General features: G+C 29.8%; 10 protein-coding genes and 2 long non-coding RNA genes across 22 annotated transcripts; 8 read left to right on the top strand and 4 right to left on the bottom strand.

The window, feature by feature from the left end:
• Nucleotides 1–126,469: 126,469 nt before the first annotated feature.
• Nucleotides 126,470–130,169, bottom strand: LOC129959626 (uncharacterized). Its single transcript, XR_008783477.1, has 3 exons — nucleotides 129,970–130,169; nucleotides 129,099–129,156; nucleotides 126,470–126,527 (listed from the first exon to the last, which is right to left on the bottom strand). It is a non-coding gene; the product is annotated as an uncharacterized LOC129959626 (long non-coding RNA).
• Nucleotides 130,170–159,416: 29,247 nt separating this feature from the next.
• LOC129960483 (regulation of nuclear pre-mRNA domain-containing protein 2-like) lies at nucleotides 159,417–190,256 on the bottom strand. 3 transcript variants are annotated; one of them, XM_056073950.1, is made up of 7 exons: nucleotides 190,120–190,256; nucleotides 189,026–189,078; nucleotides 185,791–185,870; nucleotides 173,561–173,681; nucleotides 170,134–170,309; nucleotides 168,405–168,534; nucleotides 159,417–162,659 (listed from the first exon to the last, which is right to left on the bottom strand). In XM_056073950.1, exons 2-7 carry the CDS (start codon nucleotides 189,033–189,035, stop codon nucleotides 161,926–161,928), a joined length of 1,251 nt encoding a protein of 416 aa, XP_055929925.1. In that variant the 5' UTR covers nucleotides 189,036–189,078; nucleotides 190,120–190,256; the 3' UTR covers nucleotides 159,417–161,925. The 3 variants fall into 3 exon arrangements, with proteins under 3 accessions (XP_055929925.1, XP_055929926.1, XP_055929927.1); XM_056073951.1 differs by lacking the exon at nucleotides 190,120–190,256 and adding an exon at nucleotides 189,813–190,090; XM_056073952.1 differs by lacking the exons at nucleotides 185,791–185,870; nucleotides 189,026–189,078; nucleotides 190,120–190,256 and adding an exon at nucleotides 171,424–171,510.
• Nucleotides 190,257–328,874: 138,618 nt separating this feature from the next.
• Nucleotides 328,875–353,444, top strand: LOC129960232 (regulation of nuclear pre-mRNA domain-containing protein 2-like). 2 transcript variants are annotated; one of them, XM_056073490.1, is made up of 6 exons: nucleotides 328,875–329,103; nucleotides 331,095–331,174; nucleotides 336,802–336,922; nucleotides 342,611–342,786; nucleotides 344,390–344,519; nucleotides 350,799–353,444. In XM_056073490.1, the coding sequence occupies exons 2-6, from the start codon at nucleotides 331,109–331,111 to the stop codon at nucleotides 351,530–351,532; spliced, it is 1,227 nt and encodes a 408-aa protein (XP_055929465.1). In that variant the 5' UTR covers nucleotides 328,875–329,103; nucleotides 331,095–331,108; the 3' UTR covers nucleotides 351,533–353,444. The 2 variants fall into 2 exon arrangements, with proteins under 2 accessions (XP_055929465.1, XP_055929466.1); XM_056073491.1 differs by lacking the exon at nucleotides 336,802–336,922.
• A 1,672-nt stretch (nucleotides 353,445–355,116) lies between these two features.
• Nucleotides 355,117–355,446, top strand: LOC129959850 (uncharacterized). The gene has a single exon (XM_056072742.1). It carries the CDS (start codon nucleotides 355,117–355,119, stop codon nucleotides 355,444–355,446), a length of 330 nt encoding a protein of 109 aa, XP_055928717.1.
• Nucleotides 355,447–395,692: 40,246 nt separating this feature from the next.
• Nucleotides 395,693–425,116, top strand: LOC129961098 (AP-2 complex subunit alpha-2-like). Its single transcript, XM_056074919.1, has 25 exons — nucleotides 395,693–395,906; nucleotides 399,548–399,636; nucleotides 400,001–400,069; nucleotides 400,149–400,291; nucleotides 400,396–400,589; nucleotides 400,712–400,841; nucleotides 402,817–402,918; nucleotides 406,009–406,117; nucleotides 406,352–406,502; nucleotides 410,888–410,959; nucleotides 411,065–411,161; nucleotides 411,249–411,386; nucleotides 411,816–411,923; nucleotides 412,196–412,270; nucleotides 412,345–412,442; nucleotides 412,539–412,668; nucleotides 414,064–414,165; nucleotides 415,149–415,322; nucleotides 416,049–416,257; nucleotides 416,973–417,145; nucleotides 419,120–419,243; nucleotides 419,331–419,447; nucleotides 419,541–419,610; nucleotides 422,154–422,288; nucleotides 422,775–425,116. Exons 2-25 carry the CDS (start codon nucleotides 399,573–399,575, stop codon nucleotides 422,850–422,852), a joined length of 2,862 nt encoding a protein of 953 aa, XP_055930894.1. The 5' UTR covers nucleotides 395,693–395,906; nucleotides 399,548–399,572; the 3' UTR covers nucleotides 422,853–425,116.
• A 20,584-nt stretch (nucleotides 425,117–445,700) lies between these two features.
• On the top strand, nucleotides 445,701–754,847 carry LOC129960030 (MOB kinase activator 2-like). Of its 6 annotated transcripts, XM_056073048.1 has the most exons (6): nucleotides 674,214–674,371; nucleotides 680,911–681,031; nucleotides 742,805–742,968; nucleotides 744,775–744,871; nucleotides 748,605–748,729; nucleotides 750,524–754,847. In XM_056073048.1, exons 1-6 carry the CDS (start codon nucleotides 674,350–674,352, stop codon nucleotides 751,147–751,149), a joined length of 1,155 nt encoding a protein of 384 aa, XP_055929023.1. In that variant the 5' UTR covers nucleotides 674,214–674,349; the 3' UTR covers nucleotides 751,150–754,847. The 6 variants fall into 6 exon arrangements, with proteins under 6 accessions (XP_055929027.1, XP_055929024.1, XP_055929025.1 ...); XM_056073052.1 differs by lacking the exons at nucleotides 674,214–674,371; nucleotides 680,911–681,031 and adding an exon at nucleotides 445,701–445,868; XM_056073049.1 differs by lacking the exons at nucleotides 674,214–674,371; nucleotides 680,911–681,031 and adding an exon at nucleotides 614,487–614,626.
• A 5,728-nt stretch (nucleotides 754,848–760,575) lies between these two features.
• LOC129960639 (uncharacterized) lies at nucleotides 760,576–823,918 on the top strand. 2 transcript variants are annotated; one of them, XR_008783645.1, is made up of 4 exons: nucleotides 760,576–760,628; nucleotides 775,957–776,129; nucleotides 807,826–807,995; nucleotides 823,856–823,918. It is a non-coding gene; the product is annotated as an uncharacterized LOC129960639 (long non-coding RNA). The 2 variants fall into 2 exon arrangements; XR_008783644.1 differs by lacking the exon at nucleotides 823,856–823,918 and adding an exon at nucleotides 822,708–822,847.
• Nucleotides 768,514–933,030, bottom strand: LOC129960638 (zonadhesin-like). Its single transcript, XM_056074187.1, has 43 exons — nucleotides 932,961–933,030; nucleotides 850,742–850,933; nucleotides 849,418–849,594; nucleotides 846,043–846,213; nucleotides 843,070–843,243; nucleotides 842,650–842,817; nucleotides 833,887–834,099; nucleotides 830,219–830,392; nucleotides 827,795–827,968; nucleotides 827,361–827,540; nucleotides 824,840–825,013; nucleotides 822,743–822,913; nucleotides 821,763–821,942; nucleotides 817,941–818,114; nucleotides 816,179–816,352; nucleotides 815,542–815,715; nucleotides 815,209–815,385; nucleotides 814,301–814,474; nucleotides 813,626–813,802; nucleotides 812,090–812,263; nucleotides 809,111–809,287; nucleotides 807,820–807,993; nucleotides 806,794–806,970; nucleotides 804,705–804,878; nucleotides 803,068–803,244; nucleotides 802,233–802,406; nucleotides 800,490–800,666; nucleotides 798,142–798,315; nucleotides 795,760–795,936; nucleotides 794,493–794,669; nucleotides 792,815–792,991; nucleotides 790,851–791,024; nucleotides 788,604–788,777; nucleotides 788,247–788,420; nucleotides 787,852–788,025; nucleotides 787,477–787,650; nucleotides 786,201–786,374; nucleotides 785,826–785,999; nucleotides 781,116–781,289; nucleotides 780,005–780,178; nucleotides 779,018–779,194; nucleotides 771,210–771,395; nucleotides 768,514–769,795 (listed from the first exon to the last, which is right to left on the bottom strand). The coding sequence occupies exons 2-43, from the start codon at nucleotides 850,890–850,892 to the stop codon at nucleotides 769,293–769,295; spliced, it is 7,698 nt and encodes a 2,565-aa protein (XP_055930162.1). The 5' UTR covers nucleotides 850,893–850,933; nucleotides 932,961–933,030; the 3' UTR covers nucleotides 768,514–769,292.
• A 4,966-nt stretch (nucleotides 933,031–937,996) lies between these two features.
• LOC129960177 (putative fatty acyl-CoA reductase CG5065) lies at nucleotides 937,997–970,022 on the top strand. The gene is made up of 14 exons (XM_056073384.1): nucleotides 937,997–938,111; nucleotides 950,456–950,496; nucleotides 953,526–953,663; nucleotides 954,528–954,644; nucleotides 955,669–955,844; nucleotides 956,796–956,868; nucleotides 957,861–957,967; nucleotides 958,971–959,148; nucleotides 959,694–959,738; nucleotides 960,657–960,775; nucleotides 962,638–962,877; nucleotides 966,354–966,483; nucleotides 967,498–967,625; nucleotides 969,223–970,022. Exons 3-14 carry the CDS (start codon nucleotides 953,577–953,579, stop codon nucleotides 969,365–969,367), a joined length of 1,545 nt encoding a protein of 514 aa, XP_055929359.1. The 5' UTR covers nucleotides 937,997–938,111; nucleotides 950,456–950,496; nucleotides 953,526–953,576; the 3' UTR covers nucleotides 969,368–970,022.
• A 45,351-nt stretch (nucleotides 970,023–1,015,373) lies between these two features.
• Nucleotides 1,015,374–1,054,367, top strand: LOC129960868 (fatty acyl-CoA reductase 1-like). Its single transcript, XM_056074573.1, has 12 exons — nucleotides 1,015,374–1,015,607; nucleotides 1,034,749–1,034,865; nucleotides 1,038,587–1,038,762; nucleotides 1,044,982–1,045,054; nucleotides 1,045,312–1,045,421; nucleotides 1,045,939–1,046,116; nucleotides 1,047,018–1,047,062; nucleotides 1,047,582–1,047,700; nucleotides 1,049,126–1,049,365; nucleotides 1,049,531–1,049,660; nucleotides 1,050,116–1,050,243; nucleotides 1,054,079–1,054,367. The coding sequence occupies exons 1-12, from the start codon at nucleotides 1,015,521–1,015,523 to the stop codon at nucleotides 1,054,182–1,054,184; spliced, it is 1,509 nt and encodes a 502-aa protein (XP_055930548.1). The 5' UTR covers nucleotides 1,015,374–1,015,520; the 3' UTR covers nucleotides 1,054,185–1,054,367.
• An 8,774-nt stretch (nucleotides 1,054,368–1,063,141) lies between these two features.
• On the bottom strand, nucleotides 1,063,142–1,122,421 carry LOC129961069 (uncharacterized protein DDB_G0284459-like). Its single transcript, XM_056074877.1, has 16 exons — nucleotides 1,122,107–1,122,421; nucleotides 1,121,546–1,121,625; nucleotides 1,120,590–1,120,658; nucleotides 1,105,296–1,105,378; nucleotides 1,104,830–1,105,001; nucleotides 1,100,061–1,100,283; nucleotides 1,089,374–1,089,911; nucleotides 1,087,516–1,088,322; nucleotides 1,085,347–1,085,458; nucleotides 1,083,494–1,083,534; nucleotides 1,081,685–1,081,789; nucleotides 1,081,404–1,081,537; nucleotides 1,073,988–1,074,217; nucleotides 1,072,989–1,073,299; nucleotides 1,066,757–1,067,452; nucleotides 1,063,142–1,063,444 (listed from the first exon to the last, which is right to left on the bottom strand). The coding sequence occupies exons 2-16, from the start codon at nucleotides 1,121,610–1,121,612 to the stop codon at nucleotides 1,063,334–1,063,336; spliced, it is 3,699 nt and encodes a 1,232-aa protein (XP_055930852.1). The 5' UTR covers nucleotides 1,121,613–1,121,625; nucleotides 1,122,107–1,122,421; the 3' UTR covers nucleotides 1,063,142–1,063,333.
• An 818-nt stretch (nucleotides 1,122,422–1,123,239) lies between these two features.
• Nucleotides 1,123,240–1,148,666, top strand: LOC129960647 (lactosylceramide 4-alpha-galactosyltransferase-like). Of its 2 annotated transcripts, XM_056074196.1 has the most exons (6): nucleotides 1,123,240–1,123,524; nucleotides 1,124,095–1,124,248; nucleotides 1,128,842–1,128,958; nucleotides 1,137,778–1,137,858; nucleotides 1,140,836–1,141,128; nucleotides 1,143,782–1,148,666. In XM_056074196.1, the coding sequence occupies exons 3-6, from the start codon at nucleotides 1,128,862–1,128,864 to the stop codon at nucleotides 1,144,343–1,144,345; spliced, it is 1,035 nt and encodes a 344-aa protein (XP_055930171.1). In that variant the 5' UTR covers nucleotides 1,123,240–1,123,524; nucleotides 1,124,095–1,124,248; nucleotides 1,128,842–1,128,861; the 3' UTR covers nucleotides 1,144,346–1,148,666. The 2 variants fall into 2 exon arrangements, with proteins under 2 accessions (XP_055930171.1, XP_055930170.1); XM_056074195.1 differs by lacking the exon at nucleotides 1,124,095–1,124,248.
• Nucleotides 1,148,667–1,153,433: the final 4,767 nt, after the last annotated feature.

Here is a 1,153,433-nt window from a genome sequence, read left to right as displayed (position 1 = left end):
CCAAATTGCAAGTTTCTTTTCTTCTTTTTTTAATGCATGTATGTAGAATTCTTTTTCGTTTAATGCAGGTACTTTTGAGTAGGGAATAAGAATCTTTCAGCTATTTTAACAGCTCACTTCATAATTCTGCACTATATTTAATGGTGTCTAATTGTGTTGTGAGTAAACCACAGCATTTTGCTTTTAATATAAAAGTGATGACATTTCTTCTTAAATTTTTAAAAAGTTAATAAATTCTTAACATGGTTTTTGAAAAAACTTGGATAGTTTTAGACAATTTTTATTAGTTAAGTGAATAGCAGCCGTTTAGCCAGATGATGAAAACTTGGGTTTCTTTTTAAGGAAAAATTCTTTATATTTTCTAAACAAAAAGTTAATATCGCTGATTTAATAATGCAATTTGTTTTAGGAAAGCAACAACATATACTAAATTGTTAGTTATTTTTTGCTAACTTTTAATGCAGTAAAACAAACTGGAATTCAAAATAACCACATTTCAGTGAAAATCCAAAAGGAGTCAATGAAATATTTGATATTGGGAATAACAGGAAAAATGTACTAGCGAAAAGCAGGACTCTATATTCCGATTTTTTTAAACTAAAACTTCTCTTTTGAATTCTTATGCATTAAAATACAAAATGTTTCTAAGTTCTAAATTTCTTTCATTATTTCTGTTTTGATATGCACGAATACATCCACAATTAACTGCTGCGGTAATAAAGTTACTTGATCATTAATCTTTTATATTTTGAACAATTAATTTTTATTAATAAGTACTTACCTATAAAACTTCAGTCTCTCTTTTTCTGAATATTTAAATCCTTTACTTTGCTCTAAAAAACGTTGTAAGCAATTTTTTTTTTTCACTTAGGCACTGTTCTCTTATACCGCTATAATGATGTTGCCACTCACTCAAAAGAATACGATGTGAAAGTGTAAAAGAAAATTAAAATTTATTGAGATCTATGGAACTAAATTTAAATTTATCCTTTGTTTGCCTACTTATATCTTTCTACAGTCTACTTTAACTAATCTATCTATACTTATATAAAGCTCAATGCGTGTGTGTGTGTGCGCGTCTTGGGTCTCTTTTTTTAATTTTTAATTAGAATTTTAATTATTAATTAAAAACTCCCGCCAAAAAAATCTTTACCTTTCCCGCCAAAAAAATCTTTACCTTTCCCCACCGCCAAATGAGTAAGGCTTCAGTTTTTTTTCCCGCGCTAAAGAGGATAGGCTTAAGAAATTTTCGGCAGATTATTTCAAAGGATTATGTTTATTTTCTTAATGTTTGATGCATTTAAAATTAAACATTGTTAATTAATCGATCTTTCTTTTTCATTCTGAAGTATTTCTGAATTAAAATAGAATAAAAGAAATTAAAAATTTCTAATTTGCATAGCTTTACCCAACTGAAGTAGAAAATTCACGCATGCGCATTGTGTTCCTATTGTTGACAACTATTTTCAACGGATACGGAATGGGTTTTGAAGGCTTAATATATTTTCGACAGATTATTTCAAACGATTCTGTTTATTTTTTTCTTTTTGATGTATTTAAAACTAAACATTGTTAATTAATCGATCTGTTCATGATGAATCTGAGAAAATTTTGTTGAAAATTTCTTGAGATATTATATAAATTAAGAAAAATATTCTTTAGTGCCCTTAAGGTTTAAATACACAGCGACTCTGTTTTAAGTACTCATATTTAGAAAAAATTCTTTGTTTCAGTAAAAAAAAGAAAATATTATTATATTTATTACAGTTTAATTATTTCCACTTTAATTTAAAGCATAAATTCTACGGGAGCTGACAGAAAATTAGAGAGGTACATATTACGTTATGGCTGAAGGTCTTTATAATATAATGAGTGAATTATATGACTATTAAAATTTGAAGTTTTAAAATATTGTAATGAAGAAACGATTAAAATAGGAGTTCCATAAAATATTTAATTATAAAAATTTTAAAGTGCATTAAGATTGGCGAACCGGCTGGTCGTCAAAGGCGGCTAGTATTAAATAAAGAAACAATCTTATTCGACAAGAAAATTTTGGAAGGAAATATATTTAATTAAAAAAAAGTACAATTGTCCTTATGTATTTTGCCAGGGAATAGCATTTCTTTGATGTCTGTTTATTTTACAGACAGTTTGCGGGAATCTCCCTATCGAGTTTCGCAGGCGAGAGTAGGCCCACAATGGGTCAGACGGCAGATTTATGACCATATCTGTAAAGGCAACGGACCTGCGAATTGGGGGCTTTAGAGTAATAGAGAAATCGATGGCACGCCAAATACGAAAATGTTAATGTTCGAAAATAAACCGATTTCAAACTGTTTAGTTCAAGCACAATCATGTAAAGCTGAATTTTTATGGACATTAAAATTTGTGTCACATTCGTCTTTTAATGCTTTCAATGATATATCGGAAATATTTTTACATATGTTCACTGAAAGTCAAATAGTCATAGAAAAATGTCGTAGTATATTTATTAATGATCAGATCCATGAAATTGATGGCAGAAAAAGTTTTGAAATTGATTCTTTGATACATTAATTATCAAAAATGAACAAATTAAAAAAAAAGCAATCTTGCGTTCTAAAGTTTTTTGTTAAGTAATCATGAAATGATTTATATCAGAACACAAATGTTTCATGCTTTATCTCGCCGGAGTCCTTAATTTTGTGTGATTTACAATTAAAGAGTATGAGAGGTAATATATCCCCCCCCTTAATATATAAATTTTGTTTTGCTAGATTTCAAATAAGGATGCTGGGATGTTTTGCTAGATTTAATAAGGATAAATTCTTTTCCTCTATATGTAAATATAAGAACTTTCTTTTAATATGTTTTCATTTCGAATAATGGTAAATTGTTGTTTCCATTCTATGCTTTTTCGACTTCATCAAGGTGCATGAGTGCTATTCGCTCATTTCCTCATATCTTGAGCATACATGCAGGGAAAAATACAGGAAATATTTTTTCCAGATTTGGGTGCCAACCCTGTTAAAACTATGCAGTTTTAGAAAATGGTACTGTTTACCTTCGTCAGTTATTATTCGATGCTGTACTTTTTTTCCCTTATTATTTCTAATCCTGTTCGAGCTCTCATGTTCATTATGGATGTCAGCCAAATATTATGTGCATTTTGTCATTTTCATATACCAAGGATATCAAAAGACACATTTACATATTCAGGTAAAATTTCATATATTCAGAGATTTAGTACTGTAGAAAGTTTTTTGTGACTGAGTGCCTGCTGCGTATCCATCCTATCAGAGATTCTGGGCAAGTCAGATTAAGGTTTTGTCTTCTAGGCAATCTTGCAGTTTACGTAATATCAAAAGCAATCCCAACATCCCCTCTAGCACATCTTGAATTATATTTGAGAATTTGATTCTCAAGTGCCACCGCCTTTCTGCCTTACACCTGAAAACCAAATTGGAAATTTTTTTTCCAGTCTGCTGAAGGTGTGGAAACTTAATCGTTACAATATAAAATCTTGGTTTGTACATCGTATACCATAAATTTCTTTGAAAATTGATGTAATTTAGTGCTATAAAGATGGGCTTTTTAAAGATGACTCTGGACATTACCTTGAAGGGAATATACTGTAGCTGTTATTTTAAACTTAATTATGTATGTATTATTTTAACCTTAGTGAAGTCTTACTTTATAGAATATCTTATCCTACAGTTCTGAGAAATTACTGTCATAGACAATGTTTAAGTAGTTTTTGTGTTTCAGAGGATATATTATTACTGTTAATATCACAAAACTTTATGGTGAATATAAAAAAATAAAAATATTGAGAATTTAGATAATATTCTAAGACTACATATGTTAGAGCAATTTTTAATAGTGAATTTTCTTTAGTATACGGGTACTATTTTTATATCAATGATGTAGATTGTAGTTTTCATTTACTAAACATTCATATTTTTGTGTGAATTCCATTCTTTTTTACAACTGTGACTAACTTGGTATGTTTTTACCAAGAAATATTCAGTCTTCAAAATTGCTAAGTTGTTTGCTAAGAATATTGTTGAAATGCAAAAGTATTCATTCATAATTGTTATAAAAAAGCAAGTTTTTATTTGAAAATTTAAAGATGAAGGGGAAAAAAGAAAGTTACATTGTAGTATAAAATGCTGCACAACAGAATTGTATAAAAATGGACAGTTATTGAGGTTCCTCATTAGGATTTTTATTGCCTCTGGAATTTGTTTCCTCACCTTCTCCACCAGTATTATGCATCTCATGAACTGCAGTTCCGTGAATCGAAGACACCGTTGAATTTCTTGTTCCCTGAGACAGATTTATCTGGTCTGGGTAGACCAGAATTCCATCATCCTGGCCCATGATCATTGCGGGTATATTTACTTCCAGTGGATGACCAGGACCATCGCCTTGTTCCCTATGCAGTCTAGGAACATTATGAAATTCCATGCCTCTTACAAGCTGTTTTCCAAATCTGAGGACTCTGTCTCTTCGAAAACGTCTACGGGTTGAACGACCTCTTCTTGAAGGTTCTCTGACATTCACGCGCCTTATACTTGATGCAGGAAATCTTGGTCTCAATAAAATCATTCCTCTCTCAGATTCAAGATCTTGTTGCCTTACTCTACTGGGACGATCTCCTATTTGGAAGATATCAGTGTGAGCATCTGGAATTGCAAACTGTTCTTCAAGTAATGGAACTAACAAAATATGTACATATATATTATTTCTGTCTTATAAAAATCATCTGGCAAAAAGCTTGAAATTTTTTTCATTGAATTGTGGCATTATACTATGTAAAATTGAATTAAGGGAAAATTTTGCCAATTATTATGTTTTTTGTGAAGGACATATATGTATATATAATATGATATAGCTGTTTTTAGAACTATTTCTATTCATCTTCAATTTGAAAAATGAATTGAGCTAGTATATATTAACATCTAATTTCTTTGTTTCTTTCCCTTTGAACTGACTTCATATTTGCACTTCAAAAACATCTGAAAACATCAATTATGAAATTTTATCATGTACCTCTATTTGTTTTCAGGTCAATTAAGATTCCCAAATAATTCAACAATGCTTTTGCAAATAAATTTAATAACTGGATTCATAAATAAAATAGCTCATGTGTTTGGATTATTTATGCAAAAGGAATCAAAAATAAATTATTCTAAATTTTGTTTAATGAAGCAGATTTGTAAAATAAATTAAAGAAAAAAGTGCACATTACAATGTTTTAGAAATGTTTTTAGTTTGAAAGGTTTTTTTTTTTTTTTTTTTTTGTTTGAAATGCAAAGACGTACTTGATTTTGTGATAGTTTTTGTAAAAGATTAATCTTTTCATATATTATCTGCTAATGGGGTGATTACCAGTTGTTTGAAAATTTTAATTCGTAGAAGCAAATAGTGTTTCTGATATCTGTTGGATTCTTGACGGTTATATGTGTTACTACCATTCCTGTTTTTCTGTTTATTTTGTGTATCAAGAATCGTAGTTTTATTAGAGAGTTATCTGTTTTTTTTTATTTATATTGTCCTTATGTATGGAAAATCACATATTATGAATTTATATTTTAGAACAATTAAAAAATAGAGAAAAAGAAGGATAATTCTGTAAAATGATTCATCAAGAACTCTTTATCTGTTGAAATGGAACAAATTTTATATTAAAAAATGATATGCCAGACACTATAATATGTTTAAATAATTTTTTTTAAGGATATGAATAATTGTGTATTTCTGTTAACTTATTTTGATTAGGTAATGTATAAATAATAATAAAATGTCTAAAATGATATAAATTATAATGAGACATATTGAAATCACTAATTTTTCCTTCAATTAAAATATTTTTCCAATCATAATATAAATTTGTAAAGTATGGAAATTGTATGATATATAGTTTCTTAATTGAAAGTGGGAGCTTTTCTCCTTTTTACAATGCACTTAATTGCTTTATTTATGTGTTATTGTGGTTGATAATGAAATTTTTATGAAAGTATAAATCAAAATGTAAGATTTCTTTTATAGTGAAAAATAGAATTAATTGAACACTTACCACTTTCGTCGTCATCCAAATATTGGTCAATATCTCTTCCAGCCATCTTTCTGGGAACAAGGAAGAAGGGGGGAAAAAAAAGTAAATAATGGGAAAAAAAACATGTGACTTTAATATTTCGCAAATTTTCTACAAAACTTTGAAAATTCCTTTCGCCACTGCTTTCATTTTCGAGTAAACTTTAATATTAAACAGAAATAAAACCTGCTTGCAAAGGCTTTAATAGAGATCATTGAATGGTATCTTTAAGCCATCTGTAATCTGTGGATTAGAAAGCGAGTCTTATATTTTAAAAACCAAAGTTATTTATTATCTTGTTTCTTTGTTAATGTATCTAATATCAGTATTCAAATAACTATTTATATTTCATTAAACATTTTCCTAATTATTCTCAACTATAAAAAAGCATTTTTTCAGTAAATGGATATAATTGTTAAAAATGTGAAGGAGAATACACATAAGAAAAAACTTTGAAGAAAAACAATTGTATAATATTATTCTAGATTTCATCTAGTGCATTTGTTTTATTTAGGAGTTGGGTTTTATGGATATTTGTTTACTGTAATGTATTGAAGTTGATTTTTAATGCGTACATTCTACACTCTTTTTTATTATAAAAATATTTTCAATAAAGTATGGAATTTTAGAAGATATATATAATATTGCATATTTTGTTAGGCTAAATTATGAAATTTTTCTATACATTAAGAAACTTGTAATACATATAAAAAAACAGAGCGAAAATCTGCGAGACCTGTGTCCCCAAATAAATATTCTGTAGTATCAAACTAAAACATAACCTATCAAATTCCATTGTAAGTGGATAATAGTCATATATTAATTGATTTTAGAGTAAAAGCTTGATACCTTGAAGTGTCTGTAGATTTTCAGAAATGTATGTTTTGGTAATATAAGATCTAGCCAAATTTTCTTATGAACTATAAAAAGGTAAACTATCAGAACAAATTATGAGAAAAGCATTAGAAGCTGATTATAGTTGTAAGAATTCTGTTTAACTTGTCATTTCACATTTTACTTATCACCCCACTCCCATTGATTCATTTATATTGGTGATGAACAAAAAATTATGCTCTGGAAATGGCCATTAGCACAAAAAGAGCGAGATCAACTGTAGACTACCGTCATTGTGTTTCGATGACGTTTAATGATGTATTCTATCTAAAGGAAGAGATTTCTTTTGGTTTATATAGTCAAATTAAATTTTTGAATTCTGACTATTCATTTTTATTAAGATGTTGAATGTAAACAATTTTATAAGAAACCACTGTGAATTTTTAAAATTTAAATATTAGATAGAATTGTTATGAGAAAATTCTTATGCCATTAATGCACATTTAATCGAAGTAATTCATTGCTTATATTTTTAAACACAGAACATAAGCAATAATTTTTTTTTAATTCATATTTTTGATTAGTTTTTCTACGAGCAAATGATTTTATCACATGCAACATTTTTTAGTTTGTCCACAAACTCATTATATATAATAAGTGAAAATACTACTTCCACATGATATGTTATAATAATTGAGACTTGTCAAGGATTTCTTCAATTTCTTAAAACTATTTATAATTTAAAGTTTTTAAAGATGGTTAAGTATTGGTTATGTAGAAAATTCACAATAGGAGATGAATAGAATCAATTCTGCAGTTCACTGTATATATTTTCAAGCTTATAATTCCCACGGGTGTCAAGTTATGATTGTTCAAAATCATATCTCTTATTGTATAATGAATTTTTTGTAATTAATATGATGGTTTCAATCTGTATAGGTCAGTTTCGCATTAACAGTGAAATTACGCATATTTATGTATTTGTGTTAAAGTGTTCTGCAACATTATTTTAATAATTTTATGAATATTGAAGGAATAATATTTATATGCTCTAAATAGTAAAAAACGTATGAGTAAAAAGTATACTGTTTCATTTACAGGTGATTCTATTCGCAGACAAAAAGAAGTTTGGAAGAATATTTTCTACAAAAACCTCTTAAACTAGTAACAGTACTTCGAATAAAATAGTTTTTAAAAAAATGGAAAGCGATCAATTTGATACTGAAGAATTATTAGATACATCTTGAATGATTACCTGAAAAAAATTCATTGCATGTCTTTGTTAGATTTTTGTTCTGTATTATGATCAACATGGTAAGTGATTTTTTTTTTTTTTTCAATTTCTAATAGCATTAACAATTTGTACAGTGAGTGAAATATAGAGCTGTTTATGAAATAACTTAATTCTTGTTGTCTATTTCTATGCCCTCATCCATTTGATTCCCACCTTTGTCATTGTAATAGCTCTTAAATTCCTCCAAATTCTTAAGTTCCATCAGCATGTTGTAAAATATTATACAGTATGGCATAAAATGTTTCTGATAATATTTAAGGATATGTGAGACATAAAAATTAAAAATAACTATCATAAATTATAAAGGTATAACGAATTCTTTTAAAGAATAAATACTCTAAATCCAATCTAGGATATTAAAAGTTTAAATGCAAAATACAAACAACATTAGTGTAAAAGTTTATCCGAAAAATTACAAGTTAACAGAATATAATGGAATTGGGGGATACAGAAAGGAAACGTATAAATTTATTGTTTTTGATAGAATACATAAAATGTTCCAATGTATTTGATTATGTTCTTCTATGAAATCTGGTTAAAATATATCTTATCTTCTGTGTGTTTCTAATTATGTGCTTGCTGCATATTCAAAATACTATATGCATTCTCGTTAACCCATCAGTAAAGCAAATTTTCCATCCTTCTCAGTTATCTTTCTTTGGCACTCACAGTTATGTTTGTAATCACAGAATGAAAATAAGTGCATATCAAATAAGATCAAATTTCAAACTCAAAACTAGTAACTTTAATTATATTCTGTAAATTTTTCATCTTGGATTCTCCCAATTTAGTAAATAAACTTTTTATGCCATGGACATGAAGTGAAACTTTTAGGATATTTTTAATCACTTTTCTTTAACTGAGCACTCCATCTTATTCACATGTATCTTTGCAGTGCTCTACCAAATTTTGAAAAGGGTTTACTTGGGAGAATTATCATCACAATTCAAAACTGTACATTTCTTTCTTTCTTTCTTTTTTTTTTTTTTTTCCCCATTTAGCAAAGAGCAAGATCTTCTATTAAAAACATGCTAACACTACTAGTAAATGTCTGCTGAAAATAGCAAATTGTTCCCCCCCCCTTTTTCCCTTAAATTTTATTTTTCCTTTAGCGAAATATATTTCGTAGAGCTCATTACTCATTCAATTAGTATTGATTTTTTAAGTGCTCCAAAAGTAAAATAATACTCCATCTGCTTTTGAGGGGGCTTAACTGTTCATTAATATATTGTTCCCTGGTGGTTCCTCCATCACTTCCCCTGACAAATAGTGATTGCAATTCTTTTACAAAATAATATGCTTTGCCGATGATTATAACCTTATAGCAGCCTTTTGTAGTCGAAGGTTGGTATTTCCATTACAAGTATATCCTCTTTATTGCAAGTGTTAATAACTTTTTTCGGATTTGTACTCTTGCCTATCTCCCTTCTTCAAGAAGCGTTATTCATACTGCCCGTATATCAGCACACACGCAAGGAGCCAAAAATTGTTTCTGAAGATATGAGCATGTTGTGTGAGTGTACAAATTCTCCTTTAAAACTGCTCTTTCTCCTGCTTCCTGCCTTTCTTTTGATATTGCATTTTCTACTCATCTGCTCGTACAATTTTTTTTAATAATGAGTTTAAATTACTATTAACAAAAGAGCTGGAAGCAGAAAATATATTGTTTAAAAAATTTCTTCGAAGTATGAAATTTCATTAAAGAAGGTGTGCAATTGTATGAAAACACCTTTTCTTCTTTGGAAGTTGATAATATGAAGTTTAAAAAATGAAATTTTTATTTGCCTCTCATGGTGTAAGAGTTTGAATTAGTAAAATGTTTTCCTTAACGTCACCTATGTTAGTTGTTTCTTAATTTAGAGGCTTATATCAAATTTATATGGAAAAAACAGGACTCTGCATAATTATTCTTTAAAGCTAAAACTGCCCTTTTGAATTACTGTGCATTTAAAAAATAATTAAAGTACAAAATGTTGTTCTAATTTTTTCTCGTCATTTCTTTATTTCAGTTTTGATTTGAACACTTACATCCACAATTAATTGCTTCGTTAATAGAGTTACGTTATCGTTAATCTTTTGTATTTTGAACAAATAATTTAAATTAATAAGTACTTACCTATATTTAAACTTATGTCCCTTTTTTTCTGAATTTGTTAAATTCTTTACTTTGCTCTAAAAAACGTTATAAGCAATTTTTTTTTGAATTAGGTACTGTTCTCTTATACCGCTATAATGATGTTGCCATTCACTCAAAAGAATAGGATGTGAAAGTGTAAAAGCAAGTTAAAATTTATTGAGATGTATGGAACTAAATTTAAATTTACCCTTTGCTTGCCTACTTATTTCTATCTACAGTCAGTCGCTAACTAATATTAAATAAAGAAACGATCTTATTCGAGAAGAAAATTTTGGAAAAAAATCTATTTAATAATAATAATAATAATAATAATAATAATGATAATAATAATAAAAAACGAACAATTGTCCTTATGTATTTTGCCGGGGAATAGCTTTTTTTTTTTTTTTTTTTTTTTTTAACTTTCTCTATCGGTGAAAACGGAGAAAATTTACCATGAAATGCTTAGTATGAATACAATTGGAACTCTATATTTCATATTTGAAGTTTCTTATTAGATGTGAGGGTGAATCTTTTTTAAAAATTAGTAAAAACTATTGTTTCTTGATATTCTTTTTTCGCCATATTCTTGGTAAAAGCGTCTAAATATAGTTCATCTTTCTGAGATATCGATTTTAAAGAATAATATGGAATTTTTACTTTATTGGCAAACGCATTTTTCATCTTGCTTCGGAAGTTTTATATTAAATTGAATTTTTAAAATTTCCGTTTAACGACCATACTTAGTATAACCAATCTAAACTGAAACTAAAATAAAAATGGAAATGAAAATTTAAATATAAGTTAGGAAATAAATTCATAGAATTACATAGGAATTACTGGCGAACGATTATTGCTTTATCGTCAACTTATGGGGATCTAGTTTTTTTTCCCATCGCCTATTTTAAAAAAAGTTTTTCTTCTTTTATATTTCTTATTTTTACATATGTTATCTTATATCTTATACTTCTTTCTTTTTATTATATTGTAATCTTATATTTATCGTATTATATATATGTTGATTTTATTATGTATATAAAATAATGTTGCTACCGTTTAGTTTTATCTTTTTATTCATTTTTTTTAAATAATATATAGATAAAGTAAAATTATTTTCTTCCTGTCTTTGCGTATTTTTAAAATGGTATGGACTCTGCAGTTTTCATGCTTTCAAATTTTGAAATTGAAATATTATTCTTGACAAATGCATCATTTTCATTTTTCTTTATTAGATTTTTTAAAAAAGGCAACTAATCATTAAAAAATGGTTTAAGTTCATAAATCCTCATCATATTTTTAAGAACTATAACGAGTTTTGTTATAAGCTGACTATTATATTAGCCCAAAATATTTGTAGCGTAACTCTATTCTACTCAATATTTCTAATAATTATGCTGGGCTGACATCTACCCAATGTTTGTTTCGTCTGAGTGAATTTAAAAATATACTGAAGAAACAAGGATGTGACATATAAAGCATTTAATCACAATACAACGTTACATCAAAAAATTTCTTAGTACGTAATATATGAAAAGATGAAAACAGAACAGCTGACGTCATATCTGGTTAGCTCAGATTGTTTGGCTAGAGAATGTCATTCACAATATCTTCCCCTCTCTTTGAGAAGCTGAATAGCTACTCTTGAGTTTCTTAATGGCACGGCCACATCTGGACACCTGAGGCTGTTTAGCCTTCAAAGAATCTGAATTAGGAGAGTTCACAGACGATTCAGACAGCTGAACTTTCTGGAGTGGTGAATTCATCAAGTCATTTGCACTTACCTCAAGTGGGAACACACGTTGGATTGGACGAATTAGAGTACCAGATTGAGTCTTTAATTTTACAGCTCTCACCGGCCCATCCTTTTCTGGAATAAGTTCTATTACCTGAGTTTTAAAGTCCACTGAAGATGCATCTTTGTATCGTCCTGCATTAAGACAATATCTCTTTCTCGAATATTTGATGACTGAGGATTTTGTTACTGTTGTTGTATCTGTTGACCCAGATATTCGGTCCTAAAACGCTGTCTCAACTCTTCGATTATTTTGGCTCGAAATCTTTAATCTTTTGTGTTAATGATTAGCATTCCGCATATTTAAATCTTTAACCTCAGTATTTGATTTATCAAACAAAAACCTTGCTGGTATAAATGGAGTAAGATCTTGCATGTCTTCAGAGAGATATGTTAATAGACGTGAATTAACGACCTTTTCGCATTCACATAAATTTGTCACTAGTTCCGCATAGTTAAATATGGCTTTGCCTCTTTCACGGTTTTTACAAGCTTCTTCCATCAGGCAGCGGTGGAAGGTATAAATTTCAATGCAATACGTTGTATTTCTGTATAGAGAGAAATTTCATTACAGTCGATATAGGACAGTTTATTATAGGCCCCTCTGAAATTAGTGCTGTTGTCAGAATAGATTACTCGAGGTCTTCCACTCCCAGCCGCGAAACGACAACAAAACGGCATCAATGTAGAGCGAAGAAACTAAATCCAGATGTAATGATCTGTAAAGGGTACACGTCTAGAGGACAGCCCAAATCTTCTTTTCATTCAAACACTTCATTGAATACTTTTATTCAGTTTTATATTGAACAATTATTGCTTTTTTTCCCCCCTTTCTTCTTATAACTCTCATAGAAATTTTGTTCCCATTGAATTCTCTTTTTACATATAAGGATTTGTCCTGATTGACAGAGCAATGCGCAGCATAAATCAATGAAGTTAGGAGCATGAAATTTGGGAAGTTATTTTCGAGATATTAAAGACCAATTAAACGCGGATTTTTCAAAATTTTTATTAAAAAATAAAAGCAGAATTGTAACATGTTTTCAACTTAACACCAAAGTATATTATCGCGCAAAAATTAGTTTAACGCTGTTTTAAGGGCTTAAAAAAATATCTTTTCAATTATAATATTTTTGTTTGAATGAATGCATTTTTTTTTTTTCCTTTTGTTTTACTAATTTTTGAAAGATTAGTTTTGAACACAATTTATAATAATGATTTTTATTATGATAAAATTCAAAACAATGTCATTGCTTCTTCGAGTCATCACGTCGCTTTATTTTACCGCTGTTAAAGTCATAATAAAAGAAAATAAAATTTCTTTGTTTTTATTTAAACTTTAAAAAAGTGTTAAAGCTGTTTATTGAATCAGATTCTTCATTTGAATTTTCTTAAATTTTGAAGCAATTCGATATATTGGTTTCAAGAAATACTTTTAAAATATGCTTCATTTATCTTTTTTTTTTTTCCCCTCATTTTGTTTCTAACTACAGAACTGGCTGTTTTTTCATTTGTTTCTGTTATTAATAGAAACTAGAAGTTGTAATAGCATTTTCATTTCTTCGGGGGAACAAAAATCACATTTTTCAGCAACTTTTTTTTCAAGGCTAAAGTATCAATTATATAGATATCTGTTAAAATGTTGATTCTACCAAGATATTATGCATCAGTTTATAAGAATTCATTAAAGGTACTAATTTTTTCTTCATTTGTTTCGAAAAAATGGGACATGAAGAATTTAAAATGTGCCATTTCATTGCCAAATTCGAATTCGATTTTCAGTGTATAATGTTCTTTAAATTTTTAAGCAGCTATCTTAATTTCGACGTTTATTCTTTTTGGAAAATTAACCCAAAATCCAAATATTAATTATACTTTACTCTACATTTCAAAATGCCGCGAAAATTCTTGGCATAGCATATCCAATCCTTGGTTTTATTTCTGCAGTTAGTTTTCCTTTCCTCAGTGTACGTTTTCGATATATATATATAATATTCGTTTAACTTCATCTCATAATTATAAATACTCCTTTCTGTGTTTTTGTCACTTCTCATTAAATCATGAATTCTCGCACAAGCAGCAGAAAAAGAAATCTGTTCTTCACCTTTATATCGAGCAATTTAAAGTACTGATAAAGACTAAATGATGAAACAAAATTAATAAATAAAACTTAACAACATCCTTAAGTGCAGCAAACTTAAAGATTCATGAGTACAGGAATATAGAAATATGGAAATTATTGTTTTAAAATTTCATTAATCTACTTACATGATTAGCAAAGCTCTACAACTATCAATTAAAAAGAGATTAAAAATAAAATAAATCGTTTAAAATTCATTATCATTATAGTTACCAGAGGGAACATAGCGTCAACATGTTATTTTGTCTGTTGTTTTAACACCGAAAAATATAGATGGTATATTTATAAAGATAGCAAATTGTAAATATTTGCAGACATGGAAATTTTAGAAAAGCTGACAAAGCTTTCACTCAAAATTTTAAATGATATTATTGAAGAGCATGGCATTTCATGCCAATTTAATAATATTATTGTCTTAATAGGAATCTGTTTTATTATGGTTACTAAACTAATAATTAATTTTTCTAAAGTAAGCATTTTAAAAAAGACTCACTGGAATTTAATTTAATCGAAAGAAAAGAGTTAATGCGTATATCATATACATGTTTAATAAATAAATATTTCGCATATTTATTCGAAAATCTCAGCCATTGTTTTAATGATCGTTTGGAAAAGAGTAAAATTTTATCACTTCTGACGATCAAAATTGTTATAAAAGGCAAGAAATTATCTCGACGTGAATATAAAACTGCTTCAAAATCCAACTCAGACTGAAATTCTATTATTAAATTCACGTCAGGTCGGTAGAATAAATGTCTTTTTTTTTTAAATTTTTATCCTGAACATTTATATTTGTTGCAATTTCTCAAAAATGAAATTTTATAAATAAATATTTAATACAACAGAACATAAAATAATTAAATTATAAAAATTTTGTCCACTTCTTTCAAAACATGTTTAGTTTTATACAATTTACAGTATTTTTTAACATCTCGCAACTGCTTCTATTAAAAAAAAATAATAATAAATAAAACTTTTTTACTCATATCTTTGTCTTAGATTTTCTGTCTTGAAATGTTCCGTATTCCCCCCCCCCCCCAAAGGAATAAAATATTCTTATTAAATTATTTGCCTGTTCTTAAATTTACCGAAATAAGCTATTATTTTAATATTGCAAATACTAACATGTTATGGATAACATGTATTGATTTAAAACGAATAACTATATTTAAAGAGATTGACTTCAAAATTTCAAGAATTAAGATATTTCATTGTATTAATGTAATTTGCTGAACTTAAATCCTCCCCCCTCCCCCCACTCGTCTCAATCTAAATACGATTTGTAGAAAATAAAATAAAAAAATTCCTAAAGTAGTTGATTAGAACAAAAGAAAAGAACGTATTCAAAAAATAACACGCGAGAGGGAAGATTTTAAATGAGCGGCTTTGAAGGGTCATTAATTTGGCTTTATTAAATGTTAGTATTCTCGTAAATTGATTCACTTTAATAAAAACTCAACCATTTAGCAGATAGTATTTATTTTTCTGTTGAATAAATAATAAATATCGTCCATGTGATTTTTATACAGGATTATTTTATTATATATATATTTATATAATAAAATTTTCGTGATTTTTTCGAATTATATTAATATGTAATATATATTTTGACGAAAACTTTTGCACCAAATGCTTTTTTATGTTGGAAATAATCCTAAGAGTTCATGAAATAAATTCTAAGAATAATATTCCTTGCTTATTATGGATAAAAAAAACAATTCGAATTTTTCTTTCATTTAAAAATATTACTTTAATACGAAAATATCTACGGAGAAAGCATCAACATTAAAATTATCATTTCATCTTAACTATTATTCGTTATATTTTATAATAAATTTTCAATTATGTTGAAAAAATTTTATGCAGAAAACTATCTACGGAATTCTTTTTAAATCAGTCAAAAATAGAAGTTAATATAGATTGATGATAACTGAGAAAAATTACAATTTTAATTTCGAAAAGCTACGCTTGTTAATCTGCACATTAAAAGATGATCAGAATCTGGTAATCTTCAACAATTAACCAAAAAAAAGTGCCAATAACTTCTGAGAGGATATTGGAAATGTAGATACACAGGAAACGAAAATACGTAGAAATGTCAAAATAATGTCAACTCTTCGACATAAGTTCAATATAGTGGGGAGGGGCTAATATCACAACCTTTTCTCCCTGAAGAGAGAAGAATTTGACTTTGATGTTTCTGGTAGAAGACCCCCCCCCCCCTACCCGTTTTATTTTGTAGCAGCTAAGAATTGTTGATTTGTGAATCAGTTAGCGAACAAAAGCAAATTGGACCTCAGTAATGTGAAAACAAATTTGAAATAAATCATAAGAAAAATATTTTGAAATCCGAAGGTTGGTTTGAATTAGAATACGTTAGAGTACAACATCCTTGTAAGTCAATAAAAATTGCGTACATAATCCAGAAAAAAAAGCATTTGGACATCGACGCGGAACGCCAAATCAACTTATTTATAACAACTGCTTATTTATTTATTATTATTACTACTTTGCAACTTATTTATAACAAGTGGTTTTAGTGTATTGATTTTTTTTTCTTATATTTATATATTAGAAATTTTCTGATATCTGCTTTCCAAACGATTTATTGATCTTTTTGTTTGTTTTATTTTGTGTTTCTGTTCATTCTTATTTCCCCCAACGTTCTGTTCGACTCTTTTCATTTTTAATCAGTTTCTTTCTTTCTTATTTTTTTAAAAGTAAGCAAAAAAAAAAAAAAAAAAAAAAAAATCTGAGAATTAACCTACAATGCAAAAACATTGCCATTAATGTAGCAATGAGATTATCGATACTGCTTCCTCCTTCAGTGATGTCGGAGTAGTCGGCTGTACACAAGAAGTGTAGCAATGCGATATACATTTTCAGATTCCCCCCCCCCCCCACGTCAGGAGATGGCCACCTCCAACACCTCTGTGAGAAACCACGTACCAAGTCTGCATATACTGAAATAATTTTTTACTTGTGTTATAGCTTTTCTTTTCTTCTTTTTCCATTTCTCGTAATACTTACTTTTTTATTTGAAACAGAACTTTGGTGGTTAGGGGTTCAGAAAAATTAAATATTTTCGAATTTTTAATGAATATCATGCTATTAACTTTTACCGAGTTTTTGCTTTAAAATATTTTGCTTGTTACCAGATTAAGTTCCATTGTACCCACAAAGTTTTCATTATTCAGGAGCTATTCGATTTCAGTAATTTTAATCTATGTATATCTCTTTGAGAAAGTTCATATTTTATATTTTTATGGAGAAATCTAGCAAAATTTTACAGGACACCTCTTAGATTCGTGCAGAAAAATTCACTGCAAGTATTTTTTATAGGTTTTATATTTCATATCCAGAACATTTTTTAAAAATCTTTTCACAAAGTAATTGCTGGTTTATTTACTTCGAAATGCTCGGATCGTCGGGATTGAAATGTCATACATTTGGTTTCCGATTCCTTCCTAGAATCATCATTTAAGTGCATAAACAATTGCACATTCAATCGCCAAATATTTTCTCGGTAGTTTGGAGTGAAATTTTGAAGAGGGGGATGTTGACTGGATTGTAGTTTTCTTTATTTAACCACGTTCAAAATTATGAGGTTATTTCCAAAATAGTTCTTATGCTTATTTGAAACAGCGCTTTTATAAAACTAAAACATAGTTGCCTAGATACTTTAAAACACGAGAGTCAGCAACAGTTGTATGTAATAGATAATGCACTTTCGCTGTTGATTTGACTTTGCGATTTTGTTTATATTGAATCTTAAAATGGCAGCCATTTCTTCGTATCGCCACCAAATTGTGTTAATTTTAATCTCTCTAGAGAAGGGTGATGAGGGACGAAAATATATAAACATGACACAGTATAAATTTGGAGAGTTGCTAACTCTGATTCATGATCTTTTAATATATAAAAACTTTTCATTAAAGATTTTGTATTTTTACTCTGGCAATACGTTTTTTTTTTCCAAGAATTTTTTGAACGAACTCTGGATCTTTCCTGTATGCTTCCCTTTTAAACTGAGATGAATGTAAGTATTTTATAGGGCTCAGTAGGAGACATAAGGGGGCACTCTTTTCAAAAACAAATCAGTTTAGTTTCAAATTTCAGCACATTTTTGCCAGTTAATATACCATGAGTACAATACATAGGTGCTACACAAATTCCATACTTTTTAATGAATGAGTAGTAAGTAGGTTTGACAAAGGATCTTAAAATTAAAGATATTTCTTAACCAGTTAACTTTTTTTGATACGCATTTTCCGAAGAGGTCGAAACAGTTAACTGGATAAAGATACATGGCTGTGCAGTATTGATGTATTTTCCTTCGTACAAAAAGAGATTTCTCAGATTAAATTATAATTGATAAAGAATACAATTAATACGATTTTAGTATATACTATATTGGATATTTTAACAAAGCTTGTATTCGGAAATGTTAATAATCGGAAGATTAAACGGCGAATTCTAATTGGAGAATCTTAATCGCATGCTAGTGTGTAAAAAATACTGGAAAAGTGAACATATAAGTGGTAAGAACATGTATACTGTGAAATTCAGAGATCATAGGAAGTACTTAAAGTTACTCGCATCTCTTATTGTGTGGACATGTAATGGAATTGCTAATATTAGAGAAGATTTCTGGGAAGAGTTTGACTCCCGCGGCAGCTATGGAGAGGAGAAGCGATGTCCTCCATGCTGGAATGCATGAATTCTTGAGGTGATCTCTATAAATAATGAATTCGAGATTTAGTCAACTGTCATTCGATTAAGATGTGTTACCACGAACAAAGTTTCTCCAATGATGACGTTCCATGTTATATATTTATACAGTGTCGGCATTAAGCAAAGACTTCGATATGCTAGGACAAATTTTCACACAACGTATTGTCTACTGGACCAAAGTTCTAGAGTCATTTTTTGTATATTTTGTAAACTTGTTACACTGTTAATAAAGTCTGACTCTACTGGATCATATTTTTGTTAGAAATTTGATTCTTCAACGTTTTCAATTTGAATTTTTTTTTTTAAACTTTTTTTTTTCTGGAGCAGCTTTTAATTTGTGAGTAGACGGTAGAAGTTAGTGCGAAGCTACGCTGATACATTCTTTTTATATTCACGAAACTATTTTATGTAAGAAGATATTAATTTGGCGAATGCATTCACTGATTAAATATATTCTAAAGTAATCCCCAGAAATATAACTTTTTCAAACAGTGCGAGACGTAGTCAAGTGCTCTCAGTATATCTAAGCAAATGGAAATATAATTTCTAGTTATTATAAAATGTATGAAAGGGTATTCAGAAATAATGTTATTCAGAAGATATGAGCATTTTAAATATGAAACATTTAAAATTAAATGTAGAAGTGTTTTTTTTTTTTTTAAACATTCCTGAAAGTTTCTTTTGGTTTTGCTACAAAATGTTGGTTGTTGTCAAAAGAATATAAGGATTTTTTTCCCTCTTCTAATTTTGACAAATTGCATTTTTATATGTGTTTAATGATATGAGTTGAAGTTAAATGAAAGAACGTTGCAAAACTGCATTATTTTTTAAATCTTTCCTATGCTTGCTAACTATATTGAAACTATAAAGATTTAGAAAATGCTGAAGTAAAACATTTACCTTCGACAATTACTGTTTGATGCTGAACTTCTTTTCTTATTTTTTTCTAATTCTCTGCAAGCTCTTCAAATTATCACTTTATCGAATTTTTATTAACTAAAGATTTTCACCTTCAAGGCACCAAACAAATATTAAGTATTTCTAGTATTTGATAATTTCTAGAAAGAATTTGTTTAGCACATTTGGCATGCATTATGTTTAAGTAGTTTTTGTATTTCAGAAGATATATTATCACTGGTAATATCATAGAACTTTACAGTAAACATAAAATAAAATTTTGAGAATTTAGATAACTTTCTAACATTACATATCTTCAAGCAATCTTCAGTTGTGAATTTTCTTTAGTATCGAGGTACTGTTTTTATATGTATAATATAAAACGTAGATTTTATTTACTAAATGTTCATATTTTTGTGGGAATTCCATTCTTTTTTACAACTGTTAATAACTCAGTATGTTTTTATCAAGAAATATACATTCTTCAAAATTGAATGCATTAATTATTGTTTGCTAAAAATATTGTTGAAATGTAAAAGTATACAAAAGTATTCATTCATAATTATTTTGTAAAAGCAAATTTTTATTTGAAAATTTAAAGATAAAGGGGAAAAAAGAAAGTTACATTGTAGCACAAAATGCTGCACAACACAATTGTATAAAAATGGACAGTTATTGAGGTCCTTCATTACGGTTGTTATTGTGGTCTTCACCTTCTCCATCAGTATTGCGCATCTGATGGAGTGCAGTGCCATGAATCGAAAATATTGTCAAGCTTCTTCTTGTTCTCTGTGGTGGATTTATCAGGTTTGAGTGGGCCAGAATTCCATCACCCTGACCCTCAATCATTCCAGGTACATTTACTTCCAGTGGTTGAGCAGGTCCGTCGCCTTGTCCCAAGCCCAGTCTTGGATCATTATGAAACTGCATACCTCTTCCATGCTGTTGTCCAACTGGCATATTTCTTCCTCTTTGAACGCCTCTACGCATTTCGAGACCTCTTCTTAAAGGTTCTCTTGCATTCCCACCTATTGCATTTGGTGCTGGGAATCTTCGTCCATGTCGTCTACGTGCTCTCAATATTCTTCTTCCAGCCTCAATATCTTGCCTTCCTCTAAAGGGACCATCTCCCATTTGGAAGATATCAGCATGAACGTGTGGAATTGCAGGCTGTTCTTCAGGTAATGGAGCTGACGAAAAATGTACATACATATTATTTCAGTGTTATAAAAATCATCCGGTAAAAAGCTTCAAAATTTTTTCGTTGAATTGTGGCATTATACTGTGTGAAATTGAAGAGGGAAAATTTTGCCAATTATTATGTTGTTTGTGAAGGACATATATGTATATATAATATGATATAGTTTTTTTTTTTTTAAAACTACTTCTATTCATCTTCAACTTGAAAAATGGAATGTTGAACTGAATTGAGCTAGTATATATTAACATCTAATTTCTTTGCCTTTGAACTGACTTCATATTTGCTCTTCAAAATTATTTGGAAACAAAGCTTATGAAATTTTAGCATATAACTCTATTTGATTAGAAGTCAATTAAAAGATTCCCATATAATTTCGTAATGCAAATTCGTAATTTACAAATTTAATAACTGAATCCATTAATAAGATGCTATTGTGTTTGGATTATTTATGCAAAAAGAATCAAAAGTAAATTATTGTAAATACTGTTTAACAAAGCTGATTTGCAGAAACAGTGTGAATAATAATGTTTTAGAAAATATTGAAAGTAAAAAGGTACTCGATTATTATGATAGTTTTTGTAAAAGATTAATCTTTTCATATATTGTCTGCTAATGAGGGAATTACCAATTGTTTGAAAATGTTAAATCGTAGAAGCAAATACTGCTTGTGGTTTCTTTTGGATTCCTCGTTAGTTAGATGTGTTACTGTCATTTCAGCTTTACTGTTTAATGACATCCAACTTTTCAGATGTCTTTGTCTTAGACAGTTGTGACTTGTGCTACCTGACTTACTTTTGGTCTGTTTACATCCTTTAATCATTAAAAGAAATATCACCTTTTTCCTTCTTCACAAAACTGATTGTTCTATGCAAGCCTGGTATACCCTTAAAATTTATTGAAACTTTTTCAATGAACTGTGTTCATAATTTCCCCCCCCCCCCCTTCAGTCTTAGATCCAAATAATATTTCTAATACACTAGAACTCTTAATGTAAGAATGTTTCTGAGAGTTTCCAATAAATCCAGGAAATAATTTCTTATTGACAGTATATTTTCAGAAAATAAATTTTTATATATAAGCTATATGTTTACTTTTGATTGAAAATGCTGTTTTTATACATTCATATTTTGGCTTTTTTGTTATTTCACTTGTTGCTAGTTTATTTAAATCTCGTTTAAATGTCTGAAAATAATCCGCTGTTTAATAAATTCATGTTTCAAAGAATCTTTATATATAATTTAGCGAGAGAGAGTTGTATGAGAAAGTCTGATGTACTTCGTTTAAAAACTGTTGCTATTTCAATTTTTTTGCAGAGGACGGTTTTGTTTCAATTTTTTGCACAGGACAGTTACAGCAACTGAAAATTTTGATAAAATGAATAAAGCATTACATATGCTATTTTCTATGCAGTAATAAAATCCAGTATTGACAAATGTATTATGCTTAGTAAGCAAGACATTTAAAATATAATTTTTTGAAAAAAAATTTAAAGTTTTAAACTATGATGACTGAAATTGATCTAATTGCTTAAAGTTAATTTCTTTAAAAAAAAACTTTGTGACCTGTAATTTATTCAAGTAGTTAACTGCTGTTTTTATACCATTTTGTTTTAACAAAATTTGGTGGTCTGTAAAGGAATATTAATTATGTTATTGGTAGTACTCACTTAAAACAATTTTTTAGTTATTCTATGTATTAAAAATAGTGAGGGCTGTTAGCGTGTTATGTGTATTTTTGATTTGCTTTATATGAATTGTCCCTATGTACAACAAATCACATATATCTTATCTATTTATATTTTAAAACAATTTGATGCCAGAAATTTTTTAAAGAAAATTAGTGCAAAAGAATAATAATTTTGTGAAATATTTGTGTCAAGATCTCTTTATCCATTGAAGTAAAACAAATTATTATATTAAAATATGAATTGTAGTGGCTACCATTTCTGTTAAATAGATTATTTTTAGAATATGCATAGATGTGTATTTCTGTTAACATATTCTGATTAGGTTTTCAAAATATATAATTAAAATAGTCTGTAATGATATAAATTGTTTTGGAACATTTTGTATTCATTAATTTTTCATTAAATATTTTCTTCCCATGCTTTATGCATTAAAGCAGCATAAGACAATTGTATTATATATATAATATAGTTTCTTTGTTGAAAGTGGGAGCTTTTTTCCCTTTTTTTCAGTGTACTTAATTGCTTTTTTTATGTGATATTGTAGTTGGTAATGAAATTTTTATAAATAAAAAAGTATCAGTGAAAATGTAAGATTTCTTTTACAGTGAAAAATAGAATTAGTTGAACACATACCATTTTCCTCTCCTTCCATATTTTGGTCAATATCTCGCTCAGCCATCTATCTGGAAAAAAAAAAAGAAGTAAATAATGGGTATCGGAGGAGCACATAACTTTAAATGTTTCACAAATTTTGTTGCGTAATTTGAATTCCTCTCACCTCTTCATTCTTTTTCATTTTAACTTTAATATTAAAGAGAAATAAGTTTTGCATGTAAAGGCTGTAATAGAGACCAGTAAATTATATCTTTAAACCATTAGAAACTAGCCAATTTGATCTTTTATAGAGCAAAGTCATTTAATATTCTGTCTTTTGTTTATTATCTAATATCAGTATTAAAATAATGATTTAACAATTTATATTGCATGAAACATTTTCCCTTATATTCTAAATTATGATACAGCATTTTTACGATAAATGAATATAATTTTTCAAATGGGGGGGGGGAATACACATAAGGGAAAAAACAACTTTGAAAATAAATAATTGTATAATATTATTCTAGACTTCGTCTAGTGCATTGGTTTTATTTAAGAGTTGGGTTTTATGGATATTCGTTTACTGTATTGTATTAAAGTTGAATTTTAATACATAGATCCTCCACTCTTTTTTATTATAACAATATTTTAAATAAAGTATGGAATTTTAGAAGATATAAGGGTGTTTATAAAGTCCCGGACCCATTTTGATGTTTAATAACTCATAAAATAATAAAGATAGATTTAAATTAATAACATAAATGGTTAAATAGACTCAAAAAGTTTCATGACCCTTGTCAATGAACTTCCACGTGTACCCACTTCGTCGCACGGAGAATATCAAGTCGATAGTCAATTTCACGCCAGGTAGCGACAAGCATGTCGGCATCCACAGAGCCATTTGAGCACATTATAGCGATTAACAATGCCAGAAACATGAAAGGATGCTTTATCGGAGAACATTATGCTCTTCAGAAAATCAGCAGCATCTTCTATCCTCCTTAGCATATCTGTTGCAAAGGCCATCCTCCTAGGCCTATCGTTCGGTTCCAAAACTTGAACAATTTGAACTTTGTATGCATGCAGTCTTAATTTTTTCTTAATAACCTTGTACACCGTCGAAATTGGCATATCCAATTCTGTTGCCGCTGATCTCACAGATATTCTAGGATTGTGTAAAAATGTCTCTTTGACACGCTCAACATCAAAATCACTTGTGCAAGGACGTCTGGAACGTTTCTTATCTTCGATACTTCCAATTTCTAGGAAATTCTTTTTCCACCGCAAGATGCTGTTTTTGGATGGAGGATCTTTTTGGTAAATTCTTCCGAAAATTCTCTGTGCTTGCACTATCGATTTCATTTCTATGAACCACCATAAAATCTGTGCTTTCTCTTGTGGTGTATGCATTCTCCTTAATATCCGCTCGAATAAAACATCACATACAAAAGTACTACATAGAACAAACACATCAAAAGTAAACATAATATTGCAATAGTTGCCAAAAACAAAAGAGAGAAAAATGCAATTAATAAGCAGACAATATTTAGAAAAGTACAGATATTTAGACTGGAAAATGAAATTATCTGAAATTAACCACATGTGCAGACGATATTTACAAAAGTAAAAATATTCAAACCTGAAAAGGAAAATATATGAGTTATTCCATCAATAAATGCCATAAGTTTGTTTATATCTTTATTATTTTACGAGTTATTAAACATCAAAATGGGTCCGGGACTTTATAAACACCCTGTATATAATATTGCATATTTTGTTAGGCTAAATTATGAAATTTGTCTGTACATTAAGAAACTTGTAATTCATATAACAAAACAGAGCGAAAATCTGTGAGATCAGGATTTTCAATTCTTAATGGATCAAGTGTACCTACACATGTGTATGAAATTGTTGAAATTAAAAAAAATAAGCCATGGAAAGGAAATTATTCAATATTTTTGCCATGATAAGTGGTCCAAAAAAGTGTTTATACATAATCACTTCTTATAAAAATAAATTATATCATTGAGGTTACTGTAAAATAAGTTTTCTATTAAAAAATTATTGTAATTTGAAAATTCTGGAAGACTTTTCAGTCATATGTTTTGTATATTCAGTGAAAACTTGGGTAATATAAGGTCGTTGATGACAGTAACTAAATAATCCATCATAACTCATATTTCTGATACAAGAGGGCCAGGCTTCAATACTTTATTTTACTCCATTTGTGATGGTCTTGTGTATAGCTGACCAGTTTAGAGCCGGTGACTTCATTTCTTGTGCAGTAGAAGTGAGAGGACTGGCAACCAATAGAATTACAGACAAGGAGACGTTCTGTCATTCAACCATGATTCAAAATAAAAAAGTCTGTCACAAAATAGATTTTCTTTACCATTAATGCACAATTAAATGAGTACCCTGAAGAAAGTAGTACATAAGCAATGGATTTCTTTTAATTTAAATTTTTGATTGCTTTTTCTATGAGCAAATGATTTAATCGCATGACACATATTGGTTAAGTACTGGTTATGTAGAAAATTCATAATAGGAGATTAATAGAATCAATTCTGCAGTTCACTGTGTATTTTCAGGATTAAAATTCCCACGAGTGTCAAGTTATGATTGTTCAAAATAGCCTTATTGTATAATGAATTTTTTGTAATTTATATAATGATTTTAATCTTTGTAGCCCAGTTTCACATTAACAATGAAAGTATGCATATTTATGTATTTGTGTTAAAGTGTTCTGCTACATTATTTTAATAATTTTATGAATATTGAAAGAACAATATTTGTATGCTCCAAATAGTAAAAAAAGTATGAGTAAAAAGTATACTTTTTCATTTACAGGTGATTCCATTTGCAGACAAAAAGAAGTTTGTAAGAAAATTTTCAACAAAAACCTCTTAAACTAGTAACAGTACTAAAAATAAAATAGTTTTTTAAAAAATAGCAGGCGATCAATTTGATACTGAAGAATTATTAATGATTAGATACATCTTGAATGATTATCTGAAAAAAATTCAGTGCATGTCTTCATTAGATTGTTGTTCTATATTATGATCAACATGGTAAGTGATTTTTTTTTTTCAATTTTTAATAGCATTTACAATTTGTATAGTGAGTGAAATATGGAGCTGTTTAAGAAATAACTTAATTCTTGTTGTCTATTTCAATGCTCTCATCCATTTGATTCCCACCTTTGTCATTGTAATAGCTCTTAAATTCATCCAAATTCTTAAGTTCCATCAGCATGTTGTAAAATATTATACAGTATGACATTAAAAGTTTCTGATAATTTTTAAGGATATGCAAGGTATAAAAATAACTATCGTAATTTATAAAGGTATAACAAATTCTTTTAAAGAATAAATACTCTAAATTCATTCTAGGATATTGAAGGTTTAAATGCAAAATACAAACAACATTAATGTAAAAGTTTATCCAAAAAATTACAAGTTAACAAACTATAGTGGAATTGGGGGGTACAAAAAGGAAACATACAAATTTATTGTTTTTGACAGGATACATAAAATGTTCTTTTATGAAATCTGGTTAAAATATGTCTGTGTCTCCTGTGTGTTTCCACTTATGTGCTTGCTGCATATTCAAAATATATGCATTCTCATTAACCAATCAGAAAAGTAAATTTTCCATTCTTCGCAGATATCTTTTTTTGGCACTCACAGGTTATGTTTGTTATCACAGAATAAAAATTTCATTTAGATCAATTTTTGGAGTAATGCTTCTTTAAACAAAGAAATATTAAATGAGAGCCAATTTCAAAACTAGTAACTTTAATTATATCCTATAAATGTTACATCCTGGATTCTTCCAATGTAGTGCATAAACTTTTTATGCCATGGACATGAAGTGAAACTTTTAGGACATTTTCAATCACTTTTCTTTCACTGAGCACTCCATGTTATTCACATGTATCTTTGCAGTGCTCTACTGAATTTTGAAAAGGGTTTACCTTGGGAAAATTTTCTACCACAATTCAAAACTGTACATTTTTTTCCACATAGATTTATGACAAAGAGCAAGATCTTCTATTAAAAACACGCTAACATTACAAATAAATGTCTGCTTAAAATAGCAAATTGTTTTTCTTTTTTTTTTATCTTAAATTTTATTTTTCCTTTATCGAAATGTATTTTGTGGAGCTCATTATTCATTCAATTAGTACTGATTTGTCAAGTCCTCCGAAATTAAAATAATGCTCCATCTGATATTGAGGGTGCTTAACTGTTCATTAATATATTGTTCCCTGTAGGTTCTTCCATCACTTCCCCTGACAATTGGTGATTGAAACCCTTGCACAAATTAATATGCTTTGTTGATGAGTACAACCTTATTGCAGTCTTTAATAGTCCAAGGTTGGTATTTCTAGTACAAGCATATTTTCTTCATTGCAATTGTTAATAACTATTTTGAAATTTGAACTCTTGCCTATCTCCCTGCTTCAATAACCGTTATTTATATTGCCGATATATGAGCATTCACACGAGGAACTAAAAATTGCTTCTGAAGACCTGAACATGTTGTGTCAGTGTACAAACTTTCTTTGGAAATTCCTTTTTCTCCTGCTTCCCGCCTTTCTTTTGAGATTGCATCTGCTGCTCAGCTTTCCTTTTTAAAATGTTTTTTAATAATGAGTTTAAATTACTATTAACAAAAAAGCTGGAAGCAGAAAAAATATTTTTTTGAAAAAATTTCATTTAAATACAGAAGTTTTATTAAAGAAGGTGCACAATTGTATGAAAACACCTTTTCTTCTTTGGAAGTTGATAATAAGAAGTTTAAAAAAATAAATTTTTATTTGCCTCTTGTGGTGTAAGAGTTTCAATTAGTAAAATGTTGTCCTTACTGTCACCTATGTTAGTTGTTTCTTAATTTAGAGGCTTATATCAAATTTATATGGAAACCTTTGTTTTATAAATGGAATTTTATCTGATGTAAAATAGCTCATTTCATTATAAAGTTCATATTTAGAAGAATGCATCTTTATATGGGGTCGATTTTATTTTTATTAAATTATGTGAAATGATAAATATAAATTTAATTAGAATTAATAAATAAATGAATATTTTCTGATTCTGTTCCTTTAATAACTTTTTATGTTTCTGCATTTTCCCTGAATTACTCTATAAAAGATTCATTCGAACAACAATCTGAGGCAGAAAAAAGTTATTGAATTTTTTGAATTTGCCTTTTAATGTCTTTCCAATTCTCATAGAAAGGAAGCTTGGAACTGAAAGTATCCATTTACAGGATAAATTGTTTCTAATTGCTCTATTTACACTTTTGGTGCTATATGGAAATTTAATTTTTTCTCACTCTTTATTATTAATCTACACAGAAATAAAAATGTATTTATATCATTGTCCAATTTATTTAGTAAAACTTTGTAATTGAAGATGTATGTCTAGGTGCAAAATTTCCTGCTCTTGAGGACGGACTGTGTGTATGTAGGTATATTTGCATCTATATATAAAATGTACCACATATACATATTTCCAGGACGAAGCACCAGAAAACTTATCTTCTCTTAATCTAACAATTGGCATGAAATCAGTTGTCTTGATACACACACGCATATATACATATTATTAACACTAGGAAAATAAAACCCTCCCCCTTATTTTTAGAGCAAATGAATAATGCCCAATTTTCAGAATTTTAGAAGGAGGAAACGGTTTAATCAGAGTTTTGCTTTCATCACTTCCTTTAACTGAAGCACTTGAACATTACAATGGCTATGAATGAATTAAGCTTGTGATTAACCGATCCATAAATGATAAACAAATAAGCGATGCTTCATTGAATAATTTTTGAGAAACAAAACGAGGATAAGATATCATTTATGGTAGGTAGTAATATAAGTATGAGAGTGGCAGGCATAAATAACAAATTGCATGGAATTGCACATTCCAGAGCTCATAATTATTTGAGAAGATTAAATTATTTTGTTAACCATATCCGTATGGAAAGTACAGGTGTTGTATTGAAGGGATTTTTATTTTTACTTGCAAGCTGTTAAACTGTCTGTAATTGTGCTTTCACTTCCCGCGTTTTGAAGTTGTTGAACCAATAAGAACTTATTTTTTATTCAGTAACTTCATTCCCCTACTTTCTTCAGTCATCCCATGTATGCCTCATAGCTTATTAAAAATAGAAATAAGAATTTTAAATCTATGGATAGTCAAACAAAACTTCTAATTGCTTAGAAATAGGAAAGCACATTCCTGTTTCTTCATCAAAATACAAGTAGTAATTTGAGCTTTCCTTAAAATTATCCTTTCATATACACATCAAAAATAATTATCCCTTCATATACACACCAGTGTATATGAAAGGATCATTATTTTTTAACGTCATTATGAATAAGCAATTAGTTTTTTTAAAATAATGATTAAGGTTTCTAACTTTGCTCCATGTTTTTAGCATACAGCATTGAAATCTCAACCATACAGAAAATGCCATAAAAAATAACAATATATAATATATAGGGGAAAATAAACAGTCAGGGAAAAAACTAGCTGATCTAATGAAATTTGTTGCTTAAAACAAATACCACTTTTAAAATATTCTAGAAAGTAAAAGTAAAGGCAAGAATTTTTATTAAAATTTGCATAAAATTTTTTATGTTTTGAAGATGGTAATAAATTGGATAAAATGGAGTCAAAGAGAGTAGTAATCAAAGTTTTGTTATTCAAATGGCAGCATAATAAATGAGGTATCAAATTGCAAGTTTCTTTTCTTCTTTTTTTAATGCATGTATGTAGAATTCTTTTTCGTTTTATGCATGTACTTTTAAGTAGGAAATAAGAAACTTTCAGCTATTTTAACAGCTTACTCATAATTCTTCACTATATTTAATGGTGTCTATTTATGTTGTGAGTAAACCACAGCATTATGATTTTAATATAAAAGTGAGAACATTTGTTCGTAAAATTTTAAAGTTACCAAATTTGTTGAGACGGGTTTAAAAAAAACTTGGATAGTTTCAGACAGTTTTTATTAGTTAAGGGAATAGCAGCCGTTTAGCCAGATGATGAAAACTTGGGTTTCTTTTTAAGGAAAAATTCTAATTTTCTAAACAAAAAGTTAATATCGTTGATTCAATAATGCAATTTGTTTTAGGGAAGCGACAACATATACTAAATTGTTAGTTATTTTTTGCTAACTTTTAATGCAGTAAAACAAAGTGGAATTCAAACTAACCACATTTCAGTGAAAATCCAAAAGGAGTCAATGAAATATTTGATATTGGGAATAACAGGAAAAATGTACTAGCGAAAAGCAGGACTCTATATTCCGATTTTTTTAAACTAAAACTTCTCTTTTGAATTCTTATGCATTAAAATACAAAATGTTTCTATGTTTTAAATTTCTTTCATTATTTCTGTTTTGATATGCACGAATACATCCACAATTAACTGCTGCGGTAATAAAGTTACTTGATCATTAATCTTTTATATTTTGAACAATTAATTTATATTAATAAGTACGTACCTATAAAACTTCAGTCTCTCTTTTTCTGAATATTTAAATCCTTTACTTTGCTCTAAAAAACGTTATAAGCAATTTTTTTTTGAATTAGGTACTGTTCTCTTATACCGCTATAATGATGTTGCCATTCACTGAAAAGAATAGGATGTGAAAGTGTAAAAGCAAATTAAAATTTATTAAGATGTATGGAACTAAATTTAAATTTATCCTTTGCTTGCCTTGCCTTCTTATATCTATCTACAGTCTCTAACTAATATTAAATAAAGAAACAATCTTATTCGAGAAGAAAATTTTGTAAAGAAATCCGTTTAACAATAATAAAAAAGAACAATTGTCTTTATGTATTTTGCCGGGGAATAGCATTTTTTTTATGTCTGTTTATTTTACCGACAGTTTGCGGGGAGCTCCCTGTCGATGTTCGCATGCGAGAATAGGCCCACAATGGGTCAGAATGCAGATTTATGACCATAACTGTAAAGGCAACAGATTTTCGAAATGGGGCTTTAGAGGAATAGATGACACGTCAAATACGGAAACGTTAATGTTCGAAAATAAACCGATTTTAAACTGTTTAATTCGAGCACAATCATGTAAAGCTGAATTTTTATGGGCTTTAAAACTTGTGTGACATTCGTCTTTTAATGCTTTCAATGATATATCGGAAATATTTGATAAATCGGAATCCTTTGCTTGCTCTTACAATAAAGCTTTAACTAATATTAGTTAAAAACTGTCTTATTCTAGAAGAAAAGTTTGGAAAGAAATCTATTTATCGAAAAAAATTGAGAAAGGATAATTGCCCTATATGCTTTACTAGGGGGTCGCATTATTTTTCCCTTCTCCTGTCTGTGATATCGGAGAAAATTTTCCGTGTAATGCTTTTGTGTGAAAACAGCCTAAACTCTATATATTGTACTTGAAGATTCCTGTGAAAGAGGCGATGTGTCCGTTTAAAGAAATTTGTAAAAAATTAATACGTTTTATTGCGACTTTTTTTTTTCTCGCCATTTTCTTGCTAAAGCCTTTATTTATTTCATTTTCTGACATAACGAATTTAAAAGAATAAAATTATTAAAATTGCTTACAATCTAATAAGTATGCATGTGTTCATTTGGAATTTTTACCTTACTTATGAGCGCATTCTTCATCTCTCTTCGGAAGTCTTATATTTTTTTCAATTTCTCATTGATATTTTAAAATTTTTTTAAAGACCATACTCACTATAAGAAATCTATAGCTGAGCTAAAATTAAGTTAAAAATCTAAAGCTAAGTTAGAAAAGAATTTCGTACAAAAATAATGCATGAATCATTGGTGAATGTTTATTGCATTTCCATAAACGTCTTCCGATCATCCGAGTAATTTTTTTTTTTTTTTTTTTTTTAGAATCTTATTTTATTTTTATTTCTTCGTTGAAATGAGAGCAGCGGTTTTATTTGACTTCAATAGGCATGATATAATTCTTTAAGGTAATATATATATATAATTATATATATAATAGAGAGAGAGAGAGAGAGAAAATTTATTCCATATATTGAAACTGTTTTTTACATTGAAAATATAAGATTCCTGAATAAGTGATATTTATGTTTTTATCTAGGTGTTGTAGTATATAACATGTTAAGGAGAAGTTGATGAATTTTTCATGTGTCAGGCTCCAAGGAATTTCTGAGTAAGATTTGATTCAATATGTGTATTAAATTTACATTGTAATTTCCGATACTTCATCGAATTTGATCCCTATTTTACATAACCAGTATAGAAATAGAAATTTGAATCTTTTTTTATATTAGCATCAACAATTTATATTTTAACTTGAGATTCGTTTTAGTATTCAATGCTAAGAACTTTTTATTCCATTTTCTTATATTCAAAACATTATTAATTTATTTAGATATTTTTCCATTTAAGTAACTGTAATCGTATAAAATAAGTCAGTTGCATTGTTTTTCGAACTACTGCAAAAACTGAAATATTGTGTTTTGAAATCATTTAATTATTTCACTTTTAATTGAGAATTTCTCTAACTTATTTTTTTAAAAATGATATTCCTTTCATTTCTTAATTGGGTTTTTGCTTTAAAATATTTTGTATAATGTTGGAGTAAGTTCTGTTATTACTTGCAATTTTTTCTTTATTTGTAGGTAAATGATTTGTCATTTTTCATCTATGTATTTCTGAAATTCACAATATCTTATTTTCTGTGTTTATGGAGAATTCTAGCGAAATTTTATGTGAAATTTATAAGATACTCCTTACAGCTGATCAAAAAATTTCCTTCAGGTACTTTTTATTTCCTTCCGTAATTATTTATCTTAATAGATTTTCTGAAACCTTTTCTAAGTCTGTAGCCTTTAAACTCTTGACATTTTTCGTTTTTATCTAAGAATTGTTTTCCACTGAAAGTTTATATTCGAAAATTTCAATTTAATATAAATTTTCAGCTAAATGTCATTGTTGCTTAATTGGTTTTTCTAGTTGCTTCTTAACACATACCCCTGCAGTCGGAGTATGAAACACCAGAACTATCACTTTTATGATCATACAATTTTCTTTCGACTTTCTGAATCGTTTCATTTAATTTCCTTTCAATAACTCTTCGTGTGGTGTGGAAATTTGCTGAAGGGAATGTATCAAGTAAAGTGTTGTTCATCTCGCAATGGCACAAAGTAGGACAGAACGTCAGATTAGAATGAAAAATATAACTAAATTAAAATAAATTCGAAAGAATTTAATGGATTCAATCTTAGAATTCTTTTAGTTTAATTCAAATCAGAATTATTATATGATTGTATATATTTCCTTCTATAGAAGAGAATTGTGTGTTCTATTTGCTTGAATAAGCTCTAAATGCCAAATGTTTTCAATTCTGATTTAGAACTTAAGATTTTTTTGAACAAGATTTTTTATCGGTTCTAGTAAAGGGCAGTTATGGCTAAGGGTGGAATAAGTGTAAAATTGGGGGAGGGGGTCATCATGTGGATTCAGAGCATCAACCGCCGAGGGAGAACAACTAAGTAGAATTTGTCTATCTAATACTTTATCAGATTGCTATAATATGAAACAGTGACTGAAAATGAATGATGTGGAGGAAATTACAAATGATATCAATTCATTCCAAAAACCGATAAAAAGTATGCACTACTCTTGCATCAGTTGTGTGTATTTGATGCTTTTGTGTACCTCATAGAAAGTATCAGATTGATCCGGTATCACCCAACCCGATCGCGGATACAATATGGTGCGAAATCTTAACTCTGTTTAGTACTAGAATCTACTTAAAATCCCGTGCGCGTGGGCAATTTGCCCATAAAGTCCACTGTTCTAAATGCCTTTCGTTGTTCCAGTGTGTTAATTTGGAATAGGCTTGCTCACATATGTGTCGATAACTCCTGATTATTCTAAAAAAATTCGAAGATCTCAAGCTCTCAACTCTCGCCTATCTCAAGCTCCTAACTACCGGGACAGTGCCCGTGATACACGAGGGGTCACACAGTGCTCCGCGTCTCCGACCAGAGACCCGTAGTTTTCCCAAGAGGGGCCACAAAATATTTCAATACCTGTGGTCTCTTACTGTCAAAATCCGCTATTGGTACTGAAACTGCGGTGGTATTATGGCGGAGTCTTAACGCCCTTCAATACCAGATTCCACTAAATATTCCCTTTCACTCAAACCTTCTGTGCAATGTGGCTAAATGTCTTACATTGTTTCAGTGTGTTAATTTGGAATAGGCTGGCTCTCATAAGTGTCGAAAACTCGGGTGTGAAAATTCGAATCTCCCGGGCCCTTAACACCGCTTGAGTAACCGGGACATTGTCTTGTGTCTTCGAGCAAAGGAGACCTCAAGTTAGGAAACAAAAGTGGGAGAAAGTATGAAGAGACAGCAGGAAGTATCTAGTTGTGGTTCTCGGAGATCCATCTCAAAATTACGTTCTGTTCCTTCGAAAGTGAAATAAATATAATTAAATTTAAATCCGATTTTGGAATTGTGTTGAATTTCACTATCTGCTACTATGAACTATCCCAGAACCAATGTATCCATATCCTTGTCAAATTTATGGTAGCATTTAAAGAACGACGATTCTTTTTATATACTTTTTTTTTTTGATATCTTAATAATACTCCTTCCTGCCCTTCTATTGACATTTATTAACTTCATATAATTCATTATGTTTATTTGGAAACTTCAGTTATTTCTGCCAACATTTCCGAAATTTTATTTTGTAGAGGCTCTTTAGTCTGTGATAATGATTTACATTTTCTTATATTTTCATATAATAATTGCTCACTATTTAATTATATTTTGAATAAACTTCTTAACATTCTGCCTGCCATTCCGAAAGAAAATTCTGTGGCATTCCAAGGACTATTCTTGCTCTCTGGTAGAAGATTTGGAACCAAATGCCGGATTCCATCATTTATACAGATCTGATTTGATTTAAATCCATAGTCATGTAATCTAATAACCCTGAGGTGGAGCGGAAGTTGGACCTGGGATGTTTTCTGTAACGTCATTTACCACCTCACCATGGATTAGAATAGATTGCGGTATCAAATAACCCAAGCATAGCTGTAAAATTTAACTTTTATGAATGGTATCTTAAATATACACCAGATGTACTTTAAAATGTTTTACGTTTTTATTCATTTAGCATAAATGCCGCATAAAAGGTTTTTATAACTGCAGAAGTATTACCAAAGTTGAAATTTTCCAATCGTATATAAATATCATTAGTAGAACTTCTATTATTGTATCAAGCGGAATTGTAATAACAAGCTATATAGAAAAATACCATAGAAGTAAATAATTCAACAGTCATATTTACAAAACTCCATATCTATTCTTAAAAGATTTTAATCTTCTCAAATTAGATGCTGGATTGTATTAAAACTTGCTATTTTGTTGTTATTATTTTTTTTAAATATTTATTTTTAAACTGTATGGTAATCTTTAGTTCAAAATCTGAGTTTGAATTCCTTGAATCTATTCTGAAATATATTCTAAAGAGTTTTAGATATAAATATATAATTAAATGGTTGTGTATAAAAAATTATTAATTTAATTTTTAATTAATGTTTAGTTATTGAATAAGAGTAATTTTCCTACTGGAAGAGTAATTTTCCTTTTTGTTAAATTGCCCATACATAAATCAGAAGTTCTCAGCTATGAAAAAAAAAAAAAAAAAGAGAGAGAGAGAGAGAAAAGGAACCGTCATTGCCAATTTTTTTCTCTCTTCACAGAGAAAAGGACGTACCATTGAACACAAACCCCCTTTACTTTATGCAGAGGGAATGACATTGTTCAGACATTTTGGCTTATTTTTCTTTCCTGTCTGTGAATGTTTTCATTACCACTCATAAGATATTAGCACTCTTTTTGCTGAATTTTTCTAGTTAGCAAGGTGTTGAACTTCTTTTAAAGCCTGGAGACAAACAAATGCAGCATTTAAAAATTAAAAATGCAGGTTTTTTCAGTTATCATGAATACTTATTAATTTCCTTTCTCAATGTTTTAAAGGCATTCATCTGATAGTTTTCTGTATATGTTAAATTTTTAAAAAATAAATTAAACTTAATTTATTTCAAAATATAATAAATAATAATTTAAAGATTAAATGATAATTGATGATATTTGCCAACTATTTATTTTCGTATTATTATAATACTTAAATGAGAAAAAAATGTTTTATAAAAAAATATTCTTTAATAAACTAGAAACATGTAATTATTTAAATTCTCCCAGTATGAGGTCTCAGTAAAATCAAGAATTCCTAAGATACATTATTCTTTAAACTTCATGGAATCTTAGTATTATTTTTGAAAAACACATTAGCATAAAAACTTTTGTAAAAATTTATTTTACAAAAAGAATTACAAAAATTTTATTATTTTGGTATAAAAATCGTGGCTTAAATGGTTGAGTTTTTATTAAAGTGGACTTATTTATGGGAATACTAACATTTATTAAAGTCAAATTATTGACACATTTAACTTTTTCTAACTTGCACTTTTTCTAATACATTAATTTCTTTTGTTTTCAGCATTTAATGTCTGGATTTTCTCCTTTACTTTCTACAAGTAGTATTTAGATTCAGGAAAAAAAATTGAGAACCATTTAAGTTCAGTGAATTACATTTAAACAAAGAAACATCTTAATTCTTGAAATTATGAAGGCAGTCTCTTAAAATATAGATATCGTTATAAATGAATGCATGTTATGTTTTGCTTCTACCAAAAAATAGTTAATTTTCATATTCAAATGCATTAAGTGCTAGTTCATAGGAATATTGTTAAAATGTTATAAGATATGTAAAAAATATTTATTTACACTTATTTTGATAAAAAAAGGTTTTTTATTGAAAATGTAAAGATGAAAAAAGTGATGTTACATTGTAGCGCCAAAATATTACAGAACAAAATTGATAGAAAATGGACAGTTACTGGGGTGCCTCACTCTGGTTGTGTCAGCCAGAATTAAGAACTTCCACCTGTCCGTTTGTGTTTGGTATTCACTTGAATTCAGACCTATCTAAAAAGATACTGTGTCTTCTGTATCTAATTCTCTGAGGGGAGTTTATCAGGCCTGGGTTGGGCTGGATGTTTCCTCTGGGGCCCATGGAAATTGATGGTGCATTTGTCTCCAGTGATTGAACAGCATCATAGCCTTCATGCAATCCCAGGTATTCACTATTGCGGTAGTGCACTCGTCTTATCTGGTTACCTCTTTGCTGTTGTAGTCCTCGTTGATTCCTTCTTAAAGGTGATCTTGGATTTTCCCTTCTTTCATTACGGTCTTGCAATCTTACTGTATGCCTTCCACGACCTCTCGCAGCCTGAAGATGTTGTTCCCTTGCTCTCATTTGGCTGTCAATCTGTTCGATAATATTAGAAAGAATATCTCTAATTACAGGAACTGCTGGATTGTCTTCAATCAACAGTGCTGAAAGAAATATTATTTTAAAGCTGGATATATAAATTAGGCAAAAGTCTTTAAAATTCTTTTTTTAATAATTCTGGCATTGTATTTTGCAATATTGAAAACGGAAATTTTACTGTTTATTATAATATTTGTGAAGTGCATTTTTTAAAATGTAAAAAATTATCTTTTTCAAGAATGTCTTCTATTCCACATCAATTTGAAACATCAAATTTTTAAAGAAATGTGCGAAAATTTATATACACCAGTTTTTACTTAAGATACCTTTCCTTAGAATTGTCTTGAAATTCTTACTTCAAAAGTCTATAAAATCAAAATTTGTAAAATTTCATTTTAATATTTTTTTTATTATTTTCTTTTGGCAATTAATAAAAACATGCCAAAGTAATTTAAATGTATACAGTCGTATACATACTTCTGCCTACTTGCTTCTAAACAAAATCGATTCTAGATATGCCTGGTAAATCCTTAAGATTTATCAAAACTTTAAGTTATAAATGAAATAAATTCTCCTAAATAAAATGTATGTTTACATTGAAAGTAACTTTTGTACACATTCAAATCTTGCTTTTGCTTTGAAGACATTTCACTTATTGCTAGTACAGTTAAATCAGATTTTTATATGTCTCAAAATCAGATGTTTGATCAATTTTATGTTGCAAGGAGGCTTTTGTTTTTTGGAAAAAGAATTGTTTGAACATGTCTGAAGTACCTCATTTAAAAGCTGTGGTCATTTTTATTTCTTGCAGAGAAAAGTTCTATAATTTAACTGAAAATTTGCCATAATGAATATGGCAGATTCTATAACTTACAACAACAGAAACAATATTAAAAAACCTGAAAATTTATATGTGTTTATATACGTTTAAACATGTGTGCTATTAAAATTTATAGGTGCTATATTTGTTGCAATAATCAAATTTAATTAATCAGACATTTGAATGTATTATACTTAAAAAGCAAGATTTTGATATTTTTAAAAAAAATCTTAAAGGTTTCAAAATAAGATAAAAGTGAAATTGATCCTATCGCTTAAACTTTATGAGAGGTTTTTTTTTTTTTATTTTTTTCCCCTGTAATCAATACAATATGCTGTGTAATTTATTCAAGTAGTTAGCAACTGTTGACATACTGTTTTGTTTTAACGAAATTTTGTGGTCTCTAAATGAATTAGATTAACTAATATCTATGTAATAATTGATGAGAAACTTTTATCTTTTTTGGTTTGCAGATGAGTATTTTTTTTTTTTTTGAATTTATTGCTGTTAATATCCTTCTTCTGATTAATTTGAAAGGCATATTGTAAAGATATAAACCAAGCATTACGGCAGCAAATAGAGGAAAAACATACTAAACAATATTTAAATCTTCTGAGGATCTTTTGTAATAATGGGTTATATTTTTGACGAAATAATTTCATTTATACTATTCACATAGATATATATTTCAATTATTGTGTGTGTCAAAAATAGTAAATGTTGAAAAGAGTTTTTTGATTCACTCTACGCACCTAGTGCATAACAAATGATATTATCTATTTATATTTTGGGAGAATTTGTTACTAGAAATTTTTTTAAAAAATTAGTGAAAAAAAGTGATAATTCTGTAAAAACCTTTGAAACAAGTTTTAGAAATTTTGAATTATATAAGTGTAAATGAGAAATTTTGAATTCATTAATTTTTCATTGAGTTTAAATATGTTTTCCTTACTCTATACAAATAGACAAAGTGAGAAAATTGTATGATATATGGTTTGTTTTATGAAAGTGGGGCTTCTCTTCCATTTTTAAAGTGTCTACAATTATGTTTTCTTAATATGATATTGTGATTGATAATGAATGTTTTATAAAAATAATGCATATGAATAAAAATGTTAAGATATTTTATACATTAAAATATAAGAATTCATTAAAACACATACCATTTTCCTCTTCTTCTAAATTTTGTTCTTTTTCTTTTTCTGCCATGTTTCTGGGGGAAAAAATTAAACATAAAATACTGTGATTTTATTGTTTCATAAATATTCTTAATTCTTTTAAAATTTCTCCTTGTAGATACATTTTCGATTAAACTGGAATATACAGGGTGTTTATAAAGTTCCGGACCCATTTTGATGTTTAATAACTCATAAAATAATGAAGATATAAACAAACCTTGAAATAGGGTTCATTTGATCTTTCTGAAATTTTTGATTAAATTTGAATATAAGATAGAAACAAATTTGTGGCTTAAATACAATAGTAGAAATCAATAAATATTATATTTAAGATATTAGTAATTAATAGGATGTTAAGGTAGCCTTTCATTTTCAAGATCAAGAGAACTTATGCAATTTTCAAAGAGATTTTGTTTTTACCCTCCTTCATTAGGAAGGCTAATTGTTAAAATTTTATTTAATATGCTTCAAACAATGTATTCATAATCATTTACCCCCATGTTTCAATTGAGGAGAATTCTATTCTGATGTTTTTGACGAGAGGGCCGTGTTAATTTCTGTTTATCATAATAATAATCAATACTGTAATGGAATACTTTGTTCAATGTTTAAAAATTTAACACTCCAAACGGATTGAAATAAATATTCTTTATGCTTCTGATTAAGCTTCAGTGTCAGTTTTGTAATTCCTTGAAATAGGGTTCATTTGATCTTTCTCGCTCAATGATGAAGATGAAGAAAATATCTTCCATATTCAGAACTTTTGAAAACAGCTATACAAATTGTACTATGATTATTAGGCATCATTTTTACTTCAACATTTATACAATTTCATACCAGTTTTGTGTAAATCCTTAACTTTTTATTCATCTGATAACAGTATTAAAATAGCCTTTTAATAATATTTATTTCATTTCAATTTTTCAATAGTGTTCTCAAGTATGATAAAGCCTTTTTACGACTGATGGATATAATTTTTAAAATGTAAGGGAGAGTAAATATAAGAAGAAATTTTGAGCAAATGTGCAATATAAATCCAATTTTAATCTAGTGCATTTACATTATACAAAAGTGTGTTTGGTTTTTAGATGTTAATTTATTCTAATGTTTTTAATATTTAATTTTAAACTCCACTCTTTTTATTAGATAACCATATTTTAAAATAATGTGTACTTGGGTGTTTTGAAGCTCTATCTTTGTCTAGCATTAGAAGATATGCACAATATATCAGAATTTCTCTGAAATTTAAGCAACCAGTATTTTATATCCAAAACAGTAAGAAAGTCTTAGAGATCTGGCTTATTTTCAGTTCTTAATGAATATAAAATTTTAGCGACAAAACTACTTAATTTACCAACAGCAATATTATTCAGTGTACATGCACGTGCATGTGAATTTGTTGAAATTAGCAAAGTCAGTTTTAAAAAAGAAATTATTAGATAACTTTGCTTATCGAAATAAAAATCTTTGGTGTGCTTCCTTTTTTAAAAACAATAACAATTTCAATAATGAAGCTGTAAGATAAGCTACCCATAAAAATATTCTAACTTGTAAATTCCGGATGACTTTTCCATTAAATGTTTGGCATGTTCAATCAAAACTTGAGAGAAAACATCATCAAGGGGGGGGGGGGAATGGCAGCTCGTATTTTCACATCAAGAAATCAGGATTCAAGATTTGATTTCAAAACATGTATGTGCACCTGATAACAATATCAATTGAAAGACAATTACCTCTAAATGGATTGTGGAAATGAACAGACGGACTATGAGCAGAATTGTACAGAGTTGATGTTTTATCACTCAACCATGATTCGAAATAACAAAATTTGTCACAAAATAGATATCCTTTAGTTTCCAAAGGAGGCAAAAAATTCTTAAAATTAAACTGTAGCACATAAAATTATATAATGAGTGCATTACAGCCATGCATGATTTATGTCTACATCAATAAACATGAATCGATTTTAATATGTAAGCACTATTTTAAGGCATAATGGCTTGATGTAGTGAAGTAACTATAGATTGTGCTGAAATTACTATCCTTTATGGTAATGTTATATTTTCTGGTAACCTTTAAAAAGGTAGAAACTAAACAGAGAAAATTTAAAAGCAACCAATTTGGAGAATGATCTTGGATGGAAGAATTCCATTTTACTTGTCAATTCACACACTTCCATAGATATCTATGCTATTTTGTTTTTAACTTCATTTGTGTTGGTGATAAACTAAATGTGTATGTTTCATAAATTACCATAAGGTCAAAACGTTTCAGTGTGTTGAACTGTGAGAGACCATCCTCTGTTTTGAAAACGTATAATGGTATATTCCATTAAAAAGAAATGAGCGCTTTGGCTTTTTAAAATTCTATAGTAAAATACAAACTTGCATTCTGATTCTACACTTCTATTAGAATGTTGGCTTTTATGAAAAATGAATTTTAAAATATAATTTATCAATTTAATTTAAATGTTTGTTTGTTTGTTAGCATATACATTTAATAAGAAACTGCATGTGTTATTAATGCATAGTTAAACGAGTGACTTGAAAAAATACATAGGCAATGATTTCTCATACTTCAAATTTTTGATTCATTTTTTTACAACAAAATGTTGTTTAGTGATATATAGCATCTTTAACCTGTCCACAATCTCATTATATATTATAAATGAAAATAAAACTTCCATATGAAAATATTTGATAATTATAAAAACATATCAAAGTTTTTATCCCCTCTCATTTGCACAGATGACCACAAATGTGATAATGTGTTTATGATATACAATTTTTAAAGCTGGCTAAATATTGGATGTGTCAAAAATTCACAATAGGAGATTAATAGAATCAGTTGCAGTTCACTGTGTATTTTCAGGCTTAAATTTCCCACGAGTATCAAGTTAAGATTCTTCAAAATCGTATCTCTTATTTTATAATGAAATTTTGTAACTAATACAGTGCCATGAATCTGTGTAAGCCAATTTCACTGCCACATTGAAATATGATTTTATATATTTGTATTAAAACGTTATAAACACTAATTAATAATTCGATGATGAAGGAAAGAACAATATTTGTGTGCTGTAAATAATAAACAGTAAAAAGTGTAATTTTTCATTTTACAGATATACCCATTTGTATGTATGAAGCATGCAAAATGAAAAGAAATATGCAAATAAGTTCTTCTGCTAAAGCCCCCTTGACCATTAAGAATATATTAAATAAGCAAAGTTTTTTAATAATGCCACGAGAATAGTGTGGTGCTGATGAATTTGAAGATACATCTTAAATAATTGTTATAATAAAAATCATTATGCACCTTAATTGAACTACCTTTGTATATCATAATCAGTATGGTAAGTGTGTTTCTGTTATTTTCTCAAAGTATTTACAATTTTTATAGCAAGTAAAATATAGGGCCATTTTTTAACTAATTTTATTTTTGTTGGCAATGTTATATTTCTTCCCTGTCATTCATGTAATTATCCATATGTTGATCGCAGTTATCATACTTCTTTATCTAAATTATGAATTTTCACACTTTTGTTACACTTATTATACAGAATGATAAAAAAAATATCCGACATATGAGTAAAGAATACATTATAGCCATAAATTATTAAGGAATAACAAATTTGCTTAAAGAATAAATACTCTGAAATTTTTGCATGTTATATAAAGCACAAATATAAAATACCAAACAATACGAAAGCAAAAATAACTAGTTAATTGAATATAATGAAATTATAGGTTATATAAAAGAAATATACATTTTCCGCCTTCAGGTGGATATATAAAATGTTCCTGATGGTTTGATTATATTCTTTCACAATATCTTTTTAAGGTATGTGTCCGTCTCCTGTGTTTCACCACTTGCATACATGCTACAAATTCAAAATATTTCCAGTTTCATCAGCCAGTCAGTGGAACATATTTTTCAAAACATGGGCAATTATCTCATCCTTCTTTGGCACTGACAATTTATGTTTGTTGTCAAAGAATTAACATTTGATTTGTATCAATTTGTGGAATAGTACTTTAAAGAGGGAAATCTCAAATCAGAGGAAATTTCAGATTTAAAACCTCAGTCAATTCCTTCAATGATTCATCTTAATTCAAAAGATGGGCTAGGTTAAATGAACGGGATTGCATTATGTACATACAGTATTATGTAATGTAATTGGGACAAACACAAAAAATCTCCCTAATAAAGTTTAATTAGGATATTACTTCCTTACTTATATTACTTATGCATAGCAAAACAATTGTTCGAAAATATATCCCCATGAAGCTTTAATGATATCCTGTAAATATTTCGCTTAGATTATTCCAATTTTGTGCATAAAATTTTTATATTGTCATCTCAGAGTGAATTTTTTCTTCATTTCTTTCCCCCCCCCCCTTCCAATTCTTTTGATTTAGCATTCTAGCTTGTTATTATTCAAATAAATAATAAATTTTCAAATGGAATCTCTGGAGAATTATCATACCTTTTTAAAAACTTTTTTTTTTCTTTTCTTGATTTTTTTTTTTTAAACATTTTTAGAATTATGGCAAAGGACAAGATCTTTGCCATAATTCTAAGAACACCGCAAAGAATAGAATAATATATAAAAAAACACTAACAGTATGAGCAAATGTTTTAAAATGGCAAATGAAAAGGCAGAATTTTGTCTTTTATTGATCTATATTTTTTGAAATTTATCATTTTCTTCAACTGGTTTTGATGTATTGAGTTTTTTAATGGTAAAGTAATAATCCAATATCTGTCTTTGAGGGTACTTAATTATTTCATTAAGAACACCGCTTGTTTGTTCTTTGTTTGGTTTTCTAGCACTTCGCCTAACAAAAGGTGATTGTAACCCATGCACAAAGCGATAAGCTTTGCTGCTGAATACAACCTTATTTTAGTCTTGTGCAGTCCAGAATTGATATTACTGTATCCAATACAAATGTAGCTGCAATCATTAAAAATGTTAATAACTGTTTTTGGATTGGTATTCTTTCTTATCTCCCTGCTTCAGTGTGCATTCTTAATACTGTCAATAAATCAATGCTCACACCAGTAGCCAATAATTTCTATAGTAATTTTGTTTGTCCGAAGTGTGCACTTATATATGTCTAAATTTATTCCATTTGGGGGAAAGTGCCCCAAGCTTATTTCGCTGATTAATTACTCTGGATTTTCAAACTGAATTGCTTCAGCTAAATCCTTCACAATGACAAATGTACACTGACTTAGGTAGCTCTATTACTAAAATTTACATTTTTCCCCCCCGTTCATACACTAGAGAATTGGGTAGCTTACACAATCAACTACTTCAAATAATACTTGAAACACATTTGATGCAAAACGCTTAACTGTGATGATTACATGTTTAAACTGGTTAAGACCAATATCTCTTCATAACGAAATGCAGCTGAAATCATTTTCAGGTAGGAAAACACTGTGAAAGATTGAATTTTATGAAAAAGGACATTTCTTCGACTAATTTGCCCAGTACTGTATTTAAAATAATTATTTCTTAATTTCTCGAACTCCGTCTTCCCTTTAATTTCTGAGTTGCAAGGGCTGTTCTTTTCCCATGATGACTAAAATTTCCCGAATCCTAAATGCAGCTTCAGTGAATTTCTTTCTAAAGCTCCTCTTTTCCCCTCATTCTATCTTCCTCTTTTGAATGTATCTGCTTTTGGTGTTTTGATCTTATAAATAAAATTTAATAATGAATAAAAATTAAACTCTTGACATAAAATCATGAAGAATAAAATATATTGTTAAAGAACTCTGTGCCACTTTTCCTAAATTAAAAAATGTTTTTCTTATTTATATATATGGTGTCTCAAAAAAGTAGAATAAGCATTTGTTCTTATTAATTAATATATTATTTGACCAATTCATATTTAATAAAAATTACTAAATCCATAAATATTTTTTGATAATGCCCTTTTACTTAGTATGATACGTATGTTATCACTGAATTATATTACGAAAGATTCATACAAACTCCAGTCTGATGCTTAAAAATATTATCTAAGTGGATAAATTTGCTATTTAGTACCTGCACAAACCTTGTAGAAAGAAGCTTGAAATCCTGAGTGTTAATAATTAAAAAAAAAAAAAATACTGGTATACACTGTTAATTGTTCGGCAAATTAAATTGTTTTGTAATTTGTTAAATTGTATTTGTAAATTGAATTTGTTAAATTGTTTTATTTTTCCATTTCTATTAATTTTGTGTTTTTGGCCCACCTCCATCCGTATTTTGGTAGACAGCAATGAAAATAAAACTATAAGATTTAAAAAAAAAAAAAACCTAGTTATTTTAAGAAATCTGGTACATAAATACAATGCCATCCTTAAAATAGTTTCAGTAAAAGTAAGGAAAAGAATTTTTAATGAAAGCATGTAATATTCCAAAATTATCGAAAAAAAAAAGGGATTCAACAGAATAGTGAACCAAATTCTTCTAGAAAGTAAGGTCTCAAATTGTATATTTTTCTCGTTTGTTTTTATTACAAAAATACGATATGATTTTATTTAACTTTTTCTTTAACATTTGATTTTTTTTACAATTTTATTCCTTCAAATATATATTTCTATGCTTATTTATGCATAATTATGTAGTAATCTTTAGCACATCAAATACTAAAAACAGAATGGTATTTTCTTGAAATTTCATCTCCGATGACTCAATGTACATCAGCATACCTTTAACACTTCTTCCTGTTTTGACCATTTCAGTTGAACAACAATTTAAAAGATTGAGGAGAATCAGACCAAAGGAATTATTCATTTATTCAATTATTATTTTAATTCATTTTTCTTAATGATATTATAATTTTAAGGAGATATTTTTAACAATTTAGTTTTGGGGCTGAGGAGAGGGTTGTAACTAGTTAGTTTCACAGAAACATTTCTTTTCTTCCTGGCAAAATTTTCTTGGAACATAATTAGCCATTAATGTATAAAATACCATCAATATGATATAAAATGCTTGCAAATTTCTCATCATAATTTTAAATTCGTAATGTTAAAATATTTATCAATGATATGTAAAAAAACAGAATCTTTAAAAATTTTAATTATGAATTATATTGATAATAATAAATTTTGATGTGTTTTAATTGGGTTTTTCTACAATTGTTTTAATTGTTTTATTTTGAAGAAAAGGAAAAAGGAGGAAAAAAATTCTTCAGGTTAGTTTTCCTAGTTTATTCTCAAATTTTTCCTCTCAAAATTGTCTTAATTGACAATTTCTTAGAAATGCAAACTTGATAAATTATGGCTAATGCATATTCATTGCCAATGATTTTTAATGCAAACTAAATGATTGAATTCAAAACTTGGTTTAATTAAATTAAATAAGAGCTTCAAGTTCATGCATCATAGTTTTAAGAGACATAGATAAAGAAATCAAAAAGTTCAGACTGCTCTTTCAGAATATGCATTAAAATTTATGGTGATTTTGTATTTGTTGTACGAATATAAAATGATAGTAATAACCATATCATAATATTATTCATTTAATTGGCAAGAAATATTATTTTAAGCTTGAATCGCTCCTTTATTGTATATAGTTTACATCAATGAAGGCCTTTTTCAATTTCCCTTCTTTAGTTCTTGTTTGCACATGGTTTGTTAAAGTATCATTGCAAAATCGATAAAGCAATTTTATTGCTAATTAATTGCCAGTCTCATCTGTTCAGCTACATTTTGGCTTTCTTAAATACTTTATTTATGAATTATTAAATAGCTATGTAAGTGTCACCTTTTTTGATTTTGTTATTTATCAATTTTTTACTCAAGAAATATTTGCTTGCTTGTGATACAGTGAAATAAATTGAAATTTAAAATATATTCAAAAAATTGAAATTTAAAATATATTCATCTCTATCTAAAACTGAAAAGTGTTCAGATATGTGATGTTATGAAAAACAGAAGAACTCTCCTTAGTAAGGGTGAATCCTAGCACAGCCCACCTCTTGGCGTCTTTTCGAATTCTCGCCAAATGAGTGGCGATAACGTCGCCAATGTGGCAACCTAGACGGATTTTTTTTAATATTTATTTTTAATTAATTTATTTTTTTATTCTTATTTTCATTTATTTATTATTTTATTTTATTAATAAATAATCAACCTAAACGATTTTTTATTTATTTAGTTTTTGAATTTTTATTTATTTATTATTTCTGGCCTTCAAGTATCGTTTTTTAATTGAAAAATAATAATAACAAATATTTAATTAGTAGTCAACTTGGCGAGATTTCAAATAAGTCGCCAAGAGGTGGACCCATCTAGGATTTTACCTGTTTTTGTATTTATGCCTTGACTTGAACACTTGCATTCACAAATCGACGGGAGTGGTCTCCTCCAAACCTTCCTGCATGTTCTTTAATCAATGTCTTCTTCCCTCCCCCCTACCCAGCATAAAATTGTAGACGTTGGGTAAGACCGCAAATACTTTGCATTGCATTGCAGAACAATAATTGCGAAATGTTAATATTTGACTGGAGCATTTTTACTGAATCTATTGTGCCAATATGCATTTTGGACGCTTTTTATAATGACTGATTGGAATCAAAATTTCACACTTCACTACAGTTACCGTCTCAAGGTAACATACCGAATTTCACTGAATTAAATATTTGCGTTTATGAGTCATTGCGTGTACATGTAGGCAGAATTACAGGTCTGCATATAGTCATGTCCTTCTCGAATTTGATTCGAAATAAGAAGCGGATATACCTTTCAGATGCTAAACGTGTGTCTTATCTATGTTTATCTATCTAGTCAGTTTTATGCATCTATTTCTTTACGTTTTGTATTTATCAAGAATCTTAGTGCTCGAACAGCTGGATTTCGTCTGAATAGATTCCGTTCAGAATTTGATAGAAATTACACGGTTGGTTAAAAGTCCATAAACGAAATTTCATCCGTCTAGCTCAACGTGTTCGTATTCACAAAAAGACAAACACGCTTAAACCAAAAATGCACTTTTTCAATTCAGGGCGGTGTACACGTGGGAATGCGTCGAAGTTTCGAGTAAAAAGAAATTTATATTAAAAACTACTTACCTATACGCTAACTTCAACCTTTAAAAGAAAAGGTCGAAAAAAACTGTTTAAAATAAAATTTCAACGATTTTTCAATAAATTTCAACGGCTAACTCAGAGCTTTCGCTTTGTACCGTTATAATGATGTTGCCACTCACTCAAAAAAAGTGTCTCAGAACTTTTGCTTTGTACCGTTATAATGATGTTGCCACTCACTCAAAAAGCTTCGACGTAAAAGCAAATTATAAAGTTTCCTGAAATGTTTGGATCCAAATTTAAATTTCTACTGCTTTTTTTTTCTGTATACAATCAAGCTCTAATTAATATTAATTAAAGAAACTATCTTGTTTGAGAAAAAAATCTTATGAAAAAGGAACTTATTTATAAAAGGATTGAAAAAAGTTGAATGATTGCTCTGATGTGTTTTCTTTGGAATCACAGTATACCCCCCCCCCCCCTCATGTATCGACGGTATGATACAAAAATTTACCATATAATGCTCTATTAAGAAAACAATGTTACCTCTACATACCTTGCGTGAAAATTTCTGTAAAGACGGGGAAAAATCAATCTTTAAAAATTTCTTTATGCAAAAATATATTTTGCATTTTTCCCCCACGATTTCCTTACTGCGTATAAACGTTTCTGCATAGTTTATTTTTCTGAGGTAATGAGTTTAATTTTCTAAGAATTATTTCAAGCTGTTGTATTGATAATTCATAAGACAAATAACAATATTTATTCGCATCTGCCAAAAGTAATTCCGCAAAATTAATTTGAGACTTTGGGATCCAGGAGGAAAATAAAAAAAAATTATATGAGTTATTATATGAAACATCTCAAATACAAAAATTAATTATCAGATTAATAAATTGCTTATTGTGCAAACACAAAAAAGAAAAGAAAAGAAACAACTTTGCTTAAAGGATTATTCGAGATTCCAAATAATTATAGATACTGTATTAGAACTCCAAGTGTTTTAGGTTTGGAAATAAATGAATTAATCGAACTTAGCGCAATTTTACTACGCAATGATTTATTCTAAGAGATAGTTCATCACTCGGATTTGACCTTGAACCATGATACGTTTTCTATGCTAAATTCCTTTAAAGCCTTTATTGACAGGGAAACGAGATCTATTAAAGAATCATAACTGAGATGTTCATCACTGCCTGGTATTCTAGCCGTCAAAAAGAAATCCTTTCCAGATGGCTGCAAATGTCAAAGGGGATAGGGGGCGGGGGTGAAGAAAGGTGAGGGGATCAAAGGAATGCCTACCAAAAAAAAACAAAAAGGATAGTTCATAATGCAACTGTCCGAACGTTGTAGCTGTTTCTAATGGCATTCAAGTTCAAGCATATGTGCAGAACCTTTGTTCCTCCATCAACTGCAGTGATGAAAATTAAAGCTCACTTGGGAAAATTTATTATATATAGAGCCGTAATTGATAATGGTTCAAGATAGTTATAAATTCAAAAAAAGTTATCGGAGCTATTAAATTTTCCGTTAAGTTATTCAAATCGGGCAAATAAACCGTTATTAATAAGACGAGTGCAGAAACTTCAATTCTTTATCAGATAGAATTCACTCCTCATTTCTCGTCTAAATTATTTAATCTCCAAGGACTTGTAGTAAATAAATTGACTTCGTCTCTTCCAAATTTCGATAAATCAAAATGAAGACGTTTATTCTATCCTCCCGAATGGAATTCCCAGAATTGGGCCTTCAGGAACCCCAACTACTATTCCCATCGAATATATGTTGACTGTACAATACACACACTTCACAATTCCTGAGTAGATTACTATGCAGCATTGCATAATTAGCTAATTAAAATTTGGATTTTTGTAGGGGTTCCTCTGAATGTGACAGAAGAAAAAAAGATGTGAGCACTAAGCACAATAAAGTAAAAAAAACAATTAAATTAAAAAAATCACGTGTGTTAATTCATTAATAAATGTTGTTTCCTATTTCTTCATGTATTTTATTTTATGTTTTTTTTTTTTTTTTTTTTTTTTTTGCTGTTAGATTTGAGTAAGCTAAAAACCAGGTGCTGTCGAAAATTGCTTGTAATTAGACCCTGTGCCTCTTAAGTTCCGCTCTGATTAAATTTCTAAATTTTAACGCCGAAATACATCAATATCTAAACTTTTCCATCTCAATGTATTGTCTACGAAACACTTCAGATTTGATGCATATTGTTCTTTTTATATTTAGTCTTTTAAATTTTATTTTTATTCTTTTTATCATTAAAAAAACAGTCACTTAAAGAAAGATATCGTATTCCCCCCCCCCCCCCCTTTAAAATTAATTTCGATGTAACTCTTTGTAAGAAAGAGTAAATCATAATTATTCTCCTTATAAATTTAATTAATTAAATAGAAATTTTCAAGTTTTCGAAGGAAGGAGAGCTGTTATATATAATATTTTTAATGTGTTATTAAACACTACTGTATATGTGTAAGTTTCCTTGTATAGAGGTCTGGCTAAACTGTTTATCTAAAGCTGCAATGGCAGTTTTCAGCACAGGCGTTGGAGGCGGTTGCTCGTGACTCAAAACATGCGGAGAAGGGCTTCGATCTGTATAGCATTGCAGAGCTAGCGACATTTTTTTTTTTTTTTTTTTCTTTTTCCCCTGCATTGTAGGTTAGTCTCCAAATTTTTTTCCATTACTAAATAATAATAATAAAAAAAAACTAAGGATGAAAGAAAGGAACTAAACGAAAATTAAAAGAGTTAAGAAATATGTTGAAAGAAATAATTATGAATAGAAACAGAACATAAAACCGGAAGGGAAAATAATCTGATGAATAAATCGCTTTAAAGAGTGATGTTCGAAAGCTTTCTAAGATATAAAAAAATTAATAAATATTGACGGAAAAAGCACATATTCTAAATAAGTTGCACTATTAATAACATCATATGATTTCGAATAATATTATTAAACAAGTGAAATGTGGCGTACTGAAATGATGATATAAAAGCTGTTTTCTTGGATCAAAAGGGCAAATTATATTGACAAAGACGTTGTACTCTGAGTAAGGTGACCATTCGTACTGATTTTACCAGTACAGTACTGGTTTTCAGGGCATAAGTCCTGGTTAGTCATTAAACAAAGCCAGTACACGAAAAGTACTGGTTTTAGATTAGAAAACATTAAAACAAAAAAAGTAATAAAATAAAAATAATAAAATTAGAACTGGCAACCCTGATAATTCCATGTGATATCGTCAGGTGTCGCATGAGCAGGACCGCCATGACATCATACAAGCCAGTGGTGGTCTGATGTACTAACTACTGTGATGCACCTACCTTATTATTATCATGGCGGCAAAACGACGAAAGTGCGTATTTAATGATGATTTAAAATTAAAATATACATTTATTAAAGAAAGTAATAATATTGATCCTAGTGAAGTATATTGTGAAAAATGTAGAAGTACGTTTTCTATTGCAAATGGTGGAAAAAGCGACATTGAAAACCACATAAAAACAGTTAAACACAAACGAGCAGTGTCAGCAGCAATTGCAAGTTCAAGTATGACATCATATTTTAAGAAAAAAGAATTTGAAACTGCCGAGAAGAAAATGGCTGCAGCTGAAGGTTTGTGGGCATATCATACAGTTATGCATAATCAATCTTTTCGATCAATGGACTGTACCTGTAAACTTATTAAGGCATATTTCGATGCTAAATTCACATGCTCTAGGACCAAATGCGAAGCTATAATCACCGATGTACTTGTCCCTTATGCAAATCAAATATTGGATGAAGATTTGAGAAACGTAATTTTTATATCAGTGTATTCAGACGCCTCAAATCACAAAGAAATTAAACTTATTCCTTTACTTGTCATATATTTTTATACAAGAATGGAATACAGGTAAAAATTATTGAAGTAAAGGATTTGCCAGGAGAAACGTCTGACATAGTTACCGAATATATTGTAGAGGTCTTAAAAAAAATAATTTAGAAAGCAAGATATTAGGATTTTGTGCCGACAACACCAACACTAACTTTGGAGGCATGCGAAGAGCCGGGAAAAATAATATTTTTACCAAGCTAAAAGCTACTTTGGACGGACGGGAGCTTGTGGGAATTGGTTGCTCAGCGCATATTTTAAACAATTCTATACAAACCGCCGCGGACTGCCTTTCAATTGATATACAAACTTTAATTACCAAGATTTACTTACTTTTACATTTATACTGTGCGCGTCAGTGAATTAAAAGAATTTTGTAGACATAAATATTAAAAACTTTTGGGTTACAGTGCTGGCGGTGGTTAGCGTTACGACCAGCTATTGAGCGCGTGTTGGAAATATTTCCTGCATTGAAATCGTATTTTGCGTCTAATGAAAAAACTCCGACAATTATTAAAAATTATTTTGAGAATCCTGAAACCGAATCTTGGCTTTTCTTTCTCCATAATGTGTCGTCCATGTTTCATAACACGGTTTTAAAGATAGAAGGACAGGATATTTCTATGTTGGAAACAAATATCATTTATAATGACCTTAAAACCAAAGTTGCTGACAGGATAGCAAGTGTGTTTCTGCCCCTGCAAGTTCGACAAAATTTAAAAAGGCTAGAAGACGGCTTAGTTAAATCGAACATTTTCAAAGAAAAAGTGGTGGAATTTTACAGCACATGTTTTCAGTATCTGGAAGAATGGGAAGACCATTTTGAGGGAATCGAGAAGTTTAATTGGATTACATTAAACATGAAACCTACGCATCAAATGGTTACCGAACGGGTTTTTTCTTTATTAAACAACATCATGATCTAGCGAGAAAAGCCAATTGAAAGTGGAAACTTTGAATTCCTTGTTGATTGTCAAAAATAATTTAAATGCAACCTGTATGGAATTCTATGAAAATATACAGGAAAACAAAACTTTGTTAAAAGCAATTCACTACTCAGAAAAATATAAATAAACGAACTAAATTAAATAACTCCTTATGTTTTGTTATGTTATTATATGAAGTATGGCTTATGATGTTATGTTATATTTATTATGTTTTATTTTTATATTGTAAAATCATATTTTAGTTTTCACATTTCTTGTGTTTAAATAAACGCAACATTTTTTGATATCTAAAAGTTTTTTATTTACTTAGGTATACAGGTTGGCCGTTGGGTGAATTTTTGATAAATATTTATAAAATTTGGGCGTGGCTGGTCAAAATTCATGTTGTCCTGGTTTCAGGTTTTAAAAAAAATGGTCACCTTAACTCTGAGCATTCTACTTTAAATCAACTTTTGCTCAAATTTCAGAATATTTTTCTTAGGATTTATTTATTTCAAATTTGTTTGAAGAAGTCAACAGTTCTCAGCTATCATAAAATAATGAAGAAACAAGGAATTGTAAATGTCATCCTTTTCTCGAGCACATTATGCCGAGGGCATGAAATTGTTCGAAAATTTTGCCGTATTTTCGTTTGCTATCTGTGCACTGAATTTTTGAAGGTAGCCAGGTTCTGAACTCCATTTAAAGCCTGAAGTCAAACAAATGCATCATTTAAAAAATAAAAATGCAGGTTTTCTCAGTTATCATGAATATTTATTAATTTCCTTTCTGAATGTTTTAAAGACATTCATCTGATAGTTTTTTGTATATGTTAAGAAAATGGAACCTAATTTATTTCAAAATATAACGAATAATAGTTTAAAGATGAAATGATAATTCATGATGTTTGCCATCTATTTATTTTCGTATTATTTTCATATACTTAATAGAGATTTTTTTTATATATATATTCCTTAATAAACTAGGACCATGCAATTATTTAAATTCTCCCAGTAAAATCAAGAATCCTTGAGACACATTATTCTTAACTTATTTCGTGGATTTTTAGGATTATTTTTGAAAAACACGTTAGTATAAAAGCTTTTCTAAAGATTTATTTTACGAAAAAAAATTTATTATTTTGGTATAAAAATCATGTGATAGTATTTATCATTCAGCAGAAAAATAATTACTTTTAGCTATATGGTTGAGTGTTTATTAAAGTGAACCCATTTATGGGAAATACTAACATTTTTTAAAGTCAATTTATTGACACTCATTAAAAAAAAATTTTTCACTTGCACTTTTTTTAATGCATGAATTTCTTTTGTTCTCACCTTTTAGTTTAGGGATTTTTTTTTTCTTCTACAAATAGTATTTAGATTCAGAAAAAAAAAAAAAAAAATTGTGAACCATTTAAGTTCAGTGAATTACATTTAAGCAATGAAACATCTTAATTCTTGAAATTTTGAAGACAGTCTCTTTATATATAGATATCGTTATAAATGAATGCTTGTTATGTTTCGCTTCTATCAAAAAATAGTTAATCTTCATATTCAAATGTGTTAAGTGCTAGTTCATATGAATGTTGTTAAAATGTTATAAGATATATAAAAAATATTTATTTACACTTATTTTGATAAAAAAAGGTTTTTTATTGAAAATGTAAAGATGAAAAAAGTGATGTTACATTGTAGCGCCAAAATATTACAGAACAAAATTGATAGAAAATGGACAGTTACTGGGGTGCCTCACTCTGGTTGTGTCAGCCAGAATTAAGAACTTCCACCTGTCCATTTGTGTTTGGTATTTACTTGAATTCAGACCTATCTAAAAAGATACTGTGTCTTCTGTATCTAATTCTCTGAGGGGAGTTTATCAGGCCTGGGTTGGGCTGGATGTTTCCTCTGGGGCCCATGAAAATTGATGGTGCATTTGTCTCCAGTGATTGAGCAGCATCATAGCCTTCATGCAATCCCAGGTATTCACTATTGAGGTAGTGCACTCGTCTTATCTGGTTACCTCTTTGCTGTTGTAGTCCTAGTTGATTCCTTCTTAAAGGTGCTCTTGGATTTTCCCTTCTTTCATTACGGTCTTGCAATCTTACTGTATGCCTTCCACGACCTCTCACAGCCTGAAGATGATGTTCCCTTGCTCTCATTTGGCTGTCAATCTCTTCGAAAATATTAGCAAGAGCATCTGGAATTACAGTAACTGCTGGATTGTCTTCAAGCAACAGTGCTGAAAGAAATATTATTTTAAAGCTAGATATATTAATTAGGCAAAAGTCTTTAAAAGTGTTTTTGTTTTTTTAATTGTGGCATTGCAAATTGCAATATTGAAGAGGGAAATTTTACTGATTATTATATCATTTGTGAAGTGAAAGATACCTTTCCTAAGAATTATCTTCATATTCCTACTTCAAAAAGTATGAAAAGAAAATTTGTAAAACTTCATTTTAATATTTTTGTATTATTTTTCTGTGGCAATTAATAAAAAGGTAACAAAATAATTTAAATATATTCGGTCAATTCCCAATCAACTTAACCACATAACCTATAATTTGGATTGGTCATGTGTTTTGGTTAGTTGTGCGAAAGGAAAATAAATTATTCCTATTATTCAACAAAACTAATTTATAAATAGTCAGTGCCTAATAATGAGTAAGAAGATACTCAAAGCATGTAGCACTCAATTATTATGAGTGTTTCTTTTAGAGGGTCCTTCTACAGATAGCAAATGGGGACATTGAATTGTGTTTGAAAATGTTCTATCATAGGAGCAAACAGTGATTGGTCATTTCTTTTAGATTCTTCACCCATTAAATGTGTTACTGCCATTTCAGTCTTGCTGTTTAACGTCATTCAACTTTAACTTGTTTTGCCCAATTTATTTTAGATGAGTAAACATCCTCTAGTCTGCTGAAAGGATTCTTGCCTATTTGCTTCTAAATAAAATCGATTCTAGATATGCCTGGTAAATCCTTAAGATTTGTCAAAACTTTAAGTTATAAATGAAATAAATTCTCCTAAATAAAATGTATGCTTACATTGAAAGTAATTTTTGTACACATTCAAATCTTGCTTTTGATTTGAAGACATTTCACTTATTGCTAGTACAGTTAAATCAGATTTTTATATGTCTCAAAATCAGATGTTTGATCAATTTTATGTTGCAAGGAGGCTTTTGTTTTTTGGAAAAAGAATTGTTTGAACATGTCTGAAGTACCTCATTTAAAAGCTGTGGTCATTTTTATTTCTTGCAGAGAAAAGTTCTATAATTTAACTGAAAATTTGCCATAATGAATATGGCAGATTCTATAACTTACAACAACAGAAACAATATTAAGAAACCTGCAAATTTATATATGTTTAAACATGTGTTCTATTAAAATTTATAGGTGCTATATTTGTTACAAAAATCAAATTTAATTTATCAGACATTTGAATGTAATATACTTAAAAAGTGAGATTTTGAAAGTTTTCATATTTTTTTTTAAGTTTTAAATGTTTCAAAATAAAATGAAAGTAAAATTGATTCTATTGCTTAAACTTTTGAGAGTATTTTTTTTCTGTGTTATATATATATATATATATATATATATATATATGATCTATAATTTATTCAAGTAGATAGCTGCTGCTACCATTTTGTTTTAATGAAATTTTGTGGTCTCTAAATGAATTGGATCAACTCATGTCTATGCAATAATTGATGAGAAATTTTTATCTTTTATGATTACCAGATCAGTTTTTTAAAAAAATTATTGTTGTTAATACTATTATTCTGATCAGTTTGAAAGGCTTATTGTAAAGATATAAACCAAGCATTATGGCAGTAAATAGAGGAAAAACATACTAATCAATATTAAAATCTTCTAAGGAATAGAAATTCTGTAATAATGGGTTATATTTTTTATGAAATTATTTCATTTACATTCTTCACATAGAAAATATTTTAATTATTGTGTGTGTCAAAAATAGTAAATGTTAAAAAGTGTTGCGTGTATTTTTGATTTGCTCTAGGTACCTGTTCTAGTGCATAACAAATCATATATTATTTATTTATATTTTAGAACAATTTGATACTAGAAATTTAAAAAAAAATAGAAGAAATAACATTAAAAAGCCTTTGAAACAAGGTTTAGAAATCTCGAATAATGTAAGTGTTATTGAGAAATTTTGAATCCATTAATCTTTTATTGTGTTTAAATATTTTTTCCTTACTTTATACAAATAGACAAAGTAAGGAAATTCTATGATGTATGGTTTATTTAATGAAAGTGGGGCTTCTTTTCCATTTTCAAAGTGTCTGTAATTACGTTTTCTTAATATAATAATTTTGTTCTTTTTCTTTTTCTGCCATGTTTCTGGGGGAAAAAATTAAACATAAAATACTGATTTTATTGTTTCATAAATATTTTTAATTCTTTTAAAATTTCTCCTTGTAGATACATTTTCGATTAAACTGGAATATACAGGGTGTTTATAAAGTTCCGGACCCATTTTGATGTTTAATAACTCATAAAATAATGAAGATATAAACAAACCTTAAAATAGGGTTCATTTGATCTTTCTCGCTCAATGATGAAGATGGAGAAAATATCTTCCATATTCAGAACTTTTGAAAACAGCTATACAAATTGTACTATGATTATTAGGCATCATTTTTACTTCAACATTTACACAATTTCATACCAGTTTTGTGTAAATCCTTAACTTTTTATTCATCTGATAACAGTATTAAAATAGCCTTTTAATAATATTTATTTCATTTCAATTTTTCAATAGTGTTCTCAAGTATGATAAAGCCTTTTTACGACTGATGGATATAATTTTTAAAATGTAAGGGAGAGTAAATATAAGAAGAAATTTTGAGCAAATGTGCAATATAAATCCAATTTTAATCTAGTGCATTTACATTATACAAAAGTGTGTTTGGTTTTTAGATGTTAATTTATTCTAATGTTTTTAATATTTAATTTTAAACTCCACTCTTTTTATTAGATAACCATATTTTAAAATAATGTGTACTTGGGTGTTTTGAAGCTCTATCTTTGTCTAGCATTAGAAGATATGCACAATATATCGGAATTTCTCTGAAATTTAAGCAACCAGTATTTTATATCCAAAAACAGTAAGAAAGTCTTACAGATCTGGCTTATTTTCAATTCTTAATGAATATAAAATTTTAGTGACAAAACTACTTAATTTACCAACAGCAATATTATTCAGTGTACATGCACGTGAATTTGTTGAAATTAGCAAAGTCAGTTTAAAAAAAAAAATTATTAGATATCTTTGCTTATCGAAATAAAAATCTTTGGTGTGCTTCCTTTTTAAAAAAAATTATCAATTTCAATAATGAAGCTGTAAGATAAGCTGCCCATAAAAAATATTCTAACTTGTAAATTCTGTATGACTTTTCAAACATTTGTCTCGTATGTTCGATTAAAATTTGAGAGAAAACATTATCATAGCAAGTAAAGAGACCATGGTGGGAACTCCTATTTTGTGGATAAGAATGTCAGGGTGCAAGACTTAATTTCCTGGCATGTATGCGCACCTGATGCCTGCAATACCAATTGAGAGCCAATGACCTCCAAATTGGTCAGGAGTGGGAATCGACAAACTGAGTATTAGTAGAATTGATGAAGGGTTGATGTTTTATCACTTAAAAATCATAAGTGGATTACAACCATACATGATTTGTGCCTACATCAGTAAATATGAATCAATTTTAATGTGTAAACACTATCTTAAAGCGTAATGACTTGATACAGTAAAGTACCTGAAGATTTTGCTGAAATAACTATCTCTTATGGTAATGTTAAATTTTCTTGTAAGATTTAAAAAGTTAGAAACTAAACAGAGAAAATTTAAAGAAAAGGTATAAAAGCAATCAAATTGATTATAGATGGAAGAATTCCATTTAATTTTTCATTTGGCATTTTACTTGTTAACTCACTCCCTTCCATATATGTCTATAATATATATATTTTTTAGCTTTCATTTGTGTCTGGGATTAACTAAATGTGCATGCTCCATAAATTACCATAAGGACAAAATGTTTCAGTGTGTTCAACTGTAGAGTGGCCATCCTCTGTCTTGAAGACGTATAATGATATATAAAGAAATGAGCTCTAGTTTTTTTTAAAAATTTCTATAGCAAAATAAAAACTTGAATTCTGACTCTGCACTTCTATTAGAATGTTGACTTTTATGAAAAATGAATTTTAAAATATAATTTATCAATTTAATTTAAATGTTTGTTTGTTTGTTAGCATATACATTTAATAAGAAACTGCATGTGTTATTAATGCATAGTTAAACGAGTGACTTGAAAAAATACATAGGCAATGATTTCTCATACTTCAAATTTCGATTTTTTTTTCTTTCTTATAACAAAATGTTTTATCATATATTATATCTTTTACCTATCCACAAGCTCATTATGTATTATAACTGAAAATAATACTTCCATATGAAAGTATTTGATGATTATAAAAACAGATCCAAATTTTTATCCCGTATGGTTTACGCAGATGATCAAAAATGTGTTAAAGTGTTTATGATATACAATTTTTAAAGATGACAAAATATTGGGTGCATGAAAAATTCACAATAGTAGTTGAATAGAATCAGTTGCAGTTCACTGTGTATTTTCAGGCTTAAATTTCCCACGAGTATCAAGTTAAGATTCTTCAAAATCGTATCTCTTACTTTATAATGAAAATTTTGTAACTAATACAATGCCATGAATCTGTGTAAGTAAATTTCACAGCAATAATGAAATATGATTTTATATATTTGTATTAAAACGTTATAAACACTAATTCATAATTTGATGATGAAAGAAAAAACAATATTTGTGTGCTGTAAATAATAAACATAAAAACATCAGTAAAAAGGGTAATTTTTCATTTTACAGATATATCCAGTTATCTCTATAAAGCATGCAAGATGAAAAGCAATAGGCAAATAAGCTCTTCTGCAAAAGCCCCCTCAACCATTACAATATATTAAGTACGCAAAGTTTTTTAATAATGTCACGGGATCAGTTTGGTACTGAAGAATTTGAAGATACATCTTAAATTATTTTTAAATTAAAAACATTATGCTCCCTAATTGAATGACCTTTGTATATCATAATCAGTTGTTTATTAGTTTGCGTATCATAATCAATTGTACAAATATAAAATAAAAGTAATAAACGTATTGTAATATTAAAAAAGTATTCATTTAATTGGCAGAAAATATTATTTTATGCTTGAATCACTCCTTTATTATATAAAGTTTACATCAGTGAAGACCTTTTTATTTTTTTTATTTCTCTTCTTTGGTTCTTGTATACACATACGGCTTGTTAAAATATATCAATTGCAAAATCGTTAAAGCACTTTCATAGTTAATTAATTGCCTCATCTGTTTTTCTATGTTTTGTCTTTCGTAAATACTTTATTTATGAATTATTAAGTAGCTATGTAAGAGCTTCCTTTTGTTGATTTTATTATTATTTTAATAGATTTTTAATGTGACCTGTTCCTGTAAAATTTAATAAGAATTATTTATAAATTTTTTTGCTCAAGAAATATTTCTTACTTGTAACACAGTGAAATAAATTGAAATTTAAAATATATTCCTCTCAATTAAAAACTGAAAAGTGTTAAGATATTTGATATTATCAAAAACAAGAAAACTTTTCTTATTAATTCTTATGCAGTGAAATAATAGTTAATAACATTGCAAAAACTTTTGAAGTTCTGACTGTGATTGATCATTTCTGTATTTATGTCTTGACTTGAACAATTATATCCACAAACCGACGGGGGTGGTCTCCTCCAAATTTTCCTGTATACTCTAAAATCAGTCTCCCCCCCCCTCCCCACATAAAAGTGTGGACGTTGGGCAAGGCCGCAAATACTTTGCATTACATTGGAGAACAATAATTGCGAAATTTTCATATTTGACTGGAACATTGTTACCGAATCTATTGTGCGAATATGTATTTTGAACGCTTTTTTTTAACGGCCGATTGGAATCAAAATTTGACACGTCACTACAGTTACCGTCTCAAGGTCCCATACCGAATTTCATCGAATTCAATAATTGCGTTTATGAGTCATTGCGTGTACATGTAGGCAAAAATACAAGTCGAAATACGGCCATCTCCTTGTCGAATTCGTTTCCAAATAAGAAACGGATATATCTTTCAGATGCTAAACTTGTGTCAAATTTTATCAATGTTAATCTATCTAGCGTGCTTTATTCATATAACTCTTTACTTTTTGTATTTATCTGGCATCTTTGTACTCGAACAGTCAGGCCGTCTGAATAGATTCCGTTCAGAATTTGATAAAAATTACAACGTTAAGGTGTAAGTCCATAAACGAAATTTCCTCCATTTAGCGCAACGTGTTCGTATTCACAAAAAGACAAACACGCTTAAACCAAAAATGTATTTATCGAATTCAGGGCGGTCTGAACGTTGAAATGCGGCGAAATTTCGAATTCAATTTTTTTCTTTCAAGATTACAATGATTTCTCTGTACTTCGTATACGAGAAAGTAATAAATATTCATTAATAGAGTTAATTTTTGGTAAATTGCTTTTACTTTGAACAAGAAATTTATATTAAAAATTACTTACCTATCCGTTAACTTTCAACCTTTCAAAGAACAAAAACTTGTTTAAAGTATGATTTAAACGAATTCTGAATATTTTTTACAGCTATCTTGGAACTGCTCTGTACCGTTATAATGATGTTGCCACTCACTCAAAAAGTTTCGACGTAAAAGCAAATTATAAAGTTTCCTGAAATGTTTGGATGCAAATTTAAATTTCTACTGCTTTTTTTTCTGTATACAATCAAGCGCTAATTAATATTAATTAAAGAAATTATCTTGTTTGAGAAAAAAATCTTATGAAAAAGAAACCTATTTATGGAAGGATGAAAAAAAGACGAATGATTGCTCTGATGTGCTTTGTTTGGAATCACAGTATTTCCCCACTCCCATCTGTCGGCGATGATAAAAGAAATTTATCATATAATTACCATTAATACAGGTCTGCATATAGTCATGTCTATGAATTTGATTCCAAATAAGAAACGGATATACCTTTCAGATGCTAAACCTGTGTCTAATCTATGTTTATCCATCTAGTGAGTTTTATGCATCTATCTCTTTACGTTTTGTATTTATCAAGAATCTTAGTACTCGAACAGCTGGACTTCGTCTGAATAGATTCCGCTCAAAATTTGATAAAAATTACACAGTTGGTTAAAAGTCCATAAACGAAATTTCATCCGTCTAGCTCAACGTGTTCGTATTCACAAAAAGACAAACACGCTTAAACCAAAAATGCACTTTTTGAATTTAGGGCGGTGTAAACGTGGGAATGCGTCGAAGTTTCGAGTAAAAAGAAATTTATATTAAAAATTACTTACCTATACGTGAACTTCAACCTTTAAAAAAAGGGGTGGAAAAAACTGTTTAAAATAAAATTTCAACGAATTGCGAATAGTTTTCGACGGCTAACTCAGAGCTTTTGCTTTGTACCGTTATAATGATGTTGCCACTCACTCAAGAAAAGTGTCTCAGAACTTTTGCTTTGTACCGTTATAATGATGTTGCCACTCACTCAAAAAGCTTCGACGTAAAAGCAAATTAAAGTTTCCTGAAATGTTTGGATCCAAATTTAAATTTCTACTGCTTTTTTTTTTTCTGTATACAATCAAGCTCTAATTAATATTAATTAAAGAAACTATCTTGTTTGAGAAAAAAATCTTATGAAAAAGGAACCTATTTATGGAAAGATGAATAAAAGATGAATGATTGCTCTGATGTGCTTTGTTTGGAATCGCAGTATTTCCCCACTCCCATCTGTCGGTGGTATGATAAAATAAATTTACCATATAATGCTCTATTATGAAAATATTGTTACCTCTCTCTATAGTTCTTGAAGATTTCTGTAAAGAGGAAAAAATAATCAATCTATAAAAATTTCTTCATACAAAAATAAATTTTGAAATTTTTTTCACCGTTTCCTTACTATAAACGTTTCTGCGTAGTTTATTTTTCAGAAGTAATGAGTTTAGTTTTCTAAGAATTATTTCAAGCTGTTTTATTGATAATTCATAAGACAAATTTCAGTATTTATTCGCATCTTCCAAAAGTAATTCCGCAAAATTAATTTGGGACTTTGGGATACAGGAAGAAAATAATATATGTTATATATATGAGTTATTGTACGAAACATTTCAAAACAAAAAATATTTAATTATCAAATTAATAAATTGTTTATTGTACAAATACATAAAAATAAATAAACTTCCTTCAAGGATTATTTGAGATTCCAAATAATTATAAACAATGTATTAGAAGTCTAAGTGTTTTAGGTTTGGAAGTAGATGAATCAATCGAACTTATTAGAATAAATCATTGCGTAGCAAACAAGGAGATAGTTTTCCGATGCTAAATTCCTTTAAAGCTTTTATTGATAGGGAAGCGATATCTATAAACAATCCTAACTCAGAGTGAACTTTACTGCCTGGTATTCTAGCCGTCAAAAAGAAATGCTTTCCAGATGGCCGCAAACGTCGAAGAGAAGAGGGGGGGGGCATTGAGGAAAGGTAAGGGGATCGCTTTAGTCAAAGAAATGCCCACAAAAAAAAAAAAAAAAAAAAAAAAAAAACGATAGTTTATAATGCAACTGAGATGATGAGTGATTTTTTTTTTTTCCGAATTTGCTTTTTATATTTAGAAAATTCAAACCGTGCCTATTATAAGCGAATTATTTGTGAGAACTGCCTTTGCCAAAACCATAAGATTGATAATTCCAAAAGAAATATCGGGTGCAAGGTTTGCAAAGACCTGTATCATGCTTTACTTCATATATATAATATAAGTTAAATCTTCCAATAGAGATGGAAAGTAATCCGAATGTTGTAGCTGTTTCTAATGGAATACAGGTATATTCAAATTCAGGAAAATTCAAGCATATCTGCAGAATCTCTGTTCTTCCATCAACTGCCGTGATAAAAAGTTAAAGCTCACTTGGAAAAATTTATTATACAGGGTGTCTATAAATGATGGACCCGATTTAAAAAAAAATCATATTTTCAAAAGTTCTCGACGGAATAAAATAATTAATGCGTAAAAATAACGAGAAAATCACGAAGTTTTTTTTGTTACTAACAGATGGCAGCCATTTACGATCGCTGAGAGTAAGAAGCCCAAAATGGCGACATTGAGTGAGAAGAGTTTTTGTGTGTTGGAGTACGCAAGGGTTTTTTCGACTACTACTGTTCAACGTGCTTTTAGAATTCAATACGGTAAAGAATCACCAACTAACAAAAGCATTTTGCGATGGTATAAGCAGTTTAAAGAAACAGGTTGCTTGTGCAAAAAGAAAAGCAGCTTCCGGCCAAGCCTTACGAACGACGCAGTGGAGAAGGTGAGGGAGAGTTTTGTTCGCAGCCCGCGGAAGTCGACGAGAGTTGCCGGCCGAGAATTAGGAATGCCACATCAAACGGTATGGAAAGTTTTGCGTACAAAATTACAGTTTAAACCGTATCGTTTACAGTTGCTGCAACAAATAACAGAGAATGATAAAGTGTGTCGATTAGACTTTTGTGAACGCATGCTAATGGAATTACAAAATCCAAATTTTGCCAAAAAATTGGCATTTTCAGATGAATCGACATTCCATTTATCAGGACATGTTAATCGTCACAATGTGAGAGTGTGGGGAAGTGAAAATCCTCATCAATTTCAACAGTTTATGAGAGATTCACCCAAAGTAAACGTTTTCTGTGCAATGTCATGTGAAAAAATTTATGGGCCTTTTTTCTTCGGTGAAAAAACTGTCACAGGTGACAATTATCTCGACATGCTGGAAATTTGGTTATTTCCGCAACTGCTTCAGTACAGTCCCGATTTTATCTTCCAACAAGATGGAGCACCTCCTCATTGGTCTTTGACGGTTAGTAGTTACTTAAACAATGTGCTTCCACAAAGATGGATAGGCCGTGCGAGTGACGATGATTTAACGTTATTAACATGGCCACCAAGATCTCCTGACCTAATCCCATGCGATTTCTTTCTATGGGGTTACGTGAAAGACCGTGTTTTCGTGCAGCCAATGCCGAAAACACTCCCAGAATTGAAACAACGCATTTCTGCAGCATTACAAAACATTACCAGAAACATGTTACAAAATGTGTGGAATGAACTAGATTATCGATTGGACGTATGCCGTGTGACAAAAGGGTCCCATATCGAACATTTATAAGGTAAAAAAAACTATCTGTTGGTAACAAAAAAAAAACTTCGTGCTTTTCTCGTTATTTTTAAGCATTAATTATTTTATTCCGTCGAGAACTTTTGAAAATATGATTTTTTAAAATCGGGTCCATCATTTATAGACACCCTGTATACGAAGCCGTTAGTGATAATGCTTGACAATTGTTATAAATTCAAAAAAAGTTATCGGAGCAATTAAATTTTCTGTTAAAGAATACAAATCAGGAATTAATCGTTATTAATAGTGTGAGTGCAGAAACCTCATTACCTTGTCAAATTCACTCATCATTTATCGTCTAAATCATTTAATCATAAAACACTTTCAGTAAATAAATTGACTTCGTCTCTTCCAAATTTCGACAAATCGAAACAAACATTGGCCGTGTGAAAATAAATATATACGTGCAGATCCAGACTTTTGTATTTCGCAACAAATTGGCATTTTGCGAGGTGCAAACGTTTATTCTATCCTCCTGAATGGAATTCCCGGAATTGGGCCTTCAGGAACACCAACTGCTATTCCCATCGAATATGTGTTGACTGTAGAATACATACACTTCACAATTCCTGAGTAGATTACTATGCAGCATTGCGTAATCAGCTGAATAAATTGTGGATTTTCGAAGGGTTCCTCTGAATGTGACAGAAGAAAAAAATATATGGTTTTTGTGAGCACTAAGCACAATAAAGTAAAAAACAATTAAAATTAAAAAAAATCATTTGTCTTAATTCATTAATATATGTGGTTTCTTATTTCTTGATGTATTTTTTTTTTTTTTTTTGTTAGATTTGAATTAGTTAGTTAAGAACCAGGTGCTATCGAAAATTGCTTGTAATTAGATCCCGTGGCTCTTAAGTTCGGTCATGATCATATTTCTAAATTTTAAAGCTCAATGACATCAATATCTAAACATTTTCCGTCGCAATGTATTTTCTCCAAAACACTTCAGATCTGATGCATATTATAATTAAATTTTTTTATATTTAGTCTCATGAGTTTTATTTTAATTATTTAGATTATTAGCATTCATTTAAATATAGATATATCGTATTTTGTTTTTCTTTAAATTTAATTTCGATTAAAATCTTTGTAAGGAAGAAATGATAGTTGCTTACAAATAAATAAATGTAATTTTTCAAGTTTTCGAAGGAAGAAAAGCTGTTATATTTAATGTATAATTAAACACTAATGTCTATGAATAATTTCGTGTTTAGCCGAATATTATCGGATTGACGTAGTGGTGGTGGGACTCAAACTCCCGTGTCTGAAAAATAACCATGATCGGCACTCGGCCGAGTTATGAAGCTTTGAATTTCATTATTTGTGGCTTCCTCTAAAATATGCCATATGTTGAGTCGCGGATCTTCCTCGGAAGAGTTATTGAAATGATCTAAAAAAGGTGTCCTAAGCTTTTTGACTATGTCAGATTTCGTTTCAGTAAAGATAAGACTTTTTTTTTTTTTTTTTAATGTAATATGATAATATTTCCTGATTATTTTACGTAAGCAGCATAAAATGCAATTTCAGATTTTGGTCGCATTTTTCCAATCGAAAGGATATGCCTACTTGTAACGGTTTAGAAATTTACCGTTTAAAAATCATTAGAATAGACACCCTCTATATAAAAGTAAGTATTGAAACATTATACTGTAATATATTTTATAATATTATTGTTTTGCAAGAATCATGAAAACATTTTGTGTATAGTGTTTCATTATAGCATATGCTAACTTACGAAGGAAGTAGAATACTCAAACGCAACTCGTAGTTAAATAAATATGGGAAGTCAGATGTGTCATCGTTATATTCTAGCTAACTACAAGTAAAAGAAATAATCTAACAGCAGCAAACATTCGTTATGTAATAATCATATGAAAGTTGGCGAAATATACAGAGATGAAAGGCGATGTCCTAAGTTGCATTCGTTTTTGAAACTTATCAACTTACGGAATCATACACATTTTGAAAGATTCCCAAAATATCTTTCCTCGGCACTTTGATGTTCAGTAGTTAATCCAGAATAGGTCCAGTTGTGTTCGTTAGTTTATTTTGTTATCGACAGTCAGATTCAACCTTTTTATTTTTGACAAATGTCATGGATGAAATAGGTGATGGCTCCCTCATATTGGGACAACATTTTGTAGCGCATTAACTTTAGTTCCAGTTATTTCTTCCAAAGTACTGCTAAAACTTCTTTTGAAATAATTCAGAAACTCACTCCGCCCCTTTAGTCTTTAATCATGAATTTCTGAAGTGTTCTCTGCAAATATTCGTACGTCATTAGATTACTCAGTTTTCTGAGGCTTGTATTAGACGACAAACATGTACAATTTCCAATGTGTCTGGTAATCCCTTATTTAGGTAACAGCCAGTAGAAAAATTGGACCGACATATTTGGAAAAGTTGAAATTGTGTCTTAAATCATTTTCAATAATGCCACAAATGGCAATTTGCACAGAATAATGTAAAACCAGACATGATGGTAGTAGTAAAACAAGAATATGTACGGAAGTGCAAATGGACACTAGGTTGAATTGCTGATGTAATACATAGTAAAGATGGATGGGTACGTGTAGTGAATATAAGATCAGCTAACAGCATCTTAAAGAGGCTGATATTTAAAGTTTGCTTACTATCTATTAAAACAGATAGTTAATTGTGTATTTTTTCTTTAATAAGCATATAATAGTGTGTTTATGCATTGTATTTCAATTATAATTCAGTCATATAGTATTTTCATGAAACATATATTATTTCTGTATCTTATATTTGTATTTGAAATGTAGCTTAGCTATTGTTTTAAAGGAAGTCTTATATCTATCTTAATTGTTGCAAATAATAGTTAAGAATTTTTCAGAATTTACTTTAAAATTTGTCAAATTTTAAGAAGTGTATATGTATGATGTAGTCTTCAAATGTTGGAATTTATAATTCCAGGATATTTAAGCTCACTTGCAGCGCTCCCTGGGATGGCGAACGAGAAAACCCCTCAGTTCAGACTGGGTTTTCATGCAAGCTGGACCACGGAATAAATGCTCCTCTACTAAGCAGGTAATGAAACCCTCCCAAATATTATTGTTGTTCACATTTGCTTTCTGCTAAGCAAGAGTATGATTTAATAGTGCAGTTTTTATACCTTTAATAATTTCATTTGCACTAATCAAATCATAATTTGATATATCTTTGTTGAGTTTTACAATAAATAGTTTAAAAAACAAATGCAGTCCATTTCACTTATTGAGCAAGAGACAATGCAATTATTTTTCTTCTTTGGAACTTGAAGGAATCGATACATACACCACAGCCCTACTTAATAAAGATTTAAAAACATCTATTCTGAGGATTAAACAAAGATCCAGATGGTTCAAAATGTTACTATAATTGAAGCCAATGGATTTGACTTATAGTTTCAAAATCTAATATCGCATTTAATTAATCTTTAAAAAGACCAAATAATTTTAAGGAGTTCACTGAATTATTTAACAAATGTGAAATTTTAAATATGTATGAAACCATCATATGTAAAATCCGTAATTTTTTTTAGTATAGAAATTATATGTGTAAAATTATTTCTAACAGGTTCTTTCATATACTATAGGCATTTTTTAAAAATATTTGAAACAGAGGCATATTTCAAATAATTGTCTCTCTTCTTGCATTAAGATATTTGGGTCGATAGCATGGCTTCAGTTGTCTTGCAATGGAACTAAATATGGTAATGAGTGTATTTTGTATTGCGGATATAGCAAACACTTTACACTCTGATGAAGCTTACATTATAAGACCTCTCTTTAATTTCATAAATTGGCCTATTTCATAAATTGGTCAATTCAGTTTTCCATTTCAACAAATTTTTAACATTATGAAGTAATAACATATTTTTGGTTAGCATCTTATTTCTACTTTTTAATTTCGCCTTTTTAATACGTACAAGTTTATTTATGATTCTGCGAAATTTACAATTGCATGGCACTTTCATTCAAACAAACACTTGGAATGTATAAATACTGTAATAGTTTAGCGAATATAACAAATCCGACAGTATCCAGACCCAATATAATTCAAAAAGTGTAAATATTATTCTAATATTTGAAAATTCATGGGATTTTTATTTGACATCTAGACTCATAACATTTTTAACCGGTATTCTTACAGTCCACTCTTAAGTCCAGCAAGCCTTAAGCAGTTCGCTAGTCGGAAATCCACTGCTGTGCATTTCCATGGTAATTTATAATTAGCAATACAATATTTCATTGAAAAATAATAGATATTGTGCCCCATTCATATGTGAAAATTGAAGTATAGGAAGACAGAATCAAATATATATAAATTTCAATGTAATTTAAAATTCTACAAAATAATTGCACCTGAATTTAAAAATGACTGACTCCCAATATTACACAAATAATATTTGTTTAATATTCAAAATTACAAATATTGAAAAAACCTTTATCAGTTTTAACTGGAACATGAGTAATTTTCTAAAGTGTAATTAAAATTTTGATATAGTGTAGAAATCACATTTTGCACTCTGAAAAGTAATAAGCATTATTATACTTGCTATGAGAGTGCAAGGACTCATTTTAATGTGTATTGTTAAAATTTAATTATAGGTTCTTTTACAGGTTATAACTTTAAATGATTAATGAGTTTATGCTATTAAATAATTTTTATAATAATTATTATCTAGCAAAAAATATGGTAGCAATGTATTGTTCAGACTTCAAATAAGAGAGCAAAGCATTAAATAATAATCAACAAGAGTATTATAATTACAAATAACCACTTATCATTCATGTGGAATGAATTTTTTACTTTATATTTATCAAAAACACTGTTAAATTTACAATAATCAGGCTGATGAAATGGAAAATATTCCAAAAACATTAATATTTATACTCTATCACTATCACAAAAAAGTAATGTAATAATAATATTTATAAGTAAGGAACTATAGACTATTTTTTTTTACACAAACCAATTTTATGAGGAAAATTAATCTTCAACAGATTACTTTTCTAGTGAACTTTCAAACGGTAAAAATCAGAAGAGAGTAGAAGCATGGAACAACAATATAAATTGTGACTGAAATTTATGTAGCACCTTCCAAAAACAATTTAATATTAGAGAATTTTTCAACAGCTATTGGACTGAAAAAAATGGAAGTTGCTCTACAGTTGTATTTTTGCTGCATCTTGAAGCAAATGACGAAAAATTCAAGATATCTTCATTTCTAAATGAAGAATTTTTGTGATAATAATATCTGGACTTGCACAAAACATATATTTTTTAAAAAAATGATTTTGATAAATTAAGGATCAGACAGAATAATCTCATATTAATGATCAGAGATACAGCAACAAAAAACTAAATGTGAATAATTCTTTGTGCAACAATGAAACCAAACATTACATATTTAGTCTACCAAATTGAAAAAATTAAATAATATGATTATTAATGAAAAAGAAGAATTCTGTGAAATCTCTAGATTGCAAATCTTATTTTTAAACATTAAATAAATAATACCAATAAGGATCACAAAATCTGCAATGAGACGTGGATTAAAGGCTGGGCGCATGCCAGGGGCCCGAGGCTGAATAAGGACCTCGAAATGAAGTCTTTTTTTTTTTTTTTAAGTATCGCGATAATATATATATATATATATATATATATATATATATAAACTTTTAAAGTCCTCTTCTCATATCCAATTTTAACCAGTAAGACAATTGATGCAGGAGATAAAGAAAAGTCACCCTACAAGTATCAGGAATCAATGATTTATGTATATGATTTTACTCAAAGTTTATTCCAATGGCAATTCTTTTTAATATTTTGCCTTAAAAAGAATTTAATAATATCGTTTTTTATATTAATAAAACTATTTTTATATCGAATTAACGACCTGAATTTCCATGTTTTTGTTAGTACTTATTTCTCTTGCATTTCATTTTTTATTCTTTCATAAATTCCGAAGAAAAAGTGAGGGCATTTTTTTTTTTCTGTGAGCAAAAGTTGTAATACAGAACGCCTGTGCAAAGTATGTTGAATACATTTTTAGATCCTTTTGCTTTCATTCATTCAAGGTCTAAATTCATTACCTGAAAATTTTTATGAACGTTTCAATGAATTCGTGAATTTTTATGACTTTTACAAAAATCATAAAAATTTATAAGTTTTGCATAAAAGTTTGAAAACAAATTCTTCCGTGATGCGATAGAAGCAAGAACATAGAATTTATTTCATGTCTCCTTGTAGGTTTGGATAATATTTGACCAAAAATATTTAATGGAATAACTTTTCTATATTTGCACAATGAGAAACTCCAGAGCTCCAGAAAAGAAATTTCCTAAACATTCTAAATATATTCCTACAAATCTAACACTATATTCACTATTTTAATTAAATTCAAAGAAAATTTTTCAATTAAAATTTTTATTATTATTGGGGCTTTAATTATTAAAAGGCTTTAATCATAACATATGATGTTCAATTTTTTCTTGGCCATGATTACGATATAAGATTAAAGAATAGTTTCCATACCATAGATTTAATGGAAATAATTTGGTAATCCCAATGAAAACAAAGTACCAATTCCATGAAGGATACTTCTTTTGATAAACAATATATAATTTTGACCTCCTTTTTGAATTAAAAAAAAAAAAAAGATTTCAAAACCGAATATCCATATTTCAAAAAACTAATAATAATTTGATAAGAAGAAATACAGAAATCTAATTAAAAACCATATTATTTCTGTAAATAAATAAAATTTAAAAAATTACCTCTCTGGTTTGTTAAAAAGTCACTTAACTTTTTTTCATGATAAAAATTTAAGTTTCATAACATTAATTAAAATTTTTCTATTTAAAAAATTCTTTAAAATGTGCTATGATATCAGAGCATTATTTAAGAAAGAATTATTCTTTGATATTGATTTATAAATTATATATTACTTAGTAATAGAATTAAGCAATATTTATTATAAATCATCAAAAAAATTTTAAAAAATGAAGCAAATTACAAATCAAATCAATACAAATACTTTTTAAAAGAAAAACAACAAAAAAAAATTGATTTTGTTAGTTGATGTGTATTTTATCATTGATCAAGTTCCAAAATGTATTTCTTATTTGATAATATGTATGAATTCATTATGTGTCATTAAATATAATTCTAGAAAGATTAATGTTATGCTTTGGTCATATATAGAAATAATTAATCTATAAAATTAAAATTAGAAATATTTTTTTTTTTTTAAATCCTATTCTTCAGTATAAAATTTTGTCAAGAATCATTATTACATATTTTAGGGAACTAATGAAACTTTGTAAAGTAATATTTCTAAATGTTAGATTCCATTGCTTATATTTATTATTTTTTATTACTTAAATTTTTATCGCAGTAATTACAACAATTTAATAAGAAGTCAACTACGGATTATTTTTTTATGCTTTGCTTTTTATTATATCCGATAAACGAAACATAACATTGACGAGCAGAAAAAAAAGAAAGTAAAGTAAAACTTGGAAAATAATAATAAAAAAAATACTATGTTAGACTTTTTGACAACTGACACCAGTCCATCTTTACCATTCAAATTAATTCAGTGAGAGTGCTGGCTCAGCAAATAATGATGAATGCAAAAATCAGGAAGTCCTAGGAAATATTACAAATATTAAATATACATCAGAAATAGTTTCCATAATCTTTCAAATATCGTGATCATCTTCTAATCTAATCAGAGGGCATGATGGAAACAAAAATTTAGTCAGAAGTGAAAATTATTTATCTTGTTTAGAATATCTAAATTAATACAATGATTTCCTTCAATTGAATTTAGAAAAATGTGAAAACACGAATTATATATATTCCCATAAATGCAAGGAGTTTAAATTATAAATGATAGGAATTAAAGGAGACATAAAATTATTTAATAGATTGTGGTCATTTAAGAAAAATGCATCAATTAAAAGAGTACAAAAATTTAAATCCTATAATACTTTCTTTTATTATTTTTACTTTATCGTATTTCAGTATCAAATTATTTTTATTTTATAAATTTGAAAAATAATTTCACTATCAAAAGGCTTCTTTTGTATAAAGATTAATAAATTATTTTGGTAATAAATATGAAATTTATATCTGTAATTCGTATATATATAATTTATAATTCCATTTAATGATTTTAAATTACATTAATTATCATCAACAAAGATTACTTAAAATAATCAATTACTTTATTCAAATATAAAAACAGACATAAAAAATTAAATTATTTTTTATAAAAAGAGTAATACCAAATTAAAATTATGTGAAATTAAACACTGAAATTCATATGTGTCATTACCCTAAAGGGTATCAAGAGCTTCAGCACCAAGTGAACACAACAAGCTTAAACGGAAAGTGAAAAACCATCAATTTAAACCAAGACATTAAAAACACAACATATTAGGACATAACAGTTTTATCAAATTTACCAAATTATGAAAACAATTGAAAAATCTCTATACACTGATCAATATCATAATTACAGAAAATGAAGTTGTATTAAACGCACCTCAGATTAAGCAAAATGGGGGAGGGGGATTTATTCCTATAATTATATCAGTATACGCTTTTCATAGAAAATTACAAAATGGCCTGATCTAAAAAGAAAAGTCCTAATCAAACTCCCAACTTATTTTCATTTTTATACCTGATTTATACATGATTACGCTTAATGGATACCATTTTATACATGATTACGCTTAATGCAAACAAAGAACTCCAAAATTTATCATCCATTGAGAACTATTACTGGAGAACTACTGGCTTTTTTTAAAAAAAAAAATCTTATGTATTACATAATATATAAGATTTTTTTTAAAAAAAAGCCACAGACTATATAATATAAAACAACATTTTCAGCATTTCAGGGGAAAAAAATTATTATTTACTCCATCCAATATTCAAAATACATCCGAAACTTCTTGGGTCCAATCTGAAAGCACATTCTGATATAGAAATATTTAATTACATATTTAGATCCATCATCTTCCAAGGGTAAAATCATAATAAAAAACAGCTAGAAGAAATATCTTATGAAAAATTAAGATTCATCACCATTAAAGGATAAAATATAATAAGCAAAAGCTATTAAATAAATGGCATTATAATGTCTTTAATTACAGTGATATAAAAATCTGGGCGATATAACAGAATGTAGCTTTTTGAGCGGATTCAGAACATGAAGTGGATATAGATTTAAAGCTTAATACTGCAGCAAGCATCCCAAAAATTAATAATGAGACAATCAATTTCGTTCCCTGATCTATCACGGGTAAGATTTTTCTCGAATTTCATAAGTCACATATAAAATAATTGTGCAAGTCACATATAAAATAAAAAAAATATACTGATGGAAGTAACAAAAGTAGGTTGTAATCCCCATTAACACCTTTATATAGATCATTTCACAAGAAACTGAGAGAAACACAAATAAAGACAGCAGAAATTTGAATATTCTAAGGAGAATCCATTAATATATATATATATATATATATATATATATATATATATATATATATATATTAATGGATATATAATATCCATATATATATATATATATATATCGTGCACCATTCTGGATCATCTCAAATGTTGAGAATTCAATAAGTAAGATGCATTATTTCTATGCACAGCAGAATAAACTGTTTATAATCAGCAATTATATCCTAACAAAAGAAAAGTACACATGCATAACAGCTTCGTTTTTTTCTTATTTTTAAATGAATACCTATAAGATTTAATTTATTGAGAAAGCACTTAGCATTCTCTGATAAAAAGTAACAATTTTAGAAAATATTAAAATATAAAATTTTTAAAGCTCTGTAGTTGTTTATGACCATTATAGGGAAATAATTATCTATTATTTAGATATAAGGAATATTATATGGAACAGAGTGTAGTAGTTGTATCTGATGAATTAGTATATTTACTTAATTTGAACATTCATTCTGACAGTTTAATTACAACTTAAAACAAATGTTTATTAACATTAATTCAACAATATATTTTCCAATGATCACTGATACAAGTCTATTCACACCAATGCCTTACAATGTGAGAGGCAGCAATTTATGTGTGTTCAAAAGTATTTAATAATTCTGTAACCAAAAAATAAATATGCATGGCATATAACACTGGAAAAAACATTCATCAAATCACAAAAGAAATTGAACAAAATATGTTTAATTACTGTTATTTTACTGTCAATTGCTGATACTGAAAGCTGAGAATTTGGTTTTTACAGCTACCAATTGTGATACTATAAATATATATATTAGGAAATCACAGAAAGAGTATGTAATGATAAAGACTTCATTAAATTTTTTAATCAATGACATGGAATCTTAAATATGTATGAATCTCTCATATGTAATATCAAATAATTCATTTGGTTTAGGAATTTGGTGTGAACAGAGTTTTCAAAAAACTAAAAATATTCTCTCTTACAAAATTAAGATATCCAAAAACATGTACAAATTTTACTGTCAATAAATACAAGCAGAATTAGAAGCAGAGAGAGTATAAAGAAAAACACATGGTTAAACATAGAAAGAATATAAAATACAATGTAAAAAGAAGAAATATCAGTGGAATGCATTAAAAATTTCAGTAAATTAAATGGTTTCAATTACAAAAAAAAAAAAAGATTTCAAATAGTCAACTCTGACTGTAGCATGAGTAAAACTACTGCTGATAGATAACACAACTGGATTCCTTAAAGTATACTTGAGAAAATGCGAAAAAAAATCTCAACTAACAACAAAGAAAATTTCTACTTTTAATTCTCTCCTCATCCCCAATTACATAATAATAATACAAAAAAAAAATCAGAAAACCATAATTAAAAAATCAAAAATTTATTCATAATATATGAGATTTAAAAAAATCACAAAGCCACAGAAAATATAAGGCAAGAAACATTTTTAATATTTTGTGAAAAATTTATTACTCACCGCCATCCTATATTCAAAATACATCTGAAATTTCTTGAGTCCAATCCAAAATCTCCTTCTGAAAAAGAAACATTTTATAAAACTTTAAGATTCATCACCATTAAAGGTTAAAATCATAATAAGAAACAGCAACAGATATTAAATATATGGCATTATGATCTCTTTAATCAAAGTGATAGAAAAATCTGGGTGATGCAAAAGAAAGTATCTTTTCAAGCACATTCAAAACATGATGGGTATGCAGTTTTCCAGCTACATACTGCAGCAAGCATTCCAAAAATTAATAATGAGTCACTAAATGAAGCTTATAAATGTAATAATAAAAGAGAAAAGGCAGGTTTCATTCATTTCAAATACACACTAATCATTCATATGCCTTGCAACTCGAAAAAGTCAAAACTTCTTGCAATATGGAACAGCAAAGTTTACCATGAGGAGACCTTAGTTCAAAGGACTCCCAACAGGTGTCAAATTACCTATCAAAAGGCAAATTCCAAGAATTTTACAATCAATTTGGTTCCGTGATCTATCCGGGTCAAATTTTTCTCTGGAATAAAGAATTTCATAAGGTGTACAATGCACAACTCACAAATAAAATCAAAAAATATACTGAAGGAAGTAACAAAAGTAGGATTGTAATCCCCATTAACACCTTTATATAGATCATTTCACAAGAAACTGAGAGAAACACAAATAAAGACAGCAGAAATTTGAATATTCTAAGGAGAATCCATTAAAGGAAGATATTTCAATTTGCACTTTAAAAATATGCATTTTATAGACATAACTTTACTAAAGTACAAAAGATCAATGAGAGTCGGTGCAATAAAAGAAAACTTGAACCATCACAACATTTCTAAAGATAGCTATTTTGCTATACTTCAAATAATTCAATAATTTCAGTTGAAGTGAGAGCAACTAAAATAATTTGTGTGTAGTATGTGCATTCTGAAGGAATGGAAAACAATATTTAACAATTATTACAACACAGAAATTAAAATATTTTTCAAGCAATCTATTTCCAAGGATGATTCCAGAGAAAACTCTACCACACAAATATTTAAAACATATTATTAAAGGAGAAAAAAACTTACAAATCAAGCAAAAGAATAATTTCACATAATGAATTTACTGAAGGTTGAAGTGGAATATATATATATATATATATATATATATATATATATATATATATATATATATATATATATATATATATATATCGTGCACCATTCTGGATCATCTCAAATGTTGAGAATTCAATAAGTAAGATGCATTATTTCTATGCACAGCAGAATAAACTGTTTATAATCAGCAATTATATCCTAACAAAAGAAAAGTACACATGCATAACAGCTTCGTTTTTTTCTTATTTTTAAATGAATACCTATAAGATTTAATTTATTGAGAAAGCACTTAGCATTCTCTGATAAAAAGTAACAATTTTAGAAAATATTAAAATATAAAATTTTTAAAGCTCTGTAGTTGTTTATGACCATTATAGGGAAATAATTATCTATTATTTAGATATAAGGAATATTATATGGAACAGAGTGTAGTAGTTGTATCTGATGAATTAGTATATTTACTTAATTTGAACATTCATTCTGACAGTTTAATTACAACTTAAAACAAATGTTTATTAACATTAATTCAACAATATATTTTCCAATGATCACTGATACAAGTCTATTCATACCAATGCCTTACAATGTGAGAGGCAGCAATTTATGTGTGTTCAAAAGTATTTAATAATTCTGTAACCAAAAAATAAATATGCATGGCATATAACACTGGAAAAAACATTCATCAAATCACAAAAGAAATTGAACAAAATATGTTTAATTACTGTTATTTTACTGTCAATTGCTGATACTGAAAGCTGAGAATTTGGTTTTTACAGCTACCAATTGTGATACTATAAATATATATATTAGGAAATCACAGAAAGAGTATGTAATGATAAAGACTTCATTAAATTTTTTAATCAATGACATGGAATCTTAAATATGTATGAATCTCTCATATGTAATATCAAATAATTCATTTGGTTTAGGAATTTGGTGTGAACAGAGTTTTCAAAAAACTAAAAATATTCTCTCTTACAAAATTAAGATATCCAAAAACATGTACAAATTTTACTGTCAATAAATACAAGCAGAATTAGAAGCAGAGAGAGTATAAAGAAAAACACATGGTTAAACATAGAAAGAATATAAAATACAATGTAAAAAGAAGAAATATCAGTGGAATGCATTAAAAATTTCAGTAAATTAAATGGTTTCAATTACAAAAAAAAAAAAGATTTCAAATAGTCAACTCTGACTGTAGCATGAGTAAAACTACTGCTGATAGATAACACAACTGGATTCCTTAAAGTATACTTGAGAAAATGCGAAAAAAAATCTCAACTAACAACAAAGAAAATTTCTACTTTTAATTCTCTCCTCATCCCCAATTACATAATAATAATACAAAAAAAAAATCAGAAAACCATAATTAAAAAATCAAAAATTTATTCATAATATATGAGATTTAAAAAAATCACAAAGCCACAGAAAATATAAGGCAAGAAACATTTTTAATATTTTGTGAAAAATTTATTACTCACCGCCATCCTATATTCAAAATACATCTGAAATTTCTTGAGTCCAATCCAAAATCTCCTTCTGAAAAAGAAACATTTTATAAAACTTTAAGATTCATCACCATTAAAGGTTAAAATCATAATAAGAAACAGCAACAGATATTAAATATATGGCATTATGATCTCTTTAATCAAAGTGATAGAAAAATCTGGGTGATGCAAAAGAAAGTATCTTTTCAAGCACATTCAAAACATGATGGGTATGCAGTTTTCCAGCTACATACTGCAGCAAGCATTCCAAAAATTAATAATGAGTCACTAAATGAAGCTTATAAATGTAATAATAAAAGAGAAAAGGCAGGTTTCATTCATTTCAAATACACACTAATCATTCATATGCCTTGCAACTCGAAAAAGTCAAAACTTCTTGCAATATGGAACAGCAAAGTTTACCATGAGGAGACCTTAGTTCAAAGGACTCCCAACAGGTGTCAAATTACCTATCAAAAGGCAAATTCCAAGAATTTTACAATCAATTTGGTTCCGTGATCTATCCGGGTCAAATTTTTCTCTGGAATAAAGAATTTCATAAGGTGTACAATGCACAACTCACAAATAAAATCAAAAAATATACTGAAGGAAGTAACAAAAGTAGGATTGTAATCCCCATTAACACCTTTATATAGATCATTTCACAAGAAACTGAGAGAAACACAAATAAAGACAGCAGAAATTTGAATATTCTAAGGAGAATCCATTAAAGGAAGATATTTCAATTTGCACTTTAAAAATATGCATTTTATAGACATAACTTTACTAAAGTACAAAAGATCAATGAGAGTCGGTGCAATAAAAGAAAACTTGAACCATCACAACATTTCTAAAGATAGCTATTTTGCTATACTTCAAATAATTCAATAATTTCAGTTGAAGTGAGAGCAACTAAAATAATTTGTGTGTAGTATGTGCATTCTGAAGGAATGGAAAACAATATTTAACAATTATTACAACACAGAAATTAAAATATTTTTCAAGCAATCTATTTCCAAGGATGATTCCAGAGAAAACTCTACCACACAAATATTTAAAACATATTATTAAAGGAGAAGAAAACTTACAAATCAAGCAAAAGAATAATTTCACATAATGAATTTACTGAAGGTTGAACTGGAATATATATATATATATATATATATATATATATCGTGCACCATTCTGAATCATCTCAAATGTTGAGAATTCAATAAGTAAGATGCATTATTTCTATGCACAGCAGAATAAACTGTTTATAATCAGCAATTATATCCTAACAAAAGAAAAGTACACATGCATAACAGCTTCGTTTTTTTCTTATTTTTAAATGAATACCTATAAGATTTAATTTATTGAGAAAGCACTTAGCATTCTCTGATAAAAAGTAACAATTTTAGAAAATATTAAAATATAAAATTTTTAAAGCTCTGTAGTTGTTTATGACCATTATAGGGAAATAATTATCTATTATTTAGATATAAGGAATATTATATGGAACAGAGTGTAGTAGTTGTATCTGATGAATTAGTATATTTACTTAATTTGAACATTCATTCTGACAGTTTAATTACAACTTAAAACAAATGTTTATTAACATTAATTCAACAATATATTTTCCAATGATCACTGATACAAGTCTATTCACACCAATGCCTTACAATGTGAGAGGCAGCAATTTATGTGTGTTCAAAAGTATTTAATAATTCTGTAACCAAAAAATAAATATGCATGGCATATAACACTGGAAAAAACATTCATCAAATCACAAAAGAAATTGAACAAAATATGTTTAATTACTGTTATTTTACTGTCAATTGCTGATACTGAAAGCTGAGAATTTGGTTTTTACAGCTACCAATTGTGATACTATAAATATATATATTAGGAAATCACAGAAAGAGTATGTAATGATAAAGACTTCATTAAATTTTTTAATCAATGACATGGAATCTTAAATATGTATGAATCTCTCATATGTAATATCAAATAATTCATTTGGTTTAGGAATTTGGTGTGAACAGAGTTTTCAAAAAACTAAAAATATTCTCTCTTACAAAATTAAGATATCCAAAAACATGTACAAATTTTACTGTCAATAAATACAAGCAGAATTAGAAGCAGAGAGAGTATAAAGAAAAACACATGGTTAAACATAGAAAGAATATAAAATACAATGTAAAAAGAAGAAATATCAGTGGAATGCATTAATAATTTCAGTAAATTAAATGGTTTCAATTACAAAAAAAAAAAAGATTTCAAATAGTCAACTCTGACTGTAGCATGAGTAAAACTACTGCTGATAGATAACACAACTGGATTCCTTAAAGTATACTTGAGAAAATGCGAAAAAAAAATCTCAACTAACAACAAAGAAAATTTCTACTTTTAATTCTCTCCTCATCCCCAATTACATAATAATAATACAAAAAAAAATCAGAAAACCATAATTAAAAAAATCAAAAATTTATTCATAATATATGAGATTTAAAAAAATCACAAAGCCACAGAAAATATAAGGCAAGAAACATTTTTAATATTTTGTGAAAAATTTATTACTTACCGCCATCCTATATTCAAAATACATCTGAAATTTCTTGAGTCCAATCCAAAATCTCCTTCTGAAAAAGAAACATTTTATAAAACTTTAAGATTCATCACCATTAAAGGTTAAAATCATAATAAGAAACAGCAACAGATATTAAATATATGGCATTATGATCTCTTTAATCAAAGTGATAGAAAAATCTGGGTGATGCAAAAGAAAGTATCTTTTCAAGCACATTCAAAACATGATGGGTATGCAGTTTTCCAGCTACATACTGCAGCAAGCATTCCAAAAATTAATAATGAGTCACTAAATGAAGCTTATAAATGTAATAATAAAAGAGAAAAGGCAGGTTTCATTCATTTCAAATACACACTAATCATTCATATGCCTTGCAACTCGAAAAAGTCAAAACTTCTTGCAATATCGAACAGCAAAGTTTACCATGAGAAGACCTTAGTTCAAAGGACTCCCAACAGGTGTCAAATTACCTATTAAAAGGCAAATTCCAAGAATTTTACAATCAATTTGGTTCCGTGATCTATCCGGGTCAAATTTTTCTCTGGAATAAAGAATTTCATAAGGTGTACAATGCACAACTCACAAATAAAATCAAAAAATATACTGAAGGAAGTAACAAAAGTAGGATTGTAATTCCCATGAACACCTTTATATAGATCATTTCACAAGAAACTGAGAGAAACACAAATAAAGACAGCAGAAATTTGAATATTCTAAGGAGAATCCATTAAAGGAAGATATTTCAATTTGCACTTTAAAAATATGCATTTTATAGACATACCTTTACTAAAGTACAAAAGATCAATGAGAGTCGGTGCAATAAAAGAAAACTTGAACCATCACAACATTTCTAAAGATAGCTATTTTGCTATACTTCAAATAATTCAATAATTTCAGTTGAAGTGAGAGCAACTAAAATAATTTGTGTGTAGTATGTGCATTCTGAAGGAATGGAAAACAATATTTAACAATTATTACAACACAGAAATTAAAATATTTTTCAAGCAATCTATTTCCAAGGATGATTCCAGAGAAAACTCTACCACACAAATATTTAAAACATATTATTAAAGGAGAAGAAAACTTACAAATCAAGCAAAAGAATAATTTCACATAATGAATTTACTGAAGGTTGAACTGGAATATATATATATATATATATATATATATATATATATATATCGTGCACCATTCTGAATCATCTCAAATGTTGAGAATTCAATAAGTAAGATGCATTATTTCTATGCACAGCAGAATAAACTGTTTATAATCAGCAATTATATCCTAACAAAAGAAAAGTACACATGCATAACAGCTTCGTTTTTTTCTTATTTTTAAATGAATACCTATAAGATTTAATTTATTGAGAAAGCACTTAGCATTCTCTGATAAAAAGTAACAATTTTAGAAAATATTAAAATATAAAATTTTTAAAGCTCTGTAGTTGTTTATGACCATTATAGGGAAATAATTATCTATTATTTAGATATAAGGAATATTATATGGAACAGAGTGTAGTAGTTGTATCTGATGAATTAGTATATTTATTTAATTTGAACATTCATTCTGACAGTTTAATTACAACTTAAAACAAATGTTTATTAACATTAATTCAACAATATATTTTCCAATGATCACTGATACAAGTCTATTCATACCAATGCCTTACAATGTGAGAGGCAGCAATTTATGTGTGTTCAAAAGTATTTAATAATTCTGTAACCAAAAAATAAATATGCATGGCATATAACACTGGAAAAAACATTCATCAAATCACAAAAGAAATTGAACAAAATATGTTTAATTACTGTTATTTTACTGTCAATTGCTGATACTGAAAGCTGAGAATTTGGTTTTTACAGCTACCAATTGTGATACTATAAATATATATATTAGGAAATCACAGAAAGAGTATGTAATGATAAAGACTTCATTAAATTTTTTAATCAATGACATGGAATCTTAAATATGTATGAATCTCTCATATGTAATATCAAATAATTCATTTGGTTTAGGAATTTGGTGTGAACAGAGTTTTCAAAAAACTAAAAATTTTCTCTCTTACAAAATTAAGATATCCAAAAACATGTACAAATTTTACTGTCAATAAATACAAGCAGAATTAGAAGCAGAGAGAGTATAAAGAAAAACACATGGTTAAACATAGAAAGAATATAAAATACAATGTAAAAAGAAGAAATATCAGTGGAATGCATTAAAAATTTCAGTAAATTAAATGGTTTCAATTACAGAAAAAAAAATATTTCAAATAGTCAACTCTGACTGTAGCATGAGTAAAACTACTGCTGATAGATAACACAACTGGATTCCTTAAAGTATACTTGAGAAAATGCGAAAAAAAAAATCTCAACTAACAACAAAGAAAATTTCTACTTTTAATTCTCTCCTCATCCCCAATTACATAATAATAATACAAAAAAAAATCAGAAAACCATAATTAAATAATCAAAAATTTATTCATAATATATGAGATTTAAAAAAATCACAAAGCCACAGAAAATATAAGGCAAGAAACATTTTTAATATTTTGTGAAAAATTTATTACTTACCGCCATCCTATATTCAAAATACATCTGAAATTTCTTGAGTCCAATCCAAAATCTCCTTCTGAAAAAGAAACATTTTATAAAACTTTAAGATTCATCACCATTAAAGGTTAAAATCATAATAAGAAACAGCAACAGATATTAAATATATGGCATTATGATCTCTTTAATCAAAGTGATAGAAAAATCTGGGTGATGCAAAAGAAAGTATCTTTTCAAGCACATTCAGAACATGATGGGTATGCAGTTTTCCAGCTACATACTGCAGCAAGCATTCCAAAAATTAATAATGAGTCACTAAATGAAGCTTATAAATGTAATAATAAAAGAGAAAAGGCAGGTTTCATTCATTTCAAATACACACTAATCATTCATATGCCTTGCAACTCGAAAAAGTCAAAACTTCTTGCAATATGGAACAGCAAAGTTTACCATGAGAAGACCTTAGTTCAAAGGACTCCCAACAGGTGTCAAATTACCTATCAAAAGGCAAATTCCAAGAATTTTACAATCAATTTGGTTCCGTGATCTATCCGGGTCAAATTTTTCTCTGGAATAAAGAATTTCATAAGGTGTACAATGCACAACTCACAAATAAAATCAAAAAATATACTGAAGGAAGTAACAAAAGTAGGATTGTAATCCCCATTAACACCTTTATATAGATCATTTCACAAGAAACTGAGAGAAACACAAATAAAGACAGCAGAAATTTGAATATTCTAAGGAGAATCCATTAAAGGAAGATATTTCAATTTGCACTTTAAAAATATGCATTTTATAGACATACCTTTACTAAAGTACAAAAGATCAATGAGAGTCGGTGCAATAAAAGAAAACTTGAACCATCACAACATTTCTAAAGATAGCTATTTTGCTATACTTCAAATAATTCAATAATTTCAGTTGAAGTGAGAGCAACTAAAATAATTTGTGTGTAGTATGTGCATTCTGAAGGAATGGAAAACAATATTTAACAATTATTACAACACAGAAATTAAAATATTTTTCAAGCAATCTATTTCCAAGGATGATTCCAGAGAAAACTCTACCACACAAATATTTAAAACATATTATTAAAGGAGAAGAAAACTTACAAATCAAGCAAAAGAATAATTTCACATAATGAATTTACTGAAGGTTGAACTGGAATATATATATATATATATATATATATATATATATATATATATATATATATATATATATATATATATATATATATATATATCGTGCACCATTCTGGATCATCTCAAATGTTGAGAATTCAATAAGTAAGATGCATTATTTCTATGCACAGCAGAATAAACTGTTTATAATCAGCAATTATATCCTAACAAAAGAAAAGTACACATGCATAACAGCTTCGTTTTTTTCTTATTTTTAAATGAATACCTATAAGATTTAATTTATTGAGAAAGCACTTAGCATTCTCTGATAAAAAGTAACAATTTTAGAAAATATTAAATTTTTAAAGCTCTGTAGTTGTTTATGACCATTATAAGGAAATAATTATCTATTATTTAGATATAAGGAATATTATATGGAACAGAGTGTAGTAGTTGTATCTGATGAATTAGTATATTTACTTAATTTGAACATTCATTCTGACAGTTTAATTACAACTTAAAACAAATGTTTATTAACATTAATTCAACAATATATTTTCCAATGATCACTGATACAAGTCTATTCATACCAATGCCTTACAATGTGAGAGGCAGCAATTTATGTGTGTTCAAAAGTATTTAATAATTCTGTAACCAAAAAATAAATATGCATGGCATATAACACTGGAAAAAACATTCATCAAATCACAAAAGAAATTGAACAAAATATGTTTAATTACTGTTATTTTACTGTCAATTGCTGATACTGAAAGCTGAGAATTTGGTTTTTACAGCTACCAATTGTGATACTATAAATATATATATTAGGAAATCACAGAAAGAGTATGTAATGATAAAGACTTCATTAAATTTTTTAATCAATGACATGGAATCTTAAATATGTATGAATCTCTCATATGTAATATCAAATAATTCATTTGGTTTAGGAATTTGGTGTGAACAGAGTTTTCAAAAAACTAAAAATATTCTCTCTTACAAAATTAAGATATCCAAAAACATGTACAAATTTTACTGTCAATAAATACAAGCAGAATTAGAAGCAGAGAGAGTATAAAGAAAAACACATGGTTAAACATAGAAAGAATATAAAATACAATGTAAAAAGAAGAAATATCAGTGGAATGCATTAAAAATTTCAGTAAATTAAATGGTTTCAATTACAAAAAAAAAAAGATTTCAAATAGTCAACTGACTGTAGCATGAGTAAAACTACTGCTGATAGATAACACAACTGGATTCCTTAAAGTATACTTGAGAAAATGCGAAAAAAAAAAATCTCAACTAACAACAAAGAAAATTTCTACTTTTAATTCTCTCCTCATCCCCAATTACATAATAATAATACAAAAAAAAAATCAGAAAACCATAATTAAATAATCAAAAATTTATTCATAATATATGAGATTTAAAAAAATCACAAAGCCACAGAAAATATAAGGCAAGAAACATTTTTAATATTTTGTGAAAAATTTATTACTTACCGCCATCCTATATTCAAAATACATCTGAAATTTCTTGAGTCCAATCCAAAATCTCCTTCTGAAAAAGAAACATTTTATAAAACTTTAAGATTCATCACCATTAAAGGTTAAAATCATAATAAGAAACAGCAACAGATATTAAATATATGGCATTATGATCTCTTTAATCAAAGTGATAGAAAAATCTGGGTGATGCAAAAGAAAGTATCTTTTCAAGCACATTCAAAACATGATGGGTATGCAGTTTTCCAGCTACATACTGCAGCAAGCATTCCAAAAATTAATAATGAGTCACTAAATGAAGCTTATAAATGTAATAATAAAAGAGAAAAGGCAGGTTTCATTCATTTCAAATACACACTAATCATTCATATGCCTTGCAACTCGAAAAAGTCAAAACTTCTTGCAATATGGAACAGCAAAGTTTACCATGAGAAGACCTTAGTTCAAAGGACTCCCAACAGGTGTCAAATTACCTATCAAAAGGCAAATTCCAAGAATTTTACAATCAATTTGGTTCCGTGATCTATCCGGGTCAAATTTTTCTCTGGAATAAAGAATTTCATAAGGTGTACAATGCACAACTCACAAATAAAATCAAAAAATATACTGAAGGAAGTAACAAAAGTAGGATTGTAATCCCCATTAACACCTTTATATAGATCATTTCACAAGAAACTGAGAGAAACACAAATAAAGACAGCAGAAATTTGAATATTCTAAGGAGAATCCATTAAAGGAAGATATTTCAATTTGCACTTTAAAAATATGCATTTTATAGACATACCTTTACTAAAGTACAAAAGATCAATGAGAGTCGGTGCAATAAAAGAAAACTTGAATCATCACAACATTTCTAAAGATAGCTATTTTGCTATACTTCAAATAATTCAATAATTTCAGTTGAAGTGAGAGCAACTAAAATAATTTGTGTGTAGTATGTGCATTCTGAAGGAATGGAAAACAATATTTAACAATTATTACAACACAGAAATTAAAATATTTTTCAAGCAATCTATTTCCAAGGATGATTCCAGAGAAAACTCTACCACACAAATATTTAAAACATATTATTAAAGGAGAAGAAAACTTACAAATCAAGCAAAAGAATAATTTCACATAATGAATTTACTGAAGGTTGAACTGGAATATATATATATATATATATATATATATATATATATATATATATATATATATATCGTGCACCATTCTGGATCATCTCAAATGTTGAGAATTCAATAAGTAAGATGCATTATTTCTATGCACAGCAGAATAAACTGTTTATAATCAGCAATTATATCCTAACAAAAGAAAAGTACACATGCATAACAGCTTCGTTTTTTTCTTATTTTTAAATGAATACCTATAAGATTTAATTTATTGAGAAAGCACTTAGCATTCTCTGATAAAAAGTAACAATTTTAGAAAATATTAAAATATAAAATTTTTAAAGCTCTGTAGTTGTTTATGACCATTATAGGGAAATAATTATCTATTATTTAGATATAAGGAATATTATATGGAACAGAGTGTAGTAGTTGTATCTGATGAATTAGTATATTTATTTAATTTGAACATTCATTCTGACAGTTTAATTACAACTTAAAACAAATGTTTATTAACATTAATTCAACAATATATTTTCCAATGATCACTGATACAAGTCTATTCATACCAATGCCTTACAATGTGAGAGGCAGCAATTTATGTGTGTTCAAAAGTATTTAATAATTCTGTAACCAAAAAATAAATATGCATGGCATATAACACTGGAAAAAACATTCATCAAATCACAAAAGAAATTGAACAAAATATGTTTAATTACTGTTATTTTACTGTCAATTGCTGATACTGAAAGCTGAGAATTTGGTTTTTACAGCTACCAATTGTGATACTATAAATATATATATTAGGAAATCACAGAAAGAGTATGTAATGATAAAGACTTCATTAAATTTTTTAATCAATGACATGGAATCTTAAATATGTATGAATCTCTCATATGTAATATCAAATAATTCATTTGGTTTAGGAATTTGGTGTGAACAGAGTTTTCAAAAAACTAAAAATTTTCTCTCTTACAAAATTAAGATATCCAAAAACATGTACAAATTTTACTGTCAATAAATACAAGCAGAATTAGAAGCAGAGAGAGTATAAAGAAAAACACATGGTTAAACATAGAAAGAATATAAAATACAATGTAAAAAGAAGAAATATCAGTGGAATGCATTAAAAATTTCAGTAAATTAAATGGTTTCAATTACAGAAAAAAAAATATTTCAAATAGTCAACTCTGACTGTAGCATGAGTAAAACTACTGCTGATAGATAACACAACTGGATTCCTTAAAGTATACTTGAGAAAATGCGAAAAAAAAAATCTCAACTAACAACAAAGAAAATTTCTACTTTTAATTCTCTCCTCATCCCCAATTACATAATAATAATACAAAAAAAAATCAGAAAACCATAATTAAATAATCAAAAATTTATTCATAATATATGAGATTTAAAAAAATCACAAAGCCACAGAAAATATAAGGCAAGAAACATTTTTAATATTTTGTGAAAAATTTATTACTTACCGCCATCCTATATTCAAAATACATCTGAAATTTCTTGAGTCCAATCCAAAATCTCCTTCTGAAAAAGAAACATTTTATAAAACTTTAAAATTCATCACCATTAAAGGTTAAAATCATAATAAGAAACAGCAACAGATATTAAATATATGGCATTATGATCTCTTTAATCAAAGTGATAGAAAAATCTGGGTGATGCAAAAGAAAGTATCTTTTCAAGCACATTCAAAACATGATGGGTATGCAGTTTTCCAGCTACATACTGCAGCAAGCATTCCAAAAATTAATAATGAGTCACTAAATGAAGCTTATAAATGTAATAATAAAAGAGAAAAGGCAGGTTTCATTCATTTCAAATACACACTAATCATTCATATGCCTTGCAACTCGAAAAAGTCAAAACTTCTTGCAATATGGAACAGCAAAGTTTACCAAGAGAAGACCTTAGTTCAAAGGACTCCCTACAGGTGTCAAATTATCTATCAAAAGGCAAATTCCAAGAATTTTACAATCAATTTGGTTCCGTGATCTATCCGGGTCAAATTTTTCTCTGGAATAAAGAATTTCATAAGGTGTACAATGCACAACTCACAAATAAAATCAAAAAATATACTGAAGGAAGTAACAAAAGTAGGATTGTAATCCCCATTAACACCTTTATATAGATCATTTCACAAGAAACTGAGAGAAACACAAATAAAGACAGCAGAAATTTGAATATTCTAAGGAGAATCCATTAAAGGTAGATATTTCAATTTGCACTTTAAAAATATGCATTTTATAGACATACCTTTACTAAAGTACAAAAGATCAATGAGAGTCGGTGCAATAAAAGAAAACTTGAACCATCACAACATTTCTAAAGATAGCTATTTTGCTATACTTCAAATAATTCAATAATTTCAGTTGAAGTGAGAGCAACTAAAATAATTTGTGTGTAGTATGTGCATTCTGAAGGAATGGAAAAAAAAAATTTAACAATTATTACAACACAGAAATTAAAATATTTTTCAAGCAATCTATTTCCAAGGATGATTCCAGAGAAAACTCTACCACACAAATATTTAAAACATATTATTAAAGGAGAAGAAAACTTACAAATCAAGCAAAAGAATAATTTCACATAATGAATTTACTGAAGGTTGAACTGGAATATATATATATATATATATATATATATATATATATATATATATATATATATATCGTGCACCATTCTGGATCATCTCAAATGTTGAGAATTCAATAAGTAAGATGCATTATTTCTATGCACAGCAGAATAAACTGTTTATAATCAGCAATTATATCCTAACAAAAGAAAAGTACACATGCATAACAGCTTCGTTTTTTTCTTATTTTTAAATGAATACCTATAAGATTTAATTTATTGAGAAAGCACTTAGCATTCTCTGATAAAAAGTAACAATTTTAGAAAATATTAAATTTTTAAAGCTCTGTAGTTGTTTATGACCATTATAGGGAAATAATTATCTATTATTTAGATATAAGGAATATTATATGGAACAGAGTGTAGTAGTTGTATCTGATGAATTAGTATATTTACTTAATTTGAACATTCATTCTGACAGTTTAATTACAACTTAAAACAAATGTTTATTAACATTAATTCAACAATATATTTTCCAATGATCACTGATACAAGTCTATTCATACCAATGCCTTACAATGTGAGAGGCAGCAATTTATGTGTGTTCAAAAGTATTTAATAATTCTGTAACCAAAAAATAAATATGCATGGCATATAACACTGGAAAAAACATTCATCAAATCACAAAAGAAATTGAACAAAATATGTTTAATTACTGTTATTTTACTGTCAATTGCTGATACTGAAAGCTGAGAATTTGGTTTTTACAGCTACCAATTGTGATACTATAAATATATATATTAGGAAATCACAGAAAGAGTATGTAATGATAAAGACTTCATTAAATTTTTTAATCAATGACATGGAATCTTAAATATGTATGAATCTCTCATATGTAATATCAAATAATTCATTTGGTTTAGGAATTTGGTGTGAACAGAGTTTTCAAAAAACTAAAAATATTCTCTCTTACAAAATTAAGATATCCAAAAACATGTACAAATTTTACTGTCAATAAATACAAGCAGAATTAGAAGCAGAGAGAGTATAAAGAAAAACACATGGTTAAACATAGAAAGAATATAAAATACAATGTAAAAAGAAGAAATATCAGTGGAATGCATTAAAAATTTCAGTAAATTAAATGGTTTCAATTACAAAAAAAAAAAGATTTCAAAAAGTCAACTCTGACTGTAGCATGAGTAAAACTACTGCTGATAGATAACACAACTGGATTCCTTAAAGTATACTTGAGAAAATGCGAAAAAAAAATCTCAACTAACAACAAAGAAAATTTCTACTTTTAATTCTCTCCTCATCCCCAATTACATAATAATAATACAAAAAAAATCAGAAAACCATAATTAAATAATCAAAAATTTATTCATAATATATGAGATTTAAAAAAATCACAAAGCCACAGAAAATATAAGGCAAGAAACATTTTTAATATTTTGTGAAAAATTTATTACTTACAGCCATCCTATATTCAAAATACATCTGAAATTTCTTGAGTCCAATCCAAAATCTCCTTCTGAAAAAGAAACATTTTATAAAACTTTAAAATTCATCACCATTAAAGGTTAAAATCATAATAAGAAACAGCAACAGATATTAAATATATGGCATTATGATCTCTTTAATCAAAGTGATAGAAAAATCTGGGTGATGCAAAAGAAAGTATCTTTTCAAGCACATTCAAAACATGATGGGTATGCAGTTTTCCAGCTACATACTGCAGCAAGCATTCCAAAAATTAATAATGAGTCACTAAATGAAGCTTATAAATGTAATAATAAAAGAGAAAAGGCAGGTTTCATTCATTTCAAATACACACTAATCATTCATATGCCTTGCAACTCGAAAAAGTCAAAACTTCTTGCAATATGGAACAGCAAAGTTTACCATGAGAAGACCTTAGTTCAAAGGACTCCCTACAGGTGTCAAATTACCTATCAAAAGGCAAATTCCAAGAATTTTACAATCAATTTGGTTCCGTGATCTATCCGGGTCAAATTTTTCTCTGGAATAAAGAATTTCATAAGGTGTACAATGCACAACTCACAAATAAAATCAAAAAATATACTGAAGGAAGTAACAAAAGTAGGATTGTAATCCCCATTAACACCTTTATATAGATCATTTCACAAGAAACTGAGAGAAACACAAATAAAGACAGCAGAAATTTGAATATTCTAAGGAGAATCCATTAAAGGTAGATATTTCAATTTGCACTTTAAAAATATGCATTTTATAGACATACCTTTACTAAAGTACAAAAGATCAATGAGAGTCGGTGCAATAAAAGAAAACTTGAACCATCACAACATTTCTAAAGATAGCTATTTTGCTATACTTCAAATAATTCAATAATTTCAGTTGAAGTGAGAGCAACTAAAATAATTTGTGTGTAGTATGTGAATTCTGAAGGAATGGAGAACAATATTTAACAATGATTACAACACAAAAATTAAAATATTTTTCAAGCAATCTATTTCCAAGGATGATTCCAGAGAAAACTCTACCACACAAATATTTAAAACATATTATTAAAGGAGAAGAAAACTTACAAATCAAGCAAAAGAATAATTTCACATAATGAATTTACTGAAGGTTGAACTGGAATATATATATATATATATATATATATATATATATATCGTGCACCATTCTGGATCATCTCAAATGTTGAGAATTCAATAAGTAAGATGCATTATTTCTATGCACAGCAGAATAAACTGTTTATAATCAGCAATTATATCCTAACAAAAGAAAAGTACACATGCATAACAGCTTCGTTTTTTTCTTATTTTTAAATGAATACCTATAAGATTTAATTTATTGAGAAAGCACTTAGCATTCTCTGATAAAAAGTAACAATTTTAGAAAATATTAAATTTTTAAAGCTCTGTAGTTGTTTATGACCATTATAGGGAAATAATTATCTATTATTTAGATATAAGGAATATTATATGGAACAGAGTGTAGTAGTTGTATCTGATGAATTAGTATATTTACTTAATTTGAACATTCATTCTGACAGTTTAATTACAACTTAAAACAAATGTTTATTAACATTAATTCAACAATATATTTTCCAATGATCACTGATACAAGTCTATTCATACCAATGCCTTACAATGTGAGAGGCAGCAATTTATGTGTGTTCAAAAGTATTTAATAATTCTGTAACCAAAAAATAAATATGCATGGCATATAACACTGGAAAAAACATTCATCAAATCACAAAAGAAATTGAACAAAATATGTTTAATTACTGTTATTTTACTGTCAATTGCTGATACTGAAAGCTGAGAATTTGGTTTTTACAGCTACCAATTGTGATACTATAAATATATATATTAGGAAATCACAGAAAGAGTATGTAATGATAAAGACTTCATTAAATTTTTTAATCAATGACATGGAATCTTAAATATGTATGAATCTCTCATATGTAATATCAAATAATTCATTTGGTTTAGGAATTTGGTGTGAACAGAGTTTTCAAAAAACTAAAAATATTCTCTCTTACAAAATTAAGATATCCAAAAACATGTACAAATTTTACTGTCAATAAATACAAGCAGAATTAGAAGCAGAGAGAGTATAAAGAAAAACACATGGTTAAACATAGAAAGAATATAAAATACAATGTAAAAAGAAGAAATATCAGTGGAATGCATTAAAAATTTCAGTAAATTAAATGGTTTCAATTACAAAAAAAAAAAGATTTCAAAAAGTCAACTCTGACTGTAGCATGAGTAAAACTACTGCTGATAGATAACACAACTGGATTCCTTAAAGTATACTTGAGAAAATGCGAAAAAAAAATCTCAACTAACAACAAAGAAAATTTCTACTTTTAATTCTCTCCTCATCCCCAATTACATAATAATAATACAAAAAAAAATCAGAAAACCATAATTAAATAATCAAAAATTTATTCATAATATATGAGATTTAAAAAAATCACAAAGCCACAGAAAATATAAGGCAAGAAACATTTTTAATATTTTGTGAAAAATTTATTACTTACCGCCATCCTATATTCAAAATACATCTGAAATTTCTTGAGTCCAATCCAAAATCTCCTTCTGAAAAAGAAACATTTTATAAAACTTTAAAATTCATCACCATTAAAGGTTAAAATCATAATAAGAAACAGCAACAGATATTAAATATATGGCATTATGATCTCTTTAATCAAAGTGATAGAAAAATCTGGGTGATGCAAAAGAAAGTATCTTTTCAAGCACATTCAAAACATGATGGGTATGCAGTTTTCCAGCTACATACTGCAGCAAGCATTCCAAAAATTAATAATGAGTCACTAAATGAAGCTTATAAATGTAATAATAAAAGAGAAAAGGCAGGTTTCATTCATTTCAAATACACACTAATCATTCATATGCCTTGCAACTCGAAAAAGTCAAAACTTCTTGCAATATGGAACAGCAAAGTTTACCATGAGAAGACCTTAGTTCAAAGGACTCCCTACAGGTGTCAAATTACCTATCAAAAGGCAAATTCCAAGAATTTTACAATCAATTTGGTTCCGTGATCTATCCGGGTCAAATTTTTCTCTGGAATAAAGAATTTCATAAGGTGTACAATGCACAACTCACAAATAAAATCAAAAAATATACTGAAGGAAGTAACAAAAGTAGGATTGTAATCCCCATTAACACCTTTATATAGATCATTTCACAAGAAACTGAGAGAAACACAAATAAAGACAGCAGAAATTTGAATATTCTAAGGAGAATCCATTAAAGGTAGATATTTCAATTTGCACTTTAAAAATATGCATTTTATAGACATACCTTTACTAAAGTACAAAAGATCAATGAGAGTCGGTGCAATAAAAGAAAACTTGAACCATCACAACATTTCTAAAGATAGCTATTTTGCTATACTTCAAATAATTCAATAATTTCAGTTGAAGTGAGAGCAACTAAAATAATTTGTGTGTAGTATGTGCATTCTGAAGGAATGGAAAGCAATATTTAACAATTATTACAACACAGAAATTAAAATATTTTTCAAGCAATCTATTTCCAAGGATGATTCCAGAGAAAACTCTACCACACAAATATTTAAAACATATTATTAAAGGAGAAGAAAACTTACAAATCAAGCAAAAGAATAATTTCACATAATGAATTTACTGAAGGTTGAACTGGAATATATATATATATATATATATATATATATATATATATATATATATATATATATATCGTGCACCATTCTGGATCATCTCAAATGTTGAGAATTCAATAAGTAAGATGCATTATTTCTATGCACAGCAGAATAAACTGTTTATAATCAGCAATTATATCCTAACAAAAGAAAAGTACACATGCATAACAGCTTCGTTTTTTTCTTATTTTTAAATGAATACCTATAAGATTTAATTTATTGAGAAAGCACTTAGCATTCTCTGATAAAAAGTAACAATTTTAGAAAATATTAAATTTTTAAAGCTCTGTAGTTGTTTATGACCATTATAGGGAAATAATTATCTATTATTTAGATATAAGGAATATTATATGGAACAGAGTGTAGTAGTTGTATCTGATGAATTAGTATATTTACTTAATTTGAACATTCATTCTGACAGTTTAATTACAACTTAAAACAAATGTTTATTAACATTAATTCAACAATATATTTTCCAATGATCACTGATACAAGTCTATTCATACCAATGCCTTACAATGTGAGAGGCAGCAATTTATGTGTGTTCAAAAGTATTTAATAATTCTGTAACCAAAAAATAAATATGCATGGCATATAACACTGGAAAAAACATTCATCAAATCACAAAAGAAATTGAACAAAATATGTTTAATTACTGTTATTTTACTGTCAATTGCTGATACTGAAAGCTGAGAATTTGGTTTTTACAGCTACCAATTGTGATACTATAAATATATATATTAGGAAATCACAGAAAGAGTATGTAATGATAAAGACTTCATTAAATTTTTTAATCAATGACATGGAATCTTAAATATGTATGAATCTCTCATATGTAATATCAAATAATTCATTTGGTTTAGGAATTTGGTGTGAACAGAGTTTTCAAAAAACTAAAAATATTCTCTCTTACAAAATTAAGATATCCAAAAACATGTACAAATTTTACTGTCAATAAATACAAGCAGAATTAGAAGCAGAGAGAGTATAAAGAAAAACACATGGTTAAACATAGAAAGAATATAAAATACAATGTAAAAAGAAGAAATATCAGTGGAATGCATTAAAAATTTCAGTAAATTAAATGGTTTCAATTACAAAAAAAAAAGATTTCAAAAAGTCAACTCTGACTGTAGCATGAGTAAAACTACTGCTGATAGATAACACAACTGGATTCCTTAAAGTATACTTGAGAAAATGCGAAAAAAAAATCTCAACTAACAACAAAGAAAATTTCTACTTTTAATTCTCTCCTCATCCCCAATTACATAATAATAATACAAAAAAAAATCAGAAAACCATAATTAAATAATCAAAAATTTATTCATAATATATGAGATTTAAAAAAATCACAAAGCCACAGAAAATATAAGGCAAGAAACATTTTTTATATTTTGTGAAAAATTTATTACTTACCGCCATCCTATATTCAAAATACATCTGAAATTTCTTGAGTCCAATCCAAAATCTCCTTCTGAAAAAGAAACATTTTATAAAACTTTAAAATTCATCACCATTAAAGGTTAAAATCATAATAAGAAACAGCAACAGATATTAAATATATGGCATTATGATCTCTTTAATCAAAGTGATAGAAAAATCTGGGTGATGCAAAAGAAAGTATCTTTTCAAGCACATTCAAAACATGATGGGTATGCAGTTTTCCAGCTACATACTGCAGCAAGCATTCCAAAAATTAATAATGAGTCACTAAATGAAGCTTATAAATGTAATAATAAAAGAGAAAAGGCAGGTTTCATTCATTTCAAATACACACTAATCATTCATATGCCTTGCAACTCGAAAAAGTCAAAACTTCTTGCAATATGGAACAGCAAAGTTTACCATGAGAAGACCTTAGTTCAAAGGACTCCCTACAGGTGTCAAATTACCTATCAAAAGGCAAATTCCAAGAATTTTACAATCAATTTGGTTCCGTGATCTATCCGGGTCAAATTTTTCTCTGGAATAAAGAATTTCATAAGGTGTACAATGCACAACTCACAAATAAAATCAAAAAATATACTGAAGGAAGTAACAAAAGTAGGATTGTAATCCCCATTAACACCTTTATATAGATCATTTCACAAGAAACTGAGAGAAACACAAATAAAGACAGCAGAAATTTGAATATTCTAAGGAGAATCCATTAAAGGTAGATATTTCAATTTGCACTTTAAAAATATGCATTTTATAGACATACCTTTACTAAAGTACAAAAGATCAATGAGAGTCGGTGCAATAAAAGAAAACTTGAACCATCACAACATTTCTAAAGATAGCTATTTTGCTATACTTCCAATAATTCAATAATTTCAGTTGAAGTGAGAGCAACTAAAATAATTTGTGTGTAGTATGTGAATTCTGAAGGAATGGAGAACAATATTTAACAATGATTACAACACAAAAATTAAAATATTTTTCAAGCAATCTATTTCCAAGGATGATTCCAGAGAAAACTCTACCACACAAATATTTAAAACATATTATTAAAGGAGAAGAAAACTTACAAATCAAGCAAAAGAATAATTTCACATAATGAATTTACTGAAGGTTGAAGTGGAATATATATATATATATATATATATATATATATATATATATATATATATATCGTGCACCATTCTGGATCATCTCAAATGTTGAGAATTCAATAAGTAAGATGCATTATTTCTATGCACAGCAGAATAAACTGTTTATAATCAGCAATTATATCCTAACAAAAGAAAAGTACACATGCATAACAGCTTCGTTTTTTTCTTATTTTTAAATGAATACCTATAAGATTTAATTTATTGAGAAAGCACTTAGCATTCTCTGATAAAAAGTAACAATTTTAGAAAATATTAAAATATAAAATTTTTAAAGCTCTGTAGTTGTTTATGACCATTATAGGGAAATAATTATCTATTATTTAGATATAAGGAATATTATATGGAACAGAGTGTAGTAGTTATATCTGATGAATTAGTATATTTATTTAATTTGAACATTCATTCTGACAGTTTAATTACAACTTAAAACAAATGTTTATTAACATTAATTCAACAATATATTTTCCAATGATCACTGATACAAGTCTATTCATACCAATGCCTTACAATGTGAGAGGCAGCAATTTATGTGTGTTCAAAAGTATTTAATAATTCTGTAACCAAAAAATAAATATGCATGGCATATAACACTGGAAAAAACAATCATCAAATCACAAAAGAAATTGAACAAAATATGTTTAATTACTGTTATTTTACTGTCAATTGCTGATACTGAAAGCTGAGAATTTGGTTTTTACAGCTACCAATTGTGATACTATAAATATATATATTAGGAAATCACAGAAAGAGTATGTAATGATAAAGACTTCATTAAATTTTTTAATCAATGACATGGAATCTTAAATATGTATGAATCTCTCATATGTAATATCAAATAATTCATTTGGTTTAGGAATTTGGTGTGAACAGAGTTTTCAAAAAACTAAAAATATTCTCTCTTACAAAATTAAGATATCCAAAAACATGTACAAATTTTACTGTCAATAAATACAAGCAGAATTAGAAGCAGAGAGAGTATAAAGAAAAACACATGGTTAAACATAGAAAGAATATAAAATACAATGTAAAAAGAAGAAATATCAGTGGAATGCATTAAAAATTTCAGTAAATTAAATGGTTTCAATTACAAAAAAAAAAGATTTCAAATAGTCAACTCTGACTGTAGCATGAGTAAAACTACTGCTGATAGATAACACAACTGGATTCCTTAAAGTATACTTGAGAAAATGCGAAAAAAAAATCTCAACTAACAACAAAGAAAATTTCTACTTTTAATTCTCTCCTCATCCCCAATTACATAATAATAATACAAAAAAAATCAGAAAACCATAATTAAATAATCAAAAATTTATTCATAATATATGAGATTTAAAAAAATCACAAAGCCACAGAAAATATAAGGCAAGAAACATTTTTAATATTTTGTGAAAAATTTATTACTTACCGCCATCCTATATTCAAAATACATCTGAAATTTCTTGAGTCCAATCCAAAATCTCCTTCTGAAAAAGAAACATTTTATAAAACTTTAAAATTCATCACCATTAAAGGTTAAAATCATAATCAGAAACAGCAACAGATATTAAATATATGGCATTATGATCTCTTTAATCAAAGTGATAGAAAAATCTGGGTGATGCAAAAGAAAGTATCTTTTCAAGCACATTCAAAACATGATGGGTATGCAGTTTTCCAGCTACATACTGCAGCAAGCATTCCAAACATTAATAATGAGTCACTAAATGAAGCTTATAAATGTAATAATAAAAGAGAAAAGGCAGGTTTCATTCATTTCAAATACACACTAATCATTCATATGCCTTGCAACTCGAAAAAGTCAAAACTTCTTGCAATATGGAACAGCAAAGTTTACCATGAGAAGACCTTAGTTCAAAGGACTCCCTACAGGTGTCAAATTACCTATCAAAAGGCAAATTCCAAGAATTTTACAATCAATTTGGTTCCGTGATCTATCCGGGTCAAATTTTTCTCTGGAATAAAGAATTTCATAAGGTGTACAATGCACAACTCACAAATTAAATCAAAAAATATACTGAAGGAAGTAACAAAAGTAGGATTGTAATCCCCATTAACACCTTTATATAGATCATTTCACAAGAAACTGAGAGAAACACAAATAAAGACAGCAGAAATTTGAATATTCTAAGGAGAATCCATTAAAGGTAGATATTTCAATTTGCACTTTAAAAATATGCATTTTATAGACATACCTTTACTAAAGTACAAAAGATCAATGAGAGTCGGTGCAATAAAAGAAAACTTGAACCATCACAACATTTCTAAAGATAGCTATTTTGCTATACTTCAAATAATTCAATAATTTCAGTTGAAGTGAGAGCAACTAAAATAATTTGTGTGTAGTATGTGCATTCTGAAGGAATGGAAAACAATATTTAACAATTATTACAACACAGAAATTAAAATATTTTTCAAGCAATCTATTTCCAAGGATGATTCCAGAGAAAACTCTACCACACAAATATTTAAAACATATTATTAAAGGAGAAGAAAACTTACAAATCAAGCAAAAGAATAATTTCACATAATGAATTTACTGAAGGTTGAAGTGGAATATATATATATATATATATATATATATATATATATATCGTGCACCATTCTGGATCATCTCAAATGTTGAGAATTCAATAAGTAAGATGCATTATTTCTATGCACAGCAGAATAAACTGTTTATAATCAGCAATTATATCCTAACAAAAGAAAAGTACACATGCATAACAGCTTCGTTTTTTTCTTATTTTTAAATGAATACCTATAAGATTTAATTTATTGAGAAAGCACTTAGCATTCTCTGATAAAAAGTAACAATTTTAGAAAATATTAAAATATAAAATTTTTAAAGCTCTGTAGTTGTTTATGACCATTATAGGGAAATAATTATCTATTATTTAGATATAAGGAATATTATATGGAACAGAGTGTAGTAGTTATATCTGATGAATTAGTATATTTATTTAATTTGAACATTCATTCTGACAGTTTAATTACAACTTAAAACAAATGTTTATTAACATTAATTCAACAATATATTTTCCAATGATCACTGATACAAGTCTATTCATACCAATGCCTTACAATGTGAGAGGCAGCAATTTATGTGTGTTCAAAAGTATTTAATAATTCTGTAACCAAAAAATAAATATGCATGGCATATAACACTGGAAAAAACAATCATCAAATCACAAAAGAAATTGAACAAAATATGTTTAATTACTGTTATTTTACTGTCAATTGCTGATACTGAAAGCTGAGAATTTGGTTTTTACAGCTACCAATTGTGATACTATAAATATATATATTAGGAAATCACAGAAAGAGTATGTAATGATAAAGACTTCATTAAATTTTTTAATCAATGACATGGAATCTTAAATATGTATGAATCTCTCATATGTAATATCAAATAATTCATTTGGTTTAGGAATTTGGTGTGAACAGAGTTTTCAAAAAACTAAAAATATTCTCTCTTACAAAATTAAGATATCCAAAAACATGTACAAATTTTACTGTCAATAAATACAAGCAGAATTAGAAGCAGAGAGAGTATAAAGAAAAACACATGGTTAAACATAGAAAGAATATAAAATACAATGTAAAAAGAAGAAATATCAGTGGAATGCATTAAAAATTTCAGTAAATTAAATGGTTTCAATTACAAAAAAAAAAAAAGATTTCAAATAGTCAACTCTGACTGTAGCATGAGTAAAACTACTGCTGATAGATAACACAACTGGATTCCTTAAAGTATACTTGAGAAAATGCGAAAAAAAAATCTCAACTAACAACAAAGAAAATTTCTACTTTTAATTCTCTCCTCATCCCCAATTACATAATAATAATACAAAAAAAATCAGAAAACCATAATTAAAAAATCAAAAATTTATTCATAATATATGAGATTTAAAAAAATCACAAAGCCACAGAAAATATAAGGCAAGAAACATTTTTAATATTTTGTGAAAAATTTATTACTTACCGCCATCCTATATTCAAAATACATCTGAAATTTCTTGAGTCCAATCCAAAATCTCCTTCTGAAAAAGAAACATTTTATAAAACTTTAAGATTCATCACCATTAAAGGTTAAAATCATAATAAGAAACAGCAACAGATATTAAATATATGGCATTATGATCTCTTTAATCAAAGTGATAGAAAAATCTGGGTGATGCAAAAGAAAGTATCTTTTCAAGCACATTCAAAACATGATGGGTATGCAGTTTTCCAGCTACATACTGCAGCAAGCATTCCAAAAATTAATAATGAGTCACTAAATGAAGCTTATAAATGTAATAATAAAAGAGAAAAGGCAGGTTTCATTCATTTCAAATACACACTAATCATTCATATGCCTTGCAACTCGAAAAAGTCAAAACTTCTTGCAATATGGAACAGCAAAGTTTACCATGAGAAGACCTTAGTTCAAAGGACTCTCTACAGGTGTCAAATTACCTATCAAAAGGCAAATTCCAAGAATTTTACAATCAATTTGGTTCCGTGATCTATCCGGGTCAAATTTTTCTCTGGAATAAAGAATTTCATAAGGTGTACAATGCACAACTCACAAATAAAATCAAAAAATATACTGAAGGAAGTAACAAAAGTAGGATTGTAATCCCCATTAACACCTTTATATAGATCATTTCACAAGAAACTGAGAGAAACACAAATAAAGACAGCAGAAATTTGAATATTCTAAGGAGAATCCATTAAAGGTAGATATTTCAATTTGCACTTTAAAAATATGCATTTTATAGACATACCTTTACTAAAGTACAAAAGATCAATGAGAGTCGGTGCAATAAAAGAAAACTTGAACCATCACAACATTTCTAAAGATAGCTATTTTGCTATACTTCAAATAATTCAATAATTTCAGTTGAAGTGAGAGCAACTAAAATAATTTGTGTGTAGTATGTGAATTCTGAAGGAATGGAGAACAATATTTAACAATGATTACAACAAAGAAATTAAAATATTTTTCAAGCAATCTATTTCCAAGGATGATTCCAGAGAAAACTCTACCACACAAATATTTAAAACATATTATTAAAGGAGAAGAAAACTTACAAATCAAGCAAAAGAATAATTTCACATAATGAATTACTGAAGGTTGAAGTGGAATATATATATATATATATATATATATATATATATATATATATATATATATATATATATATATATATATATATATATATATATATATATATCGTGCACCATTCTGAATCATCTCAAATGTTGAGAATTCAATAAGTAAGATGCATTATTTCTATGCACAGCAGAATAAACTGTTTATAATCAGCAATTATATCCTAACAAAAGAAAAGTACACATGCATAACAGCTTCGTTTTTTTCTTATTTTTAAATGAATACCTATAAGATTTAATTTATTGAGAAAGCACTTAGCATTCTCTGATAAAAAGTAACAATTTTAGAAAATATTAAAATATAAAATTTTTAAAGCTCTGTAGTTGTTTATGACCATTATAGGGAAATAATTATCTATTATTTAGATATAAGGAATATTATATGGAACAGAGTGTAGTAGTTGTATCTGATGAATTAGTATATTTACTTAATTTGAACATTCATTCTGACAGTTTAATTACAACTTAAAACAAATGTTTATTAACATTAATTCAACAATATATTTTCCAATGATCACTGATACAAGTCTATTCATACCAATGCCTTACAATGTGAGAGGCAGCAATTTATGTGTGTTCAAAAGTATTTAATAATTCTGTAACCAAAAAATAAATATGCATGGCATATAACACTGGAAAAAACATTCATCAAATCACAAAAGAAATTGAACAAAATATGTTTAATTACTGTTATTTTACTGTCAATTGCTGATACTGAAAGCTGAGAATTTGGTTTTTACAGCTACCAATTGTGATACTATAAATATATATATTAGGAAATCACAGAAAGAGTATGTAATGATAAAGACTTCATTAAATTTTTTAATCAATGACATGGAATCTTAAATATGTATGAATCTCTCATATGTAATATCAAATAATTCATTTGGTTTAGGAATTTGGTGTGAACAGAGTTTTCAAAAAACTAAAAATATTCTCTCTTACAAAATTAAGATATCCAAAAACATGTACAAATTTTACTGTCAATAAATACAAGCAGAATTAGAAGCAGAGAGAGTATAAAGAAAAACACATGGTTAAACATAGAAAGAATATAAAATACAATGTAAAAAGAAGAAATATCAGTGGAATGCATTAAAAATTTCAGTAAATTAAATGGTTTCAATTACAAAAAAAAAAGATTTCAAAAAGTCAACTCTGACTGTAGCATGAGTAAAACTACTGCTGATAGATAACACAACTGGATTCCTTAAAGTATACTTGAGAAAATGCGAAAAAAAAATCTCAACTAACAACAAAGAAAATTTCTACTTTTAATTCTCTCCTCATCCCCAATGTTATCGTCGATTAAAAATGGATGTATTAGAAGAAAATACGGATGACGTTATGTAGTTATTCAGGCTTTATTTTGTGCAACCGCTTTCAACGGGTTACAGCATTCGAATGAACAAGATCACATTTGTTGTAGGTGGCGCTCTTGCATGCTATGACGTAACATTCCGCCCGGCGTTGAAATATGCAAGATTTCAAAACACTTTTAATTATACAATTAGCTTACATTTTCTAAAACCAAATAAATAAACTATTCAGATGAAATATTTACAAGTGAACATCAAAATTGCAAAATATATATTAAATTTATATTAATTTAACTTATATATTAAACATGATATAAATACAATTATTATGTACATACAATATATACAACTATCTTAATTTTCAAAGTTATCCCTTATTGGTAAGAGACAAATTTTTGAAATAGGGCGTGTAAAAATACCTGTGTTAGTTTTTAATTTAACAACTCTTACTCTGCCTTCATTTCCATAAATTATCTCTAAAATTCTACCCATTGCCCATTTGCAAGGAGGCAAATCATTTTCCTTTAACAATACTAAACATCCGACCTTAACATTATTTTTTTTGAATTGCCACTTATTTCTTTGCTGTAAGTGGTTCAAATAGTCAATTTTCCAGCGTTTCCAAATTGTTTGAACACATTTGGTAGTATATTGCCAGCGCGACAACCTATTGTCAGAAATGTCTACAATTTCCGGTTCAGGTATTGAAGTTATTGGGCGTCCAATGATAAAGTGTCCAGGAGTTAAAACTTCATATTCATTAATATTATCTGATAATGGAATTAAGGGACGTGAGTTAAGTATACCTTCAATCTGAATTACTATTGTTTCAAATTCTTCAATAGTTGTTTTACTGTTAGCTAAAGTTCTATAAAGATGGTGTTTAAATGATTTTACTCCTGCTTCCCATAAACCTCCGAAATTGGGAGAAGAAGGGGGAATAAATTTCCATTGGATTGATTCTGCGGATAGGTAATTGGCTAAAGTCTCATTAGCCTGACAAACTAGTTTTTTTAAGCGATTTAATTCTGAAGCTGCACCCTTGAAATTAGATGCATTATCCGACATCAATGTTGCAATGCGGCCTCTACGGGCGCAGAGTCTCTTTAAAGATGCAATGAAAGCTTCAGTCGTCAAATCTGTTACCGTTTCTAGGTGAATAGCTTTAGTTGACAAACATACAAAAATCGCTACATAAACCTTTGAATATATTCCCTTTCTTTGGTTTTTAAACTTTATTTGAAAAGGACCACAAAAATCTACACCAGAATTTAAAAATGGAGAACTAGGAGTTACTCTTTCTGAAGGTAAATTTCCCATTAACTGGTCTAACACCCTAGGCCTTTGCCTAAAACATCTAATACAATCATGGACAATTTTTCTTGCAATACCTTTACCATTTAAGGGCCAGTATTGTAGTCTAATTTGATGTAACAAACCTTGTGCACCAATATGTAGACATTTTTTATGTACATGCTCAAAAAGTAACTTAGTGAATGTATGTTTACTGGGTAAAATTATTTGATGTTTAGATTCAAATGGCAAGTCAGAATTTTTAAGTCTACCGCCAACTCTAAGTAATGCCTTTTCATCTAGGAATGGATCTAAAGATCTTAACTTACTTGTTTTAGAAATATTTTTACCTTTATTTAGTGCATCTATTTCTGATTTAAATTCACTCAACTGAGCTACACTAGCTAAATATTCAGTACTTTTTTGCAGCTCCTCAGTAGTTAAATATTTACTTATCTTATTACGAGACTCCTTAGCTTTAGTGTTGTTAATAAACCTGAAAATAAAGCTAACTATTCTAATTAGTTTTATGAAATTATTTGTATGATTAAAGAGTTCATCATAAAAATTTGAATTAGAGTCATTAATGTTTAGAGTCACAACACATTTTAGTTCATCAGCAAAGGCAAAATCCTGCATGGATTGATTGTCTACTGGTTCATCAGTAAGTTCATCTGGACCAGCAAACCACATTTTATTTCTTATGAGTTCATCTGCACTGCATCCTTTAGAAATAATGTCAGCAGGATTGTTTTTGCTACTTACATGCTTCCAATGACAATCTGATGTGAGCGTTTGGATCTCCGCAACCCTATTGCTGACGAATGTTTTTAGCTTATAGGGCTCAGTCTCGATCCACGCCAAAACAATAGTAGAGTCTGTCCACAATGAGATAACATCAATGGGTAATTGCAGAATTGGAACTATCTTTTTCACTAATCTAGATAACAGCAACGCAGCACACAGTTCAAGTCGGGGAATGGTAAGTGACTTGAATGGAGCCACTCTGGATTTGCTGCATACTAGACTAGTTTTAAACTGTCCAGATTGGGTGAAGCACTTTAAATAGACAACAGCAGCATAGGCACGTTCTGATGCGTCAGAAAATCCATGAATCTCAATGCGAATTGCATCAGGAAGTAGAATAAACCTTTGAATTCTGAAGTTGTTTACTTCCGAGAGTTTTATGTAGAACCTTTTCCATTCTGTCATTGCATCAGATGGTAATTTTTCATTCCAGTCCAATTTTATCTTCCAAAGTCCTTGGATAAATATTTTTGCCTTTGTAATGAGAGGGCCTAAAAGTCCAAGTGGATCATAAAGACTCGCTATTTCTGACAGCACTTCCCTTTTTGAAAAAGAGTCCTTAGGCTTGATCTTTACCTTATATGTAAAGCAATCTTCTTTTGGATCCCAAAACATACCTAATGTTTTTACAGAACTAACACTTTGTTCTTTCGAAAATGAATAGGATGTGGTAGACAGGTTTTGTAGTAAATTAGAGTTATTAGCGACCCATTTGTGAAGCTCAAATCCAGCTCTTCCGAGGAGTTCAGAAATCTGGGTTTGAAGATTTTTAGTATCTTCTAGCGTTGCATCACCTGACAGAATGTCATCCATGTAGAAATCAGAACAAATCACATCTGCAGCCTTAGGAAAGTCCTTTTTTTCCTCATCTGCTAAAGCTCTTAAAGTCCTGGTAGCCAAAAATGGCGCAGAAACTGTTCCATAGGTTACTGTAGACAGTTTGTAAATCTTCACTGGACCATCAGCACTTGATTTCCAGACAATACGCTGTAAGTCTCTTTGAGTGGGATCGATCAGTATTTGTCTGTACATTTTTTTAACATCTGCACTAAATGCATATCTGTGCTTTCTGAATCTACTTACTATGGAAAAAAGATCTTGCTGAATAATACCTCCATTTAGTAAAATGGAATTCAGAGAATATCCACTTGTTGTTTTTGCACTTGCATCAAAAACCACTCTTAAGGGAGTTGACGTTTTCTCAGGTTTATATATCGCATGGTGGGGAATGTAATAGTTCACATTGCTATCAGCTTCAATTTTAATCTCCTCCATGTGTTCTAAACTCTCATATTCTCGCATAAATTCCTTATATAAGATTTCCATAGTATTATTTTTGTTTAATTTATTCCAGATACCATTTAGGCGCTTGATTGCATTTTCTTTGGAATTTCCTAGTAATGATTCGGCATTTTCCTTTATGGGTAACTGAACTATAAATCTTCCCGTTTTATCTCTTTTATAGGTTTTAACAAAATGCTCCTCACAATAAATTTCTTCTTCACTCTTTGTTATTTCTTTAACATTACCCGGCAATGATTCCAATTCAAAAAATTGTTTAACTGCCTCATCTAAATTTGGTTCACTTACGAGATAACAATTGGCTTTTTGAGGTAACTGGGGAAGAATGCCTGTAACTAAATAACCAAACTTAGTATTTTGTAATATTACATCTCCATTTTGCAGACGAAGTTGCTCAGGTTTTAAAATCTCAAAAAATAGCTCACTTCCTAATAGTATATCAATTTGACCTGGTGTGTGGAAATTGAAATCAGCTAGTTCAATTGAACAGGGAATATTTAATGCAGATATATTTAATTTCGATACAGGAATCTCATCGGTTATTTTAGGAAGAATAGAACATTTCACCATGTGTGAAAATGAATAATCTCGATTTGATACTTCAATGTTAGCAGCGTGTTTAATAAACTGCGTAATTCCATTTATACCAGTTATACCTTGTTTTATTGATTTTAGTTTGATTCCCAATTTTCTAGCTACATCTTCTCGAAGAATACATAAAGTCGAAGCATTGTCTAAGAGCCCTCTTAATTGAACTCTCCGACCATCTGCAGTTTTCACATAAATAAGAAGAGTGTTTAATATAACTGATTTATTCCCTTCTATCGGATTCAACGTCAAAGCAGATACTTCGGTTAGTACGTTTAGTTTCGGTTTCGTTTCTGCATCTGTTTGGCTTTCGCTCGCCCGTGCCCTTGAATCTGAAGTGGTAGCGCGATTTTCAGCTGACTCATCATGTATGAGCGAGTTATGCCTTTTACCGCAACTTGGAATGTTGCAAGAATATTTTGATTTGCAGATCCCCGGGTGAGGTTTAAGACAGTTGATGCATAATTTGTTATTCCTAACAAAGTTCTTTCTGTCATCGATAGACATACTTTGAAAGGTAACGCATCTAAATAGTGCGTGATAGTTTTTGCATAAAATACAAGCTTTAGCATTGGAATTTTTATTATTAACTATAAGTGTTTTCGCTCTTTTAAATATGCTCGTATTTTGTGGACGTTCGTATTTACTTGGAATACGGTTAATACTTTCTAACAAAGAACTTCGCTTTTCTAGAAATTTCATCAAATTTTCAAATGTAGGAATTTCTGCCGTATTTAGAGAAAGCTCGAATTGCTTCCTTGTCTCTTTATCTACTTTCTGTAGAATGATGTTTACAAGCATTAAATCAGATAGCTTATTTTGTTCGAATGTAAGAACCTTTAACGCTCTGATGTTTTTATTAACGCAGTCTATTAAGGCACACAGTTCTTTAGCAGATTCGCTACGAATTTTCTCAAAATTTATTATTTCTAATATATGAGATTCTATCAATTGACGTTGATTTTCATAACGATCTGATAATGCTTTAAAGAGTGATTGAAAGTTATCACTAGACGATTCTAATAATTTAGCTTCTCCTCTTAAGCATGCACGGAGATAATACAGCTTTTGAGAATCATTTAATTGCTCATTGTTGCTAATTAAATTAACAAATAAATTTTTAAAATTTGCAAAATCAGCTATTTTTCCAGAAAATTCTGGTAATGGAATTTCCGGTAGTCGGATTTTAGTTACTGCATTATCCTTTGAAACAGGGTTAATTTTAAATTCATCTTTAATTGAATTTAATAGCAATTTCAGACCTACCTCTGTTTCTTCAATCCGTATATTTATTTGATCAATATCTTCTAGGATGGTTTCTATATCTTCCGACGTTTCAATACCGCAATATTGTTCGGATATCTTGTCCAATTGTGCTTGCAATTGTCCAAGTTTCCTTAATTTCACTTCTAATTCCATTGCGTTAATGTCCTTGGAAGCTGACTTTTCGGCATTAAAACTTTCGATTCTTTTCAAAGTAGTTTTTATCGAGCCTTTCAGTTTATTTAGTTTCTTTTCTGAAACCGCTTCTTGGTCATCGCTTTTTTCAACTTTTTTATCCATGGTATTTGCTCCGGCTCGCTTTTGACCAATGTTATCGTCGATTAAAAATGGATGTATTAGAAGAAAATACGGATGACGTTATGTAGTTATTCAGGCTTTATTTTGTGCAACCGCTTTCAACGGGTTACAGCATTCGAATGAACAAGATCACATTTGTTGTAGGTGGCGCTCTTGCATGCTATGACGTAACACCCAATTACATAATAATAATACAAAAAAAATCAGAAAAGCATAATTAAATAATCAAAAATTTATTCATAATATATGAGATTTAAAAAAATCACAAAGCCACAGAAAATATAAGGCAAGAAACATTTTTAATATTTTGTGAAAAATTTATTACTTACCGCCATCCTATATTCAAAATACATCTGAAATTTCTTGAGTCCAATCCAAAATCTCCTTCTGAAAAAGAAACATTTCATAAAACTTTAAGATTCATCACCATTAAAGGTTAAAATCATAATAAGAAACAGCAACAGATATTAAATATATGGCATTATGATCTATTTAATCAAAGTGATAGAAAAATCTGGGTGATGCAAAAGAAAGTATCTTTTCAAGCACATTCAAAACATGATGGGTATGCAGTTTTCCAGCTACATACTGCAGCAAGCATTCCAAAAATTAATAATGAGTCACTAAATGAAGCTTATAAATGTAATAATAAAAGAGAAAAGGCAGGTTTCATTCATTTCAAATACACACTAATCATTCATATGCCTTGCAACACGAAAAAGTCAAAACTTCTTGCAATATGGAACAGCAAAGTTTACCATGAGAAGACCTTAGTTCAAAGGACTCCCTACAGGTGTCAAATTACCTATCAAAAGGCAAATTCCAAGAATTTTACAATCAATTTGGTTCCGTGATCTATCCGGGTCAAATTTTTCTCTGGAATAAAGAATTTCATAAGGTGTACAATGCACAACTCACAAATAAAATCAAAAAATATACTGAAGGAAGTAACAAAAGTAGGATTGTAATCCCCATTAACACCTTTATATAGATCATTTCACAAGAAACTGAGAGAAACACAAATAAAGACAGCAGAAATTTGAATATTCTAAGGAGAATCCATTAAAGGTAGATATTTCAATTTGCACTTTAAAAATATGCATTTTATAGACATACCTTTACTAAAGTACAAAAGATCAATGAGAGTCGGTGCAATAAAAGAAAACTTGAACCATCACAACATTTCTAAAGATAGCTATTTTGCTATACTTCAAATAATTCAATAATTTCAGTTGAAGTGAGAGCAACTAAAATAATTTGTGTGTAGTATGTGAATTCTGAAGGAATGGAGAACAATATTTAACAATGATTACAACACAGAAATTAAAATATTTTTCAAGCAATCTATTTCCAAGGATGATTCCAGAGAAAACTCTACCACACAAATATTTAAAACATATTATTAAAGGAGAAGAAAACTTACAAATCAAGCAAAAGAATAATTTCACATAATGAATTTACTGAAGGTTGAAGTGGAATATATATATATATATCGTGCACCATTCTGGATCATCTCAAATGTTGAGAATTCAATAAGTAAGATGCATTATTTCTATGCACAGCAGAATAAACTGTTTATAATCAGCAATTATATCCTAACAAAAGAAAAGTACACATGCATAACAGCTTCGTTTTTTTCTTATTTTTAAATGAATACCTATAAGATTTAATTTATTGAGAAAGCACTTAGCATTCTCTGATAAAAAGTAACAATTTTAGAAAATATTAAAATATAAAATTTTTAAAGCTCTGTAGTTGTTTATGACCATTATAGGGAAATAATTATCTATTATTTAGATATAAGGAATATTATATGGAACAGAGTGTAGTAGTTGTATCTGATGAATTAGTATATTTATTTAATTTGAACATTCATTCTGACAGTTTAATTACAACTTAAAACAAATGTTTATTAACATTAATTCAACAATATATTTTCCAATGATCACTGATACAAGTCTATTCATACCAATGCCTTACAATGTGAGAGGCAGCAATTTATGTGTGTTCAAAAGTATTTAATAATTCTGTAACCAAAAAATAAATATGCATGGCATATAACACTGGAAAAAACATTCATCAAATCACAAAAGAAATTGAACAAAATATGTTTAATTACTGTTATTTTACTGTCAATTGCTGATACTGAAAGCTGAGAATTTGGTTTTTACAGCTATCAATTGTGATACTATAAATATATATATTAGGAAATCACAGAAAGAGTATGTAATGATAAAGACTTCATTAAATTTTTTAATCAATGACATGGAATCTTAAATATGTATGAATCTCTCATATGTAATATCAAATAATTCATTTGGTTTAGGAATTTGGTGTGAACAGAGTTTTCAAAAAACTAAAAATATTCTCTCTTACAAAATTAAGATATCCAAAAACATGTACAAATTTTACTGTCAATAAATACAAGCAGAATTAGAAGCAGAGAGAGTATAAAGAAAAACACATGGTTAAACATAGAAAGAATATAAAATACAATGTAAAAAGAAGAAATATCAGTGGAATGCATTAAAAATTTCAGTAAATTAAATGGTTTCAATTACAAAAAAAAAAAAGATTTCAAATAGTCAACTCTGACTGTAGCATGAGTAAAACTACTGCTGATAGATAACACAACTGGATTCCTTAAAGTATACTTGAGAAAATGCGAAAAAAAAATCTCAACTAACAACAAAGAAAATTTCTACTTTTAATTCTCTCCTCATCCCCAATTACATAATAATAATACAAAAAAAATCAGAAAAGCATAATTAAATAATCAAAAATTTATTCATAATATATGAGATTTAAAAAAATCACAAAGCCACAGAAAATATAAGGCAAGAAACATTTTTAATATTTTGTGAAAAATTTATTACTTACCGCCATCCTATATTCAAAATACATCTGAAATTTCTTGAGTCCAATCCAAAATCTCCTTCTGAAAAAGAAACATTTCATAAAACTTTAAGATTCATCACCATTAAAGGTTAAAATCATAATAAGAAACAGCAACAGATATTAAATATATGGCATTATGATCTATTTAATCAAAGTGATAGAAAAATCTGGGTGATGCAAAAGAAAGTATCTTTTCAAGCACATTCAAAACATGATGGGTATGCAGTTTTCCAGCTACATACTGCAGCAAGCATTCCAAAAATTAATAATGAGTCACTAAATGAAGCTTATAAATGTAATAATAAAAGAGAAAAGGCAGGTTTCATTCATTTCAAATACACACTAATCATTCATATGCCTTGCAACACGAAAAAGTCAAAACTTCTTGCAATATGGAACAGCAAAGTTTACCATGAGAAGACCTTAGTTCAAAGGACTCCCTACAGGTGTCAAATTACCTATCAAAAGGCAAATTCCAAGAATTTTACAATCAATTTGGTTCCGTGATCTATCCGGGTCAAATTTTTCTCTGGAATAAAGAATTTCATAAGGTGTACAATGCACAACTCGCCAATAAAATCAAAAAATATACTGAAGGAAGTAACAAAAGTAGGATTGTAATCCCCATTAACACCTTTATATAGATCATTTCACAAGAAACTGAGAGAAACACAAATAAAGACAGCAGAAATTTGAATATTCTAAGGAGAATCCATTAAAGGTAGATATTTCAATTTGCACTTTAAAAATATGCATTTTATAGACATACCTTTACTAAAGTACAAAAGATCAATGAGAGTCGGTGCAATAAAAGAAAACTTGAACCATCACAACATTTCTAAAGATAGCTATTTTGCTATACTTCAAATAATTCAATAATTTCAGTTGAAGTGAGAGCAACTAAAATAATTTGTGTGTAGTATGTGAATTCTGAAGGAATGGAGAACAATATTTAACAATGATTACAACACAGAAATTAAAATATTTTTCAAGCAATCTATTTCCAAGGATGATTCCAGAGAAAACACTACCACACAAATATTTAAAACATATTATTAAAGGAGAAGAAAACTTACAAATCAAGCAAAAGAATAATTTCACATAATGAATTTACTGAAGGTTGAAGCGGAATATATATATATATATATATATATATATATATATATATATATATATATATATATATATATCGTGCACCATTCTGGATCATCTCAAATGTTGAGAATTCAATAAGTAAGATGCATTATTTCTATGCACAGCAGAATAAACTGTTTATAATCAGCAATTATATCCTAACAAAAGAAAAGTACACATGCATAACAGCTTCGTTTTTTTCTTATTTTTAAATGAATACCTATAAGATTTAATTTATTGAGAAAGCACTTAGCATTCTCTGATAAAAAGTAACAATTTTAGAAAATATTAAAATATAAAATTTTTAAAGCTCTGTAGTTATTTATGACCATTATAGGGAAATAATTATCTATTATTTAGATATAAGGAATATTATATGGAACAGAGTGTAGTAGATGTATCTGATGAATTAGTATATTTATTTAATTTGAACATTCATTCTGACAGTTTAATTACAACTTAAAACAAATGTTTATTAACATTAATTCAACAATATATTTTCCAATGATCACTGATACAAGTCTATTCATACCAATGCCTTACAATGTGAGAGGCAGCAATTTATGTGTGTTCAAAAGTATTTAATAATTCTGTAACCAAAAAATAAATATGCATGGCATATAACACTGGAAAAAACATTCATCAAATCACAAAAGAAATTGAACAAAATATGTTTAATTACTGTTATTTTACTGTCAATTGCTGATACTGAAAGCTGAGAATTTGGTTTTTACAGCTATCAATTGTGATACTATAAATATATATATTAGGAAATCACAGAAAGAGTATGTAATGATAAAGACTTCATTAAATTTTTTAATCAATGACATGGAATCTTAAATATGTATGAATCTCTCATATGTAATATCAAATAATTCATTTGGTTTAGGAATTTGGTGTGAACAGAGTTTTCAAAAAACTAAAAATATTCTCTCTTACAAAATTAAGATATCCAAAAACATGTACAAATTTTACTGTCAATAAATACAAGCAGAATTAGAAGCAGAGAGAGTATAAAGAAAAACACATGGTTAAACATAGAAAGAATATAAAATACAATGTAAAAAGAAGAAATATCAGTGGAATGCATTAAAAATTTCAGTAAATTAAATGGTTTCAATTACAAAAAAAAAAAAGATTTCAAATAGTCAACTCTGACTGTAGCATGAGTAAAACTACTGCTGATAGATAACACAACTGGATTCCTTAAAGTATACTTGAGAAAATGCGAAAAAAAAATCTCAACTAACAACAAAGAAAATTTCTACTTTTAATTCTCTCCTCATCCCCAATTACATAATAATAATACAAAAAAAATCAGAAAACCATAATTAAATAATCAAAAATTTATTCATAATATATGAGATTTAAAAAAATCACAAAGCCACAGAAAATATAAGGCAAGAAACATTTTTAATATTTTGTGAAAAATTTATTACTTACCGCCATCCTATATTCAAAATACATCTGAAATTTCTTGAGTCCAATCCAAAATCTCCTTCTGAAAAAGAAACATTTCATAAAACTTTAAGATTCATCACCATTAAAGGTTAAAATCATAATAAGAAACAGCAACAGATATTAAATATATGGCATTATGATCTCTTTAATCAAAGTGATAGAAAAATCTGGGTGATGCAAAAGAAAGTATCTTTTCAAACACATTCAAAACATGATGGGTATGCAGTTTTCCAGCTACATACTGCAGCAAGCATTCCAAAAATTAATAATGAGTCACTAAATGAAGCTTATAAATGTAATAATAAAAGAGAAAAGGCAGGTTTCATTCATTTCAAATACACACTAATCATTCATATGCCTTGCAACTCGAAAAAGTCAAAACTTCTTGCAATATGGAACAGCAAAGTTTACCATGAGAAGACCTTAGTTCAAAGGACTCCCTACAGGTGTCAAATTACCTATCAAAAGGCAAATTCCAAGAATTTTACAATCAATTTGGTTCCGTGATCTATCCGGGTCAAATTTTTCTCTGGAATAAAGAATTTCATAAGGTGTACAATGCACAACTCACAAATAAAATCAAAAAATATACTGAAGGAAGTAACAAAAGTAGGATTGTAATCCCCATTAACACCTTTATATAGATCATTTCACAAGAAACTGAGAGAAACACAAATAAAGACAGCAGAAATTTGAATATTCTAAGGAGAATCCATTAAAGGTAGATATTTCAATTTGCACTTTAAAAATATGCATTTTATAGACATACCTTTACTAAAGTACAAAAGATCAATGAGAGTCGGTGCAATAAAAGAAAACTTGAACCATCACAACATTTCTAAAGATAGCTATTTTGCTATACTTCAAATAATTCAATAATTTCAGTTGAAGTGAGAGCAACTAAAATAATTTGTGTGTAGTATGTGAATTCTGAAGGAATGGAGAACAATATTTAACAATGATTACAACACAGAAATTAAAATATTTTTCAAGCAATCTATTTCCAAGGATGATTCCAGAGAAAACTCTACCACACAAATATTTAAAACATATTATTAAAGGAGAAGAAAACTTACAAATCAAGCAAAAGAATAATTTCACATAATGAATTTACTGAAGGTTGAAGTGGAATATATATATATATATCGTGCACCATTCTGGATCATCTCAAATGTTGAGAATTCAATAAGTAAGATGCATTATTTCTATGCACAGCAGAATAAACTGTTTATAATCAGCAATTATATCCTAACAAAAGAAAAGTACACATGCATAACAGCTCCGTTTTTTTCTTATTTTTAAATGAATACCTATAAGATTTAATTTATTGAGAAAGCACTTAGCATTCTCTGATAAAAAGTAACAATTTTAGAAAATATTAAAATATAAAATTTTTAAAGCTCTGTAGTTGTTTATGACCATTATAGGGAAATAATTATCTATTATTTAGATATAAGGAATATTATATGGAACAGAGTGTAGTAGTTGTATCTGATGAATTAGTATATTTATTTAATTTGAACATTCATTCTGACAGTTTAATTACAACTTAAAACAAATGTTTATTAACATTAATTCAACAATATATTTTCCAATGATCACTGATACATGTCTATTCATACCAATGCCTTACAATGTGAGAGGCAGCAATTTATGTGTGTTCAAAAGTATTTAATAATTCTGTAACCAAAAAATAAATATGCATGGCATATAACACTGGAAAAAACATTCATCAAATCACAAAAGAAATTGAACAAAATATGTTTAATTACTGTTATTTTACTGTCAATTGCTGATACTGAAAGCTGAGAATTTGGTTTTTACAGCTACCAATTGTGATACTATAAATATATATATTAGGAAATCACAGAAAGAGTATGTAATGATAAAGACTTCATTAAATTTTTTAATCAATGACATGGAATCTTAAATATGAATGAATCTCTCATATGTAATATCAAATAATTCATTTGGTTTAGGAATTTGGTGTGAACAGAGTTTTCAAAAAACTAAAAATATTCTCTCTTACAAAATTAAGATATCCAAAAACATGTACAAATTTTACTGTCAATAAATACAAGCAGAATTAGAAGCAGAGAGAGTATAAAGAAAAACACATGGTTAAACATAGAAAGAATATAAAATACAATGTAAAAAGAAGAAATATCAGTGGAATGCATTAAAAATTTCAGTAAATTAAATGGTTTCAATTACAAAAAAAAGATTTCAAATAGTCAACTCTGACTGTAGCATGAGTAAAACTACTGCTGATAGATAACACAACTGGATTCCTTAAAGTATACTTGAGAAAATGCGAAAAAAAAATCTCAACTAACAACAAAGAAAATTTCTACTTTTAATTCTCTCCTCATCCCCAATTACATAATAATAATACAAAAAAAATCAGAAAACCATAATTAAATAATCAAAAATTTATTCATAATATATGAGATTTAAAAAAATCACAAAGCCACAGAAAATATAAGGCAAGAAACATTTTTAATATTTTGTGAAAAATTTATTACTTACCGCCATCCTATATTCAAAATACATCTGAAATTTCTTGAGTCCAATCCAAAATCTCCTTCTGAAAAAGAAACATTTTATAAAACTTTAAAATTCATCACCATTAAAGGTTAAAATCATAATAAGAAACAGCAACAGATATTAAATATATGGCATTATGATCTCTTTAATCAAAGTGATAGAAAAATCTGGGTGATGCAAAAGAAAGTATCTTTTCAAGCACATTCAAACCATGATGGGTATGCAGTTTTCCAGCTACATACTGCAGCAAGCATTCCAAAAATTAATAATGAGTCACTAAATGAAGCTTATAAATGTAATAATAAAAGAGAAAAGGCAGGTTTCATTCATTTCAAATGCACACTAATCATTCATATGCCTTGCAACTCGAAAAAGTCAAAACTTCTTGCAATATGGAACAGCAAAGTTTACCATGAGAAGACCTTAGTTCAAAGGACTCCCTACAGGTGTCAAATTACCTATCAAAAGGCAAATTCCAAGAATTTTACAATCAATTTGGTTCCGTGATCTACTCGGGTCAAATTTTTCTCTGGAATAAAGAATTTCATAAGGTGTACAATGCACAACTCACAAATAAAATCAAAAAATATACTGAAGGAAGTAACAAAAGTAGGATTGTAATCCCCATTAACACCTTTATATAGATCATTTCACAAGAAACTGAGAGAAACACAAATAAAGACAGCAGAAATTTGAATATTCTAAGGAGAATCCATTAAAGGTAGATATTTCAATTTGCACTTTAAAAATATGCATTTTATAGACATACCTTTACTAAAGTACAAAAGATCAATGAGAGTCGGTGCAATAAAAGAAAACTTGAACCATCACAACATTTCTAAAGATAGCTATTTTGCTATACTTCAAATAATTCAATAATTTCAGTTGAAGTGAGAGCAACTAAAATAATTTGTGTGTAGTATGTGAATTCTGAAGGAATGGAGAACAATATTTAACAATGATTACAACACAGAAATTAAAATATTTTTCAAGCAATCTATTTCCAAGGATGATTCCAGAGAAAACTCTACCAGACAAATATTTAAAACATATTATTAAAGGAGAAGAAAACTTACAAATCAAGCAAAAGAATAATTTCACATAATGAATTTACTGAAGGTTGAAGTGGAATATATATATATATATCGTGCACCATTCTGGATCATCTCAAATGTTGAGAATTCAATAAGTAAGATGCATTATTTCTATGCACAGCAGAATAAACTGTTTATAATCAGCAATTATATCCTAACAAAAGAAAAGTACACATGCATAACAGCTCCGTTTTTATCTTATTTTTAAATGAATACCTATAAGATTTAATTTATTGAGAAAGCACTTAGCATTCTCTGATAAAAAGTAACAATTTTAGAAAATATTAAAATATAAAATTTTTAAAGCTCTGTAGTTGTTTATGACCATTATAGGGAAATAATTATCTATTATTTAGATATAAGGAATATTATATGGAACAGAGTGTAGTAGTTGTATCTGATGAATTAGTATATTTATTTAATTTGAACATTCATTCTGACAGTTTAATTACAACTTAAAACAAATGTTTATTAACATTAATTCAACAATATATTTTCCAATGATCACTGATACAAGTCTATTCATACCAATGCCTTACAATGTGAGAGGCAGCAATTTATGTGTGTTCAAAAGTATTTAATAATTCTGTAACCAAAAAATAAATATGCATGGCATATAACACTGGAAAAAACATTCATCAAATCACAAAAGAAATTGAACAAAATATGTTTAATTACTGTTATTTTACTGTCAATTGCTGATACTGAAAGCTGAGAATTTGGTTTTTACAGCTACCAATTGTGATACTATAAATATATATATTAGGAAATCACAGAAAGAGTATGTAATGATAAAGACTTCATTAAATTTTTTAATCAATGACATGGAATCTTAAATATGAATGAATCTCTCATATGTAATATCAAATAATTCATTTGGTTTAGGAATTTGGTGTGAACAGAGTTTTCAAAAAACTAAAAATATTCTCTCTTACAAAATTAAGATATCCAAAAACATGTACAAATTTTACTGTCAATAAATACAAGCAGAATTAGAAGCAGAGAGAGTATAAAGAAAAACACATGGTTAAACATAGAAAGAATATAAAATACAATGTAAAAAGAAGAAATATCAGTGGAATGCATTAAAAATTTCAGTAAATTAAATGGTTTCAATTACAAAAAAAAGATTTCAAATAGTCAACTCTGACTGTAGCATGAGTAAAACTACTGCTGATAGATAACACAACTGGATTCCTTAAAGTATACTTGAGAAAATGCGAAAAAAAAATCTCAACTAACAACAAAGAAAATTTCTACTTTTAATTCTCTCCTCATCCCCAATTACATAATAATAATACAAAAAAAATCAGAAAACCATAATTAAATAATCAAAAATTTATTCATAATATATGAGATTTAAAAAAATCACAAAGCCACAGAAAATATAAGGCAAGAAACATTTTTAATATTTTGTGAAAAATTTATTACTTACCGCCATCCTATATTCAAAATACATCTGAAATTTCTTGAGTCCAATCCAAAATCTCCTTCTGAAAAAGAAACATTTTATAAAACTTTAAAATTCATCACCATTAAAGGTTAAAATCATAATAAGAAACAGCAACAGATATTAAATATATGGCATTATGATCTCTTTAATCAAAGTGATAGAAAAATCTGGGTGATGCAAAAGAAAGTATCTTTTCAAGCACATTCAAACCATGATGGGTATGCAGTTTTCCAGCTACATACTGCAGCAAGCATTCCAAAAATTAATAATGAGTCACTAAATGAAGCTTATAAATGTAATAATAAAAGAGAAAAGGCAGGTTTCATTCATTTCAAATGCACACTAATCATTCATATGCCTTGCAACTCGAAAAAGTCAAAACTTCTTGCAATATGGAACAGCAAAGTTTACCATGAGAAGACCTTAGTTCAAAGGACTCCCTACAGGTGTCAAATTACCTATCAAAAGGCAAATTCCAAGAATTTTACAATCAATTTGGTTCCGTGATCTATCCGGGTCAAATTTTTCTCTGGAATAAAGAATTTCATAAGGTGTACAATGCACAACTCACAAATAAAATCAAAAAATATACTGAAGGAAGTAACAAAAGTAGGATTGTAATCCCCATTAACACCTTTATATAGATCATTTCACAAGAAACTGAGAGAAACACAAATAAAGACAGCAGAAATTTGAATATTCTAAGGAGAATCCATTAAAGGTAGATATTTCAATTTGCACTTTAAAAATATGCATTTTATAGACATACCTTTACTAAAGTACAAAAGATCAATGAGAGTCGGTGCAATAAAAGAAAACTTGAACCATCACAACATTTCTAAAGATAGCTATTTTGCTATACTTCAAATAATTCAATAATTTCAGTTGAAGTGAGAGCAACTAAAATAATTTGTGTGTAGTATGTGAATTCTGAAGGAATGGAGAACAATATTTAACAATGATTACAACACAGAAATTAAAATATTTTTCAAGCAATCTATTTCCAAGGATGATTCCAGAGAAAACTCTACCAGACAAATATTTAAAACATATTATTAAAGGAGAAGAAAACTTACAAATCAAGCAAAAGAATAATTTCACATAATGAATTTACTGAAGGTTGAAGTGGAATATATATATATATATCGTGCACCATTCTGGATCATCTCAAATGTTGAGAATTCAATAAGTAAGATGCATTATTTCTATGCACAGCAGAATAAACTGTTTATAATCAGCAATTATATCCTAACAAAAGAAAAGTACACATGCATAACAGCTCCGTTTTTTTCTTATTTTTAAATGAATACCTATAAGATTTAATTTATTGAGAAAGCACTTAGCATTCTCTGATAAAAAGTAACAATTTTAGAAAATATTAAAATATAAAATTTTTAAAGCTCTGTAGTTGTTTATGACCATTATAGGGAAATAATTATCTATTATTTAGATATAAGGAATATTATATGGAACAGAGTGTAGTAGTTGTATCTGATGAATTAGTATATTTATTTAATTTGAACATTCATTCTGACAGTTTAATTACAACTTAAAACAAATGTTTATTAACATTAATTCAACAATATATTTTCCAATGATCACTGATACATGTCTATTCATACCAATGCCTTACAATGTGAGAGGCAGCAATTTATGTGTGTTCAAAAGTATTTAATAATTCTGTAACCAAAAAATAAATATGCATGGCATATAACACTGGAAAAAACATTCATCAAATCACAAAAGAAATTGAACAAAATATGTTTAATTACTGTTATTTTACTGTCAATTGCTGATACTGAAAGCTGAGAATTTGGTTTTTACAGCTACCAATTGTGATACTATAAATATATATATTAGGAAATCACAGAAAGAGTATGTAATGATAAAGACTTCATTAAATTTTTTAATCAATGACATGGAATCTTAAATATGAATGAATCTCTCATAAGTAATATCAAATAATTCATTTGGTTTAGGAATTTGGTGTGAACAGAGTTTTCAAAAAACTAAAAATATTCTCTCTTACAAAATTAAGATATCCAAAAACATGTACAAATTTTACTGTCAATAAATACAAGCAGAATTAGAAGCAGAGAGAGTATAAAGAAAAACACATGGTTAAACATAGAAAGAATATAAAATACAATGTAAAAAGAAGAAATATCAGTGGAATGCATTAAAAATTTCAGTAAATTAAATGGTTTCAATTACAAAAAAAAGATTTCAAATAGTCAACTCTGACTGTAGCATGAGTAAAACTACTGCTGATAGATAACACAACTGGATTCCTTAAAGTATACTTGAGAAAATGCGAAAAAAAAATCTCAACTAACAACAAAGAAAATTTCTACTTTTAATTCTCTCCTCATCCCCAATTACATAATAATAATACAAAAAAAATCAGAAAACCATAATTAAATAATCAAAAATTTATTCATAATATATGAGATTTAAAAAAATCACAAAGCCACAGAAAATATAAGGCAAGAAACATTTTTAATATTTTGTGAAAAATTTATTACTTACCGCCATCCTATATTCAAAATACATCTGAAATTTCTTGAGTCCAATCCAAAATCTCCTTCTGAAAAAGAAACATTTTATAAAACTTTAAAATTCATCACCATTAAAGGTTAAAATCATAATAAGAAACAGCAACAGATATTAAATATATGGCATTATGATCTCTTTAATCAAAGTGATAGAAAAATCTGGGTGATGCAAAAGAAAGTATCTTTTCAAGCACATTCAAACCATGATGGGTATGCAGTTTTCCAGCTACATACTGCAGCAAGCATTCCAAAAATTAATAATGAGTCACTAAATGAAGCTTATAAATGTAATAATAAAAGAGAAAAGGCAGGTTTCATTCATTTCAAATGCACACTAATCATTCATATGCCTTGCAACTCGAAAAAGTCAAAACTTCTTGCAATATGGAACAGCAAAGTTTACCATGAGAAGACCTTAGTTCAAAGGACTCCCTACAGGTGTCAAATTACCTATCAAAAGGCAAATTCCAAGAATTTTACAATCAATTTGGTTCCGTGATCTATCCGGGTCAAATTTTTCTCTGGAATAAAGAATTTCATAAGGTGTACAATGCACAACTCACAAATAAAATCAAAAAATATACTGAAGGAAGTAACAAAAGTAGGATTGTAATCCCCATTAACACCTTTATATAGATCATTTCACAAGAAACTGAGAGAAACACAAATAAAGACAGCAGAAATTTGAATATTCTAAGGAGAATCCATTAAAGGTAGATATTTCAATTTGTACTTTAAAAATATGCATTTTATAGACATACCTTTACTAAAGTACAAAAGATCAATGAGAGTCGGTGCAATAAAAGAAAACTTGAACCATCACAACATTTCTAAAGATAGCTATTTTGCTATACTTCAAATAATTCAATAATTTCAGTTGAAGTGAGAGCAACTAAAATAATTTGTGTGTAGTATGTGAATTCTGAAGGAATGGAGAACAATATTTAACAATGATTACAACACAGAAATTAAAATATTTTTCAAGCAATCTATTTCCAAGGATGATTCCAGAGAAAACTCTACCACACAAATATTTAAAACATATTATTAAAGGAGAAGAAAACTTACAAATCAAGCAAAAGAATAATTTCACATAATGAATTTACTGAAGGTTGAAGTGGAATATATATATATATATATCGTGCACCATTCTGGATCATCTCAAATGTTGAGAATTCAATAAGTAAGATGCATTATTTCTATGCACAGCAGAATAAACTGTTTATAATCAGCAATTATATCCTAACAAAAGAAAAGTACACATGCATAACAGCTTCGTTTTTTTCTTATTTTTAAATGAATACCTATAAGATTTAATTTATTGAGAAAGCACTTAGCATTCTCTGATAAAAAGTAACAATTTTAGAAAATATTAAATTTTTAAAGCTCTGTAGTTGTTTATGACCATTATAGGGAAATAATTATCTATTATTTAGATATAAGGAATATTATATGGAACAGAGTGTAGTAGTTGTATCTGATCAATTAGTATATTTACTTAATTTGAACATTCATTCTGACAGTTTAATTACAACTTAAAACAAATGTTTATTAACATTAATTCAACAATATATTTTCCAATGATCACTGATACAAGTCTATTCATACCAATGCCTTACAATGTGAGAGGCAGCAATTTATGTGTGTTCAAAAGTATTTAATAATTCTGTAACCAAAAAATAAATATGCATGGCATATAACACTGGAAAAAACATTCATCAAATCACAAAAGAAATTGAACAAAATATGTTTAAATACTGTTATTTTACTGTCAATTGCTGATACTGAAAGCAGAGACTTTGGTTTTTACAGCTACCAATTGTGATACTATAAATATATATATTAGGAAATCACAGAAAGAGTATGTAATGATAAAGACTTCATTAAATTTTTTAATCAATGACATGGAATCTTAAATATGTATGAATCTCTCATATGTAATATCAAATAATTCATTTGGTTTAGGAATTTGGTGTGAACAGAGTTTTCAAAAAACTAAAAATATTCTCTCTTACAAAATTAAGATATCCAAAAACATGTACAAATTTTACTGTCAATAAATACAAGCAGAATTAGAAGCAGAGAGAGTATAAAGAAAAACACATGGTTAAACATAGAAAGAATATAAAATACAATGTAAAAAGAAGAAATATCAGTGGAATGCATTAAAAATTTCAGTAAATTAAATGGTTTCAATTACAAAAAAAAAAAGATTTCAAATAGTCAACTCTGACTGTAGCATGAGTAAAACTACTGCTGATAGATAACACAACTGGATTCCTTAAAGTATACTTGAGAAAATGCGAAAAAAAAATCTCAACTAACAACAAAGAAAATTTCTACTTTTAATTCTCTCCTCATCCCCAATTACATAATAATAATACAAAAAAAAATCAGAAAACCATAATTAAATAATCAAAAATTTATTCATAATATATGAGATTTAAAAAAATCACAAAGCCACAGAAAATATAAGGCAAGAAACATTTTTAATATTTTGTGAAAAATTTATTACTTACCGCCATCCTATATTCAAAATACATCTGAAATTTCTTGAGTCCAATCCAAAATCTCCTTCTGAAAAAGAAACATTTTATAAAACTTTAAGATTCATCACCATTAAAGGTTAAAATCATAATAAGAAACAGCAACAGATATTAAATATATGGCATTATGATCTCTTTAATCAAAGTGATAGAAAAATCTGGGTGATGCAAAAGAAAGTATCTTTTCAAGCACATTCAAAACATGATGGGTATGCAGTTTTCCAGCTACATACTGCAGCAAGCATTCCAAAAATTAATAATGAGTCACTAAATGAAGCTTATAAATGTAATAATAAAAGAGAAAAGGCAGGTTTCATTCATTTCAAATACACACTAATCATTCATATGCCTTGCAACTCGAAAAAGTCAAAACTTCTTGCAATATGGAACAGCAAAGTTTACCATGAGAAGACCTTAGTTCAAAGGACTCCCTACAGGTGTCAAATTACCTATCAAAAGGCAAATTCCAAGAATTTTACAATCAATTTGGTTCCGTGATCTATCCGGGTCAAATTTTTCTCTGGAATAAAGAATTTCATAAGGTGTACAATGCACAACTCACAAATAAAATCAAAAAATATACTGAAGGAAGTAACAAAAGTAGGATTGTAATCCCCATTAACACCTTTATATAGATCATTTCACAAGAAACTGAGAGAAACACAAATAAAGACAGCAGAAATTTGAATATTCTAAGTAGAATCCATTAAAGGTAGATATTTCAATTTGCACTTTAAAAATATGCATTTTATAGACATACCTTTACTAAAGTACAAAAGATCAATGAGAGTCGGTGCAATAAAAGAAAACTTGAACCATCACAACATTTCTAAAGATAGCTATTTTGCTATACTTCAAATAATTCAATAATTTCAGTTCAAGTGAGAGCAACTAAAATAATTTGTGTGTAGTATGTGAATTCTGAAGGAATGGAGAACAATATTTAACAATGATTACAACACAGAAATTAAAATATTTTTCAAGCAATCTATTTCCAAGGATGATTCCAGAGAAAACTCTACCACACAAATATTTAAAACATATTATTAAAGGAGAAGAAAACTTACAAATCAAGCAAAAGAATAATTTCACATAATGAATTTACTGAAGGTTGAAGTGGAATATATATATATCGTGCACCATTCTGGATCATCTCAAATGTTGAGAATTCAATAAGTAAGATGCATTATTTCTATGCACAGCAGAATAAACTGTTTATAATCAGCAATTATATCCTAACAAAAGAAAAGTACACATGCATAACAGCTTCGTTTTTTTCTTATTTTTAAATGAATACCTATAAGATTTAATTTATTGAGAAAGCACTTAGCATTCTCTGATAAAAAGTAACAATTTCAGAAAATATTAAAATATAAAATTTTTAAAGCTCTGTAGTTGTTTATTTTTGTATTGTGAGTGCTTTCACAATGTTTCAACATACAATGGAATAGTTGTTTATGACCATTATGGGGAAATAATTATCTATTATTTCGATATAAGGAATATTATATGGAACAGAATGTAGTAGTTGTATCTGATGAATTAGTATATTTACTTAATTTGAACATTCATTCTGACAATTTAATTACAATTTCAAACAAATGTTTATTAACATTAATTCAACAATATATTTTCCAATGATAACTGATACAAGTCTATTCATACCAATGCCTTACAATGTGAGAGGTTGCAATTTATGTGTGCTCAAAGGTATTTAATAATTCTGTAACCAAAAAATAAATATGCTTGGCATATAACACAGGAAAAAACATTCATTAAATCTCAAAAGAAATTGTACAAAATATGTTTAACTACTGTTATTTTACTGTCAATTGCTGATATTGAAAGCTGAGAATTTGGTTTTTACAGCTTCCAATTGTGATACTATAAATATATACATATATAAGGAAATCATAGAAAGAGTATGTAATGATAAAGACTTCATTAAATTTTTTAATCAATGACATGGAATCTTAAATATGTATGAATCTCTCATATGTAAAATCATCAAATAATTCCTTTGGTTTAGGAATTTTGTGTGAACAGAGTTTTCAAAACACTAAAAATATTCTCTCTAACAAAATTAAGATATCCAAAAACATTTTGTACAAATTTTTCTGTCAATAAATACAAGTAGAATGAGAAGCAGGGAGAGTATAAAGAAAAACACATGGTTAAACATAGAAAGAATATAAAATAGAATGTAAAAAGAAGAAATATCAGTGGAATGCATTAAAAATTTCAATAAATTAAATGGCTTCAATTACAAAAAAAAAAAAAAAAAAAAAAAAAAGATTTCAAATATTTAATTATGACTGTAGCATGAGTAAAACTACTGCTGATAGATAACACAACTGGATTCCTTAAAGTATACTTGAGAAAAAGCGAAAAAAAATCTCAACTAATAACAAAGAAAATTTTTACTTTTAATTCTCTCCTCATCCCCAATTACTTAATAATAATACCAAAAAAAAATCAGAAAACCATAATTAAATAATCAAAAATTTATTCATAATATACGAGATTTAAAAAAAATCACAAAGCCACAGAAAATATAATGCAACAAACATTTTTAATATTTTGTGAAAAATTTATTACTTACCGCCATCCTATATTCAAAATAAATCTGAAATTTTTTTAGTCCAATCCAAAATCTCCTTCTGAAAAAGAAACATTTTATAAAACTTTAAGATTCATCACCATTAAAGGTTAAAATCATAATAAGAAACAGCAACAGCTATTAAATAAATGGCATTATGATCTCTTTAATCAAAGTGGTAGAAAAATCTGGGTGATGCAAAAGAAAGTATCTTTTCAAGCACATTCAAAACATGATGGGTACTACTTATCAATAAAGAATATTATATCCAGCAATGAGTGGTTGTTGTATCTGATGAAGTGGTAGATTCACTTAGTTAGCATTTTATTGCCGATACTATTCATTCTTAAATATAAAACAGATGCTCATAAATGCTAATCGATTAATATTTTTTTCGGCTTAATATAAAAATGATTGCTGATAGAAGCTTTTTTTAATAATATTCTTAAATATTTAATTAAGATCAAAAATATTTCATAAATCAGGATGATTCTATAGTGATTATTTAAATTTTAACTCAGAATTTTTGCTCTAATATTACAGCAATATGTTCTAAGTGAAATTTTCATGTCTTTGAAATCGTGCGGTTATTTCATTAAACGCACGATTCGGAAAGTTCAATTAAACTCGATTAAGGCTTATAAAAACTTCTAAAAAGAAAAAAAATATACCATTAAGAATTAATTAATAAATTTTTGATAATCTGAAACTTTTTAAAATTTAATATAGCACAAAATGTGCCATGGCCAAAAATTCATAATTAATATTTATAAAGTATGTTTGAAAAATCCTGATATTGTACAATATCTAATAAATTCTATACAATTTCAAAATTTAACATACGACTTTTTTAACATCACAAAATATTAATTACCATTTTTCTTCAAGAACATCACAAAACATTCATTGTCAACAATAAACCGTCGTCAGTTTATTTATTTTCAATATAAAGACTAATGATTTATTTGAAAGAATTAAGTTGTCAATTGTTATTATTCTATTTCGTATTAGTTGCAATAAAATAAAAGCTATTCAAATAATTAATAATAATTTAAAACCGATGACAAATTTGAACAAGCGTCCTTAGCTTACATCACTTCATTTGATTATATTTTTCAAGTTAAAAAATGATGCGAAATTTTAAATATTTAAGGGAAGTCATATGGGAAATCCTTATATAACCTATGTTGGTATTGAAATTTCACGTGTGCGTTTGAAATAATCTTACAAATGCAATTTTAACAAAAAAAAAAAAAAGTTCATATACTGTAGCCTTTTTTTTTTTTTTAATTCTTTAAACAAAGCTGCATTTAAAATCAATCAACCAATCAATACTCCCAAGTTATACCGGAATACGGCAAAAGCAACAAAAGCTGGAATTATTAGGTTATAAAAAAACTAAAACTAAAAGGCTCACAAAATAAACTAAATCCAGGAAAATGTAAATCTTTACACGTATCTATGAAATAAAATATGAAACATGATATTTTTTAGAACTAATTTCAGAAATTGGTTTCTTTAACTTAAAATACCTTTTATTTATTCAATAGTTATAGTCAGCTCAATGTCTGGAGTATTCTTTGATCTATTCATGTATATGTTTACAGTATAAATATTTACTGATATATATATATATAAACTGAGATTTTATGATTTGAAATGAAAATGTTAGTTTTTATTAACAAAAATACTTTTTAATATTTTTATTTGCTGAAAAAAATTTGTAAATCATATCATTTTATGATGATGTTTTAGAACTCTAAATATTAATGTATAATCAGAATTTGATCATTGTAAAATCAAGCACATCTAAATAAAGTACAAATGCCAAAAGCTGTGATTTTATTCATCTAAGTTTAGTATAGAAATATAGCCAATAAAAAAATTATGTTAGAATTTAAAATGATCAATTTTTTTATTTATCAGATGTCTTTGCCGACATATCTGGTTTGTCAGGATATTGGTTGTCCTTAATTTCCATTATGTCCCAAATTTGACACTGTAGGTTAAATGATGTGGCCTGTAGAGAATTCACACACATTCATTCAACTTTATTATTATTATTATAATAAAGATTATTTTTTTTAAAAAAATGGATCAAAAGTGATAAATCTTGTGCTTTTGACAAGACAACTGACAGTAAAATAATTTTAATAGTATGTAAATATATGATATATAAAATGAAAAAAAAATGTTTACATCAAACGATAGTTATATATTATAAAAGAACCAATAAAAGAAAAAGAAAAAAAAATGTATTTTTATGATTATTTGAGGTGTTTTTTTTTAAATTTAAAATTTAATACTTTATTTAAAGATTTATATCAGTATATGTTCTACCTGAAGTATACAAGGAAGATTACCAAAAAATCATTACTCTTCTTCAAATTATGTTAACCATTTCAAAATCATTATACAAAAATAAGCAAATATTAAAAATGATATTGCTTTGTTAAAAAGATTCTTTACTTTCAATATTTGTTTATTTCTGTATAATGTGATTAAATTTATATGTGCTGTACTAATCTAAATAGTATGGCATGAAATAGGAAAGGTGAAATATTGTCACGTTTATAGGCTTAAGAAGAGAACACTTTTGAACAATATCACTTTATTTAAAGTAAACCAAAGACCTCGGTTACTACAAATCAAGCATTTACATATACATGTAGAATGTTCTAGAACATTCCTAGAACTAACTAAAGAGGAAATGACGTACAAGGATTAAGGAAATCATAATAATTGAATGTTCCAGAAACTTCTGGAAGAACTGAAAGGAAAATAAATTAATAAATAACAAATTTTTTTCCCGAGGATCGAACCAGCAATCTCTTTGCCCGCAGTCCAACGTCTTATCAACGAGCCACGGAGACATGTGGCTAGCTGTGTTGCATTGCTTCCTCCTCAAGAGAACAGCGTCTCGATGTTATAGACGAAGGTCCTTAGAGCGTGATCTTGTCATGGGTCCGGTATAGGGCGGGGTAGTCTTGTGAAAATCCACTTCGTCTAGATCAGGATTCCGTATGTCCTGTCCCACGGTCGTGGAATCTGAAAATATATCCTCTTGGGCTTCTGGAGCGTAGTAGGGCTTCATCCTCAGCACATGAACAATGTCCTTTGACTTACGTCTCCTAGAATTTGGATCAAAGTCCTGGACCTCGTAAGTGACCTCCGAAAGTTGACGCAGGACTTCATACGGACCGAAATAATTCTTGAGAAGCTTTTCGGAGCGGCCCACCTTCCTTATAGGAATAAAGATCCACACTAAGTCACCAGGGCGATACAGCACTGCGCGATGTTTTGAATTATAATGACGGTCTTTCTCTTGGGCATCAAAGGTGCGGATTCGAGCCAACTGACGCGATTCTTCTGCGCGGGTTACTAGCCCCGTGACATAGTCTTGTCCTGTATCCTTGATTGGGTGATGGAACATAGTATCGAGTGTAGTTTCGGCTTCCCGCCCAAATGTCAGGAAGAATGGAGTATACCCAGTGGTGCTCTGTTTAGCCGTATTATAAGCAAAAGTGACGAACGGCAGAATTAGGTCCCATGTTTTATGTTCGATATCGACGTACATCGACAGCATATCCGCTAACGTCTTGTTGAAGCGTTCCGTGAGTCCATTCGTCTGCGGGTGATAGGCGGTAGTCATCCTATACACCATATTGCATTGATTGTTAATTTCGGCTACGAGCTTTGACTGGAAAACTTGACCTCGGTCCGTGATAATGGTTCTAGGGGCTCCGTGAGTTAGAAGAATCTCTTCCACGAAGAACTTTGCTACTTCTGGTGCTTCTGCAGTGGGAATGGCTTTTGTGACGGCGTATCGTGTAAGATAACCCGTACACACGATTATCCACCCATTTCCTTCTTGCGACTTCGGAAATCGACCAAGCAGGTCCATCCCTACACGCTCGAACGGGACTTCGGTTGGAGGTAGGGGAACCAAGTATCCGGGTGGCTTCAGAGGAACCGTCTTTCGTCTTTGGCACTCCCTGCAATGCCTTACGTAATGGCACACGCTTCGAAAAAGTCGGGGCCAGGAGAACCTCCTCCGAAGACGATCGTACGTCCTTGAAAATCCAAGATATCCAGCTGTAGGCTCGTCGTGAAAATGACGAAGGATTTCTAACCGCATTTTCTTAGGAATGACTGGAAGCCACTGTTTTCCAGATGGGTCAAAATTTTTCTTGCAGAGTATGTCATTCACTATAGAGAACCCCGAACTTGATAAATCTGGCGACTCCTCGCAAGCCTTGATATGCTGGGCCAGTGATGGATCGCGACGTTGTTCCGACACCAAATCAATCATTGCCGCCAGGGTCTCTGTTTTCAGCACGTTGTCGTCAGGCACAGGATTTCGGGACAGACTATCAGCGTCGGCATGCTTCTTTCCACTTTTGTGAACAATACAGACGTCATATTCCTGAAGCCTCAAAGCCCATCTTGCTAATCGACCAGAAGGATCTCGTAAATTAGCTAACCAGCATAGCGAGTGATGATCCGTAATTATTTTAAAGGACTTCCCAAAGAGATATGGGCGGAATTTTGCTATCTCCCATATAACTGCAAGGCATTCGCGTTCAGTGGTCGAATAGTTTCGCTCCGCTTTGGATAGGGTCCTTGAAGCATATGCAATGACTCTTTCCTTTCCGTCTTGCTGCTGGACTAAGACAGCTCCAATACCGTACCCACTGGCGTCGGTATGCAGTTCGGTGGGAGCGTCTTCGTCGAAAAGTGCCAACACAGGTTGCGAAGTCAATGCTGATTTAAGGTCTCTGAACGAGTCTATTTGAGCTTTATTTCAGCAGAATTTAGCGTCCCCTTTTAAGAGCTCTTGGAGAGGCTTAGCCCGAAAACAGAAGTTTTGGATGAACCGTCTGTAATAAGAGCACAGTCCCATGAAACTTCTTACATCGTGCACAGTCTTCGGTGTAGGAAAGTTGGTGACAGCGGACACTTTATCGGGATCAGGTTTCACGCCTTTTCCGGAAACAAGATGTCCAAGTATTTTGATCTCCTTGGCTCCGAAATGGCACTTTTTCGGGTTTAAGGTAAGTCCGGCTTCCTGTATGCAAGAAAGTACGCAATGCAAATGTTCAGAAAAGGTCTTCGAAAATACAATTATATCGTCCAAGTAGCAGAGGCACATCTTCCACTTTAAGTGACGTAATAAATTGTCCATAGTTCTTTCAAACGTTGCGGGTGCGTTACACAATCCGAACGGCATTACCTTGAATTCATACAGCCCTTCACTAGTGATGAAGGCCGTTTTCTCCCTATCTGCCTCGTCCACTTCGATTTGCCAATACCCCGAGTGCAGGTCCATCGATGAGAAGTATTGAGCTCCTTTCAAGCAATCCAAAATGTCGTCGATTCTGGGTAAGGGATAGACGTCTTTTTTAGTAACTCGGTTCAGACGACGATAGTCCACGCAGAAACGCCAGCTTCCATCTTTCTTACGAACTATCACCACTGGAGACGACCATGGACTCTCCGATGGTTGAATAATATCTCGCATCAGCATCTTATCGATTTCGTCGTTGATTATGCGTCGCTCCACTGGCGATACCCGATAAGGTCGTTGGCTGATCGCAGGGTGGTTTCCGGTGTTTATCCTGTGTTTTACGTTGATCTTGCGGTTTTGGCGCTGTGGTCCACCATGGAATGAATCTTGAAAATTTCGCAGCAGATTTTGCATCTGCTTCCGCTGCTCAGCACTCAGGGTCGCGGCCATCATTTGGGAACAGTCGATTGGGTCAGTGTACGTCGAGACTTCCACATCGGCCAATGAAGGCACTTCGGTCAGAGTATTTAGGCCGTCGGTGCTGAAAGAATTAGCGTAACCAACACACATGCCTCTTGGGATGTAGCGTGTTTGTGTTTGCCCATTGGCCACCTAGAGCATACCCTTGTTTTAGAAAAAAAGAGGCTATAGTGGAGGGAATGGCAATTCCTTGATTGATGCTTAGACTTTTATTCCCTTCCACAACTAAATCAGTGGCGTCATGTACATCCGATGATTGCACTATAATACGTTTGAAGGAACAACTAGGTATAATAAAGTCCGAAACGGCATACAAGTTGAAAGTCTGAGGCGCCGTCTGTTCTTGAAAAACGTCATCAAACGCGAGTTCAGCTCGGCCACAGTCCAAGACAGCTTGTGATGCTTTTAAGAAGTCAAAACCCAAAATGATGTCATGGCTGCAATTCGGCATAACAATGAACTGGTAGGGCTGTGTTCGGTCATTTATGGTAAGTTGAAAGACACAAGTTCCTAACGGCTTTGTATAATTACCGTCGGAGACCTTCAGAATAATGTTTTCCGAGTCGCTGAACATGACTTTCCGCAGGTATGCTTCGGAGACGACAGAAAAAGATGCACCAGAGTCTACCAGCGCTTTGCCGGGATGGTCGTCAAGAAGAACGTCGATGCGATTCCCGTGCAATTTACCGGCAAATGGAGGATTCTGAGAAATCGCGGCCTCACCTCCAACACAGGTCGCGGAACTTAGTTTTCCTCATTTCGGCGGTTCGGCGACTGGCTATATCTTCTGTAGGGAGACGGCGATCTATAACGGCGGGTAGGTGATCGTCCTCGACTCGGACTTGGTGAAGGATTTCTGCCCGTTTCCCGATTGATGTCAGCGGTGCGATTGTATGTCCGGTAAGATGTAGCGTCACGTCTGTCGTTCCTGAATTGGTCAACAAATGAAGATCTTTTATCTCTGCAATAGCGTACTACGTGACCTGGGCGGCCGCAATGGAAACAGACTGGCCGATTGTCGGTGGTACGCCATACGTCGGTTTTCCTCGGCATCTGGTTCTGTTGAGGCCATGAAGTCTGGGCAGGCCTACTATATATTGGTTGCATGCGGCGTTTAGGTGCTTGAGCGACTCTTCCCAAGTTTTCACGAGATATAGAAGCCAACGATTGCTCGATTTCCTCTCTTACGATGCTTTCGATGGATTGTAGTTCGGAATATTGGCTTTCGACTTGTGGTGCAGTCATTCTTTGTATTTCTTCCCGAACAATTTTGCGTATCAGCGATGTTAACGGTTGCTCCTCGTCCACGGAAGCTATGGGAATAACATTGGGTAAACGAGAAAACTTCTGACGTCTAATTCTTTTTTGTTGCATTTCCTCGATGTACTGGCAACATTTAACGAAATCGACTGTCGTTTTTACCTCTTTAGGTAACAGTGCCTGGTACACATCTTCTGCGACTCCTTTCATAAGGTGGGACACTTTTTCTTCGTCGGACATGTTTGGATCTATTTGGTTGCAAAGTCCCAGTACGTCTTGAATGTAGGATTGTGTAGCTTCACCAGTATTTTGCGCTCGGCCTTTCAGACGATCTTTTGCTCGCCTTGTATACAGTTGGATGTCACCAAAGGTTTTTGTCAGTTCTTCTTGAAATTCGGCCCACGAGTTCAGTTTATCTTCGTTATTATCAAACCAAGTCCGGGCGGTCCCATCCAGGAAAAAATATACATTAGCTAAGCAAAGTGTGTCATCCCATTGATTAAATTTCGATACTCTAAGGTATTCTTTCATCCATTTGGTCGGATCTTGTCCAGGATCCCCTGTAAAAATTGTTAGCTTTTTAGGCTCCCTTATTAGGGCAGGAGAAATCAGAATAGGTTGAGGTTTCTCTTCTCCTCCCGGCATTTCCGTGCGATTGGGTAGTTTTCGTGGGGCAACAACGAAAGGTCCAAATTCCGGAGGAAGATTTAAGAGTCTGCGGCTTCGCCGTATTTCTTCCGCTTCCAGACTGAGAAGTTACCCGGCGCCTCCCCCCAAACTTGTCACGTTTATAGGCTTAAGAAGAGAACACTTTTGAACAATATCACTTTATTTAAAGTAAACCAAAGACCTCGGTTACTACAAATCAAGCTCTTATATATACATGTAGAATGTTCTAGAACATTCCTAGAACTAACTAAAGAGGAAATGACGTACAAGGATTAAGGAAATCATAATAATTGAATGTTCCAGAAACTTCTGGAAGAACTGAAAGGAAAATAAATTAATAAATAACAAATTTTTTCCCGAGGATCGAACCAGCAATCTCTTTGCCCACAGTCCGATGTCTTATCAACGAGCCACGGAGACGTGTGGCTAGCTGTGTTGCAATATTAAGAGAAAACTTCAGCAAGCATGCTAATAAATCACTCCAGCTGGCTTATTTAGTTTCAAAATAAGATTTAATTTAAAAGAATGTTTTTTATTAGACAGGACACTGAGTATATAGTTTATTAGTATTCTTAAGTCCAATACTCAGATTATTTTGCAAACTTTCCGTACTTTTACCTTTACTTTAAAATTACTTTTTACCCGATTATCTGAAAGACATTGTAATGTTTCCTTAGTAAATAAAAACCACCCTCCTAAAAAAAGTCACAAATGTAAATGTCCTAACTTTGGGGTAATTTCGAAATAAATTTTTTTTATATTTCTGAAGTAAAAGCTTGGTTTTTAAAAATTATTGGAACAATAGAATATCTTGAATTATTTATTTATCTGGAGAGTTTTAAAATATGTTGCAGGTTACACTTTCATATGCTTACCTTCATCTTCTACGCTATTTCATAAAAAATATTGCACCAATCGGTAATTAATAAATGAAAATGTTTGATGTTTCTTTTCAGAGTCATACAAAACAAGTATTTAAATAATACATATAATTATTAGTATAATCAAAAATATTATTTTATTATCATCGAAAATTATTGTTCTAAATTAATTGAGTTTGCTGAAATTTTTAGTTTTAAAAACTTTGTTTCTTGTCTATGAATAATTTAATCGATAAAGTTTTATCAAAGTTGATGTAAAAATTATTAGATATTGATTAAAAATCGACATTCAATTGTTTCTTTTACGATCTGTGCCTTTCTTCTTTTTTTTTCGCATGTTTTATTCATTAATTTTTTTAAGGAAATTATACAGTCTGCCATTCAAGAAATTTATTTTTATTTTCCTTAAATAGTGGACTATGAGTTATTTTATTGTTTGAATTAATCACTTGATTATAAACTAAATTGGTATAAACTGAGTACCAAAATTTCTATCTCGAATTAAATCATCGAAATCTTCTCCCCGGCGTGTAAAATTTCAATTTATTTTACTTTCCAATTATTCTTTTGAAAAGAAAAATTCCTTATTAAATTCATAATAATATCAATCATCCATTTGGCTTTACTAGTGATGACTTCATCTTAGTAAAGCCAAATGGATCCCTTAGAGATTTTTTTTTCTTGAAATAACAGTCTTGTCTACTGAAGAAGTGACCTTTTCTTATTTTTTATATAGATATATATACAAACTCTCAATTCTTACGCATGCACTGAAAAGATGACAACTTCGTCACTTTTACTTATTAAACGAACCCGTAAGCATAGCCACGCCTCCTCCAGGATGGTTGACATGGTGTGGCGAATTGGAATCAGCGAGGATAGAACCTGGGACCTTGTGGTTCGTATCCCAGTAACATTACCACAATACAAAAGCAATTGCTCAGGGAGCGTAGCTGTTAACTGGCTTATAAGCTTTCACCACACGGTACATTTTGTCATTAGTCTGGCTACTTTTCTTACCGGGAATAGGCTTTGTGACATTTAGTTTCCAGGTAGCAAATTTGATTTCCTTAAATATCCTCCATGTATAGAGGACTGGCGAAGATCTGATTTCCTACTCCTGTGGAAGTTGAGGCAGGGTTTTTTTACGAATTCCTTTCTCAAATAAGTTTCGTACTTCTTTTAAAAGGGACCGAAATTCAGCTGCATTAAATTCTTTAGAAAGCTACAGTGACTTAATGGGAATGTGAGATATTTGAAAATTTTTAACACAAAACGTAAACTCTAAATTTTCCATATAGAAGATTTACAGTTTATGTGGGCCTTTTCAAAGTTAAATCTACCGTCCAGTTAATGAAGAATCAAACATCTTCGCAATGTGATAGAAAAGAAATTTGCAGAGTAGTGTACCATCTCAGACAGCAGTGAGGTTTCAACCAAGTATTCGAAGCAGTGCTTCCTTTTCTTTTAAACAAAACAAGGTTACGCATCAATAAAAATGCTAAAAAACAAAGTGATAACTATAGTTATTTCAAAAACTGAGATTTGGAATTTAATTAAACACCTAAAGCAATTGAAATAAAAACATAAAATTTCTTATATTGTTCTCAAGCCATGACAATAAAAAAATTCAAATGTTAATTAACATTGTTAAATAAAATGCTGAGTAGTTTTCCAATGATGAAAATTAAATCTTCAACGTAAAAAACATTACACCAGAAATGAAACAATTGCGTCAGATATTTGAGATCCTCTATCATGTGAATAGTTACGAATTTTGTTACATTTAGTTCCGAATTTCGTCACAGGAAAGTGCGAGCGCTGCTAAAGTTTTGAGTGTCTATATTGATATTATCTCTTATTTGTTTCATTTTTTTGTTTGTTTGTGTGTATTAGACTTCACTGTTATATCTATTACTTCTTTTCACATAAAATGCTATAAAATATAGCATTAATCATTTCATTATTCATTATTATTATTTCATTTTTTATTAGAATGGCAACGTTATTTAAGAAAAGTTTTAAGATGTCCCGTTTTGCTTATGGCAACTTGTAGTTCAATCCCAAAATGGAATAAAGTTGAATGTATTTCCGGCGGGATATTGTTTTTCTTTTTTACTTTAGAAAGCGAAAGGAAACGGTGATTTTTTTAAATATATATATATATTCCGGGTGTTTCAAAAATGACCGGTATATTTCAAAAATAAATAAAAACTAAACGGGCAGCGATAGAAATATACCGTTTGTTGCAATATGCTTGGGACAACAGTAAATTTTCAAGCAGACAAACTTGCGAAATTAGTTACAATTTACAACAACAGATGGAGCTGCAAGCAATTTGATAGATATAGAAGAAAACGCAGTCTGTGAGTTCGCCATTCTGTAAGTCATCTTTCTGCTTTAAGCGTGTGCTGTTCACAGATTGCAAGTTTGTTGTGAAAAAATGGTTTATTCCTTAGAACAGAGAATTTTTCTGGTGTTAGAATTCCACCGCTTAGAACACAGTGTTGTTGCAACAAGACGAAGTTTTCAACGAAAGTTTAATGTAACCAAAGGACCGAAAAGCGATACAATAAAGGATCTGTTTGAAAAATTTCAACGCACTGGGAACGTGAAGAATGAACGTGCTAGAAAGATAGGGCGACCGCGTACGGCAACCACAGAGGGCAATGCTCAAATTGTGCAACAGGTGATCCAACAGCGGCCTCGTGTTTCCATTCGCCGTGTTGTAGCTGCGGTCCAAATAAAGCCAACGTCCACGTATCGTCTCATGCGCCAGAGTTTACACCTCTATCCATACAAAATTCAAACTCGGCAACCCCTCAGCGCTGCTTCCATGAATGCACGAGAGACATTCGCTAACGATATGGTGCAACGGATTGATGGCGGCGATACCCATACGAGCAGCATTTGGTTTACTGAAGAAGCTTATTTTTACCTGGGCGGCTTCGTCAATAAACAGTATTGGGGCATATGGGGAACCGAAAACCCCCATGTTGTAGTCCCATCGTCCGTGCATTCGAAAAAAGTAATGATTTGGGCCGCCATTTCTTCCAAAGGACTCATTGACCCATTTTTCAGATCCGCAATGATTACTGCACCACGCTATTGGGACATTCTTCGTGAATTTCTGGAGGTGCAAAATTCTTTAGAGGACACTGCGAGCACCTCGTGGTTTATGCAAGATGGTGCCCGGCCACATCGCACGGCCGACGTCTTTAATTTCCTGAAAGAACATTTCGATGATCGGACTATCCCACACATGCAGGAAGCGGCGTGGATTGGCCTCTCTATTCGCCAAACATGAACCCTGTGACTTCTTTCTGTGGGGACACTTGAAAGACCAGGTGAACCGCCACAATCCAGAAACAATTGAACAACTGAAGCAATACATCTGTTCTGCATTTGAAGCCATCCCGCCTGAGATGTTTACACAGGTTTCTGCTCATTTCATTCTGAGACTACGCCATGTTATTTCTGCGCATGGTGGATATTTGGAAAATATCGTAGTTTAGATTTTTTCCAGACTGCAGCGCCATTTGTTGTTGAAAATTGTAACTAATTTCGCAAGTTTGTCTGCCTGAAAATTTACTGTTGTCCCAAGCATATTGCAATAAACGGTGTATTTATATCGCTGGCCGTTTAGTTTTTATTGATTTTTCAAATATACCGGTCATTTTTGAAACACCCGGTATATATAGTGCTACTTTTAAAAAACACTGGTGGATATTATTATATTTTAATGCTCACGAAGCACATTCAAAAGTGTCACTTTTATTCACAAGTGTTTCCATTATTTTGATAACCCTGATTTGATTATTTGTCAATGGGGTCAGTTCATGCGACGTAAAAGTCACATGTCATGTCCTTCTTGCACATGGCATTTAAGTTTCATCCGCACCGCTTTCGTCGATCAGTCTGCCATTAAAGTTCTCCGCCAAGTATGAAGCGGATTTTTTGTTTACATTTGAAGTTATAATTTTTGAGTCATTTTCTTTCCTCTTATTATGTGTTAACAGAGGAAATACTGGTGTGCTGATGGTTGCATGCTTTAATACGAAACACAAGAGTGACTGTCATGATAAAATGTTTTCTTATTTTCCTTTCAACAATCCTGACTTGGGTTGATAGCTTTGGTATAGATTTTTTCAAGCCTTCGAAGTCGGTGATATGCTCCGATCATTTTAAAGAATTCATTAAGTGTGTGTCCATATATTAAATATAGCTATTCCAGTAATTTGTTAGAAAAACTCTTCGAAGAAAAAGAAATCCGTAAGCGATTTGCCGTCAAAAACAATCAAACAAAATCGTGAGTGCATTTCTAATTTACTTTATTCACATTTGATGAAATTTCTGATAATTGTAAATATGCTTTGAAGGTTTTAAAATGTTTACATGAATATTAAATTGCATTTTTTTACAAAATCTTATCTAAATTTAATTAATGTAAGTAAACGAACTCCTGTTGCAAAAATAACAACTGCTATAATGCTAAACTTAGGTGGAAGTGAATATTACTACTTTTCTAATTACATTTGCAGATTTGTGATGGATTCAAAGTGAATTTATATCAAACAACTTTTCTATTGTTAAAAATGAAATGTCAATAGTTTCTTGTATTTAAACTGAAATTGACTGTTATCATAATATGCTATTATAACACTGTGAACCTCAGTGATTTCTGTTTTAATAAATAAAGGTCTTTTCATTGAAAATCAATTTTCATATCAGCATTTATTATATAATTTTTATTCCCAACTTCATTGTTACATGCATGTTCCATTTTTTTTCTATTTCTTTAACCTATCAATTTTGAATTATAAAATTCTGTGAAAGCATAAAAGTGTTTCTTTCAACTCCTCTTTATATCCTATTTAACCTCTCTCTCTCTGTGTGTATATATATCATGACCTTATTCTTGTTTCTAAATTTACTGTATTGTATGTTTTTGTTTTATTTTATGATAATAATTCAATGTAATTTTTATCAATGTAACTTTAGCATTTAAAAAAATTTCATATATGTTATGCTTTAAAAGTATATTGTTCACCATTATGTTTTTATTAGTGATTAAAAAAAAACTGTTCTTTAGTATCTAGAATGTTTCTGTTAAATAAAATTGATTTCACCATTTACATTGACATTCTTGTCATACTGTGTTTATATTATTTCTAAGTGTCTAGAAAAATCAATGTTGATAAATAGTAAAGAGTTTTTTTTAGTTTTTTGAATTAGTGAGTACATTGAAACATACATTTTATCATATTTTTTCAAATAATTATCACATATATTTTATATAGATATATCTCTCTCTCTATATATATATTTGTAATGTGTAAATAAAAATTATGAAAGCGTGATTTTGTTAGTTTTCCTTTAATGATTTCTACAAATTAAAATGAAATTATTTATTCATAAGTTGCATAGATTTAAAAAAAGGTATCCATACCTTTTATATTTCATAATTTGAAATTGTAAACATAATTTATTCAATATATACTAATTTGAGTTAAATGTTCTTTCCTCTGAGCAAACTGAAAACATCAAAGTCTCAATATTTATAAAAGTAATTACATAAGAAAAAAATATAATAATTTTATTAGTAAGCTTTAAAATATTAACTTATCTAAGAGTAATAATTATTTTTAAAAAGAACTAACTGGGTGAACTATATTCATAAGATTCAACATTCAATACTATTTAAATAATATGTAAGAAAGAACATATGTAATTTTTCAAAAATACTGCCATAGTCATTTGTCAAAATGTATCCTTCGGATAAAAGATGGGGGAGGAAAAAATAAAGCGGCACCAAACGAATTAAAAAGCGATGTTAATTAATTATGCAAAAATAATAATTCCATTGAAAATACTAATTAAAATTTTAATATAAGAAATAAAATTATATATGTAAGAAAATTTGGAGAAAATAATTCAAAATAATATCTTTAAAAAAAATCAGAAGTTTTAAATAATTGATCGGTTAGCGTAATATTTACTAAACAATGGTTTCGTCAACGATATCGGCAGACATGCGCAGAACAGTTGAAAATTGAACAGAAGCGGTTTGTTTGGTACCTGACACGTGACCGTGAATTGACCCCATTATATTCAACAAATTCAGCTACAATGTAATTCACAATCCTTGCTGTTGAAATCGGGTTACAAAGATACCTTTGTTGAAAGTAATATGAATGATATACTTTCAGAATAATTTATATTTAAGAACTTAGAACTTAACTTATCAGCAATATTTGATAATGTGAAGGGTACAGAGTTTTTCTTAAGCTTATGCTCCAGAAACAAAGTTCATAGTCTGTGGCGGGTTAAAAAATTTTTATACTCGATTATTAAAAAAATTATTCTTGAATTTATAAAAACTATCTGGTAATTTGATTTATAAATCAAAAAAAAAATTACAAACCATTGTATCTTACATTCTATTTTCTATTCTCGGCTCTTTTGTCATTTTAAAACCAAACTCGACATTTTATTTTTTAATTTCGTTTCAAAAAGGTTATTTTTAGACAGCATATATTATGTAGGATACATGCAATAAAATTGCATTTTTGTTCTTTCTTATTGATTTTTTTGAATGTTATAGAATTTCAAAGATTCTCATATTACTAGTTTTCTTTTTATTAAATTATTGTAATTCGATACATTCTATAAATACGTATTCTATATATATTTATATTATATAGAAATCACGGCTATGCCTGCATTTTAAATGTGCTAAAAATAGATACAAAGGTATTTTACATCACTCCACATAGCAATATTAAAACAAGAATATTTGAAACTAAATTTAGAGATTAATTAACTTGTTAAGTGGTATTTTTTTAATATATATATATATATATATTGTGTGTTGCTCGTCGCAAGCAGGAGCGACGAACAACACACACAACACAGAACGGCACAGAAAGAAATGAGGGAAAATGCTCTTGAACATTTTATCCCTGGTCTTATATAACCTGAGATTTTGATAGGCAAAATATTTCTTTCCAGTACATTTCTTTTCTTTAGGGAGTACATTTCTTTACTTACATTTTCCCCTGATATTATATCGAAAGAAAATATTTCTTCCAATAGGGATTTTTGCTACACACGTCGACGAGGTAAGGGAAACACAGGGATCTTTTAAAAAAAGAATTTGTATCGTCAGCGGTATTTTGTCCCTTCACTCGGAGTGTGAGAAAGTTAGACTTTTAGCCGATTCAGCAATTTTACAAAGCTTCTCTTGAATTAATTAAGTAGAGGCAGTGGAGTTGGATCAGGAAATAAAAGAATATTTTAGAATGAAGGTACTATGGGCTAAATTAAGATAAAACCTTGGAAATTAATTAAATTGAAATTAGAGTTTAAAATATCATTACATATATATATATATAATTTAAACTCTTTATTTAAACCAAATTAATTTCCAAAGCTTGATCTTAATTTAGCCCATAGTAATTTCATTCTCTTATTTCCTGCTAAAATTCCACTTTCTGTTTACTTAAGTCAACTGAAGCTGTGTAAAAATTACTGAGCAATCACTTCTACGTATCAAAAGAAAGTGATCCCTTCGTTGCCCTTGACAAAGGTCAACACGTGTATGGAATTGACATGTGGCCGGAAATCCCATGTTATATAAGACTAGTGATCATTTGTTTCGCGCTTTTTCTTACTTCTGCTATTGTGTCGGTGCGCCTTTTTGTAAATAAATCATGGCTGTCTCCAGGAAGAGAATAAAACGAAATTAAAAATACATAATCTTTCCACTGCTTGTCAAACCTGCATTCTGCTTCAACCAAAATACATTACATACACATACACACACGCATGAATGCACAACTACACGATCCACAGACAGTGTTTGTAAGCAAGGATCTTGGGTCGTGCACGTATGTGTTCCTTCGGGCGTATGCATACAGGAAAAGCCTCCCACCTCCTTATGAGGGTCCATTCCGGGTTTTCCATAGGACCGAGAAAAGCTTCAAAATCGACAAACATGGGAAAGGACTCACAGTGAACATCGACCGTGTGAAACCTGCCTATGTTTTGCACGATTGCGACAGCACTCGACATCCAGCGTCAGAGTCCCCGACTCAGCAAAGTACATCAGCAGAGATACCAGAAAGGGTTACCCGACCAGAGACTGTCACCCACTCCGGATGGCGTGTTCGGTTCAATCTTCGGTACTCCTAAAATCTCACTGTCGCTGGTGGGGGGCTCCTGTAGCGGCTCACCACTAGCGCGGAAAAAATGCCAACGCGGCGAGAAGAACAGAAACCGGTTCCAGCGGAGATAAGGGGAAGAACACGACCTTGGACCCTTCACTTGATCGGTGGAAAGCTAACGGTGAGCGACTTCTTGCATCCCGATATTGGTGACTTTTGGACTTGAACGAACATGTGCTTCTTGTGAAAATAAATCACCATCCGAACGATTTTAACAGAAAAATGACTAAAGTTTTGTGTAGCGATATCCTTAAACTCTGCTCGTACAAAATTCCTCGTTATTTTTATTGCTTATCGAGATTAATTATGCAGAACGAAGCAAGTGGAAATATAGCACGTGTCGCAGTCAAAGCCCCTCCATTTTGGCGTGCTAATCCGCAACTATGGTGCAAGCAAATGGAGAGACAATTCATTCTCACCGGTGTGACAACTGAAATTACGAAATTTCACCATATTGTGTCGGTTTTGCAGCCAGAAGAATTGGAGGTTGTCGGCGACATTATGCAAGATCCACCGGCAGAAAGACCCTACGAAGCACTGCGAAGGAGATTGTGTTCTCAGTACGCACAAAGTGAGGAGCAATAGTTAAAGGATGCAGCTCGGGGATAGAAAACCTTCCCGATTGTTGGTAGAAATGAGGAATAAGGCCGGCAATAAGATCAGCGAGGAGGTATTGAAGTTCTTGTTTATTCAATGGCTGCTTACCCACGTGCAGCAGATCTTGGCTATCACCAACGACAAATTGGAGCGATTAGCTTAGATGGCCGACGGAATCATGGCAGCAGCAACAGATACTATTTCGATCCAGGCTGTGTCATTAGAGGATCCATTATCCATGCAAGCCACTCTGATGGAGATTTCATCTCGCCTATCTCGCCTAGAGGCACGTTCTAGGTCCCGTTCCAGAGAACCTGGTAGACGATTTTGCCAGAGAGAGGCTAACAGAGAAGAGGGAAATCCTTCCCACTGCTGGTATCACCAGCGTATCAAGCGGAGAGCTTAGCAGTGAAAACCACCTTGCTCTTTCTCAGGGGAAAACTAAAACGGCCGTCACTCGGACCGTCGGGTGACGGCTCAACTGAAATTCACCGTTTGTACATGTCTGATAGATCAAAATTTCTGATTGATACAGGTGCACATATATCAGTTATTCCACCCTCGTCGTCAAAACAACGCTCTGAAAAGGCGAAACTTCAACTTTTTGCAGCAAATGGCACTGAAATACCTACCTTTGGTCAGCTTATCCTCAAGTTAGATTTAGGCCTGCGTAGAGCTTTCCGTTGGCCTTTTGTAATTGCAGCAGTTTCACAACCAATTATTGGTGCAGATTTTCTTAGCCACTTTGGACTGTTAGTCGACGTTCGCCAAGGATGCTTAATCGACCCTCTTACGAAACTTCAGTCACGAGGAATAATGAAGAGTGGTCAGAGGGCCAACATCAAAACAATCAAGGGAGATACAGAGTTCCATCAACTACTGTCTGAGTTTCCATCTCTTACTGAAGCTAGTTCGATGCACCAGGCTAAACACGACATCAAGCACTGCATTCAAACTACGGGACCGCCAGTATTCTCAAGACCGCAAAGACTCCCCATTGACAAGCTAAGGGGTGCGAAGCAGGAGTTAGAATTTCTGGTGGCAACAAGGGTTTGTAGGCCTTCGAAAAGCTGCTGGGCCTCACCTCTTCACATGGTTCCCAAAAGCAATAGAGACTGGCGTCCGTGTGGAGACTTCAGAAAGCTGAATAGTGTGACAATTCCAGATCGCTTTCCAGCGCCACATATCCAAGACTGCTTGCAGGTGCTCGAAGGGAAAAAGATCTTCTCAACTCTGGATCTTACAAAGGCCTATCATCAGATTCCAGTGCAAGAAGAGGACGTTCTAAAGATAGTCGTTGCCACGCCCTTTGGACTTTTTGAATTTTTGTACATGCCGTTTGAACTTTCCAACACTGCTGCCACATTCCAAAGATTCATTCACCAAGTCTTGAGTGGTATGGACTTTTGTGTGCCATATTTCGACGACGTCCTGGTCGCATCAGAAAGCAATAGCCAGCATTTGGAACACCTGAAGAAAGTATTCCGGCGCTTAGAGGAGTACGGCGTGCGGCTAAATGCTTCCAAGTGTGTCCCGGGGTAATCATCCGTAAAATTTCTGAGCCACATTGTTACGCCTGATGGCATTATCCCACTCCCAGAAAAGGTATCAGCTATTACGGAATTTCCTGAACCAAATACGGCGAAAGAGCTCCATAGATTCCTGGCACTCATTAATTTCTATAGGCGTTTCGTGCCACAGACAGCTAGAACGCGGGCGGTTCTGAATGCCTTCTTAAAGGGAGCCAAGAAGAATAACAAAACACGTATGCTCTGGACGGAGGAAGCCAGAAATGCATTTGAAAGGTGTAAACAGGATTTGGCGCAGGCTACGGTTTTATTCTACCCTTCTGCTAATACGACGATTGCCATAGTAGTGGATGCCTCAGACAATGCCGTGGGTGCTACTCTCCAACAGAAGGTTAGTACTGGCTGGTAACCCCTTGCATTTTATTCCAAATCACTTTCTCCTGCCCAACAGAAATACAGCGAGTACGACAGAGAGCTTCTAGCAGCCTACATGGCCATTAAATATTTTCGCCACATGGTGGAAGGTCGAAATTTCATCCTATTTACCGACCACAAACCGTTGACGTTTGCTTTCGGCAAAAAGAAGACAAATGCTCACCTCGACAGCTGAGGCAGCTAGATTTCATTGGCCAATTCACAACTGACATCCGTCACTTAAAAGGAGCTGAAAATGTGGTTGGAGATGCGCTTTCAAGGATAAACATCTCTACAATTGAAACGCCAACTGCAATTGATTTCCGAAAGAAGGCTGAGGAGCAACAGACGGATCCCGAGATGCGAGAGATTCTGTCTTCAAACGCAACTTCATTGGTGTTGCAACCTCTTCCTGTAGGTGAGCCTCCAGTAACCTTGCATTGTGATGTGTCCCTTAGTCGGATCCGCCCATTCGTACCAGAGAATTTTAGGCGTGAGATTTTTAGATATTTACATGCACTGTCACATCCAGGTATACGCGCATCGGTATAGATGATCAGTGAAAGATATGTTTGGCCTTCCCTGAGAGCCGACGTGACGCTATGGGCTCTACATGCTTACAGTGTCAACAAGCAAAAGTATCACGGCATACTAGAAGCTAACATGGTGGTTTTGTACCTCCTAGTGCTAGATTTGTGCATGTTCACATTGATATAGTGGGACCTTTTCCCCCTTCCGAAAGCTTTAGATTTTGCCTTCCCTGCGTCGATCGCTTTTCTAAATGGCCAGAGGCATTACCTTTGGTGAATATATCGGCTCACACGATAGCAACAGCTTTTTACTCGGGATGGATAGCCAGATTTGGTCCACCACTCAGATTAACAACGGACCAAGGTACACAACTTGAGTCTGCACTTTTTCAAGCCCTAACCAAGTTCCTGGGTACTTCTCGGCAGCGCACAACACCATACCATCCGGCTGCGAATGGACAAGTCGAAAGATTCCACCGATAACTAAAAGAAGCCATCATGGCACATGGAAAAGTGCAATGGTCCTTAGCATTGCTGACAATCCTCTTGAGATTCAGAACAACATGGAAGGAGGATCTGGAAGCGACAATTGCAGAGATGTTATATGGTGCTCCCATTAGATTTCCAGGGGAATTTTAAGTCCAACAGTGGACAGTCCCGATCTATCTACCTTTGTGAGGAAACTGAGAGAGATAATGCAGCGGCTATTGCCTCCTAAACCACAACTACACGATCCACAGACAGTGTTTGTAAGCAAGGATCTTGGGTCGTGCACGTATGTGTTCCTTCGGGCGTATGCATACAGGAAAAGCCTCCCACCTCCTTATGAGGGTCCATTCCGGGTTTTCCATAGGACCGAGAAAAGCTTCAAAATCGACAAACATGGGAAAGGACTCACAGTGAACATCGACCGTGTGAAACCTGCCTATGTTTTGCACGATTGCGACAGCACTCGACATCCAGCGTCAGAGTCCCCGACTCAGCAAAGTACATCAGCAAAGATACCAGAAAGGGTTACCCGACCAGAGACTGTCACCCACTCCGGATGGCGTGTTCGGTTCAATCTTCGGTACTCCTAAAATCTCACTGTCGCTGGTGGGGGGCTCCTGTAGCGGCTCACCACTAGCGCGGAAAAAATGCCAATGTGGCGAGAAGAGAAACCGATTCCAGCGGAGATAAGGGGAAGAACACGACCTTCGACTCTTCACTTGATCGGTGGAAAGCGAGCGGTGAGGGACTTCCTGCATCCCGATACCTATATATATTAGACAGACCTATATATATGCCGACAGGGGGGCAATCACAATTGCTCTAATTTATCTTCAAAATAATTCAATAACTAATTTTTACATTTAATTTAAGGAAATTCAGTATTATTTAGTGTTTTTTTTACAGATACTGACAGTTTCTTTTATTCACCATCTAAAAATTGTCAATATTTGAGTCTATTTTTTTATGAGATTCTTGGGATTTACTCTCACTCAGATCTATTTTGGTGAAAACATAATATTTCTTTTTAGATTGGAGTATATAAATAGAAACACAGATTGCGCCAGAATGACGTCATGCTAAATATGCAACTGTACGCTTTTATCGTGGAAGCTGAATGAATGTAGAAACTAAATTCCAAAAGTTTTATAAAAGAAAGTTTTTAGAAATCCAGAATAAAAAAATATTCGATGTTTTCGCGAAAAATCAATTTTTTTAGTATAGTAGTTCCCTACCTAAATTTTTGTAAGAATTGCAACAACGAGCAGGAATTCAGATGTATTTTGAATCTGAGGCGAATAAGCGCGCATGCACAGCAAAATTTTACTATGGTTTGAACACGAACAATTTGAATGAAGGACAGATACAAAGATTTCGTTGTTTTTAAAAGGGTTGGAGAAAATATTTTGAAAATATATGTACAAACTTACGATTTAATGTAAGATATGAAAAATAGGTTACTTAAACATTGTTTCACATGTAATTATTTTTCAATGTATATTTAGGATTGAAAAAACAATACATTTTATTGAAAAACAATTAGATCTTGAATATGAACTCCGCTATCTTCATTTTAAGGCACGTGTCCTTATGGATAAATACTTTTTTCCTACGAAGCCATATAAGTTAAAATGCTTCCAAAAAAGTGAGTTTTATCCCCTCAGCTGCATGCATTGGTTTTCCTTAAATCCACAATACAGTGTGGTTTTAAATTACGCCCATTCTTGATTCGTTTAGCCTAAGCCAGGAAATCATCCATTCCTGTATTTCATAAAAGAGTACATAACATTCTTGCAGATTTAAATTTGCTCTCTTTAAACGTAACCCTTCAGCCGAAAAATAAGTTCCCTCATTGGAAAATCCATGTTTTTTTTATTATACCTTTTCGCAAGCTTTACCAAATCTGAAACCTCGGATATCACCTATCAACAAATCTTTCTTGAACACAGGCAGCATTATGTTGACTTTATTCCAATTTATACAGATGGATCCAAATCAGCTAGTAGTGTATCTTTTTAGTTATTCTCCCAGATAATGTGTTTTATTTAAAAATTAATTCTTTCTGTTCAGTATTTATTGTAGAGATAACTGCTATTTTATATGTACTGGAAGAAATTACTGAGAGTCTGCAAAAACATTTCATCTCAATATCATTATCATCCCTTAATTTTAAATGTTTTGGATATTTTAAATAAACTAGCATCTCGAGATTTTTATGTTTTATTGTGCCGCGTACCATCCCATGTTGGGATTGTGGGCAATGAAAGGGCAGACAAGGCTGTGTGGCGACTGCCACAAAGAATACTGTTACACCTTTGACAGACTAGAAAAAGTACATAAAAATATTTCTTTTAAACAAATGGCAAAGAGAATGGGATATTGAAGGCGAAAACAAGTTTCATGTAATTAAACCTACTATCGAACTTTGGACATCTCAAATTAACAAAAAAGTGGATACAGTTCTCACTAGATTACGAGTGGGTCACATCATCATCTGCTGTTAGGAGAACAAGCTTCAAAGTATTCTTGATACAACTGCACTATGTCCGTGCAACATATACTTTCTGAATGCCCAAATTTTTATACATAAAGTTTACATTTTTTTAAAGTAATAATATTGTTATATCTACTTTACTTGGAAAAACTCCACATGATAACCTCTTATCCTTTTTAAAATCAATTGGTTTTTATTCACATATTTAGTCTAATCTTCTTTCTGTTTTGAACATTATCTACTATTATTTTTTAATTCCACATTGTATCCTAAGCTAATGAGTTTCGAAATTTTAACTTGAAAGAATTTTATTCAGTCTGGAGAAGCATGGGCAAATCTATGGCCCTTGTGTCTAAAAACTAAACCAAACCTTCGTATGCAATGACGAGTCTGAATCACTCATCGAATTACTAAATTTTTAATACGCAATTAAAGGAAAGTATTAAATAATTTAAAGTATAAAAATCACTTGAAAACGCATCATTACCTCAAATGTTCTTATATTATTCTAGAGATCAAAATAATAATCATTGTCCCAAATATGCCATCTAATTAGGAAGCTAAGTAAATTCGTATGTCAAGGGGTTAATATGTTAAATATAAATATTCTTTAAATAACTATTTTAATCATAGTTTTATCAAGACATCTTTATCCAAAGTCTATTAAAAATTTAGAAGTATCTGAAGTTATGTAGTTTTAGTCGCGAAGAGTTATTTAAAGAAACAAATGAAAAAGGAAATAAAAAAAATGAGTTCTCCGATTATATAGTTATAATACTGAATGCAGAATCTGAAGAATTTAAGTAGTAATTTATATAAAAATTTAGTTTTTACTTGGATAAGCTTTTATAGTGCAGCTAAAAAGCCACCATACCACATATATTTACTTTTTTGGTTATCAGTTGTAGTCGGTAATATGTCTTTAGTGTAATAATTGCAGTTTAATAGATTAGATTGCAAAAGACAGATATTATACTATTAAGTAAACTTAATTTAAAATTATAAAACTTGCTTACTCCAGTGATTTATAATTAATCCAGATTCGGACTTAACATTGTCAGCATCCATCGCATTTTCTTAGCCGACCAATCAAAAATTTTTGGTAAAATGCGATATATTATTCAACTGTCACAGTATCGGTTATATTGTAAAACATAGTGCAAATTATAAACTGAATGAAAGACATTTGAATCAGATGTCTGAAAATCTGCCGAATTCTGCGGCATTTAGTTTATAGTCGTCCGTCCAGAAATTGTCGGCAGAATGCAACATCTTATTCCCCTTGTCGGATATATTGCTAAAAGTAATGCAAATTATAAGCTTGATGAACGACATGTCAATCAGAAGTCTGAAAATCTGCGGATTGAACTTCTTCGTCATCCATCGCATTGCGTTCATAGTCGACCGATAAAAAGTTATCAACAAAATTCGGCATCTTATTGACCTGAATGTCGATTATCACCACTCTATTGATTATTTTGCCAAATGTAGTCAAATCGCTTTAACCGTTACTTGATATTTCGACAGTTTAGAGCATATTAACTTTAAGGTACTTTTTCAATTATCATATTTGAGAATATGCAGCTCTCCACAACCACCCCGAAGTGGTGAAGATTTTTGCCGACGAAACTCTCAATCACCCGCCAACGGGGGGGGGATTGCCCCCCTTGTCCCCCTGCTAACGCCGCCTTTGATACATATTAAAATAAGCATATTCTATTTATTAAAGAAATAAAGCCTTTGCAGAAATAAAAATCTATATATTACGGTAATCTGGAACACAACAGTCAAAACATTCACAAAATTAGGAAATGCATTTTTGGTCTTAGAAATAATAAAATTAAATGGTTATTAAATAATAAATTCTAGGATTTAGAGTTTAAAAATTCGTACACAAAATGTATAATTCTTGAACTAATTAAATGTAAGCTTAACATTGGACAAAACGATTTACTTTTTAATAATAAAAATAATGTTTACAAAGAATTCTGTGTGATTAAATTCTTGGATATTTACTTCGAAAATTTAAAATTACCTAAAATTGTACATAATAATAATATATTCTTTCCTCTATCCGATAAAACAACTGTTTCAATAGCGTTTAGTTATACATCAACTCTAAAGAAAAAAATTTGTAACTATAATTACTATAGCAAAAATTTAGATAAAATAAATAAAACAGATTGTTACTGTAACAAAGAAAACTTTAAAGATTTTATATATGTGGATAAAGGTCATATTATTACAGGTAATGTAAAAATTATTGAATCCAACTCTTTAAGAGAATTAATGGAAAGAGGAACTAATTTTAGATTAAGAGAAAAAATAAATCATAATAAAATTTTAATTTCTATTGGTAAAGATTTAGATATTTTTATTGCTAAATTATCTAGAAAATACCATTGGCCTGCGGAAGATTTCGGATAATGGAAAGAGAGAATTTTAGAGGAAATTAAAATAAAAATGAATACTGATATTGACAAAACTAAAGAACGCGGGATTTATTTTAGCAAAACATTAAAAAAAGAAAAAAAAATTTTAAAGAAAAATTTGTTATTACAGTAATAGATAAATCAGCAAATAATTTCTGTTTAATTTGAAAATATTATTATAAAGAACTTTTAATTAATGAATATAACTCTAACGTAACTTATATTTTAAAGAACACCGGGAAAAAGGAATTAGATAAAAGAATGCTAGCTTTCGCAACCCCCCCCCCCAAATTAAGACTTGCTCTCTAAACTATCCTTATTTATTCCCAACAGTTAAATTTCATAAAAATCATTAAAATTCAGATTCGTGACTTGTAGCACTGGCAGTTATAATTACTATACGGGAAAACATTTCTTTAAATGCTTAAAAATTATCCTTAACAAAATCAAAGATGAAGACAACTTTATAATTTCTAGTAACTAGGGATTGCAATACCGGACCAAAATTACAATACCGGTATTCGGTATTTTTTAGATCTTAATACCGGGATACCGGTTTTAATACCGGTATTAGAAATTTTAGAAAAAGAAAGAAAACACAGGTGTTTCTTTGTTTTATTTGCCAGTTTTATTAGAAAGGGTAAATATCACAAAAAATAAATTATAACTTATTAATATAATTATAAATTATATATATTATATATTATAAATTATAACTTATAAATTATTATTATTATATTTTATTATATAAAGAATCACAAAAAAGTAAAGGAACAACTTATTTTTTTAAATCACAAAAAATTGTAAATATTACTATTCAGTCTGTGGTACTAATACAAATTTTTGAAATGTGATCTTAAAAGACATAATGCATCGATTGTACTGTCATTAAGCCTGAAAAGTAATTTTGTGCAAAAATTACCAGCTGTCGAAGACGCTCTTTCGGCATCTACGATAGTTAGTGGTACTGTTAGCAATGCGCGATATACTTTTTCCAAGTATTTGCCTCTAAATTCCTCATCTTCAAATAAATCGATTTCTTATCGGATGGTTTTGGATATAGCTGATTTCTGTATTGTATTTTGGTTCGTTGAAATTTTCTTATTTATCGCTAATTCTAATTTTTGTTCAAGAGACAATTCCTTTTCACTATCGACATTAGTGTCATCATAATCTTAGATAACTGAACAGAATTCTTTTGAATGTGGATAGATTTGTGGGTAAAAAATTCTAAGAAAATTTACTCTAAACTTAATCAGATTTGAATTGGTTATTTTCTTTTCTTCTTTTTCATTTTCCTTTTTAAAATCATTAGAATTATGTAAATACCATAAGACATTTTCTATTTCGATATGCCTTTCTTCTGTGCGATTTCTGAATGTAATATATAATCTTCAGATAGTGATGTGTGATGTTCTAGTGTGATGTGTGCTGTTAGGAGTAAATGGTGCCAATGTGTTTTAAAATCTAATATTAACATATATTCTGTTTTATTTTCAGTTAGTATGTATTTTAATAATATGTCATCTTTTATAGAGGAACGCTTAAATATCTTAACATTTTTTCGAACTTTATAAATTATAGGAAGCAATTCTTGATGGGTTAATAGTTCATCCTCATTAGCAATAACTTCTTCAACAATTACATTGTTATTATCTTCATTGTCAATATCACTCTCATTCTTACACTCTTCAAAGTTGGAATCCGAAGTTTCTATATCCATAGTATTTGGATTCTTCTGTTCTTTATTTTTTTAGTATAATACATCTATTATTTCTAACTGAATTCCATGAGCATAGCACAATTGCTGATTTGCACCAATCAACTTTCCAACTTTTTTTCATAACTGTTGCTCCATCAGTCATTATGGATACAATTTCTTCTTTCAGGGATAATCCATGCTTCGCTAATTTAGATTGAAGCAATTAATTAAGCCATTCATTAGTTAATTAATTTCGCCCGTTAGGGAGACATAAAAACAAAAACGTATACTATTTTGCTCTGTTGGCGATCCCTGAACATATAGTGGAGACAATTTTAAAAATTTGTAGTAAATACCGAAAAACCGGTATTTAAACTTGTGAATACCGGTATTACAAAATTGTAAAAATGGCTCAAAATACCGGTATTCGGTATCCCGGTATACCGGTATTGCAATCCCTACTAGTAACAAAGAAGTACTGGATTTTCTTAAAGATAACAACATTAATAAACTTAATACTTATGATTTCGAAAATTTATACATCAATCTACCTCATGAAAAATTAATAAATGCCTGTACTTTTATATATGAAGAATATTTAAATGAAGATGTTATTCCTAAAAATAACTGGCTAGAGTTAGGTAATTTTAATATTACTGAAAACTGAAAATTACGTTTTTAATGGAATTAATTTTTATAAACAAGTAAAGGGCATTCCAATGGGAACAGCTTTCACAAGTGCCTTAGCTAATATTTTCCTACATTACTATGAGAAAAAAATAATGAAATATAATTGAATAAACGGGCGGAGGTATATTGATGACCTACTTTTGATAAACTTAGACAATACCAATATTGTTACCAATTGCTATACAAAGGATTTAATTCTAACAGAAACAAATAAAAATCAACTTGAGGCTACCTTTCTGGATTTAAAAATCGAAATTGCTAATGATAAAACAATAGTTGATATCTAGGACAAAAGGGATGAATTCAACTTTAAAATAACGAAACTTTGTAATTATCATTCTAATCTAAACTCTAAAATTTTTAAAAATCTAATTTTCTCACAATTCAACAGGATCAAAAGGATTTGTAATAACAAAAATTCCTATATTGAAGCGTCAAATAACCTCATTAAAAATTTAATAATTAATTTCCCAGAAACTACTGCAATATCAATTTTTTAATAAAACAAGGAATGATTTGGGATTAATCCTTTACCTAAAATAAAAATAGACCTTCCGTTGCATATTAGATAACTCAATAGATGGCGCTGATACCCTCCAATTATTTTTTTACCTTGAATGTGTTAGCTTGGAAGTGTTGAGTGCGGGAAACACAACCGGAAAGCTTAAAATTTTTTTGCCTGCAGCTGGTATGTCCTTTCCTTTTTGTTTACATTACTGGTTTGAGTGTTATTATATGGTTATTTTATTTTTGCTTATTAGTGGACGTATTCTTCTAATTTATCGATTTGTGTTTTTCTTTTCTGTTAAAATGGTATATCTCTTAGGCCTAATTTTAGGAGATTTTCGGGTAACGAGGAATTGATATTATTGTTTAGTCTGCATTCCTTCACAGAAAAAAAAATCATTTTTTTTTTTAAATCCCTGCCTGAGGGTGACCCTTGAGAAAGTCTTCAGGCCGGATTCTTTTTTTTTATTTGGTTTAGTTTTGATTTTTTCCTATTAACTTGGTTTTTATTACTATTGTCTCAATTCATCTGTGTTTTAGAAGTAGCTACATTTGCGCTCTCTAAATGCTATGGTGTTTCTTCTGTTCCTTTTTTGGTTTTAGTTTGAATAAAAAATAATTTTTAGTTGCGATTCCGAAATTATTTAGTTTCGTTTCCAAAATATGTCTAATTTTAGATATGGTTACTATATATTTCAATAAAAGTAGTTTAAACTTTTTAAGTAAAATTTGTTAAGTAAAAATATATTAACCTACACATGTGTCACATTAGCGATTCACTAAGCATTGCGATCATTAAAAATAAATAAAAAAAATTCCTGGCATCCACTCACTATGCCATAATAGTATTTTAAAACAAATATTTTTTTTAAAAAAGCTATTCCCCTCCCCCTAAATCATAAAGAGTTAGTATGTTTGCCAAAAAGCCAGTAATTTGCCAAAATAAGTAAAATTTATGTATTTGGTTACATAATATGAACAGCCAATGAGCGTTAAGATGCTTAAATCCCTGCTCCTGATACAGACGGTTGTCTCACTGTAGCAACTCTTTACCTTCGACGAGCCAATACCCGGAAGCATTCATGAGGAAACAACACAAAGGTAACCCCCTCCTCCATCCCGGATGCTGGACTAGCCCTTTTCAGGGCTTGTGAAGAAAACCAAAGACAGAAGTGAGAGATGATAATATGACAGCCGCTTGAGCCAAACAAACCAAATGTTCACAGATAAATAACTTTTTATTTAAATATTTACTAAAGAGTATGAATGTAGATGCGTATAAGGGGATGAATGAATGATTGTGCGTATGATTATATTATGATAATAAATACATTCCTTCCAGTACATCTCTAAATCCAAGTGAATAGTAATTAATATTCACTATCATACGGTTAAACCACCAATAACAAGGTTTTAATTAATAATGAATATGTGTAGGAGATTGCGGGCCGCTGAGACCGAATACTCCGTTCAAAAAATCCCATCTATTGTGTTGTAGTATTCTTCAGGGTTGAAACGCCACTGGGAGAACACAGGGAACACTCCAAAACAATACCACTCACGATTGCGTGATTTGGAAACTCGGCCCTTTTCTATTATCTCCTCTTTTTTTTTTTTTTTTCTTTATAGATCAGACTAGTTTTGATGTGCGAGACAGTTATTTTTTTTCCATGCGATTTCCGACTTGCAGCTAATGAGAATTCACGAGATTTCTGTAACTGCTTGTAAGAATAGAATAAATTTCTCTGGCGGTAACATTCAATCTGCGGAATTAGCACGGTGTGTTTAGTATATCATGCTTGAGTTGTTTTGAATGGTTTGTTTATTATTTGAGAAATTGTGAGCTTATTCAAAGTATATTAAATATTTTTTTAAAACATTGAGCTGCTCAAAATCGGTATTTAGTACGAATTAGACGCATAAAAAATGATGCTGATTTTGCTGAATTAGAATTTGAAAATTTTGAGAATTAGAAAAATGAAAAATATCACTCAAGTAGTTTTTCTCTATAAAATAAGTATTTTAATAAATTTTTCTTACTTTTTCTCAGTTTTCAAAAGAATTGTATATTAGTTAAAAATGAAATGTTATGAAAAGTAAGAATAAATTGAAACATACCACTGAGTAGTCTGGATGTTTTTATTTACAATATTTTTCTTTCTTATTTTACAATATGTATCTTTTCATTTCCAGCTAGTCTTAAAACAGCATGTCTTATTATTTAAAAATGAGACATAAGAAAACACACTGTAAAAGATAAAACAATTTTTTATGAAATTAATTGAATATAATTTTCTAAAGTTTTGCTAAATAGCTTTTGTACATTATTTTTAAAATGCTGCATTGTTTACAATTTAAAAGAAATAAAATTCTTGTAAGAAGAGAATTTTTAACACATTATTTAATAAATAAATTTTTAAGACATGCACTCCCGATATATCAATTACCTGTTCTTAGAATTTCTGCAGTCCTTCAATTCTGTTTATTCGTAAATTTAGGGGTCTGTTATGAACAATACATAATATATTATACAGGAAGTTGAAAATAACAGATCACATTCCTAAAAATAAGGGTACAAATAAACATCATTCAGTTCATTAAGTTCTCTTAAACTCTTATAAGTTTTGCGCTTATTCTTTCAGCTGGTATTTTGCTTTTGTTGCCTAAAAATTACTCTCTGTTGGGAAATGAGATAATGCAGTTATTAAAAGTAAGCCTTTGGAAGCTTACTTTTAACAATATCTATAATCAGCAAGTAGCTTTCTTAATACTCTCATAATTACATTTGTGTTACTTTCTTCATATAGTCTTATCGATGCTTATTTTTAGAAAAAGAAATATATATCAAATTATGGAATTAAATATAATTATATTAATTATAATAATATTAAAAAAGATTCTGTAGAGAGAGCCAAAAGTAAAATGACAAGGTTCGAACCTGCAACATTTTAGTTAAGAGTGCAGTGTTCTCCCAAGCATCCACATTAGCTTAATATCTGAAACTTAAGATTTATCAAAGCAAAGTCATGTGTAAACTTTATAAAAGCACTTAAACAAATTCACAAACCATGAAATAAAAATTAAAAGTCTTGCATGTCTTCGCCAAAATACTGAAAACAGTAGTACGAATAAAAAAAATTTCTACATTTAAAACAAATTACAGCATAAAAAAAAATTTCTTAATCAAAAGTACAGGAACAGAATATAACATATTTTTGAGAAAATTGTTAATTAATAGTATTTTAATTAAAAATTAAGTACAATTTGTTAATAAAAATAGTAATATAATTTATCTTATGAAAATTATATTATTAATTTTATTATTCATTTAATTATTAAAATTTCAAGAATTTAAGTAATTCTGGGCAACATTTCTATCTGTGTATGGGATACGGATATCTTAACAAGTTTGTGTTCCTTGAGCTGAAAAGTTAAAGGGTCAAATACATCGTCATATGTACATTTTCCAAGATCATTTCTTTCTTTCTCATCCGCATTAAGTACTAGCATATAAAAAGTTTTACTTTAAATTACACTTTTCTGAAATGTTATTTCAGTCTCATTTAACTGAAATAATCACATTCTATAATTATTTACAAACGTGCAGTTCTTCATATACTGGTTTTCCCAAGCTTATATAGCTTCTCCATTCTGAATCACATTCCATGTCCATGACTTCTAAATTATCTTGACTATAAACTACAGAAGAAAAGACAGATTTTGAGGGGTTTTTTGGAGGGTGTATAGGGAAACTTGAAGGGCTAGACATTTGCATATTTTTTACCAAAAAAGATCTAAGTGCAAGGTAAGTATTCAGGCAATCTTCAAAAGATGCAGGTGCGACCTCAAATACATTTTTACAATCAGAAACGAAAAGACTTATTACAGATGCCCTCTAAAAATTTTTGTTTGTAATAAATTAGGCTTATCATCTGCCTTCCAAGTTTCTAACTGAACATCTGAAATTAGCGAGCTCATTTTTTGTCTTTGCCATCTAGATTTCCAAATTCAGTACCAAAGAATGGAATCTCTTGATCACTAATGTTTGACTGACCTGAATCTTTGGAATTCAGGGTTGGAGTGTTAATATTCTCAGAATCTACACTTTCTGAAAGTTTTCCAGCTTCAATGGAATTTTTTATTGCTGATATATCAGTCACATAATTATCTTCATCATTCTGAGATGGAATGCTTTTATTTTTCCCAAGAAAAGTTTCTCAGAAATTCAGTAGATATCCACGATATGGAAGAAAATAATGAAGAATCAAAGTTTGGTGGAGTTTGCTGTGAAAAATTACTTTCTGAATTAAACACAAGGATAATAGTTGTATTATTTTAATTATTTTTTCTAGAAATTTCAGTATTAATTGACAGAGAATCTCTGGTATCGATTCCATTATTTCAGATGACAATTTCTTTACACATTTTATTACTTTAGAAGAATGCACAATGATATTATAACATTTTGAACTATTTCTTCATAAGATGAACTTCTTTACACACCAGATTTTACATTCTTCAAAATAGAAATAACATCAAGCATTTCAACCTTTTTAGAATTTGGTGACAACAAAGTTACTAATACTTTTGAAACGGTAAATATAATAATTTCGTTCTGATAAATTCTAGTGTCACTAGGATTGTTCAGTTTAGCATTTCTTCCTCTGTAGTGTCTTCTGAAGATTTGTTTTCCCCTTCCACACAAATATTCGAAGGTTGATTGCTGTTTGAATGTTTTTCTTCATGAGCATTCGTGCAAATATTTCTCCCTTTGGACAGAAGGGGAAGTCCCATCCTTCTTTCAACACCGATATTTGATTTAGCCTTCTTCGTATCGTAAGACTCTTCCAGTAAAAATTCTATTTCGTTATCATTTTCTGTTTTTTCATTTTCATTTAAGGGATCTAACATGCTTGTCTCCTGATTAGAAGATTTTTCTGCAGAAATGAGATTTATATTTTGTGGTACTTTATTTTGCTCATCAGCTGTTATCTGTAAATCTGCAATGGTCTCATTTTGCATATTTGGAATACTTAAACATTTCAGATCAGATGTTCTAGTAAGGGTTGATTCAGGATTCATTTGTCTTTCAGAAGCTGGTTTTGTTTCTGCAAATATTTCTGCTAATTTGCTGAATTTTGGTTTAGGAGATGGTTTTAGTCTTTTCTGCACAGTCTTTTCCAATTCCTTTCCATACCTTTTAGTAGAATCTGACACAGAATTTTTGGAAATTTTTCTCCAGGATGAAGTGTGGTTTTCTAACTTGTCAGAACTAAGCATTGTGTCTTGTCTTTTCCCTTTGATTGAACCAGGTGATATTTTTGAAGATGTTCCAGACACACTTGCATTATCATGGTCAAAGGAAGAAGTATCAATAACTAGAAAAAAAGAATAATGAATAATAATAAATACACAGAAACTAAGATATTCAAAAGAAATGCAATAAAACTATTGGAATTTCCCTAGAACATAAAAAGCAGCCAAGATATGAGCTAAGTTCTGCAATCTTACATAGTGAAATTATCCCTTTTCACAAACTTCATGCATAAATTGTTGAACTTGACACAAGTGTACACTTTTGCAGTGACTACTTTAACAGAGAAGTTATACTTTTGGCCTCAAATTCATGCTTAACAACAACTGCAGTTCAACCAATGAAAAAACTTAATATAAAGATTGTACATTTAATATAAAAGATATAGGTACACTTTAATCGAAGTAGTTAATTTCAAATAGTTAGAATAAGGCAATTACTTCAAAATGGAAAAAAAGTTCATTTTCATACAAACTCTGAATTATATACATTTTAATATAATCTTATCAGCTATAAATAGAAATATATGCTTTCTATTTATAACAATAACTAACAATTTAATTTTCATTTATAATAATAACTAACAATTTAAACAAAAAAAAAAGCTCCACAATTTTTAGATAAACCGATTCAATTATGAAGCACTGGATATCATTTTAGACAATTTCGATTGTTACCTTCAGACAATCAATCAAACAAAATTTTCACATTAATGATTTGCTTAAACTAATGGAATTCAAAGCTTAGTCAGTTTTAAGCTCAGAAATATATAGCTTTTTTTTTATTACCAGCTAAGCCTATTTTATTAAATACAATTAACAGAGCCAAAAGATTTTTATATAATTTAATTTATGTAATTTTTTCAATAATATAGTTACAATCAAACAACATAGAATATTATTCTTTACACTGATCGGAGCATAATTTTCAATGGACATACTGATATTCCTCTAATTTTATTAAATTTAACATTAGTTATTAAGCCTCCAACAGAATGAACACCCTGAATTTAAAACAAATAGATATAAATTATCATTTACTATATTAAATGCATTCTGCTTTAAAAAAATTGTGTGTTGAAATAATCCATATGTTTCTTTCATGCACAAACATAATGAAGTCCCATTACCTTCCAAAGGTTTGAAAGTAAGGAATTAATAGGAATAGTTTTGGTTATATGCATTGATTGCTTTTCAACTAATAGTTATGACCTTTAAATCTTTTTATGTTAAATATTCAGTAATAATTAATTGACATAACTGAAAAACAAAAATTAATTCATTCAAGCTCAAAAAATTCAGGAGCACTATTTTCAATAAAAAATTTTCCAAGTGACATGATTTATTTTTTATAAACAGAAGTGTATCAAAACAATACCAAACAATATTAATTACACAGTTTCCCATAATCAAAATATTTATTGGCCTTTAAAAAATTTAAGCCTCAGAATTCTATCAATTAAAATCTTGCAATACAATTACAAATTGCATACCCTGCATTATGAAGATATGATCAGTACTTTTTCCTCTGAGGGCAAACATTTTTTTAAAAAAAAATCTGATTTAATAATTAAAATCTTATTTTTTTTTTAAATGAGAAGCAAAGAATTTACTGTTATCATTTTATTTTTTCTTACAGAATCAAACTATCTTCTTATTACTTATTAATCTCAATTGAAAAGACAAATAATTTACTGTTATTTTTTTTTATTTGCGAAAATGATGATATACCTTTATTTAACATTTGAGATCATTTTTAAAGCTTCACCCTCTTCCTACTGTCATTATTTTAATCAAATGTTTAACATTCATTTTAATTTAAAGCATACATTTCAGTAAATTTCTTATACATTATGTTACAAATATCAAGAACAAAATTAAATTGTGAAATTTTCTAAAAAAATTTATTGAAAAATTGGTAAAAAAAAAGATGATTTTAAAAACGTTTTGACATATTAAACGATTTTTAAAATATAAAATCTTATTAGAAAATTTAAAGTTAAATTCAACTCCCTTTCATTATGCCAAAAATAAATGCAAGCAAAAAAAAAAAAAAAAAAAAAAAATCAAAGTAATGATATTTTTTACTTAAATCTAATTAAAGGGTGTGAATTAAGAGTTCACAATAATTTAGGAGTTAGAGAATACATAAGGATTTCTTTAAAAAAAGCTAATAATATAAAAGAAAGGAATATGCTTAATTTAGACACAGTAGTAACATGCAACTTATACTACATATAGGATGCATTAATGCGTTGATGTTATTTAGAAAAACTGTTCAACCTGAATCACAAAATTTCATAAACCATATAAATCAAAAAAATTAACCATAAGCCATACATTTATATATTGAAACAAATTTATTTCTCAGTTTTCCTTTTTAATCTCTTAAAAAAATAAAAATTAAGGATGATTTAGTTAACATTTAATTCAGCAGTAAACTGAAACCAGCAAATGATGCAAAAAGAATTTCAGTAATTTATATTAGATATAAAAGTCTTAGTGAATTTGCCAGATTGCCTTTTGTTCCCTGCTGGCATGTACCATTAAAAGGTCATTTAATTGAAACTGTTTCATAGTTAATTTTTTTTCTTTTTAAGGCTAGCAGCGTTCGATGATCAACTATCTGCTCACCATTCATATACTTATTGTCTAGATATAGAATTAATCTTCAAACAACAACTCTTGTACTGAATTTGATATCATTTTAACTGATCTAAAGTTTCATGACAAATACATCATCAATGGGCCCATGCTCAGAGACCTCGTCCAATTTTTAAAAAATCTCAATTCTAATTAAGAGTATATTTTGAGAAGTAGAATGTAGATGTCTACTGCATTAGATAATAAAAGGCAGTAAGCATTCATAAAAAACAAAACAATTCAAAATTGTAAATAGGATAATGATTTTTCTTAATGGAGAGTAAGTGTACAGTAAAGCAGTGTTTTCTCAATCTCTTTGAAAAACGGAAATGGACAAAATGGACAGCAGCCGACAAATAATGACGTATCTATGTTCCATAAGCTTTCATATAAAATTAAACTGTTTGAAATCGATCCAGTGGTTGTGACTGACGAACTCTGGACTTTTCATGTAGATACCGTACAGAAAAAGCAACCCCCCCCCAATTTCTCTCGAAAATGGAAGGTAAGTGAGGGCAAATGACTATGGATTACATACTTAGACATTGCAAGCTTTCATATGAATGAAAGACTGCCAAAATTGGATCAGTAATTGGAGTTGGACGATTTATTGATAGATACAATCTCAACGAATTCTTTATGAAGAAAATCACAAATTTAAGGAATAAGTTTTTCTATTAAAAGCAAGATCAATCAGGAATTTTTTAAATCAATATTTTTCAAACAACATATCTTTTTTCATATCAGAAAAAAATATTAAAAAGTTTTTCAAGTAAAAAAAAAAAAAAATGATATTTGTGTATTATTGCAGATATGGTGATTTGGTATTTTTACATTATTGCAGATATGGTGAAGTTTTGTGATTTTTTTTTCTCTTCCAGAGAAAGTGTTAAATACAGCAATCAAACTACCTGCTTTCTCGTGCGTTGTGAGAAATTGCTATAATGATTAGGTACTAATTAAGAAGCTTAGCCCCCCGTCCCCCAAAAAAGGAAAAAACACTTTTTTTTTTAAAGTAAATATGAAAATATGAAAATTTTTCAAGTATATAATATTTTCTGTTTTATAACAATGCATAGTTTTTATTGAACAAATTTTTTAAAATTAATTTAAATGTTTATTATTTAAACTTTAATATTTATTTCGTTTTTTCAATATCTCTGAAAATTAACAAACTACCTGTTTATTTAGATGGACATAGAATTTCTGAAAATGCAAAACTGATGGTAGCACAGCATGATTAAACAGTTTGAATATGATTTTTAAATGAGTAACAAAAAATGAGGTTCGACATATCTGAGATGAAAAGGTGTAAATTTTCTCCTGTACTCATTTGTTATATTTAGAAACTTTAGTTGTAGTCATAAAACTAAGAAATAAGTATTCTGGAATAGCTACAATCATACCACTAGCAAAACTGCCACGAAATTGATGATAGAACAATACCAAATTCTAAATAAATTTTTAGGTCAATTTTTATATAGAAAAGAACAGCAGTATTAAGAAATGGTCAGACTATAAAAAATTGTCTTATCGTTTCTTATTTCTGAAGTTTAGTAAAGGCCTTTGTTTTGCATTTTAAAAGTTTAATAAAAACTTGCTTTTGAACTTATATATATATAAATATTATTTTAGCTTTAAAAAATTGCAGAAAATCCGATATATATTTTGCAAAGAAACGAAAATGCTTTAACAACTTCTAGTTCAAATAAATAACACTAAGAAATTCGTGAAATTAAGGAAGAGTCTGTTCTGTAATTAGAAGCAAAATAAAAATAAAAAATGTTAATTGAAGCATTTTTTTTGAAACTAGCATGAGATAATATATCTCAATGTCTTAAAATTTAACAACACAGTAAACCAGTAAACAACTTAAAAAGGTTTTCATTTTAAATTAAAGCAAAGAAAGCATTTTATTTATCAAAACATTAACAAGTTTAACCTGACTCCACAATTCGATGAAGTAATGATATTGTTTTGAATTTAATTTTAATAAAAATCCTTGTTACAAATTGTGTTTAAAAATAATATTCCAAGAATCAACATAATTACACACAGCAATTAATTCAATATAGTACATTAAAATCAATCTAATAAGTTGTTCAAGGGATTTCTCCAAAACCTCATATAAATGAGAATGATGATCGAATGAAACAACATAATAAAGATGCTTCACAACACATTTTTTTCAAAAGCCTCTACCATGTTCGATATGTATTTGGTGTACCCAATTCATCCTCTTGTAATTTTGCTTTTCATCGATTTTAACAATATGCATATTCTTTTTTAATAACAACACACAAAAAGTCAAACACACACTTACCAGGCATAACTAAAATTCTTCAAGATCTCAAACATCAAAAAAATTTTTAGTGTTTGAGAAATTAAAAAACATTTTTTTTCAAACATTTTTCCAGATGCTGCAAGTACGGAGAAGTACACATTCCGTGCTGCCCCTTCATCATAACTATTCCAGTATTTCAATAAATGGCAATGCACATTGCTGAAGAAAGAGGAAGCAGGGAAAAAAGGTTCATTATGTGCTATCTAAATATGTGTCTGGAAACCCCAGTATCTATTTCACAATGGATTCCTTGTCCGAATTCTTTCTTATTCTTGGTTTTCGTTTTTGATACATCAAATAAACAAGCTTCGATGATTATGCGTTCGCATTATTGTATTCAATGTGGGGGGGGGGGATGCTGTCTTTGCATATCCAGAGAAAATTAAACACTTTTAAAGGATCATATTTTCAAAACAAGCACTTTTAAGGTGTTTAAAACTGGTTTTAGAATTTCAGCACTTTTCATGACGCTCTGATAAAAATTCTTCAATCATGGATTTTGGAATGACAGTCACACACTGGTAGACATTCTAATTTAACATAAATATGCTGACATATGATCACTGGTGAAAATGTTAAATTTTACAGATATTTTATATGTTATTCAAGAGAAAGTACCACAACAATTCCACCAATACTGATTTTACTTCAGTAATAAGCATAATCAATGATTAGTTTGAAATCTTAAAGACATTAATATGGAATTAAATTTAAAAGAAATACGTTCAAACACCCCCTTTTATTTATTCCACCATTCAAAAATTCTTCTTTTGAAACAACATTGTACAATCACCTTGCTACAGTTTTAAAATAAGTAACTTACCTGGTGATGCACATGAATTCCTTTCAGAAAAACATGTAGAACTGTTTTCACCTTGAGACGAAAATAACAACATCTTTTCAGATAATTTACTTTCCACGTTCTTTAGTCTTCTTCCATATGCCATATATGCCTGAAAAAGGATATACGGATTGAAACAAAGGAACTTCCGAAGTATTTTAAATTGCTATTGATATATAAAACGCAATATCAAAAGATTTAAATCAAATCAAGAACTAATTTTATTGCTTTTGTACTCTTCATAAGAAATTAAATTCAAAACCACATCTGCATCAATTAAAAAGAGAGAGTGAAGTATAGAGAATGGTGTGTTGGCTTAATTATTATTCGAATCAACTGATAAAAGATGAAAACAATTAGCTCCATCTCCATTTTAATTTTAGACAGTATCACAATTGGCCATCAGTCAAATTTTATTACATTGATTTTTTTTGTTAAGACCTCACTAAAAAACTCAGAGAAAAAAACAGATTTTCAAAGCATAAAGTTTAATAAAACTTGCCAAGTCATATGTTAACAAAATTCCGTACAACCCTAAAAAATTCTTTAAAATTAGTTTTTTCTTTTGAATTCCGCCACCATATTATATTAAACATATTGTTACAGAAATCTCTCCACTACGTCTGTTAAGTCAACTGGTTCACTTGTAGTGAATATATGGTGTAACACAACCTACAAGCCTCAATAACAAACAACGATGTTTATTGATATATGAAGGCACGAATACAGAGAAAACAAATACATAGACGAGATTTACACACGCAAAACACAGCAGCAAACTTAGAACAAACAGCAGCCCATAAGTAGTAATCAGTAGAAAAAATAACCACATCATAAAAAGTGACCAGACAGAACTCAGCAGGAGAAAAGAATCATAACTATTTTCTACGGTCTCTCCAAACGCCTGCAATTCTCCACTATAACCTCGCTTTAGCTGTATCCAACTGCTGACACAACAATGCGACTGGCTACTCCACACTCGACACGCTGGTGCTTCTATAAGAAACTGCACGATTTGCCTCGCAGCTCAGTCCACCAGTTGCTTCAGCTACCCTGAACTGATCGAATTGGCTGCTGATTCATTATGAAATTCTATACTACAAGACAACTTCTTCAACTTGGACTGCCAGCCTTTTATAATTTCTGGAGGAGAGGAGAGAAGGGTCTCAAACAATCAAGCATATCTCAGCTTCAATTGGTCCTAGCGCAACAATTTCCAGAAAATACTAGCATCATCCATTCTGTCACCAAGCATGGTGTCACTGATCTGACATTCAATAGAGCTGATTGTAAAATGGTGTTTCCTATAATGGAACTAATTGTGCTGAGAAGCAACATTTCAGATTCATAATAATATATATGTATGTATGTACAGGAATAATCAAACATTCCCAAGTGAGATTAAAGAAGAATGGAAAATGTTAAATGTAGATTTTGAAAAGATGCATAAATAGAATTGAATTAGAAAGCACAAACAATAAAAACGAATAGCATTATAATTTTATGTGTATCTAAATTCTCCAAGTGGTTTATTATTTTGATTTCATTACATTCACCTCAGACAATTCAATTGCATATATGCATGAACTGTATTATTAGTTCCATAATTAAATATTAGTGATCAGAAAAAATACTTCATGCCTGAAGTTTGGATAAAATAATCTAATAATTGTAGATTAACACCTTTACAACTTAAAAAAAGAATACCTACATTGGCAACTTTCTTAACATCTTTATACTGAGCATTATAAAAAACACAACTGTCTTCTAAATCTTTTACAACATTCTTCCTAGCTTTGAGTTCATTGTCAGCAGCTTTTAGACGTTCTTCAAGACGACTTTGGTAGGAATCTATCTTTTTCAACATCTCCAGATATTTATCCTGCTCTAAAAGAAAAAAATGTACATTGAAAAAAACTATTTTAATGGATTAATAATTTTTAAAGAAAACCCAATTACAAAGTCATATTGACGGAAGCTAAGGTTTCGTTGATGGATAAAATAGTAGCCCTAAAATAGTATAATAGAATATCCATCAAATTCTATGAGAAGGGGAAAAATCATGACATTTTCGGTACTTATTCTGAGAATTGCAACTAAATCATTTTAAAACTTTTACTGTAATTAAAAGTACTTTTACTTTAATTAAATTTTATATTAAATTAATAAAAATACCACTCAACGAACATAACCATATATTTTTTTCACAATGCCATTCAGAGTATGATAATTGAATTTTCTACTAGTTTTCCCAAAACATTTTAATAAAATTTGCAAAAGTTGTAGATGTAATGCATATTCTGCAGTTAATAAGCAGCAATTAGTACACGAGAATATGTTAAAATGCGCTTGCGATTTTTTTTTAATCTTAAAAGTTTTGCAGAATATGTCATTAATCCCCAATTAAAATGCAGTTCGGAATTGTGAACCATTTTTTTTTTTAAATCTGAGTTAGAATTATAATTAATTTAAAAATGAACGGAATTTTGACGTTTTTCTGCAATAACTTACAAAAATACTACAGCATAAATATTAATTTTTCATCATCTTAACAGTTAAAAAATTTTCTTTTCAAAAATACCAATTATTTTAGCATGAATTAAGTTTGTATTCCTAATCGATTCTTAAAAATACTTCAAGCATATTTTTCAAACAACTTATTTCCTACAAAATAAAATTTAATTCTCATGAGCACATTATGTACACATGAAAAACATTAGCCTTTATTATCGTTACTATTCTGTTGACAAAAAGCTCAAATTAAAAGATTAACTCTTACTACAAACTAAACATAGAAATGTATAATTTTCAGTATGTGTCCATAAGAAATGAAACATGATATTTTCTAGAAAGATTTCTGACATGTTTCAAAATTGAGTTTCCTATTCTGATATGTTTCTACATTCAATTTCTGAGCAGTTAGTATTAGGCATCTATATCTGATATGAAAAATGGTCTAAATGAAGTAAAGAATACTATTTTAAGCTAGAATATTACTTACTATTTGAATTAAAAAATCTTCTGATGAATTAAGATTTTTATATTGATAGGGTTGCCACTTTTGAAAAAAAAATTCCATGTGCTTTTCCTGTAAATATATGCAATATAACAAGAAATGCACAAACAACACTCCTGTACTAGTTATAATGCAGTAACAATACAGTTTTAATGAGTGGAGAAAGCAAGAAAAAGAGGCAACAATTTAACATTACTTGAAATAATACTATGTCAAAAGAACATTTACACATAGGAAATTTTTTCTGTATATTTATTGCATAGAATTAAGCAAGACAAAATTCACATATTAAAATGGAGGTGAAATATTAAACCTTTCATGCTCTTTAATTGAACGTCATACAAAATTAAATACTCAGATGAAATAAAAAACAAAACAATATTTCTGCTATTGTGATACAAACTATTCAATGATTAGTTAATAAAAAACATTACAAAGCAAGATTACTTTATTTTTATTCATTTTTGCTAATTCGTATATTTTGACACCAATTTCTGCAGATTTTTCTATCACCAATTTCATTTTTCTCTCTTGTAACAATTTCAATTGCAGTGCTGCTTTGCATCCCCCCCCCATTGTTTGAACTTTTTTCTGCTTTTCTAAAGCTTCACAGTACATCACACATGATGATTTAGCACACTGAAGCCACATTGCCATGTGAGAACATAAGAATTATTTTTACAACTTCAATAAAATCAGGAAATTCTTTGTATTTTAAAACATTAGAATAAAAATAATCGAAACGATTTTTTTTTTTGATTAAATGATTCAAGCTACTCTTTCTATTCATTTTAAGTTTTTGTTTTCTTTTTTTAATTTCAAATTGTTATCTTTGCATGTTCTGCATGAAAATTTGTGCTTTGGAGTAAAGAAATTCAAGCAAATCAACCATTCATTTTTCACATAATAATGCACTGTTCTTCAATGAATATAAATTTCAACAACATGCAGCTTTTAAAACAGCAAAACTTTTGGACATGTAATCTAATATTTTGTTTATAATAGTCTTCATAAATGTAAAACACTCTCCTGGAAAAAAAATTCTCAGTCAGATTTTAAGGATTATCAAATTCTATATAAAAAAAAGTTGTGTAATGCTTTTGCTTCTTTTGACAATATTGTTAAACAAAAATGAAAAGATTTTCATATAAGAAAGGCATCATTGATTTAGATGTCTGAAATTTTTTAAGAAATGGCCTGCAAAACAATCGTAATATAAACCTAATTTTGTACAAAATCGATTTATCCTGAGAAGCATTTATGCCATAATTGCTCGTGGCAGTTCCAGGCAAAGTTTTTTACTGAAATCTATGTATTTCTTCATGTCAAAAACGTTTTAGAGCATGTTTGCAAACACTCGTATATATAAAGCAAAGCATTCAATAAACATGCGCGTGAGCGACTAAAGAAGACTGCAATGCTTCTGCAGATTGAATGTAGTTATTCCCGGCACAGAAATTTATTCTACTCTCTCTTGAAGTTGCAGCAGTCCTGTGCATGCTCAATAGCTGCAGTTTGGAAATCTCATAGAAAAGGAACAACTCTCTCTCAAATCGAAATAAGATTATAAAGGGGGAAAAAAAGGAGAGCAAGGGATGAGTTTCCGCGATCACACAACTGTAAATGGTGCATCGTTTTTGAAGCTATGACTACAATCTTTTATTTTTTCAATGCTTAGAGATCGGCATTTTTTTAAAATGAAAAAAAAAAAAAAAAAAAAAAATGGGGGGGGGGGAGGGTTATAAAAAAACCTAAAATTCCTTGTACTTTCACAGTTTTTAAGGAAATTTCCTTTTTTATATGATTTTTTTTATTTCCTATATTTACTTGTTGCCATGACAAACTTGATGGACCCTCACTCCTATGAAAATTTGAATAGTAACGTTTTATAAAAACAGACCTATTTCTACCACTCCATTGACCATCTCAAATGAGATAGATACATCAAACAGCAACAAGGAGCTTTCCCCAAGACTGATTTGGATAAAAAGATAATAAAAAAGCCCTGAAACTAAATTATGGCCTTAAGTCATGAGGAACAATTCTGATTTGAAATGAATATTATATTTCAGTAAAAAAAATGCAAGAAGAAGTTAAAGAAATAACATTGAAAGTAATATACCAGTCAAGTTATTCAATTCAGGTAATTTTGGTTCATCAGCAAGATTTAAAATTTCTTCTTTTCCTTTTGACTCTGCTTCTACAGCTTTCAGTTTTTTCAAACTGTCAAAAAGGTTTTGTGACTAAAATAAAATAAAGAAAAATTTGAATAAAAATAATACAACAAAAAATACTTTTTTTTTAAATTCAGAAAACATGAAACAGTAAGTCTATGTCATTTAATAATTATAACAATAATAAATAATATGTACATAAGGAAAGAACGTTTTTAAGAATTCTACTCTTGTGTCAAGCAGTGATGATTTTCCACACAGGGGTTGGAAGCAGCCTAGTGAATCGAAATTTATATTGCGATAAACAGATGGCGGCATTTTTTTTTTTTGCATTGTAAACTAGTTAACACAACCCCCCCCCCACTCTAAAAAAATAACGACGGAAACTGATAAAAACAAAACGAGTCAATCAAAAAAACAGGGGATAATTAGTATAAATAGGAAAGACCCCTGGCAAAATATCAATAATTTTAAAAGCAATGATAATCAGGAAATTTCTGAAATATAAAGAATTATAAAATATTGGAAAAAATTATTATATCAAAATCACTTGTTCTATATATGTTCTAAGATCATTATCAATATCGCACGATTCAAATATTATTATTAACCAAGGGAAATAAGCGTATAGACTAGGAGATTTGGAGACCAAAACAATAATTCAAATCTTTTTTTTTTTTTTTTTTTTTTATGAAACAGGAAACTGGGTTTTATTTAAATTGATTTACAAGAATATTGCATTCTTAACGTATTCTAACTCAAACCAACTTTCAGAATAATTTTCTAATGATTTAGGTATTTCAAATATGTTTTATCTGTTATTTCAAATCTGAAAGCAGATCAGTAAGTTCTAATCTGCTTTCGTTCGCAGACTCACAAGTCAAAAACTCTCAGCTATCTTAAAATAAAGAAGGGGGGGGGGGCTTTTTTTTGGAAGATACGCCTATGTCACATCCATTTTCCCTTCAAAAAGAAAAGAATCTGACATCGACACTTCTCCCAGCCTTTAACTTTATCTCTGGGGGGTTGTCATTGTTTTGCAGATTTCTATGTAATCTGGTACTGATTACATTTCCATTACTACTTTATATTCTCACAAAATACTAGCTTTTTTTTTTTTTTTTTTTTTTGAGTTTATGAAGATAGCCAGTTTTTGGCATCTTTTGAAATGTAGAGGCAAGCAAAGGCAGTTTTTAAAAATTAAAAATGCAATCAAAAATTATTAATTTCATTTTTGAAAGATTTAAAGAGAATTCATTCAACAGTTTTCTTTCTATGCTAAAAAAATTTTAAAGAAAATTTTACACAATTTATAACAAAATATAATTTTGTTAAAAGATAAAATAATTTGAATGCTTGCAATTTATTTATTTTCATGTTAATTTAATATTTTTAAATGGAAAAAAATGATTTTTTAAAAGTTTTAAAATAAACAAGGAATATATAATTTGATTTCTCCTTGTAAATTTTCTCCAATAAGGTTTTTAAAAAACGCAAAAGCTAGTAACCTTGAAACATTATAATTCTTAGAATTATTTCCAATATCAAAAATCATTATAAAGATTCATTTAGTGTAATAGCTTTCATCAAAATATATATTATGAAAACTCTCAGGAAAATTTTATTATTTTGGTATAAAAATCATATGGATGTATTTATTATTTAACACAAAAGAATAACTAATATCATTAACTAGTTTTTATTAAAGTGGAACTATTTATGGGAACATTAACATTCATTAAAGCAAATTATTGACACCGAAAAGCAGGTCATTAAACAGGGTGGCCAGCGTTTCTGCTGTTTGAATTTCCTGCCTTTTCCAGGTTTTTAAAGAAATTTCTCGGATGTTTCTAATATCTTCAAAATGATATTGCTTTATTTTATTCTCTTAAATTATTGCACATTATGTTCTTAACTGCATTTGACAAATTGTTCTATTTTAACTAAAATCAATATAAAATACAATTTAATTCTCAGAACAAAAAAACATTTTCCCTTTTTGAATTTCAGATAAGTTTCAATTATGTAAAACCCTTCCCCTTTTTTTGCAAATATATTAACCAACACTAGAAGATACATGCCCATCTAGACCGAACTTTTAGCAGACCAGTCATATCTCAGAACTGTTTGTCAAATTTACTCACGAAATATGCAGTACAAAAATATATGAGCAATTGCGGAGTGCTTAAGGATGAAATGATTAGTTTCCTTCCAGTGAGATCTCCCCATCGATACTGTTTGCCAACACACCAAACAGAACTGAACAATAATTTTACTAACAGAAAAAAAAAAATCTTTTACAAATGCGAAATGAAATCTCTGCATCAAAATAAGAAAAATTCTTCAGTGATATCAAAATTGCACTGGCGTTTAGCTCACTAAATATCATTAAAAAAAATCGCTTGCACGCTGGCTCAATGCTTAACCCGTAAAATAGAAGAAAAAGCGAAAAATTGGTCCTTATCAATTTTTTTTCTCTATTGTATTAAAAAAAATGTTTTAGGGGTAAAAAATTAAAAAAAAAAAGATAGTATTATGAATTTTGTAAATTTTTGTAGAAAATAGTTTCACATACATCAAAACGTATAAGAAATATGCTGCCTTCTTTTTAAAATTTTTTTGAAAAAAAAATTACTAGAGACATGTGTACCAATAATGTATCAAACAAGTTAATTTCTCGAGTTTAGTATTATTTTTAAAATATAGTGCATTTTATTGAATGTATGAGGAATTTTAAACAAATGCAAAATAAAAAAAAATATTAAAAGAAAATATTATCGATAGCATCCATTTCATGTCGTCCATACCCTATTCATATGAAGAATTTAGAGATCTGTGTTCATAATGTTTAAAAAAAATGTTTTACGGAAGTAATAGCAATAATGTCCGATATTTTATAATTCAGCAAAAACATCTCCGAGAAGTGGGAAAAAATAATTATTGTAAAATACTTATTTAATTAAACTTTCGAAATTATAACAATGGGTCAATATTTTATATCCAGTTTTGAATATTAATACCCAAAATTCATAATTTCGCTCTCGGAACATGTGGTATGATGGATTTGATGATCGAAGGGAGAAGCGGAGACAGAATAGCTCCATATATATTTATCTCTTTTTAAATAAAAGAAACCCATTAAAGCATATAAACATAACAATAACAAGAGCTGGACTTTAGTTATTCTGCCTTTACCCATAGTATGCAAAAAAAAAAAAAAAAAAAAAATCGCTAATTATGTCGATAACTTGACGCTCTAAAAGAAAGCAAACGAAAGCCTTCGGAGAAAATATTATACATTTATACATACATATATGATATAAATTAGATATATTGGTTAATGTTTATCTTCCAAAGTCTGTTTTAGACTATCAGTAAAACTTTAATTTTCATTAGTTGCCAACAGTATTTCATTCTACTTACGAAAAAATAAAAGGAAATAATCATGTTCGATAAAAATTACCGATTTATAAAAAAAAATTCCAGTTTATAATAAATTTCCCTGACTTTTCCCGACCCCCCCCCCTTCCCCGTAATTCGCTGAAACTCTATTTTCCCGGTCGGCTGGCCACCTTGTTTAACCTTTTCTCTCTTTTGTGCTTTAAATGTTTTAGTGTCTTTCGTTCTTTCCAGCTAGATAATATTTTTTTCTTTTATTTTTAACCAATAGTATTTAGATTCAGAGGGGAAAAAATTGTCAAGATTTTAAGTTTTGGTGAATTACATTTAGACAGTGAAACATTTGAATTGTAGAAATTTTGAAATATTAGACACATTAAATATAGAGAGACATAAAAGAATACATGTGTGGTGTACGGAGCGTCATCCCTCAACAGCCAATAAGAAACTATCTGAATCCCGCCAGTAAAACTGTATTCAGTACTGTAATAGCGTCCATCGATGTAAAACGGTCCAACCGTTCGTCCAGTTCATTAAATTCGTTTATGTTAAATTAGTGTGCGATTCTTGTAATATGAGCCATCTCTAAAAATTTATCTCTACCGGGCTTTCCCCTAGGGCCCGTGAGAGACATTTGATTTGATATATAATCCGATTAGTAGAAGCCTGTTTTTCGAGCCAGAGTTAACATGTCTCTGCATATGAGGGCTTGGCCGGGATGCAATGACCTCAAAAATAGAAAAAAAATCTTCGATCCGGTAAGAATCCGGAAATTTCACCATTAGTTTTCGTCGAATTATCTTCGGAGCAAAATTATCGTCGAATTATCTCCGATTATCTTCGAGCAAAGTTTTTTAAGAAAATCTTCGGTTCGGCAGTGGCCGGCAAAATTCAAGAAAATCTTCGGTTCGGCAATGGCAGGCAAATTGTGAAGTTCCTGCAGAATATTATCTCAACGGATATAATTGAAGAAGAACAGGTAAGAGAATTTTCTATATCATTTTGAATAAAGAATCTTGCAAGCATTTATTTTAAGATTTGTATACTTGAGAATGACTTTTTCAAGAAAAAGAAACTGTTTAAATGTGTATATTTTAGATATTTCTGTTTTAAAGAAATATTAGCATTGCTATTATTATCGTTATTATATTAGCATTTGCTATTAGGAAAAATAAAGGCATATTCAAAATGTTTGAAAATACAAAAAAGAAAGATTTAATTATTGTCGCTGAAGCAATAGGCGAGGTAGTTCCGGTAAAAACAAATATTGCGCATCTTATACAAATTAAAGAAAATAGCCAATCCGTGAGAATAACAATGTTTTGTGGAGAGTAAAACATATTCTTTCTCATTCTGCTTGTTGTAAAAAAAAAAAAAAATGATAATAATTTAACTTCTCTTCTAAATGAAAATAAAAGTATTACTACTTGTTCGAAAAGGAATGCTGACTCTGAATTTTATTTACAGAGTGATAATATATCTTTGAATAAAGATAAATTTGTTGATGTTAATTTAATAACTCATACTTGTTTTGAAAAGAGTTTTTCTGATGTAAATTCTGAATGGTTAGTGAAAGAAGTATGCAGAAATGCTTTAAATGTTTATTCTGAAAATGATCTTGATATAGGGTATTTATCTGATAAAAATATGAAAGATCATGTAATTTAATTTCAAACTACTCTCCAAATAAAATAAGATCCAAATAAGATCAGATAACTACAAATTTGCATATGTCTATTATTTTAACTGATGACATCCCTGTGACCTCACCGGTTCTTAGACTTGCTCCCATAGAAAAACAAGTTACAAAACAAATCCAGGAATGGCTTGTCCAGGGTATCATTGAAAAAAGCTATTCTGATTATGCGTCTCAAATTGTTTTAGTGAAACGTAAAAATCGCGAACCCAGATTGTGTATTGATTTCAGTTTCTTTGAACAAAAAAAAAAAAATCAAAGATAAATTTTCTCTGCCAAACATTGAAGATATTTTGGATAAGTTACACTCAAGCAAAATTTTCTCCACATTAGATCTCAAAATTGTTCACTTTCATATTGATTTGATTCCAGGCAGCAGAAAGTACACGGCTTTTATTAGCCATGAAGGATTATTTCAGTTTAAAAAATGTTGCTTCGGACTTACGAATGCACCTGCTATGTTTCAACGTTACATTCAAGTAATTTTTCAAGAATTAATACATGACGGAACTTTAATTGTTTACTTGGATGATATTATCATCCCCTCCCAAACCATTTCTGAAGATATTCAAAATTTGGAAAGCGTCTTACACATAGCCTTTGAATTTGGCCTACAGTTAAATCTAAAAAAATGTCAGTTTCTGAAAGAAAAAATTAACTTTCTTGGTCAAGTCATCAAAAATGGACAAATTAGGCCATCAACTGAAAAAACTTCAGCAGTACTAAATTTTCCTCAATCACATAATGAAAAACAAATCCAAAGTTTCTTGGGTTTAAAGGGATATTTTCGGAAGTACATTAAAGATTATGCTTTAATAGCTAGACCTCTAAGCGATTTACTTAGAAATGATGTTACATTTGAATTCGGTCCCCCTCAAATAAAAGCGTTTGAGACCCTTACAAGAGCTTTATCGCAAGATCCAGTTTTACATCTGTACAAACCAGGTTCCAAACTGGAACTCCATACAGATGCTTCCAAATTAGGTGACGGTGGAATCCTTCTTCAAGCTGACGACGATGATAATTTACATACCATAGCTTATATGAGTAAAAATAAAAACACCTCCGGAAGAAAATTTATCGAGCTATGAACTAGAAGTTTTAGCTGTTATTAAATCATTCACAAAATTCCGTACTTACATTATAGGAACTAAAATTAAAATTGTCACTGACTGCTCTGCGTTCAAACAGACTATTACTAAAAAGAATTAATTCCTAAAATAGCGCGTTGGGTTTTATTCCTCGAAGATTTGATTATGAGATAATACATCGTTCATGCAGTCAAATGCGTCAAGTTGATTCACTTAGTAGATACCCAACAGTCATGAGTGCAAATTTGTGATGATTTAACAGCACGAGTGCAAGTGCCACAAATGTCAGATGAATACATAAAAAAATTGAAAGAATTATGTAAAGGTAACAACCAAGTTGATTTCGTCGTACAAAATAACATTTTGTATAAATGTAAGGACAACCGTCGTTTGCTTGTAATACCTGAACTAATGAAACACGAAAGATTTAATAACGTGCATTCAAAAGGGCACTTCGCCGTGGAGAAAACTAAAAACATCATCGAACGTGACTATTTTTCCCGAATATGCAAAAAAGTATTGTATCGGTAATACAGAACTAGTCAACCGAAAGCGTGGTAAGCCTGAAGGGTTCTTACATCTGATTCCGAAGGAAAACTTTCCCTAAGTACTTGCCATGTTGACTTTATTGAACCCTTAATGTCAACCAATAAAAATTACAATCATATTCTCAGCGTAATAGATGCATTCTCAAAGTTTGTTTGGTTATATCCTGTTAAAGGTGCCACTGCAAATGATGCAATTACGAAACTGCAATTGCAGGAAGCAGTATTCGGAAATCCCAAGCGTATTATCACGGATAAAGGTTCCGCATTTACCTCCAAGGAATTCACAGACTATTGCGCGAATCAAAATATAAATCACATTCAAATTACTACAGGAATACCTCAAGGAAATGGACAGGTGGAAAGGGTTCATGGAACTCTTATTCCCCTGCTTGCCAAACTTTCCATCAATGATCCCACGAAGTGGTACACTCATGTTCAAGCAGCACAACGTGTATTTAACTCTTCAGCTTCACGGAGTACTAAATTTACTCCTTTCGAACTCAGGATAGACGTGAAAATTAGGCATAAAAATCACCAGAAAATTCTCGACATCCTACAGGAAGAAGGTGACTTAGTGGCCATACAGAAGACCCAATTCGGCAGTGGTTTGAAGCTTCTCCCGAAGTTCCAAGGTCCCTATCGCGTCACAGCCAAGAAGCCACACGAGAGGTACCTAGTGGAGAAAGTGGGAATCTACGAAGACCCCAATCATATCTCTACAGCAGCAGATTATATGAAGACTTGGTCTACAACTGCATAAAGCACCTACTTTTATTTTCTATTTTGCAAAAATCTAAAATTTTCTTTTTTGAGTTTTTTAGATTCTTTCTCAGGTTGACGAGTATGTCAAGTTCATCAGGACTGCCGTTTGTGGTGTACGGAGCGTCATCACTCAACAGCCAATAAGAAACTATCTGATTCCCGCCATTAAAACTGTAGTCAGTAATGTAATAGCGCTCATCGATGTAAAACGGCCCAGACGTTCGTCCATTCGTTTATGTTAAATTAATGCGTGATATGAGCCATCTCTAAGCATTAATTTCAACCGGGTTTTTCTCTAGGGCCCGTGAAAGATATTCGATTTGTTATATAATCCGATTAGTAGAGGCCTGTTTTTCGAGCCAGAGTTAACATGTGTCTACACATGTTAGATAGGACATATTAATAATAACAATATTCCAATCAAATTGTTTCAGCAAATTTAAGAACTGTCACAAAATTTAACATAAACACTTATTCCTTGAAAAAATAATTTGGAATTTTTTTAATCCTTTTTTATGTAGTAGAAAATACATGGCCTTTTTTCTTTTTTGTTTCATTATTATCAAATAGTTTGAAAGCACTTCGAACATTTCATAAAAATCCCATCTTTAAAAAGGAAGGTTAAAATATTTAATGAACTACATATATTTTCAATCATTCTCTATAAAAATTAAATTCTTTCTACGTATAATGCTAGGAAAAAAATATGTAGCTTTCATTTTTCTCAGCATTCATCCTCCTAAGTAAAATGTTCGCATTTCCCGTATAAAATCTTGATTAATTATATTCACAGGCATTGACTATATAGAAAACAAGAGAGCATGTTCTGCACTAGAACAAGCTGGAAGCGTTTTGTAATTTAATGATCTCTCCATATCAGAGGAAAAAGGGGGTTCAAATAGGTCGACCCTCATAAATTTACATATGAGGGGGATGCAATCGTCATTATATCATTCTATCCCTTTAGAGATTTTGATTAACGGGAGTTAAATGTTAACAATGATTCAAAACAGCAATAAAAACAAAGACATTTTTTTTTAAAATCAAAGCAGTTGTGAACTTGTATAGCTAAAACTAAACCTGTGTTAAAATATGAGGCAAGATTCTTATTCAAAATGCTTAGTATTTATTACATATTTTATATTAATTATTTACTTATAAAAACATAATTTCTGAACTATTTCCAAGAAAGTTCAGCAAATATAAATAATATATAATTATATAAATAGAAGGTATGAATATTTACTATCTCCTATATTTATAAATACATCTTAAATTTTTTGGTGTTACAATTATTGTCAAAATAACACATTGATGCTTTTTATTATTCCTCCAATAATTATAATGATAATCCAGTTTATTCTAATTGAAAAGGAAAATACTTAGGAATATTTTCACTTAATGATTCTTGAATTTATAATAGTTGATAAAAAACAATTTGGTGATTTATAAACACATGCCATTTTTTTTAATACAATGTCTTTGTTTAAATTTAAAGAAAAACAAAAATTAAATTTTTATTAAGAATCATTTTTTAGTTTTTATTCCTGTTTATATCAAAATATGAATACATTAAAATATCCATCCCATTCAGAAAATATGTAAAGACAGAAGAAAATTCCTATCACTTCATCTTTATATATTACTAGCCGCCTTTGGTGACCAGCCGGTTCGCCAATCTTAATGCTCGTTAAAATTTTAGTAATTAAATATTTTATGCAATTCCTACTTTAATAGCTTCTTCATCAAAATATTTTAAACTTCAAATTTTAATAGTCATATAATTCACTCATAATATTATAAAAGCCTACAGTCATAACGTAATACGCATCTCTCTAGTTTTCTGTTAGCTCGTGTAAAATTTATGCTTTAAATTAAAGTGGAAATGATTAATCTGCAATTAATATAATAATATTTTTTATTGAAACAAAGCATTTTTTTATAATATGAGTACTGAAAACAGAGTCAGTCACTGAGCATTTAAACCTTATGGGCACTAAAGAATATCTTTCTTAATTTATGTAATATCACAAGAATTTGTCAACAAAATTTTCTCAGGTTCATCATGAACAGATCGATTAATTAACAATGTTTAATTTTAAATGCATCAAACATCAAGAAAATAAACAGAATCGTTTGAAATAATCGGTCGAAAAATGTTAAGCCTAACCTCATTAGCGTGGGAAAAAACTGAAGCCTTACCGATTTCGCGGTGGGGAAATGATTTTTTTGGCGGGAAAGTTAAAAACTAACTAATAATTAAAATTATAATTAAAAATTCATAAAACGGGACCCCAGGTGCACATTCCCGACCTCCAAGGTATACATGTATCAAATTTGGTAACTGTAGGTCAAACAGTCTGACCTGTAGAGCACCAACACACACACACTGAGCTTTATTATAAGTATAGACATAGATGAAAAAATATCAGAATAAAATTAAGATAACAGTCGGAAACTTTATTTATACTTATTTGATAAAAATAAGTATAAAGATGAATTTAAAAGTGCAAATAAGATTAGTTCACTTTATCTTCTTATAATCAATACAATTTACCTAAAAGGGGAACCTCATAGTAATGTATTGCCTGCTGCATCAAGTTGTCCGCATATGCCACTGATGTCATGTAATGCAAATAATAGCTTATGCCATGATCATTTGATTGTAGAGACTCTTTCCATTGTTTTGATCCTTTTATAACAGGAGGAGAAGTGGTAGGGATAATTTTCAAAATGTGCTCAGATGTTTGCTGCCTTTGGAATGCACAATATAGAAGCCACAGAAAAGTCCTAAACATGACAACTTTTTATAACTACCTCCTTCCCCATTATCAGTTCATTTGCTTTTACGACCCAATCCATCAATTTAATTAAATAGGAGTGTGAAGTTCGATCCTTAGTTTTTTTCAGGGAAGTCTATGTATGGGAATTGCCATTTTAAGAGAAGTATCTGTTTTCTAAGAGTACAGAGTTTAAATCACAAGTAGCACTCATTTCACTTATTTTAAAAGCGAAGAGAGAGGGAATGCCTTTCTCAAAAAAAAATGTCAAAAATTATCATTTAGATGCTACTTCAGACAAATCATATTTTCGTTGCAATTCATTTTTTATGAGTTAAAGTGACAACACAATGAAACGTATTTAACATTTGAAAAGATAAAAATAATTTTGGAAATTGACTGGGATAAATTGATCTCTCTTAAAAAATATGGGAATTTTTCAGTTGATGATAGCTATTTGTTTGAAAAATGAAAATATACTGAAGACACTGTAGGAAGAAGTAAAGTGGATAGCAAATAAAAAAAAATATTTAAAGAACTGGTGTTACTCTATAAAGCTATCCCAAGATGATGCCGTGAGAATGAAACCACAAACAGGCAACTCCGACCCGCTAGAAGACACACAGAAAATTCTGAATGACTGGACTGCAACAAAATCAACACAGGCGGGAACTGTTATTGAGCCCTAAAGGTCATCACCAGTCACAGCGCAACTGTTCCCTAAGGAAGTATGTCCTATCATCAAAAGGAGGAGTAAGACCACTACCTTTTCTTATACCCACAATGGGGTAACCACCATGTTGGAAGCTTCTCATCCTCAATTACAAGGTGCCCCCCTCCCATGGAACATGAGAATGAGAAAACAAATCTTGCCACCTGGAAGATGAATAATTCCTAAAAAATTGAGGAAAGGCATGTTTTGTTAAGCAAGAATGATTTCAGAACCATTAATGCATACCTTAGTTTTAAATATAATTAAGAAAAAAAAAAGAAAGAAATCATTTTGAGATGCACATTTTTTTGTCCCAACTTAAGTATTTTTAGATAAAATGATTTGCTTGAAGAGTGTCAACAGATGTATACCACAAACACATTCCTTTTCATTAGTAGTAGTGAGACATATAGTGTAAACAGATTACATTTTGTTAAAGATAATTTTCCAAAGAGATGATTGGTTTCAATCTAGAAATCAGTTTACTTGAAGTTTTACATACTTACATTAATTAATGTAAGTCATTGTGAAAACTTAAGAGGTATTCTACATACATCTAATTTATAATTATTAGAGAGAGCTGCCATGTGCATGTTCACCAATGAACAAATCAAAACAGAAGGACGCAATTTTCACTTCGTTCAAAACATTATTAATCAAAAAGCAAATTCTCCTGACCTAGAGAACAAAACTATTTCATGAGTAATTTATTGCAAGATAGAGAAAAACCAATCCAATATAGTTAAAAGTTAAAGATATTGGACTATTAGATTTTGAAAGCTGCAAGTAAAATGATTTTAGAAGACAGTCAAATTTATTTACTTCAATATGTAGCGAATTTAATATATATACAGAGGGAACAATAGAAATTAGTTGAACCACTTATCTTTTAAACAAAGACTGTAGGGGGAAAAAAGGGGGGATACAAATTCAACAATATTTATGGAGAGAGCAAATTCAAAATTTATAACTTTCTACAAAAAAATCAATGTGCATCATTTCTAATTTTGAGATTAATACTTTAGATGAAACAAAGGATCAAAACTCAGCATTTCATTCCAATGATACGATGGCCATAAAACATAAATTGCAGCAGCACATATATCGTATAAAATATCAAAATCATAAAAACACACTTTATTTAAAATTTCACATATTTTAATATTGCAAATGAAGGGAAAAAATATTACCTTGTAATTAGTAATTATATCCATCTCAGAAACTTCACCTCCTTGAGCAGAAGGTGATGAGGTCACTTCTGAACTATTTACTATAAATAAAATAGCTTAAATGTAAATCAAGGCATTATTTGTACATATAAGTGAATAAAGAAATACTTAGTAACTGATCAGTGTTGTAAATTTCATGACACTCTATTCTGTTTCATCCACACTTTGTCAATACTTACAGAACCTCACCTTGTAAAGATCAATTTCTTTCTTCTCTAAACCAGTGGGAATATCTCCTTGACTCCCTAATATGCTTATACAATAGGATACTGTATGTACTTCATAGTACACTGAATAAAACAAAATATACATTTTGAATACCTTACTTTTAACTGATTGAATCCAACATTTGATAGTCAATTCCACTTGTAACTGATCGACAATGGCAAAGGAAAACATAAGGTATTTTGTAACACACTTCACAAAATATAGATCTTTTAAAACATTTTTTCCCTAGTTCATTGTCTTTTTCTTTTTTCTGAATGCAATGGTACAAATGAATCTTCAAAGAATTTTTCATATAATTAAAAAAAAAATTGTTGAAAACATGATAACTCACCGACATTAATGCAATCTATATGAAAAGTGATATTAATTCAAGAAAAGATTCTTTTGAAATAAAAATGAATTTGAAATAAAGTAACATTAGATCTTGCAGAACAACTAGTGAGCTTTCAGCCTACAACATTTAAGTCCCAAAATATTATTATAATGAAGAATGATAATTATAATAAGCTGGTACTGACTGACATTCCTAAACCTTCTAGGTCAAAAAAATTCAAAACAGAGAAAAATGTGATAAATATTTTAAATGCTAGAGCTGAATAATAAAATTTAGATTATTATAAGTTTGAATATATTAACTTTTATTTACAAGGGATTTTTTTATTTTCTTATACATTTTGATAATCTTTTTCATCTCTAACTTGAAATGAACCAGATTCTTAAAAATAATAAGACCATAAAAATAAACTGATTTTCTAATTCTTCCACAACATCAGATCTAGGCCACTCATTTGTCTGTCCAAATCCTTCTTACAAGAATTTTACTTTAACCTTTTCCCTATTATCATCTATTAATCTTCTATATAATATTGTAGATTATAATAAACTACATAGTAATATCTTTAATAACAGCCACTTCTCACATTTTGAATTTCACCTTCCGAAATTTGCATTTTTAACTGCATTGATTACAGAAAATTTTTTCCTCTACTATTTTGAAACGATGCATTTTTTGAATCTTAGAAATGGCCAAAGTATCATGAAATCTCGTATCTAATTCATATTTTAAATACTTATATCTACTCCTTCAGCAAGAATAACTTGTATTTTTGTACCTCTCTTTCACTGCATTGTACTTTCACTCATTTTCACTGCATCAAGTCTAAAGCACTTTTGATGATCGATTCCCTGCTAAGCACTTTTTTCTTTACGAACAAGCCTTTACGACCATGATTTCGAATTATCATATTTTATCTTGTGGGGAAACAAAACAGAACAAAAAGCTTTCTTCCTCTTCATGAGAAAATTAAGCACTTTTTAAGTACCTTTTCTGAAAATTAAGCATATTTAAGGTGCTTAAAAATGGTTTTCAAATTTAAGCACTTTTTATGACGCTACACACCCTGGAGAGCATAGGTCTTTTATTGCAAGATAATAAATAGGGCTTTTAATTCCACTTTTAGCATAAAAAATGAAAACTTTTAAGCCCCGTGCTTGAGATGATATTCTATCATTAATATAAAAATTCTTTACATTTTAAGACAAAGTATCATGTAGTTGAGGAAAAACCAGAAATTGAAAAAATAATAATATTATTTAAAATGCCTTCTTTCTTCGCTAATTGAAATACCAGTGATTTCCTTTTATTTCAAGAGTTCAGGATGTCAAATATGCCACACTTTTTTCAGAATATTCTTTCACGCAGAAGGTAAAAGAATGGTTTCCGAGATTAGAATATAACCTATAGAGGAGCAAATATTTGTTTTTTTACTTCTTTCATTAATTTTATAAATCCTGTCCTTTCCCTTTATTTTTTCCCCCTTTCAGATTTGCTCAAATTTTTTTCTTTTACTTAATTGCAGCTTTTTATTTTTTGTTTCACATATTTCATTCTCTCCTTTCATTTAATCTTTTTCTGCATCATTTCTACTTTTAAGCATCAGCTAAAAAGCATTTTCTGTTTAGAAACACTACATTTGAACTCTGAAATATTTAAAATGTGGAATCAATTGCATGGGACAAAACACAGATATCTTACTTTACATAAAGATGAGTTGATTTATGAAGTCTTAGTTTACATTAAGGCCAGTTGTTTCAAAGAAACTTTTAAAATCAAAATTAAAATCAATAAAAATAAGTAAATTGAAATCTGATATATTTGAGATAGGTAATAAAGCACATGGAAAAGTACATATTGGTCATTTTAATATTAAATAAAATATCAGTCAGATACAAAAAATGCCAGTCAGCCACAAAGGAATTCTCTGCCCTTCAGATGCAAACATTCACCTCTATTTGTTAAGTAGTTAAATACTCTTAATATAAACAAAGAATATGAATTTTTGAAAGTTTCCACCAAAAATTTTCAAGCCCAGAGCAAAAAATACTTAAAATATTTTTAAGTAGATAGTTTATTTAAAAATATTAAGTAACTGACTGACATTCATGAACTGAATTTAAATTTGCTTCTAAATGAAACGCAAAGCATATATATATATATATATATTTAAAAAAATAAGCTTATAGTAAGAAAGCCTATAATTTGTATTTAAAAATATATGGACCATTTTTTCTAATTGGAAAATATTTTTCAGAAATTGATGATTACTGTCTATCAGATATTTTGAAAAGGAGATAAACCATCTATAATGGCTGTTTTTTATAAAACAATTTATAATTTAAAATTTAACTCTGTTCTTTATTAAAACAGATAGCCCATGCTTTAAAATGATATATAATATTCAGTATTTTGCATTTTACTGAACACTGAATTATTAAACTCAAGTTCATATTTTTGCGGAAATGCCCTGATACAGAATCGCAATTATTCAAGCATGCTATTGCATAAAACAATTACGAAACAGTCAACTTGAATCACGAATATACAAACCATAAAACAATCAACAGATTTCATTAAAAATTTCATATATATCTATGTTTAGAAGAAAAATAGGTTAGAAAACAGGCTTACCTGGCAACATTTTCAGTTGAAATGTATCTATTTACATTCCCTTGGACATAATTCTAAGAAAGAAAAAAAATTCATCCTCAATTTGATAAAAAATCTAAAATTTTAGGACAGAGATTAACATATTAAATTTTATCTCCCTCGCTTATAATATTTTTTTCATATCTTACATTCACAAATATAAATAATTTTTTTTCATTAAAGAAGCCTAAAATGTAGAGGTACATCAAAATCTAAAAAAAATTATTAACAATTACAATATTTCAGTACATTTTCCCACACTTCTTAAAATGTAGTTATCAGAATTGGATACTATGATTTTAAAAATTAATCACAGAACTGTTAACAGTATCTGTCAGTCACAAAGGAAATGCTAGCACGATATCGAATAAAAAGAAAATCGCAACAAATAATTTCTCTCTATTTGCATGCATTACAGCAAATACCATATGTTATTTACATTTATAATATATTTACACATATATCTATTGTGATGAAAAAGATATTAAATTATGGAGAACACAAGCAATTATGCAGAACACAAATGTTCCTAGAATAAAATATTGTATAATTAAGTGAATAGCTGCAATTTTCAACTTAAATTATAAAAATTGGAAAGCATTTAAAAATTAAAATATTTTGAATATGGATCTCGGACTCTTCTTATCGTTAATAATGCTTTAGGCTCACGGTTATTATTTCTAATATTTAAAAACCCAATAATCCTGTTATTATGTAAAGTTCATTCTTTGAGTGATAAATAATGTGTTAAATTCATGCTTTAACTTACACAAATGCTTTTAAAAATTTCTTGTATGAAGAAATTTCTATTACTTGATTACTAATGGAGTATGTATGTTCCAAAAAAATTTTAAGAATAGTTAAAATAGTTAGTAGTTAACATGGATGCCATACAACAGCATTGGGCTTACGCCGGTGAATGTCCCGAAGGAATGGAGGTTAGTTTTCCAGCGTAGCTCCTGAACTAGCTCGTAGCTTGAGCCGGGTTAACAAAATCAAAACACGAATATCACAAATATTTTAAAATCTGCCAAAATCAACAAAGGAAGTTAAATAGCCTTCACTTTATGACAAACCTGAATGGAGAAATCACAATTCCAATCTTAAGACAGTAATGTCCAGAAATTGTTCTGTCAAATCCCAACGTCGCATTATACAAAACGAAACTTACATTCGGCTACAGTTAACGTATGCCGCATAAATACAAGACACCTAGTTCCATCTGAATTTGACATTACAGTTTTGCACCATTCACCGCCATAAACCTATTTCTCTCGAATGGCATCAACTTTTACTAATAACAACTTTCATAATATTTTATTTTTTAAATGCTTTCCAGATTTTACAATTGAAGGAAATAACCCGGGGTTTTCGAATCTGTTAACTCTACTTTTGACAAAAAGGAAAAGTTTTATTTGTTTTGATCTATTTCAAAGATTTATCCTTCAAAAAATTAAAGTTTTTTTTTTTTTTTTTTTTTTAACAGGAGGTTAGAAGGAAGGCGGCTTGAAGTGAAGGCTGTGCTTTTTCTTGTAGTTGTTTCTGGCATTGGTTTGTTTGCAGTCTTTTTGCCTTTTATTTTCTCGAAACAAAACTTAATGGCGAATTTGTTGGGGGTGGTTCCCTGGTTTGTTTTTCAGGTTTTGTTTCCAGCTTTTGCGCTGACTTCAAAGCGTTTTTCTCTTTATTTTTGGGGTGTCAAGCAGGCTGGCACTGGTTTTCTGAAAAATAAAGGTAGGATTTTTCTGGGTTTTTTTTTTCTTTTTAATTGTTTCGGTTGCTGCATTTTTTTTTTTTTATTCTGGCTGCATCTAATTAGATTCTTCGTCAGTGAAGACGAAGAGGAAACCAGATGACTTAGAGTCTGAGGGGAAATATAAGGACAGAAAGATCAATTATATTTTGGCAAATGAATTATCGGTGTATGATAAAGCCAACATTGCAATTCAAAGGGGTTGCCCCAAAATAAAATTGTGCATTGATAGTAATAATGGTCCGTCCCCATGGATTAAACACACAACAATGCCACGTTCGGTCCACTTACCCATAAAGAAGACACCTTTTCCCTAAATAAATACAAAAAATTAGTTCTTGTTACTCGGCACTTAAGTTCAGTGGAGAAAGTAACTTTTGCCAATAGTGTTCCGGACTCAAGGATTCGAATCATTGACACGAACATTGTAACAAAATACATCATTCGGGATGTTGACTCGGATTTCAGCATAGTGGAAATTAACGAAGAACTCTCTTCACAGGATATTATAGTAACAAAAATTGTTAGATTTAAAAAGAAGGGGACGTCGGACCGTATCCCAATTGTTCTAGTAGAAGAAATTGGGAAAACAAATCGCTCTAAAATAAAGATCGGTAGACTCATCTTTAAAGTGACCAAGTTCATAGAGAATCCCAAGTTATGCTACAAATACTTAAGATTCGGTCATGCACAGCTCCGGTGTCAACACGATAGAAGATGTAAAAATTGTGGGGGCTCACGTGCCGATGATTGTAAGTTACCCACTAAATATTTTAGATGTGAAGAGGCCCACGATGCACTCGACAAAAAGTGCAGTTTTTACTGTCTTGAAAAAGAGATTATAAATCTGGTCAGAGAAAAAGATACATCATTTCTGGAAGCAAGGAGGATAGCAAAATCGCAATTTTTTGCTCAAAAGGTAAAGGGTGATCCGCCGGTTCACTATACCGAAATCCCCAAAAAGGAAGTAACGGACCTCTACTCGGCTTTACAGGACTTAAAAAAACTAATTTCTGCTCTAATATCCCAAGGAAATGAACTCTTAAAACTTCAAAAAGTCAACAGACAGTGCATTGCACGTATTGGGGAAACTCAGGGAAATTTTTTTAAAAAAAAAAAGTTGAAGAGAATATTATTCTTCGAAAACAAATCGAGACTCAAAGGGCAACGATTGACTCGCTACAATCTAAAATTGCCCTTCTGGAATCCAATCTTGAATATAACCAGGTACTGAGCCCAGGTGTTGTGCACGATCAACGGTCCCTTGCTGAAATAAGTCATTTCAGAGTTGAGGAGGATTTCTCGGGTATCGATTAATTTAAAAAAATCTTTTTCTTTTCTTTCTTTTTTTTTCCATGCAGTTTGTTCAGTGGTACGTTAGGGGGATCAAAAATAAGATCTCTTGGCTGCAGGCTCCCCCTTTTTCGTCTGCCCAGTGTTTAATTTTGCAGGAAACTTGGCTCAATGCTTCTGCTTCTTTTTCTCTCAAAAACAAACAGAAAAAATTATTTCTAGCTGAAAGACAAAACTCTGCTAGAGGTGGACTGTTAATTGCAGTAGAACAGAATATTCCAGCTCAAGAAATTTCACTCACACTTCCTCCGTCAGTAGTGGAGGTCTTAGCGGTTAAAATATGAATTGGTTCAAATTCTGAATTCCCACTCACGGTTATCAATCTTTACTCTCCTGGAGGTAAATTTGGTGACAACTGGTTGGAATCATTATACTGACAAATCTCTTCTCCTTTCGTATTACTGGGGGATTTTAATATACACCACCCAGTACTTGGGAGACATCATTCATCTTCCGATGCAAACCTGGTAATGGATTGGATTAGCACCAAACATATGTGCTTGCTTAATATGAAACAACACACCAGATACCAAGGGACTCAAGCCCTTTGGTTATTAGATTTGTCCATCTGCTCCTCAGATATAATCAATAAGATTAGAGATCTCTCATGACATGTATGATAGCGACCACTATTTTTATTTACCTATTTTTATTGCCTATTCTATTGCCCTATTTTTATTTACCTTTGCTATTTAGATGCAAAGTCTCTTTATACTCGGAAATACATAAATTGAGGCCAATCTCAAAGAAGGTCAATGCTTTTCTCCAAGGTAAAGGGGTTGTCTTTTCCCTTGATGGACTTACTAAATCTTCCAGGAAAGCGCAAACTCATCATCTTACTCGTTCTCTAAATCAGCGCACTGTCACTGTCCTTGGTGGGATGCTAAATGTAATTACCTTAAGGCTCTAAAAAGGAAATTATTAAGAAAGGCGAAATCATATCCCTCCATTTTAAACTGGACTGCATACAAAGAAATGTCGGCAGTTCTCAGAAAGTACGTCAAGAGTCAAAAACGCAGCTTTTGGGAGAAAACCTGTCAGGAGGTAGTTTCTTCCCATCAGGTTTTCAGCATCGTTAAAGCCTTACTTAACAAAGATGAGTCTCCCTGTAAATTCAATCTTGTTCTCTCTTCGGGTACTACTCTGATAGCGCCGATTGCTCAAGAAAATGCAATAGCAGCTAGCTTAATTAAGAGAGCACCAAATGTACGTATTCCTTTAGATTTTTCAGCAGATGATCCTGAAAATTATGATAAAATGAGTTTGAACCACCCTTTTTCTTATAGGGAATTTCAAAATGCATTAAAAAGAACAAAAAACAAATCCCCTGGCATTTACCAGATAAACAAGAAAATGTTGTCTTGTCTTTCTGATGAAATTAAATATAAAATTCTAGACTTATTAACCCTCTAAGGGTTCCACACGTATTTCGACGTAGCCCCATAGATGTCTTTAAAGTGCACCTCACGGATTTTAACGTAGGGTAAAGAACGATGCAAATTCGTTTTGCACTGAAAATCACGTAGGGGTGTTACTGCACCGCAGATGGTGTCGACGTATTTTAACGTATTTCTTTCCCCCTACCAGTTTCGACATCTTGATGAATTGGAGGGGAGACAACACAATGAAGTTTTACTGCCATTTAAGGAAGTCACAGGATCTGAGAGCCCGAAGATTCCTTTAGGCATAGGACATTGTGATAGTGCCGGCGTTATGGAAGAATGAGGGGTGAAAAAGGAAAGAGCTCGCCCAAGAAAAGAGGAACAGGAATTTTTCCCCAATTGTGTCTCCCATAATGGCTCTATGTGGACTTAAATTTAAATTGCATTTTGTTTCAATAGTTTTTGTTTGATATCGATAGGGATAGGATTTCTTTGATCTAAGCGTTGCCTCAAAGTTCCATTGAGTTATTTTTTTCTTAATGCAGTTTTATGCTTACTTGTGATTAAACATCACATTGAAGTACTAGCAACTCGAAAGGGATATATTTGAAAAATTGCCATCAATATATATTTAAAATATTAAATATATTTTTCATTCTTAGTTCAACTGTTATTATGATTCAAATTTATATTTTTATGCTAATCTATACCTCCAATTATTTTTCACGAAGTAAATACATGCAAATGAATTTTGCGTTTTTAAGCAGTCTAAATTTCACAGAATATAATAAAATATATTATTATATTGTTTCTCTTATCTTGTAAAAATTTGGAATAATGTGTCGCTTTTTATAATGCGACTCCTTTTCAAAGTTTTTTTTTAAAGAACTTAATAGAATAATTTCATTCAAATTCATAAAAGAAACAAAAACATTTTTTTAAGAATTATGTCTATTCAGAAAATTATTAATATTTAGTCTTAATATACCTTGATGTAGATGAAAGCAAATAGTAAAATAAATTTAATTCAGGGTTTGATTTATTTTGTTAGGAATATTAAGAAACGAATCGCATTGTAAAAGTCTTAACATTGTAAACTATCTGAAGATATTTTTTCAACAGTTTATCAAAGAAGATATATTTCTTAGATAAAATTATAGATCTCTAAAGCACTTCTAAAAAAAATAAGTAGGTAGTTCAAAAATTCTGTTCTTATGTTACAGGTCTTTGAAGCAGTATTTTTTTTTATTTTTTTTTTGTAGATAAGTTAATGAGCATTCTTCAATATAGAATAAAATCTGAGTGGATAAATGAGATAACTTTTGGTGAATCTTGTGCTAAGTACAGAATGAGTTTTAACTATACGTTTTTAAGGATGTTCTAATACAAAATGGTGCAGATAAATTCCTGAATGGTGCATGGATAATAAATTATTTTTGAATATTCAAAAGCTTAGCATTCATAGTTTTGCCTTGAAATCACAACCTCCTATTTTCTCCTATCAAATAAATGACTTTGCATTACTTTATCAGATTTTGTTACTGATGCTGGTGTTACTTATGGAAGGAAACTTCATAAACTGCACACTAATGCAGGATCGACCTTAAAGGTTGTTGGGCCCAAACAGGAAAACAATTATTATTATTATTATTATTAAAAGCAATCCAAGGTTTACAATCAAGGTAAAGATCAATGGTAGCATCAGCATTCTTACTTTTTCCTATTCATCTGCTTATGCAGTGTAGCGCTATCTATATTTCTTAGCACATTTTGAATAGAATCAAGTATGAATTTGGTGCGTCTTCCTATCCTTTCAGACTGGAGCAAAAATTCGACACATTCGCAATAACGATATCAAACCAACTTACCAAACTTCATTTATCTATTTTGTATGTGTGCGTGTGATTTCAAATAATTATTTAAACACTCATGTGTAATAAATCCTTTGTCAGAATACATTTAAAAAAATTAATACAAATCTACATTTTGATAAAATTGCATGATACATTTAATTTATCTCGATGCTTCCGTTTTGGAATATCATGTACATGCATACATGACTTTTACATACAGATTTCTCATCAGTCAGTTTATCTAATATTTGAAGATAAGATTACATATAAATTAATTACAATTAATTATAGAAAGGTTGCTATATGTTGATTTACGATAAATAAAGAAATCGTTTCTCAAATTCTTTGACTGGAATGATTCCTAGTGAATCCTCAGCCTTTTTAACCCAAGCTATTGAATGGGGAGGTTAAAAAAAAGTTAATAAAGGGTTTTAAAGGGTTGAAAAAAGGGATTAAGCCATATCCAGTATGCTATATTAAACTGAAATTTGAGAAACAATTGTTTATTTTTTAAACCAACCAATTATATAAATAATATTGTCAATCATATATTAATTTTCTTTTTATATGAGGGCTAATGACTATTGATATATCATCAATGATCACCTATCATATATAACATCTTCTCAGTATATTCAGTTGATACGTCTATGGCGGAATTACTTCCAAAACCTTTTGGTATTCTACTTACCCCAGTCATTCGACCAAATCTGTCAATTTATATTTCATAATAAAACCATTGGCCATTAGATATATCATCAATGATCGTCTGCTCTATATAATTTTTCAATTTCGAAAGAAGAAAAAAAAAAACGCCTTTTTTTAATGTATTTTCATTTTGAAATAAATAAATTATTTCTTTCCACTATTTGGCTGCATGATTCATCAACAATTCAATCAAGTTTATTAATTTTTTCTACCGCTTGGAGATATATTTGATTAATTATAAAAATAAAGTATCAAGCGTTGTGAATGGGTACAATTTGTTTCAAACATTTTTTTTTTTTTTTTTTTTTTGTAACCATGTTTCTCTGCGCGCTGGGGAACGTGAATACAGAATTTCTGCGAAACATGCGAATAACTTTGTATAATAAATTTCACGAAAACCAGTTCTGTGATACTTGAAGTTTATAAATATTTTACTGAAGCAGATATGCATTGTAATGCTTAAAACTAGTTAAATGAATATTATAATTCGGTATAACTATACTGCATAATATTTTAATTATTCTAATAATTTATATATTAAAAATTTTCTGTTCTTTATATAATATATATTATAAAGTGACAAAAGAAAGCGACAGGAATTTGAGGTTGAAATGAATTTCTCTTCATGATTCCTCTATGAGCTTATACTGCGGCTATGAATTTATACTTTTGTTCCTTTTGCTTGGCTCCCTTTTAGTATTGGTTTCTATATATGTATTTCCTCTTAAAAAAATTAAAATTACTGAATTTGTGTATTTTAGTAATGCGTTTATTATTCTTGTTGTCACGTGAAGTATTTCCTTTTAAAATATTTTCATTCTATTACTTTTTTTAAAAGATTTTGTTGTTGAATTCTGTTCATAATTGTCCTTATTGTGAGGATATAGAAACAACGCAAGAATAAGCAACACATTGAAAATATTTAAAAAGTATATCAACTTTTTTTTATTGAAATGGCTGTTATTTAATTATATAAAGTTTTTATAAAGTAAAATGCGTTTTCCTGTATTAAATCCAACATCCTACACCACTGTGAAAAAGATTTCAATTTTTGGTTAGTTCTTTTGGAAGTTATCAAGAAGTACAGTAAGTAAAATGTTCTGTTGAGTAAAATGTTGAGTTGAGTAAAATGTTCGGTCTGTAGAAAAACGGCGGCCCAAACTCATAGCGACACGGGTGGCATTTGAATCCGTATAGCGTGAGACGAGCCTTAGGGCCACGCGGATGGTTAATCGCGAAATGGTCTTTCTGATTTAAAGGGGGGGATCCATAAATCAATGGAATAGCTTACAAATTAGAAAGTAACTGCTTTATAAAGGCTTTTTTTTTATCAAGATTTAATTTGATAAGTTTGTGAAATTAAGTCAGTAGATGTAATCGTTTAAACACTATTATTAATTTTCGACGAAAAATATGATTAAAAACTAAAATCAACTTTTGATAATAATATGACGTGATGTTCTAAGACTGGGCATATTTTGTAAGTATCAAATTTCGAGAATCTGTGAATTATTCTTTTCAATAACGAAATGCAAAGAGTGATTATTTAGTTATGGTAAAAGATAGCTTCATACTTAATGAACTAAGGTATGCGAATAATATATTCCTTCTAATATTGAATGTGTTTATTTACTAAATGCGATCTTCAGATTTATTTTGAATTGCTCTGAATAATCATTTCATAAATCACCATAGCACTCATGACATAAATCATCATAAAACAGATTTCAAAACAAACATCATAATATTGATTTATTTAGGGGAAAGAACAGGAGATGTAAATGTTATTTATGATTTTCAGGTATGTTAATTGTTGTAATATAATTAAGAATACGGTTTATTAAGTTATAATCAAAATAAGAAGTGTTTACGTCCTACGCGCAACTACTAAACCTTTTTTTACTAATTTAAAAAAAAAAGAAAGAAAAGAAAAAAACTTTATTTTTGTGTATTTCAAAACCGATTCAAGGCTAATGTCAATGATTCTGGATATAACAAGGCTTCTTTCATAAATGAAAGTAATTGCTTACACCGGTAATTACTTCTAAATAAGGAACCAGTTACCTCTTACGCTGGTTTTCGAGAGTTTTCAAACTATGCTGTCAAATATTTGTAAAATTTATACATCCCAATTTCACTGAAATACGAATATCACTATTTCTTCACTAAATCCATTTACTTATATAGTTTGATATTTTTACAATGTCTATGGAGGTAATCAACAAAAGTAAAAACTTTTCTAGTAAGGAATTAAAACTTCCAAACTTTGTTTCAAATACAGTTCTAAGACATAAAATTTCTTAATTCAATTGTGGAATTGTTGCGGTTCCTACCAAAGCAAGACGCTTATTCTTTTATTGAATCAATCGTCATGAATTGTTGTTAAAAAAAATGTTTTCGGTGATTGTTATCTTCACTCCTAGCGATCATTAGAAAGAGAAAGAAAATGGAATGTTGCAAAGATAAGTTAATGCAACATATGCTTTACAATTTTAATTTTACATATTTAAATCATCAATTACTTTTGCACAGTAAATTTTATAAAAATATGTAAGCACAATTGAAACTTTTGTCATTTAAATTTTTTTTTGGATAAAACTAGCAGAAATAGCAATGAATAAATAGTGTTTTCTTTTTTAGAATGTACGAAAATTAGAAAATTATTACGTCCATTGTATTTTTTTAAAGAACATCATAAATGTATCGAAATTTACGAGGAATGAAATACTCCTGTATAATATTTTAAAAGAATCATTTGTTTGTTCCTTTGAATATTTTTGAAGATAGCAATTTCTTTGAATATGCACACAAAATAGTGAAAAAAGGTGGGAAAAAATAGCAAAAAAAAGTCGATAATTTTAATAAATTTCTAAAACATTTTAAAATTAATAGAACAGTCTATAATTTCAAAAATAAATTTTAAATAAGGTCATTTAATCTGCATTTACCCTGATATATTTGATAAGGTTTTAATTGAAATTTTCATTATTTTGAAACATTTAAAAGCGAATATGCCATTATTTTTCAATAAAAAATGATTAAAAAAAGTACCGAACTTTAAAAAAATTGATGTGATATATTTTAGAGCCTGGGTCATTAATACATAAGTACCAAATCATATGGCTCTAGATTTGGATATTTTTTAAGCTACTCAATCAATTTGCTGATTTGCATATTTTATTATAATAGAAAATAATGCTATTTTAATGATAAATCGGTTATATATTGTTATTTATACACATCTGATTGACATAACTATTTGTGATTAGTCCTAATTTTAGACAAATGCTATTCAAATATTGATTACTCAGTAAAAAATATTACAATGATCTATTTGAAAGAATAATAAAGGAATATGAATGGAATTTGAATCCTCATTAATTACTTATTATATATATATATATATATATAGTGAGACCGATGAGAGTTTCTGTGCTTAAAATACCTAGCAAAAATTAAGAGAAAACCCTTCTGTTTACATTTGCTCTGTACAACATTTTACAGAGCGATATTATCTACTATCGGGGTTAAAAAGCAACAAAACTGGATCCCCATACACTATTCCTAGAAACCATCTGACTTTTCTAGCCATAAACGAAAGCTATAAGATCTGACATGAATGAGCGGTAATTTGCGCATACCCCAAAGTGTGTAGACCACCCGTGAAGAAGAAAAGGGGAAAGAAAAAAGTGCTCGCGCTTGCTGTACATTTCTTTAGGAAAACCGAAACGATTGTGAGAGAGAATACTAGTCAAGTTTAGTTAACTTTTTAGAGGTTTCAGACGTAGAATGAAAACGCTCAGAGGGTTAAGGATTGTGTAAATCTGGTTTTAAAAGCACAATGCTAAGAATAATAATAGATTCTGCGCATGTGCGGGAACTTGACTCTTAAAATTCCGATAAAGTATAGAAATATTTTAAATTTATAATATTGTTTTAAAATATATGATTTGGAATGATTCATAGTAACTCTATGAATAATGGAGAAATAAAGATAAAATTTATTTAAAAAAAAAGAAAAATTATAAATTATTTGTCGATCTCGAGATTCGAACAGAAGACCAGCAAAATACAATGACACACCCTGCCGATCTAGCCACAAAGACTCGTACCTCGAGAGCTTCTGAAGGGTCAAAGATTCTCATTAAGACATGGCGATAAGTTTTAAGTATTGTGTAAATCTGGTTTTAAAAGCACAATACTAAGAATATTAATAGATTCTGCGCATGTGCGGGAACTTGACTCTTAAAATTCCGATAAAGTATAGAAATATTTTAAATTTATAATATTGTTTTGAAATATATGATTTGGAATGATTCATAGTAACTCTATGAATAATGGAGAAATATAGATAAAATTTATTTAAAAAAAAGAAAATTTATAAATTATTTTTCGATCTCGAGATTCGAACAGAAGACCAGCAAAATACAATGACACACCCTACCGTTCTCGCCACCAAGACTCGTACCTCGAGAGCTTCTGAATGGTCAAAGATTCTCATTAAGACATGGCAATAAGTTTTAAGTATTATGTAAATCTGGTTTTAAAAGCACAATGCTAAGAATATTAATAGATTCTGCGCATGTGCGGGAACTTGACTCTTAAAATTCCGATAAAGTATAGAAATATTTTAAATTTATAATATTGTTTTGAAATATATGATTTGGAATGATTCATAGTAACTCTATGAATAATGGAGAAATATAGATAAAATTTATTTAAAAAAAAAGAAAATTTGTAAATTATTTTTCGATCTCGAGATTCGAACAGAAGACCAGCAAAATACAATGACACACCCTGCCGATCTAGCCACCAAGACTCGTACCGCGAGAGCTTCTGAATGGTCAAAGACTCTTATTACGACTCGGCAATAAGTTTCAAGTATTGTGTAAATCTGGTTTTAAAAGCACAATCTGCGCATGTGCGGGAACTTGACTCTTAAAATTCCGATAAAATATAGAAATATTTTAAATTAATAATATTGTTTTGAAATACATGATTTGGAATGATTCATAGTAACTCTATGAATAATGGAGAAATATAGATAAAATTTATTTAAAAAAAAAGAAAAATTATAAATTATTTGTCGATATCGAGATTCGAACAGAAGACCAGCAAAATACAATGACACACCCTGCCGATCTCGCCACCAAGACTCGTACCTCGAGAGCTTCTGAAGGGTCAAAGATTCTCATTAAGACTCGGCAATAAGTTTTAAGTATTGAGTAAATCTGGTTTTAAAAGCACAATGCTAAGAATATTAATAGATTCTGCGCATGTGCGGAAACTTGACTCTTAAAATTCCGATAAAATATAGAAATATTTTAAATTTATAATATTGTTTTGAAATATACAATTTGGAATGATTCATAGTAACTCTATGAATAATGGAGAAATACAGATAAAATTTATTTAAAATAAAGAAAAATTATAAATTATTTGTCGATCTCGAGATTCGAACAGAAGACCAGCAAAATACAATGACACACCCTGCCGATCAAGCCACCAAGACTCGTACCGCGAGAGCTTCTGAATGGTCAAAGATTCTCATTAAGACTCGGCAATAAGTTTTAAGTATTGTGTAAATCTGGTTTTAAAAGCACAAATCTAAGAATATTAATAGATTCTGCGCATGTGCGCGAACTTGACTCTTGAAATTCCGATAAAATATAGAAATATTTTCAATTTAAAATATGGTTTTTAAATATATGATTTGGAATGATTCATAGTAACTCTATAAATAATGGAGAAATAAAGATAAAATTTATTTAAAAAAAGAAAAATTATAAATTATTTGTCGATCTCGAGATTCGAACAGAAGACCAGCAAAATACAATGACACACCCTGCCGATCTAGCCACCAAGACTCGTACCGCGAGAGCTTCTGAAGGGTCAAAGACTCTTATTACGACTCGGCAATAAGTTTCAAGTATTGTGTAAATCTGGTTTTAAAAACACAATGATAAGAATATTAATAGATTCTGCGCATGTGCGGGAACTTGACTCTTAAAATTCCGATAAAATATAGAAGTATTTTAAATTTATAATATTGTTTTGAAATATATGATTTGGAATGATTCATAGTAACTCTATGAATAATGGAGAAATATAGATAAAATTTATTTAAAAAAAAGAAAAATTATAAATTATTTGTCGATATCGAGATTCGAACAGAAGACCAGCAAAATACAATGACACACCCTGCCGATCTCGCCACCAAGACTCGTACCGCGAGAGCTTCTGAAGGGTCAAAGACTCTTATTACGACTCGGCAATAAGTTTCAAGTATTGTGTAAATCTGGTTTTAAAAGCACAATCTGCGCATGTGCGGGAACTTGACTCTTAAAATTCCGATAAAATATAGAAATATTTTAAATTTATAATATTGTTTTGAAATATATGATTTGGAATGATTCATAGTAACTCTATGAATAATGGAGAAATATAGATAAAATTTATTTAAAAAAAAGAAAAATTATAAATTATTTGTCGATATCGAGATTCGAACAGAAGACCAGCAAAATACAATGACACACCTTTCCGATCTCGCCACCAAGACTCGTTCCTCGAGAACTTCTATAGGGTCAAAGATTCTCATTAAGACTCGGCAATAAGTTTTAAGTATTGTGTAAATCTGGTTTTAAAAGCACAATGCTAAGAATATTAATAGATTCTGCGCATGTGCGGGAACATGACTCTTAAAATTCCGATAAAATATAGAAATATTTTAAATTTATAATATTGTTTTGAAATATATGATTTGGAATGATTCATAGTAACTCTATGAATAATGGAGAAATATAGATAAAATTTATTTAAAAAAAAGAAAAATTATAAATTATTTGTCGATATCGAGATTCGAACAGAAGACCAGCAAAATACTATGACACACCCTGCCGATCTAGCCACCAAGACTCGTACCGCGAGAGCTTCTGAATGGTCAAAGACTCTTATTACGACTCGGCAATAAGTTTCAAGTATTGTGTAAATCTGGTTTTAAAAGCACAATCTGCATATGTGCGGGAACTTGACTCTTAAAATTCCGATAAAATATAGAAATATTTTAAATTTATAATATTGTTTTGAAATATATGATTTGGAATGATTCATAGTAACTCTATGAATAATGGAGAAATATAGATAAAATTTATTTAAAAAAAAGAAAAATTATAAATTATTTGTCGATATCGAGATTCGAACAGAAGACCAGCAAAATACAATGACACACCCTGCCGATCTCGCCACCAAGACTCGGACCTCGAGAGCTTCTGAAGGGTCAAAGATTCTCATTAAGACTCGGCAATAAGTTTTAAGTATTGTGTAAATCTGGTTTTAAAAGCACAATGCTAAGAATATTAATAGATTCTGCGCATGTGCGGAAAATTGACTCTTAAAATTCCGATAAAATATAGAAATATTTTAAATTTATAATATTGTTTTGAAATATACAATTTGGAATGATTCATAGTAACTCTATGAATAATGGAGAAATACAGATAAAATTTATTTAAAATAAAGAAAAATTATAAATTATATGTCGATCTCGAGATTCGAACAGAAGACCAGCAAAATACAATGACACACCCTGCCGATCTAGCCACCAAGACTCGTACCGCGAGAGCTTCTAAATGGTCAAAGATTCTCATTAAGACTCGGCAATAAGTTTTAAGTATTGTGTAAATCTGGTTTTAAAAGCACAAATCTAAGAATATTAATAGATTCTGCGCATGTGCGCGAACTTGACTCTTAAAATTCCGATAAAATATAGAAATATTTTAAATTTATAATATTGTTTTGAAATATATGATTTGGAATGATTCATAGTAACTCTATGAATAATGGAGAAATATAGATAAAATTTATTTAAAAAAAAGAAAAATTATAAATTATTTGTCGATCTCGAGATTCGAACAGAAGACCAGCAAAATACAATGACAGACCCTGCCGATCTCGCCACCAAGACTCGTACCTCGAGAGCTTCTTAAGGGTCAAAGATTCTCATTAAGACTCGGCAATAAGTTTTAAGTATTGTGTAAATCTAGTTTTAAAAGCACAATGCTAAGAATATTAATAGATTCTGCGCATGTGCGGGAACTTGACTCTTGAAATTCCGATAAAAAATAGAAATATTTTCAATTTAAAATATGGTTTTTAAATATATGATTTGGAATGATTCATAGTAACTCTATGAATAATGGAGAAATAAAGATAAAATTTATTTAAAAAAAAGAAAAATTATAAATTATTTGTCGATTTCGAGATTCGAACAGAAGACCAGCAAAATACAATGACACACCCGGCCGATCTAGCCACCAAGACTCGTACCGCGAGAGCTTCTGAAGGGTCAAAGACTCTTATTACGACTCGGCAATAAGTTTCAAGTATTGTGTAAATCTGGTTTTAAAAGCACAATGATAAGAATATTAATAGATTCTGCGCATGTGCGGGAACTTGACTCTTAAAATTCCGATAAAATATAGAAATATTTTAAATTTATAATATTGTTTTGAAATATATGATTTGGAATGATTCATAGTAACTCTATGAATAATGGAGAAATATAGATAAAATTTATTTAAAAAAAAGAAAAATTATAAATTATTTGTCGATATCGAGATTCGAACAGAAGACCAGCAAAATACAATGACACACCTTTCCGATCTCGCCACCAAGACTCGTTCCTCGAGAACTTCTGAAGGGTCAAAGATTCTCATTAAGACTCGGCAATAAGTTTTAAGTATTGTGTAAATCTGGTTTTAAAAGCACAATGCTAAGAATATTAATAGATTCTGCGCATGTGCGGAAACTTGACTCTTAAAATTCCGATAAAATATAGAAATATTTTAAATTTATAATATTGTTTTGAAATATACAATTTGGAATGATTCATAGTAACTCTATGAATAATGGAGAAATACAGATAAAATTTATTTAAAATAAAGAAAAATTATAAATTATTTGTCGATCTCGAGATTCGAACAGAAGACCAGCAAAATAAAATGACACACCCTGCCGATCTAGCCAACAAGACTCGTACCGCGAGAGCTTCTGAATGGTCAAAGATTCTCATTAAGACTCGGCAATAAGTTTTAAGTATTGTGTAAATCTGGTTTTAAAAGCACAAATCTAAGAATATTAATAGATTCTGCGCATGTGCGCGAACTTGACTCTTAAAATTCCGATAAAATATAGAAATATTTTAAATTTATAATATTGTTTTGAAATATATGATTTGGAATGATTCATAGTAACTCTATGAATAATGGAGAAATATAGATAAAATTTATTTAAAAAAAAGAAAAATTATAAATTATTTGTCGATCTCGAGATTCGAACAGAAGACCAGCAAATTACAATGACACACCCTGCCGATCTCGCCACCAAGACTCGTACCTCGAGAGCTTCTGAAGGGTCAAAGATTCTCATTAAGACTCGGCAATAAGTTTTAAGTATTGTGTAAATCTAGTTTTAAAAGCACAATGCTAAGAATATTAATAGATTCTGCGCATGTGCGGGAACTTGACTCTTGAAATTCCGATAAAAAATAGAAATATTTTCAATTTAATATATGGTTTTTAAATATATGATTTGGAATGATTCATAGTAACTCTATGAATAATGGAGAAATAAAGATAACATTTATTTAAAAAAAAGAAAAATTATAAATTATTTGTCGATTTCGAGATTCGAACAGAAGACCAGCAAAATACAATGACACACCCGGCCGATCTAGCCACCAAGACTCGTACCGCGAGAGCTTCTGAAGGGTCAAAGACTCTTATTACGACTCGGCAATAAGTTTCAAGTATTGTGTAAATCTGGTTTTAAAAGCACAATGATAAGAATATTAATAGATTCTGCGCATGTGCGGGAACTTGACTCTTAAAATTCCGATAAAATATAGAAATATTTTAATTTATAATATTGTTTTGAAATATATGATTTGGAATGATTCATAGTAACTCTATGAATAATGGAGAAATATAGATAAAATTTATTTAAAAAAAAGAAAAATTATAAATTATTTGTCGATATCGAGATTCGAACAGAAGACCAGCAAAATAGAATGACACACCTTTCCGATCTCGCCACCAAGACTCGTTCCTCGAGAACTTCTGAAGGGTCAAAGATTCTCATTAAGACTCGGCAATAAGTTTTAAGTATTGTGTAAATCTGGTTTTAAAAGCACAATGCTAAGAATATTAATAGATTCTGCGCATGTGCGGGAACATGACTCTTAAAATTCCGATAAAATATAGAAATATTTTAAATTTATAATATTGTTTTGAAATATATGATTTGGAATGATTCATAGTAACGCTATGAATAATGGAGAAATATAGATAAAATTTATTTAAAAAAAAGAAAAATTATAAATTATTTGTCGATATCGAGATTCGAACAGAAGACCAGCAAAATACTATGACACTCCCTGCCGATCTAGCCACCAAGACTCGTACCGCGAGAGCTTCTGAATGGTCAAAGACTCTTATTACGACTCGGCAATAAGTTTCAAGTATTGTGTAAATCTGGTTTTAAAAGCACAATCTGCATATGTGCGGGAACATGACTCTTAAAATTCCGATAAAATATAGAAATATTTTAAATTTATAATATTGTTTTGAAATATATGATTTGGAATGATTCATAGTAACTCTATGAATAATGGAGAAATATAGATAAAATTTATTTAAAAAAAAGAAAAATTATAAATTATTTGTCGATATCGAGATTCGAACAGAAGACCAGCAAAATACAATGACACACCCTGCCCATCTCGCCACCAAGACTCGGACCTCGAGAGCTTCTGAAGGGTCAAAGATTCTCATTAAGACTCGGCAATAAGTTTTAAGTATTGTGTAAATCTGGTTTTAAAAGCACAATGCTAAGAATATTAATAGATTCTGCGCATGTGCGGAAAATTGACTCTTAAAATTCCGATAAAATATAGAAATATTTTAAATTTATAATATTGTTTTGAAATATACAATTTGGAATGATTCATAGTAACTCTATGAATAATGGAGAAATACAGATAAAATTTATTTAAAATAAAGAAAAATTATAAATTATTTGTCGATCTCGAGATTCGAACAGAAGACCAGCAAAATACAATGACACACCCTGCCGATCTAGCCACCAAGACTCGTACCGCGAGAGCTTCTAAATGGTCAAAGATTCTCATTAAGACTCGGCAATAAGTTTTAAGTATTGTGTAAATCTGGTTTTAAAAGCACAAATCTAAGAATATTAATAGATTCTGCGCATGTGCGCGAACTTGACTCTTAAAATTCCGATGAAATATAGAAATATTTTAAATTTATAATATTGTTTTGAAATATATGATTTGGAATGATTCATAGTAACTCTATGAATAATGGAGAAATATAGATAAAATTTATTTAAAAAAAAGAAAAATTATAAATTATTTGTCGATCTCGAGATTCGAACAGAAGACCAGCAAAATACAATGACAGACCCTGCCGATCTCGCCACCAAGACTCGTACCTCGAGAGCTTCTTAAGGGTCAAAGATTCTCATTAAGACTCGGCAATAAGTTTTAAGTATTGTGTAAATCTAGTTTTAAAAGCACAATGCTAAGAATATTAATAGATTCTGCGCATGTGCGGGAACTTGACTCTTGAAATTCCGATAAAAAATAGAAATATTTTCAATTTAAAATATGGTTTTTAAATATATGATTTGGAATGATTCATAGTAACTCTATGAATAATGGAGAAATAAAGATAAAATTTATTTAAAAAAAAGAAAAATTATAAATTATTTGTCGATTTCGAGATTCGAACAGAAGACCAGCAAAATACAATGACACACCCGGCCGATCTAGCCACCAAGACTCGTACCGCGAGAGCTTCTGAAGGGTCAAAGACTCTTATTACGACTCGGCAATAAGTTTCAAGTATTGTGTAAATCTGGTTTTAAAAGCACAATGATAAGAATATTAATAGATTCTGCGCATGTGCGGGAACTTGACTCTTAAAATTCCGATAAAATATAGAAATATTTTAAATTTATAATATTGTTTTGAAATATATGATTTGGAATGATTCATAGTAACTCTATGAATAATGGAGAAATATAGATAAAATTTATTTAAAAAAAAGAAAAATTATAAATTATTTGTCGATATCGAGATTCGAACAGAAGACCAGCAAAATACAATGACACACCCTGCCGATCTCGCCACCAAGACTCGGACCGCGAGAGCTTCTGAAGGGTCAAAGATTCTCATTAAGACTCGGCAATAAGTTTTAAGTATTGTGTAAATCTGGTTTTAAAAGCACAATGCTAAGAATATTAATAGATTCTGCGCATGTGCGGAAACTTGACTCTTAAAATTCCGATAAAATATAGAAATATTTTAAATTTATAATATTGTTTTGAAATATACAATTTGGAATGATTCATAGTAACTCTATGAATAATGGAGAAATAAAGATAAAATTTATTTAAAAAAAAGAAAAATTATAAATTATTTGTCGATTTCGAGATTCGAACAGAAGACCAGCAAAATACAATGACACACCCGGCCGATCTAGCCACCAAGACTCGTACCGCGAGAGCTTCTGAATGGTCAAAGACTCTTATTACGACTCGGCAATAAGTTTCAAGTATTGTGTAAATCTGGTTTTAAAAGCACAATGATAAGAATATTAATAGATTCTGCGCATGTGCGGGAACTTGACTCTTAAAATTCCGATAAAATATAGAAATATTTTAAATTTATAATATTGTTTTGAAATATATGATTTGGAATGATTCATAGTAACTCTATGAATAATGGAGAAATATAGATAAAGTTTATTTAAAAAAAAGAAAAATTATAAATTATTTGTCGATATCGAGATTCGAACAGAAGACCAGCAAAATACAATGACACACCCTGCCGATCTAGCCACCAAGACTCGCACCGCGAGAGCTTCTGAAAGGTCAAAGACTCTTATTACGACTCGGCAATAAGTTTCAAGTATTGTGTAAATCTGGTTTTAAAAGCACAATGATAAGAATATTAATAGATTCTGCGCATGTGCGGGAACTTGACTCTTAAAATTCCGATAAAATATAGAAATATTTTAAATTTATAATATTGTTTTGAAATATATGATTTGGAATGATTCATAGTAACTCTATGAATAATGGAGAAATATAGATAAAATTTATTTAAAAAAAAGAAAATTTATAAATTATTTTTCGATCTCGAGATTCGAACAGAAGAATAGCAAAACACAATGACACACCCTGCCGATCTAGCCACGAAGACTCGTACCGCGAGAGCTTCTGAAGGGTCAAAGATTCTCATTAAGACTCGGCAATAAGTTTTAAGTATTGTGTACATCTGGTTTTAAAAGCACAATGCTAAGAATATTAATAGATTCTGCGCATGTGCGCGAACTTTTTACTCTTAAAATTCCGATAAAGTATAGAAATATTTTAAATTTATAATATTGTTTTGAAATATATGATTTGGAATGATTCATAGTAACTCTATGAATAATGGAGAAATAAAGATAAAATTTATTTAAAAAAAAGAAAAATTATAAATTATTTGTCGATATCGAGATTCGAACAGAAGACCAGCAAAATACAATGACACATCTTGCCGATCTCGCCACCAAGACTCGTACCTCGAGAGCTTCTGAAGAGTTAAAGATTCTCATTAAGACTCGGCAATAAGTTTTAAGTATTGTGTAAATCTGGTTTTAAAAGCACAATGCTAAGAATAATAATAGATTCTGCGCATGTGCGCGAACTTGACTCTTAAAATTCCGATAAAGTATAGAAATATTTTAAATTTATAATATTGTTTTGAAATATATGATTTGGAATGATTCATAGTAACTCTATGAATAATGGAGAAATATAGATAAAATTTATTTAAAAAAAAAAGAAAATTTATAAATTATTTTTCGATCTCGAGATTCGAACAGAAGACCAGCAAAACACAATGACACACCCTGCCGATCTAGCCACCAAGACTCGTACCGCGAGAGCTTCTGAAGGGTCAAAGATTCTCATTAAGACTCGGCAATAAGTTTTAAGTATTGTGTAAATCTGGTTTTAAAAGCACAATGCTAAGAATATTAATAGATTCTGCGCATGTGCGGGAACTTGACTCTTGAAATTCCGATAAAGTATAGAAATATTTTAAATTTATAATATTGTTTTGAAATATATGATTTAGAATGATTCATAGTAACTCTATGAATAATGGAGAAATAAAGATAAAATTTATTTAAAAAAAAGAAAAATTATAAATTATTTGTCTATCTCGAGATTCGAATAGAAGACCAGCAAAATACAATGACACACCCTGTCGATCTAGCCACAAAGACTCGTACCTCGAGAGCTTCTGAAGGGTCAAAGATTCTCATTAAGACTCGGCAATAAGTTTTAAGTATTGTGTAAATCTGGTTTTGAAAGCACAATGCTAAGAATATTAATAGATTCTGCGCATGTGCGGGAACTTGACTCTTAAAATTCCGATAAAATATAGAAATATTTTAAATTTATAATATTGTTTTGAAATATATGATTTGGAATGATTCATAGTAACTCTATGAATAATGGAGAAATATAGATAAAATTTATTTAAAAAAAAAGAAAATTTATAAATTATTTTTCGATCTCGACATTCGAACAGAAGACCAGCAAAACACAATGACACACCCTGCCGATCTAGCCACCAAGACTCGTACCGCGAGAGCTTCTGAAGGGTCAAAGATTCTCATTAAGACTCGGCAATAAGTTTTAAGTATTGTGTAAATCTGGTTTTAAAAGCACAATGCTAAGAATATTAATAGATTCTGCGCATGTGCGGGAACTTGACTCTTGAAATTCCGATAAAGTATAGAAATATTTTAAATTTATAATATTGTTTTGAAATATATGATTTGGAATGATTCATAGTAACTCTATGAATAATGGAAAAATATAGATAAAATTTATTTTAAAAAAAAAGAAAATTTATAAATTATTTTTCGATCTGGAGATTCGAACAGAAGACCAGTAAAACACAATGACACACCCTGCCGATCTAGCCACCAAGACTCGTACCCCGAGAGCTTCTGAAGGGTCAATGATTCTCATTAAGACTCGGCAATAAATTTTAAGTATTGTGTAAATCTAGTTTTAAAAGCACAATGCTAAGAATAATAATAGATTCTGCGCATGTGCGGGAACTTGACTCTTAAAATTCCTATAAAGTATAGAAATATTTTAAATTTATAATATTGTTTTGAAATATATGATTTGGAATGATTCATAGTAACTCTATGAATAATGGAGAAATATAGATAAAATTTATTTAAAAAAAAAGAAAATTTATAAATTATTTTTCGATCTCGAGATTCGAACAGAAGACCAGCAAAACACAATGACACACCCTGCCGATCTAGCCACCAAGACTCGTACCGCGAGAGCTTCTGAAGGGTCAAAGATTCTCATTAAGACTCGGCAATAAGTTTTAAGTATTGTGTAAATCTGGTTTTAAAAGCACAATGCTAAGAATATTAATAGATTCTGCGCATGTGCGCGAACTTTTTACTCTTAAAATTCCGATAAAGTATAGAAATATTTTAAATTTATAATATTGTTTTGAAATATATGATTTGGAATGATTCATAGTAACTCTATGAATAATGGAGAAATAAAGATAAAATTTATTTAAAAAAAAGAAAAATTATAAATTATTTGTCGATATCGAGATTCGAACAGAAGACCAGCAAAATACAATGACACACCTTGCCGATCTCGCCACCAAGACTCGTACCTCGAGAGCTTCTGAAGAGTTAAAGATTCTCATTTAGACTCGGCAATAAGTTTTAAGTATTGTGTAAATCTGGTTTTAAAAGCACAATGCTAAGAATAATAATAGATTCTGCGCATGTGCGCGAACTTGACTCTTAAAATTCCGATAAAGTATAGAAATATTTTAAATTTATAATATTGTTTTGAAATATATGATTTGGAATGATTCATAGTAACTCTATGAATAATGGAGAAATATAGATAAAATTTATTTAAAAAAAAAGAAAATTTATAAATTATTTTTCGATCTCGAGATTCGAACAGAAGACCAGCAAAACACAATGACACACCCTGCCGATCTAGCCACCAAGACTCGTACCGCGAGAGCTTCTGAAGGGTCAAAGATTCTCATTAAGACTCGGCAATAAGTTTTAAGTATTGTGTAAATCTGGTTTTAAAAGCACAATGCTAAGAATAATAATAGATTCTGCTCATGTGCGCGAACTTGACTCTTAAAATTCCGATAAAGTATAGAAATATTTTAAATTTATAATATTGTTTTGAAATATATGATTTGGAATGATTCATAGTAACTCTATGAATAATGGAGAAATATAGATAAAATTTATTTAAAAATAAAGAAAAATTATAAATTATTTTTCGATCTCGAGATTCGAACAGAAGACCAGCAAAACACAATGACACACCCTGCCGATCTAGCCACCAAGACTCGTACCGCGAGAGCTTCTGAAGGGTCAAAGATTCTCATTAAGACTCGGCAATAAGTTTTAAGTATTGTGTAAATCTGGTTTTAAAAGCACAATGCTAAGAATATTAATAGATTCTGCGCATGTGCGGGAACTTGACTCTTGAAATTCCGATAAAGTATAGAAATATTTTAAATTTATAATATTGTTTTGAAATATATGATTTGGAATGATTCATAGTAACTCTATGAATAATGGAGAAATAAAGATAAAATTTATTAAAAAAAAAGAAAAATTATAAATTATTTGTCGATCTCGAGATTCGAACAGAAGACCAGCAAAATACAATGACACACCCTGTCGATCTAGCCACAAAGACGCGTACCTCGAGAGCTTCTGAAGGGTCAAAGATTCTCATTAAGACTCGGCAATAAGTTTTAAGTATTGTGTAAATCTGGTTTTGAAAGCACAATGCTAAGAATATTAATAGATTCTGCGCATGTGCGGGAACTTGACTCTTAAAATTCCGATAAAATATAGAAATATTTTAAATTTATAATATTGTTTTGAAATATATGATTTGGAATGATTCATAGTAACTCTATGAATAATGGAGAAATATAGATAAAATTTATTTAAAAAAAAAAGAAAATTTATAAATTATTTTTCGATCTCGAGATTCGAACAGAAGACCAGCAAAACACAATGACACACCCTGCCGATCTAGCCACCAAGACTCGTAACGCGAGAGCTTCTGAAGGGTCAAAGATTCTCATTAAGACTCGGCAATAAGTTTTAAGTATTGTGTAAATCTGGTTTTAAAAGCACAATGCTAAGAATATTAATAGATTCTGCGCATGTGCGGGAACTTGACTCTTAAAATTCCGATAAAGTATAGAAATATTTTAAATTTATAATATTGTTTTGAAATATATGATTTGGAATGATTCATAGTAACTCTATGAATAATGGAAAAATATAGATAAAATTTATTTAAAAAAAAAGAAAATTTATAAATTATTTTTCGATCTCGACATTCGAACAGAAGACCAGCAAAACACAATGACACACCCTGCCGATCTAGCTACCAAGACTCGTACCCCGATGGCTTCTGAAGGGTCAATGATTCTCATTAAGACTCGGCAATAAATTTTAAGTATTGTGTAAATCTAGTTTTAAAAGCACAATGCTAAGAATAATAATAGATTCTGCGCATGTGCGCGAACTTGACTCTTAAAATTCCGATAAAATATAGAAATATTTTAAATTTATAATATTGTTTTTAAATATATGATTTGGAATGATTCATAGTAACTCTATGAATAATGGAGAAATATATATAAAATTTATTTAAAAAAAGAAAAATTATAAATTATTTGTCGATCTCGAGATTCGAACAGAAGACCAGCATAATACAATGACACACCCTGCCGATCTAGCCACAAAGACTCGTACCTAGAGAGCTTCTGAAGGGTCAAAGATTCTCATTAAGACATGCCAATAAGTTTTAAGTATTGTGTAAATCTGGTTTTAAAAGCACAATGCTAAGAATATTAATAGATTCTGCGCATGTGCGGGAACTTGACTCTTAAATTTCCGATAAAGTATAGAAATATTTTAAATTTATAATATTGTTTTGAAATATATGATTTGGAATGATTCATAGTAACTCTATGAATAATGGAAAAATATAGATAAAATTTATTTTAAAAAAAAGAAAAATTATAAATTATTTTTCGATCTCGAGATTCGAACAGAAGACCAGCAAAACACAATGACACACCCTGCCGATCTAGCCACCAAGACTCGTACCGCGAGAGCTTCTGAAGGGTCAAAGATTCTCATTAAGACTCGGCAATAAGTTTTAAGTATTGTGTAAATCTGGTTTTAAAAGCACAATGCTAAGAATATTAATAGATTCTGCGCATGTGCGGGAACTTGACTCTTGAAATTCCGATAAAGTATAGAAATATTTTAAATTTATAATATTGTTTTGAAATATATGATTTGGAATGATTCATAGTAACTCTATGAATAATGGAGAAATAAAGATAAAATTTATTAAAAAAAAAGAAAAATTATAAATTATTTGTCGATCTCGAGATTCGAACAGAAGACCAGCAAAATACAATGACACACCCTGTCGATCTAGCCACAAAGACTCGTACCTCGAGAGCTTCTGAAGGGTCAAAGATTCTCATTAAGACTCGGCAATAAGTTTTAAGTATTGTGTAAATCTGGTTTTGAAAGCACAATGCTAAGAATATTAATAGATTCTGCGCATGTGCGGGAACTTGACTCTTAAAATTCCGATAAAATATAGAAATATTTTAAATTTATAATATTGTTTTGAAATATATGATTTGGAATGATTCATAGTAACTCTATGAATAATGGAGAAATATAGATAAAATTTATTTAAAAAAAAAGAAAATTTATAAATTATTTTTCGATCTCGAGATTCGAACAGAAGACCAGCAAAACACAATGACACACCCTGCCGATCTAGCCACCAAGACTCGTAACGCGAGAGCTTCTGAAGGGTCAAAGATTCTCATTAAGACTCGGCAATAAGTTTTAAGTATTGTGTAAATCTGGTTTTAAAAGCACAATGCTAAGAATATTAATAGATTCTGCGCATGTGCGGGAACTTGACTCTTAAAATTCCGATAAAGTATAGAAATATTTTAAATTTATAATATTGTTTTGAAATATATGATTTGGAATGATTCATAGTAACTCTATGAATAATGGAAAAATATAGATAAAATTTATTTAAAAAAAAAGAAAATTTATAAATTATTTTTCGATCTCGACATTCGAACAGAAGACCAGCAAAACACAATGACACACCCTGCCGATCTAGCTACCAAGACTCGTACCCCGATGGCTTCTGAAGGGTCAATGATTCTCATTAAGACTCGGCAATAAATTTTAAGTATTGTGTAAATCTAGTTTTAAAAGCACAATGCTAAGAATAATAATAGATTCTGCGCATGTGCGCGAACTTGACTCTTAAAATTCCGATAAAATATAGAAATATTTTAAATTTATAATATTGTTTTTAAATATATGATTTGGAATGATTCATAGTAACTCTATGAATAATGGAGAAATATATATAAAATTTATTTAAAAAAGAAAAATTATAAATTATTTGTCGATCTCGAGATTCGAACAGAAGACCAGCATAATACAATGACACACCCTGCCGATCTAGCCACAAAGACTCGTACCTAGAGAGCTTCTGAAGGGTCAAAGATTCTCATTAAGACATGCCAATAAGTTTTAAGTATTGTATAAATCTGGTTTTAAAAGCACAATGCTAAGAATATTAATAGATTCTGCGCATGTGCGGGAACTTGACTCTTAAATTTCCGATAAAGTATAGAAATATTTTAAATTTATAATATTGTTTTGAAATATATGATTTGGAATGATTCATAGTAACTCTATGAATAATGGAAAAATATAGATAAAATTTATTTTAAAAAAAAGAAAATTTATAAATTATTTTTCGATCTCGAGATTCGAACAGAAGACCAGCAAAACACAATGACACACACTGCCGATCTAGCCACCAAGACTCGTACCCCTAGAGCTTCTGAAGGGTCAATGATTCTCATTAAGACTCGGCAATAAATTTTAAGTATTGCGTAAATCTGGTTTTAAAAGCACAATGCTAAGAATAATAATAGATTCTGCGCATGTGCGGGAATTTGACTCTTAAAATTCCGATAAAATATAGAAATATTTTAAATTTATAATATTGTTTTAAAATATATGATTTGGAATGATTCATAGTAACTCTATGAATAATGGAGAAATAAAGATAAAATTTATTTAAAAAAAAAGAAAAATTATAAATTATTTGTCGATCTCGAGATTGGAACAGAAGACCAGCAAAATACAATGACACACCCTACCGATCTCGCCACCAAGACTCGTACCTCGAGAGCTTCTGAATGGTCAAAGATTCTCATTAAGACATGGCAATAAGTTTTAAGTATTGTGTAAATCTGGTTTTAAAAGCACAATGCTAAGTATATTAATAGATTCTGCGCATGTGCGGGAACTTGACTCTTAAAATTCCGATAAAGTATAGAAATATTTTAAATTTATAATATTGTTTTGAAATATATGATTTGGAATGTTTCATAGTAACTTTATGAATAATGCAGAAATAAAGATAAAATTTATTTAAAAAAAAGAAAATTTATAAATTATTTGTCGATCTCGAGATTCGAACAGAAGACCAGCAAAATACAATGACACACCCTGCCAATCTAGCCACCAAGACTCGTACCTCGAGTTCTTCTGAAGGGTGAAAGATTCTCATTACTACTCGGCAATAAGTTTTAAGTATTTTGTAAATCTGGTTTTAAAAGCACAATGCTAAGAATATTAACAGATTCTGCGCATGTGCGCGAACTTGACTCTTAAAATTCCTATAAAATATAGAAATACTTTTAATTTAAAATATGGTTTTGAAATATATGATTTGGAATGATTCATAGTAGCTCTATGAATAATGGAGAAATAACAATAAAATTTATTTAAAAAAAAAGAAAAATTATAAATTATTTGTCGATCTCGAGATTCGAACAGAAGACCAGCAAAATACAATGACACACCCTGGCGATCTAGCCACCAAGACTCGTACCCCGACAGCTTCTGAAGGGTCAATGATTCTCATTAAGACTCGGCAATAAATTTTAAGTATTGTGTAAATCTAGTTTTAAAAGCACAATGCTAAGAATAATAATAGATTCTGCGGCTGTGCGGGAACTTGACTCTTAAAATTCCGATAAAGTATAGAAATATTTTAAATTTATAATATTGTTTTAAAATATATGATTTGGAATGATTCATAGTAACTCTATGAATAATGGAGAAATATATATAAAATTTATTTAAAAAAAAGTAAAATTATAAATTATTTGTCGATCTCGAGATTCGAACAGAAGACCAGCAAAATACAATGACACACCCTGCCGATCTAGCGACAAAGACTCGTACATCGAGAGCTTCTGAAGGGTCAAAGATTCTCATTAAGACTCGGCAATAAATTTTAAGTATTGTGTAAATCTGGTTTTAAAAGCACAATGCTAAGAATAATAATAGATTCTGCGCATGTGCGGGAACTTGACTCTTAAAATTCCGATAAAGTATAGAAATATTTTAAATTTATAATATTATTTTAAAATATATGATTTGGAATGATTCATAGTAACTCTATGAATAATGGAGAAATAAAGATAAAATTTATTTAAAAAAAATAAAAATTATAAATTATTTGTCGATCTCGATATTCAAACAGAAGACCAGCAAAATACAATAACACACCCTGCCGATCTAGCCACAAAGACTCGTACATCGAGAGCTTCTGAAGGGTCAAAGATTCTCATTAAGACTCGGCAATAAGTTTTAAGTATTGCGTAAATCTGGTTTTAAAAGCACAATGCTAAGAATATTAATAGATTCTGCGCATGTGCGGGAACTGGACTCTTAAAATTCCGATAAAATATAGAAATATTTTAAATTTATAATATTGTTTTGAAATATATGATTTGGAATGATTCATAGTAACTCTATGAATAATGGAGAAATAAAGATAAAATTTATTTAAAAAAAAGAAAAATTATAAAATCTTTGTCGATCTCGAGATTCGAACAGAAGACCAGCAAAATACAATGACACACCCTGCCGATCTAGAAACAAAGACTCGTACCTCGAGAGCTTCTGAAGGGTCAAAGATTCTCATTAAGACTCGGCAATAAGTTTTAAGTATTGTGTAAATCTGGTTTTAAAAGCACAATGCTAAGAATATTAATAGATTCTGCGCATATGCGGGAACTTGACTCTTAAAATTCCGATAAAATATAGAAATATTTTGAATTTAAAATATGGTTTTGAAATATATGATTTGGAATGATTCATAGTAACTCTATGAATAATGGAGAAATAAAGATAAAATTTATTTAAAAAAAAAGAAAAATTATAAATTATTTGTCGATCTCGAGATTCGAACAGAAGACCAGCAAAATACAATGACACACCCTGCCAATCTAGCCACCAAGACTCGTACCTCGAGTTCTTCTGAAGGGTGAAAGATTCTCATTACTACTCGGCAATAAGTTTTAAGTATTGTGTAAATCTGGTTTTAAAAGCACAATGCTAAGAATATTAACAGATTCTGCGCATGTGCGCGAACTTGACTCTTAAAATTCCTATAAAATATAGAAATACTTTTAATTTAAAATATGGTTTTGAAATATATGATTTGGAATGATTCATAGTAGCTCTATGAATAATGGAGAAATAACAATAAAATTTATTTAAAAAAAAAGAAAAATTATAAATTATTTGTCGATCTCGAGATTCGAACAGAAGACCAGCAAAATACAATGACACACCCTGCTGATCTAGCCACCAAGACTCGTACCCCGACAGCTTCTGAAGGGTCAATGATTCTCATTAAGACTCGGCAATAAATTTTAAGTATTGTGTAAATCTAGTTTTAAAAGCACAATGCTAAGAATAATAATAGATTCTGCGGCTGTGCGGGAACTTGACTCTTAAAATTCCGATAAAGTATAGAAATATTTTAAATTTATAATATTGTTTTAAAATATATGATTTGGAATGATTCATAGTAACTCTATGAATAATGGAGAAATATATATAAAATTTATTTTAAAAAAAGTAAAATTATAAATTATTTGTCGATCTCGAGATTCGAACAGAAGACCAGCAAAATACAATGACACACCCTGCCGATCTAGCGACAAAGACTCGTACATCGAGAGCTTCTGAAGGGTCAAAGATTCTCATTAAGACTCGGCAATAAATTTTAAGTATTGTGTAAATCTGGTTTTAAAAGCACAATGCTAAGAATAATAATAGATTCTGCGCATGTGCGGGAACTTGACTCTTAAAATTCCGATAAAGTATAGAAATATTTTAAATTTATAATATTGTTTTAAAATATATGATTTGGAATGATTCATAGTAACTCTATGAATAATGGAGAAATAAAGATAAAATTTATTTAAAAAAAATAAAAATTATAAATTATTTGTCGATCTCGATATTCAAACAGAAGACCAGCAAAATACAATAACACACCCTGCCGATCTAGCCACAAAGACTCGTACATCGAGAGCTTCTGAAGGGTCAAAGATTCTCATTAAGACTCGGCAATAAGTTTTAAGTATTGCGTAAATCTGGTTTTAAAAGCACAATGCTAAGAATATTAATAGATTCTGCGCATGTGCGGGAACTGGACTCTTAAAATTCCGATAAAATATAGAAATATTTTAAATTTATAATATTGTTTTGAAATATATGATTTGGAATGATTCATAGTAACTCTATGAATAATGGAGAAATAAAGATAAAATTTATTTAAAAAAAAGAAAAATTATAAAATCTTTGTCGATCTCGAGATTCGAACAGAAGACCAGTAAAATACAATGACACACCCTGCCGATCTAGAAACAAAGACTCGTACCTCGAGAGCTTCTGAAGGGTCAAAGATTCTCATTAAGACTCGGCAATAAGTTTTAAGTATTGTGTAAATCTGGTTTTAAAAGCACAATGCTAAGAATATTAACAGATTCTGCGCATGTGCGCGAACTTGACTCTTAAAATTCCTATAAAATATAGAAATACTTTTAATTTAAAATATGGTTTTGAAATATATGATTTGGAATGATTCATAGTAGCTCTATGAATAATGGAGAAATAACAATAAAATTTATTTAAAAAAAAAGAAAAATTATAAATTATTTGTCGATCTCGAGATTCGAACAGAAGACCATCAAAATACAATGACACACCCTGGCGATCTAGCCACCAAGACTCGTACCTTAAGTGCTTCTGAAGGGTCAAAGATTCTCATTACGACTCGGCAATAAGTTTTAAGTATTGTGTAAATCTGGTTTTAAAAGCACAATGCTAAGAATATTAATAGATTCTGCGCATATGCGGCAACTTGACTCTTAAAATTCCGATAAAATATAGAAATATTTTGAATTTAAAATATGGTTTTGAAATATATGACTTGGAATGATTCATAGTAACTCTATGAATAATGGAGAAATGAAGATAAAATTTATTTAAAAAAAAGAAAATTTATAAATTATTTTTCGATCTCGGGATTCGAACAGAAGACCAGCAAAATACAATGACACACCCTGTCGATCTAGCCACAAAGACTCGTATCTCGAGAGCTTCTGAAGGGTCAAAGATTCTCATTAAGACATGGCAATAAGTTTTAAGTATTGTGTAAATCTGGTTTTAAAAGCATAATGCTAAGAATATTAATAGATTCTGCGCAAGTGCGGGAACTTGACTCTTAAAATTCCGATAAAGTATAGAAATATTTTAAATTTATAATATTGTTTTGAAATATATGATTTGGAATGATTCATAGTAACTCTATGAATAATGGAAAAATATAGATAAAATTTATTTTAAAAAAAAGAAAATTTATAAATTATTTTTCGATCTCGAGATTCGAACAGAAGACCAGCAAAATACAATGACACACCCTGCCGATCTCATCACCAAGACTCGTACCTCGAGAGCTTCTGAAGGGTCAAAGATTCTCATTAAGACTCGGCAATAAGTTTTAAGTATTGTGTAAATCTGGTTTTAAAAGCGCAATGCTAAGAATATTAATAGATTCTGCGCATGTGCGGGAACTTGACTCTTAAAATTCCGATACAATATAGAAATATTTTAAATTTATAATATTGTTTTGAAATATATGATTTGGAATGATTCATAGTAACTCTATGAATAATGGAGAAATAAAGATAAAATTTATTTAAAAAAAAGAAAAATTATAAATTATTTGTCGATCTCGAGATTCGAACAGAAGACCAGCAAAATACAATGACACACCCTACCGATCTCGCCACCAAGACTCGTACCTCGAGAGCTTCTGAATGGTCAAAGATTCTCATTAAGACATGGCAATAAGTTTTAAGTATTGTGTAAATCTGGTTTTAAAAGCACAATGCTAAGTATATTAATAGATTCTGCGCATGTGCGGGAACTTGACTCTTAAAATTCCGATAAAATATAGAAATATTTTTAATTTATAATATTGTTTTGAAATATATGATTTGGAATGATTCATAGTAACTCTATGAATAATGGAGAAATATAGATAAAATTTATTTTAAAAAAAGAAAATTTATAAATTATTTTTCGATCTCGAGATTCGAACAGAAGACCAGCAAAATACAATGACACACCCTGCTGATCTAGCCACCAAGACTCGTACCTCGAGAGCTTCTCAATGGTCAAAGACTCTTATTACGACTCGGCAATAAGTTTTAAGTATTGTGTAAATCTGGTTTTAAAAGCACAATGCTAAGAATATTAATAGATTCTGCGCATATGCGGGAACTTGACTCTTAAAATTCCGATAAAATATAGAAATATTTTGAATTTAAAATATGGTTTTGAAATATATGACTTGGAATGATTCATAGTAACTCTATGAATAATGGAGAAATAAAGATAAAATTTATTTAAAAAAAAGAAAATTTATAAATTATTTTTCGATCTCGAGATTCGAACAGAAGACCAGCAAAACAAAATGACACACCCTGTCGATCTAGCCACCAAGACTCGTACCCCGAGAGCTTCTGAAGGGTCAATGATTCTCATTAAGACTCGGCAATAAATTTTAAGTATTGTGTAAATCTAGTTTTAAAAGCACAATGCTAAGAATAATAATAGATTCTGCGCATGTGCGCGAACTTGACTCTTAAAATTCCGATAAAATATAGAAATATTTTCAATTTAAAATATGGTTTTTAAATATATGATTTGGAAAGATTCATAGCAACTCTATGAATAATGGAGAAATAAAGATAAAATTTATTTAAAAAAAAGAAAAATTATAAATTATTTGTCGATCTCGAGATTCGAACAGAAGACCAGCAAAATACAATGACACACCCTGTCGATCTAGCCACAAAGACTCGTACCTCGAGAGCTTCTGAAGGGTCAAAGATTCTCATTAAGACATGGCAATAAGTTTTAAGTATTGTGTAAATCTGGTTTTAAAAGCATAATGCTAAGAATATTAATAGATTCTGCGCATGTGCGGGAACTTGACTCTTAAAATTCCGATAAAGTATAGAAATATTTTAAATTTATAATATTGTTTTGAAATATATGATTTGGAATGATTCATAGTAACTCTATGAATAATGGAAAAATATAGATAAAATTTATTTAAAAAAAAAGAAAATTTATAAATTATTTTTCGATCTCGAGATTCGAACAGAAGACCAGCAAAATACAATGACACACCCTGCCGATCTCATCACCAAGACTCGTACCTCGAGAGCTTCTGAAGGGTCAAAGATTCTCATTAAGACTCGGCAATAAGTTTTAAGTATTGTGTAAATCTGGTTTTAAAAGCGCAATGCTAAGAATATTAATAGATTCTGCGCATGTGCGGGAACTTGACTCTTAAAATTCCGATACAATATAGAAATATTTTAAATTTATAATATTGTTTTGAAATATATGATTTGGAATGATTCATAGTAACTCTATGAATAATGGAGAAATAAAGATAAAATTTATTTAAAAAAAAGAAAAATTATAAATTATTTGTCGATCTCGAGATTCGAACAGAAGACCAGCAAAATACAATGACACACCCTACCGATCTCGCCACCAAGACTCGTAACGCGAGAGCTTTTGAATGGTCAAAGATTCTCATTAAGACTCGGCAATAAGTTTTAAGTATTGTGTAAATCTGATTTTAAAAGCACAAATCTAAGAATATTAATAGATTCTGCGCATGTGCGCGAACTTGACTCTTAAAATTCCGATAAAATATAGAAATATTTTAAATTTATAATATTGTTTTGAAATATATGATTTGGAATGATTCATAGTAACTCTATGAATAATGGAGAAATATAGATAAAATTTATTTAAAAAAAAGAAAATTTATAAATTATTTTTCGATCTCGAGATTCGAACAGAAGACCAGCAAAATACAATGACACACCCTACCGATCTCGCCACCAAGACTCGTACCTCGAGAGCTTCTGAATGGTCAAAGATTCTCATTAAGACATGGCAATAAGTTTTAAGTATTGTGTAAATCTGGTTTTAAAAGCACAATGCTAAGAATATTAATAGATTCTGCGCATGTGCGGGAACTTGACTCTTAAAATTCCGATAAAGTATAGAAATATTTTAAATTTATAATATTGTTTTGAAATATATGATTTGGAATGATTCATAGTAACTCTATGAACAATGGAAAAATATAGATAAAATTTATTTTAAAAAAAAGAAAATTTATAAATTATTTTTCGATCTCGAGATTCGAACAGAAGACCAGCAAAACACAATGACACACACTGCCGATCTAGCCACCAAGACTCGTACCCCTAGAGCTTCTGAAGGGTCAATGATTCTCATTAAGACTCGGCAATAAATTTTAAGTATTGTGTAAATCTAGTTTTAAAAGCACAATGCTAAGAATAATAATAGATTCTGCGCATGTGCGGGAACTTGACTCTTAAAATTCCGATAAAATATAGAAATATTTTAAATTTATAATATTGTTTTGAAATATATGATTTGGAATGATTCATAGTAACTCTATGAATAATGGAGAAATATAGATAAAATTTATTTAAAAAAAAGAAAAATTATAAATTATTTGTCGATCTCGAGATTCGAACAGAAGACCAGCAAAATACAATGACACACCCTACCGATCTCGCCACCAAGACTCGTACCGCGAGAGCTTTTGAATGGTCAAAGATTCTCATTAAGACTCGGCAATAAGTTTTAAGTATTGTGTAAATCTGATTTTAAAAGCACAAATCTAAGAATATTAATAGATTCTGCGCATGTGCGCGAACTTGACTCTTAAAATTCCGATAAAATATAGAAATATTTTAAATTTATAATATTGTTTTGAAATATATGATTTGGAATGATTCATAGTAACTCTATGAATAATGGAGAAATATAGATAAAATTTATTTAAAAAAAAGAAAATTTATAAATTATTTTTCGATCTCGAGATTCGAACAGAAGACCAGCAAAATACAATGACACACCCTACCGATATCGCCACCAAGACTCGTACCTCGAGAGCTTCTGAATGGTCAAAGATTCTCATTAAGACATGGCAATAAGTTTTAAGTATTGTGTAAATCTGGTTTTAAAAGCACAATGCTAAGAATATTAATAGATTCTGCGCATGTGCGGGAACTTGACTCTTAAAATTCCGATAAAGTATAGAAATATTTTAAATTTATAATATTGTTTTGAAATATATGATTTGGAATGATTCATAGTAACTCTATGAACAATGGAAAAATATAGATAAAATTTATTTTAAAAAAAAGAAAATTTATAAATTATTTTTCGATCTCGAGATTCGAACAGAAGACCAGCAAAACACAATGACACACACTGCCGATCTAGCCACCAAGACTCGTACCCCTAGAGCTTCTGAAGGGTCAATGATTCTCATTAAGACTCGGCAATAAATTTTAAGTATTGTGTAAATCTAGTTTTAAAAGCACAATGCTAAGAATAATAATAGATTCTGCGCATGTGCGGGAATTTGACTCTTAAAATTCCGATAAAATATAGAAATATTTTAAATTTATAATATTGTTTTGAAATATATGATTTGGAATGATTCATTGTAAGTCTATGAATAATGGAGAAATATATATAAAATTTATTTAAAAAAAAGAAAAATTATAAATTATTTGTCGATCTCGAGATTCGAACAGAAGACCAGCAAAATACAATGACACACCCTGCCGATCTAGCCACAAAGACTCGTACATCGAGAGCTTCTGAAGGGTCAAAGATTCTCATTAAGAATCGGCAATAAATTTTAAGTATTGTGTAAATCTGGTTTTAAAAGCACAATGCTAAGAATAATAATAGATTCTGCGCATGTGCGGGAACTTGACTCTTAAAATTCCGATAAAGTATAGAAATATTTTAAATTTATAATATTGTTTTAAAATATATGATTTGGAATGATTCATAGTAACTCTATGAATAATGGAGAAATAAAGATAAAATTTATTTTAAAAAAAGAAAAATTATAAATTATTTGTCGATCTCGAGATTCGAATAGAAGAGCAGCAAAATACAATGACACACCCTGCCGATCTAGCCACCAAGACTCGTAGCTCGAGAGCTTCTGAAGGGTCAAAGATTCTCATTAAGACACGGCAATAAGTTTTAAGTATTGTGTAAATCTGGTTTTAAAAGCACAATGCTAAGAATATTTATAGATTTTGCGCATGTGCGCGAACTTGACTCTTAAAATTCCGATAAAATATAGAAATATTTTAAATTTATAATATTGTTTTGAAATATATGATTTGGAATTCTTCATAGTAACTCTATGAATAATGGAAAAATATAGATAAAATTTATTTAAAAAAAAGAAAAATTATAAATTATATGTCGATCTCGAGATTCGAACAGAAGACCAGCAAAATAAAATGACACACCCTGCCGATCTAGCCAGAAAGACTCGTACATCGAGAACTTCTGAAGGGTCAAAGATTCTCATTAAGACTCGGCAATAAATTTTAAGTATTGTGTAAATCTGGTTTTAAAAGCACAATGCTAAGAATAATAATAGATTCTGCGCATGTGCGGGAACTTGACTCTTAAAATTCCGATAAAGTATAGAAATATTTTAAATTTATAATATTGTTTTAAAATATATGATTTGGAATGATTCATAGTAACTCTATGAATAATGGAGAAATAAAGATAAAATTTATTTAAAAAAAAAAGAAAAATTATAAATTATTTGTCGATCTCGAGATTCGAATAGAAGAGCAGCAAAATACAATGACACACCCTGCCGATCTAGCCACCAAGACTCGTAGCTCGAGAGCTTCTGAAGGGTCAAAGATTCTCATTAAGACACGGCAATAAGTTTTAAGTATTGTGTAAATCTGGTTTTAAAAGCACAATGCTAAGAATATTTATAGATTTTGCGCATGTGCGCGAACTTGACTCTTAAAATTCCGATAAAATATAGAAATATTTAAATTTATAATATTGTTTTGAAATATATAATTTGGAATGATTCATAGTAACTCTATGAATAATGGAGAAATAAAGATAAAATTTATTTAAAAAAAAGAAAAATTATAAAATCTTTGTCGATCTCGAGATTCGAACAGAAGACCAGCAAAATACAATGACACACCCTGCCAATCTAGCCACCAAGACTCGTACCTCGAGTTCTTCTGAAGGGTGAAAGATTCTCATTACTACTCGGCAATAAGTTTTAAGTATTGTGTAAATCTGGTTTTAAAAGCACACTGCTAAGAATATTAACAGATTCTGCGCATGTGCGCGAACTTGACTCTTAAAATTCCTATAAAATATAGAAATACTTTTAATTTAAAATATGGTTTTGAAATATATGATTTGGAATGATTCATAGTAGCTCTATGAATAATGGAGAAATAACAATAAAATTTATTTAAAAAAAAAGAAAAATTATACATTATTTGTCGATCTCGAGATTCGAACAGAAGACCAGCAAAATACAATGACACACCCTGGCGATCTAGCCACCAAGACTCGTACCTCAAGTGCTTCTGAAGGGTCAAAGATTCTCATTACGACTCTGCAATAAGTTTTAAGTATTGTGTAAGTCTGGTTTTAAAAGCACAATGCTAAGAATATTAATAGATTCTGCGCATGTGCGGGAACTTGACTCTTAAAATTCCGATAAAATATAGAAATATTTTAAATTTATAATATTGTTTTGAAATATATGATTTGGAATGATTCATAGTAACTCTATGAATAATGGAGAAATATAGATAAAATTTATTTAAAAAAAAGAAAATTTATAAATTATTTTTCGATCTCGAGATTCGAACAGAAGACCAGCAAAATACAATGACACACCCTACCGATCTCGCCACCAAGACTCGTACCTCGAGAGCTTCTGAATGGTCAAAGATTCTCATTAAGACATGGCAATAAGTTTTAAGTATTGTGTAAATCTGGTTTTAAAAGCACAATGCTAAGAATATTAATAGATTCTGCGCATGTGCGGGAACTTGACTCTTAAAATTCCGATAAAGTATAGAAATATTTTAAATTTATAATATTGTTTTGAAATATATGATTTGGAATGATTCATAGTAACTCTATGAATAATGGAAAAATATAGATAAAATTTATTTAAAAAAAAGAAAAATTATAAATTATATGTCGATCTCGAGATTCGAACAGAAGACCAGCAAAATAAAATGACACACCCTGCCGATCTAGCCACAAAGACTCGTACATCGAGAACTTCTGAAGGGTCAAAGATTCTCATTAAGACTCGGCAATAAATTTTAAGTATTGTGTAAATCTGGTTTTAAAAGCACAATGCTAAGAATAATAATAGATTCTGCGCATGTGCGGGAACTTGACTCTTAAAATTCCGATAAAGTATAGAAATATTTTAAATTTATAATATTGTTTTAAAATATATGATTTGGAATGATTCATAGTAACTCTATGAATAATGGAGAAATAAAGATAAAATTTATTTAAAAAAAAAGAAAAATTATAAATTATTTGTCGATCTCGAGATTCGAATAGAAGAGCAGCAAAATACAATGACACACCCTGCCGATCTAGCCACCAAGACTCGTAGCTCGAGAGCTTCTGAAGGGTCAAAGATTCTCATTAAGACACGGCAATAAGTTTTAAGTATTGTGTAAATCTGGTTTTAAAAGCACAATGCTAAGAATATTTATAGATTTTGCGCATGTGCGCGAACTTGACTCTTAAAATTCCGATAAAATATAGAAATATTTTAAATTTATAATATTGTTTTGAAATATATAATTTGGAATGATTCATAGTAACTCTATGAATAATGGAGAAATAAAGATAAAATTTATTTAAAAAAAAGAAAAATTATAAAATCTTTGTCGATCTCGAGATTCGAACAGAAGACCAGCAAAATACAATGACACACCCTGCCAATCTAGCCACCAAGACTCGTACCTCGAGTTCTTCTGAAGGGTGAAAGATTCTCATTACTACTCGGCAATAAGTTTTAAGTATTGTGTAAATCTGGTTTTAAAAGCACACTGCTAAGAATATTAACAGATTCTGCGCATGTGCGCGAACTTGACTCTTAAAATTCCTATAAAATATAGAAATACTTTTAATTTAAAATATGGTTTTGAAATATATGATTTGGAATGATTCATAGTAGCTCTATGAATAATGGAGAAATAACAATAAAATTTATTTAAAAAAAAAGAAAAATTATACATTATTTGTCGATCTCGAGATTCGAACAGAAGACCAGCAAAATACAATGACACACCCTGGCGATCTAGCCACCAAGACTCGTACCTCAAGTGCTTCTGAAGGGTCAAAGATTCTCATTACGACTCTGCAATAAGTTTTAAGTATTGTGTAAGTCTGGTTTTAAAAGCACAATGCTAAGAATATTAATAGATTCTGCGCATGTGCGGGAACTTGACTCTTAAAATTCCGATAAAATATAGAAATATTTTAAATTTATAATATTGTTTTGAAATATATGATTTGGAATGATTCATAGTAACTCTATGAATAATGGAGAAATAAAGATAAAATTTATTTAAAAAAAAGAAAATTTATAAATTATTTTTCGATCTCGAGATTCGAACAGAAGACCAGCAAAACACAATGACACACCCTGCCGATCTAGCCACCAAGACTCGTACACCGAGAGCTTCTGAAGGGTCAATGATTCTCATTAAGACTCGGCAATAAATTTTAAGTATTGTGTAAATCTAGTTTTAAAAGCACAATGCTAAGAATAATAATAGATTCTGCGTATGTGCGCGAACTTGACTCTTAAAATTCCGATAAAATATAGAAATATTTTAAATTTATAATATTGTTTTGAAATATATGATTTGGAATGATTCATAGTAACTCTATGAATAATGGAGAAATAAAGATAAAATTTATTTAAAAAAAAGAAAAATTATAAATTATTTGTCGATCTCGAGATTCGAACAGAAGACCAGCAAAATACAATGACACACCCTACCGATCTCGCCACCAAGACTCGTACCGCGAGAGCTTTTGAATGGTCAAAGATTCTCATTAAGACTCGGCAATAAGTTTTAAGTATTGTGTAAATCTGGTTTTAAAAGCACAAATCTAAGAATATTAATAGATTCTGCGCATGTGCGCGAACTTGACTCTTAAAATTCCGATAAAATATAGAAATATTTTAAATTTATAATATTGTTTTGAAATATATGATTTGGAATGTTTCATAGTAACTCTATGAATAATGGAGAAATATATATAAAATTTATTTACAAAAAAGAAAAATTATAAATTATTTGTCGATCTCGAGATTCGAACAGAAGACCAGCAAAATACAAAGACACACCCTGCCGATCTCGCCACCAAGACTCGTACCTCCGGAGCTTCTGAAGGCTCAAAGATTCTCATTAAGACTCGGCAATAAGTTTTAAGTATTGTGTAAATCTGGTTTTAAAAGCGCAATGCTAAGAATATTAATAGATTCTGCGCATGTGCGCAAACTTGACTCTTAAAATTCCGATAAAATATAGAAATATTTTAAATTTATAATATTGTTTTGAAATATATGATTTGGAATGATTCATAGTAACTCTATGAATAATGGAGAAATAAAGATAAAATTTATTTAAAAAAAAAAAAATTTATAAATTATTTTTCGATCTCGAGATTCGAACAGAAGACCAGCAAAACACAATGACACACCCTGCCGATCTAGCCACCATGACTCGTACCCCGAGAGCTTCTGAAGGGTCAATGATTCTCATTAAGACTCGGCAATAAGTTTTAAGTATTGTGTAAATCTAGTTTTAAAAGCACAATGCTAAGAATAATAATAGATTCTGCGCATGTGCGGGAATTTGACTCTTAAAATTCCGATAAAGTATAGAAATATTTTAAATTTATAATATTGTTTTAAAATATATGATTTGGAATGATTCATAGTAACTCTATGAATAATGGAGAAATAAAGATAAAATTTATTTAAAAAAAAGAAAAATTATAAATTATTTGTCGATCTCGAGATTCGAACAGAAGACCAGCAAAATACAATGACACACCCTGCCGATCTAGCCACAAAGACTCGTACCTCGAGAGCTTCTGAAGGGTCAAAGATTCTCATTAAGACACGGCAATAAGTTTTAAGTATTGTGTAAATCTGGTTTTAAAAGCACAATGCTAAGAATATTAATAGATTCTGCGCATGTGCGGGAACTTGACTCTTAAAATTCCGATAAAGTATAGAAATATTTTAAATTTATAATATTGTTTTGAAATATATGATTTGGAATGATTCATAGTAACTCTATGAATAATGGAGAAATAACAATAAAATTTATTTAAATAAAAAGAAAAATTATAAATTATTTGTCGATCTCGAGATTCGAACAGAAGACCAGCAAAATACACTGACACACCCTGGCGATCTAGTCACCAAGACTCGTACCTCAAGTGCTTCTGAAGGGTCAAAGATTCTCATTACGTCTCGGCAATAAGTTTTAAGTATTGTGTAAATCTGGTTTTAAAAGCACAATGCTAAGAATATTAATAGATTCTGCGCATGTGCGGGAACTTGACTCTTAAAATTCCGATAAAGTATAGAAATATTTTGAATTTAAAATATGGTTTTAAAATATATGGTTTGGAATGATTCATAGTTACTCTATGAATAATGGAGAAATAAAGATAAAATTTATTTAAAAAAAAGAAAAATTATAAATTATTTGTCGATCTCGAGATTCGAACAGAAGACCAGCAAAATACAACGACAAACCCTGCCGATCTAGCCACAAAGACTCGTAACTCGAGAGCTTCTGAAGGGTCAAGGATTCTCATTAAGACTCGGCAATAAGTTTTAAGTATTGTGTAAATCTGGTTTTAAAAGCACAATGCTAAGAATATTAATAGATTCTGCGCATGTGCGGGAACTTGACTCTTAAAATTCCGATAAAATATAGAAATATTTTGAATTTAAAATATGGTTTTGAAATATATGATTTGGAATGATTCATAGTAACTCTATGAATAATGGAGAAATAAAGATAAAATTTATTTAAAAAAAAGAAAAATTATAAATTATTTGTCGATCTCGAGATTCGAACAGCAGACCAGCAAAATACAATGACACACCCTGCCAATCTAGCCACCAAGACTCGTACCTCGAGTTCTTCTGAAGGGTGAAAGATTCTCATTACTACTCGGCAATAAGTTTTAAGTATTGTGTAAATCTGGTTTTAAAAGCACAATGCTAAGAATATTAACAGATTCTGCGCATGTGCGCGAACTTGACTCTTAAAATTCCTATAAAATATAGAAATACTTTTAATTTAAAATATGGTTTTGAAATATATGATTTGGAATGATTCATAGTAGCTCTATGAATAATGGAGAAATAACAATAAATTTTATTTAAAAAAAAGAAAAATTATAAATTATTTGTCGATCTCGAGATTCGAACAGAAGACCAGCAAAATACAATGACACACCCTGGCGATCTAGCCACCAAGACTCGTACCTCAAGTGCTTCTGAAGGGTCAAAGATTCTCATTACGACTCGGCAATAAGTTTTAAGTATTGTGTAAATCTGGTTTTAAAAGCACAATGCTAAGAATATTAATAGATTCTGCGCATGTGCGGGAACTTGACTCTTAAAATTCCGATAAAGTATAGAAATATTTTGAATTTAAAATATTGTTTTGAAATATATGATTTGGAATGATTCATAGTAACTCTATGAATAATGGAGAAATAAAGATAAAATTTATTTAAAAAAAAGAAAAATTATAAAATCTTTGTCGATCTCGAGATTCGAACAGAAGACCAGCAAAATACAATGACACACCCTGCCGATCTAGAAACAAAGACTCGTACCTCGAGAGCTTCTAAAGGGTCAAAGATTCTCATTAAGACTCGGCAATAAGTTATAAGTATTGTGTAAATCTGGTTTTAAAAGCACAATGCTAAGAATATTAATAGATTCTGCGCATGTGCGGGAACTTGACTCTTAAAATTCCGATAAAGTATAGAAATATTTTAAATTTATAATATTGTTTTGAAATATATGATTTGGAATGATTCATAGTAACTCTATGAATAATGGAGAAATAACAATAAAATTTATTTAAAAAAAAAGAAAAATTATAAATTATTTGTCGATCTCGAGATTCGAACAGAAGACCAGCAAAATACACTGACACACCCTGGCGATCTAGTCACCAAGACTCGTACCTCAAGTGCTTCTGAAGGGTCAAAGATTCTCATTACGTCTCGGCAATAAGTTTTAAGTATTGTGTAAATCTGGTTTTAAAAGCACAATGCTAAGAATATTAATAGATTCTGCGCATGTGCGGGAACTTGACTCTTAAAATTCCGATAAAGTATAGAAATATTTTGAATTTAAAATATGGTTTTTAAATATATGATTTGGAATGATTCATAGTTACTCTATGAATAATGGAGAAATAAAGATAAAATTTATTTTAAAAAAAAGAAAAATTATAAATTATTTGTCGATCTCGAGATTCGAACAGAAGACCAGCAAAATACAACGACACACCCTGCCGATCTAGCCACAAAGACTCGTAACTCGAGAGCTTCTGAAGGGTCAAGGATTCTCATTAAGACTCGGCAATAAGTTTTAAGTATTGTGTAAATCTGGTTTTAAAAGCACAATGCTAAGAATATTAATAGATTCTACGCATGTGCGGGAACTTGACTCTTAAAATTCCGATAAAATATAGAAATATTTTGAATTTAAAATATGGTTTTGAAATATATGATTTGGAATGATTCATAGTAACTCTATGAATAATGGAGAAATAAAGATAAAATTTATTTAAAAAAAAGAAAAATTATAAATTATTTGTCGATCTCGAGATTCGAACAGCAGACCAGCAAAATACAATGACACACCCTGCCAATCTAGCCACCAAGACTCGTACCTCGAGTTCTTCTGAAGGGTGAAAGATTCTCATTACTACTCGGCAATAAGTTTTAAGTATTGTGTAAATCTGGTTTTAAAAGCACAATGCTAAGAATATTAACAGATTCTGCGCATGTGCGCGAACTTGACTCTTAAAATTCCTATAAAATATAGAAATACTTTAAATTTAAAATATGGTTTTGAAATATATGATTTGGAATGATTCATAGTAGCTCTATGAATAATGGAGAAATAACAATAAATTTTATTTAAAAAAAAGAAAAATTATAAATTATTTGTCGATCTCGAGATTCGAACAGAAGACCAGCAAAATACAATGACACACCCTGGCGATCTAGCCACCAAGACTCGTACCTCAAGTGCTTCTGAAGGGTCAAAGATTCTCATTACGACTCGGCAATAAGTTTTAAGTATTGTGTAAATCTGGTTTTAAAAGCACAATGCTAAGAATATTAATAGATTCTGCGCATGTCCTTGAACTTGACTCTTAAAATTCCGATAAAATATAGAAATATTTTGAATTTAAAATATGGTTTTGAAATATATGATTTGGAATGATTCATAGTAACTCTATGAATAATGGAGAAATAACAATAAAATTTATTTAAAAAAAAAGAAAAATTATAAATTATTTGTCGATCTCGAGATTCGAACAGAAGACTAGCAAAATACAATGACACACCCTGGCGATCTAGCCACCAAGACTCGTACCTCAAGTGCTTCTGAAGGGTCAAAGATTCTCATTACGACTCGGCAATAAGTTTTAAGTATTGTGTAAATCTGGTTTTAAAAGCACAATGCTAAGAATATTAATAGATTCTGCGCATGTGCGGGAACTTGAATCTTAAAATTCCGAAAAAGTATAGAAATATTTTGAATTTAAAATATGGTTTTTAAATATATGATTTGGAATGATTCATAGTTACTCTATGAATAATGGAGAAATAAAGATAAAATTTATTTAAAAAAAAGAAAAATTATAAATTATTTGTCGATCTCGAGATTCGAACAAAAGACCAGCAAAATACAACCACACACCCTGCCGATCTAGCCACAAAGACTCGTAACTCGAGAGCTTCTGAAGGGTCAAGGATTCTCATTAAGACTCGGCAATAAGTTTTATGTATTGTGTAAATCTGGTTTTAAAAGCACAATGCTAAGAATATTAATAGATTCTGCGCATGTGCGGGAACTTGACTCTTAAAATTCCAATAAAATATAGAAATATTTTAAATTTATAATATTGTTTTGAAATATATGATTTGGAATGATTCATAGTAACTCTATGAATAATGGAGAAATATAGATAAAATTTATTTAAAAAAAAAGAAAATTTATAAAATTATTTGTCGATATCGAGATTCGAACAGAAGACCAGCAAAATACAATGACACATCTTGCCGATCTCGCCACCAAGACTCGTACCTCGAGAGCTTCTGAAGAGTTAAAGATTCTCATTAAGACTCGTCAATAAGTTTCAAGTATTGTATAAATCTGGTTTAAAAAGCAAAATGCTAAGAATATTAATAGATTCTGCGCATGTCCTTGAACTTGACTCTTAAAATTCCGATAAAATATAGAAATATTTTGAATTTATAATATTGTTTTGAAATATATGATTTGGAATGATTCAAAGTAACTCTATGAATAATGTAGAAATAAAGATAAAATTTATTTAAAAAAAAGAAAAATTATAAATTATTTGTCGATCTCGAGATTCGAACAGAACACCAGCAAAATACAATGACACACCCTGCCGATATAGCCACAAGGACTCGTACCACGAGATCTTCTGAAGGGTCAAAGATTCTCATTACGACTCGACAATAAGTTTTAAGTATTGTGTAAATCTGGTTTAAAAAGCAAAATGCTAAGAATATTAATAGATTCTGTGCATGTGCGCGAGTTTGACTCTTAAAATTCCGATAAAATATAGAAATATTTTAAATGTATAATATTGTTTTGAAATATATGATTTGGAATGATTCATAGTAACTCTATGAATAATGTAGAAATAAAGATAAAATTTATTTAAAAAAAAGAAAAATTATAAATTATTTGTCGATCTCGAGATTCGAACAGAAGACCAGCAAAATACAATGACACACCCTACCGATCTCGCCACCAAGACTCGTACCGCGAGAGCTTTTGAATGGTCAAAGATTCTCATTAAGACTCGGCAATAAGTTTTAAGTATTGTGTAAATCTGGTTTTAAAAGCACAAATCTAAGAATATTAATAGATTCTGCGCATGTGCGCGAACTTGACTCTTAAAATTCCGATAAAATATAGAAATATTTTAAATTTATAATATTGTTTTGAAATATATGATTTGGAATGATTCATAGTAACTCTATGAATAATGGAGAAATATAGATAAAATTTATTTAAAAAAAAGAAAATTTATAAATTATTTTTCGATCTCGAGATTCGAACAGAAGACCAGCAAAATACAATGACACACCCTACCGATCTCGCCACCAAGACTCGTACCTCGAGAGCTTCTGAATGGTCAAAGATTCTCATTAAGACATGGCAATAAGTTTTAAGTATTGTGTAAATCTGGTTTTAAAAGCACAATGCTAAGTATATTAATAGATTCTGCGCATGTGCGGGAACTTGACTCTTAAAATTCCGATAAAATATAGAAATATTTTAAATTTATAATATTGTTTTGAAATATATGATTTGGAATGATTCATAGTAACTCTATGAATAATGGAGAAATATAGATAAAATTTATTTTAAAAAAAAGAAAATTTATAAATTATTTTTCGATCTCGAGATTCGAACAGAAGACCAGCAAAATACAATGACACACCCTGCTGATCTAGCCACCAAGACTCGTACCTCGAGAGCTTCTCAATGGTCAAAGACTCTTATTACGACTCGGCAATAAGTTTTAAGTATTGTGTAAATCTGGTTTTAAAAGCACAATGCTAAGAATATTAATAGATTCTGCGCATATGCGGGAACTTGACTCTTAAAATTCCGATAAAATATAGAAATATTTTGAATTTAAAATATGGTTTTGAAATATATGACTTGGAATGATTCATAGTAACTCTATGAATAATGGAGAAATAAAGATAAAATTTATTTAAAAAAAAAGAAAATTTATAAATTATTTTTCGATCTCGAGATTCGAACAGAAGACCAGCAAAACAAAATGACACACCCTGTCGATCTAGCCACCAAGACTCGTACCCCGAGAGCTTCTGAAGGGTCAATGATTCTCATTAAGACTCGGCAATAAATTTTAAGTATTGTGTAAATCTAGTTTTAAAAGCACAACGCTAAGAATAATAATAGATTCTGCGCATGTGCGCGAACTTGACTCTTAAAATTCCGATAAAATATAGAAATATTTTCAATTTAAAATATGGTTTTTAAATATATGATTTGGAAAGATTCATAGCAACTCTATGAATAATGGAGAAATAAAGATAAAATTTATTTAAAAAAAAGAAAAATTATAAATTATTTGTCGATCTCGAGATTCGAACAGAAGACCAGCAAAATACAATGACACACCCTGTCGATCTAGCCACAAAGACTCGTACCTCGAGAGCTTCTGAAGGGTCAAAGATTCTCATTAAGACATGGCAATAAGTTTTAAGTATTGTGTAAATCTGGTTTTAAAAGCATAATGCTAAGAATATTAATAGATTCTGCGCATGTGCGGGAACTTGACTCTTAAAATTCCGATAAAGTATAGAAATATTTTAAATTTATAATATTGTTTTGAAATATATGATTTGGAATGATTCATAGTAACTCTATGAATAATGGAAAAATATAGATAAAATTTATTTAAAAAAAAAGAAAATTTATAAATTATTTTTCGATCTCGAGATTCGAACAGAAGACCAGCAAAATACAATGACAGACCCTGCCGATCTCATCACCAAGACTCGTACCTCGAGAGCTTCTGAAGGGTCAAAGATTCTCATTAAGACTCGGCAATAAGTTTTAAGTATTGTGTAAATCTGGTTTTAAAAGCGCAATGCTAAGAATATTAATAGATTCTGCGCATGTGCGGGAACTTGACTCTTAAAATTCCGATACAATATAGAAATATTTTAAATTTATAATATTGTTTTGAAATATATGATTTGGAATGATTCATAGTAACTCTATGAATAATGGAGAAATAAAGATAAAATTTATTTAAAAAAAAGAAAAATTATAAATTATTTGTCGATCTCGAGATTCGAACAGAAGACCAGCAAAATACAATGACACACCCTACCGATCTCGCCACCAAGACTCGTACCGCGAGAGCTTTTGAATGGTCAAAGATTCTCATTAAGACTCGGCAATAAGTTTTAAGTATTGTGTAAATCTGATTTTAAAAGCACAAATCTAAGAATATTAATAGATTCTGCGCATGTGCGCGAACTTGACTCTTAAAATTCCGATAAAATATAGAAATATTTTAAATTTATAATATTGTTTTGAAATATATGATTTGGAATGATTCATAGTAACTCTATGAATAATGGAGAAATATAGATAAAATTTATTTAAAAAAAAGAAAATTTATAAATTATTTTTCGATCTCGAGATTCGAACAGAAGACCAGCAAAACACAATGACACACACTGCCGATCTAGCCACCAAGACTCGTACCCCTAGAGCTTCTGAAGGGTCAATGATTCTCATTAAGACTCGGCAATAAATTTTAAGTATTGTGTAAATCTAGTTTTAAAAGCACAATGCTAATAATAATAATAGATTCTGCGCATGTGCGGGAATTTGACTCTTAAAATTCAGATAAAATATAGAAATATTTTAAATTTATAATATTGTTTTGAAATATATGATTTGGAATGATTCATTGTAAGTCTATGAATAATGGAGAAATAAAGATAAAATTTATTTTAAAAAAAGAAAAATTATAAATTATTTGTCGATCTCGAGATTCGAATAGAAGAGCAGCAAAATACAATGACACACCCTGCCGATCTAGCCACCAAGACTCGTAGCTCGAGAGCTTCTGAAGGGTCAAAGATTCTCATTAAGACACGGCAATAAGTTTTAAGTATTGTGTAAATCTGGTTTTAAAAGCACAATGCTAAGAATATTTATAGATTTTGCGCATGTGCGCGAACTTGACTCTTAAAATTCCGATAAAATATAGAAATATTTTAAATTTATAATATTGTTTTGAAATATATGATTTGGAATTCTTCATAGTAACTCTATGAATAATGGAAAAATATAGATAAAATTTATTTAAAAAAAAGAAAAATTATAAATTATATGTCGATCTCGAGATTCGAACAGAAGACCAGCAAAACAAAATGACACACCCTGTCGATCTAGCCACCAAGACTCGTACCCCGAGAGCTTCTGAAGGGTCAAAGATTCTCATTACTACTCGGCAATAAGTTTTAAGTATTGTGTAAATCTGGTTTTAAAAGCACACTGCTAAGAATATTAACAGATTCTGCGCATGTGCGCGAACTTGACTCTTAAAATTCCTATAAAATATAGAAATACTTTTAATTTAAAATATGGTTTTGAAATATATGATTTGGAATGATTCATAGTAGCTCTATGAATAATGGAGAAATAACAATAAAATTTATTTAAAAAAAAAGAAAAATTATACATTATTTGTCGATCTCGAGATTCGAACAGAAGACCAGCAAAATACAATGACACACCCTGGCGATCTAGCCACCAAGACTCGTACCTCAAGTGCTTCTGAAGGGTCAAAGATTCTCATTACGACTCTGCAATAAGTTTTAAGTATTGTGTAAGTCTGGTTTTAAAAGCACAATGCTAAGAATATTAATAGATTCTGCGCATGTGCGGGAACTTGACTCTTAAAATTCCGATAAAATATAGAAATATTTTAAATTTATAATATTGTTTTGAAATATATGATTTGGAATGATTCATAGTAACTCTATGAATAATGGAGAAATAAAGATAAAATTTATTTAAAAAAAAAGAAAATTTATAAATTATTTTTCGATCTCGAGATTCGAACAGAAGACCAGCAAAACACAATGACACACCCTGCCGATCTAGCCACCAAGACTCGTACACCGAGAGCTTCTGAAGGGTCAATGATTCTCATTAAGACTCGGCAATAAATTTTAAGTATTGTGTAAATCTAGTTTTAAAAGCACAATGCTAAGAATAATAATAGATTCTGCGTATGTGCGCGAACTTGACTCTTAAAATTCCGATAAAATATAGAAATATTTTAAATTTATAATATTGTTTTGAAATATATGATTTGGAATGATTCATAGTAACTCTATGAATAATGGAGAAATAAAGATAAAATTTATTTAAAAAAAAGAAAAATTATAAATTATTTGTCGATCTCGAGATTCGAACAGAAGACCAGCAAAATACAATGACACACCCTACCGATCTCGCCACCAAGACTCGTACCGCGAGAGCTTTTGAATGGTCAAAGATTCTCATTAAGACTCGGCAATAAGTTTTAAGTATTGTGTAAATCTGGTTTTAAAAGCACAAATCTAAGAATATTAATAGATTCTGCGCATGTGCGCGAACTTGACTCTTAAAATTCCGATAAATTATAGAAATATTTTAAATTTATAATATTGTTTTGAAATATATGATTTGGAATGTTTCATAGTAACTCTATGAATAATGGAGAAATATATATAAAATTTATTTACAAAAAAGAAAAATTATAAATTATTTGTCGATCTCGAGATTCGAACAGAAGACCAGCAAAATACAATGACACACCCTGCCGATCTCGCCACCAAGACTCGTACCTCGAGAGCTTCTGAAGGCTCAAAGATTCTCATTAAGACTCGGCAATAAGTTTTAAGTATTGTGTAAATCTGGTTTTAAAAGCGCAATGCTAAGAATATTAATAGATTCTGCGCATGTGCGCAAACTTGACTCTTAAAATTCCGATAAAATATAGAAATATTTTAAATTTATAATATTGTTTTGAAATATATGATTTGGAATGATTCATAGTAACTCTATGAATAATGGAGAAATAAAGATAAAATTTATTTAAAAAAAAAAAAATTTATAAATTATTTTTCGATCTCGAGATTCGAACAGAAGACCAGCAAAACACAATGACACACCCTGCCGATCTAGCCACCATGACTCGTACCCCGAGAGCTTCTGAAGGGTCAATGATTCTCATTAAGACTCGGCAATAAGTTTTAAGTATTGTGTAAATCTAGTTTTAAAAGCACAATGCTAAGAATAATAATAGATTCTGCGCATGTGCGGGAACTTGACTCTTAAAATTCCGATAAAGTATAGAAATATTTTAAATTTATAATATTGTTTTGAAATATATGATTTGGAATGATTCATAGTAACTCTATGAATAATGGAGAAATAACAATAAAATTTATTTAAATAAAAAGAAAAATTATAAATTATTTGTCGATCTCGAGATTCGAACAGAAGACCAGCAAAATACACTGACACACCCTGGCGATCTAGTCACCAAGACTCGTACCTCAAGTGCTTCTGAAGGGTCAAAGATTCTCATTACGTCTCGGCAATAAGTTTTAAGTATTGTGTAAATCTGGTTTTAAAAGCACAATGCTAAGAATATTAATAGATTCTGCGCATGTGCGGGAACTTGACTCTTAAAATTCCGATAAAGTATAGAAATATTTTGAATTTAAAATATGGTTTTAAAATATATGGTTTGGAATGATTCATAGTTACTCTATGAATAATGGAGAAATAAAGATAAAATTTATTTAAAAAAAAGAAAAATTATAAATTATTTGTCGATCTCGAGATTCGAACAGAAGACCAGCAAAATACAACGACAAACCCTGCCGATCTAGCCACAAAGACTCGTAACTCGAGAGCTTCTGAAGGGTCAAGGATTCTCATTAAGACTCGGCAATAAGTTTTAAGTATTTTGTAAATCTGGTTTTAAAAGCACAATGCTAAGAATATTAATAGATTCTGCGCATGTGCGGGAACTTGACTCTTAAAATTCCGATAAAATATAGAAATATTTTGAATTTAAAATATGGTTTTGAAATATATGATTTGGAATGATTCATAGTAACTCTATGAATAATGGAGAAATAAAGATAAAATTTATTTAAAAAAAAGAAAAATTATAAATTATTTGTCGATCTCGAGATTCGAACAGCAGACCAGCAAAATACAATGACACACCCTGCCAATCTAGCCACCAAGACTCGTACCTCGAGTTCTTCTGAAGGGTGAAAGATTCTCATTACTACTCGGCAATAAGTTTTAAGTATTGTGTAAATCTGGTTTTAAAAGCACAATGCTAAGAATATTAACAGATTCTGCGCATGTGCGCGAACTTGACTCTTAAAATTCCTATAAAATATAGAAATACTTTTAATTTAAAATATGGTTTTGAAATATATGATTTGGAATGATTCATAGTAGCTCTATGAATAATGGAGAAATAACAATAAATTTTATTTAAAAAAAAGAAAAATTATAAATTATTTGTCGATCTCGAGATTCGAACAGAAGACCAGCAAAATACAATGACACACCCTGGCGATCTAGCCACCAAGACTCGTACCTCAAGTGCTTCTGAAGGGTCAAAGATTCTCATTACGACTCGGCAATAAGTTTTAAGTATTGTGTAAATCTGGTTTTAAAAGCACAATGCTAAGAATATTAATAGATTCTGCGCATGTGCGGGAACTTGACTCTTAAAATTCCGATAAAGTATAGAAATATTTTGAATTTAAAATATTGTTTTGAAATATATGATTTGGAATGATTCATAGTAACTCTATGAATAATGGAGAAATAAAGATAAAATTTATTTAAAAAAAAGAAAAATTATAAAATCTTTGTCGATCTCGAGATTCGAACAGAAGACCAGCAAAATACAATGACACACCCTGCCGATCTAGAAACAAAGACTCGTACCTCGAGAGCTTCTAAAGGGTCAAAGATTCTCATTAAGACTCGGCAATAAGTTATAAGTATTGTGTAAATCTGGTTTTAAAAGCACAATGCTAAGAATATTAATAGATTCTGCGCATGTGCGGGAACTTGATTCTTAAAATTCCGATAAAGTATAGAAATATTTTAAATTTATAATATTGTTTTGAAATATATGATTTGGAATGATTCATAGTAACTCTATGAATAATGGAGAAATAACAATAAAATTTATTTAAAAAAAAAGAAAAATTATAAATTATTTGTCGATCTCGAGATTCGAACAGAAGACCAGCAAAATACACTGACACACCCTGGCGATCTAGTCACCAAGACTCGTACCTCAAGTGCTTCTGAAGGGTCAAAGATTCTCATTACGTCTCGGCAATAAGTTTTAAGTATTGTGTAAATCTGGTTTTAAAAGCACAATGCTAAGAATATTAATAGATTCTGCGCATGTGCGGGAACTTGACTCTTAAAATTCCGATAAAGTATAGAAATATTTTGAATTTAAAATATGGTTTTTAAATATATGATTTGGAATGATTCATAGTTACTCTATGAATAATGGAGAAATAAAGATAAAATTTATTTTAAAAAAAAGAAAAATTATAAATTATTTGTCGATCTCGAGATTCGAACAGAAGACCAGCAAAATACAACGACACACCCTGCCGATCTAGCCACAAAGACTCGTAACTCGAGAGCTTCTGAAGGGTCAAGGATTCTCATTAAGACTCGGCAATAAGTTTTAAGTATTGTGTAAATCTGGTTTTAAAAGCACAATGCTAAGAATATTAATAGATTCTACGCATGTGCGGGAACTTGACTCTTAAAATTCCGATAAAATATAGAAATATTTTGAATTTAAAATATGGTTTTGAAATATATGATTTGGAATGATTCATAGTAACTCTATGAATAATGAAGAAATAAAGATAAAATTTATTTAAAAAAAAGAAAAATTATAAATTATTTGTCGATCTCGAGATTCGAACAGCAGACCAGCAAAATACAATGACACACCCTGCCAATCTAGCCACCAAGACTCGTACCTCGAGTTCTTCTGAAGGGTGAAAGATTCTCATTACTACTCGGCAATAAGTTTTAAGTATTGTGTAAATCTGGTTTTAAAAGCACAATGCTAAGAATATTAACAGATTCTGCGCATGTGCGCGAACTTGACTCTTAAAATTCCTATAAAATATAGAAATACTTTTAATTTAAAATATGGTTTTGAAATATATGATTTGGAATGATTCATAGTAGCTCTATGAATAATGGAGAAATAACAATAAATTTTATTTAAAAAAAAGAAAAATTATAAATTATTTGTCGATCTCGAGATTCGAACAGAAGACCAGCAAAATACAATGACACACCCTGGCGATCTAGCCACCAAGACTCGTACCTCAAGTGCTTCTGAAGGGTCAAAGATTCTCATTACGACTCGGCAATAAGTTTTAAGTATTGTGTAAATCTGGTTTTAAAAGCACAATGCTAAGAATATTAATAGATTCTGCGCATGTGCGGGAACTTGAATCTTAAAATTCCGAAAAAGTATAGAAATATTTTGAATTTAAAATATGGTTTTTAAATATATGATTTGGAATGATTCATAGTTACTCTATGAATAATGGAGAAATAAAGATAAAATTTATTTAAAAAAAAGAAAAATTATAAATTATTTGTCGATCTCGAGATTCGAACAAAAGACCAGCAAAATACAACCACACACCCTGCCGATCTAGCCACAAAGACTCGTAACTCGAGAGCTTCTGAAGGGTCAAGGATTCTCATTAAGACTCGGCAATAAGTTTTATGTATTGTGTAAATCTGGTTTTAAAAGCACAATGCTAAGAATATTAATAGATTCTGCGCATGTGCGGGAACTTGACTCTTAAAATTCCAATAAAATATAGAAATATTTTAAATTTATAATATTGTTTTGAAATATATGATTTGGAATGATTCATAGTAACTCTATGAATAATGGAGAAATATAGATAAAATTTATTTAAAAAAAAAGAAAATTTATAAAATTATTTGTCGATATCGAGATTCGAACAGAAGACCAGCAAAATACAATGACACATCTTGCCGATCTCGCCACCAAGACTCGTACCTCGAGAGCTTCTGAAGAGTTAAAGATTCTCATTAAGACTCGTCAATAAGTTTCAAGTATTGTATAAATCTGGTTTAAAAAGCAAAATGCTAAGAATATTAATAGATTCTGCGCATGTCCTTGAACTTGACTCTTAAAATTCCGATAAAATATAGAAATATTTTGAATTTATAATATTGTTTTGAAATATATGATTTGGAATGATTCAAAGTAACTCTATGAATAATGTAGAAATAAAGATAAAATTTATTTAAAAAAAAGAAAAATTATAAATTATTTGTCGATCTCGAGATTCGAACAGAACACCAGCAAAATACAATGACACACCCTGCCGATATAGCCACAAGGACTCGTACCACGAGATCTTCTGAAGGGTCAAAGATTCTCATTACGACTCGACAATAAGTTTTAAGTATTGTGTAAATCTGGTTTAAAAAGCAAAATGCTAAGAATATTAATAGATTCTGTGCATGTGCGCGAGTTTGACTCTTAAAATTCCGATAAAATATAGAAATATTTTAAATGTATAATATTGTTTTGAAATATATGATTTGGAATGATTCATAGTAACTCTATGAATAATGTAGAAATAAAGATAAAATTTATTTAAAAAAAAGAAAAATTATAAATTATTTGTCGATCTTGAGATTCGAACAGAAGACCAGCAAAATACTATGACACACCCTGCCGATCTAGCCACAAAGACTCGTACCTCGAGACCTTCTGAAGGGTCAAAGATTCTCATTAAGTCTCGGCAATAAGTTTTAAGTATTGTGTAAATCTGGTTTTAAAAGCACAATGCTAAGAATATTAATAGATTCTGCGCATGTGCGGGAACGTGACTCATAAAATTCCGATAAAATATAGAAATATTTTGAATTTAAAATATGGTTTTGAAATATATGATTTGGAATGATTCATAGTATTTCTATGAATAATTTAGATATATAGATAAAATTTATTTAAAAAAAAGAAAAATTATAAAATTATTTGTCGATCTCGAGATTCGAACAGAAGACCAGCAAAATACAATCACACACCCTGCAAATCTAGCCACCAAGTCTCGTAAATCGAGATTTTCTGAAGGGTCAAAGATTCTCATTACGACTCGGCAATATGTTTTAAGTATTGTGTAAATCTGGTTTCAAAAGCACAATGCTAAGAATATTAATAGATTCTGCGCATGTGCGCGAACTTGACTCTTAAAATTCCGATAAAATATAGAAATATTTTAAATGTATAATATTGTTTTGAAATATATGATTTGGAATGATTAATAGTAACTCTATGAATAATGAAGAAATATAGATAAAATTTATTTAAAAAAAAGAAAAATTATAAATTATTTGTCGATCTCGAGATTCGAACATAAGACCAGCAAAATACAATGACACACCCTGCCAATCTAGCCACCAAGACTCGTACCTCGAGTTCTTCTGAAGGGTGAAAGATTCTCATTACTACTCGGCAATAAGTTTTAAGTATTGTGTAAATCTGGTTTTAAAAGCACAATGCTAAGAATATTAACAGATTCTGCGCATGTGCGCGAACTTGACTCTTAAAATTCCTATAAAATATAGAAATACTTTTAATTTAAAATATGGTTTTGAAATATATGATTTGGAATGATTCATAGTAGCTCTATGAATAATGGAGAAATAACAATAAATTTTATTTAAAAAAAAGAAAAATTATAAATTATTTGTCGATCTCGAGATTCGAACAGAAGACCAGCAAAATACAATGACACACCCTGGCGATCTAGCCACCAAGACTCGTACCTCAAGTGCTTCTGAAGGGTCAAAGATTCTCATTACGACTCGGCAATAAGTTTTAAGTATTGTGTAAATCTGGTTTTAAAAGCACAATGCTAAGAATATTAATAGATTCTGCGCATGTGCGGGAACTTGAATCTTAAAATTCCGAAAAAGTATAGAAATATTTTGAATTTAAAATATGGTTTTTAAATATATGATTTGGAATGATTCATAGTTACTCTATGAATAATGGAGAAATAAAGATAAAATTTATTTAAAAAAAAGAAAATTTATAAAATTATTTGTCGATATCGAGATTCGAACAGAAGACCAGCAAAATACAATGACACATCTTGCCGATCTCGCCACCAAGACTCGTACCTCGAGAGCTTCTGAAGAGTTAAAGATTCTCATTAAGACTCGTCAATAAGTTTCAAGTATTGTATAAATCTGGTTTAAAAAGCAAAATGCTAAGAATATTAATAGATTCTGCGCATGTCCTTGAACTTGACTCTTAAAATTCCGATAAAATATAGAAATATTTTGAATTTATAATATTGTTTTGAAATATATGATTTGGAATGATTCAAAGTAACTCTATGAATAATGTAGAAATAAAGATAAAATTTATTTAAAAAAAAGAAAAATTATAAATTATTTGTCGATCTCGAGATTCGAACAGAACACCAGCAAAATACAATGACACACCCTGCCGATATAGCCACAAGGACTCGTACCACGAGATCTTCTGAAGGGTCAAAGATTCTCATTACGACTCGACAATAAGTTTTAAGTATTGTGTAAATCTGGTTTAAAAAGCAAAATGCTAAGAATATTAATAGATTCTGTGCATGTGCGCGAGTTTGACTCTTAAAATTCCGATAAAATATAGAAATATTTTAAATGTATAATATTGTTTTGAAATATATGATTTGGAATGATTCATAGTAACTCTATGAATAATGTAGAAATAAAGATAAAATTTATTTAAAAAAAAGAAAAATTATAAATTATTTGTCGATCTTGAGATTCGAACAGAAGACCAGCAAAATACTATGACACACCCTGCCGATCTAGCCACAAAGACTCGTACCTCGAGACCTTCTGAAGGGTCAAAGATTCTCATTAAGTCTCGGCAATAAGTTTTAAGTATTGTGTAAATCTGGTTTTAAAAGCACAATGCTAAGAATATTAATAGATTCTGCGCATGTGCGGGAACGTGACTCATAAAATTCCGATAAAATATAGAAATATTTTGAATTTAAAATATGGTTTTGAAATATATGATTTGGAATGATTCATAGTATTTCTATGAATAATTTAGATATATAGATAAAATTTATTTAAAAAAAAGAAAAATTATAAAATTATTTGTCGATCTCGAGATTCGAACAGAAGACCAGCAAAATACAATCACACACCCTGCAAATCTAGCCACCAAGTCTCGTAAATCGAGATTTTCTGAAGGGTCAAAGATTCTCATTACGACTCGGCAATATGTTTTAAGTATTGTGTAAATCTGGTTTCAAAAGCACAATGCTAAGAATATTAATAGATTCTGCGCATGTGCGCGAACTTGACTCTTAAAATTCCGATAAAATATAGAAATATTTTAAATGTATAATATTGTTTTGAAATATATGATTTGGAATGATTCATAGTAACTCTATGAATAATGAAGAAATATAGATAAAATTTATTTAAAAAAAAGAAAAATTATAAATTATTTGTCGATCTCGAGATTCGAACATAAGACCAGCAAAATACAATGACACACCCTGCCGATCTAGCCACCAAGACTCGTGTATCGAGAGCTTCTGAAGGGTCAAAGATTCTTATTACGACTCGGCAATAAGTTTTAAGTATTGTGTAAATCTGGTTTTAAAAGCAAAATGCTAAGAATATTAATAGATTCTGCGCATGTGCGGGAACGTGACTCATAAAATTCCGATAAAATATAGAAATATTTTGAATTTAAAATATGGTTTTGAAATATATGATTTGGAATGATTCATAGTAACTCTATGAATAATGGAGAAATAAAGATAAAATATATTAAAAAAAAAGAAAAATTATAAAGTATTTGTCGATCTCGAGATTCGAACAGAAGACCAGCAAAATACAATGACACACCCTGCTGATCTAGCCACCAAGACTCGTACCTCGAGAGCTTCTGAATGGTCAAAGACTCTTATTACGACTCGGCAATAAGTTTTAAGTATTGTGTAAATCTATTTTTAAAAGCACAATGCTAAGAATATTAATAGATTCTGCGCATGTGCGCGAAATTGACTCTTAAAATTCCGATAAAATATAGAAATATTTTAAATTTATAATATTGTTTTGAAATATATGATTTGGAATGATTCATAGTAACTCTATGATTAATGGAGAAATAAAGATAAAATTTATTTTAAAAAAAAGAAAAATTATAAATTATTTGTCGATCTCGAGATTCGAACAGAAAACCAGCAAAACACAATGACACACCCTGCCGATCTAGCCACCAAGACTCGTGTATCGAGAGCTTCTGAAGGGTCAAAGATTCTTATTACGACTCGGCAATAAGTTTTAAGTATTGTGTAAATCTGGTTTTAAAAGCACAATGCTAAGAATATTAATAGATTCTGCGCATGTGCGGGAACGTGACTCATAAAATTCCGATAAAATATAGAAATATTTTGAATTTAAAATATGGTTTTGAAATATATGATTTGGAATGATTCATAGTAACTCTATGAATAATGGAGAAATAAAGATAAAATATATTAAAAAAAAAGAAAAATTATAAAGTATTTGTCGATCTCGAGATTCGAACAGAAGACCAGCAAAATACAATGACACACCCTGCTGATCTAGCCACCAAGACTCGTACCTCGAGAGCTTCTGAATGGTCAAAGACTCTTATTACGACTCGGCAATAAGTTTTAAGTATTGTGTAAATCTATTTTTAAAAGCACAATGCTAAGATTATTAATAGATTCTGCGCATGTGCGGGAACTTGACTCTTAAAATTCCGATAAAATATAGAAATATTTTAAATTTAAAATATGGTTTTGAAATATATGATTTGGAATGATTCATAGTATTTCTATGAATAATTTAGATATATAGATAAAATTTATTTAAAAAAAAGAAAAATTATAAAATTATTTGTCGATCTCGAGATTCGAACACAAGACCAGCAAAATACAATCACACACCCTGCAAATCTAGCCACCAACTCTCGTAAATCGAGATTTTCTGAATTGTCAAAGATTCTCATTAAGACTCGGCAATAAGTTTTAAGTATTGTGTAAATCTGGTTTCAAAAGCACAATGCTAAGAATATTAATAGATTCTGCGCATGTGCGCGAACTTGACTCTTAAAATTCCGATAAAATATAGAAATATTTTAAATGTATAATATTGTTTTGAAATATATGATTTGGAATGATTCATAGTAACTCTATGAATAATGAAGAAATATAGATAAAATTTATTTAAAAAAAAGAAAAATTATAAATTATTTGTCGATCTCGAGATTCGAACAGAAGAGCAGCAAAATACAATGACACACCCTGCCGATCTAGCCACCAAGACTCGTACCTAGAGATCTTCTGAAGGGTCAAAGATTCTCATTACGACTCGACAATAAGTTTTAAGTCTTGTGTGAATCTGGTTTTAAAAGCAAAATGCTAAGAATATTTATAGATTCTGCGCATGTCCTTGAACTTGACTCTTAAAATTCCGATAAAATATAGAAATATTTTGAATTTAAAATATGGTTTTGAAGTATATGATTTGGAATGATTCATAGTAACTCTATGAATAATGGAGAAATAAAGATAAAATTTATTTAAAAAAAAGAAAAATTATAAATTATTTGTCGATCTCGAGATTCGAACAGAAGACCAGCAAAATACATTGACACACCCTGCCGATCTAGCCACCAAGACTCGTACCTCGAGAGCTTCTGAATGGTCAAAGACTCTTATTACGACTCGGCAATAAGTTTTAAGTATTGTGTAAATCTGGTTTTAAAAGCACAATGCTAAGATTATTAATAGATTCTGCGCATGTGCGGGAACTTGACTCTTAAAATTCCGATAAAATATAGAAATATTTTAAATTTAAAATATGGTTTTGAAATATATGATTTGGAATGATTCATAGTATTTCTATGAATAATTTAGATATATAGATAAAATTTATTTAAAAAAAAAGAAAAATTATAAAATTATTTGTCGATCTCGAGATTCGAACAGAAGACCAGCAAAATACAATCACACACCCTGCAAATCTAGCCACCAAGTCTCGTAAATCGAGATTTTCTGAAGGGTCAAAGATTCTCATTACGACTCGGCAATAAGTTTTAAGTATTGTGTAAATCTGGTTTCAAAAGCACAATGCTAAGAATATTAATAGATTCTGCGCATGTGCGCGAACTTGACTCTTAAAATTCCGATAAAATATAGAAATATTTTAAATGTATAATATTGTTTTGAAATATATGATTTGGAATGATTCATAGTAACTCTATGAATAATGAAGAAATATAGATAAAATTTATTTAAAAAAAAGAAAAATTATAAATTATTTGTCGATCTCGAGATTCGAACATAAGACCAGCAAAATACAATGACACACCCTGCCGATCTAGCCACCAAGACTCGTACCTCGAGATCTTCTGAAGGGTCAAAGATTCTCATTACGACTCGACAATAAGTTTTAAGTATTGTGTAAATCTGGTTTTAAAAGCACAATGCTAAGAATATTAATAGATTCTGCGCATGTGCGCGAAATTGACTCTTAAAATTCCGATAAAATATAGAAATATTTTAAATTTATAATATTGTTTTGAAATATATGATTTGGAATGATTCATAGTAACTCTATGATTAATGGAGAAATAAAGATAAAATTTATTTTAAAAAAAAGAAAAATTATAAATTATTTGTCGATCTCGAGATTCGAACAGAAAACCAGCAAAACACAATGACACACCCTGCCGATCTAGCCACCAAGACTCGTGTATCGAGAGCTTCTGAAGGGTCAAAGATTCTTATTACGACTCGGCAATAAGTTTTAAGTATTGTGTAAATCTGGTTTTAAAAGCACAATGCTAAGAATATTAATAGATTCTGCGCATGTGCGGGAACGTGACTCATAAAATTCCGATAAAATATAGAAATATTTTGAATTTAAAATATGGTTTTGAAATATATGATTTGGAATGATTCATAGTAACTCTATGAATAATGGAGAAATAAAGATAAAATATATTAAAAAAAAAGAAAAATTATAAAGTATTTGTCGATCTCGAGATTCGAACAGAAGACCAGCAAAATACAATGACACACCCTGCTGATCTAGCCACCAAGACTCGTACCTCGAGAGCTTCTGAATGGTCAAAGACTCTTATTACGACTCGGCAATAAGTTTTAAGTATTGTGTAAATCTATTTTTAAAAGCACAATGCTAAGATTATTAATAGATTCTGCGCATGTGCGGGAACTTGACTCTTAAAATTCCGATAAAATATAGAAATATTTTAAATTTAAAATATGGTTTTGAAATATATGATTTGGAATGATTCATAGTATTTCTATGAATAATTTAGATATATAGATAAAATTTATTTAAAAAAAAGAAAAATTATAAAATTATTTGTCGATCTCGAGATTCGAACACAAGACCAGCAAAATACAATCACACACCCTGCAAATCTAGCCACCAACTCTCGTAAATCGAGATTTTCTGAATTGTCAAAGATTCTCATTAAGACTCGGCAATAAGTTTTAAGTATTGTGTAAATCTGGTTTCAAAAGCACAATGCTAAGAATATTAATAGATTCTGCGCATGTGCGCGAACTTGACTCTTAAAATTCCGATAAAATATAGAAATATTTTAAATGTATAATATTGTTTTGAAATATATGATTTGGAATGATTCATAGTAACTCTATGAATAATGAAGAAATATAGATAAAATTTATTTAAAAAAAAGAAAAATTATAAATTATTTGTCGATCTCGAGATTCGAACAGAAAACCAGCAAAACACAATGACACACCCTGCCGATCTAGCCACCAAGACTCGTGTATCGAGAGCTTCTGAAGGGTCAAAGATTCTTATTACGACTCGGCAATAAGTTTTAAGTATTGTGTAAATCTGGTTTTAAAAGCACAATGCTAAGAATATTAATAGATTCTGCGCATGTGCGGGAACGTGACTCATAAAATTCCGATAAAATATAGAAATATTTTGAATTTAAAATATGGTTTTGAAATATATGATTTGGAATGATTCATAGTAACTCTATGAATAATGGAGAAATAAAGATAAAATATATTAAAAAAAAGAAAAATTATAAAGTATTTGTCGATCTCGAGATTCGAACAGAAGACCAGCAAAATACAATGACACACCCTGCTGATCTAGCCACCAACTCTCGTAAATCGAGATTTTCTGAATTGTCAAAGATTCTCATTAAGACTCGGCAATAAGTTTTAAGTATTGTGTAAATCTGGTTTCAAAAGCACAATGCTAAGAATATTAATAGATTCTGCGCATGTGCGCGAACTTGACTCTTAAAATTCCGATAAAATATAGAAATATTTTAAATGTATAATATTGTTTTGAAATATATGATTTGGAATGATTCATAGTAACTCTATGAATAATGGAGAAATAAAGATAAAATATATTAAAAAAAAGAAAAATTATAAAGTATTTGTCGATCTCGAGATTCGAACAGAAGACCAGCAAAATACAATGACACACCCTGCTGATCTAGCCACCAAGACTCGTACCTCGAGAGCTTCTGAATGGTCAAAGACTCTTATTACGACTCGGCAATAAGTTTTAAGTATTGTGTAAATCTATTTTTAAAAGCACAATGCTAAGATTATTAATAGATTCTGCGCATGTGCGGGAACTTGACTCTTAAAATTCCGATAAAATATAGAAATATTTTAAATTTAAAATATGGTTTTGAAATATATGATTTGGAATGATTCATAGTATTTCTATGAATAATTTAGATATATAGATAAAATTTATTTAAAAAAAAGAAAAATTATAAAATTATTTGTCGATCTCGAGATTCGAACACAAGACCAGCAAAATACAATCACACACCCTGCAAATCTAGCCACCAACTCTCGTAAATCGAGATTTTCTGAATTGTCAAAGATTCTCATTAAGACTCGGCAATAAGTTTTAAGTATTGTGTAAATCTGGTTTCAAAAGCACAATGCTAAGAATATTAATAGATTCTGCGCATGTGCGCGAACTTGACTCTTAAAATTCCGATAAAATATAGAAATATTTTAAATGTATAATATTGTTTTGAAATATATGATTTGGAATGATTCATAGTAACTCTATGAATAATGAAGAAATATAGATAAAATTTATTTAAAAAAAAGAAAAATTATAAATTATTTGTCGATCTCGAGATTCGAACAGAAAACCAGCAAAACACAATGACACACCCTGCCGATCTAGCCACCAAGACTCGTGTATCGAGAGCTTCTGAAGGGTCAAAGATTCTTATTACGACTCGGCAATAAGTTTTAAGTATTGTGTAAATCTGGTTTTAAAAGCACAATGCTAAGAATATTAATAGATTCTGCGCATGTGCGGGAACGTGACTCATAAAATTCCGATAAAATATAGAAATATTTTGAATTTAAAATATGGTTTTGAAATATATGATTTGGAATGATTCATAGTAACTCTATGAATAATGGAGAAATAAAGATAAAATATATTAAAAAAAAGAAAAATTATAAAGTATTTGTCGATCTCGAGATTCGAACAGAAGACCAGCAAAATACAATGACACACCCTGCTGATCTAGCCACCAACTCTCGTAAATCGAGATTTTCTGAATTGTCAAAGATTCTCATTAAGACTCGGCAATAAGTTTTAAGTATTGTGTAAATCTGGTTTCAAAAGCACAATGCTAAGAATATTAATAGATTCTGCGCATGTGCGCGAACTTGACTCTTAAAATTCCGATAAAATATAGAAATATTTTAAATGTATAATATTGTTTTGAAATATATGATTTGGAATGATTCATAGTAACTCTATGAATAATGAAGAAATATAGATAAAATTTATTTAAAAAAAAGAAAAATTATAAATTATTTGTCGATCTCGAGATTCGAACAGAAGAGCAGCAAAATACAATGACACACCCTGCCGTTCTAGCCACCAAGACTCGTGCCTCGAGATCTTCTGAAGGGTCAAAGATTCTCATTACGACTCGACAATAAGTTTTAAGTATTGTGTGAATCTGGTTTTAAAAGCAAAATGCTAAGAATATTAATAGATTCTGCGCATGTCCTTGAACTTGACTCTTAAAATTCCGATAAAATATAGAAATATTTTGAATTTAAAATATGGTTTTGAAGTATATGATTTGGAATGATTCATAGTAACTCTATGAATAATGGAGAAATAAAGATAAAATTTATTTAAAAAAAAGAAAAATTATAAATTATTTGTCGATCTCGAGATTCGAACAGAAGACCAGCAAAATACAATGACACACCCTGCCGATCTAGCCACCAAGACTCGTACCTCGAGAGCTTCTGAATGGTCAAAGACTCTTATTACGACTCGGCAATAAGTTTTAAGTATTGTGTAAATCTGGTTTTAAAAGCACAATGCTAGGATTATTAATAGATTCTGCGCATGTGCGGGAACTTGACTCTTAAAATTCCGATAAAATATAGAAATATTTTAAATTTAAAATATGGTTTTGAAATATATGATTTAGAATGATTCATAGTATTTCTATGAATAATTTAGATATATAGATAAAATTTATTTAAAAAAAAGAAAAATTATAAAATTATTTGTCGATCTCGAGATTCGAACAGAAGACCAGCAAAATACAATCACACACCCTGCAAATCTAGCCACCAAGTCTCGTAAATCGAGATTTTCTGAAGGGTCAAAGATTCTCATTACGACTCGGCAATAAGTTTTAAGTATTGTGTAAATCTGGTTTCAAAAGCACAATGCTAAGAATATTAATAGATTCTGCGCATGTGCGCGAACTTGACTCTTAAAATTCCGATAAAATATAGAAATATTTTAAATGTATAATATTGTTTTGAAATATATGATTTGAAATGATTCATAGTAACTCTATGAGTAATGAAGAAATATAGATAAAATTTATTTAAAAAAAAGAAAAATTATAAATTATTTGTCGATCTCGAGATTCGAACAGAAGACCAGCAAAATACAATGACACACCCTGCAGATCTAGCGACAAAGACTCGTACATCGAGAGCTTCTGAAGGGTCAAAGATTCTCATTAAGACTCGGCAATAAGTTTTAAGTATTGTGTAAATCTGGTTTCAAAAGCACAATGCTAAGAATATTAATAGATTCTGCGCATGTGCGCGAACTTGACTCTTAAAATTCCGATAAAATATAGAAATATTTTAAATGTATAATATTGTTTTGAAATATATGATTTGGAATGATTCATAGTAACTCTATGAATAATGAAGAAATATAGATAAAATTTATTTAAAAAAAAGAAAAATTATAAATTATTTGTCGATCTCGAGATTCGAACATAAGACCAGCAAAATACAATGACACACCCTGCCGATCTAGCCACCAAGACTCGTACCTCGAGATCTTCTGAAGGGTCAAAGATTCTCATTACGACTCGACAATAAGTTTTAAGTATTGTGTAAATCTGGTTTTAAAAGCACAATGCTAAGAATATTAATAGATTCTGCGCATGTGCTCGAAATTGACTCTTAAAATTCCGATAAAATATAGAAATATTTTAAATTTATAATATTGTTTTGAAATATATGATTTGGAATGATTCATAGTAACTCTATGATTAATGGAGAAATAAAGATAAAATTTATTTAAAAAGAAAGAAAAATTATAAATTATTTGTCGATCTCGAGATTCGAACAGAAAACCAGCAAAACACAATGACACACCCTGCCGATCTAGCCACCAAGACTCGTGTATCGAGAGCTTCTGAAGGGTCAAAGATTCTTATTACGACTCGGCAATAAGTTTTAAGTATTGTGTAAATCTGGTTTTAAAAGCACAATGCTAAGAATATTAATAGATTCTGCGCATGTGCGGGAACGTGACTCATAAAATTCCGATAAAATATAGAAATATTTTGAATTTAAAATATGGTTTTGAAATATATGATTTGGAATGATTCATAGTAACTCTATGAATAATGGAGAAATAAAGATAAAATATATTAAAAAAAAAGAAAAATTATAAAGTATTTGTCGATCTCGAGATTCGAACAGAAGACCAGCAAAATACAATGACACACCCTGCTGATCTAGCCACCAACTCTCGTAAATCGAGATTTTCTGAATTGTCAAAGATTCTCATTAAGACTCGGCAATAAGTTTTAAGTATTGTGTAAATCTGGTTTCAAAAGCACAATGCTAAGAATATTAATAGATTCTGCGCATGTGCGCGAACTTGACTCTTAAAATTCCGATAAAATATAGAAATATTTTAAATGTATAATATTGTTTTGAAATATATGATTTGGAATGATTCATAGTAACTCTATGAATAATGAAGAAATATAGATAAAATTTATTTAAAAAAAAGAAAAATTATAAATTATTTGTCGATCTCGAGATTCGAACAGAAGAGCAGCAAAATACAATGACACACCCTGCCGTTCTAGCCACCAAGACTCGTACCTCGAGATCTTCTGAAGGGTCAAAGATTCTCATTACGACTCGACAATAAGTTTTAAGTATTGTGTGAATCTGGTTTTAAAAGCAAAATGCTAAGAATATTAATAGATTCTGCGCATGTCCTTGAACTTGACTCTTAAAATTCCGATAAAATATAGAAATATTTTGAATTTAAAATATGGTTTTGAAGTATATGATTTGGAATGATTCATAGTAACTCTATGAATAATGGAGAAATAAAGATAAAATTTATTTAAAAAAAAGAAAAATTATAAATTATTTGTCGATCTCGAGATTCGAACAGAAGACCAGCAAAATACAATGACACACCCTGCCGATCTAGCCACCAAGACTCGTACCTCGAGAGCTTCTGAATGGTCAAAGACTCTTATTACGACTCGGCAATAAGTTTTAAGTATTGTGTAAATCTGGTTTTAAAAGCACAATGCTAGGATTATTAATAGATTCTGCGCATGTGCGGGAACTTGACTCTTAAAATTCCGATAAAATATAGAAATATTTTAAATTTAAAATATGGTTTTGAAATATATGATTTAGAATGATTCATAGTATTTCTATGAATAATTTAGATATATAGATAAAATTTATTTAAAAAAAAGAAAAATTATAAAATTATTTGTCGATCTCGAGATTCGAACAGAAGACCAGCAAAATACAATCACACACCCTGCAAATCTAGCCACCAAGTCTCGTAAATCGAGATTTTCTGAAGGGTCAAAGATTCTCATTACGACTCGGCAATAAGTTTTAAGTATTGTGTAAATCTGGTTTCAAAAGCACAATGCTAAGAATATTAATAGATTCTGCGCATGTGCGCGAACTTGACTCTTAAAATTCCGATAAAATATAGAAATATTTTAAATGTATAATATTGTTTTGAAATATATGATTTGAAATGATTCATAGTAACTCTATGAATAATGAAGAAATATAGATAAAATTTATTTAAAAAAAAGAAAAATTATAAATTATTTGTCGATCTCGAGATTCCAACATAAGACCAGCAAAATACAATGACACACCCTGCCGATCTAGCCACCAAGACTCGTACCTCGAGATCTTCTGAAGGGTCAAAGATTCTCATTACGACTCGACAATAAGTTTTAAGTATTGTGTAAATCTGGTTTCAAAAGCACAATGCTAAGAATATTAATAGATTCTGCGCATGTCCTTGAACTTGACTCTTAAAATTCCGATAAAATATAGAAATATTTTGAATTTAAAATATGGTTTTGAAGTATATGATTTGGAATGATTCATAGTAACTCTATGAATAATGGAGAAATAAAGATAAAATTTATTTAAAAAAAAGAAAAATTATAAATTATTTGTCGATCTCGAGATTCGAACAGAAGACCAGCAAAACACAATGACACACCCTGCCGATCTAGCCACCAAGACTCGTACCTCGAGATCTTCTGAAGGGTCAAAGATTCTCATTACGACTCGACAATAAGTCTTAAGTATTGTGTAAATCTTGTTTTAAAAGCACAATGCTAAGAATATTAATAGATTCTGAGCATGTGCGCGAGTTTGACTCTTAAAATTCCGATAAAATATAGAAATATTTTAAATGTATAATATTGTTTTGAAATATATGATTTGGAATGATTCATAGTATTTCTATGAATAATGGAGAAATAAAGATAAAATTTATTTAAAAAAAAGAAAAATTATAAATTATTTGTCGATCTCGAGATTCGAACAGAAGACCAGCAAAACACAATGACACACCCTGCCGATCTAGCCACCAAGACTCGTACCTCGAGATCTTCTGAAGGGTCAAAGATTCTCATTACGACTCGACAATAAGTCTTAAGTATTGTGTAAATCTTGTTTTAAAAGCACAATGCTAAGAATATTAATAGATTCTGAGCATGTGCGCGAGTTTGACTCTTAAAATTCCGATAAAATATAGAAATATTTTAAATGTATAATATTGTTTTGAAATATATGATTTGGAATGATTCATAGTAACTCTATGATTAATGGAGAAATAAAGATAAAATTTATTTAAAAAAAAGAAAAATTATAAATTATTTGTCGATCTTGAGATTCGAACAGAAGACCAGCAAAATACTATGACACACCCTGCCGATCTAGCCACCAAGACTCGTACCTCGAGATCTTCTGAAGGGTCAAAGATTCTCATTAAGTCTCGGCAATAAGTTTTAAGTATTGTGTAAATCTGGTTTTAAAAGCACAATGCTAAGAATATTAATAGATTCTGCGCATGTGCGGGAACGTGACTCATAAAATTCCGATAAAATATAGAAATATTTTGAATTTAAAATATGGTTTTGAAATATATGATTTGGAATGATTCATAGTAACTCTATGAATAATGGAAAAATAAAGATAAAATTTATTTAAAAAAAAGAAAAATTATAAAATTATTTGTCGATCTTGAGATTCGAACAGAAGACCAGCAAAACACAATGACACACCCTGCCGATCTAGCCACCAAGACTCGTACCTCGAGATCTTCAGAAGGGTCAAAGATTCTCATTACGACTCGACAATAAGTTTTAAGTATTGTGTAAATCTGGTTTCAAAAGCACAATGCTAAGAATATTAATAGATTCTGCGCATGTCCTTGAACTTCACTCTTAAAATTCCGATAAAATATAGAAATATTTTGAATTTAAAATATGGTTTTGAAGTATATGATTTGGAATGATTCATAGTAACTCTATGAATAATGGAGAAATAAAGATAAAATTTATTTAAAAAAAAGAAAAATTATAAATTATTTGTCGATCTCGAGATTCGAACAGAAGACCAGCAAAACACAATGACACACCCTGCCGATCTAGCCACCAAGACTCGTACCTCGAGATCTTCTGAAGGGTCAAAGATTCTCATTACGACTCGACAATAAGTCTTAATTGTGTAAATCTTGTTTTAAAAGCACAATGCTAAGAATATTAATAGATTCTGAGCATGTGCGCGAGTTTGACTCTTAAAATTCCGATAAAATATAGAAATATTTTAAATGTATAATATTGTTTTGAAATATATGATTTGGAATGATTCATAGTAACTCTATGATTAATGGAGAAATAAAGATAAAATTTATTTAAAAAAAAGAAAAATTATAAATTATTTGTCGATCTTGAGATTCGAACAGAAGACCAGCAAAATACTATGACACACCCTGCCGATCTAGCCACAAAGACTCGTACCTCGAGACCTTCTGAAGGGTCAAAGATTCTCATTAAGTCTCGGCAATAAGTTTTAAGTATTGTGTAAATCTGGTTTTAAAAGCACAATGCTAAGAATATTAATAGATTCTGCGCATGTGCGGGAACGTGACTCATAAAATTCCGATAAAATATAGAAATATTTTGAATTTAAAATATGGTTTTGAAATATATGATTTGGAATGATTCATAGTAACTCTATGAATAATGGAGAAATAAAGATAAAATATATTAAAAAAAAAGAAAAATTATAAAGTATTTGTCGATCTCGAGATTCGAACAGAAGACCAGCAAAATACAATGACACACCCTGCTGATCTAGCCACCAAGACTCGTACCTCGAGAGATTCTGAATGGTCAAAGACTCTTATTACGACTCGGCAATAAGTTTTAAGTATTGTGTAAATCTATTTTTAAAAGCACAATGCTAAGAATATTAATAGATTCTGCGCATGTGCGCGAAATTGACTCTTAAAATTCCGATAAAATATAGAAATATTTTAAATTTATAATATTGTTTTGAAATATATGATTTGGAATGATTCATAGTAACTCTATGATTAATGGAGAAATAAAGATAAAATTTATTTTAAAAAAAAGAAAAATTATAAATTATTTGTCGATCTCGAGATTCGAACAGAAAACCAGCAAAACACAATGACACACCCTGCCGACCTAGCCACCAAGACTCGTGTATCGAGAGCTTCTGAAGGGTCAAAGATTCTTATTACGACTCGGCAATAAGTTTTAAGTATTGTGTAAATCTGGTTTTAAAAGCACAATGCTAAGAATATTAATAGATTCTGCGCATGTGCGGGAACGTGACTCATAAAATTCCGATAAAATATAGAAATATTTTGAATTTAAAATATGGTTTTGAAATATATGATTTGGAATGATTCATAGTAACTCTATGAATAATGGAGAAATAAAGATAAAATATATTAAAAAAAAAGAAAAATTATAAAGTATTTGTCGATCTCGAGATTCGAACAGAAGACCAGCAAAATACAATGACACACCCTGCTGATCTAGCCACCAAGACTCGTACCTCGAGAGCTTCTGAATGGTCAAAGACTCTTATTACGACTCGGCAATAAGTTTTAAGTATTGTGTAAATCTATTTTTAAAAGCACAATGCTAAGATTATTAATAGATTCTGCGCATGTGCGGGAACTTGACTCTTAAAATTCCGATAAAATATAGAAATATTTTAAATTTAAAATATGGTTTTGAAATATATGATTTGGAATGATTCATAGTATTTCTATGAATAATTTAGATATATAGATAAAATTTATTTAAAAAAAAAGAAAAATTATAAAATTATTTGTCGATCTCGAGATTCGAACAGAAGACCAGCAAAATACAATCACACACCCTGCAAATCTAGCCACCAAGTCTCGTAAATCGAGATTTTCTGAAGGGTCAAAGATTCTCATTACGACTCGGCAATAAGTTTTAAGTATTGTGTAAATCTGGTTTCAAAAGCACAATGCTAAGAATATTAATAGATTCTGCGCATGTGCGCGAAATTGACTCTTAAAATTCCGATAAAATATAGAAATATCTTAAATTTATAATATTGTTTTGAAATATATGATTTGGAATGATTCATAGTAACTCTATGATTAATGGAGAAATAAAGATAAAATTTATTTAAAAAAAAAGAAAAATTATAAATTATTTGTCGATCTCGAGATTCGAACAGAAAACCAGCAAAACACAATGACACACCCTGCCGATCTAGCCACCAAGACTCGTGTATCGAGAGCTTCTGAAGGGTCAAAGATTCTTATTACGACTCGGCAATAAGTTTTAAGTATTGTGTAAATCTGGTTTTAAAAGCACAATGCTAAGAATATTAATAGATTCTGCGCATGTGCGGGAACGTGACTCATAAAATTCCGATAAAATATAGAAATATTTTGAATTTAAAATATGGTTTTGAAATATATGATTTGGAATGATTCATAGTAACTCTATGAATAATGGAGAAATAAAGATAAAATATATTAAAAAAAAAAGAAAAATTATAAAGTATTTGTCGATCTCGAGATTCGAACAGAAGACCAGCAAAATACAATGACACACCCTGCTGATCTAGCCACCAACTCTCGTAAATCGAGATTTTCTGAATTGTCAAAGATTCTCATTAAGACTCGGCAATAAGTTTTAAGTATTGTGTAAATCTGGTTTCAAAAGCACAATGCTAAGAATATTAATAGATTCTGCGCATGTGCGCGAACTTGACTCTTAAAATTCCGATAAAATATAGAAATATTTTAAATGTATAATATTGTTTTGAAATATATGATTTGGAATGATTCATAGTAACTCTATGAATAATGAAGAAATATAGATAAAATTTATTTAAAAAAAAGAAAAATTATAAATTATTTGTCGATCTCGAGATTCGAACAGAAGAGCAGCAAAATACAATGACACACCCTGCCGTTCTAGCCACCAAGACTCGTACCTCGAGATCTTCTGAAGGGTCAAAGATTCTCATTACGACTCGACAATAAGTTTTAAGTATTTAGTGAATCTGGTTTTAAAAGCAAAATGCTAAGAATATTAATAGATTCTGCGCATGTCCTTGAACTTGACTCTTAAAATTCCGATAAAATATAGAAATATTTTGAATTTAAAATATGGTTTTGAAGTATATGATTTGGAATGATTCATAGTAACTCTATGAATAATGGAGAAATAAAGATAAAATTTATTTAAAAAAAAGAAAAATTATAAATTATTTGTCGATCTCGAGATTCGAACAGAAGACCAGCAAAATACAATGACACACCCTGCCGATCTAGCCACCAAGACTCGTACCTCGAGACCTTCTGAAGGGTCAAAGATTCTCATTAAGTCTCGGCAATAAGTTTTAAGTATTGTGTAAATCTGGTTTTAAAAGCACAATGCTAAGAATATTAATAGATTCTGCGCATGTGCGGGAACGTGACTCATAAAATTCCGATAAAATATAGAAATATTTTGAATTTAAAATATGGTTTTGAAATATATGATTTGGAATGATTCATAGTAACTCTATGAATAATGGATAAATAAAGATAAAATTTATTTAAAAAATGAAAAATTATAAAATTATTTGTCGATCTCGAGATTCGAACAGAAGACCAGCAAAACACAATGACACACCCTGCCGATCTAGCCACCAAGACTCGTACCTCGAGATCTTCTGAAGGGTCAAAGATTCTCATTACGACTCGACAATAAGTTTTAAGTATTGTGTAAATCTGGTTTCAAAAGCACAATGCTAAGAATATTAATAGATTCTGCGCATGTCCTTGAACTTCACTCTTAAAATTCCGATAAAATATAGAAATATTTTGAATTTAAAATATGGTTTTGAAGTATATGATTTGGAATGATTCATAGTAACTCTATGAATAATGGAGAAATAAAGATAAAATTTATTTAAAAAAAAGAAAAATTATAAATTATTTGTCGATCTCGAGATTCGAACAGAAGACCAGCAAAACACAATGACACACCCTGCCGATCTAGCCACCAAGACTCGTACCTCGAGATCTTCTGAAGGGTCAAAGATTCTCATTACGACTCGACAATAAGTCTTAAGTATTGTGTAAATCTTGTTTTAAAAGCACAATGCTAAGAATATTAATAGATTCTGAGCATGTGCGCGAGTTTGACTCTTAAAATTCCGATAAAATATAGAAATATTTTAAATGTATAATATTGTTTTGAAATATATGATTTGGAATGATTCATAGTAACTCTATGATTAATTTAGAAATAAAGATAAAATTTATTTAAAAAAAAGAAAAATTATAAATTATTTGTCGATCTTGTGATTCGAACAGAAGACCAGCAAAATACTATGACACACCCTGCCGATCTAGCCACAAAGACTCGTACCTCGAGACCTTCTGAAGGGTCAAAGATTCTCATTAAGTCTCGGCAATAAGTTTTAAGTATTGTGTAAATCTGGTTTTAAAAGCACAATGCTAAGAATATTAATAGATTCTGCGCATGTGCGGGAACGTGACTCATAAAATTCCGATAAAATATAGAAATATTTTGAATTTAAAATATGGTTTTGAAATATATGATTTGGAATGATTCATAGTAACTCTATGAATAATGGATAAATAAAGATAAAATTTATTTAAAAAAAAGAAAAATTATAAAATTATTTGTCGATCTCGAGATTCGAACAGAAGACCAGCAAAACACAATGACACACCCTGCCGATCTAACCACCAAGACTCGTACCGCGAGATCTTCTGAAGGGTCAAAGATTCTCATTACGACTCGGCAATAAGTTTTAAGTATTGTGTAAATTTTTTTTAAAAGCACAATGCTAAGAATATTAATAGATTCTGCGCATGTGCGCGAACTTCACTCTTAAAATTCCGATAAATTATAGAAATATTTTAAATTTATAATATTGTTTTGAAATATATGATTTGGAATGATTCATGGTAACTCTATGAATAATGGAGAAATAAAGATAAAATATATTTAAAAAAAGAAAAATTATAAAGTATTTGTCGATCTCGAGATTCGAACAGAAGACCAGCAAAATACAATGACACACCCTGCTGATCTACCCACCAAGACTCGTACCTCGAGAGCTTCTGAATGGTCAAAGACTCTTATTACGACTCGGCAATAAGTTTTAAGTATTGTGTAAATCTGGTTTTAAAAGCACAATGCTAAGATTATTAATAGATTCTGCGCATGTGCGGGAACTTGACTCTTAAAATTCCGATAAACTATAGAAATATTTTAAATTTAAAATATGGTTTTGAAATATATGATTTGGAATGATTCATAGTATTTCTATGAATAATTTAGATATATAGATAAAATTTATTTAAAAAAAAGAAAAATTATAAAATTATTTGTCGATCTCGAGATTCGAACAGAAGACCAGCAAAATACAATCACACACCCTGCAAATCTAGCCACCAAGTCTCGTAAATCGAGATTTTCTGAAGGGTCAAAGATTCTCATTACGACTCGGCAATAAGTTTTAAGTATTGTGTAAATCTGGTTTCAAAAGCACAATGCTAAGAATATTAATAGATTCTGCGCATGTCCTTGAACTTGACTCTTAAAATTCCGATAAAATATAGAAATATTTTGAATTTAAAATATGGTTTTGAAGTATATGATTTGGAATGATTCATAGTAACTCTATGAATAATGGAGAAATAAAGATAAAATTTATTTAAAAAAAAGAAAAATTATAAATTATTTGTCGATCTCGAGATTCGAACAGAAGACCAGCAAAATACAATGACACACCCTGCCGATCTAGCCACCAAGACTCGTACCTCGAGACCTTCTGAAGGGTCAAAGATTCTCATTAAGTCTCGGCAATAAGTTTTAAGTATTGTGTAAATCTGGTTTTAAAAGCACAATGCTAAGAATATTAATAGATTCTGCGCATGTGCGGGAACGTGACTCATAAAATTCCGATAAAATATAGAAATATTTTGAATTTAAAATATGGTTTTGAAATATATGATTTGGAATGATTCATAGTAACTCTATGAATAATGGATAAATAAAGATAAAATTTATTTAAAAAATGAAAAATTATAAAATTATTTGTCGATCTCGAGATTCGAACAGAAGACCAGCAAAACACAATGACACACCCTGCCGATCTAGCCACCAAGACTCGTACCTCGAGATCTTCTGAAGGGTCAAAGATTCTCATTACGACTCGACAATAAGTTTTAAGTATTGTGTAAATCTGGTTTCAAAAGCACAATGCTAAGAATATTAATAGATTCTGCGCATGTCCTTGAACTTCACTCTTAAAATTCCGATAAAATATAGAAATATTTTGAATTTAAAATATGGTTTTGAAGTATATGATTTGGAATGATTCATAGTAACTCTATGAATAATGGAGAAATAAAGATAAAATTTATTTAAAAAAAAGAAAAATTATAAATTATTTGTCGATCTCGAGATTCGAACAGAAGACCAGCAAAACACAATGACACACCCTGCCGATCTAGCCACCAAGACTCGTACCTCGAGATCTTCTGAAGGGTCAAAGATTCTCATTACGACTCGACAATAAGTCTTAAGTATTGTGTAAATCTTGTTTTAAAAGCACAATGCTAAGAATATTAATAGATTCTGAGCATGTGCGCGAGTTTGACTCTTAAAATTCCGATAAAATATAGAAATATTTTAAATGTATAATATTGTTTTGAAATATATGATTTGGAATGATTCATAGTAACTCTATGATTAATTTAGAAATAAAGATAAAATTTATTTAAAAAAAAGAAAAATTATAAATTATTTGTCGATCTTGAGATTCGAACAGAAGACCAGCAAAATACTATGACACACCCTGCCGATCTAGCCACAAAGACTCGTACCTCGAGACCTTCTGAAGGGTCAAAGATTCTCATTAAGTCTCGGCAATAAGTTTTAAGTATTGTGTAAATCTGGTTTTAAAAGCACAATGCTAAGAATATTAATAGATTCTGCGCATGTGCGGGAACGTGACTCATAAAATTCCGATAAAATATAGAAATATTTTGAATTTAAAATATGGTTTTGAAATATATGATTTGGAATGATTCATAGTAACTCTATGAATAATGGATAAATAAAGATAAAATTTATTTAAAAAAAAGAAAAATTATAAAATTATTTGTCGATCTCGAGATTCGAACAGAAGACCAGCAAAACACAATGACACACCCTGCCGATCTAGCCACCAAGACTCGTACCGCGAGATCTTCTGAAGGGTCAAAGATTCTCATTACGACTCGGCAATAAGTTTTAAGTATTGTGTAAATTTTTTTTAAAAGCACAATGCTAAGAATATTAATAGATTCTGCGCATGTGCGCGAACTTCACTCTTAAAATTCCGATAAATTATAGAAATATTTTAAATTTATAATATTGTTTTGAAATATATGATTTGGAATGATTCATGGTAACTCTATGAATAATGGAGAAATAAAGATAAAATATATTTAAAAAAAAGAAAAATTATAAAGTATTTGTCGATCTCGAGATTCGAACAGAAGACCAGCAAAATACAATGACACACCCTGCTGATCTACCCACCAAGACTCGTACCTCGAGAGCTTCTGAATGGTCAAAGACTCTTATTACGACTCGGCAATAAGTTTTAAGTATTGTGTAAATCTGGTTTTAAAAGCACAATGCTAAGATTATTAATAGATTCTGCGCATGTGCGGGAACTTGACTCTTAAAATTCCGATAAACTATAGAAATATTTTAAATTTAAAATATGGTTTTGAAATATATGATTTGGAATGATTCATAGTATTTCTATGAATAATTTAGATATATAGATAAAATTTATTTAAAAAAAAGAAAAATTATAAAATTATTTGTCGATCTCGAGATTCGAACAGAAGACCAGCAAAATACAATCACACACCCTGCAAATCTAGCCACCAAGTCTCGTAAATCGAGATTTTCTGAAGGGTCAAAGATTCTCATTACGACTCGGCAATAAGTTTTAAGTATTGTGTAAATCTGGTTTCAAAAGCACAATGCTAAGAATATTAATAGATTCTGCGCATGTGCGGGAACGTGACTCTTAAAATTCCGATAAAATATAGAAATATTTTAAATGTATAATATTGTTTTGAAATATATGATTTGGAATGATTCATAGTAACTCTATGAATAATGGAGAAATAAAGATAAAATTTATTTAAAAAAAAGAAAAATTATAAATTATTTGTCGATATCGAGATTCGAACAGAAGACCAGCAAAATACAATGACACACCCTGCCGATCTAGCCACCAAGACTCGTACCTCGAGACCTTCTGAAGGGTCAAAGATTCTCATTAAGTCTCGGCAATAAGTTTTAAGTATTGTGTAAATCTGGTTTTAAAAGCACAATGCTAAGAATATTAATAGATTCTGCGCATGTGCGGGAACGTGACTCATAAAATTCCGATAAAATATAGAAATATTTTGAATTTAAAATATGGTTTTGAAATATATGATTTGGAATGATTCATAGTAACTCTATGAATAATGGATAAATAAAGATAAAATTTATTTAAAAAAAAGAAAAATTATAAAATTATTTGTCGATCTCGAGATTCGAACAGAAGACCAGCAAAACACAATGACACACCCTGCCGATATAGCCACCAAGACTCGTACCTCGAGATCTTCTGAAGGGTCAAAGATTCTCATTACGACTCGACAATAAGTTTTAAGTATTGTGTAAATCTGGTTTCAAAAGCACAATGCTAAGAATATTAATAGATTCTGAGCATGTGCGCGAGTTTGACTCTTAAAATTCCGATAAAATATAGAAATATTTTAAATGTATAATATTGTTTTGAAATATATGATTTGGAATGATTCATAGTAACTCTATGATTAATGGAGAAATAAAGATAAAATTTATTTAAAAAAAAGAAAAATTATAAATTATTTGTCGATCTTGAGATTCGAACAGAAGACCAGCAAAATACAATGACACACCCTGCTGATCTAGCCACCAAGACTCGTACCTCGAGAGCTTCTGAATGGTCAAAGACTCTTATTACGACTCTGCAATAAGTTTTAAGTATTGTGTAAATCTATTTTTAAAAGCACAATGCTAAGATTATTAATAGATTCTGCGCATGTGCGGGAACTTGACTCTTAAAATTCCGATAAAATATAGAAATATTTTAAATTTAAAATATGGTTTTGAAATATATGATTTGGAATGATTCATAGTATTTCTATGAATAATTTAGATATATAGATAAAATTTATTTAAAAAAAAGAAAAATTATAAAATTATTTGTCGATCTCGAGATTCGAACACAAGACCAGCAAAATACAATCACACACCCTGCAAATCTAGCCACCAACTCTCGTAAATCGAGATTTTCTGAATTGTCAAAGATTCTCATTAAGACTCGGCAATAAGTTTTAAGTATTGTGTAAATCTGGTTTCAAAAGCACAATGCTAAGAATATTAATAGATTCTGCGCATGTGCGCGAACTTGACTCTTAAAATTCCGATAAAATATAGAAATATTTTAAATGTATAATATTGTTTTGAAATATATGATTTGGAATGATTCATAGTAACTCTATGAATAATGAAGAAATATAGATAAAATTTATTTAAAAAAAAGAAAAATTATAAATTATTTGTCGATCTCGAGATTCGAACAGAAGAGCAGCAAAATACAATGACACACCCTGCCGATCTAGCCACCAAGACTCGTACCTAGAGATCTTCTGAAGGGTCAAAGATTCTCATTACGACTCGACAATAAGTTTTAAGTATTGTGTGAATCTGGTTTTAAAAGCAAAATGCTAAGAATATTAATAGATTCTGCGCATGTCCTTGAACTTGACTCTTAAAATTCCGATAAAATATAGAAATATTTTGAATTTAAAATATGGTTTTGAAGTATATGATTTGGAATGATTCATAGTAACTCTATGAATAATGGAGAAATAAAGATAAAATTTATTTAAAAAAAAGAAAAATTATAAATTATTTGTCGATCTCGAGATTCGAACAGAAGACCAGCAAAATACAATGACACACCCTGCCGATCTAGCCACCAAGACTCGTACCTCGAGAGCTTCTGAATGGTCAAAGACTCTTATTACGACTCGGCAATAAGTTTTAAGTATTGTGTAAATCTGGTTTTAAAAGCACAATGCTAAGATTATTAATAGATTCTGCGCATGTGCGGGAACTTGACTCTTAAAATTCCGATAAAATATAGAAATATTTTAAATTTAAAATATGGTTTTGAAATATATGATTTGGAATGATTCATAGTATTTCTATGAATAATTTAGATATATAGATAAAATTTATTTAAAAAAAAAGAAAAATTATAAAATTATTTGTCGATCTCGAGATTCGAACAGAAGACCAGCAAAATACAATCACACACCCTGCAAATCTAGCCACCAAGTCTCGTAAATCGAGATTTTCTGAAGGGTCAAAGATTCTCATTACGACTCGGCAATAAGTTTTAAGTATTGTGTAAATCTGGTTTCAAAAGCACAATGCTAAGAATATTAATAGATTCTGCGCATGTGCGCGAACTTGACTCTTAAAATTCCGATAAAATATAGAAATATTTTAAATGTATAATATTGTTTTGAAATATATGATTTGGAATGATTCATAGTAACTCTATGAATAATGAAGAAATATAGATAAAATTTATTTAAAAAAAAGAAAAATTATAAATTATTTGTCGATCTCGAGATTCGAACATAAGACCAGCAAAATACAATGACACACCCTGCCGATCTAGCCACCAAGACTCGTACCTCGAGATCTTCTGAAGGGTCAAAGATTCTCATTACGACTCGACAATAAGTTTTAAGTATTGTGTAAATCTGGTTTTAAAAGCACAATGCTAAGAATATTAATAGATTCTGCGCATGTGCGCGAAATTGACTCTTAAAATTCCGATAAAATATAGAAATATTTTAAATTTATAATATTGTTTTGAAATATATGATTTGGAATGATTCATAGTAACTCTATGATTAATGGAGAAATAAAGATAAAATTTATTTTAAAAAAAAGAAAAATTATAAATTATTTGTCGATCTCGAGATTCGAACAGAAAACCAGCAAAACACAATGACACACCCTGCCGATCTAGCCACCAAGACTCGTGTATCGAGAGCTTCTGAAGGGTCAAAGATTCTTATTACGACTCGGCAATAAGTTTTAAGTATTGTGTAAATCTGGTTTTAAAAGCACAATGCTAAGAATATTAATAGATTCTGCGCATGTGCGGGAACGTGACTCATAAAATTCCGATAAAATATAGAAATATTTTGAATTTAAAATATGGTTTTGAAATATATGATTTGGAATGATTCATAGTAACTCTATGAATAATGGAGAAATAAAGATAAAATATATTAAAAAAAAAGAAAAATTATAAAGTATTTGTCGATCTCGAGATTCGAACAGAAGACCAGCAAAATACAATGACACACCCTGCTGATCTAGCCACCAAGACTCGTACCTCGAGAGCTTCTGAATGGTCAAAGACTCTTATTACGACTCGGCAATAAGTTTTAAGTATTGTGTAAATCTATTTTTAAAAGCACAATGCTAAGATTATTAATAGATTCTGCGCATGTGCGGGAACTTGACTCTTAAAATTCCGATAAAATATAGAAATATTTTAAATTTAAAATATGGTTTTGAAATATATGATTTGGAATGATTCATAGTATTTCTATGAATAATTTAGATATATAGATAAAATTTATTTAAAAAAAAGAAAAATTATAAAATTATTTGTCGATCTCGAGATTCGAACACAAGACCAGCAAAATACAATCACACACCCTGCAAATCTAGCCACCAACTCTCGTAAATCGAGATTTTCTGAATTGTCAAAGATTCTCATTAAGACTCGGCAATAAGTTTTAAGTATTGTGTAAATCTGGTTTCAAAAGCACAATGCTAAGAATATTAATAGATTCTGCGCATGTGCGCGAACTTGACTCTTAAAATTCCGATAAAATATAGAAATATTTTAAATGTATAATATTGTTTTGAAATATATGATTTGGAATGATTCATAGTAACTCTATGAATAATGAAGAAATATAGATAAAATTTATTTAAAAAAAAGAAAAATTATAAATTATTTGTCGATCTCGAGATTCGAACAGAAAACCAGCAAAACACAATGACACACCCTGCCGATCTAGCCACCAAGACTCGTACCTCGAGAGCTTCTGAATGGTCAAAGACTCTTATTACGACTCGGCAATAAGTTTTAAGTATTGTGTAAATCTATTTTTAAAAGCACAATGCTAAGATTATTAATAGATTCTGCGCATGTGCGGGAACTTGACTCTTAAAATTCCGATAAAATATAGAAATATTTTAAATTTAAAATATGGTTTTGAAATATATGATTTGGAATGATTCATAGTATTTCTATGAATAATTTAGATATATAGATAAAATTTATTTAAAAAAAAGAAAAATTATAAAATTATTTGTCGATCTCGAGATTCGAACACAAGACCAGCAAAATACAATCACACACCCTGCAAATCTAGCCACCAACTCTCGTAAATCGAGATTTTCTGAATTGTCAAAGATTCTCATTAAGACTCGGCAATAAGTTTTAAGTATTGTGTAAATCTGGTTTCAAAAGCACAATGCTAAGAATATTAATAGATTCTGCGCATGTGCGCGAACTTGACTCTTAAAATTCCGATAAAATATAGAAATATTTTAAATGTATAATATTGTTTTGAAATATATGATTTGGAATGATTCATAGTAACTCTATGAATAATGAAGAAATATAGATAAAATTTATTTAAAAAAAAGAAAAATTATAAATTATTTGTCGATCTCGAGATTCGAACAGAAAACCAGCAAAACACAATGACACACCCTGCCGATCTAGCCACCAAGACTCGTGTATCGAGAGCTTCTGAAGGGTCAAAGATTCTTATTACGACTCGGCAATAAGTTTTAAGTATTGTGTAAATCTGGTTTTAAAAGCACAATGCTAAGAATATTAATAGATTCTGCGCATGTGCGGGAACGTGACTCATAAAATTCCGATAAAATATAGAAATATTTTGAATTTAAAATATGGTTTTGAAATATATGATTTGGAATGATTCATAGTAACTCTATGAATAATGGAGAAATAAAGATAAAATATATTAAAAAAAAGAAAAATTATAAAGTATATGTCGATCTCGAGATTCGAACAGAAGACCAGCAAAATACAATGACACACCCTGCTGATCTAGCCACCAACTCTCGTAAATCGAGATTTTCTGAATTGTCAAAGATTCTCATTAAGACTCGGCAATAAGTTTTAAGTATTGTGTAAATCTGGTTTCAAAAGCACAATGCTAAGAATATTAATAGATTCTGCGCATGTGCGCGAACTTGACTCTTAAAATTCCGATAAAATATAGAAATATTTTAAATGTATAATATTGTTTTGAAATATATGATTTGGAATGATTCATAGTAACTCTATGAATAATGAAGAAATATAGATAAAATTTATTTAAAAAAAAGAAAAATTATAAATTATTTGTCGATCTCGAGATTCGAACAGAAGAGCAGCAAAATACAATGACACACCCTGCCGTTCTAGCCACCAAGACTCGTGCCTCGAGATCTTCTGAAGGGTCAAAGATTCTCATTACGACTCGACAATAAGTTTTAAGTATTGTGTGAATCTGGTTTTAAAAGCAAAATGCTAAGAATATTAATAGATTCTGCGCATGTCCTTGAACTTGACTCTTAAAATTCCGATAAAATATAGAAATATTTTGAATTTAAAATATGGTTTTGAAGTATATGATTTGGAATGATTCATAGTAACTCTATGAATAATGGAGAAATAAAGATAAAATTTATTTAAAAAAAAGAAAAATTATAAATTATTTGTCGATCTCGAGATTCGAACAGAAGACCAGCAAAATACAATGACACACCCTGCCGATCTAGCCACCAAGACTCGTACCTCGAGAGCTTCTGAATGGTCAAAGACTCTTATTACGACTCGGCAATAAGTTTTAAGTATTGTGTAAATCTGGTTTTAAAAGCACAATGCTAGGATTATTAATAGATTCTGCGCATGTGCGGGAACTTGACTCTTAAAATTCCGATAAAATATAGAAATATTTTAAATTTAAAATATGGTTTTGAAATATATGATTTAGAATGATTCATAGTATTTCTATGAATAATTTAGATATATAGATAAAATTTATTTAAAAAAAAGAAAAATTATAAAATTATTTGTCGATAAGGAGATTCGAACAGAAGACCAGCAAAATACAATCACACACCCTGCAAATCTAGCCACCAAGTCTCGTAAATCGAGATTTTCTGAAGGGTCAAAGATTCTCATTACGACTCGGCAATAAGTTTTAAGTATTGTGTAAATCTGGTTTCAAAAGCACAATGCTAAGAATATTAATAGATTCTGCGCATGTGCGCGAACTTGACTCTTAAAATTCCGATAAAATATAGAAATATTTTAAATGTATAATATTGTTTTGAAATATATGATTTGAAATGATTCATAGTAACTCTATGAGTAATGAAGAAATATAGATAAAATTTATTTAAAAAAAAGAAAAATTATAAATTATTTGTCGATCTCGAGATTCGAACAGAAGACCAGCAAAATACAATGACACACCCTGCAGATCTAGCGACAAAGACTCGTACATCGAGAGCTTCTGAAGGGTCAAAGATTCTCATTAAGACTCGGCAATAAGTTTTAAGTATTGTGTAAATCTGGTTTCAAAAGCACAATGCTAAGAATATTAATAGATTCTGCGCATGTGCGCGAACTTGACTCTTAAAATTCCGATAAAATATAGAAATATTTTAAATGTATAATATTGTTTTGAAATATATGATTTGGAATGATTCATAGTAACTCTATGAATAATGAAGAAATATAGATAAAATTTATTTAAAAAAAAGAAAAATTATAAATTATTTGTCGATCTCGAGATTCGAACATAAGACCAGCAAAATACAATGACACACCCTGCCGATCTAGCCACCAAGACTCGTACCTCGAGATCTTCTGAAGGGTCAAAGATTCTCATTACGACTCGACAATAAGTTTTAAGTATTGTGTAAATCTGGTTTTAAAAGCACAATGCTAAGAATATTAATAGATTCTGCGCATGTGCTCGAAATTGACTCTTAAAATTCCGATAAAATATAGAAATATTTTAAATTTATAATATTGTTTTGAAATATATGATTTGGAATGATTCATAGTAACTCTATGATTAATGGAGAAATAAAGATAAAATTTATTTAAAAAAAAAGAAAAATTATAAATTATTTGTCGATCTCGAGATTCGAACAGAAAACCAGCAAAACACAATGACACACCCTGCCGATCTAGCCACCAAGACTCGTGTATCGAGAGCTTCTGAAGGGTCAAAGATTCTTATTACGACTCGGCAATAAGTTTTAAGTATTGTGTAAATCTGGTTTTAAAAGCACAATGCTAAGAATATTAATAGATTCTGCGCATGTGCGGGAACGTGACTCATAAAATTCCGATAAAATATAGAAATATTTTGAATTTAAAATATGGTTTTGAAATATATGATTTGGAATGATTCATAGTAACTCTATGAATAATGGAGAAATAAAGATAAAATATATTAAAAAAAAAGAAAAATTATAAAGTATTTGTCGATCTCGAGATTCGAACAGAAGACCAGCAAAATACAATGACACACCCTGCTGATCTAGCCACCAACTCTCGTAAATCGAGATTTTCTGAATTGTCAAAGATTCTCATTAAGACTCGGCAATAAGTTTTAAGTATTGTGTAAATCTGGTTTCAAAAGCACAATGCTAAGAATATTAATAGATTCTGCGCATGTGCGCGAACTTGACTCTTAAAATTCCGATAAAATATAGAAATATTTTAAATGTATAATATTGTTTTGAAATATATGATTTGGAATGATTCATAGTAACTCTATGAATAATGAAGAAATATAGATAAAATTTATTTAAAAAAAAGAAAAATTATAAATTATTTGTCGATCTCGAGATTCGAACAGAAGAGCAGCAAAATACAATGACACACCCTGCCGTTCTAGCCACCAAGACTCGTACCTCGAGATCTTCTGAAGGGTCAAAGATTCTCATTACGACTCGACAATAAGTTTTAAGTATTGTGTGAATCTGGTTTTAAAAGCAAAATGCTAAGAATATTAATAGATTCTGCGCATGTCCTTGAACTTGACTCTTAAAATTCCGATAAAATATAGAAATATTTTGAATTTAAAATATGGTTTTGAAGTATATGATTTGGAATGACTCATAGTAACTCTATGAATAATGGAGAAATAAAGATAAAATTTATTTAAAAAAAAGAAAAATTATAAATTATTTGTCGATCTCGAGATTCGAACAGAAGACCAGCAAAATACAATGACACACCCTGCCGATCTAGCCACCAAGACTCGTACCTCGAGAGCTTCTGAATGGTCAAAGACTCTTATTACGACTCGGCAATAAGTTTTAAGTATTGTGTAAATCTGGTTTTAAAAGCACAATGCTAGGATTATTAATAGATTCTGCGCATGTGCGGGAACTTGACTCTTAAAATTCCGATAAAATATAGAAATATTTTAAATTTAAAATATGGTTTTGAAATATATGATTTAGAATGATTCATAGTATTTCTATGAATAATTTAGATATATAGATAAAATTTATTTAAAAAAAAGAAAAATTATAAAATTATTTGTCGATCTCGAGATTCGAACAGAAGACCAGCAAAATACAATCACACACCCTGCAAATCTAGCCACCAAGTCTCGTAAATCGAGATTTTCTGAAGGGTCAAAGATTCTCATTACGACTCGGCAATAAGTTTTAAGTATTGTGTAAATCTGGTTTCAAAAGCACAATGCTAAGAATATTAATAGATTCTGCGCATGTGCGCGAACTTGACTCTTAAAATTCCGATAAAATATAGAAATATTTTAAATGTATAATATTGTTTTGAAATATATGATTTGAAATGATTCATAGTAACTCTATGAATAATGAAGAAATATAGATAAAATTTATTTAAAAAAAAGAAAAATTATAAATTATTTGTCGATCTCGAGATTCGAACATAAGACCAGCAAAATACAATGACACACCCTGCCGATCTAGCCACCAAGACTCGTACCTCGAGATCTTCTGAAGGGTCAAAGATTCTCATTACGACTCGACAATAAGTTTTAAGTATTGTGTAAATCTGGTTTCAAAAGCACAATGCTAAGAATATTAATAGATTCTGCGCATGTCCTTGAACTTGACTCTTAAAATTCCGATAAAATATAGAAATATTTTGAATTTAAAATATGGTTTTGAAGTATATGATTTGGAATGATTCATAGTAACTCTATGAATAATGGAGAAATAAAGATAAAATTTATTTAAAAAAAAGAAAAATTATAAATTATTTGTCGATCTCGAGATTCGAACAGAAGACCAGCAAAACACAATGACACACCCTGCCGATCTAGCCACCAAGACTCGTACCTCGAGATCTTCTGAAGGGTCAAAGATTCTCATTACGACTCGACAATAAGTCTTAAGTATTGTGTAAATCTTGTTTTAAAAGCACAATGCTAAGAATATTAATAGATTCTGAGCATGTGCGCGAGTTTGACTCTTAAAATTCCGATAAAATATAGAAATATTTTAAATGTATAATATTGTTTTGAAATATATGATTTGGAATGATTCATAGTATTTCTATGAATAATGGAGAAATAAAGATAAAATTTATTTAAAAAAAAGAAAAATTATAAATTATTTGTCGATCTCGAGATTCGAACAGAAGACCAGCAAAACACAATGACACACCCTGCCGATCTAGCCACCAAGACTCGTACCTCGAGATCTTCTGAAGGGTCAAAGATTCTCATTACGACTCGACAATAAGTCTTAAGTATTGTGTAAATCTTGTTTTAAAAGCACAATGCTAAGAATATTAATAGATTCTGAGCATGTGCGCGAGTTTGACTCTTAAAATTCCGATAAAATATAGAAATATTTTAAATGTATAATATTGTTTTGAAATATATGATTTGGAATGATTCATAGTAACTCTATGATTAATGGAGAAATAAAGATAAAATTTATTTAAAAAAAAGAAAAATTATAAATTATTTGTCGATCTTGAGATTCGAACAGAAGACCAGCAAAATACTATGACACACCCTGCCGATCTAGCCACCAAGACTCGTACCTCGAGATCTTCTGAAGGGTCAAAGATTCTCATTAAGTCTCGGCAATAAGTTTTAAGTATTGTGTAAATCTGGTTTTAAAAGCACAATGCTAAGAATATTAATAGATTCTGCGCATGTGCGGGAACGTGACTCATAAAATTCCGATAAAATATAGAAATATTTTGAATTTAAAATATGGTTTTGAAATATATGATTTGGAATGATTCATAGTAACTCTATGAATAATGGAAAAATAAAGATAAAATTTATTTAAAAAAAAGAAAAATTATAAAATTATTCGTCGATCTCGAGATTCGAACAGAAGACCAGCAAAACACAATGACACACCCTGCCGATCTAGCCACCAAGACTCGTACCTCGAGATCTTCAGAAGGGTCAAAGATTCTCATTACGACTCGACAATAAGTTTTAAGTATTGTGTAAATCTGGTTTCAAAAGCACAATGCTAAGAATATTAATAGATTCTGCGCATGTCCTTGAACTTCACTCTTAAAATTCCGATAAAATATAGAAATATTTTGAATTTAAAATATGGTTTTGAAGTATATGATTTGGAATGATTCATAGTAACTCTATGAATAATGGAGAAATAAAGATAAAATTTATTTAAAAAAAAGAAAAATTATAAATTATTTGTCGATCTCGAGATTCGAACAGAAGACCAGCAAAATACAATGACACACCCTGCCGATCTAGCCACCAAGACTCGTACCTCGAGAGCTTCTGAATGGTCAAAGACTCTTATTACGACTCGGCAATAAGTTTTAAGTATTGTGTAAATCTGGTTTTAAAAGCACAATGCTAAGATTATTAATAGATTCTGCGCATGTGCGGGAACTTGACTCTTAAAATTCCGATAAAATATAGAAATATTTTAAATTTAAAATATGGTTTTGAAATATATGATTTGGAATGATTCATAGTATTTCTATGAATAATTTAGATATATAGATAAAATTTATTTAAAAAAAAAGAAAAATTATAAAATTATTTGTCGATCTCGAGATTCGAACAGAAGACCAGCAAAATACAATCACACACCCTGCAAATCTAGCCACCAAGTCTCGTAAATCGAGATTTTCTGAAGGGTCAAAGATTCTCATTACGACTCGGCAATAAGTTTTAAGTATTGTGTAAATCTGGTTTCAAAAGCACAATGCTAAGAATATTAATAGATTCTGCGCATGTGCGCGAACTTGACTCTTAAAATTCCGATAAAATATAGAAATATTTTAAATGTATAATATTGTTTTGAAATATATGATTTGGAATGATTCATAGTAACTCTATGAATAATGAAGAAATATAGATAAAATTTATTTAAAAAAAAGAAAAATTATAAATTATTTGTCGATCTCGAGATTCGAACATAAGACCAGCAAAATACAATGACAGACCCTGCCGATCTAGCCACCAAGACTCGTACCTCGAGATCTTCTGAAGGGTCAAAGATTCTCATTACGACTCGACAATAAGTTTTAAGTATTGTGTAAATCTGGTTTTAAAAGCACAATGCTAAGAATATTAATAGATTCTGCGCATGTGCGCGAAATTGACTCTTAAAATTCCGATAAAATATAGAAATATCTTAAATTTTAAATATTGTTTTGAAATATATGATTTGGAATGATTCATAGTAACTCTATGATTAATGGAGAAATAAAGATAAAATTTATTTAAAAAAAAAGAAAAATTATAAATTATTTGTCGATCTCGAGATTCGAACAGAAAACCAGCAAAACACAATGACACACCCTGCCGATCTAGCCACCAAGACTCGTGTATCGAGAGCTTCTGAAGGGTCAAAGATTCTTATTACGACTCGGCAATAAGTTTTAAGTATTGTGTAAATCTGGTTTTAAAAGCACAATGCTAAGAATATTAATAGATTCTGCGCATGTGCGGGAACGTGACTCATAAAATTCCGATAAAATATAGAAATATTTTGAATTTAAAATATGGTTTTGAAATATATGATTTGGAATGATTCATAGTAACTCTATGAATAATGGAGAAATAAAGATAAAATATATTAAAAAAAAAAGAAAAATTATAAAGTATTTGTCGATCTCGAGATTCGAACAGAAGACCAGCAAAATACAATGACACACCCTGCTGATCTAGCCACCAACTCTCGTAAATCGAGATTTTCTGAATTGTCAAAGATTCTCATTAAGACTCGGCAATAAGTTTTAAGTATTGTGTAAATCTGGTTTCAAAAGCACAATGCTAAGAATATTAATAGATTCTGCGCATGTGCGCGAACTTGACTCTTAAAATTCCGATAAAATATAGAAATATTTTAAATGTATAATATTGTTTTGAAATATATGATTTGGAATGATTCATAGTAACTCTATGAATAATGAAGAAATATAGATAAAATTTATTTAAAAAAAAGAAAAATTATAAATTATTTGTCGATCTCGAGATTCGAACAGAAGAGCAGCAAAATACAATGACACACCCTGCCGTTCTAGCCACCAAGACTCGTACCTCGAGATCTTCTGAAGGGTCAAAGATTCTCATTACGACTCGACAATAAGTTTTAAGTATTGTGTGAATCTGGTTTTAAAAGCAAAATGCTAAGAATATTAATAGATTCTGCGCATGTCCTTGAACTTGACTCTTAAAATTCCGATAAAATATAGAAATATTTTGAATTTAAAATATGGTTTTGAAGTATATGATTTGGAATGATTCATAGTAACTCTATGAATAATGGAGAAATAAAGATAAAATTTATTTAAAAAAAAGAAAAATTATAAATTATTTGTCGATCTCGAGATTCGAACAGAAGACCAGCAAAATACAATGACACACCCTGCCGATCTAGCCACCAAGACTCGTACCTCGAGACCTTCTGAAGGGTCAAAGATTCTCATTAAGTCTCGGCAATAAGTTTTAAGTATTGTGTAAATCTGGTTTTAAAAGCACAATGCTAAGAATATTAATAGATTCTGCGCATGTGCGGGAACGTGACTCATAAAATTCCGATAAAATATAGAAATATTTTGAATTTAAAATATGGTTTTGAAATATATGATTTGGAATGATTCATAGTAACTCTATGAATAATGGATAAATAAAGATAAAATTTATTTAAAAAATGAAAAATTATAAAATTATTTGTCGATCTCGAGATTCGAACAGAAGACCAGCAAAACACAATGACACACCCTGCCGATCTAGCCACCAAGACTCGTACCTCGAGATCTTCTGAAGGGTCAAAGATTCTAATTACGACTCGACAATAAGTTTTAAGTATTGTGTAAATCTGGTTTCAAAAGCACAATGCTAAGAATATTAATAGATTCTGCGCATGTCCTTGAACTTCACTCTTAAAATTCCGATAAAATATAGAAATATTTTGAATTTAAAATATGGTTTTGAAGTATATGATTTGGAATGATTCATAGTAACTCTATGAATAATGGAGAAATAAAGATAAAATTTATTTAAAAAAAACAAAAATTATAAATTATTTGTCGATCTCGAGATTCGAACAGAAGACCAGCAAAACACAATGACACACCCTGCCGATCTAGCCACCACGACTCGTACCTCGAGATCTTCTGAAGGGTCAAAGATTCTCATTACGACTCGACAATAAGTCTTAAGTATTGTGTAAATCTTGTTTTAAAAGCACAATGCTAAGAATATTAATAGATTCTGAGCATGTGCGCGAGTTTGACTCTTAAAATTCCGATAAAATATAGAAATATTTTAAATGTATAATATTGTTTTGAAATATATGATTTGGAATGATTCATAGTAACTCTATGATTAATGGAGAAATAAAGATAAAATTTATTTAAAAAAAAGAAAAATTATAAATTATTTGTCGATCTTGAGATTCGAACAGAAGACCAGCAAAATACTATGACACACCCTGCCGATCTAGCCACAAAGACTCGTACCTCGAGATCTTCTGAAGGGTCAAAGATTCTCATTACGACTCGGCAATAAGTTTTAAGTATTGTGTAAATTTTTTTTAAAAGCACAATGCTAAGAATATTAATAGATTCTGCGCATGTGCGCGAACTTCACTCTTAAAATTCCGATAAATTATAGAAATATTTTAAATTTATAATATTGTTTTGAAATATATGATTTGGAATGATTCATGGTAACTCTATGAATAATGGAGAAATAAAGATAAAATATATTTAAAAAAAAGAAAAATTATAAAATTATTTGTCGATCTCGAGATTCGAACACAAGACCAGCAAAATACAATCACACACCCTGCAAATCTAGCCACCAAGTCTCGTAAATCGAGATTTTCTGAAGGGTCAAAGATTCTCATTACGACTCGGCAATAAGTTTTAAGTATTGTGTAAATCTGGTTTCAAAAGCACAATGCAAAGAATATTAATAGATTCTGCGCATGTGCGGGAACGTGACTCTTAAAATTCCGATAAAATATAGAAATATTTTAAATGTATAATATTGTTTTGAAATATATGATTTGGAATGATTCATAGTAACTCTATGAATAATGGAGAAATAAAGATAAAATTTATTTAAAAAAAAGAAAAATTATAAATTATTTGTCGATCTCGAGATTCGAACAGAAGACCAGCAAAATACAATGACACACCCTGCCGATCTAGCCACCAAGACTCGTACCTCGAGACCTTCTGAAGGGTCAAAGATTCTCATTAAGTCTCGGCAATAAGTTTTAAGTATTGTGTAAATCTGGTTTTAAAAGCACAATGCTAAGAATATTAATAGATTCTGCGCATGTGCGGGAACGTGACTCATAAAACTCCGATAAAATATAGAAATATTTTGAATTTAAAATATGGTTTTGAAATATATGATTTGGAATGATTCATAGTAACTCTATGAATAATGGATAAATAAAGATAAAATTTATTTAAAAAAAAGAAAAATTATAAAATTATTTGTCGATCTCGAGATTCGAACAGAAGACCAGCAAAACACAATGACACACCCTGCCGATCTAGCCACCAAGACTCGTACCTCGAGATCTTCTGAAGGGTCAAAGATTCTCATTACGACTCGACAATAAGTTTTAAGTATTGTGTAAATCTGGTTTCAAAAGCACAATGCTAAGAATATTAATAGATTCTGCGCATGTCCTTGAACTTCACTCTTAAAATTCCGATAAAATATAGAAATATTTTGAATTTAAAATATGGTTTTGAAGTATATGATTTGGAATGATTCATAGTAACTCTATGAATAATGGAGAAATAAAGATAAAATTTATTTAAAAAAAAGAAAAATTATAAATTATTTGTCGATCTCGAGATTCGAACAGAAGACCAGCAAAACACAATGACACACCCTGCCGATCTAGCCACCAAGACTCGTACCTCGAGATCTTCTGAAGGGTCAAAGATTCTCATTACGACTCGACAATAAGTCTTAAGTATTGTGAAAATCTTGTTTTAAAAGCACAATGCTAAGAATATTAATAGATTCTGAGCATGTGCGCGAGTTTGACTCTTAAAATTCCGATAAAATATAGAAATATTTTAAATGTATAATATTGTTTTGAAATATATGATTTGGAATGATTCATAGTAACTCTATGATTAATGGAGAAATAAAGATAAAATTTATTTAAAAAAAAGAAAAATTATAAATTATTTGTCGATCTTGAGATTCGAACAGAAGACCAGCAAAATACTATGACACACCCTGCCGATCTAGCCACAAAGACTCGTACCTCGAGACCTTCTGAAGGGTCAAAGATTCTCATTAAGTCTCGGCAATAAGTTTTAAGTATTGTGTAAATCTGGTTTTAAAAGCACAATGCTAAGAATATTAATAGATTCTGCGCATGTGCGGGAACGTGACTCATAAAATTCCGATAAAATATAGAAATATTTTGAATTTAAAATATGGTTTTGAAATATATGATTTGGAATGATTCATAGTAACTCTATGAATAATGGATAAATAAAGATAAAATTTATTTAAAAAAAAGAAAAATTATAAAATTATTTGTCGATCTCGAGATTCGAACAGAAGACCAGCAAAACACAATGACACACCCTGCCGATCTAGCCACCAAGACTCGTGCCTCGAGATCTTCTGAAGGGTCAAAGATTCTCATTACGACTCGGCAATAAGTTTTAAGTATTGTGTAAATTTTTTTTAAAAGCACAATGCTAAGAATATTAATAGATTCTGCGCATGTGCGCGAACTTCACTCTTAAAATTCCGATAAATTATAGAAATATTTTAAATTTATAATATTGTTTTGAAATATATGATTTGGAATGATTCATGGTAACTCTATGAATAATGGAGAAATAAAGATAAAATATATTTTAAAAAAAGAAAAATTATAAAGTATTTGTCGATCTCGAGATTCGAACAGAAGACCAGCAAAATACAATGACACACCCTGCTGATCTACCCACCAAGACTCGTACCTCGAGAGCTTCTGAATGGTCAAAGACTCTTATTACGACTCGGCAATAAGTTTTAAGTATTGTGTAAATCTGGTTTTAAAAGCACAATGCTAAGATTATTAATAGATTCTGCGCATGTGCGGGAACTTGACTCTTAAAATTCCGATAAACTATAGAAATATTTTAAATTTAAAATATGGTTTTGAAATATATGATTTGGAATGATTCATAGTATTTCTATGAATAATTTAGATATATAGATAAAATTTATTTAAAAAAAAGAAAAATTATAAAATTATTTGTCGATCTCGAGATTCGAACAGAAGACCAGCAAAATACAATCACACACCCTGCAAATCTAGCCACCAAGTCTCGTAAATCGAGATTTTCTGAAGGGTCAAAGATTCTCATTACGACTCGGCAATAAGTTTTAAGTATTGTGTAAATCTGGTTTCAAAAGCACAATGCTAAGAATATTAATAGATTCTGCGCATGTGCGGGAACGTGACTCTTAAAATTCCGATAAAATATAGAAATATTTTAAATGTATAATATTGTTTTGAAATATATGATTTGGAATGATTCATAGTAACTCTATGAATAATGAAGAAATATAGATAAAATTTATTTAAAAAAAAGAAAAATTATAAATTATTTGTCGATCTCGAGATTCGAACATAAGACCAGCAAAATACAATGACACACTCTGCCGATCTAGCCACCAAGACTCGTACCGCGAGATCTTCTGAAGGGTCAAAGATTCTCATTACGACTCGACAATAAGTTTTAAGTATTGTGTAAATCTGGTTTTAAAAGCACAATGCTAAGAATATTAATAGATTCTGCGCATGTGCGCGAAATTGACTCTTAAAATTCCGATAAAATATAGAAATATTTTAAATTTATAATATTGTTTTGAAATATATGATTTGGAATGATTCATAGTAACTCTATGATTAATGGAGAAATAAAGATAAAATTTATTTAAAAAAAAAGAAAAATTATAAATTATTTGTCGATCTCGAGATTCGAACAGAAAACCAGCAAAACACAATGACACACCCTGCCGATCTAGCCACCAAGACTCGTGTATCGAGAGCTTCTGAAGGGTCAAAGATTCTTATTACGACTCGGCAATAAGTTTTAAGTATTGTGTAAATCTGGTTTTAAAAGCACAATGCTAAGATTATTAATAGATTCTGCGCATGTGCGGGAACTTGACTCTTAAAATTCCGATAAAATATAGAAATATTTTAAATTTAAAATATGGTTTTGAAATATATGATTTGGAATGATTCATAGTATTTCTATGAATAATTTAGATATATAGATAAAATTTATTTAAAAAAAAGAAAAATTATAAAATTATTTGTCGATCTCGAGATTCGAACAGAAGACCAGCAAAACACAATCACACACCCTGCGGATCTAGCCACCAAGTCTCGTACATCGAGATCTTCTGAAGGGTCAAAGATTCTCATTACGACTCGGCAATAAGTTTTAAGTATTGTGTAAATCTGGTTTCAAAAGCACAATGCTAAGAATATTAATAGATTCTGCGCATGTGCGCGAACTTGACTCTTAAAATTCCGATAAAATATAGAAATATTTTAAATGTATAATATTGTTTTAAAATATATGATTTGAAATGATTCATAGTAACTCTATGAATAATGAAGAAATATAGATAAAATTTATTTAAAAAAAAGAAAAATTATAAGTTATTTGTCGATCTCGAGATTCGAACATAAGACCAGCAAAATACAATGACACACCCTGCCGATCTAGCCACCAAGACTCGTACCTCGAGATCTTCTGAAGGGTCAAAGATTCTCATTACGACTCGACAATAAGTTTTAAGTATTGTGTAAATCTGGTTTTAAAAGCAAAATGCTAAGAATATTAATAGATTCTGCGCATGTCCTTGAACTTGACTCTTAAAATTCCGATAAAATATTAAAATATTTTGAATTTAAAATATGGTTTTGAATTATATGATTTGGAATGATTCATAGTAACTCTATGAATAATGGAGAAATAAAGATAAAATTTATTTAAAAAAAAGAAAAATTATAAATTATTTGTCGATCTCGAGATTCGAACAGAAGACCAGCAAAACACAATGACACACCCTGCCGATCTAGCCACCAAGACTCGTACCTCGAGATCTTCTGAAGGGTCAAAGATTCTCATTACGACTCGACAATAAGTCTTAAGTATTGTGTAAATCTTGTTTTAAAAGCACAATGCTAAGAATATTAATAGATTCTGAGCATGTGCGCGAGTTTGACTCTTAAAATTCCGATAAAATATAGAAATATTTTAAATGTATAATATTGTTTTGAAATATATGATTTGGAATGATTCATAGTAACTCTATGATTAATGGAGAAATAAAGATAAAATTTATTTAAAAAAAAGAAAAATTATAAATTATTTGTCGATCTTGAGATTCGAACAGAAGACCAGCAAAATACAATGACACACCCTGCCGATCTAGCCACCAAGACTCGTACCTCGAGATCTTCTGAAGGGTCAAAGATTCTCATTACGACTCGACAATAAGTTTTAAGTATTGTGTAAATCTGGTTTTAAAAGCAAAATGCTAAGAATATTAATAGATTCTGAGCATGTGCGCGAGTTTGACTCTTAAAATTCCGATAAAATATAGAAATATTTTAAATGTATAATATTGTTTTGAAATATATGATTTGGAATGATTCATAGTAACTCTATGAATAATGGAGAAATATAGATAAAATTTATTTAAAAAAAAGAAAAATTATAAAATTATCTGTCGATCTCGAGATTCGAACAGAAGACCAGCAAAACACAATCACACACCCTGCGGATCTAGCCACCAAGTCTCGTGTATCGAGAGCTTCTGAAGGGTCAAAGATTCTTATTACGACTCGGCAATAAATTTTAAGTATTGTGTAAATCTGGTTTTAAAAGCACAATGCTAAGAATATTAATAGATTCTGCGCATGTGCGGGAACGTGACTCATAAAATTCCGATAAAATATAGAAATATTTTGAATTTAAAATATGGTTTTGAAATATATGATTTGGAATGATTCATAGTAACTCTATGAATAATGGAGAAATAAAGATAAAATATATTTAAAAAAAAGAAAAATTATAAAGTATTTGTCGATCTCGAGATTCGAACAGAAGACCAGCAAAATACAATGACACACCCTGCTGATCTAGCCACCAAGACTCGTACCTCGAGAGCTTCTGAATGGTCAAAGACTCTTATTACGACTCGGAAATAAGTTTTAAGTATTGTGTAAATCTATTTTTAAAAGCACAATGCTAAGATTATTAATAGATTCTGCGCATGTGCGGGAACTTGACTCTTAAAATTCCGATAAAATATAGAAATATTTTAAATTTAAAATATGGTTTTGAAATATATGATTTGGAATGATTCATAGTATTTCTATGAATAATTTAGATATATAGATAAAATTTATTTAAAAAAAAGAAAAATTATAAAATTATTTGTCGATCTCGAGATTCGAACAGAAGACCAGCAAAATACAACCACACACCCTGCAAATCTAGCCACCAACTCTCGTAAATCGAGATTTTCTGAATTGTCAAAGATTCTCATTAAGACTCGGCAATAAGTTTTAAATATTGTGTAAATCTGGTTTCAAAAGCACAATGCTAAGAATATTAATAGATTCTGCGCATGTCCTTGAACTTGACTCTTGAAATTCCGATAAAATATAGAAATATTTTGAATTTAAAAAATGGTTTTGAAGTATATGATTTGGAATGATTCATAGTAACTCTATGAATAATGGAAAAATAAAGATAAAATTTATTTAAAAAAAAGAAAATTTATAAATTATTTGTCGATCTCGAGATTCGAACAGAAGACCAGCAAAATACAATGACACACCCTGCCGATCTCGACACCAAGACGCGTACCTCGAGAGCTTCTGAAGGGTCAAAGATTCTTATTACGTCTCGGCAATAAGTTTTAAGTATTGTGTAAATCTGGTTTTAAAAGCACAATGCTAAGAATATTAATAGATTCTGCACATGTGCGCGAGTTTGACTCTTAAAATTCCGATAAAATATAGAAATATTTTAAATGTATAATATTGTTTTGAAATATATGATTTGGAATGATTCATAGTAACTCTATGAATAACGGAGAAATAAAGATAAAATTTATTTTAAAAAAAGAAAATTTATAAATTTTTTTTCGATCTCGAGATTCGAACAGAAGACCAGCAAAATACAATGACACACCCTGCCGATCTAGCCACCAAGACTCGTAAATCGAGATCTTCTGAAGGGTCAAAGATTCTCATTACGACTCGACAATAAGTTTTAAGTATTGTGTAAATCTGGTTTTAAAAGCAAAATGCTAAGAATATTAATAGATTCTGCGCATGTCCTTGAACTTGACTCTTAAAATTCCGATAAAATATAGAAATATTTTAAATGTATAATATTGTTTTGAAATATATGATTTGGAATGATTCATAGTAACTCTATGAATAATGGAGAAATATAGATAAAATTTATTTAAAAAAAAAGAAAAATTATAAAATCTTTGCCGATCTCGAGATTCGAACAGAAGACCAGCAAAATACTATGACACACCCTGCCGATCTAGCCACCAAGTCTCGTACCTCGAGATCTTCTGAAGGGTCAAAGATTCTCATTACGACTCGACAATAAGTTTTAAGTATTGTGTAAATCTGGTTTTAAAAGCACAATGCTAAGAATATTAATAGATTCTGCGCATGTGCGCGAGTTTGACTCTTAAAATTCCGATAAAATATAGAAATATTTTAAATGTATAATATTGTTTTGAAATATATGATTTGGAATGATTCATAGTAACTCTATGAATAATGGAGAAATAAAGATAAAATTTATTTAAAAAAAAGAAAATTGATAAATTATTTGTCGATCTCGAGATTCGAACAGAAGACCAGCAAAATACAATGACACACCCTGCCGATCTCGCCACCAAGACGCGTACCTCGAGAGCTTCTGAAGGGTCAAAGATTCTTATTACGACTCGGCAATATGTTTTAAGTATTGTGTAAATCTGGTTTTAAAAGCACAATGCTAAGAATATTAATAGATTCTGCGCATGTGCGGGAACTTGACTCTTAAAATTCCGATAAAATATAGAAATATTTTAAATTTAAAATATGGTTTTGAAATATATGATTTGGAATGATTCATAGTATTTCTATGAATAATTTAGATATATAGATAAAATTTATTTAAAAAAAAGAAAAATTATAAAATTATTTGTCGATCTCGAGATTCGAACAGAAGACCAGCAAAATACAATCACACACCCTGCAAATCTAGCCACCAAGTCTCGTAAATCGAGATTTTCTGAAGGGTCTAAGATTCTCATTACGACTCGGCAATAAGTTTTAAGTATTGTGTAAATCTGGTTTCAAAACCACAATGCTAAGAATATTAATAGATTCTGCGCATGTGCGCGAACTTGACTCTTAAAATTCCGATAAAATATAGAAATATTTTAAATGTATAATATTGTTTTGAAATATATGATTTGGAATGATTCATAGTAACTCTATGAATAATGAAAAAATATAGATAAAATTTATTTAAAAAAAAAAAAATTATAAATTATTTGTCGATCTCGAGATTCGAACAGAAGAGCAGCAAAATACAATGACACACCCTGCCGATCTAGCCACCAAGACTCGTACCTCGAGATCTTCTGAAGCGTCAAAGATTCTCATTACGACTCGACAATAAGTTTTAAGTATTGTGTGAATCTGGTTTTAAAAGCAAAATGCTAAGAATATTAATAGATTCTGCGCATGTCCTTGAACTTGACTCTTGAAATTCCGATAAAATATAGAAATATTTTGAATTTAAAAAATGGTTTTGAAGTATATGATTTGGAATGATTCATAGTAACTCTATGAATAATGGAGAAATAAAGATAAAATTTATTTAAAAAAAAGAAAATTTATAAATTATTTGTCGATCTCGAGATTCGAACAGAAGACCAGCAAAATACAATGACACACCCTGCCGATCTCGACACCAAGACGCGTACCTCGAGAGCTTCTGAAGGGTCAAAGATTCTTATTACGTCTCGGCAATAAGTTTTAAGTATTGTGTAAATCTGGTTTTAAAAGCACAATGCTAAGAATATTAATAGATTCTGCGCATGTGCGCGAGTTTGACTCTTAAAATTCCGATAAAATATAGAAATATTTTAAATGTATAATATTGTTTTGAAATATATGATTTGGAATGATTCATAGTAACTCTGTGAATAATGGAGAAATAAAGATAAAATTTATTTAAAAAAAAGAAAAATTATAAATTAATCGTCGATCTCGAGATTCGAACAGAACACCAGCAAAATACAATGACACACCCTGCCGATCTAGCCACAAGGACTCGTACCTCGAGAGCTTCTGAAGGGTCAAAGATTCTTATTAAGACTCGTCAATAAGTTTCAAGTATTGTGTAAATCTGGTTTTAAAAGCACAATGCTAAGAATATTAATAGACTCTGCGCATGTGCTTGAACTTGACTCTTAAAATTCCGATAAAATATAGAATTATTTTGAATTTAAAATATGGTTTTGAAGTATAAGATTTGGAATGATTCATAGTAACTCTATGAATAATGGAGAAATAAAGATAAAGTTTATTTAAAAAAAAGAAAAATTATAAATTATTTTTCGATCTCGAGATTCGAACAGAAAACCAGCAAAACACAATGACACACCCTGTTGATCTAGCCACCAAGACTCGTGTATCTAGAGCTTCTGAATGGTCAAAGACTCTGATTACGACTCGGCAATAAGTTTTAAGTACTGTGTAAATCTGGTTTTAAAAGCACAATGCTAAGATTATTAATAGATTCTGCGCATGTGCGGGAACTTGACTCTTAAAATTCCGATAAAATATAGAAATATTTTAAATTTAAAATATGGTTTTGAAATATATTATTTGGAATGATTCATAGTATTTCTATGAATAATTTAGATATATAGATAAAATTTATTTAAAAAAAAGAAAAATTATAAAATTATTTGTCGATTTCGAGATTCGAACAGAAAACCAGCAAAACACAATGACACACCCTGTCGATCTAGCCACCAAGACTCGTGTATCTAGAGCTTCTGAATGGTCAAAGACTCTGATTACGACTCGGCAATAAGTTTTAAGTACTGTGTAAATCTGGTTTTAAAAGCACAATGCTAAGATTATTAATAGATTCTGCGCATGTGCGGGAACTTGACTCTTAAAATTCCGATAAAATAAAGAAATATTTTAAATGTATAATATTGTTTTGAAATATATGATTTGGAATGATTCATAGTAACTCTATGAATAATGGAGAAATATAGATAAAATTTATTTAAAAAAAAGAAAAATTATAAAATTATCTGTCGATCTCGAGATTCGAACAGAAGACCAGCAAAATACAATGACACACCCTGCCGATATAGCCACAAGGACTCATACCACGAGAACTTCTGAAGGGTCAAAGATTCTCATTAGGACTCGACAATAAGTTTTAAGTATTGTGTAAATCTGGTTTAAAAAGCAAAATGCTAAGAATATTAATAGATTCTGCGCATGTGCGCGAGTTTGACTCTTAAAATTCCGATAAAATATAGAAATATTTTAAATGTATAATATTTTTTTGAAATATATGATTTGGAATGATTCATAGTAACTCTATAAATAATGGAGAAATATAGATAAAATTTATTTAAAAAAAAAGAAAAATTATAAAATTATCTGTCGATCTCGAGACTCGAACAGAAGACCAGCAAAACACAATCACACACACTGCGGATCTAGCCACCAAGTCTCATACCTCGAGATCTTCTGAAGGGTCAAAGATTCTCATTACGACTCGACAATAAGTTTTAAGTATTGTGTGAATCTGGTTTTAAAAGCAAAATGCTAAGAATATTAATAGATTCTGCGCATGTCCTTGAACTTGACTCTTGAAATTCCGATAAAATATAGAAATATTTTGAATTTAAAAAATGGTTTTGAAGTATATGATTTGGAATGATTCATAGTAACTCTATGAATAATGGAGAAATAAAGATAAAATTTATTTAAAAAAAAGAAAATTTATAAATTATTTGTCGATCTCGAGATTCGAACAGAAGACCAGCAAAATACAATGACACACCCTGCCGATCTCGACACCAAGACGCGTACCTCGAGAGCTTCTGAAGGGTCAAAGATTCTTATTACGTCTCGGCAATAAGTTTTAAGTATTGTGTAAATCTGGTTTTAAAAGCACAATGCTAAGAATATTAATAGATTCTGCGCATGTGCGCGAGTTTGACTCTTAAAATTCCGATAAAATATAGAAATATTTTAAATGTATAATATTGTTTTGAAATATATGATTTGGAATGATTCATAGTAACTCTGTGAATAATGGAGAAATAAAGATAAAATTTATTTAAAAAAAAGAAAAATTATAAATTAATCGTCGATCTCGAGATTCGAACAGAACACCAGCAAAATACAATGACACACCCTGCCGATCTAGCCACAAGGACTCGTACCTCGAGAGCTTCTGAAGGGTCAAAGATTCTTATTAAGACTCGTCAATAAGTTTCAAGTATTGTGTAAATCTGGTTTTAAAAGCACAATGCTAAGAATATTAATAGACTCTGCGCATGTGCTTGAACTTGACTCTTAAAATTCCGATAAAATATAGAATTATTTTGAATTTAAAATATGGTTTTGAAGTATAAGATTTGGAATGATTCATAGTAACTCTATGAATAATGGAGAAATAAAGATAAAGTTTATTTAAAAAAAAGAAAAATTATAAATTATTTTTCGATCTCGAGATTCGAACAGAAAACCAGCAAAACACAATGACACACCCTGTTGATCTAGCCACCAAGACTCGTGTATCTAGAGCTTCTGAATGGTCAAAGACTCTGATTACGACTCGGCAATAAGTTTTAAGTACTGTGTAAATCTGGTTTTAAAAGCACAATGCTAAGATTATTAATAGATTCTGCGCATGTGCGGGAACTTGACTCTTAAAATTCCGATAAAATATAGAAATATTTTAAATTTAAAATATGGTTTTGAAATATATTATTTGGAATGATTCATAGTATTTCTATGAATAATTTAGATATATAGATAAAATTTATTTAAAAAAAAGAAAAATTATAAAATTATTTGTCGATTTCGAGATTCGAACAGAAAACCAGCAAAACACAATGACACACCCTGTCGATCTAGCCACCAAGACTCGTGTATCTAGAGCTTCTGAATGGTCAAAGACTCTGATTACGACTCGGCAATAAGTTTTAAGTACTGTGTAAATCTGGTTTTAAAAGCACAATGCTAAGATTATTAATAGATTCTGCGCATGTGCGGGAACTTGACTCTTAAAATTCCGATAAAATAAAGAAATATTTTAAATGTATAATATTGTTTTGAAATATATGATTTGGAATGATTCATAGTAACTCTATGAATAATGGAGAAATATAGATAAAATTTATTTAAAAAAAAGAAAAATTATAAAATTATCTGTCGATCTCGAGATTCGAACAGAAGACCAGCAAAATACAATGACACACCCTGCCGATATAGCCACAAGGACTCATACCACGAGAACTTCTGAAGGGTCAAAGATTCTCATTAGGACTCGACAATAAGTTTTAAGTATTGTGTAAATCTGGTTTAAAAAGCAAAATGCTAAGAATATTAATAGATTCTGCGCATGTGCGCGAGTTTGACTCTTAAAATTCCGATAAAATATAGAAATATTTTAAATGTATAATATTTTTTTGAAATATATGATTTGGAATGATTCATAGTAACTCTATAAATAATGGAGAAATATAGATAAAATTTATTTAAAAAAAAAGAAAAATTATAAAATTATCTGTCGATCTCGAGACTCGAACAGAAGACCAGCAAAACACAATCACACACACTGCGGATCTAGCCACCAAGTCTCATACCTCGAGATCTTCTGAAGGGTCAAAGATTCTCATTACGACTCGACAATAAGTTTTAAGTATTGTGTAAATCTGGTTTTAAAAGCACAATGCTAAGAATATTAATAGATTCTGCGCATGTGCGCGAGTTTGACTCTTAAAATTCCGATAAAATATAGAAATATTTTAAATGTATAATATTGTTTTGAAATATATGATTTGGAATGATTCATAGTAACTCTATGAATAATGGAGAAATATAGATAAAATTTATTTAAAAAAAAGAAAAATTATAAAATTATCTGTCGATCACGAGACTCGAACAGAAGACCAGCAAAACACAATCACACACCCTGCGGATCTAGCCACCAAGTCTCGTACCTCGTGATCTTCTGAAGGGTCAAAGATTCTCATTACGACTCGACAATAAGTTTTAAGTATTGTGTAAATCTGGTTTTAAAAGCACAATGCTAAGAATATTAATAGATTCTGCGCATGTGCGTGAGTTTGACTCTTAAAATTCCGATAAAATAAAGAAATATTTTAAATGTATAATATTGTTTTGAAATATATGATTTGGAATGATTCATAGTAACTCTATGAATAATGGAGAAATATAGATAAAATTTATTTAAAAAAAAGAAAAATTATAAAATTATCTGTCGATCTCGAGATTCGAACAGAAGACCAGCAAAATACAATGACACACCCTGCCGATATAGCCACAAGGACTCATACCACGAGATCTTCTGAAGGGTCAAAGATTCTCATTACGACTAGACAATAAGTTTTAAGTATTGTGTAAATCTGGTTTAAAAAGCAAAATGCTAAGAATATTAATAGATTCTGCGCATGTCCTTGAACTTGACTCTTAAAATTCCGATAAAATATAGAAATATTTTGAATTTATAATATTGTTTTGAAATATATGATTTGGAATGATTCAAAGTAACTCTATGAATAATGTAGAAATAAAGATAAAATTTATTTAAAAAAAAGAAAAATTATAAATTATTTGTCGATCTCGAGATTCGAACAGAACACCAGCAAAATACAATGACACACCCTGCCGATATAGCCACCAAGACTCGTAACTAGAGATCTTCTGAAGGGTCAAAGATTCTCATTACGACTCGGCAATAAGTTTTAAGTATTGTGTAAATCTGGTTTTAAAAGCACAATGCTAAGAATATTAATAGATTCTGCGCATGTGCTTGAACGTGACTCTTAAAATTCCGATAAAATATAGAAATATTTTAAATTTATAATATTGTTTTGAAATATATGATTTGGAATGATTCATAGTAACTCTATGAATTATGGAGAAATATATATAAAATTTATTTAAAAAAAAGAAAAATTATGAAATTATTTGTCGATCTCGTTATTCGAACAGCAGACCAGCAAAACACAATCACACACCCTGCCGATCTAGCCACCAAGACTCGTAACTAGAGATCTTCTGAAGGGTCAAAGATTCTCATTACGACTCGACAATAAGTTTTAAGTATTGTGTAAATCTGGTTTAAAAAGCAAAATGCTAAGAATATTAATAGATTCTGCGCATGTGCGCGAGTTTGACTCTTAAAATTCCGATAAAATATAGAAATATTTTAAATGTATAATATTTTTTTGAAATATATGATTTGGAATGATTCATAGTAACTCTATGAATAATGGAGAAATATAGATAAAATTTATTTAAAAAAAAGAAAAATTATAAAATTATCTGTCGATCTCGAGACTCGAACAGAAGACCAGCAAAACACAATCACACACACTGCGGATCTAGCCACCAAGTCTCGTACCTCGAGATCTTCTGAAGGGTCAAAGATTCTCATTACGACTCGACAATAAGTTTTAAGTATTGTGTAAATCTGGTTTTAAAAGCAGAATGCTAAGAATTTTAATAGATTCTGCGCATGTGCGCGAACTTGACTCTTAAAATTCCGATAAAATATAGAAATATTTTAAATGTATAAAATTGTTTTGAAATATATGATTTGGAATGATTCATAGTAACTCTATGAATAATGGAGAAATAAAGATAAAATTTATTTTAAAAAAAGAAAATTTATAAATTATTTTTCGATCTCGAGATTCGAACAGAAGACCAGCAAAATACAATGACACACCCTGCCGATCTAGCCTTCAAGACTCGTACCTCGAGATCTTCTGAAGGGTCAAAGATTCTCATTACGACTCGACAATAAGTTTTAAGTATTGTGTAAATCTGGTTTTAAAAGCAAAATGCTAAGAATATTAATAGATTCTGCGCATGTCCTTGAACCTGACTCTTAAAAGTCCGATAAAATATAGAAATATTTTGAATTTAAAATATGGTTTTGAAGTATATGATTTGGAATGATTCATAGTAACTCTATGAATAATGGAGAAATAAAGATAAAATTTATTTAAAAAAAAGAAAAATTATAAATTATTTGTCGATCTCGAGATTCGAACTGAAGACCAGCAAAATACAATGACACACCCTGCCGATCTAGCCACCAAGACTCGTACCTCGAGATCTTCTGAAGGGTCAAAGATTCTCATTACGACTCGACAATAAGTCTTAAGTATTGTGTAAATCTTGTTTTAAAAGCACAATGCTAAGAATATTAATAGATTCTGAGCGTGTGCGCGAGTTTGACTCTTAAAATTCCGATAAAATATAGAAATATTTTAAATGTATAATATTGTTTTGAAATATATGATTTGGAATGATTCATAGTAACTCTATGAATAATGGAGAAATATAGATAAAATTTATTTTAAAAAAAAGAAAAATTATAAAATTATCTGTCGATCTCGAGATTCGAACAGAAGACCAGCAAAACACAATCACACACCCTGCGGATCTAGCCACAAAGTCTCGTACCTCGAGATCTTCTGAAGGGTCAAAGATTCTCATTACGACTCGACAATAAGTTTTAAGTATTGTGTAAATCTGGTTTTAAAAGCACAATGCTAAGAATATTAATAGATTCTGCGCATGTGCGCGAGTTTGACTCTTAAAATTCCGATAAAATATAGAAATATTTTAAATGTATAATATTGTTTTGAAATATATGATTTGGAATGATTCATAGTAACTCTATGAATAATGGAGAATTAAAGATAAAATTTATTTAAAAAAAAGAAAATTTATAAATTATTTGTCGATCTCGAGATTCGAACAGAAGACCAGCAAAATACAATGACACACCCTGCCGATCTCGCCACCAAGACGCGTACCTCGAGAGCTTCTGAAGGGTCAAAGATTCTTATTAAGACTCGTCAATAAGTTTCAAGTATTGTATAAATCTGGTTTTAAAAGCACAATGCTAAGAATATTAATAGACTCTGCGCATGTGCTTGAACTTGACTCTTAAAATTCCGATAAAATATAGAAATATTTTGAATTTAATATATGGTTTTGAAGTATAAGATTTGGAATGATTCATAGTAACTCTATGAATAATGGAGAAATAAAGATAAAGTTTATTTAAAAAAAAGAAAAATTATAAATTATTTTTCGATCTCGAGATTCGAACAGAAAACCAGCAAAACACAATGACACACCCTGTCGTTCTAGCCACCAAGACTCGTGTATCTAGAGCTTCTGATTGGTCAAAGACTCTGATTACGACTCGGCAATAAGTTTTAAGTATTGTGTAAATCTGGTTTTAAAAGCACAATGCTAAGAATATTAATAGATTCTGCGCATGTGCGGGAACTTGGCTCTTAAAATTCCGATAAAATATAGAAATATTTTAAATTTAAAATATGTTTTTGAAATATATGATTTGGAATGATTCATAGTATTTCTATGAATAATTTAGATATATAGATAAAATTTATTTAAAAAAAAGTAAAATTATAAAATTATTTGTCGATCTCGAGATTCGAACAGAAGACCAGCAAAATACAATGACACACCCTGCCGATCTAGCCAGCCAGACTCGTACCTCGAGAGCTTCTGAAGGGTCAAAGATTCTCATTAAGACTCGGCAATAAGTTTTAAGTATTGTGTAAATCTGGTTTTAAAAGCTCAATGCTAAGAATATTAATAGATTCTGGGCATGTGCGGGAATTCCACTCTTAAAATACCGATAAAATATAGAAATATTTTAAATTTAAAATATGGTTTTGAAATATAGGATTTGGAATGATTCATAGTATTTCTATGAATAATTTAGAAATATAGATAAAATTTATTTAATAAAAAGAAAAATTATAAAATTATTTGTCGATCTCGAGATTCGAACAGAAGACCAGCAAAATACACTGACACACCCTGCCGATCTAGCCACCAAGACTCGTGCATTGAGAGCTTCTGAAGGGTCAAAGATTGACATTACGACTCGACAATAAGTTTTAAGTATTGTGTAAATCTGGTTTTAAAAGCACAATGCTAAGAATATTAATAGATTCTGCGCATGTGCGGGAACTTGACTCTTAAAATTCCGATAAAATATAGAAATATTTTAAATGTATAATATTGTTTTGAAATATATGATTTGCAATGATTCATAGTAACTCTATGAATAATGAAGAAATATAGATAAAATTTATTTAAAAAAAGAAAAATTATAAAATTATTTGTCGATCTCGAGATTCGAACAGAAGACCAGCAAAATACAATCCCAAGCCCTTCCGATCTAGCCACCAAGACACGTACCTCGAGATCTTCTGAAGGGTCAAAGATTCTTATTACGACTCGGCAATAAGTTTTAAGTATTGTGTAAATCTGGTTTTTAAAGCACAATGCTAAGAATATTAATAGATTCTGCGCATGTGCGCGAGTTTGACTCTTAAATTTCCGATAAAATATAGAAATATTTTAAATTTATAATATTGTTTTGAAATATATGATTTGGAATGATTCATAGTAACTCTATGAATAATGGAGAAATAAAGATAAAATTTATTAAAAAAAAGAAAAATTATAAAGTATTTGTCGATCTCGAGATTCGAACAGAAGACAGCAAAATACAATGACACACCCTGCTGATCTAGCCACCAAGACTCGTGCCTCTAGAGCTTCTGAATGGTCAAAGACTCTTATTACGACTCGGCAATAAGTTTTAAGTATTGTGTAAATCTGGTTTTAAAAGCACAATGCTAAGAATATAAATAGATTTTGCGCATGTGCGCGAACTTGACTCTTAAATTTCCGATAAAATATAGAAATATTTTAAATTTATAATATTGTTTTGAAATATATGATTTGGAATGATTCATAGTAACTCTTTGAATAATGGAGAAATAAAGATAAAATTTATTTAAAAAAAAGAAAAATTATAAATTAATCGTCGATCTCGAGATTCGAACAGAACACCAGCAAAATACAATGACACACCCTGCCGATCTAGCCACAAGGACACGTACCTCGAGAGCTTCTGAAGGGTCAAAGATTCTTATTAAGACTCGTCAATAAGTTTCAAGTATTGTGTAAATCTGGTTTTAAAAGCACAATGCTAAGAATATTAATAGATTCTGCGCATGTGCGGGAACTTGACTCTTAAAATTCCGATAAAATATAGAAATATTTTAAATTTAAAATATGTTTTTGAAATATATGATTTGGAATGATTCATAGTATTTCTATGAATAATTTAGATATATAGATAAAATTTATTTAAAAAAAAGAAAAATTATAAAATTATTTGTCGATCTCGAGATTCGAACAGAAGACCAGCAAAATACAATGACACAAACTGCCGATCTAGCCAGCAAGACTCGTACCTCGAGAGCTTCTGAAGGGTCAAAGATTCTCATTAAGACTCGGCAATAAGTTTTAAGTATTGTGTAAATCTGGTTTTAAAAGCACAATGCTAAGAATATTAATAGATTCTGGGCATGTGCGGGAATTCCACTCTTAAAATACCGATAAAATATAGAAATATTTTAAATTTAAAATATGGTTTTGAAATATAGGATTTGGAATGATTCATAGTATTTCTATGAATAATTTAGAAATATAGATAAAATTTATTTAATAAAAAGAAAAATTATAAAATTATTTGTCGATCTCGAGATTCGAACAGAAGACCAGCAAAATACAATGACACATCCTGCCGATCTAGCCACCAAGACTCGTGCATTAGAGCTTCTGAAGGGTCAAAGATTCTCATTACGACTCGACAATAAGTTTTAATTATTGTGTAAATGTGGTTTTAAAAGCACAATGCTAAGAATATTAATAGATTCTGAGCATGTGCGGGAACTTGACTCTTAAAATTCCGATAAAATATAGAAATATTTTAAATGTATAATATTGTTTTGAAATATATGATTTGCAATGATTCATAGTAACTCTATGAATAATGAAGAAATATAGATAAAATTTATTTAAAAAAAAGAAAAATTATAAAATTATTTGTCGATCTCGAGATTCGAACAGAAGACCAGCAAAATACAATCACAATCCCTTCCGATCTAGCCACCAAGACTCGTACCTCGAGATCTTCTGAAGGGTCAAAGATTCTTATTACGACTCGGCAATAAGTTTTAAGTATTGTGTAAATCTGGTTTTTAAAGCACAATGCTAAGAATATTAATAGATTCTGTGCATGTGCGCGAGTTTAACTCTTAAATTTCCGATAAAATATAGAAATATTTTAAATTTATAATATTGTTTTGAAATATATGATTTGGAATGATTCATAGTAACTCTTTGAATAATGGAGAAATAAAGATAAAATTTATTTAAAAAAAAGAAAAATTATAAATTAATCGTCGATCTCGAGATTCGAACAGAACAGCAGCAAAATACAAAGACACACCCTGCCGATCTAGCCACAAGGACTCGTACCTTGAGAGCTTCTGAAGGGTCAAAGATTCTTATTAAGACTCGTCAATAAGTTTCAAGTATTGTATAAATCTGGTTTTAAAAACACAATGCTAAGAATATTAATAGACTCTGCGCATATGCTTGAACTTGACTCTTAAAATTCCGATAAAATATAGAAATATTTTGAATTTAAAATATGGTTTTGAAGTATAAGATTTGGAATGATTCATAGTATTTCTATGAATAATTTAGATATATAGATAAAATTTATTTAAAAAAAAAGAAAAATTATAAATTATTTTTCGATCTCGAGATTCGAACAGAAAACCAGCAAAACACAATGGCACACCCTGTCGATCTAGCCACCAAGACTCGTGTATCTAGAGCTTCTGAATGGTCAAAGATTCTCATTACGACTCGGCAATAAGTTTTAAGTATTGTGTAAATCTGGTTTTAAAAGCACAATGCTAAGAATATAAATAGATTCTGCGCATGTGCGCGAGTTTGACTCTTAAAATTCCGATAAAATATAGAAATATTTTAAATGTATAATATTGTTTTGAAATATATGATTTGGAATGATTCATAGTAACTCTATGAATAATGGAGAAATAAAGATAAAATTTATTAAAAAAAAGAAAAATTATAAAGTATTTGTCGATCTCGAGATTCGAACAGAAGACAGCAAAATACAATGACACACCCTGCTGATCTAGCCACCAAGACTCGTACCTCTAGAGCTTCTGAATGGTCAAAGACTCTTATTACGACTCGGCAATAAGTTTTAAGTATTGTGTAAATCTGGTTTTAAAAGCACAATGCTAAGAATATAAATAGATTTTGCGCATGTGCGCGAACTTGACTCTTAAATTTCCGATAAAATATAGAAATATTTTAAATTTAAAATATGGTTTTGAAATATAGGATTTGGAATGATTCATAGTATTTCTATGAATAATTTAGAAATATAGATAAAATTTATTTAATAAAAATAAAATTTATAAAATTATTTGTCGATCTCGATATTCGAACAGAAGACCAGCAAAATACAATGACACACCCTGCCGATCTAGCCACCAAGACTCGTAAATCGAGATTTTCTGAAGGGTCAAAGATTCTCATTACGACTCGGCAATAAGTTTTAAGTATTGTGTAAATCTTGTTTTAAAAGCACAATGCTAAGAATATTAATAGATTCTGCGCATGTGCGCGAGTTTGACTCTTAAAATTCCGATAAAATATAGAAATATTTTAAATGTATAATATTGTTTTGAAATATATGATTTGGAATGATTCATAGTAACTCTATGAATAATGGAGAAATAAAGATAAAATTTATTTAAAAAAAAGAAAAATTATAAATTAATCGTCGATCTCGAGATTCGAACTGAACACCAGCAAAATACAATGACACACCCTGCCGATCTAGCCACAAGGACTCGTACCTCGAGAGCTTCTGAAGGGTCAAAGATTCTTATTAAGACTCGTCAATAAGTTTCAAGTATTGTATAAATCTGGTTTTAAAAGCACAATGCTAAGAATATTAATAGACTCTGCGCATGTGCTTGAACTTGACTCTTAAAATTCCGATAAAATATAGAAATATTTTGAATTTAAAATATGGTTTTGAAGTATAAGATTTGGAATGATTCATAGTAACTCTATGAATAATGGAGAAATAAAGATAAAGTTTATTTAAAAAAAAGAAAAATTATAAATTATTTTTCGATCTCGAGATTCGAACAGAAAACCAGCAAAACACAATGACACACCCTGTCGATCTAGCCATCATGACTCGTGTATCTAGAGCTTCTGAAGGGTCAAAGATTCTCATTAAGACTCGGCAATAAGTTTTAAGTATTGTGTAAATCTGGTTTTAAAAGCACAATGCTAAGAATATTAATAGATTCTGGGCATGTGCGGGAATTCCACTCTTAAAATACCGATAAAATATAGAAATATTTTAAATTTAAAATATGGTTTTGAAATATAGGATTTGGAATGATTCATAGTATTTCTATGAATAATTTAGAAATATAGATAAAATTTATTTAATAAAAAGAAAAATTATAAAATTATTTGTCGATCTCGAGATTCGAACAGAAGACAGCAAAATACAATGACACACCCTGCTGATCTAGCCACCAAGACTCGTGCCTCTAGAGCTTCTGAATGGTCAAAGACTCTTATTACGACTCGGCAATAAGTTTTAAGTATTGTGTAAATCTGGTTTTAAAAGCACAATGCTAAGAATATAAATAGATTTTGCGCATGTGCGCGAACTTGACTCTTAAATTTCCGATAAAATATAGAAATATTTTAAATTTATAATATTGTTTTGAAATATATGATTTGGAATGATTCATAGTAACTCTTTGAATAATGGAGAAATAAAGATAAAATTTATTTAAAAAAAAGAAAAATTATAAATTAATCGTCGATCTCGAGATTCGAACAGAACACCAGCAAAATACAATGACACACCCTGCCGATCTAGCCACAAGGACACGTACCTCGTGAGCTTCTGAAGGGTCAAAGATTCTTATTAAGACTCGTCAATAAGTTTCAAGTATTGTGTAAATCTGGTTTTAAAAGCACAATGCTAAGAATATTAATAGATTCTGCGCATGTGCGGGAACTTGACTCTTAAAATTCCGATAAAATATAGAAATATTTTAAATTTAAAATATGTTTTTGAAATATATGATTTGGAATGATTCATAGTATTTCTATGAATAATTTAGATATATAGATAAAATTTATTTAAAAAAAAGAAAAATTATAAAATTATTTGTCGATCTCGAGATTCGAACAGAAGACCAGCAAAATACAATGACACACCCTGCCGATCTAGCCAGCAAGACTCGTACCTCGAGAGCTTCTGAAGGGTCAAAGATTCTCATTAAGACTCGGCAATAAGTTTTAAGTATTGTGTAAATCTGGTTTTAAAAGCACAATGCTAAGAATATTAATAGATTCTGGGCATGTGCGGGAATTCCACTCTTAAAATACCGATAAAATATAGAAATATTTTAAATTTAAAATATGGTTTTGAAATATAGGATTTGGAATGATTCATAGTATTTCTATGAATAATTTAGAAATATAGATAAAATTTATTTAATAAAAAGAAAAATTATAAAATTATTTGTCGATCTCGAGATTCGAACAGAAGACCAGCAAAATACAATGACACACCCTGCCGATCTAGCCACCAAGACTCGTGCATTGAGAGCTTCTGAAGGGTCAAAGATTCTCATTACGACTCGACAATAAGTTTTAATTATTGTGTAAATCTGGTTTTAAAAGCACAATGCTAAGAATATTAATAGATTCTGAGCATGTGCGGGAACTTGACTCTTAAAATTCCGATAAAATATAGAAATATTTTAAATGTATAATATTGTTTTGAAATATATGATTTGCAATGATTCATAGTAACTCTATGAATAATGAAGAAATATAGATAAAATTTATTTAAAAAAAAGAAAAATTATAAAATTATTTGTCGATCTCGAGATTCGAACAGAAGACCAGCAAAATACAATCACAATCCCTTCCGATCTAGCCACCAAGACTCGTACCTCGAGATCTTCTGAAGGGTCAAAGATTCTTATTACGACTCGGCAATAAGTTTTAAGTATTGTGTAAATCTGGTTTTTAAAGCACAATGCTAAGAATATTAATAGATTCTGCGCATGTGCGCGAGTTTGACTCTTAAATTTCCGATAAAATATAGAAATATTTTAAATTTATAATATTGTTTTGAAATATATGATTTGGAATGATTCATAGTAACTCTTTGAATAATGGAGAAATAAAGATAAAATTTATTTAAAAAAAAGAAAAATTATAAATTAATCGTCGATCTCGAGATTCGAACAGAACAGCAGCAAAATACAATGACACACACTGCCGATCTAGCCACAAGGACTCGTACCTTGAGAGCTTCTGAAGGGTCAAAGATTCTTATTAAGACTCGTCAATAAGTTTCAAGTATTGTATAAATCTGGTTTTAAAAACACAATGCTAAGAATATTAATAGACTCTGCGCATATGCTTGAACTTGACTCTTAAAATTCCGATAAAATATAGAAATATTTTGAATTTAAAATATGGTTTTGAAGTATAAGATTTGGAATGATTCATAGTATTTCTATGAATAATTTAGATATATAGATAAAATTTATTTAAAAAAAAAGAAAAATTATAAATTATTTTTCGATCTCGAGATTCGAACAGAAAACCAGCAAAACACAATGGCACACCCTGTCGATCTAGCCACCAAGACTCGTGTATCTAGAGCTTCTGAATGGTCAAAGACTCTGATTACGACTCGGCAATAAGTTTTAAGTATTGTGTAAATCTGGTTTTAAAAGCACAATGCTAAGAATATAAATAGATTCTGCGCATGTGCGCGAGTTTGACTCTTAAAATTCCGATAAAATATAGAAATATTTTAAATGTATAATATTGTTTTGAAATATATGATTTGGAATGATTCATAGTAACTCTATGAATAATGGAGAAATAAAGATAAAATTTATTAAAAAAAAGAAAAATTATAAAGTATTTGTCGATCTCGAGATTCGAACAGAAGACAGCAAAATACAATGACACACCCTGCTGATCTAGCCACCAAGACTCGTACCTCTAGAGCTTCTGAATGGTCAAAGACTCTTATTACGACTCGGCAATAAGTTTTAAGTATTGTGTAAATCTGGTTTTAAAAGCACAATGCTAAGAATATAAATAGATTTTGCGCATGTGCGCGAACTTGACTCTTAAATTTCCGATAAAATATAGAAATATTTTAAATTTATAATATTGTTTTGAAATATATGATTTGGAATGATTCATAGTAACTCTTTGAATAATGGAGAAATAAAGTAAAAATTTATTTAAAAAAAAGAAAAATTATAAAATTATTTGTCGATCTCGAGATTCGAACAGAAGACCAGCAAAATACAATGACACACCCTGCCGATCTAGCCAGCAAGACTCGTACCTCGAGAGCTTCTGAAGGGTCAAAGATTCTCATTACGACTCGGCAATAAGTTTTAAGTATTGTGTAAATCTGGTTTTAAAAGCACAATGCTAAGAATATTAATAGATTCTGCGCATGTGCGGGAACTTGACTCTTAAAATTCCGATAAAATATAGAAATATTTTAAATTTAAAATATGGTTTTGAAATATAGGATTTGGAATGATTCATAGTATTTCTATGAATAATTTAGAAATATAGATAAAATTTATTTAATAAAAATAAAATTTATAAAATTATTTGTCGATCTCGATATTCGAACAGAAGACCAGCAATATACAATGACACACCCTGCCGATCTAGCCACCAAGACTCGTAAATCGAGATTTTCTGAAGGGTCAAAGATTCTCATTACGACTCGGCAATAAGTTTTAAGTATTGTGTAAATCTTGTTTTAAAAGCACAATGCTAAGAATATTAATAGATTCTGCGCATGTGCGCGAGTTTGACTCTTAAAATTCCGATAAAATATAGAAATATTTTAAATGTATAATATTGTTTTGAAATATATGATTTGGAATGATTCATAGTAACTCTATGAATAATGGAGAAATAAAGATAAAATTTATTTAAAAAAAAGAAAAATTATAAATTAATCGTCGATCTCGAGATTCGAACTGAACACCAGCAAAATACGATGACACACCCTGCCGATCTAGCCACAAGGACTCGTACCTCGAGAGCTTCTGAAGGGTCAAAGATTCTTATTAAGACTCGTCAATAAGTTTCAAGTATTGTATAAATCTGGTTTTAAAAGCACAATGCTAAGAATATTAATAGACTCTGCGCATGTGCTTGAACTTGACTCTTAAAATTCCGATAAAATATAGAAATATTTTGAATTTAAAATATGGTTTTGAAGTATAAGATTTGGAATGATTCATAGTAACTCTATGAATAATGGAGAAATAAAGATAAAGTTTATTTAAAAAAAAGAAAAATTATAAATTATTTTTCGATCTCGAGATTCGAACAGAAAACCAGCAAAACACAATGACACACCCTGTCGATCTAGCCACCATGACTCGTGTATCTAGAGCTTCTGAAGGGTCAAAGATTCTCATTAAGACTCGGCAATAAGTTTTAAGTATTGTGTAAATCTGGTTTTAAAAGCACAATGCTAAGAATATTAATAGATTCTGGGCATGTGCGGGAATTCCACTCTTAAAATACCGATAAAATATAGAAATATTTTAAATTTAAAATATGGTTTTGAAATATAGGATTTGGAATGATTCATAGTATTTCTATGAATAATTAAGAAATATAGATAAAATTTATTTAATAAAAAGAAAAATTATAAAATTATTTGTCGATCTCGAGATTCGAACAGAAGACCTGCAAAACACAATGACACACCCTGCCGATCTAGCCACCAAGACTCGTGCATTGAGAGCTTCTGAAGGGTCAAAGATTCTTATTACGACTCGACAATAAGTTTTAAGTATTGTGTAAATCTGGTTTTAAAAGCACAATGCTAAGAATATTAATAGATTCTGCGCATGTGCGGGAACTTGACTCTTAAAATTCCGATAAAATATAGAAATATTTGAAATTTAAAATATGGTTTTGAAATATATGATTTGGAATGATTCATAGTATTTCTATTAATATTTTAGATATATAGATAAAATTTATTTAAAAAAAAAGAAAAATTATAAAATTATTTGTCGATCTAGAGATTCGAACAGAAGACCAGCAAAACACAATCACACACCCTGCCGATCTAGCCACCAAGACTCGTACCTCAAGATCTTCTGAAGGGTCAAAGATTCTCATTACGACTCGGCAATAAGTTTTAAGTATTGTGTAAATCTTGTTTTAAAAGCACAATGTTAAGAATATTAATAGATTCTTCGCATGTGCGCGAACTTGACTTTTAAAATTCTGATAAAATATAGAAATATATTTAATTTATAATATTGTTTTGAAATATATGATTTGGAATGATTCATAGTAACTCTATTAATAATGGAGAAATATAGATAAAATTTATTAAAAAAAAGAAAATTTATAAATTATTTTTCGATCTCGAGATTCGAACAGAAAACCAGCAAAATGCAATGACACACCCGGCCGATCTAGCCACCATGACTCGTGAATCGAGAGCTTCTGAATGGTCAAAGACTCTAATTACGACTCGGCAATGAGTTTTAAATATTGTGTAAATCTGGTTTTAAAAGCAAAATGCTAAGAATATTAATAGATTCTGCGCATGTGCGGGATCGTCACTCTTTAAATTCCGATAAAATATAGAAATATTTTAAATTTATAATATTGTTTTGAAATATATTATTTGGAATGATGCATAGTAACTCTATGAATAATTGAGAAATATAGATAAAATTTATTTAAAAAAAAAAGAAAAATTAAAAAATTATTTGTCGATCTCGAGATTCAAACAGAAGACCAGCAAAATACAATGACACGCCCTGCCGATCTAGCCACCAAGACTCGTACCTCGAGACCTTCTGAAGTGTCAAAGATTCTCATTACGACTCGGCAATAAGTTTTAAGTATTGTGTAAATCTAGTTTTAAAAGCACAATGCTAAGAATATTAATAGATTCTGCGCATGTGCGGGAACTTGACTCTTAAATTTCCGATAAAATATAGAAATATTTTAAATTTATAATATTGTTTTGAAATATATGATTTGGAATGATTCATAGTAACTCTTTGAATAATGGAGAAATAAAGATAAAATTTATTTAAAAAAAAGAAAAATTATAAAATTATTTGTCGATCTCGAGATTCGAACAGAAGACCAGCAAAATACAATGACACACCCGGCCGATCTAGCCACCATGACTCGTGTATCGAGAGCTTCTGAATGGTCAAAGACTCTAATTACGACTCGGCAATGAGTTTTAAATATTGGGTAAATCTGGTTTTAAAAGCACAATGCTAAGAATATTAATAGATTCTGCGCATGTGCGCGAACTTGACTTTTAAAATTCTGATAAAATATAGAAATATATTTAATTTATAGTATTGTTTTAAAATATATGATTTGGAATGATTCATAGTAACTCTATTAATAATGGAGAAATATAGATAAAATTTATTAAAAAAAAGAAAATTTATAAATTATTTTTCGATCTCGAGATTCGAACAGAAAACCAGCAAAATACAATGACACACCCTGCTGATCTAGACACCAGGACTCGTACCTCGAGATCTTCTGAAGGGTCAAAGATTCTCATTACGACTCGGCAATAAGTTTTAAGTATTGTGTAAATCTGGTTTTAAAAGCACAATGCTAAGAATATTAATAGATTCTGCGCATGTGCGCGAACTTGACTCTTAAAATTCAGATAAAATATAGAAATATTTTAAATGTATAATATTGTTTTGAAATATATGATTTGGTATGATTCATAGTAACTCTATGAATAATGGAGAAATATAGATAAAATTAATTTGAAAAAAAAGAAAAATTATAAAGTATTTGTCGATCTCGAGATTCGAACAGAAGACAGCAAAATACAATGACACACCCTGCTGATCTAGACACCAGGACTCGTACCTCGAGAGCTTCTGAATGGTCAAAGACTCTTATTACGACTCCGCAATGAGTTTTAAGTATTGTGTAAATCTGGTTTTAAAAGCACAATGCTAAGAATATTAATAGATTCTGCGCATGTGCGGGAACTTAACTCTTAAAATTCCTATAAAATATAGAAATATTTTAAATGTATAATATTGTTTTGAAATATATGATTTGGAATGATTCATAGTAACTCTATGAATAATGGAGAAATAAAGATAAAATTTATTTAAAAAAAAGAAAAATTATAAATTATTTGTCGATCTCGAGATTCGAACAGAAGACCAGCAAAATACAATGACACACCCTGCCGATCTAGCCACCAAGCCTCGTACCTCGAGATCTTCTGAAGGGTCAAAGATTCTCATTACGACTCGGCAATAAGTTTTAAGTATTGTGTAAATCTGGTTTTAAAAGCACAATGCTAAGAATATTAATAGATTCTGCGCATGTGCGCGAACTTGACTCTTAAAATTCCGATAAAATATAGAAATATTTTAAATGTATAATATTGTTTTGAAATATATGATTTGGAATGATTCATAGTAACTCTATGAATAATTGAGAAATATAGATAAAATTTATTTAAAAAAAAGAAAAATTAAAAAATTATTTGTCGATCTCGAGATTTAAACAGAAGACCAGCAAAATACAATGACACGCCCTGCCGATCTAGCCACCAAGACTCGTACCTCGAGACCTTCTGAAGGGTCAAAGATTCTCATTACGACTCGGCAATAAGTTTTAAGTATTGTGTAAATCTGGTTTTAAAAGCACTATGCTAAGAATATTAATAGATTCTGCGCATGTGCGCGAACTTGACTCTTAAAATTCCGATAAAATATAGAAATATTTTAAATGTATAATATTGTTTTGAAATATATGATTTGGAATGATTCATAGTAACTCTATGAATAATGGAGAAATAAAGATAAAATTTATTTAAAAAAAAGAAAAATTATAAATTATTTGTCGATCTCGAGATTCGAACAGAAGACCAGCAAAATACAATGACACGCCCTGCCGATCTAGCCACCAAGAGTCGTACCTCGAGACCTTCTGAAGTGTCAAAGATTCTCATTACGACTCGGCAATAAGTTTTAAGTATTGTGTAAATCTAGTTTTAAAAGCACAATGCTAAGAATATTAATAGATTCTGCGCATGTGCGGGAACTTGACTCTTAAATTTCCGATAAAATATAGAAATATTTTAAATTTATAATATTGTTTTGAAATATATGATTTGGAATGATTCATAGTAACTCTTTGAATAATGGAGAAATAAAGATAAAATTTATTTAAAAAAAAGAAAAATTATAAAATTATTTGTCGATCTCGAGATTCGAACAGAAGACCAGCAAAATACAATGACACACCCTGCCGATCTAGCCACCAAGACTCGTGTATCGAAAGCTTCTGAATGGTCAAAGACTCTAATTACGACTCGGCAATGAGTTTTAAATATTGTGTAAATCTGGTTTTAAAAGCAAAATGCTAAGAATATTTATAGATTCTTCGCATGTGCGCGAACTTGACTTTTAAAATTCTGATAAAATATAGAAATATATTTAATTTATAGTATTGTTTTAAAATATATGATTTGGAATGATTCATAGTAACTCTATTAATAATGGAGAAATATAGATAAAATTTATTAAAAAAAAGAAAATTTATAAATTATTTTTCGATCTCGAGATTCGAACAGAAAACCAGCAAAATACAATGACACACCCGGCCGATCTAGCCACCATGACTCGTGTATCGAGAGCTTCTGAATGGTCAAAGACTCTAATTACGACTCGGCAATGAGTTTTAAATATTGGGTAAATCTGGTTTTAAAAGCACAATGCTAAGAATATTAATAGATTCTGCGCATGTGCGCGAACTTGACTTTTAAAATTCTGATAAAATATAGAAATATATTTAATTTATAGTATTGTTTTAAAATATATGATTTGGAATGATTCATAGTAACTCTATTAATAATGGAGAAATATAGATAAGATTTATTAAAAAAAAGAAAATTTATAAATTATTTTTCGATCTCGAGATTCGAACAGAAAACCAGCAAAATACAATGACACACCCTGCTGATCTAGACACCAGGACTCGTACCTCGAGATCTTCTGAAGGGTCAAAGATTCTCATTACGACTCGGCAATAAGTTTTAAGTATTGTGTAAATCTGGTTTTAAAAGCACAATGCTAAGAATATTAATAGATTCTGCGCATGTGCGGGAACTTAACTCTTAAAATTCCTATAAAATATAGAAATATTTTAAATGTATAATATTGTTTTGAAATATATGATTTGGAATGATTCATAGTAACTCTATGAATAATTGAGAAATATAGATAAAATTTATTTAATAAAAAGAAAAATTATAAAATTATTTGTCGATCTCGAGATTCGAACAGAAGACCAGCAAAATACAATGACACACCCTGCCGATCAAGCCACCAAGACTCGTGCATCGAGAGCTTCTGAATGGTCAAAGACTCTAATTACGACTCGGCAATGAGTTTTAAATATTGTGTAAATCTGGTTTTAAAAGCAAAATGCTAAGAATATTAATAGATTCTGCACATGTGCGCGAACTTGACTCTTAAATTCCCGATAAAATATAGAAATATTTTAAATTTATAATATTGTTTTGAAATATACGATTTGGAATGATTCATAGTAACTCTTTGAATAATGGAGAAATATAGATAAAATTTATTTAAAAAAAAGAAAAATTATAAATTATTTGTCGATCTCGAGATTCGAACAGAAGACCAGCAAAACACAATCACACTCCCTTCCGATCTAGCCACCAAGACTCCTACCTCCAGATCTTCTGAAGGGTCAAAGATTCTTTTTACGACTCGGCAATAAGTTTTAAGTATTGTGTAAATCTTGTTTTAAAAGCACAATGTTAAGAATATTAATAGATTCTTCGCATGTGCACGAACTTGACTTTTAAAATTCTGATAAAATATAGAAATATATTTAATTTATAATATTGTTTTGAAATATATGATTTGGAATGATTCATAGTAACTCTATTAATAATGGAGAAATATAGATAAAATTTATTAAAAAAAAGAAAATTTATAAATTATTTTTCGATCTCGAGATTCGAACAGAAAACCAGCAAAATACAATGACACACCCTGCCGATCTAGCCACCATGACTCGTGTATCGAGAGCTTCTGCATGGTCAAAGACTCTAATTACGACTCGGCAATGAGTTTCAAATATTGTGTAAATCTGGTTTTAAAAGCAAAATGCTAAGACTATTAATAGATTCTGCGCATGTGCGCGAACTTGACTCTTAAAATTCCGATAAAATATAGAAATATTTTGAATTTAAAATATGGTTTTGAAATATATGATTTGGAATGATTCATAGTAACTCTATGAATAATGGAGAAATATAGATAAAATTTATTTGAAAAAAAGAAAAATTATAAATTATTTGTCGATCTCCAGATTCGAACAGAAGACCAGCAAAATACAATGACACACCCTGCCGATCTAGCCACCAAGCCTCGTACTTCGAGATCTTCTGAAGGGTCAAAGATTCTCATTACGACTCGGCAATAAGTTTTAAGTATTGTGTAAATCTGGTTTTAAAAGCACAATGCTAAGAATATTAATAGATTCTGCGCATGTGCGCGAACTTGACTCTTAAAATTCCGATAAAATATAGAAATATTTTGAATTTAAAATATGGTTTTGAAATATATGATTTGGAATGATTCATAGTAACTCTATGAATAATGGAGAAATATAGATAAAATTTATTTAAAAAAAAGAAAAATTATAAATTATTTGTCGATCTCGAGATTCGAACAGAAGACCAGCAAAATACAATGACACACCCTGCCGATCTAGCCACCAAGACTCGTGCATTGAGAGCTTCTGAATGGTCAAAGATTCTCATTACGACTCGGCAATAAGTTTTAAGTATTGTGTAAATCTGGTTTTAAAAGCAAAATGCTAAGAATATTAATAGATTCTGCGCATGTGCGCGAACTTGACTCTTAAAATTCCGATAAAATATAGAAATATTTTGAATTTAAAATATGGTTTTGAAATATATGATTTGGAATGATTCATAGTAACTCTATGAATAATGGAGAAATATAGATAAAATTTATTTGAAAAAAAGAAAAATTATAAAATTATTTGTCGATCCCGAGATTCGAACAGAAGACAGCAAAATACAATGACACACCCTGCTGATCTAGACACCAGGACTCGTACCTCGAGAGCTGCTGCATGGTCAAAGACTCTAATTACGACTCGACAATGAGTTTTAAATATTGTGTAAATCTGGTTTTAAAAGCAAAATGCTAAGAATATTAATAGATTCTGCGCATGTGCGCGAACTTGACTCTTAAAATTCCGATAAAATATAGAAATATTTTGAATTTAAAAAATGGTTTTGAAATATATGATTTGGAATGATTGATAGTAACTCTATGAATAATGGAGAAATATAGATAAAATTTATTTGAAAAAAAGAAAAATTATAAAATTATTTGTCGATCCCGAGATTCGAACAGAAGACCAGCAAAATACAATGACACACCCTGCCGATCTAGTCACCATGACTCGTGTATCGAGAGCTTCTGAAGGGTCAAAGACTCTAATTACGCCTCGGCAATGAGTTTTAAATATTGTGTAAATCTGGTTTTAAAAGCAAAATGATAAGAATATTAATAGATTCCGCGCATGTGCGGGAACTTCACTCTTAAAATTCCGATAAAATATAGAAATATTTTAAATTTATAATATTGTTTTGAAATATATTATTCGGAATGATGCATAGTAACTCTATGAATAATTGAGAAATATAGATAAAATTTATTTAAAAAAAAAGAAAAATTAAAAAATTATTTGTCGATCTCGAGATTCAAACAGAAGACCAGCAAAATACAATGACACGCCCTGCCGATCGAACCACGAAGACTCGTACCTCGAGACCTTCTGAAGGGTCAAAGATTCTCATTACGACTCGACAATAAATTTTAAGTATTGGGTAAATCTGGTTTTAAAAGCACAATGCTAAGAATATTAATAGATTCTGCGCATGTGCGGGAACTTGAATCTTAAAATTCCTATAAAATATAGAAATATTTTAAATTTAAAATATGGTTTTGAAATATAGGATTTGGAATGATTCATAGTATTTCTATGAATAATTTAGAAATATAGATAAAATTTATTTAATAAAAAGAAAAATTATAAAATTATTTGTCGATATCGAGATTCGAACAGAAGACCAGCAAAATACAATGACACACCCTGCCCATCTAGCCACCAAGACTCGTAACTCGACAGCTTCAGAAGGGTCAAATATTCTCATTACGACTCGGCAATAAGTTTTAAGTATTGTGTAAATCTGGTTTTAAAAGCACAAAGTTAAGAATATTAATAGATTCTGCGCATGTGCGCGAACTTGACTCTTAAAATTCCGATAAAATATAGAAATATTTTAAATTTATAATGTCTTTTTGAAATATATGATTTGGAATAATTCATAGTAACTCTATGAATAATTTAGAAATATAGATAAAATTTATTTAACTTATTTCTTTCCCCCTACAAGTTTCGACATCTTGATGAATTGGAGGGGAGACAACACAATGAAGTTTTACGGCCATTTATGGATGTCGCAGGATTTGAGGGCCCGAAGATTGCTTTAGGCATAGGGCATTGTGATGGTGTCGGTGTTAGGGAGGAACGAAAGCTCGTTCAAGAAAAGGGGAACATGAATTTTTCTCCAAATGTGTGTCCCTTAATGCTCTATGTGGACTTAGATTTAAATTGCATTTGGCTTCAATAGTATTTCTTTGATATAGCTTATTTGATCGAAATGTAGTTTTAAAGTTCCATTAAAGTATTTTTCAAAATGCAGTTTTATCCTCACTTGTGATTAAACATCGCATTGAATTACTAGGAACTCGGAAGGATATATTTGAAAAATCGTCCTTTATATATAGTTAATACATTAAATATATTTCTCATTCTTATTCCAACTATTTTTATAATGCAAATTTATATTTTTTACACTAATCTCTACCTCCTATTATTTTTCTTCGTTCAAAGTAAACAGATAAACTGAATTTTGTGTTTTAAAACAGTCGTAAATTTCAAAAAATATAATAAAGGATATTATTATATTGTTTCTCTTTTCAGATTTACATCGTATAAAAATATCGAATTGTGTGTCCGATTTTTTTATAATGCGACTCCTTTTTAAAGTTCCTTAACGAACGGAATAAAATAGTTTCTTTCAAAGTCGTAAAAGAAACAACAAAAAGATCTTTTAAAATATTATTTCTATTCTGGAAGATATTAATATTAGTTAAGTTTTTAATATTTAGTTAGTTATTAATATTAGTCAAGTTTTTAATATTTAGTTAGTTATTAACCCTCTAAGGGTTCCACACGTATTTCGACGTAGCCCCATAGATGTCTTTAAAGTGCACCTCACGGATTTTAACGTAGGGTAACGAACGATGCAGATTCGTTTTGCACTGAAAATCACGTAGGGGTGTTACTGCACCGCAGATGGTGTCGACGTATTTTAACGTATTTCTTTCCCCCTACCAGTTTCGACATCTTGATGAATTGGAGGGGAGACAACACAATGAAGTTTTACGGCCATTTAAGGAAGTCACAGGATCTGAGAGCCCGAAGATTCCTTTAGGCATGGGGCATTGTGATGGTGCCGGCGTTATGGAGGAATGAGGGGTGAAAAAGGAAAGGGCTCGCCCAAGAAAAGAGGAACAGGAATTTTTCCCCAATTGTGTCTCCCATAATGGCTCTATGTGAACTTAAATTTAAATTGCATTTTGTCTCAATAGTTTTTGTTTGATATCGATAGGGATAGGATTTCTTTGATCTAAGCGTAGCCTCAAAGTTCCATTGAGTTATTTTTTTCTTAATGCAGTTTTATGCTTACTTGTGATTAAACATCACATTGAAGTACTAGCAACTCGAAAGGGATATATTTGAAAAATTGCCATCAATATATAGTTAAAATATTAAATATATTTTTCATTCTTAGTTCAACTGTTATTATGATTCAAATTTATATTTTTATGCTAATCTATACCTCCAATTATTTTTCACGAAGTAAACAGATGCAAATGAATTTTGCGTTTTTAAGCAGTCTAAATTTCACAGAATATAATAAAATATATTATTATATTGTTTCTCTTATCTTGTAAAAATTTGGAATAATGTGTCATTTTTTATAATGCGACTCCTTTTCAAAGTTTTTTTTAAAGAACTGAATAGAATAATTTCATTCAAATTCATAAAAGAAACAAAAACATTTTTTTAAGAATTATGTCTATTCAGAAAATTATTAATATTTAGTCTTAATATACCTTGATGTAGATGAAAGCAAATAGTAAAATAAATTTAATTCAGGGTTTGATTTATTTTGTTAGGAATATTAAGAAACGAATCGCATTGTAAAAGTCTTAACATTGTAAACTATCTGAAGATATTTTTTCAACAGTTTATCAAAGAAGATATATTTCTTAGATAAAATTATAGATCTCTAAAACACTTCTAAAAAAATAAGTAGGTAGTTCAAAAATTCTGTTCTTATTTTACAAGTCTTTGAAGCAGTATTTTTTTTTTTTTTTTTTTTTTTTTTTTTGTAGATAAGTTAATGAGCATTCTTCAATATAGAATAAAATCTGAGTGGATAAATGAGAACTTTTGGTGAATCTTGTGCTAAGTACAGAATGAGTTTTAACTATACGTTTTTAAGGATGTTCTAATACAAAATGGTGCAGATAAATTCCTGAATGGTGCATGGATAATAAATTATTTTTGAATATTCAAAAGCGTAGCATTCATAGTTATGCCTTGAAATCACAACCTGCTATTTTCTCCTATCAAATAAATGACTTTGCATTACTTTATTCAGATTTTGTTACTGATGCTGGTGTTACTTATGGAAGAAAACTTCATAAACTGCACACTAATGCAGGATCGATGTTAAAGGTTGTTGGGCCCAAACAGGAAAACAATTATTATTATTAAAAGCAATCCAAGGTTTACAATCAAGGTAAAGATCAATGGTAGCATCAGCATTCTTACTTTTTCCTATTCATCTGCTTATGCAGTGTAGCGCTATCCATATTTCTTAGCACATTTTGAATAGAATCAAGTATGAATTTGGTGCGTCTTCCTATCCTTTCAGACTGGAGCAAAAATTCGACACATTCGCAATAACGATATCAAACCAACTCACCAAACTTCATTTATCTATATTGTATGTGTGCGTGTGATTTCAAATAATTATTTAAACACTCATGTGTAATAAATCCTTTGTCAGAATACATTTAAAAAAATTAATACAAATCTACATTTTGATAAAATTGCATGATACATTTAATTTATCTCGATGCTTCCGTTTTGGGATATCATGTACATGCATACATGACTTTTACACACAGATTTCTCATCAGTCAGTTTATCTAATATTTGAAGATAAGATTACATATAAATTAATTACAATTAATTATAGAAAGGTTGCTATATGTTGATTTACGATAAAGAAAGAAATCGTTTCTCAAATTCTTTGACTGGAATGATTCCTAGTGAATGCTCAGCCTTTTTAACCTAAGCTATTGAATGGGGAGGTTAAAAAAAGTTAATAAAGGGTTTTAAAGGGTTGAAAAAAGGGATTAAGCCATATCCAGTATGCTATATTAAACTGAAATTTGAGAAACAATTGTTTATTTTTTAAACCAATTATATAAATAATATTGTCAATCATATATTAATTTTCCTTTTATATGAGGGCTAATGACTATTGATATATCATCAATGATCACCTATCATATATATATATATATATATATATATATATATATATATATATATATATATATATATATATATATATATATATAATATCTTCTCAGTATATTCAGTTGATACGTCTATGGCGGAATTACTTCCAAAACCTTTTGGTATTCTACTTGCCCCAGTCATTCGACCAAATCTGTCAATTTATATTTCATAATAAAACCATTGGCCATTAGATATATCATCAATGATCGTCTGCTCTATATAATTTTTCAATTTCGAAAGAAGAAAAAAAACGCCTTTTTTTAATGTATTTTCATTTTGAAATAAATAAATTCTTTCTTTCCACTATTTGGCTGCATGATTCATCAACAATTCAATCAAGTTTATTAATTTTTTCTACCGCTTGGAGATATATTTGATAAATTATAAAAATAAAGTATCAAGCGTTGTGGATGGGTACAATTTGTTTCAAACATTTTTTTTTTTTTTTTTTTTTTTTTTTGTAACCATGTTTCTCTGCGCGCTGGGGAACGTGAATACAGAATTTCTGCGAAACATGCGAATAACTTTGTATAATAAATTTTACGAAAATCAGTTCTGTGATACTTGAAGTTTATAAATATTTTACTGAAGCAGATATGTATTGTAATGTTTAAAACTAGTTAAATGAATATTATAATTCGCTATAACTATACTGCATAATATTTTAATTATTCTAATAATTTATATATTAAAAATTTTCTGTTCTTTATATAATATATATTATAAAGTGACAAAAGAAAGCGACAGGAATTTGAGGTTGAGTTTTGAGATTGAAATGGATTTATCTTCATGATTCCTCTATGAGCTTATACTGCGGCCATGAATTTATACTTTTGTTCCTTTTGCTTGGCTCCTTTTTAGTATTGGTTTCTATATATGTATTTCCTCTTTAAAAAATTAAAATTACTGAATTTGTGTATTTTAGTAATGCGTTTATTATTCTTGTTGTCACGTGAAGTATTTCCTTTTAAAATATTTTCATTCTATTACTTTTTTTAATGGATTTTGCTGTTGAATTCTGTTCATAATTGTCCTTATTGTGAGGATATAGAAACAACGCAAGAATAAGCAACACATTGAAAATATTTAAAAAGTATATCAACTTTTTTTATTGAAATGGCTGTTATTTAATTATATAAAGTTTTTATAAAGTAAAATGCGTTTTCCTGTATTAAATCCAACATCCTACACAACTGTGAAAAAGATTTCAATTTTTGGTTAGTTCTTTTGGAAGTTATCAAGAAGTACAGTAAGTAAAATGTTCTGTTGAGTAAAATGTTGAGTTGAGTAAAATGTTCGGTCTGTAGAAAAACGGCGGCCCAAACTCATAGCGACACGGGTGGCATTTGAATCCGTATAGTGTGAGACGAGCCTTAGGGCCACACGGATGGTTAATCGCGAGATGGTCTTTCTGATTTTAAGGGGGGGGGGGATCCATAAATCAATGGAATAGCTTACAAATTAGAAAGTAACTGCTTTATAAAGGCTTTTTTTTATCAAGATTTAATTTGATAAGTTTGTGAAATTAAGTCAGTAGATGTAATCGTTTAAACACTATTATTAATTTTCGACAAAAAATATGATTAAAAACTAAAATCAACTTTTGATAATAATACGACGTGATGTTCTAAGACTGGGCATATTTTGTAAGTATCAAATTTCGAGAATCTGTGAATTATTCTTTTCAATAACGAAATACAAAGAGTGATTATTTAGTTATGGTAAAAGATAGCTTCATACTTAATGAACTAAGGTATGTGTAGAGCTGGTTGTGTGTATTTAAGCCAAGGAAAGATGCCTTCTTGTCTCTTTTCTTATTTATTTTGCACACACACACACATATAACAACACATGGACGATGACTTCACATATATAAGGTAACACATAATACTATAAACAATTAAAGTAGAAATTGCCGCTAACAAAGAGCGAACGAATACTTCTTTTTGCCGCTAACAAAAGAGCGAGCGGTGCCTACTTGCACTAGTTTCACACCAACTCTCAGGGAGAAGTCTCTACAAAAACAGCTTAAGTGCGCCTCCCCCACATTCCAAACATACATATGGGTTAGCGCATACTGCGCCATCTATGTTCAGTATTAATCTTTACTGTATGAATACATATACAAAGAAACAAAAATACAAATAAAGTAATTAAATAAAAACAAAATATTATAAATAATAAAATCACATAAACATACTCCCACCCATCAAGAAGTCATTCTTGATGCACAGGTAAGATACACAGTTTAACTATAGGCCTTTTTAAAAAGCCCTTTCAAAATTTTTAATGTAACTACTCTTATGGCCCCATCCTTGCCAGGATGTATAGCTACAACCTTACCAAGAGGCCATGTTGCTGGGGTAATATTGTCTTCTTTAATAATTGCAATATCACCGATTTTAATGTTTGGATAACAATTTTTTCCATTTTCTCCTGTTTTGTTTTGACATATTACTTCAAAATCTACAATATACAACACAATTTAATACACATTTTTTAACTATTCTTTTAACATTTAATTTCTAAAATGTTTGGCGTAAAATACCCATTAACAAATTACCACATGCATGCAAATTTAAAATATGAAAATATTGTACAATCAGAATACTTAATTTATGCTGGTTAGGTAATATGATAGGATGTTTTGCATTAAACTGCAAAGATGCATTTTGAAGACGCCCTCCCACTCTGAGCAACCCGTCCTTATCAATGAATGGACAAAGTGCTGATAGTGGGCTTTTCTTTGGCATTCGTTGGTTTGACCTTATACAATTGATTTCAGCATCAAAAAATACAGTTTGAACATATTTTACAATAATATTACGAGCAAAAATTCTTTCATTTGAAGTTATAGGTTCAATTATACCTGTAGAATTATTAACTTTACCAGTTTTACAATTATTTATAAATCTAATACAAAAACATAATACATTAATTAACTTAGTATATGACGAGTATTTTTCAATTAATGAATCTATTAAGTCATTTTTCAAAATTGCAGCAAATACACATGCAGTTTTTTTCTTTTCCTTAAGGACAGAGTCATTGGTTTTGAATACTGGTTGCTTTGGCCAGTCAGCCTCTGATGATGTTAGGAAAGTAGGGCCCTCCCACCATAGACGACAGTCTGGCAGATCCTTAGGAGACAAACCTCTGGATCCTATATCTGCTGGATTTTCCTTTGACGGTACATACCTCCATCTATTTTGAGGGATGAGGTCCAAGATCTCTGACGTCCTGTTGGCAACAAAGGGCTTCCAATTTCGAGGAGGTGAAGACAACCAGGAAAGAACAACTTGAGAATCTGTCCAAGCATATATATTAATAACATGATCATTAAAAGTTTTAATAAGAACAGATAATAATCGGGCTAACAGGAGAGCTCCATTTAACTCTACCCGTGGAATGGATACAGGCTTTAGCGGAGCTACCTTGCTTTTAGCTGCTAAAATAGTGACTTTAGTAACACCATTATCAGCTCTTTGAACAGCATAAATTACACAGGCATATGCTGATTCCGATGCATCCGAAAATCCATGAAGAGTAATTTCCTTTTCTGTAGTTAGAAGCCATCTCGGAATAGAAATGTGACATATTTGCTGAAATTCCTTTTTGAATTTACGCCACTTAACTGCAAAATGTTCCGGTAAGGCACTGTCCCAATCAAGTTTCAGCAACCATAACTGCTGATAAAAGATTTTTATTAATATTGTGCAGGGTGAAAGAAAACCCAAAGGATCAAATAGCCTTGCTGATTGTGACAGAAAAGATCTTTTGGTGATTTCATTCTCAAAATTAAAGTCAATTTTAAAAACAAAGCAATCAGTAGAAGAGTTCCAAATAAGTCCCAGAGTTTTAGAACAGTTTTCGGGATGAATTTCCACATTAGATTCATTAGCACTCAGGCATTCAGCTAAATTATTTAAGACATGTGGAGAATTAGAACGCCACTTTCTTAAGTGAAATCCTCGGACATCTAGAATTTCTGACAATTTTTGAATTAACGCGATTGCTTCTTCATTAGATTTTGCTCCAGCCATCAAGTCATCCATATAAAAAGAATTTTGAATTATTTTAGATATTTCAGGATTTATAATTTGAGAATCCAAGCCTATTTGATGTAAACATCTAGTAGCTAAAAATGGAGCGGATGAAGTTCCATAAGTTACAGTAGAAAGTTTGTATTCCTTAATAGTGGAATCAGGTGAATTTCTCCACACTATTTTTTGCAAATTTTGATCCTCTGAATCAATTAAAATTTGTCTATACATTTGCTTTATATCGGAAGTGAAAGCAACTTTATTTAGTCTGAATCTGACAAGAATAGTAAATATATCTGGTTGCAATAATTTTCCTACCCCCAAAACTGAATTCAACGAATTAAAGTTAGGCGGTTTGCAGGATCCATCAAACACAACTCGAAATTTGGTTGTAATGCTGTCTTTCTTTTGCACAGCATGATGAGGAAGAAAGCAATCCGGTTTAGAAGAATCAAAATCTTTATTAGGTGACATATGCCCCAATTCTTCATATTCTCTCATAAAACTCTTGTATACCATTTCAAATTCTGAGTTAAACTTAAATTTCCTTTCCATAGCTAGAAGCCTAGAAATAGCCATTCCCTCTGTATCTCCTAACTGATTAATGTCCTTATAAACAGGTAATCTTACAACAAATCGACCCTTATCATTTATTCTGTAAGTCGATTTAAAATGATTTTCACAAAATTCTTCTTCATCTGACATAAGAAACTTTTTATCCGGCAACTCTTCCATTTGCCAAAATTTTTGCAAAACAGAATCAATGTTACAATCACTTTCAACGGAAATCAGATGCGATTGTGTGTACGATGATGAAATAGAATCTCTTCGAATCTGACCTGCGACAACCCATCCAAATATTGTGTTTTGCGCAATTGGTTTTCCTTCAGACCCACTAATTTTTCCATTACGAAGGATTGAGAAAAAGCAATCAGAACCTAAAATTATATCACATACTGACGGCCTTGAAAAATCTTCATCTGACAGAGTGATGCCCTTCAAATAATCTAATTCTTTAATGTTAATATTCTCAACTGGGATTTGAGAAGTAACCTTATTTAAAATAAAAGCATTAACTGTCAAACATTCTTTACTAAATCTTGACCCAATTTTTAAATTAACTGAGCCACGTGTGGTTCCTGCTTGAACCCCACTTATCCCACTTAGAGACACTCTAGCATTCTTTCTTTTTAGTCCTAAAATATTTATTACATTTTCACTGACAAAACTGGACTCCGAACCACTATCTAGTAAAGCTCTGAATAAGAAAGAATCACCCCCACTATTATACAGTAAAACCTTTGCCGTGGGAAGGAAGGTTATAAATTTGGAGTTGTTTAGACATGTGCTAGAACTAACAGGCCTTTGAGGTTCCACTGATTTATTGCGTTGCTTTGTTCCCCCTGGGCGGATGTCGTCTTCGGAGGGGTGTTTTGGGGTTTGATCGTTAGGTTCGGGTTCGGATTCTGAAACACGTGCACTATTTACTACCCTTTTAACATCTTCATGCAAGAGTGAATTATGGTTTCCTTTACATACGATACACTTTAAATGGCAATTAGTGCAATCCTTAATTTTATGAGAATTCAAACATAAAAAGCAAAGATAGTTTCGCTTTACAAAATTCTTCCGAGCATTCAAATCCATATTTCTAAATTTAATACACTTAAACAATTTATGCATTCCCGAACATTTCAAACAATTTTTATCACTTTTATTTCTTTGAATATTTTCACATGCAACAAAATTAGACTTAGTAGGAATTTTAGCATCAGATTCATTATAAACCATTAATTCAAGAGATGAACATCTGGTATTTAAAAATTCCAAGAATTCTTCCCACGTAGGAAATTCTATTTCTGAAGTTTTCACGGACCAAAGTCTTCTTGTTTCAGGATCTAATTTTTGCAATAACAAATGAATTAGCCATGGATCTCTGCTAGATGCCTCTTCTCCTAAAGATTTTAACCCTCTCAAAACCTCATCACTCGTGTCAACTATATTTCGCAAATTCGTTGAATTGGCTTGAGAGATGCCTTTTTGTTCCAAAAATGTTTTGATTAATGCATTAATTATTTTCTTCTTCTTATCATACCTGTCCATTAATTTTCCCCATGCTTCTTCATAGGAATCATTGGACAACGGTATGTGCTTAATTAAAGAAGCGGGTTCATCAGACAACAAACCCTTTAAATACTGAAATTTTTGGCTATTGCTTAGTGAAAGCTGCGAATGAACTGTGGATACAAATAAATCCTTAAAGTTCATCCAATCTTCAAATTTACCAGAAAACACTGGAATAGTAAGTTTTGGTAAACGAAAATTCGAAATAGATTGCACTGAAGGATTTTGTGTTACAACAGAAGTAAATTGTGACGTATTAAAAACATCAATTTTATTCTGAAACTTTAATTTCAAGGAAAAATATCTATTTTCGAATTCCTCTATTTCAGAATCCTCAACAGTTAATTCTGAATCTAATCTTTCGAATTCTTTCAAAATTTCTTCTAACCTCTGCAAACGAATCACTATTTCATTTTTCGATTCTAATTCATTTGCAGAATTTTCTAATCTAGTTAAGGAGGCCTTAACCTTGCCTCTTGCTACTTTAATTTGCGTTATGTGTTCCTTATATCTTTTCGGATCGTCCATGTTGAAAAGAAATTATATAACAAATCGTTTGCGAAACGGAACCGAAACTAAAGTAAATTATGTTCGCTCGCAATTCGAGAACTTCAGATGTTCTTCTCTTTAAAAATGTCAAACTAATAATCAATAATAATAAGAAACAAATGAAAGAAACTTATCTGTTTCTCATGCTGACATCTCGTCGGTGCCTCCAATTTTATATGTAGAGCTGGTTGTGTGTATTTAAGCCAAGGAAAGATGCTTTCTTGTCTTTTCTTATTTATTTTGCACACACACATATATAACACATGGACGATGACTTCACATATATAAGGTAACACATAATACTATTACAATTAAAGTAGAAATTGCCGCTAACAAAGAGCGAACGAATACTTCTTTTTGCCGCTAACAAAGAGCGAGCGGTGCCTACTTGCACCAGTTTCACACCAACTCTCTGGGAGAAGTCTCTACAAAAACAGCTTAAGTGCGCCTCCCCCACATTCCAAACATACATATGGGTTAGCGCATACTGCGCCATCTATGTTCAGTATTAATCTTTACTGTATGAATACATATACAAAGAAACAAAAATACAAATAAAGTAATTAAATAAAAACAAAATATTATAAATAATAAAATCACATAAACAGTATGCGATTAATATATTCCTTCTAATATTGAATGTGTTTATTTACTAAATGCGATCTTCAGATTTATTTTGAATTGTTCTGAATAATCATATAATAAATCACCATAGCACTCATGACATAAATCATCATAAAACAGATTTCAAAACAAACATCATAATATTGATTTATTTAGAGGAAATAACAGGAGATGTAAATGTTATTTATGATTTCCAGGTATGTTAATTGTTGTAATATAATTTAGAATACGGTTTATTAAGTTATAATCAAAATAAGAAGTGTTTACGTCCTACGCGTAACTACTAAGCCTTTTTTTACTAATTAAAAAAAAAGAAAGAAAAGAAAAAAAAACTTTATTTTTGTGTATTTCAAAACCGATTCAAGGCTAATGTCAATGATTCTGGATACAAGGCTACTTTCATAAATGAAAGTAATTGCTTACACCGGTAATTACTTCTAAATAAGGAACCAGTTACCTCTTACGCTGGTTTTCGAGAGTTTTCACACTATGCTGTCAAATATTTGTAAAATTTATACATCCCAATTTTACTGAAATACGAATATCACTATTTCTTCACTAAATCCATTTACTTATATAGTTTGATATTTTTACAATGTCTATGGAGGTAATCAACAAAAGTAAAAACTTTTCTAGTAAGCAATTAAAACTTCCAAACTTTGTTTCAAATACAGTTCTAAGACATAAAATTTCTTAATTCAATTGTGGAATTGCTGCGGTTCCTACCAAAGCAAGACGCTTATTCTTTTATTGAATTCATCGTCATGAATTATTGTTAAAAAAAAATGTTTTCGGTGATTGTTATCTTCACTCCTAGCGATCATTAGAAAGAGAAAGAAAATGGAATGTTGCAAAGATACGTTAATGCAACATATGCTTTACAAGTTTAATTTTACATATTTAAATCATCAATTACTTTTCCACAGTAAATTTTATAAAAATATGTAAGCACAATTGCAACTTTTGTCATTTAAATTTTTTTTTTTTTTTTTTTGATAAAACTAGCAGAAATAGCAATGAATAAATAGTGTTTTCTTTTTTAGAATGCACGAAAATTAGAAAATTATTACGTCCATTGTATTTTTTTAAAGAACATCATAAATGTATCGAAATTTACGAGGAATGAAATACTCCTGTATAATATTTTAAAAGAATCATTTGTTTGTTCCTTTGAATATTTTTGAAGATAGCAATTTCTTTGAATATGCACACAAAATAGTGAAAAAAGGTGGGAAAAAAATAGCAAAAAAAAGTCGATAATTTTAATAAATTTCTAAAACATTTTAAAATCAATAGAACAGTCTATAATTTCAAAAATAAATTTTAAATAAGGTCATTTAATCTGCATTTACCCTGATATATTTGATGAGGTTTTAATTGAAATTTTCATTATTTTGAAACATTTAAAAGCGAATATGCCATTATTTTTCAATAAAAAAATGTTTAAAAAAAGTATTGAACTTTAAAAAAATTGATGTGATATATTTTAGAGCCTGGGTCATTAATACATAAATAGCAAATCATATGGCTCTAGATTTGTATATTTTTTAAGCTACTCAATCAATTTGCTGATTTGCATATTTTATTATAAAAGAAGATAATGCTATTTTAATGATAAATCGGTTTTATATTGTTATTTATACACATCTGATTGACATAACTATTTGTGATTAGTCCTAATTTTAGACAAATGCTATTCAAATATTGATTACTCAGTAAAAAATATTACAATGATTTATTTGAAAGAATAATAAAGGAATATGAATGGAATTTGAATCCTCATTAATTACTTATTATATATATATATATATATATATATATAGTGAGACCGATGAGAGTTTCTGTGCTTAAAATACCTAGCAAAAATTAAGAGAAAACCCTTCTGTTTATATTTGCTCTGTACAACTTTTTACAGAGCGATATTATCTACTATCGGGGTTAAAAAGCAACAAAACTGGATCCCCATACACTATTCCTAGAAACCATCTGACTTTTCTAGCCATAAACGAAAGCTATAAGATCTGACATGAATGAGCGGTAATTTGCGCATACCCCAGGGTTTGTAGACCACCCGTGAAGAAGAAGAGGGGAAAGAAAAAAGTGCTCGCGCTTGCTGTACATTTCTTTAGGAAAACCGAAACGATTGTGAGAGAGAATACTAGTCAAGTTTAGTACCCTTTTTAGAGGTTTCAGACGTAGAATGAAAACGCTCAGAGGGTTAAAGGGGAGGACTTTGCTATAGCTCTGGCTGTAATGAACTTTGTCAAAGAACATAAAAATGATATCTTATTGACTGACAATCTATAAATTTGACAGCCCTGAGATGCCTAAACTTCCATTCTCTCAGAAGTGCTCTTTTTGTGGCCCGAGTAATATTTAATGCCTTAAAGATATATTCCTCATTAGATCTGATATACACTCCTGCCCACGTGCGAATTGCAGAAAATGAACGGGCTGAGGATTTAGCTAAGCAAGCTTTAACTTCTAATATATGCGACTGGATCTCGCCCGAAGACACCAGTTCGGTTTGCACTAAAATTGTACGTCATAAACAAAACTTAGAATGGGAAAATTCTAAATACTAAGAAAAATATAAATAACTTGATGCTTTCAATTTTAAAAAACTCAATTTATCTAGACGTAATGAAATCTTAATTTTTCGATTAATATCTAGGACTCTTCCAGTCAATGCAGTTCTTCATATATGTAGGCTCACGCAATCACCAAATTGTGTTCATTGCCAGATCCCAGAAACTTGTGAACATTTTGTCTTCTCTTGTAGTAAATATGAGACTGTCTTTTGATTGGATTTGTGATTTCTCCGTTCAGTGTTGTCATACAGTGAAGACTATTTTAGCTTTCTTTGTTGACTCTGGCAGATTTTAAATTTTTGTGATACTCGTGTTTTGATTGTGTTAACCCGACAAAAACTAAGATTTCGTTCAGGAACATACGCCGGAAAACAAACCTCCATTCCTTCTTTTACAATTGAAGGTGAAAAATGTTGCTTTACTCTAGGTTTTACAATATTTTATTTCAGAAACATTTGTGTACTGCATAATTACTTGTTTTGCCAGATTATTTATAGAATTTAATATCCTTTTCATCACTATAGAAATTGTAAATATAATATTAGAAATGTAAATAACGTATGGTATTTGCTGTAATGCATGTAAATGGAGAGAAATTATTTGTTACGATTTTCTTTTTATTCGATATCGTGCTAGTATTTCTTTTATATGATTGACATATATTGTTAAGAGTTCTGTGATTTATATTAAAAATCGTTATTTTTTAATCAAATCTGTTGACTGTTTTATGGTTTGTATATTCGTGCTTCAAGTTGACTGTTTCTTAATTTTTTTATGCAATAGCAAGTTTGAATAATTGTGATTCTGTATCAGGGCAATTTCGCAAAAATATGAACTTGAGTTTAATAATTCAGTGTTCAGTAAAATGCAAAATACTGAGTATTATATATCATTTTAAAACATGGGCTATCTGTTTTACTAGAGAACAGAGTTAAATTTAAAATGATAAATTGTTTTTATAAAAAACAGCCATTATAGATGGCTTATCTCCTTTTTGAAATATTCTTTGATAGACGGCAATTATCAATTTTTGAAAAATATTTTCTAATCAGAAAAAATGGTTCATAAATTTTTTAAATGGAAATTATAAACTTTCTTACTGTAAGATTATTTTCTAAAACACTATTTCTTTTTCATTTCATTAAGGAGCAAATTTAAATTTTGTTTATGAATGTCTGTCGGTTACTTTAAAAATATTAACTTTTTGCTCTGAATGTGAAAATTTTATGTAGAAACTTTCAAAATTCATATTCTCTGTTTGTATTAAGAGTATTTAAATGCTTTACAATTCGAAGAGGAAGCTTGCATCTGAAAAGCAGAGAATTCCTTAATAACTGACGGATATTTTATTTAATTTTAAAATGAGGAATAAGTACTTTTCTATGTGCTTTATTGAATGTCTCAAATATTTCACATTTCAATTTATTTATTTTTATTTTAAAAGTTAGCTTAAAACATCTCGCTTATATGTAAACAAAGACTTCATAAATCAACTCGTGTTTATGTAAAGTAAGATATCTGTGTTTTGTCCCATGTAATTGATTCCACATTTTAAATATTTTAGAGTTCAAACATAGTGTTTCTAAACAGAAAATGCTTTTTAACTGATGCTTAAAAGTAGAAATGATGCAGAGAAGGATTAAATGAAAGGAGAGTATGGAATATTTGAAACAAAAAAAAAAGCTCCATTTAAGTAAAAGATAATATTTGAGCAAATCTGAAAGGAGAAAAATAAATAAATAAAGGGAAAGGGCAGGATTTATAAAATTAATGAAAGTAAAGAAACATATATTTACTCTTCTATAGGTTATATTCCAATCTTGGAAACCATTCTTTCACCTTCTGAGTGAAAGAATGTTCTGAAAAAAGTGTGGAGCATCTGACCTTCTAAACTCTTCAAATAAAAGGAAATCACTAGCATTAGAATTAGCAAAAAAAGAAGGCTTATTAAACAGTATTACTAGTTTTTCAATTTCTAGTTTGTTCTCTGTTACATCAAATGCTTTATCACAAAATGGAAAAGATTTTTATATTAATGATAGAATATGTTTTTCTTTGTCAATGTTGTCAGTTAATTGACCATCAAACGTTGGATCCATTCAGTCAATAGTAAGATATTCAAAATATATATTTGGTTTTATTCAGTGTATTATGAAATACATATTGTGTCGTATTGTGCAAGCATATTAGAAAGTAAAGTAGATATTCCCACTAGTTTAGAGAAGAAAGAAATTGTTCTTTACAAGGTGAGCTTCTGTAGGTATTGACAAAGTTGTGGATGAAAAAGAATAGAGTGCCATGAAATTTACAACACTGATAGTTACTAAGCATTTCTTTATTCACTTATATGTTCAAATAATGCCTTGATTTACGTTTAAGCTATTTTATTTATAGTAAATAGTTCAGAAATGACCTCATCATCTTCTGCAGAAGGAGGTGAAGTTTCTGAGATGGAAATAATTACTAATTACAAGGTAATATATATATATTTGCTTCATTTGCAATATTAAAATATGTGAAATTTTAAATATGTTTTTATGATTTTGATATTTTATATGACATATGTGCTTCTGCAATTTTTTTTTTTTTTTTTTTTGTGGACATCGCATCATTGGAGTGAAATGTTGAGTTTTTATCCTTTGTTTCTTCTAAAGTACGAATCTCAGAATCGGAGTTTGGAATAATTTCATTGATTTTTTTCTAGAAAATTACACATTTTGAATTGCTCACAATAAATATTGTTTAATCAATATCCCCCTTTTTTTTCCCTATAGTCTTTGTAATAAAAGGATATGTTGTTCATCTACTTTCTACTGCTCCATCTTTATATATATGAAATTCACTATATATTGAAGTAAATAAATTTAGCTGTCTCTAAATTCATTTTGACTGCAGCTTTGAAAATCTAATAGTCCAATATCTATAACAACTACCTTGGATCGGTTTTTTGCTATCTTTCAATAAATTGCTTATGAAACAGTTCTGTTCTCTAGGTCAGAAGAATTTGCTTTTGGGTTAGTAAAGTTTTGAACGAAGTGGCAATTGCCTCTTTCTGTTTTGAATTCTTCACTGGTAAACATGCACATGTCCAATCTCTGTAATAGTCATAAGTTTCATGTATGTAGAATACCTCTTAAGTTTTCACAATAACTTTCATTAATTAATGTAAGTATGTAAAACTACCACGTAACTGATTTCTTGATTGAAACCAATATCAACTCTTTTGAAAATTATCTTTAACAAAATGTAATCTGTTTGCACTATCTCTGTCTGTCTACTACTAATGAAAGGAATGTGTTGCTTGTATACATCTTTTGGCACGCTTCAAGCAAATCATTTTATCTGGCGCTACTTAAGACGAAACAAAAAATAAAACTTTAGACGATGAAAATTATTTCTTTTTTTAAATTGTACTTGAAACTAATGCATGCATCACTGGTTCTGAAATCATTGCTGTTTAGCAAAACATATCTTTCCTCTATTTTTAGGAATCATTCATCTCCTAGATGGCAAGATTTGCTTTCTCATACTTATGGCATCATCGTGGGAAATCTTTGTAAACTCCAGTTCTTTAAATATTTTTTTTTATTTACTCTCCACTTTGCTTCTTCGTACGTCTTCAGTATGTTTTCATTTTTCAAACAAATAGCTGTCATCAACTGAAAAACTCCCATATTTTTTAAGCAAGATCAATTTGTCTCGGCCCTTAATGAATTTCCAAATTTTAAAAATTTTTTTTTTCAAATGCTAAATATGTTTCATTGTGTCATTACTTTAACTCATAGGAAATGAATTGCAAGGAAAATGTGATTAGTCTGAAGTGTGTAGTGTCTAATTGAACATTTTTGACACTGGTTATTTGGAGAAAGGCATTCCCCCTCTCCTCCCTTTTAAAATAAGTTAATTGATTGTTACTTGTTCTGATTTAAACTCTATACACTTCTCTTAACTCTGTACAACAGATACTTGTCTTAAAATGGTGATTCCCATGCATGGGCTTCCCTGAAAAAAATTTAGAAACGAATTTCACATTCATATTTAATAATTGATGGATTCGGTCATAAAAGAAAATGAATTGGTGATAAGGGAAGAGGAACTTATAAAAAGTTGTCATGTTTCGGACTTTTTCTCAGGGTGACCAGGTGACCAGAACATCGAGAATAGTCGGGGAATTCTGGGAGATCTGGGAACATTTAAGGAAATTTATTATAAAACTGGAATTTTTTTAAATCAATAATTTTTATCGGACGTGATAATTTGCTGGTATTTTTTCATAAGCTGAATAAAATATTGTTGGCAACTAATGAAATTCAAACTTTTACTGATAGTCTAAAACAGATTATGGAACAGAAGGATTAACCACCATATTTAATTTATATCATATATGCATAAATGTGTAATATTTTTGTTGAAAGTTTTTAATTGCTTTTTTTTTCAATATGACATGTTATTGACGTAATTAGTGGAACTGGTTTTGAATACTGTAGGAAAAGGCAGTCTAATTAAAGCCCAGCTCCTGTTACTGTTATGATTTTGAACTTTAATGGGTTACTTTTATTTAAAAAGATATATATGGAGCTATTTCTTTCGTTTTCTTTCTTTGTACGAACGTATGTGTTTTGGATATTAATATTCAAAACAGGTCATAAAATATTGCTCTGTTATTATAATTCCAAAACAGTTGATTTTAATTCATTAAGTATTTTACGGTAATAATTTTCTCCCCCTTTTTTAGAGGTCTTTTTGTTGAATTTTGAAGCATCAGAAGTAATTGTTATTATTGCTTTAACATTTTTTGTGTGTGTGTGTGTGCATGCTTAATTTTAAACATTATGAACACAGATTACAAAATTTTTCCTTTTTTTCAAATGAATTAAGGCTATGGACATCATGAAACAGATGTTATTGCTAACATTTTCTTTCAACATTTAAAAAATTTTTTGGTTTCTTTAAAATTTCCCTTACATGCAGCAAATTGCTTTATAATTTAAAAATAATATTGAACATGAGAAATTAGTTTGTTTTTTTATATATTATAGGTACACATGCCTCTTGTAATTTTTTCAAAAAATTTTTTTTAAAGAGAAGGTCAGTATTTCTCTTATACAGTTTGATGTATATGAAACAGTTTGCCACAAAAACTTAAACAATTCATTCCTACAATCTTTTTTGCAATTTATATCTCTAAAACATTTTTCTTTTTATTCAGTAAAGAAAAAAAATGACAAGGACTAATTTTCCTCCCTACCCTTTTTATTTTATGCATTTAGATTTGAGCCAACATGCAGGCCATTTTATTATTGTAGTTGGTGAGCTAAAAGCCTATGCAATTTTGATATCACAGAAGAATTTTTCTTATTTTGATGCAGAGCATTCGTTTGGTATTTTTAAATGATTTTTTTCCCCTGTTAGAAATTTTTTTGTTCAGTTCTGATTGGCATGTCTTTAAACAGTATGGATAGGGGAGAACCCAATATATTTGCAAGAAAACAGGAAGGGTTTTCGTAATTCAGGCTTATCTGAAATTCAATAAATGTAAATATTTTTTTTTTTCGTTTGAGAATTAAATTTTATTTTACATTAATTTGTGTGTTGTCAGATTCTTTTCTCTTTGAAGGGAAAATGGATGTGATATAGACGTATCTTGCAAAAGAAGTCCCCCCCCCATCTTTATTTTAAGATAGCTGAGAGGTTTTGACTTGTGAGTCTGCGAACGAAAGCAGATTTAGAACTTACTAATCTACAAACAGATTTGTTAAAAATCATTAGAAAAATATTCTGAAAGTTGATTTCAGTTAGAATACGTTAAGAAGGCAACATTCTTGTAAATCAATTTAAATAAAACCTAGTTTCCTGTTTCATAAATAAAAAAAAAGGATTTGAATTGTTTTGGTGTCCAAATCTCCTAGTTTATACGCTTATTTCCCTTGGTTAATAATAATATTTGAATCGTACGATATTGATAATGATCTTAGAACATATATAGAAGAAGTGATTTTGATATAACGATTTTTCCAATATTTTATAATTCTTTATATTTCAGAAATTTCCGGATTATCATTGCTTTTAAAATTATTGATATTTTGGCAGGGGTCTTTCCTATTTATACTAATTATCCCCTGTTTTTTGATTGACTCGTTTTGTTTTTATCAGTTTCCGTCTTTATTTTTTTAGAGGGGGGGGGTGTTAACTAGTTTACAATGCAAAAAAAAAAAAAAAAAAAATGCTGCCAGCTCAGCAATGCAATATAGATTTTGAGATCCTGCTCCGAGATTTCGTATTATATATTTTGAGTTGCTATTTTATATAATATTTTTATATAAATTTTATTATATAAAATATTAAAATTTATATAAAAAATATATTACTTAAAAGTTTAATAAAAAAATAAATATTTAGAGTTGCTTAAAACTATTAAAACTTTTGTGCATCAGAATAAAGACAATAAGTAATTGAGAAAATAATGGTTCCTATGAAAAACCATTGTAGATTAATGGAATAGCTTAGTATTTCTCAAACAACACTGTTAAGGCGAGGAAGCCAAAATATTCATTGACTATTTTTTTAGATATATCTCTGTTTTTTACATCTTATACCAAAAAGAATGTCCTGTGAGTACGTATTTGCAAACTTCAAATATTTCTGCAAGTATTTCTGTTAATGTTATGTATCTATTATTGCATTATTAAAATGCAGAACGAAAATATAATTTTGCTCTATTTAATAACTAGCCGCCTTTGGCGACCAGCCGGTTCGCCAATGTTAATGCACGTTAAAATTTTAACAATTAAATATTTTATAGAACTCCCATTTTAATTGCTTCTTCATTAAAATATTTTAAAGCTTCAAATTTTAATAATCATATAATTTACTCATTATATTATAAAGGTCTTCAGCCATAATGTAATATGTATCTCTCTAATTTTCTATTGGCTCCCGTAGAATTTATGCTTTAAATTAAAGTGGAAATGATTAATCTGCAATTAATATAATTATATTTTTTATTGAAACGAAGCATTTTTTTTAAATATGAGTACTGAAAACAGAGTCGCTGATTATTTAAACCTTATGGGCACTAAAGAATATTTTTCTTAATTTATATAATATCTCAAGAAGTTTTCAACAAAATTTCACAGATTCATCATGAACAGATCGATTAATTAACAATGTTTAGTTTTAAATGCATCAAGCACTAGAAAAATAAACAGAATCGTTTGAAATAATCTGTCGAAAACATATTAAGCCTTCAAAACCAAGTCCGTATCCGTTGAAAATAGTTGTCAACAATCAGAACACAATGTGCATGCGTGAATTTTTAACGCAAATTATGGTAACGTAAATGCGTGAATTTTCTACGCCAGTTCGGGTAACGCTATGTAGATTAGAAATTTTTAATTTCCTTTATTCTGTTTTATTTTAATTCAAAAGTACTTCAGAATGAATCTGAAAGATCGATTAATTAACAATGTTTAACTTTAAATGCATCAAACCTTAAGAAAATAAACAGAATCCTTTGAAATAATGTGCCGAAAATTTCGTAAGCCTGTCCTCTTTAGCGTGGGGGGAAAAAAATGAAGCCTTACTCAATTTGCGGTGGGGCAATGAAATGATTTTTTTGGCGGGAAAGTTAGTTTTTAATTAATAATTAAAATTCTAATAAAAAAATTTTAAAAAAAAGGGACTCCAGGTACACATTCCCGACCTCCAAGGTATGCATGTGCCAAATTCGGTAGCTGTAGGTCGAACGGTCTGGCCTGTACAGCGACAACACACGCACACACATTGAGCTTTATGTAAGTATAGATAGACATAAATTGATGACACCTATTCTCAATATGCCGTTAACATATTTAAGTGCTAGTTTCCGAATATCTGATTTTTTCTTTTGTTTCATGTATAACTAACTATATGCATGGTACACATCTATCTATATCCATGGATGTATCTGTCTTCCTGTATTTTACTAATTCCTTTTGTATACATAATTTTTTATTGTTATAATTATTAAATTACATAGACTTACTGTTTCATGTTTTCTGAATTAAAAAAAAAGTAATTTCGTATTATTTTTATTCAGAAATTTTTTTTAACTTTATTTTAGTCTCAAAACCTTTTTGACAGTTTGAAAAAATTGAAGGCTGCAGAAGTTCAGGCAAAAGAGAGAGAAGAGATTTTAAATCTTGCTGATGAACCAATATTACCTGAATTTAAAAACTTGTCTGGTATATTACTTTCAATGTTATATCTTTGACTTGCATACTTTTTACGGAAATATAATATTCATTTCTAATCAGAATTATTGCTCATGACTTATACTCATAGTTTAATTTCAGTGTTTCTTTATTATCTTTTTATTCTTCTGTTCAATGATTAAAATTAAAGGTGGTAGAAGACTAGTGACATTTAATGCCCCATCTAGATGTGAGCTATAATTTATGCATTATCTTAAAGAATTATTGAATAAAAATTGCTTTGACTCGTTAGAAAATTCAGTTTTTAGTATTATATTCAAGGGGATTTAAATGATATATATATTTCCAATTAACAAACGTAGTTCTGCAAAAATTATGCAGTCAGAACTTTATACAGTCCTTTACTCCTAAAGGATCATATTCAGTGAAATATTCTAGACACTCCAACTTTTATATTGAAAAAATGTTTCTATCTTCTGCAATGAAATGTCACTGAATTTTGAAGTTTTGAATGCCAAAGAAAAATCAACATTTTCTTAGTTTTAGGCCAAATCAGCCTTGTGGAAAATCCTGTTGCTCATTGGTGTATCTCGTTTGAGAAAGTCATTTAAGTCGTCCAAATAGGTCTTATATTTTTACAAAACATTACTATTCAAATTTTCATAGGAGTGAGAATCCATAAGGGTTGCCATGATACCAAGTAAATATAGGGATTAATTAAATTAAAAGATCATCTAAAAAACAAAACAAAAATTGAAAATTTCCATAATAACTGAGAAATTACAAGGAATTTTAAATTTCCTAGTCCCCCCCCCCCTTTTTTTTTTCCTTTTAAAAAATGCCAATCTCTAAACATTGCAAACATAAAGAAATCAACAAGAAAGAAAGCTGAAAATCTCAAAACGAACTCTTCTAGTTATTTCTGGTGTACATTTACTCTATTTTAATAAACAGAGAGCTTCAAAAACGAAGCTTCCTTCACAATTGTGTGAATGCAGAAACTCGTCCGTTTTCTATTTCCTCTCTTTTTGTTTCCTCTATAGTTCTAGTTCGATTTGAGAGAGAGTTGTTCTTTTTCCATGAGCAGCTATTGAGCATGCACAGGACTGCTGCAACTTCAAGAGAGAGTAGAATAAATTTCTGTGCCGGGAATAACTACATTCAATCTGCAGAAGCATTGCAGTCTTGTTTAGTCGCTCACGCGCATGTTTATTGAATGCTTTGCTTTATATATACGAGTGTTTGCAAACATGCTCTAAAACGTTTTTGACATGAAGAAATACATATACACTGCGTAAAAAAAGTAGAAGGACAGTGTCTTTTTGCCAATTAATATCTCTTATTTTCTCCTAATTACTAGATATTTATGCAGATTTAATTTAATAACCCTTGTTTTCATTTTAGGCAAAAATTAAACATCTACCACTAGTATTATTAAGAAAATTAGTATATATAATTTCCGATGAGTAAAAAAAGTAGAAGGACACTTGCTAATATATTTAATTTAGTGAGTTGTTCTTTATTTAAATAGTGTTTTTATAATTTGTTTATCCTTTTCTGTCAAAAAAATCTAATTTGTTTAAAAGTTACGTTGTTTCTCCGTTCTCAGAAATGCCTAAAGGAATACCTTTGAACGATTTGCAAAAAGGGCAAATTTCCGCATATCAAAATGATGGTAAAGGTGTTAGAGAGATTGCTCGATTGTTGCAGGTGAGCCCCAATACAGTTTCAAACTTTATCAGAAATCTTTATAAAAATGGAAATAAAAAGAAGACTGGTAGACGGAAGAATTAAACACCACGTGATGAAAGAAAACTTGCTCGTGTGCTGAAGAAGAACAAAGGAAGTGTTTCAAAGGCAAGAAATCAAGCAGGACTTAATCATGTGACGAAACAAACAGTTTACAACTATATAAAAAGATCTAAAAAAATTCATTTTCGAAAAACGGAAACATCATCCTAAGTGGAAACAAGCTCACATTGATAACCGTTTAGCGTGGGCTAAGGAGCACATGTCCTGGACTACAGAATGGACTTCTGTGATATTTTCCGAAGTAAAGAAATTTAACGTAGACGGTCCAGACGGATATCAGCACTACTGGCATTGACTGGGGACTGAAGACGAATACTATTCAACACGACAAATGGGAGGAGGGAGTTTAATGGTTTGGTTGGCTGTTGGATACGGAGGAAGGACAAGTCTGGTTTTCTTAAATGGTAGGCAAAAACATACAGACTACATTCAAGTGCTGAATTCCGAGCCTCTTCCTTATGCCTCTGACATGGGGGGGTGGGTGAAGAGTGGAAGTTTCAGCAAGACGGAGCTTCCATTCACACCGCGACTGGAGTCAAAGATTGGTTCCTAACAAATAATGTGGATGTTTTACCATGGCCAGTCAAAAGTCCTGACCTTAATATAGTGGAAAACATCTGGGCAATGCTAGTTCGTTGAGTTTATGCTGATGGAAGGCAATTTGATTCGCAAACTCAGCTTCGAGAAGCATTGAATGACTCGTGGGACAATTTTTGTCAAACTGAAATTCAAACTCTATACAATTCACTTCCAAACAGAATATTTGAAGTTATAAAGGCCAATGGGAAGACCATTCCTTATTAAAGTCACTATTTTTTCATTCATTATAATGCTGTCCTTCTACTTTTTTTACAAAGTTTCAAAAAAGTGAAACGATTTTTGTTGCCATTAATATTTTATGTTTGAACATCATAATTCTGATGTTAAAATTGTATTTTTGGAATATTTGTTAAATGTTTCTAATAAAAAATTTTAGTAAAAATAAAATATTTTTCGGTTATTGTTACAAAATCAAGTGTCCTTCTACTTTTTTTACGCAGTGTATTTCAGTAAAAACACTTTGCCTGGAACCGCCACAAGCAATGATGGCATAAATGCTTCTCAGGATAAATTGATTTTATACAAAATTTGGTTTATATTATGATTGTTCTGCAGGCCATTTCTTAAAAAATTTCAGACATCTAAATCAATGATGCCTTTCTTATATGAAAATCTTTTCATTCTTGTTTAACAATATTGTCAAAAGAAGCAAAAGCATTACACAACTTTTCTTTGATAGAATTTAGAAATATTGTCAAAAGAAAAAATATTGTAAAAATTTTAGAGGGACAAGGATGCTTGGAAACATAAGTACATGAAACTTTAATTTAATATTACACCACACAGGCACCTGATAGTTTTATTTCTTCTTGTCTATTCGATGTATCTGGTTGGTCTGCCTCTTTTTGTAAAGAACGTTGTTGTCATTGTCGTCAGTAATTGTTTCTGATGCACTAGTATTTTTTGTCCGTTTTTGATTAAATTTAACTATTCTCTATAGTTCTTTACTCTTCTTGGCTTCTTTATTCCTCAAAGTGCTTGTGGTAGCAATATCAATATTACCTATAACCATTTTCCTGCCAGAACCTTTGGGAATCGTTTAGAATCTTTTATTTCATAACTGGCACTCTTTTTTTCTTTTATACCAATCAGCAATATCAAATAGACGTCTAGCCTCTTCTCTAAATTCTATGAGGTTAGAATGAAACTTATCTGAACATTTTCTGCTTTTAGACTTTAATAAATTCCTGTATTTTGCATGATAAAGCTTTTATCATTTGTGTAATTCTTTTGCTAGAAGCTTTTGACTATATTTTTTCTATTATGGAACTATAGTGTCACATATTTCTCTTACAGCAGATCCTTCTCTGAAGCAATGTTGAGATTATGTCTAATGTAGCAGTAGCCCTAGATTCTTAAGTAATGTGTTCAACTTCAAGGAAATCACTAAATTTCCCAAAAATAGAACATTCTGGTACTTTTCTTCTCTTCACTAATTTAGACTATGCCATTTTTACTCACAGCAAAGCACACAAGTGCTGAAACTAACAAATCAGTTATGTTAATCAGTTACACAATAGGCATATTGATGATGCCAACTCAACTGAACTCGGCAAAGCTATTAGTTTGAAACCAGCTTTGTCCCTGTCACCAGATGCAGACAAAACATAGCCTTATCTCGATAACAACCAGTCTGGTAACGACCGAGTGCCATGCTAGTGCAATAATAAAACCATTCTTATCCTTTTATTCATATGGCAATTCCTATTTAAAGCTTTTTATTTCATGTTCAAGGCATGCAAAATCCTTAAAAAGTTGCAAAAATTGTGATTTTATTAAGCTTTAATGTTCTTGTGGCACCTCAAGATGTATTCTAATATTCTTTTTAATGTTTATTTATCTCTACCAAAAGGCAACTTTTCCTCGCTATTACAAATTAAAAATCAAAAGTATCTTATTTCGTAAAAAAAACTTTAAAATGTAGCAAAAATTTCAATTTTATGAAACTTTAACATCATGGGGCACTTCAAGACTTACTCCAATATTTTTCATATTTATAATTTATTTTTTCTGCAACAAAAGGAAACTTTTCCATGCTATTACAAATTAAAAATCAAAATTTTATTTTTTCGTTCCATCCTAATGCTAAATGCTCAGAAATTAAATACTGGCACATACGAGAGTGGACATCCAGTATATATACAAACTATGTTTACTTTTTAAAAATAAAACGGATAGAATTAATAATATGAATACTTTAAAACTTCACAGATTTTCTTAAACTTTCCTTTCTAGAAAATATGTTTCATGTTTATTTCATTTCTTATGAATACTAACTGAAAATTATACATTTCAAGTTTAGTTTGTAGTAAGAGTTAATATTTTAATTTGAGCTTTTGTCAACAGAATGGCAACATTAATAAAGGCTAATGTTTTTCATGCATACATAACGTGCTCATGAGAATTAAATTTTATTTTGTAGGAAATAAGTTGTTTGAAAAATATGCTTGAAGTATTTTTAAGAATCGATTATGAATACAAACTTAATTTATGTTATAATAATTGGTATTTTTGGAAAGAAAATTTTTTAGCTGTTAAGATGATGAAAATTTAATATTTATGCTGTAATATTTTTGTAAGTTATTGCAGAAAAATGCCGAAATTCCGTGTAACTTTAAATTATCTTTATTCGTTCTGTATCGTTATTTTCTATTCTGGAGTATCTAGATCTGAGATAATAGTTTGTGTTGTAGCGATTTATTCGTACGTTTTCGCAAATTCGATAAATATCAGCCCATTGCTATGAAAGTCCAACAGCTCATTGACATCTTTACTATCATTTTCTAAATGTCATCTCTTGGTAAGATTATTATTTTGTGTTACATAAACATTAGCATCCCTGTTTAGACATTCTTTATGGCCTATTTTTTTAAAAATGACATCTTTTTATTTCTTTTTATTTTTTTAAATTTTCATTTTCTGTTTTAATTTGCTACTAATTCCAAAATAGGAAATATATGAAACAGAAGGTAATGAGGAATCCAACTTTTAGTTCGTATAAGTGAAGATATATAAGTCAAAGTAATAATAATCTAGAATATAATCAATAAATTATTTTATAGAATATCATTTGTATTAAAATATAATATATACTCATAAACTTTGCATACATGATGGCTAAATGAAGAGCATTAGATGAATTTATGTTTTAATGCCTCTAGTTATTACTTCATTACATTAAGGGATACTATTTTATCCATCAACGTAACCTTAGTTTCCCTCAATATGACTTTGTAATTGGGTTTTCTTAAAAAATTATTAATCCATTAAAATAGTATTTTGTTAATGTACATTTTTTTCTTTTAGAACAGGATAAATATCTGGTGATGTTGAAAAAGATAGATTCCTACCAAAGTCGTCTAGAAGAACGTCTAAAAGCTGCTGACAATGAACTCAAAGCTAGGAAGAATGTTGTAAAAGATTTAGAAGACAGTTGTGTTTTTTATAATGCTCAGTATAAAGATGTTAAGAAAGTTGCCAATGTAGGTATTCTTTTTTTAAGTTGTAAAGGTGTTAATCTACAATTATTAGATTATTTTATCCAAACTTCAGGCATGAAGTATTTTTTCTGATCACTAATATTTAATTATGGAACTAATAATACAGTTCATGCATATATGCAATTGAATTGTCTGAGGTGAATGTAATGAAATCAAAATAATAAACCACTTGGAGAATTTAGATACACATAAAATTATAATGCTATTCGTTTTTATTGTTTGTGCTTTCTAATTCAATTCTATTTATGCATCTTTTCAAAATCTACATTTAACATTTTCCATTCTTCTTTAATCTCACTTGGGAATGTTTGATTATTCCTGTACATACATACATATATATTATTATGAATCTGAAATGTTGCTTCTCAGCACAATTAGTTCCATTATAGGAAACACCATTTTACAATCAGCTCTATTGAATGTCAGATCAGTGACACCATGCTTGGTGACAGAATGGATGATGCTAGTATTTTCTGGAAATTGTTGCGCTAGGACCAATTGAAGCTGAGATATGCTTGATTGTTTGAGACCCTTCTCTCCTCTCCTCCAGAAATTATAAAAGGCTGGCAGTCCAAGTTGAAGAAGTTGTCTTGTAGTATAGAATTGCATAATGAATCAGCAGCAAATTAGTTCGATCAGTTCAGGGTAGCTGAAGCAACTGGTGGACTGAGCTGCGAGGCAAATCGTGCAGTTTCTTATAGAAGCACCAGCGTGTCGAGTGTGGAGTAGCCAGTCGCATTGTTGTGAGTCAGCAGTTGGATACAGCTAAAGCGAGGTTATAGTGGAGAATTGCAGGCGTTTGGAGAGACCGTAGAAAATAGTTATGATTCTTTTCTCCTGCTGAGTTCTGTCTGGTCACTTTTTATGATGTGGTTATTTTTTCTACTGATTACTACTTATGGGCTGCTGTTTGTTCTAAGTTTGCTGCTGTGTTTTGCGTGTGTAAATCTCGTCTATGTATTTGTTTTCTCTGTATTCGTGCCTTCATATCAATAAACATCGTTGTTTGTTATTGAGGCTTGTAGGTTGTGTTACACCATATATTCACTACAAGTGAACCAGTTGACTTAACAGACGTAGTGGAGAGATTTCTGTAACAATATGTTTAATATAATATGGTGGTGGAATTCAAAAGAAAAAACTAATTTTAAAGAATTTTTTAGGGTTGTACGGAATTTTGTTAACATATGACTTGGCAAGTTTTATTAAACTTTATGCTTTGAAAATCTGTTTTTTTCTCTGAGTTTTTTAGTGAGGTCTTAACAAAAAAAATCAATGTAATAAAATTTGACTGATGGCCAATTGTGATACTGTCTAAAATTAAAATGGAGATGGAGCTAATTGTTTTCATCTTTTATCAGTTGATTCGAATAATAATTAAGCCAACACACCATTCTCTATACTTCACTCTCTCTTTTTAATTGATGCAGATGTGGTTTTGAATTTAATTTCTTATGAAGAGTACAAAAGCAATAAAATTAGTTCTTGATTTGATTTAAATCTTTTGATATTGCGTTTTATATATCAATAGCAATTTAAAATACTTCGGAAGTTCCTTTGTTTCAATCCGTATATCCTTTTTCAGGCATATATGGCATATGGAAGAAGACTAAAGAACGTGGAAAGTAAATTATCTGAAAAGATGTTGTTATTTTCGTCTCAAGGTGAAAACAGTTCTACATGTTTTTCTGAAAGGAATTCATGTGCATCACCAGGTAAGTTACTTATTTTAAAACTGTAGCAAGGTGATTGTACAATGTTGTTTCAAAAGAAGAATTTTTGAATGGTGGAATAAATAAAAGGGGGTGTTTGAACGTATTTCTTTTAAATTTAATTCCATATTAATGTCTTTAAGATTTCAAACTAATCATTGATTATGCTTATTACTGAAGTAAAATCAGTATTGGTGGAATTGTTGTGGTACTTTCTCTTGAATAACATATAAAATATCTGTAAAATTTAACATTTTCACCAGTGATCATATGTCAGCATATTTATGTTAAATTAGAATGTCTACCAGTGTGTGACTGTCATTCCAAAATCCATGATTGAAGAATTTTTATCAGAGCGTCATGAAAAGTGCTGAAATTCTAAAACCAGTTTTAAACACCTTAAAAGTGCTTGTTTTGAAAATATGATCCTTTAAAAGTGTTTAATTTTCTCTGGATATGCAAAGACAGCATCCCCCCCCACATTGAATACAATAATGCGAACGCATAATCATCGAAGCTTGTTTATTTGATGTATCAAAAACGAAAACCAAGAATAAGAAAGAATTCGGACAAGGAATCCATTGTGAAATAGATACTGGGGTTTCCAGACACATATTTAGATAGCACATAATGAGCCTTTTTCCCTGCTTCCTCTTTCTTCAGCAATGTGCATTGCCATTTATTGAAATACTGGAATAGTTATGATGAAGGGGCAGCACGGAATGTGTACTTCTCCGTACTTGCAGCATCTGGAAAAATGTTTGAAAAAAAATGTTTTTTAATTTCTCAAACACTAAAAATTTTTTTGATGTTTGAGATCTTGAAGAATTTTAGTTATGCCTGGTAAGTGTGTGTTTGACTTTTTGTGTGTTGTTATTAAAAAAGAATATGCATATTGTTAAAATCGATGAAAAGCAAAATTACAAGAGGATGAATTGGGTACACCAAATACATATCGAACATGGTAGAGGCTTTTGAAAAAAATGTGTTGTGAAGCATCTTTATTATGTTGTTTCATTCGATCATCATTCTCATTTATATGAGGTTTTGGAGAAATCCCTTGAACAACTTATTAGATTGATTTTAATGTACTATATTGAATTAATTGCTGTGTGTAATTATGTTGATTCTTGGAATATTATTTTTAAACACAATTTGTAACAAGGATTTTTATTAAAATTAAATTCAAAACAATATCATTACTTCATCGAATTGTGGAGTCAGGTTAAACTTGTTAATGTTTTGATAAATAAAATGCTTTCTTTGCTTTAATTTAAAATGAAAACCTTTTTAAGTTGTTTACTGGTTTACTGTGTTGTTAAATTTTAAGACATTGAGATATATTATCTCATGCTAGTTTCAAAAAAAATGCTTCAATTAACATTTTTTATTTTTATTTTGCTTCTAATTACAGAACAGACTCTTCCTTAATTTCACGAATTTCTTAGTGTTATTTATTTGAACTAGAAGTTGTTAAAGCATTTTCGTTTCTTTGCAAAATATATAATCGGATTTTCTGCAATTTTTTAAAGCTAAAATAATATTTATATATATATAAGTTCAAAAGCAAGTTTTTATTAAACTTTTAAAATGCAAAACAAAGGCCTTTACTAAACTTCAGAAATAAGAAACGATAAGACAATTTTTTATAGTCTGACCATTTCTTAATACTGCTGTTCTTTTCTATATAAAAAATGACCTAAAAATTTATTTAGAATTTGGTATTGTTCTATCATCAATTTCGTGGCAGTTTTGCTAGTGGTATGATTGTAGCTATTCCAGAATACTTATTTCTTAGTTTTATGACTACAACTAAAGTTTCTAAAAATAACAAATGAGTACAGGAGAAAATTTACACCTTTTCATCTCAGATATGTCGAACCTCCTTTTTTGTTACTCATTTAAAAATCATATTCAAACTGTTTAATCATGCTGTGCTACCATCAGTTTTGCATTTTCAGAAATTCTATGTCCATCTAAATAAACAGGTAGTTTGTTAATTTTCAGAGATATTGAAAAAACGAAATAAATATTAAAGTTTAAATAATAAACATTTAAATTAATTTTAAAAAATTTGTTCAATAAAAACTATGCATTGTTATAAAACAGAAAATATTATATACTTGAAAAATTTTCATATTTACTTTAAAAAAAAAAGTGTTTTTTCCTTTTTTGGGGGACGGGGGGCTAAGCTTCTTAATTAGTACCTAATCATTATAGCAATTTCTCACAACGCACGAAAAAGCAGGTAGTTTGATTGCTGTATTTAACACTTTCTCTGGAAGAGGAAAAAAAAAATCGCAAAACTTCACCACCATATCTGCAATAATGCAAAAATACCAAATCACCATATCTACAATAATGCAAAAATACTTAATCACCATATCTGTAATAATACGCAAATATCATTTTTTTTTTCCTTGAAAAACTTTTTAATATTTTTTTCTGATATGAAAAAAGATATGTTGTTTGAAAGATATTGATTTAAAAAATTCCTGATTGATCTTGTTTTTAATAGAAAAACTTATTAAATTAAATTTGTGGTTTTTTTCATAAAGAATTCATTGAGATTGTATCTATCTATAAATCGTCTAACTCCAATTACTGATCCAATTTTAGCAGTCTTTCTTTCATATGAAAGCTTGTAATGTCTAAGTATGTCATCCATAGTCATTTGCCCTTACTTACCTTCAATTTTCGAGAGAAATTGGCGGGGAGGGGATTGCTTTTTCTGTACGGTATCTTAATTAAAAATCGAGAGTTCGTCAGTCACAACCACTGGACCGATTTCAAACAATTTAATTTTATGTGAAAGCTTATGGAACACAGATACGTCATTATTTGTCAGCTGCTGTCCGTTTTGTATATCTCCGTTTTTCAAAGAGATTGAGAAAACACTGCTTTACTGTACACTTACTCTCCATTAAGAAAAATTATTATCCTATGTACAATTTTGAAATGTTTTGTTTTTGTATGAATTCTTACTGCCCTTTATTATCTAATGCAATAGACATCTACATTCTGCTTCTCTATTTTGAGAGATAATGCAAATTAAAATTTCGACAAAGCCCTCAATGTCAATGGCTGAACTGATTTAGACAACTTCCGTTGTTATCTGACAATTTCAATGCTTTAAAATATGGCTGATCAATCATAATGCTGTACCATTTATATGCACGTATGATTTAAACTAGCAAGTATAATTATTTTTACTTATACTACTGTATTTTATAAGTTATAGTGCATCTTCATTGACCAATGTAGCAATTGGTTACCAATTAATTTAGTCGTGTGGACTTACTTTCATGAAATACATCTAATCAAAACAATAGAAAGTATTATTTTAAATTATAATTGCATAAAAATGGAGATCGCTCTGATTAGTTAGATATATTTCAATATCTCTCTAACACGGAGGTGCTTGAATTGACTCCAGGAGTTTTTATATGAAATAAAAGTTGATGGAGTTGTAATTTATATTTTATTTAGTGGTTAGGACAAAGAATGTCGAGGTTTTTCCTCCTATGGACAAAATATACTCTTAATTAGAATTGAGATTTTTTAAAAATTGGACGAGGTCTCTGAGCATGGGCCCATTGATGATGTATTTGTCATGAAACTTTAGATCAGTTAAAATGATATCAAATTCAGTACAAGAGTTATTGTTTGAAGATTAATTCTATATCTAGACAATAAGTGTATGAAAGGTAAGCAGATAGTTGATCATTGAATGCTGCTAGCCTTAAAAAGAAAATAATTAACTATGAAACATTTTCAATTAAATGACCTTTTCAAGGCGCATGCCAGCAGGAAACAAAAGGCAATCTGGCAAATTCACTAAGACTTTTATATCTAATATAAATTATTGAAATTCTTTTTGCATCATTTGCTGGTTTCAGTTTACTGCTGAACTAAATGTTAACGAAATAATCCTTAATTTTTATTTTCTTAAGAGATTAAAAAGGAAAACTAAGAAATAAATTTGTTTCAGTATACTAATGTATGGCTTATGGTTAATTTTTTTGATTTATATGGTTTATGAAATTCTGTGATACAGGTTGCACAGTTTTTTTTAAATAACATCAACGCATTAATGCATCCTATTTGTAGTATAAGTTACATGTTACTACTGAGGCTAAACTAAACATATTCCTTTCTTTTATATTATTAGCTTTTTTTAAGAAATCCTTATGTATTCTCAAACTCCTAAATTATTGTGAACTCTTAATTCACACCCATTAATTTGATTTAAGTAAAAAATATAATCACTTTTATTTTGTTTCTTTGCTTGCCTTTATTTTTGGTATAATAAAAGGGAATTGAAATTAATTTTTAATTTTCTGGTAAGATTTTATATTTTAAAAATCATGTAATATATCTAAACTTTTTTTAAATGATCTTTTTACCAATTTTCCAATAAATTTTCTTAGAAAATTTCACAATTTAATTTTGTTCTTGATATTTGTAACATAATGTGTAAGAAATTTACTGAAATCCATGCTTTAAATTAAAATGAATGTTAAAGATTTAATTAAAATAATGACAGTAGGAAGATGGTGAAGCTTTAAAAATGATCTCAAATGTTAAATAAAGGTATATCATCATTTTCGCAAATAAAAAAAATGATAACAGTAAATTATTTGCCTTTTCAATTGAGATTAATAAGTAATAAGAAGATAGTTTGATTCTGTAAGAAAAAATAAAATGAAATGAAATCTTTGCTTCTCATTTTTAAAAAAATAAGATTTCAGTTATTGAATAGGATCCTTTTTAAAAAATGTTTGCCATCAGAGGGAAAAGTACTGATCATATTTTGATAATGCAGGGTAACTGTATTGCAAAGTTTTAATGTATAGTATTTTGAGGCTTAAATTTTTGAAACTCAAATAAATATTTTGATTATGGAAAACAGTATAATTAATATTTTTTGGTATTGTTTTGATACTCTTCTGTTTATAAAAAAATCAATTCACTTAGTAAAAGTTTTTATGAAAATAGTGCCACTGAATTGTTTTAATAGAATGAATTAATTTCAGTTATGTGAATTAATTATTACTAAATATTTAACATAAAAAGATTTAAAGGTGATAAACTACTTGTTCAAAATGCACATAACCAAAACTATTCTTAACATTGATGCCTAACTTTCAAACCTTTGGAAGGTAATGGGACTTCATTATGTTTGTACTTGAAAGAAACATACAGATTATTTTTTTTAAGGTGAATGCAGATAATATAGTTTATAATCATTTATATCTATTTGTTTTACATTCAGGGTGTCCATCTGAATGAAGCTTAGAACTAGTAAATTTTAATACTATTAGAGGAAGACAAATACATCCAATGGAAAATATGGTCTAATCAATGTAAAGAATCATATTGCATGGTGTTTGAGTGTAACTATATTATTGAAAAAAGTTAGAAAATTTAAATTGCTTAAAAATATTTTGTTGCTGTTAATCGTATTTAATTAAATAAGCTTAGCTGATTAACATTTTAAACTTAAAAAAAAAGAAACTTTACATTTCTGAGATTAAAACTGGCTAAGCTTTGAATTTTGTTAATTTAAGAGAATCATTTAGGAGGAACTTATGTTTATCTGTCTGAACTTAACATTTCAAATTGCCCAAAATAATATCCAGTGTTTCATAACTCAATCCGTTTTAGTCTAAAAAGTCTGGAGCTTTTTTTAATATATATATATATATATATATATATATATATATATATATATATATATATATATATATATATTGGTGTTTCAAACATATTCTATTTACAATTTATAAGATTATATTAAAATGTATGTAATTCAAAGTTTGTATAAAAATTTTTATTTTGTAATTTTTGGACACTACATTTATTAACTGAAAAAAAAAATATATAATTATATACATCATTTAGAGTTTTTTTCCATCTGGAAGTAATTATCTTATTCTAAATATTTGAAATTAGCTATTGGACCGTGATTAGAGTATGTACCTTTTATTTAAGTGTTCTTTTTCATTGGCTGAACTTCAGTTATTGTTAAACATGAGTTTAAAGCATAAAATATCACTTTTCTGTTAAAGTAGTAACTACCAACATGTACACTTGTGTCAAGTTAAACAATTTATGCATGAAGTTTGTGAAAATGGCTGATTTCATAATGTAGGATTGTAGAACTTAGCTCATATCTTGGCTGATTTTTTATATTCTGGGGAAATTCCAATAGTTTTATTGCATTTCTTTTTAATATCCTAGCTTCTGTGTATTTTATTGTTATTTATTTATTTTTTTTAGTTATTGGTACTTCTTCCTTTCATCATGATAATACGAGTATGTCTGGAACATCTTCAAAGCCATCACCTGGTTCAGTCAATGAGAAAGGACAAGATGGATTGCTTAGTTCTGACAATTTGAAAAGCCACTCTTTTTCCTGGAGCAAAATTTCAAGAAATTCTTTGTCAGATTCTGCTAAAAGGTGTGAAAATGAATTAGAGGAGACTTTGGAGAATAGACTAGGACAATCACCTAAACCAAAATTCAGTAAATTAGCAGAAATATTTGCAGAAACAAAATCAGATTCTGAAAAACAAATGAGTCCTGAATTAGCTCTTACTAGAACATCTGATCTGAAATTTTTAAGTTGCCCAAATATTCAAAATGAGAACATTGCTGACTTACAGATAACAGCTGATCAGCAAAATGAAGTACCAAAGAATACAGGTCTCAGTTCTGCAGAAACTTCCTCTAATCAGGATACAAACATATTAGATTGCTTAAATGAAAAAGAAATAACAGAAAATGATAATGAAATAGAATTTTTACTGGAAGAGTCTTATGATACGAAGAAGGCTAAATCAAATATGGATGTTAAAAGAAGGATAGAACTTCCTCTTCAGTCAAAAGGGAGAAATATTTGCACAAATGCTTCTGAAAAAAAACATTCTGACAGCAATCAACCTTTGAATATTCGTGAGGAAGAGGAAAACAAATCTTCAGAAGATATGACAGAGGGAGAAATGCTAAACTGAACCATCCTATGATGGCACGCAACACAATATTTTGGGCATGACGCCGATCAAAACGATTTGCATGTGACTTCATTTTATAAACTGAATTTGTCCCAATTCAATTGGTTGGAAATTGAAGAATTTGAAATGCAACTGATTGATTTCCAGTCTAATTCAAAATTATTCAAAAATTTATTGAAACAAAGAAAAAGTTGCAATTGATTGAAACAGAAAGATTAACAAGCACTATAAGTAAAAATCCCAATAACGAAATTTTGGAAACATGAAATTCGATTCCAAACACATTTAATTGTTTGAAGAAGCTGGCTTATGCTTTATTAGCCGTATTTTCATTTTACCTATATCTGCCAGTCATTTTCAAAATTTAATAATTTTAAAGACTCGTTTAGAGACTGTTTGGAAGATGACTCCAATTCAGCATGCATTCTGCTAAAAGTAACACCTCACAATCCTAATATAAGTTATTTGTCATCTAATCGCACTGTTACTTTAATTTGAATTACACGTATAACTAAATCATTTTCTACTATATAGTGCAAAATGTATTTTTTTTCATAGTAAATAAAGACTTTTGAGTTGTTAATAAAGAGTTAGATGGAGGGATTTGAGGTGTATAAAGAGTTAGATAGAGTGATTTGAGTTGTATTAAGAGTTTGAGTTCTATTTAGTTTTATTATTTTCCCAATAATCACAAGTCAAAATTATTTGATGGCACGTTTATACCTCTTTAAATATTTCTTTAAAAAAGATGTCACGCTCATCCATATAGATTCGCCGCACCTGATATATACTATTTCAAAAGTAATGGTGCCTATGTTGCCACCAAGCTCTAAAAAAGTTGAAAAGATCCCTGATGTTATTTCCATTTTAAAGAGTGTCAAATCTGATGTTTAAAGAAATTTATCTTTTGAAGAAATAGTTCAAAATGTTAGTAATATCTTTATGCATTTTTCTAAAGTAATAAAAAGAGTGCAAAGAAATTGACTTCTTAAATAATAAAAATGACGCCCAAGATTCGTTAGCAATTAGTAATGAAATTTCTAGAACAAAATAATACAAGAAACAATACAACTATTATCCATGAATTCAATTCAGAAAATAATTTTTGACTGCATACTCCATCACCAAGCTCTGATTCTTCATTATTTTCTTCCATATCCATTTATATCCACTGAATATCTGAAAAAATTTGCTTTGGAAAAGTAAAAAAAAAAAAGTGCATTAAATCTCAGAACGCTGAAGATAATTATGTAACTGATACATCAGTAATGAAAGATTCCATTGAAGCTGGAAAACTTTCTGAAAGTGTAGATTCTGAGATTATTCACAATCCAACCTTGAATTCCAAAGATTCAGGTCAGTCAAACATTAGTGATCAAGAGATTCCATTCTTTGGTACTGAATTAGAAAATCTAGACGGCAAAGACAAAAAATGAACTCGCCAATTTCAGATGTGTAGTTACAAACTGGAAAGGAAGATGAAAAACCTTATTTACTGCAAACAAAATTCTTTTAGAGGGCATCTGTAAGAAAGTCTTTTTCTTTCTGATAGTAAAAATGTATTGGAGGTTGCACTTGTATCTTTTGAAAACTGCTTTAATATGTACCTTGCACTGAGATCTTTTTTGATACAAAATATGCAAATGACTAGCCCTTCAAGTCCCCCTACCCACCCCCAAAAAACCACCTCAAAATCTGTCTTTTCTTCTGAAGTTTATAGTCAAGATAATTTAGAAGTCATGGACATGGAATGTGATTCAGAATGAAAAAGCTATGTCAGCTTGGGAAAACCAGTATATGAAGAACTGCATGTTTGTAAATAATTATAGCATGTGATTATTTCAGTTAAATGAGACTGAAATAACATTTCATAAAAGTGTAATTTAAAATAAAACTTTTTTATATGCTATTACTTAATGCCGATGAGAAAAAAAGAAATGATCTTGGAAAATGACCCTTTAACTTCTCAGCTCGAGAAACACAAACTCGTTAAGAAGTCCGTATCCCAAACACAAATAGAAATGTTGCCCAGAATTACTTAAATTCTTGAAATTTTAATAATTAAATGAATAATAAATTAATAATATAATTTTCGTAAGATAAATTATATTACTACTTTTATGAATTAATTTTTAATTAAAATTATAATACAATTAATTAACAATTTTTAAAAAAAATAAGTTATATTCTGTTCCTGTACTTTTGCTTATAAAATTTTTTTTTGTGTGTTTTAATTTGTTTAAAAGTTGAAATTTTTTATTTATGCTACAATTGTTAGTATTTCAATAAAGACTTAGCAGATTTTTTATTTTTATTACATGATATGGAATTCAGCTTTTCTTTGAATTTATTTCTATTTTTGGAGCCAATTTATGCATTATATTATTTTCAAATATTTTATTGATTGGCAATCATAAAATTTTGGCATGACTTTGTTTTGATAAATCTTAAGTTTCAGACATTAAGCTAATGTTAGAGAACACTGCAGCTGTTAACTAAAACTTTGCAAGTTCAAACCTTGTCAGTTTACTTTTGCTCCTCTCTACAGTATGATTAATCTTTTTAAGAATTTAAATTGCACATGTTTTTAAAAATTTTGCTTTAAAACATTTTAAGGGTCTTTACTCTTTTTTCTAAACCCAGGAAATTGTTAGAAAAACATATAGCAATTAATATACTAACTTAAATTCCTCGCACTTAACAATTATTCTAAAGTAAAAGGTATAAATGTTCATTTTTTTTTATTCCCTTATAAAGAAATATTAAATGGTTCAGATTGTAAAATACCTACAAATAAGGTTTTATAATAATCTACACCATCACCACATAATGCTGTTCATTAATATTTCTTTATCTTTGATGTTCCTTGTTCTTTTTACTTTACAGATAGAAATTTCATATCAATATCTAAACTAATTTTTCACTTGTCATATCTTAAACGTATACTAAAAATTCTCTTATTTTTAACATACAGAGTCACTGTTTTATGTAAATCTGTTAATATTAATTTAACTTTATTAATTTTATTTTATCAAGATTCTAAGATTAGAAAATTTTAGTGCAGCAAGTACTTCTATTATTTAGTTATGAAAATATGCAGCAAAGGCCTGGGATTTGTTATTTTCTAAAGTATTTCAAAAATCACTGGCAAACATGCAGATGTTTAAAAGAGCATAAAAATTTACTGGCAAATGTCAATCTACATTTAATTTCAGAATTCAATATACGAGGGTTGGAACTTTAATAGTGGCAACAAAACCAAAGAATGTCACGTATACCACACATTAGCTACATACCTACCTTATCTCTCAGCAAAAAGACTCGTGCTTCCTACGTCACACGCATGCGGAGTGACGCGAAGAACTGATCCTTGTATCAACTTGCGGTCTAAAGTAAGTGTTTTCAGGATGTTTTCAAAACAAGAAAAATGGAACCGGATAAAAATTGAATGTGCCAGAGGTCGTACAGCGCGACAATGTCATGTAGGGCTTCAAGAGGCTTGCAGGGAAATCTGCTTTACCTTACAGAACTGTTGCAAGGTGGGTAAAAGCCTTTAATGGTGGACACCAAAAAATGTGGCAGACATGCATCGGCCAGGTCGTCCTAGTGTCAGCGAAGCAGAAATACATGCTGTTGCCGCACTAATGGACAATGATCGATGCCAAGCCATTTGTGAGCTGGCCCGACAGACAGGATTTGTGCATACGACTGTGCTGCACATTCTGAAGGAACGCCTGGACATGAGAAATATTGCTTCACGATGGATTCCACATCATTTGACGGAAATGCAGAAATCGCTACGATACGATGCTGCTCGAATCCACCTGGAGCGCAATGAACGCGAAGGAGAGGCTTTTTTACATCGTATCATTACGCTGGATGAGATTTGGCCAGATCGTACCAGCCAAAACTGAAACGCCAATCAATCGAATGGCGTCATTATGGGTCACCTCGAAGTTCGAAATTTCTTCAGAACCCCAGCAATGTGAAAGTTATGCTGATTCTCATGTACGACTATGATGGTTACATCTTAACGCATACCGTTCCCCCACAGCAGGCCGTCAATACGCAGTGTCACTGCTCATTTTTGGAGCACCATCTCAGACCAGCTTTGAGAAAAAAAAACGGCGACACTCTCTGCAGAACGTCCCTATCATTTTGCATGACAATGCTCGGCCGCATGCTGCGCAGGCTGTGACTGATTTGTTCGATTGATGGGGCTGGAAAGTACTTTACCATCCACCATACTCCCCAGATCTAAGCCCTTGTGACTTTGACTTAATTCCTAAGATGAAGAAACCACTTCGTGGCATTCGCTTCAAAACTGTTCCAGAGATTCTTGCGGCAGTTGACCGGTCCATTCGAACTATCAACAGAACAGGCGCTGCTACATGTGTTCTGTGACTTCCACAGCGTTGGAAACGGGTTGTACACAATGCTGGCGACTACATTGAAGATCTATAAAACATGGTGACATGAATCACTTTTGTATTCCATGTAAATAAATAGTTGCCACTATTAAAGTTCCAACCCTCGTATTATATTTCGTTTTCTAAAATTAAGCAGTGATGAGACTATATGAAGAAAAACCATAACAGAAATGTAATTATTTACTGATTATAGATTTTTTTTAGGCTTACTTTTAACAACTGGATCTTAAAAGTGATTCATGTCTAGAATATCTCATTATCCAACAAAGATCAATATTTGGGCAACAAAAGCAAAGGACCAGCTGCAAGAATATACTCAAAACTTGTAAGAGAGCTATAAATGAATGATCTTTTTTTCTTCCTTACTTTTAGAAATGTGATAAGTTATTTTCAACTTCCTGAATAATATATTATGTATTCATAACAGCCCCAATAAATATACGAATAAACAAAATTGAAAGACTGCAGAAGTTCTAAGAACAAGTAATTGATACAGCGGATTGCATGTCTTAAAAATTGTTGTTAATTTTCAATAAATCTCTGCATGGTTCTTGAAGACAGCACATTTATTAAATATAAAAAAGAAAAGAACACAGGTATTGTCGATTTCTCACATAGCATCATGTTAGGTAGTTCGCGGGAGGAATGCGCCGGAACGAAGCCAGAAGTGTAATCACATATTCTTATGCGAGAAAAATAGTTAACTCGCTTCATTCCAACACACCCCCTCCTGTGAGTAATATTTTTCAAACATTTATAATTATACAAAAAAATTATTAAATGCACACAATAATACAAAAATTAAGAAATTAACGAAATATTTTTTACAGAATGTTTTCAACTTTTCTTCACTTTCAGCTGTAAGAAAATCTGCAATCAACCATTCTGTTTGAACATATTCTAATTTAATTACATTGTCTTCCAAAAAATCTTTCACTAAAGGAAAACGTAAGTTCATATGTCTTGATTTATTTGAAGACCTGGTGCATTTAATCCACTGAATTGCTGCTTGACTATCTGAGTTTAAGGTTACAGCATCATTTATAAATTGTTTACAGTTTAATTCAGTTAATAAATTTACAGTCCAAATAATGTCTTTACATATTTCAAAAATTGCAAATAACTCAGCTTCACATATTGAGAGACTGATACTTTTTTTGTTTATGACATTTCCATGAAATTAATGAATTGCCTAATAGAATTACACCATCAGAGAACGATTTGCCATTTTCTGCATTCAACCAACTAGCATCAAAACTCGCCAAAAACCAAATTTACTGCCCTAAAATTTTTTTTTTATCTTTTGAACCCATTAAATAGTACTCTTTTAGCCAAATTATAGTGCCTTTTATCTGGTTTATGATTAAATTGTGACAAATGTGTTGTTACAAATGACAAATCAGGCCGCGTTCTATTAGCTAAATATATAATTTTACCAATTAATTCATGATACATTGTGATGTCAATTAGTTCATTTGTAGAAAGGAAACTCTCGTTTTCTCCTTTTACAATTGGAGTTTTAACACTTTTACATTTTTCTAGATTATGTTTAACCAATAATAATTCAATATATTCAGACTGACACAAACCAATATCATTTTCATGTTTAACAATTTCCATACCTAAAAACTTACCGGTTTTGTTCTCGTGCACTTCAAATATGCTTTCGGTACTATTTACAATCTCTTGATACATTTCATCATTATTAGAAAAAATTGCTAAATCATCTACGTACATACATAATATAAAAGTATTTTTATCAACACTTTTAATGAATATAGAATTGCCAGTTGCATCAATCCAAATTTTTCCAATTCATCTTTTATAGTCATATACCCGTTTCTACCAGATTGTGGAAAGCCATATATACTCTTTCGCAACTTTTTCATAACCAGGTGGAGGTAACAAAAATATTTTCTTCAATATCACTATATAAATATGCATATTTAACATCAAAGAACTTAAAAAATAAATTTAATTCAGATGCAAGTGCAATTAATAAACTGAAAGATTCAATGTTTACAAAAGGTGAATAGGACTCGGAATATTCTTTATTTGATTAAAACCTGCTGCTTAAAGTCTCGCTTTGTATTTTGCTTCACCCGAGTTATCTTGTTTTATAGAATATACCCATTTGCTTTTTATTAGTTTTTTTTTCAGATTTGTTTACTATTTGCCAAATTTCATGTTTATTTAATGAATCCAATTCATTTTTCATTGCTATTTCCCAGTTCTTCCAATCGGCACTATTTTTTGCTTCTAAGTATGTATTCGGAATGTTATGAACTACATTAGCCGACTTTTGTTTAGATTTGAGCCTTTCCGAACGTTTGACTGGGATCTGATTTACGATATCATTACTACTTGACTCAACATCTGGTGTTTGATTTCATCCCCCATAGCGGCGTCTCTGACGCGAAGTTCCGCTTTGGTATAGAATTGATGAGTCGCTAATCACAGCCTATGCCGATTCGGCAGGAATTTCTAAGCTAGATATTTCACTTTTTGATTTAACTCGCATGTCACTGGAGAAGTTTCAAGCAATGAATTAATATTAAGATTTTCTACTTTCGTTTTCCCCAAATAAGTATTACCTTTTAAAGATTTATTGAATTTAACAGATCTTTCTTCTATTATTTTTTGGCTTTTAATATGAATTCGATAACCCTCTTCTTTCTCTAGTGTATCCTAGCATTATACCACGTCTTCCTGTAACTTCAAATTTATTTCTTATTACTTTCGGAACGTGAAAATAAGCCACACAGCCGAAATTTTAAAGATAATTTAATTTCGGTTTTCTACCTGTCCAGATTTCAAGGGGTATTTTTTCTCTTCCTTTACGTGTGGTTACATTAGACACTTGGGTGCTACAATTAATGGCTTCGGCCTAAAATTTTAATGGAAGCTCACTTTCATATAATAAAGATCTAGCCCTTTCTAAAAGGATGCGGTTCGCTCTTTCAGCTTTACCGTTATTTTCACTATTGTATGGAAATTTTTTTCATGAAATATTCCTGAATTAGTAAGGTAAGTGTCAAGTTGTTCTTTAACAAATTCTAAGCTACTGTCAGTTCTGATTTTTTTAATTCTTTTATCAGATTTTCATATTTGGCTTTAAATTGCGAAAATATATTAAATACTTCATTTTTATTTTTTAAGAAATAGGTAAAATACATAATACATGCCAGAAAAATCATCCACCAATAGCATGAAATATTGTGCACCACCAAATGATTCGGGTTGAATAGGACTACACAGATCAGCATGAATCAACTCAAGAATTTCAGAACTTTGATTTACGTCAACATCAAGATGAGTTTTTCTGGTTATCTTACTTATATCACAAGTTTCACATCTAAAATCATTAATATCAATATATTCTTTCATTTTAAGCATATACTTAGGTTTTAAATGACATAATCTGTAATGCCAAATCTCATAATTATTAGTGAATTGCTTAGAAAAGTAACACTCTGAATTATACAATGGTTCCAAATATAATTCTAATCTATTGTTATTTTTAAATGCTTTAGTAACTAAATTATTATCTTTATCAAAAATCATCATACAATTATCATTCGACTTAATTTTATAACCCTTATTCATCGAACAAGTTACTGACAATAAGTTATATCTTAGTTCAGGAACATAGCTACCATTAGTAATGGTTAAATTTGTAAGATTATTACTCACTGTTTTCGCTTTAATTGTTCCTACTCCCTCACACATAATTTTAGAGTCTTTACCTGCTTAACATCACACCACACCTCCGTTTCTAGAGCTCACGTGGCCCCTTTCCGGTTTGGTGTAGATGTAGGTGGACTTTATTAAAAAAAATACACAACAATTACAAGGAAATAAACAAACAATATAACAAGAAATTATAAAAAATATCTTGAAAGAATGAAAAATATCTTGAGTACAAAAAACTGGATGAATGAGCATTTTAATGTACAGTATGAGTGAAAATATAAAGGAATTATAAATATAAGTAACTTGAGGGAGGTTAAAGAATAAATTATGAATAAAATGCGAGGTAAATTAAATGGTGTCCTAAGAAATTAATAGGATTAATCTAATTGAAGCAGTTCTTGATCAATTAAGAATCTAATCATGTTTATGATTCTTTTTTTGGAAGATGAATTATTAAGGACTCTTTTGTACCAGAGACTTTCTAGCGACGATGAGGGTTTTCGGAGGTGCCATGAAAGAGTATATGGGCCAGATGTCGCAAAGTGGATGGGATCGCCGACTTCTCCGCAAGAGCAATAGTCATCTTTTTATAAATGGAAACGATGAAGAAAAGAAGGGAATGGAACATGTCCTGTTACAAGCAGGATTTCTTCACGAGTCCAGGAGAGTGGTTGCAATTTTACTGTTTTGATGACTTTATAAACAGAACGACCAGTATTTCCATTATCCCAAAACTTTTGCCATTTTCTTATAAATATTTTATGAAGACGCTGTTTAAGATAACACCGGGATTTTGGAGCTTCCAATTGAACACCTTCGATAATGGATGCTTTTGCTAGAATATCCGCTTCTTCATTACCCCGATAACCAGCATGTGCTTTGATCCATCTTAAGAGAATATTTGGGTTTTGGAGGAGTAGGGACTGGATGTCTCGGACAAGTTGATGAGGAGAATGGGGATCTTGTATTGCTAGTAAACTTGAAAGACTGTCTGTCCATATTTTAATCGTCTCGTTTTCTTCACTAGCTCGCTTAATAGCCCTTTTCAGTTCAAGTAATTCGGCTTGAAACACAATATGGAATTCCTGTAGTTATCCTTTCCCTTAGAGGACCTTCCTTGCCATTTTCGAATGCGCAATATGAACAATCTGTTCCCAGCTCTGTTTTGGACCCATCTGTGTAGAAGGTTAGACTGTTATCCACTTCAAAATGCTCTATTGTTCAAATTTGTTTTTTCGTCTCAAACAATCAAGGGTTGATAGCAATATTCTTGACTTTTTCTTCGAATTCTCTTGGATAATAGATTACACCTTCAAATTTTATTTCTTTCTCTAAGCAAGTGATATTGATGAAAAGGGCTTCTTGTTGGGCTTTCAGGAGTAGTGGCGTGATGCCTGTAATGACTTGCAAAGCTGCAGTTGGTGTTGTACGATATGATCCAGTGATATAAAGGAGGAAGATCCTCTGAATAGAAGCTAGTTTTCTTTCCAATCTTGGAGAGGATGAAAGTGACCACGCACTTACAACATGAAGGAGCAGAGCATCCTCTCGGTGATTGTTTGATAAAGGGTCCTTCTGAATCTTTGTTGTAGTCCCTAGCGGGGGCCTGCTATTCGGCAAAGTTGTTGATACTGGCTGATAGCCTTAGAGCCTTGTTCTTGTATGTGAGAAATCCAGTATAACTTTTCATCTAATATCACTCCCAGATATTTGAGAGATGACGTTCGGTTTAGAGGCTGGGTGTTCCACCGAACAGTTGGTACCCTGGACAATTTTCCTATAAGTAAATATTGTGATTTTTCTATTGATATTTCGAATTGATTTTTATCGGTCCATATTTTGAAAGTTTTGAGGGCTAAGTTAGTATGTTTTTCCAATTCTCGTCAAGTTCTCCCGCTGATGACAAATGCGAAATCGTCTGCATATGCTTGCAAATGAATTTCTCTTGGCCAGTCTGTTTTTAAAATTTCATCTGCAACTATATTCCAAAAAAGAGGAGATGTACAAGATCCTTGGGGGCAACCTTGTATTTGCTTCCATACTGCTGGTCCGTCACTTGTTTGAATTTCCACTTTGCGATTGGAAAGGATGTCTACTAAGGTTCCTGAGGTATTTGTTTTCGAATAAAATTTAATATTTTTCTTATGGTGTCATATTTAAAGTTGTCAAAAGTTCCTTTGATATCTAGTGAAATAATTATAACGTAGTGTTCTCTTTCCTTGGCCTCTTCGATAACATTTAGCTATTTCCGAAGAGCATGATTTATAGATTTGCATTCTGTGAAACCAAACTGATGTGGGTGTAACACTTGCTGCTGATTAAGAGTAAAATTAACTCTTTGGAGTAGTAATTTTTCTAATAATTTTCCTAAGGTCGGAAGGAGAGAAATGGTTCTATAAGACTTTAATCTATTTTTTCTTTCCCTTTTTTGTGAAAGAGAACTATTAATCCCGTTTTAAAAGGAGTTGGAAATTTTTTAAGCTCAAGGCATTTGTTCATGAACTTGGTTAATAATTCTGGAAAGTTACTGTGGATAATTGAGATAATTATGGAATCAATACCATCATAACCAGGGGCCTTGTTTTTAGGTAGCCTTTTAATAATATTTTCAATTTCTGTTTTAGTAAAGGCTTCTTCAAAATTACAAGGAGTGGAATGTGTATTTATTTCTTCTTCTGCTACCTCGGGATAAAGCTGTTGAAAGATTTTATTTGCAGAGTCCTTGGCATTTCCTGTAAACGGGTTTTCCAACAAGTTGAAGATAACTGAGGGCGGTTGTGCAGTCTTTGTTGAATTAAATGAAGTTCCGTAAGGGGAACTTGCTTTCGAGCAAAATTTTCTCCAAGCATTTCTCTTTGCATGAAGTATTTCTTTTTTGTAGATTGCTCTTTTCTTTGAATAAATTTTCTGGTAATGTTCTCTCATATCACCTGTGCTCTTCTTCACACGTCTCCTCAGTGCATTTAATTCCTTTTTATTTATTTCCAGATTTTGATTCCACCACGAAATATTTGGTGCTGTGGAAATTTTTTTAACATTCTATGAATGTAGACAAGAATCTAGTATTTCCAATTGAAGTTTTCAGTTGTTGAAGATTCTTCAATGATTTCCATTAATTTAAATAGCTTTTCTTCGAAATGATTACAGAACTTTTTGTGACCACCAAATTTGGTTTTAAATCTAAGAGAGGAAAGTTTAGAAATTTCTGATTTTAGTCTTCACCTGCTAAATAAATATCTTTTGTTTCAGGGATTATTTCTTTAAACCACATACTATCTTTGGTCATGTGATAAGAAGCTCCACTGCCCAGCAACCATAATTTATCACTTAGGCTTTCTTGTTGATGAGAAGTAGTAAACACACTATCACTAACACTTCGTTGTTCTGTTGACATGGTGTTGTGTATTTCGTCTTTGATTATTTTTATTACATGAGCACTTTTCGTATTTTTATTTTTGTAAAAGCAGTTCTTGGCGAAATGATTAAGACATCCGCAGATGTAACAGAGCCTTATACGTGAACTTTTGTTTTTTCTAGAGTAAAATACTTCTGCGTTGATTCCTTCAGCGCGACTACTCGTCTGAGAATAACAAGTATTTTCTTCTTCACGTAAAATTTCTAGTACTTCGTCCATTGACTTGTCACCTTGGGTTTTGAGAATTTCTCGTACTTTAGAGAATTTTTCTTTCAGTCCGTGCACTGTATAATAAACTAGCTCCCTAGATGTGACATCTAGTTCTAAAGAATGACAGTTCATAGCCATTCCTCTTGCTCTGGCAACATAATCGTTTGCCTATTCATTACTTTTCATTTGGGGATTTTTCATTTCATTGCCGACATTTATTTTACGGTCCTCTGCTTGACCCATGAATGTTTATTTTATTTTATCCCAAAGCATTTTTGTATTTTCCTCTGCTGCGAAATATAGCCCCTGTTTGTCTGACAATAATAACTTAATATTGCCGCATTGAAAAGAGACAGTCGACTCTCCATGGTGCAATGGTCATAGCACTGATCTCATGATCAAGAGATTGTGAGTTCGAATCCCGCTAGAGACAATGAAATTCACAGTTTGTGTAAATATTTAATTCCCTTCCCTTTATGTTTCCCTTTATTTCATGTTCCAGAAGATTCTGGACATTTCTTTAGTTTACCAGACAAGTGTTCTGGACTTTTCTTACTGTCTCCAGAAAAGTATTCTGGAACTTTCACTGCTAGTATAAAAGCAAAAGATTTGTCAGTTACTGTGTTCTCAGTTCTGAGTTGAGTTAATAAATTGGTTTAGCTTTACTTCTTGTGTATGTCATTGCGTTCCACACTAAAGTATCTACGTGGCAATATAAACAACGGCGTCAGAATTTTTATGATTCCATTCTGCCACATCTTTTTCATTTGAATTGTCTGGCTTCACCGCGGATATCATAGAGTCCAATCTTTTCAATAGCAGCGCTGTCTGTATTTTCGATGCCCAAATAAAGTAAATAGTTCCATTAAGCTCAGGGACATTTAATTTGTCCATGCTGACAATTTCGTTTCTGACAGTTTCGTTTTAGTCCATAGAGTTCACGTAGAATTTTAACAAACAAGAACTTTGGTACGGCTACCAATTTGTTGTTAATTTTTAATAAATCTTTGCATGGTTCTTGAAGACAACACATTTATTAAACATAGAAAAGAAAAGAACACAGATATTGTCGGTTTCGCACACAGCATCGTGTTAGACAGTTCGCGAGAGGAATGCGCCGGAACGAAGCCAGAAGCATAATCACCCAGGTATTCTTACGCGAGAAAAATAGTTCATTCGTTTCATCCCTGCAAAAATAATTATTAAACAATGCGTTAAAAATTTTCTCCTTGCAAGAATTTTATTTCATGTGTACAATACAAAACTATTTAGAAAAAATTTTAGAATATTATTTTCAATTAATCTCATAAAAATGGTTTTATCTTTTATAGTGTGGTTTTCTTATGTCTCATTTTTAAATAATAAACCATGCGGTTTTAATATCAGCTGGAGATGAAAAGATACATATTGTGAAATAAGAAAAAAAATATTGTAAATAAAAACATCCAGATTACTCAATGATATGTTTCAATTTATTCTTTCTTTTCACAGAATTTCATTTTTTAACTAATCTATAATTCTTTTGAAAAAAGCAAGAAAAAGTAAAATATTAAAATACTTATTTTACAGTGGAAGAATACTTGAGTGATATTTTTCATTTTCTAATCGTTACTCTTCATAGGGTGGTTTGTTGTTTTATTTTCAAGTCATAACCTTTTTGAGCATCAACTGTTAAAATATATATAAAATGTAAAATATTATTTTATCATCAAAAATTACTTGTTGAATTGTATACTTTCCTTTTATACTTATTTCTAGAGTGTGATATATGTGTTTCTATTTTTCATTATAATGCTTTATCTCCCCTAAAAAAGGAAGGGGGGGGATAAAAATATATGTTGAATGACTTTGATGACCAGCTGAAAATAAATATACATAAAATGTAGGATATTATTTAATCAGAGCCTGCCTCCTTTATAAAGAGGCTTGGGTGCAAGAACCATTTGGGGTCCTAAATTTATGGTAAAGCAAAAAAATGCCAACACAAATATATAGTACTATTGCATGTTTATTTGCGTAATTTTGTTTTTGCTATTAATTTCCTCAGAAGAAATTAAAACAATTTTGCAGCTTCTTTTTTTGTACTTAATACAGCCAGTGCATTTAAGCGTTCTGTACTCAGCTTGACCGAAGACATTTCTTTGTTGATTTTAATTTGCTGAAAGATTGCTCAGCACTTGCTATAGTAACTAGCAACACAATGAAAAATTTTAACACAGTTAATACAGTTAGAAATAATTTACTATAATTATTATTTAGTGAGTATTACAGTATGTCTTGTGCGTTATTTACATCCCTTTCATTCGAAATCTAATCCCCTAGCAAATCAATAACTTGGGTTAACTTTTCTTTTACATCATTGTTATAAAACTTTACAAAGTTTTTGGGACATTTTTCTAATTCCCGTGTTTCTAAAGTTCTTTTTCTTATCAGTGATTTGAAATACTTTTAAATCTATTTTCTATTTGTACTGTTTCTATTAAAAAGTAATATCTAAATTCCTCTATCGGGGTTTCTATAACTTCCATCGTCTGCTAAATTGGAATATAATCTTTTTCGAATTCGTTTTTCAGGAAAAAGGTTCTGAAATATTCAAATTAGGAGTTATAAATTAAACCAATCAATAAAAATTGGTTTTGCTTATAGTTTATTGATAGTGTTAATTTTGGACAATATTGCAAACCATATTATTAAACATAAGATAAATGGCATTTCTTGTATTGAATCCAATAGACTTTTAGCTTCGGATACCCCTGTATGATCGTTGTTTGCATCAATAAATTCTTCTAGAGCATTGCGACTTTGTTCAAACTGTGTGTACACTGCTTTAATAGAATCTATTTTGATTTCCCAACGAGTGTAGCATAAGGGTTTAAGGGAAATATTTAAATATTTTTGTAAAATTTCCCACATTTTTGTAGATACAGATAATAAGCGATATAAACGTTGTAATATCAAAAAAAAAAATGCAATATATTCTGCTGAAATCGGCATCACAAATTAATAAATTAAAAGAATGTGATATGCAAGGCACATAAATTGCTTGATGGTTTAGAGCAATTATTCTAGATTCTTTATATTTCCTTTCCATGCTTCTACTATAACCGTGTGCCTGTCCTCTAAAATTCCTTTTTCTATAATATCTAAATCAAATTCTCTTAACCTTTTCAATAGAGTTTTTGCTGCTCTTTCTCCAGTTACATCGGTTATTTCAATAAACCCTATAAATAACTCATTTATAGTTCATCTTTTCTCTTCAAAATTTCCATACTTAATAATGACTGAAGTTTGATCTTCCTGAGAAATATCTAGGTACTATAGTGCTATCATCTAGTCTTTAATTTCGTTTCTGACTTCATCTCCAAACGCAGAAATGATTTGTTCTTGTGATCTATGTACTAAATCGTGCATAATTCTATTTTTCGAATTCTTTATTCTGTTTATATGATTTATTAGCACAGAGTCACATTTACTTAAATTTCGACTAAACTTAAAAAATTTCCATTATCATATGTTCCTATTATTTCATGGGTTCCTAGAAGTGGAAGATTATCATATGCTAAAAACAGAATTACATATATAGTTTTTGAAATAGTAATTTAAATCGTTCCGTTTTGATTTGTTTTATCAATAGCCGAACATAAATTTAGTCGCTTTAATAATTCTTTCCAAATAGTAAACGAATTAAAGTGACAAATAGAACTCTCATGATCTCGAATTACAGTTAGCAACTTTCTCCAGCTGTTCTAGCTACCTATAAATCGTGTAGATTGTTCATTTCCTCTTCTTTTTGAAAATAGTATAGTACTACAAACACAAAATATGGTTTTGCTATTTTTGAATAAATTAACGTTCCGAAGCTGGGTTTCACCATTTAGCTATTTTTAAAGCAATATGTTGAGGAAAATGGTCTACCTTCAACATTTTTAACAAAAATTCATTTTTGTTGTACATGTCCGGTTTTAACATAAAACATTCTAAACTTATCGGTTATAATATTTGGTCATAAACCTGGATCACTTATATTCACGTGACAATATCTATTATTGTCATTTTCGTCGTTTTTTTCTGATTCTATCATATTTGTATAAACATACAGTTCTTCAACGAATTTCAGTTTCCACATTTTTATTGTAAAATTGTGTAATTTGTTCAGATGAAGCTTGAATTGTAATTTCTAAAGTCGAAGAAACTTCATTGCCAAAATTTACTTCAGAGACAAAAGACAGATCTACTTATGATTTCTTAAAATTTAGTATTTCTTCTTTTTTCTTTCTTACATTTTTTTTTTTATACACCAACAGTGATATTTTTTGGCATGGATATGATTAGATCTAATAGTATTGAGATTATATCTAACAATATTAAACATTTCATAGTATGAATTTTTAGCATGCTACATGCAATTTAATTTATTCGGCGAGGTAAATGACTGTACATCTACTTACCCTATGTTGCACACTTGTAATAAATTATAATATGTCTGTAAACTTCATATATTTACAAACCCGTCAATTTTTCCAATTAAATTTCTTTCTCTCTTCTTTCCAACCCGCTATTATTGTTCAAAACATTATTTTACATCTTGATCATGTTGAAGATCCTCTCAATGGCGGGGCTCCTGTGCATAGTATCCGTTGCCCCCCCCCTTCAGATGGCCGACCCTGTATTTAATAATGAAAAACTACTTGTAGAGTAACATACTTCAATTTATATCCTTACTTTCAGCTGTATGATACATTCGTTTTCATTCCAAGCCATAGTTTTTTTTAAAGACCAATTCTAAAAAAAAAACGACTTATTTAATTTTTCATAGTCTAATAATAATTAATCAAGTGTTGATGAAAACTGATTTATTAATTTCAGTTTTTAATAAACAACTATGTGGAAGATCAGCTGAAAATTATACCAGAAAAATTAATTGTAGGGGTAGAAAAAAGAACTTATTAGCTAAAAAGTTATTCAAAGTAATTAATAATACTTAATTCAAATTCATGCATTCAAAAGTTCACCTTTAAAAAAATTCGCAGTGTCATTTGGTGGGATTGACTTTTTAGCAGCGTTTTCTCTGGTGGTTTTAAAGATGACCTCAAAATTGCATAATATAATTAGAAAGATTTTTAAAAACGTGAGAAGTGGATGCTCAATGCTGATTAAAGATCATTTTTACCTGTTACAATATTATCTATCGTTTTCTCATTCTTGACAGTGTGTAATAAAATACTTTGAAGGTTTTCTCCGAAGGAGCTATAGTTTTGAAATTTAAAAAAAAAATTCACTGGAAGATGATGAATTTGGTTTAATGCTAAATTCTGATAGGTAAATTATAATTCCTTCAATTTCTTCCCATTTTGGAAGCATCTAGTCTCACTCTTTCCTTCTAGTTCTTGAATTACAAATTGTAATTTAGGCAAAGAACTTAATTAGTTTTTGTTGGACGCAAACTACTTCTTTTTGTAAAGACAACTCCAGCTTTTGAAAATGTTGTCTCGTATGAAACTAAATTTACTGATGTGCAAGGCTTCTATTAATTCGTAGAGCCTGGTGTAATGAGTCTTTCTGTCATCCCAACATTGAAAAGGGTTGTTATCGCTCGTTCATTCAAATACTGAGCTGTTTCTGTTATTACTTATTCTTCTGGATTATTCGATGAGGCATTTTCAAATACAAATTTATCATGTGAGATGGTTTTTTATTGGGCCTGTGTAGCTCAGATTTATTAGATTCCAGTTTTCATATTCCTTTCTTTTTCTTTTATTTGTCCATATTTTTTTAAAAAAATCAATTTCGTTTTGAATTTTTTGTTTAAATCTTGGGTCTGGAAAAGATAAGATCCTTCTTTTCGATGTTTTCGATTTTTTTAATCAGCTCATTTTTTAACATTTCACTCATCCCTTTTAAAGGCTGAAGCATAGTTTTATCACTCAAATATTTTTTTCACGTGATTGATAAGGTATCTTGACAAGAGTGGTACTTTGCTGTGGTCTCTTCAGTGCACATTTCTTCAATAATTTACTAGGCGTACTTGATTATTTTATTATTCCGTCCATAATATTACAATTCGTCTGGTTCTAATAATATTAAAGTCGACAATATGGGAGCTTTATCTTTTTTAAAACGTTGTATTCCTTTCATACATACAGCTCCATCTTGTCTCTATTTCTTACCTTAGTTCTTCTTACAGCATTCCCATTTGAGCATGGGTTTCCTCAAATGGGAATGGAGGGAGCAACTGGACAACTACCCTTGAAATATTCTACTTTTTTATTTTAACATTCACAGCTTGTTTTTTTTTTTTTTTTTTTTTTTTTTTGTTGTTGTTGTTTTTTAAAATGAGCATGAGCATAACAAGGAATGTGTCTAAACTTTAAATCTAAGATTGCTCGCATTGTCTGTCGAGACGCTTACTACCATATTTAATAATCCCGAGTTGTTATGATTTTTATTTAGTTCTGTATGTTGTGGCTTTTGCTCACCTTGGAGCAACCAAGAAATGGATTGTAAAGAACGTTTCTCACTTATAAAATGTGCTGTAACTGGCAGAAAGCTTTCTCTATCGATAGATGTCCAACAAACAGCTTTTGCTGATTGAATTGAGGTTTTGCAATTGTGGAGATCGGCATTGCATATCGAGGACAGCAAACTATTCGTAAATGTTGTCGACAGAATCAAGTATTCTCAACGAAATAATTGTATTAGTTTTTTCAATGAGGTCAATTCATGTGACGTAAATGTCACATGTCATGTACTTCTTGCACATGGCATTTAAGTTTCATCCGCACCGCTTTCGTCGATCAGTCTGCCATTAACGTTCTCCGCCAAGTATGAAGCGGATTTTTTGTTTACATTTGAAGTTATAATTTTTGAGTCATTTTCTTTCCTCTTATTATGTGTTAACAGAGGAAATACTGGTGTGCTGATGGATGCATGCTTTAATGCGAAACACAAGAGTGACTGTCATGATAAAATGTTTTCTTATTTTCCTTTCAACAATCCTGACTTGGGTTGATAGCTTTGGTATAGATTTTTTCAAGCCTTCGAAGTCGGTGATATGCTCCGATCATTTTAAAGAATTCATTAAGTGTGTGTCCATTTATTAAATATAGCTGTTCCAGCAATTTGTTAGAAAAACTCTTCGAAGAAAAAGAAATCGGTAAGAGATTTGCAGTCAAAAACAATCAAACAAAATCGTGAGTGCATTTCTAATTTACTTTATTCACATTTGATGAAATTTCTGATAATTGTGAATATGCTTTGAAGGTTTTAAAATGTTTACATGAATATCACATTGCATTTTTTTACAAAATCTTATCTAAATTTAATTAATGTAAGTAAACGAACTCCTGTTGCAAAAATAACAACTGCTATAACGCTAAAGGTGGAAATGGATATTACTAGTTTTGTAATTACATTTGCAGATTTCTGATGGATTCAAAGTGAATTTATATCAAACAACTTTTCTATTGTTAAAAATGAAAAAAGGATCATAATATCCTTTTATAACACTGTGCTCCTCAGTGATTTTTGTTTTAATAAATAAAGGCCTTTTCATTGAAAATCAATTTCCATATCAGCATTTATTATATAATTTTTATTCCCAACTTCATTGCTACATGCATGTTTCACTTTTTTTTTTCTATATCTTTAACCTATCAATTTTGAATTATAAAATTCTGTGAAAGCATTAAAGTGTTTCTTTCAACTCCTCTTTATATCCTATTTAACTTCTCTCTGTATCCTTCTCTCTCTCTGTATATATATATATACAGAGTATATACAGAGTCAATGTAATTTTTATCAATGTAACTTTAGTATTTAAAAATATTTCATAAATGTTCTGCTTTAAAAGTATATTGTTCAACATTATGTTTTTATTAGTGATAAAAAAAACTGTTCTTTAGTATCTAGGATGTTTCTGTTAAATAAAATTGATTTCACCATTTACATTGCCATTCTTGTCATACTGTGTTTATATTATTTCTAAGTGTCTAGAAAAATAAATGTTGATAAATAGTAAAGAGTTTTTTTAGTTTTTTGAATTAGTGAATACATTGAAACATACATTTGATCATATTTTTTCAAAGAATTATCACATATATTTTATACTCTCTCTATCTCTATATTTATATATATATATATATTTGTAATGTGTAAATAAAAATTATGAAAGCGTGATTTTTGTTTCTTTTCCTTTAATGATTTCTACAAATTGAAATGAAATTATTTATTCATAAGTTGCATAGATTTAAAAAAAGGTATCCATACCTTTTAAATTTCATAATTTGAAATTGTAAACATAATTTATTCAATATATACTAATTTGAGTTAAATGTTCTTTCCTCTGAGCAAACTGAAAACATCAAAGTCTCAATATTTATAAAAGTAATTACATAAGAAAAAAATATAATAATTTTATTAGTAAACTTTAAAATATTAACTTATCTAAGACTAATAATTATTTTTAAAAAGAACTAACTGGGGGGAACTATATTTATAAGATTCAACATTCAATAATATTTAAATAATATGTAAAAAAGAACATATGTAATTTTTCAAAAACACTGCCATAGTCATTTGTCGAAATGTATCCTTCGGATAAAAAAAAAGGGAGGAAAGGAAAGAATAAAGCGGCACTAAACGAATTAAAAACCGATGTTAATTAATTATGCAAAAACAATAATTCCATTGAAAGTACTAATTAAAATTTTAATATAAGAAATAAAATTATATAACTAAGAAAATTTGAAGAAAATAATTCAAAATGATATCTTTAAAAAAACAGAAGTTTTTAATAAATGATCGGCTAGCGTAATATTTACTAAACAATGGTTTCGTCAACGTTATCGGCAGACATCACAACATGCGCAGAACGGTTGAAAATTGAACAGAAGCGGTTTGTTTGGTACCTGACACGTGACCGTGAATTGACCCCATCCCTGATCTTCTACGATTGAAAAGAGGTGGTATTCTGTTGCTGTTGGCGATAGGCGAGGATCGAACTCGCAACCTTTGGGTTCGTAGCCGAGTAACAAGACCACTAGACAAAAGAAATTTCTCATGTCTCGTAGCTGTTATCTGGCTTATAAAGCGTCACCACATTACTCCCCCTTCAGTGCGTCGGAGGTGAGACGAACGATATTTTGCCCTGTTTTTGCTGTTATTAGTGGTGATATATTGGCTGTTGCGCCTTATCCATTTTTTTTAATTGGCTGATTATTTATCAGCTTCATTTATTTATTGGCTGATTATTTATCAGCTTCATTTTATTTATTGGCCGATTGTTTATCAGCTTCATTTTTTTTATTTATTTATTTCTGGTAGAGGGCGCCACAACAGTTGTATGAAGTTTGCGTATTTTCGTCATCGGGTCACCAATGTTGCTGTTGGCGATAGGCGAGGATCGAACTCGCAACCTTTGGGTTCGTAGCCGAGTAACAAGACCACTAGACAAAAGAAATTTCTCATGTATCGTAGCTGTTATCTGGCTTATAAAGCGTCACCACAATTCCTTTACAATCATTTTCAAGATTTGGTTATCGATCCCTTTCTTTTTACTCATTGTTAGGGGCTTTTCAAAGAAATTAAGCATTGAGGTCTGGTTAGATGTTTCTAACATCGTATTCCTTTCTGTATGAACATTATATTCTGAATTGTTATTTTCTGGTGCCACCGCTTCTGCTTCGCATTCTATATCTTTGTTAAAGGATCTTTCTTCGTTTAAATGAATTCTTATATTTTCATTTACAGTACTTCAGAAATGGAAGGCAACAGTTCGGATTCCTCTTCATGATGAATTCTCAAACGAAATATACTAGTATATCTTTTTTTTTTTTTTCAGATGTTTTGTTAAATTACCGATCGATCTCCAGCAATTTGAAAGAAATAAAACTTTAGTTATACGGCATTCTGTTCTTGAATCCTATTTACATTGAAATATAAATTTTAAATCGTAATATCTGTTTGTTATATCACTTAAAGGAGCTCTAGTAGATAATATAAAATAACTGATTTTTCACGTAACCACTCAAAATCTGAAATCGTTGATGAGTAGCAGTAATCCATTGTGCTGATTTAAAAGCCCCTTTCACATATCTTCAAAAATAATAATATATCCACTGAGGTAATACTGAAAATTAAACTGGATTTATTATTATTTTTAAGTATTGAGTTTCTTTTAATATAAAAATGAACCCTTACTAATATTTTTCTTTCTGTTATTTATAAGAAATTAGAGAAAGATATTTTTGAATATACGTAAAAAGTAACAAATTAATGGAAAACTTGTATCACGAACTGCTGTTATAATTTATAAGTTAGCTGTCGGTTTCACCATTATTTTTCCTAATTTATGAAATTGGTTGATTTAATAATTTATAATTAATCATTCATTAAAAGTTATAAAATATTGAAGGAGGTTTTTAAAATCTATCAAAAATAATAATTAGTAATTTTTCAATATCAGAAGAGAAATATTAAAATCTTTATACCTTCATTTCAATCCACTGAGAAGTTACTAGACACTTAAATTATTCCAAAAAAATTTGTATTGAAATAAAATAAAGTAGCTGTATAAAAAAGTCAGGAATTCTAGATTTAATTTTAAGTATTTCTGAAAGATAATCTAAATCAGCTGCTAGTAAAAATACTTGTATTTAATAACGAATGCTGGTCATTTAGAATGCCAAATATATAGTTTAAAATGTTTTTTTTAAAGTTTTTTGCTAACTACTTTTCAGCATAATATTATCGCAATGTAATCTTATGTATCGAATTCCAAGTAAACCATATCCAATCTTACTTTTTAAAAATTGTCTTAAATCTAGTGATTACCTACCTATTAGTAAATTTTTCTGCATAAAATTTTTTTTTTTTTTTTTTTTTTTATAATTCAGGCATTTATTGTCTGCAAAATTGAGCATAGTTTTCAAAAATACTACACTGCAATGAGTAATTGAAATTCTCAGCGAAAAAAAAAATCATTATAAATTGTAAGAATCGACAATAGAATAGGAAAACGTTACTAGTAATTATATTAAAAACCGTTCGAACTATGTTAGGAATAAAAATTATATTCGATTTCCGTGAGCGCAATATATTAACACTAAAAAATTTAAAGATATTTAAATCTACAAAACAGCAGATGATTGTTATCTGCACAAAGAAATGGGAATATTTTTAAAAAGGAAATATAAACAATTAGGATCTTTATGCATGATATGTCACATTTTATCAAAATTGATGAGTTAGAAGAATAACAAAATAAAATTCACAATGGTGTGTTCACGCTTTATAAGAATTAAATTTACAGCTTCAGTAAAGCTTGAGAAATTTATTTAATTACAAATATGATTGAAAAATTGACAATATTTTGTTTAATGTGCTAAATAACAATACAGCAGTTATCCAATTTACAATTTATTTAATGTCATAATATTTAAATCAATACTTTCCCCTACAGAATTAATAAACTAATTTTTTAGGAAAATAAATAAATAAAACTGTGATAAAAGCTTTTTCTAGTGTTCAGACGTGGTAAAACCGCAAAAAAAAAAAAAAAAAAAAAAAAAAAAAAACCTGGTTACGACGGAGAGGACAGATGACCAATTTCCCCTACGAGTGGTCGAAATCGGAGAGGCAATTTCCAACAATCGCCTTTAAAAGAAGGGGAAAGCATCTTCTAGCTTTTCTCACTGAATGCCTGTATTCAAAGTAACTTTTCTGAGTTTGGGTTCCCGAAACTTAAAGGTTAGGCATTTTTTTTGGCAATTTAGCGAATTTTTACTCAAACAATTCCTTTTGAATGAATAGATTCTGTGTGATGTAATTCCGCGCACTATGACAATTGGTGCACTATGAAAAATCCTTTTTCTAACGAGCACATTATTTATTTTATAGATACCTTGAATTATACACGAAATACTAATAACGGATTTCGGAGTCAGGCTCAACTAAAAGCAGAAATTGAAGCTGTTTTACTGGGAGGCGGAAAATCAAGGAAATAGGGAAATCTTTTGGAAGATTTGAATCCACCTTATGCATGAAAAACTTCTGCAGTCTAATCAGAAAATCACTTGTGAAACTGAGAGAGCCTTCTTTCTAAAGAAAAAGAATTTGCCGAGCATGCTCTGTAGCTAGTCAGCCTATTTTGAGGGTATTCAAAAACTGGTGTGTAATTTTGCTGAGCCTATCCATTTCAAACCGATTTCAATAAATATACAATAGCCGGTTTGGATTGGCTGAAGTTTTTCCTAAACGAACTCTACCGTAATCGTTAAAAAGAATCTAAATTTATAAGCATATTCATTTTGATGGTTTTAACTAAAAGGAAATCAAAAACTACTAAACAAAATTTACATGCAATTTTTAAAAAGTACAAATTAATCGAAAACTGAATCTACAGTGTGGATGAAAGCTAATAACAAAGATGCAAAAGTATGCGAAAGTAGTGGGGCAAAAGGGATGATTAACGGATTCTGCGTCTTTGAATTTTGTGAAAGTGTAAATAACGCCGCTATAGTTCATAATGTTCAAAGTCTGCAGCATTGAAAGCACAAAGATGATAGCAAGTTTAGTTACTCAATTTGCTATGATGGAACTCAAAGCGGCGTGAAAGCTGTGTGAACTTTATTATCTTAAATTCGTTTAATAATATTCGTCATTTTAATAATTTTTTCTTCATTTCAGTCAAATCCGCACATTTTAGTCCAAATAGGATTATATTTACATTTATGCTTATAGAGTTAATAAGAAACAATGCTTTTACTCTTAATTCCCAAATTTTCTGCCCATAGCCACATGCACTTAATTGCCCACCATAAGGGAGTAATGCCGCTCAAATGAGCTTTTTAGAAAATTGATTATTTTAGAAAGAGTAAACTGGTTGGACGAAAAGAAACTATTGTCACTTCGCACTTAATGAATATTGAAAATCGACCAGTAAAAAAAGCATAAAAAGCATTACTAAACTTATTATTACAAAATTCCCTTAGGTGCGAGAATCCAGCACAATTCAAAACTGCCGAGAAATATCAATGAGTGAATAGAACCTTGCTTTTTTTATAGTTTTAATATAAGAAAAACACGAAATAAAATATTTTTAAAAACATAAAAATGATTTAAGTCTCATTGCAACAATGAAAAGTGTTACTGTAAAATACACCGAAATATTTTTTAAGTTTATTAAAATTGGAGAAAAAAATTGTACGGCAATCAGAAAAGCTTTTTTTTTTCCCCACAGGTGAGATTTTCAGTTTCAAAATTTATACAATCATGCGAAAACTTTCTAACCACTATGTCCATAAAATTTAAAACCTAAAATATCACAATAAACAATAAAGTATGAATTTTGGTTGGTGTTATAAGTATCAAACAATAGATTCTGTAGTATACATGAAAAGAAAAACAGTGATTCAGTATACTGTTGTTATTATCTACTATCCCAAACACTCAACGCAAAATAAAATGTAAATATCTATATAGGACAAAATTTTAGAATGTTAGAATGAATCGTATTCTAAAATCAGTCGGCTATCAAACTCATTTTTTTTTTTTTTTTCCTATGGGAGAGCAATTTGTTTAAACAGCTCGCGAATGAAATTGTGTAATATGAACATAAAAATGTTATCACGTTTTAGAAAACATGTCCGGAATTAAACTAGCGATAAAACTTCTGTTTCTCTTTCATAGCGAATTGACGCAGCTGAAATCCTTTAAAAAATCGTTTGCTTGATATGAAAAACCATAAGACGAATAAAGTATTTCGGCATTATAAGGCTTCTAGAAATGTGATATTAGCAAGTAGTGCCTTGGAATAGATTTTTGAAGCGCTTCTGGAATAGAATCAAAACAATTGCTTAATCTTGCCTCGGCTTGGACTCGAAATCTTAATTTTGCTATACATAATGGAATTTTAGGAATGCAAAAAATGCAGTTAATGTTTACGCTTGATTTCGCCCAATAGAATACAACACTGCACATACCAATACTTGTCTAATATATTAAAACTGCAACTGGAAAACAATCATTTGACTGGTTGAGATACATTTACTATTAAATCATATAGAATTTCAATGTCAAGCTTTTTCTTCTTGGATCTAAGCTTCTAAGAGTTTAAAATAATTTTGTGGCCGATCTTAATTTTCTCAATATCACAGGTTTGGTCTGCTTTCTTCAACTTTTCATCACTTTTTTTTTTTTTTTTTTTTGATTAAACAGTGAAAACTGCGTTTCTGAAATTAAAAGTTTTCTGACAAAAAAACATTTGAACCAGTTTTTGTTTACTCCATACTGAAACTGTTTAATATAATTTCATTATGCACTTGGTGAGATTGCAAGTTCATAAAGATCACAATTGTTTTAAGAGGTTATAGGAACGCCATTCCTCTTTATGAAATAAAATTTTAAAATATATGGAATGCCCTCCTTATTTTCTCTCAATTTCAAGCCATTAAAACTTTTCACAGAATCAAAAAAAAAAAAAAAATATTCATAACTTTTCTTTAAAGCTGTAATGTTAAACCTGTATTATGTTTTTCTTAATGCGACTACCAAAGATAAAGTATAAAAAATCTATCTATTAAGAAAATATAAATAAAAAAATTTCCTGGTCCATTATTAAAAATTAATAATTCTTTTACTTGTTATTATTACGTTTTAAGAGAAAAAAAAAAGGTAAAGATAACGACTAGCGAATGATTCATAGTATCCCGAGACAGCTGAAAGGTAAAAAAGAAGGAAATAATGAATAAACAATAAATTTAATGATTAGCCGCTCTTCTTTCCTTTTGTTGTGGCCTGTCTTTCATTTGTCAATAGATTTTCAGAATTATTTTTGTACCATATATAGTAATTTTACACTTTAAAAAGATACAAATATTTACATCTCACTCTATCACAGCCCATCTATTTTCATCAAGCTATTCTTTGCCAGATAAACAAAATAAATAGTTCTTGTGCCACCAATCAAAGTAAAATTTTGCAAAACAAAAATTAAAGTAAACCAAATCTAGGTATGCATTACCACTGCCCTCTATTAAATTTACTCTACTTAAAATTGAAAACTACCATGAATAAAAGTATTTAAACATAGAAATATTTTTAAATAATATTTGATATGATAAATAATTTTAATTGAATTTTTTTAACTATTTGTTATCATCACATAAAGTTGGCTCACAATTAATTTTAAGCATATTGTTACGAATCTCTAATATTTCTTCCATACTTTGATACTAACTACGCAGGGAAGCGAGTTTCATACAAATTTTAATAACTGCTGAATGGATGTCAGATCAATGACACCATCCTTGGCTTCAAACTTGATGACTATTTGGCGACAAAAATAAAGGCTCTTGAACGTGCAGCAATGTTGATATATCCGCTAAGAGCCAAGATTCTGGATCCTTCTAGAGAATTCGATACTCTGATAATATACTATAAAACGCGGAAGAGAACTAAAGCCAGTCAGTCTAATGAATTCTTTTTTTGCAGTGCCGATCGTAAAGCGGGTACTCCAGATGTTTTACGTTGAATGCCCTTGTACTGTGCTGCTATTTAACTGCGATTTCGTATCCGCTTGGGCTGTTTTCTTCTAGCACTGTCTTTGTGAACGCTTCAGTTTCGCAACCTATATTTCGAATTTTCTTATGAAATATTGTCGTTATCCATAATCGAGTTTGTTGGACTTCTCACAGTACGCTCACCATGCAAATTTTCCGTAGCAATACCTTTTAAAATGCAAATAACTAGGAAAAATGTACTGACATTCTAGTATCGTATTTTTCAAATGTCCGCAAAAAGGGATTCACTACATATTATAAAATAAGAAAAGAATACGAGAAAATTTTTTATTGTCTACTCGCTTTATAACCTTATCTATTCCAAGAAAAATTTGTAAGTTGTTTCAAAAAATTTGAAACGTTATTTTTTTTTATATCAGAGATAAGCAGGCATTGTAATTTGCAGAAATATTCAAAATAAGACATGAAATCAGTTAATCGTAAGACCATTTCATTTACATAACTTTTTAAAGAGTTAGTTTTTACATTTTTTATATGGTCTCCCAATACAAAATTAGTCAGTTAGAAAATCCTCCCTTTTCTTATATCAATTTTTAAAAAACGGCAACTCTGTATATTTAAAATTGCTCAAAGTATAGACAAGGGAAAAACTGTTACTTGCCACTTTTCTTCCCCACCTAAAATCCCATTCTTCCAGTGAAAATAGAACCAATGTATGAAGTGACAATTACAATTTTTTAGGTTAAAATTCTGTTAATAAATACAAAAAGAATCAAATACATCGAAATAAAATATTTATGGACACAGGATCAACATATAAATGATAAATACAGTTTTAAATTCAAGAAATGCAATACAAAGAAAGCAGCTTACTAAACATTCTGGAAATTTTTGCCCTCAACTCTAACCCATAATTCAGCTCTTCTTATAATGTTCTAGTTTTAATTTAATAAGTTGCATTTACAACTTACAGATGTCACCAGAGACCTCACCTCTTTTCCAAATTTCCTTTCCACACCACCGGGAAGACATTTTGCCCAATAAACTTACCATGCATAAAGTTCGCATCCATGGCGATTCTTCGGTGGAAGCTGATTTCATATCTGGAACTATTCGGTCCGAAAATCGAGATTTACTACCAGGTCATGTATTCAAATAATTTTAATAGAATTACGATTAGTCTTTTTTCTATGATTTGAAGAAACACGAAAAGTTTCGATGCAAACGAAGCAATGTTGACAAATTAAACAATATTAAAAAACTGCTCAAGACTTGAAAATTTAAAGTTCTATCATACAAATTAAAATCAAATTAATAAAAAAATATGAAGCAAAAAGAAAAAAAATTTTTTAAGAGAAACTCTCTTATTGATATAAGCAAACAAAAGCATAATGTTTAGCAGATTCTAATGTTATTAATGTAATATAATAAATGTCAAATTAAATCGTCACAGATCATTTTTTCTTTAATGATAATGTGAGCCTTCATTTAACCTATTACATTTAAAAGAGAAGGAGAAAAAAACCATTTATGAATTCATTGTTTAAAAATTCAATTGTACAAAGTTATGATGATTTTAATGAGGTAATGCAAATGTGTATTTTTTCCAATTAAAAACTGATCTTTAAATTCAAAGAACATTGATTTCCTAAGTGCAGCATGAATGTCGAATAATTCCTAAAATATTCCGTTATATACATAATTGTCTTTGTTGTTTGTTCCTGGATACCTTGATTCAAATTTCTAATTTTATATATGGGCCCTTTTCTTAATGTTCAGTTTTCAATTAATCATTACTCAGTTTATTTTATAGATGGAAGTATGCAGTTTTTGTACCTACTTAATTTTCTTTTTTTCAAATTCAAAAGCGGTGGCAGCAATTTTTAGATGGGGGGGGCAAGAGATCCGACTGGGGGCATGTAATTTTATTCAAATTTAGCTTCCAGATATCACATAATAATCAATTTTACATTTTAAAAGTAATTATCTAATGTAATTAATATATAAGCTAACTATAATAAGCAATAATTGCATTAAGTAATTATTTATCAAATGATAATTTTAAATATGCTCACAAATCATTTGGATATCGAGACAGTAAAAATTTTACGACGAACCGAAGAGCAATAAAAGAAAATGAGCAATTTAGAGCATAAATATCATAACAAATAAAATATACCTCTCTAATTATTATAAATAAATTGCACATTATTACCAAAATTTCAAATAAATAAATAAAATTATTACTGAAGCAACAGAAAATTATCAACATTATTTAATGATTATATATATATATATATATATATATATATATATATATATATGTATGTATGTATATAATTTTCTAATCAGAAGGCATTTTCGAAGACAGTGAAGATACTTTCGAGTTTTTTTAACGTCGTTTTATTTCATCACGGAGAAGCACGCAGCATTATGTACAAGCAGGAGCGACAAACACACACAACACAGAACTACACAAAGCGAAAAGAAGCATTGACGGAAAGCTGATGAACTTTTTATACCTTGTCTTATATAATATGCGATTTCTGATACGTGTCGACCTTGACAAGAGAAACAGAGGGATCCTTTAGAAGAATCTGTTTACGTCAGCGATTCTCTATTCCTTCACCCGACACGTGGGAACCACTGAGGCAATTATTTTTACAAAGCTTCATTTGAATTAATAAGAAAGAAAAAGTGGAATAGGATCAGGAAATAAGAGAGTATTTTAGAATGACTTTGACATGGGCTGAATTAGGCTAAAAAATAGGAAATTAATTAGAATTAAATTAAATTTGAAAATATCATTACAATTTTCCCCCCACCGCAAGACGTGGAAGTGCGTCGGGGCTCTTCGACACACATCCATATCTTACAGTGGTGTTCAAATGAGAAACTAAAATTTAAAGGCATATTACAAGTGATACCTAAGTTTCCCTTGCCTTTACATTAATACAGAAATAATTTTGAACAAGATTATTTAGAATAAAAAAAATAAAGTAATATCTGTGAAAACATTAGATAAATTTAAATATTCAACAACATCAAAATAATAATAATAAAATGTGCAATATAAAAATGATTTTCTGCAGAAACTCAGTCTATTGTCTCTCAGTCTGTAAGATTATCTCTATTTGGTGAGAAATGTCTCTAACGAATGCTTGCACACAATGTCCTTTAATGGTAGAAAGCTCACCAAAATTATCAAATTGGATGTAAAATAATGGAATAATAAATTGAACTTATATAATAATAAAATATCAACATAGTTTTGATTTTTGTATGTAACACTTGAATCTGAAAATAATAAATATGAGATTCAAAATACTCTTATTATAACATTAATACTCAAAACAAATAACATAAAAATGTGTAATTTAAAAAGAAAAACTTTAACACACTAGTTAGCCAATTAGTGGTGAATAGTTAAACCTTGTCCACTAACTTCTAGTAGTGGGTGAAACTTAATGACCTAAAATTAGGACACCAAGAAAGGGGAACATAGTTCTTATTGTCTTTCTACTCTCATACAGGAATATTTGTTTCCAAAGTGGAGAACAACATATCCGGGATAAAAATAGAAAGAGATAGAAATTAATTGTGAGGTTGACCCTATACTTACATCTCAATAAGACTGCTGTATTTGAATTTATGTTGTGATGGTACCTATCGCAACATCATCATCATGAAGAAAAGAAAAAACTTACTCTTATGAGTGGAGACAACGGGCCAACCTAAGTTTGGGTTTATGTCGAAGAAACATGAGAAATAAAATACTTTTTTTAAAATTATTATTCATGATTTAATCTTAATTTTTCTGGTGGATAATATGTTCTTAATTTTGATTCATGGATAATATCAGTAGCTTTGCTTGTTAATGCATTTGGTTTCGTTATTTCATAATTTACATCTGAAATTTAAGTTACTATTTCATAGGGACCTGAAAATACTGGGAATAATTTTCTACGATTCGGATAATTAAATTCCTCATACATTACAATGTCACCAGGTTTGAATGGAGAATCTATAAATCTAGCATCATACTTATTTTATTTTTATCATGATATTTCATTATATTATCTTTAGCTAATTTTCTAACTTCTTCTGCTGGAGGATAGAATTGATTTTGAGTTAAGGGAGGTGGATACGGTAAAGTGCCAAATAACAAACATGCAGGAGGAAATTTTGTTACGGAATGGGGTGTTAAATTATATTCATTGATTACTTGTTCTAAAAGTCTAGTCTAAGGAATTTTAGTAGGAGAAGAATTGACCTTACACTTTAATTTAGTTACTATTGACTGGTTAACTCTTTCACATTTCTCATTAGTTTGTGGATGATGTGAAGATGTTAACAGATGCTTGACACTGTAATTTCTGAGGAAATGTTTGAATTTAGATGAGGTAAAAGCACCATTTCTATCAGTTAATAATTTGGAAAACTTGCTTTAATATATTAATATAAGTTTCAGAATTTTCATTTTTGGAAGGAAAAGCCCAAGCATATCTAGTTGCATTATCAATTACTATGTGAAGAAATTTTTTAGTTGAATTGTAATAATTAAATCCACCAACAGTATCGACAGAAAGACATTCAAAATGACGATCTGTGGGGGGGGGGCACAGCCTGTAAAAGGCCAAATCTTTTTTGTCTTTTCTTTTTATTTAATTGACAAACATCACAATTTTTAACAAAAATTGCTATATCTTGAGTAATATGGGACCAATAATACTGAGGAGTAATTAAATTTATCATTTTGGAGTGCCTGGATGCCCAAATTGTTCATGAGCATTTTGCAAAACTTTTCTTCTAAGAGAAAACGGTGCAACTATTTTAAACAATTTTTTCTTTTTAACTACAAGTACATCATTAATATTTTTAAAATTAGTATTGTCTAACTTTTGATAGTATTTTATCTCATCTAATTCCAATAAATGCACAGAATGAGCAGTAGGATGCCTTGATAACATATTAGTTTCAACATTAGCGGTTCCCTTTAAATATTTAACTTCATAAACAAACATGCTTCATTTTAAATACCAACAAAATAATCATTCCCTTAAATTTTAACATTTTTAAGCCAAACAAGAGCAGCATGATCAGTATGAATTATGAATTTTTTTTTCCATGTAAATAGTAATAAAATTTATCAAGAGTATATACTATTGCTAAACATTCCAACTCAGTTATACACAATAATTTTTTCATAAGGGCGTAAATTTCTTGAATGATAGGATACATGATGTAATTTACCAGAACAGCTCCAATGGCTACCTGAGATGCATCACAAAAAACATGAAGAAATAAATTAGGGTTATATAATTGTAACACTGGTTTAGTTATCAATTTATTTTTTAACATTTCAAAAGCTTTTTGTCAGTCTTCTGTCCATTGCCATGGTGTATCTTTAAGGCCGAAAGGTAGTACTTGAAACTCGTATAAACCTTCAGTAGTTATAAATGCCAATTTATGTTTATCTTGTTCATGCAAGGGTATGTGCCAATAACCAGATGTAAGATCTTAGATAAATTAAGCAGTGCTTAAATTTATCTAATAAAGTATATATTCTAGGTAGAGGCTCTGCCTTAGATTTACAAAAAGAATTAATTTAAAGAATTAATCAATACAAAGACGACTTTTTTTCTATTTTCATCTCTTTTATATGTTAATGTTACAGGGGAGGAATAGTTACTAGTAGATTCTTTTATTAAACCTGCATCTAACAAATTTTTAATTTGCTTATTTATTTCCATTTCATCAGTAGCACAGGTTCTATAAGCCCTTTCTGAAACTGGTAAATCAGATATTAAATTTATTCTAGGGGGTTCCATTCTTATTCTACCAACATCATATTTATTTTTGCAAACACATGAGAATATTCTTACACCAGAGATAACACGGGTTCAGATAGTTTGTTAACAGTCAGAGGTGGGAAAATTTCCTTTGAGGTACCTTGACCTTATTATCACTAATGTTATTATTTTCAACAATATGTAAAGACATATAATTATTATTGGTATGCAAGTTGGTAATAATTTTTCCATTTTGAAATATTTTATTTTTATCACAAACTATAATTAATTTATATAAACTACAATCTGGAAGTCCTAAGATGACATATGGTAAAGGATTGTCCATAATATATAATTTGATTTTCTTATTTATTTGACTAATTTTTAAATATATGTCACAAATTTGGGTTAATTGGAACGTTCCATGTGCTTGTTTGACTCTAATAGGGTTTACATTCTTTCTTGTCAAGTTAAGTTTTTTCAAAACATCTGCAGATATATTTGAAAGAGTGGATCCTGTGTCAATAACAATATTTACATTGGTATGAGAGTTATAAACATTGTCCAAGTTAGCTAGACATGGTAAAGTTGAGATGTGTCCGAACACTAATAATTGTAACTGCACGGGCCCAGGGGCCTCATTATAAGAATTTGATTTCATTTAGAATTTTGAAAACAGCCAAGAGGGACTTCTGTGCACGGGGAAGTCAAATTAGCTGTTATTGAAATATTGCTCACAAATTGGGGTTGATGAAAAGGAAAGACTTATGTCCAATGATAAGCGTTTGGAATACCTTTTTAAGTAAAAATTCTACATGGGGAAGATGGTAATCTCTGTTAGAAATGCAAATTATGACCATAGTTATTGAAATTATTTGGACATGGCCTCATTGAATTTTGATAATTTTGTCCAAAATTATTTTGAGCTCGAGGTACAAAAGAATTTTGAAATCTATAATTAAAATTATGCCTAAGTGTAAAAGGTGCCGGTTGCCTTGCTCTGATTTGAGTTTCATTACTCCTGCCTGGATTTGGTTCTGAAGATTTTTCCATTTTTAATAGTATAGTTGTTATTGTAAGCCATTCTTCTTCTTCTTGTGTACAGCCGACCACCCCGCCACCACTGAACGAAGCAGTATCGACAATATTTGTTGTGGGCCATTGATTGTAAGCCATTCTGCAGGGGTACAAGGAGCTTTTATGCTAACCAAGTGTTTTAGTTGAGCTGGCAGTCCATCAGTAAGATCTTCAAAAACCAGTTGTGGATTAAGGCCAAACTGTCTGCCACAATTTAATTTTTGATGAAAATAATCAACTAAGTTAGCATTTTTTGAATCAAATTTCAGTTGTAAAAAGTCTGAAAAGTTAACAATATTGGTTGAATAAACTGTTCGGTTAATACACAACATAACTCATCAAAATTATCAATATTTAAGCAACTATTTGTATAATGAGTTAAAGCTGACCCTTTTAGAAATTTAGCAATATTTTTAATTTTCCACAAATCAGTTTTGTTATTTTCTCGAAAAAATTTTATAGAAATATCCCAACCATAAGTCCATTTTCATCCCATTTTCGGGGTCAAAAGGGATTATGGAGGGTTCTTGGGCTATTTGATCATTCTCTTCTTTATCAATTTTATTTTCTGAATTTTAAGGGTCAGACACATTTGTTTTATCTTGGTCAGTCATTTTTCCAGATCTTAACAACCTTAAAGTATTTTTCACATAAAAACATTATTAATGTATGCATAAAATATTAAAAAATGAATTTGATAAAAGACTAAAAATTCAATATTTTAAATAATACTATAAAATATAATTTGCAATAATTCTAAAATTTAAAAATCATAATCAAAAGAAAAGAAAAACACACAATATAAATCTTGATTCTCACCCTTTGAGCCAGGAAACACTAGTCACTTTTTAAGAAATCACAAAAGGAAATTTTGAGCACTGAATTGGCACTGTAGACCACTGGCGAGTAAAGCAGGCGATTACTATATTGTAGAGATAATATAACACACAAGTGATCTGGATGAGGTCACAGGTCACGGGAGGCACAGAGTTGGGCATATCAACGGAGTCAGAAGAATTTCTGCATCGTGGAACGGCGTAAGACGGCGAAGGAGCTTCGCCACGGAGACAGCGCAACTGTGCGAAAAGCATTAGCGTCTGAAGGAGCTGTAGCTTCAATCATTTTCCTTGCCTCTACCTCGGATTTAATTTTAATTCTTTGGACAATTTTTCAGAGGTAAATCCTGTCGACTTTGTCCACAGGTAAATCCTGAAGAGACTTTCGATTTTTTGACGTCGTTTTATTTCATCACGGAGAAGCACGCATTATGTACAAGCAGGAACGACGAACACTCACACAACACAGAGCGAAAAGAAGCATTGATGGAAAGCTTGATGAACATTTTATACCTGGTCTTATATAACATGAGATTTCTGACACGTGTCGACCTTGACAAGAGAAACAGAGGGATCCTTTAGAAGAATCTGTTTACATCAGCGATTCCCTATCCCTTCACTCGGCACATCTCACATGCTGCTTAGCCACATCTTACACTACACTATGACGCTATTTTTGTATTTTATGTTCGTATTTTTTTAATAGAATTAATGCGTTTCATGCGAAATCGCGTGCGAAGAAATTCTTCGTTTTCCTCTGTTACAATGCAAAATAATTAAATAAATTGCCACACGAAAACATTTTTAATAATCCTCACTTTTTAAAAGTATAGAATGTGAAAATTCGAGAAGTAACTTTTAAACCGACTCCATACTGCTTTAGACAAAAGGGCTTTTCAACACACTGGTTTTCAAATTTTTCACCCAGCTTATAAAAAAATAAAGGTAATACATAATAAAAGTAAGATTAAATATATATATATTAAAAATTCAACAAACGCGTCTCATGCGAATGCAGATTAGATGAACTTAAAGCTAATAATGGAAAACGAACGCAAGAATGACACAACAGAAAATAATATGAAATAAACTAGAAAAATAAAAAAAAAGTCTATGTAATGTAAAAATAATATTACCAAAGAAAAGTAAATCAAAACTAAACAATAATTTCAAACAGTAAAAGAACTTTCTTAACATAAGAAGTAGCAAATGAAGGATATTCAATGGATTCCTTATTTAATCCTATAAGAACGGATTGGGCCGTTTCGGTTTATCAGATAATTAACGCTAAAGACTGTCGTTTCGTTTTTAAGATGTTAAACTAGTAAAGAGTACTAAAAGCGAATCACGTAGGTATGAATTGATTTCATTAACAACTAAAGGAATTCTGAATCAAAAATTCTATAATGATGAAATAAAAATCAGGGGGTAAACATAAAATTTTTGAGATTTCAGCTTTAAAGTATTTTCCCAATTTTACTTCGACATTTATCATTGCTAATACCTTTATTTTTCTTTTCTTATCAAACTCTCATTAAAAGAACTGAAAGAAACGAAATTCAGGAGAACAATTATGCATAAGCGAAACAAACTTTCAGTGCATAGTGTAATTAATGAAATATTGTCTTGGCTGCATTTGGCTAGAGCTAAAAAATATAGCTTCCATCAACTTTAATTTCTTATACCAACACATGCACTAAGTGCTGAAATTCGTCCGCCTCACCGGAAGATTTAAATAATATAAAAAGGTTGAAAATTTACTAAATTTTAAAACATTTTCAAAATTTATTTTAATCTATGAAAAATGTGATAGTATTTGTAAGAAAAGAAAATGATATGCAGTAGGAGCTGTAAATGAAGAAAAAAGGGATGCTATTTTTTTATATTGTATTATGTCCCTTCGAGTATTCATATTGATCAGGTAAACAGAATTTCGAAATCATAACTGTTCTTTTATTTCGACATCAAATAATGTTTTTTTTTTTTCTTTTTTTTTCTATATGTTGTAGATATCACATACTGTTGCACTATGTTTTCTGCTCAATTATGGTGTCATTTTCCTATTCATGAAACCTTCTACCAGTTTTTTTTTACAATAATCTGCTCTCATAATGACGAAAAGGCTACTTCTACTGATAAAAACATGAGAGAATGTTTAATCTATAAATGTTATTTTTGAATTAATTAAAATTTGATTACCTAGTAATTGGAAATTATGGAATTCACCTTGATGATCGACTGGAATAGATTTTCGAAATGTGCATTGAACTTAATATATGAAATTTGTTGCGTTTTGTATACAAAATTTCACTACAATTTATAGATTACTTCTTCAAAGATTAAAAAAATACATTATTGAAACATGAATCTTCAAAATGTGCCAACAACTGAAATATAATGGGCTAAAATTTGTAGAAAACTAATAACAATTATACTGTGCTTGTATTTTTCATTTTCCTGCATGGAATGAACGAGATAGTTTTGGTATCGCATAAATAAATGTGAAAAATATGTGAATAATATTGACAAATGGAGAAGATTTGTTCTATTAATCATCGAAAAAAATAAGAGAAAAGAGACTGGGCCTCTGTTCATATGATGGAAAGAAATTTAAAAAGAAAAGGCTGCGGTAGAAATCAAATATCGTATAAGAACGCCTAAATCTCTATGTCATAAAAACAAATAAATAAAGTAAAAGCACAATAGTCGTCGGACAGTTTGGCTCGAAGTGAATATTTTACGAGTTTTAAATCAAATGTGATTGTATGTAAAATGAATTAAGGATTTAATTATTTCTTATTAGTCATGAAATAAAATACTCATTGGAAATTGATTGTTCTAAACCAGTAATAAGTGATGAGTCCGATTTGTTTTAATCTGGCTAAAGACTATCGATTGAATCTAGCATTTCCAGTTTAATAATTCATAACTAACCCTCTTCTAACTAACTAATATTATTGATCTGCTATTACTGAGTGGTTATCTTCTTCGAAGATATTTAAGATCCTAACAAATAACACTTATTGCTTCTATTTAATTGAATTTTCAATTGCAACTGAGTTGAGAGAACTAATAATCTGAAATTGGACATTTCTTTTCAGTGGTTTATAATTAGAAAAGAAATATTCAGCTATACATAATGTGTGATGGTGACATAATTGTGTTAACATCATCACATTAAATTCACAAATATTCAGATAATGCTAAGATTTAATTTTATTTCAGATTTTATTACCATTCACAAATGATTTGATCATCTCAAATTATTCTAAATAGGGTATTATCTTTTAAATTATAACGATAATTCGGAATTATAACGATATCTATAAATTAAAAATTATTTGATGATATTTTTATATAACTTAAAATATTGTTGTATATAAAATATGTTTTATTGTAAAATTATATGAAGCTGCAAAGTAAAAAAAAATCAGCTTTTATTGTTTTCACATCCCTAAAATATACCCATTTATTGTTACTTATAATCGTGCGCCTTTTGTTTGAATATATGCTTAATTTTATTTTGCATTTGTTGAAATCATTGTTTTTATGTTACATTTGTTGTTAGACCCATTTACAATATATGCGAATTTTTTTTGTTGCATATATTGTAAATGGGTCTAGTGTACTATGTAAATTTTGAAAAGTGAGTAAAAAGATTTTTTTTTTTACTGTTTTATCACAAGGAGATTAAAAAATAACATGCCAAACATTAAAAAATTTTCTTAAAAATTAGATTTTCGATTGAATAAATAATTTCTTTTCCTGTTACTTAATATATATATATACATATATTTTTAACATTTAGCCTCTCTTTATCTTCATGCAGTGTAAATAAAGTCTATCTTTACTTTAAATCTCTTTTATTTTCTGTAAAGAATATCTATTTCAAACATCTTTTTTAAAGAAAAATCACATCGCAACACCTAGTTCAACACTGTCTCTTAAACAGGAAGCAATAGAAGCTCCTATAAGAAATACGCTGTATAAAGTATCCCAAATGTACTTATAATTTCCTTGACCCAACGAATTATTTCAGGATTATTCACGGCATTTTAAACTTAAAGACAAATTACTCATCAGATGTGCGATATGCGTTGTTTTCTGCCTTTTATCTTCGTTTTTCCCTCTTTACAACATTTTGCCCAACATAAAACATTGAAAAACTTTTTCTTCAAAAAATTAATTTGCTGAATTTTATTCATTAATTTCCTACCTTTTCGAAACAATTTTATCCAATAAATGGATGATAATTTTTCAGGAATTTTATATACTTTTATAATTTTAACACGAAACTAGGAGCAAAAAATAAATAAATAAAAAATAAAAAAATAATAACATTTATCAAAAAAAAAATTATTTAAAAAATGCAATACAAATTTTTTTGCATGCTTGATTAAATTATATTTCCAATGCCATACAGTTTTAAGCCGTTTCAAAATATAGTGCCATTATTAGCCATCCAAAAGGCCTATATAATATCGAACACTATGCAGTTTCTCAGAATATTGCATGATTTGATTTAGGTGATTTCCAAAAGTATCACATATTAACAATGCAATAAAAATTATTTTAAAAAAATCATTAATGTATGGGAGGAAATATTGCAATTTCCTAATAGATTTTTTTTTTTTTGTATAATCCTTTTAAAAAAACTTAAAAAAAAAAAAAAAAAAAAAAAAAAAAAAAAAAAAAAAAACTACATCATTTTCTTTCGATGATTGCTGAGTTTGAAGAAAGTATACATGTTTTACTCGGATTCGAATAGAAAACTTTCAACATTACATACTGTTTATTTTTCTGCTTATGGAAAAATATACGTACTACAATATTTTATAGAAATTTTATGCAAATTTTTGTTTGAATTAACAGGAGTACCCTCCCCTTTAACTTTTTTGTATACTTAGACAATCTAGCACCTTTTATTCGGATTTCTTTCAAATCTCCTCTGCATCTTTTAAATCTATACTTTAGGGAGAAAAGTGTTAAGTGGAACTAACTCCAAGAAAGAGCGCTTTTCTATAGGTCTGGAATAGCGAAAAGGGAAATGGCTGTAGTCCATTGCAGTTGGATAAAATGGATGAAAAAATTTATAGAATTTTGGTCAAATACTCCTTTGATCTTCAGGAATTAAGAACCGCAAAGTTCTCACCTCTCTCTCTCACACTCCCTCCTGAAAATTCGAAAAAGTGAAACTGCAAAACAGTTATATCTTGCTTATAAAACAAATTACAATTATGAATAAATAAGGCCTAATGCTAAGAGACGAGAAAGATTATTGGATTTAAGTATCTTGACATCAAAACTTTATAATTCGAAAAATACTGCTGATAAAGGGAAATAAAAAGGCTTAATTACTCATTTGATTATCAGGCTTAATACTTAATACTTAATAATTGATTATCAGGCTTAATATTTGATTAATACCATATTCCATTGTAGGCATTCCAAGGGTGAAAGTATAGAATTTTAGTGCAAAAATACTCATATATCTTCGCAATCATAAACGATGGGGAAAACTAGAAACGATGAGAAAGAACTGACCAAAGCTGAAAACAATTCATAGCTTACTCAAAAAATCGTTAATGGCAAAATCGGTCACTGTTTCAGGTCTATGAAACTTAATTTCAGATAAATCCTCAAAGGTCATGGCTGTCCACAAATATGAATTCCCAATTTCCATGATTAGTGAAGCAATATGGTGCGTATTGTGCTTTATAATATAATGAAGAGAACTAAATATGTATTTTAGGTACCTTCCTTTCCACCGAATACATCCAAAATTTTGACCATAAGTTCGTATATCATATTTTATTTATTTAATTCGTTGCAATTTTTAGTTATGGCAATTATATACACAAGGATATGTTGACAACAATTACATCACTCCTTTAACATCATACATCACTCCTTTAACAGTGTTTAAAATTTAATATGCATTTATTATTCTGATCTGTAAAAAATAATTGTCTGATAAATGTATGAACCAAATTTTATAAATACAGCTCTTTGCTATTTTTGAGCTATCGTGTTCACGGGCATATAAACAGACAGACTTCCGTTTGATGGATTTCGTTCAAATTATGGTGAACACCTATAAATTCAATTTTAAGGCTATGTATTAAATTTCATAACTTTTTCTCAATGCATTTTTTAGTTGTGTTTGCATGCATATGGACAGATAGAGTAACAATGCGACTGATTTTGTCTAAATCTTGATTCCAATCTACAAATTTGATATTAAAACTATACACAAAATGTCATCGCTTTCGCCGAATGTGTATATGAATTACTGTATGATTGTGTGACAAAGAGACATAATTCCAAAAATATGTTTCTGAAAATATGTTCAGGGAAATCTGAATTGTGGCCATTTGTTCAAATCTACGGTTGCTCTTTGTAAACTCCAAACACGAGTAAGTAAATAAAAAAAAACTTTCAAGTTTAATTGCTTTTTCACTCTAAAAGAAGAAATTTAAATATAATTAAATTAGGTCACTGATAACGCCTTTTAAATGAAATCTTAAGTACCGGGTGTCCCATAAATTTGTAAATACTTTTAAAAATTCCTAAAAATTGAAGGAATGAGTATATTTTAATGCAGTTTGCTAAACTGTTATTCTCATGAGGGGGGATTTTTTTTTCATACAAAAAAAAAAAAAAAGTTCAAAAATTTGTCGATAGAGGGCGCTAAACACTAGCAAAACATATAATTCTACGGGGAAAATACTTTTATTTGCATGCAAGCTATTGTTTACATGCGTATCACACCAGTACTACAGTACTTGTTCTATGTGTCCGCCATCACCACAAATAACAGTTTGGAAGCGGGAGACAACACTGGTAACTGCATCATACGGCATATCCGGATGAATGCATGAGATTTCGTGGCGAATGGCTTCCTTTAGCTGCACTAACGAAGTTGGCCTATGGCGGTACACCCGAGACTTAAGGCAACCCCATAGCCAAAAATCAAGGGGTGTTAAATCTGGTGAGCGTGGGGGCCATTCATGTGTAAAGTGACTGCAGATTATCCGTTCTTCAGTAAAAGTTCTTCTCAAAAATGCCTTCACTTCGGTGTCGATGTGAGGAGGTGCCCCGTCTTGCATGAATGTCACTGTGTCAAGGACATCGTGTTCCAATAAGGACGGTATCACTTCCTTCTGTAACATTTCCAAGTAACTTATTCCATTAACTGAACATGTCTTCCATCCTGCTTTTTTACAGGGCGTTTCAAAGAAAAAAGGGCCTACAATAATGGATGCAGTGAAACCACACCAAACAGTAACCCGTGGTGAATGCAGGGGCTTCTCAGTGTAAGCATGTGGATTCTCATGTGCCCATATTCTACAGTTATGGGTATTAACTGCTCCATGCAAAGCAAAAAGAGCCTCATCTGTCCACAATATTTTCAGCAGCCATCGTGGATCATCTTCAATTTTCGCCAAAGCCCAATTTGAGAATTCCAATCTCTTAGCTGTATCATTTGGTAAGAGCTGATGTAGCGATTGCAATTTGTATGGGTACAATTGCAATAGACCATGAAGGATACGGTACACCGAAGTCTTTGGTATACCAGTTATTCGTGCCACTTCTCTTGCGCTACTGACTGCACTTGTAGACTGCTCCCTTAGCGTGTCCATTTGCGAAGAGACATCGGGGGTACGGACTGTTGTTAAACGAGGTGCACCACTGCGTGGCCGATGGCACAAACTTCCAGTTTCTTCGAAATGGCGTACTAGGGAAACAAGTCCAGCAGGAGTGATCGGACCTGAACCTTTCTTCAATCTTTTCTGGGTCCTAAACTTTCGTAAGGCTTCAGCCGCCGATTCGTTGCTAACATAAAACAACTTTACCAATAGTGCTTTATCCACCAGTGTCAACATCTTAATACAAACCTTTTGCAAACCTTTAAAAATGATGTGTCAATCGCTCACTCTGCCTTTCATAAGACTTTAATTTGCATATTTCCACTGATTTGCTTGTGTGCAGCGCCCTCTATTTACAAATTTTTGAATTATTATTTTTTTTCTGTATCAAAAAAAAATCCCCCTTCATGAGAATAATAGTTTCGCAAACCGCATTCAAATATATCCAGTCCTTCAATTTTTATGAATTTTTAAAGTATTTACAAATTTGTGGGACACTCGGTATATTTTCAATGTAAAAATTTCATTGGTATGTTATCAAATTTATTCAATTCAGACTATATACTGCTGGATAGTATTTAATAAACTTTGAAAGTTTCTAATGTTTTGTTTCAGTTTTACCATCAAACTATCATCATAATGAACGATTAATTTCGCAGCATTATTTTAATGGAAAATCAAATAATACAAAACATTTATTATAAAAGTATGTTTTGTCAGACTAAGAACTTCAAAACAAACTTTGAAATGTTATTATTGAAATGGAATATTGTATATTTAAATAAAAATATTGAGAGGTTAACTAATTGTTATTTCCCATTTTATCAGAATTTTATTTTTACAATTCCTGAGTTTGATTAACAATTTCATAATAACAATTCTTTTTATTAAAAGAGTAAATAAAAATTAAAATGTCAACGTCAAATAATCATTTGTAATAAAAATCGTATTAAAATACTCATCGAGAAGTAGTTCAAAGTGACCCTTGTGAACTTAAGAATTGCCTCTAAGGGTGTTTGGCACACACTTGTACTTTAATACGTAATCTTAGCAGCATAATGGAAACAACTGATTTCACATATGTCAACTACAATTCCAGCTTTCCAAATGCTTAACTCCAATGATCTATAAATAGAAAAGACAAAATTTGAATATAATTGGTCACTCTAGAGCAAATAAAATACAGGAAGTAACATTCCAGGGTACCTTCTGCCGAAAATATATTAAATATTGCATAATGAGTATTCTTGTCACATGAAGACTGAAATCAAGTTTCATTTGTATAAAGAAACAAATATTTCCTTCGTCGATGAGTCATCGCAACTGACATATTTTACTTTTAGTTTTGTTTTCTCATATTTGATCTTGTTTAATAATTATTACTTACATAATTTTCGGTGCAGTATATAATATAAAAATATATTTAAACTTTCTATCCACTTAATTATGAAATAATAATTTTGAAGTGAAGATAATTAAAAATCTTAATGATTTAGTTTATTTCTTGTTCGTTTGATAATTTTCTTAGTACACATACGCATCTTTTTCGTTTTCGAGTTATCGTGTGAAACTTCAAGGTGGCGCTTTCCATTCTGCTTTCACCGGAACCAGAACTGTGTAACCAGTGGGTGTATCTTTAACCTATCTGAATTCTGTCTACTATCAAATGGCGGCATTATATTATTTCTGACTTAAAATTCTGAAAATATTATTAAATTCTATAGCTAGGACAGTTCTTTTATAACACAAAGTTTGTAAGTATAATATTTGACTCATATATTGCTGTGCTCTTCTCACGTTGATTCGAAGTCCATTGACACACGAACAGTTTTTTTTCCGGCATTTTGTAATATTTTTCGTTATAATTTTGTCCTTTCATAATATTTCTTTATGGTAATTGAATTTTATCAAAGTAATAATTCTATATTTCTAAAAACATTTGTTTTAAGGTAAAATCCAACGGATAACATGTATCATGTCAGAATAGTCAATCTTTATTTTGTTTTCCTTTGGGAACTTCGTTTTCAAAACTCGTCGCTTCTTGCCACGTATAAATAAATGAGCTTAAATTGACAAAATCAAACTAAAAATCGTGTTTTTTGCTTTTAATTTTTTTTCAAGTTAACGTGTTTTTTTTTTCCATCGATCGATGAATAATTGGTTTCCCCACCTCATGCTTTATCGATGCATTTGTGGCTTATTTTGTTTAGAATATTGTTGTGTGTTATGTTTATGTATATTTTAGAAATTTCTAGTGGCCTGGTCATTTTTCAGTTATTGTATTTGAAGAATAGTGTAAGATTGTTTCATTTTGCGGTCAATCATCTGTGACTGCTAAATTTTCAATTCCTAATTGCATCCTAATTTTATTGTTTCATTTAGATATTTCATTTGCAGCTTAGTATTTAAAATTATCAATTTACAATGCTTTGAATATTACTTGCAAAAAGTTAAAGGTAATTAAAGCATTTCAACCACTTCAAAGTAAAAAAAAAAAAAAAAAGTCAGCTGGTGGTGCTTTCTGAGTACTTGATATACTCAGTTTAATTTAAATGTGCATAAATCATCTTTTGATTATTGTATCAGAAATTTCAATTCTGCTTGTTTATCAATTTTCTGTAATTCAGAGATTTATTCTTCATATTCTTGGGAATTATTTAGTACTATTCATTGAGACTCATTTTTCTTTGAAATCTTTTAGGATTATTCAATACTTTGTGGAGGGAATTATCTATATGATTATAAATATGGTTATGGTTATTATATTTTATATAAAAGCTTGTTTATTGGACCTTTTACATGATTGTTCATTTAGTTTATTGAAAAGTAAAGTGAAAATTGTGTATAAATATTTTTTAACTGTAATGTTAAATTCCTCAAAATAAAAATTTCATTTAAAAGGCTGTATTCATATAATTTTAGTGTGATTTATGCTTGCATGTCTTAAATTTTTTTAGTAAAGTATAAAAATGAAATTAAAGCAGTCAGCTGAATCTCTTCATCAAATCAGCACTTCTTAAAATTATAGCTTCTGTAATGAAACAAATATTTTAAATTTGTGTTTAGGTATTATATTTCATAAAAAGTATTTAAAAAAACATTCACTTATTCTTATGAGTTTTTCTTTGTGAAAATTTTTGTCAAATAAAATAAAATTTTAAGTTATAAGCCTTCTTATTTTTCGATGACTAAATTTTTTAGTCATCTAGGATCTTAAATTTTTTAGTCTTATTCATGGACGGTAGAGAAAATAGCTAGTTTTTGTTTTTTAATTTATAATCTTATGCAGTATTCATTGGAAAGCTGGATCTTCAGTTAGTAAAAATAACATAGTTTGTTTGAGGAATGTAAAATTAGTTTAAACTCATATATCATATTACGTAATCAAACTATGAAAGAAAAAAAATTATTTGGATTGAAAGAAAAAAAATTGAACTTTATTAATCTTTTTTTTTTTTAGATTTGATTTTAGATCTGTTTTTAACTTGTCTTGAATGTGTGCTAGAGACTAATTTCTAAAATCATTGTCAAGTTTTCTATATTTACAAATTATTTTAAGAATATTTCCTTAAGAAAATAAAATTAAGTATTAAATTATTTTTAAAAAAATTAGTTTAATTTTGGTGGCATTTGTGACATAAATTTTTTCTTGATTTTATTTAATAACCTTATTGTTATTTTATTGTAGGCAAAATAAAATTATGCATCAAAATTCCTAAAGAATTAAAGTTTCATTGGTTAATATAGAAATCATTTTAAGAATTAAAAAGATGATTGGTTGTAGAATTTGATTTACTTTTTGCAACTATTTGTTTAATCCTGATTTTAATCTGTTAATTTTTAATCCTGATGTGTATTAAATTGTAGCTTGTATATTTTTTACAGTCTGCTGTTAATTTTTTAAATCATGACTTTGAAGAAATATTAGAGATGCAAGCCAATCATTTTTAAAAGCATCAGATTTTTCGTATTCATTTCTATATATTTTAATTTAAAAATTTAGGAATGTTTTTAAGGTCATTAGAATTTGTCATTTGAAATATTCTGATATCTTCGGTTTGATAGAAAAAATTTTAACTGAAAGATTCAAAGTAAAATTACTACCTATATATAAAAATGTAGCTTTAAGATATAGTGAACTGTTGTAGTCAATTTTTGAAAAGTGAAAGGTTCCAAGCATTATATTTAATCTAATTTATTTGATTTAATATAAATTTGCCCTTTAATTTAATGTGTATTTGCTTTTTCTTATAATGTAAAAATGATTTTTAATTGGTGATATTTTAATCATCTAAACATTATAATTCATAAAATTACTAATATTATTTTACTAGTACAAGTTTCTTTTACTATCTATATCAAATGTCAGGTTGTCACAAAGTAACAAAGGTTTGGTGAAGAACGCAACAAATGTCTATTTTTGCTGCAAATAGATGTCACTTTCTTGTTATATTTTTTATAAATCTGAATTTAATTCTGTGATAATTTAGAGCTATAATTTTCTAAATAAAATAATTGTTCTTAAAAAAATGTTATGAAAAATGTGAGGTATTCCTTTTATTTATCAAGATTTTATTAATATAAGGAACTAATTTGCTCATAATTAATATTTTTCTTTTATTTACTTGATCTTAAGTCATCTTGTTCTAAGAATGTAATTTTTTTTTTGATTATAAAGTCAATACTGTTATATATGAGATGTTTAACAAATGGGTGTATATTCGTGTTAAATTTGAGAAAATTAAGAAATGTTATTCTTGCATCTTTTTGAAATTGAGGAGAAAAAGTTTAAAGGCCTGTTTTGCTACGAAAAGATAGTATTTGTGGATTACATTTTGATCAAAGTTTAATAAAATGAATCTTTAAATGATTAAAATAAAGTTTTATAATTAAAATTTTATTAAACTTTATTTTAAATTTTATTAAGTATTTATAAATTGATTTTGAATTTCGGAAGAATTATAAAATTAGACTAATTTAGTTATTTTTTGCCTGATAAAACGTTGAATTAAAATTGTTTGCAACAGTAACAACTAAGATGATGATAAATGTTATTATACAATGAATGAATGAATGCAATGAATGAAGCAAAATTATTAGTTTCGATACATTTTATTGAAGCAAACTTTTAAAAGTTTCTTAGAATAAGAAGAATAGTGGATAAATGAAAGCATTCTTAGAATTATCAAAAAAAGAAAAAATATAAAATTTGAAATTGAAATAAAAAGATGAACATGATTATTAGCTCATAAGATGCTTATTTATAAGATGTAAAATTTGTCAATTTTTCTAATAGATTTTAATATTTTGATTAAAACATTATGTTTAAGAAAATCTGAAATTAACCACAACAATATTATAATGTACTATAATTACGTTTTTTTTTAATTTTTAGCTGTGGTGCATTTGACTAAATAACCATGCCTGCTGTAAGAGGAGAAGGAATGCGTGGCCTTGCCGTTTTTATTTCAGATATCAGAAACTGTAAGTTTGTTTTTTATGGAAATTTTTAAGAATTGTTATTAAATCTAATTTATTAAAAATTTAATTTAAATTTATAAACAGCCATTTATATCTTTATTAGAATATTTGTTTTTCTGGATTTTTTCAGCATATTCAGTATAGGAAGTATGATCTTTCTATATGTGTGATCTTATTGAAATTTTAAAAGGATGGATATACCATTCATATTGTAACTAATGTTATTCTAGGAAGTTGATATAAATTTCTTACTGGATTTTTCTAAATCATTTTATTTTGCAATATTCGTTTTTTCCTTTTATTGAAGGAAGAGTTCATGTTTTAAATTTTTTATTGTAAAAGTAATGACATTTTTTTTTCATTTCAGGTAAAAGTAAAGAAGCTGAAATCAAAAGAATAAATAAAGAATTGGCCAATATCAGATCAAAATTCAAAGGTTAGTATGAAACTATTTTGTAAACTGTTTAAGTACTTAGATTTGATATATTTTTCTATTGAAATGCATGTTTTTATAGGAGATAGAGCATTAGATGGATACCAGAAAAAGAAATACGTTTGCAAGCTTTTATTTATATTCTTATTGGGACATGATATTGACTTTGGTCATATGGAAGCTGTTAATCTTCTGAGCTCAAATAAGTATTCTGAGAAACAAATTGTAAGCATTTAAATTTTCTAATGAATAATATAATATTCCATCATTGCTTAATTGGATATTATCAATTGGATATACCATCTAAATTTTTATTTTTTATTTTTCAGGGATATTTATTTATATCTGTACTGATGAATGCAAATAATGAACTGATGCGCTTGATTATCCAGTCAATTAAGAATGATCTTTCATCGCGTAATCCAATTCATGTTAACTTGGCTTTGCAGTGCATTGCCAATATTGGTAGCAGAGAAATGGCTGAAACATTTGGATCAGAAATCCCTAAATTGTTGGTTTCTGGGTTAGTGTTCTGAAATTTTTATATTTTGGACAAATGATGAAATTTTGCTGATTGTTTAGTCTTGGTAAGCTTTAAGTGATATTTGTTTTGTTATATTGAGTTTAAATTAATATTTTTTCTAGTGAAACAATAGATTTAGTAAAACAGAGTGCCGCTCTTTGCCTACTTCGTCTTTTGCGAACGATGCCAGAGATAATTCCTAGTGGGGAATGGACAACTCGCATCATTCATCTATTAAATGACCAGCATATGGTGAGCTTTTTAGTGATGTGAATTCCATGCAAATTTAAAAATTTACTCAACTTTTATTTGTATTGTTTTAGAGCTTCATTAGTGTAATCTAGTTTGATTTCCTGTATAGTGTACTCTTGATTAGATTTCAGAAAGAATTATTGTGAATTCAAAATGAGATGTAATAATTTTTCAATGAGCTTATTCCCATTTGTTATGGAATATGAACATGTTATTGTACATAATACAGTATTCATTATTGCGAAATATTGCCATTCTAATCCAAGTTTACAGTATTCTAATTTAGCTGAAACCAGGGCTTTTGAAATTTTTTTCTACTTTTAGGCATCATTGGAATAGGAAAAAATTTGGAACTCTCAAATTGAGTAATTCAGGATGGTAGCTCTTAAAAAAACTGTTTTTAAGCATCTTAAGTGTTTGATTTTGAGTCTTTACAAAGTGGTTAATTTTCTTGAGAAGTGCAATGAAAACTTTATTTCTTGTTTCTGCTGACATTGAATAAGATAAACCAGTCTTATAAGGGGGTGTTTACTGATTGTGTCAAAAAAAGAAATACAATAAAAGTGAAGAAATCCCAGACAGATATATGGCTCCCAACATGTAATAAAACAATGTTTAATGTCTTTTTCTTCACTCCCTATTTCTCCAACAATGTGCATTACCATTTTTTTGAAATACTGGAATGTTTCCCAAAGGGGCTGTAAGATATGTACTGTGGTAATTGTTGCAACTTGTAGAAGACTTGTAGATGAAATTAGAATTATTTGCTTGCAATTACTATGGCTGCTCATGAACATTGATAATGGATCTCAAAATAGCTATAAATCGTTTGATACATTGCTTGCAGGATATTTAACTTAATATAGTCTTTTAACCCTTTATCTACTGCATTATGAACTATTAAAAATTTCTTCATAAATATTGTTTTAGCTGCTATATTGATAATTAAAGAATATACAAGAAATCTCCCTGGTGCAAAATTTATTTTGTTAGAACTAATTAAAGTGTTAGTTAAAAGTACCATCATTACACTTTGCATAAGAAAGGTAGAAATTCACATTTGATGATAGTCATAAAAACAATTTTTTTTTCCATTTACGCACAAAAATATATTACAAGTTGAGCATTTTGAATGTGGTTTTTATTGAATATTTTTGAGTGCACAGAATTTGAAACATCCTCGATTCTACACAAATGTTGACCAACGGTATCTTCTATTTTCTAAACGAACATCATTAGAAACAAATTTCCTTTTCTTTTTTGTTCTCTTGACAGTATTAGTAAAAAATTAAAAAAAATCTATAATTGAAATCTATAAAAAATATTAAAACATATTGGTACACTAAACTTTCATAATTACATTATAGCAAACAAATACTATTGATAATTACATGGACAAAATGAAAACAATTCTTTCTCCAACACTACGTGTACTGGCGGTACTTATAAGTACCACCGAATAAGTCGACCGATAATCACATTACATAATTTTTTTGCTTATAATGATTGGGCAAATAATATTCTAAGACAATACAGAATGAATTTAAAAAAATACAACACTATCTTTGGTTTGATATTATATATTTATAGCAAAAGAAAGATGAGAGCGGCAATCCATACAAAATGGCAGCAAAAGAACACAATGTCCATTCAAAAATAACTTTCTTCCTCGCAAAATTCATCAGCCTAGAACAACTACTGTCATCTATCATGAAAAAGAGTTCAAAGACTGTTTCTAAAACGTACCATCAGAATATAAGTAACGGTTGTTGTGCTGTAAAGTTTTAAAGTGATTGGTACTTATAAGTACCGTCAGTAGATAAAGGGCTAAGTGACTACATTGGTGTTAATTTCCTATGATTAATCATACTTTTACATGATCATGTTCCTAAAATATATATAAAGCCATTAATTTCAGTGCATTTGAGGTTCTTTAAAATATGGTTCTCTTGAATTTATTCTTCTTTATTAACAGGGTGTAGTAACTTCTGCAGTAAGCTTAATTGATGCATTTGTAAAGAAAAATCCAGATGAGTACAAAGGATGTGTATCTCTTGCAGTCTCTAGACTTAGTCGAGTAAGTATTAAGGCCTCCTACACTGTAGATTTTTTAAAAAAATACAGAAATAAAATTTTCTTTTTCTATAATGGCTATAATATTAAAAGCTCTACTTATTGTAATTCTCTTGATAATTGTGTGTGTGTGTGTGTGTGTGTGTGTGTGTATGTGTATATATATATATATATATATATATATATATATATATATATATATAATATAATATAATATAATATAATATAATATAATATAATATAAGGTCTGCAAAATCTAATACTAGGTTGAGTTTTAAAATATATCCTTTGGTTTGTATCATTATTGGATGTGCAAACCCAAATTTCTATTTTGGCATCAAGCAACTGACTGATTTATCAGCATGTGAATAAACCTAAATAGGAATAAAAATTAGTTATGGAATTATAAATGTCATCTTTTATTTAGATTTTTTAATGCTGAATCGTAATGGCAAAGGTCAATGACATTGAGTCTGCAATTTCTTAAAATTTTTCTGTAAAAATGAGGTCTACAATTATTTTATATTTATACTGATTCATTAGAATCTATAGCTAATTTCTTTTTTCATTATTTTTATTTTGCATACGTTTTTACATTTCATTCTGTTAGTGGACCATAATTTATTTCATTCCGATTTTAATAATTACTTTTGATTTTAGTGTTCATGCACTTTATAGGGAAAATCTCTTTGTAAGAGAACAAAACATTTAATGTTATACAGGGTGTCCCCGAATTCATGTGCCAAATTTTAAGGATAGGTAAAATACATAAAAAGTTGCAGTTATTGCACAGCAATATGGGGTCGAAAATGAAAAGTTTAGTTGGAACGAATAAGTAAATACAAGCAAGGTGGGAAAATGCGGTATCGACGAGACTTCAATTGTTTCTTATAAGGATCTCATTGCAAAACTTTCAGTTGCTAATGCAAATGTTCATAAAACGTTTGGCATATTCGAAAGGGTACGCTAATCACTTGCTTGATGCTTCCGGGGCTGTAATGATGTTGACGGTGGCACATTTGTGCACTTACTGCAATATATCACCATTTTTTACTTTTTCTGTCGAAACTTTTCTTTTCCGGCCCCACATTGCTGTACAAAAAATGCTTCTTTATACTAATTTTACCTACCTTTTTAAAGTTTGGCCCATGAATTCAAGGATACCCTGTAAATTTCCAAAGTGTACTACACAATTTATTTCTCAAACACTTCGCCAGTATGCATGAGATTTTCTCTGATAACTTCATTAATTAATCTTTGGTAATCATATCTGAGATATTGTTAGCAGGATAACATCTCATCTAGATAGCCACATCTTCTAGTTATCTATAAAAGATGAACATTCGATCGATGCCTTTACTTTTTTAATGCTAGACTTTGATTTAGCTTTATATTTAATCTGTTTGTGCAGGTTTCCCACCTATATATATAATTGTTTAATAGATTTCATGGCCAACAATCAGTAATTTTGCATCTGAAATATTTATTGCCTTTATTAAAATTTATTTTGCATCTATTTGCTTTTATCTTTGGAATTCATCGTCTGTTGCAATTTTCCTGAAATTTTAGAAGTCTGCATGACTTTAATTAACTGTAGTAAATTCTAAATTTCATTTTGAGACAAAAATATAATGGGTAATATTACAATTTTTATAATTATATTGGCTACAAAATCTGTGTATTGTATGCAGGCATTCTTTTTTTTCCTTTTTTTTTTTTTTTTTTTTTTCCCTCAATTGCTCTTTCCCCGTTAATCTACTCTTTTTCAAGAATTCCTGTAAGTTTGTAACTCTCTTCTTAAAGTAGAGGATTTTGAAATTGTATCTGCTACTGAATATAACTTTTTGTGCTTTCAAACGGTAATGCAAATTGAAATAAAACTTAAAGATAAACAAGGTGCATGATATTTTAAAGGGAAAGTTTTATTTCTAATTTGCATGTGCTTTAGTATAAATTCAAAATTGTTCCTCGTTTCTAACAGGGTTACCACACCACCGGAAGAACCGGGAAAACACAGGGAATTTGAAAATCGTCTAAACAGAGAAAATGCAGGAAAATTTTCATAAAAACCCTCGAAAATACAGGGAATTTTAAATAATTTTTTTCAATCTAAAAATACCTATCTCTAAAGATTGCAAGAATAAAAAGATCGCAAGAATAAGATGTAACTTCCTAAAATGAAACAATATCATTCGCGATTCTGTAATGCGGAAACTCACTATTTTTCTACTCTCTCCTCGTTTTTTTTTCTGTGTAGATCAGTTCAGTTTCGATTTGCGATACAGTTGTTCTTTTCCATAAGATTCCCGATTTGCAGCTAATGAACATGCGCAAGATTTCTGTAACTGCGTCAAAGGCTAGAATACATTTCTCTGGCGGAAATAACAGCATGGTGGTGTTAAGTCTACCATATTTGAGTTATTTTAATGGTTTATTATTTGAGGAACTGTGAGCTAATTTAAAATAGATTAGATAATTTTTTTTTCAACCAATGAACTGCTCAAAAACGATATTTAATACGAATTGGATGGAATAAGTCAATCCTGATTTTGCTGAATTGGTTCGAGAAGTTTCTCAATTCATTTATTTCGTGCTGCTCGCTTTGTAAGAAGATTAAGTAATATGGGGGGGGGGGAAGCAATAACAAGGCATTCTAAAAGAGGGAAACTCTTTGACTGCGTGTCAGTTCAAAAGAGTCATCATTTATGTTGGACTACATCAGTTTATCTACAGCCCCGCTCCGACGGCCCATGCGCACCTTTAGTCCGGCGCATTTTTCCCTCTTTCCCCTCACTTGGGGGTTTCCCGGGGCACTTTTATGTTCATTTTACAGTTTGCGGGAAGCTACCGATCGATGTCCACAGATGAGTGTTCCTACAATGGGTCAGATGGCAGATTTACGACCATATCGTAAAGGCAACGAGCCTACGGAACGGGGCTTACGAGTAATGCATTAAAAGATGACACAGCAAATATGAGGCAAATTTAATGCCCGAAAATTCTCGATTTTGAACTTTTTAGTTCAAGCACAATCATGTAAAGCTGAATTTTTATTCAAGCCGAGTTCTTAATTGCTGGCATTTTCCCTCTGTAGATTGTGACTGCTTCATACACAGACCTTCAAGACTATACTTATTATTTTGTCCCTGCTCCTTGGCTGTCTGTTAAACTATTACGCCTTCTGCAGAACTACCCTCCACCAGGTAATTTAATTTCTGGAAATTTGGCATTTTTTAGTCTTTTAAATTTACATGTTAAATGATAAATGTAGAACTTAATTATTGCATTTTATAAGATAAAATTTTATATTTACTAAAATATGAAATCTTTTGCCATGCATCTGTTTATATATTTTTTATTTTTTAAATACTTATATCTTAGATATAGTCACTGTCACTAAATCTTTTTAAGAATTTCAAAGTATTGTTTTATTTCAGAGGATGCTGGTGTTAGAGGTCGCTTGACTGAGTGCCTTGAAACTATTCTGAATAAAGCTCAGGAACCCCCTAAGTCTAAAAAAGTTCAACATTCCAATGCTAAAAATGCTGTGCTGTTTGAAGCTATAAGCTTAATAATTCATATGGATAGGTATAGTTTAATATATTTTTTTAAATTATGGTTTATATTGATATATTTTAAAGAATGCTTTTAAATTTCTGAGATTGAGAATGCTAATTTTTAGATTTCTATTTCAGTTTGCATAAGGTTAATGTTCAAAAAAATGTTCATTTGGCTCTTCTGTCCTAATAATATATTGTTATGGATTTTCACCGCCGGGTTCTTATGATAGTGGGTGTATGGTGTGAAAGCACAATCAGCAGGCCTCGGTAGATAACAACGTTTATTTACACGAGTACACAAAGACGACAAATATTTACAGCAGAACCGAACACAGGACAGGACAGCACAGCGCATTACAGCCTGTAGTAATCGTCCACAGCACACGTAGCGGCCAGACAGAATCCAGCAGGCGAGGGGATTCTCGGAGCTTCGCTCTACGGTCTCTCCAACGGCTGAACTTCTCGCTTTAGCTGCCGACTCATTACCTGCTACTACACAAAAGATACGATTTTGCTTCCACAGTAGACAACAGGATTTGGTACACAGCAGTTCCTCTCTCGGTCCACACTCAGCTGTTTCTTCTCTATCCTCTCAAAGACTCATTACTTGTCGACGACTCCGACTACAATTCACGACGATGACTCTTGACCACTCACACAGCTTGAGAGTGCCGGCCTTTTATAGTCCCCGGGAGGCGGGACTATTAGCTTCTAAACCAATCAGGCGTATCTCGGTTCCTCATGGACGGATCGACAAAATTCTCAGTTTCGAGCATTATCCATTTTGTCGCCAAGCTCTGGGACCACTGGCTCGGCATCCGTCAGCATCCAATACAGAAAACTGCAAATCAGTCTTTCTTATGATGGCACTATTCGTGCTGGGAAGCAAAATTACGTGTTTGTAACAATATGCTACATGATATTACAGTTGATAAGGTCTTGCATTATTGTAATACACTGTGCATTTGTTTGCAGGCGAAATTGTGTAATAGGTTTATGCAATTTGAGATTATATTATTTCCTGTCGGGCTTTCGCCAAGACTCATCGGCGCCGTTTTGCAAATATCTAATGAGCTCCTTTATGCAGTGGCGATATTGGGGAAGAATGACTTATTGGAAAACTTAGGAATGAAGTTTTACTGATATAAAAATATATAAAATCGGGAATATTCTTTAACACTATCATATTCATTACTTTTAATTTTATAATGTGTTAACATTTTGTGCTGTTTTAAATATATTCAAACACATTTATTGAAAATTTAATTATAAAGAAATTATTTATTTATAAATTATTTTATTTACATATAAAACTGACATTGCAAGCAATTACGAATAATACAGTAAACACATCTAATACCAAATATATTTCTTAATGCTATAATTAGAGGCAAATTTACAGTTGTAATACATTAGCTATACATTTTTCAAATATTTAAAGAGAGGCATTATGTAGGAATCTTATCTGTTGAAGTGTATTATTCAGTTATTTCATGAAATGGTATCATATTGTACAAAATTAGAGATTTAATGTTTTTATGGTGCTTGCAATGGCAATTACATGTCTAGTGACAGTTTGATTTTGCACTGGTTTTAAGTTTCCTATTTGACACCAAACTTGATTTCATTTACATTTCCTTCTTCATATTAAATGAAGTTATCCTACAAAACCTTTTCCAAATATTTGGCAGCTCCATTAATTACCTAAGCGAAGCATTAAGTGCCCCTATAAGAGTATTCAGTAAATTGATCTTAAACTTTCCTACGATGATTTGTTTACATTTGATTGTTGCCATTCAACAATAAAATAAGACCAATTTCTGTATTATATATGTTAGCATATATAACAAAATTAAACAATAATTTAATTAAACAATTAAGCAAAATAATTTCAATAATTGGTTGGAGTGAAATTATATAACTTCAACATTTAAGGCTTTGTTTTTAACAAATCGTTTTTAATTAAATCTATAATTTTCGTATATTAATGCTTTCAAGAGAAATTGCAAGATTAGTTTACCTCTTTCTTTTTCCCCGTTGTAGATTTTGGCTAATTTTAATAATTTGAGTTTTAAAAATGTCTGCTGTAAAAGTGCATGAAGCAATACAAATATTAAAAAATAAGTAAATTTAAATGTTGATAATGATAAAATAGCCTAAAATTTCAGTCGGTGAATTTCTCCAGAATTTCGCAAAATCTGCAATTTATATTTAAGCTCTATTCTATTAATATTTTTTTCAGTTTATGCTTCTTCCAACTTTTGACATAAATTTATCTGTTTTGTTCAGAGTATTTGACATCAGAAATATTCCACAAAAATTGGAAAACATTTGAATGGGGAGGTAGATTGAACCTTCACTTAAAAATGATATCGCAACATCTAACATTACCCCCCCCCCAAAAAAAAACAATTTGCATTAATATTACATTGCCTGTATTTTGTATAGGCTGGTTTTGCTTCCGCTAATATATGTAGATATAATATAAGAGGTAGGTCATGTTTCTTGGCTTTTAAAATTTTTTTCCATTGTCTAAAGATGCTAGTTTTTTACTATACAAGTTTGCTGTACTTCTGTCAGATCTATGCTCTGAGAGTAGTTTATTTTTTAAAACTTATAAAGCCTGGGAAATATTAAAATTTTTAGCTTGAAAAATATTGCTAATAATGTTAGCTTTTATAATTTTGCATCATAAAACTACTACACATATAACATTAGATTTTAGAATTTTTTTTTCCCTTAAAGATGCAACTTCACTCTTGTGGTGGTATCGATTTTTTTTTCCCCTGTTATGTCATAGTGCTTCAAGGCCTCTCCTAATTGAATTGGAAATGGGCTTATTGCATTTGTACGACTCCGCACCTCATATCTCACAAGGGTTTCACTGTTTAATTTGAAACATGCCTCTTTAAAACAGACTGATTAGTTAAGAATGAGAAAGAAATTGTAAAACTTTTGAACCATCGAAAAAATTTTGTACTGAATACATTGTTTGCTGTATCGCTTACAATGTTTCCAACTGTGATTGCAACAGGGCAAAACACACGTACACACAAACCACCCGTCAAATTGGTTGATATTCAGAATTCTTATTCGAAAACCGCTGTTTATTCCTCGTGTTTGAACCATTGTTATATAGTTGCACAAATACGATACTAATATTTAAGCCATTTTCTTTCAAAATCTTTAATAAAAATATTTTTATCCCTTCATCGACCCTATCTGTTGCAGAATAAAATTCCGAAAACATTTCTTTGCTTATTTCCGTATTTTTTAATTAATGTTTCATACTATGTTATCTGCTCTTGATGGCTGGCATCAGGAGTACAGTCAAGTAAAATAGGAAAATATATTTGCTTTTTTTATCTTATTTAAAATAATTTCTTTTGTATTTATAAAACCAGAATGTTTTATAAAAATAGTTTTTCTTATGAAATTTTGAATGAACAGTTTTCACCGTTTCTTAATTGTAAGGAATCAGATCAAAGTTTATCAGTTTGCCGACCTCTTCTAACCTCTTGTATGTTTCGGTGTTATGTGTTTTAATGCTTTGAAACGTTCAAATTAGACAATTTTCCTGTTCAGATGATCGGCGAGACTAATTACTTATTTTAATGAGTATCGGAATTTCATCATTACCATAAATATGAAAAAGTTAAATTTGATTTTTTTGAAGGGAATATTTTTCTTCCATTTGGGATTTTAAGACGGGTAGAACCCCACAACTTGTTCAACCGGCACCATGGTGCGAAGCATGATCTTGCACGTACGGACAGCGTCGACCTGTTTACAGTATTGCTTTAGTTATTGAAAAGCACTCTAGATTTTTAGCTGTATTATGAGGGAAAAAATCTGTTCTTTATGTGATAAAAATAATACCAACTATATATTAATGGCATGTTTATGTGTATTGAATTATTGTATTTTAGAGTTTATAAGCTAAAATTCATTAATGCGATAATTGAATACAAAAATTGTGTGATCCATAAACAGTGATGGAGCAGACTTATGAATTCATAGTTGAATCAGTATAACATTCTCGAAACGGATATAATGCAGTTGAAGACAAACTTGTATAGTGGTAATTGATGAACTTTGTTCATTTTTATTGCCACACTATGCTCTTAATGCATTTTGAGAAAGTAATTTTTTCATTGATGTGCAATCTTGAATCGGCTGAAATGAATTTCAAAGTACTAGTGATAACATTGGCTAAATGTATTTAAAATCCTCCATGTTGAACATGATTTTATTAAAATTGCGATGACAGTTTAATTCTAAAACTAGTATTTCTCTTATGCAGATGCTGTACTTTTACTTTTTCTGGCTTTCAAATGCCAGCCTTTCTGAATAAAATTCACAAAATAATACAAAAATTTCTTTTTAAAAAACCATTGTTTATTTTTAATCTAGTGAAGCTAATCTTCTTGTAAGAGCTTGTAATCAACTTGGCCAATTTTTGCAACATCGGGAGACCAACTTAAGGTATGGTTTTTAAAATTGAAATTTCACTCTACCTTAAGCTAATCTCTTTAGTTTGAGTTTTAGTTGAGTAATATGTTAGTATTGAATGAAAATATTTTCACTTAGGTATCTGGCTTTAGAAAGTATGTGTTTGTTAGCAACGTCAGAATTTTCACACGAAGCAGTCAAAAAGCACCAAGAAACTATAATTAATGCTCTAAAAGTAAGGTTTTTTTTTTTTCTTTCTTTAATTTGCATTAATGTTTTGAAAGGTTCAGAAAATAACACGTTTTTTCCTCTCCTTTCATAGACTGAAAGAGATGTTAGTGTTCGCCAAAGAGCAGTTGATTTGCTGTATGCCATGTGTGACAAAAGCAATGCTGAAGAAATTGTTGGAGAAATGTTAGCTTATTTAGAAACTGCTGATTATTCTATTAGAGAAGAAATGGTGAGTTTCAAAATTTTTTGCTGCTGAATACAGTGTTCATATATTATTAGAGTAGTTACTTATTGCCTGACCGTTAGTGATTTATTAATACTCTTCTTTACACTTATCAGCTAAGTAAATTTTTACATAGTGCTTAAGATCAAAATTTTTCCTTTTTTTGTTGGCTTATGTGGAATGATTGGTTATCCTTTAATGTGATCCATTTGGAACTGTGTCTGGCAGTTTAAGAAGCATTGCTTTTAAGCAGTGGGGAAAATTCTTTGTATTTGAAAATTTGATGTTTTAGTTTTTAAATCCTTCACCTAAAATGGAAAATGGGCTCAAAAGTAGAATATATTTCTACTATAATACTATGATTGTGAAATGAATTAGGTTGTCTAATCTTCCTTTTATTGATGTTATGAATCAAAATTGCATAATTTTTTATAGGTCTTGAAAGTTGCTATTTTAGCTGAGAAGTATGCATCTGATTATACCTGGTATGTTGATGTGATTTTGAACTTGATACGTATTGCTGGTGACTATGTTAGTGAGGAGGTATGTATTTTTTTTTTTTTTTTTTTTTGCTATTAAATTATTGTAATAAAAATTTATATCAGTATTTGTTGTGATTTTTTAAAAAGATTTTAGATATTATCTTTTCAAAATTTTATTTTCATATTTTGTTTTTTGTGTAAGGGTATATTTTTTGTATATTTTTCTTTTATTGAAGTATTAGACTTGAAACAGTTGTCTGGGTTTTGATTTTTGGTCCTATGTATGTATTGTCATTGAAATATTTTTTAATGCATCCTTTCTTTTCGTTTCAGGTGTGGTACAGGGTTATTCAAATAGTCATAAATCGGGATGATGTTCAAGGCTATGCTGCCAAAACTGTTTTTGAAGTATGTATTTATGCTTCATATTCAATTTTTACTGTTTTAATTATTTTGCATCTGAAAATGCTGATATTTTACAGGCCCTTCAAGCACCAGCTTGCCATGAAAATATGGTAAAAGTTGCAGGATATATATTAGGAGAATTTGGAAATCTCATTGCTGGAGATCAGAGATCAAGGTATGGTTGATCTTCAGTTACATCTTGTTAATACAAATCATATTTTTAAATAGATATTAAAAGTTTTCATTATATAATTATGCATTTTTCTTCTAGCCCTCTGATACAATTTCAGCTGCTACATTCAAAGTATCACTTGTGTCCAGCTCCAACTAGATCCTTGTTGTTAACTACATATATCAAATTTATTAATCTCTTCCCTGAAATTAAACATGAAATTCAATCAGTAAGTCTCAACAGAGTTTTTGATATTTATCACATTTTTTTTATGCAAAAGCAAATACTAAGAAATGTCCAAAAATTACTTGAAGATCAATTTAGTATCAACTACCCTCATTTATAAGTATCACTTTAATCTGTGCCTTCAGATACTTTATACCCTACAGTCAATTTTAATATCCTCTATTTACATTATTTAACTTGTGGTTGCTATTGAATTGCATTCATTTTTATTTGCATTGTGAATTAATTTTAGATTTTACCAAATTATACTTAAAGCTGTTAATGCTATTAAATGAAATTCAGAGACGATATCTGTAACCTGTTTGCTACATTCACTTGATATTTATGAAATGATCTTAAATTTTATAGAGAAATAGTTATTTCAATGTATAAATTCGATGCAAAATGAACTTTCTCTATTTTGCATCCAGTATTGTAACCCTTTCTGCTCAAATTTTTTCTTTGTGATATCATTCTATGCAGTGCTCTGTTTTGATGTTTTTTGGTTACCATAGTGTTTAAAAAAAAATACCGGCTGAATTATAGTAAACTGAAGATTAATTTTTCACTATAATCAACTTAAGCAATTCTTATTTCCCAAAACAAAATTAGCCTTTGCATTAAATGTATAAATATTCATTTAATAACATCTCATAGCAGCATTTCATTAATTTCGTGTATATAAGTATATTGCATTTATTGAATTCTTAGATTAAATGCATAAACTTTTATTTGGGAGAATTTCATAAATTCATATAACACTTTGAAGTATCCTTGAATAAACTTAATGTCATTTCCTTAATTGTATAATTGCCCTTCAGCTAGAAACCTTGACTGCAGTGTACTTTCCAATAAAAGGCAATTATAGTCTTTGTACATTCTATAACTTTCTACTAAATATAATGAGGTGGTACTATAGCCCAATTCCTCTAGGTATGAATTCTGTTATTTGCGTAACTTTCTAAAATATCTCTAGTTGTCTAAATGTTGTCTTAAATAATTTGGGGTTAATTTAAGAAATGAATACTTGCTGTCATTTTTGCAGAAAGTCATTCTCATCATTAAATGTGTAATTTAGTTTTGTTAAAATGCAGGAGAATTTTTAAGAGCTCCATGCATAATTCTTTTGCAGTTTTTGAAATGTTTAGAATGTTGCTTTTTGCAGTGATAATAAATTTAACCTACAAAAATGGTGTAAACATTAATTTTTTTTAACTCTTCATTTATAAAACGTAATGGTTTTCTGCTTATTTTCTCTAATAGTGTCTTAAAAAAAATTTTTTTTTATCGAGTTTCTAAAAAATGTGATCTCAATTTAGTTGTGGTAATTTGATTCTTTAATACTTTTCAGAAATTATTATTAATAATGAACTTTAATCAATGACTTGACTTCCATTAGGTTCTGAAAAGCGATAACAATATTAGAAGTGCAGATGCTGAACTCCAACAACGAACCGTTGAATACTTGCAGCTGAGTAGTATAGCCACCTCTGATGTCTTAGTAAGTACTTTAAAAACCTATGTTCAATAATTATGCATTATTTTTTAAATGAAATGTTTGTTTTTTAACTATTGATTATATCTATTTCTTTCAAATATGTTTTGTTTTACAAACTACAATTAACATTGTGAATAGATATTGAATAGAAGACATTCTCTGCCGACTTTTCATTAATTCTCATTATTATAAATGAATACCAACTAGCTTCAAAGAAAAAGGATCACAAATTAAGAATATAAAGAAATCTTATTGTACTCATAAATCTTTAAAACTGACTTTATTAACGACATTAAATGCTGTTTTATTTCCAATATTAAATGTAAAGGGGAAAGAGACTTTGCATTGAAAAATCTACTTTTGTAAATTACATTAGTTATTTTGGTTTGAGTGATTTAATAGCATATGGAAGTTTTAAAATTTTTGTCAATTTATGTATATAAGTAATAAGAGTGGCGCTATTTTTATTTTAAGAAAGATGTGCTAATACTTTAATTTCAATAATTTAATATGACAAGTCGCATACATTTATGTATTACTAAATCTCTTTCTGTTTAAAAATGTTAAATTTTCTGCTTTTAAACTATTGCCTTGTTTATTCTTATGAAATGCTTATCAATCCTTCCAGCAACAATCAAAAAATTTTTCATCAGTTACTTTCTGCTGAATCAAATTTTTAACATGTCTGCAAATTTTGGTCAGAGAATTTTTGAAATCAAATGAGTGCCATATCCAGTATTACAGTAAACTGCTTCAGAGAATAGAACTATGACTTGAAATCTCTGTTCTTAGTTTCTTGGAAAGTCTTTAGTTATTAAAAACTGATACTTAAGTTTATGCATTAAATAGCGAAAATGTATATTTTCAAGTCTGACATAAGAAAATGTTTGTAAATATTACAAGGTGGGACATTAAATTTATAAATTGTGTGGCAAATTTTATTTAAAATTGCTTTTTTTTATTAATGAAATCTCTGTATTTTGTAGGCTACTGTTTTAGAAGAGATGCCCCCTTTCCCAGAAAGAGAATCTTCAATATTAGCAATTCTTAAGAAAAAGAAACCAGGAGTTGCTGAAGGTCTTCCTCCAAATGCTGTAACCAAAGATCATCCCACTTTGTTTAACCATACTGCATCAAATAATGTTGATGTGAATAATACAGTAAGTTTTAATCAGGTTACTTACAAACATGTATAAAGTTATTTCCGTAAAAAAATGTTTTAAGATATAGATATTTCAACATTTTTTTCCCCCCTGCATTTGGGTGTCAAAAGTACACGTACTGTAATTCATACTTTAAATAGTGATTAGCATTTTATATTTCATTAACATATTTTAAGAATCAAATGTCAATAAATAGAGGGAATAAATACTAGGATATTTATGGTAGTAATAAACAGAAGATTTGATGTTTCGTATTAATGCTAAGCTATTATTTAAATGCTGCTTTTTCAGCTATTAGTTTAATGCTCAGTCGTACAAAAAAGTGTTAACTAATGTTTCGTCAATTCTTTTATTGCTGCTCACAGTTTTTTTTTTTTTTTTTTTTTTTTACTTTGCTTACTGTGCTTAAAGTGCACTTTTAAGTATTTTCTAAACTGATTTTTTAGGTATATGCAGAATCAAATTAAGGCTGTTATAAAACAGTATGTATGAATTTAGTTTATAAATTTGATTTTCATCATTGCATGTTTCAATTATATGTATTGGTCTTCTTATGAATGAAGAATTATAACATTTATGCAGCAGATTATAATTGGAAAGAATGCTTCTTTATGTTGTAGAAATGTATGGTGATTAGAAGTATTTTATACAGTTGTTGGATTTGAATGTATTGATAAATATCTAAAAATTGTACTGAAGCTGAAAATTTATGTTGACTTTCAGCCAGCAGCAACTACTGGTGACCTCTTGGGTATCGCTAGTACTCCAACAAATCCTCAAGCTCCTACAACAGCAGTATCAACATCAAATGATCTTCTTGTAGATGTATTTGGGGACTTGTCATCCCCTGCTTCTGCTCCTAATGCAGGATCACCACCAAATAACTTAGCTCCTGGAGCTGTTGTTGTAACAAATGAGGAGGGATTGTATAAGTATGTTGAATTCTTTTTTAAAAATATAATTCGGGATTTTAAACTTAAAAATTGCATGAAGCTTATGCAAATAATACTCTTAAATCCGTAACTATTCATTTATATTCAGAACACAAATTTGATACCAAAATGTTATTGGATATGCTGTAAGGATAAAAGCTATTTATTTTTGGCTACAAATTTGTTATATTTAGTTTAGTAATGTTGCAGGATAAATTTTGATCTATTTTAAATAGCCTACTAATATTTATTAATGATTAAGTGTACTTTTGCGATTTAAAAAAATTGCATTTATTTGGATAATTTAGTGGGTTAAGTAGGCAGATTTCTATATACTAAAATTGTGATATTGCTATGCGAAAAGAATAGCATTGGATGTTTTTTTTGTGAACATATAAAATAATTGGGTTAGGTTGCAACTTTTAAAACATAAGTTTTATAATGTATATATTTTATGATTGTAAATTTGAATAATTTGGTATGTAAGGAAAAACCATCTTTGATTTTAAAGGATATTCTAAGATAGAACGACTTCTATCATTTTCTTCTATAATGTAGAAAATGATAATAATAAAAAAAACAATAAGATTTCTATTATTGACATGAATGCACCTTTCACATTAAAGGTTAATAAGTAGGAGAAAAGTTAAGGATTTCTTCCAAGATCCAATTTCTGGCCATCCTTTATTAAGCTTTTGGTTTTGTATTCTTTCAGGTTGGTGTGTAAAAATAATGGAATTTTGTTTGAAAACGATCTGCTTCAAATTGGTGTAAAAAGTGAGTTTAGGCAAAATTTAGGACGAATTGGTTTATTTTATGGAAACAAGACTCCACTGCAGTTTAACAATTTCACACCAAATGTTTCATGCTCTGATGTCTTAAGTAAAAGTATCCTTTTTATTTTTCAATGTCATATTTAATGATGTAGTAAGATTTTTACAAGAACTGCAACTTATTTTTTTTTTCATTAATTCGTGTTTTTTCATTTTTCGAAATCTTAATATTTAATGAATTTTAATCTGTTAATTTTGTTCTTTCTGTACTAGAATTTATCCTATTTGTGAAAGATTTCAAATCCATAATTTATTACTGTAGTGAAGCTTGAAAACCATTTAAAACTCTCTCATAGTTGGCCAATAATTGCCAAAAATGGAACGTCTACGTCTTTTATAAAAATTAAATTTCCAACTAAGTTTTCCCCCTCGTAAGTAACTGCATTATTTAATGGTCATATTTTTTGTATGAAATTCTTAAACATTGATGAAAATGTTATAATTTTATATTGTTTTTCATATTTGAAGTATCACAACATTGATGTAATCTTGTATTGTAGATGTATTCTCACGCAATTTTGATATCTATACTACTAGTAATATTGTATGTGTTTGCGCCGTACAGGCCAGATCATTTGATCCCTGGCTACTAAATTTGGCACTGGCGCAGCATAGCCAAATATGGCTCTTGCGCCAGAATCCACCCCAAAACCAAACCAAATTTGGCACATATATACCTTGAAAAATGGGAATGTGCATCTCGGAACTACTTTTTTTTAATAATTTTTTTTAAATTTTGGCATTTTTCTGTGATAACTTCCGAAAATATTGTTGCACCATTATAAGTTTTATACTGCTTCAGAATTTAAAAAAAAAGAGAGAAAAAAAAGTTTTTGAAAGAAGTTTCACGAATTTTAAAATACAATTTAAGTCATGCAAATTTTTCCTGAGCTTTGGCAAATTTTTTAAGATTTTTTTCCGATTTCCAACCGATTTTCACATTTTTCCAACAATAGATTACATTGACTTTTAAACCGTTTTCATTGTTTCGTCAACTATCAGATGACATGATTTTCTTCCATTGTTGGAAGTTAAAGAATTTTGTGTAATATCTATAGTTTACGATATGCTTAAAAAGCGAAGTTACTATACCGCGAAATTTATAAGATGAACCATGTATTTACATTTTTAATAGCACCATTTTGCCATGAGACTGCTTTCCAATAGAAAGTTCCGTGTACGTGATGAGCAGAGTATGAAAGACAAAATAACGCATCCTCAATTTCATAGAATCATGGACATGGAAATGTATCTAAATGAAATTAAAGACGATTGTTTCTTGCAAAACAGCTGTCATCAAAGGCTACTAGGTTTCCCTCATTGGTAAAAAAATGACCCAGTAATGTTTAAACTTATGCACACAAGGACGGTTTAAAAATCAATGAAAACTAAACTATGCATCTGGTAATATTTTAACATCTTTGCATTTTACGCTGGTATATAAAATATTTTTGCCCAATAATTGTTTCAGAAGTTGCAAGATGAATTAAAAGCAAAAGCGCGCAAAAGGACATTTTTTAATTAAATATTTAAAAGATAATTAATAAAAATAGCTGAAATATCATAGTTACCTAGAAATGAACCCCAGAATGGCATGAGGAAATTTCATGTCGTAAATATTTAGTAATGCAAAAATATTTTGTTGGGGGGAAACATTAAGACACAAGTTTCTCTAAATATTTAATTTTCAACTACCATTAATCCTGGCAAACCAACTATTCCTCAAAGATGGCTAGTAATGTGATAAAAATTACATTTTTTTTTCATAACAATTTTTAAAATAAGTATATACAAACAAATTATATGCTTATAAAGTTTATCTAACTAATTTTAACTTGTAATAACTTTAATATTCATTTTAAAGTTCAGTTCTTTTAATTTCCTTTATTGTGATAGTGTTAATGAAATGTTTGATAGTTATTCGACTGCTTCAACATAAACAAATTTCCTATTAATATTCATATGAAAGAATTTAGTTGGATTGAATATTTTCTGTCCATTTTAGTATGCATTTCTTAATATTCTGTAGAAATTAATATTCAGTGCAAGCCTGTGGAACCTACAATAGAGGCTGGAGCTCAGGTTCAGCAGCAATTAAACATTGAATGTATTGAGGATTTCAATGAAAAACCTGTTCTTACGGTTCAGTTTATGTAAGTTCGAAAAAATTCTCTTATTGCATGTTAAGATTATTTTAATATCCATATTATTTTGAAACCAATATTTTTATGCATTTGCAGGTATTCTAATGTGCTCCAGAAATTAACTATGAAACTTCCTGTGACTATAAATAAATTTTTTGAACCAACTGTAATGAATTCAGAAGCATTCTTCACTCGATGGAAGAATTTAAACAAGTATATATGGGTTTCCTTTTCTTTCAAGCGTTTTTAAGTCCAGTAATTATTATGCAATAAACTAACTTGATTTACCTGATTTGTGTATTGTAGCCCTTCTCAAGAAGCTCAGAGAATATTCAAAGCCAAATATCCAATGGACAACGAAGCAACAAAAACTAAGGTTTGATTAGTATTTCTTTGTTAGCTGGTTCATATTTTTGTCTATTTTGTTTATACTAAAATTGTGATTTATTTTGGAATACTAATGCTCTTCTCTCGTAATTTTTGATTTGGTATGCACACCACTTATTGATTGTGTTAGTATAATATACCAGGTCACATTTTGTCTTATATTACAAGTTTGCAATATCGTCTTCATGTGCAATGTCACCTGATAAGGAAAATCATTTCACAGATATGATAATGGCGGCTGAATCGAGGACCGACCTTGGGGAAAAAAATTTGGTGGAAAATTGAAGGATCCAGAATATTTAAGAATCGCAGCGATAACTCCATTAGAAGAGTTCCAGCATTTCCTCTAGAAGTTTTTTTTTTCCCCTATCATAAGAACTACACTCATGTCCAAAATTAAGGTCACAAACATAAAATCTGCAAAAAATGAAACTATTCACTGTGTTGCCACCAAATTGGGCACAGAGGTACACTACAATGGAAGAAAGAACACAGACACATAACAACATGGAAAACATTTCAATTGGGAATTAAGAAACAGGATATATCAAAAAGTGTTACATTAGGAATCAGAGATAAAGCATTTATCTCGGGAAAAGCCTGTCTAATATGGAATGTGATCACCGTGCATTGCTATACAGGCTTCACAACGCGCTTTCATACTGTTTATGAGGGTGTCAATAAATGCTTGGGGCAACAAAGCCCATTCTTCCAAAAGCGCAGCTTTTAACTCTTGGAAGGTATTAGGAAGGGGGTTACGCTGTGCAATGGCTCTTCTGAGACCATCCCAAACATGTTCAATAGGATTGTGATCCTGAGTCCTCGAGGGCCAGTCCATACGTCAAATATCTTCTTCCTCAAGAAAAACATCAACGATCTGGGCTCTGTGTGGAAGCCCGTTTTCATCCATAAACATGAAGTCTGGGCCAAAAGCACCCCAGAACAACCTCACATAGGCTTCAAGGATCTCATCCCTATAGCGATGTGCATTGACAGTATCCGCATCGAAGACGTGCAGTGGTGTACGACTGCCCAACATTATGCCATCCCAGATAAGGATTCCTCTGCCACCAAATCTGTCGATTTCTTTTACGTAGGAGGGTTGATAGCGAGCTCCTCGCTCTCTCCAGATGAAGATTCGACGAGTGTCACTCTGTGTGGTAAATCTCGACTCATCACTGAAAAGAACACGCCCTCATTCTTGTTGTGCCCAAGACTGATATGTTAGGCACCACAACAGCCGGGCTTTTCTGTTGGATGCAGTCAAAGGGACGCACTCAACCGGTCGCCGGGCATAAAGAGCCCTCTCTTCTAGACGTCTGTATACTTTGGAAATTCTTATTCTAGACGCAGCAACAAGGTCACGAGCAAATTGAGGAGCCGTTGTCAGCCTATGCTATCGTGCGCTTAATGCTAAATAGCGATCCTGTGCAGGTGTCGTTGCGCTGTGACGACCTTGGCCGGCCTTCCTGGTTACAGTACCACTTGTTTGGAATTGATTCCACGATCTGGATACCACTTTCGGTGCCACTTGTAACCATCGAGCCGCCTCTGCTTGAGACTGCCCAGCTTCAAGCCTGCTAACGGTTCTCCATCTCAAGGCATCGTCTAAACGATTATGAGAACTCATTCTCACTGGAAACGGGTTAAATTTTTTGTTTTAATGCAATATTCACAAAATTGCAGGCAAAAATCCCAGATGCCTAAACGATCTAATTTCAGTAATTACCCAAGAAACTAATGGTAAACAACATTTTTTCCCACAACAAAGGTTAATATCGTATTAGCGGTTCTTCACAATATATGAAATATAATTTGTTTAAATTTTACTGGTAGCCATTTAGAATTACTTTGAAAAACATTTTTGTGACCTTAATTTTGGAAACGAGTATAGAAATGTGAGAGTAGTTGGTGGTAATAAACGAGACGATTGAGTTGTGCTCAAACGAATGGTAGTCGAGTAGAGAGAGAGAGTAGTTGGGTTCTGTCTCTGCACTTTGTTAGATTGTTTAATAACGATCCATTACTGTTTACTGCATGTGCTATTCTTTTGTATAACTATCTATAGATGGGTCTTGGATTTTTCCATCACAATCAGTAGTGTGTTGTTAATATACTCCTAAAATCATAATTTGGTTATAACCAATTTCTAACTTTTCTTACTTATATGTATTAAAGTAATGCTCTTTCTGTTTAACGAATGTACAAAATGCATCTGTATGATTTAAAACGTTTAGAAAAGGAAAGTTGATTTAATTAATCCATCTAGAATAATCAGTTTATAATATATCAGTTATCAATCAATTTATTAAAAATTATACTGATTATTCTAACTGGATTAATTAAATCAACTTTCCTTTTATAACTTGATGTAATATATGATGAGTCTGTTATCAATTATATAAAAGTTTGTGCTAATAAATAAAAAAATTTCCCACTTAAATGAAAGCTGGACAGATGCTAAAATTTTTTGCCATTGTGGTGTTGAAGTGTTCAGGGGTTAATTTATTTTATAATACTTTTTTATTGTAGCTTAATGGTTTCGGCATTCAACTTCTGGAAGGTATAGATCCAAATCCTGACAATTTTGTTGCTGCCGGAATAATACACACAAGTACAGTTCAAGTTGGTTGTTTATTACGACTGGAACCAAACAGACAGGCGCAAGTAAGTTTAAAATTACCTTTAAAAACTATAATGGGTTTTAAGAGGAATTTTCTGTTGTATATTGGCATATTCAAAATTAATCTTACATGTGAAGGTACACACAGTAATGAGTCGTAAAAAAAAAAAAAAAAAAAAAAAAAAAAAGTTGCCTACAATTTTTGAGCCATTTTATATGAAGTATGGTAAAGCTAATATTGCTCACTTACGGAAATGTCCTTTAAAATTGTAGAAACCTATCACTTTTAACTTAAACAGGTGTATAAGTATTAAAGTATCAAGTACAAAATAAGATAAGCAGGTGTCACTTAGAATTCTACATTATGAAATTTTCTTTGTCTTGCCTTTTTCCAGTTGATACAGATGGAACTCAATTTAAAATTATTTTATAAATAAGCTTTTTCACTCTTAAAATTTAAATCTAGTTATTAAACATTGAACTGTAGTAAATTTTCATTTATATTACATATTTATATTTTTATATTTCAGATGTATCGACTGACTGTGAGAACTAGCAAAGATTCGGTTTCCAAAGAGCTGTGTGAATTACTACATGATCAGTTTTGAGCAGTTGCTTTGTTATTTCCAGATTTTGCATTATTTAAAATTTTCTTTTCTGGAAACTGGTGCGATGGACTGTTGCACTCTTGTCTATTTATATTGTGCTTCATGGAATTGAAAGATCCCCTTATAGAATTGTATATTTGGCCAAGTGGCACAATTACTCAGTATTGAGTTTTTATGCTCGGGTTTCTAATATATACCAGTATTTTGTTCCTGAGCTGTGGTGTAAAATTTTATGTAGGGATTATATATGGTCACCTTTCATTTTGAAAGAAAGTTGAAAAGTACATGTATATTGTTGACAGAGATGCCAGGCCTGAATGTTTGTTCTTGATGGACTTATTTTTTGAATTATGTTTTTAGAGCAACAATATAATGTTTCTCTGTTCCTTCTCCATTATCATTCCAAATTATATATGTGTATATATATATATAATCATATATGATTGAATTGAGTGATGCAATGAATTTCTAATTTCAGATTTTAAAGAATCATATTACATGTATTATTTACTCCAACATTCCTAAACTGAATAATTACCATAGGTTAAGTGATTTAATCTTAAGTAAATTTTTAAAATCGTCTATTTGTACTGATTTTAATGAAATATCTTGTTGAGCCAATATATATGCTAAATGTATTTTTTAAAGTATTAGTTGTCTTTAATGAAGATTGGAATGTTTTGAAGGGCACATACTTATGGACTTATTCATACTTTTGATAAAAATTTAAAGGAATCTATATGTTTGAATTTCTTGGTTTGAGATTTGATCAAGGAAATTTGAAATTTCTAATTTAAAATGTTACCTTTTCATGATACCCTTGTGATATTTATATAGATTATGCCTGTGTATCTTAATAATGAATGTTGGCATCTCTGTTACTATAGGTATTTAGCTAGAAAGTGTCATGTGAATTTCATGAAATTTATAGGTCTATGTTAAGATTTTCCTATGGAATGTTATCTGCTGTAAGGCTTATAGAGTGGTGCACAAACTAAAGTTTGAAACTAGATCTATAGATATGGCAATTTCTATTTTTCAATGTCATTAAATTTGCTTTTGCAATCTGAGAATCTTATTTCAAACAAATGTTTAATTGAAAGCATTGAGTTTAGTGTCATTTTTTGCAGTGCGATGTGCTTTGTTTCAGATGTATAGAATAGATGAATTAAAATCAACAATTTAATTTTTTTTTTTTTTTTTCTTTAAAAATAGATCTGAATTTAAGTGTAATGTAACTTTATAAAGTTAATGTATTTACAATTTTATATGCATTACATTACAAAAAAGTATGTTTGCAACTGTTGAGCCTGCTAAATGAGATTATGAGAAATGTTTATCGCAGCTGATGTATCAACATTTGATAAAATTATAGTTAAAAAATCTCACCACTGTGAAGATTTATATTTATTTTTGTTTGTTTTTTTCTATTGATACATAACTTAATTTTATTTGTAATCGACTTTTATTGCTAGTTAAGACTGAAAAATGTATTTTTTGTCATCTTTCATGTTAGTTATTAAAAGAAATGTGCAATAATTGAAGACTTGCGTTTAACATCATATTCTGATACTGTAAAACTTCTTCATATGAATTATTTTTTCGATTTTGGTGCAAGTCTACTTCATCAAGTGCCTGTAATATTCTTTATAATTAAGAATGTCTATAAAAAGATGAGATTTAATTTATTCACCACAAAATTTTCCTTTTTTTTATATGAAATGTATATTATTAACTGTTGAATGGATTAAAAAAATTTTGAGTGCATTTAGTATCTTAACAGCAGTTTTGTGCCAACTATTTAAAAATGTTGCTGGGTTTAAATAATGTGATTATGTGTATAAATGATCTCTAAGTCATTCTGTTTTTTTGTCTATCAAATGATTTCATTACATGAACTTTTGCCTTCACAGAATATCTGATTATTGCGATGTGAACAGAAATGCTATTACATGTTAGTTACTTTATATATATTAATGTAATCATCAATAACATCCACATTATAGATTATCATTCTTTTTTTTTATGTACAGTGGTGAACTACAGAAATGTTTTATGAGCTTGAAGATTCTCATATTGCCTATGGTAATGTTTCAGTTAGTATTTTAAAGGAACTTTCAAGAAATGAATTTGAAGTGACTTTAAAGTTTCGGCTGTTAATTTGTCAAGAAATTGTCACTTGATTTAACTTCAAAATAAGTTTATGTAGCTCACCTATTCCGGTTGAAATGAATTTTGTTTTCATTAAAATCATGTATACTGTATTTCCTTGTCATTTATTCAAAGTGGTATTGGTCACTAGATCTTTACTTTGTCTTCATTATTTTAAATTATTTAAAGAAAATAGGAAAGATGCAAACTGAAACATTCTTTTTCTTAATTCAAATTATTTAAACGCTGTTATTTTTCCTAATTTAAAAATTTTGATTCCCTTTTGTGAATTTTGAGTTTGTGAAACGATTTTTGAAACCTCTTTATAATATGGATTTCTCGTGATCAATTGCTAAATATCGAATGAGTAAATTTTGAGCTGAATGTCTTTAATACGTAACTAGGCATGTAGGGTAGATATTTGGGGCATTTTTTTATTTAAAGTAAAAAGAAATTTTTTCTGAAAATATCGATTTTTTTTTTTTAATACATTGAGAAGAAAAAATTACTCTTCTTATTCTAAAGTACGAGTGTTATGATGGACAATTTTGGTAACTTCATATGTATCATGTTATTTATTCTCATTTGTTATTGAACCTACTGTACCTAAATATCGGAAGCAATTGATTTGCTCTTATTGGAAATAGTTTTATAAAAGTGTATTGTTTGGAAGCAGTTGTGCTTTTATCAACCAAATCTAATACATATATCAAAATTTAGCTATTTTTGAACGAAATTGCGAAAATTCCTATGCTTAATTTTTTTTCAAAAAGTTTTGAAAATTAGTGTATCTAGTAAAACTCGTGACTTTGACAAAAGTCAGAATCCTGTATTAAAAACTAAGCTATAGTTATGTTTTGAAAATATTAAAAACGCGCAGAATTTCAAACCTAGCACCAAGAGTCAAGTGAAAAATCGATTACAGAATTTCATCTTTACAGAAATTAGTGCTTAACTTTTATTGCTTTAACTACTTATCAAATGTGGTTAAATCGATGACTAATGTCGTTAACCGCAAGGAATATGCTAAAATTCTAATCTCATTTTGTGAGGTATTTAATAATATAAATTCATTTGCAAAAAAAAGTATTTTAGAGAAATTAACAATGCTGGTTTATAATGTTTTGTGATATTATGCTTGTGTAGAAGAATAAAATTTCCTTTTATACTTTTTGACAAAAGCAACTGCTTAAAAATATTCAAAAAGCTTAAAATCAACTTTTAATAAAAAGCAAGAATGGCTAATTTATTGTAAAAGCACAAAACACGTTTTTGCCTTTGGTATGCATGCACTACAAAGTATTTCAGGCGACTAATATTTTTTTGAATGAAAATGGTTTGAAGTTTAGCATTTAAATGGCTTTTCATTTTCAGATACATGTCGGCTAAGGATTGCAATACCGGACCAAAATTTCAATACCGGTATTCGGTATTTTTTAGATCTTGATACCGGTTTTAATACCGGTATTAGAAATTTTAGAAAAAGAAAGAAAACAAGGTGTTTCTTTGTTTTATTTGCCAGTTTTATAATAGAGTGTAATTTCACAAAAAATATGGAACTTATAAATTATAACAGTATATAAAGAATCACAAAAAAGTAAAGGAACCACTTATTTATTTAAATCACAAAAAAGTGTAAATATCACTATTCAGTCTGTGATACTATTACAAATTTTTGAAATGTGATCTTAAAAAAACATAATGCATCAGTTGTACTGTCATTAAAGCTGAAAAGTAATTTTGTGTAAAAATTACCAGCTGTCGAAACCGCTCTTTCGGCATCTAAGTCTACGTTCTTCAGATAGTGATTTGTGCTGTTTTTTCATGACTGCAACATGAAATTTATTGTTGCATTAGCTGTTAATAAATTAAAATCTCTCCCACATAATGCCTCTATAGTCAGTTTTATTGGAAGTAGAGTTGATAAAGTTCTGGATATTAAGTCGAATTCACTATCTGAAAAATTAATTGACCGGTTTAAGTCGATTATTGCTTTTTGGATTGGATTTCTGAGTTTCAAAAATCGTTCCATCATTAGGAGTAAACTGTTGTTTTAGAATCTAATATTAACATATTCTGTTTTATTTTCAGTTAGTATATATTTTAGTAATATATCCTTTTTATAGGGGAACGTTTAAATATTTTAACATTTTTTCGAACTTTATAAATTATAGGAAGCAATTCTTGATAGGTTCATATTTCATCCTCATTAGCAATATCTTCAACAATTACATTGTCATTATCTTCATTGCCAATATCACTCTCACTCTTACTCTTTTCTAAGTTGGGTTCCGAAGTTTCTATATCCACAGTATTTGGATTCTTCTGTTCTTTATATTTTTGGTATAATACATCTATTACTCCTAATTGAATTCCATGTGCATAGCACAACTGCTGATTTGCACCAATCCATTTTCCAACTTTTTTCACAATTGTTGCTCCATCAGTCGTTATGGATACAACTTCTTCTTTCAGGGATAATCCATGTTTCGCTAATTTAGATTTAAGCAATTAACTTAGCCATTAATTAGCTAATTAATTTCGCCAGTTTGGGAGACATAAAAGCAAAAACGTATACTATTTTGCTATGTTTGCGATCCCTGAACACATAGTGGAAACAATTTTAAAAATTTCTAGTAAATACAGAAAAACCGGTATTTAAACTTGTGAATACCGGTATTACGAAATTGTAAAATGACTCAAAATACCGGTATTCGGTATACCGGTATTGCAATCGCTAATGTCGGCGTTATCGCTATTATATTAATATAACATTTTTCTTAAATGGTTTTGGGATAAAACTTTGCTACCACAAACGTAGGAAATTTTTATACTTGCATTCTATAGGTGTTTTGAAAATTTTTGTTTGTAATAGTAAAGGCTACTAAAATTATTTGTATGTTGAAGCTCAATTCCCTTCATTCTGGCTTTTATCATCTTCTATTGCAATATTGCAAAGAATCGTCTTGCTTCAGTTTTTATATTTCTTCCTGTCATTTCAATTCGTCATAAATTTTTAAAGTAGTTGATGTCATTTTCAATGAATTTAGTAAAGGAGAGTTTTCGAAAAATATTCACTAAATGTTCTTCAAATATTAATTTAAAAAGTTCAGATTTTATTTCCTTGAAGAATGGAGTACTTTAAGTTAATTCAAAACAGTAGCGAATTTCAGGCAAAGCTACTTACTTGGTCTGAAAAGTAGTGCAGCCAAGTTCGATTTAAAAGCTATTCTAGTTACCAAAGAAATGTGTAAAGAATAAAAATTCTCCGAATTAAAAAGTATCTGAATAAGACAAACACTGTGTCAGGTATAATTGATCAGGTTCCTACCTATTGCATTCACTTGGTTATAAATGATTGAAAGATAAAACTTGAAAATATAATGTTATTTATTACGACTCATCACTCGCAGTCCGTGGACATAATTAATTAACGCATACTTTTGTAGAAAATTACTGAAATAAAAAAAATATTGACACAGTTAAAAAGTTTTGATTAATGAAATTAAACTAACCGAAGGAGTTGCGTGTACTGCCTAGGGCCGCATAATGCCTAAATCCACTACTGTTGAAATTTGTAGAGAATGTCGTGCTTTATGCAATGCTGCAAATAGGTAATTTGAGAACTGCGATTCCAAAATCCATGTATTAAAATTGAGTTTTCTTCTTTTTATCATGTTTTATAATTCACGACGGTGCATAAATACCCGTCTTCAATCCCGAACATTACTCGCTATTAGTTTTGTACTTTTATGATTGTTAGTATTGCCTCCAATTTTCGTAGATTATCGTCTACACAGTAAAATTATTTCTGGATTTGTTTTTTCAGCAGTTATCCGTTGTATGCAATTCCTTTCCTGTGATGGAAATTTGGTTTGTAGCAAGACCAAAGGGAAGACCACAATTTTGGTTTGTAGTAAGACCAAGATGAAGAATTTTTTGTAAAAATAGATTACGTTATGTTCTTTAACATAGTCGTGCATTTTTGTAAGTATTTCCGAAGATCCATGGTAATTTCCTATGATAAATTGATTAAAACATTCATCAGTAAAAGAGTTTTGATCTCTTTAATACTAAAAGCAGGAAATAGAATACAATTTTGAAAATACTCGCTGTGAATCATGTAAAGTGGAACTTCAGTTATTCTGATCGCTTTGAGGGTTAAAAACCCTTCTCGAGCAAAAATAAATGAAGATTGTTTAATTGCATAAATTAAAGTCAGTGATATTTTTATACAATTTGATAGTAACTAAATATAAAACATTATTTTTGTAGTCCTTTAATTAATACGTTATAAGCAAATTTCAGTCTTTCTCCAAGAGAAATAAGTCTCTTTTTCGGTCAGTTGTCCCAATTAATTGGTAATTGGCGTCCTTCTGCATTCTTTTTTTTTAATAGAAATTATAATATATCCGAAACATCGAATCTAAAGAGAATGTGACACTTGAGCTTTTGGGAGTTTTTAACCGCTTCCGAGAGAATGATCAGCTGACATTCTCTCGCAACGGAATATAGACTGCGAAATTGATAGAAATGAAGTTAATTGTCTTTTCATTTTTAGCTAGAAAGCCTTATTCAAGTATCATCGTTGATTCAAATCGATGCTTTAGTTGAATTATTGCTGTATTGAAAATAAAGATTCAAATGCCATTGCCAGTCCGTTTTTTTTTTTTTTTTTTTTTTTTTTTTTTTTTTTATGAAAAGGGCGAATCTACTTAGCCATTAAACACATAAAATTCTTCCGATTTGTTTCTGGAAGAACTCATTTTCTATGTTATACCTGTTTTCTATGTTTGTTTCGAGGCCAGTCTGCGTATGGGTATATGGGTAGTTATCGAAATAATGAAAACATCACAAACGAACACAAGAGTATTAATAAGGCGTAGGGCCACCTTTGGCATATAACACAACTTGGATTTGCCTGGGAATCGAATCATACAAGTGCTGAATAGAGTTTAGATTAATATTTTACCATTCTTCATGGAGATATTGCCAAAGTTCCTGAAGAAATGTCGGTGGAAGGTATCGATTCCAGATTGAATGCTCTAAAATAGAACATAACGATTCAATTATATTGTGATCGGGAGACTGTGCGGTTCAAGGTAGATGTGTCACGTCATCATCGTGCTCATCAAACCACGATTGGACAAGCCCTGCTGCATTATCATCATGGAAAATTCCATTTCCTGCAGGAAACAAAGTTTGGTCAGCTAAAACTTCTTTATACTTTTCCCCAGTAATCATTTTCAAGGTAACGATTAGGCCGTCAGAAAACCACAACACGACTGCCCATACCATGACAGATCCACCTTCCTTGCAGTGGCGTAATTAGGGTAGGGCAAGTTCCTTGGGCGCCACTACCAAGGGGCGCGAAATAGTGAAATAAGCCGAGTTTTTTAAAAAATATATACTTTTTTTTCTCGTATTCCTCAGAATCGCAATAGAATTTCTTGAAAACAAAAATGAATATTTCTCTATTATTTAAAAATTTTTTTTATAAATTCAGTAATTTTGTAAGTTAAATTATTTTGATTAATTCTGAAATTCAAATCGCCAAGTTCTTACTGCACACATCGTTTCTGACGTAGAAAAGCGAATCATGAATGTTTACTTTTTTTGAATAATAAGCAAAGGCAAATATATCTTCATAATGGAAGAGAAACATAGGGATGGTAATTAATAAACTAGAATCAACGTGAAATTGGATTTAATATAAATACTCCGAATTGTCATATTTCTATTCTTCAAACATTCTATCAGTCAGTGTTAAAAAATATTCTATAAATGTTTAGACTTGGTATAAATTAAACTGAATTGACAGAACCGTGAATAAATTTCATTAATAAAATTAGTATAGAAATTATAAGCAAAATAAAAAAAAAATCTTTAATAGAATGGAAAAGACGTAGACAGAGTAAAGAGTTATTGATTGGATATTTTTGCTACTATTTGAAGATGGCATGAATTTATTTCAAAATTTGAATCAAAACAACCAAAAAAGAAAGCCTGATTTTGTTTTTCTTTGCCTGTAATATTAGTGTTGCGCTTGAAAACGAATTCTTACCTGGAGTTAAGATCTATTAACAAATTATTGCAATTAAAGAAATCCTTACTGCAAATAATCATTTAATTACTCTAGATATATTTGGTAATATTAGAAGTAAGCATTATATAAAATATCATTTAATTTTTAAAATCTTATTTAAATATTTATTTATTATTTAATGTTTTTAACTTGTCTAAGGTATACAATAAAAGGCATTCACAATATATATGCAACTGAAAAATTCATTGCTTCCTTTCTTATATGTTATTTTACTGATACCGGTCTGTAATTCTTTAAAAAAAAAAAAAAAAAAAAAAAAAGGTTCTTTTGAATACTTGATTTTTTTTTTTTTTTCGCAAAGCCTGTGGTGTAATTTATATAAACAGGACCGAAATTCAAATTCACTGTTTGTCATTGTTTTTGATCTTCACAGAAAGTGTCTGTTTGTGCAATTCTCTTTCTCCTTTTTTTCAGTTTTGGTCATTAACAAACTTTCTTCATTTTTTTCCCATTCAACGAAGTCGCCACTCATTTTGGTTCTTATTACCAGCGGTAAATTTCAAAAGGAAATGAGAATACCTTCTAACAAAGCAAAAAGACAATATCATCAATGAATTAAATTCTTTTTCCATTGAGTGCATTTACAGCGGAGAGAAAGGGCGATTTACTTCCAGGAGAAGCTACACTGGTAAGGAAGAATAACAGGTTTCTCAAAAATACGATTTCTTGCTAATATATTTAGTTTTGTGTCTATCAGGCGATAACAAAGAACACCATAGGGTTTCCTCATGGGAAAGAATGTAATTAGAATTTTTACAAATGGACATTCGTGTATTCAGTTTTGAAATCAACCAATAGGAGATAGATCATCACAAGCACTAATATTTTTAGTGCAAAGAATTATTACATAGAATTTTTATTTAAAAAATAGAAGTTATTTTACATAATTTTAATAAATATAGGAAATTATAATAAAAAAATATCCTATATCTGAGAATTTTATTAAATATCAGCATTTTTATTTCAGTAGAAATTGTTTCCATCGCATTATATTACTTAATAATAGATATTTTATGAATGCAATTTCGTATAATCGTCTCAATTATAACCCACCAACAAACCGAAATGCAAACATATGTTCAAGGAAAAAAAAACTTTAAAGCGATACAGTCATACGAAATAACATATTTTTATACTGACAAAAATAAGTTACTCAAAATATTTTCGGATAAAAATCATAGAAAAATTAAATGTAGGACTGACATTGGTATACAAAAATGTTGTGAAGGTTAGAATATAAAAGAAGAAGAAAGATCCGAAATAACATTATTATTAATAATAATAATACGTTTCTTTGTTTATCTGCTAATGCAAATTTTGCAATCGATATTTTCAACTAACTCACCAATGAACAAGCGATCTGAAACTTTAAACATAGTTCAAAATGGATAACAATGAAAAATTAACTTTCTTTCGTGCCTGTAAGTGCGGTAAAAAATTTGATATCTATTCAGAAATTTCGTTAACGACAGATGGCCCATGCCAAGTGTTTAGCTCATCGGAAAGTTACATTAAAATCGATTGAAAAATTATTGAAAAAATAATAAATAACTGAATATTTTGCAACAGTATACAACAATCACATATCACATACAGCAATTTGAGAGCAGATGCAGCTAATCTAGATAAGCCTTTTGCAAAAATAATAAATAACTGAATATTTTGCTGCAGCATACAACAATCACATGCTCCATACAGCAATTTGAGAGCAGATGTAGCTAACCTAGATAAGTCTTTTGCATCAATGAAATGTTTTGATATATGGTATTTTAACATAATAGTGACGTTAATTTCTTTATTCCGCAAAAAGTAAGAAGGGTTCCAGAATTTAACTAGGTATTAAAGCAGTGATTATATCAAGTTGGAAAAACTTTACATGCCAGCCTTAATACATTAGAAGCATCGAAAAAAAAGAGAAAAATGCCACAGAACTTTCTAAATGCGAGATGATTATAACAAAACTTGGCGTATTCAGAGCACTCTGTAGCTGTAATTAAAATAGGGATTGATTTGAAAATTTGTGATAGACAATTCAAAGAATACTTTGAAAGATTCCAGGGGAAAAACATTCAAAAAGTTTATTACTGCCCAAATGCTTGAAAAGATCTGCAGTAAGTGATTATGGCTTATTTTAGCATTTTCAAGCATTACGGCATTTTAAACTGTTATTTTTGTGTTTTCAGGCATTAAGACACAATGCACAAGAAGAAGAAAACAAACTGACTTCTTAAGCAAATGGAATGAGCCTGAGTTCTCGGTAAGAAAGGATGAGATCGAATCAGTAGCATTCTTTCAGTTACGATGTTTACCAGAATGTATGTTAATCGGAAACTCACAAAAAACGGGGAAATGCCGCAGCAATTTTTTATGAATTCCGATATCAAAATCAGTTTCGCAAGCGACAAGTGTCTCCACAAGTTGTGTGAGACATCAGTGGCAGATTTTGATAATTACAGGCCATAGACGCTAAATTATTCTGAGGCCTCCTTTTAGGTATATTGCATTGATGATAAGAGTGTAAAGTGAACCAAAATTATTTGAGCTTTTAAATTCATCTTTATGCTTATTTTATTTATTTGATACATATCAAATAAATAAAGTTTCTGTTTTTTTATCTTCATCTGTTATTCTAATTTTTTTGATAATACAAAAGGATGAAGTTACAGTGATTTCTTTTTGTCTTTGCGTATTTTCTGAAATGATGTACATTACAGTGTCCAAGCATTCAAATTTTGATTAAAACAAGAATAAAAATTAAAAAACTATCATTTTTTTTCCTTATTTAAGCTTTAAAAAAAGACAACTTATTCAATTAAAGAAATTTCTTTCCTCTAGGTAGAACGACTTCTTTATTATCGGCTTTGAGATGTCTTTTGCTTTTTCTTATTCTTCAACCTCATCGCTATATTGAGAATAAATTGTTTCATTTACCTTCGTCTCATAACTGCCAAGCATTTCTAGTAATCTAAATATACTGACTTCAGTTTTTGCCACTTTTCATTGCATCACAGATCCTCCCACTAGAAATAGAAAAGAAATATATTCTTTCTTTATGTAGCGAGCACTTTTAAAGACTGATAAAGATTAAATCATGAAACAAAATAAAAATTAAAAAAAAAAAAAAAAAAAAAAAAAAAAACTTCACGCATTTTCATAAAGATCCGGACAGTATAGAAATATTGAAATTACTACTTTGAAATTTGATTAATCTGTTTACATTGTTAAGCAAAGCTCTATAACTATCAATTTAAAAATGAAATAGAATGTTTAAAACTGATTACTCTTATTTTTACCACAGGAGAACTGATAAAAAGCAGCAACGTGTTATTTTGACTATAGTTTTAACACCGAAAAATGTATGATATATTTGTAAATATAGCAAATGACAAACATTTATATATATTTTTAAATAATTTTATTTTATATATATAATTTCATTTTATTTATATAATTTAAAATTGCTGAACTTCCTTAGAAACAGTTAAAGAATCATATTTTTACAAGTAAATAATTCATACAACAATACATAATATAATAAAATAAAATAATAAGAATTTTGCTCACCTCTTTGAAAGCAGGTTTAGTTTTAGCTATACACGTTACAATATTTTTCAACTTCTCGTTACTGCTTAGATTGAAAAAAAAATTATTTTTGTTCTTATCCCTGTCTTGAGCTGTTGGTAACAATTAGAGAGATTTGACCAATACAAATTAAAGGGATAGAGTGATATAAAAACAACTTCATTTCCCCCAGACATAAATTTATGAGTGTCAGCCTATTTTAACCCACTTTTTTCACATACGCGGAAGCATAATCAAATTACAAGATCCTTCTTTCTGGTTCCAGTATAGAAAGAAGTTACTTTCGTTGCTTCAGTGACTGACTACCAATGCTTTCGAAAATAGTTATCAAGATTTTACTTTCGAAATATGTACATTTTACTTAAGAGGATAAACGCCCAGAAAAGTCAGAACCACTTATTTTTTTTTCTAGCCTTATGCATAATAAAAAATGATTACATTTTGCTACCGAAGGATTAAAAAAATATATGTAATTCTTTTAAAATATTTAACCTTCTTTTCTAAAGATGCGATTTTTATGAAACACACACACAAACGAGAGAGAAAAGGTTAAGTGAGTGGCTTTTTAAGTGTCAGTAATTTCGCTTTAATATATATTAGTATACCCACAAATGGATTCACTTTAATAAAAACTCAACCATTTAACTAATAGTAATTCTTTTTTTTTTTCTGTCGAATAATAAATATCCTCCACGTGATTTTTGTACTAAAATATTAAAATTTTCATTAACATTTTTTGTAGCATATTTTTGATGAAAGCTTTTATTCCAAATGTATTTTTAATGTTTATTTTTATGCTGAAAATAATCCTAAGAACCCCTGAAATAAGTTCTAAAAATAATAAATCTCAAGGTTATTTGCTTGTGCTTTTTTAGAAACCTCACCCTGGGAGTATTCAAATAATTATACTAGGGGTATCCAGGAACTAAGTTCCGTTAAGGAATTAAAAAGAAGGAGACTATTATTTGAAAAACACTTTGATTACATAATGGAATGCTATGTGCAGGCTATTTTTCAACGTAGTCGCCACCATTGTTGATGCGTTTATCTTAGCAGGACACGAGTTTTAATATGTCGTACGCCCCTTGTCGTAGAAAGATGCCGCCTGTGATGATGAAGGGAATGAGGAAAGGGATGTGAGGAAAATGCATTGGCAATGCCGTAATGGTGAATCTTTGATTCTCCTTAATATTTTGTTCAAAATCTGTAAACAAATCATCATCAGTCAGAGACCGCAGCTCACATTTTTCTTTATCGTGCTTACGCCCTTTATTAAACTTTGCACCTACTTCCTTACTATCGAATCACTCATCGCTTTCTGTCCGTTAACTTCAGAAATTGGTCTATGAAAATCTATTAGTTTTGTGTTCCTAGCATTAAAAAAGCGGATGACAGAACATAGCTCGCATTAGACGGGATATTCAAATTTTTTAAACACTTAACATTAGTGGCGTAACTAGGGTGGGATAGGCAGGGTAAGTGCAATAGGCGCTTTTACTAGGGGCAAAACTGTGGAACAGATTGTTTGAAATTAGAAAAATTACTTTTGTTCCACAATGCTAAAATGAAACTTCTTAAAAACAAAATGAAGATTTTTTTCGATCATTTTAATATTTTTATTTATACAATTATCTAGATAAACAGTAATTTTAACTTGAGAATTAAAATTCCATACACTTTCATCGTTTATGACACAAGGAAACCAATCATTTACGTTTGAAAATACTTTTTTGATTAGTAAAACCAAAAGTAGTAAGTTTCCATAATGAAAGCGAATCATATGAGTAGTATTTGATAAATTAGTCTTAATGAGAAATCGGACTTAATATAAATAAGTTCTGAAGATCATATTTCTGTTCACTGAGCGTTCTTATCAATCTAGAAAATACTCATTAGTAATATGAAATGCCTAATAGATTGTTTAGAATCGCTATAAGCTAAGTGAGAAGAACTGGTAGTAAATTTCATAAAAATTAAAGGGCTATGAATAGAAGTTATAAGGAAAAAAAACTTATGTGGGGGAACTGGCTTGAATAGAGAAGCGAACTATTCAATTAATATTTTTGTTACTTTTTGAAGCCGGACTGAATTTATTTCGTTGTAAATTTGATCAGAACAACCAAAGAAGAAACCGTGAGATATATATTTTTTCTTCTTCTTTTTCTTATCTTTAGAAATAGCCTTTGAGATGTGTTGTTTTAAAGAAAATATATCTAAAATATTCGAAAATAGTCTTTCATCAAGTTAAATTTGAGAAAATAACTCAATATTCAATGTCATAATCATTGAAAATATATATAGAAAAAATAAGAATAAAATAATGATTAAAATTCTTACTTTTATAAGAAATTACTTGAGCTTAAATATTTTTTTAAAAAATTAAAAATATTACTTAGACATTAAGTGAAAACAATAAATTCATATATTGCATTTAAAAATAAAACTAAGAATTCGGTTTTAAACTTGAATAAATGAAAATATTTTGAATTGTCACACTGTTCGTATCTCTTCCAGAGTTTAATGAGATTAAGTAACTGTACTTGAGTTGCTTGATTAATTATTCGATTTAAAATACTGTGCATGCATTATTAAAATTACCGCTAGCTTTTAGTATTATTAGATATAATTCTATAAAGAGCATTAAATACAGATAGCACTATCATTGATATACCGGGTGCGGTATAAATTCGTGCAAATTTCAAAAAATCATAGTAAAATAAGTAATGCTCGAAAAAAATTGCGGTTTGCTGGAATATGTTCAGAGAGCCTTTGGATTTTGTTATTTCCATTAAAAAATATATTTAAAAATGACCGATAGATGGCGCTCACACGTCATACCGAGACGGTTTATGCAAATCAGCATAGCTATCAAACACAAGGCTGGACATGGATCTTTCATTCGACTCCAGTAGCATGCTATCGCTACGGGATCGAGCATTAGTGGTTAAACTGTTCTATAAGAACGGTGAATCCGCGACTGAAGCATTACAACAGTTACGGACGGTGAAAGGAATTAAGGCGAAGGAAAACCCAATTTCATTGAATGGGATATTGAATTCAGTTCGCCGTTTTGAGGAAATGGGAAGATTAGAATATCGTCCACGAAGTGGCAGACCATCCGTCAGCGCTGACCGCGTCCCTGTTGTCCAAAGGCTCATGAGAAATGTGGCAGCCGAGACTTCAACGGGGAGTTGCAGTGCGCGTGAAGCAGGTAAAGTAACAGGAATTCCGGAAAGGTCGATACGACGCATTCTGCACGAAATCTTGAAACTGCATCCGTACAAGATAGAGGCATTTCACCAGTTGTTGCCAGCAGATTGCGAGAAAAGACAAGCCTTTGCAACATGGGTGCTCACACAAAAAGGACGTGACCCAGAATGGTTACTGAACATCATGTGGACAGATGAATCCCACTTTTCATTGCATGGTGACGTCAATACGCAAAACAGTCGTATCTGGGCGACATCAAACCCTCGTGCGTACACGACCAAACCACTACATTCTCCACATGTGACTGATTGGTGCGGTTTGACTGCGTCCTTCATTCTAGGCCCTTTCTTTTTTGAAGAGCGTTGTCTTGTATCGGTTGGAAAACCTGTTCCGTCACTGCAGAACACTATCTTTGGCTTTTGCGTGACCACGTTATTCCTGCTTTGCAGCAAAGACGTGCATTATCTTCCATCACCTTCATGCAGGATGGTGCCTCGCCCCACGTTGCTAGTTCCGTTAAGACGTTCCTCCTAGACACATTCACTGAGGACAAAGTGATAAGCCGAGAATGTAAGACTGAGTGACCTCGTGTCTACCGGAGTCTGAGTCTCGTGTCTACCGGAGCTCTCCAGCCACTTTGATGGAACTGAAAGATGCCATTCAATTGGTCGTTGGTGGCATCGATGTCGACATTTTACACGCCTTACTTGCTTAATACCTTGTGGTGGTGGTCATGTTGAGCATCTTTTGCTTTAAAATAAAATGTACCATAATATTACTGTGCTCTGTTTTCCTGATTATCCTAAACCGTCTCGGTATGACGTGTGAGCGCCATCTATCGGTCATTTTCTAAATACCCTTTTTTTAATGGAAATCACAAAATTCAAAGGCTCTCTGAACATATTCCCGCAAACCGCAATTTTTTTCGAGCATTACTTTTTTTATTATGATTTTTTGAAGTTTGCACGAATTTATGCCGCACCAGGTATATCATTATCATATATCATTATGATCAAAGGCTTTATAATTATATATTATAAAAATGCTATTAAAATTTAAAAATCGTTTCAAAAGCTTTTAACGAAATTTTGCTATCCTTGTTCAAAAAATGTTTGATAAATTAATAGTTTAAACTACTAAAAAAAGATTTAAATAAGAAATTTAAACTGATATTTGTCGGAAAATTTTGATGTATTAGGAAATATATAATCAGTATGCATTCCATTGATCTTGTCAAAACCAGAATAAGTTTGTTAAGGATCTCTGAAGCTAATGTTTTCCTGGGGTCGGGGGGGGGGGAGACTCTGAAATATTCACATATAACATTTGCTTCGATTTGTTTGTCATTATCTTCTAAAATATAGTTTCAAAAGCTTTTACACGACTCAACTGCAATTGCATTAATAATTTTTTTATAACTGCTTATAATATATTGCTTTGTTTTAATAAGTAATTTAACTGCTCTGCTTGAATAATTAAGATGTTTTGAAAAGCGGCTAAACTATATTAGTTCAACAGTGTCTTATACATAATTATTTAGGCTTAACTTCAAACCCCATCCTGGCACAACATTTTTTTCAGAAGGGAGGGGGTGAATATGAGGATTGTAATTAAAAGATTATGATGGGGCGCTGTTTTGGTATTTGACCTGGGCGCTATTTCCTGTAGGTACGCCTCTGCTCAGCATGCAATCAACGTAAAATTCAAGGATCTAAAAATGATTTCTACTGTTTGAGAATGAGTCAGCAAAGTGCACATTCATGTGTGAAATCATAGAAGCCACATTCTTGAGGCAAAAATTGAAAACGGAACTTAGTTTTTAAATATTCCTCATTACTTATTAGAGAAAAAAAAAATCATATTTTTTCTTTTAAAAATTTTAAATTAACACAAAAACAATTAGATTGGGAACTTAAAATTACCATTTCATCTTTTAACTGTTATTCATTATATGTTATTATAAATCATGTAAAATTTTCTTTAAAAAACTTTAAGCATATGCAGAAAACTATCGAATGAATTTTCTTTCAATAATTCAGAAATGGAAATTAATAAATATTTATGATAGTTAACGAAATTTGCATTTTTTAATTTTTAAAAACTGCGTTTGTTTGTTTCCATACTTCATAAGACGCCTAGAAACTATCTTCAAAAAATCTTCATCATCAACAACAAAGAAGTGCTTTATCTTACAATACATAAAATACATTACTGCTTGTGGGAATACAAAGGTGAAATGGATATGTAGTCAAGCAGGAAACCAAAATACGCAGAACTCTATTCAAAACAATGTCAACCCTTCGACATGAGATCAAGGGGGGGGGGGGGTCAATATCACACCATTTTCTCCATGAATGGAGAAAAAAGGGCGTGACACTGACATTCCTTTAGAAAAAATTTCTTTTTTTCTACTTTATTTTATGACAGCTGAGAATTGTTGACTTGTGAGTTAGTGAACGAAAGCAAATTGGATCTCATTAATCTGCAAACAAATTTAAAATAAATAAATCCTTAGTAAAATATTCTGAAATTTGAACGAAAGTTGAAGAAGAGTACAACATTTTTGTAAATCAGAATAAATAAATAAAACACAGTTGCCTATTTGATTCAGAAAAAAAAAAAAAAAAGGATATACATCAGCGTCTTCGTACGCCATATCTCCCTCGGTTAATAATAATATTAAAATCATAAGATATTGCTAATCATATATTGCAACTTATTTAGACAAAGTGGTTTTGATATATCGATTTTTCCAGTATTTTGTAATTTTTTATATTTTAGAAATTTTCCAATTATCAGTTCTTTTGAAATTATTTATTGATCTATTATATTATTTTCGTTTCTATTCATGTTTATTTTCTCTTTCGTTTGACCCCTTTCATCTTCATTCGGATTCTTTCTTTCTCACTTTATTTTTTTTAGAGTAAGGGAATAAAAATTTCGTGAACTAGTCTACAATGCAAAAAAGATGCCGCCATCTCAGCAATGCGATATAATTTTGAGTCCCCCCCCCTTCCAAGTCTCAAAGCAACCGCCTCCAAAGACCGTGCGGAAAGTCACCACCGAGAGACATGGAATCTCGATTTGGAAAAACTGTGTTCAACTTGGCAGGAGGCGAAAGCCTACCAGAGCAGCAGTAATTTCAGAGGTAATAACGGCTGAAAGCGTCAAGTCACTGAGGAATTGTCAAGTCCGCCAGTAATGCACGTGCTACGTAACGACAATTAATCGTATCGTACGAAACGATGTCGAAGTTACTGAAAAAATAGCATACCTTTTTTCTTACAAGAACAACCACAACCATGGATTACTTGTTATCGACATTAAACGTCTCTTATTTTTTGAAATGACTTGCCTGAGATGATGTCGATGACTCCTGGTCATGGTCCTCTCGAGTGATGAGGCACGGTTGGAATTGTGTGAAATTCACACAAATCCACTACATTCACCTAAAATTCCCATCATCAACAAAAATGGAAAAGAGTAATAAAGAAGTAAAAATAAGACAGGACATGAATTAACAAGCAAGAGAAACGCAGATCGAATCGATTCGTCGTATAGCCCATGAAAGCCCACTTCACAATTTGATTTGAAGGGGGGGGGGCTATTTCTCCTTTTCACTTTAGAGTCGTTGAATCTGCAATCAGAGCAAACCCGTCCTGGAACAATATCATTTCTTTTCTCTCCCATCCAGAGTTCGCCTTCGTTACCTCGCCCCTCCCCCTTCTAACTATCCCAATGGAGGTTTATTAGTTTTAATTTCTATTCTTACTACTTTGATAGCAGCCAATCTGCTTCACTGAACATTCAATTTCTTTATTAAAAGTGACTCTTCGAAAAAAAGAGAGAGAGAGAGAGAGCTAGAGAGAGAGAGAGAGAGAGAGAGCTAGAGAGAGAGAGAGAGAGAGAGAGCTAGAGAGAGAGAGAGAGAGAGAGAAAATGGGTAATTTTTTAAAACGTTATTCAGATGAAAATTTTTATGAATGACAAATTAGTCTTACTTATTGCAAAATATGAAACGTAACGTGTAAAATGAAAGATGGGGATAATTTATTATAAATCTTGTTTGTTATTTATTTTTGGTAGAGCGTTGTCGAGTTGATTGGGTATGGATAGAAAAGTGTGCGTATAGGGTGGAGTGGGGACCGTTTGATACTTTTATCTGCTAAATCACGACTTCAACACTTACATGATTTTCTGTTGGCAAAACTACGAAAAATTTATATCACATACTGCTTACTTAACATTTTTTGAAATGCAATAAACTTGGTATTTAGGTTTGAAATAAAGAGTCTTATGCTTCTTATGAGTAAAGTAGCTTTTTTTTAAAAAAAAAAATTGCAATATAATTTTTTCACCATCGTTAATTTTTGTGCTGATGAGCCGCTATTGCCTATAGGCCAATAATATAATTTTTGTCAATAATTGATAGTGTTATTATTTCATTACAAACCAGTTAACTCAAAGGATTGGCTTGTTTCACAACATTGCTGATAAGGGGGGGGGGAGGGGGAATGCCGTTGTTGGAAAAATGTACTTTAGAGAAAAACGATTCCTTACTTTTGTTGTACTTATAGTAAATCAAAACAAAAATAGCAATCCATCTAACCGGTTGCTTTCTTTTGCCAAGTGAGCCTGTTTTTCAGGGTGAGTAAGCTGTTGGAATATGTAGAACTTAGCCTACGTCTGATAAGCATAATTTGACGTGTTGCTGGACTTAGTGTAAGCCAGTCATCATTATGAAACTCATGCATGAATGAACACGTATGTACACGAATGAACACGTAATCAACAAACAGACAGTTGTTTATATTTTTTTAGCTTTAAGTTGCATTTTACGAGTTTATTTTGGATAATATGAAAATTTTGCACAACGGGTAGGCTTTTGTGATATATTTAGTATAAATTAATTGAGTTAATGAGATGTTAATTTATATAATTAAAAACAAGAAGCAATAAATATGTTTATATGAAATATTGAAATATTTATATGAATATGAAAATATTTTAATGACAAAAATTTTATACACATTTTTTAAATTATTGCTTATTATTCGATAAATTACAAAAGAAGATATTAATTCGATATGAAATGTTGTGCTATTTTTGTATTTTCAAAAAAAAATCTCCTGCAGTAAGAATCCAAAAGACTACAGATCTTGGTTTCAAATTACCATTTATTTTGAATTAATTTAAAATTTATTTTGCGTCAATTGGCAATCTGTATAAATTATAAAACAAAAAATGTCTTTCTGCTTAAACATCAGCAACCTTGTTTGAATTCTGAATAGAGTAAAAAATTAAAAATATTTACATGTTCAGTTATTAAAAATAAAAATAATAAACCAGTTTATTTTTTATAATATTTGTGTATAAATACACAAACGGTTTATCTTCCCATTTTATAAAAAGTTTTTCTTTAGTTAGAAATTAAATGACTTAAGTAAGTTTTAGACTATAAAAAGTTTCTTACATAGGTCATCACATGTTAGATCTCTATTTGTTTTTTTAATCTGATTCAAAAATCCTTTAAATATCGTTTTTTTTTTTTTTTTTGCTGTGACAAGGAGTTTCAAGAATATTTTAGAAATTCAGTATATTCTTGAATTAGACTGGGATAAGAGTCAGCCAATGAACCGCTTAAATCGGATGAATAATCGGATTTGGCGCCAAATTTAGCCGCGTTTCCGATTTAAAAAAAAAAAAAAAAAAAAAAAAAAAAAAAAAAACATTGATACAGTGGAATATTTTTAGTACGCCGTATTGTCTTGATTTAATTCCTTTCTATACATTTCAGGGATGAAAATGTCTTTATAACGTCACATGCGTCGTCTGAAACCATAGAATTCAAAATGAAACTTCACGATAATCAAAACAGAAGAATAAAATTTCAGTCTTCTATGTAAACTTCCTAAAAAAATTCAAGGACAACAAGAATGATAATTCCAATTTCTTTTCAGTTGTAATAAAATGATATAAAACATATTAATATATCTGTAACGGTTAAAGCAAAAAATCCGATAAGTATGAATTGTCAGTTATTATTAATAATCACAGTTATTAGTTAAAATAATAATCAGTTTATTACATTGAATTAATTACATTGCAGTATTATTACATTGCTAAATAATAAAAACTACGTTTATTACAACTTTTGTAAAAAAAAAAAAAAAAAAAAAAAAATCGAGAAAGCCTCTATATATTTATTTAAAAAGGGTTATTACAATATAAGTAATGTAATTAAAATGCATATTGTAATTCAATACTTTATGCCGCTTTATTATTTTGAAATGTCACAAGAAAGCAGCGATTGATAAATATACTGACGATTTGTAAGAATATTTATAGGTAAAAAAAGGAGAATCATAGTAGTTTTTTTTAAATATATAGGCTGTGTCTGCTTGCAAATTATTCCTCCTTTAAAGTAAAAATACGTTTCTGAGTACCTTTGTTCTCGCACATCAATATGCAAATCCTGCGCAGCAAATTTGCTAAAAAAAAAAAAAAAAAAAAAAAAAAAAGAATAAAAAACATCTGGAAAGTAATCAGAAAATAAAATTAAAATTTGAACATAAATGCTAAGTTTACTACTGTACGTAAAAGCTATTTCTCCTTTATTTTTTACGAAAACAAGTCTCTGTTTGTTTTATAACTTTTCTATAAAATTTCTCAAATTATTTAAAAGTTTACTGCAATAGGAAACTTCTAAAATTAAGGAAATTAAAAATGTATTGATAATTCAATTCTCCCAATTTTTATATCGAAAACTTAACTGTAATAATTTCCTTTTTTTCTCGGTACAAATAATTTTTGAAAATAGCCATGGAAATAATTACCAAGAAAAGTTAATTTTTATATAAAGAACTTAGAAAAACTTATTAATGTATTGAAATGTCATTTTAAAATGAAAAAGGAAAAACCGTGTACATTGAAAATGTCTGTTTATTTATTTTTATCTCATTATGTCTTACAAACAAGGAATTAATACGCATTGTTTTACGTATAGTTAGTTCAAATAACATTTTTCGTTTTGTCGAAAAATAGTTTGGTACGTATACAGAGGTAAATAATATAGCTTTCCACAAATTTTTGTCATGACAGATTCTGCATTAAGTGTTATTGCTGGAAGTAATTAGCAATGAGGACTTTTAAGCTGATTTGAGAGCAAACGTCAAACATAAAAATTGTTTATTTTTTGACATAACAAAGTTGGGGAGGGGCTTTATGACTATGCTCTTACTTAAAAGATTTTTTTTTTTAAAATTCACTAACATTTTCTTGTCTTTTTGATACCAAATAACATTAATCGAAGGGTATATAATTTTTTAATATTATCGCAAATAAAAAAAAAAATCCTTGCTTCAAAAATTTATAGTTTACGGACTTATTTTACTATCTTATTTTATATTTTTATGCACAAGAGACTTTCTGAAATCTTTCTAGGCATTCATGATATTTTCTTAATTTTGTAGGATGAAATAAAGCTTATTTATCAGATTTAGCATTTACATTTATTTCTCACATAACATTATGATTATTTTCTTTTAATAGCTTGTTTAGACTGGCTGCATAACATATAGAATTCAAAAATCATGTTGTCTAATAATCTAATTGAATGTAATTCTGCGGTAATTAGTCTTGCTATTTGAATGAAACAGTAACGCAGCATTTTGAATACAGTCTGCCTAAACAAAATAGATTCTCCACCGTACATAGATTACTGCGTGATACTACTGCCACCTATTGACTGAATTGCGCGTTGTTACTTGCGTAGAATGATTCGGTCGCTCATGTTGAGTTGAAGTTTACGCGCCGTTCTGTTGACATCTCTTGCTAACAGCTAGGTGAAAGTAGTCGGTCATTGTTGCTTTAATTTTTTTTTATCTTGCTAGTGTTTGCCTCCAATCTGCATCCAAGCTGGATAGGCTACCAGAATATCTTCGGGACACCGTGGACTGGTTTATGGGGTGAGTGTGCCTGTGTGGGATTTTTATTTAAAAAAGAATTAGAACCGCACTGTTTAAAAACATCACAGGTGTATTTTGGAAAAATCTGATCTTTTCAGAACACATTGAGCACGGTTCTAATGTCTTCTTCCATCATCAGTTAGGATTTCAATCATTTTATAACATGGATGGCTCTGATGTGAATTTTTGTAATTTGTGTAGGGACAATAAAATTAATTTCCCCTATAGATTATGTTAGGCTTAATATTGAAAATATTGTTAGTTTGTTGGTGATCGATTATTGTTGTAAATAAAGGTTGCATGTTTTTTTTAGTCCCGAATAAAATTTTCGTAGTGAAGCCCTTTTCAATTTTTACTCCTCCGCAGAAGTTTTCTGTAATGATCTGTATTCGGTAGATCCTTAGTTCATGTTTTTGTTTACATTTTATTCACGTTCTATTTTCCATCACTGCAGGATATAGATATATAAGAAAATCCCTAGGATGTCTCTGATGCATTTTGTTCTGATGATTTTATTTTTAACGCTATAGTAATCGAATAATGCATTCAGTAAATATTTATTTGCTTACAAATAATCATCCTCTGATGAATTTTTTATCAAACAAATAAAAGTCTACTCTTTACATTAATGTCATTTAAATTTTGGGTCTGAAAAGGGTGTCCTGACTCATTTGTATCCCGGAATTTTGCTGACAACGTCTTACAATCGATTGATATTGAAGTGTATAATTATTTTCTTTTGGGAAATATTAAAGATTTTTTTTAAGAATTTGAACTTTGCTGTTAAAACAAATAAAATATGTAATTACAAAAAAAGAAACCTTATGAAATCGCATATTATTTAATTTGCCGTTCGTTTTATAAACTGTAAACAGACAGCACTCATTGATTTCTTAACCTTACAGAAGTTTCTATTCATTTCTGGTGCTATGTTATTTTCATGAAATTGCTGGTGCTGAGGGTTGTCTTTCTAAGTGATATACAGCATATGCTTGACGGTTGTATGGATGACTAAGAATATTATTGACTTCAAATATTTTTTATGCTGTTGTTAAATCTTTTTGTATATCTGACGTGTTGTTAATTTACTTTAATTATTTGTACTTTAAGACTATAATTAAAGTGAAAGTATTGTAAAAGTATATTTAAATATGATAGCTTTCACAAAATCATTCACATGATAGTTAAAACTCTACATACTGTGCTATCATTATAAAATTTAGTAATTTAAGATGTAATAATAATGCTTTATTTTATTGCCTTTCTTTATCAAATTTGTTTCATTTGGCCTAAATAAAAATATGCCTTAAATAAGCATACATAGAGCATCAGTTTTAGAATAAAATTTTTTTTTATACCTCTTAGAAAAGTTGTCTGAATCTGACTTTTCAAGGTCAAGCATTTGCCTGATTAAGACTTACTTAGATTTATTTTTAAAAATTAAGATGATCCTCATACATTTTGAACTTTTCATACTTCTAGAGTATGGAACATCTCAACTTGACTTACTTTTGCATTGTAGGAGATACTAATTTGAACTGTTAGATAAGCTTGAGATTGAAAAGATTCCAGTTTAATTTGATATAAATCACCATCCCCCCAAGGAAAGAATATATGTTTTCACATATAAGGCAGGCTTTGCTAATCTTATGGCATTTTTTTTTGTCCATTTTCATTAAATTCCATTATCTTTGGGAGTTGTATAATTTTTTGAGAATTTCTAATGTTGTAGTATTATCAAGCATTAATTTCATGTAATATTTTTGAACTGATATTATAGCTTTTTTTTTGAAATCTAAAACAAATCTTAGTTCAGTAGCATAAATAGAATGAATGTTTTTCTTCTTTATATTGAAAATTTTATAAATTCTATAATTATATATATTATTTTTTTTATTTTAAATCTTTTATTTTTATGCATCATTCGGTTTTGTGTTCACTATTAACAAATGTCTCGAAACTTATAATGATGATTTAAGATATCTTTTAAAATTTTCTTTTTCAATTTACATGGATATTCAATGCTTTCCTTCCTGAATGCTGAAGTTTATCATATATATATATATATATATATATATATATATATATAGAACTAAACATTTACTTTAATAAGAGGGTAAAAAATTCAATCCTGACAGCATAAATAATGGTGTTTCTTTGTAAATATTTTAAAACTGATTAATTTATGAATTTGTGTGATATTACAAAGTTTTTCTGACCTATCACTGCCATTCTTTTTTTACTTTGTAGCAAAAAAAAAAAAAAGTCTATGGTCAATGTCATTTCTTAACTGTTTAAAAACTAAAGGCGGTTGTATTAAATACCATGGGATATATTGATTCATTATTGAAATTTATTGAGATGTTATTCTTGTGCTGTAGTTCTATGATTATTTCTAAACATTGAGGTTAGTATTAAATTCGTTCAAAATGTTTTAAACAGTAATAATTGCTGTATCATTCTATAAACAGAATATTATCAATTAAATAAGGAAGAAAAATATCTAGTTTTGCCTTCATTACATAAATGGCAGATTAAAACTGTAATAAAGTTTATTTTTCAATATATATTGTTTGTCTGAAAAATATAACCTTTTACAACAGCTTGTATTTCTAAATGTTCTTTGTAGGTTTTTGGAGATTATGATACAAGTTTTCGATGTGGGATAAATAAATCATAAATGGTGTTTTGAGCATAATAATCAAGTATTGTATTTCATACAGTTGAATATAAATTTCAAGGAAATCTTTATTTAAAAATTTGAGTATTTAATTTTTGATAATGCTATAAAAAATTTTTATCAAAGGGTATTGACTATTTTTCTGTGATCACCATTGCAAAGAATAATTTATATAATTTTGAAATAACTGTTTATAATTAAGAATTTCAATTTAATTGCAATGAGTAAGCAGCTGTTGCATTTTTTTTTCTTTAGCCATACAAAATGTTACTGCTTATTCTGAAGTACATTATCAGATTTTCAAAATTATCTTATAATCACAAAATTATCAAACAAAATTATATTGTTGGCAAGTTGATTTGAAGGAATGCAAATAAATTTAAATAATTTACATTTTTAAACTGCTTATATAAATTAATGTTTGTGTTTTTGAAAATACCCATAAGTTAAGCATTATTTAGCTGTATGGAATGCTTTAGTGGTTAGTGTATTTTAGTTATTTATGTTTAAATCTCCACTTTTTACATAATATGTAAATAAAAAAAGGAATGAAATGTGTTATTAGGATGTCAAGAGATTTTTCCAAAATTTAAAAGTAATGTTGGATATTTTTCAAAAACTATTTCATTGTTAAAAAATTAAAAACAAATTATTAATTTGTCATAATTAATTTCTTATTTTGATTCAAGTTGATATATAGATTATCATTTAAATATATCATATTTAAGGTGTATGGTTTTTTATTTTTGCTTATTACTTTCTAATATTTCTTTATTGGAACATTATGTTAATAGTACTTTGTAAAAACATATGGTTGAATTAATCAAATTTTGATTTGTATTTTTGAAAATAAACTTTAAAACTTTTTTTATATTTTGTCTCTTTCTTTTGTGAAGCATGGTTTTTTTAGGTAATTGAATATTTCAATGTAAAAATAAAATAAAATAAAAAAAGAAATTGGTAGTCGACACTTAGCTTGTTGAAATTACAGTGCAATTTATTTTTAATGCACTTTATATTTTATTCTTTTTATACGATTATACAGAAATATTTATATTCTAATATTCTTTACGACAATGATTTAAGTGCAAGCTAATAAACCACAGCCCACCTTTGTCGATTATGAAAAGAAACTCTATTTAATTTGCTTCTTGAACTTATTTGTAAAACAAAGACAATTAGAAAAAATATAACTAGTAAATATCTTATAATTTTGAAAAATTTACATTAGTTAAATGAAAAACTTAATACTTTGCACCATCAGTGATCACGTACTATCTCTTCCATGGTTTAATTCATTGGTTAACTGAAGGAATTTTTTTTTTTTTTTTTTGTTTTGTTCACACAAATATTTTAAAAGAAGGTCTATCTGCTATCTTATCCTATTTGCTAAGGCATGAAATTTCTTTAGTTATGTTTTTTTGTGATTTTTTTTGCAGTGTTATGCTTTTATTTTATGTTTATAGTATCGTGGTTCTGTCTTCTATGTGTAGTGTCATGCCAGTGTTTTTTGTTTGCAATGTTGCATCTTTATGCCTTAACTGTGATGTCAAATTTGCTTTATTATGCTTTTCGTTTCTTTGGTGTAATGCCTTTAATTTTTAACATTAGTATTGTGCTTCTGTGTCTTTATGTAATTATTTGAAATTTTTCTGGAGCTTTACATAATTTCAAATAAAAAGTAAAAACTATACTTGTTTTTCATTGAAAAGATTCATTTACTAAATCTTATTTAAGAGTGCCCTATTATAGTATGCCAGATATATTGAAGACAGAATGTATGGAAAGTAAAGTAAAGTTTATTTTTACAATAATAATTAAAAAAAATGGAAATTTTAAAATTATTTACTTTAGTTTTTAAACAGTCTCTAAACATCTTATTTTGAAAATGTGACACATTGTAACACACGAATGTGGTTGACTTAATACTAAATTTTAATTTCTCTTTTTTGATTTATGCTTAAAGACAATTCCCACTGCATTATGATTTTGTGGTAGTGGATTTAAATGTTGATTAATTAAATATTCTGTCAAAATTACTCAAGTTATTTTGCATTTTGTCTTTTCATTATTGCTACATTCTTAGTTAGAAACATTTGGTACCTTAGAGCCTTCATTCAACAAATATTTTTGTTTTTATATTGAAGTGATTAATTTTTTTAATATTCTGCAAAGTTTGATTTGTATTTAGCTCAGAAAAAAGCTCCATCTTAATTTTTAATAATTCTAATTAAAAGAATGAAAGTGGTATTCCCAGACATATTACATTAACAAGTGATGCGTTGAGATGAACTATAATTGAAATTGTGTGATATTTGTTTATCACATAATTAAAGAAAAAAAAATGGAAAAGAATTAAAGAAAAAAAAAAGAATGGAAGAGAGTTAAAGAAAAAAAAGAGATGCATTTTCTTGCAAGTCATTTTTGTGTTTGAAATAACTGACTAAATTTAACAATGAGAAAACAGCATTGCAATAAACCAGGAAAAAAATATCAAAACATTTTATCTTTAGAAAAGTGTTTACCCTTTCTATAGTGTAATAATTTATTATGCTGTTATCAGAGAACTCGTAGATGTGAAATATTCAGTAATTTTTTAAGATTAAAATATGAATCAAAATATGGATTTAAGTATGTGTTGTAAATAAATATTTTATATACAATTTTATGAACTTGAGTTCATATGAAAATTTGTTCTGATACTTTATTTAGATTGATGCCCTTTGATTGATTTAAGTTTAGAAATCTACATTTTAATTTTTTTATAGATATTCTTTGTTTCACTCTTTCAGAAAAACAGCAATATTTATATTTGCATTTGATGTTTTTTGGATTTCAAAACTAAGTTATAGTACAACTTCATAGAACTTAGTCTTTTGATTAATCCTGTTATTTGAAAAATGAATATTTAAAATGACTTTTTTATTTTAATATGTGGTTGGTATAAAAGTATAAAGATGTTTCTTTAAAATCTTTTAATGTCATAGAGTTTCAGTTCAATATCCTCTTCTTGAAACAAATGAAAAGAAGAATTTTAATTTTTACATATGTTGTATTTTGAACTTTTACCTCTAAGCACCATTTATGAGAATCCACTATAACCACGTACATGAAAAGGGTTTGCATTTATTCATCCGACTAGAAGTACCTGCACAACATGATTCATATTTGGTTCTTTGTCAAGTGAAGATTGAAAAGTTTATGTGATACATTAAGCCAATAACAATCTGTAGCAAAAAAGGAATATTCCTTTATTTTCCCATTTTCTACTTCAGATTTGCAAAGAAAATCTTAACTTATCTCCAAGATAATTAAATAGAAATGAAAAAAAAAAAGTATCTCGACCTTTCTGTTTTAAATTAAGGGAAGGCGGGAATGCTCCAGTTATTACTTTAAAAAAAAAAGAACTTAAATTTTTTAAAAATTGTAACCTTAGATGTGGAAGTAATTCATAAAGTGATAAAAATTTGAAATGTAAAATTTTTTAAAAAATTCAGTGCATGATAGTAGACTTTTGAAACAAATTTCATGAAAACGATAATTGTTTGTTTGTGCATCAGTTTTGTTTTTTTCGATAATCGGAAATAATATTACGCGCATATGCGGGTGAAAAAGTCACCCAATACAACATACACACACAAAAAATTGTTATATTTTACTTTCGGGAGTTTAAGCGCATTGATTTTCTATCATGTCTACTTGCGTGCCGAATCTCATGCCTGTTGTTGCGATTGATTTGTGTGAGCACCGCACACGGGCTCGCCAACAATTTTTTTAAAGAAATATTATTCTATACCAGCGAAGGTATATTTTCCTACTAATTAGTTGTGGTAAGTGAACTGAATTTTTAATATTTTTCAGAAATGCTATATTTGAAATACATGGAATTTACATTAATAATATCATTTTTTTAATAAAATTGTATATTAAAACATTGAAACACCTGCTTATGAAAAAACATATAATTGGCATAAGTCATTGACTCTTTATTATATTAGCTTAGTAAGCTTCATTAATGTTAATTTCTGCTTGTTTTCTTTTTCGCATGATGCAGATCAAATGACCAGGCATTACGCGTTTCCGTGGAAATGCGAATTGCAACGTTTTCGGAATCGAATTTTATCATTTTTGAGGTCAATAAATTTTTTTTAAATTTGAAATAATTCTACTACATTTTTAATATTGCAAGCACTTTTTGTATACATTTATTCAGTTTATTGTTTAATTAATTACATTTATTTACTTCTGGCTGCTTGTTTGGCACAATTCATTATTTTATTGAATTCAACTTATTTTTTTGTTCCCTATCTCTGTTATGTCTGAATAATATGCTTTTAAAAGCATGTCGATTTGTTATAATTCTAGTTGAAAATATAACCGTAGTAACGTAAATATAATTTTGAGTTGTCTCCTAAGTATAAATTTGCACCCACTTTGATTTTTATAGGGAAGGGGTGGGGGCTACATGTTGTAACTTATACATAAAAATTAATCTTTATATTCACTAATATTATACAAAATTGAGATATAACATTCCGAACAACACTGCTAGTTTTTCACGAAATTCTCAGTATTCAGTGACATAATACAGCGACCTTGAACCATGTATGTCTACTAGTCGATGGATTTGTCAGTTGAATCATTTCATTCCATATATTCATACAATCCTTAATTTTTTTGTTTAATATTTGATTAATTAATGAAAATTTTAGAGGCGCAAGCTATTTTTATCATCCACTTTGTTAGTCTTCTTTCTATGCCTTTTTCAACCGAACATTCGCGAAATCAATCACTTTGTGCGAAATGTTTTATATTTATTGCAAATGGGTTAATATGTCAGCGTGGAACTTTCAGCAAATGGACAGAAACATCGAGCAAATGTGTAAAACTTTTTAATTCTTCTATACATTTATTTGCTTTTAATTATCCAGGATTAACGTAGATTACAATACCAGGTCCTAGATAAAGTCAATGGGAATGTTCTTCTCTCGAATCTCTCGTATGCTTCCATGATATTTATAATATAGAAAATCCAATGTTTTGGAAAAGTATAATTTCTCGTAGAAAAATGTTATCCAAAAATGGGCATAGACCCGAAGTTTGGGTGTAGCGACCATGTACAAAATTTCTCATCATTTCTTCATTCTTTTACGAATGTTATATTCCCAAACACACAAACTGATAGATATAATTCCAAAAATAGTTTTTTCGAATTCTGGGGCGTCTGAAACATGGAGATTTTTTAAGGAGGATTAAATTATTTTCTCTTTATACGCTTGTATACTAGACAATTAGAACAACAAAAATCGCTAAATATGAAAATATTTATTCCCTCTAGCCGAATTGAAAGAGTTAACATATATTAATCTAGAGGAGGGAAAAAATATCTAAGATAATGCATTTTTACACTTCGTATTCACTTGCAAGAATGCATTTGTATTTATTTAACCTAAATAATTTCTTAGGGACATCTAATTTTGTGGAGTTGCCAGAGCTATATTTAAAGCTTTTAAGACATAATAATTGTAAGTTATAATAGTCTTGACAGGTAATCTCAAAATAGGTGCCATACGCATGGCATACCAATGTGATGCAATTCCATTTATTTGCAAAATTAGCGTCAATTATCAAATTCACTTTGGGGGAAAGGGAAAGCTCATAAAAATCTCAAATAAAAGCGAGTAAAAGCCAGCGGAACAACCTTGATATGCTCAAATAGTGATATTTTAATATTGCATTTACGTATGCAGAATATGAAAAAAAAAAAAAAAAATATTTTTGTTATATGTTATAAATTAATCTCGGGGTTTTTTTTTTTTTGCTTAGAAATAACCTTGTTATTTCTTCAGTTGTCTAATTATCTGCATATTCGATAATTCAAATCAAGTCTTTATACAAATAATTCGGGTAACTGGTATTCTATTCTATTACGTTTAAAGGATTTTGTTATTTATTAATGCTTTGTCGATTTACTGAACTGCCTACTTCCACCCAGTCAGTTTGTATTATCAATCAAAACACAAATTTGTAATTAAGTTAATCTATCTCTAGAGAACTAATTAAATAAATTGACTGGGGGAGGCAAAAGGATACAGTTGTTTCGAACACCATTTTTAGAGGGCGGCACGGAGACAAAACATTAGTGCTTGTATTAGTTTTTATAATCAAATATGAGGAAAAGGGTAAAAAAATAAAATTCCCAGGGTGCTATTTACCATTGCTAAGACACTGACCACCACTGGAAACGAAAACAATTTATTTTATTCCGTACATCATTTACTCTCGCTATGCGTCTGAACTGAACTAAGATGAGAGCGGGATAGTGTGATACTATCTACTAAAAGTATGGGATTAATACTAGAAGAAAACGAACGATATACTAATTAATAACTGATGCAGATATTTTTTGTGTGCAAAATATGAAAAGTTTAAGTGTAAAATGAATTTTAAAGTATATTTTGTTGAAAAAATTACTTTTTAAAATGCTCGAAACCATTTTTTTTTTTATTGGAAACGTTTCCATACACATTTGATTGAAAAGAAAAGAGTGACGGTTACACTCAATTTGATATTTACTAGAATTTTTGTGATTCTAAATGCGAATTCATAAACATTTTTGCCGTAGAAAACTTTTTTGTCGTAAATGGATCGGGGGGGGGAGGGGGAGGATAGTTTGAAAAAAAAAAAAAGATTTATTCATTTAGAATCGGAAGATGCTTTGGGTTCTAAAGAAAAACTTCCTACTTTGGGGACACACTTTTCTTAAAGAAGTTTTATATTTATTTATCTATTTCGGTTGCTCTCTGAGAAGTCTAAGGACATTCAGTAAATGAATCCTGCAGCTTTCGATTCATCATATAAACTTTTGGAATCCAAGAATGTTACTCTTGAATGTTTGCGACAGCGGTGAACATCCTGCTTTGACAAAGAAACTCAAATGGAGCCCCATTGACTGTTTCAAACGAGCAGCGTGAAGTAAGGAATCCCTGGTGCTCTTGACAAAGGGTAGTAAGTCTGTTATTTGAAAAAATAGAATTATCGACAATTTTCTATTATACAAGCCTTTAGCTTCAGTTCGCATACTACAAACATATAAGTTTTAAGATAAATAATTTATATACCAGGTATCATTGGTTTGGTTTAAAATTGTTTTTCTTAGTTATCCAAGAATTCGTTTTTATTCGCTCAATGCTCTTTTGTTTAATGAACTATTCAATTCATAGGCTACATAACGTCGAAGGATTCTAAAACTTGCGTCCAGACCATTAAAGCAAGACAGCTTACTTGTCACGTTGAAACTATTCAGGGTAATGATGGCTTAGAGATGGTTTAGGACCCTTTTTTTCGTGAAGAATTTTAGACTTCCGGTTCATATATATCTTTTGGTGTTCTTAATGCAAGATAATCACCTTGTATATATTTTTCTTTCAAACAGAGCGGTGATTTTACTTAATGAATAAAATGCGCTTATCTCTTTTGTGTGACAAGACTTTTACTTAATTGAAGGAAAATTTTACTCGGTTTTAGATAATTTAGGATCCTTAATTAAAATCTTGACGTTAATTTTAAATATTAATATCGCATTTACTTATTTATATTGCTTTATTTTTTGTGTTCGTTTTATTTTTAAATATGCTTGTCTCGCTTAATCAAGCTACTTGTGATTTTTTTTTCTTCAATTAATAAGACCATTCGGTACAAAAAACTATAACGGATGTATTTTTCCTCTTTGGAAGGGTGAACAATGCTTTCCGTATTTTGTAACAAGAAAAAGGTCGTTGAAAAGATTCTAAAAATTTCAAAAGTCGCTAAAACAATTTTTTTTTTTTTTTTTTTTTGAAATTTGTCCTTTTACCTAGATTTCTGACGTTTATTTCTAATATGATGGCAGCTATACAGCTATCGTGTCAGCCACCTAACCAATGACAAGAGCTGGTAGCCAAGTTTTTAGTTTATTTAGGTATAGAAAAATAAAACCCTTGCTGTATATTTGATTTTATCACTTTTTTTTAAAAGTAATCTTAATCACCGGTATTTGTTTTTAAAAAATTCGTTTCTGGAAACTTCGACTAAAGAGTTCTGGTGACGCTGGAATGTAGTTCAACTTAATACTGTTAGCAAAATAAATACGGAATATGTCCGTTTGATTTTGCTTCTTAAGATCACCGCATAGTGAGAATAAAATGGCCAATAAAAATGGACATTTTGTGGTGTATTTTATGTATAAAAAATTGATATTTAAGGCTTAATTGTTGCATTGTTGAAGAACATTAACCCTCCAAGTCTTCACTCATTATTCAATCCAACAGAAATCGCCCCCCCCGCCATGCTTTTTTGTATGGGTTTTTAAATTATCAGTATTCTTATTTAATCAAATATTCTCTGTCGACTGTATTGTCCACCACAATTTGCCCTGACTATTGTCCACACATTTCCTCATGAACTCTTGCAAACTAATCCTCTTTGAATGTATAGGGACATTTTAATTATCCTGTGTTGAAAGATTGAAAGGTGTATTAGTCTATATCTGTATCCTCGGGCTTATTACAAGTAACTGTACAAGCTTGCACATTTGCGTTATTGTCTGGTACATTACCAGTATGGTATCGTCGATTGAGATATATGAATTATGAAACGGGAAAAATATAGTTAGCTACATTTGTCTTGAAATGTTAAGCTTAAAACGTCATTAAAACATAAGATTAACATAGTATTTTCATCTTAATAGTAATTACATTGATGCAATAAGTTTCAAATTAAAATATTTTAATCCCTTAGCAGGTTGTAGTGCTTAATCAGAATGAGCCGACTTCTCGGATATAGAAAGCTAATAATTAAAATAAAGCAATGGAAAATAATAATTTATAATGCAACATGTGCAGGACGTAAAAAGACTAGAGGATGAAAAATCATTAGTACCCAAAATGCAACAAAATGGCATGATTGTACACAGATAGTATCTTTCTTAATGGACCAAGACTTTTCGTATCAACTACCTTGATTTCTCTTCTAGGAGGAGACTTAGAATTGCATTTAACTGAAACTCGTGTACTATGCTATTTTGGAAATTGATCTTTATACGTGCAATTTATTTTCATGTTCTTCTTAACGTATATTCTCGTCTACTTTGAATGATGTTTTGAATTACAAATATTATATGAATGTCAAAATGAAAAATTTATGAATTGTGTATGGTATATGACAGTGAATGTTCTAATTTTAGAGTATAGTTTTATCCAAATGAAATTTTAATTTTAATTTGATAAGTATTATAGTTGTGATTTGATGAGAGAATTTCTGAATCCTAATACACTAACTGCAGGAATAAATTTGGTCTTGATCTACCCCACGACGAACCTACCCGAAAGGGTGTAAGACCTTGAAGGTCGCCGGGGAGGGAACCGTTATTTATTTATTGAAATGCTTACAGTCATCGCCAAGATATGGGCGGTAAATAAGGGTATACATTATAGTTAATTTGACTGAAATAAAATATTTAAATTAAATAGTTAGCAAACCAATTCTGGGTTCAAGAGACTAAGTTGAAAAGTACATAGAGAAAGCAGTAATACACATAAGCATAAAAATAATATCACAATGTCCAAAGGATGGAAGACATAGTATACTGTACAACAATATCAAACAATGTACCAGTATCTAAAATTATATGTGTATCCCATTATATAAAGTGAAAAATAAGTGAATGGCACAAATACGTGAAGATATAAAGATCTAGAGTGACAAACATATATATATATATCTTGATTTACCTTCTAGTGGTGCTTTATATATATATATATATATATATATATATATATATAAGCACCACTAGAAGGTAAATCAAGAATATGAACAGAATCCTACAAAGTTTTTAATGGCTATAATCCTACATAAATAGGATTAATAGCTATAATCCTACATAAAAAACAACATCTAGAAACTGTACGCCAGAATAATTGCATAAATAGCAGGAATAAATTTCTCTATCGCTTTCACATCTTTTCATATCAGCTTCCAACTTTCAACATATTCAAAGCTTTAATGAATCATATTTTATTAAATTTTCGCCTATGGATACAATTAATGTGTCTTATCACCTTTACATTTCAAATGTAATTTTGCGTATCTTCTAAAGATGCATCATTAGTTTTGCATCATTTAGTTTTTGTGCATTTGTATACATTTTGCTCATTCTTTTTGAATAGGGAATAAATAAATAAACTATTTGGCATTTTGGGGATTTTATATGTGAAAGAGAACTACGATTATTGTACGAAATTTTTTTTAAAGTGACCACTTAAAAATTATCATATACTGTGAAAATTCGACATCATAATGTGTTCAAATCTAAAGTGTTCTATTTTAAGCGCAAAGATTTCCCAACACAATGGTGCATTGATTTATTAACTAGTAACAAAAGTAATCTGATAATTGCTTTAAGAAAAAATAGCTAAATGGTTTGCCAAATCGAGAAACGTCAGTACAATTTACATTAGACTTATTTAATAATATTAACGAAGCTCCTAATATAAATAGAAAACGTTACTTAAAAAAAAAAAAAAAAAAAAAAAAAAAAAACTAGACAAATTTAGAGAACTTGAGAGAGAGAGAGAAAAGTCGCATTGCTAAAATTTTGACGTAAGAGAAATTATATTACCAAAATTATAAAGCAAAACACTTTTTTTACTATGAGGAGTCTAATGCAAAATTTGCTGTAGTTTCAAAATTTTAAATAGCGATTGTCTTGAAGTTTATCAAGGGGTTGATTCGACTCTATTTCTAATATTTCTTGTGCAATCATAAAATAATCAAATATCAAAACATCTAATACTTTAGGCAGTAAAACTTTAGATTAACAAATACTAAATTCGTATGAAAACTATTTAAAACATTCCTCAAACTTTCTCAAAGCAAATGTATTTTTTAAAAATGTTTGGGCTCACAATGAATCATACCATTAGTGTATAGCCAAATGAGAAAATAACATTAAATTGATGAAAAGTTACCATTCTATCCTAGCCTTCATTAAAAGTTTGCATTTAACTTAATTTAATTTTTATACATTAAGTTGCAGTCGCCAACTAATTCTGTATTTGTCCTTCCTGCAATCCATCATTTTTTTTTTTTTTTTTTAAATTTGATATTAGAACGAAGGGAGAATCTCAGGTAGTCTATACATCAATGCAATGCAAATAAATAACTTTTTTTTTTTTTTTAAATGTATCATGATGTATAACTTTTGAAATGGAAACTTAAGTTGGCTGCTGTGAAAACTGTTTTACGATTTTTTTGTTCGAATTGTTCAAAACTTTTGTTTTATTCTTGGAGTAAACTGATACCGAAAATATGTGCTTTATGTGTGTATTTTTAAGATAAAAAAAAGTGAAAGAATAATTATATCAATTGCGAAATTATGGGTGACATTTTTTCCATCTAGTTGACGCAGCATATGCGAAGATGGCTTCTGTATCATGAAATTAACCAAACCAAACCAAACCAAACCAAATTACTGTTGAGACACATGGAGCTCTGATACTTCAGATTGAGGTATATATTCAGCGTTTTTGGAGAGAAAAATCCGAATTTGGGAGCGTCCTTGAATGGTTTTATTTTGAATGATATAACCTCGTAAACTTTCACGATTATCTAATTGTAGTGGGATGCCAATCTGAATTCTTATCTTTTCGTGTATTTATTCTGAATTAGATCCGTTTTCTTGGATTCAAATAGACAAGAATGCTCGCAATTGAAAAAAAAAATAAGATCAGGGTGTTTGTATCGACTCTAGAATCAAATCGTGATTGATTTAGTTCTACGTTCAATTACAGATCTAATTCTTGAATTGGTCTGATTTAGTAAAATAAGTATTACTTGCTTCTAAACTTACAATTTTGTTTTTAACTTGAAAGTGTTTTATTCGGGACCTTTGAAATAGTATTCATACATTTTATTTATGGTTAATGACGTCATTTAGCATCATCGTTACAGTTGTTACCAGCTTAGACCATTTTCATTTGATCTAAAGTCAAAGGAATTAAAACATATAATTATTTTAATTCATTTCTGCCTTTTAAACGAAATGAAGAATGGAGAACTTTATTTTAAATTCAGTGATTAATTTTTTTAACATACTTATTGATAGAAATTAAATATATATCGTCATTTTTGTATCAAATGCCTAATTTCCAAAACATTTTATTGAGGCAAAGCAATATAAGTTATTTGCATCTGCTTTTAGATTATTGTGTTTTCATAAAATATCATATGTCGCTAATTGGCCCAAATGTTATTTTTTCATATGTTTCACTATTTGTGGTATTTGATATGCAATATTTTGATATAAAATGTTACGCTATTTTCTTATCTCAGTGATTGCTATGATCCTATTAACTGAATGTGCTCATATTTTGTCATTTAAGATTCGCCTAGATTTATCTGATTGAAAGTGAATGGAACTCTTGTATATTGCTTAGTTCTTATTCGAAGATTTGAAAAATGGCTTTATTAAGTTTGATTCAATGTATGACATCTTCAAGAAGACAAATTGATTTTATTTCTACAAGATTTGATAGTGTAGGAATCTAATCCTTATACTTTGTCATATCTTCTGGTTCATTTTTGATCTCGACTCAATAAAATTGTTGATATAAGAAAGTCTAGAATTTTTTAAATTTTGCGATTCGTTTATCTTAAATGTGCCTTTAGAATGACTTCCTTTGACTGACTTTTTTCATTGGACGAAGAATATTTAAAACCGCCTGTCTCACTCTTTGGTAAAATAAAATGTTTCCGTTGAGTTCATAATGGTATCTCCAATATGAAATGTAGTTTTAAATTAACAATATAACATGGGTAGGATAAGAAAGTGTCTTTATTTTGCTAGGAAACGAGACAATTTATAGAAAAGAACTTAACTGTTTGTGCGGAATTGGAGAGAAAGTCAATAAAAATCGCGACCCCGTTTTGTAAGATGAGAGAACGCAGGGTAAAGACATTTAGGAGCTTTTCGTTGTTATGTGGAAAGCGATGAAAGCAGAAGAAATTGCAGGAAACGGGATCGAAAAGGAAAACATGGTCCAACCAACGGATGTTCATTATATACTGCATTATAACATAATTACAGCCTCCGAGAACTTAACGAGGATGAGGTAACTCAATAAAATCTGGTCCCCGCGCTGTTTGACAAAGGAAGTCTTTAAAAGCTCGTGAAGTAGGTGTGTTCAAGGAACAGTGACTCTTTTATCAGGCATTCAAAGGCACAGAAGGAAAGATTTGAATAAAAACATTGCTGTGACATTTTTTCCTATTCGATCAATTTAAGCATTAAATAGACATTTCACATAAAAATAATTAATCAACTCCGTAATATCGTCACTGTCATATCAAAATGTTGTATGTCATGTTTGCCAAAAATATTTTTGATGAAAAACACTTGTATATGTAGCTATATCTCCCCTCAAATTGTACGAGATTTGTGATTGCTGCATGTTGCCACAAAATGCCGAACATCAGCAGTAGATCTTGCAGTTTCATCAAAATTTGGTGTGTTTTACAATGTATGGTGCGTGGCAATACGATATTTTGATATTTCACCCATTTTATGCGCTCTTTTTTAGACGCACGTATAGCATTATCGAAATTGAAGTCTGGTATTAATTCATGATAAGTAATGATTTAAACCATAATAATAAATTGTTTTCTGCTTTCCTTCCCCAAATGAAAAATTGATAAAATACGGATTATTAATTAATTAAGGATGAACACATATCTCCATGCACAGTAGCTATTCAATAAATTAAATCTAAATGTTTTTATTCTAAAGAGTTTTCATAACTGCCTTTGTCCACAAATATTGTGGGGGGGGGGAGTCCTGAACGAAGAAAATTTCTGCAAAAAATTTTGCTATTTCAGAATTCTGCGTGTTTCTTATGTGTGGTCGTGATACACAATTTACGAAGTTCTGATTTAAACAATAAAAATTATCTTGATTTCCTACATGAATGGACAGAGTGATGCATTTTCCAATTAAACGTGCCTGCCCTTTAATTAAATAGAATTTCGTTGCACTAGAAGCTCATTTTTGCATGCTTTTAATTAAGGAGGAAATCGATCGAGGTAATAGAACATTGGAAAACTGTACAAACTAGGCAAATTTTTCCTGTGAAACCCCCCAAAAACTTGATTAGTAATGACTCAATTTGTAACTGATCACGGAAGAAATTTAGTGTATTCTTATGTGGTTATCTGTACTCTGTGTGCATGGAGTCGATGAATGTTAAGAATGTAGGGTTTGTGTTTTATTGCACAAAAGTCATCTTTGGCTAGTTAAATATGTAGAACAAAAGTTATATGAGATGGTATGGTAGTTTGCAAGTGCCATTTTACGCTTATCTTCATAAATTGATCATTGTTCAGAATTATAAGAACCGCCACCAAGATTCGATGGCACAGCAGCCTAGCGATTAACTGATCAATTCTATATGCTTGTTTATAAGGAGTTTGAAAAAATTGTACAATTAACTACATCTCATAAAATTTGTTGAAAAATAGGTAAAACTTTCTTCCCTAAATAAAATATTGTGTTTATTCTTATTTCTAAAGATAATAATTTCAAATAGAAATAGAGTGCAGCAAATTAAACTACCTTGCTTTTTGTAAGTTTGTAGAGGTAGCTTATCGAGGTAGCTTATTATTCGTTTTGAATTTATAATTAAATGCTTATTGTCATTAATCGATATTTTTTTTAAGTAGATTTCATTTGCGGGAACGCGGTCAGATACCATTTTGTATGGATTATCGAGTTTTTAATACTAGAAATAAATCAAACCGCTGCCTTTGAGGCATGGGAACGTTTAAAAACATTATGCTTTGTATTGATATGTAAGGATTGACTTACTTTCCACGAACACTTTCGAAATTGATTTTCATAATTTTTATTTTTTTAAAATATAATATCTAACAATTTAATTATCTGCGTTACAGTTTATAAAGTCTGCGTATTAACGAATTCCTAAGATATGTGTTTCTGTGTTAAAATAATGGAATTTAAATAAAAAATAACTTCATAGTATTATAAAAATTATTTGAATAACCATTAGATCATTTATGTCTATTTGACTTTTGCAGTATAATTACAAGTTATAAGATGGTTAGTTTTTATATAGATAATTTTATTTTGGAGCGAAAGAAATTGATTTCCTTAGAATATAATATATATAAAAAAAAAATATCAACACATCACAATGTTCAGTATTACTTTGGTTCTGAGAATTTTGTTAAGAAAATGAAATTCAAATTTATTTCTATCTCACTTTTTGCAGTCGGCTGTCTCCTCTCAGGCATCATTCAAGACTGTGCATCATTTTGACGTTATATTTATTTATTAATTTTGATTGTTAAAAATTCCTACAGAGTGATAAGATTTATTTTTCTGAGCAATAAACAAGTCCTTGTATTAGGTGAATAATTCAGCATCGATTTATTATTTTTCCTAATGTAAAGGGTTAAGATGCAATTCTGGTATTTTTCCTTTCTGCCATTTTATATTTGGTATACGATATTTTCAATATATATATATATAAAACAACTGTTTTCACACAGTTTAGGGCCTTCTTTTCAAATTTTTGCATGCAGATATAAAATACTTTGATTTTTTTTCCCCCTGTTAGGGAATCGTCCATTTTCGATGGTATAAATTTGATTACTGTTTGTTTTTAACAGGAGATTGTACGTTTGTATGCTACATATGCATTAGTTTAAACTTGCTGTATATCAAATAAAAACTATTCGAACATCTGTTCCCTTTTTCGTAGTTGTAATTGTCTTTTTTTTTTCTTTTTCCGAAGGTCGATGAAAATACCATAACGGAAATCCTCTTCAATCGCGTGGAAGTTATAAATTAAGTTAGGTCGGGATTGATTGTTAGGAGAGCACATGCACGACAAACTCCCTTATGATAGGCCAGCTGCCGGATAACAGTCTTAGGGCTTCGCAAGGACAAGAGTTTATTTTTGGCTTAAAAATGAGGGAGGAAGACGACTGCGTTAAAATATATCACTATTTCCCATTTTTATTGAAAGTATTTATTCTTTTTTTTTTGTTTGAATGATGATCAAGAATTTATTTGAAATGTTGCTTTATATTTTGTACTGAATATAGGGTTCAAGAAAGTCTAGCAGTTGCTGCAAATTAAATTGAAATTCTTAATATTATGCTGTCTAATGAAGAGACCTATAAATAACTCATAAACAAAACAAGTGAGGGTTTATGGCTAAATATTTTGGATAGTGTTGTGTATTTATATAAAACCTGCAGCGCAATAAAATAACTAATTTTTCCCTAGCTTGACATTATATCTTTTTATTATAATAAGCTAAGAATGAAGCGGTACTTATATATATTAGTAAAATATCAAATTTAACCCTTTGAAGGATCAATTTTTTTTTTAGTGACGGTATATTAAAATATTTTTGGGGTTTGAGATAAAGAAAATAAATTCATTTGATTTGCTAATTTCATTAATTAATAATTAGCAAATCATTTATTCTTGTTTCGATAAAAAAAATGAAAACATTTAAATCAAAGTTAAAATATACAATTTAATTAAGTTTAGTTGACGAAAATTTTCCTTGAAACCACTAGATACGAATATTTTAAGAATTTTTCTATTTTAGTCTACAGTAATGAGAAAATGTGGTACCTATAGAAATCCTACTGAAATTAATATGCACAGAGCACATAAAATGTCATTTGATTTAATTAAAGAAATAACACTTAGAACAGATTATCATACATTATAAAATAGCATTGTAATCCATGAATAGTATAAAAAAGAGCTGGTCATCCCTTAAATTATGAGTATTTGCTAACCGTCTACTCTTGGACGATTTTTTTTTCTGTTTTTAATCGCAGCATGTTTTTAATCTTTATTTATGTCCCGCGATTTACGAGTAGATCCAAATCCTTTTACGAATAAGCCAGAGCGTAGCGGATCAAAGAATATGAGAAAAATCGGGCCACAACTTATACATTGCCTGCATTAAGAAGATTTAAAGCTAGAGTTTGCTTACATGAATGGTATAAAAAAATCGCCTGTGCCCTCCTTTCGGTATCATGCATCAACATGTATATTCGGCAGCTTAATTCTTACATAAGCACCAGTAAATAATATTTGTTTATACGACTGGTCGTTCAAGTTAGATCCTCTTAGATTTCATGTCAGTATGCATATTTTGATAGCTGTCTTTTGATATTTGTCTCCAAACTAACTTCTAGTCCACATATCTTAAGTTTCACTTCGTATTTAAAGACTTCTGCGCTGTGACATGTTGCCTGATTAACTGCAGTGTTATGAATTTTTTTCTTTATTACATCATATCTTAGTAACATTTAGTACATTTTGTTCCGTTTATATCGAAGTACTAGGCTCCATTTCTACTGGTTGTACCGAGTCCAATGATCATTCTCCGAAGGAAATTATCCATCTGGTAGTCTTTCTTTTTTAGGTTTAATGTCTATTTACAGTGCAGCAATTTGCTCTGTTGATCTACCGAAGATTTAGTACCTTTTCCATTGTCACTCTTATGTCACATAATCTTTTTAATCTTCTTGCCTTGGATGTTAAATAGGATTAAAACTTGAATTATTTGCATAACGACTGCAATCACGTGCTTTGCTACTAGTGATCTCTCCCCCCACCGCATGGAAAAGAGTCTTGATTTATATTTGCATTCAATTAAATGGAGAAGTATTACAGTGTATCAGTTCGATATGGTAATTCAAGAAATGACCTTTAACAATTATAAAAGCTTATGAGTCTTAAACTCTGCAAATCGAGATCGATATACATTTCTAAAAATTCCTACTAATTAGATGGTATTAAAATTCGCTTCTTTTCCCATTCCTTTTTCATTGTTGGGTTACTTTTTTTTTCTATCATAAGCTGAAATGTCTTGAATGCTCTATCTGAATAATTATTTATTAGATTTATATTAACATTTCAAGAATGCATTTCAAGAATTATTATTTTTTAAAATATCAGACAGTATTTTGTCGAATTTATTTTCGTTAATGATAGTACATCTATCATCTCAATAGCGATATATGCCAATGAACGAGACTACTTGGTCACAAAAAGACTTCCTTTTTGTATATAAAGGTTGAAGGAATGGATATAAACCGTTAGAAAGGTAAATACATTCGGAATGCACGAAAATAATAAAAGAAAAAACAAAACATGTTTTTGAAGCACGTTAATTTTCACTTTCTTACTGCTTTCTTTTAAGGACAACCACGTAATGTTATATCCTTCTCCCTTATTTTTACTTCGAATTTGATGTTAATTCAATAAAATAAGCAAACAGACCGAAAATCTTTAAACAAAGATGGGAGATGCACCAATCCCTTCTGAGTTGCGATCTGTCAAGAACTATGATTTCTTAAGACTCAGCGAATCATCGGACAAAAAAAAAAAAAAAACAACTTACGAGTTATGCTACGTTATTAAAATAAAGACTATTATTTATGTGTTATCTAGAAAGAAAATTATTAATAAAAAGAGCCAAAGAGATTCCAGCTATTAAGAAGTAAGATTCTACTGATATCTGCTGTACTTACCGTACCTATTCTTTGACGAACTTCATTTTTTCCTAGTTTATTATTGATACAAGTAAAGTGAGAAGATTTTAAAATAAATTGTCAATTTGTTTGTTTAATTTGTGAGACTGTACTAATTGATGAAATAATTTTTTGCTCTTCAGAGTATTATGCATGTCTTAGTAGATTAAGTCTATTTAATGACATGTTATTATTTTATATTCATTTATTCAGTTTCATTCTGAAGTAAAAGAATCGACTTGGAAATGGGAGAGGGAAACATATTTAAGGATATATTTATCTTTTTATTTTTCAAAAAGAAAGTGTAATTCCTCTTCGGGTCTCGAAAGTGAATGCATTATTTAGAATTGAGAGATTTTAAATTATCTTATTTAACATATTTTAGGACCGTGTTTATTAAAAAAAAATTATAATATGAAGGATCCCAACTCTAATTGGATATGTGCTAGAATTCGTGTTTTGATTGCATTTGGTCGAGCTTTTAGACAATTTTGGAAACTTTTTATTTAATCACATCACTTCTCTCCTTATATTTTATAAATTGATACACCTGTCTTTTCTAGAGATTAATATTTTTTCATGCATATTATTTGCATAATAAAAATTACTTTTCTTTAAAATATTCGAAATCCTTTTATAGTCTAAACTGTTTTCTATTTAATATTAAGATATCGGTTGAACCAGACAACTTTTTAAAACCACCGATATCTAATCTTCTCCATAAGTTAGGTATTAATATTTATTATATTAGTACTGCAAATTTTGTTCATAAATGTTGAAGTAAAAGAAAAGTTGTGCCTTCGTTTGACCGATTGACTTAAACTGACTTTTATTCAGACTTTAACCACTACTTTTAAAATCCATAAAATGCAGTCAAGACTTATTAAAACAAAGAGAATTAAAAAAAAAATAGTGGTGGAATAGATCAACACGTTAAAAAGACAACATTTTGGTTAATTCCTAATTAATTAAATACTTAATTAATTTTTGCACTTCGAAATTCGACAATATTCATCAAATTGTCTTTTATCATAAACATGTAGAATTTGATTCAATTCATCCCAATTATTTAGGAAATGTAGAACATACATATATACATACCTACATATATGCCACATGACTTTCATTTATATTAAGACATATAACCATCGAAACAGATAAGTAAAACTAATTGGTTTTCTTCTGTGGTAGAATAGGATGTATTTGCCAAAATCCTGTTTTTAGTTTACTTTGTTAAACAAATGGAATGTGTTTTTTAAAGATGTACAACTAAAAGTTATTAATTGTGTTGCTGAAACACGATTTGCCGTTTGTAATAATCTAAGGTTAATTCTTGCCAAACGGCGCTAGGAACGACGACCTTTTCTTCCTGAAAAGGTTATTTCCGGATGCTCATAAACGCCCACATGCCAGGAGCAAGATAAAATGCTCACTTGTGGCAAATTTTGTGCTGTCACCTACGCAGGGAGAGCATAACACAAGAATTCTGATTAGATGGATCCAAGTTAATGTATCAGTATATTACGTTATATTTGCTGCAGAAATGGCTCTTGCTATTTTTGTACTTGCTGGATTCTAGCATGAATCTTGGTGAATGGCATTTCCCCTAGAAAATGCTGCTTTATTTGATATTTATTTTTGATTTTTTTTTCTTCTGATTCTGCTTTAGTAGTATTTTTTCCTTCATATTGTTCAGTTAAACACATGGGCTCTTCACTTTTGGCTTGTGGTATTTTCTGTAGAAAAAGTTTACTAATTTGTATGGAGCGAGAATTTGTAATTTTATTTTACTGTTGTCTAAAGATATCATATTCCTTTACTACTACTTTTAAAACCCTAAAAGCAATTTTATCTACTACGTAATTGAAAATAAATTGAAATAAAGTTAAAAAATTATCAGTGAAAGTTCTATCCTTTAAATTTTTTAAAAATTCATTTATATATCAGATTATAAATACCATGGTAACTGGAAATCGGTTTTTCTGAAATTGACTAGTCTGTGGCGCCTATTTGTTTCGGAATGAAAATTTAATGAAATTTTTTCTGCTGATAATTAATTTTTGAAAATATTAAAATAGTGTAATCTCATTGAAAACGCTTAAGCATACGATATTTGAAAATTCTAGCACATCACAAACTCAATGAAAGGTGATTACAAAGTTCCACCTTTACAAACATAAAATAATTGACATTAATTTAAAAGTGCGTATTAAACCTGGAGAAAAATTAAAACATCTTTGTAATTCTCTGTAGAGATTTTGTTACCTTTTGTCCTGTTATATGTAGCTTTGAAATGAAAAAAATGATTTTACATCTGCAGGGTGGCGACAGAACCGGGAAATCAGGGAAAATTATGGACGAGTGCATTTCGCGCTAAGCATGCGTGCAATCGGCGGTTTCGCGCTATCATTTCTCTACATGCGAATCCTAATGTCGCTAAACAATCATAGCAACAGCTTTATTTCAAGAGTATGGCAACTTTTTAGAATTTGATTACGATAAGAAAAATGATAAGCTGATGAATGCTGCTAACAGCTACTTTAATGAAACTTTCGGAATGATTGATTTTCACTTTCCATAGAACAGGGAGTGAATAAGTTTTGGTTCGACCTGCTCTAAGCTCAAAACCTTGTAATGATGCCATATCATTGTTAAATATGATATTGATACTTTCTCATAGCAACAGTAATGTTTAGAAAAGAGTTTCGACCAATAATGATTGTTCTTTCATATTCTCTCTGAGGCAAACATTCATTGCAAGAATTGTTTATGACAGCATTCAAACAAGTAATAGAATAAGTAATTTTTAAGTGTGAAGAATTCATGAGCCAAATTTGAAGAATATAAAAAGAAGAAACGAAAGGAAGAAAAGGAATGAAGCGAAAATTTGGAAAGAAAAATGGAAGCAGAATATTTATTCAAAGAATTAAAAGCAAAATAAACAAAAAATAAGTTTAATTCTTGAGGCAGCTCAAAAAAGAGAGTTTAAGAACTGAGGAAGAAATTCTAAAGCTCAAAATTTTACGAGAAGCCTTTAAAACTTTTAAATTCATTTAAAGCAGGACCGAGTGTTTTAAACCATGTATTTATTGGTACTCTAATGATTGATATTTCAATTTTAAAATTCATAATTGATTATTTTAATTTTTTGCATTTTAATTAATAGAATGTGTTTTAATCATTTTAATTAATAGAATCTGTTAAGAATCTGTTTTTTGTTACATGAGTTATTATCTTTAAATTAGTATCTTACATCTTGCATAATTTGTAATAATAAATGGAAAACACTTGTATTCATTTATAAAAGTATACGTTTTTAATTAGATGAAGTAATTTTTATTATGATTTGTTGTTGTTTATTATGATTTGAAAGAAAAAAAAAAAAGATTTGAAGTAATATTTTATTAGTTTCTGTTGCTTATTAGGGTTTGCATACTGTTTTAAAATTTTGAGCATACTGCTAACATAATTTAACCTGTATTGCAATAAGTAGTTTTCTTAAATTTTGAGCATTCAGTTTTAGAAGCAAAGAATTTTGTTAACATTTCCAGTATTTTTTCCAAATTAGGAACTTAATATAGTATTTTAAAAGTTAGTTCAGGATGTTCATTCCATGTTTTAAAAATTAAATTTCATGAAAATATATTATTTTTTCGTATTAAATAATTCTAAAAGTATTTTTAATATATATTGTACAAATACAGTGATTCTGAGTAAGAAAAAAGTCAGGACATTAATATAAGTAGTAGCCGTAAGTCAGGGAAATGTTGCAAGTTTAGTCAGGGACATTTTTTTCACAGTTTCTGTAGCCACTCAGTACTGCAATAAATGAAACAGTAAACTTTTAGAAAATTAAGTTCTTGTGGGAGTGAGGTACTTTTTGAAGTGTGCGAGCTTCTTTTATGAGTAAGCGCCGACAAGACTTTTCTGCTGTCTTGAGGGGCGCCGAGATGATAGTCCTATCAGACCGTATCGTTGCATCTGTCGCATGACTTCCTCTAAACGTAGAATGAGAGGAAGTTCGTTAACTAATATAGGAGACAGTTTGTGTATTGAGTACCTTTATGTTGGAGATATTATTTTAAAGGAAAGAGGTGGAATTAAGTTCTTATTAAAGATGTCGAGCTTGCAGAAAAGTTCATAATACGAAGAAGTGTTTGTGAAGAAAAGTCTCGTCCTTTATTTGGAGGAGCCGGAATTGGAGGAGAAAGGAGGTAGTCGCAGCTATATCTTTGTTACATTTTTCTGAAAATCTTGTCTACGTGATATCTTTTTAAATTATTTTTTCCTTGTCCAAGAATAGCATATATGTATTTCCCAATGAATAGGAGATAATTGCTTTATTAAAGTTTGGTATTAACTCCTAAACTGCTGTGCATACGCTGAACACAAACATCGAATTATGACATTTATAGCATTTTATACTAAAATCAAGTGATTAATAGACGTTATAGTTGATAACAAAAAATGACGAGTAATACATTAATATTTCAAATTTCCTGTAGTTCATTGTTGAAACAGTAGGATGGCACATTTCCAAAACAGAGAGGGGTAATCTAATTAAAGAGTAGAGAAAACATGGTTAAGGGTGTAACTCAAGGGCTGGTGTAAAATTTATATATTATATATGATGTATAATTTATGTATAATTATTTACGTAATTCATTTATTGCAGTGAATAATTAATAGAACTTTAGTTTTTCGGATTCAGTTGGTTAATATTTTATGCATAGAACTTGAGTCTTAATAGAGCTTTATTTGTTTAAATTGTTAAGAAATGTTCTGACATTCGATAAATGTTTGGATCTGAAATTTCATTCCTAAAAGAGCTGTATAATTGTTCTTTGCAGGTTATTGTATGTTGACTCTGCATGGTGTATTGGAGGTAATTTATAGATTAAAAAAAAATTAGTATAGGTTACAGATAGGCTTAAAATTTGTTATATGTTAAAAATTAGCTAATGTTACGAATTTGTTAGTAAGTTTTGTGATACAGTTTTCGCATATTTATTGCTATCCTCTAGAATTAATAAGGTCAGAATATTTTAAGGATTAATCTAAATGTTAAAAATATGATTATACGTTTAAGATCTCTGTATTTGGAAGTAGCGTCGGTTTAGGGAGACACTGAATATAAGGTAGGATTATTACTCAAAATATCCTTCAAAACTGATCTATAGTAAGAATTTTTGTATAAATAAATTGATATTCCATCAGCAGAATCTTTTTATACTGATCGTTCTTCATTCTTATAGATCTTTCAATAAATTGGAAAGCATTCTTTTACCTATTCAAATTTGATAGAACATATTTATGTCATTGTATGGTGTAATTTTTCAAAAGTCAGTCCTGAAGGGGCTAGCTATTTTTAAATGATTCCCAGTTTCAAAAGAGATACGAAAGGGAGAAAAGATTTGAAATCCCAAATTAGGAAGGACATATTGTCACAATAATATTTCATTACGCTTAAATCTAATTAAGGTGTTCTGATATATCAACCAGTAAAAGAAAAAAAAAAAAAAATTAAATATACTGAATCAAAAATTGTATTTGAAAATTCTTCTGAGTATGGAGTGCAATTATGGCAAACTATTTTTTATCCAATTTTAACTAAATGTAAGGCATACAATTTCGATGCTTCAACAATACAGAACAAATTGGAATTTTCCTTTCATTCTGTTTTCTTCAAAAATTCTTAATTTGCTCTGTTCAACTCGGATGAGTCCAGTATACTTCTCCGGTTTAAAGAAATATTTTGAGGTGATAGTGGTTGGAAAGCTGAAGTTTTTAGTAACCTCTTAACTATTGTGTACGGAGTCTTAAGCACATCGAAAAAGCTAAAATCGAGTAATTCCTAATGGTATAAAAGCAATGGCGTAACGAAGGTAAGTGGCATCCGTAGCATAATTTGGTAATTTTTGTTCTCTTCGAGTTTTTATCGATGGCTTTGCTAATACAAATGGCGGCTGTGACAACGTATGACGTTTTCGTTCTCCCATTACATTTGGCCATTAAAATTCTCATATATGCGTCCTGCCGCTTTGTTTCCATGGCGCTCAAGGCATCTATATTCCTTTTGCGCTCCTGTCTCCCTCCCGTTGCTACGGCACGGAACAAAAATGACGTGGAATCCATTTACAAATCAAACATTCCATCTACTCTTAATTGGATCAATACAACTTCTTTAAACAGAAAGTGTCATCTAATTGAATTTCAAAGAGAATTAGGCAGCTAACCGGATAAATATTAGAAATCCGTTTTATACTGTGAGAGTAATTACATTTTTAAAGCGTCTTTTTAAATACTGAATTTTTCAGTCGAGTTGTAGTAAATTTATTCATTGAAATATAAGAACTGAAGGGCGTGGTGACCAATAATATTTTTAAAACGATATTCGTAAGTGAATCTGTCTATTTTTGGAAATTATAATTGCTGACGTCTTGGAATAGCTTTAGTCAGGTGTTTAAACTATAGTAGAGTGATGAAGCGTACGCGTGACGCCATTGCAGAGACACGCGATCTCGATCTTAACATTCATTCATAAAATATTTCAGGAATGTTACATCAGAGAAAAAGGATATTTGAATCTTCAGTATCTTTGATTTATATTATGATTCAATATTATTTAAATTTGTAATTTGTTCCATTTTGATCTGTCGACTTGAATTCTTAGCACTTTTTGGTAGCCTATCTGGAATGTAAGAAAATGTCACTAGACATATTTGCTGTACTTTTTAAAATGCTATTAAAACTATTAGTATACTATGTTTCTAATTCTAATAGAAATAGACTTAAATTTTTTTCAAATATTTTTATTATTTTAAATGAATTCAAATTTTTAACAACTGAATAATTCCTTTTCTTTTTTATCTTTTGTTTTTGAATTATGGATTTTTTTTTTGTTTAATCCTTTTGAGATTGGCAGCACATTTAAACGTATTCAAATGAGTGCAATAAAAAAAACGGTATAAAAGGTTTATTATTATTATTATTTTTGCTGTTCTTTCGGTTGTTTTATATCGTCGAGAAACAGCTAAAAGTTATATATATAAACCGAGTTGATGTGTTCTTATTGTTTTCAAATGCTATCTGTAACAGAAAAAATTGTACGTATCAATACATGCGCAACATATATTGTATACTGACAATATATTGATTCGCGTGATTTTTCCTGTTACTGAGATGACATTCGGAAACAACAAGAACACATTCATATTTCTTTTTTGTATTGGCCTGTCTCTTTTAGCTATATGGCGTCAGTATTTGTGAAAAAAAAAAAAAAGCTTCTTTATGTGTGAAAAACATCAGTATGAATGAGTTCTACTATCAAGTTTCCTAATTTTCGAACTGCCATATCTACATCAGTTAAGTTAAGTTACATTAGAAAACAAAATAAAAATTGTTTAATAAAATAAAATAATCTCAACAGATCTAATTCATCTTGTAACTATAATTTGAGACGGAACAATGGCAGTGAGATGTAGTACTTTTAATAGATTTATGATCGCTATACGAAGCCTTAAACTGCAATGTGAATTTTCAAAGTAAATACATTTTGGATTAATAAAAAAGGAAACTGCTATCGACTTTTTTCAAAGCGAATTTCATTTAATACCTTTTAAAGTAAAATGATTGCTCTATTTTATTTCCTATTAACCCAAGATTTTGTACAATATCTTCTGCGATCTTGTCTGATATTCTTAAATGCCGTACAATATTGTGAAAGAAAAGACAGTATTGTCCAAGCAATGTTGTAGAACAGTTTTTGCTTTTAAGGTTGCGTTTTCATCAATGGTAATCTTTCATACCTAATGTATGCGGAGTTTACACGATACTATCACTATTCATGATCCAATAAATTTACGCCAGTCGTAAAGGAATTTTCCTGATTTTTGGAGTGCTCAGCTATTCAAGACCCTTAAAAAAATTTAGGACTGGCGTCCAATTGCATGAATCACGTAAAATTTCTCCCATATATTGGATGATTTCAGTTTTAGATCACGAATAGAATTCTGTACTGTAAATGTCTTCATGCTATTCCTTTTTAAAAACATTTTTTTTTTCATGTTTGATTTCGGATATGATACGCTGCAATTTGGAATAGTTATTTAATTATGTATATATTTTTTAAAAATTTATCTCTCTCTCATTTCCAAAATTATTACTCCCTATTCGATGCTTTCAATTCTTGAGTGGCATCATATACTTCCTATAATATACTATGCTGGAATTTTTAAAGAATTTTGAACTATTAAGTATTGCAGTCGTTTCTTTTAATGCAGATGATTTCTTCCCATTCCAATATTTGATTTTCTGTGCCATAGAACTATATTTAAAATGAAAGTTGTTTAATTTCTCTGAGTTCTTTTTAAAGCCAAGATGCGTTTGGCGCAGCAAGAAATGGCAGCTATAAAAACACGTCAATTCTAAGGTGCATAAAACAATTATTATGTTACTCCCTGTTGTCGCGTCAGCTCCTAATATTCTACGTATTGTCAGTTTAATCAATGTTTGAATGAATACATGCATACTCATCGAGAATGGTTCGAAGCAGTTTCCTGCATAATGGTGTGTGCTATATTAACTTATTTATTGCATCTATCTTATATATAAATATAATTCAAGCACATTGCTTAACTAATCCATCCCAGAACTTCACGCTATTTCAATTACTTTGTAAAAGTCAAATATTAAATGTTTATAATCATTTGGAGTTTCTGTATTCTTCATTGTTAAAAATGTTAGATTTGTTGAGTTGTCATTCTGTAGCCCTCTACTTGACCATTGGTCAGAGAGAGGGCTGCCTTTTGCAGTTTTATGAAGTAAGTCTTATGGTAAACTCGACAGTATTTTTTTAATTATTATGTTGAAGGTTTGCATTGGATAGCTCTCATCGATTAAAAATAGAGTTTGTAAATCTTTCTATACCACCGCTGCGATTATAGAATTACTGCGGCTTTGTTTGCATAGCTCAATTAAAATGTGTTACACTGTGTGATGCATTTTGAAGTTTATGAAAAGATTAAAGGGAGAACTTCTTTATCTTACCTTAATTTTGGAGCAATACTCTTTTGTTGACTTGTAGAATGCAACCAAGACAAGTAAATATTTAATGATGGGTTAAATTTTTTTTTCATTCAATATATTTTTGATAATTGTTTTATAAACTATCTTAATGCAAATGGTTTTCTTAATTATTTTTTTTACTCTTATTGAATTATTGAAGAATCCAATTAAAGGCTATGTTGTCAATGTTTTTACTACCGTGTTTTAATTGTGCTTCGTTACTCCATTTTAGTAGACATCCATAATTAGAGGGTTAAACAGTAACTGTAACTTTATTAACTGGGTCCTCACGATTGAATTTTTCTGTTTTATGGTTAATTTTGATTGAATTTACGTTGAAAAAATATTATATAATTTTTATCCTGCTTTGGATTGTTTGAATGATCTTGCCACCTGTTGGTTCAAATTCCTACTCTCGGTAAATTACATAAAGGGCAGTGTTCATCACAGCAATTGTCTGAATGAAAGAGAGGAAAAAAACGTGCGAAACATAGGCGGGAAAAAAAAAAAAAAAAAAGAAAAAAGAAACAGGAATTCGCTCGAAACCCATATAATCGTGAGAATGATCACCTGAGATGAGAAGGTCATATGTGCATTTGTAGATAGAGACAGGGGAAGGAAAAAAAAATAAATAGCCATGTTTTTTGGACGGATGGATGATTAGGTACTGCTTCAGAGCGGAACGGGAGGGGACTACGGACCATTGCGCCCCGGTCGGCCATTGAACCCCACCCCATCGCAATTAGTAAATGAGAAGGTTAATGATAGAAAAGACACGTTGTGAGTGCTTTCACATCTCCCTGATTTTCTGCTTGATGCATACCTCCTAAGAACAAAGGAATGGCGTTTTCCAGATTTCGGATGCTAGCGATGCTACCGAAAGCGTTAATCATCACGTTACAACCACGGTAATGAAACTGCAGATAGATAACTTTTGTACCATCTTGTAAACAGGCGTGGCAGTAATGAATATGTTTTAAGTGGCATCGACATTTGTTTATGATTTCACAATGGTGTTATATTGTGACAACTAAACGATTTTCTGAGCAATTTGAGTTTTAATATGGATAATTAATTGAGAGCTTTTTAGTTATTCAAGGTCATTCGGGCTGATATTCTCCACATTAAAAAACACTTACTCATCAAATGTTTATTTTGTCAGATAGTTAAAGATGTTAAATCTAATTCATCAATTTAAATCCTGATATAACTAAGTTAAAAGGTTAATACGTCGCAATACGGTCATCATACCATAGTTGGCTTGATTAATCCAATTTTTTCCATTGCATTTTTTATTACTTGTATTAAAATAGTTTTGTTTTGAGTTTTTCTGAATGTAATATTATTCTGTTTACTTGTTTAAATAATAAAGTTGGTTACAACTTTAAAATGCACTGTTTTGTTTTCGTAATCCATGCTTGTAAGAACTCTCACTAAGTGCCTTTCTTTTAGAGTTCATTTCAATTTTGCAGCCCAAATGAATAATTTTCCCTTAGACTTTCTTTTATTTTCCATTTATTTTAAGTTTTCACTCAAAAAGATTGAATTAGAGTGCTTCCAACATTTCAGTTTTTCTAAAACATGAAATAAGCTTAGGGAAATCAATTTTATTTTCTGCAGGGTTTCACTTCACCCTGTTAAATCCATATATTATTTAATATTTCTTTTTCGTTTAAGTGGCGTGCTGTGATCATTTTATTTTATAATGCTAGTTTAAATTGACATTTAAAAAAAAAACTAAAATTCCTGTATATTGCAAAATGGAAAGGCAAAGTTTACATTATTTTTAACATTTTTGTTTATTCATTTTATTTTTGATTGATTTCATTTTTTGATACAGAATTAGTATATTGGAAACCTCTAAAAGGCGCCTATAAACTTTTGACTGGAGAATGTTTCAGTTTTCATATTTTATGAGTTAATTTGTTGATTCCTGAATCCTAAAATATTTCTTACTGCGGCAATTTTAGATTTTTTTATTCTCAATTAACCATGATTAAAGAAACATTATATAATCGAGATTTCTGCTTTTTATTTTTTAAATATATGCAAACTGATAAATTTTTTCTTGAATTCAATTTCAAAATCCATTTACTGTCGATTGGTACAATGTCTGAGGTAGTAAAATACAGCATGTTACTCCTGGAAGGTTAAGAATATATATATTCTGCTTTTCAAAACAGCCCAAAAGTAATCTCATTCCAGTCGGGTTTTTTAAAGCATGCTCTGATTCTCATTCCAAAAATCACTATTACAATTATATTGATTGTGTCAATCAATTTGTCATTTTCGTCTGAATTCTTTTGTCAAAATAGGAAAAAGATATGCAAATAATGTAATAAAATATAAATTGTGCTTCAATATGCTATCTTTAGTAATAATAATAAAAAGGATAAAAGTGGTGCTATTATCCTATTGATCATATCTAAAAATCATGATGTTTTTGTGTTGCTATTTTTTTTAAAAAAAGTTCGCCATCACTTTTTGATTCGACATTGGGCCGAAGTACTTAAAATGGTAGGTTTTATTCCGATGAGAAGCATAAGCTGTAAGGCCACATCTGACCCCGGAAATTGGCGTTTTCTTAAATCTTTTGTATTTTTTAATCCCTTCATATTTTTTGACGAGCCGCCTCATACACTATTTTTCATATTTTAAACTAAAATCAATTATTCTTAACATTATTATTCTATGCAAAATGTGTGGAGAATGCGTAAGTTTATCAAGTGACGTATTGATTCCTAACTTGATACGAATTCTATTTAATAAAAAAATAACAATGCACTCCTTGAACAGAATGCTACTTTATTAGGTCGTAGAAAAATTGGGACCGTCAAAGGGTTTTAAATAAATGATCATATTTATTCTGGAAGATGCAACAATTTCAGCAAATACTGAAATGCTATTGTATATTGAAATATTGAGTAAAAATAATTTGCCTCCTTTTTAAAGCTTTTGAAATTAACTTTATTCGTTAAATATGCACGATTTAAAAAAGCAAGAATTTTGAAATTTCTGGAAATACACATATCAAACAGCAGCTGAAATAGAAAAGTGACTTAAGTCTGAGGTCCGTGAACGAATTATAATCTATATAATTAGTAGCGTTATAAACTGCTTTAATGTATAATTTTTCTTTTCATTTAATCTACCATAATCTCAAAGTTCGATTCTGAGTTACCTAGTGATTCATGTGGGAAATACGAGCCGGCGTTCCACTCGGATTGTTGTTTCCTCCATGATTTCCTGTAATTGTGATTACGTAAAACTTATTTGAAATGCGTATTTGGAGCTGGATTTTTTTTTTAAAACCTACATATAAAAATGTACGAACTAGCTACGTTTAAACCGAGAGAACTCTGCAATCTTAATCTAAATAGGTCGTCGTGATTATGCATGTATACATATTTATTCAACATTTCCTCCTGAACAACTCTACCGAATTCAACCAAAATTTACATAATTACTGTTTCAGGTAAGAGAAAGAATACTGACCAATTTTCAAGGAGCAAAACATTAATTAAATATTAAATTAATTAGAAATTAACCGAAATGTTGCCGCTATTCCATAGAAACTTCGGAGCAAATAATTCCGCAGTAAATATTTTCATACAATCTTGACCCTTTCGCACACAATGACGAATCTGATTCGCATATCAAATTACTGAGTTTTTAATTTTAAATCTTCAATTAAAGGAAATTATTAACTAATTTAAAATGCAGAAATTCATTTGAAGCGTTTCAATGTATCAAACGCCTTTTATATTATTATAGGAATTAAAATAAATAGAACTTCTCTCTAATTAGAAAGCAAATTCGTAGGGCAAAGGGTTAAAATTCAAAACTTTTCCGTTCTGGTGATAGTTTCATTCGTCTGCGATCTTTGCTTATATTTATATTATTTTTTTCGCAATTTAATAAATAATTGAATATATAGGCAGACGATTTTGAAATAAAGTAATGTATAGATATTCATTTGCTTGATTGTGGTGGGCTTTTGAACTACTCTATCTTTACTTTTTTATGTTTGTTTTATTTTAATAAAATTTTGGCAACCTTTTTTTAAATCTGTTTTAAAAGACAATTTGTGTAGTTTTTGTTATTGAAGAAAGAGAATAGAAGTGAATAAATATTGTCAAAACACATTAGCAGAAATTCTGGCAGAAGACTAAAAGAAGTTTAAAAGAAGATAATTAACAATTTACATCAGAAACAAGCTATTGATTTGAGTTTAAATTAGTTATCGGTGATTTTAAAAAATCGCCTGGTTCAGTTTCATTTTAATTGAAAAATGTTCCAGGCAATAAAAGATTTCTTGTATTATATTTTATACAAAAGTGGTTTTAAAATATTGGACATTAAATTTTTATCCTGAGCATCGCCGAGTATATCAGCCAGTACATATATAAGTCTGAGTCTTTTCATAAAGACAGTAATCTTAGTTTTAATTTGGCATATTTTATATTACTGTATCCTTTGCTTCGAATAAGCAACATTTGTAAACTGAATATTTTCGTAATTATTTTCTGTAAAACATAGCATGAAACTTCATATTTTTGGGTATTTTGCTAAAATAATGTTTTCTTTATGGATACTGTGTCAGATGAACTTCACTTTCATTCGATAATCTCTGCTGTATATTCTAGGTTGCCATGAACGTTTCGTGCGTTTTGTGTTTTACGATTTGGTCTTTTTAATTTCCTTTACAGCTTAGTAACGAATAGTCGGTCATTCACTTTCGTCTTTGGAACCAAACTCAAGTTGCGCAAAAATAGATTTCGTTGCTAACTTTTGATTAGGTAGTTGTACCTGTACAGAGTATATACCTATGCAGCTTTCCTTTTCAGTACTATAAAACCCGAAGCTTGTACAGTTTTTGTTTATACACACAAAATATTTTTGCTTTGAATTTACAAGTCTATTAGTAATTAATTATTTTTATTGAATCACACTTCACTGAAAATGATAGGAACTTTTAATCATATTTCTAAAGTTCAACTTGGATATTGATCGCGATTAATACCATTAATGGCATGGAACAAAAGTATACTGCCTCTTATGTTAATAAGTTTTTAATATTAAATATATGAACATAATCATGGAGAACATGAGCGGGAGAAATAAAAAACATATTGTGTTTTAATGAGATTTATTGGGTGTATGACTCCACCTTGTTTCAAGTTTAATAAAAAAGACATTTGTTATAAAAATTAAAGATCGAAATATTCAAGATATTTCCCCTCAGAAATCAGTTAACTGAAACTGTCTCATATGAGGAGCGTGAAATTGCAATTTTATAGATCACTCAGTAAAAAATATTTATGAGATAGTGCAGAAAGTAGGAGAGTTTATTTGGAAACTGAATAAAGATGTCTTCCTATATCAAAGTGCGATTGCACTGACTTTGAAAAACTTACCGAAATTTTAATAAAGGAAGATATATTTTTTTTAAAATGTAAAATGAAAATTTTATTTTCATTGGCATTTCTATACTGTTGTGATTATAAAATCTTTCCTCAGAAAATATATATACTAATCTAAAAATCATAATGTTATTTTATTGGCTTGACTTTCTTGGAATAAAATTTTGTGACATTAAAAAATATTTATCTTCTTAAGCAAATAAATCTAAAGTGCAGTTATAATTTTATGTATTTTTTAAGAGAAGTTGTGTTTAAATACAACTTTAACATACATATGCATTACTTCATTGCAGTTTGTTTTAACTTTTCTTATTGTTAAAAGAAAACGCTGATTAAAATTACCTGTAAAAGTACGAAATGTATTTTTAACTGCTAATTCTGATTAATTATTACGTTTCATCCTACCGGGAGGTACCAGAATTACGCAGATGTGAGGTTGTCGGAAAAGTAAAGCAGCTTTTGCTTCACTGCACCACTAGTAACGTTGTAAGGTCGAATGATCTCCACTGCACTAAAGGAGCGTACCTCCTACTGGAAGGGTTTGATCGTGGTTGTGAATGTTGCTATTTCAGTCATGGCGTTTTGGACTTCATTTTAAGTTTCCCTCATCCAGTTATTGTGACAACGATCATTCAACTACCCCGAATGCTTTGGCAGGGGGAGAGTAATTCCGATATAGTGAATCATTACTTTCCTGAAAACGTGATTCTTTATCAGTAATTAAATACATCCTAATGTTTCCTAGAATATCCTCTACATTCTTTGAATACCTAAGGTTTAATGGCCCTTTCAGTTTATTTAAAAGTAACCTGATGGTCTGAACGGCTCACAATATTGGGAAACCATTCAAAGAAGAATTTGTTTGATAAGCTGAATGCTACCAAACGTATTTAATAAGTGAAGTAATGCAAAGAAGAAAATAGACTTTTACCTTGCATTCTCATTCTCCTTGTTTAGATAAACGCGTGATGTAAGAAAGGTAGAACAAAAAACGTCAAGGAAATACATGAACAGAAGTATCTTGTATCGATTACTTTTATTTTGTTTTGAAAGAACGATCTATTGGTTATAAAAAAACTTGATAATCGGAAGTGAAAAATGGTTCCCAAAATGGTTATGTTTTTATGTAAGCACTGAGGAAAAAACAAAACAAAACAAAACTAGAAGATATTGATTTTTAGTTACTTAATGTATTATTCAGCAATTTTTACAGTTTTTGAGGAGTTGAAAGAACGACAGCGCCTTTCCCCCCCAGGCTAGATGAAGAGCATTATATTATAAAGGAATTATGAAAGAAAGCGAGATAATGTTAAAATTTATTTGATTGGAAATATAAAAGTTTTGGAGTTTTTGAAACTTATTTTTCATAACACGCAAACGATTAAAAAATCGCATTACTTTTCGATTTGTAAAATTAAAAAAAAAATATTCAGAAAAAGTTTTGTTGATTGGTCGAAGTCAAATTTATAATGTTTTGAATGTCTGATTCAATAAAATTTATTTAAATCAAAGCAGTTTTCTCTACTAGTTTTATTTACTGTTTTTGAAACATCTGATAGAAACATGATTTTAAAATCTCTGTAATCCAAGCAAATTTCTGCGAATGTTCATTTGTTTATATCTTGATAAATAGTTTAAAACCTGGTTCGTTGTAAAAGTTTTTTCGTATTGTCCACACATTTCTAATAAACCGTTTTTATCCATAGCGGATGAAAAAAAGCTTCCATAGATAAAAGTGTGTATTAGTTTTTAACATTTCTTGGAACATGGAACAATTTTTAATCTGTGCTCTTGCCTTCATTAAAAAACGAACTAGTTATTGTTGTCGTGTCTATGCATACAGTGCTAGTGCAAAAGATTAGAGTCCTCCAAAAATAAAATAAAAATAAAAATAAATAAAAAAAAAAAAACGAACTAGTACAGATTGTATGTTGTATATGCACCGTTTAATACATTCTCAATGGAGTAAATTAAGAACTCAACCGAAAAAGTAAATATTAATCTTCCCCAACTGCTATTCGTATAACTTAAATTTTACTACCAACTATAACACTTAACTTTTGCTCCAGCTAAACATATTTATTTGTTGTGCAAATAAATCCAACCAAGGAACTAGTCCGTCAAGTTATGATAATATGCGATGATTAATCATGTCTTTAATCAGCAATGTATTTTTGGCAGATTTATAATTCGGAAAGTTTTTACTATCTTCCATCTATAATTTCTAACAAATTATTTTATTATCTGAGAGACAAAAGAACAAAACAATATAGTTTTCCTTTAACTAAGTGCAGTTTTTAGCACGCCATGAAGCATTGATCTGTCGTTTATTCTAAGCCACAGTTTGGCTCCTTCTATCTTAAACTAGAAATTGAACTAATCCATATTGTATGTTGACTGTGGACCATGTAACAGATTCGAAGCAGAGCTAGTCTCTCGTGAATTAAGAACTCATCCGGAAAGCAATATTCATCTTCTTTACTTCCGTGCGTCTAACTATCTTGGTTTCTGGCAGTTGCTACGCCCCGAAAATATTTGAGTGCATTTTAGTAACTCAGACAAAGCTTCTGGATGTATTTGACGTGATTTTCTCTTTCACCTGGATTGTCACTGCCTGTTTAAAACCTTTCATCTAGATCTTTGTTCTGATTTTAATTACATCCCTGTATAGAGTTTCTAGGCGAGGCACACGAACTGGAAGAATTCACACGATTTGAATATCCCAGTTCATGCATCAAAAGTACCGAGGAAGATTCTCAGGAATGTTGCTTAAGATATTTGATTAGAAGTGATAGTAGACGAAGCAGGTGCTTCTGTCTGTAAATCTGTGCCTTGGATTTCTTTAAGTTCTAGTATAATAAACAGCTAGACCTTTGTAATAAATTACAGCTCCTAAATACTTGTATACTGGAAATATTGCACTTTCCATGGACGTTAAGTCACAAAATTTATTTTTATTGATTTATACTGAAATGTATCTAACCATATAGCTTGCGTAAGAGTTATTTTTCTAATTCCATTCTGTTCAGAAAAGAGTAAAACTTTTATTTTTTTTTAAAGTGGGACAAAATTTAAAGAAATGTTCTTTTTTTGTTGTTACGTCAATTAGTTAAACTTTGATAAAAATGCTTTATAATCTCAAGAATTAAACTTATGAGAACTTAAGCATTTTTGATATAGTAGCATTTTTGAAATGCATGAAATTGTTTAAATTGAAAAAAGTTGTCTGAAATTTTATTATATTCTTTCTTTTTCCGCTTCGAACTTCATATTTTACAAAATTATGTCATATTTTAATTATCGATTCACTAATAAAAAAATATTAGTATTAGCCATTCTTAAGCATCCTTGAATAAAGTTTTAGTACAAATAAAGTTTAATAAAAAATTAATTTTAAAGTTTAAAGAATAAAGTTTTAGTGTCCAATATATATATATATATATATATATATATATATATATATATTATAATATAATATAATATAGCATTTAAAAAAATACATTTTTAAAAAGTAACAGCAGTTATCTTATATTAAGTAATTAAAGAAAGCATGCTTATAACTTTCCTTTGAACCTAAAAGAATAATTAATATACTAAGCAACCATTGTCATTGAGGTTATATTTGTTAACGCCATGTTATACTTTATCAGTTTCGAGTTAACATTATAACTACATACATGAGTCAGTTAAACAAGTTACATACAATCATGTAAAATTTAGACAGCAAAACTTTTTTTATCATTAATAATATTTTAAAAGTTTGTTAAATTCACTGGTGAAAGTATGATTTTCTTTTAACTGAACGGGAGAAAAATGAAAAGAACGAGATCGTGTTTCACTATTTTTTGTGAAGATCTGCCATCAACACATCGTAAACTCGGTTAACTAGCTTGCGTGACCAGAGATGACTTATTTTGGGATGAACGAATCTTTATTTTTTTCTATCAATTTTAGACTAGAACATAAAAGATTTTTTTTAAATATTTATTTTCTGCTTGGTTAAATTATTGGATTGAGGCGGTGTTTTATTTGAGGTGTCCATTATTGTTCAATTTGATTTTTCTAGTGATCTCAAATAAAAGAAAATTCAAGAAAAAGTGTGCGTGCGTGAATTCTTCAAATGTAACTTGTCAAAAATAATTAATAGATCAAGGAGATATGAGAACGTTAGCATTCCTTCCGAGCACATCTTTTTCTGATCTTTTCAAATGCCAATAATGCAAATAAAACTTCTATGAAAGTGTGTATTTTTTCAAAAGAGTAGAGCCGCCCTCATCAGCTGGGCATGGTACAAAATATCAAGGTCCATCCACAGCAGCCATTGTAGCTTCAAAGCGGAACATTAATCAGAGAAATGTGTTGTAGATAAAAGGATTTAGAAACAGTTTTTTTTTTAAAAAGTTATAATTAGAATTTGATCTTAAATGAAATAAAAGACCCGATATTGAAAATTTCAAGACAATATTCTAGAGATCGAATAAGTTTTCAATACTGTCACAGATCTGATTATACGAAGAGAAATAATTTAAAAACTGAAGTTTGTATTTTTTAAACTTTTTTTTGAATAGTTGGCTTTGATATTCTATTTTGTATATACTATCATGCTTTTGAAGATGAACCTGTTTGATGTTGATTAAAGAATATGCATACTTATCTCCTTATTTTATTGATACAGTTATCTCTTATCTGTGTTTTGCAAATATTCGATAATTGCTTTCATCATATAAATGGCCATTTATTTGAAGAAATAATCGGGGATTCACCATTTTGCAAAACCATTCAATTTTTCTGACCAGTATCTTCAAGTCAAATAATAATAATAAAATAGATGAATAAAAAAATAAAGAATAAAAAACTTCGATTTAAGTGAAGGGCGAATTAAAAGAAATTCATGGAAAAAAATCTCATTTTATAAATAAAATGTTCTTATATTCTTCTGCACATTCTTTAGAAATATATAAAATGATTGCAATGATTTATATTTTTGCTTGGATTTTCAGATGTATTGCATTTATGTCGGAATTTAGATAAACAATTTAGAAGAATACATTAAGGTTGAATTTTATATCTATGATTCTTGATTTAACCTGACCACTTTGCGAAGGATAACAAAGCTCGATTTTAGGCACATAGAAATACCAAATTTAATTGAATTTTACGCATAGTTTTAAAGAAAGAATGAAAAAGTAATAAACGAATTACAGCATTGGGGATTCATTTTTATATTAGTCATCTGGAAGAAATATGCTTTTGACTTTTTATATCACCAGAAACAGACCACCTCTAAAGAACTGACGGAATTCGAAAACCTTCCACTCCGTAGATTTCAGTTTCAGGAAACCCAACCTTTCCAGGTTTCCCGCTTGGATAAATATTCTTCAAGTTAGTCCGCTTGGAAAACTGTCGACCTGACGAGAACTGAGCGCATCGAATCGGGAACTCTTTCTGTATCCCATGATCAAAAATGTAGGATGATTTATGAGACATTCGCACCATAAACCGGAGATTGAAGCGGCCTGGTTGAAAGGGAATGAAGTTTTAGTTGCCGGTTCGTTGTGGATGAGCCCTATTTTAGTACGGTATCTTTCTGTATGGGAACGGAAAGTGAGCTTTTGGACATTCTCCTATCTGTTCTTTTCTTTAGATTTATAAAATTTTATTGCCTGAAGACAATAGTTGTATTTTTTTATCACTTTTTTACACACAGCTTTTGAATGATCAAAAATTCACCAAAGTCTTTTTGAAACTGAATACTTGTTTCGCCTTATGAAAGTGTTGTTTTGTCGTTTGCTTGCTCTGCATCTTGTATTTGGACAAAATCTGTCAACTGTTGCTGATTTTTTAGTAGTTCTTTTGGTTTTGTATTAGATACTATGGATTTATGGGCAGGTTGGCCAACTTTAAGTTTTATACACTGATAAACTTGTAAGATCCAAAGTTTTATGAAAAACTTATTTTCAAGAATAACAAATTAATAATAATGAAACTGAAACTATCATTAAAAGGAATGTATTTGCAAAAGAAGGTTTTTGTGAGGCATTTTGATATTTCAGTCATGACATCTTGTGTTGGTTTTGTTAAACAAAGCATTGCAAATTAGTGTAGACATTTATCTTGAGCTTATCTAGTAAAATTAAACCATTATCTGAGATTTTATAAGAAATACAGAACTTTTTAATTAATTTAAAAATTGATAGCGGTAAGAATAATTAGATTTACGAAATTTTTAATATTTCTTATTTTTTTTTTGAAAATTATTGAAGTGCTTCAATAGGTTACGACTACAGTGCTTTAAAGATGTTTCCGAAAATCGTCATGATTTATTAACATATATAAGCGCATCACAAAATAGTTATTTTATATAACAAATAGATAGATACATAGTTAGAAAAATAGATAGACAAAAAATATACAACCAAGACATAGATGACAAATAGATAAACACATAGGTAGATCACATGCTTTTCTACGTATAACTCATTTGTTTATTTTCTGCCGGTCTTCTGTGAATTACTGAAAAATATGCCTTTTTGTAATGAAATGCTGTATTTTTTACTGCTCGTGACATTTATTTCCCAATTTTGAAAGTTTTTGCTTTCAAGAGTTATTGAACATATATTTCATCATTATCATAAATTTAAATTAACAAGTCAAACTTTGGACTTTGTATATAATAAAATTGCTTCCTTACATCATTCAGCTGTAGAATCATATCTAAAAATACACGAACGACTTTTAAGCAGGACTATAATGAATCATGATAAATCGCTTTCTGGACGGTCTTTTGCTAAGAATGATTATTGGCTTTAAAACCTATTCTATGCGTCCAACCTTTTGGAAAATGCTGAAACTTCTTGCATGTGCTTGCAGTTAGACAAGAATGTTAAATAATCGATTTTTTAAAAAAAATTGATTGAAAATGCAAAAAACTGCACGTTTGCTCTCCCAGAATATAGCTGTAACTTTAGTCATCTAAATGTATTTGCTTCTATATCATTTTATGTCATATCTTTTTATTTGTCAATGTTTGTGTCCTATGTATGTTATATAAATAAATGATGCAAAAGATACTAATATAATTTATTATAATTAAATTAATAAATGTGATGATTTTTCGCCTCTAGTATAGAAGCTGTATAAATTTATAATTTTACGAATCGAAAAAATATTTGCATGCATTAGTGGCCCAGTTATTGAAAATGCTGTTTAGATCTCTTTTTTAATATTTCATGATTCTGAATAGTGTTTTAATTAATGGATTTTTGTATGTAAATTCTTTCGCCAATTCTCTGTAATTGTTCATATTAAATTTTATTGTTGTTTTCATCGGGTTATGAATAAATTTTATTAATGTCCATGAGATATTCTCCTCTCGCCTCGTGAATTCCTATACTTCACTTTATATAACAATTTAATGCATTTTTAATTTCTTTCTGAGTTGAATGTTATGTTTCTGCGGAAGAATCTTATAAGCGTTATTATCTATAGTTTGGCGTTAAATTTTAGATGAGTGACCCGAGCTGTTAGGGCGGAAGTATTCAAAAATTAACCAGCAGTTTAGAACAGCAAGTGCGATCCATCCATATTTCACTCAGCTTTCTGACCTTCAACTGTTGACCATTGCTGAAAAAGGTTTGATCAGCTGTTGGTGGCCATTTCTTTCAAAATGATGACTTGACTTTTCTTTGTATCTCAACCGCCTATTAGTCTTCATTGCTTCTTCGGTTTATCTTTTTCTCTTCATCATTGTCTGTCACTTTTTTTATGGATCATTCTGTGCTGCTCGGGTTGAGCAAAATGTTAGTTAAAAAAGTAAAATAAGAATAGGATAGCAGAATTTTGCGATGAAAGTGTAAAGCGAATTTATAAATTTAATATAGTTTATTTAATCATTTACTCTCAAAGTGTAATAAGGCTTTTGCGGATTTTAATAAGGTATTAATATTTTCTTTTAAAAATTGTCTTACAAGAAATTAAAAGCGAGAGCGGAATAAAATGTAACCGAAAGAAAAAAGACGCAGTAAGATCTTCTATGATGTGAGTATTTTTAAAAATATTTTTCAATTAATGAAAAATAAAAGGGAATGAAAGGTTAAAAAGTAATAAAAAATAATTAAAAGTACGGAATTGTACTAAGAAGTTTTGCGCATATTTACTCTGATCTGTATTCGAATTCTACATTTTCTGAACTATGAGGGGGCATTCGTGCAATAACTGGGGCTGCATTAGCGTAGTGCGAAAGCTCGGCTTCGCGACCGGTGGTTATGAAGTTCGAAAATCAGAATTCGATACATGTTTAAATTTGACGTCCTTAGTGTGTTGTAGATGTGTGGAGAGAGAGGACCTGTAATTCCTCTCTTGTGTAACTTCAAAACAAGGCGTTAAAATGACTGAAGTTTAATTGAATTCTAATTTTAATTCGTTAAATGAGGACAAATGCGATCCTGCTTGGCTGATTTAAAAAAGAAGATTTTGCATTATAGTCTATGACTATTGAAGTTGACCCCACGAATAAACCATGTACTGTATGATTTTCCTGATTAAATAGTTCTCAAAAAGTATGAAAAAAAAAACATCAAACAAACAGACTGCTTATTAACTGCATATTTAAATGAAATTTAGTTTTAATTATAAAATTTAATACAAGAAAAGGTCCTCTTACAGCAGAGAAAATGAGGAATACAAAATAAATTAATTTATATCGTCATTGGAAAAAAAAAAGTGTGTTAATTATTGCATTTTTTTTCTGCATAGCTATCGTAGATTTTACATAGGCAAGAATATACGAATAAGTGCACTAGCGCCTTGCTAATGTTATTAAACATAACGCTTTCGAATTTTTTTTTTTTTATGTTTACTTATTTTTTATTGCTATTAAGCATCATTGCAATAAATTAATTTTCTAACATTTTCTGTTTTTGACATCCTAGATGCATAGGTGAATAGCTATGGCGGCCCAATTTGCTATAATAATAGATTGCCTTTTGTACTTAAAAAAACATTACAAGCAATTGTTTCCTCTCCTGATTTTAGGTAGAAAAATTAAATTACTTTTTGCCTCCTTTTTTTTTTTTTGTTTTTTTGTTTCAAGGAGGTGGGGTTCTTAGAACGCCAAAAGAAAATCATTCTGAGTTCGATTTTCGCAGCCCAAGATATCGAGGGCGGGTCCATTTAGGCATGGAAGTGATTGAGCCTAATAGCCACTCTCCCATGTGCGACGATACCATTAAATAAGTGTCCTAAATAAATCTCGCTTTTTCTTTATGACATCACCATGAGGCGCAGAATTTATTTTAGCTGAGTAGTTATCTGTGACGCGTGAAGATAAAAATGGGAATAGGCAAAGAAGAATTTCTTTTTCAGCTTCATATATTTAGCAGAAGAATGAGTTGGTTAAACAAGAAGTATTTGCTAAATTTTATTGAAGATTTAAAATTATTAAAAAAATCAACCGAGATGTAGTTTTGGACGGTTCGATTATTATAATTTCGAGTTGGTGTATAAGGGTTATTTTTCTTTAAACTTTCAAACACTGATGTTAAGTGTAATAAACAGGAAATACTTTCTCAATAATCAAAATACAATTTAACTTTATGTTTATTTATATAAATATGTCAGTGTTAACATTTTTTGAAAAAGAATACTCACTCTGGTTAGCATTGAATATCTTTTATTTAAAGCTATAGGGTCAAAATTTGGCTGATCCCTGTCCATGACGATTTTGGAAATTGGGCGTAAAACTGTGTGCTTCAGCCGTGAATGCCAGATATAGAACGCATCTTTTCATATTTTCAAAACGGGATATACCCTTTTTTTAGAAAGGCATAGATAAAGAATCGCTGATTCAGTATTTTAAACAGATTTGTGAAGTTCCTTCAAAAAGATAACTAAGCGAGATAAATATCTGAGCAGTTTAACGTTGAAAGGCACTGATAGAAAAAGGACTGATTATATATATACTTAACTAATGAGATGTGTTTATTTTATAATATCAATTTCCGTATATTATCCGATTTAAAAACAAACAAACATGAACATTACGATTGTGATGTCGCAATTGAACGTGTTAGGATTAAGGAACTATGTCTATTTCACGTTTGAGATGATAATAAAGAAGATTGATTTGTATATCGCTTTCTTCTGGCATATTTTCAGCCATATACTATCAACAAAATAGGCGATAATGCGTGAGTGGAATGGACGTTCTGATGCAAATCCGCTATGCCTGGTGTCCGATGTGCAAGTCTTGCAGCTCATTGACGATGATTAGTTTAAGCTTTATTTATGAGTCAAACATAATAAGTACTTTGTTTTAAAAATGTTCTAGGAACATTAACTAATGAGTTCCATAATTATTATATTAATTATTTGCGTTAGCTGCAATTCAAATACACTCATGTCCATAAATTAAGGATAATTCAGAGTCACGCGGAAATCGAACTCTAAAATGCATATATCACCCGTAAAATGACTGCACACATCTTCAAAAATCATATGCAAATTGCAGGAAGCCACCAGATGACACCGATAATACGTTATAATGACGAGAGTGTGGGAGAGTGATGTATAAGGAATACAGGCAAAGAAGTAAAATTGTTCGCAAGCGCTTTATAAGCCTTTCAGTGCAATAACCGCATAGTTATGACACAAAGGACGCATTTGGATGATTTTTTACGTGGTTGAATTATCGGCCGTCTGGAATGTGGGCATACCCAGCTGGAAGTATCCGAGGAACTTGGAATCGCCCAGAGTGTCATCTCCAGGCTTTGGCAACGATTCCAAGATGATGGTAATGTGATTAGACGTTACAGCACAGGTCGCCCCCGAGTTACAATGTCGAATGAGGACCGGTATTTGGCAGTTACTGCCAAAAGAAACAGACGGAGCACTGCATCACACCTGTCTCGTCAGCTCTCATCGGCCACTGGTACGACAGTTTCAAGGCAGACAGTGTACAGACGCTTGGGACAGATTGGTCTATATGCTCGTAGGTCTGTCAGATGTGTTCCAGTTACTGCAACTCACTGTCGCTTGCGGTTAGTCTGGAGTAGAGAGCATGCATTGTAGACACCGCAACAGTGGACTTGTGTGATGTTTTCCAACGAGTCCAGGTTTAGCTTTCAGACTGATTCTCGCCGGACTTTCATATGGAGAGCGCCAGGTACCTGTTATCACCAAAAGAACATGATTGAACGACACCGTTACGGTGGTACAGGATTGCTCGTTTGGGGAGGAATTATTCTGGGTTCCAGAACTGACATGCATGTTCAAATTGGAACCATGACTGGCCAAATCTATCGGGACGTCATTCTGGAATAACATATACGTTTGCTTTGGGGCGCCATGGGCGCAGAATTCGTGTTTATGGGTGACAACGCCCGTCCTCATCGTGCAAACATCATAAACGAATGCCTTCGATCGAAGGATGTCACCCGTATGGACTGGCCAGCATTCTCACCGGACTTGAATCCAGTAGAGCATGTGTGGGACATGTTTGGCCGACGAGTTGCAGTTTTTGTTTTGCTTCTGATTCGTTCTTTTCCTGAACTTGCATTATCCTTAATTTATGGACATGAGTGTAAATATAATCAATTCATGTAATATCATAATTATGTAGCCGCGTGTCAAATTAATTGCATGGCGAATACATGCACTTTAGCAATGAATTGTTTGCTGTGGGCTGGAAATTTTCCACTTAGCGAAATACAAATGTGCACTAATTTTCAGACCTTCAGTGAAACATCTCATTTGGACATGGTCAAATTTTACTTAGATGTGCCTAGTCACTTTGATTAACAAAATATACCAGGAGTTTTTGACTCGTGGACATGCTGGACCAAGTGCGATTAAACTCGCCAATTCACGCTGCTTCACATTGCGCTGATGATATCTTAATTTATTTCATGAAAGAAGCTATTTTGATCTATATTTATTTCTTCTTATTTATTTATTTTGCTTAAAGTTGATTGGCGTGAAAGGAAAGTTCTAGTAAAAATATAAGACATGTGGGGGGGGGGAGAATCATAAAAAAAGGCGACTTTGCTGAATTATCCTCACTTAATATCTTTAAAGCTTTTTTTTTCATATCTCAGCTTGGTCCTTATCATTAATTATTTTCAACTTTATAGAAAAAAACAACAATAATAAAAAAGCAGTCACAAGAAACGCCTGTAGGTTATAAGGAGAGGGGGAAAAAAATCTGAAACAAACCAAATTGAAAACGTGCTTTTGTCGGAACTGCATTTAAAAACGTAACCATTGGTTGTATTTTTTTTCCTCCATTATTCAAAATTTTATCTTGTGTTCCCTTTGTCGCTGCTCATTTGTTAGAGTTTCAGTCGAAGTTGGAATTCCTTTAAAAATATACTCGAGGGCAATAATTTGCTTCGTTTTCCCCCTTTCGTTTCTTAAGGTGACCGTTTTTTTTTTTTTTTTCTTCTTTTTTTCCCTTTGCAGATTTTCATTTATTTGCTTATTTTTTTTGTCCCAGCATGCCGCTGGCTTCCCACGTAAACAAGTGTTTCGAGACTGATATAAAGTATTTTTGGATGCATACCGTTTGAAAAACGATAACAAAACTTATTTATAAGTTTACCCAATTCTTGAAGAGTAGGAAATGTTAAAATTCAGACCGAGAAATAGTTTCATTCATGACTATGCCTTTTAAACGATTCCTTTTATTACGTTTGCTAGAAGGTTAAATAGAATAAAACCAAGACAACTATCCTTCAAGTGTCAGCATATCTTCCCTTTATTTAAATCATGGTTACTTCAAATAGTAATGCTTTTATCTCTGTTCCACTGTTATCCGTAATGGCGCCATAGCGACTAATGCAGTGTTGTCACTTTCTGACATACCATGTTGATAATACCGAGGGATTAAAGTAGTGATATTAATATAGAGTAACGGGAGGATTTTAGCAATAATTTGTAATTATGATTATTTTAAACAATTTTACTTCAAGAAAGATGCAGCAATTTATATCGCGCTTTGTGCGATGCAAAAGAATCTCATTGTATTTTCCTAAGTCTTTTCGTGACAATTACACCACGAATAATTTGACAATATTAAAAATATTCTTTGTGTAATGTCATCGGTAGTCGCATTTTATAGCGTTCTATGTTTTTTGTCATAATAATAGAACACTTCCTTGTATTTAGTGTCTTTTGGGCACTAAATTTGTTTTGTGATTCCAGAAATTAACATTTCCGCGCGCATGTAATTATATTGAGTACTGTAGGATATCAGGATATATTGCATGTATATAACTAAAAATAATCAAATCAAAAGAAAAGATTAAAAAAAAAAAATGTTCTAAAATTTCATCTATGTAATCGAAAAAATCGCGCATATCAATGTATCGTCAATATATTGTACATATATTGATATACATAATTTTTTTGTGTGTGTGTTTTGGAGATCATATTAAAAACAAGAGCATATTAATTAATTTTTATTCGGTCACTTTAAGTCTCGGTACGGGCAATATCTTGTTACTTTGAAATTTTACAAAACCGAAAAACTCATTCCTACTTCTTTTAAATCATTCTCTGGAATTATCTTAGCACTTCTTCAGTTCTGAAAGATGACGTTTAAAAGTTAGTAGTTTTATATAGAACTCTAACCGTCGTTTATAGTTGGCCACAAAAAATGATCTTTAACTGTTTATGAAATAAAAATTCGATTGGAAAATATGATGGAGATTATCTAAGTCACTGAATTAAAGTTAATTCGAACAGTGAAGTGCAGTTAAGTCATTAATAAATAAATAAATAAAATTTTCGAAAACTATTAACTTTTATGTATATTCATTTATTTTTAGACGCATGTGTAAAGGTGTACGTGTGTAATACATGGACACCTGTACTATTTATTGCGGATTTAAAATAATTTTTTCTTGTTTAGAATTGCATTATATAAACAAATGAACAAGCGATTAATAATTAATTTTATTAAATAAAATACATCTGAGAATTAAAATATGTTAGTAGCTCGATTTTTAAGCATGTGCTTTTTTTTTTTTTTTTTTCTATTAAGGAGGAAAAGTGTTACAAAAGCATATCTCAAGTTCTTTTAAGGGGTGGGGGGTGGGAAACATTTTCCTGCAAAAATTGATGATTTAATTTTTCCCCCTCTTGTAAATCCCCCCCCCCAACAAATACCCGAATTTCCTTGGTTGAATGAATCTATCTTAATTCATGGAAACGAATTTCCTTTTACAGTGAAAATGTTTTCTGTAGTAGGTATCTTTTTTAATTGAATTCTGCTTTTTTTTGAAAATTACGAACTTAAAAAAAGTATCAAATTTGTTTTAGCAGTATTATTGGACGATTTCCTTGTAACTAACAAACTTATATCTTTTTTGGGGAAAAAATAAGATCATTTATTCGAAGGTCGCTCATGCGCATAAAAAATGGAAACATTGGAAAAATGGAAAGCACAATGCAATCAAACACACAAGTGTGTGTGTGTGCGTGCGTGCGTGCCACAATGCAATTTTTCAATTAAAAAATAAACTACTGTATTTTAATGTTGCAAACTGATATTTACGTCACTAGAAAGTATTATAAATTCAATAGCAGAAGTGCTTGTTTGTTTACTTTCTGATTTGTTTCGAATTCTTTTATGTTGGTGAGGCAATTGATGACATAATTTTTAATCGATCAAAGCAATTTAATGGCCATGGCCATTCGAGTTTCTTTTTGTTTTAATTGATGGAAGAACTTAATTGTTTAGCGTTTTATCACATGGAAAAAAAGTGCTTAAAATTGTATATGTTCTGATTTCTAATTATTAAAATCTTATATACTTTCTTTATTGCTTGTACAGTAAACTGTAACTATATGAATGTAACTATGTAAACTATATGATTTTTTTCTTCTTTCTTCTTTCAGGTAAGTTGATTCGGAATCATTTTGAATGTGAATTGTTGTATCTGTCATACTGAGGTTTGGTAAGTTAAAATTGTTTTCGATGTTATGATACGGAATTTGTAAAACTCAGAATACGATAACTATTACTTCAGAAAGCAAACACTATTTCAAACGTTAACTATATTTGATATGAAATTTTCTCTACACACAAGATTTATTTTTTCGTAATTCTTTGAAGATCCGTATTATCAGGATTGATGGCATCTTCCATTGTTAGGCCTCTTTCCATTTCAAAAGAGCTATTAAGGCCCGAACAAACGCCACTAAATATATATTTCTACCGTAATCTGCCATTTTGACATATTTCAAAATATACTATTATTTTTTAAAATATTCAATGTTTATTCACTGAAGGAACTAATTATTTTCTGTCGTATGTACATATATAAACGTAGAATGAATTAACCAGGGTTACGTCCTTAAGTAATTAAGTAAATAAGTAATAGAAATGATTTTTATATACAAAAACTAGCACTGAACATTTTTACACTATTCCTAAGGATAAGCATGAATTTCCTCTTAACAGATTCCACTTTCCACAAACGCATTAATTTTTTTTATGCAGTGACCATGGATACTACTTGATTTTTTTATTGCAACAACTTAATTTGTACGCATTATGTATATTGGAAATTTGTTTTATATATATTTCGTAATTGTTTTATCAAAAATTTCATGTCAAATTTTCTAAACATTTTATAGATACAAAACTCTTATATAGATTTACTACATCTACTCTCAAATTATATGTTGTCATAAAATGTTATATGTCGCTAGTGATTCAAGATACTTCATCAAAATTCCATATGCTTTGTAATGTTGTTTTCGACATGTGACGTTTTGACAAAACGATGATTTGATTCTTACGATTGAGTGCAGCTTTCGTTTCTTTCATACATATATTCTGCAGCAAATTCTTCTGCCAGCCAGAGTAGAAATTTCTTTCTAGTGAGAGTTTCACGTAGAGTTTCATTATACAAGATCCATATATATATATAATAGCTAAATCTAAAATACCATAAAAAAACTTAAAATATAATATTATTACATCATTATGGATAGATTATTACATCATTATACTAACCGTTATATTGAAGGATTTTGGCGCATATAGGCGTCATATTATATGCCATTCATTGTTATTAAAACGATATCGAAAAATATTTATGAAAATAAAAGAGAAAAAAAATATTGTTAAAGTAATGCAATGCGTAATTTAATGCATTTTTTAATGGAAAGAATTTCTGTTCAAAAACGGAACTGATATAATTGGAGTCGTAAAATTTCGAATTTTAAAAAGGTATTGAAATATTTCTTGCAAGATTATTTGTTCCGAAATTACTGCAGGAAAACAACAAAATTTCGGTTAATTTCTAATTGAATATTTAAATAACTTTCGCACTTTCAAAAATTGACTGCGTTTTTTATCTTGTCTCAAAGAATAAGTGGGAAAAGTTTATCCGAAATCGGCCTAGCTGTTTCGAAGGAACATACTTACATACATATATAAATACATACATAGCCATAATGATTTTTATTTATATCATCTTCTTCGGCAATAGTATCTTCGTGGAAAAGTGAGGAATTTTCGCCTGACTTGAGATACCAAAATTCTGATATCATTATATATTAACTTTCTTTTATGGGTAAAGTTCGTCAGCAAATTTTAAAATTTTCCAGGTTGATAGCCAATGAGTCTCCTTTGGGTAACAAGTTATTTTCTTTGATATATTTTTGAAGACTGGTTTAATCATATGTATATGATGAGAAGTTTGTAGCAATGGAGGATAGTTTCTAGTTGACTGTTTTTAAGTCGTGAAATTACGACTTGGAAGTAAACTTGATTTTTAAATAGGGAAATAGTTATCTCAGTTCCTTAATAAACATGTGCGGTAATTACATGTTCAATTGGACTGTATTTACCTGTTAGATGTTCAAAATGAAGAAAATCCGGACGGTTCGTAAAGTATTAATTAAAAGAGTCATTTAATACCATCAAACGATTTTTATTTACAAAAGGACACGGATGTCAAATTCAGGCTGATAGTAATTGATTATCTAATAGGTATTAATAACTTCGTAATCATACTATAATTGTAAAAAATGAATAAATAAATGATTTTCTTTTTCTTTCTGCGTAATGTAATGATCGATTAATCATAAATAAATAATTATTTATGCCCATTACTTTTTTTTATTAGGTTTTCTATTAGTATATATGTGTGGCATGTATTGGTTACCATCACTATGGACATGCACAAATACATTTGGTTTCCAGCATGACCGACCATTCTTTCTAGAGATAGAAATAAAAAAAATATATCCGTCTTCGGGGCCTGGCAATATTCTCTAATTTCCCGTCAAGTCAGTGATGTATTCTCGACCTAAAACTGAGACGGCTTCACTTTTTGGATGGCGGCCAAGCCTTGCATACGTTGCAATCGTGTTGAAGGTGCCTCCCGTTTTTGATTCACGAGAATCGATCAGACGATGGATGTCTTTCTTCGCAATCGATGCCCAGAAGGGGGGGGGGCAAAAAAAGATCTAATAAAGTTAAACACAAAAAAAAGTTCTGTTTGTTTTGACGTATGAAGTTGGGTTGGTAAAAAAAAGTTTCACCGAAAATGCCTGCAGATGTCTACTGTTTTCTTGTTTGAAATCGAATTTATAAGATTACTTTTAATCTTTTTTTTAAGACCGTGTTCTCATTGGAAAGTACGGATATCCTTAGTAATTTCTTCAGCAATGATGTGGTGAACGAAGAAATTTATTTTTACGTTTGGGGGCTTCAGAGAAAATTTCTTTCCCCGAGTTTAAAGGAGGCTATTTCGAAAATAATTCTAAAACTTCTCATCAGTCAATATTTAAGAATAAACAAACTCAAAAGAATATGCTTGTTCTGTTATAGTTTTATTGCCTTTTTAAAAACATGGATTATGCGCATCGATATAATCAAATTATCAAGACAATTTTAAAATGTGGAATAAATAACTGTGGATTTAATTCAGTTGTTGATAGCTGATAGTTGGGATTAGGTGAAATTCGCTTGCCTTTAATGCGTCGTTATTATTATATTGTTTAGAGGCCTCTCAACCTTTTTGCAATGACGATTCCATCTGGTTGCATTATCTTCTCCGGATTCAAAATGTTACTAGGAAAAGTAGGATAGTTAAGTATTAATGAAGCAAGAAATAATTTTGTTAAGAAAGTGTATTTTTAAAATTTTAATAGAATTATGGAAATATGGCATTCTGTATGATTTTTGCTTTCTAATATTAAAGATCTTGGCCGAATCGCTTGCTGTGAATATTGCCCTGAAATCAAACTTTATTTACGCAGTCCACTTGGGGTTGGGATCTATAGTTTAAGCACCCCTGATTTAGATAAGTAGCACGGGTGACTGACTGTTGAGATTATCATTTGGAACAATTTATTTGGGAAAGATCTGCAAACTTGATTTTTTTTTGTGAGATACGTTGGTTAGAAGTTGTTTTATAGCCATATTACTTCGTTGTTCTCTTTCTTGTAAGGTAAATGAATGCCTAGGCATAAATAATCTTTTATTGTATTCAAGCGATTTGGATTTGACTTTTGACTGGCGCTTTTGTCGTAATTTTTGTGATGCTTTGGTCAGTGGCACTCTCAGCTTCAGGGCAAGAGGGTTTCTGTTCAAGACCTGATTTCATGAAAAATCCGCCGTGTATACAAACCTTTTGTATTTGAATTCCGTGGAGAATCAAAAACATCCTTCTACTCATACGGAATGAAAGCGTAGAGAAGCAGATCCGGCCCATGTTCCAACTCGTCGACTGATTATGGTTAAAAATTATACAGTCCTTACCAAAATAGCCTCTTTAAAACTGAAACGTTAATTGAAATGAACGAAACTGTAGTATTTTTTGGATACTTAGGAATTGAATGAATGATTTAGTACTTCTCTGCTGCTTCCAGTTACAGATAAGAAAGGAAAGCCATCTGCTCGAAATGCGTTTAGGGGGTTGAACAACAATATGGAACGTATGTTTTTAAACGATTTCAAGAACATGATGGGAATTAAATAAGTAATTCTGATTAATTTTGTTAACTATTTTTTTTTCCAGAGGCTGTAAAATAGCCTTATAAACATTGCAAGCCGCTATGTTTTGTGGTTGTATCTCGGTGTTTGTAAGTAGCTGTAAATATTATTAACACATTTTTGCTACTCCCTTTTTCCCCTGTCTATTTGTGTGTTTAATACAGATTTTGCAATCGATTTTAAGCTAACTTCTCAATGAGCTAGGAACTTTAAACTTAGTTCATAACTGGATGACAATATAGTATTATCTTGCTTTCTTGTCTGTCTGTTCGGTCCAAATTTTGCAATCGATTAAAAACTTTCATTTCCGACAGATAGCAACAAGTCAAGTCACTAACTCATCCGGAAGTTATTTTAAAATCGTTTGAAAAATTTCACCCTCACGAAACTAAAAAGCAGAAAATAATTGTTTAAATAAATAAATAAAAAAAAAATGCACCATGTTTTTAAACCGGACAAAAAAAAAAAAAAGTTTAATTTTCCCCTTTAAATGATTTTTGCTTTTCAATCGACCAGTTCTGAGTTTCAATATCTGAAACAAAAACATAAAACAACATAGGGTTCCGAAATCTGTATTGACTAAACAAAACTGTTGTCCATGTCCAACTTTTTTCATTCTGTAAACCTTGCAGCTGAGATCACTTGAATAATTTTATTTATGGCCGTGAAATTCGGGTTATGAGCGTTCTATTTATCATTTGAAAGCACTAAAATTTTAGAGAAATTAATTTTTGCTTATCGTTACAGTTTTACTAAGTAGATATTTTTAATCTTCCTGTTCCTGTCAACGTTGAAGTCGTAGCTTTAATATTCCATAAATTCTGCAGGGAAAAAAAAAAAAAAAAACCGACCGTTATTAAATCGACTGCGAATGGAGATTTAAATAATCTGTTTTTTGTAAGGAAATTGAAAAAACAAGGAAACAAATAATAATAATTAAAAAAAAACTGAAAAAAAAATCATATACTGTTTTTAGATTTTTATGTGAAATATGAAGACAATAAAACAGAAGATTCAGTCTTCCTTTTAATTTTCTTATTATAATTTATTTGGCAGTTTATTTTATGATTTTCTTTATAAATGCTAATTATAATTAAGTTAGGGGCACAGATGTGATTACAAATAAAACTTTCTAGAAATTCTTCTAGCTGATACGCGCATTAAATGTGGCGAAAATCCAAAGTTTTTTCGCAGTGTTGTATAATGGAAATTAAGAGATTGGTTATTGTAATTTAACTACGTTTTAAAATAACAGCGAAGTCCATTGCGCATGTCAGAACGCTGGGGCATTAAGTCAATAAATCAAATAATTTGTCAAGCGAATATAGAGGTCAAAGACTGCAAATATATACGTTTTTTTTATTTGTTTGTTACATACAGAAAATCTCGATCATCCATTGATTTAAGAGGCAGCGGCAACCGAAGGGCTAAAAAAGGATGCATATCAAAAACAAATATGATGAATTAATGAATGATGATGATAATTTGAGGAATTATTTTTTGCACATGCAATTAGAACTTTATGAATAGTGAATTTTTGTATTTATGAGTCTGATAATTAATTTTTTTTACAAAAAAGTTTTTTTTTTGTTTATTAATTTTTTAAAAAAAATTTGTGATTGAATTTTTTAAAAAAGAATATTTTGTCGCTAAGTGTTAATGCGTCTAAGCAAACCTGGATTGTCTTTGTTAGTAAATAATTCATATTAAAAAAAAATTAAAAACAAGATTATGTAAGAGGTGGTAATATTGTTTGAGGATTATCTTAAGAATGGAAAGGCGCAGTTGACAGAATAAACATTTAATTAATATTAAAGGACGAGAACATTTCTTATGCGATATCAAATATAAGTAGCGAAACTAATAACAACAAACTGCTGTTGCCACACAGTATCTATGAATACAGAAATAATAACATTAAACATAAATGTCAACCTTACATTCGGCCCTGCTCAATGCGAAATTTAGACAGTCACAAATTTTAAATTGAAACGCTTAAAACATTTAATCATCGAAGAAGATGATAGCTTGGAGGAAGAAAATGAACCCGCTGCAGAAATGGAAGATCCAGCAGATGTCTTACTAGATATTCCTGATTGAACTGGACTCTCATCGCACCGGTATAGTTTTTACGTGGACAATAACTCATTAAATTTCATTAAAATTCTTTAAAATAAACAAGATTAAATAAATTTCATTAAAAATTAAATTAATTAATTTTTATTAATTAATTTCATTCAAATTAATTTCTTTTTCTCAATTTCTACTACATATGAAATCTGTATATCATTTATTTACATAGATGATAAACATTTTCTCAGTATTGTAATTTTTTACATCCTCGTATTGCTGCAGATATTGAAGGGGAGAAAAGGAAAGAAGGATCTAAAATTTATTGTAATTTCTTGAATATAGTTTCAGAAGAAGTCAGAAATATCATTATTTTTATTTGTTCAAACAAAAAGTAGTTCGGTCGTATAATTTTTTTAAAGGAAAGAAATGTTAGTTCAAGGCAGTTCAGAGTTTGATGATGCAGCCTACATGTCTGCAATTTTTTCAAAAGAAAATTTTAGTCATAAAAATTTTAAAATGAAGATATCGCAATATGTATATATTGGGTTCAGTTTTTAATTTATCTTCCAACAAGTTCTTTCATTTTCTAAAAAGTTATTTTGAAAGTTTAGAAGTATTGATAATATGTATTGTTAAGAATTCGACGTAAATTACAAACATTCTGATTATCCCCTGTATTTCGAATATTCTTTCACCCGACGGCATTCTTCCAGCAAACAATTCCTTCAAAATATAACGGAAGTTATTTTTATGTATGGGAGATCTATGTCAACAGCGTGCCCGGAACAACATACTGATTGCTTCGAGAACGATGAAATTCATTAAAAAATCCCATCTATTGTGCTTCGGCTCTGAGAGCAAATAAAGGAATTTTTTTTCTTCTGCCGTTGGACACATGGTAAAGGAGGGGGGGGGGGGGGGGCACGCGATTTGCTCCCTGTCCGGGGAAGCCGAAAGTTTTTTTTTTATCACGTCGTCTGTAAAAAGGTATTATTAAAAGAGCCTGGTTTTTCGGATGCACAAAGATTCTGAGCTATCGATTCCGTTTTTATCACTTCGTACTTTTACATCTTTCCTTCACCTGGCGAACGTATTTCTTTTAAGCCAGGCACCGCTTAATTAATTCGCTTTTGTTCGGCGAACTTGTCTTTCTTAAGCTTTTCGTTTTCTTACCGACAAAATTCAGCTAATGAAAAGTTTTCTTGGCGATTGGGAATGCACAAAACTATGTGGATAATGTCTGACATTTTTGTGATGCAAGTTGCCTCATATTTAAAGTAACGACGACTTCAGATTGACATCTCTGTAATAGCTTGACAAATCATGCAAATATCTTTTTGTCACTTCACTGTAACATTTTTTTCTTTCAAAGGAATATTTTTCTTTTCAAAAGATTGTTATAATAGAATGATGCTGTACAAAATGATATATAGTACCGTGGGCATTTTGTATTTCCTCAATAGTATTAATTTGCAAATAACACTATGATCCAAGAGAACAATTTTTTTTTTATTTCCTTGCATGTTTTTATACAGTGTGCCTGCTTTTATAATAGCCCGATAGCTAATTTTTGAACAGTTAGAGGTAGACATGTAGTCCCACTTGGAAAAATGCTTTAAATGATGGACAGAATTATATTTTAGATTGATTCAGTCAATAAATGCATTTCTGAAAAAGTTAAGAATTTTGACTTGTGTGGCCGCTTGATCCTATCAGTTATATTCAGTAAAAAATTATTAACATTTTAAAATTTAAGGTTTAAAAAAGCTCCTATGGTTTTTACGACTAAATCCAACCGATTTATAGCTGTTTAACTTAAATTAAGATCGAAAGTGTTAATTAAAACCGAAAATTGTAAAATTAGTATTTATACATGAATAATAGCAGAAATATTACATGCCTTATATATAAGAATAACATAAATATAATATGCCTTTCTCGATAAAAAATATAATGAAAAACTAAATCATTTTTATTACAAAATAAAATGATATTTAAAATGCAATTACAATCAACTATTCTAAAAGCTTGAGATAAAAGTCTCTTTACCATTAAAAGATGACATTCAAGACGATTTAAAGTCTTTAATTCTTATCCAGGTGTACAACCACATTGCTGCAAACAGCTGCACAAGTATTAACTCATGCATGCTTTTTTAACTCAAAAGTAGTAATTCAAATGAAAAATAAATTTTCCTTTTAAAAGAAAACAAAAATTGACAATAGCATATTGTTCTAAGCAATTGAAATTTTGCATCATAAAGATTTAAATTTTCATTTGCCTTTCATTTCACAGCTGGTTTGCGATCTATGAGACATAATTATAGTTTCCATTTAGAAATAGATTTTTTCGTATCTTTTCTATCTATCTTTTTCTTCTTTTTTTTTTCTTTCAGTAGTTGAATTTGTCTAATTTTTTTTGTTGAAATCAAATGTTGTCAATCTCAAACACAAAGTATAAATATTTTTACATAATTTAGCTCAAAAAATATTCATAGTCCTATGAAATACAAATTCTTTAAATTAGCCGTTATTCTTTAAATAAAACAACAATTAAAATATGACTAAGAAAATGAAATTGAAGAAAAGATCTATTACAAATAGCTATATATTTGAAATATTTTCAAAGAGGGAGTAATACCTTAAGATCTTTTTCGAGGCCTCGATATTAACTGTAAAATTCTCTTCTAAAATACAGATTTTAATGCTTCATAACTTGATCAGTTTCGGTCACATAATAATAATTTTTATTTTGTTAAGTATCTTACAGTGTCAAGAATATTTTACCAAATATGATTGATAGGTTCGGAGAACTGTATGGGAAGTTTGATTTCGTAACTTTTTATGATATACTTTTATTGACTCAAACAACAGGAAATATAATTCTTTTCATTATTTGAAGCATTTTTCGAGTGGGAAATGTATCTCAATCTTTAATGGGTAAGAAACTCGCTATAGGGCCAAGATAAGAATGAATACTCTGTACATATATCCCTTGCATATTATTTTGTATTTTTACAACCAAACTTGAGCTATCTGATAATGATCCCTAGCGATTTTTATAGGGACGCTGTGGGCCAGTTTCGTTTTTTTTAGCTTGGGTAAAAAAAAAAAAAAAAAAAAAAAACCATGAGACTCGCAAATATAGTTTTTGTTAGTGGAAATCTGAGGAAAATTGTGTAGAAGTTTGAAAGCCTTTAATTGTGTTGTAGAAACTTTCATCCTAAGGGGTATTCAGGAGAGGTGGAGTTGGAAAATGTCTTTTAATTACGTGTGTCACGTTTCAGAGCTTTTTATGTTTTTCGTTATGAAAAGCCACATATTGTTTTTTTTTTTTCTATTTGCAGATTTTTTATAATTTGCGGGGGTTTTTTTCTTTACTCTTGATGAGGCAAATGATAATATTTTTCATTAAGAGTTTTATTGATTTTTCTCATTTTTATGCTACGATTTTCAATATCAATCTTTTTTCTTCTAAATTTTTAAACATGAATTGAAATTAAAAGAAAAAGACACGACTTTGCATAGTTTTAAAACTAATTTAAAAACGTTTTTTTGATTTATTTGACCAATCCATAGAATCTCTCATTTTTTTTCTATGTATAACATAAAAATAATCTGAATCTAAAGAAACTTGATTCAAAATTTAAATTAACTTTTTCTTTCCCAGTTCTGAATCGATGATTACTCATTCGACAATAAATGCGAAAATTTTATTTAAAAATATAGTGCCTAAGAAAAGGGTGTGCAATCTAAAATACATTGAAAAAATTGCCTTCAACATTTATTTCTTATTTAGCAGCAGAAATAAATGCAAGAAAAAACGCGAAAATATCCTAACTTTTCAGAAAGCAAGTTAAATTTTAAAAAAAGCTGAGTTGCTTTGACAACCTCGATATCACTTTCTATAACGGATACAATAAGGTCGAGAAATTTAAGAAAGCATTACTGAAATAGAATTTTTTTAATAGAAAACAATATAAAATATAGTTCACGCAATGATAAAAGTAACGTTTATATCTTACACTTTAAAATTAGTTAAGATGTTTTGGATTCATATGATGAAATATGAGGATTCATGGATTCTTCATATTTCCGTGAAGAATCGTTTTGGAAATAGAATTCTTATATAGTTTTCGTAAAAAAGTATAGTAATTTGAGTCTTAAAAATAAGTTTATTTCAAGATTTCATGGTATTCATAGAACATTTTATATTATATTTATGAAGTTCTTTCAGTTTTTAACTCTTTTGAGTCATGTATTTATCCCCAAAAAAATTAGACTGTTATTTGAAATGTTAGATATAAGAAAATATTCATCAGACTACTGAAATTCAACAAATCTTAGATATAGATCATTTCCTTCATTTGGTAGTATTTTATCCAACTAGTTTTTATATTTCATTCAACTATTATTAACTTTTACGAAGATTACAATTACAATTGTTTCCTTCTTGGAGAACAATGGAGTGGAATTTTAAAATTTGTCACCAAGTAAAAAATATACAACTGGTTGTTATGAAATTTCATGGGATATATCGAAAAGTTATTTCCTTTAAATTTTGCTAATTCCAAGGTTTTGCTGTGTAGTAGTTAAAACGCTATGGTTTTTATTTCGCTAGAAAACGAAACTTGACTACTGTGCAACACTTTCATCACAAATTGTTTCGAAATCACTAATTGTTTTCTCCAACACATGTAAATTTGAAATCTGAGGAAAATGCATGCTTGGAAGGTCTTTGTGAATATCATACCTTGGAAGAATTTTTTGAATTTCATTATTTTTACTACGTTAGTTGTGACGAAATTTTCAACTAAGCAAAATAAGTTAATGTTATGTGATTTTTTTAAAAATATACCGATGAATAGAAGTCCTTCAAAAATTCAAGTATCAAAACGATATCTGAAATTATGAATGAATCATTATTACTCAGAATGGTCTTTTAATGGGTTTATTTATTATCTTTTTGCTTCATTTGTTGTTTGATAAAATGAGATTAAAACATAATGCCAATGTTAAATATGGAGTTGTCTCTCCGAAATTTTCTGACATGTTTTTAAATAAAAGTGTAATTCCTTTGCATAAAATTTTGGATCTTAGGCAAAATAGTGAACGAGTGTGTATATTTTTATTTTCAGAAAACCCCATATAAGCGTTCTAGGAGTCTAAATTTCATTTATATAAATCGCTGCTTTTTTTCATTTATCTCGTTTACATACATGTACACTGTACAAACCGGTAGACAATTCACGGATTTGATTCAAAATTCAATAAGAATCTACAATTTAGATGCTTAATCAGTATATCCAAATTTCATTAACCAAGTTGTTGCGTTTTTGATTTAACATTTTTTTTTGCATACATACGAAAATATAGTTTTAGTTATTATGCTCACAGAGAGACTGGCAGACGCAATTCCAAAAATGTGTTTTTCAGACTCGAGGAGTTCTGAAACCTGGAGATTCGTCAAAATCTCAAGTTCGAATTATTTGACGATTACAGTACTTTCCTTTTGCATATTTCATATTCGAGAAAGTAAAAAAAAAATTGAGATGAGTAGAAATTTATTTAATAAACTGGCAGTCATGTCAGTTTCATTTCTGTAAAAATTAAGTTAGTAGCAGTGCCAATTTAAATATCTATAATTTTCACATTGATTTCCTTTAAATATAATGCCATTATTTGCTTATCAGCTGAATTAAATATTTAATTGATCAGTATTTTAAATCGTGAATTAATATATTGCAATACGAATTTCATATTTCATAATATATCCGATATCATCCTCGCTATCACGTTACTTCCGATATGGGACGTTTTTACTTATATATTTTTGAAGAAATTTTTCAATGCAATTTGGTCGCGATAAAAAAAAAAAAAAGAAAAAAAAAATGATGGCTTGTAATATAGCAAGCTGTGAATGTAACTTATCAAAATTTCTGTGCTTTCAGTTTCGTTATTATTATTATTTTTTTTTTCTTCAGCTTCGTCATCCATAGTATAGTATATCTATTCCCTTCCTCTTTTATTATTTCAAATATGCGTTTTATTTTTCATGAAAATAATCCGCTGTACTTTGCCAGTCTGGACTTTTAAAACATTACTTCAAGTCTCAAAACCCTGTTGTACATTTTACACGCTTTCTGTCTTATTTATTCTTTGATGGCATTTTCTCCAGAATGGATTCGAAGTCCCGTGGAATGGATATTAAGCACACACATACATACTCATACGTGACTCTGGGCCGGGTCAGTCCGAGAACCACCATTTTCTTCACCGCTGGTAACTTCTTTTTATCGAATTCCCCTTCCCCCGTCTTCTCCGCTTATATTCTTTCTTCCCCTTCCCTACCTTGAAAAAGATTTTCTTACGTGCTCGGATTGCTCAGTGCTCTGGGAAATGTTAAATAAAGCATAAGAAATCGATTGCATGCCGCTAGATTCTACGATTCTGACGATTCGGGAAATTCATTAAAAGGTGCTTGAATTTGAAATTCGTATAATTAATCGATTGTGGAGGTTTTCTTACTTCGGAAGCTCTTGCCGAATTTAATGGACTTATTTCATGTGTTTCACAGTATAGTTAAGAGTGAAAATTGCGTGAGAAAGGGGGGTTGCGATTGTGGTTTGCATTACAAAAATTTAAGAATCAACATTGAATTCAGTACGTATATGAATACGCATAAATTCATAAATAGGAAGGCGATCACAATATTTGATTTTTCGCAATTCCTTAATGTGCTTCCCGTGCCATATATGAAAGCACGTTATTTTGATATTTGAAATAAATTTTAAAATTAGCTTTCTGGTGGGCAGAAGAAGAAAGCTAGGCATCAAATTAATTTTTCTTCTGTAATGTTTTGAAGAAAGTTATTGTTCACAAGTGCAAATACCAATGAAGTTTCGATATTAACTGTTTGAGGCTTTCTCTTCGCGATCAGGCTATTTTGATTTCATGTCGGGGATGTGATAAGGTCTCGGTGTTTGGACCGAAGGGTTCTATGTTCCAAACAAGATTCCACCAAAAAAACCGCCGTGTAGGCAACTCTTGTGCACGTTAAATCCGTCGGGGTCAAATGCCTCCCTTTAGTACGGTGTAGAACTTCGGAGACTGGTGTCGTGCTCATCATCTGACTAGAGTTCAAAATTAATTGGTCTATTCCAAAATAACCCTAGTGTTGCTTTAAAATGGGACATTATGGTAACTAAAGTAAAATAAACCTACGTCTCGCGATCAGGCTGTTCCGATTTCATATCGCAAAGATCCACTACATTTCACTTTCACGTGTGTGTGTGTGTATATATATATATATATATATATATATATATATATATATATATAAATATGCACCAGTTACATTATTTTGATTTCATGTAGGGAAAAAAAAAAAAAAACCACTACATTTGACTTTAATATGTAAATACTGATTTTTTTTTTCTTTCACAAGGCCAGTTTTGGCCACAGTGCACCACTACTTTTGATTAAAGGATGAATCGAATTGTGAATATCGAAGGATTAAGAATGCAATGCGAGTTCCCTATCTTTTTAATAATCTGTAATCCTTCCTGTACTTCCAATAGTCATCAGTTTAATCAGGCTCACTTCGAGTTTGATTAATCATTGACGTGAAAACAGAATGAAGAATTACACTTTACCTTATAGGAAAATATTACCATATATGATTTTTGATGATTAAATAATTTTTAGCAGGTCTTTGAAAATAGTTTTTTTTTCCTCGATAGAGTGTGTTTCCCTCGTTATTAGTTATCAATCAGTCAATATATATAATCGTTTATCGCCGTCTGTAATCCTGGACGGAGTAAAAAATATCTCTCTCCTTTTGGCCTGCTTCATTATTGGATGTTGATTCTAATCCCATGTTTTGGCATTTAGTTATTGACAGTTTTTTTTAAATGTTTAAATTGACTGAATTATTGGTGGGTGGATAAAACTGAGCGGTAATAAAAATTAATTATGTTTTCATAAGCTTCACATTTCATTTACATTTTTTAAAATCTAGATTGGAGCAAGGAACTGATATCTGCAGTTTTTATTATTTTATATTGAAGTTGATCCAAATATTCTCTTTTCAGTTGGACATTACTGTTAATTGTTTTCAGCCACTTTTGGAAAAACAAATATTGCAACAGCATAACAAATATGAAATGAAAGTTTTATGCTTGTTACGCTGACAAATATAATATTTTAATTTTTTTCCCTCTTAGTGGATCACTGTCTGTTTTAAATCGATTTTAGTTATTAGTTTTGATTTGAACATTTATGAGAATTATGGAAAGAAGAATATCCCATTGCAAGGAAGCAAAATTTTTAATGTTACTAGATATTTACTTCTAAAGTATATCACAAATAATATATATATATATATATATTTCTTAAGCATTCTGCCAATGTACATGAGATTTTTGACAACGACTTAATTATTCCGTGATAACCATATCTGAGGCATTGTTAACAAGAAAACAGACCATCTAGACGGGCACATCTTCTAGTCAATAAGATTTATAATGCTGAATCGAGTAATTTCGAGAAACGCTTGTCATAGGAATAATGCTTTGTTTTAATTTAAGGTTGATGGTTCTAAACTGCCGATTCTAATGCAGAAGTGTGGCACCTTCTGTTGATGAAAGCGACTTTATAACATCTCAGGTAGAAGTTTTACTTAAGCCGGCGCTACGCGATACAACGGGAATCTCCCAACTCTGAGACTAGATAATTTATAGCGCCATGTGGAAGGACAGATGCATGAGCTTTTATTGTACAGCGTCAAACATTCGCGTTGGGAGGTGTTCCTGTTGTTTTTTTCCACGCCAAGTCAAAGAAAACCTCGAACATTAGTAGAAAATTATTTGTTTGTGTGGGCAAACGAATACATAATAGAAATTATTTTACCGCCATTAATCATTCAAATCATTATTTGTTGTCTCACTCTCTCTCTCTCTCTCTTTGAATGAACAAACTGGAACAAAACAATACCACACTGCAGTAGTAACAGCTGTATCTTCTTCCGCTATCAATTGATACGCTGAAACCATCAAACGTTGATTCAAGTCTAATTGGATCCACTATTCATCTCATCATATAGCAGAAGCACCTGCCACTGCAGTTGACGAAGTATTTGAACTCAAAAGTTGGACCAAATGTTTGACTAAAGGTTCAAAACATCGTGTATCGCCAGTTTTAGCTGCAATATAAGCGTGTAGGTTGCTTTCTTGGAAAAGTTTTAGGGGAATTGAATCCACATTTGTATTTTGCTGGGAGAAAACCTTCTTCCAACCAACTCAATTACAGCGAATTATTTATTGCTGGAGCGCTCATCTGTTTATCTGTCTGAATAAAATTAATTATCAGCGCAACGAGTAGATATAACTCTTAACTTTCTTTTTCTGCATTTGCATTACAGCTGTATAACCAGCCATGTTTAAAATAAATCTGGCTCTGAAATTTTCGCTGGTTACTGGTTATTCTTGCTTGGAGATTTTTAAACAAAGTTCGATTCCGGCATACCGCGACATGTATTTTTTATATTCAGTGTTTTATTCAGTGAAAATTTCAAAAAGGCAATTTTTTCAAAATCCGCCAAGTTTTATCGGGGTTTTTTTTTTACCATTATGAATAACATTTGATCCTTCTTTATAAAAATTTTCATCTGAATATCATTTAAAAAAAAAACACTATTGACGTGCTTTCTTTTCGAAGAGCGACCTCTTCGAAATGAATATCCAATAAAACAAATGTGTGCCTGTAGAGGCAACAAGAAGTGAACCAAAATTTAAAGCAGTCCATGAGAGGGGGGGGGGAGGATCTAGAAAAACACTGGGAGAACAAAGGCGAGTGAAAGGGAGTAGAAAAAAAAAATCAATTGCTTACGTTTTAAAGTGGGTCTGGTGTAAATGCAGCTCTTAGACATCTAAAGTTAAAATGAAATAATAATAATAATTAAATACAATTTTTAAAAAATGGTTGGTTTTAATCTTAATCATTTATGGACAGCCGGACATATAGCTCTGACCTGCTTTCTCTTGCTTGTTGTTTTATTTTCTTCTGTATTCATTTCACATTTTAACCATTTTTTTCCCTTCTATTTTTCATTGAACATTTTGTTCTCAAAGTGTTAAAGTAAACACAAAACACTGAATTCTCAGAAAGAAAAAATTAATAAATTTGATAAAAAAGGAAAATGCCATTAAAAAATAATTTACAACTAGAACTTCAGAACTGCCATTTTGCAGTTCTAGTGGACTAACCGAAACTGCAATGTTTTAATGTTTTTTAGTCACTAATGGTCTTGAGAACATTTTGAATTTAGTTTAACTGTACTAACATTCCGACTGGAAGCATTACTATAGCTATTTTGGGAACGACATGATAATTTTGAACCTCGGTCTGAAGACGTGGAAGATATTTGAGCTGACACTTCGTCTCCAAACTTAAGCACCACACCAACTGGAGGATTTAATTTACGATGTCAGATATAACACGCCAGGTTCGCAGGAATCTAACCTATTACCAGTCTAATCGCAGTGAGCTATTTATTTTGGAGCGCTTATTTGTTTTTGAATAAAATTGGTTAACAGCAGAACCAGAGGATAGAATCGCAACTTTCTTCTCCCATTTCATGCTTCTCACTTGTGTTCTTATCCACTGGTAAGCTTGAGAATGTTTTAAATTTAATTAAGTTTAATTATGTTGAAGTCCTGCTTGGAAGCAAAACTAATTCTATTTTTCGACGGACCTCTTAATTTTGAAGCCCAGTCAGATGACGTAGGCGATACCTGAGCTGCTACCTTTTCCCCAAACTTCCGCACCACTTCAACGGAAAGACGCTTGGTATATGTAGTCAGATTTAACATGCTACGTTCCAACATGGATGACGAATCTTTAGAGAAATCGGATTTTGAATGTGAAGCCTCCTCTCTGCCCACGAAGGGCGCCACGGTGGCCTAGTAGTAAGGTCTCAGCTCGTGAGCCATTGGGTTTCAGGTTCGAGACCCGATTCCACTGAAGAACAGTCGTGTAAAGGGGTTTGTTGCACGTTAAATCCGTCAGGACCAAAGGTCCTCCCGCTGGTGTGGTGTGGTGTGGTGTGGTGTGAAGAGGAGAATGCCAGCTCAGGTGTCGTCCTTGTCATCTGACCGCAGTTCAAAATTACGAGGTCCGTCGCAAAATAGCCCTATTGTTGCTTTACAACGGTTTTTTTGTTTAGTTTAGTTTAATATAACTAAACTAAACAAAATCTGCACACGAAGGGGAGACCTTATCACTAGGCGCCCCCCGCCCCCCTAGAACAGGGAAACCCGATCACTAAAAATTTTATCGATTTTATTTTCATACAGAAAACGACAATAGCAGCAGCAGCAGCAACAACAACAAAAACAAGCAGAAGCTGTTTTGATTTTAATGATCACGAATTGAATTTTTTGATTTGGTAAAAAGGAAAAAAAAAAAGCCATTAATTTTATTTTAAATCATTTTATTTCGAAATACTTGCGTGGGCGTTATTCGGTTTTCTTAGAATCTGTTTTTTATTCAAGTTCTTTTATCTTATTTTTTAGGCTGAGAAATAAAGTTGACAAATAATTTCTGGAAATTCTAAATTAAGAAAGCAATCGATAATTGCATTAGGTTCTGCTTGCAAGGGATTCTAGGTTCCGGATAAAATTTCAGTTATTCATTAATGAAATGTACGTGTGTTAGAGTATCGAATAAACTCTGTTGCAATGATTTCTCTCCTCTTTTTGCCGTTTCTATTCAACTTATGATCAAAGGATCCAACTGAAAGTTGAGTCGTATGTCTCAATACTTGTTTTATAATTGAGAGTGTAAGAAGACCTGTTGAGGGTCGTTCATTTTTCCCGGAAGACTTCAAGGAGGCCGGACGTTTCTTTGCCGGAGCATCTGGAGCGAAGTATGTTTAAACTCTCTCTTCGCTTACCGCGCTTCTTCTGCAGGTGAGCGTCTTTTTGAATCTTTTCTGTTTTGTTTATTTCATACTTTGCTTTTTTAAATCAAACATCTTTTGAAGAGTAGTATTTTTTTAATTTGTAACGCAAAGAAACGTTGATTGCTTTATATAGAGTTTACCCAAAAAATTAATGAAAATTTCAATTTTTATTTCTTGAGCTGATTTCATTGCTTTTATCTTTTTACTTTTTGAGGCAAAAGTTGTACATTTATTATTTCACAATTTATTTTGATTTTTGTTTACGATACAGGTGAATTATTCACGCAAAGAAAAAATTTCTGTTCGCTTTTTCCCCGTGTTTCGTTTTTCATCACCATTGTTACTCCACAGCTTTTTCTCTATTTTAATTTGAGATTTCAACTTATTTGTTTATTATTATATATATGTATATGCAAATAAGAATTTCATTACGCTTTTTCTTCGTGTTTGACTTTTTATCGTCAGTGTTTTTTTACAGCTTTTTCTCCCTTTTAATTAGAGATTTCAATTAAGCTTAACTTGTTGATCATTATGTGTATGATAATACTGTGCATGCAATAATCTGTGTATTCATTCAGCTGTTTTGGTTTTGTTTATATAGAAGATATAAAATGAGGTAGTGCTAAATTATTATCATTTTCACTTGTCTTAATAATAAAAATGTTAGCTTTCTTATTATATGTATTCTCAATTCAATGCAAATTTTATGTAGTATATTTATTGAATTTACGAATGTAATTTGAAGAAAAAAATATTCATATTGGGGAAAAAATAGTGGGGAATTAAAAAAATTTTTTTTAAAGAATTATATGTCAGCTATGATTAAAATGATTTTTTTTTTCATTACTAGGTGTTTTTATTTGTATGTCGACTTACAAAACTATCAAAATATTTTCAATAACTTATATATTATAAATTTAATGAAAATAATTAAAATTATAAATTTAAAATTATAACTATAAATTTTAAAAAAATGTTTGGAATATAATTTTCTCCATTAATTCCAACAATGGATCTTGGATTTTCAGAAAACATTTATCTAAAAATTGACATGCATTTATACCATGTTATTCACTGTTATATAAAAATGTCGTACGTTAAATTTGCTGGAACATTTTATCGACACAAAACATTTTTATAAGTAAGCTACATCTGCTGTCAGATTATCGTATGTGATATGTAATTATTTTATGTTTTATGTTGTTACAAAATATCATTTGTTGCCATTGACTGTAGCTATTATATCAAAATTTTGCATGTTTTGTAGTGTGTGAACTCTGAACTGTGGTATTTGATTTAACGGCAACGATATTTTTATTTGCATTTATTAGGTAAATCCTCTGTTGCTAAATGCAGACATAAATTTTATATTAAATGTTTAAAGTTTCATCAAATGTATAATTTATTCTTTAAAAGAATTTTATATATTTATAAATTAAAAACTGCACTCAATTTATTTAAATAAAAGCTTATTTATTATTTTTCAATTAACATTTTGTAAATTCGAGTGTGATGAATTATTTATCTTTGTAGTATAAACGACTTGTATCAAATCTCTGAAAGTTTCTAAAATATTAATTCTAATGTTTTTTTATTACATTTATACTTATTTAGAATTTTATAGAGTATAGTAAGAAAAATGACAGATAACTTGAATTTTTTTAAATCTCAGAGGCGGGAATTTCTTTCATCTCTTAATTGTAGCATTTAGTGTTAGGCATTCTATAATTAAATACACTTTTTATGCATAAGTGAGGAGGTTAAAGTTTTTAAGTTTTTTTTTTCTCCTAAAGATTAAGATACGATATTTAATGTTGTTTTAAAATAGTGTTCACATATACTAATGCATATTTTTTAAAATTAACTTTAACAGCGATTATTTTTTTAATGAAAGGATTTTATTTTTCCCTTATTTATACCGAAAAAAAAATTATGTTTCTACTGTTCGTGTCATACCTATGAATATTTGTTCAGTTGAATTTATCTTTTTCACTCAATCGATGAAGAAATTGCATTCGATGTCATACGAAATCAAGTTTTTATTATTTATTCATAAGATTTTAAATAGTTGCTACCATTTGAATCATCAAAATTTTTCAAAAGTTACTCTTGTGTACCATGTTTTTATGTGAAGGGGGACAAGTTTCTTCTAGTTATAGAATGCGTTGCCTTCCCTACTTGGTTTTGAGTATCTGCTGAAAAGCAACTTCTACAGCATCTATATGTGAAGTTATTAAAACATGTTTTTTATTTTTTAGTTTGGTTCATTATTGGGATTGCATTGCTTCCATTGTTTTTCTTCCTTTTATGCATTATATTTATTAATTACAAATTCTCAATTGTAACGCAAATACAAAACAATTCATTTTAGGCGGCTTAAAAATTTATAAAAGCTCCAATTATTATTATTTATTAAAATAATAATAATTCCAATTTCTTTTTTTAGAAAGTGGTGACAGAAATTTTCTACATTTGGAATACGAATCGATGTATATTCCATTATTTTTGTGAACTGTAAATAAGTAGATGGTAGACGTTGTCAGTGAAGTGTGGGTTAACGAAAATTGAAATTGAATTGAAAGTGTTTGCCAGAGATACGATGGGTGAAAGTAAAAGTCAATTTAAAAAAAAAAAAATATCTCATGTTTTAAAAAATTAAAATTCATCGTCTTATTTTGTACTTTGTAATCATAAAAAAATTATTCATGGAGTAATTTAAATTCGGTTTGTTATTCTAAAGAACTATATTTAGAAACAATGCTTGTAAGATTATTAAAATTTTTTGAAGATATAACACTGGCAATTAAATAAATTGTTGAAATTCAGCGAATATGTCGGTTTAACCGGAATGGTGAATCGTTAAGTTTTGTTATTATATTTCAAAGAAATAGTATACAACAGATGTAAGATGAATAATTCTTTTGAATTGCATACATGAACAACTGCTACGGTTTTTCCATTATTTCAATGGATTTTATCGAAAATTGTCACAAACTACGAAACTACGTTTACATTAAAATTTTTACCGAGGCAATATAATTTTTTTCTGTTATTATGTTAATCAAGTTTATTTTTTATATATGCCTTAGATGACATTTACTATTTTTTTTCTCCTTGTATCATGTGTAATTTTTTATATTTATTTTATTTTTAGAAGTTGAATGTTGAGGGTATTAGAAATAATTCCTTGCAAATTTATTAATTCTGGTATAATTTCTTTTGTATGAAACTGAATAAATTTCTTGAATTAAAATGCAGTCATTTATCATATATATATTTTGCATTTCATATTTTCGAAAAATGTTGCTTAATTGCTCTAATTCTTCTAATAATATATATATATATATATATATATATATATATATATATATATATATATATATATATATATATATATATATATATATATATATATATATATATGTTTCTTGTATTATTTGTTCAGAGGAAGTATTTTTCATAAAAATAATAATTCCTGCTTATGTAAAATATAAGGTCCCAATAATTAAAGTTCTATATCGAAATGGCCATATAAAGAAAACTAATGGACAAAATAGTATCAAATTCGGTAATAGTTTTCATGAGTTAATGGGATTTTATTTTCAGGGGGAAATACCACGGCATACTACACCACCAGCAAGTAATAGCGCTATGTACAATGTTGTTAAATGAAATAAGAAATGAAGATATCAGTTTAAAATGTGTTCAGTCTTTCTGAAGCATCCTAAAAATCATGTTCAGTATGGCGCTCACTATTTTCTGAAAGCAATTTAAATCGCATTACTGCTTTCTCAACAATAATTCTTAAATTACAGGCATGTCGGTATATCGCATTCTTCAATTCCGCTATATTGCTTGTGATCATCATAAACAGTGACTTTGAAGTAACCAGGTAAATTATAAGTTAACTTAACCATTTAAATTATAGAGCGTCTGGTGACCAGGGTGAACAAGAAATGGGGTTTTGCTCAGTGGTTGCTGTTTGCTCAGAGTCTTATCTGTGAGTCTCAAAATCTAAACTTTTGCAACATGGCAATTGAGACTTTAATGCAAGATGGGACACTCCCTCACATGTGTTAAACAGTTTTTTTACTAGCACTTTTATGGTAATCGGATTATATACCATCATTCCTTTAACTGTAATAAACAAGTTCTTTTAAATATAATAAATAAAAGAGTTAAAATTTTTTTTGCAATGGGCTGTTGTCTAATTGGAAAATAGATGGCTTCCGTTTCTAGTATTTGTGTTATGAGAGGGGAGAAATACTAATTTTGAAAATGAAAATTTTGAACCTCCCATTCAATATTTAGAGATTACAAAAATTTACATATAAGGAGCGAAGCTTTCTAATAAAAGGAAGGAGTAAAGTTATTAAATCTAGAATGAATGACTTTTGATTTTTTTTAACGATATATATGTATATGTGTTTTGAATAGTTGGATATAACTTTAAAAATTATTTTTAAAAATTTTTAAATTTTTTTTCGTGAAATTAAAAAAAATAATAATATATACAAAATGGTAGCATTATGAATTAAACAATAACCTAGTGACAAAAGTTACATTGTAACAATTCTGTAATAAAAATAAAAGTCCCTTTTTACCAATGTATTTTTTACAATGAAAAAAAATCGATAGTATTTTTAATGGTAGAACTATTCACAGAACAGTCATCTCCAAGACTTTTTTCCAAGTTTAAATCTAATCCCAGTACTGCTATTGCCATAAATCTATCTTTCCTACAAACGTTTATCAAAAAGCATTTAAAAATGGATTTCCAGACACTCATTGTTACTCTTTGGAACAGTCATGTGAAGCTTGTAAATGGAAATAAAAACGTGTATTCAAACAGCTACTTGGTGCACTGTAGGGTTAAAGAAAGAATGTATTAACCTATGTTTCTTTCAAATGTTGGTGGTTACAGAAAATGTTTAAATTACTAATAGAGCTAGTATAATTAAAAATTCTAAAATTAAATCGCATGGCTTTATTAATCCAATGTTTTTAGACCTTCAAATATTAATCATTCTAAAGAGGTGACGATTTCACTTTCAACTAATTGTTAGCTAATTTGCATTTGGGGCTGTAACTGATTATGGATTTCTGTATTACCTGGTTTATATTTTCATATTTTTTTTTTGTAGGCGAAAATAATAAATTGACACGATTTTAAACTAATTTCGATATTTGAAAGTGAGTTTTATTTGCGCGTTTTCTTTCACATTTCTGATCTTAAATCTATTTATTGTTAAATGCATTACATTCTATTTATTGCTGAAAGCATTTTCCTCTCTTTGTTTTAGAAAGTGCATCTTTAAGCGACTAAGTGAGACTTAAGAGACTCAGTTATAAGTTTACGCTTATTAAATTTAAAAAGTGCGTAAGAGTTATTGAATGCAGTACCGTTTTTTTTTTTTTTTTTTAATTTTATATTCCTTCGTAGTTGCAAAATAAAGAAGCATAAGCTAGCTATGCTTTATCATTTGAAAAAAAAAAAATCAATGTTCGGCCAGCAGGTACATGTTGAGACACTTTTTATCAATTACTTATTTTTAAGAAAGCTTGCTAAAATGTTGGATTTATTAATAAAAATGTTGTCATAAATGGAAATTCAATTAGAATAAAATCTTTTCTCTGTTATAATAAAAAAAAATTCTTTATTCAGAAATGGCATGATTTCCAGGGTTTATGCTGTAAGTCGTATGGGGAAATTTGAATTTTGAGACCTTGTCTTCGTATAGCATATTTTGGCTAAGGTGTACTGTTTATACTTTGTACAGCTGTTGATTCCTTGTCGTATTTCGACGAATTTGACTCGTGATAAACATTCTGGATCAAGCATGAATATCACGGATCACATTTTGGAAACAAATACGGACCAAACGCAATTCTCACAAGTCACATTTGTGGAATGATGATTGGATTAAACTTACGGGTCGAATTCATAGAATGAAGATCGGGCCATATATACTGTTCAGGTTTCGATAGTACTTTTGTAGATTTGCGTTGTTAAATAATACACCTCTCATCGTCCATATATTATATTATTAGGTGTTGACATAACGATGTAGGAAACAAAAAAGAAAAAAATTCATTGTCAGTTACAATTTGTTTGTATAAATTGTTTGTTTACGATATGTTATTTACTTTTAGATGTATTACTACATTCCTTCTGTTGACGCCTCATTTAAGATAACTCTCAAATGACTGTTGTTTCATTATTTATTTATGGTTGTTCATTTTAGTAAATTGTATACATCTATATAAAAAAGAATTAAATTAGTTTTGACGTCCACGAAGGCAATATCGTTTCTATCTAATCCATCTCTATGATCTAATCACTTTGGATTTCCGTATAGCGCGCGTCTCTCCTACTGGCTGGTCCAGGATACGGCCAGGCGGGAAAAAAAAAAAAAATCTTAATTATTTGGATATTTTAATTTTTTGACTATGATGTAAACGCGATTCATTATAATTAAAAATACATCATTTTGGTACCTGTTATAAATTTCAAGAAAGAATTAAATATTGAGAGCCGGCAAAGAAAGAGGATTTTGCAGTTTATAACATTTTGCTGGATTCTGCAATTTTTATAGCATTAACAGGTTGGATAAATTTAAATTCAAAGTTTTGTTACTAAGTATCTGTTTAGTATTTTTTAATATTGATATATTTTAAGACAATCCATTAAGATATAAAACCAAATTGTCATGTTAATTTTTTAGTGTATTTGAAGCTTTATTTGCTGCTTAATTTAATTGCACAAACGAAGGTATTCGTTTTACTGTGCTTCATTTACTATGGGATCAGTAAAATTTAATTAATTAATTGAATTAGTATTACCAAAAATAATTATTGCGCCATTAAAATCTACGCATTTAGCTAGACATAACCACTAAAAAGAAAATTTGCATCCAGCAATAAAAATAAAATAGAACTCGTATTTTAATAATGATATGCCTAATGATGATGTATAGAAGTAATATATTTCCTAATGGTAATATATAGAAGTCTTGAAATTAAAACTTGTGTCGTTGCTTAAAAAGTGGGTAAAAAATCAGCTAACTCACGAAACAGCGATTGAGATATATGCGTTTTATTTTATCATGTAAGATAAAACGGTATAATATCAGTACCGTTGGAAGTAAGGAAAGCAAGGCTAAGCATGTTTTCACACAACACTACATTTGTGACAGATTTTCGTATTTACATCAGTGATTGAGGTTTTTAATGCTTCACCGTGTTGTAATTCATATGAAATCTGAAAATTTCAGCAGCTCTTGGGGCAAATAAAATGAGTCTGAAGCTTTTTCTTTTTACTTTCTTATGTATAAAATATTCAAGGAGATAGTATTATAGTTGTCGAACATGAGATTTTGACGAATGTTTTGATGAATTTTCATGTTTCGGAGCTCTCCGAGTCCGAAAAACACATTTTTGCAATTATGTTTGTGAACGTAATAAGGCGAAACCGTTTTGAGCTTAGCGAATAAAATTTGGTATGTGGTCTTTACATCTAATTTGTAAATTTTTATCAAATTTTGAATGAAATCCATTTACATGAAGTATGTCTATCTACCTATTGGAGTATAGGTAAACACGATAACTGCAAAAAGTAAGGGGCTAAATCAATAAAATTTGGTACTCAGGTTTTGCATCTAAAGTGTAGATCCGTAACAAATTATAAAACAAATCTGATTAAGAGTTGACCGTCTGTCGGTCTGTACTCTAGCCTGCATGTAAATGTAATAATTCAAAAACTCAGTGTCTTGGATAAATGAAACTTTGCATGTGATTTTGTTACTAGAAACTGTTGTTCTGTGTAGGATTTTGGATTCAATTGGTAGGAAAAGAAGAGGCGTTCACAATGCTTATTTAGTTTTCTTTACTATACTTCGAAGCACATGATCCATATGCGTGATTCTGAAAATAAAAATCGGAGCTCTCGTGGACTTCTTTGACTTGTCCAGGATCCACATTTTTATGTTGGGGGACGGGAAATAACATTTTAATTAGAGAAAGTGCAAAAAAATTCTGGGAGGCCACTGCCGCTGGTTAGATCAAGAAATATTAAAAGCATAAATGACTTTAAAAAATGAAGGCAATATTTTTGAAATTCAGTTTAATAATTCGACGCTTACATTAGATGCGTCGTTCTTAATTAGTTTAATTTTTTACGTCATATTTTCTCTTTAGTCTTCAGTTAATGCGCTTGTATAATGAAATAGCTTGTGTCGAAAAAAATCAGATTAAAACACTGTCAGCTAGGTGGACTTAGAAAATTGGCCAATCGCAGCGGTTGTCTTATTACGGAGTGGGCGAGCATCGTCTAATTCGGCCGTTCCTTTCATTACTTATGGGAGGTTTGCCTCTGTCTTAACTTTGACGGCTTCTTCTTTTAATGAGCTTTTCTTGTCGCTTCCGCACATTCATCATCTTGTTTAAGACTTTTGTTTTGTATGGGTAAATATTTGATTACAGGATATTAGTGCCGCGATTAATTTGGCAAATTATATCGGTTTTATGGATCTCCAATATATCATGATGAATGGTGAAAAGGTAAATTGCATTTGTAGAAACGGAGCATTAGCAATCCATCTAGGACGGGTATATAATCATTGGCGATTTCTGATTAAGCAGACTAGCCAACTGCCAAGGACCGCTGAATTGAAAGGCTTGAAAGGCCCTATGTCAATGAAAAAGTTTTATTAGCCTAATAGTCAAATAAATTTGTAAAAAATACAATTTTTTAATTATAACACTTTTTAGAACATTAAGTACGCATTAAGTTATTAAATTCATTAATTACAGAATAAGCATTTACTTCTTTATAATACATTGGAATATTAATTATTTATTAATTGGTCATATTATATTGCACTTAGTGTAAGTGAATAAGCCCAGCAAAATAATAATTTATAGTGTCATATTTGTTTGAAATTTATTATTTCTTTATAAGCTTTTACAATAATTAAATGCTTATATTTGTAAGTAAGGAATCTATTAATTAACTATTATGGTAAACTTTTCAAGAATTTTACTATTAAAGTTACTTTTTCCGTGATACAGTACATATTAAAAACCAAATAAATAAAATAATATATATTTCACAATGTTGATTGCAATAAAAAATCGTCTAAAATAAACTATTCACTTTTTATTAATAAGGAGTGTTAATTTATTTAATGAATAAAATTTAATCATTTTTTTAAAACAAAGCTTTTAAGTATTTTTTTTTCTATAAGCAAACCCTCGAATTAGCAAACGTAATTCTGACTACGTTGATTTGGGTTGAAACTCCCAACAGCATTAGAAAAATAAATACTAAATAAAACTGGAATAATATGCTATGATCAACTATCTAATAATAATTTGGATTTCTTGTGGACTGTAAAACAAACGCATCATTTCTTGTAGCCGTCTAAAATGGTGGACTTTTGAAGGTTAGTATGACTTTATGTTTAGCAAGAAACCGGATATTATTCTGTTAAGTTTTATCGAAATTTTGAAATTCATCATGATATTTAATTTCTTTTGTATGTGCGAGATTACTGAGAGGCAATCGATATTATCCTGCTCGTGTTGATGTAGGGAATACATTTATGTGAAGTTAGTTAACAACGAAGTTCACATACCTAAAATTTGTCGGAGATTATTCTACTTAAATAATAGGTGCCAAATTGTTCCCAGAAATTCTAATTCACTGCGCAACAACTCCGCCTGTTTTCGTCCTGCAAAGTATCCTACTGCCACGACTTCCTGAGCCTACCTTATATGTATTCAACCATTAACGTGATCAATCAAGAATCTTTGTTGAACGAAAACATATTCTTTTGATCATCAACGTTCGCTATATATGTGATTTAGGGATAATTTATTGCTTTGCTAGAAAGTGCATGCAGTCAACACAATTTAACCTGGCTTAGTCATCAATTTAGCAATCACACAAACTGCTGGTTATGATGAATGGTACTTTATGACACGTTTCCGTAGATGTCACTTCTGTAGTTTATATTTCAGCATCACGCTATATCGCAGAGATTAAATCGGTATTTGAGAATATACCAGGGAAGATATTGAGGAATATATATTTTCATTTGAGGTTATCTTTATTTGAATGTAGTTTTTGAGGGTTCAAATAAAAATTTATGGTACAAATTAAGGTTCTACTTATTTATTTTAAAGAAATTAATTTTCCTTTACTTATAATAAAATAATTATCTAACTGATGTATGTACTGATGATTTCTCTCTCTCTCTCAGTCGTGAGTATCTAAGAAAATAAATAATAAATCAATGCAACATAAATGAAAAATATTATCCTAGCATTTATTTTAAATTTCATATTCACCGAAAAGACGGCATACGTTTCAACAGACATATATATATTTTAAGTTTATCAAACTTTATTTTAAACACTCTATATCAATATCAAAAACCTTACTTTTCACCCGTGGATTGTTCTTTTAAATGACATGTGTTTTTATAGGTTTTGAACACACACACACACACACACACACACACACACACACACACACACACACACACACACACACACACACACACACACACACACACACACACACACACACACACACACACACACACACACACACACACACACACACACACTATGGGTTAATAATTGCAAGAAAGCTCATTGCAAGAAAGCTAGGGCATAGAAAGCGAGGAATTTTGACAAAACAAAGGCAAAATTTTTACATAAGTGCATCTATTTTATTCATAACTATCCCTCTTTTTCCCCCCATTATTCTTCCAAATAAATATATAAATAAAAAGAGCGAGCGCGCACACCCACAATCATAATTGAACTAAAACAAATGAACATGAGTAAATATTTTCAGGAATTAATTTCCCTTCATAGGAATGAATTAAGTCGTCGCCATAATGTGTCTGCTATTCAGGAGGAGGACGAGAATATCGATTTCTTTCTCCCCACCGACAATTTGGCAATTATCTTATGTTCTGAAAAATTGATTTTCGACCAGAAGGCAATGAATCGTGGACTACTGAGGCTACATCTTGTGTACTTCTGTGCAGTATGATGATGATGATAAAAGTAAAGCAGGGGAAAGGATGTTTAATGGGTTAAATGCTTGAGCTTTTATTTCAGAATTCTGAGATTAAATAAACTTAATTAATAATTATGTCTAAATACATTTTTGTTTATTTTTGAAGCTTATATAAATATCAAATGGTCTTTTATATATTAAAATAAATGGTATATTTTAAAATAGTTTTATTTGATGTCGGAATCTCTTTCATGTTCTTTCTCTTTTTTAAGAAAGCAAATTCTTTCATTAAAAGAGATATATATTTATCAATAACATGCCTCTTTGTTATTTCTATGGCATTAAATGAGCTCGGTGTCAATTGTCTTGTTTTTATTATAAAGCAGCGTATTTCGTGAATAAAGCAGAATTGCTGAAAAGTTCTTTCGAAATGAGAACAAACGAAAGGGAAAATTCCTATGCATTGGGAAAAGTGTTATCTCAAGATTTGTCAAGATGTTTTTAAAATTGCCGATTATTGATATCGTATCTTTTATTGTTTACTGATTAAATTTAAATTACTTTCACTGTCACAAAATAATAAAAAAAATCAATTATAAAGTATATATGGTTTATTGAAATTTTATAGAAGTTAATATACAATAAACTCTCGATTATTCACGAAATTGGATAACAGATGACAAGCGAATTTTGTGGTTAATCCTGAAAATAGCCGATAAAGGAGGCAAATTTACACGAAAATGCTTTTGAGTCATATTTATTTACAGCACAGAACTCGTATATACAATTATGGTTTAATAAACTGTTTTCGGGTTAAGACTTCTATTTTAAAAAAATATTTATTTATGATTGAAGATTTTAACAGCATTTAGGGATTAACATCTGCCGATAATCGTAACTTTACTATATATAATGATATAATGACACTGTCTTGTTTGTAATTGCTGGCTATTGTTTGCTGTTTTCTTGATAATTGCTGATAAATATACATTTCTTTCTCTCTCTGGAACCAGTGAACATGGGTAAGGCATACGGCTGGACGTCGGTCAATCATTTGCTCCTTAGGTTTCCTTTTGATATATATTCTTTTCAGTACTTTGTAAACGCACTTGTATGGCCAATTTCTGTTTTCCAAGGTTTCTGTTTCAATCGGCGGAACGCCTATAGTAGGGAAGCACTACTAATGCAAAGGTAAGAATTGTCATGTTCATTGCACCAATTCCTCATTCTGAAATATTTGATAGAGTTTTGCTCATGTATCCAAAGTGGGAGCTGAACACCGTACTAGAATCGAATAAACACCTTATGCAATTTTCTTTTGCAAGATGATTCTCTTTTTCTTTATGCTTCTTCTTAATAATCAGTATTTTCAAGGGACGCAATCGTGGATCTATTCGTAGAAGACTAAACTATTTCCCGTGGTCGGAATGAAGCTCTTCTGCACGAAAAGCGAAATGTTATCCTTTTTTTTTTTTTTTTTTTTTTTTTTTTTTATGAGTGTGAGTTCGAAAATGAGACGCAAAAAAAGGGCTTCTTCGCAACTCAGAGCATTTTGAGGAAATGAAGTATGAAATTGAAATGCGAAATTTTTCTCTCCATTTTTCTATTCCTAAGAAGAGCGTTTTCTGTTCACATGTTCTGCACTCAATAAAAACGCTGTAACATTTTTTAAGGAGTTGTTTCATTTTTCTTCAAAAATTATTTTTCGTCGAATTAACTTGTAACCTTTTGTTTATGAATCCGATGGAAGCTCAGAAGCAATCAATGATATTATGACTTCGTCTTCTTGTTTAAATTTTACCTTGTTTTTCAGTATTTATTGGGAGGAAATGAAAACATAGTTCGAAAATTTATGTGTTGAAAGATTTCGTTTCGATGCACTAGGAAAGCTCTTATAGAAGTGTTACAAATAATGCTTGAGAGCTGCAAATCTTATAAGTCAAGCCCTATTTAAAGAGGAAAGGGAAGGGAGGATCATTTATACTGGCAAAACGAGCGATTCAAATTTAAACTTTCTTTGGAATGCTGATATATGGATTATATCGTTGTTCTGGTAGGGCTATTTTGGACTTCAGAGTAAGAAAGGAAATACTGATATGGTTGGAAATTAAATTTATTGTGTCTTCCAGTGGCAGTTTTTCAACTGAGAATTATATCAAACGGTCAATTTTTGGTATCTTTCATCTGCTTCATTGCTATTTATTGCTGGAACGCTGGTTTAAAAATGTACTGCCAAATATGGTTATTTTTTGTTATTTTTTATAGGATGATTTTATTTACCAGAATTAATGATTAATGTGAAAAGGAATAAAAGAAAAGAATTTCAGTAATTTATCGCAATTTGAGCTGTGATTTCATAATTCCATAATCATTTCGAAATTTCAATAAAAAAAAACGTCGGCAAATGTAGATGAAAAAAGAATAAATGAATTTTTGAAAGATTTGCAGGAATAGCAGCATCTTTTGATTTTATAATGTTTTAAACTGCGCTGTCTGTTATATATATATCCACAAAATAGTCAGTTTTGTTAGAAATAGAACTGAAGGATAGCTGCAAAGTTATAAAAAACACAACTGTGAAGGAAAGCATTTTAATCGTCCGATATTTTACAAAATTTAATGAATAAAAACTATATTGGATTGTTTTTTACTGTGGATTATAATTTTATTTCCATTAGATCAAAAAGCCGCTAAAATGGAAACTTCACATTTCTCAGTTTCTTCTCACCCTCTTCGCATGGAATAAAAGAATCGCAAGCGAATTTTAGCTATGCATGAGACAAACGGATTCACTTCATTTTTATTAACTAAACAGAGGTGAAAAGGGACATTTCCTTACCTTTTCACAAATTATGGACAGTCAGTTTTCGAGATAACGAAATTTCATAGTTATTTACTTACATAATTTAAACAATTGTTTTTCTTATTTTAATTATATATAGAGTTCATTTCATTATGTATGCAGTAATTATTAGATAACATGCATTCTAACAACGTTGAATTTAATATTTGCTCTTAGCAGATTAACCCTTTATACTCGGGAAAAGTAATATAATTATTCACCTAATACAAGGATTTGTTTATTGTTTCGAAAAATAAATATATATAATTGTTTTAAGTTGAATTTCCCCGAAAAATTAATCTACATCTTTTTATCATTCTGCAGGCGTTTTTAACAATCAAAATTGAAAAATAAATAAAACGTCAAAATGATGCACCGTCTTGAATGGTGAGTGAGGGGCAACATCCGAATGCAAAGGGTTAATTATCCACCTTCCTTGAAGTAGTAATTATTAATTTGATGGCCAGTATACTAGTAATTATTAATATATCGGCCACCACATTTGTTCGATGTTAGTCAAAAAGTAGGTTTTCAAAAACGGAATCTCCCACCTTTTTTTTTTTCTTTCTAATTCTGTACTTTTTTTTTTTTTTTTTTGTCGAAATTTGAGACTTTTAAGTATGGCATAAATTGCCTGTATTCCAATAAGGAAATTTTGCCAATTTGTCATCAACTCCTAATTCTCGTTGGCCAATAATACATTCCTTATCGGTATGTAAAGGATTAATTTTAATGTCGTCTCTTATCACTAATTCATAACATTCTATCATTAGTAATTTAATTAGTAAGTACATTCTATTATTAGTAATTATTTAATTTCTTCTGTAAGTGGGAATTGCGGAACGATTAAAAATGATTTCTCAGAAATAAATGTTACATAATCGAAGGCCAACTAATTTTGTAAATTATCTTTAATCCGAGAGTCGTCTTATTTGAATAGGTTTTGAATTTAATTCGTCTGAAACAACTAGACCATTGCTTTCTAGAAATAACTTACATTATTTTGAAAATCCACTTTCAGCCTAAGCTTAGTCAATTTAAAACTTGAAGACAATAAACCTCTGACTTAGCTTCTTAACTTCTCTAAATCGAGTTTCTTTAGACATTTTTTTTAAATTAGTTAATATCTCTCTGATATACTCATTGTCCATTCGGGTATGTCCGTCCTGTTCGGTAACGCGTAAAAATTCAACAGCTTCTGTGACTCATTCTGTGAATATGAGTCACCCATTTTCGTGAAACTTTTCCTCTTTCTTTTCTTCTTTGCAAATATTCTAGATACTTTCCGGAAATGTTTGAAAGTTTACAGAATTCTTTATTCTATGTAAGAGCTTTTAAATGTGTGACTGAGTTTTCTTTGCTTAGCTGTTGACCTACTAAAAGCAAACATTGAGAAAGAAGTTAGGTGATAGCAACTTTATAACCCGAAGAAATCGAAAGAGGATTCATTTTTTTACTTTCTCGTATACGAAAGATACAAAGTATTGTAATTGTCAAAAAATTCGTATTCGAGATTTTAATGATTTTTCTCATTCCAGACCACCCTCCAAGTCAAAAAAAAAAAAAAAAATCATGTTTTCTGTGAACACGATAACGCAAATTTGTAGATTTCTATTAGATCTTGAATGAAATCCGTTCTCAAATATAAGTTGATAACTACAAAACGAAGTTAGAGCTAGATGGATAACATTTGATGCAAGGATTTAACATCTGAAGTGTACGTATGTGTCGAATTTTGAACTATATCCGTCAAAATGTTGATTATCTATCGGTCTATAAGTTCACAGAATATAAATGCGATAATTCTTAGTGCAATGACCAATATATATATATATATATATATATATATATATATATATATATATATATATAGTTTAGTATGTAAATTCATGTGTGTTAAATTTTGGTTTCAGAAAAAGATCTTCCAAGTACCAGTTTTCTGATACTTGTCTATTAACCGCTTCTTAGCGATTAATCGTCAGAAAAAGTCATTCCAAATGTCGCTTGTAGACGCTTTCGTTACTATTGTTCACCTGTGCCAAATAGACTTATTAAGAGAATATACGAGAAAATCAATTATTAAGAGAATATCCGAGGTGACCCTTTCCGCTGGTTTAAGATTGCTTTTGAGTATATTCCCAAAAATACTGGGGGGAAATCGAAAATTACCCCCCCCCCCGACCACTTAATAATAAAGAAAATATATCTCATCATTCTATGAATGATTTTTGTTTTTCGTTTTCGAGGTTTCAAGTAAATCAATTAAAAACGGTACTGTAATAAAGATTTTCTCCTCCTTACGGTAGAGATAATTTTTTGTGCATAAAAGAGTGTTTGTTTAATTATTTTTTTTGAATTTATGTTGGTTAGGACGATATAGAGAATGTATTAAAAACATAGAGATAGCTACGTCGCTCACAATAATTTCAGATGCAAGGTTTATGTAAGATGAGTGTTTCCGAGATATTTGTGTTTTTGAAATAATTTATTTTTTATCCATGGTATGTTAAAAGTTTGTTTCTTTTTCCAGATGCTTTAAGTAAATACATTACTTCAAAAGACTGCGATAAATTTTATCAAAAAATAATTTTTATTGGTGCATTTTTACTTTTTTTTACTGTTATATCGAGATGCTGTATGTCAAATTTACCGAGCAATTTGTTGGTGCAAAATACTTTACTTTATTACCTGTGCTCACAAATTGTATATTGTTACCAAATGTCTTATATTACTAGTAGTTTCATATGTTACATCAAAATTTCGTAGTTTTGTTGTGTATGTTTTTTTGACGGAAAGAAATTTTAATATAACAATGACAATATACAGAAAGAAAGTATTGTAATCGTCTAAAAATTCGCCAAGAATTTGGTGATTTTTCACTTTTTAAATCTAGTTGAATCAATAAAAAAAGATTTTTTAATTATTATTAACCATTTTCTGCCTAATACGATGACTTGTAATTGGTACTAGATAAGAAATTAGGATTTGGTTATATGGTTTCTACTCCAGAAGTATTGACCTTTTTCGATTTTGGAAGAATCATTGAAATTCGGCGAATGGTTTTACTACTTGAATGTTGATCTCCGTATAAAATTTTTACCAGATTAATGGTGTGTCTATTCATTTGTATGTGAATGAGAACAAGCTAGAACTGCATAATTACATTGTTAGAAGCAAGAAGCTGTTTGATTCTCTGTTCATTGTACGGTGGATCAAACACAAAATGCACCATATTGTAAAACTATTTAAGGGGATATTTAAATTGTTTTCTATTTAAATTCGAGTTTTTCACATTTCTGCACGCTTTTTTGAAAATATCCTGTATATAAAGACAGTAAGGCAAGGTGTAGTACATCAACTTTATTTTCCAGTTTCATTCTAGATAAATTTTATCCATAGCTGTTTAACGAAAGAGTATCAATTTGTTTGAACGAAACATGTTAGCATGTCGATTCGGGGTTTCTTTCGGTCAGCCGAATCAAAGGCCATGAAGGTAATTGACTTGTTAGGATGGGTACGCCTGTCTCTTGCCAAATTGCTTCCATTATTATTTGCGCCTCCATTGATTGTGATTGCAATTTCTGAGAGTAGTCAGTCGACCGACTAGAGTTTTATGGTTGGGAAACAAACAGCAGGATCATAGCTTTTGTGGTAGCGAGTAGTAGGGTTTCTCTTTGTTGTTTATGCGACTGTGCATTCATTCTCGGTGATTTGCTTTTACAGCTGTAAATGTGGGGAGATTCTATCATTTAGATAGTACTAACTTACGTATGGTGCATGTTTAATATCGGTCCCTTGATTGGTGGCTGTATCATAGTTTGTTTTCTGTCGACTGGGAACTTCTTTTTGCTCTAAAAATCCTGGTGTTGGAATTTTCTGTGAAATACTGAGAATGCACCATTATATGTCCTCTCTGTTGGGAATCGAAAAATCATTATTGGAAACGCATCGAAGTCACTTGTGATCTCTTTCTGCCTCATTTGGTATGAAATGTCTTTTGCATTGAAAATTTTTAGTCTTTCTCTGTTATCGATCATAATTAGTGTAATATTGTAAAACCTTTCTTGATCAAACGCATCGTATAACCAACAATGCGATTTAAAGAAATGTTTGGCCAGAATTAATTTTTCATCTTGTATTATTTTTTACGAGATATCGTAATAATGATTATGGAAACATCGAGTGCTACACATTTCTTTGATATTTTTACTACTTTTTGTGCTTTAATTGCTACTCCCCTACTTTCTATTTTTTAAAGCCACAATCCTCAATAATTTCCATGTCTGCTGTTTTAGTATCTCATGGAAATGCCGCAATAATTAAAGTTTTTCGTTTTTTGCGTTATTTCGCATTTTTTATCTTCATGCTCAGCAGTCGCTCTGCGTAGTCTCAGTAACTGTTTGTTTTTATTCTAATACCTATAACAGATCTAGATTTTATTAAACTGTTTAAGAGCAATGGGGCACAATATCTCTTCGATTCTACAAAAGGCATTATTATCATGGAAGTAACGATGTAAAAAGATTGTTAAGAATAAAAGTTACTTAACTTAACGTTTAAAAACATAGACTCACTCGCGTTTAAATAGCTCTGTAAACACCATAAAATTGTTCAAACAGTCTCTGCGTTATGTAAAATGAAAAAATACTGCGAAGAAGTTCTTTTTAACGTTGTTGTAGATAAATGATTTCTCTTTCCTTTCATGCTTATTTCTTTGTGTGTCTCAATGCGTCATTTCTGTTCATGCCTTCGTATAGGGGAAAAAAAAAAAAGCATTTAGTCAATTGTATCATTTCTTGAGCTTTAGCATTGCCCGATATAGGAAATACACGTAGTGGTGTTGAATCACATGACTCTATCTCTTAGGACAGGGCTTTATAAATGTTTTTCCTCGCTCCTTTCTCTGCTCCCCTCTCGTTGGAAAAAAGTTTTTAATGAGCCCAAATAGGAAAAATATTAAAATGAAACATTATTCATTGATAAAATTTAAAAAAAATTAATATTGATCAAAAATTTTGAATGAAATGCTTGAAGTCAAGATGATGCTTTTATTTATTTTCGCTAGCAAGTATTGTAGAATCTGAAAGAAGTCGGATAAGAAAATAAGACTTTTAACTGTATTGTTAATGTCCTGTGTGATTCCACATTTGTATCAAAGATCACTGATTGTTTAAGAAACTCTACTTTGATTCGATACTAGCCTTTCTTGGCTGACTTCAGATTTGTCTGAATTATCCAAAATGATTATGAGCGAAGTGCATATGAGATATTTTCTTTTATTTTCATAGAAAGTATTCTGAGGGACACTTCCAGCTGGACCGGTAATGACCATTGTTTCAGAGAAGAAGTAGCTGGTTTTTTTGGATAGACTTCGCGATTGCGCCCTGGTGCGCCCGAAGCGTTTCATTTGTGTCAGAAACAAAACAAAAAGGGTTTTTTGCTTCTTCTTTTGGCCGGGCTACAATCTGGCAACGGATCAATGATGCCAAAGATATATTCGGGTTAAGCAGGTGATGCCGAGACCAAAGAATAAAAATTGGAACTGGGGAGAGGGAAGGCGGCATAAGTTTTGAGTCTTTCTTAATTTGGAACAGAGCGGGGTTTTGCAATGACTGGATGTTTATTCAGTTACCGCATTTACGAAGATTACGAATAATTTTTTCTACTTTTTTTTTATTGAAGTCAGTGTCCTCGCATATTCTGTTGAGCTTAAATATGTTATGTAAGTATTTCGTAAAATAATAGAAAGCATCTGTAAACGTATGTTTGCTAAGACGGTGTATCTAGTAAGGGTGACTTTGAATAAGTCTTGGAAAAGCAATTTTGCCGTAATATGAATAAAAATAAATAAATAAATAATAATAATAAGATTTTAGCGTAGATGGAATTTTGAATCAGCATAATTTCATGTATTTAAATTAAATTTACTATTTGGAATAATCATTATATAACTGTACAAATGCTGGATTAAACTTCAAAGTTTCACATTTTTTTTTTTTAGAATGTTAGTTACTACTTAAATTAAAAAAAAAAAAAAAAAATGCAGTTATTACTTCATGCGTTTTTTTTTTTTTAAGAAGTTTGTATTACCTTGAAGAGAAATTTGAAACTGTTAGGTTATGGATTTTTTGTAAAGAATCATATCAAAATTTTGGAAAATTTATAAAAATAGCCATTTTTTAACGTTTTTTGATATTTGATGAAAGATTCGTTATATCATCACCGTTATATCAAATTTTCGTTTGTAAAGAACTACATATAACAAAATCTGTGAATATAAGATGAATCATTGACGGTTTTTGACATTTTATGACTACATAAAACATGTATCGCGCTTTGAGAGAAAATGTAGTTAAATCTATGTAAGTGTTTTGCACCTTTAAAATGTTTTTGAAAATTTGACATACATTTTAATATAGCATATGCAATATCTATATGCGTGGAAGTTTCTGAGAAGGAAGTCGAAAAGAATATATATATATATATATATATATATATATATATATATATATATATATATATATATATATATATATATATATATATATATATATATATAATATAATATATTAATGTGTGTAAGAAAACTAAATTTTTAAAATAACACTTTTAACATATATGCATGCATTTGACATAATGAACGTTAAGTAGGGAAATCGTCTTGAAAAGAAGAAAAATACAACTGTTAAAACTTGGCTCATATCCAATGCATGCATATAAAAACAAACTAGAGGGTTATAGCTACTGCTCTCTCCGCTCACCAACCCCCAAGAATTAGACTGTGATTTTTTTTGGAATCACTACATGATGCCAGCTCGCTTCACTTACTTCACTTCACACAGTTATGCAATTCTGCTTGCAATAAGAAATTATGAATGCATTCATTATTAAAAGTAAAGTTAAATTATTTTCATAGCATTTCCTGGTAGCATATATATAATGATATTTTAAAATTTAATTACATCCTAATTAATTTCCTAAATTTTTAGCCTAAATCAGCCCATGTCAAAGTCATTCTGAAATATTCTCGTATTTCCTGATTCTTCCACTTTTTCTTTCTAATTAATTCAACTGAAACTTTGTAAAAATAATTGCGTCAGCGGTTCGCACGTGCCGAGTGAAGAGACCCCCTCTGTTTCTCGTGTCAAGGTCGACACGTGGGAGAAATTCCAATCAGAATCCACACGTGTCAGAAATCTCATGTTACATAAAATCAGGGATAAATGTTCAGTTTGCCTTCAATTTTCTTCTTTTCGCTCTGTGTTGTGTGTGTGCTTTCTTGCAATGAGAGTTTTTTTTATTAACCCATAGTGTGTGTGTGTGTGCTTACTTGCAATGAGAGTTTTATTATTAACCCATAGTGTGTGTTTGCGTGCGCGCTCGTCGCTCCTGCTTGTATACTATATTATATGCCTGTCCGGGATGAAATAAAACGATGTCAAAAAATTGAAAGTCTCTTCACTGTCGTCGAAACTACCTTCTGATTGAAAAATTATATTAAAAAATAAAAATATACAGTTCGAAGATGTTTAAAATATCAAAACAGAACTTACTTCTTTTCTCCTTTCTTGTTACGTTACATTTCATCAAAATGGGTCGACGTAAATAATCTCCGAAAACGACGAGTATTAATATGGCTAATTTAGTCATATCAATCAATTTTGATGAACTACATCTTGTCAAAAAAAGTAACCATATTATTTTTATCATATTATTTTAAATTATACTTGAGCAATAATGATAGAACATTCTGAGTGGTTAACTAAGTTACAATATTAATTGGCGACGGAAATTGGTGATGCTCCTGAAGTTCAAGAATTCGACTGGATCTTCTAACGAATTACTTTTTAACTCTTTCATTTGCCCTAATTATTCGTTTTAGACGATTTCAATTTAAAATTGAAATTGCTCACCATAATTCACTTAACTTAATTTTTTTTCGTATTATCAAATAAAAAAAAAAGCCTTGTGTGAAAGGCTAGCCTGTAAACAATCCATACTTATGAACTGTTTGCTAAATGTCGATTATCAAATTCGCCCTGATTTTGCGTCCACATAAGCGTTTCACATATATACATAGATTGATTTTATGATTAAAACGACAACAATAACGTGAGCAAAACAGGGCTAAATCGTAGAGCCTTTAATGGAAGATGTTTCCCCGAGAGATAATTTCACTTTCAGAAGGCCTTGACCAAGGCGGGCGGTCGCAGTAGTATAGCAACTCACTGGGGAACTTGACTCGTGTCAGAAAGAATTGGACAGCGCCATCCTGGCATCTGACGCCTAAATGTGAGCGAAAGTCCCACATTTCCGTCTTTAGCAGCGAAACGGAGTGCTTTTACATGTTTCGCGCTTAGCTTTGTTCCTGGAAATAACATCTGACGTCGTTCTGAAGTTCAGTGGCTTGTCTTCATTGCATGAAAGGTTTGCTCGACAGTCGGGTGTCACATTAGGGCTTCTCTAGATTGCGCCCCCTTTTCATTTCCTCTCCAGTCAAAAGTGAAACGAGATCATTGAGTTGAGGAGAGAGAGAGAGGGGGGAAAAAACTTTTGACACCTGAAGCCATTTTTTTTTCTCGCATGTAAAGCTTCTTTTAGAAATAGAATTCTTAAGTTAAAGTTAAAAAGCTTCATATTTAAGATAAATATCACAATATGTTTGGTGCTGTTTGTATCGGAACTGTTTTTTTAGATTGGCCTTAGAATATTGCTATATTAGATATTTGAAGTTCAGATTTACATATCGTTACTGTTATATCAAAATATCGTATGTTAAATTTACCATCTTTTTTTATTGACGTTAATGTAATTGTATATAATAGTTATGTTTACTCTCAAATCGTGATAAGTGATCAGCTGGTAATATTCAAGTTTTATAAATCGAGATATAATGCCATATGTCAATAGTTGCGCTTGTTATATCAAAATGTCGGATATATTAAAAAGTGTGGGATTTTTGCTTCCGACATTTTGATATAATATAAGCGATAAAATTTTCCGTTTCAAGAATTGCTATCTAAGGATTTCTAAATTTTTATAACAATTAATAACAATCTTTCCAGATAAGTAGTTTTGTAGTTCATTCAAACTATAAGCAAAAATAAATAAATAAACAAATAAATTATTCGTCGATTTCGCTTCATGTATAGGTTGGTGGCAGAGAAGAGATTAGACTTTCAATGCATGGGGGTATAGGTGGAGAGGCTAACACTTTAAAGCTTGACAGAATTTAAATTTGACTCTCAAATATGGTTTATTTTGTCATTTATAATAATATTTTGATGGAATTAACAAATGACATAAAAGAAAGCAGATTCATTTAAAATCGAGCTTTAGATGAAAAAAAATTTATAAAAGCTTAGTTATTCGAGACTCTTATATTTTAAAATATTGATTTAAATAAAAAAAAAATCTTTATAAAAATTTTTGATGTAAATGAAATAATGAATTTCTCGTAAGTTCTTTATGAAATATATTTAGTTGGAAGCTGTATTTTGAATGAAAAAAAATGAATTAATTCGGAATAAAATTTTGAATTGATTCTGAAAAAAGTTGTTTTTCACGTATGTATTAGAGGAAATCATTTTTAAACTGAATTTGATGGTTCTAGTGATTTTTTTTTTAATTTCCCGGAAATTTATTAAGTAATTTTCTGTATATTTCATTTCGCGGAAACATTGTGGATTTTCTTAGAGCTTCATGTCATTCAATTCAGTTTTTCTAAAATATTATTTCAAAAGCAGTTGGTTTTTCGCATTAAAATTTCGTCTTGAAATTTTCGCAAATGGAAAAAATTAATTTTTTTGTGTAAAAAAAATAATTTTTATGAAATTGTGAACGGATTCAACTTGGAAACGATTGATGCGTAACTAGATTTTAGAGCAGTGTAGCGAAAAACTGGATACTTCCCACAGCGTTAACACCGTATATTATAGACGGTGACTCTGTAATTGATTTTTCTTGTAAAAAAGAGGTGTATTTTCTGCGAAATTGAAGATACGAGGCTCGAAGCAGTCAGTCATCCAACACCTAGTTTATATGTGAGTAAGGGCAAAGATATATATACGTCTAAAAAACAGTCAAATTTTCTGTTTTCCAGGGAATGTAAAATGAGTAAAAAGATGTTTTTACTTTTTGCTATGAAAAACTGCTGCTTAGGGTTAAAAAAAAAACTCTCATGGCGGAAGCATTTTCGCATCATTCCTCTTTCTGCGTGCAAAGAAAACGAACCTCCTCAGCTTCCCTGGTGCGTTGCGGCCTCGGGGAGATTTCTATTTCAACTGCAACCATGTCCTTCCCCCCTTCCTCTGCCTTCAGGTATGGAAGGATGTTGTATTATTTTTTTTCCCCGCCGATTTCTTGCCCCTTTGCTTTTGGCAGAGGAGGGGAGGGAATCCGACTCCCGATTTTCATTCCCTCCACTTGACATGTATGCAAATTTCTTTTTCCTGATCTCAAAAGCTTTTATCTCTTGTTGTACCAGATCCATTTCATTTATGCTTACTTGGCTGACTTTCGCAGCGAAGCTTTTTGTCCGATGATAAACTTTGCGTTTCGACTCTGTAATTGTGTTTTTTTTTTTTTCTTTCCTTGTTTCTCTCCCCTTCTTATTGCTCTGGCAAATTTGATCTTATCTGTAAATCGCAGAAATGTACGCAAAAATTTGAACTATTTAAAATCGGAAATTTTAATCTTAAATTCTGGAAAGGCTTGTTTAATATAACATTTTAATTAACCCATTAATTTAAGACTAGTGGCAAAAAAAAAAAAAAAGAATTAAAATTCGTGCTGTTATTTTGATATAGGGGTTGTTTTTTTTATATATAAACTGTTGTTCGGGATTAAAACCATTTCATGTATAATATCATAAAAACTTCTTTTGTAAAAAAATATTATACAAAACTCTTTATTAGCTAAAATCTTTATTATCGCCTGCTTTTAATTAAAAGTAGTTTTCAGTTGAACTAGATAGTTTTTATAAACCGCAGACATAAGATATTAATATTTGTTGTATTAGAATTGCAATTTTTGATCACAAATGTAAAAGCAAAGAAAAGTTGTGCCTTTGTTAGATCGATTAACTTAAATTTGTTTTTAAGCATGTTTTAAACTAATAAAATGTCTTTTGTGTGAAGTAGTGATTAAAACGTGTTATAATAAAAGAGAAATTTTTAAAAATTGTGATAGTGTAGTTTAGATTGTAAAAAAGACAAAATTTTTGTTAATTTTTAATTAATTGAATATTAAATTAATTTTGTACTTTGAAAAATAGATTGTATTCTTTCTCCTGTCATATATAATTATGGTATATAATAAATAATAAATGTGCAGAAGTTTGTTGAATTTGGAAAATTTTTTAAAGAGGAGATGTGTAACACACATATATACATGTGATGGTATTTCTTAATCTAATTTAAATCCTAATTAATTTTCCAAATTTTATTTTAATTTAGCCCATGTTAATTTTATTCTAAAATGTTCTCTCATTTCCTGATCCAGTTCCCACTTTTTTATTTTATTAATTCTAACACACGCTTAATAAAACTGCTGATTCAGTGGTTCTCGCACCAGGAACGAAGGAATAAAAATCTGTAGCATTCACTCATACTTTTCAAAGATGCCTAAGATTTCCTTGCTTAAATCGGCATGTGGTAAAGAAATCCCTATCAGAATTTTAAAGTAAAATCACTGAAGGGAAAATGTATTGTGATATGAACCAACATCTCTTATATTGCGATGTGAACTGACGTCTGTTTTTCATCGCCTCTGCTCTTTTACAAATTATGATTCCCGTGGTGAATTAAATCGAAATTTCAAAAGTTTCTTCTCTCTGGCCTCGCATCTGCATGTGATTACATACATGCGTATATACATACGTAACCTCAACGGCATTAAGATATATTTGATCGTATTGTTTTGGTCATTTAACACCTAATTTTCCAATTTTTGAATTACGTTAATATTGGGAATATTATGTTGAATTTAATTTTGCTTTTTCAGTATGCTTGCTCTATTAAATATTCCTGAATATGATTCGAATACATTTAGAAATAAATTGCATTTTTAAATGAAATGAAAAATAAACGATTGGACTTTGTGTAATGAGACTATATATTTAAAACTCAAATTATTAAATTTTCTAAAACTTTTTTTTTTTTTTTTTTGTAACTGACAAACGCATAGAATGCCTACATCTTTAACCGCTGATGTGACTCCTCGTAGTCTTTTATCCTTTTGCATCTTGAATTCTTACTGAAAAATTTTCTTTCTTAAAGCATTTTGTAACTGTTAGATAGACTTAGCATTTTCCTCTTTGTATTTAAAGACGATCATAAAATCCCTTACAACTTTATTGTGTGCTTGTATTTTTAAAAATTTATTTAACCCTCTTTTTGTTTTATTATACAAATAACATTATTTCCTTGTGTAACTGCATCACGGTATTTATGATTTTTGGTGACTCTTTTCATAGTTTAGTTCTTAGAATTAAAAGACATTAAGTTTATCTAGTCTTTGTAGCTTGTGCGTAGCTTTTCGCTGCACTTATGAAAGAAAATATTGGATTGATATTTAATTTTGCATTATTATTATTATTTTTGGCTACTGGCAAATTAATCCTCGATAATTTTTAGATTGTATATGTGTATAAATATTGCAGAAGGCTTTCTCTCTTTTTCTAGACCCTGTAACTTTGTATGTTTTAAAAATATTTTTTGTAAGTTAACATATTCTTTTTCCTTTGTAATGTTTCCTTTTGTATTTTTGTCTTTTTTTTATACCATTGTAAATGTTTGTAATTTGCGCAATGTATATATGGCATATACTTCATTAAGTATTTGCAATATCCTTTCTGATTTCATCTATTCGGCTTCCATTTGATATATACTATTTATTTGATATAATATGTATATAATCAGAGTTTTTATGCGCTTCTATTTCTAACCATCTGCTTGGAAAATCCAGATGCATATAAACTTGCTTCTTCAGCAATTTCTATGGGCATATTTTACCCTTTTTTTCCCCCCCTTTCTTTTTTTCTGCCTTCTTTATTCAACCGCGCGTCTCGGGTTTGATCTATTTAGTCTATGACAATGGTTTATATGCAATGCCTTGCTTCTAAATCAGGTTTCAGTTCACAAATAAAAAGAATTGCCCACGGAGTTATTCTACAATGACGCTGTGAGTGTATATCAATTGTGTACCATTTTCTTATCAATAATAGATATGAAAAAACGATTGATGAATGTTAGATTATTTATTCCCGGTGACTTTTTTTGAATGTAAATTATTTTGTGGATGTTAATATAAATTTTATTTTATTTAATTGTTCTCCAGATATTGATTGAGACAATGGAGTAAGAGTTTTGCTATTTTATCTTATATGAACTAGTGGCCTTGTGACAAGGAAATGATCATTTGCTCTGCATTTATATTATTTGTATTACTGCATTTATATTAACGTGCATATCATTTTTGCTTCCCCTCATCAATTTTAAAGGATAAAATAATTTATTAATAGAATCATTTGCCTGAAGAGATTGCCTATTTGAAGAGAAGTTTTTAAAAGAAATTTTAATTTAGGAATTTTTTCTCGAACTTAATTATTTTATTATCTTCTTGAGTTCCATGCTCTTATTTATATATGAAATGAATGAAAAATAAATCGTGCAGTTGAGGGTTCATTTGAAACACTTTTCTTGTATATTTTTTTTGTTCGAAAATGTTTTTTGTTGATCTAAATCTGCATAAATAAAAAATTTACAAAATAAATGTATATTATAATTCTCAAACATGTAATAAAAAAAACTTCAAAATTTTCCTTTTAATTTTTGGTAATGAGAGTAACTTTTCCAAAGGAGTGTGAGTTTTAATTATAAAAACAATAATCGAAATATATTGATTAAATAGTTTTAGTTTGATTATTTATATTATTTCCAATAAATGAAGTTTGTTTATACCTAAAGTCGTATTTAGTATCGACATTATGTTAGTTATTATAGAAATTATTTAGTAAAAGTTCCATTCGAGACGTTGAAAACCAGAATGGATCAACGTACAATTTTCACTGCTCTATGCTAAGTATAATATTTTATGAGAGTTGATGGCAAACTATTTTCCAACTGCTGCTATTTAGTATAATAGTTTTGATAAATTTTGGTCTCTGATTTTGATAGTAAACAATTTTCCATTTCAGTATGATGCATAACTCTTCTTACAGAAATATGAACTCGGAACCCAAATTGTGGTTTGGCTGACTCTAGTTCTCAATGCATATTTTGAATAATTTCATTTGTAAATTGTGTAGAAATAATTGTGTAGTTGAGATAAGCTGTATCAAAGTAAAAGCCAGGAAAGAGATTATATTTACTATCCTGGAAATTTATAATTTAATTTAAAAATTATAGATTTGATTAATATTTTGAATAAATTTTATTTCATGTACATTCTTCTAATCTTTACATATAACCAAAAATTAACAGATTGTTTTAAGAGCGAATTGATGTTCATGGTCTTGTAGAACGTTTTAATTTTTAATGTGATCTGTTTATGAATATAAAATATATTTAGATATCTTTGCACATGGCGTGATATGATTTATCCTTTCCGAAAAGAAACACACAGATATGCGCATAGAACTTGGTGGCTGCGTCTTATTTTCATGGTACGAAGTTTCTTTTGTCGAAAATGCCCTCAGCTGGAGTAGGACGCGCTTTTTGTGTTTTAAGCTGAGCATCTTTTCGCAGTTGTATTGTGAGAATTTAAGCTAAGGAATGCCTGTCTTACCGTTAGTTGCTCGCGGGATAGCTTATTTATTTGTAATTTTATAAACAAATTAATAATTGTAATAAAAATTGCATCATATAGAAATAAAGCGACCTGGTCCACAATTTTTAATGAAATATTTTGTATGATTTTCTTTCCTATGATTTTGTTTAATTGCACTGATAATTTGTCCACAATCAGGCAACTAATTTTTGTTGCTTCTTAGATAGGCCAAATTTCAGTGAGAGAATATTCTTTCCTATTTAAGATTTCGGTTGCATTTTGGCCGAGAGCATCAACGACCTCTTCATCGCAAATATTCCTGAATTTATTCTTAAATATAATTGTTCCTTCCTTTCATGCATCTTTTCTACTCAATTGTCTGCGCTAATGATGCTGCTGCATTGCTTGCATATCAGCACGCCACAGTTCATGCCGTGCTTGCCATAAGAGAATCGTTTTCCAACTGCAGTTTAATTATTTCCTCCATCTAAGGAGGAACTTGTTGAATTATCTCCTGAAGAGCAAGTGTCCTCTTCCTCTAGGCGTGCTGCTTTGCATTCGCTACTCCCCCACGTGATTTCGTTTTCCACAACACAAAGTTGCCTTTAATAGGAAACATGGCTGATATCGGCTAATTATTTTGCTATCATCCGCTGTTCTCGGATGGTAATGCTTTTGCTAATGATTTATCTTTCACAGAAATACTCCACATTCTTGTACGCATTTCGTAATAGCCAACTTGAACACGTTTCTGACAGTTTGCTTTCAGATATGTCTATGTAACATAATGGTGTGTATTATGTTATTTCATCAAAAAGTTATTTTTCTTTGGAGAAATAAAGCTGTTATTAGTTCAAGAATAACTTGTTGCGGGAATCTATTTAATTTTTATGTGCGCATATATTTATATAGTGAATTCACGAGAAAGAATATAAGTGATTAGAGATTGATATCATTTCTAAAATCTTTGCTGATTTTTGATTTCGAAAGAAGCGCATTACTATATACGTATCAGTGAAACTTTTCCATTCTGTAAAGTGGAACTGGAAAATTTTGATTGAGTTTTCATTACAAGATTTTAGCACTTAAATTCTACAAAATAAAAGCTTTATTTTTTTTTTTTTTATTTTAAAGCCGAGTGTACCAAGAAAGTTTTATGACGGATAACGTTAAAAATTTATTGCATATACTATTATACATGATGCCTTGGAATTTCGTCGACAAATTTCTTGGATAATCGTACACATCAGGACCAAAAACTTTTGCAATAAAACGTCGGGTGGCAAACACAAAGATGAAGAAGAAACACAAGAAAGAAGAAACACGAAGCATGTATCGCTTCGAATGGCAAGTCCCTCTGAACACTTACTTTATATTCTTCAAAAATGCTCTATTGATATGGCGACGTACTTGCTATCTTATCTTTATGCTGCGTACGACTTTTAATATTGTTTTTCATGAAAATGTGATACTGTGTTGATATGAATTTGTATCCATTTGAGCCTGTTTACATAGTCTAGCTGTTGTATTCCTTTCTTTTATACTAATGCTGAATTACTTTTAACTAAGCTCCACAGAGTTCAAGGCTGCATGAAAGGGTGATTATTAATGTGAACATTTGAATGTTTGGTATCATTCTGAATTGTCTAAATTCTTTTTTGTTCTTATTATTTGTATTCTTATATGTAAGAATATTTTGATGCGAGACCTTTTAATTTCATTTGGATAACGAAATGTTAGTGATAGAGATAAATATTTTTTTTTTTTTTAAAGGAGAACTTTAGTACTTTAGTTTTTGTAACGTAGAGTATAATACAGATTTATATAATTCTCATTAAATTCAACTAATATTTTCAAGGCGAGTTACGCTATGTTAAAAAAAAGAAAGAAAAAGAAAGAAAGAAACGAAACGAACAAACAAATTTTTATGAAATTAAAAAAGAAAAAGTAAACAGTGTGCGCGTTTGACTTCTTATCACCTTTATAAATTTTCTTTTGTTTATTTATTTAAATTTTCATATTCGGTTTTCCTTATAAAATATTTTGATTTTTTTTTTAAATCGAACAAAAACAACAAAAACACACACACAATTGGATTTTCTGGACTATTTCATAGTAACAGTGCTTGTAGGCATTCTTCTTATTCTATCTTCCCTTTCATTATCAATAGGGCGAAACGGAACCAATCTTTGTTGAAACGTGTAATGTGTATGTTCCTTGTTCCACCACCTGGGCTCTTGACCTCTTATATAATCTATCCCTCAACAAATAGAATCGTATTACTGCAGTCCTTACACATGACATGACCTTACATTTTCGAAGAAAATTTGTGTTCCACCTTCTTAAGCAATTAATACTTTATATGTCAAACTTTTGTTGATTTTTTTGCATAACTCCTACGATAGTGTTTTATCAGTCACTGATTTCAAAGGTATCAGAAACATAGCGATTATTATCGGTTGTTCTAGTTAACGGCCTGGCACTTAACGTTTGAAATGAAGTTTTTAAAAAGGGACTTAAAACGCTCTTGGTAGGTAGCTGGAATTTAAATTAAGTTTGTTTTCTCGTATTTTTAATTATAATGAAATAACTTATGACATATTTCGTTTATGTATGGTTTTGCTTGTAAATTAGTATGAAGATTTTGTTTATTATACACTAGTAAATAATATATTTTATAATTATACATGGAATTACTTCCAATTTTACACTCACCCCATCTAGGCCTCATATTAAAAAGGGGGGAAAATGTTTTCTATTAAAACCAGAGTGATTCTTGATATTTTAATGCCCTGTACTAGATAGCAGCACTTGCCACATGATTCGCATTCATACATTTATAAAATATAATTTAGTGGCAATTGTGTTTGTCCATTCTGATTTTTAACCCTATCAGAATGAATAATGCTTATTTACATTCTTCAGTGGTTCCGCACTTCCTCTTAATCCTTCACTGACGTTTCTATTTTAAATCATTCTTGGGCGTATAGATATTTCATTAATTCCTCTATTAACCAAAATATTTTATAACTGAAAGTCATTCCATGAAAATAAAGACATAATATAAGAGAAGCAGCACAATGAGACTATAGATTTAAGATTAGAAATTATGTCTAAATTGTCAATGTGATATTTCATTAAACGAATGTTAACTAAAAGCTTTATTCAAATATGTTATTGTAATACTAGAAATATGGGTTTTGGAGCTGCAAAAAATACAACCAATTTATGGTGCTTTTTTTTTTTATAAAAGTGTATATTATACAGATTAAAAAAAACACTGTTGCAAAACTATTCTAAATATTTTTTACTAATAATTACTCGTGACAAAAAAAAAAAAAAGATTCATATTGTACAGGACTGTAACAATTTAAATTAGCTTATAGCAAAAAGACACATATAGGAAGCAAATCGTACGCAAGATTAACAGTTCTATCTCAGCAATTCTAAGTTTCATTTCCGTTTCAGAAATGACGGGATATCATTTTATTAAAATGTTGAATTCTATTATTTATTTAAAAAAATTTATTAAATTAAATTTTTATTTAATTTATTTAAAAAAATTATTGTAGCTCTGTGTTATGTTAAATTTGTTTTACTTTAAAGTTCTTTTACATTTGTACGTAGCGTGTACATAATAAAATGTTAGCAGCTTGCCGTGCTTTCATCATAACATATAGAAATATTTTGTCCTTCCTCTATTGGGAAGAATGTATTTCTTTTGTTCAATAAAGTTCCAGAACCAGATTTTTTGTATTTGTTTTTTACTTATTTGTCATTTTTGGAAGAACTGAAGATTAATGATGCGTCTAATTATTGTTCGTAAACTTTTTACTAAGCTGCTTTTAATGAAATCCATCGTATAAAGCTTACTTTTATTGTTTTGAAGCTATTTCTGTGTATCAACTCGGTCAAGTATTTTCTTGAGTTTTTCGGATAACGTTCTGTAAAATTGACGAGCAAGACAATTTAGACATTCTTGCTACGAAATCCGTCTTATAATATCTGAGTTGCTGAACATATAAACTTTTTTTTATCGCTTTTGAATTTCTAGTGATCTTAAACTATTTCTTTGTTAAATCCAAATTTAATTTGCTTTCATGTTAAATTAGAACTTGAATTATTTTCGTGTTGTTTTCGTTTTCTGCGATTCCATTAATACATCAAAATTTTCTATTTTTAGTTTACAGGGATTGATGCATTTATGTCAAGGTTTTCAAGACCTTGCAGATATTATTTACTAACAGTATACTTTAACTTTTTTAACTTTATAATTGTTCTGTCTTATGATATGCTTTGTAATATTTAAACCACTTTCCTTTATTTGTAATACACGGTATTTTAAATTTCTAATTATTATTAATGCCAGAGGAACCTATAACATATCTTTTCTGATCGTCAGTGAATACGAAAGTTTATGTTAATTGATTGCGTGTTGCATTATAGTTGATGTTATTCTGCTATAAGATTAATGATTCTTTACTTATCGAAAAATTTTGATGTCATTGATTGATTGTAAAATGTACATAAAAGAGACTTGTTCGTCTTGAAGATTTTATTTTGCGTACATTATGTACAAAAAACATTTTGCGTACATTATGTAACAAAAATAATAATTACCCTTCTATTTGTTGGTGAGCGAAAAAATAAATCGATTTATTGATGAATAAAAATGAATGAAACCAGCATTCGAATATAAAATTGCAGGAAAAGAAATCTCTCATCAGTGGACTCTGATGGTTCAAAATTGGCAGCAGAATGATATTATAAAGCAGTACTGTGCCTACTAAACATGACCAGCTCGAACTTAACGCGGTTTTATACTTTTTCTTATCCGCTTCGAACACACTCCATTTTAGAATGATACAGACCCAAAATTTAGATACAAAAATAAAATTTGTCAATTCTTTTTCAAAAGCAGGCACCAGAAAAGCCAGAAATTCATCAAGTCACCACTCATGTATTAAAAGTTGTCAATTCTGTTATGCAATTAAATTTACAATTTGATAGTAATGGCATTAGTGAACCGTTTGGACGTGCATGGCCGAGAGCTGATGCATCCCGCTATTTTCATAGGCATGTGTGTGTAAATCGCTAAGAAAGAAGTGATATAAATGATGAAATAAATAAATAAATGAATAAATTATAAATAATAATGAAATAAATAAATAATAAAACTAATCATAATTGTAAGCGTGACAGATGGTCTCGAGTTAGTTGAAAAAGTAATATCATTTTTGATTATTTTTTTCCACCTCATTGGTCTACTGACCGATAGACTGTAGAGAGGAACGTATTTTATATATAAGGCAAGGAAATGAATTGTTATTAATTTACTGTGAAGAAATTTTTACATGGAGGTTAAAAAAAAAAAAAAAAAATTCTTAAAACGCTAGATAGTTAAATTTTATAATGCCATCAGCATTAAAATAAATTGTGTGATATTTTTATATTTATTTAATATAAACTTTAAATCATTGTGTTAAGAACTCTATTTTAGTACTTTTTTACTAAACATTTGTTTTCCTTATCTTAATACCTTTGCTTTTAATCAATAAAAACTCTTGTATAAAACTAGAATTTAAAATATAAAACTAGAGCCCGAATTCGATTTTTGCTTTGCACCAGTTTCATCTATCGAATAGCACCTTAATATTTTTGTAACAAAATACGGATGTTCTGTCTGGCGATGGAGCTAAAAATGGAGCATGGCAGAAAAATTAAAAAAAAAAAAATATTAATATTAAACTAGAATTGAATAGAATAGTATAGCAATGAGTTTCATCAAGTCTTGCTTATAGAAAGCAGAAAATAACAATAACAATAATAAATCTTCGTTTTTTTCCACTTAAACTAAACTATGGAAAGCATTTACATTTTCGAAGATTTGCAAAAGTCTTTTTTTTAAATCATAAAAAGAAATAGTTATAATAATAATAATAAAAAAAAAAAAGTCAGCCACTGAAAAGCGAAATCCTAGATGTCTAGCCCGAATTTTTATTTGTTGGGAGGCATTAGTAACGAGAGATTTCGAAATTTCGTGAAAGCCAGTCAATTCGAGAAATACTCTGAATAGATCTTCCTAAAGTTACTTGGGAAGATGTAGAGACTGAAAAATCATTTTGTTGCTTGGGATTTATATGAGGGAGAAGGAGAAGGTTTGAGAGGCAGGAAATATCCGAGCAAAACAGGTTGGAATGTAATATCAAACGCAAAGATAATAAACCAGGACTGTAAGAAGGGATATGAACGAAGAACTATGTAGAAACAAAAAGAATTATGGTTCAAATAGTTAGATAAGAAGATATGTTCCAAGCTTTCTTCTTCCGAAGGAATTTTATTACATCTTGATGCATCTGTTTTTTATATATGTTTGTCATATTTTCATTTTTTACCTGTATTTTTGAGTTCTATTAATGCAAGCTTTATTGATCCGATTACTGGATATTGCTCTGGATAAAAATATTTTAGACTGTGATTAATTATGTTTTGATTATTCCAGAATTAAATTAATACGATGTGCATTATTTTTTAAGCTGATAATTTTTCTCTTTTGTATTGATCTTTTTAATTTCACATTCAGTCGTTGATCCCCCCCCCCCATAGAACGTCATAGGAAGCTGACAATTGTGACTTAGTTTCATTGTTACAGTTTTAAATTTGTAGCGCAATGCTCGGGAATTAAATGAATGTGTGCTTTTTGCGCATCGAATTCCTTGGTATTTAGCTGCTCTATAATGACATTCTGTGATGTCACAGCATTTGTTATAAACTAATATTTCTGCCATCGCACATTTAACTTCACCGTGTTTTACACTTTTCCTCTGAATGTTCGGATCACTCATATGACTTCTTTTATCCTCCGATCTTATCCCAGTGGATTTCTTTCTGAAGGGATACTTTAAGTTCATGGTATTTGATACACCCATAACATCGACTTTATCGTAAAAGCGGCATCATGTGTTCGTGATTCACCTGTACAGTTTGGACAGGCCAAAAAATCCATACATCAATATTATGAAACCTGCGCTGTAGCGAATGGAAATTTTTTTAAATATCTTCTATGATACAGACATACTTTTTTTCTTCAAGTGTGTAATTGATTTTTTTCCCTTTCTTATTTTGAAAATAAAATCATGTTAACATCACTATCGAATTCTTTTTTTTTATGTGTGTCGATCACGCTGTAGTAACAGCGAATAGTTTTACATTTAAATAATTTTCCTTTGTAAAACTTGTTCATCCAGTTGGACAGACGAGTAAAATTTATAAACGGATTTTTCCAAGCCATTATATATTTGTAAATTGAATTTTCTTGCAATATAAAACCTTTCTACTGAAGTGAAAATATTCTAAAATATTTTATTGTTTTGTTTAAATATTGAATTTTAACTGTGTCAATGAAAAATATTTAATGTGATATCAATCAGCATCCCATTATATATCAAGTTTTTATTCTTGTTTGAAAAAAAAAAAAATGGCTTGACATTTTTTTTTACTGGAAAATTTGACTTGACTGCTGAATTGACTGAGAATAAATTTGATTTTTTACGATTACTTAATCGTCAGAGATTTGTAATTTTCTCATTGTATGAAATGAATTAAATGAAACCTTTTATTTCTCCTTTCCTTTATTTATGCAAATGAAACAGGTCTCGCCTACGAGTACGAAAATAATTTCTTACTTACCCTTCCAAGCCTTTGTTCACAATCAACGGCAGTTTCATGGAAATACCTATTTTCTTAGAAACTGTTGCCAAGTTTGGCCTAAAGTGGAAGTTGACTGCCAAATGGGCTGAGAATGCAGACACAATTATAAAACAACCCTTTGTTTGATCTTGGTGAATGAGGCATGAGTTCATGTTCCAGGATCGAATTTTTGTTAAATAAGACTTCCGTGATTAATGACTTACTTTAGTTTCCTCAACGTTGAGTGCATCTGGATGTAGTCCAAAGACTTTATCAGAATTTTTTCCTCCGACTAATGTGTGGCTTAAATTATTCCTTTGGTTTAGTCCGTTTTGCTTAAGAAATAGGTCGTTGGTGGCATCTTTGAACCATAATGGCATTGCCAGTAACGCAATGCCAATCTTACGAATTTGTGTATGTATTTGTGTACCGCTGTTTAAATTAGCGAATAGGAATCATTTTTGAAAATTTTGATGTGATTAGAAATTGGCAAGTTATAGCTAGTAAAATCAAGACTCCGAAATAGTGATTACAATATTATAGAATAAATCGTATCGAAAACACAATCTGCTCAGTGAAATAATTTGCATTTAAAATTTCCAGTGTTTAAATAATTGGATAAAGAATCAATTTAAGGTCTTGGCTAAAAGCTTGCAGTTAGCAGACATATCTAGTCAAGGGACTGAATCCTTAGTTTATTACATTTTATTACAGGATTTCTCTAATTATAATGTATACTACAGTAATTGTATATTGCATAATTTTTTATTGCCCAGTTTTTATTCTAAAGATTTAAATAATTGTTTAAAACGAATAAAAAATGGTGTCTTTTTAGCATTTTATTTTAATCTTTATTATTCAAATACTTAAAATGTTAGATAAACTATTGTTTTGTTGTAGTCGTGAAAGAAATTGCAGTCTTAGAGACAAAGACAAACAAACCATAAATCATTTTATTGTTAACTTGAAGGATTAAAGATAAAACTAAATTATAGTTTTCGAATATTATTATCATTGATTTCGAGTCATGACTATTGGGAAGAAACGTGGCGCCGCTTCACCGCTTAGAAAATATAAGCAAAAAGAAGGTGAGAGGGGAAGTTCCACAACCACCGATAGACATAGATGTCTATCGGCGGTTGTGGAAGTTCGCGACGTTTTAACAGTTCAAAAAGGAAAACCCCATTTTCAGGAGTGAAAATGAAAAACAAACATAAGTGTAGGTTTACTTCAAACTGTATTGTTCGAATTTTAATTATTTGGATTAAATTTATGAATGATATGTGGCCATCTAATACTCAGCTCAATGCTTTTTCTATGAAAAAATAATTTTTAACTAAAGAAATTATTTTTTTACTGTTACGAGACCTTCATTGTGCTTCTTAATATTAGTATCAATTTACATTGCAATCTGTAAATCCAATATATATATATATATATATAGTGTGTAAATTTAGGGAAAATCTTATTAAACAGTCTGGATTCCTATAGCATATAAATTACTTATGACTTTTCCTTTTTATGTATATAAATTTCTGAAAGGTAACATTTGTGCAACATCTACTGTAATATTCTCTCATTTACCAACATCCACATGGATTTTGTGCCCATTTCTGAATTCATACTTCAATTAATTCGCATTATTTTTATTATTTTTTTAAAATTTCTCAAGTTGTACTTGTCTGTTGAAATTTTACACGCCCCCCATTTAATTTTTACAACGTTTTAAATTTCAGCAAGACAAGCTGACAGAGGTTTTAGAGATTAAACGGTTGTTTTATTTATTGCCTTGTTTTAGAGGGGTTATTTGGCTATTACTGGGTACGGAGGTGAATGAATTTTATGACTCATCTACATTTATGTAGATTTGAAGTTTAGTTGAAATTAAAAAAACAAAGATAAGAATTTGAAGTTTTATCCAACACACACTGTACGGAGATTTTCACTAATCTGTGATTCTGTACCTGTTTTAGATGATCTTTGAAATTTTATGAGAATTCTAAGCGAATGAACTGAAATTAAAATAGGAATTCGTTGATTGAAATTTCTTGGAATATAATTGTTTTTTATTATCTTAAATGACTGTTTTTCATTTTCTCCTGTCACTTGGTGCGTTTCCGATTTTATTCAATAATAATAGGTTTTTGTGTTCTGTATGCTCTGTTGTAAACACATTCGTTTCCTTTTATTTTTTTATGACATTAACGGGTCATGTTTTAGCCATTTCATGTATGCAAAGAATTTGTGAAATATAATTTTATTAAACTTATGTTGAATAAAGACTAATAATGCGTGTTTCAAATCTAACGTATGAAGTAACGCAATCTAAAATTCAATAACAAAAGATTTAAAAATGGCAAAATTTGTTTTATACGCTAAAACTATAATTTACTTTCAAGAACTTGATGTTGGTTTTATTTGAAATGAAATATATTTAACGTTTTACGAAACAGAATTCATTGCATACATTACTGATTTTCAATAAATCCATTAATGTCATAATACTCAGGGTTGAGTACCTATGCCAAGAAAATCAAAACTGCCAACATAATATAACTTAACGGTAGTAATTTCAAGGAGCTTTAGAAAAACTGTGTTAAAAAAAGTATACCCCCCATATTTGAGACAAATATGTCCCATATGCTTCTAGGAGTTAAAAATATTGCGGTTCTTGCTTTTATGATTTTTTTTATATTAATATTCAACAGTGAAGGAAGAAAGAAAAAATATTCAAGTTTCCTGGTGTTAGAGGTTAAGGTAAAAATATGTAATCGGCTCTCTGACGAATCTTTTCCTTCAGTCAGGGCAACTCCCTTATTTAAATATGTAGTTTGGTTAATTTATAATCACTCGAAAACTTCTACCTGTCATCAATCACGATAAAAATGTTCGACAAACTATGTAAAGGGGAAGTTCTTAATGAAAATCAACAACTTTTATTTTCTTGTATGTTCGTGTTATGCGGGCATATTATAACATATGGAATGAGAGATGCAGTGTTTTGAAATAAATTAGATGTTTTAAAACTACTCCTGTAATATTTCCAACTGAAATAATGTGGAATACAGTTTTTGGATTATAAAAATAATTGTTATGTGCCATATTTTTTAATAGAACCGTGTTTTGAAAAATGGGCAACTCTATTCTGTTTGTACCAAGAAATAGAGATCTGAAGGGATCCAGTTTATAAAATCAACTCTGTTGTGACACCTTTAAAGCGAATTCTCTTTGAATTTAGTAAAGTGTGCATAAATGAAAAATTGTTTAATTTTGATTCCTAAAATTTAATAAATATAACGTTGCTGGTAGTTCATTTGATTGGAACAAAGTAGTTGCATTACAATGTAGGTTATCAGTTTTCGGCGTATCTTTCTCAAGATCTTAAGTAATGTTCAAGGTCGCGCCCTATAAGTCTACAAAGCCTACTCTCTCGCTTACTTAGCCTTAGAATTTTTAAAAAATCTTCTAATTGGATGCCCATCCTGTTTAGGATCTTTATTATTACTTCAATCCCTGTAAGAACATAGACGGTGCCTGAGATTCTGATGCAAGTGGTGTTAACTAACTTAATAATGGATTTAAGTATCAAGTTATTTAATTCGATGTACGAGTCGGATACGTCGTCGTAAGCAAAGGGGTCAGCATATTGCTTGTCTGCATAGTTTACATACTACTATAGAATTTGTAAATATATGTTATGTTTCAGTTAAAATATCTTGGTTTTTCTATTTTTTACTTTTTAAATGAATATATTTTGCCCCTTTTTTCATCCCTATTTTTCAGCAAAGTGTTATATAAGCATGTAAAAGGGATGAGAAATACGCGGAAAATAATAATAATAATAAGGATGAATTCCTTTATTGGAATACAAAAAAGGAATTTCCTTTTGCAATTAAAAAATTTTCAATTAAGTTATTCTAGTTTTTAATTATTGCATAATTCAAAAATAATTTTTTAAAAAAAGGAAAAATGCGAAGGATTTAAATATGAATTACTTTAGGGTTAAATAATACCTGAAATTATTATATAATATCATCAAAATCGGCCTTCTTTACCTTAGAATAAAAACAATTAATATACTGCTTGTATATATTTTTAACATATACGGAAGAATTTTTAAAAAAATGTTTCTATCTTCAGTTTAAATACCTCATTGTTTTCAGTTTTATTCTTTTGAAGCGTAGTGCTTCGTCCTTCAAAAAAAAAAAAAAAAAAAAAAAAAAAAAATCCTTAGCACATCTTTTCACCTCTCCTCAACAAATCTGTATAATTGAGTGGTGTAAGGAATGCAGGAAAAGCAATTATGAAATTGTCTTACTTAAATTGTTTTCATTTTTTTTTTTTTGCTAAACTGATTCGTTAAGTCAAAAATGTCTCGATTAACAAGTTTCATTTTTCAATTATTGCATTATTTAGAATTGATTTAAAAAGAAGGTAAAAGATGGTAGTGATGCTAATATAATTATTGCACAGCATAATATAAAATTTTACCTGACTTTATTCCAAAGATTATGGGAACATTACAGTTAACATTGAAGAATTTTATTTCATTTAAAAAAAAATTAAATCAGATACAGGCTCAACTTAAATTTCCGTCTTTTAATTTAGCACAAAGAAACTTTGCAAAAGAATTATTTTGCTCGAAGCAAACGTCAAAAGAACAAGATGTCAAAGTTGCGAAAAATTCGAACTAAAAACGTTTGACACTTCTTGTCTAAAATTGAATCGTTTCCATTTAGAAACTTTATCAGTTTCGACATGGACATAAAGCACAGAAGTAATTGAAACTTAACTGCTAGCAGCTCAAAACTGAAAATAGTGCAACTGTTTGAAAAGTGAACTCCAACAGTTCAGAAACAACTTGAAATAATATGTAATGAGTGTAAGAAATGTAGGAAAATCTTAAGAAATTGCTTCAGTAAGATTTCTTTTCTAAAAAATAATTCCACCTTTTAGTTAAAAAAAAAAAAAAAATGTAGCAGCTAAATAGTTTTATTGGTCGCTTGTTACATTATTTAAAACGGAATGAGAGAAAAAAGAGAGAGAGAGAGAGAGAGAGAGAGAGAATGATAATAATGGAAACTTGAATCATTGCTCATTGCAGAATCAAATAATATTTCATTTTACTTTCGAAGTTTATGGAAACCTCATAATTGGCTTTGATATTCTATAAAAACAAAAATCCAAACCAGATACACATAGAAAAATCTTTCATTTTATTAACCAAAAATCTTTTCCAATGTAGATTTTCATCCGTTAGAACCAAAGTAAAGAAACCTTGAAATGGAATTGTTTTGCTTGAAACAAATGTTAAACACACAGAATTTTGAGGAGTTGCGAAAAGTTGGAACAAAAAAATTAGGTCTCTGTCGAAATTCGTCTCTATCGTTTTTATTCTGAAAATTTGTCAGCTTCGACATGGAGTAAAGCAAGGGAGTAATTGAAAATGAACTGCTTCCCGTACAACCACTAAAAATAATGAAACTATTTAGAAAGAGAACCCCAACAGTTAAGAAACGAGATCAACCGATAAACAATCGAAAATGCTCAGGAAATTGTGGATTCGATGCAATCACAGATTTTGAGCGATTTTATCTTGCACGCGATATGGTTATTAAAATAAGAAAATAAAAAAAATACTTTGAATATATGTATAAACCTCAAATAAAGAGATTTCCGTTTAATCAAGAAGCTACAAATAAAAGAAAAAATTAAATTGAAAGGCTGCCTAGGAAGTTTGGAAAATTAATTAACTTGGCACTGGCTGTTGGTACAGCGAAGTTAAAAATGCCTTCATCGCAATGGATTTGAAAAGAATGTGCTCATGACAAGTTGACAAGTCAAATTATTTACTATTTCAGGACCATTAAGTAAATAAGCGTATGAGATTTCGTTTCCGAGATTCAGTTTAGAAATTAATTTATGTGATGTGAAGAGGTTGTCATAACTGAGTAGATTAAATTCCTTTTTTAAAAAGATTTCTTTGGTTTATGCTTGTGCTATGAAGAATGTGAAGATTGCAATGTTTGCACTTAGATTTTTACCTAATTCCTCGTTGTGGTAATTAAAAAAAAGAAGAAAAAAAGAATATTTTGTTTTGAATATTAAAACGGGACGTTAACATAAGTAAATCAATCTAATTTGAATATTGTTAAAATCTTTCAATTGAATGTTTCTAAAATCATGAGATAAACTTTAAGGATAAATCAGACGCACAGAATCTGTTTTACAATAGAAAATGATTCTCAGATGCAGAGGAAGGCTGCTGTAGGAGGTTCTTTGCCAATGAATTACATAAAAGAAAAGGATATACTACATAAAATGCGTAAAAAAAAAATAATGGTGTACAAATTCACCATTTTGTTTATCTCATAGTAACACACTTGAGTGAATAACAACATTACAAGTCATGCTCAACATGACGTGTACAATGATGACAAATAGCAAGTAGTGTCAACAAGAAACCTTTAGAGTGTTCAAAGGACTTGTGTACGAAGTGAAATACACTTCGCTTATTATTATTATTATTATTATTCATGCAGTTGTGTTAGTTTGGCTGTTATAAATTTGTTTTCTACTAAACCTGTACTGTGCATTTTATCTGGCTTTCGTTTACTTAATTCCTCTGACAAAATAATCCCCTGTAGCGCCCCCCTCCCTTGACTTTCGAGCGCCATGTTCTCATGGAAAGTGAGTTATGGATGCTTGACTTATCTATAAAGTTTGTCTCATGATTCAAGAAATAAACTTTAGTTTTTTAAAGTATCCATTTAATATTCCATTTTTGTCTTGCTAAAAGATTACATCTAGTTTTCATTAACTTTTAAATCCTTAATTTTTGAGCTGTGCACTTTTTGTTCTCTTGTATATGAAGTATGCGAATAGAAAGTTTTGTATTTGTGGAAAAATACTAGGGGATTAATGTCTGTTGGCCTATCTGTGTCAACAAAATTTCAAAACGAGCGAGCTTAGACGGTCGAAATTTGATATGTGTGCTTACGATCAAAATTGTTTTCCTGTATCAAATTTTGGATAAAATTCTGCTTTAAGAAATCTATTGGTTGAAATTTTTTTTTTTTTTCAATCAAAAAAATTTCAGTGAAATTTGATTTTCGGCTACAAAAGATTATATGTATGTGCGCCCAGTAATATTTTTTTTGAAATTATTCAAAAGATTAATAATTAATCAAAATTCTGGCAATCCTTCTTGGCAGCATTGTTTAATATTTTCTAAGCGAATAGCGTTCGCTTCCTTTTTCTCCCTTTTTTTTCTTTTCGGTAGAAGACCGATTCTTTTTGTTTTCGTTTCTTATCCATTGGTCAGTCGAGAGTGTAACTGGCTTGACCCTAAACTGTCATCTCCGGACCGCTAATATGAAAGTGTTGCCATGGGTTACTCTTCTCCAAACAAGACCTTTCCGGACATTTCTTTTGAGTATTGGGCTTACAGATTTTTAATCCTAAACTTGACAAGCAGCTGTTTCAAAGCTTATAAATTCCCACTCTTTTGAGCGACATTTTTTCTTCTTCTTTTCTTTTCCTTTCTAATATTCCAGACGCACGAGCTTTTAAAAAAATGTTGTACTACAATTAGCATTGTTACCTCCGTGTTTGAAAGCCACTCTGTTATTGCGGAAATGTGAATGAGTTTTTGACAATATGCCGATAGTTTTGTTGTTGGAAAAGGGAGCTAATTTCTCAAATACAGAAAATATGAGTAGGAAAAAAGAAAAGTACTTGCAAGGAAAAGTTATAATTTACGGAAATGGTGAAACTTATTTATTTCGTGGAACTGCGTGCATGACTACCTTCCTTAGAGAACGCGATAATCGCCATCATTGTGTGTGTGAAGTTTTGTAATTTAATATCATACATCTGTTTACTACACAGTGGATTTGAAACTCTTATAACTTGGTTCATTTCGTTTTCGTTTGCGATCACATTGATTAAAGATAAAATTAATGCCATTTTGAACTTCATCTGCGCGTTGTATTGTAACATAACCCCTTGATAGTTTTGTTTTCTTTGCTTTATAATTAGATGACGCTTTCTGTTTTAGTAATGTTTTTTTTTATTAATTTAATTAAGAGTCACTGAAGTTTTTATAATGTCTATAGTTCCATCAAAATATGTGCATCGATTTATAACGTCTTCTTATGACTACTTATAATGATTTAATTTTAACTTACAAGTTTCACAGCGCGCTGATTCGATTAACGATGACTCATTGGCTTGCAGTTAAGTGATTATAAAAAAAAAAAAACTTATCGCAGAATTTTTCAGGTACTTAGAAATTATATGCGATTGAATGAAACTCTTATAATGTTGAAAGTTAATAAGCCGCACTTTCGAATCAAATTATATATATTGTGATAAAAAACTGATATACCAAAGCAAATTAAAACATTTGAGGCTTATGTTAAAATAAAGACGTACTTAAAAGCTTGTTTGCATATCTTTGATCTTTTAAAGTACAGTAAAACATGTTTTTATACGGTAGATAGGGACCGCATAAAAGAAACCGCAGAAAAAATATTGGGGAATTTCATAAATACTTACATTAATAAACAATTTCTTGCGGAAATGGACCGCATAAAAAAAGTTGCATTTAGAAATTACGTCAATTATTTACGAAATACATGAGAAATTGCATCCAAACAAAATAAATAATTAGATTACACATGGAAACATTTTAAAAACATCTAATTTCTCATTGTATACATGGAGAAGTTTTCAAAATGCACATTACATAATTCACTGCTACTCGTCATAATCCAAAATGCGCATCTTTTTGTGATGGATTGGTTCAAAATTGCTTTCGTCTCTTGAAGATACGATTTCATTTGATTTATTTCTTGGCACCATAAAGTCAGTGATCAGTTTTTGTGACGACAGTTGATTGTTCCGTTGCGTGTAAACGTCACGATAGCCAGATATGCATGATCGAAGCTCTTTTTGGAATTTCAAACTCTTTTTGGCATTGGTATCTATGTTAAGAAAATGCTTTTCCAATGCTAGCGCTTTGAGCGAAAATAATTGAATGTGCATTGTTGTCGGGAGACTTTTTAAAACAAATGAACAGAGCGTCTTGAAGTGTACATGTATATGCACACTCATAGAAAACATATTAGTGGTGCCAACGCTCTTGATATTCGAATACCGCATAAAAAAAAAAGAAAAAAAATCGCATAAAAATGGACTGCACACAAAAAAAAAAAGTTTTACTGTATAATAATTGATGTTGAAACATCCTAATTTATTCCAAGTTATTCTGAAAATAAGTTTATTTTAAGGTCTGTCTTTGCTCGAAATTACTTGTCGCATGATCAATGACTGTATCATTTAAAACTAATGACTTTAATAATCTGGTCTAGGTTATTCTAAGATTAAGTTTTTATTTTAAGAACTATTGTTTTGTCAAATTCCTTGTCACGTAATCAATGATTATATTACTTAAAATCTTAGTCTCTTTTAAAATTAATCTCTTTAATAATCTCTCTAAGTACATCATTATTATTTGAGGCATTTTTTTTAAAAATTAAAATTTTGTATTTGCATAATTTACAGCAAAAAAGTTCAATTATCTCTTTACGTTTACTATATAAAATTTAAATTTAGATCATATTGTTTTTTCCGAAACTTTTTATTAAAATTTCTGAATGTATTATATAATTTGAGGTATGTTGAAGGATTTAATTTCCATTTTCTTTGAGGATTATATTGCGATTGCAGAAAGAATGCTTATTGCTTTTTCACAAAGAAATTCCACATTGATGAGGTATGGCATTTTGAAATTTTTAGTCATTGCTTTCAACCACTATTCTGTTACCAAGCATATTTCTTAAATAACTGAAAGATGTGCCCGTCTAGATGTGGTGTCATCCTGTTAACAATATTTCAGACCAATTTAATAGTCTCACAGATTAGCTAAAAAAAGTTTTAGTAGAAAATCTCATGCATATTGGCAAAGAACTTGAGAAATAAATAAAATTTCCATATAGTAGTATGAAAAGAAAACAATAAAGATCCGTAATTCTATGAACGAAAGAACTCAAACCAAAGCTAATCACTAAAAACAGAAAGAAACAAATAGTCATTCACTAACAGGAAAAAAAAAAAAAAAAAAAAAAATTAAAATGCAATACCAAAATACCAAGGCGGAAAAGAACAACAGTTTTTAGCTCATTAATTTTTGCTGCAATCCAGTATAAAAAATGCAAATAAAATGTAAAATTTACGATCCTATAACAAATTTTTATTCATGCTTAGCTTTATTCACACAAAGATAAATCGATCAATCAATTTAAACATAAAAAAAAATCATGACTCAGTTACTAGTCACCAAAATCGAAATTAAGATTTGCGCATCCGATAATGACGCAGATAAAAAAAAAAGTGTGAATATTTTTAAACTCTATCTAGTGTTACAAACGATTGTTGCGATTTTATATACTGATTGACTAAGGTATCTATGCACTTTCGTTTATTCATTCTAGCTATTTACTTCATGCTGGTCAAATAAGCATTAAAAAAAAATATCCTCCTATTAAGTGTTGTGATTATTGCGTAAAAAATAAAGTTGCACATTTAATTAGTAAATTAACTGCAAAACTCTACCAAATTAGTATAATCGTTACATGAAATTCAATGACTGACAAGATATCGGCCAGACTAGTATATTTTAATTCTAAAATGGAATAAAATATAAAATTATTATGATACAATATATAGTAGTTGAAAGTTAAAAAATGTTTAACGATGTCAGTGAAAAAAAAAAAAGTGTTCTGAGTTAAAGTGTTAAATGAAAAATTCCTTATAATGTGGTAAACCATTAAATTGCCTGACATTCCCAGTAATAGTTTAAAATAATTGGTAATTCTTATGGCTAAGGTGGACAGTTTTTTGCTATTTTCCATTTTGTGGTACTTACATTTTTACCTCCTTTAGTCCTCAGTTATTATCAACTGTTACTATTCTTTACTGAATATAAAGTTTCCAACGTTTTAAATTTTAAACTGCTATTTATTTGAAGTCTCAGAAAAAAAAATACATCATTCCTACCGAAATCCACTTTCTTTCGAAAATGTAGGTAAGTTTGTATTCCAATTTTCTACATGGGAACGGGAAAGGCGAACGTAAAAATGATTCTGATAAACAACGGCTAGAGGGGGAATAACTGTCTCTCACGAAGACTTCATTTTCATCCGACGGTTTCCTAATTGAATTGTTAGACTTGGGGAAAGCGATTAAGATTTCGGTTCGTTAATATGCGTCTGCCTCTGGGATCGGTTACAATTGTTGCGGCAGTTAACTCTTTTGCTGCAAATGAAGCACACTCGTTTGGGGCGTGTTAGGAAATTATTTGCGTGATTCCTCTTTTCTTCGCTGATTCACCAAATTTTTTTTTAAATTGGCTGCATTAGAATTGCTAGCGTTACTTATTGAAGATTCTTTTCAATGTTTTGCTTTATGCATCGATCCGTTGATGGCGTCAGAAAGCGACGAAGTTAATTACTTGGAACATTCTTTTGTATTTAATCATTTTTATTTTGGAATGGGTGAATTTATGTAGTTTTTAGAAACATTTTTGTAGATTTGTGTAAGTACCCAAAAGGAATGTTTCCTTTATAACATTTGCTCCCTTTCCGCTGTTGGAATGTTAATCAATAAATGACTTGGTTCGCATAGATAATTTTAATTAAATTTTAAGTTAGATTAATATCCTGCGTAGAAGCTAGATGGAAGATGTAGCTTCTTTTGTTTTGGTATGGACCTCAATTCTGAACCATGATTAATTAAACAAGATAACAATCTTAGTTGGAATGTCTTCTCCAAACTTTGACTCTACGCTTTGGACTTAACATTCGTATATGTGTATAAATATTAAATAAACTAAATAAAAATGTGTGAAAAAATTTTATGCGACGTCTTTCGTAAGAAATACGATTTTTTTTTCTTTTTTTCTCAAAATTGGAAAAATATCTAATTTTTGAGATAGAACGTGTCGCTTTCGAGTAATCTGGAGGAAATTGAAAAACCACCTCATTTCACGTCATATTTTCCCTCCTAGTAGTTATAGCTCATCTCGCCGGAGGAGAAAAACTTGGGATCGGTACACTTGACCCTAACTGAGGTGCGTAAAGCAATAAAACCGTAGTCGTTTCCCCCCCCCCCCCCCAATTTAAACTCCCGGTCACTGGTTCATGTCCAGATTGCTTAGATATCATTTTAGCCACCTCCGCAAAACATGTGAAGTGTACAGCAGAATATTGGAGATTCTCAAGGTTTCATTTATTTTTCTGTATTTTTCATTAAGATTTCTGTAAAGGGCCCCTGGATCTAAAATATTTCCAAAGCAAAATACTAAAATTACCGGACTGAATTTTAATAGTGAAAAAATGCTATTGTTGCTATTACATTACGATATCTGTTTATTTCTCACCTCCTTTGTTCCAATTTATCCCATGGTGTTTGCTCGCCTCCCTGATGTCTACGTTTATGTTTCCCATTTCTTCGAGAAGACACGCGAGGTTTCTTGTTGTAGCTTCTCTTAGAGACATATATCTATGTCTTTCCCATGATTAGTGGCTCTTCAAATCAGTGAAGGGGATAATCTGGTTGACATAGGAGGGGAAAATTCAGTATGGGGTTTGAAAATGTTTGTCTGTCTGCATTGCCCGTTGTTTCAGACTGATAGGCGGAATAATATAGTGCATTAATCGGTCGCAGGAATAGATCTCGGGCAGCTACTCGTGGAATCCGGTAACATGGTTGTTTCCTGGATCATTTCTTTATAAAATATGAAAGATACAATCTTGAATCTAGATCTTGATTGTTGCTAATGTAGTTATTTATATTCCGTTATTTTGTTTAGTGTTGAGTTTGCAAAAAGGGTCCGAGTTTCTATCTAATTCATTAATGAAAGTTAAAATATCTAAAGGTTCGCCAAATCATTTCATCTAATGTTCTGTTCATCGAAAACATTTATGAAAATGGATTTTTCTTGTAGAGAAATTGTTTAATAATCGTGTTAGAACCACATTTCTTAAACTCGTGTGTTTCGTTCATTTTTGTCAGAAATAGAATTCTGAAATTGAATTCTTTGAAATGCGGTTTTATTTCATAATTAATATTCAGTTCAAAATAAATTAGAAAAGGTGCCGAAATAATTATCACTAAGCAATGTAATTTTGACAAAGAATAAAACAGCTTTATCAAATGGGTAAAAAAAACCGCTTAACTGGGCTGTTTCATCTTCCTGCTTATATAAAACTCCATTCATTGTTATAGCTGTCGAATGTTTTATCAGTTTCTATCTCGAGCAAAAATATTTGTTATATATATATGCTATTATTTTGTGATTCAAAAACGTTTCTCAAGATGATAACGAGAAAAACCCAATACAATGTTTTAAGATAGAAATGATATCTTGAGTATGAAAGTATAAATGAGATATTGTGTGTATTCAGATGACATCATTACTTTTAGCGTATCATTTATCTAGAACAAATAGAAAAGTGCATTCATAAAATTTAAGCTAGTGAATTATTTAATTGGGAATGATTTAAAACTCCTTTGCATGTAAAGTTTTTATTATAAGTTATAAAGCTTTTTTATCGATTTGCCTGTTATAAAAACATAATATGATCTCAAAAAGTGCCCATCACTTCTGTAACCTATTTGAGATTATCGTATAGTACTTAAAAGCCTCTTTGTGAAAAATGTTTTAGAAATGAGAAATTAAAAAAAAATGTTTTAGAAGAAAAGTTTGTAATTTTGTAGGAATGAATTAGACGGCTCGCTGCTTCTCCATTTTTGTCCGTTGAAGTAATCTGTAAGCTAATGCGCCGAAGGAAAAACTCTGAAGGGAAAGTCAGTCAAGTGTTATAGTGGTGACAGGTCTGTCAAGTGTTCTGTGGAGCGACGACCTTGTTTTTGTCGGAGCTGTGATTAGGTCTTCTGGACAGTGGCTGGATGTTCTAATGGATGCTTGTTGGCGTGGGTGGTTTCCGAAAAACATCGTTTGTTTTGGCTGTAGTGACAGTGCGGCATCTATGTAGGCCCATCCCTGCTCGAATCCCTTCTTCCGTGTTCAGGAAACAAGTCGGATACAGCCCAGCGCATCGTTTTTCTTTTGCTCTGACCTCGTCATTTACAATCCTACCATTTGTGCAGTATTCCGTCTTTTATTTTACTTGATGCCATGTTATTTTTATTCATGTCATTCTCGAGAATTTTCCTGCGTTCTAATTGGGTGGTAATTCATCATTTACAGGATGCGTTTTTTAACAGATGATACTTCGAAAAGAAGTATTGCATCGTTGCTTTAAAACTTTTGATCTTTTTTAGGAAACTTTTTATCCAAATTTCATTGTTGACACTTTTTTAACTAGTATTTTTCTTCTACCTAGCTGACTTACTTTCATATGTATGAAATTTCGTGGTATCCTGAGATTGCATCACTGTTCGGCATGTGCTGTTACCTGTAATGTAATTTTTTTTGATAAAAATATTTAAAACATTATTTCACAATGCAGCCAATATTGGTTTTTAAATTTATCCAGACTCGTGTATTTTCTAATTACTTTAGCAACAATAAATGGACCGTTATTTACTTTAATATAACAAAGCAATTTGCCAAGAGTAATTCAAGTCTTTTTTTTTTTTTTTTTTTTTTTTTTTTTTTTTTACAGCCTTTCTTTCTGGAGTTATATGTTGTGAAAGTTGACTGTTTAACATTTATGTAGAGATTTAATTAGTGGCCATTACCATTCCACTGTTATATCAAACGCACCCATATTTACATTTAGTTTTATTCTATTGTAATAGATGGCACCATGGGTTGTACTAATCCAAAGTGCTAAGTCACGTACATGACTATAAGTTTTGGTAAAAAGTGAGTTGTTGGCATTCGCTCGAGAGAAGAGAAAGAGAGAGGGTTCTTCGTTCTGTTAACGATGAGTGTTTAAAAATCTTACTTTATGGCGGCATATAGTTTTGCTATGGTCAGACATCTTATTAGGCTTCACCCTTGGTGCCATTTAAGTATTTTACTTCTAACTTTAATGTAAATAACCTTTCCTCTCTTAATTGTTAATGTCCTTTTAATTTTGTTTACTGTAAATAAATTATCTGTTTTTCTTTAAACGTTACTTCCTTTCTTAATCAGTACCGATTAGCATTTTGTCTTACCTAGTCCTACATTTATGTTTATGTAAATACCAGGGGTACCAAAAACGAATGAATAGAGCAAGGGCAAAAAGTAATAAATGAAAGATCTCTCAGAACAACTATGTTATACTTGACTTTAGTTTCTGCTTTCATTTATCAATTTTAGTACTTTGTTAAAGAATACAGTTTAAACTAAAACAGTAAATATATTTACTTTAAAACATATGCAGTACTACGAATTAGTTCATTATTCTCTAAATTCGAGTGTTGCAACCCAAGTTACTGGCTGAATAACTGAATTAAGCGAATGTTTCCCGAAATGACACATCCTAACTCTTTCAAGAAATAAGAATATTTCGAATTCTGGAATGATATTTTGTTCCACGATATATTTGGTTTTTCAAAATATTTCTCAAGAAATATTTCATGAGAAATATTGTTGATCTCTTATAAAACATTACATCTTGTGAATCAGCGCGGAGAAATTTGGGGATTATTTTGCTTCTATATGGGAGAGAAAGAAAAAAGTATCTGGTTTGTCTTAATGCCTGTATCCTGGTCTTAGAAGGGTTTTGTGTAGAGAGTAAGTCCCTGATATGGACGTACAGTGGCTATTTTAGGTATTACTTTCTTGGTTTAAGGGATGCAAACTGCATCCTAGCCTGATGGCACCATAGATATTTTATCCTAATGACGTGGCCAGCTTCCGAATATCGTGATAAAAGGGCTATTGCCTTATCAGTGATCTTATTGTTAGGAAACTTATTAGTATGTCTTTATTATACTTCAAATGAAGCTTTTTTCTTGAACGAAACTAGCAGTTTGATATAAGGAATCTAATGCTTTTTTGTTTTTGTGTATACTTGCATGTCTCCCTTCTTTTTGATTCTTTTAAAAATTTTGTAATGATAAAATTTCATTCTCAACAGTAACAATAACATTGAGCATTTCTGAAGTAGCTGTTTATCCATTTTGTTTATTACTCTAATGGAATAATATACTTATCAGTAATCGGTATAATTTAATAATCATTTGTGAGATCTGGCCATCGTTTCATAGAATGTTTGCATTAATATTTAATTAAATAAATGCGCATGAAAAGCAATCGATACTGCACAAAGTATACTATGAAGGTTGAAGCTATGAATTTCCGAGCATGACACAAAACACGCCAGAGAATCCTTCTAATGGACTGTTTGACTCAATGCCAAATCTATCTTTTGATAGGGGCATTCAACAATGTTGATTCAATCAGATGTTGAGTACACTTTCTCTGCTTTGATTCTGATTTTAAATCTCCCCCTTAAAAAATGCTATTTATTTCCATTATCTAAGAAATTTTCGTACTCAGATTGCATATTTTAAAATAAAGTAGTAATCACTAAGCTGCTACTATAAGTAATCGAATCATTGAATTTTCATTGAAATAACTTTGGAAAAGGCTAAGCATGCATTATTGTGAAGCTGAAACTCCCGACCTTTCATTATTCCACAACTTTGGGCAAATATTTGAAATGCATTTTATGTTATGATCGTTTAAGCAATTTTTTTATTCCTATTTTCTAGGTATAAAATATGAATTATTTGCGGAAAAAAGAAAAGTGTGTTTTCCAAAGTCTCGGTGGCAAAACACCACCCATGACAATATTTTGAATTAGTCTTGAATTCAACAACGAAATAAGTTGTTTCGAAATTTCAGCTGTCAAGAAAATGAAATTCCATAAGGTTTATGCATCGTCATGGAAAAACGAAAAGAAAGAGATTTTGACCGAAAAGAGCATTTTCCTTTTATCAGTTACGACAATCATAATAGCGTTTTTAATAGCTTCTATTGTCAAAATATAGTAAATAATTATTTTTCTGATTTTTAATCACGAGATTTTGAATGACAAATATCTTATTTATTTTAATTGTTCATACTCAAACTGTCATTTGTGTAAGTTGAATTGTTCTAATATTCAGAACCTGACAATTTTTTTTTTGTTTGTTTGTCTTTTTAGGTAAGTGATATTGCACCTCCTTTATTTTGATCGCTTTTTTGGTGGTAGCAGAGTAAGTAGATTTTATGCTTGTTTTTTCTTGTGTAAAGTCGAATATGACATTTGAACCGAAATCGATGTGAAAGTAAGTTGCATTAATCGGTGTATTTTATGTTTTTTTCGTATATATCATGTTATCACTGTAAGTATTCATACATTTAAATTCATTTTCATATAAATGTCTTCTTGAATCTAAATGGTTTATTCATTGTTTTTAATATATTGCATTCTTTTAGATTAAGTGGGTTAAAAACCATCACGTCTCAATATGTATGGTAAAAAATTTTTTAATGCCTCGAAAAACTTGTAAGGTTTTAAAATAGATACCATCATTTAGTCATGTTTTGAACTAACCTTAAATTAATTTTTATTTAAGTAATTTCTATTATAATTATAAGTTGTAAATAATTTATTGTTTCCAGTGGCATTTTGTGTTAAATAATTGAAATACACTCTTCCCCCGTTTTTAAAGAAAAATTTATCCGCAATTTTGATTCACGCTGTCATTAATACTAAAATCAAATTTTCAAGTTTTAGTTTTGAAAATTATTTGATAAGCATTTGAATATGATCTATGTATAATAAAGAGGCCATTCCTCTCATTGACAGAGTTTCACCATTCTTATTAACAGCTAAGTTCTACTATACAAGTAAGTAAACCATCCTATTTTGATTAATGCTTCTGCAAGTTCGGAACTTGCAATACAAATACCAAGAAAAAAAATTGAAATCCTACTGAATAAGATTCTGTATGTCAGAAAAAATGCGACTCGATATTTGTTCGGAGGGGGGGATTACTTATATAACTATCTGAAAATTCATGTAATTGAAGAATACATCCAGAAGCTTTGTTTTTCCACAAAGTTTATACCAAATCAGGAGTCATGGTATTCAATATGCTATCAAGCAATCTCATGAACTTGAATATAAAAGGTGAAGGATATTGTTATCCCCTATCAATATTTGCTTATTATGAAGAAAAATATGCATACATATATGACACTACCAAATGATCTCACCCTATTTATTCCTCTCTAATTTGAGACAGTCTGAATCGAATTCTTTTGTCAGTCATCAGCTGCAAGCAGTCTTTGTCCATAATGAAGGAAAATATGCATACCCATATTCCATTGCCAAATGATGTCTTCTCCTTAAGCTATTTTAATTTGACCTAATCTGATAGGAATTCTTTTGTTTAATATCTTAATTGCTGTTTCAAAATTGATAAAACTTTTAACAACTCACTCCTAAATCTTATTCTATGCTTCTTCTGAAACTAAACTTGACTTTGATTTTGTGCTAAATCCCGAGGCTTTTGCAAAGTCTCGTTTTACACACAGATTAAGGCAATGTGCGTAAGAATTGCCACTCAAATGTATATGAAGAAGGAATCAACCAATACTGGGGCATTTTGATCTAGCTCATAATGCTCTTTACAGCACTCATATTAATAAACTTTTACATTCCCGAAAATAAATCAATATAAGTTCTCTAATTTCCTATTAAGTTCTTGTTTGACTTGTCTTCGATGTAAGCACGCCCGGTATTCGCAGTATATTGTGTGCACATTCCTGTGAAATTCGAATGAATCGTCAGTAATTAGCATGGCGTTTAGAAGAGAGCTGAAATCCTGATTAAATCGAACCCTCTGTCCAGCTTAGATTGAATGGGGTTTATTAAATTATTTCGCCAAGCATTCATCTGATTACTTGACTACAGAAAGCCATTGATTAAACGAGAGCACGTTTAGAAAAGTATGTTAAATTTTTGGATGTATTTTATTTTTATGTTTGAAGAAAATAAAAGTATTTTTGATTAATTAGTTTTACGATATGCAGTTATACGAGCTGTAGATATTTATTAAAAGAAAAGGGTTAATAAAAGTATCATCATTCTAAGTTTTTTTTGTTGTTGTTTGCTTGAGTTTCAAATCTCTTGGATAATTATAGTTATAAAATAAATAACTTATAAAAAAGAATAAGAACACGTTTAAGTATCCACATTTTTCATCTAATTCTTTTAATTACTTGTAAATATTCCAGTGTTCTGCCGTAGGCATTAAATTAATTAATTTGATTGGTGAGCCGAATGTTTGAACATTAACTTATTTATTTGGACTCAATGCTAATCAAACTTATGTGCATTTGAATATACAGATTATCCCCTGTAATCTTGGCCTAATAGCTAATTTATAAGTTGTAGAGATAGGCATGCACTCCGAATTGGAAAAATACTTTAAATAGCAAAGAATTGTATTTTATAGTATTAAATTAACTGCCAAAAATTTTGAAATCTAAATTTTTGTTGGTCATAGTTGGAAAAAAAAGTCTTGACTGAGTAGTATTTTAAAGAAAAAAAAAAGTTTCACTTTTCTGTAACTAATATTATTGGGTATGAGGCTTTGAATAGTATTATTTTAAACCATGTCAATGGGCGCCTTGCCAATCAACGAATGCTTCAAGAAAATATTGGCCGTTGATTTGCTTAAAATAATTTAATCCTTTACGTTAATCTGTATGCATATTAAAGAAAAATTCTGAATGCAAATGTTATTGTATCTAATTTTCTGTTCGAATTTTGGATCTCTTAAAAAAACTCGATTATGAAATAGCTTATAAAAAATACAAACATTTGCAAGCAAATACAAATACAAATATAAAAATTCGCAAAAAATACAAATATTTGCAAGCAAAAGCAAAGAAGCATTAATAAATTGAAAAATGCAGCACCATTTTAACTCTGTTGTATGTATTAAAGTAATTAATTTGGTGGGCGAGTCGAATGCTTGAGGATTAGCACATTCTTTTGGGTAGAAAGATGACCGAAAATTTAAATTCAGTGGGATATATAAATATAATATTTATCACAGATTGTGTATAGATTAAATTCCTGCATTTTAAAAATAAGTTCACGGTTTTATAGTTCTGTTAACGGAAAAAAAAAAAAATGGAATTGAAATTGAATTTATCTGCTGTGTTTACATTTCCCATCTTCTTTTTTTTTTCCCCTTTACATTTCCCAATTATATAAGAATTTGAGGCATAGATTAAATTTATTGTTCTTTGTTTTGTTTTTTTGTATAGTTGCAAAAGTATTTTCACAAAGGAAAGAATTATTTGAATTTGTCAATAAGAGCAAGTCATTTTAATATATTTTTAAATATAAATTTGCAAAATTTTGTGCCTAAAATGTAAAAGTCTAATATCCATTTTTTTTATGCCGGAAAGAATAATTTTTCTCATTTATGCATTTATATTTATTCCTTTTTTATTATTACTTCTTTATACTTTTTCATAATTTTCTTTTCTTCTGTTAGTAATGTTAGTTCCGATATTCTGTTACCTATTCCACACAATACTGCTTTTTATTTGTTGTGGTCAATTTGAATAAACGGCTCAAGACAACAATATTAAAAAAAAAAAAAAAAAAAAAAAAACAGTTGTGATATATTTTTAAGATTATTTCATCCCCCCCCCCCATTTTTGCCAAGTAAAACTAATTCGTCTTCACTATGCACCTGCCATTTCTGCTACTTAATATAAATTTTAACTTCAGATCTAACAATAATTACATGGTTTTCTTTCTAATATTATTATTAGAATGGAAGCACCAATTTTTAATTGTAAACAAATTAAATCAATATTTCAATTTGCTTATATTTTATTGGTTAATGCGCATTTTTCATTTGGGAATAAGGTGCAACTGATCAATAGGATTGATATGCATTTGCATACAAAACCGAAAAGTGCATTAACTTTATATACTGTTCACTAGCTGAAGACACATAAAATACCTTTTTAAATTTTTTTTTTTAATTAACTGTATATTATTTAGTTTCTAATATCTCCTCCTCTCCTTTTCCGTTTCACCTCAAAACTTAAAATCGAGTTTCTACTGCATTTTATTTAAATTTTTGGGATTTATTAGTTTAGTGCTTTATTATTTGCTTAAATTGCAGTATTATCAAGCACTGTAGATACGATTCTGTTATTCCATTTAAATATATTTATTAAACTTGTGTTTGTGAAAGTGGACTTTGTTGCCGATTTTTAATTAACTTCCTCTTGTACTAGACCAGAGGACTTAAATTTTGCACTCTTGTATTCTGTTGTCTTGTATACCCTGTTTTAATATTTTCGGAACTTAGTTATAAGTTAATAATTAATTAAATTTTGATTCAGATTCCATGTCGCAGCCTGGCAGTGAGTTTGATGAGCAAAATATCTCATAATTAAACAACAGAAAATAATTAAAATAAAAAGTGCTGTTAATTTTAAAATTATAATTTTTTATATATATTTATTTATAAATTGTTATTTAGATTTACAAAATATAGATTTATCTTATTAAGTGTTGTTTATGAGATGCAACAAGTTTTATTTCGAAAACAGTGCATTTTCGCACCGACACGTGTATCCCCAAATTTCCCGAAACAAACTGCCCGGGACCTCGGAGCCTTTTATCAGAATCTGACGACAGCAAGTTTTGACTGGATACTGTGCTTATTTCTTTAGCTCTTCTCCGCGTCGTTACCATGGTAACGGCAGCAAGTCTTCCCGCCTTTTATTGTTGGGATCACGTCTTCCCAATCTTTGGGCCGCTGCTCCAGACTTAATCGGAAAGGAAAATTTTCTCTGGACTTGAACATTTTCGTCACTCTCTTTTAAAAGCGGGAACTCAATTTTTGAATAAAATAAATAAAGAACAGGAGCCAAATAGTGAAATGGATCGGGAAGAATAGAGATAAAGTGATGAAGGTTTTCGTTTTCTCGTTGAAGGATGAGTATAAAAAAAAATGCTCTTACGACCTGCGCAAAATGAAGGCTGTTTTTTTTTTCTAATATCGTTAAAATTCAAATAATATCAACGAATTACTGAGAGTGTATTTAGTATTGAGAGTGTGCAAGATTTTTTTGTAATCCGTCAAAGCTGGGGAACGAAAACTGCATCGCGATGTGGAAAACTATGTGAGTATTCGTACTGATTAAATTTGTAGAATTAAGCAATTTATAAAGTTTCTTTATACGTTACTGATTTGGATTTTATATGAAAGACTGCATGGTCAGTTTTATATTGAAATGCATGCGTGCACTAAGATCTCAAGCAAAAGTGTGAATTTTTATTTAAAATATATGAGTGCAGCGAATAACCATTTGTTTATTTGTTGTACTGTAAAAATGAATATTAAAAGAGAAAATGTATAATTTTTTAATATAGTGTCATTTGCATTCTTTGTTTACCTGATCGATTAACGTTTAAAGTACATTTGTGCATTAAACGCTAATGTTAAAATATAAAAGTTGCGTCACAGAAATATTTGCATTTTATTTATGGATATAGGTTATAAAGAAAACTCATTATTTTGGAATCCACTATATTGTTGTATACTCTGAGGAACTGCGGTGATTATGAAATAATGTATATTCTAGGGGAGATGATGGAATGCCATCATATTTCGTTAGGTCTGAATTCCCACCTGTTGATGTGCATCGCAGCTACTCCAGTAAAAAATTCTGTGCCTGTCACTGCTTCATGAATTATTGTGAACGTGGATTGTGTGATAGCTATTTGTGTTTTGTTGTTCTATTTTATAGAAAGACTTTTGCATGTATAATGGTATGATCTTTCCGTATTATCTTAAGATATTGTATGATATCACCATGATATTATTCAATATCCTGATTGTTTGATAATATCCTGAAGGTTATTATATATATTGTTGGGTATTTTGTACTAAAAGGGTTCTATCTGTGTTGTACTGGATATTTATAGAATTCTTTGTTATGGAATGAAGTATGGTACAGTTAGTTTGAAAATTTGTTTACATATTTCATATCTTCCATCTCTCTTCATAACCCTGTCCTTATTAATTTCTTATTTCAAAGATAATCGTGTTTTTTAAAGCATTTGAAATATAATGTTGATATAGAAAGTTTTGTTGATTAAATTTCTTTTACAATCATGGTGAAATATTTTATTTCATGATATAGTACATTAAATTATTTCCACGAGAAAAAATAATATTCCACAACTACTCCTTTCCCCTAAAATTGGAATTTTCGTACATTTAATTCATTTATACTCTCAACAAAACTGATGAAAGTGAAACTTAACGTCTATGACTAATCGATTCTCTAGATTTTTTTTACAAATTAAATTTTTACCGTATTGTATTAAAGATCGGTATGTCCTGTTTTGTTCCAAAACTGTAAAACTATTGCTTGGATTACTCGTTCACGTCCAGGATCAAGTGAATTTTCCCGATTTTTTTAAAATTTATTTAATCTGTAACCTACCATTTTGTTTAGATTAATGTTATGGGCACTTTAAAAGTAAGTTAGCTTTTATTTTAATGTATTTTCTATCAAATTCATCAAAATTGACAATATTACACTTGATATTGAAAAAATGGGGGAGGGGGGAGCCGAATTAAACATAATGCTACCGAATTAAAGATAAATCCGATTCTATTTGATTTTCTTATTCCAAGTGCGGGGTAAAATAAATCTGCTAAAGTGATTTCGTTGAGATTTCCATCTTCTTCTTTCCAAAATGTAGAAATTCTCATAAAAGTAAAAACACAAATGTTCTTTAAAAATGTTGCAATTCGTAAATGTGACATTTGAATTTTGTGAATAAGAATTGCAAGTAGGCAAATTTAAGTTAGGTTGCAAATTAATCTCAAGTAGGATAAACAACCTTCAAGGCACGAAATCCCTTATTTAAATATTTTAAATTAACAACGAAGTTTAAAAGTACAAAGGAAGCCAATTTGGGAGTCGCGTCTTTACTTGAAATGAATCAAAAGCCAAAAATAGGAAGTAAAATTTTAAGGAAGGAACTTCCTATAAAGTAAATTCCTTCCTTTATTAGGGAAATAGTACTTCCTTTGCAGGAAGTATCATTTCCCTAGTTGAAACTATCCGAAATTTCTAGCTGTAATTCGACTTGCTGCGGTTCACAAATTTGCCTTATTTTAATATATTTGGACTTGTTCTCTACAAAATAGATTTTGTTTTGATTTGTCTGTAGTCGAAAATTTTTCTCTCTTCTTAAATGCAGCTCTCTTCTAAAATTGAATAAAGATGGATAAATAGTACAAATTTCCGTAGTGATTGATAAAAGTTCAATTACTAATTTTGGCGGAAAAAAAATACAAGAAAAGAAAATACACCTTTGTGAATCTCTTTGTCATTCAAAATTTTATTTTCATTAGGATATTACTTCGTAATTCTTTGCGCTTCTGGCTCCCAAATTTTAGGATTTTAATACTGACATTGGACCATATTTGTCATTTGACATCTGTGAAAATCACGGAGTCGATCTTCAAATGTCCTTAAGCGTATGACTCTTCAATGACATTAAGCTTCAATTGACCTTACTTTGTTTCAAATGGGGCTGCTTTTCTGTGCAATCAATTAGTGTGACCGTGGAGGTTTTGTGTAGCTTACATTACTTTTGTTACAATGTTTTTTTTTTGTTTTTTTTGGATGTGAATGATGTCTTCGAACATCCAATTTTTCAGTCCTGCAAGGGGAGGGCACTAATAATTTTATTAATATTTAAGTATGCTTTATTTTTCTCATATTTTTTTTATATCGATGTTAATAACAACTGAATACAATTTATGTCGTCTTCTTCATTTTCAGGATGCTGATTTCTGCAGTTCATGAATTTCTATTTTTCTATTTTTAGAAAAGGGAAATCCGTACCACTTGTACAACTAATAGCTTCTAAAATCTATGAAAATAGTGATATTCAAAGCCTCATAACCAAGTCATGTTGACTGCGGAAGTGGAATTAAAAAAAAAAATGTTAGTGTGTCAATATTTGCTTAATATTGTTGTTTGAATCAAGTAAATGTATTAATTCAGATTTCGTAACTTTTTCAGCAATTTATGTAGTATTAATTCAAACAACATAAAGTAATATTCTTTATATCGCTTAAAGCATTTTTTCAACTGTAAGGAATACCGACCTTTTGAGATTTAGGAATTAGGTATTAGGTCTCGATTAAAGTGGGCATCCTATATTTACAAATAGATTCTTTTTAAATTTTTTCTTCTCATTGTTGGATACATAACGATATATTAGAACAGTGTATTATAACAGATATTAATTAAAATGACTCCATTTATCGCAATAGTCCTCTTTGAATTTTGTCAATATCTTGGTAGCATATCGTTTGATTCTGAATTCTAATTAAACCATTGAATTGAATTCACATCCTTAATGTGTTTTGCCTTTTTTATGATGTCGTGTTTTCAGTTTATGGAAGAGAACACACCAGTGAATGTGTGGGTGAGGGAAAAAAAACACCATTGAAATGAATAGGAATCAATCACGGTGAAAGCAAATGGATGTACTTACTAGGCTTCTTTATAATTTCCTTTCATTTGACCCAAGGCCTTTTTTTTTTTTTTTTTTTTTTTGTACTCGGTTACCGTAAATTTATCTTTACTTCAAGTTTGTGACTGTTGATATACTGTAAGCAAATTGAATCATGCCTCATTAAACTTTTCGAAGAGAAGTCTTAAAAATTCTTCGAATTTTACACACAGTTCTTTAATTAGGTATATTTGTTCAGCGTACATGGCATAATACCATTTAAAGAGCATATTATCCGTCATTAAACTTTTAGAGTAGAAATCAATAAAAATCTTGTGGTTTTACACATAGTATACATATATTAGTGCAGATTACTTAAAAGATTTCACAAAGAGATCACATTATGTCTCATTAGAAATCCAGAAAAGAAATCTTAAAAATATCTCCAATTTTATCCATAAATTTATTTATTAATATCGATAAGAGTACTTGCGTAGTATGGGTATATTAGTTTTCTTTTCACGAGTAATTTGGGTATTACTTCAACGATGGTTTAAATTACGTAAGGAGTCGAAACTTTTTAAAATTGGAACCATTCGTATTGACTAATTAATGAGGATTGAGTGAGAGATATTTAAACGACAAGATATAATCTATTAGATAACGAAACTCTTTTAAAACAGATGCGCTGAAGCTCCCTAATAGGTTTCTGTTAATTTATTGCGCATTTCCTTCGAAATTCGGAGAGTAAAAAAGGAACGCGATTAACATTTCCAATACTTCTTTGCTTTTGTTAATACTGTTAAATCATTTCATTTCAGAGACGGAAATTAAGTTACTGGAAAAGTTCTGAGGAGATTGCATTATAAGTCGGGTTCGTTCAAATCACAATTTGTCAATGAAATATATATATATATATATATATATATATATATATATATCCCTTTCGTTTTTATTGTATAAAAAAAATTGGCTATTTGAATTTAGGAAAATTTTACAAACTCGAATGAAGTCGATAGATTTTAAAAATCTTTTATTTTCATTTGAAATTACTATTTGATGGATCTGCTGCAAATGCTTTCCGTTCGTTTATTAAGTGTTATTATTTTTTTACAGTATAATTGGTATATTAAAAACTGTAGATTTGATTTGACATTTTTTTAAAATTTCCACTTAATAATATTAGCTTTAGGAGTAGTAGTATATTTATTGTATAGAAAATTTTAGCAAATGCTATAATATATTAAATTTACAATTCAATTTCTTCTGTAGAAATATGCTTAATGTAGTTCAAAACTTTTGTAGCCTTTTATTTTATGTTATGTAATTTCAACCGTTTGATTACATAAAAATAAACTTCTTGCGACTGTCTATAAAAAAAAAAGTGTGGATGCGCTTTTGTGTGTTATAGTTGATTTTCTAGTAAAATCGTATTGTGGGTTTTTGCTAGTCAAGGGGAAAAATCTACTTTACTTACTCATATTTCATCTTATATCTAAGACTTAATAATGATTCTTTTTCAGTTCGATTTTTTCTGTGGTGAGATTATTTTATAAACAATTAAAAAAAATAATTTTGATCCAATTAAATGGGGATTTGCATTTTAATCGGCAATCAATATACTGAGGATATTTTTTTCGCGGAAGAGATCAAGATAAGTTTTTTAAAATCGTTTCGTTGCACACGAAGAAAGTGTAAATATTAAAAAACAAATAATAATAATAAAAAAACACAGTTATCTTTGTGGATATTCTCAGACTAGCAGGGTAAAAATTTGCTCCTGCAAGATATATACATTTATTAAAAATATTTATAGCACTATATATATTTATCCTGTTGCGAAGATCATTCGTTTATCACTTTTTCAAATTTTCCGATACCGATAAATTTCAATATACCGAATTTCGAAGCACAAAACCACCGTCATCTATTTGGTTTTATGACTGGAAAGGAGCTCACCGTTTTCGCATCTTTTTTTTTTTTTATCTATCTATTTATTTATTTATTTTTATTTTGCTATAATACATTTTTTTGAAGTCACTATTTTTAGTGTTGACGTTTCCACAAAATGTTTATGCTTTCAGAATGTTAACATTGTTTAATTCTTTTAAATATAGTATTTTATGTTTTGTATTTGTTTATTGAGAAAATTTGTTTTATTTTGTTATTTATTAATTTATTTTTTTGCTCCAAAATATGCTATCAAGCGAGATCAGAGATTAAATGTTTAACGATAAGAAGAATTATATAGTTAATAATATAATAAACATGAGTTTTTTCTTTTTTTTTATTGTAAGACCGAATGTAATGATTTGCATATTGACCAAACCGAAGATTTATTTACTAAGAATTTGTTACTGCAAAACTATGCTTTAAAATAACACATTTCTCGCATCAAATCAAAATATTGTTGCTCAAAATCTAGATATTTTATATAAATATCCATTAATGTGTGGAGAATACGAGTAAATATTCATTAGCAGAAAGCTTTAAACATTTGTCTAAATAATGGTACATAAATATAATAAACTAAAATTTTTAAAACGGTATATAAATATAAGCTTCTTTTCTATAACTGCTGTCTCAACAAGTCCTAATTGAAAGCAGCCTTTTAGTGTAAATATTTAAATCACCGTTGTGTGCCTGAAATCTTCGTAGATGACTGGTTGCTATGAGAAAGTACTTAGTGACAACATCTGAAATGTTTCTCGTAACTTAATTCCAAATTTATCGGAACAAATGCAAGAGATAGCATGAACATTATCACTCCTGAGATCTTTCTTGACGAGTGGTTACCAAGAGAAAGCGATATTTTTTAAAAATAAGATTTGTAGTTTCTCATAACATGGGTCAGAGTTATCCTAAATTGAAGCGGCGGAAACCGTAAATATGTTTATCCTTTGCGCGGTCTTTACTGATGAGTGGACACATCGAGAAACTGATGAGCAACAACAGGGACTGAAGTTTTCCCCACCTAATACTTCAGTGAATGTTGATGCGACGTCTCGGAGTGATTCTGTGGGTGGTAGTAGCTGTGTTTTCGTGTGACATCCGTCTTCGCAGAAAAGGAAGGCCGGTTGAAGTCATTTATTATGCTAGTGGTAGAGGTAATTTGTCAAACACTTCATCCGCAGGTTGTTAGCTAGTGTTGCACTTTACGAAAGATTTCTCCCCCCGGGTGTTGGAAGCATATATATCACTTCATCACTGCCTCTTGGCTCGACTCCTTTTAGAAACGCTTCTTACCTGCTCCCCATTTTTTTTTCTTTGCAGGAATATCGAATGATAAGCTCACCTGGGAAGGTTGATTCGATAAATCTTTCATTTCTGTAGCTTTTATGTTTTAGTTTAGTAGATACACTTTTTGTTAAAATAAATTTTATACAAAAAAAACAAAAAAAAAAGGCTATAGAAAATTATGTATATTATTACTTTTTATGAGTCTAAAAAAGAAAGAGATTTTTGCTATTTTCTTTTTGTACAAGTGAAAAAATAACTTTATGTTAAGCATTTAAATGTATTCGAACAAATTATGATTGTACGAGTTTCTTTTATATTAAAAATTACAAGAATAAAAGTTTATTAAAAAAAACAATAAATCGGATATATTTTTATTATTTTGCGAAAAGTTAGCGAACTTAAAAAAAAATCTTAAGTGATGCTGGAAAAAATAATTATTATACAGTTCTAACTCATCTCCCCCCCCCCCCTTCATATTAATTTACAAGCCTTATGGTATGCGTGTGTGTTCTTTAATGTTTCCCTGGAGCCTTTATTCTTAATAATCCATGCTTTGTTTTTTCCTCAGATAAAGATGGAGCCGATGAATGGCTTACTAAAGTGTGCAGTTATTGAATTATTATCATAATAGTGCATTGATGATTCTGATATATTACCGCTCTGTTTGCCATAATTTACATGCCAGTTGCGCTTATGTGGTGCAGCTGGCATGTTATGTCATATTTGCATTTGGTTACACCGGGTGCAAATTGTTAATTACTGTACCCGTTTACTGTGGAACATATGTATTGTGGTTTCCCTGTTCGCGTAATTTTAACGAAGTATTTCTTTTTCCAACTTTTTCCATTTTCTACTTTTTAATCCATCAGATTCTGCGTATTTTTTCGCAGTCGTTATAATTTTGCTATCGTTTTTTTTAAAATTTCATTTGCAATTCTTATGGTCCATATTAACAAGAGTGATTAAGACAACACTATATTCCATAAATTGCTCTGAATTATGTTTTATGTGTCCATTGTCCTGATTGATTTTGAATTTTCCAAAAGTATTAGAAATGAGCGTATTTTTTGCATTTTTATTTAACTTTAAAGAGTCCTATCGGTAGAAACGTGCGTAAAAGCAGGATAATTACTATTTGCTGTTTGTAGATAATCGATAGCCACTTAATCATATATTACATGAAAACGAATACGCCAATCGTAGGAATAGATATTAGGTTAAATCAGTCGGATTACTGATAACCAAGTGATTAAACTTTTAAAATAGCAACACAAACTAATAAAAAAGAAGGCAAAAATATACGAAATTTGAAAACGTTAGTTTATTGGGAAGTGAGTGAAAAATCTGTCATAAAATTACATTTTTTACAAATATGGCACATGTCAAATCAAATAAAAGTGTGTAAAAAACAATGGAAAAACGAAATTCTTATTTTTAGAACGATGAAAAGATTCATCCTCCTAAATAATGTTACACATTGTCCGAGAATTATAATGGACAGAAAGAAGGGGGGAAAAAAGTTGACGGCTCAGATATCTTGATTAGCTATTTTAAGTGATAATTTTTTAATATATATGATATAGCAGCAATGATCTACAATACTATAAAAATACAATAACAAACTTGTGCTCTGAATATATAAATAAAAGACTAGATCTTTGTAAATTCGGATTTTAGTTTCAATGCGCTAAAATTCTGAATATGTTGTTTTTTCTTCGTTTCGTGAAATCTTTCCGTGAAGTGACAAAAATCGAAATCCTTGTAATTGTCAAATACAAAATTCACGAATTTTTTGAAAAAAAATCTCAAATTTTTGAATAAAGGCAAAGCTTCTGCAATAGAAAATCCTGATGTCAGTTAACAGTATTTAAATTCTATCTAAAACCTTAGAAAATATTTAACACCTGCTTTGCTAAAGGTGATATACGTCTCTCTCTATATATATGGCCAATGCAAAGATGAAAAACTGAAAACTTAATAACTTTAACGGTGTTTTCATAAACAAAGGATCTTAGGTTTTCTACGAAGATCTGGAATCCACGTATGTACGAAAAATAAATTCACTGAACCGTATTCAGCTAAGTCTCATTTTTGCTTTCTACTCTTTCCTTCGCTTCTCAGACTTATTTCCAAGACAAGAATACGAAATTCGCATTTTGCGCTGAAATGTCAACTAATTTGACACTTATAAACACGATGTAATATAAATTTGTAGAGGCGCATTTTCTTTCAAGTTTCGGTTCAGATATCATGTTTTAACACAAGTTTTCTTATTTACCTTGAACCTGAGAAGCGAAAACGACGACAGGTCGCTGCGGTGCAGTGAGCGAATGCAAATGTCAACATCGATTTGCATAAATCCCAATCGCGGCCAACTCCGGGACATTGATCGGTTCTCCGAAGCCCATTCCCATCTCCTCCCACACACAAAGTGTAGAGGCGGAGCTGGTTGCACAACAGGTGGGGAGATTCAGGGGAGCTTAGGAGGAGCTCAAAAACCGTTCTTTGGGCCGCTGAAGTTACTAATTTAACAGAAAGGCGTAACCTTTCTAGATTGTAAACAAGCGCTTCAGAAACTCTAAGGTGACTTGAAAATAAATAAATAAATAAATAAATATGTTTTTGAATATAATTTCTGATTCAGATGAAGTTCTTAAATTAAATTTTTTCCTTTTTTAATCATCAAATTAATTTGACTAATATTGAAGTATATTATGGCCGTTGAAACAGTTTAACAGCACTAAGTAAAAAATTCCTTACTGCTACAAACAAAAAAAGTTATCTTGAGTCATATTACATCCTTAATTGTCGATTTTTTTAAAAATCACTATTTATATTAAATATTTTCAAAAGAACCAAATACACTTGAGATGAAACGAATTATTATATATATATTCTAAGCTATAATAGTACATATAATTCAGTTCTATATTAATTAGAATATTAATTAGCCCTCAGCAGTAACAGGATACCATAGAATGTATAATTGATAATATTTGTTGTAGAAACCCATGTCTAACTCTTTTAAACCACTTCGCTCCTCTAAAGAGTGATAAGATGTGCGATAAGACGCTTTTCCATAGTTCTTTGTTAGACGCGTTTTCCATTTAACTATTTTCTTCTTTAATTTTTGATTTTCTGTTTCTTTTTTAATTACACTAATATGAATATGATTTATTTCGAAAGTTATGTAATGTTGCTACGTATTACTTGGTAAAAAAAAAAAAAATGAACATCACATCCATTTTTTATCTCATCCCAATTTTTATAAAACCAAACCGAAATTTGTAAACATCATTCGGGATTATTTTTGTATTCTTTTTCTTCGACGAAGCTCGTTTCAATAACAGGAAAAATTGCATGCAGTAATTTAATTTTTGTTGAAATTTGTCATTCAGTTTTATGAATCTTGTCTTGTGAAATTCTGAATTATGCTAATTTCCATACCTATGAGCAGAGTCGGATTAAGTCCTTATTTTTATAAATTTTAATTTAATCTATATATAAGACATTTTATTTTAAGTAGTAAATTTTGATAAATTACAGTAGTAAAAGATTTAATTCCGTTCATTTTCAAGGAAGTTGGTTTCTGTATCTCGACTATAAAAATTCAATTTTTAAACCTAAAAGTAATTTTAAACAAAATAGAAAAGGTGACAAACCTTTTCAACATAATCTAATACTATTTTTAATTATAGGGTTGGACAGATTTTAAATTATAAACAAATATATCTTGTATAGAATTATAAAAGAACGCGATATAAAACTTTATTAATTGCGATGCCAGCAGTTAGTAAAGTTTTGCATTTTCTCTAAATAAAACAAAACTGCTTGTTTTAGTGTATATAAAGCATAAATTTAAAAAAAAAAAAACTGAAATGACTACCTTTAAAAGATAAATGTTTCTGTTTGCACATTAGAAGCCATTCATTACGCAGGTGGCTTGCTGGACAAATGAACTAGGAAAAGTAGAATTGTTTATCAAAAAACAGGATGTAAAATATTACTTCTCTGACATTATTGTGACTTTTAACGGATTAAAGGATAACAAATGCTTTAAAATGAAACCTAGAATTTCTACACGATTTTAAAAATTGCATTCATTTTTATTGAATTTAATATCCTTGCGAACCGTTGATGGCTTTTAGATCGCTTATATAACGGAAAAATAATTATAATGTTGTAAACAATAAGGGTGCCATTTTTGTAGAAGTTCATCCCAAATAAGGAGATTCTGACAGAATTCTCCTTATTTCTGTAACTGAACTACTAAATATCAAATCTTATTTTTCTTTTCTGCAAGCAACTACATATCTAACAGATTAAATCCAGCATTGTTATCCAGAGTGAAAGAATAAGATTCAACAGCTTCGTATCCTCCAAAAGGAAGCTAATTCCTATTAGGAATTCAGAAAAGAATAGGGAGGCCATGCATGAGAAATGAAAACTAAGACTGGTATCGTGCCCAATATTCATAACGAATGGAATTTCAGTAAAATAAAATACTGAAATCTTTTGCCATAAAGACGCATTTTAAATGTGAGAGTCATCTCTAGTTGCTATGGCAACGCAGTGAATGTGGGCTTTAAGTTTCTTTTTCTTAAAAGTGAAGAGTCGTTCGATGGAGAGAAAGCATTAGAAAGCGTAAACATATTCCAGGAATTCCTTTTCTCCTATTTCATTAATGATTTCCATGAATTGTTGTCGAAATAAATTTTGTGTGCTACCTTTTAATACCAATCTATATTTGCCTGGAAGGATGACTCGTAAACAATAAACATCTTCGGATTTATTTTAAGCCTTTATTTCTATAAAATTAATATAGGAGATTGTTGTTAATTGAAATATTATTATATGAAAACTAATTGCATAGTACGCCTCATAGTCAATACTTTTGTTATTACACACTAAAACTAATTACATAGTATGCCTCGTAATTAATACTTTGAGCTGTTGCTACTTTGCTACTCCATCCGTTGATTTCACTTTATTTTTGAAGGCATGATGAATTAACATGCTTCTCAACTTTTAGCATATTTCAAGCTATAACTTGATATGTAAAAAAGTGTTAATTTTAAATGGGTTAATTATTTGGTGATATAAAAAAAGTCAAATGAAAGAAGTTTGATCCTACCTACCTTTACAAAACGAGAATTGATACAGGTACCCTTTTATTACTTGCTGCGACTTCGATGTTCAAAGCCGCTGAATTGTAGCTCATGATTGAGATCCATTTTCTGAAAGGCGAATTTTATCCCCAATAGAGTTACGCAAATAATCAAGCTGGATAGCTGTACTAGCAACCTTTCATTTTGATTTTATACATAATTGATCTTGTTTTTGACAGTTTTTTTTATTTATGAATAATTATTTAAATTTTTTTTAAATAATTATTTAACCTTTTAAAAGGCCATTTTTTTCTAGTCATAGCGTATTAAAATATTTTTAGGATTGAGATCGGCTTGAGAAAAGTGATTCATTTAGCTTGTTAGATAAATTTAATTTGATTAATTAATTAATTTGGTTAATTAATAATTAAGTAATAAATCGAGACGCACCATTTTGAGTGAGATAAGGAACTGAAGCATCTAATTTTCTGTTTGAATGAAAACGTTGTTACTTATGCAAACTTACATGACTTCATACAAAAGATGAATTAGGTGGGAAGCATACTTCTTATGGCCCTAGAAAGGGTTAAAGATTATAATTTCTTCTTTATTGTGATAGTATCAAGTACTCACCTTAAGATAGATTTTTTCATAATATAGGATCAAATTTTCTTTTGTGAAATTTGATCCTGGGACATTTCTATAATATATTTACTTTGAACTTAAGTATCAGTTTAGAAAGAGCTCATTTCTCATTTTTAAAACCTTTTATGATAATAGTCGACATTTTCCAAAAATATGAGGAAAATTAAAACTAGGCAAAGTCTCTCTAGTTCCTTTTATCTATTGTAAGTATTACGATACAGCGTTATCCTGATAACTTTACTTTTCAGTGACTATAAAACTTTCAAAAACATTGTAGCGGAAATATTTATGGAGAAGCCAATCACATAATGCATATGCTATGAAAATACATTTTTAAAAGACTAACGATAAATATGCTCTTAGCTTAGAAATTTTTTAAGATGTTTCGAATAAAAATAAAGCTTCTTTGGAACATCGGGGGAGAAACCTAAAGAAGAAAAACACGAACCAGCAGTCACGAGAAAACAGCAGCACATGCGTGTAAAATTTTTGGAAGGAAAGAAGATGCTGTGAGGAGGAAACCTACCAGCATGTTTGCTGAGGAAGATAATGCTTTTTCTTTCCTGAGTAAACGAAATTCAGCAGTGGAAAAAAAAATTTTTTTTTGAACAAAGCATTAAATGGTATTTTTATCTTCGGAGAAAAGGTGAAGAAAAAAATGCACATATGAAGTAGGTATTCCAGTTAGAGGGGAAGAAATTTTCGATAGTATATAAGGATGAAAATAAAAATAGAGATACAACAGTCAAATATTCGTTCAGTGTGGAGATAGTATTTAAAGTAGAGGCTGAAGTATATGTTCAGGCATATTATTATCGAAAATAAAGATAAAAGGATTTTTTTTGGGCTTTCTCATTTGCTTGAAACAAATGCATTATTCCTAATTTGATTTTTTAATGGGATTAAATACTATCTTTTGCCCTTTATTTTCTTTAAAGATATAATTCTTTTAAAAGCACTCCTTTTCAGTACAAATCATTAAATTGTTTCGAGGTTATTTCATAGCAGTTGCTGGCGATACAATTTGATTATTTCGATGGTATATCTTCTTGTGAAGCGATGGTAATGACGAGATATGCCGGAAATGTGATCGCCGTGTTCGTTTCCCCCTTGCAGTGGCTTATTTGGATTCGAGATTTTCAATTAGAAACTGCTGTAATGTAATTCATAAGAAGCTTGTTTCTAATTGAAAAAAATATCAGAAAGCATAATATTTTTTTGTGGCAACTGTTTTGTTATCTCAGACATTCTACATTATTATATTGATATGCATACGTAATAATAAAAACACTGTAGACTTAATAATTTAAATTGGTGAGAAAGTCAGTTTATCACACTTAAATTAAAGTCAGTAATAGTAAAAACACGCTAAGCGAATACTGCACTGTAATATCTGCATTGAGAAACTTGATCAGCTTCATTATTCTTTGCATAGTTATTTATTGTGTGTCTTGATATTAATTATGAAAATTCTTCATCGTAAATGCTTACCATTGCTATATAATTTATAATTAATTAATTTATTTATTTGTTATCTAACATGGTTGGTTAAATGGTAGCCTATCCAGGAACAGAGAATTTATAGAATGACTAATGATATTTCAAATATCATTATAGTTCATTTTGAAATTTTTTCTTTGGATATTCGTAAATTTTTGTTTACATTTTAGGTAATACATCTACGCTTAGTATCATTTACTTCTAAATCGACAACGCTGAGTCACTGTTTAATTTTTTAAACCAACTTGCAATAAATTTCTAGATACGGTTAATTAAATTTCTCACTTTGTCTCTGGAATCGTTTCGAGTGTTCTCATTCTGTAATGTATACCCGAACTCGTATAAGTGGGCACCACTTTTATTACTAAATCTACATCTATTTGAATTAATCGAATCGAATCTATCGAATGAAATGACAGCAAAACTTAATCGATTTCCATCCAACACACACGCACACACAGAGAGAAAATGCATGGAGTGGTGGACGTTAAATTTGTTGTTAAATTCTGATATTTGATCTGATAGTATGATGTGGATGTTTAGGAAAATGTGACTTATTAATTTTTCTTGTAATCTTGTAACAGTTCAACGTTTTGAGATCCGTCTGCCAAAGTCTTTCTTTTATTTCAAAACGAATATTAATCTTAACAAATCAAATCAAATCGAATCAAACAGTGCCAGAACGAACTGCATTAATCTACATGTATAGTTGTTGCCATAAAATAAAGGCGTGTTAAAAAGACCCAATAGGTCTTGACAATTAATTGAAACTGCCTTGTCATTGTAAGATTTTTAATTAAAATGAATAAATATTTTTCCGTGTTATTTCGGTGGATAACAGTAAAATATTAATGTAATGAACAGCAATTTATCGAAAACCTTGTTGCCTATCAAAATAATTAACTTATATTGTAAGTAGTTGCAGATTTAAGAATTTATAATCAATCGAATAAAAATAAAGTAATGCAGTTCTAATCAATCGAATAAAAATAAAGTAATGCAGTTCTAATCTATTGAATAAAAATATAAAGTTAGAAAACAATTAATGATGGAACTAAAATATTTATGTGCCGTTTGTACCTCGCTGTTAATGGTATCTAATACATATTTTAAAATTCAAGCGTTAGCATTACATATTATGTAAAATTGAACAGCAAGGTATTTTGAAGCGCATTACTATATCATTTGTCTTAATATGTGTTAATGGAGCTTTCGAGCGGAAATTACAATTCGATTCGCTGTGCAACAGCTGCTTCTGAAAATCGACATCGATGAATGTCTCGCTTTGCAAGTCATTTGCATATTGTTGATTCTCGGCTAATTTACAACAGCTGATAGAATTGCATTTGTATATTTGTTCTTCATGAAATTTTGAATTTTCTACTGCCTAGCATGTCATTACACTAAATTAGATTCAGAGAAATGATTTGAAATTGTTTTGAGTTATGTTTTATCTCTTTCGCTTTGTCTTACATTTTTACGAGCTGTGGGTAGGTACGTTTTAAAGCGTAACAAAATCTATTAAAAACATGTTCCAGTGATCTCGCCGACCTATTTTTTCTGAATATTTTTGTAATATTAAACCAAGAAAATTTTTCTGTCTTGAACTAAGATTAATGAAAAGAAATATTTCATCTACATTACATTAACGATATCTTCCGTCATTCCATTCAGATACTATAGTAGGTATTCATAGCATTTATATTTTCATCAGAATGGAAGGATTTACATATTATTAAGCAAACATTATTCTCTTAAAAGTTTTTTTAGTGATTTATGTAGTTAAAAGTCATTTTTTACATAAATCCGTCTTTTCAAAGTTCTCGAAAGAGAAATTGTGTAATTACAACAGTTTAGACAATTAGTACTGATTAAATTTTTTATGAAGTTATTCTAGCTGTGTCAACGCATTTTTATATTAATTTTTTTTATTTCCAAATTTTTTAAGAATTTTTTTTTTGTATTGTGATTCTTTGCTGTAAAAATGGATAACTCTTTTTTTTCTTTTTACAAAGAACTCAATTTGACTTGATGAGTTTAACTTTTAATTGATATATTTCCCTTTTCCTCATAGTATGTTTAAATATACTCAAAAGTTCTAATTTCTTTGAGGAAATGAACGAAGTGAATTAATATCATAGATTCCATTAAGAATCCATTCTGATAGCGACGTCATAGTGGCAGGATCTCGGTTTCAGAACGGAAAGGTTCCTGGTACGGAGCCCGATTTCACGAATGACCGAGTTGTATAATTTGATGTAGAGGATCAAATGAACTCTCTTTGGTTTATTACGTAAATTTGATGGGGATGTTGGCTCAGATGTTGTCCTCTACATCTGATCGAAAGTTACAGGATCTGTACTTAAATTCTCGTGTTTATCCAAAACTGGACGTAAATAGTTGAAAAAAAAAAAAAAAAACCTAAAATTCTATTTCTTATAGGCAAAAGTAAGTTACTGATTGCACTAGTGAGAGCTCGATTTCATATAATACATATTCTTATAATTGTACGATCGATTAGTTTTTGTATCCTTGTTATAAGAGAACTACGTTCAGATTTAAACATTTTTCATTTAATTTGTAACAGAGAACTGTTTCAAAATATTACGAATTAATTTGACAGGTTTGATTTTTTTTCTTTCACTATTAAATTATCAGTTTCGATTCAACAGTCACTTTTAAAATGGCGTTTTAGTCTTTGTTGAAATATAAAACTATGTAAATTCCATGTAAAACTATTAAATAAGGCTTGATGAAGAGCGGAAAGCTCTCGATAGATTGCAAAAAAAAAAAAAAAAAAAAAAAAAAAAAAAAAAACAGCAGGACGGTATAAAAGTGATATCAATCGATTGTCAGAATATCAATGTCAAAACATTACACGTTATTCGTATCGAAGACATTTCAAGAAAGCGTAAATATGATAGTTTATGTATAATATATATATATATATATATATATATATATATATATATATATATATATATATATATATATATATATATATATATATATATATATGTGTGTGTGTGTGTCATTTGAATTATAAAGAATAACAAAATCCATTGTCTGGCAACTGGTGCATTATTGAATAACCTCATCCTTATCATCATTTTCTTACGTATTATTCTCACCCCATTATGCTCGTTTAACGACAAACCACTTATTTTTTGATATAAGTAACTGAAGACCAGGTTTGCTTTGCATCGTTTATCGAATTTTTCTTCATAAACATGTTTGGCTATTTTGTGGCTCCAGTTGGTTATGGAAATCGGAAATAAAAGCGAATTTCGCCAAGAATGGAAATCGGGAGAAGTGATGGGAGAGTGGAGAAACTCTCAAATTTTGCATTCTGGAGAAGTGGGACGCTTTACCAGACATGTTCTTTTTTTACGTCATGGGATTATACTTTGGGTTTGTGGAGTGATTTATGTTCTCTCTTTGATTCGTTCTGTATTTGCATTACATTATATTCTATGTTTTCTAGTAACCTCTAATAATGCATCATTGGGAATATTTATTTGCTATTATTTTTAATTGAGTAAAGCATGAAGAAGAGTATACTTATAAAAACTATAAGAAAGCGTTTTATAATAACTCTTGTTTTACTAAAAGTGAATTCGATATAGTAAAATAATGCTAATTTTATTTGTAATTGGTTTAAGCGTTTAGATTTTGAAGCTTCTCTAACACTGTTTACGGTCGGATTGACAATTTTGAATCATTGTCAGATGATCAGGACCCACATCAAATTTCATGCCCACATGAGTGGATAACGTTTTGGATGCAATGTTTATCAGACACTCATTCATAACAAAACTTGGGTTGAATCGTGTCTTTACATGCACTTAGTCCGTGTCCAAGTTAAATTGATGATTGAATCGTCATGTAATGTGCCCCAAGTCCGCAGCCATAACAGATAATTGAGTGAAACGAGTCTCATTTCAAAATGCGCCAAGCCCACATTTATAACGAATCTTTGATTGAATCTTGATGTTGTATGCATGAAGCCTGTGCCCATGACGTGCCCCTGGTCCGCTTCCATGAAGGATCGTTGATTGAATCTTGTCTTAGTCCGAATACGAAACTTTGTCAAAAAAACAAATACACTTTGGGCCATTATTGTCTATTTACAAAATGTTAAATCTAATAAGTGTAGGAGAAAAAGGAAATTCGGAATCGAAATCTTAACCATTTCAAGTATTTGAAGTTGACTTCGCTCAAGGTCAGCAAAGGCGAGGAGGGGCAGTCACAACCTCTCCTGACTGTCACGAATTATGCTTGAAAAAAAAAAAAAAACTTTCTTTATAAGTCTGTAAATTTTTCTTTTTACGTAAAATTAAAATAGTTATTTTGCCTCAAATTAAGTAATATACGTTAATCAAAAATCATAATGGGCATCAAAAGCAATCGCGAGTTTCTTACGATTCAATATGCGAAACGCTGAAGCTATTAAAAAGAAATCTAAGTCATTTAGAACGAAAATTATTTTTCTCTCGATTGCATATTTATTCGGTGAAAAGGAGCTGTAATATTATCCCATTCCAAATAATTGAATGAATCGTTAAAGAAGCGAGAAGCGAGCTGGCTAGTGTTTTGTATTTATTTTTTTGAAGGCATAGTGCGTTTTATGCTGGGTATTTCAAAAGTACAGATATATTCATTAAGGCAGCGAACTTATTATCGCCTTCCTCTTCTTTTCGGTGAAATGTTTTCCTCCCGAGTATAAAATCGATTGAAATTTCGCAGAACTTTACGGTGTAGCATTTCCGCCGGCATGTTTTTAAAAATAGGAGATTATTGAGTTCGCTAAGACGAACACGAATGTTATTTTGATGATCATGCTTAAAACTTTTCTTTCTGAGGTGGTGATGATAGTGCCTCATTAATTGTGCGAGTCAGGGTTTTTTGATGCTTCGGGTGGAGTGCAGGTGAATATCGGGCCATCGATTAGAAGATTATCAAACCTTGATGAGCTCCGTGGTCGTTATGTTTCTTTTTTGGCTCGTCTCTTTGAACTTCATTGCTTGCTCATTTCGGAATGGATCCCGTACTTGATAGACGTTGAGAACTGTTCTTTTCATTGAAATGTCTGTTAAGAATTTCCAGTCAACATGATTTTTTTTTGTAGTGATTTTCCAAAATGCTTTAATGTTCGTTTTTGATGTGCAGATCTTTTGTGCTTAATTTTGTACGTGTGCACAGACTGGGTTTTCCGAATTTCAGCCGGTTTTTACCGGATCGGTAACCTTTTTAGGACAAATAAAGAATATTGAAAGAAGTATTTTTCTTTTAAATTATGCAGAAATGAAATTGCACCAGCTACTATTAAACTATATGAGTTGGGTAGAGGGTTGTATCTGTGACCGATTTAGAGTTTTAATTTTTTATTTGCTTCGCATGTAAGTTCAACATTCTGTTGAGAATGCTGATCTTAACGCTTCTTAATTTTGTAGTTATTACATATTTTTAAATACCACGATTTTCAATTTTAGCATTTTTAATTATTTTTTTAAAATCGTACCCGGTGGTTAAAGGTGAAACACTTTGTTGTTCTACCTTAGACAGAAGGGTGTTGTGCCTTTGGCTTTTTATTAATATAAAAGAAAACATAAATGAGAAAATGAATTTTGTTTACTTAAAATGTTAAGATAATTATTCTTGATTTTATCTCAAATTTTCATACATGAAAACAAGTTATTGTTTAATAGAATTCGTAGTTTCTAAAAGATTTGTTCCTTTTAAAATATATTCATTAAGTTGCTATTTAATGAAAGAGAAAAATCTTTATAATTGTGAAAAAAAATTAGAGTTAATTTCAGAATTCATGTGATTTCAATGCCCGTAAAGCTAGATTTTCTGGAATGTCAGTTATAATCTCTGGCTTAACTTTTGGCTTTTCTTTACTTGTTCCTATTCTTTGGTGAACCTTAGGGAAAAGCCTCGCATTTTCGGGAGATATCACTGAACATGTCATTATTTTTAAATTGACAAGAATTTGGGTCAGAATATCTGTTGACGAACCTACAACGACTGAGTCATCATGTAATATGGCTGAGTCATCGGCTTGAGAGTTGCAAATGAAGGCCAGAAAATCATCTTTAATAAGAATATTTTTACTGAAAAATTTTCTTATTAAATGGATGAAAATCCATAAACTATAACATTGAACCCATCCATGATATAATTTGAACTCAAATTTAGGTACCAAATTTAGTCACATTACATATTTTAACGGATTTACATGCATTTCTTGATACTAACATCCATTTGTTAATTTCTTGGTTGTAATAAGTTTTGAGAGGGCCCTGTCTAATAGGTGCATTCGATAATTGTTATGAAGATAAAACATCATGATAATCAAGCTTTTTTTTTTTTCTCTTTTTTTTTTTTTACTTTTGTGATCTCAGTGTCTAAAATAGTGGAAAGAATTTCGTTGTTGTCTAGGAATAACAGTGCATGTTTTTCAGCATTTGATCAGATATGATTGATAAAGTGTTTAACTAATTAAAGAAAAGGTCGTGTAAAGTAATCTGAAAATCGAAAAGTAATTTAAAGTTCGGAAAGTTATTTCGTAAGAAGGGAATCGTAGACAAAAAGTAACCTTTAGATTAAACTACGTACTTGGAATTTAGTTATATCGCAATATCCTGTACTTGCTAAGCTTTTATGCAGTTTGGTGTGCAGATCTTGCTGTGTAATTTTTTTTTTAAATGCTTGTAAAAATTACTGTGATCTATTTGTGCTTTCAGTTTTTTCCATCGTATTATGTTGAAATGAACGCTGACTTTGAACGTGGCCAAATGACTGAACAACAAACTGAGGTTGCTGCTTTACTTTAAAATGATCACACCTCGCTAAGGTGAAAATGTTTTAACTTGGATTAGATTAAGCAACCAGTAAGGGGATCTGCCCGGCGTACTGCTTAAGTAAATAAATATATAAGCTAAAATTTGCTCGTTCCAGAAGTTAATAATGGAAGTATTTCCTTTTTTTTTTTTTTTTTTTTTGACATCAAGAACTTAAATTCAAATCCCAAATGAATCTTGGAGACTTTATCTTTTTACCAATTTTTTAAACGATTTTATTTTCTAAGTTGCGATATAGTGGGAAATATTATTCTTTACATATTAGATAAAGCATAATGTTGATTTTGATGTAAGCTTTCCTGTCCGAAATAGGCATTTATTCCCAACATGTGAAAGCGAAGCGTGCTTTTCTCCAACCATTATGACTAAGTTTGCTGAAAATTCTAATATGTGTTTAATGAAATTTTGTTTAGACGTTAACAGGAAAAATGAATTTTTTATTTATTCTACCGCGTCACTAGGGAGAACGCGAGCTTCTTGAATACAAATCTTTTTCTGTTGCTCTTTAAGTGCCTACGGTGCGATCAACGTATCTAAATGAGCTGGCAAATTTGGTGAAAAACCGTTCATTTGCTGTTTTTTACAGTTGAAAAATAATTAAATAGCCATTCTTTCATCTTATGTGCAGATAATTTTATGTATAAGATAAAAAAGAAGACAGATCTGAAAGCTTAAAAACTATTTATTTCATAACTAGAAGTCAGTGACCAAATAATTAATTAAAATTTTGATGTAAGTCTGTGCGGTCGCCATTTCTAATTGCGGGACTTTTTCGCCTTTTTAATTACGGATCAAAATAAACTTAATTAGTTTAAAGAGGTGTAGTAAATGAAAAAAAAAAAAAAATGCTTCTTTTCAAGCAGAAGTTTACATCTGAGATGTAAATTTCTTTTTACCTTGATTTCCATTTTATATTTATATCATTTCCACTGCATTAAATAGGAGAATGCCTTTTTTTCCCCTCGTTGAGTATTGCTGTTTATTCCTATCTGCGTAAAATAATCAGATTTAATTTCAGTTTATAATGTTAAAGATCCAGTAGAATAGAAAGAAGTTGGTGTTTTGTTTAGTGGAACGCCGTTGCTATGGCGATAGCGAAATTAGACTTAATAAGACAGAAGCACTTTTTTATTCCACCTCCCCTCAAGCAAGTTTTCGCTACGGAATTTGTTCAAGTTTTGATTAATTTTATGTGAAAAACTATAATTGGAAAATTTCTTTTCTTTTAACGCATTTAATGGAATGTTTTGTTTCTTAACATCTTGATTGGTTGTCGTTTCGAAAAATTTCTTGCATCCTTGATTTAATATAGGATCTCTCTTACAAAAAAGCTTTTGTTCTTGGTAGAATGGAATAAATTTCATTTTACCGTTGCGGGGTATGTTTCGTTTTACTTGTTTAACAATAAAAAAATATCCACATCTGCTAAAATATTTTTATAAATTAGCTTATGAAAAAATATCATCGAGTATTTTCTTATCATTGCTACTAATTATTGTTGAGCTTTTTGGATATTTTGAGAACTCCGCATGTTTTTAAATTTCGCTAATATGGAATATGAAAAATATTGGAATGATGAGGAAATTCGATGATCACGTTGGCTTAATGGTTTCGTCTTCGGAGCTGGATGGCTCCATGTTCGAAACCCGTTTCAATGAAAAATTCGTCGTATGCGGGCTGACGTCGTGGGTGAAACGTCCTTCTATTGGTGTGGTACGGGAATTTGGAGAGGAGATGGTAGCCCAGGTGTCACTCTCGTCATCTAATCAGTGTTCAGAATTACGAGGCTCGTTCCAAAATAGCCACTCTGTTGCTTCCAAACGGAATGTTAAAATAGCTAAATTAAACGAAACTTTAAACTGAGCTTTGATATTTTGATGAATCACCACATTTTATATTTCACGGAATATGACAAATACTTTTTTAATATATCTATCTATCTTCGCGCATGATAACGCTACGAACTAGAAGGTTTAAATTAGGTTTGCAGCTTTTTTTCTCTTCCAAATTATTGAAGTCTGGCAAATTTTGGATGAAATCCATCAAAGAGAAGCCTGTCTTGAACACCCGTTTATAAATTTGATCACAGTAACTCAAAAATGCAACGATCTAGTTGAAAAAAGTTGTCTTACTATGTATCATTCGTATAATTGGTGTGCATCAAATTTTAGAACCAAACCATGTTCGGGTTTCTGCATACACACGAATAGACGTTTGTCGATATGTCAATTCATGTCTATGCGAACATGATAGCTGGAAACGGCAATAACTAAGAATGAATTTAGTGTTTTGTCATCATATTCATGACATCATTAGTGTCAATATCATATTTATTGAGGTAAATTTTGGACCAAATTTGTCACAGAAGACAGTTTCGAAATATATTTTCTACTTTTTTTCCTCCTTCAATTATACGACAAGAAGCGAAACAGAAATGCTCCAAATTCTGTGTGTGTATGAAAAAGTCGAAGGGAGAATAGCTCTACTGGTTTTAAGTCGATATTTTGAATTTTTAAGGACAGCTCAAATATGATTCATGTAAAATGTTCAGGTGTTTTTTTAGCTTCTCTACGGCATCTGCGAATTTTCTTGTGAAATGAAGAGGGCGCGATTAATGTATGTGTTACCATTAAAGCGTCACATCCTTTATTTCATAAAATAATTAGATATTTCATGAAATTGAATGAACTAATTGAATCAGCTAAAATACATAAAGTTATTGGATTCTACTGCTGAACTATTTATTTTATCGAATAACGAGCGCCTAATTATAAAAGAATAAAATATCCGACCGAAAAGTTCTTTGAAACAGTAAATTAAAAATTAAATTAGCTTTTAAATTAATATGCTCTTACATTTTTGATTTGAAGATATTTATACAAGCTTTTACTAAGCAACACAGCTTTTCTTCCCAGCATGTACGATTTTAATAATATTTGAGATTGTTATAAGAATGATTATTATTAATAATAATATAAACATTATCTATATTTTACTTTTTGGAAAAAATTGTGTTTTATTTTTTAAACAGCGTTAGTTTATTTTTGCCATCTGTTCTAAAGTACCCTAATAGTTATAAAAATATAAATAAAAGTATTGCTGCACTATATTCTATTATTTTTTGCTGCTATTTAACCAACCTTGCAATTATATTATATAATTTGCTTTTCTTTATTATTTATCAATTAAAGCTTTTCATATAACGGATAATTTTTCTTTTAACGAATCGAGAATTTAAGGGCAGACATTTAATTAAATATATTTTGGGAGACTATTTAACGTCCGTTAATTTATAAAACAACGAATTTGCTTCAATGTCAGGCTTTTATTTTTCACTTCAACGATCTATCATTAGTTAATTTAATAACAAACTGAAATTAATTGATGAGACACTTTAAACGATTTGGTTAATTATTCTCTGAAATAATTGTACTATGCGTTTTAACGGTAACAAAGCCATATTTAAAAAAAAAAATCTCTCATAAGAATTGGTTTTCAACTATTTTCTCTACAAAATCTGAGTTGTTTTGATTTATTGCTCTATAACTACATCCAAATAAACTCTGCATTCTTTGTCTAAAGTAGCGTCAACCATTAGTAGCGAATCGACTAGAACTTGAGGTCGCTTCGAAACAAACAAGGTGCTGGATCATCAGCCTTCGATTTTGTGCAGTCAGCAAATGGGATTTAATGACATCGAAGCGAACGGAAAGATACCGACAAAATCGTCACTTCCTCAATCGCTCTAATGTCAGGACAAGAACTTGTCGCATCTATCAAGCAGAGAGCTAGCTCTCTGTGATGCGCAGTGCTTTCCGCCGGCACAGCGTTAAACGTTAAATTGCATTGAAATGAGATATGTCTGGGTAGCCTTTTGCCTCATCATGTGATTACATTGTTCCGAGCTTGTTCTTGAAATTGAAATTGGTCTTTATTTTTTGAAGCTAAGACTTTAGCCGCCTTTCAAATATTGGATAAGAAATCAGTGAACTCGCGAAGCAGCGATTGATCAATATGCTTTTTATTTTATCATATATGATAAAATGATATAACATCAGTATTTGGAAGTGACCCATGAATAAGTAATACTAAGTATGTTTTAATACAGCAACACTCCATTTATGACATATATTCGTATTTTATACAGGTTTTTAATGGCTTATTAACATTGTAATTGATATGGAACTTGAAAATTTAGTAAAACCTTGAGGCGGGTTGTAATTAATTTGAAACTCTTTATTTATATTCTCTTTATTTATTATATATATATATATATATATATATATATATATATATATATATATATATATATATATATATATATATATATATATAATATTGTGCTTGTCAAAAAATTTGAGCTTTAGATTTTGATGAATGTCCACATGCCCGACCTTCCTTGAGTTCGAAAAACACATTTTTGCAATTGTGTTTGCTTGTTAACGTAATAATTAAAAAAAAATCTTTGATCTAGACGGATGGAATTTGGTATGTGGTATTTACACCAGATTGGTTGATATCTATCAAAGTTTGAACGAAATCTATTCTGAGGAAGCTCATCTGTATAGCTATATAAGTACAGATAAACACAATAATTGCAAAACAGCATTACAAAAAAATTTAATTGATATCACAAGTGCACAAAATTTCAAAACTTTAGCACATCAAAAATTTGATTTATTTTGACTATCAAATTTCATCTTTTCAAACATGGAAGAAGTCAAAGTGTTCAATAAAATAATTTTCTCCATTAACTTACAATTTTATTATTTAGAATATCTATTGCTAGTGTTTAAAACTAATTTTTCTAAGATAAATCAATCATTTTGAAATGCATTAAAATCATGGCCAGATCCCTTTAGTTAAATCTACTGTTACGCCGTGTTACTTGAAACGTTACGGCTTCAAATTTCATACTTGTTGGCTTATATATTATCGATTTCAACTTTTATTAAAATATCTATAAAGCTAGGGCGTGCTAAGATATTCCCCGGTTTTCATTTCCACATCCAAATCGATTCACCTAATACAAATTTCATGTTTTTCCTGAAATATGGACATGAGCGTCGAAATTTATCATTCGTTTCGATGTGGCTCGAAATATAAATTTTAATGAGATGGAGTATCATAGAATTCTGCGTGGGCTTCATTTTTCAAATTCGACTGGTTATTTTTCTTTCGGTCCGACTCTAATATGAACATATTAAACTTAATCATACCGATTCGGTTGCAGTTTGAAATATATATTTACTGTATATAAGTTTCTGAATATCATTTCATATCTATGAAAAAAGATTATAGCCAAAGACAATTAATTTCACAATATAGATAAAGCCTAATCAATATGTCTATTCTTTTATTGTGACTTTCGGAAATATTCTAATTGCGCGTTTGTTTAGTTATCTTTTAACATGGTATTATGTAAAGATTAAATTCAGGTTATCTTTATTATCAACTAACCGCCTTTGGCGACCAGCTAGATTGCGAGAGTAAATGCCAAAATTAGCAGTAAAATTGTGTACGTTACTTCTTCGTAAAGACCTCCGCAGCAAAGTATTTTTTAACTTAAACTTTAATAGGCATATAACACGTACTATTTTAAAAGCCGTATACCCCTCTTTATAGTGTGCAATGCATCTTCCTTGCTAATTTTCTGTTATCCCATCTAAAATGTGAACTTTAATTTGAAAAATGAAGATGTTTTAACTTCAGCTAATACAAAAAAAAAAAAAAAAAAAAAAAAATCCATGAAATTAAATATTTAAAGTATGAGAATAAACAGTATTACCGTTCAACATTGATTGTATTTTGTATATCTCAGAATATTTTTCATAACTTACTTAGATTCTCGGAGTTAATTCATGAAAAATTCATAATTTACTTATATTTTTCATTATTTATTTAAAATCTCAGAGGGTGATTCAAGAAAAATTTCACTTATTGAACAAAAAATTCAGTGTACTACTACAATAAGAAAGTAATTTTCTAGCAGTAAGAGCAATAATATATTTTTTACACACACACACACACACACACACACACACACACACACACACACACACACACACACACACACACACACACACACGCACGACTTTTTATGCATATATAATATTGCTTAAAAATGGATACAGTTTAACAAATTGTCATAACTGCTTATTTATGAAGTTAAAGCTTAAATGTAAGTGCAGCAAATTTCAAAGCTCGTAATAACAGCATATTTTAAATAAAAGCCAACTTTTCGTGGAAAAAAATAAGTCGTAATTTCCTATCTTTATAATCGCTAATGGAAGACATATCCAAGATGAATTATTTGCAGCGATAATGAAAAATATTTCAGTAACTTTTCAACAGTGAAATATATTGTTATCAAAATATGCTTAAAATATTTTTAAAAATTAATTGAAATAGATTAAAAGATTGATTGAGGTTACATTGGTTTCCTCGAAAAGTTATTTTTTACATCATTTTAAAATTAAAAAAAAAAATTGATGCTTGTGCTATGATAATTTCGGAAGCTATATTATATAGAAAATAGATTTAAAGTTAACTTAATTTTTAGGGAATTAAAATTAAAAAAAATCGCTCCGAGTTGTACATTTGCATCTTCCAAAGTATATTTGTGTCAAATTTGGTAGCTCTATATCTAATTGTCTGTCCTGGGTGCACAAAATAGTATCCTTTTTGTGTTCTTGAGTTTGAGAAATGTAAGGGAAGGATGAGTTTCTATTCCATCATTGATTATAAAATATGAAAATATTCTTAATATACTTTTTAGGTCAGAACATACATTAAAAATATACAGTTGTAAAATATTTCAAGTAGTTCAAAATAACTTTAAATAATCAGCCGTGAGCCTAATTGTTTTATCGCTATTTCCAAATCCTATCGAACCTCGAAATATGGAAAACTGTTGATATAGCTCGTAATTCTGACTTGTTCGGGTGATTTACAGTTTTCATGTTTGGAAGTGTGGGTTTGAATTTTTGACGGGAGAGGGACGAAATGAATGAAGCAAATGAGATTATGTTCATATGGTATTTATTTTTATTTCAAAAACGACGAATTTGCTGAAACCAGAAGTCGAATTTAGCTTCATTCAGAAAATAAAATGGACTTAAGCAGATTTTTGCAACTGATTTTGCATGAAAAGAAAATTCATCACTATTATATCAAACGGTCATTAAGTCAAAGTCCACACACTACAAAGCATACGAAATATTGAAGTAACTGTTGGAACCACTAGGAATATATGGCTTTTTTCGTTACAACACACAACAATCACATACCAGATGCAACAATTTGAGAACAGTTGTAGCAATTCTTTATAAACAACAAAATGTTTTGGAGCATTTAACCTGTTAACCGGGTAAAGAAATGTATATTCCGTTCTTTTTACATTGAAATATTTTGTCATACCCAGTTAACAGGTTAAAATGATATTTTGATATAATGTTGACGAAATAACTTTTATTGCAGTAGATTTAAATTCTTTAACATAAATTTATTATAAATAACTCCAAACGAGATATTAAAAAAATCGTTTCTAGTGACTCTGAACGACAATTCCATCTCGCTGTGCAACTCTCATCTTCATCTCCCTGGAATATTTGTATTTGGTTTAAAAAAAAATGTTGAAGTTGCGAGTTCGTGTCAATAAATAGTGCAGCCGAGATTTATAGGATTGGATTGAGTTGTGTGAGCGCATGCCTCCAGTGATTCCGGAACCTGATAACACTTGAGACAGTTTTTATTGCTCTTGGAGTCTGCTGCATTCCGTCTATTTTGACAAAAGAAGCAACTTTTCAATTTCCTTGAAGGAAAATGCTGCCCTTATTCGGAAAATACATCGTGATAGGCTCTTTGATTCGTTTCTGTACGCTCTTGTTTACTAGTTTATGGGCAGCAAAATTTTATCACCTGTACCAAATTTTTTTTATGATTTTTTTTTGTTTTGATTTTGTGATAGAGCTAGAAAAAATGCCGAACATTAAATTCCTTTAACTTTCTTTTTAAAAAAATCAGTGTGACATTTTCATTGTGATTATTTAGATGATTATTTGTTGATGGATGGAAAATGTCTAATATTTCGCGGTGGGACTTATTAACCCACTGGCTGCGTAATTCTTTAAAATTAGTAGTTAGATGCGATGTTTACAAATAAGTTCAAATATTTTTTAAAGAAACTGAACTGATACTATTTGTTACGCGATAATAATATAATATAATGTATTAAAAATCTGTAATCGTAAAAATAAACACTCTAAACTGAGAACAACGTGGGATGCAACAAAAAATGGACTGATTACCAACCCGCAGAAATCGCGACTGGAGGGTTAATAAAATGTGTATTAAAAAGAGAAGCAATATTGAATCAATCTTTTACTATGCCTACAGTTTTAAATTAATACGGGAAATTTAACTGATTTTAATTACTATGTCCTATACATACATACATGCATACATATATATATTATAAAACTAAATATATATACTACATTATATATATCCTATTACTATATGATTTTATTGCTACTTTATTGTGCTCTTTCCAAATTGCGCTCAACTCTGCATTATATTGCAAAATGAATTATTTTAAATCTCCATAAAATTTTTTAACCTCTTTTATGCATTTTTTTAACACAAAATCATATTGTGAAAAAATATTTGTTAAAAATATGCAACTCTAAATAGCTTAATAAAAATTCTGTAAACTAATTGAAAAATAATATGAAAATGAACTTCCTGATCACTTTATACTTTTAGATAAAAATGTCATTATTAATGCTTAGATCGAAACGAAGCATTTTTAGAATTCTTTGTAAGCTATTTTGAATTTAATGTATGATTGGAAATTGTTGTGTTTTATACGGTAGACATACGCATGACCATATCTTAAAAATCTTTTTTCAAAATTAAAAAAAAAAGAAAAAAAGCTTCCCAATAAATATATAAGTTTGGATGCCGCATTAGTATGATTAGCTGATTCTCAAAATTCTGATTTCTTGTCTAAAAATAACTGTGTTCTTCTCTGCTTTTTCATTCCTGAATAAACAATTTAAAGACTTAAAACTCTATAGGGAGATATTGGAAAGCTTTTTCTTTCTATATGGAAAGGAAATAAGATTAGAGGGGGGTAACTTGATTTTTAAATGATTATAATGATGTAGTATATTATTTTCTAAAACAATACTCAAACTGTTTTAATTATTCTGGCATTTCACTAAGTATCTTCAAAAGTATTTTGATTTCGAAAGACAAACATTCTCAAGCAGTTAACTCATTAAAGATCATCTTGTTTGTGTGTTTCGCTTGTTTGTCTCTACTAACAAATGAAAGTTATTCTCTTCGATAGAGAGTATCTTCCAATTAAAATAGATGAAGGTAAAAGATGTTCCGCTTGATCTAATGTCTTACTTTTGTGAAATGATTTGGATTTTAAACGTGGTTTTTTTTTTTTTTTTTTTTTTTTTTTTTAGCTCTATTAAAGTTTTAGTAATAGTATTATTTGGATTGAGACTGTAATCGTTATTCAGATTGTTAGTATACCTTTGATATATAACCAATTTTGCAAACCTTTTCCCATTCTGACAAAACTCTTCTCTGTCTTTTGCTTATGATAACGTTCAATGAATTGCAGCGGACATATTCCAATGTTTGTGCTTTAATTTATCTACAAATCTTGTGACTTTGAGTAATATATTACTTCCCAGTGGCCTCGTTTACATAGAAATTGAAGAATGAAAATCAATAATTAATGTAGCGCGTTATTAGAAAATTGAGGAACCGTGAGTGAGACTAATTGGTGTAAAGTTACGAGTATGTGAAGGACAGTGAGGGAGGGAACTAAATTATTAAGCTTAGCTCTATGCGTAGGGGATTTGCCCATTATCTCGCTGTTGTTGACTGGATGAAGGGAAGCGAGGTGTAGCGTTTCTAGGTTTCCGAAACTCGTTTCTAAGAAGTTGTTTTATTTTTGGAAACCCTTATTGTGAGATGGGCTAGGGACAATTTTGTTTAATTGGAAAGACCAGGAAAACAACAGACTTTAAAGGGACAAAGAAAGACTTTTTTATTAAAAAAAAAAAAAAAATGCTTAGAGAGGGGAGGGGGTCAAGGTTCATGAGTTCACTTTCTACTGTAGAAATATTAGATTGGGGAAAGGTTTTTCATATTATAGGTGAGGTTTATTAAAACAATTATGTACCGTTTTATTCGCCAACATTTTAATAATTTTCTGTCGGAATCAAGTATTTTACTAACTTTTTTTGAAAATCGGTTTTGCACTGCTAAGGTACTGCTGCAAAGAACGAAACACATCTCGGTATGTTGGTTCGGGATTAGGGTTATACTGTATATGCATCAAGATTTCATATTGTGTTCCTCGCTGTTTTTTAAAGTATCTCTAAATGTATATTTGTATGAACGTTATTTGTATTGAACATAACACCTATTCTATCGATTAAATTTGATAGTTTTTTTTCTCTTTTGATGATTTTAGTCTTATTTGTTCTTGATAACAATGATGCAGACCTATTATTTCGTCAAACTATTTTTAATCTCATAATAACTAAAGTTTTCGAATATCTCTACTCACACATTATTGCTTTTCTTTCTACTTTTCCGAATTGTCTACCCATTCTGACACTTCCCTGTCATTTTAACAAAGTTATTTTTCGAATGTTGTTGTCCTATCTGATCCATTTTAGACAATGGTAATTTCAAAAATGTATCCGTTTCGTTTCAACTCAGCAATGTTTCCAAATGAAAATTCATTCACTTAAACTTTCTATTGTTAAATTATCTCGTATCCATACAGGGAGTCACTGTTCTTCCTTGCGGTTTAAATTGTTTTGTGGCCGATTTTTAATACCTTAATGATTTCATCATTACTTATTTTCTCCTTCATCAAGATTTAGGTTGGTTTAGATAATTTATCAGATATATGGTTTAGATAATTTATCAGAGTATGGTTGAATATTGGCATCAAAATTTTTCATTAAAAATATTTGCATCCCAAATAAAAGTTTTCAGCAGCCTCTGTTGCGTTCTTCCCTGGTTTGTCGTAAAATTTAAAAATGCATAGACTGTTTTCTTTATTTTTACTAAGGTTGAATATTTTTTCTGTGAATAAGTTTTAAAAAATTTCTGTAAATTTATTCTAAACCAGAAAGAGTCGTCTCCCCACAGCTTTCTCACATTCTCTCTGATGAAGGTGTTATCCCACACGCCCCGCAAAAAATTGTGGGTCTTGAGTAAGGCCGAAAATTTCTTCCATTCATTGGCTTAAAATAGTTACGAAATATTGATCGTTGGCATAAATTTAGCAATTCACTGAATATTTGTTATTTTCGGCAAGTTTTTCGGCGATTAGTCCATTGCATGCTGTTAATAATATTCGAAAGAGTTATCGCGTGTACGTGCTTCTGAAAGTACAAATCAATAGACGATCAACCCTTTTTGTGATTTGAATAAAATTATTATAGATGTCTACATTATAGATGTTAAATATATAAAATATATATAGAATGTTATGTTCGTTAACCTATTTTCGAATATCCGGGCAGATAGACTTCCTCTGAAGGGAGTTTGCTCAAAACTTGATAGAAATCTACAAATTTGGTGTGTTCACCATAATCAGGTGAACCATGATCAGGCAGACATAATGTTAAAAATGTGTATTTCGATCTCAGGGAGGTATAAAACTTGGAGATTCGTCAAAATCTCGAGGTCGATTCTTCTTTTAATGATTACAGTACTTTCTTTGTACTTGTTATATGAGAAAGTAAAAATTTTTGCTTTGAAAGTGTATTTTGGTGTGCTGTTTGAGATAAGTATTACCAAAAATATACAAACATAATTTATTATTTGAGAAAATACGATAAATATTTCCCCCTACCAATATTTAAGTTACAAACGCAGTTTTATTATAAAATTATAGAATGTCTTATGCACTACGAAATTGTACTATAATTGATTTAAAATGTCTTTTTTCGATTTGCATCATTAATGGGGTTCTTGATTTTAACAAACGTAAGTATTTCATCACATTATTTAAAGGCCTTTCCAGTGAATGTCTCTTATAGTGTATGTTTTAATGGTTTATTCTTAATAACTGTTTGGTAGTTCCATAATGAGTCCAATTAAATTATGTTGTAGCCATGAAAAATTAGCAACGATTTCTTTCATATTTTTCAATATTTAAGATTGTTTAAGATAGGTAAAGTTTGCAAAGTAACTATTTAAAATTGAATTTCAATTGAATTATTATTTTTTTATTTTTTATTTTTGTGTAAAAATGGGACCGAGAAAATTTTCGCTGTTTTCAGTCATGTAAATATAAGACCATATTTCTTAAATGTTATTTGGGAAGACTTGCATTTGCCTAAGAAGATCATTACATTCACTGTTGCATTTGCCTAAGAGTTGTAAGGTGCTGTAGAAAATTTTTACTGTACCAATATAAAAATCTTAATTTCAAAATTACATAAAAAACAGAAACCATAAACTTAATCTGTTTAGTAGGCAAGCAGTCTTCATCTTAATTAGTTCAGTTCTCCGTCTCTAATGATTGACACTCTTTTCATCAATTTGTTTATTCGTCATCTGTGTATAAATGTTAGCAAATCTTTGCGTGTATATAGATTCGTTTGATATGTTTTATTTTTGTCATGCTTGGCTATGATATATGTTCGCCCACATACTCTCCACCCACATAATGACACCCAAGCGCCCCTTCCCCACTCCTTCGTGGTGGCTTAAAGGACTCGTTTTAGCGACTAGAATGTTAATGCAAGTTAGGATCTACTGTTCTATGAGCGATACCATGAATTTCAGTTAAGACCCTTTTAGCTCTTAACCCGTGGTCAGCTGAGAATGGCTGTTTATAGGATAGCTAATGGGATTAGGAAAGCGTTTTGCACTCTCCGAAAAGACCCGCCACTTTATTGTTTTTATAAATTGGCATTTAATGATTGACCTGTGATTTATTAAAGGAAGGGCCGAAACTCTCTCCAGTCGCTGAACTATTTTCTCTGCTTAATAATATATTTCGTTACTTACAGCGAAATGGACAATTTTTCTGCCTTAAAAATAGTTATTTATGTGAGGATGAAGGAAAAGGATGTAGTCTTGACAGAACATTACCTTTTGCTTTGTCTATAGTGTTAATAATATATACATACACTTTGCTACCATGTAATTATCGATGTTTTTGTACACTAAGTGAAAAAAATAGAAAGACACAAGATTTTAGATAAATGAACACTGAATTTTTCAGATCAATTTTACTATCAACACTTTTAAAGCCTATTTACAAGCAAATAACTTACTGTATCTGAAACTTATATATAGTCAATTACTGTAAAGAATCAGTTTTGACTAGATCATACTCTGTGAAAAAAGTAGAAGGTTACTTCTAAATAGTTCACATGAAAGTTTTATTTATAGGGAAGTCTTCCACCATTCCATCATATGAAGTTAGTCAATTTCTGTTCAGCAAAAATTTTCTCATGCATCATCCAGAGCTCTCCGAAGCGCAGCATCATCACGTGCAGATTCAAATTGCTTGTCTTCCTTGTAAACGCGACGAAAAAGCCGTGTCCATATATTTTCTACTATACTGTGTGGGCAGGTAGCAGACCAGAGTAAAAACTGGACATTATTTGCTTTAAACTATTTTTTAACCCCAATAGCTCCCCATTGATGCTCTGTAGTGTTGAAAAATCCAGTCATTTCCCCTTAGCTCAACGCCATAGGGGTGAGAATTAGAATTCTGAAATTTCATGAATTCTGTGTATTCGACCTGCCACTCAGGAACACAAGGCTTGTTCTTCCTTTGTAACCGACTGCCAACCAAACTATCAAAGTCACATCTTTCATCTGTCTGATAGAATAAATCTTTTCTTCATTATCGAGACGATAGCAATAGTATTGGCAGCCATCTGGGCCGTCTTAATTAAATTTTTTCTTATCAGAAAATATAATGGAGGTCCATTCTGAACTCCAGGAGAAGTGGTTTTTATTAGCCCATTACAATCGGTATTTATTGTGACTTTCAGTCCATTGAGATTGGTGTTTCCTTTTCCTGAATACGAACTTGTGGGGCTTTTTATGTAGTTGCAGACAGTTCTTTTTGAAACTTGTGTGATGCCTGCATTATTTTAGTTTTGGTAAGAATTCCATCCGTTTTTTAGTTCTTAAATATTTTTTTTTGATCGCATTGTGTCAGAATTTAGGCTTGCCATTCTTCTTTTCCGTCCCCTGACTTTTAGGATTTCTTATGAAATGGACTATTATATGAAGCTGCCGTGAAATCTCTCTCCCACCTTTGTCATCATTTTCGTAGGTGACAATTTGACTTTTTGAAATTCACTTAAAAGGTTTCGTCTAGACATTAAAGATAAAAACGATGATATCAATAAAATATGATTTTCTTAACGATAACTCTTCATAAGAATGAAACACCCACATCTTCCAGAACATTTATATGTCCTCCCGCTGGTGTGGTGTGGTGTGGAGAGGGGGGTGCCAGCTCAGGTGTCGTCCTCGTCATCTGACCGCGGTTCAAAATTACGAGGTCCGTCCCAAAATAGCCCTAGTGTTGCTTCAAACGGGACGTTAATATAACTAAACTAAACTCCAGAACATTTATTTTGGCACGTATCTTTCTTTTTTCGCACACCAAAAATCGTTCATTTCTGGGTTAAAAAAATTGTGCATTATTAATTAACTTAGTAATTAAATTTGTTTAGATAAAATTTACTTATTTAAAATAAAAAAAAATAGTTAAACAACGTAAAAAGAAATTTAGTTCATTAAGATCGAAATATAAGATATAATTTAAAAAATGTGATTGTCCTATTTTTTTCACGTAATGTAAAAACACTTTTTCAGTGAAAATATGAAGCTCACGAATTCATAGTGCAATTTGCAAAGAGTTATTAATAAGTGATAACCATGAAAAATTATTCTTCCTCATTTTAACTGGACATACAGTATGCCAAAAATTAGGGAATTGTGAACCACGCGAAATAAACGCTATTAGAACGTCTCGTGAGTTGAAGCACCGCAAATGAGGTATGATCCGTCATCGGCAGTGGGGCAGTTAACTAATCATATCATTATTGTGTCGCTAAGAGGGTCCGAGAACTTGCTATGCTGCCAATTCTCATTCTCATAACTCTTATCCCTGCGGACTGTGATAGTAAATACACTTATCTTTTGGGTGTAACCATACTAGTTTTGTCTTATATATAACTGCTATTCTTAGGATATGGGAATGATGCCTCAGTTACATCAGTTTTACGAAAGACATTGAATTTTGCATGTTGTCATTATATAAACATTCAGTGACAATATAAATAAAGTTTTTTTTTTTTTTTCAAAAACTATTTGTATGGCATATCTTGGGAAAATCTTTTCATGTAATAAGTTTATTCAATTAATTTTCAGACAAAAATGATTTTTAATGTGTTTAATTTTAGTTCTTCACCATCCCTCCGTGCCCCCGTGTACTAATAATAGTGTTTCAGCCTTCCTAACGGGATTGCAATTGCATGTTTAAAAAAAAGAAAGAAAGAATATATCATTTCATTGCTTTCTAAAAATCTAATATAATAAATACTCTTTAAAAATTGAACGCTGAAGTACATTTTCTGTTGTTATGATAATCGGAAATTTAAACTTGATATCTATCGAAAGGTTATTTAAGATGTATAGAAAGAGATTTCTCAACATTAATAATAATTACAGCATAAAGTGAATTCCGTTTGCTTTCGGATGTAAAATTTATTTGCAAAACCTATTTTTGCAATTATCTTGTTTTAATCACATCTTTTGAATCATTTCACTTTATAAAATGTAATAACAAAGTTAAATAAAATTTCGTCGATTTCCAAGAATTTTAATTGAATCTAAAATTTATTTGAAGAGGGAAATGGAGTCGTTGATTGGGCTTTTCTTCTGCTTATTGCTGTTTCTGAAACTCTTCGAAAAAGCAATTACAAATGTTTTTTTTTCTCCTCTTTGCTCGTTTATTATTTTTTAACAACTTATGGTTTAATTACTTGTAACTAGTTATTTTTAATTTTTTATGGCAATTAAGGAGAATGTTTCGTCGTTTATTATTGATCGTGTACGTATGTGTTACGAATGGCATTAAGGATTTTTTAATTTATATTTGTATATTCATTTTACAAATTATTTCTATGAATTAATGAAGATTATAATTTGAAAAATCCTTCCAGGTGGAAATAAATGTAAATGAATGGTTGAAATTTTATGCATTATTATTTTTTCTTTCTTTCTCGTATGCGACATATACAAAAAGAAAATATTGTGATTATTAAAATAAATTCAAATTCGAGATTTTGAAGTCTCTCCTCGTTTCAGACCTTCCTTTATTCGAAAAACATATTTTTGGAGTCTAACTCTCTGTTCGTGAATACGATAATTTAGAGACGCTTTAAGCTAAGCGGATTAAATTTGGTGTTGGGTCTTTATACGAAATTGGTACATATTTGTGAAATTTTGAAGGAAATCTACTCTTAGGAAGTTTATCTCTCTCTGGCTAAGTACAAGTGAACACTACAAAAATGGAAAAAGATGGACAGATAAAATTTGGTACGCAAAATAAATTTTTTGGTAAAAATTTTTTTAGTATCTAAAGTGTAGTTCCATATCAAATTTTGAACCAAGTCTCCCGATATGTTCACAATACGTCGATCGATGCGTTCGCATGCATGCGATATTTCAAAAACCATAACAATGTGGAGATAAATGAAATCTGGTATGTGACCGTGTTATTAAAATTATAGTTATGTGTCAAGTTTTGTTTTCAATCGAGCGTAAAGAAGATGTCCAAAATACAAACTTGGCTTTCTCCTGCTTAGCTCGAAGCGTGAAAGCTCATGTGCGGTACTATAAAAATAAAAATCTGAACAATGGTGGCATTGAAGGCCCCTTACAATGGTTATGCAGCAGGGAGGTGGGGGGAGTAAAAACCTTATTAGGTTTTCCTTAATAAAAACCTTATTAGAATATTTCGGAGAGACCACTCTCACTGGTTTTGTACATCGTTCCATTTTGCACATATACCCTGTTTTAAGAAGCCACAAATGTATGAAATAGTAATCAATTTAAAACATGTTTTCTTAAATTTATTTATTCGATTTGCCGCCTTATAAACGCTGAGCAATTACAGTAACTGAATGGTGTAATATAATACAAAAGATAAGTAAGGATTCAAAACTGATTAATGATTCATAATAGGCAAATTTCCGTATGTGCAATAAAACTCTACTAATAATAACGTGTGTGTTTTGATGCTTTACAGCCCAGAACGCTTGACGAATAGTTACCAAAATTGGCACTTATACAATTTGGAGGACGGTAATGTGTGCCTCGGAGAAATTTTTTTCTGAAATTTTAATTGATGTTTTATCTAATTAAAAATTAAGTGGGATTTTACGCGATAATTTCCGAAAATATAACATCACAAAAATAATTTTTACAATACTTTAAAATTCAAAAAAATTATCTTTTCAATAATATAGTTTTTTGCCGTATAATTTTTATGCTATTTTCAAATATTTTAAGTATATTTTATAACATATTTCACTGTCCCCATCCCATCCTTCATGATCAAAGAATGAAGATGGGATTTATTTTTCTTCGAATGAGTCGTTTTCCTTGTTTTTTATCAGTACAATGCAGGCTTTTATTAAAAATTTTAATATTTTGTTACATTTCAGATTTTACTTAAGAATCAAGCAGCGGTGAAAACTTTTTAAAATGCGTCCATTTTTAAACTCTATTGCTTTCTTTTGTAACATAATTACATGTATAAAGAAATGTACATTCAATATATATCTTGAATGCTATGTTCAGATAGTATACACCCAATTTATATCCCTTTTAATATATAGAGATAGATAGATATACCTAGCATGCAAGATATATATATACTGATCTGATTTGGACGAATACAATTGTAGTATTTTAAGATATATATATATGCAATATATATCTATGATTCTGTTCGTTTTGTTACGCATTTCCGGAATTTCTTGAGAAAATTCTGGGAATGAATACTAAAGTGAGCAGAATGGTGTAATATTTCTAAAATAGTATAAATTATACGTCAATAAAAAAAATTTGAAGTTAAAAACATATTTTATTAAAGAAGCTATTAAGATCACATTACACAAATTTTTCAGTTGAAATTTTTTAGCAACCATTAAGTTGTCAAAATTGGCTAGTAATATATAACAAAAAACAAATATAGATCGGGGGGAGAAAAAAAAAAAAAAAAAAAAACTAAATAAGGATACGTTACCAGAAAGTTGAATATATTCATCTACGAATTTTTATAAAATGACATGAATCGGTATGATTTGTTTAATTGAGAACTTGTTAAAAGCATGTGTTGTAGAAATGTCAACTGCAAAATCCTGTATACAACAACTTTTAAAATTGAGATTTGTCCTTTTTGAAAACGTATTCTTTGATAATTTTGTTCACATTTAATGCATGTTTCAGAAGAATGTGAAGAAATTTTATAACATATTTCTCTATATGAAGTCTTTATTTCTGTAAAACCTTTATAAGAAATTATAGAAATGTAAATTCAACTGTGTAAAATTTTCTTGAATTGCTTTATTTATAATTTTTTATTCACGCAGCATTTTTAAGGAAATATTTAGTGTGTGCAAACGACAACAATAATAAAATAAAAATACTGCGTATATATATATATATATATATATATATACAAAAGTATTAGAATCAAGTTAATAGGAAAAACAAAAATCAAATAAAAATTAAACCAAAAAAATTATTAAAAAATATTAAAAAAGAATCCGGCCTGAAGACTTTTTCAAGGGTCACCCTCAGGCAGGGATTCAAATAAAGGGATTTTTTCTGTGAGGACATACAGACATTAAGTCTAATAATGATTCCTCGTGACCCGAAAATCCCCCGAAATTATGCTCAAGAGATATACCATTTTAACAGAAAGGAAATACAAAATAACAAATTAGAAAAAAAACCACAAAGTAAAAATACAATAAAAACAATAACAATAAAAACAAAAACAGCATTAAAATTAAAATTAAAATTAAAAACGAAAAGGCCAGGACATACCATCCAACATTGAAGGAAACTTTAAACAATCGATTGTGATTTCCTATTTTTGAAAGTTAACGGTAAATTATGTAAACAGAGGTAGGCACCCAGCGCCATCTATTGAGTGATCCAATATGCAAGTAAATTTCTATTTTTATTTAAGCCAAAAGATTAATCCCAAACCATACCTTGTTTAATTAAAAAATTGACATTGCAGTAATTTCTAGGAAAATCATTTTTAATTAAATTTTTAAGGAGGATATTTGATGCTTCAATATAAGAATTTTTATTATTGCAAACCCTTTTGATCCTGTTAACTTGTGAGAAAATTAGATTTTTTAAAATTTTAGAGTTTAGATTGGAATGGTAGTTACATAGTTTTGTTATTTTGAAGTTGAAATCATCCCTTTTATCGTATATACCAACTATTGTTTTATCATTAGCAATTTCGATTTTTAAATCCAGAAAGGTAGCCTCAAGTTGATTTATATTTGTATCTTTTAGAATTAAATCTTTTGGATAGCAATTAGTAATAATATTAGTATTGTCGAAGTTAATCAAAAGTAGGTCATCAATATATCTCCACCCGTTTATTAAATTATATTTAATTATTTTTTTCTCATAGTAATGCAGGAAAATATTAGCTAAAGCACTTGAGAAAGCTGTCCCCATTGGAATGCCCTTGACTTGTTTATAAAAATTATATATATATATATATATATATATATATATATATATATATATATATATATATATATATATAAGACTTATAATGTGTTTTTTTTACTGAAATTCTAGCTATATATTTTTAAGCATATTGATATAAAATTTCTTGGTACATTTGTCTGCTGGTAAATTTAATAGCATGAATAAAAGAAAAAAGGATAATTTTATATAAAAATTAATTAAATGCCTTATTTCCTAATATATTGTGATTTGGACGGGGAAAAAAAAAGAATCAATGTAGCTTTCGGAAGACTTGAGTATAAAGCTGAAATTTATTTTTCCATTTCCGTTAATTTTTTTAAATGTGAAAATGATGTGTGTAACATATGAACTTACATTTAAATTTAATCAGGCATGAGGATATAGCAAATTGAAATATGCGTAGTTGAGTAATGTTTTAGTTAAAATTATTGTGTGTTACTTTTTTCCTAGTTCATTTGAACTTTAGAATTGCATTCTTTCACTAAATTATTTAAAAATTAGTGATATTTCTCTTTATATATTTCTATTTCATATAAATATTATCGATCTGAAGCAGTATCCGAACATAAAATAATTAAAAGTGTTTAGTATTGAATTCAACCGATAGATGGCAGCTCAAATCGTGATTGATTTTTGTTCGTCTCCATATTGTCGATGTACTAGTTTCCTGTATGTACTTTGCGAAATTTAAAGATTACTAGGTTTCCCTCTTCCACCCTTTTTCTGAAGGTGGAAGAAGGGATTATGTGTTTTCACTTTCCTAAAATTAAGGTCACTGCATTTTGCTTGTGTAATAACAAAGAAAAAAAAAGGACGAATGCTGAAAGAAGAAGCTCTTTTAAGAGAGAAATTACAGAAGAAAAAGGAAAGTAAGAATTTTCCTTAAAAATACAAATGTTTCCTTTTATGTCTGTATCGAGAATTTTTTATTAGAATTGGAGCGTTCTTGCCCTTTATATATATTCTTTTATTAATAAGAATTGCTGCTCTGTTCGTGAGAAATTTCGAAAATGCCATTATGGTATATGATTATTTTAAATTGCACACTAATGAAATACAATTTTTAGGATGTTTTTTTTAAAGATAAGAAGTGTAGAAAAGTCGAATGTGATTTAAAAAATAATTGGATTAAATATGAAATTTATTCCTCAGAATGCAACAACAGAATGCAGCTTTTCTTTTCCATGAATAAATTATGTTGAATGTGTACTAAAGTGTTACGCAATATACTTCAGTCAAATTTACGTTAATTTATGAAAGAGCTAATATATTCTTTATCATTTAGAATTTAATATTTCTTATTAATTTTGATATTATTTAAAGAAACTGATGATAATTGCGTTTCGCTTACTTTCTTATTGTTAGGTGAATTGTAAAATTAATACACAATTCTTTATTTTAGTTTTATTGTTGTAGATTAATGAAACATATTATATATATAAGCCTTAATAATCGCAAGGAATACAATTTATTTCATATTATCTTAAAAAAGACACATGTATATCTATAAATTGAATAATTTAGATTTTATTTTGAGACATGGACTATTTGTTTATTTCTCTTTTTGGATCTCTTGTACCAAATTCTTTTTTCTTTTCTAAAATACAAATTAATTTTTTTAAAAATATATACTTGAATTGAGTTGCTAGTGCAAAAATCTTGAATTTAAAAAGATATACTATAAAAATGAAGCCTCTTTATTTGAGATCTGAAATTTACCTTAAATTGGAGAAATAATATTTCGCTAGATGGCGTCACTGTGTGTAATTATGAATGTTATGGGGCTGGTACTTCTTTTCGTGGGAGGAGTCACTAGATAGCGCCACGACTGCTGAAAAAGGGCTGAGTACAGGTTTTATCCATAAACTTTTTAAACCGCTTGATTGCTTAATGGATTGCATGCATTAGGTCTTATAAATTTCCATTCCGTAAACTTGCTGGTTAAAGAAGTGAAAAGAAATACAAAAGGCAATTTTAGAAAAATGGATTTCGATTTTGAAAACAAACTGAACTATGCGATGTCGGTTTTCTTCAAAGGAACCGAACTTGTTTAAAAGATCTCGCATAAAATGATTATACCTTCTCAAATAAATGTATTGAGATTAGAATGAGCTGTTTAAGAATATAATTTTAGTTGAGGGACTACTAGGGGTGATAAAATTTTTTTTATGATATGATTGATCATATACTTGAAATGTGATTCTTACTATTCAGGATTCATTAGAATTATTTGTTCTTAAATCTTTTTTTTTTTGTGCTTCATTTTATATTAAGCCCTTAAAAAGTATTTATTATTCACTAACAGATGGTATTAACTTTCCTACTATGTAACTCGCTATTTATATGGGTTGCTTGTTTACTTTCTGCTGAATTGCGTGATTCTCATGGGCTAGTGTGTTTACCTCTAACTATCATAGCGCTGCATATAAGTAACAACTACTTTTCACAAGTATAATGGAACTTTATCAACCGACGCATCTAAATAACGACTTGATAAAAAGTGGCAATTTGAGAGTTGGTGTTAATATTTGCATATAATTTACAATAACAGCATTATTTAAAAAGAAAGTATAATAGAAGCAATTATTAAAATTTAGATAGGGATATTTGTTTGAAATATGAACAATAAATATTTCACTCTCTTTAAGGTATCTTTTTTTTTCTTTATGTGAAGAAAAGCAACTTTTTCGGGAAGATGTATTGTATTGTATTATTTAGGGGAGGGGGAAAAAACTGTGGCTAAAATACCGTTTTCTTGTTTTTGGTCAGCTTTCTTTAAAAGGAAGAAATTGCAGCTATTATCATAAATGCGTTATTGACTATAAAATTTATAAAAAAATTTAAGAATGCTGTGAAAAACGAAACACCTTGAAGATGAAGAAAGTATTATTTGTTGAACATTTATATAAAAACACTTCAGAACTTATTAGATTAGAAATCTTGAAAATGGAATAATCATGAATTCGCGAGATGTATTCTGGTAGGTGCTGCCGACTTTTGAATAAGTCCGCTAACTCCCAAGACGAAGATAAACTATTGCAAAAGACGCAAAAAGATATAGTAAACATCTGGAAAATAAAATTTCATTCCCAAATAATTTGCTATAACAAATAAACCGAGTGAATTATTATGCTTTCTTCTTAAGTACAGCCGACCACCCCACCACCCCTAAACGAAGCAGTATCGATGTTATTATGCCATCTGGCGGGTAAAATATGATCTACCTACCACGAGCCCCTACAACAAGATCAATGTGTTACTGCTCCTTCTGCGTTCATTAGCTGTTACTGCTTCCGATTACCTTTTTTTTTTTTTTTTCCCCGATCTTCATAGTTTGGATTTGAAGAGAGGTACCTCCATACTTATAATTGGCCAGAGAAATTAATTGCTTCCAGAGCAAATCCTTTTACTGCTTGAAAACTGGACCAATGTTTTAACTTCTGTAGTAGGTGACTTTGAATGAAAAATTCAATAATATATTGTTTTCTATCCTGCTTTTTTTAGAGTATTTTTCTTTGCCTGAGATTTTTTCAGTCTTTTCCTAGGAATTAACATAGGCGGCGTACTTTGAAAAATGAATAAATGTACTGATCTGGGTAACTAATGCTAATCTATGTAACCCTCATTATGGATTTGAACTAATTCAACAAAACTGTTTTTGTTTTTGTGAAACAAAGCTGTTTATGCTTACTTAAAACATAAATTGATTGCTCTGAACACAAAATGTTAAAAAGATATTTTCTTATTGATATTTACAGTAAATTTGGTTTGTTACACAATATGCATTGTTTCGTTTGCTTATAGCTTTTTGACGTATGTAGGCTTCATTTGACGAGTCCGTATTACAGGTTGGTTGTTACTTTTATTTATTATGCATAGTTGCAAGAATAAAAAGCACTTGAAAATGGGTTTTTAAAATTGTTTTTGAAAATAGATAAAAGAAAAAAAAAATACTAATTATTTTTATTATAACCATTCACTCTGTTTTTTTTTTATTATTATTTTATCCGAAATACTTACATTTTATGATCCTCTTAATCTTTGGGTCATAAATTCGCTTTCAGGAAGTCGTTCTGAAAGACGACATTCTTTTCGAAATTCGCTTCTCATTTTACTCTTCTCGATTCGTTCACCCTCGATTCTAAACCGAACCGCTTGGGAAATTGATTGAAATAGTGTCATCCTTCAAATCAAATCAGGAATTCCGTTTGACGTGCTGTTAGATCAGGCTGTAAATTCAGGGTTTCAACATGATGAGTTGCTGAATTTGGGTCGAAGACGGAATTCTTACATTTGCTTCACGTAATGAAGAAGGATGAGTATCGGTTAGGAAACAGTATAACAAGCCTGGAAATTCAACTAGTCTTATGACATGGTTCAGTGCTCGAAAAGCGTCTCTTGTTTCGAGAATGAACAACTAGCTAGTTGCCTGCAGAAATCTAAACTTATAATCTAAGTGACAAATGGATGCGCATGAGCCTGACTCTCACATGAACTTAGTTTCGACGCTTTTCTAAATGCAACGAATGTAATATATTTTTAAAATATCAGATGTGTTTTACCTTAGGCGTTGCGTATGTGTGTTTTCTTTCTTGGCAGGGGCAGCATTATCAAATAGGCAAAGTAGGTAATTGCTTAATTAAGAAGGGTAACTTTGGTGGGGGAGGTCGAGAGTTTTTTGCGGTCTCTCTGTGTAATATTTGTACCTTTATTTGGTTTACAAGGGCCACGAACTGGAATTTGAGAATTTAAATTTCAGGACATTATTAGGATTTTCTGTGCGTGCGTGGATCGATCAGTATGGTTTAATTTGGTTTCGCCTACAAATCAAAAGATGTAGTAAATTTTATCTCTGAGGGGTTAGATTGAGATAAAAAAAAGTTTGCAATGTTTGTTGTCATTTTGTTTAAAATTATTTTATTATTTTTATTTAATATGACAGGCGCTGAGATCAACTTTCTTGAAAGTGACTCCCTATTAAATGCTTTATCATTTCAATTTATAATAATATTTATTATTTAAAACTATTTATGTAGAGCCCTATTAGATGAAATTAATAGGGATTTGAAAGTTGGGGAAGTGAAATGGGAAAATCGAAACTTACTTTGCTTAAGGGCACCCACAGGGCTTAATCTGGGCCCCGATTCTTGGTACTTTCTAAGCCGCTTATCCTCATCTCATGAAGCTGAGGTGCAATCAGTGGAGAACGTAATGATGAAGATAGAAAGGCAAGTCAAAAATTATTGGTGGGGCGGGAAATAGCACAAAAATAAAAAAACATTAATGCTGAAGATATTTTGATATTAAACGCAATATATTATTTGAATGGAGGTATGATGATACCTAAAATCTGGCCCATTATACTGAAAGGTTGGTAACCTGATTTAAACAAGTTTAAAATAAAGTGTTTTTGTATCTAATAAGGTAAAGATTGTGCATTCGGTTTTATATAGTTGTTATTGGTTGATTTCTCCTTACTATCAAATTTTTGACTCTTAGTACTGTTTTTAAGAATATTCTCTAGATTTTTCATTTTCAAGCGTTGCACATTTTTATTATGAATCACGCCAAAGAACGGTAATTTTTTAAAAATATATAGGGATTTGCAAATCGGTTAATGTGTTCAAAATATGTTTATAATGTAAATTTCAAAATGTTATAGCATAAATTTAGAAATGCATATGTAGTATAAATTTAAATTTTGTGGAATTAATTGAATGAGACGGAAAATCATTTTAATTAAAATTATTTTCCGTCTCCTTCATAGGCTTTAATAAACGAATCATAATTTTTCGCGATAGTTGATACCTTACTTGTCAAAATTTCATACATTTCTACTTTCTCGTGTATGAAGTATAGAGAAAGTATTGTAATCGTCAAAATATTCGAACTCAAGATTTCGCCGAATTTCCATCTTTCAGACCTCCTCGAGTGCGAAAACTGCATTTTTTTGACATTACTTGACTGTCTATGTAATATGGTATGTAACATATTGACTGTCTATGTAACATGGTAACTCAAAACGCTTTGAGATAGATGAATGAAATTTGGTATATTGACTTAAGACCAAATTTTTAAATTTTGAACAAAATCTATTTAGAGGAATTCTGTCTCTCTGGCTGTTCGAATATAAATTACCACGATAACTGCAAAACAAATAGAGCTAGATGGATAAAATTTGGTGCATCGGTTTCGTAACTGATGTGTAGTTTCTAATCAGATTTTGAAGCAAATCTTTTAAAGGATTATACGTTTGTCGGCCTGTTCTTCCGCATGCGTGTAAACACAATAAATTTAAAACGCAATTATATCAATGAAATCTGGAATGTGATCTTCCGACTAGAAGCTGTAGTTCCAAATCAAATTTTGATTTCAATCAATCTGTAAAAAGCTGTCCAAAATATATATTCGTACAATAGATTCAGTTAAGAATTATAGATTCACCTGAATTCACCTTATGGGACTTGAATTGGAGAGTATGCGCGAAAGCTTCGGAAAATCACTACCGCGGTTTTGCCATGTCTTTAGAGGGGTATATCGGGGCCTCCGAAAAAGCAATTAAAATCATTTTATGTAGCATCGTTTTATCGTAGGATGTGTTCTCATCGTATTCACTATAAGAATTCCAAAGCATAAGTGAATTTAAAGTAAGAATCTCGCTCCATGTTTGGGAAGAGTAGAATAAAAGTTAAGTGTTACATATGAATAATCGGCAAGCGTTTATTACTTTTTACTTACACTACTAGTTATCTTCAGTTATTTTTTATTGCATTAAGAATAGGTGAAAAAATTACCCCCCCCCCCTCCTTCTCCTTGTCTTGCTTCTTTTGAATAAAATTCATGACCGATGTTTAGTTGCAACAGGCATGCATAATTTTTTTATGTGAAAATTTTTGTTCGATATAAAGAAATTTTATTCGATAGGCAGAAACAGTTTTTTAATTTAAAATTAAATATTCTTGAATGAGGGTCAATATATATAATTTTTGGATATATAGAGGTTCGATTATATGTACACAAATGAACAAAATACAGAAAAAACAAATATTGCTGTTAATTCAATTTTAGATAAGAAACGCAAGGAAATAATTTTAAAATGTGTGTGTGATCTTCCCGATTATTCTTGTCTTTGGTTCTAATATGATCGATAAAAATATATAAATCGCTATATTCTAAAATCTATAAAAAACCCAAAATCACATATTTTGAATCGATAATTCAGAATAATGTCATACTATCGCAGTGTTGCCAGATCAATAATGATACTTCATTATTCTCAGTATTTTCAAATTCTTTGCCGGTGTTTACTGTTCAATTACTGTGTCATGAAATTCTAATATTCGAAACATTCAATATATTTATACGTACTGTTCTTATCGGATTTACCTTCTAAAATATTTATCTAAGCCAAAGGCATGCAAAAATAAAACGATAAATTTCGAAACTTTTTGTTGTCCAGTAAAATCAATGCTGAAGAAAATATCGAGTTGTGGCAAAAATTGCTGTTGCTGTTTTTATTTTATTTTATTTATTTTTTTCTCATTCCATACGAAGTGTTTGTGATCGGCCGCACGTTCGTCTAGTCGGCCACTCGTTTCAGGTATTTGAAACTCTTTTTGAAGCTGTGCCGCGATGCATAAAATTTCACCTAAATATGCGCAATTCTTTTTTTGTTTTTCAAGGACATTTTTCACAGGTCGATTTAGTGAGGAAACAACCGACGCAATGCCCTCAGCTGTCATTAGAATTTGTTTGGGAAAGCTGGAAATAGGAATTAGAAGCGGAAAATAAATAAATAAAAATGGAATTCAAAAATAGTCATCCTATGGGATATCTTTATCTCTAAGTTTAGGGATTTCATTTATATTCTCAAATAATCGAGTGGAATTTCTTGTTCTTTGTTTATTTGTAAGAGCTATTGTCAGCTGCTCAGATAACTCTCGTATATCAGAGTTATGTAAAAAGGTTTTGTTCACTTCAATTTGAGATTTGTTAATGAATCCTCGTGATAATTAGCTTTAAAATTTCATCATAGCACAGCTCCAGAATAAATGAAAAAACTCCAAGCGTCTAGGAGTAAAAACTAGATTTGAAACGTCATTTGAAAATAAGCAAAACTAGAAATGACTTTCGGAAATTACCAAATGCTAAAAAACGTTCAGAGGATAGAAATATTTTGACCAAACTAAAATACCTTAAGATAAATTTTGTTTAATAAATATGGCGAAGAAAACAGTTTTTAATGCATATTAATACACATGGTCTAAGTCCGATATCTGTGCTAATGCTAGATAAAAAGAAAGAAAATCTAGAAATATTTATTATATAAAATATGTTGCACCATGCATTAATATCTATTCTGATACTGTATATTAAGATGAAGGAGGGGTTATATAACTTACAAAATATTTATCTTAATAAAAAGTTGAAGATTAAAATGGCAAATCAGATTTTTAAAAAAAGTTTGTCATAATAACTTCTCGATGTTTTCTAGTTGTCATATTATACCATCTCCCGTAAAGCATGGCACCCTAATTTAAGGATTTGTTGATTGTTCCGGAAGCGCATTTTTTGAGAAACAACTCATTTCTTTTTAATCCTCATACAACAATCATAGAGAAATGAAACTCTTATCTAATTAAAATAAGCAAATTGGCGCAAGATATTAACTATTGTAGTGGTCTAGTTGTTTTAGTCTTCAACAACGCTAACTGCTCAGGGTCATACATCTCTGATCTTGACATCCTACAAATAGCAGAACAAGCATCCCTCTGCCAATCGGCGCACTTTATAATAATGAAAAATGTACAAACTTTTTAGCGTTTAATGAATTCAGAATCTATGGCGATTTTAACGTACTTTAGGATAACAAGACTGGCTCTGCTGTATCATATTTGGGTGAAAATTGGTGGGATTAAAATATTTCTCTTAATTAAAAAAAAAATAATTGTATGTCTTTACTTACAGGATTGCCTTAGCTTTAGAAATGGTGGTTATTAAAAAGGAAATTTACTATATCTGTTGTAGGCTTTGCGTTTTTGCCGTGGAAGAACTTTTGAGCTGAACAAAATTTCTTGCTTTTTGGAGCTTTTTTATTCCCGATGAAATTCAAAACTTATTTCCGATCTTCATGTTTTTCCTTATAAATTAAAGGAAAGGTTTGTGTTTTAACCGGTACCTTGTTTTTAATGGTATTTTCTGCTAATTTAATTTAATCTAATCTAATTGAATTGAATTGAATTTTTGCGAGGGAAGATCCATAATGATCGATATCAAGTAGGAGTAAATCCCTCGAAGACAGAGCAATTACAGATCTTACATATCACTTAGATCGAAGTTAAGACTAGAACTGTTTCCAGTTACTTCATTTACAATAATATTTCCTCCAGATCTAGTCTGATCAAATAGAATTTTTTTATAAAGAAAGATGATCAATTTCAAGTAGTTGATATTTCCTGAAAGCTTCACGGAAAGACTTGTAGGTCAAAGCCAACTGCTTAACGATTATGGAGGGGAAAATAAAACTCGCTTTTGCAATTGGAAGCAGAGCATATGGAATATCGAAAGGCCTTGAATTTCAGCATTCGCTAGAAGTTAGCCGGTTTTAGCAAACAATGGATAGAACGTGAAACTCTTACTTTATCATGTTTATATGTATAGGGAAATCCGTTTTATCGAGTGTCTTCTATATTTTGTTTTTTTATTCAGTGATTAATACAGCAGATTCTGAAAGGAAATAGATTGGGCAGGTTCATTTGTTTGAACTTTGTGAATTCGACCCGTCTTGCTAGTTCTGGGGTTTCCCCACAAGTTGTGAGTCACGTTTTGTTTTTGTTATTGGTATAAACGTGGTCTTTTTTTTATTTTTAAGGGAGATGGTCAAATTTTGCATTTTGAACTTGTTGAAGGTACTGCTTGGGTATTATTATTTGTTTTTTCAATTTCTTGCAGGATTGTAAATGGTTGTATTGAAATTAATGCTCTTTAATTCATTTTGTCAAGTTAAATGTATGATTTTGTAATGTGCGTTGCATGAAAGCAATTATTGTGCTTGTTTAATTTGAGGTTTTGCAAGAAACAAACTGTTTTATGATCGGTTGAGTTTAATACTTTTACGAGTTATGTAATCTTCGTAAAATTATTAAATTTGCAAAATTTTAAATGACCTAATTAATAGAAAGTAGCACATCTTAGAAGAAAATTTCTTTGTTTAATTTTTCTAGAAGTATTTCAAAAACTAATATTAAAATTTCAGCATCATGAAAGCAAATTTAACGGGGCATATCAAAAATAAAATTTTATGCATTGACATTATTTTTTCGCTAATGCGAGTAAAGTAATTCATTATTAGCTAGTTTTATTAAATTGTTGTTGTATCCCATTTTATTAAATGTTTTGAATCCAAGTAAATATTTACCGTAGTTTTATAACATTGATGAATCTAATCGAAGTGTTCTCAAAATTTCTCTGAGAATTGCTACACTTTTATAGATCTGTTGTATTATCCCAATGGAATTTCTGCATTTTGCTTTGGAAGCTTTCTATATAATATTAGGGGAAAAAATAATAATCTTATGAAAATCAATTTTTTTTTTCATAATCTGTTCTGTTCTACTTAATATTGTTAAAAAGCTACCTAAACATATTTTGAATTTTTGTAACTATGGTTATCATATTTGTGGTAAAATTTTAAATGACCTAATTGGATCATATGGTTACCGAAATTTGGGGCTCACGGATAAACCTGACGCCTGGTCGAAAATCGAGACTTGGCTCATTGAGAATTGATCATCCGAATTGATGCGCTGTGATCAATCGACCTCTTCTGCTGGACAGGGTGAACTACCGAACAACATTGCGTGAAGATTCTGTATTGGTTGTCCTTCTGTAGTTGGGAAGCAGGAAATCAACCCGTTGATACAAAGGTGAGGAAATGCGTGATTTCTAGTTTTTCGAGCAATGAGATCGGATATGGCACCTTTCTCGTCCATCCTATTGAATAAAGTGGGTCGCCCATCCCTAGTGTCCACATAACATACTTATTGTCCCTTTGGCACTATGCGCTGACTGTTGCTGTATCGAAACGGATGTTCACAGACAGTCTTTTCCTAAATTTCTTCACTTTCGCTGCAAACCGTTTAACTAAGGAAGGAATCAAAGTGAAAGAGCCTCAGGTTCTTTCATTTTTTTTCAGAAACTCGTATAATGCCTTTAAAATAAATAATAGGTAAAATAAATCTACCAGGAAGAATGAGCTTTCGCAAATGTTTTGACCTCGTACATATTTCGTTTGCATTTTTGTTAGTGTTGCTTTTATTATTTTTATAAGCATGACATCTATTTTAATGACTTTCAAGAAGATAATCAATTCAGATTTAAATTTTCAACTGTAAATTTGTTCCATCAGAGTTACAAAGAAATATTTCTCGAATAGTATTCTTAAAACTGACTTGATCAAATTCCAAAAAAATTCGTCTTCTGTATATTTTTTCCTTTACAGTTCGACAATAAAATATTCTGCCATTGGTTAAATCGAATATTTTATATCGTTAAATATCTTATATCGAATATTTTATATTGTTATTGGTTAAATCGAATATATCGATTTCTTATATATTGCTAATATTTTCATTAAGAATTGAAGTAATTGTAAAATTTGGGGTTTTAGCGATGCTGTGAACTTATCCATCAGATTTGAAATAATTTACAAATCTTTTGTTGAAAATTAATCATATTTTTTTTTGGGGGGGGCATCCTCACTCTCTATTCATCTTTTGTTGCATTCAAAATTCTGCTTATTTATAAGCGATCTGATAAGCCTTTTTTTTTTTTTTTAAATCCCTTATAAAGCTAACCCATTGTAATTTGGTCTATTGAAATTTATATTTAATTCTATCTCAATTTGTTCTCGTTTGCTAAATACTTGGAGGCTTGTTTTTGCATCTACTTGATCCTGGACAAAAATATTAATTGTTAAAGGCTACACTGGAGATTGTATTTGACGTTCAGCCAACATTGTGTATTTCAGTGCTTATGTTGTGTCTAGAAGATGAGAAAGATGGGAAAAAATCAACCAACATTAATTATTTCTGATTACGTCTTATTTTCATTGTTAACATAACGAGTATGTATGGGAAGATATTTATTTAGTTAAATATTTTAAATCTGCTTATTCTAATGTCTGTGAACTCATAAAGGAATAGAAACTCAGTCGATTGTCATTATTTCTAGCATTGTTTTGCTTTGTATGATAATTGCATGTAGACAGCACGTGAAGCGTTGCCCATTCTTACCATTCTTTAAAAGATACTTTATTTGATTATCATAATTATACTTCTTGAATAGGAAATATTGTGTTTTTTCTAAAGATACTTTTTTGATAGATATTATAAACGAATTTCTATTGTAATCTGAAATATTTGTGAGATAATCCTTACAAAATGAAGTAATCAATATGTGGAATGTCGCGGTTATCACAAAAAATGCAAGTGAATGCTTTTAATTTATATAGTAACAGCTTTTTCAATTTTAGTCATTTTATTTTGATATTTTGAATATTTGCCTATAGCAAACACGTCTTCGCGGATTTAATTTTTAGAGCTCTCTTCGATCTGAATATCTTACATTCGAAGCTGCCTCTAAATGTTTCTTTAAATAAAATTCAAGATAGCAACACTTTTCTTGTAATATGACAGTTGAAATGGAAATTTGAATCAAGACCATATCATTGTATTCCATTTGTTATGGTGTGAAGACAAACAATGGCATGTGCCAAATAAATTTATCCAGGTTTTTATTTGTCTGCTATCTTTTTCATTGAGATTTCTGCTGTTGTAACATGAATCAATAAATAACTTTTTGCAGTTATATAAAATAAGACATTTTAAAAAAAGACACCCGGTGTTATATAATTGAAAGTTAAGAAAAGGAGTTCTATTGTTTTAAGATCACTGAATTAAGTTATCGAATTTGATACTGAATTGGTTAATGAAAATTTAAGGAACATATACATTTTTCTGTTGATATTTCAGGTTTCATATTTTCTTGTCATTTCTGCCATATTGCTGCATAAAAATTGTTTTATATTGCTTTAAAATTCCTTTCCCCTTAATGTTTCGCTTTTTTGAAAAAAATGTTCATGTTATAAGATTCCATTTGATGTAAATTGTTTTTTCAGCTCGTCCATTTGATTTTTATTATTATCTTCAATGGTTCTAATTATGATTTAAAAATATTTAATCATATATTATTTTGTCTATATTATTTCCTCACTTACTATGATTATGCAGAATATTTAACTAAGCATGTCCCAAAATTGAATAAGATCATTCCCATGTTTTCCACAATCAGGCTTGTAACTTTTTGGCTTCCTTAAGGAATTCGAAGTTCTAATATGCAAGTTCAGTTTCTTCCCTTATTTTTAGATTTAAATGGCTCGAATGATTGCTTTTACTTTTACAGTGTGATCACTAATCTTGCAACATTTATTCCGTAATAACATGTCCCATGCTGATTTCTGTTGCTGATTCTTTCAGAAAAGCATTTCTCAATCTTTTACTCCTACTTTTAGTAGCGCTGAGTATGTTCTTTCAGCCGTTTCTTTTATTTTCTAGCAAGTTGGAATTGCGTCAAGTATCAAGGTTAAATTCGAGAAGTAAAAATTGATTGGTAAATGTTGAAATTAATGATAGAACGTAGGAGTCTAGAACAGACCTTTAATAGCGTGAAGTTACGAAGAATGATTTTACGATATTTTGCTTCATAATTATCACTTTTCGCAACTGCTTGTCTTTGAAATTTATGTGATAAACTTCATTGGGCAGTTTAATAGCGGTATTTAATATTTCGTTAAATTCATGTTCTTGCTCTCCAAAAAAAAAAAAAAAAAGATCTGTAATCGAGTTTTAATCTTTGGTTACTTTCTTAAAGTTCTGCTTGCCTCTGATTTGATAATTAATTATTTATATCCTGATTTTGTGAATCGAATGTTTGTTTGGGAGTTTAAGCGAGCTGAAGCCAAATTTTTACTAACCGACATAATGAACTCTGTATGGACTTGATTATTCAGAACTGGAGTTCTTGCAGCTTTGGCCTGATCTGATACATATTCTTTTTCGTGAATAAATTCTAATGGCCTGAACTGAAGCAATTTCTGTACCATATGTTGATTACGCAGACTTATTGTTGCCCTAATTCTTCATTGTCATTTGATTATAACTTTTCAATCCTAATCTTTGTCTCTTCCACAACAGCTATGAGATAGATAAATAAATATCATTAAAAAGTTTTAAAAAATTACGTTATTTGTAATGTTGATAGAAAAACTTGTAAAATGCTAGGGTTTCCACCCCACCTCCCCATAATACCTACAGTAAGTTATAATTTAATTTAAATAAAATAGTTTTTTCCCGAGTCCTTTCCCTGATATAAACGCAATACTCTATACCCAGTCTGTACTCACTTCTATCAAAAGTTCGATCCTTTAGAACTTTTGAATTGTTTTCTTTACCAAACTTGTCCCAATGAGTGAAATAAAATTTCAAAATTAATGCAAGACTTAATTACATGAATTGAGAACAGAATTATTGAAATTTGCGGATATTTTGAAATTTGTATAGGAGGTGAATAACAATGAGTGTATTTGACTTTAGCTCTGGATTCTTTTTATCGGCTTTATTATTTAAATTTTCAAAGAGACATAAATTTTATGCAAGCTTACTGGGGAATTTATTTTTCTATAACTAAAAATGAGATGCAACGATTTCTTGATAATCATAGTGGTACTTTCCACTGAGTAGAATGAAACTGATGTAGAAATTTAACTCCTGAATTGTTTTGCTTTTTTAAAAATCTTTATTAGTTTGCATCCTTCATTTCTGGAATGTGCCTTGATACTGATTCTGTTAAGAATTGACAGAATACTTTGAGGGTTTGTGGATTATATTTAATTTTTGTCTCCAATTATGGTGTTTTTTGAATGATTTAATTCCAACATATGTTTGAGGAGCGATATCCCGTTGCCCTTATGACGCACTAGCACGATGATTAAGAGGTTAACTTACTGAAAGTGTAAATTGAAAATTGTCCCAATATCCTTTGACGTACTTGGTTGACGTACATGGATAGAAATCAGGATGGATTGAAACTTTTGTTCTCGAAAAATATATTTTCGTTAGAACAGTTGCAATTCTGGTTGATGAAATTTAAAGTAAAAATTTATATTATGGCAGTTTGCTGGTTTTCTTTCCACTTAATATCTCTTTCAGAATCGTAGCTGGTAATAGTTCTCAGGTTCTGTCATTATTTTTAAATGCAGGTAATTTAAATTAATGAGCTGATTTTGAATTTTGAAATTAGTTTACACGTATCTACTGAAATGCTTCATAAATACCTGTCCAAAAATTGTGTAGTATGGCTGACTCCTGGGATATAATATAATTATTTCACTACCTCCCTTCAGTCGTTATTATTGGTTTAATAAGGGCGGCCAGGGTATGGGAATTCCCCCCCCCCAATTTTATCTAATATTAAAATGTGACTTGTAAGCACCTGTATTTTATCATGACACACCTAATACTGGCGCCCAGGGTAACCCCTTGTCTCTTTGTTGCTACGTATCTATTATCCAGTTTAAATAAATGTAGAATTCGTACGCTTGGGCCATTAATCATTCTTAAAATTGTTTTTTACTCTAAGTGGACACAGCTAAACTGAGTTGAAATATTTCGCAAGACCCCTTTTAACTTCGGTTTCATGCATTGCAAAATTCTTGGGTCTTTGGAAAAAAACAAAACAAAAAACGTTGTAATTTTGAGAACGCTTTTTGCTATTCATCGTCATACCCATTCTAGCTTTCACTACCGCCTTGGCTTCTTAGCACTTCAGCAAGGTTACCTGCATCGCACGTGATCAGAATTTAGCCTTAGAAATGAAAATAATGTGCAGTCTATGTAAAGCAGAAAATAATCTTAAGATTAAAAACTGAAAGAAAACAACTTTTTTAGGAACAAATAAAACTTTTTCGAAAATATATCTGTTAATAAAGGATTATTTCAAATAAGTGCTGTGTGTAACCATTGTTATTATATAAGTATACAGAATTTATTATTTCATTATCTATATTTATTAGGATTCGTGATTTTCCCCCATTTTAAAAAGGAATTGTGAGCGGAAAGATTTAACCCTTATCGTGGCAAGATTACTTTTTTGAAAAAAAGCAAAAAAATAAATAAAAAAAAATCTAGAATGTCATGTGTTTAATAAAACTAAGTTAAAAATTATTTTATAGTGGTAGTATATTTTTATAAAGTTGTATGTATGGTATACTATACAAAATGAACATAAGGGTTAATGAAGACCTGTGGAATTTAAGAGGAACAGAACATGTCAGATGAAATAGGTTAAGAAGTGCGTTGAGAAATATTCATAAATATATATTCCTCAAGCTATCAAAAATTGCTAAGAATTCTTAAAGCAACGAATTAAAGTGGTCTCTATTTATTTATTTGCACGTTTACGGAAATAGCACAGAGCATCCAATAAATTCCTGTCATGACATCTGAATAAGAAATATTCTGGGATTCGATGAGGTGGAAAGAAATGTATGAATAAAGCTGAACATTTCTCCTCTGAAATGTATGTAGTTACTGAAGCTTTGTGCATTTCGATGCATAGCTGATTAATCATTTCTTTTAGTTGTTATATCAAAGATATAGTTTATAAACCATTAAAACATGTTTTCGTAAAACTTGTATGTCTAAACCGTAGAATGTATGTTAATTCTGAGCTAGCCTGAAATATGAAGTTCTTTGAATTAAATTTTTTAAATAAATGTAAAAAATTGTTTTAGACAAACAAATAAAAAAATATTTTTGTAAATATTTATTATATTAAATAAATTTCTGCAGTAATAGTGCACACACCAGCTGACATCATAGTCACATAACAAAGGTAATTGCGCGAATCATCTGAAATTTAATTGTGTGTTGTCGTACCTTGCACTGTGATGTCGTATGTTGCACTACTTTATTTTTTCTGCAAGGTGTTCAAAAGTTTAAGAAGTTGAACTTTGGCGCATTGTGCGTATCATGTGATCATAAATTGTCTTCATTTATATATTTCATTCATTTGTATTGCTTTAATTTACTTCAATTAGAACGTAGGATTTGGAATCGATTTTTGGATTAAGATTGAATTGATTTGTGTAAAGACATTTCTGAAAACATTATTTCCAGTTAATATATTGTAAGCATTTTTTGTGGTCCAAACATTTTTTTAATACCAAATCTTTGAGTTGCTTTTCTAAAATATACCATTTTGGAGAGTTTTAATAATACTTTAGACCAATCTCGAAGCTGCAGTACTGGAAAACATATAAATAGCAACTTGTCCGAAATGCGATCCCGCCGACATAATATTATTATGGATTGAGGACCTTGAGCGAACAGCATGTTAACATGTTTGACAGATTTAAAGTCAGGCGCATCCGGCCGTATTTACAGGCCCAAATTGATTTATTGACAAAGTCCACCGGCAAAGCATTTCCGTTGTCGTTTCACTTTTTTTCTTTGAGTTACGTCGTTTATTAAGTACGCTTTTATTTTGGTCGTTGCGCGGAAACAAATTTGCGACCTCTCTCCTTCACACAGTTGTTTCTCAAACAATATCCCCGGGTGGTCCTTTCTATGCCCTCATAAATCCACATATGAAAACTACTTATGGCGCATATTTCAATTTCGCTTATTACCTACTTTTTTGTTGTTGTTGGCGTCTCGTTTTGCCTATATTTCGATTCATTCGGAACGAAACGAAATCGAATGAAGGAGTATGGCTTGTTTTCTCATTCGTGTTTGCTTTGAAATTACGAGCGCATCCATTCTCCTGTTATTGCTTCGGAGAGTTGAGTGATATAGTTTTTACGTGTTGTGATCTCCTTCGTAACCTAGCAATTTGATGTCTTTTAAATCGATATCGATTGAACAGGAAAGTTCACTTTTATTTTGATGGAAGTACTATGTTAACATAATGCTTTTGTTTTCCTGAAATATCTTAGTTAAAAAAAAATCAGAATTATTCTGAGACTGTTTACATTTGCTTTGCAAAAGTATTGAAGAAAACTCAAATCTGATTTCGTGCAGATTTAGTTAATGATCCATCAGTCTTGTCGAATTGTACTTTGACATGGCAAAAAAAAAAAAAAAAAAAAACATAACAATTTTATTGCTTTAAGTTGTTGAGTTTGCTATCCAAAACAGGTCTCTAATTTTGTGACCAGATAAGGGAGAGTAGCGGAAAATAGCGATTTTCTGTGTTTAAATAACAAGCTATTGCTCTGAATGGAAAAAAGTAAATGAGAAAGTTATAGTTGTTTAAAGGACCTATAAAATGAGATACGCATTATGATAGCTTCATTTGGTCATAAATAAATTTTAAAAGTGTAAAGGGCTGAAGATTTTTTTTAAAATTATTTTTTATTTGAGAGAAGTATTTGAAACTCTTCTTAAAACCGTACTCCAGAAAAGGAAAAAAGTTTCAAATCTGAATCTGTGTTATAAGTATTTCGGAAAATTCGTCTTTGTCGAAAAAGTAAAGTCGGTGAAATATGCCTGTAAGTACTTTTCTATTGGTCAGAATTCGTGGATTGAAAATATTCTATTTTAAAAGTGTTGTTATGTAATTTCAAACGATATTATAATGACAGCTTTCAAAATGGAAATAAAAGAAAGAAAAGTAAACGAAGGGAGAAAAAAAATCTTTGTAGCGATTACTTCTTGAAAAACATTAAATGATAGTGTAATGGTGATAAAAAAAAATGTGTTTAATAGTTGAAACAAATTGTGAACTTCAAATTTAATGTTTACTAAATTTTTTTATTATTATTTTTTTTTCTTTCTTAAAATTGACTATTATCAAAGTTTCAGGTTAGAAATTCTTTTCAATCAACGAATTCTGAGTGATAGAAAGAAAGAAAGAAAGAAAAATCCAATGACCTTGTTCCCCCCCCCCCTTTGACAGATTAGAATTTTACGGGGGGTGGAATACATATATGTAGATTTGAACTTTTTGCTAATTACTTTTTTTCTATGTAACGTGTACTTAGGTAGAATTCCAAAAATTTTACTGCAGCTAAACAAGAAAAATAAAAATATTTTTTCAATTTGCCCTTTTTAAAATTTACTCTTGACCTGATTAAATCGTCACACTGTTTAATGCATCATTTTATGGGTCTTTTAAACATTTATAAATTTTCCAATTGAACTTTTCAGATCTTAGAAATGTATAGATTCATTTGCTGTCACTTGGTATCTAATATTCTTTTTTCTGCATTCTAAGGTCCTACCTGCCCATATATCGCGATTTTAAGTCACGCCCCTTAATTACATATAGGAAATCCACTTGTTTTTCAGTTCTATATTTCAATTACCAGAATTTTGTTGATATACATATGAATAAATTTGGAGAATAGAGATGTAAAAAGGTGTTCGATATTAGCTTGATTTGGAGTTTCCCCACTTCCTAGAATTTTTTGCATCACTAGAATTAGAGTGATTTGGAATCTTGCTCTCCGGAATACTAATGTCCGGATTATCCACTCTGCATGCCTCGTCAAATCTAAATAGGATTGTAAGAGAATGGCTACATACGTTAGGACTCAGGAATTCTTCAATCATTCTTTTGTACCATGGAAGAACGAAGTGTCTACTGTTTTTAAAACAAATGACTCCATTGTGCTTTTTGCTGAATGACAGAGTAACATAGCACATTTCATTCTTAGAATCACTAGGTTCGTTTTTAGTTCATTTGTCACTCCACCGGATTCCCATATAAATTATAGCTATTGTTTGAAGATTTAACCCACTTCCTGGGACCCACTCGATGGTTGTCTCGATGTAGAAGCCCTCTTGGAAATCTGCCTAAGCATCATTCATTTTCCGAACATCTAATGACATTTCATTCGGATTATTTGTCGTCAGGTGGGATGCATCTACACTTAACTTGTCCTTTACATGCATATGATAGAGGGCAAGAAGGACGTGGAAATGTTTAAAATAGAATCCTTTCGCAATCCTCGACATAAAAAGATTGATTGAAAGTCGAAGAACCATTTTGTTCAATTGGAGATGCAAAACCAGTGACGGTCCATGAAATCATCCCCGTTTATTTTAGTCGTTAAAAATTGTTGGTATTTGTTAATTTTGTTGTCATGCACTTTCCAAGATTTTATCCGTTTGTCCGTTCACCTTAAATCCTACTCACGTGAGGAAAAATTAAGATTCAAATGCGGCTTTTATATTCGTAAGCGGTTCTGTTGACTAAGTCTGGAGTTTAGTTTTTAGCATACCTTCATGAGCGTTGTATTTCTTGAAAAGAAGGCGGCGTTTTTAGAAATTTTATGATTCATTTCATTTCATTTTTTTTTAGCACTTAGATTGCCCCAAATTTGTTAGTACACTATTCTCAAACTACAAGTATTTAATGATTCATTTTTTATTTGATCCGATGGAATCGTATTATACAGAAAAAGCGAGACATATTATTTGATTTTTTTTTTGAAACTAAAAAAATATTTCTGATTTATTTTTCAATTTAACTTTTAATTAAAGCTAAGTAAATATAAGAACGGTAAAAGAAATATTTTTCTGAGGATAACTTAACTGTGTTTTAAGGCTGCAAATAAGCATTTGAAATAATAATTTCATGAAACAGTATATATAATAAAAACACATTTTTATTTGTGTACTAAAATTTGAAAATTATTTTCTGCTTTTAAATTTTAAATTAAAAATACATGAATAAATAATATGGAATATTAAAATCTGTTTTAATTCAGAATCTCTGCTAAAGGATATTACTTGGGATAAAAATTTATTGATTCGATATTTTATAGTTACATTCTAAAAATTATATTGTTATCGAGTAAATGCAAGTCTGGAGAATTTCAAAATTCTTACCCACATAGAAGTGAGTGAAAAATCACTACTACCCCAGTAACTCGAGTTAAATAAAAATTTGTAAAAAGAATGCACAAATTCCGAATTTTACGAAATTTTTTTAGCTCTATAGTTTATGCTTTCGTGTTTAAACTTCACCGGTGCGCTAAATTGTGCATTTTGAGATCCTGTTTTGGTTTGTGTATTTGAAGCGTAAAAGATCTAATGTGGGAAAATGTACTGTAACTCTTAACATAGAATTCCTCTTCCTTACATTAGAATATTATGTAAAATTATAATAGACCACAGACAAAATTCTCGTATTTTATGTTTAACTTCCTCTTCGGCATTTTGAATCTGCAATACCAATTTTTTTTTAAATAACAGGAAGTTGAATCAAATTAATCATCTTTCATATTTTTATGTATTTTTTTAAAGAATGATTAATACTTTTGTACTGGTCTTCAAAAACTGGCCAAATATCTATTTATTTTTTGAAAATATGGATTTTTTAATAAATTGTTTGCATATTTTAATAAAAACTTTTATGAAACACTAAACGTGTTATTGTGAATTCATAAAGATTTTATCTTTTTAATTAAAAATTTTAATTTAATTTTTTTAATTAAAAAATATATTTTCCAGGTCTTTTTAAACAGAGAAGATTGATTATGTTTGACAGATGCCTCACTCCTGATATATCATTGGGGGGATGGAGGGGGGTCTGTTATTTGTCAAGCATTTGCTTATATTTACTCTTGAAACCCGAATGGGAAGCGAACAGCTAGCTTATATTCTTCAAACATTTCTCAATTGTTATAAGCTTCGTAACTGTGACGAAGGATTTATTTTTATATGCTTTTTTTAAACCTATATTTCTTTTGCTGTTCTTCTAAATCAAATGTAGATGATCTATTTTGTCGTGAAATTTAAAAATGGTCAATCGTACTGATTCTGAAGCAAAATTAATCTGAGAATGGATTATGCCGAATTTCAGAAACTATTTTTATAAAACACACGAATTCGTTTCTGATAAGAAATTTCAAATTTATTTACTACTTAATTCTGTTTTATTGTGTAGGATGCAAATTTCCTTTAGATATTTGTTCGACATTTGCAGTCTAATGTTATTGAATGTATCATTTTGAACCTGACATGTTTGATTTTTAATGTTGAATATACTTAAAATTCATTAACGGTATGGATTATAAAACTAGTTAAAATTAAAAAGAAGATTACTTTTACATGTGACTATTAGATTCATCAACTTTTTATACTGAAATGCCAAGTCCGACTCGTATAAGAGTTTTGCATGTAAATCTACTTAAGTTAAACCAATAATTAATCTCTAAGACAAAAATTAGCATTTAATTAGGAATTTAAAAAAATTGATATCAAGGAGTTAAATATATGTTATTCAAAATTCACCGTTACGCTTTTAAGGGTGATTTTAATCACTACATATAATCTTATTCAGAAATGAATGAAATTATTATGTTAGGTTATTATATTTTATCCGATTAAAACGGCTCTGGGCCAGTAGTTTATATTATTGCGTTGAAGTTTTGCTTTTGTGTACCCGCAAATCCGTCATGTATTCAGGTCTTGTACACGATAAATCCGCCGGCAATCAAAAACGTGCTGTCGTTGTTGTGGTGCATAAGTTTGGAAATGAACTGCTGCCCGGAGGTGCTATTTGTTCATTGCTCAAAATTATGATATCTGAATTAAAAATGCATTCGTGTAGCTTCAGTATCAGACTAAACTATCCGAAACCAAGCAACAGTATATTAAATGCCAACTTTTGTCTCTTTTGATATCAGTTAATAATCCCGAGAGCTTATCGTCGGAGTATTTGATTATACTATGTAACAAAAATAACTATGAATTTTTACATTCGTTTCACAAGCACTGTAGCAAAGTTAAAAGAGATAAAATATTTGAAATTTTTGCTGAATGAAATGCTAATAATGCCTATTTATGCATCTCTATAGATCTCTGGACTGCACTTTCTCTTTCGTAATTCTTCTTGGAGTTGGATGATCAAAGCTTTCACGCAACAATAATAAAGTGCCCTTGATCTGCTGATGTCTTTATGAGACTTCCATTGAACAATAGCAAAATGATTCGAGCATTTTTATCGCCTGATATCCATTGTTCCTGGACTTTCGCTGTACCTGCGCACCTCTCTAAATCTTCATTTGCTGATGCTTTTCGAATTGAAATATTTCAGTCTCATTGGCTCGTTTTCAGAGACACTGTTTCGCATGATTGCCAATTAAAGCTCCATGTGATTTGGGTCTCTCCTCTTGAATAGAATTTTGTTGTTTATCTTGGGTGGAGTATCTTTAATTCATCTGAATGTTGTAATATGTTATTGTTGTAGCATCCATGCGAACGTTCCTTCCTGAATTCGAACGTCTTTTTTGTCTTGTCTTTTACATTAACACTTGTCTTTTTCATTCTTGGAATATGAGTATTTATTTTATAGTTCTCTTGTACTTTAAAATCTTCTTGAGAAGTGAGAAAACGATTTAAACTATGATCAAAACTTCCTTTCTTCATACTTACTGAAGTTGTATGAAGCGTATGAAATATTGATTTTGATTTTTTTTTTTGATAAATGTGAAATATTTCTATTTAGCATTAAATATATTATTGCATTTTGTTTAAAGTCAAAAGATAGTGAATACAATCTTTTAGAAGAAAATTTAATTATTTCCAATACATGATATTGTAGGAATGTTGGGTGTGAAGCTATGTCAAGTCGTAGAAAGTGTCTGCCAATTTAGTACCGGAACATTGTGAAACTCCGAAACGAATACCCTTTATTTGGAATATAATGGATAAGAGGTTGTTTGTTCAACATTTTGAAGAGGTTCGAGGTTCTTAAAATGCAGATGATTGACCAAACGGGGAAATTAGCTGTAGACGTTTTACTTGGATAGGCGTGATTTATATAAATATATTTGATGGCGATGTTTCATGCTGCTTAATTCAAGAATAAAAGCATTTCTATTTTAATTTATGAAACGTTAGATTCTTTCAAAATTTAATTACTGTTATTTCAGTCATCGACAGGTATAAAACTTCAAGCCCCCACTAACATTCCCAAACCCAGTAAATTTACTGAACTATCGAAAATGAAGGGTTTTCACGTTTCTGAGGCATAAAAGCGATGAAAGCTTTTTCAGCATTTTCTTTTCAAGTCTGACACATATCCGTGATCCGCACAGCTTTACATTGGACTTTCCTAAAACACCTCATGAGGATTTAAAAATATTTCAATTAAGTTTAAACTCTAAACGTTAAACTTTAAAAGTTCTCTGAACTTTCAGGCAACTTTATTTTACATGTATATATAATATCGACGCAGACGTTAGTATATAATATTCACATGTATTGGTATACATAATTTTTTTTGTTACAGATATGGCATTTTAAAACATTGAGAACATTATTACATTAACTCATTTTTCTTTTTAATTTGTCCCTTTTACAAAGATATACTCAAAACTTTTTGCAAAATTTAAAGACTATGCATTCTAAACTTAAAAGTTATACATACACATATTATTTATTGGATGGGAGCAATAAGAATAAATTATTTCCTTCCTTTACAGCATCCAGTCTTCTAAAAATATTATTCTCTATATATATCTTTTTCTTTGCAATCCTTTTTTTCTTGTTCAGAAATCCGCAGCTCTAAACGAAACAAACGGGATTACCCTTCCCAAAACTTTATGGCATACTCCCTAATAAAAGTGTTATCCCCCCCCCCCACTCCCTTTAAAAAAATATGGACTTTAAGTAAGGCAGAGAACGCCTCGTATGGCATTGGCGTACAATAGTTACGAAATATTAACCTTAACTTGAATTTAGCATTTTTGCTGAATCTAGCCTGGCGATATTCTTGGCAATTTGCTGATCCTTGGCGATTAATCCCTGGCATACGGTTAATAATATCCGAAAATCGAATTTGTACCTTCCCAATCGATTGAAGCCAAAATTTGGCACAAAACTACAATTTTTGTCACAAAATTAATATAATAATAATTTGATATATTTAAATCATTACGCACTTGAATTAGCGTGTTACCATGCTTCTGAAATGTTGAATTTGGCCCAGAATTTGAATTTTCCCTAGATACATAAATACATATATGATATAAGTTGAATTTCCCCCAAAAATTAATCTACATCTTCGTAAGACTCTGTAGGTATTTTTAACTGTCAAAATTTAATAAATAAATAAATAATAACACCAAAATGATACACCATCTTGAATGGGGTCTGAGAGGAAGCATCTGAGGGTAAAGGTTTAATAACTGCCCAAAACGTCGATTATGAAATATAAAGTATCTTTTAGATGGCACTGATAATTATCATTGAAGAAGGTTATTAAATCTTATCTCATTTTGATAATTGTCTCATATCCCATCATTACACTGTATAAAATCACCTTAAAGACTTAAATTTTATTATGCTGTATGGACTGCTATCTAGAATGGTTGGTTGTAATATCTAAATAATCTATTGTGTTGAATGAGAATCAGCAATTTCTATTTTCGTAAAAAATGTTTCATCTCGTAGGTAATAATTCAGTAACATTGTTACTATTGTTAAAATTAGTAACATTTAACAAATGCATATTTTGAATGCAATCTTTTTAAAGATCTCTTTCACAGAATGTTGCTTTCTGAATAATCGTATGTTAAGCTTAATCATACTTGCACTTAAATATGGAACGTGATGAAATGTTATAAAGTTTCAAATGCAGTACTACTCAATTCATCCTTTATGTTAGTTGGGTGTGTACTGCAATGATATCGAAGAATTATATAAACAATTATGGCTGCCGACGAGAAGGGATTACGATAAAAACCTTTATTAGAAGACGAACATATTTACTATACTACACTACACTTCCATACAATACCACCATTACTGACAATGACGACTGCCACACAGACTAATACGAACACAGGTATAATTACAAGTACTAGATTACGTGTAATAAATACAGGTATAATATATACGTTGTTCAACTATTGCATTTACATATCAACTACAATAATCAGATAGACCAAGTCAAATACGATTCCGATTAAATATCGATATGTTTAAATTCATTTGAAGTGATTATCTCATTCTAAGTAAGTATGAGAGGCCATACGAATATGGAAATGAAAGTAAGTCATTTTATAATTCAATTGGCAAAATTCCTAACATATGCCACCACTAATATAGACCGTAATATACCTCTATGATTTATATTAACCTACAAAATTTAATTAGAACTTCAAAATAAAGAGAAAAATTCGTGTGAAGTCTTTTGAACCCGTTTAACAAAATTTCGAAATGATTTAAATTTGAAAATGATGGGTGTAGTCCTTTAGAAATATGAAAATTGTTTTTTATTCTTTTGAAATCGGAAGCATTGATTACTGATGACATATAACAAAATTCGCAAGATGTGTGTTTTTAACCCACTTTCTTAATGTTTTTTTCTCTTCATTATTCGCCCGTCACTTGTGAGATTTAAGTGACGAGGAAAAATATCTTGTACTAACTGCGTCTCATTTTCTCTTTCAGGTGAGCACCTTTTTTGTTTTCTTATTATTCTTCTCTGTGCATTGTGGTGACCCATTTTTCCTTTAAGGTGTTTCCTTCCCAGTATTTCTCATTGACAGCAACTTGTAAGTATACCTTTTTTTTATTTTGAGTGTCATGTTTGAATTTGCGGGTTCAAGATTCATCCACTTGCCTTCGTTTTCGCTTACTGGAGAGAATTCTTTGTCTCGTGCGTATACGAGATTCTTCTCGTAAGTATCTGTGTAAATATCTGATATGTGAATTTTACAGTATATTCATCAATTTGTGATTTTTTCAGTTGAATTTAGTAGTTATTAATATTCAGCTACAGATCATCTTAAGATATTATTTCATAAATGAATAGGAAAGTTGTTTCGAAGAGCGAGCAAGTCATTCTTTTCAACTACCACAAGAGGAAGAAGGGGGGGGGGGAAATACTTTGCTTTTGCCTCAAATTTGTTTTACCACAAATAAGCTACCTTCGTCTTGTCAAAGCATACGGGTTGTCTGAATGCCTGATCTACTATTAATTTAAAATGGGTCCTTTGGTGAACACACAATCGCCCCCCAAGACGATGCGGTCAGTGCATCCACCTCTCACAAAGATGCACGATTCGACTTCGGAGTGTGAGTAAATCAACCACATACCATTATCATACCCATCAGCGAAGATAGAACCTGCTTATTTATATAGCAACTTCTCCTTTCTATATTTGAGATGTCCCATTCTCTCACGAACTCCAAAAATTTATGCATGCAATGAATAATATCTTATGGATTTAGAAAATTAGTCTGTCGGTTTCGACCTTGATAATAATGTCTAAGTCAACGCTTATCGAATATGCTCTCCCGATTTTTTGATAGGATAAGGTCTTAAGAGAGATTTTAGTATACTTTTAACATCGTTTATCATCACTTTAAAACCTCGCATTTTTATAATGAAAAACTGTGACATTAAATGAAAAAACTATGAATTTTCATTTATTTATTTATTTACTTTAGTCCCTTTTTGTGAATCTGGGAATTTTTTGAAGTTATTCTGCTGTTTATTACTTTTTTTACTGCGTTTTGGAAAAATGATGTACATGAAAAACTGTTTCCCATTTAATTGCTTACATTGTCTTAGATTTATAATCATTAGTTATAAAAATAATAATTCTTAATCAAAAGCAGAGGTTATATATTTTTTAAATGCGTAACGGAATTAATTAACGGGACGAATCCTAAAGCTTAATTTGTGACTGTAAATTTAAATCAATAAGATTAATAACGTGAAAGAAACTAAGAATTATATTTTTATTAATTTACTATAATTTAATTACTTTTTTTACGAAAAAATTAAATATAATAAAACAGGAACACTACTTTATATGCAAGATCTCGTTTCTGCAATATCCAAAATGTTTATTAATGCTATTCATTCTGGTTTTATATCCTTCTATTATTATTTTCTTCTGTTCTCGTTTACAGCTTCTATTTTGACCTCAAAATTTTTGGAATTTTTTTTTTCTCTTTTTAATGCTCTGATAAAAGAGTTTTATAATTATTAATTTTAGTTTTTCTTTCTTGTGATATTTATAGTGACTTGAAGACATAAAACACCTAATTCTTATCCGAGAATAGAACGCGGTGTAACGCTGCAACTCTGGATGTAAAGCACTATACCAAATTCTCTGGCTTCTTGGAAGTTTACATCCATGCTCAGAAAATTCTTATAAAATTTCATCGTAAAGAAAACTACGTTCAATTAACTTCCTGATTTCTTATCTTATATTTTTTTTTGTCAAAATATGGACATTAAAAGAAAGCACTAAATTTCTAAAATTTTGACATGAATGCTCCAAGTAAACTGGAATTTGAATCACATTCATGATTTAATTCATACCCAGAATTTTTTTATTTCCTGCTTTAAACTACACTAATAAAAGCTTGTTTAAAATTTTTTTATTTTTATTATTTTCTTCTTTGAGTCTTTAGTATGCATCATAATTCATGATTATAAATCTTACGGAATATAAAAATTAATTCTTAAATTAAATTATAGATGGTACCACCTTTTGTAAAATATTTGTTTTTCTAAATGTGTATATTAATTTATAATTATGAGCTCTAAAATCATTAATATATTCTGATGTCATCGGGAATCACTAATTGCGTATAGTTTTAGAACTTTAATGCATGAGGAAGTGAACAAAAATTCGACTATAAAATTCCATCCTTGGAAAAGGTAGAAAATTAGTAAAATCGTTTTTACAGCTAAGTAAAAGCTTTTAAAAACTGCCCCAAAAGATTTTTATGTTTTTTTAAGAGTTTATATTTCTCTATTATCCGAAATTGCATCAGCCGTGCTTATTTCTTCTTCTGTATAGTATAAATGTTAAATTTTTGGATTGACATGATGTATAAAAAATTGTTATTTAAATGCATTGTGGTTAATTTCTCTTAGTATGGTAGTTCCCATTCATGCTAATCAAATACTAGGTGATTGAACAAAATTCTAATTTGCTTCAGTTTTATTTTACACGTGTTGTTTTTCGCTAGAGGGAGAAAACGTGCAAAAATCCATCTCAGAATGATTGCGTTTAATGTTGACACTTGCTTGCTATGAAATGGTGTCAAAAATTCCGCGAAGGTCATTGTACAACACTTATTTTTGACATCCATATCAAAGATATGGGAAGACATCGTGAATCATCTGTTAGTGATGGACAAACAACGAATGATTAGCATTTAAAAGGAAGTCTGAAGTGCCAAAACATGATATATAGTGCATCGTATCTTGTGTTATCAATATACATAGCTGTCACCTCCGCGAAGACCAAAATGATTCTGTGTCTCTATAGCACCTATTTTGTGTTTATACTTACCTCAGAGCAAATGTAGGAAAGTGTTATGTATAAAAGCACATATGTTTAAAATTTTAAAATATAAATTCAGCAGTGAAAAATTATTGTTATAACTTTAGACATCATTCTTATAAATTTAATTCCATTTTTCGATTTTCTCCCTTTTTCATTAATTTTAATTGTAAGAACATAAATATCGTGCCTGAATGGTTCAGGAGTGAGATTCTCGATTAGAGGGAAATACAATAAAATACCAGCCGAGAATAGCTTACCTCAACCGACCATATCATATGACCACAATCCGAAAATACGAAATCAATCCCAAAATTGCCTTCGAGTTGCTTCAAAACGGGGTGCTAAGATGACTGAATTAAAGTAATGCTTTGAAGATTTTACTGAATATTTTTTGTAAATTCTTGATAGAAAATTTTAATGGTTTTTGCTTTTGAAACATCCTTTCCTAATATAAGCATGAAACACCAAATTAAAATGTTTCTAGTCTTGTGTATTATTTTTGAAACTGAGTTCGATGAACTGTTTTCTTCCATTGCTAGTCAGTCTGTGAATGTAACTAAAAATAACTGACAATGAATGACACTTAAATGAATATAACACCATGTTTCTTTGTTTGTCAATAAATCTTCAAGATCAGTCATTAGTTTTTCTTTATTTATGCCCCCCCCCATAGAAAACTAAACGTTTCGATATCAGTTTTCTTTTAGGATGCCAATTAAGTCATAAGATTGAAATTTCGAAAGAGTTCATGTAAAACTTGAAGATTAAAACTATATAAAATTTTGAAAATTCGGTCTCTGGAGATCGCTTGGAGAAATAATGGTAGAAATTAAACGATTATTTTTGACGCTTTACAAAATTCAATCGAAAACTTTTGTTCGAAACGTTAATGAGGAACACCTGTGAGTTCCCTCGATTTAGATAACACACGTTTTCGCTGGTCAATATAAGTTAATAATCTTTACCTTGCAGAATAATTTGTCTTTGTATAACTCTTGTCTGTCAGATTTGAGGTGAGACTGTGAAAACGAAATAAAGAAAGATCTAAAAATTGTATTACATTTAACATGGCGAGTTATAGCACTACATTATAGCATCCCTATCCCTATAGCACTACCTATACCCTATAGCATCAACCGGTGCCCTACCGGCTGATGCTCTAAAGACAGCGTAGTATTGTCGTGCTTAACTCCCTTACCCGGGTGTGGCTTTCGTCCCTATTAAATTATAAGAACATGATCGCCCGAAAATACAGTCACTATTGAGTTAATGTTAGATAGTCTTTTATAGATCGACCCAATAAAAGAAAGTTTTCAAGTCTTGTTTCTTTTGACAATGATGTTGACAATGATGCCCCAATACATTAATAAGGTATTTAATTTTGAATCTCGAGACTATTTAAATTTTGTTTTGTTTTTAAATTGATTACCTGTTTGCTTGAGCATTAATTGCACAACAACCGGCGAATTTATACCTCTATCTTTTCTCCCGCTTGTAATACATAGAATTAAATGTCTTTATTTGATCCCCCCTCAAATGGTCTGTTGTCTGATTTGTGAGCATCATATCTCTTCGAGAAAGTCTTAAGTGTCCTACTCACTTTCGGTTACTATGACATCGTAACTGCATCCAAATCACTGTCGAAAATGAATTCGACCTCGAGGCCTTGCCCATTTATATTCAAATGCAGTAGCTTCCGTAGCGATGTTTTCTCCCGCATATTACAATTGGTGGCCTCGCTTGCTCAAGGCTTCTTAGGGCCTGATCTCTGTTCGCTTATCTCCCGTTGTAAAAGCCATCTAATCTGGATTAGATCTGGCCGGATCTCGGACGATGTCGTGTTATATGTCGAGGTGACTTCACGGTTGGTTGTGTAATAGCCTTGTGTAATAGACGTGATGCGTTTGAAACCAACTCACCGAATCTTCAGAACACGTTAGCTTTCACTTTGACAGCATTTACATTCATTACCTGCCATGCTATCTACATCTCCACCTAGTAGATGTTAACTTGGAATTTCATCATCACGAAACAGCAACTTTATGTAGTTGCTGGTGTGTGAATGATGTTCGAGGTTTAAATTGTAATTATTTATTAGATTTAAGTATGTACTTGATTTCAGTATGCATATCAGTTACTATGATTGTTAGCAATGAATTCTAGGATACAATTTTTTTTTTAAATGGAATTTCAACCTAAAAAAATAGATGATTACTCGTATATGATTTTTTTTATTTTAGTTTAATTTGTAGGTTGATTTCTAAACTCTTATTTTGGAATGTATATTTCGCTGTAAAGTGTTGCCAGATTATAAAAAGGAAAGTCGTTGAAGAATGTAAATTTAACTGCAGTACTGATTCTAAAAACTCATTTATAACGCTATAACTATAGAAATTGAAATTTACATCTCATCATAAGGAAGTCTATTGCGGTAAAATAAGATTGCAATACTTTGACTTTCAAATCTTGTTATATTTAAACTTGTAATTACTCGTGGTGACATCTCTTGCGTCATTAACTTCAAATTAAAAAAATACTCCTATTGTTGACAGATCTTATCCTTCTAACATAAGCATTGAATTGTTGGTCATTTACATTAAGATTAATGTCTTCTACATTTGTAAGTATTCTTGTTGTAATAACTCATAATATCATAATCGTTATTTACCATTTATCATAATACCGTAAGTTTTAATGTTTTTCAACCTTAGCATTTAACTGTATTGTAGACGTTAAACAATAAAATAATATTGAATTGGCTCGTGGGTTTTTAAGACGCATTTTGTGTCATTCACAGAAGTCTTAAAAAATATTATGCTCTGTAATGAAATAATATTAGTTAACGATAAAAAAATAACCAGTAATATTAAGTATAAATCAAAGAATCCGAATAGTTATTAATTGTTATTTGAATATAAATTATATACACTAATAAATATGTAATTATTAAATAGCTGTTTCTTTATTCCTTTCATGCACACTTCTTTATCATTTAAAGAATGAATTATTATTGCTAATCCTGAACTGATAAGAAATTACTTGGAAATTTGTCACCGTGTACCTTAAAAATGAGAGTATGAACTGAATCTCATTAATTATTTTTTTAGTGATTTGAATTGCAGGTTAATCTGTTCTAGAAACGGAGAAAAAAAAACTTAGTAGATGCAAATTATATTGCTGATGATTGATTACTTATCGCTGCTATTGAATTGGTTTAATGTAATTCAACCTAAGAATTGATGAGGTTTTAACGTCTAAAATTTTTAAAGAGCTTTTTTTTTTTCCCCCTTCTTCCCCTTCTCGTTTACTGTTCTATTTTGAGCTAGGAAAAATTTGCAACCCTTAACTTTATCCGGGAAAAAAAAAAAAAAACTCGTCCGCCGGAAATCGAGAACAAAAGAAATCATGCAGTAAATAAGATTAAAAATTCATTTCGAAATCGGTATAATTTCCTCAACCTTATTTGAATCCGAATGTTGAAATATCCGACAGCAAGATGACTTAGTGCAAATTTCTGCTAACTATAATTTAAGAGGCCGTGTTTATAAGGAAACGCCACTGGATAGATGAGTAAAACAATTACTACTGATTCATTTGATTATGAATTACTGATACATATTACTATGTCTTGAATCCCATTGAAACGCATTTGAAAAGCTGCATTCATTTTGATTAGTTCGGACACTATCTGCGGCGTAATATGAAAACTCTTAGAACATGTTTTTATGCTAAGAAGTTGATTGGTAGCCCACGTGCTGTGAAACCAATAACTTCCTTCAAAACAACCTTCAAATTTAAACATGCGTAGAGAAGAAAGTGGGAAATTTTCCTTGTAATTATGATCTCCTGGTTTTTCTTCTTTGCAGGGGCATGAATGAATGAGTATTGGAAAAAGAGGGAATCGTAGTAAATAAGTGAGTGAAATCGCAGATGCGCATCTGAAGAAAAAGTGAAAAGAAATAAAAGTTAAGAGGAAAAAGTCATTTTAAAACCAATATCAAATGAATGCTTGTGAACTGCGATTAATAACAGATTATCTGTTCTTATGGTTATTAACTGTGAAGAAATTAAAACTTTTTTTTCAGAAAACAAAAACAAATGATTATTTAAAAGATTATACGTACGACATTTGTTCATAATAATCTAATTTGCTAATCTTATGCTTTTGAATGAATAATGATCACATTGTTAAATTTAAATTAATGCAAACTGTTAAGAAAGTTCTCCACAATTAGACAATCAGCAGATAAAAGCCAGCATCAAAAAGAATATTTTCTATTTTTAAGATAAAAATAATTTTGCATCCTGCTGTAATTTAATTTTATCGAATAGTTTGGGGAGATGTTAATGCAATTTCAACAGAATACAATATAAATAGAAAAAAAAAATGCAGTTCAATCAATGGTGTATTGGCCTTAAAAAAATTGTAAGTGATCTCTAAAACGAATCGACATTTTACGAAATTACTGTTGTGTCTATATAGCAAACTGAAGAACGTCATTATGTGTATATATAAAAGCAGATTCTCAGTTAAAAAAAATTCTTTTGTTTAAATTGGACTTAAAGGGATAAACGCCAAGCACAGAATTACTGGTATATAGCAAAAAACTGTTTTAACACGTGTTTGGCCCTTCAACATTAGTGATTTTAAATCGCCTTCAACATGAAACTTCTTTTGGTATCTGAAGTAATTACACTTATTTTTTTTATAAAGTTTTTATTCTTTTTGTGTGGAAAATTGTGTTTCATTATCTGTTCCTGTTTTTAATATAGTTTATTTAAATTACATACAGTATTCTCACGATTTTTAATTCGTTTTTTCAATTTATTGTTTCTGAATTTCAATAATCTACGCTTTTATGAGTACTTTCATCTTAGGAAAGTTGGAACCAGTTGGGATATTCACACTATCTTTTAATATGCTTGTTTGACTATCAAACATGGTGGACTATCAAACACTTTTCAATTTCCACATTCTAAAGTATTGATCATTTCACACTTAAAAGTAAAAAATGACCTTGCATTTTTTTAAAAAAATTAAATCATTTACCACTTTTTTTTTTGTTTTGAATTCTCTTATTTATGGAATAATTTTTGTTTCATCAAAATTCTTGTATCGATAAATACAAAAATGCTAAATTCATTTTAATTCGCGAGTGTGACATAGGTTTTATTCTCAACAAAAATATATTTTTTAAAAAAAAGAGTCCTTTTTTTTTTTTGTGTGTGTGTGTGTCTATAATGCTGATGAAACTAATATTGGTCGAAGTTTAATCCGATTAAACTTCGTTGTATTACTATTAAAAAATAATAAATGTTTGTTAACAGTTATTTTTTTTATCATTAGAACTTCAATTTACATTTTTTTTTTTTTGTAATTATTTCTCTCTAGTTTCTAGGCTTGAAACGGTTTTTAATGGTTATAACCATTTGTATTTCATTATAAATTAGCATTCTCTAAAATGGTTGAACTGATATTACGAATCAGGAAATTTTTTTTAATATTTCCACAAGTTGTCCGCCAATGCAAGTGCGGGTGAAAGATCTTTAGCCTGAATTGTATGCAGTCATCTCATTCCGTTGTAATACCAATTAACCCTTTTCTTCCTGGTTGAAAGAACAAATTGATTCATCACACGGAAAATGTGACTTGTTTCAATTTTGGCGCCCAAATAATGATTTTCCCTTTGCGTGTTCTTGCTTATTAGGACAACTTGGAGACCGAGATTGTTCTAATAGCAATGCTCCACGAATGGAACAAAACTAAAACGGGGATTATAAGATGGCAGGGTGGTGGTCCGTGGTTTATCAAAAGAGGAAAGAGTCAGATGTGGATTCAGACAGTCTATGTAGGTCAGTGGACAATTGCCCTTTTTATTTTATTTTTTGGGCCACGAAAATGCTTTTCCATTTTTCTTTTAATGAGGAAATGTAATGTAAGAGCCATTCAGAAAGACTTGTTTTAAATATCTTCTGTTGAAGAAGTCGTTATTTTGGTAGTAGACCGCCACAATGGGTGAAAAGGTTTACTACGCTTCGAAGTCTTGTGAATGGAACGCTGGAGATTTTCCAAGGGAAACGCAATTAGCACTGTTCCTTTGTTTCGCGTATTTGCGTCGAAAGGTTTTTCTGTCTTCCAAATCTGAATTGCAGTGCCGTTCGTGTCAAAGGGTTCTTACTTGGTTTCAGTTTTCATGCTGCCGAATTGAGATTTAATTGTTTAGTTTCATCATTCTTCTAGGAATATATGACGCAAACTGTTCTATATTTTTAAATTCTGTTGCATAATATTCTATTTGTTATTCGTCTTATTGCTGTTTCTTCTTGAAGTTGTGAAATTAAGATCATAAGATGAGATCAAAAATTTGTATCGAATGTTATATTTTTGTGTACTGCTTCTTTAAATACTATTTATAAAGTTTCTTTTAATCCCATTTTAGAATTGCCTATTATAAGTTGAATTATTTTATTACTAAAAAAACTATCATTTAGCTAATGTAATTTCAATACATCAAATTCGAAATTAATATAATTTAGAATCATGTTCAAGTTTGATGCTATTCATGGTGCAAGTATAGTAATATGCCTGTTGGATAACTTTTCGCAGTTATAAGTTCTATTTCTGCTCGTATAATTACAAATTCAACTTATGTAGAAATAAATTTTTTAAAAAAAATCTGAAGTTTCCGGTGTGTCATGTGAATCTATAATATAGCGTCATTATTATCATCAGAAGTTATTCTATATGACATTCATGGCCAGCAGTTCAAAATAACGAGTCACCATGTTTACCACCCGTTGTTGAATTTTACGTCATTCTTATTTTACGATCGCCGAACCTATGTTAAATTCGTTCTAGTTAGGCAAGAAGATTCATAACTTGTGTTTGATTTTGAACTTGTTAATCTTTTCTGTCTAGTCCCTTTAATGTAGGCCAATTTCCAAACGCATTTGCATCAATAATGCCGCAATAGTAATTTTTAATGCATTTGTTTTGGTTTGTTTTTTCGCAAACGGAAAGATGTGTTTAGCATATCATTAATTGGAAATAAAAAAAAATTAGCTATGAAAAATAAGATAGAAAACATTAGTTTTCTTGTGATTATTTTTTTTCTCTTTCCGCTAAAAGGCGGGAGTACAATAAAAAAAAAATACTCATAATGTTTGAAAAGCTTCATTGAAGATGAAATGAATAAAAATTGACAATTTTTGTCAGAAATTATACAACGATAATTATAAACAAATCGAAGGAATTAAAATTGTAAATTCATCTAAATTAGAAGAAGCGTTTGAAGCATTCTAAAACAAAACAAAACAAATCTTAGTATATAAAGCGATTTATTGAAAATTTAATATTAATACGATTATCTTTCACAGTGGGGGAAAAATCTGCCAAACATCCCTTTTCCTATATTTATTAATCAAATATTTCTGTCCTTTTCCTATTGTATTTTCTCTTAACTTTTCTACCATTTCTTTTTCTGCTATAGCCTTGAGCGCTTGCTATTCTTTAAAATTCTGAGATACTTAACGTCATGATTTTAAAACTAGTCAAATAAGGATGAAAAAAAAATGCGAATTAAGATTTGTTTTTGCCATTTTATTTTATCATGATAAATCCAATATATTTTCCAACCGCACGTGATTTAAATGGTAACGTGTTGTGTTATCTCTTATCTGGGCTTTAAACTATCATACGAGAGAAAATGAATGTTCCGTTGATGCTTGCTTTAAATATAATCTGGAATAATTAATTTAAGTTGGCAGATTGTATTATATCTTAATTTCTTTAGTTCGCTTTTTAGATTAATTCCGTGTATTCCAATGGACAAACATTAGTTCTTGAGATGAACTTTTAATAATTTTGGACAGTATTGTGCGATTGTAGGAGTTTCTTTAGGTAAAAGGTTGTTAATGTAAAATAACACGAGGTCGGCTCGGATTCAAAGTCAGTGGTCTCTGAGTTATCTGGTTCTTCACCGATCCAATCTCTCCAATAGCCCGGCATATTCTGAAGGGCGAGTGGGGGGCATAGAAAACGATAAATCTCTTTCGATGTCAGTGATCTTGGCGCAAATAGGCTGCTGTTCAGATTTTGTAGTTTTTATTATGTACTACCTGAAGTATCAAGCGTTGTTACTTCTAGATGAACACTATTGAAAATTAATTTAAAGAATTTAGTTTGATTAATGGCCACAAAAACTTTACTTATTCTGTAATGTTTGTGAGAAAAATTTTAATTATGCGTCATATGCTAAAAAAAATAAGTATTTAATATTAGCACTTGAAGGAGAATCTAAACAGGTCGTTAAAAATAAAATTGACACACACACGCACACTAAAAATAAAACAGAAATTTTAAAAATTAAATATAGAATAATTTAAAGTCTTGCTGTTTTTTAATATTAGCACTTGAAGGAGAATCTAAACAGGTCCTTAAAAATAAAATTCACACACACACACACACACACACACACACACACACACACACACACACACACACACACACACACACACACACACACACATTAAAAATAAAACTGAAATTTTAAAAATTAAATATAGAATAATTTAAAGTCTTGTCGTTTTTTAGCAACAGATATCTTTATTCAATTATTTATTAAATTTCGGAGTATTGATAAAAATGGAAGAAAAACATTTCCACGGAAATGAAATTTGTGTTACTGAAGAAGTAAAATTTTGAGTTCTAATTAGTATAAAAATACTTCTTCAAGAATATATTCCTTTATAACTAATATTAAGAAAAAGAATGCATTTACTCCACAGTTACTGCGGAAAAATGGCAAAATAAATTAAGTTGAAACAAGCCGTTTAATCTGATAACTCATCGCCTATTTTGAAATTTAAAAACTGACCTCCTACCTCTTTTACTTGTTTTTCACCCTCAATCAAAAATTCAGTTTTTATAAGTTTTATTATTTTCATGTATTATCGGTATACATCTAAAAGTGACCAAGTCGGGAGAAAAAAAGAAGATTGAATCAGTGTGCCCATGCTGTATATAATATATGCTGCACAAACATTGATATGCTTAATTCTTTTTTTGCTTCGGAGATATCATTTCAAAACAACTTTAACGCATTAACTTATTTTTCCTTGTTTTTTGACTTAGTTGCTTTTAGCTGTATGCCAACGATATTATTACGAGTTATGTTTGTGAAATAATAATCAATAATAATAACAATAAGTGTACGTCTTTGTCTTATACACTATAAAATTTTGATTACTAATAATAAATTAATATTTAATTCTATTAAAAGCAGAAGAAAAGAATTTTAACGTGCAACTGTGTCAGATTTCGTTTGATTTAAAAAAAAAAAATCACGGCTTGAAACAACAACTTTTTACTGCTGATATAAAATACAACATGTGTAATTCAATCCAGATATTTTTCCAGTTCATGGAGTTTTATTCTAAATAACAACTTGTGTTGTTCATTTATAGTTTTTGAAAAAAAGAAAGAAAAAAAAAAAATTTGAAAATAGAACCCGGATATTGTTTTCTAATTATATGCTAGAAACCCTATCCTTATGTTGCCTTTCTTTTGACTCGAGTGATCTAAGTGTTTTCTTTCCACATTTTGTTAAAAAAAATTAATTATAAATTATCAGTATCACACGCACACACAAACTTATCGTCCGATTCTTTTTTTCCCCCCTCTTTTTTTGTATCGGTGTTGTTATTTCTTACCTCTGTTTATTGCATGGAAGAATCAATTAGTATACATGCTGTTAGTATACTTGTTCATATATCATTAGTATGTTTTAAAAAAAAAGAAAAAAGAATCGGAAGTAAAAATACCGATCTATTTCTTATATTTACTTTATACGACCTTCAAAATCTGTTGACTGTAAATTGTTTGATGTATTTGTTTTAAGAATGTTATTGCTAACACATCTAACCGACGTTGACTTCGAGATAAATGTGTCATACTTCCTTAAACAACAGCAGTTTAGTATATATACACTTGGGCCATGTGACTAATGCAGTTTCTAGTGGATCATTGTCGAAATGTTTAATCTAGAACGTTATACTGATCTTTATTAGTTTCACTAAAAAATAGGATTTTAGTTTTGAAACTAAATATTTGGTTGTGATATAGCTATACTGAAAATCGCTTTTCTGTATTAAAGAAAGTAGCATTTTGAGTTATCTGATCACATTTGCAATGGAATTAACTAACCATGTTTATAATACTAATGCTATAAAACAGATTTCTTTAAAAAATATCTTTAATTTTTGTTTTGTCGAAGAAGGTTAATATATTTAAGACATTATCAAAATTTAAAATATGTAGATATTTGTTTATGAATTTTGTGCATGAAAAAAAAATGTATATGTTTCCGTGGAAGAACGAAATTAGAGAAAGTCAGCATTCTTCAGCGAATGTCGACACTATTTTTTGGTGAATGTCGAATGCAATTATGTAAATGCTGGCGTTTACCGCAGAATGTTAGCACCAGATTTTGTTATATATACGTATATATAATAATTGTATACTTCGAACGCGGTAATTATCTAATTTATCTAAATTTTCTGTGTAGCTAAATATTTTACTATTCATTAGATTAGCGTAATGATTTACTATTAATCATGTAATTTCACGTTTATTTATTTATTTTTTCAAAAAAATCTATAAAATTGGTTTATTTCCGCAAAAAGTTAGGATATATATCTGTAACCTCTGTACAGGTGTTTTTATGCCTGCTTGATTATTTACATACGTACCATCCAAGAACATAAATCAGAGTATCATTATTATTGTGAGCTGTCAAGTTCTTAATGAATTGCGTTTCGGGAAGTGTTATCTCGAGATTTTTTAAGTAAGTTATTCTTGGATTGAGACGATTTTAGGATTTTCCAAGTTTTTGGCGTTCTCTGAACCTCCTGAGTCACACTTTGAGGTTTTTGACTTCTGTTTTAATGATGGCGGCGGTTTTAATCTCCCGTTCAGTCCTTACTCCAAAACTTTCTCTGCCGCAACGGTTAACGCGCATTGAGCAATAATAACAAAAACTGCTTTTTTACGATGCTGCCATAAAATTTTGATTTCTTTTGTCGTGAAGTGACCTGCTCCCGACCACCGTCAAAATGAAAAGCCAAGGTCTCGCTAGGCGATGTAGTATATCTCCGTTGACTCATGGTTACCCTTTCTAGGATGCTTTTTCCTTCTTTGTAAACACGTTTCTTTTGAAGGTCGTCGGTGACTTACTGTCTATTCTTTTCTTCTTCCTTGCTGACTGTTTGGATCAAAGATAATGGAAACTTCCAATATCTCCGCATTTTGGAGAGCATTCTTTTTAAATCTTGGCAGATGTTTTGTCTAAGAATCAGCGCCTGAAGTGATCAGATTTTCTGAGTGTCAACTCGGATAGGCTTTTCTATTTGGGGGAGGTCTCATTCTTAAAAAAGGAGAGAAAGTTTTAAAAATACGGATTGTTCCCGCTAATAAAATTTATCTAGTCATTTGATTACACCGATGTTGCCTTACAATTTTCAGCTCTACTTTTTTTTAACCACCAACAAGTAAAATTTTAACATCGCATTTAAAACGATTATGACGATAACCAGCATCTTTATATAAAAACATTACAATACTGTATGTAGAAATTGCCATTCTGAACTGCCGTTATTCACTAAAATAATGTGCTGATATTATATAACAGTAAAATTTAGGATAGAGAATTCTACAGAAACATATGTTTTGATTTTAATTCCAAATCACGTATTATATATAATATTAGCTACATCTTTTTTCTTATAACTAAAGACCAGGATAAATTCGGGATTTTTCACACACACACCGGCATGTTTGTGATCTAAAATAACTCTTCCTCCCCCATATTTATTACATCACGATGACTGGCGCATTCAATCTGAAAGTGGCGCGAAAGTTACAATAGGATGCTTTTGGCTCAGGTATTGATGCCGTCATCTGTTTGTGAAACTAAATTATGAGGTGCTCCCAATACATCATATTAATGTCCTTGTTTCACCTAGAACATTAGTATGACTAAACTAATCTGAAACCGTGTATTTTTAAAGATGTATCAGGTTATTAATTGCTCCGTATGTCTTAATTTTTGAGAGAATAGTTATAAACATTCTTTTATACATTCAATAAACCTTCTGTTTATACAAAAAAAAAAAAATGGCATCAATTTTGACTTCCATTCAAGAAGAAAAGTCAAGTCAAAGTTGTTAGAAAAGTCAATAAGTCAGTTTTAGTAAAGAAAATCACGAAATTTCAGTCATAGTTCATGCATACATCAAAGTATTTCCTAAAAATTAACTTCTAAATGATGAAATAAAATAATATCTACATTTATTTAAAATATGTCGTTAATTAATGATAAATTAAATAAACGGAAACTAAATATATGGAACATAAATTTTTTTTTCTTTTAAAAAGATAGATTTAATAGATTTTTGATGCTGTATTCAGCTTAAGATGCTTTTTTTAATATATATATATATATATATATATATATACGAAAACTCTTTATGACCATTGATCTGCAAAAATAAGCATACTAGAATCCGTTGCCCCCTTAAGCTATCGAAGAATATCTACAAATTTTGCTGACGTTGCAAAGTAGTTATCTGGAAAAAAATGGATGGAAATGTAAAATTGACGTTATTTTTTCATTCTTTTGATGGACCTTGGCTCGCGTGTTCCGCAAGGCCGCTTCTTCCTCGTTGAGCGGACAAAAGGGCCGCGCTCTGATACCCTCAAATGGAGCAGGAAGTGAGCGGCCCCAAACAATGACCGGGCCTTACCTTCCAACTTTCTCCCCCATTGTCGTGGGAAGAGGGCCTTCTTTTTGGAAACAGTGTTTCTGGGTGCTCACTCCCCACAAAGGGTCATGAAGACAATGAAATGGGAACCTTTGCGAACAACACTGGACATGATGATTTCACGCATATTATTTTCATAAATCTAGCATTTTTTCATCCCTGTCAGGTCTCTGTCTTTGGTTTTTCTTTGCTAGCTGCTTCTGTTCATATAAAATTTTGTAAAGGTGTTTCTGGTGACGCAACACAGACGAAATTTGTTCCGCATTGCAATTTTTAATTCTTTTATATTTTCTTGATTATAAGTTGTACTTGTGAGCTACGAAGTTTTCTGTTAATCATTTTTTTTATGTTCAAAATCAAGTACTGTTTTTATCTTCTGCTTTTACCGATATAGAGTGGCAGTATTTGCTAGAAATATGCGTAGAAAGATTTTGAATATTTTTTTTTCCATCGCTTATTCAATCATTTTGAAACATCCAGTATCTTTCAGTTGTGTATTGCTTTATATAATAACAGATGAAAGAAAGGAAAAACATTTTAATTTGTAAATATAACTAAATATTCTGATTACGTGTTGGCAGTATGCTGCTATTTAAATATTGTTCAAGTTCTTTATTTGGTAGCTTTTTTGAGTTTTGTAGAACATATGTCTATATACTTTTAACAAATTTGCTTGTCTTAACCCGAAAGAAGAAAAAAATCAATACTAAGTGTGGCACATCCTTTAATGAAAATGAAAGTAACTGTAAAAATGAAGGCGAAGGATAGGGCTTAATATATTTTCAGTTATTAAAATTATATATTTATATACACTAGTTTATTAAAATTACTAAATGTTATACATTAAATTTTATATATATATATAATCTTAATGTTCTTTTCAGTTCATTTATGTTCATTTTGTAAAAGCGAAATATTTAATTTATTCGGGGGTACATTTTTTCTTTCTTCTTTGAATGTATTCTGTTGTTTTCTGATTGATACAAACTCTTCAATAAAAAATATCTTACTTTGGCTATTAAAGAACTATGTTTTAACGCACTCTCACTTTTTTGAATTTTTCCAAAGTAACTTATATCTTAAGATTTTTTTTTTTATATATATATACCTCTTGGGGATTTTCTAAAACAATGAAGCGTTTCGCCGCTGCAGGGAAAGGTTTCAACCTTTAATAGCTAGAGATGCCCCAATTTTATCTTCGGCGAAGCAAAAAAAAAAAAAAAAAAAAAAAAAAAAAGCACAAAGCACAATTTATAGGGACACTCTACGTTTTTATGATGGGACTATAAGTTATCTTGCTGAAATAAAAACGCAATAAAGGTTTTCTTTTTTCATCAAATACTTGAAGGATACTATATAAATGTAAGATTTAGTAACCTCCGTCTTAACAAATCAATGGCGAAATGACCAATTAATTTTACACCAAGTTCTTTCATCTCTTTAAAAATGCTGGTTCAAAATAGGGAGTGAGGCGATCCGTCATTAAAACTGGATCTGTGAATTTGGTAACACTTTTACCTTTTCATTTCTGAGCACGGCTCCTGAGAACCAAGTTGCAGGTCGTGCTTATTTCCTCGTAGTTTGCCTTTCAGGAAACAAAAAGGTTAGAAAGAGTATACGAAGTATGCCAATATATTTGTCAAAAATTCAATTTTGAGTTTTTGTTTCACTTCTCAGACCTCTCCGGTATATGTACATGTATGTGTTATTCTGATCTGATAAATGTCGATGTAATCTGGTGAATGTTAGTCTTCTCCTAATCGCATGGTTTAAGTCCGAAATATCATTATCTTTCACAAATGTCTTTATTTAACGTACACGAATGGCAAGTGTTGAATAAAAATGATTTTATTATGTTAAAATAAATTGCTTTCTTTTAAAATCAAATTTTTTTTTTATTAAAACACGTTATGATATGTATCTAAACAGGAGCAAGCTTAAGGAACAGCGCATGAAAATAAACTGTTTAACCTAAAACAAACTATTTATTCTATATGTGAAGAGAAAATAATACAAATAATTAACTTACACAAAATTGGGATTAACTTATCATTATTTATTAAAATGCTATGTTCATTTATCTGGCTGTATCTTCTCGGCTTACCGTTTCACCTCTCATCAGAACTTATCTGTGTTTGTCGACATACACCATTGATAGTTCATGAGTAAGAATGTAACGAGATATTCGGCATTTGAACGATTTACTTGGTACATGTGGACATTTACCAGATAACACTGATATTCTTTTATTTAGGTCTTTCATGGTAACATATGTACATGAAATAAGTAAAACGCCACGAAATGTTTCGATATCTACGACTTAGTTGTAATCCTTCCTAATTAACTAGTTCCGACGATAATTGAGTGAAATTAAGGAGTTAAATATTAAGTGTGAGTTAAAACATAAGATATATGGATGCACATTTCAGTTTAGTTCTGCCGTTAAATAATAGGTAAATCTATGTCAAAGATCAATTACTTGGTTATTTTCAGATACTCTAATCACTTTTCTTGTTCCGCATATCACTGCTTCTGTAAAGTCCATAATTTCATTCGGTTTCAGTTAAATGGTTATTTTATTTATTCATTCTGCCTGTCATTTCCATTCGAAGCAAGAAACTCGGAAAACAGTTTCACTTTATATCCTGCTGTTTCTGTAGACTTTAAGGAATGGAGACTTATTATCATTTATAATGAACTAAAGTCGTCATAAGGCGATGCAGTCCCATTTTCGTCTTGAGAGTTCTTGCGATTGAGGGGACACGACTTTAGACTGACTTGTGGGGAAGCGAAACGTTGGGGTGCCAATTTAGGAAACTTCCCGGAAGAGGAAGTAAGCAAAACTCGACTTTTTTTAGACACTCAATCCTCTCGAAAAGATGAAGATGGAGGATGAGTGATGAGTGTGTATAGTATTATACCGACTTACACTCCCGAGGTGTTTTCGACGGTTGTTAGCAAACACTGCTGTTGAGTAGCGGGTTACTGTGATGGCAGAATATTTTTGTTTCTTTTATAACCTTGTTTAGTTCTGCTGTATGGTTGCAACATGTTGCCATCGTTAAGTTGTGCAACCTCTAACACATCTCAAAACTTCTCATTACCATCTCATGCTTGTTGCATAAAAATGTGAGAAACTTTTGAGTGAATGAAAAAAAATTTCAGTCTCTTTTGAAATAGCTTTGCTGCTTGTCTTTTTTTTTTTTTTTTTTTTTTTTTTAATTTTTTTTTCCCGAAAACAAAATTTTAATAGAAAAGAGAATTATTTTAAAAATAAATTAACGTAAGTGATTATTTTTCTTTCTTTTAATAAAAATTTCGTACGTGTATTGTTCTATAAGCCAAACTGTTTGATCTGGAGCCACCAAATTTGGCATAATTATATTTTGGAAGATGATAATGCGCATCTTGGGACGGGTTTTTTACAATTATTATTTAGGATTTCAATTGATCAAACATTAAGCAAGGTTTTGACGTTTTACCGTGATAACTTCCGAAAATAAAATTGCACAATGATAATAAAAATAATTTTTATACTATTTTAAAATTCGGAATCATTAAAGGCGAACAATTCTTTTCTTAATTTTGATAATGATTTAAAAAATATTTCTTCTGCATAATTTTTTAGCAATAGTTGTGCTACATGAAATGAGAGAGAAAGAAGCAGTAAAATTATTATTTTTCTAACATTTGTGAATTGGTGTGAGAAAAGGTTCCTTGTAGTATTCTGCATTTCAATATGCATTGCGATTTATTTGCTCATTAGATGGTTTGGAATAATTTTTGAAAAAAAAAAAAAAATACGATTCTTTGCTAATGTAATGAAAGATAAGTCATTTAATTTTCCATTTAAATGAATGAGTGCGTGATTTTAAACCTCAAAACAAGGAATGAGACGCAAACAATTCCTAATGAAGACTTTTATATTTTTCCTTTCTCAAATAAATGAATTTACTTTAACGCCATTCATTAATTTACTTTCGAATAGTATTCCTCTCATGCAATTCTTCTTAGCTTGCAAATTTTTATATAAGGTTTCGTATAATGTTCAAAAAGATTTTTTTTTTTGTTTGTTTGTTCATTATCGCCTTTAATTCAATCTTTGATATTTAAAGCTTCCAAGCGAACAGAAAATGATTAATTTCAAAATAAAGTTCATCTAAACGCAAAAGAAAACGCTAAACACCCATTTGTCAGGAAAAGAAAATGAAAGTGCAAACAAACGGACGGAAATCATTATTTTCTCTTAATGGTCGAGTTTTTTAAATCTCCTTGTATTTGAAAATTCTTTGCGTCTGATTTTCCCTAGCAGCTTTCTTATTTTTAATGGAACTATTTTCTTTTAACTGAGATTTTGATGAAAAGAAATGACCCGCAGAAACCTTGAACCCTTCATTGCGCAGTTGGTGGCCAGACCGAGTTGATGATAGAGTTAGTTCCCTGAACAGTTGGTGTTTGTCGCTGCAATTCGTTAATGGCCGTGTTGAATAATTGGATAATATCCGTCTTTCGGTTTGTCTGGTTGTGTATTCGACTGCTAATGGTCGATTACTCGGATTTTGAGTGAATATACTGGGTCTTGCCAACATTCAGCATTGGTCCAAACACGATCCACTAGACTAGACTAAGGTGGCAACGGGAGGTAGATGAAGCGAGCGAAGGCATGGCGTCTAATAGCGATTAAGCTCACTAAGGACTTGGGTTGCTTTTTTTATTCCTTTAAAAAATAAACCTTTTTTCCTTAGTAAATACTTTCTCTCTTGCAAGGAAAATAAATTCTTACCTTGAACTTAATTGAACTTTTTAAATATGAATGACTTATGTTTTCAAATCATATACATCTAGTAATAATATATTTCTCAGTGTAGATCAAAAGTACATGTCATTTTGCAGGCAGAAATGGTGAATTCGGTTTTCGCTATTGAAATCCTATTAAAGTTTCATCTGCCATCTTCCTTTAAAACAAATCCGCCGCTAACAACAGTTAGTGACTTTAATGGAAAAAATATTAGAAAATGAATACCATTGCATTTAATGTATCCTCAGGCATCATAAAATACCAAATAAACATTATGAAATATATTACTTTGAATGCTTTAAAACTGATTTATAATTGTGTCAACTTTTGCTTTCTTTTCAGAGTTTATTCTTTAATATTTATCTTTCTACATGTCTTTCAAAAGTAAATGTTTTAATTATATGCGAATAAATATAATTTCTCACTCCCTCTGGAACTTCAATAATCTGTTAGCAGTTTTTACGATCTTGGTATATTTAAAAAAAAAAAAAAAAAAAAAATTGGGGGGGGGAGATAGAAAGGAAAAAGAAACCGCACGAGATCTTCGGTTTAAAAGCTTCAGATCACAAGGGAACGAAGATAGAACGTTGTGTATTGTTTTTGTGGTCTCTACCAGTCAACCATCCAACCAGATGAAATTTCATCATTTTTTTTTTTTTTTTGGTGTGTATGTGTGTCTGTGTCTGTGTGCTCTGGGTTGTTTTTCTGAAAGCAAGAAACATGGGAGGGGACAGGGTCGTTTTCTTTCCATTAATTTTTTTTTCCTTTAGTCTAAAACACTCCGCCCCTCTCCATTGTTCAGTGAACATTGCGTTTTAAGGGAAGAAACCGGATCAAATTTAAAACTGAAGAATCGAATTATTTTTTTTAAAGAAAGTATCGGCGAATTATTTTATGTATTGTTTATCGCAGTAATTGCTATTTACAGAGGATTGAAATAAAACTAGAATAAAAGAGGGAAAAATGTTATTTCCTGTAGATTTAATTAAAATAAATGTTTTGAATATGAGATTGAGCTGCTTCCTTTTTTATTTATTTATTTTCTTGGAATTGAACTTAGATGCTACTTTCTTAGTAGAAAGTGTTTGGATTTTCTGTGGCCAATGCTGCATGCTGCAGTATCATTTCTTATTATGTTAGTATATATTTACTAGTAATATATTCCTACATCATTTGCTGATTATTAGAATAGTAGGAACTAGAATCGATAGTATTTGTAATACAAAATTTAAGCCTTCTCAAATAATATGTCCCATAAATGTATACACATACACGTATGTCCCATACACATATAATAAGAAATATGGAAACAAACCGAAAAAACGTGAACGTCTTTTATGATCTCTGATTCCCCCCACCCACCCTTTACAGAGGAAAGGAAAAGAGAAACCGAAGATAAATACAACGCTGTCTACATAAAATTTATCTCGATATAAGTTGAAATCTTCGTTTAATCCTTTGGGAAACTCACTGTAAGATATCTAAGATTGTAAGATATACATCTTCCATTGATGTAGCTTCAAAACAATATGTTTGTGTTAGAATTTTAAAATGAAAAAGGATCCAGCTTAGCGGCGTTTTTCTCCCCTTTAGCCACTAAGCTGGAGCGCATTAAGGCCCCAGCTTATCTGTTTAAAGTAGAATTCTTCTCTTATTTGTATCCATTTCAATGAAATTCTTTTCCTATAACTTGACATAAAAAATTCAAACCCTTCCATGAATTCTAGCAAAATTAATAGCTAAATGATAATCTCTTGTATATTAAAGGATCAAATATATATTGTAACATTTATAAGTTTTAAATGGCGTTATTGGTCAATTTGGGATCAAGAATAAACAAAATTGCTTGAGAATTTATTGTAAATTTAATCTTTTTGGATGCATTTTTGAAGTTTATCCAAAGTGTATTGTACTAAAATAGTAAAATTTCATTGAAGATAAAATGACAATTAATCGTGCCGTTTTACTTTCTATCCTTCAAAGATAAATGTTAAAAAATACTTACTCAACATTGGATAAATGTTGAAATGACCTTCCTGATTATAAAAATGTAGATGCATTACATTAAGATATACTTGTTGTACAGAGAGAACAACTGATAAATTTCCAATTCATAATCAGTTTCCTGGCTTATCATTTCACCGTTTAAATCTTAAGTTGTTATTGGGTTTCTTGATATCATAAGTGGATTTCCTGCTAAAATGCAAGCTGAGTGAATATCGATGTTTGTATTATTGTATTCGGTTGTATTTTTATTACCGACAGTTAAAATCTCCATTGAGTCCTGATATCGATTCTTTCTGTTGCTAAAATTGTGTGAAAGAATTTATGTTTGATATGATTTAAATGCGTGCGGCTATGACGAACTCTTTTTATTATAAACTAACATTGAAATACAAGTAAATGATATTTTTTTTTCATTAGAAACTAATATTTAAACACAAATATATGAGTGTTTTGAATTGTGAAATACACTTTCTTTTTATAGTTTGGTGAAAATTGGGGATACTAAATTCTTTTTATTATTAATTAGCTTAACTAACTTTGTTCTGATGAACTAACTAATTGAGGATACTTCTACCACTCTGATCTCGAATATTTCTCGTATTTATTTTTAAAATTTATTTGAAATGTTTATATGTTTGTTAATGTACAAAAAAAAAAAAAAATTATTTTTGGTTATTTTAACCATTCATTTTAAGTTTTTTTTTCATTTTTTTTTTTAACTCTTACAGTTGATAAGGATGATTAAGAATAAAGTTCCCTTCTTTAAATAAATAGCCTATAAAGTAGTTGGATATAATAAATCAAAATATTATGTCACTTTCATTTATCATAATTTTATATTCAAATGATGCTTTTTTTCGAGAGGGGGCACTTTAATTTTACTTATTTGTAAAATATGTTGAACATAGAATAAGATGTACTCTAGCAATCACTGCACTAATTAATACTAGCTTGAATGCTCGTACAAAGTTGCTTCTAAAAACTAAATGTAGCAATGAAAAATGATTGTGTGTGTGTGTATGTGTAATTTCTAATTAATATATGTTCGAAAAATAATTTCCTAATCACTCGAATTCCGGATTTACTGTAACTTCAACTTCTGAGTTGTGCGGGCTATTATTTCCCACGAAATCAAAACGCTGAGTTGGCAACCTCTTTTCTAATACTACACAACCTCCGAATACTTGCTCGTGGTCTCTCTTCTGCTTTATGCCTTCCTTTTGGCGCATTGCACCGTTTTCTCGCTAAAGCTTGCCCAAAGAATCCCGATAATATCAAATTAAGAAGAATAAAAAGTGTTTACATCTGTTTCTTCAAAACGATATATAATATTTTTTGCTGATAATATCGTAGGTTGACTGACTTAATCGTAATATTTGCTATAAAGATGTGATATTTTTATGCGCTTTAATTTAACTTTCTCTGAGCAAGATGGATTTAATGCGCAATTTACGAATGTTGCTGGGATTGGTTGCTAACGACTTAGAGCTACTAGATATTTCCACTTAAAAAAATAATTATAAAGGCTTTCTCTAACCGTTAGTGGAGTGAAAGTGAAGGAAACCTCCCATTATCTTAGATATTCGCAGTTTCTTGTGAAATTTCTGATATGTTTACCTATTTCGTTTTGAAATGATATGGGTTACTCAACACTGCTCCTTGCGTAGACTCCGAATTGGGCCGCCTTATCAGAACACCCTCTCCAATAACGAATCCAACAACACTTGACAGAGGGAGGTGAACACCTTGCTACAACCTAGATTGACAAACAGAAAATGCCGCCTATCGAGAAAACGTTTTTTTAAATATTTATTTACACAGAACGTTTCCCTGTTAATGGAATATATATATATTTCGGTTATTTCGTATAAATTGTGAAATAAAATAGTTCAAAAGATTTGGTATAAGAAAAGGTGGGTTACTTGATCGTTATTTTTATTTATTCTTTTTTTAACATCATATTATTCTAGCTAAGATTTCATAATAAAGCATGCTTTACAACAACTGTATAATGTGCCATTCTGAAAAAGTTTTCATTTCAAACACTTTGTTTAAATTGAATTAATAATTTCGAGAAGGAAAGGTGTCCAAATAGTTTTTTTGGGGGGTAGGAGGGAGCAGTCAAAAAAATTATCTAGATTTTTCAATTATTATTCTATTTTTGAGCAATTTTTTTAATGAAATTCTTATATTTAGTATTTTACTGACAGGTTTCCCTTCCTTTTTTTTACTGCTAGTTAACAATGACTGCCTGTACGATTAGTGGACATAATGAATATGATTATTGGATATTTTTTTTCTGCACTTGTTTCTTTCCTTTAATTGCTGATTCAGTAGTTACTTTTTTAGGAATCGATAATAATGGAGAATTTGAGAATGAATTTGACTGAAATTATTACATTTATAAAATATCTCCTAAGATTTTCTAAAACTTTTTAAAAATATATTTTAATCATTCTAACTTAGGCAAGCGATTTTCATTCGTTTTTTAGTTATTATTTTAGCTTGCATTTCTCAAAATTGTGTTTAATAAACTTCTTTTTAATGAATATTCGACTATTAAGTTCATCACTTTCATCAATAAAAAGAATTGACCTTCTTTGCGTGGAACGGAGATGCAATATTTTATCTTTTATTTAGATGACTTCAACCTAATCGTGAATGGTTTCTAGAACTAGACCATCGTTGTCTTCTTCATATTCATGGTTACAACGGATAATCAGATTATGCGAAAGTTAGAGTAGTTATTTATACACAGTTAGGATGAACTAAGAATGAAAAAAAAAAAAAAAAAAAAAAAAAGACAGCAATGTAGTTTTAAAGGTTTTTTTTTTTTTTTTTTTTTTTTTTTTTTTTTTTTTTTTTTTCGATTAAAACTTCCCATCAAGTAATCCTGCGATTTCTGTCTCATTATTTAAAAATAGTATTGTTATTATCCAAATTTTTGCCAAATTTTCAATTATTTATTTAGTTTTTATTTGATTTGAAGGGATTCCCTAATTATGCAGAGCTTCACCTGTAAATCTTAGATTTCGAATTGTCATGATTCAGTTAAATTTTTTTTATAATCATAAAATAGAATTTGTGCTATTAATTTCATTTCACTTTTTAAAAACTGTATTTTATTTGAAAATCAAACAAACAGATCCTTTGAATGTAATGTATTTGTCAGATTATTTTTAAAAAAACCCATTGGTGTGTATCTTTAACCGCAATTTCATATCTCGATTAAAGGCCCTTAAATTAAAAAAAAAAAAAAATGGACCTATTATCACTTTAAAAAACGGGTGTCTTTGTGTGTATATTTCCTCCATAATTTTCGCAATTCCTTAACTCGATTAAAAATATTACGGAACTGCGGCTTTTCTCAAGAAGTTGTGGAGCCATTATCACTTTATAAAATGGATGTCGTTTCATCATAATTCATTTTTTCGGAAGCCCTTTTCGAGTAGTTTTAAAATAAAATCTTCCCTCAAACCCCACTTGTTCGGCGAAGTGGCCGCATAATTGGCGAGCTATTTAAAGCCCATTTTTGCGTCAGGTCCTTTTTTAAGGTAATGGCCGCTGCCCACTTCCGCTCTCTTCACAGGAAAGGCCGTCCGAAGAAAAAAGCCCTTTTGATGCTTTGTCCCAGCCACTCGACTCTGCAGCAAATATTAAGTGCCTGCTTGCGTCACGCATTCATTGCCCTTTCTTTGGGACCGGATCCATTGCCTCGTTCTATGGATGCAGTAATTCGATTGGGTGATAAAGGCTTAGCTTCCATGCGTTCCGATAGAGGCCCGGAATAGCTGGAGCCGGAGACGTCTGGGCGCTGCTTTTTTCGCTCCCTCCTCCAAGATATGGCTCTGTTAGTTTTCACGCAGATGGTATTTACATTATAGAGAAATAAATTAGTTCCGATGGGTCGCAAATGAATCAAACGGCACGTGTATGTAGAGATAAAATGGTTCAAGGTCCTGTTATTTCAGTATTGGAATAAATTTAATATAAACATTTTTACAGACACCCTTTTATTAGCGTATTAACCCTCTAAGGGTTCCATACTCATTTCGACGTAATGTGTGGTGACTGTCTTCAAGATCGCTGTGCACGGATTTTAACGCAGGGTCAGTGAAGATGCAAGTTCGGTTTGCACGGATTATTACGTAGGGTAGTATAATGTTCGAAGAATGTTTCAGACACATTTTAACTTCGTTTCTTTTCTCCTACAAGCTTTGACATTTTGATTAAGTGAAGGGTAGTCAACAAAATGAATTCCGACAAGGCGATTTTACGGTCATTTATCGATGTCCTAGAATGCTGGGTCCTGCAGGTTCCTTTAGGCATGGGGCATTGTGATGGCACTCACTTTGAGAAGTCGTTTTTTGGAAAGGGAAGAGAATAATGTTTTCCTTATCTGCGAAAGACCATAATGGCTTTTGGCTAAGTAATGGCTAATGTTCAAACTGAAATTGTATTTTACTTCAAGTAGTATTTCTTTGAAATAGCTTGTTTAATCGAAATTTTGAATTTTTATTCAAATTAGACTTTTACGCTCACTTGTGATCAAACGTCGCATTGAAGCATTAGAAACTCGGATGTAATATAAATGACACACTGTTATTCATATGTAGTTAAACACAATTCTTTAATCGACCCTTTGCTTCTCTTAGTTCAACTATTCTTATGATGCCGATCTAAACATTTTTCTTTAATCTCTGCCAATAATTTTTTTTTCTTCACACAAAAATGAGCTGACTCAATTAAAAAGATCAAAACAATCTAAATTTCAAGGTATATATAAAAATAAATTGTTATATTACTTCTGTCTTCAGATTTAAATTCATTCTTTCAGTTTATAATGATTATTCGGTTTAATATTGCTTTGATAAAAAGTAACTTTTTGCTTTTTGAGCATAAGTGAAAATGCATGGGTGTTTATCTTGAAGATAACAATTTCGCATTTTCCATGTAGTTTTCAAATTGTGAAAACGAACTGGAAAAATAATAGCAAAAAGGGGGAAATAATCAAATTTAAAGTAAAACCATCATAAATCAGTGGATCAGCTTACAAATTAGAAAAACTAATTGTAAAATAAATGACATTTTTATCAGTATTTAATTTGATAAATTTGTGAAATTGCGTATAACTGTAATCGTTTAAACGCGACCGTTATTTTTTGATAAAAAAAATACATAGATGAAAACTAAACTGAATTTTTGTTAAAACCTTAATGAAATGTTCTAGGATTTGGATCATAGTTTGTAAGTATCAAATTTTATGAGCCTGTGAGTTATCTTTCCTCTTTGGAAACACATAATTGTTTTTTTATTTAATTGTCTTAGAAGATAATCAGTTAATCATCCACTATATATGAATAAGCTATATTTTTTTAATATTAACATTTCTTGGCTAAATATATGCTTTAGATTTAATTTAAAAAGTATAAAGAGATATAAAAAGTATTTTTAATCTTTCAAGTATGTTAAATGTAGGCTGTTTTATAATACGGCTTATTATGGCTCTATCTATATAAAAAGCTTTTATGTCTTACACGAAGTATTAGAAAATAGATTTTTGTGAATTTCAGGAAACAAAAAACTCTTTCTTTTATTATTGCAAAACTGGCTCAAGGTAAATGTCACTAATTCTGGATTTAGCAGAAGAATTATTTCTTTAATAAGTGAAATTAATTGCCTACATCGATATATATTTCTAAACATGGAATAATTTCTTAAGCCAACTTTTGAGAGTTTTCAGATAGGCAAGCAAATATTAGTAAAATTCACGCATCCCAACTTGACTAAAATCTAATGAGCATTAGATCCATTATCTTACATAGTTGGGTTCTCCTTTTATATCTAAGGAAATAATCTGCGAAAATAAAGAACTTTTCTCGTAAGCATTTAAGGATTTCAAAATTTGTTTCACACTGCGTTCTAAAATTGAAAATTTTTAATCTAATTTTTTTTTATTTGTTCGACTTCTGAAATATTCTTTGTCACATAAAATGTAGCGTTATTTTATTGTCTCCTAAAATATTTACTCATATTAAAATGATATGTCGACATAACATGATTAATAAATAATCATTGGGCGAATATCGTGTTTCATTTTAAGCAAAACAGTTTTCCTTCATTGAATCCATAATTTTAAACTACTACTACTACAAAAAAGATTACAGTTCATTGTTATTTCTATTCCAAGCGGTCACTAATAAGAGGAAGGAAAAAGGACTGAAGCGAAATTATTTTTATAACACACGTGTTTTACATATTTAATTCGTTATTTTTTAAAAAAAAAGTAGACGTAATTGTAACTGAAACTGCATTCCTATATAATCCGTTTTATTTACTTAAAATATTTACCATATTTAGACAAATAGTTTAGTATTTTATTTGAAACTAAGTTTTACATTAGTCTTTTAAAGTTCACCATTTTCTTTTAATGGTAAAAATGATTGTATGAAATAATCAATCTAATTATTATAAGCGACAACATGAAGCTTGTATTTTGAGGGATTAGTTGAAATACACGAAATGAAATAAAAAGTAAAAGTAGTTGGAAAAGTTCTATTTGTATTAAAAACTTATTTTTCTGTAAATCAATTGGAAGAAAGTATTAGCGAACATTTATTTTGTCGTAAAATAATTGGGAGGAATCACTCTAGATTTTTTTGCCCTTTTCGTATAGCGAAAAGTTTTTACTTTTACTTTGGAGCTTTCCGAAATATTTTTTTTTTTCATTCTGTAGTAATGAGTATAGCTATTTGACCTACGAAAGCCATGGTTATATATTAAAGTTTTTGCAGTTACTTACTTGACAGATACTTTATCATCAAAAGCGAGGATTAAGTGGAACACGACCTGGCAGATATTTTCGTATAAAAAATGTACAGGAGTTATATTCCTTTATAAAAATAAGTTGTCTACTTAAATTGTTCGATATAGATCGTTTAATTATAGTGATATGCACATCTTGGAAGCTCATTTTATTGTTTGAGATTACATAATGTATCTTAAAATATTTTTAAACGGCAGTTTTTTTTTTTCTCTTAAAAATAAATGTGAATTTATCTTTTAAACGATGAATTTTTCTTTTAATAAAAAAATATCATAATGAACTCACTTTATTTACATCGGAGATTAGATAAAATTCTTTTCCATCAGAATAATGGTAGAAACTCTCTTAAATAACTTTTGTAAAAACTCTTTTTCTTGCATATGATCTGCAACTTTTGTGACTCGTTAAACTATTCATTTAAAACATGGTTTGTAATAAAAAATTTTGAAAAGATGCTGCACATATTTGTTTCCTTTCGTAGAAATCAGGTAATTTGCCTTGAAAAATTGTTTCTTTATCTATAGTTTCTCTTAAAACTCAATGTATTATAAAATGTTTGTTTATTTATTTCAATTTGATTTTTAGACGAGATTATCTTTTGTGCATTTTAAAGTGATGATTCTACGATACTATTGATTACTGTAAATACCGTGCATTATGCTGTGAACGCAGTTGCTAATCGATATATCACCATTTAACTCAACATAGTTTAGTTGTTGCCATAGTATCCTTCACGAATCCCATGTTTAACTTATATAGAAGTTTTAAACTACACAATCGATATTTATGCGTTTTTGCATGGCTTATCAGTAAATAAAAACGTTGGCTGAACTATTTGCTTCGGCCTAATGTAGAATTATCTGTCTATGAGAACTAGTGATTGTTCAATGTTTCTTGTAGGCAACTATGGTAAAGAATTCTAAAATTGAATTAAAATTTAAGCATAAATTTTGTTTTGAATATTGATAAGATGGCATTAGTGTTACGTTCAATTCTCTGTCTGGTGAAAGACGACTCCCGTCCTTGCCATCGGACCTTAGTTCTATTTCTTATAATTTATTAAATAAATTGTTTTTCAGCTTTAAAATTTGTATTTGATGCGAAAGAACATCTCAAATTTTTCAAATGTCATTTTATAGGATGTCGTTATATAGGAGCATCATTATCATCAGGTAGCAAATAAAAACTACAAACCCTATTATTTGGAGCTGCATTTCAGCTTTACCTGGTGAAAGGAATGGGTGCCCTCCCATCCTGCCCCATATAAACTTTGAACTAATCTTTAAAAAAAAAAAAACAAAAAAAAAACATCAAATTTATTAAAAACAATCGTGAATATCGATCTGATGGATGGTATTTTTTTAAAAATTTAAAATGCTGTTTTATAGAATTAACGTGCTCTCTTGATAGATCCCTTGTTATTTTCATTCAAATTTACTTTGTCCATATTCAAAGAGTTCCATTCTGATAGACTGAATCAAATTAAATATAATGAACATCGCCAGGTACATTGAGTTGTCTACATTAAATCATTCGAAGCCCACAAACTTAGCACTGTTTTGGCTATGAAATTTTTGAAGTTCCGCTATATGTCACAGATTCAGAATTATAAAGCAATCATTAATAGCTGAATAAAACTCCTTTCATACAAGGACTTTTCTAAAAAATAAAACATTCAACATGAAAATTAGGAATCTAGATTTTTCCCAGTTTTCTTTCGAATCATTCATTTCAAATGATTTTCATGAAACCGTGAAATTTAAAAATGTCCTGTTTGCTTCCATCACATCTACATTAGTGACCTGCGGTTTTCATATACCGTTTACTGGAAATCATTGCTTATGCAAAGGCAGCCATCCAGCCATGGTGGACATGAAACGGCTGTCTCCACTGGGGCGTATTAAAATGTTACTTCTGCTTCTTCGTCTGTGAAGCCCTTTATCGGTGTGAAGGTTTATTCTTAGATGGAATCCGCTAGCTATGACCACATCAAACTATTATTGGAATTGCGTTATCTCGATGCGATCATTTCGGTGTGACTCAGGTTGGGATTTTCTTTCTTGTCTCTCTTGTGTCGCCAGTCCAACTGTGTTCCGCTCTTCTGAAGTTCCTGGTTTGGAAATTGATTGTTTCGGTATCATTAATGTTAGCAGAACCCATTATTTTCTGATTGGAATAACTTGAATATATATGTACATAATATAATCTTTTCATTCTTTTGCAAACTGAATTTTTATTATCTGTTTAGTTGGGGCATGTGTCTGCTAAAATTGTCTGCTAAAATTCTATGGACTATGTTGCTTTTTCTCCAAATGTCAACCTGAATATTGAATGTTAAAGACTGTCGAAAATTTGAGAGCACATGAATCATTAATTTTCCCATCACTTTTTGACACCATCATCTTAGAAAAAAAATCCAAAACTGACTTTTGAATGGGCAGAATTTTAGATGCTCATTTAGGATCTTTTAATGGATTTAAAATAATGTTCATCATCAACCCACTAAAATAGTATTAGTTAGCATACAGTAGTGGCCAAAGTAAACTCACTACCCTAGATTTTGTCATATTTTGTATACGATGCCGATGCAATCATTTCGAGAATGATGCTGTAGTATAAACAATATTGCAGTCATTCCTTTCTATTACAAATCTATAAAAGTTGCCTTCTTTCCTCTCAACAACATTATTTGCTCAAATTAAATTTATTCTTCCATAATAAAAAAAAAAATTCAAATGCTGCATTTTTGCTTGACACTACTGTACTTACTCAACACCAAAATTATGCAGTCATGAAACCGACGCATACTGTATATGTAATTGTTTCTAAAAAATTTAATAAGCATTTTGATGCAATTTCTTATAAAGTAGTTAACCATAACAAATAGATTTTAAAAATTTACTGAATAAATAAATCAAGTTTCATGCTTTTATTTTTCTTAATTATCTATACTTTATGAAAACGCAGAATTAGCTTGAAATTCAGAGAATGCCAAGACAGTTGGGCGATATCAGTTAGTCTAATGTTTGCTCGTATTTCCGAAAAAATTCCATTTTTTTTTTTTTTTTTTTTTTTTTTTTTTTGTGTGTGTGTGTGTGTGTAAAATTGAAAAAAAATTTGTATCATTGATATGATATAAACAGTTTAAATGTGGGCTTGGATTCCATTTATCTATTAGATACTTATTTTTAATTTTGTCTAGAAGCTAGAGAAAGTCTAAAATAGGTAATACCTTTTGTAAGATGATAAATATGAGCTAATAGGATTGCTTTATCTAAAATACATATTATATATGATTATTCAAACGGTTTTTTTTTATTATTATTATTATTTAAAATTACAAAAACGTTTTCTCACACCATATTTCTTGTCGTTATTTAAAAACTTTTGTTCCTTTACTATTTTTTATCGCTTAAATTATTTATATTAACAATAGTCTTTTTTTTTTTTTTTTTTTCACCATCATTCATTCAGTTTCATTTTATTTACATTCGAAAAGTATGGCAAGTATTTAATTTTCCCTCTTAAAAAAAAAAAAGTGAAGGTTTTTTTTTTATTTTTTTTTTTATGACAATGTTAAAATTACTACCTACTGCAACGAATGCAGTTCATGGTAAAATTACGATGTTCAGCATATGCCTTATAGAATAAAGTTGTGCAATTTTGAATGATGCTCTTTGATATTTCTATTTCATTTTCTCCCTGCAGATTCTATTGGAAATAATACTAAGAAATAAAAGGACATTTGTTTCATAGAAATTTGAGAATTTTTATTCTGTTCACACACATTAAATTGTATAACTGGCCGCTATATGCTAAATAATTCCTTAAAACGTACTCTAATATTTTCTGTTTTTTTTAGCAATATTAGAAAACCCACTTAAAGCTTACTAGCAGATGATCAGTTTCAGCTTTCCTTTAACGTAATATATAAAAATAAATAAATAACGTTTTTGTATACAGACATTCATATGTATTATACGGAATATAGAAACTAATGCTCTAGTGGAAGCATATGCTTTCTAAATCAATTGCATTTTTGTTTAAAGAGATTTTTGTTCTTAATTATATAACATTGTATATATGATGAACTTAAAGTGAATTCTGTTTTGTCTTTCCAGACAGTTTTAGTATTATCGGTATACTTTGATAAAATGTATGACAGTTGGTGCCGAGTAGTCTTAGGCCATAGATTTCCGGAGTCCATTAATAGTTAAAACCTTTTCTTTTGCCGCTGTCTTCTGAAAGTTGTCTTGTTTTCAAATCTTCCTTAACGACACTCATCCATCGACTTGTCCTAAGAGACAGAATAGAGAGAGAGAAAAAGTATTTTTTTAGTGGGGGGAAAAAAAGGGAAGAAAATGTTTGTCTTTTTGTGGTCGTTATATTATTCGTTTTAATAGTTTCTGTATCAAAGGTCAACCGAGCCGTTCGGAAGTGTAATCGTAAACGAAACTTCTTTTGGGGTCTCTGTTGCTTGGGAATAATCCACCTGGGGATGAGATAAGATAAAAAGTGGTCTCCCGAGTACTGGCTGGTCCTATCTGCCGTATACGCAGCGTAAATAAGCAAAGTTGAAGATAGGTAGAAGAAGCTAGCCGTTCGGAGCTCTTTGAGAAGCAAAATAAACAGCTCTGTCCTGCAGATAACCGTCTTGCACCTTGACTGGCAGAAGGTTCTTGTGGAGCGCCACAAGCTGTCCTCATGTGTATGGATCGTTTTCTGATCTTGTGGTTGAAGTGTACATCCTATTCGGATGGATTCAAACAAAACTTTTGGTGAGTGGTTTTTCTAGTTCTTTCCATTTTGTGGGAAGTTTCTGCTTTCTTGTGGGAATGAAAAATTCTGGTATTATCAGTATTTGATTATCTGTTATTAGCAATTATCAGAATCCTTGTGAACCGTCCTGAATTTTTTAGATAATCAAAAATGTGTTGTTTCAGTATAAAAAAAGAAAGAGAGGAAAAGGAAAGGGTCTAGACAGATTCGAAGCTGATGTTGAAAAAGAAAATAATCATAATAATAACAACAATAATAATGATTGAGAAGAAAAAATATCTGAAATCTTAGCTTTCTTTTAGGAAATGCATGTAAAATAATGTACATTTATGCATTGCGTGAAATTATTTGAAGATTGTGTTTACTGGACTTGATTTGTATCGTTAGATACGAATGATACGTCTTCGAACGATGTGATGTTTCTTGTGTTTTATGAATGTATACCAAGAAAAATGAATCTTGAAAACTGAAAAGATAAATATTAACTGTTAATGAATTTTTATTGGAAAGCACGTAAAAATAATGAATACGTACCTACCAAAAGAAGAGGATATAGTTAACTAATTGTTTGATATTTAATAATAATTTACATAATTTTTTAAATTAACCGAAAGTTTGTTCTTGTAAATGCTAAGGTTTTTCATTTCTTTCATGAAAGTGCTTTATATGAAAATGAATGAAGGGATAAATAAAAATAATCAAACCCAAAATTTTGAAGCAGGATTTTCAAATCATGCTTCAAAATTTCGCACTTGATCTTGCGAATAAAATTTGAATTTTTTATTATTTAACCACTTAATTGCCATGCCTATACGTCGAGTTATCGCTTATAAGCTAACATGAAATCATCCTCAGTTGCTATAATACGATACCAAAATTGCACATAAACCACAAACAGATCAAGTTTTCAATGAAGTTTTTAGTGGAAATCAATAGAACAACATATTCTCGAGATGGATCTATTTATATAGTAAGGGTAACAACGATTTAACTATGACTTAGTAATTCCTCTGCCTGGAACAAGTTCTCAGTGCTCAATCGTTCTTAAGCTACCCAGAAGGGGATGAACCATGATTAACTATTCGCAGATCCTTTCTTTCGACAAATTAAGCCAGGGCCAAAGATCAGAATAATGGAGATCACGATCCGACAAGCACTATATATGACCTGAAAGGAGCTCAGTCCTAGAGTAACAGGTTATATTTTTGCCCAGAAAGGGCATAGAAAATGAACTATTCAATCCCTTGGACGTCTGAAAGCTTCTAAACTCTTCAAAATCAAAATTGTTTAATAAGGAAACTATGGTTTTTGTATTCATTTGTTCTAATAGACATCAGTCATACAATTATAATAAATGCAAAAGACTGCGTCATTGGCAAGACGTAAACGGTTCCTAACTCCAAGTTATAGAGTTTTCACATCATTCTTTTCTTGCTTTGTTCTACAGTGTATATTTTCCGCTATCTGTTATCATTCATTTTTGAGTCACCAGTTATACTTTTTCTTCCTTATTTTGCGTTGAATGTTTTGCACGGTGTGTGGCCGGTCACTTCTGACTCATCGGAACTAATCGGTGTGAATATGTAAGACATTTCTTTAACTGTAAAAAGAGGTCAGTCTACTTGAGTGAATATGTGAATTATTTCTTTGGAAATTAGAAAGAAAAAGTAGAAGCGGATAGAAATTGTGTGATGCTTGATGAGACACCTCATTGTGTGAATTGTTATTATCTCGGCATCTTGATTTTGATTTTCTGTTTCACTTGTAGTACCCACCCCCCTTTCTATTGCCGCTCAATGAAGCCTAGCTTGAAGTTAATTAAAGTTGCTTTGTTTGCCTTAATGTTACTGTAGAAGAAAGGGTGAAATAATTAATTTCATCCGTTGCCCCCAAGTTCATTAAACTAAAACAATGCATGTCTTCCTATTTCACGATTAACGATGAGCGATGCTCCCTGCAACTCAATTTTCCGTGTCGAAATTTGGACGGCATCCGTCCTTGGGAAAAAAAATTGATAAAGAGGCATACACACACACACATATATATATTTTATGTCTGAAGGGAAGTCATAAGTTACAAGCGTAAATCTTTGAATTTATTGAGTGAGTTATTTTTGGCTTGCTTTTCATTAATTTGCGTGAGAATACTTTGCACGAAAGGGTGAGAGTTTTCTTTTTCAACCGGAAACAGAATGTAGACTTTTATTTTTAAATGCTGCCGCTGATTTCCCCGAAAATTATTATAGTTGTGACTTAAACAATATGCAAAAATTGATCATTTTCTAGCTCTCTCCAATCTAAGTGCTAATCATTTACTTAACAAAATAAAACTGTGAATAGGGAGTTGTCAGCTTCTTAAGTGTCGGGGATAAAGGGTCATTTCTGCTACTATTTTTTCTCTTTCTTTTCGATTTGGTGCATTTTCAAAGTTTTCATCGTTTGAAATTTATAGAGAATGTCAAATTAGACTCATCATCGGATTAAAAAGCAGCTGATGAAGTCACCTTTGCATCACATAACAAACGTAATTGATAATTTCACTTGGTGTCTTACTACTTCTTCTTACTATGTTATACATTACAATTTTTTTCATTCCGAAAGATGAGAAATGGAATCAAATTCAGAGTGCAAAAATTCGCTTTTGAATATGAGCATAAATCGACTGTATATCACGGCTGATTTTTCTGTTGATAATTTACGGAGTATAATACTTTTGATAGTTGTTGATAATTGATAGGAGTTGATAATTTACGGAGTATAATACTTTTTATTACAATTTATTCTTTTCAGCTCAAATAATTGAGGATTATTCGAAACTTCTTAAACTAATGTATTAGGAAGTTTGCTGTAAATTGAAATACATCGTATAAGTTTAAATTTGGTTAATGCATATTTATTTGTTTTTTCATTTTTTGGAAAAACATTAAAATTTTAACATGCTCTTCGTCGACAGATGGATTATTCATAAAATGAACATGTATCTGGTTCCCACTGGAGTTTTAAAATGAACTTACTACTTTTGTTATTAAATGTTTATTTATTGCATTTCGGATTTAAAAAATGGCATATGTTAAATTTATAAAATTGTAAAGTAATATTTAATTTTAAATTAAAGACTAATTGCCATGGAAGCTCCTGGAATGTACAAAATAATAGTCCTTCCTGATTTATTATGAACAGTGAAAAATTGCGTGAATCTACCAACATTTTTCATGATTTCCTTTTTAATTCAAGGAAAGGATAATTTTACTTCGTTATCAAATTTCATCAACTTTCTAAAATTCTTTATTATTTTCTGTTAAAGAAACGAATAATCTTTCTCATAAAAAAAAGGTAATTGTTTTGTTCCGATTTCTAAGGAGTTTTGGACTGATATCAAAAGTAAACGCAAATGGGTCTGTTCACATAATCGAAAAAGTTTTTTCTTCCAGAATTATATATATAAACCCACGAACCTTCATTTAAAAGTGGTGTGATCTGCTGATAGAAATGCGAAACTAAGTGCTTCTATATTTCCTGTTTGAGTCCAATATCCGTACTTTGAAGGCCGCATCCGTTTTTAAGATTTCGTTGCTATTACTTATCTTTAGTAAAAGCGCGTAAAATTTCAGCTAGAGCTATGGGAGTCTTTCCGGCTCTCTTTGAGAAGTTAGGGTAAATGGAATGGTTATCTCTTATCCCTGACCCCAAACTCATTTCATCATCCCATTTTACTCTGGCGATCCCTCGTGACCGACATCTTTTCGAGATTGCCATCAAGAAAACAGAATTTTCACGAGTTCCGTTTGAAATTCACGTTTTCCTGACGTTACCTACACTTGTAATCGTAATGTTGAGCTTTGCCCATTGAACATCGAGTTCTTCCACCGGTTTTGAACTCTAGTAAGAATTATTTTCATTCATTCATTCGACTATCTAGGCAATTTTTATTCCCTCTGCTGCTTTTATTCGTATAATTTTTGAACAAGTCAGTGGTTGTAACGTGTGCAATTCATTACGAATTATCAACAATTTTGCTGGAAGTTATTATACCTTGCTTTTAATTTACCTTTATGCATTAAGTCGAAAAGTTTGCATGATTTATAATTTGTTATATTTACACAGCTTTAGTTCATGGATTTTTTTAACTGTCTGTTTTTTAACCTTTCATATCCATGGTACTTATTCGGTGCTCGAAGATATATGCCAGCTAATTCCGCGTTTAGATTCTGATTTCTCTTCAAATATAAATTCTTCAGATTTGGACATTTGCATGACTAGCCAGAAACGTTTGAATCTCAACGATTAAATTACCGCGAATAATGACGCAGGCATGATTTTCTGTTACAAAATAGCTATTATTAGCTTATTCATGGGCCCTATCCTAAGAAGATACTGCTCAGCTTCGTTACTATTATTACACTCCCAATAAAAGCGAGAACTAGCGTGCTGAGTTGAGCCACTTATTCAAGAACTCATTTTACTCCGCTCTTTCATTGGAATTTCGGATAAGAATTTTATGTCTATACATGTAGCAGAAAAGGTTTGATTTGCCCCAGATTGTGCTTTGTGCACTGCACGTTCCTTACTCGTCGACATTTAATATTACTTTAAAACATAAATCTATGTAGTATTTTTTATGGTATAGCATTAAAACCCACTTGACAAATTTCGCACTGTACGTTTCAAAATTAAATCTTCCCAAAATAAAATTTTATTGGAATACTAACACCGTAATTACATTCTGGATAGTTCATTTTTAGATAAATAAGGCAACAAAAAAAAAAAAAAGGCAACAATAGAGTTGAATAAGCATAATTTTTTCTGAATCCACTTTAGATCTCTCTATCGTTGTTGCTTGTAAATAATTTTTAATCAAGTTTGTATATTAAAAAATTAATTTGAGTTTTCAACTAATATTAAAATAAATTAATTTTTGGTTACTTCCTAATTACTTCATTTTGGTATTGAACATGTAATTCTTAAGCAAAGCTTTATTATACTTCTCAGTCTTGAACCAATTGATCTCACCCCCCCCCCCTCTTCTAAAGCTATGATTTCTCTCAGGATTTCTGCTCATAATTTTTTTACTTAAATTTTTGTCTCGTTTGGTTTTTAATTGTTTTTATTTTAAAATACTTTTATTAAAACTTGCAAGCCTGTAATGAAGTCATTGCGTCTTTTAATTAAGAAGAGTATGGCTTTCTGGAATACTTATCGAAGGAAACTGGTTCGCATTCAATAAACGCATTGAGGAAATGTCATAGCAAACACAATTGCTGAAATGAATTTTATGACATATTGACGATATAAAAATAAATTATTGAAATTATGTTCCCTTGATTTAGATTCATTTTTTGATTATTCAAAATAATATTCATATTTCATATTTTACTAAAAATATATGAAAATTTCTTCTCTTTAATCATTCATTATTTTATCTTTGTGAATTTCATGTTCTCTGTTTGGCTAACTTTTAACCTTAATCAACTTCATATGCGCTCAAAATTTATTATATACTGGTGGCTATGTTGTCCTGATGGTAAAGTCTTGACTTAGAGACCGGAGTGTTCCTGACATCGAAGGTTAAAAGCTTAAGTATTAAAAAGGCAAATTTTCCGCAATTCTATTTGATGCCGTAGTGGCCTCTTTCAGAATATCCGCATCCGGAACCTAAATTTGCAAGTTTGTAGCACCGATGCTACGAAAGATCACTACGTATACGGGAGTGATGCTTATTAAATCTCTCGAAACTCAAATGTCTTCCCGTTGGTATGGTGTGGAAGTTTGGAGACATCGGCTCATATGTCACCTTTGTGAATAAGAAAAAGCTGTGAGGCTCAAAATTATGAGAGCTGTCCCTATATAGTCCTCTTGGTTCTTCAAAAAGCGTCATTAATAACTAAACTGAATTTATTACAGGACAAAAATATTTTATATATGTTATTTGTCTTAATTTTGATAATACTGTATTCTATTGCAGTTGTTCATTCTTTGATGTTTCATTTTCATTGCCCTTTCCGTAAGCGAAATTCGAAAGCGAATTAAAATCATATTCACCCAGAATGTTCGAACACCGATTCAACTACCATTTCTGGTCCTTAAAAGGTTGTTAATCACTGTTCAGATTTTCATTATTTTCGGTTGCCTGCCCGAGGCGCATTTTCAGTCTCCTTCGCTTACCCAGTGTAGTGGTGGATTTCGGCTTTGGGTCAAAACTTTTCCAATGACTTCCACCACCTCTCTACCTTTACAAAACTTCAATATGTGGAAAAGCTATCCTTTCGATTCTGATCGGAAACTATCAGAAATCGATGTGGGTAGGGGGTGGGGTAGAGGGGTCTGATATTCGTGAAATTTTCCGTTTCCTGGCCGCAAGAATAGATGATGGCGCGTCACAGTCATTTATCTCTTGACGTGATCGATTGCCCAGGTGGTTGCTAGCTTCACGAGATAACAGAGTCCTGACGACCAGAACTCTGTCCCGGTGTACGGGGGATTGTTCAGATGTTCGCCCACCATGACTTACGACGTAAAACTCAAGCGGATTACTGTCCTAGGCACAAGTCGCTCCTGGACGGCCCGTGTCTCACCTAGCCGAGACGCAAAGAAGTTGTCCACCTCCCCTTTTAAGGATTTCTCAGTCATGACTGTTGTGGATGCTGTCAGGTCCATACTCAGGTAGGTGTCATAACTTTTTTTGATCGAAATCCGAAACACTGTTGAATTTAGATATAAAACTGTCTAGCTTGTTTTATCGCAGAGAGAAATCGAAAAAAAAAATAATAAAATATCTCTTGTTAGGTAATCAAAAATATAAATACAAAAATAATGCCGGAAAAAAAACTTTTTTGTAAGATAAACGAAAATATTAGTAACACGAATGCCGAGGAGACTCTTATTAAAAGCACGCATGAAAAAGCACAATGCGATAGAAATAAGTATGGATAGGAAGCTCAATTCTGGAATTTTTTTGCTTGTTGATCCGTATTATTTTATAATTTCAACCCAAATTGCTTTGTTCCGACTCAAGATTGCAGTTTCATTCTTCTGCAAACATATGCATCGGAGTTTCGGTAATGGAATATTTTTGCGTGCTGATTCTTGTTATTTTGTGATTTCAACATAATAAATTTGTCGCGATGCGGATCGCTACTTTTACAAACATTTCAATGTTTCGGAAAATTCTGGAAACTGACTTGTGAATCAATAGTATTGTTTTGGAATATCGACAGAAACATCACTCCTTTGATGAAATTGCCAGGCCAAATCTTGAACAACAATTAAATAGAGATTTGGACGATTCTAGAAATGTATGCGAATTAGAATTTCTATATTTATGTGAATTTATCTGTTGAAATTATTGATTATTTCTAAGTTTCATCTAAGTTTGATTATCTTACAATTACATAGCTCTTAAATGTGTGAATGTAGAAGGAAAGATTAAAGAAGAAAGAAAAAAAATCAAAGAAGGAGGAGGGGAATGGAAAATTTGATGATACATGACTTTGTATGAATTAACTTCTATACCTCTCATTAGACGTGCTTGCAACTTATTGTCAGTAATGACATTAAAACATCAACTGACTTTTTTAAGTAGCCATAGTATATTAGTTTTTTAGAAGATATACGTGTTAAAAAAGGAATTTGCTGATTGCTATGAAAAAGTTGTATGAAATTCAAAAAGTAGTTTAGAAAATATTTCATTAAAACCATCCCTTTAAATTATTTTTTGCTGCAGTAGGAATTTATCAAACTAAAATAATAATAATAAAAAAAAAGTTCGAAAAAGATTTTAATCAAAAAAAGAAAAGTTTTCGGAATATAAAGAGTTCTTAAAATAAAGAATTTCTAAATTGCACTTGTGAATGAAAAATGAAGTACCTTCAGGCAAAGAGGCAAAGGATACGATCTTCGTATTCAAGCTTTATTGCGTTTTAATTGTTGTCTTGCATTGTTTAGAAAAGTAGATTTTTCCCTCACTGATAGCAAAGCACTTTCTTTTTAATTGCTCAATAAAAACCTGTTAGCTGATATAGTCGCCTTTATAAGCGCTTAAGAATGAAGGCATTGACCCTTTTATGATAAAATCACGAAACTAAACTTTTTCAAATAAGTCTTAGCTAAAACTTTACACTGTAATAAAATATGAAAACATTTTTCCTGCTCAGAAATGCTAGATTTCTGGATTACTTAAATTTGCGCCAGAGTTATGAAGTTTTTCTTGATGAACTACATTTTACAATCCAATGAAAGTAAAATAATTTAATTTCGCAATCCTACTACTTCAAAATATATAAACTCTATTTAGTTTTATTCTGTTCGATGGATCATGTTGGCTGTACCTTGATATATTTAAAGTAATTTGAAATGCAATAGAAACAAAACTGTTTGCTTGTAGTATTTTGCATTATTTTATTTAAAATATTTTGCATAATTTTGAATTTCAAAAGTTCAGCCACTTATCGATAGATTTTTTTTCGTTAGTATATTTTTACAAATTTTTCCTTAAGGAAAAATTATAGAGTAAAGTGAGATTTTATGTATTTGATAAAGCTTTAGAAATAAATGAAGACTAGCCAGTTTTAATGTATTGATTATACCAAACTATATTTATCAGTTTTACTTAGCGAAGATATCTGTTCTATCACATTGTGTAGAATTCCCGACAAAAATTATTTTCCTCATTTGCTTTGATTAATGATTTTTGGTGCTTAATTTAAACGATGATGTAAAACTAAATCAAAGTTTGAAAAGATTTCAATTATAAAGATCATTAAAGTCCAGAAATATTCCAAACATACCATGAATCACAAACATGTACAGGTGTTTGATGACTAAATCTTGAACTGTCTTTTATTATTTATTTTTTTGTATCAGTGCTATCAGTGTGTGTTTACGAATGGGGTATTTGTAGTCGCTATCTTCGAAACCTTATTCGCATATGATGTCATTGCACATTGTGACAATGTGGTGAAAACAACGAACCTTTCAACTCCACCTGTAGTATCTCATTTCCCCTTTTGTTCTATAGCTTTAAATATTATTTACTTATTTTTGAAATGTTGAAAACTTTTTTTGTGATAATAGTGATTCAGTTTTGTATCGTCTCTTATCTGAAATCTAGTGTTTTCTCTGATCAGCGTAAATAAGTGTTTCCAAATATTTGTTTGATTCTTTTTTTTATAATGTTTGTAACATTGATAATTTTTTAAGGTGATAAAGTCCAATTGATATTTTAAAATATCTTATATTACTACTATTGCATTATTAACGTTGATAACTTGATGATTTTGGTTTTAAATGATATATTAATTTTAATTCGAATGAGTTAATTCTTTGTGGGTTTTTTTTTTTTTTTTCTATATCAAATCAAAATTAAAATTTTTTTCTCTCTCCTGTGCTCCATTTTCGTCTTTAATCTTTGTTACGGTTCTAAAATAGATATGAACGAAGGAATAAAGCATTTATAAATGATATACAGGAATGAATTCATTTTTCAATAATCATTAAAAAAATTTTAATAAAAATTTTTTTAATATAAAATGATTATTTTATTATATGGTCGACAAATATTGAATAATATTTGTAAAATGAATAAAGTTGCTTAAAATGTTTTTAAAAAAATTATTTTGAAAGGAGGAAAAATTCTTCTGAAAGTATCCAGAAATAAAAACATTTATTTAGTGTTTACTTTTCTAGAACAGTGTCTTTAGTTTTATGTGAAAATCATAGTGGAAACTTCGATAAGCGTGTGATGATTCATAGTTTTCTAGAAATATCCGCCGTAGAATCTGTTGCAATTTTTCTGCCACTTGGTAGGTTACTGTTTTTAGTGTTAGTTGTTATTTTTAATTGCTGAGGTGAAAATACGATGTCTGATCATTTTCACAGTCCATTCGATCTAATTTATTTATTTATTATCGTAGTTTTTCTTTAAATATATTTATGTTGTCGTTAATAAATTTTTGTTCGCTTGTACTACCCGAAATAAAAAGTAAGAGATTCGCTAGTAGTTAAGAGCTGTTTAAAGAATATAAATATGATGCTTTTGTTTATTTACGTAACAAGTTTGCAGTGTTTGAAATTCGATGTTCAAGCTTTATTTTCTTTTTAACTGAATGTATGCTTCACGAGTTGTAGAAAATTTCCAAGTATTTTAATATGTGATACATAAATGCAAAATTGCGATCATTTACTATTATTCATATTATGCATAAATTGCAATAAATTAACAATGTATAAAATGCATTGTTATTTATTTTATACTAATGTGCAAGATACCGTTCTTTGTCTATGCTGGATTGAAGATTCCTAAATTGTGGCATAATGAGTTCGTAAATATAATGCAAACAAATGCAGCATTTTTATAGCATAAAAATCATTTTTACAAAGGCGCTGTAATTCTGTATAATAATTTTGATTTTTTTTATGGATAATTAAATTTAGTTAATGACTCCATCCTGTTTTCCATATAATATTATATTATAATATCACTCTTGTAGAAATTAAAAGGGAGGGGGGGGGACATGTTCTTTTAAATCGGGGAGGTGTGTGTGTGGAGGGTAAATTTGCTTATATTTTCATCATTGTGCATAACATTGATATTATCAAGTTTCTTCATTGTTTCTATCTTAATAAAAATAAATATCTTCATCAAAAAAATATGAAATATGAAATCTTTTCATCGCCGAATTTTTTTCCTGATATTGTAAACTCTAAAATAAATTTTCGCTTTGTATACGAGTATTTTATGCTTCCTTTACCTGAAATAAAAGTAACACATCCAAACCGTTTTTTGGAAACTTTGATTTACAACCGGAAAGTTACCAACTACGAAAAGGATCTTTCTCGAAAGCAATTCAGCTGTAAAAAAAATTATTATAACGTTTAAAAAAAATTGAAAAAAAAATGCTTCTGCTTAACAAAATTTTGTTACGTAGTTCCCTCGTTAAATATCTTGCATGAATAATTTTCTTTCTATATTTAAAAAAAAAAAAAATTATTATCTTCAAAAAAAAAAAAAAAAACTAGAAGAAGAAAAAGTGCTGAAAATTCTCCTTAAAGCAAAGTAAAAATTATTTAAATCAATTCTCGTTTGATGATTTCAGCCAATTTCTGTGTTCGCTAAAACTCTTTTTATGATATCATTGCAATAAGAATCCTTTTCTCTTTCTTATTTCCTTGCATAGAGCTCTTTTTAGCTCTAAAATCAAATGCAAATCCTGTTCAACAATTTGCATCTTCTGTATTATCATATTAATTGAAGTTGGAGGTAGTTTTTTACATCCCACACTCCATGTCTCCCATTTGATATACATATATATTTAAAGAACATTCTGCTGTCATCTCAGTAGGAAGCACATTAACCATTTCCGTCTGATGTTCTCTTTTTCAGCAGTTGAATCTTAACTAGCAAAAACGCACCGTCGTTTTCGAGATTAAATTACTGCCTATTAGATTGTAATGTCGTTTGTTTCCTGCCTAGGTTTTTGCGTCATATGCTACATGTAAGCAGTTGGAAGATAAGTGAGTGATTTACGATTTAGGTATCTCTTAAAAACTTAATGGGGAAATTCCGTTTATCATTTTCGGTAATATTATCTCGATTTTTTTTGTATATGTGTGTGTGTGTTTGTGTAAAAAAAAAAAAAAAGAACAACCTCCGTTCTCTTTCTTCCAGTCTTAAAATCATAATTATAATCCCAGAATTTATGACTCGCTGTTAGTCGCATTAGAATTTGCAAATATTTTTTCTGTGGAGAAAATAAGTCATTTTTCGTGTTTTGGCGTTGTAATTTTTTGAAGTAATGTTTTTACTCTACAGAGTTAGCTTAAACAGAGGGACAAATATAAACTTGCCTTGTGGTGGTGTAATTTTCCTTAGTTTCAAAAGGATTTGTCTATGAATTCCTGTACGTAATAATATTAACAGGATTTTTCAGAAATTTCTAAAATAATTTTTAAATTTCCGATTGAAGAGAGTATTCATAGTATTCCTTCTAAAATTACAATCGAATTCCGCTCTGCCTTTCAAATCGGCAGTCGAATTGATCGCGAGACATATTTTTATTTTTCAACATTATTTTCATTCAAACCGAGTTAACCTCTTCAATTTTTTTTATCCGGCGCATTTTCTTTTTAGTTGTTCTTTTCGTATGTTTATTTTAAGTTTCTTTTTAGTCGTGTTAATATGTTTTAATTCGAAACTTTGTAATGATTAAATTTATTGCTTAATAAAAATAAATCATTCTTCCACCTTCTTTCATTTAACCCTTATATTGGTGAAATCAAAGGTGACTAGTATAAGTGCAAAAACACTTAGGATTTCGTATAAAAAAATAGTCACTATTTAAAAAGTACTCTATTGTATGAACTATAAACAAAAATGCAACCTATAATTGAGTTTTGTTTTTTAAATGTATTTTTTGCGGTCTTAGTTACAGATTGTCATCAAAGAAAGAATGAAATTGTTCTTTTAGATGTTTAATTAAGAATTATGCATTAAAATTACTTCAGAAAATGAATGTCCTGTTATTTATTTAGTTGACCACAGAGACCTTAAATGGTATTTTATTGAAAAAGACGATTGTCATAATTATGAATAATCTTCAAGGATTTTTAAAAAGTTTCAAAAAATTTGAGCTGTCATTTATTATTATTTTCAGGTATCCATTTAGTGAAATATTCGCTGAGTATCCAAAAGGATTTCATCCTGTAACTATTAATTAAATAATTCTTTTCTTCGGCTTTGTATATATATTTTTTTATTTTAAAGGATAAAAGAATATATATTTTAATAATAGTTAACTTCTGCATCTATGTTAATTAGCTAAAAAATGATTTTTAGTTTTCCAATTCATAATAATTGTATAGATTATGTTGCTGCAGATTTAAAGCAAAATTCAGTTCAAGCAATGTTTTCTAAGAAATATTTCGCTTCTACGTTTTAAAGGAAGATTGCTTAACTTGAGTTCTTAAGCAATGTCATGTGTTTTATTTTTGCGCATTTCGCGATAAAACTTTTGTTGGGGGAAAAAATAGAGGGAATAAAGTGCATCGATTTCTTCCTATAATTCGTTGTTGCATGTGTCTAAATCAACCCATGATTTACCTCACTTTGATCTTTATTGACCTAATATAGAAAGGTATTTCTTGATTCATTGATACAGAAATAGATAATGCTGTCAATTTCACCAAGCACTGTATAAACAACACCAAGTTGGAAACATTTTTTCTTATCGGTGACTGACGTAAGCAACGCTAAAATGTTTACACGCAAAAATGTGTTTATAGGTGTACATAGTAAATCAATAATCGCAGTCTTGTACCCATATTTGCAGATAACGACGCGAAAAAATTATAAAAATAAAAACGAATATCTTCCTCTTGGAGGAGACTTTTGAAAAGGAAGGTCAAGCGTGCTCTAAATTGCTCTCTTTTTGTTGTAGCTTAGGTCTTGCTTTTGATGGTAGATTTTTCATATTTCGTCGGTTCAAGCATTCTTGGATGACTTGATGAAAGATGTTCATCGTCTTGTGTAGGTCTCGGCGAAATGTAATACGGAATAAATGAATTTCTACGAATATTTGTAGCAAATTGTGGATGTCAACGAGCGATTAAGGAAAATTAATGTTGTTTTTATGTAGAAAGTGGGCTGAGTTATTTCCTGCTAATTGAGACGCTCACTTTTTACCCCTCAGAAAATTTAATTACATAATTTTTTATGCGCTTTAAAATTATTATTGGAATTATTATTATGTGCTTGGAAAAATTATTATTGGAATTTTAAATTCTTGCTTAAAAATCAATTTTTTTTCTCGTTGAAGATGGGTGACTTTATTTTTTCGGAATTATATGTAAATCTTTAAGTTGATGAAATTAATCATCATATGTTGCAAAAATTTTTATCATTAAAATTAACATATTACTTTTTTTTATTAAATGGCAGTTTTTGTGATGATATTGTGACAAATGCATGGTAGTTTGTTAATAAAATGTTAACAACACTTGCTGTCTAAGTCGCACAATGTTAATACTAAAGGATATTAAATACGAAATCTTTTACTCTTGAACATTGCAGTAAATGCTCATGTATATCTGTAAATTTACTTCATCATTTTAAAATTATAATTATAAAAGATTTTTATTGTAATTATTCAGGTTGATATTGAGATCGGTCTTGAAAAAAACTGTATCCGTTTTTCTGTTAAAACTGTTGAAATATACTATATATTATTTAATAGCTGTTGAAATCTGCTATATTGAGACATATAAAATTTGAAAGACATGAACATCTTATTAATTTCATTTTTCGATTATTCTATAATTATGATTCAATCTTAGTATAAATTTGTTTTATCTGTTCATTCTTTTGCTTTCATATTTCAAGTAAAACGTAAAGAAACACACTCATTTGATTTCATTGAAGAAACTTCATAAAATCCCATATCTTGAAAGTCAGTCACTATGAACAAAATACTCACAGAATTTTGATTATGGATATTATAGATATTTATGCGTTATTTGGATTTTATTAACATTGTATTAACCACAACTTAATTAATTATTGAAATTAAATTTTATGCATTTATATGGCACGTCAGTAAATGAGTCCTGTTATTTCTGTCATTTATAAAATCTTAATGAAAGATTACCTTCAACTTTTGAAACCCGATCTCTTCTGATTATTTCAAATTTATTTTAGTGAAATCTTAAGAACTATTTCTAAAGGCGTTTGAAATCTGGAAAGTAATAATTGATTATAATGAAACTACAGCTAGGATATAATTGCGATATTGAAGTGTTACTATTAACTATTCCTATTCTTTCAGAGATAATTATTAGGAGACACAGTTAAGTTGATCCACAAATAACTTGTATCTTCTGAAAGAGTGACATATAAGAATTTTAAACTTGGCAAAATTATTATAGGCATTGCCAAGTTTTTGTCGCCGAGTTGTCAACTTTCAAAATAGAGTCCCCCACTGACTTGCTTGCGTCATAGAATTTGCAAAAGGAATGGCATGCTCTAGAACAGAAATTCTCTACAAGCCATCTACTTGATTACTATTGCGCACAGATGGTGATTTTAAATAAAAAAATTCAAACTACACTGGAATTATTTATGATAACATGGTACGTAATTAAGAGACTAACGTAGATATAAATAATTTACAGCAATTGTGCTTACAGTTCTTTTTTACTATGAAGTTTTCCCTGTTTTTTTACAAGTTTACATGGAAGTGAAAATTTAATGAAGATTACATGTATTATCAATATTTTACTTTAGGTTGTTTATTTGTTTCGTGTTACGTTATTTCATTCAATCAATCCAGAACAAATGCATTGCTCATTTTAAATAAAGCTTTATATTATCATTACGTCTACAAAAAGAATTTTAACTTCGCAGTTTCAATTCCTTCCCTACCAGATCTTTTTCTCTCGAGATGTGACTTAGTATTTTTATTTGTAAAATCTTTCATACTCTTTGTGACTCTCACTGTTTATCATTTTTTTATGATTTTGTATCTTAAAGCAGTAAAGGAAAAATGAAATTAGAATCTCCTTTTTAAATAAGCAATAAGTCGGGCAATTAGTTAATATCAATAAGCTAAATTTTTATATATTATATACTATTTGACTGGCGACGATTTCTTTAAGATACTATTATATAAGATTTTCTTTGAATTATTTATTACTTTGCATAGTCTAATAATTTATTTATTTTAACATAAATTATCCAATATTCAATACGTTAGTCAAAATTTCATTTAAAATTATACTTATTTCTTGCCTTAAAATGTCACCTTGTAGTACAGATTGTATTAACACGCATAGAATAATTGCTCTAACTCCAAATACATACACATTTTTTCTTATTTTTATACTCTTAAAGTAATCGTTTCAAGGTTTATTTATTTAAAAGATAACACTACGGTGTATCTTATTAGTTCCTATTATCTTCATCTCCATTTGGAGCGACCTTTGGACCTTTTCCTCCCTCGCTTATTTTCCGTTGCCAACCTGGGAATTAAAAAAAAAATGCAAGCTATCTTAGCAGCCGATAGTGCAGTGTATGAATTGACCTTTCTATTGCATTGATTGACAGCTCCAGCTTACCTGTGCTTTGAAAAGTGAAAGAAAAAAAAAAAGAACAATACTCATCTGAGATGGTTTTTATCGTTTGCTTTCTGTTAACAACTGCTGTTCTTTCGAATAAATAATTCTTCCAGCTGGCGAAATAGTAAAAGGTCTAAGGACATTTACTGAACAAACAGCTGTTAAAATTGCTTGATAATTGATGGCCGACCACCTGGTTCTTAGGTATACCGATACTACTGATCCAAATTTAGTCATGATTGTGCGTCTCTTTTTCGTTGAGAATTGTTCATAAGTCGCAAAATGCGATGAGGTGTCTTTTTTTTCCCCCCGGTATTAGCGCGTTAAAGTGTTGAAAATCGAATGTTGCCATTGATTTCACTGATTTTTTTCTTTGTACAGTTCTTAAATTATGCGGGTGTTATCTTTATATTTGGTTTTCTTAAAATCAAATTATATCTTCAAATGTTATTATAATTATTAGATTGATTAACTGAAACAAAAAAAAGGAATTTGGGTAAAACTATACTAATGACATAGTATTAAAAATTACTGGAGGGTACTCTGACAAAAAAAAATTTTTTTATTAGAGGCAGATACAAATTCCTTTTTAGATTTGTTGAACATGCTTCTTTTAATTTTATGACTTGTAAATATGTAACGTAATTATTTATAAACTCTGATTTTCTTTTCTTCTTTTTTAAATAAAATTTATATCTCATTTAAATTTATTATGTAAAAAGCTCAGATCTTAATTAGTCTATAATATTGAATGTCCCCTGTATCAGTTCGTCGATTTGTTAATACTAGCTCAGTAGAGAGATTTTATTTGTTGTGGTTGTTCTACTATATAGATAAAAAGCCACTGAAAAGAATTTTATAAATAAACATGTAATTCGTCAAAATAATATTTACCATTTAACAGAAATGCTCTGATGTTTTAAAACTGAAAATTATTTGAAATTAGTTTAAATGCCCTCTGTTGTAACAAGTAAATAAAAGATGAGTATAAGGAAATAACATTAAACTATATAGGAAATATCATTTGAGAAAGTGTTTTGGAAATCTGACAGCCATGTAAAGCCGGTAGTTTTAAACTATTGTAGCCTTGTGCAACGATAATGATTGAGATCCCGACGGTATTCAGGTAACGGCCAATTAAATCACGGCTCCAATTCCCTTAATAAGATGGTTGCTAATATGTTGCGACTTGGTTACGGCAGTTATTTGTCGTCCAGATTAATCAAGCATTTTCCTATATTGCCACTAGGAATTATCGAATTCATCAACAAGGTTGCATCATTCGCTTACGAAATATTCAAAAGAACTCAAATTTTTTTCGGCATTTCACGTTTGAACATTCTCAAACATTAACTTCCAATGCTACATTGTAGAATCTTAATTATTTCCAACTTTTTAATGACTCCAAAGTTTCGTACCTCCATTTCATAAAACTTTGTGATAGGAATATTTGCAACACGATATTTTTTCAGTATTTGTAGTTACCAAAACCGCTGAACATTTATACTATAATAATTGACAGAAAAAAAGGGTTTAAAATAATTTTTTAAAAATTTCTTATATAGTAATAATAATAAAATAAGCAAACACAAATGGCTTGCATACAATTGATATGGTGATGTATTTTTATCTGCGGTCACTGTTTCTAGCAAATATAAGCTCCTGAGTAAACAATGCTTGTAGATATTATTACTAATCTTGCTGTGAAGGTCAGTTCTGGAAGATGAAGTTGAATTTCCATATCTTCTAGCATAGCATTTTCTTTTTCAACATTGGTCTTCTTAAAATCAAACCATATATTTAATGTAAAATAAAAACTTATTTTGTTTTTGATAGAAATATATATATCCCTTCAGAATATAAATCTGTCTGCAGTTCTGATTTCTCTGAAACTGACTGGAAGTAAATAACCTTGGTTGTTGATTTCTTTTGACCAATTAATGTCAATCGGTAAATGACTTCCTTTCGTTTGCCCAATCTTACCTTAATCGCACTTCTTTTTGAAACGGTCGGCTGAATTTCAATTCAGTGTTCATGAAGCGTCAATAGATGGAAATTTGCTTGCAAAAACTTCGCATTTTTTTTTTTTTAAATCACAAAAGCAATACTTGCAAGAAAGGTAGGGTCGATAAGAGTGCATTTTCCATTACTTTTTCCCCCTTGGTGTTTCGGACTTTTTCAGAGGTTATTGTCTTTGATTATGGTCTTGTTCACTCGTTGTTTTTCTTTCAGGAAGGTTAGTAACAAAACTGTTTACTGTTGTAATATTTTGTTACGCATTATGATTCAGTCTTACTCCGTGCGCTCAGTTATATAGGTTGATCTATTTGATCAAAAAGGAAAATAATTCTTTTGTTGCGAGATGAAGATAAAATTTTAGATCTCTATATAATTCAGAGAAAAAGTTTTAAGAGAGGCGGCATATTAAAGAACAAATAACATACTATGGCTCTGTAGTATTGCTAATCATTCAAAAATGTATTAATTCTTTTTTCGAATTTAGCCCCTCTGCTCAGAGTAATAAAATTTGTTTATTGCTGTGATATTCTTCATTGGCTCTCCTTATTTAATGATGTACTTAAAAGTAATTAAATTGACCTCTGCCATATATAAATATGAAAATGGACATTTCAAAACAGGGATTCGCCATACATCATTTTGCCTTTGAAGTCTCTTTAATATTTTATGCTGCACTTTTCCAGATAATGTTAAAATAACATTTATGAGGTATTGGATTCTCCTTTTGAGCTTCCTTTCTCATCAAACATTTTTATAGAGCTTAGCCTTACATTTACAGACAACTGTCGATGTTACCACGCAAGCAGATGCATTAGAAAGCTTTCAGCATTATGTCCTTTATATCAATTTCGTCAGTAAAATTTTTTGGTCGGAGATCGCATATGCGTTTTTGTTCGTCATGTATTCTCGAGCATTTTGCAGTGTTTGTTTTTACTTCATTAGAAACCTTTCGTCGAGCAGAAATGGCGATTTGCGAGTTCACTATGTGTCATCTAGCAGTATGAAGTTATTTAAATTTCTTTTTTAAACAGATAATCATTGTGTATTTAAAAATTTATGAGCTCTTTGTAATAAATCTGTTGGTAGTTAATTTCGTAATCAGGCCGCCAGGGCTGGGGTAGCTTTACACCTTTGTAAACCATAACAAAAAATTCGAACGCCTTTGCCTCGACGAAAATATCTACATACGAGAATAATTGTGGAAGACATTCATAACCTCCCTCCCTCCATTTTAAAATTAATTCCTTACGTATTTATGAGCAGTACAAAATCACTGGCTATCTGGTTACAAATCTGAATCATGTTTTTGCTTTTAACATTGTTAAAATAATAATTTAGTGATTTGTGATTCAAAATGAAAATAAGATCAGCACAATAAATTTTTAGGCGCTTTGGATGAAAGGTGCCTCAGAATAAAACGGCTTTGCTCGTATGTTTAATTGTCGAAATAATTACTGTTATTTTTAGAAATGAGTCGTTTTCTGCAAGTAAATATTGCCATTTATTTATTTACTTGCATGTATCATTGAAATGAACATTCCTGTCAATTTTTACCAATCACACTGATATTTACAATTATGCAAAGTGTTTCAAGATCTACTCATAAGTTTTGCTTTCTTTATTCATTAATTTGTGAGTTCTACTTTCAAATATTCCTGAAGCCCCAATTGTGGCGAATAATAAAGAGGTATAATGCTTTAGTTCAAAGCAAAAATATTCTAACTAGTTATCTTCCCTTCAATAAAATTTATTAGTTATTTAAAAATATAGTCAAACGATAATTCGAACTGATGCGGAATCGGCATCGCCTGAATCATGTACTTATCCGCATTTCCTAATATAGTGATTATCATATCAGGTCATAATCTAAGAGAGAAGTTTGTTGGAGAATGGTAATGACTTTACACTTAGTTTTCATAACAATACCTTCCGAAAGAAAAGTGTTCTTAATTAAAAAAAAATAAACTGGAATGAATTTGTCAACAGTTTACTTCCTTGTTTCAAATTCATTTCGATGTTGAAACGTGTGGTAAAGAAGCAGCTATGTTTTACGATTCTTTTACAATTGTAAAACGTAGTATTTCCCCTTTTCCTTTTCGGGAAGTAAAATGTATAGATGACAATTATTATTCTGTTCTGGAAATAGTTCTGAATTTCTGTCCTCTTTCTAAATCCTAAACAATTCATTTCCAGAGTGTCAACCGACATGGCACTCGCGTCTGTAAGGCTGGCAGAACCGATACTATTGTTTATATCCCTTTGATGTACACGTTGTCATCATATCATTCGAGATGTGGTTATCACCACAGTCACGCGATCACAGTGGACTTCCTCAGTGTAATCTCTTTATCGCCCATTCTCTGATTAATGTTGAATCACGATTAAAAAAACAACCAAATGCACAATCGTTTGTTTCTATGATTCACTTAACCCTCAAAAGAATAAAGATCACGATTTGGAGTGTCTGTCTGTTAACACTGGGAGTTGGTCTAATTGTTTCGCAGGCCGGGAATTGTTTCGAAGCGCACGACAACTTGAAAATGATTTCGCTGAAATCGGAAGTGTTTCGTAATACTTTTGTTTAGGGAAAAAGGGATATAGAGGTGTTTTGTTAATATACCTCCTTAAGTATTGTTTAAGTAGTGTTTGCCTTAGCAAACACTGTGTCAGGAGACCAAAGATGTTTACTCATAAACTTTATTTTGTATTGGTGTTAATCAAGTTCTTTTTTTTTTTAAGCTGTCACGGTTGTTACTTTATTTACCTTGAGAGCTAGTTTATAACGCACTTTCGAAGCAGGGTGTTAATATAGTAAAACGCTTGAGAAAACATTTCGAGAAGTGTTTAATGATCTCATTTATTTGCCTTATTGTTTTCGACGTCGACATGTCGTCACAAATTGTTAATAAAAAAGACATGTCATTTTTCTAAATATTCCCCCCCCCCCTTTTTTTTTCAGAAAAAGACTTTCCCTACAACAAAATGTTTTACTAAAAATATTTTATAGTTTGTCTCAATCCCTCTTAGTAAGATATAGTTCTGCGATATTATAAGTGACTGAGTCATTACGGTAAGATGGGAAAACGCAGCTTTTTTTTTTTTTTTTTTTGTATTTTAAAAACATGACCATATAGCATAAATACCCATACTTTATTTATTATTTGACTTAATTTGTTCTTCATGCGCCACATTTGTACAACGCAAGTCTTATAGAAATGCATACGAAGAAAAGCACAAACTATTGTCAGAATTTCAACCGTAAATTGAACTTTAAATATCGAATCTTAAATTAAGCAATATTCCACAAAATAATATATGTATATACTATTTTAAGTAAATAAATAGAAAAGGATTTCAAGTATATGCATAGAAATTAACAGGAGAAATAATTAGTTATAATTTTAAAAAGAGGGAGAGAGAAATTATTAAAAATTACCGAAAGGAAGAGAAAAAAAAATCTGAGCAAAATCAGATGTCTCGTAAATATAGAGATTTTCTAGGCTACTGTATTAGCGATTGGAAATAAAACTATTTGCATTTATATTTATGAACAAATTTTGCAATGATAAGAAATAAGACTTAGTATTAATATATGACATTAAGGCAATATCCTAAACCTTTGCGCATCTTTTTTGCTGTGATTCGTTTTTTTTTTTTTTTTTTGCGGATACCTAAAATTGACGTGCTTTACATTCTAAATGCCTCATCCAAAGAGTTACTCATGCGGCCAATAAAACTTCTGTTAATATTCGTCAAAATCATTACGATCAGTGTCACCAGGGTGCGAAAGAAGAAATTTTACTTTAGCCTGTATTTCATCGTTGGAGGGATTCTCCCCTTCCTCCGTATGACTGGTTTTCAAAGAAAAGCCATATTCCTCTTCCCATTGGCCAAGGAGTTTCTGGTATTTGAATCATTTCTAATGGCATTTGGGTATTTCTACATTTATAGCAATTGAGTGATTCAGAGCATTCTTTGCCAAAAAAGTGCAGCTGTTTCAAATTTCAGTTTGCCTCTGTAATATTCAAAAGAAATAAAAAAAATTCCTCTGATTTTTTTAAAAATTGGATTAATAAATCTCCCATTGCTTTAACATCTGTTTTGAAATTTTCGGAAACAAATTTTTAAAATCATCGATTAACTGGAACTTTGCTTCAAAATTATGTCATCGAAAATACCTCCTCTGAAATATCTTGTAATTTTAATTCCAAACTCCATAATAATTTACTCTTAAAAAAAAGAAGATTAAATATTATAAATAAGCCGATTAACTTTTCTAAAAAAAAAAATATGTTACTTCCACAGTCATTCATGCGTGTGCATTTAGTTTTCATTAGTTCACATTAATCCTTTCAACAAAGGCACGATGCTTGAGAAATACATATATCCATAATTAGGATTGGTTTTTTAAAAATATTGATTGCTTCGATTCAACTCATGACTTTTTGAAATATTTAAATTTTATTTTGCGATCGTCAATAATTCTGCATTCTAGGCTTAATGAAAGGCTTATTAATGTTTCTCTTCCAAATTAGTTTTCTTTTCTAAAATGGCTGTCAGAATTTTGAACAGATAATACCAAAATGTTTTTGAATTCTTCTTAGATGAAAACTGATCTCTAGAATAATACATTTTTGAGGGTGTCTGTTAACGATAAATGTTATAAATATAGACCAAGAATGTCTCCTAGAGATTGGAATCCTTACTTTATGGAATAGTTCCAGGATAATTTTCAGTCTACGCAGCGACCTAGAAACTAACAATTATGTAAAGAGATGGAAGTTTAAAAAGTTTTAATAGTTAGGATCTATAACTGGAACGATGTATATATATTGCAGTAATTTCGTGTTCTTAAATATTTTAGTTACCTTCTGGTGCAAATAATCATTAGTTTAAATGGGTAAAACAAGAAAGCATATTTTTATTATGATAAAGTAATGCTGCCATATTGAAAGTGCATAGCAGTTCTTATGTTAATGATTTTTTTTTTTTAATACGGAGCCAAATTTGATGCCCATAAATTTATATCTAATTCTTGAAAAATATATTATTTTATATTTTCCGTTTTCAGTTTTGTTAATTATTGGACAATTATTAATTATTTTCTAAATTTTTGATTGTAATTATAACTCTTTCTATTGTCACACTTTTTACTGTTAGAAAACTTTGCTTGTTATTCAGAAACTTCTGATTTTGCCTTTTTTCATTTAAGGAAGAAATTAACACATAAGAGAATCAGTTATGTTTTAGTTACAACTATTTTTCAGTAGCGGTATCAAAAGAATGCAGCTGGCTGTGATTACCTTCTACTTTTCTTCGAACTTTTAATGCAGTGCTTTACATAAATAAATATTAATAATGATTTTGCTTAAAGAGAGAAGTTGATTTATGCCTTTCGATTACCTTTGCCTTTACATCTGCCTCTAAAAGTATCGCTGATAAAAATGTCACCTCCCTATTCGTTTCAACTGCCTAAATCAACAAATCACTGTATAGTTTTGTTCGGAGTACACAGTTCAATCCATCTTTTTTGGTGGAGAATTACACGAACTAAAAAGCAAAACTTCACGAGTCTGATTTTTAAAAACTGTTTTCAGTCAAGCACCCTGCTGACACTGTCATTGTGACTTGAAAACCAAAATACAAATACTAGAAATATTTACTATTACTTTATTCTATATTAGCGCTGAAACATAACGATAGATAAAGAGTAACAGATGGGTAACTGAGATTTGAATTTTTTTTAATATATTGCGCTCCTATTAAATACTAATTATAAAGCTGTTTTTAAATTAGGAAGAATAAATATTTTATTTTAAGATATTTTCTTGGAAATACAAAATTATAGGCTGATACATACATGGTATCATTTTGCCTCAAGTTCGATGAATTTTTTAGCTTATGGATCGAAGCCAAATAAAAAAAAAATGCAGTAAAAAAAGTGCTGCTGTTAATTTCTTCCTCGCCAGTTAATAAAAATAATTACAGAATTATAATTATTATAAAAATATTTTAATTAAAAATCGACAAATTGCTTTGTTAAAATGATTTTTTCGCAAATCTTTAAATTAATTAAACTTATGTATTTTTTTTACTTAAAAGTTAACTTTTTTTACTAGATATTAAAAATGAAGTAAAATTTTGTCACAATTAATAGTGTTAGAGCATTTTGTTCCGATGATACGAAAAAAAAAAAAAAAAAAAAAAATTACTAGAGAAGGTGTCAGATGGTGAATGCCGCGCTTTGTTTTTGTAAACATATGTATACAATTTTCTGATTTCTTTTCTTTTCTTTTTTTTTTCCCCTTCATTAATTACGGAATTTTTGAGGAAACGTATACAATATTCTGTTTCTTTTTTTGCATTAATTGCGGAATTTTTGAAGAAATACGTATTTTACCATTTGTCTCCTCTGTCTTTTTTTTTAAATTGAGGTTTTATTTTTCAATTTAAGAAATAAAAACCTCATTACTAGCAAAATTTCTATTTTTCCTTATCGCACGCTGTTTCGTATGACGCGGAAGTAGTACATCCTTCGACTACATCGGCTTCCCTGCATGAAGTCGATATGTTCCCGGTAATTACATTTACGTGGGGAATCAACTTTTCTTGTCCTTTCAACAATTCTTACCAATCAAATTATATTCGTGGAGTGGCCTGCAAGACATATTTGTTGAAGGCGTGACGGAGATTTTCCAGTTTTTCATTTTAATTGCCTTTGTCTCATTCGTTTCAATTCCATTTATCGAGAGACTTCGTGTAAACAATTGTTTCGTATTTTCGTTTTATTTTTCTATTTGTTTGAGAATTCAAATTAGGATGGCTGAAGAATTTTTTTTGTTTGAGCTGTCCGAAACACTTTCTTTTTAATCTGAAGTTATTTTCAATTAACTCATGTCTATTCGATAGACGAATAAAAATTGCCTTTTTTCCTTTTCTTTTTTTTTTTTTGCTCGTTGTGGTCATGGTTTTTGAATTTTTGACAATCATTGTAAATGGGCAGGTATAAAATAGGAAAAGAAAAAGACTAAGAAATTATAAAGAAATTGTGAAGCTGTGCATGTTTTTGTTGCTGTTTTAATACTTTTCTAATCTCTTTTGTAAATTTTGAGTCATTCATGATATATTCAGTTTTACGACTTGATGCATGATAAATCTTCAAGTGTATAAATCTATAATATTTTTGTCACGTGTTTGAAAGAAAGACCATATTTATTTGCATAGCTCTTCGAATACTTTTGAAGGAAAAAAAACCAATTCAGTCACTTAATAAATTTTGTCGAAAATGTACATAATTTATTTTTGAGCTAACATTGATAAGAATTTACTATGTTTATTATATTACACTATTATCTATACGCAATAACCACTGCCTTCTTTGATTATGCATAATCTTTATATTATTTCTCTGAATGGTTTCGTTTTTTCAATAACGCTAGCAGTAAAAAGATCATTTGGACATAATCACGAAAAACATAACTAACTCTTAAACTCGTATATGTTTTTGCTAAAAAGAATACTGAGTAAGAATATTCAACGTTGCACTTTCACCAAATTAGTTCGTACATCTTCTGTACCATAGATTGAGTATAGTTTGATTTTAGATGGTCGGTATTTGATAATGAGTCCAAAATCTATAAAATGGTAGCTGGTTCCTGATCAGGAAATGATTATTGCGAAATATAAATTATTATGAAAATATCAGATAATATCTAAATTATTATCTGATTATCAAGTAATTATTATCTGATTATTACGAAAATTTCAAGATCGAACTATAAATTTCAAGGAGGATACGTTCCATAGAGTTTACTGCGCATTATCGTCAGGCTACACTGGCCTGGAGTCTGGATTGAAGAGTCTCGGATTCGAGACCTAATTTGTCTGAAGATTCACCATATAGTCGGATGTGGTGGACTTTAAATATAGCTGAATCTAACTTTCTCCCACTAGTGTGGAGGGAAATTTTGTAAAGGGAATGCCTTCTGATTTCATTTTGTTATATGGCTACGATTAGAGACTTGTCGGTTATGGCATCCAAATAGAAATCAGTATACCTAATTTGCAGCTCAATATCTAAATTCAATTTGCATTCTCATATCTAAAATGGAAGCAGCACTACTTTTATGCGCTGTAAGATGTTGAGGATGAGGTTGAAATCAGGAAAATTACGTGCATACACTAGGGAGTGGCTTATTTTTGATTAGTAATTCTCATTTCAGTGCTACTATATTTTACCCTTTTTACAAATCTTTTTGTAATGATTCTACATTAATTTGAATTTTAAAAAAAATAATGGGGAATAAATGTGTTTCGTGGGTTACTAAAATGTGATAATGAAACTTTAACCACCACGATTTGCTCCAGTCTCTTCAGATTGAATGGTATTTCCTTTCCTTCTGTTATATTATTTTCTGAAAGCGATGAAATTCTTAAATAATGATACCTTGTTACATAGAGAAACTTTTTTCTATCAAATCTGACAACAGCATGGCAAAATTAGCAAATTACCCACGCCAGAATTGGCGGAAATGTAAAAGATGAATCATTTTCTATTATGAAAGTGTAGATGTATAAACATATATTTTGGTACTCTGTCGCCGAATCGAAAACTGAGTACATATACCATCGAATCTTTGAAAGCAGTGCGTGATTATTTCGGTTAATTTTCAGCTTAGCAAGTAATATTCCGGCAAATCCATTAAACGGTGTAACTCCCATGAAATTCGAGAGCGTCTTACCTATCCATTTGAAGCTGTGCCCAGAATAGTTTTGTAAAGTTGCCAACGCTTCTGATTGGAATTGAAGAGCGGCCTCTCATTGGATCGTGCATCCAAAAAGTCGATTGGCAGAGGTGCGACCAAGCATGACGGCTCCTGACCGGTAGGGCGCACACACCGTCTTTCACCTGACCCTTCCAGGACTCAATGAATTTTTAAAAACTGTCTCGGGCGGGCATTTCCATTTTCTTCCTGAAATAATCAAAATGAAATCCTGGCTCACAGAATTTCCACCCAATAACTTACAGGCTTTAGTCCTCGGGACTGGATTATAGACGTAGAAAGAAAAGGGTGGAAAACCAACCGCCGTTGATGGTCACGATAAAAACGACGTGACGAGATTGAAATTCAATGTTTAAATATTTTTTTTTTTACTATATGATTTCTAATTATTTTCTACGCGTGTGATCAGATCATTTGAAAGAACGAATAAAAAATTATTCGTTATGCTCTCCGAAGTTTTCAGAAATTAAAAATTGTGGCTGTAATTTCGTAATTCTTTGTAAAACCCTTATTATCTTGAATGCTTGTCTGTGAATATTGTTTTATATGGAAGATCGAATAAGTTTCTTCATTAGTTTCTGAAAGGAGATAAACGAATACAGTAAATTCTCCAAGTATCCGCAGATTATCACTGGCGTGGCAGTCACAAATAAGAAAATTCCGCTAATTGTCGTCAAAATGGCCTAGCAAAGATAGAAATCAAAGATAAGAAAATGCTTTCAAACAGTTTTTGCTGTATGCAATAAATAATTTATAAATACAAGTTTGTTCATTTAATTTTGTCAAAAAATATCGATCCTCTTTGTATACGTATGTGTTAAAATATTCTTTATTTATGAGGAAAGTTTTTTACAATATTTTAAGATTAAAAACCTCAGATAAGTGTTTACTGTGTATGATACATCTGGAGATGTGTATGGTAAAAAATTATATTTATATTTTCCAGAAACTTCTTTTCAATACTATTTATTTACTGAAATACGGTCTTGAATAACTGTTTAAAGTCTCCTTGGACCAGACTTTCTGTCTTCGAATTTTATAACTACATCTTGTTTGTTATTAATATTTTCTAAAAAAGATAATTTTTGCCTTTTTTTCTCTAACAATTTCAATTTAAGTACTGTAAGTACTCGCAAGTAAAGCACTGTAACTCTTTGAAATTTCTTATTTTGGAAGTTTAAAAAAATTAAAGTAATATAAAATACAAGATTTCGTGAATTGAGGACGATTTCTCGTTGCGTGCAAATGAAACTGCACTTCACTTTTTTGGAATTTTCGAATCGTTTTTCGCTGAGAACATATAATTGCCAAAAACTGTAGCTTCGATACTTCTCTGATTTAAAATTAAATTGCATATAGAAAGAAATACTAATATGTGATATTTTTCTTCCCCTATGATTGAATAAAAATACTTCCTGTCTATTCTAATAACAAGACCCTTAATATCACGAAACTAGCGTTTCACATCCGCCAATTCAATTTTTAAAGAAAATTTTATTGTGGTAATTTGTAAATTTCCCCACCCGAAGTCTGCTGCGGTTGCCCTGTAGTCCCATCTTGAGTTGCCGTTGCATTGTGCAATGATGACTCATTATCTCTCGTATATTGCACCCTTCGAATTGGAATAATTTGAAATTCGTAGTAACCCTACCTTCATAAGCTAATCGATATTTGAGTTGATGGTTAAATCTCATTAGACTACCTGTTCCGAAGCCATTCCGATCCTTCTTATCTTCTTAGAAATATCGTTCACTCTCAAGCCTTAGAAAATATTTTGTGTATTGATGAGATTGTATGTGCTCTGCTGACTAATGGTTTAGTCAACCCGCACCATAAATGACAGCTTCAGGATTAGACTATCAAAATTTTCTAAATGTAATTCTTTTTAAATCTTCGTCAATCTTGGAATACGTTTAAATTTATTTCCTGCGATGCTAATAATTTAAATCTTTTTCACAGTTTTTCACTATTTGAATTGGATTGCTGGGCAAAGACAGGGAGACAGTCAGCGCTCTCGAATAGTTAAGCCAAATTATTTATTTATTAAGATGAGGTATCTGCCTACTTTTGGGTATTTTCTTTTTAGTAAAATAGAAAAATATTTATTTTTTTTAATGTAATTGATAGAAAAGTCAGATAAATTGAAATTGGAAATAATTGATCAAAGGAAATTTTTCAAAAGATTGAAAAATTTAAGAGATTTGACTGTATTTTAAATGCTTCCACCCAAAAGCAATTAATAAGAGTAATTTATTCTTTTAATATCTAATAAATTAGTCTAATTTTGTTTCTGAAAGTGTTCTTTGAGATTTAGAAATGGAATAGGAAATCAATGGAAAAATCAATATATTATAATGATTAAATACTACCTAAATTTATCGCAATGCTACGAATAACATAAAAATCCGTATAGAAAATATTGCAAAATGTTATCTCATGCATATTTCAATTGCTATAAAATAAAACATTCAAATCTAAAAAAATATATATTGGAACTGAAAATTGCCTTATCGTTTGTAATTGCATTTTTCGCTGTTTAGTTCTATGCAAGCGTCTCTAATTATCCACATAAGCAGTATAGGAACAAAATAAAAACAATTTTAGTAACTTAAAAGAATAACTGTTTAAATTAGACATTTAAAAAATGTGCTTTTCCTATCAAAAATAATCATAGTTTTGATCGTAGGCTAATTCCAGACTTAGATTGATTGAAGACGGTTTGGTTATTTTGAATGCCTTTCTAAGTAATCTAAGAAAATCTTCGGATTTCTAGATTTCTTCTTTTTCTTCTAGTTTTATCCATAAGTTATTAATATAAGCAACTTTTGTTCATAAATGCTGATGTATAAAAATAATCTTCGTTTCAGCGATTCACTTAATTTTTAAGTAAGGTTAAATCACTACTTTAAGACCAATAAAAGTACTTCCAAATGACATATTAAAATTTTAAAAAAAGAATTTAAAAATAGTAATGAGTCAAAGTGTAAGAAAGGCAAAAGAAAAATTATTAATTTCCAATTAACTGAATATTTCATTAATTTTTGTACCTTAAAAAGTTTACAATACTTTTTCTCGTGTTTTATTTAATAAGTGTGCAAAATTTCGTTAAACACTTACATGTAAACATATATGCATAGCCATAATGACCTTTATTTATAATAAGATTTAGAAACGGTAATTCTTATGAACAATATAACTTACTTTAAAAAATAACGTTATTAAATACTTTGTGTTATTACCTTACTCCAATGTAACTACTTTATGTACTCTAAGTTGCATTCTAGATAACTATTGTTTAAAGCCCTCTCTCACTTTCTGCCTTCGTCTTTTTACTATTTTGTAAATTTATCGTTATGAAAAAAAATCCGTGATAATACCAGACATAATTTAAGTGAGTAGACAGTCTAATGTTCTGGCGTATCTGCGTCTAGCAAACGAGCTTGACGTTGTTAAGAAAGCACGTATTGATTTTAACGTTAATACTGGAGACAAAATTTAGTTTCGTGGTTAAACGTTATATCTATGCTAGTCATTGAAATTCGAACTGTCGAATATTACTTTTTTTTCACCATCTTGCTATGAGAAATGGTATTTTAATGAAGTTCGTAGAGTTTTTGAAAGTTTATGTTCCACTCCACTTTACACATTCAATGTATATACTAGTTTGATATACCTGACATTATTGGACAAATTTGGCGAAGTTAGTGAAAAAAAAAACGGTAAGATTTCGGTTTATTTTTTATTAATTGAATATTTGATTAACTCTTGCATTTGAAAAGTCGACAATATTTTTTCTCTTGTCTTAAAGAATAAGCATGCAAAGTTTTGTTGAAACCGGCCCCATCGTTTAGGAGGAGATGTGGAACATAGATACATAGCCATAATGACTTATTTATATTATGAATAAAATTTCTGATGAGGTTTTAGTTTTTATCTCTAACCGTTTACAAATGATTCACAGTTTTGTTAATTGTTTCCGAGTTTCTGCGCAAACGGAATCTTGTAGTGTAATAATTTTTATTGCTAAAAATTAATTAATGCATTTCGAAGTGTTTAAAATTTGCGAGTCGATCTCTGATTTCTGTGGATATTTTATAATATCTGTTAACTTTTTTTATCCGTAATGCATGGGGTTAATTGTGCTAATGTCTATATATCTAATTATGTTGATAATAAATTTAATTTTGTCCAATGTACGCTTAAATTTGGTATCTATATAAATGTTAGATATTTTATATATTTGTCTAATATTTTATATTGTTATAACAGAGAAAAATTAAGATAGTTATTTTTCATTAAGTAAAGTGCTAAGAATATTCTTCAGAACGTTGACATAAACAGAATTGATCTGAATGAAAATATTTTCATCTCTATTTTTAGCTTTGCAGTATAGGAGAATTACGCAGATAAATAGTATTATAAACAAACGCATTTTTAGAATTTATAAACTCTAGACTTTATATACATAACAAAGATTTTTTATAAAATTTAAAAAATCTATAAAGATTATAAATATAATAACTATAATATATTATTTTAATGTACAAAGTACTGCATTAAATATATTATTATAAAAATAAAATCAGAATATCTTATCGTTAGCAGCTGTTATTTTATTATTATTATTATTAGAATGAGGATGTTGGTTGCTAAGAGTTTTAAATCTCGTGGCTTCTTAAAACATTTCAGTCTATACCATATGAATTTAAAAATCGTCCAAAGCTAATTTTTCTATAAATTATTGATAATTTTTTAAATGATAAATAATTTAATATAAACATTATGAGTAAAAATTCGGAGTATTGGGAACCACTATTTTTCTTTTTTTGTGCACGATTTTGATATAGAATTATTCCCCGCTAATTATTTCTGTCTTACAAAATTAGAAGACAATTAAATCTGGCATGTATATCTAAAGCACTCTAAAACTGTACAATGTCTTCATTCTTTAACCAAAATTGACTTAACTTCACAAAAAAAAAAGTGGAAGAAGGGATCGTGTTTAAAAAAAATATTGCATACATACGCCGTTTGTTGCTATTGAAACGAAAATACGGTTAGAAAATTCTAGAACTCGAAAAACAAACAAGTCTTCGCCGTTATTTTAGTACCATCCCCCTAGGCGGTGTCACTCTGTGCGGTCCAGAACTTCCCTGAAATGACGCCACCGCCCTGTCTTCCATCTATTTTAAAGCCCCTTCCACCCACCTGTAAGCGTCGAAGTAGAAGTTTTTTGGGGTGGCTCAACTGGTTCACTTACCTTTTCGAGTTTGTACCGTTCTGGAATAGAGAGTTCTCCGCCAGGTGGCAGCACAAGAGAACTGGGCAGATGGTGTGCCACAAACGACCGTTTTCTAACAGACGCGAAGTACGTTAACTGAGCGAAGGTCCCTACTCTTCTGCTCTTCTGAGGATAAAGTGTTGCGTCCCATTTTGCCCTGTGAACGAGTGCAGGGGCTGTCCCATTCGGACCTTAAAATCTTCAGCTCATCTGGATACTGTGTGAGAATTCGCGTTTATGTGTCCGTCTTCTAGGTTCCTCTGGCTTTTTGTGAGGATTGAGCTCGACTGTTATACATGAAGTACTGGTTCAACGGCATGTTTGTTTTAAATCTAGTGTGGTAAGTAGCATATGCATGCATTTTTTGAACTTGTTTGCAAGTGGAAGGATGATTAGGTACTTAGGTATTTCAGATTTAATGACGAGCTTCGAAAACATTTTAATATAAAAAATTATCTGTGCTTCTAAAAATAATTGTTTATGATGCATATAATTATTAAAATGACTAAATGGCTATGCATTGTTGAGGATTTTAATTCAAAAACAGTTAGCATCTGTGCTGCATGGCAGTTGTCATCTATTATGCATAAAGATAAATTTTCGTTTTAGTCAATTAAATCATTATATTTCATACACAATGATAAAATAGTGTGATAATGTCGATATCAGCTGGTGAGGATAATCTATTATCTCCACGCTGTAAATAAGTTAATTTCACATTTTTTTCAATTCTTTTATGCAGTTTTTCTGGAAAGGCTATTATTGTTATTATTATTATTTAATTTATGTCCTTTTGATATTTTTTCATCTCATTTTGCTTTTTATAATTAAGAATGCCTTTTTTGTGTTTTTAACAACTTATCTGGAATTAATTTGAATGTTATCCTGATTGTGTGGACGATTTATTCTATGCATTAAATTTCTATTTTCAATTTTAATTTATGCGAAATGTTTCATTTAAAAAAGCTAATAAATTCAAAAAATCTCGGTAAAATTGAGAAATATGAAAATCATTATGTCAGTAATTCTTCTTGCCTTTTTTTATGTCTGGAACTTTCTTAAGATACTTAAGAAACGTATTTTTACGACTGTATAAAAACTTTACTTTCGAATTCATGTAATCGATTATAGGAAATAAACCGCTTTTAATCGTTTCACTTTATGGATTCATTATATCCGGCCTTTTACAAAATTTCTCTCTGAAAATATTTTCTCTATCATAAATGGAAAAAAAGAAAGAAAAAAAAAGATCTCTATGATTTGGGGTTTTTTTACACGCGCTATCTTTTTAGTGTAATTGAAGACGGTCAATTGTATTCTCGTTTGCTGAATTTATGCATTCATTTTGATCCTAAAAAAAAAAAGCTTTCATTCTCATTTACAAATATTTACATTCTCCGATTTATAATTAAGGAATGATGATCTTCTTATTATTAAAGATTTTATTTTCGAATTTTTTTTTCATTAAAGCATTCTAGCTTTCCTGAGTATTAGTAAATGTAATGAGATTATAAAGCTAATGAATGAAGTATTATTATTATTATTATTTTACTTCGTTTAAAGACTTATATGTTTAATTTACTTAAAAACTCTTTTCTCTAGCATGAAAGGTGAAAATATTCTGTGTTATTTAATCTAACAAATTGCCTGAATGATTTTAAGAATGAAATCGTAGAATCATAATATGAATAGATACACTTTCTTTTATTCATCTGAAAAGTGTCGACAAGTAGGTTATCGCGCCTAATATCTTTGACATTTTTTAAAAGGCACAATTATTTTTTTACGCATGACAGATAAATAAATGCATTTGACTTTCTGCAACATTTTCTTTTAAGTTTAATTCATTTTTTAGCGTAGCGTTTCACAACGTTCTTAAGTTAAGTCATGCATCAAATAAGTAAAATATTATTTCGAAAGGTGTGGATAAAATACAATATTTCACTCAGAAAGAACTTTTCTTCATTTTTTATGCTGAGAAAAATTGCGAGGCAATGTGTATTTGCAAACTTAAATGAGTCTTTCAAATACATATTTATTTACTTATTTAACTGTATTCAAATAATATTGTTAATATAAAATATTATATGGAATGCACCCTTAAATTCAATTCAATCTGTTTTATAATTGACTCTCGTATACTATAATCTGTTTTCCAAATTATTCATTTTATTGATTCTTATCATAAGGTGATAAAAAAATACAAAAATAAAGATTTAAATAATGAGCATGATTGCAATGATAACTAGCATTAACCAGCATGCAAAATAAATTTGGGCTTACTCAATAATAAAAGATATTCAGCTTTATAATTTCATCATATTACTTCTCATATCTATTCAACGAAATAGGATGGGAAAAAACGTTGCCCAATTTGAATATATATCCCAGCGATTGTAAAGAAATAACAGTAATGACGCAATATATAACTAGTTGTAAACTATTGATCATTCGCTTTGACTGCATCAGACCTTACATTCAACAGACATCGAATTCATTACTGTACAGCTCCTTTAGAGGTGTGAGGTTAAACTGATTTAAACAAGGCGCCCTTTCACTCGCAGAGAGTGGTTTGTGTCAGAATAGAGCGAAACGTAAATAAATATCGATTCCTAAAGACTTGATAAATGTCCAGCAAGTGGTCTGAGTGGAATGTTTAAAGGGCGTTGTATGCGTCGTGCGGAAAGGGTTTTGAATAGCACGCTATTTGGCAAGAATGCAAGTATGCCAGGCCCCTCTCAGCTCTATCTGCGATGCAGGCTGCTTTTAGAATATAGACTAATTCTCATCCCCCCCCCCTTTGTGTCTGCTGTATCATTCACAAGATCGCATTGCCACTGTATGATGTAAAAGATTCAACAGGTTGCATAAAACAATGAGGATATCCTATCCTTGATTGAATTATTGAATTTTGATAGGTTTCTGTTGCATTGAAATTTACAGTTGGATTTGTTTGCGGTTGTATCATTATACCAAGGATTCAAAAACATCTGTTGCTTAAACATATTGTTAAAAGTGACCTGATGTTGGATCTGATGTATGCTCTAAAGACGTTTAAAACCGAATAACAATTGCTTATGAAAATTGAATTAATTATACCCTCAGCATAATTTTTTTCGCAAGCAGAACTTGCATAAAATAATTGAAAATACACATCGTACAGCAATGTATTACTACGAAACATATTTTATTTAATTTGAAAATGGAATCTGTCTCATTTATATTCCATATTTTTCTGTAAATTTATTTCTAAAATCTTTTTTTGTTTTCCGGCCATCGTTACTTTCAATTTTTGTACATCATCTTAATCTCTTATGTGCCATTAAACTTTCATATCTTGAAGACACGAAGAAGCTCCTTTCGTTTTCTTTCTTTATTTTAGAAATTCTGCGCTGTTTATTCGAATTATTTGAAATTCTAAATTTCTTACCGTATAGCAATAACTGAATATCTGTAAAGATTCCTTGTTGTTTTGGAGGACAATATAAATCGTCTAATTTATGGAATAAAATGAAAATTATTTATGGGGTTTAATATGTTACAATGTCTTTTTCGATGCTTTTCTGTTTGGAAGTTAATAATTCGAAAATGCATAATTCAGGTTTTCCTTTCTTTCAAAAAAAAAAAAAAAACTTTCTGTAGTTATGGCACGAAAAGTCAGAAAAACGGCGAAATGTCGATTTTTGATTCTCTAGTTTTCCTTTTCTCTTCAAAAATTGTTCCGACGTAAACCATTTCGTGTCCTACTGTTGTGAGCTATAAAATATAAAATACAGAAACATTTTTTTTTTTTTTTTTTTTTGGTTGTTGTTGACCTTTTACTCAACATTTACATTTTGCTTGTTCAACGACGAATGTTTCAAGGATTTCTCTACTTAAAATCTCTTACAATCATCTGCGCAAAGATAACCTTTCAACTTTTTTTCTTTATCGTGATTAATGGAATTTTCATTTAACGATTGACGTTTGTTCTTAGTGATTAGATAGCCGAAATATTTGAATATTTTGCTCCTTTAACTCTTTATTTGGGTACACTTAACCCGTAGAAGTACTTTTCGTTCCTTTTCTGTTTATGTTTAAGAAATTTCATTAACGGTTTTTAACTTCAGATAAATCTTGTTTTTAATCCAAATACTCCATGTTTCAATTTCAGCTGATTTCTCTTGTTGATTTTTTTGTGTTTGTGTGCGTGCGTGTGTGTGTGTGTGTGTGTAATCTTTCCTTTTCTCGAAAAAGATTTTTCAATAAATTTCTTGAATTTTGTATTTCATATAATGAAATAAAAGATTTAAAAAAATGTCTAACAGTTTTTGTCTTCATCCCGAACTATTTAATGTTTATAATTTTGATTTTAAAGAGATTATTCTTTCAATGATACTCTGTTCATCTCATTATAATATTTTTATGGATTATTCATTTTAAGTTTTATCCGTTAAAATTAAATATTTCCTGATGTAAACTTTATAAATTTTGTCCTACAACTACATTTGACGTTCAATTCCTCTCTTCAATTGCACCAAACTATCATATTCAAACACTCATGGATGAGATTAGAATGAATTTTAGAATTATTGTAATATTATTTTGATTTGACATTTGCTTGCCTTGGCATTTTGCCTTCATTTTCAACTATAGCTAGATTTCAACGAGGCCTCGAAATTACTCTTCTCATTGTTGCTGTTATTTCAAAAAACACATACAATAATACATGCGAAAGTGTGATGTATTAGCATAATCATTAATGAATGAATCATTTTGTGACTATATACAACGCTTATCAAGTGCAATAATTTGAGAGCAGGTGTAACTAGATTACGCAAGTGTTTTACATCAATAAAATGCTTTAATAAATTCATCTGCATTTGAAAATCCGGATGAAAATTCTATTGTTGATTTCCTAATTGCTTTTGAAATCAATGGTTCGTGCTTTGATGGTTGATCTTGCAAAATGCGTTTTAATATTTTTACAAAAGTAGCAGATATGAAATTAACTAAGGTTAATTTAAAAAAATCAGCAGTGTTAACATCTTTAGCATAAAAGTCGGGGCTCGGCCATCAAAATTTCCATTACCACCAGATAAAAGAGAAGAGAAAAAAAAATCCAAAGACATATCACTTAACAATGTAAATTAAATGCGCGTTTTCTTTAAGAGCTATTGTAATCTGTTTGCAGATTAACGAGAAACAAATGTGCTTTTAATTCTACTTCCGGGATTGCATCTCATTATGCACTGCTAGTATGATTTTTACCACTCTCTCTAATGAAGAGTTTACAAATTCCGGTTATTATTACTTTTTTAATATATATGCTTTTATAATTTTTATAAAATTAAACATTTCAGTATGAGTGCCTCCTATTGATGACCGAAAAGCAACTACGTTTCTTTTCCTCGCAACTTGTTTCTGTGTTGTTTCACGGTTGACAGTTTAATGGATGTATTGTTTTTAGAAGTTCCAGTGCATTGTTTGTTTTGGATTCCGGAAGCCATTTGTATTGAGGGTACAAAGCAATGAGGGAAGGTTTCGTCCACTGAAAGGGTTAGGATTCTTTTTTCTCTTGATCACTGGCTTTCGAGTGACTTATGAGTTGAACAAAAATGCGATGGAAAGCTTTATTAAATTGCTATCTAGCTAAAATATTGCTTCGTATTACAAAAGCAGTTGTGGATCATCTTGTTTAGATATTCCTTACAGTGATCTGTGAAGATGCAATCTGTTCCCCCCCCCCCTTATTCTTTTTTTCTTCTGTTATTTCTTTCTAAGAGAACATTAAGTAGCATTTTGAGATTGTGCATATCATTGCATATCATTCTAAAATTCATCATAGAAATATATGGAAAAAGGCATAGGATTGGTATTGTATTTAGCTGATCAACAAACAAATAAATAAATAAAAGGCTAAATTTTGAGATTTTTGTTATTTATTTCTTAAAAAATAATCATGAGAAAAAAAGATATCATTATACTTGTAAAAGGTACGTTCATATAATTTTCAAAGCATTTTCATCTTAAAAAATGCATGTTCTTTTTAAGAGAATTTTGTGTACTTCTAGACGAACGCATTCTTCTACAAATTGCTCTCATTATTAAAGTAGTGGATGAAAATAAAGTCGTGTGAAAGGGATGCAATAAAAATATTTCTCTTGTTCGTAAGAATTTTTAAGCTAGAATAGTACTCGTTATTCTTCCCACTTTTATACAAGAAGAAAAAAGGGAAAATTGCATTTTTCAGTATTCTGACAGTTAGAAGTCCTTGAAACTTTTCGAAATAAGAGCGTTTTCTCCAAGGTCACATTCGTGAAACAAACTTGGAAGACCAACCGAAATTTTAAAAGAAGCTCTTGAAAGCTTCTCTCGTGTCGTGTTGGAATCGAGAAATACAATTTAGATGTATTATAAATTAGTCTACAGAATGCGGTATGTTATCAATTAGTGTATAGCATGTTAATAACGTCTGTATGATGGTGAGGAGAGATAAGTAATTTATTTTAAAGCTTATATGATTTAAAAACTGAGGACAATGTGCCAGAATTAAAAAAACATGATTGATTTATTTTCCCTTTTTTTGTAATTTCAACATGTTAAAAAAACGAGAGAGATAATTTCGAAATAGTGAGTATTTCATTTTTTTAGCACGTTTTTATTTTTGAAATTCTCTTGTACATTATCGAATGTATTAAAGTTTGTTTTCCGTTGTTTTGAAATAAATGTATATGTTACAACAATTTTGAACTCAACCCTACTTCGTAGAAGTAAGAGCAGTTAAATTTAATAATAATAGCATTAGAACTTCTGCTATTTCGAACTCCCCTGGTGATATTCAAACCATTATTAACGTTTTTAATTGTTTATTAGTATTTTCTTTGCGAAATTTTTTTATAATTATTATTTTCTATTGTTACTTTTGAATTTATTATTTTATGATTAGAACAACAAAAACAAACGGCAACAAAAACAAAAAAAATAATAAATCCTTTTTTGCATAATACCAATAAATGGACTCATTGACTCCTTTTATATCATTTCTGTGATCTATGTTTTAACGTAGCGTGACAGAAAAGATTTTACAACAGATTCCTTTCCATCTTAACTACCATCGACATAAGACTTGAGTTATAATAAGAAGATCGAAAATGGTGATATCCTACGTTGATGCAAGACTGTTTTTAAATATAAGATAGACTGAACGAGAACCTTTCTCACAATCTGCTGGAAGTTTGTAATCCAAAGCCTAAATTGGGCAATATCACCGAGAAAGCAGGTGTATTTGAGCTCATTACAATAAGCGTCCATAATCTGATAATCGCTGCCGTTATCTGCCCCTCGCCCATCTCGTGGTCATCAGGTCCCTGAACCCTGTCCTCCACTCTTATCAGGTCATGCGAAGCATTGTTTTGGAGGAGTCATCTTGCCAATAAACAATATTTCCTGTTTAGAAGGCGATGATCCCGTGTTTCCTACTGTGAGTTATACAGCAGAAAGGTGTTACGATATGTTATGTCACTCGCATTAGAAGGAATATTTGATGAATGATAAAAATTGATCCGTTACGTGTTATATCGGTCACTTTTGCATAGAAGTATCATAATAAGGCAAATATTATTGATTTTAAAAGTGTTTCCTTTATTTTTTAAATTTATTTTTATTCATTTAGATGCAAATTTAGTAATTTCATAATTAAAAAAAAACTTTTCGTCAATTGATTTGGAAATCTGTTGACTGGGCATGGAATTGTTCAGAAATGAGCGTTTATTAATTGTGATGGCAAAGTTCTCAAAGCAATATAGTAAGAATATGTTCTGTATTTCTGTTTCATTGTGATACTCAGTGGTGAATTTAGGCATTTTGTGGTCCTAAGTCATGCGCACGTAGACTTCCTCTCTTCATAAACTTGTCCATTTATTTAGTTTTATATTTCAACAACTTTTAACTTCGCACCAATATATTAATTATTTACTGTAGGTTAATTTTTTGTTTTAATAATTTTGTGAAAATGAAAATAATGTTCATTTATTATGACTCACTATAAAATTGATATTTTTCTAAATGGTCTCATCAAGATGGATATGTAAACCATACCCAACACACATCACACCCCCATATATTCATTAGGCATGCGAGATTTTCCATATATTGTAACATCAATAATTTGATTTTAGTGTTTTAATTATATGAAATCTAACTGTTTAAGTCTTTCGTAGCTAAATGAATGAAACTACCCTTGATGAATTTGCGTTTCACGCGTTTATAAAATTACTTTTGCATTTTTAAGAAAGACACTTTTGCTTATTCTATATTTAAAAGAAATATATCTACACATGGTAGTACAGCATTATCGATCTCATTACTGAAGAATATACGCATTTTTAATATGAAGTTAACAATTCGTGTAATTTATATAAACACTCATTCTTGCAAAAATAATAGTTTTTTTTTTTAACAAAGCACTATTTATAAATTATTCTGGCATTGTCAGATTTATTAAACTACAAATTTCTGACATAATGTAAGAAACATCTGATAAATCGATGATCGTCATCGATAAATAATCGATAAAACGTCGGTAAATCGTATAACACGTAAATGCAGTTAGTCTTGATAATCGATACAGTACCGTGTTTCTGCTTTTGGAACTGAAATCTTTGTGGAAAATATTGCGTTTTCTTTTGAATGCAATTTGCTCTTATTGCCTTATTTTGAAGCACGCATGTCTCTGTTTTCGTTATCTTCTTCTAGAAAATATTTAAAACTCTCTTCAGAAGTCTGGAACCATAACAAAAATTGCTTACTCTTACCACTCTTCAACTGAACATGGTTTCACCATTACTTATTTTTAGGGCCTAACTGAAGCTCACTCCTTTTAACACCATTGAAAGTTGATAAATATAACTTTTTTCGCCTTATGTAACGATGTGTGGTCGCGAATGTGTGAATTCAAAGAACCATTGCTTTGTCTTTGTGGTTTTTAACTTTGTATATTTATTTGCCCACTTTTTTTTTTTTTTTTTTTTTTTTTTTGTCTTCCTTTGTGTAGAAAGAACTTCTTTACATTTTATTTTGCTATATCATTACCCGTAAAAACAGTTTTAAATTTTTGTCTTTTGAGGTATTGGAAATCATTCAAAACTGTGGAAAAAATTAAAAAATCATTTTACTCTAAAATTTTAAGTATTCTCTCAGTAACTTTTAATTGTATTTAATATTGAAATTTATTTAACATGAAAAATTCTAATGTATCATATTAATTTTGGTATCGTCGCACATAAGTGAGACTTTTTTTAAATGAAAGAATAACGTCAGTTAGAGCTATCAAAAATTTACTTTTTACAATGTCAGTTAAAATATTCAGTTTTGAATAGCACTTTTGAAACAATGTTTTTTTATGTGATTGAAATAATATGATTCTACGTACAGTTTCCACTTACACTTTCAATTCGTATTATTTCATTTTTTAAGTGGATTATAAGTCTTGCCGTTGAGAGTGCCTTTCTTAGAATCAACTCTTAGATTAAAGTGTGCATAGTATCTTTAATTTTGAAAAATCATCCAATGATCTTTTACTGAATCGGAGAGCCAATCTTTGTTCATAAATTCTTCAGAAATTGAGTAAGAGTTCCCTTTTGTTAGTTTCAATAACCGAGATGCAGTGTGCAAAAAATTGTTTCAACATTTCATTATTTTGTATCCTTTTCGGTATATGAGTTATAAAAAAAAATTGCTAGTAAATGAATAGTTTTTCTTCTTGTGGAAACCATAGAGTTAGCTTCTCTGAAAATCAGCGGCATATAAAATTATCCATTTCCATTCATGAAATTTTAATAATATCCATAAAATTATCGAATAATATGATTCAAATGAAGATATGAGTTGATCCGTAATTGAATTACATAAACATGTTTGTTCTCATTTAGCCGTCACATAATAATTCACTTTCAATCTTCAATTATCTCTTTTAAAGATATAAGTTTTAAAACGTGCGAACTTTTATAATTATCAGAATAATTTATTTCAAACATTGCAGTGAATCGGATCTATTGAACTCCTGTAGTTTCCTTAAAGCGATGGTAATCGAAACTCTAAGCATTAAATATTCCACTTTCAGTCGTTACAGGTCTTTTTAACTGCCAATTAGAAGATGAATATAAATGGAAATGGGATCGGTTCTCATTTTGAAGGTCAAGTCGTTAACTTTCATGAAGATTAGTGGACTTGAAGAAGTAGGTTTGTAACTTTGCGCAAGTATTTTTACGCAACCAGAAGCTCCTTGGGCTGCTAAACTTTGAATTGTGGTCGAACATTACCAAACAGTGTTTGTAATATATTAGGTTCTGAAACTCGCATTCTTTAATGTGTGACATACTTTTGCATGCATTTTTAGACACTTTGTTTTATCATTCCAAAGACTTCGTTTTCTGGTACAGTGGTATTACTCTTAACCGTTGATTGTGTTAATTAAAACTGAGACGAATAGCTGAAACTCTCTATGTCAGATTTGAGGAAAGATTAATTAACCGGCGTAGATTTTCGAGAAACAATTCTTTATCCTAAGTTCTTGAAGATTCTTTTCAAAATAATGATTAGCGATTTTCCAAGCATATCTTAAGTCAAACCGTTAATAATTCTTTAGAAGTATGTAGAGTCGTCGTTCGTTTCTTTTATTGTCAGACCGGACCTTGTTACTCTAGAAGTTATTGCATCTATTAGTGTTACAAAATCGTCAATATCTTCTTACTTTATTAGATTCTATTTAAGCAAATGATATATTTTTTAATTGTTTCCTTTAATTTATTGTTGAATAATGCTTGGTTTGCTTATTTTAGACAGAGGGAGATGGAGAATATTTTAAGAAGCTGCTGTTTCAGCAAGTCATTTGTTTTTATTGTGTCTTCAAAGTTTCGCATGTTATAGAACTGTAGTTCCCCGGATGAAAATCGCATCAGCCATTGAAAAGGAAAATATTTTCGCCAAGCCACATAACTTTTTTTTATCTGATAGCTTATATATATATATATATATATATATATATATATATATATATATATAATTTCTGAAATCCATGTTTTCCTAAAAGATTTATTTCTGTCATTCTTCGAGAATGACATTATTCCATGTTTTTAAAATTTTCTTTTCTTTTGAAAAACCATCTTTCAAAATAAAATAATGTATTGTTGTATTTAATTCCCTTATTTTGTTTAAGAAACGAAATTTAATGTAATGAATTTTGGGTTTTTCCAAATTCTTTCAAATGTGGAAATATCAAAAATTCTTTCGTTTTCTTAAATTTAGTGAATAACATTTATATTATTATAATCGTTATTTCCATATGATTGAGAATCTGCATAATCTATGAAAGTTAGATTAAGAAATAAGAAGTCATGATATTTTTGATTTAATCTTTTCAGAGATTAGATCATAATGTTTATCTATTTTTTATTTGTTTTTCAGCAAATATTTCATTATTATTCCTGCCTATATTAATATTTCATCCTTAGAAAATCAAAAGTTTTCAGATATTTTCAAAATGCTTCATAAGATGAACCAGAGAGTCGGAAACAGTTTAATCATAGATAGTTTCTTCGAACTTCGTGTCATGTGTCTTATTTTTGGTATATAAAAATAGTTTCTTATTAGTCACAAGTTAATAAATAAAACTGTCAATCTTGTTAGACATTTCATTAATGTTCTCTTTGTGTCTCTGTGATTTTTCCTGATTGAAGATCAAATTTGTGATTCTTCTAATAATAATTTCTTAAAATTAAAATTTCAAAAAAAAAAAAAAAAAAAAACTTCATTAGTTGTGTAATGCTGACTAAGCATTATTAAGAAAGATAATAAACAATTTAAAATTTTTGTTTGAAGCCTCAAAAAAGGCTGATTAAAATCAATATTTTTCTTCCAATTAATTTCAGAACTGTCCTGTTAATGGACTTTTGTGGAGAAATGCACATAGCTTTTGTTTTGAATGATTCACGGGCTATGTAATCTTCCTTGTTATGTAAAGAAAACCATTGCCCTATCTGTCATCGTAGATTCAAGGAAATGAGTTTCGGTGTTTATTTTATTCTCTGATCACTTTATGTGTTGCAAGGAGGCAGGTCGAAACTGGTTATGAGACACCAAAATGCGTGTGTTGGACGGAGCCGCCGTGATTCATCAGCCAGTTTTGAAATTGCCTTCATTTGAAATGTGTTTCTCATACCGTGATGAATCCGATATTTTCTGCTGATGCCACCCACTGCCTTAACGAACTCTACCAAGGCGTGTTTCGGGGCCAAGTGGCTAAGGTCACACAATCAGCAGGGCCATTGCCCTCGGTGCGTCTTCCCGTGTTTCTGTGGGAGAGCGTGCATCAAGAGATGGTGGGCGAGGCGAAACACATCCAGGTATGGCACCAACCTCCTGAATCATCTCATGCGATTTATTTACCTCCCTTCCTACTTTTTGTTTTGGCGCCGACCCTTCTAGGCTGGGATTGCCTAACTCACGAATCAAACTCTCTTTGGTGGTTCAGCTCTCATGAACATATCTTTAAAAGAAAAGACAACAAAGTCTTTCAGGATGTTGACACATGCCTTTTTTTTTTTTTTCTTGTCTCGAAAAGTTTGGGTTAAAAGTAATCTTCGGGTTTCTTTCCGCTCTCAGTGTTTTTAACGATATAAGTAAACTTGAAATACGGTAAGTTTCCACAAATTCATCAGCTAATCTTCTTAAACTTTGAGCTCGGTAATCTGCTAATTTTACGTTTCAGTTAATTTTTTGTGATAAGGCGAGCGGTAATTTATTTCGTGTTTATTTTTATGGTTATGCCTGAAACGGGTCAAATCCTAATCACTAAAAGAACGATAGCTTTTGATGTTCTCATTACATCATGATTTTGTGTTAATGTGTCTACTTTTTGGATTACTTTCGAACCTTAAACCCGAAACATATTTAGTGAGTTTATATTGAAACCGTACAATCTTCATATTTAAATACCATCGCATAAAAAGAAAATCCTCAGATCCTAAGCTCTGTGGTCTATAAAATTGGATGCAAAGTAATTGAACTTATATTAATGTACAGTCAAGCTGTAACTTTATTTTATCGTATCTAAAAGGTAGCATTTGTCTATGTGTTTACTTTCTTTCTTGCGTTTTTTTGCCCCTTTAAACTGACTTGTGTATCTTCGATGTAATGCTTAAATGTTATTTGCTTAACCTTAAGTCGTACATTTAGAATGCATAGTAACCATAACTTATTGTAACTAATGATAATTTCCTTATTCGTCAAGGTGTATAAATAATATATTCAAATTTATATTTTCAAAGCGCTTAATGTTTTTGAGCGTATCATATATATTAAGTTACTTTTGATAAATAATATATATGATAAATATAAATATGTTCATTGGATAGCAGATCATCAACTTATGGTTCTAAATTTTCTTTATTCATTGTATTTTTATTTTTTAAAAAATGCTTTTTATCGTGATAATTTGTGAATATCCGATATTTTACGAACGACATTTTCTCTTTGTAATTGCAACAATTGTAAATTTAAAATTTTGCGTGCAATTTAACGTTTTTCATCGATTTTAATATTGCATATACATTTTAAACAGTAAAAAAGTACTCTTTTCCCAAATTAAAAAGTTCTACATCAATACTGTGCTTTATGCTTTCCACTTTGTAAAATTCATAAATATGACTTATTCTTCGCTAATGCTCATAAATCTAACATATCAAGTTTTTAAAGTTGAACGACAATACTTTTTTTATTTTTAGAATTCTTTTATCCATTTTCCTGTTCTTTCGAATATTCGTGTTCACATCACTCTATGCTAGCAGAGTAGGTCTCTGAATATATTCTCTAATACGAGGTCAATGTTTACAAGGCTGCGGGTCCATGTATATCATTTGCATGCAAAGAGGCGAGACAAACCTTATCCTGTGTCGTAATATCAGCCTGCCAACGTCATGCTCTTCTACATTCGTTATGATCATAGTAACTTTTTTTTTAAATTTCGTTTCTTTTTCATTTGATGTGTTATCTATTCCGCTGTTCTCCATCAATAAGCACACGTTTAATGATGGCCGTATTTGTTGAGTTTCGCTATATTTTGAAAATTACTTCAATTTCACCGGTCGTTTTCTTGCTCACTTATTCGCCTAATGTATTCCATTTCCTCATTGGAGATAGAATGTGAAAGACTTTAGAATATTTACGAATTAGTTAGCTTCTTGTTTCTGGAAGCCTTTCTTTAAGGCGACTTTTTTTTTTTTTTATTTCGGTGCAAAAATAAAATAAAATTATATCGAAACAGATGCATGTTGGTAGTTAAAGAATTATCGAAAGACTTTTGAATTTAGTTAACTGCGGTTGTTATGAAAATAAGATTGCTATTCTATGTCAAAATGGATTGATATATTTATCTTTACCAATAAGAGATGTTATTTAGGACAACGTCAGCTGGAACGAGTTTTAAACCCTTCACTGCATAAGTTTTTTTGCCCCCTCTTTTTTTTTTTTTTTTTTTTTTTTTTTTTTTACTAATTCTAAATAAATATTCTTTTCTCTACATCTCTTATGTTTATTTTTAACTAAATTTTTACTAACAATTAAAACAATTTTGTTAAAATGCTTCTATTTAAAATGTATTCTCTACCAATCAAATATGCTTTAAATATATAATTTTATGAATCAATTATGAAATTGTTAAAATTAACGTTAAAAATTGGATTTTTACGTTAGCAAAGGCAAAAAAGGATATGATGCAATTACATGTCACTGTTCGGAGTAAGTTTAATCCTGCAACTGCAAAATTGTTTAAATTCCTGTTTAGATTAACATTTGCAAATAGGTCCTGATAATTTTGAAATGAAAACAATTGTTTATTATACGCAGTAATGTAATAGTGTAATATAATATAACGGTATGATACCTACAGGTATATATGTTATATTTAAAATGTGTAACCAGTTATTTCCTAGAATTCCTAGTTATTTCATAAAATCATAATTTATAAGTAATTTTATAGAATATCTATTTAATTCATGAAATAATTGATCGTGTTTTTAAACGATTTTATGCTTTAACGATAGCATATACACTAATTCTCATAAAACAGGTATTTACAGATACAGGGTTTGTATATGATTCTTGATCGTAATATTAGTAAATAATGTTTTTTTAATACTGTGTCTTTGCATTGATTTGATATTTAGCTGCATCAAAAAGTTTCCTTTTTATTATAATATTTGTGAACTATAGCGGAAATTAAGTTATCGAGAGGATTATATATTGTATTCAAAAATGAGTAAAAAATTAAACAGACTAAAATATTTTTACGATTTAAATTCCCATAAAACAAGCTTACATCTAAATTATTTTTTTTAATTTTACAATTAAAACTTCTTGGTTGATTCTAAAACTCATGCTCTGCTATTGACATGCAACAAATTGAATATTGGATATCATGCTGAAACTTGCTTTTGGCGGGTTTAAACAGAATACGGCAATCGATGTTTTTCTTAATTTCTAAACTTCCCTTAGCAGATAAAGTCGTTATCACGATTTGCATATTTAATGCAACAGAAACATGTAGTTTCATATCACCTAGTTCTTACGAGGAGAAACTACTTCTGCGAGGGAGATTGCCAAGAAATTGGATCATGGCAATAATAAATGTATAATTATGTCTCAGATGGGCGTGGGTAGGTGTGTCCGATTCCAAAATTAACTATCAGAATGAATTTCGATCGAATGTGCTGAGATAGTTTTAAATATAAGAGTGAAGATCTGTTAGGTAGTAGTTGGCACTGGTAGAATTTGTACAAATATTATGCCTTGATTTATTTAAAATATAAAGATTGCATTACTTTGGCATATATAAAAAAAATACGTATTGCTCTAAAATATCGTTTAAGGACTTTAAGGGTAAGTCAGACATATAGAAACAAGTCATTGTTGCAATATTTCAGAGCATGTTATTAAAATATAAAAAGAGCCCCCCTGCTATGCCTCCCTTTAATATTTTCTACCTTATGTTATATTTTGAAATTGACTTGTTTCTGTATGCCTGAATTTCGATGAAGTTTATGACTGTCCTTTCAGGATGCTCTGCATACATTGTTGTAAAATATAGTTTAAATTTCCATTGGAGTTCTTTTAAATTGTGCTATTCTTGGCCTGTTTTTCTTGCCAGCTCATTTTTTAATATGTAGAGTATTTTTGTTAGTATGCATCTGATTGAATATATTCTATAAATGAAAAAGGTTTAATTTCATCAGCTAGATTCATTGGACCGCGTTTAATGCATTTGTTCAGAAAGTTCAGGAAATTCGTTCTGGTAAGCGTAGTGATGAAGTTTTATTTGCTATATTGAAAAAGGTTTGCTGTGATCGCTCACTATTTGAATAAACCGTTAAAATACATTTTAAAAATAATACAATTATATATTTATGACTTATTGATAATTTCGTATCGATTTTCATCGTTTTCTTTTCTTCTAAACTTAAGTCGTGTCTTAGCTATATCGGCTGTGAATGTGTTACAATTTTACACCCACTATGCTCTAATCTGAACTATGTTAATCTTCAGTTACAAAGAAAGTCGAACCTTGTAATCGATGGATCAGTCTGATAACCTCTGCCTTCTCATTGTCAGTCTTCACCTCTTCCTTATTCCGGGCTGAATAGCGTGACAAAAAGAGTTGCACGCCCTACTGAATTGTTTTAGCTAAACAAATAGAAGAAATCCAGCGACCCCTCCCAATCTGCTCCATTCACGCATATTCTGTCCAAAAGAAAGAAATCCTTTGGACACAAAGCATAAGACAACCGGCTAATCAGGACGGGAGGCAACACTCAGCAGTACCTGGGAAAAAAGAGTTGAGATTTGGGTCATGACAGTCTTTTCAAGAAGGAGGTTTCTGGCAGGACCACTTTCTAACACTCCTCGGCCTTACTTCTTCCGTTTATTGTTTTCTGGAAATGTAGATGTACTCACTCCTCGGGATCCCACCCACCTTCATTAGCATGCAAGTCACGTTCTGTCTTGTGAATGAGCTATCCTTTCGATCCCTAAGTAGAATATACTCGTGGTTTAAAGTGAATTGCCGTTGGAAAATAGTCCAATCCGTGCGAAAAATATGAGCGGAATATTAATCCTCTTAACGGTCGTTTGAAGAGGAAATATTGGCAGATGTTGATGCCTCTTAGCGTTTGCGGACTTTTCATTACTGGTGATTAACGCAAATTAAGCTGCCTTCGAAGCAGAATTCATATGGCCTGTCATTTCGTACCTGTGGGAATTATATTGACGATGGATTAACCTTTTGCAACTCAAAAATGTTTCTGAAATGAAAAAGAGGTTTTTAAGCATTCACATCAGGCATTTTAAACTTCTGTTTCTTTGTGTTCCAGGTAAGCGTAGGCGAAGAGAAATGAATATGCTAACAAGGTTTTAATGAAGCATTAATTAATGGGAAATAAACAGAATTTATCTTAATGAATTGGGACAAATCTCAGTGGGATAATTTAAAATAATGACATATTTTTTAATCTTACTGAACGTATTCTTCAGGGATCACGTTTCATGTATTAAATATCCCATATTTAGATTGTTTAATTAAAATAAATAGAAAATATAAGAAATTTTGGATTCGCCCTCCCCTTTTTACATTCTTATATATAGTTATTGCTCCATTTAATCCCGCTTAGTCAAAATAGATTTTGTAATTCTGAATTACTTCTTATAAAGCATTCAAAAGAAATGATCTCATTTTATGCTAATAATCAAACAATCTTGTCTTCTGAACATAATTTTTGGCTGACTATTTCCTAAATTGATTGAAAAATGTACATCTCAACACCTGTAGTAACAAGTTGCAGCAAGACCGAACAATTCTGACCTCTATATTAATTAAAAGTTCCATTTTTCCCTAAGTGACCGACTGAGCGAAAAAGATGCTTTCTGACTTTCATTCCATATTCGTCGCAATTCAAGTAAGGTATACTTAGAGAAGAAATTTGATTTGTAACTGTGATGTATCACACAAGTTCAGTAGGTTAGTATCTGCTGTGCATGTTATCATATCTGTAAAATAAGATGGTATATAAGGGTATCAAACTATTTGCAATACTTATACCATTTAATGTATTGATTTCATCTATTGTAAGAAATCCCTTTCCCTTAAAAAAACTTCTATACCACTCTTACAATTCATTTGAAGGTTGTTCACATTTAAACAGAAATTAACAAATATAAAGTTATTAGATATTTAAAATAACACCCTAAATAAGCATGAAAAAAAAATCAAAGCAAAATTAGTTTCCTTATTACTGAAATATTTAAAAATTCTTATCGATATTAACGCAAAAATTTTGGATTTAAATGTGTGAGGTATTTATTATTTTTCTTATGGACTACTGTCTTAGGTTCCGTTTGGCGTACGTGATGGGAACGGAATCGTTAGCCATTTTGCCTTGGCTAATGGCTAATAATTCCGTTAACCATTATTCTAATGGCTGATGGAAGATATTCTAATGGATAAGAATATTTTCTCAACAAAATTTGAGAAAATATTCTTAGCTGCATGCACGCATACTTGACCTTTTCAATAAACTTCTCTGTCCGTCACTCTTGTAATATCATTAATCTTAAGATTCATTCTCTTACTATATTTGACATACTAGATGCCTTAAGTTATTTGTTTCTGCCTTAGTCGTTCTAGGGCATAAACAAAACAATTCGTTCACACTTTTCTCTTGATCTCCTTTTCATTTTTACTTCTTTGTGCCTGTCACTGTTGGGGGGGGGGGAGAAAGGAAAAAGTGTTCACCTTGAGTGACAGCTGCTTGACGTCACTAAAGAAGCGGCACTTAGTCTATGGATATCTAGGGCACTCCTTTAATGGTCGATCTTGCCATAATTGTGGAGGAGCTTAGATGGTGACGTGCCGCTGCTTCTTCGCATTTTCGTTGTCGTCTTGAACTGAATGGGAAATATTGAGAAAATGTGGCCATTTATTTTATTACATTGGGGGAAAGAACACAAAAAATCTCATAATCGATATACTGTCGTTTTGAAATGTTGCAGAATTTAATCTGAACAAAACCTCATTCCGACTGCGGTGATTTCTTGGTCTTGAGAGAATGCACATAAAAGTTTGCTCAGTTATTACTCAATTTAGTAGTGGAATGATTCTGCTTATTTCTTTTCTGAGGGCGTTATAATTTTCTTTTTGAAATACCTTGAATAAGTTATTCACCAAAACGATCCATCAAGGCTTCAGTTCTTTTGTGCATCTTTCCTGCTGATTTTCAACTGCTTATAGTGTAATAAAAATGACAAGATGCAATATTGATAAAATTACATTTCAGTAAGGTTGTAGATAAGTCATCAAATCTGACTAAAGTTTAAAGGAAAGACGAGATCGACAACAGCAAAATGGTTTCTTATGATTTTTTTATTATATTAATTTAAAAGCTGGCCTTGTTCATCGCTGTATATTTGTAAAATTTTTCACATTTTACCATTTATTTATCTTAACAAGTGATTTTAAAGTAATAAAATGAAATATTTCGAATGAATTCCTTTTAATTATTTTTTTATTCTAGAATGATTCTGCAGTTAAATGGGATGAAAAAAAATACTTAGAAATGCGGAAATATTGGTACCAGATGGCACAGTTGCATATTAATTAAATAAATTTCTCTAATGACAGTCTAATATGAATTCGGAGGTTAGTTTACTTGGACTTGTCTGTAGATATAATGAATTAATCATGCATTTTCAGTTACAGTATATAATTAAATGCACGCGTTCGGTTATTTGTCCTTTTCAGTCATCTTTGAGATCTCATAATGAAAGCTTATGTGTCGGCATAGTTATGAATAAATAGAGATTGTGTAATATGTTGTAATTTAGTCTTTTATTTCTCCACTCCAAAACTTAGCTAAGTAGTATTCTAAGCTTGTTGCGATTCAGTTGGCAGATTGGAATGCTAAACAGAAAAATGCTTCATGGTTTAACGTATGATTTCTTTCTTCTTCTTCTTCTTTTTTTTTTTTTTTTTTTTTTTTTTCAAATAGGTTTCTGTGGATGAAATGAACAGAAATGACTTCAGTGTGATCTTGTCAATCTTCAAAAAATATATAAAGTCCATGAAATGAATGCATATCGAATGACAGTTTTTTATCGATCCCTAAACCCAAACCCTTTAGCCATTGTACCGCTTCACAACAGAAGAAGGTTATTCCAACAAATAAATCTATTAGTTTGTGAATATGAATAAGGAAAACTGTGACTGTGTTAATCAAAAACGCTTCGAGTCGCGAAGTCACAGTTCCTTGTTTTTGTAAACAATATAAATATACATTTAATACTTTGTATTTTTCGCCTATAACCAAGTAAACTCATCCATGCTCAAACGGTTGGTAAATATGGGTTCTCCACTTAGTTTCAAACGAATGTTACAATGGAATGTTTAAACCAGTTATTTTATTACACCACGACTGAACCATTTATGATTCAATTCATATAAAGCATAGATATTTAAGTATGTATTCTTCTTCGCAGCTTCAATGAGGATTTTACGTTAAGAAATTCGATATATATTTAATTCAATTATAAAACTGTAGAGGATGCATTCTGTTCTCTTACTCTCCGTATTCCTCATGGTTATGCTATACTGTGTTTAGCTAGTTGTTTTCATTATGTAATCGAAATTCATTTAAGATTTTTAGTATCATGTTGCTCATTCAGATTCATTGGTGTGTTTACTTTTTACCTTTAAAATATAATCTATTTATGTAAAACGTTTTTATCTTAACCACTGTTTAGTTATGTTGTGGTTATTATATAACTATTTATTTCTGAATCATTTGAGCAGTCGCGCGCGTGCGCTCGCGCCAGTGTGTGTGTGTGTGTGTGTGTGTGTTCGTTCTTTATATTTTCTAATGCAAAATAATCAATTTGTCCTTCTTCTCATGGAATTATTAAATAATAAGATGTAATAGTTATAATATTTATGAAAACTTGATTTATTTGCTATTCTATTTTGTATTCCAATTCATATTTCTTTTCTAATGGAAACAAAGAGTTTCATCGTACATTTCCTGCCATTTGCACGGACGGAGTGAGACTTTTAAGTGGCCAAGTGGCTACTGTTTTTGAATTGTCTCCTATAAAAAAAAACTTTATTTCCTTTATTCAGGCAGCTTATCCAACATGGACCGTGTGGAAAATGGATGTGTGAAAAAAAGTAGTCATAAAATTTGTAATTCGTCGATTTGATAGTTAGTCGTTGGCAAATTCAGTTGTGCCTCACGAGCAAGCGTGCGTGACGACTTTTTTTTCTCTCCTTCAAAAGGCAGTTTTTTTTTTTTTTTTTTTTTTTTCTTTACTTTTTCTTTTAAGTTCAACATGATTCGAATTTCGTACAACTCGTGACATTTTATCCACTAAAGAATCCGAAAGATTCAGATGACAACGTCTCTCATCTATTGCGTGTTCTGTCAGACTGAGAAAACTGAAGAGTAGATGAAGGTTGCACGCCTCTAAAGAAAAATTGACCATTTCATATTCAACTTTCAGAAACGCACTGCAGATCTTGAAACGGTTCATTTTTTGTTCAAACAAGCATGTGTACCGGATTTCATGATTACTTGGATTATCGTAAAATTAAAGGAATAGCTTAGACAAGATCTAAAACTCTTAATAAAACCATTCCGTGCATGTTTAACAAAAATTTCTTAAATGGATCGTCAATCTCATTGTATTAAAAGGACTTCACTGACATTTTTAGCTCCTGAAGATCCTCGCTTTTAAATTTCTGCAACATTTCTGTGATTTTTTTAATTCAGTTTTGAAAGAATAATTGCATTAACTGATTTTTTTTTTTTTTTTTTTTTGCATTTAAAAATAACAAACAGACATGCTGTGGTATTTGAAATTCTGTCCAAAACGGTTATTTTTATTTCAATACCATTTGTTAATATATGTTTTTCTGCTTGAGTCATATGATACTGGTCTCGTAATAAATATATTCGCCGCAGTTATTGAGCTAAAACAGATTATGCGTAGTTTTTATCCACTTACTTAAATGTTAAAAGAAAACTTTTTTTAATTTTGTTGATTATAGAAAATGGATTTCTGGATATGAGCCGTTTATTTTGAAAATGAGGTTAGTCCATTTTTTGTTATTGTGAGATATTTAAAGATTTGCATTCCAATAAATTTAAAAATATTGGTAAGTATTAATAAATATATTTTTTTGTATTTTGTGGTACCAGTTAATGTAAGTTTATAATCCAATAGTGTTTACAGTGCTGACTAAAAAAATAAGAGTTTTATTATAACTAAATGGACTTTCCGCACTTTCAAAATTAATGAATTATTGTAGACATTTATTCAATTGGGAAATATTTCAGTTGCATCAGCCATTTTTTTTAATAATAAACACAAAATATTATTCAAAAATTTATAATTATTTATTTATGCGATAAAAAGTTAAACAAAACAAAGAATATTCTTGTAGAAAATATAACATAATAAAAAACAATTCAGTTTTATTAAGAATTTTAATGAAATTATACATTTTCAGTTTATACGTAGGTATAAATAAATTGAATTTTATTCAGGGTTTAACATTTTAAAATGTTTATGATGAACAGGAGGTTACATGGTAATAAATCCATCATGCCCTTGCATTTTTCAGATGTAATAAATCTCCTTTTTTTTCATACATTAAAGATAATTTTATATTTCTGAAATTACTTGGTCTTCCTCGTTGTGGTAGCAAATCGATAATTTTAAATTCAGCATCTCGTTCTATCAAAATTTTGTATAACATTTTGTATGGTGCATCCCTTGTAAATCTGATCCAGCATATAGTTAAACATTCACGGTTTCTCCATCGGTATTTTTATTTCTTTTTAAAACCGCTTTCTCCAGAGGTTGGGTTGAAAATAAATGTCCGCGTTTCATTTCATGTATTAAACATTTATTATGTTTTCGACAATTTCGTATTACTTTATAGTAATCCTGGGGAATATACAAGGAACTGGTTTGCCAGTTCTACCACTCCAAAATCACGATCGTTCGGTAAAATTGAATGTCCTGACAACAAAAATTTGTGATCAATGATATTTATTTCATTGTCACTGGACTGAACAATAGGTGTTGGAAATAAACATATTATTATCGAAACACAAAATTAAGATATACTTTTTATTATTTATGAAATACTATACAACCTCCGATTTTCATTAACAAAGCTAGATAGATAGAAACACCCTAGATTTCAGACATGATATCAAATGGCCACATTTGCTTCACCATACAGCAACTGGAGCTAAATTTTGCCGTAATATATTCTATCAAAAATAATTTCAGTCTAAGATGGACTTGCACCACTTTCAAAATAAACAAATTTTCAATACTGTTAAGAGTTAAAACTTCCATCTCCAAAATACTGGAATCTAATTTTTTTTCTTTTTTTACTTTAAATTGTTTACGCATAAAACGATCATAACAAAATTTATCTATAACTACCATTAGCTCCATTTTTTTCAAAAATGGACTTGCCCCACTTTCAAAATAAACGGCTCATATATGCTGATTTGATAAAGTGGTAAAAGGTGAAATAATTTGCAATATAATGATGGTTTAGATAATGATAAAGAATAAATTAGATGGTTCAGAGTTAAAATGATTAACTATTAGTTATCACACTCATTTGTTAAAACTAATTAAGTAAACGTAATGAATTATTAAATAATTATCCTTGAGGATTAATCAATTATTTATCCTTGTTGTCATTGCTTTGAAAATGTAATATTTCTCCTGCAAGACCATCGATCTGGCTTTAAATGTTTTGTACCTTCAGATTATAGTTTGCTTAACTTGGTTGATCCGAATCCACAGAGCAGTTATTTGCTTAGCTTGTTTAACTCGGAATTTGTCAACAAAAATACCGTAGTCTAGCAACATAGGAAAGAGAAAGGAAACAATCGCGGAGATTAGCATTAGTTGTAGGCCCCGCCAACGTACAACTTCATTACCTCAGGGTAAGAAAAGCAAGTAAAGGTTGAAGGTTGTTCATCCTTATAAGGAGACCGGTACTACCTCGTTCTTTTTTTCTGAGGTGTTCTAGAAACTAATATTAAGCAGAAATCGTACACAATAAAACAGCCTTGATTATTTTTGCTCCGAATCATTTACCTAAAGTTATTATCTAAAGTTATTGGAAGTAATTTATTGAACAATTTATTGTTTAAAACTAAATAAGGTAAAAAAAAAAAAAAAAGTATAAACAAACACGCTAAAGTTGAAGTTTGATTATTCTGAATGTTCTTTTTCTAAGATCGTTATATTATTCTGTGTAATAATTTTTTGTACTTACATCTGAAAGAAATAATTTTACTAAATAAAAACATTATTTATATATTTTTTTTTCTGTAGGTGTTTTAATAGCCGTTAATGAAATGTAAAACTACTAGAAGCTTATTTCAGTGAATATCACGCTACTTAAAGTAGCAACTGGACGCCAATAATTTTTGATTTTAACTGATGAAAATTTAACTTCCAAAAGCTGCTTACAAATATAGTGAAGACAACCTTTTTATAGCTTTTGAATCGGATCGATCATCAATGTCGGGGGAGAATTAAAATGATAAAAGCATGAAATAATTGTGGCAGGATTTAATAACTTAGTTAAAGATGGTGAATTATTAAAGAGTAAACTGTTTGTACTTCTGCTACGCAATCGACCATTTATGTCCTACTTGTTTCAGATAATACCTTAATATTCGAACTTGCGGGCTGAAAAAAGCGAAGGATGCGAATCTCCGTTATTTTTTTCCCCCTTTTGTTTATTCCTCAATACCACGCAGTTTTTTTGTTTATCTCCTTCGAAAGAAACCACAAAACACTCTTCATAGGGAAAGCCATAAACTGCAACAAAAGAGAGCTGTGCGTATATCTCTTAGATATTTGAAAATACTTTCAAGTTATGATCTGTTTAGCTCTCCAAGTTACGCCATAAAATATCATCACATATCTTTATTTGAAGCGATATGTGAGCTCAAGTACCTTTTGCTTAGGTTTTATTTGCAACACGGCCGTTTGCATTGTTGCGGTATTTTTTCCCCCCTCTGCAAATTATTGTAAGCTCAGTGATCCGTTGAATGTTACTTCGCACCGTTGTCCGAAAATCCTGATTGTAATTGGCCGCTGACATACTTGCCATCCCATTATTACGCGAGAACTGGAGCTAGAAGTGCAACTTTGTCCGCTAACGCAGGACTCAGTACCACTTAGTGGATTTCCCCTGTTGCGGCGCATACTTCACTGCCCTTGTGACGCAACACTTCACAGCCAATAACTGCACACCACTTTCTGTCTAAGATTTCTTTGGAAAAAAAATCCTAGCAAAAGAAGAAAATAATAATAATAATAATAAAATAAAAAAAAAACATCAGATTTGGGAGTGAAGGACCTCCGTGCGAAACGAAATCGGAATATTCTCATAAATTTGTCGGAAATAGCGGAAATTTTTCTTATGAGTAAGAAAAATTACCATATTTGAATAAATTGATTGGAATGGATGCTTTCTTATTCCGTTATGCATCTGCGACCAGTGTTTTAGATTACAGTTTTTATCATTCTTTATTTCTACTACTTGTATTTATTTATTTTACCTCTGTACAGATAGTAATGATAGATATGTTTAGATTTAATTAATATCATTTGCTTAATGATTGTCCCCATTTGAAGCTTAACTGCAACCTATTTGGGGAAAAGTATTCCTGATGCTTTGAACTGCCGTCAAATATTAAAAGGACGACACCTATAGATTTATTGAGTAATTTATTGATTATCTTTTTTTGTCTTATGGGCGAGGTTTGGCCACGATGTTCCAAATACGTCGTTGACATCTACTCATGATTATGGAAGACATATAGTTTAGTAATAAATAAATAAAAAAAAACTTCTCCAACCACGTCATAAAAATTTGCATTATATTTCTGTAGTTGTTGTATAACTTCCAAAAGGAAAAAAATGGCAAAAAGTTTGTCACGGTGAACGAATTATAAAGAACGTTTAACAATTAATGCTGGAGCAGAAAATGCTACAAATTAATTTTTATCAAAAACTCCTTTTAATAAGTTCCTTCCAAATCTCAGAGGTGTGATTTATTTTTGGAAAAAACGATTATATTACTTCTCTTTGTGCTATCATTTGATTAAAACAAAGAAGACAAATCCTAGTTTCTCCAATTTTAATGAGAATTTGCTTTTTGTTTATAGTAGAAGGTACTTCTTGAAACTTACTGTTTTTATTTCAAAATTGGTTAGAATTTTTATTTCTTTACTTTTTTATATTTATTTCAAGCGCATCCCTTTCAAATCTTCTGTTAATTTGTCAAAAACTATATACTCGTTTTTCATGCTTTTAGCATTCTAACTTTGTACCTTTCATCTTCGGGAGGTGTTTCGACTGCATATGATGTGTTTTACTGTTGCGCAGGTTGATTATCTGGAGGGGAAGGGGACGACGATGATAATATGTCTGGTCTCTTATTCACATTTTGTTTATGGCTTGTGTGTAATATCGCAGCGGAATTTTGAAAAATGAAGTCTTAAAAAGCTTTCTTCGAAAAATCTCGAGAAGCTTCCACAATATATTTAGTCCTTTTAGCTAAATCGTGCTTTCTTGAAAAAGAAATATTTGAAATTCGTTGGGTCTTTTCATTTTTTTTGTGTGTGTTTGTTTTAAAATTTTAAACTGAGTTGAGACAACAACTATGAAATTATTAATTTATTATGGCTTTAATTTTGATACATTTATTTGTCCTGGGACTATATTATCCATTATCTAATTCTCAATCCAGTTTCTTTATTTCTTCAATAAAATTGTATGCTTATTCCAGTTGGAAAATTCCGAAATAAGCAATACTTTTACTTAAGATGCTATTTTCAAGCCATTTATTCAACAAACATATTCAACATTTTCACAATTAATTAGAAGGCAATGATGAATTTTTATAAAACCCCCGTTTCAAATTATTCAGTTACATTCGGTATTTCAAAATGCCTCTGATAAAAGCATGGCAAATATCTTCTATCCTCATCCCTTTATTGCAAGCATTTTTCATTCGTTGAACAGGAGGAGCTCTTTCATGATTCAAAGTTGTGCTATTTATAGATGTATATAGCATGCATTTATTATTAAAACTGATTTAATGTATTTCAATAATAATGGATTGAAGTTGATTTTTATTGTAGCTGCTGACGTATTTGTTTTATGATAGTTATGTTAATAATTTATGTTGGCGTCGGTCTGCTTATCAGAATAAAAATAAGATGCTTAAAACTTCTCGCATTTATTATAAGGAATCGGTAACTTTTTAGAATGCAAATGCTGTATTATTTTCGGTTAGGGTTACCTGAAGTCAACAAATCTATTAAGTGTATAGGGAAAAAATGGTGCAAGCGAAGTTATAAAGAAAATTAGTTATACTAATTTTTTTTATTTGCTTTTGACGTTAACCCCATCGAATACGTTGTTCAAAATTAATGAAATATCTATTATTTTTTTTTAATGCGAGTGCGTTAAAGTTACAGTGGCATAAATCGAGTTTTATCTACTTTCTAGAAATTAGCTTATCATAAAAGGTACTGAATTATTTTCAGGCTTCTGTTGCTATCTTTTAATGAAACTATGAGTTGCAATAGCGGTTACAAATTTTTGATCATTTTTTTATAACCGAAATGTATTGTTGAGTGATTAAAAATCAGTATTTTAATTATTTACTCGAAACCTATTATTCCTGTTCATTGAAAGGGATTTTTTAATGACTAAATATCAATTAGTTTTTATAAACCCAAATCATAAATATATTTTAGATTTGATCTGAAATTTGTATAAAAAATCGGAACACTTAGGCCTAAAATAATTTTTGCGAGGCTTATCCGAATTGGTATAATTTTTGCGAGGCTTATCCGAAATATACGAATGGTACCATTACATGACACAATCAAGAATCATCCTTGCAAGTATACTACTGGACGCTAACCACTGATTCATCGTAGTCGTGCGTAATAGGGACCCGCATTGTCTAAGCAAGCCGTTATTTGAAATGTCGCCAGTGATTCAGAGCCAGACAGTTAATCACAAAGTAATTCTGATCAGTTCCGAGTTTCAGAACCGGCCCTTATAGTTATGAGGCATATGTCTGACTTTGCAAATAATATGTTAGCATGAATCGATAACGACTACGTGATTCGCTTAGTATAATAATATAATGCAAACAGTCTCTCCCATTTATGTCACTTTTAGAGCCATATGAATAATAAGATGCTGTTTACCATTATGACGAAAATTTTTTTAAATAAATAAACATAGCATAATTGCTCAGCCACTTAACCTGTTATCGCTTCGTTGGATGAACTTTAAACAACGGTTAGCTCGACAAAAATAAATAATTTTTTTCCGTGAATAGATCTGTAATCATGCTATTTAACTGTGCACACTTCAATCTCAGTATGTACCTTTCCTCGTGATCGCTAATTCAACATATATATTTACATTACCGTAATAATTTTTGACAAATCCAAATAATCGCAGCCTTTTCTTTTTGTTCTTTTTTTTCCTTCTTTTTTTTATTCTAAAAAAAGGGGAAAAAAATCAGTAAAAATTACTCAGTTGCATCCATTTTCCTTGTGAATTTTCCTGCAGGGAAGAAAGAATGTATTCTTCGAAGGGATACTTGGATGAAAAGATTCCCACTAACGTAGTCGAAGTAATAAAGTGCAAAAATTAAAATAACAAAAGAAATTTCTGAGGTTGTAGTTTATCTTCTGTGAAACTACTATTTCCCTCTCCTCCCTTCCTTCCTTCTTCTATGTAATGCGATTTGCACCATTTCACAGTGATTATTGGAATTATAGTCTGAAAATGGAATGCTGATGAACTAGAAAACGAGATTTTGAGATCTGTTATTCATTTCTCTTTTTAACTCTTTTGATACTCAGTTTCGCTTCGCTTCAGTGTTGCATATTTTTTCTGAAATTGCATTTTGTACGTTATTCACACTCCAGCATTATAAAAACATCATTATTATTTTTTGCATTTTATGTCATCCCTAACTGAACTTCCACTTTGATTTATAAAATACCTTTAATTAATATTCACTTTATCTAAGTAATCTAACGGTACAGCGCGACGACTGATGTAAATTGATCTTTGCGACTTAAGGATTTCTTTATGTATGTGAAAATTGTACCGACGAAATTTATATATCACGGTCTAATCCTACCCCTATCTCCCGAAAGTCTGATTAGTTCATGTGAATTTCCCAATTCCATCTTACATATGAAAATTTCTAGATAGATATTTGAGCTGGAAGAAAAACGAGCCTTTCTGAAATTTCAGCTGTGCAATATGTTGATTTTTTTTTTCTCTGCCACCGTGTCCTTTATTCTGAAATTACATGTTTTCTGTTGTATAACAATGACAGTAAGTCTACCTTTTCTCTTCATGACCGCATAACACAGCTGTAATCTGTGGCTAATTTCTTTTGTGAATTATGAACATAACAGTTTCTTTTGGAAACAATTGAAAATAAATTTGTGAATCTCTAATTTTTATCACTATATCCTCATATCTACAGAATTCAGTAGTATTTGGGAAATCTGCTTACTGTAAGATCTATTCTTTATGAAGTGAATTAGTATGTAGAATATACCCCGATATAACTGTTTAGTTGCCTAAGGATGATTACTGAGTTCTCCTTAAGTCGCACATTTTGTTTTGCCCTGATTCTACCTGAAGAGAAAGACAAAGCAAAGATCATGTGTTTTCTTTTGACGAGTTCCACTAGTCGAGTCGCCCTCTTATGAGTCAGTGACCGTCATCAGATGAATCAATAGAACTGTGTTTGCTGCTGGGCAAGTTTTTCGCAGTCATAGTAATCTTTCTTTAATTGACTGCCTCACGCCACCTTCGAGCACTTGCTTGGGACTTCGAGAGTCGGGAAATTGAGAGTGGGTCGGCTGGTTTGTTTGAAGTTCACTGAAGTAATTAATCCTTTCCCATGTTTTTCCGTCTGCTTGAAGAGAGAGCAATGGCTTATTTTCTTCTTAGTTAAAAATGTGCTAACTTAGTATTTCGCCTGCTATGATAATAAATGGGTGTTTCTTCCACAGATTGGTTTCTACTTGGGAGATCTGGTAAGTTATCAGTTGAAGATATTCATTACGAGAATTGTGATTGATTTTAAGAACAGAGAGGTGGGGAAAAAAGGAAACACGGAAATAAATCTATATAAACGAAATTACTGAGGTCCGACTCGTACCTTTTTATAAGCCATCAGTATTCCTTATAGTAAATGATACAAAATTACTGGTGAACTTATATAGAATTTGCATTGATTTGCGCCATGGACTAGAAAAGTTTCGTAGACGTTATATTCAGATAGTATTTGTAGAATCTGAAATAAGTTTTTAGGTAGAGTTCTAAAAAAATTTTTAGAGTTCTGGAAATTTCTAAAATTTATTTTGATACGTTTTATCACGTTGGAGTAAGTTCTTATATTGTTTCCGTAGAACAAACTTATGTGCATCTTTGTCTTATACTATGCTTACTCGACAACTCTTTTCCTAAAAATGTTTTTAAAAAGCAAAATATAAGCAATCAAAATTTATATGTTATGAAAATACTGAAAGCATTTGCTCCGTGTCAGTAATCTGTTAAATAATGTTTGTCACATGCAGCCAAACTAGATGGTGAAAGGAGAAATATCATTGAAAATTATTTTCGCTTTTAAAATCCAATAATTTAAAGCAATTCGTTAAATAATTGATTGAAAAACTAGTGATTAAATTATATAAATACATATAAAATACTGTGCGTCTTCATTTTATTTTAATTTTTGACTTTCTATTCGGTTCTCAGCCACTGTGCTACCCTATAGTAATTAATTTTTACATCTTGGTGTAATCTAAGTTAGACAATATTTTCGCCTCTATTTTGCCTGCCATTTTCGTTTTCTGGATGAATTCTATTAAAAATATATATATAAAAACAGAATGAAACATTAGAATTGCTGTAATTCTAATTTTCCTGTTCTTTATGATCACCATTAAGGTTTAATAAGAATATATATATATATATATATATATATATATATAATATAATATATGGGGGTTTTGAGCTCACCCTAACCGGCTAAAACATAAGGCTTGAAATTTGAGCGGGATTTGAGTCTCTTCTTGCTTTTGTTTATCTCTGTTCTATCTATTTACATGCTCTTACTTCTCCGCTAATAGATGTGGAATTTCAGATAGTTTGTCTTTTAATGGGCTCCTATTCCAATTGAGGATTTTTCTTAGAAACGTAAACAAAACTTCTCAATATACACATCCGCTTGGAGAGAAAAACGTCTTATAGATATCATCTTACACCCACTTAAAAGGGGAAAATTATTGTAAAACGTTTCCTGTTGAAATTAGAGCCTACGAAAAAAAAAAAAAAACTGTAATTTTAAAGTTAAGACACGGAAAATTGTTTTCAACTTTTCCTTAAATTCCTTCTGAAATCTGTAAATAAGTTTAATCATTGCATATTTTGGTTCAATTTTTGTTGTTTTTAAAATTATATTAAATTAAAAGTAATGCATAATCGTATGATTAAATTACGATTTTGTGACGTGTTTTTCTGTAAGTCTAAGTTTCAGAAATGAGAGTTTGTTTTGAAGTCTTTTTTTTTTTTTTTTTTTTTCTCTCATTGCTTCGGGAAACTTAACAAGCTGTAAATCAGTCTCATCAGCATGCATCTTTATTTAAAAAGTTTTGTGTGAAATAAAGAAGAAAACATCGTTTATATTTTTGCCGCAGCCCTATAGGTGGCTTTCTGTGTCTCTTTTCTGTTCTTTATTCGTGTTGCATAAGATGGTGAAAGTGCTGATGCAACATAAAATGATTAAAAGTGGCAAATAGTTGTATTTAAAAAAAAAGTTCAAAGCCATGCTCTTTCTTATGAAAAGAACACCTAGCCTTCATTATTCCGTGAAAACTATAAGTTATTTTTTTTTTCTTTAGAACTTGATATAATTTTGTAATTATATCACTTTTTACCCGATCTTATCTTTAGTTCATTTCATTCTAAAAATTTGTTTACATATATGTTTTCTTCTGTAGGTCACCAGCTTTTTTTTTTTTTACGCGTTGAATGTTTTACTTTAAGTTAATGATAAAAAAAAAATTTAATGTGTTAAGCATAATTAGTTTAGACTTGAAATACAATACTTTTTGTGTAAATTCGAGGCTCGAATAAAAACGATAAAATGACAACCGGAAGTTTTTTTTTAGTAGATGCAGTATGCAAATAATGGCTTACGGTGACGTCGAAATTAATTTAACTTTTCTTGTGTCATATGTTTGCATTTACTTAAATGTTAATTTCATTTTAATGACAACATTAGATTGAATTACGAGAAAAATTATCGATTGAAGTCTGTCATTGTGACTCATTGAGATCATGGACTGAAAATTCACATGATCAGCGCTTGTGAACATCGATTAAAATACCTTATATATTAAAGAACACGGTAGTACGACAAATTAAAATTTAATTGGGGTTTGACCCCTCAAGAATTATTCAATAACTACAATGTGACCTTTTATAGATTTGCTCGATTTGCAGCTCTTTCATTGAAAAATTATGATCAGAAAAACATGGAGAAAATAATTGGGAAGAAAATTCATATGCAGTTCGTATTTTCTTATATGTGTATTCTGTTTTTAACTTAATAAATATACGTGATCTGTTCTCCAGTTTAATATACATTAGCCTTAAAAGATACTTGACTGTTTTTAGAAATAGATTTCGAAGAAATAGGCACAAAACCTTGTCCTTTCCCTTTGACGTCTTAAAATAAAATAATGTTTGTTTTAACGATATGAGGAATAATAACAATAAGAAAAAAAAATTACATCGACAGAATGTTTCGGAAGATGGAGAGAAAAAAACTAATAATCTCTTCCCATCCAGGCTCTAGAGAAAAGGAAGAAGTTCTTGTTGACATGATGCTCATACTTCCGCCAACTTATCAGAAGGCGCTTGTATCCCGGATGTACCAACATCCGGTTCCCTTTCCCTCACCTTCCAAAATTTCGAACATTTTGTCTTTCCTCTTTTCTACACCTCTAGCGGTTTTTGTACTTATATCACTGGAACTCGAGGGGGGGGGGATTACGCAGAAAAGTTTGTTTACATCTACGCATAAGTTGATTTTTCTCAGTAATAATAGTTGTCATTAGATAAAATCCCAATCGCAATAAGTGTGCTATAAATATGATATGGTATGTACAAATATCAGTTAATTATATTTTTATGATAGGGATTAAATTCATTTAGACTGGTTTAAATTATTTCGATGTACTTCTTATAACTTTAGGCTGCAAAAGTAATGATTTTTTTTTTTTTTTAAATAGTAAATCTCTAAATGTTTTAATAATATTTTGAAAAATCACTTGTGTTTCTCTTCCTTGAATTTTTATATATTACTTTGGAAGCATACGATACATTCTAACTATATGGTCTTGTCTGCTGGTTTCTCATCAATATAATTTAATTTTCTGGAGACAAAAGTACTTACGAAGGCATTTAATGACGGAATTGGATCTTAAATTTCTAATTAAAAGTAGAATTTTCAATCTTGACTTGCTCATGACCAAGAAAAAAGAATTTCTTTCTTGACATTAAGGAATTTTAAGCAACTAATTGTAATTAACGGTAATCCAAAGTTAATACCTTATAATGATATCATTGGCCAAATTTAAATTTTAATTGAAAAAATACTACATTAACTGCAGTTACAAATTTTAACAAACCAATGAATTAAAAAAGGTTTTACTGATTAACCACTTACTGTTTTATACCGTATCCCATTTGCCGTTGAATGAATGTTAGCCACATTGCAGGGGATAGGTTCGATCCTGGTCAGTTCGCAGTATGGTCTATCTCTTCGAGAATTAGAATTCTGAATAATCTTTTCCGAAACCCATTATTACCATAATGCATCATTATAAATATTATTAATTTTGTGATTGATTTCGTTTTAGAGGTTATCCTCCCAATTATTAACAACAGTGCGTGGCTGTTGACATAATGTAGTTGCGAGTATCATTTTATTCGTAGGCACTGCACCTGCGAATAGCACTTTGTCCTAAATATGAAACTTGCAAATAATGTTTTATCGTTAAATACCGAGTCTGCAAATAACACTATCTGTTTTTTAAGAAGCTTTGAAAGTTTGAAATTAAATAAGTAAAAGTTGACCGATGAGGTAATAATTAACGAAATAATGCACGATCGATCAAATAATGCAAGAGTGAGACCATATTATGAAGAAGGTTTCCCTGGCAACATAATCGATATAAAAATTTATCTCGTCGTCGGCAGCATTCGTTTACTTATGCAAACCAGTAGAAAGACAATAATTGTGAATGATTCACAAATGAATACTAAACTACTCTTTTTTTCCCCCGTCACTATAAATTAAAATTCTAGGTTTTGATTTTGCTTTATTATATTTGGTTTAAATCAATACTTTGCAGTCATTTTAATATCAAAACTCTTTGAAGTCAAATATTTTATGTGTTTTGTAAGTGTAAACCATAGAACTAAAAACTGAAATTGATTATTGAAAGAATAATTTTAAAGTAATTTCAAGAGATTACTTATCAGCTGCTGAAATAATACTCATATTTTAAGAGCAACATTTTGTATTTGCCAAATGCTTGTGTGTATGCGCATTTTATTTCTTTGGGGCGGTCGAACATTAAGTGAAAATAACGAATTAATTCATCACTCGAAAGCCCTTTTGCTGGTCTCTTAACTAGTCAAATTGCTTTGTTTTTCTTGGTTATAGTTTCCCTTGGTACACCTGCAGAGAGCTCTTTCTGTAAATGGGTTCGCCTGTTAATGGATTAAAGAACATTTTTCTTTGGCTCATACAGTGCTCGCTCTTTAATATGAAGCTCCATCTGTAGAAAAGTTTTAATAATAAAAATATGGAAAAAAATAGTTTGCCAGGAGAAGCATTTTCCGATGAAAATATAAGTCAAGACAAACTAAAAACTTTGTTATTGTGATTCCATCTGCTTCGATTAGATAGCAAGTTTTGTTCTGGATAATAAATTATTCAAATGTTCATTTTTAGATTGCATTGATAAAAAAAAAGTGTGTTCTTGTTGAAGTACAGATAACATTTCTTTCGTGTAATGAAGTATTATTTAAAAAAAAAAAAAAAAAAAAAAAACTTGTTTTCTACGTTTTTAGAAAATTATGTAATTGGGATGGGAACATCATTACATGCATTGTATCAGTGCTATTGGCCCTTTTAAATGCGTGAATTTATTATGACTTCAGTAATATAACACCTTAAATTTTCTAATTGAAAACGTTTAAAAAAATATGAAGTATTTGATGCTAATGAATGACTTAATAGTATACATTCTAATAAATGGCTTAATAGTAATATGCAAAGTACTTCTGTAACATCAGCATCTTATTTGTGAGATTTTTGTTATTATTTTATGGATTTTGCCATGAAAATCTGTATAAATTTCTTTCTTACACTGCCTAATTTCTCTTAAATTTCGCCAAAAATATGCGATAATGAGTTAACTCTGAAATTAATTCTATTGATCTGTTTAAAATAGAATCACCTCGTTAAATTCGCAAAAGACTAATGCATTTTTTATAAATATTTTTGAATTTTTTGTCAACAAAAGAAAGTTGCTTTCTTGTCTGTATTCCGACTTCCACAAATGCCTACGCTGTCTCTTTCTTTCTTTTTTTTTTCTTTTTTGGAATATTTATTTCCCATCACAATCTTTTAGAAAAGGAATTTAGTGTTTTTCAAACGAGTTGAAACTGCTTATAAAAAGAAATAAAAATTCAGTGCATGAAAGTGTTTATGAAGTCTTCAAGTCGGACAATAAATAGTAGCGATTAATTAAATCCAAATTATGAAGAATTGTTGTCCTATTATATATATAAGATACGTTTCGAAAATAACGAAAGAAAGGCCAAAAGATCCAAATATACGAATAGTTAACAAAGTTCTATCAATTTATAAATATTGTTCTTTGATATGAAATGCAGTATATTTATATAATTTTCGCTTTTTAAGAAATATTTTTGTACTGTTGCGGCACGAATGCTATTTCTATAGTAATATTTTTATTTTGTTTGTAGGAAGGCTCGTCGTAAAGAAAAAGATGCTGTGGCTGCGTCACAGGAAGAGTCCAAGCTTTACTTAGAGCAAGCTGTGTTGGAATGTAGTGTTCCTGAATCAAGACTGAGAGAAGTGATAGATTTACCACCTGGGATAGATTATAATGAATGGCTAGCCTCTCATAGTAAGAATCATTTTTTATTTAATTTAAACATGCCAATTATAATATTAATTATTCGATGCACATTTATTCATTTATTTTTCAGAAAATTTCTGATTTAAACTATGAATTCTAAGAGAAATTTATTTTTTGTCTTTGATCAAAATTGTTTGACAATGAGAGGGCAAAATAATTTTCATAAATGCATCATGCACAGATTTATTTATTTTCTTTTTGTTTTAACAATATAAAATACAGAGAAATACATTAATCGACTGAATCCAAAATTTTCAAGCTCACAATGGTTTATTATAACTAAAATTCATAAAGTTATTTTTTGCACTTGTCTTTTCAATTTACTTTGACAAATAAGGAATGCATAAGCTCTCAGAAATTACATACTTTTATTGTGATTTTTAAAACGAAAATCATGTGAACGTTGTTTATAAACAACGTTGAAGGGTAGATTAATATGCAGTTGTTGTTTTATTTAAGGAATTCTGAATGCAGAACGACATGAGAAAATGTCCAGAAGAAACAAATATATTCTTTCTTAAAAATAGTCATTTATAGCAACTTATTTAATCAGTAACTTGTAAGTGGATTTTTTTTTTTTTTCCATCAAACGTAAAGTTTTCGCATTAATTCTCAAAACTATCTATCGCCTGAAATGTAATAATTTTAATACGGCAAATTCTTATAGTATTACTATCAGATTATTATTTTGACAAAATGAAATATTAGCATCATATTTTCTTTCTTCTTAATATGTAGATTTTTTTTAAAGAAATCGAAAGATGTTCAGTTAATATGAAGTTATTCATAAAGATTTCACATTAAAATAGTTCCTATACGCTGCATATCCACGCAACCGATCAAAGCCAACGCAGTGTAGGAATAGTGTAATTGTATTTGAACTTTTAGAGAAAGAATTTAACTATCAATAACAATAAAGGATTTCCACATGACACGCCGTATCAGTGAACTTTCACATCTAATTTCATATAGTCTTTTTCGTTATATTAATTTTATCTATTTAAAAAATAAATTTGCAATTAATTACTGAAATGAATTCAGCCTTTTAATTTTCCACCGAATTTTAACAAAATCGGTTAAGTTATTGTTAAAATCTTAAGGTTTCAAATTTAAAATTTTTGTTACATTTTAAAAATTTATAGGATTTTGTAAACTGTGGGATATTATTCCTGTTATCGCCTTGATTTTTCTTCATGTAGAAGGAAGTAGTTGAATTTTACAAGCATTGTTTTGCATTTTAGTAAATAGTACATTTAAATTTAAAATTTTAAATGATTAAGTAGTATTCTCGCCAAAAAATGCACTTTGCATTGTAAGTGTGATCTCAATGGGCATTCACATTTAATGACTTTCACTGAAACTAGTGTTATTGTCAATAACTTATACTGTTTGGCACAGTTATAAATTGATGCCAAATATGATAAATTATATAGTAAATAAATTGAATTTTGTAAAATTCTTGTTAACATTTGTAGCTCATGAGAAAATTCAATGCTCAGTTAGTGTGAAGAATTTGTATTTTGTTATAAATTTTTATGCAGATCGAATTGCAGGTGTTGTTTTTAACTAAGTTCCACCCAATGGTCATGCTTTTTAAAAATTCATTTTAAATTTGCATTTTTTCGAATTACTGTATGCAATTATATTCTCAAGAATAAGTGCCCTGTGGCTTATTTCATTTTTTAATTTCTTCTTTTTATGTTCTTGTATATTTGCATTTCATTTTAACATATTTTCATTATGGAAGCTTCTGGGGAAAAGTACATTCTTACACTTCTCTTTTCTTTCTCTTAGCTATCGCATTCTTCGACCATATCAATTTAGTTTATGGAACTATATCAGAGTTTTGTACTATGTCTGGATGCCCAGATATGAATGGTCCTAATGGGAGGTAAGTTGAATACATTTTATCAAAATAAAGTTATTATATGCTGTCATTATTTCTCTCTCACACTGTTTTTTATGGCATAGTTCCCAATTTTATCATTATAAATATCTGGGTGTCACATAGAACCGAAGTCATTTAATTTAATTCGCATTAACTTTGATTCTATTACTTTATCTTTATTCTTATTATTATTTCACATGCATCACATTCATTGGCAACTCATGATCCCAATGCTGCAAAAAATATTTATGGACAACTGAAATATGCATATCCAAGAATAAAGTGTGTTTTAATTCATATTTTGCGTTTAATGCCTGTTTGTTGAACTATCATCATTTAAATGGTATAAAAATGAGCAATATTTGCTGGCTTGAAAGTATGAATGAGTAACATTTGTGACAACTTAGGTTTTAAAGCGTGGATTATCAAAGTGCTCTACAACATATCATTTTCAGAGTTTTCCCTCATACCCCCTACTCATATTGTAAGTAAGAGAATAATTTCTGCTAAAATTATGACTTGTTTGTATTCTAATAATTTATTCATAAGAAAAAAGAAAGTGTTATAAACCTTTTAAGTGCTTACGATTGAATATTAAAGCAAAATATAGTAGCATCAATAATTCCAGGGTTAGTCTTAGCTCCAATGAGTGAGCCACCATTGATAAAGCCATCATGATTGGGCCACCATTCCATAAAGATTTCTAAAATAATTGGCAGCACTTGTTTAACATTTAATAATTGCATTAGTATTATTAATCCGTTAATTGGCAAATGATGCTTTTGAGCTGTAATAAAAAAAAAAAAAAAATATTCTTAGGTTTATATTCTAAAAGTAGGTAGGATGTGTTATATATTTATCAATTCTTAGAAATCTTAAAATTAATTCTTAGAAATTTATTTTAATAATTACCTGGAAATCTTTATAGAAAGGCGTGCTCCCAATATCCATATGAAGCATTTTGAGTTGTACATCTCCCATAACAGTCAGTGAAATCATGTTGCTTCTATGCAATTTTTCCAAATAAGGGATTAATATGATGGAATATTAGCATATTGATAATAAATGCCACCAAATCAATTTATAATAATTTTTTCTTCTTTAGCTATGTGCTTCTAATCCCCCAATTTAATGAAGACTGTGAATTTCTAGTACTATTAATGAAGTACATTTCAGAATTTTCTTACATTTTATGTTTCAATTTATAAGACAAGTGCTGTTAATTATATAAGTAACAATTTCTTTGGTGGAATCCTGCTTCTTCTTTTTTTTTTTTTTATATTTGCATATATAGATCATATTTTTTCATAATTTATTAATAAACATCCATGAAAACTTTGCTAGATATATAGAAATGGACAAAGTCTCATAAACTAGGAATTATTGGAAAGTTTTGCATACAAATGAATCTAAATCAGTTGACATTAAATAGTATATTGGAAATTCTCGTCTAACATGCATTTTTTAAAAAGGGCAATTTATCCATATTATTTGTACATAATTTATTAATCCTTTGTTTTTTTTCTACAACGTTTCCTAAATGTCTCTGATGATTCAACTCATATTTTCTGGGCATTTTGAATTATTAGAGATTCGTTATAATCTATTTTTTTTTCTCTTCAGCATTTGCCTTCGAAAAAGATTATTGCAATTGGAACTGTGCAGAAGTCATATAGAAAATTACATCGCTATCAATAGATTGTTTTTTTCATTGATAATCATGAATAATTTCTACTATATTATTAAAGTCTAAAGTAGTACTTCTTAATTTTGTATAGTTAATTCGTGTATCAAGCATTGTGTGATTAAGTTCATAGATTTCTATAAATATTCAGTTTTCTTGTGTTATTAAACAAAGCGCGAATTGTGACAGTTTTACACTAAATGTTGTGATAGTAAATTTAAAACTATACCTATTATTTCACAACATAAGAATTTTCCATGTGTAAAGAATAATAAATAATTGTTCAATCATTTATTTTCTATTGAAAAATAATGCAATGCAGGAATATTAATTTAATTTTTTCTATTAATACTAGTTGATATCCGTAGACTAGAAATGTAAAAGCTTTCGTTTGTAATGATTTCTAAAATTTTACAAGTAGATTATTTTTGCGTTCCTAAATTTTTTGCAATAAATTGATTCAAACTTTTAAGTCTTTGGGAAATTCAGAAGTACCAATTTAACTACATATATCTGACAGATGCTGAAAAAAATCGTTTTAAAAGTAAAGCTTATTACCATTTGAAGTGAAGCTTATTAACAATTGCCTTAATCCCCGCATATTAGAATAAAATTTACATTTGCAAAATTTGCAAAGGGAAAAGGAATGTGGATCAAATCAAACCGATTTAAATGAAAATTCAGCCTAATCAATCACCTTTGATATGCAAAAAACCTAATATATGAAGGAAATAAACTTCTGGGCAGAGTTAGACTTACGTATCTGCTAGATTATAGCTTCTATTGCAGGTTAGAGCACCCTAAAAAATACTCCAAGTGAACAAGTGTCATATATATTAAATATACTGCTACTTAAGTTGACTTATAAAAAGCTCCATATCGCAAATAGCCTATTCAAGTTTTAAATTCGGCATTGCCTTTGCAAAGTAGGAAAGTCTGAGAGAAATATACAATGGAAAACTTTTAAACAAAAATTCTAAAATAATGCTTAATTTCATCAGAATTTTTTGCACATAGGAATTAAATACGACATTAATATTTCACTTGCATTGTTAAATGTTGCAAGTGCTAAATATTTTGTTTATTGTAGTATAGAAACTAACAGTCAGTTAAAATTATTCCTGTAAAAACGAATTATCTTTATTATGTCATTACTGTTTCATATAAAAAATATTTCTGTTTGAGATATATTCAAAATTGCCAAAATTTCTCTCCAGTATTCTTTTTTCAGTTTTAAAATATAATCTGAAAATATCAATAGACTTTGTGAAAATTTTTATTTAAATACATTGATATTTTCATTCTTTTTTCATATTTTTTCTAATTATAATATAGTATGAATACTGGATAAAATCATATAAATAAAAGTTAAGTTTTGATGTCCATTTAAGGCATTATTTTAAATCCTACTTCAAACCCTAATTAATGCAAGGATTCAATATTCGTAGAAATCATAAATAGCTATAGAATTCTAAGTGTCTGCTTAGTACTCAAGCTCTTGTAACAATTTCCGTCATCAAAATGTAAAAGATAGTTGTGGAATGTAGGCATAACAAAGTTAAAAGGTTTTCATAAATGTAAAACAGATTATTTTTAGTAATGTTATGCTTAAAAATTCCTAAAAGTGCTTTTGTGATAGGTAAAGATGCTTTTTTTTTTGTTTGGTAGGGTTTTGCTTTATTTTATTTATTTATCATAGTTTAAGTTTATATAATTTCATAATTAATTAAATTTGTTGCCTCATACATAAATAGTAAGATCTAGTTGCTCAAAATATTGGTGAATAAAATATTAATGGTGCTGTATTAAGAAAATTGATAATTAAGGAAAATAAAATAATGACTTTTATTCTCTTTGACATATTAATTCACAGACATTCCCATTCTTTTTTTTTATCTAACTCTTGAGGGATTACTGTTATATTGAATAAAAAATTGTATTGCAAAAGAAATTGGCTCTTAAACATCTTATTGCTGGATTTTGTCTGTTTGTTTTGCTTTTTTAAACATCTGTATATAAAATATTCTTTAATACTTGTTATTATTATTTTAGACAGTACCTGTGGTTTGATGAGAAAGGGAAAAAGTGCAAGGTTGCTGCTCCTCAGTATATTGATTGTGTAATGACGTTCACTCAGAGAACTCTATATGATGAATCAATTTTCCCGACAAAATTTGGTAAGAATTTTTTAAATCTGTGTCCTCATAGACGTATCGTGACTAAATATTCATATATAAAATTAAAATATTTTTAAAATTTATCTTTAGATAGGCATATTTTACTTAAGTCATGGGATTTTATATGATTTTGTTTAAAATTTAATCCAGATTATTAGATCTAAAGGATGATATTTTATTTTTTTCTAAATCATGCATATATGGTGCTGTTCTAAACTTGTCATCTCTTAGTAATCTACTTTGTTACAATTGAAAATCGAAAAAAAATTCAAGCTTATATTCATATTATCCGTCGAATTGCATATTATTTATTTTGACCGGTTAAATAAAGTTATTAATTATGGAAACTGAAATTTATTTTAATGTATTCTGCTTTTGATTATAACTTTTCTGATATCTGCAATCTCTTATAATAAGGTATATCTGTTTTCATTTAAAGTATTGCAATCGTGCGTAAAATTTCTTTTAAAACATTTTATTCTGATGTTAAGAATGTCTCAAGCATTAATATCATTATTATGCTTGCATATTTAAAAAAGTGAATTAAAGTGAAGTAAAAATTATTAAAAAGGGGATGGGGGGTTACGGATGATAAGCAGGTTCGAGACCCGTTTTCACTGAAGATTTGCTGTGAATGAGAACCTAGTGCTGCATAACTGTCGTTTGGTGTCAAATCTACTTTTCATTTGTGTAGCGTTGTGATCTAAAACGTTTACTGAGGGACTTGAATGATATCTTTATCATTTAATCGTAGTTAAAATACCGAATTTAGCGACTAGTAATCATCATATATCCTCGCATTGAAATGCCTGTGTAAGAAATCAATAATACGACACTTCTTTTAGCTATACAGTATTTTTTTTCTGCATCGATTGTTTCCAAATCTTTTAAATTATTTTAGCATTTGCTTTTTGCTGTGTTAAGGAAGAATTTTTGCTCTTAATTAGGGTAATTATTCTAAATTCTTAAATCAAATTAATTAGAATGGGAAAAATAAATTATTCTATTTTATCGCCGTTCTTCTTTCAAGTTGCGAGATATAAATTTAGGCTGGAAATAACTCGTGTTTCATTTCTGAAATCTAAATCATGAATGAAAGTAATGTAGATTAATTAAAATGAGTTGGATTTTTATAAATTAAGGAAAAAGAGCTATCCTTGATCATGAAACAATCTGGAATCATTTACTCCATGATTCATTTCTACCAAGTTTCACAATTGAGAGGAAAAATATTATGCTTTCGGGGCTTTTTTTGTACTAACCATAATACCAGTAATAAGATAGAGTTTCCATAACTCCATTCTAGATTAGTGCCTATATACACATTCTTTTACTACGCCTCTTCTGAGCCGTGAGAAAATTATTTTAATAGTGAAGAAGTTAATCTGCCTGTCTTGGCAGTAATTTTCTTAACTTTCCTTTTGATTAAAATCTTGTTTTAATTATATAAAAAAAAATTTTATACAACAAATAAACTCAAAAGTTTTAAAATTTTCGACATTTTATTATTGTTTATTCTACTTTTGTAGATTTTATGATTTCATTTATGTTGTGCACCTTTGAGTTGTTTATAGGAAATCATATCTTTATGTATGATTTCCTTTATGTTTATTCAACTTTTTTAGCATTTCCTGAATGTTTTTAAATTATTCCGGGTATTTTTTTTCATTTCAAGTTAGAGTATCAATAGAGTGTACCCTATACTTCAGTTGTTTTCCGCAAATATATATACATTTTTTTATTTCGTTTCTCAGCCAAAAAACTATACTGTTAATTTTGTTCTCTCTATTCCAGATCGAGACTTCCCTAGCTCTTTTGAGTCGATTGTAAAGAAAATACAGCGATTGCTGTTTCATGTTCTGGCTCATATTTATCACATTCATTTTAAAGAGATTGTGCTTCTGAATATGCATGCTCACCTAAATGCGCTATTTGTACATTTCACTCTCTTCAATGAGCGATTTAACATTGTAGATGAGAAAGAGACAGAAATACTTAGAGATCTTGCAGTTGCTCTCAAACTTTATGGCGAAAGTGCTGATGCTACCTCGGAATCAGAGGACAAATGTAAATTAAATTCAACAACTACTACTTCTACTACTACAACTACTTCAACTACTATTACCACCACCACTACTACTACAGATGAGGCTGCAACAGCTGTGATAGAGGATGACAATGCAGCAGATGCAATCAAAGACTGCAGCATCGTATCAAAAAGTAATGAGAACTCCAAGAGGCCTCCAACATATTCACAGTCATCACAATCGATTGCCTCCTCCATCTCCTTGGCCTTACATTCCCGGTCCAGTTCTGGAAGCCACTCAAGCAGTGGTTCATGTGCTATGGACTCTGCTTTATATTCTAACGGCACACCGCCAGCACCTAATTTTGGTTCCTCACCCCTAAAGTTCCAGTAGAAACTTCTGTTATAGTCACCCTGGCCATCCACAAAATTTTACATACCAGTAGTTTAAAGATTATGAGTTGGGGGCAAGTCTGCATGCCTGCAAATGCTTTCTTTTTTATGCTTATTATATTTTTCTTTACTATTCTGTTTTTTGTTGTTAGTTTGTACTTTACACAGAGATTAAGTAAGCTCTAAAAGTTTTCTAATTTAATACGCTTATGGTGATAAATTAATGGATGCGAATGCTAAACTGATATTCCTGGGTTAAAAAACAAAATTAATTTCCTTAGAAATATGTATGCTCCTTTTTGCTAGCATACAGACTGTCCTCTATTCCGAATTCGTTATCTACGTATTATTAATTAAATTATACTGCAACTAGTTTGAATTACACACAGTATTGGTATTCTTTCTTAGCAAATCTCCTTGGCAATGTAGCTATTTAGAATGTAATTCTAGATAAAGATGAAAGATAGCTTTTTCTAGTTATGAAGTGAAGTAACACTACCACTGAGTATAAATTATGTGAAATGCATATGTGAGACAATGCAATTGATAAAAATCATGTTCGTTGCATTTCAAAAGGAAAACATTTAACTTAACTTATGAAAATATATTTATTTTAAATGTTAAATTGCATCTGGAAAAATACTTGAATTGCATAATTAGCGGTCAAGATTAAAAATCAATTGTTCTCTTGACGTTTCTCATGTATTGCAGCCTTTGTATTAATGTAGGTTTTCACATAATTTATACTATTTTAAAATGTGGTCAGTTGTTATATAGGTTGAAATTAAGTGTAATATAAAGAACTTTCTGAATGTTAACGTGATTCATTATTTTGGAAAGTAATCCATGTAATGAGAGAACGTGTGCGACAATCACAGCTTTGTAGATAGAAAAACAATATTTTTCATCAGAACTCTGAGCTAAGTGCAGTTATGATGAATAAAATTATTCTTTGATATTTAAAATAATACATGCAGGAAATGTGCAAAATCTAATTCTGAAAATTTCAGTACTTATTCTAATGAAAGCTTTTCCTTCAAGTACATAATATTAAGATTTTTATTTCTCAATACAGTAATATTATCGAGACCATTGTACTGTAGTTTGACGGAAAAGATCTAGTTTGTTTAGGTTAATTTCATATAAGCTCGAAGTATAAGCGCCTGAAATAGATTTTTTTTTTTTTTTTTTTTTCAGATGTCTCATTGAATTTTATCAAAGTAACAGAAATATATTTATTTGATAATTTTTCTTACAAACATCGTCTTTAGATAGAACTCTATCTTAAATCTTTAATTATCAAATGCCCCAAAGAATAAAATATACATTCGTTCAAATGTGCCTTCATGCTATACAGTAATATGGTGCATTAAATAAAATTTGTGCTTATGTAACACAACAGTTAAATTCCTCATTTGCACTATCTCTTTATTTGAATATTTCAAAATATTTTAATATGTTTATCGATATTTATGCGATTCCCACACAAGTTTTAAGATTTTCTATGCTATTCTGCATGTAGCTGTGATCTTCATTTATCTCGTAGGATTTAGGTGTCTCTATATGAAGTGATATATCGAATAATAGATAGCTACAATTGTTTGGGTTTCTTTAATTTTCGTTCATTTATATTCATGACAGATTCCATGTTTAAGTTTCATTTAGTACCTACAGTAATTAAAAAAGATATACTGATCATATTTGGATGGCTAGGGTGGTTTGCACCTGTGGATATTTCCAATGTGGATACAACAGTTGTGATAGAATCCATTGCTAAAATGTTAGCCTTTTGACAAAACAGCATGGACATTATATAGCATGTATGACTGTTTCATGAGTCTGTGATCATTGTGCATAGAACTGATATTTCTAGATATTCTTGTGTTTTTCTGTGTGTTGGGTGTACACTGGTGTTTTTCATTGAGTGAAAAAACAAGCAAAAACCTAAGAACATTTCTTTCTAGAATCATATCTTAATTGCTGCATAAAAAATTGAATTTTTAAGATTAATATTAAATATTTTTAATGTAAGTAAGTATTTTTTGAGTGAAATGTGTATCTTAATTTGCATTTTTCAAACAAAATATATACATATATATATATATTCCAAAAGTCGCTTTTTGATCAAATGAAAAAGAAATGTTAATGGAATGAATCGTATTTTTATCGAATGAATTTGTTTCAGCGTAAAAGAAAACATTATGAAATTGAATGTGCCTATTTGATAGTCATTCATGTGGCAATGTATTTATTATTTGCATATTCAACATAAATATTTTCTTTTTACTGTTTTATTTCCTTTTCCTGTACATAGTATATATTTTATTCAAAGAAAAGAGAAATGATTGTTAATCCTTATTGTTAATTCCTGAAAAGAGAATATTGTCTAAGATTAGTTAACATTGTTATCATTAATTACACTAAGAAAAATCAATTCTTTTAAATCGGTTCAATCAGTGCTCAAAAGTGAGATTTCTGTAATAAATGTTGGTTTTTCATAATTTTAAGAACTTAATTTTCTGTTTTAAGTATACAGGAACATTCAAATGAAAATATAATGAAATGTACATACATTATTGTCGTTTTAAAGCAATGAATATTGAATATGGTTCTTGTTATTTTAACATTATTTGTGATCGTTTAATGTCTATATTGATGATTTTCGTAATGTTTAATTAATAACCATGTATTTAAAGAATGATGATTAATAATTAAAAAGGAAGTCTGGCGAATTGATTTTTGTTATAGATCATAAAAATGTCTTAATACTGTATCCTTGGTAAGCAAGAAGCTGTTTATTTGGATATGGTTAAACCATTTTTCAGTTTCTTTTTTCTTTCTTATTAATTTTCAGGTAAATATATTTAAAGACATTAAACAAGTTTTATTCATGAATGACATTTGGAGAGCTAGTCCATGTATAAATTTATTTCTGCAATGCATTTTATTAATTTGTTTAGGTGCAATCAACTTAATTATTTTTTGAAGCTTCCAGTGTCAGACAGTTCGCTGTTTCTTTTATTTAATGAAGTTTTTCTTCAATGATGTATCACAATGTAATGTATTTTCCTCCCTTTGATGTAAAGCATAAAGTTGTTGTAGACTAGAATATAATTTTTTATGCATTTGATCTGATTTGATTCTTTCCTTTTGAAATGAAAATGCCCTTGTGGTTGTGATAAAAAAAATGGACTGAACTGTGTATAACCAGCTATTTATGTAATATTAGACAAAAATGTAAAGAGATATTGCCTTCCAAGTGGTAATGTTATAAAGCTTGCTATATTATGTACTCTAATAAGGGGAACATCTTTAAGCAATTTTTAGATTCTTGATGCTGAGGTAACTGCCTTTTAAAGTTGGTTTCTCTATCTCCAAAGAGTCCAATTGTTTGAGCTGTACTACTTCCAAGTCAATACCTCATTGTGTAGTATTCTGTCTGTATTTTCTTTCATCTACTATATGACCTGGTCTAATAATGTACACATGACCAAAAATATTGTTTGAGGTAGTATCTATCTGTACAAAACTGAAAAATTTCAAATTGAAAAAAAAATATTGCTGGTTGTTAGAGATTGTGCACATAATCTTAGTTTGTTGAGGGACTTAAGTATGCTGCACAATCTGCACTTGTACAGTCCTGTAACTTTATGAAAGATACTAGTCAGAAGAGAAATAAAATTAGATGTTAGAACTGTATTTTTCACTGCCTTGTGTTATTTCATAACTAAGAACATATTAAATCATTTTTCTTACATACACATTTACTTTATTAGTTAAATTTCTTTGTAGCAATTGGTAAATTAAGATGGAAAGCACAATTTGGATAAAAAAAGATTTAATGCTTTAACAAAAGTGAATCTACATCGTTGGAAATAAATTTAATAGATGTAAACATAAGAAACAATGAAAATGAAATAAAACATGAAATTTCAACCTTAATTTTACTTGCAAATTTGAATATATAAAGAAATATGTAAGAAACAAGTTTCAAAATTTTTCAGCGTATACAGCAAAAATAGTAAAGTCAATTACATGTATAATATAACAATATGTAAATTTGTTGTTAGTTTTTTTTGTCCTATTTAAGATAAGAGGAAATTTTAGGAGAATAGCTACATGATGATAAATTTTAATCCTCATAAATTCTAAGTAAAAATTCTGATATTGCAAATAATTGCATAAATGAAGGGCTTTATTATAAACTGATTTTTAAAAAGTCTCAATTTATATAAATAATAGCTTTTAATTAATATTTGTAGGAAAATTATAAATAATGAATCAAATTTGAAAGATAAATTTTCCTAAATAATATATTTTTTAAGTTGCAAAGTTACTTTCAAAAATAATTCAGTGACCAAAATACACTGAATTATTTTAAAGAGAATATTATAACCTTTCTCAATGTAACCTTTTTCAGTATTCTCTAATGGCTCTTTTAGAAACGAACCTTGCGATTATGAAACACAATCGGTGATTTGATGATACCAAATTAAGATATTCTTTACAAATTACAGATCAATGGGAGGTTGTTTACCATTGAAAACGGAACTTGCTTCATCTATTCTTGATTTTTGGATCTTTTATTCAAGAAGGATAGATCAACACTTGATCCTCTCAGAATATCAAGAAAACCTTGTTAAACCACAACCCTCTTGAGTAGTAAGGGTGTCCGTGCCCAGGGGATAACATCAATTTTTGCCATCAGTGGTTTAGAAAAAGTAAATAGCGTTTTGAGCATTCAATTACTGTATCGCACCCTAATGATATTTAAATTTTAACAGGTGATATAAACGTTTTAATATTTGCATCACCAGAATTCAGAGAGCCCAAGGCGTCTATAACCACTTGTCTTTCCCGGTCGCTATTCCACTTTCAAATCTACTTGCTTCCCTGAAATATAAATATTCCAGAAAAATTTATGACTGCCATGGTGAATGCTTTTCTAATGAATGTTAATTCTTATTAGCTTTATTTTCCTTTTTTTTTTTTTTTTTAATCTAGAATTGACGCTTCTTTCATGTTTTGACGATAATTGATAGTATTAGATTAAAACATGCTAAATCTATCCTTACATTAAGAATTACCACGTAACTGCCAGGAAAGGAAGAAAGCCTGGCAATCCTGTATGCTGTTTCAATATAAAAAAATAATGAATTAATATTTAATTTATTTATAATATTTAATTTATAATAATTTATAAATTCAAAATAAAAATTATGAATTAATAAAAAAGAAAGATCATATTTCTTCTCATCTTGGAACAATCTTACAAAATATGATCTTGCTAGAACAAAGTCATATTTACTCCTATTCTAACAACACAGAACATCTTTCTAATTTTTAATAAAATTTTTACTTAATTAAATATAACCTATTATTATAATAATTAATTCAAAAGGCTAGACAGAGTCTAATTTATTCTAAATGATATCACTCCACAGACGATTTTTAAAAAGTTCCGATCCATAATAAGTGGCAGTTTAAATACATCCCTCTAAATGCCTATAACCTGCAATCCAAAGTATATTCATTTCGAAATTGATTAAATAGTGTGAGAGTAAAACTAATTAAACATGAAACAGATCTTGCCATTATAAATTCGTATTCATGCCTCTTAAGTGAAGTTGAATTTAAAAGAGCTATTAGTAGATATCTTTCTCTGAGATTTTATTTTCCATTTATTTTTCTTTCATCTCGGCTGATGCAGTACATAATATAATGCAGCATTTTTTTTGTTTCTTTTTTATTGGTGTACACCTCGACTATTGTAATTGCTCCATGTACCCCAAATCCCACTTCATTTATGCATAATTACTAACATCTATATGCACATAAAATAATAACATTAAAGAAAATACAAAGATAAATAGATTATTCAAAAATCGTATGTTAATAATTATGCACATTTCATTAAATTTAAAACATTATTAAGTTACAATTAATAATAATGTTTTGAACGCCATAACATTCGCTTAGAACAGAATTATATTTATTTTTGGATAAGTAATTTATTACATATTTTTTATGCAAGAGAAATCCAGAATTCTAAACTAAGGAAGCTTTTTAATTTGTCCGGTTCTTCCAATTAAGAATTTATATATTACCAATTATATATGCAAAATCCTGCGATGTCTATTGGTTCACGTTTGAGCCTAAATTCTACTGTACCAAGACATTGTAAGATATTTCCATGATGGCGCTCGATATTGAGGATGGTGTGCAGTATCATGAAACTATCGTAATGTATCTTTTGCTACGGCAAAATCAACAAACTCCAAATAAGGCTTGCGAAGAGATTTTTCACTAGCGAGCTTTGGTATAGTCTAGACAAAATATGAATGCTGAAATAACCAAAGAAAAAAAAATACCGGAAGATCATAGTGCATAAATAGATAGAAAAATGAATCCAGTCCAGATTTGATACTGGATTAGTCAAGGGTCACCTTCGGGCAGGGATTTTTTTCCGTGTGGGGCCTGACTTTCGATCAAACACTAAGCCTTCGTGACAGAAAAATCCCTAGGAATTGAGGTTGCAAAAGAACAAGAAAAATTATACATTACACAAATATAAAAAGATGGATTAAAATAACTATAAATATTAAATAATTCAAACATCAAAATCGAAAATAGGCAAGAGTCATAATTAAATACAGAAACGTTAAAATGCCAGTATTTATGAATAATAAAACATCAATCTAGATAAGCAAGAATTTAAATATCAAACAACAAATCTAGTAAAAACATCCACAATTTGGAGAATTCACCGAAGAGTTAAAAGTGATTATCCACTAAAAGGATTTGTAAAATTACAAATGGAAAAGACTTACCTAATCCTAAAAAAAATTAGAAGTAATAATTTGAAAAGAAATCACGTGTATAAGCGCATCATACCACGGAAATTAACCTGAAAAGCCTCACAGCGCCATCTATTGAGTTACAATAAAATAAAGGAGAAAAATCTAGAAAAATACTGTTAAACATATAAACTCTCCCTAATTAATCCTTCTATATTACAGTGTTTTTAGCAAAATCATTAAAACAATTTTTTTTAAAGAAGATTGTTTGTTGCCTCAACGTAAGAAGTTTTGCTGTAATATTTAAAAATCTTGCTAAATTACGAGAAAATTAAGTTTTGAAAATTTTAGAATTTAAATGGGAATTACTTAATGTGAAAACTAAGAAATTAAACTATTCAGTTATTATAAAAACTCCTATTAATTTTTCGTACGGCAAATTAGCGTACAAATTTTCAAATTCATAAGTAGTAAGTTTATTAATATTGCTATCTTTTAGGAATTCAAAAACTTCTTTCTTAGTATTAATTATAAAATTAATCCCATCTTAAATTTCATTAAGTATAATTTTTAAATATTTGAAAATCATTATCCATGTAGTAATTTTTAACTTCAGGAATCTAAGTTTTAATGGTCTTTTTGTGGAATTTAACTTTTTGTGGAAACAAATATGGATGATTTAATAAACAAATCTTTAACTTAATCTTTTTTTTTTTTTTTTTTTTTTTTTTTTTGCGAAAGCCAAGATTTAATTTTTCCCCCCTTAGTGTGTTAAAAATGTATGCTGCATTAGAATTGTATTTACTAATTAATAATTTCGTATTAAAATATTTACAAATTAAGCAGAAATTATTTGCTGCCTTGTCTACTACAGTAATGATAAAATTCTCTTTCAAATTTTTTATTTCTTTCTTTGATAAATTGTCCCCAAAAATTCCACTTTCCCTGAAACTGTTCATATTAGATTTAATACTATTTTTAATTTCTTTAATAATTCTCATCTGCCACTCTTCAAACCACTCCGAAGGCCAATGGTATCTTCTAGACATTTTTCTAATAAAAATATCGAAATCCCAATCAATAGAAATTGAGATATTTTTAATATTTAACTTCTTCCTCGATCTAAATTTTGTACCTCTTTCCATTAGCTCACTTTAAATATCTAATTCAATAATCTTTAAATTTCCCATTATAATACGTTGATTTTCTTTATCTATAAAATATTTAGTTTCCATAGTTACAATGTGCTTAATTTATCTTACCTACAATTTTGTTACATTAATTATAATTACAAATTCTTTTTTATATAATTTGCGTATTACTAAAAACAATCGAAATATCTGTATTTTCTTTTAAAGGAAAACATTCTTTATTACTGTGCACAATTTTTAAATATCCAGCTTCTGGAAAAAAAAATATTCCAAAATTCGGTAACACAAAACTTTTTATTTAAATTACTTTTATCCTTGAAAAGTAAATCTTTTGTAATTAAACTGAGTTTAATTCTAATTGGATCTAAAATTATAAATCTAGAGAAAGAATTTTTAAACTTTAAATCTACAAATTTCATAAAGCATTTAATTCTATTGTTTCTAAATCCAAAAAGATGCTTTTTAAAAATGTAATGATGTTATCCTAATTATGTTTTAGATTGCATTGTTCCAGGAACTCTTCAAATACGATGTCATTATTACTACCTCTTCCTTTACCTCTCTTAAATGTTTTTGCATAATTTTCTCTGTCCAAAAAATTTTTAAAACTTTATTATTGATGCAAATATAATCCAAATGAGATTTTTCTAATGATTTGAGTTTTATTAATAAATTTATTTTATTATTTTTAATTTTAGCTTTACTTATTTTTGGATATTTTAAAATAATCAAGCTGATATCAATGATATTTTAAAATAAGCAAGCTGATATCAATGATATTTTAAAATAATCAAACATTAAACAACTGCAATCAAAAATAGTTTATCTCAGAATATTTTCGATGTTATGCATGCCATTTAATTTTGCCTTGATTGTACTTTTTTTTTTTTTTTTTACAAAGCAGCCATTCAGTTTATAATACAGCTAATTGTTGTTATATTTTTATTTAAATTCTTGAGAAATACTTTTGAAGTACCCACTTGATGTCCACTATTACTCGTCTATTAAAAATATAACTTGTATCTTAGCAATTAAAGTAAAAATTTCTTCTTTTTGTTACTCAGCAAGAAGAACATATTGAAGTAAACAAAAGGTAAATGATTTAGAGTGAAAATGGCTATTTTAATAATACTGTATTTAAACATAATTTAACTTGTTGCTCAGATTTATGTGTCGTTTGATTATATCAGTTATAAACCTTTAAGTCAAATATTATTAACAAAATATTATTTCAAATACTATTAGCAACAATATCATTTATAACGTTGTGCAATATAAAAAATCTATAATTAAATTTAAAAGTATTTTCTTTTTCAATTTAAAGATAATCCTTTTTTAGGACAGTGCTTTCTGTATCATTTTTAATTGTCTCAGTAGATGGCAGCATGGTCATACTCAATTAGTACAGTCAAATCGTCTTTTTTTAAAAAAATTTTTTTAAAGTTAGGCTTGTTTCTTGTTTCTTAAAAAGTTCAGTAAGTTAGTTGTACGCTACATGCTCTACAAGTTTCAAAATTTCAATTTGACTGAAAGTAAGTTTGTTCTCAGCCTTTTTTCTCATTTTCAAGGAGGAAGTAAAATTAGCATTAAAATGCATCGTAATTCTAATGAGAATTTTTTCTAAAAGTAGGGAATCTACTTATCATTCGGATAAGCCAAAGGCAATAAGAAGAGATTAATATAATTTTGCACCACAAAGATATTGTAACTAATATTCCTTAAGTAAACCCATTCCTTATCTAAGTCTATATTAAACAGCATATCAATTGGCACTAACATTACTAATCGGAAGTGCACAAGACAAGGAAAAATTTAACTTCACGTCATCGTACAGCATGTGCGCTGTCCAACTCTGAACTTAGGATGAAATCCTTGAAACACCAGTTTGTACTAGTGTCATCTAGTAAAATGTGTCATATAGATATTCGATATTCCCCCTTGAACTCCTTTAATAAAATTGGTTGATAAACTATTTCGTAATAATGATATTGAAATTATAGAAACGAGAAGAATTGCGATATCCAATTTTACGTGAGCATTTCTCCCTGTCATTATAATTCGTGGTACCACTTTACAGGTCCTAGGAGATGCGGGGCCAAATTGGAAGCATTTTTCGATGATATCCGATTCTTAGCCAACTTCACCTCAATATAAAATAAATTTAATTAAAAACAGATTTTAAAAAGCACGCTCATGAGTGAGTTAAGAAATTTAAAAAAAATATGTTCATTACTTTTTAAAAAGTTTTTAGTCATTGATTATTATTATATATATTATGGATTCTTATTTATTTATATATATTTTTTTAAATTTACGACCAAGTGGTATTGTGCATAAGGAATTAAAATATAAGTAAAATGCTTGAAAAATTCTTAGATAAATTTTGGAAAAAAAAAATTATGTATAGTCACAGAGAATACAAGCGTGTGTTTGATTTAAAACTCTACTGAGTGAAAATTCCGTTGCAAAGAACAATATTTCATTGATTACAACCGTTGAGAATTCCATCACAAAGTACATTGGAAAGACAAATAATGTACGTCAAACTCATTATTTATAAAAATAAGTAATTTTCAGATTTAAATCAAAATTTTTATTATTATTTAAATGATTCTGTAATAAGGAAATAAATTCCATTATTTTAGACTATCAAAACTGCTATAAAGAACAAAAAAATGATGTTAAAAAATTGTTTCAAAATTCAAATCAAATCGAATTTCTAATTATCATTTTTATGTCTATTAAATTCAAACGATGAGAAAAAATCGTATTTCTCATCCCAATATTTGAAAAAATCTTTCTTTCTGTATTATTTATTTTATTTATTTATTTAGTTATGAATAAGCAATAATAGTTTATATTTTTATATATTTATAGAGCTATTAAATAAGTAATGCTTTCGTAATCAAATAATTTAAACTAATAAAAAGAGCGAAACTTGACTATTTCGATGCTTTCACAAAAACTTGATTTATCCAACAATATCAATGAAGAAAACTTCCAAAAATGCATAAAAAGAAAACGATGAATTTTAAACTAAAATTGCCGGAGTGATGCATTCATAATATTTTATAATTTTAATAAATAATACATAATGAATAAATAAACTATGAAATAGAAAAATGAAATTGCATTAACTCATAAGAATTTAATAATTTTATAATAATAATAAAAATAATAAATTTACTTAAACTTTTAAAAAAAATCAGAAATTAAGATTTTTTTTTTATTAGATACATTGAGAAGCAGTCAAGTGAGGGTGTTAAGGACCTTAAAAAGTTATTCATTCATGATCGCTGTGGGCATAAAGTATGGCTGCATTTTGCTAATAAAAATAATTCGGAGTTTTTTTTTTAAATTACAATTTATGTCCTTGATTTTAAACTTAATAAAACAAATTCGTCGTACACAGATGATATTTTAATATTATAATAACCAGAAAATCCTGAGAAAGAAATTCAAACTGCCGTCAGATTAGAATTTAAAATGTTCAATTAGCCTAGTTATACAGTAATAATAATGATTTAACATACCTTTTTAAAATAACATCTGATGTAGAAATAGCTATATACGAAATTGCAGAATTCTTTTTCAGCATCAAGTCACTCTCTGTTTTGAAACAGGAATGCCTTGCATTAATACGCTGTTTTGATCTTGGTAATTCGAAACACAGTATAATCTTGATTTAATGTCATTCAAATAAATGAACGCTATATGCGGGAAAACGCTAAATCGGGTTGGGATATGATAAAAATAAGACACTGACAGTGAATAATACTAATTTAGGTTACATACCTTTTGTTTCTTCTTTCACAATGGTTTGAACATCAGTTTTTAAGATTATTTTCTAAAGAAAGTTATTTACTCTGCGTTTTGTTTTTATAAGTCACATCGTAAATCGTGTCTTCAATATAATATGAGTTTTGCAAATTTTTCTTACGGCTTTCACTATTTTCAAAGATTGAGTATCTTAATTATCGCTCGAACTGTGTCTATCAAATCACTCAGAATCAAAATTTAATGTAAGGGTGATTACATTGAAAGCTTTATAATCCTCAAAGTCATATGAAATGGAAAAGAACTTGACCCTTTCATTAGAATTTTCATTCTCAATATCATCATCTCTGATTTCCGTAAAACCGCCTTTTATAAAAGCACTTGAGATGCATTTACTTTCGACTTTCTTCTATATTGAAGAAATTATATAAAGGGCTTCTAGCACATTTACCGACATTTTCTTGCCTACATATTCTATACTTAGAAGAATATTTTTCAGAAGTTTGTTTTGGTAACGCATTTTAAACGATCGTTATACTCCCCGAAACCGTAGTTGGGCCTTGCTTGTGCAATTGGCTCAGGAAAATTCTGCTCTAATATTTTATAACTTTAAATCTATACAATCCGTAATCTATAAATTATTTTTAATATGGGCTGTGCATTGACCAATAAACAAAAGAATCTTATATTTCTGTGAGTACATTTGTCTGTCCATTTTGCGAAAGTAGTTTTCAAAGCTTTTTCTTATCATCCAATATTTTTTTATTTTTTATTTCAGGCATATTCAGTAAGAAAGCTTTCCATATTCTTCAAATATCTTTTTTTGTATTGATTTTCTAACAATTTTTGTTGTTAACTTTTCATTTCCGTCTTAATAGGCACATAAAAACTAGTCAATCGCAGTTTCAATAATTTCTTATCGTGGCAGATTTCACCGTTTCTGCAAAGGTTCTAACAGGAAGAAGATTACAAAACAATTCTGTCTCGCCCGCATTGAAAATGTCTTTACTAGAATATTATTGTATTAAGGGCGGTAATATTTTTTCCTATCCTCTCTTGGGCAGTCTCAGAATTGACTACAACAGATTCACCACAAACAAATTTGTAGGATAAAATGTGCCAAATTTTAAAACGGTCTATCCAACTGTTTGAAGCTGAAAATGCATGAATTCCCAGTTTTTGAAGTAACTATTGTTGTTTTCTCTTACAAAACGAAGCCATTCATAGTAATGCATGTTGAACGAACTTAGTTGAACCATTATTGTAGTTTGAAATTTTCCAATTCCTCAAACGATGACGGTTTTAGTTTTTCTTTTTTTTAAATTTTTTTATCTTTGCCGAATTTTGCCCCACAGCATCCGCTAGCTATAAAATCGTTTGCAATATTAGATATGGAATTCCAAATGATTTAACGAAATCATCTTTACTGCAGTAGCAAGCTTCGTTTTTTTTTTTCTTTTCTAATGATCTCTGTTTTTTTTATCAAAGGAAATAGCTTTATTTTCTAGTCAATAATTAAAAATCCAGAGGTAACGAAAAGTCTCGAAAGAATGGCAGCTTTTAAGATCACAATTACAGCAACTAAACACTACGGTATGGGTCAGCCGGGGTTCTAAGAATCCGTTCTTTGTCTTCTCATGTCCAAAGCGGTAAGAGGGGTGGAGATAAAGAGTGATATCACTTTGACACAAAGAGAGGGGGTGGTAGATTCCGACTATTATATTGAACCTGTTAGGGAAAAAAAAATCTCCCCCCCCCCTTATCGCAATTGCTGACAATTTTAGAAAAATTTCACTGAATTCTTCTCATTGAAAAAATGGATTGCGGGTAACTTTAATGCTAGATTCTGTATATTTATCCAAGAAGAATGCAGGGTTTTCTGAAATGCATTCTACAGTCATAAATCTATTAGAGTAGTCCACTTTAAACCCCTTTTTTTACAAATTTTGTAATCCAAAGGCATCATCAAATTACACTAGTGGCAGACAGATCAACTTTCTCTATGGCCAGTGGATACCTTTACACATAAAACAGTTGCCCCTCCCCCCAAGCATGTGTCTATAAGAGACAGAAGGAGAAGAACTTGCCGCGTCTTTTCTCAAACAAATAAACAAAATAGCAATACATTTTATGCTACATACACACAGCTTCTTCTGTGCAAGTCTTGGCTTTAAGGATCACACACATTTTTTATAGCTGTCTCGGTACTACGGCAAAGCGGAAACAGTACTATCCCTCTTACTGGAAGCAGCGATCCTTGTGAGAAAAGACTAAACGACATTCCTTTTTCCTTCATTATCTGTCTGTTTTCTTTGGAATTGCAACTCAACTATTCAGAAATGATGATTGTAAAAAACGGGACCACATAAGTCAACAAGAAAATTTAAAAACAAGAAAACTCCTAAAATTAAGGTTTAAAAATAAACCGAAACTTGATTTTTTAAAAATAAGTTTCCAGTACAATTTTATTGAACTCTGGTCCAGGGGCCATGTTTGAAGCAATCGGTCCAATCAGGTAAAAGCCGGGTCTACATTAAGATATGGTTTATAAACAAGAAAGTCGAGTAGTTATTCGATAAACCGAGACAATGCTTGAAATGCCGTAGTTTTTTGCATCCATTTAGAATATGCAATAAATAAAATTTATCACCTATGTGTTGAAACACTTGAAGATCGATGTCAAAGTCCCGAAAAGTGCACCAGTGTCAGAGTCCATACCCTGCGATATTGCAATTCTGTCCATACTACATTACAGAATGACAAATGCTTGAATTCAAATGCCGAAGTCGTTTAACGATTGCAGAGGCCAGACATCTCTTTCAACAATCTGCAAAATCAAGTTATTCCAATGCAATTAAATATAAATATGACTATGACAGATGTCGAGGAAACTATAAACCAAAAAAAGCCATGTAATAGTAAAAAACAAGACAGGAAAAATTGGAGCAAGAAAAAAAAACATGTTAATTGAAATAAAAAATAAAGCTGTTGAATCGTTATTGCAAAATTTTATCAACTTGTTTAATCTAGGGGAATTAAACAAATCTCCAGGTAGAAGGGGAAAAAAGCAACGGAAATTTCGCCTCAACCTACGAATATTTCAATGCAATGAGATATAGATGGACTTGCAGGTTTGACTTTTTTTTTTTCCTTTGTTTCTTTCTCTTGCATCGTTTTTGTGTTTTGCTATTTGTCTTTCCAAATGGGAAAAAGCTTCTATTAAAATTTCGGGTTCGAATTCATGGACCCTCTTTTGTTTTTTAATACTTTTCTTTTTTGTTTTATTTAGAAGGAAGCTGGGCTTTTTTTTTCCTTTAATTATTTTAAATAATCTATTATTATGATCTTTCTGCAATGAAATTGAAATGGAATTAAGGGAGGGGGAAGGAACTTGGCTTAAAATCTCTTAATTTCCCACTTCCTTCTTTCCGGTTTTTCACGGGATGTTTTTATCTGAAATAGACACTTTTACATTTTCTAACACAATATTTTGCCGCATCCATTGACAAAGTAGGCCTGGTGGTGGTGGTCGTATAAAAATGTCTGTAAACATGTCTGATAGAATAATCCCAGCAACTTCACAGAAGACTTGAACTTGGAAATTTTGGCAGTCGAGGTCCAGTCCCAGAATACCAAATTTAATATTAACAGTTTTCATCCTCCATTAGGTTTCAATATTGAACAAACATTTCTTTGAATGTTTGTCTACTTCCATTTTTGGCGATTTTAATCTGCACCACACTCTTTGAGGAGGATCTTGTTCGTCAATTATAAATAACACTTTCGTTGATTGGTTAAGTACTTCTCATTAATACGACTCAAGTACTCATCATTAAGTACTCATCCTTAATACGACTATTACCACACACACCTGCTTAGCCCATTCACAGCCAGTTTTAAAATGTGGGTAGAATGTCATATTTGAAATGAAAGCAATGTCATATTTTTTTGTGCCAGTCGAAATTTGGAAACAATTCATTAATCGCAAATTACACAACAAAGAAAGGAAATATTCAATAATGCTGACAAATGTTCCATAGAAGAAATCATGGTGAATGCAACCAAAATAATGAGCCTAAATATTTATTTTAAACTCTTATCGTATAGAGCATACCAAACTGGATGGAACTCTCTTGTCTTTATCATGAAAATCTAAATAAGCATTATCGAGAAAAAAAAGCAATTAGAATAATTTATGTGACAGGAGGGATAAAGCATAACGGATTTGCCAGTCGAATATGTTACATTAAAAAATCGAAAAGAAAATATCGGGAAAAAATTTGCACTACATCTCGAAATCTTGAAATATTTTTTGAAATTTTAAATAAACTTTTGAATCATATAAATCCAAATTCCAAATACAATATTATTTTACAAAACAATCGCTATATTTGTGATTCAGAACACCAAAATTAATTATTTATTAATAACTTTTCGAATAAGACTGCAAATATTGAGCCTATATCCTTTGAATTTTCTGGAAAAAATGTATTCCTTAAAAACAAATTTGAAGATACGAATTACAAAAGTTTCTACAAGAGTGACAAAAAAATATATTTTCCATTGAATGGCGCTGCCTAGAAAATATGATTTTGAGCCTTTAAAACAACGCATCTGATCACAATTAGTAGTTATAGAAACAGCACTGACGTATCATTTCCGAGGTTCAAAAACCGGCTGACAGATGCAGTTTTGTTCAGAGTGCGAGAAAAGCGATTACAACGTCAGGACTATTGAATCGTCTTTACCTTCACAATGATACGGTATGTCATGACTGTTAACAGTGTTAATGACATTGAGCATATACTTTCCTGCAAAAAGTATGCTTACGATAGAGATAGGTTACGATCTAAACTACAAATTGGAAAAGGAAAAATATTTTTAAAATAATTTTTCAACTAAAATCACAGCAAATAAAACTAAATCGAAAATTCTTTACAATCATTTCAATATTTTTTCAAATTTCATCGATCTTGTTTTGTGGCGGCCTTTGTGAGTCTTTTTAATAAAACCTCTCCTTGCTGCCTCAACTCTTTGTTGGTACATTGAGCCTCTCATTTTGGTTTAAAATTTAGGAAACAATAATATGGATTGAACAGCATCAGTAATCCTGCACTACTCTGAACGCTACATCTGAATTTTAACTTCCTAAGCATTGTGTTTTGACACATTTAAATACTTTCTATATTTGAAAGTAGGAGAAAACAGTCTTTGTTACTATACACCCCAAACTTACCAATTCAGATTCAAATACCTCGCTTCTTTCTGATGCTGCGAAGTAATGCTTTTTGTATTTTTAAACATTGAGAATTTGAAATGAAATGTCTGAAGAAGACCTAAGATATCTGTAGTGGAAAAAATTTCTTGCTATCTTTTTTCTTTCAGTTAGAAATTGATAACATGGCTTTTCGTTTTCTGGATTAAGTTAACATAATCCCTTTTCTTTTGTATTTAATATAACAAGAAAAAAAATATTCTTCAAAGCAGTAGATATCATTCTAGCAACTTTCTTTTCACGATGGTGAACTAATCAGCTGATTTTTCAACAGAAATAAACATGATAATAAATAGATTAAGAAATAAATTTATTAATCGTTCCTTTTTCTTTTTCATCCATATTTATTTACATTACATTGCAGCTACAATAAAAATGGTAATACACAAAGAAATATCATTTATATAGTGATCGATAACACGTGATGTGAAAATTTTGGCTTCGGCTTGGTGCTTTTCTAATAACAATTATTTCGCATTTTCAAGAAGTTGTTTTAACTGATCTTAGATATAATTTGATCACTAAATATATGTTTTATCCATCAGTATCAGGGGAATATTTTTTGCTATAAGAAATGGCAAGGATTGTAGGCAAGGAACAACCTTATTTCGATTCTTCACGATACTGTTTGGCATTCCGAATGTAGAACAACATCGTGATGTATTATACAATGTATATCCATGATGTACTCATGATTAATAGGGAATGTATACCCATGATAAGCAATTAATAAGGGGAGCTTATATAAACATTTATCGATTCTGTGTTTTTTTCCATATCCATTCTTAAAACACTCTAGAGTTTTCGAGGTGAGTGGGCTGACGTGGGTTTAAAAAACATTCATTGAAAATATTTATAACGAAAGGATCAGTTTAAAATACAAAATGTAATATCATGAATCTTTTCAAATTATAAAATATTATAATATTTTAGAATTAATTGGGCAAGAATTTTATTTCCAACTATTTTGTTACATGTTTTCTCACGTTTCTTGATAATGTTTATTTAAATATTAAAGATCCCATATGATTTGATCTCTTTTATTCAGTTACTTCTTTATTACGAAATTTCTTTAAATTACGCCAAAAATTAATTTACATTCACATTTCAGTTCATATAGCTGTTACTGTATAAAATTTACAGTTTAGTATACAAGTGGTGTAGTGACTGGTACTGGTATCTCTCTCGTTATACTTGGTGTATTATCTGAGACTGTTAGTTTTTCAGATGCAACAGATGAAATTTCAACTGCTTCGGTCACTAAAGGTGTCGCGGAAGATCCATCCCGACTAGAAATTACTGGATTTGTCGGCTCACTTTGTGTTGTTGGTAGAGAAGTTATTTCAGAATTAGTTGTTGGAGCAGTACTTTGAACTGTTGAAATAGCTTGATTCTGTAATAACTCTGAAACAGTTGTTATTTGCGCTTTTACTGCTATTTCAGATCCAGTTGCATCAGGCTGTGTAGTAAGTAGGACCGTTGTGGTTATTTCAGAAGTGCCTGATTCTAAAGTCGTTTTTTCTGTCGAAAGCTCATTTTGCTGCGTCGATATTTCAGGAGTTGTTTCTTCTTTTGGTACTTCAGTAAGTACAGAGATAACTGTTGCTTCCTCCTTATAACCGTCAATGTGGCGACCTTCAAATGGTCCTGTAAAAATAATCAATTAAGTATGTGAAATTGCTCTGCTAAAATTAAGATTTCTATGAATAGTGTACTGTTGTCTCTAAAGGGCGAAAATCAAGCAACTCAGTTAATTTGTCAAGAATGCCCTGTTAATTTGTAAATTATCTAGATAGTCAACAAATTACCAGCAGGCATTCTTTTAAGTGGAAATCTGATGCTTTTCTTAAACAGCAATATTTATATACTCTTAAATTAACACTCAAATGAACATCTCAGTTACACTTGGCACTACTAATTGAAAAATAAGCTCTATATGTATTCGATAAAATAATTTGATATCTTGTGCCAAGATTTACATCCTTTGGATAAGCTGGATCGTCGAAAAAATAAACTAATTTCATATAATAATCAACAGAAGGAAAATAAAATGTTTTGACAATTGCTGAAACCTATTAATTCTTATTTACTTATTAATTTGAATTATAAACCAGAAGTTTGTAAGCAGGCGTAACTCACGCATAGACACCTAATTTTTTTATTTGTATAAATATAAACATTATTTAATTTTGAAAATGACATCTAAACTCAGTAGCAATCTTACCACGTTGTTTTTAGAGCTTCCAATATTGAAAGAAAGCTCAGCGAAAATCGTATTTCTTTCTATGTTGAAAAAAAAGTAAAGATTTCTACGCACGCGCAGCAACAAAAAGCATTCTTTCTGCTCTACAATTTCTGAAAAGAAGTAAACATTTATAACAGCACATACTACGTTCAAATATCCGAGCAGCATCAAATGAATGCAGTTTTTTGATAGAAATGTTCTTAAATAATTTTTCAGATGCATTAATAACTTTTAATAATTTTAAAACTTTAGGAACCTAAGTACATAAACAACTGGATGTCTTAAATCTTTTAGGTGTAGAAGCAAATATGTCACAAATGGATAGTTTTGAAAATGGGATCGCAGACTTTGCAACATTACAAAAAATGCAAGGAGAAATTTTGTGAATATATATAAAGTAGAAGTATGCAAAAATAAACATTATTTTTTCTTTTACTGTGAGTTTTATTTAATTTCAAGTAGTAAAATTTTATTTTATGTTTATTATAGTTTATACTTTGAATTATATGTATGAAGGGAGCCCAGATATTTGAAATATTTAGGGCCTCAAAGGGCCTTAATCTGACCCTGGTGAGAAGTGACAAAGATAAAGCGCAATTCTTCCTATTATTTATTCTGGAAAAATGGGCTTGGGCCTTTTTCATGGCAACAAATGTGTCAGACCTTGCCTTTGCAAGCTTTTATATAGGAAAACTAATGACCGAGTAATGTGATATTAGACTTGAAAAATGAAGTTTTGTAAAGTTTTTGTTTATAAATACTAATTAATACGAGCTATTCAAACATAAAAATGTAAAATACACTTTGAATACATACGTGGGCACTGCTTTGGTAGCACACATTGACCGTCCCTTGTTTTAACGTATCCTATTTGACAGAAACATCCTGGTCGACACACTTTATTGCACTTTCGCAGAATTTCGGCATCCAGGGTATCGCAAGTTCCTCCACATGTCGGCATACAGGCATGAAATATTTCTCCAGGTGGACATTGTTGAGGCTCTGAATTACAGAGATAAAAGAAATTGTCACATTAAGTTTCAAAAGAATGCAGAAAAATATGCAGTTATAAACAAAGCTGATCTTACTAGATATTCAAAAGGTTTGAGTTTTATCACGAAAAATTCAGATAATTTCATCCTGCTCAATAATTATAGACTAATTTTTGGCCTTTTCTAATTTTTTATTCCTTCAGATTCATCTTAATTCTTATTCATCTTAAATTTAAAACTATATATTAGATGTTATGGAACTTCTCATATAAACTTTGAAAGGAGGTAGAGAATATCGATACGAATCATAAGCATCTTGGAAAGCAAGGGCGAAAACGGACAAGAGTCACTGTGCGCGGCCACTCAATGCCAACACGTGAGAGTTTCTGATTGTAGAATCGATTATGTGCAGTCAACGTAGTGTTGAATTACGAGTGAGGCAGGCAGAGCATGTGTCCCGGGTGCCATTATCTGGGGGTGCAAAATTGAAAAATAACTTTATTGTATTTAGGGGAAAACATTTTTTTTTTCTACTTATTCCTCTCTAAAAAAATAAAAGTGAATCCATTCAAGTACTGGAGAATATAAAAAACAATCAATTTTTCAATATGAGAAGCTACCAAGATTTCTCAAAACAAAATAACGAATAGGGACTTTTAACTGAGATTTATTAACCAAAACTCCATCTCTGAAAAGCTAAGGTACTTTTCAAAGGCTTAGATCATAATGAGAGGAGAGGAGAGGGAGAAGGCTTTACTTGACCATCATAAGATCTTTTTAGAAGAAGAAACATAATATTTAACTATGTTAAGAATTCCATATGTTCTTACGGTATATATGACGATAACCACAATCAAGCTACTCTCACGCTGCCCGAAAACATAGGAATGTTTGAATTATCTGTATGCCGCGGCAAAAACCATTGGCAGATTATCACGGTACGTTCCATCATCGGCAGGGGGTAGCGAAACACACAACCTTCTTATCCCACCAGATTGACGAAAACCAATCACGGCACCCGAGTCTCCTTATTCCCATATCTGAAGTGCCCCCAGTGGAACTCTATATAGTGATGGCGATTAAGTATTGTAGCCTCTATATTCATTCAAATGTTTGACCCAGGTCTTTCCCCAAAAGCTCGCCGTTGCTTCCAAACAAGATATAAATATACTAAACTAACTTTTGTTGTTTTCAATAAATTTTCCATCACAAAATGCTTCATAAGAGCTTGGGGTATTTCTTTCAGGAATTCTCAGTGTATCAAAATTGTTTTGAATATTGTATTAGCCGCGAGAATGCCCGTCTGCAGTAGTTTTTGTTTTAAGGAGACAAATTGGGAATATTATTACATATTTGTCATATTCCATATTTATCATCTGGTCATTTTGGGGGGGGGGGGCGGGGAATCATGAATGTTGATACGGGTATCGAAAATAGATCGATTACAGACGAAAATATACCTCAAAATGTATCCCTTTAGCCTTTTGTAATTAGTTTTATAGACGCGGTGTTATTGAATTTATCACATGTATGCATATAAAATAGTTGGCATTGGCATTCCCTGACGAGAATATACCTGTATCAGAAAGCATTAATATTCATTTATCGTCGTCTTTAAATGATTTTAAAGAAGCAAAAGTTTTATATTATATTTTTATGCGAAAATTTCTGATGATTTCAGTCCATGACCATTTGGGAAAGTTGAGCACGCTATTATGCCTACGATTGGTGGACATCAAATTCTAAAAAGAGTACGTCAAATTAGATTCTGAACTTTATAATGATTCTAAAATACTCTCATCGAATTATTAGGAATGTAATACAGTACGCGAAAAAAGTATAAGGACAACATATAATTGCATGAAAATATGCTTTATTTCCCTTTCACCTAAATGAACTTTTTATATTTCTTACTTTTGCTGCATAACTTTGTGATAACACTTATACCACATAAAAAACATAATTTAGCTTCAAAATATTGATTTTACAAAATTTAACATTAAAGGAAATACGGAAAAAATTATAAGGACATGTTGTAAAATACTTAAAAAATGTTTCAATAATCAAGAAAACTACCTTTTTTTTCAATCACTTGAATAAGCCGAGAGGTCATAGATCCTGAAAGATCTTTTAAAATGTCCACAGATATTTTCTTCCAAGCGTCTTTGATAGGGACCACAAGATCTTGTGTACATTGATACTGTGTGCCGTTTTTATAAACTTCTCGGGCTAGAAGTCCCCATAAGTTTTCGATTGGATTAAGATCGGGACTTCTCGCCGGCCAATCAAGTAAATTTACAGAATTAGCTTCAAACCAGAGTTTTGCACTCACAGAAACGTGTTTCGAAGCATTATCCTGCTGAAAAATATAGTCCCCTGAAGTAATTAGTGGCGCTTCAGGTAACAAACTTTCTCCTAACATATCAACATACCTGTCCGAATTCATTTTATGGTTGATAAATACAACTGGAGTGGTTCCATTTGCCGCAAAAGCGCCCCATACCATAACCGAGCCACCACCATATTGACGCCTGGAAAACACTTCCTTGGTCTTTCGCAGATCATACCAAAAATAACGAAAACCATCAGGTCCATCAAGATTGAACTTTTTTTCGTCCGAAAAAATTACATCAGCCCACTTTTGACCAAGAGAAATGTATTTTTTGACAAAGTAAACTCTACTTTTCTTATGATGATTTGTAAGAGGGGGGCGTGACACTAATTTCCTATAAGAAACTTGAGGATGTTTACTCAAAACATTTTGAACAGTCCTTGTTGAGCATGGTAAACTCAAATTTTGTCTAACTTCATTTGTGGTTTCTCTTTTCTCGCAAGTTCTCCTTACAATCATTCTTTTTTGTCGACGAGTGAGAGTTTCTGGTCTCCCAGTTCGCTTTTTCATACCATACATCCCAGGATTTTTTAGAAAATTATAAACCACCGTTTTAGATCTCTTGATTCTTTTTGAAATTTCCCATCCACTTAATCCACATTCTCGAAAAGCAACAATTTTTCCTTTTTCAGAGTCTAAAAGTTGAGTTCTTTTGAGCATCGTTTAAAAATTCACACTGAAAGTCGACGAGTGGGAAATTCTTTTCGCAAATGAATCTTTTAACTCGAAATTGTCATTTTATACTTTCAAATATGCAAATTTTTAAATAATTACTGGAGAAAAAGCAATGTCCTTATACTTTTTTCCGTTTTCATTTAGGTTTAAAAATCAAAATTTAAATTTCAGCAGATTTAAAATTGAAAATTTTAATTACTTAAGGCATAAAATATTTTAGTTTTACTTCTATTTTTGCTGCAAAAATTTGCATACGATTCTGTAAACAAGGCTTCTAGATTTGAAGATTTTTCGCATGTCCTTATAATTTTTTCGGGCACTGTAAATAAGGATTGCATTAGGATTCGGTATTTTAAAGAGACTCACGAGCCGCATTGGGAACAGGTGATCAAGCTGAGATAGAGAAAGTCTATAGCCATGTTGTTGAAATGCGCGTATAAAAAGGGTTTATTACTTATTTACATCCTTCTATATTCTGGCTTTGTCGAGGGAGGAAACGTGACTTTATCTTATATAGGTCAAAAGCAGTGGTGACTCACAAATTAAGGCCGCAGAGCTGTAGCACCTCTTGAAATCATTTTTTTAAAGTTACATTTTCGGGTTTTTTTATTGAATTTCCTTGCTTTTTCACTTCGAAATTCGCTGTTTATTTTATCAGGCTGGGAGTTCGAGGGTCAACGAAAACGGAAAAGAACAATAAAAACGTAAAAATAAAATCAGATATAAACCAGCAACAAAAGAAAATCAAGTCGATATGGTTCGTTGTGCAGCGCATAAAAAGCCAACGCACCTACAATTGATTGATTGATTTGAAGAAAAAGGCGACTCTTCCCCCTCCCTTTAACTTAAAGGTACTGGAAGTACAATCAGAGAAGACCCAGATTGAAGCGTTGATAAGTTTTTCTCCTTCCTATCCAAACTTCGCCTTCGTTCTCTCGCTTTTTCCCCAGTCTCTCCAATTGGGTGTTTATGAGTTTTAACTTCGATTCCTGTTGTCATGGCAAAAGCACATCTGCTTTATTGAATATTCATTTTCTTTTGTTAGAGGTTATTCTTAAAAAAAAGACATGCGACATAAAAAAGACATAATTTTCTAAAGCGTTATTCCGAAGAAACTTTTTATGAAGGATAAATTATTATTAAGTATTAATGTAGAAAAAAAATGTATGTAGCATATCATTTATTGCCATATTTTTTGATATTAAATTTTGGATGAACATTATCGAGCTGACGGAGCGAAGAATGAAGTGAATGTGGGAAGTGAATCTCTGATATTTTTTTGTGTTGTATTATCCTTTCAACATTCACAAAATTTTCGTTAATTGACAAAAATACAAAGAATTTGTATCATATACTGGTTATTTAATATGTTTAAAATGCAACAAACTTCGTATGTGAATTTGAATTTAAAAACTTAGGACTATATATGAGTAAAGTAGCTTTATTTTAAATTTGCAATCCCTTGACAAACATGTCTTAGAACACCGTTAATTTCTGATCTAAGGAGCAACTACTGGTCACGACAGAGGAGTCACGATCCGGACGTAGAAAGATATAGGATACGATGGACGAATGACCTGAGAATGGGCATGGTAATCGAGAATTACATCCGTGATTTATATCTAAATTCACAAAATCAAGATAGAGCAAAAGATATCAACCCCTGGTGTTAATAAGGTAGGATATGTTTTTTGTATATTTTACTTAAAACTAGAAGCAAGCGAATAAGACGAGGGAAGAGGGGAATATATATATATATAATATTTCGGGTGCTATTAAGTCTTGCTACGCTTTTGTCAATATGATATATTAATAATAAGGCAATTTCTAGTTAGGCTTTCAATTTAATTCAAATGGATCATTTATCGAATAACTTATATAGGGCGTCCCAAAAGAGTGGAACAAGCGTTTATTTTTTTAATTATTGCAATCAAACATATAATTTCACAGACCCCAGAAGCAATTTAACAGGTCTTCTTTTCCTTTGAAGCCGAAGCATGTAAGATGCATCTTGTCATTAACCAGAATAAAACCAAATGTATGACATGTATTAGTTCCAATAATATTTATTTTAAAATAGGAGAATAAAAGCCTGAAACTGTCAATAGCTTCAGATATTTCGACTTTTAAATAAACATACTGAGTGACATATTGCTAGAGGTTCTCAATAGAGTCACATTTGTTAATAGATGGGTTTTTTTTAGATTACCAAAATATTTTTAAAATTTCATCAGCAGAAAAACCAAATTGCTCATTTACAAAACTTTGGTTAGTACTTTCTCCCATATGCTGCTGAAACATGGGCAATGACTGAGAAAGATGGAGACTCTTGTTGTGTATGAAAGAGGAATTTTAAATAGCATATTTGGTGGAATTAAATCTGATGATTATTGAAGAAGAAGAACCAACTCAAAAATTTACAAATTATTTAAAGAGATAAGTATTATTAAATTTATAACATTACAGAGGATTAAATTGGCTGCAAACTTAATAAAATTGGATGACGATCGAGCCACTAAAAAGATCTTTTTGGCTAAACCATCTGGTATCAAAGGAAAAGTCAAGAAGACGGCCAAAACTTAGGTAGATTCTGCCTGAAAAAATATTTGAAAACTATTTAGGTGACTAATTGGAAAACTTCAGCCAAGAACAGGACTGCAGGAAGGCCAGGGTCTATCCAGGACTGTTGCGTTGATGATGAAAATGAAAACATTACTTTCAGTTGGAAAGTTCATCAAATTAGATCCTCTACAGAAATCAAAGTATTCAAAGTATTTAGTTTCTGTAGAGGGTAAAAATAAAAAAGTTACAAAAATTAAATTCTAATAGCAACCCCAAATAGAAAAAGTGTCATTGAATAAAATACGTCTCTTACACTCATCTATGAAAATGCAGTTTCATGCTTCTATGTAAAATTTTCCGCGATATTAAAAGGCAAATTTATTGATTTAGAACATTTTTCCATACTTCTGATAGCTGTTTGAACTAGGTGTTTGTTGTATTTCTCAGCTATAACTTACATATCACGAAATATTATTGTATGGACATAATCAGAAAATAATAAAACGTTCTGCGACATCTATATAAAATTGGATTCTTTTAACAATGTGTATATGAAATTCAGTTCATCACTTGTACATAAAGACAGACTTTTTGAATTTGTCGACAAAGATTTACAGCTCGTGTACTGACAAAAGACCATCCATCCCTTAATTAAGACATAATGCCAATTAAAAGAGAGAGGACAGAGTGAGTTATTAAAATAATTAATGATTTAAATAATCTTCTAAATCATCAATATCCATCTCAGTTTGCTTCTAGATCCACAGAGAGAAATATAGTTCTTATGAAACATCTTCACGTGTGGGCCTAAAACAGGGAACCACATTGTTAAATTATTAAAAGTTGCGGCAGAACCAATATCTGAAAGGTTACATAGTTATTGTTTGGTATTTACAGCCAAAAGTTATGTCATTCTGATAGCTTTAGAAATAATAAAATCGTAAGACTATAAGGAATGGATTACTTATACAGATATAAGTTTTATTGAAGCCCTTCTGCATACACTAAAACGCAGCCATCTATTAGTATCGAAATGTTTGAATCAAATTTTTCTTTAAAAGAGAACATCTATCGTACTGTTTATTGCTGACTCCCAGGGTATTGCAGGATATGAAGGGAAGGAGCAGAAACTGCAGCTGTTGTAGTCAAAAATTGCTTCGTTCCTCTAAATGATATGGATCAAAATATAAATTTTAACATCCAAAAGCAATGGCGGATAGATAGAGACGATCAGATCCATAATAAAATGCATTTCATACAGTCATCAATTGCAGGTTTCCAACTAGCATACTTTAATCGTGAAACGACTGTAAAATTGAAAAGACAGAACTGGTCACACATAATCAGGTATTAAAGGCCGAAATACCACCAATATGCATGTTTCATCCACCACAGTTTCATCCATTACACATATTTCATCTGAAAACAGTAATTCTAACAACTTAAAACTGAAGAATTTTTACAATTCACATCGAACCTGGAAGACTTATTGAGATTTTTTATAAATATAAAATTATTATTATTATTATTTAATCAAAACCGGTTTTAAAAGAATTATTTGTACTGTTGTTTGGGTCATCTTTTTTATTATTCTTTTCCTATAAATTTTAACAATATAAATATCTGGTTTAGATTAAAAACCTTTTGTTTGATGCAAAGTGGTCGGATCTGACTTTTGCACCATTAAAATCTAATTAATCCAATCCATGTACCACTATTTTGAGGCATCCTCTATATATGCCATCTCACTAGAACGATTGTTTATCCCAAACCTCTACAGTAGCTCAGGCTTTAGTTGTTTATGGTATTTATGTAACTATCCACGTGAGGTTTAAATATATACAACAAATTGTTTCAAACTAGACTGAAGAATGTATGAAAATTCGACATATTTTTAGAATATTTTACAAAGACCAAAGTTTAGATAGAAATTAAAAAATACATCATAAAATGATAGTACGATGAAATCGATGTACTCAAATATCTTTACTCCATAATCTTACCTGTTGGACATTCTGATGGTCTGATGCAATTTCCATCTATATCCCTGATAAATCCTTCTTTGCAGAAGCATCCTTTAATACAAATGGTATCACATCTTCTTCGGGGATCGATTCGACCACATGTTTTAATACATGGAGGACCACATTCACGGTATTCTTCATTTGGTTTGGAACAGTCTGTAATAATTGCATTCATTTCAGTATTAAGAAATATTTGGCAATCAATATCGAAATGAAATTTAGATTACTAATGGATTGAGTTTATTTTACATCAATGCATAGAAAAAGACCATATTTCACAGTGAAATTTTTGTCACTTTTATATCATTTTTTAACACGATGTAGATCCACAAATAAAACATGTAAACAATTTTAATAGTAATATATACATCACAAAAATGTGAATTTTAAAATTGAATGGTGAAAAAGTGAACAAAGAGGCTATTCATGTAATTGCAAAACGTAACCTCCACCAATTCGGAAAGGCCGCAAACGCCCGTTCAAAGAAACTACTGAGCTTGTCCGAATCGAATAGATTTTACTGCCAATTTTTTTCTAATTGCATTAGTGTAATTGACTGAAGGCCTTCACGGACTTTGTTAGTTATAGACGTTTGCTCAGATGCGTTTAGGGGACAGGATTCTAAAATATTTAAAAGATGTCCGAGCATACATTTATTTAGTTGCCATCAGTTAAGCTGTGACCTCTTTTGTATAACCATTAAGAACACCAACTGTTATTGCAATTTTTGAAGGGGGAAGAATTATTATTATCTTTGAAATAGAAACTCGGATATTCTAATATTCTGAGGCATCTGAGTTAAAAGGATCGTAGGAATGAGAGGATTAAATTGTTCGGAAGCCTTTTTAGGTGCATGTTGTGACATCATTCTCAGGTCGTATGAAAAGTGTAATAAAGGTTACGATACTAATTAAGACATGTCGTAGTTGCTTTTGAAAACGGAACAGAAAATATAGTCATCCTTACCAAGCGGACAAAGATGCGGAGTTATGCATCTTCCATCAGGACCTCTGACAAAGCCAGGCCTACAAAAACAGCCGCTGATGCAAGGAAATGAACATGGACGAGGATTTGTAAAGTTTTCGCAAGTAACTGGGCAAGCAGAACCACATTGTTGATAATCTTCATTTTCTCGACAAACTATAAGAAATTTCGACAGTAAATTTTTGTAAAGAAATATTCATGATTACATCAATTCATATTTGTACAGTTCATTATTCCTTGATACTTTTAACTCCTCTCTTAATCTATTTTGATTCTGGCTGGCTATGCGAAAAAAATGCTTATGCATTATTTTTATAAAGATATCCGTCGTCATCTTCATATCTAATTAACCATGTGTATTCAAGTGCGAAACAAGGCACCATTCCAAGATGTCTTCACTTCTAAATAATAAAAAACATGAGAGAGTTTTGTAATCCATGTATGCTGCTGTGCAATTTGATTAAATATGCCTCTTGCACGATTAAATCTGATTAATCCGATCCAAGAATGGTGAGAAGCGTGCACTAGCTACTTCTTTTCCTTTAGAAATGGCAAAACGAGAAAAGACCTCTAGAAGAGTTATCAATATTGATAAAAATGCCAGATTTCATTCTATATCCCTAGAACCTGTAACAAAACTAGATGCTTTATTCAATGTTATCAAATTAGTTAAATTCAGAAGACAAAGGTTTTTTTTAATGCATTCAATGTGCTAGCCTGTTGCTGTTATGTTTAAATTTCATTGCGACTCGTATGGATGCTAAGATAACCACCTTAATATATCACTTAAAAATATCCAAAATAATACAGCATGAAATAATCATTTGGGAATTTAAGAAAATTGAATAGGAAATGAGAAAAAAAAAAAAAACCGGCTCTAATAAAATATACAAATTTGAATTTCTCGTTTTCAAACTATTTGAAAAGATCAACAACTTTCGTAACAATGTGAATATAATGCAAGAGTTAGGATGCAAAATCAATAGTCTGATTGTGCACAAAAGTCAGGTGTACTAAATGGAATTTCTAACAATTCTTTACTTTCCGTTGATCTTTGAGATAAGCAGAAATTTGGTGAAAACTGCATACTCACCAACAGGACAACTCTCCGGACGAACGCATTTTCCATTTGGATGTCTAATAAATCCTGGTTTACAAAAGCAACCTTTGACGCATATTGGTGGACATGGATTCTTGGGAATAGGATTAGTGCAATCCGTTGGGCAAGCTGTACCACATTCTTTAAATTCTTCATTGTCACCGCAAACTGTAATAAGAACCACATTCAATTTATTTTCAAAATAATTAAAAATAGTTGAAAATGAATGTCCACATGTAATATTTGGTAATTAGCATTATTTCAAATCTCAATAGTTCCCTCTTGTGAAGATTTCAAATATTACTTACAGGAAAGTCTGTAATCCAGTGACCTATCAAGGGCAAATGAGCTCAGGACATAACATTCTGCCCTTGTTCCTCAAACTGGCGCATATGGTATCTAAACTCTTTTTGCTTCATTTTCCCCATCCCATCATTGGCAGTACATACTCAGTTATTTTCACATTTACTCCAAAAGTGTTGGGGAAAAGGTCAAATAAATTTAATTTTCTTGTGCGTGAAGTTTTTTTTTATTTATTTGGTAACTTCTTAATAATTAAATAAACAAAATTTCTAATATGTACCGTATTCAATTTGTTAATGAAGATTTCATTAAATGCAATTTATGAAATTTCTTTGTCACTTTTCTAAACATTATTTTCTAATATTAGGAAGAAAAATACGCCTATTAGTGATAGTATTTTGGTTGAATTAGTTTTCATTTCTAAAAAGTTTGCATAGATTTTACATTACTGAAAATTAATTGTAACACAGATTCATAATTAGATAATAAAAGCACAAGAAACAAGTTATTTTCACAGATAATTTGTTAGCAGTATGTGCTATTGTTTAGTATTATTCGCTGTTTCGTTTTGGGTTTCAAGATATTATGAAAATAATTTATGTATATTAATTTTTTTTAAATTCCACGTTTTGAAAACGAACTATAAAATGTAAAATAATTTCGCCTAGTCCTTTACAGATATATAAACCCAGACACATTATTAACCTGAAAATTTATGATTTTAAGTTTTGTACGAGGCTAAGATATATTATTATATATTTTTTAGCTCGTCTTAAAAACGTGATATATTAATATTTTAAAAATTAAATAATTTATTTTTAGTCGTGGGTGTGTGTGAAATTATAATTGATTTTATACTAACTTCCTGATGAGCTAACAATTTGACATGGTGCCATTTGTTAATAAAAATTTTGAGCCTATTTCAAAATTTGCATTGACCAGACAAACAAGATAGCGAATTTCTATTATATTGGCATCCAGTTCTGAACTATGCTTAAAATTTCAAGTCGCTCAATTTCAAGCTCATCGGGAAATTAATTTAAAGTCGTTAGCAAAATTTGTCCTTAACAGAGTAAACGGAATGGTAGAAAGCATGTTGATATGCCTCTATCTAACGATTTCATAAAAAAATGAAGCCACAAAATGTCAACAAATGATTTTAACATAAGATCTTAGTAAAATTGGTTTGCAGTTTCACATGCAAAACAGATATTCCTCTAATTTTTAGATATCACTTTGTATCGGTTTCATCAATTATTATTAGATCATTTGATATTTTAACCGCTAATATCTATTAGCGATGTTTTTCTCCTCAAATATGGGCTACATTTTTTCCATATTTTTTCTTTCACGAAGGCGTCTATAGTTTTGAAGTACTTAAGAATTTCTGATAAATGCTTATGGTGCACAAACGATAATTTGAAAAACAGCGAAATGGCATTTATATTATATGGTTAGTTTATTGATCTTTTTGACGATTTTTGGTTTATACGAAGTGCAACGACATCAAGTGTAATTTTTAAAATTTCGAACTGTACTGTTCATTAGAAGAAACAGTAGGATTACGAGCCCGTCTGGTGGGAGAATTACACTGCTTCAAAACTCGGGTATTTTTTCCTGCACGTAAACAGAATAGAATCGCACCTTCCATATTAGCGGCTGGTCATGAATTTAGATTTCTAAGCTAAACTCTTCAAAAATATCCTCTAAAGCACATTTCCACAATTTCACTCAACCCTGCGTTTTGGGGATAGGAATTTTTCTTTAAAAAAAAGAGATTCACATAATGACGATGGAAGCACTTTTAAAATAAAACTCAGACGTTTATTTTAACACACACACACACACACACACACACACACACACACACACACACACACACACACACACAAAAAAAAACACTTCTTGAAACCCTGATTAAAGGAAACAAAGCCTAACACAAATATCATAATACTACTCACGCTCTGATTAATATATTACAAATAAGCATTCCCTCCCTCCCTTTCTCTCTATTATATATATATATATATATATATATATATATATATATATATATACACCGAGATCGAATTTATTAACTTCTTCAATGAAATGCAAATTCAGGTCAATCATTGATTCCAACCAGCATTTTATTCCAATTAATCAACATTGATTATAATGCGGACCCAATAGAGCCCAATTTATAAAAGAAAAATGGCTCAAAATTTAACAAAAAAAATTGTCGATGATGTTGATAAAAAAGGTGAATATTAATTTATGTCCAACAGGATTGAATATCGGTGTTCCGTAAATGTGACTCCTTTCTGAGAAGAGTTTTGAACGTTAATTTTGGAACGAAATTGGTTTTTTTTAAAAAAATTTCTAATCTTTATGGGGATTTTAAAAACTTTTTTTCTTGATGATATTTGAAAGATTTGGATAAACATTGGAGGGTTTTTTTTTCTTTAAATTTAAGCATCTGAGGCTTTTAATGCTTTTATCATTAAAAAGATAGTATATTGCAACTTTTTCCAACTGTAAAACGAAAAAAAAAAAAAATTCCATTGCTTTTAACCGTTTTTCCTAAATTAGTAAGTTTCAAATTTGTAAGGATGGAATTTTGTGATCGATTTTTTACTTATTTCCTCGTGTACTAGAATTCTGAAATTTTTGCAGTTACTGTTCCTCAACGATAAAAGAATAATTTAATAATTTTAGGACTTTCATTTATTAGTTGATATAGTTATTTGCTGAAAATTGTTTTCACAGAGATCATTTAGAAATTAATTCGAGAAGTATTAATTATATATTTGTAACCATGAATAATGGAAAATATTGAAGATTTAAATGTAGACAATAATAAAAATTTAAAAAAAAACTTTTAAACATGGTTTTATTAGTTCAGTAGGAAGTAGCAAATAATATCCTTTAAAAAAAAACAAGCAATATTACAAAGAAAATAGGTGATATATCTGATACTTCTCGGGATTAAAGTTCATTCCTGCATAATATTTTTATTGTAAAAATAATTTTTCTATAAAATATTATAAAGAACACAATCCTTTTATATCTGAAACATGTTAATTAAATTTGTATAAAAATTGAACCTAACGATGTTTAAAACTCTCCGATAGCTAATTTTTCTAAAAGTTATTAATATTCGTTTTACTAGCACTGGGGAATTTCGTATACGAATCTAAAGCATGAGAATGTTTGTCTTCTCTTGAGCGATTGACTTATTTTCAAGCGAGTTTAAATCATTACATTAAATTCTATAAAAGCATTATCAAATGGAAAGAGAAATTAAAATAAATAGTGGAATTAAATAAATATTTAATTAAATTTTGTACTTCAAAAATTTAGTAGTACTCCTTCTGTTGTCTTACATAATAAGTGTTTAAAATTAAATTGAATTTGGCCCAGTTGTTGAAAAAGAGATCTGGAGCATATATGGCCACATTGATTTATATTAAGATACAATATAATTATAAGAAAAATATTCTTGGATATTCCTTGATAGTTAGAATGTATTGAAAATGCGATTAAATTTCCAATTTACTCAGAGTATTTCTATCAGAATCCCAAACCTTTTCGATTTCGTTCTGTTATTTATACTTTTGATTGAAAAAATCAATTAGAACATCATAAAAAGAATTTAAAAATTTATTCTTAAAATAAACATATTATTTTGAACCACAATATTTAATATTCTAGTAGAATACTAAATGCATGGATTATGCATAAATTGGAATATTTATTTTTTAAAATCTAGAAAGTTAATAGAAGACAATTTTCTTCCCGATGAAATTTCATGTTATTGGTTATAACATGGATGTAAACAGAAGAAACGTCGGCCAAATTGATACATCGATATACTTACACCGTTGCAGAACCAGGTTGACCACATTCTATTCTCGGATAAGGCTTAGGTTTTTACATATTTTTTTCAAAATCCACAGCGAGTATCATAAGAAATAAAGATTAAAAACTACAAAATATGAAATATGCAATACTTAAAGAAAAAAAAGCGTTTATCAGGCTAATATAAAGGAAAAATAAAAAAATAAAAATTATGAAAAATCTGTAGGTCGGAACAAAAAGCGTGAGGTGTAGGAAAAATATATGAAAAGTATATATATCATAAGAATCGCAATAAATATCATACGAAACAAACAATCGAGAATATTCATTACATGAAATATAAAATATACTATAAATGTGATTGCAATTCAATTTTTTAAGAGTTTTTCTGTCTAGTCTCCATACTTTCAATTTTTTTGTTTTGACCTTCATTTGTTGATGAAAAATTTATTACTTATTTTTATATATTGATAAAAGTGGGGTTTCTTTTTGGAAATGGTTTTTACATTTATTTTTTTATTAATAGTTCTATGAAAAATATTTCCAAAATTTAATACTTACTAACTGGGCACGATTCTGGCCGTATGCATTTTCCAGTGGGATCTCGAATAAAGCCTGCCCTACAAAAGCAACCCCTCACACAAATTTGCGGGCATCCACCTTGTGGTATCGGATTCGTACAATTGGCAGGACAAGCCGTACCACATTCTTGAAACTCTTCGTTCTCAGAACAAACTAGTAAAAAGAATTACATAAATATTAGATTAAATGGTAAAAAGTAATGAAAAAATGTTTCTTAGAAGTCAAATATATTTTTTCAAATATTTTCTTCGAAGCATAAAAATATATTTCAGCACATTTTGATGACATTTGCAACAATTTCTTTGGAAATTACTTCGAAATTTTAGATTAGATTTTTTTAAACTACAGACTTACCTAACGGACATTGCTCTGGCCTCACGCATCTTCCAGATGAATCTCTGATAAAACCTGGTTTGCAGAAACATCCTCTCACACAGATTGCCGGACATGCACGTTGTGGTACAGGAGATGAACAACTGGCAGGACAAGCTGTTCCGCATTCTTGAAACACTTCATTTTCACCACAGACTATAACATTAAGAAAGGGATAAATTGATTGTCACTTATCTCTGAGCCACGAAAAGCAAAAGAAAAAAAAAGTAAGGGGGGGGGGAGAAAGAAATGTCAGTGAATTTTACTTAATCCACTGCAATCAAGGTAGTTGGGGTAATAATGGTTGTCTTATTTTATTATGTTTTTTAATTCATGTAAAATTGTGACTTTGATAAAATGAAAAACGCGTTATTATTAATGTTACTGTCCTCTCTAGGTATTTAAATGAATTTTTGATTTCCACTTTAAATTTTGCTGAACATTTTTTTTTTCGATGGTAATACGACCAGTGAAGTTAATTCGGTCATTTTCCTCTTTTTCACAATGAATTCTTTTCTGTTGGGTTTTATTTCAATTACGAAAAGAAATTAATGACAACAATTTATTTCTATGAGCAAAGCTTATTTTCCTTTGAGTGTAATTAAATTACTCTAAAATATCCAAAATTTTTCAAATTACTGTAAGAAATATTAAAATCACACCAAAAAGGGGGTAGGAGTTGAAATCTTAAATAAAAATTATCTTCAATTTTGAAGGAATACCAGCATGCAGAGGCTACAGTCACTAGTAATCTTTTTTATCAACAGCTACGCTAATAAAATATCTTATGATTCATGTAAGACGAAGTTTTAAGAAAACTCATTGCATGTTATTGAAGAGCATTAAAAACCATATCAGGTTTAATAATATTTCACATTTCTTTATTTCACCAACTGTATGAAAAAGAGAAAATTTACGGGATTAAAATAAAATAATCTTTCCGGAAGGGAAGCAAGCATTTTTTCATTAACACAAAACATTATAGACTAATTAAAATCAGCGCACTACTGAGCCGTCTTTTTCTTTTTTATCAGGACAGTAAACACCTTCTTTATAAAAAGGAATGCGCCTAGTCGTCTTATTAGTACCATATTACCCTAGAACACATTGCATTTCTCTGTAAATTTTTCCTATAATTCTTAAATTTTTATTCAATACATTTTAATTTGGGAAACATAACCAAATGCACATCGTTCAAGTGAAAGGCATTTTTTAGCTGAAATTTTATTTCAGAATAGCTTTAATGCTGGAAACTCACCTACTGGACACTGCTCTGGCCTTACGCATTTTCCAGTTGGATCTCTGACAAATCCTGGTTTGCAAAAACAACCTCTCACACACATTTCTGGGCATGGAAGCTGTGGTAGTAGATTAGGACATTTGGCAGGACAAGATGTACCGCATTCTTGAAATAATTCATTTTCACCACAAACTGTGAAACAAATATAATTTTAAAAATTTTTGGAGTGAATTTGAATTGCGCAAAGAGAAGAAATTCGGTTGAAATCTAAGATAATTAGTTAAGATTTGTTTGAAACTCTACATTATTTCATATACAAAATTTTGAAGAATTTTTATTTTCTTATATTCTACTTCGATATCAATTCGATCGTTATTAAAACTAAACCCTTACCTACTGGGCACTGCTCTGGTCTTACACACCTTCCAGATGGGTCTCTGATAAAGCCTGGTCTACAGAAACACCCTCTCACGCAAATAGCCGGGCATGGATGCGTTGGTTTAGGATTAGTACAATTCGCAGCGCATGCTGTACCACATTCTTGGAATTCTTCATTCTCACTACAGACTGTCAGAAGAGATTGGTTTCTATGAACTTTTATATATATTTGAATTAAATATAGAAAACCACATTTGACTTGTAAATGAACACATATCTTTAAATTTCATGCTTTAGAAACAAACTTTGTCGCTGTACCACCCCTTCCCCCGTGCACAGACATACACTTAAAAATATATCCTCTTTTCTTATTGTTCATGGATTTAGAATATTTTCAAAATTACACTTACTTAATGGACATTGTTCAGGGCGCACACACCTCCCAGATGGATCTCTGATAAAACCTGGCCTGCAGAAACACCCTCTCACACAAATGGCAGGACATGGACGCATAGTAACTGGACTGGTGCAGTTGGCAGGACATGCTGTTCCACATTCTTGGAAAACTTCATTTTCTCCACACACTGACACACACAAAAAAAATCAAAAACAATTTATTTTCAAGAATCTTCTAGTAGTGGAAAGCAAATTAAATCAATTCATATTTATTGAATGGCATAGTACATTTCTCGATAACGTTTTGTTACTATTCTGCTGTGATCATTCCGAAATTTTATTTCAGAATAGATTTAATGGCTGAAACTTACCTACTGGACACTGTTCTGGCCTTACGCATCTTCCAGTTGGGTCTCTAATAAAACCTGGTTTACAGAAACAGCTTCTAACGCATATTGCAGGGCATGGACTCTGTGGTAAAGGACTAGTACAGTTGGCAGGACACGCTGTACCACATTCTTGAAACTCTTCGTTTTCCCTGCAAACTTTTACAAAAAATTGAAATTCATTTGATAAAATTGTTTGAAAAATATAATTAAAAAGTATTTGCAAGGTAATTGTTATAAACATTTATGAAATATAAATTCTAACGTAGTTATTCAAAAAATTTTCGATCTTTATTGATCCGAAATATATTCTATAGTAAGGTATTTATTGTTTAGTAATATTCAGAGGAATAAAAGTGCGCTTTTTATTTGCTTGTAATTTTTCATAATGTGAAAATATATTTTTCTTACGATGAGAATGGAAAGTAGTTTTAAAAATGAAATACTTGTCGGTTAAATATATGAAAACGAGGACAAATTCTTTGAAGCATGAAAGAAGATTTTGTTCTACACTTTTCCTAGTAAACGATATTAAGTTTGAAGACAATTTTATTTCTCTATGAACTATTATTCTATCTGGATAAAGGGATATCAGCAAACTAATAAAACATTTTTCTGCTTCCTCATAATGAGTCACTCAATCGAAATTTGTAATTATCTGCAATAATCCGAGTATTAAGCCTTAGATACCAATAAGGAATCACAATAAATGTTTTTCTGTTTTTAATTGTTGAAAAAGTTCGTGGAGAAATTCTTTGATACTGAAGGAATGAAACGGTTTAAAATGATCATATGAAACAAAAAAGGCGTTTCAAGAGAGCAATCTTAATGTAGCTAATTAAAGAATAGGTATAATCAAAATTAAAATAAATATGATGGTAATTTAAATTTTCCTTCAAATTCCTGTAGATTTTTTTCCTTCAAAATTATTTTCACAAATATATCATGTATTCATGTAATTCTTATCGGGTTAAAAACTTTTAATTAATTTCTGTTAGAAGCCTTTCAAATAAAAATGTGCTGAAAATCTTGTTGTATTTCTAAGTACGAATAACATTAAGAAAAATATCAGAAAGTAATATATGGAAGCCTGATAATAGCAATTAATTTATGTTTAAGATATCAAATTCTAACTATTTAATAATCACCATTTTAGAAAACTGAAAAATAATATATTAATTTTAATAAAAATAGACCTCTTCATTACAGAGATAATGAATATATAAAGGAATATTGGGATACTAAGTGTTAAATCAAATGATATTCCCTTTGATGTCTTGTTATTTAAGTGCTTTTATTTTTTAGTTAAATTTTTCTTGTTATTTTCCTATACTTGCATGCTGTGCAGAAAAATATAATTTCTTTTTTGTGAAAATAATAAAAATAAAAACAGTGAAGTGTTAGTCAATTTCGGTAAATATAAGTTTTTTAAAAGTTAATTGTAATTAAAATAATATTCTATTTAACACAGAAAATGTTTGTAATCACATAATTGAATATTTTATGAATGTCAGCTCAACAAAAGTATAAAATTAGAACAAGTTGATTTACTAAAATTAAAAGTAAGATCATATAATTCTTTGTTTTAGAATATTTTTAATGTTGGGGCATAGAAGATAATAAGAAGTGGTGTATTTTTAATATTTATTGCAGTTTAATTATGGTTTTTTTAAATTTATATTTCTACATTCTTTAACTACACAATATTGACTTTGTGTTTTTTATTCTTTCGTGCCTATAAGTCTTAAATTCTTCATGGGAATATTCTAAGGTGATGTTCTTTAATTGCAATTGGCATAATTCTAATAAAGAATTCTGTAATTGCAATAGGGAATTTTCTAACGATGTACTAAAGTAGTATGTAATCTTTTTCTAAGTTTAGAAAAAAATGAAGGAAAAATTCTTTACTGATAATGTTTTAGTATTGTTTACTAGGCTAATAGTTTATATATTTAATTTATGAGAAGTTCATTTTGTAATGTATTTTTTAATTAAAAAATAATAATAGCTTGCAATTTTAATTGTAAGTATCCTAATAATTACATATGCTGGAAGGATCTTGTTTTCAAAAATAAATGCTTGTATTACGCTCGTTTCATTCCTATATTTAAAAAGGAAATAGTAAGTGAGATTCCCATCTCATTTAAAAATCTCATTTTTTGAAAATATTTTCTTTAAATATCACGCTGATTTCGTGAAAATAAAGAAAATTTTATAAAACTCCAAACTCACCAGCTGGACACAATTCAGGTCGTACGCAGTTGCCGCTTAGATCCCTGACAAAGCCTGGTTTACAGAAGCAGCCTCGAACACAAATTGCACGGCAGGGACGTTGTTCTGTTCCACTGATACAAGTTGCTGGACATGCGGTACCGCACTTTTGGAATTCCTCGTTCTCTCCACAAACTATAGGAACAAATGCAAATGGGATATTTAAATGAGATGACAAAAAGGCACATTTATCATATTGATAAATATTTTAAATTGTAGAAGACAGAAGCGCAATTATAAAAGCATCCATAGAAAGGATTTTGCTGCTCCTTCGCCCTAATCTATAGAATGATAATGATGTGATTCCTATGATATTTCATTTAACAAGCGAAGGAATCACGAATTCAAACTTCTGAAGGCAACTTCTGAAAGCACACAACATAAAATCTCCACAATCTGCCCTTCAGAAAAGTAGACAGTCAGATTTCATTTATTTATAAAATTACAATAAAACAGATAAGGAGCATCCTTCATGTATTATTCTTCTAATGATCGTACATAATTTTTAAATTTGCTTGTCTGTGCTATAGTTCATAGAATATACCCAATCATTTAGTTATACTCTGAACAAGCAGAGCGTAAACCAGTCTTCTTAAAGATGCTCAGTAAATTTTAAAATAACAATATACAATTATTATGATTTACTTTGTAAAAAAGTGTCATTTATGCTGAAAATTTAAATGAGCCCTAATTATAGTTAGGAGTTTTAAGCCTTTTTTAGCACCGAAGACTTGCAGGTATCGAGTTAAAAATTATATATAATGACTATAAAATTACACACATTATATATAAAGTGTCTACTATAATAGAGGTTTAATAGTAATTTCTTAGTCGCTAGAGAGAAGTATGTACTTCCAGCTGGAAAAAGGCGTTAAATGACGTATTATATTTTATGCCGTTTGTGTCAATAAATGAACTGCTGAAAACTTACGAAATCTAATCTTTCATACAGAGCTTCATACCTATTTATCATATTTAGTAAAACATTTATGGCATAATAAAGTTTTAAACATTAAAAGTTTCACTCTTTTGCGGCAAAACTGATCGAATTATGAAGATTCGAATTTCCAATATTCATACCATCGCCTGTTGTTTCGAGGAAATGCTGTGCTTTGATCAGCGGATATTCCTCCAGACCACCAACGATATGGTTTAAAATAATGATTTTCAACGCTTCAAAAATCGGTTAGTTTTGGTAGCAAGTATACTCACAAAAATGTATGGTCGAAAATTTTCAGTTTATTCACAAGAAATAAAATTAACTCAACAACATTAAAAGCAATTTATACACTTAATTAAAAATTTTAGAAAACTTTTTAAAGTACAAATCGTATTTCTTCTGAGTAAGCGGTTTATATTTTTAACATATTGAGAACCAAACCTATTTTCAAGAAATTTAACGATGACAACTTATTTTGAGATTAGATGTCAATGTGTTTATAGTTAAAGATAATCAGATTCTAAATTTCTGTCTGAGAGTATTTATTAATGATCAAAGTAATATTGCGTTCGATAATAAGATTATTTAAGCCATAAAAGCAGATTTTGAGAGGTTTGAATTATTTACTACTATTAATTGGCCCGCTTTTCTTCTCATTGATTAATTTATGAAGATCAATACCACATCATGACAGTTCGAACAGCTTTCAGCCCTCTCCTTAATGTTATATCCGTTTATTACGAACATAAATCATAATCACAAATGATAGTAATTGAAAAATCAAAGTGACTTGCGAAATATAAAAAGACATATTTGCTTATTATTCCAAAATATAGTGGCTTTCTTTATCAAATTGAGAATAGATTAACATCCTTGTAAAATAAAATACAACTTTAAAATTCAAACAAAATTTGCCCTTTTTTTTCCTTTTCTGGTATATAATTTAGGAAATAAGTTGATTACTTTTGTTTGTGCATTTGCTTACCAATTGGACACGAACTAGGTCGAACACAATCTCCATCTCTATTTCTTACAAACCCTGGTTTGCAGAAGCAGCCTTTTGTGCATTGAAGTGGACAAGGGAGAGCTGGAATGCCGAGGTTGTCGCAAGTTATTTGACATGGAAGACCGCACTCTTTGAACTCCTCGTTTGGTCTACAAACTGCAATGAAAAGAAATGTAAATGTCAAAAGTGTAAGCCGTCAAAATTTACAGTATAAGAGTACAAATTAGGACTGGAAATTTAAGTTGAAATGACCAAAAGGAAAAGTATTTCTAAAAATGCGAAAGTATGCACATGTTTCGAAAATTTCAAATCGCTTTATTTCGAAATGATATGGACTTTTGACTTGGTAATAGAATTTTTTTATTTTAAAAAGGTCATATTTGAGAGGTATTTCTCAAAATAAAAATTGTGAATAAGCTCCGTTACTTAAAAATTTTTTGAATTTTGCAAATTTAGATAGTATCTATCGTATGCTATGAAATTAACTATTACAGTTAATACTTAACTATAAGTTAATACAGAATATTGGATATGATCGTTCTTTTGATTAAACAAGACGATTAGCTTGTTCACTCAACCTTTGATACGACTTATGCGAGGTGTGAATGCTTAATTTATTATAAAATTTATTTAAATACTTTAATACGACTTATGCGAAGTGTGAATTATTATAGGACTCACTTAAAGTCTTTAATACGGTTTATGTGCAATGCGAATTGTTTATTTATTATGAGACTTATTTAAGGGCTTTAACAGAACCGATATTTATTGCTGTATGAAGCATGTATATATATAGGAATGAAGGTCAAATGCGAGAGTCGTTAAATAATATTAGTTTTTCATGAAATAAGTATGGTTGATACTTTGAAATGTTCTTAGATTAAGCGAGACGATCACTGTATGGACTTATTCACTCAATCTTTATTATGTTACCTTTGATATATTTGATACTTTGATTGATAAATGATTACAGGTATGAAAATTTGTCAGTGGAGTTTGAAAATGGTGCAATATCTTGAGACACCATCAAGCCTTTTTTTGCCCTCGAATTTATAATTTTTGTTAGATGCGACAGTTGATATTTCATTATACTGACCTTCGATAGAATTTTGCTTACATTCGATCATAAAAATGATTTTTCTATCCTAATTATAATGAGCAATCAAATAAACTTTCATTGATAGCAAGTTTTAATTTTACTACTTAATTTGTATTTTCTCTTCAAAACTTGGATGTATTGTTTTTATCTCTTTTTTGCTTTGTATTTTGTGATTTTCAAAATTTTCTTTCCCTGCTTTCTTTCTTTCTTTCTGTATCCCCCAAATTGATACGAGATCTTCCTATTCTAATCTTAGAAAACGTTCATTTTAGAGTTGTTTGGGTAGTTCAATTATTTCATTCCAAGTAAAAATGTTACCTTTATTTAAATTTCTTTAGGAGATAAGGGTAGCAATGAACGCCATAGCTTGTGAAAAGCTCTTTTTTATTACTTAATTTATGTATATAACTTTTTCCTTAAAAGCATACTTGGTGTTGCAATGTTAATTTAGAAAGGAATAAATAAATTTTACAGAATTGAAGACTGATTTAGAAAAACTTCGATATATTTAGAGCTAAATGCGATGGAGTAGCAAAATTTCGGAAGTTAAGAACTTACCTACTGGGCACATGGTAGGCAGAATACACTTTCCAGATGAATCTCTTACAAATCCGCTCTTACAAAAACATCCTTTAACGCATATTGCTGGACACAATCTTTGCGGTTGAAGATGATTGGTGCAGTTAGCAGGACAGGCTGAACCACATTCTTTAAATTCTTCGTTTACTCCACAAACTATTTTAAAATAAGCAGCTCGTTTCATTTGAAATAAAATTCTGTGCAGTTGGATATATATATAAAAAAAGAATATATTTCATAAGACTTTAAACTAGAACCAATAACTTCCTTCCCCAAATATTTCGATTTTATTCCTACTAATAATTAAATTGCATCTAAAAATGCTTTATGGGAAAGCTTTCTATTAAGTATTTGGTAGAATTTCAGAAAATTATGAGGAATTATGCTTTAAAATGAAAATTTGTGATCTATTTGTTTGATTACCAATCATAGATAACATTCATCGTACATCCCAGATACGATATTCAAAGCAAAGTAGTAAAAATGCCCACATGTTATATTTTTGCTTTCTGCAAGTTTTCACTTTTATCAGTAAATAACAGACTGGATTAGTTGTATTTTTTCACTTAGAAATTTTACAATCAAATACTTATAAAATTGTTCTGAAAAGCCTAGAATACTTATTTTTCTGTAGCGCAAGTGACAAGTAATACCCTCTGGATGAAAATGTGAGAAATTTATGTTACTGAATATCTTTTAAAATTAAAACATTTAACATATTTGCGAAGACTTGGTTTAAAAAAGTATCTGCTTGTTTGAAAGTATCTGCTGCTAAAACTAACCAACAACCATTTAGTATGGTTAGTCTAATATATTAAATTATATTATGATTTAAATATGTTCATTGATAGCAAACGGCACATTTACCACTGGAAAGAGAATTATACACGAATTATTATAACTGAAAAAATAAGCACCTTGCTTTTATTCCTTCTATATATGGTGAATACAGAATGGCATGCGTTCTGTGAATGGCAAAGCTAGTATTCAATATTGAACGCCATTCGATGCTGTGACACTGACATTAAATAGTACACATGCATTGACCAGATTAATACAATTGAAGACACATATCGCTATTTTTTCCCAACATGCAAATCTAGGATCTGTTTGTGAAAATACATCGTAATTAGATGTTAAATGAGGTATTGTGCTACAATATCAAACATTTTTTAAACATACAATTCTTTAATGCTATGAATGGAAAGAATAAAATATTTATTCATATCATTAAGTGCTATCTTACCAACTGGGCAAAAATTAGGCAATATACATCTTCCAGTTCTATCTCTAACATAACCAGGTTTACAGAAACACCCTTTAACGCATTGTTGTGGGCAAGGAACATTCGATGTACCAATGTTGTCACAGGTGAGGGGGCAAGCAGAGCCGCATTCCTGAAACTGTTCATTTTCTTTGCAAACTGAAAGATATCGAATCAAATTTTATTATAATTTAAACGTCTCTATGTAAGGTAATTAATCAGAAATGGAGAAGACTAATAATCTCGATATTTAATCCAAAACCTTCGTAAAATTTCTTCATTTAAAAGTTAATGTTTCAAAATAGAATTCAAATATTTTGAAGCTAAAATATTTTGTACTATATAGGTTCTTAGCACTGATTGACATTTTTATAAATTTTTTTATTAGAAGCAAGTGAGGATTTAGTATAATTTTCGCCCCCGCCATTCTGAACTTGCAAAAACGATACTTTTATTGATTTTAATTTAATCTATAAAATCAGTGTTTAAGTAACAAATATTTAACCACATTGAAGCAACAAAACATTTAAATAAGGTTAACTTTCAAGATAGTTTCGGCATTTCGCGTATAAAAAATTAAAGTAATATTATAAATAAAATGGTAAAGAAAGTCCTGGACTCTTTTTGGTTCATTCAAAATACTGAAAGTTTACCAGGAATGTTTGATGATTTGTGATTCAATAAACCAACTACTTTAAAAAGGATCACACTTAATTGCAAGCGACTTTGGAAGCTTGAAAAAAATATAAGAATAATGTTCAGAAATTTAAACGATGATTGATTTTAATTTCATTAAGTTGAAATGCATGACTTTTATAAAACAAATGAAAGCACAAATTTAGATAACCTTGAAAGTGGTACAAAAAATCGAGAGGTATCGGGACTTCAAATGATCCGAGCTCCTGGGTGATTGCTTACTTTCCCTATTTGATAATTCGGCCTTTATTAGAACGAAAATCTGACCGAGAATCTTAAAATGTACAAAATGCTGCTATTTTCTAAGATTATTAATTAAGGCCTTATCTTTTTATTTCTTCAAAAAGGATATTTCTTTTAAATAATCTTTTCAAGAATATTTAATTGAAAGTCATTTTCTTACATGAAGTATTTTTCTCTCTCGCTGAATCGTAATCAGATTAGGCTGAAACAACAATTTTCCTTTCTGAAATTGTAAACAAGAAGAGAATTTTTCCGTCATTGGTATATTACAGACCTATATACTATTTCCGTTGGAGGATCATCTTCTTTAAGCACACATATGACAATCATTTTTTAATATTTAATATTTAAAGCACAGTTTTTATGAGCAATTAAATAATTATTTAAAAAATAGAAAAATCAAATCATACTAATTTAAACTCAACCCATAAAGGGATCTGCTATTAATAATAAAATAACAAATCATATTTCTTTACATTTGATTTTAGTAAACATAAATAACTTTAGCATATATAAAGATTTTTGAAACAATCAGATTATAATTATTTACATTCAGTTTAGAGAGAATCGTGAATGTGAAAGAGGTGGATCTAATGAATTCGTATACAGTTACAGAAAATAATATCAGGGTTCACAGATTTCTACCATAAAATTCAATATTCCTATATTGAAATATCGATCCTTAATATCTATCTCTAGCGTCATCCTAATCGCCTGAAGATATTTTAACGTATGTCATTTAGGTCTGCGCTATAGTTACTATTGGCAAATACACATAATATAAACAACAACACACATACTGATGTATCAAAATAATATCAAATCTTTGATTGGCAGATTTCAGAATTAGCAAATTTCAATCACTTGCCAGACTTGCAAGCGGATTTCTGATGCAACACGAATATCATGGAGTGTTAAAGGATTGGGTTTGAATTCAGCTACTTTTAAGAAGTGCACTGCATGTGTGAAAAAAGCAAGCTAAAATAATTTGCAAATTATCGTTAAACTATATTTCTTTAAATGTACCAATTTTTAACATTGAAAAGCTTCTTTTTTTCGAGTTTTTCAGTGATTCGAGATTCAATGAGATAATAATATAACTCAGAAAATAATTATATAATAATATAATTTTCATTTTAATAAATATTTAAAAGGCGCAGAAAATAATTTTTAAGCAGCCAGATGTGTGTCAGAAGGCTTTAAAACTCTTTCTCTATAACAGGGCTGATTTATATGAGTGACGCAAAGGCATCACAAAATAAAGGCAAGTTATTCATTTTGCAAATACTGCGAATGATCACGAACATGACAGTTCGAAGGAAATTAAGGCAAAGTTCAATTGGATGTTAGATGACACAGTTACTTGTGTCATTAAATTTTATATAAATCAACTTTATTTCATAAAAATTTTAACACATAACTTACCTACAGGACATAATTCAGGACGTATACATTTTCCCTGAGAATTTCTTACAAATCCATCTAAACAGAAGCAACCTTTGACACATACGGCTGGGCATAGCTGTTGTCCTTGAGGATGAGTGCAATTGGCTGGGCATGCTGTGCCGCATTCTTTGAATTCTTCATTTTCTCCACAAACTGCCGAGAAAACATTTATCTCAGAAATATACCTCTACCAGTAGCGAGCGCTAACACAGTGACAGGAAGCCAGCCTTTATGATGATCATCATAACAGCTGATTATTTTAAGAAACTTACTTTTTAAGAAGTTTCATCTCATCTAATTCTTTAACTTTTTTCTTCGTTTATTGAGACATTAAAATATATTTTAGTAAATTGATAATTTCTAGAAAGCACTGAGACTTGCTATCTTCTGTGACTTTGATCCCATAACATTAGTTTATTAATTCAGTATAGTAATAATCTATTAAGCATTGTTTGCCATATCATGGAAGAAAATTTTTTTAAAAATTATTACAGAAATTTTGGCATCAATCAAATAAATCAATAGTGTTTTTTTTGGCATCATACCTTCTTTCATATTTATATAAAAACATTATTATTAGTGACATAGCAAGGACCAGAGGAGTCTGAGATCTTTCTTTTCTTTCCCATTACATTTAATGTTATATAGTGAAATAAATCTACTACATAGACAGGCTCTCTGGCATTTATGACGTTCTCCCATCACTACTCTGCTGACTCGAATAGTAATATAAGTCGAACGCTATCATACCTCATACAGATTTTATCTTACATTTTTCTAAGCTTTTCTCTGGCAACGCAATGTCTCCAGTAACACTATTAAAAAGATAGAATGCTGGCATCAGCAAAAATCTTCTTCCTCGCAGGAAGATATTTACGGGATTTGTCGCGAAGAATAGCTGCCTATCAGACAGAATGGTTCTTTATTAACGCCATCATCTTTGCTCCTAATCGAGGCAGAAAGCTAGCATTAAGTCGTTGGACATTACTAAACAAAAGTATTATGATCAAATCTGTTATTTCTATATACGAGAAAAAAAACTCACTTTTCTTCGAGGAAAACTTTACATTTATTTTGTCATAAATGATTACAGTACAGTATGCATACTATAAAAAGTTTTCCTACCAAATTCCTTTTATCTCTAAGTTGAAGAACGGAGTAAAATTTTATTTCCAGAAAAATGTAAATCTCCTTAGGTTATATACTTTATGTAAATATAAAATAATTTAAAGTTAAGCTTATTTTAAAATAGTTTTTAACTCTTTAAGTTGTCTGTCTTAAAGTTATACCTTTTTAAAAATATTCTCTACATCGATATACTGCGACATCAAATATTAGACTACGAGAATTGTTTAAATGTCATAGTTTGATTGAAAAATCTCTCCTCTTATGAAGAAGTTATCATTTTTCAGCGAACATTGTTCCAACTTGCCAAACACATAACGATACTTGGTTTGTAAACGATAACGATAAAAAACGACGAAGCTCTTTCTGATCAGTTGAGTTTTGATATTTGCCAACATCTTAGAAACAACATGATCATAAAATAACTTTTTCTGTTTGGAGGCCTCTACAGTTAAATATAATAAACGTAATAAAGCCAAATTTCATACGTAGATTGTGGAAAGCTTGGGGTTGAATTACACAAAAACGAGGCCTATGTAATAAATACCTCAAAGAAAAAAATTCTGCATATTGAAAATGTAGCCCTAATGCTGATTAATAAAAGAATATTTCCTGTGAATTTCACACTACATGTCATCTGTGTGTGAATTTTTATCACTCGAATATTAAAGAAATTTTGCATAATCTATTTTTTGTCCATTCGTTCTTGTTTTCAATGTTTTCGCCTGGACAGCTCAGAAATCTCCCCCAACAATGATTTTTGATACTATTTTTTATTACGATTCTTCCTTTGAAATTTGTATTTTGGTTTCATTCCATTTATTACTTTTACTTGCTGATGTCTCCAAATAGATCAAGTTATTTATTAGCCCCTTATATATTTTTCATCCTTTTAAATCGAGAAATACTTAAATTTGACATTTATGTGAGAACAACAAATATTTTATATTTCCCTCATGTGGAGCTTCGATTATGAGGGGATCTTATTATAAGACATTTAGACATTTTTAAAATTAGTCGAATAATCTGTCTATAATATTACAACAGAAATGTAAGAAACGAAATCAATTTTCAAGGGAAACTGCTAATAATGAATCGTATCTTCCTGATAATCATTAAAAAATATAAAAAATAATATAAATTTAATTTAAAAAATATTATATAAAGGAGAATAAATTTAGAATTTTGTTAATGAACCTTACCGATTGGACAGAAATTCGGGAGTATACAGTTGCCTTCTCTATTTCTAACATACCCAGGTTTACAGAAGCATCCTTTGATACATTTGAGTGCACAAATAGTTGTATGTTTATGTAAATCGTCACATGTGTCCTGGCAGGCTGTACCACATTCTTGAAATACTTCATTTTTCGGGCATACTGAAAAAAAAAAGCGACTAACATAGTACCTCTTTGGAGAAAGTATAAAAAGGTCTTTAAGTCTTTTGACTACAATTTTTTTGGCAATTTATAATAGAAAAACCTTAGAAAATAAATACTTTTGAAAAATTACGACATGTTTTTTTTTATTTTTTTTTATTTCTATTGTATAGTTACAAAAACATCTAGGTAATGCCTTCATGTTTTATATATTCTGAACTCTCAAATGAAATAAAGTAAACCAATAATCTTTTCGTTGTTTTTAATTTTTAATTTTTGTTGTGTAGTTTATTTTGTGCAATGCAGTTTTCAAAAGAATTATTAGAATCATTTTAATATTGAGGCTGAAAGTTTTAATAATCTTAGTTATACAAAAAAGAGCATCTATATCTATAAATAAAATATCTTGAATATGCAAAGTGAATGTATACTGATTTTAAAATTTCTCTCTCAAAAGTTTTTATAGATATGTGTTAGTAACACATTCCCACCACATTAATTATTATAATATATTATGAATTAAAATTACATGGAAACATGGTCGAATAATTCTTGAAATCAAAGGATTATAGAATATAATGAATACAAAATTATACCTTAAATATAAGCATTATCTATTTTTTTCTTACAATATTACAGCCTTCCACAGCAAAATGGGGCTGCAGTGGCCTACTAAATGGCAAGGTCTCAACTTCAAGACCATAAGGCTTCGGTTTTGAAATTCTATAGAACTAAAGATCTGTCATAAAAGCGTGTCTGATGACGTCGTAAGTCAATGATCTACCCTTTGGCTTAATGGAAAAGCTTAGAAAGAGGGGTACCAGCAAAGATGACCACCTCATCAACTGATCGTGATTCAATACATTAAGGTTAGTCCCAAAATAGACTTCCCCTTTTTGCTACAAGGGATAACGTTAATATAACTAAACATTATATAACTTAAGCTCGAGTTTCTAATGGCAGTTTTAGGCCACCGCTATCTTTTCACAAATCTCTTATCTAGTCCAAATAAACTATGTACCACTTCATATTTAGCTGTCACAGATGTACCAATCAACTAACAAAACATTGCAAACCAAAGCTGCATTATAAGTACTTTATTTAAGGTTGGAAATATTGATTTATACCTGAAAGGTAAGTTTGAAATGCATTCTTTTTTATATTCAGGGCATTAGTTATCTTTCGGATTGTTTACCAAGAAATGTATGTGTGTGAAAGACAAAAATAATGGATGAAGAATTCTCAGAAATCTTGAAGAGAAACAAGGAAAAAACTTTCAAATGAAAAGTCAGATACAAATGAGAAAAGGAACTTTATGGTGTGATAATAACTGCTAATATTTACAGTTTAATTAATAAGCACGATAAAATTAGAAATTAAATGTAAATATAGCCACATCAGTAATGATTGTATCAATCTATCATCGATATTACCAAATGATAACAGTTAGGTAATTTGCTAGAACATATGCTTTTTCTACGCTTAATGTCGAAAGACCTTTAACTGTCTATAACAATATTGTTCATTATGAAAACAGCTGACTGAGAAATGAAATTCAGTACTTACTGACTGGGCAAAACTGAAGTAGCACACATTTTCCTGTCGAGTCTCTGACAAATCCATCTCTGCAGAAGCAACCTTTCACACAAGTTTTTGGACAGTCTCGAGGTTGATTTGGGTTGGTACATGTTGCTGGACAAGCAGTTCCACACTCTTTGAACTCCTCGTTTTCTCCACAAACTGTAACAAATTACTACTTGATTATTATAAAATAAATGAATAGAAATAGGAAATTACAAATTGAAATCCAATGTTATTGTAATTTTATTACTCAAATTTGGATATTTTAATATCGAAACGAACATTTTATTTAGTACTAAAACAAAACAAAAAAATATATAGAAAATTTTAAAGATACGCAATATTATAGCTTCAAAATATTATAGCAATTTTTAAACTGCATCATTTTTGAAGCTGAAATACCATCTATTTTGTGAACAAGTAAACTGTATTTAATGTTTGAATAAGATATGGTATCATTATGTTTCTCATTTTCAGCTATGTTAAGTCTTAATAGATTTCTATTTCATTATTCCATATTTTTTAAAATTTTGCTGTCATTTTCTTCTCTATTTGTGCCATTTTTATAAGCTTTATTCTCATATATTGTAATCATTGTTGTGTATACCAATGGGGGTGAAGCACTGAAACTTAAACGAAAAAAATGAGTTTTAATGAGTTAATGAAGTTTTTAACGGAAACTTTTAATAATGCTTCGAAACATTATTTATATTATTTTACGATCTTTAAAATTATTAAAATGAAAATAAATATTGATGTTATGACAATATGATTACAGAAAAAAAGAAAATAAATATCAATACTTATTAATGAAACTTACCGACTGGGCAAAAATTCGGAAGTATACATTTGCCTTCTCTATTTTTTATGTAACCAGGTTTACAGAAGCATCCTTTAACACATGGAAGTGTACAGACAGCTGTGGGTTTACCTAAATCGTCACATGTATGAGGACAAGCTGTTCCACATTCTTTAAATACTTCATTTTCATTGCATACTGGAAGAAAAAACACAGTACTCTTTTGGAGAAAATAGAAAAATGCATTTAAATCTTTTGAATATAGTTCCTTTTAACGAATTTTGAAAATCTTACAAAATGACTTTTGAAAAAGTAAAAGCTTTATTGGTAAATATTTTTTCATTCATTACCCAGATCAGCACTGATTTTTTTATATGATACTAGCAATCATTTTATATTAAATGGGGGTTCCTGAGTCAAACCTGCAGAAGTGGTCTTCCTCAAATCTTCTTGGAAATAGATGTTATCTCCTCCTATTACATTGTGCACGTGTGGCAAAGCCATGAACGCCACGAGCACTCAGTTTTTTATTTAGAATTCCTCACATAAATTCTATGCGCTTCATAGCATAGTAAAGAAAACGTAATATACATTTGGGGCTCTTCTTTTCCACTTATTAAAGCTAAAATTTGATAGAAGTTACAGTTTTAGTGAAAAGTTTATATATCAAATTTATTTAAGTCGTTGCGTTTTTTAATTATCACGTTTATAATCAAGTAAAAGTGTAAACAAACAGAGAGCCCCTTTTTTGAGGGTTTGATTTAAAATTTGGTAAAGATGCTCACTTAAGATGCTGAAACAGAGTTCAAAATTTTATCCATCTAGGTCTTTACATTTTGTAATTTTCGTGTTCAATTATGTACGAACAGCCAGCCAGCTAGACTTCTTCTGAATGTATTTCATTCAAAAGTTGACACAAATTTACAAACTTTATTCAAAGATTACGTTCAAAATTTCATATGTCCAGCTGAAAGTGAAAAATTGCATAAGCCTTATGAACTACTGCATTCACAGACAGACCGAAAAAATCTGGGATTTGAATTTTTTGACGATTTAATACTTTCTCCTTGTAATGAACGCGGTCTTGTTTCGTTCCAACAGAAACATAAATTTTGTTTAAAAATAAATACATAGTTTAAGAATGTTCTTATCATTACAAATGATGCAATAATATCAGACAATAGGCTTTCAGCTGTTACTCGACCTTTCTACGGAGGATTTAAAAGCCAATGATTTACGGATACCAGACTACAACATCAACAAACGTACTGTGAAGAAGTTGCAAATTATATTAGTGCTGAGAATTATATTCTATTGCATTTCCAAGAGAGTTTCATCAATTGTAGTGTACCAATTTTGCTATCTGTTCATCTGTTGTACTGTTGCATGTCTTTGTCCATGTTACTGTATTTGATTTCTTAGTAATATACTAACACAGACAGAAAGGGAGTGACAGGGCTTTCCAATCTTACTTTACTTCATAATAATCTATTATAAAATTGTATATCAAGTAATAAGTCGATATAACTATATGATAACAGATAGATCATTTGCAAGAGGAGATATTTTTTGTTAGCTAAATGTCGCCAAACCCTAACTATATGTAACAAAATTGTTCATTCTGAAACAGAGATCTGGTATATGATTTCTATACTTACCGATTGGACAAAACTGTGGATGCACGCATTTCCCAGCTGAGTCTCTGACAAACCCATCTTTGCAGAAGCACCCTTTCATACAACTTTTTGGGCAGTCTCGTGGTTGATTTGGATTGGTACACGTTGCTGGACAGGCAGTTCCACATTCTTTAAACTCTTCGTTTTCTTCACAAACTGTAACAAGTTATTATTAGATTATCATAATATAAAAGGACAAATATGAAATTACAAATTGTAATCTAATGCAGTAATACTTATTGCAATTTTATTACTCACATTTGGATATTTTAATATCGAAAGAAAGAATATAATCACAAATTATTTATTTCCAGATTATAAGATGCAAAAAAATTTCTGTAGGTTTTAAGTGGCATTGCTTTTAAATGTCAAATATAATCTATTCTGCGATTAAGCAAGCAGCATTTATTTTTAATGTTTGTTGTGATTCTGTTTCTCATTTTAACTTTATTAGCTTATTGGATCTCTATCGCTTCCTTCTCATCTATATTCATTTAGCTTTGATGAGTATTATCTGAGTATATAAAATCTTCATATTCATTTATATCGAATTGTTTCAAATAATGGCACTTATTCTGTGTAATTTCTTTCTATCCATTGTGGTTATAATATAGTTTTGTAAGCTTTCCAATCTGTGTATTCTAATTACTTGTCATTTCTATTCTTTTAGTCGTGAATACCCAGAGAAATACCCAGATTTACTCACAATGAAATTTTCATGTTTTTTTTGAAAAAGAAAACTCACATTGCAATTAATTGTCACAAAAGCGTTATTAAAATGTTGCTTTTATTTCGATATTTGTGAGAAAAATTTTAATTATGCTCCGTATGAGGGACGCCCGTCGGAATGCCATCTCTATACAAACGCGTTTAAAATAATTTATTTTTAATGCAAGAACTGTATAAAATATTATAATACCTGGATTGTTTCGATCGTTTATAATTTTATTTTTAATAAGTAAAGTATAGAATTCTAACTAACCAATAAAACCAACCAGCAACAACAGCATCAAAAAAAGTAGCAAAGAATATTTAAAAAAATGAAATTAAAATTGTCAAAAATAAAAGTAGAGTGGTAGAGTGGTTCGAAGCATCATTGTTGTCAAGCAACAGAATATCTGCAAGTTTCTTTATTTCAAAATCGTCTGTATATATTCAATTATTTATTAAATTTTTATGAATTATTAAAAATCGAAGAAAAATTGCATAGAAAGGAAATTCATATCATTGAATTGGTAAAATTTTGAATGTTATAGTGGTGAAAAAAATACTTCTTGTGACCAAAAACTACTGAGGAAAAACGTCAAAGTTGATTATTTTTTTATTAATTTAATATTTAATTAACTTTTGCACTTTAGAAAGTTGACAGTATTCTTTCTTTGTTTTAAATAATTATGCAAAATTTGGTTGAATTCGGTACGGTTATTTAAAAGGAAATGGGAAACATACATATAGAGCCATATATACGATTACTTTTATTTATAGTAAAATTATACAGGACTCACTCTGAAACACATCATTAAGAATAAAATCAAATAACTGTTGATAATTATAGTAGACATCGAGGTTTTAGAAAGCATTCGAAATATTTTTTAAAAGCAGTTTTTAACAACATTCTTTTATAAGTGAAATAAAGAGAAGAAATTATCTTTACTTTAAATATTTTTCATCATTCTTTCATCTATGATGCATCATTATAAATATTTGCATTATTTTTTTCTCATACTCATTACTTGGTGGCTCTATTTGTAGGGAATCAAAATTTGATTCTATTAATCAAATATATGATATAACCGTCAATTTTCAAAATATTACGTTAGTGTATTAAGAATACACAAGAATACCTTTAAGAATACACAGGTGTAAAAAATTCAAAACTCAAGCACATAAAGCAAAAAATCCATATTTATAAACACAAAAAAAGTCAAGGTAAACAAAAATTTGTAAAAAGGCATTTCCTCCAGAAACGAGCCTTTGTAAATCAGTTCGAATAAATAAAGCAGATTGTCTATTAAAATCTCTTCAAAACATGAGTTTTTTGTATGATGTTATAATACGATTTTTTTCTTACCAATTGGACAGAGAACAGGCAAAATGCATTTTCCTTCTCTATTTCGAATATAACCAGGTTTACAGAAGCATCCTTTAACGCATTTTAGGGCACAAGCACCAAGAGACTGAAGAAGATTGTCGCAGGAACGTTGACAGGACGGACCACATTTTTGAAATATTTCATTTTCTCCACAAACTATTTTAAAAATATTAGCAAAAAAGTATGCATATAATCATAACAAATGGAGATATAAAGGTAAAATAAATCATTCAAAAGGCCTTAATCAATCTTCAGTGGATGAAATCAGTGTATAATGTCTGTGTTATATATATATATCCCCTTTTTATTTCCCTCGTTTAGTTCTTTTCGCCTCCCTTTTTTTTTTACTTTGATTTATTTTCAGTTTTTTAAACTTTGTTTTATTTCATTTTCGTGGTTTGTTTTATTTGTTTTATTGTTTATTTCATTTTATACACATATTCACACAGATTCTTCAAAAAAAAAAAAAAAAAACTGGAAAATAGTCCTTAAATATTGAGTAATATCATATATTTCCAATTACAAAGTTCTATTTAAAAAATAACCAATTATTTGAAAATATTTTGGATTATATTGGAATATTTTGGAAAATATTTTGAATATATTCGTAATGTTTCCTACGTTTTCTATTATGGTGTTAACATGCCACATTCAATTATTTTGGGCATTAGTATTTAATGCACATATATAAAAAAAATCTTATAATACAAATTTTAAAGATTCGCAACTAAGTTATACATATTTTATGAAATAACTTCATTATTTATAATAAAAAAATAACATTTTAAAGCAAGGAGAATATTTCGTGACAAATATTTATATCCGATGTAATTATGATATTAATTCATTAGTTAGTTGTTGATTAAACCGAGAGCAATTTTCACCAATTTGTCATCAGAAAATAAATCTTCAGAAAGTAACTGTAAAATTGTTATTATTATTATTTGTCATTTTACTACACAGAAGAGTCATTAAATGATGAAAATTACCAAATGTAGTGCTTACCTACAGGGCATTGGTCAGGACGTACACATTTTCCACTAGGATCTCTGAAAAAGCCATCTCTACAAAAGCAACCTCTCACGCATACAGCTGGGCAGATTAATGATTGAAAGCGATTGGTGCAATTGGAAGGACAGGCTGAACCGCACTCTTTAAATTCTTCATTGATGCCACACACTGTAAGTAAATATTTTATGAAATCAAGTTTTCGGATATTACATCATTCACATCAATATTATAAAGAATTTTTTTCTTTTATTTTCTTTATGTCACTCATTATTTCCAGTCAGTATTTATTTTACCAAATACTATTCCGTATAGAAAGTATCAGGTATTCACTGTAAGATGACGTGGTTGATACACATCAGTTATTGACCTAATTTTTAAGTTATATCTACAATGTTTTCAGAAGGCAGATATTTTGAGAGAAAAGAAGGAAACACACACACACATACAACCATTTTTTATTTGCAGAAGTTGAGAGTACTTGATTCGATTTAAAAAAATTCTTAATGTTAATCATGTAATACATTAAATATTTCAGAAGACAGTGTATTTTAATAATAAAAATTACAAAAGATTACAGAGTTTAAGGAATTTAATGTCAAAATATTTACTCAAATTACAATTTCAAATTGTGAAATATATCCTTTTCTGACTCAGCAGAAATGAAATAAACGACTCAAATCGAATAAGTATGGCTGAAAAGGAAGTTTTCTGAACCTTTACCATGCTGTAAAGTATAATTATGCTGAGAATTTTTTCTTGAAGAACTACAAAAACAGCAACAACAAGGAAAAGAAAACGAAAACCGGAGTGCTTATTACATTTTTCAGAAACTAATTGTTATACTACTTTGCATCTTTTTTTTTTTTTTTGCTAAATAAATGAAAAATTAAGTCCCACCTTACAAAAATTATTTACAATTATTTTCGCTCTTTTTAAACATGCTTTGAAATAAGTGGGAAAAAAGTTTTAGTCCAGTTCAGATGAACCATAGCACAGGTAAACGCATTCATTTTTTGTTATGATAGGTTACTGAATGGTGTGTGTGTGTGTGCGCGCGCGTGCGTGCGCTTACATTTCTAAACTTAGATACGAAAGCATTGATTTTAACATTTTGATAATTCGAAGACATTTCATAACTTAAGAGAAATATTAAAACAAAATTACAGTGAAACATTTCCAATAAAGTGTTTCTGGCAAAGACATTATTAAAGTAATAAAATAACTATATTTTCCTGCTAAATATAACATCGAAGCTTATATTAATTTAAAAATTAATTCTGCTTACCAACGGGACACAAACTGGGTAGAACACAGTTCCCATTTTTGTCCCTTACGAATCCTTGCTTGCAGAAGCAACCTTTCTCGCATATGAGTGGACAAGGACCAGCTGGGACGCCGAGGTTGTCGCAAGTGGTTTGACATGAAGGGCCACATTCTTTAAACTCCTCATTTGGCTTGCATACTGAAATGGAAAAGTAAGCAAACGTATTCTGATATAATATGCTATTTAAAATTGTTTCTGAGAGACCAAAATAAAATGAACATCCTACATTATTAGCACAAAATATTCAACAGCATTGTTACAATATCTTCATGATATTTTGTGACATTCAGGATATCGAAGGACATCTTACATAATAGGGTATTACAAGACTAATAATATTTCATCTGCTCTAACTTTGATGACAGCAAGTGTCTCTCAAGACGTGGATTCAGCAAATAACTGAAACCGTTGTTCAGGAATATTAGCTCATGCTAACAATATATGAGATCTTGGTACTCTCAAATTGAATTAGATCATCACAGTATTAAGAATTTTCAAATCTCTTTTTCTATTTTTGATACTTTAAAATAAACTATATTACCATTACAGAGAGCAGCAATGCTCCAACTATAGAAAAGAATGGGTGCTCTTCTATTACATAGGGTATTAAACAGTCCTATTTCAAAGTTGTCTACAGACGAAACTATTATTCAGAAAATTAATTAAGAAACAGAAATTTGTTCGAACGAATAAAAAATAATTCAAAACTTCGCAACCAGAGAGCTTTTTTAATGAATGACACGTTTATCATACATTAACAATAGTGTATACAATTTTTTTTTCACTACAAAATTTGTTCAATATGACGGACATCGTATTGAGCTACCATCTGTTATCGCTGTTGAGAATGTTCCACAGCTGACCGCAGTGTGTTCTGGGAAATGCTTTGAATATGTCATGAATTACTGTTTTTAAAATCAGGTAAGGCTCTTGGATTATCACGACTTAGTAGATGTTTGAAATGCCTCCAAACACAAAGGTCACATGATTTGAGTTCAGAGAGGTCATATATCATGAAAATGACGACTTATTACACCTTATCCTGTGAAATGATTTTTGAGGATATCCTTAATTCATACAAATGCAAACTTGTGGATGAGCTCCATTTTGCATAATAATTGTGCATGATACAGTAAACTCACACTAAGTTATTTTTGGTTACTGCAATAGAATTTATAAGACTGAATGCGAATTTTCTAGTTCCCGAATTCGGTGGATGTGAGCATTCACTGAACCGTACAAATGAAGGCGTACTTCGTCTGTCTAGATGATATTCTATAAGCATTCTGAATTAACCTCAAAGCGAGCACGAAACTGAAGTGCGAACCGACGTCGAAATCACGTGAAAACAACCTTTGCACAAGTTGAAGGTCTTATGGATAATTCCACATGATCTTCTGGACAGATGAACGGTTCAAATCCAATTCTTCTGCCAAACGACGGATATTGGTATTAACTTTTGCTTTGGAAGCTTTGTCCTCTCCCATCTGAAATGCAACTTTATTGCTTCTAAGGAAACAGGTTTCTTTCCTCTTCCAGAACGAACATTAAAAGAATCCGTTTCTTCAAATTTGTCTATCCATAACCCAAGAATTTTAACAGTCAATGGACCTTTTCGCATCTCTTTCTCAAAGCCTGATATTATCGTAGAGAAATTATTGCGAAATTATCGTTTGGTAAAGCAATTTAGCAAATAAAATTCGATCGGATAAATGTAACGACATTATGATTAGCAATAACGAGCACATTGAAAACAAAATCTCCACAAAAGTATCTAGGCTTTATAGCAGCTACTGTATAACGTGGACAAAAATTTGCATTTTTTATTGTTCTTTCGTTTAATTATTATAGTAGAAAGTCAGTTATTGAATAAATTTTCGATCGAGCGCAATTATCGAGCGACACTTCGTATCATCTCCACATGGACACAAGGACAACCTTGTGTCCCGCTATCGTTCGTGTATTTGAAATTAAATTTCGTTAGGAAAAATAATAATTCGTTTCTTTTACATTAATAATAAATATTTAGTTTCACTTGCGTTAACTGCGAAAATGACTGCGTTTTTTGTAAGCTAACGTTGAGAGAAGTGAGCTCGAGTTTGCTTAATGGCAGATGATGACGAAGGGGTGACCAATAGGGGTTTTAAGCGTTTTAATTAAAGTCTAGAGTTCATTTCAAAGATTGTGTAATTTAATGAGTATGAGTTATATATTAGAGTGATTTATGGATAAAAATTTGCTGAAATCTAAATAAAGAACCAATTGTAATGTGTAAATCATTAAAAATTGGCGGAGAAATTTTGAACTAACGTTTTTATTCGTTCAATCAAATTCTCATCCTTTCATTACGTCATACACAAAATTTTATAACTTTTTGAATAATAGTTTCGTTTATAGACAGCTTTAAAATAAATTCGTTTAATCACAGACAGCCTGTACATCTATCAATAAAGGGATCGTTAAATATCATTCAACAAATTCAGCAGCAAGATCCAAATATGACCAAAGTGAAATACTTGAATTCTAGGCATTCAAAACTTTTATGAAGCTACATCGAGAAATAGATATCCGAACGATATGTCGAATTCGAATTTGCCCATAGGTTACATGGATGTAGATTGTGATCAGCCAAGGTAATATTAAATTAGAAAAAAAAATCATCAAAGGAAAGAAACTCATGCAAATAAAATCTCACAAAATAATAATTCCTTTTTTAAATATTATACTTTAAATTCTAACACGATTCTTATAAAAATGCAAGTTTTTTTAATTCATGCTTTTTTATAACATGGGTTCTCCTTACATTATAATATTCTGTCGAAGTTCGGATGCTATCACTATATGTAGGTGTGGAAAATGAAAATGTTTACAATTATAGAGAATAGCCAAATACATTTAATTCATTACATTTTTAACAAATTAAATACATTACAGTCTTACCAACTGGACACGATTGAGGTAAGACGCATTTTCCTGTTGGATCTTGGACAAATCCTTCCTTGCAAAAGCAACCTTTTCTGCATGGTAATGGACATGAACGTTGTTCCGTGATGTTAGAGCATGTAACCGGACATGCAGAACCGCATTCTTTATATTCTTCATTTTCACTACAGACTGTCGAGAAAAAATAAAAGGAATTAAGAGGCCATTACTTACATATTAATGAAAGATACAAAATACTTCTTTAAGCATTTCAATACATCTTAACGGAATCTATGAGATCTTGCTCTTTAAGACTGACAATTTAGCACTATTTAAGACGGATCTAAAAATTATGGTGCTGAAATTTTTTCATTGGACGTATACAAGTTTCTTTATCTATATATATTCAAAGCAAGGTCGTGGTCAAAGACAGAAAAGACACTTTGAATTTTTAACTTCTTTTTATTTCCATTCCGGGAGGCATGATTTATGAACAAGCAGAAGCGACGAGCACAACACGGAATGACATAAAATGAAATAAGGAAAAGCTAATGAAAATTTTATCCCTGTGAATATATACTGTGACATTTAGGGATTTCCAACATGCGTCGATCACAGGCAAGGGAATCATAGGGAGTTTTTAAAAGGAATGTGCTTGGCTGGACAGTTTTTACCCCCTCACTCGGAATGTGGGAACTTGTCGGCTTTTAGCCGATTCGGCAACTTCAGAACTCGTGCTGAATTAATTAAATAGAAAAAGTGGAATGGGATCACGAAATAAGAGAATATTTTAGAATGAAGTTGATATGTGCTGAATTGAGCTAAAAAATAGGAAATTAATTAAGTTTAAATTAGATTTAAAATATCATTACATAAATATATTACATCAAACATGTTATAATGTATTGAAAGTCACAAATTAACTCTTTTGATAGTTGCACTTGTACGAGATATTTATAATTAAGAATATGACCAATAAAGGATTAATAAAAGTTTCAAGATAATTATTAGGATGTACTAATTTCTTTCTTTCATTACATATGTCATTGAAATCAAAATGAAATTTAATTAAAATTTTTAAAAAAATGTATATGGCATTCCAAGAAAACAGATGAAGCTTTTAATTATCTATATTAACATATGTATCGTAATCAATTGCTTTATAACTGAATTTAAAATGAAATATGTTAATTTTACACTTGACAGGTTAAGTCATTCATTCTTAATCTGTTAACCGGGCAATTAACTCATATTTTTTGCATTGAAATATTTGTCATACCCAGCTGATTGATGCGCTTCCCCCGAAATTGTTTGATTATTTAGGATAATGTTACTTTTTTATAAGTTGATAGATACCAAATTTTAATAAAGCATATTTAGAAATCGATTTCAAAAATAAAGTAAGGAATTATGCAAAGAAGTCACAGAAAAAATAATATAAAGCTGTGTAGTTGTGTTGAAATCATTTTATTTATTCTTAACATTTAATTTCATCTATTTTTGGGTTCTCTGGTATAATTTTTAAATGTACATACGCATTTTTTAAAAACTTACCTACTGGGCAAAAAGCTGGTAAAATACATTTTCCGTCAGGGCCCCTCACAAATCCAGGCTTGCAAAAACATCCTTTGGTGCAAGGCAGAGAGCACGGCATATTTGCATGTGTTAAAGTATCGCATGTTATCGGGCAAGCAGGACCACACTCTTTAAACTCTTCATTTTGATTGCACACTGCTCAAAAAAAAAAAAAAAAAAAATGTTCTTAATATTTTCTAGCAATTCTTTTATAGTAGAAAACACAACAAGAGGATCAAACTTCTCCTCTTAACACTATTATTGAAAATGTCATCTTCAATTTTAAATGATACTCTTATTAAAATATCCCGTGATTTGGGCGTCTGGGGTTCGAGTCCTGGTTCGGGCATGATTGTTCTTTATCCTATGTTCTATCTGTGAGGTGTGTGAAAGAGTCCCTCCCTCCTCTGTAAAAAGGTATTGTGCAAGCGAGTAAGTCAATGTCATCTTCATTTGAACTAGAAGTCAGACTTCTGCCCTCGGGTGCTCAGGGTACTTTATCCTCAGAAGCTACTGCACCCCCCCCCCCCTTTCCTTGGTAACGCGAACACGACATCATCATAATCATTAAAATATCATGACATTTTTCAACAAGACAAATTATTTGGGAACTATTTCATACTATTCTAGATAACTGTAAGAAGTTCAACTTACCTACTGGGCATGTTTGAGGCAAAACACACTTTCCATTTGGACCTCTCACAAAACCTGGTCTGCAGAAGCAACCTCTAACACACACGTTTGGACAACCACCAAGTTGGGTGCGATTTGCGCAAGTTAGGGGACAAGCAGTTCCACATTCCTTGAATTCTTCATCTTTCCCGCATACTTCAAGTAAAAAAAAAATCACTTAGCTACCGTAGGTTTTGTTGTTATCAATCATTTTGTATATGTTTCAAAGTAAAACTTTTTCCATTTGGAAAGTTAACAGAATTTTAAACAGAGTGAAGACATTAGTCCTCTTTGAAATATAATAAGTGTAGATGTTTAGAAATCAAAATATATTCTACAGACAGACATTGATTTTTTTTCTCATCTCTTTTATGTATATCCATTTTCCAGGATGGGAAGCATATTTATATTGATTCACAACTAATGTAATTTTTACAAAAGTTTACACAACTTTTGTAATTTACATTCTAAATTTTGAGATGCAATTGCCACCATACGTCGTATTATAATATACGAAAAAGTTGGAAATTAGGCGAGGATATTTATTTTATTTCTTTATATAAATTTCTTTTCTTTACATTTTTCACTATAAACTTCTTATTTTAGAAATTCCAGATTCCAAAAGTTCATTCATTAAAGAGGAAATAATAATATAAAGGTAAAGAGATAGATACTTTTAATTTTTCTTAAAGTACCCATAGTTCCATTATTTTGTACTAAATTTCCAGCAGAAGACTAGTTTCTTAACATCTAAATCAATATAAAGATATCGGGAGACGCACACAATGAAGTTATTAAAGTTTACATTTCGATCCATTTTACAATGGATTTATAGATTTAAATATTAATTAAGATTCCTGATATTAAGGTTCAATTTATTGAAAACTTACTGATAGGGCAGGTTGTTGGTAAAATGCATCTTCCTTCAGGACCTCTCACAAATCCTGGTTTGCAAAAGCATCCACTAGTACAAGGCAGCGGACAAGGAGCTGTTGGACGAGAAATGGAATCGCATGTGGCTGGACAGGCAGGACCGCACTGTTGAAAATCTTCATTTTCTCTGCATGCTATTCAAGAACGGGAAAATATATATGTACAATTTCGTCGAGGGCTTTGACAATATATTTACTGGAAAGGTTTTTTTTAGAGAGATGTCAAGAAAATTAATTGGATAGAAGTTGGTAAGCAATCTAAACTTTGCTAAGTTTTCCTTTCTAGTTTACCTGCTGGACATTGTTGAGGTAAAATACATCGTCCACTTGAATCTTTTACATATCCTGCTCTACAGAAGCAACCTCTGATGCAGATATTAGGACAGAATCCCTGGCTTGTGTGATTTGTACATGTAAGAGGACATGCAGTTCCGCATTCTTTAAATTCTTCATTTTGTCCACATTCTTAAAAAAAAAGATTTTATTTCACAAATGAGCAAAGGAGAAGCTTTTATATTTTTAAATCTGCTTTTTATACAAATATTTATATCTGAAGTAGAGAAAAAAAATGGAATTTTATGTTAATTAAAATGATCTGTTTTGAATTGGGCTACTTCTATTTCTGTTTTAATCTCAGTTCAAAAATAAGTTATTCAAAACCTTAATAACTATATTTTAAAACAAGTTGGTTAAAACCTTAATAACTATATTTTAAGACAAGTTATTTAAAACCTTAATAGCTATATTTTAAAACAATTATTAAAAACCTTAATAATTACATTTTAAGACAAGTTATTGAAAACCTTAATAACTATATTTTAAAACAAGTTATTTAAAATATTAATAACTATATTTTAAGACAAGTTATTAAAAATCTTAATAATTTAACTTATTCAACTATATTTTAAGCAAAAACCATTCTACTTACCTATTGGACATAATTGAGGTAGTACACACCTTCCAGATTGATCTCTTACGAAATGTTTTCTACAGAAGCAGCCTCTGACACAAGTATTTGGACACAAACCCTGAATTGTTTTGTTTGCACAAGTTGGGGGGCACGCAGTTCCACATTCTTTGAATTCTTCATTTTCACCACAAACTACAAAATTTTCAAAATTGTGTTAGTCATCAAAATTAGTAATTCGTAGCTTTTTCCTTACAAAGCTACGTTATTTCAAATATAGATTGAATGAATACCATAAAGAATTTATTTGGCTATTTTTTATAAATAGAAACCGATTTATGAATTATTTTTCCTACCAGAGTGAAATTTATCTTGAAGGAACATACAAACGGATAATAGTTCAAACAAATATGTAATATGATTTTATTCATGAATATTTTTTGTGTATCTCATTTATCTTAGGTAAACATGGTGATTATTTTTTGTCATAAAAATTTCCCTGGTCACAATTTTGAAAGAAATTACATTTCTACACTTCTGTTTAAAATTAGAAAGAAAAACTTTAAAAAATGTTTTATAATCTGCAAAAATTCTTATTGCATATGGGATTCATGGAGTGCAGTTTATGGGATTTTTTTGTCACTCAGGAATACAGAAAAATTATATTTTTATTCCATGGTAATAAATGTTTCTATTCATTTAATTTTGATTCAAAACACAAATTTTCTGCAACAGAAAATTCACATTCCTAACCATGAAATTCACGATACATGTAGAGACCTAAAATGATGTACTAACTATCGGGTCATTATTGTTTTTATTATTTATCTTTAAAACCAAACTGAATTTCCTTTGTTATAGGTTACAAAAATATATCTAAAAAATGGCTAAATTTTAAAATTCGATTAACTCATAAAAGCATAATACAAACAACAGCGATACATTTTGTCAATGAAGGGGAAAGGAAGGGATTATTCGAGAAGAAAATGCATTAATTGCGGAAAGAAGTAATATTTTATTTTAAAATTAATATAAACATTATTTTATTTTGAAGCGTCGTTTAAAAAATGCAGTTATCTTGTAGCTCAGTAAATGCAATCGTAAATAGATTGTATATTCAATAATATGTATTTAAACTGTAAAATATTTTATTATCGGTAAAAATAAACTTTTCCATTTTAAATTGCTGATCTGGGATGGACTACATTTTAATTTTTCTAATAATTTTTTAATTAGGCATGACTTTATCGTAATTATATTCATTTAACACATAGTATCCTAATTCTCAAAAGGAATTGATAAAACAACCTACTTACTCAATGCAATCTATAAACAAGCAAGTTGAACAGAATTCTTGCTTTGAAATTTTTACAAGGGTTATTTTCAAATACCTATTTACACTAACACTTAAAGAGATTATTGCATACAATCCTGTTAAATACTATGTGATTGCATTCTAAAATTCATTTTTATTGCAGCGATTAATTTTTAAGCAATATTGAATGCAATAAATTTGTAAATTATTTCATTTCCATCCTAAATATAAGAGTTCATAACAGTTAGCTCGTTCATTTGATAGCGAGATTGAAACACAATTATTTCAGATCTGCACGATATTAATTAGTTTTATTCCTATAATTTTGATGCACATAAAATTAAAAAAAATGTATCTACAAGCCTAAAAATAAATAAACCGAATTTCTGGAAACAGAGACAGAAAAACATATTGTGTTCATCATGTAAAAAGAAGAAAAAATTAAAGTGAAAACCCTTCCATACTTACTTAAAGGACATTGTTGAGGCAATATGCACTTCCCAAAAGGACCCCTGATGAAACCCGGAGCGCAGAAACAACCTCTTACACATTGTTTTGTACATTGTTGTGGTATTAATCGATTTTCACAAGTGACGGGACAAGCGGTACCACATTCTTTGAATACTTCATTTTCTCCACATACTATAAAAAATTACAGTTTTAAATATTTTTAGAAATCATTTGGATTAAAGTGAACTCCTGGAAAGAATTAAACTTTTCCCTTAAAAAGAAGTAGTTGGCTATAAATGATTATTGTTGTACACATCTCTAATAGAAAAGTGGCTCGACAATGGCTAAGAACACAATCTTTCAATAAATATTTTATAACCGATAGTTATCCTAGTATTTGAGAAGTATTAAGAAAAATTGTGTTATTGCCGCAGTATTAAGAATAAAATCTGCGTTATAATCTCAATATTACAAATGAAAATTGCGTTATTATCGTAGTAATAAGAATAAAATGCGCATTAATATCGCAATAATAAGAATAAAAACAGTATTATTATAGTAGTATTAAAAATTAGAATACTTATAAATTTCACTTTTAAATTGGTATTATCACTCTAGAATGTTATTACATTGTGTGATAATTGACTTTATTTTAACACCATGGCATATAAATTCCATTAATCAACTAATTAGACACCTTATCTTTAGGAAATTATTTTACTTTCGTTTCATATGCAAGCCTTAAGAATATCTGAGGTATTTAAGAGAGTCCATATGATTTTTTGTGATTAAAATTATCTGCTACTAATGACGTTTTTCATGAAGCTCAGATCAAATGTTCTATATTTAGATAACATAGCAAACTGTCATTGTAGGTGAATGGTTGAATTTTAAGTAATGCTAACAAGAAGGATTTGAAATTCTGAAATTAATTAAGCAGGAGAAATTTTCAAGATTAAACATATTAAATGAATATTTTTTTCCAAACATTTCTTTATACAGAGAAATTTTCATTAATAATTTCTAAATTCATTTAAAATCTCAAATGTTACGGACTGAAATGTGGTTTGTGTATTAAACATTAATACCATTGTATATATAATTTCATGGGGAAGGGGTTAACCTATACTCTGTATTTAATATATTTCTGAAACCTCTGTAGTCAAAAAATAATGATTATTAAATCTGGCAGTTGTTAGGTTGGCATCTAGTTTTGAAATTATATCCCGAGATATGAAAATCAAGAAGTTCTTGCAATTTTCAGAGCATTCTGCCAAATTTCTTTAACTTTTGATCACTAATCTTTTCTGTATTTATATTTTTAAAAGTTAATTATAGAGTTATGAGCTTCGAACAGAAATTTTTATGGAAATACTAAAGTTAGTATAACTGCCCGACGAGTATATAAACGGAACACAACGTTTTATTTCACGAAAATTCAGAAAAACAAGAAGCACTCTTAGTATAAACACATCCAAGATAGGTATAAAGGACAGCTTTTGTAGACAATCACAACACGTGCAGACAATAAATTGCTTGATAAAAAATTGCTCAGCGTTAGCAAATTGATTGTTCGTTCTGCTATCAACATTCCAAAGAATGAATAAATTAAATCGCTTCAGCTTCTTAAGTTTATGTAATTTCTCCAACAGGAGGGGACATCACATTTCATTTTCAAGAAGAAACTCTAGATCTCAATTCCACCTAGAGATATGACCCTAATTCTTGTATTTTCCAAAGCTTCCACTGTTGTCACCAAATTCATCAAGAATATCTGTTAACGACGCTGGAAAATAATATTACAGCTTCATAACACTAAACATGGTTCTTTTTTTTTTGTATCACGAAATGTATCAAAATTTCTTTTATATGTAAGAACTCAAAGGTGACTATGTGGCGTGCATTAGTAAAAATCTTATCCTGTGTAATTTACTTGTTTTGTCGCAAATATTGGAATTTGTGCTCTTGTAACACGGTTTGCGGCTTATGGAATAGATGTAATGACGTTTGATTTATAATAAAGGGAATGAAAGTGAGATAGCACTGTAATGTTTTTATTATAACCTGAAAATCATTTCAAATTCTGAAATAATTGCCTTAAAAGTCATTCCATCTGCTATTTTTAGCCAAGTTTTTGCCTTTTGTACATCAGTACTAGATATTGTCAATTTTCAGTTTAAATATTCATATACCAGTATTACCTATTACGAAAGTCCGGCTATAACACTTATACCAATATTACCTATTACGAAAATCAGGCTACAACACGATTATATTTTCGTTTTTTTTTATTAATTTTTTTCGTATATTGTACATTTTTAGGATTTTTTTTAATTAATATATCTCTTAATTTTGCTGCTGATTTTTTAAGTAGAAGTAAGTTTATTATTTACAATTAAAAATACAATGGGAATGATCAAGAACAATGAAATAGCATTTTATTCATTTGGGTCAAAACTTATTCTACCCTTCTAATGCAGAAATGATTGAAAAGGAAGAAACTTATCTACAGCTAAAAGTTTTATTCAAAACTGTGAATTTTTCATTTTCCTCAAACAAAATAATATATGTATGTGCACTTGCATGAATTATTAAACTGGTAAATATCTTCATAAAATACAACATTTAAGAAATGTATTTATTAACAGAAATGTATTATATGACAGGATGCTGGGAAAAAGCTTCTAAAATGGTTACATTTTGTTAGGCATTGCGTTTAAATAAACTTATAATACAATGCAAAATCCTAATGCAAATATTTTCAATATCTGAGTAAATAATTGAAAATATTTATTCAATAATTAATTCAAATCAAATTAATCATTTTTAATTTATAATCGGTAATGATAGAGTGTGTCTAAAAAGACTCGCCCTCAAAAATGCTTTTATTTGTTAAAAAGACAGTTAATGAATGAAGGAAAATAAATCTCTTCTACAAATAAAGATGTGTGTGTGTGTGTGTGTGTGTGTGTGTGTGTGTGTGTGTGCGTGTGCGTGTGCGTGTGCGTGTGTGTGTGTGTGCGCGTGCGTGCGCGCGTGTGTGTGATAGCGTTCCATAGGGCAGATTAATTGACCTACACCTACAAAATTTGGCACGTATATAACTTGGTGGATGGGAATATGCACTTAGGAGTAATTTTCTGAAAGTTAACCAGAATTTTAATTAATTAAAATATAAGCTGAGTTTTGGGAGTTTTCTTCCATAACTTTGGAAAATATTATTTCACAAAAATAACTTTTACATGGTCTCAGAAAAATAAAAATCGGCTTTTAATGATACCAATTCAATAGTTGTGCAGTTTTTCTGATTTTTGGTAATTTTTTAAAAAAAATTTTTGTCTAATTTTTGCTTTTGCCTAATTTTCAACAATAGATTACATTGTTACCCAGAAACTTAAATCGTTTCCATTGTTTTATCAGATATTTAACCATGTGATTTTCTTCCATTTTTGAAAAAGAAGGAAAAAGAATTCTGTTTAATATCTGTATAGTGTATAAGAAAAATGGAAGTTACTCTACCGTGAAAGTTAGAGGATTCATGAACTAAGAGATTACGTTTTTAATAACTATAATTTCACGAGACTGGTTTACATTGGGAAGACTTATGTAGATTAAAAAGAGAACATACGTAAGACTACTAAAATAATACCGCTTTAATGTCTGATAATTTGACGCTTAAAATTTTTTGTGTTTGTTCGTATAATCATGAGCATAAAGTTATGCCTAAGAGATTCAAATTAAATTAAATGCAACCAATATTTCTTGATAACTAGTTGGTCACCAGAAGTAGCTAGTTTACAGTAAGGTGAGAAACAAGATTCTTAATCACAAAGGACATACCTGCGGGACACGAAGTTGGAGGTATACAGGAACCATCAGGACCTATGACGAACCCAATTTTACAAAAGCACCCTCGATGACACTCGTTTACATTGGCATGAGAAACTGGAAGAGTATAGTTTGTACAACTCAGAGGACACTCAGGACCACATTCAAGGAACTCTTGATTTGGACCACAAACTGAAACAATTCCAAATTTTAAAATGAAAGCAGAAGAGTTATCTGTCAAAAATACAAATTAAGATGATAATAATAAAATATATTTTTCTTTTTCTTATAATATAATGGAAAATTATGACGAGATTAAAAAAATCTACAAAGATGTAGGTAAGATTTGAATCATGTGAAATTACTTAAAGTAAAATCGAAAAATTTCAACTAAGAAATAAAGTTCTCCCTCTTTCGATATTTCATAATCATAAAGATGCCGATTAACTGCGTTAGAAAACTCTCGTTTTCATTTTATATTCAATCATTTTAAGACATAGTGATAGACTTAATTTATCGATATCAATGCATCTTTTCAACTAACCTTTTTTTTTATCAGGTGCTTAAAACCTGCAACAAGGCGATGAAAACAGGGAATTTTATGAGATGTTGCTAAGTACCAACAGAAAGTAATGAAAAGTAATTAAACAGAAAGAACAAGTTGACAACTTAACTGATGAAATTATATAATTTTTGTGATTTTTCTTTTATGTTCTTAAATATTTTGACTAATACTGGTCAATTATTTATAAACTTTTAAACAGCTATTCGATTATTTTGCTAAATTACGTGAAAAATCTCTTGAATTTTGGTTTTTCGTATCGCCAGAATAATACACTTTCAAAGAAAAACCGATCATTATTTAATAATATGTTTCACGTTTTCAAATTTCTTAAATGAAACTACTCGAAAAGAAATTATTTTTTAAACGAAATCTCTTCTCACTACTTTTTATAGTGAACTGTTTCAGAAAATGCATCCTAGGATCTTACCCACAGGACACAATGCTGGTGGAATGCATTTCCCACCCGGGCCACGGACAAGGCCTGGTCTACAAAAGCAGCCTTTGGTGCAAGGAAGAGAGCAAGGAGTTTTACCAATATCGTCACATGTGGATGGACATGGTGGACCACATTCCATGTATTCTTCCTTCTCTTTACATACTATGAGAGAAAATTAAAATCATTTTCAAAGTTCCTATGTATTATTTTTTTTTACCTAAGCATGGTCTGTTACAGAAGTGAGTCTGCAGGAAAACTATAATTGTGATACTGGTAATTTATCTACTCAATCCACACCAAGATCAAAAGATAATATACTAGTGCCAAAAAGGGAGTTAGCAATCTCTCTATCGACATTAACTAACTGTCGCAGGGGGGGGGGGTTAAGCAGTCCTCTCTGGAGCTGAAATGTTCCAGTAAAGACCAAGCGAGAAAACAAAACATCACTAATGAATACTTCTTCTTTCAATATTTTATATTTATTTTTCAGATTAATGTTTTAAACTTTTCCTTGTGTAAAGTAACCCTAATAAATAATTGTTACTTTTAATGGCTTAATCAATGAATCTCAAAACGATCCCCATCACATAACTCGAATTTCAAACGGAATTTCATATTTTGAGAAAGTTTTAAGTCCATTTCATTCACATTATTTACTTAAATTAAGCAGCTTTATCTTATTCAAGTAACATCAGTTAAAATATTTTAAGAATTGTTATTTGAAGGGGATGTCTTTGAAGGCAATAAAAGTCTCGAGAAAAAGATTAAGTCAAACTTTACTGCTATTAACTTAACATTTACTGCTGTGTTTGAGAGGCATATTTGATGAAATTTACAGAAAATAAAGTATGACTTTATATTCAATTCACTATGATTTACATATTAAAGCATGTCTGTTCTTTAGCATATCCATAGGTAATTAAAACTTGATTGTATATTCTGGTGACTATGATTTACATATTAAAATTTGTCTATTCTTCAGTTCATCCACAGACAGACAAAATCTTTATGAATATCTAAAAATGAATACAAGCCATAAGTAATTAAAGCAAGCTTTGTTAAATTTTTCTTTGATGTAATCGAAGCTTTTTGTCTATTTTTCAGATGTTATCCATGTGTACAACTAACTGAACTGAATAACAGAAGAAAAGCGAAAAAGAAATTTTGAGGAAAAGAGAAAATTGTATTTTAAGGAATTGCAGCCTGTATTCATTAACTCAGTTTAAATCGCTACAAAGTTATAAATGCAAAATATGTATTTATGAAATGATAAATTACGATCAAAGTATTTTGATTTATTTCCTCAGAAATATGACATCATTTCGGAAAAAACCTTATGTGATAAAAAAAAGGGAGAATTTCATTTTTAAAATCAACACTAAAAATTATATAAAAATTAGTTATTGAAAACTGAAACAACATTCAAAAGTATTTTTCTGTAGACCTGCTGAATTAATGCGTTAATGCATAAGGCTTTAACAGCATCTTCCAGTATATTAAATCCACAGTTTTGTCTTCCACTAAATTTTAACTCCAAGTCATTTTCCAGAGGTTTCGAAAACACAAATATATAAAAAAAATAATCACGAAACCAAAAGAACACATTCTCTTGATCTTTGAAGGTTTCAGTACTATTGTTTATGGATACATACAGTGATGATGATACTTGTTTGATTTATCTCATTTAATTCTATATTTCCTTTCCTTTAAAGTATTTTAATCAATTAAAGGCCACAAAAATAAATGACATAAATAAATATATTGAGTTTAAACAACTGATAGTCGATAACTGATACTTCATGGTGGTTAACTAAATCAATATGTAGAAGTCAACATAAATAATGATACAAGCAAAATTGGATTGCGATAGTAATATTATTTTGTTTATTAGTGAAAAACATAGGTAAATAGGCAATTTCGTAAAAAAGTGTCCAAGTTTTAAATTTTTAACTAGCAAGCAATACTTATCTGTTTTTGTTAAATGTTTGTATTCTGAATAACATCCCTTTATGTTCTCCCATATTAAAAAAAAAAATCTTCATTTTGTTTTGCTGGAAAGTTTAATGAATAAAATAGTCTCATACTTACCTACAGGACATTGTTGGGGTAGTATACATCTCCCATCTGGCCCTTTAACATATCCTGGCCTACATGCACAACCTCTTACACAGATATTTGGACAAGGTCTAGGGTTGGTATGATTGTGGCATGTCGCTGGACAAGGCGTTCCACATTCTTGAAATACTTCATTTTCTTTACAAACTTTAAAAAATTATTAAAAGAAGAAATATTTTCAGTTCAAGATGAATAAAATTTCAATGAAATATATTAAATGCAGAAAAAACTATAATATTATATTTAAAGATCACATCGTTTTTGACTGCATCAAATCAATGACTAGAATTTTCAGTCAAGAATAGTATTGGTTTAATTCAGTCAAAAATATTGTCTTTAATGATATTTTAGTGCTTATAAATAATGTAGCTACCATAATTGTGCAAATTACATTGTGCATACTCTGTGCAAATTAATATCGGAAAACTAATTATTACACATTTCAGACACTAACAGAGCTCATTTTTAATGAAAAATACTATATCTTCTTTTCAAAGGAATTTTCAGAGATTTTTATTCTATATTTTCATATGCTTTTCTTTTATTGCATACATTATTTTCTCAAATTCCATACATTATTTTATATGCAGTTTGAGTGAGTCACACACGTATTTTTCCCAATAAAAATGAACTGCATACGTAGATTGAAAACAGTTTTTTGAGATGATAAAAACCAACTTGTGAAAGTGAAAATAATGTCGATTTGAGAAAATCTATTTAAGTAAATCAACAAAACACATTTGTTTCATCTATTTTGAAATGTAATTTTCAAATAAAACCGAGCTCATGTATCAAAAATTGATACAATTTTACTTTAAAATAGGAAATCAATTTACTTCTTAAAATATTTCAATATATTATGTATCGATTAAAACTGAACAAAATTGAGGATCTTTTTAAAGACTGTATTACACTGAAATGTTTTTCATAGTTCATATATATGTCATGATATCAACGTACCTAAATGTATCTTACTCCTCTAATTAAATTACTGATGGAAAAAAATATTTAATAAAAGATACTAAACAGAATATTAGCAGACTAAGAGCAATTTTCAATTCCTTATCAGGGTAAATTAAATACATACTTTTAAGCAAAGAAAATAATCTAAATTTAAGATGTAAAAAATAATAAGTAATTTTGTAAATAATATGTCTGACAACATAAGTAATGTATCGAAAAAATTGAAAATTTTAATGCAGATAAACAGTTCTATTAAGAAATAATAACTCACAAAAACTTTTCATTCAATTACTTGGTAAAAAATAAACTAATTTTTCTTCTTTCTATCAGATTCATTGGCTGTTTTTTTTCTTTCTGTTTATTCAAGTGTAATTCTAGAGATTTTTGCATAGGTTTACAAATACAATGTTTTATATTCATCATATCCGAAATATATATAAAAAAAATGTTCTTTGTGTTATTACGATTGAATCTGAAACACCTTTTTCATAGAGAGAAAAAAGCAGATATAAGTAGATATATTATTCATAATTTCATTGATAATATTGATATATTATTTAAGCATATTCACATGATTAAATATATTATCTAATGATGTGAATAAATCCTATGCTCATGATGCAAAGAATTTTCTTCAGAATTTAGAGATTTCAAATAACTATTTACAGCATTATTTGCCACTTTGTCTGGTATTTATTTTAAACCCTTTAAAGCTTTCTTATAATTTCCATGTTCAGACATGTTTAGACAATCGTTTCAAAAAGGCAACTAGATAAGGTCAAAAAGATATTTCTCTCATTTTCATATCATGATACGGAAACAATTCCCCTTCTTTGCAGACTTTTATAACAATTTCAGTAGATGCAGGATGAAAATGTAACTTTCTATTGATAATACTTGTTTTTCTCTCGTAAATATCCTCAGAGCACTGTCTATTTTTTATGTATGATTTATTGAAAACTCTATCAAGTTTGAATGATTTTGAACTTTTTCTTCGGGTGAATGCTCCAGTATCAAAAATTTGACGGTTGCACAGTTTCTAATACTAATTAGTTCTATTTAGAATACAAGGTTTTTATTATTTTGTATATGTTGGTAGTTAATGTTGTAAACGTATCCGATATCTCCATGTCATTCTTTTCTTCACAATGAATATAAACACACCAATATATCCGTAATATTCAGTTGAATCTGAAATTACCGTAGATTCAATTACTATTCATGAGAATATCCGTAACTTGCCTTGCCTTTGTGTATTTTCTGTCATTAAAATCAATTTCCAGAAAGTTCTTATTCCATTTGAAATAGATACTTAAATGCTTTCATAAGTTCTTTTTTCAATAAAAGGGTCTTGTCGAATATGAGAATATTTAATTTATGTTTCATTGAAGTTTTGGAGCAATATTTCATGTTTTATAAAAAGGTAAACAAACTTTTGCAGAAGAATATTAGTCGTTCATCATCTTCATCGAGATCGTAACTTTTATACAGATCCTTTACATTAAAACATGCAATTCGAAGTTGTGTTTACCTGCAGGACAAGAAGTAGGTGGAATACAAGACCCATCAGGCCCTCTGATGAAACCAGGTTTGCAGAAGCATCCTGGTACACAGTGTCCAGGACAAGGAAGTGTTTGCGATGCTGTGAGGTTAGCACAGGAGACGGGACAAGCAGTGCCACATTTTTGAAATTCTTCATTTAAACCACAAACTGAAAAAAAAAAAAAATGAAGAGATCGCTAGAGAACTGAAGCAAAAAAATCCTCATTTGCTCAAGAATTTTACTTTAATATCTTTAAGAAGAGGAATGAGAGCAAATTGATGAAATTTTTATAGTTATTGAGGTTAACACTTAATTTGTACTAACTACTTAATTTATCAACAAAGGAAGATCAAAATATTTATGTACTGAAAAAAAAGGCTGTTCACTCAGCAATGGCGTTAAAATTAATGTGATTTTCTTACCCACTGGACAAAAAGCAGGGTTTATGCACTTTCCAGCTGGGTCTCTGACGAATCCAGGCTTACAGAAACATCCCCTTACGCAATCATGACTGCAAACAGATGTTCGGACTTGAGTTTCACAAGAAAGTGGGCATGCTGGACCGCACTGAAGGTACTCTTCATTTTCGCCACATTCTGAAAACGTTGAAGTAACAAAATCATTCTTTCATTTCCCATTAAATGACAGTTTAAATAAGTGTTTCACAAGTCAATAATATACGAAAAACAGTGTAGAAATATTACGACGGTGTGCACACAGAAATCGCATTTACTAAATAAAAACATTTCTGTTTTTCATTCCAGGAAATGCTGTTGATACATGCATACTTTAAAAAACCGAAACTCTCTTGGTCATACAAATTTCTCAGTAATTTATTTATTTTATTAAAATATTTGTAACAGAATTTCAATCTTAGATTGTCAATACTGATTATGCTGGTGTTTCTTTTTCTGGTTTCACATGTCGAAGTGATGTAGAAATTTGAAAAGTATAATACCATCTCAAATATTCACCATCATCATTTAAATGTTGTTCGAAATTCGTTTGTTGTAAACTAGGCTTTACATGGAAATGATATACTGGATTAAGACATCCAACTTTTCTTTTTCTTTCTTAAATTTGTTTATAGTTTATGACCCATCATTCAAAATGGCGTATGGCATTGGTTCAACAGATAATGCTAAGCTTTTGTTTTGTTTTCTATTCATTTTGCAAGCATGGAATTGGTTGCATTGCATGGTTACTTAATTCACATCTTGTAGGCATAATCAGTAACAATTTTTATTCTCTTTTTATGAATTAACTTTGTTTCTGCAGATCAAACTGTGGATTTTTATTGTTTTCTGAAGTATATAGATAGATTTATAGGCGACACTATTTAATAAATAGTGTCGCCTTCATTTGTAAGAACTAGCAGGGCATCCCTCAAAAAGCTAATATTTAAATCTTGGGCAATCATAGGTAGATCGCTGCATATTTCTTCATGATGAAACTGCTTTTGTTCACTTGGAATTAGTGGAAGACAACAATGGCGACAAATATTAAGTCATTTTTTTTTCAGCATGTATCAAAAAGATTTAAATATATTCTGTTATCAAATTCGTTATGGACTAAAGAAGTCAGATTTGAATTCTATAAAAACATTAAATTAATTAGTCTGGTTATGAAGAATAGGGAAGCGCAATTTTAGTTATAAAGTTTACCTTAAGATGATCGAACAATACAAGGAATGGACGCATCATTTTACAATTCTTTGCAGGCAGTTACATCGATGTTGTTAAAATGACATAGTTAACTCTCTTCATTCTCCCTTCAAAGTTATTATGAGGTCAATTGATGCTGCAATGAAATTATTCAAGTCAATATGGAATTTTGGCATTGATTCAGAGCTAAGTAAAAATCACTTTGATAATTTCTCCATGAGTAACTTGCTTTGAATATCCTAAATGTTCTCGTGTTAGGTAATTATAATTTTCAATTATTCGGCATTTTAAATCTTGTTCCAAATTGTGTTTATATATGATGAGAAGTATTGAAACATCAGGCCTGTAAAAAATAATTTGCCTGTGCAATTTCTATGTTCTACAAATGTCAAAACTAAACTCTTTAGCACATGTAGCCAAATTGTCAATTGTCGTCAATCTCGTCTTCTTCGTCTTTTTGGTTAATCTTTCATTCTCTCCTATGTTTCCTGTATCTTTTACAAAACACAATTGTATCGTGCTTCCTATTTTCGTTTCGATATCTTCCTACATTTTTATGAGCTTAGAAAAAATATTTCCAGTTAACTTAAACACCACCGCATTGAGTTTTAATTTGCATCAACAAGTGATCAATTTACAGCTACTACTTTTCCATATCTTTTATTCTGCTTTCATCATGGCCAAATTTTATCAAATCACAACTTCAAATGTGAGTGAAAATGTGATAGATTTTATAATAGTTAGGTAAAATAATTCTTTCATCTGCATTTTACCTTGTTCTCAAAATTTTTATATATATTTTTAAAGAATAGCATCTCCTTTCCTTGGTATCTGAAAACATTTAATACAGAATGTAATTAACGGTAAGTAGAGTAATTAATGATCTGTAATGGAAAATATGCTCTCATCTGTATTTTATGAAAAGAAGAGGATAATAAGCAAACTTTTGTATATGACACGGTAAATAATGTTTTTCTTTGTAATACTTCATGCAATCGGATTAATATGCGAGACATTTGCAATTCCTGGGACCCTTCATTCAATAATAATAAAGCATACATTTTCAGTGAAATTCAATATATTCAATTGATCTTTTGGAAATTTGGATTAATGGAAAATTTTTGAAAGCTTTATTCAGAACAATAATTTCATTTAGCATTTCGAATTATAATATTTTCTTACCTACAGGACATAGTTGAGGCTGAATACATGTTCCCTGAGGTCCTCTAATAAAGCCTCTTTTGCAAAAGCATCCTTTAACACACTGATGAGTGCACATAATTGATTTACCAAAGTTCTTACAAGTTTCAGGACATGCTGGCCCACAAACACTGTATTCTTCGTTCATTCCGCAAGCTGTGAAGAAAACATAGAAATAAAAATATCCTTTTTTTTTCTTAAAGCTCATATAAATTTTATCGTCATTGTTTTATTTTCGCATTATATTATGTCATGCCACACCTTACTGAATTCCTTAAATTTTAAATCTGAATATAGAATTACCTCGTATGAACGTTCATCGCAGATTAAGTGTAAGTGATAATTAATTGGTGATTAAGAGATAATTATTGGTAAGAATTAGTGATAATTATTGGTTCCCTTAGATTATGTAATAGTTAATGTAAGTGGTTTTCCACTATCCCTCATATCCATTCCCTCAGTTCTCAGTTTCTCAATTCTAGTCCCCATAAAGGTTTTTTTTAAAAGAACGCTTTTATTAGATGCTACACTGATAACAGCTTTTAAAATAGAAAATCTGGCGGTCAAAGCATAAATAGAAAAAGCTTTGGACTCCGATTTAAATGCTAAGTAAAGTGGAATTTGAAACATATCCTTAATATATCTTAAATTTAATGAATGCTGAAGAATGTTTTCTTTTGATATTCATTTAGGCTAAATTTCCTTTTTACATAGTTTTAGAACGTCTTGCGCTTTTACAATTTTTGCTCTAATCTTCAGATATTTGATAAAGACATTATTTTCTATATTACAGTATATAAAAAAAAGAGAACATTAAAATTTTCAACTTTGGAGTCTTTGATATATTCAATAACTCATTGTGAATTTCACAATTATGATATAAGTTTCCATAATATTTAAGATTTTTGTTATCAATTTTGGCAAATGCACCACCAGATGGTGTCTTTCACCTTGTATTAAGACTATGCATTAATAAAACGTATAATTGATGACTAAGTTCTATAAATAATAAATCTTGTGTTTTCATCGAAAACACTTGATGCAAATACAAAAACAAAATTTCATTCTTCTAGATCATCAAGGAGCGAGAGAAATAAAATTGATTACAAAATATCATGTTATAAATATGAAACTTGATAAGTTAAATAAAGACAGTAAAAAGAATATAAACTAAAAAGAAAGTTTATATATAAGGAAAAACTTGCTATTGAGACAATAGAAAGAAATTAAGAGTACAATTTCTGTTGTTAAATGTTTTATCTTAAAATATTATATTTAAAATATCTTTTTTAAATAAACTCATTTATTTCAATCGGATAATAAGACCGGATTTAAATACAAAGCGTTTGCAATATTTAAGATGTCGTGATTAAAACTTCCTTTTAAAATTGATTATTTGAAAGTAAATGTTTTAAAATTTCAGGTGAAAAGAAAAAATATATCATAACTTTATACATTTTTTCACCCGGATAATTACTAGGTAAGGGGTGTAGAGCATGTAGAAAGCAAAGTCCCAATCTTTAGAGATTAAATACATACTATTTATCCGAGAGGAAAAAATTAAATTAAAGTCTTGTATATATTAAATTGATCTATAAAATAATTGCCAATTTATAATATTATGAATTGGTAATTAATAATAATTGCCAATTTATTGCCCAATTATTGCTAAACATTATGATACATTAAATAGGCAAATTTAAAAACGAGCAAATTTGGAAAAAATATTTCCCATATTTTTAAAATTTGAGTGAAATTTTAATTTTTGGAATTACACTAAAGTACGTGCCTCAAAAAATCTCATAATCACAATGCCTCATAATGATTAACAAAAATTTCAAATCAATATCTGAATTATCTTTGAAAAATTTCGATTTGGTTGGAAAAAATGGCCCTCGAATAACCACTTTTCTATCAGCTAGAATTCACGGATCGAAAAATAATCATATTCTATAAATACTGTTCTTCGATTTAAAATAGTATTATAATGGTCGATTGTCAAAAAAGTGCGGAAATTTGAAATTGAAAATAATATTTCGTTTCCATTATTAAATCTGAATTCATTTTCCAATTACCGTTACACTCGTGAACTTTACTATATAATGTTTTTTGTGAATTTATGAATTCAATTTTCACCATCATAGTGGAGAAAGTCGCCACCATGAATCTTAAAAAGCGATTAATTCCAAGGAAAATCTTCGGCTATTATTGAATAATTTTTTCTAGGTATCATGCAAAAAAGAAATTTTAGTCATTCCAATAAGGTGACTTTTATTTGAACTAGCCATTTTTCAATTACAAAATATCCGAACTTGTAATGTTGCATTGCATGTCAGCAAAACAGCATTGTTTTATCTTGTTTTAATAGTTCAATATTGCTTGTTACATAATAACTTAAATTACTGAAATAATACGATAAATGAAAGAGAGAATAATAAAAAAATTAGCATTTTACAAGCCAAATCTATATAAAAAGACATTTTTAAGTCATATTTTCTATTCTAGTTTAAGAGTAAATAAAATTTAGCCCTTATCCCCGATGGCAATAATATTAATTTTTCTGAAAGAAAAGATGAACAAATTAAGAAAGGAAATAGCCAAATCAATGAAAAAACTAAGAAAAATAGTTCAAAAAATTATTAAAAAACAGTTTGAAAGAAAGAAAAAGATGACGCTGCCTTAGAATCAGTTTAAAACAAAACTTTGGGAAGACTGGACCTAGGCACTTGTCACCTAACATAATTGGAGACGATTAAATCAAACCTGTTATACAGCAAATGGCTAACCACTGATTTATATTGAATCATTGCTAGTGCGAATTTAAGCATTTTGATTCCCTAGAGAATGCGCATTATGAGACTTTTCTTATAATAAACTGGTGAATTTCAGTTTCACATTTTAACACAGTCAACGTCCAAATGGTTTATTTTAGTAATTTCGTGAAAATTTATATGTTTTCATTTATTTATTGTGACTCACGCCGGGACTGTATCCACGTTTGTGAATTAGGTAATTATGAAAGTAGGCCCTTGGTGTTTATATATACTATAACAATTAAGTGAATGTAACGAAACAGATAGGAAATTGAACACTTGATAAACTACTTGACGAAGTGTTAATATTATCGTAATATTCCATAATTAATAGATTTGTATTTTTAAAAAGCATATTCATTTCGCTATTAGATTAATACAATTTTTTAATCAATCACTATGCGATCCCTCTAAACGCAGCAGCTCTGGGCAGCTGTTTAGTTTGCGAATGCAGAAATACAACACTGGTTTTTATCAAAGCATTGAATAAATTGCATCATTTAAGTGCCGCAATGATGATGCTATATAAACATCATAATAACATTTTAAATTTTCATTTTTTTAAATAACCTGATGCAACGCAATATTTTTGTATTTATCGCTATAATTTGAAAATTTGTCTTTCAAAAGTTTCCATTTATTATAGTATATGATAACATGTGTTGTACAAAGGAAACACGTAACTTGTTGAATATAATGACTAAATCATATAAAAGCAGTTATTACACCTCTTGCAATATAATCTAAGTTGATATACATTTTTTAAATTCTGGAAATTTGGTACAAAAATAATTACTATGACCAAGAAATAATTATTGTTATATTTTCATTGCTTACTTTGAGGGCATTCAGATGGAAGGATGCAAGCACCATCTCCTCTTCGCACGAGACCTAGTTTGCAAAAGCACCCCGAGCGACAGTCAGCTCCGCAGCGTACTCTAGAGTCGTTGTAATTTTCACAGGTCGTTTTACAGGTTGGTATACAAATATAATATTGTTGATTTACAGGACATTTCTCCCTACAGGATCTGCAGTTCCTAGAGTCAACGGCTGAAAAATAGCAACTTTTAACAGAGTGAATAAAACAATCATTTATGATACAAACAGAAAGCATTGTCTAATATTTTTTGAACTTACAAATAAAATATAATGTTTTAGCTACGAAATAATAAATCCTATATTGTGCAATTACAACCATATTTGACTTTTACGATAGGAAAAATTAAAAGTCTTTGTTCTATTTGCCAGACTAATACGAATATATTATTAATAAATTGTGATTGTGAAAAGGTTTTATCTAAACTAGTCATGCGTAGTGAAAAATATCCAAGTAGCTTTCATGTTAGTCCACGACATCATATTCTGGATATCATTAAGGTTACAGAGCATCAGGCAAAATACAAAAACATTATCTAATAAACAATGAAATGGCGGCAATGGCTCCAGAGCGGGAATTTTTAGTTATAGTAATGTGAAGTGTTAGTAGTATCTATAATGTGATAAAATTTCAATAATATAAACGTAAACTAAATAATTCTTCGGGTCGTTCACTTGCCCTGGTCTACTCTATTTGCATGCATATGATAATGGTTATAATAATAAAATATAAAAATGCCATTATACATTTTTTGCATGATAAAATTTGATAAACCCAAAGAATTTCTATGCAAGCAAAGTTTAGTTACGAAAATTTGGCTTAAGCGAATTTAGGTTTAAAAAATGTTTATTTGAGTCTTTGTCCTTTATCTGAGACTTTATTTCTACAAATAATATAAGTGAATATACAATAATCTATGTATCTGTCTGTCTTTTTAGCTCATTACAGGTCAGACCATTATACTTAGAGCTACCAAATCGTGCACAAACATATGTTGAAGGATGGAAATGTGCACTTAAAGAGACTCTTAGAATTTTGATCCGACTTTTAATCGATTTTAGTATTTTTCCGAGATACCTTCCAAAAATAATATCGAAAAAAAAAAGGTTTTTTTACATTGTCTTAAAATTTAAAAATGTAGGTTTTCTACAACATCAGTTTAAATTTTCTTATCTTAACAAATATTTAAAAAATCAAATATGCTTTCCAATTAGGCTTTCATTCTTGTAATGAAATTAATCTCGAATTTTTCATCAAATCTTTAAATTGTATGTTTTCTTTGAAATAATTTATCTTCAGTCTTCAATGCTTCGATCGCTGATATTGATTTCAAAACAGGTTATTTTTAATGATGTCAATTTTATGACTGCCATTTTGCTCTTTATTTCAATAATTTTTTTAAAAAAATTAATTATCACATAAAATTTTCTTCCTTTCTTTTGTTATAATAAAATTAAATTCATGTTTAGAGTTTTCAAGAAAATACACTTATATGCATACACACACATTATATATATATATATATATATAATAAAAATATTAATTAATTATATATATAAAATAGAATTTAAATGTTAATTAATTTCCTAATTCTTATCTTAAATCTGCCCATGTTAACTTCATTCTAAAATTTTCTCTTATTACCTGATCTAGCTTCCGCTTTTTATTTAATTATTTTTAACACAGGCTTAACAAAATAACTGACTCCATTGTACCCAAATCAGGAAGAAGGGACACTTATCCTTAAAATCCTTAACGCTTACACATACCTTTCAAAGATGCCTAAGTCGACACGTGACAAAGAAATCCCTATCAAAATCTCTTAGTAAAATAACTGAAGGGAAAAAAATTCTGCCACTTTGCTCTTGTATCGCGATGTAAAAGGACGTCATTTTATCATCGCTTCCTTGTGCAAAAATTATTCTTCTCGGGGTGAAATAAATCGAACTTAAAATTTCAAAAGTTTCTTCTTTTCGGCCACAAATCTGCAAAATTATGTACATATTTCATTATTTGAAATGTAAGTTGTAGCTTTTGTTGATTTAAGCATTTTTTTTTTTTTTTTTTTTACTTTAAACGAGATGTAATTCAAAAATTTTGACTTTAGTTTTCACATTTTCAATTTTAATTTAAAATCTTTAATTCATCTTTTTACTTCCTGCAGTATAAACTTAGTAAATATTTTTTCATACATATGAAATAATTAGTTTAAATTTTCACTTTTTAATTAGCTAATTAAAGAGTGACAACTGGGATTCAATCCTACGTGATAAATGTACAAATTAATCTTCATTAAATCCTTTATTTCTTAGAGAGTGTAACAACTGCGCCATCTGGCGAAAAATAATAGTCTGCCGCTATCGAGTGAAAATTTCAAGTTCGGGGAGCAAGAAGAGAACGCGATCGACGTTGGGAAATAGTCCACCATTAGAGTTTCTTATAACATATTTTACTCGGATTCCTTGTCGATGCTTATCTTAGAGCTATAATAAATTTAACTGAATTTCTGTGCTTGTATCTGTGAGTCTTGCCCGTATGTGTATATCCAGAATAAGAAGAAAAAAAGCTTATGGTTGGCGACTGGCATTCTTCAATGAATTGAGCAATTCATTAAATTCATAGCAAGAATCATTCTGCCTAATCCTAGTGGGTGTTGATGTTGATGTTGGTTGAGATTTATTGGCGCAAGAGCCATGTTTTGGCTAAAACTGCGCCAGACATACGATTAAAATATTTTCCATAACAATTTAAAAGCGTTATAAGAATTAAGTTGATCTGACCAATGTTTTTAAATTCCACATGTAAATTTAAAAAGTAAAACAAAAACTGGAACAGAGACGATTTAAAAGGCAATAAAAACTAAATAGAATTATAAAAACCAATGGTTTTTAAGAAGCGAAAAATATTTTTGTGGGGATATTCACCCACTAAGTCTAGAAGTGTTAATGATAATGGCGAAGAAAACAAATGATTGCGATGATGATTAAAGGAGGGACATTGTATTAAAATGTGTAAAACAGTGAAGTCTACACGGCATGTCGGACATTTCGGTGCTTTATCTCCAAACAACAAATGTTTATGGGTAAAACGGGTGTGCCCTATGCGAAGACGAGTCAGTTTTACATCAATCTCTCGCATAGGTAGAGCAGGCCACAAATTAACAGAAGTTTTTATTGAATGAAGCTTATTATGGACCTGTGTATCCCAGTCATTCTGCCATAACTGATTAATAAAATAAGAGAATGCTCTCTTCGCATCCGTATATACAAGAGATTGTTGCAGAAACAAAGAAGCTTCTTTTGCAGCTTTATCCGCCAACTCATTTCCAAAGACACCAACATGGCTAGGAACCCAACAGAAAATTATATTAAAACCATTATTATTAAGCGTATGTAGAGAGGATAAAATATCAACAGCAACCGGGTGAATTCGGTTGCTAAAATTAGAAAGGGTTTTCAAGGCACTCATGCTATCAGAGTATATACAAAATTTACGCTGGGTAGAAACTCTAATCTGCTGAAGTGCACAAAAAATGGCTGTTAATTCAGCAGTAAAGACTGAACAAGAGTTATGCAGGCGATGACTGTGAATAGTAGATCCAAAAACTATTCCACAGCCAACATGTTCATCTGCTTTTGAACCATCGGTGTAAATAGGTGTGTAGGAATGATAATGGTTGCGATGAGAATTAAAAATTTGCTGAAAAACAATCGGAGCTGTTGTGGATTTGTCAAAGCCAGAAAAAGGATTCAAGAAGGAAAAAACTGGTATATCCCAAGGTGGAAAAACCGAAGGGTCAGAAGTTTGTAAAGTAACGTTGCTCAGGTTCGATTCGTGTACAATGCCTTTGATTCTCTCACTGAAAGGTAGTATGTGAGAAGGGCGAGCTTCATAAAGTCTACGGAGGGAAGCAGGAAATTGAATATGAGAACTCGGATGTTGTGGGACACAAAGTGTTCGAAAATAGTATTGAATAGAGATTTTCTTTCTGCGTAATTCGAGCGGTAACTGATGGCATAAAACATAAAGGCTCTTCACAGGTGAAGTGCGGAAAGCACCAGAGCAAATTCTTAGAGCTGCATGATGAATAGTATCTAACCTGTGTAAAACAGAAGATCTGGCAGAACCATAAACCATACATGCATAATCCATCCGAGATAAAATAACAGCATTGTAGATACGAAGAAGGGATGCGCGATCAGCACCCCAAGATGTACAGGAAAGCACCTTAAGGATATTTAATGACTTTTCACACTTCTTCCGTAATTGCAAGATATGCGGGAGGAAAGTGAGTTTCCTGTCGAAAACCACTCCCAAAAACCGCACTTCGTCAACAACAGGAATAATAATATTTCTTATTGACAGGATAGGGTCAAGATGAATGCTCCTTTTTCTACAGAAATGAACACACTTGCTCTTTTCAGCTGAAAGTTTATGTCCATTGTCATCGCACCAACTCAACAATTTGTTGATAGCATTTTGTAATTGCCGTTCAATTAAGTGCATGTTACTCCCTTGACAAGATATCTGCAAATCATCGACATATAAAGTTCCGTTGACAGATGGTGGCAAAATATTTAAAATTTCACTAAAATGCAGGATAAAAAGTGTTACGCTGAGGACACTTCCTTGCGGAACACCCTCAGCCTGAATAAAAGCATCAGAATAAAAATTTCCCAATCGTACTCGAAACGTACGAGTCGACAAGAAACGTTCAATAAAAATTGGGAGGTTTCCTTTAAAACCCAAGTCGAAAAGTGTTTTTAAAATTCCATAACGCCAAGTACGGTCATATGCCTTTTCTATGTCAAAGAAAATGGAGACAAGGTGATTTCTACGGACAAACGCGTTACGAATTTGGGTTTCTATTTGAACAATGTTATCAATAGTTGAACGTCCTTTACGAAAACCACTTTGTTGGGGCGGAATGCAAGCTTTCTTCTCCAATTCAAAGACAAGTCGGGCATTGACCATACGCTCAAGTGTCTTACAAAGGACACTAGTTAGAGCAATCGGTCTGTAATTCAGAGGGTTAACAGGGTCTTTGCCCGGTTTCAGGATGGGAATCACAAAAGCTTCTTGCCACTGGTATGGGAAATTTTGCTCACTCCAAACTCTGTTAAACAGATATAGGAGATTGGAGAGCGATACCTCATCTAAGTGGCGAAGCATATTATAAGTGATACCATCTGGGCCAGGGCTGGTATCATGAGCTTGAGATAAAGCTGAAATTAATTCAATCATCTTGAACTCACAGTTGTACGGAACAGGTTTTCGAGTATGAAATTTCAAAGACTGTTTTTCCGCGCGATTCTTAGTTGCTATGAATGAAGAACTATAGCAATCAATTGAGGAATTTTGTGCAAATGTCTGCCCAAAAATATTAACGATATCCAATGGAGCAGAGTGAGTCGTACTTCCAGTTTTAAGAACAGGAAAAGAAAATTCCTGATAGACTCCATTTGCTGCCTTTACCTTCTTCCACAACTGTTTACTTGTAGTACAAGATGTAATCGAAGATACATATTTTCTCCAGGAATCCCTCTGACTTTGACGACGAATGCGACGAGCAATGGCTTTGGCACGTTTGAATGCGATGAGATTTTCTGTGGTGGGGTACCTTCGGAAGATGTTCCACAGCTTTTTCTGCTGTTTGTGGCTGTCACGACAGGCTTCATTCCACCAGGGTTTTCGGAATTTCCGTAAGCGTGGTGAAGTTTTAGGAATTGTTTTTTCAGCGGCACTAATTAAACATTTAATGACGTTTCGTACTGCTTCCGTGATGCATGTAGTATTGACCATAGACTTTGTAATTTTTGCCAATTGTCTGAAAGTCTCCCAATCCGCTCGCTGGAATAGATAACGCTGTGGCAGACAGGTTCCACAGCCTCTATCAGCATGCGAGACAATTAGAGGAAAATGATCACTATTATGAAGATCATCCCCAACTTTCAAATTCAAAAATGGTAATAGCTCGGGGGAACATATGGCCAAATCGAGATTATGGAAGGTACGTGTGGGTTCATGGAAATACGTTTTATCATCCTTATTGAGCAGACAGAGACAGTTATCAGTTAAAAACTGTTCAATCTGTCGCCCACGAATGTTTGTATTTCCTGAACCCCACAAGGAACTATGTGCATTGAAATCTCCAATGATCAAAAATGGTGTTGGAAGCTGGTCCACCAAGTTGTTAAGTGCTTGTAAGTTAATGACATCATGAGGTGGTAAGTAGATACTACAGACTGTAACCAGTGTTCTGATATGAACTTGTACAGCCACAGCCTGTAGAGGTGTATGTAAATTTAACGGTGTGCTTGGGTATAGATTTGATGTCAAAATACAGACACCTCCAGAATTGTGCACTCCGGTGCCTGCATCTTTCCGAACACAATTATAGCCTCGTAGTTTTAATGGAATGTTGGGTGTCAAGAAGGTCTCTTGAACACCAAAACAAACAGGATGAAAGGTGTTGATAATGGTCTTCATGTCCTGAAGTTTGGACCGAATGCCGCGACAATTCCACGAAAGGAAGGTACCCATTAAGAGAGATGTGTCACAGAATTATAAGGAGCAACAGTAGGAGTTGCAGAAACGTCGCAACTCATATCAAAATCACCCTCATCTTCCGATGGGTGCAGTTTAAGGTCGGGACTATTACGTTTACCACCGAATACGGACGTCAAGTCCTTATGTGCTAAACCTTGTGCCGCTAGTCCCAAAGCGACAGAATTTTTTCTAATAGATTTCTTAAGTTTCGCAGATAGATCTTTCTGCGTTTGGCCACGCTTTGCAAGTTTTAATTTCATTGACTTTTGAGGTCTAGATTTGGTTTGAGGTTTTACTTGTTTGTCAGTGTCAGAAGCACTGTTTATGGATTGTTCTGTATCCGATTCAGAGGTTTTCTTTCCTGCTTTGACAGATTTCGTACAACTGGGACATGTACAATTTGCACAAAAAGATTTTTGGACAGCAGACGCATAACTTACACCAGGCGTAGGCGTTTGTATTGCGATTTTCCGCCTAGCCTCAGGATATGAGATGTTTTCCTTGATTTTAATTGTTGTTATTTTCTTTTCTAAGATCCAACGTTCACACGATCGAGAGAAGGATGTATGATTTCCCCCGCAGTTCACGCACTTTTCTTGTGCGGTACACTGCTGGCTATCATGTTCTTTTCCTGCACAGCGGGCGCAAGTGAGGGTCCCGCGGCAGTTCGCCTTCGAGTGGCCAAAACGCTGGCAATTAAAACACCTCAGGGGATTAGGTATGTATGGTCTGACAGGTCGCCTTATATATCCCACATATATAAATTCAGGTAATTTTGGCGACTTAAAAGTTAAGATATGGTGTTTTGTCTCAATTATATTGCCGTCTCTCCGGATGGTAATGCGGCGGACATCTGTGACACCTTGAGACTTCAATTCCTTTGTAATTAAGTCTACAGGAAAATTCAGTATTTCACCACAAGTTATGACACCCTTAGATATATTTAGCGAGTGGTGAGGGCTGACACTGACAGGTATTGTAGATAACGCTTTCAATTTTTGAATTTGCTGGGCTTGCTTTCGGGAATTTACCTCGACAAGCAAGTCACCAGAACGCATCTTGCGAATAGATGTAATGTCACCAACAGTTGCAGCGATAGCCTTTTGCACTAAAAATGGCGAAACGGTTTCAAACGTTTCATTATTTTCGGAAATACGTTTGATGACGAAAAACTTATCAAAATGGTTTTCAAAATTGACTTGTTGAGGAATAATGTGACGCCCACTAAAGGGACCTTTCTTGGGAGGAGCCATATGATATTGAAGGAGATTCGGGCCCGACGGCACCGCCCACCACGGAGCCCTACAAGGGAAGGCAATTACCGGCTCTGGTCTTTTCCAGCCTCGGCATACACCTCAGTGCTAGCCGGAACCTATACGCTGGGAGTTACCCCCGGGGACAGTGACCACCCTTAACGCCAAGCCCAAGGAGTAACCCCTTCGCTTGATCCCTAGCAGACTAGCCACTCGGGTGACCATCTACCAGCCGATTGATGCACAGGGGACCACAGTACACCACCCGTCTTTCAAATGGGTCGCCACGCACGGCCAACACGTGGGACATTGGCTGTCCATGAGAAGCAAGAAGCAAACAGAGTGGCGACAGCTTCTCATGGAGAGCTCCCTCGCTTGCCGTCGAGGGAAAGAAAAAACAAAGGCGACAGCAGAAGGCGCAGAGGAGAGTAAACCTAAAGGGAGTAAAGATCCCTGGGTACCTCGGGATTGGGACACCCGTACTCACCTATAGTAGGTGAGCCCCTGAGGGGCTAATCCTAGTGGGACGCAAAGGTGTAAATCATTGGACGCAAAGCATTTAATACATTTTCATTCCGCGGATGAATCAAATTTTAGTCAAGATCCTGAAACATTTCTTATTATATTGCATTTCTTTATAGCAACTCACCAAAAAGATTTAAATTCCAAATCTTGTTAAAAATCAACACTGGTAATAAAATGAGGGAACCTGTTCGTTGCCAAAGATGCATATTAATTGGTTAAGTTTATTTTGAATTGTTGATGATAAAACATTTCATTCATAAACTGAAATATTTCATTTTTTTTAATAATGTAAAAAATAAGCAATTGTTCAAATGACTAAATGTCACAGATCTTAAAGTATATGTGAGTCAAGTGTTCGTTACTGCTGTAAAAATACGGAGATGTCTTAACACTTACACGTTTCACATTGTTCTGCAGGTATACAAACTCCTCTAGAGTCTCTGAAATACCCTTTCTTGCAATCGCATCCATATTCGCAGTTGTATTGACATTGCCCTTGTTTGATGCAATCATTGCATGGAGATACACAATCTGTATACTCTTCGTTCACCCCGCAAGTAATTTCTGAAAAACAACGTAATGTTAGAAAGGTTTGCTGAATACATAGTTATAATTTCTTTTATCTGAAATACTGTACCATAAATGAAAATTGTTAAAATTTATAAGTATCTAAGATATTAATAAGAATATAAATTTACAACCGGTATTTATTAAAACAATAACCCTAGAAATAGGAGCAGTTTTCAAAGAATAATTCAGTAAAGAGGAAATTAGAATTGTTTCTTGTTAAATAAAAACTCTTAATTAAAAAGTGACCTTCAGCAATGCATTGACTTTCAGGTATGCAGTCCCCATTATCATCTCGGAAAAATCCTGGGCTGCAGTCACAGCCAGGCTCACAAAATGGCTGTTCACAATCTCCTCGACTCCAGCAATCATTACATTGATTGATGCACGGGACAAAGTGTTCATGTTTTGGGCACAAAGATTCTGCAAACAAAACAAATCAATAAAATGTTAATACTCAGCCTTAAATCAATATGAACACATTAAGAAGTATATTTTTTCACTGAGCACTAATGCTACCATGAGAAGTAAAACGAACTGTTTCAGAGCATGATACACATTAAGTAATAAATAAGTTTTGTGTTAACCATAGAAAAATTTAATTTACAAGTATTTATTTTTAGCTGTTATGCATTCAGTGAATTTGAGATAATACAAAAAATATAATTATGGTAAAGAAGGGGATTCCTAAATCTTTAGGTGAAAAGAAGATTTTAAAACATAATTTTCATGATATTAAGATAGCATCGAAGAATCAGAAAAGAATTAGAAAAGCATCAAAATTTACAACCGAGCAATTTTAAATAACGCTCGTAACCTGTAATGCTATACCAAAGTATCACATGCATTTAAAATTCCAAGTGATGAAATGAAAAGGATATAAAAATAACGAAGTAGTAGTAGAAAAGGATATAAAAATAACGAAGCTAATAGCAAGTAATAGATTCGCAGTACACAGTATCATCAACATAGTATCATAGTACACAGTATCATCAACAACAACAACAAAAAATGTGCATTTACACAAAATACACATTGTTTTGGAATATATTCCAAAAAGATTATAAACAATCTAAATCTTTTATATCTAGTCTTTTTATGAATTCTTTTAAATGCCTTAACATGCAATATATTTCGTTTTCTATAGCTAAATATTATTAACAGGTGGAATATAAAATTTACTGAATGATAAGATGCAAGACATGTTCGATACTTTTTAACCTGTTACCACATAAATGAATGATAACAAAAGTAATGCAATGAGAATGGTACTGAAAATGGTGTTAAAAGTCCGAATAAAAAGATTTAAAATTATTTGAATTGGACAAAATATTTATCTTAAGGCATTAGAACATGCCTTAATGAGGAAATATTTATCCATCGTTTGAAATTATCCATCATTCCTATCATTTAACAGCATTGAAATTCATGGTAGTTGTTTTATTTTATTTAGATATATATATAATAATGAAGATCGAGATTCTAATTTTTGCCTCATGTCCATCCTATCTGTCACTCCGCTTATCTTACAAGTTGAAGCCACGCCTTCAACCAATGCAGAAAGAAGTGTTAAAATATAAACAGATTTAAACAGAATCACAATACCAACCAGCATTAGAGCAATTTTCTACGATGTCTTATTAGAAATTATTAGTTTTTCAAAATGCTCTGACCATTAGTCTGCCATCAAAATGTTATCGAACATATTTCAAACTACAAATGTATAAGAAAATTTTGTATTCACCAGGATAAAATATTGAAAACTAGAATAAAGGATTTGGTTTAAACAACAGAAAAATTGACCATATAGTATTTTTAAAAATTCAGCATTTGTCCACAATACTAAGGCCATTTAAGCGAATTAAGATGATTTCATACTGATAGGTTCTTGGGTTTCAGAAACCAGAATATCTTTTCCTTTAATCCAAAATCAACAAATATCAAATTAACAAAAGAATCATGAAAATACCATTGACTTATTCCGCAATGAAAACAATAGTTAATTCCTCCGGTGGAGGAACCCCTCCGGGAGCATTTCGAAAAGAGGATGAGATGCTTCTGGTATGTTTGTTGGATCTCGCCACTATGGAGCGTCTGGCTCCTTCCATCGATGACGAGACGTGCTTCCTTTGAGAAGGGTTGTACTGTGGCCGGTGATGACCCTTGGGACTCAACCACAGTTCCAGCCAATGTTGCGTTGCGATAGTCTGGTCATTCAGTATTTATTATCCGTATGCCTTCGGGTGGGGGGGGGGAGTCAGTGATATGACTTCCCCCAGTGGAGACTTGCCGTAATTGATGTAAAATCTTGGAGAGTTAAAGATTAAAGTTAGGATTGATTTGTAAAAAGTTTTTCTTGGGTGTTTTTTTTTTAACAAAGAATTTGGAGTTGATACTATATTTTGAACATATATTTATACGATGTTCAATTATATATTACAACAATACTACCTGCATTGCATTATATGATGAATAAAATATCTGTAGAAACATTTCGCAATTATTTATCGAACTTTATAATAGGACATCAACCGTTTTTTATTTGTACTTTTCAAAATAATAAACAAAATAATTTGTTTATATTTTTTTAATTGATATCCCCTCCAAGGAACATCCCTAATATGAGGATAAGAAAACGCCGTTTCAATGACGAGGTCTCATTTTTCTTGTCGTTATAGTAACGATGTGGCTCAGGTTACTTCTACTCCAAAATCGAAAAATGCCTCTTACATGGAGGGGCCATTGTCAGGGGATGCGGCTAGAATATCGGTTGCAGATGTTAGTTTTCACCCTCAGTTTCCTCCAATGCTGTTGCAACGACGGCCATTCAGAAAGCTTAGACAGGGCGAGGGTAACTCTTTTGTAGTTGTGATTATAAAATAGATAGGAATTACACTCACATTCGGCGATACGGACTTCTTATATTGGAACAGATGGAAATTTATGGTTATTGAAATAAAACTTTTCGGTAAGATTTGATTTTAATGATGCTAAATATTGATAAAGGGTGCATTTTGAAATATATATTATATATATATATATATATATATATATATATATATATATTAATTTACATGCTTTTTAACAAACAAACAAATAAAAATTGTTCAGAGACTGGCATTAATTTACTCTAATCTAAACAAGAATTTAGAATGAAAATTAGAAATCTGCGAATTAACGAGTTGATCAGAACTGCGAATTAAGCAGTTGATCAGAATATACCTGGAACATCACAGTTTTTTGCTTCCACACAATGGCCTGTAGAGTTTCTGTGGAATCCGTGTTTGCAGTCACATCCTCGAGCACAAAACTCGAAGGTACATTTTCCACGCTGTGCACAACTGTTGCAAGGACTCACGCAGTCGGTGGCGACTTCGTTTTCTCGGCAAGGGCCTTATTAAAAAATTAACTGTTAAGATATACTTCGGGAAGTAAAACGAATTTACAAACATTTAACAACATTATGAAGAAGAAGAGGAAGCATATACCGGATTGATATTTGTAACAAAGTTTTAATTTTACATTTTTTTCGCCATTTCTCTTCTTCGTTAGATGAGCAAAAAAAAAAAAAAAAATTGATGAGCTAAAAAGAGTTTAGAATCGATATTAAATTACTATTTTTCGGATATTTTCATCGAACAATTCGCATTTAAATCAAAATATCTGACGCGATTAGAACAGCAGTTAAAATGCTACATTGCTCAAAGCCAGTTGCAAATAAAGTAATAACAGAAAATATTCACACTTTTATGTTTACATAGTGGAGAGCATTTAGATTAAATTTAAAGTCGTTGATACAGTTGCTTTTAGCTCAAAAAATCCATCCATCCTTTGAATTTATTATTAAATCAATCTGTGCAATATTTTTTGTTATTTCAACATACATTCCATAGCAAATTTGTTCGATGATGATTATTTTATTAAAGATTATATACATTCGAATCGATGTTGCATCTTCGGTTTTGAAGTATCAGAAAGTCAATTAAGGTATATTTCCTTTTCAGCTTGATGCTTTGATGAATCAGAAATAAGACTTTGAGAATCATAAACTAAACTACTTATAAACAATAAAGCAATTCTGTAAGTTTTTCTGAATTGACCATTTGAAAAATTATGAAGTTCAAAGACTAAATTTGTTTGAATTTGCAAAATGCCTATGATTAAATTTTTTGAAAAGGAATAATAATAAGAAACATAATTATTGACGCATGAAAGTGAAGGCTCATTTAAATACTGTACTAATTACAAACCCCTAACAATATGTAGTTATTTTCTGACTGAATCATTTTTTCAATTTTCTGATGCTTGAAAACTATTAGAACGATGCATCATTTCGAACAGAGATACAGATTCCCCATGGAAGGGAAAATTTTTAATTTACTTTATATATTAAACTAATGAAACAAAATTTGTAAAATGAAACTTTGAATATTCATGATAGAAATAACTCTGAACATTAACAGTTATGATTACCAAAGCAGAAAATTCCTGCTTGTGAAATTTCGGAGAAAAAATAGGCTGAAAAAACATGAAAAACTGATTTTATCCAAGAATACAGCCGAAAATGGTTTGTAAAAGACATCGATATAGTTTATAAAGCTAATTTTTAAAAACTGGAGTAGTTGGCTAAGAAGACGATTTTGATCGTAATCTAAACACTGGAATGGAAACTATATGACGAATTTTGATATTATTACAAACTGCATTATTCTACAGAGGGTGTTGACACATTTTTAGAAATATTTCGAGGCTGTTTAATTCATGTTTTAAAAGCAAAAAATAGTTTTTAAAATGTTCGATCTGATTGAATTTTTTCTAAACTCTAAGTTCGCATCATGATTTCCATGATAAAAGGGTATTTTGTTAAATTTTCAGTGCTATTGATTCCATTCCTCTTTTACTACTTTTTCAGGATTTCATGGTGGATTTACGCTTAGAAAGAGCTCTTTTCAACAAACCAAAAGCACATTAGTCCATAGAGGAAATGTCAGGGGACTTTTCAAGAATATGTTGGAAAAGTATATATGCAATACCTGAACTAGTCTTCATTCTTTCAAGGAATTCGATGATATTTTCCGAAGTATGACTTGTAGACTTTGATGAAATTTTACTTTTTAAAAGTCATTGGGACAAAGAAAGGAATTTTTTTCTATGAATATCAGACTTAAAATTTTCTCTTGATAGTACGTTGAGTTAATCATCTTTTTTCACTATTTTTAATTTTAATTTCGCACTGTAGAGACCCTTTAGTGAAACTTTCTTTGTATCAACGGAATCAGGCTTGTATATTTTTTCTCAGCGTTTTTGATGTAAATAGACATATTTTTGTCAGTCATTTAAGTAAACATCATAATTATGAGTCAAGATGTATTTTTCATTTATTTCATGTTAAATAATTTTTGTACAAGGTATTCAAACTATTCTGCTTTTGTCACATGAGTGCGTAAAAGCTGGCGAGTATTATGCTTTTCAGCTTTTCTTTTAAGTTGCAAATCATCTTTTATTATTTTATTAATCGTCACTTTAGATATATTTAAAGACTTTGCAATTGATTTCTGCACCAGCAGATTTTCTCTTGTTGCCAGGTATTTCACTTCAGAAATATTTGAAACAGTACGCACTTTTTCAGATATAAACTTGGAGTCTTATTTCCACGTAGATGTAATGATTGAAGTTTTCCCTTTCCAATTTATTATGTAGCTTATTTGTGTTTGGAAATTTTCTTACTATGCAGTTCTTTTTGAATTAGGGAATGAAAATAATACTTTTCGGTTAGCAATAACATATCTTTACAATAACATATCTTTCAATAAACAGCTGCACATGCGACATTTTGAAAGAAGAATACATTTAAAAGTAATAAATGATATTTCATTTGAAATAATAACCTGTTGCCGAAATTCATTATTCCAAAACATTAGTTGTTTTTTTATGCTTCATCGAAATCATTCTAAAAATATGTAAACACTCTCTGTAGTTTTTCGGTTCAGTTCTTCGATTCATTCGAGTAGTTATCAAACCATTAAATGGGAAATATTATAGTTTTTTTATATGAAATTTAATTATTTACAGTACGAGTTCGTTGTAAGATTGCGAAATTCTCAAGAACGGTTCATTTGAATGACTAACATTTGATTATAAAAGGATTGTCGGTGCTGTATTATTTCGAAGACATCTTTAGTAGTACATTTCAACCCCGCGTTGGGGAAACAACAATACGTGTGTCAGAATTAGCCCGATTCAACGGGAATATTCTTTTTTCCTTTGAGGATACCATAATGATAGAGTAGTTATGCTGGCCACATGTCTGATAACAGGGTGTTTTCCCTATGCCAGAGATTGGTGGCATAGCCTGCTACTGATTATTTTTTAATTGACCGCCAAATTCGTGTTATTATCATGGCGACTCTTTTATTCAGTGACCCGGATCACAGAGCAATATGGAGAGTTTTGGCAAGTCACACGTTTTCGTATTCAGCACTTCGGTTTGATTTAAATGTGTTCGGTCGAGTTCTTCAAGAATACTTATAAACAGTAATTTATTTTATATACAGCTTGTATAAATATAAGATAAAAATGGGATGAATATCTGTTTACCTATGGGACAGTTCTGAGGCAAAATGCACTTTTTATGCGGTCCCAACACATACCCTGGCTTGCAGAAACATCCCTTTGTGCATTTCTTGGCACAAAAAAGGGAATCTTGGTAATTAGAACACGTCAATGGGCATGAGGAGCCACAGTCTAGATATTCTTCGTTTTCGCCACAGGAAGCTGAAATAAACCACATGCTGAGTTAATAGAGCACTTCTTAAATTGACATTTTTATCTTATAGTTAACTAAGTTTCCTTCTTCTAGCAAAATATACAAAATAAATACCATGTTCTAATATTTTCAAGAGACATTTTTCAATCATTAAAACAGGCAAGCTATCATAATTATCAACCTATACCAACCTATAAGTGAGTCTTAAGGTTCCAATTATGAATACTAGTAATTTGAAGTAGAGAAGCTGATCCGTATTCAGTCAATAAAATATTCATTTCACAATAGTTGCAATTCAAGCGTTTAATTTTCTGCTGTAAGATTTATAAATTAAAACTTTAAGCTTCGTAGAATTTAAATAATTGGAAATCAGTACTTTCAGTTTTGTTAACGATGTGCTTTTCCTTTAGCGATTTCCTTTATCAATTCATTTGAATTTGATTTCGTTTTATGTTTCATTTTTTGCTGACAGTTTTACATATTTGCCTCTGTTCAGTATGTATAATGCTTATTTTTGCACCGTTCCTCTTGAATATACAAAGAGATAAGTTTATGATTTTATTTGAAAACAGATTTTCCGCTCCGGCATTTTCCGGCATATTAACGGAAAAAGGAAATGAATATGTCTTTTAGCTTATATCATCTCAAAATTCCGAAAGAGAAATGACTTGCAGAAGGCACACTATAATGAAGCTTGCATTACAATATTCAGAGAAGCGAACATTCAATACTCTATGGCAGTCATTAATTCTTATCAAAATGATTTAGATGCTTGAATGGAGCCTTTTTATATATATCAAAACATATATGAAGAAATATGGAAATATTTCGTTACTCTTTCATTTAGGTATTTTTCACTGCTACTTTTTATGGCACGATCAATTAATTTATTATTCAGTTTAAAACTATTCAAAGAGTAAACCATATTTACATAACGATATCTTTTAAATCTTCGAAGTAAATAAATAATATTCATGAAAACAATGACGAAGAAAAATGATAGTTTCGGGCAGAAATTTTGCTTATTTATGCCTTTCAGCGCATATATTCAAATTCGATTTGGCATAAATTCGTTTCTACTTAATGACTTAATGAGTTGGAGAATTGAAACATAATAACATAAATATCGTATGAAAAGACATGAATCACATTTACTTGAATTTGTGTTGCATTCTGTTGGCGGGATACATCTTTGCTGTCGATTTCTAACAAATCCTGCTTTACAGAAACAACCTGGAGCGCATGGAGTCGTACATGGTTCTTTGCTCAATGGTTGTTCACAGGTTCTCTCACATGCTCCACACATTTGGTATTCTTCCCCATCACTGCAGTAAGCTGTGATTTTATCTGATGATGAAATGAAGAACTGAGAAGGTTAATCATTCAAAGATCGGTTCAAATACCATCTTTGAAACTTGATCTGAGTTCATGAAGTTCTCATTCATCATTATACATCATTATACGATTATTCTTGTCCTAACTTAATTATTTTGCTTAAAAAACAAAAGTGAAAATAAATCAAAAATATTTTTTAAATTGATTAAATAGTTACATAAATGCTATGCCATCAGATTTCTCTAGTGGAAGATAACGCTAATTTCCTTAAAAAATAATACTATCAAAGTTCATTTTACAATTAAATGTAGCAATTCCAAAATAATATCCAGTAGAGAGAAAAGTAGAAAGAAAAGTGACTGGAATAGAATTTTACAAGATCCGGGAGGCCTTTTTTATAAAAGAGTTAATACTATGCAACTGTATTTTTAGATAAATTAATCGCAAAATACTATATGCTTTTGAAAATAAATAATAGTATCTGAGTAATATATCTATAAATAATCTAAATATATCTATAATAGTATCTATAAATACTTTCTTGGTTTTATTTAGAACGTTCTATGCTCAACTTAATCAACTTTTTACTAACAAGAATATACACATTAACATTTACTTTCTTTCTCATGAAGAAAATTAAAATGTGTTTGTAGATAATTTATATGTGGTACATTAAAAGGTCATGCATGATATGTCCATTATTTAGGTGCTGTTCAAGACTACAAATAAATAAAAACCAAAGCTTCTCAACCTAAATGCGGATGACAATAACATTATTGCTCTTAACTTAAGTGTTCTAATTATATAAAAACTTACGCATATTATAAATAATATTGAAAGTTGTCACAAGCAGTCTAGTCAATTTCAGAACCCTACCATAATTTTTTTAAGAAAGGAAGTCGTATCCTCCAATCATAAGCTAGTTTTTGGTTTTTCTGCATGGAAAAATTAGCTGTTTTTTATATTTATTTATATGCAGTGCTAGAGAACAACAACAAAAAAGGCTAGTGTCCATTGCTCCAAGTTCAATGAAATAATAAACGTAGCATCCTATACTCTAAAAAGTAATTCAGAAACTTTCTATTTTGCTTGGAGCACGAGGTTAATCCAGAAAATTATCCATTTCCAAAAATGCATACATAGTAATTATTCTGATTTAATAAATGAGATAAGATATTATTAAAAAAATTTGAAACAAGAAAGAAAAGAGTTTTAATATGCGTTATCAAAGCCATAGATCTCAAACGTTAGTGCAAAAAACAAGCCTATTGGCTATATGATTAGTATCTGTCTCAATTCTTCCTACTTATTTCTCCTCAAAATTTTAGCGTTTCATGATTAAGAAAGAATATAGTGGTATTGCTACATTTTTCTTTCGGTTAGAGATGAGCTCCCAAATATTTGGAGTAAAGATAACAAAAGATAATCCGATTAAAGTGATATCTTAGACTTTTAGAAGTATATTAATTTAAAACTATTTATTGTCAATTTTTAATTCTGTCAGTTTCTAGAGACAGGCACTATCCAAATGAAAAATGCTTTGTTGGTCTGTAGCAATCGGCGCGATCCCCAATGTTTTAATGAAGAAATGTAGAGAAATTTTCAAAATATAAGTACTGTTTATTGATCAATGGCATATACCTTTGGTACAGGGCTTTTACTATACATATTTGAAAATTACAACAGCACATTTCTTACCTACATAACTGGCATTCATTTCGAGGTACTTACTATAATTTTTTAGAAGCTTTGAAATTTTGTCATAATAAAAATTTGTATCAGACGATGAATTCACCCTATAGCAGCAAAGAAACCCTTACTACCATACAAATTAGTCAAATAAATTTGCAAAAAATTGAAACATTTGAGATATTAGGCGCCAACCAATTTCAAGATTCATTCATTAAATCTCCTTCGCGATTTATAGCTAATTAAACATAGGCGCCCAATTCTTGCCACAAATTAGGACAGTATCATTCATATAAGGACAGTATAGTGTGTACATTGGTGTCTTTAACATGCAATGCGATTTACGTATGACAGCTTCATTCATCTCATTTCGTCATTTAAACATTAAACAGCCCGCAATGAATCACAACTACCGAATTAATTTTATCTCACAAAAATTTAATTAATACTTGCATTTCACATATGGCAAAATTTTCTATTTCGGTGTCGATTTTCAATTGATCTAGTAGATGATTTAACTGCAATATAACCTTTTAATTTTATCCATCTGCGCTTAATAATCACCTATACATAGTACCACAAGAATAGCATTGTTATCCCAAAGAATTTGTCGTATTTGTACAACAGGCAATTAATTTCCGTATTACCCTTAAGCAGTGTTCACGCGAGGACAACTTTTGGATCACAACAGAAGGCCACTTACCTTATGACGATCGCGTTACCATAATGGGACAATGACAAATAATTGTCCTATCATGACAACTCTATTTGTTATTGCTCCTACAAGGTTTGTCTCAACAGTTCATATCAGGACAATATCGAGAATAACAACACAAAGACAACTGTTGCGAGCAATAGTTGGCTTCATGTGTAAACATTTACATGCTGAAACTTAACAGCATAAACTTCGATACTTTCATCGTATTATTTTTATCAAAAAGTCACAGACTAATGATACCCTACTTCTAAAATGTTTAATTTCCATTTTTTTTAAATTCAAATTAAATTATTCGCTTAAGAAAACGAACACAGAATTCGGCTTTAAAAATACCCTTAGTTGTTGTCTCTCAAAATATATGTTTTAGCAAAACGCAATGGCTTACAAACAACAATTACAAATATGTTTATTTAAATCACATGCGATTTGCATTCAACAAAATATTTAGAAAAAAATAATTTGTATTTCAATTATATATCACATCGAAAATATTAGGTATACCAAAAATTTATAGAGTAAATGACATTTCAACAAAAAGTGCTCAAGACAATGTTCTTAATAGTTTGAAGTCTTCTCATTTTTCAGTATGACATCGATGAAGATTGATATGATATATGAAGTTTTTCCATCGCTATAATTAGTGTTTACAATGTATCTGGTTTCAAGTTGCACCATGCGCTTTCAATGGCCGTTTCCAAAGCCTTCTCTGAATAAAATTGTCCATTATTCTCATGCAGTTTCCAAGACCCCACATTCTCCCACACATTCTCAATTATGTTTACATCAGGATTCATCGATGGCCACTCAAGAACAATGACATTCTTCGAGTTCAAATAATTTTTTTGTAACGTAGGAAGTATGAATGGAAGCATTATCATGCGAATATTCCGATTTCGTTCACCTACGTTTTCTGCAAATGGCATAAGATGTTTTTCTAGTGTTTCAATGTATTTAGGAGAATTTTGTCGGATATTTAAAAAGTGCAAAACTCTTTAAACCAATGCTGTCAAAACGTACATAGATTCACCACTATTTTGCCTACTGAAAAAGTTCTTTGGCTCTTTTCGTAAAAGCATGCCACACTATTTTATATTGCCGTTAGTTATCACATCAAGGCTCCATTTTTTTTCATCATTGAAAAGGACAGCCATCCATCTATCATCATATGATATATGAATACCAGCCCACTGTAATCTCTTGAAACTTTGAGAGTGGTAATCATCGAGCCATTTTTGGGTAGATAATATAACCACATCCTATAATTCGTCTATGAACCCTGCTTTTGGATATTTGAAACCGGTTGGCTTACTAATTTCGCTTACCAATATTTTCTGATTTCCTCTATCACTGCGAATATTCCTCACACGTGGCCTACCGAATGAGGTTTCTGCTCTACAGCCTCTTACAAGTTAATGCACGATAAATCATACTTTTATAACGATTTAAAAATTTCGATATTTCCTTAACAGTCTTACCGAGCAATTTTATATTCAGAATTTTACTTTCTTCTTCATTAGATAGCTGCGAAACTTTAGGCATCTTGAAACGCAGAACAAACGACTTCTTTCTTTTTCTTACAAAGTCTTTATTAGTCACCGAATCGACGTCATGACTACCGATACAATATTTGCATAAAACTGCACCTACAAACTTTTGGGACAGCTTATTTCTGATTATATAATGATTTAAAAATTGGTAAATGTAGAGGTAAAACTGCTGCATTTTCAATATAATAGACACAACATATTTATACAATATATACAATAAAAAATATCGGCAAAATACAAGATTATATAAACTTTTGGGACAAAGTGCAAGGGCTCAAAAAAGGAGAAAAATAAAGTTGAAAACCCCAGTTCATATCTCAAACTAGGAAAAACTATATTTTGATCCTTATTGGACCAGTTTGAGTATGCTATTTCATAAATGATCACTCTTATTTTCATTTCTAATTTCTTTACGAATATAACAAAAAACCTTGAAAATAATATTTCCGAAAAACATTGAAATGTTTATAATATTCGGTACCGACAAGAAAATTCAACTAAAACTGCACACTCAGCATATCTGTGAGCCTGAAATTGATCTAATAGGAACTAAATATCTTTCTTCTTCATCCAATATTGTTTGAATTATTAAAGGATGTGAGTTGCACTCAAAATTTTCAAAATACAAAAACCTTTAACTTAAGATTTCAAAAATCTTTAAACAAAATGAATATATCAGCGAGTTTTGATTTATTCTGTGATGAAGCAATGATATTTTATTCCGGATATCTTATAATGCAATATTTCCACAATACATTGTTACTGTATCTTACACAATTTCAAACACCGTTGAAGAAATACTCATTTATATCTCACTATTATTAATTATATTTTAATTCAGGCCAATTGTGGAAGTTGAGATTATTATCTTAACCAATGATCTTATTTTTGAAAATTTCACACGAGACCAAATGAAAATACTGATATCAAAGAAAAATTCATCTAAATTTCAAAGCCTACATTCTACACTAAAGAAACCACCTTAGGAGAATAAAATTTTTTTATTATTATTTTTAATTCCTTTTTAAAAATATGAAAACACAAAAACAATACAGTTGTAGTAAAATCAAGACAATATGCTACTTTGATTATACAAATTATCTGGCATTATTCCATTTGTTAAATATTCTTCCCAACGTTTCTGGTAGATTGTAATAATTTTATAGATTTAATATGGAGAAATTTACTAAAATATTTGACACTTAACTGTCTGGTGAGGAAAATCTGGGTCCTATAAGTAAAAATTGATCTACAAGCGAGCTTATTTCCGTTATTTGCTTGAGAATTGAGTCTGAAAGATATTTGATATATGCATACCTGAGGGTTTTACTCGACCTTTAATATATCTAATATTTTAAAAGAATAATCTTTCACATTCTCTGCAATAGATCTTAAATACGAAAAGCCTTGAAATATAGACTTACCCCCAAGTACCAGTTTCTGTTGAAAAAGAAAACCCAGACATAGGAACAAAAGCAGGTGCATTTCCATTCCGAATTCAAAATTCCAAATAGTCTGTATTTCAATTTAATATTGCAACTGATGAGCTGCGCACATTCCCGTTCCAATCACAGCACGGCAATGTATCATATGCTTTCACTCTCGTAGTCTAGACTTAATTGGAGCCCATGTATGAACGTTTACATGTCATTGTGTCATTTTAAAGTGCTGCGCCTGCATTTAAACCTTTGCTGTCCTGTGCATTCGACGAAATAGTTTTATATTACTGGAAAAAGAATGCTATTGATACTTACAGGAAATGAACATTAAATAGCAAAATATAGCATGAAATTCAATCAGCCATTTTGACTCACGAGAATGGTGGGCTCATATAACAGAAAGTAGCGATAAAAATATAACTGATCCTTTAATTTGTCCTTGCCCATAATTGTAGGATCTATATACATTAAGCCTAGGAATGCATTTCATTGTTTGTATTCACTGGAAACCTAGAAAGTTCTAATACGAATTCGATAGAGCCATTTACTAACGATTTTTTTTTATGTGTGTGTGTGTGTATGAGTGTGTGATGGGAATTGTTCACAGAAAAACTCGCGTGATACAAATATGAATAAAAATAAAAGGTAAAAAAAAATGGGTCGGACTTTGCAAAACAAAATGGACACAAAAAGGAAAGGCGTCGATTGTTAGAGGAAATCGTAGAACTCTTAGGTAACGGATTAAGCAAGGATACACATTCTTTCAAAAGTTTCAAAACAGGCACATTCCAGTTTTCTCACTATAACGTAATTATTACATAAAACATTATCTAATACTAAATAAAATGTTTAATATTAGAGCAGATAAACAAATAAAATTTTCAGAAAAAGCAAATTATACAACTATACAAAAAATGTTTCTTTTGCTTATAAACAAACAGTTTTGTCGATTTATAATTTAAAAAAAAATTCTCATTTAATTAAGAATACTAAATAGAAAGCATACAAACACTCATATTATCCAAAACAGTAATATATCCTGAATGTAGTAGCTATGAGATGTTATCAAAATGTATGGGGCAAAGACCTATGAGGACGAGTTCAACAGGGACAAAATGAATTATGTTCACCATTTTATTCCTATCTAATTCTTTCTTACTGACGATGATATGATCGAACTTGCGTTGGAAAGGAAGAAAGATGTTGAGGACGGGAGACAGGATAAAAATGAAGACGATAAGCAGATTAAGGAAATTACATGGAAGGCAACAGACGGAAGGATCCATACTTGCTTAGTACTTATCGAGCAGAATATATAACTCAGCCTCATATATAGCTGAAGTTTCATCGTATGCACATCAAATTTTTAAAACATCAGCTACTATCTTGTAAACAGACAGACATTCGAAATTATAGGTTACCACGCTAAAATTTTTTAATAGGATTCTAATTTTTCAATAGGAAACATCTGTGGTAATTTATAGATGTTTTTTTTTTAATTATGCTTATATGAAGTAGGGAATCACTAGGATTTATTTTATTTTTTTAAATTATTGATTCAATTGTTTCGAATATATAAAAAATAATAAAAAATAGACTGCGCCATTTTTTCAAGTAGCGTCAGAGAAAACGAACAGCTATGTTCTAGAAATATCTATTCAGTTATCGAGAGAAATCTCTTGTCCCCCATTGGCGAAGTCCTTAAGTAATTTAATCGTTAAGTAAATTAAATACATTTATTTTACATAAATGCAGTAATTTACATTTATTTACGATTTCATGAACTGTCACTTCAATGATCAGAGCGGCAAAAACCAACTATTCAGTGCAAGTCTTAGCTTATCTCAGTCTCTGGAGATCACTTCGGAGCGAAAAAAGGCAGATCCATCTGGTGCCACGCCAATTAATTTAATTTTTTACAACATTTTTTAAAAAGTTAACAGCAGAATGGTTCGATTTCAATGATAGTTTTAAAATGAATTTGAAAGATTATATTTGCAAAAAGAATTATATTTGGTATCTCAGAGTTGTGAATTAGTTTTTGGTAAGAATAAATGACCAAAGAATTTCAAACTTATTTAATGAACTCTAAAAAAAGAAAATAACTCTGTAATTAAATCCAGACAAGATTTAATTAAGCAAGAATATCCGAAATTATTGGATAAATTCAAAAGATTTGTATCAAAAAGGAATTTGATGACTTGAAAAGTGTTGCACCTTGAATATTGGTGAAAATGTCTGATTTATAAGGAAATCGCATGGAGACCGTTCATGTCCGTACTTCCATATCAGAATTTGAAATATTTGAAATTTAATTAGCAGATGTTTGGATAATTTGGAGCCGTAAGTAAGTTATGACATGAGTATTGTTGAACAGAATCGGTCTTGACAAATATCCATATTTGCAACAACTAAGGATTAGCCTGGATTAAAAACTATATTACTTATTCACACCTAAAAGTTACATGAAGTTAAGATAAGTCCATAGTTTTAATCAGTTTAATCAACCATCTAAGTTTAGACAATAAACCATTGTGCCACATTCTATAGAAGGCTTTTGACAAAGCTTTTGGATCTCCAACAAAGGCAGGATAGCAAGCTACTTTGAACCGCTAGGATGAAAGGATAGTAGGTAGTTTCATTTAAAAAAATGTAATTAGTCTTGTTGCCAAATAAATGAATTTCTCAAAAATTGATTATAAGATTCAATGGTGATCAAATTCTATGATTTATAAAATATTAGAACAATATTAACACTTTGTCAAGCAATAATTGTTCGCGTTCATATCTGTTTTATTAAATTCATTTTGTTCTAAAAATTATAAACATCAAATGTTTCCTTAAATATCATTGCGCGCAAAGATCACATAATATTATGGAGGTCGCGAACTCATGAGTCACAATAAACAAATAATTACACAAACAATTTAACAAAGCTATTAACATAAAAGATAACCTAAAGTAAAACAGCGACGTGTTGAATAGATTAAAAAGCATGTGAAATTCGAAACTAAATTGATTAGTTTATTATACGATAGACTTTTTAATACCCATTGCCTAGAACCACAAAATAATAAAATCCGTTTCCGCTGACCTAGCAAACACACAATGTATCGACTCAGTTACACGTCGCAGCTAATGAATGACCTGCGAATAAAATCATTAGAAATCCGAACATTCTGTTGTGATAATTATTTTCATCGAGGAACGAATGCATTTTTTTAAAAAAAAAAACTGAAATTAAAATTATTAATGCTCTACTATGTGTTTTGTGGCGCCATCTATGAAGATGAAAATTTTCTAAAATAATATTTCTGTTAAGTTTGAAATTAGTAATATATATGTGGTGTTTCTTTTCACAATTTCGTTTGAATTCAAAAATCTTATTGAATATTTTGAAGTCTGACATTAGCATCTATATATAGTATACTATTCAAGGATTGCGTAAATACAGGTTCCTTTACCTTTTCTTTTTTAAGTTTGCCCTTTATTCTAAACAAATCAGGTAAAAAATTTGGAAAACAATTCTGAGATAACATTAGATATGTATACACATTTATGCTACATCTCTACTATTTAATTAAGGAGAATTTACGAATGTGTAGGTTTTCACGTTCAGCAGGACAGACTGTTTGAATTAGAGTTATCAGATTTGGTACAGATATACTTTTAGGATAGAAATGTGCATCCCGGAGCGATTTTTTGGAAATATAATTATTATTTTAATTAATTAAAATTGAACGAATTTTTAGAATTTTCTCTCCCCAGTTTCCGAAAATATAACAAAATAAAAAAAAATTTTATACCATTTAAAAATTCAAAAAAAAAATATTTTTTCTAATGATACTAGTTTAACTGTTGTACAATGTTTTCCTTAATTTTGGCAACTTTTAAAAAAATGCTTTTATACATAATTTGATAAAATACTTTTTGTAATGTAATAAAATGTAAATTGTTTTCATTGTTTCATGAAACATTTCATCACATGCTTTATTTCCATTGCTAAAATGAGGACGCTGTTTATATTTTCAAATTCTTCGGCAATGTCGTAATGAAATTTTGTATTTTAATTTTATTTAATACAGTTTTTCTTTTTTGAGAACTTTAAACAAGATCAGTATTGTTTCATTAACACTTAAAGGAAATAATCCAAAATTGTTGATGATAATTTTCAATAATTATTAAATAAAAAAGAGCGTCTTTTAGGAATAGGGTTGCCAACATTTCGTGAAGAAAAACAGAAAAGGGTTGTTGCCATCATCAATAAAATTAAAACTCCAAAAGACCAATTTTTCAAAAACTGCCGGAAAAAGTAATCCGGATTTATATTCCTCGTTTTGATCTTCTTCATTTTCACTTTGAAATTCACTGTCGTTAGCACAGATGACTTAACTTTTAACAGGTTTCATGACGGAAGTGATTGTAAGTTTATTTCTTCACATCTTTCTCAATTATTACCCTGGCAAGACAAAGTACTACTGTTAAATAACATGGAAGAAACATATTTCATCCGTTTTTTCTGAAACCCGGGTGAAATGAGAATGTTGAAATCTGATTTCAGGTGATCCCTCCCCCCCCCCTCAGGGATTTCACGGACCTGTTATTGCGCGAAATTTCGGAGGCAATTTGAGGGGCAGGTCACGTGACCCTGCTCTTGAAAGACTTTGCAAAAACTCTCACTTTTCCCTCAAAACATTTCAACAGGAGCAACCTTGAGAAATATCAGCTGAATGTCATCTATCATGCCACCTTCCGGAAGAATAAGATCCATTTTACCGAAACTCGATTTTGCAAATAAAAATCGTAGTATAACTCAAGATTTCTTGGCATTTTATTTTGGAAAATTGAATTATTGACTTTGCAACGCCTGATGAACTCTATATGGGAAACATGCTAGCATTCATTTTAATAAGATTACTTTATAAAACTTCGAATATAAAATACAATTGATTTTAGAATTTGTCATATACTTTTCAAAATTGTCCGCTGAACTCTATTCTACTTTCTTTGTTATGACAATGCAATTCGAAAATTTCCAAATGAATGTTTGCATCCCAGTATTACTTTGATATTCGTTTTCAATTATTTTATGCGCTGATCTACCATTTGCTGATATACAAAAGTATTCGAATATTGTTATATAGTGTCACGTAGATATTTTAGTATAGAACTCAATGACAGACACAAGAAGTAGAGATAAACCAATTGATTAACTGAACTCAGAACTTAGAATACAGTAACTGACAAATCTTCTGCTTTTATAGTAGCAGGGAAAGTTCCAGAATACCTTTCTGGAGACAGTAAGAAAAGTCTAGAACACTTGTCTGGTAAACTAAAGAAATATCCAGTATCTTCTGGAACATGAAATAAAGGAAAACATAAAATCAATGAATTAAATATTTACACATACTATGAACCCCAATGTCTCTAGCGGGATTCGAACTCAAGGTCTATTGATTATGAGACCAGTGCCATGACCAATCGGCCATGGAGATCCGAATGTCTTTCTTCAATGCGGCAATAGAATTATGTGGATCTATCGACTGTATTGTGAATAATTATAGAGAAAGGTTGTCGTATCATAACCACCTGAACAGTTTAAATATACAACAATATAGAAGTAATTAGAATAAAAAAATAGCCGAATTTTGTTTTTTATTTATCTTTAAAAAGACGATTAAATTTTTAAAGAATGCCCTTTAACGTAGAAAAAATAAATTGTGTTATCGTTTTAAAAAAAGAAGATTGAAGATTGTTATCTTAAATGAATTACCGATTTTCCAAACTGAATCACTAATTTCAATCAGAAAAATAAAAATATTTTTGCGATTCTCAAAATTTCATCAGGGCATAATGTATGAACTCAAGTGTGACATTTATGCACTAAGCATTATATCTACTGGCTCAGCTATTTCTTTATTTCTAGATAATCATCCCTTTGATTTGATCAGTTTAATCTAAGTAACTGTCTATGATCCAGTCTAAGCAACGTTTGGACAAAAAAATTACCAAATCTTTTTTAAACTATTTTAATAAATTATTATAGTAAAATATAAGCAAACAAGTTCCATTTCTTAAAATATAATTGTACATTTTGTTACATATTTTTAAACAACGCAAATACAATTAGACTTTTCTTAAAAATTTTCATTGGGGTTATTTAAATAAAAACAACATCCACATAATGCTTTTTCTAAAAAATCCTTCCACAAACCACATTTACATCGTTGCAATATCAATTGCTTACTTTACGTCCCAAATATTTAATGGGAATTACGATAAGGGTCCAATCTAGGTGATGAGGTTCGACCACGGCCGTTCTACCCTGTAATGTGATCATAAAAGTAATAAAGGGATGTGAGAAAATCTTAGTGAGATGTGAGAAATAATTCCCTATAACTTATGTTCAGTATATCAATAACAAAGCTCTTTTTGACGGCATGTACCATGGGTGGTACACAATGATATCTTTAGAACAGCCATATGTGGCCACTGTCAGTACACATCTTTATGAATATTAATTATCATACATTCATAGATTTATTATCTTTTAAATTTAAGAGAACTAGATTAAAGTCTTCTATCCATATTATAATTTGATCCAAAAACTACGCGAAATCCATAAATAGCTCAAATTTTCTATGCATTCATGTTTGAATCAACACGATAACACATTCCCTAAATGGATAGTGCCATTTAATTAGATAACACAGAAAACAATGAAAGAAATAATTCTTCTAAGAATCACATATTTTTTCCTTCTTTCAAATCTGATAGCAGAGAATTGGAAGATGCTCCACTTTCTTTGAACACATATATTCACATGAGCTAGAAACAATTTACGTGGTAACAATTCATGTCGTCATATAGTTAAATCCAGTTCTGACTTCTCTTGAAGTTTTTAGATATCACCAAAGACCTCAATGAGATAGAACATACCAATAGTCGCCAGTCTACTTTCAATGCAGATGGCCTGTTACTGGACTTTAATGAGTCGTTGGCCAAACTCCCCGACAATTAAAAGTCCATCCCGGAAGTACTTCGGCTCCTTGCTAATGAGAAACGCAACGTCAGCGCTGACCTAAAGCCAACTTTCACTTGCCTTCAGGCAAAGTGACCAGGAAGGCACGGAAATGGGAGCATTACCTGCGATATTGAACATTTCCGAAACCGGCTGCTGAAATGAAACGCTCTTATCACCGCTTAAGGAACATAAAATAATAAAAAACAAATGACTGCATGTGTTGCGTTGTTCTAGATAAAACTCTGAGAATTCTTTGTTTAAATCGAATAAAGAAACACAGCAATGAAGAGAATTACCTTTAATCTTTCTTGTTTAGAGGATTATTTGAATAAAAAAAAAATTTCGACATAAACTTCATTTGGAATTACTTTCTTCACAGGAGTGAAGGAGATTTTTTATTAATGTGTTACGTAATCTTTTTGACTTCGGTAACGAGTATAATAGACTATACAGCAGGAAAATCATTAGAGAAAATTTTTAATCTTCTTTTATTGAAACCATTTCCAAGTTTTCTAAATTATTATATAACTTGAAGTAATTGTTTTTGAATCTTTAATAATGAAAATATAGAAAAAGAGAAGTGCATTAAAACACATTTTCCTAACACAATTTAAATAACATTAGGGTTAAAGATATATCGTTGATTTGTATAAACTAAGACTCATTAGCCTTTCATTTATTAAATTTTGTCCATATAATGATTCAAAAGAAGCTATTTATATAACAAAACTAATTAAAAGGGCATTTCTAGTCAATGAAATAGAAGTGAGTAGAAAAACGAAAAAGAGTATTATCATTTACGCAAGACCTACAATATAATATTCATAGTCATGAATACTTTTAAAATATTGTTTATGATTCTCTGAAAATAATAGATGCTTAGACTTCTAAGTAATCTTCACTAATTAAAAAAAAGTATAACTTCCAGTGTATACAAATAAGAAACAAAAAATTACATAATTCGATATTAAATTAATAACATAATTGATATGAGGCTTAAGATAACAACTGCCGGCGGCACATTTATTTCTTTTCTTGTAATAATAATTTAATTCAGCAACTAGAAATTTTAGGATGGTAAGCTATCATACTTTCTAAAATGCTTTTTCTATATGATTTCTTACTAACTACTTTTCTAAATTTTTTTTAAATATCGATAATTTAGAAAAATATCGATATTTTTTTATCATTTATCTTTAATGAACTTATCTAACAATGATACCAACATTCTCTTGGCAACACCAACCCCTTAGACGCGATTCTAATTTGATACGAAGTAAACATCCGTCCAGCACATAAATACAGTTCTTTTCTTTTTCAAACTTTTTTTTTCTTTTCTTTATGCAAACTCTCTTTATAATATTTTAACCATGGGTTCTCATTGGCACTTTTTTTTAAAATCTATTTTGGCATTCAGAATTAAGGCAGTATTTCTTGGCTTTGGAGAAAACGAACGAAGATTTTCAATGTTTCGTTGAATTTCATTTTCCTAATATACCTGCTTGAACCAGTTCGGCAGACTGATGGTTTAATTGAATAATCAGAGCGCTGCGACAGCATACGCGAGAACTATGGTTGAATCCTAACAGTTATCACCGGCCACGGTACTATCCTTCTGTAGGAGGCACATACCGTCATCGGCAGGAGGAAACTGAAACCCCACATCGTTACTATACCCAACCCATCAGGATGGATGGAACTAACCACTAAACCGGAAACTTCTCATACTCCTTTTGAGGTACACCTCTCCTCTACCTGTTAGACCATTCTCCTGAAAACGCATTCATGTGTTTTTATTTTCAGTATTTAACTGTTTTGCCTTATATAACCGGAATATGCTATTTATGAATAAAATGCAACAACTTATATTTGCCATTTTATTCCCAGTTGAAATTCAGCAGTTGTAAGTTTGGAATACTTTTTAAGTGGATTTTCTTCTAAATTAATGATCTAGAAAATTTGTTTCTTATTTCGGATACGTATTTGAATTTTTTTTCAGTAATTTGAAAATCTTTTCGTTTTTTCTTTTATTTTTAATAATTACAATCATTCTATTATATATATATATATATATATATATATATATATATATATATATATATATATATATATATATTCTATGACTTTTTCAGAGTACATGGATACATGGATAATACGATGAGTATATTTATCTTTGAACAAAGCAAAAACCTAACATTCTATTTCTTTCTTTCTTTTTTTCTTTTTACAAATGAAAAGTGAAATCCTTCACTCCTGTTTTGAAATTAATGGAGACTTATCAGTATTAGATGATAATTCAAAGTCTGAGTAAATGAAGAATAAATAATAAAAATATTTTAAATCAAATAATTGCAATAAATTAAAATATAATTTAAAATGCACAAATAATTGAAAGTTTAAATTGCTTTTTATCAAAATATTCTTCATATTAAAACGTAAAAGAATATGCCAATCTCTGTACTATGAAACTATTTTTTAAAAATTGAAACCTCTTCAAATAATTAATGCAATTTATGCACGCGTCTGTAATTATTGTGTAATAGAAATGAAACACTCAAAATATTTATTAAAGAATACATTTTTTTTCATTGAAATATATTATGTAGTTAGATCTCCAAAGCAAAGGCAAGTAAGATTTCTCTAACAATTATATTTGTTATTATTTTGATATAAAAAAGAGAGAGAGAAGCATCGATAGATATTTTAGTCCTGCAGCAGTTGTTATTTTTTTCAGAAGCAGTATTTTTTATTGCAAATGGAAAACACAAAGCTTTTTTCTCTTTATAAAAGAACAGTCAAGATTTCATCATCATATTTCTATCTAAATAGTTTTCGCCATGTCAAAGCAGATGTCAAGGCCTCTGGATCTCCGAAAGGTAATGGACCTGTTTCACCTTACTAGAGAAAATATCACCTCACAATAATTTTCTAGAAATTTCCTGCCCTTGGGGTATCACCGTCCTTTTCTGATCTCCCTTGAAGCTTTCCCAAGTAGGAACACACAAAATGGGTCAATGAATTTTAGTTTTATCTAAGCGCTTGCGAGCCACCATAGTTTTGCGTTATCCAAAACACTGATAATTGTCGACAATGATACCAGAAGATGAAAAGCGTTACCTCAAAATATCATTAAGTATATCGTAGGGTATTTCTTAGATATTTCCTACAATTAATTTATATATTAGAAATATTAATACCATAATTACAATAAATGTGAAGTGTTGCTGATCACTGAATTTCAAATTCCTTCGGGCGCACAAGTTCGAAACATTAACAACCCAAATCAGATTGATTTCATCATTTATATTAATGCTTTTCTTAAGTTCTAGAAGATATGAAAAACCAGCTGGAATGGTCTCGCCGAAATTTGCTCTAATTCTCCCTATTAAAGATTTTATCCCCACTTCTCCCTTACATAAAATTTATGGACCTTGGGCAAGACAATGAACACTTCGAGTGCTAATTTCTTTATCTTGAGAGTCCCGTACATGATCGGTTTTGCTTTGTAGTATAGAGAAGAAAATCGAGTATGGATTTAGGAGAAATCCTTTTCGATTTTAGCCAAAATTTAACATAGAACTACAATTTTAATATATTTTACATATGAATTAACACATTAAATTTCATTTATTCTAATCGGTACGTTTTTATGTACAAGCAAATGTATAGATCGCATATAAAATATAGATAGATGGTCAATCTTTTCATTAATTTGGTTGAATTCTTGACATAAATATATTAGGTGTTAAAACTGTACATGTCAATTTATCTATCAGCTTTATACATTTTAAAATTATCATGTTCACTTCCTCTCAGACAGATAGACAAGCTTCCATTAAATAGATTTCGTTCAAAATGTGATAGAAATCTACTAATTTGGTGTTAAAACTGTATACAAAATTTTATGTTTCTAGCTCAAGGCGTTTTTAACATGCCCATATATAGACAAGCATAATTTCAAAAGTGTGTGATATTGCAATACTTTCTCTCTTTACATTTCGTACATGAGCAAATAAAAAAAGTGAAAAATAAGTAATACAATCTACGATCCATGAAAAAATATTCTTAAAAAAGCTGAATTAAAATAGCGAGAAGTAATACTTAGTTTTCGATTCTACAAAAAGAATGAAAACAGAAAAACGTTAATAACTTGACAAACAAATTTTGCACAACTCTGTTTAAATAAAAATATTTTAATGTGCTCCTCGTATTTCTGACATATCTGAACTGATGCAATTAGATCTAAACCCGATCCGCACTTCATACTGAAGTAGAACTTGCTTGGTTCAGATGGACCAGCGGAGATCTCTACTCCGTTGCATCGGCAGTAAAAAGAACTTCTGAAGATTACTAATCCGGCATAGAATCCTTAGACTTAGTTACAGGAAAACGTTATTACGGATTTTGTTGTTATAGCAGATTTGATTATTTTTTTTTCACACTGGTATAAAATGCCAAGGAATATCCGATATCCTCAGATATTTAATATCTGAAAATATAATGAAACTCGTAAAAATTAAGAAAACCTTGGAAACTAATTTAAGGTTCTTTCCTCTTTTGTTTTAATCGAGCACCCTAAATAATAATCCATATGTCACCGCTAGGGATTGCAATACCGGTATACCGGGATACCGAATACCGGTATTTTGAGCCATTTGTTCAATTTTGTAATACCGGTATTCACAAGTTTAAATACCGGTTTTTCGGTATTTACTAGAAATTTTTAAAATTGTCTCCACTATATGTTCAGGTATCGCGAACATAGCAAAATAGTATACGTTTTTGTTTTTATGTCTCCATAACGGGCGAAATTAATTAGCTAATTAATGGCTTAATTAATTGCTTAAATCTAAATTAGCGAAACATGGATTATCCCTGAAAGAAAATATTGTATCCATAACGATTGATGGAGCAACACTTATGAAAAAAGTTGGAAAGTTGCATTGGTGCAAATCAGCAATTGTGCTATGCACATGAAATTCGATTAGGAGTAATAGATGTATTATACCAAAAAAAGGAAGAACAGAAGAATCCAAATATTGTGGATATAGAAACTTCGGATTCTAACTTTGAAAAGAGTAAGAGTGAGAGTGATATTGACAATGAAGATAATGACAATGTAATTGTTGAAGAAGATATTGCTAATGAGAATGAAATATTAACCTATCAAGAATTGCTTCCTATAATTTATAAAGTTCGAAAAATTGTTCAGATATTTAAACGTTCCCCTATAAAAAGGATATATTACTAAAATATATACTAACTGAAAATAAAACAGAATATATGTTAATATTAGATTCTAAAACACATTGGAACAGTTTACTCCTAATGATGGAACGATTTTTGAAACTGTGAAATCCAATCCAAAAAGCAATAATCGACTTAAACCTGTAAATTAATTTTTCAGATAGTGAATTCGACTTAATATCCAGAACTATGTCAGCTCTACTTCCAATAAAACTGACTATTGAGGCATTATGTCGGAGAGATTCTAATTTATTAACAACTAATGCAACAATAAATTTCATGTTGCAGTCACTGAAAGAACAGTACACATAACTATCTGAAGAATTATATATTACATTGAAAAATCGCATAGAAGAAAAGCATACCGAAATAGAAAATGTCTTATGGTATTTACATAATTATAATGATTTTAAAAATGAAAATGTAAAAGAAGAAAAGAAAATAACCAATTCAAATCTGATTAAGTTTAGAGTAAATTTTCTTAAAATTTTTTACTCATAAACCTATTCACATTCAGAAGAATTCGGTTCAATTATCGAAGATTATGATGTCACTACTGTCGATAATGAAAAGGAATTATCTCTTGAACAAAATTAGAAATAGAGATAAATAAAAAAAATAAACGAACCAAATTACAATACAGAAATCAGCTATATCCAAAACCATCTGACGAGAAATCGACTTATTTGAAGATGAGGGATTTAGAGGTAAATACTTGGAAAAAGTATATCGCGCATTGCTAACAGTACAACCAACTAGCGTAGATGCCGAAACAGCGTTTTCGACAGCTGGTAATTTTCACACAAAATTACTTTTCAGGCTTAATGACAGTACAATTGAGGCATTATGTTTTTTAAGATCACATTTCGAAAATTTGTAATAGTACCACAGACTGAATAGCGATATTTACACTTTTTTTTGGGGGGGGGGATTTAAATAAATAAGATGTTTCTTTGCTTTTTTGTGATTATATACTGTTACAAGTTACAGATTATTTTTTGTGATACTTACACTCTCTAACAAAAATGGCAAAAAAACAAAAAAACACCTGTGTTTTCTTTCTTTTTCTAAAATTTCTAATACCGGTATTAATACCGGTATCCCGGTATTAAGATTTAAAAAATACCGAATACCGGTATTGAAATTTTGGTCCGGTATTGCAATCCCTAGTCACCGCTCCTTGGATATTCATAACTTTTAATTCCGATTTGTATCCTTATTTATATGTATAATATGAAAGCCAGATTCATTTCAAACATAAAATACAGCTGATTATGTAACCACTATCCTATTTTATTTATATTGAATTGAAAGTAAAAATTGCAAGAATTGCAATTGTATTCATATCAATTAGGCTCCATTAAAACATATAGTGGGAACTAACATAATGTTCATAACAACAAATAAGTAATGTATTTATTCTACCTGATTTTCCGTGAGTGGTTCTCAGAAGAGGTTGAATTTGCATTAGCGTGTTGACTAAAAATGAAAATAACATTTCCGCTTTGTTTGCCTATTTGAAACTGGATGGGATTCGTTTATTCAGTAGTGGTAATAACACGACTTCGAGTCATTCACTTTTTGGTATAACTAATAGATGATATCAACATTTTGTCTTGGTATTCATTATATTCAGGGTGATACAGAAGTTCAGAGCAACTTTAAATAACAAGTCCCAAACATTTGAAGAAAGAATGATATCATTTGCACAAAAAAGATAGAAATGAAACAGTTTTTCCTTTTTGTATCAAAAATAGAAGTTATTAGTTGCAAATATTTGTAGCAACAATTTAAGCCATCAGATGGTTCTGGCGACAGCGGAATGATGCATTGCAGAGGATGAGACACTAGGTCGGAGTAATGTCTCGCAAATATTTAATGTTTATTCTTCCACGTATCAACTTTTTTTCATAACAGTATTAAGCAACAGTTCTCTTGAGACAACTGAGTTTCAGTATGAAAAATGATGCACTAAGCATTAGTATGCTGTTATTCCAGTCAAATTTAAATTGCATTTATGATAGTTTAATGCCAGCTTAAATTTTAAGCAATGCTGCCATTAAATTTTTCCTGCGTGACAAAAAATCACTCATTTACAATAATGGACATGAAAACGGTATTTTTTATTTATTATTATTTTCTTTCATTTGCAAATTATGGATTTTTAAATTTGTCATGAATTTCTAAAATAACCCATAAGTTAACGCTAACCTTATTTTTCCAAGCTGCTACAAGTAATTGCATTCGTTTTTACAATTACAAGTTGATATGGTATTTTTTCTTGATCGTAAAACTATTTTATTCCTAACATTTTCTAACTGCCACATAAAGATCCGTGCAAAATTTAAGAGAAATTTCAATATAAACAGAGAAATTAAAAAGTTGTGAGAATGAAATTATTGCGGTAATATCAGCCGCAGCGAAAACATAATTAAGCATGCCATCAACCCATTTATCTCACGTTGTTGTTTTTTCTTTTTTACAATCGAATACTATAATAATAAATGTAAAATTCTCAACTGATTCTAAAATTAAGCTAACACGCTATTTGACATGGTCAGTGTCTTATCAAATGTAATGAATAACTTCTGCTAACCACGAAACGAGTTGTCCGCTATGCCGTAGAGTCCAGGTTAATCTCAATAATTGAGTCGCCATGACATTAAACAAACCGGACACTATGATAGACAAAAAATAGCTCCGTTACGGTGCAGTCCAAACGCCCTCTGCCACTACAGGTGTACGCCTTTTTACCGGATTGGAAGCAATTTAACATTACATCAATATATCCACCAGGGAAGTGTGAATCTGCTTACTTATACGACAACTTATCACTGAATCTGAGATGTCCGCTAATGGATTCCGTCGTCATGTAGCATCGCTTTCATACTGTAATACCCTCGAGTGATCAAATGTAAAACAGCAATCAGTTTCAACCAGGAATTCGCTTACGCAGCATCGGCACCCTTCCCCCCCAGCAAATAAATTAAAACTAAAAATTTGATTTACTATACAAGAGGCCCGTCTTAATTCAAAATTATCCTGTGCCGATAGCTTTAGAAACACGTTACGAGTACCACGTGTAAAGAATTCGCACTCCCTGTATTGTATCTAATAACAAAATGTATGTAATTCTAAAATGCTTTAGGAGTAAAACGAATTCGAATCTATTTTATTGAGGACACACATTCATCCATTTTTTTATTAAAGTTAAAATTACATTTTTAGGATTACAGTTGGTAAATAAAAACATATTTAGCAGCATTTTATAACATTGAATAACTAATTTAAAAAACTCAGTAATGTCTGTTTGTCTCCTACATCCCTCCCAAAGTTTTCGAAAAGTAATATCCCGCCATCTTTCCTTTAACCACAGCATTGTTTAACAAAGGACAACGTTAAATAACGATTATTTCCATTGTACGTGTACATGTTGTTTTGGATTTGCCATTTCAGATGTATTTCGGATAACCTGAGTTTCGGTGAAGAGCCGAGTTTGGTTAATTGGGGTTTCATTGCATATGATATATGACACAGGATTAAAACAATAAATAAACTTTTAATTAGAAAGTCAGTATATTGACCAGTATAGTATGAAAAATACTAATATGTACTGAGAAAGAAATTTTTATCCTATTTATTTTGCTTGAAATTAGAATTCACCAAATATTTTTATAATTTTGCGACTTCTTTAATTTTAATAAACTTGAACCATGTGATTTGGTCCAAGGTTTCAACACATATTCAATATGCATGTATCAAGTCTTCTGTTCGTTTAACAAATCCTAAACAAACATGGTAGAATGTAAGGCTGATTAAAATCAGCAATGCATTCTTTAATTTTAACGTTTCTTTGCTTGTAATTGAACAAACGTTTTCTCTAATCGTGATTTTTACTTAGACTATTCTAATCAAGTTTTTAAAGAGAAATATGGGAATAAAAATTATTAGTTTTCCTTTTTTTTTCCTGCTGATTTTCATTTGTAATGTCTGCCTTCATCATTGAATATCATGTCTAAAGCAAAAATAAAGATGAAATTTTCGTAAGAAATTACCCTAAATAATTTTTGTTTTTATCATTGAGATATAGAAATGTGTGTTTTTTCATTTGTTTTGAGGAGGTTTTTTCAACACATATTTGATATATTTATTAACTCATTGTAATATCCATTCTCAGTCACACTGAAGTTCCATATTTTGCCACGACGCTTTTTACTGATTCAATCGAGGCAATAAGACGTCAATATAGAGTTGTATCTGTTACGATTTCACATCTTAATTATAAGAGTTCGGCAGGAAGTTTATCTTCATTTCATAAAATACATTTAAAATTCAAGAATTTTTAGCTCACGATTCTCAATCTTTTATATTTACTCCGAAATTAAGGTGAACTGCGGTGGTCTAGTATTAAGTCTTGATTTCGAGAGCCGGAGGGCTCCAGGATCGAAACCCGACTCCACTAAAGATCTGTCGTGTATGCTGACCTGATGCAAGCTAAATCTGGCATCATGGCCCAGACGTTCTCCTTTTGGTGTAGTGCTGATGCTTGGGGAGGGGAAAAGGCTGCCAGTCTAGGCGTCATCCTCGTAATCTAACCGTAGATCAAATCTGTGAAATCCCTCCCATCTTAGTCCTAGTGTAGCTTTTAAGTGTGGGAAGTTATTATAACTAAAAATAAGCTAATTTCATTCAAATGCATTCATTGGCTCGAAAGAAAAATCATGTCGTCCGATTTATATTTAAAAAAAATTATAATAAATTTCTATAAAAAGGAACATTTGAATTAAATGTGGTGAAATTTGGAAAAATAATTTTATTTTAAACCCCAAAAATTATTGACAACTATAAAATTCTTGACTTTTAAACTTATTATGTTCAGTCCTTTACAGATCATTCCGGGAAAAAAAATCATCTTGTATGTTATAATTTTAGTTTAGTTTAGTTAACCCCTTGAACTACGAATTTAATTGAACTTTCTAATTATATGACAAATCCTATTTCGGACATTTATTGTTATTTTAAATTCTATAATAATATAAGGGGAATTTGAGATATTGAAGCGTTTCTAAGGGTTTTTTTGCTATTTAATACTTTCAATTAATTTCAGATTTAAGACTAAGAATTCAGTAATTGGATGTGTGAGTCAGAAACGTCATGTATACAAAAGGGGTTAAATTAAATTATAATTTGAAGATACAAGAATGCTTTTTTTTGGCAGGGATCTTGGAATTTCGAATGGTCAGTATACGACAAGGACGATATCTACTCTAGTACTCCTTTTTCGAATTTCTGCATCTCAGCAGAGAGATGTATGAAACTGTCGGATTTATCTCTTATAAGCTGCACACATATGATGGATCTTCGGTGATATCTATCTGAAGTCTACTACACTCACAAATCCGTTCTACCGTTTTACAATCACAATCTACCGTTGCAACACTAAAAATTTCACCGCATACCTTTCATGTTCAGAGACGTATGGCTTAGATTCCACTCCAGATAAATTCTAAAATGATTCCTGAAAGATTAACTTTAAACTCCTAAGGTTTATTTCCGAAACTTAACAGATTATTCATAAGTAGAAGCACAACTTTGAATTTCAACTTGGAATGCGTAGCTCTTGACTTGCGAATCATTATTTAAACTACCTATTTATTTCATTTTCAAAAACCCATTTGCACCATTTTCTAAATAAAAATTTACTGATTTTTACTCAATAAGCTTACACCATATTACTGACTCTTTTCCTCCTAAAATGACTCTAAGCATTGCAGGTGAATAAACATCATTTTTATATTTACTTTTTATCTTTTGACCTTGGCCCTATTTGGTAAACTTGTCAGCAAATAAAATCTTGACAGATATTCTGTTCGTGTTCAACCTTTAAACTACAGCGTAATGACAGCCGAATTCAGCTTATTACAGTTGTGCACAATACTTATAATTCATTTTATGCCAACAGTCACAGGAAATATTAATTATATTTATTGACGAAAGAGCGAAGACTTTTCAGTAAAAATTATTTATCAATAATAATGGATGGAATTATTTAATTAATATACCCTGAATTGAATGTCGAAGTGAATAAATTATAAGATTTTCCTAAAGCGGTTGCAATTTCAACATCGTTGTTATGCTTCTTACATAAAAGTACGAAACAAGACATTATTTAAGACAATAAGGAAGAAATTCTGAAATAACTGACTTTACTCACAATAAATTTCCATAATGAAGCTCGTCTCTTGTTTCTTTTGCGAATCTCTGCAAGTGGTATCTTAAGAGCAGGTATAAATTTTACATGTGGATTTTTTCCTCTTCATTTTTTTTATTAAAAATAGGTTTACAGTAAAATCTGAGGAAGCCAAGTGTAATAATGGTTTGTTAGGATCTTTTTGGAGGAAACGAAACAAAAAAAATAACTGGAGCTCTGAAGATCTTGCGTCTGCTAAATTTCGTAATTACTTGCTTCCTTTACTTTGAAAGAAATAAAGTGTTTATTGTCCTAGATCCGTCGTTTTTTGATTTCACAATTTTAGAAGGACGTCTTGGCTATCGTTCTCAGAGTTGTTTTTCTAACAAGCTGTTTCCGGTGAGTTCTAACAGCTGTTTGCTTTTCTGCAAACAACGCACCAAGGCCAAATCAAGAATGAAGGGAGAATTGGGAGTTTAGATTGCAGGGGAAAAAAAACAACGACAAACGAATTCAATTCAATGTTTATATTTCGATGGAGCAGATGAGATATCCAAATCTCAGTACTCAATTGCAGAAAGTCTCAATATGAAAATTCTATTAAGGTTACAGAGGACAGTCCAAATGAATTCAGAGCAATTGCTGTGAAGTTTTTAAAGCAAATATATTATGCCATATCAACAAATTTTATTTATATTTTTTGATATTTTTAAAAGTATTAATGTATTAAAATATTATAATATTTTAAATTGTTCCATGGGCATTAAAACATGTTTTGGAACTATTTTACCTGATATTTTAAATAGATATTTCATTTCTTCACAATATTTTGTATGTTTAGCATCACTAAACTACTATTCATAATATTCATAAATTACTTATTTATTCAAAATTTCATTTATATAAGTTTTTATAATAAAATAGAAACATTTAAGAGTTGTAACTTAATTTATGATGCTTATGGAATATTTTAAGATGTGGATAATACTATAAAACTTTCATTTAAGAGAATACTAAAATTAGTTCTTACAATGTGTGTATATTAACTCACAATATTACTAGCACAATATATTAAGGGAATAAATGAAGTTGACTAAAAAAATTCTTTTTCTAGACGATTTTTTATAATGTGTTCGTTCATAAAAGATTAGAATAAGATATCTATTTTGGACATTCTTTAAATCTTCAATGTTTATTGTACCCTTAAACGCTTACTTTTAATGATTACTTTCAACAGAAATAAATATCTATTATTTGGAAAGATAATTTAAAAATGATGATACATTCCACGAATAACCTGCTTAATACAATTCGTCCTCTCTCTTAAAATAATGTAACACATAGGGTTACTTCCATATTATGCATTTAAGCTCTTTTTATATAAAATACATAATGAAGATATGATATGATAACATGCCTGTTGTACCATTGTCAAATGCAAAATAATGCAATAAAGTAACTTAAAGAAAACACTGAAGTTTAGCAGTAAAATCTATTTATGAACCAATTTATTAATAAAATAAGCAGTAATGATAAAACGGGGTGGAATGAATAACCAAATCACCGCGAAAATCAAAAAAGGCACTGTGATAAATTCATTAGGGCTCTATTACGGCGTATTTTATATGTTCATCTCTCACACAAAGACATGACCTGTCAACAGAAGGGTAACTTCACTTCAAACCATTAATGTCATCAGAGAAGTGAGAACCAACCACTGTACCGGCAGATTCTCATTCCAGCACTGTGATCTGTACAAAATAGTCCATGTATAGACTTCTTCCGAAAAGGATATGTTCTGTCATCGCCGAGAGGACTGTAATTAGTCAATACCGCCATTAAAAAACTTATAGGACCCCTAAATGAGTTTGGCATCTTTTTATCCTCAAACTCTCACAGTTCCTCATCTTTTAAGAGAAGAATAGAAAGGATGATTATGAGGAGCTATCGTCGCCCTGTCTTGGCGTTCCGGATAATTTGAATAGAAAACTCATCACGAAGTTTAAAACTGGCAAAATAGCCACTATTGCGAAGCGGCCCATGCATCCACTACTCACACAATGGTACTACACGCTACTGAAGTGAGGGTAAATCAATTTCACATCATTATTGCACCAACCAGAAAAGCGAGAAACAACCATCTTAACGAAAAATTCTCATCCCCAAATCTGAACCACCACCCAATGAGTCTCAATTATTGGTAGATTGGAATCATAAAAATTTGTTAAAATATTCAACTACAATATGAACCTCAGAACACATTGATCAGTAACAGAAAACTGGCAACAATAGAGGATTTCCTATTAGACAGACTAAGCAGCTGCCTAGCCGTAAGTAGGTCAATTAAAATATATATATATATATATAAGCCTATTTATGAATTAAATTCATTAAAAAATACAAATTCCATGAATTAAAAAATATAGAATTAAACGAACACTTTTTAAGTATAATTGGCCAGGTTCTTTCCTGCTTCATTACATTAACTTAGTCATTAAAAATATTTTTAATATTAGACATTGAATATATTAAATTTATTCTGAAAAAACGTATATTTTTGTCTGCCTTGACTTTAGACTTGAGATGCATTGTCTAAAGTCAAGGCAGACACATCAAGCATAAAATATCTGCTAACTAAAACAGTCGTTGGTTGTCGCTATAATTAATCATACATAACACATATCCTAAGAAATGCGATTTCACCCTTTTGGAAATTGAATTTTATCATTCTAGTATTAAATTTTTTTTTATAATAATTCTACTCTATCTTTAATATCTCAAGCACTTTTTATATAAATTCAGTCATTTTATTGTTCAATTTGTCATATTTTAATTCTTAGTGTTTATGTTTGGTTCAAGACATTTTATATGAAGTTCAGCGTTTTTTATTCCAAGCCTGCATTATGCCTCATTAATAGATGATGTAATGACTTTGATTATGTTTCAGATCCCTGTCAGCCTTATAAATAGTTTTCTATTGAACCGTGTACACATAATAAATTTTGTTAAGTGATAATACAAAAAAAACTTTAAATAAGAAAGAATTTGAACTATGCTAGTAACGCGCTCAAAAGAGAATTGAAAAAAGAAAAAGGAAAAGCCCATTTTGAATTCTGAAAACAACTTAGTATAGATAAGTTTCTTAGTCTTAAGAAATCTTCCGCCAGTGGAATTAAAGATAACGAATCGTCAACTTTTAAATCAGCTATAGGCAAATTTGAAATAGATAAATAATCAGTATTAAAGTAAAATTTGAAGTAATATCCGAAATGAACAGAAAATGAAAATGAATGAAGTTTTTTAAGGCTTGTTCAGAGTATAAGTGAGTTAAATGCTATTGAATTAATTCCCTGAAGAATGTAATATTAATCCAATTGACGCTAAAAGATCCTGCAGCTTACACTCACCTGAACTCTGAGGTTATAAATTACGTTATAAAAATATACTACAGCATTCAATAGAGATTTTTAAAAAATACTCTTCCCATGCAAATGTGTTTACTCTGATTATCAATAGATTCTTCTTTAAGCACCGATGTTTTCTAAGGAAAAAAAAATGAAGAGTTGAAGAACTGAGGATAGATGATGTATTTAAACTCAAAAGGTTGCCCATACTGTTTATTAAATAAATTATTTTATTGATGGTTGTAACGATTGGGAAAACAATGCAAAAACTATAAAACACAAAAAAGTAATGAACATAGAGGTGACATAAAAACCCTTATACTAAGAGGGAATTCTTTGGGAAAAAATTATTCCATAGCGTATCGAATGTATTCAAAAGAATCGCAGTATTCCAAATTTGATGAAAATCTTGGATTTTTGCATAAATTGCTAATCATGGAACATATTCAAATTCGAAGCATGACTGTCTTACATGTACGAGCCTATCAAAAGGACTTATCGAAAGAATTTAATGCAGAATGTATTAAATTCAAATAGTTTGCATATGCACTTGAACTAGAAGAGAAAGCTCACAATGTTTCTCAAAAATTCTTAAAACTAATTCTTGAAAAACAATTGTCCCATCTTTTTCGCAGTTACTAATGCACAAAGAGAAAGACATTATAGTATCCCTAAAATAATAAAGCAGTTGAACTTTTATATTTAAGAAATATTCCAATAGAAGATAAATTTTCAGATGCAGCATGTTCTTTTTTCTAAATCTGAACTTGTTCTGAAGTGAAAGTATTGAATTTGACGAAAGGATTAAAGATTTTATTGCTTTAAAGGCACTTCGAGTTTAAGTATATGTTGATAATTATTCATTTATAATATACTGGAATATAAATTAGCCATGGAAATTGTCATGTAAGATTTCACATGACTGGTCTTGAAAAATAAAATTTTGTAATATTATATTTGTATAAGTTTATTATTATTATATCCTCTAATTTAAAAATTAAATCCTTTTATGTGCATCTAAAGAAATGATATCCAATATTTATAGTTAATTTTCAAGAAATTTAATACTTTAGCTATGTTTTCCATGACGAATATATTAAAAATAAATAAATAATATGTATTTTTGTGAAATTACTGATTAAAAATTATCTAAAATTTAAGTGCTGATTAAGCTAAAAAATATGCTGAAACATGAAATTTAATTGATCAGTTTACTAAAAAGAGGCCTTACGATATGCATTGCCGAGAGCCGCAAAATGCCTAAATCTGCCACTGGAAATGAAAAAATTAATTGTATAATCAATATAACACTTGATAGTTTAATCGAATAATGTTTTAATTTTGAAGCGGATATATTTCTTTGTTTCTTTATAACAGGCAATATATATTTTTATTCGTACTATGAATAAATTACATTGTTTACAAATCCTTCACACAATACACTGGGTTAAATAAAAATAAATAAGCTATGCTTTTTATTTCTCAAAATTCAAGATCCGTGCAGAAATATAATGGAGTTTTCAAAATTATTCAGATCATTTGGATGAGAATTTAATGCTCAACAAGGGAGTATATTTTAAACTTTAAATTTTTATTGATTTTTATGTATTTTCAGATCATTAAAAGGGAATGCAGGTGGAACAAATTTAGCGCTTTCGTTATCGTTTGCTTTCTGCATTCAATTCGAGTGTTAAGACCTTATGACCAGATTAGTGTTGTGAATGGTTAAAGGGAAACGGCTTGAGCTCCTCTACCGAGAAATATTCGCTATTGGTTAATACACTTCAAAAAATGAAGTGTGACTGACCCAGCGTCTTCCTGAAATAACCAATTTGATTGTTTAAAAAATAAATTTGATAAACACTCATGATTTTTTATTCAACTTAATAAAAACGCATCGATACCATTATGCGAAAAACGAATCCCGCTTAAAGGGATCCTATTCCTAAGAAATAATTTTACCAAAAATTTTATTCAATATCGATCATATGAATTAAATTGCAAATATAATATTACTTCCCTTGCAGTTTTCTACAATGTAATATCCCTGCCCCTCCCCAAATCCATTCTCATGAGCGTCTCTTACAAAAAAAAAAAAAAAAAAAATGCGCAATGGGTATTCAATGACACTTAATGAAAAGGGAAAGAAACTTCGAATGATATCCAGGCGTCTCGGATGCTGAAACAGTTTCGTTGAACGAGAATCGAGGCCTTTCAATATTGGTAGCGTTAGTATAGACCATATTAAATCAAAGATCTGTAAAAACTTACAGACAAACATGAGAAGAGAAGGGAGGAGGGAATTTAGAAAAAAAAGCTTTAATAATTCGAACTGAAAAAAAATGTTCTCACATTTGCACAATTCAATGAAATTTTATTTCAATTTGAAATTTTCAATGAAATTTTATAAATGGATTTCAGGCCGCATCAATACATATCATTAAAGCAGTGCAACTAACCTGATCAAAACCACACAATTTAGAAGTGTTTTAATCAAAAATCTATTTTCAAGTGTTTTGATTTTTAAAAGGTTATTTTAAAACTCTGACCGATAGAGTAGAAAAAATGAGGCAACTGGATTAAATCCTTCAAATCTTTAGATCCATTACTTTTTCAAATCTTTAAAGTTCGATCTTGGTCATGTCTGTTGATCAAGTTCTGCTAAACTACAGAGTTTAATTTCATGGAAACTAAACGCATTCAATCTAATACCACAATAAGATTGTAACAGCAATGATCGAAAAACAATTCTTTTCTTTAACATTCATTCCCCTAAAATAAAAGTAGACAGGGCAGAATTCACAAGATGACGTGGGAATCCCATCTTTTCAAGACCTTTAGCATTTGATCCGGACGTCATTCTTGAAGCCAGTCAAGAGGTACTAATTCTCTCACTTTTATTGCCCGACTGTAACTTTTCAATCGTTTCAAAAGAATAATTATTTTGATTGATGACGTAAGAAGCTACATTAATATGTACTTATTGAACAACATTCTTGCTTTCACTTTTTGATCATATCCCTGAGTGCGTCATTAAAGTTGTTTTTCAAGACTTAATACAAACCATACAGAAGAAAGCTTTGTTTGCATTTGGTTCGAAAGATTAAATAATTTAAAACAATCTTTTGCTAATTTGTTCTCACTCATGCCGCAACTTTCTATTGAAAATATATTTAAAGCAATATTGCAATTATAAAAATATATTATTTACAGTGGCTCCCAAAATTGAGTATACATCGCTCATTCTTTCCCTCGAAAGTATAAAAATGTTTTATCAAATTCTCATTTAAGTTTAAGAGCTAAATCAAGGATAAAAGACATACTAAGAAATGCTTTAAACTTATAAATGAGAGCATAGGAATGATTATATTTACAAGAATATAAACTTTATGTCAAACTTAGAAATTTCTTAGTCACAAAATTAAATATACAGCTAGTTTAACGCAGTAACAAAAAAAAAACATAAATTAATACTTTGTTGCATATCTTTTAGCTTTTAAAACAGCTTCCAAACGTATCGCATTGAGTAAACAAGAGTTTGTGTTACCTGGGATGTTATTTTGGCTCATTCCTCTTGTAGCACAAATTTTAAGTGTTCTTCATTCCTAATGTAGTGTTTCTGAACCAATTTTTCCAATTCTGGCGACAAAGTTTCAATTACATTGAGGGCGGAGGTGGAGTATGCAGTTGCATTTTGCAATTGTATAATAACTATTTTAAGGCATACAACTTCATACAAGGACTGAGCTGCACTTCCATGCTAAACAGTGGGAATCGTATTTTGGGGAAGAAGTTCAGAACTAGGCTTCCTCCATGTATAGAATCGACCACCACTATAAGTAGTTGCAAATATTAAATTTCTGAAATATTTGCTATTTCAAAACACTGTTTTTGGGTCACAGGTTTTTAGCTAAAAAAATGTTATTGATCGCATCAAAAAGAAATCGCTGAACTCTCTCCCTGCGTATCCCACGATTTCCACGGGCAACGTAAAAGTAGCAAAATTTGCGCAACCCGTGATTTATGCGGGGATGCATTTTCCCGTCGGTTTAGCTGTGCAACCCGCTCTTTTCCCGTTCAAAGGTTCATTTCGGTTTTTCGGGTTTCATACAGACCTGGGTTAACATAATAGCATTAGTTGCTCATGGTTCTGCGAAATATACAAGTATTTTTTGTAGCATTTTGCTGGCACTTTTCAAAGCTCAATGATGTCTGACAGGAAAGGTTTCGCAATTTTCGAACCTTTTCTAATAAAAGAATTGCGCTGCGAGAGGGTTAATAGATTCATTAAGATGGATGATAATAAGCTAGACAGAAATTCTATCAATAAGCTATTAAACCCTGATTTTTCTAGATGGCTGAATGAATCAGAATCACTTTCAGTCTGAAAATTCAATTCAAGACATACTTGTTTCGAGGCAACAGGGTATTACCATAAATTCTGATAATAGTTTTTAGGCTATCTAGGTTCCTTCCCCTCCCCCCAAAAAAGACACTTCTGTGTACCTAGTTGAAAATAATTTTGCTGCAATACATACATGAATGTTTTCAATTACAGTACACAAACATTTTTATAATCATGGTTTGTATACACAACCAGATGGGTGTGTTCCTCCTAACAGACAACAGAAAAGGGATCTGCAGTTAATTTTGTAGAAAAATTTGGAAGTTGGCTTTGGGTTGGGATAGAATGAATGTTACCAGAAATTAGGCAGCAATGACGATTTGCACTTTTCTTAGATAAGTGTGGGTTTAGTTTAGAAAGCGATTCAAGTCGAGCTCTGACCTGAGAAGTAATAAATACTAGATAATACGAATTTTTCATTGTTGAAAGACTCAATTTTAGAGAAGGTGAGATCGTGGTCTGAACTGATGATGCCTTAACCTTCAAATGTTCCACAGATTTCTTGACAACTGAAAGATTTCGAGACAGTATTCATATTCAAGATCGTATACTGGTACTAAAAGCAATGACTTCGTTGTTATGGATAATTATTTCCTGTCGCAGCGAGCTGTTTGTCGATAAAACACAGAGGATCAAATTATATAATAAATAGAATTACTATTATTTCTTGAATGACCTTGGAAGATACGTGGGGACTCTTATTCAATCTCTTTGAATAGTCCTCCTCCAATGGGTTGTTCAGTGCACGATTTTTGTTTCCTTCTCTAGTGCTTGACAACTTAATTGCCGTTACGGAGGAATATACTAAAACAGCACTACTGCTAGAGGAGGATATATTCTTTATTGAAGTCCAGTTATTTATTATTTTTCCCCAAAATTATTTTTTTGTCCACAAAGATAGATCATTATTAAAGATTGCAATTCTTAATAAATAAAGCAAAATGCAATAAATTATCAGATAACAAACTGTTCCATAAAATCTCATGCCTTTTTTAAAAATCTTACGTCAATACAAAGCAAAAATTGAGATCTTCCTTAGCTTTTGACATCCAGTGAACATTGAAATTTTCGATAATAAAACTGCATCTAAATGCTATTCATGGTTTAAGAAAACAGCAATAACCCTGAAAATTTGCCTAATTATCTATACTTAATAGGCGAAAATGTTTTTGGGCTAATGAAAGGGAATGGACCAACGAAAGATGTGTGACACCCAAAATGTAATTTACTTTAAATTATTGATTTATTTGGTTTATATGTGAGAACTGTATTTTCCACGGAGATTATATAATTTTAAAAATAATTGTAAATTTAACAAAATGACCAACTATTGGTTCATTGTATAAATGATCTCAATCGTATTGAAGACGGAGTGGTAGGACTATATTTTTGATGAGAGTACGATTCCCATTATCTAACTATGGTCCAAATTAACGAAATCTATCGTTAATAGCCTAAAAGAATGAAATAAAAGAAATCGAACTAATGGACTGACTTCTTCAGCCTGTCTTTTCATTTCTGTTTCTTGTTCACTTTCGAAACACTATTATCATTGAAATAAATATTCAAGGTTCAGAAAAGCAAAAATATGCTCACATTTTCAATCCAGCATAAAAGTCAGACTCCCATGGAACTTTGGTCAAAATATTCGATTATATTGCATAATGTAGTTGGAATCAATTTTCAGCTCCATGAGTCGATTCTCGTGACGTCAAAGTCACATGAGAAACTTAACTACAAATGCATCTACATAAATCACTCAACTTTTAAATACATATTGTTTTATGATGTGCTGATAAATCATGCCATTTTCTTTTATGAAAACGAGCAAAATATTTTTAAATTAAATTGGCAATTACACCAAGTGTCATGTAAGCAAGAGTTATTTCCATCGGTTGGAAAATTTACATTAAATTCATGATTGGATTCTTACTTATAAAAAAGACATACACATCTACATAATAAAGGCATTTTAAAATGGAATTAAATTTGATGAATCGGATTCATTAAGTTTTTCAATGCAATTTCATTACTAAGTTGGCATGCTTACCATAAATAACTAAGTTTAAATTAGGATATCAAACGTACTAAAATCGCAATTTCATGAACCAGTCCTTTATATCATCCTATAAATAATTTTAGCTACGTCCCTGAGCAAGTGTTTCAAGTTTGACGTACGCAAAAGAATAACGTGCGTTTGAAGAGATGAATAATAATAACCCCAGAATTGCATCTTCTTTTTTCCATCTCTAAATGAATGACAAGTGTATCTAAGCGTGGCTTCCCAGAAGAATTATGAATGCAAGCAATTTCTTCCTGAGGTGTGAAGGAAGGAAAAAAAAACTAAGAAAAACATCATTCTCGAGGGTTAAGTGTTACATAGATTTTTACAGACTATACATACAATTGCTTCACCATTGCAACACAGGGCATGATAAAAGTGAAAAAAAAAGTTGGAGATCTACTAGATGGCATTATTCTCCAACCTTGTATCCTGTTGAAAAAATTTGTGAAGGTTTCTGGCCAAGGAAGGTTATTCTTTGCAGTCGAGACTCGTGGCAGATTTTTCACATGATATTAAGGCAATATTCGATGAAATCCAATAAGGCAATATTCGATAAGGCAAATAATTTCAGAAAGTGAACGATTTTTTTTAAGTTCCACAAAAAAAAGCATTAAAATTTAGTGAATAAGGCAGAATTTCTTAATACATAGTTATACTCAACTTGGGGTCATGAGATTTCTGACAGAGCCTATTCTTTTAAACTCATTAACATTCGTAAATAAAAACAGTCGCTCGAAGAGCCTTGACTTAAAAGTTTTCAGTAGCACTGTCTTAATAAATATATTTAATTGAATTTCTTTCAAGATGACATCAATCAATGCTTCATTATTTATTTGTTTTCCAGCATTGAAATCGCGGCGAAGTGTTTTTGGCAGAAATGGTGTCGAGAAAATGCTTTTCGTTTTAAAAAAATTCAGGGGTGAAAAAAAACATAAAGCCACACAGAAAGTTAAGCATATCTACATTTCTTAATCTCTCTTTAATACAACGGCCAGTTTGATCAAAATTGGGAAATTTATATTCAAAATCTAAACTTCAGATTAGGTATTTCTATAGTATCTCAAAGGCAGATGCTTTCCATTTTAGAGTTTTACTCTCCATTGAGAAGTATCCTTGTCTTTTATCAAAAACGCTTTGACTGCATCTATTTTTGATAATTTAATTTCAAAAGATGATGAAATTCTTTTGAAAAAATAAGTAATAATTTCGCAATCAAAATCTTACACCTCTTCAGAATTTCTTTCATTTTTTTTCCAATTATCTAATTCATTTAGTTGAAATATGTCTTCGCATAGAGAAACGCAACGGCTGTTCTTGATAAAGTATAGCCATGCAGAATCTTTGTGTTTCTTTTGATAAATGTATAAATAAAAAGTAAGATTAAGACAGATTTCATTTTGATAAATTTCCTTTTTCTTTCTTTTGATAAATTTCTTTAATCGATTTCTTTTTGATAACAGTCTTGACAGATTCTAGAAGAATAATGTAGATTCAAAATCTGTGTACATAAATGAGCCACTCAGTATGTTGATACCAGAGATTTCTAAGTGAACAAAGGAGAAAATGATAAATACTTGCTGAAAAGTTATTCAGAAATGAAGATTGCACGATATGTCTGCCTTAAATGATTGAGAGGGGCATGTTGCTCCAGATGTTCTCGCATGTAACTATGGATCTAAATTAACGCGTTCTTCCCCAAATCAGATTTTTTTCCTTGCTCCGTTGTTGGAAATTAAACTTATTGAATTAAATTTCTATGCAGTTTTTATTGGCATCGATGGAAAAAAGATCTCCAAATTGTTACCGCTCTGTTTCTCTCTGCCCATTCGTTCTCGAGTTGGTGCGGAATTTGTGGAATGAGAAACCGTCTCCTGTAGTATTATGTAAGTATGGTTTAAAATTATTATATTCGTCTTCAGTATCCTCTGTGTAGTTTCTAAACGTAATTTTAATGTAACAAATTAATCAAATTAATGAATCAAATTAGAAAGAATGTTTTGTTTCTCAACAACAACATGAATGAGTAATCAATTATAAGATTAGTTTCTAAGAGAAAAATACTTATTTTTATTAAATGTTCTCGAGAAAATAACAAGTATTAAACATTAACCCACCTTTAAATGATGTATTCGCCCAAATATATGATTATATTTTATTACACTGCTCAATAAAGGATTCAGATCTTATTAGTTACTGTTGTCTGATTCGTAATGACATTCATTATTGCAATCAAAATGGATAATAATTAAAATAAATACCAATACAAATATATTACCCTGATTAATAAAGGTGTATAAAAATAAATATTGAAAAATGTATCTGTATTTATTTGTGCATGTCTTCAATGTGTTCATCCAGAAAAAAATTTTGATACTTGAAAAACGTGATGTTTTAATAATTCTTAGAATCTAGGTACCTCAGTCTATTAGTGAGAACTGTGTCAGCTTACCTATAATTGATTTTCTCAGAATTTTTAAACGACACATTTGTGGTAAAATTACGTAATTACTGGACTTAGTGCATTAAAAAGTGCACTTTTTTTCGTTTTAGCAGTGACATATATTTTATAATGAATCTTAACTCGACTGGTTTTTATCGGGTTTTTTGTTGCAAGTCAGTTAGTTAGTCTGACTTCAGAAAAATTCTTTTGGCTTTCTTCTGATGGCTAACAATAGAATTAACTCCATTTAAGCATAATTATGAATAACTATCTAACATGCATAAAAGACGGCACCCATATTTTATTTTCCTCTCTTGTTTTCAAAGGTTTTCGATTTGTCTAATGAAATAGCAGCATCAATTGAAGACTTAAATCAAGGGACTGTTAGTTGTCAACACGTTTAGCCGACATGTCCTTTAAAGTTCGTGACATTTCAACAACTTGTATACGTTGTTTTCATTATTTTTATAACTGAATTTCTATTAAATAATCTAACAGATTTTATAATCAGAATTATCTGATCAACAATTAAAGTAGTAATAGTTTAATTAAAGAATAAAAGTAATATATATATAAGTAATAATTTCATACGCAGACTATTCATTTTCCCACGGAATCAAGATGAATTGAGAAATTCCTTTCCTATATAAGTTAAGCAATTTTTTCTCATGGTTGCTTTTCTGTTTTCTATCTTCCTATATATAAAGATAAAGACGGTCATTTCTTATTTGATGCTTAGTCACAAAAAAGAAAGAAACTGATAGAGATCCAATTAAAAGAACAAAATCAATAATTGAAAAATTTACAAATGTTTGACAGCCATATTTTTAGAAACATCAATAAAGTATAATGTATTTCATTAAATTAATGGTCTTATTTAAGAGTTATAATTGTAAAATTAACATTAGTATTAATATATAAAAATTAAATAAGTGTCATTTAAAAGAGTTTTTCATATACGAGTTCTTTATATTAATTTTTGTATGCGTCGATTAAAAGACATAATAACAAAATTGTTGTGTGCTATATATTGGCGATATAATCAACATTACTTTCATATAATCCTGACTGCAATAAAATATGCAAAATTCAAATATTTCTACTTTACTTCGCAAATTCTAGCAGCTGCTTTTGTATTTCCTAATGGCATAATTGCTATGATTTTTATACGATAAAATATGCTGCAATATTAGGAAGGATGGATATATTTTTTTATTGATTGCAATTACAGTCGTTATCATATATAATCATAAATCCTGCTGAAATATGAATGGAGAATCCACAATGTCATTTTTTTCGTAATTATTTATTGCATCTGCATAAGAATATAGAATTTTAGTAAACACTTTTAAAAATCAAAATTCTTATTATTAGTATAGGATATAATAAATCAGTTTTCAAGGGCATTTCCTTTTATTAACTTTACACATAAATTATTTATTTATAGTTTGAATTCATTTGATTGAGTTGTATTCAATAAATGGAAAATTAATGGAAAACTTTCTTTAATCCCAAAACATATTTATGAATAACGGCTCGGTGAATCTATTTTCATTTATGCGCGTTAATGCTTTCAAAAACATAATATCGCTTGTTTAAAATAAAATTCTGTAATTGTTTAGGTTCTTAATTATAAAGTCCATTTCATTTCGTTCATTTGAAAAATGCGTAAACAGAAGTTTTCGAAAAGAATGTTATTGAAAAAAAGATACACCAAAAAATAAAATTTTTTTATCAAGATTGCATACTACTTCATTTATTTATTAAATGAACGACTCCAAATTAATCTTAAGTAAACTAGACATAGATAGCATTGAGATAAGTCATACAACGAGAGCAGCATACAATCTGCTTCAACCTTTATAATCACCTTATTTTAAGGATAATCTAGATGCTTATCATCAATCCTTAACACTGGACATATTTGATGGTCTCATTCAGCAATCGTCGAACACGGATTCCAGACTGCTTCTTCCTTTACTTTAGAGAAAGTGTATTTTGCTTGTTCTGATATAATTCCACGACACTTATCTAATGTAACTAAACCCAAAATGGTAGGTATTAGTGGATTAAATGGAATTCTGGAATAGTGCCTTTTTTTGTTTGAAAGCCTGGTTTATCGCTTTTACACGGAACTACCATTTTGATCCGAAGATCAAACGCAAAATTCAATTTACCTACGTTTTTGAGCCATAGTGTTAACATATGCGTGAATAGAAATACGACTCGTTGATGGATTTGGTCCAAATTTTAAGACAAAGTACAATTCTAGGGTATTTATTCATAAGTTGAATTTTATTCAGTTAGTTGCTTTTTTAAGTTATTTTAATTAAATGCACACAGATAGTTAAACAAGCATTATCGTGGCATATCTCGTCCTAAATTGGAAGAAAAATATACAATTTTAATGTTAAATACACAGGTCAAATTTCATTTCTCTTCCTCGTTCCCTTCTGAAGTAATCATGTCATTAGATAAATAGACACACAGATGATTCCAAAAATGATTTTTTTTTCTAATTCAGGAAGATTTAAATCGTGGAACTAGAAATTAAATTCTTCGACAGTTGCAATACTTTCTTTTTGAAAGCGAGAAATAAATACCAAAGAAGTTTTTTAAAAAATCATTAGCAAATCTTAAATGTTTCAATACACATTCTAGCTCCAAATCATCAAATCATTTTGCAAGCTTGAGAAGGCACGGATTAATTATGACTGTTTTTTTTAATATGACTGAATTCAAAATAACAAATATATAGAAAATCAAGCTGTATTAATAAACAATTCATCCTTTTCTATGTCTACTTAATATGCTTCCAGGATGACAAATATCCATACGAACGAAAGTGAATAAGGCGGTTGCAACATAAAACAATTTAACAAGTAACTGGTTTAAATAAACCGCTTGAGGTCAATGTTTCTTCCTATTTTAATATGCTTTACGTTATGTGGGTCAAGGGTGATCAACTCTTCAATCTCGGAAGGTCAACGCTTTTTTGTGAGTATTCAACGAGTTACATTGAGTAACATCTTATTCCGTGATGTTACTCAATATACTCGCTGAGTATTCTAATTCACTACAAAATGATTATGAGGAAAAAGACATTGCTTTTGCTCTCAATATTTCAAATCTTAGTTTTTTAAATTGATTTATTTCCGCCTTCCTAATATGAAAAGACGTGATAACACCTTAAAAAGCTATAGTTATGTAAAGGATTTAAGATTTTTTCGTAACAAACTAGCATTTATAAGATTTGATTATGTTATTTAATAATAGAGTGATAAAATAAAAGATAAGAAATTGTCATATATTGTCGACACAATAGTGAGTTACTTTACTTTAGATCTTTGAGTGACTTTTTTTTTTTTTTTTACTTAAAATGCATTTTTTAAAAAATCAGACTTGCAGATATTTTTAGCTAGTATATCAGTGGTTCATTGAAACTAAAAATAAGAGCGAAAAACCCACTCAGAAGAGCTGTGTAATACATATCGAGTTTATTACTCAGAAAATTTTTAATATTAAAAATAAAATGTTATTTATCTCCTATACGGTTTTAGTACAAACATGAAATTCAATTGTAATTTTTTCTATTAGATATTCATGAACTCAAATCTTCAGTTAACAATTGTCAATCAAAAGTAAGTTTCCCCCCTCCTGTTTTATTAAAAACAATCAATATATGTCGGCTAGAAAGCTATCACCATATAGTATACATGAATCCTACTATGACCATTTAAATTTCCTGATCTATGTTTCATACACATTTTTAATTTTGTTCCAATTTTTGTTGTTGTTTTCTTTGGACTAAAGAATAAAATTTAGATTGATAAAATTCTCGCTTCCTATTGTAACAATATTCATAATTTTATTATTAAATACAAAATATAACAAGACTTCGAAGATTTATCTTGGATGGTGGGTTTTCGATTTTTATTTTCCCTTCTATAGGTCGCAAGGCTCTTTAAAGTAACTTCATCACCAGTTCATCCTTGAAACCTTTTCTTAGAATCCTGCTCAAGCTTTATTTTTGAAATACAGCATGGCCTTGACCTGACTAAACCCAAATGACGATCAAAATATTTTCTTCGAATTGTCAGATGATTATTTTTTTTAATTGCAGTGTCATGACATTGGTTGCACGTGGTTTAATCCAGGCTGTTTCGCTACGGTCAATCTGAACTCAGTCCATTTTTTTTATCATTTATTTTAACACATTCTCAACGGTTAAATCACGGATAGAATTCAATAGATATGAAAGTAAAAAAAAAGATAATTTCTAGAAGAATACTTAGAGAAAAGAATACATAGAATAGACAGATACAGTATATTAAAAGGAAAAGAAATACACACAATAAAACTAGGCGCAACATTACAAAACTTGGTAATAACTAATTAGTTTGCTTGTCAAGATACGAAAGAAATTTCTTGAGATTCCGCTATTTTTTAATGTAACTTCATTGTCCTATTCTCAATTAATCAATGTTTTTTCCTACTATTATTATTATTATATTACCAGCAAGAACAGCAGCAGTGCCCTTTCTAGCGGTTATGTCACCCCGGATTAAAAGAAAAATTGCCATCCCTTAAACATATACTTTTTTTTAAAATTATAATTTTTATTTAGAATAAAAGTAAAATTTTAAAAAATTATAATAAACACATATTAATACTAATATTTAAAATTATAATAAACATATATTATATATTTAGTATATTTAATTACACAAAACATGTAAGTTAACATAAAATTTATCATCAGGTAGAGAAAAACAACAGAAATTGATTTAAAAAAATGCCCATACCCAGCCACAAGCTGTTAACCACAGCATTTTTTACATTTTAAGGCTATTTATAAATAATGTATTATTACACAATCAAACAAAACTAACAACAACTTTTTTTCTCACTTTCAGTTTTGCAAACTTTTTACCCATCTTCCGTTTGATCAGCAATTTCATGTTCAGTCGTCAAATTGGATGAGCTTTTAAAACGATTTTGCCTAGTGGCCGAGCATAAAAAGTTCTTAATTTTAATTTATAAAAATTCCTTTCGCTATTTGCTACAGTTATTAGTATATTAGCAAAACTTTTAAAGGCAGTATTAAGATTTGGGGCAAAATTTAGCTGTTATTAAATTTTCTACATTGCTTATTCTTTCTTTTCTACCAAGAACGCAGCTACTGCCGAACCTCCCTCTGCTATCTCATTCTAAAATCCCCATAAGCTAAAACGCATTCCAAATTCTTACAGTGTTTTAGTAGCATTTCTTTAGCACTGATATTTAAAAAGCATATAAGAATTGAAAATAATTATTCTGATGAGTCAGTTCTTCAAATTTAGCATCTAGTGCATTTAGTGCCTGATCAATAGTAAAATAAAAAATAAAGTATCTATCTAATATTTTTCTTTTGGATCTTCAATCGGTTCATTTTATGCCTCGTATGAGAAGTTACTTTTTCTTTCCTTACGCAAAGTTACGTTACTGCTTATTCAAAATTGGCCGCAACGACAACTTCAGTTTCCAGTTCTTTTGCATCAATAATAATTTTATTGATGGACTTATTCAATCGAAGATTCTTAACCCTTTCAAGGGCCATGGGAAGTATGCTTCCTACCAAATTTATTGATCTTCGAACAAAATTATGAAGATTGACATAAGTTCTGACACATTTTTCAATAAGACAGAAACTTAGATGCTTCAGTTCCTTATCTCACACAAAATGCCGTGTTTTGGTTTGTTACTTAATTATTAATTAACCAAATTAATTAATCAATCAAATTAAATGTATCCAATAAGTAAAATGAATTATTTTTCATAAGCGAATCTCAATTCTAAAAATATTTTAATATACCACAACTAGAAAAAAATGGCATTTTAAAGGGTTAAAGAATATTTCGCTGTTTTGTAAAACTCAAGTGAAGATACTAGATCAAAATCTTTTGTTTGCATCATCTTTCTTGCTGGATTAAGGCAGTTTAGTGTATTATATCAAATAGCTAATGAACTTAAAAATTTAAATTGCTCAATACAATTTGAAAAACCCCGACGCCTCGTCTGCTATGAAAGTACGAATTTCATGGTTTTCTTAAGCAAGGCAAAATTAAGCAAAATGTAAAAAGCTGTGATCGACTATATTTCTGCAGTTAAAGCGAATTCGATACGCTGCAATTTAAATTTATTCAAAATAGTAATTCACAAAACGCAGAAAGTTTTAATGCTAAGTTTCTTACATTTGATTTTAATAAAATATATCGTTCTCTAAATAGGAAAGTAACCAAAATAGGCAGGGGAAAACTAAACAGAGATACAGAACATGAATTGTTCAGCTGTCTCAAGGTTGTTGAGAATAGAAAAGAAGATTTTGTTTCCAAGTCTTTGATCTTGACTGGTTACTATGTTCAATACTAAAGAAAGTTTTTATAGATAAGTCTAATTTTGATTGTAAATCTTATTTAATAGCCAGGAAAGAGATCAGATATAATGGGAAATAATCCGTCAGAAACACTGCGTTATTTTTCCAACTACCTTGTATGCCTCAAGATTCTTTAGAAAAATCTGTTATTAGTAGGTTTTGGAGTAAGATACTACAGTTGAAAGTAAACGACATGCAATTTTTTAATTAAATAAGTTAAGAAATTGAATTCTGTAATGATTGGAATACATCTATATTATTAAATTTTACCTGTAATTTTAGATTCTTTGTGTGTGTATGCTTAACTGGGACCTTGAAAAGTGGTACAAGCTATCCACTCCAAATCACTTTAATAAGTAGTTTCTTACCATTTTTCTCTGTGAAACGAGGTTTTCTCATAATTAAATGAATAAATACGAGAAAGACAGGGAAAACTAATACCTTAATAGCAACTTTTTTCATCAATAATTGAGCAACATTGTATTAGATTTAGATTAAGTACTAAAATTACAATTTGTCAGCACGTAAGTGACAAAAGACGAGATAATAAAATGAATAAAAAACGTTTCATTTTGCAGGTTACACTTGATTTTGAAAACGGCTTAATCACAATGAAGCATTCATTACAACTTAAATAGGATATTAAATAGAAACTTAAGGGTTAAATCTCTTTGAAAAAGATAACAATTTTGTTATCCAAAATACATTCATCAGAAATTTTAAACAGCTTTCGAGGAATGAGTATTACACAATTGGATTAACGTGACTTTCATATTTTATTATTTTTTAGAAAAATGTATTTCTATAGCGGATATTAGATTTTCAAAGAGACTAGAGAATGATCATTCTTGTAAAAAATAAGCGAAGAATAACTTGCATGGTATTAATGAACGATATATACTTTGGCATAAATCTAGAATTTTTACAGAATTTATCGCGAGAATATGCATTTTGGGAGCCTTTTTACCAGCTAATTGACACCAAAATCTGACAATTCGACAGAAGACTATAGTATATAGTATTTGATAGAAGACTATTGTAGTTGCAAGATAACATACTAAATTTTATTCATTTAAAGTATTGCATTTAGGAGTTATTGTGTTTACATACGTGTGAAAGTACAGGCCAATAGACGGTCAACCACTGGATGGATTTAGTTCAAAATTTTAAAAGTATCTAAGTTTTAGATGCTAAACTTTTATAAAATATTTTATTTACCGAGCTTGTCGTGTTTTGTATTTATCAAATTCACGTATATTCGAACAGCCGGGCTTCCTGTAAAAGGATTTCATAAAAATTTGACAGAAATCTATAAATTTAATGGTAATTCCATGCACCGAATGGCAGACACCTAACTTAAAGCAGTTTTGTGCTATCATGTTTGCAGACATACAGAATGTCAAAAATGGTTTTATTATTATTTAAGGTGGCCTGAAATTTGAAGATTCATCAAAATCCCGATTTGACGATTACAGTACTTCCTCTATACTTCGTATATTACAAAGTAAAAAAAGATTATTTCGAATGTTATACAATATTTTTATAGATCAAATCTTTAATGGATTCATTTCCTTTAAGTAAAAGCTTCAGGATATTAATCCTTTGATTTTGCAAAATTTTCTTCTCAATTCTGTTTTCCTGAAATTTCGAGGTTATTTTGCTCTCAGTCAGAAATTTAGTCTTGATTTTTTTTTCTGCAAAAATAAATAAATAAAAATTCTGATCATTAGTTAAATTATATAAATGCTCTATTTGAAGCAACACAAGAATTATCTGGGCTCGGATCTCTTCATTTCTAGCCGTAATCGGCGGACAACGCGTGGTTTGTTGTCTTCCTCAGTATGTTTCTGCGCCACTTCGCCAAAGCAATACTTGGGCTTCATCATCGAATTTAGTATGCATTAGATTTGCATGTAAACCTTTGGTAAAAACAACTTTCGGACCTGGGGCCCTCCGGACTGAGACCTTAACAACAGATTACCGAAGTCATAAATTTAAAGGGAAGAAACTAAATACTTTCTCAACAAAACCCGCGATTTCTCGTAATCAGTGTGGAATGGAAAGAGCAATAGTACCTGCACAGTGGTAATTCTTGTTTTTTAATAATCTCATAATAATTTGATGCTTATCAATATAACAAAAGCGAAACTTATAATAAAAAAATCAAGCAAAATGAATACTAAATTCATTGCTGTGAAATAAGTATCTGTGATATTATTTAGCACTTAAATAAGGCCATTATGATAAATTAAAATAAAAAGTAAGAAAATCAAAAAACGTATGAAAGTAACCAAACTACTTTTGAATGACTATTGTTTCAAATTATTCTGCATCAAAATTAACTTAAACTTACTTAATTTGTAATGAATTTAATTCAAGGTGCTTATTGGCAGCAGAATGGCATCTTATATGAATTTTTGATAATTAAATAACTTTAATACCTTATGAGTTAAAACTACATCAGGCAACTTCAAGGACACAAAAGTTTAGTCAAGGAGCATCACATAATTGAATATATCTTCTCGATACTTTTTACACACATGATTCGATTAGGTAACATTAAACAGAAAGAGATATAGACCAACTTAAGATAAATAGGACCATTCCTGATTATATCAAGTCAGCCACTAAATTGCATTCTCACCAAATCGCATCTATTTAAGCCATGGAAACTTTTCTAAAAGATTTTCCTACCTTATAATAGACATTCTAATGTATGACGTAGAATTCTAAAATGCTTGAATAACTTTAAAACTATATCTTTAGAATTTTACCTAGCGTGTGTAAACTACTGATAAAATCACTTAAAATTTCATTATTTTTCTAACTACAAAATAAATAACATGGATTATCTTTTAATAACATCAACATTCTCGCTCTTTATTGCGAAAAATTTAGGTATCCATATAGTTCGGCTAATATTTCAGAGTTAATAAATTTATAATTATTCAAAAACAATTAAGGACTACTTATTTAACTATTGGATTTAACGCTGAACAAATTCAATAATTGTAGGCTTATCTTAGGCAAAATTTAAATTTATGTACCTGCTCTGAATTGAAAATAATTACTTCTGCTTTCACGCATATGTAATTTTCATATCTCGGTAACTTTCACAGTCGTAGCAATCAATGCGACTTCCTGCAAAAGCGTAAATGATATTATACACTATACCCTTAGAAGTGCGTATAAATTAATTGATAAAATTTTACAAAATGATTCAAAGTTCAATGATTCACTCGCTTTATTGAAATTATGCAACACATCAGGAAACGAATTCCTCTTGGAAAGAATTATTTTGTAAAATTCGTTAGCAGTGATGAACACATTTAATTTTCAAATGCAGATAATCATTAAAACTTGCCTTTTTATTTCTAACCTTTCAGATAGTGACCCATAACTAATTAAATTCCTAATTACGCTCCAAGATTCCGCTTTTAGGCCTGAATTATTCAGGACATTGATTTAAAAGAAAAACGTCACTGATTAGAAGAATTAATTTTATGATTTTATAATTTTACGTGGACATTCTTCGGATAGGAATCATGCCATGAATGCAAATCTAGTCATTCATTAGAAATCCAGTTTCAGAAACAAGATGACGAAAACAAATGTTTCTTTGACCATTTGAGGATAGATTCCATAATTTTCAAGTAATACATTCAAAAACTCTGAATGGCTCTTTTATTTGACTAAGGAAATCACACTCAACTTGTACAACTAATACCGCATGATTTCCTGTAAGCAATTTACCGCTTTCTAGTGCATTGATTTTGTAAAAAAGAAGAAGAAAAAAAAGATGAAATGATGTCTTTGCCACTCATGATCATTAAAACACTAAAAGTTACATCATATACAATCAAAGTGACGGCAATATTTGAGACAAGATGCGTCATTCAAATGCGTGTGATGACTGCTCATGACTATCAATCACATTACTTTATTAAGAAATGATGTCATCTATATATTCATTTCATGTTTCTATAAATATATGTATCAATTCATGTTTCTATTAATACACGCATTTCTACAGTTATTTCAATAAAATTTTATGAATTTAATATTATAAGATGCATATTTAATACAATTGGCAAAGAAATATCATATTAAAATAAAAATTATTTGAGGTAAGTTTTACCACATTTTCACTTCAATGATAGTGAAAACATAGTAAAAATAACACAGATGTTTCAGTTATAAAACAATAAAAAGTTTTATATTTTTATTATTGAAAAAATAGAATGCAGCAGATGTTGAGTTATAAATCAAAAAAATACCCCATTTTTTTTTTTTTTTTTTTTTTTTTTTACAATCAATAATTGAATTGATCAGTTCGAAAAAGTAATGCTTTGATGAAATAATATAATATATATTATAAATAAATCATTATAGTTCATGCTTATTATTAAATAATGCAGTTTGTGATATTTATTTACATTTTTTATTTGACTTCAGTATGAAAAGCTGTATTTGCATGAAGAATAATTTGTTTGCTTTAAAAGATATTTATCTATTCTTGTCAATCAAACTCAGTATTTTTTTTAATTAAATGTATCATAAGGGTAGAACTCGTGATTAGCAAAAAAATCTGTAACTCGCATTTTTACTTAAAAGGTATTTATATTATTTTTCTTTTATTGACAAACAAATTCTGTATTTTAATAATTTAGCTTATTACATTGGTAGAAAAGCTTGGTCACCAAACAACTTTATTCCAATGTCACATATGTGTATATCAGTACATAAAATTACTTATTTCAGTTACTATAATTGAAGTGTTGTAAATACATTCTTCAAAAATAATTCATAGTTCATGCCGTATTAGAAAAATAAAAATCTTGAGTTACTGAGGTGAATTTTCTTTCAGATTTTGAAAACGGGAGTTTTAAAGTAACATTTTTAAATAGAAAATCCAATACCCTTTTCGATTAGTTTTTTATCGAATCATCTTTCACTTTGTTCAATCTTTAAATGTCATATGAATTTAAAATCCTCCTTGAACTTGAACTTACCTACTGAATATTTTTTTCATAATATTTCTTCAAATAAAAGGCATCATTTCTTTAATCTAATAATTTCTTAGAAACTGAATGATATATACGTAGGTCGAAAGCTTTTTAAATCTTTTGTCATGACGCGATGTTTATAGAGATTCAGAAGCAGATATTCCAGTGTACAGCCATTTTTCGTTGCTATTACAATCTAACCACGAAAGACAAAATGAATTATTGCTAACATTTAATATAAATTGCTCTAGGTATAATTAAGACTTGCTTCTTTACATGTGTGACATTTATGTTTGATAATAGTAAGAAGTAATAGATAAATGAACATCAGAGTTAAATGAATTACAGTCTTAATTAAGTAAAAAGGCTACAACTAATTATTATTTTTCATGTCGGAGCAATTACTGTGAAAGGATCATTATCTTAGTTAACGACAGTATTTATTATCTTTGAACACACTCGAGGTTAATTATCTTGTTCAACCTTAATCAGAAGTTTACACCGACAAAGGAACACCTTTTCCGGTGTACGAATGCAATATTATTCAAAGTATAAATACTACAAAATCGTAAAACTGGAATTAAGAAATACTTAAAATCGTTCTCACAGCTCACTTGAAGTTTACAAATACTGTACTGGCAAATTATAGCATCCAAAATATTAAATATTTTTTGTGAGTTTTTTTCACGGGACATGGAGCTCTTATGCTTACATTTCCTATATGAAAAGACAAATAAATTTAAAAAGTATATTTTAAACTTTTTTTATCTTGGTCTGTCGATTACAATGCATAATATTTCTGTCTTTTAATATTTTATATTAGTGAGGAGGATCCTTTATGTCTCGTTCATTCACAATTTTCTTAAGGAGTGATATCTTGTTAATCATCATAAATCTTTACATACGATAGATACCTCGGGAAAATTCAAGATAAAAAAAATGGACAGAAATTGTTTGCTTTGCAAGGAAATTATGCACAACTATTAATTTACAGAAGCATTCCTCAGAAAATCTAATTTTCACGTATTTTGCGACAACATTTTCTTCTCGAGGAACCAGGAATACACTAATATTTACGTTTATTTTAAGATTCTGATTGTCACCTCATGAAAGGAGTACGATCATAAAAGGATTTGGTACAGCAGCTCTTGAAAAGAAAGGATGAGAAATATCTTCCCAAAATTTTTTTCAAGATAAAGAATAGCATGTTTGTCGTTTATTCTGAAAGAAAAATACATAAATAATATTCGCAGAGCCACTGTAACCTTTTGTTGACAAACATATAAGTTATATTCATATCATGAAACATTTCTGACAGCTACAAAAACGAAATATTTTTTCGGATGTTATTGCAAAGTAGAAAATGACGTAAATAAAGTCGGACACAAAGCCATGGGACAAGTTCAAAGTTCCAATAGGAACGAGTGTCAGATGCTTTTGTGAAATTATATTTTCTCAAAATTTTTGCTATATTTATAAAACAATACAAAACTATTCACATGATTTTGACTTACTACACAACTTACATTTTTATTATAGGAAACGTACATCTTCTAAGGTTTATGCTTTTTAATTGCGTTTCTTTCTAATTTTGCAATCAAACAAAGATATAAATAAAAGCTGGATCCATTTTTTAAATTAAAGGCTTTTTGAAAAGTGATTAACATCTAGATATGGTCTAAATTCTGTAAATCAATCCTTTCAGAAATTCTTTCGTGATATTTTTATATTTAAATCATCTTTTCTCATACATGCCGTGTAAAAGCGCTATTAAGCTTTGGCTTCGAATTCATTCTCGAACAGTTTCAATGCAGAATCAATAAAAGCATCAGTGTAGAATTATTTATTCATGCATGTACGCGCCGCTTTTTTTAAAGACATTTCGATAGATAAATTTTATTTGATTTTTTAATAAGTAGTCAGCCTTTGAGGACAATAAAATCGTAAAAAAGCTGGAATTTTTTTTCTTTTTTTTTCTTTATTTGGATGCGAAAATGATTGTTTACAGTTTCCAACTTCTGTTGTTTCGTTAGATAGGAGGTCTTAAGACTCACAGTTCTCGAACTTTTTCCATTTCTTCGAATCAACTCACAAATAACAAATTTTCAGGAAACTTTTTCTATATACGAATTAAAGTACATAAAATACTACGTCGTATGAAACTGCATAAAATAGTATGTGAGTTCAAAACACGAAAATTTTCACCTGAATTCTAAGTATTGTTTATTTCCACTTCTCAGCTTACGAACAAAGTACCTACAAATTTTGTTACTAAATAAGGAAGAAATTTTGGCAAATAAAGGGAATTAGAAGTAAAAATAACATTATCATGAACATATATCATATATTCAAAGTATAAAATGTAATTTACAAAGCAAGAAAAAGTTTCATTTTATGAAATTTAAATTTTTTTAATACAGAAAAAGCTATTAACCTTAATTTCTTCCGCCACGTTTAGATATGGTGTAAATGGCATAAGCTGTTCTGAAAGTTGTTTTCAATATCTTCACCTAAAAAATTTTGAACAGTTTCACCATCAGGTAGGATCATATCATGATCCAAGTTTGGCTCAATATCAATGTTTTCTGATACATTGGTGCACCTTTGCTACTAAGAGTCTCTCAATCCTTATTTCCTGGATCCATGGATTATTTACAGGCAATAAATATTGTTAAACAGGAGAATTTGATGAGATTTTTCATTTGTTGATATGATCGGAGACAGGTCATGCTTTCTTGCCTTTTCCCCTATTAAGATGAATCTAGGACATGGACCTTCCACAATTTAATCTGAAAATGCATTCTATGAATATAGGCGTGCACTTTCTTCAATTAGAGTAAGAACAGATAGGTTGAAACTGTTTTATTCTAAAGATTTGTTGAATACTGCAAAGCATCTCAAAGTAAGAGAGCAGAATTGCTCAAAGAATCCAACATACGAAACAGCAATTATTTCTCAATAACAGCACTTACTTCATTCACAAAACAGTATCCAGGTTTCTAAACACTTCGACGACCTATTGTACTTTACCTTTATCAAATACTCGACAAATTGCATTTTCCCCTGTCTAAAAATGACTGATGTTGATTCGCATTCACTGAAACCGTATAGAAATAATACATTAGCCTCCAACTCTTCTGAGATTTTGGAATGATCTGTGGAATAGAAGAGGTTTTCGGGGTTTTCTTGCCCAGACTCTGTGAAAACAATCGATTACTATCAGAGTTAAAACTATAAGGATAGCTAAGAGTCCCATGTTTTCTGCTGCAATTACAAATCAGTCTGAAATGTACTTTCCACGGTCTTATTGACAAAAATTATATCAATATTCACTAAATTTTCCCTTCTGTGATTTTTTTCATCAGAATATATCTAGATTAGGATTGAAATGAAAGTTGTTTTTTTATTGCTTTCATTTGTGTATTATTTTTCTTTCGGGATAATCGGTAGCATTGTCTCTTCAAACTGAACTTTTGCTGTTTTTGCAACGGAAGCGTTCAGTAGGTTTTCTTGTTCTTTTCTGTTGATTCATATAAGTAGCCATTAAATACCACGGCTGATCATGCGTTAGAATATTTTGTCTCCTTTTGTGATCAGCTTGTTCATTTAGTCTTTCAGGCTGTTAATGTATTAGCATGGAATACATGTTTTTTTAAATTTCACTTTGACATTTCATAAAACTGACACACATAATATTAATTGAATCATTTACTATAAATTGTTGTGCTGATAAATCAAAACGTGTATATACTATAAGATGAAAGTGGAAATGTAAATCTTATTTGCGTAGAGCTAATGTCGAAGAAAGCAATTCTTTTAACTTAATTTTAACACTAGTGTTAATGTTTTGATGGAGTTGAATGCTTTGATGGAGAAATTTGATTTTATCATGACATTATTTTTAATTAATTCGTTTACAAATTTTTTAAAAAATTTGAAAATGAAGAAAGTGTACTGAAAGGAAACTAAAAGGATTAAAGATATTTTAACAATAATTCATAAACCATTTTTGTGAGATAATTGTTTTGGGAAATATGAACTACAATTTCCAGAAGGAAGTTAGCGATTACCAATCTATTGACGGTAAACATGCTCACTGCCACAACTCAAGCCTTTCCTATTTCTTTAACTAAAATAGAGAAGGATTAATCTAATTAGGTAAATGGTTTGGCTCAATTAGATTGCAGGTGGGACCAATAGATGAATTATATGCGGCAGTCAAAGGGTTAAGCCTATTTTTGCGTTCGATTAAAACTTCTTTTAGATGTCTTACCTTGATTTCTTTTACATTTTGTTTCCTCTGATTGAATGGAGGTTTTGACGAGCTCTCTTCCAAGTATTTATTAGAATATTTCGCAAATCCATTTATTAGCTAATTGAAGCGTTGATTTAAGTGCATACTATGTAAAAACGTTCTGTGAGACATTTGGAAACGTTCGTAAAGCTTTTGTTTACATTTGACAGTTGCCATTCGGCTATAAGTAATAGGAACTATTTCCGTGCTACACATGTTACCGTATTATATAAATAGATATTCTATGTATTTATTAAAGATTCAGAACTTTTCTCTCAAATGAAAGAACTATTCATTAATCACGTAAAGAGCATTTTTATTCACTGCATTAAAAAAAGCATTTGCCAAATTTTTCTAATCCTTCATTGTTTATCAAATAAAGATGGTGGGTAAGAGCCAATTTAAAGGTAACATATTTTTTGAATTTTGATTCTTTTCTTTATGTGATAATATTAACTTGCAAATGGAGAATGAATACACTAGCAACTTCTCAATATTGGTGAAACATCGTATTGGTACCATGCTATTTTTCCCAAAGAAGTTAGCTTGACGGAAATCGCGTCCAAACTGCTTTCCAAGCTTGAATATTCAAATCTGTCTGGTAGGTGGTAATTTATTTTTCATTCCCTGTTCCTTTTTACCAATTAACATTAAATATTCCACAAATGGGAATGGATTATTACAAAGAAACCAATCTGTGAAATTCTTGCTATCATTGTCATCTCTCGTTACTCTCACTGTTACTGTTATCACACTGCATCCACATGTTGTTCAGTGAAGCAAAGTGATCCTCCACAAAAATTCTTCACCCATACAGAAACTTGCAAAATTGCAAGCATAGTCTCCGTCTGTTTCGCTATCGATGATCTCTTCTCCAATACTTTTTATATTCTTTCCAGTGTCTTCTGGGTAATCAAATCAGACCAAAGACTTGACCAGAATTTATCATATCTCTTGATGGTAAAAACGGTTTTTTTTAACAAGTGTTTTATTTTCAGCAGGCGTTAGACGGGATTCGAGTTCCAACATATCCTGGAGGTATATTGGAACTTGACATGACATGATATGTAAAGAATTATAACATTCCTTTCGTGACTTATTCCTTGTCGTATTGGGTGAGGAATTTACAAGTGGAACAGCGCCTTTCTTTGGAGTAACGACAATTATTGTGGTCCGAGGGTACACAAAATTAAAAGTACTTTGTTCGCAGACTGGTAAATGAAAGTGCGCAACATTTGGTAGTAGTCATTGTTGCTCTGTTGAAAAATTATGTCATATATGAAATGTGATACAGTATCATATTTGAAATAGTGGCATTATATATGTAAAACTTTCAACATTACAAACCTGAGATCAAAAATCCAAAACATGGCGATTTTGAAAAAAAAAAAAAAAAAACATTTAGTAAAAATTAACATTTAAAAAACATTAATTTTTAAACGTTGACTGGTTCTGTACAGTAACAGTTTACACCATTTCAAAACTGAGATTCTTTCGACACGGAATTTGATGCGTTTTAATATACGAAAAAAGCAATTTTTGAAAAAGGCGCCGTCTATTGGTGAAAAATAGAACCTGTGCAAGTGGCCTTCCCGAAACTCGGATCCTCCTTATTAATGTTAAAGATGTTATTTTCCTTTCCTCCCGCTCGAAAACGTTATCTTTGTATAAGGCTATGAATGCCACATGAGCACTTTGTGTTTGTAGTAGAGTGAAGAAAATCGACGATGTTTTTTTCCGACCGATTGAAATTAACATTTGACACAAAATTACAATTGTAATAACAAGATCACATACTGATTTTCATTTATCTAAGTTGCTGCGCTTTTGAGGTTTTGCGTTTAAAAACATGAGAATGTATAGAACGACATATGGTCAATCTTTAAAGAGATTTAATTCAAAATTTCATATAATTGCAAGCATCAGATGCTAAAAATTTCTTTTAACCAAATAGTTGCGTTATTAAGTTAACGTGTTTATATGCAAAAGTGCAGACAGACAGACAATCAACCTTTAAACAAACTTCATTCAAATTTAGGGGGGGGGGAGCTAAATTTTGGATGCTAAATCTGTGTGTCAAATTCTATGCCAGTATTTGGACAGCCTGACAGAGAGATAGACTTCCCAAAAAAGGATTTCATTCAAAATTTGATAAAATTTTCTCAAATTCGCAGTAAAAGCCACATACCAAGTTTCATCCATCTAGCTGAATGCGCTTTTTTAGATATCGTGCTCATTTACAGACAAACGTATTTCCAAAAATGTCGGACACACGGTGTTTTACAGCGTGGAGATTCTTCAAAATCTCGGGTTCGAAATTTTGGGGGATTTCAGTATTTTCTCTTTGTATACTTAGCATCGAAAAGTAAAATGTCCAAAAAATATTGTACGATTTTTTGGGCTCTTCGCCAAAAGCACCAGCAGAAAATTAGAGCAAACTTACAATAACTCTTCTCATATTTAAATAAGATATTAAAACAATTTCCTGTTTCCCACGGATAAATTTGAGGTAAAAATTCTTTTTTGGCCTATCGACATACCAGAACAGATAATATTCAATACAGCATCAAAAATAATATGCAAATATGTATCACTGAATCAAGTAAAATCAAAGAATGAATTGCGAATGCTCATATGTTTCACTTATTCTCCACAAGTAAAGATTTACTAATTTGAATGAATATTTGTGTCTTCAATTCAACACCGGTCGTTTCATAATTTTAGCTACAATTTATAAAAACCTGCAGTCACCATCATAAAGAGAAACTGAAAATATCAAACTTTTCCATTCATTAGAATATCGATTTTTTTAACATCATTGGACTCATTTAATTCAATACTCAATACTCATAATCCAACACTCAATACTCAATTTCAAAAATAGGTAATAATGGCGTCTAAAAAATATTTGTTTTAGTTAAAATGGTACTCGGTTTTACAAACAGAATAGTCTGCAGAGTTAGAATTTCTACATTTTTATAACTCAACTTTAAAATTAGCTATTTTAAAAATATCTCAGTTCTTACATATACCTTTATATTTCTTTATTTTTTTTCTTTCTTCAAGTTATATTAAATAATATAAATATCCTATCTGAATAATAAAATAACCCTTAATGATACAGCTCTCTTATCTAAACTATCTATGGTTATCTTATCTAAGTATTTTAATATATATTAAGTATTGAAAAAAACCGAGAGGCATTTTGGGCGTTTTTTTTAACCAAATGAAAAATTTGATACAGAGCCACAATATTTGTAATAAATTCATGTAGCAAATTCCATTTATCTAAGTCGTTCCGTTCCTGATTTTATTTTATTCCTGATTTTTTTTTTCATGCATGCGAATGTAGAATGCAACAGATGGTCAATTCTATGATAAATTAGGTTTAAAATTTGATACGGATCTATACTTTAGATCCTAAAATTATGTACTAAAGGTTATCATGTACTAAATTCTTTAAGTTCTGTAGTTAACGTGTTCACTGGAACTCGGACAGCAGACTGATGCACTTTCTCAGAATCGATTTCGCTCGAAATTTAGTTTGATTGATTTTACAAACTTGGTTATAAGAGCACATTCTTAATTGTTCATGATTAATTCGGTTATCATTTCTTAATTAGGTTTTGAATCATTTTGCTCAAAGACAGACAAACTTAATTTCAAAAATGTGCTTTTAGGATTCAGAGAGATTTGAAGCTTGGAGATTCGTCAAGATCTCCTGGTCGAATCCTTTGACGGTTACAATCTTTTCTCTTTCTATACACGTATAAGAGAAAGAAAAATGATTTCCAAGCAAATAATATAAAGATCAAATTGTGGAGCAAATTTTAAAATAATTTCAACAGTCTTATAAGTTATTCACAAAATATACAATTTTTATATTTATTTTCCTGAATAAGAAATTTAAGTAAGAAAAGATTTGCAACAGGTCTCACGCTGTGCCGTCTGGACTGTATTACCTTCAAGCGTCTCTCAATCATTTGGTCGATGACCTATGAATACCTACTTGAGACGGGTCAAAAGTAAGCCGAGGATTTGCTCCAAGAGAAAGTTCATACAGCGTCCGAAATTGCCATACATATTAACTGCATTTCATAGAATAATCAATGCCAGCCATCGACCAGACAGTTCGAAGAATGGACTGACTGAAAAGAAAATCGAATGTGTACACAGTGCTCTAAAAAGAAATAGAATAAAAAAAAAGTAAACCTCGTTAAAGAATGAGATGTCTGCTGTCTCAATCATTACTTCTATTCAATAGATAACACAAGGTTTCTGTCTTAACAGTCTGAAGCAGAATTTTTTTTATTTGAAAATCTGTTGGCGAAAAAATTCGCAATAAAATAATATTCACATTTTAATAATTTTTTCTTCTAATTCTTCTTCTCTTTCAAGTGGCTATATGATACATGAAAGGGGAACATGTATTATAATTTTAATTATATTGCTAAGATTCAATGAAGATCTATTACAAATTTTTAATCACTTTAGCAAGTATTAGACTTCTTCTTTTTCTTTGCTTGTTTTCATTTTTGGTCCCATCCATTTCCGACTAACAATTATCACCTTCTGTATGGATCACAAATATTTCCATCTAATTCCGAAATACTTTCCATAATATTAAAAGAGTTTGAACCTGATAATAAATATAGATTACTGCACTAAATTAACGATAAGTAATATATAAGTTTCAAGATGATTGGATGGTAATTTCGGTTTTAAGACCGGAAAGTAGTAATATATAAATTTCATTATAACCAACAACTGAATTAATGGAGTTTAATCTGGAATCATGGGGGACAAACGTCCGCAGTCTGGTATGATTTAGAAATTTGAAAAGAGATTGCTGACTCAGGTGTTTAACTCATCTTCTGGCCAAATTTCTAAATTGCAAGTTTCTTTTTAAAATAATCCCCCTTACAGTTTCAAAACGGGTGTTAATTTTACAAAATTAGTCTAAAGAAGATAATTTCCTTTATCTCCTTCAATGTATAATGAAGTAAACCAGTATAGAAAATATCAATTAAACAATGCGCTACACTTCTTCCCAAATACATTACAATATTTGATAATATATTTCTTCAAATAACTAGTAACTGGAAATAAGCTCTATTTTCAAGCACCATATCTGTAGAGCGGAATTTTCTATCATCGGATTTTTCATAGAATTCTAAATTTCTCTGCTACAACTTTGTCTGAAATCTGCAACTTATCTTGAAACTACACAAAATAATTCAATAAACAGTCGCTTAATTTAAAATATTATATATAAGATATTCCTGAACTTAAAAATATTTAAATACCTTCTCATTCCCCACCCCCACCCCCAAAAAGCATGAGTTTTCCGTGAAATATAATTTGTTAGGAATCAAAATATTATCATGAATATGTCGAAAGTATCTTGACTGAACTTCATTAATGAAGTCCAAAATCCAAGTGTAGAACTATTTCAAATTTTTTAAGAGTAAGTCAAAAGTCAACACAAAATTTTGAAGAGTAAGTAAATAGTCAACACAAAATTTTGAAAAAGAAAATTTTAATGAATTGTCATTATTTAAAACTACGGATCATTAAAGAATCTAGCGTATTTTAGAAACTTAATAGTTCTTATTTATTTCTCAAAATGGTTTACACCATTTGAAATCTTACGTTAATGACTACTTTAGAAAAATCAAAAGTAAGGCGAGTTTTTGCTCCCAGAGAAAATCCACGTAGCGTCCGAGATTACTAATAATATTATCGTCATTAACTTGATCAACGAAGTAGAATAAAGTATAAGAATCAGAAAAATTAATTGCTAAACAATGCTAATCTTTTGGTAGATTGCATTTCATCTTCAAATCTTGCCAGACTTGTAGAGAAAATAGGAACATAACTTTAAACTGTTATATTGCAGTTTTAAAACATATAGTATTATTATAAAACAAGGAAAAAATAAAGTTAATATTTGTATTCATAAGATAAATTGAGTTTAAAATTTGATTGACAGAAATCTGGGTTATTCTCTCGCACAAATAAAATTACATGTTTCATATCAAGTTACCAGTTTCTGTTGCAAGAAATGAAATTTTACTCAATACAGAGACTAGAAGAGTATTTTCTAGACAAATCGCTTAGTCAAAAGAGTTTATTTCAGTGCATTTGCTTCATATTGAAAAAAATGAAGCACTTGATGGCATAAGGAAATAATATCACATTTTTATTCCATATCACGTATTCCCTAAAGTAAAATTCTTCAGAAGACTTTTCTAAACTAATTCAATCATAAATCTTGATTTGGCAAAGGATGAAGTGACAGAAATTTGATAAAATGACGAACTTGTTTATTCTTTCATTTCGAAATCATTGGAAAAGCAAAGTGTTTTTAATTACATTAAAATTTCTAAACAGTTTTTTTTTTTTCAAATTTACATATGAGTCAAGGATTTTTAAAATTTTCAGGTGCAATAGCTTTTGAAATACCAATTCGATTTGTCTATGTAGAGATGCCCAATGAATAGAACAAGCTGAGATAAGAGCAGAAATTAGTGAGGAAGTTGTGTCTGAGTTTCACAAAACCAGTGATGTGTTGATGTTGAATCGGTAACAAGGTCTACTATGATTGATTTGTGACAGCTGCCTAGTAGTTTTTATGCATCTGTCATTGTAGTCTTGTCAAACAGACCTTCGTAGCTTTTCTGTCGGGTTCAGGTTTTCTAAAAATTGCCCTTGGATTTTGTAGGAAGGTCGTAATTTTGTATCCTTAGATAATATGGTAGTATTTCCTTGATTCTTAGCGAATGAAATTAAGGGGAAAACATACAAAAAATTTGAATGGGGTGATCAACTAACATTTTTATATCAGGTGTTCAGTCTTGATTGAAAACATACTTAAATGGAAGTAAATTTATGAAGGAAAGAAGGAAAATTTGAAATTTTGAAGAAAAATATATTATAAAGGGAAAATCAATACAATAAAGGTTAAAGATTCTAGAGCAATGTCAAACCTCTTCATTAATTTTGAAATTTGGCATGCTTGCTTTATTATTTCAGATTTCCACAGAGACAGAGTATCAGGGAAAGCGACTGGAAATGACATTTTTGAAAAAAGCCACAACTTTCATTTCAAGTTTTGTGTTGTTAGAGAAGGAAAAGGTTAGTGATTCTTTCTAGAATATGTCAAGGGCATATGAAGTCATAATTTAAGAAACTGTAATTAATCATACTGACCTGTAAACAAAAAAAATGGCGATCGTGATTTTTTCCTTGCATAAAAGCTTTATTATTTTAAGTTTATAAATAATACAAAATTTTTTTAAAAAAAGTTAAAGTGAAATGCAGTTGAAGCGATTATCATATAAAATGAGAAAAAGAACACAACACAAGAAATAATGGATCGGTATCTCTTTGTAAGGTTAAATTGAAATTGTTCTAAATGAAAATGCAACTTCATTGCATCACATGAAAGATTAAGGCTTCTTCTTAATCTGTTAGTACATAATTAAAAGTATTTACCGTATATTGAGGCATAAAACTGCCTTTTTTCTCGAGGCCGAGTGCTCTAATGATTTTTGTATAGCATTTGATTAACATTTTAATTCATCGAAAAATGAAATAAATATTTCCTTATGAAACTCACCACTGAAATTCGAATTTTCTCACCGAATTCAATATTTTTAATCAACACTATGTTTTCAGATTCTATCAACACTCTGCAAACATTCTTCTTATTTTGAAATTAATAATCTGATAATTTCCTTCTTCCATTTTTAGTGGAAAATTTAGAAGTGCAATTTGGTAGATTCCAATAGTGATATTGTTCAGTCAGAAAAAGCTTGAATATTTTTTAAAGTTTCAATAATTTAATTTTATCTGAAAACTTTGAGTATTTCCTGTAAAATGCAAAATTATTGAAAAGATAAAACTGAGTAGTTCTAATTATAGATTCTATCACATTTTTTTTTTTATCTTTTTCAATGTATTATATAAGATTTTTTAACTCTTACATTCTTACTTTCTGGTATATTTTTGATTATTATCTTTCGTTCATTTTCAAGCTTTGTTCATGTATTATCAAGTCTTTTCATCTGTTTAGAAACCATATGTGAGGGCAAAAGACGAGTGTTGTTTCCTCATTCTGCGTCTTGAATCAAATGAAAACTTCGCATTTAAAGCTTTAAGAATGAGCTAAATGAATATTAACATAAATAATATATAATAAATGCAATATCATGAAAATGAAAGTATCTTAAGCAAATTTCGTGAAGCATAGTAATAGGACTTTGTAAATAGAATGGGAAACGTAAAATCACTTAAGTGTGAAGAAAATTGAGTATTATGTATAAAGGGAGTTGGAAGTGTTCGGAAACTATTGAAACATTTACTACCATTATAATGTGCAAGATGGCTGTGATGTAGATTTAGATTACAATGTATAATGCATACAATCATTTCAATGCAAAAAAAAAATCTTGCATGAAAATGGATTCACGATTTTCGGACATAATACATGTTGAATAATTTTAAAAAAAACTATTCCATCTAAATACTTTTGAATGTTTCTGAATGTCACAAAATATGCCCATTAAAACATATTTGCTTGCCAAACTTAAATCAAATTACAAAATATACATAAGTACTAGCGTATTCACTTATTAAATAGTAAAAAGTGAAATCATTATGTTATATTCTTACATGAATTACCTCCATAAAGTTTTTATATCATTGGAAATGTGTTGCTCTTCAAACTGGTAACTACAAGTTCTAAGTTAATGATTATACTTAATAGCAAGGTTGGTGATGCAGGATCTAAGTTCAACAAATCCAATTACGGATCTTTCTAATTGACTAGGAGCAAATATAAACTCATTAAGTAAATGGACAGCAGATTATCTTTTATAATAAGAGAAAATTTGTTCAAAATGCTGGAAAATGTGTTCCATCATAGATGTAATATTACAGATAGTGTTATGCAATGCAGAAATCGTTATGTAATGCTTATTTCATTAATACTAGCAAAAATTTGCCAACATTTTAAATCATAAGCAATTTGGTTTTAATTTTGATTTCTTTTTGGGGGAGGGTGTAATATTATCTACATATAAGATGCAAAAAATCCATTTATATATATCAATTAACATTCTTATGAGCTAAATGTAGAAAATAATGCAAAACTATAATCGTATATTTACTAATTACATAATAAATTCAAAATCATTAACCAAAACTGAAACATCTAACAAAACTGGTTTAAGTTCAGTAATTCTAAACTTTCTGTATGAACAGTATTTTTTCAAGCCTAATTTTGAGATCAATCTCAGATATTTTATTTATTGTTTGATCTTGAATAAAAAGCAAATCATAACATTTTATCTCATAATAAAATGATAAAAAATTGAGGCAATTTTTGAACCAGCAAATAATATCAAAATTTTGTGTTGCTTGATATTTCACGTAAAAAATTCCTTATTGTTACCACTTTAGAAAATTATACCATTTTCTTATGTTAGAGAATTGTCTTGAACTCTGAAATGGAATACTAAAGCGAGCTCTAACTCTTTCACGTTTATCTCTCAATCAGATAGTGTTTTATCATGATTTTTTTTCTTTGAATGATATAATAAAAAAAATTCTTTGTACATTTGACAATTAATTGTAATTCTGATTTTTCCCTTTAAAACTATTGAATGTCCATTGTTATAAGACAGGAAATAATAAAAACAGTTACCTATTACTTTTTTCATCGTCTTCTTTTGATCGGTTACAACTAATAACAATCATTCTTACCAACAAAAAAATTAAGATACAATATTTACATTGCAGTCAGGAATTCTACCAAACTGATTTATTGTTTCAGCTTAGGAGCAGTCTTATTAATTTCTCGTTCTTTTCCTTTATTTATATTTGATCAAACTGATAACAATAATATTATCATTAGAACAGCAATGGTTTCGAAATTCTTTAACGATAACATATGCAGTATGTTAATCCAATTCAGAGAGAAAACTTTCTCTGACGATAAAACTTTTACACATTTGGCTTCATTTCTGTTCCACCAAATACAGGTTCCTCTTGTGACAAACGTTGCGTGAAAAGACAAACAAGTAATCCTCTATTTTAGATATCTACGAATGACATTTCATATCCTTTTCCTACCTACCTCGAGCTACAGTGTTGTTTAGAAATAAATATTAGAGTTAAAAGATGGACAAAAACGACAAAATAAAGCGACACAAACTGTTACTTCGTAACAAATTGTTCGTTCGTTACTTCGAATTTCTCTAACGGGTTTACAGCAAATTTTATTGGCATAGGTAGAAAAAGTGTTATTTTTTTTTTCTTTATTTAATGCTTCATAGTTCAGCTTCCCAACTCACGACAAAGCAGTATGGATTTTCACATGTCCAGGAAACATAACCAAACTTTGTCTCGATGATGCATCAAAGAAATGGTCTCGAAAATACTAGGTATTTGTAATTTGGAAATATATGGTGATTTTTCTACATCTAAATCGTACATATATGGATTAAGAATACTGAAAATGCATCCGTTCACATGACGAATTTGTTATAAGCAAAGCAAAAGAATCGAGCTGTAGCACATGAGCATATCATATTACCTACCTCCAATATAAATCTTGTGTTATAGCCTGTCATGACTTCTACAGGATAAATCTTTAATTCAAACATTCCAAACTCCCCATAAGAAGAGTCCGTAGCTATAAAGATTTCATGATGTAAGCCTAATCCCCCCCCGCCCTTTGAATTATATTTTGATAGTTTGAGAAACTGCTCATGGCACAGATTGAATAATTTGCGTTTTGATGGCCAACGACATGTCTTTTCATTTGCTACCGTCATTATCGTTTCATTTCCTAGTATTGCGCAATTAGTAGAGATGCTTTTATGATATGTGTCATTTTGATTTGCCTTGAGAAAAGTAGCATTAAAATACGAACAGACATTTAAAATAACCTATATTAAAAAAGTTAAAATGTGCGTCAAATATAATTACTTGCTTGAAGGAAGTCTGAAAATCAGAGACTCGATCGAAGAAAAAAAAATATCTGAAATAATTTTATCACTTGAAGTATGAATATGGCGAAATATAAAGTTCTTCTAACCTTTTTGACTACTAAATTAGTTCTTTTGATTTTTACTTATTGTTATACGTGGAGCAATTATTCGTCATTAAAATATTCTTTTTAACATGGCATTTTAATTAATCTCAACAGCAAGTAAGTAAGAGCAAAAACAAAATTCATAAAAAACTTGGAATTGCTTAATAAACCTGTTAAATCTCACATTGATACGTTGTATTCCTGTAAAAACAGGGCTAGATATTGCCTAAAATTCAGAATGGAATTCATCTATTACTGACGTAATTTTAATTTTAAGTCAGTATTGGGGATTATTTTTTAGTACTTTTCATATGCACCTTTTTCTCACACTGAATGTGTCCAGGATGGCATTTTCTTTTTTTAATTGACAATATACAAAGCTATCTATACCTCAGTCTATCAACCAGAATGTCCACAAATTTGGGACAGAATGAAAGCATGATAAAAAGATTTTTTAAAAATTATTAGCTCCAAAAATAGCCAATAGTCATTTTCTACAGTTCATCATTCACAGCCGCAGGTGAAACTTCAAACTACTAATTCATGATTGAATTTAAAAGTTATAATAAAAAAACAAATTAATGGCAAAGATTAAAATTCAGCACAATATATCCTTCTATTCAACAGATTCACTTAGGTCAGGGCATTGACCTCTTTCAAAATGACCACTGTTTTCGTGGAATACACACTGTATCCTGCACGTACCATTATATATCTAAAAATAACATCACCAGCAATAATCATCATAGATGGTGATATATTGTCCTTTTAAGCCTTTAAATTGGGGATCGCACTAAAATTCAATTTGGACTTCAACCAATTTTACAAAAAAATGTCATATGATGTTAGATCTTCGAGCGAGAAAAGGTAACTAATGACCCTTTCTTCTTTGAAGGGATTCCATAACAATTACCTATACACTAATCTTTTATAGTGTTGCGAAAGATAATATGAACATGGCACTACCTTTGCTGAAATTGTTGTATAACAACAGAAGTAGTCAGCATATTTCCCCTATTAGTGATTTTGGAAAAAACATTTTTAAGGCTTTTTCGTCTTATGCTTGCTTAGACCTCCTACCAAATTTCATGGCATTCCGGCTAATAACTCGAGCTTCCTAAGACTTCGTGTTTAAGTAGATAAAAATTCCATATCTATGCTGTTATAAAGCAAGGGATTAAAAAAAATCAGATGAAAAAATTTTCAAATAGGCTTTTCTCATTGTTTAGAATGGAAAACATATTTAATGATACAGTTTTCTTTATTTACGCTAAAGTTTATAATTACAGTTCCTTATAGTCTCAGTAAAAATATAATCAATTATTAAATCTATTTTAACCACCCTTTTTCTAATTTAACACTTTGCCTTTATCATGTAAATTTAAGGTTGTTTGCATAAAACTACCTCTTGATTGTAGATTTAGAGGTCAAGTTTTTCAGTTTCCATTATGAGCAAAAAACAGATATTTATGCGCCATTGTCTACGATATTTATTCACCAATTAATATATATTAATAATATTTGCTTTATAACATCGAGGATAAGAATTGGTAAATGACTGCTTTAGCTCGTATTAATGTTGGAATTTATTTTTATTTATCCTTTTTCGGAGATGTCAAGGCATTTTTTGTATGAATGTCTAAAAATGTCTTTAAATGAATAATGTTGATGCAGTAAATAAATAATGATGCACAATGATAAAATAGCAAATGATAATAGATTATTCTAAAATCAACAAATGATTGGTTTAATTAAATAGAAATGTTTAACTGTGTTGCTGTCTAACGATTTTCACTTGAGGCATCACGCAAATTACAAATATTATACAAGCCTAAAACTTTCATTGCGTTAAAACTTGAATTCATCATTAGAAAAGGCGAACAAACAAAGGCAACGAGTCTATTTTTATAATTCTTTTATGTCTACAGATTTGATTAATGGAAGGTGTTTTCCTTTCAAAACAAATCATTTACATTTAGTTAGTTGGATACTTTCTCTGAATACATTATGCACATATTTAAATATCGTTTACATTCACGTTTTTGGATGAAACATGAAATTGAATTGCCAGTTGTTTAGTCTTCTAGTAACGGTTCAATGCTTCAAAGGTTTTAGTGGTTCTATCATTGGGAGGTCTCGGTTCATTGTTCCTATTTGTAATGCGCCAAGTAACTGATTTCCGTTTTTGCATTTTTTTTATATTAATAATCTTTCATCTTTTATCTGTGCTTCCAATATTGTTGCTCTAGAACTGGACTAGACTTTCTGTCGAAAAGTTTTGCGATGATTCAAGCAAGATAAAAAAAAAAAAGGTAAAAACATAAAGAAGTATTTAATAACAAATGCAGATAAACTTAATTTTAAATTGTTAATAATCGAACTTAAGTGAAAATTTTCAAGTCAGTGAATATTTATTTATTACTTTTACTAATATCGAAGAATTTTCAAGAAAATAGAATTCGCGCAATGAATTTTCGCAGCTTTAGTTATTGCGTCTGACTCCACCTGGAATTCAGTCTCCTTATTTAAAGATCCCTGCTTGGAAACAACCAATTGATAGCAATTAAAGTTTTTCTGAGAGTTCAGCTTTTCATTAAAAGGAAGTTTAAAGATTTTAATAAAATGAAGTTGAATATGAGATTAGAAATACGAATAAGTTTAACATATAAAGGCTTCATCGATATCAAATTCTTTGAATTTTCCGCGGATTTTCTTTAAAAAAACAGTATTTTATATTTCAAAACCAGTAATTTGAAAAACAAGCATTTCATTATTGAGCCTCTAAACAGGGTGCAGCAGAATAACAATTTTTTTTAAAATAATCATAATCTAGGCATAAATTCCGCAATAAAAACCTTGCTTTGCAATCTTTTGAATTATCAGTCTTGCTAATGCATTGAACTTCTGTTGAATGTCTCCGAGCCCAGATACCAAGATTTTGCATCTATGCTATTCTGGAATATAGACTTTATGCGAGCTAACTGGCGATTTTGTTGTCACTCTTGAACTAAAACTAGCCCAATGCAAAAGTGTGTTAATCGAGGAAATTGAGTCATTTCAGTGAACTGAGGAGAAATTCATGTTGAAATGTAGTAATTATATCAATGATTCATAAGCAAAAATGCTCAAATGTTAAAACAATGAAGCAGCCAGTCTACATTCTTTCAAAAACATACACTTTATCTGCCGAGCGTGGCTTTTATAATTATGTTTATAATAATTTCAGTGAATAGTACAGAAAATATAGAATTATAAGAAATTTCAGGGAAGTTTTATGACAATGATTATTTTTAATTATAAGGGATTTCAGGGAATTTTTACGACAATGATTATTATTAATTTCATTTTTAGACACATAAACAATCCTTGTGATTAAAATTACTTTAGGAAACATATTTTATGCAAACCATTGAATTTAAAAGCGACGAGAATGTGTGGAAAATACAAATACATTTACTGAGCAACAAAAAATATTTTTCAATTAGGTTTGCAAGTATTACATTGATTGCCTTATTGATTTTATCTAGTATCAATTTGGGGAAAAAATTAATTTTGAATCATAACCATAACACTTAGATAATATCCCAGTCATTTCACCACTTTTCATATTATCACAAGAGCATTTAAGCATTCAATGTCTCATGTATCCTATACATTTCTAGGCTGTAATCAATTTTTGCATCTCAAAATCTCTTATCCACGCAAGTAAATATTATTGCACCGTTGCTGTTATATCGATGCGAAAATCTCACTTATCAAAATTTGGTGTAGCAGCTGGAAAACTTAAGTCATATGGAATCTTCTGCTAAAATGCAATTTGAGAGAAGGTGTAGTCACGTTTTGGCAAATTTCAAGTATGATATTGCGATATAACAGTGACGATATTTAATATATTTTAATCGTTTTTATAATAATTTAACTTTTCTGAAATATTATATTAGGTTTGTGTATTGAAAGAAGAACAAAAATAGATGGAAAATTACATATTTATAAATTTGTTATGCTCTTTGAAAGTATTTTTAAAAAATAAAACATAATTATACATTTTTTACGGAACAAATTTTTTTTAACTTCTACTTTTCGATTATAATTAATATCTTAATTCACTAGAACATGCTAATTCGACTATTTTTAATAAGAAATTGGATGTAATTCCGTTTTTTTCGAGCCAAGGCTTTCTTTTAATATAATATTAAATAATCGTTTATAATTAGATTTCATTTTTTGCTTCTAAACCAAAATTAAAATTGGTTTTATTGTCTGAATTTTCTGCGTTAGGTGAAGACAACCGCACTTAGTGTCCTCAGTGATGGTAAGTGAATGCATTATTTAAGGCCCTTATTTCTATTGATGACTTAATTGCTTATGCAATATCTTCAAATAAAAATGAATAAATAAAAAATGTTTCAACTTTTTGAAACGCTTTATACATTTTAGATGTGAATTGTACTGTTTATTTTGAAATTTAATTGTAAGATAGTTGCAATGAAAATAATATCTACTTTTTATTTATTAAAACTCTTTACTTATTTAAATCCTTACTTCAGAAATTAAAAAATTACTTCTTAATTTATTAAATTTACTTGTTGATTTTTTACAAATTTTACATTATTTATTAAAATGGTGAAATGTTAAAAAATATTCTTCCTTGCTATTACTGTTCTGTCCTGATGTTTCTCTGTATATTTTATATTATCTTTCAAAAGTAAATAAATAAAAATATTTAAAAAAAGCCGCAAAACATTGCGCCAAAACAATTCAATACAAGTAACCTATTGCCGTTTTTCCCTTATTTCTTTGCAACAGATATGCACAGTACTATTTCCGGTTACAAACTGTGGCAAAATACAATTAACAGCTGCTAATACTTATTTAACGCGTTGCAATAAAAATTTATTTAAATAAGCACAAATCTGTCTCCGTTTACCGATTCCGTTAGTAGATAAATTTTGCTGTTCCGTATGAAATATTCTGATTTGCATTGAATGCAAGCGACATACATGTAATTTCCTGTTGGAAGTAGCATAGAAAAAAATAAACTCAGAAAACGAAACAAAGAAATAATCTGTAATATACAGAGCTGAACATTCGTTTTTCATATCGCATTCTTCATTTTGAATTTTTACACGTCTTCTGCGGATTTTGCTTCCAGGAAGATTAGCATGACATGTTTTGAAATATTTATTTTATTTTATTACATTTTTATAAAGATTTATTCACTCTTACTTTTCCTGTAAAAATTGACAGCTTCTTTATCGGTAAGTAGAATATGACAGTTGGTAAGAAGCGGAAGTATTAGTTGTTTAGATATTAGTTAAATTAGCCGATCATTTTGCATTCCAAAGATACGCATTATGAAAAATGTTTTGTTTATTTAGCAATGACTAATGTCACGCATAGAAAGAAAAGGTATGAATGCGCAATTCCAATCATTTTTCGCTAAAATTTTTGTTTACTGGAAACTTGTTTAAATACTGAAATTATAAATTTCGGAGTAAAAAATAACAAATAATTTTGACACAAATCACAATTTTTTTTATTACACTTTTTTCAGAAGTACTGCCGTTAATTTCAACAAGTTATTTGAATGAATCGTGCGTTGTTTTGCAATTCAGGAATTTTGGTAATCATTCAACCAACCATTTAAAAAACATTTATAGGCTTCTTGTATAGTTAGCTATAATTCAATCATTCATAATGTACTTTAAAAAAAGACAAATGAAAATATTTATTAAATAATACACACTCGTAGCTTAAACATATATCGTAACATACATTCTACAATGGTATTTCTTAATTTCAAAACATCTAGATGTTGTCATTCCTCTGTAGACATTCACTCTCCTATCACAATAAATAAATAACAATCATGTTTTTATCAGCTTCAATTAAAATTTGATAATTTATTCATCAATGTTATTGCAAGCCGGTTAAAACCTTACCCTGCGCAATTATGTATTGTACAATGGGCTGTATGAAAAGGCATAAAGCAGAGTATGAATTTAATTTTAATATATACCAATAACTTATTGCCGACTTTCAGATATTGTCACTGACTGAAAGTAAGTGATGAAAGACAACAATAAGGCAAGAGTTCTTAAACTATTTTTAATTGCAAAAAATGAGACGCTAGCTATCTATTCACAAAAAGTCTTGAGTCATCAAGTATGCATATAAACAAGAAAAAGAGGACAAATCATACATAAATGATAAACATTCAGAACATTAATTAAATTTATATGTTTGGAATATTTAATTGAAATATTTCAAATTTACATACATTTATTAATTTATGAATCCGTTTTCCTGGACAATATTAAAGAATCGAACAACTACAAGAGCTATCATGGTTTTCAAGGTCTCATTTAGAATCGAATCTATAATTTAAAAAAGTTGGCTAAAAGCATCTCTGCTTGGCACATGTTAAATTAAATTCAAACTAAGTAGTTAAGATAACATATAGTTAAATTTTTATTATTGCTTTATAGTTACAAGCATGAAAAAATTACTAGGTTGTTATCTAACAGTTTAAGACAAATTAAGCTTAGTTAGGTAATAACTTGATAATGTCTATCTTTAATTTAAATCATTAACTAGTTAGGATAAACCAAGTAACTGTGAGTCATCTGCCAGTGTTCATGAGATTCTCTATTACAACTTTCGTTAATTAATCTGTGACAATCATGTCGGGGATATTGTTAGCAGGATAACAACCCATCTAGACAAGCACATCTACTAGTAAAAGAAGAAATATGGAAAAAATAGCATTGAAATGAAATGTATTACTGACGCTATAAAATTGAATGATTGATTTATTAGATTAGTGTCTCGTCGTAAAGCTGTTAGTAAAATGAATTCTTAATGAATTACCATGATCGTATCACGAATACTGTTTTTAGCCTGAATCCCCTCCCCCATTTTAAGATTCAATATTACGCCAACATGAAGATGCTCAATCTTCAACAGATTTCATGCACCCTGCGTCCACATACGCAATGAATTATCGACATACAATCAAGTGTCGAAAACGCAATTCTTTGAAGCCAAAACTAAGACTTTAACGCTAGGCTAATCCTCACCCATCCCCTTTCTACACGAAAAAGTTTAAGAACGATACATCTACATAAAGAATTCTAAATCTTATATATAAGTTTATTTGTTAGATTAACTTCTAGTTTGAAATTTTGGTGTTGTTGATACTGGTCGTATCTTGTAATTTGGATTCTGATACAGTCAGATCATTGATATAATGCCTCAATACTTCATTTTCGACAATCCACGCATAATTTTTTTGCATTAAACTATTGATCTACCATCCATATAAACCAATATTATCGCTTTCCGTGACTATCACATTTGGTGGAAGTTAATTATACCCACATCATTAAGGTACGGAGTTACCACCCCAATACCGTGCACGAAGCATATCGTTGGTGATATGGTGGAACCTGGGAGACCACGAGACAGGAGCGATATAGACGTCCATGGATTAAGTCCTCTAATCATTAGTGCGTTTGTGTCACTTTTTAAAAGCTGAATATGACAAAAGGGCTTCAAAATAATATTATGCTCCAGGCACCATTTATTCTTGTTACGACGTTCATGAAAACTGGAGACGATGATCCGAGTGCTGTTGACTATGCCATCGTATTTGAAGCATCATACCTATTTGCAACAAATATCATACAATAAAATCATAAAGAAAAGTGAAAAATAAATAGCAATGCACCTTCCCCTCAACTTACAACTTCAAAAAATAAATTTTTATATAATATGTAGTCATAATTTCGATTTTTGCCTATAGTATTACAATAGAATGCATATTATATATTTTTCACATTATGTTCGAAAATTATACGTATATAGATAGAATTGTTGTGATTAATGTACTATTTTTATATCCCATTTAAATGGAATTAAGCTGAAAATTATAAACCCAACTTACGACTACTTCAATTTACAACTTCTCAGTCGTACAGGATCCAGCGTCGGACCAATATATGAGGGCAAGCCGAGGAGGACATATACATAATATCTCTTATAACAAATTGTAGCTTGAAAGACAGCAATATCTATCTCACTTTTGCAAGTTTTACATCAGGAAGAAACAAATGAATTTTTCGTAACCTATAACAAATATTTCTGGCTTTTTGTCATATCGTATATAGACATGTTGTTTTATATTCATATCAATTTGCCATCTTCTCATCTCTCAAATTCAGGGAGAAGGGTTATCTTCAGCACATTTATGCCCTTTTTCAGGTTATCTTCTGTTTATTTTCACAGAATCCATACATATACAGTCCCTCAAGCAAATGTTCTTTATATAACTGTGAATTTCTCGAGATGAAGAAAAGACTACCTTTGAACCATATTTAAATTCGTCGATATCGATTGTCATCGATGAATCGTAAAAAGTGCGTTGTCCAAAATTTTAATCTTTGGTCTGGTAAAGTATTAGATAGACCGCTTATTATGAAAGTGGTATAAGCTCATTTAGAAGAGGGAGAGAGAGAGAGATCAAATAATTTGTGATTAAATCAGTATAAACTTTTTTTATAACGAGTTAATATTTGATATCTTAAAAAATTGCAGCACTTGGTTTAATTTAAAATTGGCCGATAAAAGAATTTGCTTAGCGATTGTTTATGAAAGCGATGTAAATTCAGTTTCCATAGGCATAGGTGGTGCGGCACTTGGTTATATTTATTTTATTTCAAAGGTGAAATAACTTTACTTACTTTATTTTCTTCCAAAAAAATTTATAATTTCTTATTAAATCAGAAACGGTATAAATAAGAAAAAATAATAAATCAGTATTACTTTATAACAATAGAAACATAAAATAATAGCAGTATTGTATGTAAAGTTTAATTAAATATAAATGTAATTAACGTTCTAAATGAAAAAAATTCTATTCTTGCTTTATTTGTTGTTATTATTTATAACCAAAATTGGATTAATACAAAATATATTCCAAGTGATATTTATTTTTTCTTTATTAAAATTCAATGAACTTTTATAATTGACTAATTATGAAAATGCTGTAAGTCCATTTATAGTCCGTTAATATGTAACATTTTAATTCAATTCATCTAAAATAAATTCATATAAGCAAATTACATATTGAAAATTATTAGAAACATTACCAGACTGGAAACAATTAATCTATATTTTTGAATTGACTAATATGATAACCCTTAACAAATAGACTTGCTCCTCTTTCAAGATAAATGGTCCAGATGTCACTGTAATAAAAGGCGGGAGGTGTTCACATTAAATTCTTTGAGACTAACGAAATATGAATGATTAAAAAATATCTACAATTCTTAATCTTTTGCAAAGGAGTTGCTTATGTAAATGGAAGTTTCCTACAGTAGGTTCATGTTTAGATCATTTTATGGAAAACATTTCGTACTTAGCCGAACTATTATTTGTAGTTAGTGCCCGCATTCACTCCGTAAAACTGGAGCTTGATGGTCAATTCGTGATCTTGAGATTACAAATGCCTTTGTTAATCATTTTTTTATGTCTCGATTTTATTGTTAAGATAATTAATTGAGAATTCAAAAAGATTTTATTTCCTACAATTATATTTCAAACGATCATTTGTTTATTTCCTGTTTAAAAATATTACAGAGAAATAAAAATATAAGATGGCTGTTTAGAAAAATGCGGCATTCAAGTTAACACAATTAAAAGATGTGATTATGAAATGTTTGTAAAATTTCCACTGAACTTCCCAGAGGTTTTTAAAAAATATTCATTTACATGAGGATATTACTGGAATGTTTACTTTCAAATGAGGAAAAGTTTGATGTTAAATTTATTTGTTTTGCATGAAATGAGAATAAACTTAAATATTTAAGAGAAATGCATGATTAGTTTGCTATTAGAAATTCGAGGCTTTATCTGACGTCTATGAATTTATTGAGTCATATTAAAAAAATCACTTCCAGTAAAAGAAGAATTCATACCAATCATTGAATGGAAAGAGGAAAAAATTGCCGAAAAGACAAATTTTATTTCAAAATCTTAGTTACAAAAATCCGGACATCAGTTTGAAGAATATGGAGATTGGAGATAGAGAGATTTTTTTTACGGTTTTTGAATAACATTTTTGTCTTACATTATACCATGAGGTAAATTTAAGTCACTACCATTTTTGCTCTCTACAAATTATCTTTGAATAATTTAATAATTAATAAATAAATTTAGTAAATACTTACATTTTTGGTGCAAAGAGAGATAATTTAACAATGAAATCTCTTGAAATTATTAATTTTTTTACTTAATCAATTTCTATTGTTTTTCACTGTTTCTACCTTTCTTACACTTATTAGATTTACAAGCATTTTGTTATTAGATTGACTAGCATTCTGCAAAAAAAAAAAATCATGTATGAATCATATTAATAACCAAGCGCATGCTTTTTTATGGTAAGATTTACTGATGATTTTGCAAAATTTTATTCGGAAGTATTTCCTGAAGGTATTTCATAGAAAATAGCTTTATCACTCAGTTCAGCTGATTTCCAATAAAATTCAATCAAAGATATTTCCGGAACACAATTCACAGAAAAAAGTTTTTATCAATTAATTCAAATATTCTAATCCATAGAACACTTTACAATTGAGCTCGTACGATAACCCGTACGAATTTAATTGAGAAAAATGCGTTAAAGTCCATGTTCGAGTCTTGCAATATGACTTATTGTAATATAACTGCCCCTTTATTTTAGACAAACAATATTTTATGAAAAAGAATAAAATAAAGTATCTCTATTATATATAACCGTCCTTTCAATGTTTTCAAATGATTTTATCAGCCAAATTCTTATAGATAAATATCGGAAATAATTAAAGCAGAAAACTTGCATTTGTTAAGAAGCAATGAAGTTAATCTCAAAATAACACAGAGATTATTTTAAAATGATATTATAAAAAGGAACGATATTAATTTATTTTTTTGAGTTAAAATGCAACGTTCAAATTTTTTGTGCGTTTCGTTAGTATTGTATTGCTTTTGATTTCACTATTTTTCCTCATTAAATGCAGGGATACATAGTGATTCTTAATTAAATTTTGCAATGTTTTGTCAGCTTCGTGTGTTTTGATATAATCTGATATTGATTTGTAAAAATGTGCATGCTTTCATTTTTTTTATTGCTTCTGTCATATCTTTCTATCCATTCATTTTTTTTTTCTATGCGTCCCATGTGATATAATCTACTTAAGTTGAGAAAGGATTTCAGGGCTCAATTTGAATTTATTTTGCAAAAATTGAATATATATATATATATATATATATATATATATATATATATATATATATATATATATATATATTATTTTGCTTAGTTAAAGAAATTCAGCTGCATTTCCTTTTTGCAATAGCTTTAATTTGAAAAAACCCTACCTTACACCTGGGGCAACGCCTCCATTATACACAATTTCACTACGCCACTGTTCTCGGATATGATTCCATTTAAGACATTATTCTCGATTCATCATCGAAGAACAAGTACTAACAATGCTTGTGGAAATAAGTTTTGAATCATAAATAGTGTGCAGAAAATCATCAGAGAATTGAAACGAGAAAAATAATGAACTGAAAAAAAAAATTGCTAGATTTACTTGACACCTTATTCGGAAGAATAGCTTAGAACCAATCATTAAATCAATTAATTAAAAACAGCTTTTAGAAACACACTTTTATTAATGTACTAAAACAGTATTTACATTTTTGATTATTTTTTCGTTTTTTTTAAATATTTAACAGCCCTTAATCATTAATAATCATTGGTATAAATATTGTGGAACTTAAAATCAGTTTTTAAAAATTCAGTATCAGATATCACCCTGTTTATTGAATAAACATTTAATTAAATTAATCGATGAACTGATAATCAAAGCCGGAAAATATTAAAATGATTACTGTCATTCAGAGTTCACTAAAAATACAAAATTTGCAAGCTCTAGCGTTTCAAGAAGTGAGTAAAAAATTAATTGCAAAATTCCATCTTGACAAACACGGAGTAAATAAAGTTAAATAAAAATAATAAAAAAACTAGTTTATTTTGAACTGGCATTTTGGTTGCTAAAACATGTTTTCATATTTTCTTTTAAATATTTTGGTGTTTCGAATATTATTAATCAATATATAAATAAAAGTTTATTTGAAAATTAGAAAGCAAGAGGAAGCAGTAATTCATGTTTCTTCTTTGCATAAATATTTCATAAATCACAACTAATAAAATACAGGAACCGTTTAACATTAAATGCTGTAATTATACTCTTATGCCTATTTTTAATTATGCATACTATAAATTTAACTTTAGGATATTATTATCATTTTCTTCATTCTTTTCATAATTTCAGTTAATGAATGATTTTAGTGAGATAGACTTTTATGTAAACTTTAAATGAGAAAAAGCATAAAAAGTAGCACAAATTATAAATGAGAAAGGAATTGGAAATTTCAGTCAAATTCAATTATGCAATTCAAATTAGAAAATAAAATGAAACCTTAAAATCTTTTCCTGTACGCATAAGTATAAAATTTAAAATGCATTATCACTCAATTTCTACTAATAATAAAGAAATGTGTGAAAGATAAAAGAAGAGAGACAGAAGGAGAGCACACATGCTCGTGTACAGGTCCGGGTGAGCGTGTGTATTAACTTTCTTGAATGTCAGAATTAGAACTATCAAATTTAGCACATAAATATTTTGAAGGATAGAAATGTGCACCTCCGAATTATTTTTTTAATTATTTTTTAATCTAATTAATTACGATGGTTTCCAAAAGTATTATTGCACAAAAAATATTTTTATGCTGCTTTAAAATGTAAAAAGAATCTTTATAATGACATCTATTTAATTATGTATTTTTAAGGGAATTTCGACATTTTTTAAAAATACTTTTTGCATAATTTTCAATAATTTTTGAAAATACTTTTTGTATAATTTTCAACAATTTTTAAAAATACTTTTTGCATAATTTTCAACAATATATTTCATTGTTGCACTGAAACTCAAAATGTTTTCATTATTTAATAAAATATTTAATCGCTTGCTTTTTTCCCATTGTCAAAAAAAGACTGTTTAATATGTATGTAGTTTACATGAGAAATAAGGAAGTTAAGTTACAATACCGCAAGTTTGGAATAGCATTATGATGTCATGCGAATAATTACAGAATAAATAGAATAGAAATAATTATAATAGATATTTAATTTGATGCTCATACGTACCTGAGTATCAAATTAAATGTCTATTATAATTTGATACTCAGAAATATTTTATTTAAGGAATAACATCATGCATAAGCGATTTGATTGAAATTAAACACATCCAATATTGCCGGTGAACCAGCTGGTCACTAAAGATACCTAATTCTAAATATTTACAATTTTACTTCATGTGCTTAAAAAATGAGTTTAGAGCTTCATTTACTTTCTCAAAAGTGTCATTTGGAAACATTTTTATCTATCGTACGGTATCAAAATAAATAAAGAATTTTTTCTAATGCGGGAGACCAACAAATTGGAATTTTGTTCAGAAAAACCTTGATTCTGGTTAAATTCATTCTCTCGGAAATCTCAAGATAGTTAAATGTAAGCATCTATTATTTGCAAAAATTTAATAAAGCAGAATCTTTTCAAATTTCAGTCCACTAATTAGTTACGTAATAATAATTAGGTACTCCTTATATAAGCAAACTTCATTTGGAGTCCGAAAATATAGCTGCTAAATAAAAAGTCACCACTATAAAAAGTGAAATATCCCTATTAAATCACTTGTGTCAGATGAAAGGTTTATACATTCCTTCACATACTCTAAGTATTGAGATAAGGTTCCCCATCGGAAAAACCAAGATTGCAACTTTCGTCACTCAGTAACACCTAAAGCTTAAATATTCTTCTCACATCGGGAGTTAAACTCTACGTGAGACTGATTTTTAATGCTCGAGAATGTGAAATATTTCGAAGTTCATTACGAAGACAAGAAGTCCTATCAAAAATTTAAGTACCTTACTAAACCGGGCCTATTTCGTTTTTTGTTAGTACTCTTTTCACAAAACAATAAGAAATAAAATCGTAATAGGATCAGACACCTTTAAGGCCAAGCCTATGTAGATTTCAAACGATAGATAATACCTAATACCTCTATAACATTACAAAAACTATATTAAATCCTACACTAGTCAATAAGATACATAGGGAAAATCATTAGGTATCCATGCATTAAAACACAGTTCCAACCTAGTGCCCAAAACCCAATATTTTGTTCAATTTTATGAATTGGATTAACTGTATAAATAAATACTCTATAGCAGAGACCCTAACTCTCGATTTTCATCAAAATAAATGAAATAATGATGATTCATCAAATAAATGAGAACAATTGATAAAACATTTCTGTTTCCTAACTATTTAATGTTGAGATCCAATCCATTTTTTCTTGATATGCTTCCAGCTTTAAACTTCCCGAGAGTTCTATGTAATAAACCTTGTTTATTCTCAAGTATATTTGCTTCACCTTGAACTTTAAAGCTGCCTGTTTTCAGAACATTCTTGAACATGAGATCATGTTTTCAATTGCGTTTGTACCAATGGTTACATAACGAACGATCTTGACTCCTTGTAAAAGTCCTGTATCATAGTATGAAGTACCTTTTTAGACTATAACTATAGTGATGTTATAATTATAATGATAATTATATTTGTAGTAATTATAGTTAAGAGAATCAAATATCACTTTATTCTATTCACCTGTTGCGTCAAATATTGTCTGACACTGCTACGAATCTAAATACGAATAACTGTAAGATTTGATGTAAATTTACAAATTCTGGTCACAGAATTGAAAAACAGATTTCACTCATCTAACTTGCGTTTTTGAATTAACATGCTCGGTGATGGATAGATGGGTTGCCCACAGACCAGTTTTGTCCAAAAACTGATGCGGAATTACAATTGTGGTGTAAAAACTACAAACAAAATTTCATTTGTCTAGTCAATTCTGCTTCTGAGTTATTGAGTTCACAAATAGGCATCATTCTAAAAGAAACGACTTGAGGAAATTTGGAGTTTAATTAAAATCTTGAGGGCAAATTTTTAACGATTACCACACTTTCACTTTCTATATTACGTCTACGGGAAAGAAAAAAATATTGGTTTTAGCATGCAGCACCAGTTATACTCAGCTATCACTCAAAATACTTGTCATATGTGTAAAAGATAAAATCGAAAGCAAAGGTATAAAAATAGTTAATGATCTAAAAGTGATCACAAGACTGCCGTTGAAGTGCTGAAATATGTTATTAAGTTCTTTTTGCAATATCTTAAATGGATGATGTCGCAGCACTTTTTACATCTGCCCAATAGAACAAAACAAACTGTCGTAACTCCATGCATAGTGATCAGACAATGTGGTTTGATTCACAGAAAGACCCTCCAGTGCAATTGTTGAACGGATTGTATTAAGTGGAGTCTCGTTTCACACGTGATATGTCTATCACGTGTACGCTGATCACGAGATCTAAAACACAAAGTAGGGAGAGGGCAACAGGAGTAAAAAAAGAGCAAATAATCAAAGAGAGGTCTGAATCTGGAAGTTATGTAGGACAGGAAACTTGGTTGTCGGCAAACAACTCTCACTGGGGGGAGAAAGAGGAAAAAACTCCTTTCTCTTTCTCTTTTTTTTTTCACTCCACGCTCTTACCTTTTAATCTAGATCGGAAGATAAAGTTTGTTTTTCAAAATTGGGATGTGTGTCTCGTGTTTGGTTCAGTTTTGAATAAAAGAGACCGAAAAAAGGGAAGAAACACACTCCAACACGGATTGTTTTGATTTTCCTTTTTGGTTCTCTCTGATTCAAGTAGAATTGATAAAGCTTCATAGTGAGATTTTACTTTTAACCCAAGTGTATATTGCTAAATTCACAAACAAGGAAAATAAATTTAAAAATTATCCCATATTTAAACCATAAAACAATTTAATAAATAACTTGCAAGGAAATTTCGTGTTCTTTTTTAAGTGAAGTACACTCATTACAATGACCAATTTAATTGCATAATAAGAATAACAGGTTGTATGCTTGTAAATTGATGTTATTCTTTACTATGATCTGTTCCTTGATTTCAATATACCGGTTTGTCTGTATTAAGAGTTTCGGAAAAATCGGTTTGTCCGTATTAAGAGTTTTAAGACAGATTAAAATTATTATAAATAGTTTCTATTTATTAATTAATAAAAACATAATTTATAAATTTTAAATTGCCTCTTTTTTCTCAGTAGAAAATTTTTTAATTACTTATAAATCAGAAGAACTTTCCAATGGATTAATTCATACAGTTATAAAAATTTATGTGATTGGATTTGATCTAAAAATTTCCAGAACTGTTAGTTCGTATTCCGTTTCACAACTTCTCAATTTGAGAACACATCGACTAGACAAAAACAATTCGAGTCCGTACAGCAAAAGCAATGGGGGGAAAAGAGCAATTGTTTTGAGAGGAACTATGAGAATCTTGAAAATGAATTAAGTTAGAACAGTTAAGGTAACACCAAACTAAACAAGCATTCAAAATAATTGTATTCAAAATTAATCTAATAATTCTTAAAATTAAATTATTTTCACTTTTAGAATAAGCCCAACCCACGAATGTTTTTTTTTATTATCCAGTAAAAATGAAACTATTTCCTATTTATACTTATGATCATTTTTACTGAATCAATTTATTTGGTTACATGATTTTACGTAACAGTTATTGAATTTAATCATAAGAGGGAGGCTCTTCAGGATCGCTTTTTCATTTTCAAGGAAGCCCGCCTTGATAATCATCGTCGCTTTTCATATTTCGCATAAATTTATTTTTCAAATCAGGAAGGTTCTATCGGTCCAAAAATATCCGTACATTTCCTATTATTCGTAATCTGTAAAAATTAAACTAAAGAAAAATATATCATTCAACTTATTAACACATCCTCTTTAATGTTATGCAAGATGCCTTCACATATGGAACAAATACATATTTATATTTTCATAATCTTCAAATTTTCTAATTGCAACACCCAGTTTTTTTTTTCTTTAAATAATTCCAAATAATGAGAAATCTCTAAATATAAAATTTTAGTTATATAACCCGTGATATGCAACAGAAAATAAATATTAGTGTCTGTTTCAAGAATACAAACGTAAAAGTATTAATAGGTCATTCTATTAATACTTTTCTTCATTCAAGTTTTCATTTTAGGCATTTATATATTCTTTTCTTATAAAAATATCAATGTTTTTTGAAAGCTCACCAATAGAAACAATCAAACATGACTAAATAAAAAGACGAAATGCATACCTATAATAGCATGTTTGTGCACAAAAATAAAAGTTCAATAGTATTTTCGGGGAATATACTATTGAACTTTTACAATTAATGTTAATAAAACAACATGTTACAATTACAATTAATTAAGTTTTACAAATAATGTTAATAAAACAAGCTTAAATAAAAAAAAAAATGGAGCAGCTGAAAAATAAAAGACAGGTGCTTTTTTCCTAAAATATTCTTTTATAATTAAAACATTAATAGCTTAATACTGTTGCTTTGTATGGGAAAATTTCCCATCAAACGACACTTTAAATAATTTTTTAAGAATTTTGTATATTTAATCTCTTTTTAATCGAAGTATTTAATAATTATAATTAATTTATCGGAACATATTTAACTATCCGTTCCATTATTTTAAATGTATTTTATCAGTCTAATGGCACTGTAATCACACATAAGGAGTTGCTTTTATATTTTATTCAATAATTTTTTATTCATTCATACATTTAACACTATATATATTGGTACTTTGTACAGAATTTTGCTTTTTTTTATTAAAGATTCTACATTATAATAGACTCGCATTTGTTCTAAACATAACTTCTTTTAAAATATAAGAATCTGTTAAATGTATGAATTTTTTTTTCCCTTCGCATTTACATCTTTTTCAAAATGAAAAGCAAAAAAAAAATTTTATCTAAAGCATCACTGAGACATATGCTCTTTATCTATATTCCATTTTAGAGATTTTTTATGTCTACCAGTGAATTGTTTTGTAAACTGAAATGCCCCTCCCCCCCAAAAAAAAATCGAAAAGCATATTGCTCTAAAAACTTTTACTTATTGCTAATTTTTTTTTTTTTTTTTTTTTTTTTTGGGAGACGGATAAAATGTGACAGTGACATTTTAGACCTTTCTTCTTCGATAGGCATCAAAATTTTTTGAGTTTTTATTAAAGAATTATTAATTTCTAAATTCAAAATTTAACAGAAAATATAAAATATACTTTTATGAATTGAAAAATGAATAATTTTTATCTTTCCGAAGTTTAATGAATGAAAAGAATTATTTTCAAAGATTAATCGAAATATAAAGAAAAAACAAGAACTCTCAAATAAAATGAGGAATCGAAGATTTCATTTGCTTATAATTCATCAACCATCAACTCAAAATCGCAAAACGTTCAATGTTTTGAGTTAGCTTAATCTGAAAAATTTGAACATGAATTCGAAATCGGGTCTTGCTATTTGAAAAAAGTGAATTTTTGTAAATCTATATATGAAGAAGACTGCTTGTCTGAATAAAAAAATTCAGACAAGGAGAAGACATGACTTATAGATAACATATTTTCACAGCGACAGCCATTTACAGTTTTATTGTGTAGTAATTAGTTTCGGAATAACGAGCAGTTCCCGGATATTTTTTTACAGACTATACTAACAAATATACAGAAGGAATGCAAATTTCCGGTTCAAGTTTTATTGAATTCTGTAAAGTTCTAAGATTACGATAAACGTTAGGTGTACAAAATTGATTGTTTCGCATTACTTCTAGTTAAATTTTGTTATTTGATCATCATGTCTAACTTATATATGGCTAAAAATAAAATATTCCAATGGTATTTTCAAAGGTTAAATATGAGCTTCGTATCTTGACTAAGAAGGTCGAAGCTTGCTCATAGTTTAATATTAAAGAGCTGCAGAACCAACAGCAACTCTTACCTAAAACTAGGGCTGCGGAGGCCTGGTGGTAAGGATTCGGAACCGGAGGGCTTCAGGTTCGAAACCCGATTCCACAGAAGAACCGTCGTGTAAGCAGGTCTGGTGCACGTTAAATCCACCGGGGCCAAACGTCCTTCTGATGGTGTGGTGCGGAAGTTTGGAGAGGGGTTGCCAGGTTCAGGTGCGGTTCTCGTCATCTGACCAAGGATCAAAATTACGAGGTCCGTCCCAAAATAGCCCTAGTGTTGTTTTAAAATGGGATGTTAATATAACTAAACTAAACTTACCTAAAACTGTGACATGTAAATGTTGAATTGCAAATAAAAATGGAAAAAAAAAAATATCGTCAATCGTTGCCATAACTATAACTGACATCTGATATATCAGCATCGCTCAAGATTCATAATCATTAAAAATATCTGTTGTTTACTTTTCTTACTTTGATAAGTTGTTTGGTTTCAAATATTAAACTCTAATACAGATACCCGGTTATCACATCTTCTCATATAATTAAGCAATTAAGGCTACCGAGTTAGCGAAGGTAAGCTGTAATTCTGATAAAATATAATGCAACTTTCTCAAAAGTTACAGCACACGTTGCTTCAATACAAATTGCCCGAATTAATCTAGGGAAAAAAAAAACGAAAGTCAAATAAAAAAGGAAGAACATTTTAGAAATTCCAACTAAATTATAACTTATTGTTGTGCACTTAAAAATTTCTTCATTCATTTTGAGCCACTTCCCCAGATTCTACCAACTGCAATTCATTTGTTTCCTAGTATTGAAATTGGAATATTTAAATTCTTAATTTTTGCTTCATCTTTCTTTCCTTCTTAACAAACTGGATGCATTATATAATTGAAAAGAATATAGAAATAAATGTAGACAATCAGGTTTTATTGATTAATTGTATTATCAAAAATTTAAGATTCAGGCTTAGCCAGAAGGTGAAAATATTTTTTAACTATTACATAGACTTTCTTTTGGGATGATTTGGGAAGCTGAAGTCTCTGTCATACTTTGCTTGAAGTTCATGATCCTTTCGCATAGTCGTGAAAATATCAGATATACGGTCCCAATACATTAGCTACCCGGACTTGGGCATTTCTATTAAATTGCAAGATTCTTTTGAACCATGGAGTATTCTAAAACGAGATGAGAGTCAAAGTGAACCAACTCACCATTTTGGCAAAACAGGGCTAGGATTCTATTGTATAAAGACTGAAAGCAAATCATTTGACAAATGAAGTTGTCTAGAATATAGGTCATATAACTTTTGATATAGTTTGGATTGGAAAGAGGACATTTTTTTTTCCCATTTCAATATTGTATATATACTATTCGAATACTGGCACCCTCAAACAGTATGCGAATTTGAGTTTCGTTTACTAGCTACTTTCTTCATTGTGAAGTTGAGGTATATTAAATTTATTGGTAATTCCAACTTCATGTTGATTGTTGTGTCAAAATGAGAATAGGCTGAACCAGTTCAAGCGTCATTTTCAGTGTCTGACAAATGTGAAAAACTAAGAAACTGCAGAGTTTGACGCTGTTAGGTTTTCAGATCCTTCTAGTGAAAGGGATTCCAAATAAATACTAGATGAAGATGGTTTAATATAACACCCATATTAACTTAACGTTACTATTAAATTCTGATATTATGGTGTACATCTTTTAAAGCAAAGTTTAAATATATTAAGGAATAATTCTTAAGCTTATAAAAGAATAAGCATCTATGAATTGGTGAGTAATGTGGAACTTTATACAAATAATCAATATGCTAGAACAACTTATTCTTAATTTTTAAGCTAAGCGCTATCCGATTCTATGAAGTATTTATTTAAATTTTAATTCATTTTGACTTAAATCGTTTTATTTGATTAATTTATGATGAAAAATATTTCTTGGTTAAAAAATTTTTAAATATGCTTTGAAGCAAAAGTAGATTATATAGGATTAAAAATCTACCTCCGAGCGAAAATAAGCAGTTATAAATAAGGGATTCGCAATTTGGGAATACTTTTTGAAGGTTTATACAATAAAAAGATATTAATCAAAATTTAGTATACACTAAGAAATTATTATTAAAAAGTAACTTCACCGATGCTCCAACCTTTTTCTCAAGTTTAAGATTTCAATTTATTTGTTCATTTATTTTGGTTAGTTAACCTTTTACATTAAGTTAAATTTTAATAAGTAAAAGAAAAATTACTAAGTTATAATATTAAATAGCAATAAATGTCGTCATCTGACCGTGATTCAAAAATACGAGGTCCGTCCCAAAAGAGCCCTAGTGTTGCTTTAAAACGGGACCTTAATATAACTACACTAAAACTAAACTAGCAATAATTAAAGAAAACGGTGAAAATAACAATTAAAATTATGAGTTTGCGAATTTGAATTTTACTTCATATTTAGTTTAATTTCTTACTTTCAGCCTTCATGTACAAAACCTATTGATACGTATTTCAAAAAATCGTTCTTCACTTTATCACTTTTCTTCTACTAAGACATAAATTTCTTTATAAGGAAACAAATTAATTGCAAAATTTTAATGACATTTGAAGTATTTTGAATGGAAGATCGAAATTTGAAGCAAAGCGATTTTCGCCAAAAAATGGAAGTACTCCGAGAACTTAAGCATCTTTCATTTTTAAGCAAATCTGATTCAATAACAAAGGAAAACATTTAATCAAACGTATCATTATTTAATCTAGAAATGGATTATATTCTGAACTGTGAATTATGTACACTATTCGAAAATACAAAATTATTTCCTTTAAAAGAGAATATCTAATAAATAAAATCTACCTTAAATACATTTTAAAGGAACTTCACAATTTATTTTCATTTACTTTCATTCAAGAAGATACTAAAACAATGTCTTTGAATTTTATTGAATAAATCCAGATTATTATGATTTTAGATGGAAAATATATCTGAAATGTCACCCCTTCAAACCTTTCAAATACATAAAATTTCAATGTAAGTAAAATAATATTTTATCTGAATAGGTTTAAAGATAAATATATTAAGAAAACCAGCAATAATCTTCATAATATTATGCTGAAATTTCTGGAACTTCAAAACAAAGATTTTTAACAGTATGTTTAAATCAATTATTCCATATGATTTTTTATGTTCTTACACAATAACTTAATTTAGATTACGAATTCAAATAATAAAATTTTCTTTCCTTTTGATTTTTAAAAACAATACACTATTTCAATGAATAATTGCAGTGTCATATGAAAGAATTCGTCTCCGATTCGAATAAGTAGTTGACCATTTTGCATCAAAATCATCGAATGTAGTGACATAGAAACAGCATATAAAGGTAGGAGCATAATAGACTTTCACTTCTTGAACCAAGCCGATAATGTAATATCAAAATTCGGTATGTCAAATTTGCCAAAACAATTTATTGATGCAACACCAATACAAATGAAACAATTGTGCATGATATGCTATTATTGTATGGTAACGCAAAATGCCATATTTTGCAGTTCCATCTGTTACATCAAGCTCCGTTTATTTTCTTGTGTGGTTTTTTTTTTTTTATTTATTTACCTTTTAATACGACAACGATGAGATTTTGTTTTCAAAAATAAAATTAATTTACTAATATTTTGCCTTCATGGCGTATATCCCACCCCAAGCTGTCTGCGGTGGAAAAGTCTCGACTTCAGAACCAGAAAGTTTCACGTTGAAACTTGGTACTACCAAACAAGTCGTGTATGCGGACCTGGTGCAGGTTATATCCGATGTTGAGAAACAAACTTACTCACGTCAGAGTGGCCCGAAAGTTTGGAAAGGGAGTGCCAGCTCAGATGTTCTCCTCACCATTTGATAACAATTCAGGATTGTGAACCCGTCCTCAGAAGGTCTTCATATTGCTTCAAAACAGGAGTATAACAAAACTAAAACTAAACTCCCCAAGTCTAGCAATCGGTGCACCTATACTCTCTAGCCCACCCCTGCTACGCCAGTGAACGAGTGCGCAATGTATAAGCATACGGTTTTATTTTTATTTTTACTAGATCAATCATTATAAATAGAGCTGTGAAAAAAGTTTTTTTTTAATTATTATTAAGCGATCACTTAGAACAACCTAATTATAAAATCAGTGCTACAACAACGGAAAGTTTGCCCATCAAATAATTATGGCCGTCGGATTTCCGCTTCCCGTAATAAATATTGAATCATAACTTATATTTAGCTTTAACTGTAAATGCATTATTGTACATCTAATAAATTATTGATGCTTAAAATGTAAGTTAATAAATATTTTTTTTTTTTTTTCATTTTTACATAACTTAAACTTATCATTACTTTAAAAATACAATAATTTTTTCTATCTGAATTTCGTTTCTATTTGGGTACGCATGTGAATATATAGTTACATATTGATAAAGGAAGGGCCAGAACCTATATAAATAAAAATCCCTTTCTTCGAATATGATTTAGACCCGTCGACGATTAAATTATTCGATTAACTGTTCAAAAACGTATTTATTATTAAGTTTCAGAAATATTCAATCAAAATTCAGAATAATTACACTCTTTAAACGATTAAGTCGCTTAAAACGATCTCATTTTTAAACTGTAACAGTTTGGAAGCCAATTTATCTAGTAATTAAAATTAATTCAGTCAAACTGAAATACATGCAAAAAATTTAGAATTTACAGCGAAGATAATTTTTTTAAAAATAGCTTACATCACAAAATGAAATAAATATTTTTTTTTTCGTGTCATCTAGTCTTAAAAATTTATAAGTAATTGTTCAAACACCGACCTTTCTTTTTTCATCTAACTTTCCATTTCTTTTGACATGAGAATTCCAAGCAACCCTGTAGAAATCATGCTGCCCGAAATTCTCTTTTCTAAACTCGAACGTTATTTTTTTTAATTCTTTCTCCTAAATCTGGTCATCCGAAATGGATGCTAAAGACATTGAGACACGAGGGGGTAAGAAAGGCTGTGACGGAAGTTTCGAGGAAAAAGTTCGACAAAAAAAGTGTGTGGCCTCATTGCGGAAAAGATAATCGCCAAGGCTAGCGCCAACTCCCTTGTATACACTTACCGGCGGATAAAAGCAATGGCTGACTTCGCCTCGCGTTTAGTTCTGACCAAAGCGAGATCCTTACAGGTAAGTGGACTTTCGTCTTAGCACCTTTTCTTCAACTGTCAAAGGTTGATTGGCCTTCCTCAAGAAACTGAACATACCATTTGTAGATTATATTCATCAAAATAAGGCACTATTGTGTTAAAATTTATTTAATATAGTAAAGCTAAATATATATTTTTGTAACTAATATTTTATCTTAAAGGAATAGAAAATGTGTTAAAATTTGGAAGTAATCTAATGACTACCTTTCAGTTTAGTTTGAATATATTTATTATAAAATACAAAATTAGGCTTTGTGGGTCACAAAATGTTTTCAATATAAATGATGAAAATATAATTTCATGTTCATGATTTCTTGTAAACCGGATGCTTTATTATCTTTTATATAATATGGCATGATTTCTAATATTATGTTGATTGATGTTTATAGTTTGCATTTAATATTTCTTCTATTTGTATGCCCTATGAGAAAAATCGATAGTATTGTCATTTCTTAATTGTTAAAAAGCATATAAATTGCATAAATTTATTCATTTAATTTGCAAAATGTTGTCTTTACTTGCATTAAGCAAACGAAAGGAAAGCATATTCCGAAACGAAATATTTTCGAATTTCCCGCTCTAGCAGTGAGTATCGTCGGTTCCGTAAAGTTAAACATTCAGCGCTGTGAACATATCTTGAATCAATTTCGGTTCGTACATCTCATAATATTTGGTAGAATAAACCAACCTGAAGATTCGACATATCTTTTATTATAATTGTTTTGTGGGTTTTTTTTTCTTTCTTTTTTCTTTTCCTTTCTTGAAACTTAAGGAAAATCAATCTGCGTTTGTATAATACGGCAATCACGAGTCGACTCGAGATTGTTAAATTTCTTCAAAATAATCATGGTAGCAGCGTGTTAATGGTATTTCTTAAATATACACGAATTTCGTTTGTTCATTTGACTGTTTTCGTGAATATTAACAATTATTTAAGACCTTAATTTTGCTCAATATATTTCAGAAATCTAAAAATTTCTGCCATTCGCATTTTATGAACGCAGATGTAATAAATTAAATACATAATGTTCGTAAATATTATCTCATTGCCAATGCTTACTAAATAAATATTAATAATTAAATTCATTCAATGCCCCTTGGAGTTTTTCATAGCCGTCTATTAGCAGAAATATTGATACATTTGTATCGGAATTTTGATCATTATTTAATATAAGGCTTATATTTAAGCAAAATGAAAATGTAGAAAGAATCATTGGCCAACATGATGATTAAGTAATTATTAAGAAACGCCGATTATTTAATATTTTATTTCTTGTAATTATCTTTAAAATTTTAATGATATTAACAATTTTTTAGTTCTGAAAATTTTAGTCCGCATCTGAATTCTTCGATAGACTGTGGAATAATAAAAAGAGTAGATTTTATTAAAGTCAATAATATTGACAAAAAAAGTTATTTTAAATTTTGATCTCCTTGAAAACCTTCGATTTATTGTTTTAAACTCAAATGATCCAATGTTATTTTTTCTGCAATGATTTGTGTTCTTATAGTAATATTATTATTTAGGTTCATACTGTGGATTTTCGACAACAAGAATCTTTTGCTTTGGCAAAATTTTCCAACAGTCGATCAAATAAAGTTTAGACGAGAAAAATAAAATTAAGTATCTTTATAAATTTCGCATATCCTGAATCTGTACTTAACGTTATACATTAAGTTGTACAATCAAAAGTTTTTTTTAAAAATAATACAATGGAAATTAAATCCAAGAGATCAGAAGTTTATTTGTTTTTTGTTTGAACTAGTGTGCGTTTCCCGAAAATGTTTTTCTCCGAGTGATTTCTAAAAATATACAATTTGCGTTATAAGAAGATTGGAAAATATGGACAAGCCAGAAGCTACAATAAATATTTCATTCAAAACCAGATTCTTTTTTAGCCCTGGAAATTTGATATAATTTGCTATACTATTTCTTTCCATTCACTTGGTAGGGTTTGACAGTGCTATAGACATTCGTTTCATTTTGTAAAGCATGGACTTGCATCAATTTGATTTTCTTTCATGTTCAAAACAAATGAGAACCATTCACTCAGAAATTTTTCATCTTCATGAAGTACCTCAATCTTCATTCGGCCAGTTTGGAAGTTTTTCATTAAAATTCAGATCTAGAGATTCATTTATAATTCTTAAGTAGACAAGGCCACCAAAGACTATTATTTTACCTGGTCGTGTATTTTGATCCGATTTGGCTTTGATGCAATAGGACCAAATGGAATTATTCAGGGCTAGGGGTAGGGTCCCGTAGTCGGAAGATCATAGGTTCAAGACTTGTTTCTAACTAAGATTCACCATCTATTCATCGTGCTTGGTGAACATGAAATTCGTAAAGGCATTTTCTCCCAATTGTGGTGTGAAGGGTTGGAAAGAAGAGATTGCTAGTCCAACTCTCTTCCTCCGCAAATGATCATGGTTCGATAAATAAAATCAATTTGAAATAGTAGCATAAAATTTTAAAATACAATGCTTTAACTTTTAAGATCCTCATATGTAGCTAAATGACGTTGGAATAGACATCGTTTAATAAGGTCACAACAAACTTAACAAAAAAGAAAATTTATATTAAAGTTCCTAATTGTACATAGTGATTAAACTAAACCACAATACTCGTTTCCAAAATGTTTAGGGGGAATAGCTTTGTATCAAATGCAAGGGAAAATTTTTAAACCTTAGATTTTGGAAAAAGGTTTGAAGATCTTAATCCTTGGAAGTTTTTTCTCCTTGGATGTTAAATAAATACGTAATCACAAGCAAATGGATATAATAAAAATCGAATAATGTTAAGTTGAAATGCCTAAATTCTACAAATATTTGTTAAGCAGATTTGAAAATACTCGAAAATTGGCATGTGTGAAATTATTTCCAAATTTGGAAAAACTTGTCAATATGAGTCATTTCACTCTTGACAGGTATTGAATGTCTCGTAAAATCCGTGATTAGACATTCGCCTCGGGTCCGTTTTGGAAATAGTTCAGTGAAAAGATAAAGTAACTTGGACTTAAAGTAACTAACGATATTTTAAACTAAAACTAACTTCATCGGATGGCTAACTTAACCCTGATGTTGAGATCATAATGCATTCGAATAGGCATCTTTTAGTTTAATGCGATGAAAATATTCAGTCTTCTGAAAAAGTATTTGGAGATCCTGTGGCTGAAAAAAAAAAGTATTATAAGCAGTTGCTTAATGTGCGTTGCTGGAAATTCACATTTAAAAAAATGTAATTTTAATGAAAATTCTTTTTTTTTTTCTGGTCGTTCTGCTTCGAATCTTCCCGAGATCTTTTTCTTCAGAAAAACAAGCTACTGAATGAATGATCCCTCTTTTGCATACTTAATTATATGGGTGCATTAGCAGGATTTTGTATTTTACTTCCCCCCCCCCTTTTCTGTCTACATGCTTTATTTTTTGACCCCAGAAGATGACCGGTTCTCTTTTGGAGCAATATTTCACCGAGTCCCCGACGGGAAGGTTACATTACGAAAATAAATATTCTATGAAAGAAAGCGGGTTTATATGCAAGTGAAAATTCAAGAAAAAAATATAAAATTCTGATTATGAATATTTTTTCTTTGGTACATTGCGCTGTAAAACGAAATACACTTTTAGATGAGATAACGAAATTGTCCGATCTTACAGAGAATAATCTAATAATAAGCGTGAGATGAATAGCAATACAAAACTGTCATTAAAAGACAGTGCTAGACTAGAAAAAATTACTTTTAAAGAGAATTAAACTGGAAATTCCGCTTTACGTATTTTTTACTTGTATATAAAGGCAGCATTTTAATCGTCAAAAATTTCGAACTCGTCTCCCCGTTTCCTAGTCGAGAAGCACATTTTTAAAATTATGTCTGTTAACACAATAATTCAAAAAACACCTTGAGCTTGAAGGATGAAATTGGTAGATTTCTATCAAATTTTGAATAAAATCTATTCAGTAGAATTCTGTCCGGCCGTCTAGATGAAAGTTAATACAATAACTACAAAACGGAGGGAGCTGAATGGATAAAAATTTGGTGCACAGATTATGAAAATGTGATATTTTGCTTCACTCAAAGAACAATTTGTTATAAAAGCATTCCTTAGTCGCGTCGTTTACATCTAGTGAAATGAGCAACTCGGAAATTCCTACAAATTTTTCTTAAATATTTGTGTACATACTATCTATCGGATACAACTTGTTGTGCATAACAAAAAGAAAATGGGAAATGTTACGAAATCGAAGAATCTTGTCAACCTAACGATGCGTATCGAAAATAAGTTTGTCTCCGGGTTATTTTGATTCTTATAAAGATGCAAGGAGCTTTTTGCATTGGTTATTATTCCAAATTATTGAGTTTACTCCGTTTTTCCTTTGTATGTGACCAAATCCGAAAACATTTCTCATTTTTATACCTATGCGAAATTCATATCAAGATGTATCGTTCAAGAACTCGCATCTGCAATTTGGTGGCAGTTCCAAACTTATACCGCTAAGTGTTTTGACTAAATTATCCTATTTTGTAAGATTTTATCGCTCAGTGCTTTGCTTCAATAAGATTCAATCAACTGCTTTTGAGTGATGGAACATTATAAAACATGGTAAATATATTTCAATTTTATTTTTAACACTATTTTGACAAGTGTTTTAGTTATGAAATCGATTTTTGTTTCAACTAGTGCTTCGAAAACCATGTGAAAGAGGTGCGAGAGGGTGTTCGCTATTCAGAAGAAAAAAAATTAGCTATTTCTATTAATAAAATTATTATGCACTACTAGCTATTTATAAGCTAAGAGCGAATTCTAAATTCTGTACATTTTTATATATGGTGCTAAGTTATGGGATAGAGCTTAAATATGTTTCTCTTGCAACTTCAAAACAGAAAGTTAACCTTACTAAACTAGTTCCAATATAAAGGAGTAGCAAAACGTTTCAATAATTTCAAGAATAGGTAGTAGAGAGTTAATATTTAGCATATTGCTAATTATTGATAGGAATAAAAGTAACATTAGCTTTGGAATGATCTGTTGATTAAATATCTAAGAATAATTAAATAGTGGTTGTATTTTGATAATACTGAATTTATATAAATTTGTACATTTACTAGAAAAATATAAGAACAGCATAGATTATCGATGATTTAAATTTCAGTGGATACTCCTCTAATTATCAGTTTTTTTACAGACGCTTATTTAAGTAATTATATTTCAAACTATGGATATTTTGAAATATTTTATTCTAGACCTTAAGTTTTTAATGTTCGTTTAATTCTCAAGGTCGCCGAATTTCCTTTCTACTTTGTAATCAAATAGAATTATGAGTAACGAATAAATTTATTTGTATATTTTAATAAAAACAACATAAATAAAATATTTTTCAGTCGGGATTCGCTCTCGTGTTCGTAGTCGTCAATCTTCAAACGTATTGAAAGCAATTGAATCAAAAAGTTTGGCCGTATAAATCGCAGCATCATGACTGCTGTTTAATTTGCAGTGGCTTCTGCATTATATGACACATACTTCAAGAATTCTGCTTGATTTTTATCAAATGGCTGTTGATTTCCTGACACATTTTATTGTTCGATTCCATTTGTCTGAAGGCAATATACTAATCTTTCTCATGGTTTATAATTCAAAAATGTTTTTTAGCGTGAAAAGTTCCTGGTGCACTTTTAATTTCTGGAGTCACTAATTTCCCATGGACGATTGTGTTTAAAAAAAAACTTGTATATAGAAATAGAATATTTTATCGATTGTTTGTTCACTGCCTTTCGAAATTCCAACATTTGTATACTCTAAGTACCATCGCACAATTTTAATATTTTCAGGAATTTAATCCTCGGCTGGTCATTAAATTTAGATTCCGTGCTAGGGACACCATCTAGTAAAGAATTTGAAAAAAATTGACCTTAAGATTATAAAGAAAAATTTAACTGAAATTTTAAAAAAAATTACTCATTTATGAATGTATAAACAGAAGTGTTTTTAAGAATTATGTTTAGCAAAAAAAAAAAGAAGAAAAAGTTCCTTCTAATTTTCATCGCATAGCTTATTGACTTATGTTAATAAACTTTACTAACCAATATATCAGCCCATTAACGGAAGAGTCTTAAAATTCCAAATATTCGATGAAAAAAATTTAAAGATTGGTATGTTTTTACAAGTAGTACTAGATTTTTGAATTGTTGACCCTTAGTATTTTCAAAACTGGACATCGGAATTCTTAAACCTCAAAGTAGTTATCCGATTTTTGCTTTATGTTGCGAAAGGAAATTTATATTGGTGTATCGCATCATATTCAATGCATCTGTTTTGAATTCAGTTTTATGAGTATCGTCCAGACTGCCTATATTTCAATCTCAAAGCAGATGCTGTTTTGTCATCCTCAAAATTTTGGAAATGTTTATTAAAGTAACAAAATTTCTTAAATTTTGCCTTACTTTTTAATTTGATACAAATCGATGACTAAGCGAATCAAAAATTTATTTAATGTTTTGATCCAGAAACAAAAATTAAATAATCGAGAAATTAATTTATCATCTTAACTCCTTCGAATACAATGGAAGTCTGACTTGATCGAAATGTATCGGTGAATGGTATTGAATGATTTAATTTTTGATATTTAATTCAAAATGGCAAATAACCTGTTTGAAAGATTTTTGCCCTTGAAGTATTTTGGTTATCCTTTACGTCATCATATTAATTGAAATGTCTTGCATAATGAAGTGAAATATAATTAAGTAATTGAATAAATAAGTTAAGAGACGTGTTAACATAATAAATTTTATCCTTGAAGTTTATTAATCCAGCAAATTGCCGCAATTTAAAATTAATTTTGAATAATTATGCAATTTATATTTTCGACTGGAAGTAAGAAAGCATCTTTGTATATAAACATTAAAAATTAACAATTTTTTAATTTCAGTTTACTAAGAATTTAAAATTAAATACAAACTTTGACAATCATTTTCTGATGTCTTTTGCACATTTTTATCAATTCATACAACCGCAGCTGAAGATTAAAACTATGCAATTTAAAATTAAGCAAAAATAATTCTTAAAATCTTAAACTTTTTGTTTATGCACTTGTTTTAATCTCACTGTTCTTGATATTGAAACTATATACTTAGGTGTTTGAAGGGTTTTTTCAAACGAATAAATATAAACTTAAACAATTCCCTAATCACAGCGTGATATAATAAATGAATATTAAGTGTCTGACTACTACTTTTGCATCTATTTATTTGGAATGAATTTCATCAAAAGCTATAGTTCGAAAGTATAATAAAAGAAGCCATTGCCTGATATCTCAGATAAATTATCTTCCAGAATTTACTGTAGGCAAATATCTTGAAGGAAACATCCATGTGTTCCTTTCAAACTATTCTTCAGATGGAAAAAAAAACTCAGTTTTAGATCATAAACATTCCTCATCACATCAACAAGGAATTTCAATCATTATATCAATTTAATTTAGGATCAAACAATATGAATGAAAGCTTTCATTCATAATCTTTCAAACAGTGAAAGAAAAAAAAATGAAGCTTTGTAAATTTTAGCTTCAATTTTCATCAATATAAAGACCTCGACGTCAACTGGATGAAAGGTGTCTAGACTATTAGAAAGTAGTTCATTTCTCATCATTGACGTTTGATGAATGCCGAATTGTTAATTTGAAAAATAAAAGCAATAAGATTGTCAAAGTTGAAGAGGAAATAGCAATTTATTATATCCTGTCTTTGTAACGGTTATGTAATGTCACGAGAAAATATTTTGAACGTTTTTATACAGTAGGTAATTTTTTTTAAACAATCACTGTGAAGGAACATATTGAAGACTGGATTTGCTTCTGCTTTCATGTCCATGGGATTTACGAGAGCAGTGCGGGTCAGAAAAAATTTATAAATTCAATTCATTTTAAATCGTTTTAAAGTATAAAACTAAATGACGATGAATTGTTCATTATTAGAAGCCAAACATAAAGTATATTTCTAATGGGTTTTCCTCCTTTCAAAATTTACGTTTGCATTTCAATTGGTGGTTTTCGATCAATAGTAAAAAGGTAATAAAATGGGGAATGCGACAATTCAAACTTTTTTTTCTTTTTTCGTACAAGACTTTTATTTTTGGTATTCAGTTAGTGATAATCTTTTGCGTATCACTTTGCTTATACTTTATTACTCGGGAAGCAACTATTTCAACCTCGTTTCAGGATAAAGTACCAGATTTCACAGAATGACCATTGTATAGAGGTTAAATGCTCATTACGTAGACTTAGCATCTTCACGGTGGAGTGGAGAAAGTTTGGAAAATACCGTCAGTTATTGGGTCATATCAGAATTATGGCAGTCTATTTAAATTGACTTTTGTAGCTTCATAAGTGCCGGTAAACTTATTCTTCTACTTTTTAAAGTGCCAGATTTTTATTACAAAGCATGCAGTTAGAAAAAAAATTTTCCCTTGTGAAATTCAACTTTAAATCACTATTTCTAAGGTTTTCCAAACTGTTTGTGACTTTGGAAATATTTCTTAATTCGCTTGTACAAAAATCATTTTTAATTATTCATAATGCAAGTCAATGATAATGAAAATCTGAACTTGGAAGCTGATAACAATAACTTGCAAATCTGTTACATTCTGTGTTATCGAGTAATCTGTAATCTATCTGTTATGAATTTTCTCCTACTATTAATATGGTAATTATAAAGCAGCTTACCAATAATTCAATTGACGACTTAATATATTATTACCGAAAAGTTTAATCCAAAATGTATTATTGATCTTGAAAAATAATTTAAAATTTTGACTGTCAATTAAAGGCAACAATATACCAAAGAATGATGAAAGTATTAAATTTATTAGGAACAGAACCGAGTAGTTCAATACGGAAGTAAAAATTATATAATTAAATGTTTATATAATAGTTTTTCTTCTTTCCTTAAGCAATCATTATCCTAATAAATTATTAAATAGTAGAAAAAATTAACCTATGAAATGTTTTTAATGTAATATGAATCGGAATCCTATTGAGGTCAATTCTCGAGTTAGAAGTCCTCTAATCTCGTAGATCTTTAGTATTGTGTAAGACAGGGTCACTTTGCTTAATCGTGCAAGGCCAGTCACTCACGTCAAAACCCTGACCCATACAACTTGTACAAGGTATATTTCTTAATTTAGACATTGACCGTCAAGGAAGAATCACTTTTTTTTAAATCCAGACGGGCAGGAATAGCTTCAAAATAGAAGACTTTCATTGGAAAATTTCACTTCAAAACTTTTCATTCGTATTAAATAATTATTTCGTCTTATGATTATTTGTAAGTTCGCATCAAATGATTTTTTATTTGAAAAATTGATGTGCAATCTTGAAAAATAAATGAACTTTTTCATTAAGCAGAGCGAATTTTTTATCCTTTTATTCCATTGATTTCAATAACCTTCAAAATTGGCCATTTACTTCAATGACCCTGTTTTTCGCAAGCTGCAACAACATAGATGTGTTTTTTAAGACTGACTCTGTCATTAATAGTACTCTGTTCAAATGTTTGATTTTTTTTTTCATGCGCGCCGATTATGTAAATATTTCCGGGGAAAAAATAAATCTCTCAATCTTAGTCGTGAACTTAGATTTTTGTATTGCTTAAAGTGTTATGAAATTAGATAATGCCTTCATTATAAATGTATATTAAAAGTTTTAATTAAAGTTTGCAAGCATTGAAACACAAAATATTTCTAAAAATTGATATACATTCATTAATAAGAGTAAAGAACTAAGATTTTTAGTAGAGAGAATGCAGGAAGGTTTCATGGTGTTTTTTGCTAGAGCTGCAACCAAGTAACTGTTTGTTCCGCCACTATTAACTAACATTTACAAATTTGAGGTATGTCCCTACTCTAAAATCTTCGTTTTGCTGAAAATTTTCGAAATTTGTTGCATTTGTTCCCTTTATAGGCCATTCTTTTAATTATTCAAAAATGCTCTATTTTCCTTTTTGCGATTATTTTAAGCAAAATTATAGTATAAATAATCGGTAAGGAAACTTTTGAAACCGGAAGTGGGTATTTAAAGAATTATAAAATTATCTTATTCTTGAGCAATGCATTGCTTAAAAATATAGATTTGCGTTTCCTTTATTTTTTATATTTTTTTCACTTGTTCCTGTGAACTGTTTTTTTAAATTTGTTTGAATTTAAAATAGAGAAGCCGTATATCGCTAAATGACCGTGTCCTAGTAATCCATTCATACTTGGAAAATTTTTGATTAAGACTTCATTGCGGAAAATTGTAAAATATATGAAATGAATATTATAGGCAATCCTTTGTTGTCAAACTACAAAGCGCCATTGGAAAAATAAGAAAAGTTTTGGGAACATTTAGAATTTTTGAAAGATCACTGGCAGAGCAAGTGCAGAGTACACTGAACTGAAATGCAGAGTACACTATGGAAATTAGGCATCTAAAGCTCTTATGACAGCGCATGAAAATTACAAAGTGAAAATGTATGATAGGACATATATAGAAACATAAGAGTAGTCTTATTTCTTATGAAATTGAATGAAATGCCTAAAGGAAAAGTTAAAATTCATAATAAACTTATTGAGACAAGTTAAAAAATTATTTTGCGATTTATATCCGTAAAAATGATCTGCAAGTCTAGAAAACGTGTTATATATTGTAATTGTGACTTTTTTTTTCCTTTGTTGCTGTTGCTGTTGCAATCTACCCAAGTAAGACATCTAGAATAAATTGTGTAACATGATGAAAAAAAGTTTTCAAAGGAATTCAGAGGGTCTTTCAGATTCATTTATAAAAAAACTGACTCGGCTTTTTTCAATAAAAATGTACTAAAGAATGATTTGGTCTCACAAAACAATGAAAATTTTAACCACATTTAATAATGGATCATTTTGTCCTAAGAAGTTTTAGTTTAGCAAAACAATTAAGGAGCATACATTGCAGCGTTATTATTTAATTAATAATGTAAAAATGTACAGCCCATTCTCAAGTACTTAAAACTTTTAATTAATCCACTGATATTGAAAAACAGTATGGGAATCCATAAAGAGGATTTAGATATAGATACATCAGTAATAGTCTATTGCATAATAATTCTAAAATGATGTATAAACTAAAAAAAATCAAGAAAGAATTTGTCCTGCAAATGTGGCGAGTTTCAACATTGTAAAGCGATAACAAAATTTTCCATTAAAATCTATACATTCGTTTTCTGGGAAACTCTATTTTTCGTTATTTTCCTTTACGGTAAACGTCTTTTCAGAAATTCTGTTTAGGTATTGAAATGAAATGTTACCAAAATGTTTCTCTGATCTAGCTATGTTATGAACTAGAATCTAAACTTTCGGTTCGCATTTAATTATCTTACCGAAGTGAAAAATTCAATAATATTCAATAAAAATTGAGTTTTCCTACCAAACTGGCAATATTTACACAGCTTTCAGTTACTGGGAATTTTATTACTTCATAACAACGCTAAATATATTATGTACAAGTAAAATTGAAATATGTTCATTCGAATTTGATAGAGGATGTTTGACGTAACTGCAAATATTCACAAAATTTAGCTAAAATTTGCTCTATAATTTCAAACTTTAATAAAACACTTACACTGAAATTTTACTGAGATTCTTAATTTTATTCTCCATTATAACTAAAAATGTTTCATTAAAATTTATTTTTAAAAAGTGTACAGAAGTTATACATACGTTAAGAAGCCTTCATTTCTTTCTTGTTTCTGGAGGAGCTCGCATTGAACTCTTATAATTGCGTCGAATATAAGATTTTAAGTATTATTCCTGATAAACAAGGTTATGCTTTTGGAGGCCAATTAAAAGAAAACAAACAAAATTAGATTATTAATTTCCGAAACATCCTATATATATTTACTCACCTTGGATATTGCTTCATTTCAAATTTTTGTGTAAACTGTCACATTATGAAAACTGCTATTACATAGGGCTTTTTTATTTTTTTTCTACAGAGAAATGGGATTGTTTTTATGTGAATTATATGTATTTAATCCTCTTTAACATGCCGCATTTTTTATCAACAATATCTTGTTTCCTCCCAGGAAGATTGCCTTTTAATGCCATGCACTACCGGTTACCAGATTTGTTTTTTACTTAGCTATTCGTTTACATAAATGAGCTTAGTTTTACCACAAATTTTCATCTGCAAATAAGTATTAGAATTTATTAATTATGAAACGCGAAAGACCATCTAATTCTAAATAAATTTTTTGCAACTATTTAAATTCTTAATTTTTTCATATTTTGAAGCCACGGACTAAGAATAGTGTTTTACAGGTGAAAACCCAATTCACACAAAGAAGAGTGTGCAATCCATGGTAAGTTGATTTTTTATTATTATTAAAATGTATACAAGTAAAATTATCAGTTTTTCTTTCTTTATTTCAAGTTTTATTTAGTCACCCCGGGACTTTTATCTGATGAAAATTTATTTTTATATAGAAGTTGTGCAAAAATTGTACACTAAAGCTAATTAATAAACTTGCATTTAGCTTTTGGTTAATATCCTACTTTTTTTTTCTTTTTATAATGACATTTTAGTTTATACATCTTGTTTAATGTTTATAGCAAACTTAAAAAAAAAAAAAAAAAAAAAAACTTTAACAGGGTTACGAGGTAATATGAAATGGCTCTTATGGTTAATTGAAACATATTAAACTATTTCAAATTAGAAAAAATCTTTTATAAATTCTTGCAATGTAAAGAATATAGGGAATATCTGAAATGTAACAATAGATTTAAAATTCAAATATCTTACTTAAATCTGAAGTTATTTTTTCATGGCTATAAAAAATATTAAACAAAATATTGCTATTATAAATTTTTTTTTTCTCAAATATCGTTGAAAGCCAAAATGTATACATTTAAATATTCAACTTATAATCAACTAAATCAATCTTCTCGTTAATTTCTGAAGGTAAAACCGTATATTAGTAGAAGTTAGTTATTTTAAGACAAATTCTAAATAAAAACGAAATATGAACAAACGTTTGAAAAGCAGCGTATTTCGTCCGAACTCAGAAATGACAATATTGGGATAATTATTCACTTGCTTGATTCAAAAAAAAAAAAAAAAATCGTCTAGACAGTTTTGCATTCTAATGGCTAATTAAATTTTTTCAGTTTAAAAACTTCAAGTAAATCAAAGAATTTAAAGAACCTAGATCTTTCATCTAATTTCAGTTTTTGAATTCTGTTGAATACTCTGCATAAATGTTAACGCAATGTTTGTCTTAAGTGGCTGCTTGCCTCTTCTATAAACGTAAAGAATACTTAGACTTTTTAAAGCTACGAATCAACTTTACCAAGGTCATTTTATGGACGAACGCGGAGAGAAAACAGAGTTTAAAATATTTTTCATGCCCACAAGATATTCAGGTTAGAGGTGTGAAGGAATTAATTTTGAAGCGTGTTTGATGCGTTGTTCTTTCATAAATGTCTTAACGATTTTATAATTTTTACACAATATTAGAGAGTACATGAGGCATATCAATTTGAAATGAGTGACGAATGTTTATGAATGAAATGTAATTGATTTCGTTTTCACAATCAATCGGAAAATGCAAAATTCATGCTTTTGGTCTTGCGGAAGCCCATCTTAATCATTGCGGAGTCTAGAATTTAAGAACCATTTTGTCTCAAGCTCTCCATTAATCTCAGCAGCAATGAGTCCAAGCAAGCGTGAAATGGGCCTCGTAAGACATTGACATGAGCTCGTGGATCTTATTTTCTTGCTGCTATAGATTCTCTCGTCCCTCCAGCATCTTTCATCATCACCAGATCACGAACTTCCGACAAGATTCCATTTCCGCGGGCTGCCTATTCCGGCCCCATTCTTTCCCAATCGAAAAATAAGAGAAATAGGCCGCTTTTCCAACCACTTTCTCCTCTGCTATGAGGAAAAGTCGTTGACTCACGTGTAAAGCTTTCGCTTTCATTTGACCCACCCGCGGGCTATGGAAGTGTTTTGTTACCCAGCCCCTCTTTTTCTTTGTGGCCTCTTTTTGATAGTAGCGCCCCACTGCTATCTAAACACTAGACCAGGAAGTTGGACACTGCTCTAGAATGAAAAAATCCTCGTCACATCATGAAGAGGTAACTGCGAAGTGTTGCTACAGACCGGTCAGTTTCTGCTTCTTTGCGAGTGCACCTTTTTGCGATTAAAAACAGGCCAAAGGTGACAAATAAACGCAACTGTATTGTGGCACGAGTTTACAAAATTGTCCAAAGGGTGTGTTTTGTTATTAAAGGAATGCATCGTTAATTGTTTAAGATTTTAAAAAAAATTGTGGTTGTGTGTATTAAATAGTTCCATTGTTTGTTTTTAAATCTGATGATTAATTACTAATTTTTAAATTGCATCGAAAATTTCAAAATGAGTGTTTTTAATCGATACCTCAAATCAGTTATGCGATAGCTTCAAGTCTTGTGATTTACCTATGGAATCATTTAAATTAATGCAAAAACACGCATATCAGTCATTCTGTCCGAGTCGGAGGTTGCTTTATCTTTATCGTAAATTGCAAACAATCTAAGATCATTTTCCTTTTCATGAAAGCGAACTCTTAAAACACAAAGTAATCCGCAGTGAAGATGTAGTAAATTTAAAAAAAAATTATATGTGATGTCGAATTTCTAATATTGCATTAGAACCTTGAATAAAATTCGTTACTTAAGAGTGACTATAATAATCGAAGTATTTTAGAGCATTTGTACTAAATTTGCTTCATATATTTACGCTAGCAAGAGTGAGCATTGATAAGATGGATACTTTATAATCATAGTTCTTAAGTATTTTAATTAAGTGTTCCATAAATATAAAGCCTTAAATAAAATGCCAAACCTATGAATTCATTGTAAAGAGCATCTGCGTTCCATGCTTCTGTAAAAAGGTTGACCTCATAATTATGAAAAGGGTCACCGTGGCTGAGTATAACATCTTAGCTTTTTAAATTCTTATTTCTTTCTCTCTATCCTCTCGACTCCATACTCTACCTGTGTGCTGAGATTGTACAAATGAAATCCATGTGATCGAATCCTCTTTCTGGTACAATGTGGAAATCTGAAGAGTTAGAATCATCCTTTTTTAGATGTAAATGACGATTGCTTAGAGAATAGTTTCGAGTAAAATTTGACACGAGAAGATGCATTTCAAAATTTAATGCATCGAATGAAATTATGCAAATGCCTTTCCATTACGGTTTTTAACTAAACATGTTTCATTAACTATTTTGGTAATAACTTGCATTATTGGCAATTTGCAGTAGATAATCTCATCACTTCACAACTACATCACGGCCTTCAAGTCAAGTTTGGGGAAAGTAAATTTGCGATTCCTCTTTTTCAGGTGTAATTCTCTGGAAAATTAAGGAATCGTGGAGCTTTTGAAACTCCTGCTATGACTTCTACCGAAACTCCTTCTATTCCTGCCTTCTATGAAGGCCGATCTGTCTTCATCACAGGAGCGACAGGATTCATTGGAAAGGTAAGCCCCCTTATGACATTTGATTCATGAACGTTATCATGCTCTTTAAATTGTATTTTTTAATGCACTGACGCTATTGAATTGAATAAAAATGAATTTTCTCCATCTAGTAATTTTATTAATGATTTAAATTATCGGAGAATTATATCAAGTACAGATATTTTATGGTACAGTATTTCATTTTATCAAATACTTGAACAAACACTTCGATTTAGCATATTTTTATTATGCTTGTGATTAGAATCATTCAAACAGAAGTAAATAATTGACTACCTTAAAGCGCCCTTTTATATAAATATGCATCTTTTGCCACAAAATTACTCAAATGAAATTCAGATTCTCCTGCCTTAAGTTAGTATAATGGTCTATAATGAGTGGCCAGTAATTACTGGCTAAAAACTGAATTATTGTTTATTTTTAAAATGCAAAATTTAACCGGTGTATTTTTTTCATGCTAAAAAATGTACATAGATAATAGTATTTTTTAAATTCTAATCATTTATAGGATAAGATTGACATATATTTGAAGTGGATGACTCGGTTTCCATCCCCAACATTTTGCTGCTTTGCAGAACGATGGCGACTCGGATTTACTCTGTATAACAAAGCATGCATTTGGCATTAAAATTTTCTGTGTTATGAAAGTTGGAAAATAAAGGAAATCGTGCAGTGAGATTAGCAACTTAATATAATATGAAGTCCTTGAAAATACTGGATTTCGCTTTTATGGTTGTACCAGCATAATGATGCATCTAATTACGTTTCGAAATGCTAAATGTTAATGGCTGTCGCACTATTTCTTGATGAAAAGAAAAACTATTTGAAAAGAAGACTTAATTTAACATATATAATGTTTATTTACAGGTTCTTGTTGAGAAACTCCTCCGGTCATGTCCGGGTGTCCAGAAAGTATACATATTAATGAGAGAAAAACGAGGAAAAGAACCCAAGCAGCGCTTGGAGGAGCTCCTCAACTGTAAAGTCAGTCAAGATTTCTTTCTTTTCCTACTTAAAAAATTGCATGCATGATTAATAAAAGCTTTTGGTATTAATTACAACATTATCAATTACGTAGACAATGTCTAATATACATAAACTGAAAATATTAGAATAAATCGGTTATTAAATAAGACATAACTGCGTGATTGATCTATCACTTAAACTGTCAAATCTGATCCATAAAATCACACTAAATCGAGGCCAGGGTAGCAATTCAAACCTTTCGGTGTATACATAGCCTAGCAAAATATATTCAATACATTAAATTCTACTAATCATTTCATAGTGAACACTGCCTGTTGGAAAGAATTATAATTGATGCGAATACTGCCGAATGAAATAAAACTAATTGCATATCTATAAAGTGGAGATAACTCAAAATTCTAGTTTCAAAGGCAGTTATGAATTTTTAAAAAATATGAATCACTAACGCTATCCAATGGAACTTCATTCGTCACTTTAATACTTTTCTTATTATATAATTACAATTTTACACTTACTTCAATATTTTAAAAAAATATAATGGAAAATGACCCTTTTGATGGCATGATTAGATATGAGAAATTGGAATTGTTTCCTTCCTTTGACGATGGTTGTTGGGAGCCAAAATTTCATTAATTCCCACCTTTTGAACATTTAGGAAGACCGCTAAAAGGATGCGCAACAACTGCCAATTGGTTTTGAAAAAGAGACGAAATAAATTCTGCGTCTTAGTGGAAGTTTAAAAAGAAATTTACATTAAATTCGAAGAAAATCTAAATCAGATTTCTTCAAATTTTGAATATTATATTGACACTCAAGAAAATATTGCGTAATCGCATATTTCTAAGGAGATCCGATCCCGTCCCATTGATGCCTTCTTAAATTTCCAGTGCATCGCAAAATAACTAATAACTTGTAGTATATTCAAAGTTCAGTCATAAAATTTAAAAAAAAAAATCTTAAAAGAATCGGATCTTAACAAGAAAAATTGATTCTAGTTGTTGATCTTTTCTTATTCTTGTAGGTGTTCGATTTGGTGAAAAAAGAAAATCCAGAAGCAGTTCAGAAAGTCGTTGTGGTCCATGGTGACTTGTCCTTGCCTCAGTTGGGAGTATCGCCGGCCGATCTCGAAGTTATGTCCAAAACAGTATCCGTAGTCTTCCATTCTGCTGCAACCGTCAAATTTGATGAACCTCTCAAGTAAGTTCTTTTTGTAAAGTTAATGAAAACTTTGAAGGGATTTTTTTTAAGAAGTCGATTGTATGAGATGTTTGACTAGGGAACATTTTATGTATATGTTTAAATACTGCCTTTTCTTTAAAATAAAAGTATGTATTTGTAACTAGGCATTATTTCTTCCGTTATGCTAGTGCAATTAACCGTAAGATAAATGTAAAACTAATATATTGCTATTGTTGGGTTACTTACACTGTACTGGCAATGCAATTCCAATTTGTTCAAATTCTTAATTTACTTTGAGCAGCACATTTTTTATGGATTGATAGAACTGATCAAATTCTGATAGGATTTAGTGAGCAAATCCTATTAAAATTGTTTTCTTTCTGCAACCATTATTGTAGAAAGAAAACTAAATTTTAAAATCATGGGCACTCCATACCTACCCACCATCACCACATGAAAACGCCTATAGTTTCCTACAATTGCCCTGCATCTTGGATGTAGGTTATTATGTGATATGGAGGTTTGGAGAAAGAATTTTGTATGAAGCATCTTCATCATCTGGTTCCTTTCCAAAATGCCGAGATTTGTCCCAAAATAATTCTCATATAATTTCAAAGCAATACATTAGTCAAAATTATAACATCCAAAAAAAATCTTTTCATCATCAGCATGATTACAAGAATAAATGCATTATGAGTGATTTTTGTGCAGGATCACATTTATCTAATAAATTAAGAAAAAGCTTACTTATTGTAGAATGTTCTTTGAATCTTAAATATAATTAATTCTTGCTTTAGACAGCGGCCGTTTCAGTGTGTCTTCTAATCTTGAAAAAGTTATTTTATTTACCCAAGAATTAATTTTTCTAAACTTTCGTCGGCTTCAATTGAAAATATCTTCCATAAGTAATTGTTTGGAATTTAAATCATCATGAATGAGCTTAGATGATTAATTTCAATTCTATTGCAGAGTAGCTGTCGATATGAATGTCCTAGCAACTAGAAGAATGCTTGAATTGTGTCATAAACTTCCAAATATAGTAGTAAGTATATTTTTGTCGCAGTTTTCAAAGAATTCTTAATTCCACGAAAATAAAGTTGATATTTTTTCGGGTAAGTAGCCTATTCAACGATCCATACACGTTATGCAAGCGATATCGTATGAGTATTTGCATTTGTAAAATCTAAAGACGCGGTAAAGGTCACATGGAATCCAAAAATTGCGTGTTTTTATAAATATCAAGATTTCGAAGTAGTGTTTAAAGATCTAAAGACACTTTCCAGAGTTTTACTGCATACATTTCGTAAGAGGATTTTCAAATGATTAACCTATCTGTTTCATCTATAAATTAATTCTTTAATTCAAGCGTTTCTATAAAGCTCCCAATATATTTTAACTTCCAATTAAAAAACAGAACAGTCTATTTAAAAGTGCAGAAACTTAAGCCTTGACTATATACATTTGTGTGAGAAAAAATATTCATGATTCCGCATCGAATATACCCCGGAATTTCGGAAAAGCTTGAACTAAACTTTTTGGGTATTTTATGAGAATAACCATAATATATTCTAAAAATACTCCATTTAAACTTAAATTAACATAGTTTGTATCTTGAGACTGATTATTGTTTTAATGGCTCTTCGTCGCAGGAAAAAAATGAATATTTAGGTAAAGTTCACGAAATCGTAAGATTCGTGATCTAAAATATTTCCAGCAACAAATGTACAGTTCTCGTAAGCATCCAGATAGCTTAAACAAAAATTTTATTGAAAAATTGAATCTTTCGCTTTAAATTGAATCCCTTTATTTTAAAACTTCAATTAATATAAATTATCTTCACCAAGCGTTTTGTGGGTTCCGAAGACCCAAATCTTTTAAATTGTTATATATGGAAATACTTGTTAAAAAAAAACTTATTTAGATGCGTTTATAATGATTTCTTAACGGGCACATATGTACAAGATTTCATATTTGCTGAATATAGTGGAAGCCTTCTGAATGCTCATTTGTACTAACATTCTTTTTTCTTTCAAGGCATTGATTCACGTCTCTACAGCTTACGCCAATTGCAACCTTTCGGAGGTGGATGAAGTTGTATACCCCCCACCTTTCCCTCCGAAGCAAATCATAGATGCTACAGAGTAAGTTCCGCATTTAGCATACTGAAAAAAAAAAATTTAAATCTACCGTGCTAGCAAGAATTGCATCATAATACCAAAATATAAAATCTTAGCAGCAAAGATTAATAGCAGCTGGTTTAGCATCAATAACTAGTGGCAGGTGATGCAATGTTAATTACTTTTGAGTTGCTATTAACCACGTTATCTTTAAATTGCTTTTTCGAAACAATTTTTTCTCTAAATTAATATCGAGGAAACGAAGATTGATATTAATCATCTTGCCTCAAGTAACGTGTAAACGACATTTGAATCCTTCTGTGAAAAAGGGTTAATTATCCCATTTTAACATTACGAAAATGTTCACTTATTCACAATTTTTTTTATATAACGAGAGTTGCATAATTCATTAAGAATAAATAACGGATCATTTGCATTACATTATTAAACGTAGCGTTCCCTCATTTAAAAATCTTCTTTAATTCATAGATTAATATAGAATGCAAGGTATATTTACTTGCTTACGTAACAATTTAAAAATAATTTAAATAAAATCAAAGATCGCTAATGATAAAGAATTTCATTATATTTTGGTATTTTAAAAATAATGGTATATTCTTATGTGCCAGTCACACGCGCAATATTATATTATTCCTAGAAAGTGTTTAATGTCTATTCCTTTTACCCATCGTATGCTAATTTAATTATTTAAAGAATACTTTCTCAAACGAATAAGGAATTTAAGACGTGTTTCATAATTTTTATTTTTGTCTCGTTCATAAATCAACTACAAGTAATTACAGAATTTGTCTTAGACCATTTCCAATATTATAGGAAAGAAAACTTAGCTGTTTATATTTCATTGAATGCATTATGTCTTCTATTCATATTCAAAAAATACGCTATTAAAATTTAATTTTTTTACGATATACGTTGCATTGCAACTTATCCATCACTGATTCTATGCATTCTGATTTTACGTGCTCAATACTGAAATTCATGGTCTTTAATTTATTTCATATTTTAGATGGATAGAGCCAGCCTTATTGGATTCCATTACGCCCAAGTTAATTGGGGATCGTCCTAACACTTACACATTCACCAAAGCTTTAGCAGAGAATCTTCTGGTAGATGAATGCGGTTCGCTTCCAGTTGCAATTGTACGACCATCAATAGTCAGTGCTGCTTGGAAAGAGCCTTACCCAGTAAGTACCGTTGGCAGATTTCATAGATGAGTCATCAAAATCGCACATTAATGAATCAAACAATGAGTTCGATATTACTTTTCTTTAGATCGTCCAGGATATTTGCTTTGTTATGAAATCAGATTTTTACGATATAAAAGCAAGACACTTGGGTTTTTTTTAAAAAAATTGGAGCAAGGTTTTTGCAGTCTTTTTTGTGGAATGGGTTACGATTTCAACGTTGTTTTTAGTATGATAAGCATTCAAAACTATTTAGGTTTGAAATTTATCATTTTCAAATAGGAATATTTAAACAATTTCGCCTTATTGTGTCCTAACATTTTAATGTTAAATTCGTATGATACATGAAATTCATTTAGATAAAGCCTGTAATCATTTTACAAAGAAAAATTCTCTTGAAAGTTTTTTGAGCAAATTATTTTCGTTTAGGTTTGAAATGCATTATTTATTTCTGTTTCTATTTCAAATCTCTTAACATTTTTGCAGAAACGCGTTTATAAGAAATTAAGTTTTTAAATACAAAAATAAATTTCATTTTCTTTCAGGGATGGATCGACAACCTGAATGGACCTGCTGGTATTATTGTTGCGGTAAATACATTTTTCCTTCTTAGTTTTAGCTTTAAAATTTTTGTTTTAAAAAATTTTGTTTTGAAGTGTTTGCCGTAAAATAGCTCAATACACTTCAAGAACTCCATCGGACACCATCTAGGTGAATGTATATAAAGGATGATGGAATTGCGTCAATCTATCAGTCGATCTGTATGGCTGTTAATGTACCGCTAATTAAGCCATAGACTTCTTCGCGTATCAAACTCCTGAATGGTTTCTGATGTTCTGAACAGTTTTTGTCACTCGCATTATAGAGAAAGAACTTTGAGAATGCGAGTCGCTCGAGTATGGTGACTTACTATTAATATTCTATATTCTAACGTCGCTTCCACACATAACTGGGTATTGACTACCCCTCGAATCATATCATTTTTTTTTTCAAATTTGCGAATTCTCTCTATGTAGCTTTGCATATATTTTAGTTATATGAGGAGGAAACGAGATTTCGTTCAGGCACTAGTTTATTTTGAGCAACATGCATAGCGCAAGTTTACCCTTAATGTTTATTAAAGTGTGATATTTGAATTTTAAATCAAAGAAGGAAATAGAAAACAGATGATAAAATAAAAATTTAAACTAATGGACAAGAAAATATTCTTTTTCACATCTGAATATAGATGTACTTCCGATAAATGATTCAGAGTTACAAAGCTTTCTAAAATTATTTTTTCCCGATATCGTAATATGTATATGAAGAAAAAATTATAAAATCAAAAATATTTGATCAATTCTTTTATCGATAATTTTTACTTTTAAGTATTTCGAATAGAAGTTTTTGACCCACCCACCCCACATCATCATGGACAACAACAAACGTCTTCATAACGCTAATGCGACAATGCTACAAGGAGTAATATTATTTCATTCTTCCAGGTTACTAATTTTACTCATTTTCAGGGAGGAAAAGGTGTATTAAGAACAATGGTCACTCATGGAGAAGTTTGTGCTGATGTTATTCCTGTGGATGTAGTTATAAACCTTATGCTTGCCGTAGCATGGTATACTGCTGTCCAGAGGTAGGTATGCAAAGGAGAAGTAATGAGAAATAAAAAGAACGGCATTAGATATTTATAAGGACCTTACTGGTTTCAGTTTCAGTTTAATTGAGGTTAAATGCAGGGGCATTGCTCTCAAAACTAGCTTGTTAAAAGCTTCACTTGAATAACTTATTATAAAGATATCAGGATAGTTCAGAATAACTTAATTCTGGTTACTGAACTTTAAAACCCAACAAATCAAGTTTAAATGAGATATTAACACGTTGGTTGTCACGTTGCCGTTAGACTCGTGCTTGATTTATTATGATTCATGCCTATTTAATTAGACGCGCTTTCTTTAGTTAAGAGATAGTAGAAAAGGGACTATCTAGATAACTAGAAGATATAAATCAGGCGTGATTATGGCATCGAACGTGTTGTATACACTATAATCTAACAGATTCGCTTGATCGAACAACTCATTAACATGAGAAATGTATGAATGTCAATAAAAGTGTAGCACTGCTTTTAGTCAGAGTAAAATAATACATCAAGATAAATTTTCTAATTTTTTTTAAAAAATTAAGTTTGGGAAGTATTTATTTCTGGTTTCATGCTTGTGTGACAAGCCTTTTGTCTCCTACGAAAAATGTCTTCCAAATTCCTCCTATGCTAGTGTGACACGAAACCATGCAGTTTTAAAATTCTCGGTTTTGGAGATCGCATTTAAATTGAATGTCTTGATACATCATGGTTGTTGGACGCGAACTTAATTCCTATATTCATGAAAGCGTTGATATCGCTGCTGAAACTGTATTTTTTTATAGCAGAACCTCTGTAAAATCAATAGCATCAACCTTTAAACGCTGATATTAAACTAAATTATAATCAACCATCATGAATTAGTTGATTTAATGAAGAACTGAAATAGTTATTTCGTCAAAAGAAAAGTCTACTGCTCTAGAATCATCGATAGGTTCATAAAAGAAGTTTGCGATTACAGCTCTTTGACTCAGTTAAGGATCCGATTCTCGACTTGCAATGGATGCAAAATGAACCTATTGAAGTCTTCCAGTGGTTATTGTTAAATTATCTCGATATATATACTTGAAGTATGACTGTGAAGAATTAAATATTAAAGATGGCTGAAAATTCTTCTGTTTTTAGATTCTATTGATTTTTTTTTTTTTTTTTTACAAATATAGGAACAGTAAGTCTATTAAATCGAATGAAAAGCTTTATTTTGCATTTCCCATCCCTGTAATTTTTATTTCTGCTAGACTTTAAAAAAAAAAAAAAACGCCTATTATCACATATATAGAATTCCTAAACAGTAGACTTCCTAACCAGAAAGGTTGCAATCATGCGTCCATAAAAGTAGCAGCTACACTGATACCAGTTTTTTGTTTAATATAAAAGAAACGGAAATCTTTGAAAAGAGGTATTTCAGCGATTTTCATTGTTTTTTAAATATTCGTTAATTTTGAATTGTTAAAACTTAAATCTCGGCATCCAAAAAATAATTTAAGTATTGCATCTGAGCTGCCTTGCAGAATGAGATGATTCAGTCCGTCATGGTATGCTCTATAGATGCTCTATAGTATTTAATTTACTCCTACATTGGGCTTTCCTATTCTTCCAATTATTCAATTGTTCTACTTTTAGATTTTGATTCAAAAACAAAACTTGCATGGATGTCGCAATCTTCGAAAAATCCTGATATGTCAAGCTATAATAGTCCTTTTAATTTCATAATTTAATCTGGGCTTTTTTTTTTAAATCGCAATCGTTATGTCTGGCGTATCCTACTTTGCTTTGTTATTTTATCAATAAAACTTATTTTGAATAAAATGGTACTCATCTTAAGATAGTTTTTTTGCTAAAAAATATTTTTTCCACAGGCCAAACAGTATCTTGGTGTATAACTGCACATCAGGCTCTTTGAACAAATTGACTTGGGACGATATAATGACTGTCACTTTTCCGTATCTCTTAAAGTATCCCAGTGCCGAACTTTTCCGCTATCCTAGTGGCACCTTTCGTCGGAATCAGTACATAAACAATCTACACATAGCTTTTCAACACTACTTACCAGCTCTAATCGTTGATTTTATGGCATACATTTTTTTCCAGAAACCTGGGTGAGTATCGTTTTTAAATGGAAGCAGGCTAAAAAGCGCCAATTTTCGGGCCAAATGCATAATTTATAACCAATTCGCATACAGAGACTAATTTAATTCATATATAGAATTGTAGATTTTCAAGTTTTTTAAATATACAAACCATCTTAATAATCGCAACACTTAAATATTTCGGGGTGGTTTTTTTTTTTTTTTTTTTTTTTTTACCTAATTAAAATATATTCTGAAGACAATATATCATAGTCAAATTTATGCACCAAAGAGTTAAAATCAATTAAGCTGAAAGTTAAATTTGCTGTTAAAATCTTTTTGCTACGGGTACACGGTAACTAAGAGAACTTTTCACTTTCTCTCATAATTTATATGTAAATGTAAAAAATGTTATAATTCTGCACTAACAATCGACTTCAATTAGTCTTGCATCTTCACTTGAAACTGGAATTGTCTGCAATAGCAAATCTTAAACTGAATTTTCGAACTTTTTACGTGGGGGTGGTTGTTTGGGTTCTTTAAACAGCCCAATTAATGTGACTCTTAAGGTTATATTACATAATAAATAACTTGTATTATGTTTTAAAGTTGCAATGTATAAACGACGGAAATGTTCGTCAGCAGCGTATTCTTTGCTTCCTTGGCTCTTAGTAATTTTTACAATTCTAGACGGTGTTGCTTCATTTGTGTAGGAAAAATGGTGAATGTCATCGGAGAGATTACCAACTCCCCTCTCTGATTCTAGTCTGTTTTTAATTAGATGTGGGTTGAGTTCTTGGAATATCAGCGTCGTTCAACTTTTCAGCGTTTTTTGAAAGAATGCAAATAGTTATATAAACTGAAAGAAATGCATCGCAATTTAAAACTGATTTTTCATTAAAAGCAGAGCTGCTTCCTTCAACTACTGATATTGAAAAATGAAGGTAACTTTGATTTGTTTATCTCAGTTTCGAATATCTGCTAAAGAGGGCGTTGTCATTCAGTAGGTAAGTTTCTTTGCATTTGTTCAGTATTCTTGCCATCAAGGTCCTTAAATGGTGAGTTGTTTTCATTAAAATTTTAATATACTGAGCTGTCTGATTTATTTAAACACTTGAGTGTAGAGTAGGTATATGTATGTAGTTCTATTTTATTCAATTTCAATAAAAATTTGCAGATTTTACTGGATGATTTAAATTTTCAGATTACGCGAGTTTACAAACTGTCGCCCATTTTGGAAACAAAAATTGCAAAAGCGTCTTCAAAGATTTTATTAAATCTTCTGATTTAAGGCAGAACACCAATCCATCCCCCAGCACCTGGAATCAGAATGCCTGATTCTTTAAGCATTTGGGTATATATGGAATGCCTTTTTTGTTTTTATGATGCATTTACAAATGCTACATACCTTCTATAATTGCCTAAAACACTAAATTAAGAGACAAAGTTAAATATAAACACAAATATTCTGCATACAGCATTTACTTACCTCTTTAAAGTACCAAAAACATGAACATAAAAAAATAAACAGGTGGAGCGGAAAAAATTAGAGGGCCACAAATAATATTATACAAGATTTAGATTATTTATTTTTTGTTGGTAAATAGTTCAAGTATTTTTTTTTAAGAGTAAAAAAAAATTGTTACGAGTGAGAACATGAGTTAAGAGTGTCCCTGGCAGAAAGAAACCGAAAGGATCTAATGCAGATAACATACTAAGGAACATTAAGCAATGATAACTTAAAGGATAATATTAATCTTTTCAGCCCTCGAATCTGGTATCATAAAAAAAAAAATCTAAAGTCTAACCAATAAAAAGATAATTAGTTTTGACCGCCAATTTTCTCATATATTCGCTTATAAAGATTTTCTGAAAACTGACCATTCGACTTCTCTAATCCGTTTCTTGAAAAAATCTCATCTGATGCCCCGTGATCTGGGAATGGCGTGACTTCAGATTAGTATTCATCTGACTTACGATTTTGTGTTATGCTCGTTCATACAAAACTATGCAGTCCTTCCATTAACCGATTTTATTCTAATTTTGACAGATATACAATTTTTGCGTAATGTCAGTCTACCAAATTTCAGTCAACTAGCTTCTTTGTGTTCTTGAATTGCATTATGTTTCCAAAAATGTTTTCGGAAATGTAAAGGTTTGAAGCCTAGGAATTGCGATATCTAGGTCAAGGTTTTTTATGATAAAAATATTCCATACATTTTGAATATGAGAAAGTGAAAAGAAAATCCGTAAATTTAAAACGGAATTTCGCTATACCCCACAAAGTACTCCGTAAATATTACAATCTGAAGAAAGTAATACTTTGAATTTCAGAAAGTCGCAATGCTGTTCTCTCTACACGTGTACAATAAAGGAAAGATAAAGTTAGAAATAATTTGCTTGAAAAATTCCTGAATGAATTTAGCGTAGTCGGCAATGTTTGATAACATTTAAAAGCACATTATGATCGACTCTCGAACAAGAGAACCGATTTTTTTAGTTTTAAATATAGCTTCTTCTGACATGGGGGAATAATTTCGTTAATTTAACAAAATACTCAGCATTATGAATACACCTTAACTCAGTGCATCATAATACTTGGGAAAAATGCCTAAGAACAAATATGATGAATACTCTCTCCTCTGCGGTTTGAAATCTGATCGATAGTTAGGTTAACACTTTCATCGTGAGGGACGAGATAACTCGTCAAGTTTTTTTTTATATTGCAGCGTGCCCCGCGACTTATTGCATCATCATTTTAGCATATAGCAGACTAATATTTTGTCTTTACAACATTTCTACAAGGCTTATTTCTATACTATTGCCGCAATAAAAGTGTTAAATTTCCTTTTTAAATTTTTTTCTTCATTGAAATGCCCCTTAACACCATCATAGTATATCGGACTATTTTTTTATCGTATTTCTTTAGCAGAGCTGCGAGGAAATATGTGTTTCTTGGGTGAGGAGATAATGTGGTACCCTTGCAAACACGCGACAGGTGTTAAAAACATCTGCATCTGTTTCACAATCATTTTATAAGTTCAAATGAGACTCGAAAATTCCATGCTCTCACAATTCTCAATCTAAATTTCTTTATTTATCAGGCAACCACTTTTTGTGCTTATGTTTGACAATTCCAGTTTCAATTGTGTAATGCTTTATAATCGAAATTCTGCAGATATACTGTTCTCATTTCCTGCATATCCTTGTTGATTAAAATATAACATGCCTTAAATTTCCCATGCAAACGTTTTTGTGATAAAGAAAATAGTGATATTCTCTATAGCAAGTTGGTAACGGTATTAATGAATGTACTTGATTCAATGCCCGTAGCTTCTTTGTACAAAACAAAACGGGAAAGACTAACAGTTCATTTAAATAAACTTGCAAATTGTCAATTCTCAGTTTTACTCAAAACAAAAACTGAAATGAGTCTTTAAATCATTCCTATTAACGTTTCAAGATGAAAATATCCCTTATAGGAAAAACTTTTTTTTAATGTTTAGGATGATGAGAGTTTATCAAAAGGTCCACAAGGCCGTTCACTGTCTAGAGTTCTTCACAACACGAGAATGGAAGTTCCACTGCGATAATGTTCTCATGCTTAACGATGCTCTCTCGCCAGAAGATCAAGAGGTAAATATTTTCTCGCGCAAACTCGCTTCACTATATTTAATTGTTGCGCTTTAAAATTTTCATAGATAATAATTGCCTTATTTACAGGGCTACTATTTTTAAGGCTATATTTTTTTCCAGAATAAATTATAGTAATCTAAAATTAGTGATATATAGTGGAGAAAATGAAAGTATCTCGCCAAAGCAAATTTTTAAATGTTAAAATAATATTCCACTAAACTTAAAAAAAAACATTTGTTGCCATTCTGTGAACTCGTTCATTTACTTTCAGATGCTGCATACAAATCGTATATTGCCAATATGGAGCAAAAAAAAAAAAAAAAAATGCAGACAAAAAGTTATTTTCAGATCGTATTTTTAATGAATTGATGATGGTATGCAGTAAGAAATTAAATCTTAAAACGCATGCTACTGCTGACATCATTTGACTCATTCTTGCGATTCATACCTATCAGAATGACTCCTTCCTCCACTGGAGCTAAGAAACTTGTAAAAAGTTCGCACCTAATTAAATAGCAGGCCCGCATCGCACCCATGATTTAGGGCAGAAATGCGTTTGTTACATTAAATAAGTGGAAATTAACAATCCGAAATTTCAATATTTGATTTTGAAAATTAATAAAGGCATTAAATGGCAATTGAAGTTTTTGGTGTGGTTTCCTTGAAAAAAAATTTTCTTTGTCGTTTATACAGTATTTGAACGAATTACAATTTAATGATGAAGCATACACATCCCATTTCAATGAGTCTCATGAGTGTGAATTTTATATTTACTGGAAATATCAGTAGCTGCTTATAATTGAAGTTCAATACACACATTTCATACCATCAATTCCCGAGTTCAGTCAGTTAATTCAATAAATAGTATTACTCGTTTCTAAAACCAATGCCTCAGATACAAAAATGCTCAATTCTGAAAGTAAATTATTTAAAAACTTATGTCCCAAATGATTAGAATTTCAAATTAAAGTTTTAAATTTATAATCTTCAAGGTGCAATTTTCATATTTTTCAGAAATTTTATTTCGACATCCGCAAATTGAATTGGAAGTACTTCTGGGAAAATCACGTTCTTGGATGTCGGAAGTTTATTTTGAAAGAAGATCCAGCTACCATTCCGGCAGCAAGGAAAAACTTAAGAAGGTTGGTTTGCCTTTATATTACCTTTCTTCTATACGTAGCCGCTGCTGTGTTACTTTAACCATTTAACTGCAAATTTATTTTTTGAAAGTCCCTCAAGCGGTACTTAATCAAAATCAATCGATGAGGTGTATGCACGTAGAACGCAATACAAATGGTTGCATAGTAAATTTTTGCTGGAAAATCATAGTAAAGTGAAGGAGATTTAATTTTTATTACATAATTGTAATAATTTTATTACATAATTTTATTACATATTACATAATTTATTACATAATTTATCAATAATTGCTGAAAAAGGTAGTGTAATTGGAAATTTAAAAAATGCCAAAGAAGAAAATGTGAATATTGGTGAAGCTCGTAAAAAGATGCTGAAATGCTTTTCGAAGAGACATAGGTTTTGAAACTGCACTTGGTCGACCAAAGTTAACATTGACATTAATTTAAAAAAACTAAAGAGTTTTTGAGACTAATAAGTATAACGTTATTCCCTTGAACCAGAAATTAAGAGCCTTCAAAGTTCGCGTATTTTAGTTATGTTGTTGTAATCGTTATCGAATAATACCTGATGTACTGGAGATAATGAACTCATTTTGGAAAAAATGTAATGCATTGTACGGGCAATTATTTCTGTTCCAAAGAATTTGATGTGTTTTTGATTCATTGCAAGCTTACTGATATTATAAAGAAAGCATGCCGCTAAATGACATTTGTATTGCATCTTATTGAGATTTTATATAGAATGGTAATTTATTTTACGACGTGTATACACATCGACAGCACCAAAACAAAGATTCGATTGAAGTGCATACAGCTTTTAGGTTGTATGATTAAGTTAAGTAGCTTTAAGATTTCGATAATCAGATACCAAATGAATTTTAAAAGGCGTAAGGAATTGCAAATATAATTCTGAATAAATAAGCTTTTTGCTAGTATTCAAAGCGGTTACAAATATCCTTTTTGATATGAAGGAAAGTACGCAAGAATTCGGCCGATATCGATTTGTTGTATCATTTAAACTAAAGTTAAATATTAGATAAATGATGGCATATCTGAAAATTTATAAAACTATTTTGAAAAAAAAATTCTTATCGAAAGTACATTTAACATTTACCATCGGCACTTTTCACTGGGCATCATGGAAAAAAATCCAATTCTAAGTGTTGCAAAATATCCATTACATTGTTAATTAAATTTCAGAAAAGATATCCATTTTTTTTAAGAATGTCTGAATTTATTATAATGACATTTTTCCTGAGACTTTTATCTATTTGTTTGGTTCAATATCGCCAAATAATTGTTCTTGCGCCATAACCCTACCCCCCCCCCAAAAAAAAAACCCTATAAACACTTCAAGCTTTGTGCAGAAGGTTTTTTGAAAATCCGATGCTTGTTACAGTAGGATTCAACAAGCTACGAGTGTGTAAGATATTAGTTTCTAGAATAATTTTTAGTACCTCCAAGTAAAAACTGAGGACAAAATGTGCAGCTTAGCTCCCCATTTTCATCTGTCCGTTTTCTAACATTCTTAAGGAGAAACAATTATCTGAGTTGCAGTCTTTTGTTGGTTTATTAATTATAATTCTTTCTTTATTTTCAGGCGGTATTTCATCTCTAAATTCACGCACTTCTTGGTTGCTCTTGGTGTGTGGAAAGTATTCTTTTCTCGAGTGTTATCTTTGAACAATATCTGGTACGCATTATCTGCAGCCTTTCTCAAGTTCCAAGCCATGATCCAAGAATAGACTGGGCGCAGCCACTGTAATAATTTATTTAGGTGTCAGCATATTATTTAAGATCGGTATCTAAGCTATCGAAGAAATAAAGACAATCCAGTATTCGCTGATCAACAGTGAATAACAAGATGCTCCGACTTAAACAGCCAAATGTTTTCGAATTAGAAAAACTGCAAAAGATTCATCATCTCTAAAATGCCATTACTACACTTCAGTTGCGTCTTTAAATGTGTCGTGTAATCGTACACTTTTATGGTGGACAAAGTTTTCTGTAGCTTAAGAGAAGGTTGAAAATTTTACTCATTTGGTAATACTTTCTTAAGTACACTAATTGTTATTAATTGTTACTGTTTCCCCTTTTTTATTATTGTTCTTGTGTTTGTAGAATTAGTTTTGTTGTCCTTGTTATTCTTATAAACTGTAAAATTCAGTTTTAATGTTGCATTTTAATCCCAATCAAGAATTCGTTGGTTCTCGTACACGTTTTTTTTCTCGTAAAGTTTATGTATGAGTTCCTACGATGAATCGCAACCGCATCCGAGCCAACTTCACACGAAATGATGTATGTTTTGTACAAGAACTATGTATTATACACTGAATATGCATATAATGTAAATTTTGTATTTAATATTAAAATGATGTAGTCACATTGGCTAAAGCAGAACTGGTCTATATTTTTTTTTTTTTTTTTGAACTGGTCTAAAATTTTCAGAACACATGCCAGAAAAGTATTTCATAATAAACAAGATAAAATAAAATTAAGCTCTCAGATGGAGAATTACCATTTTTATGAATGTACAAATTGTCTGTTGAAACTTAGAATAGAATGAGTCCCATAGCGCTCATCTGGACAAAAATTGTTTTTATATTAGGTCAGTAACTCGCCCCTCTTCCATGGCATACATCTCTCTCTAGTGGCAAGAAGTTGAAATCTCTTTTGCTTGCGAGAAAAAACTTAATTCGAAAATCTTTTCGGTACCTCCACTGTTTCACAAAGAGAAATATTCTCGCATTTTCTGACTCAAACTAAACTAATAACATTAATGATATATATAATATGTTATTAACATAATAAATTTAATGAAGTACAGACGAATTTATAAAAAAATAAAACAATTCTTGAAAAAATGTTTTTTGAAAATATTAAAACATATATTTAAAAAAACATATGTATTGAAAGCAAAAATAAATAACTTCCAAAAAAATCTTGCAAATTTCAGGAAGAAAAAAACGGGTAAATAAGACAATTACACCATTAACTCATAGAAAAATTAAGCATATTATTTGAGTATTAATTATGTTTATGATTTTTTCCTATTTTATGAACATTTAAGTATATTATGACATTCGAATTATAAAATTGAAGATTAAAATATGAAAAAGGGTTATATAAAAGATAATTGTAAATCGTAAAACTATCAACAAAAATCATTATTTTAAAAACAAAATGAAATTTTTCCATTAAGTATCTGAACTGGTTTAAATAAGATTTATTCTTTCAGCAGTTTAAGTACTGCAATTTTGGGAGGAAAAAAAGATCATGGATAAAAAAAATTAAACTGTGTGGTAATATATAAAAAAAACATTTCAATAATAAAAATGCATCATTCCTTCAACATATATTCCACTCAACATTGCTCTTTCGTCACCACAGAATCTGTTTCACTGCCATGTTTCCGAATTTGTTCGAGGTATATTGATATGATTGTATTTTTATTTTGAAAGTTTGGTCAGCATCGAAAGGTCAATCAGCACCGATAGTTCGATCAAAAGCTGCCAAGTTCGATCAATATCAAAATTTAAATTAAATAACAATTGATAATCCTTACCAAAAATATATAAAAAAAATATTTAATAAATAAGGCGGAATGAACTTGAAAACAATCAGCTTTTTTAAGGGCATAAAGCTCGAAAAATCATTTTTGAAAGTATTAAAGGACATATAGAAAAGCATATGAATGAAAGAAAAAAGTCACTTGCATAGTCTGTTTATATACTTTCTGAAATACGAATAAAGGTCCCTCATTCGAACAATAAATATATCCCTTCCTGAAGCTGTTCCAAAGCGATGCCTCTGAATAAAATCGGAAGATATTACCGAGATTAATTCTTAAGGGTTATGAAAATTTGATCAAAATTCAAAGTTTGGTCAAGTCTAATTAGCATCGATCTATCAAATTCGATGCAAATAAAAATTTAGATAACTATTAACTCATTAAAGAACCCATCTACTAAAATTTTTTATCTTAAATAAAAAGTAAAGTAATTTAATACGTATATTAAAACGATATAAAGAAATTTTTAAAGAAAAAAAATTATGCAGTTTTGAAATTTTAAAACCACATTTCAGAAAAGCATATGCATTAAAAACTACACGAGAAAAATAAAACGTATATTCCACTCGCATTCAATTTGAAATAAATCCAAATAATAAAGGCCTATCATTCGATCAACAACTATGCTCCTATGTAAAGCGGTTCAAAAGTGATGTCTCCGAATCCAATTGGACAGATATTACTAGGACTGACACTCGATGGTTATGAAAATTCAATTGGAATCGAAAATTCTATCAGTAATGAAAGCTTTTTCCTGTCCGATCAACTTGAACATTAGAATTAGCTTTAGAAGTTCTGAGAGACAACAAATGTCAGCCCTGTAGGGTGAGTAATAATCTTAAGAGTTGGTTTCTTTTCCATTGTTTATTCCCGTGTTTTTTAAAGCAACAAGGTAATGATTTTCGCTCACAAAAACGGACATTTGCACAAAATATTCCGCTCACTTGTGTTGTTACTATTTATGTAGAAATCGCATGTTAGAATAAGTACATAATATAAGTTGCGACATGTGTAGAAAATGTTTTATGGCTTATAAAACTTTATCGGTAATGGTGAGCATCAAAAACACTGTTGCCATTCTCCCTTAAATATATTCAAAAACCACCGGGATTTTTGGTTTTGAAAAGAAAATCTTGCCGACTGTTATTGTCGATAATCTCAAAAGCTTCGAAGGTATTTTCTTATCCAGATAGGATAAGATCATATTCAGTGTCATATAAGAACCAAATTTTTAATTCCAATGCGTTACTGAACATTTTAATCTTGCATTGCTACTTTCATTTGCTTACATTATGAATAACAAATGTAATATCTATAAGTAATAATGATTTTGAACGAAATTTTTTTTCATTGAATAATCGCTTTTTAAATCTCACATATACCTATTTAGTTGTCACTAATCTGTCATCTTGAAACGAGATATAACATTTGTATTCCTTATTAAAGGTAGTCTCATTTTAATTTGAAGCTTTAACAAGATTATTTATATACCTGAGTGGAGCCTTCGGCCCATTTGCTACCTAGAGCAACAATACGAAAATTGCAAATGCCTATTTCCACAATAAAAATATAAAAAAATAATTATGATGTTACATTGTATTAACATTTTTTCGAAGCTTTTAAAATATGAATAAAATAAAAATTGAAAAAATTCAATTCACGTTTAAATCTACTTTTATCATGAATATAAATTCATTTTTAAATATGTTTTAATCATGCATATTGATTTTTTTTGTAAACTTCTAAATTTTTGAAATGCATTATAGAATGTAAACATATAGAATTAAACAAAAATGTACTTTAAAAATGAAGAAGACATGAGAGTACTTCGTTAAAAATATCTGCTTTGAATCTCAAATTTAGACTGATTTTTCTAATGATAGTAGCATCTTCTTAATTTTCAAATATCTGCATGACTTTTAAGCTCAGTTTATAAAAATATTTAAAAATATCCAAAAACTTTACTTTTACCAATAATTTGGGAAGATATTTCGTATGTTTAAAGTCAATAGAACATGCAAAAAAAATTCTTCGAATTGTAAATATATCTGAAAATAAAAGATACATAATTATTTTACTATATTTAAATGATAAAGACTTAGTGGAAACTTTCAATTTAGAAAACAGAAAACAATTTATTTTAAAATGACATACTTGAAGCAAGTACTTTATTATTCTAAAATACGATAAGGGTTTTATAAAAATATTAACAAAAACTGTAAAGAAAAGAGAAAAATAATTTTAAAAAACATCCACGCTCTAAAAAACAATTAAAATCTTCCCACGTAAACATTCCATTTCTTTTCATAACATCTTTGTTTCACCATTTTCAAATCGACAGGTAGTAATCCCGTTAAAAGAAGGACACCAAAAGTAGGCATTTAAATTATCATCAAATGCAATCCTATTTTGCTTTCAAAAGACGAGATTAATGCAAGTTCAGCATGTTAAAAGTTCCGAGTAAACAGCTATTAAGCATCGAAAACGCAAATTAATTCTGAGTATCGATTCACTGCATCGTGTTTTTATCATGAATCACGATTCATCGGCATGACACCAATAAACCGATTTTCAAAAAAAATTAATATAAAAGAATCGATCTCTCGTAAATGACTATTTTTTCCCGATAAATCGGAAATAGGCACGACCAATAAATAGGCCACCTGTCTAGTTATGTCATTATTGTAAAAATTAGTCTCGATTGTGATTTTAATTTTCTCCTGCTCTAATCATTTGTTAGGAATTTCAACTTTCTAGCTCACCGACTACTGTCATTTATTTTGACTCGGCTGATTTTTTTTTTATTTAGTCAATGAATGATTACTTATATACACACATACACATACATGAAGGGATATTTAAAAATTGACTGTGATTTGATTTTTTGCTTCTTCGAAAAAAAATTAAAATGAAGAAAATTTCGAGAAAGTTCCTCTCGGTAATTCTAAAATCTTGGCTGGGGCCTGCTTTTTGAAACCTTGACGAAGCCCGAGAAAAAAATCAGCGTTTGGCCACAACCAAACAAGAATAATTTTTAACGTCTACAATTGTCCAAACCAGACTGTTTCATCTATTTTGCTGTTTTCTTTGTTAAAGCGTCAAATCCATGCGAATACTTTATAAAAGCGAATTACCATTATTTTTAATTTACATAATCAAAAATAACAGCAATTGCATACTTTGTATATACATAAGCATACAATCTGAAACGCTCTGCATTATCTAAAACATGGTTTTTGAAATTATGAATTTCAATGTTACTGGCTCAAATGATATCATTACAATTTTTTAAGTAATTCATTTTAATTGAATTTCATTTCGATTATCATTAATTAATTCCTGGTTCTATATTCTAGGTTTTGAAAAAATAGCAAAATTTTTCTACCAGAAATTGTGTCAATAATAATAAATCTTTAAGAAACTCATTTGTAATTTCTTATAAATTATAAATTTTGCATGCAGAAAAAATGTTAGAAAGCAGTGAAATCAATACTTGGTTCTGTTCAAGTCCGAAATATTAAATTTATCACTTCGAACCGGTATGAACATGAGGCAAAAAGGCTGTATTCTGCACTCACTTTTCTCGAACCTGTCCGCCAGATGCCGTCTCTGTTATGTCTAAATGTCATTGGTCAAATTTGCCAAAACACTTTATAGATGAAAAAAAAAAAATTGTGTAGGTTAGCTACATCTGTTTTTTATTTATCGTATACAATATGTGAATGTCAGTGGCGTTTTTCCATATAGGCGTTGAAATCGGTTGCCTCGTATTTCAAGAATTAGAGGGCTTCAAAATCTATATCGATCTAAAATTCTATTCAAAATCTATAACATATTACAATGTTAACCCCGTGCGAATTTTCTGCGCAGTAGGCTTGTATATAAAATTTTCCCCCCTTATAATTCTTTTAAAAAAGAATGAAAGTAATTGAATGAAAAGAGTTAAGTTGAAGGTAGAAGGGAAAGAATTGACGAAACCAAAGAGAAGCAAATTAGATTAATAAATGATTTTAGAGGCAGCTTTATTTAGGATGATCTTAAGATATAAAAATGATAAAAAATTAAAAAAAACGATATTATTAAATCAGCAGCATCTTTTAAGTTCAAAGCATGAAAAGAATTGCTGTCAATCTCTTGGGGGGGGATAAATGAAAGGGATAAATTTTGAATCGGTTCATTTACATCCATCGCTAATTTTCGGTATTCGTATTATTATTATTATTATTTTATTTATTTATTTACTGCTGCTGGAATCAGTATTGCCGATATTTTGAGGGGATTCTGTTATGCTTCAAATCACTTTTTCCTCGATAATGTAAGATCATTGAAATGAATAGGAATAATATCTCAACATTTTTCTAAATCAGTGACAAATTCTAAATACAATAAATTACAAATGAAAATCCTTAAATTACTTTTTGTTCAATTTCCGCCAAATTGAAATGTGTCAGAAATTTATGTTAATTTGTAATGCAAGCGAAGTTAGATCATTTTCTATTCGGGAATGCATCCAAGACAAATAGCGGAATAATATGAATCAACCACTCTTAAATGATCTGTCGCTTTCATTTAATGAAACTGACGGAGTACAATACTTAAGAGTGTTAAAAAATTATAGAGAATTTCAACCAATTAAAGACAAGAAAGGTAATTTTTAGGATTTTGACGTCTTTTAATGTTTGTTTCTGTGTTTGAAAATGTTTATTGCCTTTTTTTTTTATTTCTTTTATTATCATTTCAAAAATATTATTTTAATTCTATTAATATGTACTTTTGTGCTATTTCTAAAATTAAATTAATCATCATCGTTTAAATATTTCTTTAATTGTATTTTTTTTATCAGAAAATATATTAATAGACTGAATTTTGGATGCCACTATACTTTATGCTATACTTCTAGTTATATTTATTGTATTGGAACTCGCTGTTTTGTTTTAACAATTCAAATTACTTAATACGATTATATTATTCACGTGGGAAAAAAAGGAAAGTCGTTTTATAAGGGACCGAAAAAAAACTAACTTGTTTTTTAATGATTTAGAAAAGGAAAAAGATGTTCCTACCTTCCTGGTTCTTGGGCCAGATGCTCCTTTTAAAAGGATATTTGAGATTTCGATTAGCCTTAATCTAAAGCTCTACGTTTATTTATTTTGTTTTAAAAGATTTCGTAAAATATTATGGTGGAAATTAGCTTAACGAGCATAATTCATCCCCGAATCTTCAGACAAATTTATAATAATGCGATTGATTATTTATAATACATGCCTTTTTTTTTAACAAGAAAATTGTCTAAAGATATTTGTCCTTGGATATGCTTAAAAATTTGACAAAAATTAGTCACAGCATTAACTTTAAATAAATTTGTAACGCTAACCTAATTATCTACTACCTAATTACGTGACGCTTCTCAACATACAATACAATAATTTCCTATACCTTCAGCATCTCTTTTGTTTCACTGGAAGGTTGATACTCTTCTGAGGCTATTAGATCCTCCTCTCCTGACCAAATCTCCGCTGCAGCCTTCTGCTGTAACATAGAATGCCGCAACAGTATTTCAGTAATTCTAGCCATATTCTACACCAGCTCATCGATGTCGTAGCCATCCAATCCTAATCCCATAATACTGACACAATAAAGACACAATCTAGTCGATTGAAGGTCCACAAGTACTTGCTCAAACACTTCAGAGCCGTGTTCGACAACGCTATCCAGCCAAAGCTTCTTTCATGCTGGTTTAAGGATTCTCTTCAAACAAGCTCTTAACACGAACTGATATTCGATATACAGATCAGGCTAGCATGTGACGTCACGATATCTCCCCGTTTGGCGAAACAGTCACGTTCAGCGAGTCACATTTTTACATTTTGCTGTACTCGTTAGGTGAATCACTCGTTAAACGAGATGCTCGTCAAGCGAGGTATAATATGATTCAATACAGTGGCGGATTTCCTTGAATGAATACGTGAACTTTTCCTAAAGTAGTTAGTCTAGGGGAGAGTTGCAGATAGGTATATTAAAAAAATGTTATTAGCCTAGTTGCGAAATTAAATTTAAAAAAAAATACAAATACTCTTAATTATAAAATGTTAGTACTTTGTTAAGAATAATTGCTCAGGTTCCTATCTGTTTCGTTGGATTCACTTTTACAGAATTTATAGTCAAATAGTGTATTTTTTAAGGGAGTTCGTCTGAAGTGTTCAAATCAGTAAAATTATTCCAGCACCTTGTTGAAGTCTAAATTATTGTCAGAAGATCCATCAGCAATTATTATTTAAATCTCCAAAATCTTAAAAATATTTTTGATATTTATAAAATACTTGAAAAACCATTATTTTTATTCATTTGAAAATCATTTCATAGTCTAAGGTCTTCTATTTAAGTGATATTCCTGACTGCATATAGATGGCGCCATATGTACATATTTGACACGATTTGGACAAAAATATAAGGAATGCTAATTTCATCTATTTTTCCATTGAGATATTACAAATATACGAAGAATTTTAGTCCTGATTTCTTTATTATAAAACATTCTTTTCATGAAAGAAATAGCTTATTTATTAAAACGGTAATTTTGTATTGCGTCTTTAGAAATGCGGAAAGTCTGTGCTAAGATTACTTGATTCCTTTTTTAAAAAAATTTTAAAAAGCAGCATTTTATTTTTACCATGGATCTTTTCGTGATATCTTTAAAAATTATGTGATTGATTGTGTACAGACGTGGATCCCACACAGCCCTGAATTATATTTATTAGCACGCATATTGTGAGATATCTCCTCGCTGTTCGATATTCAGGACGCTGCACAATACGCCATAACGCTTTTGTTGGGCATATTATTCCAATACGGATAACTAATCAAAACCTATACATTGTCACAAGTTTCTGAAATAGATAATTAACCTAAAATAAATCTTAACACGATGATTGAGATAAAAATGTGTTGTAATATGTTACTAAATTGATCGGTTCATTAAAGTAGAAACCACAAAATGTGCACTATCTGGAGTTTAAATTATCGAAATTCGCCACTGATTCAAAAATATCGGGGTTGACTTCATAAATTTACTGATCAAGACTTTTTTCATAGAACAGCAATTACAAAGCATGCTTGGTCCTTATTGTATGTCTCGAATTTTGAACACCTGTAGAAGATTAATATAACTCGACTTCTCTAATTGTGTCCTTGGATCAACAATCCATTTCAAACTTCAAAGAAACCCTGCACTAAGAAATTTCTATACAATTTTATCACCTAACTTTGTTAAAAATGAAATTCTGCTAGTGGTTAGAAGCAGTGAAAAAAATGATAAAATGACCAAATAATAAAATTTCGGTGAGTATCAAAAACTATGGTAAAAGTGCAAAGATGTAATTATATACAGGAAAGAATATTTGGTAAAAATTTCATATCAATATCCGCTTTGTTTTACAAAAAAATCATCTGAAAAAGAATTGTCGGAAAATGAACATGCACTTGAATTTTTCGAGTGAAAAAAAAAATCGTATTCTGATAGCGTTTTTTACAATTCGAATGGCTTTTATGTGGTTGTTATTCAGAAGAAAGTGATGAAAATTCATTTTCCGATATCTGAAGGCATTCTTCGTTACTTGCATGAACATTGCTTTTTTAATGCTTCTCGAGAAACTACTGGCATAAGAGTTACTTTTTTTTTTTTTTTCCAAATTCATAAAATATAAAATAGTTACATTGTGTAGCGTCATTTTTTAAAAAATGGCATCTTATATATTCAGTAATAAAGTATATTCTCAACACAAATGAGGGAAAATAAGCATTAAGGGTAAATAACAATACAGGAATTGCCCTCAAAATTAAATAGCAAATACAAGGAAATAAGTATAAAAGTGTAAATAAGTTAAGTTCACGTTACTTTCTTGTTATCAATGGCCAGATCACAGGGAGGAACCTCAGATAGAGGAAGAAGCTTCCGGTGTGGTGGTTGGTTCTCGCCGTTCTGGTGAATATAATAACAGTGTGAGATCGAGTTACTTCCTGCGAATGACGAGATGTGCTTCCTAAAAAAGGGGCTGTTGAGAAATGGCTGGTGATGACCCTTAGGACTCAACCTTAGTTCCCGTCTTTTGCTCCCATGGTGCCTGATCGTTCAATTACCCGGTCGGGGAACTCAAAATTAACATGTACTTTTCTGACAATGATCCTTTTACACAGGAAAGGGACTTCAAAATAGAAGTTTAATGCCTGTGATCTTATGTTGTCAAAACCCACCACTGTATGTGATTACAAAATGCCTTATGTCACTAAAAGATCATTTGTTACATCAAAATGTCATAAATTTTGTTGTGTGGGGTTTTGACATGCGACATTTTAATATAACAACGACGACGTATTAGCATACTTGTAGCTGTGCTATGGGATAGATAAAACAAGCAAAAGTCCACTGGATCAGCATGTCGAACTTCCATTTTACTATTTTCAAATATGAGTATGAGATAATCTCATCATTACCAAAACGTCTATTACATCAGAAGATGTACAAGCCTTTTCAAGAATAAAAAAAATCTGCCTCTTTTAAATTAAGTTTGTAGTAGAGGCAATTATATATTTCTTCAAAGAATAATACTTTTAAAATGTATAAACAAGTATTAGATAACATGTGAAAATATATATTTCTATATTTCGAATGATATTATTTCAACTCTTTATATCTTGATTATATTTAAAAGAAAGTGCTATTTTTGCCAAACGCTTATATCATCGTAAAATGACCGCGATTCTTTACGTCGCACACTAGGGCATGAAAAGTAGAATCAGTAGATGGCAAATAAAGACTGAAATTAAAACATTAAAACTTTTACTTAAAAGTTTCATATTTGTTAGGTGGAATTTTGTGATCGATTTTTCACTCACTTCCTTATTTATTAGAGTTCTGAGAATCTATACAATTAATAGATTTAGATGACAACAGAGTATTTTAATACTTTGAATATTTAAATATCAATTAATATATTTAGCTGAAAATTGATTTTTGAGAGGTAGCGCCATCTAGTATTCAATGGGAAAAAGAAATGTTAATTTTTAGATTTATAATATTTATAATGATGAATTGTGAAATATATTAAAGGGCTAAAGCACAGAAAATTAATATATATATATATATTATTTGTGTAATAAAAATTCTGAACAATATTTTTAATCATAAATCAAGTAATATTATAAAAAAAATTAAGATACAATGTATGAATAAGAAAGAAATCACTGGATATTTATCAGAAGCTAAAATATATTAGAAATGCGATTAAAATTTCAATTTATTTACAGTAATTTCTATCAGAATTTCTTCATTTCACGGCTTTGTTTTATCCATATTTTAAAAAAATAATTCAGCTAAGAAATGAAGAATTTTATTTAAAGATGTAATATAAAATATTTATCCAAGAATATGGATATTACTAATACGAACTAGAATACTAACTTTTCTAATAGAATACTGAATATATAGATTATGTACAAATTAAATATTTATTCTTAGAAATCTAGAATATTAATAGAAAGTAATCTGGTCTGGTTTGGGAGAGATATTTGCGTTGTCGCAGTGCCAGCCGGACCACGTTCGATTCTCCGATAAAATTGTGGTGTTTTATCTTTTTTTTTTAAAGCCAAAAAGTATATCATAAAAAAAATAAAGGCTATAAACTAGAAAATAATAAATAGAGATTTTTTAAAAACGCTTTTATCTGTGCTTTAAAAAGGAAAGATACATTTCTTTTAAATCAAAAATATGGAGGTGAAAACGAAAATCGCAATAACGTGAAGTTCAGAAAACAGTAAAAGAAGGTTATAAGTTACACTAAATATCAAGAGAAAAAAAAATGACAAATTCATTATATTAAAATTGAAACACATTGTAAATGTGATTGTCGTTTCAATTTAATTGAAATTTACCATTTTTACCTCACGCTTTTGCAATTTTTATTTTGACCTTCAGATGTTGATGAAAAAATGATTTTTTCTTTTTAATATACTAATTATTTTAATTCATCAAAAAATATTCTCCTCTTTCCTGGGATTATTCTCCATCCAAAGATATTTTAATCGTTTTAGTGACAAAAAGATACGAATTAAGATAATATACTCTAATTCAAAAACAAATGTCACAATTATTATTATTATTTGCTACCATTTAACCTGTAATAAAACTTTTCAAAAACAAGAAATCACAAGAAAAATTAATTTTAGAAAGCTAACTTTTTAGTAGACGTCATATTTTTTTTTAAGTCCATATTACTTTATGTTAACAAATTTCTTCCTGCTTATTAACATCATTTTTCTCGCTGATTATACTAAATAATTTTTGATTAAAAAATGAAGTGTTTCAGTAGTACAATAACTCAATTTTTTCACGAGACAAAATAAATGAAAAGCATAATGAAAATGCTTTCATCAAGCGTTTTGTTAAAGAGAGTTTTAGAGCAGTGGTTTAAAAGCGGAAATTTTTCTGTATGAGTTGAAACAAAAGAACATATAAACAATAAATTAAAATGTTATGCTTATTGCTTGAATATTATATATCTGAGTATGAGGAAAAAAATATAATTATCAAAAGAATGGTTATATATATAGTTCATTTGCGATTACTACCAATGTGAATTTAAGCTAAAATGTGAAGTTATAATTTGTACACTTTCATTTTTTATGTAGAATTTAAAAGTAAAAATATATATTTGAATTTATAAATCCTGAATTTTACATATACTGAGCATAAATTTCACCCTCGATTTATCGATTATTCTTATTAAGAATAAAAACGAGAAATATCCTTTTTTTTTAAATCCTGGCATCATTCTTTATATATAAAATACTGAGCAGTGTGAAACCTCAATTATTGAAAATATTTACTCAGTCAGTGTGATCGTGCGGATGCACTTAAGCCACTTAAGTACAGCTGTAGAATGGTAATGATTTATCACAACATATCATTACCAAGAATGAAAAAAAAAAAAAAAAAAAAAAAAAAAAAAGAATTGAGAATCCACACGTGTTCATTAAGTAGTGAGATTTTTTAAAAGAATGGAAAATTCTGGGAACTTGTTGACTGTTCCAAAACACATTCTTTAAATGTAATTGTAGGCAATACAGCGATGAAATAACAAAAGAATTTTCCTTATTTTAATGAATTGTCATGGTTCCTTCACCTTCTTCATAGTCAGAGAAAACTTCCACTTCAGATGAAATTTCAAAGCTGGAAGAAGAGAGTTATTTAGAAGTTAATATTATTTTAAAAATATGCGCTGATATTTCAAATGAAATTGATCTGTACGCATACTGAAATAATGCACGTGCAGAAAGAATCTTTCGGAAATATGTTCCTCAAGAACATAGTTTTGATTCTCCATTCCCTTTATTTGTCTCCGAAATTTCGAAATTTTTTTCACTCGCGAGTCCTTTTCAGGTATAAAATATTTTTGAAACTCTATTTCCGACGGAAATCATTTGCCGGCAAAACAAGGTAAAAAATAAGTATTTGAAATACCCGTTGGCAATAATTAATTTCATCCTTAAATGGCAGTAATTTATCTCGCGGGGGGGGGGGGGTAAATGGGGGGGGGGTAGTTATAGTTTGTGATGCTTATACATAAATTCGCAGATTTAAAATTTGTTTATATTAAGCTTCGTCCCGTTTTTCGAAACTCGGCTAACGGCAGTAGGCTTCTCCGGATATCTGAAGTGCCCTCAGGCGAGGTAAAAAAAAAAAAAAAAAAAACATCAGTGAAAACGAAACAAATAGCGAACGCGCGGTTACGGAACTTTCTTCTCTCTGCTATGTTTTTGGTAAAGGTTTTTTTCCCCCCTTAATTTAACAATTGCCCTTGTGTAACGCAACTCTTAATAAACAAATGTTACAAAACTCGGGTTATTTTAAATGAACCCAACATGATCCCATCATAGTCCTAATAAAAATATTTAGGAGTGTTCTGTTAGAAAAAAATCAAATGAGTTAAAAATGCATAGATGCATAAATGATTAAAAAAAATAGATGCAGCGTTGGGAAGGAGATTTCAATGAAATCTTTCAAAATTACCTTGATTTTTTTTTAATGTTGTTATTTTTGGTTTCATATATTGAAGAATATAAAATAAGAAAATCGTGAATTTTCGAGATTTAAATATTTTTATACTCTGCGTCATATGGGTTTGAGACCCACAGTTTAAAAATTATGATTCAAAAAGAAAGCAACTCATGTCATTTGCTAAATTATGCCTGGATTTAATATGAAGAGAAAGATGTAAAAAATAAATTAAAAAGGCTTTATTTTCTTTGGGGTATTTTTAATTATGCTTTCCCTTTTATTAAAGCTCAAGGTTGTTGGCATTATTTATATCCATACAAAAATTTAAATTTTAATATAAAATTTTAAATTCATTTATTGAAATTTCAAACTATAACTAAGATATTAGGAATGCAGTCAAAAGAATGGCCACTGATTGTACAAATAATTATCACTAAAAAATGTATATACATTTAATTTTTATACGTTTCAAATGCTTTTATAAGAATCTATCTGTTTAAATGCTTTTCTATCCCAATCAAAATAATACATGGCCATTTACTTTGATAAATTTTGATAAGGTTAATTAAAGAATACTAAATGATGTAATAAATATCTTGATAATTAACCATCAATAATTATACCACCCATTAATAATAGTTATCTATACTTATAATAAAGCTCAATGTGTGTGTGTGTGTGTGTGTGTGTGTGTGTTGGCGCTCTACAGGCCAGACCGTTTGACCTACAGCTACCAAATTTGGTACATGTATACCTTGGAGGTTGGGAATGTGCACCTGGGGTTCCTTTTTTCGAATTTTAAATTAGAATTTTAATTATTAATTAAAAACTAACTTTCCCGCCAAAAAAATCTTTCATTTTCCCCACCGCCAACTTTTCCGCCAAAAATATCTTCCATTTTTCCCACCGCCAAATGAGAAAGGCTTCAGTTTTTTTTTCTCCCAACAGTAATGAGGCTAGGGTTAAAATTTTTCGGCGGATTATTTCAATCGATTCTGTTTATTTTCTTAATGTTTGATGCATTTAAAATTAAACATTGTTAATGAATCGATCTTTCAGATTCATTCTGAAGTACTTTTGAATTAAAATAAAACAGAATAAAGGAAATTAAAAATTTCTAATCCGCATAGCGTTACCCCAACTGGCGTAGAATAAATCACGTATTTGCGTTACGTAACTGGTGAAGAAAATTCACGCATGCGCATTCTGTTCTGATTGTTGCCATGACAACCGTTATCAATGGATGATTTAAATTATTTTTGGGTTAGTTGCATGCTTTTGTAAGTAAATTGTACTTATGTTAAGTTATATATTTTTTGTATATGCTTATAGTTTTAAGTACATCGTTTTTTAAGTAGTTTTTTTAAAACCTGTTTTCAACCGTTTATTTTAAACGATTCGTTTTATTTTCTTAGTGTTTGATGCATTTAAATTTAAACATTGTTAATGAATCGATCTGCTCATAATGAATCTAAGAAAATTTTGTTGACAAACTCTTGAGATATTACATAAATTAAAAAAGATATTCTTTAGTGCCCATAAAGTTTAAACGCTGTGTGACTCTATTTTCAGTAATCAGATTATAAAAAAAATGCTTTGTTTCAGTAAAAAATATTATTATATTAATTGAAGATTAATTCTTTCCACTTTAATTTAAAGCATAAATTCTACGGGTGCTAACAGAAAATTAGAGAGATACATATTACGTTATGACTGAAGGCCTTTATAATATTATGAATGAATTATATGACAATCAAAATTTGAAGTTTTAATATATTTTGATGAAGAAGCTATTAAAGTAGGAATTGCATAAATTTTTTAATTATTAAAATTTTAACGAACATTAAGATTGGCGAACCGGCTGGTCGCAAAAGGCGGCTAGTTATTAATAAACCAACACTAACGAGTTTTGCCGAGATAGCATTGAAGATACTCTGTAAATCGAATTAATAAGATTATACTTGCAAAAAATATGTCGGTCAAATAACTTACTTTAAAGCCCAAAGTACAATTATTATAACTGCGTAAATAATTTTTTAAATATCATGTTGAAAAAACTTAAAATGAATTCATAACTTTCAATAAAAAGAAAAACCAATTAACTGGTATCTTGCATTAAAATTAAATTTTGAAGTTACGTTAAAGCTATTGGAGACGAACATGAAATTTTGTGTAATGTTCATATAAACATGAAAACGCTTAGACTGATATTCCATAATCCAGGTGTTTACACTATACTGAAGAAAGGAGCTCTTCAATTCTCAAAAGTTCCTATCTTTCCAATCCCTAAACTAAGATTTTGCCCTCTCGATTCCAAATACAAATAAATTCATTCCATTTTATGCAAAATTTATTCTACGTATCATTTTAAAATCATTTCATGACTATGACTGCTAGTACTCCCAACAATAACATCAGTAATGAAAATATTTATAAAAAATCCCAATTATTTCGACATAATTATTAAGTGGAAGAAAACTTATAAATATTTGCTCAATGCTTCTTTTTTTTTATCTCTAAAGATCTCATACATTTCAAGCTTAGATCTGTTCAATAAGAACAAGATTCACAGTTAAAAAGAAGAAAAGAGAAAGATTAAAATAACATGATATCAATCATTCTCCAGGAAAAGTTTTGTAGATTTTGCGACAAAGCTTCTGAAAACTAAATAAAAGAATTGAAGTATTTTTGTTTCATCAAAACTCATCTGTTTCCTTCTCACAGAAAAGAATGTGTAAATTTATTCATTTACAAATGATATCAGAAACAAAATCTTTGTTGATTTTTTTATCGTGATGGAATTTTCCTTATTTTAGTTAATTGAATGAATTGAAGTACAACTACTTCAGAGTTTCCTTGAATCATTTGGTTCTAACGATATAATCAATAACTTGAAAATATAAAGGAAATAAAATACAGAGATTAGACAGAGAAACAAGCAATTACAACTATTTTATATCGATGTTTTGTTAGTTTAGTTTCTCCTAGATCCTAAACTACTTTAATAATCTTTGATTGTTATTGTTTTACGTTCTTGTGTGCTTTTATCTGATTTTAATTAATTTCAATAGTTTCCTGTTTTGACTTGCATCTAATAGTTGTTCTTGTTTATAATGGCACTTGCCATGGACAAGCTCGCTGACGAAGTCAGTGATTTTAAGCCAAGGCAGCGTCTCTTGTTTTAGTGGCGCCAACTAGGGCCAAGAGTACGTCTTAGCTACTCACGCATCACATTCCCTTGCACAACCCCTTTTTACAGGGGGGCACATTCACACCTCTCACAGATAGAACGGAGGAAGAACAACCATGCCCGTACCGGGACTCGAACCCAGGACACCCAGAACACGGAGAAGACGCGCTACCCTTATGCCAGGACGCCGGCACATCTAATAGTAAGAACTAGAAACACGTTACAAGAAATAAACTCGCCTAGCCAGAGGCCATGCGAGAAACTTGATGGAGGCCACCGAAGAGCAATCTCACCTAGCACGAAGGAATAAACAACTCTTGATGATATGGGATACTTGCAAACAACAAAGGACCCTCTAGAAAAAACGCATATTGTTCCAGAAAAAAAAAACATTACATTTTTACATTACATATTAAATTTTAAAATATTAAAAATGCATTAAATACATTAACTATATGTTAACAAGTAGAAATACAAGACAGTCAGATCTTAATCCTCCAACTGCGCCATTTTTAATCGCTAGTCACTCGCAATATTTGCGAATCGATCCAAATACTTTTGCAATGAAGCGAGTTGTTGTTTATATGTAATGCTATAATAATAAATTAAAATTTACTTAAATTAATGAATTATAACATCATTACAACATAGGGCTACATAGCCATAGAAATTTTATAAAATGACAAAAATTCAATTTCTATTTTAAACAGAGTTAATTAAATCTGACATTTTAATATATTAATGATTAATAATCGTTTATAATATTAAAAAATTAGGCCTTTTCTTAAATATGTTATCGCTTCTAATCTGGAAAAAAATTTAATTAATTTTTTTCTTAATGTATTCAAAATATTTACAAAATATATTCGTTACAAAAAAATATTAGCAAAAGCTAGTATTAGCATATAAATATTCCTGTAGAAAAATAATAATATATTTTAATATTTTGTTTCTATGTGATGGGGAATAATAGTATCTTGTATGACACTTTCTTAGAATTGAATGATTGGTACTGATGTTTCACGAAGGAAAAAAAAAAAAAGAATGTATCAAATAAGAAAATTGGAAACTAACATCTTAAAAACTATATCCGATAATTGCTAGATATATTAATAAAAATCTCCGTAATAATCAATTATTGCTAGGTGATCAACGAAAATTTAATGAAATGAAAATATAAAGCATATTTAAAATCGCAGATGAAATTTGATTTGAAAAACAGAGCCATGAAGCAATAACTATGTGCTGAAAACAACAAAAGTTTCACCAAGTTTTCCTATAACCTGTTTTCGTGTTTACATTGCACTGCAGTTATTATCTTTTCTCCATTGTTTTCATATCTTGATGGAAACTTCTAAATAGTTTGCGATGCATTAACTCCAGATCTTAGCATACCAAGAAAATAAAAGAGCCGGAGAATGAGTTTCCAGATTCATACTAAATTTATAATTTTAAAGAATTCTTAAATAATTAAAATAGCGTTGCAGTTTTTATGTAGCAGCAACGATATTTGTTACTACATAGATTAAATCTTTGTTGACTCTCAGTAATTTTTGAATGAAATCTTTCAGAACCATACTTCTACCTCTATTACACTGATTTGTTTATCATAAAATATTTCAATTTTTGACTAACGAATTCCTTCTAAAATCATATCGCATCATTAGATGAATGCAGCAACAATTTAAAGATGTATACTTTGAAAGTATGAAAATGTATACCAGTCGAAATGGCAGAAAATAAACCTGAATCATTAGAAATGAATAAAACAATAACGATCCTTTTTAAAATGTTGCAAGTCATTTCATAGAGGTTGATGGCAAGCAACAAGTGTATCTTACGGAGTTCAGCACAGGTAAAAATTTTCACAAGCACCTGCACACTATAATTTGGAACAGAAGAATTTAATCTGTAAGTTAAATAAACGAAAAAATATTTGATGAATGAAAAAGTTTTATTGGTGGATTATTAATATTAATATTTAAATCTATTAGGGGGGAAAGGAATTCCAGCATGAAATCTTTGCTTATGCCTTAAGATTTTATAGACTGAATATGATCTTAAAACAAAATAATCGGAATTAATAATTCTTGAATTTAGAAACACGCGTGGCATAGCGTAGCTGAGATCGAAACAGAAATAATCCAGAAAAAGTTTTAACCTTTAGACTGGCAACAAGTGAAATGCATTTCTGTTTGTTAACGGACAAGAAGTTTTCTTAAATTATATATAACATAACTAGCTCTTCAAGCTGCGGATAGCTGGATTACAAGCTGGTGTATGAAGCATTTTGTTACCAATCAGGGGTAGTTTGTCAATAACTTTTCAGTAATTCTTTTGATAAATCCAAAAATAGGTTCGATTTTGAGATTGTTATGCAGTACGTTTCGCTTTAAATACCAAGGGGTTCAACCACGTGCACCAATAGATTATTTTGAAAAGCTTGCAACTTCCTAATATTAGTTAATGATGTGGAACACCAGATTTGGGACTATACATCATTACTTGTTTTATTATGGATTTGTAAAGCACAAAATCTTGGGTCTGACCTCAGTTTCCTCTAATAAGAAACTAAGCTGTCAACGTTATGATATTTTTAACCATTTTAGGTTTTTGTACTGTAGATTTAACTCAAAAACATTTTTTTTAAACTGTGGCATTGTTTTGTCCACGGTAAAGTTTAGTAAGACTCTTCCATCTGACGAAAGATCATCATCATTTTTAGTGATTCCTGTCAAACTTTACTTATTTATTTCCCGGGACAACACAGACAATATTATACACTGATTTGAATTGCGGGGAATTTGAGATCATAGATACAAGTACAAGCAAAATATTACATCAATATTCAATTATAGTAAGGAAAAAAGCATTATAATGAAGTACAAAAATTTTGAACATACTCAAAAGGCAAAGCAAGAGGCTGAGAAGAAATGAGCAGTTCTTAAACAATGTTAAATCAAAATATAGATGCATCAAAAGTCTAATATAGAATAAAAACCAAAAATGAAAACACATTGCAAATGTATGATTATTCAAAATATAGCATTCAAAAGTTTAGTCTTGAAAATAAATCAAAATTCCCAGAAATGTTGAAAGAAAGCTATTTTTTATTGCAGCAATGCTCTTTCTATCAGAAATCTCGCTGAAAATGCAACTTCAAATCCTAAAGTCCCTTTTAGATTCATCTGGATACTTTTATCGTTAACGAAACCAAGCAATTTTGTTTCCGCTAATAAATAGTTTTAATGAAAACTTTTCAATGAAAATACAGTATAAAACATAGTGTTCAAAACATCTTTTAAACCGCATCTAGAATTTGGTGTAGTGGCTAATTTGATATAAGCGATATGACTATGAAGAAAATGGCTCATGATCTGTTAAAAGATGTATATTTTTTATCACTAATTAAATTAGATTCAACATACTCAATGAAGCCCTTATTCTAGTCATACTAGAAAAAAAATGCGCATGATTTTACAATTTAGCATAAATCAGTTGCCTTAGATTTTTAATGAATGTTCAAAATGCGTAAGGACACTGTTATTTGCTTTTCCTCTTTAGACAGATACTGAAATAAATTTGAGGATGGACATCGCTTCGAAACTGATTGGCGGTTTTCTTTTAAAACTTATTTTATTTATTAAGGATTCACGCAAAGCGTTACAAAATGATTATTAGGCATTGGAATAACGAACATGGATAACTAATGTAAATACTAAAATGAAAATAAACGTCATGGGACAATTTTGTAAACACTTTCCCAAACCTTGTTTTCCCACAAATTTGACAGAATATCATAACCTAATTGATTACTTTACATTCAAAATAAGCCTTATCTGTGTTCATTTAATGTTTCCAATTTAATGAATGTCTAATTTCAATTAATGAATTTGAAATGCCAGTCGTAAATTAATATTATAATTTATAAGGAAGGCAACATCGGAAAACATAGTAAAAAGAAAAACGCCCCCCCCCCAAAAAAAAACGCCTTTGGAAAAGGGATATTTTTACTAATTGCATATTATCTCACTGAGTAGTAAAATCATCCAAAAATGATTGGAACGGGATTCTAAACGAACGGCTCTCATATGGCGCAACGTAGTATAGAACAGGGCTCTTGCGTCAGAAAAATTCAAACAATCCAATCCAATTCAAACAAACAGTGCATACATACTGTATCGCTTATACGAAATTTCAATACACGCATGCGCGCGCGCACACATATATATATATATATAATGATATTTCAAAAAGTATTATTTAAATCCTAATTAATTTCCAAAATTCTTTCTTAATTTAACCCATATTAATTTCATTCTAAATTGGTCTCTTATTTCCTGACCCAATTCCACCTTTTTTATTTAAGGCTTCACGTGCTCTATAAAAATGCTTACTTCTGTAAGTTCTCACGCTCCTAATGAAGGGATAAAAATCCTTAATGCTTGCAACATTTTTTAAGATACCTAAAATCCCCTTACCTAAATCGACACGTGTCTGTAAATAAGGTTTCGGAATGAAGGTATAATAAAACAGATGTTTCATTTGTATTATATAGGCACCGAAATCATATTTTGATAAAGGATAATAAATTCATAATCGAGCATTTTCTCTCAGTGCAATTCAGAGTAAATGAAACAATGAGAAAGTAATCACATAGGTCATTGTATTAAAATCATTGGTTGCAAAAAATATACCCACGAAGATCGTTTTTTTTTCCCTCGCATTAAAATCATCGGTTACAAAAAAACAGGCCAATGAAGATCTTTTTTTCCCTCACATCGTCAATAATCGCCGATTTCGTTATTACATAGTAACAGCCAGAGACGTCACAATTTTCCCTTCTGGCTAACTGTGACGTCAGTCTTTTGCTAGGACGTCATATCTTGGAAGTGAAGAAGGGCAACTGATTTTTACCACACATTTCAATTTATAATTATATTCTTCGAATAAGAGAACTGAGATATAAAAAAAAAGGTATTAAATTCTTGTGCTTATTCAAATAGTTCTGTTGGGTAGAGTAAATAATTCATGACCGCAAACATTTAATTAAAGATATACGCAGAAATAAAACGCATTGACAAAATGCTATATAAAGAGAACTAAATGCTCGACAAGATAGTGCATTTTAATCATTTTTGTGTATTTTCAGTATTATATCTTTTTAAAAAGGAATGTCAAATATACAGAACTGAATATTTATGACATCATTTGTTACGTGCATTTAATCTAGGTGTTAAGTACCAAATTACTTATTAGGTTAGTGCTGAGTATGAAGAAGAAATAATGTCTCAAATACTCACAGCTGTTAATTATCAGACTTCGAAATAAGAAGGAAAAGAACGGGGAGGGGAAAGCAGCGGAAAAAATAACAGCAGTGGGAGTGGTCTTCTCTTATATTTTCTTATTAAACTTTCTCTTATATTTTCTAATAAGTATGTTGTTCCTCCACAAAAAATTGTGTACCTTGTGTAAAGCCATGAACAGCAAGAGCGCTCACATTTTTATTTTCAGAATCCTGCAGATGAGAATTTAGTGCTTTGTAGTATAGTACAGAAAATGCATTTTGGATCCTTTTTTCCGACCCATTGAAATCAATATTTGACATAAAACTAATATTTGAACAATTTTAGTCGCAATATCACGTACTAAATTTCATTTATTTAAGTCATTACATTTTGTGTTATCTCTTTTATTTGCATGCAAAAGAACTAACCAACAGATAGTCAACCCTCTAACAGATATGGTTTTGAAACTTTGTTAATGTTGTTAAAATTAGATGTTAAAACTGTGAACAAGATTGCATTTACATAAGTTGTTGTGATTTTTATTTATATTTTTTATATGGATGCGAAAATTGAGATCGATTCACAGTCAACACTTTGACGGATTTGATTCAAAACTTGTTTTGGATCTACATTTCAGATGTTAAACATGCGTAGCAAATTTTACTCATTTACCATTTTTTTAACGTTTTGTAACTATCCTGTTCAGATGGATTCATTAACTCATACTCTGAGAGTCAGACAGACAAATGGATTTCATTCAAATTTTGATAGAAATCTGAAAATTAGGTGTAAAAAAATTCACATACCTCATTTACTAGGTAGCGTTTATTTTCATTTTATCTTAAAGCGTTTTCCAGTTATTGTTTTTGCATTCAGGCAGACAAACAAACAGGAATATTTCGAAAATGTATTTTTCGAACTCATGGAAATCTGAAGCGTGGAGATTTAGAGATTCATCTAAAAGTCAAGTTCGATTATCTTTTTAATCGATTACAATACTTCCTCTTTAACGAATGAAGAAATTTGTGTTTTATAGGAAAATTTAATGCTGTTTATAATAATAATAATATTTATTGTTTTATCAAAATTGCTTCAACTTTTTTGAACAAACATTCCTGCACGCCTTAAGAGTAGGCTAATTAGAAATTAATTAATAATCCTAAGGCATTAATTAGAGATTCTTTAACTCTTTCTTGTTTTTAATTTGATAGATTGAAAATGCGAATGAAATTTCATTTTTATCAACTTATTTGTTTTATGTATCTAAAAGGCACAATCCCACCCCACTCAGAAGGATTCGTGTTGAAAGCATTTATAATTCCAAAAGATTAATTAAAGAAAATTTAACACCTCCATGTTATAAATTCGACGAACTGAGACATTAGAATCCAATTTCGTTTTGATTTTTCCATTTGCTATAGCTGTTCTCTTTCCTATACTGAGAGACTGAGTCGGGTTTGATTTACCTTAAAGATATTTTTATTTCGTCAATGAGGAGTGAGCAAGTGTATTAATTTTTACCATGCACCCAGCCTTTTGGGAAAGATGCTGTAACAAACACATATATATGCACTGATCATTTCATAAACAAAGTATCCACTTTAATCGTGGCCTGATTGCTAGTTTCTAAACTATTAAAGATAAGTATATACTGGGAAAATAATCCAAATGAGATAAATAATTATATTTTACATTGTTTGAGCCAATATTACAAAATTTAAAGATTTATACGGTATCCTTATTACTAAAATATTCTTGACACACTAAAATTTTAAACAAAAAAAATACACACTTCTATGTCTGAAGCTGACCGGGTTATGAAGCTTTCAATATTATTACTGTTTGTTTTAGGATCCCAAAATTGACACTTTCAGGTGATTTGATTTCGCAAATGAATGATGCATAGCAAAATGTGCGCGTTTCCGGAATTCTTTGTTAGGCATTGGCTTTGACTTCTGTGCCGTTAGACGCATTTCTTTCATCTCACCCCAGTTTTGTGATGTACTCGCCTCCTGGTGCATGCCCAGAAGTACAGAGGGTTTCTGTATCTGGACGTTAACAGTATTTTAGACCATTTTAATGACGGAGGTAGATCCGCCAATCAACTCACAGCTTTTCCTTGAAGTGGACGTTGACTGGCTTAAAATAATTAAATTCAAAGCTTCATAACTCGGCTAGTTTTGGTTGTCGAAGAGTTAAATTTTGTTTAAAATGTTATTCGAGAGCAGTTTTCTAAAATTATATTTAATAATAATTTTCTAAAAATGACTAAAAGTACCAGGAGTATTGTACAAAAATGTTAGACTTCGTAATTTTTCAGCAATGTATTATGTCTCAAATAACATAAAATATAATTCTTCCTATCATTTAGAAAATGTTTCTTATTGCAAATATTATGCCTATCTCTAGCGGTTTAGAAATTAGTCACTGCGACAGGATTAAGATTAAAATCTATATATGAGCCGTTTATTTTGAAAGTGAGGCAAGTCCATTTTTGAAAAAAATGGGAATAATGACAGTTATAGATAAAACTTGTTATGATCTTTTTATGCGTGAAAAATTTAAAGTAAAAAAAAATCAGATTCTAGTATTTTGGAGATGGAAGTTTTAGCTCTTAACAGTACTGAACATCTGTTTATTTTGAAAGTGGTGCAAGTCCATCTTAGATTGAAATTATTTTTGACCGAATATATTACGGCAAAATTTAGCTCCGGTTGCTGTATGGTGGAGCAAATGTGGCCAGTTGATATCATGTCTGAAATCTTGGGAGTTCCTATCTATCTATCTTTGATAATGAAAATCGGTGGTTATATAGTATTTCATAAATAATAAAAGCATATCTTAATTTTATTTTTCGATAATAAGATGTTTACTTCCAACACCTATTGTTCAGTCCAGTGACAATGAAATAAATATCATTGATCACAAATTTTTGTTGTGAGGACATTCAATTTTACCGAACGATCGTGATTTTGGAGTGGTAGAACTGGCAATCCGGAAAACCAGTTCCTTGTATATTCCCCAGGATTTCTATAAAGTAATACGAAATTGTCCGAAACATAATAAATCTTTAATACATGAAATGAAACGCGGATATTTATTTTCAACCCAACCTCTGGAAAAAGCGGTTTTAAAAAGAAATAAAAATACCGATGGAGAAACCGTGAATCGATTAATTATATGCTTGATAAGATTTACAAGGGATGCACCATACAGAATGTTCAACAACACTTCGATAGAACGGGATTTTGAATTTAAAATTATTGCTTTCTCAACACAACGAAGAAGGTAAATAATTCCAAGTAATTTCAGAAATATAAAATTATCTTTTATGTATGAAAAAAAAGAGATTTATTACATCTGAAAAATACAAGGATATGATGGATTTATTATTATATATACCTCCTGTCCATCATGAAATCCATCCATTTTAAAATGTTAAATGCTAAATAAAATACAATTTAATTATATCTGGCTATAAACTGAAAATGTATAATTTCATTGAAATTTTTAATAAAACTGAATTACTGTTCTGTTATATTTTCTACAAAATTTTCTTTGTTTTGTTTCACTTTTTATCAAATGGTTAAATATTTATAAAAATTTGAATAGTATTTTGTTTTTATTATTAAAAAAAAGACTGATGCAACTGAAATATTTCCCAATTAAATATACATTTACAATAATTCATTAATTTTGAAAGTGAGGCAAGTCCATTTAGTTATAATAAAACTCTTATTTTTTAATCAGCATTGTAAACACTATTGGATTACAAACTTACATTATCTGGTACCACAAAATACAAAAAATATATCTTTTAATACTTACCAATATTTTTAAATTTATTGAAACGCAAACCTTTAAATATCTCGCAATAACAAAAAAATGTACTTGCCCCATTTTCAAAATAAACGGCTCATATAATCAGTTTTGGAAAATAATGAAATACCGGAACAAATTTTAAAACAGAGACGGACTTTATCAATCGGTATTTCCCAATTTAATCAATGAAATTAATGTTAACGAGGATTAATTAATCCTTCCAAATGCATTGCAAAAGCTATCGAAAAATTAAATTCATATATATATTTTACATTTAATTACTTCTGGCATTTCTTTTTTCCTTCAGCAAAATAATTTAGTGATAATAATCTTCTTCGCTCTACTACTTGTGAAAAGGAAAGATTGCTTCTATTAAATAAAAAAGGATTCAATGAATTCTATCTTTCCTTGTATTCCGCACAAAAACAATCACGGATTTTCGGATAATTTTCTTCTGAAGTAATATGCCATGTAGCAATATTTAGAATTCATGAAGGAAGATATTAATAACTTAAAGAGAAAGATAATAAATAAATGGCGTGAACTTTTTCAAGGTTAAATTAAATCCTCAAATATGAAATAAACACCCGTACAAAGCAATCATAAAATCAAGATTCCATATTTTTTCATGATCATCCTATTGAGATACTATTGTCTTTGATGCAACTTCAATTATAATTTCGGTAACTTCTGTTTTGAGTTCAATAGAAGGAAATTTAAAGTTCCAGTCAAAATAATTACGAAAACGGTACGGATATGATCACAGTTTTTAAACATTTGCTAAGATTTAAAAAGAAAAAAATACTTTAAAGTGTTTGTATTGAAAGATAAATGAAATGGTATTGGATGTCAGCTGCTGATCTAAATTAAAAGAAAGATATTTTAGAAGATTCAAGAAAATAATAGCTCTCTTGCAAATGGGAGAAACCGGAATAGCAAATTTAAGATTTTTACGAATGATGTTCAGAGAATTTGATCATGATTTAGTATACGCACGTGCATTCTTAATGAAATTTAAGCTTCATGCTGCATTTGAAAAAAAAAAAAAAAGGCTTTACTTGCATGTGCTGAATAATAACAAGATGTTTATTTTAACCAACTGTATTATACATCTACAGGATTATTCTAATATATGTATTATAAGAATATTCTTATCCATTTCAAGCTGCGTTTTCAACTCTCTATTAAATTGCCCCTATTAAATAACCATTAGTAAAATACTGGACTCCCAAAAGAATTGCTCTATTAAGAGACAGTTTTTCAGATAAGAAATGTTAAATTATCCAGCGAAACTCAGTAAGAATGTAATATTATTAATACCCCTATAAGTTCTTGTGCTGGATGGATCCGTTCATTGTTTATTGGTGATCAACGAAATACTATATCGATTATATTCAGATAAGAGCATTTTGGTTCAAGCATATACTGACGACCGATAAATATCCACAACATAGCATTTCATACAAATATCAGTAAAAGTTTGCATCACATTTTAAAGATTAAGACTTCAGAATGTAATTTGAAATTTAATTTTTAAAAATCTAAATTTACCATGTTTAAAAAAAGAAAGGATGTTTCACATTTTCCAGGACGTTCTTAACGGCCATAGAATTTCATACTCAAAGAGACTTGGAGGTTTCAGGTCATGGGTTGTCAAAAAAATCTGAATTGTTATTGAAAAATTCTTGTTTTGTGACAAAGAAATTTGGTATGGGAGCTTGAAGAAAGCTAATAATAAATTGTAACATATTCACAGATTCCTCTACTGTCAATAAGTTTCAAAACAAGCTGCGCAGGTACTCAGTACATGTATTTCAAATGGCTTAAAAATTAAGGAGGGAATGCAAATAGCAAAAATAATGAGAGGAAACAAGTTTTAAATGGATTAAAAAATTTAGATTGTTAGAAACAAGTCAAATGATGGAATATATCGACATTCCATTGGTAGTTTTCTAAAAATCTTGATAACTATATTTATATAGATTTGTCAAAACAAAATAATTTAATTAATTGTAGTTATCCTTTAATAAGTAATGTTAATTATCCTTTAACAAAATAAGTAATATCATAAAATATTTAAATTAGGTGACTGTTGCAATGTCTTCATGGTGGAAACATTTTCAGTTAGGAAATCAGTTGACGGTTCTGCGGTTGATAAAAGGCAGTTTATATTTTTCTTCCATATAGTATGTTATAGATTGCAAAGATAAAATGCGAAAATTATCTCAGATTTCTAACCAGTTCTTATGTCCTTCAATTTCTTCTCTGAAAACAAGAAATATGTTAAAGATATCACATGAATAATTAAAATGAATTAATATGAAATTCAACAAAGACGCACCCGAAGTTTGTTGAAAATGAAAGGGCAGACAGCCTATCAAAAGTTGCAACAAAAAAGATTTAATTGACATTAATTTCATTAAATCTTGCATTCAAATTTAGACTGAATGCGAGACGGAAATGATGAATTCGTGGTAATATAGAGGGTGGGATACTACCTCTGAGACGAACTTCTTTAAAAATATCAATACCAAAAGGAGCCAAGGAACTTCTGTCTGATCTGAAAATTCTGTTTGATCGTGACACTTTTAAAACTCATCAGACGAGATTTTTAAGCATACTATTAATGTCCCATTGAGAACTCAGTTGGTACGATTGATTCCACACATTATCAAAGAGTATGAGCTTTGCATTAATCTACGTGAAGAGTAGCCTTCAGGCTGGATGGAAATGGAACTACAAATCTTATTAAAATTCCAATAGTCAGGCACTTTGATATCCTGGTTCTTGAGAAACTATTAAATAAAAACTAGACGATAATCAACATTAACTATAACCATAATTTTATTTTTCTCACAAATTTTTATTACCTACGTTTATTTATATATTTATTATTATTATTTTATTTAGATACTACTTGCATACTTTTAACTTTTTGTCATAACTTGTTTTATTTTTGAATCCATTCCTTTTTATCGATGTTATGTACAATTAAGTCTAATAAAGATTTACCAGTGGAATTTAGGCCCTCTTTGGTAGATGGATGGGTCAGAGCAGATATTTCGGTTGATGATTCTACTGTCATACAGTAGAATCATAACCAACAATCCAGAAGATCTTAGTGTGAATGAACTGGGTGCTGGACCTCGGTTTTGCACTCCGGTAGCCTGTTGTTTTCCTAAGTGCTTTCCTACCCGGTTAGGTAGATAGGGAGATAGGAAGGTCCATGTGTTTCTATTTGGCCTCGGCTTGAGTAGGGTTTGGATCTGATATGGAAATTGAATTCCAAATGCTCAAAGATGAGAAGTCACTGCGTATAGTCATACCTAAACAAAACCGAAGTTCGAATTATTTATTTTTTTTATGTCAACCAGTGCTCATCTGTTGAGTAAAAACCCTCCTACTGGTTATTTTTATTTTTATATTTGCGTTCATCATAACTAACATGAGAGCAATCTTCCTTCAAATCTATGAATAGATGCCCATTTAAAAAGTAAACATAGAACTGATACAACTTTATTTCATAGGTTATCGTCTTTCTTTACAGATAGATGGGGATTATTGGAGACAGACAGCTTAATTAGAAGCAGCATTCTAAACTCCTAGCTTCCTATAGCAGAAAGATTTAACATACAAAGACAAATTTAACGAATTTCAAGGTAACATCAATGGCAAATCTAAATTAAAATCTATTGACGAACCTATTCCCCTAACTCAAAGTCTGTACTCTGCCCAGAAGGTGTCTAAAAGGGTAAAAAGTGATAATGGAAACCTAAGCTACTATATTTTTTTTAATTAAGAACTCTTAATGAATTTTCTCCTCTCCTAAAAGTCTCTACAAACATTTCTAGCTCAACAAGGTCAAACGGCGTTTGTATCTTGAAATTCCAACCAACTATTATTACAAACATTTCTTTGAGCTTTTTCGCGAAATTCAAATCAACTGAGTGTTCGGAAATTAATTGTTTGCTTAAGGTTTAATAAGTTTTACTGATTGACTGAAGATATTAAAGAAAAAGAAAGGTGCAAATTGAAGTAATTAATTCATATATCCGCTTTTAATACTGATGATATGCACATACTATGGAAACTCCAAAAGGTAGAATAATGCCGAAAAATTGAATGAATCGAAAATTTGGGATATAATTTATTCTGCAAAAGAAGAACGGTGGTCACAGCAAAAGTTTCATTCTTAAAAAGCTCGTTTTGAAATAAAAATAGACATAAATATATAAAGTTGATAAAAGCAAATCTTCAGTAAATCCCTCCCTTTATTTATGATAAGTATTCGATATATCTCTTAAAGTTGTAAGTCAAAAAGGAAGATATCGAATCAGCGTAGTAATTTGCTCATTTCCTTTTTATTTTCTCGTGTACAAAGTATTGCATTCTTCGAAAAATTCGGACACGAGATTTTGATGAATCTCCACATTTGGCTTCCCTGAATTCGAAAAACACATTTTTGGCGTTATGTCTGCCTATGACAAAGGTAACTCATAAACGCTCTGAGCTAGACAAATAAAATTTGGTATACGGCTTTTACACCAAATTTGTAAATTTCTGCAAAATTTTGGATCAAATCTCTTAAGAGAAAGTGTGTCTCTCTGTCTGGCTGTTCAATTATAAGTTAATATGATAATTACAAATCGAAGAAAACTAGACGGATTAAATTCCGTATACAGATTTAACATTTATAACGTAAAAATATGTCAAATCTTGAACCAAATCCAACAAGAGGTTGACCATCGTCGGTCTGTATTCTCAAGAGTATTTAAATGCGATAATTAAAAAACGCAATGACTTAGATATATAAAATTTGGTATGTGATTTTGTGACGACAAGTGAAGTTCTGTATCGAACTTTTGTTTCAATCGGATGCGAAAAATGCGTCTAAAACACAAATTCGATTTTCGGATAATATTAACCGCATGCCAGGGATTAATTGCCAAAAAAAAAAAAAAAAAACTCGCAGGGGATCGCACGAAAGATTCAGTAAAAATGCTAAATTCTCCACAAATGTGAATATTTCGTAACTATTGTACTCTGCCTTTCCAAGGTCCAATTTTTTTGCAGGGGATGGGGAATAACATCTTTATAAGAGAGTATGCGAGAAAGTTTTGCGGAGACCGCTCCTGCTGGTTCCGTAATAGTGAGCACATCGATTCTTGTTAAGTAAGCGAGTGTGACTCGAGTTTTAACTAAGCGAGTATTTGTTTTCCGCATAATACTCATTGACACTGAATGTAAGAGATAAGTCATTTTTAAATAAGGAATGAGATTTTGAGATAAAGAGCAAATATTTGTGTAAGCCTTACTTTACAATCTCTGTTGACTTTCACATTTCTAAGAAACGAGCAATTTACTCAGGGTGAATTACGACCTGTAAATCGTTCTCACTGGGGGACACCTCAAATTTGGGGATGAGAAGCTTCCGGTAAATTGGTTGGTTCTCACCACGAAGGTTGGTATAGAAACAATGTTGATTTGACTATCCCCTAAAGATCACGGAATGTGCCTCCTACTAGGGGAGCTGTACCGTGGTCAATAATTGCTCTTAGGACTCAACCACAGTTCCATTCTATGCTGCCACGGCGTTAAGGTGGTTCAATTTTTCCCATATGCCTTAGAGCAGGGCGGAGTAACTACTTTTTGGTTGGTTGTCCTGTAAGTAGGTCTAATCATAAAAAAATTATCAAAATGATAGAGTGGTGGTTGGTCAGCATAGAAACAAACACTGCTGCAAAAAAAAAAAAAAAAAAAAAAAAAAAAAATTCAATTTAAAATAAACAATACCCAAAATTCACAATTTCAAAATCATATACGGACATTTCGTACAAGTTAAATGGCTAATTTATGATATCATCTTCTAGTCATATAACTAGCGTCTATATTTGTTAAAAAGTTATGTGAACGCATTAAACCAGATATATTTTCCATCTAGACAACACTAAAATAATACCAAAATGAAAAAAAAAAAAAAAAAATGTTCCAAAAAGTCAAGAAAAACAAATTAAGCGAATGAAGTCGAGCCTTAGGTGGAAAGAAGGAAAAGCGCCAGTTGGCCAAGCCAGAGCAACCATTCGAGGGGAGGAAGCGTTGCTTTTCCTATTCCGATGTCAGTATAGGAGGATTTTGACGAAACACACACACATATATATATTCCTCCTCAAGAAAAAAGGTTGGTTGTTTTCTTCCGTGAAGTTCCTATTTTTACTTTCCCTCAGTAGCCATCACAAATAGTCTGAGCCATATTAGGGGATTGAAAGGGAATTAAATTATTACAGCAGAAGCAGATTAGGTTAATGTGGGGAGTGACATTTATTGTGCAGCACTTGTACAAGTTCACAAGTTACAGTAAAATTTCTTTTGGTACAATTTTTGTACAGCCTGTAATGAAAATAATATTATCTAACATTAAAATATAATATGTATTAGACTAAAATGATTAGGAAAGCACATTAAAAGCCAACGTACATTATTACACCGTGAGGTAACTAGCAACCTATTCCGTTTTCAGCCATTTTTCGATAATACGTTCATTTAAAGTAGTCCTTTGAACAGTGTATTAAAAAAGTTTTATTGTATGCAAGCCGCCTTTGACAGCATTTTCGCCGAGAATACGGGTAGTTCTTAATTTCCATTCAACCTCTTATGTATACCTTTGATGTTCAAGATTCCAACAAAAAAAAATTTTAATCATCCAATTGTGATAGACATAAGAGCTTGTTCTGTTAATTGCATTGAATCTTCCGAATGGAGTCAAATCCCATGACATCAAAGTGCAGTTAAAAGTGTCATTGTTCGGGTAATCTATTTTTGTATTATAAATCATCTTTCTCAGTACTGTTAACTTCACTTTTTTATTCCTCACATAAACTCCGTAAATAATCTACAAAATCTTTCTTTACTTTTAATAATCGAAGAAAATTCGTTGTTTAATTGTTTGATGAAACAATGAGAACAGTTTGAATTCCATTTCAATAGTGGAATACATTAATAAAATATTTTTATTAAAAATATAAAATTATTTTATTGAAAATATAAAAAAAATATTCTTAAGAAAATTGTCAAAATTCTAGAACGAATTGAAGACAAGTAAAATGGTGTAATTGAAAGGATAATTTTATAAATTTTAAAAAGGTATGAAATTTTCCCTTGTGAAATATTACTTTCAGGAGTTATCGCAGTAAAACGCCAAATTCTCTCTTAATATTTAAGTAATTAATTTAAATTTTGAAAAATCATTCCTAAGTACTCATTTCCACCTTATAAAATATACTAGTGCCAAATTTGGTAGTCCTAGATCAACGATCTGATCAATGGAACGCTAGCAGACACAGACATTTTCGTTTATTGATTGTAGATGTTAATTTTATTCTGTCTAATGCAATTCTTTTGCTTATGAAACAAAATCGAATTAGGGAAGAAATATATTTTCCTATTTTGATCCAAAAATAAGCTTAAGTTTCCTAATTTTTATATTTCCTTATTCATTTTCGGAATTCTGTAGCTTTAATGCCGAGGTCCATAAAACGTAATTGAGCTATATGAGCCGTTTATTTTGAAAATGGGGCAAGTACATTTTTTTTGTTATTGAGAGATATTTAAAGGTTTGCACTTCAATAAATTTTAAAATATTGGTAAGTATTAATAGATATATTTTTTGTATTTTGTGGTACCAGATAATGTAAGCTTATAATCCAATAGTGTTTACAGTGCTGACTAAAAAAATAAGAGTTTTATTATAACTAAATGGACTTGCCTCACTTTCAAAATTAATGAATTATTGTACACGCTCATTCAATTGGGAAATATTTCAGTTGTATCAGACATTTTTTTAATAATAAAAACAAAATGCTATTTAAAAATTTATAATTATTTATTTATTTGATAAAAAGTGAAAGAAAGTAAAGAATATTCTTGCAGAAAATATAACATATCAAAAAACAATTCAGTTTTATTAAGAATTTCAATGAAATTATACATTTTCAATTTATACGTAAGTATAATTAAATTGAATTTTATTCAGGATTTAACATTTTAAAATGTTCATGATGAACAGGAGGTATATATGGTAATAAATTCATCATGCCCTTGCATTTTTCTGAAGTAATATATCTCCTTTTTTTCATACGTAAAAGATAATTTTATATTTCTGAAATTACTTTGTCTTCCTCTCTGTGGTGGCAAATCGATAATTTAAAATTCAGTATCTCGTTCTATCAAAGTTTTGTAGAACATTTTGTGTGGTGCATCCCTTGTAAATCTGATCCAGCATATAGTTAAACAATTCACGGTTTCTCCATCGGTATTTTTATTTCTTTTTAAAACCAATTTCTCCAGAGGTTGGGTTGAAAATAAATATCCGCGTTTCATTTCATGCATTAAGCATTTATTATGTTTTCGACAATTTAGTATTACTTTATAGTAATCCTGGGGAATATACAAGGAACTGGTTTTCCGGATTGCCAGTTCTACCACTCCAAAATCACGATCGTTCGGTAAAATTGAATGTCCTCACAACAAAAATTTGTGATCAATGATGTTTATTTCATTGTCACTGGACTGGACAATATGTGTTGGAAGTAAACATATTATTATCGAAAAACAAAATTAATACATACTTTTATTATTTATGAAATACTATACAACCACGATTTTCATTATCAAAGATAGATAGAAACACCCTAGATTTCAGACATGATATCAAATGGCCACATTTGCTCCACCATACATACAGCAACCGGAGCTACATTTTGCCGTAATATACTCGGTCAAAAATAATTTCAATCTAAGATGGACCACTTTCCAAATAAACAGATTTTTAATACCGTTAAGAGCTAAAACTTCCATCTCCAAATTACTTGAATCTGATTTTTTATTTTTTTATTTTAAATTGTTTACGCATAAAACGATCATAACATTTTTATCTATAACTACCATTAACTCTACTTTTTTCAAATATGGACTTGCCCCACTTTCAAAATAAACGGCTCATATAAATACTTACACTGTTGTCGGTAATGATTAGAAAAGTAATATGCTCTTTAAAACCTTTATGCTAACAAGTCCTTAGTGTCTCCCTCTAATAGTTTGCGCATCTGTGTGTGAATAATTCACCATACGCCCGAATTAAATTTCACAAGAATATTACATAGACATGCAAATTAAATAATCAGAAATACTAACAGCCTTATTTTTCATAATAATGATACAGTGGTTTAGATGTGACTATTTAGCTATGATAATTTTTCTCAGCTGTCAAATGATATACCGAAACACGTATTTAAAATTCATCTTCATTTAAATTCAATCATATTAGCATTTCTTTTTGAAGCAATATAAAGACCATATAAGGAGCGGCCTTGTAATTTTGAACCACCGTCTGAAGAGGAAGTTGATATCTAATGTGCATTAAGCCCACTTACACGGCTGTATTTAGTGGAATTAGGTTTTGAACCAGGAAACATCCGGTCACAAAGACAAAATCTTTAAAATACATATTTTTAAAGTATTGAAGAGTGATGCAAATCACAAAACTCTCGCCAAAGAAAGTTATTAAGAATATTTTTTTAATGCAAGACTGTTATATCAGTATTATAAAAGTTCTTTAAGTTTTGTAAATGAACGAGCATTTCTAAAAATAAAATTTTTCATTGAAATTTTATTATTTATTGCAAATATTTAACTTACTGTAAGATTTTTTTTAAAATTAATTTCTGATTGATGTGGCGAAACGAAGCACGTGAAACAAAACCTGCTCCCCAAAACGATCTACAGCAGCATTTAAATAACAATAGGTCATTGTCTTTTCGTCTCCAGTTAAAATTTTGCACGCATATTGTAGTATATGGTATAGTAATAAACAGGTTTCATAAATTGTTTGTGTGCTTTTATTTCAAAACTATTAATGATTCATTTGTTTTTATTTCCGCTTTAATAATTATCCAGTATTTAATAATTAACCCATTAAAATTACTCCAGTATCTGAATACAAATAAAAACACGTTATAGAGCTCAGACATATACTTCTTACTTATGCAAATGAAAATATAGTAAAATGTTTCGTAACTAGCACCTAATTAACTGAAAATATCAATACAATGGTACATATAAAGATACATATTTAAATTCGAAATTAAGACTATAAGATAAAAACCCCGGGGAAGTGATCTTCCCGAAATTTTCTCACAAGCTTTTAAATTAAGTTGTTTTCTTTCTCCCTTCCACATAAAGCCTGGAAGTCTTGGGCAAAGTCGTGAATGCTAGGAATGCTCAGATTTTTATTTTCAGAGTCTTGTACATGAGCACTGTGACTTCGTTGTATAATGAAGAAAATCATATACTTTTGGACACATTTTTGAAGACCAATTGAAGTAAAAATTTGAAACAAATCTGCAATTCTAGCAAAAAGATTATATGCCATTTTTGTAAATCCTTGTGTTTTTGAGTTGTCGCGTTTACATGCATGTGAATGTATTAACCGACAGATTTTTAACGCCTTGACTATTTGACTCAAAATTCGAAATAGATCTACAATTCAAATGGTAAAACTGTGTTACAAATTCTTTGCATTTTATAGTTATCATGTCCCTTTACATTCGAAAATTCAGACAAAGTTCCTGCGAATAGACTTCGTTCAAAATTTGAAAGAAAACAATAAATTTGGTGCTCAGACCACGAATGAAATTTCCCCCATTTAGCTAAAAGTGTTTTTGAATTACTGTGATCATAGAAAAAAGAATAATTCCAAAAATCGGGATTTTGGGACTAAGAGAGAACTGAAATGTGCAGAATATTTTTAAATCTTGAATTCGGATTTTTTTGACGGTTATTATACTTTCCCTTTACATACTTCTAAACAAGATGGTAAAAAAATGCAATGATTTAATGAAGAGAAGATGCAGGTTGAGTGATGGAGACAATGCCTGCCCTTCACACTAAACCTTGATAACGACGAAATAATAGAAAATTATAAAGAAAAGGAGAAAATGATGAGAATGTGTGAGAGGATTAACATTTTAACGCGCATTTTTTTCCACGAAAACTTTGAAACACGAAACGTTTTTTTCAAGTTCGTTTGCTGCATAGAAGTGTAATCATAAAATTTTAAACGCTCGAGCTTAACTCGGGCTTGCACAAATTTGCCAGTAACTCGTACCCGAATTGTACTCGGGTTTACGCGTTAAGGAAGACAAAATGCAGATCAAGAAAATCACGTGGAAAGAAGCAAAAGAAGAATGTCAGAGCAAATTATGAAACTTCATTAAATTAACATTGAATTTTCAAAACTCCAGCGATGTTTTTGTATACATGCAGGCATTGGAAGTTACTGATATGCGTGGTTATTCAAAAACAGTGTTCAGTTTTGTTTTCCTGAAATATAAAATGAAATATGAAATTTAAAATGACTAATCTTAAATTAATTAATGACAATGAATTTTGATGAATTTTAAATAATATGTACGATTTTTGATATTTTTATTTAACTGTGGCCGATAGATAAAAAAGAATTTGTACGGAGTTCGCATGCTGCCTTTATTTAGAATTACAAAGCACTAACAGATATGTTCTAGAATCATATATTCAAATATCTGTAAAAATATCTTATCCGTTTTGGGAAAATCTTTTTCTTGCCGGTTAAGAGAGATTCAACTATATTTATAATTTTTTTACTCATATTTTACTGAGGTAGACCAGGATGTGGAACATCGTAAACGTTTTTCTTTTTATTTGCTATTCAAGTTTCATCAGAACCTTAAAAAAACAATGAATAGGTACCTTCTCTGTTAAGTTCTTGTGGAAAACAAAAAGATTAGGTCATAGTCATGTTTACTAGGAAGAGGGGGGGGGAGAAAGAATCAGGTCAGTCCACATGGCCTTTTCTTTTGAAAGAAAAAGTAAATTATTCGAAACTCTAAGCCCCTCCAAACTTATTTATTTGTTTACTGTGCCTTCCTGCGCTAGATAAGGGCCTCTCAAAGCGAGTCCCAGGGATCGTATAAATATTATCAGATGTCCAAATTAGTAACTTCTGCGATTTTCACATAAGAACGACACAACTACAAAAAAAGAGAACAAAAAATAAGAATTTAAGATTTTATTCGATTTAACTTAATGTAATTTCAAATTTCAAAATAATCTGAAACGACATTTTTTTTCTTCGGATAAAGTACCGAAAGAAAAAATGGTACAAGCAGCATGAAGGAATTAGTGCCACAGAACGCTCAATAAATGAATCTCCTGGTGACATAAATAAATAGTTTAAACATTTTGCTTAAGGTTGTTGTCAGATAAATGACTAATCTATAAATGTAAATGAATTTCAAAGACTGATTTTTGGAACCTACCAGTATAAAAATGCTTTTCTTTATTCTTTAACACAATTCCCAGAATATGTACAACATAATAGGCAATTTACAACGAGAGTATCCATTATCGGTGTTATTTATGAGCTCCTTCCTTTCACAAAGCGACACAAAAAAACATAAAATTGGATTGTGAATAAACTTTTAAAATGTATTCAATGATTAGTTTTAGGAAGAAACAACTTTTCATACATATCTTCATTTTACAAAATATTCATTTGATCTATCTATTGCAAAGGTTTTTGAAATGCTAAGAAAAAAATATTGAGTCCTTTCCTCTTGTAGTATCAAAGTTTTAAAAATTACTGATCTGTTTCAGATCGATCAGATCAAAGTTGATGCAGCTTTAATTTTGATCATTAATTAGTATCTGTGTTATCAAATTAGAATATCTGCAACATACGAGAGTAATGACACCCCGTAATAGCATAGCAATGGATCACTAACGACTACTAAGTCAAACCAATGTATAATAACAGATCCAATCAGAAGATTAACTATCGTTTTAAAGAATTAAGTCAGATTGATTCGATTAAAGTTGATACTTCACTGCTTAGATCGTTCCAAGAAAGTTTCTGATTCAAATTTTCAACTCCGATAATTAATTTCTATCTATATTATCAAACTAGAATAGTTCCAATGCTCAAGAATATTAGCACTCAGTAATGACGTTGCAGTAAATCAGCAACTGCAACCAAAGCAGACCAATTTATAACAATAAATCCATTCAGATGATACAAATAAAATCAAATAATTAAGTAGAAGTTTTCAGCTTTTTTTAAATAGGAAGACATAAGAATGATTTGTGCTCCATCATATTTGAAATCAGGAGAAAAAAAATCTTTCAGATATCAAGGACCGCAAACATGTGGACAATATTTCCAATTCAACACAAAATATCATTGCTATCTAACAAGCTAGACTGTAAAAAAGAGCTAGTTTATAAAACCTTTCCTGTCTCAAGGGGGAAAAAATGTGTATAATAATTTATGCATTTTTACTTCATTATATAATTCAGTACATTCATTTGGATCAAAATGATTTATTTCATGAAGCTTCAAAAAAAGAAATGTGTTTTGAAATTTTAAAAATAAGAGGTTTCCGTCTCTTATTCACATCCCTCGGGACACTCTGTTTGCTGCACACATTACACATTCTAAAGAACCCTGTAACATCAAATTTTTACTGTCAATATCTTCTTCATGGATGGGCTCCAAAGGATCCGCGAATATCATGGAATTGATTATTTTATAGGAACAATGATGGACAATTATAGATAAAATTTATTTGTTCGATTTCATCATTTTCCGTTACTAAGATTGCTCATGTATTCGTTTTTCTATAAAAAATTTTTAAAAACTCTTCCATTGTCAAACATACGCAATCAATTTACAAACAGATTTATGTAGAACTACATAACTCATACATATGTTCTTTAACATTTTGTGATACAGTGCTTGATTTTATTTCTGATTGCAATGTAAAAACCGTAAAAAGATTTAATAAAAAAACAGGAAGACATATTTCATTGAACATAAAAGATTATTTTTGAGTAAATTTGTTTTTAAATCTGTTTCTTGTAAGTGTCTAATTAATTTAATTATTATAAAGTACAGAGGAACCAAAGTTTTTCAAAAATTAAATTTATTTTATACGATATATAGTTTACATGTATATTTTAAGATTAATAAATGTAGTATTTTAAAAAAATTAGTTGAAATATTTATTTGAACCAAATATTATAATCTTGTGACATCGACTTTAGAAAATATCTGAATATTTTCTGGATCGACTACTCTGAGTTGGAAGAAAAAGAAAAATAATGATGGATTCTGTTCAAGCTATAAAAGTGCTGTTGCAGAAATTTCTAACGGCCCCCTGAACTCGGGGATTTAGTAAACAATCCATCGCCTAGGGGAAAATCCGAAATGGTATACCTGACCTATCTTCAATCGGCTGGAACGTAGAAAGTCTCTCTAAAGAATCTCTCAAAAACCTGCTGGAACGTAGACAGTTGCTTTCCGAAAACTGCTTTAATATCGGCTGGAACGTAGGAAGTTGCTTTCCGAAAATTGCTTTAAAAGCGGCTCCAACGTAGAAAGCCGTCAGTGCTTTACCCCTTAAATGTAATAAACGAGATGGATCACCTGCTTGTTAAAACTTCGAGGAAAAGTTCATTACAATATTCGTAGGAAAGAAAAAGCATGGATTTATGAAAATATTTTTAGTGCTGACTAATGCCGAGTACCAGTCATTTTTACTAAGATTTACGACAAGTTTATAAATTATATAAGAAACTGATACTTAAAATAGTCACTTACTTAAAAATGAAAATGATAGTTTTGACTAGAAATGAGCTGCATGACTAAATGGATGCATTAACATATTTTCTTATTTCGGTATAAAAATAAACTTCAAAAACTTAATATTTCGACTTAAATAATTATCATAATTATTTTATCAAAAATATTTAGATTTGTAATATTTTTAAATTAAAATATTATCAATAAAATATTCACCTATTATTGACAAAATTGTTTAAATATTTTCAGACAATAAAATTTCTTTTAAAAAATGAAATGGAAAGCAGCGATCTGAAACAGAAAATCATACAAATTTTTTATTCTAAAATTTTTAATAACAGGTTAAATTTTTCTGAAAAGAATGTAGTATTTTTATTATTATCGTATTATTAAATAATTATAATTTTTTATAATATATTTTAATCAGAAAACTATAGATTCCTTCATTATATATATCATGCTATTTTCATTTCAAATATGTGAGTAAAACGCTTGAAACTAAAAATTGAAAGAAACTGAAGTAAAATTCTTTGAAAGTAAATAGAAAAATGTATTACATTCGTTATGCATTTCGATTAGTGATTAGGTCTCGAAATAATTTATTAAACAAATTTTTCTATTACTTATAAAAATTTATAAAATCATATTGCGCAACTTTTTTTTAACAAATTCTATTTTCTGCAAATATATCAGTGAAAAACCAAATTCTCTGTTGAAAAACCGAAAAACCACCCAAAATCTTCGGTGTTTAAGGGTTGGTGACAGTCGAGACGAGGGAAAGTTTACCCCCTATTATTAAGAGTCAGGGGAAAGCTAAAACATACCAAGCCGGTTTACGAACGCTCTGGCAATTTCTTTTTCAGTAAATTGTGTTGAACCTTTATCTTGACTGCGGCAGTTTTAAGAACACTCTGAAGCTAGACAGGCGACGCTCGATGGGTAAAAAAAATGTCGGGGATAGTCTGATGTAAAGAAAGAAAGCAGGGGAAGAATTCCAGAGTTGTTTTCCCACTTCCTGATAACTCGTACCACCGACGATTAAGGGCTCAGACAGATGGACTGATACTATACGAGGCATAATATTTTACTGCTTCGTGGGTGACATAATAGAAACAATGTGGAAGATAAACAATCCAGGAAAAAAAGTAAAAAAAAAAAAAAAATTGAAATGAATTTCTATTTATCCTATGATGATGAAGTATAAGGGGGGGGATACTTTTCATTCGTTTTGCTAACTTTAAAAAGAAAAAACTTGATTGTTATAAATTAAATTTTCGTATTTATCAGTTAAATAAATACCATGCTCTTTAAATGAGAAATTAAAGTTGCCACATATATTCAAAATGAAATGTTAAACACATTGCTTAGATTTAAAATCCAAGTTTCATTTAGCGCTTGCGTTCTTTTTCTAAATTAAAATAACAAGACTAGAATGGTATAAACCTAAAATTCTTAATACAATAATAAAATAAATGAAAGATATCAGATGGGCTGAGAATCGGGAAGCTAAAAAGGGAGTCATTGTAGAATTTCGATTTAGTAGCTGAAGAATTTGCACTAGCAAGAGTAAAATCGAAAACATTAAATTTAAAACAATATAATTTTTTTCTTTCACAATAACAATATAATTTTTTTCTCCTTATATAATTTCTAAAAGGTGTAGATCTTTATGATCGGCACGAATTCAATGCAACATATTTATTTCCAAAGCTCATACTGAAGCGTCCTTACTTTCAAGTTCCAAAAATATCAATCAATCCCTTAAATTTCATATATGGGAACTATGGAAACGGACTTTCGAATAATATTCAAAACCAATATTTTCTTGTTCACTCATAATACCAGTTTTTCTAGTACAATCAATAGAGTCAACATCTAGATTTCATTGCTGTTTCATTGCTCTATATTCTACTATTTTATAGCTTAACAAAAATAATTTAATTATTATTGTTTTTAATTAATATAAATATTTTTACTATGCAGTATTATGTAAGTAAGCACATCCCATACTAGATGGGTTAAGCTGTGCAATCCCCTTCTCTAGTATGGATTGAGCAGTTATAGTTTTTTTTTTTTTTCAATTAGTTTGCCATTTTATTATTCCCCATGTTAAAAATAACGTTGCAAAGGCTCCCATGCAAGGTCGTATACTTGTATTTAAATTGTATGGGTCTGAATAAATTTAAAAAATTTAAAAAACCCACATTGAGGATTCGACTAGGAATTCATAGCAGATAGAAATATCAGAAGTCAAAGCCATAAATGTGAACGATCTCTGTATCAGATGGATGAAAAAAATGAAACCGGGATTTGTTCCCTTCTGACAAATATTTCCGATTCAATGACATCATCACATGAATGGTTTGACGAAAATCATTCACATGATGATGAAAATAATTGGTGAATCTAAATGGTTGGACGGGAAAAAATGCAACGATACAGAGGCCATGAATGACTTATTTTTAAAATATTTTTTACTTTACTTCGAGTATAGATTTAACGTTTTTTTATGATCGTTTTTTAACGTTTTCTTATGATCGTTTTTTAACGTTTTCTTAAGATTAGATCATTTCAGTTCATATGAATTTTGGGATGTTGGACCTGCAACTCTGCTATCACCTGTGAAAGTCAAAATTTTGAAGAGGGCAACAAATTATTGGAGGAAATTTTTGTATCTTCGAAATGAGGAATACCGTAGATAAGAAGTATCAAATTCAACATCTTGAAGATGCTTTCGAAATCCAGTAGGAATGCGCTATCAAGCTAAAGCAGTGTACGTTATAGAGAGTTACTTTGAAAGAAAAGGATACAAATAATTAAAATAAAGATACAAGATATAAGGATACAAGATACAAATAAATAATCTAATTTTTGGGCTTCTTTTATGCAGATTAAATTTATCTAATTAAAGAAATGTTATTCATGACTATAAAGCAAAACATGTTATTCAAATATCAGCCAGAAAATGTATATGAACACCAACTCAGAATAAAAACACGCAAGTTTCGCCCAAATTGTTTATAAGCAAATGAACTGCGTTAGAAAAACATTTCTTTACATATCTTTTACATAAATTAAATATACCAGTAGCGATTTTACTTTTTTTCATATATTAAAATGTAACTCAGTAGAACACAAGTGAAATAACTGTTATAATTTTACTTGATTATCTGGGTGAGTCTAAACAAGAAAACGTGTTTCATGCCCAGAAAGAGACTCATATTTCACCATTTTTTTTTTTTTAAATCTTTACTGAATTCAAAGCACGTGAATAATTAGAGTCAAGTGCATTTATTGCAAGGCTTTATTAGTGACACGAAGAAAATGCATGACATTAATAGTTCAGGAATTTTCAAGTTGTTTCCCGAAATGAGGGGAAAAGAGCCTTTCTTGATTTTCTTCTTTGTCTGAATGATAACAGTTTCGTAACTGTTTTAACACATTTACAATCGTAGAAACGCATTACTTTCTGTTTATGTACCGAATGTTTATTTAATAAGAATGTTTCAACAAATAAATATCTATTTTTCCAAACTCGTTCCTTATATCAATATGGAAATTTTTTGATTTTCCTTTGTTTGAAAGAAACTAAGCAAATATTTTACTGAATTTCTGTCCTTTTCCTGATTTTGCTATCATTCTTTCTAATATATTTTCATTTTAATGGAGAACAGCCATAGATAAAGAATGGAATGCTCATGGATGATGAGTAGGATCCTATAGCACTGCAATAGGTTGTAGAGTAATGCAGCTTCTTATAGAAAAAAAGGTCAATACTGAATTCTTGTAGTATAAGTTGAAACATCATAGGATAGTAAAACTAATTTTAATTTTACCATTTTGACTTTACATTTAAATTAAAAATGGAAAATAAAGGTCATCAACATTCATACCCTTGGAAGTTCGAATAAAAAATGCTAAAATGAGTATCTTCCCTTAAAGTGCAAAAGTTCATACGTCATACTCCCTTGCACTTTTAGTGACTATATGCAATTTTTGTTTACTTTTCATACAGTGATGACTGCATACAAAAATGAATCGCTCTAAAAAGAAATGCCTCGTGTTTCAGTTTTATATCTTTTTGTTTGTAAATAATAATTTGAATAATAAATGTATTGAGAAAGTTAGACTGCAAATATTTTTATTAACTTAAGGTTTTCATCAAGTTGGTGAATAGTTATAGAATGTTAAAAGAAGTTAATTACGAACACTTTATCTGATATTTCTAATTAAAACATGTCTTTTTACTATATTATAGAAAAAAATAGTGATTTTAAATATTTTTTCATTGATAACCCCTTTCTATTTGGTTTGGATTTTACTTAAAATATCGCTTTTAGAAACTTATTTTCAAATATTTGAGATTTCGCTTAGTTATGCTGCTTTTTATTTCAAAGTGATATTTTGAAATCTTTTTTAAATCTTGATATAAAGGATATTTAAGGTATCCCTTAAGGTATCTTCAGTTTTTTTTTTTTTTTTTTTTTTTTTTGTTCTTTCCGTTTATTCATTTCAAACATCGCTTTTTATAAACAAAGTGAAATTCAAAATTAAACAAAATTAAATCATTAAAAAGAAAGAAGATGTGAAATAAGCTTTCAATTCAGAAAAAGAAAAAAAAAGATTATATCAAGCATGTCAAAAAGTATATAAAACTATTAGAAAACGTGTCGAAATATAAAATCAAAATTCATGACGTTAAAATTAATCGAATCGGGTAAAAAAAAAAAAAAAAAAAAACGAAACATAATTCAAAATTTATTCTAAAAAAATTGGAAATTTATAAACAAAAATGCTAACAAAATATCTATAACATAAGAAATATTAGTTGCATCTTATAATACAGATGCCGAAATAGAGATAAAAAATATTAGAAATTGACGGAAAAGCAGCAGTCGTAGTATTTATAGCAAACTTTAACATTATATTTCACAATAATCCAAAACAAATATTTTTAGCATTCGCTTATTCGAAACTGAAATATTTGACAGAAAATTAGAATCTAAAATATTTACCATTACTAATGTTTGTTTTATTTAGAGTTTATCCACAAATCCCCAGACCACTTTAAAAGGGTGAGTTTATCTATGTGATAATCCTTATCGAGTTCAACCGCTAAGGTCACAGGTTATAAGGAAATCCTTGCTACTGACCAACAGTCCGTCTTGCTGCAGCCTATGACTGACGGGAGTAGAAAGTGTAGAAAAATCTACCACAAACAGACGCCCAAGGTCAGATCGTTAACACGCGCTTTATAAAACCCTCGACCGGTGGTTTTCTGCTCTTACTTGTCATTAAGCCAAGATGCCTAGCACCGAGTTCCCCAGGGTAGCTGATTTCTACGAGGGTAAAACCATATTTTTGACAGGAGCTTCGGGATACCTCGGCGTGGTAAGTACTTTCACTGTTCAAAAAATAATTTTTTTGGTCATTATGTCACATATTTATGAAAATTAGATTTACGGAATAAGTCAATTTGATTCATTTTGGATTTTATTGCTATATATACATTATAAACTCAAAAATTATTTTTTAAATATATGTTCGGTTTTTAAATGCATAATAAAATATATATTAACATGAAATCATTTTGCATTTTCGAATGTGGATACTTATTTTCTATGTCGCGAGTCAAGTCGACTCCTTAAATAGTTTTATAATTATTTGAAACATTAGAAATTTGCGTCTTGCTTAAAGTAGTTCTTATAAAAACAATAAAAATATCTGACACTAAAGTTTCATCTATTTTATTATGATGATGTAATTGATCGTTTTTGAAAGATACAAGAACATTTGTGTAATATGCAATAAAAATACCTGACAAAATATATTTCAATAAAAAGTTGTAGAGCAAATTATGTTTTGAAGTGGATTAAACTTGTATTTTTTCATAAAACTTCATTTTGATGTGTGAGTCAAGCCGATTCATCTCGATAATAATAATAATAATAATAATAAATAAAAATAAAATGCATAATTAAAAACTACAAATCAAATACTAAAATTACATTTTGTGAAGTTAATTATTGGAAGCAGTTTTGACTTCTGGGTTGATTACAGGTAGGCGCCAATTTGTCAAAAGGAATATATTTTTTATTAGAATGCTTCTTTCATTCAATTGCTTGATTTTAAAAATTAAATTAATTAGCATGCTATTGACAATTTAATATAATTTCCTTGCGTATATGATCATCCGGTTTTTAAAAAAAGCATTTTTTATCAAAAAATTTTTAAGTTCTGTTTTAGAATAAATTGAAGATTGCTGACACTTACTATTTGGACATCTGTTTTAACACTTTGAGGAAGAGATGCACTTAATTTGTATGGTAGAAATAAAGGGGGGGGGGGACTAATCTGCTAATGTAGTTCATTTGAATTCCCTAGTTCAATTAAAATAACTACCGATTAATTTTTTCATCATCAGCTGACCTAATTTGTCAAATATTTTCTGAACTATTTCATCGTCTACCGACAACGCAAACTCTAAAACAAAATGATTTTAGCAGCCGTTTTGCTTTCTTTCTCATAGATTCATCTTATGATCGACATCGTATGTGTAAATAGTTTTATATATTTCTTGTCATCTCGGATAAAAATGAATTCGAATAAAAATGAGCACTTTCTTGGCGTTTCGTATGCTGTATAATGCACTTTCATGAAGTATGATTTACAAAATAGCGAAAAAAATGTATATTGAAGTTATTTTTTTTAATTTATGGGAATCCTTATTACATCTCTAAGCGTTAAGTTTTTGTTATTAAGATATAGTAAGCTGCATAGGGGGTGGAGACATTTTAGATTTATTATATAACGAAAAAATTTATAAATAATATAACAATTTCCGGTATCTGAGAATAGACAAATAGAAACCGTACAACAAAAATGTATAAATGTAAGTAAATAAGCTGAATGTAATGGTCGCTTCTTTATTGCGATCTGTCAAAATCGAAAAGCTTCATCTCCTGAGACGATCGCCCGGAGGCACAATTGAATAATTTGATATTTGAATAAATGATACTTAACCTTCGCTACAGTTCTGTTGCAAAACTTCCTATATGAAATTAAAATTAAAGCGGAATATCCATGATGCTTGGCGCCCTGCTCCTTATCTTATCCGATATTTCAAACTATTTCTCAAATAGAATGTCCCAGTAACTTATTTATTCTTGAATTTTGATTACGTTCAAAGTCAAAAATTAGTTTCTAAAAAATTTTTAGTATCTGTAAAGATTTTCTTGACATCCTTTTACAGAATAATATATGGGGCTCCTAACAATAAGTAACTTGATAAATAATTAGTAATTACAAACAATAATAACAAACAGTAGCATGAAAGTTTTCTTATAATTAAATGCTAAAATTTTTAAAATATTTTTTCTGCATTCATTTTCTGTAACGTCTATGCTTATGAAAGTATCCTTTGGTTAGCTTAATACAGAATTGGAAAACAATTGAGTGAAATGTTTATTAAAGACTAACAAAAAAAAGTCTGAAAATCAAGACGGAGAGTCGTAAAAAAATAAATGTTAATGAAATCTTAATGCTGTATAGAACGTCTCGTTTGTTAAATCCCATTTAAACTTGCTATCTTTTGCCGAATTCAACTTGTGCATGTAAAAATAAAACTGCGCTATTCGAAATTCGCACAAAAGAAAAACAGTGAGCAAAAAAAATTTACAAATCGCCTTAGAATTATCTTGATAAAGCGTAGTATTCATTTATATTTTTGCATAATTAAAACTTTTATAGCTAACTTTTATGCTCGCCGTTAATCATCTATTAAAACCTTGATAGTTCTTACAATAAAAAGGAAAACATTTCATAAATTGTTCGTTTTTTTTAAGAATGCAATAAATGTCTTGACGATATGTGATGTCTATTTTTTGAGATTTATACTTGTTCATATTGATAATTATTTATCTGCGTATAAATGCATGCGAGAATTAATTTTAACGTAAACGATGCTTCGTTGATGACGCGAAATTTCATTCACGTTGCTTGGCAAGACCTTTCTCGAAAAGAAATCGACCTTGCGAAATTAGATAAAATATTCAAATTTCTTCACCTTCCAAAACGCCAGGAAATTCCAACCATCAATATGTGCATTTTTCTTTTTTCTACTATGCTGCTATTTTGACAAGCATTTGAGATCTCCAAATCAGATCCAACATTAACGAAGAGATAATTTTCTTTAAAAAGAAAAGAGGGGGGGGGGATGATTTTCAAAATGAACATTCAACAAACAATTCAAAGTCAGAAAAAAAAAAACATCTGCAATAAACAGACATGAAATAACAGCTCGATTCATCATATGTTTCATTTTGAGTATTAATATTATTCACTTGCTTAAAATACGTTAATGTAAAATAGAGCTTGTCTTTTTTCTATTTTATTCCTTTTACGATTTGTATTTTATTATGTTCTTTTATTAAACAAAATTTTAATGAAATTCTATGTATGCAATATTGATAAAAATGCTATTTTAAATCTTTTCGTATTACTCGTATTTTGAAATATATAAAATGCCGTATCCATTATTTTTCTAGTTTTCCCAAAATGTCAGTCCTTGTCCAAATATATAATATAGGAATTATACAATAATAAGTTCGCATGAAGACTAGGTTGCAGCCAAACCTAGCCTCTAAGTCGTTAATGTGATATCTACTTTGTAATATAGATGTATAGTCAGTCTTTTTAAATAGATTTAGATCCTTTACTATTCTCAGGCATTTCAATTTCTAAAGATCTTTAATAAGCGCTAAATTATTTGAATTGTCAGAACTTGAATCCAAAGAAAGCCTGCGAGTTGCGTTGAGCCAGATTCATCCAAAGGGAGATTAATAACTTCTGATAGTAATAAATTAAACATCGATTATCATAATTAATATCCATTACGCAAAATTTCGATTTACTAATATTTTTTTTTCGATATTTTGTTTTATATTGGTTCCTATCGTAAAACAGTAGCATATCTTATTTTTTTCAACTCTTCTTGCGAAAACTTTCCTGAATTTACTTTGCTGAAAATGATTAGAAATACGTAATTCATGTTTGCTTTTTATTATCCATATCCATTTAACGATTTTTTTTTAACTGGAATTCACAACCACAATAAATTGGACAAATACCATCGTTTTTTATTCTTCGTTGTTTTTAAGGTAGTAGTGTATATTGCGGCATTTTTTTAAGGCTTAAAACTTGACAGCAGAAAAACGGACAAATTCGTCTTATTCAAACTATCCAAAATTAATAATTTATCTAATAAATTGATTTTAAAAACCAATTTATAAAAAGTCGATGTATTAATATCAATAATACATCGGCCATTTTACTTTTGATGATCATCCTTCGAACTTGCATCTAATTTTTTATAATCTGTCCGCGATGCTTTCAAGATTAAATCGTTTTTTTACCAAGCATAAAATTTATCCGAACGATGTTAGCATATCTCTTCCCAAAGAGGCCGATTTAAAAAAAAAAATTATTAAAACTATACTGCTGCATGCTGTTAATAATGCACCAGTGCATTTATTAGTGTTTGAGAAAGCTTTGGAAAACCCATTCCCGATGATTATCTTCTAAAGTCAATATTAGAAAAGGGATTGTAGTGATTGCCTATTGTAAATCAAATATGCCTATCGTGAATCATATAAATCATATCAGATATGTGTAAACTACAAGCTCTGTCGAGGCTGTATGTGACGTAAGTGTCGCGCGGCTCTTCATCCGGGTATTGCTAAAAAGCTATTATCTCCTCTTCGGAACGCTCTCGCTCACACTGCCTCGGTGAAGCTCGTAGTAAAAATCAAATGTTTAATTTCTTTAGTTAAATTGTAAATAAAATTATTTTTCTAAAACGTTGTAGCAATTGAAGTCGCAACAAAATACACGCAACCCTAATTACGACAGGATCATCTAATTACAAGGATGTGGGATACGCCAGTCAGTGTTAACGATCGGTCAAGTAAAAATGCGTTTAAATTGTCTGAATCGTAGTGTACGAATTATGAAGTCAATCCTTTACACTTTGATGTTGCCTCTCTCTCACCATTCAAAACGGTGCATTATTTTGATGTTTTATTTTTCAATTTTGTTTGTTAAAAACGCCTACAGAATGGTAAAAAGATGTAGATTAACTTTTCAGGGAAATTCAACTTCAAGAAACATGTATTTTCAGGAACGATAAACAAGCCCTTGTATTATGTGAATAATTATGCATCGGATTACTTTTCCGAGTGTGAAGTGTTAAAAGCAAATCCCGAAGACTACAAAAACGGCGCGAACTGTTTCGAAAAAGAATTTATCTATTTGAATTATTATTATTACTATTTTTATTATATATTATATATTAGAATTTTAAATGCTCTTGCTTATTCGTCAGAATATTAGAAACATTAAGCTGAAAACGAAGATCCCAGACGTATGATTTTATTTTGTATTCCATCATGCCCATTATTGAAAAGAAATTGCAAACTTTGTCATTATGAATAATTTTATATTAATTAGAACGTTTTGCCCCTTTTTAAGACAAAAAAAAAATTCTGCACAATTTTGTCTTTTCCCTCCTCCATCAGAATCATGTGCCTCCAAGAATTAACTGCAAAATTAAGTTAATATGCTGCGAAATAAAATCAATTGTGCAGAATTTTTTTTGCCTTAAAAAGGGGCAAAACGTTCCAATTAATATAAAATTATTCATAATGACAAAGTTTGCAATTTCTTTTCAATAATGTGCATGATGGAATATAAAATATTCAATAGTTTATTCATCTTTAAAATTGGAATAAAATATCGGATAATACGCCTTTTGTGTGTTATGAGCAAATAAAAATCTAAGATAAATTTAAAAGAAAACCTTTTAAATTTCATTCCATTGCAATTCAATAATTTTAATCACTGCAGCTTACTAATGAGTTTTGATTTTGAATAAACTTCTGTTTCACGCATTTACCGCGTATCCATAGCTTTACTTATTTGTATTAAAAAGATTTGAATATTAAGTCATTTTGACTTTTGCATGCGAGTTAAAAAGTGGCCACTCATGAATAAAAATCCAACCTCAATGAGTCTACGAATTACTAAAGCAGTGTGATAGAAATGAGACAATAAATTTATTTTAACTTAAATTTGATTTAATTTCTTAACCCTCCAAAGATATGAACTGATCACGGTGATCTTTACAGCACTAGAATAAATACCTTTAATTTCTAGGAAATTATGATAGTATAGCTTCTTTTTGGCTTGGTAGAAAATAAATATCCATGATTTTCGAAATTGCGGAGCTCGTAATGAAATAATTGGGAATATAATGCAAAGACATTTTTAATCTTGCAAAATAATCCTTTCTGTTACATAATTTATCACAATTTTTTTTACCCGTGTCCTTGAAATGTATTTTCATACAAAGAACTGTCATGAATTCTCAACTGCTATGCATGCTTAAGTTCTTGACAGCTAAAGAAATTCTTGAAATATGTGAAGTAATAATGATAAATGAGTTTATCACAATGAATATATATTTGGAAGTATTGCTGGGCCGAGTTTTTATTTGATTATTTAGACTATAGCTGAATTGAAATTTCACGATATTTATAGGAAGTGAGCAACCAGCGGTTTTTATCCTGGACTATTTTGATATTTCATCCCCCCCCCCCCCCGTGGAATCTATTTTCCTTATTTCGTGCCTTCTCAATGCTTCATCCAAAGAGGTTACAAAAATAAAATCTTCCCGTTTTGTTTCTTTTGAACAAGAAACTTTCATATTTTTAAACCTAGTTTGTCACTCTTCATCACGGACTAAATTGGGAAAACTCGCACAAAAATTTCTTAAGTTTTCGGCACGAACGTTTTGTTATCTATACGCTTTAAAATGCAAAAAAATACTATGAATAGTTTTGGAATGAATGTAGAAGCTATTTAGATATACTACATCTGCTTTTCATACTGTCTAAATAGTCGATTCTTTTTCTTGGTTCCTTTTTCATTAAATCTCCCTGTATTGGTTTTTATACAATTACTCTTTGTTCTGAAGACTTTAAGCACGTTAATATCATTTGTAAGTTAAATATAAAATTCTGAAGCTCGGTAATTCAAGGCTTATCTAACACAAAAAGAAATCAGTCAAGAGGTTAACAAATATGAGTCAACAGAAAAGGAAAGTAATTCGATTCACTGAACTTTCAACTTTCTAGAAAACCAGTTATGAAAGGGAAGGTCAAGGAAGTCTGAACTTTGATGAACCCCTAATATAAAAAAAAAAAAAATAATCCTCTTTAAACTTCAGCAAATTGATGCTTACTTCGCAGACCAAGTAGAGGAATAAGTTTTTGTGTTAATTTTTTTTAAAAACATAATCTTTTACCTGTAGATAGACTCCCGAAAAAAATTTCTATGCATATTATATGGAGAAAGAGAATAAGCATATTGGATATTCTTTGTTAATAGAGCTATATTTCAAAAGGTTAAAAAATATTTCATGGTGAATTTTTACTTTCGTGATGCAAATATTCTGTAACTCATCAGGGGAATCTTTAACCCTCTCGTATACAGTGAAGTGTCTGACATACATCGAATTGCTGAATTTTTAGTTTTAAATCTGCAACTAATAAGCTACAGAATTAAGTATTTAAAAATGCAAAAATCTCTTGACCCTCCAGCTGCTTACCCCATGATTTCCGTGGGTTGGCAATCAGTCCGTTTTCTGCTGCATCTAGCGTTTTTCACAGTTTAGAATGTTTATTTTTACGACTACAGATTTTTATTTTATTATATTATCTTATAACATATAATATCAGTTCACTTTGTTTGAAAAATATTTGAACCTATTTGCAAACATCGCATATATATAGGGATTTTTAAAAAATTACGGTCAGAGAGTAAAACGCTTCAATAACTTAAATGCTCCTTATATTATAAGAATCAATGTAAAAAATGTTAAAAAATAGGATGCCGTCTAGACTCGGTTGACACATTCACTCATGATCTAAAATATATAATAAATATTGCGAAGGATCTAGTTTTAGATTATTTCTATTGAGAAAAATGCGAGATTTTTGCTCTTGCGATTTCCACTTGTTATTTCGTTATAAGTTCAGCAAAGGTTTCCTTAATTGCTGTGAGAAAGGATTTATTTTGGAAAATCTAGAAATCGCATTTTAGGCAAAAAACGCAAGAAATTGCCAAGAATTCAATTAATCTCCTAAATATGGAATATAACGGTTTTGAGTCTTGCATTAAGCATTATCCTGGTGCTTTGATTTGAATAATATTAATCAAATGTTTTCAATAAAAAAAATTATATTGGATTCTCTAGATTTCAAGAAGTCAAAATACAGTTTCTGCTCCATGATTTGAAGATCAAAACATTTTATTTCTCTAAATATTTGGAATCATTGTGAAATGATGATAGATATTCAGTTTTGGAATAGGGAGAAATTGGAATTTTCCTCGTTCAGTGCTTTTTGTTTATACCATTTTCTTTAATTCAGTTTGTGTTAAAAATTAATGTAAAGTAGTTCTCCTTGCTTCGATTTGATTAGCAAAATCTGGTATATAATTTTCGTAAAACAAAGTCCTTAAATATACTTTGAAGCTATTTTCGTATTTGGTATTAGTTTACCCTTGAACAGCACAAACGTGATTTAATATCACGTGAACAATTATTGTAAATAATGTTATAAGCAACTTCAACTCATTATAAAATAAATTTCTAAATTAACTCAGTGAAGGAATAGAAAATTTGTTTCCCGTAAGGAGTTTTGAGTTCTTTCACTTGAAGATAATTAATGTTCTCAAAATATCTCTATTGTTGAAGATAAAGCGGAAAAGATGAAGATGAAGATGACAACTGATGAATGCGTCATTTTGACAAGGCAACAAACACCTTGACATTCGTTGTCCTTCAAATATTGAGCATTATAAGGTCATTGATTAATAAAAATAACCAAAGGAAGGGGGGGGGGGAGTAGACATTTTCTGAGTACAAATTCTACATTTTCGTTACATACAAGATAAATCTAAAGCTTCAAGTATTAAAACATATAAAAAAAATGTACGTATTATACTACATAGCAATCATCTGACCTAAATTGCATAAAAGTAATCTAATAATGTTTGTTAATGCTACTTGTTAAAATTTCCTTTTTATGCTTTTTACACATTTATTCAATTTATTATAATATCCTGCCTTGAATCGAGAAAATGGGTCTCGTGACAAATGGGCGGCAATTAATGTTTGAAAATAGACTTGCATTGCGAAGGGCGTCTTCCTTTAAGAAAGGCTCTGCAGACATTAAGCAATTTAAAAGCGATATTTTTATAAAATATTTATAATTTTCTCTGTATTTATATTAATGATGATTTCTATTAGAGAAACCTTTTGAAATTTCTTAACATAAATATTGCCTTTTTCCTTTGTTAACTTCGTTTATAAAATGCTTTCCTTGATCTTTAAAGTTTTCGGTTGCATTTATTCGTGAATTTTTCAATAAAGTAAACTTTCTAGTAACTTAGAAAACAATTGTATTTTCAGCCTTTAAGTTTTTATATTCTTCCAAATTTTTTTTTCTTGGTGAAATAATTTACTCTGTTCCATATCACTAAAGAAAAGCCAAAGAAAGCGGAATAGTAATTTGAGAAAGGGGGGGGGGGGGGGTAATAAGGAAATGAAGACTATCTTGTGTAATAAATTACTGATTTTTTTTATATCTTCTTCTGAAGTCTTCATTTAAATTCAAAGTAACGTTCATTTCTGCATAGCTTTTATTCAAACTGAAATTATTTTGTTGTTGCATTTTAACTTTTTCTGTATCTCCAATTTGGTTGTCCATAGTATTGCCATATGTCCCGTGTATACTGGACTGTCAACATATTTCGCTATTCAGTTCCTTATTACTATTTGTCCCGTATTTTCCTTTTTCTATTCACAATCATTCAAAAATTCAATACGTTCGACTGGAGAATGAATGAATGCTCCTGAACGGGAAGAAATGGAACGTACTGTTACATATTTACTAACAAGAAGCATCGATATTGCCAGCACTACGATTTTATTCAACCAATTTGTATATCTAAACGATTATTTATATAAAATCATTGCCAACCAAAACTGCGTAACAAGTTATTAAATTGAGTATGAAAGAAAAATGGCTGAAGTTTTTGCAGATTCAGAATGTATTGACCGGCAGTCAAGATTAATAACGCTACACGAATGCATATTTGCTATTTCAGTCCACAATACAAATGTCTTGAAAATATTTTCCCTCGTGTCAGGTCCCATGGTCAGGTGAAAAAACTGGGTTGTCAGTGAAAGCAACTGAAACAATTTTGATTTATCATTCTAATTTTAAAATAATTTGCTCCCAATTTCATAATTATGTAAAAGAAATTGATATAATTAAGAAAATAAAATATGATTGGGATAAATAGATGAACTTTTATCTTTATTTAATGAATTCATTTTTTAAATTGCTCAAATTATTTTTATCAGAGCAAAATAAGCCATTACCAACTTGCATGTGTTGTTTAGCCGTTGAATATTAATGCTGGGCAATTATGGGAATCCTAACTACCCAAACTTGATTACTCACTGACGGGGACAGTTTGAAGTGTAGAAGCCAGCTTCAGTGTAGGCATCTGACTTGGGTTCAAAATTTTGGGTACGCCTTCAAACGAAATTTCATCAAATGATTCAATCAATCCACTACTTGGAAGCAAAAGCGAATGAAATGAGATATATTTACCTGGTAATTAAAGCGCATTGGTTAGGCTCACATGTTTGAATATAATGAAATAGAATCTTTTCATAGCAGTTTTCCCTGAAGAGTGATGCCAGCCATGTACATGTATACATTTGAAAGGTGAAATCAGTCGGACTCCAAGAGTAATTCATTTTGAAGTGTTTGTCATATTTACACCAGAAGTATTTCAATTATTAATATGGAGAACTTCACAAATTACATTTCAACATACAAATGTGAGTACCTGTAACATCTTCGGTTAAAAATTAAGTAAAATTTATTTTAAAACAAAGTGAATTTGCTGAAAACATCAAATAAAATCTGTGTCATTGGATCAAAAGAAAGTTTACAATTACTAAATATAGTAAGCTTTTTCTTCAAATGTTTTAAATTAAAAAAAAAGAGACTATGTATTTATTCATAAAAATAATCTTCATAAATATTGAGTAAAACAAAATGCAATATGGTAGGTAAGCAGAGCACTAACATGTAAATTATCTAAATAAGTCATCGCAATATTGTAGATGCTATAATTGAGCGAATCCTGAAACTGTAGAAGAAAGCGTAAGATTTTTCCTTATAAATTGATAAATTCGGCTCAGTTAAAAATTAATTTTAAAAAAATTCAGTTTAGGAATAAAAGATGGCGTATCTATGTATGTATCTGTAAAAAGTTTATATATTAAAAAAATAGTGATGAGGAGCAACCGAAAAAAAATTGTCAGGATTTGGTTATTATCCTGTCAGTCGTTGAACTATTATCTTGTTTGGCTACAGGATAGCCCTTCTGGTTTAAAAGGCCTTCATATTTTCTTTTTCGACATTTTCTGAGAGAGAATTCAACTTTTATTTAACAATCGCATCATTTTGATAATGTATATATATTCCAAGTTATATATACATTATCAACTTATATAAAGTTATATAATGAAGTTACATAATCCTAATTTAAATGATATTTAATATCTAAAAATATAAGGAGTTAAACTGACTTCACTAGCATAATGCTGAATGGAAGTGTCAAGTCGGATTGACTACGTCATACATTCTCCATTGCATTACAAACGTAAGAGTCCGATTGCCGAATAGCGTTTTCGCAACCTCCAGCTGAACTGGAAACGGCACAATACTCAAATGGTACGTGATCCTCAATTAGCACAGTCTGTAGATCTAAAAAGGGCAGGATCTTAATATGAGTGGGAGGACACGGCAAAATGACTCCGTATTAAAAGGGGCACACTTTTTCCCCTTTTCAAAGTTGGCCGGCCTGGGAGGTTAAAACACAAATGCAGGTCTCATTTATAATATTTAATAATAATAATAATAATATTTAAAATCTGATAAATACTTTGAGCGAAATAATTTCATATAATAAATTTGATTTCGGACCTAGTTGCCACATATTTAAAAACTGAGCATCCATGAATTCAAATCTAAATCTGGATCTCCATTCTCTTTTATTTATGCATTATTGCATATTTTTCGGAAGCGAGCACGGGTAAAACCAGAATCTGTGCGTACTAGTTCCTTTTGAATAAACATGAGATTTTTTTAAAATTCCTACATAAATATTAACTTATCAAGTCCCTCCCTTCTCTTTCATGATTTGTTTAATTGGTTTGTAGTGTTCAGAGATCCGTTTTATATTGCAAAGAATTATCTGCAAATAATTGAATCAAAATAATTATAGCCAAAATTTGCATTGAAACAAGTCATTGCTCTTGGCAGCTTAGAATGCTTGAGTGTACGATTAGAAGATAGTCTCCCAATATTCCCGCATTGCATGTATATGAGATTATTCATAATGATTTCAGATTATTTAATCAGCATATCTAAAGATATGATCAGTTTGCGAAATATTCACTTTATAGATTCGCAGCTGGCATTAAGCTACACAGCATGCTTTAACAGCTTTCAGAAAAAATCTTCTACGCATTTTTTCATTTCATAAATTTTCATAAAAATTCCGTAATTGGCATAAAGAAAAAATAAAAAAAAATCGCTTCAGAGATTAACCTCTTAACTCCTTTGCTTTACTATCTAAATAGATGACACCTGTTTCGTGAAGGTGTCCTATTTATTCATTTGAAAATCCATTGAATATTTACTTTTCGTGGATTGTTTTATATGAAATTCTAACGTCTTTGAATCATTTAATTTCGGCTTATAAATTTGAAAAACCATAATCCGATGACCATATGACGCATGGGCACGATGATTAAACAATTCATTGCCAACTACAAGATATTTCATGCTGTCTATAAAGTTGTTCGTTTAAAACTTTTACTGACAGTAAATGGTTTACGGGCTTAAATGTTGGATTACTTCAGTTGTTAAAGCACTGTAATGTATTTGAAATGAACAATGAGATCATCATTTGGTAAAAAGTTATTAAATCTTAAGAGTAGAAAATAGTAAACTAATAAAAAAAAATAATTTGAATTTTTATGAAAATGCGTGAAATGAAAAAAAGATTTAAAAATACGAGTGAAAAATTTCTGAAAGCTATTTTCACTTAAGTTAGTAAAAATTTATTTGCTGCAAATAAAAGTGAACCATCATATTTTTGAGAAGCATTCGCATTTGACGTGTAGTAGTGGATTGTGAGCCTCGATTTTTCAAACATGTATATCTATACTTCAAACTTGTGTTCAAATACTATATCTTAAGTTATTTAAGTAAGAATAAAAATTTCAAGAGTAGAATAAATTCATTTTTAGTTGAATCCCATTTTACTAAATATGATCCAAATGGTATTTTGGAATAAAATTATAAATTTCTAATGAAATATGAGTCTTTTTTAATACTTTTATCTTCCAACGTAACACAATGAAAGTGTTAACGTTACATTAAAAAAATTATCAAACATTTCCTTGGCGTCACTATAGAGTCATCGGGTTGCATGCGTATTCTAGGCTTAAAACACGTATATTTTTTTAAAAATTCAAACGATATAGACTTTTACCGGGATTGCTTTTATTAATTTTGGTTGCTAATCGAAGTTCATTATCTTTTTAAGGAATTGAATCGGCGAATGTAACAAGCAAAGCATTCTAAGCATCTAATGTTCCTCTGCATTCCCAAAACCCATTAATTCCGCGTTTATAATTCAAAATGGACACCAGATCATATGGCTAATTTAACATTCTTATTAAATAGGCTTTCATTTTAGTAATTACAGGTTTAGCATAACGCTATGAAAAAGTTAAACCTGTCTTGTACAGCTCTGTGAAAAAGTACTACAAGGTTGTTTGTTGAAAATACTATGAATATTTGGCCAATGCACTTTGCTAGACTGCTCTATGAAAACCACAGACAAAATGTAATGTTCATGACAAGTGTTTTATCATTTTGCTTGGAATCTTCTAGAAACCGTCTTCCCCAGAAAAACGAGTCGGCGAATGACTGCATGATTTTTTTTTTCCTGCATGCATAATTGTACGCGTGACGTCCATTAATACGATGGCAATATTTTGCGGTTTTTCTTCCCCCCATTTGCTTCATTTCTTGACCCCACAAAATGACTTTGTTGTTCTTTCGTACAATTTCTCAACGTGTCCTCCACGGGAAGGTTGTACTAAGAATGAAAATATTAAACATTCGGTGTAGGAAAGTGATTTAGAAGTGGGTGAAAATGTAGTAATAATAATAATAATAATAATAATAATAATAAAACAAATTTAATTGCGAATTATATTTTTGAACGGAAGAAGGAAAGATTGTGTGATAAAAGAAATTCTTAAATTGGATAGCCGTTCCTCGGAAAGTAATAACAGTAACGGGTCTCATAAATAACAATGAACGTGATATGGAAAAACAAATTTTCTTTCTGTCAGTAAAATTTCAAAGAAAAGTGAATTCAAAACAGAGGAACTTGGGTTTCACAATTCGTGTAATTAAACTAGGCTTGGCTACTCTTTATGAAAGTTACCGCCGAAAACCCGACTTCATTTTCATAAGTATCAAATGAGATTAAGTGACAGAGCTTTATCACTTTGGAGGGAATAATAATTTTTTTTTATTGTAATCCAAAACCTAGTTTATTCCATGCAATTAAATTTTGTTTCAGCATATTGTCACAAGACAACTCGGATCTTCTTTATCAGCAATAAATGTAGATTGAATAATAGTATTAAATGGATCTTGCGTCCACGCAATATTGTCGATATCATCCATGCATATTTTGAAAGTGCATTTTCAATCTAAATGTTGAACTATGATAAGAGTTATTCAAAAATGTCGCAACCGAGGAAATTAAAAATAAACAAAATTATAAAAAAATCTCGTGGCACACCTACGAGAAAGTAAAAACGCTCCAGAAAACCTAAGCTTATTATTATTATTTTATGAAACGTTATACTAAGTTGAACCGTGCATAGAAACAAGATGAATTCGAAAAAACCAAGAGTTTAATTTTAAAACTATTATAGTGGAGATTTTGTGACGTTTTGAAGATTCTCAACAATGTGTTCGAAATTCAAACATAGACCGGTTTCCTGTAGTAATACAATCCTGTCAAATTTCGTTGAACTCGAGCTGTTACAAAAGATACTGACATTGATCTTTTTCTCCCTAAGTTGACCTTCGATTATTTGGCGATTTCTAAACTGAAATCGGAAACTTCCAGAATTGCTTGCAGAACAAAATGAGGCAATAAAAATAAAATCTGTGGTTTCATATGGAAGCGCATTTCAGGGAAGGGCTTGCCTTTGATTTCTCATGTTCTTGTTTTGTGATAAGGACTTCTTAACCTAAGTGGAAAGTTCTTGAATTGTTTTACAAGAAAGACAAACAGAATTCAAAGCCGGCTAACACTGGAAATTACGAAATTAAATTACCCAAGTTTATTGATTTTTTTTCAAATATAATTTAGAATCAATTTCGATTAATAAAAAAATATCATTATGTATTTTTTAGTTCAAAATTGAAAGTCGCATCGAAATGCAGTTAATTTGAGTTTTAGTATTTTTTTAATTGGTTAAGACGTGAATTATTTAATGAGTGTGATCATGCGATTAATCATCTTAATATTTTTTAAGGATTTATCCTTTTCTGATAATAATTTTGTTCTATACCTCGTATTAGTAGATTTGCATGTACATATTCGACAACATGCATTCGTGATTCACATGAATTCAGTCTCAATTAAAATTCAGAGCTTTTCTTTTGATTATATTTTAAAGATATCTCGTACAATACTTTTGTTCATAATGTATATAATATAAGCAAAATTCGAAAATGTGCAGAAGAGTGGAATTTTAAAGAAAAGGCAAAACATTTGGAATTGCTCGACTTTTCTTTTCCTGGTTTCTATGTAACGTTGTAGCAAATTCGTAGTTTTCTAACTAATTGCAATATTTTATGCTTGAAGGTTGGCATTTTTTTGTTTGTTCTTATCACAACTTTCCCACTGATGAATAGATAGGTCGAGATCTTTTGAAACTTCTTTTTGTGCTGTTAATCTTACTCGAGTTTTACGTAATATCCACCAGAAATGATTATCTTTACTGATGTCTATGAGTATAATAATTATATTAATTTCGTATTATAAAATAAATGAAACCCCATACCGTTATGTAAAAAAGCCAATTACCCTTTTGCATTCCTATGTCAAATCTGATTATTATTATTGTGCAGAATGCATCATATTTATATTGTAGTTGGATATAGATTACTATAAAAGCCGTATAATAGCAAATGTTTCCATGTTAACTTTTAAAAATATAACAAACCTAAAACTATTTCCGAGATCTAAACACTAAAAAGAATTCTTATGCTCGCATACGTATAATAATGCACCTCGCTACTTTACGGAATGCAAAAGGTCGAAACAAAAATGTGAATTTCGATTTTGGTAAAGAATGCAAAGGAACCTGAATGGATTAATTAGACTTCAAAACTTAAATTGAGTTAATATAATCATTAACTACGTTCTTCATTTGAATGTATTTTTTTATGAAATTCTGTTCAAATTTAAAGGACATTTACTCGTATTTTATAGATTAAAAGATTAGTAAAAAAAATTTCAGCTGTATTCTTCTGTTTCGGGTTATTTAAATCTCCTTGAGTAAAGCCAAAGTGTTAGTTCGAATAAAGAATGTTTAAAAAAAAAAAAAATTCCTGTACAGCATATCCAGAAAAAGAAATATTAAGATATCTTCTCAATTGTCTGAAATTATCTATCATTTACTTGTTTGTATTACAATATTTAATTTCTTTTCCGGGAAGAGAGCTTCTCGAAAATACGATTATTTACCAGTCATGAATATACCATCCAATTTCGCTATATTTTCAAAGAAATTCCGTAGGATTTTATTGTAAACAGATACATACGTGTTTAAAAATTGTCTTTCCTTGGAAACATGTTAAAAGATTCTGGAAATTAAAAGTAGCTTGCACTGTTTTGGAAGTGGAAAAATAACAACTTTAAGGCCACTTTTGGACATGCAGAACCAACCTTTCGTGATTAATTGTATGCATCACGTTTTTCTTACATTCATTTTTTTTTATCCTCCTGCCTTTCTCTATCATTTCCTTTTAGTTTCTCTTCTTGTGGGTAATTATTGATTGAGTTCATGATGGGTAATTTTTTTTAATCATGCTTCTTTCATTCAAATTGGATTTGGAATTGCTTATTTTTATTATTTTCTAATCGTAGTCTTGCAGTTTGTAACAATGCGAGTTTTTTCCTCTTGTAATACATTTGCGCAGTGACACTATTTTTATTAGAATTAAGAACATTGTATTGAACGTGCTATTTCTAATGATAAAGGTCTGACAACTAAGATGAATGAATTGATTGAATGAAATGATATGAATGATTGTTCTTTTGATAATTCTCTTTTTATTTAAAGCAAAGATTGAGAATCGAAAATATTGCTAAATCATTTAAAATTCCTCTTGTAAAAGCCCATGAGGCTTTAATACGAAAATATTACTACTTAATTCATTTTAGGCTATAATTACTTAAACATTAAATTTTATTTTATACCAAATTATCATGCTTATCTTGCACCAATTTAATACTATCTTAATTTATTTCCACAACTATTTTGTAATAATAAACCTTTGGATATTTTCAAATGCCACTGTGATTATGCATGACAATATAATTAAAATTTCCTATATGGAAAGAAGAAATTCAAAATATTTTTACTTCTAAGAAATGGTTTTTCAGTCTATTATAAGAACAGTTCAGTAGAAAAATTGAGCATTGGAATAATTACAAAAAAAAAAAAAAAAAAAAAAAAAAATCACAGTTCACTGTAAATTGGATCCCTACTTCATAAACTTTTGCTACTTTTTATAAATTAAATTTAAATTTTGATATGCATATTAACCCTCGTGCTGCTGGCAATGAAAGAATCGCGCCCTAACAATACCAAACAATTTACGCTGTTATAACACAGATAAATGACAATTCCCTTCATTGAAAAAGTGACCGAATTTATTTTTAAGTGGTGGGTAGTTAAAAAAGCAATTAAAGTAGCAATCTAAAATAATCACCCCATATATCCCTATTTCATACAAAAAGTTAGAGATCGCCAGGTCAAATGTATTAATTAAGCTATAAATATTAACAAAGCCTAATTGCGATTATCTGGCTTCTTTTTATTTTCTACTTAAATACTTGCGTATTCATTATTTTGTATTTGCTTGTATTTACAAAATTCTATTTTATCACATGTTGATCGAAATCGACAAAAAAAGTTTTATATTAAACGAAATTAGCATGTAAAAAAAAAAGAATTCAATTCCATTCAGTAATTTTCAGACCACTATGTGATTGTTTTATAACCTCTTTACAAATCTCTAGCATTCGTATTTGTAAAGATGGAATTTTGGAATCAATTTTACTCGCTTTCTGATGGTCTAGAACTCGGAAATTCTGTAAAATTTGCCTGTTCTCAAAGACATTATTTTAATATTTTCAGAAATTTAGCAGTAATTTAATAAATTTTGACTGCATACTTCTGGGATACCATATTGCTAGTTTGAGAAATTAATTTATATCAATATTAAGATAGTCTGATAGTTCAAAAGACGATTTTTAGGAAAAATGTCGAAATTTTTTATACAATATATTTAATTTCTGATGAATTTTAAAGAAAACTGTTGGTTCTTTGAGAAGTTACGCTCATTTTCATATTTGCATAATTTGTTTTAATGCTATTTTGTCTTTAAATGCAATTTTTACAAAATCCTAAATTTTGGTAAAGTCTTTTTGTGGAAAATCTGCGTCAATTAAAATCAAATGCATATTTTTTTATTGTAGCTTCGATATAATATTCTCAATACATTCTGCAGCTCCTGGACTATAAAACAAGCAACCTGATTGTTTAAAAAGATATTACAATTATGTTAATACTTCATAATGCGAAAAAATGGGAAATTTCCTGTTATTTATTAATTGAAACCCAGTATTTAGTGAACCGAAAAAAAAATGAAAGAGCTTATATCTTAACTTAAATATAAAACCTAGTTTCTGAATTATCTGCAAAATTTTGAACAAATAATTTGATATAAAGCAAAAATCTTCTAATTTTTCTCTTTTAAACGAAATAAAAAGTTCAAATACTTTCCTGTTTTTAAATAATACATTTTTGTTCTTCAAATGTTTTTTAAATTTATTTTTATACAAAAAATAAGCATTTTATAACATTTTCCAAAAAAAAAAAAAAATCCGTCCCAAACGTAGACGCATATTTTAGAAAAACGAAAAATAAGTAAAATATCTATCGACATTTAATGCACGAATACAAGTGTTTCTAAATTATTATTATTTTTAATTTCAGATAATTTTGGAAACTCTCCTGAGATGCTGTCCTGGCATTCGCACCATCTATATTTTGCTTCGAGAAAAACGAGGAGTACAGCCAGAATGTCGGAAAGAGCAGATCTTTAAAAAACAGGTAATGTTTTGTAACTGTTGCATTTTTTTAAAGACCAAAACTCATTACAACATGAAGCGGTTTCTAGCGTGCCAGTTATGACAAATTCTTGCTAAAAAAACTTTATACTAGCCCATAACAATATTGATGATAATTGACAAGAAAGTCAAATAATATTTTTCCAAAATTTTAAAATAGTGTTAGAATTGCATCAATATTTAATTTTAAAAAAATTAATCTCTCAAGAAATGGTTGAATTTTCTTGGTATTTCCTACGGGTTCCGGAGACATGGTACAGTGGCAGAACCGGATTAAGCCTTATAGGGGCTCGTAGGCAATGCTAATCTCGGGGTCGTTTTTCTCATCAACTATTAAAAACCAATATTTTTTTAAAATTTCAATTTGATTATTATATAAATAACTTTTAGTAAACATTTTGACAAATTAAAATAGCCAAACATATAAGTTTGGATAATTTTCAAGAGTATATTTCTGTACATGGCATATTAAAAAAAAAAAAAAAAAAAAAAATTGAAAGTTATAAGTAATTTAAAACAATGTGTTTTAAAATATTTTTTTTATTAATCTAAATAGTATTTAACAATAAGTTCGGACATAAGTGCCAAATTTTTTCTTAGAATTGTAGAATGTAGTATAAAAAAATAGTTGAAAGGTAATTAATTGAAAATGTTACTAGAATAATGTTCCAGAACTTAAATACTTGATTTTAATTTAAATAGGTTCGAATGCAAAATTTTAAAAATATGTAATTTTTATTATTATAAAATAATTTGTATGCATTTATAAGAAATTAATTATACGAAAGAACAAAATGAATTAACTTTGAACATACGGCAAAATAGGGGCTGTCAAGTTCACGAAATTTAAAGTTGTGGGTTCCTAGTTTCTACTCCCTCCCAGACTACTTTACCTATTTAATAATCCGGCGATGCTCAGAGGAAAAGTATTCGGGATTTACAGTCTGCGATCCCTTGTTTGAAGATGCGTGACAATTTTATCTTTTCGCAAAAATTTTGAAGAAAACGTAAACTGAATTTAAATGGATATAAAATTAATCATTTAATGTCCAATTTATTATTTATCATTCAAAACATTCTTAAGGAGATCTTAATTAACGATTCAAGCCATAAGGTGAGAACTCGTCGCTCAGGAATTATTGGCAATACGATTCTATGCCGGTATAAATAAGTTGAATATATGAACACATTCTTCAGACATCTATTAACTTTTTTAATGTATAAACTGTCTAGACAGCCCAATTATCTTTTTTGAAGCTTTTATCTAATTCCGTGGCGATAAATGTGTTTAAAAATTATTCATTTATTTCTGGTGTCAAATTATGTAAGGTTGTCAAGCTTAAACAAGCACAGAAGTTTCTCGCAATGCATGCAAAATAAGTTCCATTTCCATCCTTCAATCATATACTGGTCAGTATTAAAAGATCGATTTGTGTCTATGAAGATGTAGCGACACTAGGAAAGAACAAGGAACGGCGCCATTCTTGGAATGGGGGATAAAAGATAGTACAATTGCTATTGTATTACTGCAATGCAATTTTTGAAACGCAGCGAATACATACGAGTAGTGGTTATCAATGATCTAGCCAATAGTCTTTGAAGGAGCACTCAAAAGACGGGACATATTAGGATTATTTCTTGCTTTTAAAATCAAGTTGGATAAGAAAGACAAAGGAAATAAACTGACCAGGACGCCATTTGACTTCCTTAGACCACTATTCATAAATCTATTATACATTGCGTCAATTGTTAAATAATTTAATTTTTACCATTAGGAGTAATATCAATTCATTCGGTATTCAATATTGAACTCGAGAGATAACATAAGTAACTGACTTCTTTACATAGATGTCGCAATTCTGAGTTCAATTGCATTTCTCCTTTTCCTACTTTTGTCATTCTAATCTCCGCAAAATGTTTTTAATTTCCTCCAACTGCACATATTATCATCACGTAGTGTTAATATAAATTCGATAGAAACAATTTGACCCATTTAAGCGACGGAATAAGGCCTTGTCAGCGCCTAAAGGCAATGCAAGTTTTGGGGGCCCTTTCCTCTCACCAACTTCTAAAATAACTTTTTATATGTATACAGGCGGTTTTCAAATATAAAATACTGCGGCAAACTAAAATTACGAAACATTTAACAGCGGTTCACCTACAAGCGATATACTGAAACCAGCTCTCATGTTAAAAATTAATAGTAATTTCCAACAAAATGGTAAAAAAAGCCCACGAATAAATTTAATATTTGAAATTCAAAATTTACCAGAACTGTTGACTCGTGAGCTAGTCTACCAGCTGACTGAGGATGGGGATGAAGGGGAGAGAGAATCGCGCTCATCTAGAAGAAAGTTCTGGAAACGTAAAATAAAAAAAAATAAAAAAAATCCTAAGAATGCTCTGAAATTCAAATGATAATTCCTTATAATTTGAATATGTTAGAGTACATGGCGTTTGTAAATTGTATGAAAGCATGGGATAAAGTTATGAAACTAATGCAAATAAAGTCGAGAGAGGAGGTGGGCGGTCCTACGCAGTTGCTTATTTTTCCGCTAATAATCCAGCCCTGCATGTAAACTTTCTGTAATCATGACAATTCCCACCATTCGAAACATCTGCACTGAATCCAACTAAGAGAAAAATCTCTCGTGGGAAAAGTTTTATGAAAAGAACGTATGCATATTAAGTATAGTTATAAAGCACTCTGGTGAGAAAATTGTCAGAAGTTGAAAAGTTTTTCATTCACCTAAAAGCATAACTTTCTTGACACGTGATTGATTGATCGAATGATTCTCAGCAGGTTTGACGTTCGTGCGCTGTTTTCAACAATTGCGCAATTGGTTGTATGGCAAATTGATTCTAATGCACCTTGGCCTGATTTAAAGAAAACATTTGACATCTGGTATGACTAATTTTCATTGTCATTTAATTTAATAATCCATCACAACTGGGTAGTCAACAACTTTTTCAACATCTGTAAATAGGTCTATGCGCCTCTTTGTTTGAAATGTAGCGAAAGGTTCTTCAAGCTTTATTGAAAACGCTGATGAAAAGTTAGTCCTTCGCACATTCAGTAATAGCATTTGATTCATCAAGGTTTCAAAGACGTTTTTCCCCCAGATTTTAAATAATGTTAAATACTTCCAAATTTCTTTTCTTTTTAAAACGAACGACAGCACGGGAGAAATTATTTGGGAATTTGATTTCAAAAATTTGAATTTTATTGAATTCTTAAATAGGGTAAATTTTTTTCCCCTTCCAAATGATTATTAAAATCTGAGATGGAAAATGTTAATAAAAAAAATATCTTGTTCTACATCAGACCCTCATTCTATTTCTATTAAATTTTCTAGCAGAAACTGAAGGTTAGATTAAGAATATTTTTTAAAAAATAATGAATCCACTTCCAAAATGTATTTTACGAAATTCCTCTAAGTAACATAGTTTATTTCGCCAGTTGTCGGCACAGCCTAAATAAGAAGTATTTGATGATTTAAATGTTTAATATAGTTAGTCTCAAATCGGGTAGATGTTTTTAAAAAAAAATGCTATAACTTGCCCTGCAAGGGTTTGTTTCTGTCTTTTTAATTAAATAGTGATAATTCTTATCAATATATTTGAGCTTATTTTTTGATACAATAGCAGATATTTAAATGATTTATTGTTAAATCAAAAACTATATATTCTTTTTTTCTTGACAGATCTTCAAAAAGTTGAAAGAGAAGCAAGCTGATGTTTTAAATAAAGTCCACGTAATTGCTGGGGACGTGGCTCAGCCTCGAATGGGCATGAGCCAAGAGGATTTTCTGAAAGTTATTCGAGAAGTCACCGTCGTCTTTCACGTGGCAGCTAGCATCAGTTTCATGAAACCTCTCAAGTAATTAAATTATTTATTTTCATATCAATCTAAAAAAAACTCGAATATACTTGTATGTTGTCCTTAAGGAAATCTAATGCGAAATCAATCGTTGGATTTAAGCCAGGTAAAATAATTTCTTTTTCGCCAGCCGTTATTTACATGCTATTCAGTTTAGTTATAAGGTAAGTAGCAATTCTGTTTTTCTGAAATCTTTCAGCGAAACGAAATGGACAGAAGTAGATTTTTTATCCTATTTGAGAAGGAAAAAGCCACAATTTTAATGTTTTTTTTAATCGGTAAAGGATTCTCTTGTATGTTTAAAATGATAAGACCTTCTGTCTTTCATCTCCCGAATGCCCAAGGCTGGTAAAGAACAGGGCAAGGCCGGATTATCAAATAGACAATGTAGGCAATTGCCTAAGCGCTCCGGAATTTCGATATATATTTTTTGTGATATTTTCTGATTAAATTTATGTTTTCACATAAAGGCTATGCATTCTTATAAGGGCTATGCATTCGGATCGATTCAGACTCGATTTGAGACGTTATTCTAATATTCCAATTTATCTTTTACAAATTTTATATTATGTTGTTTAAAAAATGTTTCTTTTATATTAAAAAAACGCTTCTGATTATATTATTAAATAGTATTTAGATTGGACTCAATTATTTTTATTTTGCTTAAAATTATTTTAAATGGGAATCTTGAATTTTTTTTTCAGTATTTCTTATTATCTCGAAAGGGCTCCATAATTAGATTGTTTTGTCAAATTGTCATAATTTGCTGCATAACTACATAATACATATAATTAAAATCACCATAAAATGTTTGATATAAGGAATTGGAGAGGAGGCCTAGAAACTGAAAACTGATTTAAAATTTTATAGCCGACAAGACGCCAAATAGTTTCCTTTTCCAATAGACAATGAAGGATGACGTCAATTCTTGTCATTTACAGCTCATTCAAATTAACATTAAAGTACTTATAGTCCAGCCTGCACTTGAATAACTGGACAGGTGTCATTGTATTTCCTGTTGGATATGTGCATAAAATGATTTGACGAACAACACTAAGGAAGTTGGTCACACACACACCCCCTCCCGGATATATGAACCTTCAAAATCGAAACATTATTCAGATGTTTTCAAAACTTGAATAGCAACGCTTTTTTCATTCTTTATTTCTTGGATATTCTCGTTTGGTCGTCATTTCGAATGTTCATTTAAATTGACAATGCGCAGTTTCTATGAATTTATTTTTAGTTGGTAACAGTAATTATCTAGATAGCATTCAGTATTGCAATTATTTCGAGAGTAAACTCGCGTTTTCAAGCAAAATCTATATATATTTTTTATTTTGCCAGTTAAGTTTTTAATTCCTATTAAAAGGTCAAACTGGATCATACAATCGATCTAAATTTTTAATGTTCCACTGATGCTTTATTTATAGCTGAATACAATTCTCATAAGATTAAAAATAAAAGTTTATATAAAATAAAATAATTTTTTCTTCTATATAAAATTTTGAACTATTTTAAATAGAAACGTAAGCATAAATATGCAGAAAAGTAGCCCAAATGATATGCAAGTAAAGCTTGACAATAACTTCAAATTCTTTTTCAATGATAATAGTTATTTATAAGAAATGTTGTAATAACTTAGCTTCAAAGGGAATTGTTGAGATGCGGTTTCTATATCGTTCGAGATAACGGGAAAAACTAAGTGAAATAACACAAGTCAAATGAAAGTAGCAAAGAAAAGTGAAATTACAGAATTAGGTTTTCGAACGCTTTCTATAAATTGGAATTACGAATAAAAAGTAATTGATGTATTTATTAATTGAAAGCATCGGTAGGCTAAGTCGTGAAAAAGCAATATGCCAGCACTGTATTGTATTGTATTTTGCACTGTATTGTATTTTGATTATATCTATACCTAAACAACATAGAAAAAATATTCTCTGAATTTCCTTATTTATTTTTCTGAAAAAACATAATAACGAAAAAATTCAGTTAAAATCTTTAAAAAAAGGTTTAATGGAGTTAGTTGAGATTTCGTTTTATTGACTTATCCAAAAATTCCAGACTGTGAAATGTACTGTATGATTATTGTATAATTATAAACCTGGGGTCTTTTTTTTATTCCAATTCATATTAAAAGCGTTAAGGTTAATTCACCTTACCGATCATAAATACCCCTTGACCTGGAAATGAAGTTCATTTTGTGCTCATCAAAACACGTGTTAGAAAACGTGTTAACTAACCGTGATTCAATCCCTACAGTAGAAAAAGAAAACAGCCAAGGTTGCCGGAAAAATTCTCTAAAGCCGAACAAGATTACAAAGGTCAAGAAATTCGGGGGTAATTTTTTTTCCTTGAAAGAATCCTTCTGTTCTTTCCTGAATAATCTGCATTAAATGTACAAAATGATTCATAATTTGTTTTTGCAAGCAAATTGAAATAAATGGAAATTAAATCAAATCAGACTTTGATACCCCTACTATAAGATCTACGTGAGCTTAATTTTATCCAAACTGTGTACCCAATATTTTTCTGTTCACACCGAATTTATTATAATGAAATTGGATACATTTTTTCAAAAGAATTTTTTAAATTGATTTAGGATTGTAGCCTTGGTGCAATGCTCCTAATTTTTACTTTAGATTTCTTTTTATCAGAAAAATTTTTAGCGACCCTATTTTGGCGAGATATTTGGCTGTGACTGAAAATTTAAAAATATATCGGGAAACTAAGCATAACTTCAAGTTAATTGAATTGAATTGTTTTTTAATTAAATGTCTTAAGGGAAATTTTGTTAGTCTTGATTATTTTATTACTTTTTATTTTTTATAAATGGAATAGCGACCTTGGAATATTTCATTCTCTAATTTTACCATTCACCACACACTTTTTTTCTAATGAAGGTTGTATTTCATATGTAAATAATGTTGTTCTCATGTTTCATATGTTTTGGTTGTATATGTAGGGAAAACGAAACAAAGTTTTGCCAGTTTTAACTTTAAAAAAAACTAAAATGAACAATTAAAATTATCTGTTAAAACTCTAACGTTAGAAGTGAAATAAAGGAATTTTTCAATCAGTTAAATTAATAATAAACAGTGAATCATAGTAATGCAAATTTGAACTACTGCCTAATGTAAAATTAAGCAGCCTAAAATGGACCGCATACATTTCGGCATTTTACTCAATTTTTGTTTCCATATTTTGCCTTCCATTACTATCTTTCAGAAACTAGGGGAAAGAAAACGAGTGGTATTCGTGTTAATATGTATTTCAACCATCTTGAATAGAAAACATTCGATCTTCAATCTTAGTCCTGAATGGATGATTGTATGAGATCAAGGGGGTTGGAGGTGGGGGAAGAGACTATGAAAATCTCACCGAAGGAGATTTTTTCTTTTAATGTAGTCTTTAAAAATGTTATCGTACTCTTTCTCGAATTGCTTAGTAATAAGAGCCAAGTCGGTCAATAATTTATTGAGGTTCCGATATGCTACTGGTTTTCCCTTTCAATCGTTACCTGAATCTGGAAAGGTAATTTATTTCTTTTAGAATCAATGAAGAATATTGAACGCTTAGCAGCGATACCAGAAGACGGGGGATGACTGTTAAAAACAAACGGCAAGAGTTAAGTAAAATACTTATACGAAATAAGTCAGTATCCACTTCTATGACCATGAAATAACTGGGTGAGATGCTGCAAAAATTGAAATTATTAACCACTTAACTGATTGGCCAGCTCTCTATACGTACCTCGAATTATCAGATATTGGCTTTCTTAAATTAGTTGTAAACAGATGCTGTTATAATTTCAGATAAAAATGATCTGGAATAATTCATTAATATATCAAGTGTTCTGTGGAAGCTCGATTAAAACGAAAAAAAAGTTCTCGGAGATGTCGTCTTGGATAGTAAGGAAAATGAAACAATCAAGCGGTTAATAATTACGGATAGTATTTTGATCTTCAGTTTCTACCCAAATGATATTGTAAAAACTCTCCACCGTTTTAATACATAATTTTAATGTAGTAGCCAGCAAATTCTATAGCCAGCAAATATAGTAGCCAGATTCCTAATTTTTATTATTTCTAGTAATCTGAACCCTATCTGCATTTTTAGAATCGGCCTTTCAACCCTTGCTCCCAACGTCAATATTAATGCATTTTAAATATTTCTGAATTATAAACACGAATATACGCGCACATCCTCAATATATCGAAGCTTAAACTGTTCTGATATGTCAAAAAAGCAACATCTTTAAGAAATGTTTGATGTTTGGTATTTGAAATTAGCATTTGAATTCATTTGAATAGATTCAACTTGAGTTCACATGATACGTCAAATCCGCTGAATCGATTTAATGTTGTTTTGAAATCTATTGGACATCTTGCATGAAGAAAACCGTAAGACAAAATGCAGTGCAATTATGCGATTGTGCTGTCATGTGAATTGATCCTATTAGCCAAAATACTGAAAAAAAAAATAAACATTGCATTTTAAAATGGCCATTATAAATTTAAACATTCATCTATTATATCAATGCAGTGAAGTCTTGAAAATACTATTTTGAACCGTCTTGTTTCTTCAAGATTTCTTAACGATTTATTTTATTTCATTTTTGATGTTCTATAAATTGCTTATTATTCTTCATAACCTCTCATTATCACACTTTTTTACATTTTATGCTCTCGTTCATTTTCATGAATTCTTATACTAAAATTAACTTCGCGAATACTGTTTCAACAAAATATGGGCCACGTCTGTTGCATTTTCTAAAACTCAAATGCAATATCAACTTCATTTTACAAATACAGAGAAACTGATTTCCTACTTCAGCGCTTTCTTTTATAGTGGATGGACGTGACTTGCATTTTCAGAAGGAAGGGAGGGGGGGGGGGGACTTGCTGAGATTGACCCGGAATGGGTTTCTTTCAAAATATTAGATCGAATCGACCTAATGCTTCAACCGAAAACAAAGGAAATAATGGTAATTTCCGTGCAATTCTTAATTCGGCGAAATGTGATTGGATAATGATTTATATAATACAATATATCAAATATTTTACTCCTAAGTGCTTCTCGCAACTAATCTTTGTTAACCAATTTTTTAAAGTATATTCATATGGACTTAATAAATTTGAGCTACAAAAACAAAAGTCTTCTTTTCAGCAATTTTGACATGCATTAAATAGTCGGAAACTAAGCTTTATCATAAATATTGAAGCAAAACAAAGAAGTTTAAAAGTGAAAGTGGGAAATCTATCGGCGCTTTGTAAACATCACCCTTCCCTTTTTTTTTTTTTTAATAAGATTGCATATTATACTAATCCCCTATCTTGTGTTTTCTCCATTCTGTTTTCTTAGAGATTTGATTGGCAGAATATTAATCCCTGTAACGATACTAAATATTTGTCGATAAAGAGTTCAAAAAAAGTTGACCAATCGTAAACTCTTTTAAACTCTTATACGTGTCTTTGTGGTCATTCACCTGAATGGGGGGAGGTGTGCACGAAAAGGAAGCTTTTTAGCCATTAGAGACTCGGAAGATGTCTGATAATTCGTGAAGCTTCAACAGCAATAGTTATAATTTCGGATTATGTAATCAATTTTTATTAAGATGCTTTTTTTTATACTACGCAATCTAATGGCATAAAAGGTACAGCATTATAATATTTTGCTCGCAGTATTGTGTAATGTCGCAAAAAAAAAAAAAAAAAAAAAAAAAAAATCCGCAGCAATACTATTGAGTATTGAGCATTGTATTTTAAAAACTCCAACACGAAACAAGCAGAGACGACGGTGTGGATGTAAAATTTCGACTTTTGCTCAGAAAAGTTCGAGATTCAATATGCGATGCAAAAATCCGTTGCTTATGTGCGCTTGGTATACGTTAAATCCGGGGGCGCGAGTCAAATCTTTCCGCGCTGTTGTGCAGTGGCAGTTTGAAAAGAGATGCTGACTCAAGTATCTTTCTCGTTATATAGTCATGGTTCAAAATTATGCCATCATTTAATCCTTATATTGCTTCCAAACAAAATTATAGCTAAATTAAATTACCACTATATCTGACTTTGCCAATCATTAAAGAAATTAAATTTTTTTACAAAGTTAACTGATGGTATGTATGTATGAATGAGTATGCTATAAATGTATGTACGTCACTAGTTTTTGTTTCTTCCCTTTTCTTATATATTCTAACTTGAATATCTTTTTAAGATTCATGTTGCACCACAACGCAAGAGCTTTGGACTATGTCATAGATTTCTGTAAAGAACTGAAAAAAATTGATGTAAGTATTTGACATTTTTTTAATTAATTTATTTTCAATCCCTGTTTAAACTTGATTTGATGTAATAAAGTTTTGCTTTATTCTCTTATTTAATAATATTTTGCACGTGATACTCAATTTCAGTTTTTGTGTATGAGATATTTGACATCTTTATTTTGTTACAGCAAATTCATTAATTGTAGAAAATAAATATAAGTTTATCACTTTTGGTAATAATTTCAAATTGAGATAAATTTCATTTTTGTATTTCGTCATAGGTGTTGGTATATACCTCAACAGCTTATTCTAATTCCAACAGAAGGAAAGAAGTTGAGGAGCAAATCTATCGATTACCTTTCCCAGCACAAAGGTTTCTAGATGAACTAAGGTAAGCTTCAGATGGTAATTTCATTTCGCGATTAATTCCTAGAATTATAATATATATTCTAACTCCTTATTAAAAGTCGCATTTTATTTTGGGCATTTATGTTCATCCTGTGAACATTTATTATGTTTCAGCGGAAAACATACCGAAATGCATATATTTACATATAAAATTGTTCATTTCAATGCTCTAGTCGGACACGCTATTTCAATATAAGAGGTTAAAAGTTTAAGTAGTTTTAATTCTTGTTCAGTTGACCAAGGAAGGATCTAATTTGTCAATTCAAATGGTTTTTTAGAATAAAAGACTATTAAATTATTGGTTGCAAAATATATAAATATAATATATAAAATTATCTATAATAAAATTTTTATTAATTTTTATTGTTGAAATTGTATTAATAAATTGAATGTATTTTGCACACTTTGTACGTAACTTTTTACGAAAGATGGTGCATCATGTTTGCATTATAATCTCAAAAGAAAAAATTGGATATAATTTTCTGAATCTTTTTTTTCAGTAAGGATAATGATGATGGGCTGAATTATCTCGTATCGCAATGTTTGCCAAAGTGGCCAAATCATTACACGTTCAGCAAATGTTTATCAGAAAACATCATATTGGACAAAGCAGCCGGAATACCAGTAGCAATCGTCCGACCTTCTATTATTGTCAGTTGCTGGAAAGGAATACAGCCTGTAAGTAATAAATTGATTTTACCTTTGCATATTATTTTGTTTATACAGCCGCGTTTACACCAAAGTTGTAGACAAGTTCTGATGACAAAATTTGTCGTCGACAGATATGACATATCAGCGGTACGAAGTATTCAAACACGGCAAAGAAGAGACTTTGCAATTTATCAGAGGCATTTGACATCCACAATAGTTGTAGTGCTTTTTCGATATAGCAAACATTCTCCTGCCGCCCCTCCTCCCAAGACTCGCAAACAATGATATTGCATTTATAGATATTTTGAAAAAATATCTATCTGTGACCAATCTGTGAATTCCCGCTTGTTAAAAAGCGAAATGAAACTGCAAGTTTTCTTTTAATCGGAATAAATGCTCTATAATTGGAATCCTGTTTCACAATCTTGTTACAATCAAATATTCAAAATCGCAGCTAACCATTCTGAAAGAAAACTCTTACCCTCCATGCGATCTTGTTTTACTTAGCAAAGTATCAATCATTATTTAAATCTTTTTAACAGAATACTTCCACTGAAGCCTGCACGTCTGTTTAAAGAAGATGCAACTTAATATGTTCAGGGTACCCGTTATTTCGGTAGAATTACTCAGCCTGCTGCTGCAAGCGCAATAACCTCAGAATTAACATTTTGATAAATGAAAAGAATGCTCATCCTTTTATGTTGTAGACAAAAAAAAAATTAAAAAAATGCAGAAACCCATTAAAACGTGTCTGCAAATCGCCGACGGATATCTTTCACTCAAAAATTGCCGAAAAATGTCTGCAACACTCGATGTAAACGCGGCTTTAAAAAATTACAATTACAATTGCATTTTTCCTACTGCATAAAACTGAATTTGTCACTTACCAGATTTTTTTTTTTTTTTTTTTTTTTGATATATCAAATAGGGCTATGTTGAAGAAGGCTCAGGAATGGTGGATCTTGCACTTGCAGTAAGTTTTGTATTTCTTTTCTGTAGCTTCAATCCTCGATTTCTTTGCCCCCCCCCCCTTTTAACACTTTACAACCAGCACTCAGCAGACGATAATCGAAACTTGTCCAAAAAAATTTCGATACCAAAAATTTTTATTTAGAAATTGAATCATATAAACAAACGAAAAATTGTGTTTTTAAGGTCTTTATTTGATTACATGTTTAAATGCTTGCTTTGAATACATATTTAAAATGTTCATAAAGTTTTATTTAAAAAAGGTATCTGTAATTTTAAAATAAACCCAACCGTATGTAAAATCTGTTTTTTCTTGCAAAAAATATCAAACATTTTTTTTTCCATAATAAGATAATTTAGTAACGAAATTAGTATTGAATTCTGATGTATTGAACTCGAACTAACTCGAAAATAAAAATATAAACATATACATGACTCTTATTACAATGAAACAACTAGATTACATTTTAATATACCTTGTGCACGCGATTATGATAAAGCTTAGTCTAATAAATTTTTTTAGATTGGCAAAGGATTCGTCCGAGTTCTTCGTGGAAATCCTGACGTTAAAATTGATATCATACCAGTAGATGTTGTAGCCAATGCTCACATTACAGCCGCATGGAGTGTAGCCTCTGGCAGGTAATTCCCTATATTCTGTTTGGCGTCCAAATGATTATAACATAGATGTGGGTTTCTGCATCTTGCTGCCTATGCCGAATTCAAAGCAATTAACCGCTGTTATATCGTGCTGTGTTTGAAAAACCACACAGAGCTTAAACATACAAAATTCTGATGTAGCAGCTGGAATCACTAGCATCATACGTCATTCTGTGACAATATACAATTATCGCAAATCTTAAGGAATGGTTTAAGAGCTGATGTAGTTACCTATATAAGTATTTTGCATTCACACGTTAAGCGACGTCTAGTTGGGTGTCTTTTCGGTTTATTTCGTGGTATCTGCCATCGATAAACTTGTTCCAGATATGTAGAAGGCTGCGATAAGACGGCAGGTAATATTTCTGGTACATTTCTTGTATCTCTTTATCGCAATCTGTACCTTGAAAAGAACGCATTTCTAAGAGAATACAATCAATTATTTTATGCTCGTGTTTCTATGCTATTATTTCTATGCTCGTGTTTCAGGGCAGTTCTGTATTCATTGAAATTTTTGTGGGGTAACAAGTAATATTTAAATACTCTTTTGATTTCCAAATTAATTTAATTTTATTAATAGAAAATAATTTTTAAATTGTTTAACTCCAATCAACAGTGAGTAACGTGGGCTGGGCTAGTAGCATAGTACTTGTTGGCTGCTAGTCACTGATGCGGCTGGGGTGAAAATTATAGGGCTTATGCGGCACTTAACGACGCTGACTTATGTGGCACTTAACGTGCTAATAAAAGCATTTGGAAAATTTGGCATTTTGATATAAAAGTGACAGTATTAAGGAAAATTATTTGATTTTTGGAAAGTATTTGTCTCCTCTTTAAATTATTAGAAGTATTTAAAGTGTAATTTTTCTCCCTTTTATAACACCTGGATTCTGGTTTTTCAGTTAAGTTTTTTCAATATAACTCATTCTGATTAACTGTAAAAAGGGAAACCCCAGATTAGAATCAATATAAGGGTTTTCTATGCAAGAGCAGCAAACGCTAAATAAAAAAAAAAATAGTGTTTATGGATTAACTCTAATTTTAAAGCGTTTAGCCATTAGTTTTGACCTATAAATAAACAAGTTCTAATTTAATCTTTCGCTAAAAATAATTTTATTTGCAGTTTTTTCTCCGTGTTTTTAATGCACTATATCGTACATGTGTTTTTATGTTTAAAAATACAGGCGATTATTGTACTTCCTTTAATATTGAAGATTATCTAATGCACATGCTATTTTTCCAATGTAAGTTTTCATATAAAAATATTTTTCATTAACATGCAAAACATAACATTTTTCCTCCTAAACCTTCATACTTTGAATAGGAAACAATTTCAGTATGAAACAATCGCTAGCTTCTTCATTAATATTTAGTTAGAAAGCATTAATGATTCTATTTACATTGCAGGTCTACCTCACCTTTGGTTGTAAATTGCACATCAGGTGATGTTACAGAAACTACACTGCATAATTATACTCATACTTTATTCGATATGAGTGTTAAACATCCTGTGCCAAAATCTTACCAAAAACAATCTGTCACAATACAGAAGAATCTTCTACTGTATTGGTTATTTTCATTCTTTGAACATTATGTACCAGCTGTTGTGATAGACGCTCTGCTAACAATTAGTGGTCGCAAGCCCAAGTAAGATTTAATTTTTTTTTATTTTCTTGTATAATATTAGTAATGTGATCGTTTATATATTTATCCTCGATGGTTCTTCTTGAGTTAAAGTCGCCGAATCCGAAAAACCAAAGATTTGTTTCACGAAAAGACAGGGTTTTTATTTAATATTCATTTCTTTGGTAGGTTATTTAACCTGTACCGATTTTATGAGAGAGCCATGGAGTCTTTGGATTACTTTCTAACATACGACTGGAAGTTTCACACTGAGAACTTTAAGAATTTAGAAAAACAGCTGAGTCTTGAAGACAAAGAGGTATAGATTTCTTTGACTTATAATCCAATTTAATCGAATCTTTCAGTTACTAATTTTTTCAATAAAATTATATTTGATTAACAGTAAATTTCAAAAATGGGATCGATATAAGGGCTTTTTATGTAACGATAAATTAAAAGTAAAAATATTTGTTATTTATGGATTAACATTTGTATTTAAGGCATTTAGCCTATTAGTTTGCACCTGTAAATAAATTCTACTTTAACATTTTTAAACTACAATTGCAGTCCCCCCCCCTTATCTATAGAGTACTATATCGTACATATGATTGAATGTTATAAATATATGTAGATTGTAAGTAATGTTTATATATATATATATATATATAATATAATTTTAATATTGGAGACTATCTAATGCACATGCTATAGATGTTTGCAAATTTACAGGTAAATATTCATTAACATGCAAGGTGTAATTTTTTCCCTCCCTAGAATTTGTACATTGATCTACAAGGATTCAGTGTCAAAGCAATGGCAGCAACTATACCCTTCGGCGCCCCTTTTTACCAATGGGAAGTCGATTCGAAAAGAATGCCAGAAAGGAAAAGGGTTACTCATTTGTAAGTTAAACAAATTTTAGCACTCGCATAATTTTAATAATTTTTTGTGTCCAGTCGAACATGCCAAATCTTTTTTTTTAATAATAGCATCTTCTCGTCCGCATGGGCTTAACAGTATTTATCTTCTCTGCTGCCGGAACTTTTTGCAAAGTTGTTCATTAAAGTGCACAAATATAAAACATAAAATTCATCACAACTTAGCTGCTTAGAAAATAAACGTAATTTATCGAGGGTATTGGGGAAAAAAAAAAAAACCACACACGCACCTTTAAAATGCACAAGGTTTCCCCAAAAGTAGAACAAGCGTATATTTCTTTAACTATTGCAATTACATATACTTCCAGTTGCGAAGTTTAATTAAATAAGGTACGCAAATGTATGAAAGTACTTTCATTTCTAAAAAAGAGATAGTAAAAAATTGAAAAAAATTTAAATTTTAATAATGCTTCCGTAACGAAAATGTGTCAATGAGTAAAATGTTTTTTTTTCACACTCGCTATAAGGATACGTAGTTTCATGCCTTTATCTGTAAATCTTAGATATCAAAAAATAAGTTTACTGACTTGGATCATTTATCAGAGGACCAATGATTGAGCTAGGCTTTCGTTGTAATTTTTAAGGAATTATAATATCATGATTAGTAAAAGGGCGGAATCAAAGATTAAAACTCGTCATTTTTCATTCCATTTTTTAAAAAAATGATCGGATACTTGCTTAAAAATTTGTAATTGAAGGCGTTGATTTTAATAAAATTGCATTCTTTGAAATATAATTGCGCATATGCGACTGAGTTCATTCCTTGTGATTTATTAAAGACAAGCTTTTTGAAATCGTAAGCAAAGATCTACAGAGCGTGTACTGCCAAGACCAATTTATTCCTTAGTTCAGACATAGAGCCAATCAAAATTAACTGAATACATCGGTCACCATGCAGCATACTGCAGTTAAAAAAAAAAAAAAAAAAAAAAAAGAATAACCAGAGTTTCCAAAAATGCTAATCTAAATATTTATAGAAAATTGTCACCGATGAACCTCTTGAAAGTAAAATGGAATTTTACCGTTTCAAAAGTGACAGTTTTGAAGATGAATGTGGATTTGAGATAGAAACATTAATGTGTGCAAATTACATTTTCTCTTCAGAAAAAGATTTGATCTAAGGTAGAGTCCAAGTGGCTTTTCGTATACTAGAATGAGGGTAACTTGAAAAATAAGCCAAATGATCAATTATGAGGATCTTGTAAATCGTTATCACTAAACCACTTTGTAAACATTTCCTTAAAGAATGCCGGGAATTTGAAAAACACATTTATATTCTTTTAAAACTAGGGAGGCATTACGATAATATACAGCATAAATCTTCAGCATATCCAAACGTTCCTTATTACTGAATATGTCCTTTTAGAAAACTCAAGTGCGAACAAAGAATTTTTCTTTTTTAGCATTGTAGCCCTTCGCTGAGAGATCTTTAAATGTTCAGTTTCTCACCCCTCTTTTATAAAGTCGAAGCTGCAACTGTCGGCCAATTAAAGTGAACAACATTATGCATTATCAGATTTCTTTGAAATCATAATTGGATGATGTACTGCTAGACAAATAATTGCATGCGACAGTTTTTCTTATTGAATAAATTTGTATTTCAGAAATGTTTTCAACTAAATCCGCGATTAGTCCCTCGAGTGAAAGAAAATGAAACTTTGCATATGCATTGATGAATGTAAGAATATTTTATTCGACACTTTTCTTTATGGGAGATCTTTTTGTAATTTTTTTTTATCTCCTTTAATAGAAGCCTAAGTGTTTCCATACACTTGACCACCTTATTTAATGAAGCGTCGTAATTAAAAATTTATTCTTAGCTGCAATATTTAGGGAAAATAAAAGCTTATTCTTTTTTAGGACATCCTGTGCATAAAACATTGTAAATAGTTTAATTACAATATTTTTTTTAAATTTCTCTACAATTTATTTCATTGTAACAAAATTCTGCATTAATTTTCTATTTTTCTCTTTCATGATGGGTAACAAAGCTGAATCCCAAATGTAACACAACTTGTAAAATTTACTTTATAAATCATCAACCGGCAAAATATCAACCGTCTAGTCAATGACACCACGTCGTTGTCATCGAAGTGAAAGTATTGAAATCAAATGAAAAATCCGTTTTAAGGAATTGCATACTGAATAATGTCAAAAATAACTGCACATTAGTGATATACTAATTGTGTTATACAATGGCTATTTCATCTAGCCTTCATGGTGTTAAGTGAGCAAGCAATTAGATCCAAATAAATTATGCTAATAATCAATTGAAGTCTTTTTTAAAATTAAAAACAGATTGAGTTGTAGACATTTTAAGAAATCTTGTGACGAGTAGATATGCTTGGTACGGAGATCAAAGGGAACCTTTCACAATGGAGTGATCGGGAACAGAGGCCGAGAAATGGATTCAAGCGTTTTTTTAATGTTAGACGAGATGAACAATCATTGAAATCCCTTTTCATCACAAGAAGTTCTTACTTTGACTCTTAAACATCGTTTTATATATTGGTATTCCTTTTTTCTTTAATAACTAGTGGTTTTTTTTATCTATTTATTAAAATAATATCGACATCTTTCTAATATTTTTATAAAGCTAAATTCAACATTATAGATTTCCGAGTTAAAGTCCTTTGAAAGTAAGAATAGTGGTAGTGTTTTAGCAAGTTAACGTATCCTGTACAAATTTAAAAAGGCATTTATTTCCTTAAATAATGCATCCTGCTGTACACTTCCAAATACAAAGTTTCATTAAATAAGGCGGTAATCAACTGCATGAATATATTTTGAATTCTGTGGGGACTAATAATAATTAAATTTTTAATTACAGTACACTCCCGATTATCCGCGGAATTGGGTGGCGCGGCCGCCGCGGATAACAAAAATCGCGGATAATCCGAAAAAAGCTAAAAATGGGTATAGTAAAAAAGAAAACAGTCATTCCAACTTTGAAAAATCGTTTTATGTACATTAAAACGTAAAATAAACAGCAGGAAATGCTTAACTAACGCTTAATATTTTAGTATATCACTCAAAACTAACCTAAAATGCATTTTGTTAATGAAAACAGAAAAGTGCTTTGTATTTACGAGGGGCGTCAAGGATACATAGAAAAATTAATACATATGTACTGTTTTAATACTGTAATGTATTATGTAATTACAAAAGCATAACTGTAAAACTGCACCTTTTTGAAAAAATCAGTCAAAAAAAAAAAAAAAAAAAAAAAAAACTTTGTGCGGCAGGCGCGGATAATCCACACGGCGGATAATCGGGAGTCTACTGTAGTTAAATCTTTTATACAAACTCTGTAGAATAAAAGTGTCCATAAGATTTCTTACATTTGCATTTCTAAACGAAATGTCTCCATCTAAATTGGTTTTTAAGTCGCACAATTTGAAGAGATGTCTATTTCCAAACTTTTTGTAGATAGAAACGAGAAACTTTGAGAAACTAATTAACACATTTACCTTTTGGGGGGCTGTAAAAAAAAATTCAATTTATTTAATATCAATTTCTTCAAAATTCAAAATATGTTTATGCAGTTGCCCATCTTATTTAACGATACTTTCGTAACTGAAAGTTTGCCTAGGTGCAATATATATTTAGGAAAATCGTTGCACTTTTTTGCTAGTCTTTACAGGGTTTCCCAATGTCCAATCATTTCAACCGTATTTGATAGAAACTGAAACAACAATCAAAGATATTGTATACAATAAAGAATTTTTTCCAAAAAATTAAAATCGCTACTTTTAAAAATAGTATGTTTATACTTATAGCACTACCTTTCTATTTTCAGGCGCTACATGCTTACCAGTACTATAAAGGCAGTTGTATTAGGACTCGTCCTCTCAATGGTGTATGTCATCTTCACATCTTTGTGTCGCGCATTGGCAGTGTATTAGTCATTCTGTAATTTTGTGTGTCGTATAGTTTTTTATATTTATATAATTGTTACATTCACACCCTTTTCTCACTTATAGACTATATTCACTTTATTTCATGTAAATGAAGCACCATGTTTATAGTGTTTGTTCCTTTTTGTAGCAATCGTGTCTTACAATTTTTAATAAATTATTTTTCACTTAGATGACTGATTTTTTTCCCCCTTACCTGTACATTAAGTAATTACTACAGAGTGTGAGCTGAACATATGACTAACAATAAAACAAATTGAGTAGCTAAAACTTCATTTTCATTTGAATTCTACTTGTAACATAAGATCAAATATAAAAAAAAAATGTACATTTGCCCCAAGAGGGCGAGCAATTCTTGTAATGTTAAACCAATATAAAAAGAATGTTCCTATTTAATTTCATTTTCGGAAATTGATTGTAAAATAGCATCTTTAGCATATTGATAAAATCAATGTTCGAGACAAAAGGAATGGGAGGTTACGTCAAAGTGACATATTTCCTATGAGTTCTTATTAATTCTGATTTCTGTCAAAAAGTAAGATTGAGATATCATTACACGTATAGTGAAGATACCATGCTGTTGTCAATGGTATTACCGTAAAGGCGATTATTTTATTTTTCACAACCAAATTTCAATAGATCATTAAAAAAAAAGTAGAAAACAAACTGAATTGAAACGTAACCATGATTCGAGATAACTTTTGATGGACATAATCGCTCATATATCACACACTGTAATATCGGGTTTCCTTTCCCTTCGTTGAAAAAGTTGCCATCAATGATGCGAGACGGGTTTTAACTTTCCTCATTAATCTGGAATTTTTATTTTGGCCTCTCAGCCGTATTCCAAGGGAAACGAATGCGCAAGACTGTCGCAACAGAAGATCTTCAAGTTGATCAAGTCATTCAAAAGAAAGATTGCTGGAATTCCAGGTAACAAGTTGGCCACCCAACACCCACCCAAAAGTGCGACTTTGGAGCAAGAATGTCTAAACATTCACCCTCCATAGTATGAAAATTCTTTTAAATTTTCTTTTAATAAGCTTCAAAGGAACGTTAAGGTCTATTTCGCATCAGCGATGGCAATGTGTGAGGAGGGGATCGGAAATTTGAACTATCGATATGACAAATGCCTAAATCTTCACGGTGATTACGTCAAAATGTAAATATTTGTACATAATTCTTGTCAATAAATTCATTTAGAACACTATTCCTGCCTTATATATATTACTTTATAAATTTTTTTACGGTTCATGGGGTTAGATCACGAGAAAAAGAGCTCTCCTATAACTTTTCAAGCTTAGCGATACGTATTTGTGCTAAAATGTTATGCAGTTATTTCCAGAGTTCAGCCGGTCAATTACGATCACTCCCCTTCAGCAAAAGGTGCCCCCCCCTCCCCTTCTCCATGCAGTCCCGGACTTTTTTTTTTTATTCAGAGAGCGCTCATTCCAAATGGGAAAGAAGACTGTTGGTCATGGCATGGAGTGGTAGAGTAGATATATAATTTTGACTGGTTTTTTGCATTGACGATCAACTTTGGAATATCACCACACCATTGGCGTGGCATAAAGGGATCATGAATACTCGACATTTTTTACATGAAGCGATTACCAATATGCGAGTTCGATCCCATTTCTCAGGTCTTTAAACTCTGTATTGAAAACGCTTTTTATTAACCTGCAGAACATTAGCATACAAACAATCATTTAGAAACGAAATACCCCACTTGAAAAAAACTTACTAAGCGTAGGTTAAACTTTTGTATTGAGCGCTGTATTATAACAATTCATACTATTAGAAATGTGAGTGAGAGTTCAAATATAACCAAGCATTTTAAGCAGAGGGTTAATACATATGTAATTTTTTTTTTTTTAAACAAATTGCAACACTAACACAATTTTAATAAGCCCAAAAAATGTTGCGACCGTGATATTTTTGAAATTGAGAAAAAGTTTTCTTAGCATCGTCTGCCTCTAAAATGGGTTGAAGACTTAAAGTATGATCATAACATAAATTAACGTATTGTGTCTTAATTTTTACTTTTAACTGTTCTTGAAAGCGCAACAAAATACTTTTAAGGCTTTTACTAAATACAACAAAATATTTTATTAGCAGTCTATATAGATGCAACTTGCTTTTTTTTATTCCCCTCTAGTAGCATTTTTTGAGATAATTTGCCGTTCATTTTAACTAGGTTTCTCCATGACAATCGTTTGAGCAGGATCTTCCATAAACTGAACATTATCAATTATGCTACAACTGCAATCGTTATCGATACATTTGGAGGTTAATTCATCTTCTGAATAGCAAAAAACGTTTTTTTTTCTTTCAGATCTAACTTATTTTAGAGACAATTTCTTTACAATTTGATATTTTTTATCCAGGATTCGGATAATTTTTTTAAAAATCAGAATCTGCTGCCCGTTTGAGCCATCAATCTGAATAACGAGATTGTTGTAGAGAATTCGGCCCTTCAGGATTGCTTGTTGCTGCTACTTTGACTCGCAGATTTTGGTTATTGAAAAAAAAAATATATGCATTTATAAAAATGTTAGCTTTAAAAGACGAAATTTCAGCCGACTTAAAACTTTGGATGCAATGGAATTCGCTATACATTCTTTGGTAGGCTTTTTGTATCAGTTTTATTATTTGATAAACTGATACTATTTATGGTTCCTTTTTGGGCAGTATATTTTCAATCTCTCGAATATAGTACATTCTAATGCAAATGCTTTCTCTTGTGCCTACATGCGATTTGGAGAATAAGAAAGCAGACATACCAGAAGGACAAAAATTTTCGCGAACAAGGCTGATCACATCAGTGTTGTGATCATCTGTAAACCACAGGATATTCCTTGGTGGGTTTGCGCGTTAAATAAAACGATATTTATTCGCTTGATAAAGAAATCCGATTGAGCTTACCAGTAGAAATAAAGTCCTGAAATATTTCCAAGAGGAATTCCATCCCCTAGTTTGTTCTTCATTCATTGTGTTTTGTAAAAAAAAAAAAGTTAGTTGCTTCTGAGATAAACGCAGGTCTTCGCCTTAGTGATACATCGAGTAACCTTTACGTGAAAAACAAGAACATAAACTTAACTTTTCGAATATCTAGATAAAAGCATTGAAATTTTTTTCATTGAATAAAAGTTCCATCATTTCATTTTAATCTTACCCTACGTCTTTCTACGCGACATCTGAAAAGGGAGGGGGAATGTTTGCAGCATTTATTGCCTGAGGGAATGAAAACACTCAGGTTGTTCCCAATGCCGTCCAGTTAACATTCAAACCTGGCGGTCTCCACTTTCCAGGTCGAATATCAAATCAATAAATAGACTATATTAAAAAATTTAGTTTAATGTAGCTATCACAAACTCGTATGGTTATAATTTTATCATTTGAACTTTGTTTTATTACCTTTAAAATTATTAATTCATTGTTTTTTCTCTGGAATTTTTTTTTTCAAAAAAAAAAAAAAAAAAAGCATCTGGCTTCTATAAACAACTACTGAAAATATATGTTTTGTACATCAGGTAGTGATCACCAGGGTCCGCCAAAAAATTATGCGAACGAAGCTCATTTTCAAGAGCTAATTAATCATCGCACATTAAAACCGAAATTTTGTGCCATCCTAGAAAAATGTCCAGCTCTTCCCCCTTTCTTTTACTTGTAAGGGGTTGCTTTCATGTAAAAATTTTTACTCCTTTATTTGAAAAATAATGCGCAAATTGTAATTTAATCTGAAAATTTTGAATTTTAAATAGACTCGAGTGCACAGCATTTCGCCATGCAAATAATGAATTATCCATTTAACATTAGGAAGTCATGTTTCCAGTTTTTCAACATATTTCGAGATATAATGGATTGATTAGCACGATTTTTTCCTTAGATTAAATTGCTACATAATATAATTTTGGGGGAATTAACAATATTTCACAAATTAATACTCCAAAAGATTAAAACAAACATATAAATTAATAGTTATGCTCTTATCAATTGGGCTCTTAAAACCCTGTTCCGCAGAATTTCTTTCCTTTCGGTTCACTAATTTCGAAGACATATAGTAAAATTCTGAAGCAGAATATCGCGATTTTCACTCTTTTAGAGGGGTCGTTGAATTTCAACAAAGGTTGAGAAAAAAGTAACGTCAAAATGACACGCATAATAAAGCAGATCTTTGGATATTACTTTACACAAATTAGAAGGCATTTATGCATTTCTCTTTTCAAAGTAAATATAATGCAAAGTTCAGGGAAGAAATAAGAATTAATAAACAAAATCAATTTTGTAATATTTAAACGAATCCATGATTTATTTTTAAGATATGTAGTAACTTTATCATAAATAATATGTATTGCAGCAAATTGCAGTGTTTCTAAGAATTATTTGGATATTATAAAATGAAATCATTCCACAGACCTTGATTCACTCTTCAAGTAACTCAGCACCAAGCGTGCTCTATGGGGGAGGGCGTTATCGTCTATAAATATTGCGTCAGTACTCATTGCAGCGATAAAAGGGGCGCGCAAGAGGGTGCAGGATTTCGTCGCGGTACCGGACGGCTGTGTTGGAATTTCCCGCGAAAACGTGGAAGTTGGTTTTGGCGTCCATTGCTATGTCTGCTTAGACAAGTAAACCGTCACCTCTGTAACTGACACATTCGACATTGTTTGAAGTTCAATAGCGTCCATGCCTCTCCCCATATCTTTGCCCTTCGGGAATCGTTCTGGATGTTAAATCGACACTCATCCGTAATGAGTACTTGACCTCACTTCTCTAGTGTCCAGCTATGATGTTCATTAGTCCAAAGTAACCGCGCTCTGACGTGCGCTAGGTACAAAGACACACAAACGACAGGTCGTAGTGCGAACAGTCAGCCTTTATGCAATCGGCGCGACATAATTTGGCAAGATATGGGCCTTCTTGCATCAGCTGAGAGCTGCGATGACAGCTCTCGCGCAGGTAGTGTCCTCCGACGTCCAGACCCATGTCTTCTACTAGCCTTTTGACTCCTTTCATAATCTTTCCACTGTCTATGGATAGCATTACTGAGGCATAGTTAGCTCTCAGACAGCAGCAAATTGTCTTGCACTAGCTAGCAACATACCGACAGCCTTCCAACACATCTTATCGTGCAAATGATTTCTTCTACTTATGCTTCCCAATTTGGCTATCTCGGATTTCGCAGAATTATCGCTGCTTGCGAATTGAAGCATACGTCCAGTAAGACCCTTTTGAAGGTGTTACTACGGGATTGCGTTTTATGGTAATTTTGGTTACCCATTTGAATTCGGCAAAGTAATCTCTACTCATTTGTAAATTGTGTTTTAATTCATTGCTTTGCACGTGGAACTCGTATTTTCGTGTATCTTGCTTATTTTTTTAGCAGGAGTGTCTTATAGAGCTGATATTTTAAAACTCTGAACCAAGTAAGTTAACAATACACAATACAAAATTGCGTTATTCAAATTTTACGTACTTTAGCTGAGAACCCTTCAAAAGAGCATACCAGATGAAGTTAACATCCTGCGTACTGTGTAAAGGAAATGCAGGCATAACAAAACCGTAATATAGCAAAATTTTCCCAATTTAAATTTCCACTTTTAAGAGACATAAATTAGACTTTCAAATTTGAACAACACAACATGTAATTCAGTTTCACGGATAATTTAATTATAAATATTAGTATATATAATCATAACCAGTATCCTTCAGTAAAGAAACTTAATTAAAAATTGGCTACCGATTTCGAAGAATACCAACAGTGTTTTAAATGAAATTATCAGTAAACGTAGCCAAAATACAAATTAAAAAGCTCAGTTTTATTATCACAATTAGTATAAAATCTTTACAATATTTATCATATGGTCCTAGGAATATTTAAAGACTGAAAAGATAAGTAAATAAGCCAGGAGATAAGAATAGTATTATAGATATTCAGATTAATATTTCAGAAAAAGTAAAATACTATCAAACCGTAGATTAGTATTTTCTCCCCTTTTTTTTTGTGCATTATTTATTTCATTTTATGAGAAAACACAGAAAGTTCCAGATTATTAAAATAGACATTCAAGTAAATGTGAAAAATATTTTTTTTTTTATCAAATATCATAGTATTAGAAAATGGCCAAGTATAAAATTTAAAATTATTGGAAGTTTGTTCAGTAGAATTTACTACAAAGTTTTAAATTAGATACTTACAATATTCAGATAATATTACAAATCTAAGAACGATAAATAAATTAATGCCTTTTATATTGTACTTTTACAATACATTATATAATTATGATCAAATCTTACGTTTAACATCATTGTTTATTATGGAAATTGCATTCATATTTTACTTTCATGAGCATACCATTTACAAAGATCTTATCAACAGATCTTATACAGAAAATACTTGAATCAGTATATGTCTTCCCCCCCCCCTCCATTGAGTGTACTAATATGTATACTTCTATAATATTTTAATAAAATTTTCTACATGGTGAAAATGTAAGTGATACTTCCTCATTAGTTCTTATATTACTATCTTTGCTTCAAGCAATAACCTTGAGAAGTTTTTAACTATTTCATTTGCTTTTTTAAGTGCGTAATTGAAATTTCTTTTGGGCACATTCAATAGAAAAGGTTATTTTGATATCTTCCTTAGAAATTGTAACACATTAATTTGTATTAAAATAAAAGAACAATTCCAATGAAAATAAATACTTGAGCTCCTAAAAATGGCTGGAGTTTTAAGTGAAAACTCTTTATTTCAAACCTAAAAACAATGGCCAAAATTACTTTTAAAGTAAATTATAAATTATTTTACTTGATACAACTTCCTGATTCACTGAGTGGAATGAGCGAAGTATACCAGTACTATATACTAGGGTGGAACGAAAAAATCGTTTTTTAATGTTAATAGCGCGGAAATCTTATCTGTACCTTTTGGTGCAGATAAGATAAACAAAAATTATAAAGAATACTAGAATACCTCTTGAGGTGCCGCAAGGAAGTTAAAATTTTCATAAAAATACACTTGTTGTAACTTTTTCAAGGATTTTCACGTGCCACGATTATGAAATAAAAAACTTTAAATAGGTGTTGTCATATGAATAAAAGTATAAAAACAGTTTTACTATTGCACGGATATGGCACTGAGTCGTCGTCGGAGCGGTTATTATTGAGATAATGCGAAGATTTATTTGCGTCCGGTGACAAAGACAGAACTGGTTTCAAATCAGCAGCTTTGCCGAGTTCAGTTAAGTTAGCGTCTCCGCTCCGTCTATTGTGTAACTGATTAACGTTACCGATTTGTTAGTTTGTGCACTTTGCTGTGAGTAAAAATTGTTCAGTCTAATTTAGTGAAAACAAGACAAATATCGGAGTGTTCTATTTTTGGGAAATTTAGTGATTTGCTTGAAGTTGAACTCACTACATACGAATCTAGTGCTACTGTTATATTAGACATAACCTCAAAATTGCTTCAGAGAAGGATTGAACATTTTTTACATTGCGCCACCATACTCTTTTCATCATATAAATAATGAAACCAAACTGAAGTATTATCAACTGATTTTTTATGCCCTTTAAAGTTATTCTTATTCCTTATTATGGGTTATTACTTATCTTATAAAGGTCTCAGGTTATATAATAAATCTGAAAAATATTTTGAACCCTAAAGTATGATATGCAAATACAATGTGAATAACAAACTCATCAGTTTAAAAAATATCGAAATATTACGCACTTTCTTCACAACTACAACCTTATTTTCACAGATACGAATATCAGACTACGAATCCTGCGCGTGTGCAGTATCGCTCGGAGCTGTAATAGGATAGTTTTGACCAGCCTCCTTGGATGATTCACATAGTATTTTATCACTTCTCTTGATTGTACGATGCAACTTTGTATTCACAGTCTAATTAATTTCGCTCGTTAGGGAGACATAAAAACAAAAATGTATACTGTTTTACTATGTTGGCGATCCCTGAACATATAGTGGACACAATTAAAAAAATTTCTAGTAAATATCGAAAAAATGGTATTTAAACTTGTGAATACCGGTATTACAGAATTGTACAAATGGCTCAAAATACCGGTATTCGGTATTGCAATCCCTAGTGGCAATGAATTAGAAACAAACATTTTGCAGCTGTAACATTTGTAATCATTAAGGATACAGAAGTAAGAAACGCAAAATTTGACATAATTTTTTATTTATTATTATTATACTTGGTAATTAAGAATTTTCCCCAATTCTAATGCTTATATATGTATTTAAACTCATCTTTTGTAACATTATATGACAAAAAAATCATAAAAATATTTTATTAAAGTTTATATTTTTCAATCAATTGCAACCAAATTTTAAAAAATTGTTTTTGAACCTAAAAGGTAACTTTCCCACACTATTACCAAACTAAAATTTTAGAAAATTTTTTAAAAGCTCATTTTAAAAATTTCCATTTTTTTCAATTTTTTTTACAAATTTCAAGCTGTTTGCGGCACCTCAAGATAATGTAATATTGAAATCAAATTTTAAAAAATCGTTGTTGAACCTAAAAGGCAGCTTTTCCGCACTATTATCAAACTAAAATCTTAGAAGAAAAAAAAGCCATTTTCGTTTCACCCTATTGTATACTCCTAATACCCAACATGTAAAAGTCATTCCACTTTGTCCAGCTAAAGCAAGCAGGTACTTGGGGCTAAATCAAACTTTTCTATAAAGTGCCCCAGTTCTTCAGACCAATTGAAGTTGCATCTTTAATACTGCCATGAATAATTCTTTTGACTTTTTCAAGATTTTTGGATTCATGGAGATGGTCTAGTTTTGCTAGAACATCTAGGATTAAAAACAAAGAAACAAACAAAAAAACCTTCATAATTCAGGACAAACTATTAAAGAGTATTAATAAGAGTGTTAAAATGATATGAAATAATTTAAAATATGTTCATTTCGAAAAAAATGAAAATAGCTTTATTTGTAGTTACTTATTGCTTCCTCTTTTTATTTACAAACAATGAGAAAATGGTTTTTATACCTGACAGTAGTGAACTTCGAATATTCTTCAAAACTGTTCACTTTATACCACAGAAAAATTTACTGAAAATATGTTAACCAAGATTTAAAATGAATTTATACTTTTTCAATCATTAATGCTATCTTCTCTGATTTGTTCTTCTTTAATTTTTTGCCATTTTTCAACAAGAGATGGTAAGTTCTTTTTCTTCAATCCAAGACCAAGTTGTATTTTTGCCTAGGAGGAATAAAATCAAATGTGACTACATTTTATTTCAACAAGTAATTAACTGTAAAGAATTAAAAAAATAAAAACCACCAATAAGAATTACATAATTTTAGTTCAAAAACGTAGCTCTTGTAGGGTTGAAAACATCAATACAAACATCAGCGCAGCAAATAAATGTACCGATGTTCGTCAATTTAGGGGAGGGGCCCAAAATGCTAATTTTTGTTCGCCAAGGTAAATTATAGGGAAAATGGATTTTAATGACTGGTTGATGAACTTCATAGCAGGAATGTTAAGTCACAGATCAGGATAAAAAGTGAATCAGCGCAACATGAAAAATATATTGTGCAGATATTGTCCACGTAATTTATATTTTCCCTCTCCATGTAACAAATAATAGCAATCAAAGGACACATCAAGTAAATTTTCTTCAAAGAAATAGTCTGAATAAATCAGAAGACTGTTCAGAGACATTCATGAATTTAGAACTGACAAGTGGGATACGAGATGGTTGTCGAAAAATTTTTTACGAATTGCAACAATTAGTAGATATTATAGTTCTGGTCAATCTACTATAAATGATGATCGCTATATACAAATTATACTTAATGGGAATCGTTAAATAATTGCCATGAAATCAACAAAGTTGATTCAGACAAGCATGGGCACCAAATATCACACCTGAAGGAGATTAAAAAGTTAAACTGTGTTGATTTCTGTGTATTCCTGTCAGTACTTCCTACAAAGAGATGACCAGAGTCGAGAAGACGTCACCTGGATTGATCAGCATTGGAAAACGGGGAGTTATTCACAGAAGAAGGTAAAATTCTGTAAATGATTCAAGATGCTGGTACATTTTAGTGTGAATCCGGAATTTCCTATTTTTCCACCAATACATTGTATGCTGACCATTACAGAAATCATAATGTTATGATGTGAGAAGGAGTAATGTAGAATGGCCACACACTTGTATATTACAAAGGGGACTGTGAATACATAAACTTATAACTAGGATATTATTTTAATAACACTATTTTAGAGCTATTATTGGAATTTATTACATCTTTATGGATAATAGTGTTCAATATCCTAATGAAGCACACCTATAAGATCTACTTGAAAGTGAGAAGATGTACTGAATAAAAAGGCTTGTGAACTCTTTAGACTTATATCTCATTAAACAATTACAGGATGTATTTGGGTGGCATATAGCACAATCCACAACTGCTTAATCAAACAAATATTGTTCCAGGGCTTAAAGAGAAGAGACAGAATTTACATCAAAGTCTCAAAGGTCGGGAGATGCTTTGTATGCATTATAATGATAAATCGATACTTATCTTACTAAAGTTGCATTAAAAAAATTGTAATCTATCTTCTTAGCCCTCCAAAAATTAAACTGGTGTTTTCATTTGCACCATGTATATTTCTACAAATTTCTTATCTTTCCATTATATTTTTGGTATATGTTTCTATGTATTTGATTTTTGTGCTTTCAACACCAAAAAATTGCTACAATTTTTCTGTTAGAAAATGTTGTTGCCCCTTAATTTATAAGCACCAATGTAATATAGAGTTTTAACAATGATAAAAAAAAAAATCTTCATTAGAATTTAATACCATGTGTTGTCTGAACTATTGAAATAGATTTGAAATACTTCTGGAAAAACCATACAATTCGAATATATCCAAAAATTTGTTCTATATATTTTGTATAATTATTGCATGAAAAAAAAAATATTTTACACATTTAGAAAGGGCATATTTCTACAGGGATTCACATTTGCAGTTCTATTGTATAATAATAATAATAAATTTTTTTTGGCATAATGAACACCATTTAGATACTTTGTTGACGAACTCTAATCAATATTGAAACTGTGGTTTCAATTTTCAAATATACTCATTAAAGAAAAAAGAATATTGAATTTAAAGATTTCTAGCAATAATAACCCAGAATCAGCAGTAAAATTAAAGATATTAATAAGAGTCTTTACAAGAATAAAAGGAATATCAGCAATTTAAAAAAAGAAATGTGATCCTCAACATAGTACTCAATGGCGATAGACTAAGAATAAAATCCTCTGATCTAACAATGGAAGATTACTGTAAGCAGAAGGAACTAACAAGTTTCAAACATAATAAAATTGGTAAATAAAGAGGTAAAACTGCTGCATTTTCAATATAATAGACACAACGTATTTATACAATCTATACAATAAAAAATATCGGCAAAATACAAGATTATATAAACTTTTGGGACAAAGTGCAAGGGCTCAAAAAGGAGAAAGATAAAGTTGAAAACTTCAGTTCATATCTCAAAATCGAAAAAACTATATTTTGATCCTTATTGGACCAATTTGAGTATGCTATTTTATAAATGATCACTCTTATTTTCATTTCTAATTTCTTTACAAATATAACAAAAACTTTGAAAATAATGATTCTGAAAACTATTGAAATGTGCCGGCGTCCTGGCATAGGGATAGCGCGTCTTCCCCTTGATCTGGGCGTCCTGGGTTCGAGTCCCGGTTTCGGCATGGTTGTTCTTCCGTTGTTCTATCTGTGAGATGTGTGAATGTGCCTTCCCATAAAAAGGGGCTGTGCAAGCGAATGAGTGATGCATGAGTAGCTAAGTCGTACTCTTGGCCCTAGTTGCCGCTACTAAAAAAACAATAGACGCTCCCCCACCGGCTTAAAATCGCTGTCTTCGTAACAGCGGGCTTGTCCATGGCAAGTGCATAAGAAACAACAACACCAAACATAATCTGATTATCTCGCAATCGTAGAACTGTACTAAAATTACATATGATAAAAATATAAATATACCTGATGTAAACGAAAGAATTATACTATTCTTCGAACTGAACTATATAAAATCCGTTTACCTTTTAATATTAAAACATTTCCAAATGCAGACAGTATTCCAGGTTATTTTATATAGAAAAAGATATGAATATATATGCTAAAGAGTGCAAGTACAGTGATGTGGTATTTGTTTACAGAAGAGAATTCGCAATATTTTTATAAAATATTAAATCCGTAAATAAACAGTGAAATAGCACACTAACATTTACACAATTTTTGAATTATCGTAAAGATAGTTTAAGCAAAATAATTTTTATGTAGGTAAACGTAAGCTGCACTAGATCCCACTGAAATAGTAAATACAACAATTATATCAAGATGAATTTTTATAAATTTGTAAATGAAAGCTGGAGGTGACAGTATAATTATCATTAGAAACTTTAAAAGAAGTCATTCAAAGTTAAAACTAAGGCGAAAAACGTATTATATATATATTAAATGAGAAATATTTACCTTCTTTTTTTCTTTCTTTGATACTGCACTCCCTGGTTTAGTTATTTTAAGATGCAATGTATCAGAATTTTTTTCTTCAATTAGATTTGCAGGAACTTCTGTAATTATTGATGTTAGATTTGCGGGCACTTCTGTTATTGCTGATGTTAGATTCAGTGAAACTTCTGTTATTGCAGATGTTAGATTCAGTGAAACTTCTGTTATTGCTGATGTTAGATTCGTTGGAACTGCTATCACAGCCGATGTTAGATTAGCTGGAACTTCTGTAACTAATGTTAGATTAGCTGGAGCTTCTGTAATTGCTGATGTTAAATTAGCTGGAGCTTCTGTAATTGCTGATGTTAAATTAGCTGGAACTTCCGTAATTGTTGATGTTAAATTCGCTGGAATTTCTGTAATTGCTGATGTCAGATTTGCTGGAATTTCTGTAATTACTGATGTCAGATTTGCTGGAATTTCTGTAATTGTTGATTTACTGCCAGCTGAATTCAGATCAATTTTTTCTTGAGAATTACAAGATGGCCGAGACCAATGCACACTATTAACCTCAGAATTATCAAGAGAATAAGGTCTTGATCGGGATGACTTGGAAAGATTCATTAAATAATCATAGCCTCCTTTTGTTGTAGACAGATCTTCAATCAATCTAACATAACTGGCATAGGAAGTAGAATTCTTTTTTAATTCCCCATCCGGCTGAAAATAAAGCAAATTAATTCTATATACTAATATAATGTGATGAATTTTTGAAAGTAAAAAAATATTTACTATCATAATCATGTACTTATACATATACACTCAGATACTCCTTTCAATCCTACATAATAATAATAATAATAATAATAATAACTATTCCTTCCATGCCTTCACAATTTTTTATTTTATTTATAAAAATATTTCATAAAATCGAAAATATACTAAAAGCTATATTTCCTTACGTACATGTAAAAAAACTAAATTAATTTAGCAATAATAATTATTATTAATAATTATTGATAATTTTTGTTAAGTTCGTTTTAGGCTTACTTTTATAAAAACCCTTTTCATAACATTACAATCAATAAATACTTTTTCAAAATTTAATATGGCATACATATCATTAATTTTCCTTGAAATTAATCTAAAGTAATAAAAACTCCCCGAGAAAACAAATTAAACAAAGAATACTTATAAAATATGTTAAAAATTTTCAGTGGCTGCAGTTAATGCTTCCCTAGGCAATACTTGTTTTAATAACATTTCAGTAGTTTAAACGACTTTCTGATTCCTCTTCCTTTCTTCAGCGTTTGTTTAAAATATATGAGCTTCTTGTGATACATAAAAAAGATTAATCAGTTAAATTATCCAAATTGAAAGAAATTAAAGCATCCATAATATCTATATTATTTAAATTTCTCAATCAAAACAAACTTTGCTTTGTTAACTCCAATCCAATAGAACTTGCTTTACAAATATTTATTACACCTAAGTGTAATAAAAATTTTAAACTAAAACATAACACATTTTTTTACAAAAAAAAAAAAAAAAAAAAAAAAAAAAAAAAAGTACATAAATGGAAGTCAAATTTTAGTAACTTACGCAATTCATAAAATTTTTATGTTATAAATATTCTAGATCGACTTTTTCAAATTAATGCTCCTAGTTTCTTAAATAATCGCTTACCATACAAAAATTTTAAAAATAAGTACAAATAATCAATATAAGATATTATATAAGTAGCTAAAATATGTGTAGATATTTAATAACCACTTAATAAACCGATTAAAGTAAATTCTATTGTTAAAGTCCGAATTAAATTGGTTGAGCAAATTAATAAGTTAATAAAATACAGAGAATTTCACTGTATCTGCGCTAAAATGGCAGAAGTTCAAACGTATTAAAAACATAGGTTACATTCAAGGGCAGGAGGAGGGAGGGGCGGGGGGGGGGTGCGGCAGATGCAATGCACCGGTGCCCCACGATTGAGGAAGTTCCAACATGATCAAAAACTAAAATAATATTCTGAACAGTAATGGCGAGATGGAAAGACGAGAGGAAAAAATTTAACTGGAACAATCGATGGGTTTTGAAGTTTGCAGATATATTACAGTTGAGTGCAAGGGTGCAACATATTATAAAGTACGGTTATTTACCTCACCTACTAGATTAAATTGCATACACTACTTTGATAATTCATACTATAAAATACTTAATATTGATATATCCAATCTTGTCATGCCAAGAAAGTATCCCTCTGGGTGTAAAGACTCGATTCCAAAAAGTCATGAATAGATCTGTTTTCTTGTCTACGAAGTAATTCTGCCAATGAAATTGCTTCAACTTCAGAAGTTACAATTCAAACGTCAATTAATAAAGAAAGTTCCGCACAAAGTACGCAATTTTGCAATGAAAGTGTAGAAACTGTGAAAATCTTTGAAGAACTGTATGCTTATGCAAATATTATTGAATAAAAAAATAACGAATGTGATCAAGTGCATATAAGTGATTCAGGTTTATGACCAAACATTATTACTAATAAGTTTAAAATTTTTTGCATTAAAAACAGACCTGTATAACACAAAACAGATTTTGTTAAGAATGCTGAAGGTAGATCATTTTCCCCTATTTACTACTTTTTAAAAAAAAGAACCAAATGGTGAAATGCAGTTTCACAGCTGGTTGATGCAATCAAAAACACAAGACTCGGTATTCGGTTTTTGCTATACATTATTTTCCAGAGAAAATGAAAAATCCATATTATTTATAGGTGGTTATAATAACCGGAAAAAGTTGTTAACTGTAATTGAAAATCATGAGCGTTTGATTTCCACTTAATTCATTTATTGCTTGGAAAGAATTACTGAAATAAGTAAATTCGATTATTGATAAACAAATCAAGTTAATATAAATAAGGAAACAGAAGACTTAAATTACTATTTCAAAGAATTGTAGATGTGGTTCTGTTTTTAGAGTGTAATAATCTTCCACTTCGAGGAAACCATGAAATAATAGGAACGCCTAATAATAATTTTTTTTTTTTTTTTTAAAGTTTCATCGAATTATTTAGTAAATACGACTATGCTTATGGATCATATAAACAAAATGAAACATTCCAAAATTAGAATTGTGCATTATTTAGCACATACATCACAAGAATAAATTATTCCTGCGTTAGGAAATGAAGTTCTTAACAAAATTAAAGACAATACAAAAGAAGCCACGTATTACAGTATCTAAATGGATTCTACTTTCGAAATTTTCCATAAAAAACAAATTTCAGTCTTTATAAGGTATATAAGTTTTGAAGAGAGACGATTAAGTATAAATGAGTCATTTATAGAGTTATTGAAGTAACTGATGTGACTGGAGAAGGACTAGCAAAAGCTCTATTGGAAATATTAAGTGAGCTTTATTTAGATATTATGAATTGTAGGGACAGACATACGACAACGGTAGCGACATGAAAAGGAAATATAAAAGTGTACAATCTAGAATAATTGCTCTAAACCCTCGTGCAATTTATGTGCTTTGCTTATGATGCTCTTTAAATAAATTAATTTGTGATGCCGCTTCCAGCAGTATATATTGTAATTTTTTTTTGGATATTGCAGCGTTTATATAGTTTATTTTCTGCATCTACAATATATATATATATATAAAAATAAAATTATATATATAAAAAATTATAAATTATATTTAAACATTACTCTTAAACCATTATGTGACATTCGCTGGGAAGCCAAAATATATTCGATTAAAGCAGTGAATATACAGTTTGAAAAAATTTGTAATGTTCTAGAAGAATTTATTGATGCAAATAACAACAATACAGGAGTATCCGAAGCTAAAAGTCATTTGGATTCAATACAAGAAATGGCATTTATTCTTATGTTTAATAGTATAGTTTACAATATTGTCATTTCCCTGAAGAAATTAATAGCAAAAACAAAATCACACATTAAATAAACATGTAATCGTAATATGCGTTTGTATTTGTAATTTTTTTTATTTTTCAAAAAATTTAGGACCTCAAATAGTTTCTTGCACCCAGGGCCCTTCATAGAGAAGGCCAGCTCTGGCTACAGTTCCGTAAATACTCAATTCCTACTCCACTTACACCATTGAAAGCACCTAACTGATGCCGAAACCTGTTCTAACTCATATGGCTGACCTTTTAGCGCAACTCATTTCATTATAAAAGAATGTAATACCTCCACAATTCAAAATTTATTACAGAAAAAAGAATGAAAAATATTAAACTCCTTTTAAGATAAAATTTACAATGCTTAATTTCATTGCAGGGAACATAGAATCATACAATTTGAATACATACATATTGAAACTAAAAAAATATTTAGATCCACAAAACAAAATTGTTACAAAAATTATTTAAGCTTACTTTATGTTAATTATAAATGAATAAGAAATTGATAAAGTTTGAAACATTTTATAGTATCCTTGGGCACTTTTTAGCAAAATACAAAAACATTTCATATATTTCCTAGGCATATAATAGAATGCCAAATGACAACCTAGCGAAGTAAGAAATACACTGTCAATTACTTTTTAGAAAAAAATAATAACTTCTTTCTTGATGCAACATGTTTGTTTGCATTTTATTTTGTTTTCTTTAATAAGGAAAGCAAAAACTTTGTTCTGTAAATTTCCAGTTTCCTTTATGCATTCTGAATAAAAATATTTAATAACACTTTTTTGTTTAATTCAACATTTGTATTTTTGTAAAATGTATGTATTTTAAATAAAAGCCATCGAAGACCTCTTTTCATACTTTATCTAAACAGCAATTGTCACTCTAGAGAATGCCCATGTATAATATACGATGCCTAGGGAAAGTAACTGAAATAATTTGAAAATTTGTAAAAATGCCAAGATATTCCTGGTGTTTAATGCAATATCAGCAATAAAAATAATATGAAAAGATAGGCATGTGATAAGAGTTAAAACTTAATAGGGTTTAACCCTTTGCATTCGGAAAACTAATTCAATGCAAAATTATTCACCTAATCTAAGGGCTTGTGTATTGCTCGGAAAAATAAATATATATAATCGTTTTAAGTTGAACTTCCCTGAAAAATTAATCTACATCTTTTTACCATTCTGTAGGCGTTTTTTAACAATCAAGATTGAAAAATAAATAAATAAAATGTCAAAATGGTGCACCATCTTGAATGGTGAGTGACAGGCACCATCCGAGTGCAAAGGGTTAAATATAAGTATTAAAAAAATATTGTATTTTGTGGTACTAAAGGAATATGATGATGAAACTTGGAACAAATATCAGTTTTTCAATAAATAAATAAACAATAAGAATTAAAAACAATTCCGAATTTGAGTTTAAAATTTTATATAAATATATATTTTAACACAAATCTTTTTAAGTAACTTTAATAAGTGATATATTTTACACAACCTAAACTAATTGAAGAAAAAAAAAAAAATTGGAAACTTTACAATTTTCTAGATAGATAAACATTATATATATATATATATATATATATATATATATATATATATATATATATATATATATATATATATATATATTGAATTTACCATTAAAGGTTTTTTTTTTATTAATTTTTATTTTCCGATTTGTGATATTATTCACATTGCTTCTACATCTTCAGTTCTATCCGCATAGTTTAAAATATATATAACATGAGACATAAAACACTTTATAACTTTTAACATAACATATACATACAACGCTTTACAAATCACAAATATAAAATCTTTCTCAAAATTAATTCATTAAAAAATAAATAATATACTGTTGTGACTGATGAAAAATATAATGGCAATAAATTAAGAGCCCAAAGAACAAAATATTTTATAATTAGGATTTTGCTAAGAACAATTTTAATGAATTCTTGCTACATAGGACTGAATAAGAATACTGATTGAAATATTCACTAAAATGAATGCCACTTATTTAATTACTCAACAAACTTAGTTAAACTAATAAAATGACACTAATGAAAATGAAACAAACAAGAATTTTTCAATGGAGAAACTGTTGTAAAATTCAAGCCTATTACAAAATGCTATAAAACTGTATACAAAAATTTGTACACTTATCCTATAAAATGTTTCAAAATAAAAACCAGATGAGAAATTAAAAATGACCCACTGTGACATTCTGTTATGAGTTATATAACTTTATTTAAGAATGTAGAGGAAAAGTGAAGGAAAAAATAATTACTAGAAATTAAGTTTTGTTGAAAGAACATACCATATTTACGTAATACGTCGATCCTTCTTTATTATCCACTCCTCTTTCTTTACCATCAATTATCCTTCTATTAGTCACAAACAGAAAGGAGCTCGAATCATTTGAGTTCTCAATATCCATATCTTCAGGTTCTCTCAATGTTTCTGTACTATCAGGAGGTGGCATAGGATGGCTTTTGGGCTGAGGAGGAGGACTTTTAGGTGGTGGAGGAGGACTTTCAGGTGGAGGAGTATGAGGTAGTGGAGGAGGTGTATCAGGAGGAGGAGGTGGGGGTGAACACTGAAGAATCCATCTTGAACCAGATGAGTTATCTGAAATAATAACAGTTAAAAAGTAATTAGCTAAAATTAATTACCAAACCATTTGATGGATATTCCAAACTGTAGGTAAATCATTTAAATGTTGTACTTTATTTGAAAACAAAAGAGTCAGGGTAAAAAAAAAGTCAGGATAATTTTAATAAAATTTTAAACCAAATATATTTAAGACTTGAACAATTAAAAATAACATGAAAAAATTGTTTCAAATTCAGTTTTTAATAAGAGATAAACTAGGACAAATATATAGCAAGAGCTTGAAACTACAAAAGAATATAAATTATGACTGACGAAAAATAAACTAACTAAACAGTGAAATATATATATATATATATATAAAGTTTTTTTACATTACTACATAATATAAATAAAAATATTTTCAGATTCGTATTTAATAAACTGAATTTCATATATTCAGAAGATTCGTTTAATGAGAATACAGAAAATGCACTTTTCTCAAACTTCATTCTTACGCACAAGTTTAATATAGAATATGTATAAATAATTAATATGAAGTGAAATTTTTTTTAAAATTAATTAAAATAGAATGACACTGGAATTTCTAACATAAATATATGTTTAGAAGTAGTGTTTGGAACTTATCATCTAGGAATTTACTTTCGCAACTAGATGATTTAAACATAATCATGACAGATATAATAGAGAATATAAAAAAAAACACCTTTTGATTCTGGTGCAAAACTTTTATAGGCAAAATTTTCATGTGCTGTTGAAGATGATGAAACTGTTTGAAGATCATCTCGCTCTGACGCGAAACTAGAAGCTAGTAAAGGAGCAGATTCTGCTTTTCGCTGGACAGAAGAGGGCTTGTCTTCATTACAGATTTCCTCAGGATATGTCCATTGTGAATTCTGAGTTTTGATGTTAGTAAAAAAATATCTCTTGTTTACCCTGAATGTAAAAAATAAAAAGAAGAAAAAATGAAGATTGGACAATGAAGATATGTGCATGCAAACATTTTTTATGCAAAAATTATGAAAAAGACCTTAATAACAAAGTTCCATTTAACATGTAAAAAAACAATTAAAAATGAACTTTAAAGTTTCAATGGCGTAGAAATGCATGAAGCCATTATCCATTACTACCTCTGTTACACTGTTGTTCACTACAATCCTATTTGTTTGGGAAATAGCTATTAAATTTTCATGTCTGGTTTAGTTTCTATTTTAACTTACCTTTCAAACTGTGGTCTTAAACATAATACTCTTATACAAGTTGTAATAATTTTTAAATGCTTGCAGAAAATCTACATAAAAAATATTAACGCACAATAAAATTCAAAACTAAATTCAAAATATAATTCTTCATACATACCAGAAATAACAACTTTAATGAGAAATCCATAAACAGTAACATAAACAAACGCTTCTTAAATAAAAACAATTTTAAGAATTCATCTTTAAATTAAGCGTGGATATTTGGATCTGAACTCAAATTACTATTTTGTGAAAAGTTGTTTTAAATTTTATTAAAGTAACTAATCAAAATTCGTAGAAAAAAGTGAAGGCTATCCAAGAAAATGTTTACAAAACGCAATTTTGATGACTGGTTTAATTGAAGGCATAGGTGTATTGCATCAAATAGGACTATGAAGACAATACTGTATTTTAACAATTCAACAAATATTTATCTTCACTAAATAAGAAAATATGATTCAAAGTACTTAAAATTAAATTTAGAAACTACTTCAAAGACAAATCAACAACCTTCAGCTCTTAAACCATATTGAATAATACTGTGAAATTTGCTGATTAATAATACTGTTTCTATAAATACGCTGCAAAGCAGAACCAACTAAATGGCCCAATGAGTGCTATTCTACATAAAATCTTAAAGAACGAAAAGATCAGCCAACATCTTTTGACAGCAATGTAGCAAAAATGAGAATTAAAAACAATTCCGAATAACCACTGCAATTAATTTATTTTCCTATTTTTAACTTAATTTACTAAAAAGGAAACCTTCAACAGATCTATTTTTATTATTTAAAATAACCAGAATCATGACTGGTTTTCCAAATGCTGAGATTCATTTTGTTCATTTTCACACATCCATCTAACCATGCTCGTAAATTCCAGGCCTCCTTAAATTAAAATTCGTTTTCCCAGCTAAAAGTATTTTAATATATGAAATTGAAACATTTTATTTTACCTTAAACAGATTTCATGTAAATAATTTTTCTTACAAATGTTCTGATTTACTAGATTTAAACATATTTACTACTTGGCAACATTAAAGAAAAGTCTTTAAAATCAAAGCAAAATACACCCTACAAAATATAAAATTTTGAAATTCTAAAAGAAAAAAAAAAAAAAAAAAAGGAGGGGATTTCCGAAAAAAGAATAAAAATATGAATTAATTGCATGCTAGTTTAAATTGCAAACAAACGAATTTTTATAAAATTAAAGCTATATTTGTCATTTATGGTACAAAATTTATTTACATTATTTCTAATTTCCAAAACCTTGAAACACTGTATATATGTAGAGCATAAGATTGTATGTATATAGTTCACATTTTATCAGGCAATATCAAAAACTATGTTATTCATCATAACTCTGGATTCAAAATTCAAGGCTGTCAATAAACGATAATTTTACATAAATAAAACACAATGTAAACGAGATAAATACACTAGTACACACTATACTCTTGAGGTACAAGTAGAAAATGAAATGCTTATATATGCATGATACCAGGTCATTATTGACAGAAACAGATAAATAAAGAGAAAGAATTTTCTTCCAATACTTTTGTAAACAACATATACAAAGTCGGAAAGTATCGGCCTTTCCAAACTATACAACAGGTAAGTAGTTCAACCATCTTCTCATCAAAACAAAACAGCTGACATTATGTCCTTTTAAAAATTACTGAATATAAGCGTATATATCTTTCAAAAAATATCAAAAATTTTAATTTAATACCGCTGCAATCTTTTATTGAAATATAACAGCATTGCAGGATATATTATAAATTAAATTTTTTAAAAAAGTTGCGTTCCCACAGTTTAAAAAAAAAATGCATTCCCACAGTTTGTTAACATTTCAATGCCCTAAATTTTAATTTTCGATATGAAACACTTAAATATTTTTAATTGAGTTTAATACAGTAATATATCTTTGGTAGCCAATTACATTTCAGTTATTAGAAATATAAACAATCAAATAACGACAGCTGAAGAATAAAGGAATATTTTAATTTTTTCACATTTTTTTTTATAAAAAAGGGGATTTTGAACGAAGACTTTTATGAAATATTAATAATATGTTAAAAATTAATCAATCTAATAGAAATAAAAATAGAAACAACTACAATAGTTTAGGATTTAAAATATTAGTATTAGGTTTAGTTTAGAATTTCAATATGGATAGAGATGGGAAACTTCATTAAAATTAAGTTTTCAAGCATGGAAAAAAAGCAATAATTTATCTCAAAACATTTTTAAACTATCACGTTATTATACCTGGTCCAATATATGAACTGAGGTGCCTAGCAAAGAATTTTTGAAACAGTAAAATAACAAAAATTACAGAACCAAAAAAGTTTTCAAAATTTTGAAATGCTTGATTCCTTAATGAGAAAAACGAAATATTCAATACTTTTATGTTCAAAGCAAATGACTTGAATTAAAAATATCTAGTAAAAACTCCAGCAGGAACACTTCATAAATTATATCCTTAGAATTAAATAGGAGAAAAGCATAAAATAACAAAGATAGTGACTTGAACTGTAATAATACAAAATCAACTTAATCTAAAGAGAATTTTAAATATGTGATTTCAAAAATAAGAAGAACATATTAGCATAATGAACTATTATCCTGTTCAACATTCCATAGAATTTAGTCTTCTCGCCGCAGACACTCTTATCAGTTAGCAGGATATATATCATTGAGAGGAAAGTTTTGTAGCAGGATTACCACCACTAGAAACTTGTTTCTATTGTTTTTGATCTCTTACCTAAACAGAGAAGAAAACAATTTCAAATCTAGGAAGCATACAAATGGAATAAACACACACATAAAAAAAGAACTAAAAAGTTTTAATGCATTATGGAATTTCCATTATTTTTTAAGCAGAAGTATAAAAACTACATTGCAAAAAAGATTATACTGTTGTATTAAATTGTTCACTGTATAAAACGAAGGATGAAGAGTGTATATGAAAATAACCCAATTCAAAAGATTGAAAGAATGAAGTAATAAATTGAACAAAATAATAATTACAGAATTAGTAAATAATAATTACAAAAAAAAAAAAAAAAAATCTAAGTGAATTGTAAGAGCAAACAAAATTAATCATTAGTCTTTCATCTTTTTATTCTCTTTGTAACACATAATTTTAAAGACTAGAAGAATTTCCTCCATAATTAATTCACAAATATCTGTTTAATAAAGAATATTAAGTTTAAATGAAGCCTTTCTATAAAAAAAAAACCAATTCCTCTAGGCATTAATACTATCTTTACCATTAAGTTATACTGATAAATAAAATTCAAGCAAAGAAAAAACAAAAGTTTAAATTCCAAGAAAAATAAGCAAACAAAGTATTGTACATACTTAATATACACTTATAAATAGTCCAACAAATACACATAAATATAGATAATGGCAAAATCAACAGAGAAAAGATATGTAGTAATATAATCTGTAGACATTTGAAGCTTTTATAGCAAGGAAATTAAAAATTAAAAAAAAAAAAAAAAAGCCTGCATGTAGACTGTTTTGCAAGAAATTTATCTGAAGAAGAGTTTATATATAAGGCTTGTGATGTACAACATATCTTGAATATGCACAAAATAGGACTGTTTTGCAAGAAATTTATCTGAAGAAAAGTTTATATATAAGGCTTGTGATGTACAACATATTTTGAATATGCACAAAATAGGAACCTTTTCTTTTTTTAAACCTTGCATATATTAACCAAGTTTCAAATGAAAATTGAGCATTTTAACCCTTTTTTTTTTTTTTTTTTTTAAAAAAAAAACCTCTTTCATGACAAGTTCATTTTTTAAGTAAGCTTATTTATTTTCAGCCTTTCAAATGAAAAATAGCATCCCACACAACACAGATCCTCAAGATATAGAATTTCAAACATAAAATAAAACATTAAAACTATAGAGTGATTAATTTTTACAATCAGAAATGTGAAAATTAACTGTCACAATGGAATATGAAGTACATTCAAGTTAAGGCACGAATTGTATAGGTAAGACACATACTGAATTCTTTTTAGATAAATCCATTTAACTTTGAATAGTAAAAACTTTGCCAGCAAACTGATGCACAACAGAGTGTAAGTGTCAAAATTCAAATTTCAAAAAATGGTTTTAAGTTGATTGTATATAGAAAACTGGATAGTAATGGATAAAAGAATGCTCAATTTTCATATCTATTGAATTGGATGCAAATATTTTTGCAACTGTAGACTTTTTCAAAGAGCTGCTTCAAAACTAATAAAATAGACTCACTTCACTTAGGGTTTTTTTTTTTTTTTTGTTTTGTTTTGCACTTCATTTTAGGGAAAATATGCTCACATTTTCTGTATACTTTTGATAGAATTTTAAGCATAAGAGAGTCAATTAAAACTTGTGAAGAATTTTTTACATAAACTTTTGAAATAATAAGGATTTAATTGACTTCCAACACATGTTTTTGAACCAAAATAAAAACTAAATATCTATGAAAGCAGATCAGAAAATGTTCAGAAAAATAACATAGATAGATTTCTGTTAGCATTTTGTTGTTGTTGTTGTTGCTTAAAATGATTTTAAAATAATTAAAACGTTTTTTTTAAACCGTTTTAAATTATAATTTTTACAAATTTGACAATAAAATTTTTGCTATGAAGTTTGTAGTGAGCAGCATTCTCCAATATGAGCCCTCAAATGCTGAGGATAACACTTGAGCTATCACCCTCATCTCCAATGTCCACATCACACTAGTTAAAAATATGATAAATACAAGATAGGTTGGCTTCAGTTTGTTAGGGATGAATGTGTTTTAATAATGAAAATGCAATAAAAGCTAATATATGTAGACCAAACTATTGTAACTTAAAAACAAACTCCAGTAATGACCAATTCGTTTGAACTCACAGTTTAACATGGTACCAAAGTGCAAATATGTGAATAGCATTTTTTTTTATATTGAAATTTTGAGTTAATGGAGTCTTATGATACAGTTTATCATTTCAAGCAAGAATATTAACTGCTTGTACAGGTTATCACTTGAAACAATTCCATAATTTTTTTAAAAATATTTTTTAATTGGAAAATTTTGAAACATCTGAAAAGTGTTTATTTTGCATCATGGGTATTTGTATCTCAATAAATGTCAGAGTAGTGTTTAATCTAATTTTTAAAAAAGATTTGTGCATTTACCAGTGATAATAAATGGAATACATGAAAAAAATATGTAATAATATAAAAACTTAGAAGAAAAGTCACACTGAAAGAATATTTTTTAATATACATTTTTGAATTGAGCATACATTTGTGAAGAATTTTATTTGCATGCCGTTAATAATTTATTTAAACATTTATGTTTATCTGCTGGAATTAATTTTTTTTAAATATTGAATCAGTTTCATCCTACCATGATGTAAAAAGAAAAGGGAAAAAAAAAAAAAAGTAGTGAAAGCAGATTTAAAGCACTGTTATTCATTTAATAAGCATTCTTTAGCATTAATTATGGAAGTTCTTAATTACAATATTTATATAACTTAATGAAAGAACACACCCAAAAGATTTTACAGCATTATATATATATTACACAAGGATGGAAAATTTTTGGTATATTAAATTACAATGGTTAGTAACTCAAGAGGGGAAAAAATAAGTTCTTTCACTTTAAATTACAGTTTAAAACGAAGTGAATTACATCACATAAAAAAAATGTTTTATTAAAGAATCACAAAGAATGGCCTAATGGAACAGTGGTTGAGTGAAAGAATAAAAATACCTATAATAACATGAAGAACACCTGTTTTCCCATAAGCATCATCATGTTTCATCACACCTAAATAACACAACAGAAATATCAAAAAGTAGAAATCCTAAATCTTGCTGAAGAAATAAAAAAATGTTTACCTTCTTCAGACACTTGTTCATTCACAGAACTTCAAAGAATTTTATAACTGCAGCACATATTGTACATGTTATAAAAGGCTAGGCATTTCAGAAAAGTTAACTTTTAATATTAATAGTCTTCAGGAGTAAAGATAAAAGCCTATGGTCATTTAACAATGAAAATATGAAAGTGGAAAACAGTTTCTTTTTCTTTGATATACAAATATGGTTAACTACTTTTAAATGAAAAGGAAGCACTTTTTATTCATTCATAGCTACTGGAGAGCATTACCAATAATATATAATATCCTATCAATATTGCAATTTGATTAATAAGATACAATAAGAAAAAGTTTTGCCAAAAAATTCAGTTTCATTTCTTATTTCCATATTCAGTTTCTTTTTTTAAAGACTTTAATGTAAAAAACCTTGTGAAATAATGCTAATATTAGTATTAGTTCATAAAATAATACATCCTGATAAAATGCTTTTATTTTAGCTACACTTCAAATTTTTTTTTCAGCAGAAATGATAAACTACATAAAAAATCGAAACAACAACAAGGCCAAACATTTTTTTTTTTTTTTTTCAAAAAAGATAATTTGAAATTAAAAATCATAAGATATAGGAAAAAAGTAAGCAGTTATAAATAATATAAAAAAACAAACTTTGAAAAAGGCTATGCAATCACTTACCTGAAAGAGAATTAACTATGGAATCACACTCCAGAAGAGTAGAAGCTTGTCTTCTGAAAATGATGTGTATCTAGTGCTCAGCTGACTTCAAAATCCAAGCTTAAAAACGAATTCTAGAGACAGTTTAACATTTGCTACACATTTCTTTTATTTATTAACATGAGGCGAAAAAGAAAGTTAAAATAAAAGACTTGTCTCAACCTATAGCAAATATACAGCCCAGTAGTAATTTGTAATTTTTCACATTCTGGAGTTCAGAAGAGTTCAGTTTAAACAGATGGCAATTGCAGAAAGATGAAATGTTTCCGTACCTGTCCCACTTGCATGTCCAATCACCAGAAATAACACTCATTTCATAATGCTGGATGTACTGCTCCAACTCCTTTAGTCGTGCCATGAAGTATGTACTGTCCAAAGCACCTGCCTGCCAGTCAACGAAACGTGTCTAAAAAAGGATGACATTTTTTTTTTTTTTATTATTAACAGACACAAAAAAGTGATTGAATACATACTTTATGTAAAAATAACTGATGAACTCAAACTAATTGAAAATGCAAAACAGAAATCGGAATTATGGAAGCATTCAAATTACCTGCAGTTGGAAAAAGACCCCATTAAAAGATGCATGAGTGGATGGAGCAGTTAATAAAAAGGTAACCTTGTCAATTACTTCAGAAGAAATCTCTAAAATTTCATCCTGAAATAAATAGATCAATACTATAACACATGCACAATTAGAATGTCAAAAATGGAAACTTTTTCAAAAAAAAAATCAGTTTAAATCTATTTTATTAATTTAAAAAATTACATAAGTCATTAAATAAAGTAATGAATGTAATCATGAATTTTTTACAATATATGTAATTTCAAAAAATAAATAAATAAATTATTTTATATATCCATCATACTGGGTGAATTGTTATAAAATTTCTTTCCTTATTATAAAAATAAATGACATCCAATACAGTCTCCCATTAAATGATTTAACACATCAAATCTAATGCATATATATTAGAACTTGTTAACTTTTAAATATAGGAGTTCATTGTTTCTGATAATTTTTAAATATTCATTGTTTAGCTAAAAATGAATTGTTTCCAACACAAATAATCTAAATAAAATGTTATCTTATATTTCTTCTGCATCTTTTTTCTCCAAGACGATTCATAAATGAGACAAATTTACAATTAATATTTCAAGAATTATATTGCATCATTTATTCTAATCTACTTCAATTTTTAACCAAACTGCATTTTTTTTAGTGAAGCATAATGTTTTTTAAATAATTCTAGTGAACTCTACTATTCAGATACAAATTATAAAATTGTGACCATATAGACATTATAGCTTACTAAGGAGAATAAATTTTTATTAAATAAATAGAATAAATCTTTATTAAATACACAGAATAAATTTTTTTTTATTCATTCAGTTCATTAAATAGTTTTCCCACAAGGTAAGTAGGGAGCAGGATCAAATGCATAGATGAAATCACAATACAAGTGCACTGTTTACTTTCAACTTTAAGTAAAGGAATAAATATCTTTTATAAACAGAAAATTTCTGCTTTTGAGAATATATTAAGTCTCACATTATGAAAAGATTAAAAATATTCAATAAAAATCATTTAATAAAATTCAACAACCTTTCTCTCATAGTTTGTCATGAAAGTAATTAAATCATTATTGTGATTAAACTTTGCAAATTTAATACAGTTAAAAAAATACTCCTTAACGACAGCAGGGTTTTTAAGAAAATAAATAGTAAGTGCAATTTTACTTGCAATCATAAAATATACAACAGTTTAAATAAATTACATTTTTTAATATAATTAGTTTAATCACTTTTATAAGTTCTTTAAAATTAACAAAATTCAATAAATAAGAACCAGACTACTCTTTTTACATAGTTTTACATTCATTAATAATTTTTTAATTGAGCTACACATGTAACAAAATAAAAATTTCTTACAAATTAATAATAAATATATGTTGCCATATTCCTAAATTACAGCAATATCACTAATTTTAAATTTTAAACAATTTGCAGAACAGTTTAAATAGGCTGCAAGCTATGCTATCAATAAAACGCAATATGATACAAAAAATAAATAAATAAATTTTTCATGATTTTTATCCTTTCTGTATATATAACATATGTCTATCTTTGATTATTAACAAATAATTAATTTTTAAATTTTTCCTGATTACTGTATTATTTGGCATAAGTTAGACAAAAAATTTTTAAAAAGCTTCAACACATCATATACATTCAATGTTTTGTTAGTAGGATGAAATTCAAAGGCAAATATCATATCATAAGCACTTACAAAGGATTTATCTTTTATTTCCATCATTAATCATTAAAAGAAGAAACATTTGGCTACAATGCAAATACTTACAGTTAAAGCATCTGTATCAACTGCATCTTTACAAACAGGTTCTGAAAAAAAATTAACAGATATTCAAGGTTCCTATCAAATAAACCAATAATAATTTTTTTTAAAAAAAGCTTTCGAACAACATTTTAAAAAAATTAAAAACCCACAAGTAATTATAATAGTCAACGACCACCTGTAATACTGGGAAGATTAAAAAATATCACCATTTATTTTATCTGAGGATCACTATTTTTTTTTTCAATCGAATTTTAGTGATTAGTGCATAAATATTTTTAAACAGTCAGGGCTTCAGATAAAATTTTTGAAAAAAAAAAAAAAAAAAAAAAAAGGTAAAATTCTGGGTCTCTTAGTCAAGTTTAAAATTACCTCACATAAATTTAATTAAATTAAGCAGCTTCAAAATAATTATTGATCTGATTCAGGCCTTTATGATTAAAAATTGCTGGCACTGTAAGACCCATATAGATGGAAACTAAGCCTTCACACAATGCGAGATATAGGTCGGGATCTTTTAAAGCACATGAAATTGCACCATTTAACCTTTTATTTTTTTTTTTTTTCACTCTATCTGTAATGCTTGAATATCAAAAGTTTAACTTCAAACTAATAATTTAATAAAATATTTGAATCAGAATGGAGGATATAAATCATGAGTAGAGATATGGGAAAGAAGTATGTGACAGAGCAATTTTTTGTGTTTCTTCTGCATATTCATCGATTACCTGTAAGTAACATCTTCAACAGTAACACATAACATAATTTATCATTAAATGTTAAGATGAATCTCAAAGAAGCTGATGAATTCATAAAATATTATTTTCAATAAAATACAGTATTGTTTTAAATGGATAAGCATCATAGAGAGAGAGAAAAAAAAATTGAACAAAACTTTCATTAGGCAGAACGTCTAGAATAACAAAGAATTAGTAAATTGGTGTTTTGAAAAAGTAGAAGTAAAATAAACTTTGCAGCATAATTTACTACTCATCCATTAATTGAAGAAACATTTTAGTAAGAATAAAATATGTAAAGGAAAGTTTCATTTCATTAAACAGTATTCTCAAATTGACAGAAACACATTACTTGGGAGAATGCAACACAAAGATATGCAATAATAATTCAAAGCTTATAAAATATATTTGCAACTAGAAATTTCACCTAGTCCGTATAAATGTGCACTTTTTTGTAGAAAAGTGAATATTTTTAATCACAAAATTTATTTATTATATATATTTAATTTATAATTGGCTGCTGTAAATATTTTCAAAGGATGCTGCAGTCATTTTGAGATTTCAAAAACTGTTTTATTGTAGTTTGTATTTGATGAAAGATTTTATTAATATTTTAAACAGTAATTTAGATGACCATTTTGAAAATGGCGTATGCATTAATGCAAGAAATGACAAAATGGAGAGGAATCAAAGTAAGTAACTGTACTTTTGTAACTTCAAAATGGGAAACATCTAAAATTAGGAACGCAATTTAACAAAAATTCACGGATTCTGTATATTTAAGAAATTTAGGATGGTCATTGTAGCATTTAATCAAGCTTGAAAAGAGAAAATAATACCAATATGAAAGACTCGGATAAAAATATATCTTTCAAAAGCATATGATTTTAATTCTTATTAAAAACTTAATTATTTTTGTATTTTCAAGCCCTATATGAAACATTAAAATTTTAAATCACTACTTAAGGATTAACAGAGCATGCTAAAATTACAGATTTTTCCAATTATAAATAGAGAATAACAATAAATATCCATGGGACATTAGAAGAAAGCAATGCAATTTTCATTTTAATTAAAGTATAATTTTAGATAACATATATCAAATTTAAATTTTTACAGTACCTGCCTCTTGAAGTATTCCAACTGATGTAGTAGATTCTACCATATTTTTGGATGTATTTGGAACATCAGAAACTGGAGATGCAGACTTCACAAAAGCCTTTTTTGAGGATTTCTATAAAAATAGGTAGGTAGATACTTTAATTTGCACTTTATTTTAAGTGTAAATACACATTTACAAGATATAAAAGGAATAGCATGAAAAAAGTACTTCTGATGGAAGCCTTTAAAATAAAATTGGCAGCAGGCAAATATAGTTTGTATATAACTTTCATGCTATTTCTATGAGTTTTAGCATGCATATCATTTACTTCAAACAGCAAAATAATAATAATGGAAAATAATTGAAAAGCAGCTCTACAGAATTTCTGCACAGTGCAATTCAGTCAAAAGAGATGTAGCAGCAAAGATATGAAACTTAATACCAATTATGTATATGATAACCAGACATGACATAGCATCCTGACTAAAAATACCAAATTCCGTAACTTCTGCAGATGATAATGCCCAGAATCACATAGGAAAGTGCATTGAAAAAATAAAAATTCAATTTATTTATATTCCATTATTTTTAATAATAATAATAAATTGTAAGACGCGGCTGACAATGAAATTTTTATGAAAAATATCATTAATACAGTTGAAAGTGTATACAAGATCAACCATATCAAACGTGATAAAAATACTAATCTATACTAAGAAAAATAAAATTCCTGGATAATGAAAAACAATTTATAAAATAGCTATATAAACATGAAATAATGTATTACTCCCCAGATCTAATCGTTCAGACAAATAAGTCACAGAAATTAGCTTCAGCAAGGAGGGTGAAATCTTCATACAACAATTCAATCAACTAATTGCTGCACTTACAATGGCGTTCTAGGCGGCCAAACATTTATGGAAATAACAAAAATTCTGATTACTGACAAAGAAAGTAAAAGTTTCTATAGTATGCAGACAAAATAGAATAAAATTGTCATTCTGGATATTACTGTAATATGAAAGTAACAACAGTTATCTTTGCCCCAAAAGAACAAAATTTCTGTACTAAGTATTTAAAAATGTTTTTCTATGGCAGATATCTGATTAGTTATAATGAGGAATTCAATAACAATTTTTTCAAGCAGTGTGTTTTATTATCTATTATTTGATGAATAGAGAATAAACAGGTAAGATTCATATTAGGAGACATCTAAATGTAGAAATAAGACATAAGAAAGACAGTCAAATGCCAGACAATTTTTTTTTTCATTAAAGAGTAAAAAGATAAAAAAGAACAAAATTCCTCATAAATATCGGCCGCGGTGGCCTGGTGGTAAGGTCTCGGCTTCGGAACCGGAGGGTTTCAGGTTCGTGACCAGATTCCACCGAAGAACCGCCGTGTAAGGGGGTCAGTTGCACGTTAAATCCGTCATGACCAAACGTCCTCCCGCTGGTGTGGTGTGGTGTGGAGAGGGGGGTGCCAGCTCAGGTGTCGTCCTCGTCATCTGACCGCGGTTCAAAATTACGAGGTCCGTCCCAAAATAGCCCCAGTGTTGCTTCAAACGGGACGTTAATCTAACCAAACCAAACCAATCCTCATAAATATCTCAATTAGCTACTGAAATAAGCCCCAGAAAACTTAGATGAACAAAACTTCTCAAAACAGAAACTGTAAAATGAACAAAATCCAATAATTTGATACAGTAACACATAGATTAATAAGAAATTCAGGCATCTGAATCTAATGTTCTGTAATAATATATCATAAGTTACAACTATGAATATAAACCAAATATCAATGCCATGTTAAGTTTATCAATAGAGGAATAAATGGAGAAAAAGAAATAAGCATTCATACTTACAAAATTCATGTTAGAAAAACAGATGGAATTCTGCGGAGAATATTTCTTCACCATAAGTAATATTACCTTTTGATTCATATTATTCTTATAACTTTTTGAAAAAATAATTACACTAAATCATATATTATCAAAATAAATATTAATGCATTAACCAATTTAATCAATTAATGAAAATAATGCTGAACTAGATGAAAGTAGATTATATTTATTTACTAAATTGATGAAGAAAATGCAATGAAAAAATATATCTTAAAATAAGAAGCATATCAAGATCATAAGAATTGTAAAATAGTCAAATGCGAGGGAGGGCATTTAACATATTTACCTTGGCATCTAAAGCTTCACATAAGGCCTTATCAATTTCATCTAAATCATCATCTATTTTTAGTGAAGTGGTTCCAGCATTAAAAATGGATTTAGTATTTTTCCTCTTTTTGCTTAACATAGAAAAGTCAATTTTATCTTTTATACTAATTATACTTGAAGAATCTACATCACAATCACTAGAAATTTTTACATTTTCTTTAGCTGGAGCAATCTCCAATAGTTCCTCATTATTTCGAAGAGGTTTTTCATTCTGTTCTGAGACAATGGATCGGCCACATTCAGTATTTGTTAGCACAGGCTCATCAACTAAAGCCTGATTGGTTTCATTATTTAATGTTTTCAAATCAAGAATATCCTCAGATTTTATAAAATTAACTTTTTTAAATTCACTCTTATGTTTGCGAGTTCTGTTACTTTGAGTACCTGTAGTAAATAATTCATCATTTTGTTCATCTACAGGTTTTTTCCACCCAAATCCAAAACCATATTTCCCATAGGAAGAATGAGATGAAAATAAGCTATCGATATTCACATCATTCCTTTTAGGTTTTTTAATTAATTCCTCATTTTTTGTACTTTCTGTTAACACTTCAGAAGCTTTCCTCTTAAAGCTGCTTATTTTATTTTGAGCTCCAATAAACAGCTTTGTTGCACTTTCAGTTATGTTCTCCTGTTCTTGTTGGCTTGAAGACTTAATTTCACAATTTTTTTTATCTTCATTTGGTTTTGATGATGATATACTAGCAACAGAAATTTCTTCTTCCTCATCTGTAAAGCTGTCATAATCAACCACTGGCCTAAAGCCCTGAAAAAAAAAATATTGCACATCAACAAATAAATAATCTTTCAAATTTTCCATACAAAACAAAATAAGTTAGAATATTACTGAACATAAATATTTTATACTAACAAAGTATTGAAAAGATAACAAACAGAATATTGAAAGATAGCATCTTATGATATTTTAAATTACAAATTTTTGATCTAATAACTTTCAGACTAAATTTAGCTATTCCTTAATCATGCAACTGATGGTAAGATTTTTTTTTTCAGTTTTGTGTCTTAAAAATCTTTCTGCCTTTCTTTAGAATTCAATTTCATTTAAATTTAACTATCGTTCTTCTACACACACAAAGAGAAATTTTTAATCACAAAAATGTTTGATTAACTGAACAATAATAAAAAAAAATATATAAAAAATCTTGATAAAATAAAAATATTGTAAGGCTATTATTGAAAATAAAATCAATCAATCTTAAAAAATGATAAAATTCGATTCAGAAAAATACTGAAATCAACCTTTCCGTGGAAATGTGTCATATCTGAGCTAACTATAAATAAAAAGATTTTTTTAAACAATATGAATGTGTTTTCTCAAATTTTTTCTAAAACTGTGATACAAACAATCTCAAGAATTATTAAATAAATATAAAATAATACAAAAAAAATTTAAATATTTATAGTAAGACAAAATAAGGAATACCAAAATTGTCTTTTAATATGTAAGTCTATGATAATTTATATGAAGGCCAAAAACGAATGTTTCAAGCATGATGGCACCTTGAATACAACATAAAAAATAATCTCTAATAATAGTCACAATAGCAAGAATCATACTATTTACTTTTATTACATGAACTTCAATTAAAATTAAAAAGAAAAAAGATTATAAACCAATTACAGGCATTCTTAATTATTTCCAATTTGAGTGATATATTTAATCTTGGAACAATAAGGATATTTCATAAATAAATAAAGAGAAATAATGAATGAATATACAAACTATTTATATGATATACTTCAATAAAATAATTTAAATTATCGTTTTTTTTTATAAAGTATACGAAATGGCTTACATAAGTATTATTGATAACTTGATATGCATTATGACTAAGAGAGTTTTCCTCCTTGTTCACAGAGGAATCTGGACTTTCATCACCAGCTTTTTCATTCAACTGCACACTTTTTTTTTCTGCATCTTTTAGTGAATTTTTCCATGAAGCTTCATGAGTTGATGATTCCGCAGGTAACTCATCTAAGATAGATTGTGACGGTGTTTCTGTTATGTCATTCAAAGTTTTGAGAGGTAGTGATGAGTCAATTTTAACAACTTCAGAAACCGGATTTTGAGAGATTGTCATTTGTGAATCTGTTTCTTTTTTAACAGATTCACTGTGTGGAAATTGGTAACAGTGAGGAAAAGAAGGACCTTTAACTTCACTGACCTCTGCTTCATTAGATTTACTTGTTGAATCTACTTTTTCAACAGTTTTATTTTTATTTATTTCATATAATTTTTCAAACTTTGTGTTCTTATTAGTCGCTTCACTCTCAGAATCAGATGAATTATCTGAAGATGAAGAATCCCCAAAATAAGATATCGGAATTATTGCCCTGTAATGAAAAATAAAATAACTGTCAAATTACGAATACTAACACTTTTAAAACTAATTTTTAAATTTCAGTTACTCTTAAAAAAATGCTCTTATAACTGTTATAATATATGCTTTGTTCTAATTCTAATAATATAATCTACTTTGCTGAAAGACTTATTCAATATGTAATACAAAATCAAATTTAAATTTCAAACAAAAATCACATGTTATGATGAAATGATTCATTACATTAAAATAATATATTTTATATTGTGATCATTTTGAAAGTTATTTGTGAAAAAGAGCATTACATTCTGTAATGTCAAAATTTTGCTTAAGTTCATGGATAAAAATGAAAATGAAAATTCAAAAAAACTTTTCAAGACGTACTGTTAACAGGAAATGAATATTAGATTGAGGTGCCATCCAAATATCACTAGGGCCCTTTTTCTAAATCCCTGTGTTTCTAATCATACTTTGAGGTCGATATGCAATTTTGGGACATTTCTAATATTGCAAACTGGCCAAAAAATCCTTGGAAAATTGATTTGCATTTTAAGAGGCTGTAAAAAATTGCTCTTGCACTATAATTCTTTCAGAACATATTGAACAAAAGCTGTGTAAAAAGATGAAATTTTCAATTACTTTCTCATTCAATAAGACTTTGAAGAAATGGCCCAAGGTGCACTTGGAGCATCTCAAAAGGCAACCAAAGTATACTTGACACAAATTATGATACATAATAATCAATCATGTAGAATGCCAATAGGTAGGATTTTAAGCTTAATTACTATTAGGAATTAAACCTACCAGAATATTTCCCTTTTCTTAAGTTGAGCAAAACACAATTTTCAGGTAGCAAGAATCATAATTCTTTATAAAACTTTTATTCTGGAGTCAATTATGAGTTCTCTTAAAGATGGTAAGCATGAATATATTCATTACAGTTTTGTAGTTAAATGAAAATAAAATATTCTCTAATTATTATTCTAATTATTGACTGTGATGTATCATAGCAATTCAAAAGATAGGTCAACATTAAAAAAAAATCGGCATTTAATTTATAAATTCAAGAAATATTTATTATCTTGTTGTTAAAATTATGCAGACATTAGAATTCGCTGCTTCTCAAATATTTAAAAATAAGTTTCTGGAGAAAAGTAAGACATGAAAATCCAAAATACATATTTTTTTCTATAAATCCGGCAATTCTTAAAAACTTTCAAATTACATATGATTATTTTTTATGTCTTTAACATAGACAAGAAAGATACATATTATTGCTTTGATAAGGAAGGAAGGGAAGGAAAGAACCTAAATTCTAATGCTTTTATAAATGTATTATATTAATTTTTAAAAAGTAACATTTGCTTTAAATAGATTCTTAAATGTAGCAAAAATTCAAATGAAGCATTCAAACAATTTGAGTATTTAAATGTTCAGTCAAAATTAAAGGTAGAAATTGATGAAAACTAAAATTTTGATTAATATACCTAAAACTGAAAATGTAATCAATATTTTTTGAATGTGGTTATCTTTAGAAAAGAATGGAAGCTTTTTTAAATACTTTAAATTTTCACCTTTTTGAGAAAAATTTCACTTGATTTATTAATAACATTGTTTTTCTTTTATATATTCAGACATGGCACAAGCTCAGATCCCCCGCCCCGCGAAAAAAAGCTGAACATTATAAGATAATGAAAGGTGCCAAACACAAACACTCAGAGATAAAATAAGCATGATTAGCTGAACAATGAAGTGAATACATATATACATTAAGTGATCGAGATATTAAAAATATAGTATAATTATTGCATAAAAGAAAGCTAATCAATCTCAAGAAGAATAAAATTCAATTAATTAAATGCTAAAATCCACATTTCCACAAAAATAATCTATCAAACCTCACAATTTCTTTGATTCCATCATTTTAACTTCAAATCATTTCATTAAATTATTCATTAAAAATCATTCATTATTTAAAAATAAAATATGGTAATAATTATTTTAAACAGAACAGCTCATTCATTTAAAGTCAGCAGTGCTGCAAAAAATAATATACTCAAGATAAACCAAAGGAAATATAGTTTAAAAAGGCAACATTACATTAAGTAGTCTAAAACTTATAATTATCTGAAAGTATTTTTGAAGATTATTGATGTATCGCTCTTTAATTAGTAGTTTCTAACAAAAGAAAACAACCAGATGCATTTCTGCCAAGATATCAAAAAAGTGAAATCAACATCTAAAACCAGTGAACAAGCAAAAGAAAATGAAGCAAAGCAAATCAAAAGGGGAAACAATCCAATGCATGGCATGCATGGCATAAATAAAACTTTTAGAATTTATATCAAGAATCACAAACTTGGATTATGTGCAACTGTAACAAGGTTTATTTATTTTTGAAGTTCTTGGTTTCCTATATGCTGCATAACGCTGTTTTGCAACTAATAAATTTCTTTCAATGTACTCTAGCTGTCTGTAGCAGTATAACATCTTTTAAACAAACAAGAAGAACACGATAATAGTAGGCCACAAAAAAAAGGGGGGGGGGGATTTTCACAGATTAATCCTCATCAGCATTTTATTTATCAATGCCTGCTAATTACACTATATGGAAGATGTAATTTGAAATGCATAGAATAGGATTTGGATTATCAACCAAAACAGGAAATGGATTGGTATTATTGTAGAAAAACAAAAGGTACATTTAGGGTACATTTTTTAAAAGATTATTTATACAGAATATTTTTAATTTAACATTTTGATGAAAATGTGTAATGATAATTTTGTTGGTAAGATAAATACCAGTTTTGAAAGAGCATAGTTTAATAAATAAATACAACTCCAATGTGTATGAGTTAATATTTTTATAAATATCTGAGAACACTGTGAATATGGAACAATGCATGATGAACCCATCTGTGACAGAATTGTATTCAAAATACATGACAAATTTAAGTGAAAAGCAACAATTAGATGTTGATTTTAGTCTAACAAGATACAGGTTTCAGGTTTAATGATGTAACTAAGGAAAAGCCAGGTGTGTCTATCAATGCTGTAATATATGTAAATATGATACAAAAAATTTGTTCCTATATTGTGACAAAATTAAGAATAATGGTAGCAGATGTTACATGTATTTTCACCAAATATACAAATTCATCTGAAGTTTAATCTTGTATCATGCTTCAATGGAACCACGAAAACCATAATGATATGGTGACAGTCATGAAAAACTTCACACAACAACAATTTCTTATCAAAATGAATGTTAAAACACAGGAAAGAAGAAAATATTTCTGGAACAACAAAATTTAACTGTGCAGTGCCAAGTTATCAGATTCTATGCAAGAAATCTTTTTATTCCAAAGAGAAAAACAGAATAAATGGATATCAAGATTCGAAAGATTCAGAACTGTACCTAGATGCACCTGTTCTGCAACAAGCCTGGTGCAGAACATAGTAACTCTCTTTCTATATTTGATGGGATCACTATCTAAAATAATAACAGCACATTCAATCTGAAGCAAACAGATGTTGATTCTTAAGAAGTCATTAAAACTGAATTTGAAGTTATTTTATTCCAAACTGAAATGTAATTTATGATCTTTATAAATTCAATATGCAGATATAAGAATATGAAGCAGCAGAAGAATATATTACTGCATCCCAAAATTTGGCCCAAAACTACAAATTCCCACTAAAATTTTCAAGATAAAGCTATTTAAAATAGAACTGAAAATGGCATGTGTGGTAAAAACGAGTATTAGAGAAATAGCTCTTGAAGCAGATCTCATAATAGAAAGAACAATCAACATCACTAGACAGGCTGAAATAATTAAATAAACAACCATCATTTGTCTCAAATCATGAAAATTAAAGGTAGAATTCTGCAAATAAAATAACAATCAGACATTTTTCAAAGTTTGCTACTAAGAAAGGTAAACAAAATGTCTACTCCAAATAAGAAATTTAAGGAAATAGAAATGGAGACAAAACTCTAATTAATAAATCAAGAAAAAATTGTCTCAAAACAGAAACCCTGAACAAATGGTGTGTAAATAGTAAAATACATTCAAAAGAACAATGCAAAATTAAAAATGCAACTTGCAATATATTCAAATAAAAGACTCATTCCAGTGTACACAGACCAAATGTAAATGCAGTGAATTTTCTCACACATGAAAACATATAATCAAACTTAGGAAATTTAATGAATCCCGTTTCTGAAGACGAATGGAGAGTAAATGTTCCGAATGATAACAGAGCACTTTAATTTAAAATTGTTATGTGTACTGTTATCATAAAGATTTTTCAAAAGACATTTAAGTCAGTGAGGCAAAATAAGAAACTACAGATATCTAATAAACAAACTTTTGAATCAAGATTTAATTAAATTAATCAAGAAAAAATTAAAGGTTCTAGTACGATTTCAGGTTAAGCTTTAACATGATAAAAATTTTATACAGAATATTTATATAATCTCAAATTTACATTTATCACTTTTGAGCAGTGCAGCTTCTAAAAAGTTAAAATTGCTGGAATAAATGAATTAAAATTAAAATTTGACTCCAAATTAGAATTTCTCAAACTGGAAATTTAAAAACTCAGAAACTTTACAAGATAAATGGAAAATACCAATCTTTATTCAATCAAGATTCCTAAAAGTCTACTAATTTCTTTGAAAGCTGCAATTCCAAAAGAAGTTGGATGAAATGGTTAACCAGTAGATAAAACTTTTCATAGTTCGAGTTCTTAAAAGGGGATATAAGAATATACAAATCTTTCTTTATCTTTCCGAATTGAATAAGAACATCCAACACACACAAGATATATATTCAAAGGCATCAGTAAATTATACATTGATAAAATTCAGCAAGCTAAAATATTTAGCGCCTTGATACCAATTCATGATTTTGGTAAATAATGTTGCATTTGAGTATTCTGCACTAACAATGTTCATTACTTCATTTGGTCGATTAAAATTTAAACAACTTTCATTGAGAATTAATCTTGTCTCAGAAGTATTTCAGAAAAGAATTAGAGAATGCTTGAAAAATCTTAAAAGATTGACTTTAAGGATTAATTTACAATGCATGAGGAGATAGAGCAAAATCGGAACTATCAAGTTTAATACAATCTGCAAGATTGGGACTAACAAGTTTAATACAATCTGCAAGATTCTGGGTGGACTCTAAAAGTTGAAAAAAATTAGTTTTTTTAGCATCTGTCATTTATGATGATGAAATACATTCTGATAAAAAAAAAGAATTATTTAGAGAAAATGCCCCAAAGAATTAATTTTACAAAGCTCAAGTCTTTTCTGCACATGGTGAACTTCTTTGCGAAACTTGTACCTAGTCTAATGTCATGGCAGAATCCCTATATGCAATGTGAAGATAAATACAAACAGAATTTGGAGATTCTGATTTTATTCCTGATAAAAATAAAAAATAAAAAATAAAAAAAAGGGGCATTTGATAGAATCAAAAAAAGTTTAAGCAAGCCATCCAAATTAGCTTATACGATTGCAAGAAGCCAGTTTATTTGAGTGCTGACACACCATCTTATAACAGAGAAGCTTTGCTATATCAAACACAATATAACAACTCCAAATGTCCAGTTGCCTATGCACCAAGGGTGATAAGTTTTAAAAAGTGATAAATGTTATGCCTGAACAAGGAAAAACGTTCTGGCTGCAGCCTGGCGATATGGAAATTTTAACGATTTTTTCCTGTGTTACATATGTTCTTGGTTTAATAGAAAATATTGAAACTGGTTACAAACCATTAAATCCCAGTTTCATGCACAGTATATTAAATGGCTAACCTCCTCAATTTCAAAGGATGAAGTTGAAAATGATGCAACATTCATGTCAGGTACAATATAGTAAATTGTTGGGATAATTTCAGTATCATCCCATTTACCCTTAATATCAGCTGTAGACTGTTCTTATGAGCAGTGCCATCTTTCATGGCAGCACATACCTTGTGACTACAAACACTACAACAAGTGCATCCGAAATTTCTTGCAAGTTGGCAATTCCTTTGTTGTTTACCTTTAAACAGGGAAAAGAGACTTCAGGATATATCCAACAAGCTTTCTTTATTTTGATCCACATTTCTTTTGCCGAGACAGAGAACTTAATACTAGATACGAAATTCACCCAACAACCTTTCTGACTTCGTCTTCTAACTAGTCGCGCCTTACTTTTTGCTTCATTATAAACAATGTGGTTTCTTGTTGCCTTCTGAATTTATTCCATACTCTTTTTTCTCTTTGCCAAGCTTTAGTATAATCTTTTATTCCACCATGGTTCCCAGTATTTCGGAAAACAATTCTCAGATTTTGGAATAGCTGAGTCAGCTACTCCTATCAATGTATCAGTGAACTACATAATTTATATTCTCAGCCGCTATCATTGTTTTTTGTAACATTTGCTATCCCAGAAAAAGACGCACAGTCCCACTCAGCTTTCGAGAATAAATAACGAGATGAGTGTTGCATTAGAGAGCTATTTGAAATAAATGGTCTCTTAAGACAATAGGAAAGTGGTCACTTTCCAAAAAAACACTTCCCATTCTAAAATTAAATTTCGGTGCTAAAGATGGTAATATGTAGGTTCCCCACTATTCAAAAGGCAAAGAGAATGAAAGTCAGTAAGCTCCTCAATTTGTTTCCCACGAGGGTTAATAAGCTCTCTACCTCAGAGAGGGTTGTGGTCATTGAAATGGCCAACAGGAATTAGAGGAGGTGGAAGTTCATTTAATAAGGCATTGATGTCTCTTTGGTCTATAGACGCATTCGGTGGCAAATAAATGCTACATACCGTGATCAGAGAGGGAGCCATTATTAAAGCCGGACTGCAACTGCCGTTGATTCATGTGTAGAGAAATAACAGACGACGGTGGATACGTGACTAGGAGGAGCACCCCCCCCCCCGAGATGTTCGACCAGAAAGATTTCTTTGGAGCGCAATGCAGGCGGGATGGGTTTCATTAATCCGATCTTTAATATGAGAAATTTTATTAAGCAGCGGTGGAAGTTACAGGAAAACAGAGCTACAATAAAATTCACTTTTTATATGGAAGCGGAAGAATCCTGCTCCGTGTTCGACAATTCGGATGATGACGTATTAATTTTTTTTTAAATCTTCGGCAACATGAGGTCTTATTACAAGCGATTGCATTTTCTTCTTGTTTTTGGCAGTTTTTTTTTTTTTAACACCAGGAGTTCGTTTTTTATTTATTTATTTTTTATTTTGAGATAAGTTTTCTGAGGTTGTAGAAGTTTATAAAACTGAGTGCAGATAGATATATGGCTAGTATGTAGTGAGTATGTAGTGCTGCATTAATTAATGCGCAGTGACAGTGGATAATATTTGCATCAGTTTGGGAGCAAGATGTGTACTAAATAAAGTTGAGAGTAACTAAACAGGAAATGCCAACTTTCCGAGTTACATCATTAACAATTTTTCGGCCTTCCGGGAAAGCTAGATATATGTAAGCATATAATTCTAAAAAGCAGAAGGCAGGTTCGAAGACATAGAATAGACATTTTACATTTTTAAAATTCATTTTAATCCACCCCGGGAAGGCAATTTATTTACAAGTAGGCGCAGACAGAGCACGTCCACAACAGCGCGGAACAAAAGCAGAAGTAAGGAAGGGACGAAACAAATGATCATTAGTCTTATATAACATGGGATTTCCGGCTCGTATTAATTCAATACTCGTGTTGACCTTGGACAAGGGCAACGGAGGGATCACTTTCACTTGCCACGTGGAACTAATGGCGCATCATTTTTACACAGCTTCAGTTGAATTAATTAAACAAAGTGGAACTGGAACAGGAAATATTTTAGACTGACTTTGACATGGGCTGAATTAGGCAAAAATTTAGGAAATTAATTTGGATTAAATTAGATATTAAAATATCATTACATATATATTTAGGATGTCAGATATGCAAGCATTCATTTTCCGGCCAGATTCTGCACATTTACCACAAATATTTTCATTGTTTCTACAGCCGATTTGTTAATGCAAATACCTCGAGCATTTAAAACAACATAGAGGATTGGAGATGTAGGGTCGAATTTTGCAATTAAAATATCTACCTTTACCGGATCTGGAGAAAACCGGCGTTAGAAATGTAAGAACAACATGTTGTGTGGGAACAAGTCTGTCACCTCGTTGAATGTTAATGCAATGAGTAGCACAGACATTTTGATCTCGTAGCTCTTCCAAAAATTTTCCTCAGAAACCTGTATAAAATTGGGTTTAGAAAATAGACCACATGACACATTCATTGTTTTATGGTATGATGTTTGTACTGGGAAGGAACCCAGTTTGTCATTTTATTGATCTGCAATTAGCGTTTTTCGGACACTTGCAATGTAAATCACCAGATCTTAGTTTTTTTTTTTATATATTTTGCACCTCACAAATAGCAGATAAAATAAGTTTATTAGTGAGAAATGGAATGAAAAGCATTAGCTGTATGAATTAACATGTAATGTGTAGTAGGCTTGGCTTCAACGCCGTTAGAAAAAATAAAAACCTCATAGGATATTGATAGTGATTCAGATCAGGCGGCATCGCCCGTCATGGAACCCAACAAGGGATGGTAGTTCGAGACTCTGGAAATTTTCCAGCCTTGGCACTTACCATAATGCTAACCAGAACTTATATGCTGAGAGTCTGCCCCAGGGCCAGGGCCCACCCTTAAAAACAAGCCCAAGAAGAGACCCCTTCGCTTGATCCCCTTGAACAGACCAGCCGATTGATACACCAGGGACTGGAATGTACCACCCATCTCAAGAGTTGCCATGCATGGCAAACGTGTGGGGCAGTTAGCTGTTGGAGAAGCAAGAAGCAAACAGAGTGGCAACAGCTGCCTCGCTCGCTGTCAAGAGATGGAAGGTTGAAGCAGGCAACAGAAGGCGTAGGAGAGAGTACACATAAAGGGAGTAAAAATCCCTCGGAACTTCGGAATTAGGACAACCGTACTTACCTACAGTAGGTGAGCACCTGAGGGGATATACTTATAGATGAAATTGAAAGCATCTAATTACCACCCCAATTTTCCATTCAGAAAGTGAATTGGACAACTTTATGGTCACAAGACGAATATACCTGTCATGATGTTAGACCAGAATGATAATCTCTGATGCCAACATTACCTTGGTCTCCAAAGGCTTACCCAAAAGAGCTAGTCATGTACAAAAACACCTAATGAACCCTTATATCAACAAGAGTGATAAAGAGTCAAACTCCCCTAAAATGCTCAACTTTTAAATAACAAAGGAATGGAGATATGCTATAAAGCAAAGCCTTAAACGCTTACATTATTTACCAATGAATTTGATTTACCAACAACTGCAGCACAATTTTCTATGTTCTAAATGTACTTATCCTGTGCATGTACATTATAATATTGCCTTCAGTTCTAAAGAGCATCTATAAAGGTCCTATAGTTTTATGTAATAGTGTTAACACCATTTATTAAACTATTTACAAATGCTAACAACATACCATGCATTAAATTGGAGTTGCAAATTTCTCAATTCAATTGCCACTAAGTTCAAATGACTTACTGCTTTCCTATGCATCTTTTAGCTATGCTCAGAGGGGAAATTTTTATGTTTTCCTTATTTGATGTACCAGCTTATCCCATGAGTAACATTTATTGATTCCCTTTCTCTATTGTTTTTTATCTCTTTAGTTCCACCTTTCATTTTCATTCATCAAGCTCTCAGTTTAAAAAGCAACCAAATAAGAATAAAAAAGAAAATACAATTTTTTAAATGAACTTCAAAGGGAACTTACTGGAACTCTGCAACCCTAATGGAATAGCTAGCGATTTAACAAATTTATACAAGCTAAGTAGATGCGTCAGCAATTAACAAATTTCATTGCTGGCGCCTCTACTTCGCTTGTATAAATTTTTAATAAATTAGATTTCAATTTTTAAAGAAAATTTTATGACAAGAGAAAAAATATTGACTAATATGGATAATTAAGAGAAAATGCCAAATAAATATCGATGAATTCTATATATAATTTTATTATACAGCGATATATGATTTACATTATTAACGCAAAATGGCTTTTGATCATAAATATGCACAATTTGTCATTTACCAGAATAAAGTTAAACTCACCCTTCAGGTACTACAATATTATTTTTCTTTTTCTTTTCTGTTCCATCAGTATTTTTATCGTTTTGGGAAGCAGGAATAGCTTTTTCAGTAACTTCATTAAAAGATCTAACATAAGCAGCATATTCTGGAGGACAATCCCATGTGACCTCATTTGTTTGCACATTCCAGTAATAATTGTAACCAGTTGAGCTATCACAAATTTCTTGCCAAGGGCAGTAGGTATCTGTCAAAGGGGGAAAAAATCAAAAATAAAATGAATCAGCATATTAAATTTTAGAAAAAAAAAATTATTTCAATTGTTACTTTACATTTGAAAAAATATTGCAAGAGTTTATATTTAAAAAAAGACATTCCTTTATTTCTAAAGTATTATACTTATTTTAGTCCATGATTAACTATTAATTCGTGTTGGTAGCCTATACGCTTCCAAGAAATTTTTGAATTTATGTTCCTTTGCAGCATTTATTATTAGAAACAGTGAATTGAAGAAACCATAAGAACTACATCTGAAAGTTCACTTATTTTTAAAGACTATATCTTTTATTCATAAAAAAAGAAATAAATCCAAATTTCACAATATACCGCAAAAAAATTCCCTTACAATACTAACTTAGAATTGTGGTGAAATAAATCCCTCCCTGCGGCTGCTTACTTTTGCGCATGCGCGAGAGCGGATGTCTGACGGATTTTCTGTTTGAGGAGAGCTCGCAAAAACGATGTAAGACGCGTGGTGAAAATAAAGTGTGTGGATTTTAATCGGAATAATTTCTTTGCGTTTTATTTCTGAAGATAGAATTTTAACAACCCTCTAATAACAGCAATTTATTTCCCATAGATTTAATTTCTAACTGTGGATAAGAAGTAGATGAATTTTATAATTTTTATCCTTACTCAATTTGACAACTTCAGAAATACAAAAAAAAAAAAAAAAAATGTAAATGTATTTATCTTATTCTGAAATTACACCTTGGTTATTGGAATAAATCTCATAAATCCAAAAGGCAGCCAAATAATAAAAATGACAGAGCCCTCATTCTAAATCCACAACTTTATAAAGTGAAGATTCTTGAGCTATGACAGGTTCAATATGTATCAGGATCATATATTGATACATTTTTTGGACAAGTTGATTCTTTAAATCTCTATGCTTAAAACATTAGGCTATCATTTAAAAAAATCTATGACAATTTTTTCTGTAGCATTATATTACTTCTCAACATCCACACAAATATAAAACAATATTTACTTACTCTGCAGATTTTGTGCATAGACATAAGAATCAGAAATAACTGAGATATAGTTTGAAAGTAATTTTATGATTTATTTTATTACAGTAAAATCTCGTTTAAAGAGCATGTCGCAAAAAGAAAGACGTTTTGCAGAACGAGTGGTGAGGAGACACTGTGATGTTACATGTTGGATTGTCTTGTATCAAATTTTGATGAGCGTTTTTTTTTTTAAGAAAGCTCATATATCTATATAGAAAAGGTTAGGAAAGGATAGTGTAGTCAAGCACGACTCTGAAGGGTTTGAAAAAGTGCCCGGGGAACCATAATCAACGAGATTTTATCCCTAGCCAAGATTATAGGGCTAGAGTAGGATAACAACGACATGAATGAGCTGGTGGAAGAACATAATCGGAACTAATGAGGATCTTATTAAGCTGTATTCTGTGTCATCAGCAAAAAAATGCCCAAAATATTTGGTCAAGAGAGGAATAAATAATACATATAACAGAACAACCACCTTCGAATGAAATAAGGGATATATGAAAGCACAGAAAATTACTGCACCGTATGTTGAGAAGCATCGCACTGATCATCGCATCAGTAGCTACACATGCTACAATTTCATTTAATGATAATGTTGTGCCAAATTTTGACAGAAATTCCATATTCATCTTAAATTTAGAGAAATGTAAAAATAAATTGAAAATTACAGCAAAAAATAAATTTAAATCACACTAAAAGAGTATTGAATTATGAATAAATTCTTTGTAAGTACAAAAACACAATACATTAAATAAGTTTTTTAAAAATCAAGCGTAAAACTACAAAATATTATTTTTTTATATTTATTTACAAAAGGTAAAATAAAAATTTGAAAAATATTTTTAACCTTCATAAAAAGGATTTAAAAACTATAAAAGAGAGTGTTTAGTAATTTTATTTGAAATGTTACAACTCAATTATCTGACTGATATAATTTTATTTTTTAAAATCATAAATATTCATCTTTTGCACAACAAGCCATTGATAATTACATACTAGCAAAAAAAAAAAAAAACCTAATTCATGAAAAATCTAATTTCAGAAATATAATTACCCTCTCTTATAATGAGGAATTCAACTTCATGAAATATTACAACCTTCATATCATGTAAATAAAAAATTTTTTAATTTTTTAAAGAGAAACGAAAGTATATTTCATATTCAAATTAAAAACAAAGTCAACGTTTATCCCAACACAATTTTATAATTGCTGTTAAAACTTGAATATCATAAGGAGTAGATTTATAAATAGCAAATAAATATAAAATATTGTTCTAAAAAGGTAAATGTTACTCATTGACTGCAAGCATTTTTTTTTTCAATTCTTTGTATACATTTTGTTAACCATAACAGATAAACACACATTTTCTTTAATGTGACAATAGCATCTCTGTTTTGCTCTCATTTTAAAAAAATATTACTATGTTACAATTCTCTTTTCTTCACAATCATGTTAAAAAAATTTATACATTAATTTTTTATTCATTTATTTCATTGTTTTAGGTAATAAATTTATATTCTTTTAGTGATTGTAATATCAAAAATATATAGAACAGTTTCCAAAATATTGCCAAAAGATTACCTGACATTTTAAGATTGGATGCACCATTTTCTGCAAACTTATAGATCACAAATTAATCACCAGATTAGCATAAAAGTTTGTTTGGGAACTAAATTTATGATGAGAAATTTGATAGTTCATTAAGCAAGTAATGATAAAGTTTTGATATACTAATTAGAAATTATTTTAATTAAATTTTTAACTAATTAATTTGTCAGTTTGCATAAAGCTCTATTAGTTTAATTGTTTCCATTGATATCAATTTTGTAAAGATGCAATAATAATACTGAAGTTAAAGAGGTGTCTCCCCTTTTTAAAGTAACTATATTAGCAGACAAGACAAAAAAAAAAAAAAAAACTTTAAACATATAAAAATGAAATAAAATATATTCCACTGTTGCAACTTATTTATTATCATCACTCTGAAAATTCCATTGCAACTAGAATAGAAGTTTCCACAAAAAAAAGTTGGAAAAGTGGAACCTTTATGACATTACTAGTTGATATACCCAGCACTGGTTGGGATTGAAATCCTTTCATGTGTAAGATGTTTAAAATAAAAACCACTATTGTATAACATATTATAATACACAAAATCTATTTACCATCTGAAACGTTTTTTTTAATTATAATTTGAAACTCCTTTAAAACAGTAAAAATGTTGCTAAAAATATGTAAAATAATAAAAGTTAAGGCAGAATAATTTGAAGCCTCACTGTTGCCTAGCAACGGAGGAGCTATAAATTTCCAATTTCAAAATCATATTCAACTATTCAATTATTTATTAATATTTTAAAAAGTCAAAAGAGCACACAGAAATGAATTTATTAAAACTGGAAATGTTCCTGCATTTGTTTGTAGACGACCGTTTCGCTAGTCTATTGGTTCCTTGCACAGCTTGGACAGAGCCACTCGCAGCCTGAGCCACTACAGTCATCAAATATCTGCTTTATTTGCTATCAGTAATTTTACTTCTTTTGCTTTCGTTTGAACAATTGACTTATCCTTGCTTTTTAAGAATCATTAAATCACCATTTCTTTAAAAAAAATTTAATTATACACAAATTTTAAAAACAGTAGCGAAATAGTCCAAATTTTCAACATTGTTCAGCAAAGGAGCACCTATAAATTCCCTTAATTCAAAATCGTCAATGTTAAATTTTTCAAAAAGTTAAGAGAAATTTAATAATAATAAAATTTTTTTTAGAAAGCTCTCTGAAGTTACAGTAGAAAGCAGGCAAGCATTTGTGATTAATTTCTCAAAGCCTGAAGTGACTGCTGTCATCAAACATGTTTTAATTGTTCACAAATGCTTTTCTTTTCTAGCCTTTGTTTGAGTGATTGATTGACCAATGCTTGCTTTTAAGCATCCCTAAATCACTACTTTAAAACTAATAACAAAGCTGCCAACAGGTATGTATTAAATAACAGAGAATTAAAAATATATATATATTGGTAGAGTAGTTTAAAGCCTTATTATATATTATATATTTATACAAAGAATATATTTCCTTATTTCAAAAACCTTTGTCCTAATTAAAAAAAAAAAAAATAACAATCAAAGGGGGGGGGGGGGTACACAGAAATGACAATTTTGAAAAGAAAATTTTTAATTTTAAGATACTAAAAAAAAATACTTTTTTTTTTCAGAAATAATTTCCTCTGCAGTTATTGTAATATATATATATATATATATTTGTTAATTTCTAATTAATTGAATATTTCACTAATTTTTATGCGTTATAAAGCTGCCAGTGTTCTTTCTTTTGTCTCTGATAATAAGTGTACAAAATTTGGTTGAATTCAGCCCAGCTGTTTAGGAGTAGATAAGAAACACACATAACCACAATGCCTTTTATTTATAATAAAATTACAGATTATTATTCATAAGCTTTTTAGTATCAAGAAATTTTATATAATAATGAAATAAGCTTTACTTGGTGCAACAGAATGACTGTCCTCTCTATAAGTAGAAGCTTGCAAATGAACAGCAGCATCTGAACTGCAGGTTTTAGGAGTATGATCTTTTACGTTTTCCGTTTTACAGGTTGAAGTTATTTTATCTGTGTCTTTCAATATTTCTTCAGGTACAGACAATGCATCAATTTCCTACAAACAGCAAAATAGTTAATTTAAATAACAATGTGCCTAATGAATAGATCAGAGACATTAATTATTTATAATTTTAAATCTCATGCTCAGATCATAAATAAAAAAATTTTGTTGCTGAAAAAACAAACAAGACAAATTTTAAGCACTTCCTTGTTCACCAGTTTTTCATAGCTTACTTTTATATTAACTTTTAGAATGACAAAAATAGTTTTCTGGACACTTTCAATCATAATGGACAAAATGTTCAAAATTCACCAATATAATAATAATTTTTTTAATAAGTGAAATTACCTTGAAAAAGTCAGCTATCTGGGATTCTAAAGGTGCAGCATTTTTAGTTTGTGCTGTTGATGAGGAGGAACTTTCAGATTCATCTATAATTTAGAGAAAATAAAGGCCATTAAGTAACAAAAACAGCAGACATAACATTAAATATTAATTAGAAAAATTAAATTGATTTTCTGTGAAATGCAAGTTAAAGCTCAAAATTTAACAATAATTTTCAAAACATGAAATTTTTCACATTAAATAAATAATTTTTATTGGAAACAAGAATTATTGTTAATTCAGTGAAATCTTTTTAAAATAGTTCAAATGGGAAAGTTATTATACTACATCACAATATATATGAATGGAGCAACCAATTAATGTTGTCTTTGTTTGTGTTTAAACATAAAATTAATGTTACTACAGTCAGATGATTTTTTTATGTTATGTGACAGAGTATTTATCCTGCCCAATGATACCAATTTTTAACACATTTATACCAAATCTTAGATCACTACAAATTCTGAAAATTTAAAAAAAAAAAAAAAAAAAAAAAAAAATCACCTTTTTTAAAAATTAAACCACATTATGAGAGCTTGGAAGAAATAGTAAGGGATATCTAAAATAAAATTTATTTTTAACTATGGATATTTGTTTTTTAAAACAACGCATAATAATCTGCATGAAAAAAAAGAGAGAGAGGGAAACTATTTTATAATCATTCTGCCTCATCGCTGTAAGAAGTGTTGGAAAATTATCTATAAAATGGAAAATGTGCTTTATTTAAGAAAGGAATACTAAGGTTGTGGTTAGTCACCAAGCATAAAAAAAAAAGTGACAGTTCATTGACATCGAATATCCACTTGTTTCTTTTTTTTGTGAGTATTATGATCCACTGATCTGTTAGTAATTAAGAAGTTCTTATGCATTTGTTCCAGTAAATAATTCTTAATTCTGTAATATGGTTGCATGTTTCTATTTAAGTATAAAATTTCATTTAGTTACAATATTATTAATAAGAATTTTATTAAAATTAATCAATAAAAGTAGGAAATAGTCATAATTTTTAATAACAAAATTAATAGTAAATTAACAATTTACTTTCATGTACTTACTTCTCAGTACAAAAATATTAGCTTATAAGTAATTAAATATAATAATCATTTTTATAATACTAATTACTTTCTATAATAATAGTTACCTGCATCAATACCGTTTTATAATATTTTGATAATATCAATAAATTTTTTACTATAATTGATACAATTAATATTGGGTGTTTTTTAGTTACATATTATTTCTTACATTGTATTTAATCACTTTTACCAAAATTAACTTATCTTTTATTAAAATTAATATTTTTTCTTTCTTTTTAACTCAAACTTCTGTACAAAACTGGAATTCATGTTTAAAAAGGAGTTTAAAAAATTATTTTTTGAATAAAGTATTATGAAAATGATAAAGAGAAAATGCAAAAATGTAAATAAATTATCCTTGTTCTAATTATGCCTGCATTATTTTCAGACTTCATTCGTACATTACAATAATATTTCTGTGCCTTTCTTTTCAGAATTTAAGTTGGAATAATTGGAAGAATGGAAGGAAGGGGTGAGGTAAATTTTACAAAGCATTAAAAAAAAAAAAAAAGAAAGAAAAAAGCAAGCAATGTTACATTTTATCTTTACTGACTGTGAATATTTTTTATTGCGCAGAAGTGAAAAAAAAAAAAAAATAGAAATCCTACATTTAAAAATATTCTAGAATTTATACTGTAATTTTATCATTAATTTCCTGTTCTGTGCATTGCTGTAGTTTTTAAATCATTAAACATAATATTATGTTGCTTTGTTACAGAATCATCGATAAATAGTAATTTGATTAAATATGGTGAGAGAAATTCTTTGGACTTAGAATTGGAAGCCAATAGAATACATAAGTTTATTAAATCAAAATATAACAAGTGACATTGTTCTAAATGAAATTTGAAAAGCATCAAAAGAACAATGTTGCATTTTATTTTTAATGACTTTGTATTATTTTTTTTAAAGTAGGAGATAAAAATCCTACATAAAAATTCATTATAGAGTTTATACTGCAGTTATATCATTAATTTCATATTCTGCAATTTGTTGAAGTTACTATATTCATTAAAAAGAATTACTATATATATTACCTTGCAACAGAATCATCTATAAATAGTAATCTGATGACATAAATTCTTTGAACAAAGAACTAAAAGCCAATAGAATACATAAATTCATTGAATCAAGAAACAACAAGTGACATTGTTCTAACTGAAATTTAGAATTGAACGATTTTGTGAAATATTTTTATAGTGATGTAATTATTATTAATAAACATGGTTTTTCCTTTTTTTTTTCTTTTAATTAAGGGATTTGAACAATTTCCATTCCAAATGGTGTGGTGTGAAAGTTTAGTGAATCTCCAAAAATAAACCTTGCATAGGTTTAAAAAGATGTTGATATTATTCAGGTTTTTATTTAAATTATCCTTTCTGTTGCTTAAAATGGGGAAAACAATCCCCTACAAAAAAAAAAAAAAAAAAAAAAACTAAAAGATCAAAACTTATTTACATATAATTCTATATAAGACAGTCATGTAAAAATGTTGAAATCTCATAAAATTAATACCTCTGAGCAGACACAAATTTATTAAGTTTAAACCCTAAATTAACAAAATAATAAAAAAAAGGCCTTGTGGAATTCCAGGAACTTTTTAAAGATTTTTAACGTATTTAAAAATAAGGAGGGACAAGTATTTCCGATTAAAGGAGCTCTTTGGAATAAAAAACAAACAAATAAAAAAAAACGTTATATTCTGCTAAGAAGTGCTCGAAAAATAATTGAATTGCAGCATAATAAGGTGTTAAATCTAGTGAAATAAAATAAATAAAAGGCTAATTCCATAAAGATTTAATATTTATTGAAAAATAAAGAATAAGTATATTTGCTTAAAAACATATTTCTAAGAATTTCAATTTTTTCCGATATACTGATAAATTGTCATAATAGAGAAATATGAATAGTTAAATTTTGAATATTTTTCATATCATCAGAAAATAGTATGAAACTAATGCTTATACAATTTGGTTAATGATTAACATGATTTTTTTTCTTTTAAATTTACCATTACATAGAATAAAATATCCTCTCCAAATTGTACTAGGAAACTATACATGTTCTACCGATAACTTTTATAAGTATATATCAATTGACTGATTACTTTTAATATCAGGAGAAATAATAAAGTCTACAGACAATTTAAGAATGAGTAACTCAAAGTTATGGGGGAGTCAGTTTATAGAAGGGAAAATAAATGAGAAAATTCCATGTATTTTCCAGTTCTTATAAAAAATTTCAGATATCCCTGCATTTTCCTGATTTTTTTTTTTTTTTTTTTTTTTTGCTGATTTTTAAATTCCTTGTGTTTTCCTGATGGCGTGACAACCCTGATATAATTGTGCAAAAACCATTTTTTAGATCATTTAAACTTTTCAGTGATAACTTTATTTCCTTATAATTATTTTTTTTTTTCTAATTTTAAAAATTAATAAAAAATATTTTAAAGTATATCTTACAATACTTTTCATTGTTTTCACTTCGGCTATTATATATACTATATGCATGGTGCAACAATAAATTAGTTTTCTGTAAGCATTTTATTGCTGCTTTTTAATTAAGAATAAATTTTAAAAAGAAAATAAAGATAGACAAATCAAGCCAAAAATATTATCATGCTACAATGATACTTATGAGATCATAGCAGACAGTACATTTCAGAAGTTTAGGCTTACATTATTTCAGATACTTCTTATAAAGATTTTGGTTATATTTTTAAAAAGTGAATGATAAAAAAGTCATGATCAAAATTAAATACCTTTGTTCTTAAAATATATATCTGCCAAACTTACCAAATCACGTGCTTCACAGAATGTAATTATCAAAATTAAGTTTGAATTCTAAAAAATCCTATTATAAAATCTAAGAAAATTAGTTTTGGGATGATGATCTAAACGTTAGGAAATTTGGAATATTTACTTTTATTTGCTTTGATATTTGCACCGTTTTACTGAAAATATGATATAAAACTTTTACACAGAATAATTTCAATATTAATAATCAATTACTCTTTGAAATAATTTTCACAACATTTTTCAGAAGACGAGGGTTTTAATTTAGATTCTAAAGTAATTTATTAAAATTCTGAGCACCTCTGATTTTAATGTTGAATAAAAATAACAATTTTTATAACTGTTGTTTGTTGAATCAAATAAAGTGAAACAAAGAATGTAAGTTTCATAATTAATCTTAGAAGTAGAATTTTTTTAATTCATTTTTATTTCATAAAAATTAAAATTTGCTGAATATTTCACTCTCAAATAGTTTCATCCATCATTTAAATATAAACAGAGGGAATCTTTTAAAATTACTTAAATAGTTAGATACTGAATTAAAATTCAACATTTTTTATTCTCTAGACAAATTATGTGTAAAAAAATTAATATCCAAGGTGCGTAGTATAAAACTGATGCAAAAATTAAGAACCTTTAAGCACCTTAGCCAAGAAAATTAAGTAGCTCTGTATAAGTACTCATACGTTAACAGCGTATTTTCTAAGCATATGATTTTTTTTTTCTATCTTATAATACTATAGTTTTCACGGATTTTTTTTTTTAAATTCATTTTATATGCTTATTTTTTGCACTTTAATATTTATTTCTGTGTTTGCACAAAGCCTTTCATTGTAAAATTATTATTTTTTAGTTTTGACAAGAACATAAACGTGAAAAAAACTATCAATAACAAAAGAATAGATCAATTTTTATAAGATTTAACAATAAAGATCTGTGGTCTTTTTCAACATTTATTAGAATTAATAAGTTACCAATTCATTTAGAGAGATAAAACATTTCTGAAAATACCGGTATTAATGTAGAAGTATAGCACGATTGAAAATTTTGTATTTGAGTTTTATATTGGCAACAACATATAAGATTCATATATAAGATGACTGGGATGGAAAGAGTAAATTTCATTCTGCACTAACTCATTCTATTTAGTAATTTTATGTGCAATCTTATAAAACTAAGAACTAAAGCATTTCCTATGGCTGGCAAAACTGGCATGAAATTGATGATAGAACAATGCCATGTTCTACATAAGTTTTTTAGATAATTTTTTTAAATAGAAAATAATAGCAGCATGCAAAAATGATCAGACTAAATAGAAATTGTCTAATCACTTCTAAAGTTTAATAAAAATTTGCATTTTAAACTATGCGCAAAAATTCTTACTTTAAAAAATTACAGAAGAAATGTTATATATGTTTTATGAAGAAATGAAGATGCTTTAATAAGCCGTAGTTTTCATAAATAACAAAAAAAAAATTCACGAATTAAAAAAGAAAAGACTCTGTAGTTTGAAGTAAAATGCAAATAAATCATCGGGGATATTTCCTCAAAACTTTCTCACATAATATCAGTATGCCTTGCATGCCATTGGCGAACATTAGTTAAGAAATATTAGCCTTAGGCAGAATAAATCATTTTTACTGATTCTGTCGCATGATCCTTGACAAGTTGTTTTGGCGAGTAATCCCTGACATGCGGTTGAAAGTACCTGAAAAGCTAATTTGGATTTAGACGCATTCTTGTTAACTGATTAAAACAAAAATTTAACTCAAAACTGCATTTTTATTCATAAAATTGCATACCAAACGATATATTTGTCAATGCATTTTAGTTTGCACGTTTCTGAAAGTACAGGCCGACAGATGATGAACTCCTTACTGATTTGGCTCAAAACTTGACAGATGTCTATACTATAGACCTTAAATATGTGTCGAATTTTATCTATTTAGCTCTCTTCATTTTGTAGTTATCATGCTAACTTATATTCGAACAGATAAACAGACTTCCTCTAAACGGATGCTCAAAATTTGATAAAAATCTCCAAATTTGGTGTAAAAGCCGTATACCAAATTTCAAGGAAATTTGTCAAAATCTCTAATTTTTCTCTATATTTCACATACGACAAATAAAGATGCAAGTTGAAGCATTTTTTTAAAAAAAGTATTTACTTTTAGGCCAGCATGAGAAACTATACTGCACTGCTTCAAAATTTAACAAAACTAATAAAATGAAGAATTTTAAATCAACGAACTTCTTTAAAATTTTCAAAGTTTAAATAAAAGCAATGAAAGTCTTTTTTTCTTTCATTTATCTCAATTTTAACACTTGCAGAATAAAGTGATTCAACGATTTAAGGAAGCAATAATATTATTTTGAATTTCATTACAATAACCAGGAGGAATGGTTTTTTCAAAACTTTCTCACATACTCTTTAATAAACTTGTTATGCCAGAGAATGCTTTATATGGCATTGACGTACAATAGTTACGAAATATTAACTTCTGATGTGAATTTAGCATTTTTACTGTATCTATCGTATTATCCTTGGCGAATTATTTGGCGATTAATCCATGGCATGTATTAATGGTATCCAAAAATCGAATTTGTGTTTTAGATACGTTTTTCTCAACTGATTGAAACAAAAATTCAACGCAAAACTGCGTTTGTAGTCACCAAATCCCATACCACATTTGATATTTTTAAGTCACTGCATTTTTGAGTTATCTTGTTTACATTTTTCTAAAAGTACAGACAGGTAGGTAGTCAACCCATGATTGGATTTGACTCAAAATTTGATAGGTGCCTACACTGCAAATGTTAAATCTGTGTAGCGAATTTAATCTATCTAGCTTTGTAATTATTGGGTTAAGTAATATTCGAACAGGGTTTACTCAAAATTTGATAGAAATCTGAAAATTTCGTGTAAAGGCTGTTTACAAAATTTTAGCCGGTTAGCTCAAAGCGTTTTTTGAGTTATCTTTGTCACAGAGAAATGAACAGACATACATTTACCAAAAATGTATTTTTCGAACTCGGGGATGTCTAAAACATGAAGATTCGCCAAAATCTCGAGTTCATTTTTTTTTTTTTTTTTTTTTTTTTTTTCTTGTTCATTACTATACTCTCTTTCTATACTACGTATATGTATAAACTGTGACCCAAACTAATTCCTCAAAAATTATTTAAACTAAAATAATAATAATAATAATTTATTCATTCATGCACAATTTTTATAACTGAGGAGCTATTTTTGTAACCCTTAAAACGGCGTTAAAATAATTTTTGTACGATAATATGCTTTGATGTCATGATGAAAATGTTAAAACTCTGTTTTTATTTTTTAAATTCAAATTCAAATTAAAAGTTTGAAAAATCCGTTCTTAATGGACCTCTAATACCTCCAAAATAACTCCCCAAATTTCATGCTCCTTTCAATGGCTTATTCTGTGCGTTGCTGAGGATAGGTGTCGTTAAAAAAAAAGTTTTTAAAAGAATTATATATAAAAAAATCGATATAAAAGGAGAGAATCTAAACCCTGGAAAATAAAAAGTTCGAAGAACTTTTTTTTTTTTTTTTTTTTTTTTTTTTAATTTCTTAAAAAAATGTTAAGTACCAGATCCCGAAAGTCCCCCCCCCTAGTCAAAACTAAAATTTGGCGAGATTGGTCCCACAAAAAAAAAATTTCAAATGAATGGGGACAATAATAAAACACCATGAAAGACATCAGAATCATTGAAAGTTTAAGGCTTAAAGTTAAAATTTTATCATATTAGATTTTAAACGATTGACTACCATAATTACAAACAGCAATCAATTACAATTTAATATAATGAGTGCAGTTGAATACCTGTAACATGCCGCTTAAGTGATTGCTCCAAAACGACATAATGAGAATGATGATCGAATATGTAAGCGTTTTTAGAGCAGCTTCTCTCGTGTTCAATATATCTTTTTGTCGCACCAAATTCATCTTTCAGTTTCATTATTTTATATTAATCAGATCAATTTGCATATTCTTCTTTAACAACACATTAAAATTTAAATACTTACTTGCCAGGCATAACTTAAAAAAATTCTTCAACATCTTAAAAAAAATGAAGTACGAACATTTTTCGAATCGCAAAAGTTTGACACAGTATTTATTTTCTACTGCCCTTTCCGGATAACTATTCCGATATTTTAATAAATGGCAAATTTACATTGTTGAAGAAAAAGGGAGTAAAAAAAGGGGGGGAGGGGGGAATCATTAAGCGTTATCTTAATATTTGCTGGAACTCCTGGATTCCAGAAGCGTCTAGGGGCTGCTCCGAGGGAAAAAAAAAGGGGAAAAGTCGCATCCGTTATTTCCGATTAATCTTAAATACGATTGTAGTTTCTTTTGGAAATATTTTGAATGTACTTTCGATTATTTTTAAGCATGACAGAAATGTGAATGTATATGATTAATTAAAAATGTGTTATTATTGTGTGTTCATACTTGTATTTTGAAATTGCATATAATCCAGCATCAAAAGCCTTAATAAATTAGTACTAGCAATTTGAAATATTTTCAATTATTTATATATACAATTTATAACTAACTGAAATTTGAAAAACTATTATCTTTTAATCAATTACAAATGTAATTATTTTATGAATTAATGTTTAACATGGATGCAAGAATTGCAAGCTGTACACGATTCAAATATTTTGAATCTTGCAAGCCTCACCACATATTTCTGTTTGTGTAACTGTCCATGTCAGTTAAGCAGATATATTGTTAAATGTTAGTCCTAATTAATATTTATCACTATTAATAAAGTAACTTCTTATGAAATCTTCCATGTCATTTTTTTTTTCAGATCATTAAGTGTGTAAGTTATATTTAGAAAGTTCTACTTTATTTACCTGAAATATATTCTCATATATTTTTGGGAAGTTTACACATGTTGATAATAAATATAATACACAAATGTATCCATATTTTAAAAAAAGCAATTACAAAAGCTTATCCTCAGTTGTGTAAATAAATTCCACATCAAACTGGGAACTGAATGTATGTAATTGTATTCAGATAGGTAAAAATCTTAATTTCTTAAGATTTTTAAACTGTATTTGCTTATGAAAGTTCTCCAAGGGTTTTTGTTATTACTGAAGCCTAATACAATGGCCTTTTATTATAGGATTTTTTCCTTAAATTTTTTAAGAAAATACCTTTTTTCTTCTTTTTTCATTTTAAAGAAAAAACGTTTATTAAAAAATCCTTTTTATTGAATAGTAATGCATGTTTAAAATTATGGATACTTTTATTCTGAAACATTTATGATTTCATAATATGCTGACAATAAAAGCATGGCAAACGTTTTTATACATTAAGAAAGAAAATATTCATATTATAAAATACCTTGTATGTTACATTATATCTGAGAATTTTTTTAAAGATAAATCTTACTTCATTATTGTAAAGATTTATATTTAATGTTTATTAATAGATTTCCATCATATCATGTAATGAAAATTTATTCGTGTGTACATATAAAGAGTAATGTTCCCCTATTAAAATTTGACCACATATTTTTTATATGTGATTGATTTAATTCAAATATCAACTTCTTTTATACAATGAAATTGTAAAAAAGGCTAGTTAAATATCCATAATATGAAATCTGGGTAAAATGAATAATGGCAAATACTTGTTTCTATTTGTCCTTCTTCTTAAGTGTGTATATTGAATATTATAATATGTTTAGATTTTTTTTTTTTTTTATTGTGCTGGATTGATTCTATTCTTGATTATTTTTAATCTTCGAATCAAGAATTTTTCAGGAGTTCAATATCTTGCATTTTACAATGAAAAAAAAGTATAAGTAAGATACTGAAAAAATTTAAAACTTTTAGATAGAATCAAGTTTAATGAAATAATCAAAATTCTAGTGTGAGTAAATTAATTAAAATCCAGTAATTTTTTTAAATAAACATCTTTGCATAAATATTCTGTTTTGCATAAATATCCTGAATTATTCAAAATTATTTTAGATTTTTAAACTTTAGAATTGAGAAATAGAGTTGCTATAACTCTTTGTTGTAATACGTCTACTGAATAAATTTACTTTATATATGAACTTATAAATTGCAAGTTATAGTAATATTTGGTATGCTCAGTCACTATTATTTTTATATATTAATGTCATTTATGCTTATATTAAAATTTGTTTCCTGCTTTAAAAATCTTATATAAAAATAATCTTAAATATGCCTGTATTCAAGACTGTTTAATATTTTTTTTTACTGTTTTCCTCCAAAATGATAATATTTAATTAACTTTAATTAATTAATTATTAAAATTAATTATATTTATTAATTATTAAAATTATTTAAAAATAATTATTTAATTAATTATTAAACTTTAAAAAATTTAAATGCCATTTCAATGGAATTTAACAAAATTCATTTGAATTATGCAACTGAGATACAGTGTCTCACAAAAGTGATGGGACATTTGTGCTTTACAAAAGGAAACTGTAATAAAATAAATAAATAAACATGTACAAAAAATTTTTGGGTGTGTTTCATATTTAAAGTTAGTATCAATTATTACATAACATACATTTTGTCAAGATATTAAAATATTAATTTAATAAAAAATACAATTGCTTAGAACGGAGCAAAAAATGGCTCACATAAGTGATGGGACACTTACTTTTCCATTAAATATTTATCCAAAAATTTTACTTTTTAAAAGGTTTTAATATTTTGTTGGATTTCCTTTTACTTTTAAAACATGATTTAATCTTCTTGGGATGGATTCGACAAATTTTTTTGTGATTTCTGGAGTGATTTTACCCTATTCTTCTTGAAGCACCAATTTTAATTGTTGTTTTGAAGAAATGGTCTGTTTGCGAACTCTTGATTCCAATTCTTGCCAAATATTCTCTATGGGATTTAAGTCTGGAGATTGTGGTGGTGTTTTTATTATTTTAGGACAGTTATACAGCAGCAGTCTAACTTTCAAAGCAGTGTGCTTGGGGTCATTGTCCTGGTAGAATTTAAAATCGTTATGAAAGTTCAATTTTCATGCTGAAGATTTCAAATTTTGCTTTAAAATGTCAATATACTTGTACTGATCCATTATCAATAAAAACTGATCCATTATCAATAAAAATAATTCAATAAAAACAAGATTACCAACTCCAGCGGACAATATACACCCCCATACCATAACTCCTCCTCCACCATGTTTTACTGTTGGCACCAAGTTCTGTTTGCGAAATTCTTCCCTGGGTTTTATCACACCAAGATTCTACCGTCAGAACCAAATATATTAAATTTACTCTCATCAGCAAATATAACTTTAATCCAGTAATCAGAATTCTTATTTATATTGGATTTTGCGAAAGCTAGTCTGAGTTTTCTATTTTTTTCACTTATGAAGAATTTTTTCCTGGCTACTCTACCGTGATATCCAGCATATCGAATTACCCTTCTAATAGTCTCAGGATTAACAATTATTCCATATAATGCTTGTAAATTAGCAGCAACTTTAGGAGCACTCTTTCTTAGATTTTTTTAAATATTTCGAACGATAATTCGCCTTATTCCATTGGATAGCTTTGATGGTCGGCCAGTTCTTCTTTTATCCTGAATAATATGATTCTTTTTATATCGTTTAATGATACTGAAAACTGTTGAATGACTCAAGTTAACTGTTTCAGCAGTTTTTCTTATATATTTTCCACATTCAATATGTAAATTAATAACTAATTTTCGAATTTCAGGCGAAGTTTCTTTTCGTTTAGCATTCATGGCTGCACAGAGCTAAAAAACACAAAAATTCCAAAACAAACTGGAGAGAAATACTGCAGGCGATTTTATAAATTATTGCCAATTGCTTTTGAGTAAAAATAAAACCACCAAAAATATTTTTATTGCTTATTTCAGATGATTTTTGTTGCATATCTAATGGTGCCCCATCACTTATGTGAGTTATTTTTTGCTCCGTTCTAAGCAATTGTATTTTTATTAAATTAATATTTTAATATTTTGACAAAATGTATGTTATGTAATAATTGTTACTAAATTTAAGTATGGAACACACCCACAAAAAATTTGTACATGTTTTTTCAATTTATTTTATTACAGTTTCCTTTTGTAAAGCACAAGTGTCCCATCACTTTTGTGAGACACTGTATATGTATTTTAATATACAAATTTACTTTTCATTTATGAGATGAAAGTATCAGAGTATACAAATTTATTTTTCATTTATGAGATCAAAGGATCAAACTCATATGTATCCATATTTCTTCATAATTACATTATCAGATCTATGTATTTAATAGCACCAAATAAATATTCTTTAAAAATGCATACTGGTGCTGGAATATATATAACAGTATATTAATCAAATCATATTTTGATAAATAAATAAAAAAAAACTTCCAATAGCTGCTTATTGACATTATAAAACAAAAAATATTTGTTTGTTGTTACAAAAACTTCACCTAAACAAATAACATGGCACAGTATTTGGTATTCTGGGATACGTTTGTACGTAAATTGAGCTACTTTCAAATTAATTTAGGTATTTAATTAAATAATAAAAAATAAAACAATCATATGGTTGGCATGGGTAAGAAATCATGGTCATAAAGCTTGTATTCTTTACTTGAGCCATAATTTTTTCTAGCATTATATTTTTTATGTAAATATTGTCATCCCTTTCATATAAAGGTGCATCATAATCTTTTGTTAAGTTTAACTCAATTACACTGACCTAAAAATCAAAGGCATCTACATTTCAGAATTCTGAAGGCACAATTCAAATCATTTTTGAATATGCAGCATTAGTAATACAGTCCATGAAAACGACAGAGAAATCATGTGGATTGAAACAGCACCATTTTCCCTAAATATCAGGAAATCCCTATGTTTTTCCCTATGAGTAAAATTTTGGTGCTGGTCCTAGAATCTACTTTGGATTCCTTCTCCAAATTCTTCCTTTTATTATTATTTTTTTATACATCCAGGAAACAAGCTTTATGACCACGATTTCGAATTATCACATTCAACTTCTGAGGGGAAAGATAAAACGAAAAGCTTTCTTCTTTATTCACAAGAACATTAAGCATTTTTTTAAGGACGTTTTCTCAAAATTAAACACTTTTAAGATGTTTAAAAATGATTTACAAATTTTAAGCACTTTTCACAACGCTACATACCCTATATAACAATAAAAATTTATCTTAAATAATGGCTAAAATTTAACCAGACCAAACATAGTCTTCAATTATTAAAGTCTTTTTTAGAACAGGACCCAATTCATTTGATTTGCTAATGGAAACTTACTAAAATAATATTTTTTTATGGATAACGTTTTTTGAAAAAATTAAATTTCTCAATAAATGCTAGATCATGAGAAAGAATTAAAATAATTTTTTAAACTCTCCACAGTAGTTGTTTTTTTAACTTGCATCTTCAAATAGAGGATAACAATAGCTCCGCCAATCTCATTTTCCTAATAATAAAATGATCGAAATCGAGTAAAGATGATTTGACAAAGAAATCTACAAAGAAGAATAGTATCTTTTTATCCTTTCCGATGAAAGTACAATACAGAATATGTTCCTTTTTTTTGCACTTGCTTGTTCTCTTCCCAAACATAATTTCTCACCAAGGCAAAATTTATTGGAGATTTATTCATTACACATTCCAAAGTCGTTGGAAGCACTTTTTTTAAATAAATTACTGACAATTATACTTGAAAAGCATAAGGGTTGTAATAATTCGTTCACTCTTATGCCTGCACTTTCTTACCAGTTGTGTACTATTACAAAAATTACACTGGCAGTAGTAATTTATTGAAAAAATAATTTCAACTGAGAAATATCCTTTCTTAACTTTAAAAAAAAATAACACAATCACAGCTTATTTATGAATATCAGATACATAAAAAGCAAAAAGTGGATCACCACTTTGATACATATAAAAAAAATGGTTTAATATGTTCTGCAACACAGGTGAAACCAGTTCAAAATGTCCCTACAATAATCAATTGCATACTCCCCAAGAAAGATACTATCATCCGTCCCTCCAGCATAAAAAGCAAGAACCTTGAGCAAGATTACTAAAGACAAGAGTACACATAATTTTTATTTTCAGAAGTCCAGTACAGTAAAAAACCAGCAAGTACAAACCGAAATTTTTGGGGCAGCCAATTGAATTCAAAATTTGTAATGGAGCTACAATTCTAGAAACAAGATTACTTATCAAATTTCATTTATCTAAGCTACTGCGGTTTTCAGTAACAGCATTTACATGCATTCGAACATAAAGACTAACAGATGGTCATATAGTCGATGTATTTGGTTCAAAAAGAAAAGATGTTTCCCCCTTGTCTAAACAAGAAAAAGGAAGTGAAAAAAGAGTAAAATAAATAAAGATATATTTTCCCTATTTTATCAGTATTTCTCTAAATTGAGATAAAACCTTTTCCACTGACCTCCAGATTTTTTAAGTTTCATTAAAATTGAAAGGTTCAATGTCAAAAGAAAATACAATCTATAATTGGGTAGATTTAGCAATGTGAAATTGGATTTTTTTCCCATCTGAATGAAAATATAAACACCTAGATTAAAAAAAAAAAAAAAAAGTACTGTTAAGGTTCTTATATAAGGACAATAAAAAATAAGCAATTTTTAAGGACTTTTAATGACAATATGCAACTTGTTACTTTCTTTTTTATATATATATTTTAGCCATTAACTCTTTTCATTATGATAATAATTCTATCCTTCTCTTCAAAATACCAACAACTTTAAGTTTGAAGTTCAGGAAATGTGGCCACAAAAAATACACATGAAAAGTAAGCATTAGGTAAATCATGGGAGGTAAAATGTCTTTCCCCATAAGTTTATTTTAATTTATTTATTTATACTTGTCAAATATATTGTTTTCTATTCTTAGTTTTTTCCAGGCTATGTTAATTTCCAATCAGGACTGAAGTAGAAATTTTAAAAGTAGAAATTTAAAACAATTCCAAAGTAAAAATTGTTTGCTCATACCACCTAGTGATACATCTCTAACAAATGCATGAATCATTACACTATAAAAAATACATTACTATGTATACAGCATTATAAAGGGAGAGCCATGCAGCAATTAGCAGTAGACAGGTTTGGCAATATGAAGAGTAAATGAACTGTCAACTTTCTAGCATGACTGACATGACTTCAGTTGTATCCCTTTTAAGGATGAACAGATATGCCAAAAAGAAATTTTCAATGAAAAACCTCTAATTGTCAAATGTACTTTGAAAGAGCCATGGCTTTCTTATAAACTAAAACCATATTTAAAAAAAAAAACATTTAATATATTAATTACAAGAAAGAAAAAAAGAAAAAAAACTTACTCGATTTTTTTGAATCATCATCACTGTCACTGTAATGTATTAAACTCTTCACCTTTGACTTAGATGAATCTAAAAGACATAAAAAAAAAGCTTCAACAGCAATGAAAGTTATTTGGAAATTTAAAATACATATTTATACTATGAGATATAATGCTAGTTAAACAATCAATAAAAAAAAAAAAAGAATATCTTCTTAAAAGTTTTAAAATTAAAAATTTCATGAATGGTCAACTACAAGATGATATTCATAGTAATTTTGGATTATTTCAGTTAACAAATCCAAAATCAATTATGTTACCTTATAAAACACAATAAATATTTAGTTTTATTATATAACTCAGTAGTTGGTGCTGTTGATATATTGCAAGTTTCACTATCTTAAACATAACAATGAATTTGAAATCAGTCAAATTAGTCCTAAGGTTGCCCTTTGAATATTAGTCATAAGCATTTTGAAACAATACTTCTCTATAAAAATGATATTGAGAGATAGTATAATACATTACAGCATACTTATAAAATTAAGCAGATTTCATTACATATATAGATTTTTATTACATTGAATTTTAGATACTTAAGTCAAAAATAATTTCTTCAAGAATAATTTGTCTTGTGTTTCCAATTCAAGCAGACTTTGACAATAGCAAAATCGCATATTATTCTGCACATAGCAATTACTTTTACCTACTTGACATATAAGAAAGTCATGTCATGCAGGGACTAACCTTTTTGTCAATTTAACTAGATATCTATTAATAAATTATTAATTTGTGAAATTTTCCTTTATTTATCTCAAAATTATTAAGTTTTTGAAAAAACATTTAATGACATTTGTTCAAATTTATCTATTTATTAATGCAAAAGATTTTTTAAAAAATTAAGACAAAAAGCAGTTGTACAGAAACTTCAGAATTAGAATTTAAAATAATTAAAAATTAATTCATAAACAAAATTACCTTTAGGGCGTTTCTTTTCTTCCAACTGAAGTATTTGTCTTCTTCCTCCTTTCAATTTCTTCCACATTATAAATAAAAATCTAAAAATGATGAAAATTACTTTTAATCATTATTCTTTATTAGTTATTCTTCATCATGATTATAAAGCTCATTTTTTAATTCTTGTATATTTTTTATAAAAGAATTATACTTATAAAATCATTCATATATTCTATAGGATTAAAGAAGCAATTAAAAATACACAAGAAAATGTAGACTAATTTTTAAAAAAACACTATTTTAAAAAATCTAACTAACCACATGACATGTAAGGAACACTATAAATTACATGCGATGAGCACGGCTCATACTAACTTAGTACTTAAGCAAGAAAACATATATAAGAAAAGCATGAAGTAAAAATATTGTTAATGTTTAAGTCAAAAAATATATTATTTACAAAATACTTCAGAATAAGAATTTCGAAAATTCATATTTTTTAATTCAAATTCACACTGGGTATGGGGAAAAATAAAAATTTAGTTAAGTTTAAGGATGGCACAAGATAATAAAAAAACTTACCTGAACTATTATTTCTATAGCAAATGCAGTACAAATGAGTCTCAGTCAAAATACATTACATTTGAAAAAAATATATATATATCTTTAAGTTTATTTCTTGAGAGTTGTAAAAAGAATATAAACCAACTAAATGTAAAAGAAAATAGATCGGTTCATTAAAGTAATATTTTTTCTGTTATTTGCTCATAAATACTTGATTTGTCCATATTCTTTTGCGGAAATACTATCGAAGTCATGATAAACTATACACAATAATATTTACTCATTTTTCGCAACGTTTCCTAACGCAACAGAACGCAATCCAGATACAAAACAAGAGACGGATACCCAAAACTTTGTTGAGATGGCAACTGATGGACACCGTTCAAACGGAAATAGAAAACTATTCTTAAGGTGGGTTCAGACGAGGCTTATTATTGCCCGCAATAGAAGGTCACGCCTACTTCAGGAAAATCACGTGACTGCAACGGGACAATGGCAAATGGTTGTCCCGTCGGGACAACTATTAGCCATTGTCCCATCAACGTTGTCTCAACTGTTCACACGGGGACAATAGAGGGACAATAGTAGCGAGACAACGATTGCGCGCAATAAAAAGCCTCGTGTGAACCCACCTTTAAAGCGTGGGTTCTGACCCCAAATGGAGGCATGAATATTTACTTGCCCCCGTATTCCTTAAGTATCTGAAAAAATCACACTGAATCAAAATATGTCATTAAATTTTTTTTTAAATTATTGAATTTTCTTTTATTTGTTACTGATTAGTATTTTTAATTTTTTTAAAATTTTGAATTCAATTTCGTGTGGTGCGAGTATTTGTGATGAAAATTTGTCACGAAATTCTTTTAATCCGAAAAGAGGTCGCAAGAGAGGAAAATTTAAAGTTCCCGAGATATAATTCTACTACATATGAAACAAAAAAATCCATGTTGCTAAAAAATTTAACTTAAATTAAGGATACAAATACTTCCGTCACACTTCCATCAATTACATGTGATCGGTCAATGTATATCAGGTGACATCCAAACCGATTCCAAAACTATAATTTTCATCGTCATACATCCGTCGAAAAATGCGGATGATTGACTGCAAATGGAGTGATGGAAAATATATAATCGCGCTGCCTGTTTGCAAAAAAAAAAAAAAAAAAAAAAAAAATGGCATCAGCGTGGATTTTATAAAACAATTTTGGTTTCCATGGCAACAAGCATGTATAATTTTGCTGGAGTGTTGGAAAACAGCAGAGCTAAATTATTTTTTAATTATTCTTTCCTTTATAAGTTGCATAATTATTTCATCAATTACTTTCTTTTGACATAGTCTATTATTTTCTTTTGAGGCTGCCCAATAATTACAATATGATTTTTTTTTTTTTTTAAAGAAAGCTTCAAACAGTCAGACCAATCCAAAATATTTTGGTAATTTTTTTTTTTACTTACCATTTTAGAATTATATATTTTTGTTACATGACATGCCAGTTGTTCTCATTATGATATTGGATTGGTAGAAATGAATTTTTACTTCCTCTTTTTAAATAAGTTCCTAATATAAGATTTATAATAATTAATGAGAAGAATTGGCACCAAAACTATTGTTGAAGGAAAAAAATAGCAACAATATCTCTATACAGTATGATCATTACTAACTTTTTATTAGTGTTATATCAATATATATATATATATATATATAATATTAAAGAATATGCAGAATATAAAATTATTTGGAAAATAAAATTAAGATGTTTGCTTTTCAAACAGATGCCCCCAGCTATGACTCCTTTGGTTAGAAAATATTCCTATTCTGCATCAGTTTTAACCCTTTGTGAGGTGCAACTAGTTCATGTCTCCTACAAGGTGCAGAAATTTCTCACATCACATATTCAATTTTTTACCCACAAAGTTTTTGTAACTAAGCATCTATAATATTTTTATATTTGTCATTTATATTATAATAATCTTGTAAAAAATTTATAAATAACCATATTGCAGTTACCCTTGCCTTGCTAAAGGAAGACCTGGCATTTAATTGAATTAAAGTTGTTGCAACAGCAAAGAGGAGGTAACAAGGGCTGAGTTCTAATCACTAGGTACCAGCCATGCTATAACTCTTCCTGTAGGAGATGTGTCTCATCATGAACTGGAAGTAACTCGATCCTAGAGCTTTATTATACACATCAGGGGAAGGGGCTATGAATTAACCATCACACTAGAAGCTTTTCATTTCTATATTTTTATTATTGAATTATTGAAATTTTTATTATTTATATTATTGAAATTTCAGATTTATAACAGATTGTTAAAATAATCACAAAGTAGTAGGATTGACATTATATATAATTAAGCTTATATATAAGTATCGAATATTAAAGAATAAAAATTAAGAATATAATTTTAAAGAAGTTCATACTCTGATTCATCAATTTTGCAAATGAATGAATTGTAGCAATCAATTTTGTATTACTTTGTTTTAAGCATAAATAAGCATTGCAGACATAAAAGGGAAAAGAGAACTGGCCTGTGAAATTTGTAAGTCCTCTTTTCTTGATGCTTTGGCAGGATCAGCATGCCTTTACTGTAGTGTATTCTCATTTAAACAAAGAATTAATTTCATGTAATAAACATTTTAAAGTGATGAAAAATAGTAATCTAATGTTCTAGTTTAGATTTTAAATTAGTTTACTTATAAAAGAATACTCAGCATCTTTTTATTTGCTTTTTATTACCAGTAAATTGAACATGGCTGTTCTTTCTGGTGGTGTTTGGTATTGGTTAAAAAAATCACCTTGGCTATCTTTTAAATGCTGTTTCAACATTGTAGAATATGTATATTTTATCTACAGAATTTATTCCTCCCTTGGTCATGTTATATAATGACATTATTTCTAGCATTTTATGTATATATTTCAGGATACTAGTATCGGTTTTACTCATTTTAAATGAATATTCTAATAATACAAGAAATGACAGTTTATAATACAGTATACAATAATAATGAAGAAAGTGAAAAAAAATAAATAACTGCAACTTAAGGCTTAAACAGGTCACAATTGTGTTTTCAGGTACTTAGGAGTATGCAACTGATGTTAGGTTATTAACCCCCATTTTTTTTAAGGCTTGTAAAGATAGCTAAAAGGGCTCAAAACAAATGGCAGTAATTTTCAAGAAGGAACACGATCAAAGTGATCTGAGAGCTTTCTCCTATTTAACACTGGGTTAATTTAATGAATGTAAATATTTTTTTATGCAAAGGGTTGGATTATCATTTTTAATTTGTAGATGTGTATTGAAAAATTAAATTATTAATAATTACATTGTAAATTTATATATTTTAACTAGATTTAATATTTCACTTAATTAAATATTGGATTTTTTTAAATATGATATTGTTGCAAAAAAGTTGTAGCAATTCCCATAAATTACTGAAAATGAAGAGCAAGATTTCAAATTATTAAATGAAATACCAATGTATATATCCATACATAGATTTCTGCTGCCTTTCTTATTTGTATTTTTTATACATTTTAATAAAAGTATTTGTTTTTATATAAGCTAATGAATTAAATATGTATTTAAATGTATGGAAGAAAAGTTTTGTTTAAGAGATTTGCCACATCATACTGATATTTTTGTACTGAATGTAAAAAATAGTTGGAAAAACAATTTAGCAATTGATAAAAAGCATGCTTAAACATATGATGTAGAGCTTTCATGATAATTTTTAATTTTATACTTAGGAATTTAAGTAACTATTTATGAAAGAACTTAAAATGGCCTTATTGGGTTAATTTTTTTAAAAAAATTGTAGAGAATATCAGTTGTTTTCCATAAAAAAAAAAAAAAAAAATGAATTCTTTTTCATCATGAAATCTATACATTATTTTTTGTTAACTAATATGCGAACATTTAAAATAATATATATAATATTTTTACTTAATTTGATATTACTAACTGTGACTCATTATACTCTAAAATGTGCATATTCTGCATGAGTTATTAAGTGAAGCATGTCATTACTTATAAAGTAAAAATAAGATTTGTGTTTCTAATAATTTTAATTTAAATAACTGTATATTTATAATATTTTATTAGATAATCTGTAATTAATTTTAATTTCATATAATTTAATATTGTACATTTTTATATAATATAGCAATAAATGAGAAAAATTGCAAATTTTCATCATTTATTGCGAGTAAATGCAGAAGAATGACTCAGTTTCAAATAATGAAATAAAAAAAAAATACTATTTTTGTCTCTGTCAATCATTAGTGTATGCCTATTTTGATTATATAATTTAAATAGATGTTAAGTTTATGAGTTAAATTAATATTTAAATATATATGTTTGAAAATTGTTTTTTTAAATTTGGTATCCTGCATTTATATTTGTGCATTTGAATAAAAATATATTTGAAAAACAAGTTGTTATTTATAAAGTTTACTCAAATATAAAATATTGGGATTACCAATTACTCTTTAAAATCTTTGCATGGAGAACATAACTAGTTATTTCTGAAAAAGTGATCCTAATGAATTATTTATTTTAAAAGAGAGTAATAGTGTCTTTCTTAATGAGAATGAACAAAACGACCCTTTCATTATGAAATATTTGTATTATTTTCCATTATTATTATATTTCAACTAAACAAGAAATTATTGCTAATGTCTTCAGTGAATAATTGATTGACAAACAACTGTAATAATAATTTAACATCTTTATTATTTTTTTTCAATGATTATAGAAGCACTTATATAAACAAAGTAAATGGATTTATTTGTTTAAGTGTTCAATGCTTTATATAGCTAAAATTAAAGAATTAACAATAAACAGACTTTATTTATGCTTCCACCTTTCGATACAAGATGTAAAAAATGATCCTCAACTTTAAATATGCTATTTATTTCACATAATGGATGATTTTTAAAATTAATTAAGGATTTTTCTGTTTATGTGGAAACTCTACTGAAAATTTTAATACTGTAAAAAAAGATGTAAAATGTCCAATAAAACATACCATTATTAAAAGTCTTTCCCTTTTCATATCCATGGTAATTCAGTGTGAAATAATAATCTCATACAATTTCGCCATTTGTTTTCAGAGTTTGCATGAAAACCATTCATACTGTAAATGAACTTTCATTCGTGTATACTATATTAAATTAAACAATTTTAGTTTTAAGTATAGACTTCTAGTACACAGAATATGAGTGTTTAAATTCTTTTGAAATATATCTTTACTTTTAAATAGATTAGAATTATATTCAGGGCATAATAATGCATCTTGTAACTCTTCCCATATATCATTTAATTTTTTTAAATATAGGATTATATTCAGGACATAATAATATAGTAACTCTTTCCTTGTATCATTTAATTTGGTTTTTTTTACCATAACTATGATTATATGCAGTTCATTTAAATGCAACTGAATCATTTTAGTCTAGTATCATTTTTAAGGTTTGTAAAGCCCCTTTGGTGATGATGCTGGCGGTTTTGAAAAGCAGTGACTTTAATAATGAGAAAAAAATTCTGATGATTAAAATAAATGTAATAAAATTCAATCATTGGTGTTTACCTACAATAGTCCTCTGATTTTTAAATTCATTCAAATGCTTCAAGGTATTAAACTTATTAATTATTGTCTGTTTCACATAAATTAATTTCATACTACTTTATTATAAGATCATTTGAATCTCATATATAACATCACCAATTGCATCTTACATTTATTTTGTAGTATATATTTTATATAAATTTCTTTACTACTGTTCTTTTATTTAATTATTTCTAGTCATTGGCTATAATATTAGCCATCTAATAGTGCTTGGTGGGGGAAAGATTGACTGGAATGTATATATATATATATATATATATATATATATATATATATATATATATATATATATATATATATATAAAACACACATTTTTTTTTCTTTGCCAGATTTTCTTCTTGTAAGACTTTCTTTGTTCAATTATCTTTTATCTAAAGGATAATACAACTGAATGCTGAAAATTTTTATAGTATTTATATTTAAACCATCAGATTTAATCAAAAATTAACCTTTAACTCTTCCATCTTGTCCTGTGTTATTTCTTGTTCAATCAAAAGAGTTTTTAAATTATTTAGGTGCAATTAGATAACAGAGTTTTCTAAATCATAAAATTATTGCACTGTTATTATTGTTATAAAATCTTTGCTCAATTGGGATTAAATTACATTGTTAAAAATGCTGATCCATGTATTTGAATATTAATTATGAAATTATTTTTAATGTAACTTGAGCAAAACCAATTTAATTTATCATATTTTATTCAAAATGCATTGAAAAGGCTAGAATAAAGTAAATCACTAATTAGGTAAATAAAAAGCTTTAAAACTTTAAACTCTGAAGTAGTATTAAAGTTTTAAGGTCAATTAATTTATATTGCTATCAACTTCAATATCTATTTCAAAAAGGGGGAAAAAAATGGAGAGATTAATGAAAAAAAAAACAAGAAATCTGCCTACTTGATTCTTATAAGCTGTATAAATAATGAATTGTGACAAATCTTGCTGAAATTATGTATTTGTGCAAGATTTCTCTGATAAATCCATAATTTTTTGTTGATTTTATGTAATATTAAAATATTGCAAACCATATATATATAATTTAATAATATTTTAATAATCTTTGTTAATATTTTTTATCTTATTGTTTTATTCTATATTTATTTATTTATTTATTTTTTGCAGAACTGATAATTATTTTCTGAATGATGACAAAAGCAATTCCTTGGAAAGCAATTCGAAAACTCTTAGGGGTTTTCATTATTTTTGTTTGTTTTTTCTTTATATACAGTCCTGATTCAGGTTTGTAATTTTTGTTATTTTATCATTCTAAAATAATTAATGATTTTAGCTTTGAAGTACCTGATTTATCTTGTATCATGTTTTTATTTTTTAAAGGCATGACTGAAATATTTTCTGCTTTATACTAATTTACTAAAAATTTTATCAAAAACTTTTATTTCATTTTTCAGGATTTTCCTTTATATAAAAAATTCCTTACCATTTGTCTGGAATTAAATTATTTCATAAAAAAATTTCTAAGCAAAGTTATCAACATTATACTTTTTTTCATGAATGATATACCATCGTTATTCTCTTATGTCACATTTTTTTTTTTTTTTCATATAAATTAGGGTTAGTGTAGCATGGAATTTGGACAGAGGATTGAATGTTCTCACCTGACTTAAATCTGATGTCTGTCTCAAAGTAGCTCTTGTATAACCTCAACTTTGATATTGATTTTAATTTAATTAAACTAAATTTATAGATCAAGGACTTGAAAAACTTATGCTTGCAACTTTGAAATAAAATTGAAAATGGAAATGAAACTTTTACTGTACTAATCATAATATCCTTTACCTAGGCCAACTCTGTATATTGTATTTTGCAAGTGCTATAGAAACATAACATTTTTCAAATGAAAGCAAGAATAATTCTACTTTGCAAAAGTAATTTATGGTCTCATACATCAGAACTCAGTTATTCAATCTTCCATCTTCCCAAAAAATTACGATTATATTATATTCATGAAATAACATTATAAGCACATCCTTCTGAATAGTTCTTATAGTCCAATTTCACACATTGTGTTTTATCAAGTCCAGCTTTACAAGAATGCTTGAAAGGACATAAGCATTACATTCTTTAATAAGCTTTTTTAAAAACAACTTTAGTTGAGCATATGTTAGGCAGTTCTGAGAAACCGTATCTAATATTTGTGGGAGAACAGATACCCTTTCTTAATTAAAGTTGTTAGCAATGGCAAGATTTAAAATAAAGAATTCAAGTGAACCATGTGTAGCTGTGTGTGTATAATGTTGCAACTTGTGTTGAGCCCAAGCAGTATTTGAACATTTGAGCCCAAGCAGTATTTAAGAAAACGACTTATGTTTTTCTTCCTTTGTAGATTATATCATCTGAGAAATTTTAAGGGAAATACTTCTGTGATTGTTACAAAGGGCCAAGGACAAAAACAAAACATCGTAAAAACATGTCTTGAATACATAAAAAAAATAATAATAATCATACCCGCTGATTAGAATGGTTCTGATTGCCAACAAATAATGTAGAAAATTTAAAGCGAGCAAGAAAAAAAAAAAAAAACCCTTTAATTTTAAGAATCAAACTTTGCTTAGCGAGTACCTCGCATAATGAAAAAATCAAAGTGGAAAAAAATCACTCGTTTAACGATTGCCCCGAACGAGTGGCGAGGAGACAACGTGACGCCACAAGCTGGAATAGTCTATATCAGTCTGTGTTGACCGTTTGTTTGAAAAGAACCCTCATATTTACATGGAAAAAATTTTAGCCGGATAGCTTTGTCAAACGGGACTCTCAGAGTTTTGAGCAAGTATCTGTGGGGCCTTAATCGACGATATGGTGTCTCTGGCCAAGATTATGGGAGTAAAGATAAATAGCAACAACATCGATCAATTGTTGGGAGAATATAACCAGAAGATCGGATAGATATCGGACCAGATAACCAGAATAACTATCTAAGAACTTATAGAACTACATTATTTTTCACAGTATAACTCTGCAAAGGAGATTTGGTCAGGAGAGAAGGAAATAATAGATTCAACAGAGTAACAATCTTTCAGCGAAATGCTGAAAAGGTGAGAAATTATTGCATCGTACTTTGAGATGTATCACTGTACTAAAGCAGCAGCTACGTGCACTAAAAATTAGAGATGCATAATCCACGAATTTTTGAATAACAAACATTTTTGCTATCGTTATTTTTAAATATTTATTCCAAATAATTGCTTTTCAGTCATACTTTTAATTAAAATTTATTAATTTTGATTAATAATAAAATTTGTTACTTGTAATCAATACTTAATTAATTTATTTAAGTAAAGTATAATTGACTTAATTCATCTATTTAAGCTTAATTTTTAATTTTATTCGAAACCATTTATTTAATTTATGTATTTAAATTAAGTATTTTCTATAAAAAAAGCAAATAAAAAATTATTTCTTTAAAGATTTTACTTTAGTTCTATATTCTGTCAATAGATGTTGCCTATAAGGAACGCCAATGGAAAGTCATTTCACAGACAATTAAAAATTATCCTTATGCCAAGTCACTGATATCAGAACAGACAAGAAGCTACCAATACCATTAAGTAGTGACTTCACACTTACAAACACTTTTCCTGTGAGTAACGCCAGTTTCAGTGATTTGCGGCTTTGAATGATTACAATGATATTGTAACTCAAAGAATACCCGGTCCGTTCACTTTTTAACCCATTCATAGATTTCTCCCCTTTTCCTTTCTGTCCTCAATTAAGGGGATGGGTCAATAGCTTCACTGAGGCTGAAAGTCTGTTTCTGACGTTTCCTACCCTTATGCAGGAATGTAAGGTATCGGGCCAGACTTTTTTAACTTTCGGACACATAATGTCAGTTATCGGGGAATTGTTTCTTTGTGGTTTTGGATTGATGGAAATCCATGACTCATTTTATGTCTTTTCCACTTACAATATACCTACCTATTGCAGTCTTTTATATTTTACATTAACATCGTATTTAAATGGAATTAGACTGGTTTCTCCGATGACGTGCTGTTGCAATGATTTGAGAAATATCGTTGTTATATCAACTTTTAACCTCTAAGAAAACAATGCATTTTATTTTCCAATATACGAGGTAAAAATATCGGTGGCGATGAAACTTGAAATTCATTTCTGCAGTTTTTAATAACAAAGCCTTATTTGATGTTTAAAATGAGATGCCATGCGATACTAATAAAACTTTTTTTAAATGCATATTTTCTTTTCGATGTTATTTATTTTCCACATAATGTACCGTAAAAGTAATATACTCTTTTTTTTTTATTTTACATATTTTGAAAATAAGTTAAAAAAATGTTATAGTGTAAAATAAATTTTCATACAAAATATATACTTTTTATAAGGATATATACTTTTATACATGGATTTCATTGATCATCGTAAAAAAATCAATTTGTTTCTTTTATACAGCTAGAAAGAAGCTCTAATGAATGGAACAAGCTAAACATAACCGATTTTATACCTATTTTGTAGACTTCTTGTATTCTTAAAATTGTATTTTGAAAAATACAATTTTTATGTATATAAAGTTTATTTTAAATTTAATTTTTAAAAATGGATGATGGTTAAAAGCTAAAATACACAAAGGTTGGATGAGACTTTTACAAATTACGATCTTTAAAACCTTTCAGGATTTTGTTCAACAGTATTTTAAAATTATAGATTTATTTTTAAATATGAAATTATTAGTGTTTATATAATTATTATTTATTTTAGCAAAACAATATTATCTTTAGAGTTAACTTTTTCTTAACTCCTAAAAACTTTTTTAGTTTTGAGAGTCACAAACACCGCATTTAGCTGTGCCCACGATGCCAATTTGTTAAAAATTTTCTATGAAACGTGGCTAAGAAATTTACACTAGAATTTTTTTTTAAATATAACATTTATTTTAACATTCAAAAATGGTAATTTAAGGATACTTTTATTTTCTAATAAATATTTTGTAATTAATGAGGTTTTATGATTTTTTTTTAATATACTCTATGTGCGTTTCTCTTATTGAAACTTTCTCTGCAAAAATAAAATACAATTCCAAAGAAAATAATATGTAGACATTATGCACTGGAATATAAATGACTGACAGTCAAAAGGTGATTTACAACCCTTTTGTATCGATTCATCTTCCTTTATTTTTAGAAATTTCATTTTTATTCATTTTCTTGAAATAACTTTATAGCAAATTAATGAGTTATTATATTTTCGAGTCTACAAAACCAATGATTTCATTTCTCTTTTATGTAGCCTCAAGCAGTTTTTAGCAACAAAAAAAAATTATGTTAACGTAGCAATCTATTTATTTGCATTACAATTAAAAGAATTTTCAAGGAAAAATTGTTTGTTGAAAAAAAGAAAAAGAATTAGTTTTAAAGAATAATTTTAATGCGAACATTATAATTTTGAAGGAGAAATTCACATTACACTGAAAATGGAATTAATATTACAATTAAAAAATGAAACTGTTTATTTACCACACTGCCAACAATATTACTGGTGATGTATAAAAGTCATTGATGTATACCTTATGGCAACATTTAGATTTTCTCTTATACATTTTTTTTAAAAAATTATCCCCATTTGGATGAATTTCTATGTATCACTCAAGATGTTTTTAAAAATCTACGAAGGGAAATTTATCAAAGACAAGTTATATAAAATATCACTTTTATTTTTAAAAGGACATAAAAATAAATCATATATCTGTTTAAAAAAACTGGGCAGTCTTTGGCAGCAGCGGAATTCTCACTCGAACCGAGCACGAACAATTTATTTATGCGAATATCAAATCGTTTCAATCATGGAAAAACATTAAATTTATGACAGTAATTATAATGTTTATATCCATTTAGGGTATATTAAATATGAAATTTGTTGTATCTGTTTGTAGTGCTTGAATACTAGCCAGTATCGATTTCTCGTTTGGAGGTTCAGTTCTAAAAAGAAGTGAATCGACCTCGTAGTGCGATTATGAGTGTTGTTAATCAAGCGATTTATTGCTTTCCTCGCTGCTCACCGGCAAGTAAATAGCTAATATTCTAATTTCCTATCACAGTTCCTCCTCTTTCGATTTTGAGTTGAGATCAGTGCTCCTCGAAGATAAGATGATGTCTCGCACTATTGATGACAAATAGGAAACGCAGTAATTGTATTTGGTTCTGGCATCAGTAATCGGTTTGAAAACCGCCAATTCGAAAGTTGGCTTGATCGTCTTAAATCATGATACAGGGTCAGTGGCAATAAAAAAAAAATAACTACCGAAATCTCATTCATAATTACTGGATTGTTTTAAACACACAATTCGTCAAAAAATTGCCGAATGCATAACTCGAAAGGCCATAGGATCACTACTTTAGTTTATTACGTACTTGGATCATAGTAATGGAGATTCCTCATAGTAAAAATAAATTTTCCTCATAATAATCAACAGCAAATAAAATATTACATGAGCATAGAAAGAAAGGTAAAAAATCGCAATTGAAATGCTGACGGAATACTCGACTCTGAAAATTCTTCCACTAATTTTGAAAAACTAAAGAAGTTATTGCTTTTAGTATATGCTTTGAATTGTATCTTGTAACGTCTCCCATTTTCCCTCACATGGTTAAGGACATCCAAACCAGTTGTAACATCTGCTTTCCCTCCCATAAATAAGTACATCTCTAGATGTAGATCTTTTCACTAGGAGAGTCATTATGTCTGGTCAGTTGTTACTATATCCAGATACAGGAAACCAGACGTGGATCTCGTCGTTTCAAACAGAACCATCATATGTTCAAGGGAGACGAACGTCAAAATATCGAAATGCGAAACCTTTTTTTCCCTTTACGAAGAGACTCATCAAGTCTTCAAGAACCGATCGATCACCAGCAACCATTGTCTTGAATTGTCAAACCCAAGTGCACTTCAGCCGGCGTGAGCTGCAAATTGCTTGTAATTGACATATGCTCAAGAGGCTGTCGGCCACAAAGATGGTTCCTTAACAGATACGCCCTCGATCGGGTTTTCACCAATGAGGAAGCGTTGCTGAGCAGCTATTGTATCATGAAGAACTCAAGTTCATCAATGAGAAACTGGTGGTGGAGATCTGATGAATTTAAAATGCTTTTTTTTTTTTTTTTTCAGAAAAAGATAGAAGAAGGGTCTTCGAAAGGAGGGTTCGGAGAGAGACTTCGGAGTGCGGAAAAGTTGTTTCTGATTGTTTGAGAAGCTCCTTGTGATTCGTGCTTTTGTGTTAGGCCCACCTGATAAAGGTCGGTGGATTTATGAAACTTCCCTGGAATAGCCGTTTAGAGCTAACAGTCTGTTAGCGGCTTTTTGGTGACTTATTCTCCGATTTGATCGAGGAACTATTTCGTCATTGAACTGTCATTTGATTTTTGTAAATAATATTAACCTTGATGAGAAAAAGTTGTTCTTTGTATAGATATAATATTGTAAATAAAAGTATTATTTTGATACGCTTCTCTCTTATTTGGTTGGCCTTGACCAATATATTACAATCACCTTCATGATGACTCCTCCGTTGAAGGGTGGGTCGAGATTCGGAAGAATTACTGGAGTACCCGATTCAGAAGATCTACCTCTAGTCAAACTACTTGGCAGAATGTAGACTGACATGAACAGTTGGAGCTAAAATAACGAGTTGATGTGGAAGAGTGATGAGAATGTTTTCTCTTTATTATTTGTTCTTTTTGCAACTAATAGAAGGCCAAAGAACTCCTTGGACATTTTTCAATTTTTTTAGTTCTTCGAGAGTTTTTTTCAATTTTCCTATGTCTGGTAAATTGAAGAATTCTAATTTTTTGGTTACTTCAATGATATGGTAACTTTTCTTCAATTATCTGATGATTCTATGTGTTAGAGGCACATCTCTTAGATGGTAGATTGTTATTAATTACAGAAATATCTTTAAACTCCCTCAAGATGAAGCAAGATGTACTTTTTCATTGCAGTTAATGCATAATGGCCCAGGAATAGTTTCTTAATTTCTTAGGAACCTATGGGGGTGTTGTCTGTTTTCACTTAATACTGCGCGGATGCCATTTGCAATTCCGAGCGCTGTGAAACAATTCCAGGGCAATGAAAGCACATGGTTATTTTATTTCCTCTTGGACGTGATTCTACTTATATTCTCAGATAGTTTAAGTATTGTATGTTATATATATATTGTTTAAATTTTCAATCTTCTTTACTTCCTCCAGGAAAATTTGATATAAATATTTCTATGTAATTTATCTTCTGCACAAACCTAACTTCTTAGAAACTCAGTCATTTTAGCTTTTTTGCGAATTCTTCTCTCTCATGGTTTATTGGCAGTTCTTAAAATACTATTTTAAGGGGTCTTTCTAAAGATTCCGGCAAAATAAATTCTTTTTTTTTTTTTCTCCTTTAAGTAGTAAATTTTCTATGTCTTTCCTTCTGTCTTTGCAGGTTTAATTCTGATATGTCCGTTTGAAAGACAGTTTTCGGTTTTAAGAAAGAAAGGTGGATTATCACGGCACACTATTTAAATATTTACCGTTTTTCACCATTAGCATGCGCTGTTCTATGCTTGACATCATATTTTTCACGAGTGAGAGGCAACTATTGCGCCTGTGCTGAAAATATGCTGTCAAATACACCACAGTTTAAATTCTGTGCATTTACATATAAATTGGTTGAATATACTCTGTTGCATTATAAAATAGACTTAATTGTTTTATAAAACATACAATAAGATTGCTTAGAAATGAATTAAGTTGCAGTCTTTCATTAACTTTTGCATTGTCTTTCTTTGTTGTTTCCCATCTGCTACCCTAGGATATATTGTATTTAATATTTTTTTTTAATTTTATTTAATAATAATACATTTGCTTATCACATATTATCTTAGAATTGATTCTGCTGCTTTTTCAGCTTCTGTTTATTTTCGAAGACTTTTGCGATCATTATTAAAAATTAATGGTAGTTGAAATTCAATTTATGTATTGAAAAAGCAGCTTTCTAGGTGCTGAAAGTCGAAGATTATCATTTTCATATGCTTTGTTATTAGTTTTCTATTAATCTTAAATTAAAGTAGTAAATCATTTCAGAAACCGATTATGTTTTTTAATGCTGTTTTAATCTCAGAAACTTTCCAAAATTATTTAAATCATAGTTTAATAATTAAACAATTCCCATAAGTTTTTGATGTCTTCATTTCTTTGATCCAAAATTATATGCACAGTGGATCACTCATGGGATGTTTTCTTGTAAATAGCTATACATGTATGATGATAAAATTTAGACAATCTTGAATGTGGTCCTGGTGAATAGGTATGCTTAATTCATGGATATCATTTTCATCACGGGTGGCTTAAGTTTGTCTCTGATATCATTTACCTCGAGCCTTAGTAAATAATCTAAGATATTTCTGCATATTCGAAAATCTTTTGAAGATAAGAGATCTGAAAGAAATTTGATCTCTTAGTATTACTACATTTCATCTTCATTTCTTTTAAACACATTATTTGAATGGAAGTACCTTTTAATTATATATTTGTGGTGGAATGTAGATTTTTATGATCCATGCAGTGGAAGCAACAGGACGTATGTTTTCGGGAGCATTTCTATAATAATCACATTTCACACTAAACAAACACATCGTCATCTAGTATCCAAAAGAGAATATAGAGTGATGCAACTGCTACATATTTGCTTTTTAATGAAGCGCATATAAATTTTGTATATATTACAAGGTGCTGCCATGAATTATATATTGTAATTATTTGCCCACAAGCGCCTTATTTCTAAATTCTTCCGAAAGTTTATGACTCCTAAACCTTCAGATTTTTTTTTTTTTTTTTTTATTCTAAAAATATATAAATTATATTCTGATGTACCATGCGGCATTTTACATTTTGTAAACATCAATAAAAAATCCATTTTAATATTAATTTTCTGCTGGGTTCTAAATTAAATTTTACATTATGTTCCATAATAATCTCATTTAATTTTAATTATTTTATTCTTTCAGAAAGTATTCATTCAACTACTTTGTATATAATGGATATATTTTCATCTAGGTAAAAAGGCTTCAAACAAAAAGTCTTGCAAAATTGTTGATTATGCTTGCCGAGATGGTAATCTTCTGAAGGGTGCTTTGGGTAAGTAGCATTGTATGAAATATAGTTATTAGTTGTTTTCACAGCTTCTGTGTATTTTTGAAATATTTTAAACGAAAACTAATTCAGAAATATTAAGGAGAGTTTTAGGCTCTTTTCCTAATTATGCATTAGTCCCATTCTGCTGTTTAATAACGGTGTTTGCTTAAGATGACTTTTCCTGGAATCTATGTTTACTTCATTCGTATTCTATTTCAACAACTGACGTTTTTTCTCACATGTTTTGTTTTAATATTTGTTTCTTGGCGTGAAATCATTTCTAATGTGTGACACTTTCTTGCGCATGATAACCATTCATTAGTTGATGCCCTTGTTTCTGTTTGTCATTTGTATAATGTGTTGATGTTCAGCTAATCTGCTCAATTCAGAGATCTTTGCCTTTAAGATTCAAAAACTGCGCAATGAATTCTTCTTCGTCGAATATACAAAATTCAAAGTATATATTTTATCAAATCTGCAAAATCCCTGAATAGATTTTGTAGACTTGACTAAATGTTCATAAATGCATTTGTGTAGGTACTTAGAGGAAATTCAACATATTGCTTTATCATGTGATGAGGGATTACCAATTGTTGATATCTTGGAATACCTTTATTTAAAGTTTCTTATCTACATTCTTTGAATAAGAATTAAATTTTCAAACTTAGGCAGATGAGGTCCTTACTTTATACCCCTTCGAACTTTTTATCTTGCCATTAATTTGTAAAATAAGCAATGCTAAAATTATTTCCTCTTTTTAACCTTAATATCTAATATAATATTATCTAATTAAAACTACCATGACTGTATGTCCTTATTCTGTAAAATTACTATTTATTGAGGAGGTAAAAAATCAACATTTATAATAAAATATTTTTCTTATTGTGTTTTACGAATTGGAAAAAATCGAAAAATAATTCACTTTATGGTCAAATGATTGTGCTATTTGTAATTTTCTACAATGAATGGGCTATGTGAAATTGATGTGTATAGTTACAGTGGCTAATTAGCTATGTTTTCAGCTTACTTATTGTTCATGGCTTACTGTGACATCATGAGCCCTTGTGTTGACTGTGCGTGCTATACGAGAGATTAAAATGTAATTTTGCTACTTGGTACATTTATATTAGTATCCCATAAGTATTTCCTGCTATGATAAGCTCATTTCTGCATAAAACATGAGTGGGATTGCTTGTAATCATTTTTTGAATTAATGAATGACTTCTGTTGGATCTTATCTTTTAGCGGAAACTCAAATTATGAATTTCTGTTGTTAGATATTTTCTTATTTTTCATTCATTTCTTAGTTTTCACTTTCAGAAATCTTACTCCTATGAATCTTACTTTATTCTAGTTTTCACTTTCAGAATCTTATATTTTTTCCTCACCATGAAAATGAGAAATTATGTATCTGCATCACTAAAACACAAATTGTATCAAGAAAACAGAAAATCAGGAATCAGCCAAGTGTTACAGGTCAATTACAGATTTTACACCACAAAAGTCTTCTATATTAGTCCCAAGTAGTCAGAAAAAAAAAGGCATTTTTCATTGATGCAGTGGCATATGATTTGCATGAATGGGGAAGAATTACTGTGAATATAGATACAAAATGAATACAACTTTTACTAATAAATCAGATCCAATACTTCTGACTACTGCTCTGTTATCTGTACTTGATGTTGCAACATCTGAAGATATTGCTTCAACTGGTAACAGGGAATCAAATTCTTCTTCAAGTTTAAATAATTTGGTTGCTGAAACACATGAAGTTAATGAGTCTACAAAAGAAATATCTACCACTATGGAATCTTTGTATCTATTATGAGCAAAACTTATATAGTTTTTTACTATACATTTTGACCTCTTGATTATCTACCATGTGATGCTTGTTTGCATGTGAGGAAACTTTTGAATGACTCGGTTTTTCACTGGCACCCGAAAAAAATGGCAACGTATATCGAAGAAAATAAATGCTTATATTATATAATTGCTGAACTTGTCGATATTTGTTATTCACCTCTCTTTGTATGGGTCGTTAGTGATTATAGGTAAATTTGCTACTCTTAGCTATAATCGAATCGATTGTAATACATGTTTAAATTTCTCGTTATAATTAATGAGGGCACATTTGATAATTTTTATAGCGTCAATGCTTGAACAGAAAAAAGGATATTGAAGCAATGAGCTATTGTCTAAAGTAAGAGAATTGAGTAAGCAATGTTTCCTTTTTAAAGTTACGGAAATGAATCGGCATTCATTCTGAATTAGAGAAATTCTTTGAGGGCAAAAGATGGCTCTATTATGGCAACTCATGTTTTGATGGAGCAATGTAAGCTTATGTTAAAAAAATTAAATGTTTATAATTAAGAAAGGCTAAAAGTAATGGTCATAATTAACTCGTTACATATCTCGGTAAAACAGATATTAATAATTTAATACAAATTATGAGTAAAGAAAGATTAGTCTTGGAAGCTCTGAAAATATACATACATATATATACTATTCAACATGATATAATACATCCATTGATCAACTAATCATTATTATTCGATATGTGCGTTATCTGCATTTTCTATCGGAGATAGAAAAACAACCCTTAGTATAAACATAATACAAGCGTCATATAATAATTTCATCTAACGAAGCAAAATAATTACAGATATTAAGAGGCATAGAAGAGCAACAAATGGTAACAATTGTCATTAACAATGAAATATCATTATAATTAATGCATATTAGATAAAGAGTTCTGCAGTAAAATTTTGGTATTATTATTATTTTCTTTTTTCAAATCGTGCCTTTGTTCTAAAGTGCATACCATAAAGTCTCACTATTCGTAGGGCTAACTTTTTTTTTTTTTTTTTTTTCCTTAGCCGTACTCTGCGAAGAAATATTTTAATTATGACCAGTCTGTATTTTTGTACATTATGTATGCTTTAAAAGGAGAAAAAGAGCGTATATGTTGTTTTTGTTTTAGGTGATTATTATTGTGTTAACGAATCCATCTTTTTTGTGGAAACATCATTTTCTAATGTTTTGACCCCCAGACAAGCGTGTGCTATAGAATCTACTGCTCATCATAATCCGTCTTTCCAAGTCTATGTTCTGATGACACCAATAAAAGCTATTGATTTTAGTGATTCTTATATAAAAATCATTAGTACACTAACTAATGTACACTTAGTGCATATTACTATTGAAGATCTTGTATGTGGAAGTCCTGTATGGAAGTGGTTTGTCTCTGAGAAATGGAAGAAAAGCAAATGGCAGGTAAAATGGTCTCTTGTTATTGCAATATAATTTATATAGAAAAAAAAAGCACTTTGACAAATTAGTAAAAAAGTCTCTAATTTAGTTTTAAAATTTTAAAATGATTTAATTAAATCATCTTAAATTTTTAGATGCGACGCAGATAAAATTGTATAAATCACCAATATGCAATTTGTAATATCGTTTAAGCAAATTATTGTGAAAGTGCCGAATTAGAACATTTTTCAATTTGCTAAACTGAACAAAACACTTTGTTAATATTAAATTAATCCATCATTAATTAATTCATTTTTCGTGAAAAAAGATATTAAATGTAAAACCCATCTGTGGTCATAAGTTCACTAACCGTAAATAGTTAACTTATTCCTGGTTTAGGTTTTTCTCAATCTTTTCAAAAATGTATTCAAGCAATTATGAAGTTCCTGACCATTTGTATACTTTGCTCAAGTTATTTGAATACACAAACTTTAACATTCTGAGAACTGCCCTCAAATTTTGACCATTGAATTATCTAAATTTTATCCTTTGTAAAAGAACTAAAAAATTTTTGTACTTGACGACAAAAAGTTATACAACCCTCTGTTATTATTCCATTGCATCAAGAGCTAAAACTAACAAAGTTATCCTTTTCTAAACATTAACTCTTAATGTTTCCTTTATGTATGTGAATTGTGACCATCAGATATTTGATGTGATACTATGTAGTAATCTGAAAGTTCTTCATGCTGCAAAATCACTAAGCAGCAATTGATGAAAATCATCAATTTTCCTACGACTCTGTAATAACTGGTTTAACCATAGTATGTAAAAGGGGTGAAGTGTAATATATATATATATATCACTTCATCATGTTTTAACAGTATCATTTGTGATGAATCCAAAGGAGTTTCTCAAGATGACATCAGAATATTGTCTCTTTTAAAATTAGCAACAAAATTTGAAAGCACTTGTGATTATTAATTATACAGCAGCAGAGATTTAAAGAATATTAAGTATTTTATTTTAGTAAACATACTCACTATTAACAACCAAACCAATTTACAGATAATATTTTACAATCTCATCTTTGGAAGTTATACTTGTTCCAAAGGAAACCTATAAGGCACAACAAGAACATTTAAAACTGTACAATCAAGAAGGGTGGGATGAAAAAAAAGAAAAGGAATTGTTTCTAAGAAAGTGTTATTTATTTCCTGACCCTTATGATATAAGCTGAAATTTCCAACTTGATACTATATGAGTCCAGTTTTTGCAAGAATAAAGTATAGTGCGGTTCCTGCTTGCTGTGACATCTATTTTATCCCTAAATTAGGAAACTAGAATAGAATGTTGCCAAAGCTGCACATAACGGTGCAAGAGATGCTCAAACTTTGGAGGAATATTTATGTTCAGTTTTTGATAGTAAAAAAAGCATCGATTTTGAGTTGTATTGATTTACTATGAGCTATAGTATAAAACGCAATAGCCTTTTCATTGCATACTATTTCAAAACGTATTTAACAATGTTTAATTTATTAATGTACTATCATATATCTTCTGATAAAAAGTATTCAACTTTTATTAAGACTGTCATCTTACCTTAAATCGAAATTGTTTTATCCAAATATCAGAGCAGTTATTACATTCTTGCATTATTTTTTTTAAAATATCAAAATAATATTCATTACATTAAAATAAAAATTTATTTAACTAGGTTCTTTACAAGAAAAGGTCATTTTAATAATATAAGCAAGGAAAAATGATTTACCTCAAAAACTGACTTAATTACAAAATTTCTACTTTTAACATTGTCATATTACTCTGACCACCCCTATATTTTTCTGAAAAATTAATCCCGCTAGATAAATGAACAGAATATTTCACCAAAAAATGTAAGCAAAATATTTTTATAAAATGAGCAATTAAATGAACAAGCATTTTTTTGAAAATCTCACGATTTTTTTTCAATTAGCTGGACTATTGTCTAGGACAATGATGAGTGTAAAGCACGCACATGTTACTAAGATTCCTTAGCATCCATCTTGTTTGAAAATTTTTTATCAAATCATTTGATTTTGATAAATCATACATAAAAGATTAATGAATTTATAATGAAAAGAAATGTTTTGAATATAAGAAATCGAAGCATAAGGTTTTATTATTCGAAACTCTCGACTTGATCATGTATTTCACTAATTATTTTTATTATTATATTCTGATTAATGTAAGACTATGAATTTAATTTTTAAACCGTTGTTTTATAAACTCTGCGATTAAAAAGAAACTTTGTTACTCTTCTGTTTTGTAAAACATGAATCTTGGAAGAATAGAAATGTTTTCAATATTCATTCCTTTCTTTTTTTAACGTTAACTTGGAATATTGACTGCGATAATCATAAAATACTTTTAGAAGTATGCTCTTTAAACTGAAACCATACTTTAAAATAATAGTATTGCACTTCAGAAAAAAAAAATAAAATGGAAATGCATATGACATATACTGATAATGGGGGGGGGATCATTTTCAGTATGTACAAATGCAAGATATAAGTTATTATAAACATACTAAGTTACTTTATTCGTTTCAATGCATGAAAATATGAATATGTAATGAAATAAATATACTTTTCCAAGATACCTGAAATATTGTTATTCATTACTTTACATATTTCAGGCTAGTCATTTGAGCGATGCGTTAAGGTTCTTTTTAATCTGGAAATATGGTGGCATGTATCTGGATATGGATATTGTTTGTTTACGCTCCATGGAACATCTGAGAAATATAGCCATCACAGAAAACTGGGAAAGAGTTGCTTCTGGAATATTAATCTTTCAAAAAGGACATGAGTTAATGAAAAGGTGTATGTATGATTTTGTACAAAAATATGACTCCTCAAATTTTGTTGCAAATGGTCCTGGCACTATTACTCGAAATATTAAAGCTTACTGTGATATGGATAACATTGGTAAGATATCTGGTGCCGATTGTAATGTAGATATTCTGCAACCGGCAGCAGCTTTTCCTATACCGTATGATAAATGGCAAGATTATTTTATTCCTACAACTAATCTCAATATTTCATTGTTGTTTGATAAAAGCTACTTGATACATGTATGGAACAAATTTAGTAAAATTTCGAAAATGAAGGTAGGGTTAAACAGTTTGTATGAATTAGCTATGGCACAGCATTGTCCTTTAGTTTATAAACACATTGTGTTAGTTGGATATGCTAAGTAATTTTATTTACTATTTTACTTTTTTTTTTTTTTTAGTATTTTTATTTTTTATTTACTTGTGCTGTTTCCAATTAATTTGCTATTAAGGTTAGTAAAACCTATTTTAATGTGTGTTGTCTGAATCTTTTATTTTATATACTTATATATTTTTTAATTTTAAAGAATGCTTTATGAATCTCTGATATAAGAAATCTCAAATAAGAAATCTCCAAAATAAAAAGGCATAAGGATTTGAAGCATATTGTTCGAAACAAAGCAGAATTTCTTGAAAATAACTGTTTTTAAAATGATCCAACAATTCTTTTCAATATTTTTTGGTTCTAGCAGTTCTTTTCAATAGTTTTTGTTTTTGATTGTTTCCCTGAATATAACAAATGCATCATAAAGAAGCTTTTGATGATTAGTCAAATATTTAAATCTTATTAAATTATCTTGCTCCACTTGCCATTTAGTGGTCAGAAAAATTAGTTTCATTGTCTTCTTTGTCAATATTCTTGATCTGATTACTTTTTATTGCATGTTTTCACCGAAAATTTATCAACTTTTGAAATCTTTACTTTTACAAATTTCTCTAGAAAAAGTTAATTTTTTTATTGATGCATGCGAATTCAATAGCATACAAATGTGTATATATTTCTTTGCAACAATTCTTATCCTTTCTATGCTAATAAGAACAAATATTTCAATATATTTTTAAGCATTCCATCTATGCACTTTGAATATCCATTCTGACCATTTTCCCTTTATTTTAGCTGTACAGGGAAAATTCCATTTGAATAGTTGTTGATTAAATTTTATTGTATGCTAATCATATATGTAATGTTTCGCATTTAGGATAGATGAGATTAAGATACATTCCCTATTCGTTCATAATTGTGATTTTTTTCCTCTCTTCTTAAACGTTTATTTGTTCTGAAAGAAGTTCATATCTAAAGTCATAAAGTTTGGTAACTTTTCCTTTAGTTCCTATAGAAATGAAAATGGAATTCCTATGGAAAATGGACTTAACCACTTTCATAATCAATCGCAATTCAATTTCTTTTATTGATCAATTTTATATTCAGCAAAACATTATCATTTCTTTAAAGATAATAAATATAAACTAGTTATAAATAAGAAATTTACAGTTAATTAATTACAAATTATGTAATGTTTCATTTTTAAAAAAAAGCTTACACCACTTTTAAAATAAATAATCCAGTTCATTACATCAAAGAGTATTTTTTTTTAAACTTTGATTTTGACATTGCAAAAAATTTGATTTAAAATATGTTTGTGAATCATCATCGTGATTTATTACAAAATTTCGGATGAGAACTTATTGTTCTATCCTAGAATATATCTTATAACTGCTATTTTATCATTTGAGTAGAAATTTATACGATATAAGTTTTTGAATTGTCTGATGATCTACAATTTCTGCATTTGTAAATCTAGAGTGCCTTTGAGGTGTTTGTTCGAGTGCCTTTTTGGTGTTTATATAGAGTGCCTTTTTGGTGTTTATATAGAGTGCCTTTTTGGTGTTTATATAGAGTGCCTTTGAGGTATTTTTGTAGAATACCTTATAGAGTCATATATAGAGTGCCTTTTAAATTCATACACAAAATTAGAGTAGGTACCATTTTAAAATCAAATCTGATTGTTGTGGATTACTTTCTGAGCTTTTTGATAACGGTTCGATAAACTATGAATAAAGCTCTTACTCATTTTTGTGCTGTATCTTTCATAAAAATGAATTTTGCGCTTTGTTAAAACTTTGGGTAGTTTTTCCACTCACAATGTGCTGGGCGAATAGTTTGAACTTTTATTTTTATCTGTTTTATTTTACTAAATGTTTGATTTTACAATCTCAAAATTTAAATTTTTAGAGCATAGCTGTCCAAGAAAATCCAGAAGAGAGCGCTGCTTTGTACATATCTAATTGTGACTAGGATAATGTATTTTTAAGCAATTGCCCAAGAAGCTTATCCCTGAGTATGTGATTATCTAAAACATTCTGAAATTTTAAATGTCATAGTAGAATGCTTTCTATATTGATAAAAATCCTTGTAGATTTATGTATATATTGAGGGCCATTCATTCAAATATATGTGTAATTTTTATATCTAGTTTCAAATCTTTAGCTATTGAATAGTAGCATAATTACATTTAGAAACTAATATATAGGAGTTCTATAGTATTATATTTGTGATATGAAGCTAAATCCGTCTTTGTTCCTACTTTTGGTTCATGATGTGATATAAAACCATCTTTAGAGTAGATTGAAAGCTAAATGAGGCATCTATTTTTATTCCCTGAAGCATTTATTTAGATTTAATGAGGCATTTATAAATGCCGAATGATGTGTTTGGTGATTTATCAAAGCATTTATTACTGTTATTATTTTATGATGTATTTGTTGATTTATCAAAGCATTTATTACTGTTATTATTTTATGATGCTTTTATTTTTTACACTGTAAGTGAATTTATTTTTAGTATTTTAGGATTAAATTTTTTATTTTAGACTGTTTTTTAATTAAAGGCGGCGTTAGTAGAGGGGCAGTTAGCCCCCCCCCCCGTCGGTGTGAGAGTTTCATTAGCAAATGTTTTCACCACTTCAGGAGGTTGTGGAGAGCTGGGTATTTAACGAATATGATAATTTAATATTAATATACTGTAAACAATCGAAATATCCAAATAAAGTTTAAGCGGTGCCTCTTTTGGCAATATAACCAACAAGGTGATAGGTGAATAAGATGTCGCATTTTACCGATAATTTTTGGTCGGTTCACTAAAAACTCAATATGATGGATGGCGATGACGTTAAGTCCGAAGATTCTCCGCACAAAAGATCAATATCTAAATTTTTTAAAAAAGCGGAATAATACGTAATTTTCTTTAATTAAATGTACAATGAACTACTAGGAGTTATTTTGAAACCAAATTAGAGAGATTGTGCTTAGCCCCTTGTCTGATTTATCTTACCTCCCCGTCGGCAAACTTCTGCCGCCGCCTCTGTTTTTAATTGTTATTACAAAGCTAGTGAAGAATAGTTTAAGAATATAGTGTAATTTTATATATTGCATGTATTGTCTGTAAGTGATTAGAATAGAAAGTATTTTCAGTGTAAGTGTGTATCATGAATCTTTCCAGTTCTACTATTTTGCCGTATTAAAATAGTAGGATTGGTTAGGATAATTGGGAACGAATTTTTCAAACTTTGCCATTTTCTTTAATTTGAAATGGTAATATCAGATCGGAAATAGGCCTGTAATTTATGCGAATGTATAATCATATTCTGGTGGTGTCATTAAGTAATCTCTTTTTTAATTCAAGTTAATTTATTAATTAAGCAGTTTAAGTTACAGCGATGCTCCTAATTACCGTTTTTATGATCTTAATTATGTCAGACTATAAAGTAATTGGGAACGAATACCGTTTGGGCTTCTGATCAAAATAACGGACTGATTTGAAGACATTATGTTTGAAATAATAATCAAGTACTGCTTCTTGCCTCAGAATTTATTTTATTGCCTATTCCAACTATCCCACACTGCTGATTTTTTAAAAATTGTTTCCCATTAAAACATATTTTATTTCGTGCAATATCGCACATATGCACAACCATAATTATTCAATATGCTTACAGTTTGGAGTAAGTTATAATTATTTAATCCCCAATTTTGATTGGAAATAGACCTTTATAAAAATTGAAATGACTGAATTTTATGAAACATGAGAGGACTCGGAACTTTGATTACGAAACAAAAACACTGAAACTAAAACAAGAAATCACACTGAAAAAGGAGAAAAGTGTTGTCTTCCTCTAAAGTGCCTTAAGGAAGGTGCATGTTTTTCGCTCACTAATGCGTACTGTAGTCATTGTTCCCAATTACCCTCCCTGATCCTATCTGTTTATAAACACAAAGTATTTTTTAAATGCGTACAAAAATACAGCTTTTTATATCAATACAGATAAGTGCCAGATTCTAGTATTATTCAATACTTTTGTTTATCTTGCTTTGAAAATGATTAATAGTGAAATCTTAAATTTATTTTTCTAAAATATCTTGTTAAAAGTAAGGGAATGTTACTGATAATGACGCTTTAGTTATTTCTACTTGTTTACAATGTATATGAAAGTGCATTCTGTAATAATTTACTGAGGGTTTTTTTTATTTTCATAATTTAAATGAGAAGTTTGTTAATTTTTTTGTTGAATTTATTAAATTATTTATGCAAAATTTTGTAATTAAAATTCAAATATTAATCTTATTCACGGTAGCAGTAAGTCAAACTCATTTTCCTCTACTAAGATACGTGATAGTGTTATTTTAAAATCTGTTGTGAATGTGTAGAATATTAATTTGTTTATACATTATATATATATATATATATATATATATATATATATATATATATATATATATATATATATATATATATATATATATATATATATATTATTGATCTTAGATATGAAATTAATTCCATGCAATTTGTGAAATATTTAAACCCTTTTCTCATTTTTAAAAAAAATATATTTTTTATTTTTTTATGATTCTTTATTTTATATACATATGATTATATAGTTTGTTTCATGTAAAGAAACTGCATCATTGTAATACTTAAAAAATTTTGATATATTATTTTTCAAGTCAGGACCAAATAATTTATAAAAATACCTGTAACCTTTATACTATCATCAATAAACGTTTTTTCTAATTGCATATAGTCTTATAGATATGGCTGTCTTTTATTCTGTTTTTGAATTTCTTCATTTTGCGGGGTTGTTGTTTTTTTTTTTTTTTTTTTTTTTTTTCCAGATAAACTGAAATTATAAAAATGTTGAAAGTGATCAACTAAAAGTACACAAGCAATTTCTTCAACAGTCAGGAAGTAACAAGGAATGGTTAAATTATCATTCTACATTTAAGTTATATTTTAATAAAATTAAATTTTTTTTCCCGAAAGTTATTTTGAAGATTTATACTTTCTCGATTATACATTAGGCTTTTCAAATTACATTTCTTAGTAAAGAAGGATGTGAATTTACATGAAGTAAGACCAGTTGTAAAATTTTAGATATCGATTGTATAATTGCCCACATAACTGATGCTGCAGTTCACGGTTTCACGAATGCTGTTTAGATGCTGGTTATTAAGTTGGAATATTTTCTACACTGTCATTTTGGAATGTTGAGCTCTGAATTGATTGTTCGTATTCCATCGTGAGGGTAACTTGAAAAATTAATCAAAATGTCAATTTCTGTATAATTTGTATAACGCCTCGTCGTCCCCATTTCTCCCCATGGAAGAAAGGATCCTAACCACTAAACCATTCTGTATGCATTCTTCCTAAAAGGATGACGGAAATTTAGAAAACGATGTTTGTATTCTTTTACAACTAGGCTAACATTACAATTACACGCGGCAGAAATCGTCAGATGAACGTAAACGAGCCCATAATTAAGAATCAGGAAGTGTCAAGTTAGGTGATCCAGAAGGAAATTCATTAGGTCCTTGTGAACCTATTCATCTGCCGAGGAATTCCGCATTCACCAATTAACGTGCGGTGTGGAAGATTACCATCTAATTGCAATCTCTTGGGTGGGAGTACTTGAAAGTTAATTCGTCCATTAGTTCAAACACAATGCCATTCAAAATTAACTGAATATATCGGTAACTTTTCAGTATACTGATATTCAAAGTAGGACGCGTTTCTAAAAATGCCACTACACACATTTATAGAAAATTACCGTTGATTAAAAACCTTTTAAATGAAGAATGTATTTTCATCAGCCTAATAGTGATCTTTTCGTCAATTGATGCTTCCTTCTCGAATAAAGCGGCATTCGTGTGTCCAAATTACATTTCTCTGTAAAAAAAAAAAAAAAAATCGATTATAGGTGAAATAGAACCCAAATACAAAACTTGGTTGCTCATGGTCTGATTGTATTGTTGCCCATGGAATCCATGAATGCTATATCGATGCCAGTTAACTAACCTCTGAATAAATAACTCTTTACTACTTTAACTAACCTCTGAATAAATAACCACATGTCCTAGAAAGATGCCGGAAATTCGATAACGGCATTTTTCTGCAGTTATAAATGCAAATAACGTTTGCATTTTTCTGCAGTTAGGCCAACTTTACAATTACATACAGCATAAATCGTAAGCATTTTAAAACATTCCTCGTTACTGAAACGCGTTCTTCTTTAAGAATGCTTAGTTAGAAGTTTCTTTAAGAAATCACAAGTAAAGAATTTTATTTTTCTTATTTGATACTGTAATACTTCTCTAAGATAACTTAAAAGTTGGATTTCTCAAGATTCAACAGTCAACCAATCATAGTGGACAACACTACAAATTTCTTTCAGGTAATCATGAATGAATGATGTATTACTAAACAAATATTTGCATATAAGTGTCTCCATCTAAATTTTCGATAAGCTCCTCTAAATTTAGAAATAAACACATCACTGAAGGTTTTTTTAGATTGAAGCATGAAACTTTTCGTGTGCATAAATGGATGTAAGGGAAACATTCTACTTATTGGCATTTTTTTTCATTATGAGGGCCTCATAAAAAGATTTCATTTTTTAAACTTTTTATTGTAATCCTCATAGAATCCAAAGTATTTCATATAAATGCTTATTTGATTTAAAGAAGTTTTGTACTAGGAAGTTTATGTCTAGATAAAATATTTAGGATTGTAAACGCTTGTTCCACTATTTTTGGACACCCAGTATACAAGAGATATGTATGATTTTTCCTCTGCTTCCACTTATAGGAGGAGTATTTTCACATCTACAACAGTTCAAGATGTAGCAGTACATCTTGAACTGTTACATCTTTCTGTATTACTCCTTGGGAAAGCAGAATAGATCCTCTTCAATTTCCATATAGAAGAAATGTTTTCTGCAATATAGGAGACAATAACTGACCTACTCTTTTGGAAAGCAGTATTGATCCTCTTCAACCTCCATATAAAAGAAGTGTGTTATGGAATATAAGAGACAGTAACTGACCTACTCTGTGGGAAAGCAGAATAAATCCTTTTCAACCTCCTTATAGTATATTCTGCAATATATGAGATAATAACTAGCCTTAAGTTGATGCTTTTGGGGAAAATACAGCTTCCAGTATTGTAAAGAAACTGAAAAGTTTCATGTTCTTGTGCAGCTTATCACATATTTTGACATTATTAACTTTTTATAATGAATTTTAGAAGTAAAAGATTTCAGAGGGAAGATGTTAATTTGCAGAATGCTTTAGACTTTAGTGAAAATGCTGGAACTTTCTTGGAAAGTTCTAATCAGTGTAGGGTAGGATTAGAATAACATAACTAGTATAATCATCTACTGTGTGTGGGCGATGATGATGTGAGAGAGTGCTGTGTAAATTTTCTGGTGATTTTGAATGACAAAACCGGCTTGATATAGACAGCATTGAATACCGACACAACCAAAAACGAGCTTCCTGAAAAGATTTAATTTATTGAATTACTAATTTTTCCATAGATAAACCCCCCCAAGGATTTCTTGCGTTTAATGTCAACGACGTAATTTCGAGCATTGAAACAGATGTTTGATCCAATGTTTCAGTAAAATTGCAGAAACAAATGCTTCTGTTACGCGGTGTGGCGAATGTTTGATCTAAAGTTTAGCGATTTAAGAAACTTTTTGATCGTAGAAAAAGAAATCACAATTGTTGCTGCCACATTGATGGTATTGTCCTATTAATAAATTCAAAAATTCAAACGTAGAAAACCAAAAAAATTTGTAGATATTATCTCTACAAAATTCCAGAAAAAGTTTTAATAGTACCAAAATTAAATGTAACGAAATTACATTACATTTTTTACAGAAAAATGTATAACCTTCCAGTGAATCTGAGGTGCACTGTTTCAGATTTACTGCTTGATTTACAAAGAGAATCTTCTGGAAAATTGTCGAAAACGAAAGGATCACTCTGAAAATGATGGGAATAGTGGACAGGGAAATTCCTCGAACACCATTAGTTGTTTTGTGCCGTTGATGTTATAGTTCGATGAAAGTGAATAATGTTGGCTTTTATTATTTCTGCGAAAACTTTTTGTCTTTGTAAAGATATATTATTAAGATATTTGTAAAGATATATTATTAAGATATTTGTAAAGATATATTATTAAGATATTTAGAAAGGTATATAAAGAGATAAAAAACGAAGAATATAATTCTATTGCAATAAAATAAAATAAAAATGTAATAATCTTTCGAACTCGTTCGAATCTTCTTAACTCGTTGAAATGTCAGTCCTTGTTGAAACTCTGACTTAGGAGTAACTGCATCAAATATGATTTAGAAGATATTATTACGGCAAGCTGTCCAGCTTATTTCTTTGTTCATCTTTTACTCAATAAGAGCACATGTTCTTTTTCGTAACCGTGTTAAATTAAGTTATATTAAAACTCAAAAAATTTTTATTCATAATTCCACAGGATTCTACGTGAATAGCAGTAATTATTAATGTTCTTCCTGATAAAGTTTTGTTAGTGGAAGTAACTAATCTGTGCTTTTTCCTGAAACAATGATTGATGAACAATAAATGGCTTTAATACCTTCGATGCCCTCTAAAATTTTTCAGTCTCAGTGCACAGTCCAAGGAAAATTGGTAAAGAATTCGTTTTTAAAACCTTGAGTTCCGTCTTCTCTTGCTTTTCATCCTCGGGTGCTGAATAGACGATTTGTTCGCAATCGATCACATCCTACACTTTTAAGTGTTGTCAAAACAATCGTTTTTCTATCACTTATTTTTGCTGCAGCAAGACTTGCAGCGCTTTTGTTATATAGAACATTCCACCAACATTTTTTATTGGGTGGCTGATTACAAGACGAAATTTGCTGTTTTTTTATTTGAACTGTCACTTTTCTCATCATATTCATACAAAAGAATTAGTGTCTGTTTAAATAGCAATCTCGTTATTTCCTTTTTCACGTATTTTCAAAACGTTTTTTTTTTTTTTTTTTTTTTTTTTTTTTTTAAGTAGACTGTGCTTTCTTCAAAATCTTTTCTTTGAAAGTTTTTTTAAAAAATCTAGTATTTAGGCCATGTTAAGGAAATT

The sequence above is a fragment of the Argiope bruennichi genome, chromosome X2 (genome assembly GCF_947563725.1).
Source record: "Argiope bruennichi chromosome X2, qqArgBrue1.1, whole genome shotgun sequence".
NCBI lineage: Eukaryota > Metazoa > Arthropoda > Arachnida > Araneae > Araneidae > Argiope > Argiope bruennichi.
The sequence above is the reverse complement of the archived record's forward strand: the minus strand, read 5'-3'. Positions and strand labels throughout refer to the sequence as shown.

Excerpts from the sequence above, each read along its gene's own strand:
- LOC129960647 (XM_056074195.1), top strand. The coding sequence starts at position 1,128,862 with ATGATGACAAAAGCAATTCCTTGGAAAGCAATTCGAAAACTCTTAGGG. Across the intron at positions 1,128,959-1,137,777 it reads TATATACAGTCCTGATTCAG|GTAAAAAGGCTTCAAACAAA; the intron begins GTTTGTAATTTT and ends ATTTTCATCTAG. Across the intron at positions 1,141,129-1,143,781 it reads GGAAGAAAAGCAAATGGCAG|GCTAGTCATTTGAGCGATGC; the intron begins GTAAAATGGTCT and ends TACATATTTCAG.
- LOC129960483 (XM_056073950.1), bottom strand. Across the intron at positions 173,682-185,790 it reads ATATAATTACTAATTACAAG|TCACAAAACCTTTTTGACAG; the intron begins GTAATATTTTTT and ends ATTTTATTTTAG. Across the intron at positions 168,535-170,133 it reads ATGTTAAGAAAGTTGCCAAT|GCATATATGGCATATGGAAG; the intron begins GTAGGTATTCTT and ends ATCCTTTTTCAG.
- LOC129960232 (XM_056073490.1), top strand. The coding sequence starts at position 331,109 with ATGACCTCATCATCTTCTGCAGAAGGAGGTGAAGTTTCTGAGATGGAA. Across the intron at positions 336,923-342,610 it reads TGAATTTAAAAACTTGTCTG|AACAGGATAAATATCTGGTG; the intron begins GTATATTACTTT and ends TTTTTCTTTTAG. Across the intron at positions 342,787-344,389 it reads ATGTTAAGAAAGTTGCCAAT|GCATATATGGCATATGGAAG; the intron begins GTAGGTATTCTT and ends ATCCTTTTTCAG.
- LOC129960177 (XM_056073384.1), top strand. The coding sequence starts at position 953,577 with ATGACTTCTACCGAAACTCCTTCTATTCCTGCCTTCTATGAAGGCCGA. Across the intron at positions 955,845-956,795 it reads AAATTTGATGAACCTCTCAA|AGTAGCTGTCGATATGAATG; the intron begins GTAAGTTCTTTT and ends ATTCTATTGCAG. Across the intron at positions 959,739-960,656 it reads CTGCTGGTATTATTGTTGCG|GGAGGAAAAGGTGTATTAAG; the intron begins GTAAATACATTT and ends ACTCATTTTCAG.
- LOC129960638 (XM_056074187.1), bottom strand. The coding sequence starts at position 850,892 with ATGTGTGGAGCATGTGAGAGAACCTGTGAACAACCATTGAGCAAAGAA. Across the intron at positions 792,992-794,492 it reads GCCTACCATGTGCCCAGTAG|TTTGTAGACCAAACGAGGAG; the intron begins GTAAGTTCTTAA and ends TTTTCATTGCAG. Across the intron at positions 781,290-785,825 it reads GCCAGAATCGTGCCCAGTTA|TTTGCGGTGACAATGAAGAA; the intron begins GTAAGTATTAAA and ends TTCTTATTACAG.
- LOC129960868 (XM_056074573.1), top strand. The coding sequence starts at position 1,015,521 with ATGCCTAGCACCGAGTTCCCCAGGGTAGCTGATTTCTACGAGGGTAAA. Across the intron at positions 1,045,422-1,045,938 it reads AGGTTTCTAGATGAACTAAG|TAAGGATAATGATGATGGGC; the intron begins GTAAGCTTCAGA and ends CTTTTTTTTCAG. Across the intron at positions 1,049,661-1,050,115 it reads TGAGTCTTGAAGACAAAGAG|AATTTGTACATTGATCTACA; the intron begins GTATAGATTTCT and ends TTCCCTCCCTAG.
- LOC129959850 (XM_056072742.1), top strand. The coding sequence starts at position 355,117 with ATGCATCGGCCAGGTCGTCCTAGTGTCAGCGAAGCAGAAATACATGCT.
- LOC129961069 (XM_056074877.1), bottom strand. The coding sequence starts at position 1,121,612 with ATGTGGAAGAAATTGAAAGGAGGAAGAAGACAAATACTTCAGTTGGAA. Across the intron at positions 1,081,538-1,081,684 it reads GGGTCTTTTTCCAACTGCAG|ACACGTTTCGTTGACTGGCA; the intron begins GTAATTTGAATG and ends ATCCTTTTTTAG. Across the intron at positions 1,063,445-1,066,756 it reads CAAAGAAAGAAAAAAAGAAG|GCAAAAATACAACTTGGTCT; the intron begins GTAAATATTTCT and ends TATTCCTCCTAG.
- LOC129961098 (XM_056074919.1), top strand. The coding sequence starts at position 399,573 with ATGCCTGCTGTAAGAGGAGAAGGAATGCGTGGCCTTGCCGTTTTTATT. Across the intron at positions 406,118-406,351 it reads GCAGAACTACCCTCCACCAG|AGGATGCTGGTGTTAGAGGT; the intron begins GTAATTTAATTT and ends GTTTTATTTCAG. Across the intron at positions 415,323-416,048 it reads ATGTTGATGTGAATAATACA|CCAGCAGCAACTACTGGTGA; the intron begins GTAAGTTTTAAT and ends GTTGACTTTCAG.
- LOC129960030 (XM_056073047.1), top strand. The coding sequence starts at position 680,871 with ATGACTTACGACGTAAAACTCAAGCGGATTACTGTCCTAGGCACAAGT. Across the intron at positions 681,032-742,804 it reads GCTGTCAGGTCCATACTCAG|GAAGGCTCGTCGTAAAGAAA; the intron begins GTAGGTGTCATA and ends TTTTGTTTGTAG. Across the intron at positions 748,730-750,523 it reads AATTTTCCCGACAAAATTTG|ATCGAGACTTCCCTAGCTCT; the intron begins GTAAGAATTTTT and ends TCTCTATTCCAG.